Genomic DNA, 1,105,036 nt, shown 5'->3' on the forward strand with positions numbered 1-1,105,036 from the left:
TCACTTCTTCACTCGTCCAGATACCGTTTAAAGTAAACCACGGCTTCATATTAAACTGCCTGCCCATTCGGTTCAGAAACTGGGGTGGGAGGGTCGGGGGGCAGGGTGGTTCACCTCCTTTTGGATGGGCCAACCAAGCAGTCGTCCGCCAGCGGAGATGTAAATAGAGTTCACTTTATCGTTGTTATTGTTACAGAGAAACTGGCGGGATTTCATCAAATGAGGCTGCTTTGTGTTTAACCCTCAGAAGAACCATGACTCTCTTCTTTAGACGGTTCTGTGTCTGATCCCTGCTGCTGCTGCTGCTTGCACATTCTGTAAAGAGACGGCTCCCCGCAGAGAAGAATGGAAAACATCTGCCAGCGTGGATCTTTCTTATTTCATAACGCTGATTATTCTGCCGGGCTGAACTGAGGCCATTAGCAGAGGCTTTGTGCCTCACATGAGCTCAAACACAGGCTTGTTTAAATACTTTTAACACTCCAGAGGACAGATTTGCTCAGATCCTAATTTGCCCGCCCTTAATAGCATGTGCTATTTACAGATGCACTTGGTGGGTGGAACAATGACTTGTGTCCAAACTAATAAGACTGTGTGTAGATTCTAACAGTGCTGGGGACACACCGAAGGAAATTGCCTTGTTTTGAGAGTATGTGACACTGCATGGCAAACTGCAGGACCAAGGACAGCGGAAAAAATAGCAGTAAAAAAAATCACAGAAATTCAGACAAAACTTCAGAATTGGATGCAACACCTTTTTCTAGCCGTTCCGACTCCATTGCGACCCCATTCCCATTCTGGACTTCCCTGTCCCCACACACCTCTTCCAGCTCTTCTGGGGGGACCCGGAGGCGTTCCCAGGCCACCCAAGAGCCATAGTCCACCCAACGTGTCCTGGGTCTTCACTGGGGCCTCTTCCCTGCGGGGCCTGCCCGGAACACCTCTCCACAGAGATGCCTGAGCCACCTCTCACTGTGGAGGAGCAGTGGCTCTACTCCAGCCACCCTGTGTAGGAAACTAATTTTGATCGCTTATATCCGGGACCTTGTTCTTTCAGTCATGACCATAGGTGAGGAACAGCATCAGCCCACAACGCGTCACTGCAGCTGCTACACCGATCCATCTGTCAATCTGAAAAAGTCCCTGAGATAGCTAAACTCCTCCACTTGAGGCAGGTACACGCCACCATCCTGAAGAGGGCAAAGCTCCATTTTCCAGTCGAGAACCATGGTCTCTGATTTGGAGTTGCTGATCCCCATCATGCAAACCATGATGGTGCGTGGTCAAAGTTCTGTTTCGATGAAGCCAAAAAAACAACGGACCTCCTGACTGCTCCTAGAAATTCTGTCCATAAAAATGTTTTTTCATGCTGTCCATTATTATTTAAGTAAAATTGTAATCCATGCAGGTCAATATTTGTTTTACGTACAGTTCCCATTGACCCAAGAAAGGTGTGGAGTCGCTGGCTGAATTGACAATAGTAAAGAGGAAGTTCTATGGCACGAGGATGATACACGATATGTAAAAGTGGGAGAACTGCTGCACAAATGACCCCAAAATGACTTGGCAATAAATAATAAATAAATACATATATATATATATATATATATATATATATATATATATATATATATATATATATATATATATATATATATATATATATATATATATATAGTTACACTTTAGATCAGGGTACAAAGATTTCCATCAGATGTGTATTAGTGGTAAATTATGTAGTTATAAACTACTGATCGATACCTTGCTAAGGAAATTCATATAAACTATTAATGAGCTAATTGCCTGCTATTGACACATGAGTAATTAACTGCAATAATAATGTTTTTTGTTATAATGTAGTTGTTTATCGTGCAGTTTCAGTAACCATTTAAGGGAAGAATATAGTCCGACTGAGCAGGAACCAGATTTATCTGCGGTAACACACAGGGGTTACACAAAATATTGTGTTTCCATTATTTTGTCCAACCTGAACTTGAGTGTAACCCATGTTAAACCAGTCTTTATGGCCATGAATGGTGTCCTAAGATGGACTCTAACCAGTGCCATAAATACTCTTTATTAACAGTGAACAAGTCATTCGCTTAGCTTGGCAAATATGTGTTCCACTATCCAAATGTAACCAAAAACATAAATGCAAAGCTCATACTCTTGGGTCATTTTCCACCAGGTCCACTCTAAACTGTGCAATTTTAGTCACCAATTGTTGCTTGCTTGACCAAGAACTCCATGTTCGTAAAATCTGTTCTCTGCAGAATGAACAGGTCTAAAGCCTTAAAGTTGCTTCTTGCTCTGCAAGAAGCCAAAAAATCCTAAATAAGTTTGGGCATAAGCCTCTGGTGTGTTAGTGTAATGCAGCTAAGTGACAAGCAAACAGGCAGCTAGACCAATGGAAGGGAAAAGCTCCGCGGTGAAGGAAATAAAAAGTGAACGAGGCAGCCGGGGTCCCCTCTGCTCTCATCTGTCATTCAGTACAAGCCGTGGAGGCAGCAATAATAATAATAACTCCTGAGCGGCGTTGCCTTCACAGACAGTTAGGGCTCCCATATGGACACTAAAGACCACAGAGAGCGATGGAGTCTGTAAATATGAAGTTACAGCAAGTGGCACAGCAAGAAAACAGCAGCCCATGGAGACGTTCAAAAGCTTTATTAGCCTGTTTGGATAAAGACTGTAGGTTTTTGGGGCAAATAAATACTAAAATACAGAGGAAACAGGCTTACAGCCTTCTACCAACACGTCCACAGTTCCAGATGACATTTGAGTAAACAAAGGATCGCAGTGGAAACAAATGTAGGGCCCATGTTGGCGCTTTTTCCTTGTCAACAAGCTTTGCGTTTCACGAGTGTTTTGATGAAGCACAACCCAAATACGGATGCCAGTTAGCGCCGGCATGTTCCCTGACATGCTCCTCTCATTCCTTTGCCAGGACCACCACACCAACCAACCTGAAACTTTTCTGCAGTCTGTCTGCTTGAGCAAACGTTTTGATGAAAGACTGCTGTTGGCTGCCTCTACTGTGCTAGTTTTGAGCAGAGTCCAACCGTGGAAGCTGATGAAGGCATCTCATTTGGATTCCCACTCGTGCTAAATGATGATGAGTCCAGGGCCAAGACGAGAACGTCAAGGGAGGTCCATGAAGCGCTGGTCGACTGGCTGGTGTTTCCTCCTGCTCTCTGATCGACCACGCGCAGAGTAGGACGGAGAGGTCACACTTTGTTTTGCACCTGGGGATCCAGCATGCTGACTGAAAATACATCCAGTGGTTGCTTGAATGCCGCAGGGTGGAAGAAGCTACTCCTTTCACTGCAAAACAACACTTCATTTCACTACTTTTTATTTTAACGCTACTTAAAATCAAAGACGGAATTCCTTCTGCCGCACACAAAACTCACTCACATATTTATTTTTTTCCTCTTTCTCCACAACTTAAAAGCGGCTACAGACAATCCAGTTCCATCTGGTCAGTTCAATGTCACGTCTATTTCCATATTTTGTGGAAACAAACAAGCCGCCGCTGCCTGTGTGGGCGAGTCGCACACAGTCACTCAGATGATTGTAGCGCACAACAAAGGAGGAACAGAAGCTGTCAAATCCACCTCACTGCTGCTCGTGGAGAATCTTCACTGGAGTCTGAAACATGAAAGTTTGTTTTATACTCTCACCTATGTGTGTATGTGGTTTATTCAGCAGGAAGCCAAAAACAACACAGAGATTTCAACCATGAAGCACTTTTGCATCTGCTACAGAGATAAGGTGAGTTTGTCATTGTTTTAATGTCAATGAGTGAGTCTGTTTCAAGCGTAATGACGGCACGTGAATGTTCTGCATCTTTTGACACTGATGCTAGCACAAGAGGCAAGATACCTGGGGTACCCTTGTAACCCCTGTTTCTGTCAGGAGGGATCTCATTTTTAAACTGTGTTGTGTGTTACTGACCCACTCGCAGTTGACAACAGTTCTAGGGTTGCCAGCGATGCGTTGAAATCTGGAATCATCCTGTAGAAGTCTGACTTACGACTGGGATCGGTTCCGACCAAACAGTCCTCAGTAGGATTGGACGCAAGTCGAATGCCATTCAAAATAGCCGACGCGAGGGTTATAGGTACAACTGTAGTGGTAGATCACTGTGTGAGATTTATTGGTGGATGTAAGTCTAGCGGGTCGTAAGTTGGATGTTACTTGTATTTGAGCTTTTTATTGAACTAATACGGAATACCATGTGGTCCATATCTAGATGAGTCCTGAACACACCCTGCTGCTGCCAACATTGAGGGTCCCCCAGTGAGAGAAAAACCATCATTTCTGTCTCTACCTGTCATGATCATGGAGAACAAGAACTGGAGGCGAAGGAGGACCGGAGCCCGAGTTGTGAGTTCATCCAACCTGATCATGCCTTTATATTATCATGTTTTCAGATCAAAGATTTGTTTGGGTGTCATATCAGTCTCACAGTTTCAAACACACTAAACTGTCTTTGAAACAAGGAGTGCAACTTTTTCAGAAGACTGTGAGTTTATTTTTGTTTATAGCTTAGTGTGGTCCAGTTATTCATCAAAATAACATGACAGGGTGTGAGGTTTTAATTCAACCCGGGAGTCACATACAGTAGAATGTGACTTATTTCATTCTAAGCGTTCTCATCACCTCCATTCAAGCCTTTATTTTGCTATATATCTGGAAGTTTTATGACCTGAAATACATAGAGCCAATGCACATTAGGGAACAAAAGACATTTCTTAACTGTCAGCACAAATATGAAATTGTGCACTGAGACAAAAATATTTGCACTGACAGGTTGAAGCAACATTGCTGGTCCGATATCGTTGCGCTCTAAGAACATAATATGACTTGATAACATCCGACCATTCGGCTGTGGGAAGAGAATCTAAGGTTACAATACGTAACCCTGATTCTCCGGGAACTGTCGCAGCATCAAAATCATGTTAAGATGGGAGCACTTGGCCTTCATGACTGCTCCTGACTCTCTTCACCCACTAGGGTCCAAACCTGGAGAGCCATTGAACAAAACAAAAAAAAGTCAAAACATGTTGAAAATTGACTGTCATGGTGGGGCCATATGAACAACATGACGCATGACAAAATGATTTTGATGAGCAACATGCAAAGCAATGAAATGGCAAAAAATTTACAAATAGAGTTTTGATGAGATGTTGAAGAAATGGCCTGGAAAAAAAAAAAGATGCGCAGGAAGCATTGATGGTGCTCACCTTACTCGGGTACGATGGTTTCACATGACACACAACCCAGAAAAATCAACTTCCATGGCAACTTCTCTTGGTACTCACATTTCTGAGAGTATCTGAAGGAACATGGAAGGTGGGCATTGAAGTGCACTTCCTTTGGAGGAAGAGATGCTGCCCCATGTTGGGTAGCGAGAACATGACTGCAGCAGGCGTCTGGTAAAATACCAACAGAGAAGCCTCACCTGGAGGGCTGAGCACACTGATGGAAAATGAGACACACATTTACTTGACATTTGCATTAGAGACCTCAAAGTAAGGCTGAGTTTTCCTTACAGATATCATATTTGTAAGGGACACAAGGGCAGTAAAGCTAGAAGTGCTACTGAGGCTTTCGTTGGGAGTGACCAAATCCACCTCCAACAGTTGAACGATGAATGGGTTTGATTCTCAACTAAAGTTGCCGTGACGTGCCGAACATTAAGGCGCGACTATCGCTGTTGTTAGTCGGAGCTGCATACCTTCTCGAAAGGTTTTAAAGCTAAGTTTTAAGTAGTTCATCAGCTGATGGACATGTGTTGACTCAATAACAACCCTGTGTGTGTCTTTTTTATCCACAACTGCAGTTTTAGAGGTGAAAAAAACCCATAACTGCAGCAGTGAAGCTTAAGCCTCCCTACAATGATTAATCCGTTGCGGACAATCATCATCATCATCTCTGTATCCACTTGTCCGACGAGATTACATGTTTTTCTTGGCAGATTTGTTTGTTGGTGAAAACTGTTCGCTGATGTTTGGCAGGCAGCCGGTGGAGAGTGACATGTTGGGGGTCTGAGGAAGCCGATCTGTCTCCCTGTCCTGCCGCGCCACCAACAACCGGAGCAGGAGCGACCTCATTCTTCGCCTCATCATCCTGCAGCCACAAGTCGGTCTGACCTCAAACACCAGGGGAGGGTATTTATGCGGACCGAACCGATCCTGACAGAAGTGGTGCCCTGGGAAGAATTTTAATCATGTTGTTTGATACTTCGGGGACACTGTTTTTCTGATGTGAAAACGCTTCATCTTCAGGGACTGTAAACACTGACTAACCTCTCTGACCTCAAATTTAGGAAGATTTAAAAACACAAAAGCTTTCACTGAGTTCACAACACAAACTACTGGCTTTACATTGGATACAATTCAAGATATTACAGCAGATAATACAGCCGATATAATGATCGTCACAAGGTGGAAACATGGTCAAAGATAACTGAGTTGCAATGATACACAACTCAATGATCAGTAAGTCATACTTTGAAAAGAAATATTGCATATAAAAAAAGTAGCTATTTTGTGTAACTATGAGTGATCACCAAGCCTGTAACTTATTGCACAGATCTCTCTGCATAAAAGGAAAAAAAATATAAATGAAACAAAAACATATTAAGCATGAAAAATATTTTCAATTTAACAATTAATCCTGACAAACACAACCAAATAATGAGAACAACAACAACAAAAAAAGAGGGAAATGAGAAAATACTTGCCATGTATGTGACATTTTAGGAACACCAGTTGAAAACCATTGATTTTAGGGACAAACTCACATCACAAAAAAATGAACCATTAAGACCCACTCATGCTTCTAACTGTGTCCATTCAACATTAAGTGCGCAGACTAGCGGCATGTGCCTTTTAAATTTCACTGAAAATCCGAGTTGTTTCAACCAATCATACGCTCAAATTGTATAAAAAAAAAACACATTTCCAGTCACACAAACTTATCAATGCGTTAATAAACAAAGCAGATCTTGTTTTGTATCAAAACTTTATTTATGAAAGAAAAAGAATGCACCATTGAAATAACATTTCTATAAAAAGGACCATGGGACTGTTCTACAGTGCATTACAAAACCAGCAATTGTATACAACATTGTGGATAGAAACTCTGCTTTACTTCATTTGAGATACATCATCAACATATCGCCACCTTCCTCGCTCAAATGAACAACAACAAAAAAAAAAAGTACACTTTAAAACGTTGCAGTCACTAAGCTAATTTGGTTATAATGAGTCTACGGGTTGAATGTGTGTCAGAAGACGTGTGTTTGCGGGGCCCATGAAGCCGCTCTTCTGTTCTGGAAATGAAGTCATTGTCCGTGTGAGCGCAGATAAGGGCGGTTTTAATTTGGCTCCTTTCACCCCGATGAGATGAGGGGTCCCAATCATTTTGGAATTCTCCCAGAGACTCTATTATCGTCTCGGCTGCCAGTCCGAGGGCGTCTCCGCAAGACTGACAGAGTCCATGCCACCCCGCCAAAGTCAGAACATATCGGACCAAACTTTTTTTTTTTTTTTTTTGGATCTGTGGGATGAATAATTTGTTCCTTGTTTGATCCTCACGCAGGAGCCAAGAGCCCACAGACAGAACTTAATGAAGTCGAACTCTCTCTTTGAAATGAGCGACTCCATCCTCCCGAGTCCCGCCTTATCAGGTTTGGTCTGTTTCACACAGTCACCACAAGAATTTCACCAGAAGAACAAATTATTGTGACCCGGGACCCGGCTGTCGCCCACTAACTTGGCTACGACGCCATTCTAGCCATGGGGAAGAAGTTGTTTGATTATATAGAAAGTACTTTCCCCATCTATTAAAAACAGTGTTTAAAAATATTAAAACAATCAGTTACACTAGTTAAACCTTTTTTGTATTGTTTTTTTTCATCTGACTTTGGCTACTTTGCGCAAAATGTAACATACTAAAAATACCTTGTCAAATTAAGGACAAGTGTTAAGGCCGTATTACTAGCAGACCAAAGAGTCGTGAGTAATTATATGAAAATAAAATGTAAAAAGTGGGAAAATGTTCTTAAAAGATAGAACAGAGCAGACGCTGTGGTGACTGTGTGTCTTCCTCACAAACCCTTCAAGCAAAAAAAACAATAAATTAAATTCAATTGAAAAAGAAAAGAAAAATTAAGGCAACAAATGTAAAGATTCCCCTTTGATCCTTCATCATTTCATTCTAAATTAAAAGTACATTTATTTATATTAAAAAAAAGGTTATAAATAATGGATTTAAAGCACACTCAAAAATAAAGTGATAATTATGATAATATATTAAATTTGATTATAAAAATGTTACTTCTACTCTAGTGGAACTATACATTGTTTAAAAAAAGCAGCGTTCTGTAACAAAGATCCGCCGCGGCCACTCGTTCCTCCGCAGTGAGACACGCATGGAAGGCTGACACACAACCGGAACAGAGGTGGGAAGTTTGACATTTAGGTGATGAACCAGTCCGAGGGATATGCTGCATTAAATTAACCCTTTACTTCGCCACAACAGAACTGAATCAAAACTATGTTCCCTACTTTAGACCAAATCTGCCCCTCAGCATCCTCGGTATGAGCAGCTAGATTTCTTCCATTTCTCACAATGAGGCATCATTTCTGACTTTTAGCTACTTTCATCACCTGCAGGTCCACAAAAACACCTTTTTTCCGAGTACAAAAGCACACTGTTAGGTCAAACAAATCCAACTGGACTGAGGCTTCATTGCGTATGTTGAAAATGAAAATGTTTTCACCTGCACTCATGCTCATGTCTGGTCAGTACAGGGACTCGAAAAGATGATTTCTGAAAGTTTGGACGAAGGTGACGTCTGTTTGCATCATGCATGTTTTCCTCTGTTACTCAAGAGTCATCACGATTAAAAACGAATTATGGGTGAACACGGCACAATTGCAGTGAAACAAATAATTGAGAATTACTTTTTGATTTTGAATTTGATCTATTACCTGCTCTCTGGGTCCCAACATCAACTAATGCCACACTATGACATGAATTCACGTTTCAAAAATCCAGTTACATTTCGATGGCCCTCATTTATATTCTGACTTTGTGTGGGTAAAAATAAATGGTAGCAAATTTGTTCTTTGAGGCTGAAAATGATAATAATAATAACAAACAAACAAAAAAAAAAAAGAAAAAAAGTTGATCTGTGATAGTCATTTTTTGGGACGTTGTCAGTTTAAACCAAAACAATTGTGTTCACTTGGTCCAACTAAATGCAATAAAGCAATTATCAGAACGTGACAGGCTAAAGAGCTCAAAGCTGAAAACTCACAGTTATTTCAGTAAACAGGATTATTCAAGTGTGCCTTTTCATGAATGGATGAAGTCATGGGTTTGTTTCATTTCAGCACAGACACATTTTCAGCCAAAATGATGAAATCACTCACAATCCTGACACAATAAACAGACCAGCTATTCAATTTCCACACAGTTAAATCGTGAGATTCTTATTCTTATGTTCATTCTGATGGCGCAGATGCTGTGACAGACGGTGACTGTGACTGAGTGACCGCAGCAAAGAGGCATCGTGGCCTTGAAGGACCCACCGATCTGTCTGGGATTCTCACTGATGCTTTGACATGCTATTTGGAAAACACTTGTGCCTGTTGTTTAACTGCCAAGATTCAAAAACATGGACGAGCGATGAGTCTTAACACTGGAGTGTAAAACTAACAAATGGTGTGTGATGCTGCAGGTGTGTAGATGCTGTGGACCTACTGGCCTCCATCACAGCAGGAGTGAGTCACAGGCTTGTCACGGTTGCACAAACAAGGCTCTTGGCTCATAAAGTAACATTTGTGTGTGAATACATTAGCGCAGGCTTTCTCCTAAAGAAGCCGAGCTAACCATGCTACTTGCTAAGGCCGGCTGGTTGAAGGACTTGGTCTTTCTCACTGACTGCTCAAACTGAATTTCTGAGCTCTAACTGACGACTGAATGGAATGAGAAACTTGGTCTCAAGTTTGAAAGCAATTTCCTACTGGTGTTATCCAAAAGCTACATGTGCGCATCGCTTTTCTGGCACTGACACAGATGCTTCCATTTCTCTTTCGCATTAAAATCAGATTTTCTTCTTTGAAATGACATTGTGGCTGAAGCCAGGAGACACAAGAGCTTCAACTTCTCATTCATCCCCACAACATGTTGATGAGTTTGATCCCCTGACGCCTGCCGCCCTGCGCTCCCTCACCTTTCATCTGCGCGTCTGTTCTGCAGAGACGTTTGCCTTCCATCCCGCCCGTCGCTGGGACTCCACTCCGCCACCATAACAGTGTAGCGAGCGTGAGCTTGAATCATAATGTTTGAAACGCCATGGTAATGAATTCCTGGCCTCATTCCAGCACGCCCTGCTCACGCATACATCCCACCCCTGAATATCAATTCACCTCCTCCGTCTCTCTCCTGCACTCCCTCAGGCTTTTTCTCTTTCATCACAGCCAGATAAAAGTCTGTAAATTACAATATGGCGACTGGGGTGCAGCAGTCAAACATCACTGTTTTCCCTCTTTTGCTCATTAATGCTTCATTTGTCTTTCTAAGTTGAGAAAGGACTTTGTCCTTCTAATACAATACTTTCAGATGGGATCATTCCTTTGATGTCCAAGTGAAAGTTACTTGACAGTGCATCATGGTTTGCTGAGACGCTTTTCATGGAAGAAAATTTGGATTCCTCAAATCAGCAACAATGTGAAGGAATGAACACCTCGTACAAGTGTTCCTAAAGAATCCCGCTCCCAAAGCTGTTGGCCGACTGCTGGGATTGCAACTGGCAGGGGATGACTCGTCAAATATTAATATGCAATATCATTAACGTTCACAACAAGACAGGACTCAATTCTCTCGACTTCACACTGCAGCTTGACAAACAAAGCGGCCATCGACACGATTCATCTTTTCCTTCCGTCTATCCAAATCTCACAAGCAACTGAAGCATCAATGGTTCCACCGCGGATCACGCAATCGGCACAATTCCTAGCTCATGTTGGCCAAACAAGCTCCTTCAAAATGTGTCAAAAACCGTTTAGGAAAACACCTCACACTGGACTGAGAATGTAAAAATATACTTCTCCAGAATATGCAATATAATATGTGCGCATTTACACTTCCTATTTTTCTTATTTTTTTATTTATTTTTTTTTATAAAAATGTAACCCCCTGAAGTAAACGTGAAAAGCTACAATTATTCCAAACCAGGTCAAGATGGATGACAGAATTAAGAGATGGACAGCTACGCGGTGGCTAATGGTAAATAGCAAAGGCTGTCGCTGCAGTAACTTATTTTAGTGACAGCATATGTAAGAGATGCAAATAAGAAGCAGGCCAGCTTCAAGCAAACACTAAACGCGAGCTTTGCTATGGTCGTTTTTGTATATTGACATGAAAGGCATAAAAACATCTCAAAATGATGAATTGGTATATGATGAGCTAATTCTTATGGTAAGATATGTGAACAAAATGGCGCTGGTGTGTAAACGTGGGGATGCTAACGCTGATAGTCGCTTGTGAAACAGCATGACTCGTCCATAGCAAGTCTTTTTAAAGAGAAAGTGTTTGGAATGTTTAAACGCCTCGTAGTTAGTGTGACTGTTCACAAAGAAGCCAGCAATTGACTGTGAACATCTCACCACACTCCTTAATACCAATGACGGGTCCAGTTTGTTTGGATTTAAGTTGACCTCCTTCATCATTACGCAGGAAATATTATACTTTTTAAACACTGTAATCGTCGATTAGCTGTTATGTAAGCTGGGCTAATTCAACTGAAAAAAAGAAACCAAACAAAATTAAAACCCTTCATGTTGACGTGGTGTCATCCAGACAACTCTCTGCGACACTTCAGCCGGAGTTCCACGTGGGACTAAACAGAGGTCAATGTTACAAAAAGCTTCCCGGGATGAGACCTCAGTGAGGCGAGATGCTTCTGCCATGGTGCTGCTCCAGATATTTACCCAGGGCTGACACTTGTTGTGGTCAAGCTTGTCAGAAAAACTGCCGAGTCATTTCCGTGGATGGTTTTGGGGAGCTTTGGCGGCTGACTGCGTCTTTTCCTCCCATTGTCCATCTGCATATCGTGTGACGCACAGGTTGGACGTTCCCAAATAAAAAAACGAACAAGGAAAGTTCCCAACGTGGACAATGGGTAGCGAATGAGGTACTGCCACAGTGACTGAGCTGCAGAGCACTCAGCGGAGAGTTTCGCTAATAAATACCACAAAGAAGCAAAACAGGAGGGATCGTATCTTTTGATATCATTTTTTTTCATTATCATCTTCCTGCGTGGTAAAAGTCTGGGTAGTAGGCAATGGGTGTGTTCTGGTTCATCTTCTTTAAGGTTGAAAGTCTTAACTCCAACAGAATCCTTTCTTTCTGTCCTCGGAGTCAATGGTGCGCCGGTTACCTCGGCACAGGTGAAGGTCCGATTCCCCAGATTTGCTTCAAACCAAGATTGACCTGATCTCCCTGGCTGCCGGGAATGAAGTGCAGGGGACACGAAGGCTTGAGGAAGGTGACAGGATTTAGGGTTGAGTGGTCTGTGGGGGTCAGCGGTTAGAAGGCTGAACCAGTTATGGCGTTGAGCTGCTTCATCAGCCCTTCTAAACTGGCCATCTGCTCCGACAGGTCGTCCTGTTCATACACCTGAAACAAAAAACACACGGCTCCGTTGAGATTTTACACCTAAATGCCGCAGTCATGAAAGCACCACAACATCTACTGACAGGGTTTTTTCCTCCCACAGCTGAAAAATACATACAAGAGATTCATTGATGCCTCTAAAGTATCATGATGTGGGAGTGTGTAGAAATCATTTGTACATCTATAGGTACCGTGCTCAAGACACATCCATGGTGTCCAACTCCTTCACCCCCGAGGATAGACGCCAGACCATGTGACCGTAACATGGCAGAATAAATGCAATGAAATGAATGACTATGACGTTGATACGATTTTCTCTCTCCAGTCAACAGATCAAGAGTCATCGAGCAGCGGTGAGTCTGCAGGCATCTCAGAGGTTAAGACTCTTCACTGTGACAATACTGAAGTCCCACACAAACTATGTGATCATTTTGTCACGGTGCGTTTGGTCAAGCTTTAAAAAAAAAGTAATCATTCTTGAGTGCATCTGGTGTTCACCCACTACCTTTGTGTGTGATCATCAAGTGCACATCTCTCATACACACATGCTGAATGTATTATTGAGTGGGGCCTTCAAGTGGGGTTTGTCCTTGCTCTGAGGAGAAAAGTTCAATAGCTGCCGCTGTACACAGTGGAAAGGGTTTAGTGGGAATATTTCTCACTCCGAAATTCTGATGTCTGAGTCAATGGCAGTGTCCTTCTCACTGCAATTGTACCGTGGGAGCACTGTGTGCACTTATTGTCCAAGCCCTTCATGAAATTGCTCTGCCGTGGAACGGCCACTTTCCAAATGTCAAAGCTGCCGAATCACTGCACAACACTCTTAGCTCCAAACAGTTGTGGAAATTCTCCAGGAAAAAGAGAAGAATGTTTCAAACTTGACCAGAGTCAGCCTATTAGTGACGCCTGAATTAAATAAACAGATCATCGAATTTAATGTGCTTGAAGTCTTCATTCATATATTGCTTCAGTAAAAAGTAAGAGAATTCAGCCTCAGATAACTTATCTTGAGTCAGAAATAAGAGACATTTACAACTAAATGAGGAATTTAACAAGCTGGACATCGATGAAATGAATGAGCATTTCCAAAAAATTCCACATTGCACTTGAATCACGAGTCTGACTGGCTAAACTCTGTTCAAGGCACAATAATTTAACAATCGTGATATGAAATTCTTAATCATGTAGTTCATAAAAATGTAGCTAGACACAGACATTTCTTAGCCTTATAATACGACCACTTCTTATTCAGTTATTTCCTAACCTGGTTTTACACGTCTCCCAAAATAACAGGCCTCAGAGCTCATCATTTAAAAGCAAAGACGTGGGCTCATGTCACCATGGGAACAAATGGGACATAGAGGGCCACAAAAAGCTTGCTCTGAATGAGTGATGTTGAATCATAGTGAGGGAGCCTGGCGTATTATTCCAGGATCAGCAGGATGAGACCACCGGCGAGCGCGTGTGACAGTGGGAGCAGCAGGTTATTGAGCTGATAATACTGATCATTATTGATAATCATAAAGCTCCACTTCTGATCACTGGTCATTGGTATGCTAGCAAGTACACAGAGACTCACGGCACGTCATACCTCTGTTACTGTAAATGTGATATAAACGCAAGTTTTAAATATGCATGAAACTGACCTGGATACAGACGATAGGTAGATCTCTATTGTGACTACACCTGAAAGGCCACAACACTATCTCAAGACACAAACCCAGCTTGAAAACAAGATGGCACCCCAGGTAGCATTTGGTCAATACCCAGAGACCTTTTCACCTTCCACTTCCACCCTGAGTAAGGCCTACAAAGCTCATGTAAAGCCCCACACAGCCGGTAGTCACCCACTTCGGTCAGATAAAAATTCTTTTACAAAAACTATAATAGTGTTCCGAAAACACCCGTGACCTTCTCATCTCGCCAGATGACCCGTGACAGAGGTTTCAGCCAGCCAGTAAACACTTGATCGATGGGATAAACGTCCACTGATGCTTTGTGTTCCTCTCCATCATGTTATTTTTTGCCCGCTGACCTGGATTGAAATTCCTGAGTAATCCATGAGAATGACAACAAGGCCAGCAGAGTCCATGTTCTCTGTTGATGAATAGAAAATGAAGCCTCCTGCCACAGTGTTTTTCATCTTTTTTTCCCCAACTAAGCACAATCTGTGTGCACAGCTAGCCTTCATCGACTTCTACTTTAAACCAAGTTCATTTTACATGTAAACTTCACTGATAAATGAATGTATGGAGGTCCATCTAAAACCACTGATGTTATTAGGCACTGACATTTTGAAAAATATTTTATTTGGAGAGAGGTCAAGATACATTTTTGGCAAGTTGCTATGCAGCCAAAAGTTGAAAAATAGGTGGCTATTGGCTGCATATGTCATCATATATGAATCGAGTTCGCTTCATCAATGCATCACAGCGTTTGGCAGCCAGACCTAATCTTAGTTCTTTCCACACCAGAACAGGTCGATAAACATTCCTCATCACTGAAGACACTTCCCTCGCTCCTGAACAAGATCTAATAAACCAGTTTTGCACTTGAGGGATGATGGCTACTAGTCTGTCTCAGCTACATGGTCTCATCTGCAAAAATCAGAAACAACATTCTGAGATTGAAAAACAACTTCTCCATGCTTGCTGAGTCAAGAAATTCTGTCCATAAACCATAGAGTTCTGATACTCTGATCCACCTGCATTAGATCTCATAATACATGCAACATAAACGTCTGAAGAGGGGCACAGTAGAGTCCTGGTACGTTCACAGCAAATTCAAAGCCGTACAATATGCGAGCATGGGGATGCGACTCATTTAGGGTGGTGCAATGCAGGTGCACGGTGTGGTGCCTTATCCAAACAGAGCCCAGATTTTACATTGATATATGCAGAGGAGGGAAATTCAACAGCAAGAGGATGCAAAATGGTATGAAGAAGCCAAAAGTAGCGGTTAATGACATGCCACTGCTGTACAACTTAGAAAGTCCAGAGTAAAGTCAGTCAGCAAGAAAGGTCAGTGAAAGACTAGGTATACCTGGTGTGTTGGGCCCTTCATTTCTTCCTGTTGTCAAACTGATCAGCTTTTACTAGAACTACTATCTACAACTGTTTTATTTGCAAAGAGGTGCAGGAAAACATGGGTCATGTGGTGTGAACATACATTTGACTTTAGTCAGGCCGGTAAATAGATTCCCAGTAGAAGTCACGTCCCCAGGAGACAGTTTAATACCAGAGCAGAACCCATGCAACACGTGGTTTGCAAAGTGCAAGTGACATTACAAACACAAAGTTTGGCTATGCATGAAGGACAGTCCTGTTCTGTCTGCTCAGCCGCCAAATGCAGTGTAGAAAAGAGAGCAGTGAAAGAACGTGGTATTAAAGGTCAGCTGATGCATTTCTTTATAAACTCATGACCCCTCGGTCGGATTAGAATGACGTATGTTAGCAGAGAAGACAGTGTGCCGACGGAGATAAACAAAAAGCTTACATCGAGTATTAATCACTTGTTTTAAATGAGAAGTTTAGGCTTTATGAAAAAAGGCACGCTTACCTTGTAACCACTCGGACACATGGTTAGATAATGAAATGCATATTTCATAAAATACATTGAACTACAGCTTAGAGGATTTGTAAGTTCCACTTTAGAAAATGCAGCAGGTTATTTTCCAAGGCAGAGAAGATGCCTCGTGCGCACTTTAAACAAGTGCATTAGAGGCAAACTGCAAAGGAGGTCAGTGTTTGGTTCTAAAATGTGCCACATTCATGACGGCAACTATCTGTTAATTTTTCAATTTATTTTATTTTTTAATTGCAGTCAAACCCGTCCCTTCCCAACTGTGAGAACCCCACTAACATGACAGCACGTCCGCTGACGTACTAGTTAACACACTAACCCAGCCTCAAAACTGACCCAAACTGCATAAGAGCATGTTTGTACCTTTGCATGCTGTGATGTAAAACCGAGCCCACCAGGGTACGTTTGTGTGCCCCAGTGATGAATGGGCAAGCGGACTGATGGGAAAAGACCAGATCAATTACAGAGATAGAGCAGCAGATGAAGAGAAAGACCTGCTGACCGCTACACTCCAGCTCTCCCTGCTACTGTCGCTCCATCTCATTTTTCTCCACTTATCACTTTTATCGCCGGCCCCCTGATTTGTTGCCTCTTCCCCCTCTCCTACTTTTCTCCCACACTCCCTTCTTTGGTCTCCCTCTTGCTTATCCTCCTACAAGAGTCCTTTTGCAGCCGTTGTCATGGTGACATTTCTCATTGTGTCGTCCATCGTTTTCTTTTTTTTTGAGCCTCCCCTTCAATATCTTTCGCCCAACTGTCCTCAGGAATGTCTTTTTCCAGTTACATCTCTGATCGCCTTGTTATGTCTCCTCCTTTTCTCTGTCCACTCTCTTGCTCCTGGTCACCATGGCAACACCGCCTCCTGTCCTATTGTCATTGAGTCACATATGAATATTTAACAAGTCCCAACGTCCACTTTCCCTCCTCATCATTTTCAGCCATTTTTCTTCCTGCTTATCTTCCTCCAGTGTTGCTCTCCTCCCACTGGACTGTTCACCTTTCTCCACCACACTTCTGGGTGCTTCATGTTTCCTTCTACACGTTCCTTTCACTAGTACCTGCCCTTTATCACCCTTTCATTACTTCTTCTGACAGTTTCCCACCAATCAATTTAGCCACTAGCTCATTCAGTTGCCCCCTTTGTCCATCCACTGCTTTGTCACTTTTTCTTTCTTCGCTTTTCATCTCACTCCCATGAAATATGCCTCTTTTCGTGTTGCTCTCCCTTCTATTTCCATCCCACTTTTTTTTTGCTCCACTCATCACTTTTATTCAGCACGCTGGACCATGATTTACTGTGAAACCACAAGATCAGAGCGAACAATGAACCAGAGCGAACAAAGACAAACTGTGTCATCGGACGTGTGACCTCCATTTTTGGAGCAACTCCGATATGCTGAGCTCAGTGATATGCTGTCCATGATTTCAGATCAAAACACAGTCCTCATCGTGCATTTACTAAATCGTAAACCATTTTCAGAGTGACCAGGAAAGAAAGAATAGAATCAAGAGCAAAATCTATGTTCCTGTATGAATGAGGTCCCCCTCCGACGTATTCATTTATTTGTGCTGGTTGGTGGGTGGTGTTGAGTGTAATTGTCTGTTTACTTTTTTACCTGGCAGAGTTGATTCAGAACGCACTTGCACACACAGTACAGGGAAGCAAGAACAGGAAGTTCCACGTGCACGGCAGAGAGAGACCAATCTAATGACTAGTAGACTCAGATTGTAATTTGGCACAGCACCAAAACATAACCGTCCATTCAAGGTTCAGATGTGGTCAGGGACACCCACTGATACATTTTGACGCTGACTTACATTGGCAGCTGAGTCCTCCGCAGATTTTGTTCCGCCTTCTTCGACTAAATCAGGCGCCGTTGGTACGGAGACGGGCAGCAGGGGAGACCGAGCCTTACCAGCCTGACCCAAAGACGCTGTCTTCACCTGTGGCTTTGGCAGGCTGGCACCTGAGGAAAAAAAAAAAAGAAAAAACAAGATGGTATTATAGTGACTGAGAGGGTTTTTGAGGACCGTTTGAAGGAAATGAAAAAAAATAAGAAGCTGGAGGTCAAGATGTGCTTGAGCAGTGGGTCTTAAAGATAACAAATCATGTGTACAGAAGAGAAATGCTGGAAGAGAAACAGAGCCTTTGTGAAATCAATAACATGGATTCCACAGACAAAAGAAAAAAATAAACATCAAAAAGTCAAGAAAGCTTCTCATCTCAGGCAGCAAGACCATATGATGATGGAAAATGCCCCCAAAAGTAATCATATATACCGTAACGCTTAGTGATGGATTACTGCCGTGTCAATAAATTCCTCATATGTTGAACCATTATCACCATCCCAGCAACAGACCTTTCAGCTTAACTTTAGGCTCCCTGATGAACACCGTTGTGCATAACCCAGAGGACTGTTTGGCAGCTGACATTGATTTATCTAAGTGGCCAATGAGCAAATATATATGAGCAAATGAGTGGACCATCGACCAGGAAATGGAGTGAGAGTCTTTCCTCTAAAGTGATTGTATTGGACAAACTCAGGCCTCAGGTCCATCGGCAAGCGACAGTATTCCTAATTTATATACAGTTGGGAGTTATTGTATGACATATCTATTTATCCATCTATCAGCCATCCAATGAAGAAATTGTTGTGCATTAACAGGATCTGTGTCTGTCTTTACCAGCCAGTTCAAGATCTACATTTGAGCATGACAAACTTCAACAGAAAGAGCAGCTCCAGTAATAGGTGGTACTTTTGATCTAAAGTGACGCCTATTTTCTGATTTTGTAGAAGAGAACACGATTTAACCTAATATATCTCCAACAGGATGTTCAGCGAGCAGCTGCTCCGCCGCATTTCAAGACGTCTATGTACGCTTTATATGCAATGTTGACTCCCTGTCTGAGACTATTCATGGTTTCTGAGTTACAGATGCAGAAGGATTTAAAGCTGTTTTACACAAATGTCAACTTTCTGTTTATATGCTGTGTAGACAGACATTTGAATACTTGATAAGGACACACAGACACACCAATTGAAGTAACTTAAGATACTAAATGATTGTTAAATGCAGTCAGGAGGTCCTATGAGGAAGATGACAGGGAAAACACGCTTAAAATGACAACATTTAAAAGTCTCCTTCCAGGGTTCCCTCAGCACCAGCCAGTGTCTCACAAGCCTCCTCAGGCATTGCAATCCCTCTTTCCCTTTTCTTGATCAATAAACATCCATTCGGTGTTTTACAAATAAAACACAGGGGACGACATGAGAGTGAGGAAAACCACCAGAGAATAGAACTGAAGTCTGCTATGAAATGCTTGTTTTTCCAACGCTAGTCATGAAAAGATAAAGGTCAGAGTTAAAGATGTTGTGAAAGTATAAACTGCACAAAATAAAAGCCGTTCCTGCACTTAACAATGAATTCCAATTTCAGTGCATTCTAGGAAGTTTACTAGATCAAAAAAGGGGAAAAAAAACAACTTTGATATTTTTGATATGCTGTCAAGCGGAATTTGTGTCTGGAGATGTGCTGACTTTAACTGCATAAGATATTGAATCTGAACTACTGCAATATGTAACTCCAGTTTAGACCTATGAAATAATGAGATTTAATAATAAATGAGGAAAATTAATGGATACAAATGGAAACAATTTCTATTTTGACATTTATTCTGAATTTTTCCAATTAATTCTCTTATTTATTTATGTATATATTTTTTTTCTTCGTTTCATGCTCTACTTCCAGGGTTTCGGCTACATGTAAATGATCCTGGTGCAGCGCTATGGCTTAAATGAGAGCCGCAGTGGCTTCAAAATGAATCTTTTTTAAAGATGAACTCTCACACAATCAACATGATTTTGAAATTTTGCAAAAAATATGAAGGACCATTTTGCTTCTTAAAGAAGATTGGTGCTTAATTATGTTACAAAAGTATAACATAAGCGGCTGGGATGAGGATCAGCACCTCCAAGTCTGAGGCCATGGTTCTCGACCAGAATAAGGTGGTTTGCTCTCTCCGGGTCGGTGGAGAGCTCTTGCCCCAAGTGGTGGAGTTTAAGTATCCCGGGTTCTTGTTCTCGAGTGAGGGAAAAGGGGAGCGTGAGATTGATAGACGGGTTGGTGCAGCGGCAGCAGTGATGAGCTCGCTGTATTGGACCGTCGTGGTGAAGAGGGAGTTGAGTCACAAGACAAAGCTCTCGATCTACGAAGATCGATCTACGTTCTCACCCTCACCTATGGTCACAAGCTTTGGGTAATGACCGAAAGGATGAGACTGCGGATACAAGCGGCTGAGATGAGTTTCCTCCGCAGGGTGGCTGGGCGCACCCTTAGAGTGCGCCCTTAGAGTGCGCTCCTCCACATCGAGAGGAACTAGCTGAGGTTGTGGTCGTAAGTATGGGTGGATGTAAGTCGAGCACTGGATTAGGTGCCAAATTTGGTGCTTTCTGACTGGATGTTGGGTGGGTTTCCCCCTGGCACACTTGTCTCCTTCCACTGTTTAAAAACATTCTGTAGATTTATGAGCACCGTCCATGGTGCAGTCCACCTATGATGCAAGGTACCTAGGATCTGCTGGATCCCCACGAGAACAGGAATACACAAGCAGCAGTCGATAAAAGAAAAAAAATGACCGAAAAACATGTTTCAATACTCTACCTTAAAATTCACCCTAATGCAGCCAGCCCCTCTGCTTCGTGGACGTCCGTATTAAAAGAAAACATGTCACAAGTCTGTGATAGAATTGGCCCAAACTTCCAATTTGAAGTCGTGTCTTTGAGCTCTGACCTTCCGCGGCTCAGAATGCGTGCAGACGTACGGTGCCGAATTTGCTGCCAACTTCATTTCAAAAACGGAGCACAACCAAATATGCTTGTATGACTTCTGTGCTCACTGCTGTCTGACCGAATCCCGCCAAGCTCAGGAGAAAAATACATCGCTGCAGCAAAGGTTATACCTCCACAGATGAAAAAGCCATAAAAGAGAGTTTCACACTGCCTGGTTCTGCCTCAGGGGGGTTCATGGTGAAAAAGGTGGAGGGGTGACCGTCTTCTCAGAGATATGGATATATTTACCAGACAAGTCCAAGCTGAGGTGTGAATCGGCTAGCGGAGGTCGTACAACTGGTGTCTGTCACTTTTCTGGGTCGACTGACAGCGGTTATTGATCGCAGTCAAGGTAAGAGTCTTCCAGACAATCTGTCTGAGGTGAGGGTCTACATCTTCACAGATCTCTTCTCTTCTCTCAAGTCCTCTCACTTTGCTTGGGTTGTTGACTGATCTGAGACAAAGGAGTTTCCGCTGGTCGATGAAAACTTCTCAGGGGTGCTGTCGGGTTCACGCTTGTTTATCTACCACTTATTCATGCATTTGTCATCTTCCATCTTTCACTTTGATAGGATGTCAAGAGCCTGACAGAAGAGGACACTCTAACAACATGTACATAACTCCTACGCACTCAGCATTTCTCCTTGGAGCTGCCACTTCCTGATGAAGTAAATAAAGTGTCAGGGAGTACAAGCCAGAGAGTGATCCAAACAAAGATTTGTGAGCATCTGCTACATATATCCTGCCAAAAAGAAAAGGGCAAAGGGTAGCTGCCTGTAGAGTGCAAGAATATCAGACTGATGAAGATCTTCCACATTCAAATAGTTTGCACGCCAGCATTTTGGTAGCAAAGCGAAGGCAGTTAGGGAAATATGAATAACAGAAATGACAGCACGTGTCGTGAGAAAGTCGTAGCATGCGCTAGCTCTTGAAGTTTGGTAGCAAAACGGAGGAGAGGCAGCAGCCGTCACAGTATGTGACAGAACTCATTGGAAATTATATTAAGCCGTTTTTCTGGGGAAAAAAAATGGCAAAAAATACACCACTGAAGCGTAATATTATCAAACATTTTTTTCATCAGCCTTACGCACGCTCAATCATAAATAGTCAAACACCGATTTCTCATTAGCGCATCACTGAGTTAACTCTGCGTCAGATAATGAAACCATGATTGCCTCAACCTCGCACTGACCCCGAGGCTAAGTTTAATTGTCTTAGCCTGGAAACTTTTGTATTCTCGGTGTGCACGCAGCCTCCAGATATAAAGCGTCACGAAGCCTGCACAGAGATATATACAACAAAAGACATGTAGCTCTCTTTTATAGTGGAGTCTGCATTTGTGAGCCGTGGCTTTCCTGTGTTATTGCCACACGTGGTGAGATCAAGCCCCTGAAAAGCATCCATCACGGCTGACTCAATGTTCACCTCCTACTGCAGCGACAATGTCTTTTCTTAGTCGCAGACATTGAGCTAGACATTCTCATTACAGCGTCCAGCATTCAACCTCCCCTTCAGGCCAATTTAGGTGAATAACTGCTCGTCATCATGCTTAACTCAACAGATGGGATCTGGAGCCTGGTTCTAATGGCTGGTTTAAAAGGGTGCGGGGAGTGGGTGGAGGTCTCTGGAAGAACCAAAACGTTACCTGCTTCATACGTTTATTCTTCTGTTCTCACAGCAGGAATTGTCTCGCAGCTTTCTATTCTGTGTTACGCCTCACTCCAAAACTAATTGCAACAACAGACATTCCGGAGCAAAGTTCTTCCCCCATCGATATAAATATAGGCTGCGGCGAATATTCGGATTGACATCGCCTCAGGATAATTTTCACTCCCTTAATGTGCCCAAAAATATCGCTGCGGATGGAGAAAGCATAAAACAACCACAAATGGCTCACGCTCCAGCAGCTCTGCCAGCTTACATTAGCCACATTCATCTGGCTGCAGCGCTGTGATACGTTTATGGGCTCTGATGTGAATGGCAGCAATAATCTTTGTTAGCAATATACACAATATGCGGGTCTGAGGAGCGATGCAGCAATGGCATTAATGGAGAGTTATTGTTCTGTATAGTCGTCCATAAATAAAGCACCAACACATTCCTCCACATTCAATATCAAAATTATTATTATTATTTTTTTGGCTTCTGACTGCAAGGCAAGCAAAAAAAAAACTTCACTTAATGAAACAGCAAACAGTGAGATGGCTAAAATGAATCAACAGCAAGTGTGTATGCTTCATACTGTTTGAGGTTCAGTTCATAGATTTAGGAGAACGGCCCTTCCTTCAAAGCAGCTAAATAATTCCTGTCATGCCAACGATGAAATCGTCCTCAGCCTCACTACATGTGGCATTAACACTGAGACGTGAAGAATAAGATCTTCACTGCATACTTCTCTCTCCTGCAGAGTTGTCTGCAAAATTCAACACCTTAAACTCCACACACAGTGTTGAGTCAAACATTTGTCCCCTAAGCGTTTATACATGTCAAACACCCTGACGGAGAGCTCATCTGAAGGCAAAGCCTCACATCATCTTTCATTCAATTTTGTAGGATTCGAGGAGAATTGGCAGCTTATGATCAGTCTCTTCCTTTTTGCACATAGCAACTGGGAATCTCAGCAGGTCATCCATTTGAGTCATCTTGCCTCATCTGCAGAGATGATTGCCTTTATTCCTCTGAGGAACAGCGCTAGCTAGATTTTCAGTCCTGTGCATCACCTCGCTCTGGATCTTGGGATATGTTTTCATTTCAGATCCATTTTTCTTTGCACAAAAGGCAAACATCGGTTTACATATTTCAATCTGTACATCCATTTTGTTAGTTTCTCAGAGTCAGGACGGCTGCCCTCGCAAAGAGGCCTCCCAGAACCTCCTCAAGCTCTTATGTCTGCCAGACCCACCGAAGAGAAGCCAGGAATACCTCTCCAGATTTGAATCTACAGATCTTATTTTTAGTGACCGTCACTGGAAGCCCTCTTCACTGTGGCAGTCTAATGTCCTTATTATGAACATCTTAACAGCTCACATTTTCCTGACCTTTTCCCTTATTCAGTTATGTCAACTCGAACTTGTAGCTTTATTTACTACCTGTCCATACGTCTAAACTCTTGCATTGTACTAACCATTTCTATGTATTACTTTGTTGGCACGAGGGTGTGAAAGAAGGTATTTCATTGCTCTGGTAGGACCTGCGTTTTACTGCACGCTTGAAAAGAATGAATCATCTGTCTATTCCTTAAGACTATACATTATTAATATGAACCAACTCAAAACTGAGGGCCAATGTGACAGTTTTTATAGAATCTGAGCAGAAGACAAAACCTGTCTTTGTGCTTGTGAACACTTCACTGCGCCAGTTTTCCCTTTGAGCTAGTGAGACACACCTTTATCTTTTCTCTTGGCACAGTACAAAAGTAAATCAATAATTGGATGAAACGATTGTTTTGATCTGGCAATAGGACGCTGGGGACATACACATCCCCTTCATGCTTGTGCTTGAAAGCTCCCTATAGCAGCTACCAGGAAAACACCAGCCCGAGAATGTAATGCATTTGCCTTGTCAGGTGCTTTGTACACATCTGACTGAAATCAGTGCAATATGTGTGTCAAGACATGATAAAACTAAACTTAAATTCAAGCCTAGAATTCATGACAGTGTTATTAAGTATCAGGGTTAGTTAAAAATAAAGGATATAGAGCAAATGGAAAAGTACTAAGTACTAGTGCTAAGTAACTTTTTAAAACAGCATCCAATAAAAATAATCGAACAACTACCATGGTTCAAGAATTGCGTTGGTTCGAGGCAAAAATGTCATGGGGCAGACTTGAATGCCAAGAAGCCAGACCACGTTAGCATGGCAGCGCACCAGATGAAGCAAAATGATTTACAAAACCATCTTTAAGTCTGGTGGGTCTCCAGAACAGCATCAAAATATCGCCATCTGCATTATCAATATTCCAAATGAATTTAAAGTGCGCCCAGAACTATTTTAGGCTACTTTGCTAACACAAAAAAACATACAGTAAATACAGACAGAAACATAAGCTTGTTGATGTACAGCGCTTCAAACCTGGGATATAAAGTTACTTTTAAAGTTTTAAAGACTTTCGGTGGTACATCACAGCACTGGATCCTGTGCTTCCTCTAATCCAGCCTCAAAGTCAATATGGACTGTTTGTTTCCTCCTCCTCCCTGTGTCGCTCACTCTTCTGTAACAATCCAATTAAGCCCTGAAACAGACTCATTCTTCTCACCCAGGGAGTCTTTCTCACAAACAAACATGGCCAACCATCAACACATTTGTTCGCACGGGTTTTCCTCTTTAATGTCGGAGACGCTGGAAGATGGTGAGCAGGAACGGTGGGGTCACCGGGCGGTAGTGGGGAGTCTGTTAGACTTGAGCTCAGCTATGCCGCGGGCTTTTTCTATTTCTGCACGAAGGGTTTCCCGGGCTTGAAAATCAATGTTAATCAGAGGCCACCAGGGTGTGCAAACAGAAACGTAATGGAGGTATACACACCCACACAGTGAGAGCGGCACAGACAAAGCAGAGAATGCACGCGCACACGCACTGTCCAGGGATCATCCATTCTGTATGTTTGGGTTCCTATTCACAGTGCTGCAGGCAATCATGAGAGACGACATGGGGAGACACGGGAGGGAAAAATGATCAAAAAACAAAAGTCAGCAACTGAAGGAAAAAAAAAATGTATGAGAAAAGTAAATATCTGAGGAAGCTCCTCTCCAGGGTCGGATCATTCTCCTTCAAGCTCAGGGTGGAACAAAGAGAGTCAGGGAACTATTGAAGTGTCTGCTCTTATCTTTCACTTTGGTTCCTGAGTGACCCAACAGCTGTTTTGATCTGGAGCAAGCAGATAGGATAAGCACATCCCTGCATCAGTGTCAGAGTGACGCTGAAATTGGAACAACGGTGAAAAAAATAATTCAGAAAGAAAATTCAGTACGATGAAAATGTCAGTTATTAGCTGTTTTCAGGGGCAAATTGATCGGGAAAACATATTCAGGAGCTAAAAAACGTCCTTCTTGGTCAGGTCGTAACTGGTTACCAAGACTAGCTCCTCTCTTGTGAGTCACTTCTTTGGTATATGGAAGGGATGAAACTTGAGACTTGGGAAAGCTTAGCTCTGGAAGTGGGTAAGAACTCATAAAGCACACGTCATGGCGCACTATAAGTACAGCACTTTCTGCTGGGAAAGAGCAGACGTCTTGTATGTAGAAATATCTCTGGTAACATAAAAGAAGATCCACAGAGGGGGGTGAGTTCAGAGCCCTGCAGCAAGTGTCAAGGCCGGTTTCAACGTCCTCGCGCACACCTGACATCCACATACACAATGAAAACATGAGACCTGAGGCGAACCCATTTAAGCAAGCAAAACAATGTCTAGATGCTCGGTGGAGGAAAGAATCCTTGTAACACAAATCGCCTCAGTCAAGCAAGAGTCTGTGGATTCAGATGTAGCTCTAGGCAACATGTTGGGTGGTTTTCTCACCAGCAGGCAGAAGGCAGATTGTAGTTATACAATCAACACATTATTTTCAACCGTTATTTGAACATTTGCAACAGTCCAACTACAGTACAAATTTACTTGATGCTTAAAACAAATGTATGGCAGCTTCTGTACTCACTGGACTGTGGCAACATGGAGGTGTACACCTTGGGATCAATAGTTCCCATGGGTGGTGGGAGGAGTGGATTTGTGAAGCTCCGTAGAGGATGTGTCGGTCGCACACATGCGGTCGGGATCGTCCTGTTGGTGCCAACTTGTGCCTCGTCAGCAGCCCCAGCAGAGGCAGCGGTGGGGACGCCTGGGACTGAGCTCACCCCTGGAACATGATCCCCAGCGGGGCCCGCTGCACCCGGGAGGAGGGGAGGAGGCTGCTGCGGTGGGGACTGCTGCTGGAGGAGAGGATTGGTGGCTGAGTCTGAAGACATCACTGTAGAGCAGATGGAGAGAAAGATTGAAGAATGGATGAAAGCAATAATTCACGGGGAACAGAGTGTGAGGAGACAAAAGCTGTCCAATTACTCTCCATCAGGGTGACATCACAGAGAGACTGAGAGGCTATTTGAGAAAGGACACAAAACACTGTACCCATCAAAACAAAACTTCAAACTTGCGAATATTCTGCAATGAAATCTTAATTGAGCTCGGGGGCGGGGGATTTCATGGGCACTCTGCTTTGATCTTGGTAGAGTAGAGCTAAGGAAATGTGCCAGGGTTGTGCAATCCACTGCTTTTTAAGAAAAATGAAAAAAATGCATCTCCATCAGGGCGGTTGAGGGAGATGGCCAGCTTGGGAATCTCTATTCTCTTGGTATTCTGTCGCATAAAACACCCCTGAAATTGACACAAGAGAGATGAAGGCATGGATTCTTGAGAATATTTCACACTCCTGGTAATGCCTTTATTTTTCATGTTCAATGGTGGCTGAATTGCAACAAGAGTTCATTTCAGCAGAGATGTGAGCTGGAGTGAGATCAGGGCCAGTACTTGCCTCTGATCCAGCACCAGAGCAGATGCACGCTTATATTTGATCAGAGAGAAAAGAAGCAAGAGGAAATGGACAGTAATTACATGTAGAATCTCTGTGCGCTCATCATTAGTCCAAGAGGCCCTGAGAAGTGAGGGAGAGGAAGTGTGCGAGAGCTTCTGTAAGAGCAGGAAAAGGAAGACCGTGATCACACAGGAGAAGCCTGTGTAATTAAACACCCACCTTATAAGAGCGAGAGAGAGTATTTCTAGGGATCAATGTGGCTAGCACTGAAGTACATGTTTCGAACATATGAAGTTTAAAAACTGAAGAACTCAATGAAGATATAATACATTTGCACATGCTGTACATGCTCATCACGGAAGCTGTGCCACAAAAGTTGACAGACTACAACTACTGTCTCATGTCTGTCTGCTCTTTCGCTTCTCTAAACTGCACAGCGTGTGATTCAGCTGCGTAGGTGAATACAAAGACGGAGATTTCTGTCATTTCTTCTGTTACTAAACAAGCCGCCCTCACAGAACTTCTGATCCACAATGTTTAGCAACAGAGCGAAGCAGGTTTACAGGAAAGTGGGTGAGATTACTGGAAGAACCTTCAGTGTGGGTGTGTTTGCGGTTGAAAGTGTTGCTTCACGATAGTCTTGGGAAAAAGCAATCATTATGTCTTTTATACAAGACAACATGAAGCATTTGGCAAGGGAATATAACTTAATATTTTCTAAAGCAGGAGTCACTGATCTTTTAGCAAACGTGAGCTACTGCAAGGGCACTGTGTGAGGCCTACCATCGGTTCAGTACACTCTGGTGAAATCATATATTGTAAAATGGATGACAAATGATATGCCTGTCATATATTTGTCTCATTGCAGAGTTTTCATAATAGTTACCAATGGTGTAACAAAAAAAGGAATCACAAAATCAAACATAATAAGATGGTTATTACATTATTATTTTTAACAGCCCTCAGGCTGCTCCCTTTTCGGCGGGCTGCCTGGTGAAGGCGAGCACCATGTTGGTATAAGGCTTCTAAAAGCCCTCTGCAGCAGCAACCGACTCCAACAAACACGGGAGATGACACTTGACACTGCGCCGCACCAGTTGGCACGTGAATAAAGTCCAGGGTGATTTGGGGCGGAGCTCAGGGTCGGGGTGCACTGCTTCATTGTGAGTAACAAGCAATGCAGTACTTTTGTTCACATCAGCGGGACGTGTCTAATTAATTACAAACATGCTTGATGAGTACGGTTGTGGTGATTGTGCGCTGCAGAGATAATCGTCACGCAGCAGTCTGTTGATAGCCCACAAAAGATTGAAGTCTCATCAAGCAGCTCATTCAAAGTGGCTCTAATTTCAGGGAAACGCTAAAGAATTGCAGTCAGCATGTGTTTTATTTGCGGCGAGCACCTGCGACAGGAGCGCCGTGGAGGCGACTGCCTCTTTAAACTGCAGTTGCCGTACATATGTAGGTTTCATTGCGCATAGCTCAACACACGAATGGCAGAGAAAGAGGGAACAGGTGCTGAGCTAGCACTCACACCATTCCCATAGGTCAATAATACATCTGGATGGCAAGAGATGAGTGGAACACAAGGAACTGAATGAATTGACACGGTATACTGTCAAGACTTAATGTGTATACAAGACACCGGAGTGGCACAGTGCATTTGTGTTGGGTGAAAAAATGAGAAAGGTCAGTACAGTAGTGAGGGCCCATAGATAGATAGATACCTGGAGTGTATCCCCTGTCGACCGTCAGGCTGGGGAACGGCATCGGTCTCAAACTGAACTTGTTGTGAGTGAAGCCACAGGAAGGTGAAGGTAAAATCCCGGGATACTGTGATGAGTCCAGAGACGGCACTGGGATGGCACTGACCACCGCTGGAGAGAGAGGGAGGGGAAGTGTTCAAGTGGTGTGATCCAGTGTTGGCGATTAAATCCTGTATAAACAGTCGCTGATGCCTTACAGTAGCAAACAACAACAACACACAGCTGACTAAACATGCTAGTAGGTCACTTAGGTCCTTTAGGAAATGAACATCCACTGAAGGGACATTAGATGCAGCCAACAATGTTACATAGGCATGTTATAATATGGTGATACAGGTCAAGGACACATCAACGGGAGGAGAGCGTAAAAACTCCCCTGACACATGCTGTGTCAAAACTTTCTAAATATCATTGGTGCTGACAACTATTTAATTCCGTGAGGCTACTTCACTCCGGGTTTTGTTATAGTTGAGAACTCAAGAGTCAAGGCCAAGACTATGAGGGGGCGAGAATGAGCCAAGATCAAGCAGGGTCAAGGCCAAGTCCAAGACCAAACAACACATGAGACTACTAGACTTCAAAAATCCAAATAAACCCATAGAACACGCTGATGTGTCCACTCTTCTTTCTTGCCTCTCGCCTTGTCTTCCCTTATCATTATTCTTATAACTGGAACTCATTCATATTATTTCCTTATAAATAGTCGACCAGCTTGGCATAAGGAGCATGTCATCTGATCAATTCCCCCCGTAAAGCATCATGATGCATTAGCACCACATCAAATCAAAGTGGCTACAACCTAAGCGCCACACCTCAGGAGGTGACTGTTGAATTATGCTTCACTCATAAAAAGACAGTTATCTATTTTGGCTCTTGCTCACTCTTGTCTGTGTCCCAAGAGGTCCGGCTCTGCTAAACCTTGATCTATACCAGCATTGATCGGTGGGTATTGATTATCTGAAAGCAGCAAGGCTGCGATCAGCAGCTTTAGGATACGGCTGTGTATTTCACTGGGCTCACTATTGGAAGGACGGAGGACGTTTTGATTACAGCAGCGAGACAACCGGAGAAGAGCGATAGATTAATGGATGAAATTATTGATGTCATTGGTGCAACGAGGCAGCAGCAGGTTAATGGGTTGGAGGCCTGTGTGTTTGTGTGAGTGTGAAATGAGCACATGAAGGAAGAATGGCTACATATTCAGCGTAAGACAACTGGCGGAGACAGAAACAATGTGAGGGCAGACGCAGACACACTGAGAAAAACAGAGAGTGTGGGAGTGGATCAGCTGGGTTGGTGTCGAGACGTGGCAGCAGGGTAAAAAAAAAAAACATGATGCCTGAAGGAGTTATAGTGAAAATGAAGAGACACAAACAGAGCCATAAAAAACACACAGAAGTTGCACTATTATACAAAAAAAACACACAGAAGGTAGTACAAATCACCTTAACAAAAATATTAATAAATAGACATTGCAGTGTGAAAATACACATACAACAGCCACAATTCAAGGTTGCTACAAAAGCTTACAATTTCATTCAAATTTCATTTTCCCATTATGCTAATCGTGGCCAGGCTGGCACTGTCAAAAGGGCTGCGCATTCAAGGTTCCTGTCAAGGTGCTGTCAAGAATAACAATCCGTGTTAAAGCAGAAAATTGCGATAGTATTAAAATAATAGTCACTTGAAGGAACTAATAAAGAGTGAGTGTCTTCACCGAAGTTAAGTATGAGAATGGAACTGTAAATAACACCGCCTTAGATGACAGTCGCCAACAAGAATAAAACCAGGCGGAAATAAATCCGAACTGAAGTCAGGCTATAGGCTGGAGGCTTTCGCTGCGTTACGGTGACCCACAAATCACACGCACTAGTGAAAACATACAGGATGACTGCATGTCAGGTCGCACACACGTCCCTGCTGAGTCACACACTACGGAAATAGCTGTGTGGTGATGTAACTTAGCAGGGTTTTTTTTCTGCTACTGTATGAAGACAAGGGAGTAGAAGTGGAGCAGAAATTCTGCTGAACATGCTGATGAGTAAATCGACATACCTGTCTGCTAAAGCTGCACAAGCTTCTGTTTCCAAACTGGATGTGTTTACAGTGAACACCCAGCCCTTATTTTAGGTTTAGTTTCCGTCTGAAGATAATCGACAAAAATGGTTGAGAACTTAAACCATCAGTTTTGATAGGTAGGAGCTACGTTTTGATAGAAGCTGAGCTGAGCTCAGTGTCAGTGGACATGAAGTGAGACATTACCAGAGGCAAATAAAAACTTGGGCCGTAAACTAAATGCACCACACTTGCCAAAGATAATCCCAAACATCGACTCAACACCAAGTCGACTCCAGAAACCCTTCCACCCATCCGAAGCAAGGAACTTGACAGCAGCCGACGATTGGCTTCTGTAACACTGGTCTCACTAGAGACTATGTTTGGCATAAATTTAAAAAATAAAGATTTACAATTACTCATCTCTGCATGTTATTTTGTCAAAAGTTGTGTCAACACTCGTGAAATGTGTGTTACATACGTGTGTTGCTGGGCTGCGAGTCCATTGGAATCATCATCTTGCCACGTGTTCCCCTCCTGGCAGCCATGGAGCGCTCTAACGTGGAGATGCTGCTGGATGCCTCGTCACCATCTGCACCTGAGAGACATGGAAGAGATAAGAATCCTGTAGAGCCAATTAATAATGACAAATGCCAGCCATCAATATGAAAGGAACATGAATCAACACAATCACGTTCATTCAAAAGCAGTAAAAAAGCACTTAGAGATATGAAGAGAAGACATCCTTTCATGACATCGATCATCCAAAGTCACCTGAGTAGCTGCTCTTGCTGCCCATCTGGCTCTCCGATTGGCTGTGGGCGACCTGGGGGAGGTCTTGGCAGGACTGGATGGGAGAGTCGTGTCCAGACGGAGCGACGCTTGGGGCTTTCTCGATGTTCTTCATCTCCATCTCCTCGTGGTGGATCCAGAGGTCAGGAGGTCTCAGGTCTTTCTGGCTGCCTTTTCTCTTGCTGGCGCTGTGGCTGGCTCGTTTCCTGCACAAGACCGCAAGGTTAGAATAAGAGCCGACAGTCAGTCAGGACGGATGCATAGTATCCTTCCATACACGTTAAAATAGCTCCAGTACTGAGTGAGCAAACTTAGAATCGAGAAGAGAAATAAAAGATACTGACACCACTGTCGGCTCAGACAAATAAATGATGTTTGGGGGCGAGGAAATATCTGGTTAATGCCGTAGCTAATTATTCACCGCTGCTGGCCTGGCCAGTCATGAGACGCGGGAGTCAATCAGAGCTTTATATTGAGCCAGAGGCAGCACAGCCCGAGACAGATGGCCAGTCTTCGCACACAAACTCACAAAAACCAATTTCCACATTGATATCCACAGAAAATGAGTGAACCGGATTCAATGTAGTTTGACAGTTGGCATGTAGAACAAAATGAGATCATGGTAAAAGTAATAATCGTGACATTGTTATTGTTCTAGCCAGTCAGTCTCCTCCACCCAAACCGAAATATTCCAAGCCTTTGTCCAAGATTACAATTTTTACAAAAAACTTTTGTAAAACGGTAAAAAGGTTGTACAATAACTGCATCTAAAGCAGTCAAAGCTTCTGTTTGACAGGTCTTTTGAGTCTCACGCTTGTGTTTAGCAGCACTGGAGCAGCAGTATACATTCCAATTTTCCAGTCCTGTGACTGCTCTGTTCTTCAAACTAAAGAAAACCACCACTGATGGTGAGTTTTACTTTACTGCCTCAAACTAGTCAGATAGAGACAGAGTCAACCAAGATTTAAATCATGAAATGACCTGGTTCATTGTCTATCTTTATCTCAGACAGACCATAGACAACCTGGTGTTTTTTGTGATGTATCTAATCAGTGCCAGAATTGCCAGACAATTTTGGTACCAGAAATGTTGAAATCATAACCACATTAATGTACCATGCAAGAGAGCAGAGAGGTTTAAAATTCTAATTGATCATACTCAAGCTTCACTATCCTTCTGTAAATGAAAACGACCAGTGGCCTTTTCAGCTGGAAAATGACTTATTTGCAGTACATTAACTCCAAATAATAACACATAAATATAAACTCCAAAGTCGCATCTCCCGGGTTAGTAAAGCCATCCGATCACACATGATGGACAGCACTTACTTCCTCTGCTGGGCTGACGTGCGTCTGGTGCAGATGAGCGCCACGATGACCACCACCACAACAGTCACGGCCCCTACGGACACCACGATGATGACCAGAAGGTTGCTGTTCTTTTGAGGCGTGGCGCTGCCGTGAGGGGGGCGCATCTGACCAATGGGAGACTCTGAAGGACACAAAGATGAATGAATGAAACCAATGTGACAGTGGCCTGAAATGAACACTGTCTAATAAAAGTCAAATGATCCAGAGAGGAAAGACAGATGAAGAACTATGTGAGTCTGAAGCACAGCACTTTGCCTCCGTCACTCTCTCCTCTCTCTCTGCTGTCGTCTCTTTCAATGAAAACTGCAATCGATCACATGGTACAGCTACAAGAACCATCGGGTCACTTTAATTCTCCCACCATTCTCCTCACCGCAGCTTCGCCCTCTGTTCCTGTAATTTCATAAACCATGTCTCACTTCCCTGAGTATAGCGGCAGTGTCAGTCACTCACATCCGGTCTGCAAGTGAGTCATTGAAAATCAGCCAGTACATTGTGGGATCAATAATGTTGTTGCCAAACATCTTGAGAAAGTGAGCAGGATGTATATCAGTCAACAGTGTCAACGAGAGCTGCAGAGCGACCGTGTTCCATCTGGTAACACTCATGAGCACCTGAAGGGACATTTCATCGGATTTTCTTGTTGCATTTATTTGTATGTTTACGTTTTTCCTCCATCATATTCTTCTAGATTTTCTCATATTCATTTTGATTCCAAGGACATTACCATGCATTTCTAATAATGCTACTCATAAACACTTTTTCAAATTTAAATATTATGTTCCGCCCATACGTCATCAACGCACCCCCCAGACATCATATTAAGGAAGCCAATGCTAGTATGAAATCTGCATTATATATACATATTAACAATACAATGTCTATACAGTAAACTTCACACGGGAGCGAGACTGGAGCACCTCACCCACTGACTGTCAGCCCTGCAGATTATTGACCAGGAGGAGGCAACCTTCTCTGCGGGTTATTTTTCAAGAGTGAAGATGCTAGGCCACATAAAGGATGACACAGAGGTACAGATGAGATACGGGCGAGCTGATGAGCGAGGTTCTGCCCTCTCTGACCCGCTGCAGAGACGAAGGGGGGCGGAGGTCAGCTGGGATAGATTTATGATAGGCACGACAATGCAGGGAAATTACACCCAGACTGTTACTGTCCCCGAATGAGTTACTGCTACAAACAGACCTTGACAGCGACCTTTTCTGGTGGAGGAGCAGCACAGTGGTGTTTCTCTATGCAGATGAGGGAGGTAGATAGGTAGAGAGACCAAGGTTTTTTTTTGCACTGATCTGAACCATAATCTAAATCAGCATTCAATTCAGGTGTGACAAATACAAGGAACGAATGAAGTGGTGGTGTAATGGAGCGGATTAGTGTTTACCATTTATGCTGCTTCTGTCAATCAGGTTGGTGTCAGAAGGCCAGTAAGCGTTGTCTCCTCCTCGACCTGGATGATCCACGTGAAGGTGCCAATTGAGAGGAAACAGGAAATAAGTGTCAGAAAGTGAATGAATGAGCAATGTATTTTATATGCGTAAACATACCGTTTACTTTCACACAAATTGATTTGCGGCAATGGAAGTGCGTTTGTTTTTAACATCTGTTGGATTTTAAATGAAATTTTATCATGTCCTGGCTTCTGCGTGTGTGTTTATACTTGTCCGTTGTCCACAGAAGCTGGGTTGAGCATCAATATTACCGCTCCCCAGAATGCTCTTTGATTTATATGAAGCGGGACTGTGAGATGGACACACAGACAGACACAACATTGTGCACTTACACACATCTGTCAGTGACAAACAGCACCATTTAACACCTTGACACCAGAGCCCAGTTTCTCTGGTTCAGCGTCCTGGCGCCTGAGACGCTCGACTGCGCTCCCAGTCCAGCAACACAGACAGAATGCTCCCAGAATGCATCAGAGAAACAGTCGACCAGTTCATTACACTTTGCTTGGATGTCCACCAGTGAAACGCAGGATTTCGAGCCAACCAAAACAAACACTATAAAGAGCTACTGAATAAAATGACAAAAATTAAGGCTGAGACTGTCTGTCTCAACTTGCATAGCAAATACCAATGTTATGAGAGAAAAGGTTGAGAGGTTTGAATGAGAGGTTTTTTTATGGCTCGCAAGCTAAGTGGTATATTAATACTAGGCCATGATATTGGGTACCTCTAGGCCAAGTAGTGACTTCACATCCTTCTCTTCTTAATATTAGTTTTTTCTTAGTGCATATTGTATTCCGGAGATACATCCAGAGCCACACACCATTTTGTATTGCCAATATATGAAGTGCAAAACTAGCACACGGCTGCAGTGAACCACCTGTGTGACTCTGTCAAACATTTTATTAATAAGACAAATGTTTCACTAACTGCTGCGCAATGAGACAGCAAGAGATGGAATAATAATGGTTTTGTTAGGAATATGTCCCTTTCTGTCACAACAGTGACTGATGAATGGAACCAGAGAGCCAACACGTTAATTACGCTGGAATTAATTAGATGATCTTAATGTGGTAAACAGCTACTCTCCACCACCTTCCATATGTCTGCATTAATAATGACAAATTCTCTATCTCTTCCTCTCACTGGTGCAATTAACCGACGACTTTCCTTCAGGTTGATGAGACCCTGTTGTTGCTCGCGTGTCTCATTTTTCCTTCTGTCACTGACTGACTTTGCACTGACCCACCCAAATCACTGCAGTATCAACATCATACTGTGACGGTGAAGTAAATCTTTACCAGTTAAGAGAGGTTACGGTCTATTGAAGTGTGATTCGGACTGTTCCATTTTCTTTTTGGGATCCACAGTATAGCACAGCCGTGTATCAAGCCTAATAATAGACATGCAGAGCTGCGTCCAACTGAGAGCGAAGCCAACCGTAAAAGATAAGTAAACTGCAGAGTTGCACTGTTTCACCAATTCAGCAGTCAGGATTACAAGCCTACCTTGGTCATTGGCCATTTTGTCTGGATGTTCCACTGAAAAACAAAGCAGTAACAAGGTCAGTATACTAAATCTATTCAACGTTATTACTAGTACTAGCACTGAAATATAAACTGTACATTTAACATTTAATTCGGAGCATGTGGAGACCTACTCATACGAGTCAAAATCCACAAACCTTTGGCCGTCTTGAAGTGGATGGGGTCAGAAAGGGGGCCAACTCCTTTGGCGTTCTTTGCTTGTATTCTGAAGTAATACACCGTGTCCAGGTTCAGGTCAGCAACCTGGTGAGTCAGTCGGTCACCTCCTATGGTCTCCATCACCCAGTCATCTATCGGCATGTTCTTTTCCAGTGTGTAGTACAGAATGTAACCTTGAGTGTAACATGAAGGGTAAATTATGAATCAATAAACTTAGTGCTGTACATGAAAGAAAAAAATGTACATTCTGTTTATCTGTGAGCTTCTTGGTGGAGATGAGTGCTGCCTTCCTTCAGTACATCATATTCAGCACAAAGTAGTGATGAATAAATATGAATAAATGTTCCTCAAAGAATTCATTCGCATTAACAAGATAATATTGTCTATATCAATTAAAATATCTTGTTCCAATAGAGTTTTACTGAAAGAAGTAAAGCCAGTGTCTGAGAATGTCTGGCATCATCTTGCAGAGGTGGTAAGCTGTTACAAACACAACATCCATTGAAAACTGGATTGTTCTGATTACTCTTGCATCACATTCCTCTGAGTTAGTGTTGTTCCAAAATTGAGGGTAAAGGTGATGACACAATTCTCACCTAGGATCCTTCACTCCGACAACCTGAGGAGCCTGACTTCCTCACGAGGTGTGCAACAGGTGTAGGTGCACAATAAAAAACAGCCTTCAAAATGAATTGCTCACACATATTTGAACTAGGTGCTAACATGAGGCGTTCTGTCAGACGAAGGCAGTGTATATATTTCCTGAAATCTCTAGGCATGTCTTGTGCAGCGTAGTGTTGTTAATCCGACGGGGACTTTTGGATTCTTCCTCCGGGACACCGATGGAGCAGCAGAGCTCGTTAAAAACAAGTTGCAGCTGGGCCAATTGCCAAAAGCGGGAAACTGAGAACAATGGAAACCCGCGTGTGTCTGTGTGTGTGAGCTCAGTCATTAATGCCGCGAGGACATGGGGCTATAGTTCACGTACAAATCTGAGCATTTCAACGGTGTGGTATGTATGTACAGCTACTCTGTATTTTGGTTACAGTACATTTAATTTAGAGGTTGGTCTTCAGTATGAGCCACATTGCTTAGAAGTGATGGTAGAACAACAGCAGACGTGCTCTGTCTCAGATGAGCATCAGAGTTTATTACAGAAATAATGGTGTTTTGCCATCCAGAGCCAACACAGACGTGCTGTTCAGGCTACCTACAGCCCGTCGACAACTGTGACAGAACTCTGCTGGGGAACTACAAAGATAGCTTTAGCGCCCAAGCTAATCTAGATCCCATCAGTTTAATTAAACATCCATTTAAAACTTCAAAAGAGTCCCTTTACCAAAAGAAGAGCTCTCACAGAAACACATTCCAACATATTCCGGAAGGATAATTAAACCTCTCACCAGAGTTCAAGGTTTGAAAGCAAATCAAAGATGAAATGATTCTGACCTTCAGTGAGAGGCAGTGAGGGAATTCTCACCTGTGATTCGTCCGTTGGCTTCCATCGGCGGCTGCCAGCTGATGAGAATGGCTCGAGGTCGTCCTTCTCTACTGATCACAGTCAAGTCTTTTGGGGCCGAGCTCGGTGCTAATGATTGAGGAGACACAGTCGGGGAGACATGGGTTTACGCCTCGCGTATTTAACATGTCGGAAAGAAAAGAAGAAGTGAATATCGTCCTGAACGCCTGATCATAAAAGGTTCCACTGGCTCAATTAGTCTCCACTGAATTATATACCACTTTGTTCAGACGTATCAAATGCGACTATCTATAACTGCTGTAGATAATAAAAAACAAACATAATACGTGAAACTGTGATCAATGCATTCTGACCCGTTCACCCTGCTGCAATGGACCTCCAGTCTGGTTTGTTTCTATCAGAACGATTTGAGACTTTCCCAAACAATTCAGATGCAGATCCCGCACAGATTTTCTCCTCCCAATACCAGACTGGCAAAAACAACCAGCAATCCTGAACCACCTCACCGGGCTAGTTTTGTCTTTACCCACACACAAAGCACAATCCCAGGCACTGTACTAAGGCAAAGGAACAGACCAGTCACTTCCATGTCAGACCCTTGTTTTGCTTCTTTTTGGTCATGAGGCAGAATGAATGACGGATTGATTGAAGGCAGGGATTGGATCAGCCAAGTCCTGTTGGCCTCGCAGTAGTTCTGATCCCAAAAGTATTCTCTTCCTCTCATCAGTGTCACTTCATATCCTCCCTTTACTCATAACCACGGCGATAGAGCAGCGCTGATGAGCTCTGTCCTTTGATGTTTCTTGTTATCCGGAGACAGTGATGAACTGAGAGTCTTATAGAAATCCACGGCTGAAGAAAACATGTCACTGGGTCTGCCTTGGAGGTTTGCCTTCTCATGTTGTGGAGTCACAATAAAAAAAAGAAAAAAAACAGTTTTGTTACGATTGGAAACTGCAGCAAAAATGCCTATTCATAATTAATGTGTGTCTGTGAGAATCTGCTCCCAGAGGGCAGCAGTGACACTGCAAGCACACAGAAAAATTCACAGAAACGGAGAGCAGAATTCTTGGCGCTTGGCGCTTTAGCTGGGCTTCAGCATTTCAAATGCTCGTTGGCACGTTAGTTCAAAGCGATTCTGACTCCGAGTTCAGGCCACAACACAGGAAAAAAAAAAATCTTGCTCAAAACAAGCTGATGAGACTTCCGTCCCCTCTTTAACTGTGATTTTTCCCACTCCACTGCCATGGCAAGACCTGGCCACTGATGGCTGCTTTAGCTTTGCCACAATATACACGAAAACTGCGATGTAATCTGAGTAAATGTATGACAATACAGAACAATGGTGATCCAATATAGACAGCAGCAGACAGCAGAGACAGGCATCACCCCTCAGCAGAAAATGAATGGAAGGGAATGTCTTCCACTTTTTGGTTTAATCTATGAATAAATTCATGTAAACTCTCTCTTTGTGTTTGTGGTAATGTGATTCCCCCCACATATCCACACAGATACCGTGTTTGTTTGTTTTTTTCTCCAGAGAAGCTGAATGTTATTTTTGTTTTTGTTGCATCACACAGAGACGGGGTGAGTACAGTACTCGTGCCCGGTGTTTATGTGTCCAGAGCTGGTGCTTCACCGTGGGGACGCAGCAGACTCAGTCCATCTGCTCACTCTGAATGTCAATGTATTCCAGCGAGCCCGAGGGAGTTGGCAGGGTAATAACGTTCACGCTTAATTGGGTGACAAATCCGACAAACATGATTGTAAACACCCTGAAAGGGATACCTTGACATTTTGATTTCAGTCTGCAGTTGTGTCGCTTTGTTGCAAACAGTTGCTGTGATCCTAAAAACATGCCTGAGACTTGCTCTTCCTTTTTTCCTGCCTGTTTTTGGTTTTGTTCATTTCTTCTGATGCGTCTCAGTCTGAGCCACTGTGTGCTGTGACAGATCATCGGGTGTGGTGTAGCAAAATGATCCAATTTCACCTCATTTTTCAATGAACCATCAGCTCTAAATAGTCCACCATCATAGTCAAGTGTCTGCAAAACGTTAATAAAAGGCATTATTGCATAGCACAGTTGTGTCGGTACCATGGTACTGTACATGCGGTGGAGTCAAAACTGTAGACTCTTGGTTGTAGTCAACCTCCACCCATCAATTGTCCTACTGTCCTGAAAGCCCCTTGTGTTTACATGCATTACTGGAGCAAATGGATCAACATTAGGCTTTGACAGAATCTTTACAACAGACTGTGCAGTTTAGACAAGTAGAAACACTGACTCTTGAATTATAATCTCAAGAGTTAGTCGGCTACATTTGCTTGGCCACTGTTGCTTTCTCGTATTCGACGTGCACCAATGCTAAGCAAGAGTAACTCAAGATTTCCTCTGGAGACATTTTCCAGTGCAAGTCTCATTTTACAGTCTGTTGTTATTCTTTTGTGTCTGGTTAAAACTAATCTTCTCTGCAAGGAAATGTTTCACAGGCATTTGACCCATGCATACAAAAACACCTTCCACTGTGAGGTCATCTTGGAAGCACTGTCTGATGTGTTTGCTAACAGTGACCAAACAGCAATATCTGTACCCACCATCGACTAACTGAGGCAGCACAGACTTCCATTTGTGTACATTTTGAGGTCACTCCATTGTTTGGTGACCCGATGGAGGTAAAGTTTAGCAGATTACCCAGCAGTAATTCCCTATTAGTAACTTTGCATCTACATAAAGAAGTTTGTTGTACATACTGTTGGCCAACATCGGACATTAGATGGTTAAAAATAAAACAATCGCTACATTACACCAACACCAGTCTTCTAACGTGCTACTTTAGCAGCACCATCTCTACTACTGTAAAGAAGAAACAAGATGGCGCAGTCAGTTCGCTGCACAACAAACACCCTTGTGTACTTGAAGGTTATTTTAACCACGTCCATCAGCAAGACATGCTTCCTGTACCTCACGACTGGTAGTGACACCACACTAGACAGACACACCAACAGAATAGAGATATATAACGCTGCACCACAGCCCTTCCGTGGCAGATCCCATCTTCATCGCGTCTGTACACACAATCAAGTACAAGGACGCCACACAGGAAACAATCACTGTCACCCAAAGACGCTGCTCCAGCTGGGCTTGTCACAGTGCTGAAGTCTTTTTCAACTCCAGAATGTGAGGATAACCTACCCAGGCCTTTGAGTCATTGACGTTAATTCCACTATCTGCAGGCGTGTCTGTAAACACCAGTCCAGTTATTTTATATGGTGATGGGCTTTACAGCACAAATATCTCAATATGTTTTTGTAGAATCAATTATGCCTCCTGGCAGTGGACCAAAGATACCGTACCTCGGTCCATCAGCCTCTGCTGCCACTTTTGAAAATGAAGGGAAGAAAGAGCAGCGATGCTCCAAGACATATCACACTTCTAAAACCAATACTTAAAGAGTTGACTCTTTCTTCTGAAGCTGTTTCAAATATGCATTCGCCAGCAGTATATTCCAAGTGAAAATAATAACATGTAAGCAAAAGCAGATTTCTGGGAAAAAAGGAACTGAGCCAACTAGGTACCAAAAGACAGCAAGACTAGAGCATCATTCTGCGTGAATAGACAAGAACAGCAGAATAGGGCAGAGCAAAGGAGCTCCTCCGTTTGAAAAACTGAAAGGAAAAAAAGCATAAAGCATTTAGTAATTTAGTAATTAGCCACTTAAAAGCTCATCTTGTTAGCGTGTTCATTTGATTCACTTGAGTTTGAAAGAGCTGTTTTAACAGCGCACTTCCAAAAGCTTTGAAATTGTCTCTCAAATTTGAAAAGTCCACACTGAAGTGATAGAGGAAAGATATAAAGGGCCTTTTCCACACTAAACAAAAAGTCTCACCTTCACACTGATATCTGCATCAATGACGTGACCATGCACTGTATGCTTCCTTTTCTTATGAAGATACAAGAGGATCTCACTCTCTCACCTGGTGAATTGGCCAGGATGCTGCCTGACAATTACTGAGTAGCCAGATAAAGGACATGGTAGAATCATTTTATGGAAGAAATCATGTGAGGTTCCTTGCCATAAGAAGAGTTGATGATGACTATAAATAGTCCTATGAATGAGGCAATCAAGACTCCTTCAGAGGAATAGGGTGCTCATTCATATTTTTGCTTCCTGAGATGAGAAGAAGAAAAAGTGAGCAAGTCTTTCACTGTCAATGCTGGTCAGTTGCCTGGCGTTCCTGCTTCAAGTTTCAAAAGTAGCTTTCCGCAGGCCCTCTTTCTAGCGCTCACTGAAGGATCACTAGATCTGAAGACCGAGTGAAGATCTGATCCGTCCTACTCCCTGTTCTTGCTAGGAAAACCTCAAAAGGAAAAAGGGCCACTTGATGTCTTAATGAGGCACTTGAACTGGCTCAAACCAGTCTGTGGGTCCCGCATGAGCCCCACTAGTTCTTCATAACTCTTGTTTTTATTTACTATCCAGAGAGCTGAAAAGAGAACTCACTTGAATACTTCCTTTCTCCTCAGTTCTCTGGAGCTTCACTAATGGCACACACACCTGGGACAACTGAGCAACCGCCTGCCTGAGGGGCCAGCCTTTATATTCCACCTGTTCCACTCCAGTTTGCCAGATCGTCAGGATTCAAGACTGACTCCTCGCAGCCCTTCAATTAGCCAGACTTGGTGCCTGAGTTCCTGAGTCGTGTTTGTCTCACTGTGCGAGTTCACACCTCCGTCTGTGCTCTGCTTTCACATTTCTGCTCCCAGAGTTGTTGTTTCTCGCCTTCTGGGCCACTGAGACATCAGACTCCCTGTTTGTTGTGACTGCTTTGGACTTCTGTAATAAACTGTTGAACTTTTGTATCTTGCTCGCCTCGTCTGTTGTCCGTCAACATTTGCGCTTGGGTTCCCTTTACAATAATTAGAATTTAACAGTGTCTCTTAAATCCCAAAAGGCTAACAATCCAATAAAATAAACTACATTGCAAGACATGGTCATAAAAGTAGAAGCCAACAAAAACTTGATCTCGCGCAGACATACAGTTAAAAAACAGCAGTGCAACATGAGACAAACGCTGGATTTTGATGCAAACACCTTATTAGCCCTCATTCTGTGACCATATTCCTCTCCCAGGTACTGTGGCTGCTGGCTTCATCATAAAATCCCACCTCACGCCATAAAGAAGGCAATAAGGGACAGTTACTGAAAACATCATCGCCTCAATTTGTCAAGCACAAAGCGTGTCTTTCATGCATTACATAAAAGATTACTTAGCAAACAAAGGAATTCATGAGGGACATTTGAATTGGGATTATATAACCATTTTTTCACTGTTCAGACTTACATCTATCAAGCTGCAGAATCCAAACGTCAGATGAGACCGATAAAAATGTGAACCGACGCTTATTGAATGACTCAGAATTGAGTTAATCTGAGATTAGATGAGGAGATTCTTACCTGCTTCATAGGTGGTAGCGTGTGCTGTCATGCTCCAGGTGCTGGACTTCCGACCTTTGGTTACCATGACAGCAAACTCGTACATGGTGTTGGGTTTGAGGCCGGTGACCGTGTGGCTGAGGGCAGTTGTGTCTGCGGACTTGACAAGAAATTAGAAACAAACATTATGAATAGTTACTAGTTAAATAGTAAGCAAAAACCTCATGCCTATCACATTCAGTCATTTCAGCGTGCCACTGGTGCTTCTTGATGATTTGATGATCTCAGTTAAGAGAAAGTTTGGTTGCTCTAATATTAAAGAAGGCCTATTATGCTTTTGTTTGAGTTAACTACTGTATTAGCGGGATGAAATGCCACCACAGTGCACACTGAAGCCCTGTTAACAGTGTTAACTCATCTGAGTCCTTGTTTATTGTAGAGACGGAGCAGCTTGAGTCCCTTTCTTGATCATGAAAGTGTTTCATCTCAAAGCTTCAAAGCAGAATCATCATGTGCGCTCTTGAGGCTGATCGTGCCACTGTTTTACTGGTTAATTTTCAATTTAACATGACTGAAAGCTACAAGGACTAGTGTGGTCCTCCACCTGCCCTTCACGAGCGCTTTACTGAAAAAAGGAAGTGACTGCATGAGCAGTAATAACTCAAGTCTAGGAACAAATTCAAGACGTTTTAGGAAACTAAAAAGATGCAAAGATTGTAATTTTGCATAACTGAAACAAGACGGCAGCAGTAAAATATATATTCCAAATACCTCAATTTGTTGTTAGGAAAAGGACTTTGTTTTACCTTGTACTTGCCACTGGTGGAGTAGCTGGTCTTCCACTTGACTGAATAGTAGCGGACCTCAGAAGACTTCTGGTTTTTGGTCATGGAGTTGTCCGCCCAGGAGACGCGGACTGAGTCAGATGAGAGTGCAACTGCTTGGACCCCCACTGGAGGGATCATGGGAGTGCTGGTGTCTGGCATGGGAGTGGGGTATTTATCAAAGAGGTGGAAGAGGTCGTCCTCAGATGGATCAATGGGGTCTGAGGTGATTTTTTTTATTTATTTTGTAATGCAAAAAATTGATGTGTTATACAATGCAGTGGATATAAAGACATGCATTTATATTTGGCAGGGCAGACATGCAGGTTTGAATGTGACAAACACGTGAATGAAAGAAAGGGAGGCAAGGTAATGGAAAACAATGAGAGAATGAATAACAGGAGAAAAACAGACAGAGAAGAAGGTAAGATACTCAAAGTAGCTATAAACAGAAGTGAAGACACAGATCCACAAGTCCAAAGAAATTGACACTATACACAAAGTTACACTCCACATTTTAACCATTTTCAAAAGCCCTTGTGGATCTGTGTCTCCAAGACAGCCCAAAGAAGACAGTGCCATCAGGTAGACTCACGTTTTCAGTGCAAAAATGTTTTTTTTTTTTTTTAATTACATTATGTCTATGAATGAATTATTAAACGACTACTACTGCGCAGAGAAAAAGGGCAACATTTAAATCCAATCTTTGACTGTAGCATATTCAGACCTTCCTGTGTAAACACACAGTTTTAATATTGAATCAGGGAAGATGTAGCCCGTGGAGCACCTGAGGGCAGGCAACATGAAACAGACTAAGGCCAGAGAGCTGGAATGAGCACAGATAAAACTTTAAACATAATCTGCTTATTCCAGCTCTGTGATCTGAAATCTATGACAGTCAAACCTAGTGGAAGCAGAAAAACAGAAGTTAGTGACACAGAACAAAACAAAGCATTATTAAAGGTATTTTGTATTTTGTTTAAAAATACAAGATTTGAAGGATGTTTCATTGAAACAGCAAGTCCTGACAGACACTGCGTGCACATATGGTCCATCAAATTCACTTCCCGAAAATGATGGTTTTTATTATCTTGTGGTTTACGGCTGAGCAGCAGGAGCACAGCAGCACTTGCTATAGAGACGTCAGGTGGGTAGTTTAGCGGAGTCACACCATCAGACAGACCTTGAAGCTGTAGAATTATAGAAAGACGGTCTCAACAGGCACTTGCGCCTCCAACTGTTATAGCGAGTGCCAAATCGTTTTAGCACATGCGATCAAACACCAGTTGATAGAGGAAAATTTGCCTTCGCTTTTTCATTGATGATGACTGGGCCACTGAGCACATGGATGTAGCCATGAAGAGTCTGCCTTCTTGTTCCAATCCCAGCCTTTGCAAAGCTCCTTTTTAGGAGTGAATTAGCTCCTTTTGGGGAGCTGACAACTGCAGGTTAAACACACAATGAAATAGTGATGACAAGTTGAATTAGGTGTCCGTCTGGCAGAGTTTTGTGGAAAACTACCAATAAAAAAATACTCAAACGTACCAAGGATGAGCAATTTAATGTTGACAAAATACTGTGGCACTGCCAAGATAATGTCAAAACTCCTCATCAGACTCTGCAGTTGTGAGTGAATGGTTGTTCATTTATCTGTGCCCAGAGATGGACTGGCAACCTTTCTAGGGCGTCCCGCACCACTCTGCCCCAGTAGCTAGGATAGGCAGTACTGTCGCGCCCTGCGACCAAAGCACTGGGTTTGAATGAAATGTGTTATTTTCCTTTCCGTCATGGGGTAGAAAAATAAAAACATTGGAAGACTGGCACCAAAAAACAAAGAGTTCTGTGATCTCAGGAAGCTGGGCATGCTGGGCCCAGGCTTCACCGTGCTGTTTCAGGGAATATACCACTGCTGTGACTTGATCGCATAATTCAAATGAACCCATTCACCAGACACACGCTGTGCCTCAAAGTTTTCTGGAGACAGTTTTTCAGAACACAGCATGAATATATTTAAATGCTACATTTATATATAAACTCAAAAGGAACAACAAAGCTGTGTTGTTGTTTCAAGAGTATATTTTTTTCATTTTCCATGAACTACCTTTTCTTTTTAAAAAGAGAATTTTTCTCAACAGTGACGTTGAATTAGCTGAGCGACCTAACGTGCAGTACCGTCCAAAATCGCAACTCATTTAATCAAATGAGGTAACACTGGTACTCACGTGACCAGAAATACATATTTAATTACAGTTTTCAATGAGTCGTCTCACTAGCCATTCACTTGAATAATGGAATATCAGGCTTCAGTAAGTGCAGGAAAAGGTTGACATCACTGGCAGCGGCTGTCCAACACAGCCTTCACAGTAAACCAGCCCGCTGAGAAAATCAACATCTAATTTGGTGCTGTTGAAGAGAGATGTACGGCTGCAGGCCAGCGGAGAGAGAATGATGGAGGAGGGAGGAGAGAGGGAGAGATTGATGAAGGAGGTGTTGGCTGCTATAGGGCATGCTGCCGCCGTGGTTAAACTGCTCGTCCAGCATCACAATAAAGCTCCAGTCGGGACGGAATACTAATGACGTTGAAAGGCCCTCGTCCTCCCCCACTGCTCTCCTCCATCACTTTCTTTTCATTATTCGCTACAGCCCTCATCTGTCTGCGCCGTCGTTTTCAGCCGCTTTTTTTCAGCACTTCCTCATTTCCTCCACGTCTCCTTTCTTTGATCTATTCCTTCTTTCCTCTTGTATCATTTCATTCCACCGGTATTTCCTTCTTTACCTCCGCCCACTATCTGACTTCTTACCTAGTTCACCTTCTCCTGGCCAAATCCCCCACTCGCCTCTGTTCATTACCTTTTGCAGCTCTTGTTTACCCCCATCCCTCGCCTCCCTTTATCCTTTCAATTCCCCGTTAACCCCCACCAGCACTTTCGCCGCCTCTCTCTGTGCTCTCCTCCAGATACTGATTAAATGGTCGAGGATGATGTGTGTGTGTGGAGAAAGTGCAGAGTGGAGAAGCAGCCATGATATTAACACGCACTCGCCCATTATCAAGCTGTTTTATTAAAGCTATCGTCAAAAGACCCGCCACCATAAAGTTCTGGACATTTTTGACTTGATCTGACAACAGAAAGTCCGGGTGTGAGTGTGTGTGTGTGTGTGTGCGAGTGTTGGCGACCTTGTCAAAACAGTAATGGGTTTAGTCTGGGTTTACGCCCTCAGGGTCTCTGCTTATCAACTCCTCATTGTCACTGCGCCGCTCCATGTTTGACTGTTTATCTGTCAGATCGGGATGTGCCGCCTTTTTCTTCTTCTACCCAGACGTTAAAAATAAATAGCTGCACAAGTTCTTTGTACAAATCTAAGTATCTCTAATGGCAAAGAATTCATCAAGTAAATGAAACTTCAACAAGCTACTGACCAGAACATTGGCATCTCAGGTTCACGTACAACATGAAAGAATAAAAGTCAGCCATCACATTGTGTAGTCCCAAACACACTCCGGCCTGAGAGAAAACCTGGAATGGCTGTACGTTTCCTCCAGACATCGCACTTCCACTCATCAGCACCAAAGCATCCGCAGGGTCAATAAGTGACTGTTTTCTTGGTTGCTGGCCTGGATGTGGAGATGCTATACATGAACTAAGACAGTGTTCATTATCTACTGCTCACTGCACTTCAACATGTGTTGTAGTACAATGCAAAAACATATGCTGTCTGGTCATTTTGTCAGTAGAAGCAGTTCATCAACTATCTGTCTCTAATAATTTAGCAAACAGGAGCATCAAATTATACAAAAGTGACAGTATAAATGACAGTAACTTTTCCTAACTTTAAAAAAGGTAAATTTTTTTAGTTAAAACTTGGTTATTCAGTCATCATATATTTGGAGCTGCCACTCAGGCTTTTATGGTGTAAAAACTTCATATGAATTTACAGATCAGAGAGTGAGATGAGGTGATTCTTTCTGTGAATGTGAGAATAAACGCATGGTTGTGGAGAAAAAAGCAGAACTTCTCATGGTCCAAATGGGCCACCACCTGACTGACACAGCAGAGAGATGACCATGATTTACCGCAGCATGGCTCTAAGTGGAAGCTGCAGTGATATTCAGTTAGCTAAAGAACACCTTTTGCAGAAAATCCATTTTCTGACACCTTTTTTATCTTATGGTTTTACCTCAGAGAATGACTTGACAGATTTTGAAGAAAAACATGTGTTATGTAGAAATACACCTAAATATATATGTTTTGTGTAAATAAAAAAAATGTCAGATAATATACGAGCAAAAAATATGGAAAATAGATGAATAGAATTTTGTATATGGAAACAGAGAAATCAATGGAGACGGTAGAAATATATTTTACAGATTTTGAAAAGTGGAGAACACAAATTGGCGTTAATAAACGACTTATTTGACTTATTTGTATATTAACTTGTATATGTATATATAAGTAACACATTAGCTCAAAATAATCACATTTAAGTACTGGTTGTAGCTTGTTAAGCCTGACTTTTCCCTGAGACGCTTCATGCAAACAACAGAGTAATTACTGATAGTTACAGTAAATACGTGAGTTATTGGTCTATTAATATTTAATATGTTTTTTTATGTTTTATACATTTTCCCCTTTCTCTATATAAACTTAAGTATATTTCCATTTATATTTCCATATTAGTTTTCTGTATGTATTTCAATATTACAGCATGTTTACTTGAAACTTTACTGCTCTATAAACACATAAATAACAGGCAGAACGACACTTTTCACCGTGTTAAATTGTTAAATACAGCCAAAGGATCCAAGGCTGCAAGTTAAATGTTCCATTGTGTTTTACATATCTTTGCAAAGCTAATCATTATTATGATGAACAAACAGAACATGCACCTGTGGCAGTCATTATCTAAATATTATTATTGTCAGAGCAGAATTGTCTTTTTTGTTTATGCCGCTGATAACATGTAGGAATGAGGGAACATGCGGGCTGTTTTCTCTGCGGCCATCATCACATCACTTGGGAAGGAAGGCCCTCACCAAAGTGACATTTTGGTGAGACTAATAAAGGATTTAGGTCAGCGGCGGGCGAGCCGGGGAGGGGTGGCTGTTTAATTCATAAGATGAAACTTGGCTGAGAGTTTGATGCCTTTCATTTATCTCACTTCCACAGCATGTAGTTTGAAGGAATAGCTAATGAGTTTCTGGTCCTCATCCGCTGTCACACACAAACACACGCGCACATCAAGATAACTGAGGGTACAAGCCATTAACACAGCACACAAAGTACTAAGGTGAAAAGCAGCTTCCGCTCAGCCTCCCGCTTCATAATGACATCCACAACAATAAGGAATGGGAGTTAAAATTGGGGTGGTTTTGTTTTTCTCAGGAGTTTCAAAGTTGTCCCACAAAGACCCTGTGTGACTTGCTCTCTCAGCCAAAAACACAGATGCAATTTATGCAAACATTTAAAGCCCATCATGTGGCCCAAGCGTAAAACTGCAAGTTTAATGTGGCTGCATAATTAGCTTTGTCCTTGTCGGCTGGTTCACAGCACCACCCTCTCACGTGCTTTCAAGACCAGATGTAAGCCAAAACAAAACAGTGACTTGGTGATGAATTGACGCCGCTGTGACAACATAACCATAATTTGCTTTACTTCACTTTAGGGCACTTATTTAAGCAAGGAGAAACCCGACTGCTGCCATGCTCCACACACGCACAGGGCACTTGTGAATCTATCCACAGCCATTTCACATCGTGCGACGCTGTTGTGGTGTAAACATGAACGCTGGTGTGTGCGACCATACCTGTCAGGGATCGAGTGACGGCACTCTCGTAAAGAGGAACTCCTTCGCCTGCGTTATTGAACGCCTTCAGGGAAATCACGTAGTGCGAGCTTGGCTCTGGTGGAGACAAAGAGGAGATGAAAAGATAAATAAGTGGCAACCGACTCATAAAATGTTATTAGTTTTCCCATCTCAATGATATTACTTTTATCTGCTCTCTTTTCTGTTAATGTGGGAAATATAGGTGATTTTCAACTGGATTTATATTTCAACTCAAACACCCCCGTCACCGATACTTTCTGACTGCCGACCGAAATACGATACCTTGGATATTTACAGTAACATATGGGAGGTCCACACTATGACATCAAACACATTCTTGCTTGCTGATGATAATAACACGAATATGAAGATTTTGTATGTAGATTTTTGCTACACAAAAAAGAGATACTTCTATGGGAGTTTGTTTTCATCTCACTTCAGTCAGCAACTTCGCATTCTACTATCACGGAAGTGACACCAGCGGATGAGTCTGCCCCTCATTTTTACTGACAGCATTTGATTAAGATTCATTCTGGGCACCAACAGACACAATTTCAATAATAACTTGTCATGTGCACCTTCACAGGCTGGTTGATAAGCCTGAGGATTTGTCACTTGTTTCGCGCCCATGTAAACAAGCAGAACACCAGAGAAAAAAGAGAGATGCACAAACTGTAATTTTATATACTTAAATATAAAATAAACAGCTTACTTAACTGACTTTAGGTTGATCGCACAGTTATTTATATGTTAGTTTGAGCAACATGGAAGAAGACTCAATCTAAATCATGTGCCAGTGAAAAAAACTTTTAAAAATTACGTTTCAAAAGTTTTCCACTTCATGCTGCAGTGACTCTCACATTATGATGATGCCCAAACATAAAGTGACGTCAGGGGAGACGTGCCTGCATTGGATCAGATCAGTGACTAAGGTATGATTTAAGTACGTGAGTTCAGTGTCTTACATTGCAAAAATATTCCTGATCAATGTGTGTCTTTTAAATGATATTGGACCCATATTCAACACATCAGTATGCTCAAAACCCTAAACCACTTGAAATACGTCTATGAGAAAATGTGCACAAGTCCCACCAATTTAAAAAGCTTCCACGCCTCTGTTAAACTCCAAATAACAGGAGAAAGTAAAAAGTAATAAACCCAGAAGTTAAAATCACTTGCAGCCAAAGCCCCACTTCCTCATCAGTGCTTGGTTGGTTAGAGATGAGCATACACAGAGATCCTGCTTTGATGAACAAGAGCATGGGAGCAAATGACATAGCAAGCTCAAAGTAAATTTACAACCATGAGCAAGGGAGGAGACAGCAGCGTTTATGCTGGAATCCTAAATCAACAATTGCACTTGTGTTTAACACAGGTTAAATGACTGAGACATGGCTCAGCGCTGTCACTCTCTCTCTCTCTGACATACTTCTGTCTCTGCCTGCGATGACAGACACATTGCTCAGGAGAAAATCAGAGATGATTTCACCAGTGAGAGTGTTAATTGAGATTAGAATTTTGTGTGAGTTAATGCAGAGCTGACTCAGCCATGGCTCGGTTGAATAAGGAAGTGGGCGGGTTCAGAGCTGTGCTGGCAGAGTCATGTACGTCGTGTGATGCAGTAATGGGCTCCACGCTTGTAATCTCTCATTTGCCAAGATTTCATAAAAACAATAAGTTGAAAATGGAGCATCATCAGCATGAGGCATCGTGGAGAGTAGACTTCAACATTATTTTGCACGGGGTCTGATATAATTTCAAAAGACTCTTACATCCGCAGGATAGGTCCCTTCAAAATAGAAGTGTGCCCACAATTTTATTCACCACTATGATTATTAGAGGCAGGTGTTAGTCAAAAGCTTCTGTTTTTTATGTTACAAACATGGCAAAATGTTCCTCCATCACCGATTCAAAACAAAGGAAACAAAACAATTTCTACTATGTTTTTAACAATGCTCATTAAAGCTTTCACGGACCAGATAATATTTACTTTACTGAAAGTATGATTGCATTGCAGGTTGCATTATCATAATTTTTTTTCATGTACAGAATCAATGTACTGGTCATACAGTAAATTTGAGCGGTCATTTGTAATACTTCCATATGGTCAGAGAATTCAAGCAACCAAGCTTAAAGGTATCTCAATGTCTCAACCAAATAAATGACCTGCATGTGATGTAGTGCCCAAGTTAGCTTGTGATACTTTCAAGATTGTTTCTGCAGGCCTGAAAACACTTCCTAATATTTCCCAGTCAAACTTGGATCCCTGCAGACGTTTCGCTCTAACGTGAAGCAGCTCATGATGCCTGGAGTCATGTGACTTTATTGTCATGCAGCGGCTCTCTCTCTCTGTGTGATGATGCTGCATGTTCCATCCGTCAAAGCCTCGTATCAGTTAAACAAACACACTCTGCCACTCCCCAGACGCCTCGCCATGAGAATTAATGATCGGCATCATGAATTATAAATGCCTGCGACACATGTGCGCTCACTCCCTTGTGTGCATGCAACACGACGGCTGGACTTAATTTTTTCATTACACTTCCATTATGATTTTTCAGCCGTGTATAAAATTTCCTGCCATTTGTTATTGTCTTCTTAGGAATGCAAATTGCTCCATGCAGCCGCTTGGGAGACGGTTTGCTCCTTGTCGGCTCCCCACAATTAGATTTGCACCTCAAGCGGGTTTCTTATTAAATTCTTTTAAATTATTGATTGTTATTAAATAGCGATTTCATCATCATAATGAATTGATGCTACAAGGCAGCTCCCTGTCAATATTAACTCTGCCATCGCAGGAGAAGAGGGATGCACGAAGGAGTCGTACCTATTAGCAGAAGAAACTTTTGACTGTCAGGCGGATTCAAGTGCAGTTAAATATTACACTTTTAATGTAATGGCATTTTAATGAATCCTTTCACAGCTTTTGGTGCAATGACATGCAAATATTTATGTCTACTGGTTATTGTTACATTTAAAAATAACTGTCTTCAATAAAAGCATTAAGGCAGTCTGTCATCTTTAGAATAGCATAATAACATAGATAGTTTTTTTTTTTATCTTCTTTCATCTACTCACTGCTCCATTGTCTGGGTTGACACAATAGTCAAAAACCAAAAACCTCATCCATATCTTCTGGGGGAACACAGAAGTATTCTCAATTTGATCCAGGTACCATGCAGGGAGCACATAGAGCGCACATAGAGTTGTTGTTCTAATATGAGTCTTTCCAAGGTGAAATAGCTTCCTTACTTTTCTTTCTTTCTTTTCTTTTAAACTACAGTATAATCACCAGAGAACACATCGGTACACACATCTTTTCTCCTTCACCTCCAACCATAAACATTTGTGTTATAGTCCTTTCATTCATGTAAAGCAGCTAACACATATTTCTTCTTATGTCAGGTATTAGCAGAGGTGAATCTCAGTATTGTAGGGCGAGACTCCTAAGTCCTATGCTACGCTCGACATGTATAAATGAATGTGCAAGTCTTTCTTTGAACTTTTAGAACTGTGGCAGGACTGAAACCCAGTCCGGTACACGTAGAACATACAGACCATATCTAGATGTGACCTGGGCAAATTGCAGCCATGTGGGCCACATGTGACCCTTGACTAAAGGCTAGACTAAAACCGTTGATGGGCAACTGTTCCTGGCACCGGATTAACATATATTATAATTTCAAGTTTTACTGTGTTCTTACCATTTTACCAGTGCCATTTTATTTGTAAATATAATTCAACAAATCTACGTATTAGAACTTCCCTCACTTAGTTTTCAGTGGTGTGTAACTAATAGTCTTTCTTCTCAGCCATGAACAGTTTCCTTAAAAGAATATTTGGCAACACTTTGGAGTGGATTGGGGAACATTCTGTGTATTAACTATGAATAAACTAACTACTGGCTCCGTTGATTATCCCAGGGTAAAATCTAGTCCGTCTCAACCCTATTAAATACTTTATCACAGACACAATCAATAATTATTAAATACTGGCTAATGTGCTACAACTACATATATGAATACATGGTATATTTAAGATAATAAATGTCCCCTCATCTAAAATGTGACCAAAGAGTTAGTTGAATTATATTCCTGCAATGCCTTTTTAAACAATTGAACTTTTTGCTTATTCAAAATCCCTAATACAAATCAATAAAAATAATATTAAAACACATTCAGTGATCTGCAAGAGTTGTACTGATGAACTTTTAATAAAAGGTACCTGAAATGCAACAATGAAATAACTTTTATGGGTTATCATCTTCCTTCTTTCTGCTTATTGGCTTGATGGCGTCACAGTTAAGCATGCAATGTGGCCCAACAACGAACAAATGTAGTAGCCTACCCTGATTCCCCAAGTCAATCTGTGTTTGGGAGACTCATGCATGAGGATGTGTTATAAATCTGTAATGTAACCTGCTGCCCGTAGTTGCATTCAATTAACCACAAACAAATAAAGGTACATATTATATTACATAATGATTTCACGACTAAGATGAGGCACAAAACTGACCCCACTTTCCGAACACTATTTTTCCTATTCTCCCAACCCGATGCCTACATCTTACTAGAAAGAATCAGCAATTTAACACTACCACATTCACACACGACCATCCAAACAAAGCACTTGTGAGGATTCAAAGAGATGTTGCAACTCAAGCGCTGTGATTCGACTCAGGCTGTCATTTTCTGTCTGGTATTTCCTGAGAGCAACTCAAGAGTGTTGGGTTTCCTGCCAGAGAAGCATATTGCTCTCACTTCCTCGTCTCGCAGCTGCTCACTGTCCTCTTTCTGTGAATCTCCACATTAAGTTTTTCGGTGGAAGCTTCCTCTGAAGAGACGATGGTGTCATTCTTCATCAAATGATCCTCAGATGATCTCTCGCTGGAGGCATTGTAGAAAACACCTTCATCTGAAAGAACTAACTTTCACTGACTCAACTACTTTAATCCACAGCAGGGCCTTTACTCGACTGCTCGACAAGCATCTCTGGACAAGTAACAGCAGACAACATGACGTGGCAAAGAACCAGAGTAACAGAAAGAACTGAATGAAAATATGGATTATTAGGATTAGCCTTCCTGACCTTCTCATGGTACAAGTCTAGTAAGGCATCACTCCATAAACTTGTTTTCCGTGGGTAGAAAATCCAACCACAGTTTGCTCACCCAGATTTTCGATGGAGTAGTATCTCTGCTTGCTGTCCACTCGGACCGTCTCTGCGTACGGACTTCCCACACCATAGCCAATGATGTAGCCTCTAACCAGGATGGTGGGGCTAAGCGGTGGGGTCCAGGACATGATGATGCTGTTGGGCAGGGGTCTGACGTGGAGGGAACTGGGCTGGTCCGGCACCTGGCTCTCTGTGAGCACAAACAGATGAAGCAGAAAAGCGTCACATTATGACTCAGCAGCCTTTAAAGTCAATCCCAGCTAAGACCAACATGCTAACCGTGTTTGGTGTGTATTAAGATCCTAATAAGAGCTGCCGTTTTCAGATTAGACCAGATTAAATAGAACACCATGCCCCAGGGGACAGACGTCTCCTATCTGTGTATTGAGTGTTAATCAATAGAAATGTGATTTTCACGTCTCAGTGTCCTTGCGCACAAATACAGTTAGCATGGATGAGCGGAACAACAGCTAAAACCGTTGCTCAAACGTCTGGTGAGCGACAACCAAACCACCATTGATTGTTTTTATTCCAAGAACTTGCAACTTTGCAAGTTTCAGACAATGAAAATATGTATAAAACAATTGTTAAATGAATGATTTGAAATTATTTAAGAACAAAGAATACTGACAAAAATCACACTTACCGCTGCAAAAATGATAAATTTACCATCATCTCAAAGTATGTACTCAGAGATTTCCACTAACCCCTTTCTCCTTCTCAAATCTAATTTCCCTTCCATTCGCCCTTCATGGTCCTAAACTGGTTAAATATTCATGAGCCTGTTGTGACACTGAAGGTATTTACATGCTTTTTTACAGATCACCGCTCACACACTGTGTTTCTGGGCTTCCTCACCGTCCAGATCGTTCTCTGGTGTCTCAGCGGTGTACCAGTCACTTGCTGGACCTGTTCCGTTCTCTGTCATCGCTGACACCTGGAAACTGTACTGGCTGCCCTTCTCCAGACCTGCAGAGACAGATGAAAATGGGTAATGCTCACTGGCATTTTGGCGTCTAGAGAATTACAGAATGGTGGAAGAAATCTTGGCATTTGAACAAAAAATATCCATCGCTATAGCAAAGTGTTTTTCTTGTTATTGACTTTGACAAAATCATGACATGCAGGAAGTAGGAATTGGCAGTTTGACTGCATGTGGTGCATTTACTTACTTATAATTTGCTAATGGCACTTCTGTTGCTCTATTATAATAATAATTATTTTGTCATTATGTGAGTGTGACACGCTCTATGGTGGGCAGAAATTACAAGACATATTCTTCAATCTCTGTATGATGTCAGAACAAAATATTCACTGAATTGTACGCAATGTAACAATTAAGAAGCCATGTGAAATAGTAGCTACACAAATGTCATATAACTTGTCGTACACATTTACAGTGCATTAGAGGAGATTGAAATAAAAATCATCAAATCATTAAATTCATGCATAAAGAACTCCACAGATGGATCCATCAAAATGTTATTTTAAGAATATATGACGTCAACGATTCCCACTGACAACAAACAAGTATGTCAAGGACAACAAAAGCATCCTGCATCATTTCATTTAGTCTCTTCCATGTGAAGTGAAGACCGACTTGGATGAACAAAATATGTTTTAACAAGGCTGTAATCTGCTGGACTTTCCATGTGCTACACTGAGACACAAGTATTCCTTTATGTATTGAAATGTTCAGTCTTCGTCAACAGACATGATTAATGCTGACAGGCTGTCTTGGGGCAGGCAGATCAGATTTTAGCGAAGGCAAACACGCGCACACACTCCAACCACAACCTGGGAAATGAGTTCCTGAGCAGACAGACAGATGAAGATAACCATCAGTGGGAAATAATGAAAAGAGAGATCAGTTTCATTCAAATCCTCCAATCCTCAAATTGAAATAATAGCTGGTGGCAGTTTGAATGCAGTTGGAATACACCGACACGATCCCATGCAAATGCAAATTCGCCTTCACAAATGAAAATGGATATACATACACAAGCGTGCACGCCAACAAGCGAGGGGAGACAGACGGTCTCCAAATCAAAGTGTCTGCTAAATGCTTGGTATTGCTTTTACTTTGGTGCCTCTGACCTCCATTACCATCAGAAGGCTACACATTGACAAGATGAACACAAACAATATGATGCAGCCCAACACGCATTCTTCTGTGGGAAAATAGATTTGTGCATTTACAGCCCTCGAGATTGTGTCTTCAGGTCAAGCTGCAGAGGGCAAAAATAACGTAATTTAATAGGTTTGATTCTTTTCATTAACAATAATGATAGCGATAGTGTGTCCAGTTATTGTGCTGATGCTGCTTTTGTTGTCCAGGGACTTGGTAAGATTATTGTCAAGGATGAGTGGACATGTCCTTTCAATTCATCTGGATGGATGTGTCCGTGCGTGTGTGTATACCTGGTTTAGCTAGACTTGTGGGGACTTCTTAAAAAGACATCGACTTTTGGGGACATTTTGCATTGTGGCGACATTTTTGCCATTTTTCTGGCCCAGGGTCTGGAGTGTGACCCAGATGTAATTAACTATAAATAAAGCACTGTCAGAAAATAAAAATCTGAGCGGCATTGACATTAACATACTGCATAAGTACATCGCGCACAGATCAAGACAAAAATATTGAGAACACAACCAATGCCGCCCAACGTGGGCAGGCATGTGGATTCATTGTTAGAGTTGCCGGCTCGATTCCAACTGAGATCAGTGATTTTTCTGCTGTGAAGATGAGGTTCTTCAGGCTTCAAAACGTAATAACAGTCATCAGCAAAGACCAGAAAACCACAGGTGAGTCACTGAGTGATCTTTTCTTCCTGTATAATTTTAAATCTTTTATTGGAGCCGAGCGCGTTGCTTGGACACCAATATCCATTGTTCGATGGATTTCCATCTGTTCTCTTCACTAAGGTAATTACCCCCATCCATATATGCATTAGAGTGGTTACATGTCCAATGGCCAATCTAGTGTTCCGCACAAATTAGAAGTTGTTATTTATATTCACACTGTGACGTAAAGCTAGCTCTGGGTCTGCATGCATGTGTAGTGTGATATGAAAGTAGGAATGTGCCAATTGATCGGTCACAGATCATGATCGGGCGATAATAATGATCGTGAATGCCGATCACTGCCTGTCAATGCCTATCACAACATCCAGTCACGTGTGACAGCCGGCACTCTGATGACGCCCTGTGGGTTGTGATGCGTCCGCTCCTCCCTCCCTCGCTACTTGCCGCTCACTTGGCAGCAGCATGTCTGCTGTGAGGGCTTTTTCAGTCATGTAAAGTTTGCATCCTGCAGCTCATGCACTGGAATTGCTCTGGAGAGAAGCGGCTTTAATGCCACAAATGAAATACAACATTTAAAACACCAGCACTTGACGGAGCATGGAGAGTTTTCATGAAAGTGATTCCTCAGCAGTTGCCGTTCAAGTGTGACATTCAAAACGCTATGCAAATAATAATAATTATTCATTTCAGCGAGCTAGATGACCAGCTTTTCTGAGATCTTGTTTTAGGACAGAACCCACCAAATTCCCTGCCTTGAAACTTTTGAAACTTTTGCAAAATGTCCAAAGTAGGAACTAACAGAAACACAGAGATGGAAGACAGCTGCTTCCACTTTCTCTCTCTCTCTCTGTGCCGCTACAAGCGGTCAACTTGTAAATATGTCACGGACATAGCACCGTCTGCTAGAGCTTCACCAAACTGCGACGTCTCACGTCAAGTAAAATGATTTTCAGTTGTCCTTCTGACAGAGTAGTTGCTGCATTCTGCGAGGTTTTTCTATTTCTTCCTCCTTGAGGAGGTATATGAAAACGTGTCTGAATTAAAATGATTTAAAGACTGAAAATGCCAACGCTGATTTTTTTAACAGTATCATGGAGCATCCGCAATTGTTGCCATCTAACCTTCTTCTCACATTCTGTTATTTGAACAGTCTTACCGGTGAAAAGGTACCAGAAGTTGTTTGGCTCAATTGCCTCCTGGTCTCCACGACGACCGGTCTTCCTGTACTTGATCTTGTAGGCACTGATGAGTCCATTATGTGTGCCGTGTGGCGGCGGCTGCCACGACACCTTTACACTCTGGAAGACAGTAACAAACCAGGGAAGAAAAATTCAACATACTGGACAAGTGAGTCAATATGACTCATCATCGCTTCATACCATTAACATTGGTAATAGAAACAAGCGGGGCGTTGATCAAATAAATAAAATATATATCCTTGTTGCACTGAGATCAATAAATAGGAACTGTGATGTTGGAGACTCATAGTGGGTGAGTGATCTACAGTGTGGGCCATTAAATGCACACATTATGAAATGGTGTTGCCATTTCCAGTCGTAGTCCAATGTGGATGTGGCCTGTATTCATGAGTTACGCAGTCTGTTTTATCTAGCCACAAATAGTTTTTTGTTTTAAGATAAAGATAACCAACTGCTGCCACCTCCACACTTGCATGATTTCCTTCAGAACATCTTAACTGGACCATGCAGGTGCTCAGGTGAGTCCAGTTCTTATTTGCTTGTTTTCCAGGGTGAATTTCAAATCATATTCCACTGAAGTAGTGTACACAAAACCCTAGGAGGAGGTGTGTGTTTAGCATTGCGTTGGAAGCATTTTAATTGCTTTATTTGCATGTTAACAATTCACCTCTGATTCTCCCACACACACACACACGTGTGTAAGGCAGCAGATGCTTGCAGTGCCACCAGTGATCTGTCGTGTGAGGCATCTGCCATCGAGCATCACTCTAGAGCGTGGGTGTGTGTGTGTTGCACAGGCAGAGGATTAATGAATGGATAAAATAATTTTAAGTGAAAGTCGAAGAGTGAAAAAAAAAAACTTCTTTCAGTGGATGTTAATTAATTCTGCATAATGTAACAACACGTGGTGCTATTCGACTCTTGAGTGAGTGAATCTGGTCTGATCCTTTCTCTGCGCTCTTGACTTAATAAAGCTTTCAGCAGGGTCGAAAAAAAAAAACAGTTTGTAATGAGACGGAGCAGTTAATGGACATTCTCGTGAGCCTCTGAAAACACACTTCATTATTCAGTATTTCATTACTTGGAGTTTAAACATAAATGGTGATGATGGATGATGGATTATTTGTTGGACGAAATTAGCCAGAATTTGGTTTCGATCGAAGTGTTTCCCAGTTGGACTCTTACTTTCAAATTACAGCGGTGTGAGACGATTATGGGTTTCCTAGATTAGCACTTGGATCAAGTCGTGTTGTCTGGAGTCAGCAGGTGACCCATTAGCACAAACCAACCCCGGGCTGTCAAACCCAACTACAGCCAAGACACCAACGGCATGTCTCCCATAGATCTGGCAGCACGGACTGTCACCACCACAGGTGAGCCAGCTGAGCACAATTAATTTAGATTATGCTGCGTTTTATGCACTCGCCAGTGAAGAGCCTTTGTTCAGTGCTTCCAGGTGTTCCTCATCTGTATGTCGACAGTGTGAGTGTCGGCTTTTCATCTAAAGCATGTTACTGTCGAACACTCTCAAGCAGTTCAAAGAAGAAAACATCTTTGTAAATACATAGGAACAACATGACACTCTTGGATGAATAATGGAAACATATTTGGCGAACCTCTCAACACCAGAAGTTATTTTGATCAATATTGTCATCACAATTATTACTAGTGCTTTACATTAAAAGGTGCGAACAGCTTTCAAATGCAAAAGAAAAACTGCTTTAGATATGAATAAACTATACTTATTAAAAAAGAAGATGAAATTAATCCAGAATGTAAGTGCAACTCAATGGAAGCGATTACAGATCCAGTTGTAATGTCCATCTCCAATGATATTTTGTGCTAGTCTGACCAGTTAGCAGGTGAATTCACGAGTATTAAAGTGGAGAAACAGCCGCAGATGTGGGTTTGGATTTATATTTCTTTTCTCCCAGCCACCGCTCACTGAAACGGCAGCATTTACGCTATGAATGCATCTGCCATTCAATGTCTTCAGACCGGGGACGGGTCACACATCACCATTTGACAGGTCTGAGTCCGTCGCCCAGAGCTGTTTTGTTTTGTTTACTGTGAAACTTCGGGGAATCATAACATTCAGATCGACTTCACGTTGGAGTAATTGTGCAGCAGTAGGTCCACATAACATCATGCACTAATGCACTAATATCATATTAGATTTACCTCATTAATCCCACAATGGACGATTAAAGCAAAAAAGAAGACCAAGAACAAGAAAAAAAATAATGGCCGCTCTAAATGGCGCACTCAGAAAAACAGCACACATTCACAAAAATACAAGCCTTGGTACTGTACAGTGTACCAAATACAGACCAGAGGCACCTTTGCGCTTCTTATATTCTCCGACAGATATAACACATATAACACTCAGATTATAATTTAGGCCTCAAGAAGATAATATTTTCAACACAAGCCTGTCTTTTCATGACAAGCACCACGAATGAATGCACTCCGACTTGCATGTGCGACATAGAAATCCTTGAAGATACAGGGGTTGGACAAAATAATGGAAACACTTTAAAGCTTTTTTAGCTTAAAGGTGTTTCCATTATTCTGTCCAACCCCTGTATGTGATGTCAATGAACAGCCAAACCCAATACCACGTACCCCTCCACATACTGAAGGCAGTTCCTTTGCAGGTGGTTCTGGTGTCACATTAGCACTCACCTACAGAAACCATGTGTGTGTCCTCGTCAGCTGTGCTCCAAGTCATCAGGTTAACAAGCAATTGAAGCATGCAGCCAACGTTACAGTGACGGTGGCCACGGAGGAATTCATTAACATTTAGCTGCACCTGTTCCCTCTGCTGCTCCTGCTTCTGCTAATAGATTACAACAGAAGCGATTACAGAGGGAGGGAAGAGTGCGGATGTTGTCAGGTTCCTGCAGATCAACTCTCTTCCCCTCCGTCTGGTCGGCTTCACCGGTCGCCTCATGCACTTGGCAGAGTCAAGGAGCCACTTGGAAGTTACGGCCATGTTGGCAGGACTCTCACGGAGACGTACAGTAAAGGCAGGCCTGAGTTTGATATCAATGTTATTGTTGTTCTGACTGAACTCTGAAGGCAGAGCGAGATTTCTGCCACGCAAAAGCCATTATAAAATGAACGATTGTAGAAAAATATAGAGCTAATAAACCCCAGAACAGAAAAAGGAGGGCAGTTATGGTAACCGCATAAGATTAAAATTATATATATATATATATATATATATATATATATATATATATATATATATATATATATATATATATATATATATATATATAATTTTTTTAAGCAATGAATGAGGCTTGTTGACGAGAAATAGGAATAGTGCTTTAAAGTTTGTTTTCCCGGACACAAACCGAAGAAATTGAATCACTACAGTTGATTTACAGTACATCAAAGCAGTGTTGAAAATCCATCATTGATAGGAATGAAACCACGGTGGTCCGTCCATGTTGATGCGGCTTGACCGACAATATCTTCGCCTGATGTCACGTTATGGACTGTGACTGAAAGATCACCGACACAAGTGAATAAAATTCATGACGTGTTGTAACATGAAACGTTCTTGGAGCAACAACTGTTGCAGTGCATTATAAGTGGCACACTATTGGTCGAGGATACAGTTGAGTATCCTCAGTACTGACTGGTACAATAGTGTGGCTTCAACCAGCAGTCAATTTTGACTCACAACTGTGAATATGGTTCAATGCCGACATTGACAGGTCAATGTTTTGTATTTTCCAAGTGTTTCTGAGAGACAGTGACATTGGCAGCTGGTTCTGGATCAGTAGGTTATTGAATGATTGCCATACAATATTATATCTTTCAGTTGGTCATGCTCACTTTCTTTTAAGGTTTACCAAAACCATGCAACCATTGAGTGTTAACTCCAGCCTCACTGCATGGAAACAGAGTTCACAGTGAGTAGTGAAAGTGTTCGCAATACAGGCTTACTATCAAAGGATTAAGCACAAAAAAGAAAAGAGGGTCGTGGAGCTTCATTGGTTTGTTTATGAATAAGTTAAGGCATCATTTTTAAAAACCAAACCTCAAAATGTTTGTCACTGTCGCGTCACATTTGAACATAATTCCAAACAGTCAACGTTTAAATCAAACTGATATCAGATAAGTGCAGTTCTTTGTGCTAATGATAGGCGATGTGGCCGCAGGCTTTACTTTCTTCCTCTACTGGCTAGAGAATCACACATTTATGCACCGGAGTACTTTGTATTCCGATTCAGCTTGAATGGTAAAATGGCTGGTGGATAAAGCCCCGGCCTCGCTTTACCATCTTCAAACAGCCTGAGAGCGTCTGCCTATTTTAATTTTGCCTCAGAGGACATGAATAAAACGTGAATAAAAAAAGACCTCATTGAATAATTGAAACAGAGAGAAACTCATTGACTGAGATCTTCCAAAAATCACCAATGTTTAGAAAAGGTTTCGTTTTTAATGTTTAACCTTAAATAATTTGAACATGACTGGTTTACGGCTATATATAAAATTGACCATATGATAGCTCAGCATTAAAATTGAACATTTCTACTGGTCCCAAGTTCATTTCTGAGAATGACTCATTGTTGCTTAATTCATCTGGCTGATATCTGAGAGAGCTTTTCCAGCCTCGCGCCATGCTCCACTCCAATTCCATTGTGCATTGTGAGGCTCCTTTTTTCGATTGTCTCTGTGACCTCATGAGCTGATGACAAAAGCAAAAGCTATTACTTTATAATGACCGCTGTTCATGATCCACCCTCTCAGCAACGAACTCTGCATTCACTGTCCCCCAACAAAAGACTGATTTAGCTCACAAAGTACCGGTGGTACGGAAGTCTGGGTGAGACTATTATGGAGATCTTGAGAAGTCTGCTGAACGCTACTCTGTGCTCATCTGACAAGATCCACAGAAATGTGTGTTTGTTCGCACACCTGACCCAAAGATAATTCATTCCTGCTGTTGAAGCAAGATTGGTGTTTGGGTGTTTTCAAAGCAAAAGTTGACTGCATCAAAGTCCACTCACATATTCGGTTGAATTTTACCAGGGCTGGACATGACCTTCAGTGTCACATGAATCAGCTGAGGCAGCAAATTTCAACACTGACAAAATGTCAACTTTTGTTAATATTTTAAAGTTTAACTAATATTTTAAAGTTTAAATTAAACTGTGGATTTGCACTTCATGTGAAAAGACCTGCCTCGTCCTTGTGTTGCATCCTGTAGAGCCAACACAACAGCAGGCTCTGATTGGTTGACTTACTCGCAGTATTGTAGCATGCATCATCCAGTACCTTGGCTTACCAGTAGTAGTGTGGTTATTTATGATGTTTTTTATGATATAAATGTTTAAATGATATATTGATATCATAAATAAATGTTAAACAATACTACTACTACTACTACTACTACACACACACACACCAACAGGAAGGCACATGTGTGTGTCAACAGGGCCAAAAACAAGAACAGGAAGCTAGAGATCAGAATATTTACGCTATATATTTAGTTTACGAAGTGTACCCATATTTAGCCACACTTGTGGGGACCAATTCTAGACAAAACATTATCCTTGTGAGGACCTTATGCCTTTGTGGGGACCTTCAGTCTGGACCCTACAAATCCAAGTCTCAATTTGAGGATGAAGTCAAAATAAAATAATGAGCTGGCCCCAAAAAGACAATGCCACAATCCTGCGTGCGTGTGTGTTTAAACATATCTATCCTAGCGAGGAACAGCTTTGGGGAAAACACCTCCTAGTGGAGCCGGATCCCACAAGGTTAAGCCCCAAAATGAGCATAACAAAATGAGGATGAGGGTTTCAAAACAACGACGTTATGATAATAAGGCTCAAGTTTAGTTAAAAGTCAGGGTTACCTTTAGCCATTTGTTTTAGATGGTTAGGTTTAGGGTGTGCTTCGACTGTGCATGGCAACCTACCACATGATCTTAATAAGATGATTTTTAAATGATAACTTTTTGTCTTTCTGCATGTAAATCCCTCATGCATCACTCATGTGAGCCATTTATTATGAAGTCCAGGTGTGTGACATGCCTCTCATGAAAAAAACTGTCATTCAAACTTTCCTCGTTTGGAAGTACTAACAGGAAGTCACGCCTGCCCACACTCGCCTCACCCCATGTGGGGCATAATTATATGCATCAGCCAGGAGTGAAATTTCCGGGGGGAACGAAGGATATGCATCTCTACAGCGGTTTCTAAATCCCGTAAGCACTGCACTCCTTGTCTGAACGGCCACAACATTGGACACCGTAGACAACGGTGTTATGGGGACATGTTTCACGCTTATTGAAATTTACTGGTTTATTGGACCAAATATGTTAAATGTTTTTTTCTTTGTTGAATCCACGTCATGTAACTTTCCAGAATCTCTGACAATGACGGATATTTAACACCTTCAACTAAGATAAAATAAGACACGTCTCTGTGTTGGGATGGCGATGTGTGTAGTAAATTGGCAGGTAATTTTGTCAAGCGTGCAGCAAAGCATGACGTACTTGTTGACATATAAAGTCTCAGAACTGGCTTATACAGTGGCACCTCGGTTCTCGACCACAAGCCCTTCCAGACGGCCGTTCGAGAAGCGATTTGTTCGAAATAAATTTTTCACATTACAATGAATGGAAAAAGAAATAATGCGTTCTAAGCCTTAAAATAGGCTTTTGTAGGAGTGAATGTAGAGTGTCTGCTGCAGGTGCGCTGTTCCTCTATGTGTGTGGCCGCTGCATGTGGGAGGGGTTGCCGAGTGAGTGTCGTCTCTCCAGAAGTGAAGAGGTGCCCGGTGCGTGTCCAGCTCTGAATGTGCGCTTCTGTGCAGTTTGGCTGTGACAAAGTCATAAACCAAGTCACGCTCTGTCCCAGACTCGCCTCATCCCTGTCCCAGCTCCAGCCCACAACAGGACATCATACCCTGGAGTGTGAGCTCCAGCCTCGGAGGTGTGGAGAGCGAGCACCTCCCCTGTGACACCACGGTCCAGTGCGGAGACAGGAAAGGTTTGACACCTCAATATGAAGAAAAAACAAGTAAATGTAGCTACGGGACACGTCTGCATACAGATATAGACATATAGTAATATACAATAGCAAAGCGCGTTGTGGGTCAGCTGATCGGTCTGCGAGCGTTATGTTTTTTGTTCAAAATCCAAAGCAAAAAAATCTCGATTTCAAACTCCGATTTGCTCGAAGTCCCAACCGAGGTACCACTGTATACTGTATAGTAAACCTTGTAAACCTTGAATTAGCAATGAAGTGCAACAGAGGTCCCGCATTTTATCAGCACTTGGTATCTCCCGAGTTAGTATATAATGAGTGACATCACCACTGCATAATGAGACACCCGCAAGTAACTTATGATAGGAGCCAGGAGTCAGCAGAGGTTCTGCATCTGTCTTTGAATTCAACATCTAGTTGGTTGTTGAACAAAACATGTAGTCTGTCTGGAATCATTAAACGTGCTGTGCTTGTAGTATAATATTAGTGCATGAACATCATCACAAATGTTATGCCATTATTGCTCGGTCCACTCAGAGGGATAAAAAAACTGCAACCACGTTGAGCATGTGTGTTTGGACCTGTGCACGCTCATGCTGGAGTATGGGTGTGCACGTCAGTAAAATGGAGGGAAAGTTTGACACGATAAAAGGTCATGTCCACCAGTTCTTCATGGATCAGAAACCTTCCAAAAATCCCTCTGCAGGCAGCGCGCAATCCATTCCAACTATGTCACATGTCAATCACATACGAAGCAAAAAAATGCCTGAACAAAACCCAAAAGAGACTCTTCATTGGGCTCACAGCAGACTAGACTATTTTATCGAACCATTTTACTCTTTTCTCACCTCAAACAATGTTTAACAATTGTGGTTTTAAGAGCTCACTCGCCCATGCAACTGCACAGTAGATTTGGAGTTCTCTTGAGCTCCTGAAGTATTAGTCTCATTTATGGTCATTTATATTATGTAATGAATGTCTTCCACAACCATGGCCGCACATGCACATACACACTGGGCCGAGGTCTACATGAACTCCATTGCATTACTTTGACAGAGTGGCAGTCGCTGCGGCCTGCAGAATGAATGACGGCGCGCACAGCCTTTGATAGAGAGTAAAAAGGCTGAGTTTACATAATGAACCCAGTAAAACCTTGTTTCACTTTAATCAACACTTTACACTGAGCCCTGCCAGACCCGGCACTGCTCGCCCAATTAATTAATGTTTAAATGAGACTTACATATCTGACTCCTGCAGAGACTCTACAGGAGACTCGCTGTGCCGGTGGCAATTCTTCTAAAGCGAAACTGAGCTCCAGTATGAAATTAGTCTGGACGGTGGATGTTTTCCAAAACTGAGCAAGTCTATTTTAGCCTCCAAAAAAAAGTGACCTGGAGGTATTTGACAAGAGGCTCACTGAACGGCTGAACTGTTGACTGCTTTGTTGTCAACCGGAACAGTGCACTTAAGGTTTGACAGCCACGCTCCACTGAGTGAGGGAGAGATGGAGAGATGTCAGACTGTAAAAAGTTGGTTCCAGACTCAACAAAAGCAGGAGAGCTCAAATTTATTTTTTTTAAGCATGCACTTAATTTCCACCCAGACGCGGAACTGGCAATCACGGACAGCAAAAACATGCTCAGGTGTTTTTGAATGAATCATTTGAACTAATGTATTCTAATCAAACAAGCTTTATTTATTGTTTATTGTTTTGTATTTCACCAGAAGTTCGGTGCTGTATCTGAATATTCCAGCTCAAACACGGCACCACACCACCCAAAAATCTCTCCTGTTCTATATACGCCACTTTTAACTGCAACCACTATTATGACTAGGGAGGTCCCTATATGGATACCAGTATCCTTACTCGTGCCAATACTGACCTATTTTGCTGTACTCATACTAGTCAAGTACTCGCTCATGACAGCACCTGATACCGACTACAGTTTACCCTGCCATGCCCCACTCAAATGAGGGTGGTCACCGGCTCTCATGCCACACTTGCCGTTTCTCACATGACAAATCACTCCCACAAAAGTGCATTTTGCTGTGAAAACAGATCCACCTGGACGTCTGCCCTGATGAGATTGCAGTCTTTCATCTGCTGGCTTTTGACCCACTCCAGCTGCACTGCGAGAGAAATGACTGAGATACGTGAATGTTTCATTCAAACGCTCAATAAGTTAGGTTTCCATCCGATGACATTAGCAGTTACATCAGTAGTTACAGAGAATCGGATTATATCTGATGATATGCACTAACCCGGGGTAACATTATGGTGCTTCAACTGTCTCGTGTGGTCCCGGAACGTGACCCCCACGATAACTGAGGGCACAATATGCGTAAATTGTACCTCTACAGTACCAGTATCTCAGACACAATATATCAGCGTACACATAGATTACAGGCTAAAACTGCGGCAGTGAAAACATGCGCAGAAGGAAAAACTGAAAAAAAAGAAAAAGCAACATTCAAAATGGTTATTATGGTGTTATTACATACTTATTCCTATTGTTATATTGTCAGTGCTCGAACTCGTCCTTAGTTATGATAACTTACAAATTTACCCTTGGAACTTTCCCACAAAACAGTTTTCACATGCAGGTCAGAGGTGATGAGGAGCAGCTTTAATAAAAAAAGAGTACAGCAGGAATTCATACCCCCCATAGCTAGAGTATGCGTGCTATTCAGCCACATTGACAGCCCTGCATGTGTTCAACTAAAAACCATATTCATCCTTTCTGGGCTTCAAACTGTCATGCTGGGCTCCCATCACTCATCGATCAGTGCTGCTCAAAAATATCAATCACATGCAGGAAAGGAAGCAGACAGACATGAAATGAGGTCAGCTCCTGAAATCCCTTCTTGGATACACCATTATAAAACATGGCCGATTCAATGATTTCCTTTCCTTTCATCAGAACTTTCCAGTCCAAAAATATAACAATGTGCCATAAATTATGACAAAAATTTAAATGATTGTCTTACAAACAAAAGCAGTGAGTCTTGCGGATCGAATGATTTGATAATGTACTATATTAAGTCAGGGTCGGTGACATCTGTAATCTTTGGTAATGCTGTTAATAGACAGTGTAATGCCATTGCAGCAAGCCAATGTGTAGTGAAGGATGGGGTTTTGCTTTGTGAGGCTTGTTGAAATCGAATAAATGGAGCAACATAGGGCAGCATTTTTATCAATAGGAAAGGTAGGATGATTCAATTGTGGCTAGATTCTCACTCAAATAGCAGACTTCATCAACAAGCTACAGGACACGACTCACCAGAAACAGGAAAATAATGAACGAATGCTGAGGTGGAACATTGCCGGCTATTCTTTGTCTGCTGACACCAGCAAAACCATCAGTGTCCGTGTTTTTTCGATTTTGCACATCTTTCAAAGAGCAGATGATTGCAGCATTAACACCATGATAAAGCAGCAGCTTTTCTTGTTGACTTTGGAGAAACAACCTATCGATCATCAGTGCACGAATACATATTCGATAATTATAAACTGCCTGATATTGGGAAACAAGTGGCAGAAGATGAATGGAGAGCGGGAGATGGTGGATGACATCAATCATTCAAATGAGGTCGGACCACCAGAGAGAAGCTGCTGACTGATGACAGTGCCACGCTTCAAATGTGTCAGAATAAATAACCATCATTCAGTTGCTGACGAGACACCCCAAATTGTTGGCATTAAACAGTCCATGGAAACACATAAGAGTGGAAAGGAGAGATAATCTTTCTGACTCACCCTGGACAGGACGACCTCCAGCGTGATGTTCTGAGGTGCAGCACTGGGCACTGCAGAGAGAGCAATAATAAATCATTTCTTCATTATTTATTTTGGGTCTCAGAGGCAAAAAAAGAGGGCAGATGGAATTTTAAGGGCGGAAAGGCATTTGATTCCGGGTAATGGTTCGTTGACGTTTTGCAAAACATGGTTTGACTTTCACAGTGTGACAAAATATCTTTGTAAATGGGGACGAGACATTACATAAACATGATTATACTCATGAACAGAGGCGGCTGTTCTTGACAAAGTTTTAGAAATCAAACTGCATTCATTTTGCGACTATATGCTGACGACTCTTTATGTGCTAAGAATGTTTGGAGCTGGAATTTTGGCTCAGTATTTCACGATCATGACTGTCGATGAATGTTTAGGACCTTGTAGGAACTTTTCTTTAAGATTCTAAACGGATTCACAGTTGGATTAGTTCGATGGGAACTTCATGACAGTTAGTGGAAGACAAACTTGGCGTTAGGAAGATCAAGAATCAAAAGTACGGCTGCATAATCTGAACAGCGGTGATAATAACGGTGAGGAAAATGAGGAGGTGGTGGGGCGATTATGCGCAAGGGACAAGTTGGATAATAGAAGGCGATTTCCAATCAGAGGCAAACTGTTGTGTTCAAATTGGCTATCAAAGTGTTTTGGCTTGAATGAGTTTTGCATCTGTCCAACCAGATGCGAGATTTATTGTCAGCAGCTTATCTATTGATTCAGCTGCTCTATATACAGTATGTGTGTGCACGCACGTGTGTGTGAGCACTATTGTGGATTCAATTAGCCCACAACTCATTGTTATCACTGAGACACAGGCAGAAGATGCACAATGCATCCACTCACCGCGCGCGTGTGTGCGTGTGTGTGTGCGTACACTTGGTTTCAGATCATTTTCTTGGTATGATTGCAGCCGGACAGATGACTCCATTATCTATCTGTCTGTGTGTGGAAGCTTATTAATGACAATATTTCTGTCAGAGCAGAGATTAGCAGCTCAAATGGAAGTTGAAGATGAAATTGCATTCGAGGGCCATACATAACAGCAATACAGGAAATGTTGGGCAAAACATATTTTCCGGCTCCACTGATGCAGAAGCTGCCAGCGCATAAATCACAATTCGGATGCTCAAGAATGCATTTTGAACCGCGCAGAAGAAGCAGATTTGAATCCTTCAGCGTTCAGTACCAATTACACAGGATGGGAAACTTTATTCGATCGCAATGCATAACGATACTGAACATTTTCATTAAAGCGTCAACACTGTCACTGATAAGAAAAAGAAAATGCTCTTTACGTGCGTTGCATACTTCAAAGACTGAGTCATAAATAACATCTTTGCTTATCATTTTTATACCTCAAATAAAAGCCTGCACAGCCGAGCTTGTCAATGGTGTCATCACAGTACCTGGTGTGTGTGCCTACTGCAGGGGTGTCAAGATAGAGCTGGAACCATGAAGGGTCCGTGAGGATCTCTCCTTGCAAAACAGCAGCTAGTTGAACAGCAAAACCTCATCATCCTTGAGGATTGTGAGGCTGATAACATTAACACTGGTAAACTCAGATGACTCTAGTGTTTAATTTTGAGTCATCTTTTCATATTTAGAGGTCTTGCAGGCAGATTTGGCCCCTTAACCTTGAGTTTGAGATATGGGTGTTACAGTGTTATAAAGTTACTATGACCATCATGAGCCTTTGTTACTCTTAATGTGAGCAAAAAGAATCATTGACTCACTCAGTATAGGTAAAAAAATGTCAGAAATGTAACCTGACACCAGCACTGCTCTTACCGTCCGATAGAGTGGTGACCACCACTGTTTCTGAAGCGGCACCAGGTCCATAGCGGTTGATTGCCAAAACACGGACTCTGTACTCTGTAAACTTGTTGAGACCCTCCATCTTGTAGTTGAGTCCGTTAACATCCACATTCTGAATAGAAACAGAGACAAAAGGTTTTCTTCCAAATCATTCTAAATATCGCTAAAACCAGGTTCCCATTATAATGTTAGGGGAAGAACGACTTCAGTACTGACTTGTTCTTTCCCGGATGGCGTCTCAATCCAAAGCAACCTGTAGCCCACAACAGGCCCGTTTGGTTGTGCAGGAGGCTCCCAGCTCACTTGGACTGAGGTTGGAGACAAAGCATCAGCCCGGAAAGACTCTACTCTGTTGGGCACCTGGACTGAAAGGCCGACAAGCAGAAGGGAAATCATCACATTTGATACTATGGTAGTTTAGATCAAAGATCTGAAGAGTTAAAGAAACTAAAATATTATTTAAGAAAAAGTATGACAATCATTTATATCCTGGTAAAATGTAATAACAAAACAGGGGCAGAGCTCAAAGACCTAAAGGTAGAGCAAAGGTAATTTTTAGTGGCAGAGGATTTTTTTTTTTCAGAAACAAACCAATTCATTTAGTGGTCAGTGAGACAATTAAATTCAACTGAGCGTGTGAGCAGGGATCATTTCACCTCCCATTTGAAGTTGGTGGTGAAATACGGTCAACCTTTCTCTACATGAGACAATAAATCAGTCAAAAATGAGCACCTTTGGGTGTTTATGTGCAGCTTCATACCACATATTTATTTGCCGATGAATGCCTTAGGTGTAAATATACAGAATACGCTTTTCTCTAGTCCAGAAGCTCAGCAGCATCTTACGGTCTGGTTTGGTGGTGATCCTCAGCGGGGTGGAACTCTCTCCTGGTCCCACGTCATTGTAGGCGATGACCCTGAAACTGTAGCCCTCCTCTGGCTTCAGGTTGGACACAGTCAGCTCCAGTGACTCTGGCTCCGACACGTTCACTGACCGCTCTCTGTCGGAGGCATGGATAGTGATTTAATACCCGACGAATCATAGATAATATTTAGTTTCTGACTATGACTTATTCAATTTAGAATGCATGAAAATGCTTTTCTGTTGTGACAGTGCAGATAATCGCAGCTGTAATCTGTGTAATCCTTCAATAACTGCAGTAAATCCTCCAAATAGAGCTTGTCTGCAGCCATGCAGTCCTGAACTAATCACCCCATCACCGACCAGACAAACCCAGCTGCGGCGATAAGCCTGTTTTGGGTGGCGCTTCACATTCACATTCACACTCCCGTGCCTTTTCTCATGTCAGGAGCTAAAAAAAAGATCTTTAAGAATGCGTTCTTTATGTTTAAATACTGCTTGAAACTACAGCTACTGTGAGGCTTTGAATACAAGCTGATTACATTCAAAACATTTGACTGACATACGTTAGTTTTAAAGATGCAGAAGCAGCTGATATATATAATTAGAGCCAGAAAATGTTTCAAATAAGCCACGGGATTTAAAAGGTTTGACATTTTCGCGGAGCCAATAACTGGCAACAACAACGCCAGTCGTTTAGGTTTAAACACCTGGAAAGGCCAGATAGCCGCTGTCAAGGAAAAGGCACATTCAAGGTTGACGTGAGACGACACAAAAAAAAAAACCGTTATATTGTACATTGAGGCTTTAAAGAATGGTGAGAGAAATTCCAGAGTTTTCTCTGAGTTGAGGTGTAAATGGCCAGTGGACGAAGGAGATATCGAGCGAAACAGCGGGTGAGATTCTGTCACACAGTGTGAACTTGCTTTGCCCTTCAGAGGCCACACACTCGGGTTGTTCAATGAGCTCAGAAAGGAACCACCTGCCCACCATGAAAACCATACTGCTCATCTCTCTGTTGAACCTCTCTAACCTTGTTGAGTAGGTGCCTACTGCTTTGCCTCATTATTGAATTTTGGAAACGCACCCTCGCGATAGTCCTCTGCAATACATAATCCCGACTTGGAAGAGATGCTCCGTGCTCACTTCAACAGAAAACCAATTCATCACTTCATTTCAGCTGAGTTTAATAAGTGGTTTCTGATATGAACATGTCATCAATATTAATTAGTGTTACACCAACAAGTCTTCTATGATCATATTTTTAATCACTGCAGAAAATACTCAAGGGTACGAACATTTGACTTTATCTGCATAATGAAAGTAGTTCGGGTAATTAAGAAGAAATGTTGGAAATAATTCAAAACATATTTTAAAAAAGCCTGGTGTATCTTGCAGCATATAAGTCGAAAACTCTATTGCTGTGGAATAAATATTACTCAGCACTCCGGTGCAGTATTATATTCATCATATCATATCTGATGTTGTAGTAGTAGTAGTAGTAGTAGTGCACTGGATTCTCCACTGGCCTTCTTGAAAGACATGATAGGAGTTCTTGCCTTGAATTAATAGAAGACATAGCTCAACCTTGACAACAGCGTGTAGACCGTTTCCCATCCAATGCAATGACCCTGAATGAATTCTATGATGCGTGCACTCGTAGCAAGTGGAGACATTGAATGTGGAGACAGCAGATGTGTCACATCATGACACATCAGGCTTTTAGTTACGTACTATGTGTTAAATTTGAGCACAGGTAAGCTCGAGTAGCGCATCAGTAGAGGCCTTCAAGTGCATTCTTCTGGTCCTTTTGCTTAGTTACAATGTGTTAGCACATAACACAGCAGATAGAGTTAAGGTTCATTCACTATCTTACTCAGGTGATTGGTGGACAAACCTTTACAACCTCTGTAATATGCTGGAGACTCGAAGTAGAGATGTTTTTGACTGCCCCAGTCACCACATCTACCAGTGTTGCGAGAGCACTACCTAAAGCTTGGTCCCTGATGTTACCCTAAATTACAGAAAAAAATAATCCAATAAATTCAGGTGGTGATGAAGATAAAATGCGCACCATTTTTCCTCCATTTTCAGAGCGATGCTTCACTTCAAAAGGATAGTGACATGCAACAAAAGGGAGAGAGTGCTTCTCCTGGATTGACAGTTTCCAGCAGCATAATGGCAGATCATTCAATGCCACCATTATGTCTGCGCCGGTCATGCAGAAACAAAATGTATAATAACAGTATAATATCTCAGCCTTGAACCGGGGAGCACAAATGGTGTGATTCACCATGGTGCGGTGGGATACTCGTCATCACACCATCCCTTTTTCTGACCTGCATCAGTTTCCTTTTGCTAAACAAGAGGATATGTCTGTAACGGAAGATAACTGAGGGTCCTTAATTGGTTTTAAGCCTGGTGGCGTTTAAAGGGCGTTCACATGCGTGGTTTTTTTAGCAGCACATGCACACGTCTTAAAAAGCATTATTTTGGTAGGTCAACAATTTGGGTCACAGCTTAATGACTCAGAGACGTGTGGCAAGACCCAAGGCAAGATCAGTTGAAAAGCACTAGACCATAAAAGTAACTAGTCAAAAGCAGAACACGTCTGTCCGGCTATAATGAAGTGAAGACCTTATGTCAAATTTGAAGTATCAGGCATCCAAACATCTGGTCTCACCTGCTTTATGGAAAAAAAAATGGAACTTCAACCTTTTTTTCTTATTGAGGACACTTTGACTCAGTATTGACTGAGCAGCTAAATTACAGTTACTAACTTCCTGTGCTGATGAATCCAAACCATTTCCATATGATGACAAATACTCAGAAAAGTGGATCACTGTATATTCATTGAATCACATGGATAAGGTTTTGGATTTAAAACTATAGCACTTCACCATTGTGAGAGCAGTTGCAGGACATTTGTAATTTGTCAGACTATCCAGGTTCACCTAATTTGTCCAGACATAGAGGTATGATGACATTAAAAAAATAACAATTTGAACGTATTGATGATGTACTAATGTGAGATTTTCGGTCACATTCTTTCAATACACTGTATATCTATGCTGATGCGTTGATTTGACCACGATTACATGCGCTGCATATTGTGCTTCTTTTCCCACGCACACAGCAAAGAAGTCATAATTTCACACAGAGTACCTCCACAACAGAATTGATGGAGTGTTCCTTGTCAGACCCGCAACGCCAAAGACTGCACCGCAGAGCTAACGGCGAACCTGACATCTCACTTTAAAACTTTATTGCTACTCGTAAACCATTTGCTTTTGTACTTTGTGGTTTGAAAGTTGGCTAAAAACTAAATGCAGAACCAAATAAACACACCCCAAAATGTGAGGAGAGAAAGAATCATGTTGTTATTTCCCAAACTAGAATTAAATCCAATAAGATATTGCGACGGAATCGAAGGAGTTATTTAAAATAAGTGAATGAATAAATCATGACATATTTTTTCCATATTCCCCACCTCTTTCTGGGGACATTGTCTCTGCAAATAACATGCCAAAATAGCCATGTGTCAGTAGCTACAATTTTCACAAATTAAAAGGGATTTCTCTTCAGGTTACTTTGGTGGCCTGCCTCAGGATTTTTGCAATGAACCATGTGTGCCGTGGCTTAAAAAAGGTTGAGTGTTTCTCCTGGACTGACAGTCCACTAGACATATTCACTAGACATATTCAGTGATACGGTGAGCTAAACGTGGCTTCCAAGTGGTTGGCTGAACTTCTATGTATTACTATAAAAAAAAGAAGAGTTTGTTTGATTAGAGTTCTTGTGTACGTTTTGGCAATTCGCTCTCTGCTATCATAGCATTTTCATTGAAGTTAAACCCAGTAAAAGCCGTTGGAATTTAATAAATAAACCTTTTCTTTTTTACTTCACCATTAGTGGATTTTCTTGGATTATTTGGATCTGAGAAACATCCTTGCCTTCACTTCCTTTATTGTATAACACCCTTTCTCTTCTAATCTTGTCTGTTTTTCGGTGGGTCATTTGTGCGTAGGACAAACTGTTGCTGTATTCTCCTCGCAGTCATTAAACCTGACAAATCCAATGCTGCACCTCTGTCAGCAAGTCATAACAACTGACAGAGTCTCTGTCATATCATTTCACCATGAAACCTGAGTGGCTATTAGAGGGTTGCGTTTAGTGGCCCGAAGTGCTGATGGGCTGCTTAGTCCCGTCGGCAACAAAGCTTAAAAGCCTGAATGTGAAAGCCTTCAGCTGGAGACCCGACTGTCAGAGGTTACCGTTTAACATCAGCGGGGGACCTGCCAATATGTCACCCACAGCTTTTTCTTCTGCATGTTCAGAGCTGCACTGTGCAGCTGAGCGGTGATCAAAAGCACCGCTGTCGTCTCTCACGTAACAGGAGTATACAGGTGCTGATCAAACGTTGTCTGCGCCACAAGATCATGGGCTGTTTTTCACATATTCAGTCTATTACTGTTGAAACACCCCTTCAATCTTGAAAACTGTGTAATACTAATAATTATTACTCAGGGTTTTTACATTCTTGCCTACACGTAAAAAAAAAACAACTTACCTTTCAACTCCATCCTGGGAATAATAAATGCCATAAGTCTGTACAGATCCTCCGGTCTCCTCTGGGGGGCGCCAACTAAGTCGGACGAATCGGCTGGACACTAGGACAGGGACCAAGTCGCGAGGGGCAGAGGGGAGGGCAACGCCTGGGCTTGGGGACACTGGTGGGGGATCAGAGGAGGAGGTGTAAGTCAAAGGGGTGCCAGAAGGAGCAGGTGGATCAGGAAGAGGAGAAGGTGTGTGGACGGCTCTATACTGAGTGGGTGTGGCCTCTGTTTAACAAACCAAATAGGGACGGAGGAAGGGGAGAGGAAGGAGTGGGACGAGGAAGGACGACAAGAGAAGAGGAGTGAAGGTGCAAAATGGGAGGAAGGAAGGGGAGGAATGAAAGGAAGCAAATGCCATGAGATGAGAAAGATAAGGAACACAAAAAAACATGGACAAGACAAGAAGGAAGAAAAGGAGGAAGAAGAGTGAAGAAGATCACAGGCTAGAAGAAACAGCGGAAGAGATTCTGACCAATGCAGACAACAGGTATTCAATATTCAACAGCGAAAACAGCTGCTGTTGAGGTAACACAGCTTTGAATACATTTTAGTCCTGTAATGAAAGTCAACACAGAAGTGTTGCGTTAATTCAACCATGTCGAGAAGAATCAAGACGGTTGGACTGGCTGTGAAGGTGAAGGTGTTATGGAGCATCATGACAATGGATACACACATTTATCTCAGGTCAAAATGCTGAGTTACACATTTAGACCCTGCTATTTCGGTATTCATTCACAATGCGATGCATGACTAGTAATGACATTATCACCACTAATGTGGATATTTTTTATTTGACTTTTATTTGCCCCTTAACTCTATGGTAAAGTGGCACCTGCATTTAATCTAAATGCAGGTGAGGAAATTGAGTACAGTGAGAAATGGTATAACTGTATAACCTGTATAATGAATGTGCATCAATACAAACTGTCAGGAACATGGTTTGGTTGGTGAGTACCACAGCGCTGAAACTGAGTGAGAGTCGAGGGACAACAGCGAACATATTGAGGAGATTAATGAAGTTGTTGAAGTTTGTGGTTCTCCCACTGAAGCTGCCAATGAAGACAATCAACAGTGGGGGAGGATTTTGGCTGCCCAGAGTTCGAAGGGAAGAAAATCACTTACAGAAGAGGTATATTAATACCGTATATATAATACTTTACTGTATTCAACTATCACAGCAAACATGACACAGCATGTGAACCGCAGGCACTGATGCTGCCACTGAGAGTGAGAAATAGATGTTTTTAATTTTATGATAAATAAATGAGACGCTCAGGGTCTCACTTTTGAACATGTCAGGATACAATAGGTGTTCTGTCGCTATACTGTAGATGGACAAAATACATATGTGGCCAGATTTGCAGGTACATCTGTGTCACATGACATCACGTGTCAAACTCAAGGCCCAGGGGGCAAATCTGTCAAGCACAGTAATCCTGTCACCTGCAAGTTTTAAATTCATTTCAATACAAACGTGAAGTTCAACATAAACTGGATTAAATATTAAATCATGCGGCTCAAAGGGAAGCTTTTTTTACATTACAACAATTAATCTGAGCAATACAGACGGGAGGGAATTTGATGAGAGGGATGGATGTTAGTGTGTAAAATGAGATGTGAAGAATTGAATTGATGAATTTTGATCTACATAAAGTGAAAACAAACACATCAAGAAAGAAGATGAAATGACCTGATTTGTAGTCAATACAAACACATGACATTTGCTCACATACAAAGAAAAGGAAGTCATTCAAGAGTGTCAGGACCTCGGCCAAAACTAATAGCATCCGACTAAACTGACATTAAACATCATGACAAGTGCTGCTACCCTCTTCGCTGCTCCATTATAAACTGGGAAGAATCCAATTTATCCCCGGGGTCAAAGAGCGTGACTCAACATAGAGGCTTTAAACGCTTTAGTCCATCCGAACACGTCAATACAACAGCGCAGAGCACACACACTTGTCACACTTTTATGATGTGATGGACACAAAGCGATGGGGGGATTAGGTGATGAGAGGGCAGTGATGGAGGGACAAAGAAAGAAGGGTTTATTTAACACATAGGAGGTAAACTACAGGAGGTGACCGATATGAAGTTTGGCGGAGGAATAAAAGGAGACAAAAACAATAATAAAAAGGAAGAAGATGAGAAATAGATGGCCACAGAAACGTGTTAACACACATTCTCACAGCTCTCTGAGACGAGACTGCATGCTGTGAAGGGCGGCTTCGTTCCTGCTCGCTGACCAAGCCCCAAAAAATAGCTGAGCAGCAAGTGTCACTCAGTTGAAAATAGAGCCGAATGATGGAGTCAGACTCAACAGAAGAAGAGCTGGAAAACAATCTGAATAAGGAGGGAAAATTACACCTCAGTCTGCTCAGGCACAGATGATACCTGCACATGGTCTGCCTCCATCAATCTGTCTATTTTCTCACAGCTACTCTGCATTTATATTGTTTCTGCTGCACGAGTGAGCTGGAGGGAACTGTTGCCTTCAGCTGGGAGCCTTCTGCAATTTTACGTGGTGGTGAGAAGCAATCTGTGCACGGGTTTCGCCACCCTTCACGCGCAGAACTCCAGTCCACATTTAGGCGTAAAAAGAGACACAGAGCTTAACATCTGTGTCCTACAACAAATTGAGAGCAGTTTTAAGAGTATTGTTTCTGGGGTTGTTTTTTTTTCTCAGCTATTTTCATGAATATTTTAGCATCGAGAGCCATTGAGCCTTAACTCAGACTCTCATGTGTACTCTACTGTCTCAAGTATGTAGGAAGATAATTAAGTTATCTTTTCAAGCTCAACCACATTGACCAGTTTTATTTTCAGAGCATCGGGACAAAAAATGAGTGCAATGAATCATCGTAAAAATTATATGAGAGGATGAATAGAGTGCCGTGGCTCTATTACTGAATGTGAATCATACTGGTAAAGTCCTATTAACAACTTTGCCAGACAGTTATCTTGTCTGTTTATTTCCTATCCCCCACTGGAGAAGCTTGACTGACTTCAGCAAAGTTCAAAATGTTTGCCAGAGAAAGCACTTAAATAAAACCTGTGTAAGTAAATGACTTGACACAGATGACAGATTCATGCGACGGACAAAGATATACAGCCCCACCATGCTGTAAGCGAGAAGACAGCATCCTTGTCACACAAAGAGTTTACACAATGTTCACATTTCTCGTCGGTTCTGTCAATGATATGGCCCTGGTCCTTAACTTTTATTTATGCAGAAGCATAAGGACCGCTGTGCTCCGTCTCTCGCTGTGGCTCTGCTCCACATTCTCCCTTTCTCCTTGGACTCAATTTCAGGGCTCATTTCAGCCAGCTGCCGTTAAAAACCCCTCCACTACACTGCCCACACACAAACACACACGTGCTCACACACACACCCATGGTCTGATTGATATTTATTCCCGTAAATCTCCTACAGCTCCGAGCAAATGTTAAGAATCTCCTGGAAATGTGTGTCTGCGCTTCCTTGTGTTTCTGTCTGCGGCTCAATCGAAGCATGATTGCACTGAATAAAGTCTACTGTTCATGGAGAACTTGACTTTTCCCTCCAGTGTTCCAGGAAATTGAGGAACACATGTTTGGCCTTTTTCTTCTTTTTTTAAACTGAAATGTTCCCCATTTTATGTTTGTAATACCAGATTCCGCTCTTAATCTGTACTTTTTTTAAAACTTTTTTTTTTTGACAAAATAAAATGAGAAACACAATAACGACAGCACACATTAGCTTCCACTGAATCTTAATCTCTATACTTATTTTTCTAGCTAATGTTTTGGTGGGAAACACAATTTTGAACATGAAAAGACAGTCGTTTTCACAATCTTCGGAAATAGTACTCCACCAAACTTCATCAGAGGACAAAGGAAAATAATAGATTTGTTTCATGTGGAGGTCACTAGATCGAACTCAAAAAAGCATACAGGAACATAAAGCCTGAAACCTGCCCAGAAGTCACCAAATGGAGTGGTGATGTCACAGTCTGTGCCTAGCAGGAGCTCTTTTCAGGTGTTTTTCTGGTTTAACAGCATATCCAGTCTTTTGGTGTCATTATGTTGAAAGCAACAAATATAGATCACATTTTGAACTTTCTGACCTGCCGGCAACTATCAAATCTCTGAGTGACGCCAAGCAACACGGCTGAAAACAAATACAAGATTAGAATCATCATGTGACTTAAAGAAAAATTGCAGTGAGTGATGGAAGAAAGATCACGCTGGGTTAATCTTCAGCATCAGAGGAGAGTTTGTGTTAGGTTTCTGGCCTGGTCTAACAGTTTTGTTTTGTCATTGTTACACCGCAATGTAAAATTTAAAGGCATAATAACATTACTCATGTATGAATATAAATAGCCTTTTATTTAAAAAGAAGTATATTTGATATTCGTGATGTTATTACTGATCATGTGCCCTGCAATGGACTGGCAACCTGCCCAGGGTGTATTCCTGCCTCTCGCCCCCTGACTGCTGGGATAGGCTCCAACAGTCCCTGCCACCCTGAACAGGACTGACAGTGCTGGTTAACTGAGGATGTATGTATGTATGTATCAGCCAGCTCATCAATGGCTGCAGTCCTAGTTCTGTGGTATTTCGTTTGAGGCTGACATAGCAGGCTGGTGGTGCTGCCTTCAGGGACAAAAAACTAAAATACTTAATCTTACTTTTGGTCTGTTCACTTGTGTGTCAAGAGTAGGAAAAGCCCAAAACTTAACCATAATTTTCAAACCAACCAACCGTTCCAAGATCATCCATATACAAACTAGAGTAAAAACTTAGTGCTATTGTTGTTTTCACTTTGTGAGAGTTTGTAGACCGCACACCAATAGCTTTAACCGAGTCAGAGTATGCTGTGAAGGGCTACTTACAGTAAATGATGACGGTTGCGCTCAGTACGGTAATGCTATCGATGTATTTCCACTGTCATACAGCCACAACATGAACACATGTAACTCCTCCCCCAGCAGAGTCTATGGCGCCGCACAACAGGGCTGGACCCCTAACCAAACTATGACAGTGAGGTCAGGAGAACCTACGCGCATATGCAGAAATCCATCAGCATTGTTGCCTTCATCCAGCAAACATATATTCCATTTGTTTCCACTTGATTCCGATATGCTTCAGCTTCTCCATTTATTCATGATGCCAAAAGGCTGCCGGGATGCCCGGTCCATCTTTTGCTCTCAATATCAAACAGGTTTTATCAAGCTGAATTTCATTAAATCTCACGTCTCCCTGTGCTTTGAAGCTGATTCTGGATGTGGCTGGGTCGCCACTCGTGGTGGATTGATATGACACTTAGCACAGACTAAGCGTCTAACATTCAGCTCAACCGCAGCTCTATTTGTTTTGATGTTTCTCTGTTGAGAATCGCAGAACCTGTCTGTCACAAGCAATCGGAAAACAGTGACAGAAGAGCGTGGTTGAAGTGTGTGATGCATTTGGACTGGCTGGCCAGACTTGGTGTTTCTGCATGAAGGAAGCCATGAAACCCGAGCTGCTGAAATAGAATCTGTATACCAATCAATGGAATGCCGTGACATGGATATGGTTATCAAATTTGATACCAGTGTACACTACATTTCTTCTGTAAAAATGATTACATTATAACACATTTATTGGTAGAAATATTTGCATTTCAATAGCACACTTTGTAATCGAAATATTTTGATGTTAAGTATTCTAAATGTAACACACGGGGCTTTGTTTCTCCCCTTCTTATGTTTGGCCATAAAAAATCCTCACATTTTCCTCGACTTAGAAACGACTTTACATATATATCTACCTGTCACACCCTCAGACATACTTATCTGGTCATTACAGGTGGGAGAGAGGGGGCTATCATCACCATAGCAACAGACAGCAGGCCCCTACAGTCCCCCTCAAAGACCATCCCCCTTGTACACATGGACTTCTGATGAAAAGTGGGGGGAGTAAAGAGTCTGTGCTGACGGAGAGCATGAGATGCTGGTGAAGTGAGGGAGTAAAGCATTTGCCAGTGTGTGAAAGATAAAGAGTGTGTGTATGTGTGTGCGTTGGGTTTGCTAAGGTCAGGCGTTCAATGTGGAATACAAATCTGTCATGGCTGACACACTTTCTCCATCTCCCTCAACTCCCTTTGCCCTTTGCTTGACCCTAACATCTATTCCTCTCTTTCTTTTCCTTCCCCCGACTCTTCTCCGACTCTGTTCTTCTATCCTATGCTTCTTTCCTCTCACTGTATTATAAAACTTGGCGATTATCCGTGATTTTCTATTTGCCCACCCTGTACTTCAGATTCCTCACTCAAATCTGAAATGTTTTCGTCTGGATTTCCATGCTTCTGTTTCGCCTGTGTTAGCGTCGGATGATGCTCAGATGCTCGGGTGGGCAAAGAGGAGTTACCATGTCTTCCCAAACAATAGCTGGACATAACCAACCTACAAACCTACAACTGAGTCCAGAGTCTTCTTTACCCAAAGTTGATTGCTACAGTATACGTGAGTGAATAGTTGGTTAAACGTCAACTGTTCCTTAGGCTCAAGATGGACAGTCAGAATAAGAATTAAAACAACAACCAAGTAGGACTGAATGGATATTGTGTAACCTCAGCAATAACAATGAAGGGTCTCAGAGGCGGATTAAGCAGCAAGACCCAAACTTTCCGTGCTACAGCCAAATTAACCATTATAGATGTCCAAGCCAAGTTTGGAGAATATAATCCCTCTAGGTCCCTTAATCCACACATGGTCTCTTCCCAGCTGGTTGTGTTTGGAAAACCTCCAACATAAGCTGACAAGGTGTGAGAAACCCGCTTCGCTTTTGTTGTCTCGGGAATAACAGAGCCACAGCGCTGCACAAATAAGAAAGAAAAGTTAATACTTCAAATCAACTGGAACCGTCACACGCACGCAACAGCCCATGCGCCACAAGATGATAAAATGTACAACAAAACCAGCCTAAATTATGAACCAACCTTCAGCATTTTATGAAAAACAGTTTTGTAGTTTTGTCACGTCTTAATGGACACGTTTTTTCTTAGATCTAAACAACTGCACTGCACCACATTTGCCAGGTAACAGTTTAGTTCAGTTCATACACACTGAACATGAAATTTGTTTTCAGTGTTTCGTGATTTATATTAACAATATAATATAATATAATATAATATAATATAATATAATATAATATAATATAATATAATATAATATAATATAATATAATATAATATAATATAATATAATATAATATAATATAATATAATATAATATAATGTAATGTAATGTAATATAATATAATATAATATAATATAATGAAGAGATCAATGATGAGAGATTCTTCAAGACAAAATGGTTTTTCTGACCTTTCTACTCGAGAAATGTTTTACTTTGTTATGAACAAACATGAACAAACCCAGGTCATCAAAATACAAAGAAGGATTTAGCAGCATGAACTGTGGATATGTTTCAAGAGCTCAGCTTCACTCATGTTCGCCTTCAACACATAATTTACAGTCGATTTGCTTATCAAATATATCCTAGATAGAATCACACACAAAGACAACCCAGGACATCAAGATGGTGAAAAAACTAATTGTTGATTTTGAACTAAGAGACAGAAGTGAGAGTGAATGACTGACACACACCGTGACCCAGTTTGCCATCCTTCTGTAAATTGGCTCACTGTAGGAAACAATTAAGGAAAATGGATTCAGTCACACGTCAAGCTTCCAGGGAGCAGGAAAAAAGAAAAGAAAAGACACAAAACCAGAAGCAGGAGCAGCTCTTTTGCTTATAACTGATGTCGTGTGGACAACAGGGCATGCTCACTGGCTGTGGCATTGCGATGGTAACACAATATACGACACATTATACTCCACTACTGTAAATATTTTGTCACAGTTCTAGTTCCTAATGGCTCCACTGAGATGTGCAGTTATGTTACAATCAATGCGTTACAAGGAATTTATTGTCAGTCACATCAATCTACTGTTGAGGACAAGGAACTTGGACTGCTTTATCTCTCAATTATTATCTCCGCTGAGCGAGCCAGCAGCTGATACCACCAGTCCAATTCAAATTTCAGGGCATAACAAGTGCACAGATTCTAATTTCACTTTCAGTAAGGACAAAAAACACAGAACATAATAAAGAGTGGGAATCTAGAAAATAAATAAACAAAATCTAAATCAAGATAAAAAAAAAAAAACAATTAGAGCCAGCACTGGAGGGAATATGACTAAATCTAAAAATTGAGAACAAGGACAGATGGAAAAACCCATGAAGCAAACACAGGACTAAGTCTCTCTCATACACACACACACACACACACACGCACGCTCACTCAGTTGCTCACTCGCTTTCATACACAAGCCAAACCATCAGAGAAGATATAAGAAAAAGTGAAAAAAATATATATATATATATTTGTGGGGTACGTGCTTGTGGAGAAATTACAAACAAAAGCACAACAACGCGGGTGGTCTACTGGCCTCTCTAGAAAGATCTTCATCGGAGCATCTGGTTCACCAATGTGCTCTTCATTCCACATGCGTTTTGGAGTTTATGAGACAAAATGCCACAGATATACTACATCCTTCAATGTTAGAAAACACTGGGTCTGCCTCAAGCATTTGAGAAAACTTGGCTGCAAAGGGAATAAACTTGAATTTAACTTTAGGAAGACCATGCAATGCAGGGGTGGTTTAGTGAGCCGTAGAGCTCCAGACATGACATGACGACGACTAGGCTTGTTCATAGTTTTGTGTTTCAGCGAATGTAGTTTACTTTTGACACAACCATAAATAAAATATAATGATGAGAGGACAGTAAATGATCAAGTTATTTGTTTATTAATAGTTCATATGCATTGTCCGATCTTAAGAATAACATTAGCTCATCAAAACATTCACGTACTTGCTTCAAAACACAATTGTGATCAACTGCATTCATGTTTTTTGTTTGTCTCATTCTCAACACCAGACGTGCTCAAAAATCAAACTCACTCACTTGGTTTGAATGCGTGTGTGGAAGAAGCATGTTCTTCCATGAGTCAAGGGAAACAAGGTGGTATTCTAGCACTGTCACACTGATGTGCACATGCAGTCTCTCATGGGAACCTCTGATTTGATGCTGTGAGCCTGCAGAGATGCTTGTTTCCCGTGGTGATCGTAACCAAGCGATAACACCGACCATCTGACCCTCTTAATATCAGTGTGTGTGTGTTTGTGTGTAGCCATCTGCACTGCTGGCTCAGGGGAAAAGCAACACACTGAGCAGTGATTAAAGCCCAGACAAAGGAAGAAAGAATGATGTGCAACTTACCACGTCTTTCAATCATGAAAGGAAAGGTTTGGGATACAATAGACGCTGCTCAGCACCGGATCTACAGTTTCCCTTTGACAAGGCAAAAGTTTCATCGAGCACTGAGCTGACGTTGTTTCCACTCAGCACAAGCTGCCTGCGCTAGTTTACTTTTAAAAATGCAAAAGAAAAGAACAACCTCCAATTTTGGAAACAGCACATTCACTTCTGCAGTAGACGTAACATCTAAATGCACCATTTCAACACTGTTGGTTGTTTCTGGCTGTGATTGGATTTGGAGAGGGCATAAAGATAAATCAGATACCAGCAGCAGGCACTTATCCCCAGTTTGTCTCTTTACTGTCACACTGAGAACCAGGATTTCTGAATCATGCACAGAGACACACAACGTTTTGCTTGTGTAGCATTTATCCTGGGAATAGTCTTTGGAGGACTTCAACAATGGTACCGGACACAAATTTTAAGATAAAAGCCTATAGTCTCATCTCATTCTCTTCTGGTGGAGTCACGGAGGACTAGAGACTATCCCAGTCGTGCCGAACACATATAGTGAAACGAATAATTGCTAGAGAAATGGTCTGATGTTCTTCCCTCGATAATCCCCTGTTAATAAAAATAAAATACGCTTTTGAATATTGAACACTGGTGGAGTTAAACTATGCTAGAGATCGCTATTTTGCCACAGTTCATTTGATTTAACAGCCCCTTGTTTCAGTTTGAAAGGTCCATACCAAATTGTTTATTAAAAATAATGACACTGTTTCAATTCTATATGTACATGATGGTAGTGGTTTTTAAACATGTCCATTACAGTATATGAGTATATGTACATTTAAGGGAAAAAAAGGTAAAAATCGTTCAAATTCTTCTTGTCATTATTGTTGTTGTTACTTGGAATACCCCATTGATTTCTATTATTATTTCAGTTATGTGAGTGACTGACTGACTTGTAGTATAAAACAAGGACAAGCCGGGAAATTTTACATTATGATGTACAACATTCAAACACCACAACACATTAAAGGCCTATTTTGGCTACCTATACATAAGAAATTGCACTTGTTCCAAACAATGCTAGGTCACTAATCACATGCATTCTTTGCGTTGGTATTGCTGTTCACCAAGATATCCACCAGGGGGAGCAGCCCAGAGCCAAAAGTTTATGACAAACATGGCGACTGTGGAAATAGCCCTTGATAATGCAGTGTCACTGTCTGATGTGGCCCGCCTGCCTGATGCGGTCCGCCGGAAATTCTGGGACTGGAAATTGTGCATGTTTTACCAACTGACGTTTACTGGTAAGCGTACGACTCCATGGTTATATCACGTACAGGCGATGACGTTTTTTTTTTTACTTTTTAAAATTTTTACTTCTACAGTCTAGATTAAGGGTTAGGGCTAGGGTTAGGCTTAGGTTTGTGCAGTTTGGCTGTGACAAAAAAATAAACCAAAGTAACGCTTGTTTACCGTAAACCGGTTCGTCGGTAACTTCCTGCTCCGGCACCATTTCCAAATTTTACTGTTAAATATCGACAATCTTGACAACTATTCAAAAAATGCAGAAATTGACACGATATAACCAATAAACACAATTCGTAGACCTTGCGCATGCGTGTTTCTAACATCCGGTTCCAGTCCTGGACTTCCAGCGGACCGCATCAGGCAGGCGGACCACATCAGGCAGTGACATGCAGATCTATCGCGCTACATGGGTTACATGGGTTGTAACAGCAACACTGCCCCCATGGTTTCCATTGGCACTGCTCTGTTTGGTCCGTATCCATAAGCTTTGTGGAAATGAAATGAACACAGAGTGCTCCGTCCTTATCTGGATCAGTACGATACGTTGAGCATAAATGGGCCTTTAGAGCTACTTTGCAACCCACTTTTGAGACGCTCCAGTTGCGAATCAGCTGTTTGATGAGTGTTATAGTGTGACTGAATGATTGGCTGATATCGCTTTATTAATGTCACAAGATCAGGGTGACCACAGGTCCTGACAAACTCTGGACAATTTTGAAAATGAAAGAGCAGCACTGTCAGGACTCAAACTATGAAACGTAGCACCTGGAGGCAGTTTATTTGATGACTTTTTGTGCTTTGAGCACCGTATGTTAATAGTGCTTTTGAGCTGCGCCTTTGTATTACATGTACCTCTACAAACCCACACTGTGCAAACCAGGAAAGACACAATCTCTGATTTACCACATTTTACCATCTTTCTGCCCTCCACTGAAAAATCTAGATAGCACAAGTTGTTTAGGACAAACAAACAGGGATCAGTTAGCGATTACGCCTCACATCAGCTTTAGATCATGAAGCAATGTGCTTATCAAACAACAGGAAACAAAGGTATTGGAACACTGAGGTGAATGACAGTAGAGGACAAATTAAAAGACAAGAAAGCATCACCACAGAAAGTGAAGATGATAAGCAGCCACAGAACCAAAAGAAACACAAAGTCAGACAGAAATGAGGATGGCAGGTGTGTGGAGCCAGTTTTGAGGACGCAGCGATACACAACATCCATCTGCTTTGTTTCTTCACCTGTGTGTATCGGCGTGTTTGTGTGCACACCTGTGCGTGCGCGTGTGCGTGTCCTACCTGGCTCTCTGAGCAGCAGTTGAGCCATTGCTTGTGAACTGCCAGCAGAGTTTTCTGCAACACACTGATAAAAGCCCTCGTCTGACTTCACCAGACCCAAAATCTGCAGGTTGCTGCCATCCTGAAACAACAGACAAGACTCTAGATTACATCATGAACCAAATGCAACAAGAATAGCTATTAGAAATGGAAGAAGATTTGGAGTTTACGCTCACGAGAGTAACATTGAACAAGATGAAACCATGGTCAAATCTTGAGTTGATCTTATGTTATTTAATTGCTTCATACTGATGCCAGGTAAAGTCTTCATTTTGTCCATGTTTACTATATAAAGTATTGATCAAACAGTGATAGAGTCACTCACAACAATCTGGAAATAGTCACTGGGGATGACTTCTTCTCCGTTTTTCATCCAGCGGATAGTCGGTGGCGGATTACCGGTCACAGCACATTCCAGCTCGATGTCGGTGGATTCATAAGCAAACGTGTTGGTGGGATAGTTGAGAAACTGAGGAGGAACTGCAAACACAAACAAACAAGAATGTATGAAAAACATTGGAAGTCCTCCGCACCGATTTATTGGAGTGTGCCTGAGTGAACAAATCAGCAACGTTCAGCACTGTTCTGCTAAACTTAGCTCCCACCAACATTCGAATTTACATAGATTTCTGCAGTGTCCTCACTTTAATTGCCAACTAATGAACATTGTTCTCTACTGAGTCATCAGCTTGTTAATGGAGATCTGATGTGTTTGATCCCATTTCACCTCCATGGATCATTACACATTTATCTCAAGTAATCATTTGACATTTCCAAGTAGCTGTCTTTGAGATGTCGCGTGGCAAATCATTCAGACGAGAAGTTTAAGTGGACAAACAGAATTACAAGTTGCTCTTTCTCCTCTTGAGAATACAGATGCAGGACACGAAGGTCAACGAGAAGAGTGATTCACTGCGCTCTCAGGAGTCAAGAGGAGGAATATGATTGAACAGAAGCACCCCATATATCTTAGGTTTTGAATTCTTGCAGGTATATTTTTTAATTTATTTGGGATTCAACTGCTTGCTAATTCAAGGTATGAGTAGATTCTTTCAGGGAATAAGGTGAATGATTTGAATACTTTGTCAATAGTATCTAACTCGGGATGCACCAAAATAAGATTCTAGACCGAAACAGAAAGTCGAAAATGAGGTAAACAAGACGAAAACTGAAGCACTGAAAGAGGTTAAGCCAATTATACCACTGTATTTATGGCTATGACTGTGCGCTTGACTCACAAAAACAAATTGCTGTCACACGAAGTAATATTCAGTATCGTTGACAAAATATAAAAATAATAATAATTGTGAAAATTATAATACTACTATTCAACAATATGGACTATTTGTACTTAAATTATTACACCGAAGACACAAATGGATTTCAGTGAAAGCAGTCAGATTCTAAAAAGAGTACATTGTTTTCACTCCGTGATCCGCCGCAATTAAAATAATAGTGTATGCTGCAGACAGAGGGTCTCGAAGGAGCAAAAATTGAGATAATGTTCACCATTAAAACCGACTGTCATGACGTCACTCAAAATCAAAAGTAGTTCTAGATAGATAGGCTCATCGTGAGCATAAATTTGTAAAAGTTCCTGCTCACATACCAATAGAGGAGGTTCATCTGCCTTCATTCACTCAGTTGAAGTCATTAAAACTGCTACAACTTTCTGGATGGAGGCTCATTTTGTCCCCATGAAACCACTATGTCAAGTGGCATTTGCTTGTGTGCCTTAACTACTACAAATCATATTTTCATTTCACATTGGCGCCTGAAGAAGTTTGAAGTCCGTCATTAAAAAACTCCTAAATCTATTCAGCAATAAATGCATTTTTAGTAGATCGTTTTGCCTGTCCCACAATTATTTTACCCCCGAAACCCATTTTGAGCAACAGTAGGCAGCTGTTGAAGGCGAAACACCTGACATTTCTATTCTTCCAGCACCTGGTAAGAATGAAGCGGAGAACATTAGCAATTAGGCGATAGAATCACCGTTGTCCATAAAGAGTGTTTAAGACACTTAAATGCTGGAGAAAATAAATAAATAAAAACTTTAATTTCCAAATAACTAATTCCTCTTTTTTCTGTGCCTACCAGTTGTCCAAAAGCAAAATGTATTGTTTTGCATGTATTTAGCTAATCTTTTAATCCAGCAACACATACACATGCCATGTGTAACACGATCGGTGTGATGGTCTGTGGACCTCGGCCTACAGATGACAAATGAATACCTAACACCAAAAACAAGGGATGCATCCTGTGGCCGAATATATCTGGAGGAATAGTGAAAAAAGGCAATATTTGGCCTCGACAGTGGCGTGTGACGCGATTAAACACCTTGCAGCGCAGTCTGAACAATGATTTTCACCTGTGATCGACAAAGCGAAGAGAATGTTTTTTAAATTTAAAAATGCGCCGTGAAGGAGGAATGAACTCTACTGACGAAGTTCTGGCAACCCTCTCGCCCATTCTCGAAGCGCAGAGAAAAATCTGGCAGCACAATCCTCCACTTTTTTTTGGCCACAAATTTCTACCTACAACACATCCCAAAGACAAAGAAAAAGGACCTGGATGCAGACGTACTAAGCAAGACATATCAGGGTGTTAAAAAAAAAGCTGGGCAGCTACTGAGCAGCAACTGCTCCAAGTGTCTGGATGGATTCCAAAAAGCAAAGCACTCACTGATGCCTAACAAGCCAGAATCACTGAAGTGGACTGTGTCCAGAGTCAGATCCTGGCCCATGATAATGGACTACGGAAGTAAAGGAGGCCCAGCAGCTAAGGCAGAAGTCCGACCAACAGTTTGGAGTTCATTAATGGTTGGTGAACACCAATGTTTGAACACACGATCTACGGATGATGACATCAGGCACTAAACATCAACTAAATAAATGCAGATGAAGAGGAAGAGTCAACAGATCATTCGTGGAAGATGCAACAGCAGCTTCCGACGATGAGACACAAGTCATTTGAGCCTCGACAGACACAAGAATTGAGGCTGAATAGCTTCATGTAGCATCAGACATCAGAGAAGCTGTCACCCATCGAGACAACAAACACTCGACATGTCAGTAAACACACAGTCACAATCCAGAAATGTCCTGTCACTGTCACATGTGTCTGTGAAGCTCCCCACAGGCTGAAACAGCCACAAAATAAACTGAGAGGAAATTATGCTTTAGCTGCCTGTGATGCAAGACTGGTGAGAAGGCTGTGTCAGAGTGAGTTTGCATTTGTGTTTTCCATCGATGCATCATTATCGGGAGGTGTAACTTTATCACAGCAGTAATGCCCTAATTAAAAGCTAATGATTTCCTTTAAACTCAGAGCTGCTACCTAACACCAACTGCACAACGATACACAAACGTTTCACAGCAGAACACGTGTCCACAAATTAGTTCAGAGAGAGCAGAGCAGGAACAGCTGATAACAGCAGAGCTTCATTTTTCTTACAGAATACACGGAGGTACTTATTGGTAGCTTATTTGATGGTGAATCGAAGAGGAACGTGGAGCAGCAAGCAGTTGTATATAAATATAAAAACAGAATTTTGCAGGAGTAAGTTGTTCAATGACCAAAAAAAAAAAAACAAATCTAAATTCTTATTTATACTTGACTAACATTACATTTCAGCTGCCTCTACACAGCAGTTATCGGATTCATTTCCACTTTCATACTGTTAGGGTTACAGTTGAATTGAATTATTTGGTTGTTACTGTATGTAATCCATGAAAAACCATACACCCCGTAACCCTTTAAACCCCGAGACATGCTGTATTGACTGGTACACAGAAATACAATGAAACATAAAATGGCCAACAGCGGTTTGTCTGAAAATATTGAACTAAAAAATGAGTTGTTCTTGTACCCCTTCTCTTCTCTGCTCCAAAAATTTACTACGCTTCATGTAGTCTCATAATTTTTGTTTGAGATGTATACTGACACTTTAACGGCTTTGTTACGCTACAAAACACATGGTTATGAAATTAAAACTTGAAAACAAGAGTCAATAATCCATCATATCATTCATGCATTAATCCGACCCACAAACCTGGATGGCTGTCATGCTGAGTGAGCCATGTCTACACCTAGACATGACAATGCAAATACATTTGGTGTCGTTTTATGCATTCATTTTAACCAAACCTTCACACGTGAACTCCTACATATACAGTATCAATGGAGTGGCCATTCAAATGCTGTGCCCTAATAACATCTACTCAGTATTCAAATGGAAATCATCCTCTTCATTCATTTCATTGAACATCCACTCTGTATGAACACACGGCTGTGTGTGTGTGTGTGTGTGTGTGTGTGCACGTGGTCCATGTGTACTGTGGCTATACTTGTGGGAACATATCCTCGGAAACACACCTACTTCTGGGGACGCAAGACTCAATTTGAGGATGGAGACAATGAAAATAATTGAATTTTTTATCATTGAATTTTTGTTTGGTTTAGGTCCTGGTTAAGGTTAGCCATTTGTTTTGGATGTTTAGGTGAGAGACTGAAAAGAACATACTGTGTGTGTGTGTTTGAAGGTTTCATTACATCCACTGTGACAAAACCACAGTCATCCCAGATGATCTAAGTAAAACCTCACTAGAGACCTCCAGAATGACCACTAACTCTTCGTACTGGCGTGTATCAGAAACATGGACAGACACTTCTAGATTCGCTCTGACTGTGAGGGCCAATGTGCAGGACAAACACTGTCGATCAACAATGTATAGCTGCACGTAGCGACAGGCGCAGTCAAGCATGCAAACAAGCACATTCTCCGGGGAGTCAGTGCTGACCTTTTTTTTTTTTAATACTGTAGTTTTCCATACCCAGCCAAATGTATGTGTTTATTAACAGGGCTTGCCAAGCATCAGAGCACCTCAAGCAGAAATATAACAAAAACAAAACAGTCAAAATCAATTCCATCTTGTAGGCATTGCATCTCGACAGAACATCTCTCACTAAATCCTCCCGCTGCCCTGAAAATCACAAACCAACATGTTCATACTAGTTAGGTGAAATGGGCATTTGCCGTACAAAGGTTTGGTCATGGAAAAGTAAGATACAACACCAGCAATAAAATCCTGAAGCACAGTCTGAGGACGAAGTCTGAGTGAAACTGTACAAACAACCACGCAGTAACAACACATTGAGTGCCGATATTTTCAAGTGTCTGCTTCATGATTGCAGTTGCAGACTCTTTTGCAAGGCTTACTGTATGATATTTAATGGTTCCTCAAACACACCTTTAAAGCCATCTTAAAGGTATTTGCATTACACTGTATATTGTCACTATAAATCTCACATTTTGATAGGCGCTGTGTGAAAAAGATGATCATCATTGCAGCCCACAAGCCAACATCAACAAATAATTATTTGTGGGTTTCCTTTTTTCATTCATGTACACTTCATGACGCATGGTTAGCTTTGTTTATTCTTTGTAGCATGCAGCTCTTTGACATCATTAGGTAAAGGCCAAGCGTCAGAGGCAAAACATCAACAAGGAAATACAGATATAATGAGACAGGACCTCCGTCATCGATGTGACTGCTCTGATTGCTGAAAAATAAACAAATAGAACAGGTGGACATGACATTTCCGTTTTATGTCAGAAATAAGCATCTGCCTGCCGGCGTTTTTTTTTTCATACAAGACTTCAGTATCCCACTCTTCGTGGCCACTTAATGTGATGGGGAAAGTTGAGAAAACAGTTTGCACGCAAGAATAAAATATGAAAAGAAAAAGAAAAAAAACAAGGTTATTTGAGAATACTGCATCTATATTTAATTTAAAAATTCTCTATGTATATGTGGACATTTTCAGTTTAAGTCTTTCTTTAAAGTCATGTTTTGAGGGGCAACAAATAATGGTGGGGAAATGTCCCTCTAGGGAAAAAAATAGTTCTCATGAATTGGAAGTAGATCCTTTAGTGTCTCGGCTGCAACACCCACCAAGCTATTTAGCTTTAACAGTGAGGAATAGATTTTTCAAATCTCCAGTCACATGCTGAATAAAAGGCTTACATTGATAAAAACGCTGCAACTTTTCCAGCCTGATTATATTTTGGCCCAGCAAGAGAGACCAGCATCCATGACTGCAATCATCACAGCATGAACACCATGTGGATAATCACGATAAGTGATGACAAAGATGCTTCGCTTATCGTCGTCCCCCTCAGCATCACCCTCCTTCGTGTTCGATCAGAATCCTCCCTGTTCCTGCTGAGAGGCAGCTGCACGGACACACCTGAGACTGACCTCACACAGCATGGAGGTGAGTCTGTCCTGAAGTTGATCCGCGCAGACGTGATGAAAGATGATGATGACAAATGCTATGACATCCCAGCATGCTGAGGAAACAAACTCAAAGTGAGAGCGAGCGTGGAAGGGTCAAATGTCAGACCAGCAGCTGGGCATTAAGAGCAGCATGAAACCTGACAGTTTGGGAAGAGAAGGAAGGAGGAAAGGACATGTGAGTTTAGCGTCAGTCCACACAAGAGTGTCCAACATCGCCTCGCAAAATAGCCACCAACCAGCGTAATAGGCACAATCGATTCCTGTGTAAGGAGCCATTAATACAAGGACGGACCAGACGGCAGTGTGAAATATCATCACTGAGAGACAGATGGTTAAATATGAACAGATGTCTCTAAGTGATGAGCTTGCACTCATGAGACATTTGTTCGGTCCAGAACATGGAGAGGACGATGTTCCTCCACAAGGTCACATGTGCTGACTCCATTTACTGATAATCAGCTGTCGGCACCACACATGCAGCAGCGGCGTGGCAGAATCCACTCAGCCTCCACCAACCTAAAAAGTCACAATAAGTCCTTTGGCTTTCAACCTCGATAACTTGATTGAGTTTCAATCCTGGATTACAAAGCTTAAGAGACAAAAGGGACAGGTCAAGTTGATTTGATTCGTCAGCTGGGTGGAATGTGTGGGAGCATTAAGAACCTGCCATAAGGCACAAAATCATGAGCAGCTAAAGCGGAGCGACGGCGGCCGAGGCGGATTAGAATCTGGACACACATGACAGAGGCAGGCAGCATCACTTTAATCTGCATATGGTAGCAGTTCACACAGGCTGCGATTAATTAGACGGAGGTGGGGTGAAAGGGGCAGGACAGCCATGAATGCAAGGCCTGTCACTATTTCACGAGCAGACACCCTTCACAAGAAAGACATGCTCTTACATGACATGGAAGCTCTGTTTAAACGTATCAGTTTTTATCAACACTTTCTCACTCTCAAGTGCCTATTTTCAAGTGGACTGGATGCATTTGTTCTTTCAATTGAACCACAGAAGTCGTGGGCTTTTCATCCTGAAAAAGAAAGAGGGGGTTGGGGTTAGGATTAGCCATGGGATGGCGCTCCTTCAGCCCCTGTCGCGTAGTATATAAAGCGCCTCAAGCGTCTCTTTAGCACCACCAGGAAAGGGCAGAGCCGCATAAGTGCAATACCAAATGACATCCGTATGGAAGTACTGATGGGAGCACCCCAAATGTCCCTCTGTGCATCCCAGCCCGCCTGCTCAGAACATCACAAGGAGAGTAAAACTTCATTTTGACTCCATTGAAACATAGCAGTGAGCACATTCAGTCCATGAACGACCAGTTCAGACAGTTGTTTCTCTGTTCATAGCTACGTGTCAGGGTGACTTTGTCGTCAACATGGGAAGCGAAAGCACACTTGAAAATGGTTATTGCACTACTTGGGAATAACATTGGAACAAGTGAACTAATTCTGAGCTGTCACAATTGGGGGGCGTTGAATTATTTTCAGCCTGTCGACAATTGTGTACTTGCTGTGTAAAACAAAATCAAAAGTTGTAGTTTACCAAATGTCATTGCTAGTTAAAGCACCATATTGCCGACGTAATTGCTATCAAATTGTCAATTGCTACCGAGCATCACTATCTTTGCATTTCTTAAATTTAAAATGTATTTTCATTTCACTTCATAGACCAGCAAGAGAGCTTTTGATCATGAGAAACCTTTTTTTTTAGTTTTACTATGACCACTGATGTGTCCAGGGAGCACTGTGCCTCTGCATCACAGCCACTACTGTGCACAGTATGTGACTAAGTGTGAAAATAACTGTGAAGAGGTATGATAAATTAAATTACAAAAGATGTTTAAAAAAATCTATGCATGTTTCTGCGATTACTTGTTTAAGTTAGAGTAAGATAAAAAGAAACCCTGCACGGACGGTGAAAGATTTGAAAACCCTCTAATCTTCCTGCAGACATGCTTGCTCATGGTGCATGATGCAATCTGACTTCTTGAAACACGTTCAAATCAATACATAAACGTGATTAGAGTCCTACATTCTTTAATCTGTCTACTTCCATTCATTCGATCACTTTTAAAACAATTTCATCTCACATTGTTTATGTTCACATACTGGAAAATGGAATTGCAAATGAAATGAATAAATAAACAAACAAATAAATAAATACAAAACAGCAACAGTTTTTTGGGGGGATGAAACTTCTGTTAAAGAATAACAAGCGAAACCTTCATTCACACACCAGGATGCGATACTTCTTATAAGTTTAACCATTAACCAACACTCCTGTTTTGCCAGACAGCTTGCTTCAGACACTATAAATCCTTGCTTCCATATATCAAACTAAAACCGTTTAAATGTCTAATGTCATCAAAAAGTGCTGAATAGCTGAAAAGAACAAAATCTGAATCAAAGTACAGACAGTTTTGCCTGGCAGTTTCTCATGTACCTCCAACAAGTCATCTGGGAAGAGAGAAGTCACTGAAGAAAAAAAACAGAGTCAAATCAAACAGTTGCCTCAAAGTTCTTCCTGACAGGCAACAAACCTTACTCACATACTTCATCTGATGAAATCGACAGGGTGTCTTCAAGTCCTAAAATAAGCCTTCAGCTCGACAAGAAAACAGTGAAGAATATCAGTGAACTAAGAGTGTTCATTTGAAATGTACAGTATAGTGCTTTGATATGATCTGAATATTTCAAAGACAGAAAAAATTGGCCATGAAGGCAGATGTGTTCCACAGTTGAAGTGAAACCACAGGAATGACTCCATTTCCACCCAAAGTAAACCATATATTGTGTTTAAGATCACCTCTGTATTAGTGAAGTGTCACCCTCTCAGCGGGAGCCAGTTTACCGCTGCCATCCCGGACCATTACCTCGGAAAATCCATACACACACACACATGCACAGGCACGGTGAGCTGGCCACTATCTCTTTCAAGTCTTTCAATTGGTTCTTCTGGATGAGCGGCAGTGGGCCAGCCTGCAGCTCAGCGGGAGAGTTTGGCAGATTGTTAAATGTTATTTGGAGCAGCCAGAGTAATTCAGAGTCAGTAATTAATCAGGGGAAGATCCCAACCGTCCCCTCAACGGGGTGCGCACTATTGTGTGTGTTGGCGTGTGGCTGGCAGATCGAGGGAGTAAACCACTGAAACTAAGTTGTTTACTTACTTCAAAGTCAATCGATTGAATCTTTCAGACTGGTACAGAAAATGTCCCCATCTCTTGCAGCTCTCCGGTCTCACAGAAGAGAGACAGCGCAGGCAATATGAGTGATCGACGCTCTGAGTGCCTATGGTTTCATTAAGCTGCTAACAGAGACCAGCTAATGAGGCGGGATGCACTTGTTATTACGGGACACAACATGCACATTAGTTATACTCATCATCTCATCAAGACCAGTGGCCAGTGGAGCCCAAAAGCACACAAATCTCAATACATCACGACATGTGGGACATCAATCAGCTTCTAACTGCTTCCATTAAGAAAAATAACAAAATGTAATGAGCCCTTTAACTGTCGCATATTTATAATTTTTGTTCAAAACAGTAAAAGGATTAGGCTTTAGCAATTGTTTAAACAGTTTATATTGAAGCAGAGAGCGCTTTCAGTCAGAGAACAACCAGTTCAGACAGTAGCTGGATCAAATCTGGCCTCAGATGTTTTGTTTGCACCGTGCTGTCTTTAGGGAATAATGGATAAAGATTAATAAACAAGTCCAAACTGTCCACTTGTATATGCTAAAATGTAAGCTTTAATGAACCTGGCAGCCTCGCATTTGCTGTCAATGATGCTGAAGTTGCCAACACTCCAGGTTAGGTAGGACTTGATAGCTTAAGAGCTACAGGGGAAAGTATAGTACATGTGCCCATGCAACATACTCGCGACAACAGGAGTGTTGAGCTTTATCACTTCATTTAAAACACTATCTCTGCTGTGAGCTGATTTCCATGTTTGACTCTGTTTTGGTTTGTTTTTAAATGGCAGAGTCTATAATTGGCACTGAAAATAAGGGTCTTAAAGCAGCCTGACATAACATTTTGACATTATGACATTTTGACATTTTCATGTTTTCGACAATGGTTGTTTTCAAATTGAACAGTCATAACTCCTGAGCTCTAACTATTATGACAACAAACTTCTAAAACGTTCTCCAAGTGACCTGCCTGACCCAAGTGACCTCCAGGCTCCTTCGAGGCAGTTCTTCCAGGCCACCTTAAATGAATATCCCCATTCATATTCAGACATTCAACATCAGAATCAAGATAGTGTTATGACAATCTGTAAGTGCAGGACAAGAGAGTGGCAAAATAAAGCGGGACTGAATGGATGACTATGGATCTGTGTATTTTCATTTTCAGTGCGTTAACCAAATAAGATATGTGATCACACTGAAAGAAAATCGAGATTTAAATGCAACACAAAAACCATACTTGGCAGTCACGCCAAGTATAACCATATAGCTTTCTTGTACTTATGTCCAAAGATCATTAAGTTCACCTCCTGTGACCTACTATCAGTCGAATTTGCTTAGGCCCATAAGAGAAACAAGGTAAACAAAAACCTACAGAAAGAGGAGTCAGAAAGGACATGTTCTGAATCGTGCAGGTTTGGAAACCACTGACATGATCAGATTCCAGACATGACATGCTAAAGATGGACTCCTCCTGTTTATAATAAACAGAGTATGACGCTTGAAGCGGGTGGATGATGACAACGGAGAGTAAACAGAATATAAATGTGATGTTCGCACGAGGGCCTGCTCAGAGGGGAGGCTGTGACAAAGACATGAAAGGACAGAAAAGAGAGGAGAGGCCCAGCTGGAAGGAAACAGCAAACACCCGAAGGTTAATTTGCTGATTTTCTCATGAGAGTCAAACAAACAACAGCTGCTTCTGTTTGATTTCGACTCCTGCTCACTGCATCACGAAGGATTAACCCGAAGGTGACATTCGAAAAATTTATCAGGTGACAGGTCCATACCAAAAAGTTTATGCGTAGACTTAAACACTACACCTAGACTCATATTACTTACGGCGTAGTTTTTTCAGCCACTGATACATATTACTGTTTTGCTTTTCTTCTCTTCAAGTATGTTCATGAAAAGGGAAGGCGTATGGGTGTGATTGACAGGTGGGAGGCATCCTCCATCATGAGGACTTTACTGGTTGATATATATTCGTACCCTTATCCATGATCGTGAGCTGTTGGTTGCGACTGGAAAAAAAGTATAAACCAGAAAAATCTCGGGGGGTCTGGACTCTTCTTTAGAGGTGGAGAAGCTCAAAAGAGAATGGCTGCTATTGCTGAGTGAGATATTCCTCCTTGCTGAGGAAATGTGGGCAAGTCAATGGGGTTGACCCAGGAGAACCCGGAGAGACTGTGTGTGGCGGTTGTCTTGGGAAGAAATGGTTTTAATGCAAGAAAATGAATGACCTTTCTGGAATGTATTCATGGACAAGCCTATGGCCTGCAGGTTGTTTTATTTGAGCACAGAATGAATAAAGTTAAAGAGAGAATATACCACTGAACATTCGCCGTGTTGAGCCAGGTTGACTCCTCAAATTGTCACTTTCTCGTTAAAAAAATTATGCCAATCGGCTCAGTCTTTTGTGTCAAGCTGTTGTTATTCAGTAAATCAACACCACTGAAAAAAAAATAAAATGCGCCCTTCAGCACTTTGGCCTCTCTACAGACTCACAGTGAAATGCTGCCCAAACGCCTCAGAAACCCTGAATCCACAAGGCGCTTGAGTGCCGACCCGACAGTCGCTCAGTAGCACTCGAACAATAAATACAACCATATTTTATTCATGAAAATCCCCTTGAAGCTAAGAGATACTTCAGATTACATATTTCATGACGGCATTTGATTCTGGATGTGATTGTCTGTCCCTCCAGTCACAGAGGAGATTTCGAACCTGTGAGAGCCTGGTTGGTTTTTATGTATTTTTATTGCTCTGAGAATGTCCTGTTGTTAACAGATGGCATGTGTTTCATTTTGTCCTTTGGGACCTTTGTGTAGTGACGCAGCCTTTTCTTTCACATTTTCTTTCTTTTCTTGTTTTTAACATTACTACGCCTGCGGCAGTGTGAGCGCGGATCGTGTACTTCCTTTCCATTTAAGACTGGAGGGGCTGATCGGGTTATTTGAGGGTTGTTGCAGCTTCATCCTGTGCCAGAGTATAGCTGAGAGCCAGAGTTGTATCAGACCCTCTCATTTTGTTTCACCTATCCATCGGCAATTTGAAAACACAAACATGACATGTAGTTTCTCACCCAGCACGCTGAGCTCGCCGCTTGCTGTGATGTTGTGGTTCTTGTTGGCAGCGGTGCAGCTGTAACTGCCAGAGTCGTCGTCTGTGACACTTCTGATGATCAGGTTGCTGCCAGCCAGCAGAGAATACTTCTTATTCCTACGCCAAGAAGAACACAGGGGTCATTACAAAGCGTCTTCCTGCTGATGGCGCTTGGAGAGAATTGTGCTAAAAAGCCTTCAGAACTCTCAGAATTAAACCTTGATTTAGTCTCATGTCAAGATTATAGGCAACACTTTTTGATTTTACATGTGCAACATAAAACAAACATACAAATAATAAGCATAAAATACACAAAATCTCTCTTCTATCTACAACAGAATATGTTTTTTGTAAGTCGTATACATAGACCTTCAGACCCACACACACCCAGAGAAATCCCGGTTCTCTGGTTTTTATTATGTGCTTTTCCCTTCCACATTATTTCCTAATTTTGCCACTCCTGGATTTTCACATAATATAAACAACAAAATTAAAATTTTCAAATATGGATCTAACAAAGCTAAAATGCTTGAACAGTATAATGCTAACCCAATGCTAGGATTGTGCCGCTGAATTATACTGTATAAATGAAATTGTAAAAGAGGTGAGGTGAGGTCCCCAAAACTAAGACAGGAAGTACCAGGTCTGGATCAGTTCATCCCCTCTCCTCCACTGGATGCCTGGAGTTGGGTATCCTGAGGCGGAACATTCCAGGACAGCATCCGTTCCAAGCAAAGCAGTTACTCTGGATGGGCGCTGAAGGAACTGCACGGTTCTGCTCACTCCAGGTTCTGTCGATAAAGAAGTGGAAACATGGTTCACGTTAAACAACAAAGGGAACTGGAACATTTTCTGCCCAAAATATTCCAGACAATAAATACAGATTTGAGTCAAAGCACAGACACAGCTGCTGGTATTTCAAGCTCTTCAACATAGTTTAACGCTAGAAGTGAAAGGAATCAGAGCAGGAAATTGAAGTATTTATCGCACAGTCGTTTAAGCCGTCCTGGCCGCCTGATGGTTTCCTCAGAGCAAAAACATATTTTCTTCTCACGTGTTCGCATTTTGTCTGTAATCACAGCAGTAATTCACATTGTTTATAGAGACACACTGTTCAGACAGGAAAGAGATTTGTGGGTATGGTTTTGAAAGTTGAGCAGCTTCCTTAAAACAACTTCAACGACTAAATCGATGTAAAAGCACAGCAGAATCGCCTTCATGGACCTGGCCACACACACACAAGCGCCCGTAAATGCAATTCAGCTAAATCACACAGCAACTAGATAAGTCAATCTACCTCAAAACATATACATTTTGTTGATATAACCGGCAAATTTTATGCTGCACCTAAGGCTAAACAGTTACTAATCTTTTTCTTGTACTTATTTATTGCAAGACAAGACAGTATGATAGGTTTCATTGAGATATAGAACATTTTAAAAGGGGATTTAAAGAAGAGTACTTTCAGCAACCATTGTATTATTGTACTTTCATGTATTTTTTTTAAGAATATAATATACAGACACTTCTGTATGACCCAATTAATATGGTAGAAAATCATTTACTTCATTTTCTGATGCTCATGTAGTTATGTAGTTGGTGAGCTGGAACCTTGCTTGAGAGGGAGAGGTGACTAGTGATGAGCAGAGATCATGAGGAGTGAAGAAGAGAGAGCGGATAAGGTAGAATGAGACAGGGTGACTGGGTTGTGTGATCAGTGATGGAGGAGAAGCAGCTACAGTGAAAGGGAAGCTTTATAGGTCGGTCGTGAGGCTGCCAGGATGTATGGTTTCAGAACTCGGACAAGAAGCAGAGTCTGAAGAGGCAGAGTGACAAGAAATGTGTAAATCAGAGGGACAGCTCATGTGGAAACGTTTGGAGACAAAGTTATGGAGGTCACTATGAAATGGTCGAGAGACCTTGGGCTAATGCGGTAAATGAAGAAGACAGGTGTGGCGAGGGAAGATGATGAAGAAGGGACGAGGGAGAGGAGACAGACTAGCTGTGGCAACATCAGCTGTGAAATGCTGGAAGGAGAAGGAACTGTCGAAGATGTGAACATGCCAAAACTGTCATCAATTGAAATGTATTTTAATATTGGAATCAATTAAAACTACAGTCAAATCCTTGTATATTGTGGCAAGATAGGTGATTATGACTTTGTACTTCTGAAATCCAATGAACTTTTTCGGTCAAAAAGTTCACTTGAAGTCCAAAGATGTCTTCCTCAGTACACATTACAAAAGCAGTTCTTCAAACAACAAGTCATCCGATATCCTGATGAGGTAAAACAAAGAATCGGAAAACACACATCAGCAGAAACGAGAAGGCAAAACCTCAGCATGCAAACTGAAAAGTCAGTAGAGGAAAGGTCCAGACTGCAGAATATTCTGATGGTCCCATAGAGAAGAGCTGGGATCGCAGAGATAATGAGTGAGTAACTGGAGTGCTCTTTTGATGTCTTCACGGACATCCTGCTGAAGGAAGCTGTCGGCACATCAGCCGCATCACTTTTCGCCTTGCAATGAGGAAGACAACCCAGGACACTGATGCCGGGATACACAGAAAATACCCACTTGCTTGGCAATAGAAGCAAAACTTGGAAGCAAATTTTAATGAATATGCTTCTGGTAGGTGACACACTATGCAGCGACTTAAATTGTAATTATGCAGGAGATCGTGGTGCATCTAAAGATTGGTGTGTGGGGACGAGAAAAATGAAATCTGAAGCTGATTTAATTTGACAGCTCACTCAATGAACTGCAGTATAGCAGACACTAGTCAACAAACAGGTGCTATGTGTGGGATTTGAGTGGGACTCATTTTAGACCAACAAACTTTTTGACTGGACAGTTGACCAATTTAATGCACAACATTAGGAAAGCCATTACTATCTCTGTTGCCGACAGAAATAAGCGCCAAAGTTGTGTGTAAACCTGAACTACAATGTGAATGATGAAGTGGCCAAATGAAGGGCTCATTTATTAAAAGTGTGTGAAGAGCAAGAATCTTATGCGGCTGACAGGCTCCCTTCACGCAATTTATAGTGATGGGATACAGTCACTACTGCACATTTGAATTTTGGAATCCAACACTGGAAAGAAATGACCACCGGCCACAATAAAGTCCTGAGGATTATGTATAAATCACACTAAAATAAAAGTGCTGTTGCTGCACCTTTTAGTCTTGCTGCAGTAATAGCATAATTCTTCTTTAAAAGATAAGAGCGGAGCCGGCAACCAAATAAGGATAAATTCCCTGAACACGTTGAGTAATACAGATGAATCAGTGTTCCCAGAATGTTTTCATTCAATCCATCACCTGGTAGCACGCGCAGTTCAGCATCTGTTCCTGTCCTGGTGCTGCTTGGGTTGTCAGCCAGACAGCGGTACGTGGCCGAGTCAGGAGGTTGGACTCGGCTAACTTGGAGAGTGCCGGAAGGCAGCGCAGCAAGTCGGGAGTCTGGGTCAAAGAGCAGTGGCAGATCCTCCCTGTTTTTCTGCCACCGAATGATAGGCTTGGGGTCACCCGACACCTCGCAGCGGAGTAGAGCCGTGTCCCCGAGGTATGATGACACCGACTCGGTGGGGACGACGACTCTCAGTGGACCTTGAGGCAGACGAGACAGAAAAAAAGTTAAGTACCAGCTGAAAAGTTAAATAGATCAATTTCAAATCTTCCATTTTTTTGTGTATATAGATGAGGAAGTTAAAAGAAAGGGGATCTAAATTCCTAATAAAATGTATGTTGTCATTTGCAGCCTGAAAATAAATCAAAAGAAAATCATCCAGTGTAACCTTGAAGATGAGAAACCTCTAGGAGAAAACCTTAGGTTTGAGAAGACATTGCTCCAGTTTCATCTACAGAGAGTTCAGTGAATGAGCTGCCATAACCACAGCCAAGACCAGCACTGGTACCACTGCACGTCACCCTGAGTGCACACTATTAGCTTGCAGGTGAGACAAGAGAGACAAGGTGACCTGACAACGACGCTTACTCAGATGAAGAGAATCATCCAGACAACTTTGAACCACGCAGTGACATGCAACCCAGCAGGTGTTGTCGTAACTGAGAGGATGAGTTAGACCCTGAACTGTAGGAGGACACATGAAAGTCAGACACGGACAGGTCACAAAGTGTGGACAGACAGCGCCAAGCCTTCTGTTTAGCACGCTCACTGTTTCTTGTCTGAACAGATCCACTTCAACAACAAATAGCCCGTAGCCTCGCAGACACACGAGAGAGCTGAGTGCCAGGCAGCTCTCACGTACAATGGAGGCTTGTCTCTATGTGGTTATGTTTTAATTTCAATATGTCTGCCAGTGCCTCTGGGCAGATTTACTGTAATCTGCAGGAATTTATTTTGTTTTCCGGGTTAGTGGGTGGTTTTAAGACTTTCACTCCAGAGTACTTAAAATATTAATTTCTGTTTGAACCTTGGAACTTTGGACCTTGGATGGCTCATCCTAGAGTCAAAAGTTAAAGTATTGCGGCGGGTTCCCGTGAGTATTCCATTTTTGCAAACCAAAACACACTAAAGCCAAATAAAGGCTTACTGGATAAAAAGAACGCTCATGGTAAACATCCCAAAAAGAATCAAGAGAAGTCAAACCATTCTTTATTTTCAGATTTGAGATGTCAACCTGCTGCACAGATTTTGACTGACAACTCAGGAACGACCACATCCATATATTTTTTCCATCAATAATGGTGGCGCAGACTCTAAAGTAACACAATGGCAGTGAACCATGGTAAGTCACAGCAAAAACATGACTCTTTTCGACTATATCCAGTACGCTGTGTGGAAAAATTTGCACTTCCTCTTCATGTCAACATGTTGCTTTGGTTGGTTGTGTGAACCGTGTCACGGATGTTATTAGACGCCTGCTGTTGTCTTCAGACGACGGTGCAGACTTTCATTAGCAGCAGTAAATATTAATTCTCGAATGTGAACGATGAAACAAAGTCAAACTGCTGCCCCTGCCAGCTCTGTCTCGCTGGTAATTGATGTTCAAAGTCTAATTAAATTACACTACTATCTTGCATTCGGCCAACAAATTCAGCCACAAACAGAGGAGCTCAGTTCTATTTTGGGTGGGCTCTTTTCCATTACAATATAGCCACAGACCAGGTCATGGACATTATGTCCATGTTAATCACTGTGAAGCCACAAATAGTTTTTTATAAAGCGATTTCCTGTGTTTCACATTGAAACATCTTTACAGTCTTTACATGCTCTTTATAATGCCATCAATCTGTATTTCAAAATAGCTACTTCAGTAAATAAACACGTAGCATGTCTACAAAATAATATATTGATTTACAATATTTAAACATTGTCACAAAATATATTTGCATTTCAAGTTAAACGATAATTAAGCCAGCAGATTCATTCAACTCTTACTCTGATTACTTTAGCTGTGCTTGGGGAATATTAATTTCAAACCACTGTCTTAAATACTTGAATCAATTCTGCCTGCTTCCTTTCTCAGGACCAACCTTAATGCTGTTTGTATGACACCTGACCGGTTAAACTTTCTGTGCTGGTTTGGTTGGAACAAAAACCTGCAGCGACTGCACCCCGTTCTGAGCAGTTTTGGCTACCATCCATATGATGTGTTACATCACACTTTAACAAGGAATAACTGAGATGACAAAAATTCAAAGTCTTATTTGTACTCGGCAAGTCGACACGTACAAAACTTATTTTTGGATTCAGGACTCTGCTGCCAGATTGCAGGTTTTTGAGTCTTGACAATGATGTGAGTCACTTTGACATCGCACAGAACGGAAGCGACAAATAACACTGATGAGTGTTTGGTTAGCATTTCTTATATAAGCTTGGTTGCTGTCTGTTCCAGTGTAGATCATTCTCTTGCCCTCAGACACGCACATATAAAAGTGCTCTGTACCTGAAAATCATGGAAAAGTCTGCAGCAGGTTCGCCAGTTAGAACGCTGATCCTGACAGCTATTCTAAAATAAGACTGAGGCTTCGTCCCTTGCCGTCCTTTTTGGTTTCATTTCATGTTTATAAGTCTAACACTCTTAACTATTGTCTTCCATTTACTCAGGGCAAGGTCACAGAAGCCTGGACTGACTACTCTGTCCACCAACCCTCCTCCAGCTGTTCCGGGAGGACGTTAAGGCGCTCCCAAGGCAACCAAGAGACAGGATGTCCCGGAGCTATAACCGAGTTCCTCAGGCCGGGCACACAGCAGTGAAAACTTACTTGACATATTTGTATCTAAAACTAAAGACAGCACAATGCAGACACTGCACTGACACTTCTTCCTTCCCACACTCGTGAACAAGACCTCTAAACACTCATCTACAACATCTACACTTTCAATAAGTCAGCGACTCTATGCTTTGGAAATGAAATCTGTGGTCTTGGACATGGACGAACTACACTTAGCCATCATCAGCATCCTCTTCTCCATCTTGCTAGAGTCATGAAACGCTCCCGAATGACACAATAGAAGAGAACGGAGTGAAACATTCCATCATGTGGGAGCTAGAGTGAGCGCATGCCAGACACGTGGTGATTCACCCATTATTTTCACACTGTTTTCAGGTTTTGAAACATTCTGCTGTCGAATCACTCACTATACTGTACAGTACTTTCCATAAAGTGACATAGCACTAAGTGAAGTAATGGTTGTGTCACAACTGAACAGGAACAGAAAATGGTTTAGAAACAAAGTCTGTGATAAGTAAACAGCTTTTGATCAAATTAAATTTGAGTTATATAATTAAATTATAAAAAAATGATTATCGTAATAATAAAAAATACAAAATAAACACAATGGATGTAAAAGTTATTCAGGAGTAAGATAATACAGAATGACATATCAACGCGCTTCACTAAATCATACTTCATCCACTTTGAAAAAAAGGAAAAAAAAAATACTGAGGTAATTCAACGTATTTATATAATTATAAACCAAAATAGAAAATCAATCTGGTCAGTGAAGGGTTGAGGGTTGAAATCTCCACCTGGGAAGCCATTATCTTCCTCCTGCTAAAACCTCATCACACACGTATTTTAATTGGCATTAGTCAGACACCGCAGAGATTTGACGTGTTACTGGCGAGACGTCGACAGAAGATTGCGTTCGACTTAATCCAAGACTCTTGCGGCAGCACAGTACGCAAGTTATTGAAAGCATGGATTAATGATGCAACTCCGCCCCCAAGTTGTGCAATGGCCAAATAGGAATGAGCAGCATGTCATCAATTTGCAAATGAAACATTGTTTTGGCTTTTTTTTCTTAAACAAAATACTGAAAATAGTCAAATATTAATGTCAGTTTTATCACCAACTAAGTCCTCTCACTCCCACTGAGACTAAAGTTATGTCCCCAATTTAACTTTAGTTCTCTAATAGCTGCATTTCTCCATGTTCCATTTATCTTTCTGAGAAGTTTTTTATTCATGTTTTCCTGCTATCTCATTTTTTTTTCCATCTCCAATTTCCTTTTTGTTCTTTGTGTCTTGTTTCTTCTGTCTCAACCTTCCATCTCTGGCTCTCTGAGTGCTCAGTGTTTCTAATTAATTCCCACCGTACAGTCATATCTGAGCGCATACTTACACACACAGTACTAATTGAATTTTTAAGCCCATGCTGCTGATTACCATTTTGTCGTGTAATGTGTCATGTCTCACTGGTGCTCCTCCTGTCAGCTTTTTTCGTGTTCCACATTTTCGATTCATCATTACTTACACAGTCTGCAGGTTCTCATCCAAAGCAATACTGAAATGTAGTGACATCAGTGTAAAATGAAGTACATAATATTTCTGTGGCAACACTGTTAAATATTACTTAGACTGCAAAAAGTGAAACCACCGTGTGTTAGCTTAGAGCTTTTTCCCCCCTTTTTTTCCACTGAAAAATATTCACAGGAGCATATTTGTTTTCTAGTCTACATGCCTCAGCAAATGTTGGCGCTAAAAAGAAAAGTGACAAACAACGAAGAGTCCCGGCACCGCGAAACATCCTCACTTAATAAGGTCAAGAAGGTATCTTTCATGTTACGGAGTCTGAGTGAAGTGCAAAACTGCAGAATATTCAAAGTGGTTTTTGAACTGTTCCAATTTGACGATCAAACAAGGGCCTGTTTCCACAAGATGAAGTTATAAATGGAAAACAGCAAGATCAGTGTCGACATGAGCTGAAGGAACACGTCTATTATGTATTTCCTCTATTTTTTTTTTCTTTTTCCACAGCTTTGCTTTTGTGTTTGTCAGGTGTCAAGAATCCTGCTATAGTTTTTGCCATAACACATCATTCATTTCCCTCAAAAAATGTTTTCTGTTAGGGAATTTTTTGTGATGCCCTGCATCGTATTAAACAAACGTGGATATCCTCAATCCTCTTTGGACACTCGAGCTGCCTCAAGTGTTAATAAGCATCGCATCCACTTAACATCAGTCCATCCATTTTTCACCGAAGTCCTGGCCTTTCTTTCCTCCAGCTCTTCTGAGGGGATAACTAGACTTTCCCTGATCTGACCACACATATAGTGCCCAGTGTGGCCTGGGAATGCACGGAGACCTCCACCCAGTTGTCCTCAGAACTTCACCAGGGAAGCTCAAATGGCTTCTAGTCTAGTGGTGGAGAGTGGTTCTACTGTAAGGCTCTCACAGATGTCTGAGCTCGTCACCAACCTTCCAGGCCACAGAGATCTCAGTTGTATCCACAATCTCGTTCTTGGGGTCAGTCCCTGAAGACGTGGGACATGGAGTCAACAGTCATTTCCCTCACTTGTGAACGAGATTCCATCATATAAGACACAGTTTATTCCAGCAACCTGGTCCAGAACCGAGAGTCTTGATCAGTGGGAGCCGATCCTCATAACAATGTAATAATTTTGCAATGTTCTTGTTGAAAAAAACAATGCTACTCTCACATACGCGATCGGCTATTTTCTGTTCCAGCTTTTATATCTTAACAAAGTAGGATTAAATGAAGTCATACAATGCCTCAACAGGGATTTGGGTAACTGCTGCGACGACATTCAACACAACTGGAAGGGTTTTATGATGATTAAATACAAGAGAGTTGCACTAAAATGATGTTAATTTCCGGTTAACTGCACCTCTTAAGTGCAGGTAATGTGAGTGTCATTTCATATCAACATGCCGTTAGAAACTCTTGACCTAATTAAACAGAGAAGTGTTAATTGGAGCTGTCTGCTTCCTGTCATTTGATTCTCACACCTGAAACTGCCCACGAGCAGCTATCCACTGTCCAGCCCTTCAGGACAAATGAACCAAGTGACAGTCATTTTCGTACACTGGTCCTCAGTATGTTGTTTACCTGGTTAATAGCATTAAAAATTCTGATTAAAAGCATTATCGGTATTATTATTATTATCAGCATTATTTGTATTGTTATTGCAACAGTTGATGGTTGTTTTCATAGGCGATGGCTCAAATTATTAAAGTATTATGCGCAAGTCACGTTTGTAAGCAGCTTTTTTCCACATTGAGCTTTAAAGTAAACAAAGTGGCTTTTCTTTTACTGCTCAGAGCTGAGCTATCATACAGTAAATTCCTCTCTCCAGACACTGATGCACTTAAGCCTCTGAGCCGCTCTGTCTATTAATGTCTCCCATAAACTGTATTGATCTTAAGCCACACTCCACTTACTGGATTGCATTACAGGTGATTTACTTGGCTTCTATTAAATAAATATGAAAAGTAAAATAAATTAAGGAAGCGGAGCAATATCCTCTCTGTCTGTGTGTGTGGATGGTTTCTGTCACCACTGTGCCCATCAAGGACAGGTCACGGTGTCCTAGAGAGAAATGGATGAGGTTAAATTGGATGAGGTCGTGCCCTCGTCCTCCACTTTGTCTTAGTAGACAGACAATAGTCATCATTAATTTGTTCTTATTTTTTTAAATGAAGAATATTTTTAAAAATAATGTGCGCTGTTGTCAAAAATATTGAATGTTTACTACTGCCTGGTAAACAGGGGAATGCACAGTAAAATGTAAAACATAAATCACAACGGGGATAGAGTCAACCAACAATGAAACAGAAGAGGTACGCGCTCATTGGCTGTCTTACCTGCAACTGTGACTCTGGCGGTTCGGCTCACGATACTTCCCACTCCCTCCAGCGAAGCAAGACACTGGTATTCTCCTTCGTCAGGCCGGTGATGCCGCGAGTGCACAACATTCTGCACTAAAAGTGAGCCGTTGGCCAGTTCTTGTCTTCTGTCGTCGACTAACGTACTTAGCAACACGCCGTCCTTACGCCACGTGATGGCGGGCGGTCCGGCTGAGGAGTCCGAGTGTGCCTGGCAGTCAAGTTGCAACACGCCACCTCGTACTGTTATTGTGTCCTGAGGCTCCTTGGTGAATGTTAAGTCCACAAACCCTCCTAGACTGGAGGAAGTTGAAGAGGCATCTGCGAAGAGAAAGCAAACAGCGTGAGAACATATTACAAATAAAATAAAAACACTCATGCAGCACACACCAAAATTGCCTACTACATCACATTTCAAAAGTGGCTTCAATCTCCCATCATCCAATGAACTTCTTAGCCATACTAATAGTTATCCCCTATAATCCCACTGCCATTTTTCAGGCGCCCTACACTTTATTACGATCTCACGAACATGACCATTCACTTCTGAATATCGAACACTTCAAGCATCAATCTTGCCAAATCATACGAGCAACTGTCAACTGGTTGTTTCACACATACAGATGCATAACTTCCACACTCAAAATTCATACAGGACCAGCAACTGTAAACTACAAAACCATGCTGACTCACATTTGTGGCTATTTTATCTTATCCATGCTAAACAGTACGATATGATCAGACATTGTATTAAACATGATCATAGGCGTCAAAGTCACCTCAACCTCTCATAGCAATTGTCCTCATGTCCCTACACAAACCCTAATCCGGATGATGGTTCCAACAACAGAGAACACCAACCGCAGCAGCATCTCTGATCAGCTTTGATGTTGCAGCTGTTTATGAAATCCTTTCATCACGATCACAGAGGCAGTTTGCTCGGTCAAAGCCTCCATTCACACTTCACACTCCTTGGAACTGTAAACGGAAGCTCTGACACCCAGGTCCACGTAATAATGGGACAGAGCCAACTTTAATGTACTGCAGATGGCCTGCTTTCCCCCGATTTAGATTCCTGGCTGAAAAATATGATCAAAGAAAATAAAGACTGTGTTGTCAAAACACAGTTAATAGAGTCTTTTGATATGCAACATAAAGGACAAAAGAGGGATTTTTTTCTCTTTTTTTTACACCTCAATATTGCATTTAGAAAGGAAAGCCTTTTGGAGGCTACTGTTATGCCTAGAGTAATGACTCAGTTTTCTTTGTTGCAGTCGCTGTCCTCTACACTCAACTTTAGACGTCAAATTAATGGAAACATTTAATAATTGGTGGTTTAATTGCATTATCTAATTACATTCTGGAAACCCGTCAAGGCTTATGCTCTTCACAACTTGGCCTCAAATGGCAGGAGCAACTTTGTTACTTTCCCTAAGATTAATGTCACACTTGATACATCCTTTTAAGACACAAAACAATTAATTCAAATGAAGGACCCTCTGAAGGTGACACACACACACACACACACACACACACACACACACACACACACACACAAAACTCTTTTAAAAGAGAAAGTGATTTATTGGGAGGAACAGGCCACTTCCTTCTTTATATTCAGAGCAAATGTACCTGGGCACAGATTCTATTTGAATCACTGTAAAACTCAAGCACCAAATAAGGGACAAACCTTTTTTCAAAGGGCTTTCCAGCTTAAATAGAGGTAAATAGAAGTTGTTATGATGTTGAAATGTAGCACTGTTTTTTGTATTTTTGTACTTTCAAGTTGGCACTGTATTTTCCAAAGGTTTGTAGGATAACTCAGACAGTTCTATCACTGGAGGAAATATATATCAGTTATATATCAAAATGTATCATGCTTGTGCTATTCAAGAGCCAAATGCTAAACATTTCCTTGAGAAAAAGTATAAATCTTGAAGGTCAGTCAGATGTGAGGAGCATCCTTCTCCCTCGAGGCAGTGAGCAGATAAATCTCCCATGATGTTGATTGATTTTCTGCAATCGACCCATTGATACATATTTATATGCATCTGATTTGGGTAATGTGAATCCTCTCTCCTGTCACATTTTATCCTTTCTTACACATGTATGTCCAGCATCATTCCATTGTCTTCTCACTGATGTCTCTTCCTTTTTTTCCATCGTGGTTTCCTTCTTATCGATTCCCACTCAGATGCACCTCCTCCCTCTCTATCAGTAAATCAACATCTAGACAGCTCTATCTGTACTCACAGCTCACACACGTTCACACACGCTCACATGGTAGCGCACACACACCCGTCGCACACTTCATCAGCGTGTCCTTGTCCCAGTTGTCCTGCCGTCTGATGTTATCACTCTCTGTCTGCTCTCCCTTCATCTCACCTACCACCTCTCTTTCTGTACCTGTTAGTCTTCTTTTATCCATATTTCACTTTGTAGCCCAACTCTTGAAGGATTTATTCAACTGGACAATTTTAAGTTTAAGTCCATCATCCTATTCTCCTGCTTGTCCTGAAATGGGTCGCAGTGAATTTAACAGTAATGTCCTTTACAGTGGATTCTTAACCCTTTAAGCGGCAAACAACATCACGGGATTTAAACAAGACAAGCTGCAAACACGAGGCCCGTGGTGGTTACTATCCCGAAGTTGTGGAGACGACAGAGATCGGCAGGTGGCAGTCGGGGCACTGTGCTTGGCAGCTTAAATAAGGAAAGCCTATGCACTATAATGTGTCACTTATTTATTTATTTATTTATTTTTAATGCCCTATGAAAAATGTACTTCCACCACTGAACTTATCAAAATACGAGCCAGACCTTCAAATATAGCGTAACAAAAGTATTTATCCTTGAATCTCGTATTGTCCAAGGAGATACACCAATTTCTTATTCTGGAAAATGTAAGAGGAGAAATCTACAATGTTTTCACTTCTGGATATTTCATTGTTTACGTCTTGTAACAAAATTAAATTAATGGAAGAAAATAGTGTCACATGTTCATTGCATTACAGGTACAATAAAGCAGGACATGGTTCTCAATGTTCATGATGCCAATTTGATGTGTGGGATAAGTTGGACTGGTATCCAAAACAAATCAGTTAAAGACCTTTTAACTCCATTCGAGACCAGACCCACGTGACCTAAATAACATAAGGGCTTTGACAGCCATGAGGATAATTAATCATGAAGCAAAATGTTGTGACCCGGATAAACCCTCACAGAGGAAATGCCAACATGGGCAGCAGCATTATACCACGCCAATTATGCAGCCTCCAAGGTGAAAGGAGCAGCCACACTCTTGTAAAATCTTCTGTAATTGAATGAAACGCAGGATGTAATGAGGAATAATTTGAGAGGAACCCATAAAATCTGGCTGGAGTGCAGTTGTGTGAACAAACGGCCATGACTTCAAAGAGTGAAATGGGTAACATCATGAAAATATTAACATAAATATTTGGCCAGGGCTGTACGGCGGAATTGAAGCGCTCCAGTCTTAGCATGCCTCAAGGATGCAAATATTTACAACCATCATTCCGGTGGGTCTGTGGTGATATTCAAGGCACTAAACTCACCAATTGGATTAAATGGAGTAGTGTATACTCAGTCGGAATGAGATGCTGTTTTGAATTCCAGCCATTTACTGTAGAAGCATGAAGCCAAAATATTCCTCCCGGCAACTGATCCACACAAGCCTGATAGCACGAATTGAGAAACTCTGGCCCCAGTTTTCTAATCGTAATGGAGCAGTGGAAGGATATAGAGCCATCGTGGACATTAATGGAAGAGATGAGAGTCGGTGACAGTGTGGTGGATGGCGGCCAAAGCTCTCTGAGCAGACACACACACACACACAAACAGACACACACACCAACTCTTAAAATGGGTGACACCATGGGTTTGAGTCAAAAGGCAGGCTGCATTAAGAGTCTGGGAAGCATCCAAAACAGTCTGTGCATGTTTGTGTTTGTGTGTGTGTTTAATCTCTGTGCCAGATGCCGACTGCCAGCAAAGCGTCATTTTGAATGAAAGCAGGAAGAAACGAAGAGTGGAGAAAAACAAAGAGAATTGGAGCTCTGAGGGCTATGAGTTGATCTGCTGATAATGACCAGAGCACAAAATGTTAGTCACGAATTTTGTATCCGCAGTAAGACAAAGTCCACTTCGTAAGAACATCGAACGTTTTAATCTTGAGTCAAAATGTCAAAATGATTCAAGTATTGGAATAACTCCAAAACCTTCACTATCAAATCACGTTGACCAGACTGAATAAAAAAAAACGTAAGTTGCTATTCAACATTCTGACCGACGGTCATTGGGAGGGCACGCATGTGCAGCCCACGGCCAGCGGTCAGCCTCCCAACAATAACCAAAGGAGGCTCTGCAACTGGCAGCTGTGATACCCTTTTTTAGGTGTTGGGGCCGATAACACGGTGGCCAACTGCATTGTCATTGAGCATAGAATAAAAAATGCAGCATTGATCAAGCCAGGTTTATAAGACATCTCAAAGCGCATCAGTCAGTGCAGCCACTGGAAACTGTCAGCTGACTTGGTTCTCCACCACCCAGAACCGCATAGGCCTTAGATGGATCCGGCGTTTTCACTCGCTGTATCCGATACTGGACAGCTGATCAGCAACATAATTCAAACAATGTCACTGTCCTGTTTATCTCAACTCCGTCCAAGCAAATCGTCGATTGTTGGGAAAAACAATTTTCTTCACTGCATCCATGCATTTCAAACAGAACATGACAGCTGTAAAAATGTTTGACAATAAAGTCCAATATTTCAAACAATCAGTATGGCCTCAGATGATGATGACATGGTAATTTTCGTAGATAAAGCAGTGGTCTAAGTCGGCTGGATACTGGCTGTCTTGTATGACTGCAACTTGAGACTTATACCACGCAACAGCAGGAGTGTGTTAACTTGAAATGACAAAGATGGGTTGCAACAGCAGGATGGAACCTACTGATGATTTCATTTTTTATTTATTTATTTTTATGGTGTTATCAGATCGACTGTTCGACAACAATGCAGTTTCTCTTTCTCATTTTGAACTGAACCAAACAAATGTATTTTATTTAGGCACCTTGCCATTCTTCACCCCTGTACAGCTTATGGTACTGCTTCAATCCTGTGCCTTCTCTCCAATATCCATGTGACGTCCAAATCTTAAAGCCCCAATTAGCTCAACAAAGCCCACTACCTGCAGAGTCTCAGATTGCATGTCACTCCCCCACAAAACCAACAAACTCAGCAGGTGAATTCACCTTTGCAGGTGTTTCTGAAATTGTGTCGACGCCCCTAAGCTCAGCACAAAAACTAAAGCCGCTTCCCTGCTGCCAGGCACAGTCATGCACCAGACAGCAGCAGGCCAATTACACACACTCAAGGTTTGGAAAGGTCCCATCTGCAGTGAGCTCTGACACCAGCTGGACAACACGAGTGTGTGTGTGTGTGTGTGTGTGCATACACACGGTGTGAGTGTGTCTATGGTTAAACCTCCATTAACAAGTCTCACCTGTCGTTCACCGTATGAGTCTCACTGAACTATAACTTCCATAATCCCTCCCACATATTCACAGCTGAGCCCAACACCACACACACACACACACACACCCAGCACAACATCAAATGTGAGCAGATGTCTGCATCTTAAATCAGATGTTAATTTAGTATGACGATGAAACCATATACTCAGTTCTTAATAATGAATCTGTCAACGTCACAAAATTGATTATTTGTCACACACACACACGCACGTTTCTCTGTGATGTGGCCCCATCAAAAGGGCTCTCAGTGACAATCCACTCCCCTGAGGAAATTTGATCATACACACTCCATTTGCATGTGAAGATGTGTGTGCACGTGTGTGTATGCAGGTTAAAACCCCAATAAGTGTTCGGTCTGCATGCTGTTAACGCAGAGCTTTACTGTTGTCAAACACAATTACCAAGCGGCCAACAGTGGACCAATTATACAGGCATGTACTCACACTCTTGTGCGCAATCGGACGAACGCACACGAGCCAGAGAAAGAACCTGCAACTCACAATAGCAAAGTAAATTAGTCTGCAAGAGGTGAGACGGTGCCAGAACCAAAACATGAAACACCACTTGTCATTAATTCATTTATACACTGTAATTATATTACAGTGTGTATATATATATATATATATATATATATATATATATATTATTCATTTTTGAATTGCTATGTTGAGCTTAAGTGTCTATTTGAGACAGCCTTATTTTATTTCAGAATTTTATTTATTTAACTGAAACGTTGTATTTGTATTACATTTTTCAAGACAGCCTTATTTTATCTATTTAACTGTCTTGCTGTATTTGTTTCACATTTTTGAAGACAGCTTTATTTTATTAACATAACTGTATTGCTGTATTTGTTTTACATTTTTGAAGACTGCTTTATTTTATTTATTTAAGTGTATTGCTTTATGTTTCACATTTTTGAATACAGCTTTATTTTATTCATTTAACTATATTGCTGTATTTGTTTTACATTTTTGAAGACAGCCTTATTTTATTTATTTAACTGTATTGCTGTTTGTTTCACATTTTTTTAAGACAGCCTTATTTTATTTATTTAACTGTATTGTTGTATTTGTTTCAAATTTTATTAAGACAGCTTTATTTTATTTATTTAACTGTATTGTTGTATTTGTTTTACATTTTTGAATAATGCACCTGGCCTAACTGGTTTGCGGATGTGCTTGACCTTTACTTTTGGATTTCATTTATGAAGCACAGTTCACCAATAACAAATTGGATTTCAACTCTTCTCTTCTTACTGTATTCAATTGATTAGTCATGCACTACACTTTTTTAAAAATAATGCTGATTAAAAAGACAAAGCAAACCTGTTGTAGATCCTGCAATAGAAGTAATATTCTGAAGATGTGAAAAGCCACATACAAAAAACACAAGCTCTTTTCGAGTAGAGGCAAAAAAGAGACAAATTCACTTCACAAATAGACTAAACTCAAAGTGCAAGCTCTCTATTGAGATGTTCACCATGTCTATTTTCTTGTCACAGTGACAACTTGTGGCTCCTACCCAGTATTGAGATGTGTCACCCAATCAACAAAGGGCGGACTTGTCAAACACACACGACACACATCCTATGGCCCCTCTGAGAACCTATTGGGGGCTTAGACCTTGTCCACTTTTTCAGGGCCAGGACATTCTCACTGTACATTGCATTAAATGAGGTTATTCGGAATAAAAGTAGGTTAGTGAGTCAAATAGATAAGATTTCTTGACTGATGTATGCTCATGCTATAAATAGTTTATGCACAGATTTCTTCTTGATGTACATACACATGCCACGAGGAATGTTTGCAGCATAGTTTGAGATTACCAATAAACTCTGTTAATTGTGTGGAGGTTTTTCCATTCAACTTTTCATTGCAAAAAAAAAGAAATGCAATTAGAAACGAATGAGTCCCAAATAATCTCCAGGAAATCACTTCCAGTCTCTGATAACTTGAATTAATGCATTTCAAATGAGCTGGGTCCATTCTGTCAGTCGCAATTTTTTTTGGAATATGAAATGACAGAACAAGAAAGGTCGTATTTGGAAAGTAAAAAAGAGGTCACACACATCCAAAATATCTCCTTTTGGATGGGTGATTTGTTGTATGAAGTTCGGTCCTAATGTCCTGTACACTGGGTACTTTGTTCTAGAGCATACAGTACAATGTAGGTAGATGCAGCTAAATTGACTTAGTAGCATATATCAAGGAAAGTCCTTCACTCCTTAAGAGGCAATCGCAGCGATCCAAACATTCCCATCCATTAGCAAGTTTTCAGTGGGATCACAGAGATTCTGTAGTTAGAAGAGATTTGTTGAGCTCACAGCAGGATAATATCGAAGATGAGATCTGCAGTGTGAAGTGCAAACGGCACCAGAGTGATTCTGCTGGTCTTTGATCAGTGATTCATTTCCTGAACACCCTGAGAGTGAGAAACGTATTCACAGGAGCTAAAAGCTACGGGATGAAAGGAAGCTTTGGGATAAAAAGAAATATTGTCCAGGCGGAAGTAGGAGGGATGATCGTCTGAGTTTTTGGTTGCAAGGACACTAAAGATGCTCATTTGGGCTGTTGTTGTCAATATTCCTTTAACCTACTCTCATGGTACTGTGGCTCTATTATCTCCAGATAACTATGGATTCAAATCCATGCTTGCAATTGCTTGTTTGTTTTTTTAAAGTGTAATCATTACATTATCGTTTGAGTCATTAATATCTCTGATGCATAGAGGTATGGTCCTGCAAATGTGCTGTCTACTTCCAAATTCACTTGCTTTTATTATTTAAGTAAGAGTCTGGCTGCATGCTTGATATGACCAGGTTCCTCCAGATGAAGAGGTCCAATACTTGGAGGTAGTGGTCTTTCCCAAAGAAAACCCCTCGCCATTCTGTACTCCCTGACAATATGAGCAACCAGATACCAGGATGTCCTCCTCGACTCCTCACAGAGAGGCACTTCGACCAAAAGACTCTGTAGTTCTGACACCCCTCTGTTAAAAGAATCATATCAAACAGAAAACCCCCAGCTCTTAAAAGCTGTTTCTCCTTGCCAGAGTCAAGAAAAAAAAGCCTCTTTTCAGATTTTCCGAAACATCAGGTAACACGGGCACTTCGCTGTGCTGCTCTCCTGCCTGTTTAGAATCGATTTTAAGATGTTATTTATAACTCTTAAAGCTTGCCTTGGGATGGCTCCCAGCTATATCATCGACATGTAAGCACCTATGATCCAGCCAGGACCCTCAGATTCCTGCTTTCTGTTCCAATGTTGAGGCTGAGGGAGCTTCTGCAATCAAGGCGTTGCGACTTAGTGAGATCCTGCCTGAGGACATCAGGCGAACAAAGTGCATTTGACTTTCAAATAATCTTTTCAAACACATTTGTATAGTTTTGCTTTAATAACTGTCGACTAATGGAGTGCTGTACATAGTCAATATATTAAATAGCTCTGAAAGTTGTAAAATTTCACTCAAAGGTTGAGTGAGGTTCCTCACCAAACCTTTTTTGATTTCCCTTTTTGATTTGTGTGGTGTGAGTATTTGACTCAAGCAAGCTGAGCAGGAAAAAACATAAATTGGTTCCATGTTGCTGAGAAAATGCCTTTCAGCTGGAAACCATTTCCAGGGGTGGAAGGTCATCGGTGTGCAGCTCAGTCTTGAGGTCTACCAATCCGCCTCCAGCTGAACACCGCTACAAACCTCCAGTGTCTGGTGAAAAGGTCAGCAAAGCCTATCTACCGGGCCCAGATCTGGAAAGACGGAAGAGAAGGCTGAGAGCTATAACAAGGCCACACCGACAGGGCGGACGGCTGCAACAATAAAAGGCCTTGATCTAACCACTACAGCACCCACAGCTAAACCCACCAGAGGAAGCGAAGCCAGTGAGTAAACCACAAGGTCAGGAGCACATTTGGAAATAAGCACCGACCTTAAGGATCAACGGGAGCTCACAAGAGACCCACCGAAACAGCGGATGGCAATTCAGGAGAGAAAAGTTAATTGTTACACGCTTCATCATTTTACAACTTGTAACATAAACACACTCATGTCTTCAGCAAGACTCCACGAACCTCAGACATGTTGGGTAAAATCAATATCTCACCATTCTATCATGACTGAGACGTTAAGTGTCACGACTCAGGTTCAAAATTGAAAAAAAAGACAATAAAAACATCACCATTCCAATAATGAAAAATGAGTCACATTCAAATCAAACCACAACAATGGCTCCCTGAATCCAGGGCCACCTAAATCATCTCACTCTTCCACATGCATCAATACATTAATCCTTTAAATCCCCTCTATTACGAAAAAACACACATATGCAATGGATCTACAGGAAACCTTTCTCCCCATCCTTCCAGTGTCTGTCTACAGTGGTTCATCATGACTCGCACTGATCCCCTCTTTGCTCTTTGCCCTTCTCTGCGATGATCTCCCTACTCCCACCGACCTCCCCCTTCCCCGCTCTCACCTCGATTACTTTGCAGCGTCTTCAGAATCACAGGGCCAAGCTGGTTCAATATTATTGATCAAGAGTCTTTGTATGAATGTATGCGAGTCCCATATGCTTCCAGAGGCCCTCTTCCTTTCTGGATGAACAGCATGACGCAAAATGTAAATAAGCTTTTTCAGGGTGAAAGATAGTAGATTTGTCCTGGTTGTGTTTATCCTTTAATTTCCAGAGTCTTGTCTGTGGGCGTGAGTAGGTTAGGGGTTCTGTATTCGTGAGCATGTTTGTACGCATATTGATTTCATCTGATTCACAGCTTGCAAACATTGACCTGCGTGCATTTAATGAGGATGAATGCAATAGCGTTCATATTTGACCCTGTTTATACACGCCAGCACACTCATTTACACGGGGAAATGTAAATGAGGACCTGCTGTCTGGCACTTCTGCATAAATCATTCATGCAAATTCGACACTCGGGCAACCCAAAACTACAGTTTTTATTTGTTTTCTTTGTTTATTGTTGAATAAAACGGTCATATTTTGTGGACAGAGTTCGCCTTGTGGGAGTGGTGGCTCTTTTGGGGTCAAATGGAAAATAACCAGTCACCAGCAGTAATCCTCCAGTAACATAAGAAAAATGTTTTTTGAGAAATTGTGGTGAATTCCAAACACTGAAAAAAACTGTCTTTATGTGGTCATTATGATTTAATCACAATCTGCGGTTAAGGTCCTAATTATAATTCTGCAGATTCGCACCATTAAATATCTTAATGTCTTTCTGTCGTGGTCAATGCCCTTTCTGCTTCCTTGCTATTTTTGCAGCACGTTGAGACGCCTTGTGTAAAAGAGAAATGGATGAATGCGGTACACAATGTGAAAATAAAATCTAATTATTGGGAAAAGCATTGGTTGCCATCATTCATTCATTCATCCCCCTTTCTGACATGGTCGCAGGGGCAGGCCTCCATCCCCAGCTAGTTGGGGTGATAGGCAATGATTACAGACAAGTGCTTTCACACACACGCGCATCAATTTTTGTTTTCGGACTGTGCAAGAAGAAACCCACGGAAGAAAGGGAAGGACCTCCTTCTCTCTCTGAAGCTACGCTGGCGCTGAGCATCAATAAGTACACAGTTTATTAATGTATTCTTGGCACCTTCAAAATTCATGATCACTTGAATAATGTATCGCAGCTTATCTGTGTTAGAAAGGAATTCAAAGGTTTTCATTATTCTCTCAAAAACTAACTACTACAAAACTAGTTTGGTACATGCTCTATACATCTGGTTGTGTCTTTCAGGACTTACACAGATAAGCGGTCCTTGAATTTCTATCTTTTCTCTTGTCTTCACAGACAATATATTGATGTTTAATCTCATTTCACATTAACAGTATGGCTACTGTTTATGTATACTCTTACAGTCGGCAGGGAATTTACATCAAAAAACATTTGAAAATTGATGAAAAATTTTCACCAGAGAAAAGACCTTCTAATGTTACACCTTACTGTTTTAAAGGATGTGGCCCATTGTTGGGGTGGACAAACATCCAAGCTGCAGTGAGGAAGTGTTAAATTGGCTCAGTGATGGTGGTATTGCTTTTTACTTAACAGTCAGCTTAGTTGGCATTTCAACATCTAGCTCTCTGTAGAGCAGTTCCCAAGCTAGCTGGAGATCAGGTGGAGATATAAAGTGGGGATGGAGTGCTCAAAACTTCTATAAAGGCCTATCGTTGTGAATGTCCGCTCTACCTCTTGGCATTGTGCGGCAGAAATCGAAGTTGGGACACAAAATGTTTTTCTATTTTTGAATCTGATCCACATCAGGTGTATAACCTTGACTTCTGCGGCTTTCCTTATGAAATAATAAAGGATTCCATAAGGCCACAGGATGTACAGACTCATGGCCACATTGAGCTGTAAACCACAATAAATGTGATAAAACCACATATAACTCAAGTATATTGGTCTTCAAAACAGAAGAAATTATAACAGAATCAAGAAGTGAAATGAGCATATCAAAAGTAAACATTTCTCAACATTTAATTGGGGCACACTTCTGCATACATCTGTGAGAACTACAAAAGCTGTGACAGCAGTCATAAATATTCCATGGTGGCCATTGCTCAGCATCCAACTCTTTACACGACATCAAGTCAGGTGAAAAATCTTCAAAGTAAATGACCCAACGCCTTTAAGTCTTCACATGAAGTTACTTCTCTCTTTGCTTGTCTTCACTAAATCACATATTCTTCCCCCTTCCCTCAATTGTTCTCCCTCGGGAGTCACCTCCTGTCAGTCTCCTGATCTGTCAGAATAAACGCCAAGACCCCTGTGATACTCCACGCACATTATGTGTGTGCACGTCTGACAAATGCAGGGGGTTGGTGTGTGATGGCTCTAGACAGATGAGGATTTCTATCGACCAACACCTTATCACATCGCTGTCAAATTGTGACAAATACTGTCAGACAGTGTTCTGTGTGTGTGTGTGTGTCACACTTGAAAATGGTCTCAAATGACCCGCTCAGTGTCCATCTGACACCCCAACGCTAAAGCCGCTCCTCAAGGTGCCTCGACACTTTCGGCCCCCAGTTCCCTCTATCCATCTATTGGTCAGGCTGTCCCTCCATCCTATCTACCAAAGATCATCCTCAAAGAAAGCGAGCACCCAAATGTCCTAGTGGTACAACAGCAGATTCCAATTAACCAATCGCACCACACAAGAACACATCGCTGGATCACATGCATTTCAATATTTGACGGTAAGAGGACATTCACGGAAATTACGAGACATTGAGACACGAGACATCTGGAACATTCTGAGTCACCATTAGTGGGGAGTAAACCCTGAACAAAAACTGCACTGAGTCAGTGACCATCAGAACAGCTAGAAAATGATTTATCAGCGTTTTGGCATCAATATCCCAGTGAAGTGAGGGGTCAAGCAAGAGTTAGGGGATGGTACGAGCTAGAATTGGCTTGGAAATTGTTCAGTGATGACTGATGACTCATCAGTTCCAACTTTTGAATCACTTCACAACTGCAGTTTAGGATGACCTCTCTACGTCTGGTGATATCTGGCGACAGATCCGGTGATCTCTTTGATTTCCTGTTCTTTTCTGCCTGAGAGTTAGACAGTCACTGTGCTGAAAGACAATTGATCCACCGAACAATTTGAGCATCACCAGTCAATCAAATGAAAACAAAACAAAGGCGTGCAATCATCTGTGTGTGCGCTTGCATGTATAGTTGTGTTTACAATTCTTCAGAACCCATCAGATTTTATACTGGGCTGTAAACGAGAGCTTTTGTTGTTTGTGACAGACGCCGAAGAATCAACAACACTCAGACGCATCTGCTGCAGTGGGAACAACACAGTCGCCATGCACAGCACGTCAACGCCTCAATGTGCACGTTTATGTGTGTGCGCGAGTCTGAAAGGAGGAGAGTGTGCGCGCACGTCCATTCGTGCGTGTGTGCTTATGTGTGTGACATCCGTGACCAATCAAGACAGAAGCCACAGGCTTCCCAACTGCCGTCCCTTGAGACGCAGCGGTGGACGGCCAATATGTCACACACACACACACACACACACGCACCCACGCAGACTGCAGGCTTGACAGATTGGTGGTTTATGGGTGTTAACAGACAGAGGGAACCTCTTTCTTCACCATCATCAGTCACTGCCTTCAGACCCTCCTCCTCCTCAAACACACAATAGTTGTGTGTGTGTGCACGTGTGTGTACTTGCACAGTCGGTTGTTTATTAAAGCAGGGAACAAACAAAAATTAGACGGCTGCTACGTCTCAGCAACGCTGACAAAAAGCTCGTTCTAAAAAGGAAATTGGAGGGGTGCAAATCATGGTCAAAGGTCAACAGCACGTTGACCTAGGATGAAAAAGGAGGTCGCCGTCAACGGAAAAGACATAAAAGTGTTAATGAGAAAGCAGACACGAGGACAACGTTTAATCTCATCATGTACTAAAAATACCTCCTGTGAGGGCACAAGTTAGGTAAAATGTTGAGCTAGGTATCAACTAATCTAGTTTGCAGGACTTTTCCTTGATGGCTTTTCCTGTTGTTTTTTTTTTTGTAAAAAAACAAGATATAAGATGCGTAAGATCTTTTTAAATCCAATAATAAGTATACAGTATAATGCATACATAAAAGTAGGGCAGAGTGATTTGGGCAAAATTTCATAAATGATATTCATGCTAGATATCTTTGATATCAGAAGGATACTATTTAGTCATATAACCACATAAAAACATCATACAACAGGATGTACAAAGTCGAATGTCTGCCGCTGACTGGCTCATGCTGTTGATCAAAGGCAAGCAGGAAATGATTGGTTGGTAGATCTAGCGGCACATTTAAAGGCACATTCCACTTCCATAGTTTTACTGAATGTGTAGTATGAGCAAGTGAAATTGAGATCGTTGATTTAGTGGTATTAACACCTTGAATGTTTATATCATAAAATAGACACAAAATGTATTTTGTTGATTTTGCGATGTCTTGATCACAGTACAGATGCAATAACTATATATCTTTCAGCACTAATTTAACTTAAGGCCTCACCCCAAAATGGAATCATAATCATGTAGAGCAACTTATAACAAGGTTTATCATGTATTATCAGGTGCAGAATTTGAAGTAATAGTGTTTTCTCATCTGATTTCTAATACATATTAAACTATGCATTTAGGTTGAGCGTTAGAGTTAGGTTTCGGGACTCTTGAGTCATGTAACTGCTGTAGATTAAGTAAAATCCACAACTTATATTTTATAAACCTAGTGATAAATTACATGACATTACATTACCATACATGCTTATAAACAATCGTTACATCTTCTATACAGCCTTATGAATGCATTATGATATTATGAGTGTACTCAAAAGGCATTATAGATGAGACCCTTAAAAAAAGTGTCACCATCAACTCTTGTCATTTGGAACCGATCCTCAGCTCTAGGCACTGAGAGAATATGAAATGGGTACGTTTACCTGAAAGCCTGAACAGCGATAATCCAAGCTCCTCTAAAAACAAAACGTGGCCTGCAGCTCATCCCCTGAGTGTTCAAAAATTGATTTAGAGCAGGGGCTGTTACAATTTGTGAGTGTGACACTTCAGAGTCTCGCCTTTGGTTGTGCAACTTCTGCTCCTGAGTCTGGAAACAGACTTTTATCTCATTCCTATCTGAGCCACTGCTGTTGACACATGACATCAAATCCATGACTGGTGCTTGTTTTTATTGAAATAAATGTGCTGGGAAGATTGTTTCTCCCAGGACAACACACACTGACACACACGCCTTGACGAACAAACACACGGAGGGATGCCCACAAACAAACAACAAATACCCTGAGGCCGCGGTGGTGTATATTTAGTCTACATGTTAAGTCATCAGTTTGCGAGTCTCAGTGTGTGCGCATGAGTTGGGGGTGGTGGCTGTCAATCACAGTCACTGAAGCATTTACCGCGGAGGTGGGGATTTGCCATTGGGGACGATGGAGATTCCCCAGAACCTTTATTTGATTGCTGTCCTCATTTTTATTCCCCTTTAGTTGTTGCTTACTCTTTAGCATCATTATTTTTATCTCCGCTTTCATGTATTTATTTATAAGTGTAAATTGAATTAATGAAAGAGTGTTCATTTTTACATTAATTCTGGGGAAGGTTTAATTCATTTACCAATATCAAAGCATCCACAGCCTATATTATCAATCTATATTAACCTTGAAACTCACTGAACCACCATTACATGGTGTATACATGGTGATATTCTCCTTAACATCCGTGAGGATATTGCTATCACTTCTTCACATCATGCAATTTAGGACAAAAAACTTTTTCTCTTACTGATGAGCAAGATGTGTGAAAGTTGAATTGCTATCAGGGAGCGTATTTCAGCTATTGGACTGTTTGGAAGGCCCTTACTGTAACACATTTTCTGATGTTGGTATATGTTTTGAAATGATGTATCAACTTACCACTTTTATGCTGCACCCAAATCCAGTGAATGGCAAGATACAAGAACTTCACAAGGTTTCCATGCGATTGTAAGAATTTCCCACTTAAGAACTAACTGCCGTAAAAACTGCTGTGTTGGTGATTTGAGTCTTGTCACTCTTGTAAGTCTCTCTCACTGCAAAGATTACGTCTAGAAGGCTTCATGGAGTAGTACAGAAACAAGCTCCACAGAGCAGTAAATCCATAACACAAACAAAGACACAACTGATTGTGGCAAACCTTTACTTTGAAACCCAAATCAAACAACAACTTCAGGCCATTTTACACCATTTACGCCACTCTCTGCTAGCTAATAAACAGTTGCTAGTATTAACCAAAACCTAGGTTCAAGATTCATGTAATAGTGATTTTCATTTTTGCCATAACTGTCAGCCCCCAGCTTCCCATGTGCCTCAGCTCAGTAATAGCCACGCCCACTCTGCTGTACTGCACAATGGAACTAGATTAGATTAGACTCAGCAGAATACAGACTTCGTTTAAGGACTGTAGTAAACTAATAGTGGACAGACTAGTTACAAGCCAAGTTCACAAGATCAAGAAGGAGAATCCCAAACTGAGGGAAATGGCACTTGTTCTGTTATTAATGTGTGACAGAGTGCGACTACAGTAATTATAAGAAGTTAACATCAACAATTCACTGGGATCCACTATCATTTTAAAAGTCCTACAATATGACAATGCTACAAAAGAAAAAGGGAATTTTAGTCATCACGGGTTGGGTACATTTTCAGCCATCATGTAACTTGACAGCAAAAATAAACAAAGAAACAAGGTAAAAAAAAAAAAAAAAAACACCACTGTGGTAAATAATCTTACTGAATAATACAAAAGAAAAATGATAGTAATACTATCGGACATCCTGCAAATAGATCAACCATGCATCTGTATGCTACTATATATCGCCACAATTCAGAGAGGCAAACATATTATTAGCATATTTACACACGCATGGCCGCACATGCACACACAAAAACACACACCATCACCAGCCTACAGCATAGGGCAGGCGGGTCAACACACCAAGTTCAGCCCCTTCTGTGCCGAGGGGAATTGTGGGAGAGCCTGAGCAGTAGCTGTCAGCAATGTGATGAACACACTATCTAAAAATCTCACACACAAACCCACACTGTTGTTGAATGTTTCCTGGCTAGAATATGTTTTGGATCGCCCTTCAAGTTTATTCAGTCCCTCGAGTATCCATGGTGGTATGTGTGTGTTTGAGAGCCTGCAGCATTAAGTGAGCACACACAGTCTCAGTTGCAATTCTGCCTTTTAATATTCTAATTTGCATTAGTTAATAGACTCAGCAGCCGTTTCACATCGGTTTAATCTCACATCCGAGAGACTTTCACATAAATTGGCACCGCTGCACTTGTGAGTTACAGGGTATAGAAACTTTCAAAAATGATCTCCTTCCATTGATATGAAGAAACTGTTTCCCCCCAGAACCGATCAGATAAGACATTCAATTCCAAGTGTTGACTCATATTGAGGTCAATGCCGTATTGAGAGAAATTTGAGGGCGCTGACATATTTTTATGATGAAAGCACAGACAAGAGAGTGATACTGCAGATAAATATCAAAATGGAAAATTGGAAGGAGTAATTTCCCTCTCACTGAGCTTCTGGAGCCAACTCCCTGATGGATTTATGCAATTGTCTTAGCTGTCAACTGCAAAGCAAAAAGCCTGTGATTGGTCTTCAGGGCTCTTGTTGGGCTTCAACTGTGGTAACTGCCTGTTTCTTACTTTTGCGCCGCGTAGTTGTGCTGAATGTATTCATGAATACCCCACAAGACCCCTGAAAACAGGTGGGCAACAGTTGTTGCCACCCAAAAGTGGGCCAGTGATAATTATTGGTCTAAATAATCTGGTCCTCAGAAGGCTTGACCAGACCACAGAACCAATTGTCCCAAAAAAACAAGATGTCAGCCATATGTTCACAGCATGTTCAATCAAACTGGATGCATCAGTTCCACATTTTCTCATCTTGTCAATGAGGTCATTTATCAGCCATCTATCTGTTGTCATGACATTTTGAAAATAATAATTCCACAGTCTAAAAAGCTTTTGATCAGCGCTGCTAGACAATTGAACAATGATCTGTAATTCATTCATTGATCGAATTAATCTCTCATATAATCCCTCCAAAAATGTTTAAAAGAGGAGAGTTACAAAAGGAGAATGTCCAACTCAAATTTGTGTTAATGTTTAAACTTTCAAATTAATATATATTGACATATATTGCAACACAGTAAAAAGCATTACATTTCCACTTCAACACAAAAACAGTGCCTGGCACGTAATTTCTACTGGGCCGATATATCAATAACATTATTTTTAAGCACATCCCCAGCCGAGCTCTGCAGACTGATTCACAGAGAATGCAGAAATGGGCGGGAACTGCGTGAACATCACTCCGATTTGTCGACCAGTCAAGAAACATTACCCGGAGTGGAAATCCTCACTAACGTAGAGGACCCTTTTGTGGGTGAGTATTCCAATGAGAGTGTGTGTGATGGATCATCTGAAGTGCAATGATTATTGAAAGCCAAAGTAGGTGTCATATTCGATTTGTTCGACGTGTCTCTGTGTCCTCATAAAAGGGAGTGCAGTTGTCTGTGTGTGCCTCTATGTGTGTGCGCAGGTCCTTTATGTCATCGGAAGCAGCCAGGAAACCTGTGTTTCCTGTTCCCGCTAAGTGCAACTGTCTGCTTCCTGCTTGTTGAGGTTGCGCTTGGTGTCGGCCCACCAAGAGACGGGCTCATTAGGCTAATTAGGATGGTTAATACAGAGGTGACCCGCACAGGTGAGAGCCCCAGGGCTGAACAGATGGAAGAGCAACACTGGCTACCTGTCACTGCTGCGCTCACAGTTATAAGTCATCAGTTCAGCACACAATAAAACAAGGCTACAAGAGAACCTGGCACCGAAGATGTTCCTCTGAGTCACTTGGATTTAAATGAATAACCAAGCAAAATGGATAGGTGGAAGGACAAATGGTGAAAAATGTATCACACTGCATAATTATTTATTAACTGGCATCCACTAAATAAGGATTTTTCTGACATAAAAAGTGCTCATTCACACTGAGTTCAACACAACCTGAATCCATTGATGCAATACACGTAACATATACATTCTGTTCTAAGCAACTAAAAATAGAAAAGATTAGTAATTGTTCAATGTTAACATCCAATATAAACATCCAATGATGTGCACACAGCAGTGGAAGATGTAGGAAGAACATGGCAGGAACACAGAGGCTACATGCAAAGACTTTGTTCGACTGATGCTGCAGTATATAGAATTGTGGGGAGTTACGATCTGCATGCCAAGTCATTTACCGCTTTCATTTTCCCTTGCTCTTTGCTGAGTACATAATTTTGTTCAAAGGCGGCTGGTTATTTATGCTATACGAAGGGGAACTTGGCAATCACTGCATGATGAATATACACAAGTCATATACTGTAGGTGGTTTTGGCTCCGCTGTAAAGCTGCTTCTGAGGAAACCAACAGCAAATATTCAGATCAGAATAAATGCTGTTGGAATGATGCATTTAGGTGTTTATAGCCAATCATGACAGCCCCTCAAGACACAAACAAAAAAGACGGCACATGAACATTACGAAGACGCAGTGCTGCGCTGGAAGAGCACAACTGTGTGGCTCGTTGAAGTGGCCATAGACGTGTTTATCATACATCCAGCACAATCACTCTGGGACCCGGATTCAAAAAGTGTCAGATCCAGCGGCTGAAAACACCTGACTCCATGTGCACTGGACGTATTTTTAAGACAAGAAAGTCTCAATTTTGTTATTAGTAGTTACGGGTCAATCTAGTTTTCACAGACATGTCATCTGAGATCAGCATGTGATTTAAAGTTACTTATTTATGACCTTCAGGTTATTACTATGGAAATGAGCAAGCAAAAAGAGACAACAATCCAGGAAAATGCCATAATAAAACACTATTTGTTGACGTTATTAAATGAAAAAAAGTGTGACTCAAGTCTGTATCCATGAACATGAGATTGTAATGGCGAGGAGGTTCACAATTTCACTCATTAAAGATGAAGCAGCACATACATGCAGGAAGGAGTTGTTCTTGCCAAAAACTCTCCCGTGACCCTCCACAGTCCCCCTTAAATCGAGAACTCCCCGACCCTGCTCATGCTGGACATCCAGCTCTTACTGTCACTCATGCTAAGCACCATCAGGCGTCTTCTGAACCACTGGACCTGGTCTGAGCATTTCATCACGTGTAACTCCCACCTGGCTAGTAGTACTAGACCTCTTCAGCTCATCCTGCTGGGTCTCACTGAGCGCTTCTGCTGTGCTCATCTTGGTGCCTTCAAGCATCAGAATGAGGAATGCTACCAACAATCTATGCAGGTCATGCTTCAGTCTGGGGACTTGGCCCACCCATTCGGCTGAGAATCATTCGATTGGCTCTCTCACTGAAAAGGTCATCTGTGATACCAGGCCTGTTTGCTTGGAAGACTATAAGGACTTAACCTGGACCAAGACTGGAGCTACTTCTATGGAGCTGCCTTCTTTCAGCCATATTGGATTAATCCACTTACTGTACCTTAATGATGATAAAATCATCATAGCTACTGTTTGTTTCTAAATGCGGTCACATGAGTCCAATATGGTGAAACAAATCTGAAATGCACTGCTCCTCCACTTGGGATTTTCAATCGCTCTAACTTTCCTTAAGTCGGTGAGCACAGTTGCTTGAGATGGAACTTTGAATTTCGCTTTAAAAAAAACCCAAAAACCCCGACACCCCTCGCGCTTATTAACAATTTAATCATCTGGCCTGTGAGGACCAGGCCCTCCCTAAGTGGCGACCGGCTCTGCTGATGTTTGACCAGTTAGCTTCGATAAACAATTAATTAATCACCCAAATATTGAGCTTCTGTAGTTGTGTTGTATTTTGTACTCTCAGCACAAACGCACACAGTCTGATCTATGGTCTCAGTAGCAGCTATTAATTTCACACAGACTGGTTCAAAGAGAGAGAGAGAGACTGGGGGAGAGAGACTGTTGGCTCGTCTTTGGTTTCTTTCTGTTTCAGGCCTGATCCACCCTCCCCTCTCTCTCCTCTTTCTGTGTCTCTCTGTCTCTCGGCCACTCTCTCACTCCCCGGTGTAGCCGCAGTGATGTATGGCTGCCATCACAGAAAATAATGACTCGTCTCCCTGTAATCTTTTATTTCACTGCAAGGCCGAGGAAGAGGGGAGAGGGAGAAAAGAAAGTGAGTCAGAGAGGAGTGGGCTGTTGTCTTCTTCAACAAACAAACAGGTGCAGGAAGTCCAGAATGGTCGGAAAGGAGGTGGATATTACTGTAGTAGATTCAGCTCTGAATGAATAACACATTTCAAGGTACAATGTTAATCATACTGGGATAGCCTTCAACAAAAGGATTGCTGGCATAATAATGCAGAAATTGACAATTGGATTTCACAGAAATGATCAGGAAATGTCAATAATGGGCCGAGCAACAGATGACTGGTGTTCAGAGTGACCAACTTGACCATTGAATCCTTTAAGCATAAGGTTTCGTAACTCTCTGTGGTGGTTAACTCTCGTTCATCCACTGTGTGTTCTATAAACATGTGAAATAAGCCGCATTTATCCTCTGTGTTACGCATGGATATGGATACGGACAACCTTCTGTCCATGCTCTGCCGTCAGGAAATGAAAGTAGCTATCTGACATTTGGAGACATTAAGCGTGTTACACGTCCAAACGCTATAATGTCGATTGAGGTCGTATGCTGGGCAAGTAGTTGGAAAATACAAATTGATTCTGACTGACACAATTCGGCTGAGACAACTAACCCATATTAACAAACAATACAGTTCAGACAGAACAAAGGTTTTGGGAGAGAGAAATAAACCCCATCAAATAAACATAAGACAATTCAGACTTCATTCCATGTAATCCTACGTATGTGTTGTCAAAGATCTGAATAACCTGACTGCAGCTCCGTGTTATTAAAACAACAGATGAATGAAGCGTGATCAGGATGGAAATGGGAAGTCATCTCCTAAATGCTTTTCCATTCCAACTCAGGGCAGAGAGGAGTCTTGGCAGCATCTTGCTGGATTCATTAACACGGTCTTCTTCGTTAATAACCTGTCAGCTCATTATGGCCATGGGCCCTAACGAACCGTCTCCTGACCTTGAAGTTGCGTTTTTTTTTTTGGCAGGGTTGGCTAACAAGCGTGCTCAGAGCGTCCTGTTGGCATATGGAGGGGCCGAACAGACATCCTGGATCGGGATGGAGACTCTGCGAGGGGCTGGATCAGCTCCAGCACAAAACTATCCCAATAATAAAATTCTTAAAAATTGTTAATCGACAGATTATTCTTTTTATTTTGGCAGAACCACATTATCACCACGATACAATTTTGCACTGTTGTTCGCTGAGTAGATCACTAAGATCTGTCGTCCAAACTGCCCTTGTCCACACACCGTATGGTGGGCAAGACAGCAGCTTCAGACTGGTTTCTGGCAGTAGCCTGGGTGTTTTAGAGTAATTTGGTAAGATCTTGACAAAGTCATGCCAGAGAGGCGCAAAGCCAGTCGAGAGCAGACATGATCTAATGACCTTCATACGCTGCACACAAACCATATGCTTCAGTTGCTGTGTGTTAGCAAGTCATGAACACAGTCGTAGATGTGGTTTCCAACTAGTTTCGACATTTTTAGCTAATTTATTGACAATGTGCAAAAAGAAAATGCAACTTTGTGACCGTTTCCATTTGTTATTATTTCGCGATTACTGAGAGGAGATTGTGCCATGAGATGATGTCATCGGAGAGTGTCTTCCTTCCACAAAAAAATAACACACTGGACAGATGTTTCTTTCTTCTTTTCCATCCAGAATAGCAATAGGCAACACCCCTACAGAGCTGCACATTTTCCTGTCCGATCATTTTTTAAGTACAACTGTCCAGGCCCCAATTACTTAGCATTGAATTATGACTGATTTAGTACCCATTAAAACCCCTGAATTGCTTGGCAACACTTTGTACATTTAGAAATAAAAGAAGAAAAAAGAACACTTCATTATCTTCCATTATCTGTGGATTGCTCAGAAGCATGTGTAATATAGTGAGCAGGGCAGAGAGTATTGCACTTAACATGAGTGGAACATTTAATCTGATGCTATATTTAAGTGATGAACGTCAAGCAAGAATTCTTTTCTTAATATTCGTCATCATCATCATCATCATCATCATCTTGAGAAACGTTTCCATTTTAACAGACTCAAGATCAGCCAAGACAATGAAATAAGTGTTCACTTAGTTTGAATAACATGCATTCATATTTCATTTCTAAACATCTGTTTCATCATATTTCCACCATTGAAAAAGGTTGATAATTAATTTGGACTACATTTAAAATTGTGGACAAGTTTTGGTTCCACTACTAATCCTTTTTTAAAATGAAAATCAATTCGGTCAATGGAAATTGCTCAGGACTTTGAAACGTTGGCTTTTTTGACACTGACAGACACTGACAGATGTGTGTGTGTGTCTTTCCCTGTGTACATTTGTGGCTCTTTAATCAATATGCCATGTCAAGCAACAGTTGATAGATTATTGATTGTAATCAGCCTGTTCTCTGTGTGCATAGGCAGCCACTAATGCATCTGCCAGTCTGCGTGGTTTGTCTTCAAACACCCATGGCGTGTACAGACACACACAAATTCACAATCCAACGCACTCGCCTCAAACGTTAAACCTGTGTCGATGGCCTTTCTCTTGACATAATTTGGGTAGCACACAGCCAAGTCACTCAGGAACTTGGTGACATGATAAAAGCCAAGAGTGTTGCAGTGGAGAAATGTTTGGGTGGCAGTCCTTGCCGCTGAGCTCAGCCAGGCGAGCGGGTTCTGAGAAAATCACCATCACAAATCGCATCACTTTGAAACTTACTTACACCCCTCATCGACATTCCCTTCCTAAGTCACAGTTGAAGACAATGTACAAAGAATGGATTCACACAAAGTTAGAAAATCATTTAGCTGTGAATTAACATATCTCATCTGCAAATATTCATTTAGAATCTCTCCCTATATATCGCAATCCTGCATTTATTTGCAGCCTCCTGGAGCTTAATTCCTCCACTGAGTGCTTCCCTATTAATCACTGCTGCATAATGTCCTGCTGCGCTGCCTATGGCTTATAAATAGACCTACATTGAACAAATGCAAGTGTCACCAAGATAGGAAAAGATTACAATATTTAATTCAATTCAGTTCATGGCATAATGAATAGTTATAACAGACATAATTTCTATCCGGACAGTTCGGCAGTCCAAAAACATACAGAGGAAGATCGATGGCTGTGTGAGGGGTTGTTTGTCTATCAATGCCCTGCAATGTGCTGGCAACCTCTCGGGATGTCCCCCGCCTCTGGCCCAAGAAGCAGGGCTCGACAGTTAGAATGTTTATCAATGAAAGCGCATAGTATTCATGCTTCAGCCCACTAGAAAGAAAGTAAATGCAAGTGTGCTCTGACTTCCGTTGAGTTCACATTTATTGTATATGTAAATGTGGGCCATCGGTGTATGTACAGTATGTATATATATATATATATATATATATATATATATATATATATATATATATATATATATATATATATATATATATATATATATATACATTGTCTTGGCAGATCCATAGTTTAACTGATCCATAGTCAGTTAAAGTTTTATATATGACGACGACGGGGAACATTCAGAAAAGAAATCTATCTATCTGTATTTTGTATTGACTATCAAACTGTATTTAAGTGTTGACATTAGTGATACACACAGATGAAAGACACTCAACACGACATAGAGTGACCGATCTTTAAAGGCCTCATATCCTTTAACAGATTTGTGGGTGAGGGTAATGAAGAACAGAACCAATATTTAATCTGTCCACGGTTTCATCACAATCAACATTTCCTGCAAATCTATCCAAAGTCCATTAATCCCTTTTTGAGACAGAGTGAGAGACTGTGATATTCAGAAAACCTCAGTGGAGCTGATTCAGAAACACATCAAATCATTGACCATCTTCTTCTGCTCTGACTGAAGACTCCTGCAACTGATTCTTGATCCGGAGTTGCGGAATGAAGCAACATACAGTGGTTGGACAAAATAATGGAAACAGCTTAAAGCTTCACTTCTGTATGTCGTAGGTATGTAGGAGGAAACTGGAGCAACCAGAACTGTGTGTTCTTACAAGCAGAGGGAGAACATACAAACTTGAACAAAGATGAGACAGGCTCCCACGCATCACTCACTTCAATCAAACTATGTTTTTCTGAGGCTGTTGGACCTAACATGGTACAAAAACACGAATATTAATATAATATAAAAATATAATAATATTCATATAATTCTAATATGAATATATTATACACGTGCGGGCAAATAAACAATGTCCAAACCACTCACAAAAGCGGTTCTGTCATCACGCATTTTTCCAAAATATTGTAGTTACGGATTGATTAAAAATAATAAAATGTTATTGTCACATGGGCAAGCATTGTTTTAGGAAGGCAATTCATGAAAATCTGGATTATCCTGCTTAGGCACGATTACATCTTTAAATATCCAAGATCCCATAAAGGGTTTTAAGTCCTCCAGTAATATTGCTGTCGGTGTTTTAGGAATCCTCCCACAAATCTTCCTTAAATCCACTCTCTCATGGTATGATTCCAGGATCAACACAAGATTGTTAAAATCTGCTGGTATGAAAAGAAAATCCTGGACAACTTTAAGATAGCCTTCTGGGCACAGTCGTGTGGGTGTGAGAGTGGGGGTCGCTTCACCTTCAACCCTTTAATAAACAGGCAGTTTCAGTGCCTTGTCTCTCTAGAATGCATTAAAGTCAATCTGTGATATCCATTACCATCTCATCACCGTTTGGATCTGCATAAACATGCATAATTAAGTAAAGCAGCAAAGTGGAAGCAGCAAAGTGGATGCCGCAGCTCTTACTACCAACAAACCATTGCTTAAAAAAATAAAAAAAATTCAAACCACAGCACAGCCTACCATCAAAAGTGAAGCGATCCATGCACACATAAACACACACACACACACATTAGCTAAAGCTGTGTGCTTCCCTCTATCTCCATTTCATCACTCTCTTTCTCGCAGGATATTCAATCTTCATTCATCGCTGCCATTGATGTGTGGAGAGAGAGAATGAGCTACAGGAGCACGGTGAATTTCTCTATGTGTGTGTGTGTGTTGTGCGTGTCTTGAATATCAATCCTCCTGCTGGTTGACTGGTCTTTTCCATTTAACTGCTGTAACATTCTCAGCATCCCAACTCGGCACACTCAAGGGGTGAGACAAGAATACCAAACGGATTTGGTACGCAAAAGCCAATTCAACCATGTGACCTGAACTGCTGAAGAGTGACGTGGCGCTATCGCAGCACCTCATCTGGTCTTTCAGCTGCTATTAGTCGCAGTTAGCAGCTCTGATGTTTGCAATTGACTGTAAGCTTGGACAAGCAGCTAAGTGTCCTGAGGAATGTGTTCATATTGAATATTGGCACAACAACTGTCCACAAATTCAGCAAATACTAACTCATCAAAAGACTGGTGGAAGCCTTCATATCTCACTCCAGAGAACGAAAGCAGAGGCGCTAACAGTTCCTTCGAGGAATCTTTGGATGGACTATACATGTTTAAAGGTGGGCTATGTTACAAAGTTTTGATATTCTGTCTAAAAACATGGCCACCTCTCTCCAAAGCATCAATAGAATGGGACGAGCAACAAGGACGGCAAAAATGGCAGGCACAGCCCGTCCCCAACAACCCCACAATCCTTTGAAAATGATTAATTACCGAAACACTGCGAGCAGCTTTCTTGACACTGAACATGCGTCACTCAAGTGAATGTTCCCATGATCATTTGCACAAGTTACACAAACAACTTTTACATGCAAACAAAGCATTTGAGAAGGGAGCAGAGACAGTAGCCCAAACAGTCTCAGACTATCTATGGACATGTAAACAGACAGGATAACGTTCATTCCATTCACCGTGTGTTATTTATTTATTACTTACTTGAATTTAACTGAAGCTGAATTTAACTCTAGACTGTATGGCAGGGGTGTCAAACTGATCCACAGAGGCAGATTTTTGTTGTAACACTGCAAGCATATGCAGTAAGTCGCATCATCACTAATTCATTCATCATTAATTTAGCTGTAGAGATGTTGGAAAAGTTACACCCAAATGATGCACAGGAAGTTGTTTTTTTCTTCAGTTATTTGAAAGAATTTAATAGTAACAAACCGCATGCGGTTGCTTCAGGACCTTGGCCAGAGGAGGTCATGTGACAGGAGCTTGAAATAGCTGTTCAAACTAAGCTGAGGGCATCAGCATAAATTAGATAACTCAGTGCATATTTTTAATAATTCAAGACGCACAACTACTAAAGTCCTTATTTACCTATATAATCTGTAGGGCACAAATGAAGGTCTTAACATGGTGAGGTCCATATGGCACACCTGCATCTGCTTCAATAATATCATTGATCTGTCATGTCTCAAAACACCTGGCCCAAAACCCTAAAAAAAATAGCAGCATTCCTATGACTGACTTCAAATTCCAGGTAGATCTTAGTAGCCTGATTGTGCCTGTGTGTATATGCTAATGCACCAGTGTGTGTTGCCCGTCCTGAGACGTCCTGACTTTCATGTCATACATGAGAAGTAGCCTCGACAGCAGAATCCCCATTAACATCCGCACAAATATTACCATCTCCTCAGTGACTTTAGTGTCTCGTCCTTCACAAGAGCTGCAGGTACTCCTCATATCTACATGTGTTAAAGCGATTCACGTGTACTTTCAATTTATGCATTAAAAATGTATCACCTTCAGAACCTAATCCAGAGTGGTTGCATTTGGATAGTGATCGAAATATTATATCTTGGAGCTAAACATGCTCTTGAAATGGGATTTTTTTGAAGGACTTTGAAAGTATTCTTGGTCAACATCCTACATGATAGACAGCACTATCAGTCCAATGATATTGCTGAACCTGCGGAGGCAGAATGAACAATTACTTCATGGTTTAACCTAATGCGGACCATGTCAACTTGACTTGACTTGGCGGAACCATGCTCATCCATTTCTGAGTAATGTAGTTTTAAAAATACATTTTTTATCAAGCCGTTTGACGCCACAAACAGCTGAATGTCATGCTTATGTTCCTATAGTCTTGAAAATATGTAGAAGTGTATTTATACCCAAGGGGGAGGAACATGCATTTCTAAATTCTGTGTCTCTGTGCATTGAAAAACATGGCATGACTGCAGGACGTGTCTTCCTCGACAGCACACCTGCAGTCTGCTGCCAGCAAACTCACAGAGGACCGTTTGACAGACATGAGGAGACACATTTACAGGTCTTGTAGGGAACCACACATGTACACTCACAGAGCATTTTCGACAATATGGCCTGAGGGAGGAAGAGAACATCTCCTCTCATAAACTATGACAGTGCTCATTCAGCATCTCAGTCGGTGTGTTGAAATGCAGCGACAAACGTCTCATTTAGACGACCTGTCAGTCACTTTTATTTTTTATTAACAGGTTAAGCTGCTTTAAATGTCTCAGCGATTGACATTTGTGATCCGCTTAAACCGGAAGTGACACACAGACACAATTCTTTTGAGTGAGGCAGCCATTTTGCAAAGTTTCAGTTGTTATAACTTTGTCATTTCAAATATTTACATGTCTTATTTTCATATAAATCTAATCTCTTACAGGACCTTTAATATTTATATCATCAAGATAAGTTAAGACTCTCTCTCGCATATATTTCAAAGCTCATACAAGTGATCAGATATGCAAAGGTCTTAAGATCAGACAAAGCAGGATGTAAGAATACCACACGTTTACAAACCCAATATATTATTGAATGCCTGAAATCTTCATTTGAAAGCATGCTTTAAATCTTTGCTAAAGAAATGCTCTGGGTTTTACATCGACCAGAGTCTTGGAAACCTGATCATCAGATCAGAGCTGGCTAACCAAAGAGAAAATTGATAACAACTCAGTAATCTGGTAAAAATGACTTGAGACCTATGTGCTTCTAGGCACTCACACCACAGTTGGAGCTAATGCTAGATCAGTGTTTTATGCATATACCTTGATTCTTGAACTCTCTTTGTGTAGAAACTAACGAAGCAGTTTGAGTTGCCTTTATGAGGTAGAACCCCCAACATTAGGCACATATATCCCCTCATCTTGTTCAAAAGCTCTGGTTTAATTCCATAAGGAACCGCATTACTAAGCATCACTAAGACCTACAGACCAGCCTCTTATGCCTTCAAACTTAACCACCTTATTCCACCTACACACAACTGACACACCTTTTAACTGTACGCAGTTCAACCGATCAGTTAAATAGAAATAACAGCGAAGAGTGTGCAGCTACACTGCAGAGACACAATGAACAATGACAAACAGAACACCAGTCTGTGGAACTTTGCACAAGATGTCAATAAAGCAGGGGGACAGTTGAGTCTCATTTTGGTTGTCTCACCTGAAGATTCTGCCGGTTTATTGAGCAGAAAGAGTAAAAACAATGTTACAAGGATCCCTGAGGGGACAAATACACTTGCCAGCCAGCAGAGCGACCAGCTCATGCTGTCCTTTCTGACTTTTCTCAATGTTATTTTCCATTTAAGGTCGAAACTGCTCGAACAGGTTCACTGAGCCAAAGCTCGTGTCTCCTCAAGTTTGCTGAGGTAAGACGAGCGCAACTGCGCAATGATCAGTCAATGAATGCACTGAAGCCCATTCGACTGAATCGGTCGGACTTGGCAAGGACCACCATTGAAAATGCTTGATAATTCATTCCTGAAAATTCTCTTTAATCGACTGGGTCGGTGAAAACTGGACCAACAGAGATCTCGGTCTGCTGCTAGAGCTAAAATGTGGATCGTACAAATCAATCCCAGTACACTGCACTCAAGGGGTCTCAACAGGAGGTCTGTAAACCTCCAAGGATTCTTTGGGTTCTCAGAGGGGGGTTTAAGCACAGCGTGATGAAGAGCAACCACACTTGGATACTCATGAAAGCTTTCAGCGAGAAATATTAGACTTAGCCGTGCCAAGATATTTAGTTTTCAGAAATATCTTCTCCAAGTTGGTTATGAAATGTAATTACTTTCATGACTCGAGCTCAAATAGTTTTTCTGTTCACAAAATTTTGTTCAATAAATAGTTGTCACAGAAAATAGCAAATGTTGGCATAAAAACTAATCGTGAACGCAGTGCTTACACTCTGAAACCGTTTATAACCTGAAATCGATTTAAAAACAAGAATTTTACAGGAGATTCAGCTGCATGCTTTGTACACAGGAACACACACGGCTTATATTTTGGTGGGAATAGTGAAGCACCTTTAAAACTTACTGGGGCAGCAGACTGCCATCAACTTTTACATTCCAGGGCACAGATGAAAACTGCAGCTCAGTTCTTTTTAACACCGTGGCAAACTTTCCAAAAATGTATCTTAAGCAACCCAAGCACTAATTAAAACTCAAACATATTGACAGTGTTTTATTATATATCAAGATAATAAAATGTCAATTCAATCATGAAGATTTCAACTATTCAGGGCTCCTTACATTTGCTCATTGACTTCCATATCACATCCATATTCAAATGTAAATGTTAAGAATGGTGGTGGGGAAGAGGATTAAGAACACTCGAACAGAGGATTGGCGGGTGTGTCGAGTGACAGCAATCAGCCCTGCGCCCACCACAGCAGCACGGGGAAGACAGCGGGGTGTAATGAAAGAGGAGTGACATAAGCTGCTTGTGGTGGCTAGATGTCCGTTGGTGCTGTGGTCACTGGACCATCTGTGTATCTATTCTATTTCGTCTGGGCAGGCGGCCCTCACTGAGGGGACATGAGTCATGGTGGCAGATGACAAATTTCCACACCAGTATCACACAGTTTTGCCTCCAAGACAACAAAGAAGCAACACATCCAATGTTAACGTAACTAATATGTCTATTTCCATTTACTCATGCACGTAGATCACCAGAGGCTAGTGCAGATCCTTTTTTATTAGCAGCCGGTTATATGCTTAGCTTTTATGAATGGTACTTACAGCACATGGCACCATTAAGGTTTGCATTTTAGTGCCTCCATTACAGTTAGCAAATCATAAAACAGAGAAACAGCTCTGGGAAACACTGCATGCTGAGACGGACCATTCTGGTAGCCATTAATATTAAATGAGGAAAAAAAGGGGACAATGATCTATAAAATAAGAGTAATTATTATGTAAAAGGTGTGAGGATTCACGCAGATGTACGCATCAAGGAATCAACTAAGGCTAATGTAAAATGTATCCATGCTCTTGCACACGTGTGATGATCACTTTTATCTATTTTAGTGTGGCACATTTTCAACTGAACTATCAACAGGAGCATGCGTCCAACTATGTTTTGAGGTGGTTTGGTGTAGTCAGTGAATATAAAACAAGCTTCACAGTTACCTTATAATCAAATCAAGTAGACATTTGGATTTCCATTTATTTATTAATTAAGGAATAAAACATATTTTGGAGTCATAGCGGAATATGAACCAGGACAATCAATTCATCAAAACTAAAGAAAAATGATATTTAGGTGGGTCAGACTTTAACTTGCTAAAGGTAAATGTAATTGGAAAACAGTTTGCGCAAGGAACAATTCCTTTCGCCTGACTCCTGAAGTCACACCTCCAGAGTGTTACACCGATATCCAAACGTTGTTATTAATACTGGGATATTCAGATATATACAAACATTCAATTCTCAAATGTGTCCTGGTCTAATAAGGCTAACCTCTCTTATCCACAGTCTTTCTTTTAAACTTAGTATTAAATCAGTACAAAGCAAGAAGCTGCTGCCGGGGCTCGCGTTGCTGAACACACAGCCACCGCTTCCTCCTTGCATGCAGTTTCACCAGCCATCAATCCTCTAAAAGACTTTCCAGCGCCCCAGGCATAAGCAATATTCGCTGTTTGTTCTTGACTAATCAAACGGTCTGGTAATAAAAACACAGATTTTAATTTACTCCACATGCATAACTGACACAGCACAGAGAGAAAAAAAAATCTTTTGGTCTTCAGATGCTTTTTTCACATGCAAGCCCACATCTCAACAATAAATCACAAGACAGCAAATAAAGCAACCAAATACATCTGTTGCAAGCATGGCTGGAAATTGCAATCTCTTTTAATTATTATTAGGAGTGACAGTCTTTAAAGCCCCACATCCCCGGGCTGCATATGTGCCAAGTACCACCCAACAGTTTAGGGGGTCGGCACGCTCACTTTGCCCAGGAATCTGCTGCCCTGCTGGGCTTTGTGAGGCCAGAGAGCCCCCTGCAGACTCTGGATCTTTCCCAACAAAAACGCTCACAAGCTGCTTCACATCCCACTGGGAGCTCGAGAGAGACTCTCCTGAAGCCAAGTGTCTGGCCTGACCTGCCCGAACAGTAAAAAGCAGAGCCATGAAGCATACTATAGGATAATAAAGAGACTACACTACAGAACAACAAAGTGGAATGTAATAATACAGTACAGATGGTTGCAGGGCCAGCAGTGGGGTCTCCAGGTCAAGCTGCCGGTGTGCATGGGAGTCCTGCTGGGCTCAGTAAGACCCAAATTCCCCTAACACCCGGTCTACCCCTCCACCTCATCCCTGGGGCTCAGAAAGCACATGCACATACTGACAGGGACTCATAAGAATGCATCTCATGTATGAAATTAATCTCTCACACACACACAGTGGAGTCAGCAGCTTACAGCCCCACACAGTATTTCTGACGCTTTTTATTTAAATTCCCTAATTAAATTATAATTTACATGAGATTAAAGTCTTACAGAGGTTCAACGGGGTTTAAGGACATTTTAGAGCGCGGCCACCACACCCCCATTGTTGAAGCCCACACTCTCACTTACACGCGCATGCATACACATGAATGTGGTAATCCTGCGACACACAGGCACAGACCGGGCAAACCAAGTGAGGAAGTCAACAGTTAATCCCTGGCACACGCACACTCTTATACACACACAGATGGGGGAGTGTTCGGTATTGCCCAACTCGCTCGTTATCTGTGTGTCAATGTGGGTGTATGTGTAAATGTTTGGTGGTTTCAGTGTATTTCTCTTTGTTGTTTCCCAGTGCAATAGAAAATAAACCACAATGGTATTTATCAATAAAAAGATAAACTGAAATGAAGTCCCAACTTCACAAGCTCAGTGTTATCTACCAGCATGAGTGTACATGTATTAATATTCTTGTGTGGACCAAAGTCTGACAAGACACTGATCTTATGAGGACATTTTTCATTGTGTGGACATTTTTGCTGGTCCACATAGAGTTTTGAAGGTGTAAACGTTAAAATAACTGGCTCATTACAATTGTGTTTTAGTTTGGTTCACAGTCCTGGTTAAGGTTCGCCATTTGTTTTGGATGGTTAAGTTAAGGGTAAGAGGCTGCTGAAAGCATTATGGCAGCAAGAGGTCCTCACAAAGATGGAGATACCAGTGTAACCGTGTGTGTGCTTTCTCAATGGGTTTTACTCATACTAACTAGTTTTATGGACTGTTGTAGATCGGATGCAGACTTGTTAAGAAGATCAACTGATTTTTCAAATTCATCCCATCACAAGCAAATCTTCAGTCTGACAAAGAAAAAGTTTGACACCACTGTGTATACAGTAGTGCTCAGCACTACGAAAAGTCCCACAAACTATAAGCTATAAGAACACTGTTTCCAAACAGTTCCGGATATGATGCTGAAAGAAACAACAAGGCACTTCAACAAATCTCAGTGACCTGCAAAAATAACCAGCAATACCAAATGAAGTCCCCCAAATCATTTTTTTCAAGCTGTTTTTGAAGACACACTGGATTATCTTTATTTACTGCTTGACAATCTAGCTCCTTCATTTTCAGGGTCAGAACAACCTCTGGACAGACTAACAAGACCAAATGACAAACTGTCTTAAATGATGTGTTTAAAATGGAAATGTAAAGCTGGTGGTTACAAACCACAACACTTTCTGGGCCACGGATCAAACCCTGACTGTGCCGCAGGTTGGCACTTTTATGGCCTTGGCTAAACTGGTTTATAGCTTAGCCAATACAACAGGTCTCTCAGCATTTATATGAGCAGCTAGCATTTGTTGAAAGTCGTTATGCTGTGTTAAATACTACCTTCAACAAGCATCGTCAAGATTTCTGGTCAAGCTAAAGCTCAGAGGCTGAAGACAGACACTTTGTTGAACGTGGCCTGCAAAAGATCAAAATGTGTGCAGCTGTGTTTAATATTCAAACCATAACTAATGAAAACTATTTAAATAGATCATCCACAACCACTGAGTTTGTGTTTATTGACAAGCTGATTATCACACTGACAATTAACATCACCTTCACATACAGCATGCAGGTCGAGCAACGACTAAGTTTCACAAAAAAGTAATTCGACATTCTCAATAAAGTGTGGGGAACTCAGACCACATATACTGTAAAAGATAAAAAAGGAAAGCCAATTTTGAGGGATTCATCAACAAAACGGGTCCACCAGACGCACTGTAAGCAAGACATTCAGCCAATAAACTGTGCATTGCCACTTTCATATTTCCGAAAATGCAACGGCAAAACAATCGAGCATGTCGGCACAGATGTAAATGGTGGCATGACGTGGCATGACAAAACACAAGTCTCACAATAAACAGATTCATGAGCTCCAGTAACCGGTTTGACAAAGAATAAATAAGGATAAACGTTGTTTCTACACACACTCCTACACTCTTTCATTTGATTTCAATATAAAGCTTGAACGCTGTCAGTTCACTTGTATGTGACGATTGTAGACATATATTTGGGATGTATATATTATTCAGTAAAACATGGCAGACATCAACCAATCGCAAGGACCCCCCATCCGAACACAAAAACTTAGGAGAAACACTGCTATGCTATGTATAAATTAAAAAAAAATGAAGTTCAACTTTCATTAAAGAAGTGCCATGATGTCTTGTAGATAAAAGCTTTGACAGCAATTTCAGGTGAAAAAGGGTTCACCTTCATCATAGTTGTGGTGATGTATTATGGAACACACAAACAACTTGAGTTAAAAATGCATACATTTTCTTTTCTCCTAAGACAACACTTAACAATGACGAAGGACAACAAAGCCTGGTGTTTCATACACACATCAGAACACCCGACAATACTGTTTACTATGTAAGGCCACGTTCACCACGATGGTGCAGACGCAGCCAGAATTAATGCACATCATCAAATTAGCATTTGCTGCTGAATTTGCCTGCAATCATCACACATTTGGCGCCATGACCAAATGGCTAGTCTAGTTGGTAGATATTCGGATTTTGAAATGAAACATAAGAAAATATAGAGAAATGTATGCGACCATGTTCATTTCAGTTAACAGAAGATAGTAAAATAATCACAATAATAAAGACAAGAGATCAATGAAAGACGATGATCAATAAAAGGTATTGTTGATAATCAAACTGAAACTGAAACCAAGCTTCTTTTTTTTTCAAATTAAAACCATTGTAAATGTCAGTATAAACAGACTTCTCACCTTTAACTTCACAGTAAAAGTCATTTCATGAATTGCAACATCGAGGGTCTTTGTTGGAACCCATCTGCCGTGTGTGTGTCACAGAGCCCACAATGACCTCCTCCTCCACTTCTCAATCTGCCCCTCTACATCTGCTGTGACCCCTGCCCGTGTGTGACTAACAGCACTGTATGAAGTCACTTCAGCGTGCGCCTCTGTGTTGGACAGATGGGGTGATGAGTGTCGATTGTCATGGAGATGAGGGGGAACCTTTTCAACGCACGCACACTCCACTCCAGCCTGTCTGCAGCACCTCTCAATCACCCATGTGCACCTCCGAACCGCACTGCTAATTGAAGAAAGAGTCATTCACTAATACGAGCCGTTCTCCTCAGTCCATCATCTTTTAAATGGAAGAAAGCCTCTTAATTGATCTCAGTTGGTGGACAAGCCTTGCATAGTTTCCACGGCGTGAGAGCTGCAGACAATCAGGGTGAGATTAGGGGAAGCTTTGTCCACTTTGTGCCTTTATTTACCCTTGTTCAAAGGCTTTGGGACCTTTCTCAATGAGGCAATTGAATTCCAAATCCAGTATTGGAAACTAATGGGAAAATATTAGCATCCATTTGAGTTGACCAATATTAGATTAGATTGAACGTACATGTAAATAGTGTCAAGGACCTTTTCATATCTGCTTTTTGGGGAAAGAAAAACATTAGACACGTGTGAAATCATGTTAGTTTGGCTCCAGGACCTCTTGCTTCCTCATAGTCACAACATCAAGTAAAGCATCTAGTCAAGGCTGATGGATGGAGGCAAAGGTGACGCACTGAAACACAGTAGTGTAGCAACTGTACGAGCAAACACAACTTAATGTGCAACAACCATCATGCAAAATGATAGTATGTATCCTGATAGAGGCTTAGCGGTGGTTAGCACTCTCGCCTTGCAGCAAGAAGGTTGTTGGATCGATTCCCGGGTCGGACTGGTGGCCTTTCTGCATGGACTTTGCATGTTCTCCCAGTGTGCGCGTGGGTTTTCTTTGGATTCTCCGGTTTCCTCCCACAGCCCAAAGACATGCTCACTAGGTTAATTGGATTGGATTGCTGGGATAGGCTCCAGCACTCCCTGCCACCCTGAACAGGAAGATGCATGTATCCTGATAGAATGTAACTGGAGCAGAGAGCCTGTCGACATGGAGATGAAGTCAGGCCACACAACCTCCAGATCAGATATACAGTACGTTTCATCCCTTTTCACCCACATTTTACGTGCTACATATCACTACAATTATTAATTATTGCCAGTAATTGATATTGCCAGCATTATTTTAAGACTAAATTAGTCACTAATGTAACAATAATATATTAATGCAAGTACACCCTTTCATTTACAATATGCTTTTATTTCTACTACAATAGAAAATACAATGGCTACACTGACCAACTGGAGTTTCAGGAGGGCTTGAAGTTTGATTTTTTTCCTTTTCTGTTGCCACCACTTCTGAACAAATTTGACAAACTGGCTCATCCATGTTGTTGGGCTCACCTCGCTCATTAACTTTGACACCAAAATATTACCAAACAGAGACTGTGGCGTTTACAGGGTTAACAGGGCGAACACTCAAAAGAGTTTTTACTGTTATGAAACAATGAATGTCAAATATTTAACAGTGCACTCCCCAAAACTTTAATAAATGCATGCAAAAGAAGGTCTATTCCGAACAATATGCCAACTGTAACTCAGGGCAAGCCAGATGAAGTTGACAGAATGTATTTTTCCTCGCAAATAATCTGTGACAGGAATCTGTCAGGATGCCTACATTGAAGACGTTGAAACTAGATTAAATAGCCATGTGGTTAAAGGTGCAGAACCTGCGACAATCAGGTCCAATAGGTCAATCTTTTCTGTTCAAAATAGCGCAGAATCAATTGTCATTTGACCATTTTCAATGAAAAAGTGTTTGGTTCTTGAATCGCATCAAAATATATGCGGTGATGAAAGAAAACAGTTACGTCTTGACTGATGTTACAGTAAGTTCCATGTTGATTGAAAGTCATCTTTCACGTTGCCAGTGTGCTCTTAGTTCGAGTGTTGTATACCTGTTCCTTGACCTAAATATTCTGTTTTTCCCCCCTTTATGACTGTTTCACACACAGAGGTAGTTTAGTTGCACTGCAATTTACAAACTAGTCTCAAAAATACACGTAAAATTGAGATCAAATTTAAATCATGATGTCATCATGAAAAAATCATGATACGTTATTTTTGCTATATGGCCCACCCAGAGTTCAGGGGTTTATATTGAAGATAACTGTGCCGTGTGCTCGCTGCTATTATGAAATATGTAAATGCACCAAAGCTTGCACCACTTTTCAACCTAGTTAATGTCACGCAAGGATGTTCGAACGTAACTTACACTGAGACACATTTTGGCGGCACATTCATTAGCGTGTAATGCAAGGTCCCTAATATATGAGCCATACATCCATCTGACTTTAATGCACTACATGTGTCACAGGGCCATTAATGTCGGCGGAAGTTGAAGAAGCACGTTTGTGTGTGACCATGTGTGAGTGCGAGAGGGAGAGACTAAATAAATCATGAGGGTCAATGCCTAACACTTAGAATAATGTAAGGATAATGTAAATGCAGAGGCTTGTACATGCATGTATCTGCAAGGATGATGAGACGCACTTCTTCCTACTTCCTTGCGTTTCTTAATTACCAGGGGGGAAATAAACCATTACTCTGATTGCAAAGGTTCAGTAAAGTCACTCACAATCATTTCAAGTGCTTTTAAAGCTGTGCTGCTTTTCCACTGCCGCACCAACAAATACGGAAGATGTGCATAATAAAAAATGATTGCAATTCATGCAGATGTAATTTAAAAACATGACGACGCGTTCTTCAGAGATTTGTGAATGACATATTGTTTCGAGTCATTCCATCTAGCCAGTACTGAAGCGTGCAATTCCGACGTCACATGGTTTGAAACGAAAAGCCCCGCCCAAATATTTATTAAATGGATTCTAAAGCGATTCGCTAGACTCCACAGCATCATCCGTCTCCACTGTCACCATCCCTGAATTATTTCTGTAATTGCTTTAATGCTGAAGTGAGATCAGTCTCGCTTTTTTGCTGCTTCATCAATGTTCCCATTACACCGCGCGGGTATCTCACCGCGGTAATTATCAGTTGTTCAATCTATGAAGATGCTGGAAACTGCAGAGCTCACAGAATGTCAGCGTGTGCTCCGCAGCTGTGCCAGAACCAACTTCACATCACCTCACAGCTTTGTTTGATTTACCTCAAGATGGGCGGCATGCATGAGGCCAATGCAAGCATCAGCCACTGCAGTCTTTCTTTTTTGCTGTAAATTAAATTAAACATACGAACTGAAAATGACAGAGGACTACAACAAGCGGTTTGATGGACATTTAATTAAGATTTGATGAATGACTGATTAATTATTTTGGGCGAGTACATTTTCAAAAAGGCTGTAGTCTGGCAGGGTTTCAGTCCCCCATTATGAGTGTCGATCAAATATTAACTTTAAAGAGCTTGTGTGTTAACAAAAGCTGGACGACAGCCAATAAGATGTCAGTGTGGGATGATGATGCCCGAGACACCAAGAAAACATGGAAATAGCCTTCAGACTTTCATATTGTAGAACAGTGATGATGCAACTTGACAGATTTTTGACAGATTTTACTGTTAAATTTCCTTTAAAAGGTGCCGAGAAGTAAAGCCCAGAATATAGGGCACAGAATACTCACTAACTAACTAAATGGAATACAATTTTAGAGTCATTTTTTAAGCATTCAATTTAATTCTAATAAAGTTACGACCTTAGAGGAAGGACCTTAGAGGAAGGACCTTAGAGGTTGGTCACTACAATATGGCTCCGCCTCCACAGCCTGAGCAGAGTGGAGCTCCAGGAACTGAAGCGTAGTGGGTAATAGGAGAATTCAGCACTCATACAGACGAAAACAGTGCATTTTAGCATTTCAATGTCAATAAAATTCCTGAAAAGTCATTGGTCTGATGTGACAAGGCTCAATTTTGGCAGCATCAAAAAACAATTTGTGCAAAGGAATCCACGTTATGGTGATCAATGACTATGATTGGTTTACTGGGCTGCGAAGCATCATGGGAAGTCACCGTAACTGAGTGTATTGTTGAGAGTGATGGTACGTCACATACTACTCAGATTCAGCTGTAGTTATCGGATAAACTGGTCTGATGTTGGGGAAACTGTCATGAAGTGGCGCCGTGCAGGGAGCCACATGTTGTTGGCGAGCCTGATATAGGGGATTCTACAATCTGTACAGACTAAATGCATCTGTTTCAGTTGGGAAATAATTCTACAGGTAATGAGTGTCTCACCAAGCAGAAATTCTGCCATGAAATAGCCACAAACATTGGGTTAGATTCAGTCTTTTAGAGCTCGAACAACTCATCCTATAGGTCTAATTTAATTGACTATTAAAAGTAGTCGCTGACAGGCTATTAATTCTATTAAAAAGGAGGAGACATCAAAGGTATGTATATTCGACCAAAAAAGAAATAAAATTAACTGTCCTGCAGAGGTATGTAAAATTCCAAGGTTGAACGTGAGGTGTAATCACAAGTACAAGGATAATGCTGCTTGTGTTGATTACATAATTCATAAATCACTGAAAAGATTGACGGAACGTGACAACAACTGATGATGATTTAGTGTCATTAAAAGCTCATCGATGATGTTTGTCCTGGGGGAATAGCAACACCAAAGGTCATAAAATGTAAAGTGTCCCAGCAGCAGAACACAATGTGTGCTAAGGGTTTGCATGTTGACATCTACAATGTTTTTACTTCAACTATTTCTGATGTGTGAAGCATCACTGCATTGTTCACCCCAATATTAGCACAATTTAATGTAGATACTCATCTCTATTTCAGGCCTTTTCAATTTAAAAATCTCACCAACCATTTAACTGGGAGATAGAAAGAATTACAGCTCCTGAATTAAATAATTTCATTTGACAACACTTTTCCTTTTACCGGCAGTAACAATATCCTTTCCAAAAACACTCTGAATGCACCAGTAGCTCTTGTATTAAAACTAGGCTGCCAGACATGTTTTACATCGTGTACAACTAATTTACTCACTTAAAGGTTTTCAACTTGAACAACTTAAATGGCTCTGGATTAAATACTAAAAAGTCATGATTCAATGTTTCACTCGTCTCCCTCCAAGTCTTTCTCACTGGTAGCTGATGCTTTTGTGCATTGTAGTAACAACCCTGGTCAATGACATTCCTCTCAACTAATTGTCCCCATAAGTATGCACAGCAGCGATGCCTAGAAAGAGTGAAGTGAATTATGGCGATTTACTTAACTCCACATGTTAACAAGTTAAATGATGAAACAGCTGCACAGTTACTGTCCCAGTCTATGGCGAGCGCTGGGTTTAGCAGATGACTTACTCGCTGGTTTGGCTATTTGAGCATCAATGAGAGCCTCTACTCATGGTCCGGTCACTCGACACCGATGCTCGGCTCAACAGTTGCGGGAAATCTTGATTTTAAGGCAAGTCAAAAGGAAAGAATGATGCATCTTTGAATGACTGAGTCACTGTTGAACTAGTTTTCTGTCCACTCATGTGTTTGATTCTTGAGTTAAAATGGTGACTTAGCAGAGTAGGCTATAAGTGAGGACAGTTAATTAATCATCACAGATATTAGTTAATAAGCCTGTGATGTCAGCACAGTGTCAACCCGCAGCTGTGCTGTCGCTTCCTGCTGCTGATGCAGTTTGACGTTGCAGCTGCAGGAGGCAAATTAACATCATGACCGGACGCTACATGCCGGGACCCGACTGATGTGGCTGCAGGCGGCGCTCGGCTGCGGCTGTGAAAGTGTGACTGACTGTGGCTGGTTAAGCCGATGTGACATTTCTCTGAAGTTTGATTCCGTTGCAACAACGCGAAGTGGAGAAGTTTTCCAGGTCAAAGAGGATGCTCAGCTCTTCGAGAGTATGACCGGTTCTCTGAAGGCCATGACCTCTGCAACACATCCCGGCTTATGATGAAGACTGACAGCTGACTGACACCGTGACGTCACCGGGGCAGTGCTCAAGCCTCAGTGTCTCAGGGGAAGGACGGTAGATGAAACCGTTTCTGTTGAATCAGAGCTTCAATGTTTGCATCCGCCCTAAAATCCATCAGCAACAAATCCTGAATTTAAACCCCCTTTGATCTTTTCCAAAGTCTTTAGCTGGTTATCAGTTTCACAGCCGCAGCAATAAATGGTCCGGATGAAGAAAAATAAATCTTCAGGGGTTTTTTTGCATTCTGTACAGTGAATTGAATTCATTATTAAATCACATTAACATTTAAGGGTGATATGGAAGGGTGTCACCTAAATAAAAAGAAAGAGCATCATCATACATGCACGGTCACATCAATATGTCGAGTGGCATTCGAAGGTCAGGCAGTATCTCCAGTGAAATTCTGTCAGATGGTCCAGAATGTGGAGCCCACTCGTCTCTTCAATCATATTAAAAGGTCATATGCCACATTGAAGCTCATTAACATCTAGCAGAGTGGCAATCCTGCAGCAGCCCACAAGGCCTTTCTGTGGACCATCCACAAGCTAAACCAGAGGGGAACCTTCCAGATGAAACGGCACATAAAATATGATTGGAAATACAAATGAGTTTAAAAGAACACATTGAAAAAAAAAGGGAACATAAAAAATATATTGCTTGGTTTAATAGAAAGCCAAAGATGAAACTGATTTCACATTGACCTCACAATAACAGGAGAGCTCCAGTCCTTCCAAACACAGCGATATAGTGTCCTGGGTTTCCACACAAAGGAGTCCCAAAATGAAGCTAAAAGCAGCCTGTACTAGCCGGGGGCTTGTTTTCAAGCAATCATATTCAGCATAGCAAACACTACACTGATATTTCCCGCTCCATCGGAAAGTCCTATTTCCAGAACAGACTCTTGACTTACGTGGGGAGAAATGGGCTGCAGGCGGGTTTCTGCTGAAATGAGGTGAAACTGCCTGGGAGGAAGGGAATCAATTGAAAAAACTTTTCTTTTTAATGTGTTTTATTGCAATTTTTTACTTTAATACCTGAAGAAAATGAAATGAATGCCAGAAGAGAACTATTAAGTGTTTAGTTTGGAGGACACACACATGCCGTCCATATGCTTCACGCACACACATCCATACATAAAACAGCACTAGTCCTTGCTCAGTAAGCCATATTTGTTAAACTAGTTCATGACATGTGTTCTCCATTAGAACCAAAGAAGCAGTCAACTCAAGGGTCTGCGCACAAGGGGGATGTGCATGCTTGTGTATGTGTGTGTGTGTGTGTTCCCATAAATCACTCTTTGAAGGAGGACATTTTTTATTTCATTTTTTTTGGTGGAAAAATGTCATTGTCAAAAGGCAATCAATCATCAATAAATATTTGCAACATCAAGATTCCTGCTTTTCATCCTACAGCAGATCTTTGCATATTTGTGCATGTCTACTGATGTGTGTGTGTCCGTGAGGAATAAAAAGCACAGGAAAGTGTGTGCACCACCGCAAGCAGGACGCATCACTAATCTTTATAAGTGGCTATAAATCCAGCTCGCTGTGCTGCAGCGCCAGGCGGCGTGCTGCCGTGGAAGCAGGGAGGGGGTGTTCAGTGAGTGTTCGAGGTTCACTAGTTTCTGGAATGCTACCTGCTCACTTGCATGACGACACGCCTCACTATATGAATATTTATGTGGCCTGCTGTTGAAGCCATTTAACTCACTTGGCTTCAGCGCAGTATATTAGAGGAACTGGACGTAGATGGTTCCGAAATTGTGTCATCCAAGTTTTATTTCCATCATACCTGTAGCTCAGCAGCCACACCTTTCTGGCACAACAACCCCCAGACGTATATGAAAGCGGGGGTGAGGAGAAACAGAATGGCAAATCCTTGAACTTCTGCTTTTAAATGTCATGCTCCACACAGAACAGTAAACGTGTGTGGCGGCTTAAATAGAGAGGCCACAACATTTTAAAAAAATTATCTCTTTTTAAAGATGAAATCTCGCACGATCAAACGAATTAAACATAGAAACAAACGGATAACAAATAATGCATGATAATAATAATAGTAATGCACAAAGGTGGACATGAACATGATGGTTTTTGGCAGTTTTTCAATGGAAAAATCCTATAGGAACCATCGTAATGACTGAAGTCCGTTGCTCATGGAACTCAAGTTGGCATTTCGGCCGGACATATGAAGAGACGGACAGCACGAGGACAGCTGCAGACTGGAGAGAAGTCTACTTCTTATGATTGAAAACTAGCATTTTTATTGTGTGCAACTTAGTAAATGTCAAAAATTTCCAATCTGTTTCTATGTGTCTCTATCGCTTCTTGATTGACAGTGTTGTTTTTTTTTTTTCCGGGGGAAACAAATCCTGGTAAATTAACTTACAAAAGACAAAAGACAAGAGTGTGATGGTTAGGTTTAGAAAACGGTCAGACTTCTCAAAACATCTCAGCTTGAAGTTAAAAACTAGTTGAGTCATCAAAAGAACTGTGATCACATGCTTGGTTTCTTTATGTTTGAAATGCTAAACTTCTGAATCATAGGTCTGAATTAGCTCCACGGCCCTTCTTGTTTCAGGATTTATGCAGACAATAAAACGGTGCTACGGGTGAAAGGGGAGCATTAAAATAAACTAGGGGTTGAGTTATAGCACTTGCTCCGCTCTCTCCAGTTTCACCCTTGGCCACAATTGGATTACTACTGATGAAGACTATTGCATACGATTTATATATACACATAGCTGTGCATATAACTAGGTTCAAGAGCACCTGACAGTAAAATTTTGGAGTGAAATTGCAATAAGCATCACCAACGTCTTGCAGAGAAAGTTCAGTGATCGCGAGCTGTCGTCATACAAACAGACCTCTAGACACAGACGCAGGATGCAATAGAAAACTGAGTTGGATCTGGATTAAACAAACATCCAAACAATTTACCCAGAGTACTGCACCCCAGTCAAATCGATAAATAGACAACCCTCGATCATATTTATTGTGTGAAATCAGCATGTACAACCTCAAAGGAAGAATACGCAGCAGCTTTGTCTAAGTTAGCATCATCTCTGTGGGCCCTTGTGCCAGTTTGTAGTAAACATTGCCTCAAGTTATTGTTAGATTTGGGTCCGCAAATATTGAACGTCTTTTGGGTTGGTTGCCTTGTTGAGCATCTTCCCAAACATATTGCCTTCAAGAGACATAAACAAAAGCCGTTGTCGATCAACGGTAAGCATGAAACAAGGTTTGTGGTTGGCCTGCTCCGTTGTGAAGGGACAGCGCATGATGAGAGGAGTGAAGTATATTGTTAATTTTGTGATGTTCATATCTTAAAAGTTCCCCTCTGACTGCATGGATGGAGTTATGTGACCACACACGCTTTACCTCATCTTAAAGAAGAATGCACATTGCCTATCAGAAAACACAGTCATAACAAATAAAAAAGACTTTTGTTTTCTTTTTTATATATAAATGGGGAATTTACTAGCATGCCCAAAATTATGTTGGTTATTGTCGTAAACTTCGTTATATCGGCCTCAGCTCCTTTTTCGGATTACTTTTTTTTACAGGGATGTCAAAGCTGAAGCCACTGAGGTACAGTTCATTTACCTGATTCAGTCTCTGCTGCCATTATTGGACCAAAGATTGACGTAGCACAAAGGCACATCAAGATGAAATGTATCTCCAGCCTCCATCAATTGATGACCGTGTTTTAATGCGGTAGAAGTGCAGATCTATCCAAGTGTGTGCACGTTGTTTATTGTGGTTCCATCCGCAGTCGTGAAACAGGCACATCTTAAAAACCTTTTAATCCGTCGTCTACATTTTAATCACCCCACACCCCAATCAGCACTCAGACTTGAAAGACGGAAAAACAACACAAAGAAATAAAATAAGTAAAAAGCCAATTAACGTGAAAGCCTGCAGGAGTAATAATGAGGTGGATTTAAAGGTGAGGGAGAAGTTGTGCTCCACCAGCAGGTAGTGCAGGTTTCCAACATGAATATTTATGCGTGTCAGAGGCGAGTCGCTGATGTTAAATATAGACAGCTGTAAGCACAAAAACGTTAATGTTCTGAGCAGAGAAAATCATCTTTCAGTAAATGACTCACGGGCCTGCTTTTGTTTTGTCTTCACACTTGATAGTCTGAATAAGGCAGCGACAGAATCCAGAGTTAATTAAAATACACTCGTACTTTTAGGCTACAAATGGTACTCACCAACTTGATTTGAAAAGAAAATTGTCACTCGTGAGAAAACTTCTGAAATATGTAGCGTGAAGCACGTCAGATTTGACAAAGATGGAAGTTTGGATTTAAAATACGTTAGACAGAGTGACTGACGTTCATGCGAATTTTAGTAATATCAAGAAAAAAAATCAAAGCTACAGTGGACTCCGGGTTTGAATTTCACACATTAAAAACACAAACTCATTCAGCTTTTGGATCAGTTTGCTTCATGAAGCTAGATGTCAGATGTCACCCTCTGCTAACTGTTCATTAAAAACACAATCCAAAGCCCAATGTTATTGACTAGGCAGTGCTTCACGCTGCATGAACATATATAGACATTTGCCCCCTTGTACTGGAAATAACATGCACTTAACTTCCTTTTTTTTCGTTTCAAACTTTCAAATCGAGTCTCCAAATTCCATTCTCTCTGAAAAGTCAGGTATCTGTGCAGAAGAATTCCTGATATATTCCTGTTCCCAGCCATACTGGCTCCAAAATTGATGTCGCATCTGAGGCAAGCAAATGAGTCATCTGACCACCGGACCATTTTCAGCAGAACCGGCACCTAGTCTGTTGATGAATAGGACACATTCCATAAGTGTTTCAGGTGAGTCTTCCTCCTTCTGACCCGGCTGCATTTTACCAGCCCACTGATAAATGAAGCTCCAGGGGACCAACACATCGGAGGCTTAAATGATATTCTCGGATTTTGTAAATGACTTTGTGCCTGGTGGAAGAGAGAGGAACCAAATAAAATGAGCAGGGTGCTGGCTAATACATCGTTTTCAGTGGTTCACATTATTAATCCGCCGCTGCTGGCATTGATTACACACACAGTCTCTTTCATTTGGCCGAGCAATCAACCTCCAAACCTCAACCTCCCACACTTCATTTGTTACTGCAGCAGCCTGAGACACAGCATACATGCGCACAACTTGGTGGAGTCCACTTTCAAACTTCTGCCACGTCCAGTTTTCCACTGTGTACAATTCACATTTTGGTTCAAACCATCCCAACAGATGAAATATCACGCAGAATTCTCACGGATATCAGTCACATCCTGGATGAGGGTTGGTAGTCCCTCATCCTACAGAGATGATTAATAACCTGGACATGTAATTGCACAGTGTGAGACCAGATTATTAAATTGAAGTGTTATATTGCAGAGGATTCACAGAGACGGCGTGATAATTAATGTGTTGAAATTCATGTGATTGCCTCTTGTAGTGCAGCGGCAGTTAAGTAGCTTGGAGGTGCTCGCCCACGGGTTCTGACCAAGAATTCAACCCCCAACTGTGCCGCATGAATTATAAATAATTCAATTAAAAATGCAAGCTATAAGGTAAATGATCATTTTGCACAACACATTTTTTAATACGTTGGATAATTTCATATTTATTGTATCATAGTTCTGAGTTATATTCGAAGTCAAAAAGCCTGTATGCTTTGAGGTTTTTTATTTTCTAGGTCAGTATATGACCAAATGATGAGACTGACTACAAGCAAAATTGCTCAGTTCATCATCCCCTTCACCAACTCGTACAAATTAGAAACAACAGCTATCATACTGAAATGAAAAATCAATCCATAATTATAGATTTTTTACAAAAAGACTCATTGATTAGCTTGCAGTTTTGATGTTGATCTGTCATCACTGTTTAAAGGCTGCTGTGTCCCTAATAGATTAATGCCCACATCGAATTTGACTTCTCTCTTAAACATATTGGAGCATATTTTTCTTCACTTTCATTTTTTTATTTACTTTAGCTTTTAGTGCAGACTCACTAAATGAAAACATTTGACTGTGAATGCATGGGCACTTCTTGTTTAACAGCTGGCACAATGTGTTGCTTTTTTAAAGAGCAGATATATTCTCATGTCACGTTCACATGACGTGGCATAGAAGCAAAATAAATAAGCAGAATACATGCAAACAGAGGGATGAAATGTTTACGATGAACTAATCCCTTCTTTTAGAAAAGGCTTTAAAAATAATCTGAGTGGTCCAAATTCTCGCAAAGTGCACTTTCCCGTAGCAATGCTCACACGCTAACCTAGTGTGAATGAGATGATATGCATGATGAGCAGAACTTCAAGCTGTATTTGGCGTGATAAGTTTTGCAATGAATAAAGGTGAATCCACAGATTTAAAAAAAACTAGGACAAGACCATAAATTCTGGACTAAAAAGCACACTGGAATATTAGCTGCATAGACTACATATTTTATTTACATTAAAGTGCTCTAAATGCACTGTTTTCGCCCGGGTGTCTGAAGTTCCGACACCACAGCAAGTCTCAGCTGCTGCTTCTCATCTACGGTCCTCCAGGAGATCGGATCTACTGGCAGAGCAGGACACACGGGAAAAAACATCGCATTTTGAATACTTCAAAGTTAATAAAACGCTTGTGATTTGATGGGACAAGGCTCAATATTTTTGCAGCATGACGCTTTTTGGCCTGTAAAAATTGAATAGTCGCGTTGTTGCATAAGATGCAGTGTTCAGACGGCAAGAAAAAAAGTAGCTGCTTTCGTCTGGAAATTGCAGTAGTCACCATTCAAAGGATGCTACTTTCTAAAATAGGGAAATGCTGAAAAACATTGATCAATATGTTTGAACCAAAATGACTAGTTGTGAGTCAGTGACCTGAAAAGCTCAAGCACGATAGTTTTCTGTTTTGTAAAAAACACAAATCGGCTCTGCCAAGCTGGTTATGACAAGTAGAGTACAGTTCAAATAGACGTGGACAGAATGTGTGCTTTAACTTCCAATTTGATATTATTATAAATGGATGACCAACATTTCGAAGCACAACTTTCGTATCTCCAACATCTGGAGCTGTTGTTGAAACCCACTCAGTTTTGCCGCTTAATCATTTTAAATTGCACCAGTCTTGTTTTAAGTCAAGAATGCCACTTTAGAATGAACTGTCTTAACTGAGGCAGCTCCGACAATTTGAAGACCCAAATTGTGCCTCAATTGGAGCTGATGAAACATTCAAAACTGGAACTGTGGCCAGAAACCAGCTTTCTATTATTAGCTCCACTAGAAGCTGCTGAACAATTTGTGCTAGACATATATCGAGTCCCTTATGGAGGAAGGTGGCGAGGCTCTCAAAAGTGCCACGAAAACTATTATTAATTAAACTACAGTAAACGTTTTTCACTTTAATAAAACATTAGGCCGAGTATTTTATAGCGCACCCACAAATTAGACTTCAACCGCTTAGAAGTTTACTCACAAGAGGGACGGCTTGAGCGGCGCATGTGGCATGTGTGTATGTTTGTGTTGTATGTGTTCTCTCCAACCACCAATTAGCTAAATTAAAGCATTTGGGCACAATTTATTGACAGCAGGAGACTCTCAAAGACAGAGGGAGGGGTTGGAAAGCTGAGCTCCCATCTGTCTGTTCTAGTAAGTGAATTCGTAAAACACAGCAACAAACGGCGGTTTGGGAATCAAACCACAAACTGTTTATATAGCTTCTTGTGTAAATAAGACACAATATTTACCCAAATGAATTGGTGATTTGGTTAATAAAGGGTCACTAAAGTGTTTTTGTTTCCACATGGGTTTAAGTGGGTAAAGGATGAGTTTGAATGGCAACCATGAGAAAAGTGGTGAAACAGCAGCTAAATCCAGTGCATCGCTTCATAAAGCGACGTCTCAACGACGCATCAATCCTAGTTAAGTCAGCCAGATCCAGAGGCAGGACACGGCATTGCTCGCGAAGGTTGACCTCACTGAGATGAAAGGAAGCGGATGAGAGACAGCGGCTCAGCCCTGAGAGATTCCCTAATACCTGATCAAAGCAGGAGATTCACTCGAGATCCAAACATGATCTCAAACAACTTGTACACAACAATCGACATTCAACACAGCAGCAATGTAGATTAGACTCCTAACCTGGCATCCAGCATAAAACTCAGCCTTTATGAGTTTGAGACGGCGAGCTGCAACACAACAGAAACTCCTCTTGTTGCCTCACCTCTCTTTCTTTAGAGATTGTAGAAATGTTGAAATTCATGCCACCTCTTAGATAATGCACCTTTTATCAAAATATCTTTAGTTTGTCTTCAGTTATGATATGTTTTGGGGAAGTAAAGCAGACAAAGGCAGTTTCAGCTTCAAACATTTTGACAATTATGGCACTGAGAATCGATTCAAGAAGCTTCAGGTGTTCCGGTCTGAATAAGCCACAAGTAAAACCATACCTTCTTTTATAAGGCACACTGAAATAATTAATTGCTAAGTGTATTGGAATAAAAAACAGGTTGTTTGAAAAGCAAATAATTATGGTTACAGCGCACACTTTCCAACTTCCTCTGACCAAAGTCAACAACCTGCCCACTTAACTCCGAAATCATCGATAAAAATCCAAGTTATATGGAACACCAGATCAGATTGACTAACCTCTGCTAAAATGACCCTCACAAAACATGATCTCGTGAAACCTGCAGGGCTCTGATCCAATAAAAGCAACAAACTGCTGTTAAAGGGGAGCCAGAGCAGGCAGAGTGGCTCCAAACAGGGGCCCCGCTCTGTGTGGACACCCTCAAGGATGATTTAAGATGTGCTCAGACCAGCAGCCTCAACGCCAATGCTGCAGTTTTCCACGTCGCCCAGAGCCCTTGACATCAAAACAGACACTTTCAACATTTCTAAGACTGAGAAAGATGTGATTCATAACAGTGTGAGGTGCATTTGACTAAAGCGCCACAAAGGGAGAGCAAGGATCCAGCTGGGAGAGTCACTGTGATTTTAAGGGAAGACACCAAATCTGCAGCAAATGTGAGCGTTACCATCACCAAAGTGAAGTGGCTTTATATTCGAAAAGAAAATCACTGAGGCTCCTCAAAATGTCATTGCAAAGAGAGCTCAGTAAAAAGAGGGGATGTCATGAAGAGATGTAGCTGCAGCAGAAATGATCTATTTTCTCAGGGCGCAGGGATGTGTACAATGAGTACATGGAATGACGGCTTCAGGAGGAAGAAAACATGAAGCAAGATCAGCTGTGCTGCACATGGCCGGCTCTAGCCGCACACACAGACTGACCCGGTAGAAAGCAGCCACCGGGGAGACGCAACAAATGTGTCCACCCTCAGCCAGTCTGCAGTCAAAAGCGCACAGCCGAAATTACGCGCACGTCTCTCCACTCACCGTGAGCTGCGGTGTGAACAGTCAGCAGCCCGCAAAGCAGCAGCAGGTACAGTCCTCCCGTCTCGAACCTTCTCAGCATCCCCAAAACATCATCTCTACATCCCACCGGAACCGGCTCCATGCTGCCGCGCTCCAGCCCCGGGGCGCCCGGAGGACGTCAAACAATTCTTCAACAATGTTTCAGAATCCCACTTCCAGGTGGAGACGATCGCCCCGGTGGGTCGCGATGAGTCAGGAATGATGATGAGGAGGAGGAGAGACGAGTGGTCGCAAAATCTCTCCTCTCCCAAAATATAACCTTCCGGTCGGGGTTGCTGTTCCCCCAAAAGGAGCACATATGTCGAGGGAAAATCCTAAACGGCTGGGTAGTGGATTCCCCTCTCAGAAGATAAGTTCCATGAACTATGAGGGCTGAGTCTCCATCACTCCTGCGCGCGCCGCTGGGTTCCCGCTCAGTCGGGCTCAGATCCACGCTGCCTTCCCGGAGGTCTGCTCCGTCTGCCGGGGAGGACTGATGGAGAGAGTCGAGGTGGAGGAGGAGGAGGGAAGTCGGACTCTCTCTCTCTCTCTCTCTCTCTCTCTCTCTCTCTCTCTCTCTCTCTCTCTCTCTCTCTCTGTGTGTCTCGCTCTCTCTATTGTGGTCCATACAGCCGGGGGGAGAGAGGGGAGAGAGAGTCGGGCCATTGATCTAAAGAGGCTGGAGGTAAAGCCCGGAGCTGGAGCTAAGAGAGGCCGGTAGAGGCAGGAGGGTCCGACCGGAGGGGATACGTCAGTGGGGAGACATTAGCCGACCACTCCTGCCCTCTGTGGCCACACGGCGGAGTTTAAATCCGATTGGGGGCAGAGCGGTATGGCAATTAAATAAACCTTTACATAAGAACGGTTAGCTATTTTGAATTAAACCATGCTACAGACTGTGTCACATGTTGTCCAGTTCCCACAGGTCAGGCAGTTGTGTCTTTTAAGCTATCTTTATCATCACTACGCTGTTGCATTTTGTATTCATGGCTTTATTCACTTCTAGTAACATCTGTGATGACCAGATCGGTGGCTGACTGTAAACCAATCTGTCAAGAAATTTCCTCTTTAAAATACATAAGGTATAAGCTGTAGAAAATAGTGAACTCCAACATTTGGCTGCACACTGGAAAAGAAATACAAACAAAATAGTACATTAATACTGTGAGAGCGCTCAGTCATCTGGGTCATCATGCAAAAAACTGCTTGAACATGGCACCCTGAGCAGCAAAAGTAGAAATATAGATATAAGGGAGACCACGCTTGGAAGCATGTTCATCCAATGCAGAAAATTTAGTTCTGAAAATAATTCTGCACAATGTGCGAGCGCAACGTGATCTGCTTTCGAGTGCCTTCAAGTGACCCAGAAAGAAACATAGGATTTTTGATGCACCGCTCACTGTAAACAGAGCTGCTCACGCAGTTCACGCAGCAAGATTTAAACCACTTCTAAATATTGTCTTGAGAGATCTAGTGTCATGATTCTGCTTTTATTTTGTCCCTTGAGTCCTGTTTTGTTTTCTTCCTGTTCCTGTGGCACACGGCTGGAGCCAATCAACCCCTGAGTATATGAGCACCTGGACTCCAGCAACGTGTGCCAGATGGACTCCTCTTGTTCCCATGGTAAATTGGCTCTCCTTGTTCATTCTCTCGTTCTGTGCGCTAGTTAGCTTATTTTAATTAAAACCCTGGTGCCTGAGTTAGTATTTTGTTTCTTCCTGTTTCCGTGTGTTTCCTGGTTTCTTTTGTGACTGACTATATCTGTTCATTGTGCTTTCGTCTCTCTGTTTCCAAATTTAAGTTGGTTTGATGCTCCCGGTTCGGTGACGCTTTCTGTTGGACTCTTATTCATGTTTATGGACTTCTGCCAGTTTGGTGACTCTGTTTGGACATTTAGACTTTGCTTTGTTTCTCCCGGTTTGGTGATGCTTTCTGTTGTGGTTTTGTTGTTGTTGTTAATGATTAAAATATTATTTTTGACTCGCTCCTGCCTCCTGTGACCTTCACCACTGCACTTGGGTCCCACTCCACGTGTTGACTCGTGACATCTAGAAGTGTGTGGAATGTCACTGTAGATTGATGAATATGGAGCAGCTGCAGGATGTCTCTCCCTCAGAGGACCGTTTGACCGACATGAGGAGATGCAGGTGGTTTTTTTTGTTTTTTTTTTTTAACAGGTTTGTTTAAGCTGCTTTATTAAATGCTTCTCTGATTGACAAGCAGTGATCAGTTGAATCCGGAAGTGATTCACATGGACAGTTCGTTTCTCAAGAGGGAAAACACAACAGTCAGATGGGACCTTTATATCGCAATTTAATCAATGGAACTATAAGATCTTTTCCACAAGAATCAAATTGCTCAATGAGACTAAACAGACTCTCACCTGTTGGTCACCCATGATGATATCTGTAACCTGTCGAATCTATTCAGGTAAAATGACATTTTTTTTTTTTTTTTTTTCCAAAGTTTTCTGGATCCGTTTTCAAACTCTGACACAGTCATCTCCTCCTATATATGGCGAGGTAAAAGACCCCGCTTAAATAAAACTTACCTACAAAGGACCCAATCTAGAGGCGGACTGGCTCTCCCAAACTTCTGTTTTTATTATGCTAACATTGCACCTTCTAGCATTCTGGTCCTCCGGCTTCAACCACTTCCTCACTTTCTTGCCCCTCACTTCAATCCATTAATTACCCAGTGGTTAAACACACATTCTCAAGGAAGGAAGTATTGTGGATAACAAAGCTTCTCTCTCTTAAGCCCTATGACATCAAACAACCTTTTTAAACATCCCAGGACCTTGTCTTTAATGAATAGTACAGGGAGGGCTTTATACTGGTGTTTTTGCTGTCACCAATTCAGTGAGTGACAAAACATTCCCCCAATGTTTCTCTCACTTCTTGAATGGCTGTGAACCTTTCAGATTGCTGTTCACAAATTTCTTTACGTTCAAAAGACGTCTACATTTACAGACTTGTAAAACATACACAGAGACTCAAAAGACGATGTCACTTAAACACAAGCCTTTAAAATGAAGTTTTTAAAATAGTATTGATCCTTGCTGATCCTGCAAGTACGGTGAAGACAGATGAGGTAGAGTCCTCTCTGACCCATGAAAACTATTGGTTGTAATAACGTTTTATTATGGTGTACAATAAACCTTGATCTCGACTGATCCTTGACTGATGTGCTCATGAATTGTGCCTGTACTTCCAAATCCAAATTGAGGGCAACCTCGTTTTTGATAGCTGTATAAGACTTGGAAATTCAAAACCCACAACTTATGAAAAGAGAATACAAATGACAGCCACATGCGTGACTTTGATTTCAAGTTTGACCTCATGTCTTAAGCATCAACTTTCTACATTAAAAAGGAGTGCGGTGGCCAGGACTTCATCGTGCTTCTTAAAATAAGTTACTTTGTGTTGTTCGTGTATGAATTTATTTTATCCTTGGAAAAACTACCTTCCAGAAGTAACATAGTAAATGTGTGCCTTGCAAAAATATATAGAAACTATATGACTGTGACACATTGCGCACACCTCCTGACCACATGTCCACTGCTGGATATGTATTGTTTAGCATACAAGAATTTCCAACTTACGGACGAAAGGTGACTCAAATCCAAATATTTTTGTCAGTGGAACTTATGATTGATAAGAATTGAATGAAAAATGGTTTGCATTATACAGGATACCATTACTTCTATATTTATGTTCAGAGTACAGATCCTTGTTTGGTGCTGTTTATTCTTGCTGGATATATGCTGTCTGCAGGCAGCGGCGCCACAAATCTAATTTAAAGTTGTTTGGTTCCCTTCTCCGCACACGTCTTGCAAGAGAGGTGAGGTTGAATTCCTCCTCTGGCAGCCAGTCATCGTCGATGGTGCCTAGATCCTCTAATAAAGGTTGACATCCAATTCATATTGAGGACCCACTGCTCATTTATTTGTTTCTCTCTCAGGTTGCCACTACAATAGAACAACAAATGAGATAAATGCCAGAGGTTGCTAGGCTGGAGCTGTTTCAGACAGAACTTGTGTGGAGAGGTGTTGGGTCATGTTTGAATATTGATTTGACATTGTGTCCTAATTAGACTCACATGTGACAATTAACCGCAGCCCAATTAAGCCTGTCTTAATTATGTGGAGCAAAGTGCTAATGGTGGTCTCATCTGGGATCCTTTGGGTGTCATTTAAAAAGAGCTGGACTGGACTCCTTTCACACAGACACTACAGCGAAACAGCAGGCTCTTCTTCTGGAGGAGAGTCGAGAGTCTTATCCACTTTAAGTGGGTGCGTGATGGTGCTGCCTGTAGAAAATGACCACACAGGTGAAGATTTGAATTTTATATTTTGCTTCAATGTCTTACATAGAAAGTTAGTTTTTTGCACCAATAATTGTACGTTGCCCTTGTCATGTGACCAGGGTTTTCTACAACACGCTGTTTGAATTGGTGTTTTCCATGTCAGGTATCACATCAGTCCACGATCTTCTTCAAGAAAATAAACCTTGTTCATAAGATGCATTGTTCACCAGCATAAATCACGTCTTACTATCTTTTGCACTCATCAACATGATCATCGTTGTCAGCATTTAGACTGGGATTATTAGCTTTACAATCATATCAAAGCATGTAACCTCAGATCAATCGTTTGGTCTTTTAAAGCAGAGCAAGCCCTCAGTAGACTCTTATTCTGAAGAATAAAAATTTAATTCTCTAAACTCATTCCCTTGTGAATGATTGATGCCATCAACCATAATTCCACATCCGTGGACGAACAGTTTTATGCCCAGTCAAATTCATTCGAATCAGAACCATAAACGATCACTTTGGATGCCAAAAAAGTTCTATGGAAGAGTGAGAAAAATAAGCGGGGCGGATCCAAAGGCAGTTGGGAAATCATAGAGGGTGGCTGAGTTCTGATGCTGCCACAGATGAGGAGATAAGGCAGCCCCGGGTCAGCAAATTCTGATCTCCCCGCGGTCATGAATCATTTAATGAAGTGTTTCACACCAGACTACAGCCTTTCTTCAGCTACAGCAACAGTGAAGGGCCCTTCAGCTCCGTCTATCTGTTTAAAATTAGGCCTGGATGTATGAGCAGCAGTTCCCTAGTACTTTTCTATGTGTTTTAACCAGTTCATATATGCACAAATTCAACAATAATCCAGCTATTCGACTTTAACATCTCATTATGGAAACATCGTGCATGGGGTTAAGTGAGTTGAGAAGTACTGTATGGAATTCAAAATCGACAGAGAAAAAAAAATGACAAATGTACATGAACAGTCAAGGAATGTTTCATGGCTGTGCAGCTTTCACGAAAAACAAAGCAAGGAATGCATGTCGTTCTTTGGTGAGATAACGCTATATTGCTCTCCTACTGTTTTGCATTTTTCCCAGTAAAGTTATTATTTACAAGTCACTTTACTGTTGGTCATTTTTGGAAGGGTTTGTTTTGTTCTAAAGACATGAACGAGCAGCGGGACCATTTTGCGACCACTCCTTAGAATGGGGTCAATAAAAAGCTGTTCGCAAAAAATGTGCATTGTCCACTCAAAGAAGATGCCAGAGATTCCTGCAAGTGTGAGGGAGCGGGTCAGTGCCGTGTCCAAATGCCTGTTGCTGGACGTCTAGGTGTCCACTTTGACAATTACTTGTTTACAGACATGCTGATCATCAACAGCTGATGAAGCTGTGCGTGTTTTGCACGACAGGCAACTTTGCACACGGACAGAAATCATTCAAATACCGGGGTTGAAATCGGAAGCCAGTTTACACATTACACTCTGAATCAGAATTTGATCGTTTCTTGCTCTACATTTTCTTTACGGTGCCAGAGTAAGAATTTATTAAATCTTTAAGAATTGCACATGTTGCACTCACAAGTATGTTCGGTACAATTGCACTAGTCATGATGGTTATATCAGTTATTCATCAAGATATTTACACAGTGACTCATCACTAAACATAAGGTTTGATCTGCCAAAGATCACGTGTAAAAATAACCCACTCAACACTGAGAATACAAGTTAGCAACTTATTAATTTATCATATACCACAGAGCAAAAGGAAAAATTGTGTGCGTCACTGTACAGTGGAATAAATCTAGAAACACACAACTGTGATGATAAACAATTTGGGGGGGGGGGGTTGTGCTGATGTAGACAGACTGGCAGAAACCTTGTGTGCCATGTCAGCCTCAAAGTTAGACATAGGTTTCAAGAACTTCATCAAACAATACCTTAATTACAAAGGTTACAAAGTTGTTTATTGCCCTCTTGAATGACCTTAGCTGACAGACAAGATCAGTTATGTTACGGCAAAGATTGCAAGCGAGACCACATGAAATATTACAGTCTTATTGTTACCCGAAAATGCCCTGCTCCTGTATCTTTGGTTTACGCCGGACTTACCTGATGTCATTGTGAAAAGGGTCTATTAAAGCCAAAGGACCAAGGAAGCGAACACGAAGATGACTCCTACTGGAAATAACTAAAAAAGACCCCAGTTACCTGCAGGTCACTGGAAGAGCAGAGCATATATCAGTTGTTTTGGAGTGGATCAGTCCCAGGTGTGTGCCATCAAGCTCAGGTGGACATAGAAGGGGAAAACACAGGAAATGTACCAACAAAATAAAATCAAGAAAAAAGCAGATCATGACATGATGACTTAATGAATGGTGGTCAATTTAGATTAGCAATGACAAAAAACACAATTTTATATCACGAAACAATTCAATACTTTAGATGACAAATCTAGTATTTTATTGCATTAATAATATAATAATATATGTCACTATGGAGCACATTGTATATGATGCGTAACTTTGTGGGGTCATGTAGAGGATAGAAAGGATGTATGTAAGACCTCCAGCTCCAGTTCACTAAATCCCTTACAGATGGATCTCATTCCTTAAATGTGACTTCTTGGCATCTGGAAGTAGATGTCCACATATTACAACCTGCCGACTGACATTTCAGTGTTCAGTCTGAGCACCTAGCAACACATCTCTGCACACATGGAAACACACAAAAAGGCTGTACAGTTATGTGCACAGTGACTAACACTTGCACGAGCCGACCAATGATGTCATAGAGACCAGAGCTGAGGTGGAGCAGTTTAGAAGTTGTTTGCTAGCTGTAAAAAAATGTGTGGTGGTATATGTGTCCTAAATCATGCATCAAGTCCATGTTTGAATTATTAAACAAGGAAGAAACCAATTAGTGCGGACAATGTCTGTATAACAGGACCATTCTCTATGTTTATTACCACAGCAAATAAAGGTAATTTGTTAATACCTTTCATCCCTCTTCTCAACAAATTATAACACACTAAGATTTCATTTCCAGTGGGTGCTTTAACACTCCATGTACACAACTGTTTGACCATTATAATGATCTATAGAGACATGCATTTCATTTTCAGCCCATCACACATATAGACAACGTTAGAAAATAGTATTGGCTTTGCAGACCCAAGCAGTTGTGACTTAATGTTCATGGATCTAGGGCTTTTACTGACTTTTCATCACAATTATTAAACTGCCACTGCCACCTATTGGACTCTGAAGATGATGACCGTACTTAACAAACCTATTTCGTTCAGGAGCCATCAGATGAGGACTCGCTGAATTACAGTAAAATGTTTACTCCATTTGACATTTTGTTCATTTTCTTTGCAGTTCCAAAAAAAGAAAAGTGTCTGAGACGTCACATAAAACGACCGGCTCATTGTACAGTAAAGCTGAACGACTTGTACGCAGACATTAGGCTCAATTTGTGTTGCATCTATGAAAAAGGCCAGTGTTTGCTACTCATTCATGATAAACAACTTCTACCCCTCAGATGTCTCTGAGGATAATAACAACATTTTACTGATGATTAAACACAAACGGCTTTTTTGGTATTTGTATCACTAATGCAGAGAAGAAGTGAGATGTGCATATGCTTGTTCAAAACATTTGCGGGAAAGGAAGGAGGAAATAATGTATCACGCTGTTGTAGTAGAATTGTGAACAGTGATCTACTGCACTCACGCAGAAAAGGGGGCACTGGAACACGTGAAAGTCAGCATCGAACTGTGTATTTGAATTTTGGATTTTCCACAGAAATATAATTTTTCTGCAACCTTGTGGAAAGGATTTGACCACCCCCAACTACTACATTTCTGTTACTGGCTACACAATTATCACTTCAGGAAATGTAATGAAGTATCATATTCAGAGAAAGAAATGAAAGGCTTTGTCCAACAAGGTGAACAAGCAACCTGTTCAATTTCAAAGTGAAAATGACTTGCACTTTTTCCATCGTCATTCAATTGTAATGATCAAATTCGGCTTTCATAATGTTATCTCCAATTAAAGTTTCTTAATTTCTGCGTTTCTGTAAGTATTCACAAGGGTACTTCTTTCTGTATTTTGCATTGCTTGCCCTTGTCATTAATAATTCTTTCAGGAAATGCATTCATTCATAACTCCAACTGTATTTTTTGTTCGCATGTGCCCGAATTATTCACTACTTCTGTGTAAAATTAACATATATTAGACAATTGGAAAAGGGTTTATTAGGAGCATTCTCTTTTCTTAATAGTGTCCTCACATAGTTATATGACATTCGTTTAACAGGAATTATGCACCTTTGGGAATGTAATTGCCAGTGTGTGACCTAATAGTAGGTAACAATACACAAAGTATTTAAAAAATAATAATAAACACATGAATAAAACAAGTGTTATAATCATTAAAATCACAAAAAAATCACGACATTCTCTAAAGCATTTTTTTTTACATAATTACAGAGCAACAACCCTCTTTCTAACCCAGATATATCAATATTTCACATTAAGATTCAGTTAATTAGTGAAATAGCAGACTAATTTCAGTTTGTTGCTCTTGTCATTGCAGCTGTGCTTCAGTACAGACACATTTTCGAGGCAGAAGGATGAATAATTAGCAACAGGCATGTAGTCAGGCACATGCTTGAGCAGAGAACAGTTATGATAATGTTTATTGTGACAAATAAAGATGTAATGTGTTAATAGTAAAGCAAGCTAGCTGCTGCTACATGCCCCCCGCGCTGGCTCACACTCCAATTCATCTCATTCGAACCAGACAGACAACAAAAAGATGAGCAGAAATAGTGCAACTGTTTATTTTTCTTCGTTGCTACAAAACTTAAGGGGTGACCTACAGGAAATGACTCGCCTGCCAGTTATGATCTATGCAGATTCCTGGGTTCACTAGCTGAGACACAAGCCATTTTATGAGTAAAATATAAATGATATCCTCTGTTTCGTTGCATTATCATCCTCAGCCTGCTTTATTATGAAGATCAGCAGGACTGATGTGCCAACATGGCGACGGGAGACAATGGTAGTCCAGTGAGTGTGTGTGGCTTTTATCTGTGAACGGATATTAATGTCAGACAGGAAATTAAAATCCAAGTTTGAGACAACAGTGCGCTTCTCAAAGCGTGCTTGAACGTGAATGGTGGTGGTAACAGCTGGTAGGTGATGAACTATGCTTGTCTGCCGTGGAAGCCAAAACATATAAACAAGCGCTGACACGCATTTCCAGATGCTTCTTCAAATATGGTAACACACACATCATCCCTGCGTATTTCTCAACTTGTGGTTTTGGTGTGACATGAGGACAGAAACATAAACAAACATCTAAATCAAATCCTCGCTCACTTTTTAATGGGCTGTTTTTCTTTATACATTCTCATAATGAAAAGTATGTTTGTGAGCTGTGAGATGATGATGAAGTTGGCGAATCACTGTTGTAGTGTAATAGGTGGAAAGCACTAATGAACACACTTCGGTTGTCTGCTTATAAACAAATGCTGGTGCACACTACACTCACAATGTTATATCAAAGTATCACTGACAGTCACTGAGGGGAGAACAGGGAGAAAGAGTAAACATTCAGTGATTATACTGCTGTTGTATCCCCTTGATTTATCCCTGGAAAACATTCCATTCCTTAAACCTTTCCAAAATAGCTCATTACATATTTCTTTGTTATTTTCACTGTGACACTTGTGGTACATTAAGTCATGAAAAATACCGTTACACTGACAACCCTGTTTATAAAAGTCTTGTTTGTTAAGTCAGTTACGTTGCTAAAGAAGGGCAGTACATTGCACACTGTTCAGATCGTGTTGGTTGGAGGCCATTTGTGAGGGAAACCACATTAACATTTGAGTGGTGTGTTATTTGTTTCAAATATCTAATGCATTCCAGTGCACTCAAAGTAAACTTTTTATTTAATTGGAACTCTTTTAGACAGCAGTGCAGCAACAATTCATCTGAGGAGCATTAATGAGTTCACCGAATATGACTTCTCCTTACGATAAATTTGCTACAGTATGAGGAGAAATTCCAATGAGAAAGACAAGCAACGCAGTTTTCACTAGAGCTGATGGTCCAGGGGTGAACATCTCTTTTATATAGCACTGATTTACAGTTCAAAACCACTCGTCTTCTTCAGAAGTGACTTTCAGATGCATCTTTGTCATCTGTGACATGACGTGCACACTGATAAATGTAACATTTATGTATGTTATGTGTCACATCATAAGCTCTAAAAATGTTTTGGTCGTACATTCATTGGATTAGAGAACTATGTGGGAAGCCGTTTCCAATCGCATGTCCCTGGTGGTCCTCTATTTGTTGCTGGAAATCCACCACACAAATGCAAGTCCAAATCAATGTGTTAAATCAGTGAGCATCGCATCTCCTTTTACATTGCTCTTTCTCCGGAAAGCGTCTGTTCAATCCAAAAAGCACATCTCGATCTGATGAGAGCCAAACTCAATTCTCACTCTGCGATCAATAAAACTTGGAAACATCGCAACCCTTCATCACCTGTCTCAATTTTACACAGAGCACGACGATAAAAGAACAGCATTACCTCACTGCAAGTTTTCACAATTGATATTTCAAGTGAAACAAAATTGACAGACCAAATTAAGACAGTGGAAATTGGATGAGCGCATCTCAACTGGACCGAGTTTTAATTGGCCAAGCAAACTTTTAAAAAGTGCTCATATGAAGTTGAAAAGTGTCAATTAGAGCCTTGTTAGCCCAGTTTGAATGTCTCTTGTTAGTCCTTCAAATATAAAAATAGCAGGAAGCCCATTAAAGATTTTAATGATGTCAGCTATCATTCAAACAGAACAATGCAAGAAATCATAACATTATATTTTCTTTTGAAATGTACCAGATCAGTTACTTTCTCCCGGTGTTTATTCTACTTCACACTTGAATATAAACTGTTGAATTGATCAATGCCAATGATTCTGTGTACAGATTTGTCTCACGAATGCCAAGGACTCAAGAGTCAATCTGGGCTGAAATGACTTACTCCCTGGGGCCACAGGTACGGTGAGTGGTACAGATGACCCAAAGAAATATTTCAGCCACCGGACATGTAGATATTCTGTTGCAGCAATTTAATATCCTCAAAAGAGAGAGAAGTCTGGTGTGCTAAAATACGGCTGCTGGGTGATATTTCGCTTGGATATGAGGACCGGACCGACATGTTTTGACGAAACAGGAGAAACAAATATTTGAGATGTAATCCTTATGGCTGAGTAAAAATATTAAACAGCTATTTAACAGTTGATATGACTGGAACACAACACTCGCTCTCACTTACAATTCTCACAATAAACAATTCATTGTCAGTCGGTATGGATGAATAAATAGCCCAGCCTCCCAAGTGGCTGACAGGGAGATGTGTGGCGTGGAGGCTCTGTGTAATGATTGTCCATGGACGCTGTAGAGTCGCGTCTGTGCGGCTCATTCTCCTCATTTTACACAAACTCATCACAGTGGTCTGACAAACCCAGGGAGCCTGAAATTCTAATGAGTTCTTTAATGGGCTGTAATTAATTGGATCAGCTTCATTCTCATTGCGACATGCTTCATCCAAATTCACAGTTTTGGTGCCCAAGACATTATTTTAATTAACTTTTTCTGTCATCAACTTAGGGACAGAGAAACATTAAAGGAGGTATGACTAATCTATAGCAGGGAAATACTGACAGCACGCATGATATTGTTCAATATTTTTATGTCCATTGACACCTGTGATTTGAGGATTTTGACAAGAACTAAAAAAATAAAACTGACTTTGCATACCGCTTCATGCATATTGATAAGGATTTGTTTTTGTTTTGCAGGTGAATATGGGCTGTCTATTTCAGTTTATATCCTTTGGTTTATGTTTGTGAAATAACAAGTAGTTTGGGATCGTGGAATGCAAAAAGCAAACCTTTGTAATCTGAAAGTTATTTTGATGTTAAGTGAAACTGAAGAGAATGTGTTGAGTATTCACAGTCGTCTTGAGTTTGTTCACCCAGGCCGCCCTGTTTTCCTCCCGCGGTCCAAAAAGGTTTATTGATTGACTTGAAAGGTGGTGCGAAAGGTGGTTATATACATTATTTTTAGAGCTCAGTCTTACTTGGCAACTAGGGATGTATTGAGTTTACAATTTATGGCCAAAGCTAAATACATTTTTAAAGATTAGATGAATATCCAATGGGGTTAAATTCTTAGTACTACATAGTTGAGAACATATGTATGTACATGTTTGTCAAAGGACATTAATGTTTAGATGACTGAATATTTCCAGACTTCCCTTTTCAAATAATAAGAAAACATACATTTAGAAGTCATATCACAATTTCCCATTATATAATAGGCTGACAATGGAAGCAGAAGGCTCTAGCTAGTTTGGTTGCAAATTATAAATTGCAGTTCTATTATCACTTTAAAAGAACCGGAATCTTCTGTATACAGATCACACTTTGCAGTGAACCGTCGCCATGATGACGGTGGGAAGCGGCTGCGCTTAATACTTGGCATGGTCAACAAAGAAATGAGTTGAAGAAATGTGTTATACAAGGGGTCAGAAGGTCAAAATCATTTCAACTTGTGGTGTACCACTCCTCTTCAGTCACCAGCCGACGCCGCAGTGAGTCGTTGCTGGCACCACTGAAAGTGCTTCGAGAATGGGGGAGTGGGTTGTCAGAATTTCGTAAGTGGTCTCGTAGACCTAATTCCTCTGTTTTTTTTAATAAAAAAAAAAATCATGTTGTCGATTTGAAGTGAAAATCAGCGTTTTTGCTGCTCTACACAGTGTTTTATCGCATCACATGTCACTGTTGCATTGTATATGTTGCCTTTTTGTCACTATTCAAGAAAATATATTCAGCCACTGAATGTTCAGTGCATCCCTATCGGAAGCATTCAAACATCTGGTTCAGACATGTCGAAATAACATGAAAAGACGTGAAAACAAACGTCTGAAGAACAGTTCATGCTTTGAACGCTTTTTAAGTTTCAGTGCATAAGTGAGCAGTTTACACATTTTCATTAGTTTGATAAAAGATAATGGCAATAAAGTGATGACATTGCTTGTCATTATTACTGTTTTTGAAAATGAGTGGCCAATGAGGTATCAAGATATGAAAAAAATATGATATGAATCAAATCATTGTCCCTGAATCATAATAGAATTGTGAGGCGCCTGAAGATTGTCATCTCTACAATCATGACACTTTCTGCACCTGGGGACACTGAATGGCAACAAACCAGAATATAATTGCATAAACAAGTCACAATAAGGAGCAATAAGCAAGTATAAATGTTTAATAATGACTTCAGATGTGCCTGTCAGGAGGCTGCGTTTAATTATGTTCTTTTAATCATTTGTTTCGAGATGAAAATCAATTACAGCCAGAAGGAATGAAGTCAGGTGGGAGAAGAGATGGATGGTTTAGGAAGGAAAGCAGTCGTAGGATGCAAAGTAAGTCTTTCTAAAAATCAGTTTGTCGTGCTGAATATCTGTTTGTGAGATTGTGTGATAAAGTTGTTCTCTTTCAGACCAAATCAATACTCAGCAATGCTATCAGTTGATGAGTAGCTGTGGTGTTCGAGCCTTTCTCACGATAAGGCTGCGCCGCGCAAACAGCAGCTAAATAGACCGAACAAGCTGCTGCTGCTGTGAGTCTGCTGGAAGTCGGATCCTATCTGCAAAACAAAGAGCAGCAGATAAACTGGTAATGGAGAAGGCGAGAGAAGCGAGGTTTTAATAAATGTTCTGCTGCAAAACTGACGAGAGGGCCGCCTGCGGGTCAGGAGACCAGGAATATTAGAAGTAAAAATGGAGAAATACTCATAAATCCACCTGCGCCCAAAGAACAAACACAGATTAAGGAAGTTCTGAGCGGCTGCAAAGTACTTCCCAACGAATGGGAGCTTTGAAACAGTCACTGTTTAAAGCTATTGTATAGAATGTATCTGAAAGAGGTTAGTGCTGTCTTGGTGTTTTGTAAGATTAGCTTTGTATACAATTATGAAAAAGGGGATGTCGAGATTATCTGTAATAATAAATGAAAATTGAAAGATTCCCTTTCTGACTTTTCATAGTTTTTTTTTTGTTCCTGACAATGGTAAGTTTGTGGCACAGGCTCATTCAAAGCGCTGAAAATGGTGGCCATTGTTCTTAAATTGGCACCCATATGAAGTCATCGCAAGGACTTGCTGTATTGTAGCCTCAAACTGTTTCCGCCGCCCATATGTATGTAGGTGTTATGATGATTTTAGCATATCTGCTGTGCTGAATCATTTACCTGTACGTCCACATACGACTGTGAATGTAATATTCTTGTTTTTATAGTCCTGGCAGGAATACAAAGTATGAAGATGATTTTACTGTGATGCTCATGCTGTCTTAAATTGCATTTATACAGATTTGTTTTTATTTTTCAAGATGATAATTGATGTCAGTAAAATAAGCAAAAACATTTACGCTTGTGGTTCTGCGAGGTTAGACATCAACCATAGCCTGTATTTGTAAAATTAAGCACAAAGTAGCAGCAGAACAGTCCGTGCAACCTATGGCAAGTCTGATACAGCATTCCGGAGCAAAAGCTGGTTTTCTCAGCTCCCTCGGAGGTGAGATTTCTCATATTCTGAAATGAAAAGTTTGCCTGGTTCATCTGTGACACCAACTGAGATTGAATGTATCAGGATGGTTTTTAGATTTTCACTAAGGCCACCAACAAGAGGGCAAGCTTAGCGGTCTCCTTCCCTCCTCCTCCTCAGTATTCTGGCAGCAGCAGAGAATGCTGCCAGCTCCTATCGATCAGACATTTAGCTGAATGTTCTCATCGAACAGCCGGCTGCAGCGGACGAGACGCACGTGGGAAGACTGTGAAGCAGCCTGGTGCACAGACACATACGGGCGAACACACACAGGGGAAAAGGAAAGTGAAAAGAGGAAAATAAATGAGGCTCGGGTTGAAAGGCAAAGCAATGGCACTGATTTTGTGGGCCATTAACGCAGTGTTAACTAATAATTATAGTACAATCACAGCAGTGGCCACAAGAATGAGGACACTTCTGGGTGGAGCCTCTCCAGTAAAGGTGGACGGGTCATGTCATCAATATGCTCAGAATGTTGAGGCAAATAAATCTGTAACAGGAGTGTGGATGCTGTTATTGCGGTGGTGATCGTGCTTGCACAAAGGCAGGGACCAGAGTAAAACTGAAGAAAAAATTACCGTTGAGGTTTACTTTACGTTTTTGAAATCAATATTATTATTTCTCAGTTAATGCTGAGTTGCTATTTTTGAGCCACCAGTATTGCCTAGCTAATTTCTCGCATTGGCAGGACTGTCCTCCGAGGACCAACAAACTGCTTCACAACAGGTTTTGATCCATTCATGGAAGTGTTTGATCTTCATGATGACATCAAATCAGAAACTAAAGCTTTTCAAAGATCAATAAGAACTATTCGCAAACTGATCACAAATGAAAGGGTGCACCTCCTCATATGGATTTTTCACTTTAATACTTAGTGGAGGAGATATAAAATAGTGTCTTTGTTTTCGTCTGTATATAATGACAATGTATGACAAAAAAAGTCTCCACAGACCAAGTGTAGTGACAAGCAAATTATACAAGAGTGCATACTGCTTCTTCTTCGTGCGCTTCATGAGCAAGTCAGTTTCCTCCACCTCTCCCAACCTTGTGCATCTTCCCTCGTGTCACCTTTCTTCTGCATGGCCTCATTTATCACATCCTTAAACATCAATGGCTGTCTTTCTCTGCTGCACTTCTTTTCCTTGGTGCCTCCACATGTAACCTTCTTTATCCAGCATGTTCTCTGTCTCACCTCTCCTCACTTGACTCTAACCGCTTTCATTTTGACTCCAAACTTCTCCACGTCCCTCTGATATACAGGATTTTAATCTTTTCAATCCTAGTCACTCCCAATAAAAACCTGAGCATCTTCAGCTCTGCCACATCTGACTCTGCTTCTTGTCTTGGTGTTAGAGCTACCGCCTCCAAACCATACGCTTACTGCGGTTACATGCAGTGCGTAACTCGACTAAAGCAATTGATTAAGCCTCCGAGTCCGACTGTGTCATGTTCTCTGGGTTTACATGCAGTGCGGTGAAAATCAAAGCAAGAGCAGTTCACCCTTGTGATGAGGGGTGGCGCCCTGAGCTCTTCAGTTCTTCTGGCTCAGATGACCGTAGAGGAAGGAAGGCAGGTAGCGAGGAGCCGCTTCAGACTCTTATATTGAAGTCACTAGACTGTGATAGTGTTGATGAATTAGCTACTTTATATTTAGAGGCACACAATCAGCACGTCGGAGCGATGGTTCAACCCTGTCACCGTCATAGAGCTGTCTCCATCGCCAACACCCTTCCTTCGGCAGGTTCAGGGATTAAACTCGCAAGAATCCGAATAAAATTAAGAGAGAGTCGCGCCTTTGATCACTGGCGTGAGCCTCAACTAATTTAGCAACCATGCTAACGGTTGCTAACACAGAGCGTTGCTAGGCCTCACTACTGTCCTACGAAGCTTTGCTTTCAGTCACCCTGCCTGCACTCTCCTCCTCATCTCTTTTATTCTGTGTCCATTACCCTGTACGACTCATCCCAAATACAAAAACCTCTTAACCAACTCTTCTTCCTCTCGCTCATTTACACACATGTACACAATAAAAACAAGGACTTATTTTTGATGAATTTCAATGTTTGAGTCCAGAGCTGTGGTGATGTATTGGAATATACAACAGCCAGAGGCGTCTCAAGTGCCGAGTGACGTGTTCTCCAGATCAGGTGTATAGGTTTTGTTTCGAGCAGACTGAATCACAACATCTTCAAAAGAAGTCTGCTTGTCTCTTTTATAGGGATTTTAAGATTAACCTCTACACCGGGATCAAACCGCAGCCGAGCTGCAAGTGGCTGATTTCAATGTAAAGACTTGCTCCACGGATCACAGACAGACGGACAGAAAGTTAGCAGGAGGAGATAAATCAGTGGGAGACAGTTGTCGTCAGCGGTGAGGCAGAGCGGACTAATGGTAAACTTCCCCTAAGCTCAGACTGCGTGTGCTTCGACGTGTGTGTGACCCCTAGGGTCAGATCTATAATGGAAGATCCTCTGCTGCATCTCACCGCTTTGCCCTTTACACTGATACTGAGACACACTCTTTTACGCGTGGTCATACACACACATCCATGATTAAACTGCACACGGTCAAACAATACCACTGTTGAAACAGCAATATAGATGGTCATAAACAGACTCATCCCACACATTAGAAAGCTAAGAATGACTTTTACAATCGTTGTGATTATATGTGATTCTGTTGTAGTCTTACAGTTGCAAAAGTGCCCCTCTGATGGCTATTGTTCCTTAATTATCCTTCCCAGAGTAAATGTTCCTCTTCATCTTTAATAGTGATTAGAGTGATGTATACCATGAAACAGTAATAGCTATCGGAGGAGTTGGAGCAGAAATGATCTCTGGACCAAGTGCAATCACAGATAGTAGAAGCTGTAATGATCAGAAATTCCCCTTAATTTGATCGAGGGGGTACTTTCATGTTTCATTCCAACAGAAGCAGATAAGTTGCCGCCATGGGAGGGTAAACTCTTGTGTTTGAACCACAAACCATGTGATCCTCTAATTCAATATTTAAAAGTGCATCAGAGAAGGCCTTAAGGAGGCTGGTCCAGATTTGACATTACACTGTGTTTGCTGAAGCGCAACACCAACACCACTTCACAAAACAGCATGCAATTGAAAACTGCCTGGCCAAAAAAAAAGTCGCCACCTGGATCCTGGATCTGGGGTTGCTGCACTTGGTCAGGTCTAGGTTCAGCAACATTATGTGCTCAAAGAACATTATATGCTCAATGGATTATTTCTTCCCTGATGGCACAGGCATATTCCAAGATGACAATGCCAGGATTCATTGGGCTCAAATTGTGAAAGACTGGTTCAGGGAGCATGAGACATCATTTTCACACATGGATTGGCCACCACAGAGTCCAGACCTTAACCCCACTGAGAATCTTTGGGATGTGCTGGAGAAGGCTTTGCGCAGCGGTCAGACTCTACTATCATCAATACAAGATCTGGGTGAAAAATGAATGCAAAACCGGATGGAAATAAATCTTGTGACATTGCAGAAACTTATCGAAACAATGCCACAGCGAATGCGTGCTGTAATCAAAGCTACAGGCGGTCCAACGAAATATTATAGTGTATCACCCTTTTTTTGGTGGCAACTTTTTTTTTTGGCCAGGCAGTGTACATATATATATATATATATACACTGATATGTTGTTCCCGATCTGTTGGAGTCCCTCTGGGAATCTCCAAGTGCTCCTATTACCACGGGGGGCTATGGTGCTCTTGACCTTCCACATTGGTTCCATTGGTTTCTCAACCTTTTCATGTTCCTTATTCCTGTCAGCTGGTATCGCCACATCTATCAGTACCGCTCTACTTCTTCTTCTGCTCCTTGGCCACCACCACTATGTCTATTTGGTGATCCAGCAGATGTTTGTCAGTATGGAAGCTGAAGTCCAACAGTATCTAGCAACCACTCTTGGTGGTGTGTGGGTACTATCAGTCCGTACTGGGTACAGATGTTTCTGTACACTATTCCAGCCACTTTGTTGTGCATTTCCATGTATGCTGGTCATGCAAGCGTCTTACACCCTGCTACTATATGTTGGACTGAGAGGTGACAGTCAGTGCTCAGATTATCTGAGGTTTGTTCAGAGACTCTTTCTGTTTCAGCAGAGCTGTGAAAAAGGAAACCATGATGGTGAATTATAGGTCCATTGAAGAGAGAAGAGTAGAGAACAGAAGTGATTCAGGACCTCTTTAGAGAAACAAGTTGATCATTAGGTGCAATCGCTGTACACCACGTCCAATATAGCAGTCTGTGTTCTCACTTGCTGTTAGCACGGTTTACCTATTGGCAGTTCAACGATTAACAGTTGAATGAGAGGGAGCTATTGCCTTTTTAGAGCTATTCTCTGCTTGAAAACGTGGTCAATAAGCAAGGCTGTATTCTGTGTAATACATTGAACTACAGCAGTATGTGGCGGGATTAATGGGGGTAAAATATAATATAGTATAATATAATATAATATAATATAATATAATATAATATAATATAATATAATATAATATAATATAATATAATATAACTATATATATAATATAACTATATACATAATATTAATATTATATATAATATATATTTTATAAATTTTTGGTGCATATGTTAGTTCAGGTTAAGAAGAAAAAGGATCTTTTTAATATATTCCACTCTCTGGAATGATGACTCAGATGGAAAATTTTAAGGGTGAATCCTCACTTCTCAATTTTTCCTCCTCCATAACTTCATCAAGAGATCCTGAATTCAAGAATTTGGGGTTGCTTGTATGAGATTTGATTATTTTAGAGAGTATCTGGCAAATTGTGTCATGTCAAATGTGAGCGGCAGGTCATGCAATTATCTGGGAGTATGTTGGCCCTCAATAGTCTGGAATCTTTAAGGTTGCCTACAATTAGTGAATCAAGACATTCAAAAATAACTACTTTTTTATTTCAAACCTCGCTCTCAGCTGCATAAACACGTGCCTCCAGTGAGCCGGGAACATCTTGACCATTTCTAAAATGCTGTGGAACAAGGACGGTCCTTTTTACCAAAGTTAATGAAGACTGAGGGCCGAATGCCGCCCGACTTACAATTACAGAATTGGTCAGAGGGAGCATAGAGAGTGATCCCGCTGGGAACATCTGATATTTAGCTTGGTGAGAAACGACTCTCAGCGTGCATTCTTTGTTGTCTTATTATTCACGAAGGCAAGCTCTCATTGATCAGGCTGGTTGCAACTGCTAACGTTGTGAGCGAGGTAAAACATATAGAAACACACAGGACTCACAGAAGCCTGTTTCATGTGTCAAGAGCATGACAATACAGTATCTCTATGTTTTTGTGTCACAACCTTTATTGATTGCAGGAAAAGAAAACTAGAGGCATAATGAACTTATGAGTCCTGCCTCATGGTTGGACAATAAAACCAGGGGACTGACGATTCATGTGACGTCTTATGGACTCTGTGGACAGGGTTCGGTGTCTTGTGGCTGACGATAAGCAAGTGTTCTTATGTCCGCTGCGTGTAACTTGCACTACCCAAAACAAAATCTTGATTTTATTTATTTATTTTTCTGTTTTCAGAGTTCTTGATGTTCACACACTTCTGCTGTGTAATGCAATCGTTCCCTCAGCAAGGATTCTTTCACGTTTCCATACGTTCAAAGACTCTTAAATGAGGAGGACACTGATGATCTGAATTGGTGGAGACAATTGAGTCATTTACAGTATTGGCCAAGTCCGCAGCCAACATTTTGTGCAGACCTCACAGACCTCAGTGTGAGGCAGATCTCACTTCAAACCGCTTTGGTTCACCTGACAGAGCTGTCCCTCAGCTGTTTTCATGGGGCGTCCTTTCCCGAATCATCAGCACAGCCAGGGGTTTGGGAACATACTGAGTGGCCATACAACAACACCATGACAATTGTTCCCAAACTGCACTTCATCCGGCTGAGAGAAGGGCACATGCGTGACTTCAGTCATTTTGACGCGTAAAATTCATACAATCTTCAATCAAATCTTTGATCCATCACTGCAAGAAACAACACTCACAGCCTCCCATTAGGCATTTTTTTTTAATCTCTTAAACACTGCAACTGCGTCAACCCATTCTGGGTTCTTTGTGTGATGTTTAAAATGCTCTACTTTCATTATATTTCCTCCTGCTGTTTGCTTTCTTTACTTCTGGCATGAAGATGGCTGTCTGGGTTGGTAAGAAAGTAATGCAAGTAATGCATATTTATTGTAGCACTTGCATCATTTTGTTTGATTTTATTTATTTATGTATTTCTGCAGTTGTTGTTCTGTAGTAGCTGGCCTCTCTATTGACTCCTGCTTTACAGGTCACTGCCTTACATAAACTCCAAGGTTCCATGATGCCAGATTTTCTACATTCCTGCAATGTTAGACTGGCCTCTATGTTATGTGTTTCATACTTTCTCCAGTGGTTGTTCCTGTTTATTTGTTAGTTTGTTTGTGCAGTGTCTGTTTTACAAAGCTACTGCTTCAGAGTTTCCCTGCCGCAGGACTCCACTTTCACTCGGGTCCACCTTACTTCCATCTCATGACACGTTTTTATTCATGAGGGGTGATGGTGGGGATATCCTTACCATTATTCTTACTTCATACACTCTTACATTCAATCAGCATTTTAAGACTTGAAGGCTCAAAGTTCATGCACTTTCATTGCACATCCTGCAGATTTTTCTACATTGTCCAGCTCATCTCAAACACGCAACTTATCTGTCACGATGGAAACATGTTCTATTGTCCTTATTCAGGCACATCATTTTTATCTGTAATACTTCTGTAATGGATACTGTAACAGCTTCTCTCGTTAGATCTGGTCAAAGGGAGCTGCTCAACAGGCCAGGAAGGTCAAATGGAAGAGCAACACAGTGGCGGAAGGAGAGTCAAGTACAGTCCAAAAAGGCATGAAAATGCAACATGAAGGGGAACTCTATTAAAGTTCACAGCCACCTCTCCAGAGACATTCCAACAAGATGTAGTCTCTGAAAACAGCAAGGCCAACACATCAACTAAGACACATCCTGACATGGGCAAAAAGACAAATACTGATGTGTAATGCGGGATCAAAAAAATGAATGGAATGTCATTGAAAAGCCAATTCCTTCATTCAGTATTTTAATCAGTTCTGTGTAGAAATGTCACAACACATTAGCAGCTTTCCTGTTCCTTCATAAAGTAGTTGAAAGAATATAAAAACTGAGAGCCCCAGTATTTGACTATCTCTGCAGTGAAAAGCAGGTTTTTACCCGGAACTAGAGTGTACTCTTTAAAAATGCACCACATGTCAAAGTAAGAGAAAGAATGAGCACCCACTGTACATTTCTTACTCATATTTGGTGAAGAAAACCAAGGAAAGTCAAAATAAACAAAGGCATTTCATGGATTAAGAAACGTTTTCCTTTTCATGTAGCAGGGTTGCGGATCACGCAGGGGAGCGCAAGGTCTAGAGCTCTCTCCCCCGGACTATGCTGGGAAATTACATATTTAAAGTCTGATATTAGCCGAACAAAAGCTATACTTTGGGGCGTCACGTGACCATGGTTAATATCTTGGTGACGGGTGGTACATGGCTGGCCTGGAGGTTGGCCATCCGTGGTGGTTCCTGTTTGATGCTACCTCCTGAGAAGCCTCAGAATAGTGGTATAATGGCACCCAAATCGCCTGGCAATAAATCTGCCTACTGTCAACCTGAAACATGGCCGAGGCCCATTCCTCTGGTGACACAGTATCACAGTATCACAGTATCATTTTCACCCCAGGACTAAAATGAGGAGGGCTCATTCATATAATGTGCATACATTTACTTGTTTCATGCAATAAGTCTATTACATCCTCTGACCTTGATTTTCCATTTCAAAATAGAGTAATATCAAAAACTTTTTGGACACCCTTAAAAATTGACACACACATTGACGCTCCACAGTACTGGAGTTGATTCCTCATAGGTATGGTCAAGCCAATGTGACAGAGGTAGCGGGAATGGTTAAAAAAAAAAAAAAGAAAGTAAAATAGCAGAAAACACGTGAATGGCATTGCTGGAAGCAGCAGTGGATTCTGCCTTAAGCAACAGTGATGATGCCTGGGAACATCATTGTTGCAAATCATGTCTTACATCTGAAAAAGTTACAATCGCTGCCTGGTGATAATATATAAATTCACTGAATTCACTTCCATCCCAAACATTGTTTCGTACTAAAGATTTTTTCATCCATGGTATAGCTTTGTCGTCAACCGTTTTCTAGCTCCAGCTTTTTAAAACATTGACCTCAGAGTTGAATATTTCATTGAAAAACAGGTTTAAATCCCACTGCACTCTCTCCTGATGTGCACTTTTGTTGCTCTGTTACTGTGTAGCGTTGCTGTCTTTGGTTTGATCGTTCAATAACCAACCTCAGAACAAAGTCCCTCAGTAATCATGCAAAGTCCAGTCTTTGGCTACAGCAACTTTCAATCTCGCCACCTGGGTGGCCTTTAAGTGACCCGACAAAGCATCTCTGAATTAGATTTCTGCCTGTTCTCACTCTGAATGAAACAGTCGCGACTTATTATGCGCCCACATCCGCTCATGTAGCCGGAGACGAAACTCTGCGTCACATTTCTGCCTTCATCTTCAGAGAGTGGCTGGGAGCTTTGGTAGCAGGGTGCGTTTGGAAAACATGTCTTATCTAATCTCTTGTGATCTGAGTTCATCTGTAGATCAATGTGGATTAAGCCTTTACATGTGCGCAGATTAGCTCTTACAGCGGCAGCTCTTACAACTCAAATGAGCCCCAGCCGGCAACAGGAATCGAGCATGGAGTTGCAGATAGGCAGTAATAAATCCTGCCAGCAACATATGGAGGAGGAAATGAGGGATGTAAAGCGTGAAGAATCGACCTGAAAGTGAATGAAGAGATATGCCTCGTTCCTATAGTCATTAAAGTGGCGGCAGCAACGACATTGTGATAATATGAAGATTTAATGGAGGGCCTGAGGCATGATGCGGTCATGTGGCAGCGTGTTGGGTAGAGGGAGCATGGCAAAAAGAGAGAGAGACAGTGATGCAGGAAGGGAAGAAAATAATGGAAGCGACTCAAAAATAACCTTGATGACTCAATGCATGACAGAATCTATGCAGATTCAAAAAGAAGGGATTCTGATTTGATTTCTTTCCCAGTGAAACTCTGATTTCTGTTTGTGCTGATGTTCCTTCACTTACACCAAGTAGACAGACGCAGATGTCGCAGCTGTGATTTGAATGTCGAATGAAGTTGGTTGGTTTGCTTTCAATGACAAGCCATCATAAAAATGCATTGAACCTTTTCGGAAATTTGAGTCCCAGTGATGAACTCAGTATTTGATCATCCATCATCTGCAGTCACTCTTGAATAACTTACATGGATAGATTAACTCCCTTTTTGGCTGCATTCCATTTGCACCAAGCGTGTGTTACTCAAGCGCTCAACATATGTCCCTGACTTTGCACAGTCATGATCATCACTGAGCGAGTTCATGGTGTAATGCAAAACCTCTCGGAAAATAGAAAGCTCACTAATTTTAGAAATTCAAGTCCAAATTTCTCGGGGTTTTACTTGGCCTTGAGTAGGTTTTCCACAGGGAAGCAGATTTAACAAACCCTCTGCCAAAGCCTAACACTCTGGGTTGTTGTTGTTGTTGCAACAACAAGTTGACGGTTTCAGCATCGGTGTTCAAAAATGGTTCAGTCAACTTGCAGTTACCCCACATGGAGCCTGTGCATGTGGATATAAAAATCCATCATTGATGTAATGCAAATAAACCCATGGCAACAGCCAACAGTTTCCCTCTGTCAAAAGTCACCCGGTGTTTTCACCAAACTCCAATCCCCCCGGTAGATGTCCCCCCAGCTCTCACCCTCACCTAGCTGGGACAATATCCAGCCTCTTGCCAACCAGCTAGTGAGTTCGAAAATGTAATGAATAATTTTGGTATTCATTACATGTGACAAAAGTTTTTTTGCTGATATTTATCTATGCATAATTATAGCAAATGGCTTGAAAATTACCAAACAGATTTAAACAACATTCTCAACGCTGTGCTGAGATCAGAGCAGTTTAATACCAAGGAACACATGACTTTATGAAACAGCACTCAAGTGGCAGTGGTGTCAAAATATGTTTCCATACTCTTTCAGAGTTGCTTACGAAGATTGCTCTCAAGTGGCCAACTTGGGGATGACAAGCATGAGCAGTAGGAGAAAAGCATCGGGTAAAGACCCTTTGAGTAGGAATTAGCTTCTTGGTGGAAGGCTGTATACAGTTCAATCACAAAAAACTTCCTGTCCTGGCAAAATGTCAAGTTAATATTCATTTGACGACACTGCTGCGGCTTTGTGTCCACCAGAGATTTTCAGAATTTCTCGTACTTTTCTGTTTTATTCGTTAACTTGTAAGCTTTGTTTTTATAACAATGTGATCTGGCAGAGTGTGTAATTACAATGTCATTCATTGTCTTCCGCTTGTACCTTTGAAGGGGTCACAGAAGACAAAAAGGATGATGGTAAAACTCTCAAAACCAGGGGGCCAGATGGTATGATTTGATTTTTGACTGCCAGTTTCTCAGTGCTTAAGTTTGATCAACAGGGAAACAAATATACAGTCACTGATGTCCTTTGCTTGTCCTCTCCCAAATGTCTGATTTTGGAATGTTTCTGCTTCACTTCCAATCAGCTTTACACTTTGAGGACACTGCATGATCACCCAGATCAGGGGATGTTTGAGAGGTCGCCTGTAATCTGACAGAACACAACTGGATTGGAGTTCATCCTGACAAGTGTAGTCGCCTCACAATGGATTGTTACTGTGCATCTTTGAATGTTGTTCTGCACTCAAGAGAGGCTCAGCATCATTTTCCCATGGATGATGCATTGAAATAGCTTAACGTTTTTAAGTCAAGAGAAAATAAAAAATATGTTTTATGATGTGCCCTCTAACTAGAAAGTGCAGTATATTAAATGTCAGAAGTAGGAAATGAAAATTAACCCAGATGTATCATTGGTGTCATTTTAGAAAACAGAAACTGGTTGATTTCTTTAACATATTTTTGAAATTGAAATATGGCGAACATTGTCGTATTAAAATGGATGTTAAACCATGTAACAATGTCACTGCACACCTACGGTGACACATCAACTAAACTGTGAGAAGATTAGATCACCATCTAAGTAGTGAATGTAATGCCTGCTCTGTTAGAAGGAATTGAGAATTAAAACAGTGTACAAGATCATGTTGACATGGAAGCCCAATTTGATTTAGATGATCTATGGATGCAACTTACTAGTCAGTGCTGACCAAATCAGTACCGCATCAGAATCAGAGGTCCATTTCCAGGCAAGATGTGGCAGAACATGTCAGGATTTTTCTATTAACAGAGCAGAAGTATCAGAAGGAAATAACAGCAGTCTCCTGAAACATTTATCTCAGCTGCTGAAATACTTGCAAATGTAGATGACTGTCAATACAACGAGACCCAAACTAACAAGATTATTGACTTTGTCCCTGTGTGTTTCCCACAGCACGGCTCGGCGCACCAATCAATTCACTCTGGAGCCTAATTCTCTGTGTTTGGAATATAAATAAAGTTACTTCAGTGACTTCAAGGTCTGTTCATCACTTCTGCGACGCATTTGTTGGAAATGTAGAGAGAGGACCTTTGTGGTGTCTGGAATTCATCACCTTCTTTTCCTCAGCTTCTTTTTTTTTGTTTTTTTTATTTGTTTTTTTTATTTGGTTTATTGAGCAGAGCACGGTAACTAATCAAACTTTTGTTGAGGAACATAAAATATAAGCATGTGTGACATCAACTTTCAGTGCACTTTACTGCTTTATGTGCAGAACTCACACGATGGCTGGGATCGAAAACTGGTTGTTATTCAGAAGCAGTGAGAAATGATCAGATTCTCTGGAATCATTAAGATCTGTTCATTTCTCTTGATCTTATTGGTTCCTGACAGAAGTCGGACTACAACTCGCTGCCGTCGCTGCGCGCCACTGACGCCACATCACCACCTCCGGCTGACCGCAGCAGTCACAGCCACCACGGACTTCAAGTGGCGACGGGTCATAGTGTTCAAAAGTGTGTCTTTGTTTTGTTTGCAAAAATAACATGTCTGTTCTGAGTTTGGTCTTTGACGCCACATAACCTCAAGTTAACCGCTACCATGCCAGTAAACACGCAGCTTACAGTTGTTGTAAAAGAAAATAGATTATATTTTATATATTGTTTTTTTGTTTTTTTTAGTGATCACTTTTTTTGACAGTGATGTCGAGAACTGTCCTATGTCTGTCTCCTTGCGAAGTATGCATAGTGTCCTGCACCGAATAAAAAAAGTGCATAAATATTAATGACCGGAACTATTTATTCTTATTTATTCAAATAAGACCTTTTGAGCATGTTGACCAGAAATATTGTATGAGGGTTACTCCATGTTCCTGGATTGTGTGTCATTATTTTAATCAATTTGTTTAAAAATACATGGTGTCAGAGTATCACAGTGAGATGATTCCACAGTTGAGATGAGCTCATGAGCGCTCACAGCACTTTGCAATTCAAACAGACTCAATGGAAGTGAAAAGGAAAGTTGTGACATTGCAGCTCTCATGTGACAGGACAATGAATCCTTTCAAAGGTTGGCGGATCCAGATGGTTAAATAATACATTTGAATTTTCTCTCCAGGATAAATAGGAAGTGTGGAAGTTCTTCTACACAGCCAACACAGCCATGATCGTGCTGCTTCTATGGAGGAGCGGGACTGCCCATCACTGAATGATGAACAGTGAGAAGAGCCAACGGGATGCATACATTCAACAGGATGAGTCAAGAAGTTACTATTTCCCAATTCCAATACACGTGTGATTAAAAAGCGTGACGGCGTCAGACTGTTCACAGACCAAAACATCCCTGCCAGGCAGCAGTTGTGTCGGTGCGCCGAGGCCTGTATTAGAAACATGGATGCCCTCATTAATGTGACAGATTGGCATATACAGTATGTGCATGGAGGTCCGTTCACAGTCAGTGTGGATTTGTTCTGTGTTTGATAAATGGGTGTTTCTCAGAAAGGATCACACGGACAGATGCACTCTATCCTGACAAATCCGTCTGAAACACAGCCGCGGCGACTGACTTGATGTTCTCTGTACTCTCTCTCGTGTCTCCAGTCAGAACTCTAAATAAAAAATACAAGTTTACTGAAGAAAGAAACTTGTTTCCAGTCAGATGAATATAAATGGGAAACTGTGTCAGCTTCACACCACGTTGCCACCAGGCTCACAGTCAGATAACTAATGTACCCAATGAATATCAATGAGTCCCTCTAAGGAGAATTTATAACTCAGCTGCAATGACAGATAAAACAATTTTATTGCACTTCCCTCCAATCATGTACGGTCTCAACTTAAAATAAAAAAACGAAAGAATGAAGAGCATGAATCCAATGCTTTGAAGAAACAATTTGTAGCCCCTCGCTGTTGGAGATCCTGTTAATGTTTGCTCATTTGTCACTGCATGTTAGTATGTCTTTGCAGAAACTCAAGTTGGTTGTTTATCTCAACTTCCACAGTCACATCCACATCACAATTTAATTGATTTAATATGACCCCACCATCAGCATGTGACTAATCCTTGTTGTCAATACCGTATATCACCAAGATCAAAGATGATTATGATGCCCAAAATCTGCTGTCATCAACGTCCAAAGCAAATGCATTCTGATGGATACAAATATTTAAAACCACTTGAAGGTTGAAATCAGCATGGCAGTGCCCCAGAACACCCAAACAAAACAGTACAGGATGATCCTGACTAGCAAAGTACAAAGGTTATCTGGACTTTGTTACGCTTTTCAGACAACCGGCCAACAAGTCATCAATGGGATTTGGCATAAGTCGAATGCCATTCAAAATAGCCGATGCGAGGGTTATAGGTACTACTGTAGTGGTAGAATGCTGGGCGAGAGTGAGACGCTGGGATACTGTGCTGCCGTAACTGTCGTACGCGATGCCAGGCTCTACGTGCTACAGTGCCAGACATTAAATAAAAAAAAAAATCTGCTGGCATCTGCTGCCCATGGTCATAACTATTGGTGGACGTAAGTCGAGCAGGTCTTAAGCTGGATGTTACTTGGAGAGTCAACTGCCCGAAACATCTTGGCTAGTGGCCTGGTTAAGATGATGTGCAGCCATACGCAATTAATGACAGTGTGTTTCACGTTAATTTTCATCAGTAATGCAAGAAGGAGATGGTAATTTTGACAATTATTTCACTCTATACTCTATTGTGTACCGTTGTTTTGTAAAATAAATGTTACACATTGTCTGTTCTCTCAAATATTATCGCCACCTGATGGCACTCATGGCTGTTTTTATCCAATAATACATCATCTAGTTTGTGTTGTCAGTTACTGTGAATTCTACCTTCAGTATTCACAAAAAGGATGACAATAAGGACCGTCAGTTGTGATTGATAAGATTCTCCCATCTGCCACACGGAAACCGAGCAAAACATCTTTATTTTCAGTTAATACTTTGTTTGATGATCATGTCATTGGTGTCTTATTTGAAATGGCGACAGGATTTATCGTTGATGTTTTAGGTTGGACTGAGTATGACATCACAGGAAGCCCAGGCATAAAATTCATGGCCCACCACTATGTAATAGTTCCAGCACACGTGCGCTAAACTGCGTGTAGCTAGGCAACGGAAGCGCATGTAAACCTGAACCTATTGAATGAATCCGCCCTGGAAAATATATCAGGACTGTGGCAATGCCTTCTTCACACATTCCTGGAATAAGCTGAATGGTTTGATACGAATAGTCCCACAATCGGCATTCAGTGGTGATTTCCTGTCACTATGAAGAAGAGTTTTGTAATGGTCAGTATGTGGACCGTCATTTCCCCTGCATACATCTGTAACTAGGTAAAATTCTCTTTTCTTCTCTTTTCACTTTTCTTTCTTTCAGTAAAACAAAGGCAAAATCACTGCCGTAGCCACTGTATAATGTAACTAAAAATAAAATAATTTAAAATTCAAATGATTTTTGCATTCACAATCCAATGTCCTCTGAACCCAAACCAAAGGTTAATTGATAACAGAACCACTGTGTGTGAGAGGTTTTCTGTCCAGTGTCTTAATAACAGTGTAGCTGGGACAAGATCGGCCCAGAGACAAGGTTCATGGTGGGCGAGCCACTGGCTAAATCACAATCAGATTTGCAAACGTGAACCCTGCAGAGACACGTAGTCACCATTTGTTTGACAAAAGCTGAATACAAATAGCAGCACACAAAAAGGTTCACTTAATTTAAAGTTGCCTTAACGGTTCACAAAACTTTCATGAGAAAATAAATGTGGAAATAATAAATAAAAATAAACTGAAATAAATTAGTAAATATGTTTAAATGCAAATGAATATATTTTGTCGTATATTTTCCGCATTTATTTTCACTTTTCGTTGTGAATTACAGCTCTCCACATTTCCTACTGGAATGTTTACTACTTAAATGACATTAAATTCCACCAGAGCTTGAGCCTGTGCGAGCCACATCAGCTGGTGTGCTCTTCGTGCTACTGGTGACATGGACGAGTCACTCCTCAACTCAGATATTCCCCCACTTGATACAGAGCCAAAGCTAGAAAGATGATGGACTGTCAAAACTATTGACCTTAGCAAAGGCCACTAGAGCAGTTTAAAAATAAACTTTGGGAATTAGAGTGCCCTTTACATGGTTTACATGGATGGGAGGATGAATGCTACAGTAATTTTACAGGCATTATGTTTCCTCTGTAGCATTTGCTTTAAGTCAGTCACATACAGAGCCAAAAGGATCAGTGTAGAATCAGTTCAACAGTTCAACGGCAAATGATGCCGAGGCTCTGCCATCCTACGGCCCCAAGATGGGTTAAAACGCTCTGGAATTCAACTCCTCAGTAAGGAAAGTCGCTGTGAGCGATCCTAGTAGTCGCCAGAAATCACTAAATGACATCATCACCTTATTTGCATAATGGCATCACGCATGTGCTACTCATTTCCCGCCTGGAGGTGGAGTGGTACAAGCCGCTTTCTAGACAAATTGTTACCTCAAAATTCTTTTTCCTGCCGCTGCCTATTTGATGAATATGAAGTTTGTTGAGCCCTGACTTAGACTGAATTTCGGAGAGTCAAACTTAACCCCTGCTCTTGATATATGAGATCAATAATGTCATTATAGTGCATTGTGGGTTTTATGAATAGAAACTATTGAGATCATATTTTAGCTATTAATCTCCTTGGGCAGGCGAGTTGAATGTATTCTTCCAGCTTTTGGTCTTTGCTTTAGGAAATAATCCTATTGTTCCTATTGTACCTTCAAATTTCACCCCTGCCATCCTTCTGTTACCTTTTGCATACATTTTACCCCAATCCTCCTAAAATGTATCGAGTTTGTTACTGTTCTTTGCAAATCACAGCGGGAAGTGGCCCTAGATTCCTTCCCATCCTTTTGTCACCGCAGAGATTTTTCAGTATTTATGAGTGCATTTCGGCGTCATCTTTCAGATTGACTTTTTTTTTTTTTGGTGCCAAATGTGTAGCATATGCTGGATCATAGTCTGATTTGTTACTCTGTTGGCGTCCTGCTCCCAAGCTCTGAGATTACACTCTCCCAGACCCAAATGAAGTTTTCTTCATCTTTCCTGGAAAGGGTGAATTTCAAGTGCTTTCAATCGGTTTCTGTCAACTAAGAGACCAGGCTTTACCTTTGACACATCAGTTGGTTGTATTGGAAAAAGAAAAGTGGCAGGAGGCTTTGAAGAAGTTCAGAATGTCAGAATTGATATTGAGTCAGTGAAGACCAGCAGACAGCATGACAATTGTTTATGTTAGAATTAATATTGAGTATAACATCGCAGAGAGCCTGAAGCCTACAGTGCGAGTTGGAAGTGGGAAGTCATATACCTTGCCACAGCTTCAACCTTGGCTAATTTATTTTGTAGCATAGTGATGGAGAAAGCAAGTACAGACTCATAAATGTTCATCAGGTAATGGACCATGAAATGTCTTGTGTGTTTTGCAACACCAGCAGTGTTTCTTCAAGAGCATTTACTCTGGTTACCTCTCAGATATTATTTGATGAACATACAATCTATATCCAATTTCAAGCAACAACCAGGGTAGCAACGTTATCCACTCACAGGAATTTGCTGTGGTTCATCAAGCTCTAAACAACATCATTCACAGTCAATTACTCTGGAAAGTGAGTCCTTGTCACCTCCATGGAATATAACTCAGTAGGTCTTATCCAATTCATGAAATCTTTTTTGAGATGCGGCATGAACTGCTAAAAGTGTAGCAGACTCAATCTCCATCTTCTCATACTGAAGCAGTTTCTGAACTGCCTCATGCTCATGTTCATGTAACAGTTCCAGAAACTCCAGACTGAAACCAGAGCATTCTGAGAAGACTGTGAGGCACCGATACCAAGACCAATGAGGTGCGAGAGCAAGACCAAGAAAGAGGCCTAACTGAATTAAGAATGCAGAAAAATAAGGCTACATCTACACCAAGCAACACATTTTCCTAGTTTCCACGCCAGATTTTTAAAAAATGTGCTATACTGTGTAAAGAAGGAAGCAAAACGAAGCGAAAACGTTTCTGACGTTTATACGGATTCAGAGGAAATCTTTCGAAACAACGTAGTACATATGACGGAATTAATTATTAGTACTGGAGCATAACAAATTGATCAACAAGATACGTTGGAATTTACAGATGATGCAGTTGAGCTTTGAATTGAGTCATCACTGAACTACAAGTCGTCACAACTCTCTGGTCTCCTGCTTTGTGCTTCATCGACACCACAGGGAATAATCAGCTTGAATTTCAGTTCCATAAATTCTTGTTTAGCTATTGTGTTTGTGACTGGCTTCTCTGTTGAGTATGTGCTACTCACATGTCTCTGCCACGTCTGTATCACAATGATCATCTGCTGCTCACTACAATGACACAGAAGATTCCGTGTTAATATTAACAATAACCTGAACAGTTGATCCCGAGTGTTCTCTTTTGTTCGCCGGAATCATTGCGAGGTGGCGACTTTCAGGCAGACTGGGACGTGCTGTCATCATTCTCAAAAACGTCAGGATCCGCTGTCCACACGGAGACATGGAGCTGGCGTTTCTTGGACCCAATTTCATAAAGTGTTGGATACGGTGACAAAAAAAAACTGGTTCTGTGTGGACGAAAGACCTATTCAAGACAGGACTTGTGCCGGTGCCACTGACTTAGCCATATAGACATACACATTTACACAGTTTCTTAGTTACAAAAAAAATTCATTTGTCATTTGTTTTTCTTCATAAATCAAGAATTGAACATGCTTGCCTGACATTTCAGCACTACTACTACCCCTGCATACCAAAGTGTACACTTAAACTGCGACTACAACTAGCTTTGTACTTGCATAAAATTTTCTGCTGTGAATCAGCTTGAAACAAAAAAATGTCTTTATTTCCCCCTACACATAAAATTCAATGTAGGGCAAGCGCTATGGTTTTCCATGTGTTAGTAAATAGGGCTTATTGACACAGCAAAGTAGCTACACATGGCATCACATAAACATTAAGACACTGAAAGTGGTGTTTCTTCCAACAAAGTCAATCGCAGTGATCTCTTTGCAGAATGTCAACACACCACAGCGGCTGTTCAGTATTCTGTCAGACAACACAGTCAATACTTGCTTTACTAAGTAGTGTTGTTTCACCTTTTCCTTAATTGTGCCGAACTGAGGCTTAACACAGGGTTTCACTTCTGTGAGTCAGCATTATTAGGAGTCTTTTCACTCAACACATGCTTAACAATATGTAGTCAGTCAAATGTTTGAGTCCAAGGTTTTACAGAGATATGTCGCATTTATGGGTGACTACCTGGCAGGAGTCATTCCCAACCATTTTAACAACACACTGTCCCGCTTCCAGCATCTTCATCACATTGGGACTCCTCAATACTCGTTCAGTAAACAACAATTCCTTCTTGTATCATAATTTCATAACTGTAAACAAGTTAGACTTCCTTATTATCACTGGAACTCGGCCTAGTCAAGATGCTTGCTCATCACCTACGGCATGGACACGGCCTGACTCACCCACATTCACAGACCCAAGTTATTGCATAGGGGAAGAGGTTGGACAAACCAAAGGTCCACCTCCAAATATCAATATATTACGGCATGGAAGTGAGAATGGGAATGCAGCAGTAAGGCTTCTAACTAGCTCTAACAAATGGCAGCACATCACTCCTGTGTTCGCTTCTCTATACTGGTTACTTTAGAATCAACTTTAAGATTTTATTAATTACATTTTTACAAGCCAACTCGGACCCTCAGGTGGGTCGCTGCTAGTTGTCCCTCCATCTAGATTGAAATCTAGATGTCATGCAGCCTTTTCTGTAAGGGCTACTCAACTCTGGAGCAGTCTGCTAGAGGAGATCCAAAACAATGTGGACTGCCATCTTTAAATCTCTGCTAAAAAGCCATTTTTATAGGCTGGTATCTTCCAAACATTTTCTTAGTTCTACTTCAATGTGAGTGTGTTGCACTGCCTGTACAGCACTATGTGAAAAGCATTGCTAACAATACAGTAGTTTTATTATTAATATTGTTATTGTTGTTGTTGGTGATAAGTCCATTCTGTGCATTCTGCCTCAAAGGAAAGAAAATTGGCAGTTCCAGATAATTCCGATAGCAGTATCACTTCCAAAAAGATGACTGAAAGAAATATATTTTCGCTTGTTTCAATCACTTGAAGAGTGAGCAATGAGTGTAAAGATGGGTTTTTTTTCTTTTTTCATTTATTTATTTACTAATTTATTTATTAGAAAATACAAATCATCAAAATGATCAACAGCGTAAGCAAAGGACATCACTTAACCAGGTTTAGTGCGCTATGTTTTTGTTGTTTTTTTTTGTGCAGTGTTTCCCACATATGCTACAATTGAAAATCTATTGCATCAACATGCAACATTTAAGGCTGCCTAAATTTTTCCAACGTCACCATGTTACACCATGGGAGTGAAGATGTGTTGCGACCAAACAGGAGTTGAAAGTTCTCTTTAACCGATCTGTTCATGATTTACTTGGCACAGCACTGTTGTAGGTGGCCACAGTCCAACTGACCATTCAGAGCTGTATAAATAGTAGTGGTATTTACTGTAAAGACGGCGTAAGGACTGTAATAATGCACAAGCCCAACTGGATCAAACAGTACCATTTTGGAGGAAGGACAAACTTGAAATGCATATAAGCGTCACCAGCATAACCAGAAAGATGAAAGACTGTTTTCATTCTGTTTATATAAAAAATGCGAGGCAGAGGAAGCCATGAGCAATATCAGCGAAGATTGGAACAATTTATCCACGTTTTTTGAGGTTTTCAGCGGATGGAGGGTCTGACACTGCGGATCTAGATTTGAACATTGACCATCTCCATAAGAGTGAGTGGTCAAATGATAATGAACAAAAATGAACTGGGTATTTTACTCTTTTAAGAAGGGTCAATGCTTACAGAGCTGGTACTTCTGGATGATATGTCTCTGTTTGTCTACGTTGGAAAATCATGGGAATTGCAGTTGGTTTCAGAACCTGTTTAAGTTAAACTCAAGGTTCCTGAACAGCAGCAAAGTGATCACTGAAGACTGCCAATGGTTGCCTCTAGTCCTTCTTTCTCTTACGACACTCCACCAATTCTTGTGACACACATGTTTTGGGGAGGAGAACAAGCTTGCATGCTCCCTGGCACAATTAGAACAGGTTTGGTATCTCTGACACTGAAGCACAAGAGCTTATTCACCTGCACTTAATGGATGCATCAATTCAGTTTTATTACTTGGCTTTCCAATTAAATAGAACAAACTTTATACACGATATATGTGCTTCATATATATACATTTATCCTGTAGTTCCGCAGCCTTGTCTGTGACTCTAAAATGGTAAAGAAATAAAAGTCAGAGTTGTATTCTTAAAGTTGAAGCAAACACAGTTTGTGCGGTACGATCCTCTATAAAAGTGATGGATCTGGTTACCAAGAATCAGGAGCAAAGGAGCTCAGTTTCAAAGGTCAGGTGAGAGGGGAGGGGGGCTCAGTGGAAAGCATGAAAATCAGGGAGGGGTGGGGCCTGGATGAGACATCAGGAATACGGCGATGCCGCTGGACTGTTTGATCATCAAAGCCGTTAAGGAGGTGATCGATTCGGAGGCCAGAGCCTCATTACCTCGTCCACTCAATACAGCAACGGGCTCTGACATTTACTGTATGGATGCTGCAGAAAATTACCTGCATGGCCTTTAATCAGACGGAGCCAAACACCCGATTTCTGCTCAGAAATAGGTGCAACACATGGATTTGGTGTTGAGGCCGTCACAGGTGAGCTCACTGTATGACTCTTGAGAAACTAAAATCTTATCATTCAAAAGAATTTCCTGAGCCAATAAGTTGTAGGTATGTTCAGTGTGTGAACTGGAGTGGGCACCCTGCACTGTTAGTCATGCTAGTATCCTTGCTGACTTCCTTCTCGACAAGCAATGCACAGCACAAACGCAGTCTCTGCAACAATACAATTCAGCACAAACAGAAAGCTGCAATTCACTGAAGGAATCAGTCTGAACCAGCGGGTAGAGCTTTGTACACTTGGGAAACCTCTGAGGGACGTTGTAGAATTTTGAAAATGGTCGGGTTGCACTAAGGCTGGTTGACACAAGGTTAGTTGAAAGTATTTAAAAAAAATATTGAGGATTAAGCCAGCTCTGCTCCTGCCCCCAACATGTGCGGGTTAATATTTGTCACAGAGACGAATAGTAAACATGAAATACATGTTTGTGCCATCGACACCAACCCGACATCTTACGAAATGTCAACCGTGACCTTGCGGTTAACATCGGTGACATATGGATTCACAATAAATAAAGGAATATTGATGCTCGTACATGAGCAACAGCAGCGTTACTGAGGCATTGGTGTTTGTGATGCTGTCCATGCTTTGTTGTAAACTAGCTTTAGGCCACTGTAATGTTTGATTGGAACCGTCGACCACTGCTCTCACCTCACCTCTTTGCCACAAGGCTATGTATCGATCTGCCTGAGCTGATGTGTCCAAACTTAGTCATATGCTATTGTGAATTGACATTATATAGTCAATAAAGGCCTCCACACATTGAATTAATTATTAAATAGCTCATTTGACTGACTTTGCCTGAATATTTTGTAATGAATGAATGTAGTCTGTGTAATTTATTCATGTCTTGGGATTGTTGTTAATTTCCTTTGACTTTTACTTCAGTGTTACTTTCAAATGTTCACCAGCTTATAGTTCAGCAGTTAAAGCAATTGAGAAAATAGCACTTACAATTTCAAGTCAGTCGACTCGACTCCACAACTTCATGGCATCGATTCGCTAACTTAGCATTTGAGTTTGTCATTTAACAAATGGCAGTTGAGTTTACAGAAATTCTATATCCAACCATTCCATCATTTTATACAGGTATTTAAAAGGATTTTACAATATTGTTACGCAGGTGACAGTTATATTGTTGATATACAGTAATTTATTGCAATAGAGGAGTGACGGGAATTTTAAGCAATATGGTTAGAAAAAAATAATCAAGCCTTAAATGCATCTTTCAGTCAAGTGGCTTCAGCCACTTCTCAACAATTTGCTTTAATGGTGACATTACTGACCCAATCTCTGAAGCAACAACCGTCTGAAACTGGGTCCTGGAGAGAATTGATTTGAAAATACAGTGGTACCTCGGTTCTCGACCACAATCCGTTCCAGACGGCCGTTTGAGAAGCGAATTGTTCGAAATCTGAATCGATTTTTCCCATTACAATTAATGCGTTCCAAGCCTTAAAATAGGCTTTTGTAGGAGTGAATGTAGAGTGTCTGCTGCAGGTGCGCTGTTCCTCTATGTGTGTGGCCGCTGCATGTGGGAGGGGTTGCCGAGTGAGTGACGTCTCTCCAGAAGTGAAGAGGTGCCCGGTGCGTGTCCAGCTCTGAATGTGCGCTTCTGTGCAGTTTGGCTGTGACAAAGTCATAAACCAAGTCACGCTCTGTCCCAGACTCGCCTCATCCCTGTCCCAGCTCCAGCCCACAACAGGACATCAAACCCTGGAGTGAGCGCTCCGGCCTCGGAGGTGTGGAGAGCGAGCACCTCCCCTGTGACACTCTACCACGGACCAGTGAGGAGACAGGAAAGGTTTTACACCTCAATATGAAGAAAAAACAGTCAGTAAATGTAGCTAACGGGACACGTCTGCATACAGAGGCTGCGTTATACACAATAACAAAGCGCGTCGTGGGTCAGCTGATCGGTCCGCGCACGTTATGTTTTTTCCAGCTTATTTCAGTTCTGAATTTTCGTTTGAAATCCGAAGCAAAAAAATCGAGAAAATTTTGTTCGAATTCCATTTTGGTCGAATTCTGAGACTTTTGAAAACCGAGGTACCACTGTATCGGCTATTCAGTGTCTATTCTCGTATGCACTTTTTTTTAATGACAGGGAAAGAAATGTTTTCATGTGCGCACTATGAGAAGACTAATCAGGGATGAGATATTGAATAAATACTTGACTGAAGAACTTGAATAGTAAATCCAGTAGCTGTATCTCCTGGAATTCTTCATCATGTTGTACATTCTTCAGCACTATGACATAGGATGCATTCAGAAAAATAAAAAAAAATAAAAACATCAGTCAGTAGCTGATGTCCTACAATGAGGCTTTTGAGATGGAAAAATACAGAGGTGAACCCAGATTGACTGAGATCCTTCTGGACTCTCCTCCCTGTTGCATATTCCCAAAATACCTTACAGGAGAGGCACCAAGGAGTTATCATAGCATCATGCCGCACTTACCTCAAATGGCTCGCTTCAATGCAGAGTTGTTCTAGTCAAAATCCGTAACCAAGCTTCTCAACCGATCCCTAAGTTAAGAGAGCCAACACGCCCTGTGGTCCAAATGCATTTCAACCTCTCGTATTGCCTGAATCAATTGCTTGGCCCAAAACTGCAAAAGACACTTGAATGGCTTTTTTCTAGTATGTCACCAAAACAAAAAAGGCATTATATTTTTCATTACTGCTTTGGTTTATGGTTTTTCAGTGGCATAAAATAAAGTTAAATATCTTTTGAGTCCTGCACTTCGGCCCAATAGAACAGTCAGAGTCAATGATGTGGCCCCATATTGCAAATTGTAATATGCCAACGTGTCAGATAAATATCAACATATTTCCAGAGTCAATTTGAAGTATGATCATGCCATGGTTATCAAATGAACATCCGTGTGCAACTTCAAACGCATATTAAAGAGAACTACTCAGACGATTGGCCGTTATTCTTTTGATTCCACATACAACCTTCATAAAATCTGTATTATCAAAATGACAGTCTTGCCAATTGACGCAGATATTATATTTTTTCATCCTGTGTAAACTTTGAAATGCAATCTCAAGATTGAAGCATTTTGCTGCCAGAACCTCAAAACAACTAAATGTAATGCTAATGGTCAAGCACACTTTATGGCTGATCAACCAATGCATTTTTACTTCAAATACAGTTACACGACGTATTTAACAGATTTGGAAAATAGCCTTTATACAGTTGGATAACCTCAAACCCATGAGCAAAAAAAAAGGAAAAAAAACCTGACACATGTTGTTAGTGAGAGCGATGGATCCCTTGTCTCACATGTATGGTGTTTGCCTTCCAAATCAAACAAGACCTCCTGGTTCACAGCTGAGTGACCAACTCTGATCACGGTTCAGCTGACATGGCACTTGCTAATGATGGTTGCCATGGTGCAACAGCTCAGAAGGTCTTATTGGGCTTCAGAAGCAGAGGGGGGTGCAAAACGTGTGCTTGATCAGCATCCGTCAAATCAGATGCTCATGAAATATTGAATAGACAGAAAGATATGTGCGGTATTGACTTTGTGTGACTTGGACAGGTGACATTGCGGGTGGTTGGGGACGAGGAAGATGGAAGATAAATTATTGCATAAGTCAAACTAGAAGCCTACAAATACCCAGTATATCTCAAGCATTAGCTTGCGTCACAAAGGTGCATGCTTCCTGCATGTTTTCGTGTTGCTTTGCTCATTTTGGGAATGTAGTTATTACACTCTTTTACTGCTGCTATTACGCTCTTTTACTGCTGCTACTTGTGTATATATTATTTATTAGTTCCTATTTGTTGTTTTCTGCATGCATGATTGTTTTGATATATTCTTTTTTACATTGTTTGCACCAAGAGAGTAGCGCTCAAATCTCGTTGTACACTATACATGGACAATAAAGGCTATTCTATTCTATTCTAGTTCAGAAATCCAAGGACAGGCAGAATTCCTTGCCTCTCCGCCTCTTGATCGGAGCGCTTGGCAATCCATTCTGTCCGATAATGGTTCCGGACATGGCAATGACATTATTTCCGTAATCTTTAGGCTGACATTTTTAAGTAATTGGTGGCATTCAACCTCACACCTAAAGTGAGAGACACTTGTTGTTGGGAGAGGTTGTGATCAGAGTTGACATTTTTACTGATGGTGGAAGCCCTTCTTCTCTGAGCATTTCGCCATTGTAATCTTGTTGATGATGATGATGACGATGGTGGTGGTACCCGTGCTGATGACCCACAATCTGTCTCTGCAAATGAGTTTCTATTGGCGCTGTGCTGGTGCTGTTTGGAAGATGAAGAGTTTATTTCCACTAGCTGCTGTCAGAGTGAACGAGACCCAGAGGAGCTCTATCAATTAACAGCCGGATTCAGCACTCCAGAAATCCTGCGATGACACAAGTGATCGATCAGCGCTGCAGACGCACACAGCCACGGACACACACTGGGTAATCACCATCAGCAAGCCGTGGAGGCAACAGAGGCCGTCTGCAGTCAGTAACCAAGGGATGGTTCGCTCTAACAAAAACATGAATTATACAGCCCGTGTTAATGCTCGGGGCCTGGATTGTTAGCCAGCGGTCCCATCATCTCCAGCCCACGCTGAACACCCGCCAAAACACAAACCAGACACTCACATTTGGTGTTCAGATGCTGCATTAGTTTGGCTTATCGATCAAGTGTCGCATCAACATTGGAGGACACCCAAAGGACAGTGGTCGTTCCTGCCAGAATCCTCAGCTTCCATGCCTGGAGGTGGGAAGGACCTGCTATTGACGCATTAAGCAGTACTGAACAGTTAGTTATCATTATGCATAATATCATATAACATAATTATGATATACAGATAACATAATTTCCCTTGGGATTAGTAAAGTTTTCTGATTCTGACTGGTTTCGTCGTGGCTTCCAGCCTCTAAAAAGGCATCCAGGAGTCACCCTTGCGAGATGCCCAAGCCACCTAAAAAATGGCCGTTTCTACTCCAAGCCTTTCCTGGATGACTCTTCCCTGTATCTCTGTATCTCTATGGGAGTGTCACCCAGTCCTATTCTTTAAAGGTGAGAGTCAGAACTATGACCAGTAGTAGATCAAGAGCTTTGCTACTTCACAGTTCAGTTCTTTCTCCACCACGACGGAACAGTGAAGATTTCTCATGACAGAAGATGCCGTGTTGATCCTCAGGAGGCTGAAAGACACAATGGAGAAATCGTTTTTATTAAAAATTGTTGACATTAATTAAAACCTAAATTTGTCATAGTTTATTTATTCATTGAGGAAGTAGCACTGAGAGCTAATTTGTGTCACAAACTTGATGTTTTGTTTTCCATATTCCAAGAGATTCCTTTTCTACTCTAACTTCCTGTTGTTAAACTCTTCCAGCACTCTTTAAATGAGCTGCAGAAAAAGAGGCCAATAAGGAAGAGTGAGGACCCAAGAGCAGGAGAAAAAAGAGCGGCAAATTGATCAAAAATACACTTTCTTTGTAATGAAGCAAAAAGAGGACAAATAGAATGCAGCCCGGGAAACAAATCAACTTAGTGTTTAGAGTCCAACATTCACAGTAAAAGTGACCTGCGTCAGTGAAAAAACAGAATGTTCTCACTTTATAAAATGTACCAAGATTGCTGCCTGCTGATGGTGTCTGCTTGAGAATTCTGACTTCTCCACTATTCATGTTTTATCCCTATTTTTCATCATGCATGGAACTGTAAAAAGACAATCTCCAGTCTCTGACTTCAACTGCAGGAGGACAGTGACCTGATAGGTGATCAATACTTCTCATGGCAAAAACTTTGTGACTTTGTTGACTTTGTAAAAGACATTTATGGACAGAAATTTATTTTCTTGGAAAAAATAAAATAAATAAAAAAATAAAAAGTAAATAAACAGAAGAAGTCAACACCACATTTCCATGGCAAGGTGGGGATGGTGACGTAAAAATCTCCAATAGACCAATTGTTTCTGAATACGCTTCTCCACAGGTCCGTCTATTGAAATAAATCCCGAACAATCTACAGAATTATACATTGCACAGAAATCTCATCACCTCCTTCATCGTTTTTAATCACATTCAGTGCAGTAGTGGATAAAGCCTCCATCTCTCCACGTCTGTTTATTTTCTCTTAATAATCCTCTTAAAGGCACACAATGCTTCAAGGGTGCTGATGAAAGATGCGATACATAACCACTTGTACTGTGCTTACTGAACAGTGAGAGCGTAATACTCCCGTCGGACGATGGCGGCAGGTGTAATGAATATCCTGCTCACCGAAATACCAAGCATTTATCGTGGTCTGTTTTGTCTTTTCAAAGTGTAACTAAAGATGAAGTGAAAATGAACGAACAAACACACATGGCGCTCTCCAGCACAATCTCTTCTCCACCAGTAATTTGTTTTCAAATAGAAGGTGAGCCGATGAAGTTTTGAGGTCTCGGGGAGAAATGGTCATGCTTAGCTAGTGATGAGATAAATCAGATGTGATGTGGGCTGTGTTGAGTAAACAGCAGACACCTCCTGTTGAATATTGATGACAATGGTGAGAGAGAGAGAGAGAGCCGTGGATGCATGGGGAGACGTCACTATTGATCCCTGTTAGTTCCTGATTATCCCTGATTTAAAATGTGTGGTCTGGAACTAACCTCTTCACAGGATTATTTCTACCTGAATGTGTGCGTTGCACCGCAACACTCTAAACAGTGAGGCCGCTGTTGAAAAGCCATTGGAAATAACCCTGTTAAAAATACGTTTTAAAATCATAAATTCAAGGGCATTCCTCCAGAAATACTGCTGGAAACTAAGTTTGCGGTTAAGTCTAATGATCTACTCTTAATCCCAAAAGTACTTTTATGGAAGATATGAAATATTGATCCGGATCATGGTGCCAGATTTAATAACCGATAGAGCTAAGGAAAATGTCCCATATAAACAAGATGGTCATCGATCTAATGATTCACTTTTTTAAAAATCATAATAATAATAACTTGATTTAGACCTTTTGTTTCAGTACAGTGCATGGCAAACTTGATGATCCATATCTTGGAGTTTCCTCTCACTGGAGGCCTTCTGAAAAACCAAACATGCTGATATTCTGTTCTCATTTTTCACTACACGTCAATAATCTCTGGTGCGTCTTCAGGCTATTTGTGATGTGGGCGACATATTTAGTGGCAGACCACAGCGGGGGTGAATTAATAGTCTTGTAACCTGTAAACTAAATTGTAAACTACACTTAAACTGTCCGTTCCAAATTAAAAAAAAATATTTGTTGAGCTCTGTTGTCAGAACAGAGTGGAATATCTGTCTGTCTTTGAACTATTGGAGGCTAACCTCTGCACCTCTGTGGAGATCTAGACTGTCCTCTCTCATGACTGACCCATAAGAGACTCATTCAACTTGGCTCTGCTCCACCTGCTTTGGGTTTATGACGTGCCCACTCATCTTATTTTCCATTTATACAATCATCATCCACTGGACCAGTGGAACACTGCGGTGTGTCACTGGTGTGAACATCCAGTTTTCACATCCACGCCTGTCGGCGGACTTTGAAAGTCCTTATAGATAATAATGAGGTGCTTATTTCCATTTTAGCGCTAAATGATGGGGGATTTGAGGACAGGGAGGGAACGGCTGAGTGGAGAAAGATAATGGAAGGTGGGTAAGGGGGAAGACAAAGAAGACAGATGAAGTGAGGAGACAAAAAAGATGTGAAGCGAAGCAAGTGCAGATTACATAAAATAGACCGGACCGTAATTAACGTCATCATTGTAGGCATTGATTCTCCTTTGCTCCTGGAGGAACCTGGATCTAAAAGTCAATAACATTTGAGGTTAATTTCATTTTAATAAACAAATAGCGGTTGTAATAACTTCATGCTACTTTATGTGCATAATTTACCATCAGCCTGTTCAAGAGTGCTGGATGTTGGAATCAGACAGACGAATCAGAAGGTGCAGTGTTTGGTGATTTTAATATTGAGTTACTGCTTTTTGCTTATGAGTTACTTCACATATTTTTCACAAATATTTTAGCATTTTCATTTAGATATAAAAATAAAAAATAAATGTGGCATTTGGAGATTAAAAATAAATGCAACATGCTTCCAAATAGTTCAACAGGAAATGAATTTACTTCTTTGAAATTGAAACCTTGAAATCATGAGGAAAAGCATGAGAAAAATAATCAAATTTTGTGGGACAATATTCAGATTTTTTCATACAAACTGTTGACGGAATGCTCTGCAGGTGCATGTTATGATGACCTCCTCTTATCATGAAAGAATAAGAAATGTCATTTTGTTCATAAATTTTATTAATTACGAATTCAGAAATGTAATGCCTGAGGGGTGAGAATGTGTTTTCGAAGAAGCAAGGAGGTAGGTGGGGAATTTATTTCCTGTCATTGATTCGGCGCAATGGACAGAGATTAAGAGAGGTGAAGAGGAGAGTGCAGGCAGGGTGGAAAGGGTGGAGACGAGTGATGGGGGTGATCAGTGACAGATGACTAGTGAAGTGTTCGGAGTGACATTGTTGGAGTGACATTGTTGGACCAAAAGTGTTGGAGGTGGAGGTTCCAGGTATTAGGAGAAGAGGGAGAACTATGAGGTTTATGGATAAATTTGCTTTGAATTACAAGATGCCCCCTACTCATTCCAGTGTTTACATTTTTTCAAAAAAAAGGAAAAAGTGAAGTCACCACTACCAGATGTGAAAAGAGGATGCTTTCTGTTTGGAAAGCTTCAGCTTCTCAGCATCATAGGAACTTTGCAGGGTCACTTCCACTAAATTACTTACAGTACAAGTATTCCTCACTCTCACCCCTGACAGCAGCAGCACAGTCAGTCAGGTAGCAAATTGAATATATTTTTTCATATTCACCACCAACAGCTCTGATGGCTGCTGCATTATTAAATGCCATTTGTGGTCCACACATCTAAACTGGCAGAGGTGGTGTGATGTTAAACAGTTGTGCTGGAACTCACATTAAAAGGTGTTTGCACTTTTCAATGTTACTCGATGTGATGTTTGCTCATGACAGAGGAGTTTGTTATTAATGGGACAAACAAGTCCTGTGTGTGTGTGTGAGCATGTGTGTGTTTAGTTCCACTGCTGGGGCTCTAATGATTCTCTGGACATTGTGACCTCTGTAACCTTAAGCTTCACGCTCATGCTGCCAATAATTAGATTTTTTTGCTTCTACTGGATTAACACACACACACACACACACACACACACACACACACACACACACACACACACACACACACACACACACACACACACACACATACACACACACACACACACCCGGGAAAGAGACGTCTGGGCCACACAGCCCCTTTGAACACCACAACATTTGTCATAAAAGGCAATTATGATTGAGAGTAGCTTATACTTAACATCTTGTTAACACCAGTTCACCTCCTTCTGGGACGTCTGAGAAGTAGGCTGGCAAAGTAAGGGGAATGGGGGATAAACAATTTAACTAGCACTTCATTTTCTTTTGCTGAATAGAAAGCTGAAAAGTGTCCTCCATGAAAGCAGAGTGTGTTTACATTTAACAAATGAAGGATGGAGAAACAGCTCCCATGATGCCCAAGAAATCTGCATCTTGAGAAACTCACCACCCTCGTCCCACTTTCTCAGCGTCTTATTCTTTATGAGAATATGATTTGCATAACATTTTAAGAAGTCATCTGAGAGCGTGCACAGTAATAAACCGCCAGTGATTCTTCATTACAACTTCATTAGAACGCGTGTTATCTTTGTCTTAAAATGAATATTTTAGGGATTTAGTTTCCCATTGATGATGCTCTAAAACTGAGAAACATTTTGAGGACAGAAAAATGCAGATTATGTTTTACAATGGGAAAAAAATGGGACTGTTTTCACATCATCTCCATGTGGAGCTTGTACCTTCTTCCCACGCCTCAGTCCGAAAAAATACAGAGGTCAGTTTGTGACTCAAAATCTGCATAGTTCTTGAAGATGTATTTTTTTCTATTCATATAAACATATTAAATAATTACTCCTTAGATAAACTGTACATGCTGTAAAATTCAATGTCAAAAATCTATGACCCGTAATGTTTATCAGATTTGTTATAAATGATCAAAGATTACAATTCATCCGTAACAAAGGTAATACACAAAGTCAGGAAATAAACTACTTCATTAATGTACCAGGTTATATGGAAAAACTTAATTCTCAGGTTCCGTGAGCGGGTGCTCCCAGTTCATTCAAAGGTTTCACAGAAGAGGTGATTCCAAAGATTATAGTGCAGAAAGTGCGATTTCGAAAATGGTACGTCAACTTTAACTCAATTATTTAGATACTGCTCTTCACTTTTGTCCATATTTGTTATGGGAAATGGCATCATTTATGAAATAAATATTAAAAAAAAAAAACAATTCCAGAAATGCATTGCTTATGAAGGATTCCTCTTCGCTCACAAAGCCCTGTGTCTCTCTGTCTCTGTGAGTTTCATTCGCCCTAACAAGTTGGTGTTGGGCTGTCCAGGCATGAAACAGAGAGACCGACGGAGGGGAAAAGTGAATGACACTGCCTTTACTCTGGTGTTTACTTGATTGATTTTTCTCAAACAGAGCAACTCGTGAACACACACACACACAGACACACACACACACACACATTTTATCTGATGCATTTCACTCTCCGATGTGATTGTCCCGACATTTCACTGCAATTTAATGAAGACGAATTAGATGCCAGAAGTAGAATTGATGAGGCAGGATGCTTCCTGTACACAAATATGGCACTACGCCTTGGCCCCGTTGTGTTCTCTGTCAAAGACCCCCTACTGTGGACACCAGTCAAATGAGGCTATAAATAGCACGCAGCTCAAACCCTGGCTTTTGGTCGAGCTTTGGAAATGCTCTGTTTTGTGTAGCGCATATCTGTGATGCAGGTCTGGAAATCATCTTGGTGCAATTTTCTCCAGTTTAAGTCAGAGCACATTGCTTCTACATGTTGCAGCCTATAACTCTGGGCACAGACAAAAGAGCAGATCGAGAATTGATTTCACAGACATTCTTCTTGTTTACACGTCAGAGACTGTCACTGCAACATAGCATCTTTTTCCCACTCCAGTTGGTATAGAAACTTTCCTGAGGAAAGCTTCCATAATAGCGACATTTTGTAAAAACAGAATGAGAATTCTTTATTCCTTTTTCTGCTGTATATATTGATCTGGTCAACTGAATTAAAACCATCTCACATTGAACCTTACACATCGCTCACTTTCAATGTGACCTCAAATGTATTCATTGAAGTCAACACAATAAAAAGCAACAATTCTGAGAACATTTTACTTTAAAACACAGATAAAGCCAGAGCTGCCGACTCTTGCAAATAGTCATTGTAAATATAGGATTATATTGGTGCATTCGCATGTATGACCAGAGTAAAAGAGTTCTAATTCTGGGCCACGTTCAGGTCACAACCTTAGCGCGACAGAACCTCACAGGTGCATATCTGGATGGAAATCAGTACAGGACAGTTGCCGCAGATGGGTGCTTCAACCTGCGAACAACTATATCAGGTGATTTTTGGCCATCTAGCTGTGGTCACATGCGTTAGCCAGTTCACTGAAAGTCGGCTCCCTGCTCCTATCCTCGCTTGTGCAACACAAAAGAGAGTCGTCATGAGAGGCATGGCGCTGTATAAGTGAAGCGCTGTTTAATGAGCTCGTGGTGTTCCTATGATGAGAGAAAATGTCATGTCAAATCACTTACGTCCCATTCAGGAACATTTCCACTGCTGGAGACAGGTTATTTATGTGCAACTTCTAGCGCACAAGCCTCAGTCGTTGAGTGAAGAATGAATTTTAACATTAATTATAATGTCAAATTATTCTCAAATTATTCTCCAAATTAACTCAAATACTAAATATATAATAATAAATGGCACACTTTGATAGGAAATAAAACAGAATCTGATACATATTTCTCATTTAGCTACTGGATGCTAATCTTAGCATCAAGCTTCTCTGTGGCTAACTTCAATATACAAGTAACATCTGACTTACGACCTGCTTGACTTATATCCACCCATACTTACGACCACAGCCAGCAGATGTTTTTTTTTATTTTTTTTATTCAATGTCTGGCCCTGCAGCACATAGCAGCCTGGCATCGTGTACAGCACAGTATCCCAGCATCTCACTCTCACACAGTGACCTACCACTACAGTAGTACCTATAACCCTCGCATCTGACTTAGGGACCGGTTGGTCGGAACCGATCCCGGTCGGAACCGATCCCGGTCGGAACCGATCCCGGTCGTAAGTCGGATGTTACTTGTTCATAGTTGGCAAATGACACAAAACATGTAATAGAAAAGCATGACCAACAAAAAACATGTTTACAAATACGTAATCCAAAATCACAACCACATAGGGAGCCCAAGTCTCCACCCCTTCCATTTGGTTTATGGAAGCCAGGAATGGGGAAAAAATGTCCACTGTGCCTCCTGCCCTGGATCACACATATGCAATACCTCAATTTAAATAAATAATGGTATCACGACTACATTTGTTGTTAATTGATGATTTGTTTGGTTGTGGAAATAAGTGTCTGTATACAAATCAGTTGTCGTGTGTATAATGTCACAGCAGAGTTCCACTGCTCCAGTGCGAAGGCAGATGCTAAGGATACTAACCTAGCAAAGGTCGAATTAGCTGAATATTTACCGTGACCCTTGTGCCGCATACTGGCTCTCAGTTGACCGACTATCGAGTGCAACATGCATTTTAGTTTACATCAGACAAAACCTGATGTAACTTCTGATGTCAGTCAAAAATCAGAGATCTCACAGCATTAGAATGTATCTTTCAAGTTCATAGACATCATATAACAGGGAATGCACCTGCTGTGGCAAAGCCTGTTCCTGCTGGCTCAGACTGCCTATTGATCTTTTTTCTGTGTGGAGGATGTGCACTGTGCATGTTATGTGCCGACATTTAGTCCTAGATCATCAACTATACTTACCATGACCCTTGAGGACCACTAGAGAATCAGGTACACATCGCTTGAATATGTGAGCAGACGCACACAGAGCATGTCCACCAAGACATATGCTGTGATGTTGTAGTTGTTGACATTCGATGACCAGCAACCGTCTGTACCACGTGACCAGTTCAGGAACAAAATCCGCAGATCATTTCAAGACTAAGTGGCAATGAAACACAACAAAGGTTTTAACTGCTCTCAGGCTGAAGGCTTCTTATTACATTCTTCTTATTACTTATTACAGACATGTGTGACTGATAAAGATCTGACCTGGTTTCTGATCCACTCAAGGGCTCAAATCCAGACAGCTGGTCAGTCAATGACTAAAGCCTCCTCGTGTGGCAACCTTGAAACCTGCAAACAAAAAAGTTACCTGTCACTGACAAGATAATGGCAAACCTTTGTCGTCCTCCAGAACATCCTCCATCTGTCCAGTGTGTCCATCCAACTTACGTTGCGTTGATAGAGGAAGTGGCATTCAGGAAGATCCCCAGCGTTCTCCAAATGCTCTTGACAGTTCAACCAGCTACTGTATACAAAAAAAAAAACAGGTTATTATTTATGACTCTGATTCTGACATAAGCTTCTCTGTAATCCTGGGAAACATTTTAGTCATATTTATCCCATTATATCAGAGAATTACAGCCTAATGCTTTATTATCTAACATTCTGTTTATTTATTTTCAACCACTAATCTCTGACAGAGCCTCGACAGACTGGAGCCAGCCTAAGCTCATGTTCGCGGCGCATCAACGCCGCACTCTTCGCACTCAGCTTTTGGGTCAGCAGTGTCTCAGTCGCTGCAAAATATAGATTTGGGTCACTCGTTTGAATTATTAGTGGATGAAAAACAATCGGTCATAAACCTAATATTTTACTTTTAACAACTGTCATATTGCGTCAAAGCTGCCTCCTGGAAACACACGCACTTCAAATGTTGTGTTTGAGTTATGACAAATATTGTCTTTATTTACCATTAATGCATTGAGATATTAATTCAAGTGAACATTCGGATGTAGATTTAATTCAGCAATATTGCCTCAGCGTTAGTCAGTGTCGGAGGCTTCATTGATGTGCAGGCATATTCATCTGCAAATTACTGATGTGTTCTGAAGAACCTTCCACCAGATCACATCACTGCGCCATTGTGTTTTTGACAAGCAGCACAGTGTCACAATGACAGTTTGCTAATCTATGCAAATGCGTTATTAAAAACAGGCAGAGTATATTATCCAACGCCAGCGCTGACGTCTCTCCGACCCTCCCCCTCCCAACATGGCGCGTCCCGGGTCAGCTCATCTATTTCACTATTAAAGTCCTTCAAGTGGCCTGTTGACTCCAAAGCTTCTGCTGCCTTACAGATAGCAGTCATCAAATTAACCAGCCGCCCTTCTTCACCTCCACCTCTTCTTTTTTCTGCCTGCCGTGTCATCTTTTAGTTTGTGCATCTTCTTCATCTTAATCCATCAAGGATTGTCTCCGAAAGTGATTAACCTTCACCTACAAACAAAATACCTTCAATCCTGAAATAAAAGAGTGAAGTGGAAGACTTCCAGAGTTTCTGTGAATCTACCTCTGGAGGTCATTGACGGTTGGAGTACAGCAGAACAAGCTGCTTAGAGTTGAACAGGTGTTAGAGTTTGGGTTTTATATTTGATAAGGGTTGCTTTTTCATTTATTTTGCCTCGATTTTTTATTGAAAAGATTATTTTTCTACAATGTAGTTACTGATTCATATTGACTATATTCAATAAACCATACATACAATGATGTCCTTTTTTTTCCATCATCAAAGCTAGTATCATTTGGTGCACAACCATGGCCACGTTTCTGGTTTCTAACAGTGTTGGTTTGTATGTTTGTGAGCATATAACTCAAAAGGTTACGGACAGAATTTGATGGAATGTCATGCCAGAAATGGTTAAAGGAGCAGCTGATCGCCATCTAGATTTAAATCTCTATGGTGGACTCACTCACTTCTGTTTGACTGCCGTCGACAACTCAACTTGGCTCTTTGTTCAGCTCTCCAGGACTTTTAAATGATTATTCAGAAAATATTTTGGTGGGAATTGAGCCGGCTACATTCCTGCTCCTTATCAGTGAAAAAGAAAAATGTGAATCTAAAACAGAGGAAGCTGATGGTATTTTAATGAGGAACTGTTGCCGTGGGAGCAGAACTCACACAAGTATGTACTCAACTTTGGAATGGTCAGTTGTTCCGTCACTCAGCGTTCTGCCAATAAATTCTCCATTTCCATGGTTTTTCAGGCCCTGTTGTCTCTCTCTGAATCTGTCGGCCAATTGATGACACATCAGAAGGATGCGTGAAGGTTTCCATCTTCTGTGTCAGATGCCAACCCTAACCCTAACCATTCAAAACAAATGTGTAACCTTAACCAGGACCGTGAACCAAACACACACACAATTATAATTATACTTTTTCATTTTAACTCTCTAAACCTGGTGAGGAGAGGTCAAAATGTCCTCATAAGAATGGTGGCTTGTGAAGAGTTGGTACTCGTGCAAGGACATCAGGGATATAATGCACAAGGCTGGGATGGGCTACAGGACGATAGGCCAACAGCTTGGTGAGAAGGCAACAACTGTTCGTGGCGTAGTTATTAGAAAACGGAAGAAGTTCAACATCCCCCTCGCTCTGCTCAAACCAGCAAATGTCAAAGCCTGACTGAAGTTTACCAACGACCATCTGGATGAGAGAATTGGAGAAGGTCATGTGGTCTGGTGAGACAAAAGTAGAGCTTTTTGGTCTAAACTCCACTCGCTCTGTTTGGAGGAAGAAGGATTAGTACAACCCAAAGAACACCATCCCAGCAGTGGAGCATGGAGGTGGACATATCAAGTTTTGGGGATGCTTTGAGGAAAGGGGACAGGACAAGTGCACTGTATTGAGGGGAGGATGGATGGGGACAGTTATCACGAAGTCTTGGACAATCTCCTTCCCTCAGGAAGAGCATTGGAGATGGGTCTTGGCTGGATCTTGCGACCTGAAACAGCAAAGCAAGGGCAGCAAGGGGTGGCTTCCTAGGAAGCATCTCAATGTCCTGCAGTGGCCAAGCCATTCTCCAGAGATGAAGGTATGAGAATCTGATAGCCTGTATTGCCCAGAAGCCACAAAACCTGATGGCTCTGGAGAAGATCTGTATGGAGGAGAGGGCCAAAACCCCTGCTGCAGTGTGTGCAAACCTGGTCAGGAACTGCAGAAAATGTCTCTGAGATTGCAAACAAAGGTTTCTGTAACAAATATTAAGTTCTGTTTTTTATGTATCAAGTACTTATGCCATGCAATAAAATGCAAATTGATAATTTAAAAAATCATATTCATGTTTTATTTACTGAATTTTTGTTTCAAACTATGTCACTCCCATCTGAAGAGTACCCTTGTTAGAAATGACAGACCTCTACATGCTTTGTAAGTGGGAAAACCTCAAAAATGAGATACACAAATATCTATTTATCTATGAAATATATCTATTTTAACTCGTATTAAGTAGCATACTTTTGTGTGTGTGTGTATAGAGAGAGAGAGAGACCTCTCTGGAATAGTATCTCCCACAGCTGGTCTGAAAGTGGATTAATGAATGAGAGAATGTACCCAGGACACCTCTAAAAAACTAACTTATGAAGTCTAAATGCTCTTGAACTGCACGATCTGAGCTGCAGTCAAACAATTGAGCATGAGTTTTACCATAGGTTTTTTCACAGAGAGGCCAGAACTGACCCTACACGCAGACACACACCAAGAAATTTGGAGCTGAATTACACCCACTTGGGCTCGGTCTTCCCGAGTGAAACTCATCATCTCAGGCATCATTACTGTCTCTCCTCACCAACTCTCCCACTTCATCCTCTCTGCTCCAACCAATCAGTGACACAGTGAGGGAGGTCACTCTGCCGCTTGGCTCAATACGGCAGTCATTTTTTTAAAACCGCTTTCGGCAGGAAGTCACTAAATGTCTAACCACGTAGAAGCACTTAAGTGGTCCGTGATATGTGAGTGATGGAGGATCTGGAATTCAAATGGCTGAATTTGTGTGTAGCTCATTAGAGAACAGTCAGGGATAATAAAAGGGAAGGTGAGCACAGCCAGACATGGATTAGTTCCTGTTTGTGCAAAATGGATTTCAGATTAAACTTCCCTATTTGCTTGTAAACACACACATTTGTCTTTAGACTCCATCTTTCACGGCGATGTGTATCTGTATAACAAATGCTTCATGGACATTTCTTCCATCATTGTCTCGGCCCACCCCCTCGCTCTTTGTAAACAAAACTGCTCTTGCTTGCCTTCTGTTCGTCTGCGACTGGATTTTCCTTTGAGCTCTCTCTTTGTCACATTAAGATCTTAGCGATAGGAATGTGCCTGAAAACCAAACTGTATTGTTCCTGTGAATCCAATTTGTATAACAGGGCTATTAAAACCCATTGTCTACGCAGTTGAAACACCAGCTACAAGAGTGTTTTCCGGTCTGGATCGTGCGTATCTGTCCATTCATCTTTCTGAGGTCAGGTCGCCGGGGGAGCGGCCGGAACACAGCAACATCAACTGGTGTATGTAAATACACTGGCAGTCTTCTGTGAGCCACGTAGGTGAGCGAGCTTCTGTCTGTGAGTCCAGACACCAGCACTAAGGAACGTGGTGAACCAGCCTCAGAGGAGCACTGAACTCTCTCTCCCTTGTGTGCACCATCCAGTGAGCGCACTGTGCCATCAGTAGCAGTGTCACAATAACAAACAAACCCTGTTGCCTCAGCTGCAGCAGCTTGTCAGGGCCACGGAGAGGTACTTTTCAGGAAAACTTTGAATTTCCGAGGAATCTGTGAAATCAAGTTAGATTGGTTTCATGTCTTACATCATGTCCAACAATTTTGTCAGTGAGACCTGCTATTTAGAGGTCAGATTGAAGTGAAGGCAAGATCATCAACTAGTTGCTTCATATTTCCCCCCTTTTTTTCCCACACAAACTTCCTCTCACATGCTGAACACAACACCGTCCAGCCTGGGTTTCATCAGCTCCTCTAACTTCGCTGTGTGGGCTCTCGATAAGCAGATGAGGCTGCCGCTTTGATCCTTGAGCAAACATTTAGTGGCACTGATAGAATCATGAAATACCTGGATTCCACTTCTTATCCAGACTTTACTTATCCTGAAGGGCAACTCTATTTCGACAGAAGATCACACATTCCAAGCAGAAGCCACTCCGCCAACAAATGGTGTCAAAGAGAAATTAATTGGACGCCGCAGAAATTACAGATGCTGACTGAGAGGAGAGGACATGCTGACTTTTGGGAAGTGATTCAAGCACATATTCAGGTATGAGAAAGTAATGAGCACTTTCACATGTTATCTTCAGATCAGGTGATTTTTTATTTCACGATCCATGCGACTAAAAATGTCTAAAGCTACTGCAACACAATCTGCCCCTTCTAATTAGTGGAGAATATGGCGCGTTGCAGGTTAAAATAACTCAAATACACACACAAACAAGACTGAAATAAATACAGTTGTAAACGTTTGAGCATCATTTATAAATGCTACAAGTCAAGAAGAAAGTTTGGCTCAAGCATCACAAAGAAAATAATGGTGTTAACACCAAGTAATCATGGCTAAGAGAATCCATCCTTCAAGAATCCTTTGGGTTACAGTATGTGGAGGTGAGGCTTGGAAAATGAACCAAACTGTGTGTCTTTAAAAGGAGCAAGTGATGACTTGTTTAGCTTTCAAGGAAAGCTCAAATATCTGAAAAATCTCCGAGATGATCGCAGTCTGTCTGCACAGACACTGGCTCATTCTAGGACATTCAGGTCCATCAAATATCAGTGGAACAGTCTCTGTGCCTGGATCGTCTCATGTTGGTGTCGAAATGGATTTAAAAGTCTCAAAACCATCGTGTTACATAGACTCTGCAACATTCATTCAAAATTCATTTCATTTCAAGTCAAAATTAAAATGGTTCCCTAGTATTAGACTATGAGATCTCTACAAATAAATTTTCTTTTATTAAACCCTGAGTTATGCCGGTCCATCCTTTTACTTTCCACTCTGTAACCCTTGCATGTTCTGGCTCTTTAAGTCACATCACTTGACCCTTGCAGCGGCCAAGGTCACATGCAGGAAAGTTTCCTCAACATAGAATTTCTAAAATCAAGTCCAGGATACTAATTATAAGACCATGACATTTTTGAAAAACGTGTCAAATGTGGTCATCTTGTCTGTTGAAGACAAGGTGGTGAAGATCAGCTCATCTGCTCTATTGAAAATGACACCTGGGTCCCAATAAGGGAAAAGATAATACTAATCGACTGAAGCAGGATAATATTTTTGGCAAGATTTTCAATGAAAAATTCATATATTTAATGCTACTGATGAGCTTGATTTACTGTAAATACGCTACAGTGTTTACAATATATGATTCAATGCAACATTGCATCTGTTCAAATCTTTTCCAGCTATATTGTGGTCCTGGTTGATGATTCGCGGTTCAGTGTTTGGAGCCTTGGAGGCTCTCTCACCAGGTCAAATGACATCAATCCAGTGTATAATCCAGTGTCACGTATTCACAAACTAAATCACACAACAAACTCTCAATGAGAAGAGGATTCTTATTTATGTAGCTGATTGTGATTTCAGCCTGTGGTCTTCCATCAGGAAGACTATCGATCTGATGGAAGAACGACTTCACTGAGGTGATTCAGCGAAAACAGACGGACCTGATTCAATTATGTGATTGTGGATGTGGGGTTTTTGCCTCCAGTATATTTCTCCATGTGTGATGGGCTTGTTTGGCTGACCAAGGCATTCAAATTTTGGCTAAAAAAAGACATCCACCTGGTGTTTGACATACTACCAATATATGTGAAGTGGACTTTCAAAGCAGCAACAGTGTGATGTGAGAGTAGATTGAATATTTATTTACTAAATGAATAATAAATGTTTAAGCGTCAGAGCAAATGAAGCTGTCGAAGTGAGAGTAATGAAGAAAATCACTCCCATCCTGGTGCCATCACATCCTCACGGACGAGGGAGGAAGCGCTTGTTTGTGTCACAGTAATGAAGAGCGAAAAGTGTGGAACCAGCAACGCCACAGTGAGACATTTAAAAATGTGATTTGATGTGCAGCAAAAAATAAACAAATTTGTTGATCCTGAGCAGCTTCCAGTAACACCATCTTACCGATGGATAGCTATAGTGCAGTCAGCTTAAGTAATAAAACACACTGGATTATTCTTGACTACTATATTCTTGACTTGAATGAACGTGGGATCGGGGGCGGGACCGGAGACCCAGCTTTACGACAGCCTGCAATTACACTCATTTACCTGTGGCGCCACCGAAAGCAAATATTATCAACTTACCTACAGCTGCTTTAAATTACCTAATGCCGCTAGCATAAAAAGAAGAGCGCACAAAGAGAAATGGACTGGGAATAAAAGAGCCACGCTATCGATGTGGGAGCAAAATCTAGTGCACACCTGAGGGGTGATTGCAGGGAATCAGCGCCAAGGACTGGAACAAGCATGTTATGGACAACCCTCCGATCACTAACACCAAGACGTAAGGCCATGCTTGAGTGCATACACTGGGTTGGATTTAGATCGACCACACTGGAGACCTGGGTGTACATGCCAATTCTTTGTTGGCCTGTATGGTGTGCATGTTTTAGATACAGCACCTGTGCTCGATGTCAATACAACTTTCTCGTCACACATGTAAACACACACACAAAACGATTGGAGACAAATGTGTTTACAACATTGGCTATGATCACAAACTAATCCTGCTGACATCCAGGCATCCTCTCTGAAGAGCAACACTCCTGTCGCTCTTCAGTCCCATCTGACATATGAATCTTAAACAAACACAATAATGGAATGCAAGCTCTCACGCCATGAGATGAAGGGTCATCAAGACGGACATGTCAAGCTCCTCCGTCTGCTCCATCATCCATCAGTAAACAAACATGTAAGGGTGTCACGTCACAAGCAATTTAATAAAAGAACATTGTTGGGTCCCATTATGGTCCCAGTTGGACGAGCCTGTTTGGGCGCGTTCTGTTGACACTTTCGTCAGACGCGTTAAAAACCTACGATCCTCTTGCTAAACAGAAGAAATACACATACCATCTTAAAACTCCATGAATGTGTGATGCAGTCCTGAGAAACAATTAGAGGAATTCGAGCTGCATCTCTCCTTCATCACCGTTTACACTGTTTTCTTCATGCCCAGTGAGAAATGGATCCATCTTCGTCTCCTCTCTGTTTGCAGATTAATTGATCAGGCTGTCTTCTACAGGCCGGCTGATTAATTGCAGTCTCCTCCTGAGCTCCAGGTTGGAGAGGAGGCAGGGGAGAGTGAGCGGGGGCGTGCTGATGAAGAAGAAGGGGAAAACACACAGCAGCAAGCCAGTCGAGAAAGTTAAAGGCACTAATGGAGTTCAGGAACTCTGTTCAGGAAACAGACTCCTCACAATGGCACAACAGGAAAAAAGTCTGTTTGCCACTGAAAGACTTATTTTGCTAGCGATGAGCCTTCAAGCTGAAAAGGGAAGCTAGATGTGTGGAGTCAGTGTGGGTGCTTCAATTTATTGCAGAATTGCCACATCATATGAGGTTTCATGAAGCAGGGTCCTTATTTTCAGAGGTCACTAGATGGCACTGTCTGTTGCATAATGTTTGGCTTTTACTAGTTCAGTGGAACTGCACATCATATCTAAACCAAGGGCACCATCTAGTGGCCTCTGAAAATTCAGACACTGTTTCAGCAACCATGCAGTACTGTGTCATGATACCTCATCGACCTCATCACCGGAGACTGCTCTGAGTGAAAGCACAGCTTTCACTGCCATGGTTGTTTAGAAAAAGGTTGGCACAGGTGACTTGCCCGTTCCCTACGGCATGATGGACTTGGGCCACAAAATCTATACCAAGTACATATAGTATGGCCTGAGGTTTCATGAAACACTGTCCTTATTTGCAGTGTCATGGTGGCAAATGAACAGATCGCGGCTGGTGTAGTAAATTTAACAAGGTTTAATGCACAGAAAATACAGAAAAACTGGACACCAACAGAAAACGAGAAAACTAAGGACGTCGCCACCAAAACACAGACGAGGGGAACACACAGGGACAGGGAAAAAAACAGTAACCGAAAATAGGCGAATTAAAGTCAAGCCTAAATAACGGGGACAACAAAAACACACTCGGATAAAGTTGAGGCCCAAACAACGAAAAGCGCTTGGTGATGGAATAAACATACACACACAAGGAGGAAAGCCAACAAGAGGAAACAAAAGGGAAACACTCACACGAAGCATGAGGCTAATAGTAAAGGGCAGAAAACAAATGAGGAAGAAACCAAGAACGCGGCAGAAAAGACACACAACCACAATCTAGAGTTATTGAACACTCTGGAGAAGATCATGACGCAAAGTAGCAATCTGGCAACACAGACTGGAATCAAGGTGTTGAAATCAGTGAAGTTTGATCGGCCGATGGGTTTCAGCTGTGTTATTGTGAAGGCGATCAGGAAAACAGGAAATGGAAACAACACACAAGAGGACCGGAAATAAACTAAAAGCACACGAAAACCGAACATGGATGGATGGTCTCATCAGGTTCTATCAGTTTCGCTTCATTGAAATGTTGTTTAAATACAAGGGGTCCAGGACAAAGAGTGCCATCTAGTAATTTGGACTTTGTTTTGTGAAACCTCATCTGCTCATCGCGTGTTGAAGGAGCAGTAACTGAACATTGTGTCACCAGGATGCTTGAAAGTTGAATCATTTCAGAGATTAGCTGTTGTATTAACTCAAATGTCTTGTTTTTACAAACAGAGTCTGCATGGAACTACAGAATTCCCCCAAAAATCTAATCATTAATCCTGAAAATGCAGTGAAAATTCATCTATTTATTCAGTAAATAAACCAAAGTATCCTCTGGCTGGTTTGTGGAAAAACACTGTCATTGATCAACAAAATAGTTGAACCAGGATTGTGTAAAAACAAATATGCTCCTGTTAGCTGCAAACAGCCCTCTAAACTGCTTCTTCTAACTTCATGGATAGTGGTGTAAAAGGAACTTCCTCCCATGCTTTGAGAAAGTGCATAATAGAGAGACTATAATTCAAGCAGATATCTTGGACTCAAGCAATATATCAGGAGCGCTCAATGTTTATTCCTCCTCTTATTGCCCCCAAACTTCCTGTCTTTAGTTCATTCATCTTACTTTTTCTTGTCTAATGTGCGCTTCTTTCCGTTTTCGTGTTCCAGGCTTTCCTGCTGACTGTGCTGAAAGGTTCCGAGCAGCTGTTGAGAACAGTCCATGTTAATATTTGTTGATTAATGGGCCTTTAAAAGAAATCCCTTGCACATCTGGTGTGATGACAAATGTAACTATCTCAGCTGCACTGTAACAGGATTTGTTATTTAAAATGTTAGTTCAGAGTGTTACTAACATGGTGTTAACACCATTATTTCAAAGTTCAGAAAAGCTGAAAAAAAACGGCTTCATGCTACACAATTTACAATGTGCGCGTGTGTGTTTGCTTATCCTGCTTTGTGGGGACATTTGACTGGACCTCACAAGCCTGAATTTGAGGATGAAGACTTCAAAAAACTGTGTCATTATAATTGGGTTTATGTGTGGTCCAGAGTCCTAGTTCAGTTTAGCCATTTGTTTTGGATGGTTAGGTTTAGGGTGAGAGGCTGGGGAAAGCATGATGACAAAGAGAAACCCAATGTCCCAACAAGGATATGTGTGTGTGTCACTGCAAAAACAAGGGAGTAAGATCACAAAAACTCAATGAAACAGCATATTAAATATGTAATGATCTTCGAATGACAGTAATTAAATATAAGCCCATGAAAAGAATTTTCACCACCAACAAAGTGGAAAGGCTCAAAGTTCAAACAGGTTCCAAAGTTCGTGTTTAAACTGGTTTATAGTGGAAGCTTCCACTGTGGCTTTGAAGGACACATTTTGTGGAACATAACTGAAGGTACAGCATGAGGGGCCTGGTGTTCCTACTTTTGTTCAGTTTGGCTGGTGCCAAATTATACGAGCGCTGTGAACTGGCCCGTGTTCTGAAGAATAAGGGCATGGCGAACTACCACGGTGTCAGTCTGGCCGATTGTGAGTACAAGTCTGATGGTTTTCATTTGGAGGAGCTCACTGGGTATCAACAAGTAGGAAGTCATGTGTACAATGCCTTGCAATGTAATAAGTGTGGGGCCATCTTGTTACTCGATGCTGATCCATGGTAAGTGAAGGCAAGACGACGTGACTCAACAAGTGTTTGGGACCCATGTTTGGTCCCATCTATCATATCTAATCTAACTTATTGATGGGTCAATGAGGTTTCTTGAAACAGTGTCAGAATTTCAGAGGCCACTAGATGGCACTGCCTGCTTTATAATGTACAGCTTTGAACAACTAGTCAAATGAAACCTCACATCATTTCTAAAAACCAAGAGTGCCACCAGAAATGTAGGACGCTGTTTCACCACCACTGCGGTACTGTTTCTCTATAGCTCAGTGACATGAAGTGCATAGAACAAAATTCTGTTCTGCTTCTATCCTGCAGTTTCATCAACTTAAATGTACTGTCCATCAGGGCAGTCTCATCTAGTACCCGTCCTCATGGATGTTTTTGGTTATAGACATCGCATTGTGTACCGTAGTACAAGTGCAACTAGTGCACTGGTGCCCTATTTTGATCAATAACACACATTTATTTTCCATAATAATAGTTCAACTCTCAAAATAACTCAAAATGATTTGTTTCAGGGCTTCATTTTCTCATATCATTCTTATCAATCATTTTATGATTGACATTGAGAATCTGAATACAATAGAAGCATGGAATTTTATGAAACAAACTGGAACAATCAAACAATAATTTCAGTTTTCTCTCAACATTTGACTTTTCCTTTTTACCTTGTTACATAAGTATGTATAATCTAGGATTTCCCATCATATTATCCCATCACACCAGTCACATATGTTGTGGTAGTACAGCGCAGAACCTCTACTAGAAGGGAGGATAAAGAGGAAAATGTTTCTTTGTTTGACCTGCAACAAGGTGAAGAACATGAGACAAAAGTTGTGGAATCATATTCATCCAGAAATACATCTCTGTCATCCTTGTGACTGACTGTCCAGGGGTTTGTCTTTCCACCTGGGAGTCGAGCCTGGACACCTCAGCTGTCAATCGTAACAGTGATGGCTCGAGTGACTACGGCATCTTCCAGATCAACAGTCGATGGTGGTGCGAAGACGGACAAACCCCACGATCTGTCAACACCTGTGGAATCAGTTGCAGTGGTCAGTGACTGCAATACAGCTTATTAGCCAAATAGAGGTCATTAGAATTGTCACTGTGGTTCAGCTTTCTTTCCAGCATGTCATCGTGGTCACGGATCATTTACCATACCCATTTCAAATGACTTCACCTACCTGTTTTCATTTCACTAGTTCACTAGCTTGTGTGTTTATCATCCATTAAACCATAGTAAACACCGCTGCAGGTGGAGGTTAAATAAAACGAGCAATCGATGAAAGGCAAGTTGCAATCCTAAATGGAATTTCATTTTCACCTTGAGGGGCATATCTGTCTGGAAATGTTTCTGATGTGGTATTTTGAAAAATCTTTACACCAGCTGAACCCTGACTCCTCAAAAGTGGAGCCAGAGAATACGAAACAGTGTTGATGCTATACTTCTTAACCTAGAGCTCCTGACGGATGACATCAGCACGGCAGTCACCTGCGCCAAGCGGGTGGTTCGGGACCCGAATGGCATCAGAGCCTGGTAAATCATCTGACTTATACACCTGAAACATTAACTGCACACGTGACATGGATCGTGATCAAGCTCTGTCTGCTTTTAGGGTGGCATGGCGGGTACATTGTGAGGGAAAAGACCTGACGCCGTACCTGAATGGATGTGGACTTGCTACCACAACTCTGTGATCCTGTCTTTACAGGCCAAACTGAAGAGTAAACGACACACCTGCCTTCTAACAACTTCATGGGAAAAAAATCTTGATTGATTTCACTTGAGGATGGCTGTTTTTGTTGAAAAAAAGTTGAAATAAATGATGAATAAAATGATAACTGAAAGTAAATCTCTCTCAGAGGTTAAAAACAAAGAAAGAAAACAAGGTAAGCCTGTTTCTTGTTTGCATCTTACAACGTATATGATCAGTAATAGTATATATGTCATTGATGGACCACCGCCTCTGAAACTTTTCAATAGTCTCAGACTTATTACCAACAAATAAGTTGCTTTTTCAGCCACTCTCAATGACTGGAGCTATAAGCCAAGAGCCGCCCACTTGTGATTGGTTGATAGGGTTTCATCAAGCAGGGTCCTAATTTTCAGAACTCAATAGGTCTTGGTTTAAAAATGAGGTGAGAAATAGCTGTTCAAAGCCCACGATTATACAGCAGCACGTGCCACATGCTGGTGGCCTCTGAAAATTACAACTCTGTTTCATGAAACCTCATCAGCCCATCACTACCACCGACTACTCACGTCATCCTAGCTTTCAGATCAACCCATCCCGACCCACAGAAACCAAGAAGCTCTGGACTGCAGTCAGTATTTCCTGGTGCATCCCAGTCCAAGTGGCCCGGCAAAGGCTTTCTCTGTCTTGATCCTCTTCTTCTTCATGGGTTCAGGATGCTGTATGGTGTCTGTGGAAGTGCTTTCCAGGTGCAGGTGCTGGGAAAACTCCATAACTGGCGGATGTTCCGTGGCTGGAGTAGCGTAACCCGCATCCCCACCTTGTTATTCTTCTTATTCCAAGGTCCCAAAGTAATCACAGATCTTCCCTCTAGAGAATGTTACCTCTGATACCGATGCACCGAGGCCAGTTCAGGCCAATGGGCAGGAATTTCTTGTTCTTGTATGCACTCCTGCCTTTCATTTCGGAGTAGTTTTATGCAATGCTTCACCCTAAACGCGAAATGGCCGTAACAGATGCTTGGCAAAACGATGATGTTTTAGATGAGTGGCAATACAGACCACTGAGGGTATAAAACTTTGGCGTCAATATTCAGTAGTGGCGAAACACTGGTTCTCATGTCACACTAACAAGCTTTTTAATGTTTCCAGATTTGAATCACAGCCTTGGTAGCCATAGTAACTGAAGCTGGGTTGAAGCAACATCATTCTTCTGTTAGCACTACGGGAAACAGTGAGTTCTTGGCAGTCAAAATCATTTTGGGGAACTGAAGCATTATGAAACTGGTAGGTTGATCACCAGTGCACCAGAATTGATGACAAGTTGACCTGTTTGGAATAGAACCAAATTCAGATATTCAAACATTCTGGTAAGTAAAGTTTGGCGAGTCTCTCATATTATTCCTCCATGGAGCTGCATGGCCCAAAGTGAGATGGAAGAATATGAATCTACATTAATTGGTATGATGACAACCATCTGATGCAGATGTCAAAATCCATATTCCATCAAGCATCATCACATGCCCACATTTCAGCTGCCACTTTCAACAAACTTCCCTCTGCTCCCCGCGTTCCCCCCACTGGCAACACAGTAGCATCACTTATAGCCCTTAAACATTTTCAGATGCCGAGCACGAAGAGAGCTGCTGTTAGAGGACAGAATGGGATTCCCCGGCGGAGCCGATGAGAGGGAGGCACAGCAGCATCTGGCAGCGAGGCAGGAATTTTAATGTGTCGATGCAGTGATCAGAAACTGGCATCATAGAGCCATTAGCAGATGCAAATGAGAGCAGCACTGGCAGGCTGGTTTGTGCCACACTGTCTTCTATAATCACACATCCAGAGTGAAACATCACTCGCTTCAGGTGCCAGTGTTCTGTCATCATTACCAGACCACCCAAGACTGGCGTTTGTTTTCTACATGTAAATATCAACAAATGCACATTTTGATTTGTCGCACAATTTCTTTGCCACGTGACTTGAAGTGTCATGCTATTGGCTGTGGGAAAGAAAAAAAAATCCAAATCAAGGATGCAAATGAAACATGGTCATTCATTTGTTTGCTGGACTCACTTAAGGAGGGTGGGCTTGGAGCAGATCTGAGTCTCCTTCTCCGTATATAAATCGGCCGCAGTAGTTGGCCACTATAGTGACGACCCAGATCCCTAAAGAGGTGCTTCATCTTTACACTGGCAGGAGAACATCTGTCAGTCACACCCTGACATGCTGGTTGGGCATCTACCGCTCCTCCTTTACCCTGCAACATTCTGATATTCTTAGTCACATCGTCTGTCTCATAGTCATCTCCATCTGTCCCACCCTGCCTGCACTCTCTTCTTCACCTCCCTTGATCACTGTCTATTACTTTGGAACACATCTCTAAATAGCATTTCGTTCATCTGTAAAGGCTATTTACTCAGACTCTTATATTGGTGTCCCTTTTGAATATAATCAATTTTAGACTCTCGTGAGCACTGACTCGCAACACAGTCTGGTTTCCTGCATGAAGAACACAGTCATCCACTTTCCTGTCTTTCATCAAATTCCATTTTACCTCATCGGTTGGTAGGAATCCTGCAGATGATCTCACTATCTGCACTTTCTAGCTCCTCCCACGGACAAATCAACATGCCCCATGCCTTCAGTGCAATTTTGCTTAGTAGTGGATTTGATTTCAAGCTAATGTATTTTCCATGCCGCAGAATGACTCTGAATTTGGCCCCTGGGACTTGAGTTTGACTCCAGGATTAAGGACCATCTGAAGCTGTTGGAAAAACAAACAGAGAATGCAATCGTAGAGGCAGACAAAGAACAAAAAACATGGGCTCACAGGGAGACGTGCTGAAGCTCTCTTTAATGAATTTCACTAGATGTCAGTCTATTACAAACCCAGGCTATTTAAAACCCCTTATGTGACTCTCCCCCTTAGTGATGGTATTGTGACTAAAGCGCACAGCCATTTGATGGGGTTTGAATAGCAGTTTGACACATTATCAAATGTAGAATGAATGGAGCACCATCCCATAGTTAACCTGAACCGCCATCTTTTTTTCACTTGTCACGCAAATAATTTGTGGCCATGTGACACTGGAGGCTTTTGTCACAGTAGTACGCAAAAGGCAAATTTCCCAACGTTTATATATGACGACATGGGAGTGAGGATGGGCAGATCTGACATGCTTCATTTGAGTAAACTTGCAGGGCTCTGGAAAACAAAACTTCGAAAAATATCTGATCTAGGAAAAGAAAACCTGTTTGAAAGCGCAGATAAAAGATTGATAATTCTTCTTCTCCATTTTGATCTCTGATGTCTGGTCACTCAAAATAGAAGAGTTCTTGTATGTTTGCGGTATAGTGGGATTAAAAACAAAAGACAAAAAGTCAAGACATTTGAGAATATATACATTTATTTTTCTCCAGTCTCCAAATGTACACACAAGTTCTGTTAAGGTATAAAAACGGTCTTAAATAAGCATATTGTTCAACACGTTCTTTTGAACTCTCATTGAATAATTAAAACCCCTGCAGAAGGTTAATAAACAAACGGCAGTTTTGACACCTCGAGAGACAGAGCAAGGAGAGTCAGCAAAAGCCGTCCAGCAGTTTGCTACTTGACTTTGGATTATTTAAAACAAACAAAAAGGAGAAATCAAACTCAAGATTATTTAAAGAGCATTTTTCAAAAGTGACATAAAAATAAATATCGCTGCAAGGATCGGAGGCTTCGCTCTGAGCTGGTTGTTGTTCCTATTGCTGCCGCGGTTTCTTGTATCTTAACGGTCCTGATATTAATGGCATGTGTTCGACGCTCCTGCTGCTGCGCGTCTGCTCATCCAGGGAGAAGCTTCTCGTACCCAGAAGATAAGAGTCCGACAGATCAGTAGAAGTCTGTGCATTTTTGGTTTGTCTGGAGTAAGATGATGTGGAAACCTGAGGCTTGTTGTTAGACTGTAATTCTGTGGACAGAAAACAGGGAGGAAACTTCATTTATTTGTGACTAAAATCAATCCAAGACAAACAAACACAACACAGAGTGATTAACAATCATTATTTTCCACTGCACGCGGTCCGGGCATAAAAGAAAGAGACTGTTTGCAGCTTTTACAAGTCTGCTTTGCCTGCTCTCTTTATCCGGTCATTAGTTTGAATGTTTTCATTTGGAGCACACTCCTGCTGAAACACCCACAGTCTGTGGCTGACCACGCCCCTGTCAGGCCCCAAGTGTCAGCAGTTCTACCAGCGGCACCTAGCAAGCCTCGAGCGACTGCTACCTTCAGGCCCGTGCAGTCGGCCCTGTCAGTCGTGTCCGCACAAGTCCTGCGTTGGAAAGGCCTTTCATCAATCCTTCCATCACTTTTGTGAAACCTTTTGTATCTGTAGATTTATATTTCATCATAAAACCTCTACCGCATTGTCGGTCCACACCTCTGTCTCTTCCCGCAATGAATTTGTTATGCTACTCAGCTAACACTATGTATATCACATTATTTTAGGTTGTTTTCAGTGGATCTGAACAGGCAGTGCTTTTATGAGGAACGTTTTTAAAACTGGCAGTGAAAATGAATGGCGATGCCGTGTGGATGGAGCAAAACATATCTGTTTCCAGGTTTAGACTGCTATGCAGCATTGTGCTCAAGCTTCTTACTGAGCATGTGCTGTGTCGTTTTCTTTGTTTGACGCAGGGTTTGAAATTTTTGCTAGTGTTTTTTGTCCATTTTCAGTGGTTTCCTGTTGCTTCCCCTTTTTCCATTCAAATGACAGCGATTATTTCACATTTAGAGTTTCATATAGCATCAATAGGAGTGATAACCTTTGGCTGCCTTTATACGGTTCTAGGTTTTCGTTCCTCCAAGGACAACTATCAATGGACTAATAAGTTCCTTGTTTAAAATGAATCATTGATAAATGTTTTGTGAATAGTACTCTTAAGTTACTATCCCAGGAAAGAACATACAAGATGCCAAACCTAATGCAAATACCTTCATAAAGGCTCACATGCCACGGATGCAACCATGCACAATGTTACACCTTTTTTTGCATCTTCAAGGTGAAAGAGTGTTTGTGTGAGAATAGAAAACAGGTAAATAAAGTTGGGTCTTTGTTTACTTCCTAATGCCAAGTGTGATAAGATCGAAAACATCCAGTAGTTGATTGTATATTTGTTTCTACAACTGGGTGTCGGGAGACAAGATTAAATATTTCATTCAATATTTTTTAGTCATTTTAGAGTCAGTGTGGGATTAAAAAGAATTATTGACTGTTTACAAGTCAGCTGGATCAAGTGCGAGATCAAAAACCTTGAGTGAAAGTAAATATCTGTCATCAGCCTGAACCAGGACACGACGTGACGCACTCGCAAACAAAACCTCACCTTGCACCTGTCCCTGCACTAAGCCCTGACTGACTCTCTCCTTTATGAAAAGCCTCTTCATGGCAAACAGTACAACTCTTTGCCACCAAAGTAGTCTCTCTCGACGCGTTTCAATAAAAGCCCTTCATTCTGCGGAGCGAGACAAGTCCAATTAATGTGGAGGGCTTACATACTCATCATTAGCGTCTCCATTAACCCGAGACACCTCCTCCCTCTCGCCACATTAGCGAGGAGGTGGGGCCAGAAGGAAGACGCGACTAAGCAGCAGAGGCTTTTTGCTTCACAGAGTGCATTTTAATTAAAAATAAATCAGCTGAGCTGATCGTCGGGAGCATCTGCCTGAAACAACTGCGTTTATTTGCAGGGAGGAGAAAGTACACAGTCAATCCACATTTCTAAAAATACTGTTTTCTTTAATATTTCAGCGAGCTAATGTTTTCCTAAATCAGAGCTGGGGATTGTTTTTATCTTACAGCCGTTGGGTTTAAAAAAAAAGAGAGTTGAATCATGAATGGATGTATTGACAATTGTCCTGGGCAGCAATTTTTAAAAACATTATTATCATGGAAGAAAAAAAAATATTGGCATAAAAAGTATCCGTGGAACCAAATTTTGCATAATTAAAATTCAGATTTTGAGATTGCATTCACGATCATCAAATATATATAAAGACATGCGCACGCACACAGTCGTGTTTTGCTATTCTGTGAGGACCTCTCATTGATCAGCCTCTCACCTAAACCTAACCATCCAAAACACATGGCTCACCTTAACCAGGACTCTGAACCAAACTTCAACCTTACTATAACAAATAATTTTTACTGAGGTTTTAACCCTCTAAACCTTGTGAGGACAGGACTTTTTTCTGACTCTTTCTCCTGTTGAGGCCCCTTTATTCACAATTTCACAAGAGAATTATGTGGCCTGTCGACTAAAATGCTCATGTATCTTCACTAAATTTCAATTTCAAGCCTTTAAGGTTTTGTTTTCATGACTTTACTGCATCTGTTCACTGCTTTAATGTTGTGAATGCGTCTAATCCCTTCTGATTGCTCAGTTATTCACATCTTATTATGCATGTCAGCTGTGTGAGTTGCCTTTTTATGGCAGTAATTCACATTTCCATATATTTTATCTTCATCCCTGGCGAGGAAATCCAGGTGTTGCCAAGTGCAGACAACAGATGTGAGGAGGAAACGCTTCGCCATGGCAGCGTCTCATTGTTCCACTGAATGAGAGCTCTATTGTCTGTGAGAATGTTTTCTTCCCTTTAATATTTTTATGTCTCACACTCCTAATCCTCAGCTCAGTCTTAATTACTCCCTAATAATTGGAAAATACTGATAATGCGCCTTCTAATGGAGGCAATTCAGCTGACACACACACAGACGCACACACACACACAGTGGTTATCGGCTTTGTCTATAAACCACTTTGAAGCAGATAATTCTCCGTCTTAACATCGGCAAATTAACACACAAGCTGAAAAATGCTGAAGAGTGTAAATCCTGCAGAGCAAATAATCACATGCGCATACGCACACGTGCGCACACAAAACTATCAGTCTGACTCCAGTCAGCTAAAGAACCTTTCGTCTCAATCAGATATAACCAGTCTGCACATTTAAGTTGCCTACAGCACCAAATGTGATTCAACACTGAGCTTTGCAACACTGCACATTTTCTTTCACTCAACGCATCATTCAGTGATATCCATATGAATCATTCCATTTTTTTTCCATTGTGAATTCATAATTCAATTCAATAAAAGCAAAGATATAAGCAAGGATTGGCTATGGAACTGACTTCGCTGAGAAGAAATAAAAAAGTTCTGTACATTTTCAATACAATAAATGTTTAAGTATAAATGCATGTCAAAAGAAACTAGACAGCGCATAGCTCAGGCTCATTTTGACACAAACTGTGATTTATTTTACTTTTTTTTTATCCGACTTTACCTTATTATTGACGTCATTTGTGTAAAAAATGATGAAATGTTTTCAACATAGCACATAACATATTCTCCAGTCACTCCAAAAGATCATGTCACACACCGCTAAATTTTTCCAAGAGCTTGTGATGGCGACGGAACACTTCAGGGAGTGTGTCAAACTCAATCACGCGAGGAGTCAAGATTTTAAAATGAGTCCAAGTTGAGGCAACAAATTAAATATTTATGGAGCAGTTGATAACTGCCACTCTTTTAACTGGAAACATCAGTCTAAAAAAAGATGCTAATTTTAGCATAATTATTTTCGTTTTTAGTGCCCACTTATTTCAAGCTCTTGCCAGACACATAAAATGGGCTGGATCCCGAGCTCGGGCCATCAATCTTACACATGAGATACTTCTCAGAGGCCATGACCATCCTGCACTTTTCCACAGTCATGAGCACTATGTAGAGGGCTCTTCAAAGACATAGATGGTCCTATTTTGTTTTCTTCAAAGGCGAAAGAACTAATATTTGCAAACAATTTCACAGCTTTTTTGGAAAACCACAGTCAAGATAAATCAATTCAGGTATGTAACAAGCATTTCCACATCATCTCACTGTACTGATGAAAATGTATCGTGGACCTCAGTGGCGAGAGTTAGCAGGTTTAAGCTCCAACACAATCACGGTTACCTCATAGCTCTGGACCCAAACAGGTATTTCATTTATTTATCAGCAAAACTGACTTTTCCCGCTTGCCTCCATGATTTGTCTAAACTTCATAAATCTTCCAATGAAAACAAAAGAGAATGATTTTACAATTTGACATTTCAGCCGCACACATACACAACTCACGTTTACACTGGCCTCTCACTCTCGAGTCCAGCTATAAAAACGCATTAGTAATCACCACTAGCCTCTCGATGCCTCTTTTTGCCCAAATGACTTTCATCCAGCCAATTTGCATAAATCTGCATTAATGGACGATTTTCTCCAGGCAGAAAACAAATGCGCTTTAAAACACGCCTCCTTATCTGTCGACATAACCTGTGACACGCAGATGAATGAACGCACACAGCGTGTTTTCGAAAGATGGGCCGACCACTTGGTCTGCAGACAAGTCATGTGAAGGAATGTGTCGAGTATTTTGTTTTGTTTTGTCCTCATCAATACAGTTGTATGGTCTAAATAACATCAGACCCTGCCAACTTTTCATCCTCAAGTTTGTATACCTGCCCTGCGTTTGTCTAATTCTGAAGGGTCTAGATGATTCACACTTGAATTCGTTCTTCTCCCCTGGCCGAGTCTTTCCAGTCAGTTCCGAGAGCTGCCTGACCTGACCCAATCTCGACTTGAAACAGACGCTCACTGAGGCAGTTGGTCCACTCTGATGTATTTTATATATGCATGAATCTTTAAACCGTCGACTCTGTGAAGAGCCAGGCTGCTGCTCACCATTTCTCTTCACTTGATTTCAATCTAATCACACCTTCTTTCAGACTTAGCACCACATTATGCAACTGAAAACTCACTGAGACGTCCCACTGCTGCTTCTTGGCGCTGAGATGTGAAGCATGAGATCTGCCTTCTAGCCACTCACCTGCAAATGCTCTTTGAAAAACTTTTTAACTTGCAGAACACCCAAGTTCTGGCTGCAAAAAAACTCTTGACGACATTTTGGCTACATATTCTTTTATATGAAGTGCAAGCGAGTTCAATGTCGCCTTTGTGGGACGTTCCAATTTTCAGTGGACCATGCAACAGTCATGTGTCTTGCTGTGGTTAGCTTAAAGGTGCTCAATAATGCATTGCACAATCCAACTTTTTACCTTTTGACTTTCATATGATGAGGTTGTTCCATTCAAAAACACTAGGCGTGTGACACAAAGAGACTTCTGACGTGAAAACAGCATGAACCACTTGTATTGACACCAGCATGTTTCTCAGCAGTCACCTATTGCTCCTGCCCAACCTGATCAAGATGCTGCCGTCTAATGACAAAACTTTTGGTTCTCTTCAGCAACAGTCTTCAAAAACACATTAAAGTCAGTCAACTTGCCTGTTAATTAAAGCCTCATTTTCAAAGAAAACAGGATTGATTTTGAGAAACGGCACACATGCTTCTCCACCTAGAGAGAAAATGCCACGCTCAAATAGACAAACATTCTAAAAAACCATCACATTACATGCACTCTCTCACACAATGTGTCACTTCAGACTCTTTTTGAGTGAAATCATTTACTTTCAAAGGAGATTTTTAGGACCCAAACAGCTAACAATGACAAAGGTTTCAGTAAAAATTCACTTTTATTTTGTTCTGTATGTAATTAGAAATCTACTGGAATAAACAGCTTTAAAGTCCCCAAAATGATCAGGATATAGACTTTTCATGCCATACACAGAAAATGTAGACTGCAAAGAAGGTTGTCTCTATGTCTAACTGCCTGTTTGTGAGTGCCAACTACTCAAAAAGGTAAATGATATTTTCAGGAAATGTCGATAATGGGACAAGGAACATTTAACACTGTGGTCAGGTTCTGCTGTTTCATTCTGTTTCATCTGTGCGCCTTGTTCCGTTGAACTACTCACAATTGAATCACAAAAACAAACTTTCAAGTGACTGCAGTGACAGAATGCTTCGCTATATATAATTTTTTGGGTGCTGGGTAAGACTTGGTGGACTCTGGACGAAGTTAAGACCCTGCATTTAGGCTTAGTTTGTGAACTATGAAGTTTTTTTTTCATTGAATGTGTGCTTTGTTTTACTAACTAAGACAGTCCTTCTCAAATAGTGTGGTGGGCCCCTACGCCAAGGAGGGCACATGTGACCTCAGGGAACATACTTTCTTGCCATTCTAGAATAAAGTGTAACTGCACAGCCATTCATGACTTTTTTTTTTTTTACTTAAGGCAATGCACTTTTTTTCTGTTACAGACAAAAACAATGTTATTCTTGATTGTAAGTTGATCTATATTACTTTCCTTTTTATTTTATTTAATGTTAACATGGATACAATGGTATGCAGAGGCATACTTATAATAATTTTATATACAAATGATACTATGTACAGAGGCAGCGGAGAAATGTTTACTTCTTCCTGGGGGGCGCAACACAGTATAATTGAGAAGCACTGAACTAAATGGACAAACGCAGAATCTCAGTGCTTCTCTGGGTTCTTGCTTTAATGGATGCATTTTGAAACAATATATTGTATGTTTTTCTGACAGCCCAGACAATGTTTTCCCACCGGGACTTTATGCTGACACAGCAATACTTGACTCAAATTGCCATACAGCCATCTTCTGCTCGCTCCTGAGACTGGCAACTTTTTATTGATACAGAACTCGGCAGCGAGTTGTCTTCATGGCACTCTCCACCGTCTTGTTGCCAGAGTGACCCTCAGCTCACCAAGCAGCCGAGGATGATGATGGATGGATGTGTGAAGCGCGTGATTAATGTAGATTTGTTTGGAGGGTTTACAGACTTGCAAACTACAATGTAACTCACAGTAATATGGGCACACACATTAGCCACAAACAAACACAACAGACCATAAATCGCTGAGACAGAAACACATGCGGATAAGATTTCATGTGAGTCGCTGAGAGCCGTGCTCACGCTCAAACGTTTGAAGCGCCTCGCTAATTTGCAGCCTTCAAGCCTGCCACTTTCTCAAGCTTTAACGGAATTGTTTTTCGAGCAAGTCAGTCATACTTCAGTAGCTCAGTAATTAATTAGTTCAGTAGCTCACTGATACAAATATATTCATATCAGACGCTCGCTCTAGCCTCAAAAAGTCTGGGATCACGACCAAATGATTTGGAGCTGCTGATCACTATTTTACATGAGTGCTTACTCAGTGTCTTTTTTTAATCCAGAATTGATGATTGTGCACGAAAAGTCCATGAAGATAACGAAAACTCTCTCACACACACATGATTTATCTGAAAATCTGACATTTTTTGGGAGGACAGTGGGGTCACGGAAGAATTCATTAGTAGCGACAGTCCTCAGCCAGCAACAAACGTGTGCCAAAAAAACAGCAGAATAGAGGTGGAAAAGCCTTTGTTCACAGTTGCGGAAATGTGAGCACTGTTGCAGCTGTGTAAGGCTTGACACATCTGAAGGAGTCAGACGGATCAGTCGATGATGCAGTGAACATGGGGCTGCATCATATCCGACAGCTTGAGTGCCTCAGGACCAAGAGTGTGTCTCTGGATTTCAACTTTCACACCACGGCATCATCCCAGAGGTCCTCCAGCACAAGCCGACTCAGCACACCATTCCTGCAGCCACCTGTCTGTGGATCACCAACTTGCTGGTGAACCTACAGCTGTAGGACCATCAGCGGCATGTGGATTGGTCCTGTTGACTCTTCTCATGCTACACAAACAGCTGCATCTGAAAGGTCCATTATGTCAAGTTCCTGATGTGTGTGACGCTATCGTCATCAGCCTCATCGGATGGGGATGAGTCTGATATTGGAGGAGATCGAGGGTGCACCCAAAACCATATGGGCTAAACATGTTCTAGACCATCCCTGCCCTACTGTCCACCTTCCAGTCTGTTCCCTACACTTCCATCTCAAGTTGGGTTCGATGGCCAAGCAGCAGCAAGAGCAGACAGCAATGGATGTCAGGAATGCAGAGGGGATCGTGCCCTAACATGACCTCTATCCAACACTTACACGTGCACTGGGTCAGACAAGGGTCAGCAACATCGTGGCAGACCATGATTTTGCACCCCCTCCGGTCGCTGCCATGGAGTGGGCGTCAAAACAAATAGTCTGCGACACAGCTTCTTCCCAAAGGCCATCACTGCACAAAACAACTAACAAATGCCATTGTAACTGCAAAATTGCTGTAACAAAAAACTGTGGATTGTTGGTTCTCTTGTCTACTGCTCCATGAATGAATGAGCCAGGTGTATTAGAATACACAGGCAAATAGCTGATCGATTCACTCGAAATGCTCAGAGCTCACCACAAGCACTTCTCAGCTTTGGGTTCCATGTTTTCCCTAGGACAATATGGTGTGCATTCAAACATGATGTAATAGTCAATAAGAGACAGTCATCTTCACTTCACTGTAATTTAACACAATCACAATGTACGATGAGGCTTAAAATTGAAATGTACAGACAAAGAATTGTGAATAAATGGATGTTCTCAGCCATAATTCTGACTATAACTCTCACACAGCAGTGGATGTTCAGCTACATTGGATAACTATGTGCAGAAACTGCATTTTATGAGCCAAGAGAAGATTTTCCAACCAGAAAACACAACTCTGATGCATTTTAAGCTACTCATCCATCCCATCTATGTCATGTCTTCTGCTTATCTGGGGCCAGGCACCTTTCTAAACAACAACTTTGAGACTTCCTTCTCAACAGAAACCTCTTCGGGGAATACCAAGGTGTTTCCAGGTCAACAAAGAGGCACAGACCATGTTAACATGATGCAGAAGTGACTTAAATCCAGAAACCTATAAAGCAACCCTCTTCTCCACTCCACTCTTTTGCATGGTGAAGCTGTTGAACCATCGCTCCGTGGTTGATCATTCAGTACGATCACCGGGCACCGAGTCCGAGTACCAGTCCGACGTCTTACTCAGTTGACAGTTGAGCCCGAAAGGTCCGAAGAGCTCATAACAGCAACGCTGGTCAGGTCGCCTATTTTGAGCATGCACGACTCATTCATAGCCTTGAGGTGGAGTAGTGCCGCATACACCCATCGTGCTTGCTGCTTTTTGCTATAAAAGTTTCCAAATATTAGCTACAGTATCGCCAAGTCGACAACACTGCGTCTTAGGGAAGTCAATAAACAACGGCATATAAAGTGAAGTGCAGATGTGCCGATGGCGAAATGCGTCATCACGTGGGTGTGAGTCATAAGACAATGCAGAATATGGATGGGAAGCTTGCGTATCTCCGCTACGTCCGCCATTGTTGTGATGAGTACAGCATATTAGGACGACTGCCACATTGGTGCCAGCACCGTATTCCAGCGTAGGGTTTAAACTACAGAGATACATCGACAAAAGTTGTCACTCAGAACCTCGTTTTCAAATGTAGTTGGATTCAGTCAGCCACAACACTGTCACGGTGTAAATGAAGACTGAACTCTGAAAGCATCTGTAACTCAACTCATGAGGGCCTGCTTTAAATCAGACTTCAGTTTGAAGGCAGCCTGCCCTGGTCACCTCAACTGGACTCTCTTTAAGTGAAAGACCAATAGCTCTACTCTGAATATCTCTCACGATGACTGTGCTCCGAATCTTATCGCTATAAATCTAGACACCTACCAAGCTAACCAGCCTTGACAGAATTTATTTTATTTTGTGTTTGATAATTGATAGAGGATTCAAATAACACTTTACAATTCTTCTTTCTTTGAAACTATCATTCCGACCAGGTGCAGTGAGGCGGAACATCCAGAGTTTGTAGCTCACAGGTTCATGATCAGCCAGTGCTTCAAAGCATTAATTTACCCCGAGGCTTCCACACAATGTGTCAATTTGCGTATTTACTGAGAAAATCTCTGTGATTAACGACCAGCACCTCAGGGCACCGACACACTGTGTTATAATATTGTTTCCTCAGTAAATATAAAAATAAGTCAAATATAGTGTCAAATGTATTTTTCAATATGTACTAAAACAGTTATCCCAACAGCGCCTCTGGCCAGAAACATTGACATATGCAAACAAGACTGAGAGTTGTGCAGTTTGGGGTCTTACATACGAGAATGTCTTTTTCTCTCTTTTAAAGAAACTTACATGCTTCATCTGTGAGTCCTCATGCTGTTTTCCCCGCCCTCAGTGCTTTGGTGTTTTCAGCAATCCGCGCTAAACCGTCTGCCATCAGGGCCTCTTCCAGACTCCTCCTCGCCTGGTGCACCTTCAGCTCCTGCTGCCTGCCGACACACAAAAGACGTTCCTTGAACACCAGTCTGTAATGGCCTGATCACAGGAGGTGAAGAAGAGAGTGCAGGCAGGGAGGCCTGACATGATGTAAGGCCTAGAGACCGAAGCTCTGACACAAAGACAAGAACCAGAGTTGGAAGTGCCAAGAGTTGACTAGAGGTGAACAAGATTAGAAAGACACGTATCAGAGGGATAGAAGCGAGAGAGGAAGACATGAAGAACAGAGGTGTGACTCAGGAGAATACCCAAGGGAAAATGCCAAAAAACAGATGAGTGTTCTGCTATTTATTCATTTTCCTAACTTCCTTGTGTTGTTCTAACATCCGGCGTAAAATGTCACAGAATTAAAAACCATCATAATGTTGGTCTAAATGGAGGAAGAAAATACAATTGTCATTCATCCCCAAAATAGAGAGACACACCAAAGTAAATACCAGGGAAAACATCAGAGCAGCAATCTCTGTCTCTGATCCCTTTGGATGAAAGTGTTTGAAGGCCTCGACTTCATCAGCCATTCAACGGCTCAACTTTAAATGAGAGGTATCTTGTCAAATAGATTCTTACGTGTTCACTCATTAGATGTTAAAATGAAAACTTCTGAAGCTTTCACACTTTTAAGATGTAAACTTTAAACACCTCAGAGTCATGAAATGATATGAGTCTGAACATGGCACAAAGATATGAATCTGTCCATGAATAGTACTGTTTAGTATGAGCAATGTTTGAGTATCATCATGGGATGGCAAGTAAATCAGAGCAAAAACTGGTGGCTCCATGCAAGTAACACATTTGAAACGTGCCACTGAGCCATCCTTTGAATCACTTAGAGCACAGGTGTCAAACTCACAGCCCAGGGGCCAAACCTGGACCGCCATGTCTATTCATGTGGCCCCTCCACACAATCAAATGCATGGTCGACTCAAAATTCTGTAATTCTTTAAAGTCCACCAAACACTAGCATGCTCATCATGTGACCCACAGAGACAGCTATTTTCTAGGTAGCTAACAACTTCAATGAAATTCAACAAAGATTTCTTCATGTTCCAAACACAGGGCTGCTCTCGTGGTCAGCGTAAAACAAAAAGAAACGGCGGCACCATAGCTGGAGGTGGCACAGCTGAATAGTTCAGTGGCAGTGAAATAGGAGGCGAGGATAAGACAGAATGTGAATCCGAAAACAGAGGTAGGTGAGAGGAACAAGGGCGATTTAGGATGACAAGCACATTCAGCTGGAGAGAAGAAGGGGGGAAGAGAATTGGAAATTAATGAAGGAGAAAGATAAGGGAAGAAGGAGGAGACAAGGGAGGCAGGAGGGCGGGGGTGGTTGAAATAGAAAAGAGAGATAGAGATGGAAGGAGATTAAACCAAAAAAATTAAAGCATCTGCAGGACGAGAGTAGAATGAAGTGCATTCCTAAATGAAGACAGAGCAGAAATCGGTTAGTGAAAACACACTGAGTGCAAAATTGGGAGAGAAATGTCAGGAAGGGGAGTATGAAGGAAGGAGGCATGAGAGGAAACAACAGGATGGGGAACAGAGAGGATGTAGTAGTCCAGTGATTCTGCAGTAATGGCTTTGGCCAGCTGTTGTCTGTGCTCCCACTTCCACCGGACACACACTCACACACACGTTTAATCGCACAGGCACACACGAGGATGTGCGCATATGAAGCAACACTGCCCCCTATTGGCCGGTATCAATTGTTATTTAATTTTCATTCATTTGTGGCCCTGGCCTGATGGGAAATACTGAAAGAAGAAGAAGCCGATTTGAAGTCCTTGAAACCATAAGGTGACAAAATGTTAACTTAAAACAGACGCATCGCTTTGCATGGCATAAGTCAGGAATTGCACATTAAAAAATATGTTTACTGGACATACATTATCACACACAAAGCACGATACATACCATTGTCAAAATGTATATATTTATTTATATGGTAACTTGAGTTCGGTTTTAAAATCAAATGACAATTGAGAGAGCAATGAGAGAAAAAAAAAAAAACACCAAATATATTATTGTCAGCCATTTAAATATTGTGTGTTCACATGCACCAGGCTTAATGTGAGTATGAACATGAAGTGGACAGTTTAGAGTCGTACTACTAAGCTCCGCTGCATTTTAAAAAGAAACATGACAAGCTGCAGCAGAAGTAAATCAGCGAGGAAGCTGGCGAGATGCTCTGCAAATTTGGATGTTAATGTCCTTCAGTATCATCACCCTATTAGAGAGTGACTGGATCAATAGCGCTCCAATCGATGGCAATCACAATTGTGTTTACAAAAAATTAATAGGTTTCTTGGATGTGCAAGTCAATATTAGCACTTATGCTCGAGTGCTGCTGGCTGTGTGGGATTATTTTGTGTTTGACAGTGCAGTGGGATGCAAATATAGATGTTTAAATACAAATAACTTTTACGCTACCAAAAGTCAGATTCATTGTACAGTCTCTTGCATGGCATTCTTTGGTAAGAAGAGTAGTTTAATCCTGATCCAATATCAGTGTCAATAGAATTATTGAAGGCGAGTGATGGGTAGGTGAGGTATCATGAAACAGTATTGATGAAAAGTATCTGAATTTTCAGTGGCCACTAGGTGGTGCTCTTGGTTAAGTAATAGTGAGAGGTTTTATTGGCATACTTTTTCAAAGCCAAACATTATAGAGAAGGTAGCGCCATCTAGCAGCTTCTGGAAATTAAGACAGTTTCATGAAACCTCATCTACCCATCATCAATGGCAGATCATTTTAGCATCACACTGTGGTTAGTTTAGATCTACTTGATCTATCTTCCAAATACAAAACATTGAGGTCCTTCACATCACCGAATGGTTTTGATGGTGGCGCATCAACATTCTTCTACTTCCCCGTCTTACATTAAATTACCATCACTCATTTTCAGGAATTTTCCAGATAAAATGTTTATAAACTGCACTTGTTAGCTACTTGAATCTTGTATATAGTATATAACTGTGCACAGCTCTGGAATGTAATAAGAATTTTACATTGTGTTCAGCAAATGTGAGAAACCTCTGGAAATACTTTCATTTGAAAAATTTACACTGCAGTCTCAACTTCCTGTCCTGTTGTACTGTGTTTCATTCAAGGGTGGCATAAGCAGAGGGGCAACAGTGCGGCTGAGAGAAAGGTCCCTAAGGGCTCCAGACACATTCGATTTTTCAAAATCTTTAGTAATATTCATATATAATATTCTTTTTTTTCAGAGAGCCCACACACAAATGCTAAATCTGATGGGCCCAATAAGCTCAACGCTGCACACCACACACATATAGCTCCTCCTCCAAACCAGGCATGATCATACATGTAGGTGATAAAACAAAGTGGAAGGAGCACAAGAAACAACAAACACAGCAAGCCACATGGAGTAGTATAGTGTGTTTAGGTGTGTTTTTATCGGTAAAATCCCCAAAAGAATCATGATTACAGGAAGATATTCGCTGCTTGCGGAACTACATTTCACTCATTGATACGAAAGATTCTTTCGTTTATTTATGGGCCTGTGGCTTTTCAACGGAACATCTGTGACAAATAATAGTGTGTGTGAAACCAGCATCCTCTTCTGTGTTGGTTTAACTTTTCTACTTCTGCTGTTGACTTGTTCGTCTCTCAGCACGCCGAGGCAATGAAGAAGAGCTGTTTTCACATCACTGCCTGCACGCAGGCCACTATATGTCAATAGATTTCACGTTCCATGTTACCCCAGAACAGATTTAAAAGGGAGGATAAATCACAGCGAGTCTGTTGTGGACACGGTGCTCTTTGTTACCAGATATTCTATCTACGCGTGATTTTATACGTTCTAGTTGGTTATCTCCACAAACCTGCTGTCCCATCATGCTATTGTTCATCTTCTCTTTGGAGTAAATCTCCCAGCGTGACTGCAGAGATGCTTGTCTTCATCCTCGGCTTCCTCCTACGACTCCACGCTTCATCACTCACATCTCTCATCGCCTGCTCCTGCTCTCATCACCCTCTCATCCTCCACTCTCCCTGCCACTGATTACTGCCGTTATACCCAGGATGCATGGGTCTGCTCCCCATCTTATCTGTCTTAGGCTGCCTAGACAGAAGCAGAATTCACCCACTTTAGGGAAGTTATTTGAGTGTAGAAACGATCATTCAAACCATTCTGATATAACACGGCTTAATAAAAAGGGGAGGCTCTTGTCTTGGAGCGCTTCACACATTACTGCTCTCAGAGAATTAAACGGAAACTTACTGCATGTACTCAGTGAAATGTTCACTTCTTGTTCCTCTAACTGATCTACTCCTGAGATTCATGAGACCTCCTGACTCGGTGTAGTAAATAACTCTTATTACTATTCACAGCAAAAATCGAAAATCACTTGAGACTCACTCCACGGTTGCAACGATTGTTGAATTCCTACAATCTGGCCAGGAGCAGATGGTTTCTCTAGCTATTGATTCGTCATTTTGTCCCACGGAAACAAAGACATTATCATTATCAAAGTCAGCTTCTTGAAAGTCCTTCAGCCATACATCATTTTGAGCAGAAATAAAGTCATAATCCAATAAAATATAATTGTCCTTTTTTTTTCATTTGAGGAAATGAACACATTAGCACAACTTCCACTCTCAGTTGCTGCACAGCTACTTGACAAACTCCAATGAATTAGAAGAAAACTGTAGTTTTAATAACAATGTGTTTATCCAGTTCATAATATTCAAATATTTTTATATTTCTTTTATAAATCTTGTCCAATTCATTATTATTGGATAGAATTTATGATAGTGAAAGTAATTGAAATATCATTGCTAACAATAACATTTTGTTATAGTTCTCAAATACCTTTCCTCTTTTCTAATGTAAGCTTCCCTAACTTGTGTTTTTCATTTATTAATTTAATAACTTTTCTCAAGATCAATATTGAAAATGTTTTTCTTGTCTTTTGTACCTTGTTAGGACCTCCTTTTTCAGAGCTATGTAAATCCTTTGAAAAATCATTTTAACAGTTTTTAACAACAATAATACAATAATAATAATAATAATTGGCACAAATAATAGAAATCATTTTAGTTTCTAAGTTTCTTACACATGGAGCATTTTGCAGTGTCCTAATTGTAGGAGCACCACATCATACAATATGATTTCATAATCAAAACAACCAGGATAAAGGAGACAAAATAATAATCTGCTGGGTGGAAAATTCATTCTATGAACACTAAGATGGAAGCACCAGAAATGCTGTTCTGTGCACTTTACGCAGAAAAGCGTTTGCTCATCGCTGGCGCACTTCCACACTGATGTTTAAGCAATTGTGTAAAGATATACCATTATCAATATGTATCAATAATAAATTAATGGATTAAAAATAAAACATATTTTAACTAGATTAAATTTCTGGATCAAGTTCAATCTCAAATCCCTTGACATGATTCTCATCTTGAGACGGACTTGTGAATGCATTTACCCAGCTTGACCAGTAGGTGGGAGCACATACAGCCGTTAGACAATAGTAGACGTGTGACCTACCGGATGTGTTCGTCAGTGATGGTAAACGCTTTGCATAGGGGCTGAGACGTGTTCAGCCAGATGGCTGGGTTCTTTTCAGCAGCCACAGACGTTTGACCAGTGATGGGTGAGGAGCTCATGTGCAGAGCGCTGGCGATGGCCGACAACAGAGTTTCATCATTTGAGTCTGGACCAACACCTGCATGGGACAGATACAAGGAGAGCGTGAACGCTTGAGAAGCTTCAGTAATGTTAGATGTATGGTGAAATGAAGCCTTGCACTTGGGTCCTATAAGAATCCCAAAGATGTGTTTTGTTTATTGATAATAATAATAATAATAATAATAATAATAATAATAATAATAATACGCTTTTTTGTAATTTATTTTTTACAGACTCTCAGAGCTGCAAGCAGAGGAAATTATTTTAAATGAAATATCCCTTTATGATAGTATCATGTTACTATATGACATCTTCCATGTTATTTCATGATACTTATCACTGGATACTGCAGAAGACAGACACTCTGGAAGCTCCTGTGTGCTGCTTCTTGGGCAGAAGTGAGGGTCAGAAACACAATTGAAATAAGGTGATACTTGATACAAAAAAATACCTTTGCTTTGCTGTCCCCTCTGAGCTTCCATAATTAAGGAAACATGTTATCGTATTAATGACGACACAAAATTGCCCTTAAAAATGAACCTTTTTTTTCCAAAAGTAAAAGACATTGGTGCAATTGGCACTCACTCTGAAGGCCCTTGGGCAGGTCCATGGTCCGCAGGACTTCCTCCGACACGTCAGACGACCTCAGACCTTTCAGTCTCCGTTCCCAAAACAGCTGCAGAGAGTGAGAATCCAACTAATAAGTGTAATGAAACACTTCATCAGAAGCGACTCAAGCAGCATCAAGACATGAGGCTCTGTTTCCATAGTAACTTAGCATCACACTGTCACCTCATCTGCGACAAAGACAAAAAAGAGATTTAAATATGTCACTGCAATGTTATGTCAGATCCAACTCACGGACATCGTCAGAAAGAAATTAGCTTGAATTCTCTGGGTTCTAAATTCAGATTTAAAATTCAAATATCAAGCTCGGCGAGCAAAGCCATCTTGGTGTCAGTGAGGTTTTATATATTCACATTCTTATCGCTGGAGTAGTTTGTTTTCTTATGAGCACAACACCAGCAAGCAGGAATGATCTTCAGAGAGGCAACTGCACCGTGGCCTCCTCTCAGTTTGACACACGAGGAGCATCTCATCATGCAGGACAATAACTTGAAGAGCAAACTCACTCAGTAGTGAGTAGGCACATTACATGATTATAGGTCGAATCTAATTTTGACCCAATCACCTTTTTTGTGTGATGATGAATATTTTGGCCTTCATTTAGTGAAAAGTTATTTCAACTGGGTAACCGGATCAGAACAAAAGGTGCAGCTTTATGAGAGCGCATGCCTTCCGCGCCATGGCGCCTCAGCGCCCTCTGATGGCTGCAGTCATGACAACACTCGTGTGCGTCAGTCTCACCTGTCTTGGCTGCTCACTTGTTCTCTGAGGATCCGACTTGACTTTGTTTCCAGGGTGACTTGTAACCTTGGTGACAGGTTGTTTAAAAATGGACGCCGTCTGTCTGATGGGCAGAGCTGTGTTCAGGTCTGGTTTACCGCCCTGGAAACAACGTTCAAGGGATTTGTTAGTGACATAAGCACGCCTTTCTTTATGCCACCAATATCCGTGCCACTCCTTCACCTTTGATCAGGAAATAGCTAAGTAGTGTGTGTCTTATTACAATGAGTCACTGCCTTCACGGATACGGTGCCGAAAGGCTTGCACACTTGACCACAGCGCTGCATTATACACACTGCAATGATCAGAGGAAGAGCTGCAACCACAGCAACAGGAAATCACACTCTGTGGTCGGATGAACCGAAGCAGTCATGTTTCACCCCGTTCAGTTGAACATACAATGACGATGGGGACACTAGAGCTCGTGAGGTGGTCCACCTCAGGGCCTGATGATGATTTACACCTCACATTGGAGCTGCCAAACCTCATTCAACATCCTCATTCCATCCATCAGTTAGGGCAATCATATTTCAAGTCAAGTCAATGAGGTCAACAGATAAAATCTATTATGAGGATGGGACTCAGCCAAGCAAATACTGATTCAGGCAGCACGTATTGCTCTTTTTCATTTACAATAGAAAACATACACAACAATAAAAGCACAACAACAAAGCCTTCTTTTCTTGTTATATAAACTCTCACAAGGAAGCTCATGAATCAGCGCTTCACTGTTTCCTTCAATACAGTAAAAGTGTTTAACTTCCGATTCATGGTGATTTTATATTCAATTACTTATTAATATATCTCAGCAATAACTCAATAAATTTCAAAAATTGTTTCACAGATTAGCCTTTTGTTATTGAGTCTGTTTGAGTAAAGAATCATCCTTTTAAGAAGTGCATTTCTTGATATAATGAAAGGGGAAACTATAACCTGACACTGACAAGAGAGGCAGCACTGCGTGCTTCGTGCCTGACTTGTTGACCCGTCCAGCGAGCTGTGTTAATCGGATAATCTGCTGAGCAACGTCACAGATAAAGCACCGCCCTCGCAGGTGAGTTACCTTTGTCAGGTTAAGTGTGTCATGTCGCATTTTCTGTTTGTTCTTCTGCAGCTTCCCCGGCATCATCTTCCCCGTCCTGAAGTCGAAGCATGCCAAATCCACGGAGTTCCCCAGGTAACGGGACAGTTGAGGCTTGCTCCTGAACTTCTTCCCAGTGGGACTGCAGCGAAGACAGTGGCATTAACAGTGACAGAAGCAAGAATAAAATGTCCTTCAAATCCTGTTGTCACATTCTAACAGACAACTCCTGTATCAGATACGATAAATATAACGTTAGAAAACGTTAAGATGGGGGTGTGACCTGGTGCATGGTGAGGTTTCCCTTCAGATCATATGCCCATTTTTGGAATAAGGAGCAATGAACCGAGGTCCGCTTCAGCAACTGGCCTTGTCTGTGGCTGCATATGAATCAAACTGCTACAAAACTCCTGCATAGTACACTTGCGCTTTCCAGAAGGGCCCTCGATGACACATGGATGCAGGAGAAGAGGCTCTCTCAGGGGCCACAACACAAAGATATTCACCAATTAACTCTACATTTAACTGATGCCAAGAGAAACACGCTACAGTCTTGCTCTTCAAATGAAGCAGCAGTTCTCTCAAGAGAATGAAGGTGAGCTCCATACAAGTGCTCCAATACACACACTACAGACTGACATCCCAGAGTGGCGAACCTGTGACTTGTGTCAAAGAATGAATGAACGCTATTATGATGAAGATGAAGAACATGATCCTGGTGTCTTCTTTCACTGATGCATGTCTCCAGCTCACAACAATCGTGGTAAATATATTAATGGTTGGCTTGGTAAAAAAAAAAAAAAATTCTGGAGAGAAAACATATTTTATTTACCATCTAATGAAAATTGTGTTTTGATATTTCATTCTAATAATATTGACCTTTTCACTTAAGATATTTGTTAGTTAAATAATACTATGTGAAATGCTCAAAATATATTTGTGTCATTTGTTTAATTATTAATTACTATTTTCTTTATTTAATTAACAATAACCAAATGAAAACATAACAAGGCTGAACCTCATGAAATACGTCTTGGTGTTGAAGCACCAACATTCAGACATGATGGTCCAGGGACAGGCCTCAGGGTGTTTGCGAGAACATTAGCAGGTTTCACGTGTGTTCAATTGGAGATGGAGTGGGCGGAGTCTTCCAGTAAGTTGACCCACTGACTGATCACCTTCCTGGAACGCATGAATCACAGTCAAACTGAGAGTAAAGCCGCGGACGGCTGAGGAAGCGACGCTGCTGAGTTCACCAGCAGGGGCTGCAGCCGGTCGCCTCGGTGACAGCCCAGCTGCCCACACACCAGGGCTGACATCACTTCCTGTGTTATCTAATCAGCAGCGATGACTGAAGTCACAGAAGCAGAAGTATTTGATCTTGTACAACAGGCCGCCATGACACGTGAAGCAGCTTCAATTGTCGATGTCATTTGGAACCAAATGGATGAATTGGACTGCTGGCATAACATAGCGCGTGGGTATTTTTAGGAATATAGTTGGAAGTCATTTGAAAATGGTGCACTTCAACATCACAGATCTTTTCTTCTTTTTAAATAATGAAATATTTTCAAACTCATACAGAACCATGAACATCTCAGTGACCTCCCTAAGCTCCAGTTTGGAGGCTTCCACATCCAACAGCTGGCAGTCAAGCCCGTTTCCCACAGAATTCTTGTCACATGACTATTATAGCTGAGTCAGACATGGCTAACCAGAAGTGCTGCGCAGCACAGAACGCTCCAGAGTGTCAAGATTGGTTTGGTGAAAAGACAAACGAAAGAAATGGCAGTCGACAGCCTACATACATTTTCATTGCTCAGTTGCCCTGACATACATTTAGACACATTTCATTTTCATGTCCTTTGTGGTGGACCCAAACCTGCACTGCTGTTTCGAATTGCTGGTTTAAATAAGACACATTGCTTCAGTATGTGTTCCAAGAATATGTTGCTATATTGTACTATTCGCTAAGATTAAACTGTATGTACTACAGCTAGTCAACAACATGAAGAATCATCTGAATCCAGAGAACTGGATGACTCCGCTGTATTTTGAGAGGACAGACAAGATGGCCGTCCCACAGGTACGTGGCGGAACAGAATGTAGGTGTTCGGTTATTATCGCGGATCAATCATTTCTTAATTTAAGTCGCCCAAGAAAGACCCAAAACACAACAGACATCAAGCAATTCTACCGGACAAGACATTCTCAAGCCAGAGTGGAGATGCATCCTGTCATTACAGTCATGCCAAATGCAAGAGTCTTTGTTTCCTGTTCCATAATCATCGTATTATTAGTGAAAGCACAACCAGGAACAAACATTATGTACATGTTTGTAAGCCAAATAGGTGTATTCTCAGTTCATTCTGCAATTAATGATGTGTAAATGTACACAGTCCAAGGAAACCATCCTGTGGGTCTGTCACATTTACATTAGGTGAGAACTGCTCGCTCAGGAAAAGTTGAATATGATGCCAAGTTTAACTTCACCGTACAATGTATTCATGAGCATGTCCCTAATGTTGCAATTCAACAGATTAAAAGTTATTATTTTAACATGTCTAGCAGCAGAGCATCAATCTGGTTTGATTCAAAGCAACATCAGTCTGATAGAAGGAGGATGTTCCTGGGAAAGAATCTCAGAAGTTGTCATTTGACTGGGTGACTCAAGCACGTCTCCTGCCCTGATGGGTGAGATTGTGCAATGTGGATGAATGTTGTTGGCAGCAACAACAACTAGGAGCTTCGGCAGTTCATCAGACATCAGCAGAGGAATACAGTAGCAAAACGGTCGTCTCGATCATAAATGACCTCTCGCCTGTGGTCAGCGCCATTAGGACGGTATATACACACACAATAAAGTGAGTGTTGAAGCTACCGAACAACTTGTTTGTCAAGCAGAAGAGATCGATGGCTGCTTTCGCTAAAGCCGGCGACCGATCACTGACCAATCGATGCTCGCGATCAGTTACCTGTAATAATAGACGTCGCTCTTGCCGGCGCTGAGTCCGGACTTCCTGATCACTTCTTCTTTCTTCCATCCGGGCGGCAGAGCGGGACAGTCCGTCCTCTTCTTCTCCATCCTCGCACACTGGGATGACGATCAGGTCGATCGATCGCCGCGTGGACAACTGATAAGGCCCCTCCAGATAAACAGCGTGGCGGTGGACGGTCAGGCGTCACGGACGAGACGTTGACGGCGGCTCCGTCTACCTCCGCCCTTGATGATTACGACGCACTTGAGAGTTGAAAAACCGAAACGACAGCAAACGTGTCGCCAGCAGAGGCGAGAAACCGGGTGCTCCAGGCCCAGTGGACTTCCGGTCAGATCGTCTGCGCAGAAAGTCGACTGACCTGAACTGTGGCTAACGGCAGGCTGTGACGTCTGGGCTGTCAGGCGTGCGCGTACGCGCGCGCGCGCGCTCGCTCGTTCATGACTCATGCACAAACACTCACTCACACAACTGCACTCAAGCAAAGATTGTTTCTTGTTAAGATGGCGCACCCCGATTCTTATTAAAGTATTCTTTAATATTCTTTGAAGACTTTAGTGCACCCAATCTTAAAATATGATTAAATATGCAGTAGTATAAAGTACAGGTCCAAACACCTATGGGGTTTCTTTTTTTGTATACCTTGCATATTTTCTTTACACGTCATTATTTAAAAAAATAATTTCTCATCTTGAATCATTTCGTTTTTTTGCTATCATCTTGTCATTTTATAAAATATAACTCTGCAAATTGTCAACTAATTCTCTTTTTTGTTCATCTATCTAATGCTCTAAAATACATTAGCATTAAAAACCAAATTTAAGAAACAAGAATATAGGGAGGCGCTTTGTCAGAACCCCAATTACTACTTTTCTACAAAAAAATCTCAATTCGTGAAGCATCAAAACATTACAGATGTTATATGAAAAAAACTATACGGAGTGATATCTTGTCTCCTTACTCTGACATCTATGCAAGCTGTACCACTGACGTCACTGACGGGCCTCCTCACCTCAGCCATGATTCCAGTCATCCATGTCATGCCAGAAAGCTTTTCATCATGTTCTTCTGACGTGTGAAATGAAAGACAAAATGCCGACACATCACCATTGCTATTATTTATTAATGCATGAAAGTGAATCTAGAAGGCACGCGGGAAGAAATAGTATTTTTACGTAAGATTTTAAAAGTGGGATAAATCCCTAAATTGTGCATTTAAATCAAAGATATAATTTAGTTTAAAAAGCAAAGCAAGTCGGTGTCTACATGTGTTCCCCTAAAAAAGGTCCGGGTGGTCGGCTTCCGAGCGGAACCTTACTTGGCCGCCGCCTCCGGAGCAAATGTTGTCGACCTGCTAACTTTCCCCGGGACACTTGAATGTTTACGATGTAGCGCTCTGTTTACGACTGGATTACGTGTCGATCATGTTGCATGTACAGGTTCGTAAGTGATTCTTTTGTGCGGTGTTTTTACGGCTTTGTTTCAGCATTAGTGATCTTTAGGGGAAGTGACGGCGTTTTTCTGTCGATAACTTTTTTTAAATGAGTAAACGTATCGACCAGATTGCTATAGCACTTGCAGCTAAGCCCATAAATAACAAGACACGAACAGTTACTAGTGCTGCTTCAGAGATAAAGGCTAACTCGTGGTGTCGGGGACTCACATATATTATACTATAATGACGGTGGAACTGACCGTCGAAGGCAGAGTGGTGTTATCGAAAAACTACGTTGTTTGCTCGACTCATTTGCTACAAACTACATTCGATCCTCTGAATGTTGTCAGCTTGATTTTAGCTTGGCCCATTCGGCCAACTTCCTCTCTCGATTCCATCAGTAGTTCACACTCATTCGTATTCTCTTGCATAGCAATGTGTTACGAGTCAGAAGTGAAACGTACACCACTGCAGTTGAGCGATTTTGATATACGTATACTTATATGTTAACATGATCCCTTTGGACTCAGTCATCCACGGTTGCTCTTTCAGTATAAACATGTTGTTGCTGTTCCAGCAAGCATGGAACCTGATGGATCTGCTGTTGAAGTGCTCTCTCCCGAATCAACAGTCACGACCTTGTTCTCGAACACTGGACACCTGAGGAGCACTCTGGTGCCTCACCTCAACAGTACCATCAGATACAATGAGAAGGTTTGGATTTCTGCTACACTCAGATTTACAAACTTACCACTTAACAAGTTCAAAATATGATCTTATTTCAGAATCTTCATTTTCTTTTACCTTTGTTCATCTTTAATATTGTCTTAGGACAAGCTTTAATAACTACTGTGCTTAGGAAATTAATGGAATTGTAAAACACTAACTTATTCTATATTTATTCCCCAAAGGACTATGATTCTGCTTCCGCAGTGTTGGACGCATACATTGCGGATTTTCAATGGAGTTGTCAGAACAGCGAATCTTTTACAGGTTCGTTGATTCTACCAGAAACTCCATCCTCAACCCCGACTAAACTGAGTAGGCGCACACCTAGAAGACAAGATGGTAGGATTCTCAAGTGTTGTTGCTTTCTTTCAGCCACTCATACATTAATATATGTGACTGTCAAACATACATATTGTTTATAGTGTGACGTCCCTAATTATGACCTCATTCAAAGTTCTGAAGGAGCGGTTGACTGCCACGGAGTTGGATTTCCTGAACCTCCCTGTCAGTTCTTTGCATCACAGAAGCAACAGAGACAGACACTCAATGACGACTGATGAACTCCTTGCCATTCCTCTCGATGGCTCAATGCCGGTGACCCACACGTCTGCCTTCATTCAAGGTGTGAATAACTACCCTGGGTCTCGAGTCCATTTCAGCCATGCGATGTTGAGTGAATTCTTATTGATGTCTTATATTTGATATATGATTCATAATGTCGGCCTTACAAACTGGCGTCTCACTGTGTTTATGTCCTCTCTTGTGTTTCAGGTCTTTCTCGTTCTAGAGTCAATCACACAGCGAGATTGGGTCACAGAGTTCAAGAGGGCTACAGGTTGGTACTTGCTAAAACGAATTTTGCTGTGGTGCTGTATATATATATATATATATATATATATATATATAATTTTATTTATTTATTTATTTTTTTTACATGTTCTCCAAATGTTTGTAGAATCAGGTTGCATTTATGTGCTCGTTTGCGGATCAAGATCATTTTCATCCTTCACAGGTGGAAAAGAGGAGTAGACGCAGCCACAGTCCAATCAGATCATTCCAAGCTCCAAGTAATCCACCCTCTTTCAGTCAATATATATATATATATATATGTATGTATATATATATATATATATATATATAAATATTCTGTCTGTCCCATAGCCCCCACTCAGTGTGTCGGAGTTGGATCCACCGTCCAGTCTCCATCAGTCACAGTGGTTTATGGGTCATAAAGAGGAAGTTCACCCTACCGATATCACCAGTCTTCCCATGAGGTATCCTGCGTGGCTACAGCGCTGCAAGCTTTACAAGCAGCACTCTGAATCAAACCACTGGGAAGGTGCTTGATCATGTTTTCACACTTTGTCATCATGTAACTTTCTATACATTCCTTCACGTGCATGAATTTCATAGCATTGCTTTTGCATCATGTCTGAGAGAACCTGCTGCAGTGATATGTATCTGTACACTGTTTTTGTTATGTGTGTTCCTCAATACCAAACAAAGTTGTGAAAATAAACTCCATTCATTTTAGGAACTCCTCCGTCTGGGATGAGGAGAGCAGGGATGGGTGAAACTTCATCCTGGGTCATGCATCCGGACAAGTGTGACTCTGTTGACATGTGTGCACTGGTGAGCGCTGAAGGCTGTAACTGGAATTCCTGTGTTTGTTTATCTAAGCAAAAAATAAATAAATAAATTGTGTCCAGTCACAGCACCAGAAGACTCTCAGAGATTTGAGACTGAGCCTGGCTGAACAGATTTATCTGCTCGCTACTGAGAAGCAATGTTCCCCTATCAAGGAGTCACTGCTCCGAGGTGAGACGTTTCTTCATACTTTTGTCTGTAACTGGTTTTGTGTTTTTACGTTGTTTATCTCTTGTTAGACAACAAACTGGAGCGTCTGATAGATAAGGCAGATCAAGTGTTGAACACTCTGTCTCAGACTTCTGGATTTGCAGACACTATTCTCGATCAAGGTGAGGTCGACAGTGTTCTTCAGTTATCAAGCATTCACAATGAGAAGCAAAGTGATAACAGCTACACATGGGTCTGTAGAAGTACTTGACATGCAGTTTTTTTGCTCAACTCTCTACTAAGCTGGAGACATACTCCATTTGTTGACTCAGTGTGCTGCAGTTCCTCTAACCGGTCTCATTTGTCATCAGGTAGCAGAGTTGTTGACCGCCCTGTTGACGCCACAGAGCCTCTCCATTGTTACTCCACTCTGTGAGATGCTTTTGTTGACTCTCCTTTTATTCAGCGCTTTCCGTGCTGCATGACCAAACATTGCTCATATCCCCAACGTTTGTTCTAGCAGGGAAGCAGCTGTAGCTGCAGCAGCCCCCGCTGGCCCTCGGACAGACTCAGGATCATTGGTGAGTTCCATCCCATTCTCCTGATTTGCATTTTTGTTTCTCTTTCTGCTCTGTCTTTGAATAATAGTAGTTATACTTTGGGTAATTAATATAAGGAAATATTTTGCTCATTAAATTGTGACTTGCTCTAAAAGAAAATCGTTGACTTCATGAGAATTTCATTCTTGGGAAAACTGTCATAAACTTTCAATCGGAATGTGTTGATGGAAAACATCAGGAGGAGGATGTAACCCGTGACCGGAAGCAGCCTGGTCCACTAGAAGCTCTCAAACAGATGATGTTTCGACTACAAGCCGTGGAGGCCGAACTTCAAAGACAGAGTCCGACATCAACTGTCAGTGATGCACGACCTCCGGGGCAGAAGGTAAACTCACCGTGTCTAGTTGATCAATTAAGAGTCTGGTTGGCAAAGGCGTGATGCCGCAGAGCTGTCATTTGTTTGTGTTTCAGAAAGGTGAAAGTAAAGCTAAGATGAAGAGATTGGATGAGGGGCCTTTACTTCAGAGGTGAGTTGACCAAACCTCAAATAACTCTTTCATAACTGCCCAAAATGCCATTTTAATATTTATTTTCAACTTAAATACTGTATAAGATCCAGAGTCTATGCATACCGTCCGAATGAAGATTTCATAATTTGTTGTTTCCATCTTCCATCCAACTTTGGGCGCGTGACTTGGCATGAATCGGTATCCATTCATGAAATGAGACAATGTGACTATTGGTATTTAGGTGCATGCTAATTAGTTCAAATGATTTAGGATGTTCTCTGGTAGAATTTTTCAGCTCTGCCTTTTGATCCCATGAATCCTTATTCATCTGCAGCACTCTACGTGACCTGAATCAAATGAAGCTGCGGGAAGTCAAGCCTAAACTGAAACCTGGTAACAAGGAGGAAGAAAATGACCCAGATGAAGGACACTGTTCTTCTCTATCTGCTGACGGATTCACATGTGAGGGAACTAAAAGTGAACTCAGCTTTACGCCAAGCAATCACCGTTGCCCCAGATGAGTTTTAAAAATGCACTAAGTTTATAAGCAGATCTGTTTATAGCAGGAGAGGTTACAAAATTTTTGGGTGTTCCTAGACTGTACTTACCAATGACAGTGTTATTGTCTTTGAGAGTTTTAAGATTAAAGATTTTGAGAGAATCCCAAGGCTAAAAAAGGACATCAGTATTATTCCAAATGATCAAGTCTGGATGTTGCTATGTATAGCATTTAATGCTCTTTACAGTAGGGCCAATGGAAACTATTTATTGGGTTGAAAATCTGAAATCATAATAACTCAGAGATGGTAGACTGGTTGGCCTGTAACTGAGAGGTTGTCGGTTCGATCACAGTTCGCGACACGTTTGTGTCATTGTGTCCCTGAGCACGAAACGTAACCCCGGTTTGCTCCTGGCAGTTCAGTTGACGCGCTGTTTCGCTGCCATCAGTGGGTTCATTGGTGACTTATTGTCAACCCTTTTGGTTGCTGGACAAGTATGGAGAGCGCTATATAAGAGCCATTTACCATTATTATTGTTACAAAGGCCATAGACAGACACGTGCCAACACTGACTCTGACCAAAACAGAAGAAATGCTGGCATCATGCCTGGCAGCGACCATGCCTGAAATGTATAAGACCGCCTTGTATGCTTTAAATATCTAAGTATATATTTCTAATATCAGACTTTTTCTGTTTACATTTTTTTCACTTTTTCTTTTGTGCCTGCCATCAACACTCTAAATGTACATATATATAGCAACATGATCATGAAGTCCCATGTTGAGATTGTTGAATCACTGTGATAACATACTGTTACAGAAATATTGTCCGCTTTTGAAGAAACATGTTGAACAATGTATAAACAAGCACTCCCCTTTGTCACCTTCAACACCAGTTGCTCAAAATATGTTGTATTAATGTTTTTTTAATCACTAATAAATTGTATTTTCTCGACTGTTGTTCCTTTAATTCAGAGAGCGCCGTGCCGAATGACGGAAACCGATGCTCCCAAATGAGAATGCGCAGGGAGGGAAAATAAAACTTGAAAAGTTTACAGGGCAAATGTGAACTTTTGTTGATGTGCGGGTAAAGGTTCACTGGCTCCAATTGGCCCCTGGACAGACAAAAGCATTCAAAAATATCTTTAAATGTCACATCCACATGTTGATCAACCCATCGGACCCAGATGACAACACCTTCTCCCCCTTGTGGTCAAAGATCACACTCTGGACGCTATCCTTGTGTCCTGACAAGGTGCTCACTGAGCTGGACTCCACATCCACCAACCTGACCAGACAGTCTTTACTGGCCACTGCCAGCATCTCCCCTGAGGGATTAAATGCCACCTGGCTTGCCCCTGCTGGCCCCGTGTCCACTGTCTTCAGTGCAGTCTCTGGCTTCCTGATGTCCCACAGGTAGATGAAGCCATGAGTGTCACATGAGGCCATCAGTCCTCCTGGTGGACCTAAAGCAGCATGGTTGCAGGGATACTGGTGACCTTGAAAGATGGTGGTGCATGTGCCCATCCTGACATCCCACAGCGCCAGAGTCTTATCCGCTGAACAGGTAAGGAGGGTGTTGGAGGACGGTACGAAGCGGACAGTATTGACAGTGCAGGTGTGGTGACGCATTGTCAGGCGACAGCGCTGACTGTTCAAGTCCCACAGCTTGGCAGTTCTGTCGGTGGAGCAGGATGCCAGGAAGTTGCCGCAGAAGCGGAAGGAACAGCCCCAGACTGGGTGCGTGTGTCCAGACAGAGTCAACAAGGAGTTTCCTAAAGCAACATCCCAGAGCTTCACCTGCCCGGGGGAAACAATGAGTCATATTTTGTTAGAGCGAAAAAAAAATAGCAAGCCTGTTGCTGAAGACTCATGACTACAAAAACAACTCACGGTTGCGTCTCCACTTGTTGTCGCCAGTTTTGAGCCATCAGGATGAAAGCTGCAGCTGGACAACCACTCCAAATGGCCATGACCTGTCTGCAACAGCTCTCCCTCCTGGAGTCAGTAGACTTGGTTAATGACTTCATGACTGTCGGCAGCTCTGCATGTATTATCATGTCTCATACACATCTTTTATTGTCTATTGGTATTATCATCTTATACTTAAACTCCAGGATAACCACTTTATGGCTGTTTTTTTTTTTTCATTGTAACCTTTGTGGGTGATGGGCAAACACAAATTCAGACGATCAGATTTTGATAAAAGCAAATCATGTACTATAAGTGCCCCCGGTGTTGCCCCATCGAGTTAAGAAAAACCTGGTTTGATGCGTGTGCTTTTGGAACTCCAGTGTGACAATCACCTTCCTTGGGGAGGTGGGAAGCCTCCACAGACTCCAGCTGCAGTCATCACTGACGGAGGCCAGGATCAGATGCTTGGGGTGCAGAGTGATGCCGTTGACTGGGAACTTGTGAGCAGTGATGGAACGTAGTCTACTGAAGAAGCCCGAGCCCTTCAGGACAGCCACCTGGTCCTGGTTCGCGTCGGTGGCTGGGCCCTCCGTGTCGCCGTGAGTCTTTGCGGTCTTGGCTCGAGCTCCGCGAGTGGCGCCCTTGTCTCTCCTGTGGAGAGTCGGGTGCCAGTATCTGTTCTTGATCCTGTCCTCGTCCAGTGTCAGCAGGATTTTGTTCCGCAGCGCTGACTGGTATTTGTCGTCCATCTTCTTCAGCACGGGTTCGTAGGACTTCAGGTGTATCTTCAGCGTCTTTACGTCTTCCATCAGTTTGTGTTTGCTGACGAAGACACGCTGGAACTGCAGCCGGTGGTAGTCCCGCTCCTTCTGCATCTTCCTCAGGCTGGCCCCCGCTGCCAGCACCTCCTTCCGGAGCTCCGCGGTCTCCTCCCTCACGGTCTTCAGCTCTGCCTCAAGCAGCTGCCGGTGAGTGACGGCATCCGGGATGTAGCAGAAGCCACCTGCCGCTGGAGTAACCAAAAGGTTTCTGGCAAGACGATGGAGCGCGGAGGTGTACCATTCCGTCTCAAAGCGGTCCAGTGTCCGGCTCATCCCGACCCTCCACAGGAAGTTCTTCAGAAAGTCGTCGACCGCTTCAGGGGTGGTCAGGACGATCTCCTGCTTGGACGACGCCGGTTTGATTTGGAAAGCCGAGCCGGCTGCTTTTCTCTTCGTCTCTCGGAAGTTCTCATCCTTAATAGAAAAGTCTCTCTCTGAGATGGCCTCCTGCTCAAACCCCGCTCCTCCGTGCTCTGTTTTCACAGACATGATTATTGCTCATCGGAAATTATTGTTTGGCAGTTGCTATGGACACTACGCATGCGCATACTCTGGCGCTTATATTTCATACATGCCGCTGTCCCGGAATTCATTCAACAAAGTCGCTGTATACTTTAATCTTGATATTCAAGCAACAGAAAAGAAATGTCCGGGGGCAGAATCAGTATTAGAATAAAATTTATTGCCGTGGTCAGTGGGGATCAGTGAGGATCCCACCAACTAGGAAAGTGTTTTGGAATAAAGTGCTGACAGAAAATATAAAATTGAAAAAATAAAATAAACAACAAAGGCTGTTCACGAATTCAACAGTCTGACGGCCGAGGGAAAGAAGCTTTTCCTGTGACGGTAGGTTCTGCTCTTGACCCATTTTCAAACGAAAATGAAAGACCAGTTTTTCTTATACAAACCTAAGACTGCTGTGTCTGTCATGACAGTAGCCACGGTAAAAATAAATCTAAATAAATAAATTACTATAAAAATAAACCAAGCGCGACTACGCTAAAGCCCCACCTCTACGTGCATACGTCACACGCATCACATGACGGTCAGGAGGCTGGGACAACAGGAAGAGGTTCCTCTTCGCTGGTGGAACTGTTGACCAAATGTTTTTATTTACATAATGTAGAAGGAGCCCACGAGGTTATTCTCGTTTAAATAATTGCGTCCATAAAGGACCGAATTCTGCTGCACTGAGACCGGACTTTATTATTAGGACGCTAATTTAAAGAGAATATCTTGAGGTATGTCTTTTCAAAAACTTCCGTGTATACATTTATTTTCAAAAACGAGTCAACGTACTTTGCTTGCGCGCATTCACCCATACAAAGTTGCGTATTCGTATCGTCTTTATCGTTATTCTGTTCGTCGTAAATACGAACGCTGCTAGCAATCTTGCATGCATGCTTTTTCTCTTTCATTTGGACCACAATATTTTAATGTGGATTAAGGCTTAAAATTGAATATGCTGCACGAACGAAGACTAATTCAAGTAACGTCAACGGTGTTGGTTGTTTTTCTGCCGTCAGAAGCAGAAGTCGTCTCGCTTTTGCATTTCCTGTCTGCTCGCTTAGCATGTTAGCCTCCTCCACTTTCACCTATGTTATACATCCGCTCTAAACTTCGTTTGTTACCTCCCTCTTTGGCTTTTTCCTGGGTACAGACATTTTTTCTGCTAACATGTCCTCCCATCTCACGCTGATAGACGTTTTTCTGCTCTTGTCTTTCCACTCCCATTGAAAACCTGCGCGTCTTCAACTCTGCCAGCTCAGCATCTTCTCCATGTCCCTGAACCGTACAGCATGACAGTTTTCACCACTGTCTTATAGACCTTCTCTTTCACTCAAGCTGATGCGTCATTTGACTCCCCACCTCCCATGAGCTCTATTGCTCTGAATGACGAAACTCAAATACTTTTTTTCTGCCTGTACTCCTAGCAACTTCACTTCTCCATACCTCTCATTTTCTCACATATTCTGGCTTCTTCTGTTCACTTTCATTCAGCATCTATTCCACTTCCACCTTGTTTTCCCGATTAACCACGGGCAAACATCATGGTCTGTAGTGTCCATCATAAATGAAAAGAGGAAGTGGTTGAAAGCTGATCTTCACTCCTACAGCACCTCACTACTCTCACTATCTTCATTCATGCTCTGCACTACCCTCACATGCTCCTCCATTTTCTATGAGTTTGATCCATGATTGACTAGTAACCATTGTTATAGAATACAACAGCGCTCCTCATCATTTTTTCTTCTTCCGCAGCTCAAGATGGGAACTGCAGTGGAACGGACCGACGAGCATGTGAGAGAGTATCTGATTTATCGAGGCTTCACTAGCACCCTGAAGCACTTGGACAGTGAGATCAAAGCAGACAAGGAGAAAGGCTTCAGGGTACACATTATGAAAGCATTTCCTCTCATTACTCATGTCTGCTGTTAATCATGGGCAGTGTCTCTGGAGAATGGTTGGTGGTGATGGTGAACACTGTGCACTGTGTTTCATTTTCAGGTGGATAAAATCATCGATCAGCTTCTGCATTTCATCCAGAGCTTTGATCTGAATGGTCTCAAGGAGTACTGGCTATATTTGGATCGACGCCTTTTCAGTAGGCTGGAGGACATTTACCGGTCAACAGTCAACAAACTGAGAACCAGCTTGTATCGGTACTATGTCATCAACACAGTTCAGGTAACACTATACAGAGAGGCAGTGGAGCAATTGTTTGAGATGTTAAAGTAACATGTTTTTTTAGAGAGGAAACATGGAGAAGACTCAGGAGTTCTTCCAAAAGCAGGCACTGGAGCTGCAGGGTCAGACAGAATGGCGCGATTGGTTCATCCTGCCATTCATTCCAGTCCCTGAGCAGAACCCTGCCTTCTCCCCGTATTTCTCCCGTCAGTGGTCTGATACCTTCTTGGTTTCCTTGCACAACTTCCTGTCTGTGCTCTTCCAGTGTATGCATATCCTTCCACTGGCAAAGTCAGAATCTTGTTTTAGGATTACCTATTTGAGTCATTGTCTTTCTGTCTGTACACTCCTTAACTGTTTATTACCTCAGCCAGTTCTGCTCAGTTTTGATGCTGAAGTCCAGAGGTCGACCAGCCTGACCGAAGAAAACGAACAGCTGCGCCAGAAGGTGAGCGCAGAGATGCGCTAACATCTTTAGTACACGCTGTATGAGTAGACACTTGTGGCTTTTTTCAAAATCTTAGAAAGACCTACCTCAAATCCTGAAGATGAAGCATAAAATGCCACGACCAAAACAAAGTTTTTCTCATCAAGAGATAAGCTTGTTTTTGGCAATGGCTCATGCCCTAACATTAGTTCAATGAATCTATTATTTGAGCAATGTGATTTAAACCTTTGGCTATCATTATTCTAAACGTTGCAGGGTGTGATGGCAGTGCTTTTCAGTGTTGGCCTGTAATAAAAAAATGTTTAGAATTGGATTCTTTTGAGTTTGCCATGTATGTTATAGTCATGTTATTCATGGTCTAGCTCTGTAACTACTAGTCATAAAACAGAAACATTCAGAACAATATAAACAATCACAACAATGCATCTGAGAGATTCTCACCTTCAAGAGTCTCTAACTGGCTCTTCTTAACAGCTCTTCGCCCTGCAGCTGGAGAACCAAGACCCATTGGACGGAGATGAGAAGAATCACCACAAGCTGCCGCTGTACGTCCAGAACATGGATCGACTGGGAGACACTGAGCTGTGAGACACATACTCCACTGTCTTTACTGATGTCTCTCTCCATAGGTAGTTAGCTGCCTGTTTTTCCTCTTTTATTATGTCATATACAAACACCCAAACCAAAACTGTGTCTTCGTGCCAAAAAGGTTTCCACTTTTAGAGTTTTTAAATGAAAAGTCACTTACCTGTTGAAATGTATGAGATTTCGTGTTGCCTAAGAGTATTGAGTATTGATAGTTTGTTTTCCTTGTATATAGATTGGTTGGACTTTTTCGAACTCCCCAATGACAGAGACTTCTGTTTACGTTTTTGAGTCAAAACATTATCTGTATGAAAGTTTTGACTATTTTAATCAAGATCTAAATCTGAAAGAATTGTACGTGTGTGTGTGTTGGCTTTATCGATTATGAAGTGAGGTAAGGGATATCCTGTTTCTTGGATGCTCTGATTTTCGTTCACCTTCTATCCTGATTGAAGTATTCGTTGCTTAGTGAAGTTGTATTGCATTTCAACAACTGTATCTATATCTGAGTCAAAATTGAAGCACTTTAAAGCAGACTAAGCTGCTTTTATTTTGTATTTATTGATATAAATTATATCTTTTAACAAATACTAAATTATTGTTACAATATTCATGTCTAACCATGTGTTCTGTGATGTGGTTAATGTTGCCAAATAAACAGTTCACCTCATGAATTGTTGTATCTTGAATTTTTTTTTCTTTAAAGAGCTAAATTTGTAGTGCACAGTGCAATCGCCACATACCATTGTCTGATAAAGCAATAATGTTTTAATAAATGATTATTTGTTTACATTTACAGGACACTACTTGACATTACAACAATGAATGAAAAAAGTAAAGAAAGCTGTTAGCTATTATGAACAGACAATGACATATTTAACACTAGCTATAAAGTGCTGTGTTTTGCATTGAACCTGGAGGATTTATAAACATGATTTTGAGAGTTCAAAGTGCACAGACTTCACTCAACAATATTTTAGTGGGCTCATTTTGAAACTGCAGCCTGGAAATAATTTGTTTAATTTGATATGTGATTGATGCAATAAATGCAATATACATATAGCAATGTATAGTTGTCCACATTGTGGAAAATGTCAATGTTTTGTCAAATATTTTGTTCTTGCTGGTTAACTTTTAAGGATTTAATAGCTGTAATAGTATTAAAAATTTCAGTCCTGTCCTCACAAAAAGGAACCTGATAGTGTTATCTAACATTCCCTCTCCTAACTGCTTTTTTTTTTTTCCCTCTAGGGATTTGGTGACAAGTCAGCGTGTGGTCAGCGCTGCCACAACTCCCTCGCGAAATTTCTTCTCTACGTTCTTACCGCAAGGTCGGCGTACACCCGGGAAATCGGTTCAAGTTGCAGCCGGAGCATCACCAAATCAGGCAACAGTTGGAAGGAAGGAATTGACACCTAACCAGGTGGGACCAAAAATCCTTTTTTTAGAATGTCCAGATTAAGTTCTGGTCATGTTTTTCATTTTCATTACCCGTTTTTTTTTTTTTTTTTTTTATATAAAGGGTGCAAGGTCAAAAGACACAGTACAGACGAAGGAATTAAAATCTTCCTCCAGTCTGGAGCTATCAAGCTCCTCACCTCAAACAAACCTGCAGGCACATTCCAGACACAAGAAGATTCAGGACCATGAGAAAGAGAGGAAAGAACTTCTATCCAAACCAAATCAGGTGCGTTGCAAATGGGGGGAAATACATTTCATTTTAGGCCAAATCGCCTAATAGACCACAAGAATCTGTTGGTATTTTGAGGATTTTTCCTCGTGCATGTTTGGCTTTGGGGGCCAAGAGATCGATGTTTCATGGTATGATTAAAAGACTTCGTTGCAAAATGTGCCAGTCAAATCAATGTACAGAAAAGCAGTTTAATAGCTGTTCAACTCTGAATTTATAGTTTCAATGTTTTAAATTGCAGTGATGGAACCAATAAGAGAATGATCAGCTAAATGTGTCCCTCCTCCAGGTGTCTGAGAGAAAAGCAGATCCGGTGGAGGTGGACCTTTCCTCAGAGAATACGGTCGAAGCGCACGACTCCACCTCCTCCGTCAGCAGAGCAGCAGGAGAGGGAGGAAGTCTCTCTGTGGAACAGCCTTTTATCAAACTCAGCCAGGAAGAATATGGAGAACACCACTCTTCTATAATGCACTGCAGGTCTCTCTAGAATGTTGGACGTCTCTGGTCGGGTGTTTAAGATCCAGAATCCTCATTTCAAAATCTGTTTTTTCAGGGTTGATTGCTCCGGACGCCGAGTTGCCAGTTTGGATGTTGACGGTGTTATTAAGGTGATGAATATGGCTGAGATTGTGAGAGGAGGATTCATTTAAACCCAAGTCAACTGTTTGTTTTCCCCCAGGTGTGGTCCTTCAATCCCATAATGCAAACCAAAGCCACCATCATGTCCAAATCTCCGCTGCTGTCGCTGGAGTGGGCCACCAAACCAGACCGCCTGGTAAGACCAGATCCGCTGGTCATCAATTACAATATCAACAATTTCCCCGCTGTGGGACAAATGAGTGACATCTAATCTTATCTAACAAATATGAGTGCAAAAACTAGTTTAACACAATAATAATAATAGACATATTGTGTTCCATTTGATTGTGATTCAAATGCTTTGATGTCAACAGGTAAGAAGGAAATCCAAATAACACCACCTCACATACTGAACAGTGAAAATCTGACAAGAAAATGTGCACTAGCATGTACGTGCATTTGGAGTATACAAGTGTAAAACATGACTCAGCATTGCAGACACTGTCGCTAAGACACACACCTAATGAATAACAGTGAGTGAGAATGGAGCTGGGCATATGTTCTCTTCTCAGTCAAGAATTACGTTATGTTTAATACTGGTTACCACTTCCAGCCCATGGGGCGTTGCCAGTTCCAGCCCGGTTCCCTTTGGCCCATGTGCATCCCATGTCACTAACCGCTAATATAATTCTTACGTTTTGTGTATTAAAAATATCTCTAAAACTATGATCAAATATTCTCAATTGTTTTGGTGTCGCTCAGTCATGTGCGGTTACTTTACATTAAATGCGCATGACACACATAGTGCCCCTTCTGGCGAGGTGGTGAATCGTTTCAGAGAATTTGCTGAATCGATTCTGGATTGGGGAAAGGTAGAATTGTGTTGTGTGGATCAGAACACAATTGTCCGATATAAAGACCACTCTTTATGTATCTACAGTAGATCTCAAGGCAATGTTTCAACGTCACACAGGTAGGAGCTGAGTCGCGTTGCACTGCCTCAGTTACTCATCTGCCCTGTCTTGTTTGTGTGTTTAGCTCTTGCTTGGCAGTGGTGCTGGGACTGTGCGACTGTACGATACTGACGCCAAGAAGAATCTGTATGAGATGAACATTGATGAGTCTCATCCACGGTAAAAACATCTCAGTTACATCCTGGTATCAACTAACCACAGATTTTTCAGTTTGAATCTGTTTGTCTCCACCAAACACAGTTAGGGCTGCTGTTCCTCATGCATGCAACCACAACGAAACACTTGTGGACTGGTTTCCTAAACTTTTCCAAAACTTTTTCCCTCAGGATTCTGTCTCTGGCTTGGAGTCCCAGTGGTTCATCATTCGTCTGCTCCGCTGCGGCTCTCGGCGTCGAGTCCACTCCACGACTTCCTCTTCCAGTTTCAGGGCGCCTGCTGCTCTGGGACACCAAAACTGTCAAACAACAGGTAGTTTGTTTCAAAAATGTAAACGTGGTCCTTCATTCTTCTTTGATGTTTAACTTTGTTTCCTTATGCATAACACTGACTTGGTGTGTATTGTCTATGATTAACTTTCAGTAGGAGCCTTGCTTATTTGGAATCATACAGTTCAATTGAGATTTAAACATAAAAAAATAAAATCAAAATATTAGCATGTATTGCTTTCTCATGTTCCTGTAAATTTGCTACCATTATAAAATGCATTTTCTTGAAGGAACATTTCCTTTTTCCTCCTCTTTTTCTGCAGCTGCAGTTCTCATTGGAACCTGAGCCAGTTGCTATTAACTGCACAGCCTTCAACCACAATGGGAACCTGCTGGTGACTGGAGCTGCTGATGGAGTCATCAGATTGTTTGGTGAGTGTTGGTCTGCTTCGAGTCAAGGGTACTTCACCATGCCACTTTGAAAACGTACCATGTCTGTTCTCACTGAGGTTATACTTTTTTATTATGTTATTCAGTTTCAGTTTTCTAGTGTTTTAGTCATAGATGAAAAATGAAACCAATCTCATTCAACACCTGCTGTCCATAGATATGCAGCAGTACGAGAGCGCAATGAGCTGGAGAGCTCACGACGGAGAAGTCTACAGCGTGGAGTTCAGCTATGATGAAAACACAGTCTTCAGTATCGGGGAAGATGGCAAGGTGGGCATTCGCTACTGTCACGTCTGTGCACGTGTAAGACCATTTCAACGTGCTTGTCTTATCAGTTCATACAGTGGAACATTCATCGATGTGGAGTGAAACAGGCAGAGCAGGTCGTATCCCGGGACGCAACAGGACCCTTCGTCTTGTCAGGATATAGCGGATACAAACAGGTGCGTGTGGTTTGACCAAGAGCACATCATGAGTTCTGAAATAAGTGTCTAACCAGCCAAGTGAAATTGGCTTTGTGCCACAGCAGTTTCACATTTTGAAGATCTGATCTTTGGACCTTTACTTAGGTTCAGGTCCCCAGAGGTCGACTTTTTGCATTTGACTCTGAAGGACAGCATGTTCTGACATGTTCAGGCACGGGAGGAGTCATTTACCGGGTAAATGAAACACTTTTTTCTGTTCAACAGCATATTGTGAAGGAAATGGAGAAATTTCACTATAATATATTGTGGTAGGAAGAGAAATAGACATTTGTGACACTGCAGTTTCTTTCTTTCTCAAACTTTCTCAGATCTCCATCTAACTAAATCCCCACTTCCTTGTTTATTGTGTATTTTAAGTATGAAATAAATTGAGGTAACTCTGTCACCTGTTTTTTTTTTTTTTTAATAGAATATAGCGGGTTGTCCAAACCGGTCCAAGAGCCTCAGTGGGTGCAGGTTTTTGGTTTGGACACCCCTGCATTGAATAGAAAATAACAAATCTTAAGATCCAGGTTTGAAGGTTTTGATCGAATCATGCATTGAAAGGTCGGCTGTGTGTTGTTTCACCGCCAGTATTTGTCCAACTACAAAACATAATATGCGATGTTAACATTAACATTCGTACTATTTATATTCTACAACTTCATTATTCAACTTGTGTGTTTCAATGTACTAACCTGTCGCTTTTCTGTCGCTCTACTTCCGTGTCCAGTTGACAAATAAGGAACCAGCTCTGGAGAGTGTGTTGTCTCTAGGCGGACACAAAGCCCCGGTGGTTACAGTCGATTGGTGCTCAGCAGTCGACTGTGGTACCTGTCTGACTGCCTCCATGGATGGAAAGATCAAACTGAGCACGCTCCTGGCACAGAAGTCATGATGCCTGCGTGTATGAATACAGCTGAAATATAAAGGTCACAGGGGTGGGAAAAAATCAGTTACTGATGGAATCAAGAGATGGTCAACATTTACATAATGTCATAGATACTTGTGAATTCATTACAAGATTAAACTCTCTGAGAAGTTCTGCACACTGTGTTGCTTTTTTCAGTTGGTCTCTATTGGTTTTATAAAAACTGATCTTTGTGATGAGACAGCTCAGCCTTGGTCATTTTTAATATGGTCTTGACTGAATAATTGTACAGTCCAAAGACAGCTTTTTATGTCAGAAGCAGAAACGTCGCCCCATAGAGTGACGTTTTTAAGTGCTCCTTAAATGCATTAATGTGCACCCTGGCCAAAGGCAGATGGGAGCTGAGAGCCCCCACCAAACATGCAAACATTAAATTAATTTGGATTTAGTAATATATTGCACACCAACGGGTAACTGACTATCGTTTTGTTATTAGTTTTATAATTATTTGGATTGCCCACATCGTAGCTATTTGAGAGAGTCTGACAAGTAAACAAACTTATTTTAAGATGAAGCCATTTGTAGACTAAAATTTTATTATGAAACAAATGTTCGAGGAATTTACGTTATGAATCACCCTCCCATAAAAGTGAAGGTTTAATTAACAGATAGCTGAAATGGTAATGCTGAATCTATTTTTTAATGTCACAGTCCCAATTTTACGGATCTAAAAACAAAGCTGGAGGTGGTGGAACACTCGCCAACCCGTTACTTTTGGTTCAAGATTTCACTCAGGGGGGCGCTGTGGTGCCATCAATAGTTCACCGCAGCGAAGAAGTAGTCTGGGACGTCACAACAATAACACAGCTAGCCGCAGCTGGGAGGAAACCTGCGAGCAAGGTCTTAAAACAGCAGCAGCGGTAGGTTTTAGGTGACGCGCTGCCATAAGAGTGTAAGTAAAGGTGACGTCGTGGATCGGTGGAGTTCATTGTCGCATTTTTAAGTTGTGGTGGTTGCGACGCACGTATAGTTGCAGGTTAGCTTGTTGGGTTCTGCCTCCGTTTGATGTCAGCGGGCTGTGCTACCGTCTGCAGACATGGAGAGTTTGTACAAACGGAAAATGTTCGCGTCTATGCGAAAAACGAAAGTCGATGCGTCCAAGAAGCGTCAAATCGGCCTGCCTGCGTCCATCCTCGACGACAGTGACGAAGGTTCCTTCTCGTCCTCCTCCACCTCTGGATCCCAGTCCGACTTCCAGAGCTCTCCAGAGGAAGACAGCGACCAGGAGGACCGGGAAGGGAGCGAATCGGGTGCGACATCCAGTGACGACAGTCGCTCCGTGACTCGCAGAAAGCGCTCGTTCCTGGGCGGCGATGACAGCTCCTCGTCCTCCACAGAGGAGGATGACGACGACGATGAGGAGGAAGAAGACGGGGCGCATAAGAAGGGGGTGAGTCAACCAAAGAGGAGCGTCGCCCCGAAGAAGCGCAGTAGGGTTCAGCGACAGGAAGACTCAGATTCTGAACATGCTGATGAGAAGCGGAGAGACGAGGAGGAGAAGGCCAAAAGGCGACAGAGACACAACAAACTGCTGGCGCTGTCACGGAGGATGAAGGCCCGGGTCCCGAACCGGCGGAGGAGCCGCCCCAAGCAGGTAGAACGCATGCAGCTTCCCGGTTACAAGTATAGATTTCCGGAGGGCTATCACCATAAACTGTTTTTTTCTGCATTCTGATCCATTTTGAAATGTCATTTTTAGGAAACGGGTGATGATGAAGAGTCCAAAGACGCTGAGGAGGAAGCCAGAGAAGATGTTGGAAAGAATGGCAGCAAGAAAGTGGCAGACCAAGACGGTGGGGAAGATGAGGAGGGAAGTGAGGACGAGAAGGGGAAGGAATAGACTTATTCGGACAACTTTGTCGAGTCTAAAAACAAAAAGAACTTTCATTGGTTGTACATTCTGTACAGGTTTTTTTTTTCTTCAGCACCACTTAGTGGATGCAGCGTCTCGTCATCTAGTCACAGATAGAAACTGTACTTGTTGACAAAATGAGGGTGAAAAAATGCCTCTTTATGTATTTCAAGACATTGGAAAACTCCAGAAATGATGTCTCAATGACTATATAAGTTTACTGGGAGTTCATAGTGCTCCAGACAAAAAAAAATATACGCTCCAGTTTATGTTTTTATTCTTTGGTTTGATGAAATTCCAGAATCCTTGCCCAAATCCAGACCATAACATTGTACTAAGTATATTTTATGGTGTACTTATACCTGTAACTCTGCTGCAGCATAAAACTTTCCTTTTCCTGGTTATTTTACCAAGAAAACTGTCCAATGGTACTTTGTTTTTCTTGAAGAAACTCTTTGCACAAGTTTCTTCTACATCTTGGACTGTTTTGCATTGCTCTCTTCTGAATATAGTTCCTTGACATTTGAATGATGGTCAGAAAAAAAATTATGCTGTTTCTACTGTTACTATGTTTTGATATATTGGGGGAGGGTAAAATCAAAGTCATGGCTGTCGACATGTCTTAGCTTTAAGATAGTTAGTTGTACCTTCTTATGAAGTAAAACATTTTGTTTAGGGAGGTGATTCCAAACAAGCAGAATGGCTTCACCATGGAAGATCTTACAGATATTTGCTGCACTGTAATATTTAACCAGTCGCATCTGCGATTGCTTGTGAGAGATGTACAGATGGAACACTCAGATTTAGATGTTGATGTGTTGTGAAGCTGGTTCTATTGCAGTTAAAACATTGTTTTTTAAACTGGAACCACAACTAGAAACAGTTAAAGACAAAGTACATTGTGTGTTTCAAGTTAATACAGTATTTTTACTTTCTCTGTCTCTGCCTATCTGAAATTGATACTTGTGAGCAGGTGGGCTGATTTTCGAGTTTGGACTAACCTCACTAGACTTTCCCTGTTGTCAGTGAAGCCATACACAACATTATTATTGTTGAAATTGAAGACCGTATAATTTTCCACCACGGGGTAACTGACTGTCATTGTGAGTAGAATTTTTCAAGCTCAAATGATGTGAATAACACATATTTGTGAAGAGAAAGAAGTGAAATTACACCCGAAGCTGTGTATGTTTCATATTTTTTTGGCATATTAAAATACATCAGTGGCTGTTCTAAAAAAACGTGGCAGATCAACCACGTTGCAATATGTTTCTTTGGTGTTTACTGATTTCATTTGCGCGTCAGCTGAATGTAAATATTTTGTAAGCAGCAATAGAAATAAGGGGCTGAATATTCAAAACTAACAAGACTAAAGCACTTGATGGTAGGAATACACAGTATCACACGTTCATCTATAATGCAAAAATAGTGTAAATGTTAATGGGGATATAAATGAAGGCAATACACTTGAATAACAGTATGTATTGTATATATGCCTTTTTGGAAGCTCCTGTTGACACTTATCCTTAGGTGAAATTATGATGTAACGTTTTTACATAACATATTTGCTTTCATTTCAGTGTTTTTATGTTCATGCGAGATGAGTTTCTCATCTGAATTACCGATATGTAATTGTGCATTTAACCATGGGCATAAAAAGAAGACCTACAGTCTAACTGCTAGCAACACCGCCACAAGGAATAAGTCAATTGTTATTGAAATGGATCATATTTTCTTATAACTGCCGTATATTTCCTTTTTGTGTGAATTGTTTTGCTGTTTTGAGCCATGCTTTGTGACGCTACATGCAGTATTGATAATAAAGGTTCAATTTCATGACCGATGAATTGTTCATCCTCCGAGTTTTGAAGTTTATTCTATCCACAAGAATGTTTAAACGAAATATTTTTTTTTACTACGGTTGATATTACAATTGTTTTCATAGTCGCGTCACGCTCGTCTTAACTTACATGTGTTGACGAGCAGCAATATCAAGTAGCCAATTGACGCGCAAAATGGGGATCATGTGACAATTCATAGTGACGCATGGTCCGCCATGATTGTTAGTGGCAGTGAAGCCTGCGCCGTGGACCATCAGAGGTGAGAGCGGAGTCCTGCTCTCCGTGCTGTGAGTTTTCCCCGGGCTTGCACTTGCACCATCCGGCTGTAACCATGGTCCAAACGTGTTCAGCGTATGGTTGTAAGAACAGGTACCACAAAGATAAAGACATCTCTTTTCACAAGTAAGTTCACTCCCGCCCGTTAAAACGTGTAGCGGCGTAAATTGTTAAGTTTTACGACACTGTCCTGGTGACGCCATAGACAAAACCTGTTTGACAAAACTGTGTTTTTTAAAAGTTATGTCTTGTATTGTGTAATATTTGATGTGTTACCTTTAACGCTTTTGATACTCAGTTTTGCCTCATTTTCGCGGTGAATTCGGCTTTAATGTACATGCAAAATAAAGCTCTCGTTGGATAAAACCATGGCCAAGTTCATGAGCTGCAGCCCATGAACGACCACAACATGCAAGTGAAAGTTAGCTAAGTAAATTGCCATGTTTTGTATAAACATTTGCTTACATCTTTACTGTGTATATTTATGAACCGAATGGTGGTACTCCATGTGAAATAATTAAATAATCAACAGAATGAAATACATTGACTTCTGATGAATATAAATGGTCAGTTACAGCAATTCTATCTGGCTGACGTCAATAAGGTGACACGTGGAGTGTGTTCTGCAACAGATCATATTCAAATAACTGTGTTGTGTCAAGGCCTATAGCTTACGTCATTCTGCAATTGATATTTTCTTTCTAATGTGAACAGGTTTCCACTGGCCCGACCCGATGTTTGTAACAAATGGGTGACTGCCATGAGAAAGACCAACTTCAAACCAACCAAATACAGCAACATCTGCTCACAGCACTTTACCAAAGACTGTTTCAAAAGAGAGTGCAACAACAGAGTGCTGAAAGAAAATGCTGTGCCGTCACTTTTCACGTTCAACCTCAGCATCAAGGTTATGTACATCCTTTTTCATTCATGCAGAATTGAGGTCATGTTGCAGTATGTCAGGTCAAAGTGATGTTTAGAATATTGTTGACCATGAAGATGTAACTCAACGCAACCGCCTCTCTGTCACAGTCAGAGTCCCTGGATCCCTTCCCCACAGATCTCCACTTCCCTCTGTCTCTCCCTTTAACCACCGACCCACCGGAGGAGGAGGAAGAGGGTGATCCTTGCAGGAGTTTAGTCGACATACGCAGTGACACAGCCTCCGTTACTTGTGATCACAACTACACCGCCGAGGACTCGGCGCAGCAGAAGAAGCAAATCGAACAGCTGGAGGAGCAAGTGGCGCATTTAAAAAAGAAGCTGAAGTCTGCACAGCAAAAGTGTCGCAGACAGGAGAGAACGATCCAGAGGTTGAAGGCGGCCTGTAAGACAAACATGGCTGACGTGAACGCGCCGGCTACATTCAGCAAGGGATACGTCATACTTCGTTCCTCGGAGTCGGTGGCCAACTTGTGAACTTTTAAAACAAATTGCTGAGGGAGTTGTTTTATTTCTTATTACACAGCAGGTGACCGGAATAGTGAATTAATTTTCACAACAATTCAAATTATTCTTATTTAGTATGTGAACTGAGTTTGTTTGCTGTTATTAGCAAGTGTTGTTACTATATATCTGGCTGCAAACTGGACCCTCACACTTGACTGTACATGTCAAAGCCTCGATGCTCAAGTCCACAACAATTCTTTAGCCATTAAGTGGCTGTTTTCTTTGCCTTAAAGGAAAATAAATTGTTGAAAACACATTTGTGTACTTCTACATCATCTGTTGTGGCGTACAGAAGAAGGTTAAGGAGGATGTCATTTTGGTTAACTGCTATCTATAAATACGCTAACCAGAAACCAAATTTGTCGATCAGTTCCAACCTGGGTTCAACCCAAAAAATGCACTAAATCGAGAAAGAGTGTGTGAGACGGTGCTCCAGTGTATATATAAATGTTGGTTGTTTTATCAGTGCTACCGTTGATATATGATACCGTTCATTTGTCTCTCAGTACTGCTGTATTTTGTCCTCTATGGTCGACTATGAAACGTACATATCAATGTCCAGCAGGCGGCGATATAGATCTTCAGACATCAAACCAGCGCACAAAAATGACACCTCCTCGAGCAAAATAACTTTGTTTTTTCAATCAAATTGATCAGTTCAACCCTGTTGTCCACGTAGAAAGACATTTTTTTCCTTCAGATTGACCAGTGGCCAGTAATTTAGCTTTAAAAAAAACCCTCGCTTTTCAAATCATGCAATGTGCAGCGTCACCTGTAGGGGGCGCACTCCGCCTCCTCTCCGACCTCGACCTTCCACTTTTGAGAGCAGCAGACCTCTGTGGCCCCTGGTCTGATGCAGGAGGACGTGTGCAGTCAAAACACAGCAAAGTGAACCTTGGTCCGGCCTGGCAGCGAGGTCACCGTGTGGTGCCGTGACGGTCCTCGGGCTGTAACCTGACCGTTCCAATTACACCTAGATGACCTCCCAGCATGTTGCCCTCGCACAGCAGTTAAACGACTGAGACTGATGCTGTTTATTTAGAGAGTTATTTTTAAACAAATATTTAATTTGTCTGTCTGAGTGTCAACAGAAGCAGTGTGGTCTTCATCCAGGTCATGCCAGCGCTAGCCAGCTTTGCACTCATCATAACGGTTCATGGGCATTTTCTCAGTTCAAATAACTGGTGGAGAGGTTGTCCCATCAGGTTCCTGAGGATATCATGCTGGACCAAGAGAGAGAGTCAGACTCATTCAGAGAGGGGGTTGAACTCTGAACGTTGTCTTCAATTCTGAGTGAAAGTCTTTTTTTTTTTTTGTAGAGGGACTCTGCACTTCCGCGTTATGTTTTCAAGAAGAAGCAGACCATGTTTGCGGCAGGACACTTTAATGGCTGATTCCAAGAAAAACAAAGGGAAATCTCAGCGTCAAAGTTGCCCACTCTGCACACTGAAAATAAATGCACACATCACTGACACACTGAGTGAAAAAAACATCAATAAATGAACATTTCCATTGCTGAAAAATAAGGAAATATCTACACTAAACAATGCGGACAAAGAACCAGAAGACGGGATTACACAAGATGTGACAATACACGAGAATTAAAAGTGCAAGATGGCAACAAGTACTAAACGTGGTTACTCAACCCTTCAATAATATTTACAAAAAAAATGGGACAGCCTCGATTTATAGCCAAAACACACAAAGAAGAAATAAAGGGGCAACACGCAACACACAACCATGAAACCAGGCATAATTTAACAATGAAAACAAAGAAAGTATTTTGTGTAATTATATAACAACTGTTACAAGCGCAGGATCCCATTGCTGCGCAGCGACGTGGACGGATAGAGTTTTATCTGCTTGACAAAGCTGCTCCTTCCAGAGCTCATTATTATTACTATTTATTATTATTTCTTCCTAATGAAATTCTTGAGAAAAATGGTACTTGTTTCAAAATAAAACAACAATTGAAATGGCTCCATTGGAACAGATCATATTCAGTTTGGTCTTGGTCTCGCCCCTCATTGGTCATGGTCACTGTATGCTCTGGTATTGATGAAAATACTAACCTGTGCTGAGAATTGGTGCACCTCTCTGGCAGCTCTAACCCTGACATACGCACGGAGTGTTACGGAATGGGGACAGCAGAAGGAAGAAACCACATAAGATGTGTCAAAGTGATTAATAAGAGTGAACTAATTAGATGTAACACATTTCACAACGCATAATATGAATCCTTATTTTGAAAAAATGAAGAATTGAATGTTTAGTATTGTATGTATTGATGCTCCGATGACGGCCCATGTGCCCAAAAATCTGTTGTTCCACCGCTGGACCTTGATGATGTGTGAGGCTCTGTTGTCAATCCACGTCCCCACATATTTACACCATGGATCTGTTGCTGTGCACCGGCATCTGGAAGTGATGCGACGCATGAGGTAGCAAAGGGAAATATTTATTTCATTCACAAGTTACTTTAGTGTTACACTGAGGATGACACTTCTGATGTCCTGCATCTCCTCGCTCACCTGGTTGATGGAAGTCAGCCACAGTGTCGCAACACCAGCCGAGATGGAGTATAAAGTGATATATTGCTTGACTTCAAATAAAGTAAAATTATGGTGAGTGGTGAGAGCAGGGAGCAAGTGGAAGATAAGCCAGAGAGGTGGAGGTTTGAAAGGAGAGGAATGAAGGTCAGCCGCAGTAAGACGGAATACATGTGTGTGAATGAGAGGGAGCCAAGTGGACAGGTGAAGTTACAGGATGTTGAGATAAAGAAGGTGGAGGATTTTAAGTACTTAGGCTCAACTGTTCAGGGCAATGGAGGGTGTGAGAAAGGGGTGAAGAAGCGGGTGCAAGTAGGATGGAATAATTGGAGGAAAATGTCAGGTGTGACGTGTGACAAAAGGGTGTTGGGAAGGATGAAAAGGAAGGTGTACAAAACAGTGGTCAGGCCAGCAATGTTGTATGGTTTGAAAACAGTGGCACTGAGGAAAAGGAGGCAGAGCTGGAGGTAGCAGAGATGAAGATGCTGAGCTTCTCTCTGGGAGTGAGCAGGATGGATAGGATCAGGAAGCAGTAGATCAGAGGGACAGCACATGTCAGGTGTTCAGAAGACAAAGTCAGAGAGGCTAGATGGAGATGGTTTGGACATGTACAGAGGAGCGATAGCCACTACATTGGCAGGAAGATGTTGAGGTTGGAACTGCCAGACAGAAAGTGGAGAGGAAGGCCAAAGAGGAGATTAATGGAGGTGGTGAAGGAGGACATGAGGTCTGTAGGTTTGAGAGAAGAGGAAGCAGAGGACAGGGTGAGATGGAGGAAGATGATCTGCTGTGGTGGTGACCCCTGAAGGGAGAAGCCGAAAGGAAAAGAAGAAGAAGGAAGAACATATAGACAAAGTCCTCTCATAAAAGGATAAACCAGTGCCCTCTTAACAACGACGCAGATAAAATGTTCAGTATATGTATAACAACATAAGAAGAACCTCAATCTATTGGAGGAACTGACGTTGTACCGAACCAGTTAGCTTGGTGGCTAGTGCTACTAGCAGACCATGCGTTCCTCAGCCCAAAACACCAACTAGCCGCCGGTCAAATAGATAAGGTGAAAAACGGCACTCAGTTTTCTAATGACTCACTCTTGTCAGTAGGAAATGCATAAGCACTGTGGTCTATGTGGTATACTGGGACAGGTCTGCAACACCGGCTGAAAAATGAGTGAGGATTTGCACATTACTTTTAAAAACTCCCTTTGATCACAGGGTACTGTGCCAATAATGATTAGTTATGAAAAATAAAGACAGCTCCCGCCAGAGTATTGCAGTATATACCCTCTGCAAAAAAAAACCTACACCCTTGGTCTTTGCTGCAATCTGACGCCCTCTGGTGGTCAGGTAGGAGAAGCGTATCAACTGCAGCCAGTGAGGCCATGTTTAAACATGAAACAGGGTGACAGCTAATAATAGAGATTACCAAAGATTTCACCTGATTATTAATTGTAATCCATTAATTGCCCAGCTTGAGTCATGGGGACTCAGACCATCCCTATTGAACTCAGAACTCCCCATTGTGAGGATAATCTACAGTCCAACTCTCACATTAGGGCTGTGACCAAGAGAAGATTATTTTCTTCAGACAGAGTGAGGAGTGGTCACCAGGGAGGGGCTCAAAGCAGAGCGTCTGCTCCTCAGCATAGAGAGATGTCAGCTGAAGTGGCTGGACTACTTCCTGCTGAGGTGTTCCAGGCACGACCAGCAAGGAGGAGGCAGGACATGCTGGAGAGATGGCTCTCAGTTGACCCCAGTACTCCCCTGGGAGGATGTTTCTGGACTTTCTCGGACTCTTTCTCCAACTGCTGCCCCAGTGAGTCACCCTCAGATAAAGTCAGTAGCTGACTGGACCCCAGCAGCTCCCCCCAGTGCGACGGCAAGGAAACATATGTAATTATCTGCTATTTGTGTACAATGTCATTTACTGCACCCGAGAGTGAAAATAGGAATAAATCATGAAACGCCGACAGATGAAAACAGTCATGTGGGTATAATGGACTTAGTGCCATTTGTCAGTCCACGTTTACAGGCCGAGGTTACAGATGAGCATCATGCTCACATCAGTGCTGATGTAAATCTTCTGCTGATGAATCTGTTCCTCCTCTGACCCACTTAGAAACTCCACAGCTTCACTCCTCATTCTGCTCAGTCTGGACTCGACGTTCCGCCCCGGGCGGTGAGCACAGGGACCTAAACGCAGGTTAGCGGGACGAACACGATGAGGATGGAGATCATGTGTATAAATATAAACACCGCCTTAATCTCAAATCTGCCCGGGAGTATCGGATCCATAACACAGTCTGATCTCTCTGCCAATAATCTGCTGCTTCCACAAAAAAACAGAGAAAAACAATGCCAGAGGGTGGAGATGGAGTGGGGGAGGAGAACAAGTGAGAGGGGACTTAAACAGTGAGAACAGTGCTGTCGGTTCAAATCCCAGGGTGAAGGAAAAGATCAATGGTTGAAGAAACAACAATGTGGCTGCTGAGATGCCTCTGAGCAATGCAGGGCAGTTTCTTTTCCTGTGCTTCAAAGACACTTTTATTCTGGATAATAATACTGAAGATGTACTAGTACTACACTGCTGGTGTTCAGTGTGTTAAATACACATATGAAGTTGACTACATTATGAGGGTGAGCTATGAGGGCTGTTCCTTCCACATACACCGCAGTTCTCGGTTCAAATCCATTGTATGGCAACTGTCTGTTACTTCTTGTACTCCGGTTTCCTCCCACAGTCCACAGTTTTGAGTAACAGCATGTTGATGAATTCTAGAACTTAATTACAATTATCTGTAAATTGCTGGTATTGATCTACATTTCTGCTGCCTCAAGTCACTTCAACTACTTTTTTTTAAACTACTGAAGCTCAAAACTACATCCTGGCCAGCAACATGAAGAGGCCTGTTGTCACCATATGAGGATGAGATAGACTCTCCACTGTACTGATTATTGTTGGTGTTAGTGGCACAACACCCTCGTGTTGCTTAAACTACTGTCAGGATGCACTAGAAGAAGTTACTGACAATCACCAGACTATTCATTGATCATTTTTTGATGTGTGGATCGGTACTTCACTGATAAAAATAGCTTTATCGTCAGTAATCTCTCTCATTGTGTTCAGTGTGTTGTGAGAGCAGCGCGGATCAATCTAGACGCTCCGTATTACGCAGCTTGTTTCTGCTATTTTCTTGCATTTGACAATGACTCGTAGTGTTAAGAAATGACAGAGAAATAAGCTGGTCAAGGTGATGGCCGTAAATAGGTTTGGACTCAGACCAGAGTGTTGCACGGCTGATGACGTCTGCTCATCTTAGACTGGACCTGATGTGGACCCGCAGAACTACACGCATGCGCGAGTGTTCACGGTCGTCTTGTTCGCGCACCTGTTTAGCGCATTATGATGTCGTCACATTGTCACTGTTGCTGCCTGATCTTGTCCATTGCTGCATGAACCTTGTTCAGTGACGGTGTATATTATAAATCTACGTGAAATAAATGTAAGGCGAAATGTTTCCCTGTACACTCTGTATCATATCGGAAGCAATGCATTGCACAGGTCAAATGTATTGGAGGAGCTTGACATGATTATTATGATGATGATTCAGTAATGCAGGATTAAAAAAACAAGAATATTAGATAAAATAAAGGACAAAGCACAGATTACAATGTTTAATGTAGACTATATTCATAATAATAATAATAAAACACAAGCTTGCGCAATATAACCATGGGCACATTGGCTCAACAGTAAATGTCAGCTGGCAGAACTGGCCGGTTCTAGCAAAATTCTGCGACACATCTTTCATATCTCCCTGAGGACATTAGCACGCATTTCAGCAGCTCATTATCAATAATAAAAAAAGAACTAAACAGGTTTCCGTTTCCTTCTTCTGGTGGCACGACTCAAGAAAGTTACTTCTGTTGTATCTCTTCCTCATGATCAGAATGGACCAAATCATTTCTGTATAAGCTCACATGAAACACAAACTAGGCACAAGGATCACATTTATCCCGCCAGTTGTGGTTCTCAATCATCTTAAGTGTTCCTCTACATCGTTGGTCATTTCTCCTTCCACTCCACTGTTTCCCATTGAACTGAGAACATTCCAGATGAATGATGATCAGCGAGTTCGGCTTGATTCACCATCTCACAAGTAACTGTGTCAGAGTCTGTCGGCATCACCATGACGCACACAGGGTGGAGACCATGTGACATCACTCCCATGGGGTTTGAGGGTGTCGCTGTAAAACACGGTATCCATAACAACAGGGTTTCAGCCAGACCATATGACCGTTTAAGCGCGTGTGTAGTTAAGTACTTCTCGCAGAGGTGTGTTGTTAGTTTAAGTCCTGTCTGACAGTTTAATTCCTTCCTGATGTCATGAGAAAGAAAACAAGCAGGAAAGTCGGGGGTTACAAGTTACAAAACAATTCATGAAATTCATGCACGTCGCGAACTCACAGCAAGTTTGTACCTGCTGACCTTTCATCTACCGCTAAATATCATTCGGAAAATGGAATATGAAGGAGACTGAATCCAGAACTGAGGTCAGACTGATTTCATTTTCAGGATTCGCATAAATATAAAATGCAGACAAAATAATGAATAATTCATCAGTGTGGGTGAGTGTCACCCTAAGCCTCCTGGGTAATAATAATCTGAGGCTACAGACAGTGTAGCAAATCAACACGGAGCGTAAGTCCACAGCCTGCGCACACACATCTGTGTCAGTCCGTCAGCCATTGGGATTTGTCAAATTTAATTCAGAGACAGTAAGCTGCCACAGGACCAACTTAAGTGTAGAATTATAATGTTCCCTTAAGTGTGGAGGGATATGAGAGCGAGGCTTGGCGATCAGGGGAAAAGTTCATAAAGCAACTTGGTGGCCGACAAGGTTCATTTATGATCAACCTTTTGTTCCATGACAAAAACTCAGAAAGAGAAAGTGCACCTCTCTTTAAAACTGCAGTAAATCAGCTGACTTTTGTTTTGTTTGGCGTCTTTCTTTGCTTCACCTATCCACACCCTGGAAACTGACAACCCACCTCCCCACCAGCTCCCGACCAGCAAGTGAGTGAAACCATCTTGAAGAGGCACCATCTGAAACCGTCTTGTCGTTTCCCATTAATGTCATCTGACCTGTCCATGAATCATCCTCATGGTGATGATGGATGAGCAGTCGCTTGTTTTTGGGCATTTGGCCGGATTTTTGTCTCTGAATATCAGTTCACGCAGTGAATAACTAATTGCAGCCCAGTGATCCGAAAACGCTTCTGCATGACATTTGATCTGACTAAATATATGTTTTGTTTTAATCAATGGATGTGTAATAAAACTCATAAAAAGAAAAGATCGCATATATGAAACTATGTGAAAATAACTTACTAATAAAAATCAACATTACACTCGTGTAGTGACTTCCATCCATGGCTTTACAGTTGCCTGAAAAAAAAGAAACAGACCATTATCATTTTTAGTTGTGGCCAAGATTCTCTATGAAATGAGTGCACGGCTCCATGACCGTGCCCCCTCACCCATCTCAAACACACACACACACCCATACACACACACACGCACAAACCGCTGTCATGCACCGCTGGCCTCGTCCCGGACATGCCTCTGATCAAATGTGATCAGTTTCCGCTCAGCTTGTTCTCTCTCAGTGTGTGCACAAACAGGCAGCAGCATAAATTTCCCCATCGTGTTTTCCTCTTTAATTTTATGCAGCAGAGCAGCTGCAGGGGCTTTTCCTCCGCCGTGGTCCCTCAGTTCGACCACACTTGCGGTCCCCGCGGAGCAGGTCACAACACCAATCTCAGAATGATCATCTCTAATTTGTCTGACACCACCGTCCATTACAATGAACAAATAAACCCACACACGAGCCAATTATTTATCACGTCCACCGCCATTTAATTACTCGCTCCGAAATAGCTCATGTTTGTCTTTCATTACAGAAAAGTGGTTTCTCGCTGGATTGAGGAGGTTGAAATCCCAACCTGTCATCATAACTCTTTGGTTCTGCCTTACACCAGCGAACATGCTCACATTTCCACTAGAGTCTAGCTGGATCTCAATAGTTTGGATTATTAAACATGAAAACAAGCAGAGTCTGAATTTACAGCCACGATATTTAGAGGGTTCATGAATGACTGTGTGGTCTTCTGTGTACACAGTGTGGTATCTGTTAATGTCAGCGTGCGATGAGTGAAAAACATGAAAACACCGGCAAAATGACTGTCACTCCTGTGTTTGGTCGACCAAATACATCCCTCCAAAAATGTCTTTGATCTGTCACAACAGTACTTGGTGTCTGAGCGACTGTCATTTTACAGGTATTCATTTGTGTTCTATTTTCCATAACACATCATCTTGTTAAACATGAAACTTCATTATATTTTGTGGCTCATACATTAAAACTTTAAACCAGATCATCATCATCAATTCATCAGTAGCACTACTCTATTTAATTCATATTTCAGATTTATGATTCATTTTTTCCTTTTTTATTTCGTCTCCTTTTTGTTCATGTTTTTTTTTGCTTGTATAACCTGCACAACACAGGGGTTACATTGCCATTTTCATGACATGTGACATCTACAAAATAAAATCTTGACCCTCTTTAGCAACTTCTCATATAATTCGCGAGAAACAAAGGGGGAAATACCACTGAATGAAGTAGGAAATGACTGGTGCTTCTGATCACAGTCAGGTGTGGAAACGGTCACCGAAGAAACTATAAACTAACTATAAAAACAACGTAATTCTAAGAATTAAAGTTAGTCATCATATTACCAGTGAATTTCCTTTAGAGCTGCTCATGAAAGAGCTATTGCCCAGTGTAACTACAACTTCTTTGATGTTGATCACACAGACCACTGGACCACATGTGCATGAAGGTCTCACATCTTCCTAACCAACGGCACGGTGTCGATCCAGCCTCTGCCTGTGGCCTATCGCAGTAGAGAGCAGAGGATGCAACTGTGGGAATGATGAGGAGGGAGTTCACAATCACCCCAGAGTCTTTCAAGCCTCGAGACAAAAGTTGTTCTGGCTGCAGCAGGTCACCAGTTAACCACCCACATGACCAGTGGGCAGACTTGTCTCCGGTCGTGATCAGTCTGATCAAAGGCTCTTTTTTTGCCTGCAAACATCTGAAGCTAGATGATAATGGACTTTGTGGACAGGAAGAAGAGATGAGAGCTGAAACCAAAAGTCTGATGGGATTCTACAGTTTGTGCTGCTGCGGAAGTGCAGTTCCCGGCTTTGTGCTTTGTATGATGAACCGCCAAAGTCCAAGACAACAGCTGATTTATCATAAATATTTGAATCACTTCGCTTCTCCACTTTCTCTCCAGAACTTCTGCATTGTCCGAATCACCCCGGTGGTAGAAGGTGCCTCTCTCTCAGAGTCACTTTCTTTTTTTTCTTCTTTCCGGCTCGTCTTCGTGGATTTATTTTGTGTCTGTAGATTGATCGTGCTGGTTTGTATTTAACCTACTTAGTCAGAGAACGAGCGCGCTAAGCTGAGCCCCCTGCAGGATTTAACATTTCCAACTGTCAGGACGAATTAACCGGCACTAATACCGCTTTCATCCCTCGCTGGGCTCCTTCAGTGAAGTGACTCACGGCTCTGTAACGTCGAGCAGGAGGATGTTGGAGCGTTTTTGTGACTGATTCTTCTAAACATCCATGTTTATTAGCGTCTGCTCGGCTCCCATCGCCTTTAGGGGGAGCAAAAATATCCAAGACAGTCATTTAAGTTTATAATGGTATTATGAGCTTCAACAATGAATATGTTTGGAGAAACTTTCTTGAAAGTTACTTACTAGAAAGCTGTCATTAAAAAAGATGCATTCCATCTTAGCACTTTATTCAGTCTTCACATGAAATGACGTCAGCACTTTATTTACCTTGTTTTCAAATGACAAACGTTCTCATGCCACCACTCGCTCACTATTACATCTTTTCTTCGGGTCTTTTTTGCTAAAAACAATGGTAGGCTATTGTTGCTGAAATTATCAAATGCTGCCTTAAAGAACACTTTTCTGTGTTAAGTATACATTAAAACCAATGTGACCAGCTTAATGAATTTCTTCAGGAGATTCTAGACTTTAAAATATGCGTAATGGAAATACCATAAAGCATAAAAATACAGTTTAGTATTCAACTTTTGCTAACACTTAATGAGAATGTTGGTTAATGTTATAATGTGAAAAATTCCAGCTCAAAGCATAATATAAGGAAAATGGAAATGAAGAAAAAATGAGAAAAGGAAAAATAAATTATGGTCAGGTTGTTTCGACCATTAACTGTGACATGCAGCCAGCAAACACTTAAGTGTTGGAAATGACTATCATCAGAATATATTTGTGAATGAAACACGACTTGGTATGAAACATATCGAGTGCATGTGAACACATTTTTGTTGTGCTATCACCAGATCAGTGCGTGATCATGATTGTCTTCATTTGAGTCTCTACCAATATTGGAATCTGTTTAATCTGCATGAAAATAAAATGACAAATTAGGAACATTAAATATGTAAATATTCAAAAAGAAATGCAGTAGTGGGGGTTGATATTAGGATTATGAAACAAAACTGAGCCCTTTAAAAGCCACTTTAATTTCCCCCCCAAAGAAAGAAGCCTCCCCCGTCTACAACCAATTTATTTCCACCTAAGTAACATTTAAATAAGCTTCCGTCTCATTCCCAAGTCTACAGAAAATACGCCCATGAATTAAAGATGAGCATAACAAGGATTAATTATAGCGCGCTAAAACCTGTAGCTAATGTGCTACGTCGAGAGCGAAGCTAATGCTGATGACAGACGACAGAAGCCTTGTTTGTCCAGGCGAGGAGGTCCTGGTTCTGGTTCTTGGTTCTCGACTGCATTGTTTCTTGTAGTAAGAATCCACACTACGATACGTATTTGTTTGAGAAACGCACCAATCCTTCGCTGAGACACACACACACACACACACAGTCCATTTACCATGGAATCTGTAGGTTCTTCTGAACTGTCTATTTCTAGATACAATTCCCACTTATCTGTGCATTAAGATAAAGACCACATGCATATGCAGTGTCTTTATTATTAATTCTTATTTCTATGATTCACCACATGTTCCTCTAAGAGATGAAATAGTTCTCCACGTGACTTATTTCAAGCTTGTACCTTCATTAGACGGATGTCCAAGGGTTACGCACAAGCATGTGCCACTGTAAAGAAGATGTAACTGGCTGCTTATAAGAGCTCCTTATAAAAGTAGATGGACTCACCCACAACAGTGAGCACACCGTGGGACTCACTGAAAAAAAACAAATCTAATGAATTGTCTATTTTAAAAATCATTATTGGCTATTGCTCTTGAAGCCGCATGAAGTACAGTCATTGCGTTTCCGTCGTGAAGTTTTTAAACTTAATTTTAATGAGCGCAATTTTATTTCGCCATGGATGTTATTATTATGACATTGTGGGTTTTTCTTGTGACATTGTTCAATATCGATATATCTGCCTAGAATTGATTTTTACCTACATCATGACGACTGCAAGATGCAATGTCATATTCCTTTTCAGGTAAACAGTTCAAGAATCCAAGCGGAAGCGAGTCTCCTGCTGAACAGAGGAGCCGATCAAACACACAAGTTTAATACTCATGACAAGCTTTGATTTTCAAACACCAACTGTTGTCAAATGTAGACTCTGCTGGATCCACGGAAGGAGGTGCAGAGAAGAAGGAGGAATTTCTACCCACCATATGCTCCAACCACACTGAGACAAATGGACACTGCAATTGTGACAGTGAAAATCTGTAACTCACTGACATGATGGTTTTCAATAAAAAAGTATCTGACACAGAAATTACTCTGGAGCAGAGACCATAAAGATGAAACATAACTGAAGTTTAGCAACACACAAAAAGACTGTGACAAACTCAAACACACACACACAAACACACCAGAGTAAAAAACAAAAACTCTGGGGTCCAAATCCAAAATATAAAAATGTTCAAGAAGGACTTCTTTGTTAAAAATGTGCTTTTTGTGAGCAATCGTTTTTGGCTCTGGTATTCAGTCATCAGTCTATAAAATGCTATGGTAACCATTTTTAAGAACCTTGACCATATCCACACCCGCATTTCTCTGCCTCTGGTCCAGCATCATCATCACCATCATCATCATCATTCTCCGACTGCTCGTCTTAGTCTTCCTCCTCCTCATGATCATCATCACCATGAGTGTTTTGTGATGGACACATCATTGAAAGTCGCATGAAATCTTTAGACTGGATGAATTTTAACAATTGCCTATTTGCACCTGAGATTCTGTGATGAGCACGTCAGTGACTGTTTCCACACTGTGAGCACACCTACTACTCCAGGTCATGGTCTTTAACAAGAAGTCACTTTGTATCTCAGAAGGACTTCCACAGCCGCCCCTGGCATGGTGCTTCTAGCTGGAAGGGGTGGTCTGCCACCGCACAGACTATTCCCCTAACAGCAGCATTGTTTCGGGAGGCACAAAGTCTGATTTGAGCAGAAGCCTGGAGGTGCAGCATTAAACTAGATTGTGTAGCTGCTCAGTTTAATCGAGGCTGACGTCCCTCCACAGAAATCTGCTCCTCCTCAAAGAACGAACTGCTGTTGTTATTTGAGACAAAAGAAAAATTTGACCCAAGAGCCTGTTGGAAGAGATGCGCGAGGACGGGGTGAGTGGGAGACGAGCAGCAGAGGTCGCCCTGAGTGACTTCCTGACCTCTGCTGCCTGCATGAGAAGGGGTCACTGTAGGTCCTTTGGTTCCTCTCAAGCCTGCTTCCTTATAGAGAAATGCTGAATTTAGTTTATATGACATGTTTACAGGGTCAGAACAATTCTGTCAGCTCCACTTGGACTCAATCCATTAAGCCAAAAATAACACAAATCCATGTTACTGAGCAATGTTCCCTCTAATTTTTCATGTGTCTGAGCAAACACACAAACTCCCTGAGCAAGTCCTGTGGACCACTGTGAGCAATCGGTCACTGTTGGCAGTGGTGACTGCTCTAACTGTTTATAAGTGTTTAGCACAGTTGGTTTAATTTAAAAATAAAAAGTAGATATAAAATTCTTTCAATTGCCTTTGATTGTTACATATTTATGAATAAATATATATATATATATATATTATAAACTCTGAATGCAATAAGTAGACTCTTGTCACTGAAGTCACATTACACTTGAAGGCAAACTAGGAACTAAGAAGCAAGTGTTTCTCCTTTCCCAAACTGACTTATATTTGTCCACTTGAGGCCACCGCATGCATCATCCCTTCCTCCCAGTTGGCTCAGTGCATACGCATATCTTGACCAGCTCCAATAGTTCACTTCAAATACCATGCCAATGGCTCTTCTGCAGGCTGTTTGTTCCATTGTGTATGTTGCAGTGTCACTCGACAGTCACTTATCTTAAGCTTTAGAAACACTCTGTATTGCGTGTGTGCAACCATCTCCCTCAACCAGTTTCATCACCTCTGCACCGGTGGACTGGTGGAAAAATGCTGGCCGGTAATACACACGGTCGAACAGCACAGTGACCACTTAATTTTATTGGTCTGATGTGACTAGGCTTAATGTCTTGACAGAAAGAAGCCCCGTAGTCATGGTACTTTATGTACAATTCAGGATGGATTTTTGGTGCCCAGCATAGATTTTTTTGTTGCACACTCATGCATCTTACAGGGAACATTGTTTCTGCGTGTTTCAAATGTTGAAACATCACTGACTTATGTCACTGGTTATCTTCCTGACAGGAGTTGGAGCGGACTCACCAGCAGTCAGGGCCCCACTCAAGCTGTACTCAAATTCAAACTGAGGTCTGAACATATCAGCTGATGGTGAAATCCTAGTTCCTCAAATCTTGTTCCTTTATGGGCGGGGAGCAGCCTACCCCCGGTGCTCTGGGTGAGAGGTGGGGGGCGCATCCTGGTCAGGTCATCAGTCCTCCACAGGACGCATGGACAGACAGCCACTCACACACACTGTGTGTACATTGTTGACTATTGGAGGAAACCCAAGCACTGGGCACGAGCTGAATAAAAAATTAAAAAACATTTCATTGTGAGTGTTAAACTCGCAATCCAGATTTCATTTCATTTCTTCATATCACACTTAACAGCAGACGCAGAAGGGGAACTCTTCCATTTTGAAGTCGCTTCTGGGACATCTCTCTGTTCATTTCTCTACAACGTCATTGTGTAACATCGTGCAGCTCTCAGTCATTGCTTCTCATTCTTGTTCGCTTTTGGTTGGCTCTGCCGCTGGGGCCATAATATGCCTCATCTTGGTTTGGTCGGTTTCCACGTTACCATCTTGGATTTAAACTCTTGGAATTTAACCCTTTACAGGAATTTCTTTTTCATTTTAATTCTGTCTCTCTGCAAATCTTTAGTGGGTCGAACGTGATCCTAGTCTGATCATTGACGCTAACGTTTCTAGCCTACTACTGAACCTTGAATTTCTTTAACTTGCCCCGGGATTCCATCCTGCTAGATTGAGGACTTGCTCCCAGAGCGGCTACCTTTTATTTGTAGCTTTGTCTTTTTATATATGCTGATGCTTTGTGAACATCTTAGATGTTTGTTGTGTATCTTTAATATCTTGGGCATCTCTGTGTCTTTGTTGTCACTGACTGTTGCTGCTGTGGCACATTGAATTCCCCCACTGTGGTTCACATAAAGGACATCTAATATTGCGCTAATCTAAAAACTGTATCCCACACTGTCCTTGGTTAGGTTCTCTGTGAAGAGCAGGAGATTTCCAACTTTCATGTCTTCTTTCATCACCTTCTTCGCTCTTGTTTTGGCTTCTAATCCTGCAACTTTCTCTGGTCTCAATTCATGTTTGCTCAGTGCTGTCAAATAGCTCCACTCCATAAATGTTTGAGGTCATCAGGCTATTGATTTCTTCCTCAAAGTTTTCATTTCTTGGACCTGTTCTTGTCCATTTTTTCCACTGATAAGCACTCCACCGAGACGCCCTGCATTTAATCACTTTCCTCTTTTATTTTGGTTTCCCTTCTTTGCCTTTGAACTGACTCCCATATTGTGGCAAGATCTTTCTCTTTCATTTCTTCCTTTATATACCTCATTTGTGAATGAGTCCTCCAGTTTTCATTTTACAATTTTAAGCGACAGTGTTCACTAATGTTGGCCCTGTCAACAACATGTCAATCATTCACCCAAATACTTATTTTATCTTATGTATTTTGGTGTCAGGGGTCTTTGCTATTAAAAACATGTAGCTCAAAAAGGTCAGAATTTGTCCAACTATGCATAAAAACTGCAATGAAAAATAAGTGATTTTTTTTTTTCTTCTAGAATCTCTTGAACAGTTAGATACGTTGACAAACTAACTCTAACTAACTGTTTTTTCTTTGTCATTTTGGACATGGTAACGACAATAATAATGTTGAAACAGCATATCTAGATAATCAAACATCTACCACAGAGATAAGGATGAAGTGCCATTGAAAAACCTCTCCATGATTAAAGATATCCGTATTAACTAAGTTGTTGTCTAAACACGTGTCTGTTCCTGGTGTAGCATCTTGGAGTTACATCTTACAATCAGAAGGGAAAAAAAGAGCTTCTCACTTTATTGACATTTAAATCAGGTACATCTTTCTCTCCCGCACACACACACACACACACACACAGACAGTACTTGGCAGTTTGTGGTGACTCAGCGCATATGTGGGCGGAGCATCTGAGTCATCCTCAAACAACTACTGAGCCAATAATACACTCCTCCATCCCCTCCCTTCATCCATACACACCTCCATCATCCTTCCATCAGATTCATCATGAGCACGATTTTCCCAGATTCTTCTGTGCTCCACCGCTCACATGTACTCAGGTTTTTGTGGCCTTGACAGGAAAAGTAAAGAGCGATCATGTGAAATCATATCGAGAAACTTACATCACACAGCGCTGCGTAACAAATCCTCAGTCATTCTGTTTCTTTTCACGTTCTTCATCCACTTGAGTGGCAAAGGTCACAGATAGGCCATTGGCACACGGGCACCGCCGTCCGCTGGGCTAGTAATTACATCATCAAATGAACGTTCACAGATGTGTTTCTCCTGTCCAGTCTGCCTCTGTTTTTGCTTCTCCTCAATGTTTCCATGGCAACCTCAAACATAAACATCCAAACAAAGCCAAAAACTTTCACTCTGAGCGTGAGCGGTTATGTAACCTGCAGTAACACACTCGCTGTGTTTCTTCAACATCGACAGGGAAGAAAAACAAAGTGAGACAGCACAAATAAAAATGCTTCAGTCATGTGATTCAGATGGAATGTGGTTCACGTGTTCGAGACTTGTTTTTTACAGTCATATGAAAGGCATTTTATTTTGATGCTCTTCTTCACCAGCAGAGCTGAATGAGCGGTTTCAAAAGTAAGCAACTCTTGGTTGGCTGGAGCATCTTGTCAGGATGGCTCCTGGGTGAGCTGACCCATGACACGCTGTCCATTACATCTGTGCAGTCCACTAGACAGACAACACCAAACCGAACCAGGAATGAAGCCCATCGACTCAGTCAGGGAACAGACTCGCGATAATTGCTCACCTTTTCATGCTTCTGAAGCAGGAGTGTTCTTCAGAAGGAGTGCACCGCCTCCATCTTTGTGTCATCTGTCTTCTCGCACCCTCATTAACATTGTCAATTTTATCTTATTTTGTTAGAAAACAGAGGCCCAGAATCAAACTGGACTTGACATGGCCGCAGGTTTAGAATTTGACCTGATGTTGTGACAGCGGCAGGTGTCACCACAACTTACTCTGACAGAAGAGGTGACAGGGACTCAGCTGTCAGTCAGTCACAGTCAAACGTGTACAGTAGATCCAAACTGAAGTCCACCACGTTGAATCCATCCCCCGGAGACTCCTCGCGTCAAGAAGAGGAGCGCTGTCTTGACTGGACATCTCTGCTTGGGGAGACTGGGAACATCTCAGGAATATTTAATGAGCCAGAAAAAGAAATTTCAGGGAGACGCCTGAGTGGACTAAGTGGATGATTTTCTCTAAAATTGCAAAACGAGGCTAAAGCCCTCGGGGGTCCGGCCGGAGGTCAGCAGCAGTTCATTTGGCCAATGCTAATCCTATTAGCATACGCCAGAGATGTGAATCTCGTGTGTCTCTGTGACACACAACACACCGTCGCCCTGGATGTCGATCACCGCCTTATTTTATCACTGTATTACTTTTATTTCAGCTTTCCTTCTGAGAGACGAATAAAGGCAATCTAATCCAATCTGAGTGTTTTACCCCTGTACTTTTTTTTGTACATTTTACTTTTCACAACTCACAAATTTCTGTTTCTTTGTAGTCCATTGTATTATGAGATCTCTGTCATGTGAAGTGTTATATTTTGAACCTTCTTGCTGAGAATCGATAGCACTCATTTATCCACACCTGGTCGTTGCTCTATATTTTTAATGCTACAAGGAAAAAGAACAATTATCTCCGGAGCTCACAAACACCGTCCCTTGATAGTCACTCCCCGCGCCGGCACGTCTTACGTCTCCATGTCATGTTCAGTGATGCATTCACTGACCACCCAGGAATCTGAACCAAATGTTCCCGAAACACCGAAAACAAATCAACATCAAAAATAACAAAAAATGTGTTATTTACAGTGGAGATCATAACCCTGTTACACTGGCTCTCAGCAAGAAGGTTCAGGGTTCAAATCCAGCTCTGGACCTTTATATGGTGGAGTTTGCATGTTGTCAAAATGGTGTTAATGTGTTATTGTCTTGAGATCTTTGTGTCCTGCAAGCCCAGCAGTTACAATGCCGACCATGGACCATTCAATTCATGATCCTTCTATGCCTTACCAATCGCGGATGAGACTTAGCTAAGAAATGTTCCTTGGTCAATTTAATCATTATCTCTGAGGTGTGTGAAGAAATTCGTCCCGATAATCGGCTCTGAAAACGGTTGGGGCTTACAATCGTGAATGTTAAACGTTCAGTAACGTGTGTGGAAAGAACGCAAAATAACCGATCCGACAACGAAACAAGGAAGATGAGGGCGGAGTCCTGGCATTTATCGAACTGATGACAATAAAATTCCTTCAGGTACACAGATTTATGCATTAAAAAAAGCCCTAAAATCACCCTAACCACAACATGTTCTGGTTGTGATGTTCCTCCTTCATTTTAGCACATAAGATGTCGCAAAATTTCTGGCTTGGAGGGCAATCTTCTCCAATCTAAACATCAATACTGGGAGAGAATTTTTACGTGTGTGTTGTGCCGTGCGATGAGATTATCGAGGCGCACCACAGACAGAATGATCAACACCAGGGGTTCAATGGGTCCCTAAGTGACAAAAAAAAAATCACTAAAGATTTTTAAAATCCTTGTGTGTGTCGAATTATCATGAGACTGTCCATGTCAGGTCCATGTTGCGGGGTTGCAGTCCTGATCATGCCGCTGGACCAGGCAGGACCACAATACTCCATAGCACTAAATGCAATTTATAGCATGTCAGACTAAAAAGGTGTGTCTTCAGTTGGCGATGGAGCTGTGACCCAGCTATGGTGCCACTCACTCCCTCGCCCTATTGGGCTGTAATTGGCTGTCATAGTTGATGGAAACTAAAGCTGAATTCACCTGTGTGCAAACTATTCTTAAAAACCACTTGAGGTAGAGCCCTGTGTCTGTATTTTAATAAGCAGATAGCGAGTCAAATCACAAGACAACAAACAAACCATTCCAACTTTCAGCGTGTGTTGAGGTGTGGGTGGAGGGGGTATTAGTCACCAGAAATGGCAGCGAGCCCTTCTCTCTTTCTCTCCCTCGAGCAGTAAGTGGGTCACTCCATCTGGAGCAGAATATGGAAAAAAACAGCAACACATTTTCAACCAACAGTTGAACGCACACAAATATTAGAGAAGTTGGAAGGAGTCAAACCTTGACTCGGGAGGTAAAGGGCAATTTTAAAGGTGAAATTATTGCCGTGGTGAGAGAACCATAACTCATTTTGGTAAAGTTAACAGGTTTTCTTTGGTCTACCTAATGTCATTATCAATATGAATACACATTTGCTTTTACTGTCTCTATATTTTGTATGACTTTGGTGCCCATGACCACGGGGCCATTGATAAGGGGGGCTCTATTGGGATGTCTGTCCAGGCTCTGCCTAGTACTAGGGTCAGGTTGGTCACTATGTCCCATCGATGGCACCAACATACTTATTCCAGGTCTGTTTGGCCTGGCCCTGTGGTGCAGTCAGGACTGCAGACTGTTTGTTTTGTTCTTCACTCATTGTGACATGAGCACTGCGCACAGTCACCCTCAATGTGGCCCTGAATTTTGTCAACAATACAGTCAGCAGTAAAACAATCTGTATCTCCTCAATAAACTGATACTGTAAATATCTGAACAATGTCCTGAAGCACTGCATCCCACTCTTGCTCCAAGGCAGTCTCCACTTCCCAATGCTGATGATCCTTGGATGATCTCAGAGGCCCAGCTGTGGTAATCCCATAAGCATCCAGAGAATGACTCCTCTGGTGACAATGCAATCCATGGATGTAGGGAAGAGGGACGTGATCAAGCATTTTCAGGCCAAAATGTGTGCAGTTCCCCATGCTGTTGAAAGAAGAATTATGTCACAATAATGAAGGGCATTCACTGTCATGGTAACGGATCAATGATCCTGCCTTCAATCCAGAGATTTATTTGCCCGACACTGTCCTAATGATAACCTTTGCCCAGGCATTGCCATACCCTAAGATGGCTGTCAGCATTTCTCAAGTGAAAACAATGTCTTGTTCATGGCAGGTGATGGTACTGTGCCTGTTTCATGGTTCCTTTTAACATTGTTGACATGGTCATGGTGGCACCCAAATTGTCTACACTTGATGTGCGGAACAGAAGCATGTCCAATGCCTGTTTTGGTTCCTATGGTCTTGCTTAACAACTTCACTAACAAAAGTGTACTGGAAAGATGAGAACTGGTCATTTTCACACTTGGAGTTCTTGTTGTCTCCATTGTACATAGGAGACCGTTCACCTTCATTCACTTCTACCTCAATACACCACACACCTGATGGACTAGAGGTAACAAATTAAGTATATAAAAAAAAGCAGGAACCACTGCTGCCATAAATCCGAGAATGTAATAAATTCACCGGCCATAAAAGAGCGAACTGCCTCTCAAGACCAACACCGACAAGAACATCAGTGCCCACTTATCATTTCAACCTTCATTACCTCACACACCAGCCGCAGGTTTGAGGCCGACCTGAGTGTTCAACTGATGACAGAGTGATTCAAGTGTCATTGAGGGATTTTCAAAAACACCATCATTAGCACTGCTGACTCACATTCACCATTCGCTGGCACAGATTCTGCTGCCGTTCAGAGGTGAAGCAGCTTCAAAAAACAAACAAATTTTCAGTTTCTGCTACTTGTGTATTTGCGTATTGTTGAGCTTGTACAGTAACCTTAGTCGGTTTCATTATTTAAACTGACTAAATAGGCTTTTCTCTGAAACAGCCTTTTTATCAAGGCCAACAAGGACTGAACATGGTTCTTTGGCTGACTCTGTGTGGTGTGTTGTCTGGTCCGGTCAGCAGAGCGATAAACATCTGTGCTAACATCTGAGTCACTGCAGTAACGATGGAGGATCACAACTGTGAATAGACACAAACGAAACCAGTGGCAGCAGGTGTGTTCATCATCAATGATATTATTAAACTCCAATATATTAACACAACAGAACAGTGCAAAGAAATACGACACATCTGGAATAACAAAATAAATACAAATATTGCGTTCACACACCAGAACAGTGTTAAACATTTTTTATAGATTTGTACAAAAAAAACTCATCAGAGACACAAGACGTCACAAAAGATACTCAAAGATGAAGACAAATTCATTATTATCTGTGTAGTGTTCCTATGGCAACAGTCAGGAACGGTTTGGGATGCATGATCTTTCCTCTGGCTGGGAACTGCAGAGCTCCCAATGACAATGTCCAGAAAAGCTTAGGACCAAGAAGAGCTGCTTAAAAAAAAAGAACGGCTCTGGACAGTCATTTTCTCAACATAGCAGTAATACTTTTGAAGCTAGTTTTGCAAATGGATAAAAACACATCTGAAGGGTGAAGATCCTGTCAATCAGAACTGTGAGACTTGAGGTCAGCGGCCATAGGACCTCAATATAACTATGTATAAATGGCCCTGCCAGTTAAAGCCCACCTCCCAGTCATACCACTGGGTCCCATATTGCACTGCAACAGATCAGTCAAGAGGGCTATGCTAAATTTTTGTTTCGTTTCTTTTTTTCCCAGATCCAGATTCAGTGCACTTGTTTAGATCTACATTTGCACTCACATTGTGTTCAGAAAGCTTGCAGCTGTGTTTGATCTGTGTTCTGCTGCTTAAATCATCCATATATCTGTTCACGCCTGCTGAGCCACAGAGGCACAGAGATTTTGTTGTCACAACAGATATCAACATTTTTTTGTGCTCCATTTTCACAATAACATTTTAAAGTAAACTAAATAGATGATGAGGAGTAATGAATAATTAAAAACATTTAACAGCAGCCTCATAATACTCACAGAATGTTCTCTATGAGCAGTGTCTGTGCTTAGTGGGTAATATCTCTACCTTCAATTTCACAACCTGACATGAAATTCAAAATCCTTCTTAAACTAATACTTGAAAGCTGCTCCGTTCTTTAAAGGTTCTTTAAAAAGTCTTTAAAGGTCTGGCTGCCATCCCATGGAGCTCAAATCACTGTTGTGTATGAAGAATAAAAAAATATTTACAGGTTTTAACGTTTAAAGTTCATTTTTCAATATAAAGGCAGACCCTCTGTATTTACAACTGAATCATCCGGACACCCAACACAGCCTTTCAACTCTTTGTTCAGAATATGTACTCTATATATACATATTTGTGTACCATATAACTCATTTTCAAAATAATCGCAAATACCTCCACTTCATCTTCAGTACTAAAAGGACTGTCTGCCAAAGTTTGTAGCTTTCAATGGCTTCTTCAGCACATACACATCTTTAAATATGGTATTATCTTTGCCCACGTTCAGAATAATACTTAGTGTATTTTTTAATCTTTCATTAACGGGTCGCATTAATTGTAGTTGCAAAGATTCATTAACTTTGGGGAAAAAAGCAACAAGGAAATAGAAGAGAAGAGTGAATTTTAACTAACTTGTTTTGTGTTTTTCATGGAGCTGTGTTAGTGATCTATCATCACAGACATTCAACACATGTGATCTACAGTATGTGAAATGTCATTCCAAAATGTTCCCTTGCCTTTCAACATCTGGCCATTTCCCTTTACAGTCGTTTAAGAAACAGTTTGTCTTTTTTGCTGTTGGATGACATTTATACAAATTGATGGAAAAGTTTGGAGTTGCACAGCTGTCAATGAAGAGACGATTGCGAGAGAAAATGCTAATGCACTTTAAACACGATTGTAAAGAAGCGATGGAAAAAGATGTCAGACATGAATTTGATTGTCATTTAGATAGTTGTTCTGGAATCCGACTGATTCAGACCTGAGGATGTATTGGGTTCTTGAATCAAAGCAGTGAGTCATGGGGTCCGAGAGAAACCTTTCAATGACAAGTTCCTCTTTTAATGAACAAGTACAGTACAAACTCTTTCCTCCATGAACAGACACTTGATCTGTTGCAGGTTATCACATGTCATCGTCCTGGGATCGATCCCTCTTGTCCTCTTCAGGCTCCCTCTTGGTCTGCTTGGTGAGTGTCTCTCTCTCTCTCTTTCACACTGAGTTTATGAAGCTTCAGTGGACAGCTCACCCTAAATTCCCAAATTGTTATCGTCTTGTTGTTTTTTCCCTCCATGGATCTGTAGAGTCCTCAGCAGTTGGAATCCTCACTCCCTCCACTGCTCCCTCCCCTTCCTCCTCCAGACTTGTGGCCTGTGCTCACTGCAATCTGACAACCATTGGTCACATGACTCATGACTTTTTGTTTCAATGTGGCAACTTGCTCTCTCAGCATCGCTGCAGTTGAGGCCAAGTCTGAGTTCTGACTCTTCAGAACCTTGACTTTTTCTTCCAGTCGCGAGATACGCTCCAGTTTTCGCTTTCGACACTTGGATGCAGCAATGCGATTGCGCAGCTTTTTGCGCTCGGCTTTGATGCGTTCTTGTGTTTCAAGATCAATTGGAGACAGAGAAGGAGGGGATGTGGGGTCTCCTGCTGGATGGGGTACTTCAGGAACAGTCTGTGGAGCATCAAGGGTCCTGCTGTGGTTCTGAGACCCTCCAATATGGGCAGAGCCTCCCCCGTACGTCATCTGGCCTCCTGGATAGCCCATCTGCGCGGCGTTGTAGCTGCTGAGGTTAGTATAGATGGGCATGTCACTGGCAGACATCAGATTCCTCTGGTAGGACGCCTGCAGGCTGTTAGCAGAAGAAGAAGGCGACATGGATCCTCCCACGAGCTGGTTCTGCTTGTGAAGGTCGGCGAGAGCTTTGACAAATCCGTCAGCAAAACCTTCTTGCTCATTAGTAGCTTGGCTGCGGTACATGAAAGGGTTGTTGGTGTTAGGCACCGGGCTGGTGGTAACCAGGCCCTGGTTGGACTGGATGATCAAATGTTCCAGGTCTGGAGATGCCAGTTTCAGCAGGTTCATGTCACTAGAGGATGTTCCCGTGGGTGTAGATGTGGTCATCAGCGAGCTGCCACCAACAAGCCCCAGGTTGTTGAGATTTGGCCCCCGCCCTCCTGCTGAGCTGGCACCACCCCCGGAGAAGTGATGGCCGCCTGCCATCGTCATGGCCTTCTTATTCATTAGCATCTTGTTTCCCGGGTAACGATCATATTCCGCAAACTGGCTGAAGCTGTGGACGCTGGGGGAGTCGTCGTGGTAGAAGGGAGTGTCCATCTTGGCCGTCATTGATGTTGGACTGTTGCTGAGGAAATCTTCATAATCAGATTAACCTGAATATTAAAGGGGATTGAAAGATTCCACTTGTGTTGGCAGCTGGAGGATGAGAGTATGGGAGTGCTGATGGAAAGACAAAAGGAGAGAAAGCTCAGTTTAAAAAGGTGTCCACCATGAACTCAAGAAGTTATCTGGCTGGCTTCCTCAAATCCATTTAGAATTTATTAAAATCCAGCAACGCTGCCTCATAATAACAACAAATAAACAACTATGACTGAGAGCCTCACCGTTCTTCTGGGTGTTGGTCAACAACTCCCTTCTGACACATTCATTTTTGAACTCGCTGGAGACTTGCTATTACAGCACCCTGTGAATTCTCTGATTATATGGCCACGAAGAGACTGGATGGTTACACAAACTCTAAAGTCTCTGCCACATTTCTGACATCTATTTGTCTTATTCATGTGGTAATTACATTCTTCTGAGAACCATGGTCCCAGATTTGTGTGTGCTCTGCCGTCGTATGCTACAATCCAGCCTTTGTGAATGAGAACTGACTAGTGCATCTGATGGGACATGTTGCCCTGAAAATGGGATCCCTGCTCAGCGCATCAGTGTCAGAATAAAGCGAACAGTAGTGATGACCAGTCACAAGTTTTCGGACCTACAACATCTGTCGGGGGAACTGATGGCCAAGTCCAGTGGTCCTGCAGAGACTGTGAAGCAGAAAGATTGGTCTAGCCGCACTCTAGCTAGGGAATGTGTTTGGTCTCCTCAGCCAATTTTAGTTTTCTCATTGCCATAGGACTGAGATAGCAGAGTGTAGAGGGGGGTTAATGGCAGCTGTGTTTGATAGACATACCCATGAGACACTGCACCTTGTCTCATGACACGTGAATAAGAAATAGATATATTGAGGTCTTTTCCATAAAAGCACTGCTGGTGTTCACAATGTAGATTTAAGAGGAGCCAGCGCTGTGACATCATTGTGATACTGTTAGCCTTGCTTTATCGCAAATGAACCGTGTCATCAGGTTGTAATGTTTTAAATGCTGTTAATCGAATTTCCATCATATATATTCTAATTCCATTTAACTGAACATGATCTTAGCTACTTCATTGCACCTCATTACAGAGGAAAAAAATGGCATGTTTTGGGGGTATAATGTACAACACATGACATTTAAAAACGTGTTTTTACTTCTTTTTGTTTTGCCGTAACATTTATTTCCTGAAAATCTCAAGTCATGATAAGAGTCTTGTTCAATGCATCATCCCGAGCTCACACATATATCACACCTATCAGCAAATATGGCATGAATGACACATTTGCATCTGAAAAACAAACGTCCTCCTCTGTAGCTCTTGAAAGCTAAAGAACACTGACTGTGTGTTTTGTGTCGGCCGCTGTGAGAGTCACTGCTGACGATGTAACACAACACACCTCTGCATTCTGCTTTAATGTGACACTGCGAATTAGTGTCAGAGTGAAAGCCGTACAGTTGGTGAGGTATTATAGCTTTTGTGTTATTTTGACATTAAATAGAAACACGATAATTGATTTTAATAGTGTTTGCTAGGTACATAATGCTTAAAATAGAGGGTAAAGAAACAGACTGTCACAACTGCCAGGTGGTACATCAATTCTAGAGCCTCTGCTTGTAAGTCACTCTGTCCTGTTTTAAGGGGTTTGTGGAGGTCTTTCAGTTAGTGGGTCAAAGGGCAGGTTAAGAATCGGGCGATGGTAACAATGCAAACTCACTTACTCACCACCCTTAGAATTCACTTTTATCCACTTAGTTTCAACTACTCTTGCATCATGTATTTCTCATTTATACTTGCTTTGACTCTTCAATTAAATCCTGCTGATTTTATTATTGCTTTGTTGAGACTGATTTGAACAGAATCAACAACAGCTTTATCTTGTTGCTTTATTCTGGCTCAAGCTAGTGGCTGTGTCTGTCTGATAATGTCGAGTATGTGTCTCAACTGTATAGGATGCTAAGGGCTGAGCAGATAATAAATCGATTGACTGAAAGTATGTTAGTATTTTTATTTTATTTTAGTATTTTATTTTTATTTTATTAGTTCTTATCTGTAGGTTTTTCTGATGTGATTTAAAATCCCAAATGGTTTAAACCGTCCTGAAGTTTTTGAAGTGTAAAATTTCCATCCATCAGCACAATCTCATTTGGTATCCTTCAGCGCGGATGTCTGGGTTATGACATTCCACATTTCACAATGAGGTGCACCTGGAAAAGTTGTAAAAGGAAGTTGATCAATTGAGTTAACTCAATTAATTGTCTGCAATTAATGAATCAAAATGCATTTCTTGAAGTCCAAGCCCTAGTTTGAACACAAATCAAGCACTGATATTATTAATATTATTATACTGCATCTTCGAGTATAAAAATCTTGAGTATTTTCTGGGTTTATTGTCAGTATTTTACTGTTTAGATGTCCACTTTATTCTGGTTCCTGCTTTTTTTAAGGTTATTGTAAAGTACTTCAGGGAGCAGTAACTGTGGAAATAACTAACTAATATTTTTCATTTTGTAACTTAGAGCATCAACTGCATGTGAACCGGATGTCTTAAATAAAACTGGGGGACTTAACTACCATCCAGTTTTATTGGTACTTTCATGAAGAGGACTAGTAGTCATTCATTCAGGTCAATTTACAAACTGTATGTAACATCTTCCTTTTCTAGAATTGGGAAGTCTCACTCAAAAAAACAGTACATCAAGCCTACAGTTGGCTTTTATACAGATGTCCAACAGAGAAAAACAACTTTGAAATATTGCAAATGCTGATGACATCACACATAAAAGCTGCATTCGTGATATAATGAGGCACAAGAAGAAACGGGGCCAAGGTTTCAGAGAGAGCTTTAAGAAATGACAGCAGCTCTCCACCACGCTGCAGGACCAAACTGATTGTCAATCGTCCCGAAGGGTAACAGCATGGATGGCATGGTTGCTAAATTGCAACACAGAGTTCCGTCAGAGCTGGCGAAAAAACAGCTCCCATTGCAGGATGACAGCAACAATGACCTCAGGTTGTTCGTCATCCTGCTGACGGTCCGAGTGCTGACGAAATGTGACGCCTTCAAAGTCGTCTGTCCAGTGGACTGGGACACTCACACCAAGCTCCTGGTGAACCAGACCATGGTAGGAATCAGCCTCACCGGTGGATTCTGTCCAAACAGACAGAACCTGAGGAGCAGCAGCAAAGAGGTCATAAAGATCCTGGCCAAGCAGTTTTGCGGAACAGGCATGCTCCATTATCTGCTGACGTTACAGGAGCCGGTGATTGACAGGGCCTTCATAGAGGCCATGAGCACTGTGATCAACAAGCTCTCCAAGACATTGTATGAGAAGGCAAATATAATCTGAGTACATTCATCCATCGCTTCAACGTGTTCACTAAGGTCAGATGCAGCGACCGCAGTGAGGCCAAGACTTCCTTCTCCCCAGAATCCTCCTTCAGCTCCTCTGAATAGCAGAGTTCCTAGGCCATGTCTTAGATCAGCATCAGCATCAGCAGCAGCACCTCTTTCCATTGAAACTTGCCCAGTGTAACTCACCAAGGAGCCATCCTGGAAGCATTCCTAAAAAACGTGTTTCTCCTGATGTGGAGGATCACTGGTTCTTCTCTGAGCTCTTCATCCTCTCTCAAAGTGTGGAGCCCTTGACCCCATATGCCTATGCTGACTCTTGGAACATGTGAGCAGTTTAAGTAATAAAACATGTCTCTACTCAAATTATTCTTCTTAAATTCCTACTCAAAGGACACTATTGTAAAAGTGGAGGAACAGCAACGATTACTTCCCCAGAAGAGCCCAATAATGCAATGTGATTCAATTTGGATTTATGTGAACTGGAGCATCTAAAGCCAAGTGTCAAACTCGAGGCCCACATTAACAACATACAATGAAAACAAAACCACTTCCCATACATGACTATATTTTGGCTGGAAGTCATAATACACAGAGAGATACTTCAGGCTAAAATGATCCTCCATTGATACAGATATCATATTCTGCAAATTTGTGAATCATGACTGCTCAATAAATTACATCTTTGTTCTGCCCCTTACCATGTTCATTTTTGGCCTTTTTGCCACAATAAAGTTTGACACCAAAAGCATCCATCCGTGTGGTTTAGGTGTCAGCAAGTCAATGTATGTAGTGTCAGGGGAAAACCAAGGACTCACTCGTCACATAGACGTTTAATCCAGATGGCTGGTGATAACAAAAGGCGACCTTCGATCCTAAAACGTACTTGAGATGTGAGGGAAAGGTCACACAAGCGTTTAGTGTTAATGATGGTGTTTTGTAAAACCATTTGCACAAGTTGTTTCTTTGGATGCCAGGCAACTTCGCCCCTCAGTGCCTTGATCAGATTCATAATACAGTTATAGCTGGAGTTACAAATGAATGTGCCTCCGATCACTGTCACACAGAGGTAACAAACTGCAGGGCACCTCTGAGAGCCAAGCTACAGACGTCGACATGCCAAATTCAAAACACAACGCTGCTCGGTGCAATTGAAAACTAAGAAGTAAGAAAACGAAACTAACTAAACTAAACTAAAAAAAAACGAAAAATAAACAATATTCACTGAATGTGAATATTGTAAGTAAGTTTATTTGACCATTTAGTTTTACCTTAACATTGATTTGCATTTAAAATCATATTGGGATCGTTGACTGAGTAGGTTAAATCATTCGTTAACAGTTAAATCACACGTATTCAAAAGGTGTCTGATTTTAAAAATGGAGTTATTCGACATGCTCACCTCGGACAGACACGACTTGAAATGATTTTTATTATCCTAATTTACAACCGTGAAAAGGGCGTTCGGATGGTGCGAGAGAAGTGACTTGTGCGATAAGTAGCTCAGCTGACGAAACTGACGTTGAATAACTCGTTCTCTGGTTGTTTCCGACGCACTTCTACGCGCTGCGGTCGGGGTAAACTTAGTCCGTTAACTTGGTGAGAAGCGGACATAGCACGCTGAAGCATCGAATGTGCAAGTATAAAGGATAAAATAAAGTAAAAAAAAGAAACCGGATCACCTACCGAGACAAAGCTGCGAGCTCCTGAAGCATCCGAGAGAAGACAAGAGTGAGTCAGTGAGGCTGAGCGCGCGCGCGAGCGCACGCACGCACGCACATGCACACTCACTTTAGATTGAACGTAACTTACTCATCAAATGTCATCAACGGGTGTGACTTATTCACGCTTACGCTTCTTTATATTTTTCTTGTCCCAGCAGGTGTTAAAATTACACAGCACCGACATAACATTTACTTCAAAATCTATTTCATTTTCAGACAATTTCTGCGTGCGCCCTCCTGAGGCCAAATGATTCATTGCAGCTCCAAATACACCTGCTCCTTTTCTTGGAACAGACGCTGCTTTCTCCACAAATATTGAGGCATATTACTAATACTAAAGGACAACACTGTTTATTTTGGAAATGTACTGCAGACAAAACATTGTTGTTACTATTTCATATGCTTTATGGAAATAATTAGACCCCACTGAGGAAATTGGCGCATCTTTAGTGAGCTCCACGAGTTTTCATTGTATCACTGTAATATTTCTCCATTTTAGGCACTGACTATATATTTTTACAAAATTCCATGGTGGTTGACACTGGACTGATCTTCATATGGCTGAAAGTTAGTGTTTCTCAAAGTCAAGCTTGAGCATAATTATGGACGAGTTCTAATGTGTCGAGAAAATACCTGTCTGGCTTCTGTCCTGGAACATAGTCTTGTCATAGTCAATAGTCTTGTCTTTAAGCCATTAGCTTAAATTTGAAATGTTTTTTATTTTATTTTATTATTATTGTTAGTGTCTTTGTCTGTATAGTGTTGTGATTATTATTGCTGCCCACAGGAAAAATGCCAGGGCTTCAGCAGGTTTGGATAAAAAAAAAAAAAAGTAAACATACTGACCTCTGATTTAAATTCACAAAAATGCACGCATACACACACACACACACACAAATACATCCATTTTTACCTCAACGTTAGCACTATTTTAAAATCTCAAAAATTCTTGTTTTCCTTCATGAATTGACAGATCTCAACATCCCTCATACGAACGTCAGCCTCAATTTATCTTGACCTCATTCTTGCTAAAATGTTGCTCTCTGTCTGAGTGTCGGACACGTGTCACTCTTTAATGACTTATTATGCTGTTTTCTGTTTACCTAGTTCAGCCTGAGGTTGAAGCCTAAGAGTGTATCGAATGTAACAGTAAATCGCTCACATCTGAAAGTGATCAGCTGCCATGACTTCATCTGGACAAACTCCAGTGGTGACATCATCACCCTGAGTTCAACTTTAAGAATTTTTTTGGGGAAACAAACAATAGAAGAGAAAGATTTAGAAAAGACTAAAATAAAGTTGTGAAAGCAAACCGGAGATCAGTAAAATGTTTCACAGGCTTTACATGTTACATGTGGTGATTTCACCTTGAACAGAGTTCAGCTGGAACTGAAGCACTTATGAGGAGCCAAGTGGGACATCATTCTGTTGCAGGGACAGATTAAGATATCAGGTGACACCATGGCGAAGAGCGTGGAATTGACATATGCTTTTGATTAGTGCTGCTCACATTAAACTACAGACAAATAATTGTTCATTACTGAGCACATTTGTGAAATCTGAAAATGATCTCCAATGAAGACCACTGACGACTGATGAAATTCATATTTAAACCCAGGAACAGAGATCCTTAACACCTCGTTTTTATTTGGATGCTTATTCACCATGTCATTAAGCGTGTGTGAGCACCATGTGGTGGGCACCATATTGGATTATGGTGGAAGGAAAAAGGTATTTGTACGTATTTTTCTGAATTTAAAGACATTAACAAAACAGTACAGTACGAAGAAACACGCAACGAGACGAGAGTTGACATTAACGAAACAGACTGTATTACAGATGCAAACACTTACAACGTCATATCCGTGATTTCTGTTTAAAATACAAGCAACATAAACTTGACACGAGCGACCTTCGAGTGCTGCCAGAGTGAACAGAAACAGCTCAACACTTCCCCCCAGCGTTTGATTAGAAACACTACAGTAACATTAATGCACATTATCGGGACACATGACTGGAAACAGAGGGTTCAGGAAGAAGCGAAGGAACGTTTGTGCTTGCCATAAAAAGTAAGCCTGGGACTTTAACATGGTCTTGTTGAATTGTTGGAAACCTTTTCTTTCACAGGGAACCTGTTTCCACATTTTAACTAAATTCAATGAAGGAGAATAAACGAGATTGTGCTGAATGGTGGAAAAAAAAAAATAAAAATTTCAAAAACTTCATCCTCCCTTGTCACCCTTATCCACTTCATATCCTCCTTTATCACATCCATGTCTAACATTCTCAACCAAAACACTGTGTTTGCAGCGTAGGTGGTGCATTGTTAGGCGTGTTATAGTGTTCCTTGGCCAACAAAATTAATATAATTGACCTAGTAAAATTCACATTTAATTCACATTTATAAATAAGTTAGTCATTTATTTGGTTTGAAAAGTGCGCTCTGCTAGGGGTTGTACTCTATCAGCAGCACATTCCCTCGGATGCTCCTCAACTGAGCAATGAAGTCTGATGTCCCCATTAGATACGGTCATTTACTGGAAATATAAAATGAGGCCTCAAAAGCCATCAATGGATTTAGTACAGTTCTGAGAGCACCTGATGCTCTCAGATGCTCCCTGTTCTGCTTGATTAATTTTCTGACAGCTCTGCTGTCGCTGAATGTTTTGAATGAAAGCAGACGATTCAGCGAACAGAAGAGGTTGTGAACAGGGAGACTTAGCCGTAGACAGATTCACTGAGGAAAGTGAATTACAGCATGGCCACTACTAGCCCCTGACATGCAGCTGGAGCTTCCAAATGTGGAATAGCCCTGGTGACAAAAGTGTCTGTGGAATAGTTTCCAGAAAAGAACCAAAACATTTCACTTGCTAAGTCAGATGAGCTCAGAGATTCCGACTGCCTGCAGCGAGTGACTTGTGTGATTAAACCATGCACTTTTCTCTACATCCAATCATGGCACAGAACCTACAGTGGTCACATGGGTGCTGAGATGTAGGCAGAGTCACAGCACACGAGATGATTTGGATCTGCTTTCGCCTTGTATAAAGCCTGCTGAAGATTAAAGCCACAAATACTTTTGTCCTGACCGCGAGCCGCTGCGATGACCTGCTGGTCCTCTGCTTCAACAATGTGATTGTAGGAAAAATTCTGTAAGTCAACCATAGTTGAAGGAATAACGCTCAGATAAACATTATTCGCTGGAGGCAAGGTTGAATGGGGTAACCCTTTCAAATGTTGTGTTTGCATGGACACAATCCCAGGTTCCTGTTTCAAATGAAGCAGTGAAACCTTGAACAACTGCTCTTCGCTCTGGCGGTTGTGGTCATTGAAGGCAGCATGAGGACTCCCATCAACCTGAAAACCAGAAAAACCTTCAGCAGTCGGGCATGAGAGGTCAATCTAAACAATGTTCTTAACAGTATCTCATATGATGGATTGTTGCAATAAACAAATGCTTGCATGAGAAACGTGTTCCTGCCATTCTTGTGTTGATAAAACTCTCAAAAATGTACTATGTTACTGTATATTTATAACACAACAAGTGTGATTAATAATTTATTTAGATTAATAAAATTTAGCGGGATTAACAATTAACATTCTTTCCCGAATTTCAACAGAAACTTTTAATAATCACAATTACTTTATTTTGTCATCACAGACATAGTACGAACACATGGTTAACATCTTTGTTGGTTAATTTTGAATACATGTATTTCTCACTTGTCACTTGATTTACCGTCCACTCAAACTGCATTTTTATATCCCAATATTATTACCCACATAATTCACAATTGACTGCAATGACCTCAATCGGACTGAAGGTGTCAACATGCACTCACACGCACAGTTGAGTTTTTGCTATGTTAGTGATGGCCTCTCATTTCCATAATGCTTTCCCCAGCCTCTCATCCTAAACCTAGTGCAGAAATCCTTGACATCAGAGGGGTCCATGCCGGTCCTCAATGGGTAGGTTTTGGTCCTAACTGATCAAACACACACACTTCAAAAAAGTTTTTTTTTTTTAAACTTCATTTGTTTTTGTCGCATGTAAACGTCACCAATCTCTAGTGTTGTAGTCTCGGTCTTGAATGCATATTTGCTTGGTCTTTTACTGGGCGGACTCTGGATTTATATCCAAGACCGGTTGAGACCAACAGTGTCTCTCTGTCTCTCCCTCTTTATTTATATATATATATATATATATATATATATATATATATATATATATATATATATATATATATATATATATATATATATATATATACATATACATATATACATATATATACATATATATATATATATATATATATATATATATATATAAAGAGGGAGAGACAGAGAGACACTGTTGGTCTCAACCGGTCTTGGATATAAATCCAGAGTCCGCCCAGTAAAAGACCAAGCAAATATGCATTCAATATATATATATATATATATATGGCTCATTTGTGGATCAGTTTGAGACTCCCTATATACCGTTGACCTCATTTTCCAGACCTAGTTTTCTTCTAAAATAATCACTATTCAGTGCATTTGTTTCAGGTTTTGGGGAAACATTTTTCAGACTGTTGGAAAACACAGCAACCTTATGAGTAATTTTTAAATGACTAAATTCAATCAGTATTTCAGGGGATGGTTTTATTATCAACATATTACTACAGTTTTGTGGCTAGTCCTGTGATATCCATGCTTCACATTCCGTCGATGGTTTGAGTTGATATTTTCATGCACGTTATTGTGACACATTAAAATTATTTTCAAACTAGAGGTGTTTTAATTCATTTTTGCTGAATTCATTAATAACTTTTTTATACTCCTATTTGTCCGTTTCACAAAAACAAGAGGCAATAAAGTAACAGTGATACCAAAATACAAAGGGTTGGGTCTGAACTTACCAGCCATGTGAACCCGCCTTTCAATGCTGGTTTGGGAATAGGAGGGCAGACCTTCTCCATGATGCTGTTATAGCAAAGAACTGTATGAGATGATTTCAAGGGAAAGTAAAAACCAACTCATTTTGTTAATATTGACCTTTCCCAGTTTCTGCAGCACAGGATGGAGACGAAGATCAGGAGCATAGAGATAATGATAATGATAATCACCGACAGCATCAGTCCATCAACTTGGGGAAGGATCACAAACGGGAGAAGTCACTGGACTGATTTATTTCACCATCACTATGAATCACAACTGCAAACACTTACTAGGTGAAGTCAGGGCCACGGAGATGGATGAGGCCCCACATTCGCCGACTGCTGTCAGTGCCTTGACTGTGAAGGTGTAAGAAGCACTCGGCAGCTGTCTCACAGTCAAACGTGTGGCTGCAGGATCATCTGGAAGGGAGAAGCAGAAGCTGCGTGTGTGGTGTGCTGTTACATCACATTCCTCCCTTCCTTCTGCTGTCTATTGACTGTCTGTGATGACGGATGAATCACTCTGGAGTAAATCAGAGATCCTATCGGGTACATGCACTGCTGCAACTGACTTGTTTATGTGTTGATGGCTGGTTTGGACCAATACAGACGACACATCTCTTCAGTACTGCTCGATCAAAATAGCAGGCCTATAGCCTCCATCATAATGCGACGTTGTATTGCACTCAGTAATGGGAAATGTGCTTTTATTCTACAATATTAATAGCGTTGGAACTGCTTATGCTACTAATAAAGAAGTTTTTTTTTTACAGGTGGAGGAATGCTGAGTGAAGGGAGTGTGCGAGAGAAAGAGAAGTTACAGGTGCAGCACAATGGCGGGAGTGAAGCACACTGGAGGCCTGAGCAGACATTGTAACTCATTAGAGGGTCCATGTTCAGATGGAGGAGGATGGAAAGTACCATCTTCTCCAGAGCTGGAAAGTGCTGGACCAGATAAGAGCCACCTGGGTCCGAAGGAGGGGAGCATGCCTGGTAATCGTCGTCGAGGACCAATCGGATGAGGAGGACGGAGCCCACGTAGAAAACTTTTGTGTATAAAGGGTCAAGACCTCAGATAGTTTTTTGATGCCCTACCGGACTACTGCTCAGACTAAGTCTGGTGTAGTTGCTGACCCAGAATTCTGCATATGTATTAGACTCCTCTGTCAGGGAATACATTCTTGGATATAACTTGTTGGTTTCTTGGTAGTCATTCTCATGAGTAAACGGACGCATGGAGATACACTGGAGGTGTATTTCCAACATCAGACAGGAGAGAACTAACTTTAAAATGGAGCGTCATCACGATGAGGTATTTACTGTATCTACAACACAAAATCTGTTGCTGCAGTGCTAAGAAGTCTGTTTGCTCCGACCATGCCCTGAACATCGAGTAACCAATGTCAGGAGACAAGCTCAAGTTCACATAATTTCATAAAATGATGGCAGTGATTTGTGGTTACTGTTTTTTTTTTAAATGCTAATCAACAGAGACTGCATCTCTGTTGTTTCAGCAAAATATTTGTGACCGATTTATGATGCAAATACGGGATTTGAGACGCTAAAACCTCTGGCAGAAGAGCTCTTCTGCACGTGAAGAGTACACCATTCACGTACTTTGGGTTCCAACTGATGAGAGGTTCTGTATTCAGATTAATATATGCCAGACAGTTTGCACGTTGTGTTTCGCACATTAAGCCACACACAACATACAACTGGACAGACGCGCAACTTTATCTAATAAAACTGATGCCGATAAATTGCAAAACGGGGCACGGCCCGATCATATAACGTGAAATTATAAGTTGACCCCCTGACCCTGGTGATTTCGATCAAGAATGAAAGCAGAGGAAAACAACCACTTACTATTTAGAATCAGTTAACCTATGTTTTTTCTGGGTTCAGACCTAGTCAGATGAGAATATATAATGTAAAAACTGGAACTATTGTTATTGTAACTATTATTACATGTCCGCAGACGCTTTTATCCAAAGAGACTCACAACGAGTAGCATGTACTGCAGCACAAGCTCGCAGTCTCATCGACTCCATTGTTGGAGCCAACCACAAAGAAATCCATAGATCGTCCTTTTTCATTGTTGTACAATGAAGTGTGATGTTTAACATGCCGCAGCTCATCATATTCATAATCTGGGCCACATACCTGTGCTGATATTTCTGATGATGTTCTTGTTATTGGTGCAGTATAGCGTGTATCCTCTGATGAAGGCGCTCTGTGTTCCTAAATCGATAGGGTCCCAGGACACTGTGACTTCGTCATCCACTTGTTTCCACGTCAGGTTGAAGAGCTTGTCCTTGATTTCTAGCAAAATGTAAATTAGACCAATTGATGCAGTGATGAAGAAGCTACAGAGACTCTTACTTTTCTCCTTGACGTAACCCTCTCTGGTCTCCAGCCACTTTGGAGCCCCAGGTGTGCAGGCATAAATGGAAATCAGGTATCTGACTCCCTCAATGAGCTTGTCTATGTTTTGATCCATACTGGAGTTGATCTCAGCAGTCGTCACATAGGGAGGCACTTTTAACCAGTCTACTGTTGGATTCTCAGAAGACGGAGGAAACCAGTCGATTATGTAGCCACAGCTGGACAGAGGGCTGGCAGTCCATGAAAGATTAAAGCCACCATTGCCCGCAGGAAGTCTCGAAGTTACCTCCACTGGAGAAGAAACAAAGGCATCCCAAAATAGAAATCATTGTCTTTCATTTGCGCCACAAACCACCACTGAGGATGGAAACATAGTCTGACAAATGAACAGCTTTTGCTGTTGTTGGAAAAGCCATGCTTGTTTTATACACAAATTGGCATCAGTTACACCTTGATTCCACTCAATGTGTATGCAACACGGAGCTGACACAGCTACTCCACTTCAATAGCAGTCCATCAGAGTGTTTCCACAGAGCAGCTTTGAGGCGTCCCTGAATCAACATGGCACTTCACGCAACTTGAAATACCCAGAGCTTCCATAATTTTCCACCAACTGTTCAATCTCCACCTCAAACTAGGGTACTTTGGATCGCTCATGCATTAAGTCAGTCACTGAAAAGCAAAGTGGACCTGCTAAATTCTCAAAGCGTCAAGTCATAAAATCTCCCACCATAGACAACGGGGAAAGTGATCAAATAAAGAGCAAACATGTGATACACGGGCTGGACAGTCCAGATAACTACTGTGATACAACCTTTCAGAGTGAGACACTGGGACACAACGGCAGTGTGTTGCAGTCGTGACACTCAGACACACACTCACACAACACATCCAGAGGGCACTCTGTAATAAACAGGTTGTTCCAACAAAGCTGGTTATCGAACATTCCAAAACCCCTGCAACTAAAGCACGTCGGAGTTCTAGCATGATAGGAGGACCAAGCTGCTGCCTTGTGTAGCCTTTGTGGCATCTAGTGGAACAATTTGTTCACCATCAGTGGATCATGGTGCTTGGCAGAAATGTCTACGAGACTGAGTACGTCTTTGGTGGAAACCAAAGGTAAGTCTGCATGCAAAGTTTCAACAGAAGGACACTCCAAACAAAAGCCACCAGCACAAACACAGCATTGTACGAAGAGCTCAGTGGTCGGTTTACCCATCAATAATCCCACATATGACATATGTGCACATGGATTCAAATGAAACCAAGGATAAACCTGTAACCGCTGTCATACCTGGAGTGCCGACTGGGGTTCTCACAGTTGATGGGACAGAGCTTCCATTCTTGTTCCTTGCTGTGACACTAAAGAGAAACTCCGCTTTGGGGTCCAGTTCTAGCACAGCACTGTGTTCGCGGGTAGAAAACGGCTGTGATGTGTACGATGAGTTGATCAGCATCCACGTCACTTCGTAGTCTAGGACTTCACCATTACTCTGGTTGTCCTGTGGTGCACAAGTGAAGAAATAGAGAAACATTCATCCTCTTACATGATGTTACATCAGAGTTTCGGCAAGACTGAAAGGGAATCAGTGAGACCTGTCTCGATGTACGGTTTAGAGACACAAAGCAGAGTTAGATAGAGGAGCCACAGTTGCAGAAGCTCAGGATTTAAGTTACTGTAAAAGAGAGACAGCACATGCAAAGCAGTTTGGAGACAGATTCAGCTTGTTTGGACAGGTGGAGAGAAGAGAAAGAGAACTTTGGGGAAGAAGAAAGTTGGGGATGCAGACCCTAGGAGAAGGAGTCAATGAAATTCATGAACATGGTAACTGAAGAAGGGGATCAGGGAGGATCTCGACTCCCCTTTAAGATAGCTTTAAGTTACGGAGGCTGACAATTATGTAACTTGCATACACCGTCGGGAGCCACGGCAACTGATGATGAACCTGCCATTCGAAAGGAAGACCATTTACCGAGAATTGTTACAATTCTTAGAACTCACTTTCCAAAAGATGATGGATTTGTTATCTTTCTGCTGCATCCAAACATTGAGTGCATCAGGTACTGAAATGAAAGAATGTTTTACTTTAGAAAAAAAAATCTTATCTTATCTCATAGTGAAATGTCCTTTTTTACTCAAGACACCTACCATCACCTTTTGTGGTGAACTTAACAACTGAGCTCCACTCACTCCACTTCCAAAAATGCTGTGCTGTACCACATCTTACTTGCACAGTGTAATTGGTATTTGGTGTCAGGTTGTTTAACATAATGTAATTACGGCCCACTCCAGATATGGTAGTCTGGAAAAGACAAAAGGTGTCAACCGAACTTAGAGCCAATGTTGAATGATTTGACGTCATTTCACACTCACTGTGTGATGTTTGTTGTCTCTGAGCTGGCAGGTTACGTTGAGCTTGTTGTAAATGTGATATTTCCAAGCCCACATGACTCTGACATTTCTGGCGTTCACATCAGAAGCCCTCACTTCCACCGGTGACATGTGGACTGAGAAACAATGTGAAATTAGATTTTAAAAAGGTCTAAACTCAAGAGCGTGTGACACATCAGCACCTCGTTCACGCAGGTCGGCATCGTCGGTCAGCACCACGCTGCCCAGGCGATTCTTAGCCTTTAAAGTCCAGATCTTCCTTCCAACATTCTCATTGACTTTCTCAGAGCATTTGTTTTCGGACTTTGCAGAACATTTCCTTGGAGAACATAAACACAAATGATGAGAGATGCCTCTTGTGTAGCAGCCATGATGTAATATCTGAATGAGAATGACGATGATAAACCTGCTACACATTTAATGTTTATCATTCAATTTGCAGTTTATTTATTTATTTATTTTATGAACATACTTTCCTTGTAGCCAATACATTGTTGGATCATGGGCTTCCAGTTGCGTGCTCCTTTGCTTGGTCCAGTGACAGACAACAGACGCTAAATCCCGAGTCTCACACACAAGACGTTCAATTTGAGGTGGATCTGTGCAAACATAAACACAGTGTAAAAACAGCACATTTTGGAACCTCTCACAACCATGTCATACTTACATCCAACATAGGCACAAGCGCCATATATCTTGCTGCTGGAATTGCATATGACATTATCGCCACTCTCGATGGACGGTTTGTTCAGATCAATGCTCAGCATGAAGGTCCGGCTGTTGATCTGTGTTGTGTTCATACTCATCTCATTGTTGTTCCCACTCACATACATTCCGAAAAAAGTCTCTGCCTCAGGCGTAACACAACAGAAGTTGGCCCTGGAGCCAACCAGAAATATTTGGTCCTGTGGTAAGACCTCAAACCTATGAGGGGAAGTCAACCCTGTAACAGAGGAAGTGCTGCGTAAGAACAGGGAAAGTTGACAGGAAGTGTGAGAAAGTAGGTGAGGAAGTAACCCGGGTCAGTCTGTGCTTGCTTCTGTCGGCTGGTTAGGTTCTGATATTGATAAGCGAGCTGGACTGAATGGGAAACACACTCCAGAGGCAAGTAGGAGGTCCAGTTCCAGTGATGAGTCGACCCATTCTGTTTAGGTGTAATGACGACTTCATCCTAAAGCAGACATTATCCACATTATCATTTATCATCAGATTTCAGTATAAAAAAAAAGCACTCACCGAGTGAGCCTCCAGGTCCCCTACAAACACGACCAACACGGACTTGAACTCAGGAAACCTGATGCATGATGGGTCATCAGCCCAAGTCAAGGAGAGAGTCCGCTGACCCATGGTGGCAACCTTCACATCACGAGGTTCGCATGGAAAATAGTCTGCAACAAATACCAGCATATGGATTGTTTTTCATAAATATGCAGCTCAAATTTGATATGACTTCTATTGGAATTACTAGTATTTCAAATGTATTTCAGAATAGAGCTACCACCAGGTCCATCTCTCTCTAAATGTATAGGAATACGTCACGGCTAGCTCTGTTGAAAGTCAGAACTCCCCACCAGCCAACTAAGGAAAACTATTCTGCATATCCTTTTTGGCATGATATGAATTCATGACCATACTTAGAGCAAAACGTACAAAACACAGCCCTTCATTTCCCCATGAGCCCATACTCAAAATCAAGCCCCCTGAGACTGAAACTCCATTGCGAGAGGACATTCCATTGAGATTGAAAACTATAGAAACAAACTATTATTTTTTTTATTTGTTTTTACATCATGCTTGTGATTGTTGTCAGGACTGCTGATGAACACAGTAAAGTTAGTTTTATGTTGGATAAACAGCATATCGTCACTCTGGGAAAGCCTATTTTTGGTTCCAGCAACCTGCTCCAACATGTTTCAACTGTAAACTGGGCAATGACAAATAAATTCCTGATTCAATTTCAGAGTCTCTCTCTCTCTCTCTATCTATATACTGTATATATATACACACACGCACACACACACACACACATATATAATGATAAAGTGCCACCTAGTGCAGTGATTCTTAACCATAGGGCCGTGTGGTTGGGCTGCAAGCGCTCCCTAGAGGGCAGCTAGAAGTTATTTTGTTTTACACCTTTGAGCCGTGAGGGCCGTGACACGCTCAGTCTTAATACATTAGCCGTGTATGGTGGCAGTAGTGTGTCACTGAATTGACTTGACAGCTGCAAATTCGTGACAGTTAACAACTATGGAGAAGTTCTTAAAAAAAAAAAAAAAAAAGTGAGGCGGGCCCCATAAACACTGTTCATGAAGGCACCTGTTGAAGCAGTTTTAAAAATTAATTGGGACATTGTATGGCGATACTGTTACTTACAATTCACTTATATCTTCTTTGGAGGAATGAAATACTATTTCTTTTTTCTATAGTAAATTTGATGAATATGACATGCACCTGGTTCTGCTGCTGGTTGAACATTTCGATTTCCTTTGCAATGATCACATGGTTTCATGTCATTTCACAAGGTTTCGCTTTGTTTATGTGTAAGTAGATCAAATATGGTTATTGATCAATAATAAATCATAAAATCATGTCAGTCATGAATCAGTTCTATTACCTGAATGGGCCCCGGGCCCATTTGTTCGGGGGAAGGTGGGACGGTTAAGAACTCCCTGATCTTGTAGTCTCTGAAACTTAGGGCACCGTCTCATGAAAGCCCACCAACCCATATTTTAATTGGCTTCAGCGCTTTTAAATGAGTATAGGTCGAGTCTGTGAATCTGTCAGTGTCGAGCCAGCCTCACGCAAGTCCCCGAGTCGGTGGGGAAAAAATGTGAAAGAAACAAAGTGGGGGTGATAAAGTGAAAGAACTAAAAGTGGGTTGATGGGTTACACTTGAAACCCGGTTGATCACGTGTCGCGAAGATAAGAGTTGTTCGCTGTTGCGTCTTGAGACGTGGGTTGAACCGGTCGCCTACCGCGGTCAAATTAGTTGGATGTTGGATATTCGACAGATATTCGCTCCACCAGAGCCGGTGTTGTTCGGTCTGTGTCCCCGGGAAACGGTCGCTGATCTCGGACGAGCTCGCTCGCTGGAAGCGCTAAGGCGAAGTTAGGGGACCGTCCACAAATTCTCAGTCGTGAAATTATCATAAAAGTCAGTGAGAATGTTTGCACTATTTCTTCAATAGCTCCTAGGAAAAGTGTTCAGGTGAGTCCAGAGTGAGTGTAAACTATCACCAGACATGAGACACATTCGAGATGGACACTTTCATTCCATATCTTTACCATTATGATTCTGTTATGACTGATATATTCATATTTTCTCAGTATTTCTTCAATAGCTCAGAGGAAAAGTGTTCAGATGAGTCCAGAGTGAGTGTAAACTATCACCAGACATGAGACACATTGGAGACGGACACTTTCATTCCATAACTGTACTGTTATGATTTTGTTATGATTGATATATTCATATTTTTCCACTATTTCTTCAATAGCTCAGAGGAAAAGTGTTCAGATGAGTCCAAAGTGAGTGTAAACTATCACCAGACATGAGACACATTGGAGACGGACACTTTCATTCCATAACTGTACTGTTATGATTTTGTTATGATTGATATATTCATATTTTTCCACTATTTCTTCAATAGCTCAGAGGAAAAGTGTTCAGATGAGTCCAGAGTGAGTGTAAACTATCACCAGACATGAGACACATTGGAGATGGACACTTTCATTTCATAACTGTACTGTTATGATTTTGTTATGATTGATATATTCATATTTTCTCAGTATTTCTTCAATAGCTCCTAGGAAAAGTGTTCAGATGAGTCCAGAGTGAGTGTAAACTATCACCAGACATGAGACACATTGGAGACGGACACTTTCATTCCATAACTGTACTGTTATGGTTCCGTTATGATTGATATATTCATATTTTTCCACTATTTCTTCAATAGCTCAGAGGAAAAGTGTTCAGATGAGTCCAAAGTGAGTGTAAACTATCACCAGACATGAGACACATTGGAGACGGACACTTTCATTCCATAACTGTACTGTTATGATTTTGTTATGATTGATATATTCATATTTTTCCACTATTTCTTCAATAGCTCAGAGGAAAAGTGTTCAGATGAGTCCAGAGTGAGTGTAAACTATCACCAGACATGAGACACATTGGAGATGGACACTTTCATTTCATAACTGTACTGTTATGATTTTGTTATGATTGATATATTCATATTTTCTCAGTATTTCTTCAATAGCTCCTAGGAAAAGTGTTCAGATGAGTCCAGAGTGAGTGTAAACTATCACCAGACATGAGACACATTGGAGACGGACACTTTCATTCCATAACTGTACTGTTATGGTTCCGTTATGATTGATATATTCACATTTTCCCGCTATTTCCTCAATAATGTTCAACCTGATGAGTCACAAACTGCATTCTATGTCTCTCCCATCACCCATCTTGAGACACAGCTGAGACACTGGACGATGAATAAATGTGATTCAACTAACATTTTTCAACGAATGATTTCATTTACACAAGTCACATTGCCATTTTCATTTCTCTGCTTCTTCAAAATGTTCTGTGTCCATACCCAAACTCTGCATGGAACCAAATTCTGCATGAATCACACTGGACCTCTAGAAATGTTAAAACAAAGTGGTTAAATTTACCACTTTATGCTTCTGTTTAATTTTAAAACATCTCAGTTTGTTAGTGGTGGTCCACAACCTGGGGGTCTTTTCTCAGCACGCATTCCACAACAGCTGTTTTCATCAAACACTAGAACACATAAACATATGTTGAAAACTATTGATATTTAATATCAATCAGGTACAATGGATGATTTACAATACGTAAATCATCCATTGTACCTGATGCCAGGATAATTGGTATTATCATCCTTTCACAAAGAGCGCATGAAAATCATCTGGTGACAGTTTACACTCACTTTGGACTCATCTGAACACTTTTCCTCTGAGCTATTGAAGAAATAGTGGAAAAATATGAATATATCAATCATAACAAAATCATAACAGTACAGTTATAAAATGAAAGTGTCCGTCTCCAATGTGTCTCATGTCTGGTGATAGTTTACACTCACTCTGGACTCATCTGAACACTTTTCCTCTGAGCTATTGAAGAAATAGTGGAAAAATATGAATATATCAATCATAACAAAATCATAACAGTACAGTTATGGAATGAAAGTGTCCGTCTCCAATGTGTCTCATGTCTGGTGATAGTTTACACTCACTCTGGACTCATCTGAACACTTTTCCTAGGAGCTATTGAAGAAATACTGAGAAAATATGAATATATTAATAATAATGGAATCATAATGGTAAAGATATGGAATGAAAGTGTCCGTCTCCAATGTGTCTCATGTCTGGTGATAGTTTACAATCACTCTGGACTCACCTGAACACTTTTCCTCTGAGCTATTGAAGAAATAGTGCAAACATTCTCACTGACTTTTATGATAATTTCACGACTGAGAATTTGTGGACGGTCCCCTAACTTCGCCTTAGCGCTGCCAGCGAGCGAGCTCGTCCGAGATCAGCGACCGTTTCCCGGGGACACAGACCGAACAACACCGGCTCTGGTGGAGCGAATATCTGTCGAATATCCAAAATCCAACTAATTTGACCGCGGTGTTTCGACCGGGTCTTTCCCTGCTCCCCTCACAACACTGTAGAAAACACACTCACCCTCGTCTGTTCCGTCGCCATGTGTTAAGCGAGTGGAAAGCAAAACGGCGAGCAGGAGACCTCTGAGCATGATCCTGCTCGTTGTTGTTCCAAATAGTGTAAAAGCGCCGAGGAGCAGCCTGGCGGTGCCTCCTGAACACGCAACTGAGGGCGCTGCTTGCTCGACTTGTCTCAGCCTTAGTCTGGGCGATGACGAATAAATTCCTGATGCGGAGCTTCCAGGGAAACGGCTACTTCCTGAGGGTTGTGGGAACGCAGGCTCAAACTTGAAAAAGAACATTTGCGCGTTGATCTCATGTCGTATCAAATATTCAATTACAACGTATAAAGCTGCACGTTTATTAGTAATTGAAGACTTCCATTATTACCTTACTCTAAGTGGATAAAGTGGGCTTTCAACTCCAATTTGATGAGGGTTTTTGAGAGCTTTTATGTAAAGATGATACTCTACTGCTGGCTGAGCTCATCCTCAACTGCTGATCTGTTGAAGAAGATACAAGCACATCGCAGGTTCCAAAAAGGCCTTTCACTTGCCATCTGAGACCACTGAGTGGTTTTCAGTGGTTACAGCCCGTTTCCAGGATGTTTCACGCCACATCAATTTTATCTCAGACTTGCTGAGTAAAGTTTCTACTGAACGACAGAATTCACCACAGAAAAAAATATTTGTGAGAAATATGCAGCGTCAAAGAGCTCGACATGACCAAGACTTCGGTTTCACTACTATTGACCACCACTCCGCAATTCGATGGCCTTGTGAGAAAGATGGCAGGAAACAGCAACTCGATGGCAGCTCTGAGGAAAATCAGATGTTTACACTGAATCTTTGAATCTGATAATCTGAAGTAGTCTACATATGCATTTACAGGGTTAGGGTTTGCTTTTTTTTTTGGTCATCCGCACTGGCCGGCACAACACACCATCTATCGAGAGAGTAACCGGGCAAAACTTGAAAATATTAATTTATTACCAGAAACATTCAGTGAGTTACTTGATACAGATTTCTTAAAATAGATTTCTATGCTCATTATGAATGTTATTTGTGCAATATCTCACAATAAAAAGTATCCCATGATTAACATGCTTATAATGCTGACTCAATGATTTACAGTCATAAATAATAATGCAAATGACTATAGCATGTTTCAGAAACAGCACCAACTGATTAAAGATCTATTTTCACTAATAAATAACTGATGGTCTTCATCGATCGCTGCCACTGTGATGGAATGATCATCAATGAGGGTTGAAATACTGATGCTCCTTACAAGGACTAAATGTAGAAGGATCACGGACCACATACATGCTGTAGCATCCTTTAAAAAATACGGGGGGAATAATAACAGCCATGTCCTGCTGAAAAACAGAGGTGTGATTAATTGCACTTCTAAAACAGCTCCAGTTGTAGACACTGTTACAGCAGAGGGAGAGTTGGTGGCACTGTCAATGGCCTTAGGGGGGTATGTTGCTGGCACATGTTTACCCAGTTCAGCATGAGGCTGCATCACAGTTTGGATTTGGGGGTTAGTTCCAGCAGAGTTCTCATGTCCAACAGGGCTGTCTCCATGCTGTGAGCCATACGCGCTGCGTTTGTCTCTGCACAGCTGTTGAAGGCGGACACTGCATAGTTGATGTGATCCTCCATAGGGTTGTAGCAGAAACCGTATCCGTTAGATACAACAGGACCGAAGCACATTACACAGTCTGTTTTAGATGGCACCTAAAAAAAGACAGGGTTGTAATGACTAGAAATGGATAAATAATTGCGTTACTCCCACTGTCCAGTATACCTGGCTGGTGGAGAGCTGGTAGTGGAGAGCTTTCGCATAGGATGGGTCAGTGAAAACATCAGGAACGGGCAGCTTCTCCTCTGCTGCCAGCATCTTGAGTCCAAGCAGGTGTCTGTCGATGGCCTGACCAGTGATCGCCTGAGTGGGTGGAGACAATTCAGCAGTTCATAAACAATCTCCAGTTAAGAATTCAAAACACAGAATACAAGTTGTGACATTAAGACGGACGGCTTCACAGTCAGAGCAAGGTAACTCACAACCCACCTCCTCCAGAACAAATAGACCCCATCAGACCCACTGCAGTGCTGATGGTTTGCTCTCGTGATAGTTTTCTACTCTGCAGTAACTCAAACAATATTACTATTACCATGCGAACAGCAAGGCTCAGTCTCAGAGGATTTTGGCAACAGCGATGGGAAAAAACTGTACCAAATGCTTCACACAACTTTCTATAGCACTTCATGAAAGTAAATGGTGAGCTGGACTCACCATATTCGTATACAACTTGTGTGCTTTCACTGCCTTCTCCATCAGGTCCCTCTTCTCTGTGTTCTAAGACAAAACATAACACTGCATTAGTCTGAGCAGGCAGTTAAAGTTTCTCGTGGGGCACCTGTACGGTCATGTCATCAAAAGCCTTGACGAAAGCAGCTGAGGCACTGGAGGCTGATCTGATTGTATCTGTTCGTCCCAGACGGAACATTCGTAGAGAAGCACTTTCATACGTGGCACAGCAGCGCTGGTACATCCTGCAGGGTAAACACGATTCACAGTCACTTAGAGGTGCTGGCTTGATCATCAATGGCGAAACCAGGAACATGAAATTGAGTGTGTTTTGAGTGACAAAGTAAGCATTTAAAAAAGTGCTCACCTGTAGAAAGCCAACTGCAGTGCCATCTGTATGAAGGCATCAGGGCTCATCTTGAAGGCTTTTGGAACATTTTTCCCAAAATGTTTAAACACTACCACTCTCATATCCAAGTCATCAGCCAGCCTGTGAAGGGATGGACGCATAGATGATTTTTGTTAACAATGACAATCTTTCAGTGGCAAACATATGTCACGAGCAAAGAATTAGTAGATCAATCACAACATTGCACCTGTTCATACTCTGCTTGGCCTCTTCAATGTCTTTCTTGATCTCTGATGTGACCTTGAACTCAAGTTTCTTGGGCATTGGCAAAGGCACCATGGGAGTCCGCACCAAGTCTTGCTTCCGCCTGCAGTGTCATTGAAGGGGAAAGAAAAAACAAACAAGTTCAACTTCTAATTGATCAGCTTGAGCCTTCCAGGTTGGCGATTTAATGTTGCTGATGGAAAAAAAGAGACAAATTAATGCAGAGCTACTGACGTGAATTCCACAACGTGATCGATCAAAGCTACGATGGGTGGCCCCTCAGCCGGGGCGTGTTCGTAGTTTGCACCACACGACCCATCTTCTCCGACAATGAACTGAAAGGGAGATCATGAAATGAATGAACCACTTCATGCATCTGTACACACATCATTTTCAAATTATTTTGAGCATAGGATACAACTTTCAGGTCCTAAACAAGTGGGAAAAATGTGTGACACGTTACCTGCAAGGTCTTGTCAAACCAACGATTGCCACTGTTCCAGCGGCTTCCTCCTCCATGTAGCATCTGCAACGCTGCTCGACTGCGACTCATCTCTTCAGACACTTGAGGCATCGACCCATCCAGGCAAACAGTGAAGATGCTCCTTTGGATTTCCAGGACCGACTCTTTGTTGGTCTTATCTAAACACATATTTCAATATTAACCCACAATTGGGAATGAGGCGTGAAGCAGAGAAAGACTGGAGGCACCTTTGATGAGGTTCAGGTAGGTCTTGCCCCAGGAGTCGCGGTGCTGGGTGGTGAGGATACCGACAGGTTCAGCGTTATCCAGCCCTGGTGTGGAACAGATCCTCTGCAGCTGAACAAAGAGCTGGTCTGTAGTTAGTGGCGTCCCGTCACTATTGTAGACGTCCAGTTTGAAGAACTAGGAGACACAAACGCAAAATACATTTCTCTTCATGAAGTTGCATAAAACACCAACAATGTGTGGAAGCTCACTTGGAAATTGTAAACGACAGTGATGTGTTTCGGGGGCTTGGTGCCCTTGGCATGGTTGACAATAGAATCTCTCTTCAGACCAGGGATACGGCAGGACGACAACACTTCATAGTACTGGTTCATACACATGGGTTTGTCTCCCAAGAACTCTACTGGCAGGGTCTCACTGGAACAAACAGGTTCTGTCAGTCACGCAGACAATCATTTGAGGGGTTTGCTCAAGCGTAATTGCTTAAGATAGCCATCTTTAATTAAGTATGTTTAACCCTGCAAATAAGAATACATAAAGCATGACTGGTTGTGATGAGAAAATGCCAGATGTTACGCACTCACTTGTCAATCATGGTCTTAAAATCCAGGACACCAGCGATTAGCTTGGCAGCAAACCTTGAAACATACACAGAACAACCAACTTTGTCAATAAATGCATTATTTAATGTTTAGGCTTATTAAATTCAAATAATATTTTTAACTTGTTGGGGTTATTGATGTAGTCCTCTAAGAAACTACTGGTGTTCTATAATATACATAGCGATGCTGTGATCATGAAGTATATTCTGAGTAAATTTGTGAGATTATTCTGTTTCAGACAAAGATTTATTATCTTTATCACCTGATCTGTCCTTGCTTATTGTTGAAGTTCATGCGAGGCAACACCAGCCCCGGACTTGAATGCACCACCACGGGAAGCCGATAATCCAAATAGGCAACTTTAACCCACCATTCAGACAACTGTAGACACACAGAGCAAGATGAGAGATTTTTTTTTTTCATTATTCAATATTTGCACCACAGCGTTTTAGAGCTCCCCCTTACATAGAAAATGATGTTAACATTAGAACAAGCAGGGTTTTACTGTAAAAGTATGCACAGTTTATTTTGATGAACAAAAAAAGATCTAATTCTTCTTACCCAGTTCTCAGTCTTGGTCGCTCTCTTCTCCAAACCTTTCTGCAATCGTTCTCCAACACCACCAGGTTTCTGAAAAAAATCCACCAGCTCTTTTGTGCGTTTCAGCTCATCCACCTCAACGATTGGCTCAAGAGCATTGAGGTAGCGCTCACAGGTCTGCTGAAGGGGTGGTACAGGCAGGGTGGGCAAGCCACTCTGGTGGGTTAGGTATCTCCCACCGAGCCGTTTCACTGAAACGGGCCTCATCAGGTAGCAGGGTTTGGCAAACTTTCCCACCCCCATCTTTGCCTGTGAAAGAAACAACTGAATTAAAACCTGCTTGCTTCAACGGACGACCCTCTGCATCTGAATTCTGTAAACAGAACAACTATCACGTCAGGTTTTACTGTTCGTGTGGCATCTGCCGTTGAAGAGGGCATTGCTGCCAAGAGAGAATTGGACAACTTAATCCTGCTCTTTTGAGGTGTATACTTAAAAAATATATATATGTATATCGCGCTCCAATTTTCATGGTTTGGCCAATGAGATGTACATTATTGCTGACTTGCCGATTATTACTATATTATTGCAGTCAACTTTGAGCTCAACAAGCAGTGTGACCATGTCGTAATCAGTCTTCAGATTGGGGACAATAAAAAGCTGTATGCAAAATGGTGCATTAGTCCCGTCAACAAGTTGACACACATCCCTGCAGTTGTGAGCGACAGCGCTCAGTGACAAGCCGGTTGGTGGAGTGTCACATTGGACGTTTATGAGTTCAGTATCCAAATGTCAGTTGTTTATATAACCACTTCTGAGTTGGTGACCCGCCCCACACACACACACACACACACACACACACACACACACACACACACACACACACACACACACACACACACACACACACACACACACACACACACACACACACACACACACACACACACACACACACACACACACACACACACACACACACACACACAAAGTTGTTGGTTTGCAGGTGCCCGGTTGCCTGAGTGCATTTTAGACATGTTACACCGTTTGCATTTTTGTTGTATTTGTCAGAATTTGATCACTTTTTGTTGCTGTAAATTTTATTTTATTTTATTTTTTTGTGTGTATACCAGAAATATAATTTATTTAAAATATATATTTTTGAGAATTATGCATTATAATTCGCATGTTAAGCAGAATAATTTTGTTTTGTATATTTAACAATTCTAGGTGTGCAATAACATCTAATACTGTCATCAACGATACTAGACATGCATCCAGTATACTGAATAGTTCAAAGAATAGCCGTAAATCATTTACAACTGAGGAATAAATGAATGAATAACATGAATACATTACTGCGACCCCCTGCTATATCCTCCACACCCATTTCTGTTTATTATTACTTATCAGGTATTAGAGTAGAAGTTTGCTTTGGAGTTACAGGACCAAAGCCGCGGTGTTGCGGTCATCAAGTTGAGATGTCGAAGGAAAAACAAACACATTAACGCAGTTATATATGCTCGTTGTTACAAAAGCACAGCTGTTTAACACACGCAGGTATATGCGTTGCTTAAAAATCCCGAAAAGCGTAACATAGCGCAATAATAGGTAAAATAAAAGGACTGTAAAGTACTTCAAATCGTATGTCAACTTTAACCTAGTTGGCTACTTGTTACCGTTACAATGCACTGAGCCCCGGTGGGAAGTTAGCATGCTAACTGTTAGCAACCTCGACGTCAACAGCTACACCGGTATGAACTACTTCTTGAGATCGTACCACAGTTCCGAGGAGTGTTTGTGATAGATGGCACAATTTGTAAGATACAGCCACAGCACACACGGAGTGGAAATTGTGTTTCGTGTCATATCCCCATGTAGGGCGCATGTCTTACCATGGCTCTGCTGCAACTGCCCCACATCGTTCTCGCGGAGAGCCGCCCACAGACCCAACACTAGTGTTGCTGCAGGTCACGGGATGAAACGATGGTTTTTATTGAACCCTTCAGGGGTCAAAGGACACTTGACAGCAGCTCACATCAGCTGAACCACTCAGACGTGTTATACTTTAAATAACTTGGGGGTGTGACCTCATATTTTCACTAATTCATATTCATGAAGCAGTCAAAAATATCAATATAGCAAATGAAATGCATCATACCAGTCAACCAACAACACATCGAAAGCGACAGCCTCTTATCACAAATCACAGTTGTTGTGTCGTAAACGAGTCAGGCATGAACTTAAATGTCAATCACGGACTGACTCGCATGTTCTCGGTCGAACAGATTTTGTTGAACTTTTGCTTCGGTTCAACTGTATTTAGTATTAAGAACATTAGGGGGCGCTCGTTATTCACCTTTAATTTTAACCAGCTCTGAAACCCGTGAAGAAGATAGGGCGAGCCTGGCAATGGCGGAAGCAGAGCAGCAGTCAGGTAAAACAGCGCTACGTCTCTGCTTGCACTTTGCCAATTTTGAATTCTTTTGCGGTCCAAAAGTTTCAATGGGCAGGTTTCCTGGTCGCACTTCACACGAGTCATATTAAAATACATTTTGACGTCGCTCCTCTTCCACAATTCCTGCTAACAGCATTGTTTATATATGTGATTTTATGAAAGCGAGATGATTTCACCACTCACACGCTATTGAAAACTTCCTTGTACGATGTAGTATAGAAGCATGTTATCATGTTTACGCTGCTTATTTCTCGATGTCGATCTCAAATAGTACATATATATTTCCAGGCGTACCTATCCATCCCTACCATCACGGCATGTCATAAATATATTCAATGTTCAAAAGCTCCAATGACAAAAAGTTTGTCCAACACATGGATCACATTTACATCAGCTTGATAGAATTAAAAAAATCTATATTTATCGTTCGTCACGGCAAATGGATCATTACTGTAATGTCATTGAAATGTTGCCAACTTACTGGATAAATTATTTGTCTTTAGAAGGATACAATGACGAGATCATTTCCGTGAATTCCTCCATGATGTATGACAAATTGATCTTTCGGACTATTTTAACTGGCCTGACGGGATGCGTTCTTAATTACTTCCAATGTACATCTTCCTTCGACCGCGGTTGCTAAGTGTCAACAGTCACTTGTGCAATGGTAATGATGCCCTGCCCGATGCCTTTTATTGGTTTAAGCCGCATATCTTGGCCGTTGTACGATTTCTGTTTTTAATTTGTATTCTTAATATTTTGTGTATTTGTTTTGTTTATTATTTTTTATTTGTTCTTTACCAGTGTTCACCAGCAAGTAGGTATAAGTTATATTAACATCCAGAAAAGAAAAAAAAAACCTTTTTTTTTCTCTGGAATAGGACATGGATAAGCAACCTCATCATTTTTTATTTTTTTTTGTCAAATCCCTGTTTGCAGGATCTTCTCCTGAAGATGAAGCACCCCAGGTTGCATCCGATGCAACCTTCATGATACCCAAGAAAGAAATCAGCATGGTGCCTGATATGGGCAAGTGGAAACGTTCTCAAGTAAGTTTGTAATTAAACCTTTTTTGTCTATATTTTGCTTACAGAATTGTGTTTTTTTTTTTTCAGGCATATGCTGACTACATAGGTTTCATTCTGACACTCAATGAAGCGGTCAAGGGCAAGAAACTATCATGTGAATATCAAGTTTCTGAGGTGTGTAATCGATATGTATGATTATATCTTAAATATGAGACTGAAACCTTTCAAATAAATCTGATTCATGCTTGCCTCGTCGGAGATTATTTATTATTAGAACTGCAAAGTCTTCCTGTTATGCGGTAAAAGAGATACATATAGTATATTGTATCTCAGTATAAATTGTACTAATGTAGTATACATTATGCTGTTTAAAGAAGCATGTTTGACAAAATTATCATGTCTAGTATACAAACCATACATGCTAGTGGACAGTATAAAGTCTGACCATGGACGAATGGTGCATACAACAGTAATGAGTATGAAGTATGTGATAGTTTAGCAGTGTTTACTGTTGCTTCTGGTTAACATGCCAATTTTATCTTGTTGCTTCTTTTGGCAGTCAGTAGAAAAGTTACTTGATCTTTTGGGAACCCTGGATCGATGGATAGATGAAACACCTCCTGTTGACCAGCCCTCCCGTTTTGGAAATAAAGCCTTTAGAACGTGGTTTGCCAAACTAGACCAGGTTGGTACAGAAACTTCCGAGGTCCACTTTTGTGAATGAAATTGTTCAAATTCATGTTTCATATCTGCACAGGAAGCAGAGGCATTGGTGTCTTTAGTACTTCCTGCTGATAAACAAGCAGCTGCCCCAGAAATTGCAGTCTATCTGAAAGAGTCAGTGGGAAATCCAACCAGGATAGACTATGGTACAGGTGAGTGTGTTGTAAAAGCAGTTTCATTCGATTATTTGCTTTTTTTAAGTGGGTACTTGACATATCAATAAAGGTTACAGAGTTACTTGTGAATTCACAGACATCCCACATTACCATTCATGCTCAAAATCTTTCTTTTAGTCAGTGGCATTAATAAGTTACAGCCGAAAACTGTTTTCTTTCAGGCCACGAGGCAGCTTTTGCAGCCTTTCTCTGTTGTCTTTGTAAAGTTGGGGCTCTGTTGGTTGAGGATCAGCTGGCTATTGTTTTTACGGTTTTTAAAAGGTGAGCTGTTTATTATTGTATTGATAGATGGTTGTATTATATGTGACAAAACTTGAAACTACACTCAAATATTTGAATTCGATAAGATACCTTTGTTATGTTGGTGTCTGCAGGTATCTCTCTGTGATGCGAAAGCTCCAGAAAACGTACAGAATGGAACCAGCTGGCAGTCAGGGTGTGTGGGGACTGGACGACTTTCAGTTTCTTCCTTTCATTTGGGGCAGCTCCCAATTTTTAGGTAAGAAACTTCAATTATGTCTGAACTGCTGTTGTATGTTTCATCAGTGTCACAAATAGAAAGGTTTGCCTTTAAAGAGTGGGGTTGATAAAATGTAATTTCAACCTGCAGGTCAATAGTTTTGCATAGTTATCTGGATGTGAAGCCAGCCGTCATCAAAATAGCACTGTATTACTAAGCTGTCTTATTGACTTCTCAATCGTGTAGCTGTCGTGACGAATGCTCTATTCAACATGTAACTCAAATGGTCATGACTGCCGTTGGAGAAGGGCAGAAATTGTGAAAGTGAATGGGGCCATCTGGTGGCGGACAAGGTGGAAATGCAGTCTGACCTCTCCTCAGATCATCCGACTCTGGAACCTCGGCACTTTGTGGATGAGAGGGTTGTCAACGAGCATCACCAGGACTACATGTTTTTAGAGTGCATCAAGTTCATAAATGAGGTAAGAAGGCCAAACTCTTTTTGTCGTCCATTCAAACTGCAAGCATTGATAATGGCCGATTTAGTCTGGTTGTCAACACGCGTGTAAACAGAAGGACATCTGTTCAAAAAATGATATGTATTCCCATATTTATTAAAGGATTTTAGATACTGGTCAACATAAAACATTTGAATTTGTTCAGGGATTTTAGAAGAAGCCAAACAGCGTCATTGAGACACTGACTATCTTTGTCTTTTGTGCTTGTGCGCTCATAATTTTGTTCAATGTATTGTTGGCTTATTTATGCAAATGCACTTGGATCAATATTCTTTAAATTATTTTATTTTTCATTCAATATTGAATGAACTGACGCATAGTAAATTAGGGCGATGTTAATGTCCGCTAGGGGGTGATGTTCCACACAAATTCTCTTTTGGGAAGACGTAGTCGCTGTGTTCAAACCCTGATGTTCATGTCAAGTGCAGGTGTTAATTGCATTAATAAGATCAAACTTGTGATGATTTTACTGGTCAATATGAATGTCAGAATTTAAACTGGCCCAACAAAAACAACTTTATAAATACCTGAAACAATTCCTGTTGTGTTAAAAAGGGTTTTGTGGCTCAGTCAATGAAACAAAATCTAAAATGTTTGAAAAGAAAGACTTGAAATCCAAATGAACCAAAGTGAAACAAGCTCTTCCAATAACATGGGTGAACCAACAGAAGTATACATCCTGTCCTACGTTAGATGAAATCCATTTCATTTATTAAAGTTATGTTTTTCAGTTAAACAAAACCCTGAATAGTGATTAACTTAGCTGAAGTAGTTTTGTAATTACAATCAGTCACAGAATTGTTGCGTTTGTTGTTTTATTATTTTTTTTAAGAATGAAAAAAGTACAGTACTTTTTAGAGCCATAATATCTGACATACAAAAAAAATGAAGGGAAAAATTTCCTATCACAAAAGTGATGCTTCCCTGTGGTCACTGGAACCTCCAGACTTGGACAGTGTCTGTTAATCCTGGTTATTATAACCAGACGGACTCCTTGGTCCTAAACAAGACCACATGGAGTCTGACTACTGCCACCTCATGGTGATTAGTGCACAGAGCAAACGATCTGGTTTCATATGTAATGTCTTTGTTCCTAGTTGTTTACATGAAGCATATCACACATCTGTGGTATTTATCCGATATTTACTCCTAATATTTTTTTATAATTGAAATTGTGTGTTGGCCCGCAGCTGAATGTGGTTTTGTTCAGGAAAAGATGGGGAGGGGGCAGCAGATGGATTCTGTTGGTCCTGTGCCAAAGCAGGAACTGTGTGCTTTGTTTTTGGTTTTGGGAGGAAAAGGAGGGGAGGGAAGCAGGGGAGGGTGTTGGTGAGGCAAGCTACATCCTTTTCCTCCTTCCCACTCAGACACATTGCCTCCTTCCCCCGTCATCCTCCCTCAGTTTGACCTCTCCCTCGTCCTCTCGGTCATGCGAGGATGCTGCTGTGGTCGCTAGGATTTGGACAACAGCTCTTCACTAGTCATAAGCTGAATGTGCTTTTAAGAGGAACATGTTGTGCTACAGGTGCAAAATTGCTCTTGGCTGTGAGGCCGACAACCCAGTCAGGAAAATGACTGTAAACTATTTTTATGAAGCCACTGGGGGGCAGTAGAATCAAGTCCCATCTGTAGTTGGCGCACTGAACTGGAGAGTGGGTTGCGAGGGCCAATCCAAGACGACATTGAGCAAGACTAGTCAGTGGTCTGCTGTACGCCCAACACTGAGAGAAACAACCCAAGACTTTGTACATATAGACCATTTTAAATCTCAGTTTAAAGATAAATTAACAGGCTTATATGTTATATTTTCACTGATAATCTCACTTAATTTGAGTTGATCGAATCAACATTTATATCATTTGAATCCAACTAGTAATCTGAAAACTCAAAAAGCTGCTTTGTTTCCATGAAAACTGAAAATATTTATCAATCATTCATTTGGCTTTTAATAATAATTTTTCAAACTAACTGGAGCCATCCAGCATAGATCCATTGTTTCTTTAAAATAAAAAAACAATACCAGACAAGACTAACAAAAACTATGAGCACCGAGCTTTATTCATGGCAGAATGGTAGAATTATCACATTTTATCGAATTGTGTAGTACTTTGTGTTTTCTAGCAGCAGACTTTTGTTTTCACACAATCAGACATAATCGGACAGAGCAGATGCATAGCTTGATTGAGAACTAGCACTGGGAAAAATGAGTAACTGACTCCTGAAACTGCATGTGCTTCACAATAAACCCTAACGTACAGGAGCCTGACAGATTTGGCGTGTCAATATTTCAGAGAAGTCCTCATCTTGCCTTGCTGCGTTATAGAAAGTAGAACGTCAAATGGCCTGACATGTAGACAGAAATGAAATCATATTTTGTCTATGTAATTTTACCAGCAAACTCTGACAGCAGCCGAAACAAGAGAAACTTCCATTTAGTAGCAGAAACCTCAAGAGAACCGGGTGCTTGTCCAACAAACAAAGATGGAGAATGAGCTGGAGAGACTCTAGCGTGCTTAGCATACTGCACATGAATGTAAATTTATCCAAAATGTTGGTGTTGGTGTCCCTTCAGAAATGTCTATCTTTATGACTTTTGACTTTTGATACTTGATACTTTGTTGTTTATTTCCACTCAGAATCGATATTCAACAACCATTGTGTATCCCACTCACACCCCTGTCCTGACTTGGCACATGCAGACACAAACACACAAGCAGAGTCATGAATGAGACCCACTATTATTTTTTGCCCGGTTGCTCAGTTACACACGCAAACACTGCAGGAGCCAGTGTCAGAAATCATGATCCACATGCTCCGCCTTCAAGAAACAAAACGGCTATTGATGACAACTGATTTTGCTCACATCATTAAAAACAGTCATATATATTTATTATCATTATTTTTTTAATGACATAACTCTTATCCATACCACAAGATGCAAGACTCAAACATCCTACTTCACATCCAGATTATCATCTTATCATCTTCAACTCTTTGCACTCAACAGAACAGAGACTGCGAACCAGAGACACTTGGAAATAACTTCTTTGAGTAAAAGGGCCAATAATGTTATCTAAAGGATGAAAATAATTAGGGGTGGTCCATAAATAATCGGTTCACATAAGAATCACGATTCTCATTTGCTGTGATTCAGACTCGATTTTAAATCTCTGCACCAAAAGAAAGACGGCTGAACGCACGCAGTAATAGCTCGAGTTTGGCATCACTATGGGTATTGCCGAATGCCTAGACAGAGGGAGCTGGACAGGACACACACAGTGTGCAACCATTGCAAAACTAAACTCGACCACTTCTACAACAAAACAAATGCACCATCTCATATTGTGAGGCGTCACTAGGAGATCACCGACGCACAACACAGTCAGCCGCACACTGCCGGGCTTCACTGACAGATGAGCCATAAGGTTTCACTGAGGCACCTCAAAGCACCAGTAAAGACTCAGAATGTAAAAGGTATCATGTTTAACTGAACTCATTTTTTAAATGAAGACTCAGTTGATACATAAGCACTGTGTTATTTGCTTTTATGCTACAAGTGCAACAATTACATCGAAGCATGGATACATGTTTAAAGCTAAACTTAAGTAGAAAAGAGACTTTCATGTCTTTATTTCTCATTCTGTCTTAGTAGATGAATCAGTAAGTGAGAAGCTGCGCAGAAATGGAGGTTGCTTCAGATGGAATATGTGTGAAGTGTGCCATGCTCAACTCATGGAAGTGATGGTTCTGGGAAATCCTGGTCTTCATTCATAGGTGTGGAGGTGCAGCCCACTTCTGATCATATGGCAGGATTGCCACCAGTTACGTTTCACTGAGGCTAGGACACACAGGCTAAAGTGTCTGGGGAAGGGGAAGCCTGGCAGTCATTGATGGATCAGGAATCGCCTCATCAACCCACCAACACACGAAGAAACGCAGTTGGTGATGAATGGGTGAATGCTGGCAAAACAAGTTTGGCATGATAGTGAGTGTTCAGGAAAGCGCAGAGGGAATGATTCCAGGTGTCCCACTGGATACTAGCAGAGAGGAGAACATGATTGTCTGGGCTTGTGCAGGGAAAGGGGTGCGGGATATGTTGGGAGAAGAATGCTGAGAATGGAACGGCCAGCCAAGAGGGAAGGAGGAGAGAGTGAAGCAGGACGTGCTGTTTCGGTGTGAAAGAAGATGTCCAATTCCAGACTTCCATGAGCCCAAAACATTTTCAACTGAAAGCTTGCAATTTATTTGACACGACCATTTGCTTATCAGCGACCTCACCCTAGGTCATTGCTCTGCTAGAAGATGCCGAAACCCCCCCCTCCCATGACCCCCTCGTCACAGATGCTCTGACTCTCAAAAAGTCGTGGTATTTAAATGATTCAGTGTGTGTTTTTGCAAGTGAGTTATCTCCAATATCCATCAACAACATCCGATGTGTGCTCTGCTGCAGATCACTGCAAAACTCCAGAATTTTAGTTACAACACGGGACAACAGTGGCTGTGTGACTTTTTTGTGTCACAACACACACACACGATGTAACAAGTCTGTCTGGGTGTGTACTTGAGTTGATATGGCACATTCAAAAGTATTGTCAAAATCGATGTTATCCTATGGTATAATAAGACGCTCCCTAAATCCATCCTTGTGTTAAAAAAAACACATATTCTCCTAAATCTGTTGTACACACTTCATCATCATGAAGAAAGAGGATTGTGAGATGACCTACTTTCACAGTCCGAAGCCCAATCATATGTCTGAAACATACTGTCACGTAATACTTTTGTATTCAAACTGAAAAACCTTGCTCTTAACATGTGTTCCACCAATTTAACCTGGACTTGTCACGAGTAAATGAATGTTGGTGTCTCCGCTTTTCTTTCAGTCACCCCAAACTGTATATTAGAATAAATATTGTCTGTCTTCATAGATGAACTTTAGCTAAAAATAAATTCACTGATAATGGCCCCTTACTCCCTTCCATCCTAAAAAAATAAAACTAAAAATGTGTCTTTCTCAGTTTAAGAGAGTGAGTTTCAGTTGCATATTAAAATGGTTAGTCTTGGTTGGGCTGGCTGAGAACCAATATTTCTAAGTCAAATCTCAACATCTATTTGATGTGACAACAAAGAGGCGAATAACCACCTGCTAACTGTTGTCTACACCATGGCACGCCTTCTAGATATTAAATTGTTTTCTTTGTTAGTCAGCGACAGTAGAGCTGGGCGTCACCCAGTGCCTCATGGTCACCTGTGCACCAGTCTTCTGTTTGGATGAAGTAGGGGAAACAATATTGGAACACATCCAACGTTTACACATTTAACCTTTTTTGTTGTCCAATTGCTAACAAAGTGGTTCTTTGCACTTGTTTTCTTGAAGTTCAAAGTGTGACCATCATTTCTTTAGTGGACCTCTGACCTCTGGTACGAATTGATAGTCCTGGTCAGTGATATGTTGTTTTTGAGAGCAATACTGACTTGTCCTCTTAATAGCTCTGTGAGTTAGTCAGAGTTCTCCATATGTGTTTTCCTCTTATTCACACATGTGGATGCTTCAAACTCAGGGTTTTTTTATTCACACACAAGGCTCCAGTGTAGCTGCGTGTGTGTGTGCGTGCATCGTCCTAAACATGAGTCACTTCCTTCCCCACATGCTCCTGTGAATCACTCATTCCTCCAGGGAATACGGTCTGTCTCCACCCCCCTTTCCTCCCTCTTCCATGCCCTTCCCCCATGTGTTCTCATGCGAGGCCCTGGAAAGTGTCTAGAGCTGTGGGGGTGGGATGGAAAAACGAGGGTTTTTCTTTCTTTTTCTTTTTTTTTTTTTTTTTTGATGGAAGCCCCCAGTTTCAGTTGAGGTTCCACTGCCCCTCAGGAGTAAATGGTGGGAATATAGTTTGTAATGGATTTCATTCATAAATGCCAATTTGGAACCGTAATGTTTACTTTGGTTCTTTGTCAAAGAAACATGCTGCCGGTCACTTCAATCAGCCCTTTGTTCTGCCTTATTGTCCTGATAACACGACTGGTATCAGTTAAATCAGATATCAGGTATCTGTTATCAGATGTAGTGTCGATGTGAAGACTGTTTTTAGAAAAAGAAACTTTATTGAAGCTATGTTCTTATATGTTGACTATTTCAGTTGGTTCCCTCTATGCTTTCAGTTAATGTTTAACTTAAACATGAGCAATACAGAGACTATGTGTGTGCCACGCCAGCACCAACTTTTTTTTTTTGTTGATTTAGTTATTTTCATGACTGTAGAGAAAATTTCATGTCCAACCTGAAGCCCATGGGCCACATGTGGCCAGCAGTTTAGCCATTCATGGCTGGACAGAATTTGTTATTGTCCATTTGCAATATAAAAGCAAAACACACTTTAACCTCACAAGTCCTATAATGCACTACTACAGTTCAACCCCTGAACATGAAAAGAGCCACATATTTTGATATTTTCTTTTCACAAAATGTTTATTGGATCTAGACAATAAATCTTGTTTTGGAACATCTGGAATTAATGTATATTGAAGATTAATAATTAAGAAAAGATGGCCCGGGTCTAGGTGTGTTGTTATTTTTCATCAATGAAATGGTTGTCAAGTTACAACTGATAAATAAAATTGGAAGAAAGTCAACACTTGATAAATGACTATCACTGTAGATCAAGTGTTTGACCCTTTCATAAACTGTTCTTTCTCATTCATTGTAAAGAATCTTTAGTAAACCTTAACCCGATGATCAAGCCACACAAATACACGTAGTCTATACAATGAAACTCCTCAGCTGGAGTGGCAGCGCCTTTATCTTTCCTCCACTACATCTAGAATCCTTTGTGTATAATCCTCTACTGTATGTCATTTATAATAGTAGATTACTGTGTATATACACTGTAAGTGGGTGATTGTTTTCAACATGGTTGTGTGACGCACTGGAGGTCTCAAGTTAGTTAACAGTGGATTTTAACCAGCCTGTTGTTTCCTTTTAAGTTGAGCCCTTTTAGTGAATTAACATGTATCTTTAAATAAGACAAAAAAAGAGAGAAGGTCTTCTTCTTTAGTACAATGGATCTCTGAGACAATACTGAAATAAATCACTTCTGCATTTGAGCCAGTCCTTCCTAATTAATATCATCTGACTATGGTGAAATCACCAGAGGCCGTAGTTCTCATCACCTGACTCTCAGTAGCAGCATCCGCAATTCACGCTTTTGTTTGAAGCAGGTGACTATGAACACAGTTCCTTTGTCCGCTTCAGTTGAGTCTAGCAAATGGCACAAAAGGATGTGAACTGTTTGTGGTAGGACAAGTTTGTCAAATGCATACAGACTATTAAAGCCAAGCAATCGGGTGTGTTTAGTGAAAGAAAATTCATTCTTGTAGCTTTTGATGTGATATAAAAATCATTGCTTTCTTTGTCTAATTAAAAAAAAAATCGTCAAGAATGACATATTGATCTCTACCACATATTCAACATCTGATTTTACAGTGGAAAGTCAAATGTTGTGTGAAGCCCAGCGCATGTTGCCTCTCTGCGGTCTTCACTCCTTCATTACCATCAACCCCAGAGGCCGCATTTCTCACATTCCCTCCTGATTCAGTCACTTTCGTCGATAAAAGGAGAACTTTCTTCACATTTGATATCCAGATACTCGTAGTCAACATTCTAAATGGGAGGCTCTGCTGTGTTAAAAATACAATATTATGCAGTATTATGCAATACATTGTGTCTACAGGTCCATTTTATTATGCGTTTTCGTGTAACAAGCAAAGATCACAGTTGGTTGGTTATCTGTGGTTTTGTAGTAAACAATCATGGCGACAAAATAATGGGCAAATTCACACAAATTTTTGGCTTTAAGCAACTTGTGTCGACTCCAGTTCAGGTTCTAACAAATGGCTTGCAACTGTGTTCAACGACAGTCAAAGCCTGCAGAAAGTGTCGACACCACCAAAGCTCACTAATACTTGCTTTGTCTGGACATGATGTGGCAACATCCTACTGTCGTGGAGCTTGTGGATGAGTGGATGTCTTCAATGCAGGACCGGAAGAATGGCAGCTGATGACCATACTGCTCTTGAATTCCTTTAGCTAGAGATTCTTCATCACTCCAGATTAATGCTTGTGTGTGTGTTTTCCATCCTGTCATTCAGATGAAGACTGGCCCATTCGGTGAACACTCCAACCAGCTGTGGAACATCAGTGCTGTTCCCTCTTGGTCCAAAGTCAACCAGGGTCTGATCAGAATGTACAAAGCTGAGGTAAGACCACTTCCCTCTTCTCGTACCATTTCAATTTGAAGACCAGGTCTTCAACACAAATGCTGTGAAGAGTCATTGTTTATTTGTGAACCCCTTTGTTTCCCAATTTGTATTATTGTTTCGTTGTGCTTTGGTTTATTTTCTTTGGATCTTAGGAAAATACTTGAAATTGTATGAAGTAAGTGGTTAATAATGTCCATCATGTACAGTGTAGTATACTGAATAACTACTGAATAAAATCGACCTCAGGTTATGTTAGTTTTACATCACTGTCACCATGAAATACAAGAGGATTTAAACATCCAAGTTAATTTTTGTGCAAGGAAGACAAATTTGAGAATTTGTTCATTTATTTCAACTGTGTGAGATGGAGATGTCACAGATTTCAGTTTTTATATTAAACCTGCTTTGAAGTTTGGGCGCACAGTCGAGAACATTTGTTGAATTTACTTGTCCTCATCACCGACTACTCGTAGGTGGCTCAAGTCATTTACTGTAGTGTGCCAGTCAATGTAAAACATGTCACCAATAGCAAACCGTCATTCAACTCAACCATTTTGAAACCTCTTTATCATGTTTTGTTGGTAAACATTTCCCTTTTCTTCTCTGTATCTTTCCACAAGCTTCAATGAAATATAGTAGTTATTTATGTTTCTTTGTCAAAATACTTTATGCTTTTTTGTGTCAACCCCTCAGAACAGTAGAAAAATTAAATGGCTGTGCCTTTTATCACATAAGCATATCCTTTATTTTAACTCCATTGATTCTGTGGAGCATTTATATAATTCACTACATGAATTTGAATTGCCACCGTGTACTGTAGTGGAGGGGTTGGAGCTATAGTTGTTGGAGACAATGGACTAGGAATAGGGTTTTTTTTTGCCTGGCACTAGTGCAGTTCCCAATGCTTGATGAGCAGGAGAAGAACAAGGATCCATTTAGCCTTGCCCAGATGTGACTCACTGAGGATGCTGGGAGAGGTCCTTACTGTTTCTTGCGTCTATGCAAACAGCACTTCTGTGGTCGTTAAAGCGGTTGCTGAAGTGACAACAAAATCTGAACCTGGTGGTGGATTACAAATGGAGAAGCTGTATATGGCTGAAGGAGGAGGCCTAACAGATCAGAACAGATGCATGACACCGGTGCCAGGCAACCGGTGTTCATCATTCACTGACAGGTGTAAGGAGTCACCGTAAGGAGTTGGATGTTACCATGGGGACTACCATCAGTCCAGGTTGAAGAGATTCTGAGCAAGTCCACAGCTGTGGAGGGTAAAGCAAGACCCAGTCAGTGCAGTTCAGTACAGATATAATGCTGCTGAACTCGGTCGATTTAGTCCTCAAGAGGAGACTGAAGCTGACATTTAAACATCGTTTCAGGAGGAGCAATGTGGTTGCATTCTGGCCATGGAAAAAATGTGCCAGTGTTGTACACTCAACAAAATCTTTCAGGTTTTTTTTTTTTTTTTTTTTGCAAAACTCCATGTGGACATGGAGAAGGCATTCTGTTGTGTGGGGTTGGCTACCATACTTGCTGTATAGGGTAGTGTTGTAGTCGACCAAAGAATAAATGAATCAATCTGGAAAAGTAAACTAATGCTTCTTTGTATAGAGTTTGGTCTGAGATGCAGTCTTGGTTTCTGTCTCACTACTCTGATTGGACTTGGTCTCAGGCTCTCCAAGTCTTGTCTCTGCATGCTCTGGTCTCCACTACTATACACTATATTTCACCCTTTTCTGAAAGGTACCACGTTTTACTGGCAATTTTCACACTTACTATTGGACTTGAGATGTTGGTGGTTCCCATCTGTAAAAATCCGTCTTTCAGGTTGGATGTATTAATTGTTCCCTCATGCAAAGGAATTCAAGTACTTCAGATCTTGAACACCAATGAGCCGACAACATGGGATAGGTTGTATTGATAAGTTGTGGGATGTCTTACTATTCACTAGTCACTCAGGAGAGAGAAGCCCCTGGTCTCTTCTTGGACACTACTAGACATTGACAGTTACAATTGTGTGTTTGTACTGTTGCTTATAGAGACAGCACCATGTAACACAGAAGAAATGAAAATACATTCTTTTCACTTTAAACCTCACTCTCTGTGTGTCAACGTTTTCTGTGAGTAGAATATGTAGTCTCCAATAACACCAGGCAAATGGATCAGTGGCATGGCAGGTGTGTAAAAGTCAAAACACTGTTAAACCGTGTATGACATTTCATTGGTTTCTTTTTTTTCGTATTGTTATTCTTTTCTTATTCTTTTATTTCAGTTAATCCATGGTGCAAGTGTCGCTTTTGGCAAAACTATTTTTCTGAATTCATCAGTAAAAATAGCTTTGATGTGATTCTAGAAATCAACTGCTCAACCAAACATGCTGCAGAGAAAGACCAGAGCTTCGCCTGTGCGGAGGCAGGAAAGGGTTAAAGGGAGGAATGGAGAGAATAGTGTGTGTGTGCCTGCCTGCGTGTGAGTCTGTACAGATCGAGTGTGTGTGTGGGTGGTTGGGGGTGGGGTTGGGGGGTTGTCTAAGCCCGTTCTCCCCGCCTGCATGCCCACATCCTGTGTTTTCCAGAGCAGCCTGCGAGTCTTCCCAAAGAGCTAAGGGGCCAAGCTGTCTGCCTCACCCTCCCCCTCCCTCTTCTGCAGTTCCCTTCATTAAATCCTCCCTCCCTCCGTCCCGACCTTCCTCTGAGCCTGGAGCAACCATCAGCAGACTCGCATTCCTCGCTCCCTTTTCCTGGCCCCACGCAAGGTTTGGGGCAGAGAGTTGTGCGAGGCCTGAAGAGAGCTGAATCCACCGTGTTCTGTCTGAGTCGCGCCGATAAAGTGTGAAATAGCTCACATGTGATACGTCTTTTTACAGATGTAATGACGCACTTATCTCACTTTACTCATCGCTGAACTTTTTACTTTAAGTAATACCCTCTTTACCAACCCTCATCCGATGGACTCAAAACTGGATCCTTTTTTGTTATCTGTATTGTTTGAGATGCGTTTACGATACTGAACTCCACCATGATGTCATTTCACGAGTTTCATTGTTCCTGCTTTGAAGTCTCGACAACGTAATAGCGAAAGTCAAGTAAAAGTGCTACAAACCTCCCCAAAGCAAAATCACTTTCAGATACAGCTGTTGTAATTCTACACTTTTCGCATCGTTATGAAAGAACCAAGACGAATCTCTGAATACTCCCTTGCACCACTGCCTCTGTGTGTTGTAGCTAGGCAACGTCCACACGACCATGTTTAGCGTGTTATGTTTCATCCGTTTTGCTGCTTTTTTTTTTTTTTTTTTGCTTCTTATTACTACAGAAACTTCACGTTTAAAAGTGGCGCTGGAATTGTGCTTTGAAACAGATTAGATGTGTCCTTTCCTGCATCATCAACATGTGACCAGACTCTTGTTTAATATTTTACATTTGTTTGCATTTTTTGACACTTCAGGGCTATATTGTAGTTGCTGAGATTCTGCGCCGCCCATCTCATCCGATGTTTTTTTCGTCAGAGTTTGGTCTGATGGGTGATCAACATAATGTCTAGTCTTTCACGGATCCAAACTGAATCTGTGTTGTGTATTACTCATCGCTCTTAATTCGACAAACCACACACACAAATGTTATGTATTGTGATAGTTGGAAGTTTAAACCAGTAAATAGTGATGTTATTCTGGATGTTTACATTAAGGATAGTGTGATAGTCCACTGCACAGGAAGACCAAGTACGCGTCCGTATCCCTACATATATCCGTATCAGAAACCTACTTCTTAAAGCCAAGTGTTAAGGAGGCTATAGAGTCCTGCCCTGCTTTTTGAACCAAGATCCCTGCCCAGTAACGTCCTTATCATGCACTGATTTTGCATTCTGATACAGTAGCTTAAGCTCAACAGAAATACACTTGTAAAAGGTCTGAGACAGTTCAATCTTTTTTATACACTGGATGAACCCATGTTTAACGTACAAAGACTTGATTTCTGCGACATTCCACAACAAGCCATAAAAGTAACATGTTGATGTAAAATAAAGGCCATTTTGTCGTTCTTGAAAACAGTTTCTAATGTTGCTCTTAAACAGCCTCTAGTGTTTTTTCTTCTGTACTTTTTGGTTTGTATTTTCAACTATTTTTTTTTTTATGATTCCAGAATGTGTCAAACCGCATGCCTCGTGCGTGTGCCTGGTAGTGTGGAGGACAAAGTACATCGATCTTAGAGAGCATTCAATGAAAGAGAAAGGCTCAATAAAAGAATGTGAGGGACAACCGAGGGAAATTTCTGTTTTCATTTTAGAGCAAAAATTCATTCAGACATCTTCAGTTAACCGCCGCTTAGTCCTGTCCAGGGTTGCGTTGAGTGCTCTTGTGAACATCTATGTTTTTTTTTGTTTTTTTGTGCAAAATACAACACAGTTTTGGAGTTATAGTTCTGGAATAATTTGAAATGGATTTCATGGTTAATATTGTCTGTAGTGGCCAAGCTAGGGCACAAAGAGTCAAGCTTCTGATCTTAAATGTAGTGTGGATGCAGTGTGACTCTCCTTCTGGAGTGATGACGCCATTGAAGTGTATTTTTACTCTTTCACTGGAGCGCAATAACAGACACGCACACTGCTGTGCATATTCACCACGGTCACCTCTGAATGGATTTATTTACTTGTGTTTTCCTTATCTCTTTTTCTTAACAAATCTTTTTTTTCGCATTGTTGTCTACAGATTTAATGTCAATTTTTGTGAGCAAGATTCCAAGAATGCCACTTTAGGGATCTGCCACAGAAAAGTGTACATAATAACTGGATCTATTTAGAAGTGGTCTTGTCTTGAACAAGGAAGTACAGTTGTCTTCAGAACCTGAGAATGTGCACTTCTCGAAGTGCCGGGTCAAAAATGTATTTTTTGAAAATGAAGTTAGCAACTGAATTAACAAAAAAAAAAATACCCAAGAAGCATAGAATCGAATGAATAAGAAGAAAGATAGGAAATGTGTGCATTGTAAATGTGTTTTCAATGCAAAGTATCTGAATTAGAAATAGCTAAAAAAAACAAATCTGTTTAAGTTCTGTGTATTGGAAAAAAACACACACATCTGTGGACTGGAATATGATGTGGAATTCCAGACGGATATCCTTGAGCTCTGTCTAATTGTTTATTAAATACATGCTAATCCATATTAGCGGACATTAATCCCAACACAAACGGCACAAGGCTGCGCAACTTTTAGTGTCATTAACAGGCTAATGATCCCGCAATGATTTCACACTTCCACGCTGATTCAAAAGCCGCCCAGACAAAAGTTCTCCAGGGCCGATTGTTTCAGCTCAGTTCAGCCCAGACGATCATCGCCGGTATTGTGACCACACAGACTGTCTGAGCACAAGAGTTCAATTCCAGCCTCGCACCCCAAACCCCCCTCCTCCCACTCCCTTGTTTCTCCAAACCGGGTCTGTCAGTCAGTGAGCACAAAGACTGAGCTGCTTCCATTTGTGAAGTCCTCGTGTAGTTTCAAAACCTCAAGAGCGCAGTGATGTGTCACTCCGCTGATGCAGCGCTGCCTTATCTGCTCCACATTTGTGATTCGCAATGATCTTCCTATTGTGCCGTTTAGGAACAATTCCGCATTTAAGAGTCCTGGAATCAGACTGGTCAATGCTCCAGACTGTGTTTAAACACCGTTTGTCTACTTTTCAGCTAAACCCTTCACATTCTGCTACTATTGGGAGAATCTTATTAATCAAACAGTGTAATGACACATGAATAATAAATAAATTTAAAAAAAAGTCACACTTTTCAAATCTGAATGAAAGCTAGTTACACCTTATTTCCTTATTTTCTGGGCCCGGCTGATCTGATCAGAAGGTTTCAGGTTTGATTCATAAATCGTATTAGGCCAAATTATTTGTAACTCTTATTCCTTTATAAACTCATTATCAATGGAAGTTGAAAACTGATTCTGAAGTTTATCGATGAAAATGTCGAAAAGTAGTAGTTGGTCCTATTGCAAGTTCATGGTATATGCTGTTGCATTGCATTATGGGATATGCCGTTTGAATTGTGGACCGTTATAAAGTTATGTTTGGCGTGTCCTTTTGTTTTTCTTATTGAGTCAACAGATGTTGGGTTAAAATATTTAAGTATAAAATGTGATGCACTTTGTCCGCTCCATGCTATGAGTAGTTCTTAGAAAAACAGTTGTGCGAGAAAACACTACCAGTTTGCCGGTGAAGCCTGGTTGTAATTTTAAAAGATATTTTGTTTGTCCTTGTTTTTATGTGCGTCACAAGCCTCTCTCTTTTCTTGTTTCCAGTGTCTGGAGAAATTTCCTGTGATCCAGCACTTCAAATTTGGGAGCCTGCTGTCCATCCACCCAGTTAATCCTTGACCATCGAAGTGGATTACAAGCAGCGTGATGGAAAGACCAAATTCCCTACCACTTCTCCTTCCTCTGACATCCTCACATGCAGTAGCCGACACCACACACGCAGACGTGCGCCCCTACAAGCTCCGATTCATGCACAGCTTCTTGAAGAGCATGTTGTGGAGGATCTTCGTGATCCGAGAGCATCTCTATATTTTTGTCAGTTTATTTATATAATGGAGAGTTTGGATTAATCTCTAAGATATAAAATATTATTTTGTAGAAAAAGACTCGTGATTGATCAAAAGCAGAAGCTGAACTGGTTTCACTGAGATGGATGGAATTCCACAGAATATTTTGTCAGTTTCCTCCCATACTGAGTGATTTTCGTCTGTTTGGCTGTCTAACGTCTTCCACACACATTAAGACAAACAGATCAAAATCTGATTCATGTGGAATCACTAGCTTTGTTTGTCCTCGTTTTATCCCGTCGACAGTCAAGGAGGAAATATTTATTTCACCATTTTGTGCTCAACATTGTAAATTGACAAAGTATACCTGAATAAATTCTTGTGGTTGTTCCGTGCAACTTGGTCTGATGTTTTTCTTACTTTTCTTACTAGTTTGATATTAGAAACGATACCTCTTCAATCCCTGTCTGCTTAAACATTCTCTGCTACATTCATTGGCTTCATCTTAGCAGGGTTGCAGGGGACGACCTGGACAGGTCACAAGTTCATCAAAAGGTACATGTAGGTCAGAGGTGGGCCAAGTACAGCCACAACCACAGTCGACCCTCATGAGGTCAGAGCAAAAGAACTATTACAATTTGAATTCTAAATACAACAGTCATTTTTAGGTTTCCATTTTCTTTTTCCTTTCTGAATTATGTTCTTTTCATGGGAAATTGTAACTTTTTTTGTTCCTTGAAATAAATAAGATATTGTAGAAACTACCTTGTTATGAAGTTTCATCTAGATCTTTCATTATTTACATTGATAATCTCAATACAATGAAATATCATCATTTAACTTTTCCCTTTAACATAGTGTCCCCTCACAGGAAAGAATGTGGCCCCTGAGAAAATGTAATTGTGACCCATGATGTGGACAGACATGAATTGAACTCTACTGTACCCAAGTTAGCAATGCTAATCATGTTAGCTGGGATCATTTTTGAGAGCTCTGCTGGGTGTTCAGGTGGACCTCAGACCTCACCTGCAGTGGCCAGTAAGGCAGTTTAGTTGGAGCCCACCATAGCATACAGAACATTGCTAGTCGCAAACTTGACTTAAGGCCCGACCAAAGATCCTCATTCTTCTTCATGGCGAGGAATCCTGTCTTCTTCATGGAGCTGCTAGAAAGTTGCAGCTTACGTTCTGGACAATTTTCAATAAATGAGGGCTGGGGTTGGGAAGCCCTTTCAATGAGGTCAGATGATTTGACATTTAAATGTGGATGTAAATTCACAGATTTTTCTATGTACAAAAACACAGCTAGATCAGCATTGACTTCCTGTGGAGTGGGCTTTCCTCTTAAATGTAAAATACTACCATGGCAACAATCACACACGCATCAAACGCCACTTAGCTTGTTTGTTGCTGCTGCTTGTGTATAATAGCATAGTTAAATACAGTACTTGAGCTCCTAAACTTGTTCTTTAAATGTGTTTAATTTAAGTATTTTTGTTTTGCGCTGATGATGATAAAATCAACACAAAGTATATATATATATATATATATATATATATATATATATATATATATATATATATATATATATATATATATATATATATATATATATAATAAAATGATGGAAACACCTTAAAGCTACAAAAGCTTTAAGGTTTTGTCCAACCCCTATATATATATATATATCTATATATATACAGTATATATATAGATATAGATACAGATACAGATATAGATATAGATATATTGATATACAGATGTAAAAGCCCCACATCAGTGCCCTCCAGTGGCAGCATTATTACACATGATTGTTGGTTCGTAATGGTGGTGTGTTTGAGGTGCCTTTGTGTTTTTGGGACTATTGGAGATGACACGGCTGTGACCCAGAGATGAACCCCAGCGGAGAGGCAGATGGATCCAGGGATGAGAGCAAAGTGTTGAATATTGCATGAATCTGGGTGCTTTATACTTCTCCTTCTCTCCTTTCACTTGACACGTCTGTGGTTCCTACAAGAAGGGGATCTCCGACCTTTTCAACCAGCAGCCTTCACATGGACGAGTCTGGAATTCCCCTCGATCCAGGATGTTGAGCTGCAGTGTAGACTGGAGTGGAATAACGCACAGCAGAGCAAAGGCGACTGAAGGACTCGCTGTTCCACCAACACGCAGCAGCTGTGTCTCATTTTAGATGAGGTCTGTGTAGCAGGACGTGGGCCGTGAAGGTGTGTCCTTCAGAGGAAAGGAGGGTCCACAGACAAATCAACAGTGAATCACGCGCGCCTGCCGCTGGAGTCGCTTCGACAAAAGCAGTGGTGCGTTCAGGCAATTCTCTTGTGCTCAAAAAGTCTTTGTGTTCAGTAAACACATCACCAAGGAGACTGAAGATAAACGTATGGTATTAATAAATGGACCAGTGTCACAGGTCTTCTGAGACATTTTTGACAGTCTTGGACTCAGTCTCAGTCTCTGACCTATTTTTGTGCTGTGTTCTATTCTTTCCCAACTACTTTTCCCAGTCCATACAAGGAGAATCCATTCAATCACGTGTGTTATAATACTCACACTTGAACATGAAGATCGAGTCTCCTCTTTTAGTTGCAATATTGATCATGGATCCACAAACTCATTGCCGTACCTTTGACTTGACATGCCCGATCGAAGTCGCAGTCCTGTTTCAGTCTTCAAAACAAATGGCCTCTGTCATCTTTTAGCCTTGCATGCTAAACTATCTATGTACTAATGTTGTGTGGGTTCTAAAATAGTAATGCAACTGTCATTGTCTCGCATTTGTCACAGAAGCCATGGTAATATTGTGTCTTGACTGCTGTCATGTGCCCAAAGTCTTTCTGTGCTTTTGTGCAAAACCATTAATGTTTTGGCATCAAACTCCTTGGTCTTGTACCTCAACATTTTTTTTGCATTGTTTGTTTGTTTTAAGGTCTTTAAAACTGACAGGTATGTTGGGGTCATGGGTTGCTATAGACTCCTCTAGGTCTCAGTCATGAAGCAAAAAATGCCTTGATTTCCAAGACACCAGCAAAGGTATTGGTCTTGTTCCTTCAGAGTTACATAGTGGGGTGGTATTCTGGAAAGACATGCTGGTGCCGATACAAGCTGTGGTATTATCTTTGTACCCCCTTTTAAGTCAAGGTTTTACCTTGCCATCTCTAACAAAACACAGTGCCAAGCAAGGGTCAGGCAGCGCAAGATTTTAGAAATGAACATGCTGGTTCTTCTGATGGTCTGGACTGCCATAAGTCTACTTAGAGACATGTGAACACCTCATCCTTGGAGCCCAATGGACGGTGGTTGTGAAAGCCTGAAACCCTGAAAATGCTGTATTTGGGTCTCATTCCTGAAAAGGTATTAATCTTCTTTTGGACTCCTAAAACTGAGTGTTTCACAAATATTTGGACCCATCAGTTGGGGCCTGTGAAACCGCAGTCTTGTTCTCTTGTTGTTCAATGTTTTGGCATCCTAAAAATGGCTTTAGACTTCCAGAGGGCCTTGCATATTAAAGGTCTGAAATAAGAAGTAGTGTTGATCTTCAAGGATTCTCGTGTTTTCAACACTTCAACTGTATTTACTTTGTTCACCTCAACATTTACTAATAGTTTGGGTTTTTTTTTATTTTATATAATGTGTAATTAGGTAGCACTCGAGATCGCCCAGACTGGATGTGAAATCACATCCACTGAGAGAAAAGGTCTTCTGGGCTGCTAGAATTTGGGGGGAACTGGAGAACGGAGCAAAAGGCGCCTGAACCTCTCTGCCTCATTTGGAGGAATGTTTGGAATGGGACAGCTGCGTCAACTTGGTCCAACGTGTCTGAGCTTGAATGGAGCCAGTTTGTGAGACTGAACGCAGCAGCAGAGTGAGGGAACAACCAGATCTAACTGAAGACTTTGCTCTCGCTCTTCAATATCAGACATAAGTCCACGCATATCTCCCGGAAAAACACTTTTAAAAGACCAGAGATTTTCGAAAATAGTTTAAATTATGCATGCTAAGTTGGTAGCTTGTGGTCAGCTCATTCAAGCATATACTTTCCTGTGTTACATGTTTTCTTTTCAAATACATTTGTCATCAGACAGAAACGTATGTTTCTAATTGAGGACAAAGTTATTTGTAATTTTCCAGATTAAGATAACATAAATAACTTTGTCTGGTTTATATCCATCAGCTATGCTCTTTTTATTACATAAAATTATTATTTTTTAACTCTTACTATTATTCCCCTGCAAGGAAATGTGTTTTATTAGCTACAACTCCAACTATTATTACAACTATTTCTGCATCAACTCTATCTACAACAGCTCGTACTAGTTCCAACTTTGGTACTGTTACAGAGTTAGTGCCTTTAGTAGTAGTAGTAGTAGTAGTTTAGACTACTCCCTTCTCTGCTTCTACTCTTTGCTTCTTCGTGAGCTCCCGTTTCCTCTCAGCCCACTGATGCTACTTGCAGTGTGCTGCTACGACTGTTGCTAGTGCATCTTCGGTTGCTACTTCGTGCCCTACTGCTACCTCTACGGTAGTATTGTCTACCATTGTCGCAGTGTCTACTGGTGTTAATGTTACCACTTGTAGTGCTGTGGAAACGCTTGGTTTTATTGAAACAAATATGCTTGTTTAGTCAAACCATATTCATAACTGAATACACAGTTTCACTCTCTTATTGCAGATAAACAAATCATGAAGTTTTAGCTGATGTTGGTGGGGAGATGCATTGTTCTGATTGCTGCACAACCCCGTTGAGATAGGCGAACTTTGTGAGCGCAGATTAAATACACGGAGTATATTTCATTTCTTCCGTGGATGAAGACATTGACCCACTTCTTTCATGTATGCGAACATGCTAATGCACATATGAATATGATAATTCGCTCCGACCTAGTTTACGCCAGGGATTGGGTGGGTGGGTGTGGTCTCTTTGTTTGTGGGTGTGACTATGAAAATACTCTCTGAATCACTTATTCAGGAGGGCGTGGCCCCGTCTGTGCTTCTTATAATGAATGCAAACTGGCGACTGTATGGACATTTGTATGTCACTCAGGACCTCGTCATCTGTTCTTTTTCAGTTTCACACGTTTAGAGTCTGTCATGCACACGCATCCTGTTCTCCTTCATCAGTCTTAGTTGTTGTCTCCACTGACACCCAAACATCACAAATCCATACAGTCCAGTTTGACTGTCATGACTTGCTAATGTGTCCACATCGACCCGGATCTGGTCCTCATCAAAACTGTCTGACGAAAAACCCCTCCCTGACCCCTGCCCTCCTCCCCCTGAAGACCTCCACCAACCTGGCTGACCTGTGTGATCTCTGTCTGCTCCCCCCTTCCAATACACCTATTCCCAATAGTCCCCCCCCCCACCGAGACACACACGCACTCCACCCTTCTGCTGTCACATGTGGTCTAGGCAACCCCCCTCTGATAGCCCCCCCATCCTGACTGCACCTCTGTGTTCCCCTCCTCCCTGCTTGCATCCCCCACACAACAAGACCGGTCTCCCCCACATCACCCCACCACCTGGCATTGTCCTTTTGTCATCAGACAACTGTGTGTGTTTGAGTCAACAACAACACAACTTTCTTTGTTTTCATCCAACAAACAATTTAATCAAATATTTTCCTTTAAATGATTTTGAATCTCCAACTGCATTTAAATTTTAACCAAGGTGTATTGAACATGCTAATAAATATATAAGTGGTTATCGCTTTATAATGATGATAATTTTCTTTCCTGATTACCATGTTATTTCATAGAAATTATCAAACCGTACTTGAAGCCCATTAATAGTGAAGAATGTGTTTAATTTCATTATTTTTTCAAGCTATATATATATATATATATATACATTACAATACATTGCGCCTATGATGTTCAAGGTTTTTTTTTAGTTTGGACATGATTCTGTTGAAGGAAAACGGCTTCCACCTTGATATTCTTCAGCAGGATAAATTTATCTCACAAATGTATTATTTACAGACTTGTGAGTTCATGTGTTATGTCAGTGGTGCAAAAATAGCGTGCGTCTGAGGGTGTCAGTCTTCTCTGGTCCAGATGGAGGAGCTGTGTATTCGCCATGAAGCTGAACCCATTGTCCACATTATCTGTCAGGACCGAAGCATTGATGCTGCAGCAGTCTGAGTGCAGCAGGGTGATCAGCTCTGGATGTTCAGTCACGCCTGCATCTCACCTCTGCTCCAAACATGTTCTGAATCACCTCCTTTCCGCCTGATAATGATGATTCTAGAAGCCGAGGAGCAGAGCTGCGAGGGAGCAGAGGAGCAGCAGCCATGGATCAGTTAGCTGGTGGAGGAGCAATGCTTCACTACGTGAGAGGCAGCTGTGCCGGGAGGAGGAGGAGGAAGGCACAGAGGGGGAGGGTGTGAGTGGAGAGTTGGAGGGAGGGTCAGCGGTGGCTCTGCTCTGCATACTGCCTCGGTGATATCTTCATTCATTGATTTTAAAGAACACCACCAAGTGGCACAGAGCAGAGATAACAACACAGTGTTTTTCCAGAGAGGAAATTCCAGGTTCACATGGGGAATGACCTTAGCAGTGCATCATGGGAGTAGGAGGCCGAGAACAAAAGTCAGAGGAAATACTTTATTTCTAAATGTTATATTTTGGTTTTAAAAACTGTTTTGCTGCTCCCCAGATCTCCTTTGTCTCTAACAACATGAAATCTTTCCTTTACTAGACTGAAGATATCACCGTGTGAGGAATAAACTGGCGAGTTCGAGTCTGATTTTTTTAATGCCTTTCTTTTTCAACTAAAATTAAATGGTCGGTTTGACCATCTATTTTGCAGATAATCTCTGGGTGTAAAGGTTAAAAAAAAGCATTAATCCTCTCCATTTAAAATATTTTCGGGGTGGATTATAATGCATTTTCACTTCTTTGTTCCATGGACTCCTCATTGATAAGACGTATTTCCATGCTGGGCCATCTAATCTGACCAAGACACAATGGTTAGCATCTCAACCGTGTCCTTTGCTTCACGTCACTCTGCATCTGAGTCTGAGAATCACTTCCTAGATGTTGATTGAAGTCGATCTCTGATTGGACGCCATGAGCCATCCACATCCTCCATTGGGTTGCATCATGTGTTTGTAACAATATGTAATCCACCACAAGGTTTCTCCTCACCTCTCATCGCTCCACACCCAGATGGCTTCCCAGTCGTCACCACAAGATTTTTTTTCCCCCTTGGTGTTCCTTCGGATTGTTGCCACAAGTCTGTCTATTTTATTTTTGTTTTGTTTTCATCCTCCCTAAAAAGCTCCTGCATTAAGTGAAACAAACCTCAATGTTTTAGCAAACTTGATGCCAGCTTTCATCTTAAGAAGTAAGATTATATTTGTTCGACTCGCTTATTGTTACGATGCAAATCTAAGTGCTATGATGTCTCACTTCACTGCCATACAGTATACTAGCAGACTTCTGTATTTATTAAACTATAAAATACATCTTACCATCACTCTGTGTGTAAAGTTGTGTGCATGTAAATGTCAAACAGATAAAAATCACCATTTTCACTTTTTTTTATTAAGATTATAATATTTTGTTTTTTACAAATACTTTCTGGAACAGTTTTACCCGGCAATATACAATTTATCAAACACAAAAGTACAAGAATAACAACAAAATATGTAGAGAATGGCTGAATACTCTCTTTATTTTGGTACACATAGTGCTCATAAAGCTAATGCATGGTTCTCTCCGGTTATGGCTAAATCATGAGTTGGCCTTTTTAAAACAAAAGGATCATTCTTTTGCAAAAACAAAGTCAAACTCACAAAACCAAGACGTTGTTGGAATCATGAATTACGATGGCGACTCTGAGCAACACGGATGATTGAATAGATGGAACCCAAACCGAGGCGCCGTGATGATCTCCATCAAAGAGTTGGACCACCTCAGAAGTTCTTCAGAGTCCTGAACATGTGACTATGAACTGCTCGGTATGTGCAAGGCCCAATATCGACCCGGGACAGAACAGCAGAGACATTCAGTCTGACGATAGCTAGCAGTAGTGTGCATTTGTTTTAAGGCAACGGAAGTCAAATGGACTCTGTAGACGTGGATCTCCCAAAAACCTGCACATATCACATATGGCACTAACTCTCATTATCGCATCCCTCACACGTTTCTTAAATAGATTCTCTTCTTGCAAAAATACATTTCATTTAGAGCTTGTGGAGGGAGACTGGGGTCAGTTTGAAACGCCTCGTCTCTGAAAGGACTTGTGATGTCATCAGGTGGAGTCTGAAAACTGTCAGTCTTTAAACGAATCGTTCCAGCAATGAAGCAACACGTTACAGAGTAATTACATTCATTGAGTAGATTCACACGGAATTGATAACTTTTTAAGCACTGCCTTTAAAATGAGTAAATATCTTCTGAATTTGGTCAATTTTTTTTCCACTGCATTCATGAATGTTCACCTACAAATGCCATGTCAGATTTGGCACTAGCTCCGATCGAGACTTACTGTTTATGAAATTAAATGTATATTTAACTTGTTCGATTTTTTTGAAGTTTTACAGCTGGAATGTGGGATTACACAGGAAAAAGTTTGGTGACCCAAATTACAACTGGAACCAGGATGGAACAATCACATTGCTGCCAAAAATTCAAACCGAGACTTGTCTGCATTAATCTTTTGAAGCAACGAGTTTTCAAACAGGACCCCAGTCTCCCTGTTAATAAAGTGTTTTTTGTCAAAAAGCCACTATGGCCCGGGTCCACGCTCCCAGACTGGCCAGCGCCTGTTTGCTACAGATCTGCTCCAGGTCCGCCTGTCGGCTCAGCAGCCCCGAAAACCCCGAGCCGAAGATGGAGATGAGGTTGGAGATGTTGGAAGTGTCCGTGTAGTCCGGGCACGAGTAGGAACACTCCTCTCGCTTCGCCCGTTTGCGAGTCAGAGAACAGTCCGAAAGCTCCTCCACGTCGCACACGCAGCAGCCGAAGTCAACCTTCCGCTTCTTGGCCGGCGACTGCGCGCCCTGGCCGCACTGGAGCGCGTCGCAGCCGCAGTCCTGGTGGAGGTAGCCGTTCTCCACCGTGGTCACCACATGCGTGTCCAAGTCCAGCACCGTGGTCTGGTTGCAGTGCGTGTTGCTGCTGGCGGTGGCGGCGGGATACTGGTCACACTGTGGCAGGACAGGAGGCTCCATGCAGCAGCTCCGGTAGTAGGACGCTTCCTGGTCCTTACAGCCGTCCTCCAGAGAAGAGCAGTCCGGGAGGGAGCTCGCTGTCCGCCCGCTTCTCTGGCACGCAGAGCCGAAGAGAGTCGCCTCCTCCGCCCGCGTCTGCTCCTCGCTGTCCGCCTCTTCCGCGTCCAGATCCAGCGGGTTCAGCTCCTGGATCTCGTTGCAGACGGTCATCACCTCCTCGTACTGCTGCATCCGGTAGATCTCGGCGTACTTCTGCTTGATGTAGACCTGCCTGGCGTTCCTCAGCACGTAGGAGACCAGCAGGTTCTTGTGCAGCTTGATGCCTCCTCGCTGCGTCCTGGAGTTGTGGATCTTCATCAAAGAGATGGAGATGAGGCTCTGCGCGTCCACTGCGCACTCCATGGTGTTGATCATATCCACCTCCACGCCGGGAGAGGAGAACAAGCTCTCAGCTATCTCAGCACCGGCGGCTGTTTTCCAGGAGAGACACTCAAGTCAACTCTGTGGAGAAACATTGAACACAATGATCTGCCTTCCTCAGGAGCCAGCAATCATTTGCAGTCGCCTCGAAACCGGAAAGTTTTTATAGCCAGCTCTAGAGCCCGCCCCTCCAGGAGCCAGCCAACCAGCTTCCCCGTATTGCTTGATCGACGTGACGGCTCTTTGGAACTATGTCGTGTGTGGCCAATCAGCTTCTGGCGGTTCCTCTGTTCTATTCAAATTCCACCCAGGCTGCCGAGCAGGACTGTCCTCATTTCTGCTGCTGCGCTCGCTCAGTTCCTCATCGCCACATGTGTGGAACCGGGTCTACCGGGTCGCCTGGCTGATCCTTGAGCAATGTTTTGATCGTGACGCACAGTAGCACCAAAGACACAAGGGCACTGACTTTATTAGACGTAGCCAATAAACAGAAATCCGTTTATGAATACGTTGATAACGTCGCATATGCGCGGTGCCCTATTTTCTCTGCGTGGGAAAAGTTCTGGAGCCAAAAATGTTGAGCTCACTGTGCCCGAGTCTTTCGCCATTAGATCTGCATGACGCAATTAAAAACTGAAACCAGAGCATATGTTGCATTAGAAGTGACACATTTTTGATTGGCTCACACCGAGCTACACCAGGGTGGTCACCCCAAATATCGCCAACTTCTGAAATCTCTCAGAAACACTTCACAGAAGAACTGGAAAAATGTAGCTATACCTAACCTTCCTTGTTAAAGTGTGCAATATTAGATTAGATCACATGGCCTTTATTAGTCCCACAGTGAACATGTCACAGCAGCCAATGACAACAAAGACACTGACACATATCAAGGTGCATAACAAACATCAAAGACATCAACAGAGCGTGAGCAACAAAAGAAAATAAAGTGAAGTCACAAGCTATCAAACAACAAAAGAAAAATATATAAATACCCATAACACATCATGACAAAATAAAGAAAATATAAGTAAATAGATAATACATAGATAAAGATAAATTATAGAAATGAAAAACTGTATAAATAGACAGATAAAAAATAAACAAATTATCGACAGTCAACAAAAAGGAGGCTCGAAATCGCAGTATGCATAGAGCCCAGTATATTAGACTTTGTCGTAATTTACATTAAGACTTTGTAGGAGGCGCATGTATGTGAACATAAACCATGATATCCTCTGACGTGTTTTGAGAGATAGCACTTACTGTTTTGATGAAATGAAATCCTCCATATTCGATGATGAATGAGAACCTATACTAAAATAGAGCTTCATTGAGGATGCTCTTCCACAAAGGCTGTTTAATGAATGAGCTCTTTTCCTGAATGAGGAGCTGGTGATTTGGAATGTCTGGAGACTAGTTGTAGTCCTTCAATAGAGCATGTTCTCGCCACACGGACTGTGAGCATCAGGCCTGCATATAAAGCCTCATCATGAGCGCGGTGTGCTGCACCCGCTGCATCGCTCAGCTCTATTAGCAGTCTGGTCACTGTTCCTGTGGATAAGTATGACTTAGCCAAACGCTAACAACAAAGCTTATTGTCCACCAACTGCGGCCACACACAGACATGTGATTGAAGGTGGAACGATTGAGTTAGTTCTTCACCGCAGACGTAGTTTTCTGCAGTTTCAATGGAGCTGCTTCTCCTAAACAATGACCGGGTTGTGTTTCAACCATGGAAATGAAGTCCATGTGATATACAGTAGAAGTAGATTTTTAGTTAGGGGCATCTCACACTTTTTTTGTCTGCCGTGTTTATCAGATCAATATGAATTAAACATCTTCCTTTCAAAAATGACAAAAACCTCTTTACATTATCACATTTCTTGTGTGCCTTTAACAGTCTTCTTCTTCTTTTCTTTTCGGCTTCTCCCTTCAGGATGATCCGCCACAGCGGATCATCTTCCTCCATCTGACTTTGTCCTCTGCTTCCTCTTCTCTCAAATCTACAAACTTCATGTCCTCCTTCACCACGTCCACAAATCTCCTCTTTGGCCTTCCTCTCCACCTTCTGCCTGGCAGTTCCAACCTCAACATCTTTCTACCAATGTACTGGCTCCTCTGTCCATGTCCAAACCATCTCATGTCTCCTAAACACCTAACATGTGCTGTCCCTCTGATATACTGCTTCCTGATCCTATCCATCCTGCTCACTCTCAGAGAGAAGCTACCTCCAGCTCTGCCTCCTGTCTTTTCCTCAGTGCCACTGTTTCCAAACCATACAACGTTGCTGGCCTGACCACCCTTTTGTACACCTTCCCTTTCATCCTGGCCAACACAATTATGTCACACATTATTATTATTATTATTATTAATAATAATAATAATAATAATAATAATTGTAATTTTCTCTACCTTATTCTCAAGCAACATGCTGGAGAGACTTGTTATCTGCAATGGCTGATTATAAACTGAGCACCACACAAGAAAATGGCCCTTGTTTTCTTTGAAAGTGGGTTGGTTGAGTTTTAAGGACCAATATATTCAAATTTATTTTACAGTCCATCGATTTACTAGCTAGTATTTCACATTGACAAGGTTCACATAGTTCATACAGCCACAGCTAGAGGATTCACCCAAGTCACTCTTCACCTTGCCTTTCTCCTCTCCAATGCAATGCAAATATGCAAAAAATACTATGTGGAATAACTGACTCTACGTAATAGAGAAGGCATCAGTCTTGACCGGTTAAATCATTCAAACAACATATGTTCTATTCAGTGCACCCAAATCTACATGGTGGAAGAAATCTTGCATTTTCCGGCTCCAAATTTCCCACTCTCTCCCTCTGCAGAGACAAGTGCCCTCTCAGATTCTGCACATGCTCTCGAAAAGCGACTGCGTGTCTGAAAAGTGATGCTGACACAGGAATACTTGAGTGCCACTAATGACCACTAGATGGTGGCTCAGGAAAGTCACACTGTACAGTTCATGGTGAGGGTGAACTTTACGTGGTGGTGAGGGATGAGAGGGGGGACATTAAACTGGCTTCGTTAATGTTGTCATTTCAACAATGTGCACACACACGCACAGCGTTAATTATTTACCGTCTGAAGCGTCTCTGCACAACACTCCGCCTTCACACCAAGACACACCCACTAACCTTAATTCAGACACTGGGGTCGGCTGCCTGCAACTCCGCACTGTCTCCACCTTAGACTGGGAAGTCTGGCCTGGAACATGAGGTGCTCTCACTCATACTGACATACTCCTTTCTATTGCGAGGTTTTACAGTGTGTCCGAGGTTTTGTTTGCTAGTGAGCACACAATCTTGGTGAAGAGCAGAGAAGAGCAGCTTGGATCCAGCTCATAAGATGTTCGGTTCAGCTTTGCCACATTAGATCAGGGGAATATACTGTTGCTATCTTATACTTATAATATTGTTATGAAGACAACCTTTTATGATAATAATAAATAGACTGCTCTTTTTTATTTATGACTCACTTAAATGCAGCAACTACTTTGTGTATGTTTGTGTCCAAGGATGTTGTGTTTGTGATCCCTGATGCAACAGAAAACACAGCCCAGTTATCACAAGGCTCTCGGTGAAGACCCGCAGTAGAGCTGCTCAGAGCCTCATAAACGGTTGGATGCCGACTCCAACCTCCCCCCCTGCGGAACCTTCAGCCAGCCTGGTGCCAGACGCACCGCTCGCCTTTGCTTTGAAATACAGCCGTGATTCAGAGTCAGGAATTCTGTTGTTCGGCCCAGAGGAGACTACTTGTAAATGACTGACTCACATTGCAGACTCTGTGCACTTTTGAGTCAGACTCCAAGAGTCACGTGGCGCATGCTTTTGTCAGTTGTTCTGTGGCGGTGGAAAGACATAAGGACGCATCATGGACATAAAATCTGTCGATGAAAGTTTAATAAGGTTTGTCTGACACTCTCTCTTCCGGTCATGTTACGCCTGAAAAACACACGAAACATCTGCCCTCCGAGCCTCAGTTGGATGACTGACTTCATGGAAGACTCCGCGTGAGGTTTCTTCTTCATCTCACAGGCATGACTAGTTCAACTTGCCATGACTCAGAGAAGAGAAGATGGGAGGCATGAAAGCAGAGACGTGAAACTTAGGCTGGTTCACAGCAAACACTTGAAGGTAAAACTGCCAGTCCTTTCTGCTGCTGCGCGACCAGGAGTGCTGCAACTCTGATGGACTCCTCCGCACAGACACCTGACACCTCTCCAGTGCTCCAGCGTCAACTGCTTCAGCACATCTGGGGACAATCTTCCTCCTCCTGCATTGGGACCTTTTCTTTCCAAGTCTTTCTCTGAGACGAAAGGTTGGTTCCCTCCTTTGAGAATTCTTTTCATTCATGAACCAAGTCCTTGGAGTTAGACATGCTGGTCCATGGTGCATGAAGCTCAGACGTTCAAGCTATCAGAGGTTGATGGAGAAACTTAACTTCCTGCTGAGACCTTGCTTTCTGCCAAAACCAGTGTTTCACACCTAAGGTCTCAGGTTAGGTCTCAACTTCCTGGGAGCTCCTCAACTTTAAATGGCTGGGTTTATTTCATAGAAGACCAAATGTAAATGAATGATGGGTCTGTTTTCATTTTGTTGGTAATGCATTACTACAGAATTTTCTGTCTCTGTACTTGAAAAAAATGAAAACCATGTTACTCATCGAACTGACTCCCTCAGTACATGGCTGATTAAAGGATCCTGCGCAAAACAAGACAAATGAAGACAGGTAGCGATGACACTGTCTCCCAATGTCAAGCGCACGGCGGTAAGAGAACTCAAAGCAACAACTGCAAGGGTTCTTACTATTTTAATTTGGATTTCAGAATGATTCTATTATGAAAACCTTTTAATTATTAATAGATGAAGGATGTGACCATATAAGGAAATCCACGATGGTGAAGGTCCCCTATCTTCAACCAAGATCACGCAGACATGCACTCAACAAGTGTATTGATCCTCACATGCCCTTAAATGACAATATTGTGACACAAAAGCACAATGATGAGACTGGACATTTTTTTTCCTCTTCGTAAATATTCTGAAATATCGGCCCAATGATAATAGGAAGGCGAATAAAAGGAAGGTAACCTGCGCGCGGTGTTCATGCTCAGCAAGACGGGAGCAAATGCTGAATGTGAAGCGCAGCCTGAGCTGAGCAGTCACATCGCAGCATTGCAGTGGCCTCTGCAGATCCATCTCACGGATCCAATTGTTTGCCAAGTGAGTGCAATAACCTGTGTTGAACCTGTAGAGGCCAGTGCAGCACTAGTTTTCTGCCCACTGTGATTAGTGTATTGTTACCAAATCCCCCTCTGAGGTGGGACAGGGAGTTTACAGCCTGCAGAGCTGCTGATCATTTTTATGTTCAAGCCGGATGATGTGGAAGTGAAGAGGCGCTGCCGCTGCCGCTGCTGCTGCTGCTGCTGCTGCATGTGGAGGAGACACTTCCATGCCGGCAGTACGCGCAGTGCAGAGTAGAATAATACACAAAGAGAATCCTATTCAAAGAGCTGATTTGAGCAACATTACATTAAGCTCTGTATTGCTTAAAACGCATGTCCAACAGCAAGCTTTATTGGGGCAAAACATCTGTGGAGATAAGCAGGAATTCAACAGGAGCCCTAACAGCTCACATTTTGGAATTAATTTTTTTCCATTGAAAGTGAGAGGAAAGTGTGGTATGGCTTCCAGCACATGACTCCATTGTTAGCAGAGATTTCATTCAGGCTGATTAAAGTCTGCAGCTTCAATGAGCTCAGCAGCAGCAGCAGCAGTGTGAGAGCGCCTCTACACTAGTTCCCGGCTAAGATCCAGCAGATCCGTTCTCAGCAGCTCGTGGTGGGCTGCTGACAAACCACACAATCCTGTCAGTGTGAGTGTTCAATCATAATCTTGCTTGTAATTGTTTGAGGACTGTCTTTGTTTGGTGTTGTACCACCTGATGAGTTGCAGTCACTATTGTCAGATGGAACTGACTTTTCACTAACTTAATCATGAACACTGAAACCAACCAGGACTGTTCTGATGTTTTGAACAATCAGATTTAGAGGTGCTGATCCTCTTCTCTGAGTCAGATGTGAGCCGCACAACAGATGTGGAAGATCGCAGGCTTAGTATTTAACATCGATATCTTGGTTCATACAGTGGTAGACAACAGCTTTTCGTCATAATTTTATATGCTCTCAAATATTTCCAGGAAAAAAAACATTTTTTGTGTGTCTTAAAATATGTAATGGTGTTCTACGGACACAGACAAATACAAACTGTTATTTGTTTGGTTCTTTATACATTTCTTTTTACAATAAAGACTGTTTCAATATGTTGTCAACATTTTCATTATCACAGTCAACAAACAGCATGATGTGTACAAAAAAAACACCTCATCAAATTAATATTTAGTAGTTCAACCATTATGAACTAGTAGAATGGGGAGATATGCACAGTTCCCCCCAGAAAAAATCCAAGTCAGCTAAAGATGTTCAAAGACAGTTGACGTTGGAAGGAAAAGTGAATTTTACCAGAACCCAAAACAGTGATGTAGCACACAGTGTGAACCTTCAGACCTCAGAAAAAGAACTACCTTTTTGAGAATCAGGACCACCAGTGGACAGCGACTACATAAAAGTTATGCTGTCTTTTATATCATGTCTGCCAACTGAACATCTCGCCTGAGGTACAAGGTCTGTGTCGGTCCTCCAATGAATAAGTCAATAGTGAGTATAGCACTTGTTTATCTAATTGTGTTGAAACGCCAGCTTTATTCACTTATAAGTTCAACAGACATGGATTTTATTTGTTGAGTTTTTAATGAGAGATTTTGTTTTTTGGTTTCCATGGACAAGATTTCGGGGCTCAGCTCTGGTGGGGACGGTTTGCACTTAGGATACCTGAGGATCCAGTCACTTGCAGTTGATGTGGTTCTTAATGGCTTCTTCGTGGTGTGACCTTCAACTCTCACTAGATTGGTTTGCATCTGATGTGAGGAGGTTGGGATGAGGATCAACACCTCTCAGAGGTCAGAGGATGGATAGCTCTTTCCTGGTGAGGAATGAGGGGGTAAGGGATTTGGCGATTGGTCGGTAAATCGGCGCAGCATGGGTGGTATTGCAATTACTCTACCACACTGTTGTGTGTAAGAGAGAGCTGAGCCAAAGGGCAAGGCTCTCTAGTTACTGATCAACTCTCACCTATGGTCATGAGCTGTGGGTAATGACCTAAAAGAACAAGATCCGGGATACAAGCGGCTAAAACGAGTGGCGGGTGTCTCCCTTAGAGATAGGGTGAGGAGTTTTGTCACTCAGGAGAGACTCGGAGTAGAGCCGCTGCTTCTCTACATTGAAAGGAGTCAGTTGAGGTGGATCTCAGGAGGATTCGTCTCCCTTTGGAGGTGTCTCAGGCACAGCCAGCTGGGAGGAGACCGAGGGGTCGACCCAGGAGGATTAGAGCTCTTCATTTGTCTGGGAGCTTCTCGGGATCCCCTATTTGGAGCTGGTGGATGCTGCCTGGGATAAGGCCGTTTGGCACGGCCTTCTGCTGCTGCCCTCACGATCCAGCAACAACTATGTGGATGAGGATGCATGAAGTTTGGAATTAAATACCCTAGTGTAGATGGTGGTTATTAGCAGTACTGGATCGAAGTACAGAGGTTTCTATGTTTTTAACGATGACGTGGCCTTTGAGTTCTGTGGTTACGTGGGATTCCCCAAATGTATGTTTGTATCATTGTATGTATCAACAAAGAATTTGTTCAATCACAAATAATGTATTATACTTTTGCACTGAACTGCTAGTAACATGATATTTATTACATTTGTTGTGTTTCCTTCCGGGTGAATTACGTATGCTGAGAAATATCGGAAGTGTAAAAATAAACTGAATAAACTGAAATCTGAGGTGAAGACTAGAGTACGGATAGCAGAGACACTAAGTACACAAACACAAGCACTGGACAATCTGACTAACACACTTTTCAGACAAACACTTCAACACCCCCAAACCAGGTACACAATTATCAACAATAATTTTGATGCTAACCAGGTGTAAACCTACTTCGGAGGCACAATGACGTCTTGACGGTGAACCATTCTTGAGATATTTCCATTATTGCAATGTAATACGTCAATGTAGTGGGCCATCCCTACTTACAGTCATAAATATCTAATCTAATAAATAGCTAGTTTCTCTTCTTTTATTTGAACAGTATCCTTTTCATTTCCTTTGTTCATATGATAAACCAATCTGCAAAGAAACAAATTTGATAAAATAATTCTTATTTGCTTATGAACAAGAATGCAAGTCTGTGCAGTAATTTCTTGTTTATTACAGTTATGGCAGCTCTGAATATGTCTCCAATAACAATACATTAATTTCATGAATGATTTTTTAACTGTGATTCTTTCTATTATTTGTCATGATGTCCTGCAATCCACGTCATCAAAAGGAAAAAGACTTCTGTTGCCAACTACATGCAATTGTAGAAACATTTCTCAGATGGAGAGAACAGTGATCTGAAGAGTTTGAAAAAGAAATAATGGTGATGGCTGTGAAGACTTAACGTCGAATAGTTGAGGGAGGAGCACTCTGGTTGAGGACAAATCTGAATAAGACAGGTCACTGTAAAGGTGGTGTCCGGAAAGTGTTGCGAGGCAGCATAGGTCAGTGACCTCGGTTAGTGACCCAGAGGAGGAGGGACAGTGAAGGGCAGTGTCCACAAAAAGTTTGGGAAGACTGAGGGAAACTGGATAGAAAGTGTTGGTGTGAGAGAAAAGGAAGGAGGACAAGCAGGCTTGGTGGAATAATGAGATTTAATAAAGTATCAAAAACATGAAGAATATAGTTATTAAGTGATTTGGAGTAGAGACGTAGAGCAAAGAAGTGTAGACAGAGATGTACTGTATGAGAGACTGCAACACCCAGCATTACACTTTTTAGTCATAACTATTGAACACTGTGGGGAAATGAACTAATATCTGTCCATTTCTTTCACTGTTTAAATAAAGATGAGCTGTAACTAGTGAATAAAGCGAAGAATTCTGTGTAAATATCGATATTGGATTAGGGATTTAAAATATATATACATTTCATGCATCATTCACTCAAATTTTTGCTTTTGCTCTCTATACAAAATATAATGATTTGGTTCAACAGCAACATTCTAGAGCCCTGATTTCCTTCCTCTCCTCCGTAGCGTTGCAGCTCTCTTTCTATTTTCAGTCCTCCCTCGTTGTCTCCGCTCTCCCCTGTTCACGCCTGTCCTCCCACCCTCACCCATCTCTTCCATTTATGTTCTCTCCTCATCTTTTCAGCCTCACTGCTCAATTGTCTCTGCCTCCCTTCACTACTCTTCTCTTTAAATTCGCTTATTTTTCAGCCTTCTGTTTCTTCCTCAGCATGTTTATATCTCGTCTGCGTCTCTGAGCCGCGTGCTGCATCTCAGCAAAGCAAAAGATGTTTTCTCTCTCCCTCCACCCGCGATATACATGGAAGTGTCTGTGTGCTGCTACCACTGCTAATGCAACCCTCCTCTTCTATTTAGTATTCTAATCTCTATTTTCTACCGCATGATCACTGCACCTCCACCATTTGTCTGTCAGCCATACAAAGAAGTTTCTTGCTGGAGATTACCACATTTCAGCATAATAATCCGAAGAAAACGGCCATAAACACCAGGGAGGGCGATGATTAATTGATGAAGAGTTGAGCTTCCTCTTCCCTTCTTTCACCTTCTTCTTGTACCATCATATTAAAATCACATCTCCTAGATTGGCTCTAACGAAACTTCGGAGAACGTTTCGACAAAACGGACAACCTTCCCATTTGATATCCAAAGCATCAGGGTTCACGCGGTGAATCATTTTTGCTTAACCTTGGAGACATGTTTGGATTGTAATAATAGCCAACGTACAGACAGAAAATGTTTGACAGGGCCCTCCCCTGAGAAGCTCCAACCTCTGCCGGATACTCAGAATAGAGCTGTTGGAGAACAGAGGCTGTTGGTCACAAATTCATGCCTCCTTTTTTGGGACTCCATCATAAAATTCATGATCACATATTGTTCTACAGAAGTCCTGGCCAAGCCGCGGCTCCCGAGCCGCATGCGTCTCTTTCCCCAGTTTCTTGCGGCTCATATGAGCCACCAAGCAGCCTGCGATCTTGGTCAAGTTTCTGTTGAGATGATCGTTTATTCAGGAAATAAGACAGAAAAGTAATGTGTCAAAATATTGTTCAAAGACTTTGACTTGCGTTTCAGTTTGAAACATAAACAATAAACCTGGCAGCACGTGTTCAATGCCGATGTGAGTCGCGGTCCTCAAGACTTGGACCGTCATCACGGTCAATACGATTGGTAAATGTATGGCATGTGTTTCACCTGTTATTCGTTGATCATTGTGTTTAATTCAGGAGTGAAGATGAGGCGCTCCAGTCTGCAGCGTCGCTCACACACACAGACCGGGATGACGTAAAAAAAATAAATACATTTAAAAAAATTATATATATATGTATACATATATATATATATATATATATATATATATATATATATATATATATATATATATATATATATATATATATATATATATATATATATATATATATATACATATATCAATGGCAAACACATTTCAATCTATGCCGCTTGATATTTGCACGAGAGACATGCACCGGACGCGAACCAGCAACCTTGTGACACAAGGTTGATGAATTGGGAGTGGCACTTTACTGAAAAATAATCCAATAAATTAGAGGTTTCATAATAAATTAATTGTGATTAATCACGTTTTTGTATTTGACAATTTAAGTTGAATATCCACATAAACAGGAGGGAGGGAAAAGTGCTCCAGTGATGAGTGAACTCCTTCCTTTCCTTTCCTTCTTCTACCGCTTATCCGGGGTCGGGTCGTGGAGGCAGCATTCGGAACAGGGAACCCCAAACCGGATCCCCTCCTACCCCTGGCTGCGCCTAGAAATTCTGTCCATAAAAGTAATGAACAGAACCGGTGACAAAGGGCAGCCCTGGCGGAGGCCCTGCACCCCATATTAGTACTAGTACCCTGGAATAGACCTTTCCAGGGAGGCTGAGGAGTGTGATCCCCCGGTAGTTGGAACACACCCTCCGGTCCCCCTTCTTAAACAGGGGTAGCACCACCCCGGTCTGCCAATCCAGAGGCACTGTCCTCGACTGCCACGCGATGTTGCAGAGACGTGTCTGCCACGACAGCCCTACAACATCCAGGGATTTCAGATACGCCGGACGGATCTCATCCAGCCCCGGGGCCCTACCATCGAGGAGCTTACGAACAACCTCGGTGACTTCGGCCCGGGTGATGAAAGAGTCGCCTGAGTCCGCAGCCCCCGCTTCCTCAATGGACGATGTGACGGTGGGATTGAGGAGACCCTCGAAGTATTCTTTCCACTGCCCGACAACATCACCAGTCGAGGTCAGCAGTCTCCCCCCCGCACTGTAAACAGTACTGGTGAAGCACTGCTTCCCCCTTCTGAGGCGACGGACGGTTTGCCAGAATTTCTTCGAGGCTGACCAATAGTCCTCCTCCATGGCCTCTCCGAACTCCTCCCAGACCCGAGGTTTTGCCTCCAAGACGGCACGGGAAGCAGCACGCTTGGCCTGCTGGTACACGTCCGCTGCCTCAGGAGTCCCACAGGCCATCAAGACCCGATAGGACTCCTTCTTCAGCCTGACAGCACTGAACTCTTCAACATTTTTTGTTTTCCTGTCTTCAGGTTTTTATACTTCAATTTTCCATCCATCAGCACAATTTTGGCTCATTCCTCACGGATGTTTTGGTGATGACGTCACAGTGTGGAGCAGCTGGAATTGGTGCACTGAATAAGGTTTGCTGTGAACGTTTATATGCAGTTAACCTGCATTAGTTGGCTGAATGGACTGTTTTTGCCTGTAATGAATTAATCGAAATTAATTTTTTAAAGTCCCAGCCCAAAAATTAATTAATCACAATTCTTTGAATTTAAATATCTGACACCAGAATGATCAAATTAGAGTGGAAACATCAGGGTAGAAGTGCTCCAGTGATGAGTGAACATCGGCACTGAACAACATTTTTGAGCTTCTATCCTGAAGTTTTTTTTAATTAAAGTTTTACACCCCTCAGCACAATCTCATTTACTCTCCTTTTTTTCTGTGGATGATTTTGTTACATTTGCATAATGTAGAGTTCAGAGAATTGGTAATGCATTTATCAATATTTACACCTTAGAGCCTTGAAATACATACAGTTGTCATTGAAGAAGAGACAAATAGATGCTTGTGGCTAAAATATGGCAACTTAACTAAGGATCAGAATTGAGTTGGACACTCAGGTTGGATGGCAGATGGATGAACTGACATCAGTATCTGAAGGTGACATTATGATCCATATTCACAGTCATAATTCCACATTATATACTGTGACTGTTGTGAGGGGGCAGTCAAACCAAAAGAAGGAAGGTGACAAAGAAAAGGAGCCTTGATGGGAAAAGGTAAAAATATGTGAGTAATGAGGACAAACAGAAAAAAGATCAGACGCTTTGAGCAAGGACAAGTGGAATTAGGCCATGGCCTTACAAAATATGCCATTTAAAGATTCCCAATGTAGCTAGAATAACTTTATTTTATATAACACGTTATTTGAATTTTATTTTAAATTTTCCTCTTTTTTTATTGTGAGGGACCAGAAATGCTCATAAAAGAAGAGGATGAATGAAAGAAGAAAAATGGAGACGAAGTTTAACAAGGTACATTTACAGTTGAAATACCGATGAATCATGATCAATTTTAGACGTTTACTCACAAAACCCACATAAATACTGCCAATGAGCTAAATGCGGCTGATGGCCAGCAAGTGTGGTCACATGGGTTGGGACTAATCACAATCCTTTTCACCACAAAATTTTCGCCGGCAAATTTTTAATTTTCAACAATGAATCTGCAGACCGGGTGGTTGTGCTTTAACAATACATCAATATTGACACTGAAGACAGAGAAGCTTGATGATACAATTTTCACCAATTTGTTGAAATGGAGCGCACACTGTTCCCAGTAAAAGACTCTTCGTGTTTAAAATTCAGTCCCTCAAGTGACTGAAGGCTCAAATATTGACCCGAACCACACGACCAAGCTTTTATCACAGAGTTTTGTGCCTGTTGCGTTGAAACATGAATACGTTTTGGCTCCAGCTTTGTCTGACTAAAGGGGCCAGTGGTCATCATGCAATGATGAAGTACTACCTTTGGCACCTTCAATTTAAATGCCATCAGCTGTCTGAAGTATGTGATAGGATCAAACATGTCTTGTTTCAACTTGCTCACAACGATCACAATATTAACTGCTTAAATTTAATGCAAAATATTGTGTTATTACATAGCTATTTTATCCTCTTCCTGCCCCACCGTGTGGACACTTCATTTTTGCCTTTAAGCACCGTGATACGTGATTTCTCTGAAATGTTGATGTGCAAGCCACATTTATGTTCATCACCTCGGGAGACGCAACGACATTGAAGCCATTTCAGTGAGAAACAAGACGGAAGGAATGCAGGCGTATACAAATACACAGGACTCCCACAACAACAAGTGCTGAAAGAGAAACAGCGGAACAGAAAATTCTGCTCAAATTCTGAATGAATCCAGAGTGCACACAATGGATGTACAATCATGACTCCAGCTTTGTAGGTCATGGGAATCTTTAGTTATCGTGGCATTATTAATGATATCAGCATTGTGATTTTTTTTTTTTTTTTTGCAAAAACAACTCTCCTCGCAAGACAAAGATGAGTTATACCCATTGAGCTGGGAGCAAAGGTGGAGCAGATTTCCAGGTTACAAAACATGTATTCACCACCCTCTGTAAATATTTGGTGAAGTCACTGTTGACATTGTTTTGCCATATAAACACTTGAGGTGTAGTTTCAAATATATAAAACAGATTTTGTCTTGACATTTTTCAGCAGGTAGCACGCGTGTTTGTTTCCAGGATTTTTAGCACAACCCTAATCCTGGCACACGCTGAGCAAGAGCACGACTGAACACACCATAGCAGCATCAGCAGGTGAGGCTTTAGAAAGATGACGAGACTCAATAACAGCCAATCACGTCGGCTCCTATAATCTCTTTTGAAAGAGAAACTGCATCGGGCATGGAAATCCTGCCCGCAGGAGCCCTTCGCTGAGTAGGCACTTTCTGCCAGTCGAAGCACAAACTGGTTTCACTGGTTACAATGCCGAGATGAGACGTGAGCTGAGCTGCAGGAAGGACCGCCCACTCACATCCATCACACCAAGTGGTCAGAATGCATTTGATCCTGTAGAGGTCAGCACTCTCACTGTTAAATATCTGACCACGGTCCGTCTTGCAAGGCTTTATGTGGCTGAGCTGCAGTCAGGTGAAGACATGCTCATTCACTCAGCCAATGATAGGCATTTTTCAAATCCCATTACATGAATAGGGGAGCGTGAGAAGTACAGGTGTAGTTGTATTTTGGTTCAAATCAACAGGATGAAATCTCTTAGCAGTAAAGTCAGACCGCACGAGGCAATCTGTCGACACCTGAAACAGAACTGGTTACAGCATTTTACAGGCTAAAAGAGACAAAACAGAATATTCTGGTCCTGGATCTGGTTGTCTTGAGTCTAGACCAGTGCAAATCCCACTCTCATCTGGAATCCAGCATCTCCACTGGTCTTCAACCTTCCCACACTCTATACCCCTACTCCTCTGCTTCCTTTCTTGGGACTCACTAGCTCTATGAATCTGAATTCAACTCTGTTTTCTTTTTCTCAGTAGAAGACTGAGATTTATTTCCTTACATATCTACTTAATGTTTTAAAAAAACATTAAATGGACATTAACAACACATGTGCACACCATAGTCACATGAAGTCAAATAATTTCAGACATTGTATGTTGTGTTTGTATGTCCTTATAAAGTCTAAAGCAGCAATTTCATCCTTTCCTCATCTGTGAATGGAGAGATGAAGCATCAGTCGACATTGGACTCTGATCTTACTGCTCTGATGATGTTGACATCAGGTATAAACAAATGTGGTCTATGACTCCAAAGGCCTCAGTTCTCAATAAGTCTGATCTGTGCTTCACCTGGAACTAAAACAAGCAGAGATGTCCAAATATCACCTGAACCTCAATCACCTCACATAACTGCTGTACACATGATACAGTTTACTCAATAAGGTTACAGGCCAAATTTTAAGTCACAAGCTGAAAGACCTTTTAAGTTTATTAAACATCTTTGACAGCAGTCGAAACAGAAGGCAATATTAGTTTCAGGTTTGATTATTAGAGCCTATTACTAGTGAATATTACTAGGATGTTATGGTTACTCATTATTACTGGATCTGCAATGTGGCTGAGAATGTACTCACTAGAACGCAGCCTGCTGAATGACAAAGCTTTTCTTGTGTGACGTCCCTCGGTTTTGCACAGTAGATTTGTTGTGCCATTCTCCAATCCTGGAGGTGGTAGGTCAACCTGGCCCTGATGGGCTGAGGGCCCACTCGACCAGAGGCATGGCCTCTACCATACTTAAGTCAGAATGTGTTTTGGAAAATACTTCTGTATTCACATTGCCCCTACATTTTCACCAGCAGAATTGTCCAGGTTCATCTACTGTAACACGAACTGAAGCTTATTACAAACACATGTTCTTAGCTGACTACACTTTCCACAGGTTTGAACAGTACAATAGTCCTGATTCTGAGCTCCAGGTGTCAGAACACATGAATATAAACACTGTAGTAATCAAATTACAAAATTAATTTCTCACTCAGTGCTGTAACGGATGTGTCTCTCTAAACCCGAACAACAAAATCTGTCTTTTGCAATAAAAAACTAGGATGTTTTTCCCCTCATGAAGAAATGATAGGTCATTTGTTCATGACACTGAATCATCCTCCTGGTCTGTGTTCTATATCTGTCTCCTACAGAACGTTTCTCATTGAAAAGAAAACCAAACTAGAAACGCAGACTTTGCAGATGAACTCTGAATCATTTTGAGTTTCCAACACGGGAGACTCATTAAATTTTCAGCTCTCTGACTCTGGTGGGTGTTCCTCTAGCTCCCCCATCAGGGCAGTTTTATCTTTTCACTGGGTTCACTGAGCTTATTTGCACATCTGGAGAGTCTTTCTGCCTTCTCCTTCTACCATCTTCATGACTGTCATTGCCATATATGTACACCAAACCCGAGCGGTGACCATCATTTTTAAGAATTTACGTTAAAAACTTAAAACTTGTCTTTCCCTTCCGTTGTTTCTATCTGGGTCCCTGCTGCTTTGCTTCTCTGCTACGTTCCCCCCTCCCATCTCCTGATTCCCCCCACTCCCGCTCCCCACCTCTCCCTCTCTCTTTTCTTCCTCCCTCTCTCTGCTATTGCTGGCTCTGCTTTCATTCCACACTCCTCCCCCCACAGCTCCTCCATCTTCCCTCTGGAGAATAGGGGTCATTGCACAAATGATTACTCAGACCCTGGTCGCCATGGCAATGCCGCCGTGGAACAGGCGACAGGCATGCATCGAGCGCGGCAAAGACGTCGGTTAGTAAGCTGGCGATGGCGAGAGCAAACGCTGCCTTTGTGTGGCTCTTTTTGCCTCCATTTTATTTTCAAACAAACCGTGTTTTTTTTTTTTCTCTCCAGCTAACTGGGGCGGAGGAGAAGAGGTGGGGAGCAGTGGAACAGAAAGAAACCCAGCAAACATTCTGCTCACAGCCCTCCAGCTTTGTCTCCTATTCTCCATCCAATCCTGTTTGTGAATGAGGAGCCCTGTCAGTTTACTCCAGCAGCTGGTTAAAAACGGCTCTAACGGTCTGTTCGATTTCATCAACACTGTCCTGAACAGTCAGCTAACAGACACACAGAGGACACCAGCTCCACCCTGCTTCTTTGTACTTGGGTCAACAAATAGAAGATCCATATTTGGGAGCGAGATGCTCCTGGTGATATTGACTCTAGCAGAATCCCTCTGCACAGAGTTTGTTTATTTCACGTACCTTTTGTTCTAGTAACACACATTGAGTCTCATTTTATGTTAACAGCATAGTGTTTCCTCAATAAATAATCCGTTTAAAGCTCAAAGTAACTTCCATACCCCAATTAGCACCAATAGAACCTCTCCGGCTGCACAAATAACATCAAGTAATCAAATTACATGAGGCTGCCAAGAACCTCTTCGGACCCTCATTTCAACCATAAGTCCAAGAACTAAGGGCAGGCAGGAACATTTTAAGTTAAACACCAAGTCATGTCAGCAAGAGAATTAGACTCTATTTGGTTCGGGAATGGCTTAGGGACTTCCAGTTTGGGTTTTGTAGACTGGTCTGGGGGTGAAGGTGGGGGTTCTTGATTCTTGATCTAGGGGCCGGGTATAGGTCAGGGTGTGTTTGGATAGGTCTTGAGGACGTATGGTATTCTTGAGGGCTCCTGTTTTTAAGCGCTGTGAGTTCACATCTTAGGACCACCTCCGACACAGGGTCCTGTCCAGACCTGTATCCCTAGTCTTGGTTGGGGTCAATGACCAGACCCAAGTCATGCATAACATTTCGAGGGACATTCTTAAATAAGTACGTCCACAATAACGTTGATTGAATGTTCGACTGTTAGGCGTCATGTCTTTGTCAGTCTGACACAGAAGCACAAACCCTCTTTCATCCATGACACCTGCCTTGGTTGACTGAAGGACAGGTTGAGTGGGTTCACTATGTTTACTTTCTTTTCCATCATCCACCACATCACCATTTCGCAAGCTTGAATACAGTTTGGGACAGTGATGGCCATGGCAGATAGTATCATGAAGTATCATGAAACAGTGTGCTAATTTTGGAGATGATGTGAGGTTTTATTGAAATTGTTGCTCAAAGCCAAACATTGTACAGTAGACAGTATCAGGGCTGAAAGAGCCCAGTTGAGTCTCAGGTGGAACCAAGTACACAAGGAGTGCTGGAGGTGGTCCGTAAGTGGTATTGAGGAGGGCTGAATGTAAGGTGGAGAACAATAGAGACTTTGGCAGATCATCCACATAACCGTTCATGATCCAATGTCATCATATCATGCCCCCACAATATAAGCAGTACATGCAATGTTAGAAGTTAGGTTTCACGCAGAGCTCTAGATGTGAGGTTGAGTAAGCACACAGCGCACATAGAAACAACAAGAGATGTCTCATTTGTTGCTCTTTCCCACAGAAAACTGATTTCAAAAGCCAGACAAGAACAAGTACTACCCACGGTCTGTATGAGTTTAATGGCAGAATTTTCCTCTTCAGTCACAAGTCCTCTGAGCGTCCACCAAACTGGTAAAAATCTAATGCTACCTATGATCAGCATTAATATATTTACATAATTCAATCGCTACTGGCACACATGCTGGGTTGGATGATATATAGAGCACCACCTTCATGGAACTGCCTTTAATAGTTTGAAGCACAATTTGAAGCCAGTGAAAACATATCTGTTTTTTTATCTGCTTATCTAATATTGAAACTATAAAACTCTGCATTTCATAGCTGTTTTGTCACAATGACAATTGATTCACTGGAGCAGCAACACTGCGGCCCCACTTTGGAACTCTCTACTGTATCCAGATGTTGGGTAGAGTGAAGAATTTGTTCAGATCCGGCCTCTCTGTATGTGTATGTGCCAGTATGTGTAAAGGCTGCGCAGGAATCCACGTATCAGATTGCATCTGAAGCTGCCTATAGATGAGACACATTCTCCAAGTGTTTCCCAGTGTTTCTCACATCTCAGTGAGTGTTCATTTGGTCAGCAGTTTATTAATGTGTTATTATCATCTACCAATAGTAACAATATCGAAATGTAGGAAACATTATACGTTATTAAGTATGCATTTATTTTGTCATGTCAATGTCACGTCGTGGGCATGATCCATCGATTGTGTATCCAGCTGAAGCAAATCCCCAACGGCTCTCGACCTAGAGGGCATTTTTTAAAAGTAGGAATTGTTTCATGTTGGTTTTGTCAAAGTGAGTGGGGTAGTGATCCATTCGAGCTCCAGAAAATATTCCATTACCATCCAATAACCTCACAACAGAGGTGAGAGAGGAGCCAGTGGACACCAGTGCTCCAGTGTCAAGGGTGGAAGGACGCTGACAAGTCCCACTTGGGCTGTGAGTGACTAGTGTTTATTTTGTATTAGTGCTGTTTTAAATGATTTCAATAGATGAGAAATCAATCTGACATAAGCACCAAATTAAGGTCCACAGGCTACAGCTGGCACCTGATGTATTATATATGATCTGTGTCACGTGGACCACCAGGACGTTTTGTCCTGGCAAGTATATGCAAGAACTTCACAAGCCAGACAAAATAAATGGTTCACAAAAGCACCCTGTTTAACGGAAGACAGAAAAAGAAAAGGGAGTGGCAATAATATTAATATCACCAAACAATTTAGAAGTGCCAATGTGGTCACTCTACTTTAAATATCAGAGGCACGAAATATAGAAGTACAGTTTTAATCAGTGTCTCAGATTCAGCCAAGCTCACATTCCTCTCCAGCTGAATAGTCAGGCTGGAGCACACAGAAACATGTATCACTGGTTTGAATTTCTAATTTCTGAAGGGTTCTTTTCCTTTTTTATGTTACAAAAACCACACAGTTCAGTCCAGACAGGGTGAAAACGATACACAATGGACCGTGAATGAACTTGCAGTTGTCATCGCCGGGTCTGTTTGTATCTGCAGCCTATGGCAACAAGTGTAATAAGTTCTACTGTTTCAAAGCGATCCACACCCCGAACAGCACCATAAGGCTGGGTCTTTTTTTTTTATATTCTTGTTGCATAACCAGTGTTTACTATTGAGACTTTTGGATTTATGGGCGTGTTACAACAATGAAATAGCCACTTGATCAGATAAAATAATAATAATAATGTTCTTTTTTGAATTTTGATTTAAAGTAGACTAGATGTCAGGTCGGTGAAAATGTATTTCTACCACATAAATTGAATGTAGCTAGTTCATTAGAGTGGGTGCAAATAAACCAATTTAGTTCACTAAATAGTTCTCAACTAAATAATTCTGCCACTCAGATCTGACCTCATGAAGAAAAAGCTTCATGTGACTCATATTTTTTTTTTTTTTTAAAACATCACATCTTATGGCACAAGCCCTACAATATATGATCAAGTGATGCCATTGGTCGCCAAGTCACACTTTGGACTTGTCTTTTCCAAGCCTTGTAAGTAAGGGACCAGGAGACTTGTTCAGTTTTGCCTGTTTGCCTGTCTGATTTAAAACTGACTATGGCCTGGATTGAGAACAACCAATGCAAAAGTAGTTCAGAATTATTTTCTTTATTGTGGCGGATATGCAAATTTGTGTCTTACATTACAAACCACACACGCCTTCCAAGTGAGCTCAGATTTCTCATATGATATATAGAGCACCACCTTCATACATTGAATTTTAGAATTAAAATAATGCTCTTTATGAGAATGTGAACACGTTGTTTCACTCGAAGGGACAAAGGGAAGGAGAATCAGGACAAACACATTGAGTAGAATATTAGATGAGCAAGAGAGAGCGAGATGCAGATGAAGTTCCGTGTTTCTGCGAGAATCCAAATGCACAGCAGGCTTTTTCACATTTGCTGTTTAGCTCCGGCTGGTGTGCTCGTCTGTGTGTGGTTCTGTCAGCTTCGTCCCTCAAAGAGTTTTTTTTTCCTTCTCTTTTTCCTTTTGCTTTTCTCCTCCTAGTGAGGGAGAGAGAGGACGAGAGAGAGGCTGGAGCCAGCAGTCTGGAACAAGCATGACAGAATTTGAATTATAGAAGCAGCACAGACGAGAGGGGGTTGTGTTCGGTGTGTGTGTGTGTGTGTGTGTGTGGCAGGGAAAGAGAAAAGAGAGAATTATCTCAGTGGAGGAGGCTGTTATTTTGAAGGCTGTGCTGGAAACAGCAGCTCATGGTTAAAACTTTGCTTGACATTATCTTTTGAGAAGAAGTGAAATATTTCTTGAATATACCTCTAGTTATCTGGAGATGTAGCTAAGTTAAGAACAAAAATAATAGTCAGTGCCAGCTGCTATTTCAAGTTAACGCTAGTATTGTTCGGCGAAAGCAATTTGTTGGGGATGCTGATGGTTAGGAAGCATCATGTGTGAAGTTCTAGTAATGTTAACCAAGTATTCAGCTGATGAAATGAGAGTTCAAACACTATTTAGCAGACAGTGCCACCTAGTGGCTCCTGAAAATTAAATGACTGTTTCATGAAACCTCATTTAGCCATCAATAGCTAGTACTCCATAGTGGTTGCCGCTGTGGTATTTCTCCATCAGGTTAAAGGAGGAATGGTCTAGTGTGGTTAAGGTAACCAGACGCACTCCTATTTCCCCAGACACGTCCTCTTGTTAGTGAGAGGAATTTCAAAACCTCCTTCTGTCTCACTCCGACTGGCATGATAAAGACCTTCCCTCCAATTGGAAAGGTTCTGACTAAAGAGAAACTGTGTCATTGGCCTTCTTTCATCAAGTACTTTATTGGTCAACATACTCAGACGAGTATTTGATTCAGTTTAAATTCCAAAAGGGAGCTGTAAATTCAGTAGAACTTGAGCAAGAAGACAAAAGACATGGTCAGTACTTTGAAGGCCTCTCCTATGAGTTGCACTCAACTGTCTGTCCCTCCACACATTGCATGTATTTGTACATATTCTACTTGAAAAAGCCGTTGGCAATGGCACAAATGTTTTGTTGACAAAATATATAACATAAATGGAAATATCTCAAGCCCAATATACTTTCAAGACTTTCTTCATGATTTTCTACATGTAGTTTTACACACTACAAAACAAGCATCCATATCCATACACTGAACTCAGTGGTGCAACAAAATGCTTATGTAGTTTTTCTCTCACCATTTTGGAGGAACCTCAGAATTTCCCGGAAAAGTCAAATGATGCATCGACTGCACAGCTACTGCACAGGCGTTGGGTTATTCTTTCTCGACTGCACTGTATTAACAATCATAAACCATACATAGCATGACATCAACATGCGACAGGTCCGGACCTATAATCCAAACCGGATTCATTGATAAGTTTCATCCTTTTGTGGATAATCTTGTTCACGACACTGTATCTAGCGTGACATCATCAGACGGTGGCAGCCAAGACACGTTGTCATTGGTTGCGTTCAAGGAGGTGGGTACAGCATTGGCACTGATTTGCACTGTGCACGATGTTGGGGTGGCCAGAGTCTCGCAGTTCAGCACCAACATCATCAACGATGCTGCCATCCAAATCTCAAGAACCCCTCCCAAGAGCAAGGTGGGGGAGCCGGGCGCCTTGCAGTTGCATTCGATCCACTCCACCCGCCTGATTTCCGCTGGCTTCTATGACATGCTGGGATAGAGTGGATAGCGACACCTCATTGGTTAGTCGACAGCATTGTTGCATTGTTGCAACATATATAACACATAGTTTACATCTCAGTTTATATGTGACTGTGAAGAAACAATGTTTAAAAGACAACTGAAGCTGAAGAGTGAGGTAGGGATGGCTGTGACAGTGTTCACAAACAAGGCAGTCCGGGATGAGTCTGACTAACAAAATACAAACAGAATTCCTACTTATTTGCACATACCAGACTACTTAACAATGTAGTCTATTTATTAGCCAACTGTCACCTGTCCTGCTTTATTAATGAGTATTGATGTCAAATGCTCTTGCTGATAATAACGTAGGATTACAGATAACCATCCAACCAGCCCATAGACAGGGAGGTCCCAGGTTTGTCTCTGCAGTGCAAAGAAGCATGGCTCACCATAGTTGCATGTCAGTCTTGTTCATGTACCTTGAACTTCTGCCATTGCTACTTCATTCTTCGGTTGACTTCAGGTGTTTGCTGAAGCATGAACTTTGCAGGATGAGGAGACCATGCTGGACATGGTTGAATGTAGCCGCTGAAGTGACCCAGCTGTCTCCCTTTATCCAGCATTTGGAGAAAATCATTAAATACACTGTACCTCTTCATTCGTTTTGCAAAGTAGTTTCTTACACACAGCCATTCTTTGCAACAATTGTTTAATAAATAAATGACTGAATTGTTGGTCATGTAACAATAATGAAGCCATGTTAGATGATGGGCAAACAAATGTCATATCATTTATCACGTAACATATGAATGATTTGTTATAGGAGGTTGAAATAAATATACATTCATCTACATCTGTGTGTAACACAGTACTTGCAGCACCATGGGGCATCGTGTAGTGGCAAACGACACAAGTGTAAGAGTCTTTTGTCCCAGAGGTAGTTAGCCTGCTCACTATGCCCTGTTTCAACACAAGAGCAGCCAGGCATCCAACATGAGCGGAGAACAGAGAACGCGCAGCCGAGGTCCAAGGCCAGGATCGAACTGCTGAGCCGGCACTTGTGTGGTGAGAATTTTAACCAGCCAAAACGCTGCACTGACAACGAAATGAACTCGCTTCACCAGCACATGCATGAAATGTAAAAATCCAGAAGCAGGGAGTTTGTGCCGATGTTGTTTATAAGCCAAATGTTTCGGTGGGCATACAAGGACACTGTTTGTTTTTATTGACTTGTTTTTTTAATCATTTTAACAGACAAGCGTGAGAGGGTGCAACTATTTTGCCTCAGAGTTATTTGAACTGCTACAAATATTGCTGTGAAGGCAGCAGTGTGGCACAAATCTCTTTGTTTTTTGGGCCAATATCTAGCCTCAGGGATGAACCAGACTCTCACTTCGTCCGGTCTGGAAGCAGAGCAACCGCCACGCTCTATTTTATCAATACTAAAGCTTTTAGATGTGTGGTTTCTGCATTGTGATTTATCTGAAATCCACATTTACATGAAACATATTGTAATACAAAGAAACCTTTGTGTAAAACAAACAGTCACTCGTTCATGTCCTGCTTCAGACAAACCCTTTTGCTTCCTTTTTTTCACTAGTTCAACAGTCCATGTTCAACTGATGGTATTTAATGCCTGTGTGCAAGCACTTTGGAAGCATCCTCTTGAGTTTGAGGTAGATGGCTCTATCTCTGAGTGACCTGAAATATCTATATCACCAGGCGATAACTTATAATAACAGGAATCACATTACAGTGTCAGGGCAATGATGTTGTCATTATAGGTGAATTCATGGGAACAACCAGTGCTCACCTGTCACTGGATCATCAGATACACTAGTCTCCCAGTCCTCCCAGTCCTCCCAGTCCTCCCAGTCCCAGTTATATAGAGAGCCCAGAGACCAGGATAAAATGGCGCCGGGCTTTCTTTATATTCTTTATTTTTGCGTTACCTAAGATGCACTGTTAGCTGCCATTGCAATGTGGGGACCACAGGACCTGATCAGGGCACCAACCATAGTGGCCCTCCTGACCGTTTGTCCAGCCTCAACATTACCGCTGCACCCTTGGGTTTCTGTCATGACCTGAGTGGCCCCTGCAGTAAGGAATTCCAAGAATGCATGCAGGGGGAAAGCAGATGTATCGGTTAAAAACAGGAGAAACTCACTTTGACCAATAGGCCAACACATGTGGCACGTCTGAAAACAACACCACTGTAACTCAGTGGTGTTGGTGCGATCTGTTATCTGGGATCTTGAAGCATGGTCAGTCCATGGTGGTTCAATGTATGCGTTAATGTGAGCTCTTGTTGGCTCAGTTGGTGCGCTTTGTTGCAACCTACAGCACTGTCGACAGTGTATGACTGTGCATGTGGCTGGGTGACTTGGTGCAAAGCAGCAAGGTCGCTGGATAACCGTGGAAAACACGATATATGTAACTACCATTTGCCATCTACTTGATGTTGAACATCACATGGTGCTGGTGGTCTTTTTTTTAAAGGACCCTGTTAAGTGGCCAGTGGATTTACCATGAACCAAAGTTTCAATGCAAATGTATCAGTACATCAGCTGCTGATATGCAGATGATGGAGAAAATGACAATGGCGTGAAGCAAAAACCACAATGAGAGCGCAGCCTAAACCAGCACATGGCCCACCCTCACTTTGGCCCCCTGGTTCATTGTGTTATAAGGCCCTATCGGTCAAATTGGTTGTATCCGCACAAGTTCTGTGTCTCTGTCGTCCACACAAATCCAGTGTATCCACCCACGATATCCAATATTTTTTCACACCAGCTCCCAGAGTGAATAATCTGTACAGATATGGAAGTGCTTCTCCGTGTGGACGTGAATCTGAATACTTTTGAAAACAATAGTGTTACAGCGCTGTCTGCCTCAACTCTCTCACTGAAAGTTGCCACCTCGCAACCATACCAGCGAACATGAGAGTAGTATACACTCTGCAACAATTTCTCAGGTTATTGTTAATATTGACCGAAAGTCTTCCCGTACTTTGTCATAGTAATGAGCAGCATACGATCATTGTGATACAGACATGAGAGCAGCAAGCTCAACAGAGAAGCCACAAGTGTAATATTTCAAGTGAACTTTTATTTTCTCAAACATCACCAAACAAGATCTTATTGAACTGAAATTCAAGCTGATTATTCCATGTGGTGTTGATGTAGCACAGAGCGGGAGACCACAGAGCTGCTAAAAACACTCAAAACATGTGGCCGCACTCTCTCGCCTATGACGACTTGGAGTTCAGTGTTGAGTCTGATCCATGCTCTACCACCTCGTCTATTAAAAGTTTCTTGCCGATCAATTTGTTTATGCTATCTGCAATGTTCCCTCTATTTTTTCATGTGTCTGAGTAAACACACAAACTCCCTCAGCAGTTCTTTAGACCCCTGTGAGCAGTCGGTTGATGTCGGCTGTGTTGACTACTGTAATAGTTTAACGTAGTGAGGGGATTTAGCAATTTCCATAATACACTTGAAAATGTGTGAAATTTAAAAAATAAAAAGGTTGGAAAAAAAAGTCTTTCACTTGTTTTTGAATTGTATTGATTATTACATTTGCTAAACTAAATAATTATGTCTTATATTCAAAATATATGTCGTATCTCTAATATATGTAGAATCTTCGAATACAACAAGTAAACTAACTCTCATCATTCAAGTCACATTACACCACTGAAGGTGCTGGATATCAAAGCAACATTTACAAATATTTAACCTTTCTCAAACTGATAAAGCTCATGAATCCATCTATTGTGAGACTTCATTTTGTCCACTCGAGGCCACCGTATTCTGTGACTGCTCATCATGAAACAGTAAGCCTGTGTGGATCAGGCTAAAATGAATTAGGAATAGGTTTCTTTTACTGACTAAATTGTGACTTCATTTCTTCACCTGTAGTCTCTGAAACCTGCGTTTCAATGATCCTCTCTGTCGTTTTTCTCTCCCTACTGTGCAAAACTCTGCTGCATGCATCATTCCTTCCTCCCAGTTGGCTCAGTGCGTACGCATATTTTGACCAACCACAAGAGAGAGAAATCAGCTCCTAAACATCAGGCAGCTCCAATAGTTCACTTCAAATAGCAGCTCTTCTTCTGGCTGTTTGTTCCATTGTGTATGTTGCAGTGTCACTCGACAGTCACTTATCTTAAGCTTTAGAAATACTCCGTATTGTGTGTGTGCAACCATCTCCCTCAACCAGTTTCATCACCTCTGCACCGGAGGAGTGGTGGAAAAATGCTGGCCGGTAATACGCACGGTCGAACAGCACAGTGACCACTTAATTTTATTGGTCTGATGTGACCAGGCTTAATGTCTTGACAGAAAGAAGCCCTCAACTTAAGCACTCTCAACTTAGACCGAACCTGGCGTGGAAGATAACTAGACGCATGCACGAGCGTTCACTTGTGTGCGCAAGTGTTTATCGCATAGTGATGTTGTCACGATGTCACAGATGAATCTGTCACTGCCGGATCTGGTTCGTGTAAAAAAGGAGCAGAAGAGCTCACTCCTGCTCCTTTTCAATCTAAGTGAAAAAAATGTACACAGAAATGTTTCCCATACTCTCTGTAATGTATAGGACGCAATGCATTGCGCAGGTCAAATGATTATTGATTTAATAATGCTGGATTAAAAAAAAACAAACGTAAAATTTACAGATTTTAATAATCATTTTAAAAAACTAAATTCACAAACTTTTGCGATATAACCACATGCGCTCAACAGTAAACATCAGTCAGTAGAACTAGTGCATGCGGGTTGCTAACTTCCGGATCCAACACCAGAATTTCTGCTGGACCACATCAAGCATGGTGGACCAGATCAGACAGTGACAGAGGGAACGTTAGCTTCCTTTGCGTAAGTGCTGTGTTGTGTTCTTATTTGTTGCTTAGCATTACAGCGCCTCTAGAGTTCAGGCATATGTACTTTGAATCGTTTAAACGGACGGCAGAAACGACTTTGTTGATTCTAGGGAAATGGGCAGATCCGTGTGGGCGTAGTCTGAGAACCCTGCTCTAGAACGCTGGGGTTTCACTGACAACCACATCATGTAAAATATCTTCAAAGCTTTCATACAGTCAAACTACAAAGTCAACAGCCTCCTTTCATTGTTAACGTTAAAAGGACTGTTCTGTCCGGGTCGCTTTAAGAGCAGACAGAACATGAGCTCAGCCTCGCTCTCTTCACTTCAGTGTTTAACTCTTGTTGCGTTTCATGGCCCACAAATTCAGCTCTGACAGCGCAGCGGGACAGAACACACACTCATTTTGTAGAGATATAATTAGCAGCAGCAACACAGCAAACAGTCTGTGGCTCGCCCCGTCGTCCCATACACAGACAAAAGAAGAGAAAGGGAGGGAAGTTGGGGAAGGTGTGTTTGTTCAAGGGGAGGGCAGGGGACATTCCAGAGAAGGTAGACAAAAAGAAACAGAGAGGGACACACATCATTGTAATGACTGCATGCAACTCGATACTCTTGCATACTGAATATTCCCCCAGGAGGCTTTTTCCATCAACCCACAACGCTGGAGTCATTTAGCTGATCCAGCCCAGCTTTTCTCCCCTCTCCCTCTCTCTATTTTTTTTTCTTTTCTCACTCCCTCCTCCCTCGTCTCTGCCGGTTTTTCACAGGCACATTGTGCAAATGTAACCTTTAGCGAGCCCCAGCTCCCCCTGCCGCTCCCCATCCCTAGGAAGTTGGCTAGCCACTTTGCTGCCAAGAAATATGAAAAACTGGCAGGCTGCCCGTTTCATCTGCAAACACATAGCGAAAAGGGTGGGAGGATGGAAGCAGCAGGAGATGGAGGGAGGCGGTGAAGGAGGGGGGAGGGGGAGTGGAGGTGACACAGAGGAGAAGCAAATGCTGCTGCTGCCACGAGGAGGAGAAAGAATACAAAGCAAAGGCACAGCAGAGAGATAAGGCTGAATTTTACTTGCATGAAAAGAGACACATTACTGACTGAAGATAACCGTGAACACACACACTTATAGGGACATACTCGCTCACACACTTCCAGACACACACACACACACACAGACGGGCCATCGATAAAAAGCTATATTATTACACAAAGACAACTGTTGTTACACTGTCAGTTGCTCCACAATCATGGACGACTGCTTCATTTAAGTTACAACAATCATGGAATGAGTTCCCCTTCGCTCCACTAAAACTTTCTGTGAGAGAGGGAAACTGTTTGTCACAGTAGTAAACAGCAAATTCACTTATGGAAAATAGTCTGACCTAGAAAGAGAGCAGGTGAAGTCACGCAAACCAGGGGGTTTCAGTCTTGGCTTCTGTTGCCGACTGTACCCAGAAAACCAGCTGCAAAAGTGATCTGCCTCAGACGTAGTGTAAGAAGCTGAGGCTGTCGACAGGGACTCAGAGTGGACCACCGTCCTGATGAGTCTGCGGGAGAACCATCAAGATGTGGCCATGTTAAGCTTTTTCTTTCTGTTTGTATTTCTGGATTTCCTCATTATGTCTTAAAACGTGAGTGATGGAAGATGACAACTGTACCGTTAGTTGCGTTAAATTGAATTCACTCAGAGAGTGCAAACCTCCGTCAAGCCACTTCACTCCTCCCCCAACACAATCTCCCAATGAGTAGAAAAAAATATCCTGAATCCTGACGGTGATCTGAATCACAAAAGTGAATCATTTGTTCCTTGTCCCATTTCACAAATCTGAAAATTTTATCCAAATTGGTCTATAACTTTTCAAGTAGCTTTGGACTCCAGCAAACTGACATACATTTGCAAGTGGCACCAAGATGGCGGCAGACAGTTAAACCATTCCACTGTTGAAATCACTTTGTGGACAGGAAAATCCTCATTTTCACATTTGCCGGACCAATGAACTGTCGAAAATTAATTCTTTCTAAATATTAATTATGCTAAATAGATAGATTTACTGGAGGCGATTACAGATAATTCAACAAAATAGTTTTCTAGTGTCAGTAGTAGTAGTATTTGTCGTGGTATTACAATGGATGCTATTTGATTTCAATATGATATTTTAATGTAATTTAATTTAACAGTTTGCTCTCCAGACAACACAGAACCTTTGTAAGTGCATGAGTTCCTGATCCACTGATCCCACTGATGCACAAGACACGTGGCAGCTAGGATGATAACAACAACAACAAACATGGAGGAATCCCTGAACAAAAGCAAACAAAAGCAGTCTGTTTGCTTTTGTTCAGGGATGTTTTTCGCTCCACAATGACCAGGGTTTCCACTATTCTGAATGTACTTGAAATTATTATAAAACTGAAATTCTTATCTTATACAAATATTTTCAAGACATTAAAAGAGCTTTAGTTTTAATAAGGTGATATAAAAACTGGAATATAGTCACCATCGTGATTTATTGTGCTATTGTCAAACTGATGCAAAATAAACAATATTTTGTTGTTTAAATGTAAGTATGGCTCCATCATTTGATTCAGCAATTTGGTATATTCAGCAATATACCAAATTCTTGTGGCAAATATTTTTAAAACATTAAACTGCGAAAGCATCAAATTCTCTAGTTAACTATATATATATTTATGGGTTTATTGTGCAGAGCCACAAGCGTGGTAAGTGAATCTTGAATCCCCTTGATAGTATATATATATATATATATATGGGTATTATATATATAGTATATATATAGCTGCTTGTTGAAACAAGCAGTAAGGATTACTGCGTTTATTTCAGAGCAGTACTAGTGTTTCTTCTCCTCTGATTATTTGTGGTTAGATATAATCACGCAGCCTGTGATCGGCTGAGCCTCGTGTCCGGATCATGCCCTCATATGACGAGAGATGCTGAAGTACGCAGCCACATGAGTGCGTCGCCCTGGAGTTCACATGTTTACGTGAGACAATCGCTGTTATTTATTTATCTCCGACACGGTTCCGGCACCTGATGACATTCTTCGTCAGGGAGCAGAAAACAAAGGCTTGGACTGTTGGTTTGGACCCGGGAGCCGGCGCAACATCTGGGAGATGTGTCTTCCTGCAAGCTCTTCCTGTGGATTTGACGTCTCCCAGTGATGCCCTTCCTGTCCGTTGCCTGGCAACAGGAGAGGAAAAATAGATGAGGTGATGAGTTGAAGGTGAGCTAGAGGGAGACGGGAGGAGAGAGAAGGAGATGAGGGGGAGTAAAGCCTGCTTGTTATTTTCTTCCTGGCAAGCTTTCACAGATCGTTCTATTTCTGTTCTGCTCTGCTCCGATTTAATCAAACAAAGAATCTACAAGAGATTCAGCGCCGAGTGTGAGACGATTACATCAAATACATGTCAGAGTGTGGAATTCATGTCACAGTTTATTTTTGTGATTTACCAATTACTCTTCTGGAGGATTGATGTATTTTTAAATGTTGGGGTGATTTCCTTTGATAAGACAAGACAGATATACCACATTTACGGTAAAGTTCACGTCCACAGATGAAGAAAAAAGTTTGCAAAGACAAGTAGTGATGAAATCAATCAGCACCTTCCTCACAAAGAAGTGGATATTAGTTGATTAGTTAGTTGGATTTTCTTGTATTTGTGCACACGCATGTCGCAGAAATCATGAAAAGTGTATTAATATGTAGAACAGAATATACTTCATTATCACAGCACAAGTCTTGTGAAACTCAAGTGCGGAGCCAAACTTCCGTATTTGAAAACATCATCAACTCTAAAAACTAAATTAAATACAAAATAAATAAAAAAATCTGCATTTGAAACTTATTTAATGCGAACATTACCTTTAGCTTGTATCACTCATGTTCGAACCGAAGACTTCATTCACATCCTTCCAGTGATTCCCTGAAACAAAGAGCTACAGTATGTATGTACCAAATAATTGTATATGGTAATGAGATGACTGTCTCCCTTTTCAGGGAAGTGGTTCCACCATGAGGAACAAAAAAGATCTGTCTTCTACCTGAGACTTCTTTCCTCACCCAACAAAGGGCCTTAAACAAACAACATGTCTGATGACACTGTGTTCCTGTTACTAAAGGTTCTTATATGCGCCTCAGTTTAGGTCAGACCTGGTCACATGACCATGACAGACAAAGCTTCATTTGCAGAGTTTAAAGAGTCCATGTTTTATTACCATTCGATTTAGTTACACATCATTAATTCAACAACAGCTTAGAACCAATTTACGGCTGTTTTTCGTGCCTGTATCTTTTTGTATTGTTCTATATTATTTGCATCTGAGTACTCCCCAATACTGATACAGAGTATTTACGCCATTACACAATTTTGAGTTGTTTTATTTTTCCATATATATATATATATATATATATATATATATATATAGTTATTTGAACAACATTCCTCTGTATGTTTTTCTTGTACATGGGTGACGTTCACAAGTTTCACTGCAGTACAAATACAAATTTTACAAAATTGTCATAATGTGACATTCAAAAACTGCCTGGTTTCGTGGTATCCATTCTAAGAGTTGTATAATAAAGCCCGGTATTGGACTGATACCCGAAACCGGTATCGTCATTCATGCTCCTAATTGTAATAAATAGTTTTTAGTTTTTAAGTTTTTAAAAGGTTTCGGCATACTTTTTTATTTATTTATTCATGTATTATGTGTTATTATACAATAGCATTTAATATCATTTTCATTTACTGTATTTTATCTTTTTTCCCCTCCCAATTCCTCATTAATTTAATTCCTCATTCCTTCATTCCAACATATTTATCAATAAAAATACAACTTAATCATTTTTTTAAATGTATATCTCTTATTGAGTATTTGTCTCACCACTCTGCCAGTATATGAAGTGGCGCCACACTTGGTCTGAGCTGTTGGAAGCCACTGATAGCAAATTGTGCTTCACTGAAGAATAACATAATGGCATTCCGTGTTTATGGAAAACAATAATAAAAGCAGATCTATTGAACCGTATGTTTTATTCTCTGGCATACGTGTTGGAGGGGAAGCTCCGACACTTGCGCCTGCTGACATGAATACATCTTCCACTCGTGGTTTCTGGTGCGTTGTCATCACATTTGTCAGATCTGTTGTTGAGCAGTGTTACAGACACAAGCATGGCATCGATTCCTCTCCTCACATCTCATCCTTGTGTCTGTCCTCATGTCCTGAGTGGGAGGATGCAAGCGACGGAAACATGGATGCATCCGGAAGAGGAATCCCGATTGAGAATAATTCCCAGGAGTGACAGCGAAAGAAGGAGTGAATGAAAGAGAAGGAATCCTCAGCAGTCCTGGAGCCAGTGAGGGAGTGGTAAAGAAAGGGGGAGCAGAGGGAGGAGGAGATGGAGGGATCAATATCTAATTTCTGTGCTGAGCTTGCTGCGGACGGTTTTCCAATAAAGCTCAGGGTGGAACAGCCAAGTTTGAAAAGCAGTGTATCTCTCTCTGTCTCCTTCCTCCATCCCTTCTCCATCCTCCTCTCCCGGGAGGACACACCTCCATCCGTCTCGGTGTCCACCGCTGCCGACCGCTTTGACTTATACGATGAGTAGGTGCGACTGGAGACCCGAGGTCACAGCTGAAAAACGAGGCCCAGCTAACGTCCTTTTAAGTGATGATAATGTACGTAGATGTGTTTGCATCGGCATGGAAGGTCTGGCTCTTTTAATGAACAAAACTGGAGTAACTACAGGGCCAGACAGACCATAACCATAACCTCTGAAGACCCAGCCTTAGCTAGTGCTAAACAGTGTGAAATAGTTTGGGGGGGATCTGTAACGTAGTGCAAAGTGAGCTGTTGTGTTGGTTGTTATAAGCTTGTTGCATGGCCACCCAACATACACTTAGTTTATTTTCTTGTTTCAATTTATTTAAGGGACAAGAAATTATTACAAATATTTCAGTTGGGAAAAAAAGAGTGCAAGACCACATAACTGAATTTAGGGAAAAGTGGAAATAGCAAAAATAAATTTGGTCCTCAAGCACAGGCATTTTGAATTAAAATGCCAATTAAAAAATTTCAAGGGGAGGTGGAGCGGAGCTCGGAGAGAAAGTTGTTAGCTTGAACCTTCTGGGTCCTGTTGGTCAGGAAGTCCAGGATCCACAGGATCAGCTGATCATCCAGGTGGAAGTGGACGCTCAGTTTGGTGACCAGGATGTGAGGCCGCAGCGTGTTAAAGGCCGATGAGAAGTCAGCAAACAGAAGCCGGGTGGAAGAGTCAGGAAGCTCCAGGTGTTTGTGGATGGAGTCCATGATGAAGAGCTTTGCGTCGTCCACGATGTGCTGTTTTGTGATCTTCTCCATGGCCTTCATTACCAGTGAGGTGAGGGCCACTGTCTGAAGATCATTCAATGTTTTTGGTTTTGTTTTCTTGCGGATGGGGATGACGGTGGAGTGTTTCCACAACTGGGGGACAGTGTGACTGTCGACTGAGTAATGTCCGGAACACGCCCCCTAGTTGCTCTGCGCAGTGCCTCAGGACTCGACAACAGATGTTGTCAGGGCCCGGTGAGTTCCTCTCTATATAGGGCAATAATATTGTGAGTTCCTCTCTATATTATTGCCCTGAATTTATTCAAACGATATGATGCACACTTGGCTCAATCAGACAGCAGGTGACACTAGAGTGTGATAACTCCTGAACACACAGAAGGCATGTGAAGGAGAGCTCACACTGTAACGTTTTAGCTTGTTCTCTTTCACAGCACTTGGCAGCACTGGCTGATGTTGTAATGCTAAAGTGGCTAGTCCCTCTCTGATGTGGAGAAGAAATGATTGCATTTCTTATAAATCCAGCAGCAAAGCATGTATACTTCTTGGGAGAGGTTGTGACAACTACTTGGGCAAGTGACCGGTACATCACCATAGCAGGAAAGGTCCTGTCTGTCAGTGTTGATCATCAGAGAGGGGCTACTGTGGCACACTTTTCTTCTACAATAACAGTAACATTTGAAATGTTTATAATTACAAATTTGTCAGAAGTTAACAGCAGATTTCCACCGTGAGCTTGGAACTAGTCACTGCCTCTTTGTGAGGAACCTGCTTTGTCTCTCCCCAGACTCCGACGCGGTGATCTAACTATTGCATCACCAAGCATGCTGCACAGCTGCAAGTTAAAGGACGTCAGTGAATGAGTCATGTTGACTGCCCAGATTTCTTCAGGAAAAAAAGCAAGACTTCAAATGGGGCTCACATGTTTTTTAAATTTTGCTTTTGGATCATGTCTTCAAAGCCGTTTTGTTTTATAATGTATCCGGTCAGTAAGTGGGATGAAGGTATTTGACCTGTTATTTCACAAGTGATGATCACATCCTTGACAAGTCCGATGATAAGTGTTCATCTGGCCACTTCAGTGAAGTCAATAGGTGGACTGTTCTGTATCCAGGAACCCTGTGAGCAGTAGCTACCAAGAAACTGGGCCAAGTCACGCAAAGAAGGTATCTCATCTGTTGTGTTTAACAAAACAACTTGAGATTTTGGTAAGGTAATTCATTGGAAAACTATAGTATAGTATAGAAAAAAATAGTTTTAGTGGTCAACTTAACATTATGTTTCCTTATTGTACGCTGTGTTGTTCAGGTATGCCAACTGCACCAATTATTAAAAGTGTATTTCGAAAACTTTGACTGTGTGTGTGTGTCCATAATAAATAAAAAAGGCATAGAAATATACAGTGAGATCCAGGGCAGCTCCTTCTGGAGTGTTTCCTTTACAGCACGTACATCTGCAGTGTTGTCACAGTGAGAAGATGAAGGATTGAGCAGTCTTGGTTGGTCGACGTGACTGTCACTCAAGTTTGGACCACCTACATGTTATCTGCCACAGGATCAGATTCAGAACACAACTCCCTTCACTACTGATGCTAACCGGCGTCTGCGGCGTGATGGTTGAGAGCAGATCCTATTTTGGTCATGTGCCCACTGTGGTGCGAAGCCTATCGGAAGGTCGTTCAAAGCCCAGCTGCTTAGGGAGAGAGTCGAAAGATCCAGCACTAACCACCAGCACTCAACCATGGTGTATTTTGTAATATTCTGCTTTGTCTCCATTTGGATTTTTGTATGAAACAAAATCTTCCTTGATTTGATAAAACACATCAGAAACTGCATTCAAGTGATGATGTTATGAGCAGAGGCAGCAAACTTCTTGATCATCTTTGAATTATTTTTCTTTGTTGCTTTCTGAAAATATGTTTTTAATTATTGTTCTTTCCTCTCACTACTACTTGTGCCGCAAGAATGTTGTGAGCAAAAAGTATCCGTGTCATCAGTCGATTGTTTGAAGTGTTTGATGGCTCATCACCTCATGAATGACTTGATTGAAACAATTGTTAGTGCTGTGTTACTGTACTTGCACCTGATGGCAAGCAATTGAATATGTTGGATTATTTTTTCTTCATTTTGTTATTTTTTGTTTTCACCCCTTAATCGCCATCATCAGTAAATTGTGACAGGAGACATTGCTGCATCTCAACTAGCGAAGCAGAAAATATGGAGCCTGTTGTACTTTACTCAAGCAGATGGCAGACCCCTCTGTGTATATATAAAAGTTCTTGGCTTAAATTGAGATTTTAAACCTCCCCATGAGCCTGAGGTGAGATTGTAGTTACAGGCAATAGGAGCATAACAGACAGCAATAGAGCGAATTTGACTGACTAAAATTCTGAAGAGGAATATTAACACTCCTATGAAGATCATACTGGTGGCTCACGGTCTGCGGTCAGAAGGTGGTGGGAATGAGGAAAAATACAACGGACATGGTCAAAGCAGCAGGAGAAAGTCTATATATATATATATATATATATATATATATATATATATATATATATATATATATATATATATATATATATATATATATATATATAATGAGTCAATTCACTTCCATCCCAAACACTGTAGGTTTTTCTTATTTACAGTACACCTTCATCTCAAACTGTCATCAAGCTACAGCCTTTTGAAATACATTGAAGTGGAATATTTCATGAAAATAAACTTTGCCACCTAAAGGCCTAATGTGCACTTCAGTTCACATTCAGTTCAGTTCTTCCACTGAAGATGTATTGTGTTTATGTGTTTCGCTTCAATAAAGAGTTATACACACAAAATCTGCGTTTCTTACACATTCAAATTTGGTCTCCCTAAAATTATTTTTAAAAGTCACGATAATTGTTGCTTGCAGGACTCCTCCCTTCCTGAGGTACGATGTATATTTCTGGATTGAGGGGAAGCCGAGAGAGATTCCATTTAGGTGGCAGATCACATAAATCCCATTCTACCTTCACATGTGGGGAAAACGCTTTCCTCAATACACTCAGGCTGGTGTAAACACCGGCGGAGTCTGAGTCATTGCAGATACGTTTGTGGTGGGATCCCAGAAATGCATTTACAGCGCCCCCTGTAAATGAAGTTGGAGTTTTATTTACAGCGCTACCGGCAGAAACAGTGTGGAGAATGCAAGTGAAAATAGATGATATTCTCCAAGTAGGGGGCAGAAGTAACCAGGATTTACTTTCTGCAGTGGCGGATGCAGGATGGAATCGTCAGAGGTTCACTCTGCTGAAATATTTATGAGTGGAAGCTCCAATGCAACAGTGCAGCAACAGCAGCAGCAGCAGCAGCAGCGTTAACGGCTTTCCTCACCACTGCTGATCAGAATTCTCCTCTCCACTGGTTACTGGCTGTTTTACATGCTCCATACGTTTGCCTCTCAACCTCTGCTCCTCCCTCTCCTGATTCTTTACTCATGATGGTGTTTACTCGCTCCCTCTACCAGCTGTCACACACACAGATATGTTCTTGTCATACATGACACGGTACTGCCCCGGGGCTGGGTTTGGTAGTGAAGCCACACAAGGGGTTTATTGTTGGGTTATTTTGTTGTGGAAAATAGGAATTTAAAAAAGAAACAATATTGATGTCTGCACTCAAACTCAATAGCTACTTGAAGTGGGAACACCAACCATCACAGATGACAACAACTCCACACATGAGTGGTGACAATTCAAACAATGCAACAACGGCAATGGTTACATTTCAACCCTGGCTGAGGTTCAGGCAAGTGCTCTAGTCAACCAAACTCTGATCTAGTTAATACCCCTCACTCATGTACCCAAATTATCCATGAAAATGAGTTGGTCTTAAATCTTAGGCGCCTGTTTCTCTGGTTAACACACCCTGTCGTCAGATGTTTTCATTGCTGTGAGACTTCAGGATTTCATCACTGCATTTTGCAGATGACGAGGGAGATCTTTGGAGTGTGAACCATGGATGGATGGATTGGCGATGAAATGGAAAGACGGACAGATGGGCGAATAGATAACTGATGAATGGTTGGACTGACAGATGGGTAGACTGGACTGGCTAGTGGGTTGTTAGATCTATGGATAGATATTGGACAGACAGGCAGGCAATTGAATGAATGGATGGATGGATGGATGGATGTTGGATGGATGGATGGATGGATGGTTTCATGGAAGCATGGAGAGATGGCCAGAGGGACCGAGGTAGGGACGGCGTTCAGATGCAATGATGGATACAAGATTGTCTGAACACCCACAGGAGCTTGTTAAATTTAGGTCTCACCATTGTGGAAAAAATAAAAACCAATAGCAACAGAACCTGACTTACATTACACATCTACATTTGATTCATTTTAAAATGACTGTGATGAACACGGAAATAAAAATAACACTCTGGAGGAGTTGACCTCATACAGACGCCACGGAGGAGATGTTCCTACACGACGATCTAAATGTTTCATCAAACCTCCTCCAGCTTTCCATTCTGGGCAAGACAAGCACGGGCTTTTGTTGTAATTCAATTTAATGCAGCTGCCAAAAATATTCCTGAAGACCATGTGACTGGCGGTATGTAAAAGAAGGATCTTCAGAGACACGTCACCTGACTCTGCCGCCTGCAGCTCCACTTCTCCTTGTAAGGCACTTTGAGTTGCCCTACTGTGATCAACATCCGCAGCACAGCAGCATCACTGATGGCCTTGATAGTCTTCAGGAAAGAGGGAGTTTGTTCAGTCGTCCTTCTGAGGACGTTTATCCAGAATCATTCAGTTAGAATTTAGCAATAGCAGGTAAACAAAACAAAGAATCATAATATAAGGTTCTATTATTCAATGATCTTTTTTTCACTCTGCAACTTCACTGTTAAAAACATCTCCTCTACCTATCCGTGGAAACCCTCCTCTAGGTGGTCTTGGGCAGTGCAGAGGTCAACTGAGAAACACACTCTCTTCAGCATGTCGTGCCTCCTCCCAATGAAGGGAGCCGGCGGCTCAACTCTGAGCCTCTCTTGGTTGAGTTTCTCACTTGATCTGTGAGCCAGAGTGGGTGAAAAACAGAGAGCGGGAGAGGTAAACTTAGGAATTGATCTGGTCATTGATGATTTAAACAATCCATGTGCCAATATTGAAAACACCCCATAGCAGCATTGTCATGTAGCCAAGAGCTTTGGAAGTCAAGAACCTGGTAGAGACAACCATAGATGGATGCTTCCTCAATGAATTCATGTTTGCTGTAATATTTTAATGTCTGAAGTCAAGCATTTCAGAGCAAAGAGCACTTTCCTCAGGAGCCTTCTCCCCTCTGCAGTGGCACCCCTCACCTTCCCGGTGGCGTCTGCCGGTGCACCGCCAGAGCTCACATGAATAAACCCATCACAAATGTTCTGCTTCTGTCCGGGGACGTTCACTTGACCCAGAAGACATGAGGATGTTAGGGAAGCTCTCATTCGTCCCTCTACATGAGACTGTAATGTCGCTGAGCAGCTCCTCCAGTAATCGACAGACACATCCACGTGTTAACCTGGCGCAGACCTCAGCCGCTGTGTCAGCTTGAATCCTCAGTGCATTTTCTGCATGACTGCATGATCAACTAGTCTCTCCCTCTGTTCGCTGTGTAACTCAAGTGTTCCTGAAGAGTCTCAGAAGATGCTGATCCTGGGCGAGGGGACAAATGACTGCCTTTCAGTGGGGTTCTGGACGACTCTCTGGAGCCTGTTAGACTCCACACCACCACTGCTGTCTGGCACACACATACTCGACTGGCCGCCTTGCTGCTCCCATTGAACTCATTTGAGTTTTGAACTGTCAATGATATCTCAAATGCTAAAAAAGGCATTTTGTGATCACTTAAATGCAGGAGAATAGCACTTGGTCCAAATCACAGTCGGGATGGGAATGGTGGAGGTCTGCGCTCCTATTCTATGAAACATTCAGACCAGAAATGAACAGACCCTGCGACTCCTCTGGAGGCCTGAAACCATTCTCTAGAGCGCCTCTCACTGGTGACTCACGGTATTGACGCTTGAGTTGGAATTTACGGAACCGCAACCCTCAGCCCGTGTGGCAGCAAACAATCGCGTCACTATCCTTTGAGCAGAAACTACGCCTCGTTGGGTTAATAATTCAGTGTACTTAAAAGAGAACGAACATGAGTAACATTAAATGTCTTGGTGCAGAATCAGGCAGTTGCTGTCAGCATCCAGTTCAGGCTTTCTTGAAATATGCATCGAGAGTTCAACTAGAAACTCTGAACTCTACATCACTTCCCGCTGCCACAGAACCAGGCTCCACATGTAAGGTTTCTTCCACCCCTCTCACCGAGGTTCATGCAGACGAGGTTTTCTGTGTAATTCTGATGAAAGACTGACAGGTGCTGCTAGAAACACAGGCTCACGGCTCAAGATGTACCTCAGTAACGGTAAAGTAGCTTCGGCTCAGGGTGCTCGGTTGTCATGGTAACACACGTGCAACTGCTCCAGAGGTGTGAAATTAATTATTTCTAACTGGGTTTGTCAGCGCACGCTATTGACGGACGCTCCACGTGGAATATTTGGTTGCACTGTGAAACTAGATAACACTTATCATACATCCAGATTCACTGCGACCCACTATGGTCGACATAAATGTTTGGAAGTAGCAAGACCATGGTCTCAGGAACGATCACATTTGAGCAGAAACTGAGGGAGAGAGTTGGTTGAGATGGCTGTGGCGCCTCTGAACTCAAACGTCTCCTCATGAGAAACGTCCTCATGAGCAGCTTTACAGTGCCCCCCAGTGGGCTATCACGATACAGCAGTTCTAGTTTTACGTTTTAAAAAAGGGGTCCCGTCTCATGGTTTCCATCTTTACTCGTCACCAGTCCAAAGTATGAATCTTGGCTGAGCAGACAAAACCACGGAGGTCAGTCGACAGACGGACTAACTAGGTCACAGATCAGAGCGCAATCTGACCACGTCTCGGTTCAGGTTACGGAAGGATATAGAACCTCGCCAACAGCAAAGCGATTCTGACGGAATGTTGCGTATTTTTGCTGTTCCAGTGAATAAACCGATAAAATGCAGGGCTCCATGGGAGTCGCTTCTCTGTTGATCAATTGTGTGAGCTCCAAGAAGAATAGTAAAAGTGCTTAGTCTTAATCTTTAGAGCTTACTATATGGTTGTTTTTTTTTTTTTTTTTTTTAATTAACTGAGTGAAGCAAACCTCAAATTACATTTAAACTGAGAGCGCCACGCGCTGCGCAAAACATTAGAACACGGCTTTATGAAGCATCTTAAACGAATAATAACTGCGCTGTATTGTGACACTGCTTCATGAACGGACAGAATTGTTTAGATTAGGGGAAATAACATGTCCTAGATGTGATAATAACTCAATTTGTCCATTCAAAAGTAAATGTAGGGTTGAGAAAGTAGGTATAAGAATGTTTATATTGTAAAATGCGTTACGTTTAAACAACTCCTTTGGGAATAGTTTGAACATGTATCTAACAAATAAGGAGGACTATAAACTACCTTTTTTTTATCTGTGTCCATCTGTGTAACTTTCAATCTTGCTTCCCTCAGTTTGTCCTATTTACGTTGCTTTACATGACATTTATTTGCTTAGCTCATCTGCCGTCACAAAACGATCAACTGCAATAACGATCGACCACCAACAGAGGACGCCTTCTTTCATTCGCCGGAACCAAATAAGGAAATGACGTAAGGCCCATCGGCGATGTTCCCAAATAGAAACCCGGTGTCTGCGCGACTGTCGGACGTGGTGGGTTTTTAAGTGTGGGGGGCAGAGGAGGCCGGGGAAGACGGAAAACAGGTAGGTTTAAAGAGTTTTGTGGCTGATCTGTAACAGCGATGTGTGCGGCTAACGACTTAGCCGGGTCTGCTACAAGTGTGCAAACACGTGAGTAACTTTGCGGCGTGTGACCAGACCTAGCAGCGACAGTTCTACTGAGGCTGAAGCCTTCATCCACTAAGAATCATCTTGACTGTGACGGAGTGTTTTTAAGCCTTTGACTGTTTGCCTTTAATTTCCCACCCACTTAGAGCTGGCTAATTCAAACTCTCGGTCAAAGTGTAGCCGGTCTTGACTGTGTTACTGATCCAACTGACGAATACATTGTAAACGTGGTCTGCCACACCGTTTAGAGTGGTGGTCACGTGACGACCGCTGACAGGTGGGTGTGCTGTCGCCAAGTCTGACATGTGATCCGACTGATCAACTGTTGTCCGTGGGAATGTGCGCTGGAGCGCGTTGTCTACGTCATCACGCGCCTATACGCGGAGTCGAGGAGCTCCCGAATTGACCTCATCGCAAATATTGACGACTGTCCATGTGGAATAGAAAGTACTTGCGTCATGACGCGTGTGGTGAAGTCAAGTGATGCGAGTGGTTGCTGTAACCGGGCATTTTAATTATATAAAATTCAAAGATTACCACGAGCTTGGCACAGACTGGCTCCAACATGATGCTGAAATGGGTCTTTGACATCATTAAAATCACCTGTTGGCTGTGTTCTGGCAGGATGGGTGACATCGTTGAGAACCAGTCCAGCTTTTACTCCAACGCCGAGGACTACTGGAGAGACGTCCCCCCCACAGTAGACGGCATGCTCGGGGGTTATGGCAGCATCTCCAACATTGACCTCAACGGATCAAAGGCTTTCCTGCAGAAGTTTCTCGGAGTAAGAATCCCACCTGACATTCATGTTCTCACAGGTACAGTGGTACCTCGGTTGTCGAACGTCCCAGAGTTCGAACAAAAGTTTCGTGATTTTTTTTTGCTTTGGATTTCGAACAAAAATCCGGAACTCCAACGCCCCAGTAATAAGCTGGAAAAAACATAATGTGCGCGGACCGATCAGCCGACCCACAACGCGCTTTGTTATTGTGTATAACGCAGTCCTGTTAGCTACATTTACTGACTGTTTTTTCTTCATATTGAGGTGTAAAACCTTTCCTGTCTCCGCACTGGTGTGTCACAGGGGAGGTGCTCGCTCTCCACACCTCCGAGGCTGGAGCGCTCACTCCAGGGTTTGATGTCCTGTTGTGGGCTGGAGCTGGGACAGGGATGAGGCGAGTCTGGGACAGAGCGTGACTTGGTTTATGACTTTGTCACAGCCAAACTGCACAGAAGCGCACATTCAGAGCTGGACACGCACCGGGCACCTCTTCACTTCTGGAGAGATGTCACTCACTCTGCAACCCCTCCCACATGCAGCGGCCACACACACAGACGAACAGCGCACCTGCAGCAGACACTCTACATTCACTCCTACAAAAGCCTATTTTAAGGCTTGGAACGCATTATTTCTTTTTCCATTCATTGTAATGGGAAAAATCGATTCAGATTTCGAACAATTCGCTTCTCGAACGGCTGTCTGGAACGGATTGTGGTCGAGAACTGAGGTACCACTGTATATGAATATGCTCCCAAGTATTGCGTTTTCTGTGTTTGGTCCTGAAGGAGGGGCAGGGGAAGACCACCGCGGGCTGTGCTCTGGACTGTGGCGCAGGCATTGGAAGGATCACCAAGCGTCTGCTGCTGCCACTCTTCAAGACGGTGGATCTGGTGGACGTGACACAAGAGTTCCTAGACAAGGCCAAGACATATTTGGGGGAGGATGGCAAGCGGGTGGGACATTACTTCTGCAGCGGTCTTCAGGACTTCAAACCAGAGAGTGGACGCTATGATGTCATTTGGATCCAGTGGGTCATAGGTGAGTTGTCTTTCTGGTCACTGAAACGTTCGGAGTGGGCTTATTGATTCAATTGTTGGATGGTGAAAACAAGATCTGTTAACCGCGGCTGAAAACTGCAGCCCCAAAGTGCACTGCAACAGTTTAAGCTCTTATGATAGATGAATCCTGTTCTCGCAGGTGTATGTTTTTAGTCCGCCAGATGGTTCCTAATACTTTAATATATTTATTATATAAACATTTTATTTCTACATTTTTTTTTAATTCTCAAAAGTCCTATTTTTCCCATCAGGTCACCTGACAGACGAACACCTAGTGGACTTCCTGCAGCGTTGCCAAAAATCGTTGAGGCCAAATGGACTCATTGTCATCAAAGACAATGTCTCATACGAAGGCGTTGTTCCAGATGAAGTGGACAGTAGCATCTGCCGCGACCTGGAAATAGTCCGAGGTCTGGTGAGCAGAGCTGGTTTACGCATCGTACATGAGGAACAACAGACTAACTTCCCAAAAGAGATTTACCAAGTTCACACACTGGCGCTCAGATAAACGCCAGAGATGTGAAAATCTCTGAGCCCGAGACGCTGTGTGAGAGCTGCACAACCACACAGGGTCAGGTCACATGTGACTTTACACACAAGACTGCGTTCATAGAATATTTATTTATTAACTCACATTGGCCTCTCACACAGAGGCTTGGTTTTTAGACTCCATTAGTATTTTTACTGACTGTAAAATTCAGTGTTTCAGCTAAAAAAAAAAGATGAACAAAGTTGTCAGGAAAAGCAGAAGTCAAAACTGTAAATGTTCTGAGGCAGAGTTTTCTCCAGGCATGACTGAAATCTTTGTAAAAAGTGAACTGAAATAAAATGGTTCTGAACTTCGACCTTTTTTTTGTTTGGCAGTTCTTGTTATTGAGCCGCTACCAGCAGTTTTCTGGTCATAAGATCCCAACAACAGACTTTTTATTACATTGCACAAGACCAGGTCCCTTTTAAAACTCGACTTTAAAAATGAAAGTTGAAAATAGCTGAAAGTCATACTCACTTATGTATATTTTGGCCCATTTTTCTCTTCATCTGTTTGAGTTCTTAAAAGATTTATTTTTTTCTTTTTTTTCCCTTTGGGAGTAGGGAGAGGTTCTGAAGACTAATGCGGAAAATCAGTTTCTCAAGCTAAAAGGCTGTCAAAGCGTTTTTTAGAAGTTGTGATATACAAGTCAATTGTGATTGATGTGTGTAAGATAAAAAAACTATTCATTAACATTAGGAAGTTACGCTTTGTTAAAAGTAGCCTTTCATTTCCTACTACAGCCTTTACCAGCTCTCACAACTATTTATCGTCAGCAGTTGTGTTTGTGCAGTGTTTGAGAGAATGTGCAAACCTCAAACAGAAATGGCACCATATTCATCCCATTCCCTCAAACTGCTCTTGAACCTGTGACTATCTTGCGATGAGGCTGCTGCAGTGTTAAAATAAGTCAGTCTTGAAAGGAATGCAGTCCATATTTCCAAAACCTGGATGTGAGAGGTCACCATCAGGTTGACCTGACCTGATCAGGACCAGGTCTCGGTCTGGAGTCGACCCATCCGCTCCATGTCTTGTAGCACCTGTTTGGCCTCTGCACTGGACATGTGCCCCTCCAGCTGGAACACTTCCTGGAGAGCGTCTCTGACACTAGACGGCATCTCTTTGGCATTTCTGTGAGAGCCAAAGTGAAAGCCATCAGACACACCAACAAGAGATTATTCCGTAAAACTCAGTCCTGAAAGGGCCATATAAGTCAATGAATCAGGTGTCTGATCTGAGGTGAAGACCCCTCTGTAGACCATTCTGTTTTAGACTTTCAACTAGGTCATCACCACAATAACGCTTGTCCAACAAGAGGTCATTATATGACTCACCCAGCAACGTAAAAGACAGCTTCTTTATTTGCAAGAAGATCCCACAGTAGTCGAGCACTCTCCTTCACGCGGTGCTGCACATAAACCTTTTCCTCCTGAAAGACAGATGTATGACTTCCATTGGGACAATGTTAAAAATCTGCAGCAAATCACAGCAGCTGCTCAGTTTAATGTCGTGACTCTGACGGGTAAAAGAGGGATCATGAAACCGTACTGCAGAGTCGCTGAAACAAGGCCACTAGATGGCACTCTTGGTTCAGAAATTATGTCAAGTATCATTCAACTAAAAGCTGAACATTATCCATCAAACAGTGCCATCTAGTGGCCTCATCAAAGCTCAAAACTCACTCATCACTAGTGGTCACCAGGACTAGCAGCAGACGTATGTCACCCACCTGGTCTCTGGAGAAGGCAGTGAAGAGGGTGAGCTGCCCTGCTTTAATCATCGCCTCCCATTCAGACCTGAAGTAGAAGTCTTTGGACTGGGATCGACAGCCGAAGAACAGAACATTGTCTGGGCAACAGGAAGGAGACGTCAAAACTCACAGGAGGAGACAAACCATACATTCAAGTTACATTAAGAAGAGAGTGCTCACTGGTTTTCCCCTCCGCTGTCCTTTCTTGTAGCACCGACCTGAAGGGGGCCACTCCTGTCCCGGGTCCCACCATTATCACAGGCCGGTCCTGCTCAGCAGGAAACCTCAGACTCCCTCTCTTCACCCACAACGGCACATGAACGTCACCTGGAACGCCAGTACCCTCGCATCACTATGAACAACAAGTTAGCTAAAACCACTTCTCTACCGTTCCTCATTGACTCCATAGGAGCAAATGTTTCATATGAAAAGTTCACTCTTATGACTTAAGATACCATTCTAAAAGTATTTTGTGTCTTGATAAGCATGATTGAAAACCACATGCATTCGATCCGGTGTGCGTTTGCTGTCGTTTGGCTGACGTCCACTAGAGGACACACAGTATCCAATGCAATCAATTCAGTCCCCAAAAATTATGCCAATGTTGTTGGCAAATGTGATTACATTTTTTATTTTTAATTTGAAATTAAATGACATTTAAAATTTGTGCTCATACAAACCAACCTGAAGTGGGGTCCAGAGATGCCAGCCAGTTGGAGCAGAGGCCTCTTCTGGGATGAAACATCCTTGTTTTGTAGCGGACCACAGCGACCAGCACCTGGATTCTCTGTGGATGAGCCTGTGGGGGCGAACAAGAGATCTGACAGTAAAATATTATTTGAATGTTTCTGCAAACCGACCGAGCTTTGGCTTTCTACTGCAGCATGAACACAGCCAGGCTGGTGCCTGTTAGGAGCCAGTTTTCCACCCGAAGCTGAGCGGCGCGGTAGTTCTCCACTCGGGTCCCGTGGGGATGACTGGATCAGGATCAGCGTTTAAAGAGACCATTAAGCGAGGATGAGATCGGTTCGTCCACATATACTTGGGGTTACAGTTGGCTGATCATACAATGGTGGCTCACCATTTATCACAGACAGCAGCTGCAGTGTGTGTGTTCAGGGAAGTGCTGAATTGACTTCACACCAATCGATTATGAATAATAGTTTAACTATGTGACAGGTTTATTAAGATCATAATAATGTGAAACGCTGAACTATTGAACTGAGGTCATGTGGCATTGAGCTGTCCAAGTGAGACACGTGGATCGGTAAAAATAACATTTCTCAAATGAAACAAAAACCTCCAGAATCTGTTTTTCCCGCAGCGGAGATGGAGCGGGTCATAAGTCAGCTGATCAGACAGTCCCGTCAGGACAGACACGCAGGTGGATCTAACCAAATCTGAACCGTGTCTTGTGTCAAAAGTACAATTAAAACTACAATCATGAAGTACAGCCACTAACACTCTAATGCCCAGGTGCCGTGCTCTGGTGTCAACAGCCCATGTTGACCACGTCCTGTTGCTCTCAAAGTAAAATGTGTCAACACAGTGTTTTATTCTCAAATCTTCCCAGCTACTTGTCACTTTCACAAGTTGATTTCCTAACTAAACAATCCCCTCCACTCAAACTTGTGTAGCTCAGCAAGAAATAGGATGGTTGTCGTTTTGAAGTGGTGCTGTAGCTGCGACGCTCCACTCTCAATGGAAATTGATTGACTGAAAACAACTCGTTTTTTTAAACTACGCTGTAGCTATGTTGCAGCTGCAGTTATGCTCCCGGTGGAAATTGGGGGTAACTAATAGATGCGTGGACAGGAGCTGAATCTTGTGATTGTGTGGGGCATTTCCCGTCTTCAACTGGTAAATCACTGCACAGAATTTCAATTCAGTTTTACACTTATTTATCATTCCAATTCAACAGAACCAACTCTGTAGATGACATATGATCATTCACACTGCATACTTAGACATAGTTCCACAGCTTGTCAGTGACTCTTCAACTAATCCCTGATGTGGTTTGAGAAATAATCCATAAAACAAAATCCTAACTGTATCACTTGCTGTGTTTCCTCACCTTTAAAGAGGAGGCGATGGAGAAGGAACGAGGTTGGATCTCAGGGAAAAGATCCAGCAGGTAGTCAACTTTAACTTCTGCCGTGGTGTGAGGAAAATCTGCCAACACCTGCAGCATCAAAGGTTCAGCACTCGAGCATCATATGGAGTATTTAAGCTTTGGTCACCTCGAGGGCTGTGCGACGAGGTCGGTTGCAATAGCTGTGTAGCTCCTCCTGACCGGCTGCTGAGCTGAACTCCAGCAGCTTCTCTCGCTCCAACTCATTGGTGGAAATGGTGGATAGCAGCTCAAAGAAGGAACGCCGTGGCACTGCAGCAATGTCCAGAACGCTCTCCACCAGGTGGCGTACAGTGCAGGGCTGAGGAATCCTAGCAGGAACTGATACAGGAACATTCACTCTCTTGCATTCAAAGACATGAATTGCATATTCACATGCAAAATATAAGGTCCAATGTCTTGTGTGGTGTTGCTAACCAACTCCATATACCTGTTTGTTCTAGTCCAAAGAAGATCAGAATTGGGTAAATGAGAGGGACAACTCATGTGGAGAAGTTGGAGGATGGTTGGGACAAGCATAAGCAGAGGAGTGTTGACAACTAGAACATGGCCGGGGTGGTATGACGTAGCACCTTTGAACCATCAGATCAGGCATCTGCATGTTTGTGTTCCCACTAAGAATCACAAACTCTCCTCCTCTCGACCAGTGCCCGAATGCTCTCTGACTGTGGTCTTTATGGTAACGTTTAAACATGCCTTCAAAATAGCGTTCAGATACACCACAAAACTGAATATAAAGTGCAGGAAATTTTTATATCACCATATCCTTGAATCATTGGGAGTCCTGAGCTTGTTTCTCTGCAATGACACAGTCCCATCTGAGAGTAACGGTAGACGGCCGCGATAAATCCAGATTTCAAGTACGACTCCTAATATTGTTTATTAAAAACTATCCGGTCATTTTTCAAAATAAAAGGATTTTCAAAATAAAAGACCCTTCAGACTCAGATAATACGCAAAACAGAAATAATTATTTCTTGTGTGGCCCGGTACCAATTGATCCACGGACCGGTACCGGTGGGTTAAAGGACGTAATAAGGGAGGACGTGAGGAGAATGACTCCAGTTAGGGTAAGATGGAGGAGGCTGACTTGATGTGGCAAACACCTGGTAGGAAATTCCTCCCAAAGCAGTGTATGAGTTTTACAACAGATGCTCAACAACAGTCATAGACTAGTAGTGTTAATAGATGGATTACACACAAACCTGCAGTGTTGCCTGAGGGGGTGAGAGTGAACTTGGCCTCTGGCTCTAATCTCAGCAGCTGACAGAATTGCTCAACGTCTTCAGAAGCGTTGCATGGATACATCATCACCACATCACCTGCAGCAAACCTGCACAATGACACATTCAGTCAGATATAAGTTCAGAAACTGGAGCCGAAACGGACATATGGCATTAAGTGCCCACATTCTTGAATCTCAATTATCAGAACTGAGACTCGATGGCAGATTGGCATGTCAATTTGGTGAGATAAGGGGACACAAAATATGAAATGGTGTAAAAGAGATCTTCATTTAAAAGAGTAGGACACCTCCACAGAAGCATGTCTTTAAACACCAACCTTTAAATATATCATGCTTCCAGTATGTGCATGAAATGTGTACTTACTGGATGTTGGATCCAGTGATGTCAAACTCGATGTGTCTGACATCCTGAAAGTGTGAGTGGTCAGTGACCCTCTTGTTAAAAACCAGTCTGGCAGGAAAAGGATGGAGCTGGGAAGGGACAGTTTCATCTGACTGAATTCTCAGCCTCTCTTCAGACTTTGATGTTGAATCTTCAAGAAAGCTCAGCGTATAAGTCGGTGGAAGCCTGTAACAGAGGAGGGTCAGCTTCAATAAAATTTGAAATCTGATCAGTACAAGATACTCACGGTTCATCATCCCTCAAGGGAATCACATCTGCATAACTTGGGTGGAGTGAAAACAATTTCTCCCAAAATGAAGCGATCCACGGGTCAATCACAGCGTCCGCCCTGAGTGAAAAAGTCATTTAAATATGGCGTGATAAATGCACTGTATTTAAGTGATGACCATTTAGCAGTTTGTTGACGGAAGCATTGAATACTAAAAGAATCATTCAGATGACATTTTTACTAATTTATCCAAGTTCCAATAAAATCTATTGTGATCAATAGATTTTTTTCACCCTAAATCGTGTTGATCGTCGGCGAGTCCAACAGGCAGCAGCACACTGGCTCCCAATTGCAAGAGACGCTTGTGAAGCTTCTTTGCCACAAAATTAAACCTGCACACAAAACATGGAGTCATTTGAAACAGAGCAGACACTTTGAATGCGCACCAAATGCCAGGTCAAATGACTGACTTGGGGTATGAAGAGTCGCCAAGGCCCAAAACAGCACAATCCAGCCGACACAGAGATCCAACAGGTAAAGACTTCCTGAATAGGAACCTCCAGAAGTTCTGGTGACAAAAAAGGAAGCTCAGAAATCTAATGAGGTAAAATACATCAACAGGTGGTATGGTCCAGAGGTCCAGAGGTGGACAAAGTGGGGCCCAGGGGCCACATGTGGCTCTTTGCCAGTATTCATGCGCCTTCATGGGATCGGAGAAAAAAATACAACTACAATGCTAATTCTAAATAAAAGTCATTGTGTTTTTAGAGTTTCAGTTTGGTTTCAGAATTTGATTCTTTTGAAGAAAATATCTTGTAATAAAGTGCCCTTTTTTAATCACATTTATGTATATACATACATATACATATATGTATATAATAGAGCAGCATCATTCACTTTCCCCGAATCTAAATGTAAGTTTCCTTAACGATTCTTCTTCTTTCGTCATTTGGTTTGACGACCCCTAACAGTACTCACAAGAAAAAATGCGGTGTTCCCTGAGCTGGTCACATACATGCATGTAGCATGTAGCAAGAAATAAGGCCTGCAGTTACCATTATTGCTGTGAGAAGCAGCTAAATAATGGGACTTCATACATGTGTACATAAAGACAATGTACACATGTATGAATTTGGTTTGGATTGAATAGAGTTCCTCATAAATCATGATTTATGGATGCCATGAACTGTCTACAAGTATTGCTCAAGAAAAATGGGGGGTGACAAACAACCGTCATAATTTACAACTGGGTGTCAAACAACTAATTTGTTTCATGTCTTCTGGCAGTTTGCACATTTGGAAATGTCATGCCATTTGTCAACAGTGATTATTGGTAGGATTTAAATAAGTACAAAACACTTAACTGCATAGTTACCTTCATATTGTCAGGCGGGTCTCCTTGACCGGTGGTCGAACATACAAACACAACCAAAGACTCTGTGATGAGGTTGGCCTAAAAACAAATGATCAAAAGTCATATCACACTCAGGACGTTCAACCAGTTGCTTTATTTCAAGCCGTGAAAGGTATCAGCTAAAATACCAAGAAAATTATTGGCTGAAGTTAAGAATAGAAACAGCTTTTCAGGTTAACTTCCTCAGTTGGTATTGACCAGGCCGATGGTTGCACCCATACTCACCACATGGTAGTCATCTAAAGGCAATACTTGAACACTGAGGCGTCTCCTCAGCGCCTGCCTGCCGATCCTCTGGGATGTGTCTTGGGCTGTTCCAGTCTGGCTGCCATACAAGACCAGCAAATTTGGGGTTGACATGATGCCTGCATGGGGGCATGAGCATACAGGTTAGTAACTGTAGTTATTGTTAAATGTTTATCACACAGTCACGGGGACATCGTGACTCCGTGATAAAATTCTCTTTTGTCATTTATTGCATTTTAGAACTTGTTTCTGAGTACATCTATATGGAAAACATTTTATATCTGTTCTATTATCTGTCTACAAATCATTTGCAGAACTGAATATAGCACTAAAACGTCGGAATACATTTTTCGTGTATTCAATTGTATATTAAAAAGACTAAGACGAACATAACGTTCACCTGCTGTCAGTTCAGGACTTCAACCTACAAACCATGAAACCATGCTAGTGGCTAACTCATGACTAGCTAGCTAATGTTGAGCCCCATCCGCGTTACAGCGCAAAATTTATGTCGCAACAAGCCCGACTGAAGGTCACACCACACTTACATTGCCCGTCGTTCATAAATTACAAAGCACTTTCATGGAATATAGAAATACTAGCGAGAGCAACCGTGTAACATAAACGCGCATGCGCGTTATTTTCGCCATCTGATTGGACGGGTAGCGTCTACACCAGCGCGTGTTGTAATGTTGCATTCAAAGTCGCTGGAAAATAGGATGCTTCGCCGAGCAAACGTGAGTTGGCATGGTTGCCTTTTAAACGACATTTATTCTCGCTCACGCCTATGTTGACCTCTTAACTCGATGGCACGATCATCAGCAGCCCTGTATTTGAACACTTTCCGAATTCTTTATTATCATATCTGTTTTATTCTTGGCTGTAAACTCAAAACCGTTGTCTGTCTAGACACAAGTAATAACTGATGTACGTTAACAAATAACATAGAATAGTGCTATACATTTAATGAGTGTCATTAATGAGAGAGGGTCCTTCACATGCAGTATTAAAAAGGTCAATATTTTAGAAACGACCAAGCAGAACAAGAAAAGATTGAACTAATCAGAATTTATTTGTAATAATATCTTACATTCTCGGCCCACTTAGTCTTGTTTCTAATTTGAATGAATTACGCAACACTGTGATGACAATAATTTATGAAAACTTGAGAGATTTCAACACTGTTCTCCGTCACAAAATAATCTTCTGGTTCCCTTTTTTTAATGAGACACAGTGAAACATTTTAACATGTCTTTATCATCAGGGTATATTGCACATGATGAGGCATCAAAAAACAGACATAAAAACACACATTTTGCACGACAATGACTGTTGACATTTATATATGTTTACACACAACAGACTTACATTTAATAAGTGGATTTCTTGAAACATGCTAACATGGAGAGTTAAGAGCACTTGAATATACTAACGCTTGTGATGGCTGCGCACAGTCAGTGTCAATGTATTAACAGTATTTGGTTTAGTTCCACATGACAAGACAACTTAAGCAAGTTAATTGATGATCCTAGCGCTCAGCTCAGCAAAGTGATTACTTGAACAGTCAGCGCAAACTTTCAGCTATGGCATTCCATTTTTATAAAGTCTGATTTGTTTTCAGACCAAACCCTAGATTATCAAGTGAAATGGATGAGAACAACAACACAAATTTTTTTCACATTGAGTGTTGTCTGGTTTTCATGTGATTGTCTATAAAAAAATGCACATTGCTAATCTCCCGACACGCAACATGATAATGTTTAGGGAGTTTCCTTACTACGTTAAGTTTTGTTAGAGACTTCCAGTCAAGCTCTACTTAATGACGTTAGCTCAAGGGGTTTGGGTTATGTGTATTGATGCTACAATCATGAGGCCACATGGCATGCACATATATTCCAGCATTATGGCTATTTTGTGTGGTCTCTAACATCAAGGAAATGCTTGATAGCAAACATAAATGAAACAACATGGCCTCAAAAGAACGTGAGTAAATTATTTAACGATTAAATAATAGAATAATGTAACATAACTTGCAGGGTTGTGTGATACAGATGCAAATGGAACAGCGTCAGAGCAGTCATTGCCAGAGGAAGGCACATACATACATTTTAAAAGATAGAGAACACAATCTGCGTTAAACAGTACAATTAGTAATGTACTTTTTGAATATATCTATTTAAAAAAAGAAGACAAAACACAGTAGGCTTAATTACTAGTGGAAAGAAAAAACAAATAAAATATGCCAATTAAAGTACTCAGGTGTTGCAGCTGTTTTACCCTGCAAAAGCGAGCAGCATTAAACCATGCACCGGTGAAGGGGAAGAGATCACACACATCTGGTGGTTGCCTTTAGCTTTGGTAGAGACGCACGCGCTGGGATATGCAGCCTCGGCACAGAGGGCAGTTTTCAAGCGCATCGCTGCAGACTTGACAGCAGCAAACATGACCACAGGGCAGAAAAATCACCTGAGACTGAAGACAGAGAACATCATTTTCATTTGGTTATAAACACAACACTAATTGTTGAAGACCACAACAGTTTCTTGGAGAACTAGATAGTAAAAACCCACATTAACAGAGGCAGTAAGGGTAATATACTATAATGATAAATAAAATGAAGATGATGATTTGAGGCATTGGTGGATTTCTTACCCCTTGCTCCATGCACACCACACACTCGGAGCCCCCAGGTCCCTCCACTGGGCTGGGAGCAGAGGGTGTGACTGGAGTTCCAGGGGTCAGAGGGGGACTCTGAGAGGTGGAAGAACGAGGGGTTGATGGAACTCTCGGCAGCACTTCTGTTTCTTCAACTTTGTCAAAACCCTTAGAAGTTCCAGCTGAATAAGAAAGAACCAGAAACATGATCAGCAGACATCCGCAATATAAAGTGCAATAAAAAGTGAGGAGGAGATATCAGCTTCAAAAAGCATGTGTTCTCCGGCACTATGGAGTGTAACGTTTGCGTCTACCTTCAGGCTGGTATTCACGGGCCCAGTTCAACAAAGCTTTCTGGATGCCAATTTCATTTACACCAAGCTGAAATAGAAAGAGTTTTCTTAGTTGGTTACGAAGAGCAGACAATGATGGTGGATCATGCCGTAACAATCATGACACTCATCAGGGTCAACAACGAGCAGTAGATGAAACTCAGGGTAATCTCAGACATGGTCCCCACAAATACACATATTTAAAAACATGTTTCATAAAGGGGGCAGTTTCAAAACATTCTTGCCCTCTCCAGTTGCATTAGCTGAAAACAGTGGAGACACAGGCTGCAGTGTATTATATGGCAAGCAGGGGGAGACATGTTCAAAATCCAATGGCGACAACAGGAAAAGGAATTCCACTTATTGAACTGACCCTATTAAAAGGTCAAACCATCGCAGCTCAACATCACTAAAACAGCAGCAGAATTGTAGTAAACCCAACTTGATCGACAAGCAGATGCAAACCTTTTTGAGATCAGAGGAGTTCATGTGGCGAAGCGCCTCAACCGTCACTCTGTGGTGAGCCAACACTGGTAGATAATGTTGCGCAGACAGTTTACATAAAAGATTGACAAGCTCTTTCTCCACACCAGATTCCTGCAAAAAGATCACTCTTTTACCTGAAAGCAAAGACAACAAGATATGCCTGTGCTGCTGAGCTCAATACTGCACCTGCATGCGCAATGAAAGTGGCTTGGCATCCAGCAGTCTTTGGTACTGGATCATCCAATAGTTCTGCTGATTGGATTCAGATTTCTTCTCCATTTCCAGCTAGGACACACAGAGAGTTTAACACATTTTCCGAGATGAGAACTGTTTGTGCAAGAGAGGAAGTAATGAAGTAACGCTGGTTTTACATAGCCTTTAATGACATGTGATAATAACGGATTTTCTGCTTTTTGCTTGGCTGTAACTCATAATAACCTTTCCTCACCAGAACATGCTGCAGCTCCTGCTCTCTCTGGTGTTTCTGCTTGATGAGCTGCTGTAATAAGTCACCAAGAGCAGTGCGTTGCTCAACCAGAACCTCCTGGACACACAAGATCACAAGAGGTTAATTTAATTAATGTCATGCATCAAAACGATTTGAAGAAATGATTCCTTCAACTTTAAAAAAATGGAGTCTGCCTTTTCATCTTACACAGCCTTTCACAAACCAAATAACTGAGCATGTAACCATTCGTTTTTTTATACAAAAGAAAATACATACATACCTCTTGGCCATGAAACTATTTAAATCACTTTTTTTAAACCATAAGTCCTTGATGAAAAATGCCACGAGACTGAAATATCCATAATGAAAACAAAACTGAAACTGAGCACGCAAACTGCTAATTTTGTCTTCACTCTTAGTGTCATTTGGTAGAAAAGAAAGTACATGATGTTATATTTGTCTCGCGTCGGATGTTGTGTTTAAAGTGCAATGGCATGGTCAAAAGCGTAAAATAAAGATATGAGGGATGCAAAGAAACCCGGTGCCTGACACCCACCTGCAGGTTCTCAGCGTCCAGATTTCGTCTTTTAACCTCCAGTTTTGTCAGCTGCATTAATTCACCCTCAATGAGCTTGATCTGGGGACAGCGGAGAAGCAACATGAAGCTAGCAGGGAGACATGCTGTCCAACAAAAAGTCAGGATGCAAACAGTTGAGATGAGTCAGATGGAATGATTGTGTAGTTGAGGTTAACATGAGCCTCAAGGTGAAAAAAAATGACTTCATTAACAAGATAGCTTCCAAAAATTTGGCCCTTACTGAAGGCTATTTTCAATCCAGAATACCTTTTGCAAGTCAGATCGTGGATGCTGAAATCTTGTTAAAGATACCACCGAGAGGTTTGATGAGACTTTTTTTTTTGACCATAATGAAGTTTCTGCTTCTGGAATCGTCTTTCTTCTGGCATATATAAGAAAGTGGCTTGTTTTCAATAACCCGATTTCTCCATACAGACCTGGTTGCGGATGTAACCATGGACGGCATCTTTCTGCAGCTGCAGAGCTTGAAACGCTGCTTTCTGCATCTCCTCCTGCGCAGAATCACAGGTGTTGGGCCAAGAGTCTTTACTGTACTTAGAATAAAGTTATTAACCAGCAGCAGGCACACCTCTTGTAGAATGTGGGCGATGGCTTTAGATTTGTCCAAAACTTGAAGAGACAGCATCTTATCAAACTTCCTGTCCAGATTCTCCATACTGTCAAATAACAAGATAATAAATGACTGTTTTTTGTGCTCAAATGTCTGCATGCTTGTCATGTGTTCAGTTGAACCTTCTATAGGTTTCAGAGACAAGATTCCTTCGGCGGTGATCACTGGCCTCCTGGAGGTAACTCACAGCAGTGCTGTCAGACAGCATCTTCTGCATGGCAGCTAATAACAAACAATATGGAAGTGAGACATCTCAAAAGAATACGTCATTATTCAAAGTGACGTGGAGAGAGAGTTGAAGTTGACTTTTTCACTCTTAGAAAATGGCAGGATGTAACCGATTTTAACATTTTAAAACAAAGTTGAATTCCTGCTCACAAATGGTGAGATTTTATAGTGTAAAACTATTGACATCCCAGGCCAATACAAACAGAAGTTCATGTTACACAATATTCTGATTTGTGCTTCGTAATCTCTTGCACTTCTTTCTTTCTTGCTTGCTTTCTTTCTTTCTTCCTCCAATAAAGTACGGTACTTTTGCAGTTGCAAACAAAAGATAACAAGCAAAACAGTGAAAAAAATGCTGATGAATAAATCGAGAAATCCAATAAATATTACAAGAGCTCAGCAAATTATCACCAGCCTCAAACCGCAGATGAAAAGTTTCCCACCAGCCACTTCTCTCTTCCTCAGTGAATTAGCTTCTTCCTGCGTGATGGCAGTCAGATGCTCCATACGGATCCTGTTGAGTACCAGCAGAAATACATTTTTTTTCTCCCCTGAATAAATTTTATAATGATTCCTTACAATTATTTGGGTGTTTGACAATAAAGTTGTGGTGTAACGAATGTGACTCAGCTATACTCCATTCACACATCAACAATAAGTGAGCAAAATATTTGAAAGCAAAAAGGAATTTCAAAGTGACTGAAGGCCATAATCTTCCTTTCTCATAAGGAGTAAACATGAAGCATCTAACATGGAGAGTGCTCCATAAATAGCCAGAGTCTGGCAAGTGGAGAACAATCCGATAAGTGCTGTACTAGAGTGCCTTTCGTCTCCATGCTTCTGCAGATGTTATCAGTCGTGTGGCCACTCACCGGTCCTCCTCCATTGACTGCAGAAACTCGGCACTCTTTTTCTGCCTACAGGGAGAGAAATACAAGTCTTTTGCATTTGTAATGTTGATCCGATCGCCCAGTGAACTTACCTGTTGTTACCTATTAGCATGTTGCTGATGCGACTGCTGATGTCATCTTCAGCTTGTCTGACCTTGTCTAACACCAGTAACCTCTCAGCCTCCTGCGCCCGCTGCTGCTGGCTGACACCCTGCTCCATACGTTCCTGCTCCTGAACACACCAGTACACACGCAATTAACAGCAACTGGGCACAATCTGGAGCTAGTTAAAGATACAATCAGCTGAATAAAGGTACAATCCATAATACATTCAAGTGCGGGGAAAATGAACCTGCATAATGTGACAGACAAGTTATCACCAATATTAAGCTTTAACTACTTAATAAAGTTGTGTAATGACACCATTACAACATGCTGTTTTGGTTTGTCACAAGCAACATAAAAACTACAGCTTACTGAAAAATATTACGTTGCATACCTGTCGGACTGAGTTGAGGATAGTTTCCTTGCGGGAAGTGTTCATGAGCACAAGGTTTGTTTGCTCTTTCTGTTTTTCCTCCAAATGTCGCTCAAATGCAAGTTTCTCCTGCTGCTTTTGCTCCTGATACAGGGAAGAGTGACTGTTGAGGCAGAGGCTCTAGAAGATGTATGTGGACTTCAAAAAAACCCACCTTTCTCTTCTCATAGTCACTGAATCTATTCTGCAACAGAAAAATTGAGCATGTTGAAATTCCACCATCTTGCAAACGCATCAGCCATGTGTTGCTGACTCATTTGTTTGAGCTCTATAAGTTGTTGTCTACCTGCCATGCTTCCTCAAGTCCATCCACAGAGTCCAACACCTGTTTGCCAGAATCCTCCAGCACTGGCAGAAGATACTGAGACGGGGGGCAGTATTCTTCTCCCACCTCTGGATCAAAGTTAATCAACAAAAGATAAGTCCAGAACTTATAAAGCAAAAGCAGATTTCATTAGGTCATGGCTATAAAAGAATGTATAATCACTGAATAAGCACTTTATAGCTTGAACACATTACCTGCACACAGGTAGCGCTGGATACTCTCTGTTCCCTCCAAACACACAGTAGCAGGAGGGAAAGACATCGCTGCAGCATCCAATGAAAAGCTCTGGCCAGACATTCACTTATCAGATTCTCACTATATTTATAGTGTTAATTCAAAAACAAAAGCAATACCTCCAATGTCCGGATGTAGGCCATGGATTTGGGCAATTCTGTGATGTAGTTTTCACTCACATCGAGTGTGCGCAAGCTGCTCAAAGTGCTCATTGAGCTTGGCAGCTCTTTGAGGCAGTTGCCTTTTATTGAGATGCAGAAAACAGCTCAGTCAATAATAAATCCACTCGTATTTACATAAAACCAAAAGCTGTCACCTTTCAGATTAAGTGTCTGCAAAAGTCGTAATTCACCAATTGAGTCAGGGAGAACCTTTAAACGGTTCTTTTCCAGATTCAAAATCTGCAGAGGCAAAACATAGGCACACATCATGACGGGTTACCGTGTCACTGGTTCTTCATCCATGCACATCCTTTTCCCAGCCCACTAAGGTCATAATACAATCTCTGAGATGCGACGAGGAGGGCAGTATGAATATGCAGACATGGCCCACCTCTTTAAGGGACACAACATCACTGATATTTGACCTTTTCACTTAGAAATAACTATTTTAATGCAGGTAAGAGAGTAAAAACATGAATGACTCAGGGATTTCCTGAGTACCGACAAGTAAGTTACTCATCCTCTTCCTGAAACTCCCAAGAGACTACGAGCTGTCCTGTGGTTGCTCTACTGACATGTATACATACATCTCCTCTTCCAACACAAATCCCACCTTTTTCACACCACACTGACTTGAGTAGCTGTATTATAAATAGTAGGCGACAGACAGCGTCTACCTGCAGTGACGACAATTTCCCAATGTCATCTGGCAGAGCAATAATTTTGTTCTCATGAAGATCCAAAACCTAAATAAATGAGACAAATAGGAAGTCAGTCTTAAACGATACAGATAGAGAGTTCAGACTAGCAGGTTACACTTCAACCGACACAGCGAAGAACTTCATTCTGCCGCAGGGGTTTTAAGTGGTTTACCTTTAAAGTCATTAAAGCGCTGATGTCACAGCCTTTAGTCAGCAGAGTCCGCAGCCCATTGTTATGGACGATAAGAACCTGAGCAATGACAATCAGAGAGTCAGAATGCTGCTAGTTTTACCAATGAAAAGAGAGAATTTGTTAAACCACTAGGAATTCCTTTGAAACAATTACAGAACCCATGATGTTTAAGGTTGACTGTCTCTGCGCATTTGGCTGTGTAATGATTGGTTAGCATAGTGCTGCAAGTGCAAAGGTCAATTCACATTGAAGTGAAATGATTTGGCGTTGTTCGCCTCTTGTCCAAGTACATAATGTAACTTCCATATAACAATTAACCATTATTTCTGTGTAAGTCATGACAGCATATAAAAACTAATGTATTGACATTAACAAAGTGACTGAATAATATTGATGATTTACCATTAAAGATGTCCCTTACCTTTTTCTGAAGAACCTTACAAATGGAAAAGGCACTTGATGGAACCTGTGGCAAACCACAAAATAACCTTCAGTAACATAAACAATGCTTGCTTCATAATAAATTCCATTCCATTTGACTGATCAATTAATAAAATCTCAATGTGTAAGAGGATAATATAAATAGTATTTCACTCTCTCTTTTTATACAGCGGTATATTTCATTTCTCGGTTCCCATTTCAGGTAGATTATTTCGGATGTCTAAAAATGTAATGATGAAATTCCCCACTAATAAAGGCCATCTAATCTAATCTAATCTAATTTTAATATTAGTTGTGGATTTAGATATGTAATCATCCATGTCCTTGTCCATACAAAGGTCTTAAAAGGATTTAAAAATCATATGTTTGCTCAATTCTGACTAGCTGGTGTAATTATCAAGATAAACATTTTTTATGTTTTATATTTGTATATTTTATATACAATATTTTTGTAATCAATGTATAATATGTTGGGGTTTGTTGTTAAAAAATTTTCACTCTCACCTCCGAGAGTTCACATGACGATATATCCAGAATGTCATCAGCTCCAGCCTCCTTGGACTGAAAACAATCATGTATTAGTTTGAAAGGAAAACAGAATATTCAAATAGCTTTCAACAGTTTGGTAATCTAAGATGTTCTGGAGTTCTTCCTACCCGACACAGCTGGTACTCAAGCCTCTTCTGTGAGTCCTCACATGGCTTTCGCTTCTTAAAAAACAGCGGCATCTTGCCACAAGTCTGAATGCTGATTGTGGGATTTTTTTTTTCACTGCACACTCCTGTGGTAGAACAAATACAATTTCAGAGAAAATGGACTGAAAGACAAGATGGAACACAGTCAACTGTAGTCTGGACTGGTTAACACAATTCTGGATCAACAGTATTATGTACGATACAATAATCCCACATCTGTATTTTGAGTTATTGCTGAAATGAATTAAACAGTCTTGTAAGGATGAGAAGGTAAATTGTTCTGAATTAACTAAGGATCACCCAAACAAAGCCAACACAATTATAACGTATAACTTCTATGAAGTTCTAGAAATTTAAAACTGGAAAAATTAGACATCTGCTGGCTGAGTAGCACTTAAACTCACACATCTTAGCCAGGGTCTAAAACAAAGACTCGAACGGTGTTTGGCTCGTCAAACAACATATGAACGCCTTATTTACTGGATAAATATCTCGAAAACACCACTATTTTTGTGTCATCGTTTTTTTTAAATAGACCCATGTGGGTGTGGCGTTATTACGTAGTATTTACCGTAAGTAGCGCAGTTATTTCCACAACAACAGAAGAAAAAATAAACATACTGGTAACTAGTCATACTAGTCAAATCAATATCAATGTTCTTTGAAAACTGTCATTGTCAGCGTATAACGCATACGAATGATGGAAAACTAAAAAGACAGACTTAGCAAGCAGGACTTAGCGATGCTAACACGTTAGCCGTACGTGCCAACGCGTTAACATGTCATGACATCCAACAAGACAGTTATACGAAGAAACACACTTGTTCCATACTTACAGTTTAAAAGGAAATAGTTTCACCTCTTTCCGCTTACGACTGGAGGGAAGACAAGATGGTACTGATAATGCGGCAATGGATGACAAATGAATTATTGAAGGGTATCAGTCCAAATCGAGAAGAATAACGACAAATGCCTCTACGATTTGAGAAAAACGAATCCAGAAATGGGATGAGGTGAGGTCTGGAATGATCTGCGAGCCACTGCTAATAAAACCACAACAAATCTACCTTCGCTCTTCTTCTGGCGATCAATTATCACAATTCCATATCCGCAATATGCTGCCCCCTACAGCATCAAATATGCAATTACAAAGACAACGATTCTGACCCACTAGAGGAACATTCATCTTTCCAATCGTGAAGGGAATGTGCATTATAAAATAGCAAGTATAAATAACAAATTAAAAAAAAAAACAAGCTGCGCAAATAGTGGGGTTGAAAAAAGTGAATTGAAAAATGTTTATGGTTGTTTGTTTCTTTGTTTTGTAATCGCTTTATTACTATGATAAAGACAATGACTGTATTGCGTGTTCATTGAGGCACTACTTTTGCTTATGATAAGATAAATGGAACTACATTATAAACGAGAGGAAATTAATCAAATAAGGTACAATGTTTTCCAGATTAAAAGATAATAAAGTTAGTCGTTAGAGGGCGCTCTCTAACAATTTTCGCCCGTTCAGTAGTTCACACCTAAGTCAACAACTTAGTAACCTCGTTACTGGTAGTTTTAAATCCATACTTTCGTAATGCATCCAGCCTAATTGGATTGCATTTCCAATGTGTCGTATCAGATCATTAAAATAAGCAAGATGCCGCCGAGGAGCTGCGGGGTCCCTGCGCAGCTTTACACTAGATAATAAATGAGTGCTTGTTACAGCTGTGTCCCAATGTGATCTATGACTAGGTATTATGTTTATGCCCATGTGAGGTCACAGGAACGGCTATTAATAATTCATTTGGTGTCTCGTTTTGGTTGTGCCACCTCATAATGTTGGCGTTCATTTGACCAGATAGCCACAGTTTTCCAAAAACAGTGTCGACGCTTCAGGGAAAGGCATAAATAAATAAAGTCATAATAAAACATGTGTCGTTCTAAAATGTGTGTGATATGAAGTTGTTGTTTTCTGTCCTTTATTTTATTTTAATTTATGAGCCACGTTTTTCAAAAAGGGGAAATCTAAATAAAACACTAAATAATGTTGTCGACGCTTTCAGACATGATGAAACACTCAATTATATTGCCACATATTTTATTTAAGATTGTGTTCGTTCTCCAAACAAGGATTGTTGCTGTAAGCCGGTCTTATTAAATCCCTGAGCACCAGTAGACATCTATTATCCTGACAGCAGCGGAAGCCCCGCCCACTGCGCTCGTCACAAGAGGGACGGGCTCCGATGTGTTTAAATGAGATGAGGTCTGTTTCTTCTCTGTTCTCCTGCGTACCTGACTCACCCGAAGACTGGGCAGAGTGGGCTGAAGCCGCTCCGCTGTGGAGATATTTGTTCCAGCGGCCGAAACGAGAGTTGCGTTCCGTGAGAGCGACTACCGCGACTTTACCGCTCGGCGCAGCCTCTTTCCTCTTCACGTAGGTGAGTTTTTACACCGGTCATTACGGTAGTAATATCACCTGGAGCAGTTTACTATCGTTCAGGGCGTACGATAGAAAATGTGATATGGTGCGGTTTGTGTGGAAAATCTAGATATAAGATAACAATAATTAAAAAATAATAGTAATAATAGGCAACTTAATAGTTGTTCACACCGATGAGCACTGACTTTAAGTGAGCTCAGTCATCCAGCAGAGACTTGCAGAAGAGCCTGTTTATTTCAAACTGGTTGAGGATGACTGAGCATGTCTAAGTTATTTATTATCATTCTTGTTTTTTCATCGTCATGCTTTGTAACGACACGGATGATTATGACAAGTATGACCCACCCACTTTGTTTGTATTATTGAACAAGAATAATGAATTATCATTCCATACATTCAATTCTTGCGTATTCTGTGTGTTGTCATGTTCATAATTTAACCGGAAGTGTATTTCTTTTAGAACTTAAAAGGGTTTCTACTGGTGTTATTGTAATAGTCTGAGAAACTATAGATGCTCAGTATTGTAATGTTTCTGAACAGTTGCCTGCTACTGTATCACGCAGTGATGCGAGCAGAAATGGCTCGCATTGAATTACGTGACTGAAAGACACAAGAGGAAAGTAGTTTGAAGTCTGTTTATATTGAATGAATATTGTTCTGCTCAAATTTCTCCTTGAGTTAAACGACTTTGAATTTCCATATGGCCACTCATTAAAGTGATTAATATGGGTGTGTTTTTTTGTTTTTTTTTTTTGCTGTGCTTGCATCCTTCTCGAGGTCTGCGCAGCAGTGAAAGAACACCTTTGTGATTTGTGCGAGTATATGAAGCGTCTGCCAGAGGATCCTGTGCCCTTGGCTTTAATTAAACAGAGACTGAGTTAAAAGAGCTGTCTCTCAGGAGAGGCATGCAGAATTTGAGTAGGCACACATTTTCCAGCCATTGCTGTGAAATATTCACTCTGTAAATTCCATGGTTGAAGTGGGTGTGAGTTTATTTTTATAAATCAGTGCAAATCACTGAATTACCTGGCATGATCTCCATTTGGTTAGTGTTTTAACAACTTGTCTGATTTTATACTAATCTGTGTTCTTGTGTTTTTATGTTACTTATACGTCCTGCTGTTAGAAGAAAGAGAGCTTTATTATGCCTGGGTCTCTTTGCGATAAGATAAAAATGGCCCCCTGCATCCCCACTCTGACAAGTGATACGATTATATGTCCTACTTGTTTTACGATCCTCCCATGAGCCGCCTGTTAAAATTAGTTAATGTAACTCGGGTATATGAGGTCTAGCTCTCCCTGATGGAAATGTTGTCAAGCATGAATTGAAAGCCCAACTTTTTATAATGCTGCAACATGAGATACGTTGAAGGCATTTTTACAGGCATAGTGACAGGTACCCTATGTTCAGGATTCTCTTGCACTATCTCACAAGACTCATGTCATAAAGCCCAATATTCTGTGTTAAATATGTAATAATGTGGGAAAATGAATCTTTAAGCACCTGATTTGTGTCACAAAATCACTGTCAGTGTGTGTAAACCACAATGGAGCGGTGGGGGGTAGGGAGAATGTAGAATCTGCCATTTATCAAAGAATAAGGGCAAGTGACGCATTAATAGGTTGAGATGGTTGTAACATCTTGCATCTTGCAGCATCATCACCTGCCATCTTTTATTTAGAGACCAAATAAAAGCTCTTATTGGCCACCAGGAGTCTGAGGATGAATGGTTGTACAGTGCTCATCTTGGAATCTTCAAGCGCCACCTTCAGTTTAGCTTTTTTCTGTGTGGAGTTGATGTACTTAAGTTTCCTCCCACATCCAAAATCATCATTATTAATATCACTATAAACTGTGCATTGTGTGTGACAAAAATGTGACATGAACAAATGTATTGTGCAGAATACTGTTGTTTTTGTAATTGGTGTTTCAAAATAGTGCCATTGGTGGGCAGAACTATATCACCAAGGCAGCCAGAAAAAAACCTTCATTTAAGCGAGAGCACTTTGGTCCCCCCCTGCCATCCTCATTCACCTCTATTGTGTGGTAGTGGCAGTGGCATACTGGGTTGCTATTGGGAAGAGTGGAATAAATGTGCCTTTGTTAAACCTCCACCAATTGAAATTATTTTGTTGACTCTTGATGTATTGATTGGGAAATGCTGTTTTCCTGCTGTGAAAGATGTGCAGATATATTCCACAGCTGATGTGAGTCTAATATAGTAGATTCGAGGCATAGACCAGAGCATACAAAGATCAAGTCCAAGACTTTGAGACCGAGTCGAGAACAAGGGCAGGACCTAACAAAGTAGAATAAAGAAGCAGTAGACTATAAGTCTTACAGACACGCAGGTTTATTTCTTAATGTTATAGAAATAATTATAATAATTTTCTTAAAATAAACAGAGAACTGAAATGCTATCAATGAAACAAGCTAACCATACATTCTGTATTCAGTTTGGTCTCGACGCGGACCGAGGTTTGATGGTCTTGACTACAATTGAAGCGACCAGCGCGTGAAACGCATGAGCTTTGGGTGAAATCTTTCCTTTCATTTCATGAATCCCAATTGCAATAAAACTGAGAAAGCCAAATTGGTACACCCAGAATTAGGAAGTGGACTTCCTAATTCTGGGTGACTCACTCTTTCCAACTCAATCATGCACACAAAACATAATAATACCAAACAAATTGGAGTTTGGTGCCGACGCCTGTTGGTAGCTGGACTGCAAACTCAGGCGAGTTACCGCGGTGTTCTTCTGCTGATTAGATCCAGGTGTCTGCTCATAAAAATACGGCTATTGAGGGCAGACGGCTTCACTGCGGCCCACCAGCTGCTGAGATCTCAAACCAGTGAGTGGGAGGGCTGCTGGTAAATCTAAACAAGGCCTTGCTGAAATTAGACTCGCTCAAGGACAAATTGTGCTGCTGTTGCTGGTTTGGAAAATGAAATGGAGCCCTGCGATTATTGGAAGTTGTTGTTGTTGGCTAATTATAAGTGATGGAAGTGGCCATGCTGCTGACTCATTGCTGAGTAGCACATCATGACTCGAGTCGGACTGATTCAAAGAGAGAATTAAATCCAGCTGTGGGGGGAAATCGGTGCAGTGGTGTAATGGAAAAGGAGCGCAGTGGACTTGCTGAGGTACAAACCAAGTCATGTCATGCAATTTCCAACAATAATTATCACCGCTTTGCTGAAGACTGTTGAACTTCCTCTTGGGATAAATCAATTTTGAGGGAATTTATTTGTTAGCCGGAAAAGCCTCCTTGGTTTTTTTGCTCCCAACTTATTAAAACTAACAACGTAACAGCTCATCAGGAGCGAGTGCTTGCTGGCAGAGTTCAATTTCACATTCCTCCTCGAGAAAATACCCCAAGATTATTTCAAAAGGCTTCACAGGGATTCAAATCCATCCAAGGCCAAGAGCCACAATGACAATTCTAGCCATCCATTTGTTGACATTCCTGATTAAACTGCGCACCATGGGTTCACTGAGGATGCAGCCAGACTGCAGCTGTCAGAAAGCAGTAAAATTAAGAGGACAAATTGGGGAAAAGGCTGCTTTCTTAAAGTTATTGTCGCTTTCTATAAAGTGCACTTTTTGATTAAGAAGTTGGAATAGCTAGAAGCAGAATGCTCAGAATGGTTTTAATTAAAATGGATGCACAAAACGAAATTCTTCTCAGATTTATTTAATAAACAGAATCAGTCTTTAAAAAGAAAAGAAAAGAAAAAAGAGGGAAAAATCCAATTCCCATCCCTCTTAGCAATTCAAAACAGGGATGCTGAACATGAATAGAAGTGAAAATCCAGAATGGTTACAAAATAAAATGAAATAGATCATAAGAGGACTATGCAGTTGTTACTTAACCACCATTTTTGACTGTATGAACAAATTATGTGTGATATTTTATCCAAGTACAAAACTATGGGTCCCAATTTCCAATACAGGAGTGAAAACCTGATCACACAAGGGCAATAATTGGAGTAAGCCGAAAAAAATTATAATTTTGCAAAACAGCTCATTTTTTTCCAGAAAACATGAAAACTTCTCATCTTTTAATTCTTGGAAGGAAATGTGGAATAATTATCTCTGTGTTTGTTCCTCATCAAGTGTTCAATTCAGGGAAGGTTCTCTGTAATTGTTGATAATTATATTGTGTGTTGCTTAACATGGCTCACAGCTGGAATCCTCAGTGCTTACAAGATAAACACAAACATGAATCTGCATTGACTTTTGAGCCAACCACCTCACAGACTGCGTGAAATGACTCGGTGGGTTGGATTTGGTGTCCAAGGCCTTGACTCGTTTTCAACATAGTCGATTTGATACAAACATCAAATAAAAAATTTTGTTTTCGCAAATGTCGTGTATTCCATATACAACTTGTCCTGTAACCATATCACCGTTCTTCTTCTGGTTTGTTCTCAGTTCTGGAGCTGCGATGGTGAACAGCAGGGTGGAGGTTCCCACGGTGGCAGTGATGGGCGGCGGGGCGACGGCGGGCAGGTCCTGTGCAGGATGTGGAGGGCGAATTGCTGACCGTTTCCTGCTGTTCTCCATGGAGCAGTACTGGCACACGCGCTGCCTCAAGTGCTCGTGCTGCCATGCTCAGCTGGGCGAGTACAGCAGCACTTGCTACAGCAAAGGAGGGATGATCCTCTGCAAGAACGACTACATCAGGTGAGTCTGGTGAGATTGATGGTCAGGATATGGGGCTTCTTTGAATGTATTTTGTGAAAAAAAAAAGACACATTTTATTTTACCAATCTAATTTACCAATCCACTGCCTGCGATATAATTACACAGGCCTCATTGACACTAGTAATGTCAGTCCAGTGAAAAGCACTTGCATAACTCACACTACAAATCCCAAAATGCACTGCAACAGTTGATACTATGGTTGTATGAGTGGAATGTTTAACTCAAATATTATTCATTTCCTTTCCTAAAGTTGATGTATGTAGAATTAGGAGAATAATGTTTACAAGTTAGATGTAAACATCAGATGCTATACTCTTTGATACCTTATTTGCAAATCATTACCAATTACCACAATTGTGCAGATTGAAACTAGTTTGAAATGTTTTCATCTCAAACTCTAGCATTCAATTTATGAAAAAAAAAAAAACAAGTTTAATCGCCCCAGTGAGAAAAGGAATCCACTGTCCTGCACACTGTCACTGGCAGTGTTTAAGAAACATGGAACAGTTGCGTGTCAAATTGATTTAGGAATGTAATTATCTTGTTTATACGCCATTGTGGTTCTGTCAAGTGTGAAGCGCTTTTGCCGTCACACACCATTAACTCCCTCAGAAGTGATCTAACGTTTTTAAGGTAAATTAAATTGTTGGCGTTGTTAGATGTCTAAAGCAGTGAAGAAAGCACAAACAATACTGACAAATAACCGAGCGTCTGCAGCCGCTAGCCTCAAAATGGCTCCCTTTAAATATAAACATGAGGATTTCTGGAGGAAAAAGAGCAAAACGATTTTTGGAAGTTTTGCATTTGTAGCTAACCCTACCTTGGCTGAGTAATTTTGAGATTCAAAAGCTTGACAAGATAACTGCTAAAGCGTCCAACAAAATTAAAAAAAAATCTTGACAGATTTGGTTTTCAAATTCCACCCATACTGTGCGTTTTTATCAGCTGAACACAAACAAGATAGTGATGGAATAACAGCAAAACAGCACAATGGGAAGAAAGGTCTTTTGACACATCAAACTCCCAGTGGAGAACAATGCAGAGCAAAACTTTTTAATCCAAACCAAATCACACTCTCTGGACATAAAACATGTCATACATCCAAAATGGCTGTCTGATGAAAAACAGAAGACAAGAAAACACCTTAACTCAAAACAGCATTAGAACACATGGAAGATTCTGTCTGGCAGAACTATTGAGCACATAAGCGTCTTCACTGGTATTATGGAACAAGTTGACTTTGATAAGTAGAAGACACTGCTGAGATTACTGTGAATTTGTGTGTGTCACACAGTGATTGAGCTGCCCATGTCTGTATCAGGTTTTTAGTAAACAGGGTGTCTGTGTGGCAGAATGGGGCAACACAGATGGGGATTGTGGGAAACCACATCGGCTGGATGTGGAAAACCACAGCCTGCAGAGGAGGAGCTGAGACACAGAGGACTTTGTATATCAGGCCAGTAATAATACTCTGGCATTAAGAGTCGCACTTGCGAGAGGAATACAACGCTTACTGTAAACACCAGTTACAGTGAAATCCTTGTCCCAAGTGTTACACTCGAGAAATTTATTGAAGTGTTGATTCAGCCATGCTCGTGGATTTCATTAGGGTTAAGTGTGTGTCTTCACAAAAAATAGAATAAAATGAGCGTCATTAAAAACACATTAAGAGTTCACACACTCACACCTGCCACATGAAGCAGATGCAGACACGCCCCTGAATCCAGCTCTTATTAAAAACATGCCGTTCACCACAGCTGTAAAACAACGACAAAAGGGTGAGCTTATTTAGACTCTTATTGGAATAGTTTACAAAGGAAATTGGGTTCCATTTGGTGTTTCATTTCCGAAATCTTGAGCTGAGCAAAATTAATGAGTTGAAAAAGTCACATTTCCAGAATGGGAAGGTTGGCACAAGAGACAGCAGCATTAAAGGAGGGAAACACAAACCAAAGGAATGTTTATTGTAAGAACAAATGACTGAACGTTTTATTTTAGATGGACAAATTAAAGTTGAACTTTTTGGTCCTCCCCAAACATTTTTTCCCCACGCCAGAATCAGCTTGACGTGAAACAATGCTCACTGCGCCGTGGTAAAACATATTGTTTTGATAAGTTTAGAACATTACAACTATGTGGAAGTGTCTAGTTGTCATTCTTTCTATACCTCCCTCTCCACCTCTCTTTGTCTTCTGCGCAAGGGAAGTGAAGTGATCTCTGAAGCGCAACAGCTGCTTCTTTCTTTTACAAGCTCATTTCAAAAACAAAACAACAGCTACAGATTTTTGAGAAAACTGTGAAAAATAGCTTTGCAAATGTATATAATTTAATAGTTTTTGACATAAATAATTTCTACTAAAGCTATTAACAAATGTTATGTTGACAAAATGTATTTTATGTGGACTGACAACTGTTTCTGTTGACATATGCTTGATGAGTAGAAATGCAAATCCAGAACAGGTTAAATGTAATGTATATACAATAATTAATATGAAGGTGTTTAAAAATATGCAAGACAAGGACCCAAATTATGAAACTGATTCAGCAAAGAGTGATCATTTAATGCTGCTCTGTTGTGGCAACTGAATGTGCATGTTTTCCCTATACTCTTCTGCACACAGCTGGGACATGTGCTACCCTCTTCAGGGAGTAGGCAGAAGAATATGAATGAATGTTATTCCATGTTTTTAAATATGGAGGCGTGTGAAGTATGAAGATCATGTATAGAGTATAGGTGAAGTATAATCGGTGTATGTGCGTGGGTGTAGGTTAATTAAGGAGGACAAGGATCCTCTCAGGCACGCTCATTAAGTGTCTGTCTGGATTAAGATAAAGAAAATAATTACTTGGTGGAGTCACTGAAGGAAGGAGAGAGAAAGAGGGAGACGGTGAGGGAGAAAGAGAGACCACCAAAACCTTTGCACTGTCAAAGTCTGACACAAGTCAATCTTTCCACGGATCCCAACGTGGGATTTTCTTATTTTAAACAGGGAATTCACACTAGTGGTGACGGACTCCTTCCCTTTGACACTGACGTTGTAATTAATGTAGGAATTCACTACTTTTTTTGGAAATAAAAAAAAACAAAATTTCATTAAATTGCAGATTGTTGTTCCCTCTGAAGAGCTGGTGGAGTCATGTGCTCCAGAACCTTCTTGATCCATGTCAAACAATGAAATGTAAAATTATTGTTATTGACGAAGGTTTCTGTTTTCTCCTTCAGGTTGTTCGGACACAGTGGAGCCTGCAGCGCCTGTGGACAGTCCATTCCTGCCAGTGAAATGGTCATGCGCGCCCAAGGAAACGTCTACCACCTTAAAGTAAGTTACCATTATTAAGATCCCGGCGTCAAGCATCCAGAGTTCTAGACTGTTTCTGACGTTTTCCAGTGTTTCATCTGTGCGACCTGTCGGAACCGGCTGGTACCAGGCGACCGCTTCCACTACATCAATGGCACCATCTTCTGTGAACACGACCGGCCCGGGGGAGGTTTGCTCAGCGGACACACGACCCCCCTGCAGGCCAACAGCATGATATCCGACCAGAAGGTGAGCAAAGAGGTTACAGAAGCAATGTATGTTGTAAATCGGTCACTGAAGCTAATGATGATGTGAGTTTTTCTTGACGGTGGAAGCGCCTTTCATGAGTATAATTCGTTGTGTCAACAGGTCTGCTGAGGAAGACAGTGGGAACCGAAACATGTGCCTTCTCCACCTTCCACCATCAGCGTCGCCCTTTACGTCTGCCTAAGGGAAACTGTTGGAATTTCAAGACTGTTGGAATTTATTTATACCGTCACTTGTGTTTCTTGTGAACCGTAGCTCTGCTATCCAAAAGACATGGTAACAGGAAAAAGCAAAGGCCTGTGTGTCATTGCTGAATTCCATGATTTCTAATGGAATCAATCCCCAGTGGACGCTGAAGATGTGCGACACTCAAAGACTGATGTTTGACGTACAACATTAGATGTGTTTTTAACTAAGATGAACACATTATATGTTAGTCCTTGTTGACAGTAAATGTGCGTGATGAACATTTCATTTACCCTTTTCTGCACAAGTGATATTAACCATGTAAAAATAAATAGAAAGCCATTAGCGATGAAGCATTTACCTCACATAATGTGTGGACAAAACATGGCAGCGAACCTGACGTCCTTTTCTGCATTTGCAGTGTCATTTTCTTTCATTTTTTTATGTCCATATATCTCAGTCATATTTAGAGTCAAGCAGAGGAAACCACTTTCTATGTGGAAATATTATTGCCGCAATATTCAGACGACTGTGTTGTTTCCGTGTTTAAAGAGAAGAGCGCCAATCCATCAACCACAATTCAAGCTACGTTACATTAATCTGGTCGTGGCTTGCACTGTAATAATCCTACGATGGAGTACTTGAAAGTGCAAGACTATGGTCAAATGAAATTTGGCCAAACAGATGTGTCACTCAAGTCTTGGGGGTGAACTCTGATCTGCTATGTCATGTTTTTAGAGTTACAAATGTGTTTTTGAAATGGAATGTCAAAAAATGTGTGCTGATTTAATGACAAACTGATCAACTCCTGCTACAGGAGAGTAGAAGAAGTGTCAACAGTAAATTCCGAAAAGGAGGAGATGAAGAAAGTGGCTTACTGTGGTCCTGAAAGACTTCCGATTGGTGTTTCAGGAGAAAAACTGGCCTTGCGACCTTGTATTGCAACAAATATGACATGTTAACAGAAATTATTTTAGCTTTGTAAAGTCACAAATTCCTCTTTTATTCAGCTTCAAAGGCGTGTCCTTGTTGGTCATGAGTCAGCCCCAGCCATTGTACATCTAGCATCAAGACTGAAAATGTTTCTCCAATTCAAAACTTCTGTTTGAACTCTTCCCATGATGCATCTCTGCAGACTAACAGTGCCATCAACTGTTAGACATGCCACTGACATCCTGGTTTGTTTTTTTCAGCTATGAATGAGATGAATTTGATGAAAGCGAAAAGAAAATATTGAAACTTGTTCAGTGATTATTGAGAATGGATTGTTGTCAGATCAACCCCACTATTTCATGCTATTCATACCTAAAAGTAGGACATCCAGCTTTAATTCTAGACAAGTAGCGCATTAATGTCTGAACACATGGATGGAATGGCTTTTGGAAATGTGGCCGTGCTCAAGTGGCTCAGGTATTCCTCGACGGCGGAGGCCCCGGGGCAGACCCAGGCATGCTGGGGAGATAACTGTTTGAAGGGCTGGAGGAGGTCTCGGGTGAAAGGGAAGGTCCTAGCTAGTCCCTGCTGCCCCCTCGACCCGACGTCAGATAAGCAGAGGGAAATGGACTGAAACACTCTTGTTGTCTCTCAAAAGGGCCGTCACCTACTTGTTTTTAAGGATGATCAGGCTAAAGCTACATGAAGAGAGTGGAGTTCGCCGAATGAAAACGAAGCACTTGCAGTTCTCAGACAAACATGGCTGATTACCCACAGGAATGGGATTTCAAAGGCCTAAGCCCGGGCCATTACAGAAGCAATTAAAGTGGGATGCACTGGAGGCCTGCGTGGGCTTTAGCCGCACTCCAGTGTCGCAGACTAATGAGGCCTAATCTGGTGAGCTGGTCTAATTAAAAGGGAGGGAGCTGTTTCCTGTGGGGACGCAGTAGTTTCGGGCCTGCGTCGCCGTCCACGGGATAAAAAGGAATAAATGCTTTTGTCAAACCGAAGGATTCATTTTCCCTGCTTTTGCCTCTCAAATAAAGCGTTCGACTTCTTGTTTTACAACCATGTGTTTTCTTTGAAACTCTGAGTTCCCACTCCGTGTTGTTTGGTTGGCTAGAGGGAGCCATGCGGGGCGGCCTGGGCACACATGAGTAGCCAGCTGCAACTTTTCAAATTAACAGACCCAAAGAACTCAGCAGCTCCTCTCACTGGGTTTGCCCAATTAGCTTCAGATTCACGGCAACAATGAGGCTTTTAATGGTCGTGTTTCAAAGTTCCCTTTCATAATGACAGAGGCCAACACATTCCTCTGGTTTTGTCGGTCATGACTTCAAACCTGACGCCAAGATTTCTTGGAAGATACTTAAAATGCTATTCATCATGTCGGTGATATCTTCCTAGAGTTTTCCGTGACAAGCTCCAGCTGTCACAGAAAGCATTGCTGTACCATGAGGCAGGTATGTCTCTAGTCCAACTCAGCAAGTCTGGCTTCTTGATAAAAGCACCAGACTAAGGAAAAGGATTTCATTAAGCATAAAGCAGCAGAGCTGTGGTGATACAACATTGTAACTGTGAAGACGTTTGGAAACTAGAAACACACAGAGAGGGCAGACCTCGGCCAAACCATACAGAGTGCACTAGCCATTGGGACAAATAACTAAATCCAGATCAGGTCCAAAATAGAATCACTTGTTCTTTATCCCATAATTGATGTGTCCTGAGAATTTCATCAAAATCTTAGAGCTAAGTTACTAACAAAGAGGCAGACAAACCATCAACGTCCGAGATGCGATGTATGTATGTAAGGATGTACCAGGAGCACGACTCAAGAAAAAGACACTTCATCAAACATGCAATTGAATGTTATGGAAGTTTAAAGTGGAATTTCAGAAGAGCCAAAATTTGCAAATAAAGGTGGAGATAAATACGTAAAAATAAACTGAAATGAAAACAGCTATAGTTATATAAATAATTTCCCTTTGGCAGTAATATTTTCACTATTGTTCCTGTTTTCATATTTATTCCATCACTTATTTTTTCAATTCAATTTTCCTTATTCATTTCTATATATATATATCATTTATGTCTGCAATTGTAAGATATTAGCAACAAAATCAGAATGACAACATCCCATAACATTTTCTACAGTATAGCAAAACACTAAACATTACTATTTTTTTGTTTGTTTGACCTCATCTGTTACTTTATGATGCACAAAGTGAACTAAGAACAGCAGAAAACACTAGCTAAAACTATGGCCTGCTTACATGACAGAGTGCATTTCTGAAAGACTCATTTCAGGTTGAATAATGTGAGTTAATGTCATGCGTCATGCTGCGTATCTCAGTGTGTTAATGTACATTACTGTTTCCACAGTTCACACACGCTGATAGATTCAGATCATCCTGCGAAGGTTTTCTCAAATGTCTCTCAAGGCTGAGTCCAAATCTTCTGCCTTGCAGATTCCTCTGTAGGCCACTACAGAAAACCGTCTTCTGGCGGCGTTATATTGGGAGCAGCCCTCTGCGTCTCATCCGCACCACGCTGTGCATCCCGGTCTCCGATGAGGACGGACAAGGGACGAGGCATAAGCAGCGACCACAAACCTTGCTAGAGGAACAAGGCAGTCGTCATTATTGTGTGTATGTTCGTCGATGTCTCATTGAAGAAACTCAAATCTATCGTCATTAGAAGTCGAAGCTCATCAAAACTTTACACTCTTGATCCTCCACGGTGTTGTTGCTAATTGGCTCTTGAATTAGTCAGGCTAATTAGCAATATGCAGATGAGTCTTGATTGATTGGAGTGTTGCATCCAAGTTGCACCAAGCAGAGAACCTGGGAGACACTCGATAGAGAGATAATTGCAATTAAAGTCATTTGCATGTGTTGATGAATTGTCTCATGCTTCTCAAGATCACAGCCAAAGAGAAAAGAATGGATCAGAACCTCAGCTCAGACCCACACGGCATAGTTGTTGTTTTCCTGACTGAATCCCGACAAAACAGATCTTCATAATAATTCTACAAAATAAGTTCATATGAGACACAAAGCAGACATTGCAACGTCTTGAATGCAATGCAGTGATGAAAGCGACCATGCTGTTTGTTCTCCACTGTGGCTGCTTGCAGCGGAGTTCCAGAGGGTGATGAAGTGGAGCTAGCTCTTGTAAATGGATAACAATTGAATATTTCTATTTCCAACACATTAATAAATAGAACGAAGTAGATTCCAAGCCTGTGCCTTTCCACTTTACCCTCAATTTGTACATTTTGTGTGCATTCAAGCACTGCCCAGGGTGTCACCACCCATCCTGTCATGTGTGACATACAACACGGAGAATAAATGGCTTACTAGGCGTGAAAGCACAGTCCTCAGTCAAAAATGTGTTAGATTCCATTTCATTCCAGATCTCAAGTAAACATAAACTTGTGGATAGTAACTGAAAGTGAAAGATCAAGTTACTAAGAGAATCCGCAGGGTGGATTGTGGTTGTTAAGAGTAGTATAGTGAGGTGTTGTAGTCAAGACCATGTCCAGACCAGAGCATACAGAGACCAAACTGAACACAGATGATAACATTTCTGGTTCTGGATTCATTTTGGAAAAAAAAGCAAAACAAAAAACTTTTTTGTCTTTTGCAGTAAGAAATACATGTGTGTCTACATGACTCATGCACAGATAGACCGAGAGTTGGGCTCCTGCACGAGTCCTTTTTTACAGCAAGAAAAAAGTTTCTCCTCAGTTCCACCTAAATGTATTTTGAGATCTGAGGTGGCATTTATTTGCGTATTTGTGAGAATCATTTCCTGACCAGCACCACAGAGCTCTAAAGCCCACACCACGGCCCCTCCCACTCCTCCTCATGCTGCAGAGTCCAGCAGTCAAGCGGCCGCTCTACCCACCCGCAGCATCCCACATCGGTTCCCATCATCCAGAGTACTGATACTGTTCATTAGGATCTTTTTGTTTAGTTTAGCATGTTTAGTTTTGTATTTCAAACCGGCATTACATTTGAAATCCCAGAGCAGACGTGCATCAGCAACCTTATGTTATACAGGAATATTTTCTGACTACTGCAAAGACATGCAATGGATCTAAAAAGTTAGATTATTTCAGTGACTAACTGACCCAGCAACAACAATTATTTTATGATGGGGCAGCTGTCTTGAGAACCAGCCGCCCAAAATGTCAGTGCCTGATATGCCTAGCACCTTAGTGTAACCCCAGATGAGCAGGCCAAGGGTCTGCTCCTCTCCAGAAACCTGCCAGCGTTCCATTTTTTTCAGGGTCGATGCAAGGACCTCACAAGTAGCCAATTGTCTGTTAGCTTTTTTGGCCAGGCCACATTAACACTTTAGCTTAAGAGTGAACAACTTGAGGCATAAATCATTTATGTTGAGGTTTGGGACAATGACACACACACACACACACTCACCAACTATCCCTTACGGTTAAATGAAACATCTACAGCTGTGTTAATACAAACAAGCTGCTGAGGAGATAAGCTGTTTGACCTTTAACACACTGTTAAATAAATCGCTGTATGTGCAGTATAATGGCAGCCCTCGTGAAACAGACACGCCGTTGATATGTGCAGGTAAGATAGGAGTGTGAATCGGGGGGCTTTTGTGGCAGAGGAGGGGGATGGTGTCGCCATCCCAACCAATCGGAGCTCTTTGAATAATTAAAGTGATCAACTTAATTAGCTTAATTAAGTTGATTTGACCACGGAACACTGCCATATGGCACAAGGAAACAAAAGAGGGGGGAACTAATTAAAAGTAAAATAATGAGGATTTTAATTAACTGGTTCCCCAGACGTCAGCAAGCAGGGATGTGGAGTTGTAATTAAAAAGTCCTGTAGAGCTGGCAACATTCTCTCCCTCCCTGTTTTAATAACGACAAGGGCTCCATCCATCTAATTAAATCTGTAAATGAATTAGCAACATCGAGGTTCCCACTTGAGTTTTAGAACCTACCTCCCACGGCAGAGCTCCAGATCGCTCTCATAATTTCCTGATAATTGAGAGAAAAGAAAAGGTCGACGGTAGAGGTGAACTGTCTGAGACAAAGTCAGAGAGCAAAGAGGGTTGGGTTGGAGGACAGAACATATCGTCCCAGAAATCCCAGCTGTAGGTTTAATATATCTGTTGCTATTGTTTAAATAATGCCATGACTCTTGCTGCACGCTTCAATGAAAAGTTGCTTAGGAAAGACAAATTCCTGTCTTCCAGTCAACGACCATCAGGATGCGACTGAACTTTGTCGGGCAGGTACCTTGCGGCAAGTCCTGAGTCTTATTCAAAGCTGAATGAAGCTATTTAAAAGTAGTTCTGAGTTGGGACACCATAAGAGGTTGAAATTAAGATGCAGTTAAATGGAAAAAAAAAGAAAAGCATTCAGACAGCGCAAACCTCAACCAAGTAGTTTCAGTTCAACCTACAACACGGTATCCTGACGTCAAAGTTTCCTCCAAAAAATGAATACAGAATCTGGCAAAATGCAAAAATGGTCTCCCAAAGATAGAGAATGGATCCTGGATCCAGACGGTGATCACTCCCAAATTTTATTCATTTGCTGTCCCATTTCAGGCATTTCCTAAAAAAAAAAGTGATCCAAATACGTCTATAAGGGCAACTTTAAGTTAGAAAACAGAAAACATAACGTGGCTAAGGTAAAAAACTAAATTAAGTAAGTAAATCCTGGAACTTCTTCTGGAAAGATATATAAACTCATCATTTTTATTTTAACTTTCCGTGTTTATTTAACACTGGGAGAGTGTTGTGTCAGGCTCAGTGTGTCAGCACTCTTTTTTTGGTCCAATTTGCTAATGATGGAAGTGCCCAGAAAGTAATGTTTTTCTTGACTACATTGCCACACCTTCATCACCATCTGATGATTTGCAGTGCTCATGTCATTTTTAAGTAGAGCCCACTGGATCAGAACATGTTTTCATTCCCAGATGAAAGCACCTCAGTGGCTCCTTCCAGAAATGACAAACAACAAACCTTCTTCAGCTCCCACCACGTCCAGCTTGCCATCCAAACTTGGTGGTCATCACAGTGAGTGCGCCTCTGTCATTGGAAAAGTGGCCAAAAAAAAGAAAGAAACAGAAAAATTGCCCAGTGCCCACATCCACAAGTCTTGAGAAGGTGATCAGAGGGTGGCTCAGAACCAGAGCCCCAAACCTCGACCTTCATTCTGTGTGTGTGCTCAGTGATTTTATGGCTTTGGTGGTTCGGCCTGTCAGGTCAGCAGCCAGGCCATCAGAGTGAGACCACCAACATCCCCCTGCTTCATTCCTGGCATCAAGGTTTCTCTGTGACAGTGGGATCATTGATCAGCTCTGTCGTCTTCTTCACTACGTCCCTTGGTCCTCCTTATTAAACTTCATTTTGACCGTGACTGTGTGTGACATCACCGCGTTCCCTCCTATGAGTAGAGGAGGCGAGGTGCCAAGCCAACACTCACAAGCCTATGAGGACGACAGGCTTTCATTAGCACTCTGTAATTAGGAACAGATGCAATTTGCAGCAGAGAGCTGGGCTCATACAAAACCCTCCACACGCATGCGAGCCCACTGACACGCACTGTACCAACACTGCCTCGTGTCCTGTTTGACCTCGGTGAGACTTTGAGGTAATCTAATGGGAAAATTAAAATATACACTCATGAGTGAGACTGTCTCTCAGCACATTCCGTTGCATGAAAATAACCTTAATAGAATGGACAGCGGAAATGCATTCGATTACATTGGAGAAAAGATGGTTGGACACAAGAAAGGCAGTGAGACAGTGCATACCTCCTCTATGTCATGTCTTAATAAAAACACAGTAGACAATTAAACATCTTAAACAACTACTGAAATATGTTGACCCATGGCAAAATAAGTGATTCACTGTAGGACATCAACCACAAACCCGCAGTGTTTTGAGTCCTTTTATCTTGTACTGGTGTGTTTAAGAAGCATTTAATGTACAACAACACAGTTTCTGCAGTTGCAGCAGATGGTGAGCAATGGCGACTTTACAGACTAGTGATCATGATGATGGTGGTGTTTAAGTGCACCAACATTTTCCTCATCTTGTATTGTATGAATATTGTACACCAATGCAGTGATTATTAACCATAGGGCCGGCGTGGTTATGGTTGGGCCGCGAGTGCCTCCTTGAGGGCCGCTTAAAGTTTGTGTCACTGAATTGACTTGACAGCTGCAAATCTGTGATAGTTAACAACTATGGAGAAGTTTTGGAAAAGAAAAAAAATACATGATTAGCATTTATTTATATTTTATGATTTTTAGACATGGTTTTATTATATTTATTCAGAATTTTATTCAGTTTTTGCAATTTTCTCAACAGTTTGCATCAAGTGTATTTTTTTCTTTTTATTCTATAGTAAATTTGATGATTGCACCTGGTTCTGCTGCTGGTCGGACTTTTCTATGACAGATATCTTTGCGATGATGGTTTCATGTCATTTCACAAGGTTTTGGTTTTGTTTACGTGTAAGTAGATTAAATATGGTTATTGATCACATATGAACTCAAGAGTCATGAATCACTTCTATTGAACGGGCCCATTTGTTCGGAGAAAGGTGGGCCCCGAGATCAAAAAGGTTAAGAACCTCTGCTCTGATGCATGAACTCATTTGGAATGTTTCCACAGATACAATCGAAGGTGTCATATGTTTTGCCAACAGAGAGTTCACTTCTGTATGTCATGAGAGCAGTTAGTATTCTCGCCTCATCTGATTTTATTTACCCTCCCGATCCACTAAACAGTGTCTGCTTTGTGTCCATCCGTCCATGAGCTGGATATTATTTTGAGCCTCTATTCTGACTCTTCTATTTTGGACGTCTCTTGTTAGTCGGCAGCAGAATGTGAGCTCAGTGGGAAAACTTGAGAGTGGATAATCCAAACACTAATCGTTGCTAAGAGCAGGGTGTTCATTTACATTATACAGCAAAGGGTGTGCAACAGTAAAGACAAGCCCATCTCTCTTTCACTAATCGAGCATGTGCCGCTACCAAAGACTTGATCAGGACAGGCGCTAAAGGGACTGAAAATGCGCCCTAATGACTGAACTCCTCTGGTGATTATTATCGCACACAACTATTCGGACCCGGGAGAAGCCGGTGTTTTCTTCTTAAACTAACATTATTGGATGGTTCCTGCAGCAACAGCAGTGCAACCCTACACCTCTGTCCTCTGGCTGCCCCCTCAGCCCACACCACACTTCCCAGTTCCCCTCAAATCTCCAGATAGTCCAGATACAATGTCACTAATATCCCTAATTACCTCATTAAACTGACACACAAGCCACGACTAAAGCTGAGCCACGGACCCTAATTAGACACCTAAGCATAAAGCCAAGGGCACTTTATGGAGGGGCACTTTGGGGAATGTTTTAATGAGGACATGGTGCTGGGAATAACTTGGGAGTCATTTGTTGACGCAGGAGCTGCACCCGGTGGCCAGTACTTCCAAACTTTAATCAGACTCACACATGCACGTATGGCAGAGCGAGAACGCACTTCATAGGAGCAGATGTTAGTGACCTCTGTAGACAGACGCTTTCATTGCATGCTGAATGAAAAGGTGGCACCTTCTCACCATTTTGTTTCTCAAAACGGAGAGAAGTCAACATACGTTCAACACTGTGCTTTGAGCTGTGGAGGTGTTTTTGACCGGTGTTGAACATTCACCACAGCAAAGAGGTGAGCAGTGCTGAGATGCAAGACCTGAGGTTAAAACTTTGGATAAACATCTTTAAATACAGGGTGTGTCAATTATTTTCTGTTGCGCCCCCTTCAGGAAGACGTAAACGTTCTGTACCCCAAACTCTCCGCCGCCTCTGTTAATAGTATCAATTATTATAAGTGCACCTCTGGATAACCGTGTTAACATTAAGAAAAGAAAAAAGAAAATAATATAGATCACCTTACAATAAAGAATAACGTAACTAATAAAGAATAAATTATTGACACTGTTGCTGTCTGAAACAAAAAATGACTTGAAGTGCATCAATTTGCCTGGAATAAAAAAATTAAAAAAAAATCATGAGCGGATGTGCTGTTACACTTTATTCTATTACGGCAAAGAACTATGTACCGCGGGCACATGTGCCCTCCTGGCATCGCTCCACACCCCCCCCTCAGGGCGCCCGCCCCACTACTTGAGAAGGACTGTTTAAAATGAATGTATTTGTCTTGTTCAACCCTTTTATTGTTTTCAGATTTATTTTTCACATTTCTGACTATTTTAATCCTACATGATCTACAGCTCTTCAAAATGTGGATGAAGCAAAAAGCTCAAATGAGCTGCTCGAAAAGTTGTTTTTTTTTTGTCTTGAGCTTGACTGAATATCTTCCATATGTTCCTTTTGAAGATCAACTGAATAACAACGTTTGACACTTAAATAGAGAAGGTTTTGGGTTTCGGGTTCTGTTGCGTGTACGTCGACATAGCGGTGAGGAATATGTTGGTGATTTAATCCGAGCTTGTTATATAAGTGACGTCATTCCTGCTTACTATTAAAAACTATTAGGCAGATTTACTCTCTGTTTGCTTTTTCTACCAAATAACTGATCGTCAACTTTCATTGATGGAGCTCATCGATCTCTTTATTGACTTTAACTTTGCTGTGTCAGCTTCATCTTGCGCTTGCTTCTCTCCTAACTCAACTTGCTTCCAACTACGAGGCACAAAAACTGTCAAAAAATAAGCAATCTCAATAAATCACCTACAATTATTCAGTCATTATGTCAGTCTTGATAGTTTGAGATCATGTGACTCTCTTTCCAAAAGCACTGATCAATGAGCCATTAATAGCCAATAAAAAATAGTTTTAATTTACCATAGATATTCAACATACAGAGTCGTAATACTTCTATTTTTCAAGGTCCTTAAATCAGCATATTGGTATTTGTTTGTATTATGAGTAATCTGAATTGGCATATAATCATAAATTACTCTTTATATCTTACAAACTCGACAGCAGCTCACGGCCGTTCCAGTTTACGAGGTGGTCCCTTTAAGATATTGAACGACACACCTCTTGTTTAAAGCAATTCCTGCAGCATAAACCAATAAACACGCGTCTCCTATTAATTCCCGTATGTTTTTTAAACTCCTTGAGCGTGATTTTTACAGCCCTGTATGTTTCTGCTGATGAGTTAAGGCGCAGGAAACACAATGGGAACTGAGGGCTCCTTGTGAGACACAGACTCATCTGGTCACCCAGCTGTTTTTGCTTATAATGCTTCAATAGCTTTTGATGCTCACAAGCAATTTCCTTCAGATGACTATCACATTATATGGAATTAAATTGCATTACCTCACACGCAGTGAAGGAGGTTTATTTACTCAACAGATGGCTGCTTGATCCTGGGGAAATATGAAAAGTGCCTCAGAGGATCATACTGCTTAAATCATTTTAATGGTTTTATTTATGAAAACGGAGTCAAGTCAGGTCATGTGACTTCACATATTTTGCATGTAGGGTTAACAGTGAGAAGTGATGAGATGGAGTTAATAAAGGTGTGTGTGTGTGTTTGTGTCCTAGTGAGGTAAAACACCTCCTTTTTGCCTTCGTGGAGCCCTTTTGCTGGACCCCACTAGCTTAAGTTCAGGTTCAGAGTCCTGGTTAAGGTTAGCCAGTAGTTTTGGATGGTTAGGTTTAGGGTGAGAGGCTATGTCAATGAGAGGTCCTCAGAAAGACATATGTGTGTGTGGTTTGTGTGTGTGTGTGTGTGTGTTCCTGGCCAGGGTGGGTCGAATCAGTCAAATGATGTGTTCCAAAGTAATAAACCTGCAGCTTTCATCCCTGGCTCTTACAAGAATAACACAAGAGGGTTGACGAAAGATGATCTGTTATATGAGATAACAAAAAATCCTGCTGTCCGTTACAGCTAAGCCCTTTCTGTGGAGTTCCACTAGGAAGTCTGATGTCTGGCTGTTTCCTGTTTTGCCTCACTGAATGAACTTATTGTGCTCTTCACTTGCTGCAGCTCCATTCACAGACTCACAGAAGTTTCCAGGATCCGTCCTGGACTCTATCTCTCAGGCCACTGACGCAGAGTCAAGATAAAAACGTCAGTCAATGCTGCCTGGGAAGCTGGAAATAATGACCTCTTTAAAGAGGAGCTATTGGGTTATCTCACTGCTCCATAACATCAAATGATCTACAGGCAGGAAACGGCAACTGGTTCTGTATTAAACAGATCAATCATGAATTCACTGAGCCTCCTTCACCACAGGTCTGTAAGCAAGAGCTCAACTGTAATGAGTGTAAATGGTGGTGTTTTTCATTTGTTCTTCACAAGGATTCAAATCCCAACCCCTCCTGAATACTTGAGTTTAAACCAAACATTATTATTGTTATTTTTATTGTTATTTCGTTGTATACTGTAACAGCAAAATTCATTTTAATATTTTGAAATTATGCTAAATAAGATGATCATCTCAAAAAGGCCCAAAATCTAGAAGAAAAACAGTTGCACAGGTGCAGTTTTAAAATCATAAAAAAACAGTATGTAGTGCTTTGACAAAAGAGATACTTACAAAGTCACTCAATATTAATATTGATATTAATATATTAATTTGTAAGGAGCAGGACAATGTATTTTATTGATTGTTGTTATACAACTGTCAATGGTTTTTAGTCTGTTTTGTTATTTACACCAATTACAATATATATATAGAGTTTGTGTATTCTCCACTTGGTTGTTTGGTTTTCTTGAGTGCACACCGCTTTCCTGCCACAGTCCAAAAACATCCAGAGGTTAACAGATGACTATTAACTGGTGTGTGTGAGTGGTTGTCTGTCCATATGTGAGTAGCGATGGAGTGGTGGTGGGTCCATGGCGCCTCTCTTCTACTGCAACTCCACTAACTGAATAAATGGAAGCTAATGAATGAAATAAAAGTTATATTTAATTAATTACACTTTTCATAAGTAGTGAATTGTGATGAATTACATTCTTATTTGACACCAGAACGACCAAATTGCAGTTGAATGGTATTGGTGCACCAGCAAACGTTCCTTTTGAAAGAAAGTCTTTATGTGTTTAATCTGAGTAAATTGCAGCATTTTGGGGAATTGAATAATTAAAACAAATCACTTAAATTCCCAGTTATAATATATATTCGGCAATGTTTTGCCCATAAGAATGAAGCACATTGGAATGCAACATCAGTTTGCTATTTGTCCTGGGGGCCACATTTAGCACTCTATGTTTGCATTTCAATGCAAAAACTGTGGTCTTTGAACACCGACCGAATAGAAATCATGTAAATTCTCACCTTTTATTCTTTCCTTCTGCGTCGCCTTTTCATATCTGCGAGCTCAGAGCTGGAGTGGACAATTACATTTCCTAAGGAGCCGCATTAAAAACTGGGAGTGTTTGAAGGGTCGTCTAGGATAAAGACAGATGGCTTTAAATTAACTTAATTTCTGTGACTAAAATATTATAAAATTAGGAGAAGATAGGATAAAATTGTAATTACACAATGACATTTTATGCTAAATATATATAATTTGATTATAAATTGTTTCTTGGAAAATCTTGGAATATTATTTTGAGAGACAAGTTGTAGCGTTAAAATAGTCTGGTTTAATTTAAAAATCCAATATTGTGGATTGTCTGTTAATAGCTGTGGGTGGAGAAAAACAAAAGGGTGAAATATGAATGTAAAGACCTTGACAAAAAAAATTATGTTTCTTTTGTTTTATGCTCTCAGTTCATGAGGGTCGCACACATGTGCACAACGTGTGGCCCCCGAGCCGCACTTTGCCCACCTTTGGTGTAGAGATTCAGTGCTGACTGATTGAAAAGCAGACGGCTGTCTGCTGAAACAGTGTCATCTAGTGGTGGGGGGACAACATGTTGGATCAAATGTGTGGACATCAGGCACTTTGAAGTGACTTTGGTGCCACTTGAAAAAGTGGGGATATGGCATATAACAGTGGTATTCCGCACTAATGTTTATAATTGTCAATACTATTTGTGTTCAAACTAAGTCTGCACTGTGAGGAGGCTGTTTTCAAAGACCAGACTTAAATGCACAAAAAAGAGTAGTGGGCTGTTGTCCTGTTGGCAGAGGCCCCCTGCTCACTAAGAGGGCACCCTTTACTGACTTGGCTGATAGAAATCTGCACTGACATTTCCTTTCCCTTCTATCTGAAAGAGCCCAGCGCTGACATTACAGCTAAGCATTTCAAAGGGCCAGTCAAATTGTTCTCTTTTATGCGATGTCAGGCCAGCTCTCCAGAGAGCGCTGGCATATGAAGAAGGAGATGACCAGAAGGATCTAAGACCTTATCGGCCGAGAATAGAGGAGGCTGCTGGATACATGACTGAATACAACACGTGACCTCTGAACTTTATGAATTCAAAAAGCAACAAAATTCCATGAACTTTTAACGTATCCATATAAACCTTCATGAGACAAAAGGGCTGGCAGAGACTGTGCCAGATGTATGTATAATTCAAACTGTGGCGGTCTTTTAGGACTGGTAACGTAATGATTCCAGAATAATAAGGACAATAGCAAGATAAGAAAGGGGCCTCTTTTTAACTCCAAACAGGTCCAATTCATGTTGTTATTTGATGAACGTACGCAGGGGAAGTAAGAAGGCATATTTCATGCCGTTAACTTCAGGAGTTTGTTTGCAACGATATGATTCCTTCCAGCGAAGCAACACACTCCCGGCGCTCCAGGACGCTGACAGCTCCTGTGTGTGTGCCCTTTGATTGATGAACCCTACTGCAAATGTTTTTCATGCGAGTCAGTGGGAGTTTAAGTGCCTGGTGCATGTTAATACCAAACAAAGCATTATGCGCGGTGGTCCCATGGCTACCTCGCTCTCCCCTGACTTCATCACTCTTCTCTCAGAGGTTGCACATGACTCCAGGACAGAGCTGGGAGAGAGGTGGGGTGTCAATGATTGAGTGACAAGATGAGACTTCACACAGACACTCGCGTCTTGTCGCACGACGTAGAGCAACATGGCCCTCACAGACGCGTTTGACCCCGTGTTCAGGCACTTATTGACCGAGGCATAAGTGGTTATGAATAAACTCCTCTTTGAATCATCGCATTTGCTGTTAGTAATTTTTTTTCAAGATTGAAAGCAAGACTTTACAGCTACAGGGAGCAGTAAAAGGGACCCTTTGTCATCTCCGTCAGAATGTCTCCACTCTGCCTTGGGAACATCTCATGGGTGAGGTTGGAAGTGGCGCCAGCCTTATCAATCTCACATCCACATGACCCGATAACTGAAGCACGGTTGGTAAAGGGGATGAATGTGAATTTCAGCGGCAGCCAGAGTGGCCCCACTACAAAGTATAAAGGGTGTGCCATGAGCTTTTGGGGTAAAATCTGTCAAAATCTCAGCTTGAGGGTGAGCAGGAAGACATTTAGCCACCATTTACTCCCCACAGTTTTGTATGCCACAGCCAAAAAGCGGCGTATGAAAAGCGCCTCAGGAGTGAAGCAGAGAGCTGCGGAGCCACTAATGTTTGGACGTGGCCCCCTGACTGTGTTCATTTCGGAACAAGCCAAGCTCATCCCCTACCTACTGAGTAGCTAATGCAATTACACCCTTGTATCTGCAGGGGGCTCCCTCTGCCTCCACCTCAGCCCACAGTTTGGGACTGCACCAATGAGAAGGTGTGTGTGTGTGTGTGGTGCAGAGACTGGGATTGGGAAGTCTCTTGCTCAGGATTTACGGTTAATCAATCATCGTGCCGCCTTAATGACACCCTGCTGCTTCCCTAATGTCTTCTGGCAGAGGCAGCCCGCCGCTGGCACTGAGCTCATGCAGGCTCACATATGGCTGCCTCTGAGTGAGTGACAGGACCCCTTTGATGGGAGCTGCCCCGCATGCTGGATGCCATCAGCCCCATACTGCTGCCGGTTGTGAGGACGGAAATAGAAGAGGAAGGAACGATGGAGGAACTGAGCGGACCCCAAAGTAAGACGCGGAGATGAGAGCACCTCAAACGCCAGGCAGATAAAGTCAAAGTAGGAGGTGATAGCGGGCTCCACTTTTCTTGAAGAATTGGTTTCACCAGTTGGACTGAACTTTTGACCCCATCAAACAAAAAATGATGACTAATTCAAATATTGGTGTTTATATTGTTGCTAAACATCTAACAATCATACTGAAGTACCATATTGGTTTCTACAACAAGACATCAGCTTTACAGAAATGGGTCGGTGAGGTTTCATGAAACAGAGTCCTTCTTTTCAGAGGCCACTAGGTGCCTTTGTATGCCTTATAATGCTTGGCTTTCAGCTCATTCAACCACGTCATTTGTAAACCAGCATCGCCCTCTGGTTGCTGATGAAAATGGAGACACTGTTTCATGATACCTCACCTACCCATCACTATTATTTTTTACTCTTCATGTCTAAGAGTGGAATTCAAAAACAGGCAAACAAATTTCAATTAACTAATGGGACAAGGAGCTGATCATTTGGTTACAGGAAGCTTTCAAAGTATTTGTCAGTGTGTAGCGTGTTACACATGCCACTGCTACCTGCTGTCTCAATTATATTTCCAATGTGAATAGTGTCAAATTATATACATGTATGGCAATCGCATTTGGAAAAGAGAAGCATAACTATTGGGAGCTTGTATGTTTCATATTCTAACATCGATGCTGTGAACTATGAACATCTGTCCTTTAACCTTTGAGCCACTTGTTTTTTTTGGGGTTTTTTTTGCAACACATAAAAACCTACTTCTGAATAAGGCGTAAAGAAACTCCAAAAGTCAACTCACAACATCCAATTTTTATGACTTTAACACAATTTAACACAATTACATTGTGGTGATGATCCTAGCCTTTGAGTGTTGGGGACCAAGAGATGTTTAAACCACTCCCCAGTCAGCAAAAGCAGACAGAATTGTACCATTTTGGGGGTGTTGCTGCACATTTGACTGGCATTTGCCCCATGCCAGCACTTAAAAGAAGGCGCCAGCAGCCATTTGGAATAACATTTGATGTCCAACTGTGGCACAAATATGGCTCAGCTATGAATCTGATGTCACATCCACACAGATGAAGCAGTTTGCCATGAAGAAGAGCGGCAAATCCATTTGCATTCAGGCGACCGCTGTCCCATCTGTCCACTGGAGCACTCTCTAATTTATGTTAGTTGTTGTTGTCATCGTTGTCAACACTCAGCAGCTCCTGCCACACACACTCTTCCTCAGTGGACGTGACAGCGGAGGAGCACTGGAACTAAAAGAGCAATCCATCATCTGAGTAAAGCTCTTGTCTGACAGCAAACACACACACGCAGACTCTGAGAGCAACCTGAGGTGATTCATGGAAAATACTTTTATGATCCACAACAGTTGGCACCACAGCGTTAAGAGCTGTTCACCAAAGAAAACAATGTCAGATAAAGAACATGTTTCAATTTGCCTGCCGCCTCAATTCATAGTAAATTAAATCACTTATTTTATGAACAAGTTCTGAACTAGTTTAGATCAGCCGTGAAGAAAAAAAGACTATGTGAAAACAGTGTTCAAACATTCACAGAGATTAAAATGTACTAAAGAAATAATGTCTGAGCATATAAACTGTTTTGTTTTATAAGTATGATCAAAAACATACAAATATGTATGAGGTTTCAAAAACAAAAAAAAATATTGTGATAATGATGATAATAATAATAGGGCTGGGGAGCATGGCTTTTGAGTCCACACTGTCCCACAATCCAAAATTATTTGTCCAATTTACTGGAGTTAAAAAATAAATACACAAACATTTGATGCTGTGTGCATTGGTGGCTGGGGGAAAAAAAGAGGATAAATAATAATGCAAATAAATGTGTTAACAACCTTCAAGTCTCAGATAAAGATATATCCGCCTTAACTTAATGAGACAGTTAAGATGGTTGTTTTAGTGATTACCCTGGATACTATAGTCCCGTATTGTTTTTCATAAATCTTTCATAAAAACCGTTTTAGAGAAAAGAAAACTATTATTCTTATCTGACTCGCCACTCAGATTTACACTGATAGGATTAGAAATGAGCACAACTGGTTGATATGGTCAGATACAAATGACGACAGCCGTGCGCAATAAAATAAAGGTCCAAACATATACTGACCCGCCCCAACTACTTAGCATTCTTAATAATCATAAAATAAAACGGATTTTTTTTTATTCATCCTAAGAGGAAATAAAATATGTTTCCAATCGATTAAATGCGTCCTCGCGCTAAAACACGGCACATTACTGACCCCTTCTGGAAGATGTCTATCAACTACAGGATTCGGACTATTGAATGTCATGTAGCTGTTATGTTTTAATAAATAATGATCATCTGAATACTGCATTTGTTTATATGATGAAGATTATGTGAAGCTTTCTCAAATCATCCGTGCAGCCTCCAATTCAAGAGGATGAAGATGTGTTTTCACATGACTACAAAAAAAGACGGCGATCACATGTTGCATCAACAGCTGAGGATCAAGATTGATTTATTCTGAGCCTCATGTTTTCCGATGTTTTGCTTTAAGTCACAAAACTTGTTTATGACAGTGTTCCCAAAGTGGTTACAAAATAATGTGGATAAGACTCAGGAGAACCTCCAGAGAACAAGACCCAACCTTGATGGCTGAGGTATACAGTACATTCACAGGCAGAGGTTCTTTCTGAACTCTGTGAGAGGCTCAATGATAAAATCAGTTCAACTCTGCAAGGACACAAAGGGAACGTGCAGCATCTCGTCACAATGGTCCAACTGGCAAGAAGGTCACTTTGCAAATAAAAAAAAAAAAAGAAAAGAAATCCCATCTGAAAAAGAAAAAACTGCTAAACACTGCTAAAAGACTCGATCAAACTCTGTCTGGCTGGTGGTGGCCGGGTTTCTGTTCTGGTTGGGCTGCTGTTGAGGCATCTGTCCTCGCCGCCGGGGCGGAGCCAAATATTCAAACATGGAGGTATTGTGGGTGGAGAGCATGTTCTTGAGGTCAGAGGGCATGGGGTCGGACCAGAAAAAGTCATGGTTGAGGGCGTCATCACTGTCTGTGCGTTGAGCCGGGTCCAAGACCAGAAGTTTGTCGATCAGGTCCAGAGCATAAGCATCCTTGACATAAGCCTTAAGCCTGTCCTTCACCTTTCTCTTCTGTCCTTTGGGCAGCTCCATCTTCTGGTACAGCTCGTACTTCTTATCCACACCGGGCCAAACCTTGAGCAGGGATAACATTGAGCAAGTCAGGTGAAAGTTGGAGGACTCAAGTGCAACGAGGCCGAGACAATGACGCTACCTCAGCGGTGATGGAGCCGCACAGCTGGCTGATCAGAGTGAGCTGGTGCTGCTCAGTGTTCCCCTGCATGATGGGACTTCTGGTCCACATCTCCGCCATGATGCAGCCCGCTCCCCACAGGTCGATGGGAGGACCATAATCTCTCTCACCTGAAACAGGGAGCAGTTCTGAGACAAACTCTGGTGCGGCAATATTTATTGTCGATCATAAGCTCTCAAAACGTAAAGCAAAACAAAAAGTTGTCTGCTTCACCCTTCATCATGCCATGAATGAAAAGGTCTGGTGGACCCTTACCCAGCAGGAGCTCAGGCGGCCTGTACCACAATGTTACCACGCGGTTGGTGTAGCGATTGCCCTGGCTGTTTTTGGCCAGACTGAACGCTCTCGCCAAACCAAAGTCAGCCAGCTTCAGAACACCATCTCTGGTGATGAGCACATTTGCAGCCTTCATGTCCCTGTGAAGAATCTAATAAAAACACAGATGAACAGAGTCAGTCAAGGCATGAAAGTGTACAGTTGCATTGCTAACAAACAGGGCTGGAGCGTGACCAACTTCAACTTGATGGCCCACAATGACTTTGTTATGATGCTATACATGCTCACCATCTCATAATGTTTGAATCAAGTTCAGTTGTGGCCTATATTTATAGGTGTAGCCTCTGAAAAGGATCAGGGTGGATGGCTGCTTTCTTTGCTGTAAGATGGCCACCTATCAAGTGGGATCAGTGACATTTCATAAGATTTTGCGGTTAGTAAAAATAGCTGTAATTTGGATGCTCTGGAGTGAATATTATTAGATTATTATATAACGTGGTCACCGCCTGGTCCAACAGATTATCAATCCAACCTTGCTAACAGCGGATGAACAGTGTTTCCAGTAGTCCATAGCAATATAGAAGTAGAAAACATTAATTTGTTGACAGAGTAAATCACAAAAAGAAAGTAAACAGCAGAGAATTTAACTACAATGAGTAAATGTTAAATCCAAGTACTTCATTTAAACTGATCATAGCCTAGTGAAATTTCACATCTCCCACGTCTACATGTTAACAAGGAAAGTACGTAGTCGCTCACCTTGTTTCTGTGGATGTAGTACAGTCCATTGAGCAGCATCTGCATCACTTTCTTGATCTCTGAGAGAGTGAACTTCACATGAGCATTACTCAGCAGTCCAGCCAAGTCGTGTTCGCAGAAGTCAAACACCAGATAGATGCTGCCTTTGTATCTGTTAAACTGTGTGGCTGACAGAAAGGTGGAGAGAAAGAGAGCATTAGAATGTTGCCAACAAAGAAAGACCAATTAATGAGTGTTCAAACCACCAACCTTTAGTTCTGCAGATCTCAATCAGGTTGACAACATTTTCATGTTTCAGCAGTTGTAGAATTTTGATTTCTCTTAGAGCTGTAATGGGGAACTGAAACCAAGAACATTTAAATCAATTCTCATGTAGTAGAGACCGGATTTTCCTGAGGCCCTGGAAAGTTGTGCCAGCAGAGAACTACATCGATTACAGTCTGATAACTGTACAAGATACACATTTTAATAAAAGAATACAAATGTTTCATAATTAAACTCTCTAAAATTAAGAAACGTAAGATGAGCTGCACACCATTAAGTGGCTGACTAATATGAATGGCATTGGTGAAAATATTTTTAATTTAAAGAATCCATTCACAGACTTTTTGAGTAACTAATTTTTATTATTGCATATCTGCATAAAGCTAATCAAACTTCAGTCCTATGAAGGACAAAACAACTTATCAGAGCTACCAGTAAAACAGATGACTCACCCCTTCTTTCTCATTTTCCATCAAAACCTTTTTCAGCGCAACTTTTTTTCCGGTCTGTCTGTGCTTTGCTTTGAATACCTCTCTGCAAAACACAAAGGATATGAGTAATTTTTACACATGTTGCAGCAAATATACATTTCATATTGCACAGCAAATATCAAACTAGCCTCAATTAGCTCAATAAAGAGATAAACCCATTATACAGGCATCAAAGGGCAACATTGTGGTCTATTTACACTTGCTTCTCATTCTAATAGAATAGAAAAGAGACTAATTTAGCGCACGGTAGGTATGGGTGATACTGACCACAAAAAAAACCAAAAAACAACACATATATATATATATATATATATATACACACACACAATTAAAAAAGCACAACTTCTCTATGATAAAACCAACAGTTGCAGTCTTCAAGTCTTCAACATCATTATTTGTTTATGTGTAAATCCAATTGTCAAATAGGTGCACACATGGGCATTCTATGTTTCACATCTCTTGTAGAACCCTGTGTAAGAACAAACTATGTTCTATCAGTTTTTTGTGTAAGAACAAACTATGTTCTATCAGTTTTTTGGCATATAATTGTGTGGGACAGCAAGTGCTCTGAGATGTCCGTGTGTCTGGGGCATCAAGCAAAAGGCATGGCGGAGATGTTGTGCTCATACTTCCAGTAAGCTCAACACCTGACTTGACAATTTTCTTCAGGGAGAATGTCGATGCAAATTGAGAACAAGTGAGTAAATTGCAAGTCCAACACAGCTTATGTTAGTGGAATCTATCGTAAAATTCTCCTCCTGGGGGATTGTTTTCAGCGTTAAATTGTGGTTGACAAGGTCTCACCATTACTAGTGCACAGCAAAATCTGTCTGACATCTGCACAGCATTTCTTCATGCTGTAGTAATGACCAAAACAAAGACGCTCAGAAACAGGAAGACCACCATAAAATTCAAGTTAGTTTACTTGTTTAGTCAGGTCTATATTCAATATTAAAATCCATGAACCCCAACCACATATGGGAAGACAAACTTCTTGGACTTTGAGCATTTTACATCAGGGTTACCACAGAAAGTCAACCTCGACTAGAACCGAACTTGTGCATCCTCCCTGGTCACACTAAACCTCAGCTAGTCCGTCTGTTACATATTATGAATATCAAAAGTTGTCTTCCTCTTCATCTTTAACTGGGCTCTGTACAACGACAACGTATAGATTGTTGTGTAAGGTATATTGAAAGACAACGGGGTTTTCTCACATTGAGTTACGAATCGATGAAACGTTAACAACTTCCCCAAACAGGTGAAGACGAACGTATTTTAAGCGCCTATTTCGACAAATGCCCCCCACACATAATTTGTTAGTTGCTATGCTACATGCTAAGCTAGCTGCTAGCTTTACTTGGTTGACACAATAACACATTTACAACAGGACTTCAATGGCGCGTTTTGATTACGCCTACCCGAAGGTTCCTTGCCCGATCTTGGCCATCTTCTCATATTTAGAAAACTCGTCACAGAAGGGAAATTCAACTCCATCGTAGTACTTGGACATGATCGCGGCCTCCCGGTCGGGCCTGGAAGCCAGAGCATAACAGTGAGATTTGCGTGTATTTTAGAGGAATTGTACACATTATTGTTAATACAGAAAAACACAAAATCAAAATAAATCTTGTGTGTAACGAGTCAGGCTATAAAGCAGTTATTTCTTACTTTTCAGCCCCACCGGGGTTGCTTGTTTTGTCCCGCTGCATCTCGACTGTAGCTGCGGACGTTGCGATGTGTCTGTTCGAACGATTCAAATCTTCTGTCGCTGCGACCGAAGATTCGAATCCTGAGAGTCGTTTGTGATCGTAACATTAAAAAATGACGAATAATGGATTCAAAGTGAGGCATTGAACAAAATATATTGGAAGCAATGACATACGTTTTTCATTCGTTAATGATAAATTGTCTTCCGATAATAAAAGGCCATTGCATACTGTGATTCATTGGATCAAATACACAATTTCACTTGATGTTTTTGCTCCGATTTTTGTGACACACATCGTTGGCGTCATTTGCATACAAAACATAAACGTTATTTCATGTTGGCCCAATCAGATCAGATCAGATCCTAAGACCTAAGAGTTGACCAAAATAATATCGATCACAAATAAGAAACCAACTTCCCCTCACCGAAGTGTTGCGTTTATGGACGACCATAATATTGCCCTGCACGTTATGGTTGAATGAATCAACAGTAACAAAATTATGAGGTTATTTGACCTGCCAACTTAAAACAGACAACAAACCTGTGGTTGGTTTTATATCATATTCAAATATATACAAAAGAATGCAGATCCACCTACCGTCTGCGGTCACACATCGACTGTAAGGATTTTAGAGATGCAACTGAACGCAGCATTTGAATTGATGGAAGGCGACACCTAGTGCTTTGGAGGTAACATCGCATCAACAAATTTAAAGCAAATTGAAACGTTTTACTCATATAACGCTCATTTAATTTATCTTCAGACGCCTTATTAGACTTGATGGCATCACTTAAGAAGCGTGTGCGTTTCTATGGCAAAAACAATTGTATTACAAATCAGGTAGACAGAGCTGTCAGTTCTCATTTATAGCACACACAATTATTATTATTATTATTATTATTATTGATAATAATAATAATGGACGGGTCGCCATCTTATCGCGGCAACTGCGCACAAAGTCGTCATCAAAATCACTCAGGTATTACGTCAAATCAGGAAACAGTTATTGAATGGTTCAGTGCTGGATAATGTCTGAGACAGAATATTGTGACGTTCTGGGTTTATGTTTATGCTGTTTCTTTAAGGGTTCAGTGGTGACGGGTGAGTGGGGGTGGAGCGAGGGGCTGCGCTGAAGGAGAGAGGGAGTTTTGTTTCGGGTGGTGAGAGAGAGCCACGAGCTGCTGTTGTTGAGGAGACCAATCCACGGAGTTTGACGGGATTAAAAGAAGACTGTCAAAACAGAACGGCTGTTTTTTTGTGACTCCCAGCAGACGCTACAATAATTATCAATTAAATGACAGTGTTACATTAATTTAGATATCTACATATAATAATGTTGACTTTTTAAATTTAATTAACCAATAGTTATTACCAGAGAATTTCCCGTTTCGACTCCTGCTTTTCAAAATATTGGCGTAGGGGCGCGCCCCTTTAAGAGAACATCGTCTGTGACGTAGCACAAGTCCATATTTGGGAAATGCTTCCTGCTGCGAGCCGACGGCCCATGATGGTGTGCATGTGGCGTGTGTGGCGGCGGGGCTCCGCGTTCTCTGCGCGGCTTCGCGGTGGCGGCTGGTCACAGTGCAGTTCCTTGTGTGTTTACAGCACCAAAGCGGTACCTTTTATGCCCGGAATGGAGTACCAGGTGAGCATCGCGTCTGTTATCTGCCGGCGCGCTGGGTATTAGCCAGCTAGCTCTCCAGCGGAATAGTTTTAACAAGTTTTCAGAGCAGTTTTAAGTTTTCCGCAGTTTCCCGCGAACATGGCTGACAGGACCATGTGAGCGGGAGGAAGCTTAGCTGGTGTCAGTGATGAGGGCCGCTCTCTAAGTGTAAGAGCAGCTGTCAGATCGTGGTGACAGCCGACGCTGTGCCACTTCACCACTAGACTTCTGCCACATGTACTTTTTCCCCCCTCAAGTTGTTATCGACCACGTGGTCTCGTCATTGACTGATCTATTTACCACGCTTGTTTGTGTTTCGTGGGTTTATTGTCTGCAGCACTTTTATGTTTATTATTTTTACCAACACAAGGAGAGAGGCGGTGTGCCGGTTAGACCCTTGTTTTATATGCAGCGAGCAAGGATCAGTATCATGATACATTTTGTTTCTTCAAACGCAACCACCAGACTCTAAAGTGTTTGAATGAAAAGTTCATCAATAGATAACGCAGTAACCCGCTGAGCAACACACTTGGCTTCGAGATACTGATCAGTCCAGAATAATTGTATTTCAGTGTCTTACTTAAGTAGATCAGCGTCCTCGTGCTTAACAGAAATGGTGTTGATGTTAGACAATATGTTCCATCCCTGAGACGCAACATTTCCACCCTTATCCAACTCCAGTTTTTCCTTTCATCTCAAATGCAGTGGCAGTGTTCCATCACCTGAGATCTGCTTGTGATACTTGGCTTCCGTTGAGCATTTCACATTCCTCGGTTATACTGCCGTTATGCCGTTTCATACAAAACACGCACTTGTTGGTTCGCCATTGGTGATGTCATTCTCTGATAGTTTTTCTCTGAATTGAAACAGAAAGTTCCACAAAAAATGCCTGCAATAAAGGTCAGCAATATTTAGTGTTCATTGTTTGTGCTGCGGCTTACTTCCATAAAGTCATAAGGATTGAAGTTAGCTTACTGTTGTTTCGTGTCCGCTACTATTGACTTGCCCTGAAAGGATAACTGCAAGCAGCTAAAGCCTGATTCTGCAGGAAGTGTAGCAATGAATATGGTTCTAAGTTCCAACTGTTCCCCGGGTCATGTTTTCCTTTCTGATTATGTGAATGAGTTGTTTATTTTCATTTTGGCAGACATACATGGAGGCTGACAAATCAATAAGCTAACTAACAGGCTCCGCCTCTTGCAAATAGTTTCTTGATGAGCTCCTTAGTGAGAGTGTAAAGGAAAGGTGCCTCTCACATGTCACACTGGACGGGACGCAGAGGTGCTTGGAGTCTGTAACTGGTACTGAGTGCAGCTGTTGCAACACTGTAAGGACCTTGTTTAAGGATGGACTCTGACTCTGATGTCCCTGGATACAGCGTATGTATTGAGGTTCCCAGTTTGTGGCTCTGTTTCAGGTACCTTGTTCTGTGGGAAGCCAATCTAATGGTTGGATATGACTCTTCTGTGTCTAGGATGCAGTATGTACCCTGAACACACTGCAGACAAACGCCAGCGCCCTGGAGCAGGTGCGACGAGAGCGCAGTCACCCGCAGCAGCAGCTCCAAGCTATGGAAGGCTTTTTGGAGCGAGCTGGTCTCACGGTGCGTGTCAAAGTCCAACTGTGACCTCTGTCCCTCGGTGATGACACCCAGGTTAAAAAGGGGCTCTGTTTGTGGTGATAGTGAGATTACGTATGACTGTTATCACGTTTGTTTGCATGTGTCTCAGGTGAAGGAACTGGACCATCTCAATATCATTCATGTGACCGGGACAAAGGGCAAGGTAAGCAGACGTGTCTCGCTGCTTTTGTTTGCTTGCCAAAGGAGCTGCAGCGCTCCCACTCAGATTCATGTAGGTGGAGAAAACTCAGCCTTACAACACAAGGGGCATTCCTGTGCTGACGGAAGCCGGCAGACTGTTGTGACAGCTTTACAGAGTCCTCTGTTCCTCTTTCAGGGGTCAACTTGTGCGTTCACTGAGCAAATTTTGAGAAGTTACGGCTTCAGAACCGGATTTTACAGGTACAGCTGCAAAACATTTTGGCACTTTTTCATGACTCATTTGATGTTTAGTGGCCTCTTGTGTTGACTTTCATTTGCTTTAAGCAGTGGAATTGTGAAGCGCCACACATTTTCCCACTAGCACCGCCCATTCTTGATTTCATCACTTCCTGCCATCCTATTTACTGATAATCCTGCTATACAAAAACACTTTTTAAACTAGTTTCCTTCTTAAATGTCAAACAATAGAGCCTTGGTATAGTAGTTCAGATGGTGGAGGTTACAAACGTGTACCTGCTCCCTCGCCAGCCCAGGAAAGACTTTAAGGGAAGACAGTTTGGGACGGACGTCGCACTCAGACGTTTGTGCCGTCAACTATTAACATGATCGAATGATGTTTTTGATCGGCACCTTGCTATGTGCCTTCCATATCTTTATAGTCATAATTTATAGTCACAGCCGACCATACTACTACAGTCGTGTTTTGTAACCAAGTTGGACTTTGCTGTTCACAGTCTATTGTTGGGCGATTATATAAATGGTTTTGGCAAACCGCTTCCAACACATGCCATTGGAAAACCTTTATTGTTCTTCATTCAATTGGCCCAGTATGTGTTTCCAACTCTTCTGACTCAAGTGTTTAGAAACTTCTCTTGCTTTAAATGAATGGAAGTGCTGCATCATGATGTTGATTTTTGGCCTTTCATTTTAATGTAGCCATGAAGTTCCAGGATGCAGAAATAAAGAAGGTGGAGGATATTAAGTACTTAGGCTCAACTGTCCATGGCAATGGAGAGTGTTAGAAAGAGGTGAAGAAGCGGGTGCAGGCAGGATGGAATCACTGGAGAAAAGAGTCATGTGTGATTTGTGAGAAAAGGGTGTCGGCAAGGATGAAAGGGAAAGTGTACAAAAGGGGGGTGAGACCAGCAATGTTGTGTGGTTTGGAAACAGTGGTACTTACGAAAAGACAAGAGGCAGAGCTGGAGGTAGCAGAGATGAAGATGCTGAGCTTCTCTCTGGGAGTGAGCAGGATGGATGGGATCAGGAAGCAGTAGATCAGAGGGACAGCACATCTCAGGTGTTTAGGAGACAAAGTCAGAGAGGCTACACTGAGATGGTTTGGACATGTACAGAGGAGAGAGAGCCACTACATTTGGAGGAAGATGTTGAGGTTGGAATTGCGAGAAAGATTAAATAAACAATGCTGTTGCTCAAATAAGTCACAGTCACAGTCACTGTGAGGTTGGATAATATGGTCACATTACTGATGAATACAGAATATTAGCGTAGAGTGTTTTTTGAATGAGCCACAAAAGCAAAGTCAGAGCTCAGAAATCGAACCTTGTACAGGGATTGTGAAATTCTTCCTCACTGGTTGAGACAGCTCCTCAGCACCTTGTAGTGTCACCTCAATGGCAAGATTAGCACGAAAGAACAGAACAACAGAACAGCAGAACAGAAAAGAACAGCCATGAAATAATTGCTGTCGGCTGTTACCATGTTAATAAGTCATCAGATACGATGTCATCAGATATATGTTATTTGCTGTTTTGGAAGAGTGGCGAGTGTTAAAGTGGGTGTTGGGTCTGGAAATAAAAGGCCCATACCTCTTATGTCGCTTTGAGACAAAGAGTTTATGGCTGTTTTCTGAGTTTTGTTAAGTGCAGTACTGCTACGCTGGTGTCCAGTATCCCTTAAAATGCTGACTGTGGTATTATTATTTCCATCTAAAGGTCGACCCCCTTTAAGCCGGAGCTTCAGATATTTATCAACCACATTAAATGGACCTTTTAATTGTTTCTAGTTCTATGTCAATGCTGAATTCCTGTTTGTTCTGTTTCAGCTCTCCACATTTGGTTCAAGTCAGGGAGAGGATTCGTATCAATGGGCAGCCAATCGGGAAAGAGCTTTTCACCAAATACTTCTGGCAGGTCTATGGGCGACTGGATGAAACCAAGGTGAGTCCTTTTGGGGCAAAATCATTCACTGGTCAAGTTTTTTTTAAAGAAAGCTGCTCTGACCAGTGGTGGCTAATTATCAGGAGTCATGAGGCTAATGAGGAACCATCAAGTCAACGATGCACAACCTCATGTGAAGCAGCATTCAGATCACATGAGCAGCACACAAGGCTGATTTAATGTGAGGAAACAGGCTGTGTTGAACAATACCCTGCTTTCTTTTCATTCCGAAAAAGTCACACTATAATGTATGGGAACTTGAGTACATTTATAGAGAGTGCTTATATGAGTTGGATTTTCCGAGACGTATTGACAAAATACATGGTTTTTTTAGGATGCGCACGAGGGGACGATGCCTGCATACTTTCGTTTCCTCACCATCTTGGCCTTCCATGTCTTCTTGCAAGAGAAGGTACTGAGCTGCATGTTGTTGTTTTGTCTTCTGTGTCACTAACAGTTCACTCTTATTTCCTTTGCTGTTTTTGTTTCAACTAAAACATATACTATCAGGAGTAGCATGACAGGAAAATTGCAAAAACAATTTCACCATCCTGCCTTGCTGGATGTCTGACTGTTTTGCTCCCTGAACAGGTGGATTTGGCTGTGATCGAAGTGGGGATTGGCGGAGCTTACGACTGTACTAACATCATCAGGTCTGTGTGTGTGCAGGAGTATGTTCATTCCAATACTAATGTTGTCAATTGTGCTAGTTATGCAAGAGTTTTTTTTGTCTTTTTTAAGTTGATCCAACTTGAACCAATATAAAGCCTTGTCATATTTAAACTTGCCAAATTGAATGTAGAATTGTCTTCTTAGCAGACTGGTATTGTGATATAATTACAACCTTTGTATTGTGACTTGTAGTCTTATTTTGAGCCAAATATAATGTCATTTATTGATTGTAGTTTTTGGTTGTGTTCGTGTCTTTAGGAGGCCGTGGGTCTGTGGCATCTCCTCCCTGGGAATAGACCACACTCAGATTCTTGGGGACACTATTGAAAAGATTGCCTGGCAGAAAGGAGGCATCTTCAAGGTATGTAGTCGAAGTTTGCATAGTGCAACTAACTGTACTGTGTGAACATGTCCTGGCTTCATCTTTTGCCTCATTTTGGCAGCCGGGAGTCCCAGCTTTTACTGTCAGACAGCCGGAAGAGGCAATGGCTGTGCTCAAGGACCGGGCTGTGGAAAGGAGGGTGAGCTACCACTCATTCGGCACGTCAGAGACCTTCTCCTCACATCTGGTTCTGCAGCTTTAATTGATGTAGAATTCTGGTGTATTGTGTCATTCCAGTGTTCGTTGTCATTGTGCCCGGATTTGGAGAACTACCCCTCAGACTGCGGGCCTTTGAGACTTGGACTTGCTGGACAGCATCAACGACCCAACGCCTCCCTGGCTCTGCAGCTGAGCCACACGTGGTTGCAGAGAAGATGTTTAGCAGGTCAGAGTTCTCTGTACTGCTTGTACTTTTTGCTTTAGTATTTGCTGCATTAGCCTTTTCTACACTTCCCTACACCTTTTCAGCAGTTATTTGTCTTTTGGGGTTTGGACTTGATAATGACTTTGGCGCTTCCCTTTCTCCCGTTCACCCCAGCTAGAATCATTCAGGTCTCACAGCAGTCTGGGGGATGTAACTCAGTTATCTGATAATCCCAGGCTCTGCTCTGTTCCCACAACCACAGACACACACACCATGCAGAGTGTTTGTCCTGGGTATCGCCAGTACTGAAAATAGGACTGACTTTAAGGCAGGAAGATGCCCTGTTTTCCTCCAGTTTTCTGCATTAATTGCTGAATGTGCTTAAAAAAAACGCTGACTCGAGTATTCCTAGTTGTTCCTTTATCGCTGCCATATCACATGACATCACATCTAACCAGAGTCATGCTTCACTGTTTAATCATTTTTATTACAAAATTTACATATTACTTTGCTGTTTATGACCAGATCTTGATTTATTAAAACAAGATCTGGTCCTAAGTCTTGAGGTTTTCTGCAATATTTGTTCTTCAGAATGCTGCAAATAGTGTATAAATAGGGTCTCTTTGTGTACCCTAATCGTTTCTTCACTTCACCCACTGTGTCTGTCTTTAAATACAGCAAATAAATTGCTTTGATAACAAAAGACCTCTGTTTTCGGGCTGTTGTTTTAGGTCAATTCATTCCTTCAGTCAATGTGGAGAACTCGGGAACACTGGAGGCAACAGCCTTCACACCCAGCCCCATCATGGTGAGAGGTGAGGCTGGCCTTCATGAATTGTTATCAGTGTGAGAATATCAAGGAGGGCAAACAGAAATCTAGAGCAAATACTTTTCCTTATGCGTTACAGGACTAGCAGATACGGAGTGGCCTGGAAGGAACCAGACTCTGAAACATGATTCCGTCACTTATTTCCTGGACGGTGCTCACACCAAGCGCAGCATGCTGGCCTGTGTCAACTGGTTTAAGGAGACGGCTGCTCAGCATGAGAGGAAGGCGAGGTAACTGATGGATCATTGCTCGCCATAACACTTAGTTTGCTTTTAGTTGGACTGGAAAAAGGCTGAGTCCCATTTCTCACCCTAACACTAGCACTTGGTTTTGAGTGCCCTCCGACGACGAAGTGAAGTGAAGTGAAGTGAATTGACTTCCCTAAGAATTGGGAACACTTCATGACTTAACACTTGCGTGACGTGTCATGTACATCATGCGTAAAGACAACGTGTCATTGGCTGCTGTGCTGGGTTAAATTTCCTGCACATCAAGTGTTGCAGACGTTTTGTAAATGCCAGCTCCAACGTTTTTGCAACCTCTTGCATCGGCGCTGATCATCTCACTTGGTTTGGTGAACCAGTGGAGAACAGATGGGGGGGCTTCGCCGCTGTGTTGCGGTGATAGATCTGTTGATGATGATGTTAACACCTGGATTCTAGCCGACTGTTGTTTAAGAATAAATAAAAACATACACTTGTACATACATGTTGTATTGTTCATGTTGTCGGACACGGTTAGACCATTTTGGTCGCTAACGTGTGATACGAAAGAAGGTAAACAAACGGAAGAGTAGTCCTTGTTACTAAAATGTCCCTTTTGTTCAATCCAACATTGTTTTTAAATAAAGTACTTTGGTATCCTGGAAATGGATCCACACTTCATATTCCCACTCCATTTCAAGTGGTGAACAGCAAGTGCATTCAATCTTAGGAGAATTGGGACACGCTACACTTACAGGTGAACGTGCAAACCCAATGCTAGGGTCAAAAACGAGTGTTAGGGTGAGAAATGGGACACAACCAAACTTTAACATAAAACGCTAGCTTCTATGGACACCGACGCATTGATGGAAGTCTTAATATTTCCATTGCAGTGGTTCAGTGGCTCGAGTGTTGCTGTTTAATGCTACTGGAGATCGAGACGCTGCTGCCATGTTGAAGCTTCTACAGGCAAGTTATGGAAACTAAGGCTTTACTTCTAAAATAAACAGCTACATGATTAGCGTGCCATGTTGTGTAACAGGTTTAGTGCCTGAGAGCAAGGAATTGACATTTTATTGTGGGTTTATTTAATGGTGGCTTGAAAACTTGGCACAGAATAAAGCAGTTGAATGTAACAGGTTTATCAACCATGATTCTGATTTTGTATTTTTCAGCCATGTCACTTTGACTTTGCCGTGTTCTGCCCAAACATTACCGAAGCGATCCCGTCTTGCAGCGCAGGTGAGAGGGCTGCGGTGCTTCATTGTACTGCGTGATTACTGTGCTGCAACTAATGCTGTGTGTTTTGTTCGACATTTGACTGAAATAATACTATTGTTTCTTGTTGCTTGAAATTCCTCTGACTGACCTGTAACAAAGGTTACTCACGAGGGGTGTCGCGGTAATGGCGATATCGCGGCATGTATCGCGTTGTCACGGTATCAAATAGTGCATCCTGAGGCAAAGACAATAGCTTTCAGTGCCCTCTAGCGGAGCATAACATACTAAACTACATAGACCAGTACGGAAAAACAAAGCATGGCGACAGAGGACAATGTAGAGCTTGTGAATGCCCCAGCCGCATTTATATCTGATGTGTGGCGTCATTTTAATTTCTTTGTGGCAAGAAATGAGAAAGGACAAAAGGTGACGGACAAACAGCAGACAATGTGCACAGCCAGAGCACAGCACAGTGCAGTAGACTTCAGGAAATACCAGCAACATGAGGAGTCGCTGGACAACCCATCGCCACAAGATGTTCCTAGACGGTGTGAAGGAAGTCCTGTCAGGTCAATAAAAACTCTACATAAAGAGTTTGCAACTCTGCTGCCTCACAACAGCCCAAAAGCTTAAGAAATAACAAGGCTTGCGTTGATATGTTTGCAACTGTAGAATGCATGGGGTTCTAACAGTTCAGTTTCTAAGTTGGAGCTTAAAAGTAAAATGCCATCTTGGCCACCTGCTCTCAATGACGAGTCCAGATCTGATGTAAAGCAGAGCCTTAAGCAGTTGGAGTGCATCACGCTCACCGCTGACTGGTGAACTTCTTGGGCGACTTCTTGGACATCACACTTTTTTGTGCCTCTGTATTTTTAGCCATTTAATTGGCTGTTTTAATACCTAGGTTGTTAATTTAATTTAGTTCCTAGGTTGTCTTTTCTCCAAAAAGATGTGTAGTTACTTTACTTTGCACTTGGATCACAACCTTGACAAGAAATGTTGTCAAAGCATTTTTTGTTGATATTGTGAAGTTCCCCACAATTTCACAATAGATATCATACCTCGAGGTATTATTATACTCACTATACTTTGCTGGAGACAAACAGATATGGTGTGGTGTCTATATATATATATATATATATATATATATATATATATATATATATACTGTTATTTATTATATATTTTTATTTATTTTTTACAACTGTTTAAAAACAATATCACTTCCCTTGCTGTGTGACTGATGTTTATTTCCCCACAGACCAGCAAAACTTCAACGTCTCTGTTGAAAACATGTTGACACGCTGCCTGGACAATGAGCGGAGCTGGCGTCTTCAGAACAAGTCTGAGGAGAACATTGGTGCATTGCTTATAAAGGACGGTTTGTCTCTGATCCCCGAAAAGAAAGCGGAGACCATGGTCTTTCCTTGCATCCTCAGCGCCCTCCAGTGGATTACACAGGGTCGAGATTCTGTGCTGGCAGGCCCTGCCAAGAAAGACCTGCTGGTGAAGCCTAGTATTGCAGCCAAAGCTGCTGCGCTTTGTGAAGCGACTGAAATCCACATCCTTGTCACTGGTAGCCTCCACTTAGTGGGAGGAGTACTGAAGCACCTTGATCCAACATCTTCCATGTAAAAAGATCTATTGTTTGAAACTGAAGTTGTCTTAAAGGTTAGTATCAGTCTTGGCTTTGTGTAATAGTCTACCATCATGAATTGTTTTTAAATGTTTCCGCACTTGAGAACTGTGCTAGTTTGGACCGAACCAGCTCCTCACCGGACTCTGCTTTGTCACCTTCAGCCTTATACAAAGTCATGTATTCTGTCTACTTGAAGCCGAATATGTTTACATGGACTTGGCAATGGTGCAGTTGTGCACCATGATGTGGGTCAGTGATCCGATTCGTGCATTCGTATATAGATTTATAAAGGGCTCAACTCAGTTTGAAGCTTTCTACTCTGTAATCTGATGATGGTTAATGTTGTACATAAGTGGTTTTCACTGGGTGTATAATTTTGTATTAATCTGACAACAATCGCTGCTTGATGAAAACCTTTCAGTGCAGTTTTTAATCCCAACCTTTTGTTTAGTGTAAAATACTACGTTGTTCTTTGGTCTTTTTCTTCTGTCTTGTTTGAGCCTCACTGGGATACTTTTCTTGGTATCCTTGCGTAAATACACTACTACTGACTAGAGTAAATTATTAATTTAAAACGATTACCATATTTATAGACAGCCTTTGGCTGTACTAGATTGTCAGAAAGTAATTGGTTTCTGTTGACTTTTGAGCATGTCATAGTCTATGTGAACCCAAATGCACTTAAATCCACCTTCTCACATGTGGTAAAGCTTGTGAGATTTCATCGGAATCTTACATTTAAGATTCCGATGAAATCTTAAATGTAAATTTGATAAATATGTTGAATACTGATAGTGTGTCTCACTTTAAATCTCCACCCTGTTTGTCATCACCTTGAGGACTAAACCACACCCACCATAACTGCCCTGGAGAATGACCAGCATGTGCTGCACCCACAAGGCCCTGTTTCACCTGCACTATTGATCAAGTTTATATTTGAATTAAAAAATCTGCTCTACTCTGACTAGTCTGGGATGCCATGGTTTGATGTCTTTTTTTTCGGTGATCTCAATTCTGAAGAGAGGGTTGTGTGATTTTGGTAAAGAACCTAGAAAATGAAACTTGCAGTCCTTAATCATCCAGAGCCTAAATGGCTGCTGCAGGTGGGAAAACATGAAAGGTGACCACCTTTCAGGCAGCATGCGCTGACAAAGTTAACTAAGTAACAACTATTTCCTTGGCACTTAGTTGCTGGTTCCACCACAGACGATGTAACCAGCGCGCAGCTCGGGACTCCAGTGATGAATAGTATCCTAAATATATCGTGGCGCTGAAGACACAAGCACAACCTGTCTCCACTTGCCTGTTGCTGTGTAGGTTGTATTTATAGTATTATTCATGTTTAGCTCATAAACTGATGAAGTTGAATTCATTTGCAAGACAAGCTGTTGTATGCTAAGACGCTCTCTTTAAAACTCGGTGTTTGAACACGCTTTACTTCCTCCGATGCTCTAGGGGGCGTCGGTTGCCTGGTATTGGAATTGCAGACCGCCAAATTGACGAGGAATGATGACGCCAGAGCGCTCCTCCGCGCACAGAGCGCTTTGCGGCTGGCGGCCAATTTAAAGAGTCGTGTTTAGAGGGATTTGCACATTTTTTCCCTTCTTCGTTAAAATGGAACAGATGCCACAAAACAGGTATGTTTAATGAATGACATTAGGTACATTGATTTATGCTTTTTAAAGCCATCGGATCTGTATTAAGGTAGTCTTGTCGGTCGTGCGTATCAGCCCAATCGCCTTTACTATGTATCAATATCACTGTTGAAATGATAAATACACACTCAGGGCTGGTGTGTGAGTGTGTTTTAAACAAGTTTTTATTTAAAGTCATTGCTGCAAATCGATCTTACGATCGATGCCGCGCTTTCATTTGGTGCCAGGCCGCCAGTATCGCTTGAACTCTTGCAAATCCGGCTTTTCGAATTGTGCACCAGCAAAATGTTCAACTCGTAAACATCCATCGTGTGTTTGGGAAAAGGATAGATTCACGTTAAGTCTCTTAAAGATGCATTGCATTAAAATTTGCGCGGTCGACTCCATCGATATGGCGGGCAGATTGATGAGCTCTCTGATCAATACATGAAGTCTGTTTTGAATAAATACGCATGAAAACAAGCCACTTCTGTATGTATGCTGAAGTTGTTTTTCGTGAATCACACGTTTAATGGTTTTATTTTTACTTTCAGCGTGTCCCTGTACGACTTGCTACGTGTTCAAGGCTCCATGTTTTTCAACAGAAGTAACTCCAGCAAGCGAAAACCCACAGCTGCTCAGAATGAGGATCTGGAGGATGAGTTCATCCCCACTGAGATGAGCCAATGTTTTGCCAAGGAACGCAAGCGGCCACATATCATGGAAAACGATAAAGAGAATGACTGTGGCCAGTTTGTGCTGTCCAAAAGATCCAGGAGAAAAAAGGACTGTGCGCAGAGTGAGTATCTCAACTGTTGTGATCTAGGATTCTCCAGTACATTTTCATAAGTGATGCCTTTCTTACAGATATTTCTTAATATACTTGTCAATGACGTGTGTGTGTGTGTGTCAGAGGGCGCTATTATACTTATTTATCTTAAAAACAACAGTAAAGTTGTTCCTTCACTTGTCCATTTATGAATCGTAATGTTTGTGCAGAAATTTCTTGGGACCAGCTTCCAGATGAACTGCTGCTCAGGATCCTGTGGTGCCTTCCTTTACAAGACCTCCTCAGGACAGCGCGGGTCTGTCAGCGCTGGAATCGTTTAGTGTGAGTCTCTGCACTCACGACTAAATATCGCTTTACCATTTTTGTGTGTTTCCTTTGATTCCAGTTTGGTTTTCATGATGGTTGTATTGTTCTCAGGCGTCACAGCACGAAAGTGTAGTCATGGAAGTCGTTGGGTTTTAGTGAACGCGATGTGACTGTGTTGTGTGTATGCAGGTTCGATGAGTCTCTGTGGAATAGCGTGGACCTGGTGGGCATGAGCAGTGCGGGTCCAGCCCTGCAGCAGCTGCTGAAGAACAAAGTAAGACGGTTGCGATGTCCAAGAACCTTCGTCGGTGATCTACAATTATCAGAACACGGGTGAGTTCAAACATCGGTTGTATTTCATTCTGGAATTATTAGTCTCATGTCACTTGACACCAAGTTCGTGTTGTCACAAAAAATGTTATTCCAAGTGACTAACTGAGTCAGAACTTTGATCCACTAGCAACAGAGGCCTGGTGTCACCCGTAGTTGTAACCACTGTTGTGTTCATCTAGGACCCTGCAACTTGTCCAGCTGGATCTATCCAGCTCCACCATCAGTACAGTCACTCTGGAGAGCATCCTCTCTCGCTGCAGGCAGCTGGAGTGCCTCAGTCTGGAGGGGCTCAAACTCTCTGACCCCATCATCAGGTCAGTTCTTGGATGACATTTCCGCTTGTTCATCAATTCTCATTGAATGGGTTGGTTTCCTCCTCCAGCTCACTGGCAGATAACACGTCGCTGGTCCAGCTCAACCTCTGCGGCTGCTCAGGCTTCAACGCCCCGGTGCTGGGTGACCTACTCAAGTCCTGCACCAGGTTCACTCCCACCCTTCTTAGACGCGGCACGACTTCATAGCCTTCTTGACTGAAACATTTGCTCTGTGCACAGGTTGGAGCAGTTGAATATTTCATGGTGCATCTTTGACAGCGATCATGTGAAGAGTATTGTCAATCACGTGAGCCCAAGTGTGACGCACCTGAACCTCAGTGGCTACAGAGAAACTCTCAATCTAGACGGTAGGTTGTGGAAGGCATTAGTACTTGGAGTTCAGACACAGAGTTATAGAAACGATAAACGCTGAGGCAAAATATTAGTGTGTATTTCTGCTTGAGTTGATTCTAATAATGTGCTAGGAAGCCATTTGATTTATTGAGGTGGCTGATAAAAGTGGCACAACATTTACATGCAGGAACTTTGAAAAGTCATTGGGACTGTGAATATGTGATGTTCTGTTTTCAGATGTCAAAGTTCTTGTGAAGAGGTGTCCAAATCTTCTTACACTAGATTTAAAGTAAGTATCTTTCCAGGAGTTGTTTGTGTTTTTCCATGTATTCATTTTTGTGATGGACTCAGTTGTGACTAATTGTGTTGTGCTCAGGGAATCTTTCGTTTTGGTTTAGTCTGTGATCTCATAAGGTCTTTACTCTCCTGTCAGTCAAATTGACGCTTTGGTGGATTGTGAATCGATACGTCAGATGTGAGCAAAGAAGCTCAACAGCTCAACTCAGTGACTGGAGTCTCTTCGCATATATTGAATTTTTATTTTTTTTCATAGCCAATTTGTCAAGATAAATTCATGTTTTGACAGCACCTCTCCTGGAAGAAACTAGTCTATGTATGTATATTTAAGTGTCTAATTTCATCAGGCCTCTTTGTAAGTAACAGTATAGATTACACTAGATTTTATTCCTAAGATCAAGGTGATGAACGAATTGTGGACTTGAAATAAAAATATCCAATCATTCAATAGACTTGACATGAATTTGAACACTGTAGGAAAATGAAGTTGTTATACTTGAGCCACTGTCTGTTGCAGTGACAGCAGCCTGCTGATGGCCGACTGCCTGCAGGTCCTCGCGCAGCTCCCTCGGCTGCAGCATCTTTGTCTGAGTCGCTGCTATCACATCCACCTGGCTGCCCTTACGTAAGTTATCCGCTGTGCGTCCGTCGCATCACAATCTCAGGAACGAACCCAAGTACTGATCCACCTTGATACATCTTTACATTTGTTGCCCCACAGCGACGTGGGAACACTGTTTCCCTCACTTTGCCAGCTGGACATCTTCGGCCTGGTCACAGAGTCGCACCAGCCTTTGCTCAAGAATGAGATGCCTCACATCAACATCAATTCGCAACCTTTCTCCAATGTTGGCCGGCCTACGCCCGCATGTCCAGTAGGGGGCGGTATGGAGCGCCTGATGTGGGACAAGGCATGTCGACTCAGCTTCAAAACGTGGCATTGAATGTCTGCTTCGGTGTTTGAACTGGAGCGTATCAACAGTATTTATGGCTGCTGCAGTTGTTTTTCAAAATTCAATCAATTTTAGACCAACAAGTGTGTTGTTGCAAGGATGTTTGAAAAAGCTTAAAAAAAATCTTGTTTTAGGTTCTGATAATGTTGAGCAGGAATGTGAAACCAAGTGTTTCTAATCACTGATGAAAGTTTGTTTGAATCACCACAGAAATTAAGTTCTTGTCACTGTGCCACTTTGAGTCATCACATGTCTGTTACTGGAACATATTTGCCCTCACATTGTGAGCAGGCCTGCAGTTGAAACCTGAACTCATCAACCATGCTGAAGGTTATCCTTTACATCCTGACTGATAATAAAATCAGACGGTATATCTTCAGGTTCAGCTGTCGCACTGCTACATGCTGCCCTGCCCATGGAATTTGTTCAAGAAGTCACTTTCAGTTGCTGTGGAAAATTGGATTTTGAAAAAACAGTTAAACATTTGTGCTGTATGTTTCCTCCCCCTCATGGTTGTGACATGTTTTTTTTTTTTTTTTTTGATACTCAAAACATTCCAATAAACATCTTATGGTCAGTCATTCCCTGGTGTTCCTTCTTTTGGTGCTGTTAATTATGTTAGTAAAATTTCTGAAAGGCTTACAAAATAAAACACAAGAGATTCTTTGTTTAACCCCAGCATCACCAGTGAATGACTGTATTAAAAAAGCTGTCTGGTCTTCCACATGATCGTTCTTATCTAGGCCCCAATCCTGTTGTTGAATTAGAAAGGCACTTTCATTTCCAGTAGTTTTCCCGTAGCAGAAAATAGTTCCTTAAATTGCGACTGCCATAGAAGCATTTCTGAAATACTAGAAATTGTACCTACTCGTGTAGCCTACAGTGGCTTGGCAAAAACAAATACCATAAAACCCTGAAATAGACAGTTTTTCCTCCATCTGCATTTTATTTTAAAATAGCAGCCGATCAACATGTGCCATCATTTCCATATAATACTCCATCTTTGGCACCTTCAGGTAATACATGTGGGTTTTGTTTACAGAGCACCTGTGAAGATACAAACGCCACCGTGGTGTTTTCATACCTCATGTACAGCAGTGGAATAATGGTTCATGGCAATTCTGTAGTTTGACCTCAAAGCACATTCATTCAAAAAGGACCCTCTAGTGCCTTTGATCTTGTTCTGTTACAGCTTTCAAACATACAAAAGTTGATTTTTGACATTTGGGCAAAATAAACGGCCTTTGTGCTCAGTTAGCAGAATGGGTTTTTTTTGTTTTCATGAAAGGAGCACACCAACGCACTAATGCAAACACAACTCAGTGTTGACCTGCTGCTGGAACGAGTAAAACATTTCTTCAAAAAGTCCTGAACAAAACTGCCCTTTTGATAAATAAAACACCTCTGTGCTGCAGTTTGTTTACAAAGTAAGCAAATATTTAAGAACACAACAATTCTAGAAGGCTGTGTGACCTATACTCATGACTTATTGCTTCAACGTCACAAAAAGACAAAGGAAAACAGTGGGTTATGTTGGGCCTCAATAAGTTTGTTTGCCAAAGACGACAAACTCTTGCTTGTTCTTCTGTTTATGTCCATCCATTGTTGATTTCGTTCATCTCATTCTTTGCTAAAGATGATGGTTTTACATTGACAAAAGATGACACTATTGTAGCTGCAAGATCTGCAGTCAGCAGATTATGGGTTTAAAAAACATAAAAACAAGTTACCCGTCACATTTGAAAATACACAATAGCTAAAAAAAAAAAAAAAAAAAGCTAAAAGTCAACACTTCCCTTTGCCCCCGACCTCAGTCCAGTTTGCTATGTTTCCTCTCAATGCTTCAGAAGTACGGTGCGGAGCTGATCGTCTTCACTCATGCTGATGGTGGCGATGGCGCCATCGTTGAACTCGAAAGAGGTTCCTCCGTCCACCACCATACAAGCGTCCCAGCACCGCGAGCGGACACACACTCTGAGAAGGCAGACAGCAGCAGCACAGGTCAGACACTCCTTTGCCACCGCCCACATCGCACCTGACATGATGATGGTGGATGGTTACGAACTTGCTGGCAAAGCCTCGCTGGCGACTGCTGGAGAAGACACGGTTGGCGATGGGCTCTCTGACGCTGAAGAATAGACGTCTGTCTTCTGGACTGAACACCAGCGACTCGTTGTACTCATCAGTCACTACAAACCAAACACAGGGCAGAGTGACACCTCAACGTGTCACTGCAGCAAGAGTTTTCTGAATAACAGCCTCATTCAACAGAATAACAACTCACCATTTTCAATGAACTGACGACTAAGTGGGATGTCAAGAGACGTCTGAGATTTTCCTACGATGAACAGGGGCATGAATGCATCAATCTCATGGTATGATATTGTTCAACAAACAATCTTTTCTGTACCTATTTTCAGGATCTCCTCCACTGTCTGCTCAGTCAGTTTGTTTATGTTGTAGGACCTGTGAAGAAAATGAGTCACCATCATCCTTCCATTTTGAAAGTAGTGAAGGGAATCGACCGCCTCTCACTGTCCTGTTCGGAGGACACTGATCATGAAGTGGACCGGACCTACCAGGCCTTTGACCCGGTTCCTGTGCAAATACTGAGTCCAGAACTTTTCTGCTTTTCCCACGGGCCGTCATCCACAGAGATCTCGTAGTAGGAAGCCCTATGGGGGAAGAGTTGGACATGGGGGGTGAAGGTTTTTAACTTCATCCTGTGGTGGACACAGATTGTCAGGATGAGTGACGGATGGGCTGCAGGCCATTACAGTGGGTTAGATGATGCAAGCAAACATGCAGACGCACACAGGGTTAAAAACTTCCATTAGCGATGGGGGTACCTGGAGGAGAGGGATTCTCCGATAAAGATTTCATTCAGACTCCTGACGGGGAGGACACTGTGCTCAGAGAAGTTCTCAGGTACTGATCCAGCTCCTGCAGAACATCATTTACCACCAGTGGAATCAGAGATTTAACGGTCTAGTGGGGGGAGTAGTGCCTAGTGTCTTACTCTGCTGGCGGCCTCTGGTGGTGATCCGGTGGGCCTGGCTGTGCTGCTCCAGGCTCAGCTGCTGCTCGTGCAGATCCACTGGGGTGGGGTTGATTCCTGTACCTTCAAGATGAAGGCGCAGCCTCTGGCGCCACAGCCACCTGAACATCAACAGCAGGAAAGGGTTTGAATCCCAGCAAGATCACTGGCTTTGGATACTTACTTACTCTTTCTTTCTTTCTTCATTTTTAAATAAAAATCTGTCCAAAACAGTTGTATTTTCTATATTATACATACCAATGTATGTACCCTGTCTTCTGTCATATACTGACTGATTTTCCAAACATCAACTGAACGGAGTCACAAAAACGCTTTACAATTACTTATAAGCATAGAAATAAGGACGTAATGTGGATGTATACAACTGTACTTGGAGTCATCGAACCATCGCATTATAACGACCTCTAGTGGCAGACAGCGATCAGCACACGTGCAGACGGGATTAGTGTGATTAACACGCGAATGCAAGTGGTTTTAATGGTATTTAACCCAGACAAGATAAACAACAACTCATCACCCTCACCATAAACGACGTTTACCTACGATTACTTATCTTCAACTCTGTAGATATTGCCAGTTTTAATCTTGGTACAGAAAACAGCATTAGATTGTGCCACTTTCGTAAGAATTCACCTCAGATTTTTGTGTCACTAAACCAACAGCTGTAGTGAAATCATGCGTCAGTTTCACACTGGCATTCTTTGGTGTGCGAGCGTGCGTTTGTTTTGTTCTTATTTATCATGATCAATGTAAAAACGTGACCTGATCATTAATCAACACATACACATATTCATCTAAGGCCAACATAATTTGTGCTAAAAACTTAGATAAAGCCCTCTTCATGTGATATATAAGATTTAGCAGTAACCTTCTTAATTTACCAATTAAGTCCTTTTGAAATAAAAAAATAAATAAAAACTGACAGTCAAATATCGGTTGAGAAATACACACCTGAACTCACCACGACAGAGCTTCTGCAGAGCCTCTGGGAACTGACGAGTGTAGCGCACAGGTAAGCACAAGTGACCTTCTGACCTGCAGTTGAAAAGTGAACGTAGAGAACAATACAGACAACTGAACCACATTCTCTTGATTTTTAAATGAGATAGCAATTTCTAGAATGCGGACTAGTATTTCACCTTTCTGGATCCGTGTTTACGCCAACAACTGGTTTGTCCTTGCTCAAGACTTTACTGGCAACAAGCAACATTGTCCCGTCACCTGACAAAACAAACGGCAGTTATTCATCATCCAGTACCTGCTGTGTAAGCTGTATGACATGGGACTCCTTCAGGCCATCATGTAACACTTCAATGTGTTCAGTTCTGATACTAGTGATGTGTTTACTTGTATATTTGGGATGTGATTCACAAGTGAAAGCAGAACAACAGCCAACGCACACACAACAAAGAATGTCAAAGTGAAAGGCATGAAAGGTATCAAACTGAAACAGAAAGTGAAATTGAGTTTGAGTAAACTCGAAACATGATTTAAGTACGGCTGTTGGTATAAGTGACACAAAAATCAGAGGTGAAATTTTTCCTGTAGCAAGATTAAAGCTTGTATAAGGCTTGTGAGTGTGAATCAAATCATTTTAAGTGCTGTATTTGCTACTTTTCCCTGTTGTGTTTGACGTGAAAGACTGCAGAACACATAATGCAAAAAGAAAAGATGTTTATGACAAGGCGAGTGGAATAAAAGCATACTTGTATTGTTTCATGTGACCTTCAAAACAATGTCAAGAGAATATTTTTATTTTGAATGGTTGCTGCATGAAACATGTAAAATTCAACCAAACAATGCATCACGCATTGCGAGAAGTGAACAAGATGATGAAGCATATTACTTCATGAAATAGCTCGGGCCATGACACTGGGAGTGGTTTTATTACACATAGCATGTCACAATGTTTAGAGAGCTAACGTGCCAGACAGGGTCATCAAATGAAAAGATATACAAATAAAACTGAAGAAAAGAGTGTTGGCAGCAATGAAACATGGTTTAGCAAACTGAAACTGTAGACATACTGTATGAATCAAAGACACCAGTCACCATCTTCTCACCTCCAGCAGAGATAATCGCATCAGCCCATCGCACAACTTCATCATCATATTCTCCTCTTTTCACCACCCGAACATCAATTCCTTCTGTCCTGCAAAACAAACACCACAATACCTGCATATAAATAAGAGCAGTAACTAACCACTGTATGAGTGTGATGTGATCTTACTGCAGGCTCTTCACTATGTGCTCCACACTGTGGGTGTGGATGTTGTGTCTCTCCAGTAAGCCACTGTAGCTGGATCCCTTCAGAGCAAGCTGAACGAGCAAGCAAGTTCAGCAACATCGGATGGAGTCGGACCACACAGCAAAGTAAAATGTAGTCTCACCAGATGTTTCAGATCCTCTTCAGACAGACCTGCATAACGATATCTCTGCTGCTCGAACTCATAGCGGGTGGTCTTGGTTACCACGGCTACTTTCCCAGGTTTAAACCCATGGCAGGGCTGGGATGAGGCATGACTGCGTGTTGCAGTGTGGACCGGGCGAACGCTGGGTCCTGGGATCAGGGTCGCGGCATGACTTCCCAAACACACCAGATTCAACACGGAGCGGCGAGTCATATTCAGAAGCGAAGGCCAGTGAAAACGGTGTTCTTCCACTTAGAAGGCAGCAAAAGGTCCCCAGGCAAACGGCGGACCTCCTGCGATGCAGCTCATGGTTGAAGGCTAAGTCCACTAGACACACGCCCAGCTGTCAGAGAAGGTCGCCAGATTAACCAACTATGTCGAACAGACTCGTCGTTAAGCTCAGATTCAACACGACGGGGATTTTTATAACACACCAAGTGTGTAACTTTCTTCATTAACTGTTCATCCTATAACCGTATTTGGTCTGCATGCGTTGTCTGCCTAAGCTAAAAGTAGCTAGCGGCTTACGCAAAAGTCGCTCAATGAGCGGACTTATAATGCCATTTATTTCAAAACAACAAATCTAAATTTCATACAGAACTATACATACTCACTATCCGAGTCCATGCAGCCGAAAAAAATGGAATCAAATTGAGGCAACACGCAAGGAGAAAGGTGTTTGGTCCACTGGACTGGACGGCACGCAGCTTGGCACGTATCCCAACATGACGTTTACAAATACTTGAATCTGATTGGCTACGTTCAACGTGGCTGTCAACTTCCAATACAGAAGTGACGGAGAAGTCACATGATCTGATGCCGCATTCAATGAACGCAAAATAATCAGAAAAAAACATTAGTTGTTGTCCCAGCGTGACATTATATCATGTCACTGTATCCGATTGATGTCGTTTCTCGCCATTTTATCATAACGATTTGTTTTCATGATGTTCATGTTCGATCATGTCGATCATGTTCGATATGGAGCGTACCAAAACCACGCAAACTGCAAGTGTGATGTTTTACGTAGTCGTGTTCTATTTGTGGTTGGTTATTCTACTGTCCTAAAAGTATTTTATATACGATGCGGACCATTGCATTTTTTTTTTTAATTGAAAAACACTTTCGCTGGTTTTCCACCCTCCACTACCGTAAAAAGTCGAGTGGCTTAAATATTATAATATAATAATTATTATTATTATTATTATTATTATTGATTAATTAACTCCATTATTGTGGTTGGTGTTGTTGTTGAAGATCATATTATGACTAATTTATTTAATCTTCATGTCAGGGAATCTTAAAATTTAGGAAAGTTGAAATTTTTATTTTACGATTAAAATTACAATGGAGGTTGCATTACAGGTGTTAATTCTAAGATTATAGTGGCACATTGTGAATGCTATGTATTTAGTTTAGCAGATGTAAAAGCCAGTGATGTATTGTTCCATTGAAAGTGCAACTTGAAAATGGTGAACAGAAATCATTTCAAAAACCGTTCCTTCATAACAATGTCATGCCAAAATAGCTGTGTCACAATTAAAGTAGAAGCGGAGATTTATCAGCAAATGTGAAATCAGTAAAAGCTGCATGACCTGATTTTAGGATTATCCATCACTAATTATATCCAGCCTCTTCAGGGAATGTTTTTCTATACACCAAGGTCACTTTATATGGCACAAGTTCCACTTCTTTTCCTGCTAATTGTGGTTTCTCATTCACCCTGTGGAATTTACTCAAACTATAACAGGCCCCAAGTGAGTAGCTCATATATTATGTTATGTTAGTGGCGAAAATTAAATTCCTGATTTAAGAAACATGTTCTGAAAACACAACAGAAGAACAGTACAGACAGGTTTGGTTTACTTATTGTTTTACTTTATAATTCCGCAGTTTTTGAAGTTTCCTTTAAAAGTCTGCAGTACCTTTCTGCAGACGTCTCAGGGCTTACTGGCAAATAGGAAGACCAGACTCAAATTGGTCTCCGCTGTCTTCTCCCTCCTCTCTTCTACCTCCCTCCTCTCTCTCTTTTCTGAGGCCAGTGTCACTTTTTCATGTGCAGGTGAGTTCTTCCTCTCCGATGCACTACTGTGAATTTGGAGAAGGAGTCGCTTCATTCACTCACCGTTCTATTCAAGAATTCCAAGCAAAGGTAGGTGATCGATACATTCTGTATTTCTGATGACTGACTGAGCCATGGGACAGCTGACCATCTGCATGCGTCAAACTTTTTATATTAAGTTTCCATATGAAAGTCACAAACCCTACACATCTTTACTACTGTAACTACCTCCTCATCACTATCACTTCATCTGATCTTGAACTCAGCAGTCAGGCTTCTCACTCGTACTAATGTCGCATCGCTCAGGTTTTTGCTTCACAGAATTCTTTGCGGTCCGTTTTTGAAATTTTATTTAAAAAAAAAACACCATTTGGGCTGGTGCCAGGCAACATCATAGACATGTTGACCCACCCATGCAAGTCAGGCTCTTCAGATGGGTCCAAGCTCGAAGAAAAGGCTAAAATTTGGTCAGGACTACTCTGTCTACATAAAACGGTATTTAAATTTTAGCTTAACATCAAAACTATATGTTATTGGCGCTATTTAAATATTCTACTGATGTTAACTATTATTATCAGCAGCATTTGTGGTAGTAACAGTCGCAGCAGTAGTTCACGTGTGCTGGTGTCTGTTTTTGGGCTCCAAAAACACATCGAGGTTAATGGCTCAGAAATGTATTTCATAATGGCAAGGCTGTGATGTGGCAACACTCACTGAGGAAGTGGGGTGTAATGTCCCCTGCCAAAACATCTAAAAGTCGAGCTGCAGAAATGATATCCTTCACCAAACTATGCCGACTTCTGCACTTTAACCTCTGCTTTCACATTAACCCGAACCCTTTGGTTCCCTCCAGCAGGATGCAGCGGATCAGGGAAGGGATACACATCCGCACCATGAAGGCCAAGAGGAAAGTGGAGGAGATATCCAAAGAGGACATCCAAGCTTTCCTCAAGAAAAATGCATTTGTGCTTTTTACAGTTTGTGCAGTTGTTGTGGGTTCGTATCGAACATCCGATAAATGATCTGGATAGTTAGAAGAAAGCGAAATAAATCCCAAGCGATAATTCTCTCCACAGGGATTATTCTGGGCTTCGCGTTGCGTCCCTACAAGATGACCTATCGAGAAATCAAGTACTTTTCATTCCCTGGTGAGCTGTTGATGAGGATGCTTCAGATGCTAGTGCTGCCCCTGCTGGTCTCCAGTCTAATTACAGGTACATGATTCTGACGTTTTGTGAGTTTTGTAGGTAATTATACAACATCATAATTATAAGTACATCATACATACATCATCTACTGACTGCCAAACCCCATTAGTACAAAAGACATTCTTTACTTATTATCATTCTTTTTTTCTTAGTAGAATTAAATTTTTGGAAAAACGCTTGACATGAATAGAAAACAGAGGTAACAGTCAAGACCTTGCATCTCCATCTGAGACTCAGAATAGAATATATAGTGGATATAATAGAATGGAACATTTTCATTCTGTTTAAGGTAAAATATTTGGCAATATAGTATAGTAGATGTAGTATGAGATGATACAATGCTGCAAAATACACCAAAATCATCATGAAATCATGTGTGTAACAAGACATCACACATGTAAAACATACAGATTTCATCCCAGACCTAATGATTAATAGTTGCTGTGCTTAAAGATATACATCTAGAAACATTTATGATAGTTTCAAATCTTCATTGTGTTCCACACATGCTGAAAATAGCAACATGAAATACTCATTTTTCTTCATCAGGGATGGCAGCACTGGACAGCAAAGCTTCAGGGAAGATGGGAATCAGAGCGGTCATTTATTACATGACAACAACCTTCATCGCCGTCTTCATCGGAATATTAATTGTTCTAATCATCCACCCCGGAAAAGGATCCAAGGAGGAGTTTGGGAAGCAGCAAACCATCGAGCAAGTCAGTCCTGCTGATGCCTTTTTGGATCTGATCAGGTAGAGAATCGTATGAGCATAAAAGGGCGAAAGAAGAGCAAAGTTTGATCATGACGTCTGAGCTTTGTTGTCGCTTCAGGAACATGTTTCCCCCCAACCTGGTGCAAGCTTGCACACAGCAGGTAAGCAGATCAATGAATTAAGCTTACAGTGTTCCTGCTCCGACATGTGCCTTCATCTCTTACAATTCAGTTCAAAACCAAGTATGGGAAGCGCGCGGTCCACGTGACTGTGACAGTCAACGACACCTTGTTCAACTCAACCAACGGCACCCAGGAGGTGATGGAGCTCACGCGAGAGGAGGTGATCCCCATACCAGGTCAGGTGTATGGGGTCAACGCTCTGGGGCTGGTCGTCTTCTCCATGTGTTTCGGACTGATAATCGGGAACATGAAGGAGCAGGGCCAACTCTTGAGAGACTTCTTCGACAGCCTCAACGAGGCCATCATGCGCCTTGTAGCCATCATCATGTGGTAAGATCTTGATTTCGTTGCAGGCTGGACCAGCAGCCCCTCATTTAACTATTTCCTCTTATGACATCAGGTACGCCCCCATTGGCATCTTGTTCCTGATAGCAGGAAAGATAGTAGAGATGGATGATCTGACTCAGATGGGCGGTCAGCTGGGCATGTACACCATCACCGTCATCATTGGATTGATGATCCACGCCATCATCATCTTGCCCACTCTGTACTTTGTCATCACACGTCAAAACCCCTTCATCTTCATCGCTGGTCTTCTCCAGGCTCTCATAACAGCCCTGGGAACCTCCTCAAGGTGGGTCTGACACCACTCTGCTGTTGAGTTGACAGAAATTGAGGTTTTAGTGACTCCCTCTGTACTTTAAATCTCAACGTCCCGTCATGTTATGATCTCTCTTTTATGACTGATGACATAGCAAAGCAGCTCCTCACTTGCCATGAAATCCTTGTAACATATCTGGTGCGCTCCCAGCTCAGCCACCTTGCCGGTCACCTTTAAATGTCTGGAGGAAAACAACAGAATCGACAAGCGCATCACAAGGTTTGTTTTGCCTGTGGGTGCCACGATAAACATGGATGGAACAGCACTTTACGAAGCTCTGGCGGCCATCTTCATTGCCCAGGTCAACAACATGGACATGAACTTTGGGCAGATCATCACCATCAGGTCAGGAGATATTCTGCTTTAAAAAAACTAAAACAAAAACACTTGTTCTAATATCCATTGTCTGCTCTGTCAAGCATCACAGCCACAGCTGCCAGCATTGGTGCCGCTGGTATCCCTCAAGCAGGCCTGGTCACTATGGTGATAGTACTGACCTCTGTGGGGCTTCCTACTGATGACATCACCCTCATTATTGCGGTGGATTGGTTCCTGTAAGCATCAGCGCCAGATGTCTATTTTAACTCCACTTTGATGAGACAGTAATGAAGCGTCGCCATCATTATTAAGGTCAAACGCAGCTCCAGTTTTACTACCACCTAGTGACATACTTGTCCTTCGTCCCGGGAGGCTCGTTCCATATCCTCCTTTTTTTTCTTTTGAATTTTCTCTGCGTTCTAACATAGAAACATAATTAGGTTTTCCCAATTAATTATTTCAGTCAGAATATCCTTCCCAGCCTTAGTCAGCTAAGTGGGGTAATGGGTGAGTTAAATATCCATGACAGCCCTTCTGACGACAGGAGAAGACTGTTGGGGATTTTAAGGACAGAGTGGTAATCACAATGAGCCAGTTAAAAGCTTATTGTTATTTGCAAATTGTTCATCGAATGTTAGGCAGGTCGCCAGCACATCACGTGAGATGCTTCAGACGGATTTGTTCTTGTCTTCAGGGACCGTCTGCGCACCACAACAAACGTACTGGGCGATTCTATCGGAGCCGGAATCGTGGAGTTCCTATCTCGTCACGAGCTGCGCAGCAAAGACGTGGAGATGGGAAACTCAGTGCTGGAGGAGAAAGAGAGAAAGAAGCCGTACAAGCTCATCTCGCAGGATAGTGACTTTGAAAATGACAAGCATGGTCACAGAGAGTCAAGCATGTGATGGACCCTGAAATTGCAAGAATGAACCACCACGGTTTCCTGAATGGTAACGTTAGTCTTCTGGTATTCCATTCATTCTTTTCTAAACTGTGTTGTGATTTTCATTTTCTGTATATATCTATATCTATATGCCATTTACTGTTGTTAAGATGATCAGTAAGATAAACCATCCCTCTACACTATATTGTGTTTAAACTTTGACAAATTTGAAATAGGAGTATATTTGATACAGATATAAGTTGTGGATATAAACGGGTTATGAGCTATATTGGGCTTGGGTGCAGTTATATGAGGTATGCTGTGTTGTTTTGTGGCTGCAATTTCATGCCCTTGATCAGATTTCATACAACTCACTCCCTCCGACTTTTATTTGTGGCCCATCAGCACTGTAAATCGTAAAATACACTATATATTACTAGCAATGCTATTCAGCGGAATGATGCTGACTGCTAAATACAACCCCTGCAAGCCTTCGGTGTGTGAAGCAGCAAGAGTTTAACTGTGTGTCAGTCACTGCTATCTTATTAAGGTGTGCTTTATATTTTCAATATCAGACCTCCCTAGCGCTTAGTATTATGTTCCTGTTCAGCGTCTCGCAGAACAGTCCTCGCCTTAGATAGCAAATGTCATTGATTCCACACTGGACTTTGGTCAATTGTTGGAAAATCAACACTGATTCAACGCTGAATTATATCAATTTTATGGTCAGAATTGGTTCAAATTTCAACGTTGTTTCAATGTTGGCAACACATTCAACATTGATTCGATATCCTCTTGTTATCTGGGGCTTTGGACAGTGCTGGTACAAGACAACGTTGTGAAAACTCATCACTCATGAATGTGGAGCCAATAATGATAATAAAGTGTTGATACCGTATTTGATCGTTGATTGACTTCAATAAACATTTCAAAGAGCACAACACAATGTTGGATAATCTACATCCATGGACTACACGTGTCCTTTTAACATCCTGTGCAAAAGCGCAAAAGTTGACGCGCTGACATAAGACTTTGTACTACAGGAGTATGCACTGAGTACATTTCATGTGGGAGAGGTCGCTGGGCCACATTCAGTAATCCATCATCAATTTCGACGGACAAGAATAACAGACTAAACAGGCCTGCGTTTAACCCTAGTCACATGACCACCATAGGTTTTGCATCCTATTGGCATCTCATACACAGTGTCAGTGTAATGAACGTGAAAACTAGAATTCAACTAACATGGATAAGTTTTTAAAAGCATCTAGCGTCCCCAGAGTTTTACACTGCGTCATCTTGGCAAAAACATTTGAACCAGCCTCGCGGTCAACAGTCCCGTGCTTGTCACTGGTTGTGCAAATGAGCCTAACACCGGGAGATGGCGACAAGTAACTAGACTCGCCCACCTCCACGAAGAAGAGCGAGCCGTCGCTAGTGAACTCACACACAGTCGGTTGCGCCACTTCAGTCCGTCAGTTGCAGCATCATGCAGGCCGATAACAACGCCGACTTGGGCCGAGCCCTGTGCATCATCACCGGAGCCTCCAGGGGATTCGGTCGGGCTGCAGCGAAGACGATCTCTCGGGTCTTGAAGCCCGGGTCGGCCTTTGTCCTGGCGGCTCGCTCGGCTGAGGGGCTTCGGACTCTGAAAGCGGAGTTGACCGAGGCTGACGGGGGCAAAGGCGACCTGGTGATCTGCTGCGTGGCGGCCGATTTGGCTCTGATGGACGGAGTGGAGAGCGTCGTCAAAGCCGCCAAGGAGACATTCGTCGAGGGAATTGAGCACATCATACTTATTAACAACGCTGGTACGATTATTATTATTATTATTATTATATAATCATACGAATATGTCCATGGTTGTTTTTTTTTTTTTTTACTGAGGGTCATAGGTGACTCTACTTCACAGATCAACTGATGACAAATGCTTAAATATCCATAAATACACCCTACATATAAAGCAAACTAAATTATCTGTAGACTCAGAAATTTCAACTAATATTTACATAAAATGTACTTTATAACTTGTTCATAGTCACTCACATGTAGTTATTACATTGGATGGAGTACCACATTGAACAGCGTTAGAAGCACAGCTGCATAAAAGAGTGTTTATTTCAGTCGTCATGAAACGTGTTTCATTACAAGAAAGATGAGTAACGTTATATCACATTGCTTCTTAGTCGTTACATTGCATACAACTCAGTCAATATTTCTACTGACATGATGCCGAAATGGAAAAGGAGCGGAATGAGGGATCAGTGCACATAATTTCTGCCCTTTAAGACCCTGGCCTCTTATAAAAATCCAATGAAATTTCACTATTTCTGATAGATTTGCTCTGTTCAGAGGTTTTTTATTTGGGGACATATTTTACTTTTCTTTTTCTAAACCGCAACTATATTTATACACCGTGAAATCTGTGGTCTGTTATTCCTCTATTTAAAAAAAATGGAGCATAAAGGTCAAGTCAAGATAATTTGCCGGATGCTGCAAGTTTCGCTTCCTGAAGTGTGAAAAGCCAAGTTAAGTTGTGACACATTAAAACTAACCATTGTTATGCTTTGTACCTCATGTGATCCCAGCAACACCTCGATGAGGATAAACACAACATTCCCATTACTTTGTTGTATTTAAATGAAAACAGAAGAAATTTGAATCATGAATCTCCAATTTTCATGTATGTTTTACATTTCCATACCAAATTTAGGGGGTGGGAATTTGTGGCTCTGGGGCAGAACTCCAGAGGAAATTCTGGAAGTTATTATCGTGGGGCCATGACGTGTGTATTTAGCCAAATGCAAACAACTCCTTTCCGGACTTTGGCCATACCACTCTTCAAAGAGCAGTATCTATCGTATGACAAGGGAAGTTTAACTAACACAAAGCGACACTTCAAATATGTTTGATCGTATGTATGAAAGTGTTTCATCAATTCTGTAACAATAGTTTTCATTCTTTCCTTCCTCAGCTTGTCTTGGCGATGTGTCCCGCTACTTCCGGAGCTTCACAGATATGGCTGAAGTGGACTCCTACTGGTCGTTTAATGTCACCTCAGCCTTATGCCTCACGTCCGGAATCCTGCAGGCTTTCCCAAAGAGTCCAAATCGGCGACGCACTATGGTCAACATCTCCTCCCTCTGCGGTATCAGGCCTTATCCCTCCTGGGTGCTGTACTGCTCTGGGAAGGCTGCGCGAGACATGATGTTCAAAGTTCTGGCTGAAGAGGAACCTGATGTGCGGGTGTTGAATTACGCTCCAGGTGGGGCAACCAGCTGCATCACTAACTACTAGGTGGAGTTATGATGAAACAGGAAACATAGCACTGTGGTCTGTTTTTTAGAATGTGGGTTTATCTCTTCATTCAAGCCTTTCTAAGAACCTTGAGATTAATGGTCACATCGATGGGGGAACTAATGGGCGGAGCTTTGGGGTCTTCACTGAATGAAGAGCTAAAATGTTTTTATTTATACTGTGATAACATGTTCAAGTACAAACACACACAAGGGAAGCTACTTATTGGTTTAGTAAGTCTGACGGTGAAATATATTGGCTCATATCGGCAGTTTTCAAGACAAAATGAGTTGCATTTGAACTCTCCAATATCACTTTTGACTTCGAACGTTTCACAGTAAGAAATCCTGACTCCAGATCGGTTGAGACCAAGACAGGATCTAGGAAATGCAGTCTTGAGTCTGAGCCCGCCCCCCAGTACTGTCGCTGGTACCAGTCTATATACTTGCATCAAGTAAACAGACTTAAAAATTTTAATGCTCGAGAAATACATTTCAGAAATACTTATGAGCTCAAACAAATTGTGTTAATTCATCTATTGAAATGGCTTTAATCCATAGGATGAGGTGCTGACTCAACATTTTCACCATTTGCTGACCGTTGTTTCCTTGGCTCAGGCATCTTTCCTTCTACATTATTTCATCACATTTTTACATTAAATCTCCTCTGGTTTCTCACCAGGACCTCTGGACACCGACATGATGGTAACGGCCAAAACCATGACAGCAGATCCGGGGCTGAAAGATCTCTGCATTGACCTCACTGAAAATAGGAAGCTCCTCACCTGCGAAACCTCCTGCGCTAAAATGCTCAAGTTGCTGTTGGAAGACAGCTACGCATCAGGAGCTCATGTTGACGTTTTCGACCCGTAAGCACGACGACATTGGTGCTTCCGTGTATCTGCTTCTTTTTGATTAATGTTCTTAATTGAATCTTTTATTCACTGCACAACTCTGTAGCTAGTTGTAGCATCTTCGATCATCTGACATCAGCTCATGATCTTATTTACTGTTGCAAAATCTTAATGTCAAAGAGTGAGTGAAGTGTCAAAATGTTCTATATGTAATATCAGGCTAGCGAGCGGATTATCATAGGCTATAATAATTCTTCAGCATTTACAAAAACACATATCTGTGAAAACCTTGCCAGTTATATAGCTGCAGCTAGAGTTGTGTGAAAGTTGTGACCGTCCTCTGACCAGACATCACCCTCATGTTTTCATGTTCCTCTCAACATTCCACAGGCTTCCGCAAGGGTCGGTTGTTCAATTTTTTTTATCACTAGCACATTGCCCTGTCTTGACTTAGGACACTGCAGGTTGACAGCTCAAATCCCTGTGTAAAATTCTAGCTTTGAAAGTGGAAAATTGCACTTGAAATGTGCCTTTTTGGTTGTCACACTCTGATAAAGTGTAATTTCTCTGGGCACATGGGGATCATGCTCAGAGATTCAGGGCTTTGCTGGGTTAAAACTGCCACCTCATCAAGTGAGGCTTCGATAAGTGCCAATTGTATTTTTACCAAAGTCATTGGTTGACTGGTTGTCATGGTCTCTTCAGTGCAGAGAGTTTAACACCAACTAATTAAATGAGCGTTTTGTGCTTGTTTAAGTAAATCTGGAGGACAGTCTGATCAGTGAGATGCATTAATGAACAACCTGTTCCAGTGTAAAAGATGCCAGGCTGCCGCCCAAAACACTCAAGTGTTTCATTGACAGCAACAGTTAGCCAGGCAGACGTTGACTGAGATTAGTTTGTATTTACATGTCACGTTGCAGTTACAGTAAGTATGGTGTGAAAGTTTATGAGCACATATTTCACAAAGTTACTTATTTTATGCTTTTATACCAATGAGATGGTTGGGGCTGAAAATATGTGCAAGATTTGTCTTTGTGATTGTAAGCATTGGAAATACAGAATGAGGATATAAAAAGGATATTATTTTCTTGGTCATATTTTTGTATGAATACATTTGGTAAAGTGACAAATTGTTGGCTCAGGTGCACGAGTCAGTCAAAATGTGAAGTGTACACCCTGTGCCTGCCTAAATAATTCTGTTACTTGTGCTGCCTTCCTCTCTTCTTATTATCGCTCTCTGGAAAATGTGTAGTCAATGTAATGTGCATTCCAATCTACAGTATTAAAATTAAATGTGAAAAATAACACCTTGTGAAAATGTTATTTGTCTTTGCGTGTGTGTAACTCTTAAATCATGTCTTAGAATCAATTTTGGTAAAACTCAGAGTATAAACTTTAGCCTGTTCAGTGTCTTGTTATGAAACTTATTATATAAAATAATCACGATGCCCCTGCGAATATCATGAGTTCAAGTAAATAAATTCAACCACAAACGAGCCCTTGTTTTTCTGCAGATGTGTCGTGACACTGAAACCGCAACTGCTGACCCCTTCTGGCCAAACTGAGTAACAGTCATGTGCCACTGACAGACAGTGGCAGCTGCCCCAGACCAAAATACCTCTGGGGGAAAGGAACCCAAACAAGGGGACAGCTCCACCATGATGACATCCACACCAGACCTCGACATCTCCAACTGCTGGTATCCTCTCCCACTGTGGGGTGGAGGTTCAACCCCTAGAGGGGGAAAATGTATTTTTGGCAACAGGTAGCTGGGTGCGGGACTGGGAGCTGCTTGAGAATGTGTATGAGACTTTCTTGAGTAGCTCCACTCCCTGCGGCTTGTTTAGCCACTTCAGCCCTCGGCCCGTCCCACCATCTGCAGCTTCTCTTCCTCTTGTCTCGTCCTCGTGTTTTGTTGGGCCAGAACAATGACTGTGGGGAACATGGACAGTGCTCAACTCTTTGATGCTGGGAAGAAGGGCCGCGGCCTGAGGGCCACCAAGGAGCTCAATGCTGGGGACGTGGTCTTTTCTGAGGCCAGCTTTTCTGCTGTGGTGTTTGACAGGTGGGGCAATGGTTTTTCTATCGTTTCTCAGCCAGCATGCTTTCACGAAATGCGGGTGTGCTTCATCAGATGAGTGCTGGTTCCCCATGACTGCGTCCTTCTCCGCGGTGACCTCATTTCTCTGTCCATGACATCAGCGGGTCAGGCAAATTACAGCATTGCGTTGCTGGATCAGTTTTCAAGAGGAGAACTGAAAGAAACGTCAGAACCTTCAAACTAATTTGAGTTCACATGGTGTCAATACATGGAATGGAAAACATTGGAAAATACAAGTTGATAACTTAGCATTGATGTATGACAAATATAAAGGTGAAAACTGATGTACTGGACTCATATATAATCTAAAGACATCAATAAGCCTGTATGTTTTTGGACTCCACTCTTAAAGGATCTACTCCAAACTCAAAGTAGTGTGAAACTGAATTCAAACTTATGTTGTTGTAAGGCTACAGTCAGCACCAAGCTCTGACAAATTTTCAATGAGTATTTTGCATGTGTAGTAAAGTACAGACAGCTCAGTTTAAAGGGCGCAAACACTGTTGCAGTCCTTGGAATCTCTCTTGAATTGGGATTTTAAACCAATAAGACTGGGTGTGAACTGACTCAGTACACGAATTGCTTCACACCATACTAAGCAACTTGTCATTTAGGATGTTGAAATTATAAGAATGAGAGCTGGAAACATCTGGGCGTCTTTGTTGCAATCCCGCTGACAGATTTAGAATCCGGTTGATGGGACTGTATATAGTAGGACAAGGATCTGAGTGAAAAGAACTGGCGCGTGTCGAGGAGCGTCGAGTCCAGTCCTTCAGTTCTCCTCTGCTCTCTGTCTTGGGGACAGACGGAACAGAGCGCTGGACAAATGTTTACACACTGAACTGAGCTCAGTCACACACTGTATGCTTCTGTTTGGTATCAGCATACAAACAGCGGAAAATTTGATTCCACAGATTGTTAGTTGACCTGTGTGGAAAATTAATTTATCTGCTTATTACACAAGGCGGCTTGTGTTAAACATCTCTGACATGAGCTGTAGAAAAACTTTTCCACAAAAGATTCAAACCTCAACTTTGTGATGTGTTTTCTTGGTCTCATGGTGCAGAGAGATCAAGACATTTCCAAACGAATATCACACAAAATATGAGGAACACGCTTGGATCAGAGAGTGGAGACCACACAAAGAGACAATAACAAATAATGGCAGGAAAACGTTAGGTTAGCTTGCGCTGGAATGGGTCCGGGCTGTGAGCCTCCAGCTCTAACCCTGACATGCACCTGAAAACTAATCCTTGTGACACATGTGAGAGCGAGCGCATGAAGAGTGTGTGACTGGCTTGAAATAAAATGTGCGGATGTACTCGATTGAAAAGCTCATGCCTCATCGTGATGGTGGTGTTTCAGATTTAGCGTGTGACTGTATCAAAACAAATCGATCCAGAACAAAGGACATTTACCAACAGACTGGACAGTGAACGTCCCAAAGAAATCTGATGTCACAATTCTGCTGAGGGATGACATTGCATATTTTCCCACACAAACACGGTGACAAACATTTGACATTTTTGACAAGATGAAATTCACAGTTTTGTTCATCCAAAAGTTTGAGTTTGAGGACATCATCATTTTTCAGCAAAGCCAGCAACTGAGGTTGAAAAGAAAAACAAACTAATACCCCACATGGTCCTCGCAGCAGGATAAAAAGGAATGGTTAATACATGTTCCTCTCCCTTAGAGCTCAAAAGTCACTTCTTCATCCACCGAGACAATAGTTAACCAACATTAAAAGGTCACTCCATGAAGTCAGTGTCAGTGGCATTACTTGTGCGGTGCATCATCCATCCCAATATCATTCCTCGGGTTACATCACCAAGCTTTTATGACGTCACTTCTAATAATAATCAGAAGTGTAGACACTGAGTTGGACTCCCAAGAATTAGCAAACAAGCATCAACTGAAATGCATTTGAAGGTCGTTCAAGTGTCGTACGTCAGGCGTGTGATCACTTGTTCTCACTGTGAGGACACGCTTAAGTGTAGGCTGAGAAGAGATTTGTTGAATCTCGTCTGGTAAATGCACACGTCGTAAAAGTGCTGAGTCAGCTCTTACCTGGCTGAACTGGGGTGGAAGATAAAATCTAAAGAGGAAAGGCTTTAGCTACATAGTGAGCAGGAACAACAACAAATACTGCAGCAAACACGAGTCACTATGTGGGTGATACTCTGTAGAAAATGAGCCCCTATACTGAGTAGGGCTGATTATTGGCAGGTGTCATGCGATACAATACCGATACTAGAGTGGTGATACATTGCAATATATTATGATGCTGTAAAGTTCTGTAATATACTGAAATAACCGCCATCATTTTAAGGGGGCAAATCAGTTTCTGCAGTGCAATATCATGTGCATGGAAACAGGTTTATTGTTTTGTCCAGTTAGACTGTCTGACTGTTATATTTTGCAGCCCAACAGGGGAATGAATCTCTCACTGAATCAACTACAGTGTGCAAAAGGAAAACGTTACTAAACAAGTCACAAATGCACCAGCATATCCAAGTAACTATTGATTAAATATAAAATTTGAAATATCAAGATAATATCACGCATCAAGTGTTGCGATATTTCAGTAAACATACATCACTACAATACTGTGGAATCAAGTATTGCGATGTTTGAATGTGACAATATTTTCTGACAAGTGTCTTTGAGGTGTCTTTGTGATACTGTGTCATATGTTCTTAGTCTGGCGTCTCAGGTGTGCCACAGCTGTTTTCGCCGTCAGCCCAACCTGCACCGCTGTGGTCAGTGTAAGTTTGCTCACTACTGTGACCGCACCTGCCAGACAGCATGCTGGAACGAACACAAGCAGGAGTGTGGCGCTATCAGGAAGGTCGGCAAGGTCCCCAGTGAGAGTGTCCGGTAAGATGCCGCCAAACTCGTCCTCGGTGTTTGAACAATCGTGGGGATCCTAAAGCTTGGGTTTTTGTCTCAGTCTGGCCGCTCGGGTCCTGTGGCGGATTCACAAAGACACAGGAATTGTGACGGACACTCAGCTGGTCTCAGTGGACCAACTGGAGGACCACGTAGCCGACTTGGCAGAGGACGACCTGAAGAAGCTGCAGACTGATGTCCACAGCTTCCAGGAGTACTGGTCCTACGGAAGAAAAAAGCACACCACTGACTACATCTCACACATCTTTGGCATTGTGAGAATGATTTCATCACGTTGCATATCAACAAAGATGAGGGAGAGCATCACGATTCTTCTTTGCACCTCACTCCATAGATCAAGTGTAATGGATTCACTCTGAGTGACCAGAGAGGCCTGCAGGCTGTCGGCGTGGGACTTTTTCCAAACTTGTGTCTGGTCAACCACGACTGCTGGCCCAACTGCACCGTCATCCTCAACCATGGCAAGTAGGTGATCAGATCTAATACCCAAGGCCTATAATATGGGAATACAAACATTACTTCAACATTTACTCCAACATAAATCATACGTATTGTATCATTAAAAACGTTATGTATTGTTGATAATCTGCCAGTTTCTGCTCAGTGAAACCAGCCAACAGTTTTTTTGTAGGGAAGAACACCATGTGGTGATTCACCTGAAAATGCATCACTTTATTTTAGCTGTGGAGTTTACAGACAAACTTTAACATTCACTTATTCAGCTCGCTTCATTGCAGTAGTAATCCTTAGTGTGTGTACATTTATTTGATACTTCAGTTAGTGTTAAGCCAACTATGATACAATGAGGTAAACCTTGATGCCTTTCGAGTTTGAATGAAGCTTTGAAATGGAGCGTCATGTTCGCTGGAGACGTTTGCGTTGCGGATGGGACCAGCAACGGAAACATTCAATCGAGACGGAATCATTCTGCCATTGAAGCGTTGAACTGTAATAAGTGTTACCCTCGTGTATTTATTCACCAAGATAACATATTGACCAGCCAAACATTGTGCTTCAATTATCTAAAAAGACCTGCGCCGCCCGGGAATCGAACCCGGAGCGCAAGAATGGGAATCTTGCATGTTACCACTACACCAGCGGCGCGTGACGACGCAGACCCGTTTCGTCAAAATTCGCCATAAATATTCTACACTAAACACGCATATATTTACATGATTATCACGATGTGATCTGATAGAATGTATTTAAAACACATTACTTACCGAGAATGTAAAGCTAAAGCTACGTACCCGATGACTATTAGTCCATCGATCTGGAACCGCGTATCTCTGGGTTCTTATTGTCCTGGTTATACTTTTCGTTGCTGCCACCTAGCGGCCACAAATTTGAAAACTACTCATTGTTGCAAACAATTACTGCTTAGCTAAGTGATATGTAATGTGATACTGATTGTTTATGGTGATTATATATTATAACAGTGAAGAAATAAATTTAGATTTGTTAGCATAAATATAAACCTGTAAAACACAACAAAAAACAAAATCATTGCAAATCAATTGCCTTAGAGATCCTTACCACTTAGAGTCAACCTGTCTATTCACTGCTGTTGTTTTTTCTCTGCAGCCAGTCGGCTATGAACCCTGCTCTACATTCTCAGAGAAGGTACGTATGGAAGGTGGAGTAGTACCTCAGTGCAGCCAGCAATCGATGCCGCATAATGGTGCCAAGAATTTTCAAACTTCACTTTTCGTGGTGGCGGCAGATAGATTTGACTGTGCCGCTCATGATCAAAGCGAATGTGTAGGAGTAACTACCGTGTAATTGGGCCAGAGGGATGACCAAGCCCTTGCCACCTTTGCCAGGATCGAGCTGCGGGCTCTGGAGAAAGTCTCAGAAGGAGAGGAGCTGACCGTCAGCTACGTGGACTTCCTGAGTCTCTCTGCTGACCGCCAGAGGAAGCTGAAGGAGCATTTCCACTTTGACTGCACCTGCCAGCACTGCAGCCAGCACCTGAAGGATGACCAGATGATGGCAGCAGCCGGAGAAGGCAGCAAGGTGAGTCCAAGCTTGTTAATAGGTATCACTTTGTTATGTGACGGACAGTGAGTCATGATGCACAGGCACCAGCTGACAAGGTGAAGGAAGTGATGGCCTTCACTGAAGAGAGTCTGGAGAAGATTGAGAGATTCCGTGGTGATGGAGAATATCTTGAGGTTCATCTGCACTCCTCTTGTTGGTGATCCACGATTGCTCCAAGTCATCTTGTATCCTGGACCTCCCTCAGGTGGTTAAGCTGAGTCGGGAGTGTCTGGAGAAGCAGGAGAATGTCCTGGCCGACACCCACCTGCACAAGCTCCGAGTTCTCAGTGTGGCCAGTGAGGTGCTGTCTTACATACGATGCTTCACTGAAGCTGCCGAGTTCTCCCGGAAGATGGTGGACGGATACAAGTAAGTGGTGAGGGGGACAAAGATACCTGCAGTAGAAATGGGATTTCTGAACATGTTCCATTCTTCACGGAGGAGATGAGTGAGTGTGGGTGTAGTCTGTATTTGCACGAGTTTCCCACTCTGACCTTACACACACACGTAACATTCTGGTTTATCTTATCCAAAATTGGCATGGATGTGACTTTCCCTTTCTAGTTATAAATCCGTTTTTCCCTCTATCAGGAAGCTGTACCACCACAACAACGCGCAACTGGGCATGGCCATTATGCGTGCTGGCGTCACACACTGGCACGCCGGCCAGATCGAAGCAGGCCACCTACTGATCTGTGAGGCTTACGCTATCTTAATGGTCACCCACGGACCCAACCACGCCATCACCAGGGACCTGGAGGTAACTACCATTTCAGATCTCATGAGGGAGTCTTCATGGTGACCTTTAGAATCCCGGGACAAAGCATGTTTACTTTTGCAGGCTATGCGCATGCAGACAGAGCAGGAGCTGAAAATGTTCAGGCAGGATGAGGCTGCGTACCAGAAAATGAGAGAGGCGGCGCTCAAGTGAAAACCCACCCAAAACTGAAGTAACACGCCTTGGTCTAGGGGACACTTTCATTGTCCTGGGTTGAAGCCGTTCCAAACATCACTTGGATGTTTATTGCACTGTAATTACAACAATAATAAAATAAAAACAAATATTGTGTTTTGTGTTTTGTTGAGTGGTCTGAAGTGTTACCTGAGGAAAAAAAAAGATTTCATCCTAAATGAAGCTACTTTATCATATGATTAAACACTACAAGAGAGAGACTATTTGCAGAGATACCCTGCAGCTAGGTAACTTCACGTGGTTGGTGGGAGCTCGAGATTAAGTCTAATACTTGTGATACTGATGTAAAATGTACAATGACAAAAAACAACTCCTCAGTCCATGTTGATCTCCTGACAACCTTCAGTCATGGATTCATCTCACCTGAATGAAATGAGAAAATGTATAAATGTAAATAAGAAGAGACACAAATATTGATTTCCGAGTGTATTGACAGATTGTTCCTATTAAATAGGATGTTAGAGACGTGTAACACAGATGTTTTTACAAACAGTATTAAAAGATTGTAGAATCATCACAGTGGCTCCTGAGAAAATTCCGTTTCAGTCTGCAAAGCCGTCCGAGTCATCTCACAACAGCAGTTATTGCATCTCATTCTGAACACACCAGAGGGTTCAGTTGGTCACATTTGCCCTTTATGATTCTCCTCAATAAAAACACTAGTGCTACTCATCAACAGTCACACAAGAAAAGAATCCCTTAAGCAAATTGAAATAGTTTTATAAATATATCCATGATAAAAAAAAAAAACAGCAAGAGATGGTTTGGTTTATGGTAAAGAAGGAACAATAACACATTAGAATGCTAGTGTTTCCACATTGAACCCTGGTAGAACATGAAATCCAAAGTCTCATTCAAGATTTAAAGTGACAGCTGGGGTTCCTTCCAGGGAACCTGAGGTTCATTGCAGGGCACAGAGCTCATTATTGGACTCAGTCTCTGCTGACCCGTCTGTGTCTCTGTGAGTCCTGTTGTGAGAAGACAACTCTCCATCCAGGCCGGACATCTGAGAGTCCAGATCCTGCCGAAGCTCCAGCAGCAGGTCTTTGCCCTCGCTGGGTGGCAGGTTTCCCAAGAAGTACTGGGGGGTCAACTCCACCAGCCTGCAGCACAGAAGCAATACCTATCAGCAGGTAGAACATTCTGAGATGCTTCATTATACAACAGGTCTGAATTATCCTGCTACCCCAAATGTTAAGAGAGGTCATAATGTTATGGCTGAGTTGTGTACTTGACCCACTGGTGAAGAGGTAGGCAAAAGGATTCTTACATCTGTGGATGGACTTCAGATGCAACACGGATGCAGTTATCACAGGAAATGGTGAACTCATGGAAGAGGACCCAGCTGGGGGGCAAGGGGCGCGGCTCTCGACACGTGTACGACGAGAAGGAATGCAGGTGAGCGACGTGGCGGTGAGTCAGCAGGAGATAGTTGCCCAAGCCGTCCACGTCGTGAGCCACCTGACCAATGAAACAAACGCACCGTGTCAGCAAAGATGGGCCTCAAATGCAGATGCAGCTAAATGTGCACTGTACCTTGAGGAAGAAGCCTGAGATGAGAGCGCGTTTGATATTTGTGCAGTTGTCTTGGCAACCGAACGCAGGAGGTGAAACTGGCAGCTCAATACGCTGCATCACTTCCAGGAGCTCTGTTCTGATCACCACGGCAAGTCGTAAAGCTGCGTAGCTGAGGAAGTTGGTGGAGCACCAGGCCTCATCCTGGTTGTCTGCAGAGATCACATGACCCTCAGTATCTTTCATTCCAGAGCAAGAGAAAATAAAAACACATACGTTCTGTGAAGGCTTTGTAAATATTAATCAGAGACATGTGGTCTCCTTCTGAGTGCATCAGCGCCCTCCAGTGGGACACAGCTGCCTCTTCTCTGCTGGGATCTGCCACAACGAAGCAGCAGGGAGCTGAACAAAAGAGAGGGATTAAAAGGAGATCAAAAAATAAAATGAGCGACATCAGTTCTCATCTACCTGTGAGCATGGCAGCTATGGTGAGCATCTCGTCCACGCAGTCGTACTCGCAGGCAGCGATCAGCGCTTTGGCCAGCGACGGCTCCAGCGGCAGTTCTGACATGATGATTCCCACCTCGGATAAGTTTCCATCATCGTCCAGAGCAGCCAGGTAGTCCAGGTCCTCTATAGCCTGCATCAGAGCTTCTGGCGCTGGGAGACATTCAGGGAGATGTGAGGAACGGGTGATAGGAAGCTATACATTGTAAAGTCTTTTTCATTAAATGAATTGGTTTTTACAGGAGTTGCAGACCATTTTCTGCTTTAATACTGAACTGACAAGAAAATATGGTTCGGTCTTTTATGTTTTCAGAGGCAAAAGCATTTCTGGGCATCATCATGAAGCAGATGTGAACAGCAGAGCATGGAAAAAATATCTTTCTGTCTCATTATCCACGTTGGTAAAGAATACATGACAATGTCCAGGATCGATGGGTGTTTTCGCTACAATCCAGCAATGTAAAAAGTCACCTGGTCTGTCCAGGAACTTGCACTGTCCCATATCAGCGATATCCAGCCGCTTCAGCAGCAGCACCAGGTGACTGAGGTTTTCCTCCATCACACCAGGACAGTGAGCCTCCGCCATCCCATCATCATACACAGACTGAGGGTACAGACGCACACACAGCCCTGAGAAACAATTCACAGAAACACAAACCCATTAAAAGCTAATTTGAAGACACACAATGAACATTGTACTGTCCAACAATTTCACTGAAACTTTGTTTCTCAACCTTTCACATAACAAATTAAATATATTTTACCAATTACATGAAACAAAGTTTCAGCATTTTTACAAACACCATACCTGGGAGGCCACTGTTGACCCTCTCACTTCTCATGTCAGCCTGATGTTTACTGATGGTCCTTAGCACCTGAGAGTTGGCTCTGATCTGGGGATTGTAGACCTGCAACAAAGGCAAAATGACAAATCTCACCTAACAAATGATTCAGAAATCATAGCCTGATCTAGAGCCACTAAATTTTGCTGCTGGTGAAATGATTCCGGGCAGAGACTGTAGTTGCAGCAGAGCATCTGCACCACCAAGAGCTGAGTCTCCAGTTGAAAATAACAATTCTGCTTCAACCAAAAACTCACCGTTTTCAGTTGCAGACCCGTGTCGACCACATAGCGGATGGCCGGCAGAGAGAAGGACGCTTCCCCCAGAGCATCGGTGAGAATAACTCTTCTCTTGACCCCATCACCTCCAGAATCCTTCACCAAACCCTTCACATCTTCACAGCTTTCATTTTCCTTCAGTGTTGAAGCCTCTGGGTTAGGCTCGTACACCCTCTGGGTCAGACCACCAAGTCGGGCATGAAGAGGGACAATCTTCAGCGTCCCGAGCTGAGGACTCAACGCTAGACACTCTGTTTCCAGCAACGCAGCACATGTTTCTATTTCCTAAAAAGGGAGAAGATTCTTATGCAAACTTTGGTGTTTGTTCCTGGTATGCGAGATGTTGACATTGTGGGATGTGGACACAACCGTGAAATGAAAACATAAAGGCCTGTAGGATAATGAGAAGCTCAGGGATGTTTTGATATATCAAGGAAGGATTAAAGGCAATTTCAATGAAAAACCTGACTAAACCAAAGCCATAAATACATACTCTAGCAATGCAACTAGAAAAAAATACTCACATGCTACCAAATTTTAAATAGCGGAAAATTTTCACCAATCATGAGCAAGTGTCCATCACAGATTTTCTATTAAGGTCAAATAGAACAGATAGCACAGACATGATATTTTTTTATCTTCATATAATAAATATTTTACCAGTGAAAATGAACAAAAACAAAACAGTTTGATATGATGATGATGACGTGTTGTTTCTTGTTTTCTTTTTCCATTTCTGAATTCACCTGAAGAAGCTTTCCTTAAGAGACAATTGATAAAACAGATGTGTTCTCTCTCGTATGAGACATTTCCACCTTCTTGAACATTGATAAGGATATAGAATTATAGAGAGAAGGTTTACGAGACTGTACTATGTCACAGATAATGTGACTTGTGACAACATGAGACATCACAAACATCAGCCTCGGGCATGGTCCATTCACCATTCCTTGCAACAAACCAACCTCTTTTATGTTTGAAAACACAAAAAAAATAAAATTAAATATAAATAAACAAATGAATGAATGATTTTTTAATCTCACTTGACCAAGCCAGAGAGCCTTTAGATCTCAGAAAAAAAAAAAAAATCACGTGTGATGTAATGAAACTCACCTGTGCACTGGCCAGAAACACCATCACGTCTCCCTCCTCTCCTCTACGATGCAGATCCAGAACCATGTGACAAGCAGCAGCCACTGGCTCCTTTCCAGAAGGTTCTCTATACATAGTGTCCACCACTCTCACATCTGTGCTCTCCTTTTCCTCTCCCTCCTCAGTCGAGGCATCAACAGTTAAGTGAGGCACCTGTGTGCCCAAAAAAGAGGCAAGTCGTGGTGCAAGAGTCGGGTGAGTTAAGAGGACAACACGAAAGTTGTCGGGCCTCTGACGGCAAACATCGCACAACAATCCCAGCAGCACGTCAGTGGCGACGGTCCGCTCCTGGAGCTCGTCCACAACCACAACCCCGTACTGATGAAGCAAAGGGTCCGACATCAGTTCTTCCAGCAGCAGAGAATCACTGACAAACCTGGCGTGACATTACAGAGAGAAATACCAACATCAAAACAGATTCACCTTCTCAGCAGCAACACCGTGTCACTCACAGAACGGGAATGAAAAAGAACAAATATTTTTGTTTCATTGAATATGGGTATCAGTATGTTGATCACAATTTTTCCATTGTCATGGAACTAACCAAACAACAGGTGAGGACACAGAGGACATACTGGAAGAGACTGGGTGGATAAGAGGCGGGGTCATGAATACACAAACAACAGGTATTGTTATCTGGTGGGATCTGTTCTCATCTCAAGAGGGCAGATGTAAGAACATATCTCAGGTCCTTTATATTTCGCCTCATCACAGTGCATATTTCTACTTTAACACCACAATCAACTGCTATGTTTCCTGATAAGTAACATGAGATCAGCTGGTCCATGCAGACCCGCCTACAGAAGTAGTGTCCTCCTTTACTCTGAAGGCGTCATCTAGCACACCCAGTGACAAAAAGTGCTGACTCATCAGAAGCTGGCAGAGAGATGGACCTTGATCTGGACTGCAGTAAAAAATACAAGCATGTATGATTTACCCGGTGTTGGATTTGTTTTCTTCTTATTTTTGTAAAAATGTTGTAAATTATGACTCCAATGTCAGTTGTATAGGATTGCACCTTTTAAGGTAGGACCTGAAGGTTGTACAATGCACTCTGCTTTGGTGCCCCCTCTTGCCAAAATCCGACAGGTCAGTGCCCCCACCCCTCGATCTGAGACACCCTCTATCCCCTAAAAAAATCTGGAGAGGACCCTGATATAGTTTAGAGAACATTTTTACATAATAATAAGTGAGTTATAGTTGAGTTTTCACACAATCTGCATTCTTCCACATCGTTCAGCTACCACATTTTACAATATTAAGCACACCAGGGTTCTATGTGAGAATAAAGGCTGTCAAATCTAATCTAAATACAGGTTTAATTCCTGTAACATTTACACTGAAAATGTACAACCAAAGTACTAATCCAGTTGTTATGCAAAATCAAATTTGCATATGCACCCGAGAAGTTAAAAGTTAATCCTAACCTGAGCAGAGTGTCGGGTGTGCAGCTGTCATCGTGTGACACCCTGTAGCCCACCTCCAGACCCAAGCTGAGGTCCATCTCATCCGCCACTCGAAGAGCCAGACTCACTGCTGCTGGCGAATATGGCTGTGAGCAGCAGACCAGACCCTGAGAGAACTCGTATGAGAGTGCATACTCCACACACCACTGGGGCACCTGTGGGAAGGGGAAGCAGAAACATTACAATGGCAGTAGTGTACTGCGAAAAAACAAAAAACTCAATGCAAACACAGTTGTATCGTGTTTGCATTGCATTGGAAATTCATAGTCTCTTGTATTGAAGACAGTTCCAAGTAAACTTGTGAATAGTTCCACCTTCAAAAAGCTGGAGCTATTAGCACATTATGGCAAGTTGTAAACAGTAAGAGGACAATCAGAAATAAATGAGTGTGTAAAGTAGTGTGCTTCACGCATTTTAACACACAAAATTTTGTTCACAAAAAGGGTCCCTGTTGTCTTCCTCACTGAAATTATCACCCTTCACTGGCTAGTCTGCTTGGACTTCACGCAATAGTTGAAAAAAATAGCAAGTGTTATTAATTCGACTAGCATGAATTAGAAGATTGTCAAAAAAGTCACTAAAATAATTTCATTTGCGGGCACACAAGCTACAAACATCTAAGGAACACAGCAGTTTCGTGTTCATCAACTGAGCAGAAACAACCGCATCACCACAAACACAAACAAGGCCCTGCGATTCACCTTGAATAAATATTTAATCAAACACTGTGTTCCATCATAGGAGAGCGGCAGAAAGAAAGATATCACTGAAATGGCTTGTCATCATAATTTGAGGATCCAAATAAGTGATAGCGACCTAAAAAAATTCAGTGACACATGACAGAAACAACATAAACACTTTGTTAAACATTGTTTCTGAAGTCAACTAAAGCAGTAGATAGCTGTGGATGAACCCTAAAAGTAACTCTATAGGTTGTAAAAATGATCACCATGAATAAAAACAGCTCCAAATTTAAGTCACACACCTTCTATTCAGAATAGAATAGATAATTGAAGAAGGTGGTGGGAAAGGACACCTGAAAGTTCCCTGCTGAGTCTTCATGTTACATCGGGAGACTGAAATGTATCTGATGAGCAGGTATCACCTCAGGTGGACTATAGCATGACGACAAAAACATCACACAAGAACCAAGCAGTCGGACACTTCTTGCAAGAGAGAAATGAATTGCCCTCAAAGAATGAAATGCCTTTAAAAACCCTTAATTATGGTCATATGACCATAAACGTGAAAAAATAAAAATTGTTCTGTAACACAGTTTATTACTGAGTAATGTGTTCAAAAACTTTGTTTGGAAATATTGTACAGTTTAACAGAGGTTTGTGGTAAGACAGAATAGAACAAATGTAATAGCTTTTGAGACATGTATCTGTCGGTGGGTAATTGACATAGACAGGAAATTACTACATTCTAATTATTACATTTGTTTTTTATAATATATATCTGACAACGCTACACATTACGTTTCAATATATATCATTTTGCCACGTGTTGACATGTGTAGGACCAAAGAAAGCAAATTGAAAGTGCAATGTTTACAAACAAAAGATTTTTCAACAAGTCTAACTCATGTTGGAGGTGGAGCAGGACGGGGCGAAGGTGTTACCTGGGTGCTCTTTCCACTTCCACTCGGAGCACTGAGCAGCACCATGCTGTTGCTCTCCAGAAGTTCCAGCAGGTTCTGTCTGAGCCTCCACACTGGAAACTTTTGTCTCTCCTCCAGCATGGTGTAGTATCGAGAGGAAAAGGGCAGACCATCGTACGGATTTACTTCCAGGTCTCCAAGACCTTCCTCACCCTCCTCGGTTTCTCTCTCGTCCTCTCCCTCAACATCCCCGGACAGAAGCGACGACATGGACAGAGAGTCCAGTGCTGAGGGGTTTACCGGTGGGGAGGACATTGCTGAAGTGGGAAGAAATGCTTATATTTCGGGTTTACATGGATGCTGGAAGACACCTGGAGAGAGGAGATATTAAACTACTGTTAGAGTGGAGTTTGAATGGATTCAACCACAGGTCTCAGGGGCTTAAATCAGCAGTCAACACAGTGCTGCAGACGTCTTCCTGTCTGGACTTAACATATGTCTGCTTCCACCGACAGCTTCAGTGGAACGTACTGCATGTTTGGCATTTAACTGTGGAATGACTCAGCTGCCACTGACAGACCAGCAGAGTTAGTATCAACACAGTCATTTTTTCAAATGATGCACAATATTGATGATTGCTTCACATTTTACTTTACCAGGAAACCTGGATCTTTCAATTATCCTGCTTATTTTTATAGACTCCTTGGACACAACAAACACAACAATGTTGTCAACACATGAATGGCATAGAATAAGAATAATAATATTCATTGGTCAATTATAAGAATTCCTATGCCGAGCAGAACCAGTCAAGTCATCACTCAAACACTGACAAATTCTATAATAAATATTAACTTGTTCTTTTACTGATGTTGTAATGCAAATAGTCACAGCACTGAAAATAAACAGGATGAGGGAAATCATATGATCCCTCTCAGATGAAGATCACAGTGAGCGCTTTGAAGCTCCGCTTCTCTTATGAGCACCAATAAAATGCACACAAAAGAACAAAATCAAAAGTACAGCAAACACAAATGTAAAAACAATGAGAAGAGCGCCAACAGAATTGGGCAGCAAGTTAATCCTTAAATTAATCCTCAGTAGCGCTGGGCTTCACATGAGTGAATGGGACAATAGAGATATGGGGACAGACAGCATTAGTTTGTAAAAAAGATGACTAAAATGATAACAAAGGCCTGATTGTGCAGTAGTAAAGTCCAATACCATCTCCTCAGTATTATATCCGCCACGTATTTGCTCATTCCACTTTTTCTGGATAACAAGATGCCAATTGAAGAAGAGTGTTCATTTCTAAACGTTGGTGGGGAAAGTGGAACATATGGTGATATTTAAGCCAGGTTCAAGGGGGCTAGCACTGCAGGGTCAAGCGAAACAATGGCCTTTCTGGACTTTTGTTATTTCGTTTGAACCAACACCCACCCAGCCGTCTGGTATCTAGGGATGAACAAGTCACACAGGTTTCTCTGAAATAAAACAATTATCTACACCCAAAAAACACAGGGATTGAAAGGACGTGGACAGAGACAGTTGGTGATGGTTTAGAAAGCTCTGATTTTATCTTTCGTGTGCCGTCACTTTTGTTATTAGTGCCACTTGATGAGGTAATAGTTCTGTTTTACCGAGGTTACATAAGCGTATTTTATACATGGACACATGTATGTATGGTGATTCTCTGATTCTCTTCCTCCCAATTATAGATTACCACTGCAAGAGACGATAGAGAGACGTGACTCGTTATGAAAAATGAAATACCGTGGTGTTGACTTAAACTAAAAGTAGTGAAACATTGAGAAGACTTTCCCCACAACTAGTGTCCTAATTTGATTACTATGTTATGTAGCACTGCAGCCTGAAGCAAGTGTCACCTGATAGTCACAAATGAGTAAACAAACTAGAACAGTGTGGAACAGAAACGAATAGCAAAATGACATCGTCTATCACGTATTCACAGTAACGTCATCGGTGCCTACCTGTTCCGAAACATCGCTTTTTTTTGCTGGAAAAGGTGATGACAGCGACGCGAGTTCAGCACTTCGGTACCTTCTATGGTAAAATAGGGAAACCGCCAAATATACAGTGTAGATGCAAGTAATAAATAAAAGCTATGTAAAAGCAGTCGGTGTTTTTTTTAAATCCCGACGGTGACAATAGGAGAGCGAGCAGTTTGGCAGCTTGAGCTAGCCGCCGCCATGATTCCCTGTTTCGCTGTCAAATTTCCTGCTACGTTCACTGACAGTCGGAAAGCAGGGCGTCATCGAGACCAGTATGTTTGTTAAATGTTCTGCATGCTGTAGCATTCACGAATCGCAATGAAAAAAAACAGTGAGTGACTAAACAATGTTTGTATATATTAGCTGAAGTTGAACATCAATTGGAGGATTAAAACTTCAACACATCTCTGTATAATTTAATATAAGTTCAGTTTCAGTCCTTCATGTAGAAGTTCAAGTAATTTGTTTTGAATGGTTAGCCAGGGTCAGAAAGCATGAAAGCAATGACATGTCCCCACAAAACATAAAAACATGACATAAGTGTGTGGTGTGTCGACGAGGCAACACAACGAAGTGTAACGTCTGTATTACATCCAATGGTCAGCAGGGGGCGTCTGTGTTGTTAACGAGTCAAAAACGCACAAGAAATCACAACGGTATCTATATTCAAGTTTTTATATCACCTTATTCAAACTGAAGCTCTTTTAATGTTTTGAAAATATTTGTATAAGAATTTCAAGTACATTCAGAGTAGTGGAAACCCTGGTCATTGTGTAGCAAAAAACAGCTGCTATTGTTTGCTTTTGTTCAGGGATTCCTCCATGTTTGTTGTTGTCCTAGCTGCGACATGTCTTGTGCATCAGTGTGATCAGTGGACCAGGAACTGCTGCACTTACAAAGGGTCTGTGTTGTCGGGAGAGCAAATTGTTAAATGAAATTAAAAAAATTAAATGCCATTAAAATATTTTAACACTTTTTTTTGCTGTAATTAATTAATCGTAATTAACTCGTTAATGTCCCAACACTAATATATATATTATTTTTTAATAACTCAGAATATGAAGTGAAGTGTAAAATGCATGCCCCGATCTCCTTTTAAGAAAGCACAATTGAAATAATCACAAATGTAACATTAACATATTGTTTGTTAACTAACATTTTTCTGATGGAAATTAATGTTTTTGAATCTTCACAGACACAACAAATTGATTTATTGATTCTTTTTAGATTTTTTTGACTAGATACAGACATCATTAAAGTGTAACAAATCAACTATAGAGACAAACAGCAAAAAATTAGTCATTTAATGATCTTCAGACAAACTCACTACTCAATTTGCTGATTCACCGTTTTATTGAGTGTAGAAAGACACCATGTTCTTCCTGGCCAGGTCAAGAGCCTGGAGTGTTTCTCTCAGTCTCTGTTCCCAGTCATCGCACCACTTCTCACTTCGCTCCAGGTTCTGATAGCGAGTGGGTAACTTATCTAAGTGGCAAACCTCCTCAAACTGATCAAAGGTCAGCCCAGCCTTCTGAACTGCTTCCTGAAACTTGGCTGGAGACGCTGTGGCAATGTAACATCTGGAACAGAGGTCGGATTAGGCAGAACAAACATGTGACATCACACATTTCTTTCTTCAAATACATGTCCACTTTGACACTGCTGATCCGACAGGCTCCAAAAAAGCACCTTTATTCAACAAACTTAACTCAGGATGTAAACAGTAAAACTTAATCACATAATACCAGGGCATTTGTTGTCAACAATATCGTCACCTCTTCACAAGGTTAAAAAGAAAAATGTTTGGTTACCTCCTGAGCCCAGGGTTGTGAGGACAGTGGTAGTGATGCCAGACGCCCACAGCTGTATGTGGACACACAAGGTACTGGTTCTCCTCCCAGCATCTCCTCATGATCTCCAGGATCCCTTCATTATTCACTCTGCCAGTCGACATAACACTGGACAACTGCAAATGTGCAAGTATGTGTGATCATTTAAATATAAAAATAAAGATGTTAGACTAAAGACATAAAAACAACAAGACAACAAAAAGAGGATGAAAAACAGACTATTCTTACAAGTGTGTGAGTATTTTTTGGCAGGATGGACGTATGTGTGCGTTGAAACTCCTCCATCATCTTCCTTACAGACGAACCATCCCCTCCCAACAGCAGCCAGAACACACGCTCCATGTTGTACGGGTCCTGCAGGGAAAGACATCATACTCAGCAACAGAGAGCTTCGTCTGCTTCTAGAGTTGCGTTTAAAAATATATCACAAAGAAAATTTATATTTTAAGTAACCTTCTTTAAGTAAGTCTTCTTTAAACCAGATAAAGGTGCAAAAAAGTGTTTTGAAGATATTGATAACATTTATCATTTGTTCAGAGAGTCAAAGTGTATTGAGTAGAGTAGCTGAATGACTCGCATCTTTACAAGTAAAAAATAGATCCAGAGACGATCGATCTAGAAACTAGTAAGTAAAAAATTATTTTTTTGCTGGAGTGGTTACAAAAGTATGAATGGTGAGATTTAAAAAAGCTGCCTATTACACTCTTGTCGTGTTTTACTGTATTAGGGAACTACCTGGATGTCGATGGCAGACGCCAGAGTTTGTTTGACCTCAGCAGCCATGGAGAAGTCACCTGAGGTCACGGTCCGATGTACGATGTCATTAGAATTCACCATAGCGACCAGCTTCAGAGGAACACCCATCTGTTTCACGATACACCCAGCTGTGATACAAACACAGAAAACGACAAGATCAGGAACATATCGATGACCAATTAAATCTGCTCAGAGCATAACGTCATCAACAAATGTCTTTCAGTCTGTGATCGTCAGTACTTTGTCATGTTTAGGAGTGATCGCCTGTCGCCATTCAAACCCCATGTTCTATCTTACTGCTATGAGGAATCAGGTTTTTGTTCCGAATAGCTGGAACTGAAAAGCAGGTGATGGCAGGTGAACTGGGTTTCTTTAAAATTGTGACAAACTCTAATGTGTTCAGTCAAGAGAGCTCCACTTGGAGTCAACAGCTGAGGCATGTCCAGTCAACAGAATGTGCAGGGTGATAACACAGGCAACCAAGAACACAATCATTTTTATCATTCTTGTATCAATTTAATGTCCTACCAACCTGCAATGTTGCCAGCTCCTCCAGTGGGCACCACCACTTCCAACTCGGGCAGAGCCGAGTCAGTGCCCGTCTGCTCCACACCGCTGAGCTGCAGGTAGGCAAAGATGAAGTGGGCAAGCTGGATCATAACTCGAGACCAGTTGACCGAATTAAGACTGATCAGTCCGTGAGTCCGGACGAGATCCTGGTCAGCGAACAGACGGCGCAAGGCTTGGTCGATGTCATCAGAGGAGCCGTCAGCTGCGGACACAGTACTAGTGAGTAGATGCTGAATGTCAGGAAAATATGAGCAACTATGAATTTCACCTGCAAACACATGGACGTTGTCGTCCAGGCAGGTGATCATGTGTTTCTCCTGCACTGGGGTCACTCGTCCACGTGGGTAAATCACCACCACGTCCAGCCCGGAGAGACCTTTGGCACTTTGTATGGCCGAGCCTCCAGTGTCTCCTGATGTACCTGCCAAACAACCCAAAGCAACATACCGAGATGTAAATAAAGGTTTTTCAGAAGCACTCATTGCACATAACTTTCCCAGGAACCGGTCAGATCTGCACCCCAATCTCAATAATGTGTTCCTCATAATGTCTATTTTTAATCTGTCTGTCTTAAACAACTTCTTTCTTGGTTCATGGAACAAACTCTTGCTCGAATTTCTTTTGTAAACCCTAGTGTTGTGGTTCAGTTTTTGATGTGACAATAAATAAGTAATTATTTTTTTCTGACTGGTCAGAAATGTTTTAAAATGTTGCACATGACATGGTAAATATTTTTCCCACTTACACATTTTTATTCAGTTTTTCCAATTTTCTCAACATTTTGCATCAAGTGTATCTTTTCTTTTATTTTTTTCTTTTGTAAATTTCATGAACATGACTTGCACCTGGTTCTATTGCTGGCTGGACTTTTATAGAAAAGTTTGTCATCAGACAAATATCTTTGCAATGATCACATGGTTTCATGTGATTACATGAGGTTTTGGTTTGTTTATGTGTAAGTAGATGAAATATGGTTGTTGAGAAAGGTGGGCCCCGAGATCAAAAAGGTAAAGAACCCCTGCTTTAGGACATTGAGCATATTCACCTTAAAGTAAAGATTTCATGTGATCTGCTCCACTGAATAAATGTATCACATGCAATCACTAAAAACAATTGTTTCAAAACATATGATTATCATTAATGCCTTGTATTTTTGAATGTGATTTGTGTACCAACGAGGACAGTAGCTCGACGTTGCTGTTTCTGCAGGAAGTAACTGAGGAAGCGCACAGTGCAGGTCATAGCCAGGTCCTTGAATGCCAACGTGTCGCCGTGAAAGAGCTCCAGGATTGAAAGTCCATCCTTGAGCTCCACCACACGCACCACCTCAGGTACAGAGAAGCCAGAGAGAGCTGCCCCCACCAGAGCTGAAAAAGAGTGCTGAATCTCAATTGGTTTGGGTCAGAGGGCATTCACTAGACTCCAGTGTGAGGATAAACCCACACTCAGGTACCTACGACAGCCTACCCTGCAGGTCCTCTCTTGGAATCGACTGTGTGGGGATGAAGAGTGAGGCAACCTCCACAACTATCTGTGTGTAGGACAGGCCTCCCCATCTCCTCAGAGTGTCAGGGGCCAGTGTGGGAACATTCTCTGGCATAAACATCCCTCCATCAGAAGCAAAGCCAGAGAACAGCACATCCTCAAAGTCCCTTCCATGGACCTCACCACGAGTGCTGCAGAAGAGCATTGAATGTATCTGCAAAGTAACGCATTAGTTAATAATATAAAAACACTGTAATAAGTGGTAAATTTCATTCTAAACAGAAATAACTTTTGGTCTTACGAGAAAAAAAATTATTGTGTGTCAACTCATTCAATTAATTTGTTGGGGTAAATAAGTGGTAACATAAGTCCAAGACTGTATATCTATTATTAGTTCCATTTAAGCCTTTGGACTTGTGTCCCGTGGCTTCTCATTTGTGTTCAGATATTGACAGATCTTATGACCATTTTTTAAAAACCTGCATTTGAGTGCCATTATGGGAAGCTAAATACACCAAGCGACCATCGCCTCAGTTCTGATCCAATCAGCGTTTTGCAAAAACTAAAGAGTTACTTTCATTAGTGTGAAAGTCGGTAGTAAAATAGCGCAAAGAGCATTTGGGTTCCCCTCCTAGCCACAGGGTGGCGCTTTGACACCCTATTAAAATGTGCAATAAATACTCGGCCTATACAAAAAGCTCACTGTAATCAAAATGTTGCAATTGTAAGAAATTATAAGTAAATGATAATATTTTATCCAGTGTCAATGCAAAAGGATAGCTGTCCCAACAAGCTTTTTCAACTTTTCATTTTTTTTAACTGATAAACCTTCATATTTCTGACATATGGCGGAGACCATGAAACACCTTCGTAGAAATGGTAATAAAACTCGCATAATGCATAATGTGTATGAAAATATGAGACACTGCGAACACAGTTGACACAGTCCTCACGGTCCCCATAAATCCAAAGTAACAGTAATAAAGCTACACTAATTCATCGTACTTAATAAATACTGTCAACAACAGTATAGAAATAGTATCAACAGAAGACTGACCGGTTTTCAGAGCGTTGCACAGTTCGATGCACCCGCTGCTGCTTCTCATTTGATGAGCCAACACACAGCAGTCCAGAACCACAGGACTCTGAAACACCTTTGAAACGTTTCTATCTAGTGTCGCCTTCTCTCCAAACGGAATCCTGGAAGCAGGAAGTGTGTCTTAATACCGACTCCCAAATATCTGCGCATGCTCAGAAGCCAGTGATGGACCGCCGCCACCACCCGATCCCCCAATATTCATTATCCCACGTTCGCACGACACGTACGATGTATTTTTAAAATGTGATGTGTTTTCATTTTATTTTCAAAATGGTGGCACCCAAAGTTCAAAAAGAAATCGATCGTTTCATGTAATTCTCATTTCTGTTTATCCACCATATGTGGGTTGACAGATACGGCGCTGTTAGGAGAAGGCCTCCTATATCAGGAATCTCAATATCGACATTATCAACAGTAATTCAATGGACACTTTATAAATGTCGAAAGAAAAGTGTCGTCAAAATGAATTAGTCTCCCCGTCGGGGAATCGAACCCCGGTCTTCCGCGTGACAGGCGGAGATACTGTCCACTATACTAACGAGGAAGTACTAATCACCCTCAAGTTACTAATTATAAAATCATTTGTTTCTAAAGGACCACAAAAATTATTTACGAATACTTTTCACCGTGAACGCCGCGAGACGCTCAGTTTCAATACATTAGCCACGTATGGTGACAGTAGAGTGAGCTCTGGAATTATATCTTCTGGCCTTACACTCTCCCTTCTGTTGATACTTTTAAGACTAAACTTAAGACCCATTTGTTTCTCCAGGCATTCTAACCTCAGCAGATAGTGGAGTGTTTTAACTACCTTGTTCATGTTACCTTCATCAGTCTATTCAATTATTTGTGAAGCACTTTGTGACTTCCTTTGTCTGTGAAAGGCGCTATATAAATAAACTTTGCTTGCTAAACCTATCTTGTACATCCTCCCAACTCTCACCAGTCCTTCTCATCTCCTGTATCAGATCTGTAAACATCATCGTGCTATCCATCTACTTCTTTCACCCAGCACTTCCATGACATAACCATAACCATAACATTCAAACATGTTCCCCATCCTTCCTCTCTACGGCCACACCATGAGTCAGGCCTACCTAACCTCCAACTGGTACTCATTTCTTACCTCATCCTTCCTTGTCACTCCCATTGAAAACTAAACCTTTGTCAAAGCTACTGCATGGTTAATGTTGGCATTGCCTCAACATATCCCAAAAGATCAGCTCGGTTTGACAGCTCTTCTTGAAGAATCAGTAAACATTATTTAGCCAACAGGGGAAACATAACTTCCACTCCTGGAAGACAGCGGATTTTCCACAACAGTCACAAAATAATGTTTTTACAAGAACATGAATTTATTTCAATCCAACGTAGGACAAAAAAAGGCACACTGTTAAAAAACAAAAGTACTTCATCCTGAATAGCACTCAAACGTTTTACTATGTTTTCATTTGGAAATACTGACTCCAGTTTCACAACATTGCCATACAACGAAGGTAAATAGAAATTACAATAAAAAATTTGATTAAAAACATAAAAAAGACAAACATGCAACTCATTCTGCCGCAGAAGGACTTGTTTAAGATGTCGGCTCCGATGTATGTTTCTGGAATGTTTTAAACAACAAAAGCTGACTGGCTGTGTAGCTGTGACTTGGCTCCGGCTGCCACTGATGTCTTGGTGTCTCCATGGGAGAGATGATTCACCAGCGGGAGAAAAACGACCAACTCCAGTTAACTTCAGATGTGGAGTTCAAAAGCAGCACATATGCCCAGGCTTCCATTCTCCTAGTGTTTTTTTGAATTATACATTTATTTTTAATGCTCACATCTCCTCTGACCACAATGTGCAGAGGATGCAGGAGAAAAATGAGCAGGCTAAGGGTTGTCCCGCAGTTCTTTGGCTTTAGTCAAAATGGTGTGTACATCTGAGATGGGGTAGTCCTTGTGCACAAGAAAGGAAAACATTCAGAGGTTTGACTGATTCATGACAGCTTCATCATGCTTGGTGGCTGGTGCATTTTGAAGAGCAACTTCAGCACATGCTTACCTGCAGCAATCTCATGTTGACAGTGAAATCTCCAGCCAGCAAATGATCTCGGATGAGTCTGCAGATAGAGGAGAACTCTGGGTGAGACAGCAGGTCTGCAGAATCCTCTCAGAACAGCCAAGAAGAGGAAACCAATTCAGCCTTAGGAAACAACGTGAAGAGCTTACATGAGCATCGCACAGCAGACAAGAATGAGGAAGTGGAAGCGGTCCTGGTCAGAGAACAGAGTGTCCCAGATGCGGATGACATCTGGCAGGAGGAACTCCTGAGATAACAGCAGGGTGAGCCAGCGGAAAGTGAAATACTGAGGTTTGATATTCTGCTCCTCCTATTAGTAAGAAAGCAGAATTAAAGTGGGGAAAACTTTTCGCGTCAAACAGGTAATCAGACAGACGTTCACTTAACTCAAGTCGATAAAATTGTAAGAAATCTGTTTAAAATTGACTTTTTAATTATGTGAAACCTTTGAAGTCACTGATCCCAAATTCACCAGATATTATTGGCCAGTCAACATTCATTAACACCCTCATGCAGTTTGAATGGTTAACTCATCCTTGTTCTTTGCTTTGAAAGAAGCTTATAGACCCCATCTGACCAGCAAAATTTTCTCATGAATATTGCACATGAATGTTGCGTCAAAAAAAAGTGTACCTAAAACATGCATGTACATTGCATCGCAAGATAAAGACAGTGTCATCAGGGACAAAAGGGTTTGAACCATTTTTCATTCAGGTCTAATCAATGTAACAATCATACCAGTTTGTGGTAAAGCTCCAGGTCTTTGTCCTTCAGCATGGAATACACACTCTCCATCTTGTAAGTGATTCCACACTGGGAGTCGTCCAGGCTCTTGATAAAGTTATCTCTGTTCTCTGACATCAGGTTTGTGAAGCAAAAGAATGTATCTGCCTCAGCATGTTCTGCACGAGAAAAAAACAAATCAAAACCTTTACCCTGGATATTTTCATTCACTCATTTTTAGGTACGATTTGTTCTGCTGACTTGCCTTTCCATTCGCTGTTGGGGTCTGTGGCAAATGTGTAGTAAATTGGACCCACGATCTCATTCATGCCCTGGACATAAGCGATGCCAGGATTGAGTTTGGCATAGATGAAGAGAATCCGCTCCACCACTTCCCAATGTGCCTCAGTCCCATTGGGCAACACCTCATATTCATTGGAGGGATACAGGTTCAAAGACTTTCCCGGGGAACTGACCTGGGGGATAAAAACAGGAGGGGTGACTCATCGAATCATGAGTGACCACATTATCAACTTGAAGTTGAATCTGTACACATAAGCTTAAACATCAGGGTGAAAGAGCTCGACTGATGAGCAAACTCTTGGCTGAATTACATGCACAGAACAACATTTTTGTGCTTCTATCCTCAAGTTTTTGAAACTAAAATTCATCATTCATCAACCCATTGTCATTTAGTCTGCTTCATCACAGGTGTTTTGGTCATGGTCCACACTGAATATTGGTGCACCTGGTGACCTGGTGGTATAGTCATGAATTTGCTACATCCTAATTTGGGTAAAATAAAATAATGACTAAACACATTTGAAAAAACACATAGAGGAACAATAACATGGGAGGAATTCTGACTAATGGTTTGTGTATACAGCATGTGAAAGCATAGCTGAAAGAGCTAATGAAAATGGCAGACAGACTTCACGTCACCAAGGCTGCACTCACCTGCACTGACTTGAAGGGAAAGCAATACTCCGACAGAGTCAAAAAGAATGTTCATAGAGGCACACAGTGTTTCCACTATTCCGAATGGACTTGAAATTCTTACAAAATCGAAATTCTTATACAAATATTTTCAACACATTAAAAGAGCTTTAGTTTAAATAAGGTGATATAAAAACTAGAATATAGCCACCATTGTGATTTATTGTGCTATTGTCAAACTGATGCAAAATAAACAATATTTTGTTGTTTAAATGTATGTATGGCTCCATCATTTGATTCAGTCATATACCAAATTAATTCAAATCGATAAATGTGGCTTCTTGTGGGAAATATTCTTAACGCATTAAACTGCACAAATTTCTAATTAACTAGAAATTCTTAATTCTTTAATCAAATCCCACCCCTAGTAAAAATACATTCAAACTGAACAGAACTATCCGAACAAAGGACAACAGAAGACAGACCCCGAATTTGAATAATTTGGGACTCACATTAGTGACTCCGCTACGGTTGCGATTTACAGTCTGGGCCTTCAGTGTGGTTTGCTCTACTCGACGACGCAGTGTCTCATAATCATTCTGGGGGTCCAGAATCAGCTGGCAGGGGTAGTCGGTGGGACGCTGGAAGAAGGCCATGTCTGGATATAAGCGCCTGTAGACTCACAGAAAAAAAGTGTGAATTTCTCTTGGCACGTTTTGAAATGATTCAAATTCAACACATACACACCTCACATCCTTGTCAATCTGAAGTAGGATTTCATTGTCCTTGAAGTAGGTGTTCCACCTGCTGTCTGGGTTTGGATTCAAAGGCTAGGAGAGTAAATGATATTCATGCAGAGATTAAAATGTTGCCACTTGTGTTTAATGACAGCTGATATGCCTTTGTCATTTTAAAAATAAAGATACCCTGTAAAATATGTGATATAATGTATGGCTCCTACTTTGAAACAGCTTCATGTCATTTTAAAGGAACATTCTAATATATCCTGTTATCAACCAAACAGCCCGGGGCACGAACAAAACAAGCTATGTCAACAAAGCACATAATGTGCTCATATAACAAACGATTCACAAGTTAGTTACATGAAGAACGTTACTGGGAAAAGTTATTTTCACTTTGGTACAGTACATTCTTCACTCCATTAACTGTAACAGCAGATTTTGGGATTCGATTTTATCTCTAATATGGATGAAATAAAAGCAGAAGAAACTCCCTGCCATACTCACATGATCCTCCATTGTCACATCTTCTCTGGACAAACCAAGGTTAGCTTTTGCTATTCCTGGCTGGATGATCATCTCTTTCAGGAACTGGGAGTAAACCTCTCTGTCAGTCATAACATATGAACGTTTTTAGAAACATATCTAACCGCAGCATCTTGGAAAGCTTCCGAAACACTGTCGACAAATATTCACAGTTTCCATATACAACAGTAAATGTTCAGTAAATGTTATTTGCAGGTGCTTTGGTGTGCACAGCAAAACAACAGTGTACCTCTCCTTCTTCAAGAAAGAATCCCATAGTGTCTGATCCAAAGGGAGGTAGTTAAGAAGGACCTGTGAAGAGTGAAATCAAAATCAAATAAGGGCTTGAACATCGTCTGTATTGATAGATTAATTAGTAGAATAGAATTGTGAAGCTTTTTTTCGATGCCAAATTCAAATGTTCCACCATCCACCGCAGGTGTTGACGTACTAACCTTCCAACAAAGTGCCCGGATTCCTCCTTCAAATGGGACTCCTGCACATTAAAGATGAGGAGTTAGACAATAAATTGGGAGATGATGATTGATGATTAAAAATGATGCATTGTACCATTGAAGCAGAGCTCTCTAAGTGCCTTCAGGTTGATGTGCTCTTCACTCAAGGCCACTTTGAATTCCTGTATTCTGGAAGAAGGACAAAGTCTTGGTGAGAATAATACTTATCTTACTGAAAATCCTTAAAAACACTATAATACTTAAATACACACAAAAAGCATACAGTGTTGATGTATTGGAACAGCAAGCGTCCTCAGAGTAAGCGTGCGTAACTAACTTATCACAAAAAACATATTATGCCATTAGACATTTTCCAATACCGATTTTGAGTAACATCGAGGTAAGTTACGGTACAAACACATACTCCAGACATTTTAGGCTTTTGTTGTTAAAGACTGCTTCATACAACAACGTCAACATCAAATAAATGTATGAATGCAAGAGGCAATATTTTAGTCACTTTCAAAAAAGGTATTCCTGCTTCAACTCTTTTACACTCAAGAGAGTTCAGGTCAATCATGACTTGTGAAATACACAGTTTAATAACTGTGCATTAAATACTAAATAAACTATGACTGGAAATTTTGTTTCATACATGTACAGGTATGTCACAAAATAAATAAGGTGGCCACTTGTTATTTAAAATTCGTATTCACTACTGAGTATACTAATAGCTGGACGTTTATGTAGTAGTATTTTGAAAGACTTCAGTGTTAAATGAATAAAAAACAAATACACACAATAAAATGCATATCGTGTCCTCAGTGTAAGTGTGTAACTAGCTGTATCCCTCCACCCAAATTTTATCACATTATGGCATTAGACATTTTTTAATACCTATTTTGACATGGCTTTTGTTGTTGAAGACCGCTTACTAGTTAGAATATCATTTCACACAGCTGCTCATTCAAATTGATATACATTACTATGACAGCGTATACGGCAGAGGGAAGCCAACAGCCACAATGACGAGAAAAGACGTTCAAGCTCGTCTTCATCCCGTGTTGACAGAATATCAGAGTCAGCAGGTTTATCCAGCTGAGGCTGAGCATTGTTAGCCAGGAAGTGCCCCAGTCAGGTGATGCGCTACACCTCAGCTAGCCTGCAAAACCTGGCAGATTCTATCACATTTTAGTGAGTGAAAATGACAAGATCGCCGTGTTTTGTCAGATAATAAAACTGTTTGTTTTTTTTAATTCAACATCGTTTATTTATCTGGTAACAATCGGCTAGAAGCTAAGCCGTTATCTTGTTAGCAACGGCTAATGGAAGACAGTTGTGCGTGAAAGATGCTACACACTGAATCTCGTCTGTCAACGTAATTAAACAGCAAGCGGTCAGCAGTTTCATACCTGTTTTTGTAGGCCGTGGACATGTCTGGAAAACGAGCGATGCAGTCTTTCGGCAATTTCCAAAACGGTTATGTTGTGTTTGCAAAGTCTCATATGTCTGTTGGAAGTCTTCTGTCACTTCCGCCAGTGCTCGCGGAGAACAAGAGTTCGCCTCGAAGGTTTTCTGACAGCAATGCGTGACCATACTGTAAATCGTATGAATCTATTTATCTTTTATTTGTCTTAATCTAGTCTTTTAAAACGTACTTATTTTATCATATTTATTTTATTTATTCATCATAAATTGTGATCGTTCATCCCTGTCATAAAATTGTAGAGCACTTCCTTCCAGGGTACTGGCCAGTCTTAAATATCCATTCAAAACAATTTAGCATGTATTCCGCTGTGAGGCATGGTATAATACACTTTTCTGCAGTGATGTAGTAATGTACATCATACTATATACGGAAGACTGGAATGACCTTTACATTTGCATCATGTCAATCAAGATTAAAAATCCAAGCATTGATTCAATATTGAATGTGCTGTCTAATAAAGTTACTGCTCAAAAATTAATATCGCATTTACCTAGCAGAAAGTATGTATGAGACTAACACTATATGACAAAATCATTTTATTCAGGAGTATACACAGACAGATACAAATAAAAAAAAATGTTGTCATTTTAAAGTTTACAAAGTATGCAGGTGCCAAGGTTAAATGGTATTTTAGAAGTGTCATGTTTCAGCAATCACCATAAGACATTACATTATAAGCACAAAACTCTGAGTGATCAGAAGGAAATATAACTACATTCTGATTTATTACATCAAACATCAGATGTGTGTTAGAGAAAATTAGACAAAATGTGTTGTTGTTTTTTTCAGCAATACTGATGATATATTTACAATATTCTACCTTATTGTCGTTGAACAAGTTTACTTTTATCCCAGGGTTAGAAGAAATACGATCACAAAGCTGTCAAAAGATACAATTTTACAGTATTGAAAACATAAATAATATTAGCTGTTCAAAAAGCCAAAGTCCAGCTCGAGCTTCCTTTTCACTACACAGATGGGCCACTTTCAATTGCACAGCAACACATTGTTATCTATTGGGTTACAATATTGTGTGTTTTTTTCTGTGACATTTAGAGGGTGAATGGTGATGCTTTAGCAGTGTGACTACATCTGAAAGTTCAATTATGAGAAATCATCTTTAAAAGATGAATTGTACTTGAAGCAAAATGTAGGATGTAGACAAATGACAGGTAATTATTTTCATACTTCAATTCTATTCTCAATGTTTAGAGTATTTGGTGATGATTTGAAATGGTTTTAAAAAAGACAATTGCTTGTGACAACATGTTATCAGTTGCACGATATACATCAAAATGTGCATCAGTGTTCTTCATACTTAAAATCACTTCTACTAGTTTAATACTTAACTAAAAAAGGGATTGCTTTTCCATTTACTTTGGGTGTGCTGAATTCATACAGTATAATAACCTTTTTAAAAAAAGGTTATTACCTTATTCTGCACCCAATTAACTGCTCGAACATCTAATGTGCTCAACATGCAATTACACAGGCAAATACAACTTCATATATTTGTTTAACATCAAATAAATGTGGGAATGCAAGTGCCAGTTTTAGTTTTGCTTTCAAAAAATGTATTCCTGCTTCATCTCTTTGTACTGAAGACAGTTCAGATTCAGGTCAATCATTAATGACTCGCGAAATACAGTTTACCAACTAAATAAGCCTTGACTGGAGTATTAGCTTCATATGTCACGAAATAAATAAGGCAAGCACTTGTTCATCACTGAGTATACTAATGACTGGACGTTTGTGTTGTAGCGTGTTGAAAGATTTCAGCGTAAAATGAAGCCAGACTGGGAGCTGGGAATGGGTTGTAAAACTAGAAGTGAAGGACTTCTGGCTCACAAGGCCCTGGTTATGTGACCTGTTCCGTGTCTTTATGCAAGCAGAAGCTCAACAATCAAAACCGCAAAATCAAAACACTGCGCACACTGAGTTAAGAATATCGGTACCTTGTCTCGTCTCACATCCCACACAGTCACGAGTAATTGTGAGAGAGTTTAGACATTTGTCACCTCTTCAAAAGCTCTGCACTGGACTTCAGGTGTAAACTACTGCTATCACTTGTACACACAACTTTGGTTAACTCAACAACTCTTTGACTCCAGCTGCTCCAAGCAGATTGGCCTCTCCTTTTCATACAATAACAGTGATTGATTACACAGAGGAAAGCAAAAGGCAAGAGTGGGAACTTTTCTAAATTCAATCAATTTCAAGTCAAAAATATTTATGTGGGAGCTGATTTTGAAACGTGATATAGGTGGAATATATTTGATCTCAAGATCACACAGGAAAACATGTCAAAACAGGCTCTCAAAACTGATTCTATCCATGCTTCAGAAAACGAATACAAAAATAGATGTTTGTATTTGAACGTTTTAAGGCCTCAGTAAGCTATAGTTCAGTGCTACATGATAGAATGTCGCCACTTCAGTGGCGCTTTCCTGCAGAGATTATGAAATGTTCCACTCTTCTCCAGAAGATGGCAGTGATGAGAAAGTCTTTGTTGCTAGTGGTGCTGCAATAAAGCCTTCTTAAGTGCAATGATCCAGGCGGGAGACAAACTGCATCATTCAACAACATCTTCAAGTCCAACCCACTCAGTTCCAGCCATTTAGTAAAGTTTGTTTGGACGAGTGGGGTCAAGAGTGTCTGTGCCCACATTGTCCGGTGCTAGTTACTGCACCAGGTTTCTCTGCATTTATTCACTGTCCACATCCTGGTGGTCTGAGGTCGGGCTGTCTCTGGGTGGCAGCAGGTCATAATGGCATGGAATTCGGCTGTTTCTTGGAAGGTCGTAGGGGTCTTGGCCACAGCAGCTTCCAGGGATGGAGATGCTGCTGATGGTGGGCTCTGCAAGACAAGGACGATCCAGTTCACTCTATGTCTAGCTTACTAACTAATATAAGTGAAAAGTTTTATTTTATTTTATAATTTTTTTTATGAAAGTTAATTCCTCACCAACTTCGTAGACATTCTTGTTGTTGGTGTCACCGTCATTGCTGATCTCGGCATACGGCGAATCCCGCCTGGCAGGTGACTTCATCTCCACGTAACCACACTCTGTATTTTTGCTTGTGAGTATCGGAGGGTCCTTGATGGTGGCGTAGGGGTTTTCAGAGCTGTTGAGGGATGAAGAGCTGGCGTGGTAGGGTGCATCTTTCACCAGTTCTGAAGGCATAAAGCAGAAGACACAGTGAAAAAAACATGACAGCGCAGCATGTCATTGATCTAGAATTTCATAGACCCGTACCTCTCATTGACTTCCCCATATATCGCCGGTCAACTCCGTACGCACCTGATGCACAACAATGGAAATGTTTTTAGCCACCAGTTGTGCACACAGGTGAAGAACTTTAATCTGAACCTCACCTAAATCATTGAAGCGGTCGCCGTGTTTCCAGTCTGCAGGCAGCGTCCCCGTGTGATCAGCCAACGGGTATCTCTTCCTCTGATCCACGTTCTTCAGGTTCACAAACATCTGATTGTTCTTGGCCTGAAAATGACATTTCAAGCAAAACGCGTGACTCGGTGTAACTGAGGTTTGTCTGCAGGATTCATGTGAGGAAAGCTCACCAGTCCATACGGAGAGCTATCCACGTGTCGCGGGTCCATGCACTGCGTCAGAGTGTGGTAGCTGGGGTTGGAGAAGTAGCTACTGGGGTGGCTGTCACAGGGTGGTGGCCGCACATCTGACCGGGGTGGAAAGCGTGTCAGTTTTAAAACACAAATGTTGTTTGAGTCAAAATGAGTGAGTTTTCTAGTTTCACTGTGGGAACAAACAAATAAACCTTCATCTATGTACTCTCCCTAAAAAAGTCCCAGTCCCCTTATATTCTTTTCCTTTGGCAATTCAGCGTAATCATCATTGACATCGAGTGCTGTGGTTGTTTGGATTTGACGATGGATTAGACAGAATCAATGGAGGACATTTGTTCAGATGTATCTTGGTCATGGGCCTCTATGTTAGCACAGGCAAATCTTGACAATATGGCCACTTGTTCTATGACTCATTCAGTTTTTGGATAATGCAGCCTGCGTCACCCGTTAAGGTTTTGTTGTTTCTCTTTCACTTGTTTTCACCTTTCACCTTGACACTCATATCTCCTTATGTTTACGTTCTGAGAGAACGGTAAGAATTTCACATTGTCACAGCCGCTGCTCTGAAATTTGCTTTGACAATGTTACACACCACTTTGTGTTTACAATAGGCAAATCAAATTATTGACATATCAGCTACTCAGATCTCTGGTTTTTCTCTTCTCTATGTGACATGGAATGGGAGCATTAGGTTGCAATCTTTCAGAAGGAAAGTCTTGGGAAATTCACGCATTTCACATTTTTGTTCTCGATTGGTCTTGACAAAACAATTCCAGAGTCCAAAAAGAGATCAGTAGCGGAGGACATGCTCTTTTATTGGGAGGCCGTTCGAGGGATTCACACGTATAAATACAACTGAAGTCACATAAAGGCAATATTTGTACTCATAGACAGGAAGCATGTGACTTGGCAATACCTGAGACGGTGTAGTCGGCTGTCACCATCATGGCAGGGGTGTAGGTCACTGCCGGCATGGTGGGCTCCTTACCCTTCTGCTTCTTCCGGTAAACAATAAAGAGGAGGAGGAAGAAGAGGCCAAGCAAGACCAGCACAATGATTCCTGCAATGGCTCCAATCTGGTAGGTGTCCACCTGCATGGCAGCACTGGTCAGAGTGTTGAGGCTGCCCACCACGACCGCAGCTGCACGTACGGATGCACAATGTCAGTAAAAACGGTTTGAAACAACAACTTGTACAGCTTTCCCCCACCTTGGTCACAGCGGGCTCCCTTCCAGCCCGGGTTGCAGTAGCAGGTCCCAGTCATGTGATCACAAGTGGAGTTATTGAGACAGTCACACACCTGGCGGCAGCCGTAACCATAGGAACCAGCCGGACACTCTATAATCAGTCAGTTAGTTTAGGCACAGATCCACACTGCAATGCAGTGGAAGGTACGGACATACTTTGCTCACAGCGATGTCCCATGAATCCAGTGCGGCAGGTGCAGTGTCCAGAGATGTGGTCACAGTCTGCTCCATTCCTGCACTGACAGGTCTGGGAACAGTCCTTACCATAAAAGCCTAACGGACAGCCTGCAAGGAAAGATCACATTAGTGACATCAACACACATAATAATTCACTTTATAAGTTATTTGTTTGGTAAATAATAAAAGTGACAATCATAATTTCTACTTGTGTTGTGAATTAACACTTACGTTGTGTGCAGTACAACCCAGTCCACCCCGGAGTGCACTTGCACTCGCCATCATAGGCACTACAGTAAGCACCGTTGTGACAGTTGCATGTGTGGATGCAGTTCGGGCCCCACTGACCAGGTGGACATGCTACAACAGAAGTTAAAGACAATGTTGACACTGGGAAAGTTTACTGGGTCGGGTATAATGTTGACTCCATGGAGCAGCACACACTGCCATACATGGCAAACCACAGTCTAAATGTCTCAGCGTGTATAGTGAATTTCATGTGTGGAATCAGACTCACGCTGAGAGCAGTCACTGCCTATCCATCCTGGGTAGCACTGACAGGACCCGTCGATGGGGTTACAGGTGCCATTGTTCGTGCAGCGACAGCTCCATGCACAGCTCTTCCCGTAGTATCCACTGGGACACACTGAGCAGAAGCCACAAAAATTGATCATACATGGTCAGCACTCATTATTAACAAGAGACACTTTTGACACAATTGCCACCACCTCTTCAACACGATCCTCACTGTGGCCAATGCACCGTCTTCTTGCTATTGCCCACCTGCACCTCCCACCTTCTCCTCACCTGTACTAACCAAGTGTGATTTCCTATTACTTCAACCAAATGCCTCTTCAGCAAGTCTTTACCATCTTTTAATGCAACATTAAAACTGATTTATTTTTTGGGGGAAATCAGACTACTTTTTTTAAAACTGTTAACTATTTCCTGATGTGTTCAAATATTTATTTCCTGTTTCCCTCTGTTTAATTTACTTCCCTTTATCGCTTCTTCTTCCACTTCCACTGTTCATTCATTATCCTGCGTCAATACCTGGCTCATACACACGTGTTTTTGTTCATGTTTTCAAACGTATGATTCACTTTCCATAACTGATTCAAAAGAATCAATAGTTCTGCTATGAACAGTGGAAAAGAATTATTATTCATAATAAAGACACACTCAGTACACAGACAACAAAACACAGTTATGATTATTCTCTCTTGTATTGAATACATTGTCTTTCACATTTTTTTGTGTTGTTATAGATCATCAATGATTAATAATTTCTTCTTTTTAATTTCCAGATTATCGTGGTCAGCATGGATGTGCTGCTGGTCTCACCCTCATTGCACAGCGCCCCCTTGAAGCCAGGCAGACAATCACACTCTCCAGTCACATGATGGCACGGCCCGTTACTGTGGACACACTGTGGACATGTCTGACTGCAGCGATGTCCGAAGTAACCTGGAGAGCAAACTGAAAAAAAAGTGTATTAAATTAGTTTTCTATAACAACTGCTGGGATGATTAGACTACAACAACAGTCGAGATCATCTCAATAATGATTAGAGAAGACTTCATTTGGGAGCTGGCCCACTTCCTGTCAAACACTCCTTGGTTCATAAGCAGAATTAAGGGCAGCTGGGATCTTTTGTGTAATCTTTACCCACTCAGCATCGTCTCAGCACAACAAGAGGACACACACGGACACACTCTGTTTTTCTTTCTGCATCACATCCCCCAATATGGCTCCACAAAGACTGACCTACATTTCGTTGATTGTAAATGAAAAAAAAAACTATCTTCAGCCTCCTTACTGATGGAGCATTTTCTGACTACAGCAAGCCAAAAGAAATAAATACGCAAAATTTACTTTTAAGAAGACTGGACTTTTATTGAATGAAATAAAATCCCAATCCTCTATGTATTCAATTTCCATAACTACTCATCCTGTACCAGTCTACTTTTCATTGAAATTATGTTCTAAATGTGTCAGTAAACACTGACTGCTCTGGTTCAAATCATATTAAAATTTCAACTTTTTGTAATGCTACTCCCATGTAGCGCCGTCTAGTGGCCAACACAAATGCCCTCTTTCATCACATTTGTCCTTTTCACATGTAAAACCAGCCTGTCATCCCACTGGGCTTTTTTTCCTCAATCTATCAGGTGCATATTTTTAAAGATGTCCATGTGAGAGGGACAATCCTGCCTTGGGTTCTCAGTGGCCCAAAGCCTCACTTTCTCAATGTAATGCAAGTTGACCAGCAGCAACTATAATAGACATACAGGCGAAGCTTTTGCCCTGCATCAACCCAAATAATATTCATGCAAAAACAAGCCTTTCTTGGACTAAGGTTATAAATTTCATTAATTTTTCACACCATTTCAATTCTCCACATCTGACCCATATAAAAACAACAAGGCACTAACTGTGATAGTCCACAGCTTTCGAAAAAAAAAAGAATCACTTTTAAATGAGTTGCAATGAAAAGCTGATCCAAACAAAGAGGAGTAAACATCTATAAACTGAGTGTATTTATTTGAATGATTAAGGCAATATCAAGCTATGACGGGGAGATTTCAAATTATAAGAGAATCAATTTCTGACTTTATGAAGTGTGAGAATGACTCTGACCTGAGGAGTCATCTGATTGAGTTTGTCTACTCATACTTCCAGCAGACTCAATTGTAAAATAAGATAATCTAATATTGGTAGAGTGAAACTTGAAGATGTTTTCAAGTGAAATAACAGTTGCTTAAAAAGCGTACATGGAATAGATGTATCAATATCACTGATGCTAATGACCGGAGAGGTACCAGTAGCAGAAGTATCAGTGCGTCACAGTAGTTTTAATTTCCATAAGTAAAACATTACATTATTGGTTGTTTCATGCAGTGTTCCAGTTACCTCGGAGGTGGGATGTTGAAGCTGGGAATGACTTCACAGTTGAGTTAAGTGTGTTCTAGTGATCGAAGTAAAGTAGGAAAACAAGACAGTGACATGCACAACAGCTATTCTTATGTGTGCTATGTCCAGATATAAGCAATGATAAATAAGCGCTAAACAATTTAGCAGAATCACTTTGGCGTATTTCCTCTCGGACAACTTTCTAAATTGCGTACTCTCTGACTTCTCAGACATTCTAACTTGGAAACCCTTCTGTCTATTGGATGACGTAATGGGGGGTTTCTGAGTTCCCAGCACAACTGGCACTCACCTATACTTGCTGCAGCAGCCGTCTACGCATTAGAATATGTTTTGAGAAGAAGGCTGACCATATACAAGAATCCATTTTCATTTCATATTAATGCAATTGAAGCTCTCATGGATCAGAAAAAAAACAAAAAAACTAACTCACCCCCTAGGTCTTGAGTTTGAAGCCTGTGTTTCAACAGTTAAAGCAATAATATTACAATTATTAAAAGTTGGTTTTATATTTGCAGCGTAACATTGGGAACAAATGAAGCCTGACACCCCATTTGAGATATGATGCAAAGCGCCATAAGAGTGTGCTGAGGCGGGTCTTACTTCTCTGGCAAGTGGTCCCACGGAAACCTGGTGCACATTCACACATCCCTTCATCCGGAGAGCAGGAAGCTCCGTTCTTACAGTTACAGGGGAGGGAACAGTTTGGTCCCCACCGCCCCTCTGCGCACACACTGTCACAGTGAATACCTACACACACAAACACATCGACAAAAAGAGAGTGTAAAATAAAGGCAGAATTATAATTTATGTCCAACGTAAATATACAACATTGACCTCACAGTAATGTCGGATGACACAAAGGTATATTATTCATATCTCTCAAGCAATATTCTTCAGCCTCACCAGTCCATCCAGCCAGACATCGACAGTGTCCAGTGGAATGATGACAGCCGTCTGCATGGCTGCAGTCACATCTCTCCCTGCAGGAGAGTCCATAAGTGCCATCCTGTTGAAAACAAATCAAGTCACTAGTCACAAGTGTGAAGACCAATTACAGGAGATATGACATTGATTATCTTTTGAAATAAAAAGCCTCAGCTATTTCATTCAATTACGGCTGGTTGCTAAATCCTCCTCACTATCTACATACTTTTTCTACTCACAGCTAAAATGTCAGCACACATCCTACTAAATGTACACCTTCAATCTTTTATGATCATTTATGATTTACTTAAAGCACAACAGAAAAATCTTCCACCTTACAGTGAGGCACCACAAGGGGTAAATGCCATGAATCATGACCCTAGATTCCTAATTCAAACGCACCTGGCAGTGCAGGTCACACCGTTCCCCCCTCCACCCGGGTGCACAGGTGCAGTGGCCGTCCAGAGCACTGCATGCTCCTCCATTCCCACATGTGCAGGTGAGGTTACATCCCAAACCCCAAGTCCCACTTGGACAGTTGATGGAGCAGTCGACACCATGCCAGCCTGATGAAAGATGTTCCATGTTAAAGGAGCTCACGCAAAATATAGAAAACAATTTGGCCTCTGAGCTCACCTGGTTTACAGAAGCAGGAACCATCCACAGGTGAGCACTGAGCTCCGTTCTTGCAGTTGCAGCTCGACGAGCAGTTGATGCCATGAGATCCCGTGGGACAGACGACAGAACAGTCGGGACCCTGAGAAATACAGCAGGCATCAGCATGAGCAGAGCTAAGAACCAGGAGCACCTGGTGCAATGGCAGACACAATCCTCACATAGTTTTTTTGTCTTCATAATTAGTGACAGTACATATTTTTGGACAGGTAGTCAATGATTTCAGAACCTCGAAAAATCTAAAAAGCTTCATCATTGACTTAATCACAATCAAAAGAATTGGGGAAGCGTGACACACTGACAAAAGCAATACATGTTTATTTTAAAATAAATATTAATGAAGAAATTCAAACATCAATCATGTATGAAAATCTGGCACATTTAAGCAAATGTGCGGTCAATGCGGTCAATGTTTTGTTTAAAATGATTGAGGAATTATCAAATCATATTTTGGAGGTGTCATCATAATCCTTTTACTAAACTTTAAACAATAATAATGTTATTATTTGACAACTCAAAAGCAATTTCTCGTGGCTGGTCTCCAGCTCTTGAAAGCATTACACAAAAATTGAAAATAAATAACTTAGTTGACATCATTGAAATTTGTGCATCAAACTAAGCAATGAATAAGAATCTGAATTAAATTCATCACTCATATTTGTGAACAGTGACACTGAGTTATTGTCTGTGAATAGCTGGAAGCAACTGACCACAACATTTGATGACAGTGTAGTTCAGTAAAAGTGAATCAACAAAACAAACATGTTCCAGGAATTCAGAGCTAAGCCAGGGGCGCTTGCCTGCTAAGTGGTGACAAACCAGTGAGCCCATAAGTATTAAAGCCTGTCCTGTGGAAGTGGGAGGTCTGAAATGAACATGTCATTGAATCTGAGTGGGATTAACATGCAGACACGTTAGCGGGATTTACCATGAAGCCGGGGGCACAGATACACTCTCCTGTCACGCCGTGGCAGTCGGCGCCATTCTGACACTGGCACACCTGCTGACAGGACTCGCCGTAAAACCCAGGGGTGCACGTCTCATTGCAGTAGAGACCAGACCAGCCAGGCCGACATGTGCACTCGCCTGACATGGGGTGACAGCTGGTGACAGGAGAGAAACAACAGCATTATTTACGACTTGTCGTACAAATTGTTTTCATTCAGATTAGCTCCTATTAGGAGTCTAAATAGTGTTTCTCAGTGGGTTGGAGCCATAAACGGAAAATTGGTTCAAGTTTCATCCAGTCTCTGTACGATGGGTGAACCGATAAGAGGTTGTGTTAGACGTGAATTTGCAAAGCCGCAGGTGAACTTTGCTTCAGTTGTGGGTGAGTTTTTGACAGCTGCTCACTAAAACACAACAGTCCCATTGAGAAACAGCAGGGCAGCTGACCTCTCCATAGACACATGTTTGACTCCAGTTGTGAGGCAGCACCACAGACACGCAACTGTTTATGAAAACCTGCTAAGAAACAAGGCGAACATGTAAAAAAATCCATAAAAGCTACAAAACACTTCACATCAAATGCCTTGTATACATTTGGTGTTTGCAACCATGATTAAGTATTAAATCTCAAAAAGAACAACAAAGTGGTGATATGGTTCATGCTGTGGTCAGAAGTTCTTGGGTTCAAAACCTGCTTGAGGCAACTCTGGCTTTGGGGTACCTCAGTGTTTTCTGTGTATGGGCTTGTGTATGGAGTGTGGTTGTTCATGTGTGGACTCCTTCAGGCACTCTCGTTTCCTCCCACAGTCCAAAAACATAAAGACATACAGTGTGTATGATTTGCCCTGTCTATATGTAGTGGAGGAACTGGGCCTACCAGCGGAATAATTGCTGCAGTACGAGCTAGAATAGACACTTTGAGATGTAATGCTACAATGGGATTATGATATATCCACTCACATGAATTGGTGACACCAACAAAAAATCCTACCTGCGGGTATTGCTGGCATAGCAAGGGCACTTCCTATCACAGCGGAGGCCGTAGTGTCCTTCAGGACAAAGTCGGACATTGCAGGTTTCTCCTGTGTATCCTGGCTCGCAAAGACACATTCCGTTGCTATGGTAACATTTGCCGTTGTTCTTACAGCGACATGTCTTTGCACAGCCGGCACCGTAAGTACCCACGGGGCACTCGTCTTGGCATCTACACACAGATATGTAGAACGATTAGGAAGAAACAAAGACCACTTTTCCAACTCTTTGTTCCCATGTCAAAAGCTGTGCCTTGGGAGACTGCAGGAGAGGATGATTGTGTTTACAGACTCCCATCCATCTGTGTCATTATATGAGGACAATTTCATCATTGGGTTCTTAGAAATAGAAGTGAAACATTTCAAAACTTCAACATAAAAATCACATTGAAAACCTGTGTATGTCACATACATATATTGTTATTAGGAAAATTACTATGCTAGTAATTATTACTATATTATTTAACAAATATGACAAAGAAACATCGAGATGAATGTTGAATATCTAGGGTCAGAACTATGTGATGATATATTTTCCAGACAAAAATCAAGAAATATGAATGGAAATCATAAAAAAAATCAGTTTTACCTTAATGATTTAACTGAAAACATTTTAAAACTGAAAACTAGGTTACATGAGACAACAAAAGTGACTCATTTCAAGAGTTATGTCATGACCTAGTCGTGCGTGTCCAATTAAAAGGTTTCAGCATGTGGCCGGATCCAACTCACCAGGTGATGGTGCTGGAAATATTAGTAACGACAGTAGCAGTGCTCTGAGTTGCTAGCCAATCGAAAGCAGCTGTGACCAGTGAATCATGACCCACAAGAAAATATGAGTCAGTTAACGAAGCAAACAGGTTGAGGGACATCAACTCGGGGGATCTGAATCATCTGCACCATGATCGCAACAAACTGTGAATGTATTGGATCAGTTCAAGAGCCTTTCCAGAGAATGTAGAGGATTTAAACAGTCACATCTTATAGCATCAGGTCTTGTTCCTTTTGGCTCAAGGCTCTTTCCAGAGTTTCCGTTAAAGTGTTCCAGTGGGTTTGGGCGCGGTGTGGTCGGCCTATACCCAAGCAGTGATGTTTCAGCTCCACTCAAGCCCTTATTTACTCATAAAAGAGCACTTGGAAGGTCTATTCCTGTCTTCTGGCCGACTCGACTAAGTATATGGTGCGTGTTTTCTGATACTGCTAATTATACGGACGTAAAGCCCCATGTGGACGCGCTGTGAAAACACCGACTGGGCTTTCTGTTTTCTTTGAGCAGGGCCGTTGACTGGCTCAACAGCTACTGATAATCATGTTGGACTTAGGTCTCGTCTTTACTGGAAACACATTTCAAGCTAAATAAGTTAAATCATGAACCTGCCCTTGTGTGGTTTTGCATGAGTAGTTACCGTATTTCATTGCATTAAGCAATATGTCAAGGACTGACCTCTGAGCCTCCTATTTTGTAACATGATAAATAACTTTGTATTTTGTACTGATGCGCTGTCATAGTTAGAGTGAAGCCCTATAAATGAACCCTGACTCAGCGTATTTAAATGGAGATATGAACTTTTTACAAAGAGTTCATTGGCTCTTACCGCTCCCCAGTGTATCCCGGGCTGCAGTGACACTGTCCAGTCGACGACACGCAGAAGCCGTTATTATGACACTGACATTCCTGAGAGCAGTTTGGCCCAAATCTTCCCTCTGGACAAGGTTGCCCACATACAGTACCCTGGATACACACAACATCAAACAATTAGAAATAAGACTGCGAGCTGTAAATCATTAGGATTTTTTGGTTTGATGATTCAATTGTTAAAACAAACACATCTGCAAATATATTTTATAGTTGAATCTCGATAGTAGAGTTCTCTTACAGCAGTTTTTACAGCAGCATGCAGAACATACTCTGACCAGCCGTTATTTCAGTAGCGATGTGTGTTTAAGTGAGTGCACATACCATCCATCCAGAAGGACAGGAACATTCTCCCGTAACGTGATGGCACACTCCTCCATTCTGACACGGACACCTCTCTTCGCACTGCGGTCCATGTTTCCCAGGAGGACACAGATCCTCACAGCTAGAGATGAAACATAAAAACATTTTTAGCAACATTAGTTTCAAACCACATTATGTTTGAAACTACTATTTTTTGTGAATTTGACCGTACTAAAGTCAATGATAAAATTGCACATGCCAATGCAGAGATTTTAGCCAGCACTGACAGTCAAAAACTGAAGATGCTACACAAAAATACGGAATGAGAATTTTTGGAAAATTAGTGTTAATTTACATCATCTTCTTACCTTTATTTACTTCTTATTTTGCAGTGTTTTCAAAAAAACGTCATACTGAGGTAGAAATCCAGATGGACTCTCTGTTTTGTTTTGGCAAACAGGTCGGAGCCAGAATTGTGTTCAAAGTAATTGAAGGCTTCCAAGTTCAGCCTGACCTGCTTATTTCAGCACCGTGGCAAAACCAGAAAACAAGAAAACCCAACCCCAAAACAAAACCCACTTGCTGACTAAATAAGGATGAATTATTTCAAATTGTGCTTAACAAGACAATAAAAACTTTTCTTTTGATTCTTTGTCATGATCTGTCTTTTTCTCACACACTTACAAAGCTCCAGTGTATCCTGGCGGGCACTTGCATTCCCCGGTCACATGGTGACAAGCAGCCCCGTTCTGGCATTGGCATTTCTGCTGGCACCCATTACCGTAGGTGCCTACTTCACACTGGGCCTCACAGCGCCATCCCCGGTACCCAGGCGTACAGATACAGGCTCCGGTGATGGGGTTGCACAGGGCTCCGTTCTGGCACTGACATCTATTGCTGCAGTGAGGACCCCAGTGTTGACTGTCACATGCTGGAGAGACAGATTTCAAAAACAATGTTCACGGTGTCAACTCATTTCGTTACAGTTATATTCCATAAGAGGGTAAACCAGTTGAACTTTTTCAGCAACTTGTTTTTTTTTTGTCAACTGCACTACATACAGGTAAATTCAATTCAAACACCTGCTAAAGACATGTCAAGTTTGCTTTGTGACAGTCACCTTAACAGACACATAACAGAGACAAATGCCCTTCAAAGGAACAAAAATAGAAGCTAACTTAAAGAAAAGGAAAAGTTTCTGACGTATGGAAAAACAGCTGACAACCACAGGAAATAACCACTACTACAATAAAATTATATATATATAAGTTTAGGTAACTAGTGGGATGAGATGGAAGCATATCAGCCGCACAATCAAAGATGAAAATTGTCACAAGGGAAAATGGATGCCGGGCAGTTTAACCCCAGGCTACATGACATCCTTGTATTGCTTAATGATTTCTACAATGGTGCAAATGAGAAAAACAACTGTGACCTCCAGACTGACAACATACACATTATGGACAGCTCATTGATCCATTGATTTTTTTTTCTGAAGGCTAATTTGTGGCAGTAGTTTAGAAAGACAGACGGAAAACCGTCAGTCATTTAGACAATTGTCCTTTAGGGTGTGACGCAAGACCAGGCACTGAAAAACTACAGTCAACTCCAATAATATCTGCTAAACATCTGAGGCTATAGTCAACCAAAGCATAATTAAAACAACACCATTTGAAAGACAGCTTACAACTCATCTAAACCTGGATATAACAAGATGCCATTCAAGCATAGGAGAAGCAAATTGGTTGACGCATTTAATAAAGCACCAATAATGGTTTCTAAAAGGTGTGCAGCGCTATCATGATTTAAAAATGATTATGTTCATCAGTCATTGTTGACGTCACCAGAAACACAGTAGACTCCCCCGGAGTGACATGGAAAACACTAGACTATATATTTGGTTGATTTGGTCGCTGAAGTCATCAGCCATTGACCTACACCCACCTCATTAACCCCTGACTGCTGCGCACAGCCACAATTAGACCACAGCATAGGCCTGGCCATCCCATCATCATCCACACGATGGTTGCTCAATCAAGTCAAGGTAATGTGAAAACGAGAAGACCGCGTGTTTATTCTAGAGTTCTTTCATCCTATTAGGGAACACGTCATGAGGTTGCTGCTGGGGCTACGAGAGGGGGCTCACACGGACTGCCAGCCCTGTTATTACCAGGCTCACCATCCTGGGAGGCTATATTGGGCTCACTAAATCAAACCTCTTGTTGTTTGGCTAACTTCAGGTCCAATGACTAAAGCAGCAGCAATGCACTGAATATATTAGCGTCATTCAGTGTACATTCTGTAATGTTAGCTTCATCTTTTGAACTCTTCTCCTTTTCCCCTCATTCATCACAAGATTATAGCAGTATGTTCTGAGTGAGGAAAACACAAAGCTTCCTCTGTTATGAGTTTTCCTGTAGGCTGTCAGTGACCTGTGCAGCCTACAGTTTCACTAACTACTGTGTCTTTGCATGATGAAGTTAATTTACCATAGCACTAAATGTCACAAAATGGTCACATAAAGAGATTTAAAAAAGGGACTCTGCACTCACTTCGTCTAGAGAGAAATAATATTTTGCTTTTGATAAAATGTTATATTAGTTTTTTTAATTTTACAACAGCGTTCATACTTGTTCTACCTGTTTCCTGAAAATGCTCAACATGTCAGTCACCTTCAGTTACTCGTGTTTTAGAGTTTAGTTACAAGTGTTTCTTTAGTATCGATACCACTTAAGTTATTAATGTTTGCTTCTTATCAAAGTACAATACAACATCAGTTAGTACAAGAAGCCAGTAATGACATCAAGTTCCTCAAGTTCTGGTGAAAAGGGTACCACCCTCATCCAAGTTATGGGCTGTATTGTTCCCCAGGGGGAGGAGTTCAAGTATCTTGAGACCTTGCTCACAAGTGAGACTATGATGCCTGACTCTTGGTTGGCTTTGAAACAGCTCACTATTCTACCTGAAAATATGGAGGCAATTTCAGGGGAGAAGGAAGTCTGGGATTCTTTGCTCTAGCAGCTGACCCAGACGGTGGTAAATGGATGGATAAAAGGATGGATGGAAGAGTATTCTAGTGACAACGAAGGCGTAGTAATATTTATGTGTAGGTGCTCCCTTTGATTCCCAGCTTGTAGTATAGTACACACAAGTGACAAGTTTCAGTTTTCAGGTTAAGGTGAAGTTTCTCCATGATGCTTTAGATCTCCCATGTCATTAATAGCTCTACTTAACTGCCTCTCCTGAAGGAGATCGAACGTCTCTCTCGCTCACAAACACAGATTGGGGTGTGTGCATGCAATGCATGCTAATGAACTCCACCAGTCGCCTGTTCTCAAGCTGTTCAAGTGATTAAGCTTCTTTCATTGCCTCTGTATTAACCAGCTTCAAACTGCACTGATAAAAAAGTGCATGCTTCCCTTTCCCTCGGGCAGTCTGGCCATGTGTGACAAACAGCAGCAAAGCGCAGACAAAGAGGAAGAGGAGGAGATTAGAGGTACAAAGACGGACATGTAAAATCCTCCTTCATTCAAGTCTGCAGTCCTGCTACCTTTGTCAAATCTGACCTACATTGACGAGAGGCCAAACTCCAGGAAACAGGGAGTCTGTCTGAGAACACGCTGTGCTATTTACATGCCCTACAAAGGTCCACCACCGGAGCAGTCACGTTTAGGAAGCGGGTGCCAATATCATGTCTGTGAAGTGAGCATGAACTTGGGATGAGCAATATCAACAGACGAACCTTTCTACCGCCTTTCTAGCTCATTAAACAATGCTCCAGCAGGTGCTTGCATCACCTCACCAGCTGAAATGATTTCCACTTAATTTAGCTCAAATTAGGATGTGCAACGTTTCAACTGTGAGCAGTATCATTTGTGTTCTCCCGTTTGTGGTCATCTGATGACGTAAAATTCAGACTGAAAAGATGCACTCGCTAGGAAAACAAGAAAAAGGATAAATAAGCAAAGGGGCAACTTATCTCTTGTGAAAGGAGGCAGTACTTTTAGTGCATGTATCATCACCAGCAATGCCAGTGACTTGTTGCTTAACTGTAACTACGTAACGTACACCACTTTTTTCAGTACCAACAACCAATCTCACACATTATAATTTTCCAATTAAGTCGTACTTTTAGCATGACTGTCCTCATGTAGCCATGGAGGAAAGAAAGTGATCCGTATTTTGAGTTGTTGTCTGTGACAGGTGACACTATTATGGTACAGTTCCGTAAGTAAAGCTTCCAAAAGACTCCCTTAAAACAGGTAGCACGAAACTATGGCAAGACTGATGGTGGCATGAATCCATGTAGAAAAAAACTCAACTCTCTGTCTTCACTTTCCACAACGGGAGAGAGCTATTGGCATGGGCAGCATCGGCCAACAAAAGAAAAAAAACAGCTGGAGACAGTCATTTGAGCGGCCAGTTGTTGAGACTTGGCTCTCTTCTGAGCCTCCACACTGGGAGGAGATTGGGACTGAGATGTTTTTCCATCTATTTAGTGATTAGCCAGTCTGCAAGGCATGGTGTGCTCATGGGAACAGCAACCTGCTTTCACTGAGATGTGGATGATTCCGGGTGAGAAAAACCATCTGTAGCAATCCCTAATTTCACGTCACTATGACTACGATATAACTGCGAATCACATCTAATTGCTGGTTCATGAAGAAAAAATCGAAAAAATCTCACAAATAAAAGTGAATGATAACATCCAGAACATAATTTATAGTTATATATTTTGCTTTCATTATATATATATATGGACATGTACATACATGAGTGAGGTCCATGCTAAGCATCTTGAGTGGTTGTCATGAGAAGTAAATCACAAGCTACTTTGCCCTAGGTCATTTCCTTACAATTTTCTTCCATTATTCCTGCTTCCCAGAGAAGACAGCCACCCCCCATTTCCTGTTCTTGGCCTCTAAATTGATCCTCAGACATATTGTTGGGGTCTACTGACCTGTAAAATAGACTGAATACATCTGAGGGTCTTCAGGAAATTAAAACATGTTACTAAAGAGGTCATAACAATGAATGAAACATGACTTGCTGACCCAAAACAACTCATCCAGCTTGTTTTTCAAAGAAATATATTTCCTTAGATGGAAAATAAACAGCATGATATTTCTTTTCCCAGAAGTAAAATATGGATAAAATACACCGTAAAATTTACAAGATAGAGACACGTTTCTCATGCCGGCTGAGTACTCCCACACATCTCTCATAAGAACAGCAGCTGTCAGTTTTCATCTCCGTTGGCTTCTTGAACTTTGTGGACTGGCATAACAAGTATTTAACACTCATGTGGTTGATGGTACTGTAGATGGGTTAGGAGGAAAATTAATGTTTACTTCAAGTAGAGGGGTGTCGGTATCTTTGGGTCTTATGTGCAAGTAATATGGTAAAAGGGTGAAAGATCTATGGGAAAATTGGAGTAGTCAGGATTCATAAAGGTCAACTCCAACACCAATGAACGGCAAAAAACAAATCACTGATGCCTTTCAGCTCCTCAAATGGGTGGATGGCGTGTCCTAAACAAACAGAGTGAGGAGTGTCATTATCTGCCAGGATACTGTTACTAGAAAGACTACAAGTTCATCTTTGGCCTTAGAACATCCAAGGATGTACAAGTTATTTGGGAGAGGGACATCATGAAAATGCCTGAGCAAACTAAAACCTACCCAGTGGTGAAGAAAAAAAGTTACTGTCAATGGTCTTAGAATGTTTAGCAGCTCAGTGGCATCTTCCGTGCTGAGACCAATCATGTTTATTAAAATGTGGCTCAGACTAAAAGTGACCTTGAAGAACTCTTTACTGTTTCGTTAATCTGAACATAAATTGTGGTGAGTCAAATCAAATGTGCTTTCCTGTTGGGTCGCTAGTTTTCTTTGATGTCACCTTACTTCCATAATAATTACATCGGATATGGTGAGAACAATTAAATAACTCGGATAACAAGACATCACTTTCCTTTTGCAGTTTGTGGTTCAACAACAAGTGGGTTTAGGGTGGGCTGGAAGTGGGCTGTTGGTGGGCTGACTGTGAGCTAGAGGTATATCTCTAACTCTAACTTATAGATAATAATTGTTAGTCATTATTTTTTTCAGATGTTCATTTGAGGATGTCAATGCCCAAAAGTTGTACAACTGCAACCCAGCAACAGAAACCCTTCAACCGGCTGCTTCAAGTATCGCATTGTCAAGTTGCCCATTCTTTCATTAACTGCATACTGAGAGAAATTCATTTTTAGGGATGACTTTTAAACTTGATAGCAGGCAGAAAGGCCAAGCCGAGTGGAGCCCCAGATCCTTGACGCAACAATAAGCCCCTTTATTTCCAGCTGAAAGTAAAGACAGCGGGGGAACACCCTGCTGCCGCTTCATGCATGTCATCTTGTTTCGCCCTGTAGACCTACAAACTCAGAGTCTGGGTCTCACACAAAAATACCATTTCTTAGCTCATAGTGATGTACGAACAATAAATATATCTATATTTTTCTTGCAAAAAGTGGGGTCACCTCTTACTTGAGTGACAGGTACTGACGTTTAAGATTCAGCACTCAATGTGATCGGATTTCTCTGGCATGGCAAACCTTTCATTCTCTGTCCAATCCAGCCTTAAATCAAGCTCACTCGTGCAGCAGACATCCAACAGTTTTCTGTTGATCAGTTTCCTCAATTAATAAATGAAGTCTGTGTCTGCGCCACTGACCATCTGCTCGTTTTTCTGTGTAATTAGCTTCAGCAGAGCAATTAGGAAGATAGTGGTCGTCTGTGGCACCATGACCATCTATTATATGTATTACACACTCTAATGAGGACTAACAGAGCAGTGTTGCTGGACGATTCAGGTAGTTCATTCATCTTCATGTTGCTGCTATAAGCCGCCTTTGTTTACACAGAAACACAACTTAATTTGAATGTATATTCTATTTCTCTCTTGTAATCTTGAATATTTTAAACTGTATTGTTTCTCTATTCTATCAGAATGTAGATAGACCTCTGGTCCTCTTCTGCACCCCACCCAAGTCTTTTGTGATCAACTTTTGTGAGTGTGCAAACCTGCCGTATTAGGTTCTCTCCATGCAAGTTTTTCTTTTGAGGAAAGAGAACAGTGATCGCCAGTCTTTCCACAAGTTATAAGCAAACGGTGTGTTTGACATGTGATTCAAGCCTGTCATACCGTTTGTTCCCCTTGGCCGGTCATAAGTTACTTATTAAATTATTTTGTTTTTGATGTTGTTACAATTGGGATGTCCCGATACAATATTATCACAGACCGAGTATGAGTGCTTGCCGATACGAGTACTTAATAATACCATATCATCAATTTTTTTTTGTAGTTACCCGAACAAACATGACATCACTGCCGCAGATTTCACTTTGAATATTTCAAGTTTAGCCTGAGCAATCTACGCCTATGCTGATATATAAAATGTAAAATACTTGTACTGCATAATGGTTTACTATACAGAGTTCCCTCATTTATTGTTTACGTCCCGGGACCACACGCGATAACTAGAGTTTCTGTCACTACTAACATCAACAACTAATGTAACTACTCATGTCATCGGACGGAAATGTTATTGGGATCATTTCAAGGTTGCGTTGAAACATTTTTTTTGTAATGTAATGATAAAATGAATATAATAAATAGGTTCCAATGAGAACCAAGACAATCTCAGTGGCTGGCTGAGTGGAACGTATAAGTCAAATAAGTTATTGTATAAACAGGCTCGAAGGGAAGTTTAAAGGGACAATAGTGAGTGTTGGAGAACTGGTCATAGGACAGTGGAACATGTCTAAAGTTCTTTTAATGTCCAAGGAAAATAAGACAAAGTGACAGTATTGATCCAAATGTCACTGAATACATTTTCTGAAAGGTTTTGAGTTGATAGTCAGAGGAGACTTTAGATCAAAGCTACATACACGACGAGACAATTGTTTTGTTTTGGACAAATCACATCCAATTACAAACAAATGAAGCAACTCTGACCCTTCAGTAATTACATCCAAGCCTTTTCATACATGTCAGCACTGGCAGCTGCTTGACGATGGACACAGTGATCGTCGTTCATCATAATGTCTGAACAAAGGCCTGAACCAGACACAACACACGCTGCTTTGCAGCGTAATCCAATTGAAATAATTGCAGTACATAATGGAAATCGAGTTTGAGATATTTTTCCCCTTGGCTGTTTTCACAGTTCTGTTTCTGCATTGAAAGTACATCGCATATCTCCAGCACTGTGTCTCTGGGATTTCCCAATTTGATCAACGATGCCGCAGCTAAATATCTCAGATTTAAAATGGTTATTCTCTGGTGACTGTCTGGTGTATCAAAACCCCAGGCATATACAGCTGATGATTTCAATGTGTACAATATAAAAGGGGCTCCCAATCCACTTAAACCAAGTCATATAATGGACGACAACATCTGAAGGTCTTTTGTAACAGGCAGCATCAAGCATAATGAAATAAAGTACAGACTAAGAACATATATTATGGACAACGCCACTTCATATTTGCCATCATATTTTTTCTTAAGCACCTTGAACTATCAATTTCTCATGCAGTTTCCTTAAACCATTTTCTTAAACATGAACTTAAGTCTCACAATGAGGGCCCTGTTCAAGCTACAGTACAGTTGTGCAGTTCACACAGCAAGGGTCTCTATCAGGATATGCAGAGCCATGAGAATAAACCTTGGTGTGTGTGTAAGCGTACATTTCCACTGCCACTGTCAGTAATGCGATCTGCTTCCTCGAGAGAGTTCAGAGGATCTTCACAGAAAAAACAGAATCATACAAACAAAGACGCGGCTGCTCACAGACAGCAACAGCTGGACTGGGACTTACCACTGGAGCAGTTGGAGCCCCCCCATCCTGGCTCACACTGGCAGGTGTTGGGGGCCATGCAGCGGCCATGTACACAGTTTTCAGCACAGTGAGCTGGTTATAAAAGAATACAGACATGAGGTGGTCAGACTCAGACATCTGAAGGAAATTTACAGGCAAATTTATAAACAGTGTGTGGTGCAAATGAAAAATAATACTTCCAATGCTTTTTATGTGACTCCAAAAAATATCCCATAATGTTCATTGCTCAACTCTGTATTACTAGTATTTCCATAACCGTACAAAGTGGACAAATATGTAGATTATACTTATCTTAAAAATCATGTTGAACAAATTATAAAATTACAGATTTTTGTTGGTGCTGTTCCAACATCATCCAGATTATCCAGAGGCCGACAAGATAGTAGAACCTAAGAGTATATTTATATTGCAGATGTCAATGCAGCTGGTCAACTGATGTCCATCATGATAGCCATGGACACATTTTATAATCTTTCCCCCATTTGATGTTATTTGTGATCAAAATTGAGCAATTAGATTTGCCAGTTATTCTGGGCGTCATCTTAACATTTTCCAGACGTTGCCTCCAGCCATTTGGCAGTTCTCTTCCTCCAGTGTCTAGAAGGTTTTTCAGAGCAGCATGTGATGCCTGCAATTACAATCAATCCTTTTGACCCCAGAATAAACACACAGCAGAATGCCAAGGGGGCTTCTAGTTAAATTTACTTTTTCAGCATCACCTTTTTCAGTACTGCTCCTTGTTATATTAGCAGAGCATATGTTAGCCAATATTGGCACTTGTCCCTGTCACAGTTGTTAATCTACAGCTACGGCAGCTTGACACCTGTTCCATCACGCTGGTCACAACATAATGTGGGGTCAGCAAGTGTGAGTCGGTTCATGTCAATTACAATACTCTTTTTGTAGAACAACTGAAAGATATCCTTTTGGACGTAGTACCGTCTAAATAATCGCTAAGGAACATTCTGATAGCTGGTGTCTTTGAAGGAACAGCATGTGACTCAAATTATTGAGCAAATATTAAATGGCCCGCTTTGTACATTTGCTTTGTTGTTTTGTTACCAATGCCCCAATTTAGTTTTTACACTTCACATTATTTGGAGAAAAAAAAAACAATTTGAGGCCAATTCATTTCAGCGTTCAGTTTTCAACAACAAGCAGAATGCCACAATTTCCAAAACCTTGCAAGAGAAATGTGCAAGCAGAGGATGAAACGTGTGAATAGACATGTGTGCATGTGTGTAACTCACGAGCGCAGAGCTCTCCATTTTCAAAGAAGCCAGGACAACATTGTGACTTCCTCCGATACATGGTCTTCTCTCCTCTGCGGTAGGCAATCCGATAACTCACCCTTTAGAGAAATACAAAACAACGGTAGAACATTTTACAATTACAAAATAGAGACGATCATTCAGTCATTATGAACTGGTTTTGTATGGTCCCAATAGTCTGTTAGGGATTTTTCCTCCCAAATAGGGTGGATGTATTTTCTTCATCTGGGTCAGTAGTGTGCCTTGAAAACCTCCAAAGGCAAGTATCATTAGTATGCTGGCTATCTTGCTTATCCACAGCTAAATTTACAATCATTAGTTGGATGATTGAGGTAAAAGAATATTCTGCATACATTTAATATGTATGAAGGTGTAGTTGTATCCGGGCATTTAGTTTTACAGTTGCCAGACCATGCAGACATCACCGCAAGTATTCCTTTCTGTTCTCACCTGTGTCTTGTGCACTTGAACCAGTTAAGGATGTCAGTGCAGCTGGTGTAGTAGACCTGATCAAAAGGATGGGCGTAGGACTCCTGGACTGTTACTGTGTAACTAAAACCACAGGAAAAGGAGCAGACAAGAGATCAGACATGAGAGCTGGGTCAGATCATTTATATGGAGTAAGCTCTGTGTTGTGGTTTAATGCATGACATCCTCACCATGTACAATTGTACAACAGTACCATCTGAAACACCCCTGGCCCCACAGTATTTGGGAGGATTTTGACACAGAACATCAAAAAAGGCGGCAGTGGCGAGAACAGCCTCTACCTTGTGACTGCCTTGTGAACTTCTCTCGATCAAATTACATCTTCCTTGGTCCATTTTTGCTGGTTACTTCTGATACATGTATAATGCAATATAAGTTGTAAGTTCTTCTTTTCTTTAACATGACCAGTCGCCTCCTGTTGTTCCCAGATTGGTCCTCCATCAGTGGTCTGCCGGACAACAACAACAACAGAAGAGGCTGGGGGCGCGTATGCAGCTGTTTTCTCAGATTAGCCAGTGAAAGGGGATATAGTTGAGAAGCTTGTCCACACCTTTCTTCTTGTACAGCTCAGTAATGGATTTTCAAGCTTTGCCTTAATTAAAGAATCAGCCCACAGCTTCATTTCACCAAGAGAGGAGCAGAGAGAGGAATTCTGTGCCTGGGTGGATGATTGATTTAGATATAGTATTTCAACTTTAAGATAAGACTTCATTCACAGAAATTCTGTGAACCTTTTGATTCATGAAATTTGGTAGCACTGTGATCGTAGCGCTTTTCAAGTGAGTTGTTTGATATCAAAGTCCATCATGTATAGATAGTGAATTACGTATTACTGCATTCAACTGCAATATTTCCATCATAGGGGTAGAGGGCTTGGAACCTTGCATCTGACCAGAGGGAAACAGGTCACCACCCCAACGGTTACACTTTAGATTAGAGAAGATAAATAAACTTTTTTAGAGACTGCAGATTCCAGTCAGTCCAACATATGAAACAGACAGATGTATGGTAGTAAACTAAACTAAACTAAAGAAGGTGTATACAAAATTAAGAAAGTGTCATGTGAACCATATTCAAGTCCTACTCTCCGTACCTCTCCCAGTGGCTGCAGACGTTGGGGTCCTCCAGGTTTAGAGAAGAGGTGATGCAGGGCAGGAAGCAGAAGGACACAGCCAATAAGACTGTTCGGTGGCACCACAGTGACATGGCCATCACCAACTCAACTGTGTTACTCCTGAAAAACAGGGGCAAATGTTACTTCTGCAACACACAAACCAACGTACGTGTAGCTAATACGTGCATTAGAAGCACACATTTTGATGTAAGAAATAACAATGTCCTAAACAAAAGCGGGAGCATTATTTTTTTCGGTCCTAGGTCTGGGAATCGTGCCATCTTAAATATTCACCAATACAAATTATTTTTTATTTTAATGCAGTGAAATTTTCACTTCCTTTTCAATTATTGAAAGGTTTCACAAAATAAGACATATGGTAAGAACATAAAGGATATATTATAAACTTAATTAAAACTTATTTTAATTTATTTTACTACATAAAACACAATGCTAGAATTTTCTAAAAATCCCAAAAAATATATCCCAAAGAATATGACTGCGTCCTTGTTACGCAGAACACAGTGGGGATGATCCACTTGGCAAATTAGTGCAGAATAAAGGTATGGCAGTGAAAAAGAACAGTCATGTAGTGCAATATTCCATTAAATATTTTAACCCATCTGCATGACTCAACCTCGACTGGAGAAATCTAAGTGACACACACACTTTTTTTTTAAAGAACTAAGCTGTCAAGACATTATTTTGTTGCATTGCTGTGAATTTGGTAAACATCATTTCAGGCCAATCCCGCCCTCAGCAGGGCCCGGCCCCACGCAGCCGTCCCTCCAGTCCCCTCAAGCCCTGCAACTGCTGCTGACTATATTGATTGTATTGTCTTTGCTTGGGTCTCTGTGTCAATTAGCAAGCTGGATAAAAACCAGCCTGTGCAGTGCTGCAGTGCTACACCAGAAAATACATTAGTCACACAAACAACTTCAGTGGGAGGCTTCAATTTCCAAAATAGTACCCCCACGTCTCACTACATCAATGCTTCATTTAAACAGATCTGGGACATGTAATCAACAGTTTCATCACTGCTCTATATTTATGGCTTTATTTTAGACCAGTAAAATGAGAACTGCTCTGCCACGACAGAATCAGAGAAAAACAAGTTTGGGTTATACAGTGCTGTTTGAGAAATTCTTACTTGAAGTGACTTACAAGAATAAAAGTGTTGGATGACTCGTGACACCGGAGGATTTTCATCCTGTATCACCTAGCATATTTCAATTGACTTATTTTTATATACATGCACCATGGATCATTTCCCCATCTCCGCTCTGGTGTCCCCATCTCCAGCTTATTTTGCCCAACATGTTGAAAAGGTCAGCTGCATCCTTGGTCCCAGACAATCGTTGACCTCATTTCCATATTTCAGTCAAGTTTTGCTGCATAAACTAACCATGCTTCCTGTATTCCTGGATTGTGACTTAAGGCAGCTAACTTAAAATAGCTAAAAAACAGTAAACAGTAACAGTAAACAGTGAATTATTACTAAATACATACATATATAAACACCCGCTCAACACTAAAAGGCAAAATATAACCTCAAATATGTAACTTATCTCAAGCAGACGTCTTCAAGAAATTGACATGTTTAAAAGAAGAGCTCTGTTATGTCTGTGTAATGTCAGGTTACAGTCCGGCATGCCAAGATAAGTGCTGGTGTTTGATGCTAAATTTGAGTTGAGGTTAAAGAGCAACCTAACACCCTGTTTTCACTTCAAGATGCCCATTAACAAATTCTAAAACTGCATTTAAAGCTCTAAAGAAGCAATTGCACTCCATCCGTTGCTTTTACTTGCATGTTAGAGATGTTACCACAAACTTAGCTGCTTCTGAAATTGAAGGGAAAACAGAAAACTGCTACATTTTGAGACCTTCCATTGGGGTCCAGTTGTGTGGGTGTTATCTGTTATTAAATAATCCAAATGTCATCAACTTGGTATTGTCATCCATCACCTGACTCCTTTAAGACGATTTTTGTTAGCTCCTTCAGTGTGCCCACACCATTGTTTCAATTTTCCAGCCACAGCTGTTTACCAGAGTGCCAATATGGCAACATTACAGCCTCGACAGCCAGACTGCAAATGGAACTTCGGCCTACAAGCTTGAAAGTGTGTCTTCTGCACATAGATGGCTGATGGTGGTGGTAGGCAACAAGTCTCCTGTGGCTGGACGGCTTCTGACCGTGTCTTTATGGAAGGTTTACAGGCCAGGAGGGACCTGTCCTCTCTGGTTTCACTGAGCAAGAGCCGGCACAGCTGCAGCCACCAACACAAGATAAACCCTCCCCACTCCAAGACAACTGCACTGCTACACAAACAAGGGCCTGCTGTGCGTGTGAAAGGCCTCCAGACACACAAACCTTGGAGGAGCGGATTAGACTGGGGTGCACAACTTTGATACTCTGTTCGAGGCAGCATACTAGTGACGCCTCTCTGACCGCTCACAAAGACCCGTCAGGATCCAAAAACTGCTGTCTGAAGTTTCTCCAGGTCCAAACAAAAGCTGCAGTCAGCCCAGGGAGCGACGTTTGTCTCCCACATTCTGTTACAACACTGTGTTCTCTACATCCAAACCCTGTTAATATGATGCTTTTAATATGTTTAACGTTTCAGTGTTGCTTCGACTCACTTGATCTTTGACATAACTGGAGCAAATTGGCACGTGTATATGACATTATATAGATATCGTTTTATGAACCCAAGGTTATGCTGAGATGTTCCAGAATTAAGCACATGATCTTTAACTAAGCACCAATGTAACTAAACTCACTAGTATGTTTCCCCTGACTGTTTTTAGTCAACACTGTGAACTTTTACTTTCCCATCGTGGTTCATTCCGCGCGGCTGACAAAACAACAGCTGAAGCAGGCGAAGTGGACCTACAGCTGACGCCTGAGTGGAACGGAGACAGCTCAGACATATTACATTTGGTATACAACTGTGTGGATGATGACAAGCTTTCAAAGCTGCAACCACCATTATACTTAGGATGTAAACTAATTATTGATGGAGCGGAAATGAGATGGCTTAACCTACTTGCAACAGCTGACTTCCACAAATACATTATCAACACACTTCAGATTTGTATATTTTTTGTGATGACGTTCAGAAGACGCAGAGGAATGACTGTCTTCAGCAACACTGACACTTGATTGGTCCGAGAAAAGACACAGAGAAGGTGACAATGAAATTATAAAACACAAACCACAATAACTACCTCTCTTTCATCCTACCAGGTTTGTGTGAGTCTTCAATGAACAGTTCCATCCTGTCTGAATCACGGACACCAGTCATTCAAGACAACAAATATGGCTCCTCTAGTTAAAATAACTGCGAGCCACTGCCTTCATATCACTTTCACTGGGAGGTCTGGAGAAGTGAGAATGTGTAATGTATGGCAGGTGCAGCTTATTACAATCATTTAAAGTCTCCTAGGAACTGTTAGTCTCTTCATTGGTCCCTCACTAAAAACAGAAACAGGTGGTCCTTTTGGACTGAGTCCATTTGAAACAATCGACAACACTCAAATGCACTCCACTGTACTGTATTGGTGTTTAAAAATGTTCAGTGGATGAAAATGAAAGTACACATAAGCTAATATTACTGATACTGTTTATTATCCTGCAACAATTGTGCCTAACAATTGGTAGTTCCAAATGCATAAATCATATTCACTTCTATTTTTACTCATGTAACACTTATATTACTACTTTGTGTGTCAGTGTCGGATTTGTTTATTTATATTTCACATATCAAATATTTTAGATTGAAATACCATTAAAATATGTGTAATTGCAGCTTAATGCAGGTCAGAAATTTTTTTTATTTTTGTTATTGAAGTTATAAGTATTTGCATCTATATACTTCCATCCTCAAGTCAAAATAATTTAGGATAGGTCATTTGGGCTCAATGCCTTTGATAGTTATGTCAAGTGCTTCACAGTCAGGACGATGTCGAATTAAATAAATACATGTTTCGACCTAGGTTATGGTTGAGGATCTTTATGTAATATTTACAGTTGTTCATATTATAGTTACAGTATGTTCTGAGACAAACACACCTGTAATGACTATGAGGAATGTATAGCGGGAATAATGGACAGACATAATTAAAAAAAAAAAACGGTTCTTCACAATCCTTTTCAGTCTCTGTATCATGTAAGAAGAAATATTGACAGAAGTGCCAATAATGCTAGTAATAGCAAAGTTAATCGGTACAAAATCGACATGGAACATATCAAGTAACACGTTTGTAATGTGTGTAATGCATCAGAGGATTAGAATAAACATTCATCACTTAAAATAGTCCATACTCGAACGGTGTTTAATGAAAAACCTCAATAGAAAACTCAGTGCTGTTATTATTCAACATGTTGATCTCGCATCTCAAAGGTCCTCTTAAAAACACAAGAGACAAGTTTAAGGTGTCCGTCCAACAACTTCAATAATGACGCGATGAAGAAAAATAACATCGTCATCCAAGTCAAAACACTTTTCATTGTTGGCTGATTTCACTATTATGGTTTACCTTGTCTATTTAGGGAAAGCGATCCTGCTCTGGTTCATGGGTCCGCTGGTCCTGATGTTGGAATGAGTTAAAAATCAAAACAACAAATATGGAATTATTTTCCTCTTATAAATGTTACGCGTGTCCAAGAAGATGGATCAGGTCTCCGTCTACGTCTCCAAATACCGATCAACTTCTCTCTTCACCAAAACACCGTCCGGAGTGCCACTCTGACGTCATCTGGCGTTGGGCCAATCAGTAGCTGGCAACTTCCACATCCGGAAACAACATTTGTATATTCAAGTTCATTATCATGAAAATGTATTGGGAGAAATATGTCTTCAGTAAAATCACAGGACAGGATCGAGTCTACATTATTGGACATTTGCTTCCGTTCGTTCATATTTTAAGTGTAAAAATAAATCACGTATAGCTATTATTATATCTCATCCCAAAACAAAACAAACCAGTTGAACTTAAGTAATATATTGACATTGTTTTGTACGTCATTGCTGTATGGTAGACAAAACACCGTGTACCCTTTGGGCGCACCAGACTTACACTTTATTGAGTTACAGATTGCAAGATGCATTTACTGTACAGTATTTACACCGGTCTTCTCCCATCTCGACGTAGGTGACTATGTGATCCTTTGATGCCTACCGAGATGATGTGTCAACCCAGGCTAAACATAATACGTTGCTTTAATTGTTGCAGGCATACAATAACATGAAATTCCGCCTCCAAATCGCACTCGCCGTAGCATTGACTCTGCTGCCACCTAATGGAAATGTAAACGAACCCTGCAAACTGAAGACTGTAACTGTGATAGCGATAATTATATGATCACCATTTTCATAAAACCGTGTCCCCCAATAACAACAGGATGTGTGCATAGCCTATCGAAACGTAACATTAGAAAACACCGCACTTCAAATGCTATCGCTAATTTTACATACTAATTTTTACGTTGACACTGTTTTTAGCTGTAAATGTCAATGGATAAAGGGTAACAAATGCAGCCTTGCGTGCATTTGCAGGTCAGCTTTAACAAAACCGTAGATTTCATATTACCTTGTTGTGTCAACGAAGCCGTTGGCTAAGTGGCCTTCAAAATAAAAGCAACATAGAAATACATGTGTTGGATTTACGCACAAAGCTCTGATTGATCCAAAATCTTGCGACTAGTCTTTTTCAAGTTATTATTTTCGTCCATTGTCTCTCGGAAATGCAATCGCGTGGTTGCTCTTTGAGTTTCGAATTCAAGATGCTTTCATTCTGAAGTAAGGGAAGCGGACTGGAAGTGTTGTTCTTCATAACGGAACAGTTCGATTCGGGATGATGTCAAGTTCCTCCTCCGAACCGGACGACTCAACATAGTAAGTACATTTCTCTCGAAACAAACCGATTCGACGAATTCGGATTTGGAATTCGTGGCTTAATTTGGATCTGATCGAAGCGGAATGGGCCGACGGTAATCCCAGAAGAGCACCGCATTGGAGGAGAAACGTCAAAGGACACGAATAAGATGATTCTTAAGGAGGCTCAAGTTGGACGAGCGTAGACCTCAGTGCACAAAATGGGCTTCCATTGGGACTTGGTGTTTAGCACCATCTATCAGACTTCTTCTCTCATGTGGGACGAGAAAGCTGTAGCAGATGTTGGAGCCTCATACACGTCAGCAGACTCGCTCACAGTGGCCGCATTCATGCACTAACCCTCTGCATACTGGCTGAACGACCATGGCTCTTAAATCACGGAGACCGTGGACGACTGTGTGTTTCGGTATCGTCCTCGGATTCACAGTGTCCTCCTGGCTCATTGTACCTCAAGTTCTGGAAACTAAACGGAAGGAGTCGTCACTGTGCCCGCGCGTCAGTGACGGTAGGTCCGCTGGTAGATCACCGGAGCTCGTTGCTGACAGACCGGGGAACCATAGGTCCAACCCCGAGGAGAACGTTGTGTTCAACGCCGGGAACATCAGCGGGGATGAAGGGAAGCACGTGACAAAACCCAAGCGTTTCCTTTTCGTCGGTGTCATGACTGCAAAGAAGTACCTGGCTACCCGCGCCGTGGCAGCTTACCGCACCTGGGCGTCATCGATTCCCGGGAAGGTGGAGTTTTTCTCCAGTGAGGGGTCAGAGGAGGTCCTGGTGCCCGTCCCCGTTCCAGTGGTGTCTCTGGAGGGCGTGGACGACTCGTACCCGCCACAGAAGAAGTCTTTCATGATGCTGAAGTACATCCACGACCACTACCTGGATAAATACGAGTGGTTCATGAGGGCGGATGATGACGTCTATATCAGAGGTGATAACCCCCCCTTTTCACCCTAGAGTTTATAACAGGGTGAAGAAGATGAGCTCAGTAAGAATAATGCATGACTGTGCTCTTCATCAATTCTCTAGGTGAGAAGCTGGAGTTGTTTCTGCGGTCGTTGAACAGCAGTAAACCCCTGTACCTCGGCCAGACCGGTCTTGGCATGCCCGAGGAGCTAGGCAGGTTGGCGCTGGAGCCAGGAGAGAACTTTTGCATGGGCGGACCCGGTATGATCTTCAGCAGGGAGGTCCTCCGCAGGATGGTGCCACACATCAGCACCTGTCTAAAGGAGATGTACACTACACATGAGGACGTGGAAGTGGGCCGCTGTGTACGTCGCTTTGGTGGAACGCAGTGTGTGTGGTCATATGAGGTAGGTGCACACATCCTTAAAAAAGGGTAACTGATTAACTCATATGTTGTTGTTTTCTTAGGTTATTCATAAAATGCTATCAGCCTTGAGCGTTAGAAGGGTTAAATTTATGTTACAAATATATTTGTTAATAAATGTTAACACAGTGTTTTTTATTTCTACTCTTATTATTATTATTGAGTGTGTTTCTCTGTAAATATATATTCTTCTATTTCCTACTTGAAAATCTCTGAGTCACCATCGGCCGGGAACAAATTCCCTGTATGTTAAAACATTCTTGGCAATAAAGCTGATCCTGGTTCGTGATTAAATGATTTATCACTGTTATCAGTGAAGAATTATTTTTAAGTTACAGAAAATGCTATTTCTCGGTTGTACTTTATGTTAATTTATCTGGCAATTCTCTCCACAGATGCAACAGCTCTTCTATGAGAATTATGAACGCAATAAGAAAGGTTTTATAGAAGATCTCCACAGCAGCAAGATCCATAATGCCATCACTCTCCATCCCAACAAATGGCCTGCCTATCAGTACCGGCTTCACAACTACATGCTCACCCGTGAGATTTCAAAACTTCGTTACCAAACCATTCTGCTCCACCGTGAAGGCCTGCTCATGACTCAGCTGAGCGACACAGAGGTGCTTTTGGAGGACCAACAGCTGGGAGCGCCTCCAACCTTCATGCGATTTCAACCTAATGAGAGGAATGATGTCATTCAGTGGGATTTTCTGACAGGTCGTCATATTTTTTCAGCCGTTGAAAACAAGATGGCCCGGCAAAGTCTTGGGAGCTCATTGAGGAAGGCCTTAGAAGACGTCATTCTGCAGGTGATGGAAATGATCAATGAAAATTCCAAAACAAGAGGACGGGTCATTGACTTTAAGGAGATTCAGTACGGCTACTATCGTGTGGATCCGATGCATGGTGCTGAATACATTTTAGACTTACTGCTCCTCTACAAGAAACATAAAGGCCGCAAAATCACGGTGCCAGTGAGACGGCATGCGTACCTGCAGCAATCCTTCAGCCAACCATTTTTCAGGGAAACTGAAGAATTAAATGTGGCTGAACTGGTCGCTGCCATTAACTCTGAGTCCCAGTCCCTTTCTTTCTTATCCAACTCCTTAAAATTCTTCTCCCCTTTCCAGTTCTATGAGTCCACCAGGGAATTGTGGGAGCAAAGTCAGAAAAAGGTCCACATCCTGGTCCCTCTTTCTGGTCGCTATGACACCTTTGTACGCTTCATGGAAAACTTTGAAAAAGTTTGTTTGATACCCAAACAGAATGTAAAACTCTCAGTCATCTTGGTGGATAATGAGAGCAACCAACACACACAACAACATGTTCAGCTAATCCAAAATTATTACAAGAAATATCCCAAAGCAGACATGTCGGTTATTCCAATGACGGGTAATTTTTCGCGTGGTTTTGCACTGGAGCTGGGCTCCTCTCCGCTCCACAACAACACTCTGCTCTTCTTCTGTGATGTTGATCTCATCTTCACTGGGGAAGCACTGCAGCGCTGCAGAGACAATACTGAACAAGGAAAACAAACTTATTTTCCTGTTGTATTTAGTCAGTACAATCCCAAAATTGTGTACTCAGACAGGGCCCTTAGGGACAAGGTTGTGCTGACTAAAAAAAGCGGGTTTTGGCGAGATTATGGTTTTGGAATTGTTTGTATTTTCAAGAGTGATCTCCTTAAAGCAGGGGGCTTCGATACTTCAATTCTGGGCTGGGGACTGGAAGATGTAGATTTGTTTACTAAAGTCATTCATTCTGGTTTAAAGGTGTTTCGCAGTCAAGAACCAGGAATTGCCCACATTTATCATCCAGTTCACTGCAACTCCAGTCTTGATCAGAGGCAGTACAAGATGTGCCTTGGCTCAAAAGCAAGCACATATGCTTCGACAATTCAATTAGCGGAGATGTGGCTGGATAAACATATTGAGGGCGTTTATAACAGAAGTGCATCCTGACCTCCCAGCTAATTCACGCTCCACCCTGCAAGTTACCTCAATTCTGCTCAGACAATACTTTGGTGTTTATACGCATCAAGTGCAAAGTTTTGTTTTCTAAAAAGACTTCATCAACCAAATTGTTGTACCAGTCCAAAAGTAATCTGACTTGAGTCCCGTGTGCTGCTCATTTTATTTAAAGTGACAGACATTCATTGATAAGTGGTTTTCAAGAGATGTTCATTTGATTGTATTTCTTTAAGAACTGGTATTGTTATTTTAAAACTGTTAAATTATGATGTCATGTTAAACTTAATAGTATAATAATGAGTATGGATTTCTAGGACATATGCTGAGCAGTGCTTATCTAGCAAAAATAATTTTACTGTTCTAGTGTCCACAATGTCTACAAGAATACAGTTTTGCTAAAGCCAATCATTGTTTTTCTGCACAGTACAGAAGACAATGTTCTTCTTCAAAGAGATTTTTCAATTAATGCACTGTATCTACCTCGCACACGAGACCTAGTTATACATACCTAGAACATGAAAGTTGTACTGTCATGTGCTTGTTCAAGATGTTAAGATTCTGTCAGTCTTTCCTTCTCATCTCTCCTGCTCGCCCTTTGCTGTTTTTTCTATCACAGAGGTGAGTTTGACAAATAGTATTTTACACTACTATACTTGCATGCATTAGTTCCTGGATTTTAACCTCAGTATATCCAAATACATACAGAAACTGATGTCTTTTGCTCTCATGTTTATAGAGCAGTGAATCAAAATCCATACTGTGTTGCACGGCTGCGGCTACTAAATTATTACAATGGGACCACGACAAAGGCTTTTGAAGTGCAAGCAACAGTATTGCCTGATGCTGGAACTTGAGTTTCATGTGAGCCCAGCTGTGTGCCCACCCAAGATGAGATGCCCATTTTCTTATAATGATAACACTTGAAATACTTCAGCAACGCGGCCTAAGGATACAGCAGAACATCCAGGGTTAAGAGAATCAACATCTTGGATATAAAGCCTAATATTATGGTTATTTCAATAGCAGAAGATGTAGCTCGGAGCCAGCAAAGATAACTAATGGTACTCAAAGAACTCAAATGACATCAATATTCACAGCCATATTTTTTTTCTAGCTCTTTAAAGGATCAACGATCATTTTCTTTTTTTTCTGTAGGATTTTAAAGGCTCATTGAACACACATGAAGCCTAACTTGTGAGTATGATTGCTGCCTTTGCCCTCCAAAGGAATGTTGTTATTTCATGGGTGAACATTTATTTTTGGGGATGAGTTAAAAAAAAATCTACAATGCCCTGTTTTATTATTTATGGCTGGATGGTTGGAATGAAGCCCATGTTCTGAAGGATGCAATAGGTTACCTTCTTTGAATGAATGTAAGATATGTGTGATAAAAGCAGGTATTTGTATGCTAGCTTTGTAAACTGTTGTGTTAAATGGAACACAACCATCTTTTGCTTTGGGGTTTCTATCAAATTCCTTTTGCAGGCAGAGAGCCTTTAAAAGTTTACACATTCATATGTTGTAAAAACTGCAGATGAACTTAAAACCAGTCTTGTATTTTTTGTACTTGTAAGTTGAATGTTATTTTTCGCAAATGATTATCAAATGTCTATAACGCTGATCCTGTTGCATGTAAACTACAAAATATCACAACCATACACAGGTGTCATCAGTGCAGCTGTGCTTCAGTCTTAATCAAACCTATCAAATACAGAAAATGATAGCAATAAACCTTGTACTGATATGACGCATTGTTTTTGAATAAATATTATCCATTCATGATGCTGTCTTTATTTATTTATACATTTGTGACATAATCGCTAAAGCCGTCTCCTGACGTCATTCCCATTCTTTTAAATTTTTCAAAATAAGCAAACCTAGCGATACAACATGGGATCAGGGAATTGCCATTTATGCTGGAATTTTGCTTTTTAAACAACGCATTTTCTTCCTAAACCTATTCAATTAAACATCTGTCCTAAGTGTTATTAGATCAGAAAACACAGATGCGCATTTGTGCTATAGATTCACTTTGATAGAGAATATCTACTTGTATCACTGAACATTTGAGGGTTGTCAGCAGAATAGGTATCGCAAATGCTTTTTCATGCAGGTGAACTGGTTAAATAATTAGCAGTATTGGCCATCAATTCATTCCTATAATTGAAGGTTTTCATTAAATTATTTTATAATAATGAACAAATAATTAGGCGTAAGGTCTTAAAATCAAATATATTGTTTGTCAATAATGAAATTAATAAATAAAAAAAAGACTCAACATAACCGTCAACCTAATAGTCTTAAAATGCATTTCCACTTGATTTTCCTCAATATAAATTGAAATCGCTTGATGTATGTTCATACAGTTCCAGATCATCTCTAAACATCATCATTACTTACGTTCCGGTTGATTGTTCCCTGTCCCGTCAACGCCCCGTCGACATGACACACAGGTGTCCTATTTTCTTGTAAGACTTGAATGCATCGCAACTGATGACGTTGCTAAGCGAAAACAAACATGGCGTCTGGACAGCAGTGGGTGTTGGTGGAAATGGTGCAAGCGTTCTATGAGGTAAACGTCGCTTTTCTGTCCGTCGCTAACAAACTATTGACTTCTAACGCGTTAAAGTATACAACAGAATTGTTATCTCAGTCTGAACGCTGACATTTGCCGAGAATGTTGTTTAAACTTCTCTGTCAGGAAGTGTCGGAGCTGCGGAGATGCTTGACAGACTTTCTTAGCCAATCGCGTCTCTCGGTTAGCGTTCATGTGAGCACCCTGAGCTCGTAACACGGAAGTTGCCAAACGGTTATTTAACCGTTTAGCCTAACTTTATGAATTCAACAAAGCTTGTGGCCTAAATATTAATTCACTTCTACTTATTGTTTAAAAGATTGTTTTGCCATGACGCTGTTTTTTAAACCTTGCATCAACTCTTCTATCGTCTCACCACACCTTTTTCGGTCAGACTTAACTTCAAGTCTTGAAAGATATTGTCATCTTGCACACAACCATATTAACTGCAGTTTGAACTAAGGGAGTAGTTTAATAATAATCTACAGGTGTTCCTAAATAAACACTGGCGGTTCTGTCGTCAGGCACCTCTTGTTGTGTCCTGTTGTTAACTGTGTAACGTAAGATGATTAGTTGTAAACTATGCGGTGGCTAATATTTGCTAGGAACTCATCAAAGAGCTGTCTCCAACTGTCAGCTGTCTGAAGAGATTTGCTCGTTGATAGTCGAGTTTTTTATTTGCCAAACCTTATCTGAAGTACCTTGTTTTAAATGCTGCTGAATCTCTGTCTTTCTCAGGCTCCGGCCTACCACCTCATACTAGAGGGAATCCTCATTTTGTGGATCATCAGACTTCTGTTTTCCAAAACTTACAGACTTCATGAAACGTATAAACTGACAGAAAAGGTAACGTTGCAATTAAATGTACAACCATATTTACTGTGATGTCTTATCAGTTTGTTGTCTTTCTCTTAGGAGAAAGAGGACTTAATTGAAGAGTGGCAACCAGACCCTCTTGTTCCTACCTCATTTCGCGACAATCCTTCTGTCGTCTACGATGTTGTTACAGGGTACTGGCTCAGTTTATTTATATTTGTGTTTTCCTTCTTCCTAAGTGAATTAAGTGATGTATACAGCCTCTCAGTTTTTGTTTAAACTAGACTGTGGCAAAATGTATTAAACAGGAAAGTGATGCCAAAGTTCTCACCCTTTCAAAATTGAAATTGCAAAACAGTGCTCATGTGATACTCGTCTTTTCTTTTGTTTTTGTCGGCCCTGATAGACCACCAAGCCACAAGATTGTAATCAATGGAAAGGAGTGTATAAATTTTGCGTCATTTAACTTCCTGGGCCTGCTTGACAATGAACGAGTAAAGGTCAGTTTATTCCAATTTATGTGAATATTTTTGCCGCATACTTAAATTTAAAGTCTTAAAACGATTTACAGCAAAAGGCCCTGGCGTCACTGAAAAAATATGGTGTTGGGACATGTGGACCAAGAGGCTTCTATGGCACCTTCGGTAAGAAAAATGTTGTCAGCTTGTGTTTTTTTAACCATTTGTAATCCAAGTTGTAACTTGCTACCATTTCTGACTTGGTTTTATTTTTATTTTTATTCTTTTTCAGCGAGTCCCTGAACTTAAGTACTTAATTAATTAATATCTTATTACGTTGTTATCTTTCCTAAGACATTTGTACTGAAATTTTTATAGAAATACTGTGAATGTGGAGTGAATCTCTGAGTAGGACTACCTTAGTTATTCAGCAAGTCCTCCAACTTGAAAGTCTCAGTTTTAAATACCGGGCCTGTCCTGTGTTTCACAATGCCAAAAACTGAAAACATGTGCAGTGTGTTAGTGATTATGCAAGCATGTGGAGACATGATTCTGCCTCTACTGCTTCTCTATGAAAACAATAAACCATCTGTCTCACACAGGGACTCTCATTTCTCTGTATTTGGATGGCCATATGCTCTCCAGATATTGTGCTTAGCTGATAAGAAAACATTGGAGCGATTATACTGAGGTGTATTTTGAGACTGGTTCTACCCTTGTCGCCATATTAGATATGAAATGTCAATTTCAATATTTAATTCAGCTTATAGTAATTTTGGTATATCAAAAGTTTGTCAAACCTTTTCCTCTTTTAGCTACATTCAACACATTACGAATAATGCTATTTGCTTTTAGCATTTCATAATGCGTTTTGTATTATATTTTGATTGATTGTGAGTAAGGGCATATAATCTATTGATGTATTCATATGATCAGTCTTTGATTATATTGTTTTTCATTTAAATTTAGTATTTTCTGATTTTTCAATTTGGTTAAAATGCTCCTCAAACACAAACCGCTTTGTCTTTTTCACCAGATGTTCACCTGGAGCTAGAGAGCCGCCTGGCGAAGTTCATGAAGACAGAAGAGGCGATCATCTACTCATATGGCTTTGCCACCATCGCTAGCGCCATACCAGCCTACTCAAAGAGAGGAGACATCATATTTGTGTGAGTGAGATGTCTGGAAATTAGTCATGAACATGAGTTGTCCTGTCCCGAATCTGATTCTGATGCCTAACATTTTTCTAGGGATGAGGCAGCCTGTTTTTCCATCCAGAAAGGCCTCCAAGCATCCCGTAGCTTCATCAAATACTTCAAGCACAATGACATGGGCGATCTGGAGCGCCTGCTGAGAGAACAGGAGGTGGAAGACCAGAAGGTCTGTTTTGGTTTTACTTCCTTTCTCCAAAACCAAAATTTCAAGATTGCAGGAATGCAGTTGGGCAACTGTCCAATTGTAGTTCATCTTAATGGTTAATGGTTTGGTTGGTTTGATGTTATTTGCTTGTTTTCCACAGAACCCTCGTAAAGCTCGAGTGACACGGAAATTCATTGTAGTGGAAGGACTTTACATCAACACTGCTGACATCTGCCCGCTTCCAGAATTGGTGAGTTTACACATTTAATGACCACAGTCACCCACACACAGAAGCCTGCTTAAATATAGACGTGCATGTTTTCAGTTTTGGACATTGTGAAACACACAACATTAACACACTTTAAGACATTGTCTTCTTGATTTCTTTTTTCATAGCTCAAATTGAAGTATAAGTACAAGGTTCGGATCTTCCTTGAGGAGAGCATGTCTTTTGGAGTCCTGGGAGAACATGGCAGAGGGGTTACCGAACACTTTGGGGTCAATGTAAGTGACACAAATTACCTACAAAATTTGGTTTGACAATTTATTCTCAATAAAAACATTGCTTTCTCTTTTTCTCATAACCTTTCATCAACCACTTCAAGAAGTCGTTTCAATCCCTGTTGTTCTGTTTTTTATTTTTGCAGATAGATGACATCGACCTCATCAGTGCCAATATGGAGAATGCTGTGGCATCAATTGGAGGATTCTGCTGTGGGCGCTCCTTTGTCATTGACCACCAGGTAATTCCAACACCAGACACCACAACATTATTCATGTCTCTGTAAAAATTATTAGGTCAAACTAGTGAGTCTTGGATCAACATAATAACTATGTAACATTTTTTTTCATGCTTTTTATGTCCCGTGAAGTTTTGTCCTTTGTGTGCAACTTTTTAATAAAGTACAAGAATATTATTATTATTAATTTAACATGACATATGAGGCCTTTGAACTCTAATCCACGAATACATTTATGAGATGCAAGTATTTCCAGTGAAGAGAATAACTCAACCCACACTGCCCAAACCTCATGTCCGCAGCTTTAGCAGACCTCAGACCGGGCCATTTGTGTGGCTTTTCCGAATCCACAAACTTATTACAGCTTTGGTTATTATTATAACGTGTGTGTGTGTGTCTGTGTGTGTGTCTGTGTGTGTGTCTGTGTGTGTGTCTGTGTGTGTGTCTGTGTGTGTGTCTGTGTCTGGCAGCGTCTTTCTGGCCAGGGCTACTGCTTTTCTGCCTCTCTTCCTCCCATGCTTGCTGCTGCTGCCATTGAGGCCCTGAACATCATGGAGGAAGATCCAGGTACACCACAGACCTTCAGGGATATATTTTTGTACAAACCCGTTTAATGATTTATGCTCCTTATTGTTATAGAAATTTTCTCGACACTGAGAGGAAAATGCAGCCATGTTTTCAAGGCTTTAAAGGGGTACGTTTACATCTGTGCTTAAACTTTATATCCTGCGTTTTGATCTATCGTGGAACCTCTATGGAAACATCATTTTGGAAGGATGTGTATGATTTACTTCTGAGCTCCATCGAACTGAACTGTGTATGACTGAGTTGCGATAAAAAACACCACTTCAATGCACTAGAATGCACCAACGTCATGAATTCTTGTTCAATAGCAGCAGTATGTATATCATATCTCATTCATGGAGTCAATTGAAGAAAATATTTTCATCATCTGTCTTACAGGATTCCTGGTCTAAAGTTAGTGGGTGAACCATTCAGTCCAGCATTTCATCTTCAATTGGAGAGAAGCTCTGGCTCAAGGGAGTCTGACATGCAGCTGCTGCGTTCCATTGTCAATTACGTATGTTCTCTTCTGCATGAAAGACCAGTCTTCTTGTGATGTACAGACTCTAGCAGTTTTTTGGTACATTACTGTCACTTTGTTTGGACTTTTCCGCTTTTCAACATATATGTGCCGTACAGTTATGACCAGACTGGACTGTGAAGGGGCTGCCCTCATCCACTAACACTGCACAGCTTGTTGGATGTTACTGGTCAGCACCTTTTCAAAGTGGTCTCAGGAAGGGAAAGTTATGGTCAGCAGTCTCTCAAAAGCATGTGGAGACCGAAGCCCGGACCATGTGGGCTGACCTAACAGATGAGCTACTGTAACTCATTGCTGAGCAAGTTCATACTGAACCTGATAGAGAGGTGTCAGAGCAAATATTCTATCACAGCCTGTTGTGTGAGGCTCTGTAGCTGCTGACCACACAGGGTGTCTATGGTGACCAAAGTCTTCTGTGGAAGTGCCAACACTTGGCACACGATTGAAATAACTCTTAATGCGATGTGGTTAAGTTCAGATGTGTACAAGCCCATCCTGGAAATATTGTGCGGCTGCGGCAACACCAGTTGAAATATGTTTCTGTTACCTTTATGTGACAGTGTATGGAGAGGAAGGTGGCTCTGACCCTGGCTAGATATCTGGAGAAAGAGGAGAAGTTTCTTCCTCCACCCAGGTAAGCTCTTCGTTTTACAGACTCTGTCTATGCCAGTTTAAATCTTTGAATGACAGAAATTGTAAAGAAAAGCATTTATGTCATCTGTGTCCTGCGTTGGCCAAGGAGTGTTTTTCACACGGAGTTGTTATACTGCCAGTGTGGGAATACTTTTCCATCAAATACAGTTTGATGGTTGCACTTGGCTTTAAGGGGCTAAAATGTGTGAATGAATGAAAGCGCTTTCTCACGTTCAGTCCAGTGTTGTATGGAATGTCTCTACAGCTACAACAGCTTCAGCTGTAGCAGGATCAAATGACATTATGAAACCGTCCGCATCCATAGTTTGATCTGGCTGTCAAATCAAATGACTAAAGCCTAACTCCAGCATAGTTGTTCTTACTGGATGGTAACTGCTAACATTATGTTGAAGCGTTATATTACATGAGAGGTACGTCATATTTTTCATCTCCAGCATCAGAGTGGTGGTGACCATCGAGCAGACAGAGGAGGAGATCCAGTCTGCTGTGTCCTGTATCCAAGAGGCAGCATCAACCCTTCTAAAATGATGATTGTTGGTCAGTGCTGAAGCCGAGCAGACCACAGAGAGAAGTCCAGCCACTGAACACAACTGTGAGGGGACACACTCCAAAACTCTCATCACACTGTGAGCCTAACTCATAGATTATGTCCAATAATACCTGTATTTTAAATCACTATGCCTTCTTTGTTTACTTAGTTGACAATTGTTGCCTTAATCCTCGCTCTACATCGTTACATCACTTCTTGCGCTTCGTTCTGAATCTTGATTCAGCTTCATCTTCACCAGTAGAGAAAACACAACTGCGGAGTTATGCAGATGCAAATGCCACAATGTTTCATCCAATATACTGACCAAAGAGAAGACACTGCATGCTGTTTTACTGCATTGAGCTGCAGTGAGTCGACTTCAGTCGCGCATGGGACATGTGATTTTGTGTTTTCTTATACTGACACAGATTTTTACAAGGTTTTGTTCTTTGTTTTTACAGTGTTGCGTTGTGTGAGAGGTCAAAGCATTTCTGACATTTCTATGAAATATAAAGCTGACTTCAGTCATGGTGTCTTGTGATCATTTTTATTTGCTGTCAACTCGCAAAAATAAGAACTACATTTGTTCTATTGGAGGCAGGCATTTGGTGAAGAAGTCCATGATTCTGTGGGTCATTAGTATATGCACACTCTGTTAGATTTCTATGTCTTTTTCTGACTTTTCTCATGGTTGTCATTTTTGTGTACCAGATTTGTGTTTTATTCAAATGCAACTTTAATGTGGCTGTGTTCTCTGTTTTTAATCCTATAGTGGTGTTGGGTAAGTCTGTGTTCTTTGGATTTGTCTATTTCTTCCGAGCCTTCCGTGTTTGTATACTTCTGTTTGAGTGTGTTACTTTGGGTTTTTGTGTGCCCTGTGTTGATGTTTTTTCCACATATCCTGTCTCTTGAGGTTCATCTCATTCATAGGTGAGACTCGTACACAGCATGTACGTAATTATTTACCGCTGTGTTTATCCTTAGAGTGTTGCTTTACAGATTTTGGATTTTAATTGATGTGCTCATGATGCTCTGTGTTGACAAGCCTACATCACCACATAGGAATGTACACATGTAGACGTTCGTCTGTGCTCCTCGCCCATGGCTGTTGTTTTTACTTTTCATTGGTGTCTGGTTCTCTCTCTGTGGGTGCTGTTGACAACATGACAGTCCTTAAATCGCAGCAGCGGACATCTCATTTCATTTTGAGGTCATCAAGTTTATTCATTTGCTCTTCGACAGGAAGAGAGAGCTGTTTAACAATGTGCCCAAAATTGTTATAAAAGCTACAACATAGAGCTATGGCTCAGACTCCTGTTGTTTCCTGAATTATAGTTAGTTCATCACTGTATTAGATTACTGACAGATGATGATTATATTTCTGAAAGAAAAATATGCAAGTGAGGTTGTTGTGACTGAGTTGTTTTTCTGCTTTAATCATATGCAAGCTTATTACATTCACTTGGGGAGAAATTATATTTTATAGAAATATTTTGCTTTCTTCTTTGTGCTGAGTAGTAAAATCGTATTTGGTTTATTTTGGGGGTACTTTTTTTTCTATGTGCTTTTTTGTGTTATTTTTGTTGTAATATTTTTTTCCAACCCGTTATCCAGAATAATATTTCTCCAGAATTATCGAGATTCTTCAAACTCTCGCAAGAACGCATTTTTTAGGGCATTATGAAGCAGCCGCGCAAGTCGAGAATAACAGTTGTGATGCCAACTATGTTATAGAACTAACGATTTTCCTAGTTTTACTTATATTTTACTTACTTAAATCAAGCAACAAAAATAAATGCATTAATGACCAAATGAACAAAAAAGGATAAATGAATTTGTATAGTCATATAGTGTTGTAGCTTAACATGTCGAATAACAGAAGTCGGATACAGCCTTTATTCTCGGACCGACTGTAGTTCAGCAACTGTGTCTCCAGAGGGCACCCTTCTCCTTCATCCTTTGCCGCCACTGTGCGCAGTCGGGGTGAGCTCGTGCTGTGCGCTCTCGACTGCTGCGCAAGTCTCGCGGTTCTTGTGCGGATAGAACGAGGCTTTGTCTCCGTCTGAACCCGCATCTGGTCCGCAGCTTCATGCCGGACTCCTCTGGGAAGTGACCGGACCGGCTGCTGAGCTCCTGGAGAAACTAGTAGGAAGAATACGTGGAGTTTGAAAAACTGGAGGAAAGCACCGCCACTCGCCCACTTTCCCTGCACTTTGTCAGAGACCTGTGGCGCAATGGAGAACTTTCTCTGGATGCTTTTCTTGGCTCCGAACCTGAGATGCTTTGGTGAGTCTCTTTTCGCAATGATGCGCTGCAGCAAGTCCAGAAAATTTTCCTGCTCCGTCGCACTTTGTCGCGATTACAAAGCATTCAGCAAGTTATTCGTTTGATAGTTTGACGAAGTTGATGGAAGTTTTTCTTACACTTATGCATACGCACATAAATAGTTGCACAATTGTATCTCGCATACATTTTCCAATTTAAAGTCCTTCTACCTTTGGTTCTGATGTCCACCCGTTTTTTTTTTCTTCAACCCAACATATTCTCAACTGTATGTATTATTAACATATGGTCATGTGTAATTAAGTACTTAATGTATCATTTATTTGAAGAGAGGCTGGACTTCTCCATGCAATTGTTTGTCCTATTTGCCAATGTTGCATGCAATTCTGAGTCGGGTGGGGGGTGGTGGGGGGGGAGGTCGCCCTCTTTGTTGACGTGTGTGTCTTGCTGCTCCCCGTAAAAAGGTGCTTGTGTGTGTCAGACTCAAAGGGCCACTGTGTTGTTGTCATGCTAATTGAATGTGTAGCTCCAGGTGATGGCGCGTCTTTGTCACTCATGCTAATTCGTTTAGTTTCTCCGCGGGGGTGAGAGCGCTGCAGATTTCCTGTGGGCTGCTTTTGAGGTCCAGCCATTTGGTATGAAGTGAAAGGGGGTTCACTCATTAGAACGTTCTTGAATTCCTTCACTTATCTGCATGATCTGCTCTCAGCGCTGAAGAGCCAGAACCTTCAAAGAAAAGAGCGATACTGCCAAAGTGCGCAGTGGACTCCTGTCCTTATATGGTGCTTTACTTGCTATCTGCCCATGCTCTTGCTATCACTATCACTTGTTGTCGTTATGTTGTGGCCACCTTATACTTTGAAGACAACTCTACAACTCTTTCAAGAGCCACAACCTGCCAAACCTTTTTTTTTTTTAGAAAAACGTGAGGTGCTTACCTTCAACCGGAGATCTGAATACTATTATCTGACAATTTCATTTGCTGATCTTTTTCTTTTTCCACAACAGTGAGCTACAAGACAAAAGCTCGAGCAGAGACAGGTTTAGGGTCATCACAGGGTTCAAATGGTCCGACAGAACCAGATAGCAAGACTTGATCCTTTCACTGTCAGCCCAAATGTTTGTGGAAAACAGGAATAATGCTTTTGATGAAATCATTCTTGCAAACTGCGCCGAGCCCAATATTGCCCTATATTGAGTTTGAACTTAGCTGTTGCTACTTAAGTGTTACAAAACAATAACAATATATTATTTGATTTTCTTTTTTAAATTCACAATATAAATCATAAATATTTGAAAGATCTTTTTCAATGGTGAATATCTTTTAAAAACTTTGGGTAAAACAATGTGATATGACTGTATTATTTTTCAAGGTATTTTTGTCAAAAAAATACAGTTTTTTTATATGAGACACAAAAAATACCGTTAAAATTAGCAATGGGATGATCCAATTTAAAGTGGAAACAAAGAGGTGAAGTCCAAAAAACGGATGCGTTTCTATTTAGAATTTGAATAGCTTTTTTGTTGCTCATGAGGGCTGCATAACTCCTGGCAAAGGGCCACATTTGGGCACTTTGCCCACTTCTGCCCTAGATATATCACACATTACTATCTTGAAAAAGTGCATCTACATGGTCATATAGTGTTTTAGATTATTGCTTTTGACAATCCGTTTGGATGGTGTAGAAAACCCTACTGTTAGTCTAGTGGAAGCACTTCACTAATGAGTATGAGCTCGTGTGGACTATGACTCACCACGTTGGGGCTCAAGCTGAGAGGCAGAGCGGCTGCTGCGGCTAAGGAGCCTTTGGGCCTTCCTTTGCTGTGGGGGGAGTTTAAGGAGAGAACCAGGATCCCTGTAATCACATGTAACCCAGCTTGGCAAAGAGAACGAAAAGCATCCCACTGCCGCAGTAATTGGTTGTAGTTGATTGTTAAACTGAATAGCACTAGATATCATGTAATGCAGGCAGAGGTGGAGGAGGTAAAGGCCAAAGCTTGGACACACCTTTTGTTTTGTTTTTTTGTAACTGTTTTTACTCCTTTTTACATTGCCATACGGATGGCATCACATATATGAAGCTCTATATATATAAACTTAAGTACCAAAGAAAAAAAATGTTGAATAACTCAAAATATGGCTTATATTTTAAAACAAACTTTATATAAACTGTATATGGCCCAGTACACAGTTTAATTGGGCCTGTTATTAATGGCCAGCTGGTGGAGATACTTTTGTTGTTTGCGAGTGTGAGATGCCGTTTTCAACTCAAAGAGGTGTGCAATTAAATTTCCTAAAGGGCCACATTAGGAACTGTAACCGTTGTGAGGGGCCAACATGCCAAAATAAAGACAGCAATGACAAAACGTGATGGAAAAATATCTATAAAATATACACTTAAGTAACTCGGTCAAAATGAACCTGAGAAGATGAAATGTAATTAAGGATTTTATGGAGTGCAAATATGCCATGAAACCTACTGATATATTTCATTTTATATGCAATTAAATTTGAATAGAAACTATGGATATACTATGGACAAGACATTCAAAATATATTTTCAGTATTCCTATGCATTTTGAGGAAGAAGGAAAACACAAAAATGGCCAATGAAAAGAAGAAAATTTTAGTCTTAAAACAAGAACATGCTATATTTACTGCTGAAGTGGAGGTGGTGACTAAAAGAGAAAGAACAAAAAAGGCAGAAAAATTAGGACCTATTGGTTACAGTTTAGTCTGACGTGAAACGGGCCACGAAAATACTGGCATCGTGCCACATATGGCCCCCGGGCCGCACTTTGCCCAGGTCCTTACTCAGTCGGAGCAACAAGTGCACATTTATGAACATACAAAAGTAATTGTCTAATTCTGAGCAAGACCATTCCTTCCGCTTGTTTGTTGCTTACATTGCTGGTCTCCTTGAGAAGGCCTCTCACATTAAACAGCAGGTGAGAGTGATTCATGAAGAGTTTTCTTCCTCGGTGGAGAAACCGTAAACGCTGTCCTAATCAGGTGGCCCACCAATCAAATGAGGCGATGTTTCATAAATACATCTGCTGATGTGGGCAGCTTAGTCTCTGTGGTTTGGTGTCTTGAATGAATAAATGGGTTTGTTATGTAGCTACAGGCAAAGCAGTGATGCGGCTGACAAACACATGGAGCGTGATTAACCGTTGCCTGGTGCGGGAGGTGCAGCAGTCGGTCAGTGTTTACCGCATTCATCATTAGTTATTATTCTGTTGCTTTTTACGCGTCTGTAGCCATGCAGCAAAGTCAGGGACCAGCCAGGGAAGTGAGCCAGAGGTCAGCCAGTTTCACAAGAGCGCGTCCAAGAGTTTGCCGTTTCTAATAAATGCTTCTTGTAACTGTCATGCAGAATTGTGGTTTGATGGTTAAAGCGGGGTTTCAGGCCAAATAAGTCGGCTGAATGAACTTTATGGTAATCAATCATTGTCTTAAGTTGCGAGTGCCCAGTTGTGCAGTGATTTGGTGGCTTCTGTGCTCATACAAGTACTGACTCAGATAGTGCTGGATCATTTTCATTTTCCAGTACGGTTTGCTTGTGACATGTGTTCACCTCTTTTATAATTCTGAAAATGAAATATTGTGTCACACATTTAGCATTTAAGTGTGTAAGTTATCCATATTTTGTAATCTTGTGCGTACATTTAACAAAGTGGTTCCAATGCTTTTTTGTTTTTTAGTTAAGTTATTACTGTGTAACACCAGCATTCAAAGTTCAGGTGAGCCTTTCCATGTGGCGCTATGTTGGTTTCGTGTACGTATTCATTTTTATCATCACAGGTTGCCGCATCTCCCAGAGACCATGTGTCAGTCTGAAGACCAAATCTGGCCTGACAGGTCACGGCTCACGCGACCGTTTTCCCGGAGTTAGGCACCGCAGATTAATGTGCACGTTGACTAAGTGATCCATGCGGGTCCTCGTGTTTACACTAAGAGTTGGAACAGTGATTATTGTTGTCATCAAATACACAGAAACTTCCTAAAATTGAATAATGAATGTGACTGGAAGGTCATGTGGTTGTGTCTATCGTACTATGAGGCTCAGTGTTTGGTGAAGGAGGACAAGTCCAGAGACACAGATGCTCAATTCAGACCCCAAGAATTAAAAGCCAGTATGACAACCATGTTAATATTTCCTGTTAACGGCACCATTTATGAACAAAGACACATTTTGTTCTGCCAACAACTAAGACGATGCTGAAGATTTTGGCCCGTTTGATTTGACTGGTGCATAATCTGTGACTGTTGAATCTACCTGTCCATGCGGTCCCCTTAATTTTCCTCCATCAGCATCTCTCTCTCTCAGCGTTTCTTTTGAGAGCGGCTTCCATCAGCCTGGTCATCCCGAGCGCTACAATCCAGGCTTTGTTCTTGGCTGCAGCTAATTGCTTGCTGACGACAAGCACTCAGAGGAGTGTGAACCCTCTCAGGAAAGGCTGCAGGGCGCTTCTGTGTTGACATACATGAAGTTGCCCTGCAATATGAGACGGAACGCCCCCCGCCAAAAGATTAACACTCTGGTAGTGTAACATTCCACAACAGAGGTTAATGAGTGACTACATGTGGAGCTGCAACCTCTGGCCGTCCGACTACTTTGTGGAATGGAAACTTTGTCACAAGTGATCATTATCTTCACTTACTTGAAGAGCAGGAAGACTTTGGCAAACATGTAGGATTTGCCTTTCCTTCGCTGGGAGAAGGTGAATCAAGAGTGACAATGTCCGCTCCCACCACTGAGTCCCCTAAGTAAACACTGTAACAAGGGCCTGAATGTGCGTGCAGCTCCTGCAGCAGCGCTTGTGTGGACGGTTACAAGGAGGGATTGAGCGGCGGAGCCTTCCTCGATGAATGGGTCAAGCACAGTGTGAACATGTGCTTATTATCAGTGTCAAACACAGGGGTCTTCTCAGAAAAGAGGGACGAGTGGCACGATCTGAATGAGGGAGGCTAATGAGGGTCGACTGCAGACATGATAAACGCTGTGCGACGAGTGTGTGAGCGCGTCATTATGCTCCAGAGTGCCTGCTGGATTATTTAACCCTCAGCTCTCGAGTCCTCTGGTTTCATGCCAAAACAGTCTGAGCTGATGATTCTGTTTTCCTAGAAGATATAGGGGTTTGATTTAAAAGGCATGTTGTTACTGAAATGACTGTAGAGTGTCTGACAGGTAGAACGGTTCTTTGGTATCAAGAAATGCTCACTAGCGTTCCCATCGAAATTCTGTGGTTTGGGATTAAATGACTGATTAATAGGTAGCTTTATCTGGGTCACGTCTAGTTTCCCTCCTGGTTTTCTGCTTGTTACATTTTTAAATCAGTTTAAGATGCCCTCAACCAACCAGGATGGTTGGAGCAATATTTGACTTGAGTATAGTTTAATTATTCTGTAGCAAAGCTTTCACACTGGTGGACATTTTTATTCAGATTATAGGATTCTATTGTCAGCCACTCTTTCAGGAATTATTTGTCTTGAAGCATAATGTTGAATTAGTTGCTCAGAACATTCACCTTCTGACCATTCATTAAACGAGGGAGGGCGCCTTGTAACAAGCAAACATGTAGCCATGTGCTCAAGGACTGTGTTTAAATCCCACCTGGTGTATCGAGTAGTGTTTTATTCTCTAATGCCTTCAAGTTCCACACTTTCAGCTTTGTTGTTGGCTGATACTCACAGGGAACCCATGGTTGTGAGGTGGCTATGATATTTAATAATGCTGCATCAACCTCTGCCAAGATGTGACTCCTGCTTGGAGAACGACCAAAAGGTGGAGTACCTGCAACTTAGAAAGAAATATGCAGCTAAAGGGGCACACATATGACAACACGAAAACTAAAAATCTGGGGTCAATTGTTACTGTATGTCTGTGGTGGTGCGCCACGATTCTAAAGATTCTAGGAGGTCGTCCTCCAATCCTCAGATCTGTGAGATCACACGTTATAAAACAAAGTGGAAAGATGGCAACAGACGAAAAACACAACATGCAACCTGGAAGTGGACATGATGATGGTGGAATTAGGTTTTCACAGGAAAATCCCAAAAGAAACATAACTGAATGACAGGAACAATTAAGGACAGGACCGCTGGAGATAGCTGCAGATCGGAGTGAGATTTACTTCCTGTATGAATGTCAAAAGACCCCACTTTACCTTTACTCACGTCTTGAGTAGCTACATTTCATTCTGTCTTAGTTCAATCGGGAGCAGTCGGCTATCCCCACACACATAGGCATTTCTAATCAAGAATATGGAACATGTTCTGCATTTATTGCTATCGGCGAGACTGGATGAATTCACTCTTAACTCACCCCAGACATCAGGATGCTCTACGTTCTAGCATGATCTTATTGATTTGCGATAATCTGGCATTTACTATTGTTGGTGGGGTAGTAGCAAATTGGGACAAAACAGCCCCATTATCCTTATTTGTGTGGCCCCCATATGGCCTCAAGAGATGTATTGTAATGACCATTGTAAACTTCCATACCAGGCCTACCTCACCTACAAGCCAACCATAACTCATCTCTAGCCTTTTTCTCCCCGTCAATTGTTTTCAGACAAACTTTGGCATTTTTCCACACCTATTTTGGAGCCGCTCCAGATAAACACATGGGAGGACAAGGAAAGCTGCTTACTCTGTTTTACAGTCTTGCAAGGGAGGATGGATTTTGAAGATCTTGATAGAATCTTCATACAACTGTTTCAACTGCAAAAAGAATTTGTGACCCCATTTGGGCCATGCTAAAAGGACATGGTGCAAAAGTGCCTCTGCATTCCCACTTTGAACCTCAGCATGCATGACATCCCCCTGCTCTCTCTCAGGGCTCAGCCCTGATCTAAAGAAGATGGTGGAATGTGAAAGTTGTCAAGAAAAGAAGGTGTTTGATCATTGCCCTCACACAGACGCTGGACCCTGCCACAGATAGCAACATGCAGATCCACCTTTTGGTCTCCTGATAGGGTGAAACCTAGAGAAGATATCTTGTAATTGTTTTCCTGTGATTGTTGACATGATGTGTCAACACAGAGACAAATGACATACTGCCGTATGTTAGCATGTCCCGAGTCTGGTACTCATTAGAGTACTGAGTTCTGGGACTAATTAGAGCAATGTGGGACATTCCCATGGACAGAGCACTGTGTGCCTCGACTTTAAAAATGACTGAAACCTCTTTGTGCGAAGCTCCTGCTGTTTACCTGATCAATATTTTACAAAAAGCAGGGGTTTACTGACGCTTTGACCCATAGACACGTTACCAATTTCTTTGGCAGGAATTCAATCTAGTTGGAAATGGGCTTCAAGGTATAACGCTAACATATGCTGGTAATTACTGTGTGTGGTAAACAGAAACTTAGACACATACTCGCGCTTGGAGTAGAGGAATGAACTCTTGTATGGATTAGTTTCAGGACGTATGTGTTTGCCTTCAGCTTCTTTGTTTATGGCTAAAGATATTACAAATATATTTGACAAATAAACATAATGTGCATTTAATATCACAACAGCACCACAGGGTTATTATCCAGAGGTACATAGTAGAAAGTTCTGAGCTGGCACCGCTTTATAAGTTTGCTGGGTATTTGAGATGTCAGAGCCATAAAGCAACACTGCACAAATAACAGGGGTAATCCTCGAAGTCAGTCCAAATTAATTAAAGGAGTTACAGGAGGTTGTCGGAAAACACGGAGGAAGCAAGATTTAAAAAAAGGAAGTTGTTTGTGGTTCAGCGGGGCAAATGATTACAACCTTCACCTTCATGGTTTTTGCAAGCACAACGAAGCCGGCACTTGTTATTGTGTTAACATTTTTTTGTTCAAAAAGGGGAACCACTTAGAAGCTTTATGGGGGGTTGATAAGTAAAGTGAGCCTTACACGTTCCTTGTCTCAAAACAACTCTTATCTTTTCTCATGGTCTCCAAAGGTCTTGTCTTCATTTTGTTAGCTTGGTTACTAAACACTAACCCTAAACTCTAGAGCTGTGACTTTAACACGTTAATTAGATTTCATTACACCGCAAATTAACATGCTATAAAAATCACACACGATTAATCAATTTATTAAACTCTAAAGGAGCTGTACTTGACAGTGGAGCATCACCCCATACACTGGTCAAACTAAACAAATGTGATCTTAGTAGAAGTAAATCTTTGCTTGTCCTGTTTATTTATGATAAAATGCAGACGGGACTGCCAACAAGAACACTGTGATTTGTAGTTTTTGTCAAAAATAATTTTCTTATCACCAAAGCTGTTGTAGCCTGATGAATCACTGAAACGCTCCTCGTCCGTTCAAATTCCAGCATTACTATTGTGAGTACTACTATGACTCCACTACAGCTCCACTAAACACCTTGTCTGTCTTGTTGACAGCCCTAATGTCTATTGACGAAAGTTTGAACTTGTCACAACTGGCTGAAGTGACAAGACATTTTGACCAAGACTTATTGCGTCCGTAGCTGACTTATCTTGCCTGGTGCAACATTTTCCTATCTGTCCCTTGCACCTATGTTTTAACCCGACATGGCATTTTTTAAAAGCCGCAAAAACTTGTCAGTGGATTTACAGTTCTTATATATATCATAGCGTACTAAGACATATTGAAGGGCAGGAAGGACTGGATGAGAGACAAACAGAGGCTGGAGACAGAGACCATCAAGGAACTAAATGCTTGCATGGCTGGGAGGAGTTCCGTGAAATGATGATTGAAGTAGCAGCAATGAGTATTTGTCACTGACGTTCTATATGGCAGTTATATTTCTTGGCTTTGTTTAAAGGAAGCTCTTTTAACTGGGACGTAGATGTGTCTTTTCCTGTGTGGAGGAGTTTCCATCATTTACTTGTGATTCCCATTCTCCAAGTAGGCTGGATTTATGGTGCTGAAGGACGGGGGGGAGGGGGCTGGGAGGTTCATGTCCTTCCCACAGAAGGAGGATTCCAAAGATGTATGCATTGCTTAGTGTGCGGTTATTAAAACACTTTTAAAATGGTGCTTTCATTAAATTTACTCACACAGGAAACACGGCCCAAGACAGTGCTCTTAACATGTGTAGCATGGTGTAAAATGCCAGGGAAGAAAGAGAATATTAGATGAAGAACAATTTTAGATTTGAGCCTTGACTTCAGTATGACTTGTAAGGACCCACTGTAGGATCTAAAGAGGTAAGTTGCTCGAAATAAACACAAGCCAATTTAGTGTAGTGGTTATCATACCCTTACAGCATTGAGATCTACATTTCAAGTTTTCACTTTTTGACAATCTCCTAATTCTCCAAAAATTCCATTTAACTGACATTTTACAACACTTCATTTCCAGCCACCTTTGAAGGATTCCTACCTCATTTTGATTTGGAAAGAGCCTGACAGCCCCAACATAAATAGTTCTCTGACCACTTGGCACTGTTCCTGCTGTGTTCACTGGAAGATCATGGTTAAGGCACCTTGAAGTGTTTATCATCATTTGGTCAGTGACCAGAGCCTTGTTGAGGCCATTCTCCGGGCTGATCTCAGGAACATTATGTTGCTTTCAACTTTAGTACTGTCTGTTTTGACAGGCGGCAAATTGAGGCTCAGGTCCAAATATTGCCTCAACAGAGCATCATTGCAGTCCAGTCTAATTACCCTTGTGGTTTTAGAACAACATGTCTCTCCCGTCTTCTTGACTGTTTCACTGCACTTTTTTTCACCGTTCACTTTTGAGTTGACATTTTGTTATGTGCACCACTACATTTGAAGAATCCAAATCAGTCACCTCATGCTCCATGTCTCACCTTCATTGTTTAGTCTAGATATCTTTACCTCTGTTATTATCCCCCCAACACACACTCTGGGGTCATAGGTCAGTTTCAGGCCTCGTGAAACTGCCATGGTTTTATGTGTTGAGGCAGTCTTGTCAAAATAGTGATCAAGAGTGTTCAGCTGTGGAGTTGTAGTGATAGTTTATAGTTTGATGGAGGATGAGTGAGTTCCCACGTGTTCCTCTCTCATGTCTGCTTGAATCATTTTGGAGTTACAAGCGCTGTTGTTGAGTCTGTTCATAATTATCTTGCTAGCGTGTCCCAGGATGTGTGCTCAAGTTTAATGGTGCATAGTTCCCTACCTGTGTAACTGTTTTAAACCTTGTTTTATCTATTCATTCATGTTTGATTCTGAATTCATATCGCATCATTCTTTGCAATGTCAGTAAACTAAACCCGCTTTGTTGTGGCACAGTCTCTAGATAGTGGATATCACCACACTGAAACAAACTGCTTTTGACAGGCAAAACCATGTGTCTCCGGTTCTGAAGGATAGAAAAATAGTCTTGTTTGTGTTTTGATCTTGATAATAGTTTTGTATTACCCTTTGTGTCATGAGTCAACCATCTGAGCCAAGGCATGAAATAACCCGGCGCTCTCTTCTCTTTGTCGTCTTTGTTTAAAACATTTAATCAGAGTTAAGCACATAAAAGAATTCCACCCAAAGGGCTGGGGACTAAAATGGCGTCAAACCTCAAATATGATGGAAAGTTAAAATCACAAAGTCCCCGGTTCTCCAAGAGAATGAACATATTTCTATGGTTGAGTGGAACCAAGTATGAAATGTATCAGTGTAATCCACATGATCAGAAACTATAGTCGGACTGTTGGAACAATAGTATAATCATGAGTTTTTATTTGAAGTTTATTCAGTACCTGCTGCCAAAGTCCATTCTTTTGTTTGCCTTGCCATTGTAGAAAAATATATCAATTACTTTGAACGGGTGTAATAGAAAGTATTTAAGAAACTTACTCGTAAGCAATGCAAAAATTGCATCAGTACTGTAGAAAGCATTTATGAGTATTGTAGAAAGCCTTATCTAACTTTGTATCACTGTGTGTATTAGCTTTTTTTATTCCAGATCCATAGACTACTCTTCTTCACCACATTCATCTGATCAAAACTCAATTTGCAGTGGAGCTTCAAGATAATTCTGCGTATTAAACACTCTTCTAGGTTTTCTTACCAGGTACATATTAAAATATGGGTATGCCGATATCTTTAGCATTGTGGCTTTCATTGAAATAGTCAACAGCTGATAATGCAACTGAGCACAGTTCCAAATCAAGCCTTCACCACAACTCTACCAACTCTCACCCTGTGATGTGGTGAATCTTTTAGCCGAGGGAAACGCACTGCGTGACTGGAATCACTGAACTAAATGACGATGACGACAGCAGTTGGAAAGATATATATCTTCTGATCAAGACATGGCTTGTATTCACAATTGACATCCGCCACACCTTCTTAGCTGCTGTCATGTGATTCTGAATGACTACGCTGGTGCAAATTTGACCACCAGTGTGTTTTAATTGTATAGTGCTCAAGTTAAAAGGAATGTGTTGATGTAGAATATGTCATGTGTAATTTTAATGTTTTTTGTAATGTTTTTAATGTAGTACATGATGCAGTGTTCTGATTATGCCTATGAATTTTACTGTGATACTATTGTATTTGGTTCCTCATCTTACTTGTTCCGATTTCTACTGGACTTAACTTTAATACCAGAAAAAAATGTCTCTGGACATGTTTTGCCTAGTGCTTTATACCATGACAAATCAGAGGAAGTGAACTCATTTTTGACATTCATCATTATAAGTCAGTATGACTGCAGTTGACATCACTTCCCACCTGACATTAGACCTCCTTGCTAGGTTGTCTTTCATTTTTTAATATGGTGTGTGAGGGACTATGTCTGCTCTTTAACTGCTCTATATGAGTGGGACACTGAAGAATATGATGAACAATCTGTAACTACATTTTCATTTATTTCCTCTCCAGTATTATTTGTTCATGTTGAATTTGAAATATAACTTGGTTATTCTCAGGTACCAACTGGTGAATCTTTCCTCTGAGCTGTCATTGGGCCCAATCCCTAATTGTTTGTTGACTATAAATGTATGAAGAAATCTTACATTTTGGTGTATGATATCTTTTCCCGCTGCCAAAAGTGTCAGTGGTGATGGGTCCGATGAGATAAATACCACAGATGCCAACCAAAGTAGGGCACATCTCAAAGCCAGGTGTTGGGACAAAGGCTGCTGAAGAAAGGCTCTGTGACTTTGCTGTAGCGACTGGATCTTCAATGCCTCTTTGCTTTATAGTTGTTTTATTGTTCAAAGAGGACACAGATTTGCTGCTCTTCCGACAGCAGCTGAGCATGTCTGTGAAATTGAAAATCCAGTGACTGACTGCAACCCAAAATAGCAACACTTTGAACAGCCTCCAGCAGTAGACTCTTAAAGTTTTATGATTCTTAATTTATGATTGTCAGCCGAGTTTATTTTGACTGATAGTGAAGCAAGAGAGGTGGAATCATACACGACAGGAGACAGAAGCTTTAGGTTGTGTTCCAGTGTGCGTTCACGAATCCCGTCAAGTCAAAGGCGAAAGTTTCCAGGGAGCAGTGGATGTTCTTTATGGTCTGCCATGGGTCTGTGGAACTATGTTAACAGCAGGCTTTTCAAACTACTAATGTGCCCCCACTCCCTGTGCAGATGCTTTGTTAAGCATAGCTGAGAGATGGGGGCTGAGACGACGTGTTTTGAGAAAAATCTTTCCCTCTTTTGCTCAACCTTGTCGTTTTCACTGGAGAGAGGAAAACATTCGACACCCGAGCTTTGTTTTACGTTCTAAAACACCTTCGTAGTTGACCTTAGTTTGGAATGCAGAACCTTATCAACAAGCTAATAAAATGCAAATGACCGGTCCTCTCCCCCGTCATGACCTTCCCAGTGCCATTTATTGTCGCGTCTTTGAGCCTGCAAATGGTCAATATTTGACGGGAAGTACCTACGTTTTAGGAGATGACAATTGTTGTTTTAACTCAGTCATGGAGATGGAGTTACTCGTGTGTAAGCCGCTCTAGTGATGAGAATTCAGAGGGTGGGAAGATAGCATCATATTTAAGAGTGGAGGGGAAATTCCACGGCTGGCAAGTGATACCATCTGACACTTTGCGATGATACTGCCACAGTGGCTTCTCAGGAGTGATGTCATGAACGTGCCCCAAAATATTACCACCTGGACATGTTACATGCTACAAGCATGAAAAAAACTAAGTGCATATAAAGATAAATTTTTATAGTATCATAATTCATGTCATTTTGGTTCACAACTATGAGAAAAAGAAGAGAAAAATAACTGTCAAAATTGTGCCCAGATCATCAACAATATAGTGACAAGCCGGCCAGTCCACCACAGCAGCTTTTTAGGGAATAGAAATTTGGTCCACGCCCTTATTGCTCTTGCAATCCTCCAAGCTGAACTGTAAGACACACAAAATTCTGGTTTTGCTGTTAAACATTCTTCATTTTGAAGTCGGTAGATTTGACCTCATTTGTTTGTACTATTATTCTGCTGTGATATAATATAATTTCTTACTGTTTAACGACAAATTCCATATTGTGTTGCAACAGTTGAATATCATAAAACGGTTTACATTTCTTTTGTATTTATCATTAAACAAATTAATAAGTATATTCCCGTTTGGCTCAATACTTTTCTAGTGCTCTGTTGGGCCTCCTTAGTTATATATTTCACATCTTTGTTTTTGACCATAGCAAGAGTCCATTTGTACTTTCAAGATTTGCTCCCTATTCTGAGTGTCTTTCTCCATCCATAATGATTTCTACTGAACCTATTTTAGAGTAATACAAATAATCATTCTAAGCCATGTGACTTCTGAGTTTGATAGAGAGTTTGTTCTTACCACAATTGCATAACGCTCCCCAAAAAACATTGAATCCTTGAATTAAATGTGGTACTGTTGGCAGAACACTAGCTGTTTCCAGAGCAATTAGTGTGACTCAGAAAACAGGCTACCCATGTCGAGAGAGAACTTTATTGTTAATGTGCACGAGGGAATTTCATGTGGTATTTTTGGTATTTAACTGTTTACACACAAAGCAGCGGCTCGGAGCTGTGGAGGTGTAAAACAAAACTTTGAGGGTTTGTTCTTATTTGGAAGCATTGGGTGATGAGTCCAGAAGCCAAAGTTGATTTGATGGCCGCTTTATATTTCTTATTTTGTTTCAAGACAAGGATCTCAGTGGAGCCAAGTACGTCGAGAAGTAAGATTTACCATTTCAATTTCAGTGTTTTGTTGAATGTTTTAAATGTTTTCACATTCTCATTGAGCATTATTCAGCCTTTAGTTAGTTAGTTTAGTTAATTTACTGATGAAGAATAAGTTAAGCAGATAATAGCTCTGCCAGAATACTGGCCTGCTCCTCCTCAGTCCACTCTAACTGGTATTCCAACACATTATATGGATCAACAGTATTCCCCCGGGTCTTAAGTCTGCCATGAGGTATTCTCCACACTGGTCATAGATGTGAAACTAAGCAACCTTCTAAATGATGAAGTGGTTCGCAGGGATTTAATTTTAAGGGGGTCATATAAAGTTTTTATTTAAGTCTGACTTTGTTCACACTAACTTTGTGTTATTGTTGAATTCTGTGTTCATAGCATGCATGAAAAGTGGGGTAAAGTATGTAAAACTGCTACTCATGCTGATGTACTACAGTAAATTTTTCAAAATTTTGACAGTTAATGGCCGACCCTCTTTGAAGACTTCACACAGAGAACGTTTTACTAGTTATACGTCTGCTCCATGCAATTCAGGGAAACCTTCATAAACATAGTATAGTCAGAGTATAGTCAAGCTCACTGTTCTACTTCCATTTCTAATTGGATAACAGGTCGCAACGGATGGTTTATTTTTACAGGTCTACATGCAAACACTCTGGCAGCGATTTAGTGTAAACTTTTGGAGTTCCTTGAGCATTTGGATGAGATTAGAATCTGATCGCCGTCCCACTACAAGCAAACCGCTGAATAATTGGTTCCTGACTGGACCAAGACCACTTCCTCTGAGCAGTCGAAGGGGCTGCTGCCAGTGTCACATCTGCCTGAACAAATAACCCAAAATGATGAAAAGGATCATCTGCACGCGAGATTGAAAAGTTTTCAGACAGAAACTACGGCAAACTACGTTAAAGCCAATTGTTCGAGATGTTTATTTATTCATACTGTAACACTCCGATGAAGCTAATTCGAGCAGAAATTATTGAAATCTTAATGGCTTTTGCCTCATGCTTCGGTCATGGTTGGGAACATGCTGTGTTTTGATGCTGGATTGCTCGAGAACAGTGAGGCGTACAAAGTCACAAAATAATACTTGAGGTAAAATGTGTCGATTGTTTGAGAACCAAATGGCACAGGACTGGGTTATACTGCGTTACCTAATATTACATATCTGCAATTTAACTTTTGTGTTGGACTTTTTTGCACTAAACAAACCTCTGTTTTGGCCACCAAACCTGGTATACAGCTTCAAGGCGAGTTGTGTGTTGTTTTCTCCTGCAGGGCTCCATCTGATATAGTGACCCCCAGGTTTTATTGGGGGCCATAACTGCTGGGAGACAGTCCTGAACTGCGTCCCGAGGTGTGTATTCAAGACTAGTGAAATGAGGTCTTGGAATACCAGTGACACATTCCAATACATCATATTCAGACTTTCCAGCCTGCTCCAAACTGGCTGGTGAGACTAATAATTTGGGATTTCCGCTCTCATTTTCCCCTGGTCTGATTTGGCTAAGTTTCACTCCCTGTCTCTGATAGTTTAGACAACCAGACAGGACGCTGGTTATAGTGGTGCATAAATGGCTTCTCCAGAAAACGGGCCTGTCATTTAGTTTATGACCGCTTTCTTCTCCTGCTGCTACGTCTGCCCTCAGACTTCAGCCGCTTTCAGTGTATGGACCCTTTGGTGACGTCACACCAGATTGCCCCCACATTTATTGTTGGAAAAATTTCATATACGATAATGGAGAACTGACATTCAACACTCACAAAAAAGGACTGACGTGACACACAATGTTGCTTAATTCAAAATACCTCGGTCATTTGGATATGCAAAGAATGGTAGTCAGCTGTAGGAGTTTTTGCTTTCCAAACATTTATTGAGTTTCCTCTTCATTCTTTAGAGCAGTAATCCCTTACTTCTGCTGTTAAGTTTTTACAAGACTGGGGTCAAGTGACTGGCTTTCTTTTGGTTATTTCAGTCAAGAATTAGATCTCAACCTTTTTGAAATAAGTTCATGAAGGTCGCGTGTTCAAGCGTGGGAGGTGAGTCAGCTTCATGCTCAGATAGACCTCAGCTAAACACCAACATATCCTGAAAGATTTAAAATGTCACGCAAGGTGAAAAGCTTGATTCCTGATGTAAATAATAATTTATATTAAAAACAGCAAATCGCTAAGCAGAACCACATGGGTCAACACTTGACTATATTTTGTCAACTCCAGGAATCTCCATATGCCCTGATCCCGCTGAGATTGTGGAAAGCTCCAAAAAGGCTTGGGCTTGGGTTTAAATACAGCACTTATCGGTGTAACTAAGGAGGCCCTGATCAAATCCCACGACAGAAAACTGAGAATCTGACCCGGTGAAGGAGACAGAGAAGTCTCACAGTTCAACCCGAACTGGATAACTCAAAGAGGGCAGTTGACCAGGATTTGATTTATTTAGACAGGGAGATAATGTGCCCCTCCGCCAACACTGAGTCCATACAAATGTATTCTGAGCCCAACTGCAGCAGGTCAAGCACCAGATTACAGATAGATCACATTGGAATTAGCTGATACACTAAGTGAGGAAGACTTTAAATGTTCTATGTGTGGAGCTCTGATTAGGTAATGAGCCATGACAACATGAAAAGGGTTGACGGCTAAATTTGGAAATTGAGTTTACGCTACATTCACCTAAGCACTCTTAATTCTGAGAACCTAAATTGAATTTTACATTGCATGATGAGGTAAACAGAGGTTTGGAGTTTGTTGAGTCTGTGTTCTTGTAGTACAACAACGGACAGCATACCTGCCTGGTATTATATAGAAATTCTTGTCAAATGAACATGTGAGAGTCTGTAATTCAGTGACCTCTTAGATGGAGTGGTCCTCATAGGTTTTCTGACGCGGCCGTTTGCCTTGGTTTGCATCAACACATGCAGGTCTCCGGCTGCACTGGCGCCTCAGCGAAACACTGTGGTGAAAATAGTTGGATATTGGACGGACATCTGCACCGGTATTGGTGGCGGCTGCGTCCTCTTCCACGTCCACGACTAGGGTTCACTGATAGAATATGACTAAATTATTAATTCACATTATATCTAATATTTCTTCAATAGCATCTAGGAAATGTGTCCAGACAGGTCCATAGTTAAAGTAGACTGTTAACAAACATCACATACAGCAGACAGGCAGCTCAATTTAACCCCCAAATAAAACTGGCAGAGCAGTCTGTCAGACAGGGGCGAGAGGTGTGAAGCAGTGACTGTAGTGTGTCCAACACATGGAATAAATTTATTGAGATAATTTTTTTGTCCATGTCGCCCATCCCTACTGTGAAACTGTCGCCATGCTGTTTCCTTAATGTGGTAGAATCGTCCTTAGTGGTTATGGGTACAATGTAGCATACTATATACATGTATCATGTATAGTGCAAATGCAGATGTTAAATCATTATTAACATCAAGCACTTATACAAACCAAGAGTTGAATTGAAATGAAAGTAGAAACAATCTTAGAATGCGGAAATAGATTTGAGGGTACAAAATCTGGGCAATTCTGGGTAAATATCAAGAAAAAATGTATTTCAAAGCGTTGAGGAAAAATATTGACCCAATTGAAATCATGAGCAAAACCTGCTCTTAGCTAAAGCCATAAAAAAAGAAGGATTACATGGCACCTATGTTGCATTACAATCTGAGTAACCACTAGATAATTGATTTATCTCCATTGTGTTCTGTGTCTTATTCTTGTTGTGAATTTTTCAAATGTGCATTGTTTTTTTTATTTCTTTATGCACTCAACCAGCTCTTCATGTAGCATTTACCTTCTAAATATTTGGACTTGTTCACTCTTATTGTGGTAACGTAAACAAGTTATCACGGCAGTAATTCACATGAATACCCAGTGGATAAGTGCAAATATAGAAGTTTAAGCTTCATGTGCAGGAATGAAGTGCAGCAGTGTGGAGGACGGGGGTAGAGAGACAAAGGTTCGCTGGCTAGGAAGAGATCCACACACATGCAGTTTTGACCATGAGAGGGAAAGTGTTGAAGTGTGCCAGAAGGGCCTCAGTCAAAACCCCAATAGATGAATCCGTGGCTGGCCTCTCCACTCTCAAAGGGCCTTTTCATGACCGAAGCAGCAGGCTGCAGGAATGTAGCGACCAACACTCATATTCTGAACTGGATGGAAAAGTGTCTTATAGCCACATTTACTTGTTTTCCAAGATTGTGGATGCATGTAATCAGTCAGAGTGACCACATGGTACGAGCTCCTCTCAGGTCTTGAGTGTCTGATTCTACAAACATAGCGACCTGACAGCTACTTACTTGATGTACTAATTTTGCTGTCATGGGTTGAATACACACAGGTAAGCTAGATGGCACTTGGCACTTTCCTCTTAATAACTGAGGGCCTTAATAGTGACCTCTAGAGGTGGATTGGTTTTTGTTTTTGCCCTATTCCAGTCCAATGTTTTTCGTAGATACAAAACTGAATACAATTGCAACGTAATTATATGTTACTTGCAAGTCACATAAAGACAACATAATTAATTCAATTATTACTCTACTACTATGTGTTTTTGGTGTATTTTAATGTGATTCAACCAGAGACTCTCCGATGTAATAACAATGAAATGAACACTCATTGGCTACAGTACATGTTGTTGGACCAATGCTGGACCTAAACTAATTGAGGCTGTCTATCTCATCCACATGTGAGCCTCATGACATATAATAAACTATACTTAACATCATCATTTGCTTGTGCTGCTGTCGTCATCTGCAATTTTGAAACTCTTATTGTAGGTTATCTGAGCAGGGGAGCTGGTCGTAAGGTTTCATGACAGTGTTGGCTGCTTCCTCACATTAACAAGTCCTGCATTCAAATGACATCAAGGAGCTTTTGGTTTCTTGCTGCAGTTTGCTCTGGTTGACTTTTGATAGTCTCATTTCCTTCCACAGACCCAAAATATACATGCAGGTAATGAGAGACTCTAAATTGACCGAAGCAGCTCTGGCCATGTTCCCAACCTGTCATCATCGCTAGCCTAATGGCAAGTGAAAATAAAAAAAATAGAAATAAAGCCTGTGTTACAAAACCTGAAATTGTCCGAGGTGACATTATATACATATTAAAATCCAAAAGTATCTTTCCCCTTATTTAAATTTGAAAAAGCTGATTGGCAAAATGTTGGTGGATCCCTGTTGACAACAATGTCCAGTTTCACGTTTGTTGTTTTATGTTTGTTTCTGGGATAGAGAGACTCCCCCTTTTGTTTCCATTCACCCCAGCCCTTGTTGTGGGGAGAAGATATACAACAGATGTCAGCCATCAATGCTGAAAATCACAGAAAAACTGAAACATACAAGCAGCATTTCAAAAGTATTCTTTGTTTTCATGATGTTGTTTTCGCCAACAATCTCAGGTGTTGGACCTGTAAAATGTTTGCTAGTGCAGGAGACTGTGCTTGAGGGAAAATATACCAGTCATTTCAAAGTGAGGCATCTGCATCTTGTGCAGAATGATTGCAGCAAAGTAAATCCCTTCCTCGTATGTCCACATCGATGCCAAGATTAACCGTCCAGCCACAGAAGAAGAAGGTGCGACCACTCTGTGAAATGCCTTCTGGTTCTGTGCACTAAAGTCCTCAGCACCTACATCTGTCAAGCACATGGTCTGCATCACTAGGGCGACAGTGCCTAGCTCAAGCGGGCTAATAACCCAGCCGTGCATTGTGTCCACGCTCATGCGCCTGGTCCTGATTAGCTCCCGCGGAGAGCCAGAGCCAATCACACTGAGCAGCCACAGTATCCATTACACACAGTCCTCATGAAAAAGGAAAAGAATGTCTATTGTGTAGATCAAGGCACTTCCTTCCTCGCTGCTCAGAACACTGTTCCATTCAGGCTTTTTAAAAGATTCTCACTGTTGTTGTCTGGGTGATAGCCTTCTTAAGACAACAGCATCATCAGAAAGTCAAGGTTTTGGTTTTGCTGTGGTGAATATCCTTCCAAAAATGCAGCAATCAAATTCAAGTTGGGGTTGAGTGAGGATTTACAGCGTAGAAATCTAGTACAGATGTGTATTTAATGAGTGATTGTGATGCAGTTTCTTGGATGATGACATGTTTTTGAAGTTTACAGACTGTGGTGGAATACCTCAACTAGCGTCCTTTTGATCACCTCTGTCACATTTTTGAACGGACAAAATCATAATCTCAGTCACACTGCATTCATTTATCATTGAAAAACACCAGAATGTCTGAGACAATTAGTGTTTTAAATGTCATGATTTCAATCTATTTTTTGTTTGCTTGTTCAGCTGATCCAGGTCTGTCAGTGGAGGCTGAAGGTCTGGCTGAAGCCCAGAGTGGAGCTGCACCAACACATGAAGGTAAGAAGGTCTCCAATATGGCCTATAATATCAGTCCAATGTTTAGTAATCCACTATATGAAGGTTATTAACTGAGGCTTGGTAGTCCCACTTGATTCCCATGTGTAAATCCACGGGTGTCAGTTGAATGCAGTGTCACATAATGGGGGGTGAGAGGAATCCTGCTACACTCTCTCACACCACATTAACACCTCATCATTTTTACATCTCTTTGTGGGTCTCAATGAATGAAGCTCCAGATTCTTGTAGACGGAATGTGCATTATTGCTTCGATCTCATCGTCATCTTGATTTAATTCTTTATGAAGTACTGATACTTTTTTTCTGGCTTCATTACAAGAGAAAAGTGTTTTGGGGATTCACAGTTCACTCCCTGGGCATTGCTTTAACTTTTACTGCTGCTGTGGAACTGGAAAGACACTTTTTTAGCCAAAAGCGCTTCTGGAAAATGGGACTTGACAGCTTTGGCTTGTGTTAGCTTCTCAGTTATTATCGGCCATATCTTACAGTTTGTCCCTCAGAGACCATATTCTGTAAACTAATGGAAGAAATGAGTTGTCTCGGATGAAATCTAGTCATTACCTGTTTTATAAAAGACTTGTTAACATCACTTTAGTTCAGCTGTGTAGCCAGCAAATACAAATCACTATAAATGCCCGGTAAAAGTTTCACAGCGGTAGTCACAGTTGATTGTGCTGCGCCTTTGCTCACAACTAAGCAGCAACTGGAGTGAGAACATCTTCCTCCTATGACAAGGGGGATACTGGGCGTGTTGTTTGTTGTAGCCAAATTTTAGTTTTCTTGAGCTGCAATGACTAGTTGACTATAATCGACTAAATTGTGTTCATGGATCTACTCATAATGCCAGCCTTTAATATTTAGATACTTTGTTTTTAATCACTATTTACTCCACATTTTTGCATGTTGGTCAGAGCTTACAGGTTATTTACCGACTAGTGGACTTATCGGTGAAGAGTCAACAATCAGAATAGTTGCAGCCCTATACTTTTGTAAAATGTATTTTCATGCTTGAGAATAATGGAAAATATTTCTACACTGTATGTATGTAACTACAGGTTAAAGATAATGGTGAGGCATGATGCTGGGTTACTTTCTGTCCCTGTATGCTGCTTGAAAAAAATGTCTCAGGAGGAAATGAGTGTATTAGTTATTAGTAACGCACAACACTTTGCATAAACAGGCCCATCTGTGCTTAATAGAAACTGATTAGAATTTGTCAGCTTGACTCCCATCTAATGAGTCCGGTGTGTCCTCACCTTCAGTTGGGGGCCGCTGCTCCACATTGAAGGCTCTGGATGGTTGCCAGAGAGCTGGCTCTGGGAGAAAGCTGCTTTTCATTATGTCTCTCTCGGGAGGATTGCTCTAATCAATCAAGCACTTCAGCCTTGATATTCGAGACAGCCGTGTCTCCACAGAGTTTGTTTCCTTGTCACAAATAGAATGGCTGTTAAAGTACACTTCTCTTATGAAACAGTGATTGACAGAGAATATTTAGTCATAACTACTCAGTCAAAACTAAGTCATATTCCACTGCCATAAAGTCTAGAAAAGTTCTAATGTGAATTGGACGGGCTGTTTCTGACATTACACAGGTCGACATCATATTACATTGTAATCCTCCCAGACGTCATCGACAATGAGGATCCTTCTGCTCCCTGGAGCATCTGACCTTTAGCTGCTCTGTCTAGTTCACACTTCATAATTTCAACACAAATGTTCGAAGTTGACAGACAAAAGCATCAAGCCGTTTTTTTCTTGGCACTTGCCCCATCGCTGAGTCCTGTGTGTGAAATGTTCAGAGACATGGGCCAGGGGAGCTTTGATGCATCACAGACACAATGAGAAAAGCAGAACTGGCCTCTTCCCTCTTTTTTTCCAAAGTTTGATGTGTGTGCTCTTGCGCATAATGGAGAGAAGTCAAACTCTTTGGGGGTGATTCACTTTCTGACCCACAACTAACTTTTTCACTCCTGTCAACCTTGAATAACCGTGATTATCATGTTTTTTTTTTCATTTGGCGGACAATTCGCAAAAGCATTCCCGCCCCCACAGGACTGATCCAAACACTGAGAAGAACCGCTGACATAGAGACAATGGACAATATATAAAATAGGCATGAATTGTATTTGTAATTATGTTTTATGCACAGTGACTCTGCTTACTTTAGGAGCCAGGAATAATACTATTAAAATATTGCTTAGGAGGTGTGTACTGCAAATGAGCATTATACAAGAGTGATGTCTGATTTAATAGAGATGCTTTTTAAGATAAAAAGAGAAGCCCTAATAGTTTCCTTCTATCCATCTTAATTGTTGAGCAGTATTTACTCAACAAAGACAAAAGAAGTCCAGAGCTGAACTTGACATCGCTCATGAGTGAACCAGGCTGGGGATCTGGGCACTCGTCTCTGTTTTTCCATTGCGTAAACCTCTGTGTCTGGCTGCAGCTCAATATGTAGATGGTGCTAAAAGCTCACCCGGTTTGTTTATCATTGTCTCCTTATTCCCTTAAACAGCAGTGTGTTGAGTCACCAGGGATCAAAGCAGAACATGAGCAGTAAACACGACCAGACTTGTGACTTTTTTCAGCTGTGTATCCTCGTTTTCAACTGTTAGTATGAGAAACTCTAAGAAGTTATCTTCATCACTTCAGTCCAGTTTTTGTAGTTCCAATCTTATCTATCTATCTGTAAAATTATTCGTTCTTATCAACATGACATGGTAACTATAACTGAAGGAAGATAAGATGCTAAAACTCTGTGATAACAAAGAAACAATAACAGTTCATATGATGAGTAATTAAATACTTTAAGAGGCTGGAGGATGTCAGAGACAGAGCCTTTGAAATATATTTTCCCATAACCAGTCAGAAAGAAAAAAAAGAGCGATAAAAACTTGTTTCCTCTTAAGCTCCTCATTGAGTTGAAGTTTGACATTTTTGGTATAATAATAATAATAATAATAATAATCATCATCATAATAATAATGGACTGTCCACAAACAGGGACTTTTCTTTTTTGCAAACACAGCTTCTTCTACAAAAACAGACCAAATGAAAACTCAGCAAAAAGCTTGGTTCTTGGGAGATGCAAGAGGATCAGATAAAGTCTGAACAGAATGAGATACCTGCCCCCTTTTAGTCTTTTAGCATCATGTATTACTAAGGTAAGTTAAAAAAAATAACCATAACTCATTCACCAATGACTCCACCCCATTGAACACACTCAGGTTTTCTTAAATCATTGACACCTGTTTTCCATCATCCATCAAAATCTCTTTTCGAGATTAATTTTTGAGAATAATCATTTGTGCTTAATACAAAACAGCCGGTTCAAGTTCAAACACTGTACTCTTCGTTGGTCAGGATATCAACACACACCGGAAATGATCTGTACTGCGTTTAAAATGACTTTACAAATTTAAATGAGCAAACACTGAGTGCAACTCTGAAACAAAGTAAATACGAGCGCAAGGAATAAAGAAGAGACAGATATGGGTGGAAAAAAGATTAGCGCAGAGAAGTGGAGAGCAGGGCTGTGTTTGATGGCTGTTACCGCTCCATCCACACATGTTTACGTCAGTTGTCTGAGGTCAGTATAACATACACAACCAGTGTTTCACAGAGCAGCTGGACAAATCTTTGTGAAGGTCAGAAACAAACAGATGAGCACATGGGTGACTGACATCCTCTCAGTCAAACTGAACAAAGACTCAAAGCCCTGAAGGAACATCACTATGTAGCCGTGAGAAGTCTCAAAGTTTAGCCAAGGAGTCGTCAGGAAACAGTGCAGAAGTTGGTGGAAAGTCAATGCCGCTCCAGTTGCCTGCTTATCTACATATCCGGATTTTTCCTCTCATCTTTCTTGCTTATTTTACTTTCCATTATCAAAAGCCATTTATCTGGAGGCGACTGGGCGGATAAGCCACAACCGAGCATGACTAAGTTTTCCAGGAATAAAATTATCAATATTTCCTAAATTCATGTGACTTCATGTGCTTAGACGTGGAACAGAACACCCCAAAATGTTGATGTGTATGTGAAGATATTTAAGTTGTAGCAATATTTCTGTTGTCAGTATTTTATATTCTCGAAGTGGCTTTCCATTTAAAAAAAAATGATGACTCTGCCTTCGTTGTCTAGAAGATTTGCGGTCTGAGCTTTGGATGCCGGACAAAATGTTGCAAGTTTTCCATGAAAATCAACAATATTCTGTCTCACTCAGCTGTGGTCCTGCCAGTTCGTGTTCACAGAGATACTTTCCAAAGCCCCCAGCAGAGTAGCAATACAGTCTTGCTGTTCTGGTGGAGCGAGTGTTTCTGGCAGCAGCAGGATGAGTTGTGTCTTTGTGTGTGTGTGTGTTACCTCGTGCTTATGACGGGTTTATCATTTGTGTATGTGTTTGAGTGTGAATAAGCCATTTCTTTGGAACATGTCATCAGAAAATGCTTTGCGGGAGGTTGTTGCAGTTAACCAGGGGTGTCTAAACTGTTCCAGGCGCAGGTTTTTGTTTCAACCCATCAAGCTCACGCAGGTGTCAGCTGCCTGAGTTAAGCAGTGAAAGATTTGGGACTCAAAAGCTCAATAGTCTTCCTATACAGGAATATGAGAAACTGATTTCAATATTTTCTTTTTTTTAATCTTTAAAGTAGAATATATTGGGATATTATAAGATTGGCAACTTGCAATAGCATGTGTTTTACATTAAGTTTGATTTAACATGGTCATATTCAATGCATTTAAATAAATTGTTCTGATTGACTTTGGGGATTTAACATGTTTGGTCCACAGTCATTATATTTAAGAATTAAACTTCATCTTCTGTCATGTGTCTCATACACATATTTAAATCAGAGTGTGAATGGCTGCAGTTTACTTGCTGTTTTCGGGGAAGCCATCAAAATATGAGCACTCCCGTCAAGAATATTTTTTTTCCGCGTATTTGTCAGAAAGAGTATTCAGTGGTGTTCTGGTTGATGTTGTTAACAGATGTTCATATAAATGTTTGTCCATCTCTCTGGTTTCAGCCTAACTGGAGCCAAAACCTTTTGTAACGACCAAATTCAATATGGCCATAATGAGGGCACATGTGAAGTGTGTCACTCAACGATTTCACTGAAACAGAATGTCATTGCTCTGTAATAAGTCACTTTTCATGATTATTGGTTTTATTTTTCAGAACATGACAATAAAGTACCCGGAGTTGTCAACAGTTATTTCTCTGGTGACTGACAAACCCAATTAATAAACAAGAAGGAATCCAATTATCATGCTATTTCTGTCACGCTCTTTCTGTTCTCTTGGTTACATGTCATTCGTTCTTTCTGTAGAGTAAATATATTCGGGCTTAACTAGATGTTCACAAGTTTCTGCTGCAAACTAGCATCAAATTGAAATATCTGTCGTTATATATTCAATATGGTTTTGATGGAATTTTGATTCTGGACCAAGGAATGCAGTACAAGCAACCCTGAACTACTTTTTAATATTGAGTTTACGTTTTGAGGTACAGTGTCAAACCTCAAATGCATTCATTTGTTTGACATTTGAGGGATGCTTTAGTGGTTAAACATTTGGCCCCAGATTTTTGGCTGAACATTTAAATATCAAGAGACAGGTTGATAAATGAGCCACTCGTTGAAGTGTGAATGAAGCATTAAATTGGATTGTTCCTTACTGGTCAATCTGTCATCGAAGTTGGACTCGGTCCTGTCTTCCTTAATTCCCCAAACCCTATCTAAGCTCAGCTCCTCTGTCTGTGTTTCCAGGTTATTTTCTGGAGTTCCAGGAGCCAGTCAACAATATTACTCACTTCCAAGGCGAGACGGCCAATTTACATTGCAAAGTCACAGGCAACCCCCGACCGACCATCCGATGGCTGAAGAACGACGCCCCTGTCGTCCAGGAGCAGGGACGGATAACAATCCGAAAGTCAGAAGCAGGATCCAAACTCCGCATCACGCACCTGGACACGACGGACACTGGCTACTACCAGTGTGTTGCTTCCAACTCCCTGAAGGTCATCTCAGCTACAGGCGTGCTGTACGTCAAACTAGGTGAGGTTTCCGACATCTCTGGGCTCCTTCATGTATTATTTTGACTCATGAAACCTTTCGTGTTTGTTTCATATTCACAGGTCAGACGCCGACACATACTCCTGATGAAACGTGAGTTACTTTCCTTCTCCTTGCAGTTTGTTTGACAATTAAAATCTTCTACTATGCACAGAGCTCCACACTCAGCTCCTCCCTTATGGCCACTATCTTACACTTTCTAACAAAGACATCCTGTGAAGTGAATTTATCTTACAACTTGGTATCACCAGTGGATTTCAAACAAGTGGAGAAATTGGTGTTCTTTCACTTTTTTAAGTACTCTCTGTGGCCCGCAATGACAAACCTCCACAGAGAAGAAATTTACCAGTGATACTTAAAGCTGAATAAAAGTTGAAAAATCTGAAAAAAAGGAAGATCACACAATTGCACATGCGCACATCGCGATGACAATATTTTAAGCAATTATGGTGCAGCCCTAATAAAAACTGTCTATAAAATAATCTTACTGGCCAAATGCCAAACAAAAAGAGAGCAATATAACATGCTGCGTTTGTCATTTTGAATATACTGTAGATTGGTCCAAACACTCTCAACCCTTGTGTTAAGATCACACTGTGACTATATGAATACAATACTTCTGTTCATTGACTAAAGAGAACTTTAGCTCAGTTGACTTCTTTGAAATTTGTTGGCTGGAAAACTCAAGATAACAAACTGTATTTACATAACCTGCCCCATCAATCTTCCCAGATGTCACTATGACAAGTCCTTCCAGGTTAAGTGAGATTCAATGTGTGAAAATATTTACTGCTGCTCTTTTTCAGTCCAAGTCTAATCGGATCCTGTCACAGCCCAAAATTATGTGAAAAATGCAGGTTTTATGCCACAGCTTGTCAGGATCCTCCTGCCTCTGGCTTTCAAGTTCAGGGAGATTTATGTCCGTGGCTGCCCACTGTTTCCCTCATTCAAAGGCTTCATGAAGGATAAGAATGTTTAAAACGGCGATAGCAGTTAATGGATATCCACGGAAGTTGTTGGAGTACAAATGCCTGTGATGTTTTTTGTTTCTGCCCGCAGCTAAAATGGGCGTGCAAAGACACGTTGGCCACTCTCAAACCTTTGCAGCTTTGAGTGACTATTAGTAATGTTGAAGGCCACGCTGATCTTACTGGTGCCGACGAGTCATGAGGGTTGCTGGATGTGCAGCTATTCCACCCTTTGTCTCTTTTGTGGGTTTGACTCACAAACACAGGGCTCAGAATAGATTCCAGGACCAACAGTCAGGCTCTTGATGTTGAGATGTGTTGCCGTGGACTGGAAAGAATGCTGATTCACGTTTACATTCAGACCAACTGTCTGTGAATTCCTCATCCAGGGGGCTTATCCCATCATGCAAGAGCAGGACTCAAGTCAGGTTATTTTATTTGACGTCCCTGATGGCCCAGTGAATTGTTTGGTTCTAGAATAGTGGTTTATTTGGGTTGTTAAAGCTGAATTTATTTTTATTAATGGGTCATTATTTACAAACATAGATGCTGAAAGGAAAGTCCATTGTTCTCGGATAAATAAAAACGACAAAAATGGATTGAAAATGAATTCCATCCCTGGATGAATGAGACTGGTGGTAGATCCGTCTGCGTGTTGAATTGAAGATAGCTGAGGAAAGTAATCAAAGTACAGGCGACAAAAAAAGGTTTTGGATGTGATCAGTTACCTTTCATATACTCAGAGGTGCCTGTGTACCTTCTGAGTGAGGTGTTTTAGGGAGTTTAAAAGTTTGCTAGCAGCTCCTCTCCCCATCACAATTTCTTAAGCAAAGCTACAGATCAGAGAAAAATGCTGAGCTCAGGAGAAAGAAGAGTCTTGTCCAAGCCATTTGAGTGAAAGAAGTTTCTTACAATCAATGTGACTGATGGAGACTTGATCACCACGATTTTTTTTTTCTCCTGCCAAACTCCACATCATTACACCAACTGGTTTACATAAAGAGACACTGTGGTCATTCCTGCAAACATATACCACTTTTCCATTTGAATTCTGTTTGTCTCGTCGCGCCCACTTCATGTCTGTGTGATTAAAATGTAAACACATTAATTTTTACACTGCGAAGGCAACCAACAACAATAGTCAGATACAGTGAAACAGAGCAACAATATAAGTCACCCACACACCTCTTCTCCGTCTTTAAGCTATATGTTGTAAAACAACAGTTCCGTCTCGACCGTCTGCTCCAGCTCAGATGCAGCGGCCACACACAGACGCACTCATCGAGCAGAACATGAGTAACATAACAGAGTCCGGCCCACATAAATCACTGTCTCTTTGCTTAGTGTTGGAACACTTGCAGGCCTGAATAAAAGATGACAGCCAGCTGCGGTTTCCAACTGTTTAGGAATCATGGACACTGAAGAAGCGATGTTAGCACTGTAGAAGGTTTACGTTGCAAAATGAGGATATAGAAGTTTCATTCTGAGATGACCTTGTTTGAGGGAGCAGTTTTGACTGCTTAATCAACATTCATTTTTGTTTTCATGTATGCGTGACAAACACATATTGGAAAATGGAAAAATTGGAAAATGTGTTTTCATCCCCAGTCACAAATATTTTATAAAAACCTTTAAAACATCAGGCAAATACAAGTCCTCTCCCTCACAGGTAAAACCGTATTTCATCAGCTTTTTAGACAGTTATAATTCGCTCCATGAGGTCCAGTTCTGGGGCGTCATTGATACCATATTCATTTATGGGCTCATGATCAACAATGTGGTCCTGATGTAATGAGATCTGTAGGCAAAATGAGTGTTTCAGATACGTGCCATATTTGTCTTTGTTTTTTTTTACAAAAATATTCTTGGAAATGGATGAACATCATTGTTCCACACTTCAGTACATGTCAGCGTTTCATCTTGCTAAGATAACTCATAAAACATGGAAGACCATTACAGGGCCCCTTTAACATGTTCAGGAGCAATGATCTCATGTTTCGTGACTCCATATCTTTGTTAAATTGTAGTACTGGAACCCGCTGCTTATCTGCTTCTAATGAAATCTCAAATGAGCCATGTTTGGCTCCACAACTAAGTTAGAATTGTGTGCATCTGCAGTTGTTAGCTCATGTATGTTCCACATTCCAACATATCCATTTTATTTATTGCCAAATGATGAAGTGATTGTTTTCTCATAACCTTTATTGTTCCAGTCTGAGCCACACCTGCGTCAAATTTAAGACAGATGACAGCATTTCTTCTCTTCATTTTATGGGAGCTGAAATCGGCTCTTGAAAGCTGTCCTCCTGGGTAGCTGGGACAAAGTGATAATGAACACTGGCTGTATGCCAGTGTCACATTTGAACTTTGCTTCCAAAACTGATGTTTACATACTGACATCCCTGATGTCTTAATTTGGAATAACTCGAAGCACATCTCCACCGGTCGTTTATGGACAGTAGTGGTAAATAGTTATTATTTGCATTGCGTTGCTGTGCTTTCCCAGCATCCAAAGTGCTGCTCGCAGTGGTATCAGTCCATAATAATTATGGAGGCAAATGGATGAGTATCTTTGAATCCAATGGTCCTGATAGAGCCGCTCTTATTTACTAGTCCTGAACATGTAAGTTGTTCAGATGCAGATACAAAGCTCTGCTTCGCAAATTCACTTTGTCAGCAAACCTCCTCCCTTGGCTACATGTCTTTTATCACTATACTAGAAAGTAGAAATGTTATAATATTTCAACTATAGTAAAGATCGCCTCTGTGCAATGGCTGTTATAAACCCTTACAACACTTAAACGTATGTAAATTTGTCCATTTGTTTACCTGATATGGTGCTTTGAAAGGTTAGGCTGGAAGTTGCCAAGTTTCACCAGTTTAGTCTGTTGCCTTACCCCCTCTGCTTTGGCTTCATGTGTGTTTGCTTTTTGGATTAAGCTCTTAGTCAGAGTCCGGACACTAAGCCCAGGTCACACAGAGCAAGTCAGAGTCAGTAAATAAGTTCAGATTAGTCTGTTTGATCAACTGGATATCCTGTAGAGAGAGTTAAATTTGGTTTGTGGGTGCCTGGACTGTGTTTGCACCTCTGAATACCAGGCATTATTAGTGGGCTTTATGTCTTTGATTCAGATGTAAAAATCATAATTTTATATTTTTGTTTGACGTTATGTCATATTATGGTTTGCATGTGTAATGATAGACACATGAAAACGAGGAAATACCTCAACCTGGTGTGAGTAACTGGTGGTTTTAAACTTGCCATATCTATCCAGATTCACATGAGACATTTTGTTCAAAGTCTGATTTATTGAATGAAAAACACACTAAATAAGGAGTCTGCAGGTCACACCGCTGGTTTCCAGTTCTCAGGGTAAATAATAAAGCTGCCGTGTGTAGTCTGCTCTGTTTAATGGGAACATTGAGGTGCCGGGACACTCCACAGAGAGCAGGACTTGTGTGTGTGTGTGTGTGTGTGTGTTTGTGTAGGAGTTTGGGGGCCACCGGAGTCCAGCAGGGTCTTGTGCTTCCTGACAAATTAACCCACCAAATCTGTGTTTTTTTTCTCCTCACACGTCCCAAGCCAAAACATGGGCTCATTTTTCTCTGCAATCAAAGTTTCCTGCACTTCAACATTTGTGGATTTACATGGGTCTTTGTCTAACCTGTTGAAAAACAAGCACTCCTTGGCACAAAGTATAGTATATATTGATGCAGTGTCTTCACAGACCAGGAGTCCCAGTTAATTTGGTTTCCTCTGGCCACAGCCTGAATGGAACCAGCAGTAAAAATGAATAAATGAATAAAGCACTGCACTTCACTTTTGTCTTAATTTGTCATTACACATGACGTTTATCTTGTATTTTCCCTTGTATCTTTATCTTTGTAGGTCTCGTGAAAAGGGTTTTTGCCAACCATATAGAGGCATCGCCTGCGCTCGAGTCATTGGCAACCAGAGCATCTATGTTGAGTCCCTGCAGATGCAGGGGGAGAGTGAAAACAGCATCACTGGTGAGAATTACGACTGTAGCATTAGCTCTGTATGCGTGCTTAGACTCTTCTCACCTAGCTTTGTTTTCCTTCACTCCTCTAGCTGCCTTCACCATGATCGGCACTTCCACACACTTGTCCGATCAGTGCTCCAAGTTTGCCATTCCCTCCTTCTGCTACCACGTCTTCCCCCTGTGTGATGAAGGCTACAGGGGCCCCCGGCGGCGTCAGCTCTGTCGGGACGAGTGTGAGGCTCTGGAGAATGACCTGTGCCACGCTGAGTACACCATTGCCAGATCCAATCCCATGATACTAATGCAGCTGAAGCTCCCCAGCTGCCACCTGTTGCCCCGTCCGGGAACGGCTGAGGCTGCTTCCTGTATGAGGATCGGTGTGCCAGCAGAGAAACTTGGCGCCTGTAAGTAAATGTTGCCTTGGTGATGCTTGGTAAATCATTACGAAACTGTTTGATGAATTGGATAGTTACTGTGTTTTGGTTTAATCCAATGCAATTTTGAATTGCGTGTGGATTTACTTTGTCATGTGAGGTTTTTCATAACAATACCAAACCAGTGAGCAATTGTTAGTCATTGTGAGTTTGATTTTCAAGCATAGATCAAATCCTGTATGCATTTCTTCATAAACGTTTAATCCTGCGATTTGGAAAAGCCTGCTTTTAACTGTGTTCACACAGTTTCCATCTTTATTTTACATCATTTTGATAACTAAAGCATTTTGGCTCTCCGGAAACAGAAACAAAGTTTACTCAAAACCATCTTTCAAACCTTTGTTACAGATTCACCCTCAGACCAGAGTTGCTATAACGGAAGTGGAGCTGACTACAGGGGGACTGTGAGCGTCACCAAATCGGGCCACCACTGCCAGCCATGGAGCTCTCAGTACCCACACAGTCACCACGTGGCACGGGAACACCCCGAACTGTGGGGCAGCCACAACTTCTGTCGAAATCCAGGAGGACAGATGCAGGCGCCCTGGTGCTTCACCTTGGACCCGCAGGTTCGGGTTGACCTGTGTGACATTCAGCCCTGCAGTAAGTGCCGTGATGCATCCCTCACACCCAGAGTAACATGGCATTTTAAGTACTGTGACTGGAATCAAAGGGTGTTTCTAAAACAAGGAGTAAACAGCGCACAACAACAGCCAATCGCTTTTCCTGTTAAGATGGCAGAACTAGGAAAAGGCAAGGATAAAAGTCTTTTCCAAGGTCAGACTGCACAAATAACTGTTTTACAACCAATTTACAAAAGAGGTTCTGTTTTAATTTGCATTCAAATAATATTCTTTTTGTCATTAAGAGTTAATTGACACTGCTTTTTTCGCCGCTGCAAAAATCTGCGCTGTTTGCTGCAAACTTAAAATGAAAAACAGAACATGTGACTCATGCAAACCCCATTTACTTGGATCCAATATTGGCACGGCATTTGTCCTGCAATACAGTGAATGACCACAATGTTGGAGGATTTCTTTCATATTATCCAAGATCTTCAGCAAAAAGCCAAATTCAAAACTTGAGCACGGTTCCCACCCAATATTGAGAGTTGTTTCACTTATGAAAACAAATAAAACAAGCCATAATCATAATTAAAGTGTGTAAACAGGATCACATCTACCTCACATCTAGTACTTAGTTTGAATACACTGAAGCAGTCTAATGATTTAAAGTTGGGAGGGAATGGGAGGGACAGTACTTCTCTATCTATGAATGGATCTATTAAGCTGCCTATCTCTTATCTTCTTTGTAGCTTCAAAGAAAATAGTGGTTAAACATTCTTATCTATGACCCAGTAGGGTTATAAGGAGGTCATACAGTGAGATGAAAAGGAACTGTTGTGACTTAAAGAGCTGCAGGTTGAATGTAACTCTACGCCGTCATACTGGTAGGATGCACAGCGGAAATGTTTTCACTGTAGAGTTGCAGCCCCACGCATGATAGGTCACTGTAATGATCCTGGATGTTGTGTGTACAGTATCACTTTTTATGTGATTGAAACAGTATTTTAAACCTGTGTCCAGTTGGTGACAATACTTAGAAGTGTTTGTACTCACTTAATTTACTGGCCTGCTGGCTGTTGAAGTGCTGTTAACGGTACGAACGGTTTAATCCCAAACTGTACAGTGCTGCCTCAGTCGGATTCAGAGCAAGAAAAAAAGCTGCAGACAGTTTTATCACCAGCCACGAGCGCAATGCTTTAAATGCTAACAGAAGTCTTAAACGGTGTCTTCTTTCCTTGCTCCTCTGGTTCTTGGCCTGGACTTTTAGATCTCTCATCTCATAATAAAAACACTCATAGTTCCTGTTTGTTTAGGTCGGATGACTCTGTTATGAAAGGGAAAAGATCACGGGTGGCCCACTTTAACTTGAACATCTATTAAGCTGATGATGGCCGACGCCAGTATATTTACATTTGTTCATGTTCAAAGGCATCGAGCATCAAGACATCGACAGACAAGAAAATTACAGTCATCAATACTGCTAGAAACACTAACATATAAACAGAGTTTAAACTGTTGGTGCTTTCAAGGAATAATAACCAGCAGATTCAAGAAGATTGAAGTGCATGAATGTATATATTTCAGATGTACCGTAACATAATAAAAGCCCCTCTAAATACATTATTATTTCCACCAGTTCCTCCAGAGAATCCCAGGAAGGAGATTCTGTTCATCCTGGTTCCAGCCATCGCCATCCCACTGGTCATCGCCTGTCTGTTTTTCCTGGTCTGCATGTGTCGCAACAAGCAAAAGGCACCAACAGACACGCCTCCTCGCTGCCAGACCAACGGCTCCCCTGCCCAGGACGTGGAGCTGACCCTCCTCAGCCAGCAGAAACACCAGGTAGGATCCACATAACAACTTGCAACCACTTCGTCAACCTGTTTTCATGTCATTGTTTATTGCAAAATTGTTGAGGTAACAGCGGAGTAGAGTTTCACCCCTTTGCTGTATCTGTAACGACATAAATTAGACCACATTGCAAACTCTACTGTTCCCACTTTTAAGCCAAACTTTTCTTTTTCCTGTAATTCCAGCTAAAGTTGAGGGAGATCAACATGTCAGCCGTGCGTTTCATGGAGGAACTTGGTGAAGATCGGTTTGGGAAGGTCTACAAGGGTCACCTGTATGGGACGGCACCTGGAGAGCAGACCCAGGTGGTTGCAATCAAGACGATAAAGGACAAAGTGGACCCTACAGTGATTGAGGAGTTTCGCCATGAGGCCATGTTCCGTTTGCACCTACAGCATCAAAACGTCGTCTGCCTTCTGGGTGCCGTCACCAAGGATCATCCCATGAGCATGATATTCACTTATTCCAGCCTTGGCGACTTGCACGAGTATCTGGTGATGCGCTCGCCCAACTCAGATGTTGGAAGCTCAGACGATGACAGGACGGTCAAGTCCACGCTGGAACAGGCTGACTTTTTGCACGTCATTACCCAAGTGGCCGCTGGAATGGAGTATCTTTCTAGTCAACAAGTCGTCCATAAAGACCTGGCTGCAAGAAACATCCTGGTGTACGACAAACTCAGCATCAAGATTCTAGACCTGGGTCTGTACAGAGATGTCTACTCAGCCGATTACTACAATCTCATGGGCACAAGTCCTTTCCCCATCCGCTGGATGTCCCCTGAAGCCATTATGTACGGCAAGTTCTCCACAGACTCTGACATCTGGGCCTACGGTGTCTTGTTATGGGAGACCTTCAGCTACGGCCTGCAGCCATACTGCGGCTTCTCCAACCAGGACGTGATTGAGATGGTGCGCAATCGCCAGCTGTTACAGTGTCCAGATGATTGTCCGTCCTGGATCTACACCCTGATGCTGGAATGTTGGAGTGAATTCCAAGCAAGGAGACCTCGCTTCAAAGATATTCACACACGTCTGCGCTCTTGGGAGAGTCTCTCCAACTACAACAGTTCGGCTCAGACTTCAGGGACTAGCAACACCACCCAAACCAGCTCTCTCAGCACCAGCCCGGTCAGCAATATCAGCATGAGCACCACCAACGCTTCACGCTATACCACTCCTAAGAAGGGCTCACCCTACCACCAGGCCCAGTTCATGTCCATGAAAGGCCAGATGCACCGGCCCATGGTTCCCCCTCAGGTCTACATCCCCGTCAATGGGTATCATCCCATGCCAGCTTATCCATACCTGCAGAACTTTTACCCCATGCAGATACCTATGCCCATCCCTCCCCAGCAGATGCACCATCAACCGCAGATGGTCCCTAAAGCTGGTTCTCACCACAGTGGCAGTGGCTCTACTTCTACAGGATATGTGACCACAGCACCGTCCAACACCTCTGCAACAGAGCGGGCCGCTTTGCTCAATGAGGACTCCATCAACAAGGACGAGGTTGACGCAGCGTCCCAGGAAGACGTAGATCAAAATGAGCACTCCTCTGTGCCGGAAACAGAATTGCTAGGCGACAGTGACCACCAACACAGAGATGAACTGGCGATCCACTTGTCAGACTCTTAAATCCTTTGAAGGACAGTGAAGTTGAATAGGTCTTTGAGCCGTGTTTGTTGTCTGTCGACAAGCAGCAGAAGTGAAGGCGAACAGTGACTGAATGTTTGTATTGTTGTTCCGATGGTGTACATTGAATGTCTAGACGAGTTCTCCACTCCCCTTTTTAACAATCCATCCACTGCTTTGGTCTGGTGCTGGTTCACAGTACGAACAGTTTCATCAAAGATCCCAAAACCAAAGATTCCCAACCAATAGCAGAGCTTCATCTCAGTGTTGAGGATCTGCAAAAGCGCCCCAGTGTTTCTGTGATTGCCACGTGGCTTAGATCTCTTTCCTCCAGTTTGCCCAACGCCTTTCCCAACCTGGTGCTTCCTGTTAACTGTGCAAAACAAGGATAACTCATACCTCAGTCTGACATCTTCGCACAAGCTTGAACTAAGTGTGAATTATCTTTGTTGTGGTTACATCATTTATCATTGTGTGATGCTTTGGTTTTGGTGCACTTTGCTTTAAGATGGATGCTTTAAGAGACGTGAGTTTTTCCAAACACAAGGCTTACTTCTTTCACTACTTCACAATCCGAGGGACACGAATGAGGGATTGCCTTGTGCCCCATGGCAATCTTATTCTTCTTTTGTTGAGTCTAATCTAAAGCAATTTCAGCGTACCACAGTTTTCCTCCATCTTAATTATTTCAGTAATTGCCCTCTTTTCTGTACCAAGTCTTTTTTTTTTATAGTGGTTCACAGATGTTGTGCAATTGTGCAAATCATGTAACCCACGTTGGCAATTTGATTCCATAATTGGAACTTTCGTTGCTGTTTCAACATTGTAAACACAGTGCTGAGGTCAAACAAAAATAAACTGAGGTTTCTTTATTTCAAGATTTTTTACTTTCTATGCAAAAGCTAACTTCCATAACTAGTTGTACAGATCTGTAATTTATGTACTTTTTATTTGAACGTTTAATTGGTCATGGTTTTCGTCATCTGTGAATCTTTTTAAAACAATGTCTTTATTAACAAATGTACGTGTTATATAAGCTATTGTAACAAAGAGGTTCTCTTTTCTTTTGTAATATGGATTGTCCAATAAAGTCATGTGAATAAAGTATTAACAATGAAGAGCTAAGGATATTATATTATAGAATGAGATTGAATGAATGAAATTTGAAGCTGGAATTAACTTAAAGGGTTCTATCATTGCTCTTGTGTGGAGTTTCTTCTCTAAGTTAAATTTAGAATGCAAAATAGAGACACCTTCAGTCAAGTCATGACTTTTGTCAACTCGCTTCTGGAATTTCATGCAGAACCTCCAAAGAAATAGCCATTTCTAGTTACACAAACAACCGTTCGACTTAGTTCTTCTTGCGTGAGACAGGGATAATTCTATTTTCAGTGTTTATGTACTCTTCAACTGTCCAGCCACAGTTCCTTCACAAATAATAAACGCTTATTAACACCATGTCCATGTGTGAATTCATTTTAAAGACGTCTTCTCTAAACTTCTGATTAAAAGTACATTTTGAAGGGAAAAAAAACATCCTTCAACATAGCACTAACACTTCACTGGGAAAAGTCTGGTTCAACAGCGACATCTGTTGACTGTATGACGGAATCAGAAAACGCCCACTGTTTTATTATGGAAATGAAACACTTCATAATATTGCGTGAGTTTAATTATGAACAAATAAAGTGACAATATTTTAGTATCATGGTTTTATCAGTCATTGATCATCACTGAATTAATCAATTTATACTGACCTTCAGTCAATTTATCCACTTTATTGAAAAGAAATCGAAATGATATCTACTGAAATGATTGTTTGTCATGGTAACTCTGAGAGTGATTTATCAAAATGGACGTTGATCCTCAATGTTGATACGAATGTATTTCATTTGGATCGTAAACGGAATGGAATTTTTAAAAATATTGTGAGTTGTGTCTGTGCAGAGAATGAACCGATGGATGATATGGGTTCTTTCCAACACTATTATGTTGCGATCCCCTCTTTATTTTCCTGAAAGAGGACGATTTAAATCTGAACTAGGGAGAATCACTTCTTGCCGATGACGACGTTGACTTTCTAGTACGTGTCCGCCTCCTCGACACAACTACAGCTAATTGGTTAAAGTTGGAAAATGCCGTCGTCTGATTGGTCACTACGTCTGTCACTTGGACTCACGCTGCCAATACACTTAGCGCTGACCTACTAACACAGATCCATGAGTCAGGAGCCACCTTGAGAGGAAAACGCCAAAAGGAGTGTGAAAGAGGAGAGTGGTCCATCGCAACTTGTAGGGTCTGCGTGTATGACAGTGTACACTTATGGAAGTTTTTACTGTACACTCATGTTCGAACCGAGGACGAGACCAGCAACCGACACTGAAGGTACAGTTATACTTCAATGCTATTCCTGTATTTTCCTGTTTGTTTACGCGACCTGAAAACCCACAGCAATGCTTCACGTGTAATGATCCGCTTACTCCTCATTTATCTTTAAAACACTAAAGCTTTCAGCGTAAATGTATCAAATAAAAGCTTCAACCCGAGTTATAGTTTGGTTTTGACTCTGGGGAAATATGGTGTAGTGTATTAGTAGCATGCTTGCTAATGAGATCAGGCTAATATTTGGGGTCATGAATGGTCACAGGCAGACACTCGCCGCACCGAAGGCCCGGGAGTTCTCAGCCTCCAAGGTGTTGTTGTGGGGTGAAATGTCTGTATCTGTGTATATTTAGGTTTGGCTCCCAGATCATGTAGATGGAGCTCGGGCCGCCTGTGTCATGAGTAAGCACGACAGTGATGTCATGTTACACGGAGAAAGCCCACATTGTCTCTCGGCGCTCGCTCACATCCATGTCGGAGCGATTCCGACATGTGTCTGTGGGCTCGCGGACAAGAAAGCAGAACCAACACTGTAGTTATTGCCACACTGGCAAATATTGCATAATGTCTGCTGCCGAAGAAATTACTGGCAGCTAGAGTCTGAGGGGTGGGGGGGTGGGGTGTTATTGTGTAATCCGAACACAATGAAGGAATCTGGGGTAATAGGGCGTGTGGACTCCAGCCGGCGTGATGAGACCGTGTCGCGGCTGAACCAGCGTTGAACTCCCGCTGTCACATACACACACACCCAGCTCCGTCTGCTGTGATATTACTAGCAATTTCATGTCACGTGTGCTCCAAATTTAGTCTTGATGTCATATGGTGCGTCGTTGGAGGAAGACAAAAGGAGTGCAAGGCCCCGCGATTCTGCTTAAAACGTTATAACCATCCACCTTTCCCCCTTTTTTTTTAATTGTTAAGCAGCCAGGAAGTACAACTTGTTCTTTCTCAGTTCTCAGAGTTGGTTTCAAACGTTGATGCCATTGGAATGCACTGTTTAGTCATGGCGTCTTCTTGTGGGTTGTTACTTAAGGCTTGGAGGATGGCCTCAGGTTACAGTACTGACCCTGTGTTGGCTACAGCTGTGAGTACTTCTTTGTACTTCATGTCGGAGACATGTAAAGGGGGGCCTAATGTTTTGAGTTTCATATCAGTCATTTGTTATGACTGATGAATGTTCTGTTGTGTTTGAGCTTGACAGATTTGTTGTCTGTTGTTTTGGGTTAAGCGTTATGTGAGTCACATTTTCTTCCCGTGCCATACACATTTTCCCCTTTTTCAATTGTTAAAACGCGTATTTATTTGTCAAAGACAACCCACAGAAGTGATGACACAACAGATCCGAGGAAGCAAAGGAGATACCCAATGAGCAGTTATTTTGGGGAATTCATAGGAGTTAATAAGACACTATATACAGTATAACAAAAAAAACACACTTACCACACTTTTTTCTGCTTTATTCTACATAAGATTTTTGCCACCCCAAATATTGCATATATGAATTATTTTTATCTGATTGTCTTAGTTAACCGGTTTGAAACATCATATCAAAGTATTTTGCATTTGCTTGTTTTTTTCTTTTTTTGCTTGTAGTTGATCTATTTTTGCTTTTGTTCATGATCCAACAATACGATGTTCTCTTCAACATTAGAATCTAGAAGTAGATCCAGAAATGTCAGAACTATGATATGATGTCAACACTTTTCAACACAGTTGCTCACTTTCTAACTGTTCACTGTGGCCTTTACAGAGCAACCCAATTTGCAGTGGCAATATCTTGCACCATCAAACATGGTGAAGAGCTGAAGACCTCTGAACACACTCATCGTAGCAGACTGACAATATGCAATCAATCAAACAGGAGCTGGACTCCAGTGAGCCCTATAGTGGGGACGATGCTCTGGTCCTGGCTGTGGCTTTGCAAGGTGCCAATCCAGAGCTCCTTGGCAACAAAATGTCCCCTGTGCCCTTCAAGATGAAGACGACCTGTCGGAGGAAGCGGGAGTTCATCCCAGAGGAAAAGAAAGACAACATCTACTGGGAGAGGCGGCGTAAAAACAATGAAGCTGCCAAGCGGTCGAGAGAGAAGCGCCGCATCAATGACATGGTCCTGGAGAACAAGCTGATGGCCCTGGGTGAGGAGAACGCTTCTCTCAAGGCGGAGTTGTTATCGCTCAAGTTGAAGTTTGGTCTGGTGAGCTCTGCTGCTTATGCCCAGGAAGTCCAGAAGCTGTCTACCACCAACACTGCTAACCTGTACCAGGACTTTGTGAACCCCACTGCAAGACAAATGGCAACAAGCAGTGAACCAGAGCAAAATCAAATGCGCAGTAGCTGCATTTCTGTCATCAAGCATTTACCTCAATTGCCTAAGTCAAGTCCTGCAGCTCAGGGTAGCTTTCCCATCAAGCAGGAACCCGCAGAGAACACCTATACACACGACAGCAGCAGTCCCTATGAACGTCTGAGGAACTACATGGCCAACCCATTGTCTGCAGTCTACTCTCAACCTGCTTCATTCCTGCAGATCACCAGGTCATCCAGCAACTCCCCCCAAAGCTCAGAGGATGGTGCTGTGAGCAAGTCATCCGATGGTGAGGATGAGCAGCAGGTACCCAAAGGCCTGCAACAGTCTGCCACTGACCCGAGGAGTGTGATTGTATCTACACACAAAGTGCCAGAAGCCAGCTCTTCAGCGCTGCCCCACAAGCTGCGAATCAAAGCCAAGACCGTCCAAATCAAAGTGGAGACTGTCGACCCAGATTACGAGCCCTTGGGGAAGTCGTCTTCCCCAGTCGCTGTTGTGGATCAAGAAGGCCATCAAGCCATTGAGGAGGAGTACATCCAGCCCCCCACGTGTTCCTTGTCATTACAGGTCAACAACATGCAAGACTGGATCCAAAGGACCGATCGGTGGCACAAGAGCAGCTCCGAACCTTTGCAGAATAGCCCCAGCATTCACAGACTCAGTCCAAAACCAGCTTTGAATCTAGACAAGGTTGGTGAAAAAGAAACTCCCTATGCATCTGCTGACACTGGCCACTCAAGTCCGCTTCACGGCCTTTCGGACCTTGCTGCCAACGTGGCCTCTTTGAAAAAAATGATTGCAACACGGCAAGGCTCTGTAATTGAGACGGTCAAAACATCCCTGGATCAGCAGCCCTGATGGCCTGAATGAACTTTTGTATGGTTTGAATTTTCACTGAATCTGCTATTGCACTGTGTGGTTTATCGCTGAGCAATTCTAGAATCACTGTTGATCTTCTAACGTAAGTGCTGGTGAGCACAAACCACTGATCTGATACATGACATCAACACAGCACGTCTTTGGAATGGCGTCACGCTGCACAGCTCAGTTATCTCTTGTACTATTGATTGACACCACAATTGCACTCAAAGTTGTATCCAACACTTTAGAACTATCAAATGACCTTTAAAAAGAATGAGTGACACCAGATCTGCGCAGGGTGACAAGCCTGAATTCTTCTGACTTAAGGTTGATAGTTTGCATTTGTAAAGGTTCCCAGCGGTTGACAAACACTTGGTTTTGCTCCCACCAATACGTAATTGGCAGAGCGGGCTAGGTAGATGATGTCGTGGTACAACGACTCTGAAAGCTTTTTTTTCTTGCACAAACTGTTCAACAGAACATCACAAATCATCTTCACAGATCTGGGGTCTCCATTAACGAGAGGATGCTCGATCATCCAGAACAGTTGAACGGCAGCTGCTTCAAATGGAGAGAAGCTAATCACAGTAGCTGCAGGGTGAAGCTTTGCAGGCATATCCAACCATGTCCCTGGTAGAAGTTTTGTCACCAAATGTATTTGTGAAATCCTCCTACAAGGGCTGAAGAAGGTCTCCAGTCGGTAGAAGGAAGTCCCGGCCACCAGACCTCTAGCTTAACAAAACCGATGGATAAAGAAACAGTCCCAAATATTTTGCACAAAATATGAAAACAATGTAATGTTTGGTGTTGCTTCCCATATAATGTCATAGAATTTTACCTTATTGATTTTGTAAACATTCTAGCAAATACAGACAAATGATGGAGGACCATGCATTTTTAGCATCTTCAGCGGATGCCATGTCTTCATAACTGACTCAAAAGGAGTGAGACTGTAGCGCTTATTTTTACTATTGACAAATGTGATCCAAACAAATTTGCTTGAAAGAAGTGTCTTGAAATGGCATTGATGGCCAAGCCAGCCTGGTTTATCAGCAAAACTATATGCTCCCACCGACCATCAGAGCAGAGAATTGACTACTTTTTTTTATTTTACGACTTGCTTTTCAACCATGGTAAATGAAAACCTTTGTACAACAACTCTGCATAAACTAAAAAAAAAGACAACGACTATAGCCTTTTTATAAAACACACACCAGAGGAATGTGGCCTCTCTTTAAACAACTCCAACTAGCTGATGCCAGGAGGGATTGTCATCATGTGCACCGTTTAGTAGGGTTTTTTTTTTAAGTGTTCAGTCCTTCACTGTTCAGTTTGTGATTTTCTGCTCACTTGCGTTTTGCAGCAACTCGCGTGTCCCGTTATAGCTCGCGTCTATTTTATTTTTCTGCCTTAAAGCCGGGGTCTGAAATGTGTGTGGTTGGTGTGTTTTGGTATGCGTCTACATCGGAATGTGCAGGTGTATTTAAATGCTCCTGCCACTCATTTACGTGGATTATGATTGTCAGCTGACTTTTTTAGTTTTTTAAAAACATTTTATAGGCTTAAATTATTGTTTTATTTTTTGCATTGGAGCTGAGACTACATGTCAAAATGAGCTGGATTATGAGTGCATATTCTGCAGAACTGCGCCATGACCTTTATGTCATGTGTCTTACTGGTCTGCAGCCTCTTAAAAAAAAAAAAAACTATCATCATGATGAAATCCAATTTTTGAATCAAAATCTAAGGGAATGTAGCACAAACCCTCCTGATTTTAGAGTTTTATTTTTTAAGAATGCATAAAACAGCTTTAGCATTTAACGTGACTGCCTCGGCTTTTTATGTCAAACTGGCTTCAATTGCAATCACATGCCAAATACTGTTCTTACTTTATGTTCTCGCTCATTTTTGGTTGTCAATGCTTTCAAGGCTGCTGGTAGAATCAAGAGGTGTAATGACACAGTACACAGTCAGTTCATCAATGTAAAAAAAAAAAAGGTTGTGTATTTTGACACATCGAAATTTCATAATTGACATTTTATAAGAATTCTGTGCCATTTAATGAATTCCCAGCATATTTGATGATGTTTCTGCTTTTTGATAGACGTTGCATTGACATTTAATGACCTCTGAAAAGTAAAGCAGAAGTTCATTTGACAGACTTCATAGCTGCAGTTTGTTGTGTCTCTCAGTTTTACAGTAATATCACTTAATGTTACACTTCATTGGTCCCAGCAGCCTAATGTCCAGCGACCTGTCTGAATGCTCGTCTCAAGGATTATTGTTATGGTGTTTTTGTTTACAATAAACGTGCTGTTACTGAACTACCATGCTTCTTGTTACTAACCAATGGATGAGGTCTATTTAAAGTTGGATCGAACAAGTAAATGTCGTCTGAAATTTATCATGAACACCAATTAGGAAATTATTATATTTGATTATCTTTTAATTCCTTGAATTAGTTATTGTGCTATTTCCTGCAAAAGATGGTATCATAAACTTTCAATTTTACCTTAAGGTGGAAAATGATGGCATGCTAGCTAACTTCTTCCATGTCCAAGTACTTGATGTATTGAAACTCAGGGCTCCTTAACCCACCCCCAACATGAGTTTGAAATTGATGTACTCTACTAATCCCAAACTCAACATCAAGCAGCAAACAGAGTGGAACACATCCTAAAAGGATTTATTTGCTAACATGGTACAGATAAATCCATTAATCTGTACCATATGTGGCTGCTTGGTTATTCTAATTGGAGGGTCGACTTTGTGCCTACTTTACACACAGTATGTCCGTATTGATGATACTCTTTTCTTCCAGTTTTTATTTCAATACAATTTCCTGTATAAAGACATTGTTCTGGCATGTTGCTTGACATTTCATTTGATTCATATCTGTATCATCTATTAATCCACATTCGTACGAAAGCGTTCCATAAACCGTCTTATGATCGAGCAACATTCAATATTATCCATTATTCCTCTGGAGGGTAAAGTGGAATAGAAGATGTATGTATGCATTTTCAGTATTTATTCATTCACCAATTGTTTTTACCTTCATAAATAAGACCGAGAAAACGGTTCGTCGTCACGTGATTCCCTCCCCACGTGACCGAGTTCAGAGTTGAAAGTCATACTGCAGCCTTCTCCAGCATGGCGGTCCTAGCGGGACGCAGAGCTCTTGTCCAAGCGCTTCGCGTGCAAGCGGCGGACAGCGACAGTGTCTGCAGGTTCAGTCAGACCTGCAGCGGCTACAGACGGTATGTCTCCTTCGGTAAAGTCGCTTCGTCTCCCCGCATGCTGGGCTGTGGAGCCGCAGTACGACAGTACAGCTCTGACCCCAAAGATGATCTAAAAGTCCGGTACTTGGACGGAGAAGACGCCGGTAAGTTGGTGGACGGTGCAAAACACAACAACGCACGCGGGAAGACTAACTGCGAGTTAGTCGCTGTTGTGGTGACTGGTCCAAAGCTACCTGCTGTTTTCCTTAGTTCCCCGGATGTAGACCTGACGTGACTATAGTGGTGGCACTCGAGCTGCCCCACATGATGTTGTGGATTTTATTTTCATAACCGCGTGAAAAAAGTGGTAGTGTGTGCTCAGGTGTCAGCTGCCTGTTTGAGCGCGTCCCTCAAAAGACAACAGCACAAGATAATATACTGTAGTGCTCACCATACCGTACTACGGAGCCCTGGAAGTGACATTTAACACTCTGATCAAGTGCCTTCTCCAAATTATACCACATGTGGATAAGCTATACGTATTGGAATTGACATGCATGACTTTATTTTTTTTTATCCTGAGATAACAGTTATCTTGAGATAATTTGTATCCCGAGATCATTTTTATCTCGGGATAAAAACAATAAAGTCATGCATGTCACTTCCAGGGACGCGTAATACATATAGCTTATCCACATGTGGTATTATCCTACCAGTGATGCGTAATACGTATAGCTTAGCCACATATGGTATTATTTTGAGTAGAAGGCACGTGATCAGTGTTAAAAGCGCAGGGACTTGCAGACTGTGACTGACAACGTTCACGAACAGTTTCGAAGCCATGGGAGACATAGTGGTTACAGGTGGATGTATACAAAATGCTTTGCCAGAGAGGCAGTTACGCATGCGCTGACATTTACAATTGTATCCTGAGATAACAACCCGGGATAAAAAAAAAATAAAGTCATGCGTGTCAAATCCAAAAAAAAATAAACACATGATTGTCACTTCCAGGGCTCCATATTCATATCAGAATGACGCCACGGCTGCTTTTGTGGTTATGATTCACTTTTGATCTGTTAAAGCTGTTTGTCAAACAACCCAAACATTGAGTAAGAATTTCTTAACATGTGTGATGAAAGACAGATGAGTGGCTCGCTGTGTTCCCATGAAAAGGCTTATCCATGTTGAGCATTAAAATCTACCACCGTAAACACGTTCCTTGATGTTTCTTCTGAGTCTGCCAGTTTTGTAACTTTCTGGTGGCCATTTTTTGTAAGTAGTAATTGCATCTGCATAACTTTAATGTTCTGAGTTGCCACATGTTTTCCTTAGTCCTGTATCAGGCCTAAGATTTAAAGTACTGCTAAGCTTCTTCTCAAGCTGTAATGATTTCTTCAGATATCCAGGTTAATCTTTGTCCTTGACCTATTCGTGCTTCTTCTGTTGGGTTTGTGTGACAGGTTTAACAATGTTGATGATGTCAGTGGCTAAGACATGAGTAAGTCATCTGATTACTTTTGTTCTAAATACTAAACTGTTTCAATGCTCTACATGTTTTTCAGGTATAGTTGTTGTTGGACTGAATCGGCCCAAAGCTAAAAATGCCATCAGCAAAAATCTAGTGAAAATGGTGAGTCAGTCTTTTTCGCGTTTTGTTTTTAATAAATTGATGAGCGGAAACTGTCAACAACCTTGTCTTTATTTCCCATGTACCCTTCAGTAGGTTTCTCTTCTTCTTCTTCTTCTTTTCCTTTTTAGCAGTTTTGTGTTAGCCAAAACCAGTTTATTTAATTGAACGACTATATAAAATTCCCTTCTCTTCATGTCCATTACTTGAAGTCATAAACATGTCATGTTTAAAGAAAGATTTTGATTCCAATAACTAACAGTAACGTTTTTCTCTAAGAGATTTTTGTGTACATGATATTTTTTACCGTATGAAATTCAGATAAGTGAGACCAAGGTATTTTATTTGGCTGCTCCTCCTCACAGATCAAAGGTAACGCCAAACAGTAGTTAACCACGAGTGTGTGATGACGATTGTGGCTTTCGACAGCAGGATTCTACATTCAAGTGAACAAGGATGTTTCAGAGACAGTTATAACAGCAACTGTTCAAAACGAGATGAGATGTACTTGACATACATCACATGCATCAGGCAACATCATTTTGTAAATTGTGCACATGTGGCATTTGCTGTATTTTCATTTGTATTCCAGATGTCAGAAACTGTCGAGGACATTAAGAAAAATAACAAAGTTCGCAGTGTGATCTTGTGCAGTTTAGTTCCCGAGATCTTCTGTGCAGGTAGGTGCATCGAATCGTTTACAGTGAATGTATTTCTCAAGGAGAACATCGCAGGTCTGTGTTTGTGTAATACTGATCAGGTCGCCACACGTATTTTTGATGGTAGTTTTAATGTCACGTGTCTGTGAAAATCTCAACTTCCTCTCTTAATGTTAGGCTCTGTCTCGGGGGGGATGTACGACTCTAGGTGCAGACCTGAAGGAGAGAGCCAAGATGCACCAGAGTGAAGTGGGGCCGTTTGTGACGAAAGCCCGAGCCCTCATCACAGAACTTGGTAAAATCACCTTATTTACAGATTGTTATTCACATTTCTCAAAGACTACAAGCAGCGACTACTGTGCTGATTGATGCTACTTGAACTACGGAGGGATTATTTTACTCCCGAATGAAAGGTCTGTGTCCAAAAATGGTTAATTCAGCAGTGCGATGGGGACCTACTGACTTAAACTGTCATGCAGGCCTTTGACATACTATCCATTCATGATGACAACAAGCCCTGCAACCACTCATTTACAAGACGCAGAATGCACTACAACAGTTGAGTCAACATTTAAGGCCAATTGAAGTCATCATGTATTCCTGATCCCACATGCTCAGTGTTAATCCCTTGTTTATTTTTGAAAGGGTAGTCGTTTAATTTTTGATGCTATTTCAAAGGAAAAAGAGAAAGTCCTTTCATCGGTGTCCATCCTGTTTCTTTTCTGAATACCAGATACCACTAGGTATCTTGATGGATAGATATGGCAAGAAGATGCAACTCACTTGTTTACTGTGCAGCACTTACACTCATTGCTAACAGTTTCTCTGGGAGGAGTGAAGCTTGTTTCGCCTGAAATGAGTTTAATTGAAGTGAATTAAACACCTCCCCCTGACCCCCTTTGTTGTCAGGTAACCTGCCGATGCCAACAATAGCAGCGATTGATGGTGCAGCGTTAGGAGGAGGCCTGGAGATGGCGCTCGCCTGTGACATTAGAATCGCTGGTAATGTTTATGCTCCTGTTGTTGTACTCCAGAGGTGAAATGTGGACCACTTTTGTGAACCTGAGATCGTTCAGGCAAACAAGAAACACTTGAGGATGTGATGCATCAAGTACATGGCTGTTTTTGCACCATTTATTGGTCAAGTTTGCAAGATTCATTTCATCAATGTATGACGTGAACGTTGTCTTGAAAAATGAAGTCATTAAGGCAAGTTATTCACTTTCTTCTTGTCTCTTCAGCCAATAATGCGAAAATGGGTCTGGTCGAGACAAAACTTGCCATCATACCAGGAGCAGGTGAGAGGTGGCTCTTCATCTTATTCACTGTCATTTGGTTAGAACCTTTTTCTCTTGTGCTCTTCTGTTAACACCTTATTCAGAAGCTTCAACATTTTTTCAATTTGCATAAAACAAGGGCTCAAGGGCTGCTGTGTGTTCTTGGAACATGTATCTATTTATCTACATTGTTTCGCTTCATTTTAACTTTTTTTCTCAATAGTTTTCAAGTTCAATCAAAGCAATTTCCCTCATCCATAAATGGCTTGAATAATCGTGATTTCAACTTGAATCCACTTCCTGATCGCACAGCCCTACTGCTTGTGTGTGATTTCGTCTGCAGGTGGGACGCAGCGTCTCCCCAGGGTGATCGGCGTGTCTCAAGCTAAGGAGCTGATCTTTGCTGCACGGGCAATAGATGGTACCGAAGCTCTCCGCCTGGGTCTGGTCAGTCATGCAGTGGAGCAAAACAAGAGTGGCGACGCGGCTTATCACAGAGCCCTGGAGCTGGCCAGAGAGATCAACCCTCAGGTGAGCGGCGCCTCTTGCTGACATGCTGAATCCCCGTTCACTGCTGAAACTCCTCATGACCTCTCCTCTCAGGGTCCCATCGCTGTCAGGATGGCAAAGCTGGCCATCAACCAGGGAATAGAGGTGAGGCTGGACTGAACCGAGTTGGAGACACTGAGGATGCTAACCATTGAGCGGTCAGTAACCAAACGTTTTTTTGTTTTTTTTTTCAGGTGGATTTAGCCACAGGTCTGGCCATTGAAGAGGCCTGCTATGCCCAAGTAAGTGACCTTGTTGAAACCTTCTTAATTGTTGACATGGCTGTTGGTTTTAAGTTTGATCTCACTAAGGGACGTTTCTTTCTATTGCCCTCTGAATTGGGATGCAAGGGTTAGTTTGAGAGGAGACTGTATTATGAACCCCAAACTCCCGAGTGCTAATCTTACAACGTATGGGCTCAAGGATCTGCAATAAGGACTCAGAAAACAACAACTCATGATGGGCTTCAGGTCAAGAAGCTTGCCTGGTGTTGCATTTAATCGGAAACCGTTTTTCTTCTGTTGGTTCCCAAATTTTTTGTTTTCCAACAAAATTCCTAAATAAAGAGCTTTTCAATCTGTCTTTGCAGACAGGTAGCTTGTTGTTGCTCAAGGCTGTGTAGCTGCAAACAAACAGTACAGGTGTCATTATTGATCTGCAACAAAAGCTGAAAACTGTCTGTTTGGGATTTTACTAGCAAATTGAATATACAAATATTAAACATATATTCAAGTAAATTCCTATAAAAAAAAACTTGACTAATGTCATGATTACAGTCCGCATGTTTGTTTAGATTTAATAGGGGACCCACCTGTTGCAACCACGTATTAAAAAGGGACTTTAACTCTCCTACTTTGTTTTCCAGGTGATACCGACAAAAGACCGATTGGAGGGACTGGCTGCTTTCAAAGAGAAGAGACGACCTCACTTCAAGGGCGAGTGAGTCTGCGCTCAAGCCGAAATCCTTCCAAAACCTGCCTTACACTCTTCTCTACCACTGCTTCCAATATACTTAGAAGTCAAACTGTACATTTGTCATGTGACGCCGGAGTGGAGGGCTCCAGTGCTCACCCACGGTGGTTAGCTTTGACTTCTTAATCAAGAGCCATCTTACTAGCATGAGGAGCTGCATATGAATGCTGTTTATCGTTTATACTAATCTACTTTGGTTTAGTTTGAATAACAATGCACTGTGGGCAAAATAAAGAAACTAATCTATGGACATTCTAACAGGCGTCTGTTCCTGGCTTCACACTACAGTGAGGAGAGATTGCTTTGGTAATCATTGTTTTGCATCGTCTGATGTGAAAATGAGGAATATGACATCGAACTTGTGATCAGAAATATCTTGGGTATTTGCTCTAACATCATGAACTCGTGATCTACTAAGAAATGGAACCCGTTATGATGCCTTTTCTTTGTACCGTTTGTGTTTTTGTCTGTCACATCAATGAAGCCTCAAGCAGCTTTGTAAAAACACTACGTGAATAGCGAGTGTACAGTCACATGTCTGTAAATAAAAAATAAAAGAAATCCCAGGACCGTCGATAAGGGGTTGTTTCTGTTGCTCTGCTTAAATTGCTCTGGCGTACACAGTTCTTTCTCTTCTTAGTCACCAGCCAAAGTTCTTAACATCAAGTCACACAAAACCGCTTCTTTGACAGTCATTTCATTCAGCATTTGTCTTGAGAGGTTGTCCTACCAAGTTTGCAATTTCTTGGTCCAACATGGACCGCGTGTCTTCTCGCCTCATGCTTGACCTCCCTGAATCTGCAACACGCATCATGAAGGTCTGACTGTGGTCACGACGTGGTCCTAGGTTAAAATTCGAGCCACACAATCTCTTGTGTTGTCTATAACTAATAAACTAACTAACTAATAAAAATAGAAACTAGCAATACGTCATGCAGAAGCCACAGGTCAATCATGGCAGCTGATCGTCTGAAAGATAGAAAGCTGAGAAGTCCAGTGGAAATCAGAAAGGCCTTTGAATTTGAAGTGGAAATATGTTTAATGTAAATGATTTTTCTGAAGGTATGCGCTCCATAAGAGACGCAGTGGAAGTTGGCTGTAGTGAGCAGACAGTTGAGGCCCGTGTTCGAGGATGGCATGCAGACCTGCACTGTGGCTTCATGCTTGCGGCTTCACAGCTCCACCGTGGCTGGCTTCCTTCCGGCAGATGTCCCACCACTACGCCGGGCTCAATCCCACCACAGGACAAGGTTGCGTAAAGAAAATGTTTCTTCCACACAACGCTCATCACCGCAGTCAAGTCATCACAGGTCAGACCTGGGCTTCCTGGTCATGTTCGGGGCCGTTAACGTTCAACTGCCTCCAGGCTTCTGCTGCAGGTGGACAACACAGTACCACGCCTCCTTTACAACGGCTCCTGTGTGGCGAGATGCTCGGTTCAACCAAGCCCATGGAATTAGCATGTACCTGATAAACTTTGTTGCTTGTATCCTCTGTTCTGTTTTTTTTTTCAGGTTTTTAGTGTGGGCCCCTTTCATTGTGATTACCAATCTGTTCAAGTCTTAGAAAATGGAGCAAAATGGGGTTTTTTTTCTCCATTTGCAAACACTGCCACCTTAGCTACCATTTTGTAACGTATCATAATTTAAGATAGTTTTTCTTCATTGTTGTGGACTTGTCGACCAGTCTTCCTTGCCTATGAAAATATGAGTCTTTTTGTCTGTGTTGTTGGCGTTGAGCTTCCTCTCTCAGTGAGGATGAGGATGATGGTTTCTGGCAGACCTTTGGCAGCTCAACCGTCTCTTTTATAGTTTCAGAATCAGAAAAACTTTGTTAATCCCAAGGGAAATTAGTTTTATAACATGCTCCGTTAACAACAAAAATAAAATATGAAATATAGAATACTGTATAAAATACAAAATACTGTTTTTTTTTAATAGACTGTGAAGGAAAGAGGAAAGAAGACTATGCACATAAAGACGGACATGGAAGCGGGTGAAGTGGTGAGAACTATCTATGGCTGACTGATGTCCCATAGCTGTTGTGACCCATTTCAACAGATATCAAACAAATTCCTCAGATGACAGAAGACATCACTTTATTCATTTTATAATAAGATGATGGTCATTTGCTTCCCACAGAGCTAATCTATAATTATTAATGCACCGCTACCCACACATGCCCCTCATGTTTATGGTCCTTAGTTCCAATTGAAGGGTTTGGGAATTGTAGTTTTGTAGCTTGTAGTTTTCGCAGTCGTAACACCATTTTTGCTAGTCCTGGCGTGGTCTGAAAGGGGACGGTCTCAGGAAATACTGGCTCAAAGACATGGCTTGTTCAGTGCACAAACTTCCTGCAACGGTGACTGCGGACCTTTTATGTGACTCTTGACGTGGATGTGTTGTGGATTACGTTTGTTCGTTACCACTGGATCAAGTTGTATTTTTACAGACTTAAAATGGACTATACAATACAAATACTATAAAATGGAGATAATTCCTGCTGTGAGTCTGCAGGCCTGACACCACCACCAGAACAGACACCACTGATCTGAATTCACCATCATCTTTTTCATGGTTAAATGAGTTAAATCTCTTGGACGTGAAAAAAAGGAACAGTCCACAAAGTCTGTTTCAACACTGTCGGAGGTCAGCTGAAGGCTCTGAAGGTTGTGGTCCGCCCAGAAAGCCACTGACTCAACTGACACGACCGTTACACAGCTTCCACGGTGCGACCCAACAGGAGAGCAAAGCCCAACTCCAACTCACTTATTGCTGCTAAATGGTGAGCTAAACTGAAACTGATCGATAGCTCATGATCTATCTGGAGTTTCAGATGAGCGAGAGAGCTGCGTGTTGACGTCTCTACAGATCTACAAACGATGGATATCGCCAACTCATTTCGAGAATCGTCCGACTGATCGGAACTAGACCATGTGACAAGAGACTCTGCTGCCACCCAGCGGACATTGACTAGCATGTACTGTCACATGACCGTCTGTTTTTCGTCAGACAGGGACACGCGTTCTACTTCAACAGTTCTGTCTCTCTTTAATCTGAACTGCCTACATCGGATTATTAATCTAAGCAGCCTCAGACAGTGTTACTCACAGCCGTCACATTCACTACTACTGTATCTAAAAAGTGAGTTTAAACAGGAAAAAACATGATCGTAGTGTTCGCTGCGGGTCGCCTTATTGTGGCGGTCTGATCGTCCTATTTTCTCTTCAAGATTTACCTCCTAATGTTTCAGTCTGTTTGAAAACCTGACTCTTTGGAGCCCATGTTTTAAAATGTATTTCCTGTCTTGACACCAGAACTAATGTTCATTGGATGAATTCCTTATAAATATTCTAATGATGGTGGCTATAAAAACAACACGCATGGTTTTCATGGTGCATATGTCAATAGGTTTTATTGCTTAAGCGGACACTGTTACAGTTTAATAGTTTAAAAACATTGCATCGATGCGTTTAAAACTCTGCCATCATGTCGTATTGCAGAGTCATTTGAACGAGACTCCTCAGTGCGCCGTGTCATAGTAGTAATCTCTCAGCCGCGGCTCCACCACAGAGAACGGCGGTCTGTCCTCCACCCTGGAAGATGACGAGCACAGAACCGACCGGCTGTTCAGCAGCTCAACAACACAGAGCAGACCGGACACACTGGTGACTCACTTGTAAGTCCAGCAGGTCATCATCAGGTTGTAGATCTCCTGGGGACAGTTCTTGGGGGCTTCCAGACGAGCCCCACTCTCTATCATCTGATTTACGTCGTTTCCTTTCATCCCCTGTCAAGAGAGTCACATAACATCTGGAATGTTTTTTCCCCAAAAAATACATTGGTCGTGTGAAAATCTGGTCACGAGATCGATAGAATAAAAAAGTCTGTTGAAAGTCTGATTCATGAGCAACAGGGGGCAGCAGAGAGTAATTTATAAACATGGGCTTTCAAATACACTAAAAGAAAAGTGTTATTCAGAACAATTTGTCTTTATTCTTCCCACATTTAAAATGTATACTTATGTGCAATGAACCATATTTTCAGTAATGGAAATGGAGTAATATTTCCATTACTGAAAGAGTAATATTATCTAATACATATTTAAAACAAATGTTTCATGTCGTTTTTTATGTGCATCTGAAATCTGTTTTCAGAAATCTGTTATATGCTTAAATTTTCTACAAATACAACTTTATAATGATTTACAGAAAGAAAAACAAAAAAGAGTAGTCTAGTTAACGGTTTAGAGTAACTATTACGTGACCCAATCCTTGCTTTTGTTTCTGAATTCTTATTAATTCTACTTATTCATTTACTTGGCTGCAAAAATGCTGCAACAGAAAGGTCTGTACAAGTTCTTACCCTGTATGGCTTCTGGCCATATGAGTAGGCTTCCCACATGAGCACCCCAAAACTCCACACATCACTTTTGGAAGAGAATTTGAAGTAGTTCATGCACTCTGGAGCGTACCACTTCACAGGCCACTTCCCATGAGCCTTTGCCTGATGACACATAAGTCAGTTTCCAGGACGAACTTCCTATTTAGGTTCCGTTTGCAGCATGTGTTACCTTGTAGTAGTTCTGGTCATCTCCAATCACTTTAGAGAGTCCAAAGTCACTGATCTTGGCGTAATGCTGAGAGACCAGTAGGACGTTCCTCGCCGCCAGATCTCGATGGACAAAGTTGTGCTCTTCCAGGTACTTCATCCCGCAGGCTACCTGGTGCACCAGTTCAGTCACGTTCTTGATGGTGGTGTCTCTGTAGATTTGAGGGTTAGACGTCTGGCTTTTATCACTTTTATCAAGCCCACATGCAAAACTCATTGGCAGCATTTCTCTTCTACAGGTGCCAGAGTAGTGAGTGGCCATATACCTGTTCTTCTGCAAGAACTTGTGCAGCGGCCCCAGCTCGGCCAGCTCCATCACCAGCATCAGGTTCTCTGCCTCACAGATGCCGATCATCCTGACAATGTACGGATTGTCGAGCTGCTGCATCACATTTGCTTCTCGCAACATCTCCTCTCGTACTGCCGGATTGTTGTCGTCGTTTTTAAGGATTTTCACAGCGACTGCTTTCTCTTTCCTGGAACCGACCCAAAGCACATGTCAAAGTGTGACACAGAGTTTACACCAGGCCACCACCCTGTATTTATCTGGTTCCTGTCAAAGGCTTTGTATTCAGTCGAGAGATTCTGTTACGACATTTAAACAGTCATGCATCTTTTTATTTCTATTTTGTCTCATTTGTTCATTGTTCATTTTAATAAATAATGCATTGATCTTTTAACACACATTAAAGCTGCTTCTCAAAACCTCAATTTACCTAATTCCTTTGTTCAAACTATCTGTATTGTATTTCCCCATAGTCATTCAGTTTTATGGATAAATGTATTTATTTTTGTTGAAAAATATTCTGCCATCTGATGATTAATTACTTGATTATGTTTACTTTTCCTTTACATTTTTTACCTTGATCATTTATGGCACATTGTGTGACCATCAGAACAATTACTGTTCTGGTTACAGTGATCTTTCCTAGTACAATGGGAAATACAGACATTGTGTTTTTTGTTTGTTTTTTTAATACTATCCGTTTTCTTGTTTTGAAACTGTCTTCCAAAGGCATTGACTGTTTACACTCAGTTGGATGGCACCGTATATCATAAGCTCTTTCAAAGGTGGCAATTGAGTAGTTTAGAACCTTTGTTTTATTGGTTTCATGACATCCAAGTGAATTGTATAAACAAAAATATCAACAATTCATCACACCAATATCACCACAGCAAAAGCAAGTAATATAGCAACAATCTACTGTAAAACAATTCTACACACCTCCTCGTCTTATAAATGCCCTTCATCACTGTACCAAAGTTCCCAGAGCCCAACTCCCCGTCCTCCAAGAACAGCTGGCTCCGATCGACTGTCGATCCTCTCAGTTCGTCTGGGTCTTCGTAGGGATTGTACAAGTCTGTGTCCATCGGCATTGCCTCTGAGAGACAAACATAATTTCAGTGTCTTTGGTCAGCAAAGAGGTTTTAATAAAACAATTTCACGGTGAAAAAAACTGTGTCTGTCAGTCCTCACGCGTGTGTGCATTTTTTTTTTTCATTTGCGAGATCAGTTGTGTGTCTGACTGTGTGTATATATTTTAAAAGGGTACTGTTCTTAAGTTGCAACTGGCTGCATGCAGTTGACATACCTTGGATGGGTCCCTTGTGTTCATACACATTGGAGTCTGGGGTGTCGTGTCGAAAAAAGGGCCACTGTTTAAGATAAATTTTTTAAAAAATTAAAAAAAATTAAAAGCAACAAATGAAACATTGAACAATTACTTTTATGTATTCATATAATATGATCAACAGAATTTAGGCCTAAAAAGTGGCAAATCTATGATGAATAAAGTGGAATAAAACAGTTGCTCGTGCTATACATGGTACTGAAGTACTTGAACAAATTATAGAGAATGAAGAAATGTGTTGTTATTTCTTCATTTGCTACAAAGACTTAGCTGCACATACAGACAGCCCCAAAACTGAACTTGATGGTTGTTACTGAGGCCACTGTTCTGCCCCTATGTAGTACGTGGTTGTAATGTCAGTGCTAAACAATGCAGAGCTCACTTGTTTATCAATATTTACATTGTGAAATAGTATCATAACATTAGCATTGCATGGGAGGCATCATTAACTACAGTGGATGTAAAGCTAATGCTAAAGAACATTAATGCTAAAGGTAAAGTTATGCAGGATTTTAACCAACCTGGCTAATGAGCTAATGCTGAGCCAAATGCGAACTTGATCTTAAAATTGTGATGAATTTCATTGGAAAGTCAGTGGTCATGAGGAGTGAGGTAACAGTAACAGCTGTTACGATGAGTCAGCATACCTTGTGCATCTTGGCAAAAAATCCATCTGCTACACTTGACTACAAACCAGAAGAGACAAAAAGCAAACTGTCAACAGATTCTACACTCAGATGCACAGCACTTTTGAGGGATCTACCAAGTATAGCAAGTTACTTCAATTCTATTTTGTAGTTGTCCAGACTATGAACAAAATGCAGTCCATTTTTCAGAAAGAAAAACATCCATGTAAACTCACTAAAGAAAACCCCTGATGGTGATTGGGCACTGGCGATCTTAATCCTGCTGTCAGTGACAAAAACATGGTTATTCGAATGAGAAATGTTTCTTGATATAACATGAGACGCGACGGGTGCCATGGCAACACCAGTGTACGTTCTCACCACTCTCCCCAGGTGGTCGTGGACAAGGTTCGGTCAAGACTCTCAGCAGACCGTCAGGTTTGTAAGAGTAGTGCTCCACCAGCTGCATTCAGCACAGACTGTATGTTAGTGACTATAATAGTAATCGGATGAGGAATTATTTGACCTTAAATAATTAATGCAGTTTCACATGGTTTCATGTGTGTTTTCACAGCCTAACTTCTCCGTCTATGTATCCTGCAACATTACGCTGTTAACTTTTAGATTCCTTTTGACGTGTGAGCCCCCATCCCAGATCAGAAGGAACATGAGTGAAGAACTAAAAACTCAAGAACTAAACATCAGTTCGATATGTATATATCAAACATATCATATGTATATGACATGTTGGAATTGTGCTGAGAAAGTCATAAAAACTGGCTGGTGATGGAAAAAAATACCTGCCACAGCGTGTCAAACTTCTTGCCGTCAGGGATGGAGAGTTTTCCCGTGCTGTCTTTGTCGATACGATAGTGCATGACCTTTCCCTCGTGAAGTAAGCAGAGGGCGTAGGATCCATTCACATCCCTCTGACGGATCCTGAAAGCACAGACGGACCATGAGCGAATGGGAAGCAATACTACATTGACACAGCAGCTTTTCAGAAGTGAGCTGACTCTCCTGTTGCAGTTCTAATGAAGCGCTGCGTTGAGCACAAATGTGTGTTTTTCCAGCAGCACGGTGCAAAGCGGGGCTGTCGCACAGCATTAAAATAAGCTGAGGTGCAAGCACAACAGGGAGCTCTTCCTATGGTTAGAACTATGTGTCGTAAATTTAAAAATACAGTGAGAATGAAACAAAATATGGAAATACACACACATTCAAGGTCATTTTTAGGATATGATGCAGAGTACACTCTTGAGGTTGAGTGTCATACGAGTCTCAAATGTGCCATCATTGTATTGGTCAGTTATGTATGTGCTTTTATTTTGTTGTTTATATTTCCTGTTTGCAGTCCCTTTCTTCTTCTTGACAGGTAATGACACCCAGCTGGAACCATTTACCTCATACTGGTAAAGTGATTTCTCTCGATCTCACCGTATTCTCTGGTATTTTCTCTGGTGCTTGAGCTTTTGTTACCATGAGTGTGTCTTCGAACCTCCATGAGTTTTTTGTTCATCTTACTCTCTGATTCCAGCCCTAACTGTTGAGTATTTTCTGTCCTTTGTCTATTGTGCATGAGTTGTGACCACCACTTTATTCTCTGTTTACTTTTTGTTTATTTTTACCTGCATATTTTATTATTGTTTATAGGTTTCTGTTCTCCTTTTTCCGTGTTTCTTGGTCACTTCAGGTTTGTATTTGTTTCAGGTTTTACTCAGGTTGTGTTTTCTCTTCCGGTGACTCCCCATTGTTTCCTCCCCCTTGTCTGCCTTTGTGTCATTGTTAGTACTGTGAATATTTATAATTGTAATATTGCTTGTCCGAGTCTCCATGTCTCCAGTCGCTATACAAGCATTTGAGCCCAGTCTTTGAGCATTGAATTTGTCAAAGCTTCGGCTGCAGCGGTAGTTTATCTTATGACTGTATATAAATGTTGTCATGCGCATACCAGGAACTGGAGTGGTTACAGGAAGCCAAAAGGAATTTGAAGTAAACCTAGAAATGTTTTATTTTTATAACACTGCGTGTTCCTAAAAATGCAATTAAGCATTGACATATTCATTGTCAATCAGGTGGGTTTAACAACACTGGGAACTCGGTGTTTATTAGTGACGGGCAGTTGTGACAAACTCGAGGCACGGGGCCAAATCTGGGCCTGCAAGTCGTGTTAAAAGGTAATTGCATTACGAATTGAAAAGTGCCAGAAACTAGATTGACCTCGGTGCTCACAATGTTTTCTAGCAGAGGTCAAAAACTGAAATATGCATGCAGAAGGAAGAGATTTTGACAAAGGGATGGGGAAGTGGGTGTGAGTATCTCAACAAGGAATCTCTTGCACCATAGTCCAAATGTTACATTCTGATTTGAAACACAGAAATAATCGTGCTAAAATCAGCATCCAAAAACTGGACGAATATTTCTGAGGGTGTGAGACATTTTGTCCCTCAATAAAAATTGGGTGCCTTGTGTAATTGAGTTTGTCGCATATACATTTAAATTGTGGCTTTTCTTCCTTTTGTCACCTCCTGGTCGCTGGGTACCATGACAATCTTTAGTTTCAGCTGGAACATTATAGCCTTCCATGACAGTAATGTCTTTTCATATTTTCAGCAAAATAAAGCAGAAGCACTGTGTAGACATGGATGTGAGTGTACTAGAGATACAATAAATATTGCATTTATAATTTAATGAGTGAAAAAAGGAAAGGCTCACAGGAATTTTCCGTTGGTCCTGGCGCCATTCTGAAGTCTGGGCTCTGACTGCTCTCTGGTGATTTCTCCGTGGTACCACGGCATTCTCTCATGAGCCGTGGTGGCGATGATCTTCTCCAGCCTTGGACGCTGGCTGATGATGGCTTGTTCCAGGGCTGCTCCCTACACACACACACACGCAATCTTGTATGAGAATGCTTTTCCGCCACACTACATTTTTATGAATACTTTCTTACGTGTAAATTCCAGGTCTGCTTGACAAACTCTTGTATCATTTGTTCCTTCAGGTCTTCGAACCGTCCGACCTTGGGCTGCATGTTGCTTGGTCGGTTGCAAGGTTTCTTCAGCAAGCACACCAGGCCGTCCGTCTCCTGGGAGTGGAAGTCGATCACACCAATGGGACTGCTGTGACTCTTCCCTCCAGCGATGGCGTACCGCTCGTTGGGCTGTCTCTCTATGGTGTAGTGGTAGCAGCGGCCAGAGTGTGACAGCGACAGAGCGAAGCCCCCGAGATGATTTCGACTTTGCCTCAGCAGGTACAGACCACTGCTCAGGCCCCCGTGCCTCAGGAAGTCCTCCGCCTCCTCCCGGGTGATGTTGCCATAGAAGAAGGGAAGGGTGTTTACGCTATCGGCCATTTTGTGCCAAGGATGAAGAGCCCAGATGTAACTATGAGGAGAAGCCAATGATGGTTACCACCTGAAACAGAAAAATATGTGCAATCTAATTTGTTCCTGCGGTGCCATGTCCGAAATGTCATGTTGCGCACACACATCTTTGCAAAAAATAATACCGGATGCTACGGTGTCTGCCAGTTCATCCAGGTTGGTGGCCTTAGTTTCAAAGACACTTCAGTCAGACATGTCAAAACAGTGTTGGAGCTGTTTGGTATCACCAGTCGGCGCATTCACAGTCCACCACAGACTTGGACGGTTTTTGTTTCTGTCTCATGGTTGCTAAGAGATAGACTATTTCAAAGCTGTTTCAGTGATCCCTGTTTAAGTGCACAAGAATGATGAGCCAAGTGTGAGGCTTTGTGTACGTGATGTTCGATGTGCTCAGCCAGCTGCAGTACAGCTTCACGCTTCAGGTGGAGTGAAACACAAGCTTGAATTAAGTGAGTTTCCACGCGTGTGGCTACTGGCGGTAAGATTTCGGATTAATAACATTGGATTTTGAGGCTCTGTATGTGATGTATAATTTACAATTCTATGGAATTCATATATACATAATTAATTCTATGCACTTGGGTAAGAACGAGTACAGTGATGTTCCCAGATGTCAATAACGTAGGGTTGGGGCACATTAGAGGAGCTGTTGTAAGCTGTTACATAAGAGTCATTGCCGTACCATGTGAAATCAGATAACTAGTTTCAACAGTTTAGTCACTGTCCCAAGCATAAAACAGCTTCATCTGGCCGCCCCTTCTCGTCCCTGACACCACAACCTTAAGCCTGTGTGAGAGCAAGACAAGAAAGTGGCCAAAGAAGTGAGCGAAAACGGCTAAAACAAACATCAGCACAAATGTAAGGGCGTCCATCTATGAGGGTGCAGGCAGCAGAACCACAGACACCACAACCTTTACTGAACATTCTTGCACAGAAGCCGGAAAATTTGTTTCAATTTTGACCACTGAGGTCAATGCATTAAAACTTAATATATGTGTTTTCTTGCCACGAAGATGAACGCGCTGCTGTTCTTTCACTGCAGTTTCTGATGCGAGTTTCAGCAAATGTGTTGCAATGTTGCACACATGGCGGTGAGTTTTTGCAACCGGATCGGCATCTCTCTCATCTCTCCAGAGGACGTTAGAGAGGTTGAGTCGCTCTTCTGTCATCACAAGGCTGCAAAGTTCTTCTGTAATGTTCTGTCCTCGTAAACCACTCTGGACCTTCAACTGCTCTTGGACACATGAGGAGCTCAATTGATTCAAGGGGATTCAAGGGGAAATAAATACACAGGTCATCTTGACAGTGATGCATGGCTGAGTTCGTGCCACTGTTTAGGACAAAAGAACCATTAAATTCCATTAAACTAAAGCTTAAAAGGTGTTGTTTTTCATTACTGGCCTTTATAGTTTAGAAAAAAGAAAATGTAACGTGGCTAATTTTCGTGGATTCATATATTATATATACATAGAATTACTTTTTTACAATTCCACGCAAACATTATATTCACACAATACCTCGTCATAATATTTCTCTTAATTTAGTCTCATCTGTTCCCCCATTTTATGCACATTTTCACCCTCATTTATGTTTCATTTTCATAGCCATGGTCATCAGCACGCTCATATTTGAATGTGTAGTCCAGAACAAGAGTCTTGGATGACAATGAGGGGCCCTCTGTACGTGAATCAGCCACCCCAGCGGCAGTGAAAGTGAAAATGCTCCTCATATAAGACTACATTTGCAATGTCATACAATTTGATTTTGCAAGTGGCCATTTATGCGTAGTTGTCATTGGATGTAGTGCATACCAGCTTCCAATATTTTATATATTTTCACATTTTTATTTTAATTTTTAATTTTTTTAAATTTAATTTTAATTTTCTTTTCGACATTACAATAAAAGATATCAATTCTTATCTAATATGTGCTACATCTATCACAAGACATTGTCTCTAAGAAATATTGATCGCAGTGAGACAAAATAAAATAAAATGTTTTGGATTTAGGTTTTACTAACATCTGTTCTTAAACAATATTACCCTGATCTCGATCCCCACTAAAGCTTATCGCAGCAGACAGTTATTAATTTCTAGTTTTATTGAATTTTGTATGCAGTTGCAAGATTTTTTTCAGTTGGGATATTATTGTCATGGTCTCTTTTATTAGCTTGTGAGTCATGAGTAAACAAAACAATGCGATAAGATATTTCTATGTATCCGCTTGACCAACTGGTCACACAAAATCATTTGACAGCTGACCATAACCAGGACTCTTGGCCAAACATAAACCCAATTACAATGACCAACTTATTTTGATGTTTCAATCCTCAAATTGAGCGGCAAAACGGTCCTAACTAAGCCAATTGTCTTCACAAGGAGGTGTTTTTCCCCAAATGGTCCTAACAAGAATAGGTAAACCAATCACACACACACACACACACATCTGTGAAGTTAATGTTTCACAGGTCAACTGAGTTCGCGATCTGAGCACTGTACTGCGGGGACCTGTGGAATAACCCAGAAATATTGTCGCCTATGAGACTTACCATGCGTCAGAACGTCCGAGATGTTGGTTCTATTGTTGCAGGCACAGTCGGTCTGAGCAACATGAGAGCAGCTGGTGAGAATTTCAGCCCCTGATGAAGAAAATACCAAACGACTCAGAAGACGAAAAGCGGTGTGACATCGAAATCAAACTGGTCTTCTGAAGCTTCCTCATTTCAATGACTGACTTCCTCCAAAAAGTTCACACTTTTACTTCCCCATTTTACTTAACAAGTGACCACCCGCTCACAGGAAGTGATGTGACAAGACAGTGAAGGGTGACACTCGCTGTCGCTTCAGAGAATAAGTATTTGTACCACTTGCCTGACATGCTTTGTTTGTGTTTTGTATATTATTTAATGTTTTTGTTTACTTTATATATAGTATTATATATATACTTTAGATATATTATTATTATTATATTGAATGTTATTTAGTTTCTCCCCTCTGAGGAAAATTAAGTATATTCTCGCTTATTTTTAAAGCATACTTTTCTAGAATTAAAACATATTTTCTAAATGTTTGCAATCATATTGAAATTGGGTAAAGAGTTTTGGTTTTATTTAATTTAATATGATGAACATAGAACATAGTTTCAGGCCTTGGAGTCGAAATTGTTTGGATTAAAGTTAAAAATACAAACGTTTAAGTTTGAAGAGATAATTTTTTCTTTTAACTCATCCAAAGGATGCAGAAATTAAACAAAAAATAGATAAATAAATAAAGTGTCTTAATTTGAATTATCTCTGAAATGGACTGCTGACATAATGAACAGAGAATTTAGTAATAATTGTACATGACATTTTCATAAAAATTTTAAATGACACTTTTTTTTCTCTACATTTCTCTTTATGCCAAAATAAGTAAGAAATACAACAAAATGTGCAAATGGAAAAAATGTGTGTGTGTGTGGTTGTGTGTGTCAGTGTGTGCACCTTGCAGAGCTATGCTTGAGGGGACCAATTCTTGGAAAGAAATACTAGTTGTGATGACATTTTTCCTTATGGGGACATTTTTGCCAGTCCCCACAAGTTTAAGCCTCAATTTGAAGATGAGAAATTCAAAATAAGTGGGTCATTATAGTTGGGTTTAAGTTTGGTTCAGAATCTCGGTTAAGGTTAACTATTTGTTTTTGATGGTGAGGTTTAGAATGAGGGGCTGGGGAAAGCATGAAAGTCACTGAAATGTGGCCACAAAGATAGCGGCACGAGTGTGTGTGTGAGTGGGTAGGTGTACGTGCATGAGTGTGTGTGTGTGTGTGTTGCACAAACTCAATCAAGTGTATCAAACAACACCACACAGGAAGCGCCATCTGTCTTTTCTTTGACTCCTAAAAAACATTTACAAACAAATGTAGCAGTAGTGAAGAAGCATTTGAAATTAATGGAATCTATCCTAAACATTGTTCCTTTCCTTGCTGTTTAAATGACAGTTGTTAGAAATATTTCTTTATATATTGATGCATCGATTAAGTGCGGTTCATCATTTATTTTGCTCATAATCTGCGTTCTATGCACCTCCAACGCACTTGAAGATCAAGATGTTGCGCAACAGTCTAACATTTTGTGCGCTTGCATTTGAGCAGTTCTTTGAAGTCAGCAGCGCCGTGGAGTAGAAATGTCAGCAACATGTCCACTTTACATGTTGTGGTCTTTGAACCGTCGCCAGTCTTCTTCCGTCTAGAGTCCCACAAGAGCACAACTTCACACACCAGAGCACGTGAAGTTGTGCTATTTCACAACACAGACATATTAGGATTTTCTTACAGTTTATCAAATTACTGAGTCAATTAACTCAAGTCCTGCACAACCAGCTTGACTCAAGCTGGGAGGAAGCGTCGCTCTGCTTGTGTGTGTTTATGTTTTTTCTCCGGTCCAATTTCCTCCCACTGTGATACAAACCATACTGAAATGTTGTGAAAATGAGTACGATTAGCCGAGCTTGACTTAAGGTGGCCACTTCTTTCCTCTAGTTCCAGTAAATGAGATGTAACAAATTAAAGGACGCTACTTGAGGAAGAGTCCTGCTTTCTGTACAAGTACACAGCTTCGGTAGCCCCTGATGCTGACGGTACGCCGAGGAGAGACCACAGGTCCTTCCTTCCTGTACCTGTCTCGCTCTCTGTTTCTTATTTACTATCAGAATGAGAAACAAAAATGATTAAATGAAGTGAGGACTGTTTGAATAAAACATTCAGAATAAAATGTCATTTTGTTTTTATATAATTCAGTAACATGCTAAAAAACAAATCTTACTTGTCAGTTGTTTAAAAATAATATTCAAATGTCATGTGTTAATAAATCAAACAAATGCTGAAGATGTTAAAATTGATGTTAAAGATGTTAAAGGATAAGACAAATTACTTTTGATAGAATGCTAAAGAACATGTTTCATGAAAAAAAAAAAAACCTTATTATTAGTATTCTAATGTAAGCCCTTCAAAATGGCTTCTTCAAACTGCTCAAAATGGTTTTCAACAAAACATATTATGATTATTTGCTGCTTTGTTTTTTTTCCAGAGTAAAGTCTCATGTAGTGTTCCAATACATGACATCAAGAATTTGGAGTCAGTCATCCACTGTGGTGGACCGAGATTGAGGGAGGTGAAGAAGAAAGTGCAGATAGTACCACACAGGTTGAGACGCCATAAAACACAACCTGTATACAAATCACAAAATACTTTGCCCAGAGACTTCGCAGAGTACTTTGTTCCCTCTAGGATTTAAGAATGAAGAACTTTCTGATGCAGGGAAAAGGGCTGGTATATTATAGATGATCAGTGAGACTTGGAAGATTGTATGGATTAGAGGGCAGGAGTCAAGGAGTTTGGAAACGGGAAGAAGACTGGCTGAGTTGGACAAAAAATGCTGCACTGGCAAAATGCAGCACAACATTTTATTTATGGCTTATTAGCCTGGGCTCACCATGGAGAGGTCCATGGACCTTATAAAGGAGGTCATGGGCCGGATATGTAGAGGTGGAATCAAATGGACGATTGGCTGCTGATCAGCTAAAACAGTGCCACATGATCTCCCGTGAGTGATGTGAGGGGGTGTCAAAAGACAAAAGGAACAACAAGTTTTTATACTAAAATATTACAATAAAAAAAAAAGGATTTGACTGTTTTCTGTTCATAAACCTCGTTCTCAATTTAGATATTAAATACAGGAGGATCATTTGAAGTAACAATATTTAGGCCACAATATTTAGAACATCAGTAAATAATGATATAAAGCTATTTTATTGTAATGTTTTTTTTTAACATATATTTTAGGTACAGACACAAATGTTGCGTTGCTCATTGAAACTGGTCTGAGCTAAAAGACTGGTTTGGATGGATTGTACATGCTACACCATACTGACTCCCAAATTATGAAAGTCACGCTTCAATAATACATTAGATATAGACTTACCAAAAACACACTCTCCTTGCAGACTAGAATCATGTCCCCTTCAGTGACCAGATTCCGAATTTTACTTCCCATCCATGGTTTCACTGATGAACACGTTTCAACATTCAAATAAAAGCAACTAAACCACTAAGGATTGGGGAATATCAGGGGTTGTAGCATCACGCTTCTCTATAAAACTACAAGCCCCCAATGTGCACTGCAGCGTGAAGAATGAGAACGTCTTTGTGTGTTTCCTTTAACATGGAATTATTCTGGCTTCAGTGAAGATGATTCTGCTCTATCTGCTCCATGAATTCCATCACACTCGCTTAATGTCTCTCCAGCTTCAGACTTGCTTCGCTTTCTAAACCGTTCGTTTCTGCCAAACAAGTGACATCTGGTGGACACACGGTAACTTACCCACAACCGCAGACGTTCGTCTTCAGTCGCCGTCTGTAGACCTCGTCTCCTTTACTCCGGCAGATCCTTGATTCCACCACATTTGCTCCGGATACACTGCGAGACGTAAACAGGACTATGGTGCGTTCATGGTTCGGCAGTGTCCCATCTCTGCTTTTTATAGATGCAGGGGGAGAAACGCTTCCGCTCCGGAGCTCCGGGATTCCTGGACCACTTGTGATTGGTTCATGATGCTGCTGACACACATGACTGTCTAATCTGGATATTTGGCTTTGCAGGCCTTTTCTCTCCGTTTTTACTACGGCGCACGGTTTATTCTCGAGATTAGAGAAGGAATGGCCGCATGTTCAAGACACTGGAAGAGGGGGTTCAACCGGAATAAATACAAATTAATAAGCAGTGAGGGAGCTTTAACAAATACAGATCTACATCAGATTCATCGTTTTTGTAAACATGAAGCACGTTTCATGTGCGTTCAGTTGAAATGATTTGTGAAAACACAAATATTCAGTAAAACTTAAAACAATTATTTTTCTATAAATATTTTCAATAAATGTGTTTGAGATATCTATAATAATTATTAATAATAAAAACAAAAATCACATAGCAAAACTAGAAAAGCGCTCAGAGAGTGCAAACCTCTACCAGGCACATTCAATCCACTCCCAACAGAATCTCCCCATGAATCTCCTTCAAAGAATTTCACCCTGGATTCCAAAGGTAGTTTTCTCACCCAATGTTGAAGAATCCTACACAAATCCTGGATCCAGACGGTGACCCGCATCACTCCCAAAACTGAATCATTTGTTCTTTTATCCTGTTTCACATATTTCCTAAAAATCTCATCCAAATCCGGCAATTTCAAGTTATTTGTCAATTTATCCCTTCAAGTTCCACGTGTCACAACTGTCCTGGCAGTACAGCATACAGTAAATAACAAATACTAGAGGACCAGGAAGAAATTATATTTCTACCAGGTTTGGTATTGGATTTTGCGAAGCAAGTGCAGGACAAGTACTTGGGTTTATGGCTTATTGCCCCGATTGAGCAGTGGGCACGAATTACCGGTAGGTGGCAATGGGATGGACCAGTAGTGAGGTGTCACAATACAAAATACATAAACCTAATTTGGCGGGATTTGAAGTATTGCAAAGATGGTCGGAATGAACAACAGTTTCGTGTTTGTTGTAAATGCTTGATTCGATAGATAGATAGATGATGGATAGATAGATAGATAGATAGATAGATAGATAGATAGATAGATAGATAGATAGATAGATAGATAGATAGATAGATTGATAGGTGGGATGCTCTCTGCTGTTGTAGTGCAGCGCTCAGTCGACTCGTGACGTCACCGTCCGGGGTTTCCTACTGAAGTGAACCCTACGGCGTCATGGCGGAGGCCGGTTGTCGGAACATCCTGGATTGATGTGCGAGCATTGAGCTCTCAGGATTAACCAACGGGACCGTGGCTTTGTTTACACTTGAACGGAGACGAAGGACTGTTTATTCTGCGCGGAGAGTGAGAAGGCGATACAACAGCGCTCCAGTGAAGTGTGTGGTCGGGAGCTGCTCTCCCTCACTGGGAGATAAGCTAGCTAGTTCCATAACTGTTAATAAAAGAAGAAAGAAGTCCTGGACTCGACTGGCGGACTTGAATGACTATTTCACCGGAGTTTCTCAGGTCAGAGACATTGGGGACGGGGAAGGAGGTCGCGGAGTTCGGAGAAAGTGGTCTTACGTTACATGTTGATGTTAAAAGCCGCGAGAAGTGAGCGGCGAATGAAAACAAGATGGAAGAAGTTATGTGAGCTAATTTGTGTTTTTAGTTCAATTGTAGCATCGTGTACACGGCGCTGCCGTGGCCAATGAGTGCACTTGCATTTGTTTTCAATATTTATCACCAGGTAACATTTGTCAGCGCAACGCAGTTCAATTCCGGTGGGGTTGAGACAACTAGTGCAAAGTTTGGTCATTTTGTTAGCTTCCGCGCTAGCCTCGTGCTTCCTTGCGTTAACTACACTTTCCTTGGCAACGGCGTGTTTTGGAAACTAGAATTGACAAAATCTAAAAAAACCAACGCACCCCAGCAGTTACTCGTAGCACACGGCTTAAATACAGGTTAATTGTCGGTTCTATTGTTTTACGTTGTTGTTGTGGGAACCTACACACCAAAACACGAGCATAACATATACAAGCTTTAGCCAGAAAAACGGGATCATAACCCATTATTTGTTACAACTCCACATGGATATGTCCATTGGCGCTAATCCAGGTGAAAATTATTGTTGTGAATTTGAGGATTATGTGCTCTCTGGCGCGTTGGCTGTCTGAATACATTAGTGCTAACCAACCCCGCCAATAGCCGGTATTAGCTTGTTAGCCACAGGCTAAACTGATGATCACGTAGACCACATTTGAACCCAGTCGCCAGTGGGTAACGCCAGTCCTAAAAGAGCCAGTCACGGAGTATTGGATTGTGATCAGTTACGTTTCCTTGTTCGCTTTTAAGATATTTCACCACGGATTGTGAGCTCTTAAAGGCAAGCGCAGGTCGGCAGGCCTGACAGGCCTCAAGCATGTAGAATTACCCAGTGGCAGCAGCCCGAATGGAGCTGTTTCGATTTCAACGTACATAGTAATGAACCGGTATTTATCGCCGATCTCTACGCTACATCGTTAATGTTACGTATTTCGTGTATTTAATAAAATCATAGTTAGAAATATTGCACGCTTTATTAATGCCTCGAAACTTGGGGACATCGAGTTCTATGAGCAGTAACACCAGCTAGAGGTTGCCCAAGTTCAGTCTAGCAGTCACAGAAAGATTGTAGCACGATACAGGTGAACCCCACATTACTACGCGTTTGTTTACTATGGAAAACATGCTAACTTGATGAGGTCCAATCCCATAGGAGTACATCAATATATTCGTTTATTTGGTTTCAGTTTTTCTGTCACAGTGAAACATTATCATCTTTATTTATGACAGTAATTGCGCTCACGCAGAGATACTGGTCATAGCCTTCAGGGAAATCAAATGGATTTTAAGTGCAACCCTTGTTATGCTGATTGTTTATGTATGTTTTGTTGTTGAAATGATTCATCGTGTTTCTCGCTCAAATCTAAAACCCAGTGTGTATTTTGTCTGACATTGTCAGTAACATTGTTGCTTGGTATCTTACAGTTGAGCAACGTTGACCATAGTGCAGCCAGGGGACTGGTGGAGTCTTAACTTTGGACATTAACATGGCTGGCCGGAGTGAGGATGAAAGCGTAAGCAATAGCAGTGGAGAATCCAGGTACTTTTCTTTTTTCCCTTTAAAGATCAAAATGTAATGGTTATGCTTTTGATTACAAGGCCATGTGTGTCACCTGTAAAGCTATACCTTTTTTCAAACTTCTGACTTTGGTTGTTTGACTACTTCCAGCTTCATACAGTAATAGTTATTAGATTATTGTATTTGATTACTGAAGAGCATATTGTATTTAGCGCATAGAATCTCTTGAGGGGTTATTTGTCTACTTACATGTAATTATTCTGCTCTCATACTTATATTCTGAGCTTTTGACACACAGTATTATAATTCCTCATTGATATTTAGTACTACAGAAAAGGTAAACATGGATGAGATGCATTTGTCTGGATATGTATGCAAACTCCAAACTTGTCAAATCAAATCTTGATAGGCCAGCCAGAAGAAAATGCTTTTTATCACTTCTGTTTTATCACTTCACATGGTCTCCTTTCAAACCACCAATACCCATTCATTCACTCTCATAGACTCTCCTTCTTTCTCTCTACCATAGCAATTCTGATGATGAATCCGGTTCTGGATCTGGATCAGGGTCCAAATCCGGTTCAGGTTCCAGTTCCAGCTCATCCAGCAGCAGCAGCCAGTCAGGGAGCAGCGACTCAGGAAGTGGTTCAGATTCTGGCAGCCACTCTGATTCAGACACAGAGAAACCCAAGGAAAAGATGGAGCCAACAAACAAGTCAAACATTGATGGAGCTGAGGTAGACGAACCAGATTATTGTCTTTTTAATTTTTGGTCAATATGATGCCTGATTATGGACATCATGAGACTGCATATTTCGCCTGTGAAGGGACTATAGTTTCTGTAATGGATTATTTCTCATCTCTCATATGTATTATTAGTTAAAGCATGGTTTCTTTTATTTCTTTATTTGCAGTTCTGGAAGTCAAACCCTAGCATCCTTGCAGTGCAAAGATCTGCTATGCTCAGGAAACAGCAACAGCAGCAGCAGCAGCAACGACAAAGCTCCTCAAATAGTGGCTCTGATGATGTTAGTGACTGAGATGAAGCTATACTTACCACTGTTATTTTGAGGGCCACTCAGTATGTGTGTATGTTTGGTATTCAACAGGACTCGTCGAGTAGTGATGATTCTGACTCATCTAGTGGATCTAAGAGAAGAAGAAATTCACGCTCTTCAGACTCCGGGTCAGGGTCAGGATCTGGTAGTGGCTCAGGTTCAGACTCATCAGCAGAGAACAATGGCGATGAAACAGCGTCAGACTATGAGCCTAGTCACACGATGAAAAGCAAAAAACCTCCAACAAAGTAAGACATTTGCTGTGTGGTTATTACCCTATACTTTTTAACTATTAACCATTTTGATTCTTGATGATGTGCACAGTTGTATAGTTAAATGTTCAAACACGTCTTGTTTCGCATCAGAATGAATTATCGAAATGGCAAAAAGAGCAGCACTCAAAAGAAGTCCCAGAACTGCTCATCGTCCGAGGATGAGGATGACAGCTACAAGAAGGCTGCTGCTGGAGGGCCTCGAAGGCAGGCCACAGTCAACATCAGCTACAAAGAGGATGAGGAGATGAAAACAGACTCAGATGACCTTGTTGAAGTTCTTGGCGAAGATGTCCCGCAGCCAGAAGAGGAGGAGTTTGAAACACTGGAGAGAGTAATGGACTGCAGGATAGGACGGAAAAGGGGTAAGTACCCGATAAATGATTATTAATTATTGGTTCCCTGATGTATGCACATAGTTCGTGATTGCAGTACTTCTCTGTAAAAGGAGCAATTGTGTTTTGTTCATTTTTTTAATTAAGAGGATGGATTTTTAAAAGTTCATGCATGCTTTACTGTGTGTAGTGATCTTATGCCAGTGCTGAGATGAACAGTCCTTTACAGATATGTTCCAGATATTCAGTTTTTTTTTTCACTTTTTACACCATTGGGATTGAAGTGTTCAGACTTCTTATATTCCTCATTTATATCACCATGAGTTGACAAAATAAAACGCAGCATCATACATTTGAATATTAAGCAGGGAACACGCTCAAACCAACCACTGTAATTGTTAAAATGATAAACACGAATATCTCCTTGTTTTGAAATTCCTGTTATCTAAACCTCTATATGGAGCCTATTTCGCAGTTTCTTTTTTTTTGCTGAATTTGGTTTAATCCAATCAAGGAGTCTCTCTGAATAAAGTTGGTTATTATGTGTTATTTGTCATATTTGTCAAATGTCACTCTGTGACAAGTAAATTCTCATCTTAAAATTGATTATTTTGAAGATTATGCGTTTGAAGATTATGTTTTTTCTTGTCACAGCGACGGGAAGTACGACAACAGTATATGCAGTTGAAGCAGACGGGGACCCAAATGCCAACTTCAACCCTAATAAAGAGGCTGGGGATGTCCAGTACTTGATTAAGTGGAAGAACTGGGCGCACATCCACAACACGTGGGAGACAGAGGAGACACTCAAGCTTCAAAATGTCAAGGGCATGAAGAAACTGGACAATTTTCAGAAGAAGGAGCAGGAAAAGAAAAAGTGGTAAGGACTGCCATCTGATCGAAGGACATGTTGCATTATGTACTTAGTAAAGAGAACTTGGACGCTTTTGTCAGACAGCATATTATACAAATACCCCAAAACTAGTGCTAAATTTCTTTCTTTCTTTTTTTAGGTTAAAATCCGCCTCTCCCGAAGACATTGAGTATTACAACTGCCAAGAAGAACTTATCAGTGATCTACACTCTCAGTACCAGCTTGTTGAGAGAATCATCGGTAACCCCTGAGTTTTTATCTGAACATATCTGTTTTATCTTTTTATCTAAATATTTCTGAGCCATTGGTCTCCTTCTTAATATTGTTGAGCAGGTCATTCGAATCAGAAGTCTGCAGCTGGCTATCCAGACTACCTATGCAAGTGGCAGGGTTTGCCGTATTCCGAGTGTAGCTGGGAAGATGGAGCTCTTATCGCAAAGAAGTTCCAAAAATGCATTGATGACTACATGAGCAGGAACCAATCAAAATCCATTCCATCTAGAGAGTGCAAGGTGAATCTCAAACATATTGGAACAAGTGATTCACGTTGCATAGATATTAAAACCATTTCCATCTGTGAAGGTGTTGAAACAGAGACCAAGGTTTGCGCCTATGAAGAAGCAACCATCCTACATTGGAGGTGATGGACTGGAGCTCAGAGATTACCAACTCGACAGCTTAAACTGGATGGCCCACTCCTGGTGCAAGTATGTTCCACTTTTCACTGACTTCTCCCTTGTCTGGCCCAGAGCCATTATCATTTTTACAATTAGAGTTTCTGCTCCTGGATATTAGTTGTTTTATTTTTCTTTTATGACATAGTATTTTGCTGCTGCGCAGTTTGTTTTATAAGTGTACGGCTTCATTTTTCTCAATTAATTTGCAGAGGCAACAGTTGCATCCTGGCTGACGAGATGGGTTTGGGGAAGACCATCCAGACCATCTGCTTCCTCAACTATCTCTTTCATGAGCACCAGTTGTATGGGCCTTTTCTGCTGGTAGTACCGCTCTCAACTTTGACATCGTGGCAAAGAGAAATTCAGCTCTGGGCTGCGCAAATGAATATTGTGGTCTACCTGGGAGACATCAGCAGCCGAAATATGGTTTGTCATTTGTTTAATTTGCATAATGGTCACAAATTGTGCCAATACTTACATAGGCTGACAAATGTCCTACCTCACTTACAGATAAGGACTCATGAGTGGATGCACATTCTTAACAAGAGACTGAAGTTCAACATCCTTCTCACAACATATGAGATTCTTCTCAAAGACAAGGTCAATAACTGCTATAATGTGTCATGTATAGAAGTACGTAATTTAAATGCATAAACTAATTCTTTGACATGTTTTTCTTTACAGTCCTTTTTGGGCAATGTGAACTGGGCTTTCATAGGCGTCGATGAGGCTCACAGACTCAAAAACGATGACTCGCTCCTGTACAAGACCATGATGGAATTCAAGTCCAATCATAGACTCCTGATCACAGGAACACCCCTTCAGAACTCTCTCAAAGAGCTATGGTCCTTACTACGCTTCATTATGCCTGAGAAGTAAGTGGAACTCTTTTTTTGACTTGAATAGTTGACGTGCATGTTTGTCTTCATCCATTATCATTACCATTATCCATTATTTAATTCACTGTAGTAAACAGAAAGTTTAGTCGATTTAAACCACGGGTATATATAAACCCACCAAGTAAAGGTGCTCTGATTTTTATTTGAGGTGATGATCTACTTTGTGTAATTTGCTGATGAAATTTGATGAAAAGTTTGTCATTACTTGCCTGTTCCAAAACTGTTCTTCTTTTTTGAACTAAACAGGTTTCATTCTTGGGAGCTGTTTGAAGAAGAGCACGGCAAAGGAAGAGACTCTGGCTACACTAGTCTGCACAAAGAGCTGGAACCTTTTCTTCTACGCAGAGTCAAAAAAGATGTGGAGAAATCTCTTCCTGCCAAAGTGGAACAGATCCTCAGAGTGGAAATGAGTGCTATCCAGAAGCAGTATTACAAGTGAGAACCTATATCCTTACCTTTACGTAACCCTTGAAATGGTTTAGAATGAATGTGTCCTTTATATATTGGCATGTGAATAACAAATATGTTATGCCTGTGGTGCAGCCAATATCTTTCAAGAAGCTGATGTTTAACCAAATTTTTGTGTTCAGATGGATCTTGACCAGGAACTACAAGGCTTTGAGTAAAGGCACCAAAGGCAGCACATCAGGCTTCTTGAACATCATGATGGAGTTGAAGAAATGTTGCAATCACTGTTACCTTATCAAGCCCCCAGAGGACAATGAGTTCTTTAACAAGGCTGAAGCATTACAGGTTGGTCCAATGTGTGAATTTTGTCTTTTTATTTTTTCAAGTTGCAAAGTAACAAGAATGTTCAATATATTTAGATTTCTCTTTTTTAAAACATAATTTGGTGCATTGCATCCATCACTGTTGTTAAATTAGCTAAGGGTCAATTTCAAAAGAAAACATTATTTTGATTGATAATTTTGTCAACAGAGACATAAACATGTTCTCCCTTCCCTCTCACAGCATCTGATCCGCAGCAGTGGAAAGCTGGTTCTATTAGACAAACTGCTTGTACGTTTAAAAGAACGTGGACATCGAGTTCTTATCTTCTCCCAAATGGTCCGGATGCTGGATATCCTGGCTGAGTACCTGAAGAGCCGGCAGTTTCTCTTTCAGGTACACGTAATGAATACGAATGCTGAATGGTGGACCTTTTACCTGTAAACGTTGATGCATAAGTTCTGACTGTAAGCGACTCCTTTTCAGCGGCTGGATGGCTCAATCAAAGGAGAGATGAGGAAGCAGGCTTTGGACCATTTTAATGCTGAGGGCTCTGAGGTTTGTTATCGCAAGTACATTTGACTCTTACTGGATAGACACAAAAGATTCACTAATGAGTTGTTTATTTGTCCCCACAGGATTTCTGTTTCCTCCTATCGACCCGTGCTGGTGGTCTGGGCATCAATCTTGCCTCAGCTGACACAGTAGTCATCTTTGACTCAGACTGGAATCCTCAAAATGATCTGCAAGCTCAAGCCAGAGCGCACAGGATCGGACAAAAGAGACAGGTTAACTTTGGTTTGAATTAAATAACTGATATAATGTTTCATTAAATGAACATGGTGAAATTGTAAGTAACACAAGTAGCTTGTCATTATGTTCATGATTCATTAATCGAATCGATAAATTGCTTTCGAACAGTTAAAAAAAAACATTACAAAGAAATACAAAGAACATGCGTGATTGTCTTTTTTTTTTTTTTTTGGATTTGCAGGTCAACATATACCGCTTGGTTACAAAGGGCTCTGTAGAGGAAGAAATTATTGAAAGAGCTAAAAAGAAAATGGTACTGGACCACCTTGTGATTCAAAGGATGGACACCACAGGAAAAACAGTTCTTCACACAGGATCTGCTCCGTCCAGGCAAGGCAATCTCTTCCTGAATGTCGTCCCCTATTATTCCTCACAATACTGTAACCCATGGATTTTGTCTCATCTATACAGTTCTGCACCGTTCAACAAGGAGGAATTGTCTGCTATTTTAAAATTTGGTGCTGAAGAGCTTTTCAAAGAACCAGAGGGTGAAGAACAAGAGCCTCAGGTATGTTGCTGCTGCTGTCTTTAGAATTTGGACTTAAGTCTTGTCCAAATGCAGTATGTTCGCGTAGCACTTGGGCATATTTTCATTCATGATGAGAGTTTTGATGCATGAAGGATAACTGTCTACTTTTCTTCTCATTAAGGAAATGGACATTGATGAAATTCTCAAACGTGCGGAGACCAGAGAGAATGACCCAGGACCGTCTACAGTGGGGGAAGAGCTGTTGTCTCAGTTTAAGGTATGACATTGAAACTGACTGACAACGATTTTTTTTGACCAGCCAGGAAAGTTTAGCCTCTGTTACTTATGCAGGTGGCCAACTTCTCGATGATGGACGACGAGGAAATCGACATGGACTCTGAGAGGAGCCAGCGCAGTTGGGATGACATCATTCCAGAGGAGCAGAGGAGGCGGATGGAGGAGGAAGAAAGACAAAAAGAACTTGAGGAGATCTACATGCTTCCACGCATGAGGAACTGTGCCAAACAGGTATACTGGCTTTCAATGCTGAGTCTGTAGTAACTTTGCATTTTTATGACTCCTTCCTCCAAAAGATCAGTTATTCTTTGATGAACAATGTTTGCTGCTTATGTTGGGACAGATAAGCTTTAATGCGGGTGGTGGTCGAGCGAGCAGAAACAGGAGGTACTCAGGCTCCGATAGCGACTCTGGTTCAGACCGAAAGAGGCCAAAGAAAAGAGGCAGACCACGAACGATACCACGAGAAAACATCAAGGGCTTTAGTGATGCTGAAATCAGACGGTCAGTAAAACTAAATCAGGATTCATCTTCTGTTGACGATCTATGCTTACATGTTTTTTTTTTCTGCGGTTCACAGGTTTGTCAAAAGTTACAAGAAATTCGGAGGACCTCTCGAGAGGTTGGTGGCACTCATTGGACTGAACCATGCTTATTTTTATGTCATCTTAAATGTGCATGTCATTGTTCCCGAAGGTTGGATGCGATTGCTCGAGACGCTGAGCTGGTGGACAAGTCTGAACACGACCTCAAGCGTTTGGCAGAAACGGTCCACAACGGTTGTGTAAGAACACTACGAGAGAACCCATGCGGTCCAGAGAAAAGCTCAGGTAGCTGCAGTGTGCCTTGTAGACACTCATCATTTTGCAGGTGTGGTGATACAGATGTAATGAATTCTGTCACTTGTATTGTAGGAGGCAGGAGGGGGAAGGTGAAGGGGCCCACATTCAGAATCTCTGGTGTTCAGGTGAATGCTAAGCTTGTAATCTCACATGAGGAAGAGCTGGCCCCCCTCCATAGGGCCATTCCATCTGACGCAGAGGAAAGAAAGAGGTACAACCTGGCATCTGAACCTTTCTGTGAATGATGGTGAATGTGTCTTTAATCCATTGCCATATCTACAAGAAAGAAACATGTTAGCTGCCCTCTGTCGGTTGAAGAGTGTAGCTAATTCTATATGGGAGTCATCAACGAGTATTTTTTTTGAGGGAACCGTCATACAACGCCACCTCAAAATGTTATAAACCTAGCACACACACACTTGCCAATGATTTCTGTCTCATTCTTTTTGATTTGTTGTAACCTTTTTCCCCTTTAAAGATGAAGTCATATTGAAGAGTGACAGCAGTCGCCTTTGTCGTATTGCTTCATACAAGAAGTACGATGTCGTCTTAAAATTGTTTGTTTTCAACAGGTATATGATTCCATGTCATGCAAAAGCAGCTCACTTTGACATTGAGTGGGGGAAGGAGGATGACTCCAGCCTCCTCATAGGAATCTATGAGTATGGTTATGGAAGCTGGGAGATGATCAAGATGGACCCCGACCTCAATCTCACACACAAGGTAGTAGACAGACAGGAATCAGTCTGTCTCGTCTCTTTGAGTGTTAATGATGGATGAAAATGAATCAGCCGTGTAACAATGTTGCCATCATATTATCAGCTTCTACCAGACGACCCTGACAAGAAACCACAGGCTAAGCAGCTACAGACCAGAGCAGACTACCTCATCAAGCTACTCAGCAAAGACCTAGCTAAGAAGGAATCTCAAAAACAAACTGGAACGGTGAGTCTCACCTCTGATTTCCTGCTTGCTGTTGGTCAGTGGCTAAGTGTTCCTCTGTGAATGTAGGCCAACTCCAGGAAGAGGAAACCAAGAAGCAAGAAGAGCAAACCTCAAAAGCCCACGAAGATAGATGAGACAGTGAAGAGCCCATCCTCAGACCCTCTGTCAGACACGAGAGATGATGATGACGATGAGGACGATGATGATGAAATTGAAGAGGAAAAGGTAATTTATTTGCATGTGAATGAACAAGTAACGAGTAGTCAAGGGATAGAAATTTGACTTTAGAATGCATCTTCTCCAGGAGGTGGTGCCAGTGAAACTACCGAGCAGGCGAGCCAAAACTGAAAGGGTCACTGTGAAGAGTGAGAAGGAAGATGATGATGACGATGATGAAGATGACGAGGATGAGGATAATAATGATGATGACGATGAAGAGGAGGAAGAAGAGGCAGAGCAGGAAGAGTTGTCATCTTCGGGGGAGTTAGAGGTGAAGAAAGATTTCAAAAAGGAAAAGGAGGAAGATATCGAGATCAAGGAGTCAAAGGAGCAAAAAGACAAGAAGGACCTTAAGCCTCTTGAAGCAGTACAAAAAGAAGAAGCGAACGAGAAGGTAAAAAAAAGCAACTTTACCTCCCTACCCAGCACGTCAACTTGATTTTGGTTTATTCTTGTATCTTAAATTCTCCAGAATGAAGTAAAGCTGGAGGCACGAGAGCGAATGAAGAGGACCTCTGATGGTCCTGTCCACATCACAGCCAGTGGTGAGAATGTCCCCATATCTGAAGAGTCAGAAGAGCTGGACCAGAAGACCTTCAGTGTGGTGAGTACTGGAAACCTAATTTTTACTATACTGAATCGGTAAACGGGTCAAGTGAGGTTTGTGTCGTAGCTTGTCAGAAGTGTGGATGGTTTACATTCAGTTGTAGTGCTGATTCAAGTGGCAATGTCATATCAGTCCATTTCAATATATATGATGTAAAAAATGTCTGAGTTTCGAATGTATGTGAAGGTTATTTTTTGTCAATATTTATTTTATGTGAAAAGACTTGACATGGAGAGTTGCAACTGTGTCAGATAAATATTATCACTCTTAATCCAATCGTTCCAAGCTTCACAGTGGGGCACAAACAAATGCGACAGACACACTCTGTCGTATAAAAAAAACAAAAACAAATGCAAGTCTTAAGACAAAAGCAATTTTCCAATACATCCTCAAGCCACAAATTCAACCAGTTTAACATTGACAAACTACTCTAGTTTCACTGTAGAAGTTAAATTTTTTCATGTTGAACATTTACTTAAAGGCTCTGCAGTTTGACTCCTTTGGTTTGAGTTACAGCCGTTGCACCACCAAGTACAGGGGTTGGCAAACATTTTTTCCTCAAGGGCCTCAGCTGACTATAGAAACTGATGGATAGTGTATGTGTGAACAAATGTCAATCTCACTTTTGCTCTGTCATTGATTTGACTTCAATATTTTCATTGCCGGTACTAAAAAAAAAACTTTTGTTTTTTTGGGTAGTTGTATTACTACTCTGTACTTTTTATTTATTCTGAAATAATCAATCAAATGGAAAGCATGGAATTTTTTACTTTTAAGTTAAGATATGGCAGTCATTCTGTCGCACTCCTGATGGACATTTATTGTGTTTTCTTTCTAGTGTAAGGAGAGGATGCGGCCTGTGAAAGCTGCCCTGAAGCAACTGGATCGGCCGGAGAAGGGACTGTCGGAGCGCGAGCAGCTGGAACATACCCGACAATGTCTCATCAAGATTGGAGATCACATCACAGAGTGTCTGAAGGAATATTCCAACCCTGACCAGATCAAACAGTGGAGGAAGTGAGTCCAGTCGAGCAACATTGCATCCAACATTGCACCTGCCTTCTTACATCCATCCTAAACCCATACAGTGCATTTGAATTGGACCAATGACTGATTGTGTTTGTCTCCTCCAGAAATTTGTGGATATTCGTTTCAAAATTCACAGAGTTTGATGCAAGGAAACTTCACAAGCTCTATAAACATGCTATCAAGAAGAGGCAAGAGATTGCCCAGGTATGTTGCTCCTGCACAGCTGCTCTGAATGACTTGATTTGGAATATGTGTGAATCAAGGCTTGACTTCTGTTTGGATCAGTCCCCTCTTAGGGACTCTGTGTCTTCTCAGAATCCTGTTATGCAGATGTTTTTGTCTCAGCAGGCCATGGAGCAGAATGCTAGAAACGCCAACACTTTTGGCTACAAACACACAGGTGAGCTTCATTCCCGGAGTCACATTACTTAGTTGTCACAGTCCTCTGACAGACTTGCTGTGTCCACAGACATCGAGAGGTTAAAGGACAACTCCCACCAGGACGAGAGCAGCAGGGACAGCTACAGCTCGGACCGGCTCCAACCCTCAGCTAGATACCATGACAGCAGTGGCGGAAGCAAGGAGCGACAAGGTTCAGATCCACACAGGAAGCCAGTTGGAGACTCCAGGAAGAGGCCGTACTCCTCGTTCAGCAATGGCAAGGACCACCGAGACCACTACAGACCAGACAGCAGGGACAGAGACAGACAAGACAGGTAGGCTTTATCAAGCTCTTTAAGACCAGAAATTGTTAATAGTTTTATTTTTCATGTGCACATGGCTACCATTGTCACTATATGTGAACTAAATGTGTTCTGACAGATCAAACCAAGAACATGACTGCAAGTTGTGATGTCAAGTAGAACGTCTCTTGGTTCTTGTTCTCTGGTGATGTGTGATTTCATTTGCACCAGCTAAACTCTGTTCATGGATCAGGTTCTCACCTGATCAGCTGACACGGACATCAACAACTGCTTCATGAAGTCAGATTTTGTTGGAAGGGCAAAAGTGTGCCAGTCAAATTAGTTTACAGCTGCTTATGTTTCTGCTCTTCATACTCCTCTGGAATGGCAAACTATGCGGTGCACGCATAAATCAAAGTAAATATTTTTTGTCAGACAGTCATTGGTGGGGAGGAGTGGAGTTCTTTGAGGCCACACTTACCTGGCACCACTAAAAACGAATGGAGCCGAGGAAATTCATACCTACTGAAACAGCGTTTAACAAGGCGCCAGCTCCAAATTCCGCTTCTGGCAGGAGTTGGAGATGTTTTTGCAGTACCTACACATGGTCATTAGGTGGCGGTGCATCTGCAGGGGCACCCACAGAAGTGGCGCACACAGGCTCATGACAGCAAGCGCAGTCATCGTTGTGGTTGTCGTGATGAATCTGACGCGTATACAACAGGATTTCTGTCTGGCTTCGGAGGCCTGTTTCAAAATGCGCTGTTTTCCCGGACGCCACCGTGTAAACAAGCAATGCATCTGCAACGAAAAGATGTGAACGTCAAGTCAATCGACCCTGAGTGTTGAGCTTGAACTATATGAACTATGCTGAATATGGAACATTACAAAACAAACCGTTTAGACTTTAGTTGTCCTTTGTTCTTTGCACATCAAGTCCATGTTTAAAATCTGGCTGTCTGTTATCTGAGGACTTCTGAGCTCATGGACAGTTTACAATTCTGGACTCGTCTGAGATTAAATGAATGAATTGAAAACGTAAAATTGACTTCTTGAGCAAAGCAATAACAACAACATAGATCCATCTTAGTTTTCATTTGAGTCCATTTACAAGGCAGGGACTGAAATTGGACACCAGGGGGCGACAATGTTTTTTTTTTTTTTGCGCCAAAGAAATAAAATTACATTAGATGTCCTTTGTTAATGCTGTATAAGAGTCTCTTGCGTTAAAGTAACCGAGCTGCCTGTTGACGTTTATTGAAAAAAAAAACTGAAAAGAAAATTATGAAATGTTTTTCATTGTTCTTTTTTTCATTTTTCTCTCGTTTCCATACATTCACCGATTTAAAAAGGTTTCCTATAAATGTATCCTTCATCTTAGAAATGCCAAGAAATCTGACTTTCTTCAGACAGACGCCGAGAACGAAATCGTGGTTTTTGACTGTCAGGTGTGTGTTTTTTCCAGATACTACAGTGACGGTAAGCACAGGAAGCTGGAGGACTCTCGCTCTACCAGAGAGCACCGGCCCGACATGAAGGACCACCCCCATTCGGACCACCGTTCGTCCTACCGCTACCACTCAGACTGGCAGTCGGAGCAGCGAGCTTCAGCCAGTGGACCCCGCTCTCCCAGAGATCAGCGATCACCGTACGACTCCCGCTCGCCGCTTGGACACCGCTCACCCTTCGATTATTCGTCAGACCACAAGAGCACGCCGGAGCAGATCTGGAGCAGCCGAAAGACATAGCAGGAGCTCCAGGGTCTGCTGTGAGCAGCCACAGACTCCCCCCTCAGCAGATGCCTTACAGGGACCGTGGACTCCTCGCTGTGCACCAGTCCTTGGCGCAGCTCACCTCGGGAACCTGGGAGAAGGACGCCATGGAGCGGCTCCAACCAGGCAGCAAATTTAAAACAAAACATATTTTTGTATTTAAAAATCTAAAACTGTGGTGTTTGTCGGCTCCGCGGCACAGTCGTTTTGTTATTTTTATAAGAGTTTTTTTTAAACTGGACTCAGTCGACCCTGGGTGCTGCCTCAAACTCCCACAAAGCCGTGACACTGGATCCTGTTTGACTGTCGACATCCATCTCCTCCACGCTCAATGTGATTATCTACCTTATTTAAGTGTTAACTCGACCAGAGGTCACATGTTGGCGGCGTCTGCGCTCTCAGGCTTCAGCACCTGAAGTACCTCATTTCTCATTTCCCTGCAGGTTCCCAACAGACATGATTTATTTAATGACATATCTTTGCTGTAAAAAATCAAGTAACTTGCATTCTCTTTTTGTGAGCGAGCTGTGTCATGTTTTTTCCTTTCAGTTATACTGATGTAAATTTTTGTAAAATAGTAAATGGTTGGTCTTTTCCTCAGGCTTTTGGAATTTATTATGACTCTACTTTCCCCATCAACTCAGGCTTTTTGTCGTCTTTGTGTACAATAGCTCCGTCGTAATGAAGCTCCGAATGTAACTTTTGGTAAAGGGAACTTTCTTCTAATCACACTCACTCTTGCTCAGTTTCATGTTGAATCAGAAGAGGGAGAAGTCATTTTGCGGGCGGGAAGGGGGCGTGACAATTGTCTTTCAGATAGAAGCACCTGCTAGACTTACCTTTTTGTTTTCTTTTGATTTTCTACGTAGGCAATAATGACATCGATGTTCTATGCAGCCAAGTATATTTGTGGTGAACCAGCGAACTGAATCACTGTTAGGGTTCACTCTGTTGTAAATACATTTCCACGATATTTCAAGATGAATTTACACTGAAAGTGCATGAATTTTTACAAAACTGTTTTATATAGTTGTCTATGAAGCCATTAAAATCAATCACTGTACTCACTGCGAGCCGCTCTCTTCCACACCATGTCACCTTTACTCTGCCAAGAAAAACACCCGAGATCGACAACTGGGCTTGTTGTGTCACACACACGCTTTTGTTATCGGATAGTGATGTCAGTCAATAAATGCCTTTATATGTTACTTACCTGATTTTGTTATTATGATCAAAAACAACAAAAAAAAACTTGATTTCCTGAGCAGTCTTGGTCGCGACAGAATGAGCACTGTTGAAATTAGTGTGCGAAAGGTTCACCTCCAGAATGTCATCCCTCCTCTAGATCGGCACAGCTCCCCACGTGACCCTCCTCAGGAGGACAAAGCAGAATAGAAGACGTAGGTATGCAAACTGCCAGCCTTCATAGCGCACTGCAACAATTGAATTCAGACACTGGACATCTCTGGTCCTCAATGGATTTTGTCGTTGGATAGTGGGAAGAAACTGGAGACCCCAAAGGGAAACCACCTGAAATAACGTGGGAAGATCATCTGCGCACAGAATGGACAGCTGATCAGAGCCTGGTGCTGTCCTGCTGAATACAACATCGGAGCAGTTCCTAAGGTGGTGGAGTGGTGAGTGCATTCTGTGTGGAGTTTGCACTCTGATTTCCTCCCACAGTCCAAAGACATCTAGGTCAAGAGATGACTTGAAAGATCCAGTTGGTTTGAGGTTGACTGCCCAGCGTGTCCTCCTCCTCTCACCCTGGCTCACTGTCAAACATATGAATTAAACTTCACAGCATGTCATTTTCATTTTTTGGAGATTTTCTTCACTGTCACATGTTTTCCAAACACTTGGAGAAAGAAGAAACTTTCAAGTGTTTGGTAGTTGACACGTTTTATTCTCCAGGCAACTTCAAATCACATGATAAATAAAGAAATGAATTCAAAGAACCACTTGGGCTGTTTTTTTTATTTATCAAGGCCAAGGTTTGCTCCGGGTCCGCTGACGACAGCTTCTGTTAAATTAGACATTTTCAAGGCAACAGCAATTTGCAGGGGGTGTGTGTGTGGGGGGCGTCCGTCTTAGGTGCTCTTCTTCTCCTCGAACATCAGGTTGGCTGTAGCTCTCTTGGCTGAGGACACAAAATCACACATGAACAGATACATAAACTCAGTTATACATCTGTGTAAATCTGATTTTTCTTCTGGGGATTTGGAGCCGCTAGATTTTCAAACTGCATCTTGCCTTGAAGGAGACCAGATCAGTCAACATTGCGCATCTCACCTTCATCCTTGAACTTGTCAGCAGCTTCTGAGGCCTTGTCCTTGATGTTCTTCATCGCGTCGTCGATCTTGGCTTCATTCTTGAGGAACACGGGTCGAATGACGCGGTTGTATATCAGCACGGATCCGTTAGACGGGGTGGGGGCCATGCACCAGACCAGGAAGGCACACTGGGGAACAGGAATAGGCAGGAACCACAGTTTAGCGCCCTCTGGGTGTCACTGAGCCAGCATACAAGGCAAACACGCCACTGAAATGAGCCCCACCATTCTTACTTCAAAGTCCCATGATGCACAGCAGTAATTTAAGATCACATATACATGGGTGTCATTTTCACGCCTGTGATAATTTTTGGGTGAAAATTTCCTTTAGTGCCTTGAGGTTGAACCAGATATTTGGGGTCACACAGGAGGAGTGTGCGTCACCTTGCCGATGTAGTAGAATGGAAACCAGGAGAGGAAGATGTCGGCGAAGAACTCAGCCACACTGAAGAGGCCGTACACCACCCAATACGTCAGCCACTTGGTGTCGTCATCTTTTGTGGCACTTTCAATGGCTTTGATGCTGTGGACAGAGAGAGGCAGTGGGGGGAGGGTGGGTGCACCATCAATAAAATGAGCTTCTCACAACCATTTTCTTCCCACTCTTCACGCGAGAGCCAACCACAGCTCGACAGGTTGCAGTCAATCTGCAGGTTTCAATTCAACTAGATGTGTTGTGCTTCAAATAGTGACTTGTTTTCTGCTGGTTCATGCCAATCTGATTGTTGACTGCAGGCCGCTCTATGACTGACAGACAAGTGTAATCTCTCGGTTTCTCTTCCTGTGTGAAACTGAACTTCCTCACGTCACTCTTTTGAATGTCAAATGAGGAAGTGAGGCTCTGCAGCGGCCGCTCGTCTCTTCATTCCATAAACATGACTTTGACACCAAGTGTGGACCGACAGCTGTTGACTTTGCTCACTCACCGTCCCAGACAGTGTGTGTGTGTGTGTGTGTGTGTGTGTGTGACACACTGACCCTGCATCGGTTCCTGGCCACTCCCTGTTCTACTCCTCATATGTTGTCGGTTTAATCTGCTGCCACTCCCACAGAGAGAAACACGATCCCCTGCTGCTGTGTGTGGTGACAGGACAGTTCGCCAGTTCAAGACAACAATTTGACAAAACAGTCGACTTGGGTCGAGGTCACAAATGAATCACTTCTGTTCACAAGTTACTCTGCAACCGCCAAAACTTCCTCTCACCCACACCAGCCAACTCTAACACATAGATGAATCCATAGATGGACGGACTGGACGTAAATATAGGAGGAAACCAGAGCAGTTGACCACCAAACAGCTCTAATGTTGTCAGGGGTACAAGTCATAACAGACACACGCTGAGGCCACGCAGACCAAGTGTAATCGAATCTCAACTGGCCCCTCCCTCAGTGCTGTCTCCTTGTAGCCATCACATGATCACTTTGTTTGACCTTTTAAACCTTGTTTCTTGCCATATTGTTTACAACCAAAGCTGCTCTAAAGTGCATGGGCAACTTGCTGTTTGCTTCAAAATCTATGTTTAAATTCTTTTATTAGTTTGTACAACTTTTATTTAGATATCTTCTACACAGCTCTGTAACTAGTCCTAAATGTTAGAATTGAAATGTGTTGGGTCTCACAAACTTTGATTTGGATTTAACATGTTTACATGTAATGTATTTGTAAGTGTCTGTTTGATCATAGAATGGTATTATTACTTGTGTTTCTAAACCTGTATCTTCCTGCGAGGACACTTGGTGGCTCCTGATGTGTTGAGACAGAGGCTCCTCAGATTCAGGTTTAGGACTTGACAGTGGCGTGACAAGCCTGTGAGCACGTGTGTGTCCCTATGACAAGCATGCTAATGCTCTTTTGTAGCACTGCGCTCATCACTAGATCAGAAGATTGTGCTGGCGGGCATGTCGAGGTGAACTACTTTAAAATCTAGATTCTACAGAAATGATCACTGACTTCATGTCGTAAATAAAATGATGGAAAAAGAAGAGGTTGAAGTATATTAAGCTCAGCATGTACCTGGTTTAGCTATACTTGACCGGATCATTTCTTGGAAACACGCCCCCTTGTGAGGACGCTTTACAATGCGGGGACATTTTTGCCGGTCCCCACAAGGTTAAGCCTCAATTTGAGGATGACGGCTTGAGAATAACAGGGTCATTACAATTGAATTTGGCTTGGATTAGATCCTGGTTAATGTTAGCCATTTGTTTTGGATGGTTAGGTTTGGCTGAGACGCTGGGGAATGCATGACAGTCAATGGAATGCCCCCACAAAGATAGTGGTACAAGTGCGTGTGTGAAAGCGCGAGATGGGCGTGGCTTATCGAGCAAGCCTGACCTGGGAGCTAAAAACTATCATCTAACATCTCAGTGATGTTCTCAGTGAACACTCAAAAACAGGTTTCTTTTTAGCTCATGTTCAGCTTCCCTTTCGATAGTTGCATTGAAAATATATGTGGAAACCCAACTTCCTGTTGTCACCTGTGAAAAGTGTTCTGTGCGGTTGAGCTCGAGGTGTTTATGCTATGATACATGCACTCAAAGTTCCAGTCAGGCTAATACTCTCAGCAAGCTTGTGTGTGTGTTTGTAAAAGTGTATTTGGATTTGTGTCTGAAGGGTGTGTCTCATCTAACAACCTGAAGCTGAAGGCTACAGCTGCTACTGCCATGAGCAGTTTCTTCATGTAGTTCAGGTTCATCTCTCAACAGAAAGTCTTCCAAATAATAGTGATCAAGAACTCAACTTTCTTGCTGTTGTCAGCGCCCATGTCAACATCATGCATTCAAACTAGCCCCTTTATTTATTACACCAACAAACTCCTTCAGTGGCGTGCAGAGAGCATTTGATCCAACTTTGCAAAACCTGTCTGTTCTGTCTCCCTCTTGTATTTAACAAAGGATGAAGCAGGAGGAGCTCTGGAAAACACTGGCGCTGCAGCAACAGTCATTCAATGGCTCAAGAGCTGTGAGAAAATCATCAGCGTTTTTGATCCCAGTGCATCTCCATGATCTTTATTTATGTAAAAATAATGTCAAATGTTGACAGTCCAATGTACTTGACACGATCCTACTTTGCTTATTGAAAGTCAAGTGGAGACACTTCTATGATAGCTCTCAATCCCTCAAGAGAAATATTAAACATCAGTCAGGCAAAATATAACTCATCTAACTGCACTTTGCATTTTCTTTTTATAGATGTGCGTATTATTATGTGTTTTAAAAAGGTCTACATTCTACCTGGGAACAAAAACACGGGGCTGAACATCAATCCTTCTCACACAGGAGAACAGATCGAGTCTGTGTCACTGCTCTTGTTCATCCATGAAGATGACAAATAATAAAACAAAGATCAATTAAGACAAGTGTGACTCATCAGTTATCCTTGATGATAGTTAAATAAGGATATTTAATCATTAAGAATAGCGACCACATCAGACACGTGTACCTGCATGCAAAAGCACAATGTCACTGACGCAACTACTGTGAGAATGACTCAGAAAAAGCGTGTCTGAGTATTGTGAATCTGCGTCACGTGCCCATCAATGTTTCATAGCATTTTGAGATTTTTTCTCCCTTTTTTGCATTTAAAGGGCTTTTTTGTGGCTATCCATTTGTGTATTGATCTGTTGTGTGTGTGTGTATGTCTGTGTAAATATTCCATTTTAATAACTGTGTTTTGACCATGTTCTCCCTCTAATGTGCGCGGGTTTTCAAACTTAACAAAAACAGCAGCCAAGAACACACACAAGAAGTCAAATAAAACTCTTCAATGCATTTCAGGGCAGTCGCAGTCATGAGATCCTCTTATCTTTCTAATGTTTAAACCTACACTTTTCAGTGTAACACATTACTTGTTTTCTTTCATATTTCACTTTTCACATTTTTTTTTACTTCTTTATGAGAGTCAATACTCTGAATTACTCAATGCTTAATTTCCTTTAAAAGAATTGAGATTTATGAATTTAATTCATCTTTGTTTTATCATGGTTCCTTTAACGAACCAACTCATTGTATGTGGCCGTGGCTGCGGTTATCGTTGATGCTGTCCTGACAGGGTGAGAGGATGCTCGATATAAGCTTAGTCATTACTACGTTCTCTGAACCAGAGGCAGTTCACCACCCACAGACACTATCATGCTTAAGCTTTGCCATTCTATAGGCTGTTTTCTAGCCAGCACAGAATATAAACCTGGAAAGGTTTATTTGTTTGAGGACAATTGTCCTGATCAGTGTTGTTATTATTTATAAAGCTAGAATCACCAAAACATGTCAGACTCCATGTCATGTGAGACCGGAGACATTATTGTACATAATGTAACTTTGTTAGAATGTTCTATTCTTTCAGAAGCTGTTGTTGCACAAGTCCGGTGTGTTTGTATGCGCTAGTCTTCCTTCCATCTTTTTTTTCTCACTGAAATGGCTCTAATGTTGTGGTGTCACCAGAAGACGGTGTGGGCAGTGTCCCTAAAAATGGCTACGAGATCAACTACATATACAAAAAACAAAGCACCAAGGTGCTGAAAGGCAAAAATGTAATGTCCACAAAAATATTAAAATAAACATAAATATTTGCTCAGCAGGTGTGCTAACCCTCCTTGGCTTGACATGTGATCTTGTTCCACTTTATCTGCGACTGAACACTATCTACCACAGTTCTCTTGCTTTGACTCCTTCTACTCTCTTCCCTCTCAAGCACTTGCTGTACTAACTTTAGTCTTTCCACTTTAAGATTCACAGGCTGAGCCGAGTAAATAAAGAATTACACTGGTCCGCCTGTCTATGTCCACACATGGCATCAATTTAGGTTTGCCACGTACAAGAGCCGCACACAATGCACAGTGAAAACCGTTTCCTGCTTCGTACTGAAGCAGCAGGCCTAGCAGACTTTACAGCTCAAGGAGCGATTCACAAACCAGGATGCAGCAGAGCAACTGGGCGCAACAGTGAGACAGATGTGCTCACACAGAGTTAACAAATAGCTGACCCACTAAGGAGACACGCGGCATGACGGCAGAGAGAGTCACATGGAACATGTCTGAGAGTCAGGTCGTCATGGTTACACACAACTCAAGCTATTTCTTTTATCATCACATGGGTTCTGTTGAAAAATGTGCTCACCTAAATGTCCATTACTGTGACAAGCAAACTAACATAGACATGATCCAGAATAAGCAACTAACTTGTAACTTAAAATATGCCACACTTAAATGAGCTTGTAAGGAGTTATTACAACATCCCGAAGATCCCCGTCTGCTGGTTTGCTGCAATCTCCTCCAATGTTGCTCATGTGAGCGATGAGTCATTTACAGTTTTGTTATTTTGAGTAATGAGCAAAATGGTTCAGCTGTCACAAAGTAAAGTCAGAGAATTCACCATGTTTCATGTGAACCGATCACACATCTGAGGTGTGGCTGACTCAGCGTCAGATAGATGTTCATTGCAAATGATGTGCTCTTGCTATTATTGAATAAGTGGGGTGGAGAGAGTGTATTGAATGATGTTGTATTGTTGGTGTGGGGAGCGAAGTAGTGTGGAGATCTGGGACCAGACAAAAATCCACCAGTTGATGAGGTCTTGGACGCTCAAAAACCCAAACCCACTTCTCTTAATACGTGAATCGTATTTGTTTAGCCTCTGATTAACAGCTTGAGGCGACAGTTGGTCTAACGCTTTGATGTGAATTGATTAAATGAGATTAGAGTTGTTTTGTAAGTTGTATCATTTTGAAAAATGTGATTTTGTAGGAAGAAGTTATGATCACAAGGCTGACAGCGTGAAATGAACCTTCCTCAATCTGTCTTTAGCCAGCACACGTTCACACACAACCTGCTTTTGTCTTCTTTGTGTTTGAAAAAACATCTCAGCTTCAAGCGAAGAATCTCCTCTGTTCGGAAATGACGGCTTCGCCTTGTTGCCTTTGAACTTGGAGGCGATGACAAGACATTTGCATCATGTTGACTGTGGATGCATGAATAGTGAGCCGCATCCGAACATAAAAACGGGATAAATGATGAATGACAGCAGGAGCTTTGACATTTAGAATATCAAAACGTGCCTATGCCGTGCATACACACACACACACACACACACCAGGAAGACACATCACAGCCGAGTCATCACATAGTTATCTCACAGATCTGGGCCTGCGTTGCCAGAGCTTTATCAGCCACCTGACAATGTCGGCCCTGAAGTGTTCCTGAACTTATATTCAGACTAAAGACACGCCTGGCCCCTTATATGATGCACGGATCAAATCTGGACTTGACACTTCACATTATCTACAAAACACATCAAGTAATTACACTATAAGAGCTGGATGAAGATGGTTTGGGGAAAAGCAGCTATTTGAAAAATAAAGAAACAAAAACAGAAGTTGAATTCAATTAACTTCAGATGTTTCAGGTGTCTTGATTTGTTAAATGACAATGATTTCGGATGCACAATCTTGTCAACAAAGTGTGTGTACATTTGTGTGTCTGCCAGTTTGCTAAACCATCCGCGACCGTGCCATGACAGGCTCAACAACCATTGAAGCGTGTGTGGCTTGGAAAGCATGATGAAATGGTGAATACTCACCTTGTGTTAATGCCATATTCATACAACTTTGTCATTCGGTGAATCCTTCCACTATTTTCTCAAAGTCAACCATTTTGTTTTTTGGCAACGTTTCTGTTTGTCAGCACACATTTCGGTCATGGAAACAAATAAGACCATGACAAACCGGAGGGGGTGTGTGTGCGTGAGTGCGTAATAAGGCAGTCACTTACGAGATGTACGCGGGGTAGAGGAAGCCAATGAGGTTACACAGCAGGGAGGCGCCGTAGCCGACGACCAAGTACACGGCGATGAAGCCGATGACAGCTGGGATAAACGACAGCAGACATCAATTTAGCTACAAAAACTGTATCACATTATATCTAAAACGCAGTCGTCTCATGTCCGGCTGACGGGAGGGCCGGTCCTCATGAACGGCTCCTCTGTTCTTTTTCCATCCTCCATCTGTCAGCACTCACCCAACGCGATGTACGTCCGGCTCACTCCAGTCCTCGCTTCTACTTTTGACAAGAGATCAGTAAGAAGGCTCTTCTCGTGGAGAAACTTCTCAAATCGTTCCTTCAACCCCTGTGCCATGGCTGCGCACGCTTTTCTTCGCCGAGACGGATGAAATATGAAGTTGATCACTGTCCAACTGCTGCCAGCCCACACCGCGACTCCTGGAGCGTCAAGCAGGTTGGGCGGGATGAGACGCACTTCCGTATAACTCGCCATAATAAAAGCATGTGCAGTGTCTCTCACGCCCACCTGGGTTGTTGCTCTTTCAATCCTCGAATAAAAACTTGATAAAGTGTGAGAACTATGAACAAGATTTTCTTGTCTTTCTTTCGCTCCTTGTTTCTTATACTTTCATTATCTTTATTTTGGGTGTTATCCTTATTGTATTTTATTTCTTATTTCTGATTGACATTGGACAGAACCATTTGACATTTTAACGTGAAATGTATGCATCTCCCTATCTGTAAGTGTCTTTGTCGAATATATAATGCCAGATTGTTCTATATAATAGTTTAATTAATAAAGGCTATGAACAAGACCGTATGCTTACATGTAGATAGGAAAATCGTCTCTTTGTTGTGGTTGTCTGTGAAATACCAGACATTCCCGGATTGGCAAGAATGAGTGGGAAAGATTTCTTGTAGTCAAGCCGAGAAATCAAATTTTAAATTTTGGGGATTTTAGTATGAAGGACAGCAGACATCCACCCTGCTCGACCTTAGAACGGGTGGCTTGATTTTCTAAAAGGCCTTCATTATATTAGACTGCTTGTCCCCCCTCTTGGTTCTCAGGTTTTCCGTCCATCTTTTTCAAGTACTGTGAATTCTTATGGTCGGTTTTATATTTTAATTTTCGTGCATAGATTATCTGATAACATAGTTTAACCTGTGACCGGTCAAGAGCAACGGAGATGCTTCCGGCTGTTGAAAACAGCCTCCTGCAAGACTAAACCCAGGGAATGAACAGTGCGCCGTTACAGTCCGTGCGGCCACACCCTGCTGAGCCTTGATGACTTTGCAGAATTATATTAATGCACGGTTGTTCCGCAGGTGATGACGAGACATGTTCATTTAAACGCTACAGTTTCAGATTAAATCCCAGTTGTGTGACTACTGTACAGGATAATAAACATTTATTACACGTTGTTATCGTCAATCGAGTTCAGACAAGCTTGTATTGATGGAACACCGTATAGTCACGACAGGTTGGTCTCGTCCTGGTCTCACAATAACGCATTGATGCAAACACCTTCTGATGTTTGCTGATGGCCACGTGAGTAATGTTGAAGTTTAAGAGCTGTGGAACATTACATGAACGTGTTTCCATCACTGCATTATTACATACATCAGCCACTTTAGATGAGTGGCCGAACACTTGGAAACGTGACCTCGGCAGAGACACTTTCATTGTCAGACACTTCAAGGTAAATGTATTGGTTCAACAAAAACAGCACCTGTAGACCAGAGAGGGTTCGTCAAACCTGAAGAAAGGAGGGTATGATAAAATTGAAAATAAAAAAATCAAGCGATGACGTCATGTGTGATTTTGAAATGACATTCTAAAAATGCACAGAAAATGTTTTGTTTTATTTAATTTAACCCACATTCAATTTAAAGATTCTCGACCTGTCTCATACATTAAAAAACCCACATCTACATTCTAAAATCTACATTCAGTTCTGATGTATAAGGGGCAAGAAATACTCCTAAAATAGCCAACGTAAAAGATGAACAATTAAAGAAAAATATTCAAACAAGAAAGTTACGTTTCAGTTGCATCATAATAAAAAAAAAAAGACAAAAATGTCAGACAGCAAAGTCAGCTTTTTAGTTTTTCTCTGAATCCTGAAATATTCGTGATTATTTTATTTTATTTTATTTTATTTTAGTTTAGTTTAGTTTAGTTTAGTTTAGTTTAGTTTAGTTTAGTTTAGTTTAGTTTAGTTTAGTTTAGTTTAGTTTAGTTTAGTTTAGTTTTTCTGTCAGCACTCTATTCCAAAACACTTTCCTAGTTTGTGGGCTCCCCACTGACCATGGCAATAAATTAAATTCTGATTCTGATTCTCTGACTTCAGGAGGGCCACATAAATACAGTCAATGGGCTGCATTTGGCACCCAGTCCGCACTTTGCCAAGGAAGACATACAGTATGTAGGTGATTCCTTAGCTTTGTTTTCAGGAGTTATGAATCTGAATGTTTCTATCATTTTAATGTATTATGTTTTGTTCATTATTGCACGTTATTCCAAAGCACTTCCCTAGTTGGTGGGATCCTCACAGACCTTGGCATTAAAACTGATTCTCATTCTGATTCTAATTCAGACAATACGGTTTTCAGTATTTCCTCGTCGCACATTTTTTATATTGTTGTTGTCATCTGTCATATATTGAGAACAGAAAAGGTGAACCATTGTATGGATTTGACCAAAAGTAATGATAACTACGGAGCCCTGGAAGGGACATGCATGTGTTTATTTTTTTGGATGTGACTTGCATATCTGATGACTGCAGTTGAGTGAAATGGTGTTATTGTTTGCAAAGAAAATCTAATTTTGTCAAAAATAATTCACCGGTCACTTTTGACTTTTCCGCGGTTTTTTCAGTCTCGAAAAACTGACTTTATTTTTTCAACTTGTTTTGTTTATGTGTGCACGAACATCTATGTACATGGGGGGTATACATCTTGTAAAGCGTAGTCTTTGGTTTTTGAAGAACGTTGAGATAAACCAATCATGTGTCGAACGATCAACTGCGCCTTCATTCGATTGGATAATTACCTTCCTGTTTGAAACGCCCACTAAAGAATTCTTCTCAGTTCACGGTGGATGTGGATCACTGCAAGAATGAGTGAAACTTGATTTTATCACCTTTATTTTACTCAAACGGCGACTGCGATCAGGGGACGACGAAACGGACATGTGACGGCAGTATTGTTCATGTAGCTGGATCATTTTTCACGGTCGTTCCTGCTTGCTTCAAGTAGGAACCTGAATGTTGTCGAACAACATGGAGACAAAAAGAATTGAGATTCCAACCGACGTGCTCGACGACCTGTGCAGGTAAATAACTATGTATCACAAACGTGTCCTAAGTCTTGCTGTAATTCTGTTTAATTCACTGGGCCACAAATTATCAATTTGTTTCGTGAGGGAAAAGTTCGACGTGTTTTCATACACATAGCGCCCTCCACAGGCGACAGTGTCATGTATTGTTTGTCTTGACGTTGTAATATTGTAGGTTGAACGTGGTTGGCATTTGATGCTGAAACATGTTAAATCGTTAATATAACAACAACATTCGGAATTTTTTAAAAACACACCGACAGTAGATTAGCAGGTAGACCGTCGCTGCTGTTTCGTCTCCCGCCACTTGAACAGCGTAAACACAGGAGCACACTGTTGTTACAAGATTTACGAAGCTTTATTTCAAGTCACGGTCATGCATTCGTTTTGCACCTCAAGTTGTTGGGCCGTAACCGCATCTAGTACTCAGTTGTTTATCAATAATCTTAACATTACCAGTGCTTGCCTTTCGGTTATGAATATCAACCGTGCGGCTGTTCAGGTGTGCAGGTTCCACACTATGGCATTTTTCGAGATGTTACTTTTGAATCCCAGTAGCATTCACATTACACCACCCATCACTGGTCTTTGGTTCCTGTGGTCAATGTCCTCTGTCAACGGACCTGATACAGTACATGAGTCAATTGCAACTGAATGTCGTTTTCTTTCTGTCTTTTCTCTTTTTGTGTCCCACCAGTCGGTTCATCCTCCACATTCCCAGTGAGGAGAGGGACAATGCGATTCGTGTGTGCTTCCAGATTGAGTTGGCTCACTGGTTCTACCTGGACTTCTGCATGCAGAACACCCCTGGAGCTCCACACTGTGGCATCCGGGACTTTGCCAAAGCCGATATCCTTACTCGACTCAGTTAGGACCTAGGAAGTTACTGGCTTATAACACTTAATAGCTGCTTTGTGTTACTGAGTCATGCCTGCTAACCAAACTGTCAGATGATATTCAGTCTTAAACAGTGAGGACTATGACTAGTTATTGAACAGTGGCAACTGTATATTTAAAACAGTACTGCTGAATTGTAGCATGTTGTGGAACTTTATATGACAGGATGGTTGTCCACTTCAAAGTGGTCATTACGCATGTTTTCATTTAGTTTTATTGTCCTTGACGGCTATAAACTTTTCCATCACTGTCCATTCCTGTTGCCTCATGGAGAGGATGTGCAGAAAGTTCTCGAGCAATGGAAGGAGTACAAGATGGGTGTGCCGACATATGGGGCTATCATTCTTGATGAATCACTGGAAAATGTAGGTGTACCTTTTCCTTTTTTTTTTTTAAATTAATGGAAAAACTTTCATCCAGTTGCTGTTTCAATCTTCAGGTGTTGCTGGTTCAAGGCTACCTTGCCAAGTCAGGTTGGGGTTTTCCAAAAGGGAAAGTGAACGAGGATGAGCCTCCTCATGACTGTGCCGTCCGTGAGGTGAGGCGCACATGTACCCCACAGTTTCATAAGTTGGTATGTCAAAGTAAGTGTCCTTATGCAGGTGTTGGAGGAGACGGGCTTCGACATAAAAAACCGCATCTGCAAAGAGCAGTACATAGAACAGAAGATCACCGACCAACTTGTGAGGCTTTATATAATACCTGGAGTGTCAAAGGACACTAAGTTCTACCCCAAAACAAGAAAGGAGATCAGAGTATGATATTCAGTTTTGCTTTATTTCATTGTAGAGTATTATTACTGCTGAATTGATTTTCTGTCTCTTTTTGTTTGTAGAACATTGAGTGGTTCCCTATTGACAAACTGCCGAGTCACAGAAATGACATGACTCCGAAGTCAAAACTTGGACTTGCTCCTAACAAGTTTTTTATGGCCATCCCATTCATCAGGTGGGTAAAATTAAATGCTGAGGTGTTCTGTTAATCTCATTGTGAGCAGGGTACTCAAAAGGTGCTTTATAAATAAAGCTCTAGTACTGTTATTATCACTAAAAATATTCTAAAATGAAATCTATTTTTCAATGTAATTGGATATATTTTCATCTTAAATGCTAGATAATGAGATTTTACCACTTCATCATAGGAAAAAATAGAACAATTAAAAGAAAAAAGGAAAAATATTTAATTGGATCAATAAATGCATTTACAGTATAGTTTAATTGGTTTTAATATCGTAATGTCTGCAGACCGCTTCGGGAGTGGATCAACAGATCAAAGGCAGAGTCCACAGACAGCGATGATGAGTTTTCCAACAGTGGACACACTCCAAACAAGCCTTCAGAGAACAATAGGTAAGTGCCTCGATTTTTCCAGAACCGTGGTTAACAATACATTAAACAGGATTTGCCTTACTTTTTACTGAGGGTTACGAATGTGGCTTTGTGCTATATGTAAACTATATAGACACTGTACTTTCCTGTGGAGCTCTCCGGAATATAAGCCATACACACTAAAGAAGAAGGACATAGGTTTTGTATATACATAAGATGCTCCATCATATAAGCCAAACCGGTGGCAGTGCAGTTTACACTAGAGACATTAAAAGTATGTGGGGATCACTTTTGAACTAGTTTTGAAAACGGAATCCAGCCTCAGGACTGATTTATGAAAGAAACTCGCATCATGTCGCCAATATAGTTAGACTCATCACATCAGACCCAGGCAAACATGGTGCAAACAAAAGAAGAAAATGTCAATGAAATCCCTGTTGTTTGTTTTAGATTAGATTAATCCTACAGTATCACAATGTCACAAGATCAATATCTTTCCGGCATGAAACTCATTTGCCTGTAAAAGTCCACATATTAGCGGCAGTATTGGTTCAGGTTTCAGACAGTGAGAAATAAACATTGGAGTGGGTCTTGGTCTCCTGAAATTTGGAAACATCTCACCTTTTCTTCTGCTAGGTCGAAATCCAGACGTTCTCAAGGAATCGAGGCTTTTTCAGTGGATGTTTGGGCCAAAAACAAGCAGCAGAAGACATCCGGCCAGCATGAGTATTTTCTGGTGAGTAACACTGGATGGCTGTCTGAAGTAAAATATTGTCCACCCAATTCACCCTCCAGAACGGTTTGTCGCTCACATTGAAGTGAGGAGTTTGTACAAGCTATAGAACATTTTGAAGTCATAATAAACATTCTCACTCGAAGAAGGACAGCTGTGATAGTTAATCATTTTCTGTGATGCAGGTCATCCTCCTCCACCTGAACTTGTCTTGTACCCCTGCTTTGTCATGCTTTACCTCTTCATTCACAGAGACTTCCCTCTGCCTCTTAGGCCACCAAACAAATTGCTTTTTACTAATCCCATGTGTGTAAATGCAAACATGAGTTTATCTCTCTGTCGTTCACGATCCACCACATTCCCTTTTTGTTTTCTGCCGCAGAGTCCAAACGGCAAAGTGAACGGGAAGAAAAGCCAGGACTCCTATGTGAAAAAGGGAACCAGTGACAACCAGCAGCAGGCGAAAACCATTTTAGTCAGTCATCTTATATTACTTTGTATACATACATTTCACCAATATCTCAACAGGTCATGGGAATACCTTGTCAAAAACAGATCAATGAACAGTATTTTTTTTTTTATTCTCAGAAAGAAGACAAGAAGCTTCAACCCAGGAGACTGCAGGACAGCTTTGATAAAGGTATGTTCTTATGCCGTTGATGTTGAATGAGGATCATTTGTAAGCCAGAAGCTGCTAAGCAGAGTTGAGAAAGGTACCAGAGCATAGCACTTTTTACTGTCCTTTTTTGAATTACAATCTCTAAGGAGCTCAGTGGTTCTTGAGTTAACCACATGTGGATGCGAGTTGAATGTCTGTCACCTTCTCATGCAAATAACCAACATTATCTTTGGCTAATTCACTCTATAAATGCTGACAAATGTTGGTCCTTTTATTTTTCCCATTGAGCACGGTCATGACCTTGGAACTGAAACAGGTTTTCTCTCTTTTATAAAAGATTTGTTGCTTAACTATTCCTTATCCTCAGATGCACACCGAAGCAACTCGGCTAACAGTCTTGAGACCGTCCTCCACAGAGACGGTGAACACCTGCTCTCTTCACGGGCCTTCCTCAATTTTAAATTTGACAGAGATGCCATCATGAAATGTTTCGACTTCTAACTATTGAGACTCTATGTTCCTCCTGCTACTCTTCAAGACGTTGAACCTGAAAGCCTGGACAAGAATGTTTGTGATGATGAAATTGTATTTCTGCCTTGCTTGTGATTTTCAGGAGCCTATTTTTGGTGGTTGGTTGAAGTACAGAAACATTTTTTAGAGAATGACATCAACATGACTGAAACGTAAACCTTGATTTTACATGAAAGTAACATATGAACTGTTTGTAATTACATTTGTATGCAGTTGCACTAAATGACTATTAGTTGAAGAAGGCACAGCAGTTGCATTTTTTTGTTAAGAGTTTTCATTGGACTGGTAAGTGGGATCTAAACGTCATATCATTACAAATGTTAGTTGTTATCGGCATTCAAGGATAATCTGTTTCTCCACCATCCACATGAGACATTTGAATTTTTTTTCTGTTTTATCGACATTGTGGAACATTTTACTGCACTGACTGAAGACCAATATTATGTCACTGCAGTTCAACATTTTTTAGTGATACATTTCTGTAGTGTTCACGTTTCAAGCATTTTTTTTTTCACTCTTGCCCATGTGCAGTTATTACTGAGTTGGGGAATGTTCATCACTGTCTTTTTGTATTCTTCATGTGCTACTAAGCTTTGTTGTGACTTCGAATTGAATGTCCATAAAGTATTTTTGCCCATTTTCTTGTCTGTCTTTCAAAGGAATTCTATTTAAGTATAACTGCATCATGAACTGTTATTCCTTTACTTGAAAACTTGCTGAGGTCATATCTAGAATGTAGTCAGGTGTAGTTTCTTGTCACCAAACGGCCACATGTATGTGGTCCCACCAGCACTGATGCACAAGACACGTTGCAGGTAGGATGATCACAAAAACAACATGGAGGCATCCCTGAACAAAAGCAAACAGGGATGTTTTTCGCCATATAATGGCCAGGGTTTCCGCTACTCTGAATGTATTTGAAATTCTTATAAAATTGAAATTCTTATACAAATATTTTCAAGACATTAAAAGAGCTTTAGTTTAAATAAGGTGATATACAAACTTGAATATAGTCACCATCGTGATATATGGTACTAATGTCAAATTGATGCAAAAAAAAGTTGTAGGGGTCCATAATTAAATTCAGTAATATACCAAATTCATTCAAATGGAAAAATGTGGCTTCTTGTGGAAAATATCCTTACGCGCTCTCTCTCTCTCTCTCTCTCTCTCTCTCTTTCTCTCTCTCTCTCTCTCTCTCTCTATATATATATGGAAACTTTGAAGTTAACGATTCTGAACCGGAAGTAGTTGATTGACTACAGCCGGCGGTTCTTCTATCAAATGGAGAAGAGCGCTGCGGCTGTCGGGAGGTTGGTTGTACAAGCGAAGCTAGGTATTGTTTTGATCATTGTGAACGAATAATACCTCAATTGCGACGGGAAACAGTCTAATTCACTGCTGTACTGTCCGGTGTTTATAGTGTCCCTCTGCATTGTCATGTTTACATCCGCTGAGCTAAGTTGCTAAGCCTGAAGTTGAAGCTAGTCACTCACAGTTTCTGTACCGTTGAAACGCACCTTATCCGACCAGAGACTTTGGTTTCGGTTTAATGTACAAAGTCTGCATTTGTTTTTCATTCAACGTCACGTTCAAGTTGTGCTGCTGTTAGGTTGGTTTGGGCATATGGCGTATATGAACTTGCTCTGCAGAGTAGTTGTCATTGAAAATATGTCCAGTTCAGTCCGAGCAATTATGAAGTTTCCTTAATGAATATGTAAATAACATTCCAGGGCATTGCTTCTGGAATGTCAAAGAGGGTTTGCAGTTCAATCGATTTATCATCTATGCGTGAGGTTTTTAAATGGCATTCTTCTTCGCTTCAACGATAAGGCAGAACGTGAACGAGAAAGCGCCTTATTGTGCCAAACATTGCCTAAACTTTGGGGAGAATCTTGGCTCTAGGGGAAGTGTGCGTCACCCTCTGTCTGACCCTAGCATCTCTTGAGATCCACCAGTTACGGATGGTTGAAATCGTTTGGGAAGTTTGAAATCCCTCATCAAATAATTAGCATTACAAGGAAAATACTGTCAATTTCATGCATTGAGCTAAATTTTGCAGCAATTTGAGTTGTACTTCAGTTCTCTCATGAATTTCACTTCATCTTTACAAGTATTTGCCACTCAATTGACTTTATTTTGATTTGCAGTTCATCATGTCAAAGAAAGGAGCCAAAGGCCACAAGAAAACAAAACCTCCCCCTCCTGGATCATTCAAAGAGATACACATCGATGAGGAGGTCAAGATTTCTGTGAGCCTCTCTTTAGAAAGGTTTCACTTAAGCGATGAGAAAGGTTCTTACTTTTGATTTCCTGCTTTTTACAAGTATTGTCAACAATTTAACTAAAGGGAATTGTTCACAAATGTCCTTTCACTGGTGATGAAAATGTGACATATCTCTCCTAATACAATAGAGATGCAGTTTCCATCTTCTCTGACAAGTACAGAGAGGGCCTTCATTCATCGACTGGCACAGTCCCAAGGTTACATATCTAAAAGCACAGGGTAAGGTGGACTGTTTGTTAAACCTTTTACATGTTTATTTGACCACAACTAATATTTTTTTAGAAGATGAATGATTGATCTTGTTTGTTAATTCTTTCTTGTCTACTTTTCCAGCAAGGGATCTAGTCGTTTCTTGACGATAAAGAAGAAGAGTAGCACATACAACTCTCAACCTACCTACCCACTCCGACTGTGTCACAACTCCTTAACCTTAATTAGAAATCTTCTTCAGAGGTATCCCGCCTCCAACAAAGAAGACAGTCGGTCTGTTGTGCCAGACCATGGTAAGCAAGTGTTTATGGGAGACTTGATCTTTCATTGTTTTTCTGTGAGCTTTCCTGTGTCACTAGTGAACTAAGTTGTTGAACTTAATTTATACACATTGGCTATTTTTTAAACTTGAGTTTGCAACATGTCTTTTTGTGCCCTTCTCAGATAACAGCACAGACAAGAGCAAGACAAATGGGCGTTTAATCTACAGTATTCCTCTGGTCCCGCAGCGGAGAAGCCCATCAGAGTTTGACACTTTCAGAAGTTCACTGCCTGTGCACGAACGACAGGAGGAAATAACCCAACTGATCCGAGAGAACAGGGTGGTGCTTGTTTTGGGAGAAACAGGCTCCGGAAAAACTACACAGGTTTGTCTATTTGAATGTTGCGTATCATTTGTGTAATCACACACAGTGAAATGACCTCATTTCCATTTAAAGAGATGTTGTCTCAAGAATTTTTTTAAAGATTTGTTGTTTTGTTTCAACATAGTTGGAGTATGTTTAAATAAAATACCGTACATATTTTTTTTATATTTGTAAAAAAGCGTTATCAGTTATGGGCATCAATCTTGATGTATTTGCTCCTGATGCATATTAACTGTCATGACGCAATTCCTTTTTGTCCTGACTTGTTTTCTTTTTTACTCCAGATACCCCAGTTTATCTTAGACGACTGTTGCTGGAGAGGAGTACCATCTAGAATTATATGTACACAGCCCAGACGTTTAGCTGCGATTGCTGTGGCAGAGAGAGTTGCTGCTGAACGTGGAGAAATAGTGGGCCACACAGTCGGATATCATATCAGGCTAAAAAGCAGGTATATGAAAAATTACAGATTTGAATGCTCATTTTGAATTAAGTGATTTCCTGCCTTTAACATTGGAATAGCATTTGCAATAGATTAAGTGTTTTTTTTTTAATCTGCAAAAGTCACATCAACCTACTATCATTCTGGTACGTAACAACACAATACTCATCTCAGGGTAGTAACTATAACAGGGTTCACTTCCAACTTTAGTTTTTCTATTCATATGATTGACATGAGGTTGAGTTTTGGTTTTCCTTTCAAGCAACATGCTTGTATGTTTTCATTTTCCACAATCCAAAGTTCCACCCCTGAAGTACATAACTTAAGGGGCACCAAGCTGTACTGTCAAATCAAACTGTATCCTAGATTTACCCACCAACAAAAACATTTGCCTTGTGACTTGTGACTGTCGTCCTTTGTGTGAACCTTTTTCTGTGACATTACAGAGTGTCTCCAAAGACTCTGCTCACTTTCTGTACTTGTGGAGTTTTCCTTCGAACACTGATGTTGGGAGATGCTAGCTTGAGAGATGTCACGCACGTGATTGTGGTGAGTCCCAATATGATACCTGTTGTTTGTGATTTATTTGATTAAAAAAAAAACAGGTGCCTGAAAAGAGCACCTTTAAGTGTTAAAAAATGATGTCATATATGCACGAATAAGAATGCCAAGACACTTGTATACAAACAGCCAGTTAGCCACATATTTGTGCTGTTTCCTTCTACTCACCTGCACTGCTCAGGAAGTAACAGAATTACTTACAACTACTACAGTGATACTTTGGGAAAATTACAGCGTCAAAGTAAAATTCATTTTTGTATTAAAAAAGTTAAGAAGGTAAGCATCAAAAGTTTGAAAATGTGTTTCCCAGGACGAAGTGCATGAGCGTGATGGCCTAGCTGACTTCCTGCTCACCAAGATGCGGGAAGTGCTTCAGAAGTCACCCACGATCAAACTGATCCTCTCCAGTGCTGCCCTCGATGTAGATCTGTTCCTGAACTACTTTGGCTCCTGCCCCATTATCCACTGTATGTGATCTAGAAAACTCTGACGTTTTCCCACTGTGGCACTTGTTGACTGTTTGAATGCTGTTCTAGTGAAAGGAAGACAGTTTGTTGTGAACGAGTTTTTCCTCGAGGACATTCTCAGACTGACTGACTTTGGCAACCGGGACAAAATGAAGTATAAGGAAGAGACAGAAAAAGGTGAGGATTTTTAAATATTTAAAAAAATTTTACTACTGTATGAACTTTGTAATTTACATCCCTTCTCATGGTCCATGCTTATTCTGTGTGCCCTATTTACAGAGGAGCAGAAACGGAAGGTTCTAACAGACTGGTGTAAAGCTGTGGTAACTTCTGTTGATGAAGAACAGAGCGCTCAAGTTTCTTCCCTGGACCTGCTTGGTGACAGCAATGACTTGACAACAGGGGACAATCCATCTAACAGTCAGGTGATACGATTATTTGGATGAACTGCAAGCACACTTTTCATATGAGGATGATTAATGTACAAATTGATTAGAATAGCATATCTTTTTTAATGCACGCTTCCTGATCGTGATGCTGATGCAGCTAGTAAATCTGATTCACCCTGTGAGTTTATGGTTATAGGGCATGAATGCAGCTGGACAGCAGCTGGTGCCGTGGCTCTATAGAGAGATGGATACCTGCATTTCCCTCATTTTCCTCAAGGAAGACCTGGAGGCCTTCACTCAGCTCTTCAACCTCATTCACTATGAGAATGTGGATGGTATGTTTTAAGAAGATGCAACACAAGATTTGTGTTGCTTCGTAGTGGGTTTCAAGAAAAAGAAACAGTTTGTGCAGTGATCACAACAGAGACTTGTGAATATCTGTATGATTTTTTTCCCCTTTTTCTTAATTTAGTGGACTACACTCACAGTGAGACAGGAGCTACTGCTCTGATGGTCACCGCAGGAAGAGGGTTAGTCTCACAAGTGGAGCAGCTGCTCAGCATGGGGGCCGATGTTCATAAGAAATCTTCAAATGGATGGTAGGGAGGATGATTTCTGAATCCTTCTCACGTACTTGACTCTTTTTAGTACAATTCTGTCTCGTCACAGGACTGCTATAGACTTTGCTACCCACTTCCAGCAGACAGAGGCATTGGATCTTCTTCAATCTCAGATGTGAGTTCTGCAATCTCTGAGCAACACATAGAGGTCATTGAAATTGCCTTTGTCGAGAGCCCAAGGTGTAACAGTAAACTACATGTTAAAAATTAAGTTGGAATGAAGGGGAATCACCAAGTCTCTCACACACACATCTAATTTATCAACTGTGAGTGATGATTGTGCAGTGTTTCAACATTAGAATATGCCTTAAATCATATTGTGATTTTGTGTTTAATACTGGTTGAATGAATGCAGACACCTCTATTTTCTGTGTGAGTGACGTCAAGGGAAACTCTAGAAAAAGATTTTTATCTCAATTTATTTGGACTCACAATACATTATGTTATACGTTGCCTCCAGGCCCGTCCTCCTGAGGTTCTCCATTCTCCAAATTGGAAGAAGGTTTGAGGCTAAAGACCCAAGGTCTATTTACTTTGACTGCTGCCCTCAGAAAAAAGCAGATATGAAGCAAAACAATTTTTCAAAAATGTATTATGTAAATATTTTTCATTATCAGAGAACAACACTTTACTTACTTGACTGACAAGAATTAATCCTAACTCCTGAGGTCATGTCCGTTCATTATTGTAAGGGAAGTTAACACATGCTATTAGTTCTGATTAGAAGAACAATGAGAATGGAGGATAAAACTTTGATATATGATATTGATAAACAGGATAATGGTAAAAATGAGTAATTTACAGAGAACACCTGCATGTTTCACTGTGACAGTAACTAGATGATATTTGAAGTAATATCCTAACTTTATTTGCACAGTCTGTTAGGAGAGGCTGCAAGTGTGGAGGAGCCTGTGGTGGTGCAGTGTGACAGTGTGGAGCTCAGTGCAGAAGACCAGGAGACACTGAAGCAGTACCACCACAGTTTTGACGATGAGCTGGTGGATGTGGATCTAATTATTGAACTCCTTTACTACATCTGCAGTACCTCCAGCGAAGGTAAGGCACAGCACCAATATGAATGCTTCCAAGACTATTTGGGGTCAGAGTGAAAAGTGTACCATCCTGTGGGACAGTGTACACAAACATGATTGAGTTCATCTTGCAGGCGCTGTTCTCATTTTTCTTCCTGGCTACAATGAGATAGTGACTCTCAAAGACAGAATCCTTTATGACGATAAAAGGTTCTGCACCAACTGTGAAAAGTAAGTGGACTATTATTTCAGTGTTTAATTGATTTCAGTTTCAGTGAAGAGAAGTTTTCTGTCGATTATTTAATGGTTCTAACGACTTCCTCATCCGTTTTCTTTTATTAGACATTCATTATTGACAGCCTTCAAAGATGAGGCTTAAACAAGGGGATGTTGGTGATCATCACCTTTTTCGTGAAGTTGCGTGTCTGTGTGTCACAGGTACCAGGTGTTCACCCTCCATTCAGACATGCATGCCATGGACCAGAAGCGAGCCATGAAGCCTTCTCCACCTGGTGTCAGGAAGCTCGTATGACTCATTTCATCATTTTTGCTTTTTATTTAAATTAGCTTTTTTCTTTACTGAAATGTTTGTGCTTTGCACAGAAATACTTCCTACATGAATTCTTGTGCTCATCATGCATTTAATCTGTTAAACAGGTGTTTGACCCAAATTTGTTTTTTTCAGATTCTTTCCACAAACATTGCTGAGACGAGCATCACAATCAATGATGTGGTCTTTGTCATTGATTCAGGAAAAGTGAAAGAGGTATATGAACTACAATCTTTTTTTTAGCAATTATGTTGTGATTTCACAAACAGTTTTCACATAAATAGTCTTTTGCAGAAATCCTTTGATACCATTAGCCATGTATCGATGTTGAAGTCAGTTTGGATCTCAAAAGCAAGTGCTCTGCAGCGGAAAGGAAGGTAAAAACCATGCAAAAACCGTACATATTTTATTGTTTTTTTTGCAAACACTATCCATTCTCCTCTGGGGAATGTAGAAGGTTTCCTAAAAACAAATAAAAAAAGATTTTTTTGATGGCACTATATTTTAACTAGCAATTCTTTACCCCTCCTAAGGGCTGGCCGCTGCAGACCAGGGGTTTGTTTTCGCCTATACAGTCGTCTTAGGTTTAACAGCATGCTGGAGTTCCAGGTTCCCCAGTTGCAACGGATGGCTCTGCAGGTAGGAAGTCGTTGGTTTCAACGTCATGCAGATTGGGGAACACATATTAATCATTAATAAACCTTGGCCATTTACTGTCAACAATGATCATTGTGTTGTTTAGAGTGAGATTTCGGTGACCATTCCAGGGTAGAATATACTCAACAATACAGTTACAATACAGTAATCATTACTTTTGTAATCATTAATTACTGGATAATAATCTGCTAATACACATAAAAATTAGTAGTTTATGGTTGTCTACGTTCCAAAATCGGATGTGCACCTATTTATTTAGTTTTGTTTTGAACATTTCAAAGGGTTTCTTAGAGGTATGCGGGCTTTAGTTAAGTTAGACTCTGTTAGGGATGGGCGATAACTTATTGTACACGATATACCGGCAAAAACAATCCCTGTGATGAGAATTTTGCATCTCACGATAAATTTGATAAACAAACGGCACACTTGCCGCATTAGACTGCCATATATGAATATGACCCACCCATGATGGCGCACCGCCCTATGTTTATTGTTAAACATAAACAAATTCCGCTGATAAGTTTCATGATAAAACAGTTTCAGGAAAGACTGTAGTGTGTTCAACACATATTGTAGAATGAAAGTGTATTTATCATGACAATTGTAATTATATATATATATCATATATCTTGTTTTTTTTTAAACCGTGATTGTCTGTCAATCCTGTCGGTAAAAGGCAGAGATTGCTCTGCAATGGTCAGCAACATGTTGTCACTACCCTGATCCTTGATTTTGTCGACGAAATGTGGGTTGCTCTGCTACTGCCTAGCTGTTATCAAGATAAATAAATAGTTAATAAATATAATTGCAGTTTGCCTCATATAATATTCATATGTTATTCATGTACTGTACTCCCTTTTAGGAACTATGTCTGCAGACCAAAATGTTGGCACCCTCCCTCTGCTCAATAGCAGACTTCTTATCAAAAGCTCCTCAGCCTCCCCCAGTTCACACCATCAAAACTGCTATACAGATGTTGAAGGTAAAAACAGTTAAGATCAGTGATACCATTCTTTACCAACAATTGAGTGCCCACAATTAAAACATGAAATCTTGCTGTCCTCCCTGCTCCTCTTCCAGACAATAGATGCGCTGGACCAGAATGAAGATCTGACTCACCTTGGCTACCATTTAGCTGATCTACCTGTGGAACCTCATCTGGGCAAGATGGTGCTGTGTGGTGTGGTCCTCAAGTGCTTGGACCCCATCCTCACCATCGCCTGTACCCTGGGCTACCGGGACCCCTTTGTTCTACCTGCTCAGGCCTCTCACAAGAGAGCTGCTCTCCTCCGCCGCCTCAGCTTCACCGCCAACACCTACAGTGATCACATGGCTCTACTCAGAATCTTCCAGGTTAGTTCCCACTCTCAGACAGGATGGTTGATCTCACAAAATAAAGGTTCAATGATACTGTTACTTCATAACAGTAAAACTATATAGTAAAAATATAACTAATTTGTCCTCCAAATTATGCCAGAATTGTCCATCTCAACTGTTGTGAACTTGACACTTTTAATTTGTATACTTAAATTATCATTTGTCAAACACATTTTTGTTTGAAAAAAACAAATTACTGTCAATGACTGCACAAAGTTTATTGTACAAAACCTGCAGGGCATTGTTTTCTTCTGTTTGCTTTCAGGCATGGCAGAAGGCCTGTGCCGATGGTTGCGAAAGGACTTTTTGTGAGAAGAACTTCTTGTCACAGGCCACAATGGACATGATTCTTGGCATGAGAACTCATTTGCTGGGTCAGCTCCGTGCAATTGGTCAGTTTCTCTTTATTAAAATTAACACGGATCATTCATCACACACAATATAGGAGTTTCATAGTTTATTTTTTAAACTTTAAATACAGTGGAAATCAGCAATTAAAAAATGAACTTCACACATTTGCTGTTTCATCAGCTCAGTATCATACATGGGGACGTTTGTGTCAAAAGGTTTTGGTTGGCACAAAAAAACTTAATGAACAGAAGTAGCACTGGCCAGGAGTTATATTTTGCGTCCTTGTTTTGAATGGAGCATCTTCTTCGCCAGGATTTGTGCGCGCTCATGGGGGCTGCGATATCCGTGATGTGAACATGAACTCGGACAACTGGGCGGTAGTGAAGGCTGCGTTGGTGGCCGGCATGTACCCCAATCTGGTTTACATGAACAAGGAGGGATCTAGACCATCCACAAACAAGGAAAAAAAGGTTCTCTTTCACCCCACGTCCATCCTAAGTCACTACCAGCTGAAGAAGGTAAGAGGGCAGTTGAAATGGTCAGGTTGTCAGTAATGAGTGGTAAATCACAAATAATACTTTTATGTCTGTTTAAAATGAACACAACAGGAGCAAATAGCGTGAAAAACACAAAAAGTCTTGTGGTTTGCTGCTTAGGGATGCAAAAGCCCTTTACAACATCATGAACTTGTTTATTGCAAAGGTAGAGTAGGGACACATGATGACATCACAACACATCCTAATGGCATATTCATAGGAACAAACCTCCAAACTGGTGTGTTTGTGGTATTTTGCAGACCTAAATTGTCGTTTGCAGTCTGGAGGATCACTTCGTAGATGAGTTAACACGTAATTTAAATATGCACATACCCACTCGTAAACCCTCTGAAAGTTAAGAAGAATTCAAACTTCATATTTAGACACTGTGACTAGTCTGTTGGTAAAAATGACTAAGGATTATGAAACTGCAATTTACTTTGTGTTTTGGAACTGTTTAATTTATTAAGCATTGATCTTTCAAACATATTCCTCCTATGAAGCTCTTAAGACCCACAACTGAAGCTCACATTTGACTATGGTCACAATCCTGGGAGCACAAAACATCAACATGTGACATCTGACTGTTGCTTGTCATTGATCTCTTATTGCGATAGATAAGGTAAGGTTAGATATCCTTTACTGTACTGCTATGTCACGTTGTTGCTTGTTTGATATTCAGAGCACTTCAGGCAAGTTGGACCCCCAGCTTCCCACCGACTGGTTGATCTACGATGAGATGAGCCGAATCAACAGGGTGGCCAGTGTGCGCTGTTGCTCCTTAGTAACACCCATCACGATTGCCATATTCGGTGGCTGTGCCAGAACATTTGCTCCTGCCCTGCAGGATTCTGCTTCCCAGAAAGGTCCTCATATCCATGTTAACCCTTACAATGATACATGACTGGGAAGAACCACAGATGTTGACCTGACTTTGTTTTCATGTCTCTTTCAGAGGCCCCACTGAATGACAGTGATAGTGAGGCAGAGGAAGTAGCTGAGTTGAGGATTGATGATTGGCTTGTGTTCCACATGGACAAAGAGGTGGGAACGTGTGCTGCAAATTTAAAATTCTTTGTCTGAATCTTAAAAATTTGAAGCAGGTCATTAAAAAGCGTGAAAAGCCCGGTCTGAAATGGCTTGAAAAGGCATTAACTTTAATGTTCATAGGCATGAAAATTATTACAAATATATCGGTACTCTGTCTCGGCAAGTACTCAGTAGTCAGTAATCGTGCTCTTTTGTCCCATCTACCTCCGCCTCAGTACTATGGACCGACCGGACGGGGCGCCGACCTAGGCTCCCTGTATTAGCCGTGTTGTTGTTTTAGCCCAGGGTTCAGCCCACAAGAAAAAAATAGTGCTGTATCGTTTTAAATTACAGTATTCACAACCCAGGAGCCCGTCAACAGTAAACCAAAGGTGCATTTTGCTGCGTGTGGCTGTACAGACTTTGCACAGTAGCCATTAATGCGGTGTGTTTAATATTTGTACATTTGCATTTTCTGTTGTGTTCTCATTATGCGAAGCACTTTGTGTTGACTTAAATAGCCGTAAATTGTCTTGAGCCGCCTGACAGTTAGATTTAAATGTTCCAATATTAAATGTTGGCGTTGTGAAATGCTTCTTACAATCCGTGTATGAAAGTATCTGCAGTTGGATATGGGCTTGAAATGAATTGAAATGAGATTTGCTAATATCAGCAGAAACTCTGATCTTATATTAAAACATGTTTGAAACTGTAATAATTTCAGGGGAGACACGATCAAGGAATTAGCTTCCTGTTTTGTTTTGTTTTTTATGTAATTTGTTGAATCTATCTCATAGCTGAGAAAATTTCACCCGTATTGTACATTTCATTTCAGTTGCTCATATATACTATTGTGCTTCTGTCCACAGGCTGCTGAACTAGTGTCAGAACTTAAGCGGAGGTGGCACAGCCTATTCTTAAAACGCATCCGTTACCCTTCCAAACCCTGGTCCTTACAAGACGAAGCCTTCATTCACACCGTGGTCAATGTAAGATTTACTCCACTTTGCTTTTTGTCTTCTAGATTTTTGGACATTATAGAAAGTAGCTGTTCTTTTTAAGTGGTTATTGTCAATATTAATTTGGCAAATCTGATTTACTTTGGCGTTTTTCCTTTTTAATTACAGAGACATTAAAATATAAGGATAACTGAATATGAATAGTCACTCATATTTGACTGAATCTGGCTGTTAAATCAAATAAGAAAATGTCTCATTATCTATGGTTCTCTAATTCAATGACACTGTTTTTTTAAGGTGCTGTCAGTGCAGGAAGAGCTGGACGGCCTGCTCCAGCCCGTTGGAATTGGCCAGAGACCACGACCAATGGCAGCAGAGGATGACCAGATCAAGATGAGAAACCCCAGAAGCAAATTCCCATCAACCCCCGACACATCACAGTACAAGTATTTAGTGAATCATTACAATCCTTATTGTCTCTGCCAAAAGCAAGGCCAGTGTTTTAAACTTCTTCTGTTTTTTAGGGTGGCATCTGCCACCAAAGTTCCACAGAAAAGGTACAGTAATACCTCTGGCAGTCCTTCATGCAACCAAGGAGCCTCCTTCTCTGGGAAGGTTTGTTCCAAGTCCATTTCAAAAGATGATCAGTACTGATCTGACGTACTGTACGTAAATTAATTCAGCTTCAGTGTAGACAGCCATGTATAGAGATGGCACAAGAACATGCTTCTTTTCAAATCCAAATATTCTAACATACTGGTCTAAGTTGCATGCACAAGCTGGTGACCCAAACATATTACAGCATATTTATTCTCTAATTTTCAGCAACATCTAAGGTCCTATTCTCCACAACTGTCCTTCTCAACAACCCGCTACTTCATTATGAAAAGCAGCAATGCAGGAAACATAGAGGTTTCTCAGCAGAAAGGGATCTGGTCCACCACACCCAACAACGAGACCAAACTAGTCAAAGCCTTCCAGAAGAACCACCCCGTCATTCTCTTCTTCTCTGTTCAAAGTTCTGGACACTTTCAGGTACAGTCATTCACTGTTATGTGCAGAGCATGTGGGCCATTTTTGCTAATTGTATTTCTTTGTTTTTCTTTGGACTGTTTGAACAAACCACAGGGCTATGCTCGTATGACATCAACAGTTACCTGGGACAGTTGCCATGACTGGGGCTTCACTGGACTCGGAGGGGTCTTCAAGGTTGAATGGATCAAAAAAGAGCATGTTTCTTTCCACTGCACCAAACACATCCAAAACCAGTGGAACGATAACAAGAATGTCCAGATGAGCAGAGATGGTCAGGTGAGAATAAAACATGGAGTGGGTGTCTTTACGTACCTTTTTTCACCCATTCATTCACCCATTTCTTTCTGATAACTTCATTTAATCTCTTCCACTCAATGAGCTCTGTTTTAAAAGTAAGTTGTGTTTGTGTACCTCTTTCTAAACTCCAGCTCCTCTTGTTCTCTGTTGGTCTGCTGCAGCTTATTAAAACAAGTTTGAAGATTAAAGCACAATGTGTTTGCGTTATTTCCTGCTGTAAAGGTCAGGGCTGTGAGAGCAAGCATGATGATCAGGACAGTCAGGACAGTGAAAGCTTGCGGGCATCAAACTGAGCTCATTTTTTATATACATGGAAACAGTTTACACTGAAAATCAAATGATGCCTTCAAATATATAGCCAAATAAACATTTTAAGATGTCTTCCAATCTCTCTTGTTTAAGTGAAATACAACAAAACGTGGCGGATCAATGGTTATAATATGGTCATCAGGCTATGTGATGTAATGACCTGGAAATAACATAGGTGTTATGGAACAAATGGAAGATGGCCTTTCATAAATTGTTGTTTGTTGATTTGCAGGAGTTGGACACCAATGCAGGCAGGAAGCTGATGTTTGTTTGGGATGACATGGGCAGTAATCAATGAAGTTCAACCTCAACATCAGTCAGAATTTTTTGCACCATAACCTGTTTCACTTTGAATAACTGAGTTAAAATGTTGGAATCTGTTTTCGTTCTGTTCCAAACGTTGTAATGTTTGAATCCTACGAACTAGACCTGTGCATCTAAATGATCTGCCATCCCATCTTATCCGCTGCTTGAACTCGGATGAGAAAACAAGTTTTGTGTTCCAGTTCTATTGAAGAGACAGCTCAATTTGTGAATTGTTCGGCGACATTTCGATAAAAGCTTTTTGCTGTCACGTTGCACATTTATTTGCGCACCCCACTGAGGTGCTTGTTGTGTGCTTGTTATGTCAATCAACACTATTTTTCTCAAACGTTTTAATGGGGCAAAAAAAGAAAGCTGTGATTTATTTACGATCTCATTTTTGATCTTATTGATGGTGTGAAAAACACAAGTACAAAATATGCTGTTAAATCTGAACTTGGCTGTTTTGCTTTGAGAGAAGTTGTCAAATGTATTGTTCTTATGTATCATCTAGATTTTTATATCAAATAAAAATTCTGATACAAAAATTCATTTGCATTTCCTCTGTGTTGTAGACAAAAAGCGAGATGGAGAAATCAAAATTGAATAATATATTTTAACCATGAACACACACAGTGGAAGACTGCTTATCTTAAGCTAACGGAAACTTCGGAAACGGAATTCCTCCATCTATTTGACTTTTTCTCTAAATACCAGCCTACATGGAAGCAACTATCTTCAAATCATCACATCCTTCCTGCCATCTTTTACACTCTAGTTTTGACTAGATCGAAGCGGCTCTCCTGTTGTCGCTTGTGTGGGTGATCAAATGTTCAAATAAGCCTTTTTTCTGACTTTCTACAGCTGTGAAGTTAAAAAAAATGCAAAAAATATGTCATGGATGATGAATTACTTCTATATAATAATAATTTCCAGCTCCCCAGAAGTCCTTACACAACCTGACTAAACTCCATCAGTTTAATTTTGTGCAGTGTTTGAGTTGACGTTTGTTTATTCAGTTGTAACATGAACGTGATTTGTTATGAAAAGTTAATGACCACTGGCTCTGACCACACGGTTCCATCTGAATTGAAAATGTTTAAGTCTATCTCAATTTTATTTAAATAATACAACTTGTTGAAACAGATGAACAGAAACGCGACACTGCCCAGGTGATCGGGTTGTCATGGACACGCTATCCACGATCGCAGCCCATCGTAGCCCCAGCCTCGTTACGAATTATTTAGGCGCCGTGATTGGTCCGGCTCTCTCACCAGACATCGTTCAATTCACGCCATTGGTCCTCAGACAGAGCACTGGCGCGTGGTTTTAGTCCCGCGGTTCCTGACTGGCTAATCGGAGCGGGACTTCGGAGCGCCGCATGCTGACGTGCTTGCGTGAGTACTGCCATTGGACGTAATGACAGTCACTTGATGGAGGGCGGGACTTCCACCCTACCGCTGTGCCTGTACATAAATACACGGCAGCCAAGGAGGACGTTAGTGGAGGACCGGAAACCCACGTTCTAGTGGCAACTTCTACCATTTTTGGAATTTACGCCATAATACACAGGTGAGAATCAATTTTGTATACGCTCACTCGAAACTTGTTATCGTGTCAGTGATTTCGCTGGCCTTGAGCTTCATGCTGTTCCACCAAGTGAGTCAGAAAGGAAGACGTTCCGTCAGCTATTTTGTCCGGGTAGGTCATCGAGTCACCGCACTCTTCTGTAACAGTGACTTCGGTTTCACAGCTGACTCTCTTTGTACAAGAAAGCCGTGTTGGTGGCAAGCAAAAACAAGCAAGAAAAGTTCTGGATGAAACCCCGGGCTAGACAGTTAACGAAGTCGGGTACAATGACGACCTTTCACGAGGCAGTGTTTTGTGTTTATTGTAATGTTTAAGCGCTGCTGAACCGTTCATTGACTCGTCAATGAATGTGTATATGCTATAAATATTAGTTAATGAAAGTAATGGTTGATGAATATGTTGGATATTTATGTCACCTTTGCGATTTTACATTGGAATGTCATGTTGTTATGTTTAATACCTAACAACTCACTGTACCTCCATTGACACTTGGCGGAAATACCCCAACATGAGTCTACGGGTAGTTGGAAACGTTTCCTTTAAATGATAATACATGTTTAGCAAACCAATTGGCTAAAGGTGTCGTAGCTTTTGTCCGTTTATTTAGGGGTCATTGACCGAGTAGCAGCGCCAGGAATTCCTCACGCCCTTTCACCCAGTTATTCCGCCGCCTGTTATCTTCAGTGCACGCTGACAATTTGAATTTTCGTTTTACTCATTTGCCCTGTTTGAACAGGTAATTTAGCGTGTTGACTTTGACTGTTGCTCCTGCCCTCCGAATGCCAAACGTCCCAGTACTGCACTGAAAGCACAGCGGCCCTACTGGTATATAGTAGTAACTAAGACGGTGATACTAGTTTTGCTTTATTAAACGAGCAACAAAAATATTGGGGTATTGAACACTGTTGGCAAGCAGACTTGTTGCTTCAGCAATAACGTCTGCTGACAAACATGCTATAAACAGAGACTCTGGGTCCTTGTGACAAATGTCAAAAGAAGAATGTCACATGTTCTCTCGATTCATGGTTATAAAATTGTTCTGCAATGGTAATTTGTCCATTATTAACAGATGGTTCTTGCCAGCCCACCTCATTTGACCTTGAGCTTGAGTATGACCATTGAACATTCAAGTCTATAGCGCTTTCAGTCGCCTAATATCTATTACAAAGCAATTTGTACTCATTGGACCACTGAACATTGACCATCTCCAAATTTGTGTTCAGGATGCCTGGCTCCGCCTCGATCAGCTGCATGGGACCGTGGCCCAAAGATGTGGGAATCATTGCCATGGAACTGTACTTCCCCGCCCAGTTCGTGGATCAGTCTGAGCTAGAGCAGTTCGATGGCGTTCCTGCTGGAAAATACACCATCGGTCTCGGACAGGCCCGCATGGGTTTCTGCTCCGACCGCGAGGACATCAACTCCCTGTGTCTCACCGTGGTCCAGAGGCTGATGGAGAAGAACGGTCTGTCCTACGACTGTATCGGACGCCTGGAGGTCGGCACCGAGAGCATTATTGACAAATCGAAATCAGTGAAGACTGTTCTGATGCAGCTGTTTGAGGACTCTGGCAACACTGATGTCGAGGGTATTGACACCACAAATGCTTGCTATGGTGGAACTGCAGCACTCTTTAATGCTGTTAACTGGGTTGAGTCCAGCTCATGGGATGGTGAGTCAAGTAATTTGTTCCTAATGTTACATTTATATAATATTTCTACGGTTGAATTTAATGCTTTTTCTGGTGAAATTTTCACATAATGTGTTGTGAAAACAAACGGCTCATATTATTTACTGGGCACAATGTATTTTGTAGTTACATTAAGCCAACCGTGCCTGTAAACATCAAAGTAAGTGCCATTATTTGTCTTTTAACTTCCATCATGTCTTTCTGCAGGGCGTTATGCCTTGGTGGTAGCGGGGGACATTGCTGTCTACGCCACAGGAAGTGCTCGGCCGACTGGCGGTGCTGGAGCCGTGGCCATGTTGATTGGCCCGAATGCTCCTTTAGCCTTTGAACGTGGTCAGTATTGTTTTTCGGTATCTTGATTGTATTACTGGCTGACTGATGAGGTCGCTTGGTTGATGAAGCATGTGATGTGATCAGAGGGGTAAAATTGATAGAGGATGATGGGATAGCTGTAGATAAAATGACATTTCTGCTGCGATGTGATCATCAGCAGCATGAGTGACAGCCTATCATATTCAGGTCAGATCTGTAGAGACACTTTCCAAGGCTTATAGAGCTGTGTTAATATTGCAGGCTTGCGTGGGACCCACATGCAGCATGCTTATGACTTCTACAAGCCTGACCTGGTGTCAGAGTACCCTGTTGTGGATGGCAAGCTGTCTATTGAGTGCTACCTGAGTGCCTTGGATCGCTGCTACTCTGTGTACCGCAACAAGATCCACGCCCAGTGGCAAAGAGGTGAGTACAACTTCTTCAACAGATGCCTGCTTTCATGTCTTCAGAGGTATGGTGTCACTGACTCATAGAAGTCTAATTGGTTAAGAGGGCTTAAAGCTGTTTATGCAGCTCACTTGTCTGGCTTTACTGACCAAAGAGCACACTGGAACAAGATGACCGTGCGTGTACAAAAGGAAAGGAGAACTGAGTTTCGAGTTTCACTATGAAGACCTTAAGCACATATTCTCTTTTTTTCTGGCAAATATCTTTATTAATTATAGTAACAAACATGTATGACATGCGTAACAAATGCTCATTTAGAACAAGAGAAGCCTGTTCCTACGCAGAGTATGTTGGCTACCATAAGGAAAAAAAAGAAAGAAATAAAGTAACCCTGCCTTCCCCACCCTCAGTCTTTCAACCATGAGACCAATAAACAGATTTCAAGATTTCAGATTCAAGACACTGCTGTTGAAATGAAGAAAGCAGTTTATGAATAACTGTTACACACCAAACTAAAGCTTGGTGTCAGATGTGGCTGGACTCAAACAGACATGAAGTAAAAGAGACTTTTACTTATTTAGATCAGAGAAGATGGTCAAGGTGTGAATTCATAGTGACTTAAGATTCTCAAAGTGAGACTAGAAAGGCCTCAAGATCTTTCGAAATGTATCTGAAGAATTGCTGAGTAACTGTTCTTTTCGGGACTCAAGCATGGCAACATGTCCCTCACCCATAGAGCGCGTGTGGGCGGGGCAGTATCCCTCCACCCCAGCAGTATGGCATGCCAGGTTTGTTTCTTTGTTAGGCATCAAACCAACAATGTCTTTGTCTGCACTCCCAAACAGAGCCAGCAGGGGGTTTGCTTCAACATTGTCTTTAGTCAGTAAAGACAGAGTCTGGAAATTGTCCTTCCATAATGTGTCTAGTCTCATGGTCTGACGCTCCCACATTTGGCTTGGTCATGTGGGCATGTTGCACTACTTTCAAGCTGAATCGAACAATGTCAGGCACAGATTGAAGTTCGGCTAACGAAAGCAAGGATAAAGTCCCACACCATGTCATCAGAGATCGAAATATTCAAGTCCTCTTCCCAGTCACCTTTCATCTTATATGTTGTTATATCAGCAGGTTGTATACAATTGATCTCAAATGTTTCCCAGATGGATGTAGAGGAAGGGTGGCATCCACCAGGGTTTTGTTTGGAGCAGGGAAATTTTAGACTGAATAAAATGTTTTTGTTGCAGAAATCTGTTAAATTACTATTATTGAGATATAACTCCTCAGACAGCTGTTCAAATGTTTGGAATTTTGTATCTATTCAAGACATCTTTAAACCATGGGATAGCCCCTCAGGACCATTGGTTAACTGCATCATCTCATATAGATGGTTGGTAAAGGTGGTTGGCGAAGATAAAAATCATTTAAACCAAAATATTTCTGGACCCAAATTCTAATAGTGTGACGAACTACATGGTGAAAGGTGAGCTGGCAAAGAGAGAGATCCATACATTTCAACTCCACCCATCAGGTCAGGCCACTTGTTCATTAAAATTTGACCGGAATGTGGTGCAGTGTAGGCTAGCTGACCAATAGTGAAAACCAAAATTTGGGATTGTCATTCCTCCATTAGACTTGGAATTTATTTTGTCTGTTTGAACTTGTTTTGAGGAGGAAGTGGCCTCATGTTGTGTTCCCATTGTAGGGGAATTGGTGACTTCACTTTAAATCGACGAGGCCTACACCTTAAATGCAGGCCAACAAAAACAACTGGTTCTCCAGTGGTGTTGAGCTGCTCTGGTTACATGTTTAGTAACATGTCCTTTGTTAAATGCTGATTCATCTCTCCTCTTCTTGTCAGGTGGTTCAGAGAAACGCTTCTGCCTTGAGGATTTTGGTTTTCTGGTCTTCCACTCGCCATACTGTAAACTGGTACAGAAGTCGCTGGCCAGGCTAATGCTAAATGACTTCCTGAACCATCCTAACCCTGACACTGAGGCTGGACCTTTCGTTGGCCTTGATTCCTTCAGGTACACATGCTACTTGTTGTATTTACTTATTCAGCGTGTTGAACTGAACTGACTCCTCCATTTTGAAGTCACACATTATGTATGTTTCCTTAACATAATGTGCATTTATCTATGCTACAAAGGTTCCCAAGTGAACTGAAAGTGCATAATTCAATGTGTGCATTGTTTGGCAGAGGTGTGAAACCAGAAGAGACCTACTTTGACCGAGATGTGGAGAAGGCCTTCATGAAGGCCAGTACAGACCTTTTTGAGAGGAAAACCAAGCCCTCGCTTCTCATCTCCAACCAGAACGGCAACATGTACACCCCCTCAGTCTATGGTTGCCTCGCATCTCTTATAGCACAGTATGTTTCGATGCACATTAACATCTCTTTGTTGAACTTTATGGAGTTAAATCTTTGCTGCTATTTCGCAGACACTCAGCATCACAGATTGCAGGTCAGAGGGTCGGAGTCTTCTCATATGGATCTGGATTTGCAGCAACTCTTTATTCCCTAAGAGTCACACAGGATCATACGCCAGGTCAGTGAGAAGTTGAGGCAGGAATTTAGCCTCATCTGTGCCCACATTTATTTTCATGTAAATGCACAACACGTCCCTGATAAATGGCAACACCACAAGTGAGCGTGTTCAAATACTAAATTACTTCCAAGACAAAGAAGAAACAAGAAACAGCTTGAAAGTGTTCAAGTACCAGTGAGATTATATGCTTCTTGCTCACCAGACTGTAGGTCTTACTGTGCCTTGCATGCCACAGATGTTATGTATGTAATCGCGTTGCTCCTGATGTGTATAGACAAGCAGGCCATTTCCCACAATTTTGTTTAAAATATGCGGTTGCCCTGTTTTCCCAGGTTCCACCCTGGACAAACTTGTCGCCAGTATGAGTGACCTGAAGTTGAGACTAGACTCCAGGAAGAAGGTGTCACCTGCAGTTTTCTCTGAGAACATGCAGCTGAGAGAAGACACGCATCACCTCGGTAAACCTGCCCTTTACACTAGCTGAGACTATTAAAATAACTGTCCATCGTGGTACTGAAATGCCTTCACTGTCGCCCTACTGTCATAGTTTTGAGGTCGCTATGTTTTTTAATCTATTCAAACAGCAAGCTACGTCCCCCGAGGACCAGTGGAGGATCTGTTTCCTGGAACGTGGTACTTGACCAGAGTTGACGAGAAGCATCGCAGAGAATATGCTCGGAGACCCTTGGACACAGACCTTCCTTCTGAGCCAGAGCTGGTTCGATCTGTAGATGGCGTGGAGGTGGGTGCTGTGTTTATCTTCAGCATTTACATTTTTGTTGGAATTTAGAAAAAGTAGATCACATACTTAATGACAAAATATTAGAATTTTCCACTTAAAAAAAAAAGATTTTATCTTCTCCAGCATGTTCCCAGTCCAGTCAAGAAGATGCCACGCATTCCTGCCACTGCCTCCGTACCCGCAGCTACCATCAGCAACTGAAAAGATCCATCTTACCTCTGAGAAGCATCAAGGTCCAGCAGTTTGGAGTAAAACTAGACAGTAGAGGTCAGAGGCCAATAAAGGGAGAGGTCTCTCATCCTCCGCCAAGAATCTTTATGATTTACTTTGGAGCACTTGTGAAAGGAAGTGCTCCAATGCAGGAGATTGTTTCTGCCGGTACCTTTCTCATCATCCATCTACAGTCCATTGTAATTTAAGTTTTTAATACACCTTTTTACAGTTCAATGTCTCAGTTTTTGTTTAGGTGACGTTTTAGTATTGGGGTGGACAGGGCTGTGACAAAGATGAAAACAAGCCTCAGAATGCATTTATGCATAAATGCATCTGTACTGCTGCTGCTGCCGCCCTGGCAACTGTTGAAACGGACTCTAATTCTGTTTGTTTATGGTTAGAATTTTTCAGTTTTTCTAAAGCGACATGGGACCAAACACCGTATGACCCATGAAGTTTGTGTCCCCCACACTGCAGCCATCTCAGGAGTCAGTCCCTTCGCATCATCATCTATAGCTGCTGCCTTTGTTCATTAGCTGTTAGCTGTCCAGAGCACACAGTACTGTGTAAATTCACCTCGAACAGCGATCATTTAATTTAACTTTAAAAATGCAACCAAACTGGCCTCCAGAAATGAGTCTGGAATGTTTTTGACTAAGCTCAGAGTTTTTGTTTTTAATTTTAGACATTTCATCCCTGACTGAACTGTAGTTCCTTCATGATGTTATGACCCAAAGAATTCAGTTTTTTATATATATATAAAATCATTCTGCCGCTCAAGCCATACGTCATTTATGTTGTCACATATTTTGTTCAAGGCGGACTGGACTGTGAAAATGTGACGAAAGTGTCACGTGTTATACACTTTCTTTCATGCTGAGCCTTAATGGTGAAGGGCTTTTGTTACAATTTGATGCAGGACAACAAACTTGAATTGCTCCTTGTCTTATCATGACTATGGATTTTCTGTGTTTAACTGGAACTCTTGGTCAGATCAATATCAAGATGGTCATTACACAAAGGCAACCTCATTTTTTTCGGCCCACATGCTTGGTAATGTTTTCAAATGCCTATGGTTAATGTGTGATTGACGTAGAATCTTTGTAAATTCTCTTTACATGTGTATCTAGGCTTGATTGGTGTAAATTCATCACCAATGCTGAATTTGACTGTTTTCAAAGAAACAAAAGCATTTTTCAAGTATTTCCAGAAAGGAAGAAGTTGAAGCTGGTCACGTATCTGTTTTCAGTGTCATGAGGAAAGCAAAAAGAGAACTGAGCTGAAGAGAACAATGGTTTGAACACCATTGACGTCGTGTGAAGCCTTACAGTACGTCTGTATAAGACAGCCGATGATCCACTTCTAATTATGTACAGATATTTTTTTAATTGCACAGCGAGTTAGTACCTCTCAAGCCAGACTGCTCACCCCTGGCATCTCAGTGATGCTTGGGTGACAGGTTGGACTCAAACGTTGAGGTTACGAAATCTTTACCAATTTTAATGGTATTGTATAAACTGTAATATTTATGCTTTGTAGATACCAACACATGTCAACAGAACGTTTTATTTGCTTTATGAAGACTTCTAGATACGAAGAATAAATTGATGTTGATCATGACATTTGTTGTGTTTCATGTTTCATTATTCTGGTGCATTCATGCCCTGATTTATACATCTTGAACAGAATTCCACTCCAATACTATTGATGTATTTCTAGCATCCAAGACAACTAATGTCAACAGAACGCTATTGATGCATGAATCTACCCACAGGCTTACGAAGTATTCATCTCTAAATACGGCACAACCATGGTGGATGATATTCAGAAGGAGTGATAGGCTCAGTCATATTACATGGTTACCAAAGTCGGTCCTCTGCTTTCGTTAGCTGTTATCTTTTCCAGTCCATAAACGTTAAACAGCTATTTGACGCACTTGGACGGTTGCCTTGATCAGTGGTTCTCAACCATTGCCAAGACCCATGGTTGGGCCTCGAGGGCCCCTAAAAGTTTTACTCCTCAGGGCCGTGAGACCCTAATACATTTGCCACATATGCTAGCAGAAGTGTATCATTGTATTGACTTGACAGCTGAAAATTTGTGATAGTTACCAAGTATGGAGAAGTTTTGAAAAGAAAAAATGATAATGAAAGTGATGCCAAACTGTTCATTAAACAACTGTCGAAGCAGTTTTTAAAATTAACTTAAAAATTTATTCTTTCTTTTACTTTTATATCTTCATTATAGTTTATATTGAAAATAAAATATATTCTTTTACATTGTTTTATTATTTTTATTTTATTCAGAATTTTATTCATAATGATGATTTATTCATGACAGTTTTATCAATTTTCTCAACTCTTTACATCAAGTGCACCTGGTTCTGCTGCTGGTTGGACTTTTCGATGACAAATGAATCTTTGCTTTGATCACATGGTTTCATTTTGGTTTGTTTACGTGTTCCTTGAATGGGACCCGGGTCTCTTTTGTTCTGGAAAAGGTGGGCCCCGAGATCAAAAAGGTTAAGAACCCCTTGTATGGATCGCTTCACTTAGTCAAATTCAGAATGTAGGTTTTAATACCACAACTAGATGGCGCAATTGTCTCACATCTTATGACGCGACAAAGATCATATTCGCCGTTTAACTTGCATGATCAAGATCACCATCGGCCGGTTGAGTCTCTGACACTCGCGACAGCTACAACTCGCAATTTTCCAAAAACTTCGAATGTGAACGGACATATTAGGTAGATGTTGAATTATGTCTAATAAAAGGCACATTCGAATCGGTTGTTGTCACAAAGAAGTGAGCCACAGTAGACAGCAACAATTAAACGTGTATCTTTACTGTTGTTACCTAAACTGGTCGAAACGTCCACGTCTGATGGAGCCGTTTTTTTTCCGCAGTAGCGGAAAGGGGAGCGGCGGAAGAGGCAGAGCTGAGCTCGAGCGGACACCGCCGCCGCGCGGCCGCTCCTGTCGTTCAGGGTGGAGTCAGAGTGCCAGCGCCGCGAGAGCGGATAGGGAGGGGAAGTAACTTAGTATGAAAAAGTCGCTATCTGGCCTCTCTCCTTGCCAAAACCCTTCTGCCTGTCAGGGAACTATAGGAATTCGTGCACCAAAATCGATCGACGGCTACGAGGGCTGCGTCGGTGGGACCGGACTCATTCCTCAGGTCAGAATCTGCGCTTCAGCACGGAAAACTTTCTGTAACTGTTGCTACAAGTTTTTGACGTCAGCAGTGACTCGCTGTGGAAACGAGAAAAGTTACATGTAAAACCGTCACATAATCATAGTTGCCCTGACTCGCTATACAAAGCGTTTAATGAGTAATGTCTAGCATATGCGTCGCTGTTAGTTTTGTTGCGGAGAAAGTGGGAGTTTGACAGAAACAGGCGGCTAACTGAGCCTTTCACCCACATACCTAGCTAAACCTACTGTAGGCTGTGATGTGTTCACTGATCCAGCTCAAACTCTGACTGTCTTCACGCCTGCCACTAGTTTTGCAGCGCGACTGACATGTTCCCTCGTCACTTTTCAAAGTCACTTTGTGACCAAAGGTTTTTAGCTTTGGTTTTATGACGGCAGCCCAGAACGTCCCGTGCAGTTCGAGTCTCTCCTCTCCGGCTCAGATGTGACCTTCCCTCGGCCTGAAGTAGTCGCGGTTGAACAAAGCTGGGTGCAGCCATCGCGAGCGGTGAAAAAAGCCTGTAGCCTGCGGGTGTCAGTTCTCACTGCAGTGTGATGTGACAGGGAGGAGGAATCTGCGTGTTTACTTTGAGCAATCACTGGTGTCAGCTGGCTCACAGACAAGTTTGTGTTGAGGAGCTGCCGAGAAGGCCTGGTGTGATGGTTTCCTCCTTCATGCCGCATCATGAACGTTTGCCCAAAGGCCATGTGGAGAATGTCAGAGGCAACAAGCTATCATTTTAGTCAAGGCTGTTGATTTTCCAGGAGGAAAAGTACAGTACAGGATCGAAAACACCCTTCCCATGTGTCTGGCAATTGCAACAACCAAAGGTGGTCCAATGACAGCTACTCTGCCCAGAGGAGCAGATGAGCTGTCTTTATGTTAGTTTCATGTTAGTCAAGCGGGCATTGTTGTGGCACAAGTGTCAGAATGATCTTCATCAACATTCAACTGGCTATATTGATCTTTTTTCAGCACTAAAGGTCATGTGACTGATGGGAGCAGACAGTCCAGCCTTTGCTCTACATGTGCATCAATGAGCATTGCCCCCACATGACGCTCACAATGCACCATCAACCTTCTCAGACTGCAATTGTTCTGTACTTCCAGCATGGTGTCGTGGATAACTAGTGGCTAGTGGTAGGTTCTTGGAAGAATATTTCAACCGTCCCGAGTATAACATGGAGTTGACCAAGCCATGAAACATGCAACATTTTGCTGCTTAAAGGTATGGATTTTACCAAGTCTCATGGGATCGTCACCAGATGGATAAAGTTCTGTCACTTCAAATACCAAACCTATGAAGCTGGAGGAGTCTTTTCTGTTATGACCTCATGCTCAACGTAAACATAATTGGAGCTCCCAACTCTCTAACTGCACCCAAACTGTATTTGATTCTCAACCAACTTGCAGTCAACCGTCCTCATGACCCGGTGTAGAGCTTGACGGTGTGAAATGCTTTCTTTCCCTCTGGGAGGATCCAGGTGTAAAAGTGTAGGCGCTGCAATATTAAATTGACCCACATTTAGACAGGAGTTTGAAACGTTTAGTATGATGTAAAATTTCACCATTGTGGGAAGAGTAAAGCCAGTATAATCTAATTTAAACTAAATGAAATATGTAATTGTTTAAGAAAAATAAAGGGGGACATGACCACGCAACATTTGTGGAATTAAATTTGAAGTCACAAAACTGTTAATTAAGATACTGGGACTTGAGTTGTAACTTTTGGGAACAAATGGGAAAATGAGTCTTGCTTTACTTATATGGTCTTGCTTTACTAATCTTATTTTGCGAGGAATTTTACCAGCCTGTTCTTGTAAGGTTGGTGTTGTTCCAGGGAAGGATAATGTTTGGACCACAAACAGTTTCCTCTGACTGTTTGGATCGATCAGGATCCATTTTCTGCCGGTGAAATTTGAGAAAGTGCATTGCTGGAGGTTAGCAGGGCAATAGTGTTGTTGATTGGGAAGGTCAAGGGTAAGAGGGCATTGGATCAGTGTTACAGTGGGTTCAGCCGACTCTTGCTGGGCCTGGAGGATTGTGGTTGTTCAGTATCAGAACTACCTGAGGCTCCTACTGACATTTAAGTGCAAATAAGTCTCTTAAATTGAACGATCGATTTGCTGTTGCTCAAACCTGATCTCTCTCTTCTTCCGATTCTTTTTGTGACATTTTTCTTGGTCCTAGTGAAGACTTTGCTGGGTCATTTAACTCATGTTGGTTTCGTACTCGTCACTTCTTTGTACATTTCTTCAAGACTTCTCTATTCTCCTCCTCTGACAAAACTTCAGATGCATGTTTCAACTTGTGTAAGTTCCAACATTGTAAATGTTTTCATTATTAGTGGGAAACAAGCTAGTTTTGTTGGACTAATAAAAATTCAATATGTGCATTGTTTGATCAAACTGAATATTTGGTTTCTTCATACTAATATGAACTTGGCTTTGCTTAGGTGCCTGCTAAAAACATTAAGATTCAGGATGTGCATTTAAGGCATTTTTTTCCAACGCTCTAAATTTAGTTTTAGGCCACTTCTCTGTGTGAATGGGGCATGTTTGAAAAGTCCTACATTGTGCAATTACACTAGCTTACCATGCACTAGATTTATATAGCCCTTTTTATGCTTAATGTTGTAATAATAAAACAATCAACTGTAGAAAAACACAGGTTTGAATAGTGACTGTTTTTTCCTGACATAAAAACTTGTTGGCATATTTTTAAATTCTCTTTACAAGTATTTTTATTCTTCTTTAAACAAAATATAAATTGGTCAATTTTCATCTGCTAGAATGAGGACATAATCTGATGACAACATGAAGCAAGCAGCTGTTATATGATGAGGCATGTCGTTGACTGTGTTCACACATTGCATAATACTGGCCTCATAAAGTGCGTGTTCAAGGTCTGCGGGGTGTGTACTGATTTTTTTTCTTTTTTCTAGTAGTAGAAAAGCCTGCACATGTTTTTTGTATGTTATGGTTATTGCAATTGAATTGGCCGCTCACAGGTCACAGAGTAAATCATAATAAGATCTCAGTCTCTGTCCTCCTCAGTTTCCTGAATTGACAATCATATTTTCTCTTCTAAAATCATTGAATTTATTCGGTGTTTACACATCTGACTCTGTAATTATGTGGTCTTGAGGTTTTCAGTGCGGTGTTGCAAAGCTTTAACAGTTACAGACTGCAGACTTAAATCTAGGGAAGGCTGATTTCTTGTGGTAGTGCTAGGAATTATGCAAAGGTGACGATGAAGATCAAAGTTGAAATGCAACCAGTGAAGCCAGTTGCATGCAGAATCAGTTTCAAATGCTCTGTCACCGATTTTAAGGGAAATTACTGGTACTAAGGAAACATTTTCATTACGAGGTGACCCAAAATGATATGGTCGACAAAATGACTTGAAGTGCAGGTCATTTCCTTGAATGAGAAATAGTATACTTGAGTGGAACCAGTATTTTTTCTGATTAACTTCTTATTTTACTGGTCGCTATCACTTTGCTACTGGACAGTGGAGCTCTTTTTCTCCGGTAATCATGGTCCTGATCCTCCAGCTAAACAAATCCTGTCTAAAGAGTGAAAGCTCTGTTACATGTCACAGTCTACACTCGCACCAGTTATGGAGACCTGGTGCTCCACACATTGGGCCATAGTGTTTTCACTCTGCCATATTTGGTCAAGGCAACATGTGCTGCCACGCCTCTAGTACAAGAAATCATTTGTTTTAGACTAAAGCCAATCGCCTAAGTGAGACGCCGGGTGTGCAGTCAGCCTACGCAGCCACACGTTAAGACAGTTGCTGATATTGACAGGGTTTTCTCACGTTAGCCAGGTTCTGCAACTTGAGGTGCATTTGAAGGAGTTTGTTCCTTTATGGTGTGGTTACTTCTTATTCTACTCAGCTTGGGAATCAAGTCTTAACCTTCACCTAATATAGCAATGACAACAATGTCACTCTCTGAAGTGCTGCTGGCTGGTGTAGTATGGAAGAGAGCAGGACGTGGTGCTGCACTCTCACTCAACTAAATTTGAGACATGACCTCATTAAACATGAAAATAACAGGAGGGGACTGATGCTGAGATTGTTGGCGTTCGTTGTCACAGTTCTGTGGAGGTTTTTTTTTTCTTATCAGATGGCTCATTGGCGATTTGTGTTGCAGAACCTGCAGAGACATGTTTATAGTTCTCAGATGGCATTTTTTTATGCATGACCTCTGCCAAGGATGTGATAAATATAGAGTTGTGAATGGGTTTTCTCAACTCTCTCAATGAACTTACAGGCGTCAAAATGTGTTCTATCTAATTTAAACTAAATGAAATGTGTAATGGTGTAATAGTAGTAGAAAAATAAAGGTGGACATGACTTATTAAGATACTGGATCTTGAGGATCTTTTCTTTCACTGGCTGGTATTGTTCATTCAATAACAAGTTTTAGATTTGGCAAGTAGAGACACTGCTTTTTCTCAAGTGTTTGATCTCATCTGGAAATGTAAGAATACAATACAATACTTATTTTATTTTTAATTGTTTGCTTTTCATAAAGTCACGTGAAATGACCCACCCCCCTTTCAAAGCTTTTTGTGCTCTCTTTTGTCCATTGTTGGTCCATGTCCAAAAAACGCTTTTGGATACTTAAGTGATGCTTTCTTCCTGTTAATTTTGACTGTTATTAGATGAATAAATATAGATTATTAAATTAGATGGACAACTCGGTTGAATTACACTGGTTCTGTGTGTGGCCCTCGAACCACGGGCTGCTTTATGCTGCTAGACAGCAGAACAGAAATACAGCATTCTTAAATAAAAGTGCTGAGCAGACAGTTTCATTCAGCAGGCCAGAGAGAACTCCAGAACAGAGTGTGCTTCTGAAGGTCTATCAAAGGAGTTTCCTGAGCTCAGCTTAGTGTTTATACAACAATTGTGCTGCAACAAAGCTAATGACAGGACGTTATATTTCCAGATAGGTGAATACATTTTGCTATTTTTAGCTTGATTGTTTACAGTCACCTTTGGTCTTTCACTTCTCTTAAGAGAAATTAATGCAAATGAATGTCATGATATAACCATAGCCACAGGCAGAAGAATGTGCTGGGTTGAAAATATGTGTAGAGACGTGTTACACACAGGGCTGTAATTTTCTTTCTGGAGGCAGGGGCCGGCCTCCCGCAACATCCTCTTTTGTAGAGGGGGTTGGGGTTTCTCCTGTGGAAGTTAGTCATCCAGCTGTGTTAAGATGCAAGTTCTGTTGGAGGAAAAGAAACCGAGTTCAATGTAAGTTGATCAACTGTCCTATATGTCTTGGAAGTGCATTCAGCAATCATTCAAAGTGGAATCTTGATTCAACTGTTTATGTGTTTGTAGCCAAAAGTGCTTAACATGTTGAGATATTGCTGGGGCCTCACAGCGAGACGGTCATAGGTTCGACCCCAGCTTGACGGAACTCTTGCCTTGAAACTACATCTTTTCGTGTTGATTTGTAAGTTCTCCTTGTGTCTATGTGAAATGTTTTTCAGGCACTCAGGTTTCCTCCTCTAATTCTATAGCAGTGATTAGAACAGCACTTATCTTTGTATTTTCTGTGATTGTGGGTGTCATTTTCAACAGTTATCACTCAAGCAATGGCGCCCCCTAGATATTCCTTCAACATTGTATCTCGTTTTACAACTTTGGACGACCCACCTGGAAGGCTCAAGATCCTTATTGCCTCCCTTTACAGCCATAGAGTGGAGACAGGGGTTCTTTTCGTTTCAATCTTGGCTGAAGTACCAATACTACGTTACAATTCCAGACACAATTGCGGGAACTGGCCTAGTGCAGACACTTAAAAGAAGAAGAATTATAAACAGAAGTAGGTTAGTGGATGATTTATTTTGGTTCGGAAGTCATCAATTTTCATTCCTTTGTTGCCAGATTAGAACATCTGAGAAAATCCCACTTTTCGTCATCATCAACCTGTTTATGAGATTTTAAGACAGAGACTAAGACAGAGCTGCTCAATATTGCTCCTTGCAGGTTGGCTTGCAATCACTGAAACAGTTTAGTTGTTCATGCACATCGCAATTTGACTGCAAAATTTTACTGACAGAAGGTGTTCTTCCACTTAGATATGGCACATAAACAACTTTGTGTATTTACAAAGAGTAAATACAGTAATATTGAGTTGAGATCGTACATTCACTGAAACCAAGGTTGAAGGCTCAATTAATAATTGTTTTCCTTATAAAATGTGTAGAACTGTGGTGAAACTAGATGGGTAATGGATCATCATCAGGCATGAAAGGCACCAGAGGAGATGGTTCTTGAATTAAAACCAGGTATGTCACGAATACATGACACAATTATTTTCAAATGCCACTAAAATGACTTGGTGGGACGGGTTTGCCTGCTCTATACTGTGCTGGTTAAGCTACGCCGTCCTGCCATTGGTTGGTATCTTTGGAGTGGGAAGCTGTCTTAAATTGTAGATTAGATGTTATCTCCTATTTGGCACAAAACTTCTCCGCGTTCACATTCCTGTATTCCACTGGGGCCAGCTGTATTTAGCTCTTGTGTTGGACTCCAGTGTCAAAAGTCAGTATAAAGCTTCTCTCTCTCTCTCTCTCTCTCTCTCTCTCTCTCTCTCTCTCTCTCCGCCTCTGTCCTACTGTCTCTGATGTGATGCTGATATTCCAGTGGAATGCGCAGTTGAATTCCTCTGTCAGGCTGAGTGCAGCACACTCTTCGTCTCAGAAATGCAGAGTGAACAAATGCCTGAAACGGCATTTTCTTGAATCACTGTATTATGCCTTTTTATACAGATTAAAAATGTTTAACTCCCACAGACTTTCTTTTGAGGTCATGTGGAATTTCTTGCACAGTGGTGGGTGGTGACCCACAACAGGTCTCCAGTAGGAAACCAATGGAACAATAACTCCATGCACGGAAGGAGAGAGGTTTTGTTTGTAGCAGTGTCACTGGAGATCCAGGGCTGCTGGAGCAGTGGCAAGTTCTCCTCTACTGCATCACACAGACAACGGTCGCATAGACGCCTTTGGATCACGAACTATGGATCATGACTTGTTGTTGGCATCTACTCCATGACACTTTGGCTTTGAATTAAGGGGGCCTCAACCGTTACTGGATTGATATTTATAGAATTGATGACAATAAAAGCCCTCAAGTTTAATCTAATCTAAAAGTAAATCTCACTTCTATTTGCAGCCACCCTCACCTGGTTCATTCTGTCAGATGTGTGGGTGGCATGGGTCAACTGACAGATAAAAGATTTGCGGAAGATGATGTGGGTAAAATAAAAAAAGATTGAACAGTGCATTGCGGTTCTACCTTCTCCCACTTTAGTAGTGTTTCAGCAAATACTGTGAATGAATTCACCACCTGTCTGTTAGTGGCACTGTGTGTGTAATGGACGAAAGGCGCACATGATCAAACAACAGTATAACAAAGGGCTCTGAAGGACTTTTGGTGATGATCTTTTTAATACACAAAATTCTCAATTATTATGTTAATGGTTACCGGGAGCCGAAGTGGGCTTGTTAGATCGAACCTTGCAGATGAGACGCTTATCATTATTAACATTATCACAGACCAGAGAAGTACTTTGGCTTGTTCTCAACAGAGATCTATCTGTGCGCCCTTAGTAGTAATGAAGGCACCTAGTTCAGATGTGAACTTTATGCGCTTGAATTTTTCAGTGTTGATATGGAACAGTCAAGTTTTACACTTGCATACTCCGTATACTTATTACTCAATTTGTGAGGTGACCTGCCGCATATGTTCACATGGGCTTGGATATTTATTGATGTGGTACTTTCATTATTTGTCGTAATGGATTGACATCAAAACATTTGCATTAGAATCAAATTGAATCAATACTGAATTTAATGGCAACGTAAGAAAATTGAATCATGAGCTCCTCAACAATACCCACCCCGCTGAGATGGTGAACGTCTTCCTTTTGGCACGTTTAAAGCTTCTCCAGGTAAGAATGCTCTTTGGAATATTTGGCATTCTCCTCCAGCAAGTAGAAACAACCAGAACCAGTGAGATAACATCTCACTCTTACTAGCGACCAGCTCAGAATCTCAACTAGCTTGACTTCAGCAGAGGTTGAGGAAGTCATGTCTGAATGTAGGAAAAGAGAAGTTCTGAAATTTTCCTGCGCAACACCGACCCAGTAACTTGGGTTACAGGAGTTGTGATGGACATCCAATGTCTTTTTTTATTCAGTCTGTGAAGGTTCACCGTTCGTCACTGCGCTACATATTCAGAGTACATGACAGCAAGTGACTTTGCTGTCCAGGCGGCTTCCTGTTTAGTGTGCCACACCTCAGTCTTTGACACATATGTCTGTGTATCATTGAGGAAATGAAGGAATGGAAGAGGCTCTTGTCTTTCATAGCAAACACAGCTGCATCAGTCACACTCATGAGGAAGCAGGACGAGAGTTAGGTGGGACGTCAATGACTGTCCTTGCGTTTTCATCCCCCCACAGCAGATGAATTGAAGCGTGTGGCGTTTTAGAGGCTGCAGCTGTGTGTACCCACCTTAAACATGCTGAGTACTCACATCTTTACTGATGAAGTGGACGATGGTGCCGTCACAGTTTGTATATATTTAACGTGTTGATAGATGACTCAGGCCTACTTTGACTGATCGCCATGCTTCTGCTGTTTTAAGTGTGATTTCACTTTTATGTTCACATTGCATTGTTTTGTGTCCTTTGTATCCACAGTCTAACAAAAACATATCTGTAAAAAAGTTGCAGCGATAAGTGGGGTGACAACAAGTTTGTGCCAACGTTTTCACACATTTTTTTATATTTCAATTTTTATTGAATGTCTATGATCAAGGTTTTATTTAATGGTTCGGGAGCAAATTGCCTGTTTTTCATGGTAAACCAGCAGTGTTTTGGGGGAAAAAATGTCATACACACACACACACACACACACACACACACACACACACACACACACACACACGTTTTTATGTGGGGAAATTTCATTGATTTTCATCTTTATCCCAGCCTCTCACCCTAGTGATATTAGTGAGGATTGCCCCTCTCAATGCTAACCATCCAAAACAAATGGCTCACTTTGACCAGGACATAAGCCAAACTTATAATTCAATTATAATGACTCGGTTATTTTTATATTTTTAAGTTCTAATCCTCAAATTGAGGCTTAACCTCGTGGCGACCAGCAAAAGGTCCTCACCAATTGCAAAGAATTGTTTCAAAGAATTGGTCCCCAAATGTGTAGCTTAGTTGACATGTGTGAACTAACTTAATTAAGTTCGTTCAGCTGTCTTGTCTGATGAATGTCTGAATTCAATTATTAATTTTTTTATATCAGAACTTGAGCGCATTCATGTTCACCTACTTAATGTGTTCTCCACATATGGCTGTCTTGCTCTGTATGTCAACACGTTTCTTGTGGTCACTGCGGAGCGTCATTACTAGCTCTGCAGACCAAATTGGATGACAAGTTCATATAAGTTTTCATCAAGTGGTTGGTTTGCTGTGTTGCCCTCAGTGCTCCTGGATGTGAGATAAAGGCCACAATGAGTCTGACCTGTGGTGATAGTGTGGACGTTTCACAGTTGACACGGCTACTGTCACAGAGGAAGCATGGCCACCACAGATGCAGGAAGCCAAACCTTTAAAGTGTTGGTCTGCATTTCAGTACATTCTATCACAGCTTGACCACAATGTGTCATTTCAAGAGTTCGACAGTTTGATGACTGCCGCATTGCTATACATTGTATCAGCATAATTAAAACAGTATAATTAGATTAGTGTTTTGCAAAGAGTGTCTACAATTTTGACCTTTTGAATGACACCAAGGTAGCATTTTATCACTGACATATTTTGTTTTTATGATCATGCATGAAATGCACTGCTGTGTAAGAATGCTAATTGCCTTGATCTCCATCTGGCAACTTCTCATTCAGATGTTTTTTCATTACGTTCTGAATGATAAAACTGCAAAATTTGACATTCAAGTTTCATGTAGGTAACTTTTTTGATTTGTGACTATTATTGGACAAATTGTTGGCTTGACTTGCAACATGCTTAGAAGACAACTCCCAAACCCCTGATATTACTATCAGTAATCAGTAAAATAAATGATCATACCATAATAGTGATATTACTATGGATTGTACCTCTCAGTGGTAATCAGAAATTATATCATACACTTTTCATGGCGCATGAGAACCACTTAAACCTTCCTCATTCCTCAAGAACTGTAGTAACTGGTGCTGTGATGTCACACTTCCTCTTTCCTTCGGGGTGGAGCTGGACACACTCTGTCTAGAAAGTGGACTGAGGAGTGATGTTATCTGAGCGTCCAGTTAGACTCTTCACATGCCAAGGATTTCCATCTCACAAAGACGGCCACAGAGGAAAGTTTATCTTTAATAGTGTCGCCTTGACTATTCACCGGATACTGCTCAAGGGATTTGTCTCTTTCCTCGCGGAAAACTGCTGTCCTTAAATTCCCTCTTGACAGGATGCGCTGCTCCCTGCTGAATCATGGCTGGGACTGTGTCGATGGCTCAAATGCCCTTTTAAGGCATCAGAAGGCTTTTTGAAACAGGAAGTAAGATCAGTACTTCAGAGTTGGATCTCACAAGAAGAATTCTGTTTAAGCAGTAAAGGGGGACATTTGTACGGAGCCTGGGTCTCTGTTATCTTAAACCATAGGCTGGACTTAAACAAAACCGCAGTGCAGACTTTCCAAGTGTATCAAAACAGAAAGGTTTGCATTGTGTTGAGGATCTGGCAGCGCATCTCGTCCAACCTCATGAGTAGAGTGCAGTGCTTTGCAACAAAAACAGCTTGACATCTTTATGAGACGTTTTCCATAAGGCAAAAGATTGAAACAGGCAATAAATACCAACCGTCTTACAGTATAAGACGTTAGAATATAAGTCGTTAAATTATAATAACTGGTCATAACTATCGCTGGGTTTCCCCAGGATAGGAGGTGAGCTGTAGGCGCACTGACAATGAAGTGCTCAGGAGAACCCTGTGTAGTGAGACAGAGTTGATGAATCATGCCATGCCGAGGTACGAAAGTGCGGTTGAGGACAAGCTAAGAAGGGAGAGCACGGTGTTTCTCATCGAAAAGGTCAGAAGGAGCTTCACTATGTACTAGGAGGTCTAGAGTCTAGTCATGATTCAGTTCCCTGTAAACTGGAAGTGTGGTTCTGTATGAGGAAGTCAAGAGGATGCAGGATGTTTGGGTGCAGTGACAAAGTGGTGAGTTGCTTTAGGAGGGACGGAGGTATTCTAGGGGAGTAGGATTTCATCAGGGTTCAGCTCTCGGCCGTGACGCTAGCCTCAATGACTCATTTGCTGATGTTTTTAATGAGAAGTGGAGGTGTATGACACAGAGGCGACACTACAGATGGCACAGATGTGGTCGGCCTGTGACTGAGAGGTTGTCGGTTTGATCCTAACTAGCTCCTGACTAGCTCAGGATTGTATCCCTGAGCAAGACTCATAACCCTGGTTTGCTCCTGGCTGTTCAGACGGCATGCTGTGTCCCTTACAATGTTATGCTTTTAGCATGCTTTTGAGCCGTTTCTAAATAATGCTCTTGACGGTATTGGTTGTGTTGGGTTGTTGTTTTGTATTCTAATTTTCAGTATTTTGTTTTTACAGCCTGGGAGAGAAACCCCCGAGTTGAGCACCTGGCAGGGCAGAGGAACCAAGTGAGACCAAGTTTACTCCAGGTAACCACCCAATCAACCACACAACCCTTGACTGTATACTGTCCAGTTTGCACACCTTAAAATATTTTGTCTTCAGTTCCCAGTTGGATATAGCTTTAGTTTGCTATCAGTTTAATTTATGAAGCGTTTTCCTATGCACTGATCCTCCTCCTGTCCTTGCTGTCCACTATCGAGGAAGAGGCCAAGAGAAGTTGGGGTGGGAAACGGTGGGAGCAGGAAGTTGAGGCCGAAGGTGTCAGCCTGTCTGTGTTGTGATATTCAATCCCTCTGAGGTCTGATGGCAACACATGCCACATGCTTTTCCCTGTCCACACCGCCACTCTGCTGCCGCCAACATAGCAGCTCCTCAGAGCTTTAAAAAGAAACCTGCTCACTCTCTGTTGCCGTCGCCTCATCAAAATAACTCCCCATTACGAGACACACTTCTGGAAAGTTTGGTGCATGAACGGTCTCATTTGACAACAAGAAAACATTTTAAATTTGTTTTTCCAGTTGAAAAATTTTTATTAATTTCAATCAGTGTAATATGTCATAAATGGTCAGAACATTTCTCCGAGCATTGCTGTTGTCTCACGCTACAACATGTCTCGAAGTGAACAGTAGGCCTGTCATTTGCTTAGCTAGTTCTGTATAAACTGATGAGGTTTGTAAAACATCAACAAAGCAAAGTTATTGTTTGATTCAACATGACAATCAATATTTTTTCTCTTTATTACTATAGTACATCCATAGTTTTGTTGATCAAACTATAAAATGATGAAGTTAAATAGCACCTTTAAATGATAAGGGCAGTCTAATATAATCTAAATGCCTTTATTTGAATGTCATGTTTGTGTTGTTTGTCACTTAGTGTCTTTTATTTTGGCCTGTATTCTAGACCGTCATAACAGTTATACAACTCATTAAATTACTACTTGTGTCTTATGACTAGTGTATAAATAAATCACTGAGAGCTATTGATTTACTCCAAGAACCTCACCCCACATTCCACCACATTGTCTTGTCAAGTGTGAGCCTTGAGTGAGGATATACAAACGGCAGCATTCTCACAATTCAGTTGTTGTATAAATCAATATATTTAATCTGGTGTCTTGTCATGTCATATCAAATATGAATTACAAAGAAAACAACTCCGATTTGTAGCATTTATTTCAAATACCTAGTATATATTTGAAGTTGTTTATCTCACAAATCATTATCATGAGTATATATTTTATTTTTAATACACTGCTTGGTAAGGATGGTACTGTATCACATTGTCCTCTTGCTTCCATAACCTGGTTGACATATATTTAAAAACTATCTGGGCGTATTCCTGCATCATTGTTGGTTGGCTGCCATGGGAGGTTCCTTGTCCCACAAATATAATTATAGTGTGTTTCTGCTTTTTCATTTAGATTTTGGTATGGCTCAGAAAGCGAACTAAGAAGACTAAGAAAACATAAATTCCCTCTGAACCCGTGTCTTATTCCCATGACTCTGCTGAACTTTGAGTCCTCGAGAGGACATTGACATGCTCAAGTCTTGTTCATTATTTATCTGCAAATGTTCATCCAGACACATGGTTGAGTAAAAAATGACAGATGGTAAATGTAACATGTTGCGTCTTACTCTTTCCCTACTGGTGTGAGTTGGGTGGAGGTGCAGAGCAGCAAACATGGTGGCCCTGTCACTGAAGATTGGCGTGGGGAACGTGGTGAAGACCATGCAGTTTGAGCCCTCCACCATGGTGTACGACGCCTGCCGCATCATTCGGGAGAGAGTCACAGAAGCACAGCTTGGACAGCGTGAGTGCTACTTGTGTTATATTGCTGTGATGATGAATGCCAAACATTATTCTTATTTTTATTATGAAGATTTTTTTCCTGTTTCCCACTGGGAATTTCCTCCCACAGTACAGACACATACAGAAGTTCTACAATTTTACCCCTTGTCTCCTATAGTCTCCCTAAAAATAAATAAAACAACCATGAATAATAAGACATTAAAGAAAACCTGAAAAATTTAGTGAAATACTATTTTAAAAAATGTCATATTTACATGTTTTGTCCAAACATATTTTGGTTTATGTTCAGGATATTTTGTTTTTGTTGTATTTTTGTTTGATACAGTAAAATAATGCATCATTAAATAACATTTTTTAACAGTTGAAACATATGATGTGGCCCCTAAGGAAATGTAACTGCTCTCTTCTGTCAATGTGCACTGTATCTGATTGAAATGTTTCTGTTTTTCTTTTTTTTTTTTTTGTTAAATATAGTTGAATATACATTTAAATGGCAAGAAGTCTGTTGTCAATTTGAATTTGTCTCTGTAAAATCCACTGAGGCTGAGTTCTTTGTTGCTCTTTAACCTAATGATGTGGTTTTTGTCCCCTGCTGCTTTGATATTAATCTCAATGTGGCCACTCCCTGTGAATAGCACTATTAGGGATGTTTACAATGGCTTAGTGATCGTGCCGTTGATTAGCTCTGTCAAGCTAGCTACCTCATTCACATCTGTATGAATGTAAGGCAGTGTACTTAATAATCTGTTTTAACTTCACTTATTGACTTTTGCAAATATTATCACAAACATAGCTTCTTAATTATTTGTCATGTTGAACAATATAATTGATGCAGAAAATGGTCAATATTGTTGTCGTTTAATAAATATTTAAAGCAAGTATACCAGACGACACACATTTCAGTCACAGTGTTTTATGGAAAGCTATAAAACTGCTGAGTTAAGCCAAAAATAAACATTACACCTCCATGCATCATCATCTTCGTTTGTGGAAGCAGATGTTCTTGTTGAGACAGATGTGAATCATCAGACCCAGTGACCTGGTTCAACTGAGGGAGAAGCTGTTCCAGACACTAATAGCCACACACAGGCTGCACATCCAGATGCTGGCCAAATAACACACAGTGAATATTTTTGGTTCTCTCATTCAGCCAATGACTACGGGCTGTTTCTGTCTGATGAAGACCCAAAGAAAGGCATTTGGCTTGAGGCGGGGAAGGCCCTGGACTACTACATGCTGAGGAATGGGGTGAGTCACAGCCGCACACGCTAATATTACTGCAACGTAGGTCGTCTTGGAAGGAAAATACATGTGTCCAGTGTGGTTTCAGTCTGCTGGAGCAAGACTGGCTCAAGTGCTTAAAGTAAATGTTAACGTTGAGCGAGTCATTATTCATAAGCATAACTTCAAACTGACTCCAGCAGACTGATGACCCCTGCAGGAAGACGTTTGAATTTGTGCCGTGATGTATTGCCCCTTGTAAATTAAAGCACCTTCTTACATGTAGTGAATAAAATGAGCCTATACAAACAGTGTTGGTTTCACTTGATCACCAAGGTCCCCAAAAAGAGGGATATGTTGAAATACATGATGTAAATATCCCTTATTTTCAACATTAATTTATGTGTGTCATCTTCAAGTCCAAAAACCCACATGTGGGTTCACCATTTTGGATATGCGCTTGTATACATTTTACCTTTTTGCTGTTAAAGCCTCCTAAGATACTTCAGATGTGGAGTTCCAGAAGTACTGGGTCTCCTTTTGCACCTTAATACTCATTCTTTTATTCTTAGGACACTCTGGAGTACAAGAAGAAGCAGCGTCCTCTGAAGATCCGCATGTTGGACGGCACAGTGAAGACTGTGATGGTGGATGACTCCAAAATTGTCAGTGACATGCTCATGACCATCTGTGCCAGAATAGGTCAGCTCTCCCACTCAGGCTTTCTTCACTCTCTGGACATCAATCTGGAGATCTCAGGTTACAACTGTAAGGTATGTGTTGTGTTCCAGGTATCACAAACTATGACGAGTACTCGTTGGTGCGCGACATTGGTGAAGAGAAAAAGGAGGAGAACACCGGCACGTTGAGAAGAGACAAGACCCTCCTGAGAGATGACAAGAAGATGGAAAAGCTAAAGCAGAAGCTACACACAGATGATGAGCGTAAGAACCTCAGTTTGTGACGTCAGTACCCAGGCTATATGGTGGGGTAGTTGTTAGTTCTGCACTTCTGGGAGGTTTAAATCCAATTCACAGCTTCGAGGTCCTTTTTATCTTCTTCCTATGCTTGTCTGGAAAGAATGGATGTCACAAAAATATGGTCATTCATTTGTGTTGATTTATCAAATCTGCTTTTTCCAGTGAACTGGTTGGACCACGGGAGGACGTTGAGGGAGCAGGGTGTGGAGGAGACAGAAATGTTGCTGCTCAGGAGGAAGTTCTTCTACTCAGATCAGAACGTGGACTCCAGAGATCCAGTCCAGCTCAACTTGCTCTATGTGCAGGTGCGCACTTATCTGTCCTTTGAATTAAACAAGATGTTTGTTTTGATCGAGTTTTCATCTTCTGTTGCACCAAAGAGATGAATTCACCAAATACTTTGTGAGTGATGCGTTATGCCTCTTTTGTGTCTGTAGGCTCGTGATGACATTCTGAACGGGTCTCATCCAGTCTCCTTTGACAAGGCCTGTGATTTTGCTGGATTTCAGTGTCAGATTCAGTTTGGGGATCATAATGAGTCCAAACACAAACCTGGATTCCTCGAGTAAGTAACAGCACAACAATTCCTCTTAATGTGCTAATAAGTTGACACTAAAGGAATGATTTCCCTGACAGTTTAAAAGAGTTTCTTCCTAAAGAATACATCAAGCACAAAGGAGAGAAGAAGATCTTCCAAGTAAAATGAAAATCAGGCATTTTCAAATAAGAGCATGTTTGTAGCGTAAATCTACTTATGTCTGTCTTCTTCACAGGCGCATAAGACCTACCAGAACATGACGGAGATTGAGGCTAAAGTCAGTTACGTCAAGCTGGCCAGATCTTTGAAAACATATGGAGTCTCATTTTTTCTGGTCAAGGTGAGAAGATGACTTTAGCCTCATTTGGCATCATTTCCATTATGTTACTAGTCTGTGACTGTATGTTTTGGCTTCTTGAAGTGCGACTTTGAATCCATGATGGAAAAAAAGTGGTTGAAAAAAATGTATCTTTTGATTTGCACTGCTTTCCATGACAGGTTTCCTCATCACCACTCACTTGTCTGTCAGTAGTGTGGATTGCTATATTTCAATCATTACAACCTTTCAATGTGCTGCTCCTCTGTCATTCATCCCTTTTAGGAAAAAATGAAGGGTAAGAACAAGCTTGTGCCTCGTCTGCTGGGAATCACAAAGGAGAGTGTGATGAGAGTGGACGAGAAGACGAAGGAGGTGATCCAGGAGTGGAATCTGACCAACATCAAGCGCTGGGCTGCGTCTCCAAAAAGTTTCACCCTTGTGAGTTTCCAAAGAGAGAGACTTGAAATGTTTATCGCTTCTCAAACAAAAAAAAACTGAGCATATATATTTCAATCATTGTAGATATTACTGTTGTGTGAGTTAAGAAAACGAGAAGATTACATCATAGTTTTAAACTGCTTTAACATTTTCTCTTTCCTACCTGAGCACACTCAAGCAAAACTGTTGAGACACCGCTCTAACGCTGCAACAAGTGCAGTCATGCAGCTTCAAGGCAGCCAGTCACGTCTTCAATCCTGTACCATGAAAATAAACACCACTTGAGGCCAAATTGAATTTCCCAATCTTCCTTTTTACACAAGGCCTGACTTTGTAACTGCTTTGCAAGGTTTAAGCAAATGATTCAGTCAACTTTATCTTTAATTTCCCTTGTCCTTAAGAGATAGTAAATGACTGCAATATGGTAAGAATCATTGGAAACATTTCAAGGTGATCAGTTTTATAGCTTCACTCTGACTTCAGGAGGGCCACATAAATGCATAGAAGGGGCCCCACATGTCTCCCAGGCCATACTTTGCCCAGAACTGAGCTTTGGTCTGACACTGAAGTCTCACAGCTGCTGGAAGAGTGGACTGATTGCATCCATGGATGTATGAGTCACTGAAGGGACTGCTCAGGGATGTTAAGCTTGTGCAGAGCGTGAGACAGGATTTGGTGTCCCTTGACCTCAGCTGGGCTGAGTTGACATCGCTGAGCTGAACCTGCCTGTTATAAAGAGCACAGCACTAAATGTCCAACCTCAAAGATCACTAGTTTTCTATTGTACTTGCCAAAGGTGTTCATGTGAGGTACTCGATTTAAAAGCACCAATCTTGTGTTTCTGCCGATCAAGCTTGGAAAGTAGATTGAACTCCATCAACTTGAATGCGTTTGCTCCTCCTTCTCCAGGACTTTGGGGATTACCAGGACGGCTACTATTCTGTGCAGACTACTGAAGGGGAGCAGATTGCTCAGCTAATTGCCGGTTATATTGACATCATCCTGAAGAAAGTAAGTCTGGAACAGAGCCACGTTTGAGAACACCAGTGCAATATCATCAGTTTATTGTTTTCACAGAAAAAGAGCAAAGATCATTTTGGACTGGAGGGAGACGAAGAGTCCACCATGCTGGAAGACTCTGTGTCGCCGAAGAAGTGAGTAAATATGTTATTGTTGTGGTGTGTTGCACCATAATTCCAAACAGAACAGGAATTGAAGTTTGTCTGACCAGAGACGTGACTATTTGAGTAGGTTAAATTGTGTTTCTTTGTGATTCCAGGTCCACCGTGCTGCAGCAGCAGTTTAACAGAGTGGGCAAGGTGGAGACAGGCTCTGTGGCTCTGCCTGCTATCATGCGCTCAGGAGCCGGTGGCCCAGAAAGTTTCCAGATGGGTCTGATGCCACAGGCCAAGCAGCACATCACCAGTGGTCAAATGCACCGTGGACACATGCCTCCTCTGGTATGCGGTTTGACTGCTTGGTTGCATTTTGCGTTAGTCGTATTTGACTAACACAATCATACCTCCAGACCTCAGCTCAGCAGGCCTTGACTGGAACAATCAACTCCAGCATGCAGGCTGTTCAGGCTGCTCAGGCCTCTCTGGATGACTTTGACTCGCTTCCCCCACTGGGAACTGATGCAGTAAGTTTTACTTTTAACTGTTATTTGATTCATCATCGTTCTCAGATATCAGTTGAAAAAAAACATTGCTGTCTCTTTTAAGGCGTCACAAGCCTGGCGAAAGAACAAAATGGATGAGTCCAAACACGAGATCCACTCCCAGGTGGATGCCATTACAGCAGGAACGGCCTCCATGGTCAACCTCACTGCAGGTAGGAATCCTCCCTGTGTTTAAGACTATTGACATCACCTTTTTTCAGTTAAGCTACTTAAATGTTTTGGAGTTTATTAGATTGTGCCCTGTCTATCTATCTAATGAGGCTGAAATGTACCTGGAAATTAAGAATCGAATGAACCCAGAGAAACCTTTCTTAGTTTCAAGCCTTCTAAAAGTGCTGATATCTATTTCCATTTGTATAATCCATCTGTCCTCAGGTGACCCTGCAGAGACGGACTACACCGCGGTCGGCTGTGCTGTTACTACAATCTCCTCCAACCTGACGGAGATGTCAAAGGGGGTTAAACTCTTGGCAGCGCTCATGGAGGATGAAGGAGCAAATGGTCAGCAGCTACTGGGAGCTGCCAAAAACCTGGCTTGTGCAGTCTCTGACATGCTGAAAACTGCGCAGCCTGCTAACACCGAGGTACTGACCATCAGAGAGTGAAAATCATTTGTTTTTCTCTTCCTGATTTTATGTTCCTTTCATTTGATCCACTGGCCTGTGTTTGACTCTTTAGCCTCGTCAGATTCTACTGCAGGCTGCAGGGAACGTGGGTCAGGCGAGTGGAGAGCTGCTGTCTCACATCGGAGAGACAGATACTGATCCTCAGTTCCAGGTGTTTATTGTTTACTCATGCTCTGATTTTATTTGTTTTTTGAATCAACTGCACATGGTGCCACTTCCCTGGATGCTAATGTTAACAACTCCCTTTTACTGAATGTGAAGAACCTGAGTTTGATGTCTGTACTCGACAGTCTGCAGGTAAAGGATCTTTCAGGGGCACCAGAGGGAGGGTGACTGGTCATTTACTGGTAACAATTACATCCCGAAGACTCTTTTTCCAAATCCAATCAAAATTATTTATTGTGATGACTTCAGATTGTTAAACTCTCACGGAACTCCTTTGCTATTGGATAATTTAAACTAATTCCGAAATTTCGGCTAGTGGTGAAAGTAATCGTTTTTTATCATATTTGTCTTTGACTGACTACAAAGGCCATTTTCTTATACCCCATTCTTAAAGTAAACCAAGCAGTGAAATGAAATATGTCATTTAGTTCAATATGAAAGACAGCCCACCTCACTAGTAACGTGCCCAAATGTTACTACTGTAATGTTTTTTGTTATATACATACAGTACTTGTTTGTAAATGATCATAAAAATAGGCCCAAAATGAATAATAATTATAAATGAAATAAGGATGCTGTAAAAAGTATCAACTATCATTTAACTATCAATGCTGTATAGTGCTAGAGTGTCTTAAAATATATAAACCTGCAGATTTGTTTTATGTTCCTAGAAATTAAAATCTCTGCAATCACAGCAACTTTACATAGACATCTTTCCTACAGACTGACCTCAATGTTTTTAGAACTGGGTTTAGCCTCCGTTGAGATTAACCACACTCATTTAGTAGGAATCATTTAGTTTTCTTTGCCTCAGAGACCTGTTTGAGCAGAGGTATTAAACTCAATCACTCAAGGGGGTGAAACATTATACAGCTTTCAAGTCACTGGCAGAACAAAATGATTTCATTGGCACTACTTTGCCAGGAAATAAAAATCCATATCACTTAATAACAGAGGGTTTTTTTGTATTTGTCATACTTGCAAATGCAGTAGATTTAACTGAATGTGAATGGGAGTTCTGTGAAAGTTTGAGTTTGAGAATTACTGAAATCAAATTGAGTAGCTAATCTGGGACTTGATGACTCTAATCTAATTCACTATGAGATGATGATGCCACAAGCGGTTTATGTTATAGACTGGAATACGTCCTTGCTTGTTTTTCTTCCTCTTTGTCTTCCAACATTCTATTATTTACCTTTGAAGACCTCTGGAATCATGTCATGATTTGACAGATGGTGATGGTGGTTGAACATTTCTGCTATAATTCATGAAACGGAATCTATGAAGGATGGATCATTGTAATTTGTGATTTAAATATCCCTGTTTTTATTTGTCTCCACATGTGTGCTTATGTTTTGCTTGTTACAAATTTACCGCCTGTGTGCACTCTTGGTATTTGAAGCACTCGGGTGCTAATAGCTCCTATAGCTTTGTTGAAGTTGCCTCACATTTTCATTTTTTAGCTCCAAGATCAATGTTGTAGTTTGTTGAGAGCGTTTGTGAAGGTTGTGGTTGTGGTGAAGTAGTGAAAAATACTGCATTTTCCGATCTAGTTAACACCATCTTTCCTAGTTAATTGTCTTCATTATCTTCCTTGAAATGTATTCGTAATGATTTCACCTCTATAATTAATACTGCCAATTCATAACACTAATAGAAACGCTGTCTGTAGAGTCATATTAATTGTGTGTTGTTCATGAACAGGACATGTTGATGCAGTTGGCCAAAGCGGTTGCGAATGCCGCTGCAGCTCTTGTGCTCAAAGCCAAAAATGTGGCCCAGAAAACGGAGGACTCAACACAGCAGAACAGGGTCATTGCTGCTGCCACTCAGTGTGCTCTGTCCACATCTCAGCTGGTGGCCTGCACCCGAGTGAGTGCCCGCTCTCTGCAGCTTTCTGGTACCTCGGAAGATTTGTGTCTTCTCAAAGTGTGTCATTCTTCTAGGTGGTGGCTCCAACCATCAGCTCACCAGTGTGCCAGGAGCAGCTCATTGAAGCTGGCAAGCTGGTGGCCAAGTCAGTGGAGGGCTGCGTGGAGGCCTCCCAGGGGGCTACTAATGATGAAGGCCTCCTCAAACAAGTTGGCGTTGCTGCCACTGGGGTCACTCAGGCCCTGAATGAGCTGCTGCAGCACATCAAGCAGTATGCCAGTGGAGGATATCCCATTGGACGACACGGAGAAGCCACAGATCGCATATTGGATGTCACAGAGAACATTTTCAGCTCCATGGGAGACGCAGGTCTGTAGACAGAAATGAAATACTGTTTGCCTTTAAAGTCATCTAAAATTTGACCCTTTGTTTCTGTGGCGTACAATTTCTCTTGTGTGTGAGCTGTATCTGACAAATGTACTCTTAACCTTCCACCCTCCAGGTGAGATGGTCCGGCAGGCTCGCATCCTTGCACAGGCCACGTCTGATCTGGTAAATGCGATCAAGATGGATGCAGAGGGCGAGTCAGACCTGGAGAATTCTCGCAAACTCCTGTCAGCTGCCAAGCTACTTGCCGATGCCACTGCCAGGATGGTGGAGGCTGCCAAGGTCTGCTCAAGTCCTCATCAGCTTATTGTTTCAGTTTGATGTTTTTATTAGTTGAGTGACTCATATTCTCTTTTTTCAGGGGGCAGCTGCAAACCCAGATAGTGAAGAGCAGCAGCAGAAGTTGCGTGAAGCAGCAGAGGGGCTGCGCATGGCCACAAATGCTGCAGCCCAAAACGCCATCAAGAAACGGCTTGTCAACAAGTTGGAGGTTAAAACTTTTGTTCCAATGTCAGATATAGAGTGTCTTGGAGATGAAGCTCGGGTGGTGCAGGTTTTTGATCCAACCAGGGAAGCATACATTGATGAAACAACCAGGTGTCTGAGTGAACACTGTAACCAATTTGTTTTCAGTCCGGTGCCACTGGTTTCAGCTGACACCTAATTGGTTAAACTATATGTGCGTGGCTGATTGGATCAAAAACCTGCACCATCACAACCCTTCGAAGACCGGTTTGAAGACCCCTAGCTGTTGTTTAAATCATCTGTGTTTTGGTTGTTGTTCATTTCTGTCTTTTGTTGTTTTTCTGACCTCAGAACGCAGCCAAACAGGCAGCTGCAGCAGCTACGCAGACCATCGCTGCGGCTCAGCATGCCGCTTCTTCCAACAAGAACCTGGCAGCTCAGCAGCAACTGGTCCAGAGCTGCAAGGTGACGTCTCAATTATCAGTTATCTGTTTGTAGGTTCAGAACTAAAACCGTGTTAAGGAGAATGAAAAGTGGCAGATTAATTGTTTGTTATCAAATAACTAACTTTCCTGTTGGGACATTGAAATTGTGCAGTTATGTGCCTGCGTGGTGAATTTTGAAATTTTGTGAAATTCAGGTGGTCGCAGATCAGATTCCCCAGCTAGTCCAAGGAGTCAGAGGGAGCCAGTCCCAGCCTGACAGCCCCAGTGCTCAACTGGCTCTCATCAGTGCCAGCCAGAACTTCCTTCAGGTGAGGTTTGGCCAAGATGACTTCATTTAATCTCACAAAGAGTTGACTTTGGCGAAGTAAGCTGCTTGAAGAAGAGAATGATTGATGATGACTTCTGGTTTGTCTCCTCCAGCCTGGTGCTAAGATGGTAACTGCATCCAAAGCCACAGTCCCAACCATCAGTGACCAAGCATCAGCCATGCAGCTCAGCCAGTGTGCTAAAAATCTGGCCAGTGCTCTGGCTGAGCTCCGCACTGCCACGCAGAAGGTACCACAGAACTGTCGTGCTTGTTCAGATTTGGCTGACAGCAGTTAAACCTTCAACTGCGCTGTATTTTTATACTGGTGCTATACTGGTTTCTTTATATCCCCAAAACAATCTCCTGAATCTCAAGAAACCATTTGTGTTGGCTGTAATTTAAATCCAATGTGACGGAGATGGATCCACAGAGCTGAATGGATGTTTTGTTGGTGTGCACAGGCTCAAGAAGCATGTGGACCGTTGGAAATTGACAACGCACTTTCAATGGTCAGAGGTCTGGAGAAGGACATTAAGGACGCCAAAGCTTCAGCCGATGAGGGCAAACTCAAGCCTCTTCCTGGAGACAATGTGAGAAGTTGAAATGAACGATTGAGTTATCATAATCATGACTAAACATGAAGCTTTTGAAACAAGATAACTAACTTTCTGGTTTCTCTCATGTGGCCTCGTTGTGCTCAGCTGGAGAAGTGCTCCCAGGAGCTTGGTACTAGCACAAAGGCTGTAAGCTCAGCTATTGCTCAGCTGCTGAGCGAGGCCACACAGGGGAATGAGAACTACACAGGTGAGGTCATGAGCTTTCTGTGATTTTTCCGTGAATTCAGGGCTCCATAGCCATCAGCTGCTGATTTGGGTGTGAATCTAGTTTTTGGGATGCTGCACAGAAGATCGTATTTTGATAAGAATGACAGTTTCAAATTCAACAAATGACAAAGGTGAACTGTTGCTCATGCGACTCTGTGCTCTGATGAAGTTTAATTTGTAGATCACTACATTATGTCATTTATTCTGAAGTTACCGGTACTGTTTTTAAACAACAGAATTGTTGTGTTACGAAATGAAAACAAGATGCACTGTTTGCCTTTTTTTTTTTTTTTACAGTTCCTGAAATAGTTAATTTAATTGTTAATAATTGTTATTTCATTTTATCCATCATAAAATGAACATATATTTTTGTGTTTTATAATATGCTTTGGAATAAACTTTGAGGAAAAGTATGAATCCGTGTTAGAGGAATTTAAAATCCATTTCAAAACAGTCCATCAGATATGATGAAACAACGATTAAGTATTACAGATGTTCATCATATATGAAAACAAAGTTTCTCTATAGAGTGGTGTGGCTAGCACATTGTTTGCTTTATCTTTAGCCTTTGTAGCTAAACTTTTAACTACAAAACCAATTTGCTTCTGCAGTGATCTTCTATTGGTTAAAAATGTGAACCAAAAACATTGAGTGCTGTGTACTGAGTGGATGAAGGAGCGTGCCATTCACCTCCTGCTTTCCTCATCAGGAATGGCAGCCAGAGATGTGGCTCAAGCCCTCAAGACCCTGGCGTCGGCAGCAAGAGGAGTCGCTGCCACCACGGATGATGCAGCAGCTCGCGGGGCCTTGCTGGACTGTGCCAGTGATGTCATGGATAAATCAGCCAACCTGATTGAAGAGACCAAGAGAGCTATTGCTAAACCTGGAGACGCAGAGAGTCAGCAGAGATTGGCTCAGGTACAATCCAAAATTGTGTTAATAACCTCAGTCAGTGTGATGTAGAGATCATATTTTGGTAGCTGCAGTTAAATATGCCAATGAGTAAACTCGTCAGTGATCTGAGTTTGTGTTGACAGGTGGCTAAGGCCGTCTCCCAGGCCTTGAACAGATGTGTCAACTGCCTTCCTGGTCAGAGGGATGTGGACAACGCCATACGCACTGTGGGCGAAGCCAGCAAAACTCTCTTGTCAGATTCTGTCAGTATATTTATTTTTATTTTTACTGTTGCCATATTTTCAAGATGAGTTTTTCTCACCTGACATTTCTTTAGTTCCCATCCAGCGGAAGAAGTTTCCAGGAAGTTCAGGCTCAGCTCAATGAGGTTGCAGCTGGTCTGAATCAGTCAGCCAATGAAGTGGTTCAGGCCTCTCGTGGTACTACGCAGGACCTAGCTCGAGCCACCAGCAAGTTCGGACAAGACTTCAGCACCTTCCTGGATGCTGGTGTTGATATGGCTGGAACCTCCCAGGTCAGTACTTCTGGACTGGAGAATTTCAAAATGTTTGGAAGTTCAAAGTTTCATGTCTTTACCGGTTATCTTGAACTAAACTGGTCAAGTTACTGTGGTGACTGAGGGTTGATTGTCCTTGTACTTCATGTAAAATATTATAATTGTGTTGTACAATTGAGTGGTGTTATTATTAGAATATTTGCCTGGTTTGTTTCTGGTGGCTCATAACTCAAACTCAGTCACTTTTTGTGTTTTTCATGGTCACTTGTTCTTCTGTTCTGCAGACAAAAGAAGACAGGACTCAGGTGGTGTCCAACCTCAAAACCATCTCCATGTCATCCAGCAAACTGTTGTTGGCAGCCAAAGCCCTCTCCACTGACCCCAGCTCCCCCAACCTCAAGAACCAGTTGGCAGCTGCAGCTCGGTAACATCTCTCTAATCTGCTATGTCTTGCAACAGTTTGGTTTGTTTCTAACAGTTGAATACATTTGTTCACAGGGCAGTGACAGACAGCATCAACCAGCTCATCACCATGTGCACTCAGCAGGCGCCAGGTCAAAAGGAGTGCGACAATGCTCTCAGAGAACTGGAGGTATTAAGAACACTTCCTCCACTTGATAAGTTTTAGATTTTCTCGAACATTTGTTCAAGATCGTCTGACAACTACTTGAATTTCAATAACTACTTCTAAATTCAACAATAATCTCATCCTAACTGGAAGAACAAAAACATGGATTGGAGATTGTCATTGATCATGGGCCATCCGGGTTCAGATGAATCATTTCTCAGAAGTTTCTTTTGGGCAGTCTGAGTTCAAAAATAATTACAGTCAACTACCGTTGGTAAGAACCTGGTGTAGTCAGTTTGTGCTGTAAACCAAATTTTGGAATCATTATTTCACACTGGCAGAACATTAGTCATTTTTGGTCCATGATTGTAAATGGTAAATTTGATCACTCTGCTGTTGTAAAGCTTTATCACGATGCAGCTTGAGTAACACTTTGACTAATCTGCTGGTCACTTCAGTCTGTGAAGGGCATGCTGGAGAACCCGACCGAAGCTGTCAACGATCTCTCCTACTTCGACTGCATCGACAGCGTCATGGAGAACTCCAAGGTAGGGTTTTGATCTTTGTTGTTGCTTACGTAAGAGCTACACAATAATGGATTTCTCTTTTACCTTGTGATAACAGGTGCTTGGTGAATCCATGGCTGGTATTTCCCATAACGCCAAAAACTCGAATCTACCCGAGTTTGGTGATTCTGTTTCTGGTGGATCCAAAGCGTTGTGCGGTCTGACTGAAGCTGCGGCTCAGGTGAACACATCATATTGTGGGTTACGTTTTGTGTGTTTGTCAATTACGAGAGGTTCTGAATGTGAATGTTCCAGGCTGCTTATTTGGTGGGAGTGTCAGACCCCAACAGCACAGCTGGTCAGAAAGGTCTTGTGGATCCTGCTCAGTTTGCTCGGGCTAACCAGTCCATCCAGATGGCCTGCCAGAACCTGGTGGATCCAGCCTGCACACAGTCACAAGTACGCATCTCACCGCCATCACGTCCTCTTTTAAAGCTTCATTATTTTGAAGTGTGTCCTCTTCTTGTGCCACCTACAGGTGCTCTCTGCTGCCACGATTGTGGCCAAACACACATCTGCTCTCTGCAACGCCTGCCGCCTTGCCTCCTCTCAGACCCCCAACCCTGTGGCCAAGAGACAGTTTGTCCAATCTGCCAAAGAGGTGGCAAACACCACCGCCAACCTTGTCAAGTCCATTAAGGTGAGTTATTTTTAATCCAGCTGCTCTGGCTCAAGATTATTTAGCGACTATAATGAGATCTGCTTAATCATGGAAAAGCAGTGTAAGATATGAAAAAAAAAGACTTTTCTGACAACAAACAAAGAGAATTGACCCTGAAATCACTGCATTATATGACATTAAGTGTAATGTAAAAATAAAGAAGAAATGTTCAGAAGGGTTTTCTATCTGTGAAAAATTGTAATTTAATTTGTCAAAAAAAAAATCACAATTGTGCATTTGATCTGGTTTCTAACTTGTTCTCACACCGTAGAACTACTTGCTGCTAAGTTTTGTCTTACTGCTTCACCATGGAACTGTGTTGGGCCCGTCATGTTCCCGTCTGACTGTAATTTGTCCACACAGGCATTAGATGGAGCCTTCAACCAGGAGAACAGGGAGAAATGCCGGGCTGCCACAGGCCCTCTCATAGAAGCTGTGGACAATCTGACTGCCTTCGCTTCCAACCCAGAGTTCGCCAGTATTCCAGCACAGATCAGTCCTGAGGTCAGTCCTCTGCCTGCGCCACAACACTGAAGACCTAATGAGTCTAATGCTCGTCCTTTATTAACAGGGCCATGCTGCCATGGAGCCGATCGTGTTGGCTGCCAAAACCATGTTGGAGAGCTCTACTGGCCTGATCCAGACGGCCCGCTCACTGGCTGTGAATCCCAAAGATCCACCCAAATGGTCCATTTTGGCTGGACACTCCAGAACCGTCTCTGACTCCATCAAGAAACTCATTACCAACATGAGGTGAAATTGTCAAAAGCTTTGTGAGAAACAGAGTGATTGCATGAGGATTCTAGCGACGCTGTCTGTCCACAGAGAAAAGGCTCCTGGTCAGAGAGAATGTGACGATGCCATTGAGGTTCTGAACGGCTGCATCCGAGAGGTGGACCAGGCGTCTCTGGCTGCCATCAGCCAGCAGCTCACACCACGTGAAGACATTTCCATGGAGGTGAAAATGAAACTAGAGATAAAAAAAAGACAGTTTAACTGACAAGTGCTGCTGAAATTAACAGCAAGTCATTGCTTGTTTCAGGCTCTTCATGAACAAATGGCGGCCTCAGTCCATGAAATTAGCAATTTGATTGAGCCTGTGGCAGTAGCTGCTCGTTCTGAAGCGTCGCAGTTGGGTCACAAGGTAAAACACTTGTACAGAAGAGGGAATGCGTTTGAGGATCTTCTCCGTAAACTGCTCGAATTCTTGAACAGGTTTCTCAAATGGCCAGCTACTTTGAACCTCTCATCATGGCCGCCATTGGCACTGCATCCAAAATTCTCAGCAGCCAACAGCAGATGGCTGTCTTGGACCAGACCAAAACCCTGACAGAGTCGGCCCTGCAGATGCTGTATACTGCCAAGGAGGCGGGAGGAAACCCGAAGGTATTGAAGCTGCCATACTACACATAAATGCTATTACTTACTCAGTATTTGTTTACCAAGTCTATATGAGAAGATCTTGGACACGTTTGTCTGTACTGAGATATTACATTCCTTTTCAAATTGAGGCTAAATAAAACCCATGAACATATATTCAAATTGAATTGAAGCGTTTGATTAGACCAGAGAGTGAGATTAAGGGCCCCTTATAACAGATTATGAAGGTCATGAGGCAGTGTTCGGCAAAGAAAATACAGTTGTATTACAGGAACATAATATCCGGAAAATGTTGAGTTCATGTTGCTGGTTTGTAGCCAGTGTGGTCAAAGAGATTGCCTTTATTAGTCCCTCAGTTTTAGATATTCAAACAAGTCAAATGAGATTTTATTGACCTTCTGCAGCTTTGTACCCTGACCTGAATGCAGTCACCTGAGGAGAGACAATGTATCGGGGAGCGAGGCTTCTGTGACTCTGATGTGACTTCTGTGTTGCCAGGCGGCTCACATGCAGGAGGCTCTGGAAGAGTCTGTGCAGATGATGAAAGAAGCCGTGGATGATTTGGGGGCCACTTTGGCAGAAGCGGCTGGCGCGGCAGGAGCTGTTGGTGGAATGGTGGACTCCATCAATGATGCCATCAACAAGATGGAGGACGTGCCTGCGCTCGAACCTGAAGGCACTTTTGTGGACTACCAGACTACCATGGTTAAGACTGCCAAGGCCATTGCTGTCACTGTGCAGGAAATGGTAAGCATTTGTGATACTGTGTATTGACAAACAATAGATTTGCCAGTCAAAATGGATGAAAAAAACTACGTCTTTCATCATATTTTCATCTGATTTGTTTAGAAATAAATTGTGTTGAGAATTGTATTCCTTCTGTTGCTACCTGCACTCGTGCTGTTTGCAACACTAGCATAACTGATGCATAACTAATGTTTTGTGACGTAGGTGACCAAATCCAACACCAACCCTGATGACCTTGGAGGCCTGGCCAATCAACTGACCAATGAGTTTGGAAATTTAGCCGATGAGGCTAAATATGCCGCCATCACTGCAGAGAATGACGAGGTCAGTGAGACACATTTTATACATGCAGCCCTTGAAACTGTGTCTGTTTCATTTGTTCCTTATTTCGACCTCAAATCTTCTTCCATCCTCAGATTGGTTCTCACATCAAGAAGCAGGTTGGCGAGTTAGGTTTCAGCTGTACTGGTCTGGTAACCAAAGCAGGAGCTCTGCAGTGCAACCCCAATGATAGTTTCACCAAGAAGGACCTGATAGAGAGCGCCCGCAAAGTCTCAGAGAAGGTGACACGACCACCATAATTTCCTTTTATAATAAACTACATTTAGCTCTAAACATGCCGGCAATAGATCACAAATCAGTTTTTGAATGGATCACAATGGGTCAGTGGAGCTCACTACTGACATCATATTGGCTTTGTAGGTCTCGCACGTGTTAGCTTCCCTCCAGGCTGGTAACCGTGGCACCCAGGCCTGCATCACTGCCGCCAGCGCTGTGTCTGGAATCATCGCAGACCTCGACACAACTATCATGTTCGCTACAGCTGGAACTCTCAACAGAGAAAACGCAGAAACTTTTGCGGACCACAGGTACATAATACTCAATAACACTTTAAACATAATAATCCATGACTGAGGTGCTTTTTTTAAATATGTTAGTGAATCCACTGTGAAAAATGTTGGCTTGTAGTCTGCAGTCCTACCACTAGATAGCCCCATGTTAACACCTTTCCTCTCTCGCTCCAGAGAGTGCATCCTGAAGACAGCCAAGGCTTTAGTAGAGGACACAAAGCTCCTGGTGTCAGGAGCTGGAGCCAGTCAAGAGAAGCTGGCTCAGGCGGCCCAGTCCTCAGTGATCACTATAACCAAGTTGGCTGATGTGGTCAAACTGGGTGCGGCCAGTCTTGGTTCTGAAGACCCAGAAACTCAAGTTAGTATGATATGACTTTGCTTGTGAACGACTCCAGGTCATGTGAAGAATGATGATGCCAATGTCTGTATGTTCCAGGTGGTTTTGATCAATGCAGTGAAGGATGTAGCTAAAGCTCTGGGGAACCTCATCAGCACCACCAAAGCAGCTGCTGGCAAACCTCACGATGACCCCAGCATGCTGCAGCTGAAGAACTCTGCTAAGGTCTGTGACTAATGTCTACCTATTTTAATGTCTGCTCCTTCTTGCTCTTGCCTTTTGTCACTTGCCATGACCGAGTTTCCTCTTGTTACAGGTGATGGTGACAAACGTAACGTCTCTCCTGAAGACTGTTAAAGCTGTGGAGGATGAAGCCACCAAGGGCACCAGAGCTTTGGAGGCTACTATTGAACACATCCGACAGGAACTGGCCGTCAGTATAGGCCCTTAACATTTCCCTAAGACGTCTTGCTTTCAGTGCCCACTTAACTGGCTCTCATGCCACACAGGTGTTCAGCAGCTCCGAACCACCAGCTAAGACGACCACTCCTGAGGAGTTCATTCGCATGACCAAAGGCATCACGATGGCGACGGCAAAGGCAGTGGCTGCAGGGAACTCTTGTCGTCAGGAAGACATCATTGCCACGGCAAATCTCAGCCGGAGAGCCATCGCTGACATGCTGCACTCATGCAAGGTAACAACCAGGAGGAATTCATGATGACTCTGTGAGAAGGTGTTGATGGAAGAAGCAAAATCAATATTTGAGTGATATTTATGTGATTTGTGTGTTGTTTTCTCAGCAAGCTGCCTATCACCCAGAGGTCAGCAAGGACGTGCAGATGCGAGCCCTGCGCTACGGCAATGAGTGTGCCACTGGCTATTTAGGACTGCTGGAGCATGTGCTTGTGGTAAGACACGACACTGACTTTACAAGTGAGCACTTGTGATAGTCTGATTTGGAAATAAGAAGCGACAACACAATATAATGGACCTGTTCTTGTGTAGAAACGGGAATAGTGAAATACATAATGTAACCTTTTGCTCGTCAGTTCTGACGGATCCAAGCCAGGACAGATAAAGTACTGTACTGTACTGGTTAACTTTTACATGGCTGTGCTTCCTAATATAAATGGACGAGGAAGAGATCGTTGAAGAATAGAATGCCCATAGTGAGTTCAAACAATCCAACACGAGTAATGTCTGCATTTTTATGGCTTTCATTTGAGAGATAACACTTAGTTAGACTTCAGTATTTGGGAGATAAGATAGACGGCAGTTTAGAAGTGCGAGAGCAGTACATCAATTTTGAAGTTGAAGACCATTCATTAGGGCTGTATATATATATATATGTTTTGTTTCTGAGTTCTCTCTTTGGAATCTTGCATCAGCTGTTCTCATCATGTCACATGATCACAACTCAGCTGCCTGTGTGCCTGAAAAACCATCCTCTGAACTAAAGATGGAACGAAATATTTTTATAATCATCAATAAAAACAACATCATATTTTGTGTTCATGACCAGCACATGGCGGCAGCGACAAGGTGATGAGTGAAACCTGTCGTCCTGTCATCAGCTGTCTTATTGAGTCTCTTCTGTCTCCCCTTCACTCCTGTCAATGTTCCTTTAAACTGTGGCTCACTGCTGTCGGCACAAGCCGGTGAGTAAACCACATGACTGATCCGCACAAGTGTGGAGCTGCATTGACGGAATGCTTCCCTGCAAACTTTTGACAGCAAACACCCAATATTATCACCTGCATGGTAGCGGGTGAGAACTGAAGCATGTCGACTTGAGAAGTTACAGTTACATCATTGGGTGTCATCAGAAACTTAACGTTCATTGTGAATATTGACTATTGATGAGCACTTGCACATCAAGTGAAAAATCTAAAGCATGTTTGAGTCATTTTCTGCTGCTGGTGTAAAGAAAAGATTCATCCAGGACACAAAATGCAGTGAAATTATACAGACAGTTTAGGTACCTCACGTGGTATCAGAAATTCCAGATGTTACGTAGTCGTAACTGATAGAATCCTGTCAGAAAGAGCTTAATTTTTGAATAGTTTACAATGACAGTGCTGGTGAACAACTATAGGATAAGATATTTTATGACGAAGGAACCTGTCAAATTCATGACACTAAAGAATTGTGGGAAATGTGGGAAAGCCCTTGAGGATACATGCTAGTGCATAGCTGTAGGTCATGGACTGAAAATTGAATTGTAAGATGCAGACTATTTCCTGTGTCTACTTGTGTTTGTTAGGGTACGATTTAACCACAGTGTGACGCCTTAACATTCATAAACAGCCTGCGCTCTGCTGTCGTGTCCTCAAATGATTGAACGGATGTATGTATGATTTTACTGGGGTGCTGTGTGTTTGCGTGTGGCATTGGTCTGACTGCATTCCTAAACCGTTACGTTGGTGACCCCGTCTCCACGCGACAACACATCTGAATAAACCTGAGCCGGGGTGCAGCGAGGCCCTCTAATGCCCCGCACCTGTCACTCACTGCCCCGAATCTCAATACTTTACAGAATGGCCCCCCCTCCTCCACCGACTATATTTAGCACATGATCGACATACTGCACCAATCATTTCATTTAGGTGCCCAATGGGATCCAGGGTGGCACCAATTAGTCTGAGCTGGAATTACAAGCTCTTCATTCTCCAATTAACGTCCGTCTCTTGGATGGTCATGAAGTCAGGCTTTTAAATAGATATTTGTGGTACATTTCGGAGGGAAAATGTCATTCATCGGAGATGAACCACTGCTTCTGTACAGGCTCAGGGTTAGGGTTGTGTGTTTTTTCATGAATACAGTTTAGGTTAGTCAATTATACTTCATCCAAATACAGTAGACAGTAAATGAAAATACCATATCAAATACAAAATCACCTCGGTCGCCCCCTTGTGGTCAATCCCTGTTGCATAGCTAGCATCACCAGTGATGTGGGTTCTGTTTCTTGCAATCAACGTATCAAAATGTATGGAATATGACAGCCCTGTGTCATTTTAACTGGAGTGTGGTCCTGTCTGCGTCCTCAGATAATCCAGAAACCGTCTCACGATATGAAGCAGCAGTTGGCCGGCTACTCCAAGCGGGTGGCAGGTTCCGTCACTGAGCTCATCCAGGCTGCCGAAGCCATGAAAGGTATTTTAATCTCCACTTGACCTCTTCAACAACAAATATCTTAAGAGTACATTTAGATTTTGTGAGATGGACAGTGTGTATAATTCACTTATATTTATAACAGAGAATTAATAGAGCAGGATTCATTCGACTCGATCCATGAGCCTTCAACATCCTTCAAGACTACTTTTAATTGTTATTTATAACTTCAGACCTGTAACCTGCTCAATGTTTGGAGGTGGCCAAAGTAGTTCCTCAGCTGTGTTGACATTAGACTTCACAGCCACTGTGTTGGCACCTTGGCTTCACATGTTACAGTTACATGTTAACAACTCTTGACTCTGACATTCATTCCTGTCCTTACAAATCAACTGAAACAAAACACAGACCCAGATTTAAGATGGAATCAGGTAATACTGTTTTGTTCTACAGTTGCGCACAAAGTTGGATTCCCTCTCATAAAGCATTTAAACAAGGTGCTCTTTCCTTATAAATGTCGCCCTGACAAGCGTGGGAAGGTTCTTTTTTCAAGGTTTCTCTTCCACTTCTGAGTTGTGTGTTAAGCCAGAGCAGTATTTTCTAAAACCTCAAAGGAGACGTGAGCTTGTTTTGTTCCAGTTTTGTTTGACTGAGCAGCATAAACACTGTGAGAATCTTCTAACTTGATGTGTGTGATGTTTGCATGTAGATTTGTTGGTATAGTAAGCCCTGACCCAAGGTCTTGTAATAAAATATACATGTTATTTGTCTTGTAAACATGCAAGACATCTATTTAAATTGAGTGTCGCTCAACTAAACCTGTGCTCAGGCACTGAGTGGGTGGACCCCGAGGATCCCACTGTCATCGCAGAGAACGAGCTGCTGGGTGCCGCTGCCGCTATTGAAGCTGCTGCCAAGAAACTGGAGCAGCTGAGGCCCAGGACCAAACCCAAGGTTAGAGTTTTTTTAAGTGAGATCACCTCACTGCCGGGTCAGACAAAATGTCTACTGGTCTGTCAAGCTCCCCTCCTGACAGTCTGTCTGAATAGTCTGTCCTATCCCCACCTAAAAACTGTCTCTCAACTGCTGAGCAGCTCCTCATTTAACCCTGCTGCATTTTCATCTCCTGACACTTCATCGCCAGCATCTAACAGTGTGTTTATTGACTGTTGTTTCTCTGCCTTGTAAACAGGAAGCGGATGAGAGCTTGAACTTTGAGGAGCAGATACTTGAGGCTGCCAAGTCCATCGCAGCTGCCACCAGTGCTCTGGTCAAAGCTGCCTCGGCAGCTCAGCGGGAGCTGGTGGCTCAAGGGAAGGTGAGACTGACCAGACGGGCTTCTTATGTGCAGCATCTCATGCTGTGAACGTGTGCGGTGTTGCTGGTCCATGTGACCAGATGGGTTGCTGTTGAGCTGCCTGCCCCAATGTGGCTCTGGAAATATCTGGGATCAACATGTGTAGAGGATTAAAAGTGAAGGAGGTGATACCTCTCTGATGAGTCATGGTCATCAATCATACCCAGAAACTAGTTTACCTACCCAAACTCAGGCTGTGCACCTCATAAACCACACATGATATAGTTATTACTACAAAAGTTTTAGCACATTGTATTATGTCTTATTTACACCTCAAAATAGAGACCATAGATCAATACTGTTACTTTCCTTTGGAGCAGTTCTTTAAAAAAATGTTTCTTAGTAGTGCTTTCTTCAGTAGACATGGGATTTAAGTAAAAAAGGTCACATTTTAATATTCAACATTAAAATGATCTAGTTTACGCTGAATCTGAATTGATAAAAAGGCCATACAATTAATCAGTCTTTATTGTATCCATTCATTGTTTTTGCCTGTCATTAATTCATTGAAATTAGTCTCTTATTATAAGTATATTGACCTCATGAATTTTCATTTGAATTTAATTCTTGCAACCAGCTGTGTGAAATATTCATTTTCTCATGTTTGTCTTTGAGTTATGGTGTCTGGTTAAGATTACTGCTTCAGGAAATGTCCTTTCATTTCCACTCAGCACGTCCCTTGTCTCTGCATGTTTGTGTCTGATGCGATGTGTTCTCATCCATCAGGTGGGAGCGATACCAGCCAACGCAGTGGATGACGGCCAGTGGTCGCAGGGCCTGATTTCAGCCGTGAGTCTCTCTTTACAAGTTTGAATAGAGATCAGTTGAAGAAACCAAGTGTCTCACTCTAAATATTCCACAGGCTCGCATGGTCGCCGCAGCAACCAACAATCTGTGTGAAGCTGCCAACTCTGCGGTCCAGGGACACGCCAGTGAGGAGAAACTCATCTCGTCAGCCAAGCAGGTGGCAGCGTCTACTGCTCAGCTGCTGGTGGCCTGCAAGGTCAAGGCTGACCAGGACTCCCAGACCATGAAGAGACTCCAGGTCAGTGTTGCCCAAACTGAAGAGTTGGTTTCAACTACACCTCATTATAACACTCAGCTAAGTTCAGTAATATTAAAGACATCAATTTAAATGTATTTCACTTGGTCTGACTTTAGTTTGTATTGTTATCCCGCCGTCATCAGTCACATTGCCGTAATGGGAGCATTAAACCTCCAACGTGAACTGCATCCTTAAATAAAGAATGGAGGGATGAAGAGGAGGAGGGTTGGCGTGCCCACTGTTATATTCTATTAATAGCCCGAGTGTTTAGGGTTACAGGTGAGCTGCCCTATCTGCACAGCTGCTGCATCAGGATTAGTGTTGACTAAATTTAGCACAGGTAGGAGTCTCCCTCCTCCACTGCTCCATTTCAGGGCTGCTCCACAGTTTGTAGGGACAGCTGACCATCGGTCTGGATGAGTAAAGAAGCAAAACGGATTCATTTCTCCTCAGTTTGAAATCCGTCCTCACAGAATAAGGTTGAGGATTCAGTCGACTGAAGCTGCGGCTTTGTGTGTGGCGTCGTTGAAGAGTGATGGCGTCGCGATGACATCATCGGGACAAACCATTAAACCTAAAAACATTACGTTTTTAAGTGTGACTGAGTGGAGTCACTAAGCATCGAGAGGTTGCTGTGACCTTTTGTGCGTCTCATGTTCAGTGATCCAATCAGCAGTGGCTTATCTCCTCCTCTTCTGGGCCTGCAGCTGCCGCCGCAGTAATGCCCATACATTTATGTCCACGGGAGCTGTGGAAACAATCCACGCGGAGCTGGAAACATTAGCAGCGAGCTATGATTACACCGACAGCATTTGCTCGCTTGGCTCTTCGCCGCAGAGCTTTTTAAGGCTGTAATTATCCACAGTGCTGAGTAATGGACAATCTCGCCTGAATGTGTCGATAGAACACCAGTACATTGGATTAATCATTTTAGAAATGTAGCCACACAGGCACTTGCCATAACTCGGTGACCATTTTAAACTGCACACTATCAGTCGCTGTCATAGGCGAGGAGAGGCAGGTGACGGGGTCGTGAGTGGATAAGAATCAGTGATGCACATAGAAGTGGAGCGACTGCAGGACCAGTGTTTGTTTCCCATGAGTGTGAATGAGTCCACATATGGACTCAGGAACACCGCTGCTGTTCAGTCAGCCACACTTTCCCATTGTGTGACTAATAAAATTGTATCTCAAGAGTAACACTGGTTTACATCTAACTTGAATGTAAGTTGTAACTATTGAGGGAGATCTCGATAGGATCCATCAACCCTGGCTCACTGGGCTGCTTGAAAGTGACTGATGCTAGTGCTAAGGTGAATGTTCACCCATCCTCTCATCCAACCTGTGCACTTGACATGCTTCGGTGAAACACATCTTCAGTGCCTAATTATTAATGAATGATGCTTCCGCAACATCATACAAATATTTGTACTTTCATTATTTAGTTTGTTCTACGTGAGTTTAACCATGTGTTATCAGAGCCTTGCCTCACAACCCAACAGTTATTATTGTGTTTTTAGTTTCTCCATTTAGACCCAACCTGGCGCGGAACAGAATTGTCTAAAACTGCCGTTCTTCATCTGAACACAGTGTAATATCAGCCTCCCTTCTTATTATGAGGCTAATTTGAGATGAAGCATCTGATTTTGTACTCAAAACACTCATAGCACATCTTTTTTTGTACACTTGATTTCCAAATCAGTTGCTCATGTTTGCAATTCATCCTCACAAAGCATGACCGCCCCCCCATCCTTGTCGGTCATGATATCAACTTGCTTTGGGGGTGATCTAGTTTATGATGTGCTTGGCATTATAATAATAAAAAATAAATATTCATTGCATTTTTGGGCAATTCACAAAACTGTCACAATATTCTGCTGCTCACCACTGTTGAAGAAGGATTTTTAGAAATGCATTCGATAACAAAGCGCAGTCTGATGTTGCTGTAGTCTGAAACGGGAGTTTGTGAGATGTGTATGTTATGATGAAGGAATGAGAGAGGGTTTCCAGTATTAGGTGCATATGCTGTGGGTCTGTCTACCTCAGTTGGTATTTGACAAATAGCCTCAAATACTTGGGGAATGACTGCTGACATAGCAGTTTTAAGGACCTACAAAACGTTTTCCCAAAACAAGAGCAACTTCGGTTGGTCTATGTGCCGCGCTTTCTCCAGCATGTATTTGTACATCTCGGTTGACTGGAAAATCTTGTGATCACTTTCTATTGGAATTCCACCATATATTCGTAGTAGTGACACAGTATACTTCAGTGCATATTAGTTCCCTAGCCTTAGTTGATATTTCACTGTTAAATCCTTCCTTCTATTGAGCTTTAATCTTTGATTTGTTAATGGATACCATGTTTTTTATTTAAGTTTTTCCGTCTCCATCTCTTACCCCACATTGGGCTGTTTATGCTGTTTCCTACCATCCTGTGTATTGTTGTAAAGCTTCTCAGGTTAGGGTTAGGTCCATAACAATACTGATGTCTCTTTCTTTTTTTTTTTTTTTTTTTAGTTCAAGAGACCCTTCCTCTTTTGCATGCAGTGATCTTTTGAGTCTAATTTGTGGTTGCATGCTTGAAATCAATATGTTCTGTTTGAATTTAAACTTTCTCAATTCTGTGGGCTGCAGCTGTGTAGATTTTTGAGTTTGACTCCCAACAAAGTCAGTGACAGCACCTGTCCAGTCTGATATGACCAAAAGAGAACGCACGTGATGGTTCCCTCAGACAGTGAGAGTGTATGCAGCGCTGTGTGGAGCTGTGTGTTAGAGCCAGACATTCCGGCCGAAAGACGGATCATTGAAGCCTCCACTGGTGGCTGTATGTCCAGCTCTGTGTCCGATTCCTGCCCACCAAGCCACAAAAGGGAAAAAAGCGTTGTCTGTTGAACTTGTGTGAGCCAATGAGACAAATGTTTGGCTGCGAGTGTGAATCAGCGAGCTGCTCTTCATTTCCTTTTACAGAAATCTGCTCAGACGCGGCAGGAGAAAAAACTGCTGCGATTTTCTCCCAGACTGCTGCTGGAAGTTCTTCTTTCCTTTCCTGGACTTCTCTGCTGCACGGCTGTTTCCACTCATGTGTGGAGATATTAAACAACTGTCAGGCACAAGGTTTATTATCAACTCAGCCGCTCTTTAAGGGTCTAAATCAGGGGTCTCAAACTCAATTTACTGGGGGGGGCAGCAGAGAGGTCCTGGGGAGGCTGGGGTGTATGCTGCGGAGTGAGGGCTCTTGTGGCTTTGCCGCTTGTCATTGGTCATTTTGTTTCATCAGACCTTATTTATTTGCATCAAAAGAATCCTACAGAACAGAGGCCAAAAGTCATCTCACAAAGGTCTGCTGTGGCATCCCATCATGCATTGCAGGACTGAAAGGTCTCACTGAATTTAGTGTTTTTGGTCACTCTTTTGCTGTTAAATCTACTCTAGGAACCTCGTTGCTACCACTCATTTTAGTGTTGGTTTGGTCAAGCTAAAGCTGAAAAAAAAAAAGTTTTTGGTAGTTAGTTTGTTTTTGTCTGCAGGCCGCTGGAAATGCAGTGAAGAGAGCTTCAGACAATCTTGTGAAAGCAGCACAGAAGGCGGCATTCGACGCGCAGGACGACCAGGCTGTGGTGGTGAAGAGCAAGATGGTGGGAGGCATCGCTCAGGTGAGTCAACCTGACTCTGACTTGTGATGAAATCTTTGCGATATATATATATATATATATATATATATATATATATATATATATATATATAGGTATATATATATATATATAGGTATATATATATATATATATAGGTATATATATATATATATAGGTATATATATATATATATATATAGGTATATATATATATATATATATATATATATATATATAGGTATATATATAGGTATATATATATAGGTGTATATATATATATATATATATATATATATATATATATATATATATATAGGTATATATATATAGGTATATGTGTGCATATATATATCCCTGGTAAAAAGCACTATTGTGATGGTTGGCATCTGGCTTGTATGGAATTACAAACTTGTCAGCGTGTCTGCTTGTAGTGTAGTGAATAGTAAATTAAAAAGGGAAAAAAATAAAATGTCAGGTAAAAAAATGTGTGTTAAATGTTGTTTTCAAACTTCAGAGGTCAGTTGGTGTGATGGTGTCAATGGTCTGTTTAGTTAGTTTCTCAGAGTTCTACTCTGAGTATCTCCCGACGACAGCTTTTCAGCCTGTATTCATGTCCTTTACCTTTACTCCTCAACCTGTGAGCTGACTGCAGCGCACCAAAGCATCAATCATCAGTAAACACAGATATTGTACAGAATACTGAACACCTTTATCACTCTGGTGTTGCAGTTCTCTCCAGATTATTTTAGAACTTTGTTTTACCTGTATCGATGAATCACTCTTGGAGGAACTGCGTTTGAGTCAACAAGCCTGGATGTCAGGTGTGAGTTACTCTGTTGTGTTGCAGATCATCGCAGCTCAAGAAGAAATGCTGCGCAAAGAACGAGAGCTGGACGAAGCCAGGAAGAAGCTGGCCATGATCCGGCAGCAGCAGTACAAGTTCCTCCCCTCCGAGCTGCGGGAGGACAGTCAGGAGCAGTGAGCGACAGGCTGCCTGGTCCAGACGTGTGAAGAGCTCAGGACCTACTCCAGCTCCTCTCAGAGATAAGAGGTGTCGTGCTGCAGCAGAACAAATCAGGATATCATGAGTCTGTATTTAATTGTCATGTCAGATGTGCTCTATGCCAGGGATTATCAGTAATACAGAACTATATATATGCCCTAAATCCTGCTCTTTCATTCTTTTCCTTTTCCAAATATATACTTTTTTTTTTTACTTATTTTGTATCTGTGGTTAGTCTTTGTACATGTGCCTTCAAACTGTTCTGTCCATGATAAACGTCTATGCAAATATTATTGTGTGACCTGTCTTTAGGGGGTCACATGACGCTGATGCTGCGCAATGCATGTTTGGATCTAATCTGAGGATGTTGGATGAAAAAATATTGCAATAATAATGAACTTTGGAAAGGAACAATCCAAGAGTATTTTTTTAAAAGATATGAAATGTATTGAATTGTTTTTTACAGTCAGGTGCCATGATATTTGGATTGAAGCAACAACTGTATTCAGACTTGGATTAGATTAGATTATTAAAGCCATATATTTAACTGTAAGTTACTTGAGCTTTTATTCATTTGGGTGTTTGGTGTTTATTTGCTCACTCCTGCCACGTTGCCTGACTATTCTATAGTCCATTTCCGTCTTCAGTCTGAGCGTGGTGTTTTGGTGAAGCTGGGATCCAGACTCACTTGGTCTTGACTGGAGACGTCTCGATAAAGTGCACTTAACTCACCACGATAATTTATCAGCATCACATGGCTCCACTGTTACCAAAACACCTACTGTTAGAACACATGCGGAGCAGGACGCCTCACTGGAACATCTGTAATCGTGCAAAGCCATTTATGTTCTTCTGTTCACTCTTTGACCTGAAAGTTGATGAAACTCTGGTGAGGAGCAGTGGAGGAGAGCTGCAAGAGAATAAAACCAGTTTTCATTCAAACAATGTTCACGTCTGTTCCTTGACCACTTTGTGACGCATGTAGTAGAGCAGAGCGACGCATCGACCAGACAAATGGGGCCAAACTGGAGATGTCAGCCAATTACGACGTATTCGTTGTCGCACCAGGAAGTAGGTTATGAGCTTGGCAAACAACCTGTTCGACTTGTATCATGTCGTGCCGGTCTAAGTGTTTAGCGTGTGGTAGAACGTGTCTTCGACTCCTTCATTTGAACATTAACTTACTTGGGAAGGTTTTCAAAATCTGATCCGTACTGCTGGACGTGACGTCACTAGGACACGTGTTGTACCTACACTGCTCTAATCCTGGAGGTTACTTCTAGAGTTGTGTGTGTTCTGCATCTTCAAAGTGCAATCTCTGCCTCCCCACCGATTTCTGCTGACATCAACAAGGTCTGCGAGGACTCATTTAATCGATGAAGTTCAGAAACTGACCAGATTTAGAATTGAATTCCACTTAAAATGAATGTGAGGTCTCAGTTTGGCCCGTGAGCCCTCAGTTTACCACTGTAGCGAATTAGAAAACCCAGTGTGGGTCTCGTGTTAAACCTTTCCAAGTGGTTGGTCAAACTCCTTCCATTGTGGCTGCTGGCCTTCATTTCACTTCACAGTCGCGCCAAACAGAACCGGGAGCCGATGCCGATCGTCAACATATGACAACTTCTTTGCAGCTCTCTCTCTCTCTCTCTCTCTCTCACTCGCACACACACAGTCCCCTATGACTAAATATGGTGATGGTCCCTGGAGCCCTTCTATCATCCTCCAGCTCTCCGCCGGCTCCTCACTCTCCTCCGACCGTCGCTGCCGCACGAGCCGCTCCAGGATCATTCACCACGCTCACGGTTCCACACGCGCCGAGTAACCATGGAGGCCATCAAGAAGAAGATGCAGATGCTGAAGCTGGATAAGGAGAACGCCATTGACCGAGCTGAGCAGGCGGAGGGAGACAAGAAGGGAGCGGAGGACAAATGCAAACAGGTGGGTGGGATGCGGTCGCGCCAGACTCCCGCGCTGAACTCTGACATTCGCCCGAACCCACAATCGAAGAGAAACTGAACGATCATTTGTTCATCCATAAACGTTTAAATGTTCGGTGGTAATCAATATCATATTAAAATGCAGCTCACGTTTTTGTCACATACGCGAAATATATTAGTTTTAATTGTTTTCAGGTTCTGCGTAAAGTACTACATAGAACAAGGAAAACTTGTGAGTTTAACGCAAATATTCAACTGATAGTGAATAAGATCGGACAAAGCCTTTAGTTGTGAAATGTCGAACAAATACTATTACATTTTTAACACCATTATTATCACTTATAAATTTAATATATGGGTAATTTAAATGCATAAAACTGCAGTGTGAGAATAAGACAATCAAAAACATATGGCAACAAATCAAAAACACTCAAAATAATGGAAATTTAAAGGTAGGGTTTAATCGCCTAAATCTCCCAGAGATCAGTGGTAAATATAACAAATGGTTTCCATTCCCACTTCTCACTCATTAATCCATCAAAGTGCTCTTGGTGAAAGCTTCACATCAACGTTTCCAGGACTGGAAATGAGATAGTGTTTCCTCTTCTGGAACCCTTTGCTCTTTGAGCTGGACCCCCTGAGTTGACAACCTTAACTGGTTGTCAACTCAGGGGTCCAAGATGAAATGTTGACTGCACAAGAAATGACACGTAGAAGCCCAATTCAGCAGACTTTGTTTGGCTGCCTTCAAAAGGTTCCCCCAACATAAACTCTCTATTATAGGTTTTTGGATTCCAACAACACAGTGACATATAAATACAGTATATTCATATATATATGGTGTATAGGAATGATGCAATTCATGTCAGGTGATGAAGCACACTTTTCATTCATATCCATGGTCAGTCTACATTTTTGTCCTGGGGTATTTTTGAATCGCGAACTGTATCAAACACCAGCCTATTCATTCAACTTCATGTGTTCGATTCATGTATATACCCACAGCAAATACCTGCTCTTACAGACCACATGTTGTACACGCGTACACAATATGTTGCCTGACACACAGCACACAAAGGGATGATGCGTTTCCACTTGTGCGCTTGACTCCACTGGGATCACGTCCCGGTCTATAAATGGAAAGCAACAATTCGACTGTCCAACTGTCCACATAGCATCTATCCCCCAAAGGATCCAGCTCATACTCGCACAATGCCTCGACAATCTCTTCTCTCTCTCTGCTGGAGCAAATTTAATACCCACTCATCTATTCCTGTCTTTCCTCATAAGACCTTAACCTTCTCTGAATTGTTGCTCCAGCCAGAGAGACAGACAGCAAAGGCCCGTGGTTTGGGAGTTGCCACAATAGTGACTGTTGGATCGGGATTCTGAAGCTATTTGTGACTGGGAGGCCTTACATGGCTGCAGACAGTGTGGGTGACAGTCATTGTCGTCCGGACACATCATACTTATTTACAACATCGTCATGCTGAAGCTGCTGTTGCCATAGACGACGCCCTTCAGCTGAGCAAAGTTGGGATTCATCTTTGTTTGCAGGAATTCAATTCAAAGGTGCCAGATGCAGTTTTGGGGGGAACGATATAACGCACCACTGGTGGAAATAAAACCACCAACACCGACAAAGATTTTGATCAATTCAAAAGGCATAAACACAGACGGCCCTCACCTCCATTTCCAACGCCTCTGATAACCTCAAGTTTTGTTCATTGCTGTTTGTTTTTCGAGAAATAATGTATTTATGTTGACTCAAAATAGATATTCATCTTAAAATGGTTAATGAGCGCTTTTGACATCATTGCAGACCTGAAAGAGCAACGTAAAACTGTTTTTGCTTTGTAAGTTACATCGTGTGAACCTGAACGCAACTCCAACTACATGTGACAATACAGTCACGCCACTGCCAGCCAGCTCATCCAGCTTAATTCAATAACAGAAAAATGTTTCTGCTATTTTTGCAGAAACATTTACTTACTGATAGTTTTTTTAATGCTGTAAACTATTAGTTCTGACAGAAAGTTAAGGAGGGATGTGTAGTTTATACGTGGGTTCATCCATACATGTGTCATCTACATACTTCGGTGAAAGTGTTTAATAGCCATGAGTCCTGCAGCGATAAGACGAAGACCTGCAGTGACACGTCTGAGCGTCTGTGTGCTTGCATGTGTAGCTGGAGGAAGAGTTGCTGGGTCTGCAGAAGAAGCTGAAGGGCGTGGAGGATGAGCTGGACAAATACTCAGAGTCTCTGAAGGATGCCCAGGAGAAGCTGGAGCAGGCGGAGAAGAAGGCAGCAGACGTGAGTGAAAGAACACTGTCACCAAAACACACATTAAAAAGTCACTTTTACTGATCGTTGCTGCTTTCTGAGGCGCTTAGCGTTGACCTTCGGGAGTTCAAGTGTCATGGCCGACCCCGCGAGCTGCTAACAGCTGCAGCAGTTATTGAATCTGTCGGCAGCATCAGGTTCCACTAACATATCATAAGGTTTGTCAGCACCTCCAAGCAACTGTCACCAATTCTGGCTAATGCAGAGGCTGACGTGCTGGATTTGTGGAGCGGGCCGGTCCAGCTGCTCCTGTCTGTGGACCCCTAATGAGGTCTTCATAAGATAAACTGATAACAGTTATTCTGGGCATTGTGCTGTTATATAATCTCTCCATCGCTAAATCTATGTAATGACAGCATCACTCAAAATCTCAAATGGTATTGTCATTGATCAAACAAGTTGGAGCCCACTCGGCACTAAATTGGATGTATAGAATCTCGTCAATGTTTATCAGTCTTCCACAAAGACACATGTAGTTATATAAAAGAGCAAATTGCAGATAAACTGATGACCTAAGCAAAGTGTGAATCGTGAAGCACTAGTTTAATCCATGACACTTTTCACATGACTTCGAGTCACTGTTAACTTGACACCAATTGCGTATCTCTGCATCACAAATACTTTTAAATTCACTATGGCTCTTTCTCCTGACAAATGCTTAAAAAATATTATCCTGAAGGTTTTCAAGATTCCTGACCTTTAATCCAGATTTCTTCAGATGACATCAGCATTTTTGACTTGTTTTAGACGGTCAGTGAGAACACACAGTCGGAATGTTTCTCTGTCGTTTGACCAAACATGGGAAAGGATTCCACCTCAGAGTTTGTTTAAGCGTGCACTTCTAGCAGGAGTCTGCTTGGCTCCAGTGTGGACCTCTCTGTCATCAGTCAAACATGTTTACAGCTCACATACAGCATCACTTGCTGTGCCCCTTTCAGACAGTAAAGCTCCAGCCAGTAAAAGTACACCTCAAATCCATAAAGACTTAACAAAAGGTCAGTGGCGAATAAAAATATGAATCCAGTCCCTTTTCTTGCTGACAACCATGGTTATAGACTTTGAGGTGCTCAACTTCATTCCTAAGAGCATATTACTGGATTGCAGTGTGGGGCAATCTTGGTGAAGGCCGAACCGCTGAGCCATTCAAGTTTATTACATCTCATAAGAGACTGGTTACTGAGGGAGTCATACAAAACGGAAAACATCACCAATTTAGAAAGGAATAACAGCAAATCATAAATAAATAACGAATTAGTTATACGAAAAAAAGTTTTTATCCTACTATTGATCCTGTGTACATGGCAAAATAAATAAATAAATGTTGTTCTTGATATATAGCACAACGACAGATATCTTTTAATGTCCCCCTGTAAATGCCTCACTTAAAAAAACAGATGGTTCAAGCTGAAGTTATTGCGTGCCAGTTATACTGCCGTAAGAATCATGACATCAATGGACACGTTTTTAATGGTCGCGTATGATGACGTCATCTAAACGACACTATATTTACATTAACGCAATATAACATTGAGTTCGAATTGTCTAAATGACCAGAACATGATAAGGCCAATCGAATACATTTTGATTCGTATAACTAACATGGTGTAATGACGTAAACATGAAACCGGAAGTAAGCGCTGACCTCTGGCACGGTTGCTATGTCAACGCGCTTGCACGCGCAGGAGAGCGAAAGGTGCTGAAGTTCCTGAATATGGCGGCTCTAACGTCCATAGACTCGGTGAGGAGAAAGATTCAGAGCCTGCAGCAGGTCGCCTACGAGGCGGAGGACCGAGCCGAGCTGCTGCAGAGGGAGGGGGACCTGGAGCGCCAGGGCCGAGAGGCGGTAAAGACCCCTAAATTGCCAAAACCTCTTGTCGTCGTGTGACAGAATTTAAATATATAACATCGCTAATATAGGACATAGAAATGGATTTACAGGTTTAGTATTTATACAAGGCTCAGTAGAAATCTTGGATTCTTTAATTTAATTCCTTACTCGTTGTAATCCCATACAACCTTCATTGTACTGTATTATTCCGTTCTTTGGTGCTGTGAAGTTACTTTTTACTGTTTCCCCAAAGTCACTGGTATGTGTCTGTGATCACAAAAAAGGGTTGTTCATTTTTCTACTGAATTTCTCCAACACCAAAGTAGGTTATTTGATCCTTATCTCAGTCAGAAATGTTATCCTCGTGATGTCCGATTGTTTTTGTCTTGACATAATTCATCAACAGATCAACTCTTGTGAAAGAAGAGCTGGAAAACTACCAGCATTCTCTCTGTCAACTGATCATAAAAGACAATATCTGCCCATTAGGAGGTGGCTATTTCTGCAAAACTAATCATTAGACCAATAAAACGCATTAATGGTACCAGAGAGGTGATTTGAAATTAGGATTGTAAGCCATACTTTTGTTGTAGTTTCCCTGATTTGCCTGACTGCTGGATGGTAATTTAATCCTGGATTGAGTGACATTACTTTTGCGTTGTTTTATGACTGGGTTTGAGCTCCTTCTATGAGTACTTGAATATAACTGGGTCTGTTTCCCTCAGGCTGAAGCAGAGGTGGCTTCTCTGAACAGACGTATCCAGCTGGTGGAAGAGGAGTTGGACCGAGCTCAGGAGAGACTGGCCACTGCCCTACAGAAACTGGAAGAGGCTGAGAAGGCGGCGGATGAGAGTGAGAGGTGAAGGAGCCTTTTCCTCGTTAGTTCAGTGCTGGGGAACTATTCCATGTCACCACTAGAGGGCCGCAAGACAAAAATGTGTATTCCATGCCTGAGACTGAACCCTCTGTTTCTGGGTTACGTTTGAAATAACCGTCATCATCACGTAATTAAAATCTCTCTAACCAAATGCTTGTGCCCTCATTCAGAGGAATGAAGGTCATTGAAAACAGGGCCACAAAAGATGAGGAGAAAATGGAAATCCAGGAGATGCAGCTGAAGGAGGCCAAACACATCGCTGAGGAGGCCGACCGCAAATATGAGGAGGTGGGAGCTTCTTAGTTGCTTTCTAGTGATCAGTGTTTGTTTTAAACCGTCGCGCTGAACACTGCCGTCCCTGAACCCATGTGCTGATACATCTGCAGGTTGCACGCAAACTTGTGATCCTGGAGGGTGATTTGGAGCGTTCGGAGGAGCGCGCTGAGGTGGCAGAGGCGTAAGTCAACACTCATCCTGGAAAACCCCCGGTGACACAGGAGACGATGCATTATTCATGCTGTCACATGACCTTGTGCAAATGTTGTTAACAAATTATCACCTTTAATTCAGGTACAGATCTATGAACCAATGTTCTATCAAACCTGATAATCGCGGCACACATGACCACAAGGCCAAACAAAGATTTGTTCATTTACATTGTCATCGCACAAAGGATGCATCATGTTTCAGCCGCACAGTTTCTGCTGCACAACATGTGGTATCATATGACGTCAGTGAAGCGACGAGTATTAAAAAACAGAAGCTATTATCTCACTGCTTATAAGTACTACTGCTTCTACTAGCACCAAGATCTATAGTATTCTCACCCGTCGTGTCTGCGTATTCACTAACCACCTGAAAGTCTGTTCTCTCCTGTGTCTTCTCTGTTACGCATGCTTAAATCTGCCACCACTGTCTGTTTGGGACGCACGGTTTTTGGCTGCATTGCACCATTGTCCTCACTTACCCTCCAAACCTGGATGTGGACTAACACCCTGCAGGCGAGCGATGGAGCTGATGGAGGAGCTCAAGCTCATGGATTCAAATTTGAAGTCCATGATGTGTGGAGAAGAAGAGGTATTGACACAAGTTAACCGAGATCGGATGATTGCTCTGATGCCTTCTCCTCCTCCTAGCTGTCTTCTTCACTCTTCACTGGTCTTCAACTAACTCGCCTAGACAAAACGGGTCCAGTACCTTTGCTACAGATTATAGCCAATGAAAGAAAAAGGGGGAAACCCACTCTTTTCATCAGTCATCTCAAATACGAGGGGTTTAAAAAGTGTTTCACAGCTAAATCAGAACGGTCAAAGCCTTCAACCCCAAAACAACAGTGCAGTTCACACCTCTGAGTCTGCAGGAAGGAAAGCTGTGAGTCATGTCTGAATTCTAGTCGACTCTTGTCTGCATCATGCAAGATTTACCCGCAGACAAGTTTGGCCGAGCCAAAGTCGAACTCTGAAGCACAAAGACATCAGATTTATCATTTTCATGCAACAGTGTTCAAAACGTATCGTCTTGCACACAGAAGTGTCTCTCCCAAATGTTTCTCTTCAATAGTGGCACCTAAGCATGCAGCTCACCAGTCTCACAACCAACCTCAGCATGGGAGGCTGACTGGTGACCGGTTTACAAATGTGAAGTGCAGTTAGCTTTCCTTCATGCCCAAAACCTCGAGACAAAACATGTTGATAGAATGTCCTCCTCCTGTAGACCGAGTGATTCTGCTGGACTGACTTTCAATCTGCCTCTTCATTTCTGGCTTGTCTTTTCCCCTCCTTCTTTAGCAAATCAGGTGATCTTGAGGAAGAGTTGAAAAATGTCACCAACAACTTGAAGTCCCTGGAGGCTCAGGCAGAGAAGGTACTGCAGGCGCTCACCTGCCTCAGCCATGATTTGATCCCATTTTATTACTAAATGTCTGGTGTTTCTAATTTGCCCAAAATGTTAACTCCGCAAGCATCAATGGGTTTCTGTTTGTCACTTGTGAATTGTCTTTGCAGGGATTGTGATAGTACATCATGACCACCTGCTGAAAATACTGTTGGTCATTTTGTCAGCATAGGCTCTGCACTTTTAGATTCTTAGTTTGCAATGGTCAGTACCTATCGATAATCCCTGAAGATGTTGGTTTTGATACAAAGTGTCAGACAGTCCATTCTTCCATTTTCTGCCACTCACTGGGCTGAAAGCTGAGAGGCCCAGGCTTCTCTCCGACAAATACATCCTCCCTTTTTGGTTTTACCACTAAGTCTTTTCAGTGGGGCTGGGTGACTTTTTAATGTCGTTCAGTCTAGATCATTCATCATTTTTAAAAATGTTTTCAAAATGCCAGTTTTTTAAGTGTTTGAAGTGAGAAACAACATAAAGGACAGTCAGTTAAACAAGCAACATAGTAAATTCAATAACAAATGTGACAGTTTAAGAACACAAACAACAGAAAAAGGCATTCACTTCTCTGTCATTGACATCTGTCTGTTCTCCCTCGGATCCACTGCGTCTCACTAGTGATTTTCTTTAACCACCATTGATAGGTGCTGACTACTGCTCATCACTGCACTTTGGGCGATTGATAGAGGAGGCATCCCAGTGCAGAGGTTCAAAAGAGCTAACACGCCTGTCTTTTCTCAGTACTCGCAAAAGGAGGACAAGTATGAGGAAGAAATCAAAGTTCTTACAGACAAACTGAAAGAGGTGGGCTCTGTTCATCCTAAATGTCATTCCTACAGTCACGTAGACTGCGTGGCTAACTGTGTTTGTGTTTCAGGCTGAGACCCGTGCAGAGTTTGCTGAGCGGTCGGTGGCCAAGCTGGAGAAGACCATCGATGATCTGGAAGGTAATGAACCGCCGTGTCTGCTCAGGATAACTGTTGAGCACAGTGCTGTACAGAGAGTACTTAAAGATTCCTGTTATACATACTCCATGCTGGTGAGGACAACCAAAGTCAAAATCCTGTGGCCATCCTAATTCTAGCCAGAAAAAAGATATTTATATATATGTTTATCTTCTTCTGAACAATGTGTCTTCTCTTTGTGGCTGTGGTCTGTCTCCATCTTTGTGTGTTGGCTGCGTGTCCTTCAGATGAGGTGTATGCCCAGAAGCTGAAGGGCAAGGCTCTGAGCGAGGAGCTGGATCTGGCTCTTAACGACATGACCACACTGTAGATGCTCACTTCTTCTTCCTGCACTTCCTTCCTGTCTGAACTCCACTCTGCCTCCTCCTGCTGCTGCTGCTGCTGCTACTACCCCACAGCAGTCCTCTCACCCGGAAGATTCTTAAAACAGCCTTCCCTCTGTCTGTGTCTGAGTCTCATCTGAGGCCTTTTTTACAGGTTCCCAACAAAAGCTCCTCTCTTTATTTAAAGGTCTGTGCACCTCTGTTCCCCACTGTTGTAATAAATGTATTAAAGCGCTCTTGACTTTTCTGTCTGCCTCTGGATTTCTGCTCGCAGTGGCTTTCACATCCGTCCTGCACTCTTCCAGTCTGTCACACTTCTGCACTCTCACTTCCCTCAGCAGCCCGGACCAGATATTACATTTCAATGTCAATCATGCAGTTTAGAAGAAATGATCACAATAGGGGGGTTTCACACCCAGAATTAGCTGTCGCTGTCGGTCGCATTTGTCTGAACCACAAGTCTGATAGAAATAGTGAGTACTCAGCACTGAGTGTCACCATACATGTATAATTACTATTTTGGCTGCAGGCTGTCGACTATAGCCTTGTTTGAAATTAAAACTGAATCACTAAAAAAAAAACAAGCTTGGGGTCTTTCTTTTAGATCCTTAAAATTTCAGTGGTTTAACAAAAATGTATTCCCCGCTGTTTAAAAATAGCTCACTTTACTTTTACAATGTATTTTGCATTATTTTCAGACATCAAAACATGCTGGTATTTTAAAAAAGAAACCGTTTTTTTTATTTCAACCAGATTAAAATAACACTGAAGCCACGTTGTTAATTTCACTACAGTAAAAATTATAAACAACCTGCTGTTGTACAATGTTTAATACAGTGTTTTTTAGTTTGCAAAAATGCAGCATGTGCTTCAAATTGCTCAGCTGTGATTACAAAGGCTCAAAGTGGTTTCAAGATTGTATCATGCCAGCAAGGGCCTGCGGTTCTCCAGAATTTATTCAAGTGTGTAACTGTGAACACCCAGTGATGGTACAAGGAGATTTGCTTTTGAAGTCTCACATGTGACTCGGTTTTCCCTCCAGAGAAACTGGCCCAGGCAAAAGAGGAGAACCTGGACTTGCACCAGGAGTTGGACCAAACCCTCCTGGAGCTCAACAATCTGTAGGGACAGAATATAGTGTTTTCCACTTGACGGGGCGCTGCGTCCTTCATCCAACATTGTGCAATCGGACATTTTCAGGAAGCAGATGTTTGATTAGACTCACGGCAGCATTGTTCCCTTATCGCTTGTCAGGCAGCAGTTCGCAGTAGGCAGTTCCTCCGAACTGTAAATGTGTGCCAGAACACGTCACGCGGCAGATTCTGGCAAGGTGCAGAGCTTAGCTTGCATTCTTCATTCACTGCTAACCCAAGTCCAGATCATTTCCAGAGAAACATTCCAATGAAGAAACATCATGTCAGAGTGTGAACTTCTACCCAGACTCTTCTGTTTTCTGTTTGGGATGGTGTAGGTCTTGCCCCGGTTTTAATAAATGTGATGCTTTTTGTGGCTGATTCTGGTGTGACTCTTTTCTTTTCTTCTCCATCTAGTCATGTTTGTCTGAAATGAGGCTGAAATCATTTTTTCCAGTTTGATACTATCGTCGATGGTTGCACCCATATCAATGGGTGATATGCACCATACATATAAATATATATACATAGATATAGATATAGATATAGATGTAGATAGATATTATATATATGGAAAACGCTCCACAAGACGTAAGACCCTGGGATTCCATTTGGACTCTTAGTATACGGGTTATTTTCTCCGACCTTTATTACAGAGGAATGGATCTGACAAATATTTCATTCATATTATGATCAATGCTGGGAAGAAGACTGTAACGGGAAAAAAAACGGTTGGCCATATTGGACTCATGGAAGGACATTATGCTGGACATACACAAAATGGACTAAAATAGATTATTTCAAATCTGATTTGTTCATATTGAGATGGTAAAAATTGTACAAATACATCTCTTAGAGACCAGAGTTCATTTTCTAATAATTTCTATTTAAAACTATATATTGTTATGGTTACCCACACAGGCACAGGGAGAGTGCAAACCCCACCCACAAAGGTCCAGAGCTGGATTCGGACCCTGAACCTTCTGGCGATAAAAAAAAGAAGAATGTTTTCCAGGCATGTCAAGACTAGATGTGTAACACGAAGACCAGCAAAACAATAAACCAAGGACCAGGAAAATGAATCAAGTAAGGTAACTCAGCTGCACAGTTGGACACTCTTCACAACCAGCAAGTGAATAAAAAAACAACCTTTTTTTCTGACCTAGATCAAACTGCTAAAAATGTTTAAACACAAGACAAATGTTGTTGATGGTCCTGTTACGGATGAGGAACGTCCATGTAGCCACAAATAGAAGAGTGGGAAATAATTCTACCACTATTTTAGTCTTAAAGGGGAATTGCCAGCCCAAATGAATCCATATGTTAGATGTGTTTCTTATGACTTTAAGAATAGCACCACATGGGAAACAATACTCTCAATGTGACAGTTTTTAAGTGCAAGAAAGGCAGAACAGGCTGTCAATCAAGACTGTTGCGAAAGCCTGGGAAACCATGTCGAGTGGCATTTAGCTCTACTTGTTCATAGATGTTCCTGTCGGCTTTCCAACACTCATTCATTCCTCTCTCTCAAGAAATGCAAAAAATAAACTGGGTCCTGGGACGCCACTTGTCTGATGACTTACATTTTTCAAAAACATACTTCTGAAAAATGTAGAAAATATTTGGTAAACTGTTCATCGTAGCAGCCTAGTCCGGTGATTCTCAACCATAGGGCCAGGCCCATGGTTGGGCCGCGAGGGCCTCATAGAGGGCCCCTATGCGTTTTTTTTGGTTTACACCTCTGGGCCATGAGACACTCAGCTTTAATGCATTAGCCACGTATGATGGCAGAAGTGTGTCATTGAATTGACTTGACAGCTGCAAATCTGTGATAGTTACCAAGTATGGAGAAGTTCCTGAAAAGAAAAAATGATAATGAAGGTGATGCCACCTCCACACGAGTAAAAACTGTTCATGAAAGCAACTGTCGAAGCAGTTTTTAATATCAACTGAAACATTTTATGGTGATAATTACACTTTTTACACTTATATCTTCTTTAGACTTTATTTTGAAAATAAAATATATTTTATTTTCTGATATTTTTACATTGTTTTATTATATTCATTTTATTCATGACGTATGGTTTTATCAATTTCTATCTCAACAGTTTGTATCAGGTGCATTTTTTTTAATTATTATCTTTTTTTCTCAAGTAAATTTAATGAATATGACTTGGTTCTGCTGCTGGTTGGACATTTCGATGACAAATAAATCTTTGTGCTGATCACATGGTTTCACGTCATTTCACAAGGTTTTGCTTTGTTCAGGTGTAAGTAGATTAAATATGGCTATTGGACACAAATGACATCAAGAGTAATGAATCAGCTCTATTCCTTGAATTCCCAGGTCCATTTGTTGTGGAAAAGGTGGGCCCCGAGATCAAAAGAACCCCTGGCCTAGTCTACGTACTATTCATTTCACCCTTTCACTGCCTTGGATTTTCAGTGAAATGTTCACTGAAAAGACCTTTTGGAATGGACCCATGGCATGTGCTAACAATCAATCATCATTCATGGGACTTGCGAGTTTTGGGAAAGCAAAGTTGATCAGTGTTATGTGTTTTACATTTGCATTTATTTTATAATTCTTGTCATCTTAATAGTTAAGATAGATTTTGTAGTTTTAATGGCTCTCGTCTGATATTGTTGAGGCTTAAATGTACGTGTGCCACACGAGTGTTGAGGCAGTATTCTTTTTACTGAAATTCACGAAAAACTGTGTTCGCTGTTTATCTTCTGTGCAGTATCCCTCGCCTACATCTTTGGCCGTCTGTACTTTATGATCCAACACCCACAACAACGGTTTAATTGAAAAAGAGTAGGGAGTATATTAACATCGAGAGAGAAAATAAAACGTTGTCAAGCCTCTTGGCACTCTACAGATGGGTGGGGACTTACGGGAAAATGAAACGAATGACGTATACACAACATTCTATTGGGCAATACTGATAGAGCGACAGGCTTTTAAACCAATGGGTAGATAGCCTGTGCCTCCGTGCATACATGGCGCAATCGGCTAGATTTGTATATCATATACAGAAGCTTGTTGACTGATTCGGAAGGAGGGTTACCATCCAGGCAATTGTAAGTCGAAGAAAAATACAGCTACGCGAATCTCCTTGACGGGAAGTGGGCGGTACAGAAATAGTCATTTGCTCCGTCGAGGTGAACGGTACGTGCCACATTTGTTTCAACACATTTCGGAGGATTTGTCCTTTAAAACATGACAACTGTGCGCTGAAGTTGTCAAGAAAACTACGTTGCAGCCACTTAGGTAAGACGTGCCTGTGGCTGTCGGTTGCGAGAATTCTATGACGCGACACGGGTTCGTAAGAGCTGAAGATCATCAGATATTTTCATGTCGCGACACGTATGTACGGTAGTTCGATGAAGTGATGTCAAGCTGTGTTTTTCTCAAACTGTTGGTACTCTTAGAGAGCGTCCACACTCCCGGCTTAGGGGGACTAACCAGAGCGGTGTGCTATAACACACTGCTTGTTCGTTTTTGAACACACAGTTTTGGAGTTTATTTGTTGGCTTAAACGCGTGTAACGACGCTAACAGCGTGTTTGTGTCTCCAGCCTGTTCTCGCCATGCTGCTGCGGCTACTGTTGCTATGCCTGGCTTCTGCGTCACTGGGGCTGCCAGGTCAGTGCCATCCCCAAATGCGTTCTCTGTGCGGCGCACAGACAAGTATAAATGCAGTGATAATCTTTACATTTCAACACATGGATGTTCGGACGTTATTGCTATTCACTTTTGTTTGCTCAAAGTGTTATTACCAGAGCATGGTTTTCTAACACCATGTCGTTAGAAGACCATCATGTTATTGGAGAAAATCACATTCGAAATGTTTTAGTACACACGCCTCCACATATCACAGGATGTTTTCAACCTTTAAGTCAGTAGTAATGTTAAATTCGTTGCCTGCATATACGGTATTTAGCACGTTAGTCTTAGAATTAAGGTATAGTTTTTACTTTCAGTGGTGCTGCTCACTTTGATGGCCAGGTTTTGTTTGTGAATATAGATAAAAAAAAACCAAGATCTAAATCCTAAACATACATGTATTAATCTTTCTTCATGAGACATCAGGAATTGAAAATGAATGTTACTTCATAAGTTTCCAAAATCTGATTTATGCTGACCTATTATTAAAAAAAATCTCACCATACATATTGCTCACATTACAGATGTTTGCATGTGTGAAAGCCATGCCATCTATTTATTTAACTTAAAGAAAATATCATCAAAGAACCCAACAATTTAGAAAAGGCATTTGTTTGTTAAGTGGAATGGAATCCTGGTTTCCTAGGGATCCAATCGCCCACCACCCCATGCCCTCATCCACTGTTTTAATCTTCACATAGCTTTTAGAACAAAACACATTTTGAAGCTCAGCTCTGATGGTTCAGAACTTCTGAGCCACTGTGGAATACACAAAGATGAGTGTCGGTTAGGGTTACTGATGCAAAAAATAAAAAATGCAATTGGTCCAAAACATTTAGTGGTGCAAAGTTAGCAGATGTTATGAATGATGATATGAATCTTTTATTTTACTTGAATGAGTCATCTGAGCGTCTCGGTCTACTCACATTTGGTGGGTGATGGTTGCAGATTTTGTCGTTCAAAAATTTGCATAGGTTATTTCTGTATTGTTTTTATTGCTACAAACGTTTACATTCACAACACATGGATTTCTCACTTTTGTGTACATGCACTTGAAAGATTTATATATTCTGCATTGTGCGTCTGTTAATTTGAAGGAATGACGGCTAAGTTGGGCCATGGCAGCTACCCTCTTATTCTAATTTATATATATAATTAAAGGTCCCAAGTTTTTTTTAATCTTACTTTTTTGCACAAAGCCTCCTCAATCAGTTCATTCTAATATACCGGTAAAATGTTTTCTCATGTGGAAAACAAGACGGACATTCATAAATATCAACAGTGAAATATGTTCTGTTCTCCTTATCCATCAGCTGCTCCCCTCCTCCGCATCTGCATCCTTCATCAGAGTTTTAAGTTGGATAACAGTCAATGAAACTGTTTTTTTAAATCAAATTTTACAATGATAATGATACATACAATGGTTTATATCTAGTGTAGGAAAATACATATAACAATAAAATAAAAAAAAATACATACACAGAAAAACAATGGGGATATTACCATAATTGCCATAAAGTTGGATTTCTTTGCTGAAAAATGTTTTTGTCCATCTTTTTGTGTACAACCCAGTTTTCAGTCTCAACAGAGAGGTCAAATGCTCCATCTGCCGTATTTCTTCAATAATGTCAGTCCAACTTCATACATCAGGTCCATCAACCTTCAACCAGTTCCTTGTAAAACCCTTTTTAGTGCGAGCATCAAGATTTTAAATAAATATTGATCACTTTGTTGCACCTGTGAGGGCAAGTGTCCCAGCAAACATATCTGTGGCTCCTTAAGAATGTTACATTCAAACATCTCCTCAAGAATATTTATAACATTGTCCCAGAATGTTTTTATGTATAATTTGTATGTACAAGATTTTAAGCATTTTGTGTGTTCCAAATGAGGAATACTGTACCGGATTGTTTGTGTAACATTTTGTTTTATTTCCATTTTTCTCTAGACAACTACTTGATGGTTTATCCGCAGTCTCCTGTGCTGGAAATTGGGACAAACTTTACTGCCACATGTGTGATCATCAACACACTTGAAGTCACGTCGGACGACCTCATCTGGAATTTGTCAAAAACTACTGTACCAAGAGAGCAGTACAAAAGGATTAACAGCACTGCACTTAGCGTCACCATCAGTATCCAGGGTGAAGAGTATGAATGGTTATACTGCATCGCAAAAAAGGAGTCTGGCTTTGTGTTCACGAACAAGGCCAAATTAACTCATGGAATCCGTCTTGAGAGAGGATGTACGTAGATTCGTTGCACATTTTCATGTATAAATGAAGGCTCACTGATATATGGTACAGTTGTCTGTCATATATAAATATGCTTAACAATCGCCATGTGATTGTCCAATCTCAGATCGTCCAGAGAAGCCAGACAACCTCTCCTGCGTAGCACTTCACAAAGACCAAAATGTAATTGATGACCTCATTACTTGTAAATGGAACTCTGTGGGACGACAAACTAAGGGCGTCCGGACAAGTTACAACTTGACTGTTGATGTTCAAGGGTGAGTAACATTTTCAGAGCTTGATTCAGCAGCGTATTTTAATAGCAGCTCACAGTGTTTCCCACCACTGGTTTCCACCAGTTCCCTGGTCTCTCCTGACACCCTTTGGTCCAGCTTTAATTCTTGCTTCAATTCTAAACGATGAGAGTGTTTTAGCTGAGCCTGCTGTGCTACTAGTCCTACAGCCCTTGTGCCTTGAGCACAGTCTCTAAGTAACTCTAAGTCACCAAAGTTGGTTCTATTTAAATACTGTACCCATTGTGCACTGACTGCAATGTTGCAATCCTTAAACTGAATTGTACTGCTGCCTAGCTGCTGTGTCCATTGTGACATGGTGCCAAGCAACAAGAACCGTAGCACAGCGCAAATGCTTCTTGGTGATAACCAGGGACAAGACAGCAAATTCTATGGGTCGCCATGATCTTCTCGATGTATGGGACACACCGAGCTCATATTAATTATTAACCGCCTGAAACATCTGGTGGAAAAATGTGGGTGTTGTCCTTCTTTATCGGGTTATTTTTTTATCTGGAAGTAGTAATGCAGCACAGTCATTATTTTTGGCCCAAAATAATGAAAAACCTGTTAACAGTCATGTCACTGAGGAATCATATCGGTATTTGACCGGTTAAATCTCTCTGACTGGCTGAACGTTTTGTTACTTTGAGCAGGGCAGGAGCTGTTTTGTAATACATGAACTAATGAGTTGTGGTTTCCGATTATTGTCAGTGTTTTTCTTGAGTTTGTGCTCATTCTGATTCATCCTGAATCAAGGTCACAGTTGTGGTTTCACAATATAGCACTCTCCTGCTTCTAGTCCAACACAACGCAATGGATTAAAGTTTAAACGGGATCAGTTAAACTCTGAAGCAGCCAACAGTCTTGGCTCGGCTCTCACGCCTCTGTGCAACAAGCATTGTTGGACGGGCTCTTTGCCGACTCCAAAGGTTGAAGTGGACTCTCTGGGTCCAGGTCGGGTCCCACATCGCAATTTCAAGTCAAGTCTGAAGTCACTGATTGGTGCTATTTGAGTCAAAGTCACAGACTGGAGGCCCCATCAGGTTGAGGGGTTGTACACCGTGTTGAATTGTGCGTCATGCACTTGCATAAATGTGGTCATTCTTTTTTGTATGCAGAACACTGATGCACAGTGACTCGACAGAACAAAACTTTGTCCAAGTGCCTCTGAAGCTTTTTCCAAATCACATGACGTTGGATATCTGGGTAGATGGACACAATGCATTGGGAACCGTGACATCAGACATTTTATCAGATAATGCTCCAAAGGTTGAAGTGGACTCTCTGGGTCCAGGTCGGGTCCCACATCGCAATTTCAAGTCAAGTCTGAAGTCACTGATCGGTGCTATTTGAGTCAAAGTCACAGACTGGAGGCCCCATCAGGTTGAGGGGTTGTACACCGTGTTGAATTGTGCGTCATGCACTTGCATAAATGTGGTCATTCTTTTTTGTATGCAGAACACTGATGCACAGTGACTCGACAGAACAAAACTTTGTCCAAGTGCCTCTGAAGCTTTTTCCAAATCACATGACGTTGGATATCTGGGTAGATGGACACAATGCATTGGGAACCGTGACATCAGACATTTTATCAGATAATGCAAACTGTTTTGGTAAGTTTATTGTGAAAGGACTGTCCACCTGACTGGCCGAGCTGCTGCTCACCTGTTTTCACTACTATTCATGATGTATTTAATGTAGATCTCTTCATGTTGCAGTGAAGGTAAAGCCCCCGAAGAATGTTACTGTGATTTCAGAAGATGTCTTACCGTTTTCACTTCTCCTGAACTGGGATCTGCCTATTGGTAGAGAATATGTGAGACTAAAACCTCAAATCAGATTCTGCGAAAAAGGATCTCATGTTTGGATTTATGTAAGTATGAGCATCTAAAAATAGTTTCATTTACAATACATGTGTTCAACTGGCCGACATGAGGTCACCATGAAGTAGGAAATGTTCACAAATGTAAATGTCAGCAACCTGTTATTAAATTTTATTGTATTGCACGTTTTTGTATCAAGTTTTCTTTCTTCTTTGTCATTCACTTGAGTTTATGTGTAATGGTGAAATGAATAACATAATGCTGACTTGGAAGATCAATGGTGCTCCGTATCAGTCGCTGAAATGTGTTCAATATCTTTCAGGTACCACACGAGGACACCGATACAGACAGGCAATCCTTCAGACTTCAAAATCTTCGTCCAGATACAGAGTATATCATTCAAGTTAGCTGCAGGTTTGCCGGAAAGTGTCACAGGGCCTTGTGGAGCGACTGGAGCTCTAACACTACCAAGCGTACACCCGAGGCCAGTGAGTATTGATGAGAGTTAACCATTCGTTGTCCAAATTTCACTTGAGATCCTTGAACAGTAGTCATTGAATTCTGAATTCATAATGAAAATTTTATAAAATAATATTCAAGAAATTGAAAAGAAAATGAATTAAAAATGTTGAATTTTTTTCAAATCTGTTTAGAACCAGAAGGAAAACCGGACCTGTGGAGAATCATCGCTGAAGGTGACAGCAGCGGCGAACAACAAGTGCAGATTATTTGTAAGGTAATGCCTTACGCTGTTATCGCCGTGCAAAACAAGTTGGTTTTAAAATCCTGACTATAATGTAGCTAAAATGTAACCTTGTGTTTCAGGATCCTGTGGCTGCAAATGGAAGGATAACAAGCTTCAACTTAAGACTGACAAGTCTTGAGGAAAAGCTGAAGAACACAAGTCTGAATTGGGAGCATTTTCCTGTCAATGGCGGAGAGGCAGATCTTATTGACCATAAGAGGAAAATCACACACCTGAAAACGCTTTACGTGGCTGATAAGAAAATTGTTAAAGTGGAACTGACTGCCAACAACTCGGTGGGAGGGTCTGCTGTTGCCACACTGGTTGTCACTGGCCGCAATCATGGTGAGACTTCTCAGCCAAACCAGCAAAGTTCTAACTTACTTCCCAGTACTTAGTTCAAGTCAGACAGAAGATAAGTTTGCTAGGCCTAAGGGATTTTGAGGTTCCTTTGGTGGTTATGTACATCAGGATTTTTTCAATGAACACAGTGTGCCATGGCTTAAATAAAAAGGTTGAAAAACATTGTCCTAGGCAGTTGGAAGGTCGGGACTGTCAACCGCAAGTTGCTTTTAGCAGGTTCAAGTAGGATTCTCAGCGCATTCATTAATACAATGCAACATCATTTTATTGTTCTCAAGAGGTTGTTGTCATGATGCCCAGCCCCAGTTTACCAATTGTAAGCACAACTGTTGCCCCGGTATCTGTCCCTTTATTGTATCTAAGTAGATCTGTAGATCTAGTGTATATATAACAATATATAAGGAAAGTTATTCTGTGATGGATTATTTTCTCTGGGGGGTATATTTTGAAGATATTCTAGTTTATGTTTCATAATAATTTTACCTGTGTAGTTCAGCTGCGTGTTTTTGTGTCATAGATTTGGAAAGTGTGGATAGCTTGAAGGTCACGTCCGATGGAGGACAGATTTTCCTTAACTGGAAACGTCCGGAAAGCCGAAGACTGTCGGGGTATGTAGTGGAGTGGGCTGGCAGTGACAGGCTCGACTGGCAGCGAGAAAGTAAAAACATAACCCACACTGCCATCAGAGGTAATTTCTGCAGCACTTTCGATTCCTTTTCTGCTTATTTTAATAATGGCAATTCACCAAGTTTACCAGGGTTTGTTTACTTTTGGTAGGCCCTTTGGAGCCTTTTGTTTGCTACAACATTTCGGTGTATCCCATATATGGCTTCAGGACAGGGCGGCCTGTGATGGTACAAGCTTATCTGGAGCAAGGAGGTGAGGAGGCTGCAAGACCAATCCTTTTCTTGATTAACCAAAGTCAACCTGTCTTACAAGATTGTGTTATCCTGTGGTCATAGTTCCACTGGAAGGTTCTGCTGTGGAAATGAACGGCCAGATTGGCCGTAATGAGGCCCACCTGGTGTGGACCGAGATTCCTCCAGAGAAGCGTCGAGGCTTCATCACAAACTACACTGTTATCTACTCAACTGAAAGTGGAAGTGAAATCCACAGTATGTGTCTTACATCGTAATGTCGCCGTCCACTTGGAAAACCTGCTGTTCCTCATAAGTCTCTGTTGTGTGGATTTGCAGATGTAACCGTCCCAGGGAACGTGACCTCGTACACGCTGAAATCCCTGGTTGGGAACACAAAGTACAACGTCAAGATCAGGGCGTCAAACGTCAAAGGCTCGGTCGAAATTGTCAACTATTCCTTCACCACATTGAAATACGGTGCTAATACATTTTAAATAACTATTAAATTGATTTGATTTGAACAGTTCACCATGTCAACGTGCACCTGTGTCAGGCTTGTCAAGATTGCACTCTGCCTATTGGGTAACGTGTTCTCTTATGCCTCCACAGCACCGAGGGAGATAGAGATCACCGTAGTCGCTGTGACCCTCAGCTTCCTCTTCTTTGTTCTACTCATCATGCTGCTGTGTTTTTACAAGAGAGAAGAGTACGTTTTTCTGTCTTCCTCTCCCTTACAATTGTTTCTTAAGCTTTTAGACATTTGCCTGATTGTCTAGTCTTGAAACCTCTGTCTGGCTGCATCACAATTGTATTTTTAGTTTTCTGAATTAGCATTGGAAGAGTGTAAGAATCTTTCTTGTCCAGCAAGGTGGTACATGTGAAGTGCATCTTGTGATCTTGCTGCAGGAACACGGTTGCACCAGGTCTTTCGGTGCTACCAACTGTAATGGTTCTATTAAGAGATTCTGCAATGATGAGGTTCATATTTTTTCAGGATAACAAAAAACTTTTGGCCACAAATTCCAGACCCAGGAATGAGCACTATTCGTGGCTGGACTCCTGAATATCCATCAAAGGTAGGGTTTATTCTTAAATGAACTTTGTGTTTCCTATTAAACCTGCGACCTGTTCAAAATATTACATTCTGTGGCTTCCAGGAGAAATGTATAACTAGATAAATATACTCACAGCCTTAAGTAACATTATCCACTGAGACTTATTTTGAGATGTAAGTAAATAAATGAAGCATGTTTCACTTCCTATGAGAAACTAAAATGTTTATTTCTGACTCAACTTCCTCAATTGCTTCTCTGCCTCTGTGTGTGCTACGCTCGAGTGCTGTTGTGCTGATTTCAATCGTGCTTTCCTGACCAGTTCGTTCAATAATGTTGTTGAAGATTACCAGCTTCCATGATGTCAATGTGGAGCGCTGAAACAAACTAGAGTAGAGCACCACAGATGCAGTGTTTGCTTTGAGGAGAAGTACAGAGAAGGTCAGAAGGAGCTTCATTGTCTCTTCGTGGACCTGGATAAAGCATACGACAGAGTGCCAAGAGAAGAGTTGTGGTATTGTATGAGGAAGTCTGGAGTGGCAGAGAAGTACGTTGGAGTGGTGCAAGACATGTATGCCAGGTGTAAGACAGTGGTGAGGTGTGCTGCAGGTGTAACACAGGAGTTCAAGGTGGAGGTGGGACTGCGCCAAGCCTCGGGTCTGAGCCCCATCCTCTTTGCGATGGTGATGGACAGGTTGACAGATGAGGTTAGACAAGAATCCCCATGGACCATGATGTTTGCAGATGACATTGTGATCTGTGGTGAGAGCAGGGAGCAAGTGGAAGATAAGCTAGAGAGGTGGAGGTTTGCCTTAGAAAGGAGAGGAATGAAGGTTAGCCGCAGTAAGACGGAATACATGTGTGTGAATGAGAGGGACCCAAGTGGACAGGTGAAGTTACAGGATGCAGAGGTAAAGAAGGTGGAGGATTTTTAGTACTTGGGCTCAACTGTCCAGGGCAATGGAGAGTGTGAGAAAGAGGTGAAGAAATGGGTGCAGGCAGGGTGGAATAATTGGAGGAGGAAAGTGTGATGCGTGACAAAAGGTTGTCGGCAATGATGAAAGGGAAAGTGTACACAACTGTGGTCAGGCCAGCAATGTTGTATGGTTTGGAAACAGTGGCACTGAGGAAAAGACAGGAGGCAGAGCTGAGAGCGAAGGAGGACATGAGGCTTGTAGGTTTGAGAGAAGAGGAAGCAGAGGACAGGGTGAGATGTCTAATCTAAACTTTTAGATTAGACAAGATGTCTTTTTGAAGACGTTTTTTAAACGACCAGCAGAGGGAGACATAATTCTTTTGTCTTTTGATATTTAGGATCAGATACATGCCCTTTTGACCCTCCAATAATGGAATTAAAATGTACTTGACCTTTTATGGAAGGATTTTCCATAATTGCTCTTTGCAATAAAACAAAACAGATGTTTTAACCACTGAATCCACTGTGTAAACGTGCACCAATGTTGGGGTGATCGCACTTATCCTAGTCTCTAGGAACACTTGTGGAGAAAAGTATGAAACACAATAATGTCAAAGTGCTGTCAGAGTTAGAGACCCCTTAATCCCAACAGTCGCACCTCGAGGACCAGAAGCTATGTTGTGGTGCGGCTGTTCTTGTTGGATTGTAACTGTCTGATGATTCTCATGTTCTTGTTTTGCAGTCTGAGACACCAAAGGAAACGTGCCTGTCGGGCTTCAGCGTGGTTGACGTGGAAGTGTGTGACGTCAAGTCTGTGTTGGACGAGGACAAAAGCAGTCTTCCCCTAAAGAAAGACAAGTATCTGTCTGAGGAGCACAGCAGTGGCATCGGCGGCTCCTCCTGCATGTCGTCTCCACGCCAGAGTGTGTCCGACAGCGATGAGGGTGGTGACATGGCCGACACCACAGCCAGCACCGTCCAGTACTCCTCTGTAGTTGCCTCCAATGGTTACAAGGGCCAGACCCCAGGCTCCCAGGCACAGCAGGTCTTGTTCTCGCGGTCCGAGTCCACACAGCCCCTGCTGGACTGCGAAGACAATGCAGACATATTGTCACAGGACGGCATCAGACAGTCTCAGCGTGTCATCCATGAGTCAGGTAACCAAGATGGGAGCAACCTGGACCTGCTAGTTCCTCATCAGCTCCTGGAGCCTCTGGACTTCTGTCCACTTCAGGAAGACCTTGAGATGACAACAGCAGGGGGTGACCAGTCTGCAGAAACCTCAAGCTACATGCCTCAGAAGGGAGGTTACAGGCCGCACTTGTAAGGCTCGACGAGTTCCGTGCGGGTGAATAGAACTTTTATGTCAAGTCATTAAGGCTGCGAGGGCAAAGTCTTCCCAACTGTCAAGTTTGGGAACATGACTGTGCACTCACGTTGATTCACCCACTGTTATCATATTTACGTGTAGTAGTCCCAAACAAGCCTGATATACCGATGATCTCTGTGTCGTTTCAAAATGTTGCCGAAATACAGTCTCAAAAGTTGAACCTTGTCTAGCTGGAGCAATGCCTTACTGAAAAGTAGACTGACCTCGGTTCTTTAAAATAATTTTATGTCCCTACTTTGTTTATAGTTAACACAGTCATTTCAGCAACGTTCCAGCTGTGTGAGGATTCTGGTTACATTTCTGTTCTGATGTCATTTGTTTACATGTATGTCATTCTCATTTCTCTGAGAGTTTCCTATGTGACTCCTCGAGTTTGGACACTAACCTGCATGTTTTTTGAAAGTGAAGGAGAAAGAGCTCCTGTGTGGTTTCAGTACAATTTTCACTCTCATTTCCTCATGCTGATTCACTGTTAAATGTAAAGCATTTTTTGGTGGAGAGCCGTGATCGGGTTTCCGCCAGTATTTTTTGAGCGAGTGGCAGAACCCCTGCCACCATCATCACGTCCACACTAGCTGGTCCTAAACAGGCTCTTAGCTAGAAAAGAACAGAATGTAGCAGAGTCTTTTTCATGTATGAATGTGAAATTGTGTTGCTCTCCTCAGAAAGAGCTGAAAGTCAAAGCTCTTGATTGTTTCCACAACATTTACCCAGTCTGCAGGAATTATGGACTTCATATGCTACACTGCCTGGCCAAAAAAAAAGTTGCATCCTGGATCTGGGGTTGCTGCAGTTGGTCAGGTCTAGGTTCAGCAACATTATGTGCTCAAAGAATGAGGTCAGCTGACTACCTGAATATACTGAACGACCAGGTTATTCCACCAATGGATTATTTCTTCCCTGATGGCACGGACATATTCCAAGATGACAATGCCAGGATTCATCGGGCTCAAATTGTGAAAGACTGGTTTAGGAAGCATGAGACATCATTTTCACACATGGATTGGCCACCACAGAGTCCAGACCTTAACCCCATTGAGAATCTTTGGGATGTGCTGGAGAAGTATGTATCACCCTTTTTTTGGTGGCGACTTTTTTTTTGGCCAGGCAGTGTATATAAAACTGTCTTAATGGGGTGGTCTCATAAATTCTTCATTGTCTCAACTTGGTTCTCTTAGCTTAGTTAAACTAAATTAACTGAGTTACGATCCTGTTATCTGGAAATGTTGGTCATACACACACCGTCACCTGACACAACACTGACATGTACATACTGCCAATGTGCTCACATGCATGCATCTTGTTTCGTGCCTTTAAGCTGAAGGAGAAAGGGAGAAAGTGATGCATCACTTCTATTGATGTTGCTGAACTGACGACTGAGTCACTTTATTTGTTTTCTCTATTACTGCAATGTACACCTTTTATGTTGGCCATCCCAAATGTTGGTCTGAGGAACGTTCTTTTCTGTCGGTAATGTCAAAACAAAACTGAATCTACATCATGCTAAGCTATTTGTGGTGTGACATCTGCTGCCGCTGGCTGGTATCTGACGTTCTGCGGACATAAGCTGGGCGTTCGTCACAAATGCAGCTTTGAGGAGGATGTGGGATGCCACCGGACTTTAGTTGATGGGTGATCAACTGAGAGTTTGTCTTCCTTGAGAAAGAAAATCTGTCCCTGTAGGGAAACCTGAGTTTGCCTGCAGAGTCTGATCGGAAAAAATGTTGAGGAAGTGTTTGTCATGTATCTGATCACTTGACAGTGGTGTCTGATAGAACGTTGTAAATAACATGAGTCATTCAATAAATGCTTTTATCATCAGTATTGCTGTGTTTTAGCCGTTGCTTGCTCCTCTACAATAGGTGGAAATATTTATGAGCGCAACATCTTTTTGAACGTTCTTAATAGTTTCTGTGAGACTCACTGAACCGCATGATAAAAGAATTGAGGTAGAGATAAAATTCCCACCTATGTCTTACTGATAAACATCAGTGGGAATGTGATGTGATTTAGTTGTGCACTTCAAATGGAAACCATGGTAAAGCACATTGTGGTAATAAATGTATAACTTAAAGTAATACACCAGAAATATATTCTATATTTGACCTATTTGCCCTTTTATGGCTGCTATTCTAATGTGCAGACTACTGCCCTGTGCAACTCCACACTGCTGGATCCTGTATGTATTTGGCCCTCATGAGGTCACTGGAACCATGAACCATGAATCTGTTGAGGAAGCATTCTGAGAAATAATGCTCTTATTCCGTGTTAGCATTTTAAAACGTGTCTTTAAAGTCTATTGGTAACTAAGTATAAGTCATTTTATTGTGACTTTCAGTTGTTTTCTCACTCCACTGACTTGGTCTTGGTCTGACTATGACGTGATATATGTCAGCCAATCACAATGCGTTCGTCATAGTTGGACGCGCATGTGGCAAAGGATAAAAAAAAAGTCTTTTGCTTTAAATGTTTGTGGTAGATGCTGAGACCGAATCCTTATTTAAAAAGATTTGAAACATGTTGATCACCACTACCTAATGTGACGTCACTGCTAGGACACATTCCACAAGTGGACGCATTTTTGTAGTAAATTAATCAGAAATTCCTTATCATATTGGTAAAACAACCGACCTGCTTTTCCTCCATCTTCTACATAAATAAGGACGTCAATATGGGCTGTAGATCATTGTATGGATGTAGTCATTCATCATCGAACGTTCACTATGAACGAGACCATAAATAATGTAATAAATAAAATGCAACATTTGAAAATACATTCCAGACGTTTTGATCAGCACAAATGGGGCACAACCACCGCAGCCACTAAAACTAACACGTTAACCTCAGACAGACGGCAGAGGCCGCACTCTTGATGACGTCATCCCATGTTATGCGCGAACTCTTGCTATCGCCCAGAGCGTGAGTTCCACATCTTCCTGCCGGATACTGTTGATAGTAAATCCTGTCCAGTGTAAACTGGTTCAGACCGATCCACAGACGCGGCTGTTGTTCCTGCAGAGGCGCTGCAGCACAGTGTCTCTTTAACGGAGGTCTTCTCAGGACGGGGAGGGGGAGGGGGGTGGATGGGTTCATCGGGTTCATGTAGTATTGGTCGCCTCCTCCCTTTCAGGTTGGCTGCGTCCCTGGATCCTTCCCTCAAAAACACTGCTGCGAGGCGAGGAGGTGATGGGAAATGTGGATTTGAAGTGAATCCAGCGAGTGTCTTCTTCAAACACGAGCGTGACCTTATTCTGAGGACACGGAGCCCGGATCAGCTGATGGCTCTGAACTAGCTGCCCGGTATCTTCGGGTCATTCGAGGCGTCAGCGGGAACTTGGTGTGCAGCTCCAGCCGCTGGAGTTGCGTGTGAAAGACGCCCCCTCCGGGATGGAGGGATCGCGGTGAGTCTCAGTGATGATGATGATGGCTGATGGATGTTGCAGAGGGATGGAGAGAGGCAGGGGGAAACTCGCGCCGGACTCCAGAGGCCCCTATCCTCAACAGTATGTGGGGCCCCCGCAGCAGCAGCAGCAGCCAGCGGGCGCTGACATCCAGGAGCTGGCGTCCAAGCGCGTCGACATCCAGAAGAAGCGCTTCTACCTGGACGTGAAGCAGAGCGTCCGCGGCCGTTTCCTGAAAATCGCCGAGGTCTGGATCGGACGCGGCCGCCACGACAACATCAGGAAGAGCAAGTTGACGCTGTCCATGGCGATGGCGCCCGCCCTCCGCTACTGCCTGGGGGACTTCATCGATTACTACGCTCGGATCGGACTCCGGGGGGGCGCGCACTCCGCCGCGCTCCCTGAGCCGGGCACAAACGGCCAGGCCCGGACTGACCCGCGCAGGAGAGCGCCTGAGCCGCTCTCGCCCACCGGCTCCGCCGCGTCCGACGACCACTCTCACCGCGTCCTCAAGAGCGAGTTCATCGAGCGGGACAACAGGAAGTACTTCCTGGACCTGAAGGAGAACCAGAGAGGACGGTTCCTGCGCATCCGGCAGACGGTCAGCAAGGGTCACGGCACCATGGGCTACTACGGCCAAGGCATCGAGCAGACCATCGTGCTTCCCGCGCAGGGGCTCATCGAATTCCGCGACGCGCTCTCGCAGCTCATCGACGACTACGGAGACGACGACGGCGACGAGCGCGGCCGAACCGGCGCCAGGAACCACGACGACAGTCCCGAACTGCCGGAGGCGGCGTCATTCCGAGTGGACAACAAGAGGTTCTACTTTGACGTGGGATCCAACAGGTACGGCGTGTTTCTGAAGATCAGCGAAGTCCGGCAGCCGTACAGGAACACCATCACGGTGCCGCTCAAAGCCTGGGCCCGGTTTGGCGAGAACTTCATCCGCTACGAGGAGGAGATGAGGCGGATTTTCTCGTGCCACAAAGAGAAGCGGACAGACGCTCGCGAGGACAGCGAGGAGCCGGAGGACTGACGCGCTCCGCCACCTGTGTCATCAGTCAAGGGCTGGACCAACCCGCCAAGAATCCATTCATTGATTCACCCCCCGAACTTTGCACCATCCCACCCCCCCCCCTTTCCCAAAGTGAGTATTGAAACGATAGTTGGCTAAACGATGTTTGGAGTCCAAAACCGTGCTTATTTACCGCAAAATCCGTCTGCAGCGAACAACACGGTACACTCTCTATTAAAAGACATGTCCTTCTTGAACCTGTCACACAAGGGCTGCTCAATAATCTCTGATAACCAAGATTTCACTCAATAATGCTGTGTCACCGCTGAAGCATTTTCAGTCAAGATTCTGATGAACTAGTCTAGGGCAGCATTAAATCAAGTGTCATTTATGTTAGCAGTGAAAACAGGAGAAAGAAATGGTGAATATTGTGCAAAGTAATAAAAAAAAAAATCGGACTGACTGGCAGTTCTTAGCTGGATGAGAAATAACATTCTGGTTAAAATGCAAAATTTTGTTTTGGTGACTTTATTTTGCAGCCCTTGCCTTCTACTCTGTAAATACAAAAGCAGTTGCACATACTGCAGTGGCTAAAAGGGAAGTTGTCGTGACCCAGTTATTTTGTAAATGGCCATAATACCTCATGAACGTACGCAGCATACTCAATCGGACATACCTCGGCACATTACTGCTTCCTGATAGATAAACCTCGCCATCGTTTAGTGTTGTGCTATCAGATTCTGTTGAACTGTTGCGCCGGCAAACAAAGTAAATGTCATGTTCCAAAGTACAGAAAACTATGAGTATTCATCTTCATATTTTATGTGATAATCAGTACTTCTATCATCCATCAGAAATGATGTTATTCATGGGAGAGTCAAGTCATCACCCACATTGATTGATGGAAGTTTGGGGGTGCATTTTTAATTTTTATACTTTCTATTTATTCCATTAGTTACTGTACAGGTCGTATGAAGAAGCGTTACCTTGAGTCTTAAAACTCACGACACACAGTAGCATTCTTCTGTCCGGTGAAATCCTCGGACATGATTAACAATATAGCTGTATTTATTGTACGGCACTTCAAGTCAACATTCTTGTATTTAAGACGGCACACGGAGAGAAATACAGGAAGCACTCGTCATCACAATGGGTGACGTGTGAGTTTGTTTTTTTGACATTACCAGACAAACTAGCTTGAAAGGCAGTGCAAGTTGCAACCCATTTACAGGCCACGTTTCAAAGTTTTTGCTTTTAAATATATTCCCCAGATGTTGTTGGTTGCCTACGATGGATGATTCAGACATTTCTCACCATCCGTCAAATGACATAACTGCAGATGCTGTATTGATGCTGATGTGTAGAAATGCCTTTCTAATTGTAGATACTTGAAGTTTTGAGAATTGTATTTCAGTTACATGCAGCATTTAACACTTATTTCCCCATGTCGTCCCAAAGTTGCTGTATGTGTAGGATATTTTTTTTTCTAAGATTTCATGGTGCTATGTAAATATATATTCACAATTGTGCTCTGGTATGTTGACACACAAGTAAAGGAGGGATCGTTCTGCCTGGTTCCGCCGTGCCATCGTGACCCGAGGATCCTCTGGAAAGCTGAGTGGTAGCATAGAAAGGGCTGCTCATACAGGGCTTCAGACTTTCTTTGTTCAAGTGTGTTGGCTTCACAGAGCCGTCTATTTACCTACAGATGATGGACTCATCTCTAAAATGTTTCTGACTCTAAAGTCCCTAAAATCCAAGTGCTGCTTATCCACTTGAGCTTAAGTAGCAGTTTTCTGTACGTGGAGCTCTGCAGTTGGTGTACTGTACTAGAAGATGTGAGCATGGAGACGAGTGGTCGAGGGCCTGATTTGGACTTCCAGATATTTGTTTGTGGTCGTACTATGCAGTCTTTTAAAAAAAAAAACGTCATTCCAACCTTTAAGAGGAATATGGAGTTTTAAAACAATTACTGTTAGTTAAAATGGTCACATTTCCTGAATCTAACAATGTTTAGGTTCATGTGCCGCACCCTGAAGTGCTCAAGTTGGATTTGAACTGAAACAATATATGTCACATCAGAAAAGACATGTTGGCCCAAAGTGTGTGTGTGTGTGTGTGTGGGTGCATATGGGTGTGTGTCTGCGGAGCGGTGTGTACTGAATTAGGTTTAATGATTGATCATCATCTTGTGCAATTTAGAAAATGCGAGCTTTGTGGTGGCATTTGTACAGCATGAAGAGCACAGCTGGAAATAGTGTCGGATCAAACTCAGACATTTTATTTTTGGTAACTAACTGAATGAAGCAACATTAATTTGAATTCTAAGCACAAATTCATACAAATTATACAGTCCTGGCAAGACTTACTCAACTTAGTTTGCAAAATAAATACCAAATTCCACAGCATCTTCCTATTATTACTACAACAAAAGCACTTTATGTCGGCCGCACTTTTGTTCTGCTGCTCTGTACTCAGTTGACATAGAGGCACCAGCTCTATATCCACTGTATGACAATCATAAATCCCCTATTCATTAAATTCTGCATTTGAACAATTGAACATGTTCTGCATGTGAGTTTTTCAAATGGAAAACAGCACAGAAAGTGAAAAAGTGAAGTTCAATCTGCAACTTCAGGAAACGTAACGTTTTAGGCCACAGAAAAATCCAAACTTTTGCGTGACTAATAAGTAACATTTTGAACTGAACTCAATCTTTGTGCAATATACAGTAATTTGAGAGTGCTTTGTTATGATTGGCTTCGGGAATATGTTTGTTTTTTACGCGCTTTTAAAACTAGTATTTCATTGTTTCATGGTTTGCCTCAGACGCTCTCTGAAGAACCAAATGATAGAGAAGGATTTTCATTTAATGCAGGAAAGAAAGTGAACACCACAGTAGTTAATATTAAAGTGCAAATATACAATTCATTACTTAAAATATAAATGGAATTTCTGCTCCCCTGAGGACCAAAGGTTCATAGTATTGTTTTATACATGTAAAAATAGAAATATTAGTCAGGTTATTACTAATATTAGCTAATAATTGGTTTGTGTAACGTGTGGTGTTTTGAGACTGTGATAGTTTTATGGGTGTGATTGTTTTTTTTTGCCTTCTATTTATTTTTAACGTGGGTGGAGGATGGATTGCTCATTTGAGTATTAGCGTTTTTGCTATCAACGAATGGTGTGTTGGGGGAGTTTTTATCAACTTTATGTGATAAATATTGACATGTTTTGCAGTTTTTGACATAGTCACTTGAAGAAGCAGAAAGAAAGGGATGTTCAGGAGTCTTCAGTGAGAACAAACCTTTACCCAGGTGGAGGTCATTTTCAGTCTCAGTCGCAAGTTGGACTTGTTGCATTTGGTGGCGGCCCGTGCCTTCCTTGTCACCAACTCTTGTCATGCCTAGTATTTCGTGAGTTAGCAGTAACTGTTTTGTGATTCAACAGCATTGTTTATTTTTGCATATTTTTCCACGTTATCAGCCTTCAGAAAAGTACAATCTGGGCGGAACCGGTCAGTATATTAGTGTGGCCTGGTTTGGGAATATTCATGCTGACAGAAGAGATTACTGTTAGGAATGGATTTTAAATAGGCATCATGCTAAGCTATTTGGGTTTGCTAAATCAATCGACAGACGACCGTGTGTGTCTCCTCCATCCTCCCTATCTGATATGAAAAATTCAATGGGGTGGTCTAGAATTAATCAATACTTTAAGTAAAGGTTCATTATTTTCATATACATATATATATATATATATATATATATATATATATATATATATATGTGTGTGTGTGTGTGTGTAGACACTGTTGTGCAAAGATACATGATGTGTTTCACTTGGCATGAGATGAAAAATGTATATTAGGCATCCTAGCATAGTATTTGAAGTTGTCCATACTATATGCTACATGATGATGTGGATTCGTAGGTGAATGAGAGGAGACAGTCGGTCTTCTTGTCTAAAAGGCGATCTGGACTGTTAAAAGTGTTTCAACCCCGACGCCTTAACGCACCTTAACAACTTGACTGTATCTTTGCTTATTTCCACATGCTCTGCGTCAGTAAATCAGACTGATGACGCTGTGTAGGGCCAAATGCGAAAATAGTTCTCATGGAGGATTTCAACAGCTGAGGGTTGATAAAGTGTATGTGTATATTTTATGTGCTTGTGCAGGTCATGTGAATGTTTGCTTCGAGAAGACACACTGGTTACCCTCTAAGTAGGAGCCAAAACCTGAGGTGAAGCGTGGGAAATTCCTGAAAAGTCAGACAGAAGAGGTGTATATTTAGATAGATGTAGTCAGTGTGTCTAATGGTCCTGTAGAATAAGACTAAAAAACATGGATGTTTTGTAATCTAGCACTTTCTTTACTGTGTACTGTATCAGTTCATCTTTCACATGTAAAGTACTGTATCAAGTGATCATTGCTGGCCTTGCTATGTTTAGAAAAGAGACAGCAACATTTTCAAGAGTGTGTGCATGCCATGGTTGGGTCCCAGTTTAATAGGAACACGATAAAAATGGTGCTATGTAATATTATATCAAGGTGCTCTCTCATGGACCCCAACTGAATGCATGCAGAGGAATGTCAAAAGTAGGCTCAAAAAAAGAGATAACTGATGTCATACTGCTGTTTTCGAACACTGCTGCTTCCCAAAGATGTCGAGTGTTTCATTATACATATTTCTGTTGAGTAACCTGGCAGACGTTTCAGTCATTGAGGAATGCTTGTATGTGTCAGCATTTTTAAACAAACACCAGAAGGGGTTTTTGGGAAGTAGCATTTTCCACCTCACGATGTCCCCCATTGTTTTTCTGAGTATCTAGAAGTTTATCATCAGTGTCAACAAGTGTCAGTGCAGACTGTCATGATCTGCTTTTACAGATGATGTGAATAAATATCACGTCTATTTAAAGTTACTCTGCAGTGATCCATTGACAATCTACAGACATTGTTACGCCCTCTCTCTTTTGACAGATGTTTATGTGTTTCATGTAGCAGAACTACATCAACTCGAGCATATATATATATATAAATAAATATATATAAATAAATATATATACAGTGGGAAGTTTAGTGAGTTAAAAAAAGAAGTTATATGGATGAACAGGTTTTCTTGAAATGTAATTGTTAACTGGTTGTACTGATCATCTTTCTTTTTTATGTTAATCATTAAATGTTTTACAAGATTCAATGGCTGCCGTGTGTTTTTCTTTGGGAAAGTGAAAGTTTATTTTTTTCTCTGAGACTACCATGTGTGTGGCTGTGACTGCTGTACTGTAAATGTATTGTAACAACAGTGGTTACTTAAGTTACCTTGTAGACAGTTTTAATGATTATAGGAAAAAACTAAAATAATGGTAATAAAAATAACTAGACCCCCATCAAACTGCTCGCATCTGCCCAAATCAAGATTTCATGACCCAGTATTATGGCCTGGAGGCTTATTAATGTTTATCTCCTCCAATACATTTAGTCTTCATTGACATTTACAGACAATTCGCAATATGCTTAGTTGGACAGCAGGTGACAGCTCCTTCACTGAGGTCCTACAACACCAGAAGTGCATTAGGTGCGTAAAGAAGCCCTGACCAGGGAGGAAGTTTTGCTGTGAGACACCACTCAAAGAGTTAAACCACTGCGACGTTGTCTCTGCTGCATTCCTGATGCTTTATCAAGCAACTACGACATGAAGGGCTGAGCAAGAAAAGCACTGAGACAGCGCACACCTCGACCATTTCATGTCACTTGACAAACACAGCATACAACAACTGACTATTGGTTGACGACAAGATAAAGCACATTTGAAAGTAATAATGGTGTCTGTACTTTAATCGCTGCTCCACAACACCAAAATCACATGAGAGTTATTTCTGTGATTCGAATGTTGTGTTTATGAAGTTGGTATAGGAGCAGCCATCGTGGCAGCACAGCAGATGCAATAGGAATCAATGGAAATCCTTGAGAGGCTGTATCACAATAGACCTGCTGAACAAACACTGAACAAACTGAACTAATCATGCAAGTTTCATTGAAACATGTTACAAATGAAATGAATGAATGGATACCCTCCTTCTCCACTGTGATGGGTGCAGGGAATAACAATGCTGCTTCTGATAAAAACATGTCACTCCAGCACTCCCAGTAGGTGGTGGTTCAACCGAAGATCTACGTATCATTGCCAAAATGTAAATCATGATTTAAATAACTTCCTTGACCCCAGTTAGCTAAGATACCCATCGCATCTCCGTTCACTCATTCTTCTTCACTCTGAATGGAAAATTGCAGCGTGGTAAAGCTCTTTTTGATCTTTTCTGTGATTCTATATGCTAATGTCCTCATTATTCGCATATAAGAGGGTCACTCTCGCAAGATGAATGGGCCATTATCTCATTATCTGCAGATTACAATGCCCATCTCCTTCCAGGAAAAGAACGTTTGTCAAGTTATTTTACCAAAACAAAGGATCTAGAAGCGCGTCGTTGAACGAGGTTGTTTATATAAGGCTGCACTGTATGTAGAATGATCACTCAAAATTAAATTACAGTTTTGGTTTACTCAACTGTCTCTACACACAGTATGGGTGTGTGGGAGACCCTTGTTAGTGACCCTACTTTACTCACATCAAATGAATTGTATATACATTGGTCATTGCTGTTATGCATCTTCTTGTGTTTATTTATTTATTTATTTTTAGTTCTGATTTGGGAAAACAGAGATCACACACACTTGCTGGTCTGCTGTAGCCAGCGTGGTGTGAAGGCTCAGAAAACTATTAATGCAGCCTGGTGCACAATGCGACCAGAAACAAGACTCCCAGATTAGCATAAAAATAAAATCATTCAGTAAATATAATAGAAGAATAAAAACAACTCCGGACGTGACACAGCGTGAGCATGTAAACAATACACGACTAGATGTTCCTCCAGTTCATTTTGACCTGAGTGCGGTATATTGATGTTTGTAAACCTGGACAGTCATTTTAATGTGTAAACCGATAAACACGTCATGTCCAGGAGGGGGCAGTGTTTCACTGAAGACTGGTGACAGAGGCGAATGAGCGAATTTTGACTGGAATGATTTCTGTCAACAAGTCTATATGACGATTGATTGATGATATAACCAGCCTGCGCTGATAAAGAATAATCTTCATTCAAGTAAAAATCACATCAATTCGTATATTTACAGTTGCAGGGCTACCGTGTTGTGTTGAGTGTTGATATTTCTCGAAAGTTTAAATGTTTATGGCATATAACAGCTTGGTCATTAAATGCGTGTGATCACATCATATTGCATCAAATAGTACATGCGAGGACGTCTGCTGAGGGCGAACGCTAGGGGTCGCGAGGAACAATAGAGCGGACGTTGAAAAAGCCAGGCTCGCAAGCAGTTCTGTCAGAAATACTTCGGGGCGGACTGCTCTGGCGTTGTGGCGAACCAAAACACAAGCGAAGAAGAAAGAGCTCGGCACAAACAACAGCGAGACTCTTGCCGGCTCGCTTCAGGCGCAGTGTAACACCCGTATCACCCATCTAACTTACCATCGCTTCACACTTATCAGTCTCTGCGAGTTTATTGTTGGAGGGATGGGAGTGTGTTGAGGTTACGCTGTGACGAATGCTTCAGTCACTTCCAGTCACGGATCTCAGTCTGCGCTGACACAGCGAGCATGAGATGATTTGAAGACGCCAGGAAAGATACTGCGTGATCGGTGAGTATTTTCTCTGACTTTTTTGTCCTACGCGGTGTCTGGATTGTCTCCCGAACAATACTGTTGTGAGTGTTCGAGTGTCGATTGAAGTGTCCTTCCGGCGTCAGGACGTAAATATTTAGCTAATCCTCGAATGCACACTCAGCACTTTATGTTGACACAGTGTGTGAAACCAGGACAAAGGCTTGGCCGACAGTCGTCAACATATCTGCTCGGGTTATTGTCAATGAGAAACGTTGGGGTAGAGGGTTCAAGAAAACCAGGTCCGCCTTCGTCATGTCCAACTCTCTGCGTTCATTCAATTCGTGGTCGTTAAACAGAGGCTGCCATTTTAAAGTTCCCCAACGTATTTGCTGACCTGCAACAATCAACTCTGCTGACAGAGTTGAACATTTTCTTGTTTGATTATGTTTTGTTATTGGACGTGACGTGTTCAAAGAATAATAACACTTTCTTCATTGCGAATGTCGCGTCATCGCCTCTCTTTCATCCCATTTTCCTTCAGATCGGGATTTCTAGCAGATACATTGCAATGACCCTCCCAAGTGTAGATTCTGGTAACCAACTTTAAGACGCTTTTAACGGCATTTAAGTGGCCTTCCTTTAATTGTCCAAATATTATTATTATTATTATTGATACAACAGACCAATATACAGTACTTTATTAATCTGTTTCAAGGGCAGCTCCGCCATTGAAAATTGTACTTTTTATGGCATTTTATGAATTTTTAGTGCCTTTTTATATAAAAATACAGATGGCATGTTGTTTGCCACTTTACATTTGGACCAAATATTGAGTGTAAAGGAGCACATCACTGTGGAAGCCAGCTATAAAGCATGTTAGGTGGACATGTTTGAAGTTGGCATTTTGATTTATATGATACAGTATCAAACCAAACATTCAGTGTAGATAGCAGATATTTAATGATCAATCTGGCTAAATCTGATGTTATTAGTAAACTAATGAAAAAGCTGCATTATAGTTTAATTTAAATATAAATGCTCACTTTTATATGTTTGTTTAAGGGTCTTGTCCATAAGTCTTATTATTTTCCTCTGTTTCGTAAGTGCTATGTTGAGATGGGAAGGGCTTCATTGGGACTGGTTACTTTCACCGGCTTTAAATGGGTCTCCAGAATATTCCTACTGGGAAGGACCTTAGTATGGCATCTGCCTGTAATCTCTGTCAACCGTAGTGCACCAGGAAGACCTAAAGAAAGCACCCATGTGCGTCGAGAAACCTTGAAGGCGAGAAACTTGCTGAATAACAAAATCTTTTTTCTGAATAGAGTGAAGTCAAGCAGCTACTGTACTGTACAGCTACTGCAACTTTTTTTTTTTAAACCAGAGAGGGATTACCACTAGATAATCCTGACTTCACATACCTTCATGGTCTGAGCGATAAGTTATAACAAGTGTTTGCACACATTCTCAGACAGTGAACTTGGAACCCAGAAATCAATGGGATTTGTACTCGCTGTGGTACAGAGTTAAAGATTCGGATCTTTCCTTGAGCCCTGTCTGACCTATTTAAATAGAAGTCATTCACCACCAGGGAATTGCTGATATTGGAAACTACCGCTACATTTGTCATGCCTGTTATTGGACCCAAACACAGGAGAGGAGAACTCCTTAGTTTTCTGCCAAACTATCTAAAGATGGCATCTGGGAAGTCGGTACCTGTGTGAGTAACAAATGGACCTGCAAAAGCAGGAGAAAATGGGTGGTTGGACATGCACTTAAAATTATATTGTGTTCTTCAACCTCTGCATAACTTCCTTGGAACATAAATTTAACATATCAATATAGAACCTTCTTTTGATGGTTCGCCTGTCAACATTTAAGGATGTCGAAGAGTTCATCTCACATGTTTGAGTTATGCACTGTCTTTGCCTCTCACTAAATATTTTTAATGTGTCTTTGCAGTCAGGTGATGAGAGTTGATAAGGTTTAGCCAAATTTCATTCGACACCATGGAGGAAGAGGCCCGACCTCTTTTGGCCTCCCAGCAGAATGCTGGAAGCTATTCACACCGAGGATCCACAGACTCCCTGGACTTCAGGGGAAAAAGGTAGACATACTGCATGTTTATTCAATGTACGTTGTGAACAACATGAAACACACTCAGTGGTCACATGTCATATTGTTGTTTTAAGTGTTTGAAAGCTTGAAATGAAATTCTAGACAAATGTATTTGCACACTGTGTTCACTGAACTCAATGTCTATAGAGTGTTCATGACTACACATTCAAACACTGGCATAAAAATAACAGCCAAATTGAAAGACTCCTCTGTGGTGTACTCACCTAAGTTGAACTCTCCTGTTGTTTCCAATAAAACGACTGGAGCTCCTGACTACAGTCATTCAACTGATCGTGCTATTGGTGTTGAACTAACTGGCCACAATGTTTACTTGGGTGACTGCCGTCATGCATTTGTCATTGGACTAAATGCCATGCTTTATTTCCAGGAAACAGACTTTACCACTTTGAATTTTTTCCCACGTTAATGCTCACTATCACCTGGCATTTCACACCCAGATGTCAATTAATCAAGAGAGAGTAGAAGGTCAACGTCAGGGCTGGAGCGCTCATGTCACTGAATGTTGAGAAGCTCTCGAAGAATTTTCCTTTACTTCCTGTTCTGAGGTCAAGACTATCCCAGGTGTTGTGTGGTATGGGTTTGCACTCAAGAAAGTCCAATGGAGTCGACCTGAAGGAGGAGAAACGAAACAAAATGTCAACATGTTTGAAGACCGAGTGTGGAGTGATAAAAGATGCGTAAATGCATGGAAAACAAATGCGAGGTCATTGTAGAATGAAGGGTTGAAGTCTGATGAAGACAGCAGCCAGGAGTTGTTGGAAGAACCAAGGAAAGACAACTATTAAACTCAGTATCTACTGGAGGTAGAGAGATTACATTATCTAAGCTTGACTGCAAGACATCCAAAGTAAGCAATTTTGGCTGGATACAGAAGTGCTAGTTTCCTGGGCATTTTTTTTAAATTCACAAAACCATAAAACTGATATTTACAAGTGGTCAGTGTCTGGGTGCAACTACTAACCTTAGAATGCGCTAAAGGAACGAGACAAGTGAAGGCAGCCTTCTTCTACCAGACCCAGCATGGACATCAGTCCGTGTTCCACAACGTTAAAGACCTTTACTCTTTAGTTTGTCTTCTAGGAAACTTGTTGTCAAGTAAATACAAGAATGCGAGGGTCAGACTCATCATTCCGGCCGACGTTGGCGCTTTGGAAATTTTAATCCAGTCTGGCATTTCACAGTGTGCAACCATCTCTTCGGCACGTGCAGTGTGGCGGATTCCTCCATACTTGAGTCATGTACACGTGTTTGTTTTTCTTCTGGAGATTCTTGTCTTCAAATGCTGTGTGATGAACTTCTGTTTTTAATTATGACACATTGCTATAATTTTTTACTCCGTATTATATCTAAATGTATAACCCTGTCCTGGTTTCGTCTTGAATCATGACAATCAGTGTTTGGACTTTTGTCATTTATATGATCATGTATGTTCAGTGAACTCTGGATAAAATCTCTAGGTGGACACAGGATTTCCTTATTTTTATTTTATAATCTAGTCAAGCAAGAACAGAACTCCGGCAGGTAATGGTCCCAACATGTCAGAAATCATACACTTCCAACATCCAGAGAACACAAACTTATTTTTTTGGTTGCTCTTGTTTTGTTTTCTGACTTTTCGCAGAGTAGAGAGTCTAAATTAAAAAGAGAGTAGACAGTCTAAATTAAAAAACACATTTTACTACTGTTTATTGACTGCATTTAAATTGAGTACTTCTTATGCCTGTACAATACATTTGAATAATATATAAATACATTTCTGACAAAGACAAACATATTTGTTTCATTATCCTTTAATTTCTGTCTCTGATTTGTAGGAGTGTAGAAGGTGGGGATTGACCATCACTATCTTGAAATTGACCTTTGACTGAACTGCTTCACATCCTCACCCACATCACTGCACCTAACTTAAGAAGTCTGGAGAGTCTGACCACTGCATGACGTGACTTTCGCCTCTTCTCTCCGCTCTGTTTCAGACCGTTCTACGTGGACCCGATGCTCCTCATAGGCGATCCGCAGGAGAGAGTTTCTGCTGAGGCGGCCATCCTTAACAGCAGAGTCCATTATTACAGTAAACTGACCGGCTCCTCTGACAGACTGCTGGTACTTCTCTTTTCTGACTATTTAATGATTAAACCGTCCGTCCCTGCCGTGTCTTTACTCACTTACGGGTCCTATAAACCAAACACATGCTGCTCAAGATAAGGAAGTAACATGTAGTTGGCACGCATCTCAAAACTGTTCTGAATTAAAGTAAAAGACAACAATGCTCATAATATCCCCTCTGCTTGTTTAAACTACATGTTTTTTGGTTTCGTCAAGCAATATTTTATGAATATTTTTGCCTCATGATTCAGAATCCAAAACAATGCTATATTATGTAATGAGCTGACTTTGATGTGTAATAAACCTGCATATTGTCATACAGTGCTCTGCTAAATATTTAATTTTGATGTCTGCATGAGTGAGTTGACTATCTCTGTCTCTGAATTATAGTGACCCCACGATCTTCTAAAACAGTTCTTTGATCTACTTGCATCATGTTGGTCCGTCGCCATCCATCATGACTAACTACCATTTCTTTTGTAACAGAGTCCACCAAACCACGTGATCCCCCTTGCAGAAGACATCTATATCTACAGTCCGCTTGGCACGGCTTTTAAAGTGGCCAGCTCGGACAATGTTGGGAAAAACCCCAGTATCATCACCATGTACGTCTTGACTGAACTATCTAGTCAAACACCCCGCTAACAGTTTCTCTGTCGTCTGGTAGATTTGCTATCTGGAACACTATGATGGGGACGTCCATACTCAGTATTCCCTGGGGAATAAAGCAGGTGAACAAAACTTTATCTTTGTGTGATTATCACGTTAAAAACTGGTGCCATGTATGATCATTATTTTTCTTTATTATTTTATCTTTTAGCTGTAACCTCCATTAATTCATATGAAACCTGATATTAAGCCACATCTAGGCCTGCTTCTTTTGGCACTTTGTGGCCCTTTGTTACTAGTTTACCCTGGATATATGACAAAAAAACTTATATAAATCCATTACACAATTCAAACAAAAACATGGATTAAATGTTAGGAAATCAATGACCCACACTACATTTATGTCTCCTTTTCTCCAGTCTGGCTTCACATTTGGGATCATCATCCTCATCCTCACTGGTCTGCTGATGCTTTACTGTTGCTACATCGCGCTTAAATCACCAAAATCAATACGTAAGTACCTCAGTAGTTTTGTCACACAGTCTTGATCTTTCATTGGACGCTCTCAGTAGACGAAGAGAAAAAACACTTGCAAGGTTGGAGATCGAAGTTGAGCCTCATGTATATGATTTGTGATTTCATATTACATTAAAAGTAGTTTGACTCAAACTGTCTGACTGAAGCACGTTGCAGAGGACGTGAGCAAGACATTTTTTTAGAAGAAAATTGTCATGCCATATAGAAAATAGGTCAAGAGAAGTGTGTGCTGAAGGCAACAACACAATATTGACAAGGTGCCACAGATCTTGTGACCGAAGTTGATAAAGATGAAATCATCTTGTGTTACATGTTACAACCTGTCGTGAGGAAACCATGGAATGTGTATATTGATTATCCTTCAACAGCAGCTTTTATTGTGTTTTGCCAACGACTTCCATTAACAATTTGCATCCCACAAAATTGTCGTGTTACAAGCTGTTGTGCAGCTGATTAAACAAGTGGTTCTCGGTTGTTCTCTACTTTAACTCTCAACTCTTTTCTCTTCACAGCATACGTGGACACGTCCGAGTGGGAGTTTCCGGATGTTTGCCGCCACTACTTTGGCAGCTTTGGTCTGTGGTCGAGCTTGATTTTCTCCATGGTGTCACTTGTTGGAGCCATGGTGGTCTACTGGGTGCTGATGTCCAACTTCCTCTACAACACTGGCCAGTTCATTTACAGTGAGTCTCAAGACTGGCTTTGCCACTTTCAAACACCAGCAAATTGTAATAGCAATAGCAAATTTTGTGGCTCAATATATGGGTCTTTTTTGTTCACGCTTTAGAAATTTCACAAGTTTCTTTTGAAAGTAATAAATAAGATGCCGTAGAATACATGACACAGTTATTATTTTACACCGTCTTTTACACAGTGTCAGCAGTCACAGCTCTTGTTCCTGGCTGTGGAGCTTCTTCAGGGTGTTTATCACTTTATAAAACGTAATGAGCTCAACAACGTTGCAACTAGGATTTTTTTATGAGGCGAAAAAGCTCTTACAAGCGAAGTCCTTGTGACCAGAAGTGTGCATAGTGCTGATGTCTTTGTCTCACTGTTCCATTATGCAATGTCACACTCAAGTAGATGACTGCAAAGCAAAGGTTTCTGGTGCTCTGAAGATGGCGATCTGTTGCTAGTGACAGTTGCTGCATGAAAAGTACTAATTTGTGTTTCACCATTTCATCCAAATTAATGTTGAATTTCCACACTGAAGGACAAATAAAGAACATCTAATCTCATCTGTCAAAAAAATTGTAAATACTAACTCAGTTTGTCTTCATTAATACATGCTGCTGCAGAATTGCTTAAGACAAAAAAAAGATATGAAGTCAGTGGAGGAAAACAAACAGTTAGAAAATGTTCGATCTATGAAAGTATTAACTCATATTTCCTTTCTTTTTCACAGACTACGCACACAACGTGAGCATGACCGATTCTGTCTTAGGAACCAACGGCACAGACAGAGGTATATCATGGCTTACTGCTGCTTCTTGTAAACATTAAATAGATATATGAAAAGAAATAAATGATAGTTATGATTAATGATTCATTTAAACAGCCAATTCAACTGGTGATCTGAGGCTGTGGACAAGCAGTTCCATTTGGAGGCACTTGATGTAAAATTCTCACCAGAGACTGGCAAGTTATTAGAAGTAGTTTCAAATAATTTCTAGTTTGTAGCATCACTGGACCTCAGTCGCTGTGTTTATGAGGTTAAAAAGCTGTATAGCCTCTGTTCTAAATATCTGTCATGGTGTGAATTTCTCCATGTTCATGTCTCATGGTAAGCAACAAGATTATTGTTGGAGATGGCTCCACACCACTCTTCCAAAGCTGAGAACAATACTGCAGCCTTAAGGATCGGTCCATTCCGGTCCGATCCAATACCTTTGACCTATCTCTCAGAATTATTTTAATGTTTATGGATGTGAACTGCTTAATACTAACACCTGAAAACACCACTCCACTGAAGTTATGCACAACTACTTTGCTCTTATTAAAATGTATCCATTTTAGCAGAAAAAATACTGAAGTAATAAAACATTCAAAGCAAAAATATTAGGCTCTACACCATCGTAAAATCAGGTTTCAGCATGGCATGCTCAGTGAAATTGAAGCTATTCTTCGAAAAATATCTGATACCTGACCCAGTCATTTCAGCCTGGATTGGACCCGAAACTGATCCAGTGGATCGGCTTGAACCATCCCTAGTTATTGCTACATAATACATCTGTTGTTTACATTTTGACTTCATCCTAAATCGTAAAATGGAACCGCGTGTTTCGCTGTCTCTTGATTTTGTCGCTCTCCTCTCCAGTGATCTGTCCATTTCCAAACATCGGCCCTGAAGCCAACGTCACCAGGGATGTGATTGTGCCATTTGTGTCTGCAAATGATGGGAATGGCACCAGCGTCAGCAGCCCCTTTGAGCACTGGTGGAGCAAAACCAACACTATCCCACTCTACCTCATCGTCCTCCTGCTGCCGCTGCTCAGCTTACGCTCTGCTTCGTTCTTTGCCAGATTCACCTTTCTGGGTAAGTTGGAGCTCAGAGATGAGCAGACAATCATATGCTTTCATTATAACCATTGTCTGCGCATCCTGTTTACAAAGGTTCAATTTGTTATTTGACATATGGTTTTGTTCGTTACACAGGAACCATCTCTGTGGTTTACTTGATTGTGTTGGTCACCACGAAAGCAGTTCGTCTAGGCATCAACCTGGAGTTTCACTGGTTCGACTCGACAGACTTCTATGTTCCTGGTAAACTGCTTGCTGCAAAGAAGTTGTTTGATTTAAGTCAAGAGTCTTTTGGGTGTCTTTTTGAGTCACGTCTGTACTGTCTGAGAGCCTGGAGTCGTAGTTGCACTTCAGAAAGTGGTCTGCTTTTCTGATCATAGACAGAGGTAGTTTGCTGATGCCCTGGTGAATCTCATCTCTCTGTGCTGTCTGACTAACTATTATGGTCTTGATTCCCTCTAATAATTATTCCGATCCACTCAGACAACTGTTGGAGGGAATTTTTGCCACCACTGTAGTGGGATGACTACGTTGTCAGCAACTCTGCCAGACCCCTGTCTTGTTGCCCCGGCTCCATGTTGTCTGCATAAGTACAAGTGACACAATGCTATCAACCTGCTATCATGTGAAACCCTTTCCACTCTCACTGAGTGATGCTATTATGCTTCAGATTAGATCAAATGGCCAAGATTCTTGCTATTCTGCAGTTCTCTGTATGTTGAATGATCAATGAGGTCAAATCGTCTGCCGGTGTTTACTGACTTCCTAACAAGTTCTGTTTTCCCAGAGTTCCGGCTGATGTTCCCTCAGCTGACGGGGATCCTCACTCTGGCCTTCTTCATCCACAACTGCATCATCACCTTAATGAAGAGCAACAGACACCAGGAGAACAATGTGAGTCGAGTCCACTTGGGTGCTTTAGATCTTCCCAAAACACGTGATGTCTCTTGCAGCGCCTGTAGCTGTTGTTTCTGTTATGGGAATGTATTCATCCAGGATGCAACATCATGCAGGCTGATAAACACTGACACACTATACAAATTCAATGTTACTCTTGTTAAAATAGTAAAGAACAGCCTGTGTGACATTTTATTCTAGTATTTTCTCCAAAAAAAAAGAAGTTCAGTACAGTTGCTTGTTCAGTTTTTGTGTTGGTAGCATTCATTTAGCGTAAACTCGCTAACCATTCTGACTGTTTCAGGTGCGGGACCTGTCTATAGCCTACGTTCTGGTGGGACTGACATACCTGTACGTGGGGGTCTTGATCTTCGCTGCCTTCCCTTCTCCTCCTCTTGGCAAAGAGTGTATCGAACCAGTGAGTTCCTCGTGCAAATCTGTGAATGTGCTTGGCATCAACTTCTTTTAACCTCCAGAAAGTCCTCGTAATTTGATTATGTTTTCTGTGTTCAACTTCAGCAAAGCAATAAGTCACTAAATACAATCAAGCTGACTCATATAGAGGTCGAATACTCTAGCCAACATTTTGTTTTAGCTGCTAGCTGACTGGTCGAAAACCACCAGGAGACTCTTCAGAAACATGATGCTTGACACACAGTGTGATGAACTTGCTGACAGGAGTATTTATTTTATTTACACAGAACTTCCTGGATAACTTTCCCAGCAGTGACGTCATGGTGTTTGTAGCGAGGACCTGCCTGCTGTTCCAGATGATCACCGTCTATCCTCTCCTGGGCTACCTGGTGCGGGTGCAGATGTTGGGCCAGATCTTTGGAAACCCTTATCCTAGGTGACTCCCGTTCTTTCACCACGTTCTTTGTCCTGTATTGACATCACCAATAGCCAACATGAAATAATATAACAGCGTTTATATTTCTAGTGATTATACGGCACTATAGAACCCCTCCTCACCCTTGTCTCACTCCTTGGTCTCACCTCAGTTTCGTCCACGTTTTGGTGTTTAACGCCTTGATCGTTGGAGCCGGTGTCCTGATGGCAAAGTTTTATCCCAATATTGGATCAATTATTCGGTAAGTTCAACATTGTTTCCTTCTTTCAACAAAGTGAATACAAATGTAAAAAATCCAAAATTTCAGTTAGACTGTTGCTGTAGTACACTTTCTGAACACAAGGTGGTGACGGTGCGCTTTGGCATCACCCAGTTTGGCTCTGACTGCGAGTAAGAACGTAGCATGACTCAGGTGTGTCGCATGGACGTCACAGTTCTACGGTCAATGACTAATGTTCTTCAAAGTATGGGGATTTTTTTTATATTGATTATGATTTAATTCTTTTCTACACTTCCTCATGTTACTTTTTTGTTCATGAAACATGGTTTTGCTGAGCTGTCATATATTTATATTTGCTACTGTTATATGGGTTTACGAGTTTAGTACATTTAAACTAATGTATTTTTTCCATTGTTATTTATACATTCATTTATTCATTCATGTCAGACATTTAATGTTCAGTAATCTACAGCAGAAGATGCTGGTTGCCAGCGTGTTACAGTGTAAGATGTTGATCTGTCTTTCAATTGGAATTCTAGAACGGCAATGGCTCCCGTTTTACACCAGTGTTCTAAATGGGCTTTGTCTAAAACTATAAATGTCTATAGAGTGATGTAGTAATTTAAAATCTCTGTGACATAGTCGACCCTCTCCTGTGCCGCAGGTATTCTGGAGCCATCTGTGGCTTGGCCCTGGTCTTCATCTTTCCCTCTTTGATCCATATGATCTCCCTGAAGCGGCAGGGGTCTCTCCGCTGGCCCTCCACCGTCTTCCACAGTTTCCTCATGGTCTTGGGTCTGGCCAACCTCATTGGTCAGTTCTTCATGTAGACAGAGTGCAATGCCAAGGACGTGTAGGATGGAAATGATTGTTGAGAGCTTATTTCTGGATTCCAGCCACTCACACGTGTTGGTTCCCTTTCCTACTGCCATCTGAGAGTATATTGCCTACAGTCTCTCTTGCTGCTCAGACTGACTCCACTGTGGAGTCAGGTCAAGTAGAGAAAGGACCATGATAACACATTCACAATGCCAACCAAGTGTCTTAAATGTTGACCTTGATTGTTTTATGTCATGTTTAGAAGGGAATTGTTTTACTAACTTGACTTTGTAATGTATATTTGTAAATTTTAAAGATATCTTTTATTTGGCCCTTAATTTTTGTGCATCTTCTTCTGCATTGCTAAACACTTTTCTCGTTCTAATTTTATTTTTAAAACACCAAAAAAGGGACTTTATTAGTCGAAGTGAGCTGTTATGTCAGCTTTTTCGCTACCAACTACTGTGATTTTAGCATCGTGTTATTAAATTAATGGGAGCTATTTACCTCAAGAAGGCAATGTGTATCGAAACCAGGGTCTAAAAAGACTATTCAGATATCTATCACAGGCACATGCTCATAACATGAAGGCATATTTTTACCACAGATTTCATACTTGAATAGGTTTACAATCCGTTCATACAAGCAGTAACACAGATATCATTGAGCCTTTTGACTTTGTTATATATTTATATTGGTAACAAATCTTGTACATTTTTAGGCATGACCTTGAAAAGGTAATTAAAGTTTATTCGGAATTTATTTGTCATTACTATTGTTAACATGAGCATTACTGGGGTAATGTTGCATTTTCTATGAAATGTGTGCATAAATTACAATAAACATATTGTAAACGGTTCTCTGAAACTTGTCTTTCCTCGTGGAACACTTAACTAACTACGACTGGATACAAGTAGTTGATTCGTCACGTGGAAATTATTGTATAAATGTATTCCAATTGATTGCGCTAACAATAGCATGCTAGCGGACGGAATATCGTGCTTTTCACTGCTTTTTTTTGGCAAGACATGAGCATTTCCGCTCAAATAGGAATTTATATTGTGTGACTCACATGGTATTTTATTTCATTGGTTAGCTTACTTGAAACTAATGAATGATTATTTCAGTCTAAAAGTTATGACATTTACATCACATGGCTTCTTAATTGTTACATTGCATATCATTTATTCAGTAGTTAGTTGAGTTACACTAGACTGAGATTGAAAAGGAGCGTGAAGGACGGTACTTATAATTAAAACTGTGTGTAAACTGGGTTAGTTCCTTACGTATTGCTAGTCACTTTTGTTCTTCTGTTACTCTCTCTCTTACTTTTTTATTTGTTCATTTCTGTGATCGTGTGTGTTACAGTCAGTTTTGTGTCAATGTGTGTGCATATTCATTTTTTGTTTGTGTGATTGTTTTAGTCCTTTGAAATAATATGAGACTAAAGACCAAAATATGCTAATGTAACAAACAATGCAGATCTGTACTCGCATGTATTGTTTTATGTTTGGAAGTTAACTTTGTGTTTGAGTGATTAGTTATTCATCATAAAAGAAGTTGAAAGATAAGGCTTGCTGTCAGACACGCAGACACGTTATATTTTTTGTTTTGTGAGGACATTTTATTGACTTTCATGCTTTCTTCAATCTAAACCTCTCCCACAACTAATGGCTAACCTTAACCAGGACCTAAACCAAACATAAATTACAATGACCCAGTTATTTTGAAGTTTTTTAACCTTGTGGAAACCGGGAAAGGGTCCCCGCGAATTGCTCCAAATAGCAAAAGATACTACACGTAGGTGTTTTTCTAAGAATTGGTCCCCACAAGTTCAGCTGTACAAGTTTGCGTACACATGCACACCCACAAAAAAAAAAAGCTTGGGGGATATTTTGCCATTTAGGCCCCCTTAGTTCCCATTTTACCTGATACTTGAGAAACTTTTACTGGAGGTAATATTCTCATTGCGAGTGAGTAGAATAAAAGTGGCCGACGTCATGAATGCTGCTCCCCCTAGCTTGATATTCCGCTGAATTGCCTTTGATCCTCCAGGCCTGAAACTGAAAACGGAGCTGACGGAGTCTCTGTTTCAATCACTGTTTACTTCAGACAATAACGTTATGTCCCCTCTTCGACTGAGTCCACCTTTGTAAACTTCCAGGTGAGTCACTGAAAGCCTTTAACTATGACTTCTCTGTCCTCATCCCTGATAATTTCAGAGCATGTCTGTCAAGGAAGAGGGAGGCTGGTGTGGACCTGCAGCAACAATCCTCTGCTGCATTACCACCACAAAGCAACTATTTGTTTTAGACCACCAGGCCTCCACATTACCTCACCCTAAACTTATGTCTTCCACAAAGACACCACCTCAGGCACTTCAGAGGCAGCAAGTATCGGATGTGTGTTTGTTATGTTAGTTTGAACAAATGTCAAGAACAATTCTGGGAAAACCGTTGGGAACCTGTTGTGAAACGTCTCAGCGATCATGTCATGCACATTGGACACTTGCCCCTCATATCTTAGTGCAGGAGTAAGCAGGCAACAGGTAGGCCTGCAGTACCATCTGGGTGCGTGAAATGTGCCCGTATGATGATTTAGTTGACAGCTGCAGCTGCAGATTCATTGATCCGTACAAATTAATGGGATGTATTTTAATGATTTGGAAGAGGTGATTTTAATCCTATTAGATTGACTCAACTTATTCAAACATGGTTCATGAGTGAGTGAGATCTGTGGGTTGTAAACATGGGAAATGATTTCTGGCCAAGTTGTGGATGCGAACGGATTATTTCAAAGGAAAACACTGCAAAGATTAAGAGAAATGTGGCATGTTGACCCAATGTTACATCTCGCTAAAATCTGGTTGCCCTTCAAATGACTCAGCTCTTGCAGTGACTCAGATTGGTGACCCCACATGCAATAAAAAGACTGTAACGTTTTGTTTTTTGCATTTCACAGATGGCTGAGGTTCATATGTATTTTAGCGCACAATGCCCAACATTGCTAGGGCATTTCAAATTTTCAAATTGAGAATGTATTTGTATTTAAAAAGCTTAGGAACAGATGTATTTATGTTTAAGATTGCCAGGGCTGAATCCCATCCCAGCTACACAGGGAGAGAGACAGGGGACACCTTTGACATGTCCACAGAACTTGTCCAGACACCCAGTCAGGATTCATTGAATGAGTCTTTACTGATTCACCTTCTGCTCCCCACTTTTCTATGATAAATAATGATGTACATTTAGGTCACACCTTCCGTCTAAGGCTGTTTTTTGCTCTCACGATCCCCCAATGTGTCTTCCACATGTCCCTAAGGTGGAGGATGTGCAAAGCGTTTGAGCACATGAATGCTGGTGTTGTGCTAAGTGATTTCTCATAAACAAAGCAGTGCTTAAAGAAGGTGAAACAGCAGAGAGTAATCAATATGCTGGTCCCTAATTCAGGGGGCTGACAGGAAGTCCTCTGCCACAGATACCATTACTGGTATTAATTTTGTCTGTGGATTGGAAAGGGTCACAGCAGGGTCAATATTCAGTGTGGCAGTGACCTGACCTTTGTGACTGTCTTCATCTTGTTTAAGCTCCAGCTCCTCAGGAAAGCATCCGGGGACCCAGCTCGACTATCGCCTGGCTGCTGGGGGGTCGAGCCACGCTAATAGTTTTACGGGTGGTTTGGGTGCTTTCTGTCTTGCACACACACATGGTTGCTATTAGAAGAATGCAGTTGCAACAGTCAACGCCTTCACCTTATTTTGCCTGTTTAAAGTCAATCTGGTGTTACTCAGCAATCACAAAACACTGGTAAATATCAGCTAAGAATACAAATCAGTTTTAAAACATGTCACCTTACAAATTGTTGCAGTACATTCATGTTATAAAATGAATGTACTGCAACGATGAAAACTTTTCTTTCATAATCGCACCTCCTAGAGATGATCTTATCTTGTTCATGACAGTGAAGACCTGGCTCTGTTGTATCGTCAGTCTTAAGATGCTGCAGAATGAGCTGAGCCAAAACGCAGAGCTCTCTATGTACTGGTTGTGCTAGAGCGCTACAATCACCAGCGGTCACAAGCTTTGTTTTCTCTCCTGGTGAGGACCTCCTGCCTCCTAGCTACCTCCCTGGTGATGTGTTCCAGGCTTCTCTGAGTGCCGGCCTTCCTCTGGGGCCCGACCCTCTGAGAATTGATGGGCAGTGTTAGTGATGCTATGATCACTCCATCATTATGCTTCTATCATAGCCGTAGGTCACATTGCACTACCATGTTGGATGGAATCTACTTCACTTTCTTTGCATAGAAAATATCCTATTGTCATCGATTCCAGTTTGAAACATATCTGTAATATATCTTGTACGACGACATCATAAATGATGAGAATGTTATGATTTTCAAAACATTCTTTGCGTGCTGATGTGATGTGGAAGTACACATGTACAAGGTAAATGCATTAGACGTTTTCATTATCATTATCGTCGGTGTTATTAGTCAGATACTTGAGAGGAGTGTACCACAATGGCTGCAGTCTCCTGGGATGGATCGTATGTCTGCTTCCCTGGCTCCTTGCTCAAGACAAAAACACACCCTTTAGCATCAGCATAATCAATGGGGAGTGGTGCTGGAGGAGGTGGCTTCCACGGCCCGTCTGCATGCCATTGGCTGACAAGAGCCCTAATTGGATTAAGTGGGAACTTGCTTAGCCTGATGCTCTGTGCAGGGATTGGGAGGTGCCTGACAGAGAGGATGGATTCAGCAGCCCACAGGAAGAGAGGCAGCGAGGGAGGAGGCCCCAGGCTGCCCCGTTCACCACTTGGATAGAAAGAGTTTGAGAGGAGGAGTGGAAGGAGAAAAAGGGGAGTATCCCATCTCGTCTGCCCTTCTGAGAGCTGCTGCAACCCCCCTCCCCTCTCTCTCTCTCTCTCTCTCTCTCTCTCTCTCTCTCTCTCTCTCTCTCTCTCTCTCTCTCTCTGTGATTCTCTTTCGCTCTCTTTCCCCTTACTCATCTGTTTCTGTGCCTGCACTGAGAGGAAGGACACCTGCCGCTCCCTGATGATTCAGCCTTTCAGCGGCCCGGAGTTCCAGAGCCAAGACAGCATGTCCCTCCTGCCACTGCAGTGTCTGCCCGTCCCGTCTGGTGCATTTCAGCAACTGCAGCTGCAGCGGGCCCGTCACGTTCACACTGCCTCCACTGTCCAAGTTCTCAGGTGAGTGGGATACTACTTCCTCCCAACGCTAACAAACTTATCCTGAAGCAAGCTAAGCGTCTCTTATCTGGTCTTTTTTTTCTTTGCAGCAAAGCTATTTTTAGATTTCTGAGTGCATTTCTTTGAGAAAGCATGAGTACGGAACTCTTGCGCAGAAGACTGTCTGCGTACCTCCCAGACTGTTAACAAGGTTACGCTGACTCTGAAGAGCATCTTTATCCCCCAGTGAAACCATCAGCTCACAGACTCAGGATGGAAAATATACTAGCGGGGTCTGGTGGCAGACAGCCACTGTGTGATGCTCTGAGCTAATAGTGAAGGTGTTAAAAGAGTCTTCATCCAACAGCTGGACAGGAATGGAGGACATCTCTGCAGGGCCGGAGCCAGCCTCCCCATCCGGCTCTACTGTTGATACTGGACAAGTCCCAGAGGAGAAACCAGAGGAGACTGAGGCTGCTGCTGTGAGTGGGGAGGAGAACGCAGGGGGAACTGCGGAGGGAGGTGGCAGCGGTGATGGGGAGCACTCTGGAGCCCTGGGAATTATGGCTCTACCCGGAACCTGCTGCGTCTGTATAGAGATGGAACAGATTAACAATTGCTTGCACTCTGAGAAAATCTGCATTCTGCCCATCCTGGCCTGTCTGCTCAGCTTAGCGCTCTGCACAGCTGGCCTCAAATGGGTCTTTGCAGATAAGATCTTTGAGTATGAACCACCCACCCACTTAGACCCAAAGCCCATCGGGCAGGACCCTTTTAGCATATTGGTGGACCCAACGCTGGGGCTGACTGTATCAATTCCTCCTCCGTCTTCTGCCACCGTCCCCTCGACCACTGTCTCCAGTGTGACCTCGGGACGTCCTGAGGTTTTCCTAGAGGAGCAGTCGACACGAGGTCCGTATGTGCCACCACGAGTGACTGAGTCTGACCCTTCTGTTACGCTGAAATCCAAAGCTGACCGGCCCACAATCCCGAAGCAGACCCCCCACCACCAGACCACGCAGGAAATAAACGACATCTTCATCCCCACGATCTGTAAGTACACTGTCAACCACACCAGAGGGTAATCTCTCCAGTCAGGGTCCTCCTTTGTTCTAAAGCGCACCACTATCACGGGAGATAATACAGATCAGAGGTTTCTAGCTGAATCTTAAACAGGGATTACACTCATCGGCTTAAAGACAAACATAACTGTGTCAGTTTTCTCTGGTTACCAGTGTGAATTGTCTCTTCGCTCAGTTTTGTCAGGAAGTGTCTTCATTCTGGTCTTTGCTTGAAAGCAGGCAGGTTGGGACTTGCAACGCTCTGCGTAGTGGCCCATGACTAAGCTCTGAAATATTGCTACAACACAGACAGGCTGGCTCTTTTTCAATCTGCGCCATTCACAATGGATTGTGCAATTATCAACATTCCATCAGAATTTGGTTGCACAACGTCACGTCTCTGAAGTTTGGTTTGGACCATTGACGTGGACCAACATAATCTGTGGATTTGTGCCCAACCAGACTGCATATTAACCATCTCACCAAAGAGTGAAAATCAATAGAGGATGCATGACACAAACTGAAACTCTGCGCTGTGGTAGAAGGAGACTTCCTGTGCTCCATTTCAAGGTCAGCGCCTGCCTGAGGCTAATTGATGCCCCCTCCATCCCACTGCCGCAGGAAAAAACAATGAGCGTCTGCTTGTGGTCACAGTCATAATGTTTCTGTTGTAGTCACATCACATTTGATTTACAACAGCGGTTTAAGCTAATGTGAAGCTGTGGTGACAGGAGAGGGGGGGCGGGGTCAGGCTTCCAGGTCACACAGCTGAATCAACTTAGCACTGAAAGCACATGGGCTTTGAAGTTAATTCATTTAGCTGTCTTACAAAATGTGATGATTTAAGCCGCTTCGATGAGACATTGCATCCGTTTTTCATAGTTCTACCAACCTCGGACAAGTCACCCGTCCATCACAGGATAGTGACAGAATGAATAAAATAAAAATGTAGATGTTTATATTGACAGTTCTACTCGTCATCTACAGGTTAATGGTTTGGTGACAGCATTCCATGATTTATCCACTTGATATTTCTGTATACAGCACAAGTAGACTCTCCCATCATTCATTGATTCTGTTGACCAAAATGAACAAGCTGAGTCAGCACAGTCTCTACTGTCCACTTAATTCCTCAAAAGAAAGAGAGAAGGATATGGGCCACTTTTGTGGTAGCAATGTAAATTGCTGACTCAAATGTAAGATACCGGACTGGCAGCTTCCATTTTTTTTCTATCATGCAGCATTATTTTGTGATGGTACATGACAGCTACTTTCTTGGATGTTGATAGTGGGACACATCTGTTCTCATTTTGTGACCGACACGTCCCTTTGTCGGTTTCAATATCAGATGCATTCCTTCATTTCTAACTACTCAGTTACTTAGTTTCTTTTTGGCTTGGAAACACTGGCTAGTATTTGTATCGAAAAAAAAGGCTCTATAAATAGAGGATACACTCAGTAGAAATATGTATGCATTTTTATAGTTGGGTTTGGAGAAAATGGATATTTTTAACAATGTCATTTGAAATGTTGAGTCTGGATTTCACATCGGTTTTCTTCAATATTATCAATCAATCCAGTAGAATCAAATTTTAATAGAATGAAATGAAGTGCAGGGGATCAGACGCTGCTGACCATTCCATTGATTCTTTGAGAAAATTAGATGGTTTTAGATTGAAAAACAATTAAACACTTATGCCAATATACAATTTTTTTGGTGCGCAGTTATCACATATTATGTTGCTGTTATGATATTTGCAATACATTCACATTTAGCAAAGATGCTTATGGCAACAATGAAAACAGTTCAAACAGTAATGACATCACACCCTCAAATATGAACCTTCTGCGATCAGCTCCTGTAAAAACCTTGTTTAAAAGCACATGTCCTGTCTTTAAGTCCATGCCAATATTTCCCCCCCTACTGTGCTTTTTTCAGCTTTGGGTGCCTTTGGGTGCACATGGGTGTGCGTAATCGTGTGGTTGAAGCCTGTAATGACCCTTGCCCTGAGCTATTAGTCACACTGTCCACCCAGGATGTAATTACCGTGTGAGTCATAATAATGACAGAGGAGAGAAAATACACTTGCGGGTGGTCTTTGACTTCAGATGCTGCTTCCTAAAAGAATATGTCTATGGACTCCACCTCTCAGCGTTTTATTATCTCTTATCGAACCTGGTGATCATTTGTATCCAGTGACGTTGTGGCTGGCTGAAGCTTTCTGTATTGACTGCTCCAAACCTCAGTTTGATGATAGCAATAAAGGTTTGGAATCTACACGGGTATGGCACCATTACAGTGGCACAATGTGTCCGGCAGACAGACGCCTGCCAAAGTACTTACAGCACCATATCGGGGACTGTTATTGTCCTTTGGGCTGCATGCTGCCACAAAAGCCCAAGATTGCTTTTTTAAATTTGTCCAAGTACATTACATCATACCACAAAGAAGGTGATTCATGATGAGGTGGGAAAAAGATCATTTTAAATATGAGTTGATTTTCCTGTTTAAAAACATTCATAGTCACTTATCATCGTAGCTTTCTTTGGATTTTTCCCTGAATGGAGAGTCACGGATGACTGGAGCCTGTCCTGCCAGCATGGGGCGAAAGACGCCAGATATTATTCTGAAGTCGGTATAAAAAATAAGATGAATTAGAACATTTAAAATGATTCACTTGAGTTCAATACGGTGTGGGAAATGCAATTAACCTCCACTTTAGACTCCAAGATTGAATCAATCTTGCTTCCAATGACCCAATTATTGAGAAGGGGATCTGCAGATGCCCATTGAAAATCTTAATGCGACTCATTTGATCTATTTAGAATTATTTCAGTCCTGGGCATCACCAGTTGTCACTCAGCGTTTCATAACCATAATGTTATTTTCCCTCCGGCCTGACCTTGAACAAAGTAGTGGCATCAGTCGAGAACCGTCAGATTATGTGGCTTTGTGGTTACCCTGTGTTCAAGTTGGATCACAACAACGTGTGTTTAACTGCATTGATTTAGACTGCCTTTATCTTGCTTTTTTCTCCACTGACCTTGCATACTCGTGGAAATAAGAACGAGAAAACTACATTTCCACTCTCTGTGACATCACAGCAATGCAGGGTTAGTGTTGAAGTACACATTTTCAAGTCTGCCTTTATACAATAAGTTGGCTTAGTCCATACATAATTGATTTTCTTCCCACAATGTGATAAGAACCAGAACAAACAAGCTCACAAATGGCCACACTCTAATTGACGATGATAAAGTCAAATATATGATTCTGCTGCTCTTTGTGCCTGTTGGATCCACTCTGCTGACAGATTCATTGCTGCTGTTAATGTACAAAGCCGGAAGAAATATGATTTGAAGGCTGCTAAAATCCTAAAGTGGCCATCTACGATGTCAGTCATTTTTGGTTGCATTACACTATTTGTGATTCGTTAAAGTGAATCCTTCCATTTCTGTCGGACTCTCACATACCAAGGGTTCTTTTGGGTCAAAACTAGTTCAAGTTAGAACACAGGAATAATGAATGAGAGCTCTGTGAGTACTACCGAGCTGCACGAGAACCTGAAATAGTTCTTTTCAGAAATTCATCACATGTACTGTATAATTGAACAGACTGTACTTTGGGGCACCGGTGCAGTGCCGTGTCAGAGAGAGCAGCAGATTGGGGTCATGAAGTGGAGCCTGACTTGTAGACCGAGGACGAGACATGTGCGTGGTGGAACCATTTCCATCCAAATACCATCACTGGTATGCAAATGATGGCGATCATGATATTTGACTGAAAGTTGCATCATGTAAAACAGATCCTGTTGTTCCTCTCTTGGTTTTTTAAAGGCGCCCGGTCAATGAAAGAATAGTTTCATAGTACTGCTGCAATTTTCACACTCATTTAAAAATGAGCGCTTTATCCGCATATTGACACAAGACTGGACTGGACTGTCTATCGGAAAGTGAAGGCAGCGAGGAGTGAGGACTTCTTTATTTCGCTGCCTGTGGATTAGATTAGATTAGATTACATGGCCTTTATTTGTCCCTCAGTGGGGAAATTTTACATGGCACACCAGCAACAGTAAAGACACACATTTAACAACAAAGATGTGTATACAAAGAAGCAGTATACTGTACATAAAACACAAAGCTGCACCACATTGCATATTTAACCAAAGATAAAGATGATGTGCCTTTGTTATTAAATAACTTATATGGAAGATGATTAGGGCCAGTAGAAAAAAAAAAAAAAAGAAAAGATAATTCTCACATTTTCACTCATTACAAGTCAAATTCTGAGATTAGAGTCACTTTAAAGTCAGAATTCAGGCAATATTTACTTTAAAATAAAATAAATCTGATGTGAAAACTGAACGTGTTAGTGTTCTTTTCGTCTTTTCATCTTGTTGAAAAGAGGAATGTTGAACTTTGCTCATTTGTCCAGATCAATTCAAAGTTTCAAGCCTCGTTGATTTATCTATTTAAAGGTCTAAAGGTATGTGTATAGGAAATTAGTTTCCACTTCAGTGGTGTTTTTAAGGATTTGTAGTATGTAGTATGATCAACTACTTGGAATTCAAAGCTAAATTAAGAGTTCTAATGAACAGGCACTGACCCCACTCATGTGAATATTACCTTGTTATAGTATATTCAATTTATGGTCATCTTATGACAAAACGTGGACTGTAGTTACTTGTAGACCTTTTTTTCCTTCTTACAGTTCTTCTCAGTTCAGGTTTCTATCAAAGGAGGTGTAATGTGAAACATGGGAAGTAAAAATCTGACTCCCTTCTGTACGTGGATCAGTGAGTGTTGTTCATTGTTGAATGTGTTGACGTCATATAACACTGTAATATGTTTTTAAGATGAATCAGATTAAAAGGTGACTCATCATGATGGTGGCTGACAGACACACTTATCTTGGGTCTTGTTTGTTCTGAACCCGATGACTCAAAATCCAACTCAAAATGTCTCAGTGTATCTGGATATATCTTCGTTTCACACTGTAATGTGTACTCTGAACACATTGTCTTTATTAGTATGTTTACTGAAAACAGGATAATTGTGTTATCTTCATTTTTTATTACTTTCTTGGTGACACACTTTGAATAAACCATACTCACAATTGCCACAATGTGCCTTGCTCAGCACCTGTCTGTCAGAAGACCGTAGCCAATCAAAATCTAATCCCATATTAATAGGAAAGTCCCGTCTCATGTGTGTCTCTGCGTTTATGTTGGGTTAATGTTCTTCCTCTACTTGCACCTTGGACCAACGCAACATAAAAATGGTATTTTAGACTTTTTGATATGTTTTCAAATGAAGAGAAAAAGATGCGTCAGCAAATAGTCTCCCTCATGTAAAGCTTTTTGCCTGTCATTGGAAATAAAGGTTGTCATTTAAGGACAAGGACTCACCACATTTCAGTCTAACACTCAAATATATCATGCTTGCGACCGTCCTGTCTTCAGGCCTGTAAATCCAAGGTTAACAGATGAAAGAAACAGATGAGCGCTGTGTGTGACATTTCACTTTGACATTGTATCTGTGTACCCCGGGGGCCCTTGAGCAGCACCACGTGTGATCACTTTGTGTGCCATCCCACCCTCACTATAGTATTGCCACTGATACAGAGGGTCACGCACCGTGACTAAAGCAGACACACCTTCAGAGCTGCAGCGACTCCAGTTCAGCATGCAGAGATTTCTGCTGGTGCAGTGCATCGTGGTGTGCCCTTGACAGCTCTTGTCAGAAACACCATCCTCTGCACCAATCCTGCACACACAATCCGAGCTTGGAGAGTTCTGGACAGCAGTGAGTGGATCCAATCTCCTTTCCCGGCTTATATTTGCTTGCTCATCACTAAATACATTTTGCTGCTGGTGGGCATTTTGCTTCTGTAGTTCAACATGGTGAAAAATCTTCCGCAGCTTTTTTCCCCCTGCACATGTCTGGATGGGTGTTGGCCGCTCATGACTTCTTAGCCTGTTGTTCACCGTCTGTATTATTGGCCATGTTTGGAGATTCAATTAAAACAAGAAATGTTCAACTTTTCTCACAAAACTGACCTTGATTGTCTTTTTATATTGACTCAAGGATGTCGCTTTCTCGCCAATGGTGTGGAGGCCACAATACAAACATCCCACGACTGGCTCAGTCAGTCTGAAGTGGTTTGGCAACAAAAGTTTGGATATCCTTTATTTGACTTGACCGACAGTAATGGATTAGCAGATGGAGGTAAACTGATAGAGGTAAATCAATTAGTTGTGTGGCAGCTGTGCATTAGGAAATGGTTTTTCATTGGCAAACATTTGCCTGCCAAGTACGCCGTAGCATTCCTAGCCTGCTTTGCCATTGCATGACTTTGCATTTTTGGTGTCTTTAGCTGCCATTACAAAGCTAGGAGTCAAGAAGAATTTGGGGAAACTCAAACCTGTTGCCTTGAATTCTAACTATCCACTGTGTTGCGTCATGTAGTCAGTTATCTGCCATTAAACATCACTGTGTTTGGCTGTGTGATCTTTGAATTATCTCATGGACCCTTTACTACGGCTATTGTGATCACATGGTGGCAAGATTGTCCTGCTGAAGATGGCAAAATGATCCCTCTGATGACGGTGTTTCCGATGCCGCTTTTTCTATCTCTCTCATAGTTATCGCCATATTGATTTTTGTTCACAACTACTTCTCTATTCAGTGGCTCATATTTCTTTCGTTCACATGCTCTGATGACTCTGCCTTTTGACATGAAGACGATCATGGACCAACAAATATGAATGATTTGTAGCAGCCTCAGCACTTTTATTTACTCAAGTGCCACCATCATTCAGACCACATCATTGAGGCACAGTGTTTCTTAATGATATGGATGGCGAGGTGGTTCTAATGCAGCCATCATTGGCAGCTTATATCTTGCCCATAGATCGATGACATCTCCACTAAGTCACATGATATCTTGCTTATCTCATTCATTCCTCTATCAAGGACGTCTGCCTGCGTTCAGTGCCTCATTGAAATGCAGCACTGCAGCACATCATCTCTCCCTGTTGCAGTCCTTATCATTTGAAGGATCTGTATTGTCCGTTCATATACTGGGGATCATCTTAACTCAAGATAGTTCATGTCTACTTGTTTAATGGCTCAATCCTCAAGACAAATCTTGACTGTCCTGTCTAAATGGTAACATAAGGTTCCTAGGAAGTCATTGTTTTTCCACCGGCTCATCCGTCCCTCTCCACCCAGTCTTTGAGGTTGTGTTTTTGTTTGTCTTAGAGCTGTGGATACATAAGCTTGAGGAGTGCTTCTTTGCTTATAATTCCGTGACATGCTGCCACTTGTTTGGCCTCATGCATGCATTTCCTCAATCCATAAACCCTGACTGAACCTTTCCTGTTTTCTTGAGGACTGGAGATGTTTAACCTCTGACTCACCAAGGCAAAAATGCTGTGGACGTTCATTCGGCCTCAATGCTGTCTTTAAGTAGATATTTGCTGGTACCGTTAATGATGAATAGCTAGTTCGGTTACACTTTTCACTGTCTAGCTATTGATTGGCTTACTCTTGTGTTCCCTGCTGTCCATCAACATGGAAATCTAGTACTTTGTAATTCCCGTAATATTGATCTAAGTTCCGCCTCTGGGTTATACAAAACCAAAGAAACAAAGCTTTTACCCTTCCAGCTAGTGGTTATACAGTAAGTCAGGCAGTGGCGATACCATGCCTTACCATGTCCCAAGGCAACTATTGTCTGGAGGAGCAGTATTGAATCATCCCTCTTTGCAGGGTCTTTGGGTTTTCTAAAGCTTGATGGCTGAGTAGATGATCTGGTGTTAGTTCACTGAATCAGAATTAGTGGTCATGACTCGACTGCAGCGTGGTGATGAAAATGCAGCTGAGTCTACCCTCATCCTTGGTCATAGATGCTTGGTCATGACTCAAAGGAAAAAAAGGCTCGAAACAAAGTAGTGGTGGGACTTCAACAAGTTTATTAAGATTAATAAATCACAACATTATTACGATTAATAATAACAGTTTGCTCTCAACAACAGGGAACCTTTGTAAGTGCATGAGTTCCTGATCCACTGATCCCACTGATGCACAAGACTCGTGGCAGCTAGGAAGATAACAACAACAACAAACATGGAGGAATCCCTGAACAAAAGCTAACAAAAGCAGTCTGTTTGCTTTTTTTCAGGGATGTTTTTCGCTACACAATGGCCAGCGTTTCCACTACTCTGAATAAAATTTGAAATTCTTATAGAATTCTTCTACAAATATTTTCAAGATATTAAAAGAGCTTCAGTTTAAATGAGGTGATATAAAAACTTGAATATAGACACCATTGTGATTTATTGTGCTATTGTCAAACTGATGCAAAATGAACAATATTTTGTTGTTTTAATGTACTATATACCATTAAACTGCGATTAATTGAGATTAATTAATCACAAATTCTCTAATTAACCGAATCCCACCCCTATAAAAAATAAAATGCACTTTCTTTAGGCAAGTTTCTTAGGTCTCTGTTATTAGAAATGGACGCTGAAAGAACTGGATGTTAATGCCACCTGCATGTCCAGCTGGGAGGAGACCAGGGGGCAGATCTAAATCCAGGATAATTCGTGCATTTAACCCTCTTGGTTTAATGTACTTAATGAAACTGCTCTAGATAAGAGCTAAAGAAATGCAAACTAATGTAATGTGGACTTACTACTTTCTCGGGATTTCTCAAGCAGTAATGTCTTAAATGGTGGGCAGTAAGGAAACTGATGATCAGTCCCCCAGAAAAACACCAGATTCAACATTTGTTGTTCAACCCTGTGATTATAGAATAAACAACATGCATGTTTTGTCCTCGCACTGACCACCTTGTCTGTTCCAGCTTCCACCAGCACCACGTCTACAACCAAGACCTCCAGTCATGTGACCCGCTGCAGTGACCGCCAGAAAAACTACTGTGTTAATGGAGGGGAGTGCTTTACCTTGGAAATCATGCCCGGCAGCACAAAGTTTCTCTGCAGGTAGGATGCTGAGCGGATACCAGGATTCATGTGTTGTGCAACCTGTGTGTAAGGTGAGTGCTTGGATTCAGTGGTGGGGATTCACCGCTGATGGACGTAGTCGTTCATGTTCCTGAAAAATCACATGCCATTTTTTCTTGATTTGATAGCTTTACTGCACGATCTGCAATACAAGAAAACGACCCCTTTTTGTCAGCCATTGTGAGCGCACACTATCATTTTCCTGATTTTACATCATGACTACAGCTGCCCCTTAGCCTTAACTTGATTCAAAGTGAGGAGAATTCTTCAACAGTAGACACACAAATCTGTTTTGACACGTTAGCTAGTTCTTATTGTTGGAACATGTCTTCCCTGTGGTTCTTGGTGCCACCAAATGTAAATATGTTTACAGTTTCAATGCTGTTAACGCAAAATACCATTTAAGATTCCCAGCATTCCTCCTCTCAATCCTCTGTTAAATGTACAATTTGTCCCCCTGGATGCATGAACACTGTCTTGGAGGCGTGCAGGTAACAGGTATACCCAAGACGTGTCTTCTGTACCACATGTCAGTGTTGTTCATCTTCTCTCCTTTCCACCCAACGACCAGGTGCTTGGCGGGATTCACTGGGCACCGATGTGAACAAGCTGTGCTTAAGAAAGTCTCAGACCCAAAACGTATGTCAACATTGTACACAGTCCCACATGTCATTGCTGGTGTTCCATGCTTATCTTGTATGCACTTATCGAAATTCAATCTGGGGAGGAACCAGATATTTTTGTTCCACATTGGCCATGTATTTTTAATAACCCAAACGAAATCCTCCCTTGTGAGGGTAGTGTTCTGAAACTTGCATGTACTTCATAATTCATCCCATTTCACCCCGCTGTTTACCATTTTAAGTTGTAGTTATATTTGTCACATGACATTACACTCTCCATTCAGCCTCACACTACTGACACCAGAATATGGAAGAACAGACGGATAACAAAAACCTAGTTGTTGAACTGCAGACCTAGTAACTTGATCTGGATTTTATGACGTCATTGTTTTATACGTATAGTAGCTATTACTCTTCACAATCCACTCCAATGATGCTAAAGGGGCTTATTCTGCACTAACCATCTTACCACTATAGTAACGTGTTCAGCTGTCTGAGATTACTGCACAGAAAGTAGTGTACTCATAACCATGGTCTGGTAAGAAGAACCTACTTGAATGATAAATGCCGTAGTCAGCTTCTTTTGACTCATACATGATCGAGTGAGGGCAGCAGTATGCACACATTATCTGCACTACTGAAGGCACCCATTCATTTTCTGACAGTACTCCTGGGTGGCAGGGGGTGTTTGATATTGCATCGCAGCAAGTTTAAAACGTTAAAACTCACTAGCTTTTGATGGAAGATCCAAGCTTACTAGTGTAAATTACACAATTCTTCATCTACATGCACTGCATTGGATCACATACAATACAAGATATCTCCATTTTAAGAACAAACAGTTGGAAACAGAAACAATATAAATATTTCTTCACGTTGTAATATCAGAAATTACATACAGATGACATGCATGTATAAATACTGGACGATATTGCAGCTGCGATTCAGAAGAATTTATAGCCAAAAGAGTTTTCACATTTCACATCAACTTCTTAGAGATAAAAAAAAAACACCCAGTGCTTCAATACTGCTGTTTCATTTGGGCTTGGCTGCGTTTGAGGACAATTTTGGCAACCTTTTAGTTTTCCAAGCATTGCTTTAACAAGTTTGCTGTACATACATGCAATTTTCAGTCAACACTAGGTTTAAATGCAAAGATGCAATGTTCAGCAATAATCGCCACGATATCTATAAATTAGAGTCTGTGGTTTCTAAAGAGCAGGAGTGATAGGAGCTGGCAAGTGAACACCTTTCAGTCCAGCCAGCCCTCCTACCAACACCAGTGATGACGACTGTGGGTCTTCCAAGGCTCTTGTTTCAATTAACCCGCTGTGTTTTCTTCTCTCTGTCTCATTTACTACTCAGGTGTCCTAATGAATTTACTGGCGATCGCTGCCAAACCTATGTAATGGCCAGCTTTTACAGTATGTCTTCTTCATTTTCTAACTCTTCTGTTTTCCAAATAATGCATGTTTGTTTTTCTGGTTTCATGTTTGGTTGTCATTCTCAATCCTGTGGATTTCTGTTCTGCATATGTGGTTGTGTTTCCACCTGTTTTTATTTATTTTTTGTTCAATCTGCATGAAGTACTGTAGAAGTTAGTCATTGCAACTCCATGTTATAAAAATCAGTGTTGCCTAAGGAACGCAAAAAAAACCGAAAAATAAACTGTACTTCATTTGGCAGCTTCTAACGTAACCTCAATGAATGTCCAAAATAAAAAATCCAAAAATATTATCTTAAATAATCTTGATTGAATGAAAGCATAACTCATTTTGTACTATGTTGTGTACTTTTATCAGTTGAAAAATGTTTTAATTTGATCACTTTAAGTGTCCAAATTCACCATCACATTGAATGACAGCATTACTCATTTTATCCATGCTTAGAAAATGTCAGGTTACTCCACAGGACCTTTTATGATCAGCTAAAAGTGATCAGTGATGTGACATTAAACAACTAGATGATTTTTAAACTACCACTAAGAGCAATCCAAACAAGCTGGGCCGCATGTCGTGTGATGATCTGCAGTCTACATCAACAACATAAATACCATGTTTTTGTTGCTCATAAAATTCACAGTCCTCTTTGCCCTTATCAAAGCAAACTGGTGAGAAGTACTTTATTTAAGTCCACCAAATTCATTGAATCCTTTCCCTTCGTAGTTTCTACTTAAAAACTGAACAACCTAGTCTGAGATCAGATGACTTTCTTTCAGGGACTGTTTTTTTTTATATTAATTTGAACAAATTTTACCCCTGAAATATCAATTCATCACATGACCCTTAGCTTTGCTTTCCGCTTATTAAACTTATTAAACTGGCTTATCATATGTTTTAGTGAAGTGCCACAGTGGAAAAGTTTTTGGTTTTTTTACATCAAACACAAGTGAGAAACGTTTTATCATTATGTTCATTCGGTCTCTTTTGTTTTTATCAAGAACAACATAGTTTATTGCTCATCTATACATTTTCACGTCAGGAGGTTTATGAAGTCATTTTTTGACTGACAGCTGCTCCAACCTCTAACCTGACTGTGCAGTAGCAAAGTAACCTTTCTTTTGACCCAATTAATTTGCATGTCATATAAACCCTTTGAAGGTGCTGCACAGATGATGATTCAGAGGAAACTTGACTTTTGTGACTCTGAAACAGAATCATTAAGAAGATTTGAAGCATCTTCAAATGTGTTGCTCTGGATGTAAGCAGTAACGCTAAGCTACTAGCTCAGACTAAAAGCTTATGCTAATACGAACGTTGTCACATCTCACCTGAATGTTCATCCTAAGTTCGATTTTACACAACTATTCACCCCATCAGTAGGTGGAGTCAGTGTTGGAGGACTAGATGGCAACTGTAACCTGGCAGCGTATTATCACTGGTATATCTATTATGAATGGCCTATAGAAACACAACCTTCAGTTTATTGTCCATTGTATAAGATGCACCAAAGTTTAAATGATTGTCTTATGTTTATTCAGTTTTTAAAAGATCACTGAAAAAAACGAGGTGGAACGACTATAAAAAAAATGGCTGAGACGAAGAAACAATTGAATATAGCAACACTTTAGGAAAAAAGCTAATACAAAGTTGAAGAACAGAATTCTCAATTGTTGTGTACTGAAAATAGCAAAAGTAATCAGCTGTTTCCCAGTCATCCTCTCTGATGGAGATGGTACATTTTTGATCACATACGTATCGAGGATGGTCATCTAATTTTTCAGGGCTCACTCGTGAAGAATTAAAAAGTTAAAACCTCCTTTATTTTATTCTATACTGCATACAAGCCTTGACAATGAACTCAACATGGAGTCAGTAGATCGCTGTCATGATCAGAATGTTATGCTATCTCAATATTTTGGCTATGACTGTTTTTTTATTAATACCTTAGTTGGATGTTGTCAGCCAGTATAGTTTCAGTTTAGTGCTACTGCCAAAAATAAGACAGGTATTTGAAAAATTGGTCAAAGTCTATGCAAAATCTTTGTATTTGCAACAGCAGTTAGCTGCCTAAACTCCTAAAACTCCACAAGCTCCATTGGTTGGTTTTTCCATTTAGCATCATGACATAGACAACAGCAGGGATTGGTGGAATGGATGAACATCGATTGATATGTGATGGTTAGAATCTTACCTAAACTGCATGAAAGTTTGATGTGTGAAAATGTTTTGTATCCCACCTGAAAAAATTCAATCTCCCTTTTTGTCACTGATCTGCGCTGGCAGAACGCTTTGGAATTGAATTTATGGGTATGGACTGTTCCTTCCTACTAGCTTGCAGATGTAAGACATCAAGCAGAATCCTCTACTAAAGCCAGTTCTCTCTTGCAAGGAAGGGATCATACAGCCTTACATATTTTAAAATGAGCTCTAATTTATCCTCAATCTGCCTCACCTATCTTGATTCAGGTAAACAGTTGGATATCTTATTTACCTGAATCCAACCCTGAGGCCAAATTCGGACGCTGTATGCTCACATCCCTTCGACTAACCCCTTGCTTTTCCAGTTATTGTTCAGCATGAAACAATAGAGCAGCTGTCCTGCTGACTTCTCTGTCTTCCTATTTCCTACTGCAAGTCTTGGTTCCATCAGCTTCTCACATCCTCTCCTCGTAGATCTCTAGCTCTTCTCTGACCATCCTGGGTGGGTCACTTCATTCTTGCATACTGCATGCAGTCATGTAGTTAGTTAGTTTTGCGTTCTCTTCTCAGATATAGTACTTTCATTTCCCCACAATGTATTACATGAAGGTAACTTTGCTCTTGTTATAAGTTATTCAAATCATAAAGATGTGAATCACCTGGTATTTTTTGCTCACAGTGTAACTCCTTGCTTTATGTTTACTTTTAACTTGGAATAGTACAGAATCTGACTTCATCACATGAACTCGCATTATTAGAAAAAAAAAACAAAAAAAACGAGTTGATATGCTCGTATAAAGTGATGATGATGATGGAAGTGATGAGGGTCATTTCTCTGAGAGGAGTCAGATATATCCTCTCATCTGTCTTCATTTAAAGACAATACATTTTACTTCAACCTATTATAGTGCAACTGTAGGACGACTATGACTGTGTGTGATGTAGAGTTCCACCAAAACGGAAGCGATCCTAATCCATAGTCCATTTACACATTTGTTCTTGAGACAGTTTAAAATATATTTTGCATTAAAAGCACTCTATAACTGACTTAAGGTGTCTTCTGTCAGTTAGGTGACACGTATGAAGTCATTATGAATGGAAATCTGTAGTTCGTAATCTGGTAATGTGATGTGTACCAAAAAAACAAATTGTGTCTATGTAAAAATGGACATTGAGCAGTACATTGTTAAACCCACGTATGCACAATACTGAACCCCCATTGCTCTAATCCACTTGATTATTTTGAGTTGATCTACCCAGTGTTCTTAATACCTTCATTTTCAAATCTCCTTAAGAGATTAATTCATCTTCTTCTCAGTGTATGTGCCATTTGCCCTTGTAAAAACAGACTTGTTACACACTAACAATCACATTTTTAAATCTTTAGAGTTCGATAATAGCACATCTAGAAAAACAGAGTGAAAAGAAAAAGACAGCCGTCAGCAGCTGAGTTCACTTTTTATTTTATTTTATTTTTCATTTCAACCATGCTTATATCATGCTTTGACTAGCTCACCTTGTTGGCCTTCAGAATTCATCTGTGCCACTGTGTTCATGCATGCACACTTTTTAAAAATGAGGATGAAAAATATTGAAATTATAATTTCATACTTTCATTCTGTATAGTTCACCTCTGAATAAGAGCAATTATTAATTGAGTTTTTTTTTAAAATTATTTTTATTTAGAATAACTGAAAAAAAGAATATGAGATTTAGTATTCCGGTGATCTCAACTCTGATCTTCAGTTAGTTAGCAAGGTCAGATGTTGCAACAGTACTGTCTTGGATTTACAATCTATACCATCCAGAGACACCTAGTGGTGAACATGTAGAGCAGACTCTCATAAAAGAACAAGGTCACAGTTAGTATCAAACCAGCACCAGAAAGAATCTTTGTCACCCAGAAATCTAACTACCATGTTCTGTGTTTAGTTTGCATGGACTGTGTTTATACCAGTGAGTGTGTGTGGTTTAGACTGAATGGACTGTCCTCTCTTTCAGAAGCTGAGGAGCTGTATCAGAAACGTATTTTAACAATATCAGGAATCTGCATTGCACTCCTAGTCGTTGGAATCATGTGTGTGGTTGCCTACTGCAAAACAAAGTAAATCATGTCATATTTTTGCATTTTTAATAAATCACAGGCACACTCCTTGATTTTATTATAGCGACCTGTACTCAGCTAGCAGGGTTGTGCTGGTTTCCTAAGTGTAAACGGCTTGATGCTTGCTGTCGATGACAAACGGCTGACCATCTGTGGCAGGGCAACAATTGCATGTTTGGTTGTTTGATCTTATTGTGGGCTGTACAAAGTTGAGCAATTGGAATTACATTTCCCCGATGACTTAAGACGTGGAATTATTGGAATATTTACTAGCCATTCGTTTGAGATGGAGTCATAACAAAAGTCAAACAGGAACATGTTTACAAGTATGACTTGTCTTATAATGCATTAACTGTTCCAACAGTGTGTACTGTTGCAGGGCACTATTGGACTCGTAGTTTAAATTCTGGGAGCAGTTTTTGCTGTTCATAACTGAGAAGGCCATGTATATGTCAAGTTAAATGTAACCCCCCTTCAGTTTGATACTCTGTCTAAAATAATGTGAAAAATTACTGCTAGAATTGGGTATGGTAATTGACAATTAGAAATAAAATGACTGGGGCTTTATAGTTAATATTCTGTGACTTACTGCGCTTAAGAACAGTCCCGCTCTCTTTTGGCAGTTCAGCTCGAACGTATAAATGGCAATGTAAAAATGTCAGAGACACATCCTTGTAACTCATGTAACATGCATAGACTACATAGTGGTGAACCTCAATTTTCTGTATTTCCTCTGCTAATTTATTCTATACTGATAACTCCTTGGTTTGTGGGGTCACTGTCTTTCAAATGGTTGAATGCAGAGAACAGTACTAACATAAATAAATATATTGTGAATGTTTAATGAGCAGGATATTGTAAAGGGAGCACTGATGGGAAGCATTAAACTTCACCTCATAACTTCCTGCACATTTGGCCTGTCATTGGATATAAAACTGAATTTTTACTTATGCCTCAACACGTAGACTTGCGATATCTGCCATGTGCTAGAATTGCCATAGGCTGGGTCCAAATAACCCCAAAAACTGTAGCCATAGTGGTCTGTATCAATCGAGCAGTTGGTCAAAGCAAAAATACAGGTTGCTGAAAGTGGATTTGTTTTATAGAATTTCTGACTCTTCCAACTGTTTTGTGCTTATGGGACAGAATGTCTCTGTCAGTCTGTCAGTCTCTGTCAGTTCGCTGTGGCCCTGGACTCTGGGATGATCCGTCTGAAGCTGGAATCCTTTTTGATTGACAGTCAGTTGGAAGCTGTGGAGCAGAATCGAGTGCAGTCCCACTGTGGCTTTTGTTACTCATTTGGTCATATTTGCTGGGTGATCTGGCCCATTTAATTGAACACGCTGTAACTATTAAGCATCCCTGCGCTTTGTTTTTAATGAGCTTCGCTTTGTCAAAATACCAGCAGCCACCCCTGATTGATGGGTACCAAAAGATGACTCAATAAAATCTCGAGCGTTTAAGGTCATGAAGTCACGATGTCATCAGTGAGCCGTCTGCATCTAACATCCGCAGAGTGTTGATTAATCCCTAAATCCTGATCCAAAGTTGGACGCTATAACAACATTGTGGAGTGTATTTTAAAGTAGAGCCATGCAAGAAATGGAAGGAAAACAATTAGAGATAACACATTCCTCAGTCATAATGTATCTCTTTGGATACATTTGATGAATTTCTCTTCCCAGAGATGATTTCACATCATCTAGGTTGTGTCTCATTCAACTTTTGTCCCTTTCCAACAGGAAGCAGAGGCAGAAGCTTCAGGATCGTCTGAGGCAGAACTTGAGAAATAAGAAGAAGAACTCTGCCAGAGGACGGCAGGTCACTGCGTTGCCTCTTCAAGATTTGCAGAGCAGAACTGTATGGCGGCGTTTTTCTTACACTCAACTAGAAAGCTTGATCAGTTCACCGACATGTCTGTGCATCTGCCTTGTTCTCATCACATAGCAGTGTAACGGGACGACAGCACTGCACACCAATGTGAAGGAGACGGAAACCACCTGTTCAGCGAGCAAATATGCCTTATCAGCACAGGAATCCACCGCTCTCACCCAAATCTCCAGCCAAAGGTGAGCCAGGAGAAGTGGGCCGGATTAAACACTTTTGGCACTTTGGTGTAGTGGTTTGTGCTGCAAGAAGGCCTTTGGTTCGACTCCAGTTTGTATGTCCTCCCCATGCTTGCCTCAGTTTCCTTTTGCACAAGCAGCTGGGATAGGCTCCCCTACGACTCCTGTAGGGAGTAAGCAGAAGGGAAATGAGACATTCTGCTACTGTCGATTTGAGCGGCCTTGATCAAAGATGCAGTGCACTCTGCAGTACAGTGTACTTTTGTGACGCCATGTTGCTAAAATATAAATGCCAAATAAGGGTCACATGAGATTCTTTGGAAGCTAGAAATGTCATCATTACAACAGTAAAGCAAAGAACAAATGTCAAGTTCTGAACAGTAAAGAAATACAAATAAAAATCTATTTTGCAATATTTATTTATTTAACATGACCCTTTTATGAGATATTTTAATTATACCAACCAGCGACCAAGCGGACTCGTGCTCTTAGAACTTCGCTGATAATGAGGTCTATTATCTGAATGTACAAATAAATGAAAAAAAAAATTATTCGTTTTACACTTTTATTCAAAGTGTCTCTCAGAATAGAAAGATCTTAACCCTTGATGCCAGTGAACAGGTGCTTGCGTGAGACTGTCAGCAGCATATGAATCAACTGCATCATTTTACATTGATCATGGCTTTAAGTTTCAATGTCTTGTCTTGACAGTTTGATGGCTCATGACATGAATGAAAAACATTGAGTTCATGGTCACAAGTAGACCACAATTAACTGTTATCTTTTGCCGTGTGTATGAGCAGGCTGTGATATACATTTTAATTCGTTGCCTGATTGAAGTGTTAGAGCCACAGCTGGATGTAATGACACCGGATGCTGATCACACATTTGTGTCATCCATTATATTGTCTCGCGTTACCTTCTCTGCTCACCTAGCACTCGCCCTGATGTAGCGATGCATCATTGTCAAGTCAAAATGGGATAAATCAAAAAGGCTCCCCTTCACAAATTGAATTGCACTGCGCTTTGATCCGACTGAAGCAGGGAAATGTTTGACCTTTAAATTTCAAAAGGTTCAGGTACATCGAATAAATCCTTGATGCATTTATGCCGTACTGAAGATGGCTGTCTCCGAGTAAACGTCCCCTCCCTGTCTCTACAGCTGGACTAATGACTGGAGCAACAGTGTTCAGTCTGACACAGAGTCTGTATCCATGATGTCATTGGCGGAGAGTAGCCAGCATGCCAAACAGGGTCGCAGGGGGCGCCTAAATGCCACGGGTGGCACCGCAGACCTCAGTGGTCAGTCAGAGAAGTGCAGAGACACACCCGACACGGACAGGGACTTGCCCGTTTAAGTAAGAGGTAACACATTTTTAACTTTGAATTTAAGCCAAGAGAGACTAACCATACTAACATGAGTGAAGTTAGATCAGCGCTTATGAAGGTGAAGGTTAAAGGCAACTAAAAATGCTGCTCCGGTTTATGTGAACATTCAAGACAAAGGTTCCACAGCAACTGCTGTTATTCTGTGTCATCGAACAATTGATTAAAAAAAAGATGACTCATGCACAGCTGACCTCTGGACAAACTAATTCCGGGTCTGACATCTGTTGGACTTCAAAAGATGAAATTGCACCGACGTCTGTTATTGATCTATTATTGTTCAGAATAAATTGTGAGCGTTGTGTGCTGCTTTTGGGAAGTAACAAGCTTGTAGTGACAGGAAAATGAATAGTGTTTATTTTCAACAAAAGTGCAACAGAATCATAATAGCTCCGCCTCTAAAACTGAAATGGTTCAACAGTGTCAAGCCTCCAATTCTATAGTTCTTTATACCTCCAAATCATAGACTTGCCAAAAAAAAAGCTTTGTGTTGTGGTGTATGTTGGGACGTATTCTCAGGTTCACTCACTTGGTTAGTAGATGATATCGATAATGACTGACAGGCAGAGGAGGTCATGCTGGATGACATGATCGGGATCTTCCTTCAGTTCTCTGCTGTTTATGGGGGTTGGAACATCTTTGACGGAGAGTGGAGGTTGGTTGTTTTTAACCAGCTACTGATGAACCTGTGATAGTGTCAGCTGTGCCACTGTCCCAGAGTCTGGCTAGCACCAATTAAGCCCCATAAATGAAATGGGGCTAATGAACTAGGAAGCCTCTTGCTCTGGCACCAGTCGACTGGATCTGCATTCGTTTTTTTCCACTGCTTTAGCAAAAGCAGCATGTCTGTTGGCAAAGTCCAACACTCTCCTCATGGGGCAGCAAGTGATGCTGTACTGACCACTGCGATCTGGGAGCACCTCAGTCGCAATGCTATAATTGTGGGGCAGCTAGCAAAGTGTCATATCTTACATTTCTTATCACTAAAAGATAGTTCCTGTTGCAGGTGTGAATCTGCTGTTGCAGCGTCTTCAGACTTCCAAGCCTCTGCTGCGACTCCCGGCTCTCCCCCATCAGAGATGTCGGCCCCCCTGTCCAGTCTGGCCGTCTCTGTCCCTTCAGTGGCTCTAAGCCCCTCAGCTGAAGAGGAGCGGCCCTTGCTGCTGTCCAGGACACGCCAGCGACCTCCCAGTCGTGATGAGCTGAAGAGGACCTCAGCCCACTACAACCACGGCCACGATGCCCACAGCTTGCCGTCCAGCCCACTGACCATCGTGAAAAATAGTAAAAACCTGAACAGCACTGCTGCCAATCCTGTAATGTCGTCATCACACGAGGACTTAGTGAACACAAACAACATTATTAACAGCCTCTGCAGCAAGGCCGAAATCATCAGTGGTCATGTGCCTCGTAAAGTAGAGTGTAGCGGGTGTCCGGTGGAGGAGAGCGAGCCTGAAGACCCTCCAGGGAGCCACGCCTTCTTCTTCAGCACAGGTATGACCTGCAGGGCGAGCAGCAGGACTAACCCAGCATCTGCACTGGATGACCCGGCAATCAGGTCATCCAGTGCCACCCAACAAGCTCTAGCTGTGTAGACAGGAGTCCTTCGGGTGAGGACGAAAGTTCGGCCACTATTTAAACCTTTATTTTCTATAGATGATTTGACTTTGAGAGATACATTAACAAATCTTTTATTTTAGGGATCTAGTGAATACAGTTTTATAAAAACAGAAAAATCTTTTAGGTGAAGTGCCATACACACTAGTATGTATGTAGCATCTGACAAAAAAAAAAACTTTGCTGCGCATAAAAATACATTGGTGCCTTTCTGTTTGGGTATGCTTAAGGGAACTGCAACAACGCGTACTGGGCCATGTATTCTCCAACTTTATACTGCAGCTAACAACCATAGAAACTACTGGAAGCCTCTTAGGTCCTGGTGCAGCGAGGGAAGTGCCCACAGATGGTCTGGTGCTCCAACAGTCGCATGCAACATTCAAAAATACTCTGGAATTCTGAGCAGAATCCGACGTTCAGATGATTGTAACCTTCAATGAGAGTCTCAGAGAAGATCTTAGAGCTTCTGGACTAAAGTTAGCCTGCTTCACCTGGTATACTGCTGGTAACATATAACATCAAGCTAGAGGTGCAGTCAGTGAAGTCTGTGTGCAAAGCTTTACTAATATTTTAACTAAAGAGGGAGAAACTGCACTCCTGCGTCCTTGGAATAATGATATTAGTTCTTCATAAAACTAAAAGCAGGAGTTCTGATTCATGACCTTCTGTGAATGAAGCTTTTAGTTAGGGACGTGAGGAGAATCATCAGTCAGACATGCAGTTGCAGAGGATGTTCAGACCTGTGTCCATTGTGGCCTTCAGGTTGGCAGGTGACTACAGCAGACCGGTGACCTCGCACCAGAGCCACTTATACTGTCTGGCTGGGTAAAAGCTCTTACCTGACCAATGTGGTGAAAGACATCAGTTTGTTTTACTGAACGGATGATAGCTGAATCAGCAAAATGTGATATGTCTTATATTTTCTGTGTTTATGTACAAACCCTATAATGTCCTGTGCGTTGAGGGGCGGCCTCTGGTGGACTCCTTCAGTTCCGTGCGGCTTTATCAGAAGCCACAGGTCAGATCACTGCCTCTCCTGGTGGCACTGTATCTCTGGACTTTAGTTTGGGATCCCATCGTTCATAACCGCATGCTGTGCACCGTGGACTGATAAGCAAGTGTCAAACTACATCACGGCGTAAATTATTACAGTTCATTTAAATAAATTTCATCAAATGTATTTAAGGGTTCTTATGATAAGAGCTTCAACTGTTGCTGTGCAATGAAGAAGCTGTAGTGAAAGTGAAGTTGATTTTTGCCAGAACTCCATGTTTATTATCATCATGAAACTGTCACCGACCATGATGCTTCATAGTCACCTAAAGGTTGAGTCTATTTTTTTGTTTAAATTCTTGATCATAGGCTTCTTTTTTCTCTTCCTTTTTGACGAAGGGCTCTGTGTAAGCGTTCTGGTGAGGTTCCTTGTCATCATTCACATGTTACTGAAGGATCCAGTTAGAGGACATCTAACCACCTACAGGCAACTGATGAGATTTCACTCTTAAATGGAACTTCATTCTGCATGAACATGAAAATGCAATATTCAGTGAGTGAAGCTTATCGATCCGGAGGGGAGTCAGATGTCAGACCGTCAATGCCTGCAGACGCTAAGGAAGCGCCAACTCTTCTTATGCCTGGAGGGAATGTTCAGAGATGAAGTGTATTCCCTAGTCAACACATCTCAGCATTGACCACACCTAAAGTGGTTTGAATAATGTGAAGAATGTTTCAGATTAGTATTGTGAGTTTGTCGTTGGCCATCAAAAAAAAAAAAAACAGGCACTTTTTATTTATTTTTCGAAGTATCTTAATATATTATCCGCTTTAATTACAATACGATGTTGCTGCTAACAAAAGTTACGCTCACAATAAAATTTTATTTTTCAATATCCCAATGAATCTCCAGCTGGATGCCACTAGTCAGAGAGAGTGTGTAATGCTAAGTGAACTGGTCTTGAAATAATAATGGGTGAAGGATCACATTCTCAAACTTCTGTACATTCAAGACTTATAATCTTAAAATCTTTTCATTCAGCAACTATGGAAGAAAGACATATGTTTCGTGCAACTGAAGCCTTCTTTGTCTGCTACACTGCTGTGTGGAGAAAACAGAAGTCAAATGGAAGACAGCTGTGATGTCACGCCAGTCACTGCTTTTGATGTCCTCACCTTTTTGTTGTTTCACAGCAAAGGCAACCTCCGCAAGGACACTTGGGACATTCAGATAAAGAAACACTTGTGATGAATGGTGCTTAAAAGCTTGCCTTTTTCCGAGTAGAAGATGGATTGCATTCCATCGCCACAGCTGTGCAATCCTGTGTGCACAGTGCTCAGCAGCACTGTGGAGAATAACTCATCAGAGGCAACAGATTGAGAGAGGAAGAGGTTCACAGTGACAGATCAACCCACTGGGTTAGTGGTGACTTCAGTGATGAAGCGTCTGTGAACATATGGTTAATCTTTTGTTGTGCAAACATCAATGTGCTCTGCAAAATGCATTTTGGGGATTAAAGGAGCTGCACCATATTCAAACATGATGGTTGTGTATTATTGTGTAGGAAACTGTGTGAGTGATTGTGATACAGTTTTTCAGTTTATATATCAGTAGCCATCATCTCTATGAATGAAACCTGTTGGGGATTACCAAGCGGTCACATGATACACTTTCTCCAATTGGTCCTACGGCTGCCATGGAGTCGGCATGCACAGATGGTTACCATAGGGAGGGTAGGTGCATTTGTTCAGCTGCTAGTGCAACAGCTTAGCTCAGCCTCACTACAGCAGATCCGGTCGCCATCCTCGGTCTCAGCCCTCCGCAATATTCGCATGGTGCTCATAAAACTCTGCGGATCAGACTCCTATGAGATCCTCCAGTGAGTGACCTGCCATCCAATGTCTCCTCGGAAAGACATTGCTCTCTATATAATATATTCCAGTTATTCAGACAAGCAGTTGTTTCTATGAAAGGATACTTCATGTATGCTGTGAGCACTGGATCCCTGGAATCACCCCCTGGGTCAGACAGAATCTACACTAAAGAAGCAGAATTGAATGAAGAATAAAAACATGGGAAATAAAGTCAAATGAAACAGGATTGATGATGTAAATCACACCCTAGAATTAAGTGAATATGCCATTAAAATGGTATACACATCCTCAGTAGCAGAACACACAACCGAAAGGCAGAGATGGGGACATCAATGGAGCGAGGTCCAACTGTGATGTTGTCCAGGAAACTGTTCCTACTTGAGATGCAGACCAGACTGCAGATTGCCCTTCATGTCAACATAAGAGCAGGAAGTGAATCAGCCTTCAACCTCACTGTGAGGCCCCTCAACAGGTCCTGGGACTTCCATTTAATATGCAATAATGTCCCCTCACAAAATCACTTACTGTCTGTAATCGATGCACTCTATCACACAGCAATATCATTTCCAACACCTATTACATAATCATATCCACAATTTAAAACAGTGAAGTTCATATTTAATCCCTTACATAACCAAGGTTGCTGTTCCAAGTTGGTGTCGTTGAATAATGTAATGAAAACCTGCCGCACTGCAGTTTTATATGAAATATTCAGCACAAATTGTTCCAATGTTTCACCTCATACTCTCAAGTCGCATAGAGGGATAATTCACAATTTATTTATCTATGTAATCCATGCCATATACACACAAAATGTTTATCAGAATAAACAAACAATAATTTTGGTTAAAATTTTCTATAAATAGCTTGTTTTAGAAGTAATGAAACATGAAAATATCAAGGTATATATAAAATTAAAAAATAAAATAAAATAGCGGTGAATAAAAATGCAATATTACAAAGTAGATTAGTGGATGTTATCAAAATGAAGTCTTCATATTAATATTACATTACATTAATATACATATTTCAACTGTCAGACAGGTTCAGACACAATTGTCCAGCCAGCATAGCAGCATAGCATTAGCGATGACGCGGAACTGGTAATGTTTTCACCAGGCAAGAAAAAGCTTCTACATTGATGATGAATCAAACTCCCAGTGACACAGGAATAATGCTTTCTGAAAACTATTAAACTTGACAACATTCACATGCCACAGGTGGCGCCAAGTAAACGATCTTTAACAGTCAGTAAGTTCGTCTAGATGGTCGTGAGATGATGCAAAATGAGCTTCCATGAACTCAAACCATACACTTTGTTGAGTGTAAACACTTGGTTTGCCCTTTGACCTGTTGGAATCTGTCATCTTCATGTTGAAAAACAAGATGCTGGGTGTCTTTCTCTGCATTTGCAATACTTACCCTGATAGTTTATTACGTCACCGTTTCAAGCCATCACTGAGGAAGTGCCTCAGGGCGTGATGGTGACGTAGCAGCCGTGACGTCATCACGCAGAGCGAGGCAAGCAGACGGAGGAGCTGCAAACCCGTGTCGCTGCTGTCAAGTAGGTTTTCTCGTTTACTCCGTTTTTAATCGATTTGTTTGGGGCGAATTCTGCTAGTGACTTGGCTTATGACGCCCGCCTTTCATCGGAGCTGAAGGAGACACGCGTCCGAGGTTTGTAGCGCTCAAAAACGGTCGTCAGGTGGTTTCATCTCCTTCAGTCCTCGGTGAGCGTCTACTACCATTGCGGCGCGGTTCTAGTGTTGTGGTGCCGAGAACATCCAACCACAGCTACAAGCCAATGCTCGCAGCTGTGATTCCGACTGACGTGCCGTTTACTACAATGGTGGCTCGCCAAAACACGGAGCCCGTGTCTCCACGTCAGGATGGAACCGGGGCCATGTCGACCGTCCTCCCACTGCAGCCTCCCGCTGATCCACCTGCCTCACCAGCACACACACATACACACACCGGCGCCTACATCTGCTCTCGCTCGAATAGAGCCTCCATATTTCTCACAACGGAAACACGACTACGATGATGATGCTTTTTTCAGTTTAATTATTTATGTTTAATTGTGAGTCTTACATAATGTGGTGTATGTGGTATTTTAATGTGATGAAAGTGTGTATATATATATATATATATATATATATATATATATATATATATATATAAATATATATATATATATATATATATATATATATATATAAAGAGAGAGAGCACATGATATTACCCTTATTGAACATTATGTATATTTTCTCTGTATTCTAAAGAGGACCACTTTATGTCTTGTGTTTGTTGTCAACTATGTTTATCTACACGACTGAACCAATTTTGTTAATGCACGGTGAAAGACAGAGATCGTAAAATAAGCCATTAATTTTGAGCGGACTGAGATAAATGGTTAGATCCAGGATGGTCTCAGAGTCTTCAGTATGTGCTATTAATATTACAGCTTTGCTGGCTGCGAAAGTAATGTAAGAAGAGAATCCAGTCCTTGATAATCCTTGTCTTAAGACTTGTTCAGTAATTGAAGTTGTCCATTGACTATCCCATCAAGTATTCCATTGAGTATATGGAATACTTGATGATATGTACGCTCACTTGGTTATCTGGATAAAGTAATCCAAGTTGTCATGGTAGCCTGTCACAACAAAGCAGGCTTGTCCGTAAAGTAGCGCCACTGCAAGAGGAGGAAACTGCTGATAACTGCCTGCCTTGTTCCACCTTATCATCACTGCTACATAGCTGCTTATGTTTTATTTTTTTGGCCAAAGAGAAACATGATGAACAACAAAGAGAACTGTAACGGCAAGGCTGAGTGTTGTGTTCTTTTTTTATTTTATTTTTTTAGAACCAATTTCTGCACTTTTTAAGTCAAATTAAGATTAATCGTTCATTTTTAAATGTATATTATAATTTCAACGCAGCTACAAACATCGCGGAGCACCCGCTACCTCTCACACCCACAACAAGCCACCCCCCCTCTCTAACCTAATTCTTTCTTTCCCTGAAATTTAAATGAAAAAATGAGTGTTGCCCACATTAACAACGCTGTTCTCACTGCGTGTTGTCAGTCAGGTATGGCTGGGAAAATGGACATGGACATCGGTGGAGTGGCGAGGACGCACGTTTCTCTTCTGCCAGCCACTGAGATTAAAGCCACCCTGAAGGCCCAAGCGGAGCGGCCTCGATGTGCCAGCACCCCCTGTTCCCCCATCAGAGGGACTGTTGCAGGATATCAGATCCTCCACATGGACTCCAACTACCTGGTGGGCTTCACCACAGGCGAGGAGCTGCTCAAGCTGGCCCAAAATTGGTCGGAAAGCCCTCTCGAAAAAGGACCATCATCATCATCTGAGGCTGTTCCTAGTCCCATCCAGACCAATCTCCCAAAGTCTGCTGACCTCGGCATCCACCGGTCCTCGAGAATCTCCAAAGCCAGAAGTCGTTATTACCAGCCCTATGACATTCCTAGTGTCAGCGGTCGGAGACGCAGGCGCATGCCCAGCTCAGGAGACACCGTCCTCAGGTCGCTGGCACATGGAGAGTCCGGCAGGGGGCTGCACGCTCCGCTTCCTCTCTGCCTCCTGAAAGGAAAGAGGAGCCAGTCCAGGTCTCTGGAGTACCTAAACCTGGACAAGATCACCATCAAGGAGTCGACGGACACGGAGGTGCTGCAGTACCAGCTGCAGCACCTCACCCTCCGTGGAGAGCGAGTCTTCTCCAGAAACAAAACTTAAAGGCACACGCATCTAAATTTAGGTGTCTGTCACTCTTTGGGGGATTTGGGTGCTATTTTCAGTGTGGTTTTCTTTGTACTATGATTGTAGGAAGTTCTATAACAAAGCTGACTGATAATCTGATTAACCTGGGGTAAAACCCTGCCGTGGATCGCACCTGGTTCTCACCTTGTCGTGAGCTCATCTGGGTACAATGTGAATCTCATTAACTGAAGCAATAACCAGTGATCATACTTCAAACGTGAGTGTGAGTCTGCGTCGTCGGGTGCTCAAGTGCAATGGTCTGTCTGCCTCTCTGTGTGTGCGCGCTTGTGGTCTGCGTGTTTACCGCTGAAAGGTAAACATGTCTGCTGGAACAAACAACACTCAGGCTATGTCCACACCACACTACCAAGTTTTTTTGTCACATGTCAACACGACCACCAAAGAGACTCTAAGCTGCTGACAGGAAGAACTGAAACGTGAGTGAGGAAAATGTTCATGTCCGCATTTTCCAACAGCAACCCGGTAGATGATTTCATTAAAATAAAAAAAAAGTCAATTCATGTTATTACTCACCACAGCTTCGCAGCATAGTTAGTTTTGATCAAATATCTATGGAACTTGCATTGTGTGAGGGGAGAGAATTTCCTTCAGTATGGGGCAGCTCCCCCTGATAACACACACCCTCTGCTTGTGAGTGAAGCTTACTTGTGAACGATGGTAAAACACAGTTGTGCTCGTACGTCTACATTCCCTGTCACTCATGGTTAGTGGTGAAGTCATTCCCATACCCCAGTCTTCTGTGGCCCTGCATTTTCTCTGATGGTGAAGCTGCCTATTCTTCTCAATGATATTGAGGTGAGGAGACTGAGGTGGACACTTCTCCCCAGGACCTTCCCTTTATTCTACTTGGCTTTGTGTTTTCCATCATTATCATGCTGGAATATCCAAGTACGTCCCATGAGCTTGCTGCAGTCATTTCGCCATCCATTTTGACTAATGTAGCATTTATGGTTTCGGGCCAAAAGTTCTTTTTTTTTCTCTCATCACCCCAAATGATTTGGTGCAGAGGTTTTGAATCTTGTCTCTGTGATGTTTGGCATATTGTGTTTTTTTTGTTTGCGTAGCAATGGATTTCTTCTGGGGACTTGACCCAGCAGCTCTACACAGCTGCCCATTTTTCTCTCTCCTTATTGTGCATCTGGAAACATCCGCACTACTTTTTTCAGAGAGTCCTGTACTTCAGCTGACGTTATCTGTGGGTTTCTTAGCATCTTGAAGTTTTCCTGGCAGACATTTCTGTTGGTCGACCCGATCGTGGTTTGGTTACCACAGAATAGCCATTCTCAGTTGCTTTTAATAACTTCTTATCTCTCCCTTTCCTGTTTGATGCAGTTGAATTGTCCTTCAGAGCTTTGGACAAGTCTTATGCTTTCACATGACTCGTAATACAGAGTCAGTCCGGCAGCTCACTGAACCTTTACACACTGGTTTCAAGCAGATAGTGGATGCTTGCCTTTAGTTGCCATTCAGACTCATTTGTGTCAACTTGTGTTGTGTTGTCAGTGTGTGTTGTCAGGCCAAAATTTGTGTGGTGTCTGTTGTCATCATGATTTAAGGAGAGTAAACACAGTTGTTTGATAATAGCTTCACCTGAGGAGCCACCATGAGTGAAAGAGAGCTTTTTGTGTTCATCCATACTCACTGAAATATGGTCAAGAAATCCTAACTTCTGCCAGGCTATGTACACTCACGAGCACAACTGTGCGATCGTGCTGACCAATGGCTAATAGCTATTCTTTCACAACATTAAAAGTACAACATACTGATCACACCCTGCTACTTTGAGTCAGTTGGAACCTGACATACATTTCACTCAAGTAATGGTTCAAAGAAAGACTTGATCAGGAGTGAAAAAAGAATAAGAGAGAGAGAAACACACACATGCATGTTTGTCTCTATCTTTGTGAGGACCACTCACAGCCTTAATTGCTTTGCCCAACCAATGGCTAACTTTAACCATGACTCTAAACCAAATTTTAATAACCTTTTAGCCTTCCAAACCCTATGAGGAGTGGACCAGAAGGTCTTCTCAAAGCAAAATACCCTCACAAGGTGTGTTGCCGAAGATTGGTCCATACAAGGATAGTAAGACAAATATGTGCGCACACCCACATAGAAACGTCACAGTGGTGTGAAAGCTAAAGCTTGCAGTCATTGTCAATGCCGTGGTGGTCAATGTGAAAATCAACTACTGATGTTTTCAGATAAAAACACTGTGGTTTGGATGTGTCTGCTGTAAATGTGTCATTGCGATTGGTCCTGCACTGCTGCCTTCAGTGTGGGCTTCTAGTCTCGGCTTTCATTTTTTCCACATCGTTTTATAAAACATGTTCACATCCTTCCACGGAGTCACTCACCATTATTGTGTCATTTAACCAGTTTAAAGAGTATTTCTTGTGATATATGTGAAAAATCAGAACGACAATTTGATGTTTTTTGAATCTTTTTTTAATGTTCATTTGGCATTGTGTCAGCCATTTTGTTTTTGTGTGGACTTGTGTGGAGAGACAAAAGAAAGGTGTCTCAATCATCCAAAATATTTCTGTCACGCACTCACAAGTGCAGTAAGAAAGTTCAAACCTCATCCTTGTCCCACAGGCACGAACCGCTGCCTGAATGTTTGTCTGGCCATGTGATGGTCGACTAACTAGTTGTGTTGGATTTCAATAGTCCTTGAAGCACTCATTTTGACGTGGGATTGTTTCAAGTGCTCGGTTGTTGAATAATAACTTCACTGTTTTTTCCACTTACCACTTGTTTTCCAAAAGACTAATTCTGTGATGCCATATTTCTCACGTTCACGTTCCTTGTAGACCAAAAATACCGCAATTGTCCTTCATGGCTTCATGACTGTTCTGTCACACCTCTATAAAATCTGCCACAGTAAAGTTTGTAGAGTTGTAAAGTCTGTAGCTTTTTCCCCTTCACACAAAAGTCTATTTTTGGCTGTGGGATTCAAATGAAGCGGCTTAAATCTGACATCTATGCGCTTTATTCTGCTGGTATGTGTCCTGAACAGATGGTCATATGGCTGTTTTTTTTGTATTTTTTTTTTTATTCAAACATACAGAAGTTATCTGAAGATGCAAGCCATCTGTTAGTGGAACAGAAGATTTGTCTTTGTATGTCCCATGTTCTATACTGATTCATTGACTCTTCTCTAGTACGTGTGGATTCTTTGCCGATATGATTTGCTTATTGTCTTTGCTTGACTTGAAGCGTATTATATGCGATCAACACGTTCGTTCCATCCACTGGATCGCTGAGGCAGAGGCTGAAGCAAAGGGTGCCAGACTTTCTTGTCCCATGGCTCCGCCTCCAGCATTCCTGCGCGGTTCCAGCATTTCCTGGCTAACTGGAATCTCTCTGGCTTACCTGCTTCCCAGAAAACCTATATTTGTTGACATTAAATTCAGCTGCTTCCTGTTTAGGCCGGACTTTCTCCTCACCTTATGTTTGTGTGTGGAACAAGCCCACAGCCAGTTGACCTGTTGTCATGTTGAGAGCCATGGTGATGGGTCAGAGTCATGGTTGAATTGACTTAACATAATCATATCTGGTTGGACCGTGCTTACATAAATAATAAAATACCTTATCTTGTCTTTTATATCCCCAATCTTGTGCAATCTAATGCAATGTTTTGTGCAAAACTGGCGTGTGTTTCGCGTGAAATGAACTTGTCTGGGAAATTTGAATAGACTTTGACAGGCTTTGCAGATGAATAAATCTTGGAGTGTTTACTCTATTGCTCATTCCTTTGCTGTGGTAAATCGACTGCGGATGATTTTGTCTGTTCTTTTATCTAATAGGTTAGTGATCGATTCAAGAGACACGTGCAATATTCTGGACAGCTTACTTATTTTACAGTCATCAAATATGATTTTTTTTTTCTAATGGTTTCGAAGTTTAATTTTCTTGTAATTATTTTAACTGGTGTTTCGCAAAAAATAAATAAATAAACATCCGCTATTCCATTCTAAATAAACGCCACTAACGGAAATGAGAATGCGGAGTCACGGCGGATGCGCAGAGAAAACACTCTCGCAGTGCAACAAGAAGCTTGTGGGTTCGATCAGTGGTTCATCGACGATGTATGTGTGTGTTGGTGTATATATATATAGATATCTATATCTATATATAGATATAGATATATCTGAGTGTAGGAATGACCACTGGCATGATGGCGCAGATGACCTCAGGCTGTGACTCCTACTCTCATGCTGTTAAATGGGTCTGTCAATGGTCCTAAAACCTTATGATGTCATGCATCAGTCATACGGAGCCTCCTTCAGAGCAGAATACATTCAGAAAACACACTTTTTCTAAAAAGCACTGCAGTGTTTATTTCAAGCAGAATTTAAAGCAGTTAAACAATGACCAAATTAACCTTCAATGACAAAAGTAGTGTAAGATGTGGTAAACTGTGGAAACTTTTTAAAGTGTCAAAACAAACTCCATCACTGTGCATTACATCCGCGTTTCTTCTGGGACCCGGTTCATGTAGTCTTGGAGGGCCTGGTGTAACGGCAGCCACTTCTTTATTGAAGCTTTCATTGCTACGATCCATCTGTAAGGTAAGTGTGAGGAAGCACATTGACAGTCATTCTTTCAAAGCTCAATGGTTGGAGATCTTTTCTCACTTAAGACTGTCATTATAGTTTACTCCTTACCTTTTGTTCTCGCTGGGATTTTCAGCACAGAGGTTGAAGCTTTTGAACTCGTCTGATGGTGGTTTAAGCTCAATGGTGGATTTCTTGGATCCAAAAGACTGCTCTCGTACCTGATATCCCTGAAGGTAAATCCCACCTACGACACAAAGATCCATCAGTTTCACAGAGGTTTAAAATCAACCTTGTGCAACTTTCATAGAATCAATGATTAGAATTTCTGTTTTTGTGAGTGTCTGATGTGTATCTGATATGTGTATGTGTTTGACTGAGGTTGTTAACCATTAGAGCCTTTTGAAATAGTGATATCAATAGTGATACGTTTGTAAATATTACATTGAAAAAAAAAACCTTCCAAAGCGTTAAGGGCTCGATTGGTTGAGATATTTTTCTTCTGCTTTATATATACATATAAATTTCTGATTAAATGTGTAACCTTGAAAAGCCCTAGTGTTGCTCTAGTGTATTGCACAATCATACCTAGTGCGTGAGTTGAGCGGATGCCGCTGTACATATAGAGACAGCCGTCCTTCAGGATGCAGTAGTATTGGATCCACACATCCTTAGTTTTATCCATTTTATGAAGCAAACCCAGACAGTCTGGGTTTTTCACAGCAAGCGGAGGAAGGTTCGAGTTGTGTTTGGTGACATCGACCCACACGTGGTTCTGAAGGAAAAGCAAGTCACTTGAACATGGCAGTTATCCACCATCAAATATGTAGGGATTGTCAAACACCTGTCACTGAATTGTTTTAAACACACATGGTGTTGATAGCTCTACAGTACATCTCACCTGTGTGATGGGATGGACAGCTCTCTCCATTGCCTCCAGCCACCTGAAACAATGACAGAGGAATGTCAAAACAACCTTTACTTTCATTTGTTGCTTGGTTGAGTGTTAGATATTTGATATAAAATGCTGTGAAAATGCATGAAAGAATGGTAGTTTAATAAACCATATATTTTTGGCAGATGTTGATGTTGTTTTCAGATGACATTATGATCGGTGGGGGGAGCAGGAGCAGGGAGCAAGTGGAAGATAAGCCAGAGAGGTGGACGTTTGCCTTAGAAAGGAGAGGAATGAAGGTCAGCCGCAGTAAGATGAAATAGATGTGTGTGAATGAGAGGGACCCAAGTGGACAGGTGAAGTTACAGGACGCAGAGATAAAGAAGGTGGAGGATTTTAAGTACTTAGGCTCAACTGTCCAGGGCGATGGAGAGTGTGAGAAAGAGGTGAAGAAGCGGGTGCAGGCAGGGTGGAATCATTGGAGAAAAGTGTCAGGTGTGATGTGTGACAAAAGGGTGTCGGCGAGGATGAAAGGGTAGGTGTACAAAAGGGTGGTCAGGCCAGCAATGTTGTATGGTTTGGAAACAGTGTCACTCAGGAAAAGGCAGGAGTCTGAGCTGGAGGTAGCTGAAATGAAGATGCTGAGCTTCTCTCTGGGAGTGAGCAGGATGGATAGGATCAGGAAGCAGTAGATCAGAGGGACAGCACATGTGGTCAGGTGTTTAGGAGACAAAGTCTGAGAGGCTACATTGAGATGGTTTGGACATGTACAGAGGAGAGATAGCCAGTACATTGGTAGGAAGATGTTGAGGTTGTAACTGCCAGGCAGAAGGTGGAGAGCAAGGCCAAAGAGGAGATTTATGGAGGTGGTGAAGGAGGACATGAGGTTTGTCGGTTTGAGAGAAGAGGAAGCAGAGGACAGGGTGAGATGGAGGAAGATGATCTGCTGTGGCCACCCCTGAAGGGAGAAGCTGAAAGAAAAAGAAGGAAAAGAAGATATATTGTTGGCGGTGTGCACCTTTTTATTTCCTGGTTGGATGTACCACAGAAGTAGTACACTCGACAGCCTGACAGAGGTCGGCACCTCAGCACGAAAGGTTTCCCCAGAGAATGATCTGCTCCCACCTCAGCCCCTTCCAACCTGATGGCAGCGAGAGCACGTCCTTTGCCTTCATCCTGAGGAACACAGCAAGTGAGGTCCTGCTCCAAATAGACATTAGTCCAGTGGGAGCTCACCCTCTTGTGTCTGTAGTAGTAGAGACAGCAGTCGTGTGTAAGCACAAACCATCTCTTCCGCCAGCCTTTGATGAGACCGGACTGCGTCCGCTTGTGAAGGTAACCACGGCAGGCCGGCCTTGGTGTGTTTGGTCCGCGAGCAATGTCGGAGCCAATAGTTAAGGTCAGCACATCCGGACCTGGACACATGTCTTTCAATGTCAGTGCTCGTGTCCTTTCATGTCTGCGAGTGAATATAGTGCAATGAACAAGAGCGCACCCTGACGAGCCATGTCCGCTGCTTCAGTATGAGCAACGCTGGTGACGTCAGTTCCATTAACAGCCAGCACATAATCTCCGACCATTAACCCAGCTTCCTCTGCGGCGCCATCTGGACAGCACAGAAGAAGGGAGAAATGCCTTCAGTGGTCTTGATATGTTTGCTCAAAAGTGTCGTGCTAGAATCAGATGAGTTATCAGAATATGTTACATGGTAAATGCCTCTGTCACCGTGAATATGAAAGCCGATATTATAGTTTCAAAAAGGTTCATACTGTAATCTCTAGTCTTGTTTGTTGTCTGTCAAACACACAACAATACAGATCCACACTGACTTACTTGTGTCAACTTCTGTCACCAAAATGGGTTTAGAAAACTGGATTCTGAAGCCCCAGGGATACTCTCCGGTCCCTTTATTGATCCTGACTGTCCTTTCTCGAACTGGAAAACAGAAGTGAGGAAATGTGTGAACTTCTCACAAGGGTTCATCTTCAGGATGATTCCACTGACTTGAAATGGGCCTTGTCCTGTTGTTGAGGCCCGGCGCGCCTGCCCCTAAGACCACCTCATCCCCCTGGTAGACCCACGCAGCCGAGTGGAAGGTCTCTGTGTAAAACCTTCGATCATCGCCGTCCCCCAACGTCACGTCCAGAGAGCGGGTGTCCTCGGACACTGGTGGATCAAATGTGGGTTGGTGTTGATGTGTATTGGCACAGTGCTCTATTGGGCTGACATTCGACAGGTGCAAACCTACCTGACTCCTCTGTGATGTCACTGGTAATGGAGCTTCCTCCTGCAGAACTCCATTGTTTGCTTTCCTTAAAGAGCATCCGCCTCTTGGCCCAGGAGTCAGTGACACTGCCGTCTGGAGTCAGATGCTCTTTGGCCTCCGAGTACGCTAAGAGAGAATAATCAGCGCATTAGACTATCTCATCATTTGACTTGGTTGTTATCAAAAGTAAATTTCCCTTACAGCGAGATAAGATCTGTTTTCGTGTCGCATCAGCACTGACAGGGATCTCTTCAGCAGTTTGACATCTTTCGAGACGTGAATGTGTTTCAGCGTCTGAGGAACATCGTCCTTTAGCCTCCAAATGTACATCATTTTTCACTTCATTCAGTTGGGGTAGAGTGAGAGCAGAAAACCCAGTGGATTCAACTCGTGGCTCATGTCTTACTTCATCTCTCCATTGTGAAACTCGGTTATTTGACTGTAAGGAAGGCTCCTCCAGGCTGGTGCCATCAGTCTTTAAAGTTCTCTGCTCGAAAGAACCAACCACGATGGTCACAACGGAGGACTTTCTGTTTTCCGTCTTTTCCTGCTGTGATGTGTCTCCTCTCATTCTTTGACCCAAGGTCTGATCCGGGGCTATCAGCTCTTCTGAGCCGTTGCAGGATGGAGGGGTGACCTGTATAGCCAAGGGTTTGCGGTGACATTGTCCGGGACTGCTTATGTCTTGCTCAAACCCACTGTCCACTACGTCGTGATCATCGGGGTCCTCTTTGATGTCCTGACCACATCTCCCTTGACTCGCGTCTTCACTAGAGCCACAAGGTGTTGAGTGTTTCCTGTCGTAGTGACCTGAGGGTGCAGGGACGGAAGGATATACGTCCATACCAGCAGAAAGCCTATCATCACTCGGGCCGATCCGACCCAACCTCTCAGTTTGGAGAGGAAGCAAGCACATATTCAAAGAGGTAAATGATTCATTGTTTGGCATAAGGAACTCATCTGTCATGGAACTTGGACTCTTTGAAAGCCTCGGAAAAGTCTGACGTCTCTTTCTTGGCAATGAACTAATTCTGTGTTCAAAAGTAGCAATACTGTTGTTCCGAATCCAGGATTTTCTCTTCTGGCAGTTGATGAAATCTTTGGTAAAGCTGGACCTGTTTGTTGACATGGATGGTCTGATGACTCTGGGCTCATAGTCCTCAAACTCCAGGGTTTGGTCAAACAAAGAAGACTCTTCTTTTTCTTTCACAAGTTCTGATTGCATGCATTCTTTTACACTGTTAATGTTTGGTGTCAGTTGGGCTGTTAGGTCTTGTGAGTCAACTGGACTCCAAGAGCGGATACTGCACTGAGACATTTCATGGGCCAAGGCCCCTAAATGGTCATCGGTATCAGCAAACTCCTGGGGTGGTGGAATGTTCTCAAATAGATCAATGCTGAAGCTATTGGGTAACTGGCTTCTTCTCTCTGTACTGAGGTCAGAGGGATCCTCTGCATATGTGCAGTCTGCTCTTGCTGGTTGTCCGTGGTCAAAGTGGCACTGGAATACTTTCATCTGATCATAAGCAGAAGCTTGACCCCTCGAGCTGCAGATGGTACTTGTGTATTTTGAGCTGGTGTTGTCATTGTTTGGCGTCTCCATTGGATCATCTGACTTTTCATTGATGAAGTGAATGGTGGTGTTAAAAGAGCTGGTGTGATGTTGCTGGATTTCCAGTCTTAAGAACGATCCTGAGCAGGAGATGGTCATGTTTGCCACTGGTGCTGTCACTGTTGGATTCTCCCTTGGTTGTTGGAATAAAATGTTTTGGATGGAATCCTTGTTTCCGTCTGCAGAAAGTGACGTGACGATTTTTATCTCCGTCTGTCTGTCCCGAGTGGTCGTCCCATTTTTGTTGGAATTGTAATCTTGCTTGAATCTTTTCTCCTTGGGCGGCGCGTCGTTGAACTTCTCGTCGTCCTCTGACTCTGACTGGACGATTTCCTTCCGCAGACCGTCTGCCTCTCCCTTCTCGATGACATAATCTTTATAGCTTCCATTACAATATTTGTTCTGCTTTTGAAAGATGTTTGGCGTGACACTCTCTGTAAGGAAGACAAACTCAGTGTTACATTAACTTAAGAGTCGGACATTCGGGGCTCTAACTAAAAATTGACTTAAAATTCAAGGCCCATTCTTCTGCTTTTTAAAGCCCATTTGCTTTTACAATTATTTTCAGTAGGTGACTTCATTAAAAAATATATACTCTTCTTTTCCTTTCGGCTTCTCCCTTCAGGGGTCACCACCACAGCGGATCATCTTCCTCCATCTCACCCTGTCCTCTGCTTCCTCTTCTCTCAAATCTACAAACCTCATGTCCTCCTTCACCACCTCCATAAATCTCCTCTTTAGCCTTCCTCTCCACCTTCTGCCTGGCAGTTCCAACCTCAACATCTTCCTACCAATGTAGTGGCTATCTCTCCTCTGTACATGTCCAAACCATCTCAATGTAGCCTCTCTGACTTTGTCTCCTAAACACCTGACACGTGCTGCCTCTTGTCTTTTCCTCAGTGACACTGTTTCCAAACCATACAACATTGCTGACCTGACCACCCTTTTGTACACTTTCCCTTTCATCCTTGCAGAGAGCCTTTTGTCAGACATCACACCTGACACATTTCTCCAATGATTCCATCCTGCCTGCACTCGCTTCTTCACCTCTTTCTCACATTATCATCATCATCATCATCATTATCATCATTCAAAAAAACCCAAAAACTTTCCACTGGACAGTGTCCCAGCAGAATTTTGACATTCATAAACATCATGTTTACATTTGCTCAGGCCCATCGTGACTGTGCACGAGCACACGTCAAACCTTGACTGAGCTGACCTGCCCTGGCGTGAATTTCTTCAATCACCTGGCGGCAGTCTGCAGGTGTGAAGGAAATGTGACCTAGAGCTCAGTGGAGATTAGCGTCCTCCTCCTCAGGCTCACACTCACGTTTACTGCTGCTGGAGCTCTTCCTCCTCCGGCTGCTCCTCCTCCTTCCTCTCTTGCTCATTCTTAAATCCAGCACACAGCCACTGCAACACAGAGGTCGGTCCTTTAGCCTACACCATCATGAACCGTGACATTTTGAGAAAATGGCGACAGTGTTTTTATCATTGCAAATTAATCCGTGCATGTCTGTGTGTCATGCTCTCTCCGTGTCATTCTCTTTTGTAATAAGGTTTCTGTATTTTGACTGTGTACTGCACCAGTCTCATGCAAACAAACGCTTGGTCACTTGCTATTGAGTCGCTGGCATTACAGTTTGATCATACATTCCCAGTCAACACCGCCTCATAACTCAGCTCCGCATCTATCAGATCTCAAGATAGGTCAGAGTGGAGCTGTAATCTGTTTGTCTGTCTGGTGCTATCCGGCCTGTGGTCCAGTCAAAGGTGATCGGTCGACAAACTGGTGGCATCTTAAGAGTGAGTAGATGAGTAGAAACGTCAAAGAAAATATCACATCTGCTTATTTTGGCATGGCATCTTATCATTTTACTATGCAGTAAATGACTCTTATCGTCCAAAATATTGATCCCTTTATTGAGGACTTTTTGGTCTTGGCATCGCGGCAAACGTGATCAGCATCATTCATTGAGATCAGGAGGTGATATTCACTCACTTCCTCTGTTGCTCAGACGGGGCCCATAAGATGGCTTGTACAACCACTTCAACCAGTTGGCTATCAGGTTGGCAGTGATGATCTGAGTGATCGCATGGTTCTTGAAGACAGAGCTCTGAGTCTAACTGTTTTGGGATAACAATGGCACAGGTTTTTTTATGAATGAATCAAATCATTTACCAAAAAATCACACGCTGACAGCAGGAGTGACACTGAGCGGTGAGTGGTCCCAATATTTACAATACTTAACTTGTTGACTTGCAAGTTACACAACAGGGCGTGAATAATAGTACTTACTCTAGATTACATTTAAACATAACAATAATAATTGCCATTTTCTTGCTAGATCTGTGGTGCTGCTGTTAGTCAGACAGGTATTTATATATATATATATATATATATATATATATATATATATATATATATATATATATATATATATATATATATATATGCTCAGAAAAACTATCTACAATAACGTGCATTTGTCATCATTGGCCAATAGTGGTCATTCTCTTCATATTTCATTTTGATGTACAGTGTTCATTCTCCTAATCTGTTACTTCAAGAGTGGATCAACCCACAAATTTAAAAATCTAACATCCGGCAACAGTTTATGTTGAATAGATGTGAGATCTTGCTTTGGACTTGCTATATTCCTGTGAATGTGTGTATGAAAAGTCGACTCACCGTCTGTCGCCTGGTTCCGGTGGATGCTGTCGGTGTGAGACGTGAAGTTGAGACTGTCAGTCGATGTCGGCGGCCCACATGGTCTCATCGTGTCAGACTGCTCCACTTCTTAGTTGCTATTCTCAACAAAAAGAAGCTTACTGCCCATAATCCCATGAGCCACAGGTGATGTCAGTGTGAGGTGTTGAGGAGCCTGCTGCTGTGGCGCGTGTGCAATCGCACAGCTTCAAATAATCAGTTAGTGGAGGTAGAGTGAGCTTTTTGGGTTTCATTGACACTGTTTTTGCCCCTTAAAAATGATATTTTCCAATTATTATATCGACCCTGCTGAATGTTCCCACTGTGTTTAAGATATGCATTTCATCACACACACCCTCTTTCCTAGCTCATTTAGTTCATACAGTTTGGAATCGATAACCTCATTTATGTCATAAAAGCTAGTGTGGTCACTTCAGCTCCAAATGTGGACTCGGAAAATCTAGGGACAATGACTCAGTGGTGACCTATTTGGCCTGAGCTTATTCTCTTAGACAACGGGTGACATCACAGGCTGCTTGTTTATATAATAAAAATTATTACTGGATAGAGAGTTTAGAGTTATAGCAATACACAAATTCAGAGCATAAAAATGTAATGGTGCGAATCAAGTGAACTGGTGCTGTTCGCTTGTAATTTGAGGATATTTGACAGCAGTTCTGTTTCTGCTCATGTCCTCTGTATTTGCTTTCACTGCCTGTTAAATTCACAAAATTACACAAAATGTATTTAGTTTTTGTGTAAGTAGCCATCTTGTGCTCATTCAGAAAACTAGCAGTTATCTTTTTTGACTGTATTTATTCATGTGTCAAGTTCTTTGTCTCACTTGTGTTGGCCATTCTCTAATATTTTGTGTCCTTTTTTTGACCAAATCACATTGTGCTTCAGTTCAATTCCTGTCATGAATGAAGGAGGCATGAGGCTGACAGGTGGATACAGTCAGGTGAAGCATGCGTCGTTGTGCAGTGCCTGAGAAAAGGCAAAGCACTTGATATACAGGGTCCATGTGTGCTCCCACAAGTAATATGTTCGCTGTGTCGACCCGTTTTGTCACATTTTGTGAACAGCTGTGTATCGATTATCGATTACTGTTGTCAAAGAACCATCAAGAAAGTTGTCCCCGGTTTGGGAACACTTCTATCTTATCTCTGCCAACAAAGTAAGTACGATGTATTACAGATATAGCCAGGGAAATTCTGTCTAATGAAAGAAACAGGCTTAGTCTAAAAAAAAATGAAAAAAACAACCTATTTTTGAATAAAAATAATTGAAATTTTAGTGTCTGTGTGTACATCTCATCCATGTCTTCTCAAACACTATTATAGCATTGACCCCCATCTCTGTCTTCTATTGTTGATGACGATCCTACTGAAAGCTGTGGGCAACACAAGTTCATGCTTGCAGAATCTTATATTTAATGCCCACTTGGTGGCGCCAGAGCGCAAATCAACCTTCTTGAAGAGTCGACTCATGAGTCGAACCAATTCCTCCAAATGCCTCAGTACTTCAAGAGGCTTCATCTCACCCTCACTAGTTTTCCCACCCTCACTTATTGTCACAGGTTTGGCTCAGACATCTTCTTAGGATGCCTCCATCGTCAGGTAATCCGGGCACTTGCAACTGGTCAGAGGCCCGGGGTCGATCCATAAGATACCAGAAAGACAACATCACACAGTTGGAGATTTATAGCTAAAACATATTTTCGTTCAGGTTAGGGGGGTATTCTAGGTGACCCTGCAGGAAGAATAAAGCGTGGACCGCAGATGCTTTGCAGACACTTTATTACACAAATAACATTGTTACTGAAAATAGTACCTTTGCAGCAAAACCAGTGTGTCACAATAAATATTTGACAGCCCACGAGTGACCGCGCCATCATACATGCCATTAAATATAGAACTCACTCAGTCCAATGGCAACAAGAATACAGAGCGAAAAAGACACATCTGGTGAAGGTGAGAATTTCGGACCAAACTTTCAGACCTCCTTTCACTCCTAAAGGGTCAGGGGTCGCCACTACCACCGACGTCTGACCACGTGACCCACTAACAAAGTCTTCCTGTTTCCAACAGTATTCTCAGATTTCATTCATCTCTGCAAATCAGCAACTGAATTTGCTTTCAGTTGATCAATTTCAAGCAGTGCACAAGGAAGCATCATGCTTTTCATTTACTACTCAAAAGCACCAAAATAAAAAAACTCAACTACAATGTGCTACTTGCGCGACTTTGTTGATATATTTGTATGGTGCTACCATGGCAAAAAGAATGAGGGAGGGAGGGGTAGAGGGGAAACTAATATTAATCTGGAAAATAAATAATAATCTTCCTCTTTACCCAGGTGGGTGACACAGCAGCTGCATCATCTTGCTGCTGGACATCTTACAAAGTGTATTATCTTACATTAGACACCAGGGCCGAAATCCGAGTCCTAGAACTTGCTCACTCGACTCAGATTCTGCCACAGGATTGAAAGTGCCGCCACATTATTATAGTTTAAGACATTATTTCACCCTTTGAAGGGAAGGACGAATATATGATTTCTTCATTTAGAATGAATGAATGAATCCATGGATGATGATCTTCACACCTTCTAAGAGCGGAATGTCATTTGAAATGGTGTGTGTTATACCAACACAAATACAGTGCTTGAAACGTGACTGACCCCCCCCCAAAGAAAAAAAAACCGATTACACTTGTGTAATATCAATGTACTGTAAGAAAATACATGTGTATAGTACAAGCTTCACTAAGCAGCAGCAGCGTTCAGTCATGGCAGGTGCTGGAAAAAGGCGAATGAATATTAAAGAAAAGGCACAAATGCAGAGAAATGTGCTGAGTCCAAGGTGGAAGTCAGATTGTTGTCGGTGCTGTGCTACTTTAAACCTGACGCATTCGCTTCGAGTGTCAAAGCCGAAACATGTGGATGATGACGGAAGCTTAATAACTAGAGCGACAACAAAATTATAAACAGTACTTTCGCTTCACTAAAACTCTGAATGGCAACTCTACTGAACTCTTACACTGGTCAAGAGAATTGTGAGGCACCCGGTTAAACTGCAGCATTCTCCACGTGTTATCGAGATGGCACAGCAGCCAGCACAAACTGAAATTCTAAATTAAAGTTCTAATATGAAGTCAGTTGAAAGCAAATTCAATTTGGCACATATACATTCAACAACAATGAATCTTCAACGAAGTTCAGTTGTTATTTCTGTGGGTACAGCAAGCTGCTGTGCAGATGAGTGTAGTCGTCATTACACTGTAGTAAACATGTCTCCCTTGTACAGACACGTTGAAGATGCCATTAAATTAATTGCCATTAAAAAAATGAGGAATATTTGGCATAAGATCAGCAGGCACCACTGTCACTGCCAGTGACAACAATATTTAATGAAACTGATAAAAGATATTGTTCCTCAGTTTTCCACTCTCATGTTTGTGAGAGAGCAGATGAGTATTGTGGAGTTTGAAGCTAAAGAAATGCTCTGTTTGGACACATAGATTTGACAGAATGTGAATCAGAATATCATAATTCTGACAAGAAAAACATCCCTGCTGAGTGTTTGTGCTGGTTGCTGCGCCACAAGAATTCAGTGAAGACTTCAAAACATTTAGTACCTTTTTCTTAAAGGTACTAAATGTTTTGAAGTTACTTTTTCTTTCGTAAGATTGGAAACTTTTGTTTCTGAAAAAAACTAAATGTGTGAGGACCAAGACTAAAGCAACTCAAATAATGGTCCAATCAACCATTCAATAACAGCTGATCTTATGTACAGTATATACTTAAATATATAAACAGTAAGATTTAAGCCAACACAACGGTTACACACGATGAAAGGTGTACTTCGTTACAATGCAAGAATCAGGCGCTGAAACTACGGCGAGGTTCGGGGCGGCGGTAAAGCCGAGTACTCTTCGTTCTCTGACTCGCTGCTCTCGTCTTCATTCCGTTCCTGGTCGCTGCCCTCGGTGCTCAGCTGGTCGAAGCCCTGCCGGGTGTAACCTTTGTGCGTGGCAAAGAAGTTTCCGAGGTTGAGACTGCCCACGGCTTTACCTGTGGGGAGAGGGATGGACCTCCGTCACATGGGAGGTGTATGAGCGAACTGCAGGCAAGAGCCTTTACTTTGCGGTAAAACCATATGCTGCGATTCCTTTTGGAAACTACCTCTAACAACTTGCCCCTGGGGAAGATTTTAGGATTTTAACCAACATTTCTTTATGTGAATAATGATTCATAATGGTTAATGTCATCTGAAGATACAAACAAGGACGAAGTTCTACATGGAAAAATGGACTTGCCTCTAATCTTTCCCAGGATTCCTCCCACAGACGTTGGGTCAGACTTGACCTCATACCTGTCTGTGAAGCAAAGAGACTTGTCAATCATCAGAGCAAAGTAAACTTGAGTCACAGGCATCAACAACAACAACAACAACAACAACAACTCCAGCAGTGATGAAGCCTGATCTCAGAGTCACATACTGTTCTTCCTCCAGCAGATGAACACCCCCAACGCGATGACCAGCACCAGAGGCACCAGCAGCAGAGTGGTGATGACTACAGGAAGAGCCCCCTGGCTCTCGTCCAGCTTCTTCTCCTTCTTCAGTTCAGGCGGTTCTGTGTGTGCTTCAGGCTGCTGGACCAAGATCTGCTTCTCTTTAATGGCCACAGGTTTTGACTCGTTGGGTCCTGGGATCAGTTTGGTTTTGATGATTGTCGCTACTATGGAGCAGACACGAAGTCTGGGATTAGTGAGGTTTATCACACTTTTATTCCAAATCTTATTCAGTCATTTTCGACTTTGTATTGAAGTGTTTCACAACCTTGAATATTCAATTGTAGATTCGCCAAAACATTAAGACTATCTCAGCCAGTGGACACTTGAAATGGCCCAGTTTTACCAAGATATAGTTTGAACACAAATATCATACAAAAATCTTTTATCCCTGATCCAAAAGGTGGCAGAGGATTTTCAGAACTGTTCCATTTGATGCTACAGAGTCAAATAATTCAACAATTTAAGTGAAATGCATGAAGCTTGGTGAAATAGAAAACATGTTTAGTGTTTCAAAACTGGCAGATTGATAATTGGGTATTGGTTGTTCTATAGTGTACTTCTAATGTGTCTGACAAACTGTGAGAAGTAGAAGTAATACACAAAAAAGTTTGGTTCCTAATTAACGATGCAGTTTTGATCGGCATTAGCCTATTAATGGTGTTGTTTCCGTTGTTACACTGGTGTCTGCAGATCTACAAACCTTCAAGTACTTCAATTCCAGCCTTCTTCACTGACCGATGTGATTCTGCAGAATGGAAAAAGGCGTATGGTCAGTTGGTTAGGTGTACAGTGTGTGAGTGAGTGTGTGTGAGGAAACAAGTAACTGGTGAATGATTTCACTTCTCTTGCTAAAGATGAAGCCGCAAACCACTTTAGCTTGTGACAAACTTTTGTCACGACACAAGTTCATTGTGGAGTCTAGAACTCGAGCGAGTGGATCAAGTTGCTCTTTGAGTGAACTCAATAAATCTGAGTATAAATAAGGCACTCACTTTCAGTGGTGAACTTGAAGACAAATTTGCTGTCCACATCACCAACAAACACGCTGGCATCCTTCGTTTGGACAATGTCGTGAGGCATTTTGAATTCCTGTGGAACACACATCCAGACATGAACACCTCACCACGACAATTGCTGACCTACCACATTGAATCATTTTTATCATTTCTATGGGGTTTAGATGCGTTAACATTTAGGTACTTTTCATATGATCAGTCATCTATTCGTGTTTGACTGTGCATTGAGAGCACATGTCTGTGCGCCTGCTTGTCTGCACGGACGCTTATGTGGAAGTGAATACAAGTAACATCCGACATACGACCGGGTTCTGACCAACTGGTTGTAAGTCAGACTGGACGTCAGTTCAATGCCATTCAAAATAGCTGACGCGAGGGTCATAGGTACAACTGTAGTGGTAGATCGCTGTGTGAGAGTGAGATGCTGGGATACTGTGCTGCCGTAACTGTCGTACACGATTCCAGGCTGCTACGTGCTGCAGTACCAGACATTGAATTTAAAAAAAAAAAAACATCTGCAGGCATCTGCTGGCCATGGTCGTAAGTACAGGTGGATGTATTTCGAGTAGGTTGTAAGTTGGATGTTACTTGTATGTGCATCTAGGTATGTATTGTGTATTTAGGTTTGTGTTGTGTTGTGTGTGTGTGTGTGGATGGATGGACGGATGGATTCATCATTACCTTGGACTCAGGGCGGAAAGTATCCAAAATGTCCTTGGTAGAATAATTGATAGCGAAACCCTGGATGGGAGCCGACGGACCGTCCAGGGACTCACCGTTAACTGCATAAATCACACCATCTACATGCCAGAGAACAAGGTGGAATCTTTTAGTGTTGGGCCACAGTACTGTAACCAGTCAGGACAAGGTCAGGGAGCTCACCGTCACTTGGACTGTAGCTAATTGCGTAGACCTCTCCCCCGAACTCCTCCTTCTTTATCTCCTTGACAAACTCCCCAGTTTCGGCATTGAAGCACTGGATCCGACCGTTCTCCCGGTCAGCCACACAGACCTCCTTTCGGTCAGGAAGGAAGGCCAGACTGTGGGGGATACTGAAGGGTACCCTCCTCCGTCTGTCCGTCGAACCTTGGCCACCGAGCATGACATGATGTTTTAAAACCAAATTGCATAATGCAGTGTCGGCATAAAGCCATTATACAACGACGCGTGAGGGTCCTACCTGCCCCCCACTCTGACAGGTACTTTCCCTTAGGAGAGTACTTGAGAATCCTGGCGTTGCAGTACCCATCTGAAACGAAGATGCTGCCCGTGTGTGGGTCCACAGCCACATCAGTGGGTTTGCAGAAATGGTTGTGGTCAGTGCCAGGCGTGAACGCTTCGCCCAGCGTCAGCAGGATCCGGTCTCTGCCATCACTGCTGACTTTCAGCACCTCATGAGGGAGCGGGTGGAGAACTTTAATGAAGCATTCTAAAGTCCATCTATTTTCACTAAGGTGAATTTAAAATAACAATTTTGCATTTAGTTTTCATCCAATTACAGTTCTGAGATTATGTTTTTTGATTGAATATTCTGAAGGTGAATGTGGTGTGAAGTCACTTTCATAGTTCCTGTATTTATTTATTGTATTTGTGTCATGCCACCTTCAAATATGGATCAAATTCATTTTAATGGTAGTGAGTGAGTGCAAATGAATCTTCATCTCACCTGATGCAGAGCCACGTCTGTCACCCAGTAGTTGTTGTCCATGTCAGTGGTTATTCCATGAGGCAAGAAAAACCTAGAAGAAAATGAGACTAAATAAGATGAAGACCTGCAGTGCAGAGTCACTATTACTGTGTGTTTAAGGTGGGAGCTGGGAAGTTTTCCAGAGACAAACAGCCCTCAAAAACAGCATCTGCATTTTGTAAAACAAGAAAAAAAAACTGCACTGCAATCGCCATTAGAAAGTATGAAGGACGTACATTTGATACTGTGGTGAAGGGCCATAAAGTAACACACTTACAAACAACAGCAGGCACATCAATGACTAGACAAAGAAGACTCACAAGTTTCTCCCAGAAGCCTTCAGTATGCTCCCGTCGTCAGGGTTCACAACCAAAATGGTGGACTGCTGAATAGGACCAAGGGATTTCTGCATGTATCGTGCGTCATTGTTGAAGGAGCTGAAAACAAAGTTCAATTTATTCAATGGAGTTTTCAATGCTTTGACAACTGTCTAGAGCAGTGGTTCTTAACCTTGTTGGAGGCACCGAACCCCACCAGTTTCATATGCTCATTCACCGAACCCTTCTTTACTAAAAAATAGAATATGATACACTAACTGCAGACTAGACTGAGGGGTGGACCTCTGCGGCGGAGGCTCCACCGAACCCCTGAGACCGACTCACCGAACCCCTAGGGTTCGATCGAACCCAGGTTAAGAACCACTAGTCTAGAGATCAGCTCTGCAGCAGAGTCAACAGTTGTTGAACTGGTGCTGGCATTAATGGTGAAGAAGGAAACATGACATTGAATCAAAGCATTAAAAGTGGACTTTGAGTAGTAACACATGTGAAAGCCTTACTTTGGACCCCATTCATGCTCTCCTCTGTGGAAAATGACCAGATTTGAATCAGAGTCCAGAGCGAGTCCTGACACCTGACCCAGCTGCAAAGAACTCTGTGGCCATGAAGTGTCCTGCTCAAGATGATTGTCTGAAATCACAACAACACAAAATGAGACAAATTATGCTGAATTCAATGGAATTGTGTGTGTGAGAGTTCTTGTACGTCGATCTTTGTGAGAACCTGTACACTGTATGAGTTTTTATATTAACAGAGTGAGGACATTTTTGCAAAGTGAGGACATTTTGTTCGGTCCTCACTTCATTGAGTCTCATTTTGAGGGTTAAAATTACAAAATAGTTGGGTTATTATCACTGGGCTTACGTTTGGATGAGAGTAAAGCTTCAGTTTAGCCATTTGTTTTACATGGTTAGGTCTAGTGTGAGAGGCTGGGGAAAGCATTAGGTCAATGACGGTCCGCACTAAGATAAGAAAACCTCCAGCAACACCCTCCTAGATATACATTTGTGACTGTGTGAAGTGTGTTCTGCAGTCCTGTGGAGACAATAGTTCCAGAGGAAATGTTTGATTTTTTTAGACCTGTCAAACCATTGGTTGATGACTCTCTGCTGATGCATCAGAGAGGGTCCATCCAGTGTGTGTGTGTGTGTGAGAGAGAGTAGTCCTTCATGCTTCACTTGAACCAATTCCATTAACCTCAGCTCAGCCTTTTCACCAAATTGATCATTGTGCTTTTAAAAGATGTAGATCAGATCCTAGAACCATTTCATTCTCAGCTCGACTATCACAGGAAATGGACCTCAAAATGCTCTTTATTATCAAAAAGCATAACCTGATTTTCAACCACAATGTGGGAAAAGATGCAGCAGGGTGCTTGCTGCATCAGTTTTGATAATATGAATAATGAAGAAGTTACAATACCGAAGGGCTGCTCATTTTATTTCATCAGACCAGCTCTAACAGGCCAGTAGATATGGTTTTGTCATGTCATGTAGTGTCCAACAGATGTAGTGTTAAAGCGCACAATCACGGTGCTAACCGGCAGGGTGAATGTGAAAATGCGGGGGGGGTTGATCTGAGCACCGCTGTGTTCAGAACCCACCTTGTTTTTTGCCTCTTGCTGGATTTTCAAGTTGATGGAATTTGTGGATTCGATCTCGGGCCAACACGGGATCCTTCCGGGAGTGAAAGGTCTCTTTTAAACTTTGGGGACTCCGGCTCTTGCCTTGAGTCAAACTATGAATCTGAGCCTCCAACTCATCCTGGATTCTCTGCATCTCATTGGGGATGTAGTGATAAGAACGAGACAGGTCTTTGCTCCGGCCGAGCAGCTGGGACATGAGAGAATAGAGGTCTCCTGCAGAAAGGGCGACACATGGAAGCACAGGGACAGCAGGTAAGGAGTTAAAGAGGGGGAAATTGAAGAAATGCAAGTGTAAAGGAGTGCGTAAGCATTTTAAGAGTAAAAAGGGAATGATCATAAACCAATGTGTGTGAATCACTCAGCTAAGAACAAAAAAAACCCATGAGTGTGTATCTATTGACACTAGTTTGTTGAACTAAATGTGTTCATATGTTGATCACTTTAAGAAAGATGAATCATTCCACCTATAATTAAATATTTAATGGAATACAGTACATCCGTAGTGGAATTGTGGGTGGCTATGGATCTGTGGCCTATTGTTTATAATAAAAACAGCATAGACTTGTTAGACCTCTTTTGTGGATTACTTTTAAATGATCCATTTTCAATATATTGAAGCAACTGTCATGAATGGCTTGTCTCCCAGTTAACAAGGAGCATTTCGGATGATCATCTCACTCAGTGTGGAACAGAACAGAAGCGGCACATACAGAAAATGATTAATTAATTAGTAAAAGAGGAAACATTATTCAGCAGGAAGCCACAGGAGACAAGAAAACAGAGCTGAAGGGGAAATTGAAATGCTAGAAATCAGCCGTGTCATCATGAGCACTGTGACAACGAACTTGCGAGGCACTACTGTTTTTTCGGTCTTGCTAGCGTGAGAAGTGGATCGCAGAACGATGGTGGAGGGAGGCCCTGTGTTCCCCCAATAATAAGAACTGGGGTCAACATGATCACCAGAAGTGGCTAATAAGTTATCAACCAGCAATGACCCCCACAGCAGGACTCAAATGTGGGGTTCGAAAATCAGCCTTGATTTCAGACCTGCCCTTCAGGTCTGAAGAGGTTAAGTACATTACGGTAAATAGTCCATCATGTGGTTTTTAATAAAAGTTGTACTTGACACAGTAGAGAAACACACTTCTTCTCCATTAGCTCACAAAGTCTGTGAGAAGACAAAATGGAAGAAGTAGAGAGAAACCACTGGCCGGTCTGAAGTGTCATTTGTGGTGACTTGACCTCCATTACAGTATAACTCCACTGAGACATGGAATACTAGCTGTCGCAGGCAACTTCATATTGATGGTTTAGTGTTTGTGAATGTTATCGAACGCCCACTTTACTACTACAGTGGGGATTTGAAACAGAAATACACTTATTTGACCAGCCAAAAGATTATTCTGAAATTGGCGCAGTTATAACAAGGTGGCCTATTGAATGTGACAAAGGAAGAGACTTATTTGAAACTTAGACGTGTGTAAAAAGTGTACTGACCTTGACTCAGGTCCTGCTCTGTCCCGCTCGTATCCACGGCTGGTTTATCAGCTTGAGCATTGGACGATACACACAATGAACAACTCAATCACACACAGACAAATTCTGATGGAGCAGAGCATGTACCGTTGTGTCCCATGTGCATCATGGAGTTCATCTCCCCTGGGTTAACTGCTATGGGGGTGTTGGCTTCAGCTGGAATACGCTGGAACAGTTTTGGGGAACCGTCCTCCATGCAGTCCATGTAGGGGATGGCATGTTTGTTGTCCATATAGTACATGATGTAGAAGTTGCACATCTCATCCTCTGAGGTTCCACTGGAAAACAAGACATTGATTTTGGTCTAATATGAGAGTATGTGTTGATATTATCTTAGATTATTTAAACATCTCAACAGAATGTCTTATATAACATAATATTAAATTTAATAGGAAAATGTATTATTTTTACTCTGCAGTGTATTGATCTGACACACTTTGAATATCAGAATATGTAAAACATTTAAGAGGAAATACATTTTCTAGCATTGGAAAATATATAGATATATTTGTCATCCTTTTACTTTGAGCAGCAGTTGCATCTGTGAAGCCCGAGCAAAGGTTTTGGGGTATTTAGAACAGGACAAACAAAGGTCTGCTTGTCAACAGGTTCCTGAACAAATACCACGAATTGTATCACTGAGCTGATCAATGACTATACAAGGCCTTAATTAGTTCAAAGTTGGCATGAAATATATATTGTTACGTTATGTCTGCAGGTATATCGAGACATAAACCTATTGAAGTTAATATGGCTATATCAATGACATGGACACTTGTCCTGCATGTAAAGCTAGGGCAGTATTTTGGAAAAAAAAAATCTTTGTTGTCACTAAACTCATATGGTATGAATATCCAGATCTCAAATGTCAATATTTTAAAGTAGTACTTACCCAATTTTGGTTATGGTGGTCCTGCCCTCTCCGGTGAACACACATCTGGCTGCAACTGTGTCACCATTCTTGATAGTGGCGTCTTTGTTCGCAGGATAGAAAGCCTTGAGAGAAAGTTACAAAGTAGAAAATGTCTTGTTTCAATAGCACACACCACAACTCTTGTGTTTATCTAAAGCAGATGTCCAAACCGGTCCTCACAGGGCCGGGGTGGTGTAGGTTTTTGTTCCCACCCAGCTCGCACACACAGCTTCACCTATCAGGTGTTCTAAGACTGTAACCAGTGGATAGTCAGTCTTGTTTCAGTTGACACCTTATTGGTTAAACTGTACGTGTTTGACAGGTTGGAACAAAAACCTGGTCCCACTTCCGCCTTTTAAAGTTTTCAGTATGGACACCCATAGTCTAAATCAATTGCTCTCTGCACTTAGATTTTCATCGTCTACTGGTACTTTTCAGATACTTTTTTTGCCAGATCATTATGCACTCAAACCATGTACCTGTGGCAGCTGAGGAGACTGGCGACCAATCAGAGTCCATTTTCCATCACGGATCCTGTAGCCACTGACAACTTTGCCTGACGGGAAGATAATGACCCATGTTAGTAGATAACACGGAAATGATAAGCTTTATGCTTCCATTTTACACCGCTGCTCACCTAGGCGGTGTGTATGGGTCCGGAAGGCGAAGGGATAGATGGGGTCCGAGGAGTAGTCACAAGCTACGTCTGCGTTTGTCACTGGTGGAAGGAGGAATGAGGGCACAATTAGTCAATAACCCCCCGACAACATCTCACTCCTCATGCTAACGTTCAGACAGATGGATTATTAATGTGTACAGTTTCCATAGCAACCTCAGCGATAACTAATGAGGCCATTGGGCTTGGCTGCTGATAACCATGGAGTCACACAGGAACAACATGGTGTGCCACTTCATATGAATATTCATGCTGTTAAGTCAATGGAAAATACCTGATTATATAGTAAAGAAATGAATGAACAATCATACCTCTTTTTCCTGGAAGAATAACTGTGTCCATGGTCATTAGCAGGTATATTCCAGCGATGAAAGGCTGCCTGCAACACACATTAAAGGACAACATTTCAAGTCAAATGTACTGTACATTAGTCAAGTGTACACTATGAACATGAGACTTACGGTTTAGTCGTCATGGTTAAAGTCAATCCGGAACAATCTCTGTGGTGGTCTGATGAATAAGAAGAGTCGAAATAAGTTCTTCCACACCAAACTCTGCTGTCACCGAGTCATAGCCATGCCTCGATCTGTCAGTAACAATTGGCTATATGATATAATAAACCATTTTATATTTTGGTTTCTTATAGTGAAATGCAGATTGATTTTCAGGGGTTGTTATTGTCAATTGTACTCATTTGTTTTTGATCGTTATCTATTTGTAAAAATTAGGGGTTGGATTCTATTTAAAAATATATATAATTAATTAGACGATTTGTGATTAATTAATGTCAATTAGTTGCAGTTAAATGATGTAAGAATATTTGCCACAAGAAGCCACATTTTTCAATTTGAATAAATTTGGTATATTACTGAATCAAGTGATGGAGCCATACATAGATTTAAACAACAAAAATATTGTTTATTTTGCATCACTTTGATAAATCACATGATAACGGCCGATCAGTTGATCACACACTTGATGATATCAATCTGCATAAACTCATGTGACCCGTGTTTCTTGTCTGTCACAATATTGTCACCTAGATCAACAGTGTTGCTATGTACTTGTCAGAACAGATTAAGCCACACGAACACTCATTCGTCAGACCAAACACTGATCAAGATGACATACAACATGTCACGTCATGTCTCATTTTTTTTTTTTTTTTTTTAAATTCTTACCTCTAAAAGAGCTGACGTCTCCATAATGCATTTGCAGCACAAAGTAGGTCATTCCTGAATTGCGCCCCACTTTAAAACCAACATCTAATAAAGCAGAGACAATGTGAGTACAGGAAGTAACAAGATATCATAGTTTCTGTCATTTCTATCTGAAGGGTACAAGATAAGGTTGGCATGGCAACAGGATCTTGTTGACGTACCTTTAGGTAATTTGGTTGGCGGGGCATTTCGAGCCCACGCGTACATAATTGAGGCCTCATCCCTACAAGTGCCGTGTGCGGTGCCGCAGTCCCTTTGAATCACAGATGACAATGTACATTTGTGTAGAAAACCAACCAGATGGCTCAACAAACATCTGTCTCGGCCCTTCAAATGCTCTTCTTTGTGCCTTTTGGGAGCACTTGTCAGTCACAGCAGACTTAAAAGCTAAAGGCATAAATCCCCCGGGAAGCAAGCAAATCATAGAAAAGCTGGGTTGCATGAGACCATAGACAGTAAGCTTATTAAGACCAAGAATCCAGGGTCAATAATAGTAGCTCCAGGAACAGCTGAGCGGCTTCATCAAACAATGCATGTAAAACCTGTCCCGTTTCAGTTTGATGGCAGTTGACAGCTAAACCTCCTAAAATAAACTGTGATTGGCCATGGGGAAGTACTTTGGACTGGAAAGGAAATGCTTCAGATCCCAACCTTAATCTGGCTGAGGTCAATTGGAACCTACGTGACACCGATGTTTCCATCAATTCCATTTATTTATTTCAATTATATTTTAAAGTTTTCCTTCACATGCTGTAATTGTAGTACTCTGTTTTTTCTTTTCTATTTCTACCAAGTGTTTGCTATACCTTTATTTATTAATAGTGCTGACATTCTTGTTTGTTTTTATATTATTCACAAACATCACTGGTCAAAGACGAAAAAAAGAAGAGGAAAGCTACAGGGTGTGTTCTTAGCTAATGTTTGAAGACTTGACAAGAATTTACCTGTGGAAATGTGTTGACTTTTTCATTAGACTCAGTTCACTAAGAACAGTTTAGGAATAACATACGTGTTTATTATTTCCTAAGTCGAATGAAGCAGCTCCATAAAAATACCAATTGATCCGAGATATTAAATGTCATGACTAATCATGAAGGTTTCTCGGGAGATGATGATTTGTTGTTGTTCGGATAAAAGGATTGACGGTTGGTAAGTTTTTATTTAGCCCATAACACAACACAAAACAATGCATTTACAATTTAATGCTTTGACAGCCTACTATGGACCATAAAGCCTAGCAGTACTAATCAAGCTTAAGAGTGATACAGTGTTTTGATTGACACCTCAGCAAGCATTAGGAACAGTTGCTTCAATTGACCAGAGGAAATTTGATTCAAACCAAGTCAAACCATAAATGTAGGATTTTGTCAGTCAAGTACTATTTTCATGAATATATAAAGTTCAATTCCAAGTACAACAAAATGTAACTTGCATTAATATATATATCTTATATATAATTCATCCCGAATAATGAGGTAAAAAAAAAGATGAGTTGAGAGACTTATTGTGAGGACAGGGAGAGTGAAACACCTATTTGCACAGACTTCCCTAAAACTGGTTTTGAGACAGTAGTGCTGAGCTGTTGATCGGTTGTTAATGAGTAACAAGTCAGCAGAGACAAGTGGCGTGAATGTGCTCACAACATGCAACATCTTTTGTCACTTAAAAATTCAAGCACCACGCTTACCAGTAGCCACTTTTAGAATAAGGACTCTTGCAGCCAAACAGCAGCATGTGATGGACGGTTTTCATGCTGGCCTGAGGTTTGAAGTCCACTGAGGAGAGAAAGCAATGTGAAGTGAGTAAATAATTCATGAAAGATCAAATTCAGACCCAGAACTTTTGAAAATAAAGTGCTCAGTTGTCCCAATTTATATCAAGGATGTACATGTCGGATGTTTTACACAGCTTTAACACGCAGTAAAATAAACTTACCAATGTATGAATCTCGGGTGGTTGGCACAGGGTACGACATGCATAGGTATGTGTCAGACTGCAGAGTACAACAAACAAAAAGATTTGTAACTATAATGTGTTTCAATTTAAAGTTTTAAAAAGTGAACATGCTTAGCAGCAATTTCACATTTGAAAAATGCAATACAAACTACAAGCATTGAAACTTTATAGTCATTATTGTCAAAAGAAAATAATTTCTGCACAATGTTTCTGGCAGCCCCTGAAATATTCATGTAATGTAATCACATTTCACACACAATTTCACGTTATGTTTTTTTAATTTAATGTTTTCTTCACCATTCAACAACAGTTTGACAAGAACTCACCGCTGCTGGGACAACACCGGGCATCCGTATATCCACAGAGAAGTTGGAAGAGTCAGTGACATCCTGTTGCTTTGTCGTTGATGAACACGCTCCAGGTTCTGACGCATAAGTTTCCTGAGACCTGAAGGAACACAGAACAATGTTGTTTTACTTCCTCTCTTTCACTACTTCAGGGCATAGCAGATTTATCAACAACCTTACAACATATGAAATGTCCTCCCCTTTAATAATCATTCATGCTTTCACAAAGTACAAATTCAGTTTTTCACACTTTGAGAAAAAATGCAGGGAAGACCAGTTGCAGGTAAATTGGTAGAAACATAATCATCCACTTTGACGCTCATCTCAAATGTCCTGGGTCTGCCCCAGGGCCACCTAAAAGTTGGACATTCCCACCAGGGACATTTCACACACGCCCAAGAGGATTTGCAGTTTTATTACGATTCTCTCCTGGATGGCTGCTATTGAATCTCAATTTTATGGGAGAGTCCATACTACTCCCAGCAGATTCTTTTTTTTTTTAATATTGTGTTCTTTCAGTCATCAGCCAAAGTCTGTGATCGCTGTTGGGGGTAGGGACATAGATTGACCTGTACAGTCAGACTTCTCCATCTCCATCATGCCCACACTCTTTTCCATCGCAAACCACAGTCTTTGGCCTGGAGGAAGTGTTGCAGGGGTAGTTGGAGGCGTTCACTTGCTGAAGCCAACAGAAGTGCAGATAGCAGAGATGAGATTCTGGGAACAGCAAAGCCAAAGCCCTCCACACTCTGGACTTATCACCACAAAAGTGGACCACTGTCTGACAAGCAGCGGCCATATGGAGACAGAATAGACAGCAGCAGTTAATGTGTTCAGTGGGTCTTGCTGCCGGAGAGCCTTCCACAGGACACAAGGAGCTTGAATAATTGTCCAAGGCAAACAAAGCTTAATGAAGAGTAAAAAGCAAACTGAAGCGTTTTATAGAGAGTCATTTGCACAGCATTTGTTTTGATATCTTTAAGCATCGCAAAAGAACTTAGCTGAAGTGTCATTTCTTACCTTTTAACCCTGAAGAGTGGGTCTATTGTTTCAGCGGCGTAGCTGTGAGAGAAGAGTCCAAGCAACAGCAGAAGGCTGCCTACAGGAAGAGCCATGGTGCCTGAAGCTCTCACTGCACGTTTACTGCCTCTGCTCAGCCTGCAGATGTGGAACAAAAGCTGTGAGCACTGACCCGCAGGTAAAATGTGCCAGCAGTAGGAGCGAGAGTCTATCCCACCTGTTCGGTCTTGCTTGGTGTGGACGATGAGTGGGGATTTGAGGGGGAGGATCCCTGGCGGACTTCACTCATTTAGCATGCTTCACTTTCTGCTTGCTTCCTCCCAACAGGCACAGTGACGCACACAAGGTTTTTTTTGTGGTTGACAGACGGGGGAGAAAGGCAGTGTGTTGGGTAAATACAAATGAGATTGGATAAATGATCAGCCTCTGAAGTAAGTCAGTCCATGACAGCTTGAGTATAAACACGCTGGAAAATCACAATCTGTTCAAGATTAATACTCTAAGCACTGAAGCTTCTCTGTAACTAATGTGAATTCATATCAAAGCAAAAAAGGGCAGGAGACTTTTGGGCAACGTTGAAGTCTGACACAGAGTGATTTTTCTTTATTTTCCCAGAGTGGAAAGTTTTATTGTCTCCGGCGTGTACAGACATGGACAAACATTCACCAGAAGGGAACACCGCAGAGCACACAATCCTGACAAAGACTATTGATCCTGCAGTGGCCATCGAAACACATTAAAACGTAAGATAATGAGCGTGGACGTCCGCAACAAGACCTTTTAATGCACTGAATGTTGCTTGGCGATAAAAACAATTTAATCTTGTCAAGAGGGAATCTCACATAGAAGCCCGATTGGCGTCAGAGCTCTGATTTAATGACAACCAGACCGGGTTTACACAGTGATATACGGCAGAGATGTGCAAATAACCTAGACCCCCAGTGGATTCGGCAGCGAGGGAGTGTGAAATAATAAAAAGTGAGACGATGCTAAAAACAGAAGCGCTGTTAACACAATCACAGAGTACGCAGATACTGCTTTCTAACGCTTACAGTATATAAACACATTTACATGAACAACAAAACCGACTGTCAGAGCATTTGGACTATGTAACCGGACAGACAGGATATAAATAACCACAACTCTTTCACCCTTCAGTAATCTGCATAAAGCATCACAATAGCGGAATGATCATGTGACAATTAAATGAGATGAGATGAAGCTCACTGATCCCTCTAAGGGCAAATTCACAAAAGCTTAATATTTCTCTGATATTAAAACAAAGTACGGGGGCCGAAAGGGATGAAAGAGGATGTATTGTGATACTTGAGCGGATTTAGCAATTTCAAAAACCCAATATATAAGTCAAAATTGTTACAGCTACAAACGTTATGTCACAGCTCTCTGCCACTGAACGACCACAAATCGACCTCACTTAATTTCAATATCAAAAGTGAGATAAATAAGAATTCAGCATGAAGTTGACTACATGGTTTAAAATGCAATATGACACGGAATAATTCTCAAGTTGTCACTTCAACAAGAAAGGACAAATTGGCCATTCAAAGTTGTATTTAGTTCAGCAGATATGTTGAGTATATATTCCACTTAAATCCAAGAACTAGGAAAAGGTTAATGCAACTAATAGTTATATTTATTCACCTCATTTTCCCCACATATTTGGGCCATCGACGAATTGTACAGAGCTTACAAGCCAATCTAATATTTAATTTGGTTATTAGTCACTTTCACATCATATGTGGTCAGGATACTGCTACTGGTTACCGGTAAGTGTGTTTCTGTTTTCATCTTCTATTGGATTTGCTTGGTCTCTTTATTCAATAAAATACAGTGTGTTGTAGATTTGTATGAATTCTATTACTGCTCACTTGTCCTGTCCTGATTAATTCATGTGGTTTTCCAAGTTTCCACCTGGCAATGATGATATATTAGATAAGGCTGCCTTTTTTTCTTTCAACATTGAGGAAATTTTGGTTGTTGCCTCACAGTGTGGAGAAGACACCGCCTCCTTTGCTTCCCAGAAAATAAAAAAAAACACTCTCTCTATATAGTGGATCTTTCAAGAATTGAATAATATTTCACCATCTTTGTTTCAGTGTATCGTTAAGTACTTCCTCAATAACACTACAACTCGAGCTTCGTTGTTTTGTTTGTGTTTGTGTTAATGATTATCTCTTAAGAGCAGACCGAATATGCTGGGTGACTCATCCCTGTGGTGAGAGTCAGGTGGAGGAGGAGGGCTGACATCACAACCCAGTCAGAGGAGAAGATCGAGGAAACTATGGAAACAAGGCAGCGTCCAATCGTGGACCACAGCACGTCCTCCACCTTCCAACGCAATCCAATATTGCACGTTGCCGTGCCAATCTTGATCCCTCAAGACTCGTTAACAGACGTTTCCACATCTGTCTCAACTGTGAGCCCGAAATAAATATTGCTCAATAAGCGCGATGAGTTGATACATTGGGAAATAACTCAACGACGATGTGCCAAAGAAGCGACGCGTCGTTCCAGTCTCGGTTCTAATAGAAACGAAACCCAGCAGAGAGAAGGTGTTTTCCCAGGAAACCTTGAAAAACGCGTTAGTTGACGATCGAATGAAGGCATGGATGTGTGGATTTGCAAACCTGGGCAGAGGCTTTGATCGTGGTCTGGCGGTCCAGCGCCAGCTAACGTAGCTTTTGACAGGTCACGTCGCGTTTAATCAGCTTAAATCAAGACGACTAATTAGTGCTATGGGTGGCGTCGCCCCTTTCAGATCGCGGAAACATGTTGAAGGAAAACGATGGTTATGAGAAGAGTTGAACGGTACCTGTTCACAGCAGCTGGGCGTCTTACGTCGGCTGGCTCCGTATTGATGCAACAACTTCTGTTTTTTTTATCTGTACAACCGCACTTCCGTCCTCGGAGCTCCACCTTCACAATAAAAGCTCAATCGATCGCTCACGCAGGGGATATGATCCCCTGAACGAACCATTTATTCTCGAGGCACTTGAGGCACATTGACTTTTGTTCCGTGGGATGCTTTGAGCTGATATCGTGGTGTTACTTGTGGACGTTTTTGTACATTATATGATCGGTGCGCGGGCGTGTCTACGTGAAATTGTGAATGGCGCTTTTATTAAGACAACAGGATGTAGCAACCTGTTTCCGGATGTCATTTCGGACGTTACAATATGTCTGTTAGCAGTCGGTATGGTATGTGACCGTGGACGTGCAGGTAATGTCGAGCTACCTTACCCTATTGTTGACTTGTTTCGTTGTTATCACCCACAAGTTGCGTATTTACTACAATAGTCTATCAACGCGAACGACTTGTAATAAATAACGCTTTGAAACCACTCATTTCATGCCACAATTCTCTCCTCTTTCTCTTCTAATCACTATAACGAAGTGTCATGATCAGGTGGGAAATACTTTGCCTAAATCTGAACCCCGGATGTGATCTGTTTTATACAGAACAAACTACTGAACTAAACGCAAAAGGCGATGTTATTTATTGACACCTACAGTAAATGCGTTGTACAGCCTGTATATAGTACGTGTTGCTTTGTGTCTAAGGTTGCAGAGGGTCATGGGTCAGACCAGCAACAACTGCATCAGCCACCATATTCTGGTGATTGTGGTTTGCCTTGCTGCGTTACTGCTCTGCAACATCATCATCTACCTGCATCTGGACTCCATGGTTCAGACTGGAAAGGAGCCAGTGACCACACATGTGGGCTGCCCTCCTCAACACTTCAAGATGACCACCATGACAAACTGCAATCCATGGCTTCAGTGTGAGCAGATAGCAGCTGACGTGCACAGGCTGAAGCTTATCGGGCAGGGAGCGGTTAAAAAGGTAGCAAGTTCCATCACATGCATCTTAAGAGTTTCACTATGCTCCCAAACAAATGTATCCGGATATTTTAGGGTGAAAATTGGCCTTTAAAAAAAAAAAAAAAACATGTACAAGCAAAAAGTAAAATATTGTAAAATATTATTATTTTATTATATTAGATAAGCAACCAAACACCTCCATTATTATGGCTAATCCAATTGCTATTTGTCTTTAGTGTTCTATAGCAATAGATGACTTTGTCTATAATAGTCCACTCAGTATAACATATTGCATGTTTTACCTTTTTACCCTTTTTTTTGGCCAAAACTTTTCTTGTCTTTGAGAGTATTAGGAATGAACTGACACAAAGTGAAATAGTCAGGAGTAATTGATCTTAGTAGCTTTCTGTATCTGATACTATTGCAGCATCAAGTGATTCTTGTTTTTGCTCCAGGTTTATCTGGCAGAGTGGAAGAGTCAGAAGGTGGCTGTGTCTGAACTTTCCTCAGGTGACTACTTGGAGGACTTTCTTCATGGCGTGTCCATGCTAAAACTTCTTCAGGGTGCTAGGGTGGTGCAGCTGGTGGGCTTCTGTCCTAAAGATAACACTTTAGTCACCGAGTACCACCCTCATGGCTCACTGCTGAACTTGGATGTTGTTCTGTCACAAGAACAGCACCAGCACCTGAACACCTGGCAGAGCCGGCTGATGCTTGCGATGGACTACGTCTCCATACTCCATTACCTCCACAACAGCCCAGCTGGATGTCGGGTCATGTGCGACTCCAACAGCCTAGAAAAGACTCTCTCCCAGTTTCTGTTAACAAGTGACTTTCACCTGGTTGTGAACGATCTGGACGCACTACCGGAGGTGGACAAATCCAGGGGACTGTTTGTGAAATGCGGCCATAGGCAGCTGACAGGGGACTTTGTAGCGCCCGAGCAGCTGTGGCCGATTCAAAGCGACAACAAACCATTTTCTGATGAGCTGATGTTAGGATATGATGAGATGACGGATGTATGGAAAATTCCAGAAGTAACACAGTTCCTAATTGGTAGTGTACCCGGAGGAGATTTAGTGCACTTTCATCTTTTTCAGATCCACCATAAATGCAAAGAGGTGGATCCCAAACTTCGGCCATCAGCCCTCGAGGTCCTGACAGTCTATAAAAGTGTGTACTCAAGTATGGTGCGTGATAACACTGGCTACAGAGAAATGTTGTAGGACAATCCTCATTTTAATCACAGGGACACAAAAAAGAATCAGCCTGGTACATGATGTACTTGTTTACACAGCATTAGTTGGTCAACATATTGTTATATGAGCTCAAAAATGTAATATTGCAATAAGAGTCCCATCACACATTTATACTGGTTAAATGTATTTAAGAGATTCCTGTTTTTTTCCTTTATATGTAGAAATTGTCGTTGATAACATAAAGAATATGAATTGAAGATGTTTTTGTCGAAGTAAAACAAGCTGCAAAACACGTAGTCACAACCCACCAAAACGTAATTTGCATTAAAATACTCACGAGTATTGTTAAATCTACAAAACACAAAGTTAAGATCACATTGCTAGACAAGTAACCCCCAAACCCTGTAACGGTTTTGATCAAAGTGACTACATGTTTTAAGGCGTATTCACAAACTACGGTGGCGAAGATGTAGATTTTAAACGGCATAGTTTGTGTGGCTTTTGTGACGGATTGACATCTCAACTGGCCAATGTTTAGGCGGCAGGTACCGTACATGCTCTCCGTCCCGCCAATGAGGTGCTAGTGGGCGGGCCTTACAGCTCCTCTAACGTAAGCGTCGTTAGCAGAGAGAAGAAGGCGATTCTGGAAGCCATTACGTTGCGCACATTAATTGACGACTGTTTTTGCGTAGAATACGCACAATTACTAAGCGTGCGACTTAAGCAATTATGGCATCGGCGTCCAAAAAGCGAAAAATGAATTTTTCGGAGCGGGAGGTGGAAATAATAGTGGAAGAAATAGAGAAACAAAAGCACACACTGGTTAACCACTTCAACGCCGGAGTCACCCACATGGCCAAGAACGGCGCCTGGATGGAAATCCTGAAGAAGGTGAACGCGGTGACCACCTGTCCCCGAGAGCTGCCCGAGGTCAAGAAGAAGTGGTCCGACATGAAGACCGAAGTCCGGCGGAAAGTAGCCCAGGCACGAGCGGCCATCGAGGGCACGTCCGCCGACTGCAGCTCGGTCCCGGTCATCCTGACAGCCATGCAGCAGAGGATCTGTAACCTGCTGGGTGAAGCCACCATCATCAGCCTGCCTGCGGGGGACGCGGATGCTGAACTCACGCTGCCGGTGACGGTGAACACCGCGGTCACGCTGAGCGACTGTGAGTTTGAAAAAGTTTCTTTCTATCGCATCTGCAACAATAAAGTCCATTCGCATCTTGTGTTATGACAACAAAAGAAAAGTGTTCCACGGTTACAAAGTCAAATGTAACGACAGGCGCCATTGAATGTTTAATCTAGTTACATGTGATACATTTGCCAGCACGGTTATAAATGTATATCCACGTTAAAAACCCTTGAAATAGCAATCAGTTTTATCAAGGTTGTTGGTCGACAAGAGCAGTATTAGTGACATGAACGATTGAATCGGTGTTGTGTTCGACATCTCCTGAAGTCGGTTGCTCTCCAATATTATTAAGGCATATATGCAGTAGATGATTTATGTTGCAGACAAACCCAAAGGTTCCACAATACAAATGTGTTTAGTCAAGATTACTTCATTCATGTCGAAATCATTATTATTATTAGCTTCTCTAATCTGGGAAATGGGAATAGTAAAATGAGGAGTTGTGTTTTTCGTGCAGAGTGAGAAATGTAACAATAATATAGACTGCAGATGATTTATTGCTTGTTTGTATTGCCAGACATCAATCATATATTTAACTTAATATTGTTAATCGAATTATCAATCCCTCAAATAAACCCATAAAATCAAGAAAAAAAGTGTGTTTTTCAGGTGAAAATTGCTACTGAATGAACATCAATGATGAAAACTAGAATCATGATTCTTATCACTGATAAACATTGCTATATCTGCACCACCATTTTGTCCTAGGCTACTGCCAAAACATGCTTTTTCCACCCCTGCAAATCATCACTGACAATTCTAATAATTGCGTTGTTTTTTTCAGCTCTTGCAACTGGTCCGGGATCTGTTTGTGATGAGGCAAAGTCACTTGGTGGTAAGATGATTGATGATTTCTTGTGATAAAGAATCCGGCACGTACGTTCAATGTAGAGCTGGGCGATACAGCAAATATATATCTATCACAATATATATTTTTCATATGATTCAATATTGCTTATTCTTAATACGTTGTTGTTTTGAAAACGATTTAAGTGTTTTTGAAGCATCTGTAATGACTAGCATAGAAACTAGAAGATAGGAACAATCTACTCACCAAACCACCGCATACACACTGCCTTTTTCCTCTCCACAACATCTGAAGACTGGCAGGCATCATCTTTGCTGCCCTCGGGTCCACTGCCACTTGGTTATTGGCTTTCGCTGAAATGAAGACTTCAACAACTAGTCTGAGCAGGGTTTCCTGACACAGTGGTGTAGCCCTCAACAGGGACTGAATGTAGCCAAGCAAGACATGATCACACAGAGAAGCAGTTGATGACAATAAAACCCTTAAGTCTTCACCTTAACGGTCATCTTCAGAACACAGAGAACTCCGGTGACCATAGGGAAGCTTGTACTAACAATAAACTTGTCCAGAAGTTTTCTGTGATCATTCATTGTGAACGATTAATCGCCCAGCCCAATTCAATGTCATGCTTATGGATAAAAATATTGCCAGCTTATTTTTCTTTTACGTGAAAGTGGCGTTTACTTATTTGCAGCTGAAACAGCGTACCACACTCTGGAGGATGGCAGTGTGGTGGAGTACTGCACCACCACGGTGGGTGACTCAGCGCCCACCGTGGTTACAGCCGTTGAGGCTCCCGTAGAGGTCCTGGCTTCCACATCAGCTTCTTCGCCACCGCCACCTCAGGGTCAGGCCAAACCCCAAGAGCTGAAGAGCCGCATCGCTCTGAACTCTGCCCGCCTGCTGCAGGAGCAGCGAGTGACCAACGTGCATATACGACAGATTGCCCAACATCTGGAGGGCCAGAATGAGTTGCTGCAGATGATGCGACGGTCCCAGGAGGCTCAGGCCTTCGCTCAGGAAAGACAGGCTCAGGCCCTGGAAGGGACTCAAGCTGCCCTGCTGGCGCTGGTCCAGATGCTGAGGCCTGCCCTCAAAGACCTACGCAAATTCCTGCAAAGTGGAACAGAGATGGTCAATTCCAGCAGCACGGTAGAAGGATTGGTCACGGATGGAACTGTAACAGAGCAGATCATTCGACCTAAAACCCCAACAGATGCCGTTCAGAACACGGAGGAGAACCTTTAGCATTTGTGTATTTTGTATGTGCCTGTAAATTACAGTTAAGTTGCCTTGGGACGAGATGAGCTGAGTTTTCCTCTCTGACTGGTCACTGAGCTGCATGACGCAAAACTCTCGTGGGGTTTCCCTTTGAGTGAGCACGAACTTGTTGAACATTTATGTGATGCTGATCTTTGACCACGAGAGGTCAGTGTGCGCGCGCAAGTTTGTTTCCTGTGGCCCCAGCTGTTTATTTACAGCCCGAAATATTGTGAAAATTTCAAGTCAATACTGAAAAGGTATGGAATTATTATGGTCACAAAGCGTCTTCCATGTAGACAATTTATCCAGAAAAAATGTAGCCGATTAATGACTGACAGAAAAAAAAAAATCATGACCATGAATACAGTTTTATTTTGTAACATTTTGTTGTTTCTGCTGCTGTTTTTACACTGACATACTGCAAAGACACTTTTGCATTTTCCCCACGTGCGTCAAGACAACATGTTCATATGTTGCCTTTTCTACCGAGTGAGTTATTAACTTTTTTTTTTTCTTTCACAGGGAGAAATGACCAAAATGAACCAAAATGCCTCATGTTTTAACTCGGTTAATTCGATGCATTCATCGTCTGTTTATTCAGGCTTGTGTCACGGGGCAGCAGCCTAACAAGTGCCAGTTATTCAGCTTCTGTCAGTGCAATTTAAGACCTAAATTTCCTCCAGTCTCTGATGTCAATCTGAATTAGTCTCAACGAGAATCTGGACGTTTCTGTTCATCACCATCCCTTATTCTGGTGGAATCAAATATAGATGATAAAGCCTACATGCCTACAAGTGATCCTTGAGGAGAACACATGCCTGTGAGCATATAGATCTGCCAGTGAGGTTTTGGTGAAATATTGACCTGGAATCATGAGATTATATTAGATTAGACTGCCTCCATTCTTGCCATCAACGGGGAAGTTCGTTATAAAGGTTCATTATAATCACTAATTTAGTTTTAATTTTGCTTTAAAAGTGTCGGTTCTCCTCGAACAGCTCTACACTTACAAGTGTCCAAGATGATCTCACTTGACTGTCTTGTTATCTTGCAATGTACCGCTTTCGATTGGTACTGATATCTAAGGGAACGACCCACAAGCGCAAAAGCCATCGTGGCATATCAGGGACACAGTGCATTTTAAATATTCATCACGTTTTGGCCTCTTTCGTATTTAGAGCCCAAACGCTTTTAATCGAATGCCAAACACATTTGTTGTTTGTTTGTTTTTTCATCTTTAAAACATGGAAATTATTTCTCCGACACACGCTTTGCGGACGGTCCCTAACTGTCAGCAGTGAGACGTTCACGGACCTGTGCCGTGGCTCCACTCTTGTAGAAAAGTAGTCTAGGATGTGATGAAGCCGCGCGTCTGATGTGTCCACGGTCCTCGTCACCAACTTCTCCGAGACCGTTTAACCGACAATGACGGACATCCGACGCACACGACGATAAGAGTCGCAGGACGAACCAAGCACTTACCACGGAACCGTCGGTGTTTGCGTGGCAGCTGCCTGAACCCGGAGACTCGGGTATTTTCACTTATTACACGTAGCATATTTCTCTGTATTGTAATCGGAATGACGACATTGCAATGACTCAAATTGTTGCGATTTCACTTCACCATGCAAATAGTTGGACCTTAGTTGTGTAAGTGTGACTCTCATTTGCAGGTCTGAACAGCTCTCCAGAAAATGATTTACTCAACAGCCAAGTGGGAATTTCATTGGTGTCGGTGAAGCCAAAGGCTTTTTGCTCATATACGTTCTCCATCAGTGAGCAGCAGCAGGCACCATGACCTTTTTAATGAAAAAGAAAAGATTTAAGTTTCAAGTTCACTTTACACTGGAGGAACTGACTGCGGTGCCTTTTGTCAACGGAGTTCTGTTCTGCAAGATCCGGCTGGTGGATGGAGGGGATTTTGCCATCCTGTCATCCAGGTACGGTTTAACTTTCATTTCCCCTGCTGATCCTGAGATGCACATGATGTCTATAGCTTGTCTGTAATGCTCGTGAACGTCTTCTTAACTGCCACCAAAGTGGATGAGTTTTCCATGGCTGCAATTTTCGACTGGTAAAAGACTGTCATTGACCAGATTTCGAGCCTTGTTTCTCTGTCCCCGCGTACTGATCGATCAGTATCTCCTCTCTGGTTTGGGAACATCAGAAGAACCTTCAGCTATTGCAGGCCGAAGGGGAAGGGTTAGGGTTAATCATTTCTTTCCCAATGAAAGTTTTGTTATTGGTGAAAAGATTTTAAAAGATTGTCAAATATTGTGACTCTAGCTGCCGTATGAAAACGATAATATATATGTCCTGGTCAAATGTGGTCACAGAGCCTGGGTCAGATAAAACTCTGCTGTAATGTCTTCATCGGAAGCTTGTTCTTCCAACGACTCAGCAGTTTATTCTTCTGACACGTTTTATGTTTTTTGCTTGTAAATACTTTGAGTGTCATTATTGAATTTTCTGTAACGTTCTTACACAGAGTGATACAGGAAGCGATCTGAACTCTCTGCTCTATTTGTGTCCTTGTAACCTTGAAATTGTTGTTTTATGAGTTCTGAAGAATGGAGAGAATGTGTTGTGAGAACTGGAAAAAGTGCATGTTTTGCAAACTTCTCTGTCATGGCATGAGATTTTCATGTTCTCAGCACCTCCCTAGTTCATGTCACACTTGGAACCGCCCAGCCTGAGTCACTTTCCAGTGTCTGATATGCTCTTTAATACAGCTGAGTGAGAGATTAAGACAAGTTTCGCCTTCTATTTACTCCCTCTTGAAGACTCCCACGGCGCCGTCTTGCTGAAGTGTTTTTCGAAATACTTGCTGCGTGCCAACACCCTGCTCTTTGATTATTGTTGGCGTGATTCTGAAATGAGGCCTCGTTTGAGGAGTTTAAGGAAGAAAATGAACTTTGGTCCCTAGTGAGGTTTCATTCAAGAAGCATCGTGAATTTGTTGGTGCGTCAGGTGAAGTTGTAGAGCTCAGATGCCAGGGAGTCAGAAAACGAGGTCAGGATTAGGAGAGAGTCCCATATTTTTTAATGTAAGGAAAAGCATATTACACTTCTTCTCTATTAGCATGTTGTTCGATGGGACAACTCTGTTGTACCAGTGACAGGAACTCAGCAAACCTCTTATCCATCTCATGCTCCGCTGTGTACACAAAATTTTAACATTGAAATGTTACCCGTCATGTAGCTAGTTTGTGGAAGTTGTGTGGAAAGAAAACAATGGCTGCCTGTTCCAAGAGGCATCACTCACTTCTTTTCTGCATGGGATATTTCGAAGCTATCCATGAAGGTTCATCTTTGGCTGTGATCTCATCACAGTTTCAATATCATATTTAAGTCTGACTCGCGAACCTGTACAGATGCTGATCTCTCCCTGAACCTCTGGACCTGACCCTGAAGTCACCCACCCTATTGAGGTCACATTAACATATTTGCTGAGATTTATGACTTAAGCACCTACTTGAGCTGCAAGGTTAAGCATGACCTTTCAGTCAAAACTTTTAGCCTGGGGATGAAAAGAGCTTTGACTTCCAGCTCACCTCTTCAGTGCTGCTATCATCAGTGTGAATACCTGTTGGTCAGTCATGCTTCCACTCATGTTTTCATTGATCACCATGTTCTGTTGGGCCTCATTTAACCAATTCAAATAACTATACATAGTTTTTTGCTGCCATTAAGTAGATGTTTTTTTTGCCTGGTGGCCACATTAGGATCTATGCTGCTTGTGTTTTCATTCGTGGACACTGTTCCTCAATGAAGCCTGTAGGGTGCATTTAATCATGGTAGATAGATACAGTAGCTAAACTAAACTAGCGTAACCCTCCTCAGCCTCACATTTGTGTGGAGACACTGGAAAGTTGTCTCTCAACAGTTGTGTTGAACTGAAGCTTCCATGTGTCCACCCCAAAACAGCCGAAACACCAGTGCTCGCAAATATTTACAAGTTTACTCCACTAGACAATTACACAAGACAACACAACAATTACGTCTTGTCTCTGTTGGACGTCTGGTTTAGTAACAAGCCATGTAGAACAGCTGTGACCCCCCCAATCAACAGCTAAAGGCAAATAAGGCTGTTGATATTCAGAAGCAAATAAAATGTTTTTTTCTATACATTTTGGAAAGTGAAAGTAACAGCTTAGCAATAGAGGTGGAAGCCATGATGTCAGTGTTGTTGGGATCTTGACTCTTCTATCTTCATGTAATTATTATAAGTCCCTTTTGATGTTAGCGATAACCAATTGTCATATTGGCTCTGGTGAGCTCTCTCTAGCCAAATGGATCCTCAAAGGAATCACACTGACAGCTCATGCTGAATAGCACCATGGTGAATCAAAATGAAAACTGAAACACAGTATACCAAACTGAGGTTATCCAACAAGGGTTGTATACATCAGATTTACAACAGATTTAGTTACATCAGACTGGTCAGAGAAAGATGTAACAACCAGTGCAAACAGTGCATCTTTGTTTATCTTGCCCCAGTGGACTTTCCTCATTTTAGTGGCTGGGAAAATGAAGGATTTATGGCCATTGTTAGGTAACATTTATTATAGCTTTACAACGTGAAGAATATCCTGTAAATTATTGTTGCTGGCAAAGTCAAGCTCCTAAAGGTAAAAGTTCTCCTTCACCACACTTTACTTTAGTTATTGTTATTTTCTGTAATGTTCTTACACAGAGTGATACAAAAGAAGCGATCTGAACTCTGCTCTATTTGTGTCCTTGTAACCTTGAAATTGTTGAGTTGTTGTTTTGATGAAAAAAAAAAAAAAAAAATATATATATATATATATATATATATATATATATATATATATATATATATATATATATTCAGTTTCATAAAAATTACTTAAGTAAATTGTGGCGAAAGAGAACTTTTGTATATATATATATATATATATATATATATATAAGTGTGTGTGTGTGTGTGTGTGCGCTCTTGGCTTTACCACTCTGAGATATCAAACGTTTTGGAGAGCACCTTCTGTAGCATGAAAAATGCTCCTGCTAAAACCACCAAGCTGATTTCTTTAAGTGGTCACAATTCACCTCACTCATTCATTAGAAGTCTTCCATTATTGTGTCTGGCACCAGAAGCTTCTGCAACGTGGAAAGTGAAACACTGAGAACTTTTCTCAAGTGTCTGTCTTGTGGTGTGCTGTCAAGTGTGGGTTTTCTTTTCACGAACAGACTAGTTAATTACTCCTAAAATCATGTTTCCACATGTTGTAATTGATTGTTTGATGTTCCCTTTATGACTCAACCTAACTGTTTCCTCTCATGATCTATAAAATATTCTAGGGTGAGTGTCCCAGCTCATGAGTGAGACTGTTATTTTGTAGCAGTGTTGATTCATGCTTTATGTTATATTGTGGTCAAGAGAAAGCTGTGTGGTTGGTTGTCATTAGACTTCAGGGTAGTTGCTCACTCAGTACAGGAACCCTGGAGGAAACCGCACAACTTGTGTCTACCTGTTGCACAATAGTGTGTTTGTGAGTGCAGGGCTGTAAAAATGCAGCGGAACCTGTTCTGGGTCTGTGTGGGCTCATTGATTCTGGTGTTGAGATCCTCAGCTCCAAATCGCGATGCTGGCAGAGTAAAGTCTCGGGTGACATGCGGGAACACCAGACTTGAGCATTCCATCAGGAGAAACGTTCCACGAGAGTGAGCGGGAAACTTATGTAATGAACTGTTGAAGATGGCGTAGATAAAGAAAAGAATCTTCTAGCAAAACATTGTGTCATATAAACAGCGCAATAAATTTGAAAATCTAAGATAAATTACTGCTGGTAATATGTTATCACAGATTGTGGAGGGTTTATGTGTAGCTTGGGTGTTTGCAGTTGTTCGTAGAAGGAGGGATGGAGTGTTGAGTGATTCAAGAGCTGAGCTAAAAGGCAAAGCTCTCCTCCTACGTTCCCTGACAAGTTTTGAGATGTGTCCAATATATATATAATATGCTGCACTACCAGTGCTCTTTTTGTTCAGGTTTTGTGTTGTGGGCAGTGCAGGAGGCTGAGTGTGCATTTAAGTGTTTTGTAACCAAAGTGCAGATGACGACGAGTGTGGAACAATGTTGGTGAGCCATGATGTTTCGAAACAAGAAAGACCTCTTCACCTTCTTCTCCTCATAACTCTGCTGTGTTTACCTCTCATTCCTGGTGGAGCAACAGACGTGTTTATGGGCAGGGGAGCAGTCGATCAATCTCAAGAGACTTCACTGCCTCCCAAATTCCACAAATGAGCACAAATACACTCCCTTTGGCTTTTGTCCTCCAGACAAGTCCTTGCTCCACCCTGCGTCGCCCTGCTTCCCAACCTTGTGTTGGAGAGTTTACACTCTAATCCGACCGTGAGTCACTTGAAGGTGAAAGGCGAGTCAAGTCACCTGTTGTGATGGGGAATTACATAAAAGGTTAATAAGTATGGCAATGTAGTGGGGTGTTGTTGCAATATCCAACTTGACATGGAAATCATGGAACAATATGCTGCAACAAAACGGGAAGAAAAACGCGACCATGAGATTTCTCAATTGGGGCTTATAAATTTAGCATTTTAGCCTTGTTGGTTAGTGAATGCGAGTGACCTGTGCCCGTACACTGCTTCCCATTAGTCTGCAAAAAAAAGCCAGGAGAGTTGCAGCACGGCCTGTGGATATTCTAGACCCATACTGGTAAAATATGGAGATGTTAAGGTAATAGTATAATTCTGAAAGGTATGTCAGAGGAAGATCAATTTCACTTAACAACATGTCATCCAGTTCTATCGCTGCAGTGTCAGTTCAACAGTAAGAAACTGACTTGACACAGTTATATGCAAATGACCCCTAAACCTGTTTTCTATCTGGATGAGGGGAAACACCCAGCAGAAACACGGCAGGGGTGTGTGAGATCATAGAGGGCTCATTGTTTATGACGCAAGAAGACATTTGATCATTCGCTGCGTGTGTTTGTGGCCACCTAGACCTGTGATACACAGGCGCATGTTGCTGGGTCACACTCTGTGTGTCGGAACAATATTTGAAATTGTAGGTTGTAATATCTGGAACATTCTTGAACAGCACCCGCTGAACTCTTTTGGCTTGGCCTAAAATATTTACAACTCATCATTAAGCTACGTCCCGCACGACTCCAGACGGAGCAAAGATGTTTCTCTGGCATGCTTGAATTGTGTTTTGTTGTGTTGAATCCTTTCCTTTTGTCATGCTTTTTTTCCTTGTTAAATCTCCATCCATGCAGTCTTGTTCAAGTCTCCATGATTGATGTTTTAGTGATGACATCACATTGTATTATGTGGTGCATGTGGAATTGGTGCAGTGAAAAATGTTCATAGGACTCATTGGTGATAAATTCAGATTATTTGAATCAATTCATTAGTTTTGTCTGTAATTAATACATCTCAAAGGTTTAAATGAATCACCCTAACATTTATGTAATCTATAAAGGAAGTGTTGTGTGTCTTTGCAGACAAGAGGTGCAGCAGAATTGTGTGCGATGGAGGAAGAAGTTCTCCTTCATTTGTAAAATGAGTGCCAATCCTGTTACTGGGGTTTTAGACCCGTGTGTCTGCAGGGTGTCAGTTCGTAAGGTGAGCGGCATGTCCATTGTTTAAAGTCTTAAAGTCAGTGTATGTAACCACGCTGTCGTTCTTTCGTCCTGCAGGAGCTCAAAGGAGGAAAAACGTTTTCAAAGGTAAGTGTTCTCAACGACCTGCTCTGCTGACATGTGAACTTAGAGGAGAGTTGCTTATAAAGCAAACAGCCGAGTCACGCATTAAATACCAGTCGTGTCAACAACACAAGTGAGTGGCATGTGACTGTGCAGTCAGCAGGACCTGAAGCACATCACACCTGCTACAGTAAGTGGCGTGTGTGCTTGTCACAGCCACTCCTGAAGCTCCTGCGGTTGGTTGGCATCAGTTATTGTTATTGGATCACAGCTGCTGCTAGACCGTCTTCATAGCCCAGCAACAGGCATGTGCCACCACATGTCTGTCACAGTAGGCAGTCTACTTATCATACTATCATAAATAAAATCCCAACCAAGCCACGCTTCCCATCGATGACCCTTTGAACACCAGGATTAAGGGCGAGGCAGCTGCTGAATAAACTGTCAAGTGGGTGGTGTGGTGACCTTTTAAAAGTTGACTCCAGCCTTTAAGCTTGCAAAACAAATCTAGCCATGGTCATGAACTGCACATTCAAGATCTGTTTTTTTTAACTGTTGAGAAACTCAAAAGGATCACTACTTGATGATGAAAGAATCCAAGAACATCAAGGCCACCTGCCTGTCTCTACATTCAATTGTTTCAAATTAAAATAGAAACACGTCATTTGACTTCAGGTTTTATTGTCTGATTCCGGGTAACACATTTTGGGTGAGTGAAATGTTCCCCCGCTGAAGTCCAAACAATTTTGTTTTCTAGTTGTTGTTTTTTTACCACCCTTTTGGTATTTCTCTTTTGAGATATTTTTCAGTGACCAGAGAAATACTGACATCTTCACATGAATTATTAAGGTCAAAAGGATACTGAAAAAAACAGTTAAACTCGAGGATCATGGGATTTTGAAACATGTTGTCCCATAAAACCCAAACTCGTCAAAAGCTATTGATGTTTCCAAACTCATAAGCATCATGCTGACACACAAATCTTTGCTGCAGTCAGTCGGGGTTCACCACTGTGCTGACGGGACAATCTTGAAACAGGAGGTCAAAGGAGGCTATTGACATCAAATCTGCCTGGGTTTTTTTCCCTCACTTGACTTGAGTAAAAATTACCTCTTCATTTTCTTTCTTTTGTCTGCTGCCTGCAGCTCGGCTTCGCTGATCTCAACCTGGCTGAGTTTGCAGGCTCCGGATCGACGGTTCGCTGCTGCATCCTCGAGGGCTACGACACCAAAAACACTCGTCAGGACAACTCCATCCTGAAGGCAGGATTACCTTCCTTCTACGCAAGCAAACAGAACACACTAGCACTAACTTGACTGTCTACTATCTCCAGGTCATTATTGGAATGACCCTTCTGTCAGGCGACCCCTGCTTCAAACTGTGAGTGGTCAGAAACCCATACTGACTTGGTTCTGGATTTATTTGGTTACATTATTTTTATTTCTAGCCCTCCGAGTACAGCCAAGTCCATTTCGATTGGTGATGAGGACCCAACGCTGCAACTGGATCGTAAAGGGGACAGTAATGAGGACAGAGTGCAGCCGCTAGGTGGCGTCATAGAGGCAGCTCGAGCCTCCAAACCCAGACAGTCCTCAGTAAAAAGCTTAGGTAACCAGAACTGGTTCTGGGACACAGCACGGAACACGTGAGGTGTTCATATTTGGTTGTGTTTGGATCACAGGTCTGCCAGAAGAGGGCGATGGCCCCGACGATGTCTTTCACAGTGGTCACTTTCGAAGTTCCAGCTATGCCAGCCAGCACAGCAAGATCTCAGGTCTGAGTTTCCTCCATGTGACTTGCGCACTTCCTCTTCTGTCAATGGCTCCGCAAATTTGTCCTGTACCTTTACATTTCTTTGTCTCTGGTCGGCCTTCATTTCCTCTATTTTTTTTTGTGACCTTGTTCCCACTTATCCCTTCTTTCATGATTTCTTTTATTAGTTTTAGTCACTTCGCTTTCACAGTCATATTCGTTTCTTCTACTGCTCTTTATATGTTTACTTTTCTTCACACTTATTCATTTATTTTGTCCACCCTTTCCCCCTTTTTTGTTCTTCATTCTTTGATTTTATTTCTCCTATATTGTTTGCTTTTTGTTTCGCAACATCACTTCTCTTTCATTGCCCCTGGTCATTGTCCTTGTTTCCTATAATTCATCCTTGCTTTCTTTCGACTTTCTTCTCAGTCCTTATTTCCTCGCTAATCTTCCCCTTCTCAACCTCACCTTCTATATCTTTCCTCCGCTGCAGGTTATAGCACCGGTCACTCCCGCTCGTCCAGTTTGACAGACCTAAATCACCATGGAAACGCCTCTTCAAATAGTAGCAGCAGCACCTCCTGTGCCTCTCCGCACTCTATCCAGCCTACACCCACCACACCCACTCAGCTGCAGCGAAAGAACACTCCCACCAAACCGGAGCGCCCCCCTCCCCCGTCGGCAGCTGCCCTCTCCAAGAGGTCCTCCAGGTGAGTCAGTGAAAACGGTCCAACAGGTTCACTCGAAGGTGATAATGCTGACAAGTGGGCGTGTTGGGGCTGCACTCGTCCACTCTTTTTTACATCCAGTCTTCACATTCCTAACATTTTCCAGGTGTAATGCTGACGTGTCTTTGGGTTTCGACTTTGGCAGGCTCTCCTCTCTCTAGTTGTAGTTGGTATTTTCCTCTTCAACTCTTTCAGCAGGTTGGTTTCCTTGTATGTTCCAAGTACTGAGAATTCTGACTCACAGAAGGACCAAGAAAAATACAGTTGGGATTAGCATGCATTAAACGCCCCTTTATTATGATAAGGGTTGTGTTCGAGTGGACTTCTAGTTCTGTACTGGGCAGGTGGGGAGACACCCACTGAGGACGAGATCATGTGATCTGGTCCATGCATAGTCTTTCATCTGGTCAGTAAAGACTGCAACTTCTATCTTCATCACATACAATTCCACTTATAACTCATACACAACTCTGCATGAGTGAATGAACGATGCTATGTTAGCTCCACCAAGTTGCCACTGAGCTTTTATGTTGGAAGAAACATCCTGTATGTGAGAAATTGTATGATTTTGGACAGCTTTGACACAGTATGTATCACGAAAACTCTGCTCTGTCACACAACTAGCATTGTTCAGCTCAACATCTGCAGATGGACAGTGGTCAGAGAGAGAGTTCCATGAACAGTTACAGCTCTGATAACATTAAAGTTCAGAGAGACAAATGTTGAAAAGCATTCTATTTCGAAGAGTGCCTGCATGTACTCGTAGAACTGACATTACGTCCGGGCAACTGCTGTATTGACATGGTGTATGCTAGAAAACTCAATACATTCAAATCCTAATTTCTGGTTTGGTTATTTTACTCATCCGATGAGTGACACGAATGAATAATTATTGCAGATCATTTAGCTTAGCGTCCATCGTCTTTCTTATGGTGCCCCCAACAGCAGGAGGAAGAAGGAGTCGGTGCAGCGGCAGCACAGCTGTGTGGACGACACACGCATCGATGCCGACGACATCGTGGAAATGATCGTCCAGAGCCAGAACTTTTCCGACAGCAGCAACAATGAAGGTCATAAGAGCTGGTGATTTTACATGTTCTAAGACAAATTCAACTTTCAAAGTCATCCTGGTTTTTGGTTTGCCCTGTTTCCAGACAGCAACTTGCAATTGTTTGTGAGTAAAGACGGGACGACGGCCCTAAGTGGAACGCAGCTAACCCACAGGTACAGTATGCGTCAACCAGATTTAACTGCAAAAACAGCCCTTCGAGAAAGAAGTAAAATATTCTTATATTTAATCAAATTGTATTGTATCAAGCTCATACATCTGCCAATGGGGTAAGCTTTTTATTTGCTTGGCAAGAATTCCTAAAATAAGACCTTTCCGAACTTTCCGAAAGACTGACATGAGAAAAACACAATTTTAAGTAAGCGTCATGTATATATATGTCATGCATATATATATATATATATATATCCTAGCAGGCTTGACTGTTTAAGTTATTCTGAACACAGACTGACAAATCTGCTTAACCCTCCTTGGCAGAACGGCATACAAAATATAAGCAATGTTGTCTTAAATCAACTCTCTCATTTATTTTCTTTAAAATAACTTACAATATACAATACAATTGCAATACAGTACAATTAATCAATTCAGCTTCCAAAAATAGGAGCACTTCCACATTCCAGATCCAACATAATCAAATACATTGGAAAGCCAGTTTTGATTTTAACCTCACAAAAATAATGACTCCAGTTATTGTGGCAGCATAGCGTACCAGGAGCTTGTTTCCTGCCATTCTTATATCGAGTCATTATACAAACTCTGTTACTCTTAAAATAAGGCAAATTATCTTGTTGTCCATTGGGTTCAATTGTAAAATATTTTTTAGACTCTTTCTGCTTCATTCTTGCTCAAAATTAGCAGGAATATCTCATCAAAAAAAGTAAGTCATACTTTCTTATAATGAGATATTTTTTATAATGCAAAACATACTTGAGAAGATTTCAATTTTTGGGGTAGAAAAGTGTTATTTACTTGAAACAAGTTTTATTTACTTTCTAGAAATTCCTTTTTTTGTGTAGTAGTGTCCAACAATAATGGTACTTGTATAATGAAAAAAAAATAAAAAATTCTAGTCAAACTCATGCAAACAAGTCCAGGCCTTGTGTGTATGGCACAACCCCAAGAGTAATGAATAGTGGCGTTGAGGTTTGCTCACCTTTTTATGCCTGTATTTGTTGCCATCATAAAGTTAGATTTGACCTTTCACACATATTTTTTTGTCTGTCAGGGTTTCGCCTGGAATTTTCGAAGCAGTGATCATTGAGACGCACTGACAAGGATTGTCCACCAGGTTGAGGTCCCGCCTGTGCTCCTGGCCAAGACTACTCGGATGACGTAGTTGCATCGTCTGTGGTGCGCAGCGGTTACTTTAATTTACTTTATGTTTGAGAGATGATTCTGAACCAATACAGGAACATTTAAGACTATTTTAATATTATTAATATACGTCATTTATCAAGGACAAATACCTAAGAAGCTTTGATTGTGAATGTTAAAAAAACAGCACTTTGAAAGGATTGTCACTCATGCTTTAAAATTACCACTTAAACTCTTTAATGATTCACAAACTCAGTAGCATCTTTCCCCTTTGTTTCAAGAGAAATGAACTGAAATCCTTCCTTAATCACATTGTGATATCTCAGCATTTTTGCCTTTGTTTTAATTACAACTTATATATATATATATATAATGAGTATAACCCGATTTTTCTGACAATTTAAAGCATGAGTGACTTACTTCTCTTCGCATTCTTTTTTTATTAAGCCTTTTGTGTTGTAGTTCAGTCTCCTTAATCAATTTGAGGCTACTCAACCCCCAAATTTAGTTTAGTGTGGTGCAAAGTATGCAACACTTTCATGAGAGCAGATGAAACAAATTCTGTTATTCAAAGAGCAAATATAGTGTTTGTTTGTGAACGTCAAGATAAAGCAGATATTTTGGTTCCCAAATGTGATAAGACAGTTTACAGGATTTAATCCTGCTCTGAACGAATCTATTCTGGGTTTTTTTTTGGATGTTATTGTTTACTCCCAGCCTCTGTCCAGAAAGACATAGCCAGGATACAGCACCCTCTAGCGACCAGAGAAGCAACATGGGCCGGTTGAGTTCTCCCAGCCGTTTGCATTGTAAAGGCCATAATAGTGTGGATTTAACCTACCTTTGCAGATGTTTTCATTAAATGTCTGGAAGTAGAGTGGATGTAGACTTCAGAGTGTCAATGTCCAGATCATTTAACATCAGATATTGCTTGTAGAGACAGGTGATCTGGTAATACCGTAATTGTTTCAGACGACGAACTCTGGTCGAGTCAGAAACTGTCGATTGCAGTCTAAAAAAACACATTAAATGAACTATCTTAATCATGTAATAGCCAGCAGTCAGTTGTCGCCTGTATTTTGGGGAAAAAAAAATCTAAAAAAAAAAATCTATTGAAGTGCAAAATATGTGATCATGCTCTCCACTCCACCACACTGTCCTGACAGGAATCAGGCCCCAGGCAGGGAGGCTACATCTCCACTTAGACACAGTTGCATTTTGGGATTCTTCAATGAGAGCTGGGAGAACACAGTGTGACCTCTTCAACAAAGCAGCCTCAAACTGATTGTGCTTCTGAACAAGACGCAAGTGTTCATTCAAGCTACTGATGATGTACAGGCTGCATTGTAGTACAACACTGATGCAGCAAAGGCTCTGCTGTGAAAACCAGCAGAGTGAATACTAAAATTGAATGGAAGCAGGACTGATGGATCAGATATTGTTGTTGCTCTGCAGAGAATAGAAGCTCCGTACTATAAATGGACTCCAAACAGGAAAAAAGTGCTTTATTGTTGTATTAATCTCCACTTGTGTTTGTGTAACCATTTTGCACATTGTACTGTCGGGGTAGATGACCACTAACTGGGACCCTGGTGATGAGTGATTTTTATTTAGTTGTTGTCAAACAAATCCAGTTCTCATGTGGCTGGCCCAGATGATCCATTGTGAATGCGCTCACCAATATGTGGCTTTCATTTCCTTTCACTGAACTGGGCACACTTTATAATACACTTCTGCAACTGCAGTTCATCCTTGATCATTTTTACTTCTTTCAAAAACCACATCAGAATAAATACATTAAAATGAGGTACAATTACAGTCATTAAATCATGCTTTATTCCTCATCATCTTTTTTTATCTAGAAGATACTGCTGCATATTGCTTGCTCTTTTGTGACCTCACCAATAGACTTATCATGTTAAAGAGCTTCCTCTGACAGTGCAACTGTTTGGCGGCCTCAGTGAGGTCAGTTGTGCAGCTGCAGCGGAACAAAGCTGCTGTTGTATCATTCGTATAAAAGATCTGCATTCCACTGGACTCCAATGTCAGCGTGTGTACATACTGTGATGTTTGTGATGATGGTCGGTGTCACTGTGTGTCCATTTCGCCACACACCTGTACTTATTTGTGGGGTCACTTTCTGCTCATGGCCGTAATAGTTTGAAGTTTTTCTCTGCTGATGGGACTCTCAGGAAGGGGCAGCTGGCTGCGCTGATGTATGACACCTGGCTGCTGGGAAGTCAGGGAGTCCACCATTCACGTTATGAATTCAGTTCAAATGAAACGTGTTTTTTATTTTAAACTGCTCTGACCCAATGCAACAGGTCTGTGCGATGTTTGTGGCCTGTATTGTCTGACCAGCTGGCTGGTCAGGTAATCTTTTTTTAGAAGTTATTGTTGATATGAAAACAGCAATAAAGGGAGCACTAAGAGATATGTTTGATCACTTATTTTTTACTGATGGTGAGGGTCTTTGTTGTAACTTTCTTTCTGAAGGATATATTTTGTGCTTTCTATAAACATGTGTGACACATTCATGTACTGTGATTTCACAAGAATAAATTAAAAAGAAATAGAGTTGGTCTGTTGTTTTATGTTTCTGAATGATAGCATTCCAAAGAACTGACACAAAGAGATGAAACAAACCTGTGAGATTTTAAAATCAGTCTCTCTCCTTCAGCGGCTGGTAAATACATGCTCATTTGTTTAAGGGTATATGACAGCAAAACGCAATCAATCTGACCAAGCTTAAGTTCAAATTTGGTGCTGCTATTTCGAAGAAAGTAAATGCAGTGAGCGAGTCGACCGCTCGGGGGCAGCAGCGTCTCATCAGCTCATCTGTGAACCATCGATTAAAGAAGAAGAAAAATCGTAAACGTCAGCGACCAGACAAAATGGTGAGATTTACTTCTATTTTGTCTGTGAGACTGTGCTTTTAAACTACCGCTAGTCTGTAAACTCAACTGTTTAAACTCGGTTGAGTTGTTATTTTCGTTCGGGTGCACGTTGAGAAACTGCTAATGGTTAAACCTGAAGAAAAAGTGAAACTCAACACATGAACTGCAGGTGGTTGTGCCCACCTACACTCCGAGGAATCCCATGTGATGCCTCACGTCTGTGAGTTACTGTGTCATGCATGTGTTAAGCGACATCTATCGTTGTAATTCAGGCTACAGGAGTGGATCAAGCGGCCGGTGCGAGTCTTGTGGTCTTCAGCCTGGTGCTCTTTACATACTACACAGTCTGGGTCATTGTTCTGGTACGTGCGACTGTATGAAAATAGAATGGTCTCTGCACCTGTGATGATGATCATGTGCTCCGTGAGGCCGTGTGTGGTGGTCAGCACCTCTCATGGGAAGTGGGTGGTGGAGGCTGGTGAAACCAAGTTCCTACTGTAGCTGGTAAGCTTGATGCCAATGAGGCCGAAGCAAGGCAGCTCAGCCTAACAAGGATCGTCAGCGACAGTGTCTGAAAAAACATCCCAGCCAAAGTCATACCGTCCATGATATTGTGTTTTGCTCTTTTGCAGCCATTTGTGGAGAGGGATCATGTACTACAAACATATTTCCTTCCTCGAGAATACTCGGTCATCCTTCCAGGCGTCGCTGCGATTGTACTGCTCATCTGTATAGGTGAGTACCAGAGTGTGAACAAGGTTCAGCTACCTGAAACTAGACCAGTGCGCCCCCAGTGAGTGGGTCTAGTTATTGAAACCAATTTGTGTGATTTTAATTCAAATGTCTGTCTCTTCGACAGGAGCCTTCACTGCTGTTGTCATGTGGAGGAATCGCAAACCAAAGAAAGCGGACTGATTTTATATTTTTATGGAGAATGAGCATGAGTAGCCTCATCTTATCATTTCCCCCAAACATTCCTGCCCTCTAACAGCATTTAGAATAAGAACTATGAAGTTATTTTTGTTGAACACAATGTCTCCTGTTTCTTTGTCGCTGTGTTAACAGTAAACAGAACGGTTTTGTTTGGAGGCGATTAAACCCCCGGGGATGTTTTCGATTTTCAACCTTTGTTTTCACACCACTGACGAACAAAGGACTTACTTTCACATTATCAAAGCTCGGATTCCACAAAGGTCAGTCTGTGCCAGGACTTTATTTGTGAGCGCCTGCCTCACTTTACTGTAAATGTATTTTTGGAAGTGCTATGGCACGTCTCAACAATCTTCTCAATAAAAATGCTAATAGATTTTAGCGTGACAATTTACAGTAGCTACTTTGTTCCTGTGATCACGTATGTTTATATTTAACTTGAATTCTGCTCACCAAATAGTTGTCAAAAAAATAAATTACAATAAGATGCCTGCACGACTGAAGGTGAGTTCTAAGGGGAATCTTTTCATCTCATCAATGACAAAGACTAATGCTTGTTTAGTTTTGTCATTTGTTTGAATTTTTTGCTTTACCTTATTCTTTAAATAAAGATGTCAATATTTGGGTAGATTCTTCCATTTCCACCGAGCCTTCTTTAAGGGCAGCCAAGACAATATTCTCTGATAGTTACCTACTTTAACTGTGAACAAACACGTCTGAAGAAAGGCTGTTTGCTCACTTATATCAACAGTTGGATGAGCCCACAGGGTTTCTGGCTTCAGTGATGACTGACAAGAAAACACCCTTTTAAATGGGTAGAACGGTGAGCTTGTTCATGTTCAAACCTTGGGGTTTAGTTTCATTTGACTGTATATATATTTTCATTTTGACGGGTTTGGCTTTTTTCTTTGGCATATTTATGCCATTGTTGAATTCTAACTGTGGTGCAGTGGATGCATCCAGCTGACTAAGTGGGTGTGGCCGAAAGGCTGGCGTGCGCGTAACCACTGATCTCCACACAAACCGACAGCAGCAGACCAAGCAGTAGATTCAACTCTGCATCGATCACCGCACGGCGAGTAAAAGTCGATTTATTCTTCATGTTTATCATCCTTTTGCATCTGTTAGTGCATTTTAGAGAATGTTGCTGTTGCATACAGTTCAGTGATCCTGATTTAGTGTAAGATGGGCTCCCCACTGCATTGCAGATGGTCATCACACAAAGCTCAAGAAACCTTTGAAGAGGTTTGTAATAATCCCTGACAAGGACATTTGATTCCTTCGTTTGACGCACCAGTGTTTAGATTTTATTGAAAGAGCACTAAGTCTTGTTCGCATTGTCAAGCCAGGTACCAACAGTTGCCAGTGATAAACCTCATAACTGTGGTCCAGAAACCTTACTGCACCAAAATTCAACCGACACACACCCCACATGGTGTGGCTGCTTTCTCCTGGTTCAGAGTAGGAATACTTCTGCAGAAGTTAATGAGAAACAACAAAAACCTACACTTTTCAGTCACCTCCATTCTCTGTTTGCTAAGAGGGAGGAAACCTGAAGCGTGAAGACTTTGTGGTAAGACAGTTAAACCCGCTTCACCACTGTGAGCCTTCTAGGGAGGTCAGGTTGTTGTTGTTCTATTGGCTGGATCATAAGGATGGATCCATCCAGCAGATTCCAATCTCTTAGTTCTATGAGATAATTAGATTTTGTTTAATGCTCGCTCGTCAACTCCCAACATTTTAGACAAGTATGCCTCCATAAACTTAAGCCTCCATGACCACCACAGTCTCCTGTTGGACCTCACACTTCACTGAGTTGCTAGCCATCTATCAGTTCTGTATCCACCACACTCCATGTTTTAATGTTTTTTTTGATCCGTCTGTGCAGCTGCAAACAACTCAAATAGTCAAAATACTCAAAGTTCATTAGTTAAAACCGCAGAATTTCCATTTATCGAAGTCTGCAAGGCCACTGAGAGTTCATGCTGACATCAACATTTCCAAATTGCGTGGGGAGTTCTGTGCATGTGGTGCAGCTCTGGTTGATGCACTTTGTTAACTGGGTTTGGAATTTCCAGCTACATATGAAAACAAACTATTGGACTGATATTTCTTTCCATGGCAGAGGATGACTTCTTGTTGATTCTTGTAAAATAAAATTATAATATGTGCAGTGAGCTTAACTTACTCTTTACAACAATACCAGACAATACCATGTTTGTCTTTTCCAAACATCTGTCACAGACAGTTTTGTCAAATACAGTTTACAATGCCCAAATTCGCACATCTTTACATGCCATGTTTAAGTCTGTCACCACCTGTATGTAAAAATTACACCCATTTTTTCCTGATGTAGCAGAAATCTTTAGCAATGTTTTCTCAGATTTAGCAAATATTTGTTACATTTGAGACACTTCACTTTAATATCATGTCCCAAATGTTAAATCAAAATGTTACATTTAAACCCATATATTAAATCTAAATCTTAAATCTCAGTTTTAATGATTTAGACAACTGCAAATCCGATTTTGAAATGGCCACGTTGTGGCAGGCGTGCAAGCTGCACTTCAAGGTGCTGGCTTCATTCCTCTGCAGGCAGCGTCACAGGTAGCTCACCTGGCAAAATACCGCTTTCCAGTTGCTGTTGGGTGGCCATTTCAAAATCACAGACTTTCAGGTACGAGCCTGATGGGTGGGCGGTCCGAGGAGCAGAAGGGACCGTCTATATCTTTAAAACTGAGATTTAAGATTTAGATTTAACATTTAGAGTTATCATTTGGATTTAACATATAGATTTAAATGTAACATTTAGATATGGATTTAACATATAGATTTAAATGTAACATTTAGATTTAGATTTAATATTTTGATTTAGATTTAACATTTACATTTAGCATTTAGTTTTAACACTGATGAAAATTTGAACAGTGGGATGTAACATTAAAGTGTAATGTCTCAAATATAACAAATATTTGTTAAATCTGTAAAAACACTGCCTAAATTTCTAGTAAATCAGGAAACATTTTTTTACATTTGGCGCCCCATAGCCCACAGCCACTGTTGGGTATTATTTACCAGTGAAAAGTACATGAAACAGCAAACCTTTTCAAGAGTCTCTTGAAAATGTTTGGACCAGCACAAAAATGCTTCTTCAGAGGTTAGGCCGGAAAGAGTTTCAGTATTTAAAAGTTTAGCATCAAATGGTTGTGTTTGATGTATTCTTCATTGGTTAGCCCATTATTGGACATTCTGTTATGAACCTCTGAGCAATAAACTGCTCACAGAAATGTAATGAAGGTTACGTTATTTTCCACCAGTGGTCCATTGCATGATCTTGTCCTGCTAGCGTGACAACAAAAGCCAGTTGCCTTCTCTGAGCTGAGTTTTTTCCACACCACCCTCATTATTAGGTCATATCCAAAGTTCATCATAAATCTCCGGTGTGATGTGTTTTCCGGGATTTGTTTCACAATCAGATGCTGAGCTCTCGAGTTTCACTGGGAGTGATTTGGTTAACGCAGACTGGTGCCTAGTAGTCCGGAATCTATTTTCATTTTACCACAGTAGAAACCTCCCTGAGGAGACAGAAGCAGTCGAGTAGAGGCGTCAGCAAACCTGTCACAGTTCCAGCGAAATCATTCTGTGCTGGGAATTCAGGGGCCATGTCAGTAAATACACACCTGCAGTGAATCGGTGAGCAAAATCATCATGAACCCATGACCCATGTGACGTTCGGCTGAACCAGAGTTGACGTACCATCATATTATCTGCATATTTCAGACACATTTATTAAAGATCAACTTTTACACCTCAGTATTCCACTGAATGTTAAATACTACACTTTCTGTTCACCTTTTGTTATGCTTGACAACAGCCCCAGTTAAATGGTTTTCTATCATTTTAGCAATTACTCTTGGCTACTTTTATCATGGATTTTGATGATAACCTGTTATCTGATGACCCATCTGCTTGTTGAAGCTTGAATGCCTTATTTTCTGACATGCCATCTACGCAGTAAGACTTTGCATACAGACATGTTTGTTGAGTCTATTTCAAACCCACTCACAGAGCCAATGCTAACAACATGGACTAATATGGTGCTGGAAACAGTCAAGCATCAGACCACTCTGGCAGCACGACATGACATTACTAACTCACACGTCCAAAAGCTTGTTTACCCTCATCAACTGTCCGGGGTGTATATATGTGTGTGTGTGTTTTGCAGAAATGAGAGACAACACACTAAAGCAAATGAACACATGTTAATATTTCGGAACCGTTTCCCTTCATGGCACCTGCTGTGGAAAGTGCTGTGGATTATTTGCAGGGTCGGTTCAAGGTGACACAGATGCAACTCCACTCATGTTCCATGCCCGGTGACGGCCTCGGGCTACCATCAATATCATTTTTGGCTTATCGATCAGGTCAATCTACTCAGCGTGCGGACTGCGTTTGGCTTGGTGTTGATTTGTGAATCACATCCACTCTGGTTGGAGGAAGAGCATTGTGGCATGAGCGAAGCACGGCCCATGAATTGTCTCTTTGTGTTGGTCGCCATAGTAACCTATATCCTTTTGTGTCAGTCACTGGCCTCTCACTCCCCATTTCACTGGGCCCTGGCAACCTTTCCTGCAAACACTGTAGCTTTTTTCCCCCCTGACTTGTGTGTTTCTATGGCTCAGGTGGAGATGTCTGTGACTGCAACCGGTGTCGGCGTCTCAACTGACCATCAGGGCTCTGGCAAAACGAAGAGAAGGAGGTGGGGTGGTTTGAGGCAACGGTGGAAGCTTCTGGGCTTATTTGAGATCGATCAGCATCACGAGTTCTACGGCCTGACCTGCATGATGAAGGAGGGACTTGCTGCTGCCATTCAAACCACCATCGACAATGAGCCCTCAGTGAGTAGGCTTCTTAAATGACTCAACATACTGCTGTGAAGTGTCTCGCCTTTGTGAATGTCTCGACACCGCTTCATGTACACGGCCTCACCAACATCTACACCAGGAGAGTAGTAACTCATATGGCAGCGTGTGCCTGTTAACATTATACATAAGACACTCAGTGCAGCCGCTCACATGTCACATGAGGATCTGTAAATAAGACATTTTCATGGCAGGACACTCACTTTCATGCCCAGACTGATCATTCAAATCCATAAGTAATAATAACACTGTAGTCCACACAGCTATACATGCTCACATGCATATACAGTCCACGTAACTCCCCTTCTGCTTCTGCAGGTTCAGATGTCGGATGGCGATTTCAAATCAGAAGTCACCCGGAATCACGAGGTGAGCATCTCTTGAGTCTTTGGCAGTTAGTTTCTTCAGTGATTTTGAGTGTGTGTGTGTGTGTGTGTGTGTGTGTGTGTGTGTGTGTGTGTGTGTGTGTGTGTGTGTGTGTGTGTGTGTGTGTGTGTGTGTGTGTGTGTGTGTGTGTGTGTGTGTGTGTGTGTGTGTATTTGCAGAACTTTACCATGGACACCTTTGCAGGGCCAGTGTTTGCCAGTCTGCGTGGAACTTTAGGAATCTCGGAGCAGGAATATCAGCAGTCTCTCTGTTCGGAAAACTGCTACCTGCAGTTTATCAGCAACTCCAAGAGCAAGGCCGACTTCTTTCTGACGTACGTCACCAGGCACTGGACACACACCCACATATTTGAGAATTCATAGCTACAATGGCTGGAACTCCTCGTCCACTGTTAGCATTGTTTATCGTCTGGATAAGCAATGCAATAACAGTGGATGTGTGACAACCTTTGTCAAGTGCTTGAGGTAGTTCAGATGGTCTGAAGATAGATAACAATTGATTTTCTGCATTGTAGAAATGACAAACGCTTCTTCTTGAAGACACAAAACCAGAGGGAAGTTAATTTCCTGTTGGGTAACTTGAAGCTCTACATGGAACACTTGAAGACCTACCCCCATTCCCTGCTGGTCAAGTTCCTCGGTACATATTTTTTCAATTGTCAATAAAACACTTGAATTCCAGGACTACATACTTTCCCACCAAGTTTTTGAAAACATCTCTGCTATTCTTTCACTTTTATAAAAAGTCACAGACATTCCAATGTGTTCCTAGTTAATGCTTGATGAATTAACTGTCTTATGTTTGTGATTCCTCATTAAGGCGTTCACCGGATCAAGGTACCACACAAGCGAAAGGTGCTGACGAATATTCCGCAAGAGATGCTGTCTGGGGAATGGGATAATTACTCTTTTTTTTTTTCTGCAGAAATATTTCATTGTGATGCAAAGCGTCTTTTATCCAGATGATCGAATCAATGAAAGGTTAGCTGTGCACTTCTCCCCAAAAACATCTGCCTGTCTCTCTCTCTCTCACTCTCACTTTGTTTATATGCAGCTACAAATATATAACAGATGAGAATAACGAATCCAAAATGTTTTACAATGTAAGTTTCATTTAAATAGTAATAACACTGACACATTAATGAATGGCATTTATAAAGAATTATATCTTAATATCTTATTCCAGGGCATCTTTACACAGACCAAAGTAAGAGATAGTTTTTTTCCCCTAAACCTGTTTGTTTACAGTATTAAGTGTATTGAGACAGAAATGTTAGACATCAAAGTCAAATGACTCATTTGAAGGGCCTGGGTACTTAGCAACTTCTACAAACATGACGTCCTTCCTCAAACAAAACTCATACCTGTAGTACGTAAAGCATGATGATGATTGTAGGATTTTTCCATTGTCTGTTCTCTATCACGTGCAGTAATTGTAATAGTTTGAAACCACTGATGGATCAGACTAGTGCTGATGATCAGGCTGAACTAAAATGAGGAAAGCGTTTCTTTAACGCGCAACATTGGTATCATTTTCTTTGTTCCTCACCTCACCAGCATGTTGAGCTACTGAAGCGGCCGCGTGCGCCACTCAGCCGCTCAGTCCACCTTGCTCCGGCTACAAAACTTGAGACAAGTCGCATCATTCTTTAGCCCCTATGTTGCACAGCGGTGGCAGAGTCAGTGGATAATGTTTTTGTTGTATGAGAAATAGCGTGACAATTGGGAATGGCCAAATGTGTGTGTCACACACTGTGTGCATGAGATTTGAGAGTCCTCGCCCCAGCAGAGAACAGCGGAAATAAAATTAATTGCAAGTTAAATATGACTGTAGTGTGATTACGTTTTTATGGGTTTGTGTCTTGTCACCCAGGTATGACATCAAAGGGTGTGAGGTCAGTCGTTGGACAGCACCAGCGCCTGAGGGAAGTCCAATTATTGTGGTTCTCAAAGATCTCAACTTTGAGGGCCAATACATCAAACTTGGTAGGTCCAAAAGCTGAACTGTGACTTCAGCAAGGCTCATCATGCGTGTCTCTACAGACAGACAGCGCTCCTGGTTGCTACAGCAGGTGGAGATCGACACAAACCTCTTGAAGAGGCTCAATGTTTTGGATTACAGTCTCCTTCTTGCTCACCAGCCACTACATAGTGATGAGCGCAACTCCAGCCTCTCCTTTGCTAATGTCATCATGAGAGCCAAGCGGTAAGACCCCAAATGTGATGGTGGTTCACTAAAGTTATTCATGTTGATATATTATCGCTAGTTGTTTTGGCCTGTCTCAGGTGATTCTTTGGCTGTAAAATAAGCCTCTTAATTTTAAGTTAGTTTAAATCTTTATAAGCCTTTAACCGCACTTAACATAACTCACACGTGTCTTTTCCTGTCTTGGTTTGCCACCTCTAGGTCAGTGAATCCGGCGTGCGGCCCCTCTAAGGATGTGGTCACATCTGTTCCAGGAGCAGTTCAGGAAGAAAATGCTGCTTCGTCATGCGCTGATGTTGATTGTTCACAGAAGTCGCAAATCCTGAGTCCAGAGAAGGCCAAACTGGGAGGTGGGCGAGGTGAATCATCATGCTTCAAAGCCCAAAATCTACGTCTCCTTCCCGACCTGAAAAACCCTCTGCATGTTATCGATGGGCCAGAGCAGCGCTACTTCATCGGGATAATTGACATTTTTACAGTTTACAGCTTTAAGAAACGGTTAGAGCACTGGTGGAAGACACTGCGACACCTGGGTCGCACCTTCTCAACCGTCAGTCCTCCTGCTTATAGGTTACGGCTCTGCCGGTGGGTGCAGGACCATACTCTGTAGACCTCACTTTTCCCCCTCAAAAATGACTACATTGCATTAATAAATCCTGCCGGTGACAACAATCTTTGTTGTGTGGCGTCCTTCGTGCCAGCCAGTGTAGTGGGGTGTTTTCTTGGCGCAATATTTTTAATTGTTCATCCCACACTGTGTGAAATGAGTATCAGTGCAATGAACAGCCAGCTCCCTGGGGGCCCCCCAGAATACAGCTGGTTCTGTTTGTGGGGGAGTTTTGACATTTATTGAGTTGGCAACAATAGAAACTGAAGTTTTTAATCAGGTAACGTAACATTTACACAACAAGTTCACTACCCACAGTCCTTTGCGACACAGCCCCCACCCAGCTGGATTACATGTCCCCAGTAATCCAAGGATCGACATTAAAGGTGCTGAGGAAGCCACCGTGGCCTCCGTGTGTGTTGCGGGGTACAATCAGGAGCCCGTGGACGAATGGGGGACAAGGTCCCTTGTTCCCCCACAACATGCTCTGCAGATGGAGCCAATGGTTGGTGGGGTGCCAGGCGGTCTCTATGAAGGACCACCATCCGCTTGGTTGACTCCTGTACTGCTGTTTGGTATGACCACAAGACCAGGGGGAGATGTAGGTCCTAGTCCCACGGATGCCCCTCAGCCAAAATAGCAAGTTGTGTCATCAGAGTCCTGTTGAACCGCTCCACCAGGCCGACGCTCTGAGGATGCAAGGGAGTGGTCCGGGTCTTCTTCACCCCCAGGCGGCGGCACACTTCCTGAAAGACTCTGGCCTCAAAGTTCCAGCCTGGTCACTGTGGAGTTCCTCAGGGACGCCAAACCGGCAGAACATCTGGTCAACCAGTTTCTCTGCAGTGGTGGTGGCACTCTGGCCATTTTGTGAAGTAGTCCATGGCTACCAATACATAGTGGTTACCCTGATCAGTGGTGGGGAATGGACCCAGGATGTCAACACCCTCTCTCTCAAATGGTGCTCCTACCCGGTACTGCTGCAAAGGGGCATGTGACTGCTTGGCTGTGCATGCGTCGCAGCGGTGAACGAACAACTCCACGTCATGCCGGCAACCTGGCCAATAGAACCGCCTTCTCAAACAGTGCAGGGTCTTGGCCACACCAAAACGTCTCAACCCTGCCGCACCATGAACCAACTTAAGCACCTGACTTCTCAGGGTGCGAGGAATCTGGAGCTGAAGGATCTTCTGTTGACCCCCTGGAGATGTCCAGCGATGGTAAAAGAGCCCTTCTTGATCTATGATGCTGGCCCACTGGAAGTATAATGCCTTGGTATTTTGGTCAAGTGCTGCTACCTCTGACTGACCAGCCTCCAGCCAGGATTGAACCCTGGAGAGGACAAGATCTCCCCTCTGGGTCACTGGAGATCGATTGTCTCGCAGTCATCGCCACTGGATGTCTCTGTAGCCTGTAATGCAGCCAACCTGAGATCTTGTGAGTGACATAACCTGCAGGGCATTTGCATTGTTGTGGAGTCTTCCCGCCCGATGTCTAATGTCAAAATCATAGTCTTGAAGGATCTCCAAATGGCGGAGACCCAGGACAAAGGCCAGCAGCTCTCGTCGTGTGACGCAGTAATTTCTTTCTGGCTTGCTCAGGGTGCGGCTGAAGTATGCGATGGCCTGTTCACCATGATCTCCTTCCTGTGACAGCACAGCCCCTACACCTACGTTGCTGGCATCCGTGTCTACAATAAACGGCCTTCCTGGGTCGGGGAAGGCCAGCACTGGAGCTTCTGTCAAGAAACTTCGAAGCTCCACGGTGTTGGTAGGAACAGGCCACTCTCGAACAGCAGTCACTTTGGCTGGATCAGTAGCCACACCTTCACCACTAATGACATGTCCCAGGAAGGTAACCCTCCGCAGTAATAAGTGACGCTTTTTATGATCTTTTTTATGATGTGAAGATGACCACAGCATGCTTCATCTAACGGAACCGTGTGACAGGTCTGCGTACGTCAGGTTAGCATACGCCCTGGCGAAGCAGTGCTGCATCCAAGCAGGTTCCACTTCGGACATTCGTTTTGGGAGGAGATTCCTATGCGCATCTAATTTCAGTTGGATGCAGCGAGGAGTCGACTGCTATCTACGTGATGTAAATATCACTGGGAAGATTGAATTTTTAAGGCTGCCTGTGAAGTTGACACTCAGACAGTTTTATTTATGAGAAACACTGCCTTTGGAGCCAGGATGCAAGGACAGATGAATGTCTCAAAGGAAACCCCAACGCATGACAGCACGCAGACAAGAATGCAGACTGCTGACCTTTCCTTTTCTGTGGAACACAGACAGCCGCTTATCCTGCTTTAGTCCTGACCAACGCTTGAGAATTGGGGTTTAAAACACAATTCATGGAAATAGTAATTGATCTGATCCAGTGGTATTGTTCCAACTCCTCAAGGATCCTGCTTTACTAATGGATGATAAGTGAAAGCATGTGTTTCCCTGATCCCTACGGTTCATTCAAAGGACAGCCTGTTTTGAGTGGGCGAGACATCATTATAAGGGAGCCATCCAGGCACTTCTGTCTTCAGACGCCCGGTAGCGACTTCAACAAAGCAGTTCTAAGATGGGACGGGCAGCAGTGGCAGAGCAGGCTACAGGCCCGGACAACTCCCTGACCATCCTCATCAAACACTGCCGGGACATGAAGAGACAGGAGGCACGCACCGCAGCTCTCACTCTCCTCATGATGCTCTGCTGTCTGTTCGTCTCAATCTGCGGCATCTTTGCCAACTCCCAGCGTGAGTTGCAATCCAGGAGAGATGTGGTATGTCAACTGGCTTTCATGAAATTCAGCCTTCAGGCATTCCTTTTAACAGTTGTTTGATTGAAGTTAATATGTGTTCTCTTTTAAATGTACATACCTTCAAAACATCAACGCAAGGCAGTGAGCAATATAGGATGATCATGATTTGTAATTGATGCGAAATTCATCCAGAGGTTTATGTGAGTCTCTTTTTACGTGAAGATTTTCTGTGGTCAAACTTGTCATATTCAACTCATCTCTAGAGATCGCGACAAAATAGCTGATATTTACTTCAATCCATCCGCATCAAACATGCAGCAACAACTCTCTTTCAGAGATCAAAAGCTTCTCTCTTTGTCAGATGTCAGCTTTAGGGTACCACCAAGTAAACTTCAATGATGATCGCCAGATACAACTGAGCACAAACGCTGATTACGGAAAATAAACTGCATGCATCTGCCTTCATTTCCAGGAATTCCTTTCTCATCTCTGACCTCCGATCGTCTTTGTTTCCCACCTGCGTTGCTGCTGTGAGAACCTCACATTTCATTGCTTCGTGCTGGAATTTCACACAGTATGTCATCATGTTCTTGGCTTACATGTGTGCGAGTCTCTCTTTAGACTCGGTGGATGAATTCCTTTTCATCGACCAAAGGCTGTCAATTTTGTGGCTGTGAAGTTCTGTCACTGTTTTGGTCTCTTGTTCCAGTTGCTTTACTTTTTCTTTCTGAGGCAAGAGGATTCGCTGTATTTTTTGATTTTGCCATTTTCCTCCTTTGTCCCTTGACTTTTTCAATTGACAGTTTCCTCTCATTGGCTTTGCCAAGTGTAGCCATCTTTACATGGTGCATGTCTCTCTCCGTCCTTCATTCCTGATTTATTTTCCATCCATCTGAAAAGCTCTGTGGTACCAAGGTTCAGCGGACACGTCTTCTATGATCCAGCTGCTGGTTGATGGTGTGAGGAGATACCTTCCACTCGGTGCATGTTCTTCACTTCTTTATGTCTATCTTGCCCTCACAGACACCAAACATCAGTCCGTTGAAATCTGACAAGCACGTGCTTTGTCCCTCAGGTGAGCAACCTTTGCACAGGTGGGTGATCTATCGTTCTCCATCTGAGTTTTTGTTTTCTTCATTTCACTCTGCACAGATTCTGCTGAAACCGAACCACAAAAGATGAGCGTTCATGTTGGTAAGTGGTGTTTTGATGATTGAAAATGAGGTGAAGGATGGCGCAGTCAGAGAAACAACGCAGTTTCAGACAGTTACTATGGGCCCGTGCCTGGCTGGAGTCTATCGCCCTTACTGGACGTACGTGGTTGGTGAAATCGCATCTGTCAACTAGAGGTTTTATAATCAATTAATTGTGATTAATCATATTTCAAAATTTGTCGCCCGAATGAGCAAACTAAAGTTCAATCTGTACACATAAGCCTAAACATCAGGGAGCAAACTCTTTTTTGCATAAACTGCATTAAACATCATTGTATTGTATCATGAAGATACAAACTGAATCCACAGAGAAAGAAAGCATCTTCAGCAAGTCCTTGCAGTCACCATGGGTGACAGCGCTTCCTCTACAGCAAACGTTCACTTTTAGGTCCCATTTTATTTCCTATTTACAGGCTCGCCCCCGGTCAGATTGTAACTGTTATTTTATGATCTTTACTGGTTTTTTCCTGCAGGGCTGCACAACCATACATGGGAGGTCATTGATGGAGAATATTTCGATGAGGAGAAGCAGGCCATCGTGATCCCAAACCCCGGATTCTACTTTGTCTACGTGGCAGCAACCTGTTGGTGCAGGGGAACTGAACCCCCTTCTGCTGGCATCCATGTCAAGCTGCATAAATGGAACGCTGACTATGATAAGCAAGTCATGATGGAGGAAGGACAGGAAGAGCTCCACTGTCCTCACGACGGTCTCAAACACATATACATAGGGCAGGTTTTTAAGCTTCGGGCTATGGATCATCTAACAGTGAGCCTTCGCCCCAAAGACAAAGTGCATATCAAATCTTCGTTCGGGGCTTTCACCACATCCTTCCCCTGAGTTTAGGTGGAGAATAAGACATGCTTCCCTTCATATATTTGTTTAATAATCTGATTCCTAACGGAAGAAAGGCTTGCTGTTTGTAAGTTTAATCTCAATCAATAAGCTAATACGCTGCATATCAATCTCATTATCATTCAAACATGCCGTTCTTTTTGTTCCTCAGAAGAATCCAATACTAAGAAGGTCTGAAATCTTTGTTCTGCATTTTGAAATCATCCATGTTTGAGGGTGTCATGTTGTGTGTTGGAGTACAGTGGTTGAGGTTCAAGTTCAAGTGTGGAAGAACTATGATGTATGTCAACAAAATCAAATTATTTTTACCAACTTTTACAGACTTTTTCTTTGTGTTGGGATTCACCCTAGGATTATAAAGCATGGTCACTTATGTGCTTTGTCATTTGGCATCCATTTGATTTTTTTTTTATCACAATAAATCAATAAAGTATAAGAAGTGTGTTTTGTTTTCAAACATCAAATCTCATTTTCAGTCAAAGATGAGCAAATGTCTCTTAGATGTTCATCAACAGTACAAAAGAGTACTGCCTTCAACCCTGAACAGGACTAAGCTTTGGGTAATTGACAATGTACGTATATACATGAAATATAAGTCATATACAGGTGTGCTGTAGTGCAAACAGGCCAGTCAGATCAGTAGGTTGAAAGTGACAGTAGTGAGAGGTGTCACAAAGTTATTGTTCATGATTGTCATGGTGGAGGAATCTATTTCGGCGCCTCGTGGTTTCAGCCCGATCCAGGGTGTGTGGGGTCTTTGGTGCCGTATTCCTGGTCCTGGACTTGTACAGGTGGGTGAGGAGGAGCTGTGTTGGGAGTTGCCTCCTGAAGTCCACTGTCATCTCCACTGTCTTGAGCTCCAGGTTGTTTCTGCGACTCCACCGAACCAGGCCTTAGCATGTTGTCTCCAGTGTGTTTGCTTGACACATCTGAATGCATGTTATGTTTGAGCATAAATCCAAAAGGTAAAGGTTGCAGGCTGCTGTGCCTGATGCTGTGAACGGTGAATTTTAGACCATTTCTACCCATTTAGGCCTTTTCTACCCAGACAGTGACTGCACCATCGTCCCGACATCTAACTGGTGGATTAGTGTACAACAAACCTGACTAACTGAAGTTTGACAGGGATAAAACTTGTACCGTGCATCTGCAGACACGTGGGAAATTCATTTTTGTTCCCACAATATCTGAGGAAAAAGTGGAAAAAATCTCAATTGATCGCAGTTAAATCGTGTAAGAATATTTGCCACAAGAAGCCACATTTTTCAATTTGAATGACTTTGGTATATTACTGAAACTAATGATGGACCCATACATACATTCAAACAACAAAATATTATTTTGCATCAGTTTGACAATGGCACAATACATCACGATGGTGGCTATATTCAAGGTTTTATATCACCTTTTTTAAACTAAAGCTCTTTAATTGTCTTGAAAATATTTGTATAAGAATTTCAATTTCAGAGTAGTGAAAACCCTGGTCATTGTGTAGTGAAAAACATCACTGAACAAAAGCAAACAGATGCTTTTGTTTGCTTCTGTTCAGGGATTCCTCCATGTTTGTTGTTGTTGTTATCATCCTAGCTGCGACGTGTCTTGTGCATCAGTGTGATCAGTGGACCAGGAACTCCTGCCCTTACAAAGGTTCTGTGTTGTCGGGAGAGCAAACTGTTAAATTAAATAAAATATTCGCGGTAATTACAACTAATTAATCGTAATTAACTCGTTCAAGTCCCACTGCTAGTATTTAGCTTTTGACACATTCTGACACATTTCAGTCATTGACTTGATATGCTTTGCATTTAGATGCTTTGTCTTACCACTTCTGTCAGCAAGTGTGCGAAGGGTGTTTACAGTCAGGCTCCACTGAGCTACTTGATAGTATCTGAACATTCAATTAAATGAAGCTTGAGCAATTTCTTGGAATGACAACCAACTAATCACTGTTGTTGGAATTATTATTTTTTTTATAATAATGAATAAGAGTCATATTGCTGCTTTGATGACATGCTGCTTTTACCCCTGACGTCAGGTGATCAGATGTTTGAGAGATTTGAAGTCGTCTTCACTGGGTTTTTTGCTTTAGTAAAATGAAATTAAATATGTGACAATAGTGGAGGCCGCAAGTAGTTAAACAGCCAAGGCACAGGTATCAGGTGCACCACAGGAGTGGGGGCCAAAGTGTGGCCTGATTGGAATTCCAAATATAACTCATTACTTTTTGTTTTTAGTTCATTTTCATTTAAAATTAAATAATATTCATGAGTAACGCTTAGTTTAACAAGACATTTCTCCCTCAAAATAAATATTTTTCAGAAAAAAATATATCTCACAAAACTTGTCACCACTTAAAAAGATCTTCCATCATTTTTAAATAAATGTTATATGTTACCCATATAGTTTCATGGCGTATTTTCATTTAGTTTCCAATATACAATATATAGGAGGCAAAATCTAATGTTCCTTTTCATCTCTCCGTCCGTGCTTTGCTCTTCACAGTGATCAATGTGGCCCCCGTAGGAAGTTTAACTGCCCACCCATAGGGCGATTGTCATAGGAGGTCAAAGGAGTAGAATCCATTTTTGAAGAAAAGTCACTTGACCATATAGTACATGCATTTTATTGCACATTAAACCAAACAAGTATGTGTTGACGTTTGGTCCGGACATTTGAAATTAGAACCAGTCCTATCACAGAGGCATATTACAGCACACTTAATCCAAAAAAAAAGGAGGTGAACATCGAGCATAATGTGGTGGTACATTCCCAAAGCATGAATACAGTCACACACGCGGCACATGCTGATCATCTCACATAGAAGACCACCCCTCTTCTTACTATATATCGGACTTCAAAAGCTTGACAAAGCCAGGGGAAAGAACCAGGACAAATTAAATAACAATAGAAGACACTAGACACGCAAGTCGAAAACTGCGCATCTCACCAAAATACGTGAACGTGGCTGAAGAAGACGTAACAATAAATTGTATTCCTGCTTTCAGTCGTGACGCAAAAAAGGTCCATTAGTAGAGGCTGCGGTGCCAAGGTTCGCCCTTAACACAATCACACACAGGTTAACTACACAACACGGTCACTTCCAAATATAAAAACTTTATTTCATAACCAATGAAGCACCCGGGAGTTATTGCAAAGGCTTTTCATTCTTCAATTGTGTTCAATTATTCCCAGCAGTAGAAATGTATTAGTCATTCTTAAACAAAATGTGTTCTGTGGGGTTACGGTGAGGAAAACGGAATGGTTTATCAGGGCAATGATTTAAAAGAAAACTGACCTCTTATTTTAATGAGCTGAAGAACAAGTGATTTTTATATCCTTCGAGGAGACCAAAGGTATAATGTGATTATATCAGTTTTTACACTACAGTTTTACTTGCAGACCAGGATTACCTGAATATGAAGGAAAATATCACAGACTTTTTGTCTTCGTGGAATTGAAGAATGAAATATTTCATTTTGGTGCTTGCTTACTTGATTATATACCACTGTTTATGTGTCTTAAATTTGGTCTTCGATTGAATATTGACTGACATGAAAATATACTGTCGGAGTTTCCGACACACTTGAGTGACACTGATATCCACGTGCTTTTCATCTCCGTGCGTGAGCACGTAATTAGCTCAGGAGTTCCAAGTAGGTGACAGGAACTTTTCCCTTTTCATTTCCTCGCTCTCCAACCAGCCAATCGGGATCCATGCCTGGGACGGTGTAAACGGTGATGAGCTTTAAAAGAGAGCAAAAAACATCTTTTCATACTTTGTGCTTGAACTCCTGTGTTGGCAGAGACACACAATCAAACCACTCTTACTTTACCTCATCAGCCAACAGAGAGAGTTCGCTGGTATCATGGGCATCATAGTCATACAGGACTTTAGCCTTCCTGGTGCCTGTAACAGGAAGCTGCATCTGCTCCATGTTCAGTGTTCCTGGCTTATTGCTGGAGGAGTTGGAGGGCGTGACGGACGGCCCCGAGCTCCCACCTGCATCTGTGCGCCTGTTAGGAATAAGAGGACAGAGAGGAACAGAGCTTTATTTCTATGAAATAAAACGTGTGAAGCAACCAGGCCTTATAAGTCTAAGACCATGGATCGCAGTCTTAAAAATGGCAGGATCTTCTGTTCATTCCATCCAGAGAGGTTCACATATCTTAGGGACTGTTGACTAAGGATGGTGCGTGACTTTTATTGTCATGATGAAGTTAAAGTTGGCGCCCTCCCTATGTTCCCGTGAGAGATTACGCCGGTCAGTTGTTGCACCAGAAGTGCTGCAAAAAATTGAGGATTCCCGGCCTCTTTACTTCCGTCAATATATCTGAATTTAATTGAGAAGCAGGGAAGGTGGTCAGAACTATCAATGCTCCCAAAAGGATCAGATGTGCACTCTCAGTGGAGCAGATGGACATGGCTTCATGACAAATTCCAACAGGTTAGTTGAGCTGCCGTTCATCATTGCTAGTCTGGCTTGTGCTGAGGCTTGAAAAGAAGCTTTTAAACAGATTAAGGTTTAATATTTTGCATTCATTTACACTTAAAAACATGAGTGTTTTTTATTTAATTATTTGATTGAATTTATTGTTTATCTGTGGTTCTGTTTTTGATGCCAATAAAAAAAGAAATTTCTTTAATCTCTTAGTATCAACAATCATGCAATCTTTCTCAAGTTTGCAATCATACTATCGATATGATTATTTCACATTTGGTCATTCATGCCAGATATCCCAATATAGAAAATGATGCGATATGACTGCATTTTCAGAAAGATATCAACATTACCATACAAAACAATGTAGAAAGTCACTGGTCAATCACAAGCCAGCACGAAATGACGTTTGTGGTTGACCGGTCTTAGCTGTACAATGAAAGTAGGGCTGAAAGATATAACGTTATAGTATCGATACTTATATATGAAGATATTCAAGAAGGTTTGTGCGGATCGGGAAGTTTGGGCTTCCTTGCTCCGAATGCTGCCTCCGCGACCCGACCCCGGATAAGCAGCAGAAGAAGGAGGTGAAGGTGAAGGTGAATCACTTCTATCATATAGCATTCATCCAGATTGTGGAGTCAATCTTGTGTAGCTCAGATGGGCAACAGTTCACACATGAGGTTCGCATCATCAATAAACAAAATAAATTGACTTGACGGTTAGATAAAATACACAGCTTTTACACACACACAGTCTTATACTCACTTGCTGAGTTCCCTTTGCAGTTCATGCATGTAGTGGTGACACTGAGCGTAGTATGTGGCTTGAGCTTCTGCAAAGTCTTGCAAACATCGCTGGTGGTTGAGCTGAGAACAGAATCACAAAAATAAAATAGAAATATAGTCATAATAGTGCAGGAAAGAGCTAATGGATTTATGATAAATGAATCAGCAGCTGGGACCACAGAGCACGAGCTCAATAATGCTGCGACCCTTTCCTGCGATGGACTCACATGTGTGCTGCTGATTCCTTCCAGCAACAGCCTGGTGACCTCTGCCTGACGGTCAAACTCAGTCTGAGCAATGCGAAGCTCATGCTCTGCCTGTAAAAATTGGTGAAAGTAGGTTAATGGAATGGAAGCATACTACACAATTTATCCAAAATTTCTCACATGAATGATCGCTACCACCTAGACGTCCGTCTACTTACCTTGTCCACTTCCTCACTGAGCAGCTGTGGGACGAGAAGAGTCATTAGAGAAAGGTGCAAAATAAAACAGTAAATCGAACGACAGCACATGTTCTGTACATAGGGGGAGAACACAACAAACCAGATGGAAGATGCATTTTTGTGGATAAATTATTACAATGAAGAATACTCCCACCACTCATACTACTAGTCCTGTGATGCACTGCAACAGCTGAAGCTCTCATGACAGATATAGGTTGATTATAATTCCAGATTAAACATGGTTCGCTTCTGTAAATTCTACAAATGTCAACTGTCATTTTGATGTGGCCCCCTGAGTGACTGAGGTTGAGGCCTCCGTTACATTCATAAAATGTGTCTTCCACTACATCTACAATCATATCTGTAGAGTGGCTCAGGCTTGTACGGGAGTCACACACTAAGGTCTCTTCTACACAATACACGACAACATCTGCTACGGAAAACCACAGAGGATGGATGGTCCATGAACCTTCTTCTGCTCCGACACACAGGAATCTGTTTCCACATCCCAATTGTCCCAGTCACTGCGAAGCTGGCCCAGTGACACGTTCAACACAAAGAGTGACAGCAACAAATGATTTACTTGACAGTACTTATATGAACATGAAGTCGAGGACTGACCTATGTACTGGTGTAGTCTGGGTATCCAAACAAAAAGTAAAAAGTATTGATTATCGGCAGCGTATTGCTGTTACAGTATGTATGTATATGTGTGTGTGTATATATATATATATATATATATATATATATATATATATATATATATATATAGATATAGATATAGATATAGATATATATTTTTTTTTTTAACACACATTCATTTTATCCATTTTGTTAGTCAATGTATCAAATTGTCTCTAATTTTGCAAAAGTTTTAACATTACTTTCGTAATACTGTCTCCATTGTGCTCATGAGGTTTCTTTCCATATAATATCTTCCCTGTATGCACCACTCACTCAGAAGAGTTTTTGTACCTGCTCTTTTAGAGCTTTGTGATACTTACTCATATACGGGTTACGTCTTTTGGAACAAAGGTTTTAAACCAAACTGTATATGTCGTCCAATTATATTATGTGAATCCTGCATGCACAGCCATGCTCCCACTTTTTCCTGGCTAGTCAACGATGAGCAGCAGGTTAAGGTCAATCGCAGACTCTTACCGCGGATGCACTTGCAGAAAGAACATAATTTCGAGGCCGTGTCTCCTGAAAATCTGGTGCAGCCTACAAACAGAAGCAGGGGGAGGAGACAAACATGAACATGTCATGCCATTGCCATCAGTGCAGTGAACAGCTCAGCGACAAGCAAGACAGTGCAGACCAGTGCAGTGTTGGATTGATATAAACTGCTATTTCATTCATGAATATCAAAGTCAGGTGTGGTGATACTTAATAAACCTCATGTGGGAGAACGAAGAAAAGTCAATGGCAAATATTTTCAATGTTACACTTTCTTATTATTATTTTAAACCTCTATCTCATTTCACTTTGATCAGATATTTTCCAGACTTGTACTCTGAAAATACTGTCTTTCTTTAAACAATTATTTACAGATAATGAGCTCTAACTCCACTTTGACCTAATTTTATTTTTTGAACTTGAAGAATCATGGTAAACTTCAATAAAAAGGGAATTAAAATAACACAAGGTCAGGTTAATGTCACACTTATTTAACTTCACTGTTCACAGTCTAAATCATTCCATCCTGTTGAAGATGTTTAACTACAATTAATTGTTTAACTTTAGTGTGTTTTAAAATGACAAAACTGAGTCACAGCAATGCTGAAATCTGTTGTGAGATAATTAACAGTTTAGTCAGTCGTGTTTAAGGATCACACATGTAGAGGGAGCTTCAGCTACATGCAGCAGGCACTTCAGGCAACGGAGTCAAGTGGGAGAGACAAACAGAGTAGGTGACTCTCAAAGCAGGTGCACACAAAAACATGCCACGTCATGCTGACCTATGAAGCAATTTCACAAACCTATTAAATCATTTTGCCGTCTCAGCAAATAAACTAGCAATGATGATTCTTCTGCCTAGACATGAGAACGTGACATGAAGTGTCTCTAGCTGGGCCCCTGGCTTTTTGGGACAAGCTTTACACCAAAATAAATAAATAAATAATATATATCTGTGTGTGCATGGGCGTTCCCAACTTTCCAGTGAGTTTAGATGTTGAAGAACTTGTCATATTTTCACAATTTTACAGCAATAAAATCTAAATAAACCCAGGCAACCCGTGTATAATTGCAGCAACCAAGGGCTTGAAAAATACTGGATTATAAGTCAATGGCTGCGTTGTCATTGCATAACCACACCGTCCAGCAAAGCTTCATTAGGCCAGATATTGAATGGAAAAAAAAGAATAACGAGAGCAAACTTATGGCGCCCCCTGTGGTTCACCACTATAAGTACATGGTGATGGCTTGAGTGCTGATTCTTAGTTTATAAGAACGCTGGAAAACTAAGAAGAAAACTCACTGCTGCTTTCGCTTCAGCCTGTTTGGCCTTTTTCAGACGTGCTTTACAGATGTCAAGGTCAAGACGACGATTCTCCAGAAGTCGTCGTTCTTTCTGCAGAGGACATGAGGACATGTCTAGATGTTGCTGTGAGGAATGTGAGGCCATTTTGAGAACATTCATCTGCATCACCGATATTGTTCTCCAGTCACCCTCGAGGAAATTGCGTAGCGGCGTGAGAAAGGTGGCAGCTGACGTTTGGAGGAATTCTCGCTCGGCTCCTCCAAGCCTTTTCTGGTACTCCCCGACTGTGATCAGAGTGCTACCTGCAAAGAAGTTCACAAAGAACAGGCTATAATAGCATGTCACAGTTTTCAACTGTGTATTTAGTGTGTTGAGTACTTATATTTTCAAAGGTTCTATGGCATCTGTAAGATGAGATGAGTGCACCTGATGAAAACTATAGACACGGAGGTATATGTCCCCGTGGTTGTTGAGCCATGTCAAATGTTCAAACACTATGATTATGACTATGAGCAAAGTCAGCAGCTCATGACTTTCACATTCACTCATTACTGCAGGGATTTGGATGCTGTGAGGCTGCAGCCTTCCTTGCTAGACGTTTCATCAACCTGAAGATTATTTTTACGCAAAAATAAATGCATGAAAAAAAAAAAGTGGGAAAAAAAAGTGAACAAAAAGAAGCCCTGGCTGTTATCGCGGTCTAGTTCAACATTCAGTATATACTATTTGTGTCAGGCTTCTAGTCACATGACTACAGGTTAAGTCAAGTATCCTCACTCGATGTCATGCGATCTTAGGGAAGACGTTGCAGCGTAGTAACGTATCGTGGACTAACCCTACCTCCCACCTCACATAAAGGATGCACTGACCATATGGTGACTCTGGTCCAAATTCACTGGCAGCATCGAGCATGTATTGACCAAGCAGCTCTGCATTGGTGGTCCTGGATGGAAGCCTTTTATCCAGCTTGTCATAGATGAACTCCTCAATTCGTGCACCTGAAACAACAACAAACTAACTCAGCTTTCAAAGAGGTGCAACATGAATTAACACTTTAACTTGCATTAACTCCAGCAAGACTAGCATCAATGGAGTTTATACAGATCATAGAACCGTACGTCAACTGGCCACTCATACAATTTAGAGAAGAGCAGGGCAAAGTGTGGGACCATATGCGGCCCGATTTTCGTGGCCTTTCTGACGTCAGACTAAAACTATAATTGATATGTTATGATTTTTCTGCCTTTTTTTTTTGTTCTTTCTTTTTTTAGTCACCAACACCACTTCAGCAGCAAATATAGCATGTTTTTGTTTTAAGACTAAAGTTTTCTTCTTTTCATTGGCCATTTTTGTGTGTTTTTTCTCTTTCCTCAAAATATATTGAAGGAATATTGAAAATATATTTTGAAATAAATTGCCTGTTCATTTGGAACGTCTGGTCTACAGTTATGTTGATTTATATTCAAATTAAATGCATATGAAATGACATATTTCAATAGGTTTACATTTACACTTCTCAATATCCTTACTTACATTTAGTCTTTTTAGGTTCGTTGTGTCCTTGTTACTGTTACATATGTATTGTGGATATTTTTCCATCATGTTTTGTAGTCATCGCTGTCCTTCTTTTGTTGATGGCCCCTCACAAAACTTACAGTTTCTAATGTGGCCTTTTAGGAAATTTAATTGCCCACCTCTGATTTGGAGTGTGTTGATGTAATACCAAGGCAAATCATTTCTCTGTGAAGTTGTTCATTGTACTTTATTTTGCTTTTAAACTCCCCACTAATCCCTAACAATGTTCAGGTCTTGTAGCATTGAATTGGGCTTTTATCCGTACTTAAATTGAGATTAATACATGTTTTTTGGGGCAAAAGTACAATTGCCATTTCAAGGAAAATACACTGGAATGTACAAGAGATAATTTAAACAAAAACATATTAGCATCCACAGCGCTACAATTATTTTGGCATCGTCACCGTGCACCTTCCAGGCATTCATTAGTAATTCAACACCTGGGAGTATCTGCATCGTGCACATCCACACCCCGTCAACACGCCACTTCGGCGGACAATAGAATCACCTTGTCAACTCAGGAAATACAGATGCGCAAACAAAAAACAAAACATTCCTGTGACTGATTTTTTTGTTTCCATACTCTATTTACTTGAGTGCAATGCAGGAAAAGAGGCCAGGACTTACCCGTGTGGTCAACTGCAGCATGAGTATTTGAAAACAGACAGTGAAAAATAATTATTGATCGGATAAAGAAAAAAAATACAAATTCAGGTGGCCTTTCTTTAAATTCAACATAATCATGACATCCGCCATCCTTCAGGATATTTTCAAAGGGTCAGAAAAAGCAACAGCATTTTCACACAAAATATCTTTGCAATGCTTTCATTTTTCAGATAAGTATTCTTGTGCTTTAAACAGAACCAAAACAATTGTTCACTCCTTCTTTTTTTCTTCTACAGGTTAACATATCTTCTATGTCCTTCATGAAATTTCTCATCGATATAGCTATTTAGCTAAAATAAAGAAAAAAATAATTCCAAACTTAAGGACCAAAATGGAAATAATGAATTCCAAAACTCAAACGTTTTAAAGCGGACACAGAGCTTGCAGAGGCTCTGGCTCACGTTCCATCCCTGGCTGTTCATCTGACCTTCTTCCTGCCTGCTGGTCTCAGAGACTTGTGGGACTTTTTTTTTTTTTTGGACATACTTCCTGTAATTTTTCCAAATGATGTTTGCCGCCATTGTTTTGCTTTGTGGAATATGATGACTCAAAAACCTACTTGGGTTTGGCTGCAGGAGAACCTCTGTTTGCCTCAAGATCTTTTCAGTCCAGTTTTTGGTGCAGTCAGCTCGCATCAGCAGGTTCTCCAGATGTGGATCCAACTCAGTTTTCTCAGCCTGGCCCAGCTTCTCCTCTGTGAACTATCAGGCAAAAAACACTGGGTAAAAAAGCTATTGAAACACGTTGACCATATTGTTATATTGTGCACGTCGGATCAGAGCCGACCCTTCTCACACTGGTCATGGACTGTCCTTCTGGCAGGAGGCTACAGTGAATCCAGATCAGAACCTCCCATCACAAGAAGAGCTTTTTCCTCTCGGCCATCAGACAGATCACTTTGTGAATTTGTAGTTTATTTTTTATTACCTCTATTATTATTGTTTAGTTTTATTCTTTATTTTATTTATTTATTTTTGTTTATTTCTTTTTATTATCATTCTTATGTTTTGCTCATTATTGCACGTTGTTCCAAAGCTGGTGGGATCCTCACTGACCTTGGCAATAAAACTGATTGTGATTGTTTTATATTTCTCTCTTTGAACCGAGGAGTAGCGCCTACAGAAGAGTACTGACCACCTCAGACTGGGAGCTTCCATGGTGGTCGGTGAGCTCTCACGTATGGAAGAAGCCAAATCTCACGTCTGAAGCTCACACCAAACAGTACGACAGTAAGAGCCAAGCTGCGCTACGATCTGACGGGCATTAGTTATGAATACATATTTCATAGTGTCCAAGTATGGAAGCAATATCAGGAGCAAAAACTGTGTGCTAGTCTTCCCCTCAGGAACCAACAAACATGAGTGGAAACAACTGAAGCAAACAGCTGAAGCTCCGGTTGATGACGTATGAGGCACTGCTGTACACCAGATCACAGCCATCAATAATGGATCGGGCTTTGAAAGAGGTTTATCGGCTTACAGCTCGGGTAGAAGTCCGAAAAGACAAAGCACAACAAACAGACCTAATATGAAACGCTAAATAGCGACACGAGCGCGCGTTGTCGACTACATAAGAGGCGAACGGGCCGCAGCATCAGTGCAGGCTGCGGTGGTGACAGTATGGCGGTAAATCAAGGAGATCTGGAGACAGCGACGGCAGGTACCTGCACTGCCCTGGTGAAGAAGACCCCGGCATCAGAAGCCAGCTTTTTCACGTTGAAGTCCATGGTTCCTCCGAGAGTGGCGCATGCAGACGCAGCTCGACCGTTTCCCGCAAAGAGGGAATCCTCTGGATCAGCTGAGGCGATGGAGCGACGCCTGTAATCCCCTTCATGGACGCTCGGCGATCCACTCTCCGCCCTGCCTCCCTGGAACGGGACCAGGCATGACCGCAGACCGCAGATCTAACCGATTTAGGGCAGTCGATTCCCTGACGCCATTTGACGTTAAACCATCAAAGATTCAAAATGATTCAACTGTCATTCACGCATTAATTATTTTATTTGAGAGTCAATCCCAGCTACCGTACTGGAGATGAGGACAGACAACAGTTATGCGTTCATCAATGGACAATTTTGCTTCATCCATTAAACCATTGAATGGTTTTGCACTGCCATTCTCTTCTCCAGGGAGCATTTGAAGCGCACTTGTATTTGGACGTTGTTGTCTCCTCAGCTTTTGTATTTGTTTTGCTTGCAAAAGGCTTATGAGTGAACAAATAAAAAAAAACTTTGCCTTTTAGGATCTTGTTTACTTTTTGATCATGAAGCACAACCATCTGGAGTGTATTGTAATGTAATAATTTGCCTCCAATTACAATGCATTTTTGTTTTTGATCTAAAAGAACTATGTGTATTTTGGCGCAGAGAAGTGTTATGGAACCCGTAAGACAATATTTCAAGGTCCTTTTGAATATACGAAAAACTCATTTACTCGTTCAACATTCAAAGATACATTTTAAATACAGGTTAAACATGCTTGCACGCATAACATACCTCAGCTGTTTACCCAGGGTTAAAAAGGTTGTTTTTTAGTCAATAGCATGGAAAACTATAATCCATTCAGTAAATAATGACGGCAAGCTTTTCGAGTGTGAAACAAAGAGTCACCAGACACATTGTAAAGTCACTCCATTTTTATTGCTTATTCGCGTCAACACTAATAGCGTGGAACAAATCTGTTGAGAATAAAAAATATCACTATTTGGATCAAAATGTTCTTCACTCTGTTTTGGATTAAACTCATAATTCACACACATTCCAACTCTGTTTCATAAATAATCGGCTCACGTCAAACTTGTAAACTAATGTCACTCACCCCTCTACATTTTCTACTGAGAGCAGAGAACCGGACACAGCGTCAGGGACATTATCGTCAACATTGGGTTTCATCACATGGTCTGTCAAAAAGAAAGAAGCAGCTAATCTCCAAAGTGAAGCCTTTCAAGCCACTTGAGCAGGTGTTCTAGTGAAGAAAAGGTAAGATTAAAGTGTCCATGAGCACCCAAACAGCTTGTGTGCGTTAACTTGCATAAGAGACTGAAGCAGACGTTGAGCACTAGCTACAACACGGCCGAGCTGGTCCTGCTCAACCGGGAACAATTCATTTATCATGAGTGGTCATTCTTTGATACTGGCATTGGTGGACATTTATGATGATGTCAGTGGAGTACAAGAGCCTCACACTTTGACAACACACAATAAATAAAGGATCTGGGTTCTTAAAAAAGAGGGAAGAAGATTAGATTGGAACTTACTAGTTGAGTGAGATATATGTCACAAAAGAAACTGAACACCCTCAATAAGCTCTACCATATAGGTTTGAATATATTATAAATTCTACTGACAGACAACTTATGTAAAGCATGACACCTGATAAAATTGCGTCTACAAATGATGCTAGTATGAAACAGTTACATACCCTGCATTGGTTGGCACGTTTGAGGGAACAGCCTTTACAATGGAACATGAGAACCAAACTATATTTACTCTGAAATTTAAGCTCTAACTAGTATGTGTAATAGTTGAGGAAAATAATGAGTATTGACATCCACTTAGAATTCAATGTCAATTAAAAAAAAAAAAAACAACAACAAAACAACGGTTCTGTTCAGAGATGACAGGTGAAAGATGAACAAAAAAATAACTAGTTACACTATTGATGTTAGTTGAGCAGCAGTCTAACTAAAAAAGTGATTCAATGTAATCGCAAAAAGTCTGTCTGCTAAATTTTAATTCTTGAGAACATCACTCCACAACAGAAGGTGTTGCTCGCTGACAAGCCTCAACCAACAGGAAACATCTTCACCAGATATAAATTTGTGGCGACAAGATGATGGATAGAAACTACTGACCAACATTGCCGTTTTTTACTGACACTACAAATGCATTTTCTATAACTGAAAAAAGCATCTTCTACTGTATATTTGATTTATGATATCGCACTGTTATTTTTGACAGTGCACTCCTGTTGTTGCTACTCTTGTGAATATTGAGGACTGTTTGAGGAGAACTTTCTAGTGAAGACCAGCATGAACAACTTATCAGGAAGAGTTCTAAGAGGCCAACCAGCATTATGCCCGACGGTCTTAATAAAGGAGGGGGTTGATTAGTAAAAAAAACAAAAAATAAAAAAAATAAAAATGGGGACAACAGTCAGTATTCTCACTTTCAAAGTGCTTTGATATGGTACGTGGATGGTTGCCCAAAAAAGGCAACTCTATGTGACTGTGTGAGAATATAAATGGATAAATAAATGAAACACCGTAAATCCATCCAGTTACTTATCAATTGGACACAAATTGTTTTTCAATCTGCATTGTTTTGATCAACATTAAGATCCATATGTGTGTTGAGTATGAGAAATGTAGATCAAAATGGATGAGATTGAACTAAATGTTGAGTGATCCAGCTCAAGTAAAACTACACCTACTTTCGAATAAATGGGACGCTGCTTAGTGTGTGTGTGTGTGTGTGTGTGTGTGTGTGTGTGTGTGTGTGTGTGTGTGTATATATATACGAATTTGAAAAAGCATGTCCTTAAGCTGAAAAAAAGAAGAAAGGGGGAAGTTAATATTCTAAACAAATGCTGAATCGAACCCCTGTGACACCTCAACATGAGATTTTTACAGTTATAAAACAATCACACAATAAAATTATGAGACAAGTATATTTACATATGAAACACACACACACACAGAAAACAATGTGTTTTGGAAGATGCGTGACGCTTCTCTGCAGCTTACACATACAGCGGCTACATTTCACTATACACTGTTTAGTGTGAGCAACCGCGAAAGAGCCAACACCTGAGTGCATGATACCTGGCACCACACGGCTGTAATTATTTTGTCTGCCATCATAAAGTTCATGTCCGTGTTTTTGCGCAGTTCCTATTAAAGAATCTGACCAATGTAGAAGCACGGAGACCTACCCCCGAACTCAGAGGGACAACAGTGATCTACACGCCCCAATCCCAATAGTAGAGATGCTCATGTGCAGCAAAATTAAGCACCTTCCAACGCTCAAAATAAAACACCATGCACCACCTCCACTTCTCTTAAAATATTTTTTTAGTCAAAAGAGTGTGAAGAGAACCTGAAACACAACTCTGCTCTACAAATAAATTGTGATAGCTCACAGAGGAAGTAGAATTCACACATGAACCCCTGGTGGAGTCGTGATAAGGTGAGAACTTAATCTTGCCGTGACAGATTTTGGTCACTTGAGAGGTCAACCTCTTTGTCCGAAGTTCACATCCTGTGCGTTACTTGTCTCCATAGGGTCCTCCTTAAAGTTTTCACACTGCTCCATTACTTTCCTAAAAGATGACACAGGGTGGTGACTCAGAACATTCTAAAGAGTGCAGCTCATCATATCATAACAAGCAGCAGTATTTCTTCAAGCAATAGTTTGACCAAAAACTTTCAGTTCAACATTTCTGCCTTACTGTGCCATGTCCTTGGTATCCTGGTGTGAACTCTCCAGTTCCAGAACTTTCTCAAGAAGGCTGAGTCCTCCTTCCTTTATCAGCAGTGGACAGTATTTACTCGCTGCAGGGCAGAAATTGACAGACAAGATTGACTGCAGGGGTCATCACTGAACAAATAATATGTTTTGTAACGGACACACAACAGAGATGAGGCACAGCGTGAAGACACCACACTTTTATACAATAATGTGCCGCATCTACACGATGACCAATAGAAAAAGGAATAATTCAAGAAGAAATCGAGTTTAGTCAGTCTACACTTGTGTTTGTCCTTAATTTAACAGCAAACCTCATCATGAAAAAGATTCTTGCTGATTTTGTACACATCTTTTCAACAGCAAATTATTTTCTTTGAGAAAAAAACTATGAATCCAGTGCAATCCAGTGACCTATCGACTCCAAATTCAATTCAAGACATTGGTATTTCTCTTGAATGGGCTACTGACCACCATTTAACACTGTTTATTTATTGAACTGATTATATATTAAACAGTGCTGTATATGTAAATATTCAATAAGTGAACTATCCAGCATAAAACATTGTTCACTTTATCGCTAATAAAAATTCTGCCCAAAGTTTTTGTAGGCAGTTTGTAGTGAAGCCACTATATTATACCTAATATACAGCGTATAACGGTGAACTAGTGGATAGACCTGAATCAGTGATACTCACGGTAAACTGACACCAGGTTGTAGAGAGCCCATGTGGCCCAGTGCTGGCTGACAGGGGAGATGCCTTGGGGCAGCAGGCGGAGAATGGGCTCAAATGACCTGCGAGACAATGACTGAGTTTTAAGTGTGACCAGTAGAAAACAAGTTTTCCCTTGTACAGCCATATGCTTAGGTCATTATTATTAATAGGGATGCACCGAACATGCAGTGGCCAAATATATTTGGCCAAATAGTGAAAAAAGGCAACGTTCAGCTTTGGTGGCGTGAGCGTGTGATGCGAACGAACACCGTGCAACGCAGCCTGAACAATGATTTTTGGTTCAAATCGACAATATGATGTAATGGAATGTGTTTTTTAATACAAAAATGCACCATAGAGGAGGAATAAACTCTGCAAAGTGCACCACTGATGAAAGTCTGGCAACCCACTCCCCCATTCTCTAAGTGCAGAGAAAAATCTGGCCACAGACTCCCTTAAACAGGAGTGGGTCAAGACAAGTGGAAATGATTTTGACTTTCCGACCCATGTATCATATGTTTCTTCTTTATTTGATAATTCTTTGTTGTCCACAGTGTCAAAGTATCAAGTGTGGACGGATCCGACTGTCACCATGGCGACACTTCTGAGCTACGTGTGATCCAAGGTCGGCACACAGTGTTGAAGTTTTGGGTTCTACTGGAGAGTCAGAATAGAAGTTTGCAATGAGTGTTAAACCAAATTATCAAGAGCCTTCTGTTGACATGATCAGCCTATTATATAATGGAGAATTGTGCTTGGGCCACAAATTGTCAATTTGGTGCCTCCCTATTATTATATGTTTCACTTTTATATATTTGATTATTTCTTTGTATCATTTCCCCAATGCTGCACAACAATACAGAGTCTTAAAAATATATATCATTCTAGACATTATTTTACAGTACAAACAGAAACAAGCTGAATAAAGAAAGAACCTGCTACCATATTTGTCATATTTGATACAACATGTACAATGTGCGATGTAGTGACATACAACATCTTCTGTTTTAATAAATCAGGATAACGGTCCTCCCTTTCAATCAAAACCTTCGCAGGAGAAGGTCACCTGTAGTTGATGTTGCGTCGTGAACTGACATCCCAACTCTGGATGGCTTCCCACATTTTGTCCATCACTGTGTCTCTTTTGGGTTCCTCCATGGACCAAACCTCAGGCCCATCAAACATGATGTGAGAGAGAACTCCACACGCGTTGTACGAAACCTCTATTCCATCTGCTTTACTGTCTAGTAGGTTACTGTTGACAGACAAGATGAAGGGCACATCAATACATCATCAGCATGCGTTTCCTTCCACTTCCTCTTCAAAGCTCTTACCTGAAAACAGTGATGAACTGTGGAGTCAGTAGTTGTGGCCTCAGCACTTTGACCTCAGCTACATTTCCTAAAAGCCCCAGCATGTTTCGATGTAGCTCCTGCTTATCTGGAAACTTCTGAATTGACATGCGTTTACAGAGAGTCACATATTTGATTTTTTTGGCTGATTGTGAAAGCAAATAAGACAAGTTGAGGCAAAATGCGCTGGAGGCACAAATCAATCATGTTATTTAGTAAAATGAAGACAGGAGTATATGGTAGCCAAGGGAGACAAGTATCATCCTGTCCAACTGATTTGAAACTCCTTAGTTCGGTTTTGGCACTAAGAGATCACAGAAAGTCTTTTGAATAGTATCAAGGACGGTGAAATTGATACATTAATATAAAATAAAATAGTCTTTAATACAGCCATTTGACCCATTAATTAACACCTTCTTCGGCGTTTTCACAAATATTTTGAGGGGAGGTTGACCTGGCGGTGACTCACCTGCAAACACTCCAGAAATAGACTCATGCCTCGACAGTTGAGAAACATTTGGCAGTTGTCAGGTGTCTCATCAGTGATATTCCACAGAGCACTCCAAGAAAACTCCATCACTTGATCACACTGATAACAAACATGGACACGCCTTGGTTTAATTTACATTCAAATGAGAGAAATGCCACAAACCTATCATTATCGGATGATTACATTCTGTTCATCTCTGTTTTGCAACACTGGTGGCTCAATCCGAAGCTAGCGATATAAAAAACATACTTGAGTTGAGAAATGCCAGTAAAAAGTTCTTGTTTTTACAGTCTCGTGCTTATAGACTTTCAAGTTGAGGAGATAATATTTACAAAACAATTCAAATGACTAAGTGCAAATTTTTATTATCCAATCACAGTTTGATACTAAAGAACATACCGTTTGATCGTGCAGCTTTTTCTGGATTAAATTCAGCATTGTCTGAAAAAGGTTCAAACAATAATAAAATTATAAATTAATTCAATACGATTATTTCTCAAATGAACTTGTGCTCCAATTGATCTATTGTTTCACATTCACAACAGAATGTGAAAAAGAAGAGACAAGTTTGTTCATGAACAGAAGAGTATGACATTCATTTGAAGAGACCAAGTTATTCAGGCAGAAAATATTATATGAATTGTCCCAAATAATTTGGTACTCGTTTTTAAGTACAAGTTGTGTTTTAATGGTTGACATTAACTTCTTACCTTGACAAAGCCCATCTTTCCCACAGCTTCCTTGTGATGATTGTCCACCTGGCAGACTAAAGCGTTGCAGAGATGGACAGCAATTCTCTGGATGGAGTCGTCCTGCCGTGCAGGCTCTAAGATTTTGAGCAACAGTTGGTTGACTCGAATGTACTGGAATTCTAGCTCCTCTGGAATACTGAAGTTACACAGAGTCAGGCAGCAGTTCCTTTGGACCTGAAAGAGGCAGACGAAGTTCTGAAAGGTTCATCCTCTTGGTTTCTGTTTCGGTTTCCCAAATATGATAATGGTGCATGTATTACGACATCATATCAGTAAAACAACAGCTTTTACATACTGTGACTTCTTGGTACTGCTCCATTCCATTCAACACCACTTGAATGACTTCACGACGCAACCGTACACTCTGATCACTGCGATACTCTGTGTTGGTCAGATAGTACAGTGCAGCACTGCCTGTCACCTGGATGCTTTTGTCATATTTATGGCATTTAAGTGCTGCAATGACAAGCTGGAACAAACCCATATTAGGTGGTTATGACTGTGAAACAGGGTATAAAATAACAAGACATCATCAGCATAATTTTCTTGACGAAAAGGTAATTTGTTATGAGCACAATTTAAAGGTCACATGGCTCAGTTACTTGATATTTGTTTCTAAAAAGTATTCATGACACTGTGTGCACATGAAGAAAATGCGGAGATGTAATAACCACACCTGTAAAGCTCGAAGCAGTTGGTTGCAGTGCTGTATCCTTGCAATGTCAAATAGCTGATTGATGGCTTTGTGTGCCAGCTCAGGCCGGAACTCTGTGTAGGCTTCGATGGCATTTAAGACCTGTTCTTCATTCTTTGATCCAGTAACCTAAGAGATGAAATAAGGTATAAAGCAAAGACAAAAACACCACCACAAAGTATTAATTTGACTATGATGAATGCTGGTGAGCAGTGTACTTTGTTACAAAACCTGGAAGAAATATGCAGAAATACAACCTAATAAAATGTTTTCTGCATTCTTAGTTACAGACACCATGGTCTGTCAATGAAGACAATAATTAGAAAACGACACAGGTGAAGGGGTATTCCAGTCAACAGTACCTTATAAGCTGGGATGTGTGTTACATTGCAAAGGGTCGTGTCGTACAAGCCCAAGAACTGCAGTGGCCTCTTCAGCTCCTGGAGAGGAGCAATGCTACTCTTGCATGGCTCTATGCTGAAAGAGTAAACATGCCTTTATTTCAATGTCTTGAAAGTACAAGGGTATTATCTAATGTATCTAGCATTTAAATTCCTTATCTAATTGTAACGAATAGAGTTTATTCACCTTGGACGACCCATTGCTTCATCGCAGTGTGGGACTGTGCAGTTGTCCTGCATTACATGACCTGAGATGTCCAACGATACAAGATTGGTCAGTCGCAGAACGATGGCTGTCAGGATTTTCCTTGTCATCTTATATTTAAAATTTCGCCGGCTCTCCCGTGAGATGTCAAGGTGCCTGAGGAGTGAAGTATTTGGTCAATAACAACAACAGTTAATTGAAATGAAGCAGCGAACACCCATAATATATAAAGGATATTAAAAATACTAATGTGATTTTCAGAAATATGTGCAACATTAAAGCTTTAAAATATCCAATTGTCTTCATAAATTCATAAAAACTATTATTTTAACTGTGATCACAATCTTTCACAATGAAGCTCATTACTGTGAAAGATGCATTACCACAATCACTAAAAACTCATAGAAATTCAAGGATACTGAAAACTAAAGAGAAGGAAAGAGCTATCATGTCACTCTTGGGACTGTGTTATATTACTTTTCATGCATACAGTACTACTAATTAGTTTCATGAATATACTTTAAACAAACGAAAAAAGAACAACTTCATGATAACTAAAACCCACCTGAGATTGACCAGCTCCACCAGAGTATCTACCAACTCCTCTGACAAGTCTGTGTTGTAGAGAACAAGAGATGCTAGTCTTTCTTTCCACTGGGTTAGAAAAGTGGTTCCCATCAACTGAACATTGGACAGATCCAGTGAGGTGATAGATTTCAGCGGTTTCAGAAGTGTTTCAGCATCCACTTCATCAGGAAGGCTTCCCAGGTTCAGTAGCCTGAGTCGGTGAAAGCCCTCAAAATTAAAGTCTGTCTCAATTGCTTGCCGAGACGCAGGGCTGTCCTCCTCCTCATCCCCCATGTCATCGTTGCAGGCAAGAGGAGCACCGCCTTTTCTGTAGAAGATCAAACTGCAACCGAAGAGACAAAGAGAGACCAATGTCTCTCGGAAGCAAGCAATGGTTTTCAAGCTACGTGATGTCAAACTGTAGCAGTAGGTGAGGTGGAGTTCAATCAGGTCCTGCAACACAAAACAAAAAAACAAATCTTATTTACATGGTAGGGCTTTCAACTAGCTGCCATGTATTTTTAGTCTTCGGGTCTGCAAAACTTGTTTTTTTATACTCTTGTTGAGCATTTCATCAACTGGACAACATACCTGTTTTCTGATACTTTCAAGGTCTCTGTCCCGGACAAACTCTTCTTTCAACTGGACCCTTGTAAGTCTTGTGCTTCTGGGATCTGAGAATAGTTGAAAGAAACCCTCCTCTGGTTCAAATGTGCTGTCTGTGTTGACCAAGTCCATGTATCTAATGGAAATGAACACACGATTATATTAAATTTACCTTTCTGTGCAACCCAGTAAGTTTAGTGAACTCACAATTTTATGAGCTTGTCACAGATTTCACTGGGCAGGAAGATATCAGATCGGAGACAGAGTTTATTTCTCAACCCTTGGTAGCACATGGTTTTTCTAAGGTTCTTCAAGCAGAAGACCATAGTTAGGGTCATGAGGCTGTCAGGGCTGTCTCCTGCTTTGCTTGCCATCTCCTTCACTGCTTGGTCAGCTCAGATGGAAGAATGGGGCAGCACTGTGGACCTACAAAAAGACACGTTATCCTTGTGATAGGTTTAAATTCTACAGACCAAAGAAAAAGAATACTTGCTTGCGAGCAATTACTCATTTAAGCATGTATGTGTTTTAAACAACACAATGGACAATAATGTTAAGGTTAATCTGTTCCTTCTATTTAATTATCAAGCATCAACTTAGGAATATGCGAGACTAAGCAAAAACTGAACGTTGTTTGCTTATCTTTGTGCTCTCAATTTACTCTAATTACTTGTTACAAACTAATTTGAACCTGGTTTACTGAGCCACGAATAGCAGTATGGCTGTGACAATACATTACAACCGCCCGAGTAAGTTTATTTGATTGTAATGTTTTAAATAGCCACACAAAGTGATACATTGGTCGCCTGGCAGTAGAGCGTTACCAAGTTAGCAGGCGAGCTAGCGAGCAACATCACAAGGCAATGCACTTTTACAAAACTAAACCAAAATGCGGAGAGACGACATCAATCTGACGTTGAACTACTTACCCCCAACAATCTATACACAAACGTCGGTTGCTTGTTATGTCGAGTTATTCTGACACTCGCCGATACAGCTGACTCTACATTCCGGCATCTACATTAGCTTGTGGCTAACGATGACTTTCGCTGTATTACTGTTAGCTAACTTAGCAAGTAAGGCTAACGCTCGCTCAGTTCCAGTGAGCCATGACAGGTTACAAGCTACCATCGATACGTGAGGTTGCACGCATTTACGTGGAGTTCTCTACCTTAGCTTTCGCCAAGGTTTTGCGACGCTGTGACGGCGGAATGGAGCTTATTTCGTGTCTCCAGTCTTCACTCATCTGATTTTCGTTCTCTGATGTCAACAAACAGGCTCCTCCCACTCACCCGCCTCCTTCTACATCACCCGGGCTCCGCCACATCGCTGGCAGTGCGATTCAATGGACATTTCATTATTATCATTTTTCAAAATAAACATCGAAGCTGATTGTAGCTGACTGTTCAAAATAATCTCAAAATTCACCTATCTCCTATAATCTCGTGAATTTTATGTTGCATTTAATTCTGATCTTGGAATAAATAATTCTTTCGCTTTATTTTCTTTCACATTATGAAGCATCACATCAGTAAATTGAGTGATTAGAATAAGAATTAAAAATAGTCAAGAACCCCATGTCAATTGTAACAGTTAAGTTAGTTAAGTCAGTCAATATAAAATAATAAATTATATAATGTGCAACGTAAATAAATGTAATATATACAATACATTAAACAAGGGATGCAATATGAACATTGTGGTTGTTTAACAGAATAATTTAGCAGAAAGTATTTAGATCAAAAGGTTTTTCCTCTTATTATAAAATGCATTTCAATTTCCCATGTTGAAATGATTCAATGTCTTATTATTGGGGTGCCCAGCACCTTCGTGCACGCACACGCACATCTGGAAAATGTGCCACAAAAAGTACAGTGTATTGATATAGCGAGTGTCATTCAATTGAAACAGCGGTCCACAATCATTCAGTTCACTATTGATACAAAATAGCCGGGTGTGTCGGAAGTAGTAGACAATAAATATTAACCAATGACAAAGCGGCAACCTGTTTGCCCGTTTCTGATTGGCTGTCTGTCAGCAGAACTAAAGACATGCGCCGTGACAACTTTAAGGCAGAAGTTTCTCAGGAGTCTGGAGCGGGTTTTGGTGTCTCCCCGTGCCATCATGCTAGCGCTTATATTAACTGCCTTTTTGTCCGGAATAATAACTTTCCTCATTTATCAGAAAATCGCGTATCCCTTCCTGTGGGCGGATTTGATGTACTACCTCAAGATGCGGCTGTTTAAGAAGAAGCTGCAAGCTCGGATGAAACAGGGGATCCTCACATACCTCGACTGCTTTCTTCACCAGTCAAGCAAAACCCCCAACAAGCCTTTCATTATCTTCCAAGACAGGAGCCTGACATATGGCGATGTGGACAGGAGAAGTAGCCAGTTTGCCTACGTGTTTCGGGATCAGAAGTCTCTGGGACAAGGCGACATTGTTGCCCTGTTGATGTGCAATGAACCGGACTTCATCAGTGTGTGGTTGGGGCTGTGTAAAGTGGGCTGCGAGGTCGCCTTCCTCAACAACAACATCAAAGCAAAGTCTTTGCTTCACTGTCTGCATTGCTGTGGAGCCAGGACGCTGGTGGTCGGTGCAGGTTTGGATTCACTGATTCACTGATTCACTATATATGTGTGTGTGTGTGTGTGTGTGTGTGTGTGTGTGTGTGTGTGTGTGTGTGTGTGTGTGTGTGTGTGTGTGTGTGTGTGTTTGTGTGTGTGTGTGTGTGTGTGTGTGTGTGTGTGTGTGTGTGTGTGTGTGTGTGTGTGTGTGTGTGTGTGTGTGTGTGTGTGTGTGTGTGTGTGTGTGTGTGTGTGTTACAGTCCCTGCCCTAGTTTTTATTTACAGCAAGTGCAGTCTCTCTATCCATCTCCTACAAAAAGTCAAGCTGTAATAGCTGTTAGTTTCCTCTTAATGTCTTTTGTTCCATCACATTGTTTCCTGACCAATGACATTCAAGGAAAACAAGACACTGCCCCACACTTTTTTCTTTTAAATAATACATTGTCTTGAATATTTTTTTCATTTCTTGTCTCAGACACAAGTATGAATGCTTTTTAGTATTTTTGATAGAAACAAAATCATGTTTAAAAAAGTGTAGCACTTACGACAGTATAATGCTCAACAAGTGCAAGTTAGGGAATGCTGTTTCTGCAACTCTAGAGTTGGCTCCGTTGGTGGAGGAGGTGCAGTCAGAGCTGAAGGAAGAAGATGTGACTGTGTTGCTGGTGGATCACTCCTGTGTTGAGGGTTTCCACAGTCTTCTTGACAAGGTTGAAGTCGCACCATCAGAAAACCTTGTTAGCCCTCCGAAAGTCGACATCTTGTCAAATTTTGTCTTCATATTTACATCAGGCACCACAGGTACTGTATTCGCATCCATTTTCCTGTCCATTGTTTGAAATTGTCTCTTTTGAATTGTGTCATTACTCTTTCGCTGCAGGTCTCCCAAAAGCGGCACGGGTCGGACATCTGAAAGCCATTGCTAGCATGGCCTTCCTGCACATGTGTGGGGCAACCTCTGATGACATCGTCTACATCAGCCTTCCTCTATATCATATGTCGGCATCTTTGTTGGGGATTGGAGGATGCATACTGCTTGGTAGGATGACTCTGATAAGATGCCTATCAATTGGTATACATTTAAATGCAATTTAAATTCCTTACTTCAGTAACATATCTGTTTATATTGCTCTCATATCAATACGTGTTTATATCTTTGCTAAACAGGTTTTGTTGTCGCCATGCACCTGGGATAATGTCCAACCTGCACAAAATATAAATATTGTAACAATCATATTGAGTTTAGAGGACACTGCTGCCATGGGACTGTGCGTCAGGAGGAGATTTTGGGCCATGTGATGCACCATGCACCATTTCTGGACTATAGAGCGCACCGGAACATTAGCCGCACCCACTAGAAAGGAAAATAGCTCTTGTTCATACATAACTAATGTTGAAAACGGGATCCAGCATTAAGACTGACTCAGGAAACAAGCTTCGCAATATTCTGAACTTGAATCATGAACTTGTTACATCTTTTATTCACATTAAAGCGCTCAAAATGTGTCGTTTTCGCCCTTGTATCCGAAGTTCCATCACCGCAGTGCATTAGGAGCGCTTTACGGTAAATAAAACACTTGTTTTTCATCGGTTTGATGCCATGACGCTCAATATTTTGGCATCATCGTTGAAACCGTGAGAAATAGTTGCAGCTTATAGTTTGGAAATTACAGTAAGTAAGGTCTTTATAAACGAGTAAAAGGACTTTATACTTAAAAGCCTTCAAGGGCGTTGACTTCTGCCCATACTTTGACAATCGTATTTGTCTTGTCAACATCATTTGCCTTGTAGGCGTTTGAAATACCGTCGATAGCAATTGGCCTCAACAAGACAGCATGTGGTGTCAGCGTTCTGGAACTCACTTGCACGAAGCAGTGTACACAGGAGCATGAACAGCTTGCACTGCATTCAAGTGTGATGCATCCTCAATGAGTCCAAGACAGATCACCACCAACATTTACTCATCTGTTCTTTGTCCCATTGTCAGCAGTCCCATAAAAATGTTGATAATTTTGACCGTTTTTTTTAAGGTTATTTTGCTTATATACAGACTGACAGACGATCACCATCAGATACATTACTTCGAAAGGCAATTGGACCATAAGACAATCCTAAATACACAAAAGAGCTCTGCACTAATCTGAAATACACTGTATGCAGTGCAATATTGCATTAAGCATTCACCAAGAAACTAAAATATTGACAGTTGACATGCAGCTTTTTCTTAATCTTGCTCCTTTATTAAAGAATTTCAGCTTGAAGTCTGAATAGCAGCCGTGTAAACATGGTTCATTTCGCTGACACCCACATTATTCTGAGGTGTGTGGGCAAGAGGCACAGTGGTGAGTCGTTTTTCAGGGTGTGGTTCAGTGGAGCTAAAGATATAAATTGTGTTTGTACAAGACAAAATAAGCAGTCGTTTTGCAGAACACTTGAACCCGCTCAAGATTGGGGGTTGGCTCTTTCTAAATATTTTCACATAATTGTACTGCATCATGTTTTTTTTTTTTCTTACTGATGTTCTTGCTATTATTTGTGTTGCTACAGTAAAACTAAGGTGCAGAAAAAGTTGACATTTTCTCTACAGCCTTTACTGCTGCCTGCCTCTGTAATTTTGTGGCAACAGAAAGAGATTTCTCCTGGGTTTATAGACGCCTGCATTTCATATTGTCAAAGGAATATGTGGCAGAAATGATCTTGGAAAAACACAATTCCTGGAAGGTTCGCCTTCATATTGCATATACTGTGGCTGAAGGAAACTCTTTTGATAATGGACATCCTTTTTGGAGACCTACAGGAATTCTCATTTCCTCAAAGGAAAGGACACAAAATAAAGCTTGTTTCAATGTTGGTTAGAGCTATAAATATGTTTGTATTGTAGTGGAATACCATTCAGATGTTTGACACCAGGAGAGGATACATGTGGTTTCAAGAACAGAGTGACTAGTGTCCTTCTTCCATCTCTTTTGGTTTGCAGGAGCCACTTGTGTTCTAAAAAAAAAGTTTTCTGCCAGCCAGTTTTGGAAAGACTGTGTGAAGCACAATGTCACAGTGGTGCAGTACATTGGAGAACTCTGTCGTTACCTGGTCAACCAGCCCATGGTGAGCAAAGATCATTCTCTAAAGCCACTCATTTCACTTCATCCAGGTCAGTATTCTGCACTTCAAATTCATCCATTGCAGTGACCAATAACAACCTCTACTTGTGGTACTTGCAAAGTAATGTCATTAAATGTGCATTAAAACCATACTTATGGGTGATTCCCTTATGCTGACCGAGTGTTGTGTGACACCCACGTCAAGAATGCAGATCCACATTTCAATTTGCAAAAGGGCCCTTTGGCAAGGCGGTAGGCATAATATAAACAAAAATAAGATGTTTTTTTTCTATTTAACAATTAGTAATAAAATGTCTGCTATGAACAGATATAACTATTAAATACAATGAATAAAATACGCATTGTATTCTTGATATAATTGTGAATGCGCAACATCATGAAAAAAATCAATTTTAAAAAGTTATAATGGAAATACTAGATTTTCATTGGGCTGAAATAAATAAAATAATGTCAGAAGCAAGCAAATCTTTTTTTTTTCTTTCTCTTAACCAGGTTCCAGAAGAGCGTATGCACAGTGTTTGGCTTGCTGCAGGAAGTGGACTGAGGTCGGATGTGTGGAAGGAATTTGTGAGACGTTTTGGATGCAAGATCAGAGAAGGTTATGGTTTAACTGAAGCAAGTGTTGGATTCCTCAACTATACTGATGAGATTGGCCCAATCGGCAGGGCTGGCTACTTCAACAAGGTCAGAAACAACATTCATTTCCAGTTTTTTTTTTCTTAACACATTTTGTTTTTTTTCTGTGTCAGCTGTCCATGACATTTGAGCTCCTGAAATATGACCCTCAAACATATGAACCCATCAGATCTCATTCTGGAAGATGCATACGGACACATAAAGGTGATGGTCACAGTTCATAAAGCATTATGACGCAGCATCCAGCCTGTTAAAATGTACTTCTATAAGTTTGTGTCTCCAGGTGAGGCAGGTATCCTGGTGGCGCCTCTTTCTGCCATGAACCAATTCCTAGGATACGCTGGGAACAGAGAGCAGTCGGAGAAGAAGCTAGTCAGAGATGTGTTTAAATCTGGCGATGTCTACTTTAACACCGGAGATCTCCTCCTTCACGACCACAGGGACTTTCTTTACTTCAGGGACAGAGTTGGGGACACTTTCAGGTGATTATTTTAGACCAAGTAAAAAGCAGCTGTGTTGTGATAACAACACAGGGGGATTTCAAAGTTGTGCGGCTATTGATGTTCTGAACTAGTAATAGTAGTTAGAGGGGAACAGTTGACCAACAAACGTTGGTTTGTTACTTAGGCACAATCATCATCTTCTCATTATCTTCTGCCGCTGCTTGTCCAGGTCGACTTGACTCTGACTGAGGAGTCAGGCAGACATCAGCCTCATTTTTAAAATCTTTTATTATTATTTGATTTTTAAAAATGAATGTTTGTGTTGTGGTGGCCATCAGGTCACAGCTCCTCAGAACTAAACTGCCTTCCAGGACTCTTCAGTCAGTGCTTTTGACTGTTATATTGTTATTATTTAATTTTTCCCAAAAAAGTAAATGAATAAATAGTAGAGTTTTCACATTGGGGCTTGGACATCGTTTTCATGTTGAAATTAATAAACATCGTCTCTCGCTCTTTGATCAGCAGGGGGCGCAGTGGGTCCTCTTTTTTTTAAACACAAATGTGGCTGTAACTTGATCTCTGACTCTCAAGTTGAGTATGCTTCCAAATCGATGACAAGTGATTATTAAAATTTTACTTTGTGTCTGTCAGATGGAAAGGAGAAAATGTTTCCACGATGGAAGTCTCTGAGGTTTTATTGCAACTTGATTGCATCCAAGAGGCCAATGTTTACGGGGTCTCTGTCCCAGGTCAGTTCAGTTTCTTTTGAAATATGAAGAACAGTCATGTATTCTGGTTTTATTTATTTTCTTTATCCACTGACAGGATATGAGGGTCGTACCGGCATGGGTGCAATCGTCCTAAAACCAAATCACGTATTAAACGGTTCCGATCTCCATCGCCATCTGGTAGAATCACTCCCTAGATACGCATGGCCGCGTTTCCTGAGGATACAGGTGAGTCTCAAAGCAAAAGGGACTCTTCGGGAAAGGTGAAAAATAGCCACACGTGGAAGGCATTAATTGTGTGTTGTCTATGTAGGGTAATAAAACACTGACATTCTCTTCTCGTAATTCAAGAGCCGTCTGGATTTGACTGAGACCTTCAAGCAGCAAAAACAGCGCCTGGTCCAGGAGGGGTTCAACACAGAGAGCGTCACTGATCCACTCTTCTCTTTAGATCACGTACAGGGGGACTACATTCCTCTCACAGCTTCTCTTTGTCAAGACATTTTACTTGGCAAAGTTAAACTATAAGTATCCTTGGTTAGTGGCTGTCAAAATGGAAATCTATTCACTAGTTGAAAGGCTTTAACACTGAATTTGTAGGTGAGTGAGTTGCCTGACATTCCATTCTGTGACTTGTTTACCTGATGTATTGATGTTTTAATAGTACATTCTTCAGTTGATTTTTCATTTTACTTTATCTTTTGCTAGAGCTCCAGTTTTTGCCATTTTATTGTCTGTCTTTGCTTAATGCTCCATCACCGGGTTTGAATCATCTTTGCCAGTCACATAATTACATGAGCATGAAATGCAGACAGCGATACAATATACTATGGTGCCACCTGGTGATATTTACAATTACTGCCTCTGTCGTGGCGTTTTCATTTGATTTGTGGATTACTGCAATGGACCATAAGCATGGAAAGAAAAATATGGAAAAAAGTTAAACAACAAAAAATAATTAACTTTAGCATGTTTTTGTTTAATATTTTTACTACTTCAACTAACTAATTCACAATATTTGACATTTTGTATTTATTTACGTCCTTTACTTATTTAATGTTACATCTTTATTTTTGTTTTGCAATTCACTTTTTAACTTTAATGTGTTGTGGACCTCAGTTTCTTCTCATAGAGCAATTGTCTTACCCTGAGCTTGATGTATAAGCAGAATGTAGATCCCCCTTCCCTTGCTGAGTAAAGCCTGTTTACATACCGATGTAGCGTTGCTTCATACACGTTTCCACTGCCCACCCTTTCATAAAAAAAAAACACTTTATTTTGATGCTACTATTGTGCAAGCACCGTTTTTAACATTGTGTCAAAAACTGTGGCCTATTGAAATGGCTGTCTGAATACTGCTGTAAAGTTTTATTGTCACTATCTTTAACTCATGTTATGTCTATGACCGTTATTTGCAACATTTGTCTTTGTGTCACGATATTTTCAAACATTTTTGTAGCATGTGTGTATCATACTCTTGGTATTTTATTGATTTAAATTATTAGAACTTATATACTGCGTAGCTCTGGTGTATGACTGATTTCTGTGTCTGAAATGTGTACGTTAAATCCCCATGCGTTACTCCCAGATTGCTGGTGTTTCCTCAAGTGATCCGCGTTGCTTCGTCGTCGGACATTTTCGTGTGTCATGTGCTTTTCCGAAATGTCCCGAAGGTCTCTCGAGTAATGGGAGGAGTCAGCGTGCAGCAGACGTGGCAGCACGCCGTCATCAATGGGTGTTTTGTGCTAGTGCAGCTAGCAGGTGAGTCTCTTCAGTTGAATGAAATTATCAGAGTTGGTAGCTTTCGATCACTTGTAATTTTGGAAGGAATGGTTCATTTGTTAGACCTTTTGTGTCTACATCTTCGGTCATCGTTGCTATCCAGCTGACTGTCTTTGTACACGTGTACATTCTGAAAGTCAACTCTGGGAAGCTCAAGCTAGTTCACGCCACAACTTGTAAACACACTTATGAAAGTCACGTTCGTTCCTATATCTCTGGAAGGCAGAGGTAATAAACATTTCATTACATGAGAAAATAAACGCCTTAGTATACGCTCGTTATTGTGTGGTTATATTTGTTGTGTTTCTTGTTGTGTTGTACTCGAATATCATGGGATTTCTCCTGCGGACTTAGTAGCTTCCAAACAATTCATGCCAGAGACAACTACGACGTTTATCCACAAGCGAGAGATGTGTGTCTTTTGTTTTGTTTTTGTTTTTTTTTGCAATGGCGGCGCTCTTAAAATGGCACGAATGTTTCGCGTAAAATTGAACGACCGACCGAGGTTCTAACCAACACTTATTATCGAAACGACTTCATTTGATAGACTTGATGGTTTTGTGACTTCTTTTATGTGAACATCGTCGAAACTATTTGAGAAGTTTAAATAACAGACGTCTTACTTTGCTATAAATCTCGTTCATGGCACAATGTGATGTGGATATGTTGTTGTTGTTTGCCGACTGAATTCACTCATTATTATTATTATTATTACGTCTTGAATCTGTGCAACAGCAAGGTTATCGATTTTGCAAGTCTCTTGTGTCTTCAGTCCCCAAATGTCTACTTAACTCTATGCAGAACCTTTGACCTCATCTGAATGATAAACAAAAAATCTATTGAACTTGTATTATCCTAAGAAGAAGTTCAGAACTGTGTTGCAAAATACAATGTTCACCACTTTTGCTCTGACATATGCTTTTAAAATACAGTTATACTGTCATCTGAAGTGAGCCGTCAAGTCAGAGGAGATGATGGAAGAAAGTGGTATTGAGAGTACGCCTCCAACCAGCCCCACACCACCACTGAGCGTGCCGCTGACTGCCAGTGCCCCCCCACTGAGCATGGGTAAGCAATACGTGTATATAAGGGATTCTTTATTTCATGAGCATACCTCATGGACATACAACATAATGAAGTTGTACAACAGATACCATCAACTGTTTTCTCTTGGCACCTTCACTCAAGGCATTACCTACTTGTGGCAATGCCCATGATATTACGATTATAAGATAGATATTGTTTATCCTCAAGGGTAATTCATTTTCTTTTCGTTGACTCAGCTACCTAAGATCATTTGAAAAAGCTGTAATATTTTGAAACTTTCGATAATGTCACGCACTCTCTACAGGTTCAAACTCGTAATTTGCGGTTCAAGTTCTTGCGGTCCTCAGTTTAGGACATGGTTCTGTTGTTGCGTGCTTCACAAGTTAGATTTTGTTGTTGTTGGATTGTCAGATTAGACAAAGTTTAGACAACTCATCATCCAAAATGTCCTATCATGGTGATGCCACCAGTCATTGACTTGTTCTATATTGTTATATTTGGGTGGAAAGAGCAGATTGTGCATAATTAAAACATGCCATGAATATTTTATGATAAACCTTAAATAATCTCCATTTCTTATTCTCCATATATCGCCGTGTCCGTGGCTACTGGTTTAAGATGCTCTGCACATAACGCTGACCTAGCTTCAGTCCTTTCCCTGAGATAAACTGTATCCAAAAGGAAGAGCACGATCAGTGATACGTGAAGCAGTACACATATCAATTTTAAAACTTGCAAATGAATTGACACTCCTGTTAGTTTTCATTTCATAAGCTGCTGGGGTTGTTGATGAAATGCATACAAAAAGGAGATTGCTTATGGATTCCAAAGTCATGTCAAATAAAAGTCTGACTTTTCAACAGTTATGTCTTAGAAAAGGTCCTGATTCATGTTTAAGAAAAGCCTTTTTCTTGTTATAGGTTTATCGAGTCCCCTACCTTCTACGCTGGCCGGCTCCATCTCCATGGGCTCTCCTGCCATCTCCACCTCTCTCCCACCTCTCCCTCCCCTTCCGTCATTCAGCAGCCCGATGGCCCCTCCTCTCTCCCACACTTCCCAGTTTCCTTCTGTCTCCTCATTTGCACCCCCTTTGACCACCAGCACCTCCTTCCTCCCACCTCCTTCCCAATCTACTCCTCCACTGACCTCCTCATTAATGACCCAGCCACCATCTGGTGTGGTCACCCCTCCCGTGGGTCCTCCAGTCACCAGCTTCTCCATGAGTGCAGGGTTTGACATCACACGTGGCCATGCTGGTCGTGCTCCTCAGACACCCCTGATGCCAACGTTCTCCAGCCCATCAGCCGTTCCAGGTAGGGTTTTGCCATCTACGATAGCTGTGTTTGCCCTCATTCTGTAGCCGCAAAATGGCTGCAATGCAGGTCTCTGTGAAGGTTCCTAAGGATGTAATGTCACCTCCAGGTGTCCTGTCTAACCCAATGGTACAGCAGCCCACCATGACTGGTGGACTGGATGCCGGCTCCCCCATTACATTTCCAGAGGAACCAGAAGACCCCAGAGTTCCTGCAGACACCACTGGTGGTGGAGGTATCTGGGGATTCTTTAAGGTAGTAATGCAAAAAAGCAGAATTTTTGTGTGTGTGGTTATGTCAATATCTTGTATGTTTAGGACGTCAGAGATGATATAAAAATAGTTTAGTTCACAGCAGAATCATGTGATCTGAAAGGTGTTCTTTTTGGTAGAAAGTGAGAAGAGGAGAGCAACAATAGATGTTGAAAGAGTATGTGCTCATGGTGTTGTGTAGCCTGATGTGGTGACGATCATCTTTTCAGCAAATAATTTGCAGTATATAACACACACACACAACTAATTCACTCAACGTTTTTGTTCTCAGGGGGTAGCTGGGAATCCCATGGTCAAGACTGTACTGGACAAAACGAAGCACTCGGTGGAGTCCATGATCACTACTTTGGATCCAGGCATGGCTCCCTATATCAGTGAGTTGAACCTCTAGAATCTGTTATTAACTCCGTCTCTGCCACACAAAAGGTTCCCCTTTTCCCTCTCAGTGGGTTTTGAACTGGTCCAGTGGAATTGGAGATATTGTCTTGGCTGAGAAAGTTGTGTGATAGTCCGTGTTGGTCTGTCCGTTAGCAGAATAACTCCAAAAGGGATTCCTGTTCCATTTTCACGATGGATTGACAATGGAACTAGGGTGGCCCAAAAAGATTTTGTCACTAATGTAATCTAAAACTAGCCCTGCAGCACGAGCACCATACTTCCTTCTTTGCTTCCTAATGTGTGTGTTGTGTGAACCTGTGCTAGAATGCTACTGCCGACTACAGTCATTTTGCTCTCAATTCTAGCCATTATATTTTATTATTAAATGCTAAACTGGGTATCACAATATGGGTGGAAATTGCTTGGTGGAGGTCTGTACTATGAGTGCAGAGGGCTATTGTTTCTCCATTGGTGTGCACTTAGGCTTCCTGATTTATGTGCAACAAAAATAGCCTACATTTTTTTCTGTACACTTTTGCACACAACTTGCAAAACCGTAGGTGTTCACATACTTATACATACTTATGTTCACTGTGTATTGCTAAAGAAAGGTGATCTGTTTTTGGACCCGTTTTTGGAGGGTGATAGAGTTTGACCACTTTTGGTGGTAAAATACACATACTCGACACAAACCAACCCAGACCACTCGGTGGAAACAACCATGGACATGTTACACTCTGGCCTCAACTAATGTTTACTGAACTTGGTAACTATCTTTCTTCATGCTTTATTGTCAGAGTCCGGAGGGGACATTGACATAGTTGTGTCTACGGATAAAGAAACAAACGTGGATGCTGTCCGGGACGCTTTTCAGGAGGTTTTTGGGATGGCCATGGTGACTGGAGAGCCAGGCCCATCTAACATTGCTCCTCAACCACTGGGATATACTTCGGGGGTCAAGGTGAGTTCAAGCCAACATCTGTTGTTTCACTTTCTCGGCTTTAATGTAGCGGCATGTAAAAAAAGCATCGTCATCATATTTGTCCACTAATTCAACACTTTTTCTTTAATTTCATTGTTGAAAATCCATGAGCAGCGTCATGGATGAATGACTGTAGATGAATGGATGTAGATGATCTCACTTCTTTAAAGACTGAATTCTTGTTTCTTTTCAGAGTGTATGAGTAAATGTATTTCCTGAAAAGGGCACATAATGTTTGCAGTCCGAACCGGTCTCCCTCTCTGCTTTCATCCCCACATCCCAAAACAAAACATAACATATGAGACATTTTCCCTCGGGCAATTACTGCACTTCAGTCCACAGAGACGGAGGGAGTTGACAGTTTGTCATGTTCACAGTAAAAACAGTGTTTTTAGTTGCGTGTTTGTGTGTGCAGGGGGCGCAGGAGCGCATTGACAGTCTGAGAAGGTCTGGTGTGATCCATGAGAAGCAGCCCGTGGTCTCACTGGAAAACTTTCTCGCTGAGCTCTTTCCTGACAAGTAAGACTCACACAGGCTGAGAAAATTGTATTTCAGACAGTAATGCGCTTCCACATGGCTCAGCCCTCCTGACCTACCCTGCCGCTATCACAAACTTATGTCAGCCCTTTGTCTTGTCTGCTAGTATGTGAGTAAATGACAATCAAAGCTCTGAACTGGTCACACGTCTCTTCCAGGTGGTTCGACATCTGCTGCCTGATCTTGGAGGATCCTGTTCACAGCATTCACATTGAGGTCTTCACTCAGGCGACGCCTGTGGCTCTGGAGTATGTTCAGCAGGTAATGTAGTGAGTGGCACATACTGACCTCACAAATTGATCCATTCAAAACAGTTCAGAGGCCCTTGTCTCTTTTGGTCCACTGCTCACTGGTACTTCCTGAATGCTCTCATCGTGTCTACTGGCTTTCAAGGAAGTTATTCCTGCAATCCATCAGAATTTTACAAGCTGACAACCAACTCCCAAGTCTCCTAACCTTCCACAGAATTCTATATTTAGCAGTAAATATATTATTATTATTATCCTGGCATCATCCGACATTGCTGTCTTTATGGTTCTGATTCTGCTTTCTATCATTTCCAAAAAAAAAAACATTAGTCTGCTGTGTAGCCAGGGAAATGTTCCATTACTGTCACTAGCCGATAACTTATATCTCTTCATGGCGGAACAATGTGTGGCCAAAACACATCAGTATGAACATTTTATTTCTCTTCATTTGGCTTCATGCTGGACTCCGAGAGGAGAGGAAGAAAAAGGTTTCATCCTCAACAGAGACCAATTCAACTTTGCTTTGTGTCGAAGATGCTCCTCTACCTATCTACTAATAAAGCAGACAAGCTTGGCGTTGACAAGTCATACTCTAGTGGACCTCACAGGACAATTTCCTGCTGCTGTGATACTAAGAGTCAATAGTCCAGCTGATTCAGGAGTTGGTTTTATTAGCAGTGACTTTGATCTTAGTTAGCATGCAATTAACAGACCTGTCTTCATCCACCCTGTGTCCCCTGCAAAGGCCCAGTCTCTGACCCCTCCAGATTACAGCCTGCGATGGTCCGGTCTGATCGTGACGGTGGGGGAAGTTCTGGAGCGCTGCTTGCCAAACATCAACAGAACACAGTGGCATCAAGCCATGACGGGTATGACGCAGCGCCAGATGATCCAGACCGCCGCCAAATCTCTGGCTGGAATCTACAAACAGCAGCTGCAGCAAAGAACTCTGTGACACTCCAGCGGTCCACGTGTCCCTCACACGCCGGGACCCACTGCAGAGACACTGATAGTCGAGTGCTGACAGAGCATGGAGGTCTGCCGCTCTTTCTTGAGGACCACAGCTTTATCAGCTTGTTGTTGAGATGTTCCTACTGGCGACACGGATCTGGACACATTTTTGTTGCCCACATTTAAAATAGTTGAGACCATCACCCCACAGATCCCAAGTCTGACTACAATCAATTAAATAGCCTGCAGCAGTTAGTATGAAAACCTGTCGCTTTAGCTTTTAATCTCAGTTTGAAGCCACGTCAGTAGTGAAAGACATGGTTCAATGATTCAGATGCTCCTCAGATGGTTTGTGTTCTGGCAATTACTTCACATAGAATGAACAATCGACAGCCACAGCAGGGTAGGAGTTAGGCAGCCAAACACCTCGAGGTGCTTTATACTATACATATAAGAGCTATTTATCTTACAAGGTGAGCTGTTGGAACATAAAACAAGCCAAATTTCTCCTTCCTTTATTTGTCTGCATCAGAGAATTGTACCTGAAATCTTCAAGCTTTAAACCATTATCTCACTTGTTGTCAAACACTGAGCAGTATGCGTCATTCAGTGTTTGAGTATAGTTTCCATCTACAAACGTAAACTGCCAACATAAAACCTGCATTATCTGTAAAGTTCGGTTGAGCGCCAAACAGTTGATATGCTCTTCATAGTTGATGATGGCGGAAAACATTACATGCTTTGTTGCATTAACAGGTGTTTCTCATGAATTGCCCAAACCTTCTATTATGTATTGCAGCTTCCCATTTGCACTGAAGGAAAAAAATGCATTAATTAATTTAGAATGACTTTATTTACTTTTTAATTTTCCTACAGAGTTCGCATCGAGATTAATTTAGGTCTTGGTTTCTTAACCTTGGTGGATTAGGTTAAAAAGGAAATGTGTGAAGGAAAGGTGAAAGATGGTCTTAAATGCCGGATGCCTTTTTGTCTAAATACCATTTTAATTGTTTTGTCTTTTTCATTTTTTTTTTTTGTTCATTTCTGTGTTGTGATGTGAGCGGCACCAGTGATCCAGTTGTGTGATTTTTAAAGTGGGATTTTTCTAGTCATTTATGAATGTGTTTGGGGCCCAAATCATGGGTTTTAAAAAATATATATATATCCTAATGTCTTTTTTTTTTCCAACAAGCAGTGTGCCTTCTCACATACGTTCACACTGATTTGTGTCAATGTGATCTCAATGTTGATGCCGTTTCTGAACACTGTTGATTTTGAGACAAGGGCCAGACGTCTCCAAAAAAACATGAATTAAACACTTGTGCTCACTCTTCTTCTCACTTGTGTGTCTATTGTATTTGCACTGTTGAAAATAAAAAGTGGACATAAAATAAATACAAATAATACCGAGTTCCAAACTCGCCTCATCAGTACTGGCCAAGGGTTGTGCGTGGCCTGGGATGACACGCTGCCAAATGTCCAGCATCACATGCAGCACAGTAAGACCTTACAGTTTTTATTAAGTAGGTTGCTCTGGTTTAAGCGGGTTGTCTGGGTTGAGCTAAAACAATTTTGCTGAGACCCGCTTGCCTGTCTTGAAATAGTTGTAAAGACAGGAAGTCTCTGCAGCATGAAATGAAACAGCCATTTGCGACCTGCCAGTGGCACCGGGTAAACAATGCAGATACATCAGTGTGATTCAGACTGTAAGAAAAGGTATATTCGATCACTAATACTTTGGCACCCAAAACTCCAGCATGATGATGCAGTACTGTACAGATAACCTCATTGGTTATTCGGGCCACATATGAGGGATTATTAGAGGGTGTTCTTGTGAGCTTCGATCCATGAAAAGATTTACATCCCGACCAACTTCTCCACTGGTTGTGGAGTTAAAGACCAAAATGGTTTGAAAGTCTGTTGATCAAAGTCGAAGGAGGAAAGGTAGGAAATGTTATCATGCACATAGATGCACTCTGAGTAGGATGTTTGAAATCAAAATACTGTATGTAAACTATACTAATAATGTTCCGTTTTAGTTGGACACGCTGCATATTTTGTTGCTAACGTGAGCACCCCGCAGTCGACCCTGGAGATGCTGAGAAAACTCTATCTGGGCTTGTGAGTCTTGTGTGCAGCTCTGCTACAGTATTTGGTTGCCAAAGTTCAAAGCTTCAAAGCAGCAGCAAGACGTCCCTATCAGGTGAAATATGGACTGAGTCTGTAATCTACCCTAATTCAGAAGCTACAACAATTAAAATCAAGCTGCGGATGAAAGCAGGGCTTTATGCTTGTCATGTCGGATCACGCTATGTTTTGGCAACCGCATAATTCAGCCTCTGGAAACAGAGACCAGCACGAAGTGCCTCTGGTGAGGAAGGATTCTTCCCCCGGGCAACATGAATCATTGATGTGAAAATACAGTACATCTTCCTCCATTTGAATTGAAAGCTCAGCAGATGAAGGTTTGATTCATCTTGGGCCAAGGTTGAGCTGGAATTAACTTGGGGGAGAGCTGGTGCATCACTTGTTGACCTGCTGGCCAAAGAGATAGGACAAACTTTATACCGTCTTACCTTGGCCACGTCCTGTTTTGTGGACGACTGGGCGCCGAGAGCGGTAATGGCACCATATGTTGTTGTTGTTTTGGAGAAACTCAGGCCCAAGAGAGCCCAATCTCTAAGGGACCTCCATTGTGAGGGATATACACCCACACCTGGGTATGGAGATGTTCTCTGATAATGAGGGCAAAATGGAGCCAGACGTTTCACATCATCGCACAAATCGCTCCTGAAAAAACAGCTGGTTATCTGTATCTGAGCCAAAAGATCACCTGGCATCTTTGACCATCCAGGATCAACTTGTTTCATTCTTTCCATATTCCTTCTAGTTAGCGCACCTTTCCTCTGTTTTCACATTATCACAAGGCCTCTAATAATAATAATAAGGTAATACACGTAAGACTTCAAATCCTGTTTGAGACTGAATTGAATTGAATGTTTTCTTTTGTGAATCAGCAAAGAAGTTTACAATAATGTTGTTGTGCTCAAGTCATTTTATTATTGACGGACAGTGTGAAGCCCGGACCTTTGAGTGCCAAACCTTCCCCTCCACAATTCTTCTTCTTTTCCTTTCGTCTTCTCCCTTCAGGGGTGTACACAGCGGATCATCCTCCTCCATCTCACCCTGTCCTCTGCTTCCTCTTCTCTCAAACCTACAAACCTCATGTCCTCCTTCACCACCTCCATAAAGCTCCTCTTTGGCCTTCCTCTCCACCTTCTACCTGGCAGTTCCAACCTCAACATCTTCCTACCAATGTACTGGCTCTCTCTCTCCTCTGTACATGTCCAAACCATCTCCATCTAGCCTCTCTGACTTTGTCTCCTAAACACCTGACCACATGTGCTGTCCTTCTGATCTACTGCTTCCTGATCCTATCCATCCTGCTCACTCCCAGAGAGAACCTCAGCATCTTCATGTCTGCTACCTCCAGCTCTGCCTCCTGCCTTCCCCTCCACAATTGAGAAACAAATTCTATCCAGTATCCAGAACTCATCTTCGCCATTTCTGACTCTGAAGGTAATGAGCTCTTGACCTGATAGAGCCAACAGCGCCACATCATCTCCAAAAACGACGACATCTTCAGATCAAACTAAAATTCAACTTCTGTTTGTGAAGGTCTGACGTGGGCCGAGTGCAGCCAGCATTTATGCTGCCCTCATGAGATCACATTTAAAAATGAATTAGAATTTTTTTAAACCGAAATCAATTTTTGAGTTCTACTATATGTACATTTTTTTAAGAGCTCATTATAAATATTTCTCATTTTGTGTCTTGTTTTTCTTTGCCCACAGTTATTAACAATTATATTGAATTCGTAAATTCAATATGATAATTTTAAACACTCATTGTAACATTTGCTGTCTCTCAAAATAGATGAAATAAGAAATAAGATTCTTTGGTGGAAAAATACTTTTCAACAAAGGTAATAAAGGTACTCATAGTGCTGATATTTTTATGATTCATGCTGTGAGATTTTTTTAATAAAATGTGCAAGACAGTGTAATTACATATAATCATATAATGCCATGCAGTAAAGTAACTGCACTTTTCTGAGCTCCCTGTTTTTATGGTAAATATTTTTGAAACAAGATTTAAGTTAAATTTAACACCACTTTTCTTCAGTTTTTTGCCTCAACGTCCCTGACAACACTCTGTATATACAGTACACTGCCCCTCAGGAAATTTAATTGCCCACCCCTCGGGTAGATATCCACCAGACCTGGTGACAAACCAGCTGCCTTGCTTTGACTGAGGTCCGAGACTCTAGTCAAAATTTATTTGTTCACAGAGAGGCAAACATTACCACGACAGAAGCGAATAAGTCCCTCTGGATGTAAACAAAAGACATGCATGCTGAGAATATCAATGTATTTAAGATATGACCTCAACCAACCCCTTTTCAAGACCTTTTCTGCTGTACTCTCAGGGAGGCCAGGAACGCTATGTAGAGAAACGAAAACGTCAGGCGTCCTCTGAGATTCCGAGCTTTCCCTTCCCGTCTGACGTGACTGGACTCCAGCATGGTCTACAGTCTTCAGAAGCTAGTTTCATTCTGGTGAAATGTTCCACCCCTTGAGATGAGATTTGATGGGGTTTTTTAAGGTTAATCACTCTGCTGCATAGTATTTGCCCGGCTTTGAAGTGTCACTGACTTGTCTCTGGAACAATGCATGAATATACAGTATGAAATGATCTGACATCATCTACAAATAATTGTAAATCTAGTCTTAAGCGAGTCAAATTCAGAGCAGTGCTGCGCAGAACGAAAACCGGGAACACTCCTTTGTGAGGTCAGTTGAGATAGATCCTGTCAGTGCAACCATTAGAATGACACAAGAAATGCTGAACTGTTGCATGACAGCTGGATCGTTTAATTGTGCCAGTGAGCATGTAAGCCTGTTCTTCTAACCGGACGTCTTATGACTCATAAGAAATAGGTGAAGTGAGTTGAAAGAATGAGACACGAGTGGTGACCATCAGTGTTTCAGTGCTTTACAGGATCATTTTGCCCTGAAAGTTTGCCTCTAATGGGTTTTGAAACTGCAAATGCACAAGTTTTTCAAATGTAAACAAGCAGCAAGCAATGATGCAACCAACGTTTCCCAAACAAGTTATGGTAACATCTGTGAGGACTCGGAGGCGTGTACTCACCGACAGAAGGCAGAGTAAGTCCCACTCTTTACCCAAACACATGATATATTTTGCACTACCGACTGTTTACATTACCGTTCAGTGCTACTCCATCTCTGACCGGTTCAGACACTCAACAGTTCAGGCCATAATTTCCACAACAATGTAGTTTGAATAAAAATCCCACAAATCCCTCACTATTGGCTGATATTGCTATTAACATTAACAAATCCCTCACTATTGGCTGATATTGCTGCGACAACAGTGCACTGCAGTGTTTGGTACCGCCTGTGACATCACAATATGGTGGCTACGTTTGAACCTTGTCTGAATGTATTTAATGGTAGTACATGGAAACTAAATTCTCTTCAATTTTTTTTGTGTATACGGAATGAAAACTTAGTACATCTTATCTCTCATTATTATTATGTATTGGTCGATGTAGATGTCAGTGATATTTAAATGCTAAATATGTGACTCATGCTTTGCTTCTCTGGTGCTGTATTTTCACCCCATTTATTCCATTATTATTTGGTTTTCTGTGTCTGTCCCACTGCTTTTTTTTTGCAAATATAAGGCTAAATTACATGTCAGATCAAACAATAAAAAAATAATCTAATTGTATTTCCAAGTATAGTCACTGTTTTCCGGCGACTGCACCTTGATGGCGCCTCTTAGTCCTGATATCTTCTTTTGTAATACATTTAAGTAACTCACTCTTCCACTTGCTGACGTGTTCACGCTGACTGAAGCAACGAGCGAATACTTTGTTGATGTCTCCTTTGACTAAAGGCACATCTGCAGTGATCCATGGTGTCTGCAGAGAGATAGCAGCTCCGCTAGAAACAGATACAGTGGAAGTGTGAGAATGTGAGGCATTATAAAATCAATATGGTGGTTTTCACTGAGAGTATCTCACAGCAGCAGCTGTTTCTCCGCTCGGAATGGAGCCTGTGTGACATAGGGAGTGAGAAGAAATCCATTCCTCTGCTGGAGGAACTTCAGGCCGTGAGATTGTGTTCAACCAACTGAAACTTATGAGTAAACCTAAACCGTCGTCAGACATATCAGTCAGATTTCATATGACAGTGAAGTGCAGTGATGAGGAGGTGGGTGAGATTTGGTTGCGCTTGGTCAATGATGCCATTATGACAGCTCCATGGGCAACTGTTGCTGAGTCAGTCTGGGTTCTGACAGTAAGGAAAGAAGTCACATGAGGTCAATGAAAAACTGAAATAAGAGACAGTTGATTTGACTACATTAGATAACCTTTATTAGTGGATGTTGCATGTCTGCCTAAAGAAGTGAATATTAATATATTAGCAACTAAAATAGCATTATATGTGTCTTATTCATATCATTTATAAAATAAGAAAAAAAAATCTATATAAAATAGCGGAACAGCTGGCCATGAAAGAGTCTGATATTATTGTTGAATGCTGCACTGGTGAGACTCAGGAACTGACTCAGGATGGAGCGAATTCGAGGGAAATCTCGAGGGCGTCTGTGTTTGTGAGAGAGTGACGGTGGGGGCTGTTCCTGGTCCGGTTCTGGTGTGTTCCACCTCCTCCTCACCGCGCAGCAGCCTCAGCTGTCAGACTGGGTTGGACTGAGGTCCAGCTCACACGGAGCTCCGTCTTCTGGCTATGACTCTGTCGCAGATGCGGGCGGCAGAGAGGAGGCGGCAGCAGCTATGATCCTCCGGTACGTCCGCCCTCCTCTGGACCTCTGGACATGGATCCGACGCCGCCGCGGGCAGACGAAGGTAGAGCCGTTCGTCAGGTGCGCGTGTTCATCATGTGTGTTCCGCTCTGCAGCCACAGCACTTGTTGAGTGACGGAACACTCCGTCCCTCTCCTCATCCTCACCCGGACCTCAGAGCCGACATGGAGATGTTCGTTCATCGGGTCATTGGCGGGTCTTCATGGGGGTCAAACAGGGTCGAGACAGACAGACGTGATGTGCACCGAAGTTATACCTGAGTGGATAAAGCACATGACTATTTCAATGTAAATGTAATTAACTGAGGGGCAGGAGGGATTTTGGGATGAGTTTCTGATCACAGGTCTGTGGCTGCTGTGATGAGAGACTGGGCTGGATCATGGTCATTGAGTGTACCTCAACACTTCAATCCAAATATAGTGCTTTGAATGTTAAGGGTTGGAACCAGATTTGGAAGCTTCAAATTAACATGATCTGGGAGCATCAGTCTTTTGGGCTGAACTTTTTTTATCCCTATATTTCAGTTATTCATTTTAAAGGTGTTGTATGAAACATTTTATTTCCCATATATATTAAATTATTTCCATATGTTACAGTCACTTCAGACTTCAGGTTAATAGAATGAAACCATTCATACAGGAAGATTTGTTAAATGGTTTTGACTGAGTGGATTAAGAAAAAAAACTGCAATACCCTGCTCACACGTGGGCAGTTTTGTAATGCTGAGTATTCATTCACTCATTTTCTGGGCTGATGAAGCCCATCTCGGTTACACAGGGTGAGAGGCAGGGGACACTTTGGGGGACAGGCTGCTGTCTACACTCACACACAGACCTACACTGATGAACCGGCCTGTACTTGCAGAGTAATGGCACCCTGCAAGAGTCGCAAGAATCCTATCACTGTTATGTGAGGTCCAGCATTTGTAAACTTTATACTGTTAAACCGCACTATTTCAAAATGTATCCAGCTGTAACTGATCGTAAGTTGTTTGGCCCTTTAAAAATTGAGTTTTCTGGTCTTGATCCTAAAACTTATTCGCCCCCCTTGCATAAAAAAAAAAAAAACTTATATAGTAAGCAGACAATAAATGATAACTCAGATAGATAGATAGATAGATAGATAGACAGACAGACAGACAGACAGATGATAGATAGATAGATAGACAGACAGACAGATAGATAGATAGATAGACAGACAGACAGATAGATAGATAGATAGATAGATAGATAGATAGATAGATAGATAGATAGATAGATAGATAGATAGATAGACAGACAGGCAGGCAGGCAGACAGACAGATAGATAGACGGATAGATTTTTTTTCTTCCCTCTTCCTCACTTTGATTGCTCAGGATAAAAGCAGGGTGTCTTTATAGTGTCAAGTCTATTTTGGTGGGACTGTGAGATGCAGCTACAGTTGACAGCTACTGTCTGTGCGGACACATCAAAGTCATATTTTACCGACTGACTCCTTAGAAAAGCTGGATATTTTTACCCCTGGACGATGACGTCAGTCTTCTTTTATGGCCCCTGTAGTTGTTTACTGGAATGGGTCAACAAAACAAAAAAACTGAGTGATGGGGATCAGCGTGTGTCAGACCACATTTCCTGACCCATTCTATAGTTGGAGCAGTTTTCATATGAAGTGACAGGTCTGCTGCTATAATTGCTGACAAAGTCACTTTCAGAGTGAATTCAACATTAGCTACCTGAAAAGTCATTCATCTTTTTTGGGAACTATTGCTTAAACACGTCAGATATGATGGTAAAACATTGCCAAAATTAATGATCAGACTTTTTTACAAATTTTGTCTCACTAATAAATAATCTAAAATGGTCATTATTGTCCTTCATCTCCATTGTGTTACCTGTTGGTGCCACAACTTTTCCTCCTGTTGGTCGCTGTAATCTCGCTGTAAGCAGTTTGTAGTCGTCCATCGGGTAATTAAAGTGGTTTCGCCTCACAGCTGAGAAGGAATGAATTGTACAATCTGTTTCTGGTGATTGTTTTCCTGAGGGAAGCGCTAAAGGACACGTTGCTGCGTGCTGTGTCCTTCAAGGACGCAGCTCCTGAACTGGGGTGAATCCACAGAGAGACCAGCGTGTGAGAGAAAGTCTGGCACCAGAAAATGGAGCGCAGGCTGTGTGAGTTCAAGATACAGATGCCGTCCGTGGACGAGGTAGAAATGTGAGTCATTATTGTGTTTAAGGAAAGAACCTGAATTATCGTAGATTTTAGTGAATGACAGCATTTGTTCTCTTCCTCAGTTATTTCACATTATTGCCTTGAAGTGACGATGAGTCTTAGCCACTGCTTCATTCCACAACAGAATGTCCAGAAACTAGTTGTCGCGTATGTACAGATGAGTCAAGGTGCTTCCCCATCGCCTCTCCAGTGAGATGTTTTTGGAAAGCCCAACACAGACCCAGGGCATGCTGTTGTGAAGGAAAGAAATGACAAAACTGGACTCTTCCTTATTGATTCTGAAACAAAACTGCGAAAAACATGTTTAGAAAATAATGTCCATATATGAAGCTCAACATTATTCAAGATATTAAACCTTATATTTATTCATGACATTAAGCAGTGAGCAAGCAAGCACAGTGTTTTCCTCCCAGATGATCTGACAGTGTGTCTTGACATATTTGTTTCAGAGGAGACCAGAGGGCAGACTGTGAGATGGACCACACACCCTGGATTTCTAACATGGTTTGCAGAGGTGACAGATGAAAAAGGGATGGTGGTCAAGTTGATACCCCCCATGATATTGTGACAGGAAGTGATTTTGGCAGCAGATTTCAATGTTATTATTATGCGAATCAGGAGTGTTGATGCTAAATAGCAGCATGACTCAGCGTGAGTTGTTGTGTCGCTGACATTAAAAATAAATGCTCTCTAAGACAAATTATTCAACTTTGTTGACTGTATGAATGTTTCAAATGTCTGGAAGAGCAGCACAGCTGGGTTACAGCATAGTGAAACAGAGGACGTCGTTCATGTTGTTCGAGGCGATGGGTTTTGCCCTGATGTGCTTGTTCATGACATTATCAGACCATCAGACATTAAATGTGGCTGTCACCTCTTTGGTTGAGTCGAGAAGGTAGAAACCACCTGCAAAAGGGACTAAACTAGTATAGAGTCCTCCGGAAAGGACCCTCCTGGGATTATGTACTTATAAATCAGAGGGAATTAGGCCAGTCCTGGAGCATTATCCAAAACTAAATAGTTGGGTGCAAGCAGGTCATGGTGCGTGGAATAACATTATTGTCCCATGAATGGCTCCACACGGATCTGTCTTGAGGCAGAAAGCTCATAATAAAGTGGCTGGGTTTTGTTTCAGTTGGGTTTTCAACAATCTGCTGAATCATAATCGTGGGACATAACAGCGCACCGGCAGCTGTCATGCGATAATAGCAACATGGCCGTGCAAAATGAAGTGGCAAGCTCAAGATAAATGAATGTATCTTATCTGTCATCCAGCGCTGCTTCCCTACTGTCAGACCATTTCACCTTCTGCTGATTAAATCCTGGAGCCATCTCAAGGTGCCATCTCTCACAACGCTCCAGTCTGCCTCACCTTAATTCAATCTTGTTCTACCACCTCCAGCCTGCAACAGAATTACCTTCACAATCTTCCCTGGGCCTGAACAAGGCCAGATAAACTCGCTACGCTGCCCAAAGGTTGAAGTGAGACGATTGTTCTGCTTGGGTTGTGTATCTGTGTGACCCGCGCGTTGCATGGGTTTTTAATGGTACTTTCAGAGTCAGAATAATGACTTCTTGTCATGTTTGTGAAACTTTTCTAAGTGGGCGACTCAAAGGCACCGCATTCCGGTCAAAGTCTGGTGTTTTTGGAAAACGAATCAGTGCATGTCTTCCTGAAAGGTTGTATGAAAACGTTGATGCAGCCTTCCCTCTCAGTCAAGCAGGAGAAAGGTGTGCTTTTCGAATGGGTATTTAAATTCTATGTTTTCAAACACATGCTAAAATCAAGATCAATAAGGAACATAAAATAACGACCCATTTATTTGTAAATTTAACTTTAATATTTATTCTGAGAGGGAAATGACACGTCCACTTCAAGTGGGAGAATTACTGTTCTGATATTATCAATGGAATGAATCATAATAGATTAGTTATCTTTTATGAGACCAACAGTGGGGAAATTTGACTTATATGAATAAAAGAAAGGTGTGAAGCCAAATATGTTTTTGCTCAGTTTAATGCTCAGCTTTGGTCTCCTGATCTTCCACAGACAGTGAGGTCCATCTGAAAGGAAGGGGCCAAGCGACTCAGAAGAGGATGCCCCAGCGCCCCCTGTGGGAGCTGCAGTGTCGCTGTCTAGCCTGTGCTACTGGCCTCTCTTTTTGGATGATGGAGGGAGAGCCCTTCACCTCTGCCCTTCACTCTCTGCTGCACTCCGCCGGGGGACACTTCGTGGCCCTCTCCTCCTCCCCTTCCTCTTCGTCCTCGTCTGACTCAGCCGTCACTGCCATGTCCTTGGAGCAGAAGACCACTTTTGCCTTGGTCATCTTGCTCTTCGTGTTCCTCCTCATCCTCATCGTGAGATGCTTCCGCATCCTCTTGGATCCATATAGGAGCATGCCGACGTCCACCTGGGCAGACGGGCTGGATGGTTTGGAGAAAGGCCAGTTCGATTACACCCTGGCTTAAGAAACACGAAGAGCCCAGAATAGCCAGTGAACAGCTCATACATCACAACAGCCTCAGCTTCTTTTTTTTTCCTTCTCAAACTGAAAACTTCCATCCACAACTCTGTGTGCTCACATGAACTTGATAATGAGCACTAACAGGCCAATGGATGTATTCGCTGGACTTGGATTGTTGAAAATCAAATTAGAATGTATCTGCCACGTTCACTCTTACAAGTGTCTTTTTTAATACGATTAAACACAATCCACCCTGCTGTTATGCTGCCACAATCACACTTCCCTGAACCATTTTCCAACAACACTGCTACTTACAAAACACTGTACAGCATTGTGTACATGAGCTATCCCTACCTTACCCCGGTGCAATACCAAATCCATAACATTAGTCCGCTGACCCCTTCTTGTCCCTGAAGTCACTTAAAGATACTGTATCTGCGTATGCAGCTTCCACTCTGTCCTCCTTTCTCTTCAAGACTTGAACAAGGTTCAGATTTGGCACAGTGCATCGCAGCCTCACAGCCACTGCCCACCAACAGACTCCAGCGCTTTCAAACACAAGTCATTTACTTTTCCTAACTCAAGCCAAGTGTCGATTTTGCTTTACAGTCAATGAAATTTAAGAGGGTAAATATCCAGGACTTTAGTCATGTGTGGAGGTCTGTAACAATTAGCAGTGGAGTCTTACCAAGTTGAACATGAATAGGAAGTTATTTTTGGAACTATGCTGTACACTGTGATAGTTTGTTGTGATGCAATATGATTTTTGTTTTAATGCAAGAAAGGCCATGTTATTTTGACTGTCTGCTAAGCATATTTCTGAATGGTCCTTGGTTTGTGTTATCAATGAAGGATCTTGCAGACACAAAATGTTTCAGGCTGTGAAAAATACATTCAACTGGAAGAACATTCTGTTGTTCTTTGATCGAAACATCTTTAAACTTTTGTAAATACTTCAGCTTCTATTTTGGAGCTTTGAGATGATCAAATGGCAAATGTATCACCATGTGAAAAGAGTTAAAAAATAGCCAAATGAAGTAGCAACTTTGTCTTCCTTGAGGATCTCAGCCATGCAGGCAGCTTTTTTATGTGTATGGAGTAAAGCGTCTATGTTGGTTTGATAATGTGTCAATAACGCATTTTAACATGCCATTCATACACGAGGATGCTACAGAGAAACCATTTTAGTTTTGTTATTTGTCAAGATGAAAAGCATGCAGCGTGTAACAGGGTAACTTTCTTTGATAAATACAGCTCATGAGCGGCAGTCTTATATCCTTCATTGATTATGAGGAGGAGAACCTTGAGCCACGCTGCGCCATAGCAGGATACGCCGACTTCTTCTTTCATGGAGCAAAGTTCCTTTTAGATCTGCTCCCAGTTGGAGGCTTTTCAAAGATGTGTGAGGTGAACTATCTCATGAATGGAGATGACTCTCAGTAAAAGTTTAATGCCTCCTCTTGCGCAGTGGAGCCTGCACCATTTGTGATTTGATGGAATCCACAAATGTGTGGGAAACTAAGGACTAAGCTGTTGAGCTTCGATGTTCTAGGTCGGCGGTGGTCAGTACCTATTCAAGGTTGTAAATGGATGATGGGTTTGGTGCAGCCGAAGATCACAAGCAACATTGTGGAGCCAAAACTAATTGCCTGCTGCTTCATTAGTGACGTTAAACCATAAACTATAACTATAAAATAAGTTCAAAAGTGAGGTGTGGAAAATAAACTGATAAAAGACATTAAGTGTAATTAATAGATCAAATAAACTCAACATTCTTGTTGGTCAAGCAGTTAGCATTTTGTTAGCATTTCTACTAAGTAGCGACGCTAATTTCTAAATAATGTAAGCTTTTTCCTTGATTACCATTTTTCTTCTGTTTGTACTTTCGACCCCTGAAACGAATCAGATTTTAACATTAAAATATTCATCTTCAGAAGCCAGCTCTCAGTTTGAGGCTGCAATGTCCTACTTCAGGCTTATCTTCAACATCTCCATCATGAGTCCAAGATTAAAAATAAAACTATCCGCTTCGGGTCTGAAGCGTCGTCTGGGAATGAAAACATTAGTGGCACATACAGAGGGCATCAGGCCTGCCTGAAAATGATTGCAGACCATGTTGAAATTCAATATTAAATCAGTTACGTTAGTTATTTTCAATGTTTCCGGTGGAGGGAGGTGGTGTAAGAGGCAAACATGTCTGTCTAGTGTTCCGTTGTTTATATGAATATCACCTTTCAGAATAAGCAGGTGTGTCTCACTGCTCCAGAGATAAGTCTGCTCTCACATGAATTATTTGTTGCAGTTATCTGCTTGGTGCACATTTGACATGAACGCAGCAAAGCACACGTGTCCTGTAGTTAGTGCACCCTGAATATTTAATGACATCTTTTTCTTACAATGCTACTCCAGTTCCCAGCTTCTGCTTCCTCTGTGCACTGTGACTGCTGCTCAGTTTCCTCACTGCTTTGGAGCATTCAAAATGTCATTCATTCCAAATGCCACTGGATACAGCTGATGGTGATACAATGTAGTGCAGCTAACAAAGACCAATGCCACTGTTCAAGACCCTCGTGAGTGTCTCGGCCTGTGTGGGAGTAGTAAGGTCACCCACCATGTGTGACTGTGCTACTATACTGTCTGTTGAGCCAAGAACTGAAGGGAAGCCAGAATCAATAAACTATTTCCAAATCAAGACTCGGGTGAACTGACTTTTCTTCTCCTTGTATAAATACTTCAGGAAGAGTTGTCCCTAGTCTGTAGTACACAGGGCCGCTTAGGGCCTTCTATATAAAACAGCTATACAATGGTTTCTTCTATAGGAACTATCAACTTCACAAAAAAAGATACACTTTTTCTAATTAAGAAGAAAAATGACTAAAACTAGTTGATGAAACTGAAGAAGAAATGAATGCAGTTACTTCAGCTATACTCTGAGAACACTGACATTTTCCTGATACAACACTGAGCAAGCCAGTCCGCAGGTTGTAATGATGATCATCAATCACCTCATGGAGATAAGTCATTCAGCTGCAAAACAAAACGCCCCGAAGATGATGTGGAAACAGCTGCCACTCTGTTTCTCTGATGACATTAGTCACCATCTCTGTTTGTGAGAGGTTCTGTCAATAGAGCTTGAGACTTCTCTGGAAAATGATTGTGATGTGGTGCGTCATCATTTACACACTGTAGAGCAGTGTTTTGACACAGACACTCGATTCCCAGAAGGTTCAATCAGCCTATCAAAAATGGTCTTAAGAAGGTAAGAAGCCAATGGACAAACCAAAATGACTACTTGTTTTGATCTTGAGAAATTATTTCTTGTCCTTGTCCTTTCATATCTGCGCTGATAAACGCTGCAACACTATTGGCTACTGGATTGAGGCCGCCTTTTCCTCTCCTGAGCATCCTTGAACTTTATGGCCTCTTTAATGACCCTGGGATTTTTGGAAACATCACGGTCATTGTGGACTGCTCATTTGAAGATGAGAAATCTGCAGCACGCCAAACTTAGGTGAGTATAATCTTACAGAAATCATCCTTTAAAACAAAGGACAACAAAACTATTAATCAAGGTGGTATTAAAATAGTGCAACTTATTTTTTGTTTAACAGTGCTGTCTTTCATATTAAATGTTTTGGATTACTAACCGCAAATAACACCTTCTTCCCCCAATGATAAAGCATACTGTATAAAAAAATTAATTTCAACCAAAAACAGAGGAAATCTAATTATGGCCAAAAAGTATTTCAATAAACTGCACACTACCTGCAACAAACTAAATTAACATTTTACTTAAAGTAATAGGTAACAAATGTAAGACTATACTCTACCACTAAAATCTAAAGGACACAGCAGCGGCCAACATGGTTCCCATGATTCCAATGAGCAAAGCTGACAAAATGTGCTATGTGTCTCAAGTTTTGAGTATGCAATGAGCTGAAGCTGATTCATGGCCCCAGGAATATGTGTGGAATGCTTGAGCAGAAAAGGAAAAGAAAATAAATAGATCAGGTTGATAGAACAACTTTCATTTAATCAACGATGGTTCCATTTTACAATCATAGTTTACATGTATTTTATAAAAGATGATGTTACCCATTTCACCTTTTCAAAAGAAAGGCATGTGCTATTTTTGTGGCAGAATGTGGATTTCAGTCTCCATGCCACAGCACATTCCTAACATTCTGTCCAACCTACTGGCCTCAAATTGAACAACAATGAACTGATATTATAAGCCATGATTGTCATGATTGTGAAAGTGCATTAAAGTATGTTAAAGTACAAGAGACAAAATGGTACACATTCATAACATTAGGAGGGTTGCTCTTACTAAGCTTTTGAGATGCTGCTTGGCTTGTGCCCTTAACTTTATATAAGAATTGTCTTTGTACATCACTGATGCTTTTGTATTGCACGCAATGGCTTTTATGTGATTTATAGGTCCTTACATACTGGCAACAGAAGTGTGTGAAATAAAGACATTCAGCTGAATAACAGTCTCACGAGCAGACAACAACAATGTCAATACTGACTCTTTGAAACTGAGTTTGCTATAAAACCAGTCAAGACTAGAAATCTAACTTGAGTTTGACTAAAGAATGGAATAAAATGGACAAGAAAATGCATTTTTATGACTCTCAAGTAGGAATGAAGCAGAGAAATGCGTGCCAACAATACTGGTAAATAAATATGGCTTCATTTTCCATTTAACAATGTATAGATAAAAGCAATTTCTTAAAGTAGAATTAGTGTTGGAACATAAGATTACCTTTGATTTACACAAGGTGCAGTGTGCTCCTCAACTCATCTGTACATGTCACGTTCAAGCCTCTTATTCGTTCACTTGTCTCTTTCATTGTGCTTTGTTGATCACGACCAGGAATTTGAGTGACTATTGGAAGGTGTCGTCACACACTTTACCACAGGTTGTTTTTTTTTTTATCTTACTTTGTTTTTGCACTACTGCTAATACAACTTCTTAATCTCAACTTCTCTTGTGATCTAGGGCCTGAAGCTTGAACTGGTATACAGATCTGCATCCTGTACACCCTCTGGTCCAGCTATAATACTAATAATAACAACAACAATAATAATAATATGTTACGTCAACTAAGAATAAAAACATGGAGCAAACATGTAACATCAATATTAAGAGTAAACATTATTGCTTGAGGTTTTGACGACCCACCTGAAACACAACGTCTCATTTTGTTTATAAAATGTTTTCGTTAATAAATCTTTTCTGAATCTTTTCCGTTATCGCGGAAAATAGAGGCGTTTGTTTCTTACTGCCAAAACCCCCCCAGCGTTCCACATTAGTTATACGAGTCGTCTTGTGAAGTGTGTCCCGCCTCGTCGGCGTGTACTAATAATAAAAACGAGCAACCGCACACGGTGAAGTTGAAAGGACGCATTGCGTCGCCGTACGCCATTGGCTGTTGGCGCACAGCGTAAATTTTTCAATGAGCCGCCATATTAAGAAGCCAAACCCCTCTTTCTTTCATTCGCTGGAGTAAAGAGCGAAATTACTTCTGCGGTAGTTTTATTGGCGTCGCTGGCGTGCTCGTGCTACAAGTCAACTCCTTCGGTCTTTTCGTTGCTTCTACGTGGGATAAATAAGTCTGAAATGGCGAGCGCAGCTGCAACTCCCAGCAGCCAGAGAAGCACACGCGGCGGCAGTAGCAGCGGCACCCCGCTCAGCCCGACGAGGATCACCAGGCTGCAGGAGAAGCATCAGCTCCGGGACCTCAATGACCGCTTGGCTGTTTATATCGACAAAGTCCGCAGCCTCGAATCTGAAAATGACGTGCTCCACCTGCAAATTAGTGAGAGGGAAGAGGTTCGTAGCCGGGAGCTCAGCGGGCTGAGAGCGCTGTACGAGACGGAGCTAGCCGATACCAGGCGGTCTCTGGATGACTCTTCCAAGGACCGGGCCTGGCTGCAGATCGAGCTTGGGAAGATCAAGGCCGACCATGAGCAGCTGCTTCAGAAGTAAGCCTCGAACGTATTAGCGTGTCAGGTGGGACAGATACCGCCGGGGACGAAACGCGATTATCTTAGCTGCTACTTGCCGGTGGTTTTGATTTTCGAGCCCTGGCGCGCTCGTGCGTACGTCCGTTGGTGGGCTTACGTTTCTGCCGGTACCCGCGTGACCCCAGTTATGGCGTCCAAACACCCTCGAACATACGGTTAATATCGCATTTTTATAACGCAGAAATGTGAAGTAGGTGCGATATTCACTTGACTCGACTGTCAACGGAGCCCCGCCCACTGTTGTGTTTTCAAAACAACACTTTGATGTTGAAAAGCTTTGAGCACATAGTTCACACCATTAACTCCCGCTGTTTAATGGTGCTAACTTAAGATTATATTTAAATTCTTATAACCACATTCCGCTCGCGCTACTATAATGTCACATATACTAGTTGTGATATTAAGACGGTTCCATTGGTTCAGAATTAAATGACACCTTGACACAGTTCACGCGGCGCAAGTTATCGTCTGTCTGAAGAGTCATGTGCGGAGCTGCTGAGGAAGCATGTGCGTTGTTCAACAGAAGGACCTGTGTGTATGGCCGGGTTGTCTGACAGATCAGCGCAGGTGGTGAAGACAGCCAGTGGTCACATGACACGGATTATTACACCAAAAGCAATTGCTGTAACGTTTGTCTACTAACACATGGTTTAAAAGCCAATTTGATGACAAATGACTAACACTGCTGAACACTCTTTTTGAGGATCATACAGCATTATGGTAGTAGCTGAAGTAACTGTGAGACTCAAGCGAGTATACTGTAATAAGAAGCCCCAAGAACACTCTTCTCCCTCAGTTAACCACGGTAACAAGTTTTGTGTGCTTTATTTTTAGTCACCTCCAGCAATGGTTTCCTGTTAAACTTGGGGAACTATTATTCAATGGTTTGTGCTGTTATTCCAATGTATCCTATACAGTAATCCACAGTTTGGTCAGTTTTATAGACAGCTAGTGTTCCTTAGTAAATGTTAAAAACATAACATACCACTGCACATTCCAATCATACCTTGGCCTCCGCAAGCTTAAGCCTCATCCACTCCTTGTTGGCCTAAGTCTCACTATGTGAAAATAACTGACCTCTGCCTCTACACTGGCTGACTTGCTCATAAACCCTAGTAATAAAGGCACTAATCTAATAATCAAATTTTATTCACCTTTATCAATTGTTTTAAAGCAGTGTGTTGCTCTTAAATTTGGATGTCAATTTTGACACAAGACCCCCAGTATTTTTTTATTGTCCCTGCGATTTTCTGGTGAAGGCACACCTAGGTAAACATGTTCCTCACTTTCCTTAAATAATCCCATCAGATTAATGCTTCCAAAATAGAAGAAGATGAGTCAAAACCCAGGAAGGTGGCAGCTTTTTGGCCCTAACTTATAGCACAAAATTAACAACTTTTACATTTTTATGTTAAAATATCGCCACCACTTAAGGCCCTCATTTGTGTGTTATTTGCCAAGTCATTGCGTTCTGCAAGTTTGACTAACCCCCTTTTATTTTTTTTTAATCCCCACAAGACCTCTAGGAATTATGTTATTATTAACAAGTCTGAATAGGAGACAAAATGTCTGCCGGAGGAGAAGTGTCTGCAATATATACTGCCATTCATTGCAGGGTTATTCTTGTGTTATTAAAACATCTCTGTGTTTGTCCCCCTAGCTTTGACAGGAAGGACTCTGAGGCAGCAGCAGCTCAGGCCAAGCTGAGGGACTTGGAGGCACAGATGAACTCTAAAGATGCCATGCTCAACACAGCGCTGTCTGAGAAGAGGGGCCTGGAGGCCAGGCTGGCTGACCTGGAGCTGCAGCTTAAGGAGGTGCACTTATCTTTTTCTCCCTGCATTGTCATCGGTTCACAGCTGTGTGGGTTATTTACTCATGTAAATCGTAAACATTGGTTTGGCATATCGTTGCTATCGCCTGCAGCTGGACGTGGGTCTCGCTCAGACGAGGAAACAACTTGCAGATGAGATGCTTACGCGTGTCGACTTGGAAAACCGCTGCCAGAGTCTGACTGAGGAGATGGCCTTCCGCAACAACATGCACAAAGAGGTAGGGATGAGGGATTCGAGAGGCTAACCGCTACAATGTGATGCGTTCCCAACCAATGCTTGATTTGTGTTCTGTGGCAGGAGGTGAAGGAGGCCAGGCAACGTTATGAGAGCCGCCTGGTGGAAGTGGACTCGGGACGGAAGGAAGAGTATGAATGTAAACTGACACAGGCTCTGACTGACATGAGAGCACAGAATGAGGAGCAGATCCAATGCTACAAGGAAAACATGGAGAGCACGTATGCAACCAAGGTATGAACATCTCCTCATTCTGACTGGTCGTATAAGGAAACATTGATGTGCTCTGTCTTTTAAAGAAAAAAATTGTGTTTGTATGCAAGATGTATTTGACAATGACAGAGTAAGACTTAAACCTTTGTGATATTGAGACAGATTTGCTCCACTGTGAGATAAACTGTCTCATTATCTTGAAGTGTTCATAAAGCTGGATACATAACAGTCCCTATATATATGAAGAACAGATGTGCTGTGCTATTGAATGTATTATATCGCCACACGATATTAAACAACAAACTGCGCACTTGCTCTACCAACTTCCTGAGTATCAGGAAGTCTTAGATGCTGCTCAGTTCCTCCTTCATTGTGTGAACAAGATTGAAACATTGTCGCCTCATTGCAGCTGGAGGAACTGCACAGAATGTCAGAGATGAACGGTGTTTCAGCGAACATCGCCCGTGAAGAGCTGCGCGAGTCTTCAGTGAGAATTGAGAGTCTGACTGCGCAGCTGACTGGACTTCAGAAGGAGGTGCGTTCTTGATGAATTTGTTGTTAGAATTCATTATCGATGTCATCACATTTGTACATATAGTGTGTTACTCTGATCACATGTTGACCTTTAAAGCCATTTCTGTGCCAATATGGTGCATTTCTGAGCATCACCCCTGCTAAACCTAGTTTGTGTTTAGTGTGATTTTCAGCTGAAGAATTAATCTCCAGCGATGTACTTATGCCGGTCTGGGGTTTGGAATCTTCCCCGTCAGTGGGCGTTTTATTCTCAATAATTGTCATTTCATCCAGACCTTTGTTGGAAATACACCTCCCGTGTACCTCCGCGCGTCCGTTTACTCGTGAGAATGACTACCAAGAAACCAACAAGTTGTATCCAAGAAATGTATTCCCTGACAGAGGAGTCTAATACATACGCAGAGCTCTGGGTCAGCAACTACACCTGACTTAGCCTGAGCAGTAGTCCGGTAGAGCGACAAAAAACTATCTGAGCTTGTCTTGACCCTCTATACACAAAAGTTTCTCTACGTGGGGTCCGTCCTCGTCCGATTGGTCCTCCGCTGTTGACGCCAGTCCTGGTCGCTGGCTCCCTCGTAACAATGGCAACGAACAGGTGGCTCTTATCAGGACCAGCTCCTTCCAGCTCTGGGAAAGCTGGTACTTCCCAGACTCCTCTGTCTGACCTTGGACCCTCTAATGAGTTCCAGTGTTTGTTCCTCCCGTCTTTGGACTCCACCTGAAACTTCAAATTCTCACACACACTCAGCCACACTCCCTCATCCAGAATTCCTCCGTCTGTGAATAACTTCTTTATTAGCACAAACAATGAATATTATTGACACTGTATGATAAATGCACAATTTCCATTACCTTCTCATTCATCCACAGACTCGTGGGTGGCGTGATCGTATCATGGAGCTGGAGACCGCTTTGACTCAGGAGAAGGACATGAGTCGCAGGCTGTTGGCAGAAAAAGATCGTGAGGTTGCTGAGATACAGGAGAAGATGCAGAGACAGCTGGACGAGTATGAATCACTGCTGGATGTGAAACTGGCTCTGGACATGGAGATCAATGCGTATCGCAAACTTCTGGAGGGAGAAGAGGATAGGTGAGATGCCTGAGGCCGAGTTCGTGTTATGATGTGTCACACAGGGGTGTGAATGATATGTGGGTGATTATACTTAAAATCGGATGTGTGGTCTGACAATGGTTTCCGTCTGCCTCCAGGCTGAAGCTGTCTCCTACTCCGTCTTCTCGTGTCACCGTGTCCCGAGCCTCTTCCAGCAGCCGCAGTGTGCGTACCTCGCGAGGGAAGAGGAAGCGTGTGGACGTGGAGGAACAGGAAGCCAGCAGCTCTGTGTCAATCGCTCACTCAGCCTCTGCGACAGGACCCATCGTTGTGGACGAAATCGACACGGATGGCAAATTCATCAGCCTCCAAAACACTGGCGATGAAGTGAGTGAGCCTCAAGTCTTTCCTATTTTACGTCGTGTGCAAGTAATGGTGACACCACTCTCTGTCTTGTTCTCCTGCATGATTCCAGGAACAGGCCATGGTGGGCTTTGAGTTGACCAAGAAAATCGGAAACTCCACAGCTTCCTACAAGTTTACACCCAAGTATGTCTTAAAGGCCGGCCAGAAAGTCACGGTAAGAATTGTCATTTCATCCACTGTCTTCACTGTACATGAAGTGAGAGGTGGGGGTGCACCTTGACAGGTCACAGTTGGATGGACACCTAACAACAAGTTTGGCGTTGTTAAATAATCGCTGTATGTTTTGGAAGTTCTCAGCAGGGAGGTGCCTGAAAGTGTCCTGTTTTCCAGCATGGTGTTGCGTATATTCATGGCTCTGTATCTCTTTGTTTGCAGATCTGGACCTCTGATGCTGGCGTGAGCTCGAAGCCTCCAACAGACCTGGTGTGGAAGAACCAAACCTCTTGGGGTTCAGGAGCAGATGTCCATGTGGCGCTAAGCAACGCTCAGGGAGAAGTGAGAACACACTTTCATTTTAGCCACATGGATGACCCCCGGCAAATTAACAATCGATGTATTGACTAGACCAGTGGTCCCCAACCTTTTTATCACTGCCAACGGGTCAAAGCTTGACAATTGGACCGTTGCCCCGGGGGGTATGAAGTTGCCACATTGAACCGTCAGATCAGGCCTCTGCATGCTTGTGTGCCCACTAAGACTCACAAACTCTCCTCTGCTCAACCAGTGCCCTAATGCTCTCTGACTCTGGTTGCCATGGTAACGTTTAAACATGCCTTCAAAATAGCATACAGATACACTTCAAATCACCTTATGGTTAAATCAACGGGAGCCTTGAGCTTGTTTCTCTGCATGACACGGTCCCTTCTGTGAGTGACGGTCGACGGCCACAATAAATCCAGATTTCAAGTTCAATTTTGGCTCTCAAGTTGACCGAGGCTTAACCAAGAGTATCCGGTCATCTTTCATCATAAAAGGTTTTTCAAAATAAAAGCTACTTCAGACTCAGATGATACACAAAACGGAAATAATTATTTCTTGCGTGGCCTGGTACCATTGATCCATGGATCAATTGGTACCGATCCACGGTCCCCAGCCCGGGGATTGAGGACCACTGGACTGGAAGTTGATGTGCTTTAACCTGCCCAATAATGTGCTTTTCCTGTTGAGAAAACCATGAGTCACTGAGCTCACTGAAGTCTTCTTCGAACTCATTGTAGTCGCCGGATCATAGTTCTGTTGCAATGCTCTGTACAAAACATGTCTGCTGGCTAAGCGTGGAACATGTCTGACAGGAAGTTGCGATGAGAACCACCACATACAAGATGGCAATAGAAGAGCAAGACGAGGATGTTGTGGAGGAGATTGAGGAAGAAATGCTGCAGCAGGTGGGTGCTGGATCTTCACTGTCTCTCGTGGTCACTGTGTATTAAGAGAAAACCATTTTCTGGTAAACTAACACAGATTTGTGTGTGCAGGGAGGCAACACTGCTCACAATAGGAGCTGTGCCATCATGTGAGCTGACCGAACCAGTCTCCCCTACACTGAGCCCATTCTGTTACACAGCTGCCAACTCTAACGCTAGATTATTTTTCTATCTTTTGTAGTGTATTTCAAAAGTGTCTGGATTTTATTTGTTCTCACAAACCTGTTTTGAAGGAAATAAATTGCTCAATGTTTTGTTTTATATTTAAAGTTGTTTTAATCATTTTGATGCAACTTACAGGCCTTACTTTTGTCACTGGAAGTGAAGCCGAGACAGTCAAAGGTCTGCCAGTGTTACTTAAGTGGAGGCAGGCTGATTATCACACAGCTGGCATTCTGGTTATAAGGAATGTGGAAACCAAATCCAAATATGGCAATGTCAATTTTCCAATGTTCAAACAAAATCCAGCAAGATAGCCTAGTTAGCCTTTAGTCTTAGATGTTATGTTGGCACCTCTCACCCACTGCCACGTTTCACAGAGGGAAAAAAAACTGGATTGACTGAAAGCTTGGAAGTGCACTATTGATGCTCTAACAAGAGCTGCCAGAATGAAGCAAACTTGAGGTTCAAATAATCTAAAAGAGAGTGGTCTTTAATGGCAGTCATTTCTTGGGTTCTAAAGAACTAGTTTGGTCTCCTTTCATATTCACTGCCTCTAAAATACCAAGCATCTTTTCTTGGACTTGACAGTCTTCACGGCAGGAGGATTCAAATTCAGTCCGTTTTGCTACGAAACCTAATGAGCACAATCCCAAATTGAGAATGTTTAAGTTGCAGATTTAAATTATAAGCTTTGCACCATCAAGGTGTTGATTGTATTAACTTGATGTTTGAAGTGTTCTGTGTCTCACATTGCATGCTGTGTTTGTGATGTTCCGAGATGAGTTAATAAATGTTTTTCTTTTACTGAACGCTGCAACATGTTTGACCTCCTTGACATACTTGACTCACACTGGACCCTCAATTATCTGAACCGCATAAAAGTACTGCTACGTCAAGCATTGACTAAACATTAAAAGTAACAGGGTGTTTACCTTGAGGCCTTCAGAGGGCAGGGGTCAAGCTTTTCAGTGACTTGTGAGGAAAGAGGCGTGGATATAGTGACATTGCTTCAGTGGAATAGTACTTCATCCTAATATAAATTACAGGATTGTTGGCATAGAGTCAATATTTGTTTGCCAGTGCAGATTCCAAATATTGACACTGTAACACACAGTACACGACACCAGTTGCCATCGGTCTGAGGAAGCACGTGTGCAACACTGGGACTTGTGTGTAGTGTAGTTTGAGTGAACGTGACAGGCCAGTGCCAGTTGCGACATCCCACTGTGGCATGACTTTGGGGTTAAAAGTTCACGAGGCAATGCTCTGTACAGAATTACACAAGGAGAGTTTGTTCGTTGATGAATGGTATTCTCAACATCGAAATGTTTTATAGTTAACTTGATTCAATGTTTAAAAGTGGTTTTCCGCTGTAGCTATACCTTCATCCTCAGTTAGTTCATAACTAGTGAGCCTTTCTCATAAAATACTGAAAACAAAACATACCACAGCACATTCCAGACGTACCTTCCTGTGAGAAAATACCTTTGCTGTTTCTACACTCACAGGGTTGGTGTTGATCTGGTTAAACCAGGCGTGTTTTTACGTGGCCGCCTCATCGATTCGAAGCTAAAGCCATATGGAATAAGTTGAAGTCTTGCGCTTATTGTCAGCTAAAGGGAATGCAATGTTTTTTTTTTTTTCCTGTCACTCAAAATGGCACGAAAAAGTTGGACTACTCACATATTTGCTTCCTCCGTTGGTGAGCATGGACATGCACTGTGGCAGCATTAAACTATGAACACATGCGTCCATGACATGGTGTATTTCTATGGAACATCGACTGCAGTTTGAGATGGACAACTGAATTTTAAACCTTCTCTTAACAGGGGAATATGTTTAGTGTTGCACTCAAGGGTACTTAATTCAGGTTTTAACCGTTTATTGAAAATGCACACAAAGAAAAAAATATATATCACAGGTATTCTCTGGTGAAAATACACAACCAATAAATAGCAAACACTGTGGGAGGCCTGGGGTTCAGACAAGGAGACGTGACGGTGTGTCTCCTTCAAACAATGGACTCTTTGGATGGTTGTTTCCTGGCGGGGCAGACTTGTCGAGCCTGCGGCTCGGATGCCCTCCTGTGGTCGCTGGGCAGGAGGACCACCACCATGGGATTTGACTGCTGCCACTCCTTATAGAGTCGATAGTGATGCCTGACAGACACCTGCAGGAGACAGAGGCACAAAGTGATACACTCTGGCAGACGCCTGTTGTTGAGGAACAAGCTTTGGACATTTGGACAGTTGCGGTGCACTGTGACAGCATCTCACCAGCCAAAGGTTTGACACGCATGGCAACCGTTTTCACCTTCACTGCAAAACATGCTGTTGTCTTTTTATATTTTTATAACAAACTATTGGTTTTTGGTTACATTCATCACCTTATTTATTGTACATCATAATTACCAGTTCATTTATTCACCTACACCTGAGTAATATCAGTTTTTAATAACACAACAGATGAAAATACAATTTTACATTATTGGTATGCAGCCACATGCTTTTGGAAGGGTCTATTTTGGACACAATTATTTTGTCCAGTGCATCGATGCACGCCAGGCGCTTGACTCACCAAGTTCCAAAAGATGTAAATAGCGAAGAGGGCGATGGTGAGCAGGATGAGCCCGACAGACTCGAGCCAGCTGGAGAAGTAATAATGATCAATGGCTCCACGCAGACAGAGCCAGCTGGTCACTGTGGCCAGTGGCGTAATGACCAGGAAACACAAAATGTCACCAAAGAGCGTGTGTTTCTCCTGTCCAGCATTGGCGCTCTGCAGCCACTGAAACACACAGCGTGGCTGTTAAGACACCAGCAGAGAGGCCTCTGACGCCACGATGAGCAGCACCTCCAGCAGTGGCCGCTGCCGCTTCTTCACAGTGAACTGGTGTTGGCAGAGCTCGCACAGGCTGGTTCCAGAGGAGGACAGCCAGTGTTCCAGGCAGGAGCGATGGACGGTGGCCAGGCTTCCCAGACACTGGCAGGGGGACAGCAGCTCCTCATGGAGGTCGCCTTCATGGCAAATCCTACACATGGAGGTTTCTGACACGCCACTGAGGAGAGCAGTTTTGATACATTGGTTCAATAAATGCCCTCCAAGAGCAAACTGTCACCTGTTTTGCAACATTCTCAGTAAAACCTCTCAAACCCCTGAAGGGCCAAGGGAGCACCTCGAGGACACTTCACCATCATGCTACTGGAGACATTATTTTTTTTTTTTAGAAATACGCCCTGTTACACCTGTTAATATTAGCAATTTCAGAGGGGAAATCATATTTACTACCCACCACTCTTTCTCCTCGTGTCCCAGCGGCATGAGCTGATCACCCAGCTGGGCCAACGCTTCAGGTGGGGTCCGACACTGCTCCATGGCTTGATCCAGCTGGACTTCAGCGAGTCCTCTCCACTTGACTCACACTGGCATTTGACAGAGGTCACAGTTACAGGGTTATTCTCAAGACAGAGCATGGTGGTCTACCAGGAGTCAGTCATCGCAGCAGAGGAACCCATCAGCTCAACACACTCCCAGCAAAGAGACTTGAATTAAATGAGAATTGTTTTTTCCAATGGCAGATAACATTCGCATTTGTTTGGGTTGACAGTATGGTCTGGTTGTGGCAGTGACCCTTGCCAACTATCTGGAAAAGGAAGAACAGAGATTTATCAGAGGGAGTGTGGTTGAATGTGATACAGTAGATGACACATCTGGTGCTTATAAACAGAGATTAGGAAATTCTAAGGGTGAGGAAATAATTGTTTTTGAATGAGTTGCAAGACGCACCATCTGGACACTCACTGTCAGCGACAAATGTAAATATAGCTTTACAGCAAAACTTGAAACAGTTCCAGACCAATGTCAGGCAGGGGGCTCTCACGAACATATGAAGGATGTCAACATATATTTGCTTTGCTTGACAATGCAATTTGGACACAAATCTATCTGTTACAAACGAAGTCGAGGTAGACGAACTGTAATTTACAAGCTCTCTTTCTCTGTAAAGGTTTCGCTTCCGTTATGTGTACATGAATTCAACAATCGACAAAGGTGAAATAAACCTGAACATCAAATAAAAACATTGACAGACTACTTGTTTTGGCCTCAAAATTGGCGCACTTGGCAACTAACCGTGTGTCGTTACTACTTGTATTTAGAATTGAGCGCGCATGCGTGTAAAACTCAAACGTAGACAACAAGGAAAAGTCGTGATGTTTAGAAGCATTTCCGAAGCGTTCTTCAACACAATTGCTGTTTACACTTACGAATCCATGTCTAAGTTGCCGGCGTGTCATAGTACGTCATCCAATGTGGTATTCATCGCCGATACAAACATACGTTCAGCTGCCGCCCGACTCTGGCTTGTACTTCCGCTACAGCGCGACTAAACACACGCGGTTCTCTCCCGAGTTTTGCCTCGCAGGCAAACGACGTAGTGACTTGTCAACGTGTTGGTCAAGTCACGGGTTCCTTTCCAGCCGTGTGGGGGTGCGGTAGCCTTCCCACTGGGCGCCCGCGTGCATTTGCCAAAAACAATGAGTCAAATGACTCATGATTAAACTTCTACACACAGTCTTCGACAGCGACCAATCCATAGTGTGACGTGTTGTTGACTGGAGATTTTAATTGACGTCATGGCAACTAAAATATTACCTCTTCGAACTAGTAGACGTAGCATGAGTACAAGATGCCGTGAGAATGACCTCGATAGATGAGATTCATGTGTCAGGTCATTCTATTCGTGTAATAATGAAAGAGGAAATAAAAGGGGAAATCATGTAAACACCATTTTAATCCATCAGACCGGTCTTTATAACAAAGGTTTCAGTACTGACACACCAAAGCGTTATATTTAGTTGCACTGCCCTCCTGTGGTGTAGAAAGGACACTACAAAACTTCAACAGAAACAGGGAGAGAGACTCTTTGGGGAACAGATACAAACGTGAGAAATATTGTGGTTACCAATGCAACCAAGCACGCGATGGACCTGGCTATCGTGGATTCGATCAGGGAAGTGGAGTCTTGATGGAGTAAAGAAGACGTTCGGTTACATGTTACCAACGACTTTTTTTTCCGTAAAAGGCCATGATTCTCTCCCGGCTACATGGGGTGAGCGCTGCAGGACACCCTGGACAGGTTGATGGTTCAGTCAACTCACCAACACGCATCATTAAGTTCTGCATATTTTATGACAGATTTAAAAATCCGCCATATTGTGGTTTCGCACATCTTCTTTACAGAGTGTCAAGTATAATTGCTTGACCCAGAGTACTTTTATTATTAATTATTCATGTGCGTGTCTAAAATGACATGTCAATTCTGCAATCGCTTCGATTCCAAAGACCCTTTATTGTTACATCAAAGAGAACCAGTGACATCACAATTGAACAATTGCTTTGTGTCTAGTTTCGTTTCATGCCACCAGTGTTTGATGAAGACTGGTTAGGTTTTCTTGTTTTATTCATAGCTCAATAAACTGGTCTGAAGAACTGCACTCACATCAAGAAAGTCTTTATTGTGGGCGGAGGTGCTGTGTCCATTCGTCAAAGGGAAATTCTAAGTTATACACACAAGCACCTGCGACTCTGCAAACAATAACCACTGCACTGACAACACTGTCTAAAAGCTATGCAGTTATAAACGCATTTATAATTCGGAACTTATAAAGCACAAGTGTCATTTTACTGTTTTCAACTGTGCCACAGCTTTTCATCCTGAAAACATCGGCAAGATCATAATAGTTTTTACAATGACTGAACATATGAAAAAGTTAATTTCAATGTGGCATAAAAGGGTGTAAAGAGATGACTGTTCTCTTTCTACTTTACTATTCCATGGAATTTGGTACGTTTACCTTTCAAACGGCAAAAGTCGACAAACCTGTGTGTCTCACTTTGAGTGAGCTTGGGAGGGACAGACATGACTCACTTTCATGACATTATTAAGCAAAAGGTAAAGGGTAGATGATTGTGTGCGATTTTGTTGGTCATTTAGCTGTTACTTTTGTTATTCTACTTGACTCAATTTAATTCGTTGACAATAAACAGTTGCAGTGATTGAGAGTCTTTGGTATCCTTTTGGCATTATGTTCTTTCTCTCAAAAGAATTCAAACTGGAAAAGTCAGTCGTCAGTTTTACTGTCATGGCATGGCCACAAAAAAAGGGAGATCACCTGAAAAGGTTCAGTTGTTCACAGATGCCAAAAAGCACTACAACATCATGCTATATAGAAGAAATGATGTAAACACACCCTTTAATTATTAATGTCTAAACTTATAAGCTCAACATTTAATAACAATTCCATCATTCTGAGGAAGTAAGTTTTAATTGTTTACTGATGATCATGTCAACAAATTTACTTCCACTGTGTATTTATATATATATATTATAATTAACTTGATATATCGGAGTTCATTTACCCTATTTGACTTGTTTGGAGAGTGTTCTGAAAAAGTAAGTTAGCATGCTCTGGTAACAAAGACAGCTTGCTTCACTGTGGTTTATATAACGATTCCAAAACCACACAATATTTCTGCGTAAGCTACATTCAGCTACATACTTGTCTCTTTCACCCGCCTTCTCTCAACACTCGCTCAGCACATCTATATGACGCTCGGTCCTAAAACATCCTATTTATTAGTGTTGTCAAACTGGAGACTCTTTCCTTTCTTGATGTCTTGATGACATTGTGATATGAATAAATGTACGTCATTCATGTTGCTTCTATTGGACAGTGGTGGAGTGGTCTTGTCCAGACACTTTATGAAAACTAAATCAAGTCCCGACCAATGCTACGAACAGCTGTGATCAGTGCAATGTGACCAGCATGTGACTGGGCCCTGTCGTACAGTGGCTCCCCTGCTTCTCCACCCTGTGTAAAAGAACTTGTCAGAGCAAGATTTGAACTTGAAGCTGAAGGAGGCTTCCCTGCCACAGGTGACCCGCTGACATCTCTTTAAACAGCGCATCACTTCAGAACGCTAGCCTGTGGCCACCAGCGGTTAAAGATGTCTAGCAGAACTAATCCTGACCACGGTCACGTTGTCCATCTGAAGAACATTGAATCAGCATCTTAGGGCACCGATTACATCTAAGTGCCCGAGGTTAGTGCCCAACCTTTGGACTGCCTCAGTGACGTTGCCGTGCCGTTAAAATGAATAGATTTAAAATTTGTTCCACAGTTGTCCAGAAAGATTGTGCTGATAAAAATTACCAATTGAGACCTTCTTCAATTACCTAAGAATTTTAAGAGCAATCTTGCCTTACTGTTTATTGTTTGCCTCCCCATTGTGTGTATTAATCCCTTATATATTAATTCTATGAAATTGTATGTATGATATTTACCAATGTATTGTACTTATTCTTTCTTTCTTTCTTTTAATGTAACATTGAATGAACAAACTAGGTTGAATATGTTTGACAGGAAACGACGGTTGCAACGTACATTTTCACAAAAAGGCATTCGATACTACTCCCTTTTTATCTAACACTCGCAAACAGGCCCTAAACCAATGACAAATGGACTACATGGAAGTTACAAGTAGCACAGACGCGGTTCCGTTTGCCCAGATAAACCAGAGTTCACGCCCTCTGGTCCGTTTCTGTCGCGGTCACGTGACTTTAGTTATGTATACACACGAGTTCTGTCAAGCGTCACTGAAGAACGGCAGTACCGGAAGTCAAGACGGTCTGAATTTAACAGAATGACAACATATTCCTATATTGAATTAAAATTACAAACCCGAAAAAATATAAACATGAATGTAGCCAAAGTTAAAAGCATGGATTTATAAACCGTGTTTTGTTGTTGTGAATGTTTAGGCGCAGCCTAGACAGCTTCATGAATGACGTTTCTATTATTGTTATTATTTGTATTGTATTTTATTTTTCAATAATCATGTTTGTCATTATTGCAATCATTTGAAGAACTGAAAATATAAACGTTACACATATGTTTAGACACAAAATACTGGTCGTGCATTAAAAATGATCCCATTTGTAATCCCACAAGAAGTGATTTATTAAAATGTGTTTGCGCACTCAAACAATTCACGAATAACAAGTCGGTTCGCTGGAGACTTTAGTTTTGGAAGTGTGTTTCCGGTTCGTGCTGTCGTGCCGCTTGACAGGAGCTCGCGCGTCCTCCCGTGACGCCGCCTCTGTGCTTATCGTCGCTGGATCATGTAGTGGACGTTCGCCCTCGCTCTCTGCCACTTCCCCGTGTCTCTCGCTGGCTCCGTCTGGAAACATGACTCTGTCGCTGGGTTGGTTTTCGGCTCTGCTCGCGGGTGTTTTCTCCGCGAGTGTGTTCCAGAAACTTTGTTTTCCCTACTTCTGGCGGGACCTGCTCTTCCTGCTGACGGTGATCAGGTACGGGCTGAAGCTGGAGCTCTACAAGCTGACCGCCCGGGTTTGCACCGTCCTGGACCGCTTCATCCAGCAGGCGCAGCGCATCCCTCACAAACCCTTTGTCATCTACGAAGGCAGCGTCCACACGTACCGGGACGTGGACGAGCGCAGCAACCGACTGGCCAATGTTTTCCTGCACTCCGTCCAGCTGAAGAGAGGGGAATGTGTCGCGCTGCTCATGAACAACGAGCCCGACTTCCTGTGCGCCTGGTTCGGCTTGGCGAAGGTGGGCTGCTCGGTGGCCTTCCTCAACACCAACATCAGGTCCAGGTCGCTCCTGCACTGCTTCAACTGCTGCGGAGCCAAAACCCTCATCGTGGGTGCAGGTAAAGAACCACGTGGTTGTCCGAGACACATCTCTCGTGTTTACGCTGTTAAAATGGTCAGTTGCGCAAGACGACCGTGATCGCTTCACTTTGACGAGCAGAACTGGACCTGTGCTCCTTGATCAGTCACCCAGAATTGTGTCATGACACAAGTGAACTCTAATCAGTCTTTATTATTATTATTATTATTATTATTATTATTATTATTGTTACGTACAAGAAACACGGTTCGTCACAATAGAAAATGTTTCAGTTAGAAAAGCGTTTCAGACTGACAAACACATGCAGAATAGTTAAAATGGATTAAGATCGGAGTGTGGCGAACTCGTATTCATTTCACCTTTTTTTTTTTGGAAAGAAACCCATGGCAGAGCTGCTTCAGTACAGGTCCCATTAGACAGGTGGCTGACATACATGCAGCTGAAATTCTTGTCAGACACTGAGGTGAGACAGTGAGAAAGCTACACACTGCACATCACTCGGGTGGCTTCAACCCAAACTGTTTAGTTGATTTCGAGTCCAGCTTTTATAAGTAAAGCAAATTTGTGATCTCATTGGTTGTTTTATCAGTCAGCACATCTGAGATGAGGAATCTTTCAGCTGATTCAGACTTGATCACTGATGTCATACTGATGCTTCACATATGACTTGGTGAAAGTTGAGAAGGCCTAAAGTAACATGGTGTTCTGGCATCCATCAGCGGTTATTTTCACACGTCCAATAGTAGGCTGTCGTGCAGAAAGGCTTTTTCAAAAATCTTTTACTTCCACTGTGATCACTGTCACTGGAACATGCTTCCTGTAATCTCCAAGGCTGTTTTACATGGTTGGCAAGATTTAGCCAAAGTCACAGACGGACGTCTTCCTCTTCATGTTCCTCTAAAAGGAAAAACAAGGTTCTCTCTGCTTTAAGTGATCTTCCAAGCTGCAGCCATGTGACAGGACTAAACACATCAGCGTGTGTAAACAAGCATGAAGAGACAACTTCTGCACAACAAGAGCTCATTGAGTTACAACGGTAGTGTCACACGTGTGGCCAGGAGGAAACACCATGTTGGAATGTGAGCCACTGTGACCTCAGTTGACTAGTTGTGAACTGAAAGAGAGGCAGCAATACTCAGTTAATCAGCATTTATTATGTAAGTGAACTCACAGAACCTCTTCCACACCGCAGGTCAAGTATCAGCTTGAGTTGAAGTTCCTGTTAAATAAGCTAAAAGAACACACTGGTCATTTCCGCCCATAATAAGATGTTGAAGATCATTCTTGTTAGGCTCATCAGCATCATAACGCCGTTGCATTCAACATCCAATGGAACAATGTAGAAAGATCAACATTGTTTTTGTTTGGTCTATTGATTTTAAAATGTCCTGGAATTTCTGAAGTCATACTATCTTCATCTTTTTGCTTGTTGTCTTGAATGCTTCAGCGAAGCCTAACGTTGGGGGAATGTCCCTCAAAATTTTCAACATTTCCTGAATATATCATAAAATTATGATTTTTTTGCACAAAGGACAGACAGTAAAACCAAGCCCTCCTTAGCTGCAGATAAATATTCCAAAAAGCTATGAAAGCTTATTCAAACTAGGCATTTGGGTTCAATCCAAGCCTCCAATCCAATCCATCAGCCCAAATGTCAATTTGTCTCAATTTTACTTTGCATGAGTTGCCGTAATGTATTTTTGATTTCACGTTGGTGTCTAAAACAAGGCGTAAAGCCTCGTGTCTTTGTTTTTAATTATTAAGTTATTCAAATATTTGATTGGAGGTTCAAAAGCCTTGCTTCTTAACGGGAGTGTTTTGGTTAATGGTTTAGGACACAGAGTTTCATTGAGGTTATTCCTCCCAAGTTTGAGTGTAATACAATATTCATCTCTGAGAACACGTGACGTGAATTCTAATTACAGCTGCAGGTACCTGATCTTCATCACGCCTGCAGCACACATGCACTGCCCAACAGTCAGGTTTAGAGAGTAACGTATAACTGAGGCAGTTTAGCATAACGCTACATTTGTCCAAGTCCTCCCTGCCAGTACCTATGCACATGTGCAACTCATATCAACCAGGTGGGTGTTCACTGCTTCCCACCTGGTCCCGACCCGGCCCAGTATTCTGAAACATCGATAAATCATTTTATTCATTTACGTTTGCGTCCATTTTATTTCACTGCAAAAGTTGGACTGCACTGTTCTCTGCTTGAATTTCTGCTGGCAGCTTTGATGCGCAGCTTTTTAAATGTTTCTTTAGGGTGATTGTTTTTTGTTTTCCCTGCAGCTGAGGCGTCACCTCTGGGATTTTGGGTAATAAGCGTAATTATCCAAGCTGCAGGCGCACAGTTGTTTGGCTAAACCACTTAGAGAACGCAAACTCAACACAAACAAATAACCGCTAGATAATCTGACATATGCTGCTGTCTTCTTAAATGATATTGGGCCCTATGGAACATGGTATTGTGTTTCTTTTTGCAGGAAACTCTTTATAATTTTAACTGTAGAAAATATACATAAACCCCATCCATTTAAAATACTTAGCGGCAGCTGACTAGTTTTGTGTCCGTCAGCCACAGCCTCTCTACTGTGACTGGTCAGGTGTTAGGGGTTAGCTGCTTTCGCACTGTCAGAACCTTCTAGGTTCTACTGTAGGAATCATTTTGTCCATGTACAGCACACGTGGGACACAGGAAGCAAAGCGAATGGTTCCAGGAACCTTTTTGCTCGCCGACACCCACCACGCGGAAAGAGGGTGGAAGACTTTAGAAGATTATTATGACATGAAACCCTCAACAGTGACGTCAGTAGTGTCAGAGACACTGAATAGTGTTGGATTTATTCAATGCCGATGAGAGTTTCCACAGACTCATTATCAAAAGTGAGTTGGTTCAGTGTTTCACCTTGTTGTGACCTAAACTAAACTTGTGTCATGAATTGTGTGTATTATTCATCCTTTATCACTGTGAAGTGATTTGAATTCTGTGGAGCAGAGAGTCAGCTGACACTCCAGTCTGCAGCATTGCCTACAGACTGGTGCAGACACTCCCTCAGATGTAGGGCGCCCACATTCAGTGATACCTAAATAAACGTGTTGTGGGTCAGTGGAGAATCAGAATAACAAATGCCTTTATTTAACCAGTGTTTAATACAAATTCACTCTTAATTGAATTGAGGCAGGGTGACTGACTATTAGACAGAGGAGAACTTCATGAAGCAATTGCTTCAAAAAGGAGCATCATCGTGTTGAGGGACTTACTGCATCATGGAGAGGAAGACAGCACAAAGGTCAAAGTCCAAGTTTAATGACCTTATCCCCATTGGCCGAGAGGCAGGAATACGCCCTGGGCAGAGTATATCTTGGTATTTCCTTTTTTTAAAAACGTAGCCTGTGAAAGGATGCAGGTAGCTTTAGTCAAGGTATTCTAAAGATAATTCACATTCTTCTTTCAACATCAATGTTTTGCAGATTTGTTAGAATGTCTGGACGGCATCCTTCCCAGCCTGATAGAAGACAACATCCAGGTTTGGGCCATGAAGAGCAAGAGTGAGCAACCACATGTCCGAACCCTTTTGGACCTAATGGAAGTGGCCTCCACTCGGCCAGTTCCCGCAGAGCTGCGAGCCACGTCCTCCCTCAAGGCCCCGACTCTCTACATCTTCACTTCGGGAACAACTGGTATGTGTCACCGCCTCTTCAAATTCTCGGTAGGCTCAGGCTTTGTCCCAAAGCTTGTATGTTGTTTGAACATCTAATGATTTAACTTTTATTTTGACTTGACTACTTTGGAGGAGGTTATACTGATGGATGTTGTCCAAACTGTGATTTACAGATATCAGGGGATCCCTCAGTAATAGTTGGCTATATTTCCTGGAATGAGGGAGTTCAGAAAGTGAAGCGTGAATGTGAATGACTTTGAGCATTTTGAACATTTTGTGATTCCACCCACTCCTCTCAGATGCAATGTCTTGTGCATTTTCTGCTATTTCCAAAGGCACTAGAAGCTGTTGCCAAACATAGTAAGATTGCGTACAGTAGTATTAATATAACATCACTTTATATGTTAAATCGAGTACAACGCTTCTCCAGAAACTTCTATGGTCTTCAACCCGTCTTATCACTCAGGTAAAGGGCCACCTGTTTGTGTCACAGTTGTCGCGGCAACATGTTAAACAAAGCAGGTCCAGAGGGAGGAGGCCTCCTGCTCCATCTACACCCTCCCTCAGCCCGTCACCTTTGACTCTGTGGTTCATTTTGCCAGGCACATCAAAGATAAATAAATGTGTTTGCTGAACAGTTGTGAAAACAAAACTAAAAATCCAGCTTCCAGAAGTGGAAATACGACCACTTGAATTTCACTCCTGGTATTAAATCAAAACTGTTCCTGATGTATTACTCATTAAATGACGGCCATGGCGTTAGACAAAAACCTTTAAAAACAGTTCTAAAACAACCACTTCACTTTTCGAACAGATGCTCATTTGTTGAACATGTGGAGGGACACCCTGGCCAGGTGTCCAGTTATACTCACATCTACACAAGTTTGGAATCATTCATGTTCAGTGCCTTTGTGTGTTTTAGAGTGAATACAACTCCACAAAACTAGGACCCAGCCTCACTCCAAACTAAGCTGGATTCACTCTAGCAACCGTCTTGCTGTGAGGGTGAAGAAATGAAGAAAATATAAATCAATACATAAAGAACCCTATTTCATTTTACTCTGACTAATCTTAGAAATGCAGATTAAATCATGAATACAAATCAGTGTTATCCACTTTCCCGTCTCAGATCAATTTTCATCTCCCAAAGGGTGGAAGAACGTCTACAATGATGTGTGAGGAAAACCAAGTCCTGTTTCAAACATTCTTTCATTCCTTGATGTCCATCGTCCATTCATCACATGAACGCTGTTGACCTTTAAATATAAAGGGCTGACTTGTATTCCTTCAATTTTTGTGACTTCTCCTTCTTCAGTTCGAACGGGAAGAACGTCATCATTGCGACACAGTGGAGAGTAGTGCTGCGATTGAAGTTGTAAACAGAAGTGCTGTTTATCTTCGCAGGTCTCCCAAAAGCTGCAGTCATTACTCACCTACAAAGTTTAAAAGCGGCCGGAGGATTTTGGGCATTCGGGGCTACCCAGGACGATGTGTTCTACATCCCTCTGCCACTGTACCACAGCGCCGCTTCGCTCATCGGGATTGGCGGAACGATAGAACTGGGTAGGTGCTGTAAAGAAACAAAGTGGATTGATTCCCGACAAGGATCAATATTATGTAACAAGGCCTTTGAAGTTTATTTTTTTCCCTATAAATCGATGATTTCAACCTTTCAAACGTCCTCTTGCTCCTATCATGAAAGGCGGTGAGCAAATATAGAGGGGTCAATAAGACGGAAACATCCAGTGTGCAATCCTGGTGACCAAGTAATAAGCCAGGATCCTTATGATTTTGACAGAACATAACTAGGGCTGGTTTACATAACCCTAAAAATCTCTGCTGTCAGGCAAATTAGAATCCAAAAGAACCTACTCTTGTCAAAAGGAAGCCCTCGCAAATTTTCAACGCTTCACAAACCCTCTGTCTCACATTTGTTTCTGACCAGCAATTATGCTGATGATGTACTGGCTTCAAGGTTCGGTGTCCACTGGCCAAATAATGTGAACCGTCTGGAGGGCTGTACTTGACCTGTCGGCTTCATTAGTGGCCTCAGGAGGTGGACACTGGACTCATTGTGCTGGTCATTATTGGTGGTTGACCCATGTGAGACGTGCACTCCCTGTCTCCCTGCGATGGACATGAAGCTTTGCACGTTTGCTTCTACGCCACATTTGTTGGATTATGAAGCAGCTATCTCACTCCCAAGTTCATTCTCACTGACAAAGCCTCTGTGGTTAGACATTTGCAGCAGGTGTTGCAGTATACTTCGCGGTAATCCATTTTCATAAAGGTTGCCTCGACGATTTCCTGTCCTTTTTTTCTCTTCCCTGTGGTCGGGTCGCAGGGGCAGCCTGCACTGCAAAGAGGTCCAAACTTTCCCTCTCGTTCAGAAAGACCTCTCAGCTTGGGGGGTACAATAGGACCAACCAAGGAAATAAGTATTTTATTAATAATTAAGATAAATAATGATTATTAAAGACAAATGTTATCATAACAAAAACAAGAAATGCTTTACAATTTTAATTATTACATAAATAATTGGAAATATTATGGGGTAGTCATTTAATGTCAACAAACAGGGAACAAGTCTGTAAATTATTGGATATTATTTTCTGGAGATGATGTAAAACAGTGGTCTCAAAAGGATCCTGTAAAGGGCAACAGTAGGTTCAGGTTTTTGTTCCAACCAAACAAGCACACATTGGTGAGCCAATCAGGTGTCAGCTGAAACAAGCAACACCAGACTGACAAGTCTTTGGATACCTTGATCGGTGTCCTCTCAGTTGGTTGGAAGAAAAACCTGCACCCACTGCGGCCCTCTGAGGACCAGTTTGACACCTCCGATCTAAAACGTATATTATTTGCATTATTAGCTATTATTAGCTTACATTCAATGTTTTAAACAGAATTGTCTCATTGAGCAGAACCATTAAGCTGTGCCCTCTTGAACATATGAAATAGTATTTCAACTGCATGCAAAAATGATGTATACTATCTTCACAATTGTGTGTATCTTATTACTTTGTTCCTTATCACTACCTTTCTGGACAGGTGCGACCTGTGTTCTAAAAAAGAAGTTCTCCGCCTCACAGTTCTGGAACGACTGCCGAAAGTATGAAGTGACAGTTTTTCAGTACATTGGTGAACTGTGCAGATACCTGTGCAACCAGCCCAAGGTATGTCTGTGTATCCTGTGGTTGCTTTGGAATAGATAAGAGCTGCTGCCATGTCACGAGCAGAGACGACCACAAGTGTCTTATTTTCACCAAACTGCAGTGATCCAAAATTCCAAAATAACATTTTTGACCTGATCATTATTTTTTTCAGTTTATGTTAGGTTGTTAGTTAAATGGTTATTTTTTGATCTTATGATTGATGTTCTTCATTAGCCCAGTCAGTCTTTATGAACTGATGAGCCAACATTCGATGGAACAGCAAACTCTTCCATCACAATACTGAGTGATGGACAGGTCTGTTTTGATGCTGCATTTATTTTTTATCTAAAAATCAGATCACACAGCTTTTTAGTGTTTGAAAACACATATGTTTTGTGGTCTTGATGTGTCATGCCTCCAGCATGACCGAAATCTTCACCCTACAATAATAACCGATGACCACCAGATTTTTTTTTCTTGATTTCTTGAATCGTTCTCTGTTGCCATGACTTGTAAATCAAGTTAGACTCTGGCCAACTCTGAACAAATCACAAGCCGAGTCTTTGTTTTGGACTTGCCTCCTCCCATGCTGGACTCGGAGTATGAGGCCACAGATCAGGGCAGACTCAACAGCCCTCTTTGTCCACCGTCCCCTTGTTATTTTGAAGAGTGGGTGGAAGCCTGGACTCATCACTGCTCTGTCGTTGAACATTCAAGTCATTTGCGTTTGTTGTTGTATCTGAGTTGCTACTGTGTTATTAAGCTTCTTTTGCCAGGCGGCGTTTGGAGCGTCAGCGCTCCCTCACTCTGGACCCTTAGTCCCGGGAGCTTCCCAGAATTCCGTCCCCTCACTCAGACACAGTATCCCCTCACAGGGCTGGCGGCCTGGAGTCCTGTTGTGACATCATAACCAGTGAATCTATTGAATTTCTAGTCTGAGATTGTACTGCGAGTGTCGGGAGGACTGAGCACACAGTCAGCTGTTGTGACGGAATTCTGTCATTTAGACCGACTGATGTGTTCGTTGTACTGCCTATCTCGGCCTGATTCAGAGTAGTACTTCTCTGCGTGCTCAGGAATGCTGCCCCTTTCTTTGGCTTGGTATTGTTTCGTACCACAGATATTAGTATGACCACAAGATCTTCCTCTTGCACAACTGTTCAGTCTTTCATGACGCTCGACTTTACATGAACAGCTTTCCCTTCAGAGAGGCTGCTGAACTTATTAGATCTTTCTTCCTTCACGCCAGACCGACATGGACAAGGTTCACAAGGTGCGGATGGGAGTTGGAAATGGTCTGCGTCAGGATGTCTGGCAAGACTTCCAAAGTCACTACGGAAACATCAAGATGTGCGAGGTGTACGGCTCCACCGAGGGAAACCTGTGTTTCATGAACCACATCGGCAAGATTGGAACCGTCGGTCGCTCCAACTTTTTCTACAGGGTGAGCACTTACTACACGTAGTTGTTCGGTGAGCAGTAGCAGTAACTCAATTACAATTTTTTCGATTAACCTTAAGTACTTTTTCCTGAGCTTTCTTACAATGATAAGAATGCAACATTAGAACTCAAGTTAAAATTCATTTGAGTTTTGTTGTGACTGACAAGCAAGTTCTCTGGGAGGTTGGACATGATTCATGAGTTTATAAAGAATTAAATAAAGGTATAGACTGCAGCGTTGTATGTATGAATGTATTATCTTATCAAGTCACAAGCCCGTCGAGCAAGAACATGTCTCAGTGCGCACAAAGCTGTTCTCTATCCTTCCCTTCAACCCGTGTGATTCATGAACTCATATTAAGGTAAAACTTTTGTCAGTAATTTAAATTCCATTTCCCCCTTAAACTCTATCACAAGGGTAAAGGCTCTGTGCGAGAAAAAAATGAACTTTTCTTACAGATGTTTTTTAAAACATGAAAAACAAATGATAATGATGGTTAATGTGAGAAACATAAAACAGTCTAAATCTCTGCTCTAAATCCTAGAATAATGTGAAGTACTTCATTGCGTAATTAATTTCTGCTGCAGTATAACTATTAAATCTAAATATTTGATGACAGCTGATGCGATACATGATCTGCCTGTTTGTTTAGTGGAGGCGTCTGTGCTTTACTGAGGAGTGTGCTGCGACGTGTCGCCATGATAAAAATATCCCACTAACCCTCGGAGCATCATCTATCATCAGGATGTTGTGCAATGTGAAACAGCCCCTAAGTAGAGACGTGGGCACGGAAGCAGCAGCGACGACTTGTATGTGTTACACTTTGAAATCATTTAATCACTGTGTGCTAAAGGTCAGTCGTCCACCGGATGTTAGTGTTCTCAAACTAAAATTAACTCACAAGTGGATATGATGCCGAAGCATCAAATTAGAGACCTGATCTACTCCAAACCAGCACCATGAGCTGGACCATGAAAACATTGTCAAACCTGTTAGCAATTCATTCAATTTAACCACATATGCTTTTCCGATCGCTCCATTGTTGTCCAGGGTCCAAAACAGCACAATAGTTAATACGGACTTGTGGCACATTAAACTAAATAAACTAGTACGCGCAGTGCAGCTGCACATCCCTCATCTGGTTTGATTCCATGTAAACAAAGTCATGTGGACGGCAGCGTTGCTCAATGTTTGACTCTACGGCTCGTGTGTTTGGCAGAAAGCAGCATAGTTCTGCTTTACACTTTCCAAGAAATACTCCCAAGGAATGAAGCGCTGGCGCTCAGCCTGGTCCATATCTATGCACATGGGTTGGAGGGAGTCAGTATGGGGGTGCTTGTTGGGACGGAGCTTCACTCTACATTCCTGTAATGTCTGGAGGATGTAGGCGCATAGAAGCTATTCAGAGTTTACTTAACGTATATTTTTGGTTGCTCCAGAGAGCTGCTGGGTCTGTTAGGCAATTTTTCAAAAGTCTGGCTTTTCAAAGCAGGACGGGACTCCTGTTATTTTGAAAAATAGGTGGAGTAGCAAAATGGGTGCGAAGAAATGAAAATAGTTTGTGCTCTTCACAGCGGGACTTTAATCATTTTACTTTCTAGTTCCAGATTCTGTCCAAAGATTCTGTCTTACTCTGGCCCAGCTCAGCAGCTGACCCAGGATTATTAAACACACCCTAAAGCACTTGTTGAAAATATTTAATGAGGTTCCACAAATACTAGATATTACATTCTGGCTACAATGACAATCCTTGTTATAGCAGCTCAACTGATTTCACTTAAGATGTAGTTATAGCTGTGGCCTATTAGCAAGAGCCGTTTTGAAACACAGCCCAGTAGTTACTGACTTGAGTAAGTATGTCTACATTATATACCAAGTGACACATCGTAGTGTAAATGACCCTGTCCCAAACCAAACCCATCTCTCTTCTATGTGACATCAGGGTTACCTTGGGACCAAAATGTCCATTTAAATACACTTGAGTGAGAGTGTGTTGGTCACATGATGGTCACATGATTTATTGTAGTGACAAATTGTATGCTGCTTTTAAGAATGTCCAGTGTCAGACTACCCATAATTCTCTATGATTTTTTTTTCCCCCTGAGATTTAGGGGTCTGTCCTCCTCGATGATAAGGAGGTAGCGCTGTCATTGCTTTCACTTTATTTAGATAAAATATTGAGAAACCTCCCCCCGTGCAGGGAAAATCTCAGCAATCTCTTATAGAATCCAGCATAGCGCTAATAGTTGAGGATGTGCGCTAAATGAACCATTGACTTGGTTTTGTTGAGGCCTGTGAGCTACATTTTTTTTAGAGGAGGTACTTTCCCAAACATCTCCGGCCACCTTTGCACTTCATCATCAGGCCCAACGCGAACCTTTCGCAGATGCCGCCGTTGTTGTCGTTTTTGTGAATCGATTGTGCTGGTTAAACTTTACGTTTCCCTAGTTGAATGCGTGACTGCCCGAGCGACTCTGTGCACATGTGTCACCAGTCATGCCATAGATCGTATCATCTTATCCAACCGTGCCGATCTGAGGAGGCGTGCTGTGCTGAGCAGCCGCTCACCTGCGCTCACACTGACAGTAGAAACCCAGGCTTTTAGCTGAAGCATGGAAGGTTGAACCGAGTGTGACCATGCCCTGACAGTGATCTGAGTATTTCATATCAAAGAAAAAAAAAAAAAAAAAAAAAGAAATGTTATGAGCATGCCGGGCAGAAAGACGCCCAGGAAGAGGAAGTCCTCACAATGCTGTTGACCCTGTGACTGTGTGTTACTAAAGCTCTGATGAAACAGGCTTAACTGAAGCTTCAATCTTCTTAACACTTGAACAATTTCTTTAATCCAGACACACAACAAACGCATCAAATACTTGTCAAATAACAATTGATAGTGTTGATTCGGGATTGTAGTGATTCTGAACTGCTCTGATCATCTGTGTCTTGCCATGGACTATTGATCGGTCCACATGGTCCCACAGGCCCTTAATGCTCCTGCTAAAAACTGGACATGGTCCAGTTCCTTTGACTCTGGCCAGCTTCAACAAGGCCTGTCCATGAACCTCAGATTCTTATTGTCATTCACACCACCAGGACAGAGCACGGTACTTTGATCTTATTGAAGGATTTTCACCGCAACGGTTATCTCACAGAAATCGAGTATGTGTACTGCACTCCTGTTTCTACTTCCATTGTTTCTATAATTCATTATTGTTATCATAATATGCATCCTGTGTTCACGCTTCTTTTTCTTTTATTGGATGCAGAGACACAAAGAATTTCACCATGCGTTGTACCGCGTATAACTGTGTGCGTGACAAATAAACCTCTTCAATCTTGAAAAATGAACCCCATGGAGATGAAGGTATTAAGCGTTGTAGGATTTCTCCATCACAACAGGGTTTAATGCCAGGATGAGCAATTCTGGTGATTCAGCAGGGAGAAGAGAGAATGGCAGAGAAGGGACACTGGTCTGTGGACTTATCCGCGCTGACACTGCTCTGTGGATAAGTTAATCAGAGTTACAAAAGACTGTCAGGACACGTATTTAACTTAAGCCATGACCTCAGCTAATTCTGGCTCTGCCCTCCTGGCCTGCTAACAGTTACAAAAACCTAGTTATCAAAGTGATGTTACAGAAGGGAGATTACATTACGTGTATTTTAATTGGATATATTGAGTGGTTTTTCATGGCACGTCCCACTTGCTTGTACAACAACACTCGCAGTGGCTTAAACTGTGTATTGCCTGGATTGATGGATTACATTAGACATGTCGTTTTTTCATATGATATATGCTAACATTCTCTGACCTGTCTGACCATGTGCTGCAACACTTACTTTAAGAAGATTACTGTTGTTAAGAACGTCTTATTAGCAACAATTATGAAGGCTTCACTTGAGATTAAAACTCAGTGACAGACCGGATTAGCACGACCCCTGCAATGAAGGTCGTATTTTACAGTTTGGGGTCAACCAAATGAATCTCAGTTTTATTCATCTCCAATGATGCCTGACAATAAGTAAACTAGAAGTTGAATCTTAATATAGTAGAATGTTTATGTTGAGAATGTCAGAGTGCAAAGATGTTTTCATTTGTCTTCAGGATTCTTTTCTCCATGAGCAGATTAAAATGATCTGTGATCACGGGTGAAGTTGGTCGTATTTACACTGAGGGCGAACTTCATTGTGGTATTTGCCTTTATTTGAATTATCTTTATTTTGGCATTTTAAATTTCTGCAAGTTTGTAGCACAAATAAAAGTTAAGAACCATTTGCAGTGGCAGGGTGTTGGCTGAAGCATCTGCTGCTCTTTCCGACTATGACTGTCAATGCTGTACATGAGAATCACAAGTGTCAAGGTCCTCAGCTTTATGTCGTTCTCTTCCACATGGTTTATGTCTAAATTGTTTTGTCAATTATATTTGCCTACATACAAACTTTTTTGCGCAGCTCCTTTTCAAGTACGATCTGGTGCGGTATGACATGGTGAAAGACGAGCCGGTGAAGGATCAGTATGGTTTCTGTCAGCGGGTTGAGAAAGGTAAGATCCTCGTCATCTACAAGCTTCGAACATTAGCAGCCATGACAGTTTTGTTCTTCCTCCTCCAGGTGAGACTGGACTTCTCCTGTCTAAGGTCAGCGCTCTGAGCCCCTTCTTCGGCTACGCTGGCAGCAAACAGCTGACAGAGAAGAAGCTGATCAGGAATGTGTTCGTGAAGGGCGACGCCTACTTCAACACAGGCGACCTCATGGCCGAAGACCACGAGGGCTTCATCTGCTTCAGAGACAGAGTGGGAGACACGTTCAGGTACCAGCACTGCCACAGGACTCATGTTTGTATGTCAGAGTTTGTGTCGCACTGTGAGACAGGCCTGAAACATTCCACTCCTTGGTGATAGCTTGATGACTGGTATCAAGCTACAGAGACTTGTGTTTCTGCTCTACAAAATCTAAAAGGCTAGCCGCTACCACCTACAGTTAAGTCTGGGAAGCACATCAGATGTTCTTGAAATGCTGCTAGAATCACCACACACATATTGAATGATACCTGCATGAACAACAACTGTCCTTCTTGTGCTAGATGGAAGGGAGAAAATGTGGCAACGACAGAAGTGACAGAAACCCTGGGGCTGGTGGACTTTATCCAGGAGGCCAATGTGTACGGAGTGCAGGTTCCCGGTGAGTTCATCAAACAGCTGGCTGAACTGATTCCCCCCATGTCTTTTTGTTATCCCTGCTCTTCCCTGACAGCCTTCACTCATTCCCCTTTTTGTTTCCCACGAACCGTGTTATGTTTCTGCCATTTTTGAAGAATGAATAGGTTTTTTTAAAGTTCTTATCTGCTGCAGTTCTTGAAACGCTATTCATATTTGAACATGTTTTATCATGTTTTTAACTCCGTAACTCCTCTCCTCAGGTCACGAAGGACGAGCGGGAATGGCAGCCATGATTGTCCGTTCAGGCTTCAAGTTTGATGGGAAGAAGCTGTTTGAACACGTGGTCAGGGATCTTCCATCTTACGCTCGGCCACTCTTCATCAGGCTCCAGGTGAGAAGCACAGGTGCCCGGAGCTGGGCTTCTGTATGTGTTTCATTCAATTTGTATTAAATGTTGACATCATGATTATGTGACCACAAACCTTGGGTGGATGAAATCCACTAGGACAAAACTTAAGTCGGAGGCGTCTTGGAGGCCTCCTGATCTTACCTTCTCCCAAAGCTAAAGAGCATCTGAGCCTCTCTTGGAAAACACTGTAGGTGACAGTAGAAATGTCCGTCAGTCAGTAAGTAGCTTTAGCTTTTGGCCCCACACTTTCCCTTCATAGGACAGAAGACACTGCTCAGATCTGACATTCTTTGACATGAACTCCTCTACATGTGGCGGGAACTGATTTACGTGGGTGGTAGTGTTCCGTCCACTTCTGACTGAGAACCATGTACTTGTACTGGCCGATCCTCCTGCACACTTTAATTTCCTTTAAACTACTTAATTCACACAGTCTGATCGCATCCTACAGATTTATGGAGTTGGGGAAAAAAATCCTGAATGACGTGTATTGATATGTTTGGCCCTTAGGAGACGATGGAGATGACCAGCACCTTCAAGCAGCAGAAGTTCCAGTTGGTTCAGAGTGGCTTCAACCCCTCCACCATCTCTGACCCACTGTTTGTGTTGAACTACCCACAGCAGAGCTACATTCCTCTGACAGACTCAGTCTACCGAAGCATCATCTCTGGAGAATGCAAACTATAGCTACGATATGGGACTGTATGTGTGTGTGAGTGTGCGTGTGTAAGATGTCACGCACCCTAAAACCTCTGAGTGAGACTATGAAGGACTGTTGTAATCTAGTGTGAATGAGATGCGATAGTAACAGAAAAATCACACCCCATTACATATCATTGGATGTAACCAGAGGTCATCTGTGAGAGTAAAAAAGGCTTTTAGGTGCCCATTGCCTTTTTTTTGATGACCTTATTACTTTATTAAATTGTGTTCTTGCCCTCTTCCCTGCCAATGTTGCAAAAGCAACATTCTACAGTTGATATGCTAGACATGTATGATCAACATTTGAAGGTTTTATTTGTCGAAGATTTATTTTTAAGCAATCACAATGTTTTTTTTTTATTTATTCCAAACTTGTGAATTACCCGAAATGTGCCTTTAAAACCTCATATTGGGATTCAGTACATGCAACTCAGAGTCTGTTTCTGGAGCTTGTTACTAACAGGGTGGTGTTGGTTGTTGATGCTTTCGGTTTTTGGTTTTCAGTCTTTACTGTACTTTTGGCCATGAAAGAGAGTAGTAAATGAGACATAGATCCAAATTCATAAATACTGTAGGCAACGTTGGACATAATTACCTTATGAAAACTAAGCTGTAATAAAATGTACAGCCTATTTTAGTGTTAAATTAGGTTAAAGCCATTTAAATAAATACCTTGTGAATAAACATCGGTGCACTCTTACAGTGTATGGGAGATTATTCACGACATCATGCACTGAAGTTACACCTTGTGTTAACTCAGCTTTCTGTCTCCCTCTAGTGCCCCAAGTGTAAAAAGGCGTTCTCAAAGAAACGTCTTGTTCAGTGTGAACCACCGGACTGTGAGCAGATCTGCCGTCAAACCCTACCTTACTTACCGTACTTTTTTGCTGCTAATTTCTGAAGGCTAAAGGAGGCGTGTGGTTTTATTAGCATATTATCTACATGTTTACTCTAATATGTTTTGTTTTACAGGTGATCACTTATCAGGGAGTGTTTTGACTAATTGTGACTAATGTCTGTCTGCCTTTTTATTTTTATTTTGCTCTGTGGTTCCCATCGGTGACTGCAACTCAATTATTACCTCAGAGACACATTGCCTGAGATGTCAACAATTATTTTTTGCATTTTTGTTGCACTATTAAAGTTTTTTTGTCACTGCAGACCTGCCTAACATTCGAGACACCATTTTTTCGACAGCATGATCACTTCTTTATTGAATGTCGTCACTATACCCTGTTCAAAAAGGTTGGGAACAGTAGCGAAGTTAGATGCGTATTGGATATCCAGCGGACTTCGAATGTGGTTTTGGCACTGTCGTTCACTGCTGTGTCCCCGAATATGGCGCACTAATCGTGGGCCAACGGGTAGCACTGGCAGCGCGAGCGTGACAAACAATCGTTATGAACTCAACCATGTCAGTGAAAAAACTTCTAGTGTTCTTCAACAGCTTCGAGAATATGGGTCCAGGTGGGTCCAAAGTTACTGTAAACCGTCAGGGGACACAAGACACATCTGGGACAACAGTTGGTATTTCATTAGAATATTGTAATTATTAGTATTTTAGTAATATTTTTCCAATATTCCTTCAGTAGCTTCCAGGAAATTAGTCCAAATGGGTCCAGAGTTGCTGTAAACTGTCAGGGGACGTGAGACACATCTGGGACAGCAGTGGATATTACATTAGAATATTGTCATTATTAATGAATAATTCTTTTTGCAATTTTCTTCTGTAGCATCCAGGGAATGAGTGATGAAGACTACAAGTACAATTGAACACAGTAAAACGAATGACTATGCCAATAAGTGATGTGGTTGGGTGACGAATTACAAGCGGTCGGTTTCATGAAGGCGGTTCACCAAAGCCGGTGGAAAAACCGGTCGTGCGGGTTGGCAGATAATCTGCTCTTGAAAAGTTCAGTTTTCAGTGTGTGTGTGTGTATGTGTGGGTGGTATCTCAGCATCAGCTGGTTTTGTTCACGGTGTTTGTTGCCCCTGTAACTTAGAGCGCGGTTTGCTGATCCAACTTCACGTAACCGAAAAAAACCTTCGGGAAAATAAACTTTTCACTCTATCAGATCATTTGATCTGTTCTTTTTTTTTTTTTTTTTTTTTTTTTTGTAAATATTCTGCATGGCTTGATGCTGGATAACCACATATTTATCATTTTTGTTGAGTTCACTTTTGTAACAGACATGAAAATCTTAGAGCCTTTATTTTGAAGTTTTCCGCCAGGACACTGCAGGGCTTTACCTTAACTACCAGCATATACGCGCAAGATTGAATTCTGGCACCCGGCTGGGTGCGGGCTTGACCGTGGTTACTGTAGAGAGATGCGAGATGGATGCCAAAGGTTCTTCGTGGTGAAGAAGAACGTTAGTTATGAACGCGCCAAGTTCAACATGGGCAGACAAGGAGAAGGTGAGTCGGTGGAATCCTTCGTCACTGCTCTATATGCGTTGCAGAACATTGCAACTAAGGAGGGCTACACGACGAGCTAATAAGAGACAGACTTGTTGTTGGACTGCTAGATAAGTCTGAGCGTTTGCAGCTAGATGCAGAACTCACCTGAGATAAAGCTGTCAGGATGGCTCGTCAAAGTGAGGAAATCCAAAAGTTTCTCTGAGAGATGACACTAGCGAGCACTAACCCCTGATGCCAGATCTGTAGATAGAGTCAGAGTGGTCATGAACAAGAGCTCTGCTAAAACCAAACCTCGGTCGGCCAGTAGGCTGCATCATCCACAGTTTAGAACAAGCAACCCTACGCAGTCACGGTGTCCTAGGTGTGGCAATTCCCCATCTCATCCAAAGCAGGACTGTGAAGTCCTGAAATCTGTCAATGTAGTTGAAGAGGAGGAGGATGCCATTTCTGGGAAGCATCACAGCAAATGGTGATCCTTGGATGGTCAAGGTTGATGTCCAAAATGGCAGTGCGACTTTCAAGATCGATACTGCTGCAGACGTCACAGTGTGGTGTATCACCACAAGATGTTTCAGAGAACATTTAAGGACAACCCATCCAGGCTTCGGAAAGCATTAAAGCAACAATGTGTAATAATTAGACATAAATAGATTATTTTCAGGTTTCATTTTGAACAGTCCAAAGTCCCAGAGTCAGACTCTCCAGCTCTCTAAAAACGCAAATCCCCCTGACAGGTGACTCCGCAAAGTTAGCAACCTTCATCACACCTTTTGGTCGATTTTTCTTCAAGCGTCTGCTTTTTGAAATTGCATCGGCTCCTGAACACTTCCAGAACAGGATGGTGACGGATGTCACGGTGGGGCTTGAAGGCACAGTGTGTCACATGATGTGCTGGTGTGGGGAAGCACACAGGAGGAGCATGACTCCCGCCTGTGTGCAGTGCTGGAGAAAATCCAGAAAGCAGGCATCACTCTGAATATTAACAAATGTGAACTCTCAAAGCCAGATGTAAGCTTCCTTGGTCACCGCCAGTGGAATTAGCCCTGACCCTTGTACGGTAGAGGCAGTGAAGAGAATGCAAGGGCCGACATCAGTGAGCGAAGTCAGGTCCTTCCTTGAAAGGGTCAACCAGCTTGGCAAGTTTGTCCCGCAGCTCACAGAGAGGGTCAAACCATTGCGTGATCTCCTATCAACGAGGAACTGTTGGATGTGGGGTCCTGATCAAGCGAAAGCGTTTCAAGATCTCAAGGATGCGGTGCCATCGCCTCCAGCGTTAGCCATGTATGATTCTAATAGAGAGTGTAAAGCATCTCAGCAGATGTGTCAACATATCGGCTTGGAGGGGTGCTGCTGCAAAAATGGAACCAAGAGTGGAGGCCGATAGCTTACATGTCCCGGTCTCTCACACCAACAGAACAGTGTTACGCACAAGTGGATAAAGAGGCGTTGGGACTAACCTGGGCCTGTGAGAGGTTCCCTAACTTCCTGATTGGGAAACACTTCCAGCTGGAGACAGATCACAAGTCTCTCTTGAGTCTCCTGGGGTCTCAAGCACTAGATGCCTTACCTCTGCGACGATTCAGGATGCGTCTCATGCGCTATTCATATACCATGTGTAATGTAGCAGGGAAGAGTTTGTGGACAGATACTGTGTCACGAGCATCAGTCAAAGGTGAAGAAACACCAAGTGACACCAGTTGCAGATGGACAATGTATGCAGTACTCGCAAAGCTGCATGATGGACACCAAGGTGTCGTTAAGTGTCAAGAGAGCGGACACGACAGTCAGTATGGTGGCCTCAGTTCTCTGGAACAGCCTTTGCCAAGTTTACAGAAGCTTATGGGTTTCACTATGTCACTAGTAGCCCAAAGTACCCTCAAGGAAATGCTGAAGCTGAACATGCAGTACAGACCATGAAAAGACTCCTGAAGAAGTCAGATGATCCATACCTTGCCCTTCTGGCATATAGGGCCACCCCACTCCAAAATGGCTATAGTCCAGCTCAACTACTCATGGGTAGGAGGCTGGGAACTGCAGTACCTATTTTCCCTTCATTACTTGCTCCAGCACTTTGTGATATGAATGCTGTAGCGCAAAAACAGACGGAGAGAAAGATGAAGGACGCACAAAGTTACAGTGCAACACTGTGCACAGAACCTGGATAAACTCACTCCTGGGCAGGACGTGTGGATACCAGATCAAAAAGCTGCCAGGGCTGTCATCGGAAACCATTCCACGCTACGTTGTTCATATCTGATAGTGGGTCCACATGGGATTATCAGACGAAATCGTCGCCATCTCATCACTATGCAGTCTTCATCAGACCAGAACAGCAATGGAATAGCTGAGGATGTCCAGGAAGTTGCTTCAGAACAAGTTTCACCTGTGCATCCAGAAGCAGCTGAATGTCAACTAAATAATTCTTGTATCACAGTCTACCCCTAATCTCAGAACCAAGGAAGAGTTGTGCGCAGACCGTCACGGGTGGCCATCACACTTGTAAGTCTGATTAGGCAGAAGAAGAGAAGAAAGAAATGGTTTGATGCCAAGTTCATCTTTTGCATTACTTGAATATAAATGTGGAAGATCAGAGTTAGAGATGAAATAGCAGTTGGTTTGTATTATATTAATGTTAAAAGCTGAGGTTAAAGAATGTGTGTTGTGTGTCGATGCGAGTGAGATTCAGGGTGCAGAGTAGATCAGACCTTCTAGCCACAGGGGCAGAATAAACCTCTAAGATCCTGTTGAGTCAATGGTAGTCTACCCATTGATTCTAGAAAGGGGAGATATGGCGTGACTGAACAGTTAGTTGGAAAGTGATAGTCACAGAGAAGGAGGAACTCTAGTATTGGTGGAAAAAAAATAGAGAGTTACATGCTTCAAACTACAGTTGGACTCACGTAAATGTTTCGGGAACACGACATCGCAAGTTAGGGGACTGTCCACAAATTCTTAGTCGTGAAATTATCATAAACGTCACTATCTCTTCAATAGCATTTAGGAAAAGCGTTCAGATGCAAGTGATTGTAAACTGTGTCCAGACATGAGTCACATTGGAGAGGGACAGATTAGACGGAGAAGGAGGCAGCTCGCAAGAGTGGGGACAGGAACTGCTACAAAGAGTTGAAGTATCGTTTTCAGTTCAGGAAGCTGAACCTTCATAAGGCTGCGGGTCCGGACAGAGTTTCCCCTGCCATCCTGAAGCATCGTGCTGCGGACATCTTCAATGCTTCCTTGGTGTCCTGTCATGTTCCTGCCTGCTTTAAGTCCCAATGACATGCAGTTTGCCCACAGAGCCAACAGATCTGTGGACAATGCAGTGAACCAGCCCCTTCATTTCGTTCTGGAGCATCTGGACTCCCCAGGAACCTATGCCAGGATCCAGTTTGTGGACTTCAGCTCTGCTTTCAACACGATTCTCCCAGCTCTGCTTGAAGACAAGCTCAACGTGCCTGACTCCCTCTGCAGATGGATTACAGACTTCCTAACCAGCTGGAATCAGTGTGTGCGGCTGGGGACGACTGTCTCCTCAGGGCTCCATGGCTCTTCTCTCTGTACACTAACTGCTGCCGCTCCAGCCACCAGTCCGTGAAGCTGATCAAGTTTGCGGATGACACCACCATCATCGGGCTCATCTCAGATGGAGATGAGTCGGCTTTCAGGAGGGAGGTGGAGCGGCTGGTGTCCTGGTGCAGCCACAACAACCTGGAGATCAACGCCCAGAAGACAGCGGAGATGGTCATAGACTTCAGGAGAGTCACAGCTCCTCTGTCCCCTCTCATGTTGGCTGGTTTACCCATTCCTATTGTAGACTCCTTCTGCTTCCTAGGAACCACCATCACTGAGGACCTCAAATGGGAGCCAACCATCAGGTCCCTCGTCAGGAAGAGAACGTTCTTCTTGAGGCAGCTACAAAAACTACGACTGCCGACGAAGCTGCTGGTGGAGTTCTACACAGCCATCATCCAGTCCATCTTCACCTCATCTATCACCGTCTGGTACAACAGCGCCACCTCCAGGGACGAGCAGAATGTAGCACATCATGCGTTCTGCTGAGAAGGTGATCGGTTGCAGCCTGCCACCTCTTCAGGACCTGTGTGTCTCCAGGACCCAGAGACGTGCAGGTCGGATCAGAGCCGACCATTCTCATCCTGGTCATGGACTGTTTGTTCCTCTTCCCAGAACCAGAACCTCCCGTCACAGGTACAGCTTCTTCTCCTCAGAATGTATTTTTGACAGCACTTTATTTAAGCACTTTCACAGTTGGTGAGATCCCCACTGATCATGGCAATAAATTTGATTCTGACTCTGTTGTTAGAGTTAAGGCATTTAATTTCAGAAAGCTGCTGGTTGAGGCAGTAAATTATGGACGATGAAACCCAAAGCTTCAATGAAGTTCCCTTTATTGCAGATTGTCACAATCCAGGCACATCCCATCCAGTTGTTAGAGAAGGCATTTAGGTGCATGCGCTTATGCCTATGTGTGTGTGTGTGTGATTTTCTTTGAAGACCGCACACCTGAAATGTAACCAGCACCGAGAGAATCTACCAACTGAACTGAACAGTCTGCCCCCAGACATGTCCTGCGTGAAATATCGCTCCTGCCCAGCAGATGGCGCCATACCTAATCGACTTCCTCACAGTTGTATCAGGAAAATGTCAGCGTTCTCAGTGTATAGCTAAAGTAACCCCATTCATTTCTTCTTCACAGTTTCATCAACTGGTTTTAGTCTTTTTTTTTTCTTAATAAAAAAAAAAACTTTTTTTGTGAAGTTGATAGTTCCTATGGAAGAAACCATTGTATAGCCGTTTTTTTATATTACAATCTAAGCGGCCCTGTGTACTACAGAATAGGGACGACTCTTCCTGAAGTATTTATACAAGGAGAAGAAAAGTCAGTTCACCCGAGTCTTGATTTGGAAATTTAGTTTATTGATTCTGGCTTCCCTTCAGTTCTTGGCTCAACAGACAGTATAGTAGCACAGTCACACATGGTGGGTGACCTTACTACTCCCACACAGGCCGAGACACTCACGAGGGTCTTGAACAGTGGCATTGGTCTTTGTTAGCTGCACTACATTGTATCACCATCAGCTGTATCCAGTGGCATTTGGAATGAATGACATTTTGAATGCTCCAAAGCAGAGAGGAAACATAACTGAGTAGCAGTCACAGTGCACAGAGGAAGCAGAAGCTGGGAACTGGAGTAGCATTGTAAGAAAAAGATGTCATTAAATATTCAGGGTGCACTAACTACAGGACACGTGTGCTTTGCTGCGTTCATGTCAAATGTGCACCAAGCAGATAACTGCAACAAATAATTCATGTGAGAGCAGACTTATCTCTGGAGCAGTGAGACACACCTGCTTATTCTGAAAGGTGATATTCATATAAACAACAGAACACTAGACAGACATGTTTGCCTCTTACACCACCTCCCTCCACCGGAAACATTGAAAATAACTAACGTAACTGATTTAATATTGAATTTCAACATGGTCTGCATGTTTTCATTCCCAGACGATGCTTCAGACCCGAAGCGGATAGTTTTATTTTTAATCTTGGACTCATGATGGAGATGTTGAAGATAAGCCTGAAGTAGGACATTGCAGCCTCAAACTGAGAGCTGGCTTCTGAAGATGAATATTTTAATGTTAAAATCTGATTCGTTTCAAGGGTCGAAAGTACAAACAGAAGAAAAATGGTAAGCAGGAAAAAAGCTTACATTATTTAGAAATTAGCGTCGCTACTTAGTAGAAATGCTAACAAAATGCTAACTGCTTGACCAACAAGAATGTTGAGTTTATTTGATCTATTAATTACACTTCATGTCTTTTATCAGTTTATTTTCCACACCTCACTTTTGAACTTATTTTATAGTTATAGTTTATAGTTTTAACGTCACAAATGAAGCAGCAGGCAATTAGTTTTTGCTCCACAATGTTGCTTGTGATCTTCTGCACCAAACCCATCATCCATTTACAACCTTGAATAGGTACTGACCACTGCCGACCTAGAACATCGAAGCTCAACAGCTTAGTCCTTAGTTTCCCACACATCAAATCACAAATGGTGCAGGCTCCACTGCGCAAGAGGAGGCATTAAACTTTTACTGAGAGTCATCTCCATTCATGAGATAGTTCACCTCACACATCTTTGAAAAGCCTCCAACTGGGAGCAGATCTAAAAGGAACTTTGCTCCATGAAAGAAGAAGTCGGCGTATCCTGCTACGGCGCAGCGTGGCTCAAGGTTCTCCTCCTCATAATCAATGAAAGATATAAGACTGCCGCTCATGAGCTGTATTTATCAAAGAAAGTTACCCTGTTACACGCTGCTTTTCATCTTGACAAATAACAAAACTAAAATGGTTTCTCTGTAGCATCCTCTACAGAGAAACCAGGCACTGAAACAAGCACTTTTATCTTGTGGTCGCTGCTGCAGACAGGATCTGAACATTTGGCATTTTGTTCCGGCTCTGAGGATCTTTTCCAATGAGACAGGTCTTCATAAGATGACAAGAGATCTATGTATGAATGGCATGTTAAAATGTGTTATTGACACATTATCAAACCAGACGCTTGTGTACGCTTTACTCCATACACATAAAAAAGCTGCCTGCATTTCTGAGAACCTCAAGGAAGACAAAGTTGCTACTTCATTTGGCTATTTTTTAACTCTTTTCACATGGTGATACATTTGCCATTTGATCATCTCAAAGCTCCAAAATAGAGGCTGAAGTATTTACAAAGGTTTAAAGATGTTTCCATCAAAAAACAACAGAATGTTCTTCCAGTTGAATGTATTTTTCACAGCCTGAAACATTTTGTGTCTGCAAGATCCTTCATTGATAACACAAACCAAGGACCATTCAGAAATATGCTTAGCTGTGACTTGCAGACAGTCAAAATAACATGGCCTTTCTTGCATTAAAACAAAAATCATATTTGCATCACGACAAACCATCCCAGTGTACAGCACATTTCCAAAAATAACTTCCCATTCATGTTCAACTTGGTAAGACTCCACTGCTAATTGTTACAGACCTCCACACATGACTAAAGTCCTGGATATTTAACCTCTTAAATTTCATTGACTGTAAAGCAAAATCGACACTTGGCTTGAGTTAGGAAAAGTAAATGACTTGTGTTTGAAAGCGCTGGAGTCTGTTGGTGGGCAGTGGCTGTGAGGCTGCGATGCACTGTGCCAAATCTGAACCTTGTTCAAGTCTTGAAGAGAAAGGAGGACAGAGTGGAAGCTGCATACGCAGATACAGTATCTTTAAGTGACTTCAGGGACAAGAAGGGGTCAGCGGACTAATGTTATGGATTTGGTATTGCACCGGGGTAAGGTAGGGATAGCTCATGTACACAATGCTGTACAGTGTTTTGTAAGTAGCAGTGTTGTTGGAAAATGGTTCAGAAAAGTGTGATTGTGGCAGCATAACAGCAGGGTGGATTGTGTTTAATCGTATTAAAAAAGACACTTGTAAGAGTGAACGTGGCAGATACATTCTAATTTGATTTTCAACAATCCAAGTCCAGCAAATACATCCATTGGCCTGTTAGTGCTCATTATCAAGTTCATGTGAGCACACAGAGTTGTGGATGGAAGTTTTCAGCTTCAGAAGGAAAAAAAAAGAAGCTGAGGCTGTTGTGATGTATGAGCTGTTCACTGGCTATTCTGGGCTCCTCGTGTTTCTTAAGCCAGGGTGTAATCGAACTGGCCTTTCTCCAAACCATCCAGCCCGTCTGCCCAGGTGGACGTCGGCATGCTCCTATATGGATCCAAGAGGATGCGGAAGCATCTCACGATGAGGATGAGGAGGAACACGAAGAGCAAGATGACCAAGGCAAAAGTGGTCTTCTGCTCCAAGGACATGGCAGTGACGGCTGAGTCAGACGAGGACGAAGAGGAAGGGGAGGAGGAGAGGGCCACGAAGTGTCCCCCGGCGGAGTGCAGCAGAGAGTGAAGGGCAGAGGTGAAGGGCTCTCCCTCCATCATCCAAAAAGAGAGGCCAGTAGCACAGGCTAGACAGCGACACTGCAGCTCCCACAGATGGCGCTGGGGCATCCTCTTCTGAGTCGCTTGGCCCCTTCCTTTCAGATGGACCTCACTGTCTGTGGAAGATCAGGAGACCAAAGCTGAGTATTAAACTGAGCAAAAACATATTTGGCTTCACACCTTTCTTTTATTCATATAAGTCAAATTTCCCCACTGTTGGTCTCATAAAAGATAACTAATCTATTATGATGCATTCCATTGATAATATCAGAACAGTAATTCTCCCACTTGAAGTGGACGTGTCATTTCCCTCTCAGAATAAATATTAAAGTTAAATTTACAAATAAATGGGTCGTTATTTTATGTTCCTTATTGATCTTGATTTTAGCATGTGTTTGAAAACATAGAATTTAAATACCCATCAATTATATTTTTTTAAATAATATAATATCTGAGAAGTTACTTTTCATCTCCAGATAAATAAAAATGTAATTAAAATTACATGGAAAACCTGAAGGTCTTACAAGACAAATAATTTGAAATAGTAAAGATGCATCAATACATTGACAACAGGATAGTTAAGGAATCGCCAAATAAATGTCAGAACATAAACCAACAATGTATCATCTTCCCTTGGTTTTACCCTACTGACATTTTCTGGCTGATGATAGAAAACCTTCAAGCTACTCTACATTTTGTGCAGTCTGAGTTATTTTTTCATTCATAACATTTCTTCTCTGAACCAGCCTTGTAAATGTTTCCCAATATCGGGGAATGAAGACGTTCGAAAAGCACACCTTTCTCCTGCTTGACTGAGAGGGAAGGCTGCATCAAGGTTTTCAGACAACCTTTCAGGAAAACATGCACTGATACGTTTTCCAAAAACACCAGACTTTGACCGGAATGCGGTGCCTTTGAGTCGCCCACTTAGAAAAGTTTCACAAACATGACAAGGAGTTATTATTCTGACTCTGAAAGTACCATTAAAAACCCATGCAACGCGCGGGTCACACAGATACACAACCCAAGCAGAACAATCGTCTCACTTCAACCTTTGGGCAGCGTAGCGAGTTTATCTGGCCTTGTTCAGGCCCAGGGAAGATTGTGAAGGTAATTCTGTTGCAGGCTGGAGGTGGTAGAACAAGATTGAATTAAGGTGAGGCAGACTGGAGCGTTGTGAGAGATGGCACCTTCAGATGGCTCCAGGATTTAATCCGCAGAAGGTGAAATGGTCTGACAGTAGGGAAGCGGCGCTGGATGACAGATAAGATACATTCATTTATCTTGAGCTTGCCACTTCATTTTGCATGGCCATGTTGCTATTATCGCATGACAGCTGCCGGTGCGCTGTTATGTCCCACGATTATGATTCAGCAGATTGTTGAAAACCCAACTGAAACAAAACCCAGCCACTTTATTATGAGCTTTCTGCCTCAAGACACATCCGTGTGGAGCCATTCATGGGACAATAATGTTATTCCACGCACCATGACTTGCTTGCACCCAACTATTTAGTTTTGGATAATGCTCCAGGACTGGCCTAATTCCCTCTGATTTATAAGTATATAATCCCAGGAGGGTCCTTTCCGGAGGACTCTATACTAGTTAAGTCCCTTTTGCAGGTGGTTTCTACCTTCTCGACTCAACCAAAGAGGTGACAGCCACATTTAACGTCTGATGGTCTGATAATGTCATGAACAAGCACATCAAGGCAAATCCCATCGCCTCGCACAACACGAACGACGCCCTCTGTTTCACTATGCTGTAACCCAGCTGTGCTGCTCTTCCAGACATTTTAAACATTCATACAGTCAACAAAGTTGAATAATTTGTCTTAGAGAGCATTTATTTTTAATGTCAGCAACACAACAAGTCACGCTGAGTCATGCTGCTATTTAGCATCAACACTCCTGATTCGCATAATAATAACATTGAAATCTGCTGCCAAAATCACTTCCTGTCACAATGTCATGGGGGGTATCAACTTGACCACCATCCCTTTTTCATCTGTCACCTCTGCAAACCATGTTAGAAATCCAGGGTGTGTGGTACATCTCACAGTCTGCCCTCTGGTCTCCTCTGAAACAAATATGTCAAGACACACTGTCATATCATCTGGGAGCAAAACACAAGTGCTTGCTTGCTCACTGCTTAATGTCATGAATAAATATAAGGTTTAATATCTTGAACATTGTTGAGCTTCATACATGGACATTATTTTCAATAAGAATCAATAAGGAAGAGTCCAGTTTTGTCATTTCTTTCCTTCACAACAGGGTCTGTGTCGGGCTTTCCAAAAACATCTCACTGGAGAGGCGATCGGGAAGCACCTTGACTCATCTGTACGTACGCGACAACTAGTTCCTGGACATTCTGTTGTGGAATGAAGCAGTGGCTAAGACTCATCCTCACTTCAAGGCTATATTGTGAAATAACTGAGGAAGAAAACAAATGCTGTCATTCACTAAATTCGACGATAATTCAGGTTCTTTCCTTAAACACAATAATGACTCACATTTCTACCTCCTCCACGGACGGCATCTGTATCTTGAACTCACACAGCCTGCGCACCATTTTCTGGTGCCAGACTTTCTCTCACACGCTGGTCTCTCTGTGGATTCACCCCAGTTCAGGAGCTGCGTCCTTGAAGGACACGGCACGCAGCAACGTGTCCTTTAGCGCTTCCCTCAGGAAAACAATCACCAGAAACAGATTGTACAATTCAATCCTTCTCAGCTGTGAGGCGAAACCACTTTAATTACCCGATGGACGACTACAAACTGCTTACAGCGAGATTACAGCGACCAACAGGAGGAAAAGTTGTGGCACCAACAGGTAACACAATGGAGATGAAGGACAATAATGACCATTTTAGATTATTTATTAGTGAGACAAAATTTGTCTGGGATATAAAAAGTCTGATCATTATTTTTGGCAATGTTTCACCATCATATGTGACGTGTTTAAGCAGTAGTTCCCAAAAAAGATGAATGACTTTTCAGGTAGCTAATGTGGAATTCACTCTGAAAGTGACTTTGTCAGCAATTATAGCAGCAGACCTGTCACTTCATATGAAAACTGCTCCAACTATAGAATGGGTCAGGAAATGTGGTCTGACACACGCTGATCCCCATCACTCAGTTTTTTTGTTTTGTTGACCCATTCCAGTAAACAACTACAGGGGCCATAAAAGAAGACTGACGTCATCGTCCAGGGGTAAAAATATCCAGCTTTTCTAAGGAGTCAGTCGGTAAAATATGACTTTGATGTGTCCGCACAGACAGTAGCTGTCAACTGTAGCTGCATCTCACAGTCCCACCAAAATAGACTTGACACTATAAAGACACCCTGCTTTTATCCTGAGCAATCAAAGTGAGGAAGAGGGAAGAAAAAATCTATCTATCCGTCTATCTATCTATCATCTGTCTGTCTGTCTATCTATCTATCTATCTGTCTATCTATCTATCTATCTATCTATCTATCTATCTGTCTGTCTGTCTGTCTATCTATCTATCTATCTATCTATCTATCTATCTATCTATCTATCTATCTATCTATCTATCTATCTATCTATCTGTCTGTCTGTCTGTCTGTCTGTCTGTCTATCTATCTATCTATCTATCTATCTATCTATCTATCTGTCTGTCTGTCTGTCTATCTATCTATCTATCTATCTATCTATCTATCTATCTATCTATCTATCTATCTATCTATCTATCGACTGTCTGTCTGTCTGTCTGTCTATCTATCTATCTATCTATCTATCTATCTATCTATCTATCTATCTATCTATCTATCTATCTATCTATCTATCTATCTGTCTGTCTGTCTGTCTGTCTGTCTATCTATCTATCTATCTATCTATCTATCTATCTATCTATCTATCTGTTGGTCTGTCTGTCTGTCTGTATCTATCTCTGTATCTATATATGTGTCTGTCTGTCTGTCTGTCTATCTATCTATCTATCTATCTATCTATCTATCTATCTATCTATCTATCTATCTATCTGTCTGTCTGTCTGTCTGTCTATCTATCTATCTATCTATCTGTCTGTCTGTCTGTCTGTCTGTCTGTCTGTCTGTCTGTCTGTCTGTCTATCTATCTATCTATCTATCTATCTATCTATCTATCTATCTATCTATCTGTCTGTCTGTCTGTCTGTCTGTCTATCTATCTATCTATCTATCTATCTATCTATCTATCTATCTATCTATCTATCTATCGACTGTCTGTCTGTCTGTCTGTCTATCTATCTATCTATCTATCTATCTATCTATCTATCTATCTATCTGTCTGTCTGTCTGTCTATCTATCTATCTATCTATCTATCTATCTATCTATCTATCTATCTATCTATCTATCTATCTATCTATCTATCGACTGTCTGTCTGTCTGTCTGTCTATCTATCTATCTATCTATCTATCTATCTATCTATCTATCTATCATCTGTCTGTCTGTCTGTCTGTCTATCTATCTATCATCTGTCTGTCTATCTATCTATCTATCTATCTATCTATCTATCTATCATTTATTGTCTGCTTACTATATAAGTTTTTTTTTTTTTTATGCAAGGGGGGCAAATAAGTTTTAGGATCAAGACCAGAAAACTCAATTTTTAAAGGGCCAAACAACTTACGATCATTTACAGCTCGATACATTTTGAAGTAGTGCGGTTTAACAGTATAAAGTTTACAAATGCTGGACCTCACATTACAGTGATATGATTCTTATGACTTGCAGGGTGCCATTACTCTGCAAGTACAGGCCGGTCTGTGTGTGAGTGTAGACAGCAGCCTGTCCCCCAAAGTGTCCCCTGCCTCTCACTCCGTGTAACCGAGATGGGCTTCATCAGCCCACAAAATGAGTGAATGAATACTCAGCATTACAAAACTGCCCACGTGTGAGCAGGGTATTGCAGTTTTTTTTCTTAATCCACTCAGTCAAAACCATTTAACAAATTTTCCTGTATGAATGGTTTCATTCTATTAACCTGAAGTCTGAAGTGACTGTAACGTATGGAAATAATTTAATATATATGTGAATTAAAATGTGAAAAGAATGTTTCATACAACACCTTTAAAATGAATAACTGGAATATAGGGATAAAAAAAGTTCAGCCCAAAAGACTGATGCTCCCAGATCATGTTAATTTGAAGCTTCCAAATCTGGTTCCAACCCTTAACATTCAAAGCACTATATTTGGATTGAAGTGTTGAGGCACACTCAATGACCATGATCCAGCCCAGTCTCTCATCACAGCAGCCACAGACCTGTGATCAGAAACTCATCCCAAAATCCCTCCTGCCCCTCAGTTAATTAAATTTACATTGAAATAGTCATGTGCTTTATCCACTCAGGTATAACTTCGGTGCACATCACATCTGTCTGTCTCGCTGTCTACTATACTCGCAGCTTTTTTTTTTTTTTGGTTAGTTCCTGAAATATTAAAAACTGAAATTAAAAAAAGCAAAAATCTCAACCAAACTAAATGACCATATTTACAAACGAAAACAAAACTGCATTTGTCACTGACAGTTTAAATCAATTTAAACTTCCTTTTTTTTTCGATCCGTGCGACCCTGTTTGACCCCCATGAAGACCCGCCAATGACCCGATGAACGAACATCTCCATGTCGGCTCTGAGGTCCGGGTGAGGATGAGGAGAGGGATGGAGTGTTCCGTCACTCAACAAGTGCTGTGGCTGCAGAGCGGAACACACATGATGAACACGCGCACCTGACGAACGGCTCTACCTTCGTCTGCCCGCGGCGGCGTCGGATCCATGTCCAGAGGTCCAGAGGAGGGCGGACGTACCGGAGGATCATAGCTGCTGCCGCCTCCTCTCTGCCGCCCGCATCTGCGACAGAGTCATAGCCAGAAGACGGAGCTCCGTGTGAGCTGGACCTCAGTCCAACCCAGTCTGACAGCTGAGGCTGCTGCGCGGTGAGGAGGAGGTGGAACACACCAGAACCGGACCAGGAACAGCCCCCACCGTCACTCTCTCACAAACACAGACGCCCTCGAGATTTCCCTCGAATTCGCTCCATCCTGAGTCAGTTCCTGAGTCTCACCAGTGCAGCATTCAACAATAATATCAGACTCTTTCATGGCCAGCTGTTCCGCTATTTTATTTAGATTTTTTTTCTTATTTTATAAATGATATAAATAAGACACATATAATGCTATTTTAGTTGATAATATATTAATATTCACTTCTTTAGGCAGACATGCAACATCCACTAATAAAGGTTATCTAATGTAGTCAAATAAACTGTCTCTTATTTCAGTTTTTCATTGACCTCATGTGACCTCTTTCCTTACTGTCAGAACCCAGACTGACTCAGCAACAGTTGCCCATGGAGCTGTCATAATGGCATCATTGACCAAGCGCAACCAAATCTCACCCACCTCCTCAGCACTGCACTTCACTGTCATATGATGATATGTCTGACCACGGTTTAGGTTTACTCATAAGTTTCAGTTGGTTGAACACAATCTCACGGCCTGAAGTTCCTCCAGCAGAGGAATGGATTTCTTCTCACTCCCTATTTCACGCAGGCTCCATTCCGAGCGGAGAAACAGCTGCTGCTGTGAGATACTCTCAGTGAAAACCACCATATTGATTTTATAATGCCTCACATTCTCACACTTCCACTGTATCTGTTTCTAGCGGAGCTGCTATCTCTCTGCAGACACCATGGATCACTGCAGATGTGCCTTCAGTCAAAGGAGACATCAACAAAGTATTCGCTCGTTGCTTCAGTCAGTGTGAACACGTCAGTGAGTGGAAGAGTGAGTTGCTTAAATGTATTACAAAAGAAGATATCAGGACCAAGAGGCACTATCAAGGTGCAGTCGCTGGCAATACAGTTAGCTTATTTTTTATTTTTTTATCTAACCTGTGATCTAGCCTGCTATTTGAAGAAAAAAAAAGTGGGAGAGTGGGACAGACACAGAAAACCAAATAATGTCTTTGGAATAAATATATGGGATGAAAATACAGCACCAGAGAAGCAAAGCATGAGTCACATATTTAAATTTCGCATTTAAATATCACTGACTTCTACATCAACCAATACATAATAATAATTAGAGATAAGATGTAAGTTTTCATTCCGTATACACAAAAAAATTCAAGAGAATTTAGTTTCCATATACTACCATAAAATACATTCAGACAAGGTTCAAACGCAGCCACCATATTGTGATATCACAGGCGGTACCAAACACTGCAGTGCACTGCTGTAGCAGCAATATCAGCCAATAGTGAGGGATTTGTGAGATTTTTATTCAAACCACATTGTTCTGGAAGTGATGACCTGAACTGTTGTGAGAGGATGGAGTGCCTGAACGGGTAACAGATGGGCGGACAGACAACAAGAGTTGCACTGAACGGTAATGTAACTGTAATGTAGAACTCTCTTCAAACAGTCGGTAGTACAAAATATATAATGTGTTTGGGTAAAGAGTGGGACTTACTCTGCCTTCTGTCGGTGAGTACACGCCTCCGAGTCCTCACAGATGTTACTGTAACTTTGTTTGGGATAGGTTGGTATCATTGCTTGCTGCTTGTTTACATTTGAAAAACTTGTGCATTTGCAGTTTCAAAACCCATTAGAGGCAAACTTTCAGGGCAAAATGATCCTGTAAAGCACTGAAACACTGATGGTCACCACTCGTGTCTCATTCTTTTAGCTCGCTTCACCTATTTCTGATGAGTCATTATTATTATCTTATTATATACTAGAATATTATTGTTATTATTATGAGTCACGTATGCTTCGGTGCTTTCAAACAAGTTAATGACAGTAGCTTTCTAGCACTAAAGCTTAGTGACCCGCCGTCATCAGACGCCAATAGCTGTTCAGCTCACGGAGTAAATGAAAGGACAGCGACCTCTGCTGGGGATAGAGGTAAATTACAACCTTCACCATAACGAAGCGTTTGTTGTGGTAATTGCACTCATTCTGAGTCGAATTGTATTACTCTACTTAACTAAAGCTGTTCTTCAACACGGTTGATCAGGACACAGTCCCTGAATTGTGTTGGGACTTATGTTGATGTTATCGAAGAAATATTAGTATATAAATATTAATATTAATAATTAACAATTACAATATTCGAATGAAATTTCAACCGCTGTCCCAGATGTTGTGTCGAGTCCCCGACAGTTTACAGCAACTTTGGACCCATTTGGACTACTTTCCTGGAAGCTACTGAAGAAATATTGGGAAAATATTAGTAAAATATTAACAATTACAATATTCTAATGAAATATCAACTGCTGTCCCGGATGTGTCTTCTGTCCCCTGATAGTTTACAGCAACTTTGGACCCATATTCTGGAAGCTGTTAAAGAACACTAGAAGTGTTATCACTGACATGGTTGAGTTCATAAAGATATCGAATTTGTTGATGGTCCCTAACTGACGCGGTGTTGCCAGTGCGACCCGTTGACCCGTGCGCCATATTCGGGGACATAGCTGAGGACGACAGCGCCAAAGCGGCATTCGAAGCCCGTCGAATATCCAATGTGTGTCTAAAATATAGTACAAAAAAGATAGAGACTTCAGGACAACGAATGACAATGACTTTAACTGCCACGACAACTGGCTCGGACCTGAACAGAAGGCCGGGACAGCACTGACATGGACTTTAACTCCGGGACTGTGTCCTGAACCACCGTGTTGAAGAAAAGCTTTAAAGTAGAGTAATAAAAATTCGACTCAAAATGAGTGCAATTACCACAGCAAACTCTGTAATTGACCTCTATCCCCAGCAGAGGTCGCTGTCCTTTCATTTACTCCGTGAGCTGAACAGCTATTGGCGTCTGATGACGGTGCGCTAAGCTTTAATACGAGAACGCTACTGTCAATAAGTTGTTTGAGATGCGCTAATATTTGAAAGCACCGAAGCATACGTGAGTTATTGGCACAGTAGCTTTGTTGTTCCGTGGACTGAAGCTCACTAAATCGCTCACGTGCTCGTCAGACAGTATTTTCACTGGACAACAAACCTAGTAGTGGACGGTGTGGAAGTGGACTCGGTTGTGCATCACCGTTTGCGTGGATGTGTTTTAGAGTGTTGTGGCTGTGTGAGCGTGTTTATTTAAGCGCATGACACAGAGGTCAGTGCTATTCCAACAGGCCATTCCAATAATAAAACAAGTTTAAACTATAGCTTTGACTTCGTGACAGGTTATTTGAGACTCCATGCTACCCTTCGCTCCCGTTTCATTCCCGATAACATTGTTGTTTAACCGGAATTGGCATTTATTATGCCAACGTTCACTACTCTTATTGACCTCAGGATGGCACTCACGCAGCAACAAATTCAGTTTACCATGGCAACGGCTGTTGTGTGCATCTACAGTATGCGATTAGATTAGATGATGTGCAATGATTCTAATTGGCCTTTCCTTAATCCACTCTATTTCATTTGAAGAGAGACAGAAATGTACGTCATGCAATAGGCTGCTGATAAATAGATGTTTTCTTCCTACCAACAATTTAAAGTTAAATGGGTTTTTGCAATATGTTTTACATTTTAGTTCACATTCATTTGTGTACTACAAATTAAATCTGAGAGTAATTGTGTTTCCTCATTATACAGCACATAAAAATGGGATTTTTAACTGTTATGATTTTATTTGTTTATGACTCTAATGACCCACAAAAAATGTGATTCACGAGGTTAAGTTGCTCATCATTCATCATAAAAGATTGAGGTGAGCAGTAGTCCAGAGACTGAGTGAGCCAATGTCTCCCGCAGCTTCTGCTGCAGATCCTTCAGCAGACACAGTGACATTGGTAGAGAAGAAGCATCAATATTGACATCCATAATGTTTACTGTGCTCAGTCTTCCCTGTTCTCACTCCTCCATGCTCCAGCAGCAGTCCTAAATGGTGGTGCTGCTGCTGCATGTGTCAGATCACAACAATCAACCCTCAGTACAAAACTTTCCACTTTGCTGCGTTGGTCCGTCTCATGAGGGCTCTTTTTAAAACACCGCTGTGTGCTCGATAACCATCTCTTGTCACCATGAGGGGATGACACTTTGACAGACTCGCGTCTGCTCTTTTCCTCACATCATTTCCAGATGAATGGAGATATGTTGGTTGTACCATGACGCTGTACAGTTGTACATCTATACAACTGTTCTTCCATATATCCATCTATTTTTCCACACATCTACCATTACTTTCAACCCTATATCTATCCATCTATCAGGCATCAGTTCATCCATGAAAAAGTCAATCGTTTCTTGCAACCATTTATCCATTAACTTTCCATCCCTACATCCGTCACTTTATCCCAACTTCTCATTGTATACCACATCTATGCATACTCCAATAGATGCTGCAATACTTCATTATACCTATCTATATACCCACCAGCATGTCTGACAATATTCCCATCCATATTTTGTTCATACAACCATCGATGCAAGTCGGGCTGCAAAACATTGAAAACTGACGTTTGACAAATTATTAAAAATATATATCCATGATTTTTGTTCAATCTTTGCAGTTCCAATTATGATGTTGTGTTTTATTATCAGCGAGAAACAGTGTTCTTGCGCTGCACGGCTTTCTTGGGTCTCCAACAATTTAAGGCCTCTGCCACCTGTGAGGAGTGTCCTGCAGAATATAGCCTTTATTCACAATGGGAAATTCAATTTGTCTCAGCAGTAAATATTAAATACATCAAAGACATTGAAGAAATATAAGACAAACACTAGACATTTAAGATGTACATAAAACAGGGATATTGTGAAATAAAGTGCAAAATGCAAATAAAAAAGCAAAAAGAAGAATTAATTTGAATATGTTGACACCTGACATCAAGTTAATGTTATCCTGCTTAGATTATGAGACTTCACTTGTGTGGGACCCATCAGCTAGCTGACCCAGGTATATGCCCTAAAGCCGTCAAGTCAAGTTTTATGATCCACTGGTTACAACTCTTCTGGGTGACCACTCTGTGAGAAACTGCAGCTTAATAGAATGGTTATAGTCCGATGACCAGAGTACTTGTGCCAAAGCTACATGAAAGAGATCTTCAGCTCTGACTCACTCCTCGCCTCCCTACTAAGTGTGGCAGATGTTCCCTACATTCTGCGCTTCAGAGATCTGTTCCAGTGGTTTCTGGGAATGCAAGCCGACTGTGGCTCAACTATGTGCTAATAGACTTGCAGGGTTCCGAGAGGTCGTACTGACACTCGGCGCTGAAGCTTCTCTGCTCCTGTCACAGAAATCGAGAACCGCTCTCACCAACTTGCAGATTTAAAGTTGCCATCAGTGCCAGCATGATAGCACTGAAGATTTGACATGTTAATACACATCATTAATGTATTTTTAGCATGATGAAAAAAAAAATACAGTAGGAAGCTGTATTGAATCACTTCTTTTTGTGTTTTCATTCAGTTAGCATGAACAACTAGTGTGCTCGAAGACATGCTAGTTGTGTTTACTACTCCGCTAAGCATTTCTCCGTAATAATTTTCTCTAGAAACTGAATGTATTTCCTTTTTGTAATGACTGGACACCACCTGCTAATGTTTGTAGCTCCTCCTTTCAATGTCCTCTGCCCTCCTCCCACCACAAACCATCAACATCATGTTTAAAAAAAAAAAAAGAAGTGAAATACTTAGAACTCTCTCCTGAAGTTGTAAAAGGTCAGTGGTGCATGTTAGCTTCTAGAGTGTCCTACACGGCAGCAAACAACTACGACATTCCAAAACAGGTTGTTAAACTCATTTTGGTCTTGGTGGATCAAGCTAATCCTTCTTATACTCGAGGATTGTAAAATTGCACGATTAATTAGCATTTACATTTTTTTTTTCTTCAGATCAGGACCTTTAAGTATGTACAAATATTTTCACCTGCATGCTGTCTGTGATGGCAACTGTTGTGTGTGAGATCCAAACCTGGCTGTGTGACTCATAAACACAAGTCTAACTCACTTACAGCAAGTTAGTTGATGTGAAGGTGAACAGAATCAATGGGGATGAATATGTATTTATTATTTAATTCAGGCGATGGTTTTTAATAATAAATGCAGCATCCATCAACAAGACAGTGAGTGCTTGTCACTCCTGTACCCTTGACAGGAAGAGTGAGGTCAACCAGCGTGAAAGTCAAAGAAGCCTTTGTGCTGAAATGTCACAGTGATGGTCAAAACAAATGTAGAGTTGATGATGTATAAATGACAGTGCGCCACCATAAACTAGGAGCCTATTATCTGTCATCCATCGAAGGGCAGGACAAAGAATGAAAATGTATTTTGTCACTTTAGAACAGAAGATTGTTCATTCATGCAACAATGAGTTTCAAAGGTTGAGGTGTCATTTTCATACGGGGCATGTATGAAGATCAAATAGGGGATTGACAATTTGTGCTTCTGGGTGCAGAGCCTTACATTCCCTAGCCGGGTGGTAATTTCACGTGGGTCTGCAGACTGACACAGGAGGTCACAGCACAGCTCCTGTCAGGCTTAGATGACACAGCGGGGGTTCATTCGTAGATCTGTTGATTTAGACATGCTTACAACAGAAATAACCCGGGGGGCCAAAGCCCCTGGCACACTTCTCGTCTTTCAGTGAAATGAGAGAGGAGGGGGAGTTCAGAGGTAGGTGAGGACGAAAATTCTTTTCTCCCCATTCCACCATCTTTGACGTTAAGATACTGTACAGCAGCAGAACATGTGTGATACTGTGCAATATGTATGTGTCAGTTACATGAAGTAATCAATACATATAACAGTATATTATGACTGATACTGTATAAACCATCTGCACCTTTGAGATTCTTTTAATATCGGAGTTAAAGATCAGTTCGAAAATATAGCATAATATAGCTCTTGTTATATAAACTGTTGAAAAAAAAAGTGTTTAAAATGATCCAACATCTATCGTATGGCCATGCTGGCACCACAATACATTTTTTGCATGGCATGTTTGATCAACTAAAATGACTTGTGACAACAAGAATAAGAGTATCAATTTGTCTGACCTAATGGAGGTACCTTCCAAGAAATAATTTCACCATATTTGCCTCTAAAATCACACTAATCACTTTTAAGGTATATTTAATGTGACCGTTGAGATTTTGATACCCAACACTGTGAAACGCACAATAAATACACTTTGTTCGTAATGTTCTTGAGCAAGATCGAGGGGCAGGTAGTTTGGGGGGAGGCTCAGAATGACAGGAGGTGTGTTTGTGTTAAAATAAAGCTGGTAGCAACAACCAGAGGGTTGAAGTGTCTCTTAAAACACTGTAAATGACAGACATGTTGTGTCAACATATCAGCGATGATGTCATTGACATTTAGGAATATCAACACTGTTCTCCAAGGACTTTCATATCTTCCTTTCAGGGTTGTCTCTTGCTGATCAACCTCCAGGTGTTTCCCTCGCAGCGTTTGATATTTACAAATGTCTGAGCTGAAAAATCTAGGTCTCATAGGTCACAGTAAAAATGCTGCTTTTTTAATGCATCTAAGCAAGCAAACGACCCTTTCCCTTATAACTGAGACTCATAAATAAAAAATGTCTCAGGTGTTTCACTTCACACACCATCAGAATCCTTTGCTACACATGGTTATCAAATCATTATGTTAACCATAGCCTTTCCGAGGGAGACCATAACCTGCAACTGGACAAAAGGGGACCTCAAGCCCTCAGTGACCTCTCACACGATACATCAGCCAGTTTCTCTCTTTTGGGTGGTCAATCCCCCTGAGCATCGACCCTGAGCGGATCCAAACCTGTGCTATTTAGGTTATAAATAAATCCAGAACAGGTTTGTTTGTCTGTCGAGAGGGTTCTTTTCTCACTTCAAGTCTCTATTGTCCCATCAGTGGAAGGGAGGGGTGGAGACCTGTCCTGCAGGCCAATCGAGGAAGGGTTTATTAATGATGTAGTATCACATTTGCAGCCTACACACATTAGAAGGCCATTAGAGGAGGGTGGGGATCCCAATTCTGAAACTGGGAGTCTGCTGAGTGAAAGTCTTGGACAGTGCTGAATAGTGATACTGATCATACTGAAGTATCCCAACAAGACATAGTTTGGATAAGATGTGTCACACTTTCACAGTGTTATTGATGTGCAGTAATCTTGAACAGCAGAACAGTCCTTTGCATTGGGTACAGTCCTGTGCTCAGGATTGCTAAGCTACTCTACATTGTAGGAGCCATCACATCTGCTGTAGCACGCTACATCATGGTGTAGTGCTCTAAACAGTGTTTTAAGGAAGCTCCTGTCAATAATTTGCTTTACAATGTAACACTATCTTACGTTTAGTGATGCGGCGCTAAACCTTACTCCATTTATGCTATGCTTTCCAGGGATTTTTTTTTACACTACATAACAACATGAGACTTAACTGGTCTTTAATTCCTCCATAAACTGGCAACTTTAATGCTCTGATACATTCAAAACTATGGACACTTATTTGTATATTTGACCATCCTCGTTGGAATTACTGTTTGAAGAAAGTGATTGGGCTATTTTTGCCTTCAACACCATACATGGCTGAAACTTGTAAAACTTTTTTGAAGCAGCAGCTTTGAGAAACAAAAATAAACTGGCCGACAGAGTCGTCATCAAGTCTGCAATTGCCATTGTAGAATGACTGTTGACAGGTGGTTGTAAAAGTGACATCACAGATAAGACACGATTTATTTCCCAGCTGTGTTTGCATAGGTTGTAATTATTATTCCGAAAAGTGTGTGCCAAGTTAAACAGTGACCAAATGAAGATCATCAACAGAGGAACAGTGTGAGCGAAATGGAAGTGAATAAAATAAGACCCAGCTAATTCTTTCTCCATCATGACTCACTCCTTTCCAGCTTTGAAAGTGGCAGGGAATCGTGCTGACAGTCACACTGTGAGAGGGTCTGCTGTACTTCTTCACAGCCATGCGGAAGGTCAGACCCCCCTGATAGTTTCTCCTGCTCATTAGCTGCTGCGATGGCTAATCCAGTTATTGCTGCCTGCTCCTGCGGGAGATCATTACAGGTTGGTGCAGCTGCTGTTTGTCTGACTCTCAGCTACTTTCACTCTAACCTGGAAGTATCTCAACGGAGAACCAGTCAGTCCTTTGCTGATAAGCTCACTAATGCTCTCAATTGTTTATTTTGAAATACTGCACTCACTTCCACAATTATTTTTCAACGATCTCCAGGGAAGACACTGGATATTGAAGACCACATTGTTTTCCACTGAACTAAACAAGGCATGTAGTGAAGATACATTATTGTATCTAATGATGTGAATTACAAAGGGCCGCCATGTCACACAAATGATGAAGTTTAATGCTAAGTTAATGATCAACGGTGGCCACTCAACATCTCCACAGGGAGACGTCACACTATCAAAGTCAACATTAGTGGCAGCGTAGAGGAACACATCTGGATCAATAATGGTCAAGAGTGTGTAAGGAGACTCCACTGATATTCCAAAGTGGAAACTAATTGCCCAAACCATCATGATAATTTGATTTAATCTTGCCATGCAGTAAATCACTGATTCCAACTATTATTTGCTCATCATCACCATTTTGTGATCGAAGTCAAATACTTTGTGAGGGGAAACCTAGTAGACTCACACAGTGCAATTATCAATCCATCTCCAATTACTGATACATTTATTTGAAATCATCTCAAGCATTATGCTTTTACTAGGGGTGGGGTTTGATTTAGACAATAATCTAGGTAATTAGAGAATTTGTGCTCAGTTAATCGCAGTTTAATGGTATAAGAATGTTTGCCACAAGAAGCCACACGTATATTTCTGAATCAAATAATGGGGCCATACTTCAATTTAAACAACAAAATATTGTTTATTTTGCATCAGTTTGACAATAGCACAATAAATCACAATGGGGGCTATATTCAAGTTTTTATGTCACCTTATTTAAACTAAAGCTTTTTTAATGTCTTGAAAATATTTATATAAGAATTTCAATTTTATAAGAATTTCACGTACATGCATTGTAGGGGAAACCCTTGCCATTGTGTAGTGAAAAACCTCCCTGAACAAAAGCAAACAGATGCTTTTGTTAGCTTTTGTTCAGGGATTCCTCCATGTTTGTTGTTGTTGTTATCATCCTAGCTGCCACGTGTCTTGTGCATCAGTGTGATCAGTGGACCAGGAACTTCTGCACTTACAAAGGTTCCCTGTTGTCTAGAAAGCAAATAGTTAAATTAAATTATTATTTTTTGTAATTAATTAATCGTAATTAACTTGTTAAAGTCCCACCACTAGTTTTTACATGTCTCTGTGTAACACTGGAAATAACAACATGCCACATGATGTCAAATTCTGCTCTGGCAATACAGGCCATCTCATCTAAGTCATCCGCTTGCATGCAAACTCATGAAATGATGGGAGTGATTTCACACAAAGACACAGTGTCTACAGACAGATCTCTGCAGAGCCAAAGCTGAAAAGACCAGGCCGCTCATTAGGGGCCCAGGTGAGTAAATGTGTTTTGTAAGAGCTGCAATTGGAGCTGCACCGTCACAATTTGACTCCAGTTCATCCCGCAGTGATGCCGTAATTCCATTTTCTGGACACATTGACGATGAAAGGCACTTATCTGAACATCTGTGGTCAGAAAACTAGAAGCCTGGTCGAGCATATGGAGCCAGGCTTGACAGTTGGAGAAAACAAGTCAGAAGCGATGACGGCTGCATAAGAAGCAATATTACAATTATAACAACAAACCGACCTGAGACAGATTTCCTACATATTTATTTGGCTGTATCATAGTGCAGAAGAATGCAGAAGTAAACACATGTAATTACTGGCATCATCTTAGAAAAAAGGTTAACATTCATTTTATCATACAGAGCATTTAGTCTATACTTACTTTCAAAGAGGGGAAAATGCAGCATTAGTATTCAACACAGCTGAATGGTTCTTGTTGTTGCAAGCATGCTGCTTACAAACTAACTTAACATGCCTGCATTAGTCAAAAGCTGTCGGCAAGAGCTCTAAACTAGCGCCACAATAGAAACAAGGCGTTCATTCATTGACTCGTCATCTTCCACTTAGTCCTGGCACAGATTGCTGGACCCAATCCCGGCTACAGGAGCAAGAGGGTGGTGTCACACTTTGAGTTGCGCAAGGCAGAGCATTAATGGTGCTCACCGAGTGAGGGTGTGCACCTTTCCTTGAGGTACTTCCACAATACTGCAAATATATATAACGCAATGTATGTCCATTTATAGTTTAAAAATGCCTGGAAGAAAACAGCCCCATCTCACATGCGGTGTCAAACTATGTAGAGGAAGATGCAGCAGACAGCAGTGGTTAAGACGTGATAAAGGCCAAAAGCCATTTGAGGTGACTCCCGAATCCATCCAGGTATTCCAGACATGTAGAACTCCGATACATTAGATTAGGTTAGATTAGATTAGATCTCAAGATGACAACGGAAACATGGAGAGCACATACAAGTTGCTATTCATGATAACACCTTCTGTCCTTTTCAGCGACTACACAGTGCAGTTTATTCTAATTTTGCATGACCTGAGGCCATGCTGATACACCCAGCCACTCCACCTACTCCGCACCAGATGTGGATTGCTGCTGTGCAAAGCGGATTGCAGAATACATCACATATTTGCATTCACGCCGCCACAAGCAACTGTCCAGAAGTTTCTGACAACTCTGATATTTTATTGGACTGAGTCGTTTTGTCCCCAACAAAGAGCAATGGACTTGTATTGAAAAACCTCCATTAGAGGTTGAAAAATTCTTCCATCATTTAGCTTTGTTTTCAGTGAGTTATCATCTTAGTAAAACACCTTATTAAAATTTAAATTAAATTAAATTTTAAATTCTGATTTTGTGATGTGTCTGTTACTGATTGCAGGGATATAACAATGTACAATCATCTGAAACGCGTGGAGTATCAAAATGAGATGCATGTTGACGTAATGACAGACAACTAAATAAAGCCTGTTAACTGGTTGTTGTTTTGTCTCGACGTGTCAGAGAAGGCTGGTCACGTCCTCCTGTATTCACGTACCAACCATCCTCAAGAAAGCTGTCACATTCCTCATAGCTCCTCCAGTTAGAAGTGCGTCTGACTTCTCTCAGACGTCAGCAACGTCTGCTAAACAATTGCAGGAAAAGACCTCAGCGTTAAGTGGCCGTATTGCGTCATGACACGTCTTTTGTCAAAAGCCCAGAGAATATTTGGCTTTAGGGTGTAAGAAGGCGGGAGACCGGCGGGAGGCGATAGAAATCTTCCAGTCTATGCCATTTAATACACGTCCAGGTAACCAGAGCTGAAGAGTGCAGGGTGTAGCGGAGGTTATTTCGATACAAGGTTCGTGCCGGACACCGCGCTGATGTAGTTACAGCCCACGTTCGTCACCTCTCTTCTCATAGGAGCGCGAGGACGTCACACCAACTGTTTGAGAACTATGACGTGTTCTCGCGATGCTTGCGAATCATGAAAGCTGAGACGCTGTAGGGGAGATCTCGCGAGGTCGCAGTCAACGCGATCCCACCCTTCAATGATGCCGACTGCAGTGTGTATATCACCAGCGAGGGGAAGCTCCGGGAGTCTAGGAGGAGCTGCGGCAAGGTCGACAACAGCATCCTGCCCAGAACACCAGGAAGACGGGAATTAGAGCGGTGTTTCCAACTCTCTCAAAGTAACTGGCTGAATTTGGGATTTACTGCCGTGGAAGAAGAGGACTAGAGTATCCCAAACTTAATAGCCTTGCCTCATGTTCCGAGGCAGCTAGCGAGCTACTTCCAACGGCTGTTTTAGCGCCTTTCGGTCCGGGCGAGCAGCGTGTCGCTGGACTCGGCGAAACTTCCTCTGAATAGTTTCGCGGACGGCAACGCGGATTTTGACACCCGGCTCGATCGTCTTGTTCGCTGTGCCATGTCAGCGTCATCCTCCGACCCAGCCGCGCCGGCTGAGAGCGCCGCGACTGAGCATGATTTTCTAGCTCCTGATGCAGGGCAGAGGCCGGCGGGTCCGACGCCCAGTCAGAGCCGCTTTCAAGTAGACCTTGTGGCAGAAGCAGCCGGGGCCGCCGAGGACAAGTCCCCGAGTTCAGACGCATCCACTACTGTCCCATCCAGCGACAAAGCCAGCTCTCTGGTATCGCATGAAACCGGCGATTCGGGGGCCGTCGGAGAGGAAGCCAAAGGACGGTTTCGAGTTGTAAACTTCGCGGACCCGAGTGGAGCCGGGAGCGCGGCCTCTCCGGAGGCGCCGGCCGAGGGGCTTCAGAACGGGGACACGGTGATGAGCGAGACCAGCTTACACTCATCCACGGGGGGTCAGCATCACTACCACTACGACACCCACACGAACACCTATTATCTGAGGACTTTTGGCCATAACACCATCGACGCCGTGCCCAACATCGATTTCTACCGGCAGACAGCGGCGCCGCTCGGGGAGAAACTGATCAGACCCACCCTGTCAGAGCTGCACGACGAGCTGGACAAGGTAAGCCCACAAACACGCCTGTGACCCCCTATCCCGAGTCACATCGTGGACTGGATCACGGCTATCGTCATCATCAGTTCACCCCGAAACAACTAAGATCATGTGATTAGAGTAGTGCGAACACGCTGCAGGACTGCGGCGTTCGTAGAGCCAATCTCGGGGAGCAAGTCGACTCTATGTTTCAGTTCTTTCTGAAACCTTAGACACCATGTCTCATCTCAGATGTTCGTGTCAAGGGCCATGCAAGGTCAGTCGTCGTGTAGCAGGGAGAGGAAAGTATGGCCACAAACAACTGCCCCTGATCTGTCAAAGAGCCTTCCATGTCTTCACTATTGTCTAGAGATTCCGTATTGAATCCAAAAGTTCTGAGGAGATTGTTGTGATTGATGTGGATGGGTGATCTGTGGGGAAGCTCTAATGAGTGAATGAGAGAACACTACCCCAAACAATAGGATAGAATTAAAAATTGGCTGAGTTGGTTGGCCAAATAATGTCGAAATGTATAAATAAATGGGCGCTGTTAAAGAAGTTTTCTGTGAAATAAACTGGTACTGGTAGAAATAAATTGGTACACATCTTGAGTAAAAGTGTTTCTTTTGAATTAAAGCCAAAACAAATGACACTGGAAGGAAACAACGTACTTGACCTCTATTGTCATTATACTGTGTTCAGATTTATTTGCTCTATAACCAAAGCCTACACAGCCATATTTTAAAGGATCAGTTTTAGATTATATTAGATTAGTCATATATTTGTCAGTCCCACAGTGGGGAAATGCAACATGTCACAGCAGCCATTAACAACAAATACACATATCAAAGTAATTTTGAAGGTATGAAACAAACATTCACCACGCATCAGCAAAAAAAAAAAAAAAAAAAGAAAGAATGGGGGGGGGGGAAATGGTCCTTCGAGGCAAAAGGCATGTTTTTCCCCTTTCCTCCTGGGCAGAATCTGGAATTTTCTTTTGACTGATAAGTTTCAAGTTGGTGGATGTTGTTTTCAATGAAAGTCTGTTCAGTTTAGGTGAAAGGACACCATGGCTAGAGCAGCACGTGAGTTTTCTGCAGTCACCCTAGCTGCCCCGGTGCGTGATGGTGCTCACATTGGCATTTCTGCTGATGCTGATTCAAGTTTGCAGTATCAACTGCAAATCTTATAAATTGCTCTTGTATGAATCTCCAGAAAAACTTGTTTATGCATACCATTGTACTATGTTTGGCCTACTCATAGGTTTGGCAAAATGAATTGAGCAGATTGAAAAACAAATAACGGAAGTCATGTGAAAAAGAAATTTTACTTGTGCAAAATTTCTGATTGGTATTTGGCATTTGGCATACCTTCACTTGACCCGACAACAACAACACGACAACGTAGTTGTTGGTGCATCCATTCATCCATATTTCTCATGAAAATCTTTTGCCTGTTGGCTGGATCTGGAGTCCAACAGTATATACAGTCTCTTTCCGTCACATCGCTGATATGCTTTGTCTTCCTGCTATTGCTCTTGTTACTGTTACAAACACAATTTATGTAAAATAATTCAGCAATGCACATTAAGCTCTGTACCCACCAGCAATTTACTCTCATGCAAGAAAGTGTGTCAGGAAGTGCAAGCCAGGCTTAATCTATGCTTTCTACTGTGTTACTTAACTTGTTAAGAGGTTACATGACAAATGAAGCAATGGTTTTTAGTCAAGGCAGCTACAGCACTATTGCTTTTTATTTAACAGTGTTTTAAACCAGCTAGCCGACTGTAAATGAGTTAGATTGCGATTCCTGACTTTATTTTTGCAAATCCTCTAATAATGCACCCTAAGCCTTGCTCGGCTGTAGTATCTGGCTGACACATCATATGTCGATGGATTTCTGGCTGTACACTTGAGTCTGCTGCATGATTCCAGAAACTGCACTGTAAACATCTCAGCTATGAATAGAAGGCATTCATCCACTGCTGCAAGTGAGTGTCTGTGGCCACACTTTCTGATTTTATATTCTCACGTGCCACTGCCAAATGAATGTAGCTGTCTGATGCAGTTAGTTGTGGTCTTTAAATACAGCAGGTAATTTGTGTTTGTGCACCTTGTGAATATTTTCAGCTTTTTTTATCCAACTATTAGCAAAGTCATTTACTACAATAACACTTACCTGATTTAGCCTTGAAATAGTGCCTATTTATTTTGGAAATTGTGGGCGTCAATCTTAAATGGAGCTTTTTGAGTATTTTAACGTACAGCATGCAGCGTCTTTTAAAGGTCATTCCTTCAAAGTGAAAAAAAGAAACTTTTTCATTCTGCAATCTATGCCAAAGAATCATAAGGGATCACTCTAATACATGTTTGTTCTTGTTGGTCAGTTTGCAGTCCACCTTGACCTTACATGGTATTTGGTAATAATTGTACTAAACATCTTGGGTGAATGGAGAATGAGCAACACTGCCATTATCTCAGCACACAGCTTGGATTTATTCAATGTCACATACAAACATACTCATAATTTTTACTGTTAGACAGCCAGAGATCATGGGAAACACTTCACTTCTGTTGCAGTCACTAGAAGTTTTATACATTAATGGAGCTGCTTAGCACCTGAAGTTTTAGTCAAATTATAGTGCCTCTATACCTCTGGGTGTAATAAGTTTATATAAACTGCTGTCTGTGGTAACCAGTGCCAGTAGAAATAGGTTTCCCTTTGTTTTTCAATGACTTGCTTGTCAATCAGAGTGTTCCAGGGAAGGTCACCATGTAATACAGCATGTTAACATTCCTAGATACAGCACAGCGGACGTCTACCACACTTGGGTGACAGCTGCATTACCATCACTATTAGTTATCCTTAATTATCCTCCTCAGAATTATCTTTTCATCAATTTCTCATGCTGGAAGTCTGTCGTCCTGGCTTGTAAAAGGCCTTTGTCGTCTATGAAGTCAGAACCATGGCAACCACAAGCCCCGGTGAAGAAGCTGAGACACAAATTCATTTTGTCTCTACTGATTAGCATAACAACGTCTATATTGGAAACAATTCCTTGAATTATTATGACACTTTTTTCACTTTGTATTGTATCATTTGTTGGTGTGATGTATGCAGAAACTTGAGGGTGAGGAAACCGTCAAAAGGTTCCTTATTCATTCTCTGCTATTTATCTTATCAGAAGTAGTTTTATTTTATTTATGTTATTCCAAAACATCCATCATCTTTGCTTCTGCTGATGAGTTTGAGAATATTTTCTTCTTCTAGTAATAGTGTTATCCAGTTGAGAACCTCATTGTCCCACATTGTTGTCGTAGAGCTTTTCACAAAACCTATTTTGGCCACATTCTTTAAATATGGTGATGAAATTAATAATGCCAAGGTGGAAGTTTGGTCTCTGTACAGTGAGATTCCGGAGCTGGCAAAGGTTACTATTCACAAATGGTGCTGATGCATAAGAAATAATGGCAGCAATATTCTCTGGCTTGAGTTGTCCGAAAACAAACATTTTAGCGAACTGTGGACTCTTGGTTTCCCAATAAATATGTGTGTGAACAGCTGTTTGTACGGTAGGTACACCGTACACAAATGGAGAGTAATAACAATCCTTTGTCTGCCGCTGGGTGCTTATTGGACTGAACCATGGGTCTAGAAAACTGATCCACTGAACTTTGATTATAGAGTTGAATATCAAGGTGTGAATGAACAAAAGAAAAAATCTTTATGGTACTTATTTTTTGCCATTTTGTTTTGTTCAGTATTAATCTTTCATGTCATGTCATTACTGATTAGATTCAAACATGTCATGTGACTTCCAGTTTCTGTCTTAAAAGAATTCCTTTGGGCTGGAGATGCACACTTCCTGTCTTGACTCAGGTTTGCTCCGGGAAATTGTGTGACGAGTCATCATATTTATTACGTACGCTGATGTAATAGCTCATTGCTCTGTTAAGGAGTAATGTGGGCTGTAAAATAATCTAAATCCATGTGTCATGTTCTCACCCAATAAAGGATTAATGTTTGCCCAAACAAAATGAATTTCTTCAGCTGCCTAAGTTCCAATCAAACAAAATCTACAGAGAACAACTTGTTTTCAGGTAAATAATACTGATACAGGGTACAAAGTAGGAGGGAGATCAACAACGGCTAACTTTAACTGTCTTTTGTGGTGTAGACCCCCAGGCCAAATTCAGTGTTCTGACTCACTCTGTCCCGCCCCTGTCAGCTTTATGTCTAACTCGAAATGCCACATTTTTCAGGGATGTTTATTTTGTTTCCAGGTGAAATGAAGATCTTAAAATGTTTTTTTTTTTTTTTTTTTACTCTTATCAGCTAATCATGCTTGTCATTTCTTGTTTTTTTTTCTCCTTGAAATGAAATCAAGAACTTGTGTAACATGTTTTTTATGTGTTCTTTATTTCTCATTTCCAGTATTTAGTTTTGTCTCCACTCTAATCTATGCTTTTCCCTCCACTCTGGCCGCTGCTACCCACTACAGTTTCTGCTAAACTTGTTGGCCCCGTAGGGAAAATGTAATGGCTTAATGAAAATATAAATCCTCTTGCAAAACATCTCTCAGCAGAGAGTGAGGGGAATAATCTGTAACAAAGCAAGACTCCCAAGCAATGTGGTAGTGATAGTATTTGTTTTTTTCGACCAGGCATAAAAACTACACACAAACATGTAATGGCCTTCTTGGCTGACATAGTTTTCTTCTTCCATGTAACAGTGGCATACGTGACTTAATACCCCATGCTCCTATGAGGTAGTAATATTTGTGGGGGGGGTTTCCTTGTTGTAAACTGAGAACACTGGGGTGGGTATATGTAGCTGTGGATCAGGATTGTTTCCTGTTGTTGGAGCTGCTTAGCTGAGTCAGTTGACTTCCGCTGCTGTTGGTCCTACTTAAGAGATAAATGATGGATGGATACAGATCAATACAGATTATGTAGCAAGAGGTTCTTCCTGGACCAAACCCAGCAGGGATCTGGACTGTTGGTTGGTGGGGTGAAACACCCTGTCACATGATTTATTAATGGTTTGTATGTTTGTGTTTGGAAAAGCACAGGTATCTTAATTAGCTTTATCTCCTGCTGTTTCCATTAACAGCAGGCTTGAAGATATCAGAGTAGAATTCAAATGAATCAGATGGCAAAACATTTATTTTATGATGCCACTTTAATGCTGTTGGAGTGATGGTGATGTCACTGTGTTTATCATTCAATCATTTAGAAATACATTGATTTTAACTAAATAAATTGATTATCTCACAATAAATGTATTGTGAATAGTATTTATTTTTATAGCTTCATTCATGTAGTTGGATCTGACTTTACTGATTTTATGGTCCGAATTATTGCCTTATTGTGGCAGATGTCAGCTCACCTCTGTCAGAACAGAAGTAGCTTGCACATGAGCAAACACAAACTAGTTTGCATTATCAGTATTGTGTAACCCTTATCAGTCTGTACTCAAGAGTGTTGCATCCGTGCTTGGATTTGATCTCAGTGATGGGTTCTTAATAAGTCAGACGATCATGAAATCAATGTTAGGGATCAGACCTTATCAAATTTGCTTGCAGGAGTCCTGGACCACATTTATCACTTGATACACCACAGATACACTAAACTTTTGCAGTCACCGAAATACTAGTGTGGCCACCTGTTTTGTGCATCTCGATGTCTGTAGCGTCAGTCTCCGAAGTGTTTTGTTCAAGGTGTCCTTAACATTGCAGTTTCAAAATGAAAAATGTAAAAAAATATTTTCTTTTGATGAGTTTGATCTTCAGATCAGGTTATGAGCTGTTTGTCTATGGAGGCGCAAGTAATTTGTGATGATAAGTCTGCACCTTACCTCTCTAGGCCAGCAGCTTGAATAGAGCTCTTATTGTGTCCTCAGCACAGGACACATCAAGTCTTTGTGGTATGTGTATTGACAGTAATAGGAGTTGAGCATATTTCATCAACTCCAAATTACTCTTGCTTGTAGATATTCTGGATCAACCGATAGCTGGGCGCTTTTAATTAGCTGCTCCACCCGTCTAATAACACGGCAGCATTTGGTTCAGTGTATGTGTCGAAGAAATAAAGAGGATTTGTGCTGGATTGGAGGTCACGGTGACCCTGTTTTTTCCACTCTGGTGGTAAAGTTCACTTTCATCCGGATTGGAAATTCCACTGCACCCATGGACAGTTGCCCACATAGCTTGCACTCTGATCAATATATCGGTCAGTGCTGATGTCATCACGCTCTGGCTGTGGAATACACCTAATGGTCATTTAGTCTGAACTTTCATAAACAGGAAGTTCATTGGGGTTTTCTGTTTCTGTAAAAATATGTCAACAGTGAAGTAAGCTGACAGCTGTTGTTATAGTCTCTTGATCAGCCTGAGTCATGATGCGCTGCCGGTCTTTATTGACATACCAGAGAGGAAAAAGTGACATGGTACATTTATTCATCCTGAGCAGCCAAGCAGAACTGAGATGCGCTTAAATATTGATGCGACCCGCCTGCGTGGCTCCAGTAAAACATTTGCATTTTAAAGAACACAGAAATTAACTCCCAACGGAGAGGTCTTTTTATGGCTAAAATGTTAAGAAAGAAGTAACAGGTTGTTGGCATTTTTTTATTCTTATTTATTATTATGTTAGTCGAACTTGCTGTTGGTGGAAAACCACTGTTTTACATATTAGTTTCCTAAGTAGTACAACACATTTTGTTTTCAAATAATTCTTAGAAATATACTCACTGATGTCCTGCCCTTGAATGTGTCCTTGATGTGCTACACACACACACACACACACACACACCACACACACACACACACACGCTGATGACTTATAGCATCAAATAACACAAGGACTCAAGTGCAGGAACTTTCACTTCTTTCTGCCAATGGAACATTTTGTAATGACTGAACTATTGTGAATGCTTTTTTTCCTGACTTTATTTGGAATCTGCTGTTTGTGTTTTGAAAATACTTGAAACCTCTTACAGAAGAACCATGAGAACAGCCATGCACAGTTCAAAGCATTTTAAGTTTAGTTTTTTTTTGGTGCATTGTAGGTCGTAAGAAATATAATAAATGTCTCTCGCTGTTGCCTGTGTTGCCAAAAATGTCAAGTTCACTGTCACCATTAGATGAGGGTGAATACCTCAAGACATCACATGACTGTCATAGAATAAATGTTTGTGCTTCCAGTCAGATAAACACCTGACAAAGCCTAGGAAATAGGAACGCTGCAATTTGAAACGTCTCAATATACACAGCAGAAAGGTCTTCTGGTCCTTTGTATAAGTCATTTGTCCATGGTTGTGCTGTAATTGTGATGGCTATCTAACTCATAAAACAAGTCTTTCTTTCCTATAATGTGACTCTTAAAACACTTGTAGCATGAGACAGTCATTTAGATGCTATCAAGCTGTCCACGCTGATGTCTATAGTTGAAGGGGCACATGTGCGTCTGCATGAGGCTGCGTGGATTAACTAGACGGCTCAGTGGCAATCTAAATGGGCCATTTGCTCTAATACTGCTTTGTTCTGATTTGGGTTTAAGATTGTGGCTATCTTCGGATTTAGGCTGCTGGCTGTAAACACAGATTTCTTGTCTTGAGTGGAGGCCAGAGAGATTAGTCAACTGTTGATGGTGGAGCATGAGTACTGACAATTGAGTACTTGCATATACCCAATACCAATAGGGGTACTTAAAAATACCATAATATCCATTTCAAATAGTGCTATAAAAATCTGCACTTGACACCAACACCACTGCCACATATTTCATCTTCAATATTTCAAGTTAGTCTGGACTGATATATAATATCTAAGATCCTGGTACTGCATACTGTTTTACATAGACAGTGTTCTCTTGTTCAACTTTTCTGGACCACACACAACAGTTGAAGCATCACTATAGAAGGAAGTAGCAACACTATACTGTAACCCCAGGTTACATTTTTACCCACAGCGCAGATCTTCATATAAAATCACAGTCTCTGTAACTAGTTGTGTCTTTGTAAGGAGCTTTTTGAATTAAAGCAGGAACGGGTCCAAAATCATCTGATCGAGGTCGAGATCTGTTGGTATTGGGTGCTGTCCTGAGCGAGTATTTGACAAGTACAGCGAAATGGGCCACTATCAGAGCAAGCACCGATACTGGTATCGGGACATCCCTATAAATAAGGCAACCATTTAATGCTGTTTAAAATGAATGAGGGCCAATTCATTACAGTGACTTGATTGAAAAAAAAACAAACAAACTTGAAACTATATTGAAATATAAAATGGTAAATGGCTAAAGTGATCTACTCATCTCTAAAGGCTCAGTTGTTTTATTTAAGTTCTTGTTAGTAAATTTGGAATCAAAAGTCTGAGTATCAAATATTAGTATCAGTATTTGCTGCTGCTCTGCATGCTGAAAGGTATTTTGTGCTCTGAAGGAATTGTAATCTAAAAGTGTTGGTTATTCTACGTGGATAAAAAGGCAACCAGCTGTTTTACTCAAGTTCTTTTTCCTGAATGATGGTGAGCTTCAGCTGTCACAGCATTCCAGACTTTAATACAGGATATACTGTGAGGTCAGCCTGCACAATAGAACCTCTGGGTGTGTTGGTTTTTTGTATCTTTCTTTTACAAATCTCCCCCCTTTTTAACTTGACTACCCCTTTTTCCTTTGTTTGCCACACAAGCATTTGTACACAGAAACAGGAAGTAAAGAACACCCTTGGCTCCTGGTGGTGCCTCTAACAGCACAGCGAATCCCCTTTGTTTCAGCATTGCGCGTCACTGGTTGCTTTACAGCTGTTATAACACTCACACTCACACACTCACTCACACGTTAGTATTGCTATCGCTGTGGGGACATTGTGAGGTTTCACATTGCCATAATGCTTTCCCCAGCTTCTCACCCTTAATGTAACTCTCCTAAACACATGGCTAACCTTAACCAGGACTCAGAACCAAACTGAAACCCTATTACAATCACCTTGTTATTTTGAAGTCTTCATCCTCAAGTTGAGGTTTGGTCCTGTGGCGACTGGCAAATGGTCCCCACAAGGTAGTAAAACAAGCCCACATACACACACACACATGCACACATTGTGGGCACATATGCAGACGCGCTGTGGCAGCAGCCAGTTAAGTTCCGTATGTGTGGGCTTTCTTCTCAAAACTCTTCCTTCTCGTCAAGTTTATGTGCGTCACTTCAAGTCTGGATTTAAAAATAGAATTGCACCCCCTTTTTCCTGGGCAGCTCATCACGATTCACTGTCACTTTCCACAACACATGTATTCAATTTTCTTATGTAACCACTCGTGACTTGGGCTGCTCAATGTCGTGCCATCAAAGGACATTTTTGGTGACCTCATTAAACCCTGTGAGGTGTTCGGTTAACGTGATTTATTGTTGCCATGCAAACTGGCACACAGTAGTCAACTTTTCTGCATTTGCATTTATTATTATGCTTTTTAGGTGGTGGAATCTTCCTTTTATGGGATTTCTTTCACAGTGAACATTTGTGATCTTTTGCCACCAGACAATATTTTTTTTCATTTCATTTGTATCAACTGCAGTATTGGTTTCTGTTCAGCAACTTCACAAATAATTTTATTAAGTACGTGACCAAAGTGGGGCGAAAACGTGGTTTGGGTTACCAGGGGACGATCACAGTCGTAGGAAAGGAACCAGAGAAAAGACAAATTGTCTTAATTACTCTAATTGTCCTTCCTTCCACCTGGGGGCAGCTGTATGTCATGGTAATAGCAAAACAGACTACTACTACAGACAATAAGGTGATGATTGAGTGCGACTGCTCTCCTGCTCCGCCAGTGGTGTCAGCGCTACAAATCAGTGGGACCCTCTGGTGCCAATTACCGTCTGAACCAGTCTCATTTATTAGCAATGTTTGAATGGCAAACTCCCGTCAGTGAGCTGGATGCAGCCCTGAGAAGGCTTGTATCTCCTGACAGATGGACAGTAATTTGCAAACAGAGGTTGTATTGACTAAACCAGACATGCCAGGGTTTAACAATAATGAATGTGCACTGGCCCAAGGCCTAGTGCTGGTGCCCCAGATCACAACTCTTCTGACAAACAAATGAAGCGACCTAAAGCACATTTTAGATCACTTCTCCCACTTTCTTTTAAGTAACCTCCTCTCAAACAACCAGAGCATTGTGGGGACATGTGCACGTACACAATGAAATTGCATGGGGAAAAGTCGGAAGGCCCAAACGGAATCTCTTTCAAATGAAATTGAGTACAGGACGTGTTCTCCAAACCACCAACAGGGTATCTTATGCTGATTTACTCTTCGAGAGAACACAAGTGTGACCTTCATAATCATGCTTCCTGTTGCCTGCGGTTCTTCCAGCCTGCATGACAGATGGACCACCACTGGTCGGTGCAGCACTTTATCAAGCACGATCGCTATTTTCACTTGGGGACTGCAGTCACGGAACGAGCGGTCAGCAATGACAGGCCTTTTCACACGAGGCCCACTGCCAACATCTGAACCTCACAGTAGGGCGGTTCGCATGACAGAACTACAAATGAAACAAACATTTAATTTTGGTCTCAGGCGACTGGTCTGGAAATAAACCAAACTACAGTTGCTGACATATTTGTTGTTTGACAGAATCAGGGTTGCCTTTGAGTCGGCTCCTTCCCTGACATTTTCCTGTGCATCAATAGAGCAAGAGCAACTTAATTTGGAATAGTAGCAACTATTTAACTTGCTGTCTGCCCACTTGTCCTCACATGAAGAATTGTTGGTCTGTTTTTAGAGTAGTGATTGCCTCACACAAGTGTTGTTACTTTTAAAGGCAGTAGCAAGATTCCAGATGGCTCGAACCGGCTGTACTTCCAATGATGATGCCACTTGGTCACAACTTTGGGAACAACAGCAGTAGATAATGACACCACTAGCACTGTAGTAAACTATCGACTTCAGAGTAAACCAGCAATATACAATCTTGTATTACACATTAATAATGGACAGCACAGTCAAGTGGGCACTCTCATGAAGTGAACACGGCTTCTCAAGCTTACAAAGGCAAATGTATGACCACAAATCTAATTGAAACCACTTGATCACAGATGTATATCAGAGGTACCTCTCATGTAGAAAGGTTTGGAGACCAATTCTGGGTGGTCAGAGTCAGATGGTTTGAGACAGGGATCATGTTGGGCAAAGAATAGGAAATTGAACTACCAGGCAAAAGACAGTTTTACTGGCAAAGAATTCTGATTCTGAACAGTTCACCAAAAGGTGTCTTAAAAAAGAGCCCTTATAAAGGACGAGGAAGAGACATCAAGGGGAGTTCACCATTGTTTTTGTACCTGGGAACAAGGCCTGAGGCTGCCTTGACTGTCTGCTCAGAGACTGAAGAAGGCTGTTGTGTGGAACTTGACAACATGAGCAGCGATAAAAGAGATGAACTGTGAGCTGAATCCAATTTGGATGACACAAGTTAACCAAAACTTTATTAAGTGCTGCCTCGAGACTCTTTGTCTCCTCAGTTATCTTGCTGTTTGTGAAACCCAGTGAGCAGCTTGTTCAGACGCGTGTATTTGCGTTTTGTGTGAGATTATTGAAGCCATATTTGATTGTACTGTTGTGTTTTTAAAACTGCTACAAGTCGCTGGCTGCATCTGGAAAGCTCCAAAATCAACATCCTTTGCTTTCAGCGTCATGGAAAACAAAGCGGACGTCATCTATGTACATGTTTACAAGTCTCCATGTGTGCGTGTGTACGCAGACAGGATGTGCACCCAATTTAGTCAGTTTGAATTGAATTGCCAATTAAGTTGTTTTCCAGACCACTGTAGTAATTGTGTACACCAAGCACTACTGATTAAATGTGAGTGCTAAACAAGAACATTAGAGCTGAATGCCACTGATAAATATCTCCGTTCATCTTGTTTCAAAGAGCAACCAGTTACATGCGGTGGCTTAGAAATGTTACGCTGCATTCACAATCAGAGCGTGTGTTAATGCCCTCAGTCCTGATATAGTGTGCACAAACAAATAGCAAACTATGATTTAAGTAAAGTGACAAACTAAAGGATTGAAGGATGCTGTATTGAGAAGTGCTCTGAAACATTCAAGTCAGTAGTAATTTTGTAAAAACTGGAATTAAGAGTAGTTTCCAATTGTTGGAGAAAAGCAGCAGCTAATTTTAAGTATGCAATTTCTCATAACTCTCATAATATTTATTAGATTAGTTTCTGTATATAAACACGGTCCATGATGTCAAGTTGCTCTCTGCCTAATGATGTCTTTTTTTGTGCTGACCTGCCTAATTTAGAGGTTATGGCCCACCTTTGCTCTCAAAATACCTCCCTGGAAATGGATACTGTAAGCTTCTCTGAACACAGTTCTTCTGCCTAAAAAAAAACAACTCAGCATGTTCGTGGAGTTCTATCTTGGAAATTTCCTGCTCAACCAAAGAACTGTACTCGGGATCGGTGGGATGTGATAACAGTGTAGAGATGACGGCTACACCAGACATTTGATAGTATCTCCACCGGAGCCTGTCTGTAATGGTATCATCTTTGCCGGAAAGAAGCATACAGTCTCAATGTAATTTTATATCTATAATGGCGTGAATTATCCAATGTCCCCGTCAGTATTTTTACAAGCTAGCAAAGTCATGACAAGCAACTGTGTAAGTGAAGGTCACAGCAAGGCAGTCATTTATATGTAAATATAAATAAAACATAACAAAACGTGTGTTGCGATAAATGTTTGTCGTGATGAAGATCTGAATGGAGCTGGGACTCACTTTATCATTGAGGGCAATTTAATGGCCGTGCAGTTTTGAAATGGAGTCACAGAAGTATTTTGTTCAGACTTATAATGAATCTTTGTTCCAAATTATTATCCTAAACACGTTGCCTAATTGTCTCTCAATAGTTGCTTTGTTTATAGCTGCTCCACTTTACACCGCCATCGTTTGGATGAATCAGATCGGCATCTTTGCTGGCTGCTAAAAGTTTTTTCTCCATGATTTGTCAATGAACAGTTAAGCTGGCCGACAAAGCAACAAAAAACAGATTAGTTCATCCTGTGACTGTAAAATCTGTGTTCACTGGGTGCAAATTTACAAGCTCTAATGACATTTATTATTAATACTCAGAACATGCTACCATTGCTTTTTATCTTTCTTATCGGTTCAACAACCAAATGTTTCAAAGAAGTTTCTCTCAAGCCTTTATTGTTGTCATTTTTTAGTTTGTAGGCAAATGTGCCCTTCATGGCATGTTATGATTTGGGTTTTACTGCCTTGCCAAACTCTCAATGCTCAGCGTTTGTCGTGCAAAGCTAGCTTTTGTGTTGCTCCAGCCATGTAGATAATGTTCACTAACTCATCCTGTTTGGTCTGCACTGCTCTGTGTGGTGAATTTAGCCTTTTTAACACTGTCACAAAGTTTCTGTCCTCCAGTTTAGATCGTTGTAGTAAGTTGCTATATAACACGCTCTTCAGGGTTGTTACTGAACTATACACCACTGAAGAATGAAGAGTTAAGAATAACAATTCTTCATGAAATTCCACCACAGAGATGCCCCTGGTTGACATTGTCCCAAATGCTGTCGGAGGACACAGCCCTGGATTTCAGTATTGCATAATGCCATCAGTTGCAAATTGGGTGATGCACCACATGCTTCTGTTACAGCAGGAACAAATGGTGCTTGCTCTCTGTGAAACCTTGGGAGATTTGGTGGTCTGATAAGTAAATTGATTGTATATGGCACCTCACAGAACCAGTTTCGGGGAGAAATGCCAACTGCTTACCCTGCTAATTCTTGTGTGCAGGTGGGAATGTCACGTACTGGATAGGAGGATCCATGTAAACATCAATGCAAAACTGTCGTACTTCGTCAGTTGTGAGATCATGTTCACAACATAGAACAGGCCTGGCCAACCTGAGGCTTCCGAGCTGCATGCGGCTCTTTGCCCACTTTCATGCGGCTCTTTACCGAATGAGCCACGAACTGGCTGCGATTTTGGTCAAGTTGCTATTCAGATGATTGTTTATACAGGAAATGAGACGAAAAAGTAAGAGCTATTCCAACAAAATATCAAAATATTGTTCAAAGACTGTGACATGAGTTTAACTTTGGAACATAAACAATAAACCTGGCCGCATGTGCTCCAAGCCGCCGCCCCCCCCGGCTCAGAGCACATTCAATGCCGACGTGAGCTGCGGTCCTAAGACCATCATCAGATCCACGATCAACACGATTTAACATGACCTAGTTCCACATTTCACTTTGTCATTCCCTAAACTAAACGTATGGCATGTGTTTCACCTATTATTCATTGTGGATCACCGTGGAGTCGTCGTGTTTAATTCAGTGGAGCGAAGATGAGACTGTCCAGTGTTATCCACTACATCCACTGTGTGATACTGTCTTTAATGTCAGAATCAGGGTGGCTGAGAAACCTTGGGCCTAACTACCAGATTATTTCAGTACAGTGAGCCCACCATCTTTTTTTCCACTGCCTTTCACTTTTTCTATGGATCAAGAACAATCTTTTCAGAGACTCCACGAGGCCTGTTTCCATTGAGCCTGACTGGTGCTACTCTTTTTCGCCTTCTGAGGCTGACGCCTGATCAACCCTTGGCCTCTGTGTCGTTGTGTTAAAACTCCAGCTGCTGAGATAAAATGACATACCAGATAGATTACTGTGACATTTTCCATCCAATGGTGGAGGGGGTGGGAGTGGACGCTCTGAAAATGTCAATACGTGAATAGGATGCTGTTTTAGCATTAAAAGGTCATAACGTGTGCAATAAAGCAAGTGGTAAATTGTGACACAGGACGTCACAACAGTGTGTAAGGCAAGCTTCCTGTCTTAAACAACAACACCGCTGTCACTATGCTGCACAGCATTGAGAGAACCTCTCACAACTTTCATTACATTATTTAAAACATATATACTCCAAATGATTTTTTTTCCTTCGTAGTTTCACAAGACACTATGACATTTAAGGCCAGGGTTGGCATGATGTAAAACATTTTAAAGAGAATATCAGACGAGTTTCAAACCTTGTTGGGTATTGGATAACAACAACATTGCATGTTCAGAACTAAAAGTGGTGCATTTCCCATATGTACTTGGGAGTCAAACATTTTCTTAACTGAGTTCTTGTCGGTGATTTTCTGAAAATTTGACTGTAAATGTAACATTTTTTGTTTATGCTTTTAGGAGCCATTTGAAGATGGTTTTGCAAACGGTGATGAGCTGACCCCAGCTGAGGAGGCTGCTGCAAAGGAGGCAGCTGAGTCCAAAGGGGTGGTCAAGTTTGGATGGATTAAGGGAGTGTTGGTAAGTAATGAGACATTAAATAACATTGTCAAAGGGCTTGTCGACTTCTGCAGCACGTCATTCAAAAGACCTCATCCTTGTAATCAATAGCTTCTGATTAACCGAATAACATTTGGAGTTCTGTTTTGCTATTAAAAAAAAGTTCAGGCGGATATTATGCAGCATTTACTTGACACGAGTGCAAAGTATTCCTTTTTTCGAGGCCAGTTTCAGCCGGCTATCTTTTCTGCACTGTGCAAATAAGCACTGAATCCGACATGAAAAGATGTCAAATCAACTTGGAGTCTGTGCCGTGTAAATGGGCCCTGAAAGACCCTGCAATCTTAAGGGACCCCTGACACATACAACAAGGCTCCAGTGAAAGCCCAAAAAACATCAAAAGAAAAACATACGTTTGTTGATGTCCAAAGGTCAGTCTAGATGCACTTATGTATTATTCACTGTCATCCATTTTGAGGTCTGTCTGTTGCAATACTTGCACTCACTTCAAAATGTGGTGTTCAGTGTTTATTATATCAAAGTGCAAATACCTGGAAATTTCAACTGAGGTGATTTCTTGTCTCTTCTCCATCGATTAATGTGAAACCCAAATGTCTGTGTGCATGTTAAATAAGGCAATACTTTTAGACTTAGACTTTATTTATTGTCATTGCACAGAAACATATCACTGTATTATGGCAACGAAATTTCGGTCTGAGGCCTAAATACTACTAAATTATATATAATATATATATATATATATATATATATATATATATATATATATATATATATAGTCCAGCGTTCAGCAACCTGACAGCACCAGGAACGAAACTGTTCCTGAATCTGGTGGTTCTGCATCGGATGCTACGGAACCGCCTGCCGGATGGCAGGAGGGAGAGTGAATATGCTAGCAGAACCCTGTCAAAACAAGCTCTTTGTTTATTTTTTTCTAGTCGAAAAGGAAGTCCTGTTTGTTTTTAATGACTTTTTCATTTAAATTGTCATGTCTCTTCATTATTTGAGAGGATTGCTTGCGAGGGAGGCATGTGTGGATCACAAGACAGCCGGTCTTCCTAGGATCAAATCTTGGCATCATATTTTCCTTCAACACACTGAACCCCACAGCACTGTTATTGAAACCTTAGTCTTGTGTGAACCATCAGGAGAGATGTATTCACAAGCCCTCTGTGGATTTTGGAGGTCATGATGTCCCGGCTTGCCTACCGTGTCTATTTCTGAAGAACACTGCGGCCTCATACCTTTTATGTTCTGGACACTGTTTATCTGCATAAAGCAGTTACTTTTTATTTTCTAATGGTACGTGGAGTCGTTTGCATTGTGGTGTGTTGAAAACTCAGGAGGTTGATTTTGTACTGTATGCAGGGCAGTTGTACTTACTGATCAAGACAACTGTCCCTCCTCTCTACAGGTTCGCTGCATGTTGAATATTTGGGGTGTTATGCTGTTTATCCGCATGTCATGGATTGTCGGACAAGCTGGAATTGGTAAGTTGATTTCTTCTTAGAAACTAGTATGAGTGCAAAATATCCGGTAAAGTGCACTGCAGCCTCATTTCCTCATAGAGACAAAGAACTGTTGAAAGCAGCATGTTACTTCCCTTTTCTATATCGCAAAATCGACATTTATGTAATCCTTGCTCTTTTGAAGGACCTTACTACGAGACAAGGGCTTCAAAAATTCTGATATCATGCGCAATGATTGCTTATTGCAGTTTTGTCACTAACTAATCTCAGTTTTGAGTGTCACAGCCAAGAACACATCCTGAATATATTTTTAAATTATTTTCCCTCCAAAATTACAATTTTCCTGAAGTATGATCATTTCTGTTTGACCGCTGATCTTTTTTTCCCCGACAGCTCAAATGTTATTTAGATGCCTGATATTAAACATTCCTGAGTTATGCTATGTCTTCTTGTCTTATGTTTCATTTCCTACTTCTCTTCACCTACATCTTCACCAACTACGAGTAATAAAGACGTGAGAGTTACGTGGCAGGCACTTTATTTAAATGAGCTGCTGTGCTGCGTAACTGGTTCGCCTTCATTTTTAAAGTACATTTGCAGCCAAAAAGATCATTCTTGTTAATCTCAGTTGGTTTTCTGCTTGTTAGTTTCTGTAGTCCAAGCATTATCCTGCCATCCGATACTCATTTCAGAATTAAAAGTCCAAGTTGCTCTAACAACAATTTATGGTTTTATGTTATTAAAATGAAGTGACAATAATGAATTGCTGCAGAATGCAATCAGTATTTATTACAAATATGAAGTAATTATTTGGTTAAATTTGCATAAAAACGTGACAGAACCGTGTGAAATGAGTTCTGTCCAAGTTTTCATGTGCAGATTAATGTTTGCTTCACAGCCTTTTTGCCTGGATCTGACAAAGATCACACATAACTGCCACATTTTACCATCACTGTCCAGCGTGCTGTTCAGTGGTCCATATTTATTGACACATTGGTGCCCACCAGATGCTCATTTCAGACTTGTGTTCAACATTCTGTCAATTTGCACACAACCCCTTAGTGCCCCTGCTCGCACTTAAATGTGAAATATTGCCACTGCGTGACACATGTGGCGAACCCAACTGCAATGACTGGTGTTGGTGATGATGCTGTCATTACCAGTGCTCTCCAAAACGCCTTGCTCACATGATTGAGGAGGCTCTCGTGATTAATGCTGTCTTGTCCTTTGCAGCTCTCTCCTGTTTGATTGTTGCCATGGCCACTGTAGTGACGACCATCACGGGTCTCTCTACTTCTGCTATCGCCACCAATGGATTTGTTCGAGGAGGTAGGTTTCTTTGGTATTGAGGAATGACCAAAAGGGTGTGTGTGACACATCGCAATGACTCACATCAGTTGATGTGATGTCATCGTGGTGCCTTGTAGTCTTCTATTATTCTAAACCACAGATATTTTATGCAAGTAATAGCGCCACAATTATAGTTTTGTCTCTGAGGCCGTTTGATGAGATAGTCAGTTGCACCGGTTTACAAGACTCAGTTAAGTTGTTGCTATTTCATTGTCAGAGAAATAACTGCTAATAATATTTACAAATATTAAACAATTATGCTGTTCGTCAACTAGCTTCTCTAGTGAGAATATATTTGAACAGAAAATTGAATCAATATAAACATTTCTGTTCACTGATCATTCACTCACTTATGTGTTCTTCTGTTTGCATACGTTTGTGTGCGCGCGCATGTTTTCAGACTGCAAAATGACTCTGGAACACACATTGGAGGGCAAAAACAAACCGTGAATGAGTTTTTCTGTTATTACAAATACGCAGCATCACTAGTTACATCATGAATACTGCTAACTGCTGTGGTTCGCTTTGCTTCACCCTCTGACGTCATGTGATCAGATGGATATTGATTCTGATGATGTGCATGGCACAGTTTGCAGTGCAGTGGTCAGTGCTTTTAATAAAAAGGTTATTCGCCTTCAATGTCGGCAAAGCTTTTCTCTGTAATATCAGTGGTTTATTGTGACGTGATGGTGGAGGTAATGATTTTACCAAGTTGGGTTTGCCCCCTCTGAGTTTTTGAAGTATTTGTTGGGTGAGCAGTCAGTGTGTAATGCAGAACAACACTTGTTTTTCAATGAGAATTATATGAATCACATGAACTAATCTGGTCTGAAGTACAATGTGTGAAAGGGAAACAGGAAGCCTAAGTGTAACAGTCTGCCTACATGGCTAAGGCTGAAAAAGCCAATTATTCCTGAAGTCGAGGGCGGGGGTTTCTTGTCTTGTTCCCCCTCATGCAAGATGTAGGTGTGTGCAAAGTGCACGTCAACGTGTCTAATTTACAGTAAGTGCTATTTTAAGAGGTGCAAGAATTTGTTCTCCAGCTCTAGGAAACCTGGCTGATTTGGATCTGTGTGGATCCCAGGTCTCTTTGGATCTCTTTATAAATGCAGACGGCATGGAAAGTGTTTTTTTTAAGGTTGACATTGTGCAATTGGATTCAAATAAAAGGAAGTATGTTTTCAAGTAAACAGGTATTATGATTTGTGTTGGAAACTGAGATCATTTTTACTTGCAGCAATCCAGTTGTTTTCTATGAAGTATTAAAGAAAACTGTTGTGTACTGTGGGGTCTTACAACTTGAATCTTACATGCTGTATGTAACGAGACAGCAGTATTTCAGTAACTATTAATGTTTGCCATCTTACTCCTCAATACACATTCTGAAGTGATCAGTTCCTATTATTGGTACCATTTTTTTGAAACTACAGTTTTCCTCTCACAGGTGGTGCTTATTATCTGATTTCAAGAAGTCTGGGACCAGAGTTTGGCGGCTCCATTGGACTGATCTTTGCCTTTGCCAACGCAGTGGCTGTAGCCATGTACGTAGTGGGCTTCGCCGAGACTGTTGTGGAGCTTCTTAATGTAAGTAGTCTGTCTTTTATCAACACTCTGACTGCGGCAGAATTTTTCTTGTAGTTGCTGTGTTGAGATGGTTAAAAACGTGAGTGGGAAATTATATTTGCGAAAGGACCACATTATATACTAAAGTTGAGGGGCGGTCAAGCCCAAGGGCTGAATTAAATGTAGCTCACATTTTATTTCTTACATACGATAAAATAGGTCAAAGCTTAATTTTGCCAAAATATTACATGCTTAAACTGTTTCATTTTATCAATTTGAGATTTACAATATCAATCAAAAATATTGGAAGATAGATACTAAATACAGTATTTTGGTGACACGACTACTGGAATAAGAGTTTTTTTCACCCAAAAATGTTTCTTTAATTTTAGTATACTCAGAATACTAATTTAAAGAATTTGAATTTTAAAAGAATTAAAATAAGAGGAAAAGAAAATGGAGCCTACCAAAAGTTATATTTAGTATTAATGATGATGAAAATGAGTACAATTTCAGAGGGCTGCATGAATATAAGCGTAGCCCCGACCCGACACCCCTACCCCCCTCTCCTAATGCTGATTTTATGCTACTAAATATAATCGCCTGCTGTGCTTGTTGTGAGTTCTTTGTTTGTGGTTTTTTTCACAGTACCATTACAAGATTGTAGTTTTGTTTTGATTAAAGAAAAAGAAAAGACAACAGTTGACAACAATTTGACAGTGTTCTCTGCTCCTGCCAGGGTGTGGATGCCCTCATGACAGATGAAATCAATGATATCCGCATCATTGGCACCATCACGGTTATCCTCCTCCTGGGCATCTCCGTGGCTGGAATGGAATGGGAAGCCAAGGTATAAACCTCCACATAGTGTCTGATGTGCTGCCTTCATGACCTAAAGAGGGAGCTGTCAACTGAGTCACACACTCAATTGATTGAGGTCTAATCACAAATTCTGTCTCTTTAGGCCCAAATCTTCTTGCTGTTTGTGCTCATCACCGCTATATTCAATTTCTTCATCGGAACTTTCATTTCCGTTGAGTCGAAGAAAGCGTTTGGCTTCTTTGGCTATGATGGTACGAAGAAATCCCATTTTTTTCTGTTCTAATGTAGACAATGTGTCATTAGTCTGTTTTGTGTTCTGTCAGCTTCAATCATGATGGAGAACATGGGTCCAGACTTCAGGGGGCAGACATTCTTCTCCGTCTTTGCCATCTTCTTCCCTGCTGCCACAGGAATTCTGGCTGGAGCAAACATTTCTGGAGATCTTGCTGTATGTTCGGTTACTGCAGCTCACAGAAAAAAGAATTTCACTTGAATTTTTCATGTAATTCTAGAAGCAGTTTGTAGCATCTCAACAGTGCATGTTAAAGTAAACAGTATATTAGTCATCAATTTCATATCCATCTTTATTTGCCTTTTCCTGTCAAAGTTTCACCATTAACATGCTGTGAATTGTTTTGTCTTTGTCTTTCTTAACTAAGGTTTGTGCTGTGTGATTTTCAGGATCCCCAGCAAGCCATTCCCAAAGGAACACTTTTGGCCATCTTGATTACAGGAATTGTTTACCTTGGAGTCGCTGTTTCCACAGGTGCAGACGTGAAGTCATATTATTAGAATAGTGGTGTCGGACTTGTCCTTATCCTTTTGTATGCCCTGTCCTGCCCAGGTTCCTGCATTGTGAGAGACGCCAGTGGGAGTTTGAACGACACGCTCAGTTCTCAGTTCAGGGCCAACTGCACTGATGCCGCCTGCAACTTTGACTTTGACTTCTCATCCTGTAAGAGTGCTGCAGACGGCTGCAGCTATGGACTGCAAAATGACTTCCAGGTTGGCTTATTTTTTTCTTTCTAAAAGATTTTAACAAGGCTGAGGGAAGTGCCATGCTACCATTGCTGACTAATGAGTGGCTATTCGAAGCCTTAAAGCCTCAGTATCAATTATTTTATTTTGTGTAATGTAATATAAGGTCAATCATTTATTTTAAATACTGTATTTTATTTTGTACAAGTACTTTTCAGCAAAATCCTTTTATGTATAGTGAACATTTAAAAATGAATTAGATTTTGGAAGGAATTTCCCCAAATTGGGAAAATAAATTGCCCAATTAATGTGTAACGTTCCTTTATTATAACGTACAATTTAGCTAAGGATGAGACAAACTTTGTTTTTATGCTCAGGTGATGAGCATGGTGTCTGGATTTGGGCCTATCATCACTGCTGGGATCTTCTCTGCAACTCTTTCTTCTGCTCTGGCCTCGTTAGTCAGTGCACCCAAAGTGTTCCAGGTGAGAGGGTCCTACACTTAGTATAGTAAATCCTTTTGGATCATTAATCTCCCATCCAGTCCAATCCAGTTGTAAATGTGATTGGTAATAAACTGCTGCTCGATTTTGGTTTTATGTGCCTGAAACTGTATTGTTGTCAAGGGTCTCACTAAGTCTTCTCTTCCTAAGGCTTTATGCAAAGACAACATTTACCCTGGCCTGAGCATGTTTGCCAAAGGATACGGCAAGAACAATGAGCCCCTTCGAGGCTACATCTTGACCTTTTTTATTGCTCTGGCCTTCATCTTGATCGGTGTGTACACTACGTTTCACTGCTAACATGATCAATGACAGCATTTTTCATGCTATATGTTCACACTGCTTACCCCTTTCTTTTCTCTACAATTATTCCCTTATGATGTTGATTCTCTCAAAAAGAAAGTTCACTGTTATTTGTATGCAGTCTAATAGGTGGATAATAAGTGCACATGTCAAATGTTCTTCACCCTGTGCGGTTTATCAATGTATTTTTCCTTGAACAGCCGAACTGAACACCATCGCCCCCATCATCTCCAACTTCTTCCTGGCATCTTACGCACTCATCAACTTCTCGGTGTTCCACGCTTCTTTGGCTAACTCTCCAGGTGAGATCCCCAAGTTACCCGTCTCAGTATCAAAGTAAGTGAGCGGAGTCACATGACTGGCAGTCTAATGACTGCTATAGGAAATGATAGGATTTAAAGATGAAGAACTCTGTCCTGACCTGAGAGCAGCCTCAAAGGGGTTTTAAGCTCTTAATGTTCAGCATGTGTGGCTGAGCTGGAAAATATCATCGTCCTTTTTTCCCCCTCTTTAAAAATGTCCTGCAAGTATGTATACATTTGGTGCATTTCTTTCAAGCTTTTCTGTGTCTCATCAATACATAAAAATAGCTAGATAATAATAATTCATAGGCTGTCTGAAAGGTGGTTTGTTCAGAGGGAGGTGGTCTTTAAGTTGGGGACTTGGCATAGAAAGCTTTTGGGATCTGATGTGATGATTAGCTCCACGCAGGTTTTCTAGTTCTCGTTGAAAGTAAAAGGAAAATCAGTTATTTTTGGTGCCATGCTTTGCTGCTTTCTTGAAATCTGATTCACTTAACCTTTGTGTCTAAATGTGCCTGTTGTCATTTTTATATTTCTAATGACACACACACTTGTTTTTTGTGTGAATTGTTTATGGAGATATTATTTCACTCCATTTTCCATGCCAATACATTATGTGATGACTGTTACGTTGGGCTTTGTTGTCAGGTTGCATTTGCATCAAATCAGGTCATTTAATTCCATGATGCGCAGCCTCATTAATTTGTCCGTCAGCTGCAGAAGGCAGGTTGTTGTTAAGCAGATAGAAATGTGTCATTATTGAACACAATAGCCCAGACAATCTCTTTCGATGCAACAGTGTTACCTGTGTTGCCATACCCTCTTTGTCTGGCACCGAGGGCATTCGTGTTGGGGCTCCAAATGCGGGAGCCTGCTTACCTCTTGCTTGGCGTGCACAAGTTGTGCTGCCATGTTGTCATTGTTATACATAAACTGACCTCTTTTTTTTGTTATTCTTCCTTCACTCTTCTGTCCTTCAGTCTGTTCCTCTCAACGTGTCTGCCTCAAACCCAGCACTTCCTCATTACGGTTGCAACATGTAGTTACCAGACAAGAATTTGAGCATAAAACATTGATTTAAAATCATGTAACTGTTGCTGTTATTCTGACATCTGACAACTGTTTGAGTGCTTTCTGTGGGTGCTGAAGTGTATTTGGATTTGTTTATATTCTGCTTTCTTCCCCTTCAATACCAAACGTCTAGCAGACCGTCAGGTACAGGTGATCTGTTTCCAGCTTCTCCCAGCAGGTCATGTGATTACATGGACATAAAGGGTTCATGACTCAGGTCGAGGCTGCAGGTTTTCCTGAAGTACCAAATGGTTTTACTGTATACAGAGCCTCGAACTCTTCATGGTCAGTCTCACTTGGGGACATCTGAATTTCCCATGTGACTGCAAATGCACCCTTTATGTCCTGTGGTTGGTTTTAGACCGTCATTGTGTAACCACAAAGTTCGACTGTATCCCATTACTAAAATCCCATCACTGTTGTTTTTGTGGTCTCCGGTAAAGAGAAGATTCCTAATAGCTGGTGTAGATGGTCTAACTCTCATTTTGTTACCTATGCACTTATCCAGCTATCACTTTCTCCATGCTCTAGTTGCGTCTAATACAGTGTTTCAAATATAACCTTCTTTTATGCCCTGGAATAGCTGGTCTTAAATGCTGTCTGCAGGTATATGTCCTGTTCGAAAACCGCTAATGAATTTTAACCCTTTTCTCCATTTTAATTATTCATTTTAAATAAAAGCAATGATGTTGGATGTCACAAGTGTTTGTAGGTGTCCCTTGTGTGACTGATTTTATCAACTCTCTAGGATGGCGCCCAAGCTTCAAGTATTACAACATGTGGGTCTCTCTGGTCGGAGCAATATTGTGCTGTGTGGTCATGTTTGTCATCAACTGGTGGGCTGCCCTCTTCACCAACGTCATCGTCCTTGGCCTTTATATCTATGTCAGCTACAAGAAGCCAGGTGCGTTGTTAGCTGCCATCTTTTTCAAATCTTATCATGAAATTTGAAGTTTTCTTTAACTAGTTCAACTTTAAAATGTTTTGGATTATGCTTTACAGCGACAGTTTGACACTGTGTTTAGTGTTTCTGGACACTCTCACACATGGGTCCCCCACAGACACGAACACACACACAAACACAGATATGCAAACATACACCTGTGTGAACGCTCAGTTTGATGTGCAGCTACACACACATGCAAAGCTTTCACTCTGTTGGTAGCACCACATGGGTCAGACAGCGTGTTGCCCCGGAAAGTGACCCACAAACACCCTGTCTAACTTCACTGTGTGCGTTTCTGCCTGTGTGTGTTCCCCCTTCCAGATGTGAACTGGGGTTCCTCAACTCAGGCCCTGACCTACCACCAGGCGCTGACCCACACACTGCACTTAAGCGGTGTGGAGGACCACATCAAGAACTTCAGGTATGATGGTGAACATTAGACAGCTGTCAGGCTATTCATATTTGTGAAGGGTTTTTTTTTTTTATTTCAAGTCAAATTTGTTTCAGCTCTGCTGAACCTTTCTCAAACTTTACCCACAAAATGTATATTTAACAGTGCATCTGCTGAACTGGAATAAGATTCAAAATATAAGGAGCGATGAACGTTAACAGGTTTCAAGTGCGTTATCAAGTTAAATCCTATTATTATCTCTGGGCTGCTGTTTAAACTGATCCTCCTTTAGAGGGCCTATGATGGTGGTGTTTTTTCTCTTCAGTGGTCAAATCTCACATACTAATACAGTAGCTTCATATCAAAATAAGTTGTTAAATGTTTGTGATTTCAAATTTATGGCAACTTCGAGTTGGCTAAATACTGTTTCAACTGGTCTCTAATGTCAGTCACTGGAACTATGATAAGATTTTGATAAAATCTAAAACTGGCTCATCCTTGGTGAGACAGTATTGTTGCACACATAAACTAACACTTAAGTTAATGTAACGGCGAAACCAAGTCACACCACAGAGAATTTCCTTTGGATGAATGAGCGGGTGTCACTGTATGCGATCGAGATGACCTGGAATGGCGCAGCACAGATCGGTCAGAGTGTTGTATGTGTACCATATGCAGGTGGACACATGTAGACTAATGCATGCACATCCACTGTGGTCAGTAAACCAAGTTTAATATGAAGGTGAACGCATCTGTTCATGAGTGGTGATGCTCTCTCTCTCCCTCAATTCATATATTTATCCTCATTCTAGTCGTGGCCACCAAATGGTTCTGTTTTATTCATCCGAGAGGTGTATTGGTGCTTAAGTATGTGGTAAAATCACAGTATTCACAGCTTAGTTGAAGAGCTGCTTAGATTCTGACATCAAAGTTCAGATCCTCGACAGGTCTTTGGAAACAATCCTTGATTGTGCATGAGTGATTTTTCATACATTTCTGTGGATCCAAGTTGTCCCCTCACTCTTGGATTTTTTATTTCAAACCGTGAATTGAGATTGGTTGACATCCCTTAAAGAAAGGGATATGTCCCTTCTGTTGGCCATAACCTGTTATTGTTGCACCTAATAATTAAAAATCTATGTTAGTGCTATCTTATGGTTATATTGACTTTTATATTGGCTGTCTTCTTCTCCTGTCTTCTTCCACTGGACTTGCATGGAAGTCAACAGACCAAACTGTCAGTAGGAACTTCAAAGACTAACCCAAAACAATTAGCATGTAAATAGGATGGGTTTGAATATTTTACAGTTTCTCCAGAGCCTGCTGAAAATATGCAGTCTGTGTGAATGGGGAAATGATGAGGTTTGAGGTTTTCCTGCGTAATCCCAGTGTGCCTCGGTTTACATATTCAAAACCAGAGGACTTGATTATGGCCAAAGAAGTCTGTGATGCTTAATTTAGAACATCTTTGTTGGTGTGTTTTTTTTCCATGAGCACTCTGTCTTGAGTAAACAATAATTTTGAACCTGACATAGTTACTGAATTATGGTGATATGAATCGTACTGTTAATTCACTGCAGTTGGTCTTGCAAGAAGTTGAACAGCAGAGTAGATGACTGTCAGTCAGTAGTGAGTGGATTATTATTATTATTATTTTTTTACTCATGAGGGCTGTTAACATCATGTATTCATGTGTCTTCCACTGTTCACATGGCAGCAAACTAGGCAGGAGTTTAAAAGCTCCTAATGGTGTCTGCAGAAGGACTCATGTGGTCCCCTTCCCCGCCTCCTTTAAATCCCGGGTGCTTAACATAGTTTCTTTGATGTGCATTTTTCTCTATGGAGAAGATGTGACGGTCAAAGGAAAGTGTAAGCTGTGGAGTCAGACGAATGCCTTTTGAAAGGTCACCAGAATTGTTCCAAGCACGAGTTACATCTGCTTCATTGTGTCTAGGCCCCAGTGTTTGGTGATGACTGGCTACCCCAACTCTCGGCCAGCACTACTGGATCTGGTCCACAGCTTCACCAAGAACGTGGGTCTGATGATCTGTGGGCATGTCCGAACGGTGAGTCGAAGGTCGCTTGTAATCCCTCTCAGCCTTTTCTATTTGATAACCTGACAGGTTTGTATTTCATCAGTTTGACAGGGCGTTGTGGAGTCAAACGGACTATAAAACTATAATGCTTGCTATGCCTGCTGAAGGCATAGCAACATACTTAGCTGAGCAGTTCACTGAGGAAACATTTGTAACTACTGTTATTTTGAGTGCACAAAGAAACATTCCCTCTAAATGTCTCTCACCACTTGTGCAAACAATATTGCTTGCTTACAAGTGGTGATGCTAACTTGAGAATGGGCCTCAGCACTGCAGTGGAGGCCTCTGTAATGTGCGGGTCATCCTGAATTGCTAAGCTCTCAGCAAAGCACAGTTCCCACAATGTGTTGTCATGTTACTTATTGCACCCACTGTGTTTTAGTGCAGGCCGAAAAAACACAGCCAATAATGCATATATTCGAGTCACCAAATCAGTAGAGGCTGCAATTTTTAGAACTGAATAGAAAAGGAAACTTTCACTTTTGGTGCAGAGACCCCCTTTATAATTTTTTACAATTAATACGTGAAGAATCATGTAAAGCATCATTGTGTGAGAAGCCTGATCATTTTTTGAGTTGGTTTGTGCCTAACAAAAAAATATTAATATATAATTTCTTTTGTTTGAATCTTTAAAGTTTTCTTGCACTTGTTCATTCACATGAAAACACAATCCTTCTGACTTTTTAGGATCACAGTAATTTTTGTCTAATCGCTGTTTGTTCCACTTCTACTTTCCTAATACCATGCACAACATTCTAGGTTCACAATGGAAAAAGCACTGACTGGATGAATGTGTGCTCTGTTTAACTCCCCACTTGGCCTCCGCTCTGCTCCTCGACTCCTCCTGCTTTCATTAGCACTGCTGGAGAGTTCAGTGGTACAAATGTGCTGTTGATGGTATCTTTTTCCTAAATGTCAACTCTTTTCCCCCAAAGAAAACTAGGAATGTCCCCAGCTTTAAGTCACCAAAAAAGTATCGGATACTTGGGAGGGGTTCAACTGAAGATGAACACAGGAACTACAGACTGTTTGAAGGGCAAAAAAAGCTAGCCATAAGTTGTCTTTGGAGGAAGGAGCCCACCGCTCTCTCACATCAGTCTAACAGTAATCTGAGCCTGTCTGTGGAGAGTGTCGTGGAGACATGGATGTTTTGTCTGAAACAAAGTAAATGTAACAATTGCTTCGGAGCGCCTGCCTCGGTGAGACACACACTCTCATGGATCTGCCCTATCTCAGCCTAAAAGTTGGCCAAAACACCAGCACACACTTCCGTGTGCACAAGAACCTCTCAAACTATCTTTTCTTCAGTACTAATATTCATTTTCTCTACAGACGTATACATTGATTTATTTTGCGTTGATGTCCAAGCCGTGATGTTATTCCATCCATCACCTTTTTTCAGAACATCATGAACTTGTGTTTGCATTGTCTCCTCACAGGGCTACAGGAGGCCCAACTTCAAAGATCTGGCCACAGACCAGTCTCGCTATCAACGCTGGCTGCTCAAAAACGACACAAAAGCTTTCTACACGCAGGTGTTTGCTGAGGATATGAGACAGGGCAGCCAGTATCTCCTGCAGGTAAGCCAAAATGGAGTGTCACTTTGTATACGGTGTGCTCCGTGCACAGAATATGTCAGGACCTGAAGTACATGTGTCACTATATTCCTCGATGCAGTGGACTTGATTTTTTTTCTTTTCATCAGTTGTCTCCTGCCTATTAACATCAGATTGTTAGCCCTTAATTTGGACCTTCAAGTTTAAGATCCTCATGTGGGTTATTAAATATAACAATGGAATCATTCTATTATAGTAACTACAAAAACACATTCCGTGCCCTCAGGCGGAGATTCTGATGACTCAGCTGAATGTCATTCTTTCCTGGCTTTGTGTCACTATCTTGAATTTAATAAGACTTAAATCGCAGGCTTTAAGTGTTCATTACCCCAGTCTTGGGTAGATAATCCTCCCTTTGACTTAAATAATAAAGAAGCATAATTACAAATATCTTCATCCTTAATACGACGCATAATCTTTTTAACGACATCTCAGCTTTTCTTGGAGCATGTTAATTATATTGACCAACATTTAAGGAAGCGGTTTAGTTTATCAGCTCTCATTTTAAGCCACTGTGTTTAAGCTGCGTGTCATGCTGTCAGTCAGCAGCTGATGTAATTCAAGCTATGATTTCCCTTCTTAATATGTTCACATGTGACAAGGCTAAATGTTATCTTCTCTGCATGTACATACACGCACAGATTCCTGGAATTGTTGTAATTGACTGATAATTTTAATCGTTTTCATTCAGATTGTGTAAGCACAAAACATATTTTTATTTTTGTCCTGAGAACTGAATTGTATTCATGACATATAAGTCACTGAAAAGATTAGACTGGCTGTGAATGGGTATATTGGTCTCATGATTTCCTGAGCTGGGTTTGTTTTCAAATCTCCGAAATGGGTCGATTTATTTCATTTCATTTTTTTCCTTTCAGGCTGCCGGCTTGGGTCGACTCAAGCCCAATACTTTGGTTCTGGGCTTTAAGAATGACTGGAGAGACGGTGACATGATGAATGTGGAGACGTACATCAGCATGATCCAGTAAGATTTAGTCGATCCTCCTCTGTCAAAAAGGCTTCCTTCTATTCACTATGAGTGAACGTAATAATCATTTCAAATTGTTAGACTTGAACCATTTGGAACTTTTCAAAGTAGTTTGGGCGTCTTTCACAATCTAAAATTCTTACACTCGAAAGAGCTTGTGTTCATCAAGTGGTGAAAAGAAACAGTTGAAAACAGCATTTCCTTTTTGCATGACCTCTGGTCTTGTGAGCGAGGAGCTTAACATGAACCAGGTCCCGATTGTCAGATGTGAGGATTAAAGGCATTAGATGTTCAGCGATGGTTGTGCCTCACAAAATTACAGGTTCTGCTAATGCCCTCTGCAATGTGCCTTTTAACGCTTGAGTGATTGGGTTAAGGGACCTGACCGGTTCAGTTCTGTAGACCTCATGTTCTCTTTTTTGAAAGCTCCATACTCTTCTTCCATGCTTATCCCTGTTGTAACTGTGCGTATTTTCTCTCAGTGATGCCTTCGACTTCCAGTTTGGCGCAGTCATACTGAGACTAAAGGAAGGTCTTGATGTGTCTCATATCCAAGGACAAGGTAAAGGACATTTCCACACGCACACATTTTCTGGGTCCACACTCTCTACTGCCTATTCTATTCCTCCACCATTGCTATGTGTAATAATAGTCTGCCATGTCTTTATACTAAATTGGAAGCCATTAGATTAAAATCTGAGTGCAGGCAGAATGGTAAATATTTCATTAAGACTGCAAAGATAAAAAAGTAGTGCATTAATGTTATTAGTTGTAATTAGGTTTTGGTATTTCAATTTTGGCAAAACATTGTTATCAAAAAACGGATTCAGCCTCAGCCATTAACTCTATTCTGTTCTTCAGTTGTGATGTCAGTTTGTCCTAACTGGTTTGAGTTATTTTTCTAATCTGAAGCGTGAATCAAATGCTGCTTTATTTATCACATTTTTTTTCTTCTATGTTCTCTCCCAGATGATTTGCTCTCGTCCCAAGAGAAGTCCTCCGGGATGAAAGACGTCATTGTCTCCATCGATACCAGCAAAGACTCTGATGCCGATTCATCCAAGCCGTCCTCCAAGGCCACCAGCGTGCAAAACAGTCCTGCGGTGCAGAAAGGTCAGCTCGCACTTGCAACGTGTGGTTGTTCATTTCTGTGACTCAGCAGTGATACTGATCACGAGGCTGGGGGATCTTCTGCCACACTGCTTTAACAATGATCTGTTGTTATTATGGTATTGTTAATGGTATTTTCAATAATTATGTCTATAAACAGTCCTCTTGATTGGGTCATTCCAGGGGCAAGTTTCATACAGGAAATCGGGTTAGCACCCTTCTGAGAAATCCCCTTTAAATCCTCGTTCACAAGTGGCCAGTGACCCAACAGGAAGTCGCCTCACTGTCCCTACAGTCCCAGTTGTCCCACTGGGATTTGTTTTTTAGTCCACAGATGTTGTAAACTGGTTTTCCCTCTTGATATTTGGACATTAATCTGCTTAGATATTCAAATGTACATTTCTAATCTGTGTTGAAGACGGCATCATTGAGCCCTACTTCAACGGTTCAAGAGTCAGATTATCAGAGACAGGACCTCTTCATTTTAAGCTTTTAGGTTTTGCTGTTTTAGGAGTCAAAATGTCACAGGATATAATTTGAAGCATTTGTTAGCCTTTGTATATAATTGTCTTTCTGTTAATTGTTGCTATTTTTAATGGGATTCGATGGTGCCAAACCCTCCAGACTCAGTATTTTGTTCAAAGTTCAGGGTTTCCCACAGGATTGTTTGAAACCATGGCAGAGCAGCGACCTCTGCAACTTGAGTTGGAAACCCAGAAGTCATACCATTTATTTAGGAAACAAAAAAAGGGAAAAATGGCCCTATACCATGTACGTCAAGAGTTGTTGTCACTTGATTTTGTTTTTGAGAAACCATCGAGTGCAGCTCACAAAAAAGGTTGCCAACACTTGTCACAATTGCAGAATGAACTAATGGAAAGTTGGATAATGATGTCAGTGGAAAATTTGTTATGAGTTGAAGTTATTGGAACGCTGAAGTCTCTAAGACTCTAAGTATTTAATACAGGAACATTGCGGATGAGGTGACTTTTCTCTTCTTAACAGTCACGGTTTTCAACTGAAAAATGTGATCAGAATGAAAATTGTGAAGGTCTTCAATGGAAATTCCTCCAGTTTAATGTGTATTTTATCCCAATAATTACTGTGAAATTCAAACACTGAAAAGCATTGTGATTGAACAGATGATCTTTTTTACTTCATTTGGTGTTTTAAGATATTTTACCGGAGTGGCCACTGCACTGTGTTGCAGGCCATTTTACTTCATGGTTATTTGATCCATATCGAGCCATTACCATGTGGGGACAAGCATTCCACTCAGTTTCTGTTCTTCTGTCTTTCACGTTTCACAGATGATGACGATGACGGCAAAGCTCCAACTCAGCCCCTGTTGAAAAAAGGCAGGAGAACAACTTCTTTTGGGCCTTAACCTCTCTGACTCAAACTTGTCTCCTCTCTTCAGTCTTTTGTCGGCCCACTTTGTATATTATCACATTTTTGTTTCCTTTTACTTTGCACACTTCCTGTCTGGACATTTTTCACACTAAATTTAGAAATCCTGTGGTTAGAATATACTGTCCCGCTCTTTGCCGTCTCTGTTTCATGTCTCCTCCGTGTTTCCGGCCCGCTCGCTACCTGGCTTGGAAGAATAACACATTGTCTCTTTTTCCTCCTGCCCTGTCAACGCTCCAGCTCTCGGCTCAAGTCCGGTTTATTGAAATTGTGTGCGATAGTGCCTTTAACTCAATCCAAGTCTGGGATATTAAGCGCTGTGTGTGCCAACCTTTCAATTTCCTCCTAAATGTCTCGCTCGCCTGCTGCTTTCCTTCAGTGCTCTCTTCCAGGATGAAAACATCTCTGCCGTTTTCATGTTCCAGTCTGTGCTGCTAACTCTTGAGCTGCTCACGGCTTCTCTCCTGTGTTTGTTTGCTGTCCAGTGTTTCCCCTGCTGTCATTTGGTCCACGTCTCTGTTTTGTTTCACAAACAGAACTCAAGACATAAAATACGAAAGAAGCAAAATTAGAAATGTTAATGGCCAATGTTGATTCATAGTTGAGTGATGGAGAACATTTTCATTGATTACCTAAATGATGCCAGAATGCCAAAGAAACACTGCTAAAACTTCTTAAGAAGTTTCACTTAAGTACAAGCATGGCATACAATCATCCAAAATGTTGACTTTTACCATTTGGCCAAAATATAATTATTTATATATATATATTTTTATATTTAATTATAATTATTTTCAGATTATGACAATGTAAAGACTTTCATGTTTACTGATCTTCGGGGAAACACTGGTCCTGTGACTTTGGCCTTCTTGTTTAACTAAACATTAGAACCATCAATCAAGTCTGTCGCTTCAGAAATTAACTTTTCATCTGATTTCACTGTCCCTCCGTCGACTGGTGTTTGACTGAGCAGACAAGAAGAGCCCAACTGTACCGCTGAACGTGTCGGACCAGAGGTTACTGGAGGCCAGCCAGCAGTTCCAGAAGAAGCAGGGGAAGGGAACCGTTGACGTGTGGTGGCTGTTTGATGATGGAGGTGAGTCTCGCTGAAGATGTCTGTTCATGAAGCCACCCAAAATAACAGTTGCATGTGATGCTCACGAGATGCTCCGTTTCTCCTTTGTTTCTAATAAGTGACCTGAATCAACATCCCAAGACACACACTGGTCGCAGTCCCATTTAGCCCTGCAGTGAAGCAGTTCACAGTTAGAAATACAAGTTACTGTAACCACATTAAATGCGAACAAGCACATCGTGTTCTAGTAGAATAAGATCTGTGAGAAAGAAAACAAAGCACCACATTTATTACAATGTGGAAAGCCTTTTATTCGGGTTAATGATTTAATTTAATAGCTATGATGTCATTGTGAATGTCATGTTTGCCCTTTTCTGCCCTGTTTACATTTGAAACCATCTGTCTATCAGAGCTAACTTGGTAATCTCAAAGATAAAATTGGATTAGTGGCTGGCAACTAGCATAATTAATTCAATTTTATTGGACAGATGGTGTTTTTATTAGAAACTACAATGCATTGTTACAAGGTATTGTTTGTTAACCATTTACTGAAGACGCCAGGACCTTCACCATGCAGAGAGCTTTAAGTAAAAGTTTAATATGTTTTAAAGTGATATCTGTAAAGTGACTTCATATGCGATATTTAATTTTATGCGTATTTAATTTAACCTAACAGACTGTTGCCACATATGGCCATCTTAACTGTTGGTAACTGTCTTGAGTGTGTCCTCGGGACTGACACATGGTGCGGACATCAGGACGTGACACAACAAATCATCTCGACATGCTTCTGACTGTGCGCATTGTAACAGCAGCAGAAGCAGCTTTGGTTCAGCAGTGCATTTTGGATATATTTGACAGACATCCTTTGACTGGCAGTGTGAAAACAGAGTTGTGAATTAGTTTTTTGTTTGAGAAATATGTGATATTACATTGATAATTGGGGATAATCTTAAATGGATCAGTTTCTTTTTCCTGCCATTGATTTTCAAGGGCACAAACCTTGGAAACAAATGTGACCCTCTGCTTTTGCTGAGGGTCGAGGAATAAAAGGGCTATGGCTACTTTTGTCTTTCTCAAAAACATGTTTTTGGTCTGAGAGATGAGAACAACCTGATGCAACGTTAGAAAAAGACTCATGTCTAATCACGCTAAGGATTTTGGTTTGGTGTGAAGAACACAGGAGGAGCAGTCAAATTTACAAAGTCAAAGTGAACTTGTGTTTTTGATTAACTTCACATGTACTGAGCTGTTATTTTTCTGCCAGGCTTGACCCTGCTGATCCCCTACCTACTCACCAACAAGAAGAGGTGGAAGGACTGCAAGATCCGTGTCTTCATTGGAGGCAAGATCAACCGGATTGACCACGACCGCAGAGCGTGAGTACACGCTGTCAGAATCGCTTCTCACAGTTGATAGTTGTGAAACTACTTGGAGATTTCTCCAAGTGTGGCCCTGTGACTGCTGGAGAGAGAGACAACCCTTCAGACAAAAGGTGTTTATGTACTTGCTAGTAAAGAGAGTGGAGCCATCTGCTTGCCACTCAGCTTCTCACTTGTTCATGCAGCTGCTGCTGACACAGCACACACTTGCACACCACACAGTTAGTGGACATAACATACTTATGAGCTGTAAAATACAGGGAAGTGGGTTAGTCGGCACAAATGAAAGTCATTCCTTGTATTTCAGCCTGAGACCCTAAGTGTGATCCTCGCCTGTTGAGCATTGAGAAATGATTTGGCTCGGCTGTCCTCCTCCATCTCCTCGCGCACGTTCACACTTTCCCCCGTCCTGTCTCTCTTTCTCTCATTGTCCCATACAGCTGCCGCCCACCGCCTTTTGTTCGATAAAATTAGCTCGGCACTAGCATCGCCGCCTTTTATCTCAGTGTGTGAGCACTCGCGAGCTGTGTGTGCGCTTTCTATTCCCCCGAGTGTTTGTTTACTGCTGCAGCCCAAACTGACCATTCCAATTGATGTGACTCTTCAATGCTTCACTTTTATCTTTCTGCTACATTTTGTCTTTTATTTTGACTTTCGCTGTCCCACACTGAGTAGCTGTTGTCTCAGACATGTGTTCACCTACCAGGCCTTTTCCACTCAGACAAAACACAATTATTGTGACTATCACGCCTCCCAAATGAAGGTTGTTTGTATTAGTGCTGTGTGAAAACCTTAGCGAAAGATTGAAAGTGTTTGCACCCATCAGGAAGACATATTTGTCAGTCTTATGAAATATGTAAAGCACTTCATTAATGGACTGATGACTGTGCATCGCTGAAAACATCAAGCAGGATGTTATAGGTTTTTGTTCATTATTCATTTTGTTCATTGATCTGTACTTATAGTAGTTTTTGCTGCGCTGCAAAAGCCTATCACATACTTGTGGCAAAGCAGCTGATGAACGAGCAGATGTGACCTATCTCAATGTATTGACTTGATTGTTGACTAATAGAAGTTGTGCCATATTGTTGAACAATAGAACCATAGGACAGTAGTAATATGAACAATAACAGCAACCATCCAAGCCTGCACCTGAATTTGCAGAGCTTAGCCAAGTCCACATTTATTGTCATATCTTGCCTCCGGCGCCCAACTTGTATCTAAAGGATATGACTCGTCCGCACGGAATTCCACTCTGTTGGAGTAAACAATGTGTTAGCTGCCTCTGCCCTCACATGTCCCCACAATGAGAAGCTTCTCGGTGAATGGCAGCTCTTATCTTTGTCCATCACTTGTTGTGTGTTACTGCCTTGATATTAAGGAAGCTATTTGGTGTTTCTCTTCCCGGCAGGATGGCCACTCTGCTGAGCAAGTTCAGAATAGACTTCTCGGACATCACAGTGCTGGGAGACATAAACACCAAGCCCAAGAAGGAACAGTAAGTCTTCCTCAATAAAGATCAAAGACAAGTCTGAGTTTTAGCTGGATTATCATTCCTCGGAAGAGGTTTGATTCTCTTCACCTGGAACACTCAAGCAGATGTGACATGAAGGCTGCGCTCTGACGCTCGGGCACCAAGCCCAGCTTTTCTTCTTCTATATTGACAGATGTGTTGACGTTAAAATGTACGTTGTTAAACGCATTTTCTTTTTTTTTTGACGTAATAACCCTCTTAATATGGCTGAACTACAACATAATGTCCATTCTCTTCCACTTAAATTCCTGACATGCATTTGGTGAAAACGATCGCATCAGATGCTAAGTACTGTAGAAGCCTTTTGTCGATGGAGCTGATGCTTTGCCATCAGGACATTGAATTGTGATTCATTTATATTGTTGTGAAACATTACCCCACCATTCAGAGGTCCACAGCTGCATTGCAACGCATTGGGTACCGTTTCCCCCTGGTGGCTCCCTAGAGTAATAGCATCCGCAAAGAAAGTTAAAAAAAAATGTCTTGTTGGTTTATATGAAACCACTCAACGGAGGATAATAACTGTTGCCGTCCGTGTGCAGCACCGCAGCTTTCGAGGAGATGATCGAGCCGTATCGGCTGAAAGAAGATGACATGGAGCAGGAGGCTGCTGAGAGGCTGAAGAACAGTGAGCCCTGGAGGATCACAGACAATGAGCTGGAGCTGTACCGCGCTAAGGTCAGGAAACCAGGCCTACACTCCCACCAGCATCAGTCACACCACTGTATATGTTTTTTTTTTTTTTTTTTAATCCCATCTGCCTTTTGTTACAAAGATGCTGATGCCAGAATGTTTTCTTCTTTTTGATCAAACATTACAAAGTTTCGAATTAAAAGCTTCCGTAAACATTTTGTGTTTGTGTGATTTTGAATAGGTGCTATGATGCCTCAGTTTCATTGAACACCTGTCTGAGTGGTTCGGGCTGTGACTCATAGTCATTTTTAAAAGAACGTGTTGATGTAGAATCATGATCCATTTGCTGAACTATATGTTTCCCTCCTCAGACTAATCGTCAGATCAGACTGAACGAGCTGTTGAAGGAGCACTCCAACACAGCCAATCTCATTGTCATGTAAGTTCCTGCGTGTGTGTGTGTGTTACCGTGGGTGGGTTTCACAGCCAAATAATGAACCTCTGCTCTGCTCTGTGCAGGAGCCTGCCGTTGGCCAGGAAGGGCGCCGTGTCCAGCGCTCTGTACATGGCCTGGCTGGAGGTGTTGTCTAAGGACGTGCCGCCCATCATTCTGGTGCGCGGCAACCACCAGAGCGTCCTGACCTTCTACTCCTAAACCCTCTTGTGTCCATGCACGAGGAGAAGACAACATCCAGTCCCTGCCTCTGGGAGCAGAGCCTCTTATATATAACTATATATACATCCCAGTCGTAGTCCAAAACCTCGAGGTGCACCACACACACACTCCAGAGACGCTTGAAAACACAGCCATTGATGAAACTAGAGCTGGTTACGTGAAAATAAAGATGAAGGCAGTGAGACTAGCCTGACGTGATGCAGGAGATTCAGGATTTGAGTGGTTGTAAGGTCGCCCACTCTGCTCCTTTCTTTAGATTTCAAATGTTTGTTTCTCTCTCGTAGCTTTAGTTTTTGATTGATGATTACTTTAGAATGATTTCTCTCAGGCTCTAAACACAGCTGTGCGTAGTGTTCCCCATTGTTCTTGATGTCACGCCGGAGTTGGTCGGATCTCTGAGGTGTGCTGATGATGCAGCAATAATCACCGTCTTGTTTTTTTTCTCGTAGGCGAGAACACTTTGCGAAGCCTCCTCAAGCCTTATGGATGTGCCTTTCCAGTTGAATCAGACACAATGAATCGAACTCGATTGACAATGTTACATTGGCGTATGATGGTTTTATGAAATTTTAACGTGATTTCTTCGTCTTTGTTGGGGCGCATTTGATGTGAGCGAGGCAGGCCAACAAACTCCTTGAGTTTCCTTTTTAGCTTTTAATCTGCCGGTGTTCAGTTTTTGGTCGTCGTGTTTTATTGTTGCTTCACTTTTGAGTCTTCCTTCTCAACAGCTGTTGCGTTTTCAAGACGGCCTCAAACACAGACACAATCGAGCTATTTAGGCCCCAGTAATTGTGTGTATTTACAATCTTGTAGTTTTTCCAGACAAAATGTGAACCATGTTTTTTTTTGTCCATCTGCTACGGTGGACTAACAAGCTGTCTCTGCTTAGCTGCTGATTCCTGTCAACATTTCATTGTGTCCACGTGAACGGTTCTTCCCCTGAAGAGACGCTGAGCTCCCAAACAAGCCAGTAAACTTTGCCTTAATATGAGAATGATTGTCCTGAGTTGTTTTTCTCTTGTAAAGCCATACTGGCTGCAGGGTTGGTGGGTCATTGCAGATTGTCGTCCATTAAATAGCATTTCCTGTGCTGTGAATTTCCCCGTCTGTTACATTTTAAGTCGTGTTATTCAAATGAAACACATTCTACATGCGTTAGACCGAACGGCTGCTGGTCTCATACAGTTCCCAACAAGCCTTACAGGCAGGGAGAATGTGACATTGGATTGTGTCAGGCCGATTGAATATACCTCTATGCACATGAACTTATGTTGCGTTATTCTAGTAAAGTCCAACAGTAGGACTCGCTTGGTTTATTCCAGGAGTCCCAGAGAAAGCCATGGTTCTACCTTCTTGATATCCATTCATCGACCCAGCGTCTTGGAGAAAACATTTGTTGAATCAGTTCATTCCCATTGTTACATCTCTTGCTGAAATCTTTGGTTTCAAAGACAAAAAACGCATTTGAGGACCAGCCGAAGCCACTTATAAACCAAATAAGCTGAAATGCACACGCCTTCTTTAAATGTTACCCACACGTTATTTTTGTCTCAACATGTGTGTGAAGTAGGGCTGTGTTGAGGAGTGGAACTACAGATTTGGAGTAGTTCTAAGTGTCTGTTATCAACAAGGCTGATAACGCTGACGTCTGCTCGCAAGCATTTCTTCTTCACTTCAGGAAGTTTGCTTGCACCGTTTCTTCTCTCCGAGAGCCGTTCTTGTCCTAGATCTTACAAAACACAAAGACAACTAACTTCGTCTTTATGATAGCTGGGTTTTTGATTCATTTTTTGATTATTTCTGCTTCATTTGTGTCATTTAAAAAACCCACACAAGCGAGTTAATACCGTGGATGAAAGGGTCGAACATGGCTACTGTTGATTTCAGTTCTTATTCTTCCACCAAACTAAAGAGACAGGGTCCTTTATTTCCTACGTTAGCCTGATGTTTGCTAACTGGCATTATTAGCCTTTAGACCTGTTACTTTCGCTGACCTTTACTGTATGCAATTTTTAGAGGAATGTGATGCTTAGGTTAGGTGAATGTATCATATAGTAATCGACACTTAACTAGCGGATCGTACATACGTACATTTAGTTTTTTATTCCTATGTACATGAACTGTCCCTGCGTCGACTGCAGCTAGCACAGCGTGTTAGCCTTTCCTTGCTTCACATCTGTGATTCAAATATTTATGTGGGGGTGTTTGGACTATATTAATACTCCAGTGTATCCAAGTATAATCTCACATCTTCATGTGTCTCCAATATGTTGTGTGAATAGAAAACTGGCTGTAATAAACAAGCACAAAGGCGTCAGCTGTATTTTATAGAGCAAATGGGTGCCTGCTAATGTAGCAGTAAGAATGTCCTTTCAGGTCACTAGGGTTATCGTGCGTATGCAAAGAGGGCACATCACTTTTGGCCAAGCAGGTCTGAAGTCTGTCCTGTTTTAAGAGGATGTGGCACTTCCAAATTCAGTACTATTAGTTACTATGGCTGTTCTGTTCGGCCGTCACAGTGATCATTGCACGTGGTCCCAGGCAGAAGTCAAAGGTCAGGTGATGTCATGGTCAGCCCACATCATGTGACCATGTCCACTGCCACAGCTGTCTGAAACATCACCCAGATCTGTTGTCTTTTCTTGAAACTGACCCCTGCAGGCGGAACTAAAAGCTTTCTCAATTGGAACAAAATGGTTGCAGGTGGATTACAGCGAGCACACACTAGGGGGCGTTCTGCCTCTCACTCGCTGTCATCTTTAGTTGCAACTCGTTGCTATATATTTATACATGAAATGCAAGTGAAAAAGCCTATCCGTACAAATACTCACCACCTAGTCACACTGGGTTCTTCAGGTGTGCAAATGTTTAGACATGTTTTTCAACCGATAACTACGTTGATGTGTTCTTTCTTCATTCTTGTCCTCTCCTCTCATTATATTCTTGCCAAAGTTTCCACCTCCACATGCTGGTCTGACGTCATGTAAATAAAGTTTGTAATCTTTTTGGCATAAATTAAGGGAGCGGAATTATGTCAGTATAGAGAAATGTATTTATTTCAATTCAAATTTCTCTTGTGTTTATTTTTTATTAGATGACCGATTTAGTTCATTTGCATGTTGATTTATTTCCCTCATTTATTTTCATTTTCAGCACATTGTGAGTCTGTGTATTTCTATTTTTAAAAAAACCAAACAAAAAGAATCAGAAGGAGCAGGTGGAACTAGTTTCCATGAATGGAATGAACCCAGCAGGTTAATGGCAGTAATGTTTTGATACACTGTACTGTTAACAGCCACAGATATGCTTTTCTAACATTTTAACATTTATGATTACCAATACTTTGTACATCTTTATTGCAATAAAGAAATCAATGAAATCACCTCCATCACGCCTCCAAGACTGTTAACTGTCGGGCTCGGGCTCAATGATGTGGGGAGTCAGATGCGAGTTGCTGGCGTCATCATCACACTTGAACTCTCTGTCTGAACTCCAGGGTGCCCATCCACTCTGGTGTTCCTCAGGAGATGATTGCCAGCCAAGTCTTATTAATCCCTTATGTAAAAGATGTTTGCGTCATCACGTCGCTTTTATGTCCTTGCACTGCTGTTCTCATGACACACAGCCCTGCAGTCCAAGTGTACACAAAGCCCTACTGCAGTCTTAATAGACTGAGTAACAAGTGCGAAATCGGTGCCTTTTGTGTCCGTTTCATGGACTCCGACAGCCACTATTGCGAGGACCCGTGTTTTTGTTCTCCCCTCACCCCCACTCATTTGAATGTAAGAGTGCAATTTCTTAAGTAAACATTATGAGTCATGACTGTTGCTTAGTTTGTGACCCACCCCGTAACACTGCTGCATTACATGGTTGTTACAAAGACACTCTCTAAGTGACCCCAGAGTCCGCAGATGAAATCATTCAGATCCTAGTAGAAGCCAAGGTTTCATGCTGGTTTCAAGGTTTTATTCTATTTAATGTGCTTTGTTTGCTCTTATTGGTCTGTTAGGCTGATCCTAAAAAACATCCCCTGGGTTGAAATAAAATCACTTTTAGAAGGGATTAATGCCTGATGTGGCCAACTATTTTTTGCAAGTGGCATTATATCTCTGAAAGAATTCATAAGATGATTCTACACATAATATATCTTAATAGGCTCAATGTAGCTCAGTGACCCAAATATCTCAAACCTAGGGTGCTCTGCCGACGGCATTTGAGAGCCTTCGCTCATTTGAATCAGGCCTGAAAACCATTTTTGCTTTGTTTTCAGCAGTTTTTTTAACCATTGTTTTTGTTTAATAAAACAAATCACTCTCCTGGGAACTGACTCAGACTGAAGCGAGAGAGGAGTCAGCGACGGAGACCTTCACTCTGGAAGAGATCCTCCAGGAAAGGTGTCGCCAGTGACAGATGGAGGAGACTGTGGAGGTGTCTGGCGTGGCTCTCTGGTTCAGTGCAAGCGCTGTGACTGGGGAAGCATCAGACAACATAACAGATGGATGAGTGATGGTGAGATCGTGCGATCTCCTGAAGGGAAATCACAGGGAGGCGGGTTGGTTGAAGACAGTCCTGTCCTCATCTCATGGAGATTTTGGGCAGCACTGTTGTTCTTGCTTCTCAGGCCTTTGCCTGGAATGGAGAAGAATCTGGATCTCCGGGTTCTGTCAGTGAGAGCGAAGGGGGTTTATGCATGAGCTGGGTCAAAGAATCGCCTGAGGGAATTCACTTCCCCTGAGCCTGAAGGTCAAGCCTTCTATTTTTTAACTGCTCACACCCATAAAGGTCATGACTAAAAGGACAAGAGCAGGGTCAATACAAAAAGTCAAGTGAACAGCTGGTTTCTGACTCTTTGACTCCTCTGTTTGTGTGACAAAAGCAATCCGAAGCAAGACAGTTGTCAGAAGTCCTCAGTTTTCAGTCTGTCCTTTGAAGGACCAGGACTGGCACGATGATGACCACCAGAACCGCACACACAGACACGCACACCAAAGTCAGAAGCTTGCATAGTTTTTTCCTCCTCTGTTCTGCTTCTGTCTTCTTCAGCAATGAGTCAAAGCCAGGGGTGTACAGGTCCTCCAGCCAGAAGTCCAGATCTCTAGCCGTCTTCTCGTCCTCCTGCGTGGACAGGGAGTTGCAACACTCATCTTAGATGGGTTCCTCACCGCACAACTATGTTACTCTACCTTCAAATACTCCTCCAGGTTCCCATGAACTGTTTGCGTGTCATACTCCTTCACAGTCCAGGAGGGTTTGGTCTTCTCCTGCTCCCCCATGTCCACACTCCTGATGTCCATGTAGAGAGGGTTGCGCTTGACGTTGCACTTGAGTGTGACGGGAGTGATGTGCTTCTCCAGATATCGGTCCTCAAACTGCACTGGAGCCGCCCCGGGTGATGAAGGCGGGCTGTTTTGGTTCCTCACTCTTCGACCTCTCTACAAAAAAAATGGTGATTTTGTGACACCCACTCTTCCTTTCGTCATCATTTTAAGACTTTTTTTGGCTTCCAATGCACTGACAGATCTGTGGGTCAATAGTTACGTGATGAGGCTCACGCATTCACCCACCTATCTCTCTACCTAACAAGTCAGGGGCAGCATTTCCACTACCAGATTTTACGGGGGACTGTCATAGTTTATGTCCTAGAACTACGTGAAGACATAATCTCTTCAGTCTGCCCTGCACCTTCACCTTCAGTGTATGGAGATGCAGAATTGGGTTCTCTACCTCAAAAGTTTCCCTCGATGAGCTCATGTCTAGAGAGACCAGCCGCAAACCTTATTTGGGCGTTTGGTAACCAGGATCTGGTGCTATCATTGACCACCCAGTGCTCTACAGTGATCTATTATTCTGTATTATATTATCGCAGATTACAGTGCTGTTGTGTCGTGTTCATCATAAATATTTTTTGTCAAGCATTAACAATTGTAATCTCACACAGCATTTCAGAGTATCCTGTGAAGTGATATGAACTGTTGCTCTGCTAGTTCCGCCCACCTGAGAGTAGACCCGGTTGTGCCAGTGTCTGTGACTCGACATGGCCGCTCCCACTTGGAACATCCCGTGTGTGGCCGGCAGCATCCCCACATCCAGCTGGAGGAACTTCTCCGGCCTGTTGTTGTTGGGCAGCGCGGAAATGTCCATGTGAGCTCCATGCAGGCGGACGCCTCACCTGCTGAAGGAGATCCTGCGCCGGTCTCTCACACTCACGCTTGCTTATTATTGATGAGGAGCAGGATATTTGGGAGCCGGTATCACTTACAGGTGAGTGTAACCAAACCTGACCATTAAAAGGTCGACGGGGTAGACGGAAGGTGAAGCGAGGTTTATGTAGGAGGGTTTGTGTATTCTTGGACAGCTTTTATTGACAGAGTACAGTATTGACCATTCAAATAATATTCAATAGAAAAATACTCATGAGACTATTGATCGCTTCACAAACAAACCTCTTATTTGTGATGCCTTTCAATGTTCCCTATTTAGACCTCTAACTTTTTCTTTTCTTGCTGACTAAAATGACAAAGAATAGTCCTTTGATCTTCTGCCTGTCCCAGCAGGGAGGGGTCACAGGTGGCTGAAGTCACATGTGATGAGCCGTGGTGCCAAGTTACTGGGAGCACATCATTATAATGTCCATTGTCCTGTTCTAAAAATCACTTCCACCATTTATACTACAAGTCCCAAAGTGCACTGCAACTGTTAAAGGTCTAACAACAGTAAACTGTAGTTGTATTTTTTTTTAATTAATTATGTAATTTTCTGACTGATATTTATTTTTGATATGATAATATAATAATACAATATTTGTTTTAAACGTGGTATAAAGTGTTGGTACCCCTCTGCTGTCCGAAAAACCCTGTATGATCAGTAAAATAAATAAAATATTAATATTAATAAAGTAATAAATAAAATGCATTAAAATGAACCGGAGAAAATCTGACAATGCTTTTGAATTGTGTTTCAGCAAAATAAAATGAAACACAATGGGTGGGGATAAATTGACAAATTAAAATTAAACAACCTAAAACTCACCCATAACAACATATATTATAACGCACAGATATTTTAGGCAATAACTGCAATCCACCAATTGTTGTCAGTCAGCAAGGCTTCAGTAAATGCCTCAGTTCAGGAGCAACTTGCTCCAGTTGTCTGATTCATATTCTACTTTTGACCCTTGAATGTTACTATTATTATGACTATAATGTGGTTGGAGTTTAATGTTGCGTCTTTGTGACGGTGGTGGCGATAGTCGTACTAGATGTTGTAGTAGCTTGTAGTAGACAGATGAATTCTACAATGACTAAATGTGAGTAATTACTTCAACATGTCTCTGTGGTGAAGGTCGTTGTTCTTCCAGTCAACTGAGTAACTGTTAGGCTCATGTCACACACATGGAGGTGAAGCCCCGCAGATGATGCTGTCATGTCAGGGGGGAGAGGAGGGAGCGTGTGGGAGTGGTGTGGAGAGAGAGAGGTAGAGTGCGCGAGGGAGATGGAGAGAAACCACGGTGATGAGGGAGAGAGAGAGAGAGAGGGGAGGGAGGGTAGTGGCTGCAGCAGGATGGATGCGGATGTTGCAGCAGGGTTGCGCAGCAATCCACCAACGGCGTAACGTAAGAGGGAGGAGGAAGAGGAGGAGGAAGAGGAGGAGTGAAAAAAACGCGACAGCCTGACCAATAAGGCGGATATTGCGCTTCTTGCACATGTCCGATGTCGTCATTGGGAAACCACCATCTCTGTGCCTCCATCACCTCCCTGCGCGGCAGACATGGAGCGCGGGCGGAGAGTCCGGACTGATGCGGTAAGACGCGCAGCTCGCATCCGCGCCTCGGCGCTCTCTGTTCGGCGCGTCGGCGCCTCCACGTTCGCTCTCTCCGCGAGCTCGCTGCTGATCTGTGATGTAGTAGTGTGGAGGCGTGTGTGTGTGTGTGTGTGTGTGTGTGTGAGTGAGGAGGATCTCCTGTGCCGGCAGATGTTGGATGCTCCCTCGCTGACACTGACATCAGCCTCGGCAGGTGGAGGCTCCGGCACATGCGCCCTCAGGTTTGCAACCTCAGCTCCTCACTGCGACGCCGCTCGGACTTCATGCGTCCTTCTGAGCCTCAAGTTCACGTCCTGTTGGAGAGCAGGCCCCCAGGGCTCCACCGGTGCTCGGGTGCATCGGGTAGGATGGGCTGTGCTGCACATGGAGGCATGCGCCAGTGGAGGGATCAATGTTGGGAGTAATGGATACATGAATGGATGCATGTGTGGCTGGAGGACTTGCTGCTGGGTTGGACAGATGAGCACATGAATGTGAGGATTAATGGACACGTATGGATGGATGGACGTCTGAAAATATAGATGGGTGCACAGCAATATTGCATGATATAGTGGCGGACTGGAGTGATGGTTTAATGCAGGAGAACGTATGGATGGACAGGAATATTGGTGAATGTGGGTGGGAAAGAGTCCGGCTATACATGGAATCAAAGATGTCTGTAAAGACGGGTCAATCAGTTACAAGGGTCCAACACATGGAGAGACATAAACATGGATGCATGTGTAGTTTAGGACCAGGGGAGGGTGACCTCTGGGGAAGCCAGACATTACAGTTGCATAGAGAGATGTGCATGTGCAGACGGAGGGAGACATGGATGAACTGAGAGACTCTTATGAGGTGGAAGACCATATGAATGTGTCTTCTCATGAATCAGCAGTTTTCCTCCCAGTCAAGCCCAACAGTTCTGATTTTTGAGGGTTAACTGTGAGGTGTATATACAGTATGAATGGACTGATGCTCTGGATCCAGGGAGATAAGATCAGCGGCTGCTTGTGTCTGTGCTCTGGAGGAAGAGTTCCAGACTCCAGAGTTTGGAAACTGTGATGACGAGAGTCTTGACTCCTCGTAGAAATCCAGACTTGAAGAGCTGCCCCTGGTGTCTGCCCTTCAGTGGGTGGCTGATTTCTGCGTGAAGAGTTCTGCTGGGCCGGTGGCTCTCATCTGCTCTGGCTTCATTTGAATAGTTGAATGTTAACAGCCAGCTCTGCGTGGGGTGATTTTGCGCCGCTGGATTGGATTCCGCTGAGTCTCTTCCACATGTGATGCAGATGAATAACTAATTGAATAAGTAACAATGGAGGAAACAACCATGTCAGAACTTGGTTTTTAATATCTGTCACGGTAATTAATTTTTGGCTGATTTAAAATGATTTAATTCAGTTCATAATTAATGTTGTGCAAGAGTTATTCAGGACTAGCGAGGAATATTAAGTCAGCTCATCATAGACAGTTACACAGACAGAGTTCTCATGTAGGCACTGCCTCTACTGACCTCTATGCTCAGTAGAGGCAGTGCATTGTCAGTCCTCTTTAGCGTGGCTTTAGTGTGCCATGCTAATGTAGCATCTATATCAGTCTGCTTCTTACTTCTAGTTGCACCACTGTAGCAAGCCTCGTGAAAGGAGGTGGTGGGTCGTATGTAGCCCAGAGGCCTTCAGCTTGACCCAAATAATGCAATGAGTATATTTTGGGTTTAACTTTATATATATTGACCTATTTAGTCTTCAGTTTTGCTGCTTCATAGTGACCGAGGCTTACATTAAGTTTCAGACTCAAAATACGAGATTACATTGACTCCGAAACTCAACCGTAAATTTAACGAAAGTCACGCGGTGGTTTATTTGGTTGCGCATCCGTGAACCGCTTCATCAACTTTTATGAGGCTGATAACAGCAGCACACTGCAGGAGAAGACTGAATGTCCACGAAATGGCAGTGGAGCATGAAGCGTCTCGAGGCGAGTGAAACGCGGAGGCAGATTTACCGCCAAAATGTCCACAAGTTTAGGAGGCTCCAGAGGCAATCTTGCAAATGGAGGAGAGAGAAGTGAAGAGAATTTACAGCGCTGTGGAGAGCATTGCACATGGAGCACTTCCTCCATGAGCTGGATGCAAGAGACATTAGGAGACATTATGTTCCGAAATGTCCAGAATCAAAGGGACATGCGGATTCAAATTCACAGTTGTAGAAGGTTTGATTCCAGATCTCCATTTGATCATGAAGCGATGATGGGATAAATAGCTGTGCCTCCGGCTTCACTCTGCATTATCCAGCTCCGGTGTCACCGCTGATGTCGCCTCCATCCAGGCGTTGTGAGGAGAAGCAGCCTGCAGCCACAGTGAGCTTTAATTAGTCCTCTCCCTGCAGAGCAGCAAGAACCATGTCACTCTTCATATCAGCCCAAACCTTCACATGGGACCCTCAAAAGAGAGGGAGATTTCAGGACGTCCTCTTTCATTGTTGCTGCCGTGCACAACCTCCCGTAACATGACCCCGTACTGACCGCATCTGGGCCGATGCTCACAAACAAAACAGCTGCTCAGTATAATGGCTCAGTGAATTCATGTCCTGATAACATACCTATATATAAGGCGAGAGGTCTTGGCCTTCAGAGGTTCATGACAACCTTATTCTTTGGTAGTGAGTCAGCTGACATGATAGTTTCCGCTCTGTTCAACACAGGATCAAGTCAACTGGAGAAAACTGATCTTAGTCTCAAAATAGTGTATTATGGCCTTATAGGTACTGTGGTCTGTAGCTTCTTACCATAGTTCTGAAACTCACCACAATGTCCAGGTGCCTTAATGGTTTCGTGGTCATTCAACCCAAACTATCATATTTTGGAAGTGCAGATTTGTTTACAATTATACCCCAATTTACAAACATGCTTTGAGGTTGATTAAAAAGTCACGTGTTCAAGACACAGAGGTCAAGGTCAATTGTATTTATGCTGCCATGGCTGTCTGTGGGATCAGACCCAGTTGCTGGATTGTTGCAGACTGACAGAAGACTCAGGAGATCGACAATAGATTTAACAAGGTTTGTTTACAATTACGCGAGAAGACAAAAAGACGAAGTGGAGCGCTGAACCAAGGGCGCCGACACCAGAACACGGAGCGAGTGGTAAACTCAAGGGCAGGGGAAAAACCTGAAACAGAAAAGAGGCAAATTTTAATCAAGCCTAACTAGCAGGGACTCGCGAAGCCCAAATAACAGAAAGCACTCGGTGGTGGTTGTACACACACACACACACAAGAAAATAACTATGACAAGAGGAAAAACAAAGGGTGAGTTATACAAACCTCTCACACACAATCTAATGGAGAGAAGCAAGAAAGCAGAAATCGGAGCGAAGAGAACCAACGAAGGAGGCGGCAGAAAGAAGATCAAGCGCGCATGGAATTTAGAAATATATAACAGGAGCACAAGAGAACAGAGAGTCGAGGGAGAGTTTACCGTGAGGTTGTGAAGCAACCATCTGGCAGCGCAGATTGAAACCCAGGTGTAGAAATCAGTGGAGTCTGATCTGCTGAATGGGATCCAGCTGCACTGCTGTGAAGCTGAAGCAAATAACAAGCAAATAAAAAATAAAAGCACAAGAGAAACAAAAAATGACGAAAGTATACACTTCCAAATAAAACTACTAGTACAGTAAAACAGGACTGAAATAATCATACCAAGAATACAATAAAGTACTGTAGTATAATCCTTGGATAAACCCATAAAATACAAAATTATTAAGTACAATACAATAAAAACAAGACATGTGCTCAGGTCACATTTAAAGCCACCGCAAACAGGTGTGACTTTGGCTTGGATTTAAAGTGCAGCGCTGACATCTGGGGGCCTGACCTATTTGAATGAGCAGGGATTGGTTACCTACTGCTGAGGTTTTCATTCTAACATGTACGAAGAATGCACATCCATTGCTAGCGTTAGCAGCAAGGACTCAGTTGCAGTGTTGCTGACAGTTGACTTCCAAGGACTTAAACTACAATGATTAGCATCATGCTAGTGTGAAACAGCAAGTCACACACTTATGATGTCGCCATGTCACCCAGACATCAGAACCCCAGCTGTGCAGGGAAGTAAACCCATGCACACTTTTAAGGAATCGACCCAGGATTCTGATGTCGTCTGATCCAAATCCCTCACAGGTCAGAAATTCAACCAATCGGCCGACTGCCAACGAACAAATCCCCCCTGTGCACTGAACAGCAGCCGACAGAAGATTATTTGGTTCACAGGATCTGGCTCAAAGAAAGTAGGTCAAATGGATGGGCTTAAATGTTTCTGTTCATTTCCATTCTCACCTGGTCACATTGAACTGACCTGCCGGACCTGCCACGTCAGCAATAGTCCCTCTGTTTATGCAGAGGCTTTCCTGGAAACCTGCTGCGTCTGAGCTCCCCTCCTTTCCTCCTCTACTCCAACTGGGTTGTCCACAGCAGGTCTCTGAGGTATTTTTTTTTTTTAACTTAAATCACAAAAACGGCAGATGAAAAATAACGTCGTGAAAATACTCAGTGTTTAATTCCTCAGGAAATCCATACCCGTTTCTAGAATGGCAGTTGTGGAGAATATCAAGTCGACATGCTCAGCAACTGATTTGGCGCTTATTGGCTGCAGGGATCAGGTTTCTGATACCCACCGCTTGTTCTGCTCAACCCAACTTAATCTTCTCATTTCTGGTGCCTTTATCTGCTACCATACCTCTTTCTTTGATTCGTTTTGTTGCCATGAAAAAGTGTTATGGCAACATCTACTCACTGGCTGAATCACGTTCTGCAGTGGCGCTGGCAACATGCTGCTGAACTGGCCAGTCTGGTGAGAGCTTGCTTCACCAACCCAGGCAGGACCAGCCTACAGGAAAGAATTCAAAACTGTTACCACTCCGACAAAGTCCACACAGTAGAACCAGAGAACTGCTGTGTCAGCCCATTTAAGGATTCTATGAAAAGCAGTTTCACCTAACAAACTATGACTTGTTGAGGTCAGTTTGGAATCATGCAGATTCCCGCTGACGTGCACGTGTGGTAGATCGGCTTTCAGAATCACGTGATGCTGTCTCCTCCGCTGAGGGTCAGGTGACCTTCACAGCCAGTTTGATTATAGAAGTTCATGAACGGATGAACTCACAGCGAAGACATGAAGCAAAGCTGATCATGAATTGAATGAAATATGCTCTGAATGACAAAGTAATCAAACATGATGTGACCATGTTTGATGACCTTTGAACGGATTTGGATGTCACATGATTCGTCACGTGACTGCGGCAGAGATGAGCTGAGGACGTGATGAAGTCCCTTTGAGCTTCTATCTCTGTGATTGTTTTTTGGACACAGTCAAAGTCATTTTGTTGCAGTATAGTCCAGCAACTCTTTCAACTCACAAGAGACACACTCAGATACACGGCTAAAATAGACTTACTTTTAACAAAGTGTTTTGAGATTGTATTTACTTTATTGTCTGACTCTGGGGCCTGTGAGTGGCGGTGACCTTGTGAGTGCAGGACGGGGTCTGGGACAGTGAAGATATCAACCAGGCCAATCAATTTGACATTCCCTGAACACCTTGACTCCTCAGCTGACTCCTCTCAATGTGTCTGCAACGTCGCTCTAGTGGAAGAATGCTGAATAGAAGATCTGTTAATATGGCGCTTTGTCTCACCACAACAACAACACTGATGAGGTCCATCTACTGTTCTCATCCTCCCCTCTGGAACCTCCAGAACTTGTGTCTGACTTCCAGCCTTTGGCCTCAAACTTAAGTGGTGAACTGTGTCATGGTTTTACACCCGTCTGGGATGTGAACACCACCACTTCACGAGAGACACTGCCAACCTGACATCCCTCATCTGACACCATTCGCCTAGTGATTTGAAGTTCTCGCTGTTTAACTCTGGAAGACGCTTGATCTGCCAGTGTAGGGTGAGGCTTATGTAATAATATATTGAACAGGAATGACTCCTGGACTTGTTATATACCAATTGTTTTTGCTTTTTCAACAAAGTTATGCCCAGAGAAAATGGTGTCATAGAAAGAGGGTATCATCCCAACTAGGAGGCCCAGTAGGACCCTAACAGTCGTTTAATAGACTGATCACAGCAGCGTCAGCTGCTGATATGAGCCTCGGAGGAATCAGATAAGACGTCTTCAGACAGCTCCTCACCGCGCCATGCGTGAGTGTTCAACTGAACCATCACGACTTAGAATGTTTGTCTGTGTGCCATTGGTGTTCTGCGACTTTCTACCCGACAGACCACGGCCTTATTGAGTTTGTGTAACAATGGATGGATGGATGGCAGGATTTGCTTCCTGCTAAAGGGCACGCTTGATCAGGGCGGACTGACAATGAAGCACCTGACTCCATTTATGAATCACCGGTGAGGCGGCACAAGATGGAGGACTGTTTAGTGAGTTCCGACAGCAAATTGCTCACAAACATATGAAGGGTTTTGCTCCATCATAGCGCTAAAGACTGTGAGGGTGAGTGTGGCTGCTGGGGGAGGGGACGTCTGAGGAGGATGAATTAGTTCTGCTCCTGGACTTGGCCAGTGCCAGTGATGCAGCGCTGCAGTGGAAATAGCCACAATAGAGACCAGAAGAGCTGAAGAGCTGTGTTTACTGACCGCAAGTAACTGCTGGAGAAGTGATGCCTACGACACTGGCTCCGTCTCTCAGCTTCACTTAAGAGGCCAGTTTGACCGACAAGTCCTTCCGGGAAACAACAGTGGGCGACTTGTCAGGGTCAGTTTGTCTCATTAAACTGTTTTACAAACTGTTTTACAAAACACAAGCAAATATTAAGTATTTCGACTAAAAAAGCATTTTAATTATAAATTCAAACAAAAATATAAAACTACCAGTGGTCATGTGACAGTGGAGTTCTGTCATGGATTTTAGCTAAACCTATGGAAACAGACTAACTCCTCCTTTAAATAAGAAGGAGCACATGCAAAAAAAGCAAGTTTTGATCTGTCAGTGTTGTCACGTGAAGAGCCACCAAAAGATGTGCTGGCGGTGCAGAGTAACACTCACTTCATGCCGACATCTGTGGCTGACGGCTGCTACCAACTGCAGCTCCGCCTAAAAACAGCCACCGCGTTTTCAACACGGCAGTTGACAGCTTGAAATAAATACTGGTTTACTTTCACACGCATTTGACTTTTAAATGAAGCTGTGATCTGTGAAGGTTTGTGGACTCCAGCAGCAATAATCTGCTGCCAAAATAGGGAGCCAAGCAAATGTGCCTATTTAGCATGTATTTCCAACAATAGAATGAAATGTCGTTGTTGCCTTTTCAGAAGAACAGTGAGTTTAGAAGTGATTCTTGAGAAAACATTTGAATAATCGTGACAGTAAATCCAGCAAAAGAAGTTTAATTGAATGTTTAGGTTAAAATGAAATGACACGTAGTGAATAGAAAACCAAGAAATCCCCGATGTTTTGTCCCTGCATTACACACACGTTGATTCATGTCGACATTCAGGTTTATGCCAGTGATCTTCCAGGCACTGGCCAAACGTGACCCAGGAGGTTTCACGTACATCCATAAACGTGTTGAAGACTTCAGTGGTTGCATGATTTTACGAGTCCATCAACCACGTCTTTGCCGTTGTCATCCTCCATCTGCTCCACACGGCGCATCTGCTCAACCAGTTGCTCTAACTGGGTCAGCTCCGTCTCGCCGGCACCCAGGTGGAAGCGCCCTCTGCACCTCCATCGATCCGCTAGCTAGAAATGAGAAGGTGGTCAGAATCTACTTATCAACTGCATCTGTGAAGACAAACGGGGACAAAGAGTACTGTCTCGACATGAGAAGATTCTCCACTGACCATATTAGATCAGGAAGACAGGTTTGAATCAAACATCTCTGCTTTTGTTTCTGGTAAATGTTGCTTCAGGCAAGATCCTCGTGAAATGGACTAATAAATTTCAGCCGTATCTGAAAAATTCAGGTGTTTCCATGACCAGTTTTTTTAACAAGCCCATTCACATTTTGTGGTGAAGTGTGTTGTGACTGGTGCAGGAGATCTGAAGGAGATCTCTGAGATGGATGGAGGCCCCCAGGTGCTGCTGCGTGGTGTTTACAATCCTCCTTATTACCGTCTTCGTCACATGCAAAGGGGACCAGCTCGGTCACAGACGTCTAGCTTCTGCAACAGAAAAGAAAACAGACCTCTATCTACACCTCACGTGTGTTATTGGAACGCAACTCTGCAATGAAAAGAAGGAGGAGATCCATTTGCTCATCTGTTAATCTGCTAATCCCTAGTGCTCTTTGAGAAAGGATTAGCAGACTAGTTGCATTTAAATGAGGCATCTTGACTAAACTAAATTGAAGATTTTTTTTTAAACGATGATATCAGGATCCGATCCTGAGCCCAGTAGCCTTCTTTAAAGCCTTCAGCTGCACCATAGCACTTGATGGTTACACTGAAAGGAAACTACAACCCACCTCCACTCAAGCCCCTCTCTGGGAAATATCTCTGACCGAGAACGAAGCTGAATGACTCATAAAAGCCCACTTGACACCAACACACCTCTTATTTAGTCCTGGTGGTCAAGTCGTGTGACCCTGTGTTGTTCTGTCATGAATCAGAAGTTGAACGTGTGACAGTACCAGAAAGGTTTGGTGAGTTAGCACAGGTTGAGTCATTGTGTTCATCTTACATTTCCTTGCTGATGCCCTCAATTTTTGCAATTCACTCCCTCACCCTCCCAAAATTCCTGCACGTCTCAGTATAACACAGAAGCCCGTCCTGCATATTAATGCGCCCCACAATTGGTTGAAAAGAGTCTTCTAACACATTAAAACACTTGAGGCTCTTGCTGAGTGCCAGACTGGTGTGAATGATCTCTGCTGCACCTGATCATCCCTGAGTCTGAGCCATTCACATTATCCCACTGTTTTGGGAGACTGCATGTGAGAAATGTCATTCATGTCTTTCGACACACACACAGATACTGTAGAGCTCTGAGCCAGATGATTTATCACAGTTGCTTTTTGTGCTAATTCAGATGAAAACTAACGCGTGGGATGATTTTACTCATCTGGAAATGTCTTACTTCAGGGAGCTCTCTGTTGTCTCTCTGTTGCAGCCTCTGAGCAGAAGACTCTGCTATGTGAGTGAGCTGACCCCCCGCCCCCATCACGTCACTGGCCAAAGACAGTCCCAATATGTTCATGTTTGTTGAGTTGTTGTTGAGTTACATTGGTCATACACATGGTACTTAAACATGTTGCAGTGATGAAGAGGTGTCTGAACTAAAGTTCTGTCTGAGACCAACATGTTCATTCTGCAAAACTGTTGCCATTTCCACCTTGGCATTTTCTTTATAAAGCATTTGGGACAAGCCTAAAAAGTCTGAAAAGCATGAACAATATGTAAAACACATAAAGGCATATGGCAATATTGTGACCCAGATTTTCAGAGAGTGGACGGATTCGTCACTGCAACTTTATAAGAGCCACGATGCACTCTTCAATGCAAAATCGATGTAAAAACATTTATTTTTCCAGTGAAATCCATTGAATTTAATTTCAGAAATAACAGGTTGGCGATTCATGGAACTTATATACAGGGTGTACCACTTGTACCAGTGACCAGAGCTTCTACAGCTATTGACTTTCTGAGTAACCCTTCAGTTCAAAATTCACTTCACTTCACCTTAAAGTTACAGGAAAAGAGAAAACTCTATTAAATCATACCAAATAGTGAGCGCCCCTGCTTTCTAGAGTGTTAGGGTGATGTCATCTGTTCAGCCCTTGATTAAAAAAGAAGGTGTTGTAAATATCATATATTTAATAAACAAATATTGAACAATGACTCTTTAAAGGTTTGGATGACATAAATTTGCATGGTCCTGTGGAAGATTAGGCCGGTCACCAAATTACATGTACTCAAAAAGGAGCCTATCTTTAAACTGAAATCTTCACTGGGACAAAGGATGCATTTGTCTACATTTTTTAGTTTTGAGAGTTCAGAACAGATTTAGCTGCATTTGGACTGCTGTTACCTACCAAGAAGGAGATAGCGCTTGCTATGAGCTGCTGTTCCATCCTGCCGAGGAAACGCTGAGAGTGAGGTGTGGTGGTGGGAACTGAGCAGCAAATTACAGGGGTAACTGTCATCATTTATTGACTGTTTGAAAGCGTCGCAGTTAATAAGCCCTGTGCGCAAAATACTGGGATGATCGCAGTATTAGAATTGTTAGTTTTGTGCTCTCATATATGCTATGCGCTCCAGCGCCCTCATTAACATGCATTTATTTCACTGAGAATTTAAATGTCTTTTCTCTTCTCTTTGTAGACAACATCAAGATTCAACCAGCTTAATGGAGAAAACTAGCGGAGTCCCTTTAAGATGACACGCACGGACCCACCGGACATACTGGTATCAACTGTGCATCAAGATATAAAAGTTGTCCCAATTTCGTCACATCGCAAGTCCTTGCAAGTCTCTAGACAATGTGATACATCAAAACGCAGCACACTGGAGGACAGTAAAAGCAAAGTCAACAAGAGGCACTGCCGTACATTTGACTACTGGTCATTAGAGTACCCAAAGACTAACCACTACTCAATGGATTCCCCATACAGGAAAGCAGACAGGCATGCAGCCAATCCAGACGTTGCCTGGAATGCCTTGGGCCGCCAGCAGAGGTATCGCTTCTCTGCTCCAGACATTTTTAGTAACAGGTTAACGCCTCAACTGGTGGCTGCAGAAATGGCAGGAGAGGTGGTTGTTCCGGAGCAAAAACGAAGGACTAGATCAAAGAGTGCCACCCGCGTACAGACCAATCTCACTCCTGTGTCTTTCGAGGGGTACCCTGCTTCAGGGAGGAAAGGAAGAGAGTCTCACCGAGGAACAAGAGACTCTCGTTGGAGGGCTGAGGTTTCTCCACGCAGGGAGGCCTCTTACGCTTCAACACGGACTCACATGCCTGAAGTGCACCCTATAAAATTGCAGCCTCAAATAGGGGACAGCAGTAGATATTCACCCCACTATGCTGCTGATAATCCTGAAGATGGTGGGGTAGATAAACCAGCAACAAGTCCCCATGTCCGCTGCCGTGTGGACATCAAGCCTGATGATGCAGCATTACATCGCTCTGGAAGAAAAGCTACTACACCTCAGATGGACATTCCATGGCATAGGCAGGGCTCTGGAGGTCGGAGTCTGACCGTGCCACGCCATTTCTCCTACTCTCGAACTCCAACTCCGACCGATTCTTTGGGTACAGAGAGTAGGAAAGCTTATCAATATTCTTCCAGCGTGCCCAGCAGTTATGTACATCCCATGGAGATTCCTGTGCAAAGAATGCCTTCATCTGGGGATTATTATGGGAGAGAGCGCCGAGCCCATTCCAGTCCCAATGTGCCAACCAAGTTCTTTTATGCCGATGACCCGGGAAGGTACGTCACCACAGCCCCTCCACAGCCAAGTTCTTACTTTCACGACGAACGTTACACGCCAGGCCAAACATATCCACCTAAAGTGCAATATGTACAGGATCCAAGGACTCGAATGGTGCATGCTGTAGCTACAAGACAATACTACCCTGAAATCGAGCACTATCCGTACTCTGTTCAAACAGGATATCCCAAAACCTACACGGCAAATGAGCCGGCCCCATACATCATACAAACCCCTCCCTCCAGAATATTCTATGGGGATGATCCGAGGTCTTATCAAATTCAAACTGCTCCGCCAAGGTTTTACTATTCGGGAGATATGTATGCCATGCCACCAGAGCATCATATCCCTGCAAGGGCATATTACACAGAGGGCAGAAGAAGGGCCAGAGTCCTCCAATCGCAAACTGATGACTGGTATGGTTCAGACGCCTCTGGTTATTCTACGAACCCTGCTTCATTTATATCCCAAGGGACTCCGACCAGGGCTCCTCCTGAGGTATTACCACCATGGTATACCAACCCGTGTCTAGAACCTCAAAGAATTGTGAGTGAGTCTAAATCTTACTCCAGGTCCTGGGACAATATCCTCAACTCTCGTGTGGAAAGGGAACAACCCTTGTCTGTTCAGAGGCGCCAGAGCTATGATGATATTCTTGACTCCAGAAAACCAACAGGAGCCACAACTGACAAACCACAACCAGTAGTTGTGAACCTCTCCACTTCACCCAGAAGATATGCAGCCTTATCTTTGTCGGATAACTCACTGATCGACAAGAGCCCGACAGAAACGTCAAAGAGTGCAACAAGTAAACTTTGGTTTGCAACACCTGAAATTACGATAACAGATAATGACGTTCGTATCGGAAACCTCTGTAAAGCAGAAGGCCGGTCTGCCAGTTGGGATGTTCTTGACTCCAGAAGCACAGATGCTGCCGACATGGGTCAACAAAACTTGGAAGGTTCAACCAAAGACAAGGCACATGATAACGCCTCTCTTCAGCAAAGTCTTGAACAACTTGATGAGCTTCTGGCAGACCTTGTGACAGACTACAAGCCTCCCAGTAGAAGAACAAGTGAGGACATTCTTGACCAGCTAAAAAAACTAATAGACGAAGAGGAAGCAGTGTGTCTTTCTAGAAAGGGCTCAATGGCAGCTAAAGAAGAACCCCCGCCTCTTGACAAGCAGCCGACACCATTCAGATTGAACCCTGATGCGTTTCAAGACATGGATGCCGCGAGTGATGCAATGAAGAGTGCAGATGAGTGTTCCCCTGATAAGAGTCCAGACGAGGACGATACAATGATGTGTTCCAACAACAACTGTCGCAGGACAGAGACCCTCTTTAATGCTTGCCTTTATTTTAAATCTTGCCACAGCTGCTACACCTATTATTGCTCCCGGAACTGTCGAAGGGAAGACTGGGATATTCATAAAGAAAGTTGTGTGTATGGAAGAATAGGCAGCACATGTCGGCACATCATCAAACACTGCAGAGAGACGGTACAAGTCCACAAAGCATTTTCCCGCATAGCGAAAGTTGGATACCTGTCTCGTGGCAGAGGGGTTCTCTTCCTTGGTTTCCCGAATCCTGCATCATCCAGCAACTTTCTGCAGTATGGCCTGGACAGTCTGCCGATGTCTCCGACGTACCTCTCGCTCAGAGAACTAGAAAGTTTCAAGGACAACTTGGGCGAGTACTGCAAGGAGCTACAGGAAGCAGGCAAAGAGTACGACCCAAATGAATGTTTCATCTTGAATGTATCCATAGCAGTTGGTGAGCAACTGCCTGATGGGCCATCGCCAAGGAACCAGGCTCCAACTGTTAGGAAATATGCAAAGGTCGCACTTGCTTCCTTCAGCCCTGAAAGAAAAGGCCACAAGAAAGAGGGCGACATGGAAACCCTGATCCTCACTCCACCACCGGGAACGGCAGACATCGACAAAGACGGAGAGGAAGGCAGAAAGGCCAGGGAAATCTGCTTTATCAACATACAACGCGAGTTAAGGATTCGAGGAGTTTTCCTCCGCCACGAGTATCCACAGGTGTACCAGCAGCTCTGCGAGTTTGTGGAAAATAACAGACGATTCACCCCCACCACCATTTACCCCATCGACAAGAGGACTGGTAAACAGTTCATGTGCATGATCATGGCTGCCTCTGAGCCCAGGACTTTAGACTGGGTAGGTACACCCCACCTCCTGGATGACATCATCTAAAATGAGCCCCTTGTTGTAAATATATATGTATAGAAATACATATATATTGTTACACATATTTATATATCTATCTGATTCCAAACATTTCTAGATGGGTATTTTGTTATCAAAAAGAACTATATTCATGTGTGCTTGGTCAGTATTATTCTTGATCAGAATACTTCCTGTCAGGTGCAGAATGAGTACTTCAATCATTCGATTCTTTTTAACAAATACATACATCTGTTCGAATCATCATGAGTTTTACTGTATTTTTGGCCATTTACTGTTACAACCCATGAAGTGGGATTATTACCTTAAGACATGCTGGTGTTAAGACTTTTTGAAAAAGAGACACTATCGTATACCACATCCGACCTCCATCTCAGTAAGAACGAGACTATTTTTCATACTGTATGTGACATTCATGGAAAACCATGCAGAAGCTTTCCGACAATATTTTCTTAGATACAAAAACTATGCAAAGTGAATTATCTTATCTTATCTTATCTTATCTTATCTTATCTTATCTTATCTTATATTATATTATATTATATTATATTATATTATATTATATTATATTATATTATATTATATTATATTATATTATATTATATTATATTATATTATATTTACTACATTTGTGATTGGAGGTTTTATTGAGAATAATGGGATCTGTTTGTGGGATGCATTCCACACAAGGAAATATGGGGGAAGGGATGAAACTGTGCTGAAAAAAATGTGAAAAAAGAAACACATTTCCTAATTCTAATTGTGTTCTCGCTTGCGGCGGGGACTGTGTCGAACTTGAAAACTGCCTCAGTGGTGAATATTGTAATGGCAGATGTTGACAACCCAACGGTCGGTGTTGATCTGCTCTGTTCAGCTGGAAACACTGTGAATAGTGAGAATACTCTACTGCGTACGTAAACCTCGGTCCAATACCAAGCAATCATGCAACTTTACTTTACTGCTGAACTCGGTGAGTTGTATTTTAAATCTATTTACAGGTAAAAAAAAAAATTAGCAGCTCAAGTTTTAATTAGGGGGGAAAAAAGGTGCGCCAGACTTGGCAAAGTAGCTATTTGGTACATTAATGCTTGAAGAAGACATTAGTTGTGTGTTCGTGCTGCACTAGGTTTAATAAAAGTGTGATTTATATCGTTCAGTTTAGGGGTTTCAATGGAGTGAATCATTAGCGTGGTGATCGGTCCAAGAAGTTTCAGAAGTGTATCAATGCAACTTAGCCGTGTTGCCTCAGTCTCTGTTTTCAAGAATGCTCGTCGACGACCTTCCTCTCTGAGAGATGACTCCTCCAGGCTCGGAACGCTGATATCCAAACCCACTCCTGATCTACGGTTCGATAAGCTGTTTCCTCCCGAATGACTCTCCGTCTACTGCCCTCCCCTGTGATCTACTGTAGGCTTTTCCATGAGGTACAATGAAACTTGAAGCACATTTATCTCATCCATCACAGAGTCACACTTGTCTGACTGACGGGTGGTGCTGTACAGATGTTGCTGGTGCATGTGGTTCTGTTTTATATACTCCTTTGAACATTGCTAATGATAGTAACCTGCTTGATGAATGGATCGTGAAAGTGAAACTACTATGACGTGTAAGATGAAAAAATACATTTGTCAGCCACTTCAGTTAAAATAATCTGTAAATGAAAAAGAGACCTCACCAAAATGTCTAGAAACCAGTCATCTTGTATTTTTTTATACTTTCAACATATGTGTCTGAGTGTGACTATTTATAAACCATATCTAATAAATGGAATGGGAACTAAGTTTGCAGTTATTTTTTAAACGTAAGACCTATTTTTGCTCTTCTTTGTAGTTGTGTTTCAGATCAGCTCTTCAAGACCAGCAATTTTTTGGTTACAAAGTGAATCAACATTGAACATAAGAGATTTGTACTCTACTGACCAGAGTACCTTCCCCTTCTCTCTGACAGACTTAAGCCCTTCTGTGATTCATTTTGTCTCGGATGCTGGGTGACATCACTGAACGCGACTTTGGGAATAATAATTCACACTAGATTAAAAAGGTTGAAATTCTTACGACACTCTTCACTCCATTTTAATCTCAGCTAAAGATGTTTATTTGTATTTCACACTATGGGATCAGCATTCTGCCAGTAGGATTCTGACAGGCTGCTGGCTTGACCTTACTGCTGGGTTTAGTCACCTTGTTTTGGTTTCTAAATCGATGGTTCATGAAACATGAACATGAAATCTAAGCATGCTTACGGCTGGTCTAGTCACATGGCATTAATATTACCCAGCGGAATTTTCCTGGACAGTGACATGGTGCATTTGGACTATAGTCCTACTCCGTTCCTTTCCAGTCTCTTTCTTCAAAGGAAGGTTCAGACGTCCGGTCGAGAAAACTCATTCACTTGAATTTGTGATGTCTGCTTTCATCCCAAACCAGAGCAGGTGGCCATAGGTGAGCGTGAGACGGTCTAGTAAATTGAAAGCTCTGCCTTTTGGCTCAGCTCTTCCTTCACTAGGACACACCTCATGACTGAAAGCACAGCACCAATCTGATGTCATATCTTTGTTACATCCAGAGATACAGGAAATCTGTCCACCAAACTGGAGAGGACATTCCGCTCACTTCCTAAACATATTTTTCCAAACTCACAGTGAAAACATCAGGGAGATAGTCATAGTAATATAGATAGTAATAGCTCGTGGTGTTGGCTGCACTAATAGGTAGCAGACAGAAGTTCGTTTTGGTGTTTTTGCTCAGAATTCATGAGGCAGAGAACCAGCCCACCTTGACACCAGCCTGGGAACATTTCTCAACACTCCACTCAGAGCTGGTTGAATTTGAATGAGTATGAATGAGTAAGTAAGCACAAGCTAATGATCCTTTCCTGTGTTGGACCTCCCGTTTCCTTCACAGCCCTTCAGTGAGGGGGTCAGTTGGACGCACAGACGTGGTGGACGGGTGCTGGCTCCTCCTTCACTTTCACTATCAATTCATCATTCAAGTCTTCGGGCAGTCCTTTGTCACATTCGGGTCCCTGGTGAATGTAGGCCAGGAGGCTGAGAGAATGCAGAGCAGTCAGGGTACAGTGTAGACCAGAGCAGGCCCACGTCCCTCGGGCCAACCGTGCAGCCGTGCTGCTCAGCGTCTTTTGTATCAGCTGGCACCATGACAGGAGCGTAGAGGCTCAGATAAGTGCAGCACATTAGCGCCAGGCTGCTCATTCAAGACATCAGTTCAAGTGCTGGCCCAGTCAATACAGGAGCGCCCAGGACCCACCAGCGAATGGGTGTTCACACGGAATGTAGGCCAGGAGAGAAGACGCCCAGAGGGAAAGTGGAGTCAGCGGGTGAATATTGAAAGGCTCCCTGCTTGCTGGTTCATCCAAACAGAGGACACTCAGCAGAAATGGTCAGGATCTACAGCTATTGATATACACTTTAAAATAACCATCACTCTAACGCCACCTCTTATTACAAGAGGCGAGTTTACAAGTTACAGTTTTTATGTCACGTTTTCTCTGTCAGATTCACAGTTCAAGCTCCTTTGTCCCAGCTAGCAAGGGGCATGGCCCACTGAAGATTTCTTCAGGTGAGTGTGAAAAATGAACACGTAGCTCTACACCAGGATGAGTTTTGCTGCTAAACAAATGGAGACAGATGTAATAATACAAAACCTTAATAGAATATATCATACGGCACATAATGTGCTGCCTTAGATGTGAAGTATATTAAGTATCCAAAAGAAAGGGGGCCAGCATTCCGTCCTATATGCTGCGTAACCACTGTATATAGTGTCACAAATCATTTCCTATACATTCTGTGGGGAATTATTTTTCTGTCATCTATACAAGAATCATCTAGATTATAGTGTCTTTTAATGCAATCGGAACAATATGTTACCTTATGTTAAAAATAAAGGGCGTTAAAAAAAAAAAGTAGTTCCCTGCGATAGAATGTTCTCGTGACACTGAATGCTGCCCCTCAGTGGACAACCTATGTAATACCACTCTAAGGCTTTTAATCCCACATTGAATTAGTGACGAACACTGAGTTTTTAAATATATATGAACGTATTTGCCTGTTCTGTTCCTGATTATTAATGCCCAACAGAACGGTTCACACATCCTTGTTAAAGGTTGGACTTAAACCCTTGTTCAAAGTCGATCATTCAGGTATTATGCTGTATTCCTTACGTGAAACATAATATTTTAGTCATAGCACATTAAAGCCCCTGGTGAGTCAAAGCTGCTTTATAATGTAGGCAGGAAGCAGTTCTGTATTCATCACTAAATACTGTAGTAGCAAATATATAATGTCCTGTTCCAGAGATAAATGAAGACACAGGTGCCATGATTTTACATTTGATTCATGTTGAGTGTAAATAACTTGAAGCTGCACAAATCATCCTCGTAGACACAAATTTAGACTCAATAATTGGCAGGAAACAAAAACAAACATAATGGCAACATTGTAGCCAAAATATTCAGTTCAACAATTCTTGCCTCCTCAGGGACAAGAACAACCACTCTGGCTCGTGGAAGGGCTTCCACCTCATCAGCAGTTAGAGACGCGTATCCTCTGATGCTCCTCTCAGGTCGTCTGACGCGAGGCGCGCAGAGAGCTCGACCAGTCGGCCCTGTGACGTCTGTGACTGTCAGGCCTCTGTGCATCTGTCTGTGGAGCAGGCAGACGGCTGTTTGAAGTCGGTGTCAGCCACGCTACTGGCCAGACTTCTTGTCCTTCTGGAAACTGAAACTGGTCCGTCGGCTCAGTTTCCGCTGTTTCTGAGCGAAGTAGTCAGCTCGGGAGGAACTGGCTCGTGACTCCAGAATGTAGTTCACCTGTCGGCACAGGATCGACGTTAGACGCAAGCAAAAGCACATGTGCAAGCGTCATCACAGAGACTCTGTCTGGCCTGCAGATATGTTGCATTAACTCTGTATTCACACACTTCCAGGACCAGCTCCGACCTCTGCAGCTGCCCTCATGCTCTCCCTTACCACTACACAAGGCTGACTGTGCGTCATCATAACAGTAGAAAGCCCGCACTAACTGGAGTTACTGTGAGTAACTCCGTCCAGCAGAGGGCAGTATTATATCTCCATACCTCCCTGTAAAACCACACAAACCTCTCAACGATCACCAGACTATTAAAACTACTAGTTTGCCACGACTCACCTTCAAAACGATTTCGTTGACAGTAGCAGCGTCGGACTCGAAGTAGAGCGGCTTGTAGTCGTGGTTGCTGAGATAAGTCAGTTTAAATATCGCATGGTCTGTGACACACAAGAGCACCACGTGAGAGAAGCACAAACCAAACTTCTGCACTGTCAGGAGGAGATGCAGGATTAGAAGGAGAAAATAGAATCTGATTTGGTGACTCAAGTGGACGGGGTCTTAGCACCGACAGATTAGCTTCACACCAAAAGCATTTTATCTGAAAGCAGCTTGAACTGTTGAGGAAAAGCTTCAGCTTCATGAAAATGAACAGTGTATTCACAAGTACTTAAACGTTTAGCGATTTCACAGATTCCATCCACACCACGCACACAAATCTCATTCCGAGAGTGCTGCCTTCCAGCTAGAGACAAATAAAGTAAATGATCTCTTCTTAAAGAATTAAGTTGAAATCTGTCTTCAGAAGCGTTGACTTACTGGGGCTTCTCTCCTCTACAAGGTCACAGGCACACAGGTGGTCGGAGTCGATGGAGATCGGTTTCTGTCGGATCCAGAACTTTGTGCTCGCCTTCTGGTTGGTGACCGGGTCGATCTCCAATTTCTCACCAGAGACACCTGAACAAAGTGTTGTTTGAAACCTGAAACTTGGAGCGTTGATAAACAACCAGCTGGTAAATTGGATGAATCACAAGTTTCCATTCCAAATGATGCAGAATGTGTTTCTTTTCTATGAGCAGCAACACATTCCACCTCCATGTAACATGCTTTTCTCCAAAAGGACAAATTTTGTAACTGTCGATGAACATAACAAAACCGGATCACCTGTGCTACACAATTTTAACAACACCGCTGTTAAATTATTATGATAGAAAAATATTATTATTAAATTATAAATGCCTGTCTAAGTGCATTTAAAAAGATGCCATTATAAATGGAAGTGTCACTCTTGTGCTGACTTCCAGTAACAAAGACGCTGGCTAAAAGGTCGACTTCCCCGTCAGCCAATTAATAGTTGTGTGTCTCTGTTACCCAGCTGCACGTCAGTGGTGAAACGCAGTTTGTGCATCATGCTGATCTTGAAAGACTTATAGTGGTGGCTGCTCAGCATGTCCTGGACCGAGGTGATGTCGATGGGAGGGTCTTCCTCTGAGCTCTCCTCACCTCGGGAGCCTGCAGACACGTTGACGTTAACAAGACTATATCCTCAGTCAGGATGGACGGCTCGTCTGCGTGATGTCCACTCACTGTTCTCCCTGACCAGACAGAACTCCAATGTGTTCTGAATCTCCAGGGTGGAGTCCAGGTCCACTCCCACGTTTGGCTCCGTCTGCTTCTCCAGCCGGTACATGGGTCCTGTTTAGTCACATGAGCGTGGGTGTAATTGGGTGGGAGCACAGATCTTTCCTTAATATCATCAGGAACATCTTGACCAACACAGGTCTCGCCAGCATCACAATGGTGAGGCTGCATTATTTATATACAGTGGTACCTCGGTTCTCGACCACAATCCGTTCCAGACGGACGTTCGAAAAGCTATTTGTTCGAATTCCGGGACGTGAAACCGAGGTACCACTGTATTTTTAATGCACCAGGAGAGGACGTGCTGCTGAGTTGTGGGTGGAGAGAAAAGGTGTGGCTACCTGATCCTTTCTGCGAGCCTTTCCTCTTCTTGAGTGCTTTCTGAAGGATTTCCTTCATGGTTACCTTCAGACTGTCCACAGGGATGAGGGAGAATCCATGAGCAGCGTTTCTAGAAGGAGGAAAAAAGAGGGGTTTATTACAATAAAAGCATCCTTCATACTGACTCGGTGTGAAGTGTTTTCCTTTTTTCTTACATTCTGACAAACAGTGACTGTCGGGCACCGAGGCCGGGGGAAGAGTATTTTTCCACCAGTGCCAGCGTGCTGAAGCCAAACTTATGGATTGGCTCGTTGGAGTCCAGAGGAGGGAAGTCAGTGTCGACCTCGCCGTCATCCTCTGCGATGTGGAGGCAGTAGGCGTTAACATTCTCACTGCATAGGAGCAACAGAGAGAAGCCGTCAGGTGTGACGGTCCGGAGATGCTGAACAAACAGCGACACTTCTCTTTCAAGCAACCACACAACTTACCTTGAGTCATCACAGCTTTTACACCTCTCAAATGGGTTTCTCACTTACTTGAGTTTTGGTTCTCGTCCCTCGCTCGTGTACTGCCAGCAAATGAGCCCAATGAGATCATGAACACGCGCGTTGGCGATGGTCACTACAGTCATGGGGTGAATTTTTTCCTGAGCCAACTGCATGGAGAGGTAGACGTCAATCTTTTTTGTAGCCGTTGTGCCGATGTGGCCCTGGGGTGAAGAGAAAAACAGTGAGGAAAAGATTCCAAGAAAAATAGCTTCTGCTGGGTCTGGGTGACACGGCAAAATAAATCTTGATCATTTTATAGAACATCTCTTAAAATACCGTGCCCTATGCACATTAAACAAACAGCAAAGCACATTAAACAATTACAACAATAGCGTCAGAATAAACTCAGCACAATGACCTCGCAGGAACTGACGTCATATGTCGTGTCGGAACCGGTTGCTGAGTGGCTAAAGGTTAGAAACGGGTCCGTGATCCTTGGCGAAGGTTCCCACAATACACACAAACGTCACGACCAGTCTAAGCGGTTATGTAAATAACAGCACGCGATTTCAGTATCAGAAAGAGCATGTTGTATTTTGAACTGGCACATTTTCTAGTCTTCAACATTAGCAGTCGGATTTAGAAAACAGCGAACTCTGGTGGTCAGGGAGGAGAGGTGCATCGATTTGTCATTCTCAATGGAAAAGGAGGGTGACGGTGTATAAACGAGACAGTTCAGATTTATCGGGATCATATAATCGCCCTGCCGTGGCGTGTGCACATTTACCTTAAAGCCAAGGCAAAAATAAATTATTCCAGTGACACTAAACTTAGTGAAACAACTGAAACATGAGTGATTTTTTAGGAAATATTAGCCTTTAGAGCAATTGTGTGTCATTTTGTTTTATTAATGCACTTGCTTAAGTCTAAAAACTGCAATGAAAAAGTGCTTAACTTCATTCAGATATGATTCTGGATTAAGGTTTATAGTAAAAACAATGTATGAAAATATGTCTACATATCTTATTTAAAAGGACACACACAAACTTTAAACCATTGCAAAGACACTCACCTTTCCATCGAATTTCGAGTACTCGTTGAAGGGGTTGTTGAGCTGCTGGGGGCACTGCTCCAGGCGCAGCGACAGAGTCGATTTGGTACCTGTGGTCCGTGGCCTGTCTTTCAAGTCACGCTTCTCGAACAAAGAGCCCAGATCCTCCACTGAACAGGATATGTTTCAGGTTTAGTGACACTGACCATCTTAAATCTGCATTAATGGCATGCTGAGGTTGACCTACAGACCAGTCTTTGTTTTACTGTAGACCTTGAGTTTGACATGCTTGTCTTTAATACAGGCACAATATATGTGAAGATAAAAACAAACATAAGAATATGCTGCTCTCTCCAACAGTATTTGTTATTCCATTGCTTCATTCTAAGCGACTTGAAACGCTACACCAAATCTCCATCAAGTCACCACATCTTTTCCAAACTCCAATTGAGCAGACACATGCTGCATCAACTGTGTACGACTGCTCACAGATGTGGCCGTGCCACATCGAAGCTCATGTTCCATGGCTGCTAAACTCAAATGACCCCTGCCAGAACTGATCAAACCATCTCAAGATAAGGTTCCACACGCATGCACTTGTGTGGTCTGACAGTACCCTTTTTAAAAATCGTTCACGCTTCCAGAATTTTGTATGGGCAAAAATAAAAACATGAGAAAACACGAGAGTCACCTGAATGAGAGGACGTCCTTTCTTTCCACTGAATATTTTTACATTTAATTTGGTTTTGACGTTCTTTCCTGAGTCGTTCAAGTCTTTGAGCTGGAAAACAAAGAAGATTGTGGCATTTCAACAACAAAAAAAAAGATGGCGTGATAATAACAGAAGAGGGGCATGTTAAAAAACATTGACAACATCAGTGCATTTCACACATGAGGAGCAGACACACTAAACACACTTTTTGTTTATCCCTCTCCTCTTACCAGCAGCCCTGGAATTCTCCTGGCTGTCTTGGAGTCCTGATGAGACAACAATTCCGTTCTCAATTCCCAATGAGCCACAGCTACCTACCCGGAACCCAGGTCTGCACCAAAACCCACCAAGAGAGCCAAAAGGTGACGTACAGCCAGCCTTTGGACCCCCTGACCGCCGCCAAAACCAAAGTGATCACTTGTCAAACATCAAACCACAAACTGATTCAGGAAATCTCAACAGGATCATTTGAATACACTTGGGTGGTAGATCAGGTAACACATATTACGATTCAGTCCACTCAAGACATATCTGGACATCTATTATCCTCATGCATTTTAACCATCACCAATGATCTTTTTTTGGTGTGAAGGAATCATATTAAAAGGAGTACAAGTGCCTCTTGGGTTATTTGGAGACGTAAATGTGATCATGTTAGACGGACCAGAAGTTAGATTGGATTTGATCAGATTGGCTTTATCCTTAGAAAACATATGGACGTCCATTCTTCCCAAAGACGACCGGAGTATTGACCCAAAACAAAACTAGTTCGGACAGTGATGTGAAGAGCAAGCAGGACCAGTATGATGTGCTGCAGCTACAAGTCATTTGTACTGTCAATGTGGCTTTGACTCACCACAGGCATTACTGTTTGAATGCAAGAATTAACCAGGAAATGCATATTAAAGTGATCCTTTGACGATCGATTTTCTAAGTGTTATCTACAGTATGAGCAAGATCAAATGTCACCTGAACATATACTGACCAACCCATCCACGCTCGTAATACATTGGGATGTTGGGAAAGTGGACATTTTTGTGCTATACTGTCAACAACGGCAGCGCTCAGCGTTGCATGTTGACGCATGTGCGTTTCAATGGAGTAAAAAGTGTTTTCCGTCCCGAGTAGCACATCTATTTATTTTTTCAAAATACTTTTGAAAATCGACAAATATGGCAGCTACACACGCTGTTACACCGTCTCCTTTTGCCTATATTTCTGTAACCTGCAAAGAATATCACCACTGACGGATAGCGGGACTTTTGCACCATGGCTAACATTTGTTTTTAAAGTGTTTTTGGCTGTGAGGGTGGAGACATAAATACAGTATGTCTCGCTACACCTTAAAGCTTTTTTAGCTTTAAGGTGTTTCCATTATTTTGTCCAACCCCTGTATATATATAATTTCTGACTCTATGTTGTAAGAATTATTTGCCACAGAAATTTTAATATAAATGTTTAACCTTATACTACATTCATAACAGCACAACATTCACCTGCTGTTTCACGTGACAAGAAAAGATCGTACTAGTCTTGTGTATGGTGGGAAGTTTATGGGTAGAAGCCTTACTGGAGTCACAAAATATCTTTGTTGTCGTAAAGTAGTGCAGATGTAGCAGAGGAAAGCTCACCCCACAAACCAAATCAAGACCAGGTGAAGAAGTGTACCTGTGTTGGAACGTCGCCGGATGCCAAAGTCCCAGCTGGAAGTGATATCCATAGATTGGGATAAGTCGCAGGCGTGACCATCAGTCAATGTGCTCCCTTCACTCAGGCCACCTGAACCCGTTGACCCACAGCTGCTACCAGGCACCAGAGCCAGCTGGCACTTCTCCAGATCCACATCCTGGTCCATTAGTACCATTTCACACATTCCTGAATCATCACTGGTCACATGTGACTGTCTGATGTGGGCTAGAATAATGGCCGGATTGTCCAAGAAAGCCATTTCTTCCTCTATCTAACTTCCACACTAGGATTTAAAAGGATTCCTCTGTCGGCCTACCACTCCTGTCCATTCACCAGAGGGGCACGTTCTCTTCTTCCAGTCTCTCTATGAGACTGACCAAGTCGCTGACCAGCTGGTCATCCCTCTACTCTTCCTCTGCTCCAATGTGAGAAGAATTCATGTACCTGTTGGAGAAAAAGAGCGGGGAGAGTCAGTTATCTTTCACCAAGTAATTGCAACACACATGCTGCACACACACTCCAGGATGATAAATGGCCAACAAACGTCTGAAGTGGGTGGTAATGTTCTGTTTGTTATGGTGACAACTTATGTCCTCATGACTTCTTGAACACAGCTAGGTGGGAGTGTTCCTATTATGCAGCTTGAACAGTAAATAGAGGAAGACATTAGGTGAGGGTTCATGCTAGCGTGACCATTAGGAATATTGACCCATGATTACGGCAATCTATCCTTTACATTTCCTTTAAATTGATGACTGTCAAAAGCCACACCATAAACTATTATCAAGTAAGCAGAAGTGAGGTCCAGTAAGTGAAGGCATGTTGTTTATGTCAGTCTCCTCTAACATATTGTAATAACATTCCATGAAAGCCTATATGGCGGTTATATAAATTCTTCTTAACGTTAACAGCCTAACAAAGTTCATAGACCGATCAGGCAGGTCCAGCACCAGCAGACACCACAGCCCTTCCACAACTGGGCATGATGATCACTACAAACGTTTAAGAGTTCGACTTTTCCAAACAGGGTGGATGGAGCAAGTCCAGTTGGAAAGCATCAGAGATTCCTTTACGACTCGACACCTACAGTAACGACACGTAGATCTACTGTTCCGTTCTCAGGAAAGACTGACGTTTTCATGCTTGGACTCAAGGTAACATACAAAGCGAACTATAACGGCCAGTTTCTATTTATCTGATCACTATTTGCATCGTCATCGCATCGAGCCCATCGGACAAACGGACAAATATTCGCTTCAACAATACACTAATAAAACACTGGAATGTGCTTAAATGACTGGGCTAAATAAGATATAGGAATAGAGCCTTAACATTTTACACGTGCTGTCTAATATTAAAGGCACCCTAAGACTGATCGACAAGGCAAGTCCGTAAAACGAAGTATAAAACACAACAACAGCTGTCACTTGACTGAGGGCGCATTGTGTTTAGTGAATGGAGTTGTTTATGCTAACTTAGCTGCTATCTTAGCCTCCCAGTGTAGTTACTTTCTGACGGTGTCCCACCTTTTAAAGTCTCGTCCGTTGTGGAAGATGGAAATCCAAAACGCCCCATATCGCTCATGATCTCCCACAACTCTGATGGCACGCGATTTTATTGCAAATGCGTTTCAAATTCACTGCATCAGAATCATAATAAAAACTACAAGCCAAGCATTAGCTTCCATTGTAGCTAACAGTAACCGCAGATTTCACTTCCGGGACATTGTTTCAGAATAAAACACGAGTGTACGATTGGAATAATTGTGTACAAACAAACGTTTCCTATAGTTTTAGAAAGAAGCAGAAGCGGAGATTAAGTTAATAATTTTCAAATTTACATGGCAACTTTCATCGTGTTTGAAGGGGTTGCTGCTCTGATGAAGGACATTTGCCTGGACAGTGACACTTCCGCTGTTCCTATAGTTGATGGGGGACACAAAGAAATCACCCCATTACGCCTGGATAATGCGCTTTTATTTCTCTGGATAGGCGCAGTCCATTCATTAAATCGTTTTAAATCTGTTCATTTATGATCCTGTAGATGAAGATTTTTACAAATTGGATAACCATTAATATTGAATAACAGGACGTGTGTTTTCAGCGTGAGTGTAGTCACAAAATACAGACGCCGTTTTTAGACTTCCACTAGTGTATATGTTGCATTTAATGTTGCTGTTCCACTTCTTTTGAGAAAATAATGCGTCGTACCATGATGTGTGTAATCTGTCACTGTTTGCATCAGTTACACCTTTATTGTGAGTGCCAGTGTCAATATTGCTCCTTGGATTCTTAGCGCACGTTTAAACACGAATATAACACACGCGAACACGGCCAAGCTGAAAATGGGTGTTTACGGGTGCGCGTGCACGGGTGCGCAGAGGACTGGCAGCAATTCCCACACAGCGTGTGTGTATGTGTGTGTGTGTGTGTGTGTATGTGTGAGCGGCCGGGAAAAAAAGCGGAACACACCCCTTGAGGAACGTTGGGCACATGTGGATTTCCTCTCCACAGCTGTTTTATTTCCCCTCCGAGCTCCAGACTGCCTTGTCGCCGCTCTGTCGGACCGAGGAGCGGATTCCCAAACACCATCTTTGTTTTTCCTCGCATCGATTGTGCTGCGGCAGAAATGGAGGACCACAGCCGAGTGATGGAGGCGTTGAGCGGCCACACTATGGCCGGACTGCCGCTCACTCACATCCAGGACCCGAGCGACGACTCCGCAGGGAAACAAGATCTCGGGACTATATTGTTTCAGATCATGACCATCACCGACCAGAGTCTGGATGAAGCCCAGGCAAAGTTAGTCTATGTAGAGCATTATTAATTTGCATGTATTCAAATGTGACGGGAAACTTTTGTCTATCACGAGGAAGTAATGTGACGCAATATCACTCTGATCTCCGATCAAATGTATCTTATGAATAATTACAGTAGTGAAGCACATTTTAGTGTGATCATATATTTGCATATGGACGTTTAATTTGAAAGCCAAAGTAATCTTCTCAGATGCAAAAGACAAATATTATTATTGCTTTTTTGAAAACAGTTTCCTATTTTATTGTGTTTTTTTTCTGTTTTGTATGTCGTAACTGTTTTGGAAAATTAAACAATCACCGGCTCAATTTATGTATATACAAGGAATTTCTTAAGTGTGGGTTCCTGGATTGATTAGATTTAGAGAAGCTGCAGAATCTGAAGTTCAGATTTATGTATGAACAATCCTGCAATTATCAGGACCATTTTCAGAGGATAAAAACCAAAGATTACTGACAATAGTACTTCAATTGCCTATTTAATGACTGAAAGAGCGTGTGGATAAAAAGATGACTTGGGTTGACAGCAGTTCATGTTTGCATTCTTGCAGGAAGCACGGACTGAACTGTCACAGGATGAAGCCAGCGCTCTTCAGTGTTCTCTGTGAAATAAAAGAGAGGACAGGTGAGTCACTGTCGGCCTCAGCTTCTCTTCACTTTGGAATTCTACTTGTTACGCTGGTGACTTTGCTATGAAATAGCTGGTGCTATAACCTTCCCTTTGCTCACCTACAAAACCTAGATGAATCTATCAAATTGAAATGAAAGTAAGTCTGCAAAGAAGCAAGGTCATTGTAAAAGTCAGTTTTTAATGACCTACCAAACATGGCCAATTTAGTTTGACAGAAACACTGCAAAATAGTATATTAATTGACATCACAAAACTATTATTATATGCAGTATTTAACATATAGTTTATATGTTATTTATTTCATATCTCTTGATGACTAAATGAATTTCTGCCTTACATGTGCTGACCTTCTCTTACCGTGAGTTGAGACCTGTCTTTCATCCCTCTGCTCTGTTATTATGATCCCCGTGGTGGCCTTACTAAGCAAAAGAGTTATATAACTCAAATGTACGATTGCTGTCTTCTTTATTTCTCTTGACAATCACTCCCAGTCTGATGAAGGTGATGTCCAGAGAAAAAGACATTTTAATTGCGTTTTGCAACCAGAAGACTTCTCAGGACAGTTGTTATCTTGTTGTTGTCTTCGATATATACTATTGGGGAAACAAATCTGTTTTTATTGGGTTTAAGGCCATTCAGTCACGGTGCCACAGCGTCTCTGTCGCAAAGAATAATGGAAGAGGCAGTTAAGGTTGACTAAATTGTGCGTATTTACCATAGAGGCAATGCCACAGTTCAGCCCCCACGGTCTTCACCTACTGTTTAGTGTTTGATTTGTCCGGTTCTCTCCATGTAATCATGACATAACACCCAGTCAGCGTGAAGTCTTGTGCTGAACTGATTAAATTATACTTGGAAATAGGTGCACCTGTGATTTAGCAGCTGTGGAAGAATGTGTATTAGCTTTTGCAGTGTCAATAGGTTCTTGTGCCAAAGAGGAGCTGTATGAACACTCCCCACCTCTTATATTTATATATGACCCACCCTTCCGCCAGTTACTTGAAGAGGCTTTTATGTCAGGAAGTTCCTCACCTTATCGAGTGAGCCTCTGCATGTTGCAGTAACTGTGGCTATGACTCGGACGTGAGGGTTATTTTACAAAGGTGTGCAGGGAAGTCAGTACAAGGTCATGTTTGGAATTTGGACTTTGTGCGCTTTAGTCAGCTCAGTCTTTTCACCTGTGAACACAAGTGCATGTTTAACAGCAGTAAAAGCTTTCTTGAAGTTTCTTGAGAGCAAGGTGCACAGATTTTGATACAAAAATTCAGATGACTGCAGAACAAAAGGGAATTCACGAAACATGCAGATAGAAGTATAAGAAATTACTTACATATTCATATTTTTAATTAACTGAAGATTTACAGTGATTTGTAGTGACAGTAACAGTCGCCTACCTGGATCTGCTAAGAGTAGAAGAACTGCTCCTCCAAGAGGTGTTTGTGGAACGCTCAGCTGGGAGGAGGCCCCGGGCTGACCTGGCATCGGTGGAGAAATTTCTGTTTATCTCAGCATGATCTAGACGGTTTCTGGGAGGAGGGAATTCTGGACATTTTTGCTGAGACCACTGCCTGTGACTTCTGATATGCAGAGGAAATTGATTCAGGACTGAATGAACTGAATGCCAGCCTTATCAGGTTTTCGTGTAATCTCAAACCAAATGGAACATTCAGAATGCCTCTAGTGTTTTTCCACACCCACTCTCTTCACCACACCATCCTGCCCTCAAAACCAGTTAAATCAAACTCCATGTTTAATGCATGGAATCACTCTTCCTACATATGAATAAAATGGTTATTTATATATATATATATATATTTGTTATTACCTTCCCTTCCTCCCAGGCCTGAGTATCCGTGGTGACCAGGACATTGAGCCCCCTGATGCCCAGCTGATGAGACTGGATAATATGCTTCTGGCAGAAGGTGTTGCTGGTCCAGAAAAGGGAGCTGGAGCAGCTGCAGCCGCAGTCACGGGTGTGAATGACAACTCCATTGAACACTCTGACTACAGAGCAAAGCTCACACAGATCAGACAGATCTACCACTCGGAGCTAGAGAAGTACGAGCAGGTGAGACAAGGCTCTGAACGTAAGTGCTTCATGTCTTGATAAAATATTAAATAAAAAGCTGTGACAAGGATAAAACATATCAAATATTGGCAGATTTTGCCTGAAGAAGTTGGTTTGGAGGTGGGAACCTGAACCGCCCGGTACTGAATCCAGGCAGTTCATAAATGAGCAGAAATCCCACTTGTTTCGATCGTACTGTTTTACTTTTTCTCATCATCATCATCATCATCATCATCAGGCGTGCAGTGAGTTTACCAACCATGTGATGAACCTGCTGAGAGAGCAGTCACGGACGCGACCCGTCTCTCCTAAAGAGATCAGCCGCATGGTGGGAATCATCCACAGCAAATTCAGCTCCATCCAGATCCAGCTGAAACAGAGCACCTGTGAGGCGGTCATGATTCTGCGCTCCAGGTTTCTGGACGCAAGGTCAGTGTCGATAATATACAATAATACAAATGGCATGCTGAACTTTCAGACTCACTGTCTCATCTCCATTACAATTACAATGTTTGTCTCATTCTTTTCTCGTTTTAGGCGAAAGAGGCGCAACTTCAGCAAACAAGCCACAGAAATACTAAATGAGTATTTTTATTCACACCTGAGCAACCCTTATCCTAGTGAGGAGGCCAAAGAAGAGCTGGCCAAAAAGTGCAGTATTTCAGTCTCACAGGTTAGTTTCAGTGGCTTCAGGTCAAAAAACAACTACATGTATGCATTACTCAGCTGGGGCTCTTTGGATCCTTCAGTCCAGTACTATAATAAAATCCCTTTCTGTTTCACCCTCAGGCAGGGGGAAGCTCCATCACAGTGTCACAGGTATGTTCAAGCTCAATATTCCGTCATGTTAGCATGTCCTCTCATGACAAGCAACTTGTATCTAAATTAGAGAGTTAGAACCCACCATTGCAAAACTGAAGGAATTTTAACATTTAACAATTTATTTTTGGATGGAAATACTACACCATATCTTTGAATATATGACTTGCTGGTACTAACAATCCAGTTGCAAATATTAATGGTTTGGACTTAAATGTTCATTCTGTGTAAGGCTCCCAAAAATATAAATATATATATTAATAAAATTGAAAATAAAAATAGCAAGTGAAAAACCATGGTCTGGTCTCTCATCTGGTATGGTCAGAATATATGTACAGAATGCGGGAGGGCGATGGAGGCTGGAGTGAAGGTGCAGGCAGAGGTAGTGACAACAGATGAGCTCAAATCTTGGCCGTCAGTCATTCATAGTAATAGGGAGGTGAAGAAGAGAGTGCAGGCAGTGTGTTCAGACATATGTGAAGAGTCGGGAAAAAGCGATGATTTCGAGATTAAAACACAAAAAAACTGGACACAGGATCGAGATCCTAATATATATCGGAGGGACAGCTCTGGTAGAAGTTTGGGGAGAAAATTATGGATTCCAGAGTGTATGGGGCAGTGGAGGCGAGAGATGGGAGACACGTTGGATGAAGAATGTTCGAGATGGAAGTATTAGGTTAAAGGAGGAGGGGAAGACAACCATTGCAATTCAAGGTAGCGTTTGGTGAGATGAAGAGGAAAGGCTGGACTAGAGAAGCTAAAAGGCTGTAAACACATTTTGTTGGTGATAAATAAGATTTCTAGAATAAAGGCAGAATATCTCTTATCTCCAGTTTAATTTCATATAAAAAAAACTGTACTGCGTACATTTCTGCTTCTAGTCTAATTTCTTTGTGGTGTTATCACTTGGAATTACAAAGCATTGTTTGTTGCGTGAAACTGTACATGACTGCAGAAAATGTCTTGGAAATATCTCTTCTGGCGATTTGACTCCAGGAAGTTGCTTGTGGTAAATGTCATTTTGTACATACATGGCCAGCCACAGCACATCCATTGACACACACGCAAACCTCTACACATGACCTTTCAGATGACATATGTCATAATTGTCTATCCTTGGGTGCACTTTACCGACATTATTTTTGACCTGAAATAATCTTCCCCCCTCCCAATCTTGTCATCAGCACGAGTAGACCAAAACCTCCTCATCCTTAGCATCCATTTGGTATGTTCGTGAGAGAGTTGTGACATTGTTTTCACGTGAATAATGTGGCAGTGGGGTAATTCAATTCAAGCAGGTTTGTCATCCACTGTTTGTTTTTCTCATGAAATCTTGATCAGGTGTCAAACTGGTTTGGAAATAAAAGAATTCGCTACAAGAAGAACATTGGGCGATTCCAGGAAGAGGCCAACCTGTATGCAGCGAAGACAGCGGTGACGGCTGCAGCAGCCCACTGCAGCCCAGACAAGTCTCCCAGCTCACCCAGCTCAGGTTGGAGGAAATAGCTCTGAACCATGCCACAACTCTGCAACCTCAGCCTTTATTTTAGGTTATTTGTTATGCAGCAGTAGTTGTGATTGGAGCAACAGAGTTTATGTTAGTCTGGACTCCTGCCTCAACTACCAATCCTATTGGTGTTTAATCACCACAGACTTCAAACACCACCTTGAGTGTTTTCTGCTCTTTCCTGGAGATATTCTCCTTCAATCTAATATGACAATCTTCAGCTTCACTGTTTTTTTCCAACATTATAAGAGCGAAATACACACACACACAGCATTTTAAGCGTTGATGCCACCTAATCTGATCTGTATCGTGATACAACTTTTCTGCTCCAGATTTCCAGCTGAAAGATGAGGAATTTCAGCTTGATGTTGTCGACAGCAAAAACTCTCTTCTAACCAGCATGTTCACAGGTGAGCCGCTTCCTCCATATCTATATCCTGGATTTGCATTCCAGTCATTGCTGTAGCCATATATAGAGTTCGACCTTTATTGCCTTTGTCAACTCGTACAACAAAATCGGAGCAACAATCCACCAAAGTGCAAAACAAAATAGAGCAATATTCAGTATTTATTTCGGATTATTTCGGAGAGATGTCAACTAGTTTGCATCTTTCATGTACTCCTCAAAATTTACCTCTTTTTGTGCCACTGGGAGGTTTGTTGGTCACATTTGTGACATTTATATTTCATAAACAACTCAAATTAACCATCAGTGAAGAAGTTAATATTCAGTCATTTTGGTGATGTTTTGAGTGAACCTCTGTTGACCCTTCTGTGGGAAACTATAGTCAAGCTTAACAAGACATAGTCAGTACTTTTTAATGATTAATTACTGGCTGGTGTGTTGTTTCTGTATATACAAATAAGTAGTTATTTATGGTAAAGTATGTTCCCTACTCTAACTGACCCTTTTAACAATCATCTCGATGAGAAATCTGTGCCAGACAGACTCAAGCAGCCAGAGAAAAGTGTCCAATATGCCAGATAATATTTCGCTTTGGGCTGACTATGTTTCCATACACTGTCTCACCTGCTAAAACATCATTGTGGTCTTTCCCAGGTGGATTTCATACTCCCAGCTTCCAGTCAGACAGGATACAGTGATGGACACTTTCCTCTGATACACCTTTCCCAACCTCATTGTAAGTTCAACTCCTCCCGAGAATACTTTAGACATCTCTACAACCGACGTAGTATTCAAGTGCACGTTGTTAAATATACTGTTCTTATGGCCTTGCTTGTTCTCATGCTGCACCCAACATGTCAGCGGACACTAATGCAGTGAGGGAAAGAGTGGAATGATCTGAGAGAGTCAGACAGCACAGTGTCGTTTTGGTTTTGTTGAGTGGCTGAGTGCCGTATCCTGCCCCGGGCAGGGGAGGCTGCTTGTCAACCTCTTGAAGCTTCACATTTGTACTCTCCGTTGCTGCTGTTCGAACTTGGATGGTCATATTGGTTGCACGCATTTTTTGTGCGTGTTCTGATGAAATGCATTTCTTCTTGTGTTAAAATAAAAAAAAATGTTGTTTTTTTTTTCAGGTTGAGCTTGCTGGAGGATCCGCACAGTCTCCATTGTCATGTCAACCTGGTGAAACCACAAAGAGAGTTGCTGGATATGTTCCACTATCACTCTGCAAATAGTGTATGATAAAGGAGCAGCAAAGATGTTTTCATTAGGGCTGTCATTAGATTAAACATTTTCATAATAATTAATCGCACTAAAGCTGAGTTAACTCATAAGTGAATGGCAAGTAAATTCCACATTTTGTGTCTGTTCTACACCTTGTTCTACAACTTCAAGGAAGGATTTTATCAGCACAAGACTGACCTATAATGCTTACAACGTTATGCTTCTAACGTGATTTTGAGCCGTTTCACTGCCTGTGAGGTACTAAGGAAAGAGTTCCAGAAAGAGCCGCGGCGTGTTTTTGTTCCAACCCATCTAGTACATACATCTTCACCAATCCGTTATCAGCTGAAACTAGGAGCAGAAAACATTATTGGCAACTACTGTGGTGATAGAACTGATTCAAAATGTGAGATTCATTTGCGACTTATCGCGAGTTAACTCAGCTTTAGGGTGAGACATAAGATTACAAAGTTTAATCTATTTACAGCCCTAGTTTTTAATCCAAAGAAAGTGTACATCCATTGACATGACTGACCGTCTGAATCTGTTCATGCCATTGCTCTTGTTTTTGTTTGGCAAATATTCTGTACTGTCTGATTGGTGTCTGTCGGTTTGATTGATTCAACTGAAATGGCACATGATTTAGACCACTGCTTCACAGTGAACTTCCGTACTCAATGGCAGCTTGGCAGTGACTTGAAATGGTACCGACAACAACAACACTTCCATTCGACCCCGTTTTCCTTCTCCGCTTTTATTTCAATTCCTTTTTTTGTTGCCTTTGGACTAATACAGGACATCTAATCTAATCTAATCAGCATTCATATTTTTGTGGGTTTTGGACTGTGTCAATGCAAATTTTATACCCGTTTATTGCAAGGTTTATACTTGAACATGTATACATAGGAAACAATAACTTTTTCTTTATTTGCCCTTTTGACAAATGTTTTGTAAAAAAAAAACAGTTGACATCTGTATTGAGAAAATTGTGTGTACACAGCTGTAATAGTTCAATAAACCTTTACTTTCAATATACTTTGTTCACATCTTGTTTTTTGACTGTTCAATGAAGATATGCAATATCTCATTTTTGGTACACAGAAATTAGCCAAAACACTACTGTTGATATATATTAACATGGCTGAATTTACAACTATTTTCTATGATAACCATATGACACCTGGATTTCATTTATAATTTGCTCTTAATCAGCAGAAATGTGTTAGGTTTGTTAAAATATGTACAATATATATATAAAATTGTAAAATATTTAGTGTCTCAAACAATCTCCAATACACTAGTAGAACTTACTGAATAAATGAATGACTTGGAAATTACTCAGTTATGTAAAAATTGTGACTTAATATCAAGAGTTACACTTAGAAATAACATTGAGAAAGAAATAATCCAGAGAAAATGTCATTAGAGTCATGCTGACACTTGATCAATAACTATCAGATGTTGTCTCCGGCCGGCTGCTCCCCTCACCAGAGAAATCACCCGCTTCACCTGCTTATCTTCAAAGATCCAGTGGAGCTGTTTGCTGGCTGCTTGTTGTATTGACGTTTCTGTCAACATGGACCTTGATGCTAACCCCATATCAAAATCATTACAAGTAAATGTGAAGGCAATTGCATTAAGAGTTCAGTTTGATGATAGTTGAATGATAAAATACACTGGCGATTGAGAAAGCTACTAAAAATCTAGAAATAAGAGTTAAAATGAGATTCATCGACTTCTCTCTTGCGGCTCAAAAATGCCCTCCTCATCATGAATTGTTTTGATCAGAAGCAGACAATATGAGATAATTATCATCCATAATCTTCTCCCAACCATTTTTAGAGGCGACCCAATATCCAAAGAAAGAAGCACCTTTTGGAAGAATCTAAAAATGCATCAATGTTCAGGTGTTCTCATCCTACGACCAGTGTGTACGTGGCACACTACGTGAAAATGCAGCTCCTCATACGTCATACAAAAGCCTAGTCCAGTGTCCTGTGGTCTCCACTATTCACGAGAGGTATTTGATAACACACTCACAAAAAATAAATAAATTGGGGAGTACATTTTTTTTTATAAAATCAGGGGTAGCCAATGTTATTTTCACTGGTTACCGGTCCTCAAAGGAACCAGACTGAGATCATCCTGGATTACTTTTACTCTCGGGACAGTCCTGAATGAATAAGCCGAGCCTGTGGTTTCAGGAGCATATCTTTGCTGTGGCGTCAAAACAATACCGATCCAGACCGAGATACTGCTGCAAACTGGCAAAGTGCCACCTCTGCTCACATCTGTCTGAGCCTGGGAGTAAACATTTCGTCTAAGATCTTTCATGTCAAGTAAATACTCCAGTGAGTCACTGCTGCAAGCACAAGGGGCTGAGAGGAGGAGGCTGGACTGAAATGCTGACTTGTCACGGCCCAGCGGCAGCCTCAGGTCATGTTGATGTCTGTAATCCACGCTCTTTTTTCCATGTGGACCTGATATAAGACCACCACGGTCACTGCGCTCCCAGGAGGGTGATGTGCTTGGCCTGATAGAAGAATGATTAAGGACACAGCATCTAAAAGCAATTGTTGGACAACGTTATTTAGCAGCAAATGTTAGGGTGGTTATTTTGGCTGGTGCTGACCACGGCTGTCGGGTGTTGCAGTTCCAGGCACGGGATTAAATTTAATTTTTATATTATTAAATGTAATTCATTTAAATGTATCATATGTACGACAGTCACTCATATACATGCTGTATTCGCTTACTGTGAACATGATCATACTATTTCAAAATCTGCATTTAGTTTAACTGTCAGCAACTATTGAACATGATTTGTCTTTATTTCATCACTTTTTTTATTGACCAGAGACCTTCATACACTGGATTAATATTCCCTCTCCAGGCTGCCCGGGTGCTGCTGGAGATAAGGTGACTGCAGAGAGGTTTAAAAAAGTGACCAGTGCGGCGCTCAGCGAAGGACCTATCAGTCACAGAGCACTGCAGCCCCTCCATGAATCTCATTACCAAGCTCCACCTGGGTGTTGGGTAGCTGAGCAGGCTCAAGTGTTATTCTTCGGAGCCCCGGATTTATTATTGAAACCCACTGTTGTTGAGGTTTTATTCTGAAATTTCATGAAGTTGAATTCTGATTGTTTACAGATAGATAGGAAACGTGAAACACTCATCTTGATATTGGCTTCATCATTCATCTATAGTCAACACGTCATCAGCCACAAAGGTGAAGAACTGAACAGGACAGAATGATAATCTGATTGAAGTAGTCTGCTTCACAGGGAGAAATAATTGTGCTTTGTTCAAAGACAATTTACATCTAGCATGTTTCTTCATGATTCATTTTCTTTTTCGTCAGTTTTTTTTCTGCCCAAAGTTGTTGCAACCCTAGTCATTGCAATGCTCCCCTTTGCATAGCATTGTAGTTTATTTCTCATAAAATGCACTTGATTCCTCTTTTTTTAGTGTTTTGTTTATAGTATTTTAGAATGCCTCTTTTCTTTCTCATTACATCAAGTGAAGGACATTCAGCTATCACAGTTTTCAAGATCGAATTAACTGAAATTTAGCGATAACCAGTCAAGTGTCAGCTGCTATAAACTCATATCCAGCGCTCTTACATGTAGCTTTCAGCATGACTGCCTCTTATTTTACACTCTCCTCTTGTGTGGTGACCTTTAACCTCAGCTGTCACTGTGATTGCTAACCTCACCAAAAGCACTTACCTCACAACTGGCCCCCTCCTCATCCACTTGCACACCCACCCACACACACACACACACACACACACAAACCCACTTTGTGGTGCCGAAATGCTCCAGCCTGCCGACGATTGCTTTTAGAACCTCAAGCAGAGAAACATCTCCAAACACTGAACACTGTTATATTTACTGCAGATGAAGACGAAGGTGCTGACCGTCGCCTCGCTGCAGTTTCATCTCTGCAGTTCATCGAGAAGTAATCCAGCTGTGTTGATGGTGTTGGCCAGTCCCAAGTAGGCATGTTTTGATTGGTTGTTCTGATTCTGACAGACTGCAGCTCAGACCTCAAACATTAGAGGTCTTTTTTTTTTTTTTTAGAAATTGATGATCAGCGTGCTCTTTGTGCTGGGACTGTTAATTGAGCTTTAAATATCTGTCATTACCGGCAAGCAGTTTCTATGTTTTACTGAAGCTGTGCTACAGCTATGCAACCCTAGCCAGACAGGACAGCACACTTTAATGAACCACAAAATCTCAAAAACACTTGAGCTTGACTGGGGATATTTCACATTTCATGGTAAGACTTTTGGCCGCAACACTTTCTGGTTGCAAAATTCAAACAATGTTCCGAAGCAGTTGCCTTTCCTGCTGAAGTTGTGATGCGTAACAAGCACAAATGGAGCTCCTTCAGTTTTTGGGAGGCTTGTAGTATGGTGACATGAAGAGGATTGGAGTGGTAACCCCTGTAGGGAAATGCTGTGGAGAAGAGGAAGAAGAGAGAAGAGTCCAGAGTAAATGCTTTTTTTGTTTGTTATTTATCAAAGGCAGATACACACTGCTCCCATCAAGACTTGAAATGGTGCATCCATGACTATATATAAGCATCCATGACTATATATAATAGCTCTCAAGGGCCGGCTCTGAATTCCATTGTAATTTCTGACTGTTTCCATGGAAACAATTCCTTAAGTCATGGCATTTAGGGAATCTGGTTAGAGTGCTCTAACAGCCACTGACCTTTCTGTTGTCCCTTTATTTGATTCTATTTATAAGCTGTGCATTTCCAAGAATAAATGAATGTCTCTGTTTGATTTCAAGACTGAGTTGTTGAAACAATGATCGTGCGTAAGAAATACACAACATACCATGTAGTGTAATGCTTCTACTATTGTCGTATGTAATGAAATAGCAACATTTTCAAAGATGTTTTTTATGAAGAAATATATTAAAAATAATGGAAATGAACTATTTATTTTGTTGACCAAAATATTTCTATCTGTCACTCATTACAGTTTTGCAGAAGTTTGATTCAAGAAGAGACGCAAAATACAAATAATATTTGTTCTGTTTGTGTGGTGAGTATGGATGGACGATGTGTGAACCACAAGCAGCGTATTGTTCTGTTTTTATTTCACATTAACTAGAAGGTCACCCCACGGCTTCAAAAATCTGCTGTGACCTTTTTTGACACTTAAACTCTGCATGCAAGAGAACAGATGTTAAAGTAAACGTTTAAATAATACCAAGACATATTTCGATACATAAAGCAGAAGCATTTGATTTGGCTGACAGAGAACTCCTTCTCCACTGAACCTTCTTAAAGACAGATAAAAGAACGCTTTTTCATCGCTGACCTCACCTCATTTCATGTCCATTTGGGGAGAGCAATCATAGTGGTGCAGGGAGCTTAAACGGTCCTGGTGTCGGAAGAGGTGACCGATTCTGATTCCCACAATCCCCCACCCTGTTTCCCTCTTGTGGTCAGTGACTTCCTTCAGCAGCTAATACAAGCTGACACATGGTAATAACAGTGAGAAGCCTGTCATCTCTTCCGTCATGCAACAAAAGATTGGATGCCTCTTTGTTTAAATAGAGATGTGTGTTTTCATTTTGGGATTTTTGCAAAACGACAGTAGAGTGACCTTCACCTTAAATTTGGATGATGAAATAAAACCTGTCTCCAATTGGTGTACTACATGAGGCATGAGTAATAAGTAACTCACAATGCATACAGTACTTATGAATTTGGATATGGATTATGGATATGGAATATAATCACATTTGGCCTCTGACAATCCTCTAAGCACCAGGGCATGAGTCAGACACAGATGGAATGTCATGACGCTCTTTAAATTGCACCATCCTCTTTATTAATTTGACATGATGTTTATTGTAGAGCGTTGGTAACGTAAATTATTAAAACTATATACATGTGCAGTAAAGCCTGCAGCAGCCTCTTGTGGATGTAAACAATATTACATATATCCAACCAGTGCAAAATGAAAAGTAAAAGCAAAAAAAATTAAAGAAATAATATCGAAATGAAATAGCTTGAAATAGGTGGACCACTTTCATGTGACAGTTCTGCCGGGGCCACCCTCTGTCACTGGTTCTCTTCACGAGGTTTATGTACAAGGAGAGGGTTTTTGTTTTGATGGCCTCCAGAATTCATGAACGCTAATTCAGCTGTTGATATGGTGCTGCAAGCTGCCCCAGACCAAGCAGTTCAGTCCCAGCTGGGAAGAGCTGCCATTCTTCATGATGTAAAGCACCTAGGGGGGAAATCAGCTCCTCTTAATTTGGGACCATGGTTCTCAGTCGAGAGTGACAGAACAAACAGATTGCAGCTAAAGGCAACTGAAAAGCCCACAGGGTGGCTAGACTGTCTAAATATTAGAGATCGGCTGCCTCTCCGCAGCAAGAGGAGCCACCTGAGGAGGAGGCCACAGGTCAGACCCGAGTCACAATGGAGAGGGCAGTCTAGGCGTCTTTGTGATCAAACCTTTGATGAAAAATGAAGGGCTGGATACAATTATTGGGAAGTGGATCAAAATGTTATTGGAAAAATATTATACTACAAACAAACATTTATACGAAAGGATACAACGTGTTACTAACCTTTTTGGCCTTCTGTAAATGCACTGAGGAAAGTATTTTCCAAGGAGTGAAGCAATTTGCTAAAAACTATTACATAAATATAAAACTATTTAAAGTATATGTTTATTTGTTTTGAATCCATTATGCTTGGCTCATGAAAAAAAAAACCCAAAACGTTAAATGATTCACGCTGTTGATTCTATTAGCCATCGTTTGCTCTTCTTTTAGGTTTTTGTTAATAAAAAAAATAACTTTGTCATTCTTCCTGAATTCCTTAGAAACCATGTTACTTTCCAATGGCAAGCAGGATATTTTTATGAAGCGCCACAGTCTTTAGTGGACATGTCTCCACCAATAACAACTGTGGTGGGGTGTGTGGGGCAGGATACTCAGTCCTCCCTAACATCCCCCGCAGCTACACCCCGAAAGTCGCTTGTAGTTTGAACCACCATGCCCAGTGTTTCCAAACAAGTCTACCCGTTAGCTTGTTTCGTTTGTAGTGTTAATTCGTCCAAGGTTCCAGCTGCTCTCCGAGGCAACCAGGGGGTTTAAAAGAGGATACGTAAGAAAATACGAGAACCAGTCACCGACCTAGGTAAGAGTGCTAATATTAGCTGCTAACACGATAGCTACTAGTCTGGCCACACTCGGCTTTAATATACAGAAGGTTACATACATATATCTCTTCATTTAGATGACGATACATAGGTGCCTTTCACTGCGACATGGATGTTCGTGACAAACCATTTAAAGGCATATTTATTAATGTATAACTAGAAGTTTACCCACGCTAACGCTAGCTTAGCCACATAGCTGATGTTTTATACACAATCGTTTAAATGCCCACCACAGTCTGTGCACCAGAGGCTGCAGGTACGTGCACATCCTTATGACAATTATTCATATTTGTCCCCCTTTAATGCTTTATAATTTGCCCACACATCTGCGCCTCTTTAGTTCAGGTAGTATGTTGCTGCTGTTCTGTGCTCAGTGAATGTTATTCATTTACGCCAGACAACTTGTCATGATTCGGTGTGTTCAAACAATTCAATGTGTTAATATGGCATGTTACTTACTGCTCAATTGTTTATCAAATTTGTACGTTTTCTTTGCTGCTTTTTTTATATTAAGCGTGATCGTAGATTACATGTGAGTCAGGTTGAATTCGCTCACTGTGGGAATAATAAAGGCCATCTAATCTTTTTTGCTTTTAGCCTTGCGACTGTGTCATGAAACTTTACCACTAACCCGGAGATGAATATGATTGTCACTCCCATGTTCATTTAATGGTTGTCTGCTCAGTGTGCCATTGATATACAAACTTCCCAAATTCAGTTTTAACTTCTTTGCTTATCATAAAATAAGCAGGCAGTTATTAAACTACTGACAGAAATAATATGTAACTGAGACCATATGTTTCAAAATGATAAGACACAATGAGTTACAGTAAAAGGTGAAGGCCCCTGCAAAACAGTTGGGAAACCTCTGTTTGCTTGTCACAGCTCGACGTGTGCTGTCACACTGCTGTCGGAATTAACACAACTTTCGTGCTACTGCTTTGTTTGTGGTAAATATGTGTCACATTGGCATGGCTGGTAAAATTGCCTAATTCTCTCGCCTAAGTGATTGGCTGGACTGAGTTCAAGCTGTTGCTATGCGAACTCGCCGTGCTCTTTGAGAGTTTGATAGATGCTTTTGTTCCTTTTTCAAGTAGAGTCACTTGAATATTGAAACGGTCTCTCCCCACAGACTGGAACTCTTTTCTGTCAGTGCCACTAGCCTGAACAGAATACCATTGTTGTCAAGGAGATGCTATGCAGGAGGCCTTAGAGGTCCAACAAGTTATTCCCCCTGCTCTCTGTCAATTCCACATAGCTCATGCCCATTGAATATCCTGTGACAAAATAGAGATCCTCATTGGTTCAGTACAACAGGTGTGGCAAGATAAACTGACCACAGTTGTTGTTCTTGCTGAATTAACATAGACGAATAAAGGCCGTCTAATATAATCTAATATTATGTACAGATATACACATCTATTGGTTTGTTCCGCCATGTGATGTACACGTACGTACGTACATATATCAATTCTACATTATTCTATTTTGTATTAACTTATAACTTGTCACACTAATTGCCTTATTCATTGTTCATTGAATATGTGTATTTTTCTTGACTCTGAATATGGAAAGCATGTTGCTCATCGTTTACCAACAGAACACCGTCATGATGCCTGAGGTCAGGGACCTTTCTGATGCTCTGCCTGAGATGCCTATGGACCCCATAACTGGAGTTGGTGTGGTTGCCTCTCGCAACAGGGCTCCCACTGGATATGATGTGGTAGGTGTCACTTATTTATTTTTTTATTTAAGTCAGAAATATGAAATTTACTATGTATGAATGATTGTTTCAGTTTACTGAATTAAGTTCACACAAAAACAGTGACTCATTGATTGGCCACAGTATCTTAGTCTTGGGGGCTTTTCACACTGCGGATTTTGAGTCCGATTCACCCCGTGCTGTGCAGCCTCGCACCTCTGTGCATCAGGCGATGTCCTTTTTTTCCTTCTCAGCTGGCGACGTGATGCGCAAAATAGCTCATTTTTGACCCATGACAAAGCACGTGTCAGGGAAGTCGTCATCAGCCACGTGACACTGGGGTCGCAAGCCCGAACCTACAGTATTTACAACCATCAATTTGACCACCTTATTTCTCTGTGACTTCTACAAGTCATCATCAAGTCAAATATTAAGTGATGACAGGCCTCCGCCACGGCTGTAACGGAATATATAGTCTGGTAATCTTCAGTAACGTTAATCTGTGGCTTTCCTCTTCACTGTGCTCATCGTGCAGACAGCTGCACAGGTGCAGGATTACAGAAGTGAAACCAGTTAGATACCAACATTATTCATTTCAGTAAATCACTTCTCTCAATAAATTCAGGTGTTTATCAGCCTGACACAGCGAGGTCCAGACCGCTGCACTGCACTCTTCACCAGCACCAGTCTCCCACAGCGGCAGCTGCACACCTGTGGGAGTTTGCCAAATTATTTTTGGACCATGTTGTCTGCCCAGACAACTCCGCATTTGTCGTGTCTGTGTGGAGTCGCGGTGTACCCCTAGTTACCGGCATCTAGTGGCGAGTCGCTTGGGGTGAGGAGTTTACGGGACAAGGTGCAGCTCTCCAGCCGGGATCAAATCTGTGTCCGAAACACGTCCGAATGCACTTTGTCTCGAAGCAGAGTCAAAGGCCCGTTACTTAATCTTACTGTTCTCCAGGTTTCCACTACTACAGATGGCCTGGATGCAGACTTGTGGAAAGACGGCCTTTTCAAATCCAAGGTTACCCGGTACCTGTGTTTCACAAGGGTTTTCTCAAAGGAAAATGTAAGTCACCAACTGTAACCAATGAGTGCCCCACCCTCCTGCCTTTTTCACAATCCTAATCTGCTTTTCTTCACAGAGCCATTTAGGAAATGTTCTTGTTGACATGAAGCTGATTGATATCAAGGATACGCTGCCTGTGGGCTTCATCCCCATTCAAGAGACAGTTGACACGCGTAAGTCATTGAGTATTGGAGGATGCTGCAGTGCATGTTTACTGCGGCAAGATTCACTTATCAAGGTTTTCATGTTAAAACACATCCGTCTTCCGGAGTAATTTTGCTGATGAATCTTAGTGGTTCTTCATAAAACTGTGGTCTGAGGCCCCTGATATTTTGCACAGAGGAACAAGCCTTCAGGAAGAGAAGACTCTGCATCAAGTTTATACCGCGGGATTCAACAGAGGCTGCGATCTGTGACATCCGCATTCTTGGACGCTCAAAGCAAGCACCTCCCCAGTATACCTTTATTGGGTAAGAGTCCTGGTAGCTTATCATGTCATTCCACACCTTCTTTCTGTGAAGCTAGCTGGGAGTGCACGGTGATTTTGGTGTATCCATGAGCCAGTTGTCATCCCCAAATATTTAAGGTTTATCCCTTTATGGATGATCCTGTTGCTTGCAATAGGCATTGATCATTGGTAATTTATTTTAGTTAGAATGCTTTTAGGGAGTGTTCTTTCACATTGAACATGAGCCGCTTTCAAAACCAGTGGCAGCACAGCAACCACTAAAATACGCGGATATTGCTCATGTCATTTGGCAGAAAAATGGAATAACAAATGAGGTTAAAAGCATGTGTCAGCTGAAACACTCAAATTGATATCTAGAAAGAAAATGCACTGCTCAAACAAATCTGTGGCTTTACTGAATTTGCTCACCAAATTGCCAACATATGTTTTCTGAAACAAAGTACACAAGTGTGAAACTGCAAAAGCAACATAAAAAACGGTCTAGTTTTGTTTAGGGTGATTTAGGAAGAGAATTCACACGGCCGTCATATAAAGCAAAACGGTATAGAATAAATGTGCTTCTCTATTATAACTCCATTAATATAGCTTTCACCTGTTTGTTTTTTCAGCGAGCTCAACAACATGGGAATCTGGTATCGCATGGGGAATGTACCTCGAGCGCAGGAGTCCTCTCACACGCCCACCACTCACCATGTCCAGAACATGAACTCCACCAGTTCCACTACTGTCCCAGCTGCACCAATGCCCAAGTATGTTCATCTATTCAATATCTACAGTGTTCCTCTCAGGAAGGATCAACTTATCCATCCTGTGCAACAATATCAAATGAATCTGCTGTCAATCATTTTTCTTTTTTATGTGATTCAAAATTGAACTCTGCATTAATGTTGGAGCTGTAAAAGCTATCCTCGGTCTTTCATAACAAAATCTGTTTGAAGAGACTTGACACTACTCTGTTCTTATTGCAATTCACTTTCTATAGTAAATGTATCTGGCCCCCAAGCTCTGTGTTCCACAACGTAAGCTCTGATGGGTGAGTTCAGTATTGATGTGGTTGCGAAAATATGTACAATATTTTCTGCATAAACTTTGACTTGACTGTTGTGTTTCTTAATCGTGCTGTAACGTGCTCATGTCGATGCGTGGCGAACACTTTCCTCCCTGTTCCTTCCTTGTTAGCTCAGAATGAGTGTCAGGGTGAAACATCAATATTTTCAGAAATGTGAAGCTCCCATGAAGTGTTCTATATTGTTCTTTTGTTTCAGGCATATTTCCATGACGCTGCCAGCCAGTTTCAGAGGGAAAAACACTACCAGACCAGACTATGAGCACCAGAACTCCAACCTTTATGCTATTTCAGGTTAGAAATGCATCTATTGTCATTATAATCCCTGACGGAAGTTAGGAGATACTAATTCTGCTGAGTGACTTGGTGTTCCTTCTTTTTTCGACTACCTAGCAATGGATGGAGTTCCTTTTATGATCTCTGAAAAGTTTGCCTGCGCCTCATCGGATGTAAGTGACCATTTGTTGGTGTAGAAAGTGAAATGACTGTATCTGTGAGTATGATGGTGTGGTCTGTGTTTAGCTGCAGCAGGTGGACCTGATCGGCATCACTATCAAGTCGCTGGAGGATATTGAGAAAGAGGTGAGCGTTGCACATTCTTAGAACTTCAAGTTTGGCTCAGCCACACCACGGAGCTTATTTCCTCTTCCCTGCTCGTGACCACAAAAATATGCTTCCTGTGTGTTTTTGGTTGATAAAGGGTTTAACAAAATTCAAAAGAATTCAACACACCGCCCAGAAGCCTGCTCCTTATTTTCCAGTGCCTACGCGATTACAACTACAGAGAATTTATCAAGACATGCTGCGTGTAGAAACCATGAAATTCTTCTCAACCAAAATACAAAAAAGTGCTTTCCCTCAAGCACGAGATGATGTAATACTATTTCCTGCCACCAGATGTCAGTTTTGCTCAATGGTGAGCTTGTTTACATGTCTGAAACGTTTGTCTTTGCATTAGTATGATTACAGCTTCCGCACAGAGCACAGTGCTGCAGCTCGACTCCCACCCAGTCCAACACGGACTTCCCTGAGCTCAGAGGCCTGAAGAAAATGCGCCCCGTGTGGACTAAACAGCAGGATGCATTGGTGGTGGACCTGCATATAAACAATGACCACCTTCTCTGTGTGCTGGAGGAACACGGTCTTCAACTCTGGACTTTCTCTCTGTGTTTCCTGTTATACAGTACAGTGAAAGAGGGAACTACAAAGGTATCTGCAAGCATCAAAGAACAAAAGCGGTACACGAGGAATTAATGATTCACGTGAGAACTGCCTCCAAATGTGTTGAATGACAGGGTGGATCCTGATGAATCAGGGTGGACTGACGTTGGATTAAACAGAATTCTTGCTGACATAGACAAGTCTTTACAGCATTTCAGAGAACTAAATGATGCTTAAAGGACACAGATTTGACATTAGTCTCCAAATACAACTGGACCGCTTTAAGGCTTTTTTTTTTTCTAAACATGGAACATAGTCGCCATTATTTGAGCTAAAATGAGTAGTTTATTTAGGTTGCCTTAATAAATACAGATCCCAGGTTGTCAGCATTTTACTCTGTTGACGTCCATCTTCCCAAATATCATTTCTACTGATGGATTTCCACTCTCTCCCAAAACTAGTCTGGGGTTTTCCTCCTGACCTTGCTGTCAGTTCTGTTTTCACACAATGTGGCGGGTGTGGAGTTCCGTGTGCGTCGAAGATTTCTTCAAGCAAGTATTAATTTTAGAAAAACTGTGCAAGAGCATTTAGTCAGTTTATCTTGACCTAATCTTATTAGGGCATCGATCGAACCTCAGTTCATTGAGATTCATTGAGATTGAGAACCTTCATTGAGTCTGCTAGTTAATGTTAGTTGTTTTTTTTTTTTTTTTTGGCGTAAAACAGATTTTTCTGTGGAATTAAGGCTGTTAAGGTTTTCACTGCACAGGTTTGACATTAAAACCTCACGTACCCGCTGTATTTGCAAAGTAATGTGAGTCTGCTAGGGTGACGTCTCACTCACTGGTTTCATCCGTTTTGTTTTTTTACTCAAACATCTCCTGTAGAAAGCACCTTTTTTCACACGACTAGCTCTTGTTGTAATCCGTCCGTCAAGTTATATTTCATTGCTTCCTGTTGATGTTACTGTAGAAATATTCATGTGGCTGTGAGTGCACTTTTGCTGTTGACCACTGCTCCGCCGCCTCGAGCCAGATATTGTTCAACCACTTTTTTTGTGAGGACCGGGTGTCAGTTTCCCTATTTTAGATTTTAACTGTTTTTTTTAAAAGCCAATTCAAAGCACATGTTATCACTTTTACCTCCCTTTTTTACACCTTCGATGAGCCAGGGTGGCCGAGGGTTGTTATTGCAAGCTGCGTCTTTAGAAATATCTAAGCCTTCATTTTAACCCGCTTCTCTTCACGTCATGCAGTCTACACTCAAATGTTTCCTCGAATTGAAGTGAACTTGAAATGCACAGCTGTCTGATGTCATGGCCTTTCTGTTCGTCATAGATTGCACTGTCAAAATTAGAAGACAAAAACTCATTAACACAGAAAAAAAAAATGTGCTCTAATATCAGTTCTATTCTCTTGATACTCAGGTTTCTTCTCACTCTTAGAAGAGCAATTAGGTCAGTTAACAGACTCGCATGTATCTGCTGAACACAAGTTTTGAAATCACTTGCATATATCATTTCACATGGCATGACTGCAAAACATTCATCTAATGGTCGATGAATTTTGGTAACTCTCCAGTAAATGAAGGAAACTGGTTCCTGTAAATCCTAAGTCCTAGAGATTCATTACCGATCTTCTCTGTGGCGTTAAAGTACACAAACAAAAATGATCATCTATCATTATGATGCCCATTTATTTATTTTTTATAAAGCAAGGGTTGAATTCTTCATAATCTCCATTCTGCAGAGCCGAGTTTATCTACACACATTTGTTTTCTTCATGTTGTAGTGTTACTGTTCTGAGCACCATATTTCCATTTTTTTTTACAGATGTTACAGCTCTTATGCACAAAGGCAAACTAGTGTGTGTATCAAGTGTGAACTTTGTCCTGTGTGAGGTTCTCGAATGTGTTATGTATCTCTAACATTCATTTTTATGTTTACAGTTCCAGCTGTGATTTAGTGTTATTCATTCACACGATATTTGAAGAAACCACTACTCATGTAACGATCATTTTTTAGGCTGTTTTATTGGATATCAAAAGCCTAGAATTTTAAAGTCACTTCACCACTCCTTAAATGTTTGTATGTGGTATCCTTCCCTTTGTACGATAAATTGTCAAATATTTGGTAGACTAATCCTATTATTTTGTCTAATTTATGATCCACTGCAGTTTTGCTGATTTCAGAAATGTGACAAGACCATTTGCACTGCCGTCGTGTTCTCTAATGGGAAGAAACCGGATTGTGTGTTAAACTCCGGGTGCATGTTCTGTTCATCAAAATGCCACGAGACTACGAGACCCGTCATGTTTGCATGTGTGGTGGCTGCTTGGTTCAGTGTTTCGGCTGGACACGATCCAAAGTTACAATCTCTGTCTCACCTGTTTTACTGACAAAAGGAACGACAGTATAAATGAATTTGTGTTGTAAAAAAGCTTTATTAAAGTGTCATGAAATGTTCTGGAATGTTCTCAAAGATTTTTTTTATTTAAAAAAATTTAATGTAGTTGATTAGAGAATTTGTGATAATTAATCTCAATCGCACTTTAATGGTAATGGTTTGCCACAAGAAGACTCCTTTTTCAATTTGAATGAATTTGGTATATTACTGAATGAAATGATGGACCGTACATACATTTAAACAACAAAATATTGTTTATTTTGCATCAGTTTGACAATAGCACAATAAATCACGATGGTGTCTATATTCAAGTTTTTATATCACCTTATTTAAACTAAAGCTCTTTTCATGTCTTTAAAATATTTGGATAAGAATTTCAAATCCATTCAGAGTAGTGGAAACCCTGGTCATTGTGTAGTGAAAAACATCCCTGAACAAAAGCAAACAAAAGCATCTGTTTGCTTTTGTTCAGGGATTCCTCCATGTTAGCTGTTGTTGTTATCATCCTAGCTGCCACGTGTCTTGTGCATCAGTGGGATCAGTGGACCCGGAACTCCTGCACTCCCTGTTGTCTGGAGAGAAAACTGTTGAATATTTATTTTATTTTATTATTTTTTTTGTCAGCGCTTCCGTAAGTCTCACCACTATATATATATATATATATATATATATATACGCACAGTGTACACAGAGTATTTTTTACGTTTTTTTTTTGTGAAGCTTATTTAAACACACATGTGTGATACACATACCTCACACAATCAAGAAGCGCTTTACATAAATAATTCCAGTTACATTTTCAGGATTTGTTTGAATTGGGCTAACTTAAGTGATTTAATACAGTGCTCCATCGTTTCCTTTGGATCTACGAATGTTTCACCATTCACTTGAATGGGTTTCTGCTGCACTGCCACAGCCAGCACTGGATAAAACAGGAGTACAGTATGCAGTTGAATCACTGAAATTAATCAACTTGTGACTATGGTGACAAAATGCCTGTGCATTTTTCTGTACATTTAACACACTACAAGTACATAGAGCTATGGGGAGTCTGGGATGCAGCGGAGCTCACATCTTGCATTGTGACATATACAATGTAATAACTGTGGCTTCCTGGTTGAGCACTGAATCTTTGATACTTTGATCAGAGAGTTGAGACAGTCTGACCTCTTTGTGAGGCTCCACACGTTGAGAAGGTGCTGCGCTCACTTGTGGCCACTTCATCTTTCTTTGCTTTCTTTTACATGCCGTTTACTCACGGACTTGCGTCATTTAGCCCTCTAGCAAACATGTGGCGGTGCCGCCGCCGCCGCCACCCCAGAGCTTTATGGAGCCGTGAAACAACATCTGGATCTGTGCCGGTCAACCACCGCTCAGACACTTGTGGCTACGAGCTCAGGTCAAACCACTTGTTTACTGTGAAGTGCACAGCGTTTGGTTCACACCGAGACATCGTGAAGTCCATTTCATGGGGTGAAGAAGCGTAATCGGGCCAAAGCAACAGAGCGTTGAGAGTGAAGTACATCACTCATGCATGTAGTATCGTTTGCTGCATCTTCTTGTGGGATACAATATGTTGGTGTGTGTTGGGCAAGGACAAGCCACATTTTGGCTGACAGACACTTGCTGGGCTTCAGAAAATATGGACTTCAACGGTGAAAGTTCGACCTGTTTCAAGCAATGAGTTGGCCAATTTGGCCCCATTGAGTGACAAATTCGTATTTCTACACAAGTGCTCGTGTCAACGCGCTGCTCTGTGTTGTGGAGGGTAATCCGTAAGCTTCTTGAAGACTGCTGCCAACTTTAGTTTGATCTCTGTATATTATTAAGTGGAGCATTTGAGGGAAGGAATCGGTATATTTCAGTCAGTAGATTTTTAAATGTGCTGCTTGGCTGCCTCTTTCAAGTCACTTCTTCACAACGTTGAAGGTTTTAGGCCACCAACAAAGACTTAAACAGTAAAAGATTTCTCTCATTTAAGAAACACGAGAGTCACGCTCAACTTTTCAATCCCGCTAATTGGCTTTTCAGTTCATAACACGAAGTTGTAAGTGACGTTGTAACTGTCAGAGCTTTATGTTTTCCCCACCACATCCACTTCACAACCCTGTCTAGTTTTCCACAACAAATCTAACCACTCAGACACATCAGAGTCATCATCAATAAAAACTTGTTTACAAGGACTTCAACTGCTCTTGGTTTCCTCAGATGAGCGTTTATAGCTCGCTTTGACAAAAAAAAAAAAGAAGTCAATGTGTCAACCACATTTTTTCTAATGAGGGTTCTGGTAGTTACTAGAGATGTGCAGCTTCACAGCCGTTATTGTTCAACAATATTTTCCGTCTTCAGCGGACAGACACCACTATGGTTTGAAGTGTAACTTATTTCATTTCCACCACTGTATCATCAACAATATGAATTCCTGTAAAATAGCAAGAATGCAGCTTTAGCATCTTGTTTGCGGATGATATAACAGACTTTCTGCCAGGGTCCAACCAACGCAGCTTGTGGTGCATTCTTCTAATGTTGTGTAAAACAGTCTGGTCTGGTTCTGTGCGCAACATCTGCAACAAAAATCCAGTGTGTGTGTGTGTGTGTGTGTGTGTGTGTGTCTCCTTGGTTGAGCCTTGCGGGAACCAATTGTTGACAAAACACCTCCGTCTAAGTACCTTGTGTCTTTATGGGGAGAACATTGGGCTGGACCCAACAAACCCAAGCCTCAGTTTGAGGATGAAAATCTCAAAATAACTAGGTAACTAGGTTTGGTTTAGGTTAGCCATTTGTTTTGGATGGTTAGGTTTAGGGTGAGAGCTGTAGAAGTCATTATGGCAATGAGAGGTCCCAACAAAGATAGAGATACAAACACGTGCATTTGTGTGTTTAAGCATTTCTATCCTAGTGAGGTCCAATTTTGGGAAAACACCCCCTGTGGGGGCCTTCTGCATTTGTGGGTCCCTTTTGCAGGACCCCACAAGGTTAAGCCTCAATTTGAAGACGAGGGCTTCAAAATAAATAGGTTGTTATAAATAGGTTTAACATTGGTGGAGAGTCCTGGTTCAGGTCAGCCATGTGTTTTGGTTGGTTAGATTTAGGATGAGAGGCTGGAGAAAGCATGAAAGTCAATGGAACTTTGTTCGAACGTACGTTTCACGACATTCTTGCACGGAAAGAAGAGAGTGAAACAACGGTCTATTTTAACCATCAGGTGGCAGTCTTGCAGTGGTGATGCAGGACTGAAGTTCTTCTGTGCCGACACACGCGCACGCGCACACAAATTCATGTATAGATTTTATATTTAGAGATAATCAAATGAACCATTCAGAGGCACAAACGACGATAGCCAGCGCGTGGTATAGAGTGGAGGCGGGTCCATCTCCGCAGGAAGACCAATCCTGGCGCAGGAGGCTGCGGAGTTGTGGGAACAGTTACTCTGAGCGCCTCTCACTCTGATGGCTGCTCAGGTTCATGTCAGCAGGGGAACCTTGGCTCTTCCTCCAGTCTGGAGCTGCAGACACTAAGGCCACAACCTGCTGGACTCCAGGTCTTCTATTGAAGTCGGGACAAGTGTATGGACTGTGCTGCAGAGACGGGAGCGCGCGTTAAAATGTTAAACGACCTCAAAATCGAAGATCATGTTCGGACTGATGGAGGCTGCCTGGAGGGTCTAATCGGTGAGACACACACACACACACACACTGGGGTCACCAGGCCCATGAGGGTCTGACACACATATCAGAATATCACTAACTTTTTTACTTTTTTAATTTTAATAAACCATAGTACTCACACTACAGTCAAAAACTTAAGGACAGCATTGCAAACATACTCCTCAGTTTTATTATTAAACCTAACTTCTCCACAAAAACAAAAAATAGTGGAGCCATGTTGAAATACAATTCACTTTTTTAATGTTGAAGGTGAAAGGCTGATAAGTAATTGTAACTTAAATGCCAAGGGTAACGACATAACAATAAAACGATGATGATTTAGTTTTATTATTAACTATTTAACTTCTACTTCGGAAAACATTTATTATTCCGGTCAAATGAAAATATTGTTTAAACAACATCAACCGTTTGTTTTTATATCATTTTTATTACAGCATGTTCTCTTAATATGAAGGAGAAATTTACCCTTTAATATTCATTCATTTTTATACTGAGAAGTTAACTTCGAATTTACGAAGCAAAGTCTGATAAATAGCTCTTAACACGAGTCCCTCGTGAAAAATGAATGCACGCGCTATAATTATTTTTTTTTATGAGTCATAACAACAGCAACATTAATAACATTGTCACCTCTGACCTCCAGACTCCCGCCACTCCTCGGTGTGCGCTGGCTGCACGCGACTCATCAGCGACCGCTTCTTATTGCGCGTGAATGGCGCTTCCTGGCACGAGGCCTGTCTGCAGTGTGCCGCGTGCCAGCGGCTGCTCAGCGACACCTGCTTCTTCAGAGAGTCCAAAGTTTACTGTCGAACCGACTACCAGCGGTGAGTCCTGCTCCGCGACCCGACGCACGAGCATCCGAACCAGGGCCGGCGAGGCCCGCCGTGACAGTGCGCGCGCGCTGCCAACCGTCCACGCTGAGGAGAAAAACTACTATAATGTTACGTCATTGACGTGAGACATTTCCACATCTTTTGTTCTTTATGATTCATGAAAGTACCATCGATAACTGGTGAGAATTAGCGCGTTTCCTCTGAAAGTATTTGCCCTGTAAAAGTTTGATTTTTATTTAATTATTGTTTTGTTTTTAATCATGCTTCATTTAGCAATAGCGTAAAATGGACTTGAAAATCAATTATATAATGAATTTTGAAGCATTAACCAACCCATTATTAATGACATTCATTTGTTTTAAGTGAAAGATTCTGTAGTGTAACACAATCAATCTGTAGTTCAATTTAGGCTATTGAGTAAATTATGTCCAAATATATTTAACCCTCCACCTTTGTATATTTTGGGGCAAAAGAATATTAAAGTGGATTTGTCGGCCATTATAATGTATAAACAGTTACAACATTTTATCGGACGTGTTGTTCTTGCTTGACATGTTATTTAGAGAAAAAAAGTTTAGTTTTTGTTGAAGGCCCAGTGTGAGGCCAGGAAACGGTTTGTTGCTGAAGCACGATTACTACCATGTGACGGTAGAAGGTTAAATAAATGTTAGAGATTCAAATTCAGACAGTAGTTGTGATCATCTTTAGAAAAATACTATGCGGGAGATCTATTTATAAGTCGCAGCTGTTCCATATTACTAAATCTGCAACGCATTCAAAACAATTGACTCAGAAAATAGAACAGAAATAACAGAAAATATATCAGTCGTACAGTCGGTTACAATATTCTACGAAAATGGGATGTGTTACAGATTAACTCCAGAATTTCATTGCCTTCAAGATCACTAGTTTTATTTGACATTTCTGAATGAGAGTAAAAAAAAAAGTTGACAAAAACACAAATCAATGTTTCTCTCATAAAAATGGAAAGGAAACATAAAAGATGGGGGTCCTGCTGCTGGGTGGTCTTGGCTGTTGTCTGCGGGGTTCACCCAGACAGCCGGGGCAGCATGCAGCCAGCAGGCCATCTGACTATCAGTCTCATCTCTCGGCCGGGTGTCTCTGTGAGCTTGTCACCATTTCTGAAGAGCTTTTGTCCAGTCGTGCAGATTTAAACAGTGGAGCCCCCACCTCGCACTTCATTTGGACACCAACCAGGGAGAATATGTAAACCCAATAACATCGCTCTGCACTGCAGCCGCTTTTCTGGCAGAGAGTGAAAAGTAAAAAGTAAAAGTAGAGTGTTTTACTAACAAAAATATTGTTTTGAAAGCCATGTTCACTTCAGTTGTCTAACTGCACTATTGTTATAAGTATTTATATAACTGCACTATTGGTATAAATATTTTATAACTCAGCGTTGTTGTAATTTATTGTTATAAGTATTTTATAACTGCACTATCGTTATACATATTTTATAACTGCACGATTGTTGTAAGTTATTGTTACAAGTATTTTATAACTGCACTATCGTTATACATATTTTATAACTGCACGATTGTTGTAAGTTATTGTTACAAGTATTTTATAACTGCACTATTGTTATAAGTTATTGTTATAAGTATTTTATAACCGCAGTATTGTTGTAAGTTATTGTTATAAGTATTTTATACTGACTAGACAATTTAGCATGCTGTATAACTCAGCGTCCAGTTTGGACTGAGATAGCCATTCAGTGGTTTATGAAGAACACATATCTACAATGCTAGCAATAATGCCACATGCAAAGGGGTAGTTACAGTTCATGTGAGGAAGAGAAGTGTACGGTGGCACTGGAACGTTCGCGAAGCGAATAATGTTTAATATAATGCAAATGTATGCACAGGAAATCACATGCCAAAACACTGTGCCTGTAGATTGATGGCTTTCCAGATGAGCTCCTGAGTGACATGTCGACTTCCTGAACAATGACCCGCAGAGTTGTGGGTTTTTCGCGGCGACCACTGCTGAATTTTACAGGATGTGGCTGTGTATATGCGGAGTAATGCTACGGAAGTGCATTAATTCACAGTGTGTGGAGAAGCTTGGAGATTTTTTCAGCCAGCCAAAGAAATTCTGTGAGAGAAAGGTGTAGACTACAGCAGAATGTGATTCGCCTCTACAGCGTTTGCTCATGAGCGTCAGGGCTCGGCTCGCAACTCCAGCTGACCTTTGTGCAGTAAGACGACAGAGACACAAAGTCAAAGCATTTGAGTCATATGGTAGCTGAGTTCTTAACAGAGAAGGAAGTATCAAATATTCCCCAAACATTTAGAATCCTGTGCGCAATAATAAGTTGTTTTTGGACCCTGGGCTCCCTCAAATGTTTGGGCCTAGAACCATTAGTTGTATATACTCATTTTTTGGCCGCCTGTCCCTCCGTGCCACATCCATCCATCATCTTTAAACAAGGGGTTGCGTGTCATTGTACAAGGGAGTGGGTTTATTTTATGAGCAGCCAAAGGTTCTAGAGTCTTCGGCATCAATCACAGAAGAGGTGAGGACGCAGGAGTGAAGCTGGACCCGGGCACAGCAGGCCGTCCAGGATTCCAAATACACAGGGGAGCGCGGGGGAATAGAAAAGAGACGGAGGGGAGGGGAACCAGCGGGAGCTCCTTAGCGCCAGCTTGTGTTTGGATACTACAGCTGATCAATGGTCCAGCTCAGCGCTAGGAAAACAAGCCTACATGCTACTTTCGCGGCTCAAGTTTCATCGCCTCTCCAGACTTTTGCTCCTGCAGCCACAGGTCGTCCTCCTTCCTCCGTCAGCTGCATCTTCTAACTGCGATGATTTATGTTTGGCTGCGGCTCTGACCCCATCTTGACTTCAGAAACAGGCAACATGAAACAGTCAGTGGACATGAAGAAGTGTTTTAAGCGTCGCAGTTGAAACGGAGCTACTGTCCTGGGTCCTTTTTTTTTATCTTTGTGTTTGGATCTGCTTTCTTATGTACACATCTAAGTCAGTTACTTTTTTTATGTATTTAACAGTAGACATTGTGTAATGTCATATTGTGATCTCGGCCGAATGTGGCCCTTGGGCCTTGAGTTTCACATGTTGTCAATCGTCAATGGGAATAGTTACATTTCCCCAAACCTGCATTCCAAAAGGCCGGATTAAGAAAATATTTATCACTTGTTTTTATTGTGAATTTGTGCTTTTTCTGTAATTTATTTTTCCAAATTTATTATATATTTTTTAAAATATCAAATCCCAACCTGCGTGACCACTAACCTTAACCACAGCCTCTACGTGAGAAGATCCACTCGTGGCATACTCAAATGACAATTCAGGACAGGTCCATTCAGCATTCATGTGGCATAATTACTGGATAACTCATACCAGCTGCTAACTGAGCCGTGATGGATGGTCATGTTTTTCATGCAGCGCTCACATATCAACAGCAACATGGCTTTTGCTGAAACCATATACCTGGACCACATCATTTAATAGCGTTTTTCAGTACACGCAGTCAATTTAAGTCAATTTTTTTATTGCATATAAATATGCGCAGTTTAACATCATGATGTAGAGGATACTGAAAATACAATGGATTTATTGTCCAATCACTGGAGTCAAAGGTCAATGTGCATCATTTATGCAGCACAAATCATATTTTTAAAAAAAATCATCAGTTTTATGTATTTTTTCCTCACAAGCTACATGATACTGTCAGTGTTTTGGTATCCAACGGACACAGATATAAATACAGTTGCACAGTTACTGCATGGGAAACTGCTTGATGCAGATTGAATCCCAAGAATAACATTTTTTAACGGTGTCGATATCATCTTGATGGTTAACTCTTAAAATAGGGACAGTTGTGCTGAGCCATCAGTTATCTGAGTGACAGGTAACAGTTCATATTTGCCCATAAATCGCCTCTGTTTCGATGCTGTTATTGTTGGCTGAGAGCTGCAGGTTAGCGGAGGTTTCTCACAGGGGGTGGTGTGTGTGTATGTGTGTGTGTGTCTGTGCTGAACTTGTAAGCACTATCTTTACTAACTTTATTTTATTAATGCAGTTCTAACGGTTAAGAATGACAATTTTGGTCATGAAAGCTTTTCTGTCTTTGGTGGTTTGGTTTCTGTCTTTACTGGTGCTCACCTTGCCAGCTTTCACGTGTCGACATCAGGACCGTCTCTTCAAATGATTCTCTTTTCAAACTGCAATTGGAGCGCCATTGAAGAAGAAGCAATTTAGCTATTAGCCACAGTTAGACACAAACTTCAAGTTCACTTGTTCAACAACATGGTGCAAAAAGCACAAATTCTTTTGTATTTCTAGTTTGTTCTTGACGGGTCATCTCCCACTCAACTTCCCCCAACCTCAGCCACTCGCCAGGAAGGTTTACAAAACTTACATGGTTCTTGAATACAGCCATGCTTAAATTATGGTGCCGCTGGATCGTAAACCTGCTGCAGATAAACATGAAAGACCTTCAGACGGAGTGAACAGCAGTGATTCACGTCTGCCTCACAGTTACTCCACCACTGTGTCAATAAGAAACTCTTTGCCTCGAGGTGGTTGCCACAGGAGTTGTACTGCTGCCGCTATTTCTTGAACTCCGGCTGGTAAAACATTACGTATTTAAATATGTAATTAACGTGTGTGTGTGTGTGTGTGTGTGTGTGTGTGTGTGTGTGTGTGTGTGTGTGTGTGTGTGTGATGGATGTCATTTTCTATTATTTAGAGATGCTGATTAGACATACCCCCATTAAATTTAGTCATAATAATACAAAATATTACTGGGTGTTTAAAATAATAATATTTTCATACACGTCATATCTTTTCCTATATGGTAACAGATTTTTCTCCAATTGTTTCGCATGCACAGTGCTATTTATTTTTGGTTGTTTTCTTTTTATACACAATTTTATCTCAGTGATATGAATTTGATTGTACTCAGTCAAAATCACGATTTTCTAGTGGTCAACATTTCAGGAACATCACTTGCATATTGCTGATGGATGTGTCTAGTTTACTACTTCAGAGTTATGTCACATTTTCACCTCATGTTCTGCTCATTTGTCATATATCAGGCAGCCCAAAACATCACTTACTCACACTTGTCTGTATTGTATTCTTATGCAGGGACTCACATGGACTGTTTGATTGTCAGCTTTGTACAAACAAAACTTGTGAGTAACCTACCAATCCCAATTATTATCACTCAGTACGCAAAGTAAGTTGTGTATTTATTTCCAGTTATGTAGAATAGTAGTAAGCATGACTTAAATTACCTCATCTTTTAAAAGATGTGTTATCAAAACAGCTGTAAAATATATAAAAAATCAAAAAGTGAAATGCACTGCACTGTATGTAATGCATGAATAATGTAGAAATATGTTATATAATGCAGGGATGTGTTGGTACTAAAAACTAATTACAATGTATTAAAAGGAGCTTGAAATAAACACGAGCACAAGCCGTTTTGTAGCAGCACTTTTACTGTTTTGAACTGAGTTTGCTTGGTGCCGTGGTTTAAATCACAGTTATATTATTACCTGTCAGTGGTGAACCGAGAAAAGAACAGAATAATAGTGGGTGGATTGAGTGCACAATTTTTTATTCGTCTGCTGCCGTTATAACCGGGTGAAGGTCTTGTGGTCGAGAATGAATCAAATACAACGGAGAAGCATTGTTTAATGGCCAGAGTTGGGTGACCCAGCCTCCACCTTCATGTGTCGCTTGTCGTCGCGCCTGAGCGACAAAAATAAGAGCTGGACAATGACGCAAAGTGTAATGGGTGCTGTGGGTGTTTATGAGTCTGTTGGAAGACAATAATAGTGGCTATTTTAGTTTTTGGATCACTTCACTGACACGACTGTGTAAACGCTGAAGAAAGAGATTGCTCCAAATTGCATGTATTTTTGTTTCCCTGCGTGCCAGCCATGAGTGTGCGAACGAGGTGTTGCAGATATTTGACTTGTTCAAGTGAAATGTTTACATTGGCTGTGGAGGAAGAAAAATATACCTCTCTGGTCCAACGTTCGATCTCCTGCCGGATAATGATGACGGAGGGAGGATGGAAATATGAGCACGATAACAGCCACAATAACAGATTCCATCAATCAAACTCTCAAAGCTCAAGTACAACACGCAGACATTTGCTTCACTCACTCGTAGTTGGAGCAATTAATAGACATAAACTACATGTGTCAAGCAGCTAAAGCCATCGTATTCCAGTGTAACTTCACATCTGAAGTAATACTGTTTATCATATTTGGAACGGTAGATGCAACTGAAGGGAAGTGACATTTCCCCCTTGGATTAATGGTTGTGTTGGTTACAGTTGTGATTCTTCATTTTACTGATGATTCTTTCTCCTACAAACTGATGTTTATCTGTTGCAGTACTCTCATATTTAGTGTATTTTGCACAGTCATTACAAAGTTTTCTTGTTGTTGTTGATGCTTTTTATAGATTCAGTTATAGATTCAGGGTGCGACATAAAAGGAGCTTTTATCGCTGCTGATTTTTATGCACCTTGATTTGTTGTTCAGTTGTGTTCACTTTACTATGAACACGACTACTATGTTCATAGTTTACTATGAACAACCCAGCAAGGGTGAACTAGTGAGCAACCAAATGTGTTTCTAGATGGTCTTGCTGTGTGCTGGAACATTTGTTATTATTGTGCTGTACTCTGTGTGCCTTTTATATCGTGTATGTGTGTGCGTGTGTGTGTGTCTAAGTCCATGTATGACACTATTCTTGTGAGGACCGTATGACTTTGTGGGGACATTTGTCTGGACCACACAAGGTCTCAATTTGAGGATGAAGACTTCAAAATAACTAAACCGGACCGTGTCGTTCGAACACACTGTGACTACATGATGTACAGCGTAGGAATCAAAAGCTCGAGGATTGTGCTTGTTTTAGGTGTTGTGCGTCCTGTTCTGATCCCTCTGATACTGATGCCGAGGGTGAGGATGGCAGCAGAGGTCCCGGGGGAAATAAAGTCAGCCCCCCTCCTACACTCCTCCTGATTTTACTGCTCATATCTGCTCAAAGGCTTGTTTATTTATGAGCGTGTAAGTAGTGTGTCGCCCCCCCCAAAGCCTCAAGTAAGGACCGGCTGACTGGCAGGAGGCAACCAAACACTTCGTAGTGACCAGCAGCTAGAATAACATAATCCTTTATATGCTGCCATTTCTAAGTTATATATTGTGATTTATAGTGAAAAGTGGATCAATCATTAAGTTTAAAATGACTCAAAATAATATTTTGAAGATGAGTTTCAGGAGTGTTGTGTCATTTTGGTTGCTGAATTTTGAACCATGACAAAATAAATTAATAAAGAAAGGTAATTTAAAATCTGATTATGATATGATAATACAGTGTTTCAGGAGAAGCAGAATGAATAAAATAAATGCATTAGTGAGCACTTTGAGTGGAGACAAAAATGCAATTTTGTGAGATGCAAAATGTATACTTTGAGGAAAAATAATTCATATGCTCTGTTTCAAAACAAATACACAGTAAACGACATAAACTGAAGTGTGTTAACACAGTCATGAAGTTTGGCTTCTAAATTACAAAATCCTAAACGCTTTTAAATCCATTTATTTTTCCTTCTGCAGTTTAAGAAAGAAAAAATGAACAAAAGATAAGTAAAATAAAGAGTTAGATTCAAGCGCTTTCTTCAAAAACCAAGCAAAATGTTCACATTCCTTCAGATGTTTGAATGAACCAACCATGATTCCAGAACTACACATCAAATCCATGTCAAATGAGGGCAGGAACCGCAGGTGGTCAGGTTGCACGACTGATCTATATGTGGAGTGAGGCATTGTTACAATCTGGGTAGCGAGTATAATGGTGTGTCGATTCTTATACCTGCTGTTTTCGGCACTGTCAGAAAACCCTCTCCACTAACAGCACTTGGGAATATTCTCTGGAATTTTCTGTCGTGAGAATATGGAAGATTTGAAGTGACTCATCATCCCTCTTCCCATTTTTCTTAATTTGAGGCTACTGTGATCTGAAGAGGATATGAGGTGCTAGGAAATCATTTAACAAATTCACAAAAAGGAAAAAAAGGTGACCATTCGAAGGCTCCTGGTGCATCAAGTCTCAGGTCAGCACCATTTGATTCTGTATGAGGGGACGAGGTGTGTCCCGCGGTTGTAGTCGTGTAACTGAAAATATATTTCCAAAAACAATAATAATAATGATTATTGAAATAAAAATAGGACTCTTTTTTATTTGTGCATGCAATTGAATACGACTAAGAAAAAAATCTAGAGAAGGAGACATTCTATATAGTCATTCATTATTTTCATTTCCTTTGTATTGACTTTGTGCTCACAGCATCTGGATGGGAGCTGCCCACACACCTACTGTACAGTAGTTTTTTTGTAATAGTAGTATTTTATTGTAAAAATATGTTTCCTGCTAAAATAGCTAATCTTCCTTTTTTAAAAGGAGACGATCGGACTGTAACATCCGTTTTTCTGTACTGTTTTTTTAACGTCTTAACCTTATGTTAGCAGGGAAAAAAAAAATCCCCAACTCAGTCATCCGATCATCAGACCTATCTATTTCACTTTTCCCAGTGGCTTTGCTATGCAGAACCCGTTTACAGTTGCAAGTTATAACAGGATCAAACGGCTTTTTCATCCTGCACTCAGCTGTTACATGCTCTCTGGAACACCCTGAGTGGCCCTGAAAACTGAAAGGTTTGGCGCTCTTTCATCTAAAAATCTTGAATTCAGTCAAAAAGAATGACAGTCAGTGTCACATAAAAATGTCTTACATTCGAACCAACTGTAGGAGAAATGTTGATGAGATGAGAATTTATTGTGGCAGGAGGAGGGAATGCTGATGCAGGGTTTTGAAGCAGCTTATGTTCTTCAAATAACTATGAAAGAGGATTAAGGCCAGTGAAGAAAAAAAAGTCAAAATTCTGACTTTAAAGTGAGAATTCTGAGATTGAAGTCTCAGAATTCTCACTTTAAATCTAACTTTAAATTTAAAATAATAAAAAAAAAATCTTCACTGGCCCCAATCCTCTTCCGTAAATAAGAAGTGCTTGTGGTTTGACAATAAATGATGCTGTGGTTGCCGTGACCTTTCTTTGCCTGGTCACTGAAACTATACAAAAGTTTCTCGCCAAGCGATTGATCATGAAAACAATGAAGGTAAAGCATGTGTTGTGACGCATCTGGAAATATCATTTTTTGTTGTATTAGTGGCATGGTGTGAGTCCCGGACGATTGAAATGAAGTGGCCGTGAACAAACATGTTAAGTGTCTCCCCAGAGAATCTGGCTGACTTTTTGAGCTTTGCCTGAGCAAACAGCACGTCTCCTTCCTCCTTTTCTGCTGCTGCCTCCTTCACAATCATCTTTTGATCACTCCTGCTAATTAAAAGTCCGACAAGCTGCCACCCACCCACCATCACCCGGCCTCTGTAGGTCACCAGCCTCTCCGGGGAGCCAGGGCAAACAAGAAAACAGAGCTGGAACACACACACACAGTCTGTTTTTACTCCTTCATCCTTTCTTCTCCCCTCTTATCATGTTTAATCCTGAACTTCTTTAGACTTGTTAAGCCGCAACAGCAGCCTGGAGGGAGAGGCTGCGGGGCCGGGGGTCAAGGAGGCTCCTCTGAGGGGGTGAACCCCAGTGGTGGTCCACATCCTCACTGGAGTAAATTGGAGGACCCGTCATTAATCCCCAAACACACAGTTGCACCCGGGCTCCAGCTTCTGATCTCATCATGTCAAATGAAGCCGCAGTTTGAAAAAAAAAAAAATTGTATTGGGAACGAAAAGGGCTTCTATATTATGGAATCATTGTCAGCACTTGAACATTTTGCCATTCTCATTTGACTGACATGATCTTGTCAAAAAGAGCCGATGGAACTTTTTGGAAAGATTTCTTTTAAATCAGAGTTTCCCCTTTAGACTTTGTCCGGAGCAAATAACATTGTTGATAAAACTGGAAAAGCACTGCAATGCAGAGATTTAATTTAACACCTAACAATCAATTGAAATATCATGCTTAGCCCAAAGGCACAGCAGGTGGCACTAGCATTCCAGAACTTGCTTGCACAACACACACAATGGATGAGAGCAAGAATGGAACCTTATAATGAGTGACAAAACTTGTTCAGAATCCAGCTGTAATTAACAATTTAATCATGTATTCGTGGCTTTCTATCCAGTAATCTTTCAGCAATGTTGCTTAACAGACTGATAAATAACCACGTAACCTCCACTTCGGAGGCAAGAAGAAAATGCTATGGTTGCATATTTACATGTACAAATTGATTCATGTTTTTTTCAGGAATAAGTGAATGCAATAATTTGCCTTCACATTAGGAGGACATCTTATTTTTATCTCACCTTGTCAGGGGTATGTGTATGTATGTGTACATGCATTTTATATAGCTCCAGCAAAAACCTAGTTGTGAGATTTCTTGTAATAAGGGTGTGAAACCTTGTGGTGCTGCTGGTGAAGCACTTTCTATAGGTAATTGTGGACACTTGAATGGCGTCCAATGGAGGACAATACTCTGCGCAGCAGAAAGCATCATACAGTCCCACTTTTCGTCAACGACCCTCCCACTTCGCACACAAAAAAAGACTCTCCACCCAACTCTCTTTTGTTCTCCATCCATCTTCTTGGCTTCTCTCGTACTTTTCCTCCCTGATCTCAATCTGAGAAGTTAATTCAGTTTGAAATGTCACGGAGAAGAATGTGTCAATAGAGATCTCTGCTGGCTGCGGTCTGAGCTGCCGTCCTGCTCTTGGCTCGGCTCGCCGCCTGGATCATCATGCTAAAACTATACAACTAATCCACACAACAGCCTCTATGAGCCCAGACAACAAAACATCACAGTGGGCCCGAGCCGTGAAATCGATGTATTTAGACAATCCCTGTGTTTTCTCTGAGAAAAAAGGCACAGCACCTGCAGGATTACTGCGTCTCCTACATCACTGCTGGAGAGACACCGCGAAGTAGCTGCCACCAAATTATGACTTGAAGTCAGTCGAGAGATCTTGTTTGTGACAGATGTGTTTTATTCCATTATTCCATTCCATATATATATATATATATATATATATATATATATATATATATATATATATATATATATATATATATATATATATATATATATATATATATATATATATATAAATATATATATATATATATATATGAAACAAAGCTTGTGCAGCGTACTAATACTATCGTGCTGTTGAGCAAAGGGAAATTAAATATTGCAACAAAGTATTTCTCCTCATAGTGTATTTCCACAGCACATGTTGATCATTCTTACACTCCTCAAGAAAGGCCTTGTTTCACCACAGAATGGTCTTCGACATCGCGCTCATGCCAAGTGCGGACAAAGCCCATAAATACAGCAGTTGAGAGCTGACCGTGCCACCAGACAGATCGAAATGAGATTGGCGACAAACAGCCGGCAGGAAGAAACCCAAACGTCAGCTTGACGGACGGTTAGCAGCCATTTTGAGGAGAGACTTGGGGCTTAAAATCCTCCAAACAGCAATGATCCCATGAAAGCCATGAGGGTTGTGTTCAGAGTCCACCACTGAGGAACATGAGATGCGTTTGTGTTTGGAGAAGACTAAATCAAATATGAAGCAGACAGCAGAGCAACTCCCCAATGTGAACCTGGAGGGTCTTCATTTATTTACTGAGAATAAGAAACTTGTCCTGGATAGACAGATCCACGCAGGAACAAAAATGAATATCTTAAACCTATGAACAGTACTTTCCCAGTCACTGATTCATATTTTTTCTAATGAATTAATTAAATTAAATCGTAAAATCTATGATAGATGGATTCAAAAAAAGTGTTTTTAGATATTAATAACTAGCTATTAACTGTTTTTGTTTGTTTGTTTTTTCAATACTGATACTAACTTTTATTATTATTATTATTACAGTGGAACCTCGGTTTTCGAACGTCCCAGACTTTGAACAAATCGGAGCTCGAAAGAAAATTTTGCTTCGGTTTTCGAACGAAAATCCAGAACTCGGACGCCCCCGAAAAAATCTGGAAAAAACATAACATGCGCGGACCGATCAGCTGACCCACGACGCGCTTTGTTACTGCATATAACGCAACCTCTGTATGCAGACGTGTCCTGTTAGCTTATTGCTTTGTCACAGCCAAACTGCACAGAAGCACACATTCAGAGCTGGACACGCACCGGGCACCTCTTCACTTCTGGAGAGACGTCACTCACTTGGCAACCCCTCCCACATGCAGCGGCCACACACATAGAGGAACAGCGCACCTGCAGCAGACACTCTACATTCACTCCTACAAAAGACTATTTTAAGGCTTGGAACGCATTATTTCTTTTTCCATTCATTGTAATGAGAAAAATCGATTCAGATTTTGAACAAATCGCTTCTCGAACGGCCTTCTGGAACGGATTGTGGTTGAGAACCAAGGTACCACTGTATTATTATTATTATTATTACTAGCATTTATGGAAAGTGATTAAATCCACCAACACGCAACTGTCCACTGTGTAACACGAGACATTCATATATACAAATGTGTTCTTTACTGAGCAGGAAGCTTCAATGGAAACACTGAGGCATCTCGCAGTATTTCACTCACGTGATCATCATAACACCAAAATCAAAAGGCTCACACTCATCTTCTGAAGCTGTCGTGACTTGGTGAAGCGTCTCTGGTCCCATGTCTAACTCTTGCTGCAGCGTCAGTGTGTGAACGTGTCTCTATTTGCTTGTGCTGCTTTCCTTGAATGGCTGAATCATTAGAAGGGAATCTTCTGACCATAGTCAACAAATGAAGGTCTCAAATGGGGAGATTTCTGTTGGACTCCATGGTGGTCACAGTGCTGTTGAGTCCTCTGGAATGAACCAGCGTCCACGTGTTCTCAGTAGCTGATGTTGCACGGTGCCAAACGTGCCTGATGTGTCATCTTCCATTAGTGTGATGATGAACAGAGTGTCAGTGTATGTTACACACACGGTTCTTCGATCCATTTGGCCGGGCCAGGTGACACTGGGGGCTAAGTACCATGAAAACTGATACTCACTGATGACCAGAACTTTGAAGTGAAAACGCTGTCACACTCCACTGGCCAACCTCTGAAATACAGCCAGCTCCTGTGTGTGCTCACCTTCAGGAACAAACCTCATGAGCGTCAGAAGGAGGAGGTCAGCGTCCAAGGTCATGTCAGACCGAACACCGAGAATTCTGGGAATCTTTCTTGTGGCTTGGCAGCCAGCCAAATTTATTAGCCAATTTCATGCATTTAAATATCATTCAGAATTGTGTTTCATGTTTCAGTTCAGCCTGTGGCCCCTCGCTCTCTCTCGCAGGTCACTACCAACCTAATGGTTCAAACATCATTTAGCAGGACGGCAGAAACCTGGTGATTCATTTTTGGAGTAATTGTGGTTTGTACGTGCTCCAATGCACACGTTTGTACGTGCAATGCATATGTTTCAATGCATATGTTTTGCTTAAAATTCAATACTAATTTAAAGTTCATCTAAAACTGGATCATCTCTGAGACATGTCAGCATGGAGACCCACAGAGAGGACCGGTTTCAAGCTTTGGCATGATCTGGCATGCAGAGATTATGGATGTCATCCATTCATCTGGAAGAAAAAAATGAAAATGTGAAGCTGGAGGACCAAACTGCAGATGTACTATATTGATAGGCAGTTTACAAAATGCTTGTATATTCAGCTACATTTCTTCTTATATATTTCTTTTTTTTTCATGTTTGTCCCTCTCAGGTTATTCGTCACCAAGTGCAGCGGCTGCCAGCAGAGGATCGCGCCGACCGAGTTGGTCATGCGAGCTTTGGAGAGTGTTTACCACCTGCACTGCTTCTGCTGCTGCGTCTGTGAGCAGCAGCTTCGCAAGGGCGACGAGTTTGTGGTGAGAGACGGCCAGCTGACGTGCAAGAGAGATTTCGTGAGAGGAGATGACCTGCTGGACGCCTTCAGCCCGGAACACTCAGACTCAGGTGGGTTCAAGGATTTTTTTTATTATTCTTAAAGAGCATCATGAATGAGGCATGAATCTGATTTTGATGGCACAGACAGAGGTGAGGATGAGGATGTGAAGTTGGAGAGGAGTCACGCCAAACACAGCGAGGAAAGCAAAGACCCTCGCAGACCCAAACGTCCTCGCACCATACTCACCACCCAGCAGAGAAGGGCCTTCAAGGCCTCGTTCGAGGTCTCCTCCAAACCCTGCAGGAAGGTAGGGATGCTCCCCAAAATCTGAGTCGGCCTCCTGATACGGTTAGCTTGACTCACTTGTGACCGAGACCAAACTGGATACAGAACTACTGGTTTGTTCCAGTGACAGCTTTTCAATTCTTGATTTAATTTCAGAACCATGCAGTAAGAAATATATGTGTGTGTCTATGAGACTAACAGGCTTGAGGCTTCTGCATTCAGTTTGGACTCTGGTTTGCTCTCCTAGACACGAACCTAAACCACTGACTCATATAACACTGACACAAAGACGCTGGTAACACACGATAGGGTAAAATCTTTACACACAACAACCAATGGACAGGTCATTCACACACAAAGATCTGTGTGCACAGCAAACTGAATCGTATGGAATAAAAATTGCATGTTGAAATACAACGTACTAGGACAGTGACTATACAGGGATATAAAGTTTTGGAATAAGGAAGAAAAGCACTTTTGTTTGTCAGATTATTTGAAAACATACAGGCGTTTGTTGAACCAGCGTCTGTGCTTCAGCTACTGACTGGCGCTACTGACCCAGAACTGTGTCAGCGTTAGTATATATCTAACCACAAGAGTTTTTTTAAAGTCCGAATCCTCCTGGAGAAGATGAAGTCTGTGTGAAACAGGTCAAACAAAAATATTCGAATGTCATCTGCGCAGCTGCAATTTAATGTGAATTCATGTTCGTCGTTCACAAACATGTCTCATCATGAGAAACGTCATTGTGACTCCCCAGGTTCGGGAGACTCTTGCAGCAGAGACGGGCCTCAGTGTCCGCGTGGTCCAGGTCTGGTTCCAGAACCAGAGAGCCAAGGTCAGTACCTGCCGGGTCCCTGCTGAGATCCTGCTCCTGATGGCAGCTTTCAGCTCAGCTACAGCTTGTTATCATCACTGACTGTGGTTCTTTTTACAAATGAAGATTCAGTGCGAAAGCGACACAAATGGTCCCAGTGTGAACCACCAAGTGATTCACTGGAGTCTATCATAAACCCTCATTAATAACATTCACTGGGAGGAGGGCGGCCATGTTTGTTTACAGTTGGGCTGTGGCTGCGTCAGCATCTAAATATTAGTATAAATGTCTGACTTGTTTGGATGGTGTGTTTTGGTTTTTAACCCAGCAGGAGCCCAGGGGGTCATTTTGGATATTTTGTTCCCGGGACAGAGACGGATGGCACCATTAGAGGAGTTAATCATTCAGACTCTGCCAAGCTTTTGCTTCTGGAGTTGGTGCAGCCAAAACTTATTCCAAAAGATAATTACAGGCAAAATGCCCCCCCAAAACACATGCCAGCTGATTCATGGCACAGGCTCCTCTGCTTCAAGTGTTCATGAGGCTCATTATTAATGAAAATATTGCTGCCTTCAAACGTAAATGGTCGCGTCCGAGGGCTACTGCAGTGCCACTCATCGCTCTTGTAACTCACGCACTTACCAGTCAGTTCAGTTGCGGACACAGGCCTATTTTTCTTTGCAGTTTATTGTGTAATTCAGAACTTTGTTGGTTAATCTACGGGATTATCTGTTTCACAGTGTTTGCTCAGCTTGTTGCTGAGTTAAAGAAGAAAGCACTTTTCGCTTTCCAGTTTGAAATAATCCAACAGTGTGATTGTTTTCCACATTGAACTCAGACACAAACACGATCGTGTTCCCCTCTTGATATTAGTGTGTAAACTCTAGAATATTTTTTTATCCGCTAACAAGATGTGTTACATCTTTGTCATATTATCAGAGGAAAGCACTGTATATTTAAGGGAATAATTATTTCACTGTCGATGATGGATATCAATACAGTCTCATGTGACCAGACATCCTGATGAATGAAAGAGCAAAGCTCATCTTCATCATGGACAAGATTGAGCTGATTCAAATGGTCAATTCTAACTTAATGATCAAAATATTTCCCTAATTTTGTCATTTAAAGGGAGAATACTATTCTCCCCAAACAAATGAACTCCACAGTCACAATATTTAATAATTATACTTAACTGAATCCCCATTATAAAACTGTTTTTTATATTAAACACTTTTGTTATCAAATGAAAAAAATGAATTTTCACCTTAAACATGTCAATCCATCTTTTCATGCTGATTTTGCTGAGCCTTATTTTATTTTATATATATATATAAATCTGTCATACCATCTGAAAATCTGTCATACAACAGTTGCAGCATTTCATAAAGATTATGATAAAGACAGACTCATTTTAATATTTATTCCAGACACTTGCAGTGTGGGACACGAGCGTCAAAGATATTTCACTTAGTATTCGGAATTTCTGGTATCTTATGGTTTTTCCGGGTCCCTGTCCTCTACAAAGTTTAAACTTGGTGGTGCCCATTTGAGGGTAGTAGCAGCAGTTGAGGACCAAAAAAAGGACATGTATCAGGAGGAGCTGGGGTGGAGGTGGGTTTTATGTCGGAGTAAGGCCACGCGTATCTTTTGTTTGCTGAGCTATTAATATTTTTTTTCCCTCAACAGGTTTTAAACGACTAATTAAATATTCTTTATTGCCTGGTGTCTCCGGTCGCCTGACAAGTTAGCAAATGTTCTAAATCCTGTTTACGGTTTGGAGCGGATCATATCTGCCACACTCAGTTGTTTGCTCTGATATTTTGGTTGCAGATGAAGAAGTTAGCCCGCAGACAACAACAACAGCAGGACCAACACAACGGCCAACGACTCGGCCAAGGTGAGGATTTATTCCCCCCCACCCCCCGGTGTTGCGTGAGGTAATTCATGAATTATTTAGGAAACTGCTCGGATTATGAAATTTATTACGAGTCCAATAAACGCAGCAGTCGACCACTTCACTCCGGCGTCTAATATTCTGTCCTTGCTGGAGACTTGGGTGACAGCGGGGCCGTAAAGCGAGCAGCCATCAGTCTCCTCACGGCCCGCGGGCTTATTGCCACTGTGGTCTCGCGGCGGATATGAGCAGGCAGTTTAGATAAGTAGCTCAGTGCTTTGGCAAGCGCTGCCTCTATCTGTTCAGGGACTTCCAGCATGTCAATATTGGCACAGCAGCTGACTTTATTATGGCGGAGGCTGCTGCTGTTAACCAAATGAGCTAAGCAAACCTGCGAGCGCTTGTTGTTTGAAGATGCTGTTGGAGTGAGATGAAGCCTCCTGGATGCCATTTTCCACATCAAACAAGCCGTCAGACAGTGGACGAGCACACAGTCTCATTGTTGGTGCTTGTACGACACGGACGAGCAGGAGAGTCGTGAAATGACTTGAAACCATTGTTCCATTTGTTCTGGGACATTTTAGAGATCGGTCTGAGGATTTTAGCTGAAAGTGGAAATAGTCTCCCACTTTTTTATGGTGATAGAATGGAGGCCGCCGCACGACCGTGTTTGAGGTCACGCTCCCCAGTGACCACACCAGTGCAGTATATGAGCAGAGAACAGTGACTCTCATGTTCAACTACTCTTTTCTCCTCATTCCACAAACACAACTGCATTTTCCAAGAGAAGGAGAGGTGAAATCTTCATTGAAGTTTAATGATGTATCTGTCAGTGACTCACGAGAATGAAGAAAAGACAGCTGCTGCTTGAAATCCCTCTCTGAACTCTGCGCCTGTGATTCCCTCCTCAGACGTCATGTCGGGATGTATGGACACCGTCCTCGGCCCCTTCACCGGACCTCTGCTGAGCAGTCAGCAGCTCGTCACACTGGAGCAGAATGGCTACAACACAGACCCGTTCCAGCAGGGTCTCACCCCCCCACAGATGCCCGGGGACCACATGAACCCCTACGGTGAGAATTACATTGTGTTGTGGGGTCAGGAGGCTGGGGCCTGTTTAACACCTTCAAACACACACACCAACAGAAATGTTTGCGTCATCAATTCACCAGTGTGTGTTTCTGGACTGTGGGAGGAACTGAGGGCATAAGCTTGATGAAATGAAGTGCAGCAGAGTAAAAAAAAAAACAACGCATAAATGAGGATTCAAAATGAATTTTGAGAACAAAGGACAAATTAAAAAAACGAATCACTCACATTTCCACCTATAAAACAGAGAAAGGGTTTGATTTTCTCACCCCAGAGATTAGATGGCATCATTAAGGGGATTATTTTAATGATCTTGTTTTCCCTCCAGACATGAACGTTTTCCCTCCATCTGCTTGGTATCAACACAGTATTAACCTGCAATAAATGTCAGACAGGAGTGTTCAGGAAGGAATGAGTGTAAGGCTTTTCCCTGACATGACACCGTCGCTTGTCGGCGGTCTGTGGCTTTTCATCTGGCAAACCAGTTTATAGATGGTGGACTGTAATCTCACTCACTGGTGAGTAATCCAAGACACGATTTGCTCGAGTCAGGCTCCACGCCCTCTTCCTCACTGGGACCTGGTCTCTGGTCCGTCACTTCTGTCCGACCCTGGCTTTTATTGGCAGTTAAGTGAAATTACCCAATAAGTTGTGGAGGTTCATTAAAAATGGATGAGTCATCAAACCTTCAGCAGTTAGAGGCTCAGACCGTAATAAAGTGAAATCACACCCAGGAGAGCAGAGCCCTGTTGTCCACACTCCCGCGCTCACACACGTGGCTGACGGTGAGACCATGGTGCGGCTCAGATTTGAAGCTGCCGAGTCTCAGCCTTCCACCTTTAGACCGCAACTGAACTGGACTGTGAACAAATGGCCCTTGAGCAAGACGCTGAAGAGCAAGAGCAAGTGCAACAGAAGCAGAAATATCCATTTAAAATGGTTAAACTGAGCTGAAGGGATTGTGACTGAGAGACAGAGCAGGCAGAGCAGCCTAGCTGAAGCAGAAACCCGGAGAGACCTAGACTCAGGGCAGGTGGTCACAGAGTTAACCTGTGAGAGGGTTCGATTCCCAAACTTCCTGCACCACGTGAAGTGCCAGCTGGGCGGCTCAAGTAGAATTGAGTGAATTTTAAAAAAGAGCGAGGCGACGGTTTGCTCACCTTGGATTTGTCATGTGTCTGATGTTTGTGTTTGGCTTCCCATCTCTTCAGGGAACTCATACTTTCACGACATCGACAGCGACGCCTCCCTCACCAGTCTCAGCGACTCCTTCATGACCACAGCGGATGTCGCGTCATTGCACAGTCGTGTCACAAACCCCATTGACCGACTCTACTCCATGCAAACGTCTTACTTTGCCTCCTGAACATGCTGAACATCGCAAATTTGCCCGGCACGGCAAAACACCAGCAGCATTGTTCACTCACCCGTCCTGCACCAGCAAAAAGGAAAACTGGAGGACTTGAATTCGTAATAGTGTTTATACAGTCACGTGAAAGATGTTGTTTTTTTTATTGACCCCAACAAAGTATCTCAGGAACGATGTAAATTTGACTTTCTAATTACGGCAATAATTAATTCCAAGTTGCTCAACTGGTCACCCACAGCACTTGCAATCATCTGCTCACAAACCATTGGTGTGTGGAGACATGGAACACAAGAATTATTTATTTGCCAAAACCCGCTGGATAACGTCGACATTTGCTTTTGAATCATCGTATTTAACTTTGTGCTGATCTTTACTATGTATTATTTATTTCCAACTTGTGTTTGTATCTCAAAATAAAATGTGTTTTGTCCACCTCAGCATTTTGATTTGTTTATTGAGGTAAACTTTACACTCAATTTAAGCAGGTGACGCAATTCTCATTGGTTAGCATGTGTCCAAGACATGACCCTTGAGGGATAGATAGATAGATAGATAGACAGACAGACAAACAGACGGTGCCAAAATGCTAATGATTTTTCACTATCAGGAGATCAAAGGTCCACTATTTTCCATGAACTTCAGTTTCTTCAGTAAGAAAGGGCTAGTTTTCATAAATTCCTAGGACTGAATCAAATAATCACAGATACATTTGGAGAACAAACACATGCGACTGGATTCTGACATTTGTCCCAGGACAAGCAGCCGATCAGATAAGACAGAAGTTCAGAGGGAAGCCACAGAGTCACAGGAATCAGAGGTGAGAGTTTTCGCCTACAGGTAGCTGCGGTGTTGGGCAACACCTGGCCGCCTCCTCCATCATTCTGACAGCAGATCAGTTTGGAATTCGCGCTGAACCTCGTTCCTGCAACCCACAATCAGATCCATCTTCAAAAAGAGAACATGCAGCTCCCAAGGGCGGTGTACTTTTTTTGTTCTCAACCGGTGGAGACTGGAAGCTAAATATATTCTCTCTTCTGCCAACTGAACGCTCTGTAGCACGGTCTACCAGACCGCATTACCCACCTGCATCATCAATGTTCTCCTTCCCAGTCACCTTATAAACGTAGTTTGTGGAGCGTGGGAGGAAACCAGAGTGCCTCGAGGAAGCCCCCTCATGGGTTTTTCTCAAGGCGCTGAATTGAGCTCCCTGGGCACGAGTGCTGAGAACATACGAACAGAAAGGTTTGCTTCAAATCCACAATTGCATCTCTTTCATTCTGGCCATTTCAGCGTGACTTTGATGTGTCTCACGGATGTGTCCTTCAAAGTTATCCATCACTAGGATTAGCTGAAGCACTGAAGAGTATCTGGACCAGGCTCATCTGTGACTCTGCTATTTTGCAAGACAGAGAAAATGAAAACTGTTCCATCGCTTGTCTTCAGAAGTTTACACTGCTGTTCGTGATTCCGTGATTTCATGAGTTCAAATCTGTGATACAACAACTTGTTCTCTATGTCAACTTTCTTCACAGAGATGTTAAAGAGTCAAGCCATGAAGTGTGATGCATTCATGGAACCCTGCAGTTCTTCCATTCAATAGTTTTGGCCTTGCGTTCTGTTCCCAATTCACTCGATTGCAGGTGAAATTTACACTATTTATGTGTATCGTGAATCACGTATACGTTTGGAGTACTCTGACACGGATGGCAACAGTTTGTTTTCCCCACTGCGAAACAAAAGCTTTTTTCCGTAGTGGCTTTTTGCCAATGTCAGGAATGGACTTCTATAACATGGCTGTAATTCTGCTGTTCTCTGCTCCACAGAACATTTTCACAGCTCTAGACTCTATTTCAGCGAACACTGCATCAGGCCTTTCATCCTCTGACTCTGACAAGAACGAGTCACCACCTCCAGAACAGCATGAATGAAAGTAACACCTTCGTTTACAAGATCCTGCTCTTCTTCCCTAAAAACCACGGACAAATCGATCAAATACTCACTGGAAGCAACTTCCTCAGCTCCCGTGCACTCAGCCCTGCTTGTTTGCAGAGTTGGTACCTCCGATTGCGTAGCAAAATGGCGCTGCTGTTTGACTCGGTTAGGCTGATTATGTCTCGGTTGACTTGATGACAGTGACCGAATTTGTGTGCACAGACATTGTTATTGGGCTGGTGCTCAAGCTAGAAAAAATGCACCCCATCACGAAAAATCGTATCAGCAACTGCTGATGTTCGGTCGCTCTGTGTGCATTTACTAAGACTAGAAATTGTGGCCTTTTAAAAAACAAAACGCAGTTGAATTACTGAAATAATGAATGAATTCAGTTTGGCCACATAGCTACCGAGCTATGAGCCAACTTGAAATATCACGCTGCATAAGCAGGTCATTCGGTGTGTGTAAGTGCAACATTCCAAAAACATCCCCAAAAAACGTGTCACTACTGAGGGACTGCAGAGGCGCCGTGTTTACAGGTCTGACGCTGTGGGTCGGGGGAGCACGAGGAGGAGTGGGAGGAGCCACAGCGCGGGCTCAGAAGAACTTAAATAAATGCCCCGACAGATGCCAAAATACTGGCGAGAAATTACATTTCATTTAAGACGGAGCGCTATTCTCATTCAGAGAAATGCATCTGGTGCACGTCCCTGTGTTAACTGTATTCAGACTGTTTATATAACTGTATATATATTCACATAGACTGCAGTGAGTCAGCGATGAACAGAACTATGACTCACAGTATTCATTACACAAGTGAGTACCAACATCTCAACACTCAGAAGGTCTGGTTCCTTCAACACTGACCTTGAGGTTTACACCTCAAACACTCAGCCAGAACCTAAATCAATTTCCCCTCCAGTGTAATTTACATTAGGAGGCAATTCCCTGCCGACTCAGGTGTTTGATCAGCACACGTTATCAGAACTTGCTGCGCCATTTTAGATAACAGTGTTTGCACGCCGAGCGACAAGTCTCCCGCCTCTGTGCCTCAGACGCAGATGAACACAAGTGGAATAAGTGAATTAGTTCTGCTCCTTCACACAACAGGGATAAAGGATAAACAGACGCCTCTCTGCTAAACAATTGATCGTAAAAAGGTGATTTACAGGTGGATGGTTGTGGGTTCAAGTTCTGTCAGCTGGAAGATCTGAGGCAGACAGATGTCAGTGAGTAAAGCTGCCCCGCAACGTTTGGAGCCAGTGAATGTTTCCGCTTATTCAAGGGGGACATGAGGCGACACCAGCAGGAAGAGGTCTGGCTCACACTTGGGTGAACAAGTGACGTCCACCGCTGACAAGGAGACACTGTAGCGACACCAAAGACTATTAACATTCACCCGCCATGACAGTTGAATGATTCTGTCTGAGACCATCCACAGAGGGAGATCTTAAAAGCTTTTGAAAACATGAACAAGTGTTTGAATGAGCGTGGTGGAGCCTTATTTACAGATGTACATGGCCACAGAGACTCCACCAGCGTGACCCATCCATAACTATTGGCTTATGATTTACAGCCTCCGAAAAAAAAGTTCTCGCAACAGGAAATGCGTAGGGAGCAGAATGACACCTTACAGCAAGCATCGAGCCGACTTGGCTCATGGAGTCACGAAGAGTCCTGATCTTAATCCTCTGGAGAATTTATGGGTTTACTTGAACACCGCAGCAACCAAAATAGCCTCGACGCCCCAAAGATCTGGAAGACACAATAAATACTCAATTGTAGCATGAAGATTTTTCAGGGTTTTCGCCGGAACCACGGCGCCAGCCTCTGCGATGCTTATCAGCCAAACAAAAATGATGCTTATGACTGGCATTTTTAAAAGAAAAATAGTGAGCACCAGCTGTATCCCTCTACATCAAGCGATTTAAGGACAAATAGCTGGGGATTCTGACTCAATACTGGAGTCAACTAGGTCTGTCAAGTTTAGGTGTAGTAGTTCCGTGGAGAGGCTCTCCTCCTGTGGGGGCAACATATCAAGATCAGTTTGGTTCTCGCTAGCGTTACGTGAAACTTGTGACAGAAGACCATAGAAACACACTCTTTCTTCATCAGAACACACTGGTACAGCGTCCGCAGCGGCAGAAGACAGAGTCTCTGCAGATGTAGCATGAGGAAAGAGAGTTGCAGGTATTTGGGTTTTTGAGAGGTGACATGAGGTCAGATTCTGAAAACAAGAAAGTTGTTCTGCATGAACACGAGTGAAGTCTTCACGCCTCGGTGATCTGATCTGCTCCAGGAATGCAAATGCTCACCGACACATTCTTTCTGCTTAGGTGTAAATACAGAAGATAAATAGCAAGTGTGCGTGTGTGAGACGGAGGTGTCCCCCAGGGCTTCGCTCGTGGCCCTGTGAATAAGCTGCAAGTCTGACAACAAGCAGTTTCCGCCGTCTTATCAGAGTCGCGATCTGGCAGCACATGCGTGATGGAACAGACTCTCCAGTCAGAGACCATGCTGGTCTGGGCCCGCGGGACAAGTCTTCTGACACACCTGTCTGAGGCAGAGCCGCCACAGGCCCACAGCCAGTTCCCAGCAGACGGATTGTCCTATTTTCTGGTGAAGCTGCTCACTTTCTCCTCGCCGTTCTCACCTGTTGCCCTCAGTCACATAGCTGCCATTCCTGCCGTAACCTTGCAGAAACACCCCGCGCTGATTGAGACAGATCAGTCCAGCCAGAGGGCGAGGAGGTGGGTCGCCCTGCTGTGTGATGCCGCCTCAAACCAGTGCGTCCACAGCCGTCTCTGCCTGATGCGGTCGAGAACGTGACGCAAGAACGTTTCTGGGACATTCTTTGCCACATTATCTCGGTATGACTGAACACCAAAGTCACTTCTCAGTTAGTCTGGAAAGTTCTATTGAAACAGATTTGTCTCTTATTTTTATATTTATTATTCTGTTTACTAACACGTAAGCCCCACCTGATGACTTTCATAAGAGGAAACTAGATAAGCTTTCAGGGAGCGCAGATCACACTCAGCTCACCAGCCCGAGTCCATTTGGGATTTTCGAAGTCTTAAGCATTTTTTTTGTCAGAGATGCCGCATGAGGATTTAAAAAAAAATGTAATGAATCTCAACGTAATGTACCGTGCTTAAAGATTCTGTCCCAACTCCGATCGAGATCCGAATAAACCTCATATTAACTAAATGGCAGGAACATATCCGCTGCTCGCTGCTGCTTTACGACTGAACCCAAACATTTTCTGAGCTGACTAACAGGACACATTCAGTCTTCAAGGGGACCAATAGCAGTAACCCGTGGTTTAAGCATCATCTACAGTGTTAACTGATAGCAATGTTAGCTTGGCACACCCCAGATGAAAGGCTCCTCTTATAGGAGTTTATACCCAGTTATTAGATCTGATAGAGGATCCACATTTATACTGCTGTGGAGTTTTATCAAACATCTGTCCAAATAAGGTTTTGATATAGAAAAAAAAAAAACGATCAAATACATTACCTCTGTGATCAGCAGAGACTATATTTCATATAATATGATATAATATGATGAAGTTCTCCAGAAAGATTCAGAAATATTTCTGAATATTCCAAAACTATATCTTATATTGTTTCTTCTCATTCAGAGCCAAACACGCAGCCTTTGGCCAGAAGGTCCAGTCTGTCATTGCCTGAGGCCCCGGCAGCACCACTCGGGCCTGAAACACGAGGCTTTTCCCAAATTACAAAACGGATTTGTTTATTATTTCATCACAAAGTTCCTCCTCTGACATCACTTATATGTGTGCAGTCATTTTTTGGCATGAACTTTGAGCTTCGGGCTGCCAGACGTCATTAATAACCCGCAGAGCCACGGTGACTCCGGCACCACTGAGGGGAGAGCGCTCGCATGTAAACATTAAAGATGGCTGACACCTGTGTTAGCTGCTACTCTTCAACTTGGGCGGACACAATGGCAGTCCAAACTTCTTCTTCCGCAGAGGTTTTGACTGACCTTGCTATCACACGTTCATCCACTGGAAGTGACCTATTCCGGTGAGCAGAGGTGCGACCCATCACGCCTCACTGTCTAGAACAGCTCAGCACCATGTTACCGGGACAAAGGTCATATTTCGGACCAAGTGCACCATCATCAGCAGAAGGTTGAAGATGCTGGATCAGCTGCTGGTTACCAGATCATAACACACCTGGACTAAAACAGGTGTGTTATGATCTAGAACCTGAAAGTGGATCCAATGTGACCGTGGTTTAAATCTTCATGTGTGCCAAAAACAGACCCTTTTCAGCCCACCACAATCACAAATTTAAGTCAGGAGTATTCCACCACGCACGTCTGTGCCTCTTAAAGTGCATGGTTCACATTTTCCTCACCAAATCCCACTTAGCTGCGTCTCAAACGTGGAGCTTGAGCGAGGAAATCCTGCGTCAGATACACAGGGAGATAGAAAGAAGCTTCCTACGTGCCGAACTTTGTGTCCCGCAGACAAACTCCACCTCTTATTAAAGAGATGTCAGCACCGACGCTCTGGGCAACCATTGGGAGATTTAACCCAAAACATCGGGAGCTGTTTCATTGAGAGGGTGGAGACGCTGAGGACGGAGGAGGATTTAGCTGCCAAAGCTGAATTCTCAAGATGCATCCTGTTGAACACAAGTGCTCCATAAACATACTGATAGTTCCTTATGTTTTCTGAGGGCTATAAAATCGACCATCCACTCTCAGGTCAGGTGCAGCAGTCGGTCACCACTGCCACCTGTGGACAATACAGAGTCACTTTCACTGTTAGATAGAGGGTCGCTCTGGGAAGAAAAAGGGTCGAAGCTGATGTTCAGTTTGCCGAATAATCGAAAACCCTCATGGCCCATCAAGGGAAGGCAAAAATAGTTCCACCCACCCCCAAACCCTGGCTTGCCAGGACTTGATGGTAGACTGATTGAGGAAACATCTACAGGGAATGAAACGTGGGAACGGATTCGGCAGGAAGCTCCACTTCTTCAGCGCCTGCCAGAAAGGCTCGAGGCCATGATGAGCTCCTGGATCAGGCAAAGCTGCCCGTGATTCCTGCAGATGCTCTGAACTCCATCCAGATGTCAGAGCTCACAGACTCTCCATCAGCAGGAGGAGCAAAAGTTCATCTACAGCCTCTGACCATCGTCTCGCTGTAACAAAAGACAGTGAGCAAGTGAGTGAGTCATGGTCAGTCAGTTGTTAAA

At 41.7% G+C, this 1,105,036-nt stretch overlaps 71 protein-coding genes, 1 long non-coding RNA gene and 2 other non-coding genes across 171 annotated transcripts; 46 read left to right on the top strand and 28 right to left on the bottom strand.

The window, feature by feature from the left end:
* Positions 1-7,643: 7,643 nt before the first annotated feature.
* Positions 7,644-163,923, bottom strand: dcc (DCC netrin 1 receptor). 6 transcript variants are annotated; one of them, XM_053865318.1, is made up of 29 exons: positions 163,440-163,923; positions 112,250-112,591; positions 105,495-105,782; positions 102,814-102,964; positions 102,154-102,290; positions 89,900-90,054; positions 89,536-89,656; positions 77,575-77,845; positions 72,989-73,143; positions 72,360-72,508; positions 72,117-72,255; positions 70,293-70,342; positions 59,480-59,621; positions 56,377-56,487; positions 55,514-55,708; positions 50,323-50,418; positions 44,503-44,675; positions 43,718-43,856; positions 38,262-38,369; positions 36,760-36,954; positions 36,584-36,616; positions 35,009-35,074; positions 33,568-33,730; positions 32,222-32,445; positions 31,929-32,045; positions 29,354-29,503; positions 26,757-27,065; positions 18,097-18,245; positions 7,644-12,699 (listed from the first exon to the last, which is right to left on the bottom strand). In XM_053865318.1, exons 1-29 carry the CDS (start codon positions 163,558-163,560, stop codon positions 12,610-12,612), a joined length of 4,539 nt encoding a protein of 1,512 aa, XP_053721293.1. In that variant the 5' UTR covers positions 163,561-163,923; the 3' UTR covers positions 7,644-12,609. The 6 variants fall into 6 exon arrangements, with proteins under 6 accessions (XP_053721293.1, XP_053721285.1, XP_053721276.1 ...); XM_053865310.1 differs by having other exon boundaries at positions 31,929-32,039; positions 44,503-44,741; XM_053865301.1 differs by having other exon boundaries at positions 44,503-44,741.
* Positions 163,924-223,897: 59,974 nt separating this feature from the next.
* LOC128762657 (lysozyme C-like) lies at positions 223,898-226,066 on the top strand. The gene is made up of 4 exons (XM_053871073.1): positions 223,898-224,074; positions 225,104-225,265; positions 225,672-225,750; positions 225,830-226,066. The coding sequence occupies exons 1-4, from the start codon at positions 223,948-223,950 to the stop codon at positions 225,909-225,911; spliced, it is 450 nt and encodes a 149-aa protein (XP_053727048.1). The 5' UTR covers positions 223,898-223,947; the 3' UTR covers positions 225,912-226,066.
* Positions 226,067-229,287: 3,221 nt separating this feature from the next.
* Positions 229,288-251,675, bottom strand: mbd2 (methyl-CpG binding domain protein 2). 2 transcript variants are annotated; one of them, XM_053878096.1, is made up of 7 exons: positions 251,254-251,672; positions 248,261-248,420; positions 247,159-247,299; positions 246,376-246,466; positions 245,650-245,827; positions 239,990-240,126; positions 229,288-229,862 (listed from the first exon to the last, which is right to left on the bottom strand). In XM_053878096.1, the coding sequence occupies exons 1-6, from the start codon at positions 251,361-251,363 to the stop codon at positions 240,009-240,011; spliced, it is 798 nt and encodes a 265-aa protein (XP_053734071.1). In that variant the 5' UTR covers positions 251,364-251,672; the 3' UTR covers positions 229,288-229,862; positions 239,990-240,008. The 2 variants fall into 2 exon arrangements, with proteins under 2 accessions (XP_053734071.1, XP_053734081.1); XM_053878106.1 differs by lacking the exons at positions 229,288-229,862; positions 239,990-240,126 and adding an exon at positions 240,144-244,215 and having other exon boundaries at positions 251,254-251,675.
* A 670-nt stretch (positions 251,676-252,345) lies between these two features.
* c1h18orf54 (chromosome 1 C18orf54 homolog) lies at positions 252,346-257,752 on the top strand. Of its 4 annotated transcripts, none has more exons than XM_053845516.1 (15): positions 252,346-252,713; positions 253,262-253,423; positions 253,621-253,777; positions 253,893-254,060; positions 254,210-254,273; positions 254,451-254,505; positions 254,600-254,777; positions 254,973-255,070; positions 255,148-255,256; positions 255,325-255,417; positions 255,607-255,667; positions 255,756-255,816; positions 256,034-256,180; positions 256,267-256,322; positions 256,639-257,752. In XM_053845516.1, the coding sequence occupies exons 1-15, from the start codon at positions 252,699-252,701 to the stop codon at positions 256,823-256,825; spliced, it is 1,611 nt and encodes a 536-aa protein (XP_053701491.1). In that variant the 5' UTR covers positions 252,346-252,698; the 3' UTR covers positions 256,826-257,752. The 4 variants fall into 4 exon arrangements, with proteins under 4 accessions (XP_053701491.1, XP_053701500.1, XP_053701507.1 ...); XM_053845525.1 differs by having other exon boundaries at positions 255,759-255,816; XM_053845532.1 differs by having other exon boundaries at positions 252,349-252,713; positions 253,287-253,423.
* On the bottom strand, positions 256,568-260,045 carry LOC128747551 (sperm-associated antigen 16 protein). Its single transcript, XM_053845501.1, has 3 exons — positions 259,111-260,045; positions 258,698-258,802; positions 256,568-258,604 (listed from the first exon to the last, which is right to left on the bottom strand). Exons 1-3 carry the CDS (start codon positions 260,026-260,028, stop codon positions 257,957-257,959), a joined length of 1,671 nt encoding a protein of 556 aa, XP_053701476.1. The 5' UTR covers positions 260,029-260,045; the 3' UTR covers positions 256,568-257,956.
* A 65-nt stretch (positions 260,046-260,110) lies between these two features.
* On the top strand, positions 260,111-268,891 carry wdr91 (WD repeat domain 91). Of its 2 annotated transcripts, none has more exons than XM_053845488.1 (18): positions 260,111-260,385; positions 261,802-261,930; positions 262,048-262,227; positions 262,292-262,498; positions 262,592-262,675; positions 263,150-263,259; positions 264,512-264,683; positions 264,783-264,947; positions 265,240-265,427; positions 265,504-265,558; positions 265,630-265,725; positions 266,568-266,662; positions 266,830-266,971; positions 267,252-267,360; positions 267,536-267,648; positions 267,714-267,821; positions 267,948-268,037; positions 268,576-268,891. In XM_053845488.1, the coding sequence occupies exons 2-18, from the start codon at positions 261,808-261,810 to the stop codon at positions 268,738-268,740; spliced, it is 2,202 nt and encodes a 733-aa protein (XP_053701463.1). In that variant the 5' UTR covers positions 260,111-260,385; positions 261,802-261,807; the 3' UTR covers positions 268,741-268,891. The 2 variants fall into 2 exon arrangements, with proteins under 2 accessions (XP_053701463.1, XP_053701455.1); XM_053845480.1 differs by lacking the exon at positions 260,111-260,385 and adding an exon at positions 260,460-260,780.
* A 662-nt stretch (positions 268,892-269,553) lies between these two features.
* ccdc82 (coiled-coil domain containing 82) lies at positions 269,554-272,461 on the top strand. Its single transcript, XM_053882536.1, has 2 exons — positions 269,554-270,367; positions 270,473-272,461. The coding sequence occupies exons 1-2, from the start codon at positions 269,810-269,812 to the stop codon at positions 270,611-270,613; spliced, it is 699 nt and encodes a 232-aa protein (XP_053738511.1). The 5' UTR covers positions 269,554-269,809; the 3' UTR covers positions 270,614-272,461.
* Positions 272,462-272,691: 230 nt separating this feature from the next.
* On the top strand, positions 272,692-274,447 carry thap1 (THAP domain containing, apoptosis associated protein 1). Its single transcript, XM_053851084.1, has 3 exons — positions 272,692-272,868; positions 273,457-273,649; positions 273,775-274,447. Exons 1-3 carry the CDS (start codon positions 272,798-272,800, stop codon positions 274,159-274,161), a joined length of 651 nt encoding a protein of 216 aa, XP_053707059.1. The 5' UTR covers positions 272,692-272,797; the 3' UTR covers positions 274,162-274,447.
* A 20,938-nt stretch (positions 274,448-295,385) lies between these two features.
* Positions 295,386-303,987, bottom strand: june (JunE proto-oncogene, AP-1 transcription factor subunit). 4 transcript variants are annotated; one of them, XM_053854095.1, is made up of 3 exons: positions 303,904-303,920; positions 303,778-303,797; positions 295,386-298,817 (listed from the first exon to the last, which is right to left on the bottom strand). In XM_053854095.1, exon 3 carries the CDS (start codon positions 298,704-298,706, stop codon positions 297,663-297,665), a length of 1,044 nt encoding a protein of 347 aa, XP_053710070.1. In that variant the 5' UTR covers positions 298,707-298,817; positions 303,778-303,797; positions 303,904-303,920; the 3' UTR covers positions 295,386-297,662. The 4 variants fall into 4 exon arrangements, with proteins under 4 accessions (XP_053710070.1, XP_053710072.1, XP_053710073.1 ...); XM_053854097.1 differs by lacking the exon at positions 303,778-303,797 and having other exon boundaries at positions 303,904-303,987; XM_053854098.1 differs by lacking the exons at positions 303,778-303,797; positions 303,904-303,920 and adding an exon at positions 300,465-302,330.
* A 1,454-nt stretch (positions 303,988-305,441) lies between these two features.
* LOC128765598 (leukemia inhibitory factor receptor-like) lies at positions 305,442-319,645 on the bottom strand. The gene is made up of 17 exons (XM_053876398.1): positions 319,601-319,645; positions 319,233-319,497; positions 314,751-314,902; positions 314,532-314,685; positions 314,182-314,457; positions 313,987-314,113; positions 313,697-313,833; positions 313,497-313,630; positions 313,272-313,425; positions 313,125-313,186; positions 312,417-312,624; positions 311,120-311,413; positions 310,901-311,059; positions 309,029-309,157; positions 308,856-308,946; positions 308,720-308,783; positions 305,442-307,172 (listed from the first exon to the last, which is right to left on the bottom strand). Exons 2-17 carry the CDS (start codon positions 319,300-319,302, stop codon positions 306,792-306,794), a joined length of 2,592 nt encoding a protein of 863 aa, XP_053732373.1. The 5' UTR covers positions 319,303-319,497; positions 319,601-319,645; the 3' UTR covers positions 305,442-306,791.
* A 565-nt stretch (positions 319,646-320,210) lies between these two features.
* Positions 320,211-326,037, bottom strand: crata (carnitine O-acetyltransferase a). 4 transcript variants are annotated; one of them, XM_053877100.1, is made up of 14 exons: positions 325,886-326,037; positions 324,012-324,299; positions 323,713-323,831; positions 323,433-323,486; positions 323,100-323,265; positions 322,851-323,025; positions 322,603-322,781; positions 322,374-322,474; positions 322,123-322,242; positions 321,894-322,016; positions 321,636-321,771; positions 321,512-321,574; positions 321,023-321,160; positions 320,211-320,952 (listed from the first exon to the last, which is right to left on the bottom strand). In XM_053877100.1, the coding sequence occupies exons 1-14, from the start codon at positions 325,910-325,912 to the stop codon at positions 320,737-320,739; spliced, it is 1,905 nt and encodes a 634-aa protein (XP_053733075.1). In that variant the 5' UTR covers positions 325,913-326,037; the 3' UTR covers positions 320,211-320,736. The 4 variants fall into 4 exon arrangements, with proteins under 4 accessions (XP_053733075.1, XP_053733068.1, XP_053733084.1 ...); XM_053877093.1 differs by lacking the exon at positions 325,886-326,037 and adding an exon at positions 325,771-325,879; XM_053877109.1 differs by lacking the exon at positions 325,886-326,037 and adding an exon at positions 325,345-325,366.
* ptpa (protein phosphatase 2 phosphatase activator) lies at positions 325,568-344,545 on the top strand. Its single transcript, XM_053877129.1, has 11 exons — positions 325,568-325,744; positions 326,366-326,427; positions 327,388-327,497; positions 327,564-327,650; positions 328,036-328,161; positions 328,234-328,351; positions 328,537-328,636; positions 328,750-328,874; positions 329,217-329,317; positions 337,502-337,609; positions 343,906-344,545. The coding sequence occupies exons 2-11, from the start codon at positions 326,403-326,405 to the stop codon at positions 343,978-343,980; spliced, it is 975 nt and encodes a 324-aa protein (XP_053733104.1). The 5' UTR covers positions 325,568-325,744; positions 326,366-326,402; the 3' UTR covers positions 343,981-344,545.
* A 7,271-nt stretch (positions 344,546-351,816) lies between these two features.
* ier5l (immediate early response 5-like) lies at positions 351,817-355,159 on the bottom strand. The gene is given in 4 exon segments (XM_053884234.1): positions 351,817-353,373; positions 353,375-353,471; positions 353,474-353,837; positions 355,023-355,159. Coding segments are annotated over 3 exon segments (867 nt in total). The 5' UTR covers positions 353,751-353,837; positions 355,023-355,159; the 3' UTR covers positions 351,817-352,880.
* A 39,917-nt stretch (positions 355,160-395,076) lies between these two features.
* On the top strand, positions 395,077-397,985 carry ntmt1 (N-terminal Xaa-Pro-Lys N-methyltransferase 1). Of its 2 annotated transcripts, none has more exons than XM_053854175.1 (4): positions 395,077-395,208; positions 395,917-396,076; positions 396,859-397,111; positions 397,383-397,983. In XM_053854175.1, exons 2-4 carry the CDS (start codon positions 395,918-395,920, stop codon positions 397,637-397,639), a joined length of 669 nt encoding a protein of 222 aa, XP_053710150.1. In that variant the 5' UTR covers positions 395,077-395,208; position 395,917; the 3' UTR covers positions 397,640-397,983. The 2 variants fall into 2 exon arrangements, with proteins under 2 accessions (XP_053710150.1, XP_053710151.1); XM_053854176.1 differs by lacking the exon at positions 395,077-395,208 and adding an exon at positions 395,457-395,569 and having other exon boundaries at positions 397,383-397,985.
* On the bottom strand, positions 397,719-405,701 carry ndor1 (NADPH dependent diflavin oxidoreductase 1). 2 transcript variants are annotated; one of them, XM_053854174.1, is made up of 15 exons: positions 405,459-405,556; positions 405,038-405,177; positions 404,774-404,851; positions 403,869-403,966; positions 403,692-403,790; positions 403,417-403,518; positions 403,152-403,355; positions 402,747-402,874; positions 401,651-401,862; positions 401,485-401,592; positions 400,095-400,209; positions 399,591-399,737; positions 399,390-399,508; positions 398,995-399,089; positions 397,719-398,791 (listed from the first exon to the last, which is right to left on the bottom strand). In XM_053854174.1, the coding sequence occupies exons 2-15, from the start codon at positions 405,170-405,172 to the stop codon at positions 398,647-398,649; spliced, it is 1,785 nt and encodes a 594-aa protein (XP_053710149.1). In that variant the 5' UTR covers positions 405,173-405,177; positions 405,459-405,556; the 3' UTR covers positions 397,719-398,646. The 2 variants fall into 2 exon arrangements, with proteins under 2 accessions (XP_053710149.1, XP_053710148.1); XM_053854173.1 differs by lacking the exon at positions 405,459-405,556 and adding an exon at positions 405,607-405,701 and having other exon boundaries at positions 397,720-398,791.
* A 448-nt stretch (positions 405,702-406,149) lies between these two features.
* Positions 406,150-415,842, bottom strand: lrsam1 (leucine rich repeat and sterile alpha motif containing 1). Its single transcript, XM_053871209.1, has 25 exons — positions 415,430-415,842; positions 414,555-414,679; positions 414,403-414,459; positions 413,879-413,923; positions 413,437-413,514; positions 413,241-413,309; positions 412,719-412,803; positions 412,522-412,643; positions 412,363-412,453; positions 412,130-412,236; positions 411,998-412,027; positions 411,805-411,927; positions 411,398-411,537; positions 411,288-411,332; positions 410,859-410,929; positions 410,310-410,409; positions 410,146-410,233; positions 409,994-410,068; positions 409,536-409,616; positions 408,980-409,075; positions 408,718-408,816; positions 408,511-408,642; positions 408,028-408,094; positions 407,711-407,895; positions 406,150-407,530 (listed from the first exon to the last, which is right to left on the bottom strand). Exons 2-25 carry the CDS (start codon positions 414,624-414,626, stop codon positions 407,408-407,410), a joined length of 2,181 nt encoding a protein of 726 aa, XP_053727184.1. The 5' UTR covers positions 414,627-414,679; positions 415,430-415,842; the 3' UTR covers positions 406,150-407,407.
* Positions 415,843-416,859: 1,017 nt separating this feature from the next.
* Positions 416,860-427,469, top strand: lmo4a (LIM domain only 4a). The gene is made up of 5 exons (XM_053853808.1): positions 416,860-417,025; positions 421,464-421,715; positions 424,960-425,056; positions 425,126-425,284; positions 425,405-427,469. The coding sequence occupies exons 2-5, from the start codon at positions 421,477-421,479 to the stop codon at positions 425,411-425,413; spliced, it is 504 nt and encodes a 167-aa protein (XP_053709783.1). The 5' UTR covers positions 416,860-417,025; positions 421,464-421,476; the 3' UTR covers positions 425,414-427,469.
* Positions 427,470-442,272: 14,803 nt separating this feature from the next.
* cdk9 (cyclin-dependent kinase 9 (CDC2-related kinase)) lies at positions 442,273-448,323 on the bottom strand. The gene is made up of 8 exons (XM_053878367.1): positions 448,223-448,323; positions 447,973-448,086; positions 446,513-446,594; positions 446,046-446,136; positions 445,797-445,963; positions 445,017-445,188; positions 444,723-444,871; positions 442,273-444,643 (listed from the first exon to the last, which is right to left on the bottom strand). Exons 1-8 carry the CDS (start codon positions 448,261-448,263, stop codon positions 444,278-444,280), a joined length of 1,182 nt encoding a protein of 393 aa, XP_053734342.1. The 5' UTR covers positions 448,264-448,323; the 3' UTR covers positions 442,273-444,277.
* A 1,444-nt stretch (positions 448,324-449,767) lies between these two features.
* Positions 449,768-460,160, top strand: fpgs (folylpolyglutamate synthase). Of its 2 annotated transcripts, none has more exons than XM_053875146.1 (15): positions 449,768-449,908; positions 451,401-451,529; positions 451,657-451,710; positions 451,885-451,949; positions 453,772-453,886; positions 454,221-454,298; positions 454,478-454,539; positions 454,817-454,919; positions 455,002-455,079; positions 455,178-455,325; positions 456,036-456,119; positions 456,213-456,363; positions 457,230-457,305; positions 457,512-457,578; positions 458,819-460,160. In XM_053875146.1, exons 1-15 carry the CDS (start codon positions 449,768-449,770, stop codon positions 459,190-459,192), a joined length of 1,725 nt encoding a protein of 574 aa, XP_053731121.1. In that variant the 3' UTR covers positions 459,193-460,160. The 2 variants fall into 2 exon arrangements, with proteins under 2 accessions (XP_053731121.1, XP_053731130.1); XM_053875155.1 differs by lacking the exon at positions 449,768-449,908 and adding an exon at positions 450,390-451,305.
* Positions 460,161-460,699: 539 nt separating this feature from the next.
* On the top strand, positions 460,700-464,800 carry skp2 (S-phase kinase-associated protein 2, E3 ubiquitin protein ligase). Of its 2 annotated transcripts, none has more exons than XM_053865080.1 (10): positions 460,700-460,833; positions 461,385-461,629; positions 461,830-461,941; positions 462,116-462,259; positions 462,439-462,573; positions 462,642-462,740; positions 462,814-462,941; positions 463,165-463,216; positions 463,742-463,849; positions 463,946-464,798. In XM_053865080.1, exons 1-10 carry the CDS (start codon positions 460,811-460,813, stop codon positions 464,166-464,168), a joined length of 1,269 nt encoding a protein of 422 aa, XP_053721055.1. In that variant the 5' UTR covers positions 460,700-460,810; the 3' UTR covers positions 464,169-464,798. The 2 variants fall into 2 exon arrangements, with proteins under 2 accessions (XP_053721055.1, XP_053721066.1); XM_053865091.1 differs by having other exon boundaries at positions 460,720-460,833; positions 461,436-461,629; positions 463,946-464,800.
* Positions 464,801-465,820: 1,020 nt separating this feature from the next.
* nadk2 (NAD kinase 2, mitochondrial) lies at positions 465,821-470,377 on the bottom strand. 4 transcript variants are annotated; one of them, XM_053865058.1, is made up of 13 exons: positions 470,257-470,377; positions 469,626-469,989; positions 469,466-469,554; positions 469,299-469,387; positions 468,375-468,456; positions 468,187-468,270; positions 467,197-467,336; positions 467,027-467,120; positions 466,757-466,852; positions 466,588-466,643; positions 466,462-466,515; positions 466,243-466,366; positions 465,821-466,151 (listed from the first exon to the last, which is right to left on the bottom strand). In XM_053865058.1, exons 2-13 carry the CDS (start codon positions 469,857-469,859, stop codon positions 466,013-466,015), a joined length of 1,281 nt encoding a protein of 426 aa, XP_053721033.1. In that variant the 5' UTR covers positions 469,860-469,989; positions 470,257-470,377; the 3' UTR covers positions 465,821-466,012. The 4 variants fall into 4 exon arrangements, with proteins under 4 accessions (XP_053721033.1, XP_053721015.1, XP_053721023.1 ...); XM_053865040.1 differs by having other exon boundaries at positions 466,757-466,900; XM_053865048.1 differs by having other exon boundaries at positions 466,757-466,900; positions 470,261-470,371.
* Positions 470,378-471,670: 1,293 nt separating this feature from the next.
* On the top strand, positions 471,671-476,564 carry LOC128758740 (excitatory amino acid transporter 1-like). The gene is made up of 10 exons (XM_053865027.1): positions 471,671-471,798; positions 472,562-472,704; positions 472,785-472,922; positions 473,466-473,670; positions 473,750-473,792; positions 473,863-474,143; positions 474,214-474,447; positions 474,625-474,819; positions 474,894-475,028; positions 475,487-476,564. Exons 2-10 carry the CDS (start codon positions 472,566-472,568, stop codon positions 475,695-475,697), a joined length of 1,581 nt encoding a protein of 526 aa, XP_053721002.1. The 5' UTR covers positions 471,671-471,798; positions 472,562-472,565; the 3' UTR covers positions 475,698-476,564.
* Positions 471,749-477,385, bottom strand: LOC128758779 (uncharacterized). Its single transcript, XR_008414545.1, has 3 exons — positions 477,123-477,385; positions 474,585-474,655; positions 471,749-474,467 (listed from the first exon to the last, which is right to left on the bottom strand). It is a non-coding gene; the product is annotated as an uncharacterized LOC128758779 (long non-coding RNA).
* On the top strand, positions 477,093-481,245 carry spra (sepiapterin reductase a). The gene is made up of 3 exons (XM_053865104.1): positions 477,093-477,486; positions 478,650-478,940; positions 479,654-481,245. Exons 1-3 carry the CDS (start codon positions 477,165-477,167, stop codon positions 479,842-479,844), a joined length of 804 nt encoding a protein of 267 aa, XP_053721079.1. The 5' UTR covers positions 477,093-477,164; the 3' UTR covers positions 479,845-481,245.
* A 103-nt stretch (positions 481,246-481,348) lies between these two features.
* smyd1a (SET and MYND domain containing 1a) lies at positions 481,349-487,880 on the top strand. The gene is made up of 10 exons (XM_053883534.1): positions 481,349-481,893; positions 484,633-484,809; positions 484,883-485,096; positions 485,177-485,307; positions 486,427-486,465; positions 486,666-486,858; positions 486,924-487,016; positions 487,088-487,251; positions 487,474-487,642; positions 487,724-487,880. Exons 1-10 carry the CDS (start codon positions 481,757-481,759, stop codon positions 487,811-487,813), a joined length of 1,407 nt encoding a protein of 468 aa, XP_053739509.1. The 5' UTR covers positions 481,349-481,756; the 3' UTR covers positions 487,814-487,880.
* Positions 485,876-485,946, bottom strand: trnag-ccc (transfer RNA glycine (anticodon CCC)). Its single transcript has one exon. It is a non-coding gene; the product is annotated as a tRNA-Gly (tRNA).
* A 402-nt stretch (positions 487,881-488,282) lies between the features above and the next one.
* dqx1 (DEAQ box RNA-dependent ATPase 1) lies at positions 488,283-497,463 on the bottom strand. The gene is made up of 12 exons (XM_053873477.1): positions 497,210-497,463; positions 495,240-495,589; positions 493,577-493,770; positions 492,111-492,525; positions 490,977-491,282; positions 490,686-490,785; positions 490,349-490,507; positions 489,839-490,030; positions 489,647-489,772; positions 489,392-489,582; positions 489,126-489,316; positions 488,283-488,958 (listed from the first exon to the last, which is right to left on the bottom strand). Exons 2-12 carry the CDS (start codon positions 495,531-495,533, stop codon positions 488,757-488,759), a joined length of 2,370 nt encoding a protein of 789 aa, XP_053729452.1. The 5' UTR covers positions 495,534-495,589; positions 497,210-497,463; the 3' UTR covers positions 488,283-488,756.
* An 865-nt stretch (positions 497,464-498,328) lies between these two features.
* thnsl2 (threonine synthase-like 2) lies at positions 498,329-504,187 on the bottom strand. Of its 4 annotated transcripts, XM_053883742.1 has the most exons (10): positions 504,117-504,187; positions 502,949-503,091; positions 501,874-502,105; positions 501,579-501,773; positions 500,675-500,827; positions 500,369-500,608; positions 499,816-499,964; positions 499,309-499,434; positions 499,042-499,196; positions 498,331-498,810 (listed from the first exon to the last, which is right to left on the bottom strand). In XM_053883742.1, exons 3-10 carry the CDS (start codon positions 502,094-502,096, stop codon positions 498,582-498,584), a joined length of 1,470 nt encoding a protein of 489 aa, XP_053739717.1. In that variant the 5' UTR covers positions 502,097-502,105; positions 502,949-503,091; positions 504,117-504,187; the 3' UTR covers positions 498,331-498,581. The 4 variants fall into 4 exon arrangements, with proteins under 4 accessions (XP_053739731.1, XP_053739717.1, XP_053739709.1 ...); XM_053883734.1 differs by lacking the exon at positions 504,117-504,187 and having other exon boundaries at positions 502,949-503,105; XM_053883756.1 differs by lacking the exons at positions 502,949-503,091; positions 504,117-504,187 and having other exon boundaries at positions 498,329-498,810; positions 501,874-502,100.
* On the bottom strand, positions 503,463-503,534 carry trnad-guc (transfer RNA aspartic acid (anticodon GUC)). The gene has a single exon. It is a non-coding gene; the product is annotated as a tRNA-Asp (tRNA).
* A 162-nt stretch (positions 504,188-504,349) lies between the features above and the next one.
* Positions 504,350-509,992, bottom strand: tbc1d13 (TBC1 domain family, member 13). 2 transcript variants are annotated; one of them, XM_053884212.1, is made up of 12 exons: positions 509,849-509,992; positions 508,552-508,625; positions 508,437-508,477; positions 508,232-508,293; positions 507,964-508,063; positions 507,464-507,546; positions 507,229-507,388; positions 506,046-506,256; positions 505,796-505,959; positions 505,207-505,304; positions 505,040-505,097; positions 504,350-504,933 (listed from the first exon to the last, which is right to left on the bottom strand). In XM_053884212.1, the coding sequence occupies exons 1-12, from the start codon at positions 509,869-509,871 to the stop codon at positions 504,868-504,870; spliced, it is 1,140 nt and encodes a 379-aa protein (XP_053740187.1). In that variant the 5' UTR covers positions 509,872-509,992; the 3' UTR covers positions 504,350-504,867. The 2 variants fall into 2 exon arrangements, with proteins under 2 accessions (XP_053740187.1, XP_053740181.1); XM_053884206.1 differs by having other exon boundaries at positions 505,207-505,367.
* A 682-nt stretch (positions 509,993-510,674) lies between these two features.
* Positions 510,675-539,886, bottom strand: megf10 (multiple EGF-like-domains 10). Its single transcript, XM_053879170.1, has 25 exons — positions 539,695-539,886; positions 535,135-535,275; positions 534,003-534,104; positions 533,532-533,632; positions 532,261-532,353; positions 524,088-524,334; positions 523,425-523,545; positions 523,060-523,196; positions 521,425-521,637; positions 520,414-520,588; positions 519,447-519,567; positions 519,213-519,376; positions 518,790-518,892; positions 518,487-518,633; positions 516,297-516,431; positions 515,470-515,598; positions 515,184-515,312; positions 514,932-515,060; positions 514,738-514,866; positions 514,445-514,669; positions 513,505-513,620; positions 513,301-513,424; positions 513,182-513,226; positions 512,890-513,099; positions 510,675-512,781 (listed from the first exon to the last, which is right to left on the bottom strand). Exons 2-25 carry the CDS (start codon positions 535,251-535,253, stop codon positions 512,630-512,632), a joined length of 3,366 nt encoding a protein of 1,121 aa, XP_053735145.1. The 5' UTR covers positions 535,254-535,275; positions 539,695-539,886; the 3' UTR covers positions 510,675-512,629.
* Positions 539,887-541,005: 1,119 nt separating this feature from the next.
* LOC128767258 (chondroitin sulfate synthase 3-like) lies at positions 541,006-546,094 on the top strand. Its single transcript, XM_053879182.1, has 3 exons — positions 541,006-541,980; positions 542,079-542,362; positions 542,775-546,094. The coding sequence occupies exons 1-3, from the start codon at positions 541,416-541,418 to the stop codon at positions 544,341-544,343; spliced, it is 2,418 nt and encodes an 805-aa protein (XP_053735157.1). The 5' UTR covers positions 541,006-541,415; the 3' UTR covers positions 544,344-546,094.
* A 732-nt stretch (positions 546,095-546,826) lies between these two features.
* On the top strand, positions 546,827-553,900 carry sptlc1 (serine palmitoyltransferase, long chain base subunit 1). 3 transcript variants are annotated; one of them, XM_053874952.1, is made up of 15 exons: positions 546,827-546,924; positions 547,666-547,773; positions 547,843-547,937; positions 548,150-548,243; positions 548,315-548,387; positions 549,238-549,370; positions 549,452-549,581; positions 549,721-549,810; positions 549,957-550,064; positions 550,208-550,303; positions 550,771-550,867; positions 550,940-550,994; positions 551,264-551,381; positions 551,966-552,039; positions 552,494-553,899. In XM_053874952.1, exons 1-15 carry the CDS (start codon positions 546,871-546,873, stop codon positions 552,585-552,587), a joined length of 1,419 nt encoding a protein of 472 aa, XP_053730927.1. In that variant the 5' UTR covers positions 546,827-546,870; the 3' UTR covers positions 552,588-553,899. The 3 variants fall into 3 exon arrangements, with proteins under 3 accessions (XP_053730927.1, XP_053730936.1, XP_053730945.1); XM_053874970.1 differs by lacking the exon at positions 546,827-546,924 and adding an exon at positions 547,298-547,316 and having other exon boundaries at positions 552,494-553,900; XM_053874961.1 differs by lacking the exons at positions 550,771-550,867; positions 550,940-550,994; positions 551,264-551,381; positions 551,966-552,039; positions 552,494-553,899 and adding an exon at positions 550,433-550,756.
* A 784-nt stretch (positions 553,901-554,684) lies between these two features.
* ror2 (receptor tyrosine kinase-like orphan receptor 2) lies at positions 554,685-592,337 on the top strand. Its single transcript, XM_053847849.1, has 9 exons — positions 554,685-554,874; positions 575,308-575,379; positions 581,165-581,452; positions 581,533-581,563; positions 586,328-586,449; positions 586,532-586,846; positions 587,225-587,479; positions 589,079-589,284; positions 589,479-592,337. The coding sequence occupies exons 1-9, from the start codon at positions 554,823-554,825 to the stop codon at positions 590,928-590,930; spliced, it is 2,793 nt and encodes a 930-aa protein (XP_053703824.1). The 5' UTR covers positions 554,685-554,822; the 3' UTR covers positions 590,931-592,337.
* Positions 592,338-593,136: 799 nt separating this feature from the next.
* nfil3 (nuclear factor, interleukin 3 regulated) lies at positions 593,137-598,824 on the top strand. The gene is made up of 2 exons (XM_053847862.1): positions 593,137-593,312; positions 595,060-598,824. The coding sequence occupies exon 2, from the start codon at positions 595,153-595,155 to the stop codon at positions 596,473-596,475; it is 1,323 nt and encodes a 440-aa protein (XP_053703837.1). The 5' UTR covers positions 593,137-593,312; positions 595,060-595,152; the 3' UTR covers positions 596,476-598,824.
* A 767-nt stretch (positions 598,825-599,591) lies between these two features.
* auh (AU RNA binding protein/enoyl-CoA hydratase) lies at positions 599,592-605,365 on the top strand. Of its 3 annotated transcripts, none has more exons than XM_053870294.1 (10): positions 599,592-599,738; positions 601,265-601,332; positions 601,922-602,009; positions 602,197-602,283; positions 602,898-602,990; positions 603,230-603,286; positions 603,609-603,796; positions 603,869-603,919; positions 604,009-604,056; positions 604,680-605,365. In XM_053870294.1, the coding sequence occupies exons 2-10, from the start codon at positions 601,330-601,332 to the stop codon at positions 604,755-604,757; spliced, it is 693 nt and encodes a 230-aa protein (XP_053726269.1). In that variant the 5' UTR covers positions 599,592-599,738; positions 601,265-601,329; the 3' UTR covers positions 604,758-605,365. The 3 variants fall into 3 exon arrangements, with proteins under 3 accessions (XP_053726269.1, XP_053726259.1, XP_053726250.1); XM_053870275.1 differs by having other exon boundaries at positions 599,597-599,863; XM_053870284.1 differs by having other exon boundaries at positions 601,265-602,009.
* A 2,825-nt stretch (positions 605,366-608,190) lies between these two features.
* On the bottom strand, positions 608,191-621,587 carry syk (spleen tyrosine kinase). Of its 5 annotated transcripts, none has more exons than XM_053874178.1 (15): positions 621,394-621,587; positions 617,584-617,673; positions 614,604-615,036; positions 614,369-614,529; positions 612,454-612,592; positions 612,035-612,116; positions 611,890-611,936; positions 611,675-611,713; positions 610,989-611,052; positions 610,622-610,778; positions 609,663-609,872; positions 609,359-609,548; positions 609,151-609,291; positions 608,463-608,575; positions 608,191-608,381 (listed from the first exon to the last, which is right to left on the bottom strand). In XM_053874178.1, exons 3-15 carry the CDS (start codon positions 615,003-615,005, stop codon positions 608,309-608,311), a joined length of 1,818 nt encoding a protein of 605 aa, XP_053730153.1. In that variant the 5' UTR covers positions 615,006-615,036; positions 617,584-617,673; positions 621,394-621,587; the 3' UTR covers positions 608,191-608,308. The 5 variants fall into 5 exon arrangements, with proteins under 5 accessions (XP_053730153.1, XP_053730155.1, XP_053730150.1 ...); XM_053874180.1 differs by having other exon boundaries at positions 611,890-611,933; positions 614,604-615,066; XM_053874175.1 differs by having other exon boundaries at positions 614,604-615,066; positions 621,394-621,586.
* Positions 621,588-622,764: 1,177 nt separating this feature from the next.
* chd1 (chromodomain helicase DNA binding protein 1) lies at positions 622,765-638,413 on the top strand. Of its 2 annotated transcripts, none has more exons than XM_053867926.1 (36): positions 622,765-623,077; positions 624,581-624,695; positions 625,204-625,411; positions 625,589-625,702; positions 625,784-625,980; positions 626,098-626,369; positions 626,994-627,219; positions 627,353-627,453; positions 627,547-627,725; positions 627,796-627,920; positions 628,100-628,316; positions 628,401-628,490; positions 628,575-628,765; positions 629,036-629,224; positions 629,380-629,542; positions 629,762-629,914; positions 630,005-630,076; positions 630,157-630,306; positions 630,513-630,661; positions 630,743-630,839; positions 630,982-631,077; positions 631,152-631,328; positions 631,441-631,601; positions 631,678-631,719; positions 631,794-631,927; positions 632,012-632,150; positions 632,512-632,662; positions 632,762-632,884; positions 632,951-633,109; positions 633,189-633,497; positions 633,576-633,707; positions 634,549-634,727; positions 634,844-634,943; positions 635,085-635,139; positions 635,209-635,455; positions 636,888-638,413. In XM_053867926.1, exons 2-36 carry the CDS (start codon positions 624,643-624,645, stop codon positions 637,168-637,170), a joined length of 5,433 nt encoding a protein of 1,810 aa, XP_053723901.1. In that variant the 5' UTR covers positions 622,765-623,077; positions 624,581-624,642; the 3' UTR covers positions 637,171-638,413. The 2 variants fall into 2 exon arrangements, with proteins under 2 accessions (XP_053723901.1, XP_053723910.1); XM_053867935.1 differs by having other exon boundaries at positions 635,088-635,139; positions 636,888-638,412.
* Positions 638,414-639,079: 666 nt separating this feature from the next.
* Positions 639,080-646,751, bottom strand: reep5 (receptor accessory protein 5). Its single transcript, XM_053867947.1, has 5 exons — positions 646,537-646,751; positions 646,291-646,384; positions 639,911-640,049; positions 639,487-639,655; positions 639,080-639,334 (listed from the first exon to the last, which is right to left on the bottom strand). The coding sequence occupies exons 1-5, from the start codon at positions 646,652-646,654 to the stop codon at positions 639,285-639,287; spliced, it is 570 nt and encodes a 189-aa protein (XP_053723922.1). The 5' UTR covers positions 646,655-646,751; the 3' UTR covers positions 639,080-639,284.
* A 1,910-nt stretch (positions 646,752-648,661) lies between these two features.
* dcp2 (decapping mRNA 2) lies at positions 648,662-654,383 on the top strand. Its single transcript, XM_053881884.1, has 11 exons — positions 648,662-649,633; positions 650,334-650,485; positions 650,771-650,898; positions 650,973-651,071; positions 651,136-651,288; positions 651,369-651,481; positions 651,778-651,882; positions 652,498-652,597; positions 652,977-653,069; positions 653,183-653,234; positions 653,581-654,383. The coding sequence occupies exons 1-11, from the start codon at positions 649,566-649,568 to the stop codon at positions 653,712-653,714; spliced, it is 1,197 nt and encodes a 398-aa protein (XP_053737859.1). The 5' UTR covers positions 648,662-649,565; the 3' UTR covers positions 653,715-654,383.
* Positions 654,384-654,459: 76 nt separating this feature from the next.
* Positions 654,460-668,049, top strand: LOC128762267 (3'-5' RNA helicase YTHDC2). 6 transcript variants are annotated; one of them, XM_053870417.1, is made up of 32 exons: positions 654,496-654,559; positions 654,972-655,080; positions 655,895-656,039; positions 656,160-656,250; positions 656,365-656,534; positions 656,686-656,888; positions 657,173-657,339; positions 657,777-657,879; positions 658,202-658,358; positions 658,428-658,535; positions 658,638-658,783; positions 658,944-659,082; positions 659,220-659,346; positions 659,417-659,482; positions 660,245-660,423; positions 660,533-660,629; positions 660,837-660,924; positions 661,084-661,164; positions 661,243-661,325; positions 661,482-661,587; positions 662,468-662,587; positions 662,686-662,958; positions 663,248-663,374; positions 663,646-663,851; positions 664,552-664,735; positions 664,825-664,913; positions 665,768-665,887; positions 666,155-666,297; positions 666,382-666,472; positions 666,683-666,892; positions 666,986-667,168; positions 667,731-668,049. In XM_053870417.1, exons 3-32 carry the CDS (start codon positions 655,901-655,903, stop codon positions 667,794-667,796), a joined length of 4,062 nt encoding a protein of 1,353 aa, XP_053726392.1. In that variant the 5' UTR covers positions 654,496-654,559; positions 654,972-655,080; positions 655,895-655,900; the 3' UTR covers positions 667,797-668,049. The 6 variants fall into 6 exon arrangements, with proteins under 6 accessions (XP_053726375.1, XP_053726402.1, XP_053726408.1 ...); XM_053870390.1 differs by having other exon boundaries at positions 654,497-654,559; positions 666,155-666,303; XM_053870400.1 differs by lacking the exon at positions 654,972-655,080 and having other exon boundaries at positions 654,460-654,559; positions 666,155-666,303.
* Positions 668,050-669,246: 1,197 nt separating this feature from the next.
* Positions 669,247-676,904, top strand: hmgcs1 (3-hydroxy-3-methylglutaryl-CoA synthase 1 (soluble)). 2 transcript variants are annotated; one of them, XM_053873879.1, is made up of 10 exons: positions 669,247-669,373; positions 670,615-671,063; positions 671,289-671,414; positions 671,655-671,819; positions 673,660-673,828; positions 674,002-674,172; positions 674,244-674,350; positions 674,683-674,808; positions 674,935-675,092; positions 675,216-676,904. In XM_053873879.1, the coding sequence occupies exons 2-10, from the start codon at positions 670,616-670,618 to the stop codon at positions 675,291-675,293; spliced, it is 1,548 nt and encodes a 515-aa protein (XP_053729854.1). In that variant the 5' UTR covers positions 669,247-669,373; position 670,615; the 3' UTR covers positions 675,294-676,904. The 2 variants fall into 2 exon arrangements, with proteins under 2 accessions (XP_053729854.1, XP_053729862.1); XM_053873887.1 differs by lacking the exon at positions 669,247-669,373 and adding an exon at positions 669,460-669,652.
* A 1,388-nt stretch (positions 676,905-678,292) lies between these two features.
* tln1 (talin 1) lies at positions 678,293-719,895 on the top strand. Of its 5 annotated transcripts, none has more exons than XM_053863466.1 (60): positions 683,425-683,770; positions 683,861-683,975; positions 684,732-684,813; positions 690,165-690,235; positions 691,867-692,022; positions 693,172-693,269; positions 693,815-693,944; positions 694,034-694,186; positions 694,385-694,527; positions 694,660-694,787; positions 694,859-694,919; positions 694,996-695,100; positions 695,362-695,517; positions 696,427-696,528; positions 696,595-696,671; positions 696,797-696,977; positions 697,046-697,159; positions 697,242-697,350; positions 697,574-697,782; positions 697,877-697,975; positions 698,115-698,171; positions 699,694-699,861; positions 699,936-700,230; positions 700,364-700,530; positions 700,610-700,738; positions 701,065-701,178; positions 701,354-701,467; positions 701,580-701,714; positions 701,928-702,056; positions 702,168-702,270; positions 703,000-703,208; positions 703,328-703,447; positions 703,522-703,719; positions 703,986-704,125; positions 704,200-704,293; positions 704,728-704,817; positions 704,894-705,016; positions 705,091-705,234; positions 705,314-705,475; positions 705,860-706,000; positions 706,068-706,249; positions 706,322-706,454; positions 706,539-706,640; positions 706,712-706,882; positions 707,375-707,623; positions 707,828-707,947; positions 708,040-708,186; positions 708,326-708,492; positions 708,649-708,832; positions 708,911-709,036; positions 709,128-709,244; positions 709,321-709,506; positions 709,613-709,720; positions 711,860-711,965; positions 712,753-712,877; positions 713,116-713,241; positions 714,007-714,069; positions 714,143-714,325; positions 717,852-717,977; positions 718,803-719,895. In XM_053863466.1, the coding sequence occupies exons 5-60, from the start codon at positions 691,893-691,895 to the stop codon at positions 718,935-718,937; spliced, it is 7,683 nt and encodes a 2,560-aa protein (XP_053719441.1). In that variant the 5' UTR covers positions 683,425-683,770; positions 683,861-683,975; positions 684,732-684,813; positions 690,165-690,235; positions 691,867-691,892; the 3' UTR covers positions 718,938-719,895. The 5 variants fall into 5 exon arrangements, with proteins under 5 accessions (XP_053719431.1, XP_053719411.1, XP_053719450.1 ...); XM_053863446.1 differs by having other exon boundaries at positions 690,165-690,234; positions 691,859-692,022; XM_053863456.1 differs by lacking the exons at positions 683,425-683,770; positions 683,861-683,975; positions 684,732-684,813 and adding an exon at positions 678,293-678,481.
* A 788-nt stretch (positions 719,896-720,683) lies between these two features.
* On the top strand, positions 720,684-730,626 carry tpm2 (tropomyosin 2 (beta)). 8 transcript variants are annotated; one of them, XM_053863536.1, is made up of 9 exons: positions 720,684-720,896; positions 723,084-723,209; positions 725,793-725,926; positions 726,115-726,232; positions 726,331-726,401; positions 726,946-727,021; positions 728,576-728,638; positions 728,712-728,781; positions 730,165-730,626. In XM_053863536.1, exons 1-9 carry the CDS (start codon positions 720,783-720,785, stop codon positions 730,245-730,247), a joined length of 855 nt encoding a protein of 284 aa, XP_053719511.1. In that variant the 5' UTR covers positions 720,684-720,782; the 3' UTR covers positions 730,248-730,626. The 8 variants fall into 8 exon arrangements, with proteins under 8 accessions (XP_053719511.1, XP_053719505.1, XP_053719483.1 ...); XM_053863530.1 differs by lacking the exon at positions 730,165-730,626 and adding an exon at positions 729,027-730,122; XM_053863508.1 differs by lacking the exon at positions 726,946-727,021 and adding an exon at positions 727,732-727,807 and having other exon boundaries at positions 720,688-720,896.
* Positions 730,627-733,376: 2,750 nt separating this feature from the next.
* Positions 733,377-737,807, top strand: LOC128758075 (interleukin-6 receptor subunit beta-like). Of its 3 annotated transcripts, none has more exons than XM_053863877.1 (5): positions 733,377-733,427; positions 733,837-733,903; positions 735,873-736,169; positions 736,285-736,435; positions 737,572-737,807. In XM_053863877.1, exons 2-5 carry the CDS (start codon positions 733,849-733,851, stop codon positions 737,804-737,806), a joined length of 738 nt encoding a protein of 245 aa, XP_053719852.1. In that variant the 5' UTR covers positions 733,377-733,427; positions 733,837-733,848; the 3' UTR covers position 737,807. The 3 variants fall into 3 exon arrangements, with proteins under 3 accessions (XP_053719852.1, XP_053719840.1, XP_053719863.1); XM_053863865.1 differs by having other exon boundaries at positions 733,403-733,529; XM_053863888.1 differs by lacking the exon at positions 733,837-733,903 and having other exon boundaries at positions 733,423-733,529.
* A 78-nt stretch (positions 737,808-737,885) lies between these two features.
* il6st (interleukin 6 cytokine family signal transduce) lies at positions 737,886-745,432 on the top strand. The gene is made up of 12 exons (XM_053863840.1): positions 737,886-738,066; positions 738,172-738,326; positions 738,599-738,764; positions 738,930-739,012; positions 739,102-739,366; positions 739,902-740,072; positions 740,162-740,263; positions 740,347-740,499; positions 740,581-740,721; positions 740,854-740,950; positions 741,239-741,320; positions 742,955-745,432. Exons 1-12 carry the CDS (start codon positions 737,886-737,888, stop codon positions 743,537-743,539), a joined length of 2,181 nt encoding a protein of 726 aa, XP_053719815.1. The 3' UTR covers positions 743,540-745,432.
* A 1,252-nt stretch (positions 745,433-746,684) lies between these two features.
* On the top strand, positions 746,685-753,220 carry purg (purine-rich element binding protein G). The gene has a single exon (XM_053863852.1). It carries the CDS (start codon positions 747,017-747,019, stop codon positions 748,040-748,042), a length of 1,026 nt encoding a protein of 341 aa, XP_053719827.1. The 5' UTR covers positions 746,685-747,016; the 3' UTR covers positions 748,043-753,220.
* Positions 753,221-755,468: 2,248 nt separating this feature from the next.
* slc38a9 (solute carrier family 38 member 9) lies at positions 755,469-767,275 on the top strand. The gene is made up of 15 exons (XM_053867001.1): positions 755,469-755,742; positions 757,669-757,813; positions 759,819-759,945; positions 760,435-760,553; positions 760,616-760,679; positions 760,977-761,070; positions 761,607-761,777; positions 762,500-762,559; positions 763,412-763,630; positions 763,750-763,857; positions 764,402-764,508; positions 764,816-764,929; positions 765,213-765,361; positions 765,513-765,602; positions 766,246-767,275. Exons 2-15 carry the CDS (start codon positions 757,716-757,718, stop codon positions 766,409-766,411), a joined length of 1,686 nt encoding a protein of 561 aa, XP_053722976.1. The 5' UTR covers positions 755,469-755,742; positions 757,669-757,715; the 3' UTR covers positions 766,412-767,275.
* A 3,988-nt stretch (positions 767,276-771,263) lies between these two features.
* On the top strand, positions 771,264-795,660 carry nrg1 (neuregulin 1). 6 transcript variants are annotated; one of them, XM_053866959.1, is made up of 9 exons: positions 771,264-771,608; positions 771,698-772,640; positions 781,521-781,659; positions 783,669-783,727; positions 786,029-786,052; positions 787,946-788,048; positions 789,791-789,908; positions 789,999-790,117; positions 792,507-795,660. In XM_053866959.1, exons 2-9 carry the CDS (start codon positions 771,965-771,967, stop codon positions 793,093-793,095), a joined length of 1,827 nt encoding a protein of 608 aa, XP_053722934.1. In that variant the 5' UTR covers positions 771,264-771,608; positions 771,698-771,964; the 3' UTR covers positions 793,096-795,660. The 6 variants fall into 6 exon arrangements, with proteins under 6 accessions (XP_053722934.1, XP_053722914.1, XP_053722924.1 ...); XM_053866939.1 differs by having other exon boundaries at positions 771,267-771,608; positions 789,996-790,117; XM_053866949.1 differs by having other exon boundaries at positions 771,267-771,608; positions 787,949-788,048; positions 789,996-790,117.
* Positions 795,661-797,493: 1,833 nt separating this feature from the next.
* On the top strand, positions 797,494-803,510 carry macir (macrophage immunometabolism regulator). Of its 4 annotated transcripts, none has more exons than XM_053854578.1 (2): positions 797,494-797,549; positions 799,072-803,510. In XM_053854578.1, exon 2 carries the CDS (start codon positions 799,078-799,080, stop codon positions 799,735-799,737), a length of 660 nt encoding a protein of 219 aa, XP_053710553.1. In that variant the 5' UTR covers positions 797,494-797,549; positions 799,072-799,077; the 3' UTR covers positions 799,738-803,510. The 4 variants fall into 4 exon arrangements, with proteins under 4 accessions (XP_053710553.1, XP_053710556.1, XP_053710557.1 ...); XM_053854581.1 differs by lacking the exon at positions 797,494-797,549 and adding an exon at positions 797,556-797,662 and having other exon boundaries at positions 799,076-803,510; XM_053854582.1 differs by lacking the exon at positions 797,494-797,549 and adding an exon at positions 797,596-797,715 and having other exon boundaries at positions 799,076-803,510.
* A 589-nt stretch (positions 803,511-804,099) lies between these two features.
* pdzph1 (PDZ and pleckstrin homology domains 1) lies at positions 804,100-811,910 on the bottom strand. Of its 2 annotated transcripts, XM_053854809.1 has the most exons (14): positions 811,810-811,895; positions 811,120-811,244; positions 810,448-810,530; positions 807,704-809,548; positions 807,485-807,628; positions 807,241-807,402; positions 807,070-807,171; positions 806,732-806,842; positions 806,473-806,651; positions 806,255-806,412; positions 805,243-805,285; positions 804,930-805,116; positions 804,453-804,588; positions 804,100-804,349 (listed from the first exon to the last, which is right to left on the bottom strand). In XM_053854809.1, the coding sequence occupies exons 3-14, from the start codon at positions 810,506-810,508 to the stop codon at positions 804,250-804,252; spliced, it is 3,228 nt and encodes a 1,075-aa protein (XP_053710784.1). In that variant the 5' UTR covers positions 810,509-810,530; positions 811,120-811,244; positions 811,810-811,895; the 3' UTR covers positions 804,100-804,249. The 2 variants fall into 2 exon arrangements, with proteins under 2 accessions (XP_053710784.1, XP_053710783.1); XM_053854808.1 differs by lacking the exon at positions 811,120-811,244 and having other exon boundaries at positions 811,810-811,910.
* A 1,713-nt stretch (positions 811,911-813,623) lies between these two features.
* Positions 813,624-831,659, bottom strand: pam (peptidylglycine alpha-amidating monooxygenase). 3 transcript variants are annotated; one of them, XM_053873628.1, is made up of 27 exons: positions 831,593-831,659; positions 828,977-829,072; positions 828,760-828,897; positions 827,719-827,839; positions 827,372-827,429; positions 827,124-827,211; positions 825,598-825,689; positions 825,398-825,481; positions 824,678-824,726; positions 824,528-824,595; positions 824,178-824,258; positions 824,020-824,096; positions 823,520-823,623; positions 822,715-822,905; positions 822,589-822,639; positions 821,050-821,304; positions 819,947-820,076; positions 819,429-819,545; positions 819,088-819,160; positions 818,602-818,812; positions 818,304-818,507; positions 818,103-818,221; positions 817,398-817,494; positions 817,106-817,150; positions 816,330-816,569; positions 816,147-816,206; positions 813,624-815,901 (listed from the first exon to the last, which is right to left on the bottom strand). In XM_053873628.1, exons 3-27 carry the CDS (start codon positions 828,852-828,854, stop codon positions 815,723-815,725), a joined length of 2,889 nt encoding a protein of 962 aa, XP_053729603.1. In that variant the 5' UTR covers positions 828,855-828,897; positions 828,977-829,072; positions 831,593-831,659; the 3' UTR covers positions 813,624-815,722. The 3 variants fall into 3 exon arrangements, with proteins under 3 accessions (XP_053729603.1, XP_053729612.1, XP_053729622.1); XM_053873637.1 differs by lacking the exon at positions 822,589-822,639; XM_053873647.1 differs by lacking the exon at positions 821,050-821,304.
* Positions 831,660-831,939: 280 nt separating this feature from the next.
* On the top strand, positions 831,940-834,294 carry pomk (protein O-mannose kinase). Its single transcript, XM_053885080.1, has 3 exons — positions 831,940-832,000; positions 832,342-832,624; positions 833,058-834,294. Exons 2-3 carry the CDS (start codon positions 832,355-832,357, stop codon positions 833,826-833,828), a joined length of 1,041 nt encoding a protein of 346 aa, XP_053741055.1. The 5' UTR covers positions 831,940-832,000; positions 832,342-832,354; the 3' UTR covers positions 833,829-834,294.
* Positions 834,295-834,326: 32 nt separating this feature from the next.
* naif1 (nuclear apoptosis inducing factor 1) lies at positions 834,327-837,427 on the top strand. Its single transcript, XM_053885067.1, has 3 exons — positions 834,327-834,969; positions 835,780-835,830; positions 836,498-837,427. The coding sequence occupies exons 1-3, from the start codon at positions 834,531-834,533 to the stop codon at positions 837,049-837,051; spliced, it is 1,044 nt and encodes a 347-aa protein (XP_053741042.1). The 5' UTR covers positions 834,327-834,530; the 3' UTR covers positions 837,052-837,427.
* Positions 837,428-838,379: 952 nt separating this feature from the next.
* LOC128752487 (protein FAM102A-like) lies at positions 838,380-852,187 on the top strand. Its single transcript, XM_053853744.1, has 12 exons — positions 838,380-838,598; positions 838,740-839,006; positions 844,553-844,673; positions 844,748-844,777; positions 845,899-846,015; positions 846,087-846,133; positions 846,201-846,361; positions 846,435-846,527; positions 847,002-847,218; positions 848,182-848,306; positions 848,391-848,460; positions 849,534-852,187. The coding sequence occupies exons 2-12, from the start codon at positions 838,861-838,863 to the stop codon at positions 849,577-849,579; spliced, it is 1,173 nt and encodes a 390-aa protein (XP_053709719.1). The 5' UTR covers positions 838,380-838,598; positions 838,740-838,860; the 3' UTR covers positions 849,580-852,187.
* Positions 852,188-852,458: 271 nt separating this feature from the next.
* On the top strand, positions 852,459-861,974 carry pip5kl1 (phosphatidylinositol-4-phosphate 5-kinase-like 1). Of its 7 annotated transcripts, none has more exons than XM_053853828.1 (10): positions 853,435-854,528; positions 858,132-858,347; positions 858,690-858,740; positions 858,917-859,071; positions 859,273-859,397; positions 859,578-859,612; positions 859,683-859,738; positions 860,631-860,743; positions 860,801-860,963; positions 861,165-861,651. In XM_053853828.1, exons 2-10 carry the CDS (start codon positions 858,138-858,140, stop codon positions 861,571-861,573), a joined length of 1,317 nt encoding a protein of 438 aa, XP_053709803.1. In that variant the 5' UTR covers positions 853,435-854,528; positions 858,132-858,137; the 3' UTR covers positions 861,574-861,651. The 7 variants fall into 7 exon arrangements, 6 of the variants coding, with proteins under 6 accessions (XP_053709803.1, XP_053709801.1, XP_053709802.1 ...); XM_053853826.1 differs by having other exon boundaries at positions 853,435-853,953; positions 861,165-861,650; XM_053853827.1 differs by lacking the exon at positions 853,435-854,528 and adding an exon at positions 854,535-854,694.
* A 2,164-nt stretch (positions 861,975-864,138) lies between these two features.
* Positions 864,139-866,755, top strand: LOC128765616 (uncharacterized). The gene is made up of 4 exons (XM_053876489.1): positions 864,139-864,339; positions 865,342-865,393; positions 865,471-865,512; positions 866,006-866,755. The coding sequence occupies exons 1-4, from the start codon at positions 864,139-864,141 to the stop codon at positions 866,371-866,373; spliced, it is 663 nt and encodes a 220-aa protein (XP_053732464.1). The 3' UTR covers positions 866,374-866,755.
* A 2,240-nt stretch (positions 866,756-868,995) lies between these two features.
* On the bottom strand, positions 868,996-878,654 carry sh3glb2b (SH3-domain GRB2-like endophilin B2b). Of its 6 annotated transcripts, XM_053851993.1 has the most exons (13): positions 878,450-878,653; positions 877,346-877,487; positions 876,748-876,759; positions 875,415-875,543; positions 874,714-874,847; positions 874,543-874,635; positions 873,222-873,284; positions 872,530-872,592; positions 872,040-872,063; positions 871,843-871,932; positions 871,596-871,696; positions 870,222-870,402; positions 868,996-870,131 (listed from the first exon to the last, which is right to left on the bottom strand). In XM_053851993.1, exons 1-13 carry the CDS (start codon positions 878,510-878,512, stop codon positions 870,024-870,026), a joined length of 1,203 nt encoding a protein of 400 aa, XP_053707968.1. In that variant the 5' UTR covers positions 878,513-878,653; the 3' UTR covers positions 868,996-870,023. The 6 variants fall into 6 exon arrangements, with proteins under 6 accessions (XP_053707968.1, XP_053707976.1, XP_053707985.1 ...); XM_053852001.1 differs by lacking the exon at positions 876,748-876,759 and having other exon boundaries at positions 878,450-878,654; XM_053852010.1 differs by lacking the exon at positions 872,530-872,592.
* Positions 878,655-879,414: 760 nt separating this feature from the next.
* zer1 (zyg-11 related, cell cycle regulator) lies at positions 879,415-889,314 on the bottom strand. Of its 2 annotated transcripts, none has more exons than XM_053853947.1 (16): positions 889,205-889,314; positions 888,241-888,459; positions 888,019-888,169; positions 887,426-887,880; positions 886,843-887,016; positions 886,617-886,731; positions 886,237-886,383; positions 885,856-886,029; positions 885,519-885,734; positions 885,208-885,249; positions 884,788-884,907; positions 884,301-884,416; positions 884,033-884,221; positions 882,949-883,046; positions 882,234-882,336; positions 879,415-882,104 (listed from the first exon to the last, which is right to left on the bottom strand). In XM_053853947.1, exons 2-16 carry the CDS (start codon positions 888,405-888,407, stop codon positions 882,017-882,019), a joined length of 2,355 nt encoding a protein of 784 aa, XP_053709922.1. In that variant the 5' UTR covers positions 888,408-888,459; positions 889,205-889,314; the 3' UTR covers positions 879,415-882,016. The 2 variants fall into 2 exon arrangements, with proteins under 2 accessions (XP_053709922.1, XP_053709921.1); XM_053853946.1 differs by having other exon boundaries at positions 888,963-889,301.
* Positions 889,315-890,117: 803 nt separating this feature from the next.
* Positions 890,118-896,066, top strand: LOC128749486 (long-chain fatty acid transport protein 6). Its single transcript, XM_053849144.1, has 10 exons — positions 890,118-890,635; positions 891,202-891,402; positions 891,482-891,640; positions 893,579-893,703; positions 894,213-894,404; positions 894,470-894,560; positions 894,640-894,838; positions 895,451-895,548; positions 895,625-895,755; positions 895,879-896,066. The coding sequence occupies exons 1-10, from the start codon at positions 890,158-890,160 to the stop codon at positions 896,053-896,055; spliced, it is 1,851 nt and encodes a 616-aa protein (XP_053705119.1). The 5' UTR covers positions 890,118-890,157; the 3' UTR covers positions 896,056-896,066.
* A 1,072-nt stretch (positions 896,067-897,138) lies between these two features.
* Positions 897,139-904,365, top strand: prrc1 (proline-rich coiled-coil 1). 2 transcript variants are annotated; one of them, XM_053849156.1, is made up of 9 exons: positions 897,139-897,288; positions 898,242-898,377; positions 899,277-899,669; positions 899,779-899,924; positions 900,213-900,315; positions 901,117-901,280; positions 901,717-901,820; positions 901,997-902,099; positions 902,832-904,365. In XM_053849156.1, exons 2-9 carry the CDS (start codon positions 898,281-898,283, stop codon positions 903,039-903,041), a joined length of 1,320 nt encoding a protein of 439 aa, XP_053705131.1. In that variant the 5' UTR covers positions 897,139-897,288; positions 898,242-898,280; the 3' UTR covers positions 903,042-904,365. The 2 variants fall into 2 exon arrangements, with proteins under 2 accessions (XP_053705131.1, XP_053705139.1); XM_053849164.1 differs by lacking the exon at positions 897,139-897,288 and adding an exon at positions 897,304-897,537.
* A 5,443-nt stretch (positions 904,366-909,808) lies between these two features.
* On the top strand, positions 909,809-917,233 carry LOC128747244 (cortexin-3). Of its 2 annotated transcripts, none has more exons than XM_053844999.1 (2): positions 909,809-910,012; positions 914,212-917,233. In XM_053844999.1, the coding sequence occupies exon 2, from the start codon at positions 914,259-914,261 to the stop codon at positions 914,628-914,630; it is 372 nt and encodes a 123-aa protein (XP_053700974.1). In that variant the 5' UTR covers positions 909,809-910,012; positions 914,212-914,258; the 3' UTR covers positions 914,631-917,233. The 2 variants fall into 2 exon arrangements, with proteins under 2 accessions (XP_053700974.1, XP_053700965.1); XM_053844990.1 differs by having other exon boundaries at positions 909,812-909,995; positions 914,212-917,232.
* Positions 917,234-918,070: 837 nt separating this feature from the next.
* Positions 918,071-927,348, top strand: lmnb1 (lamin B1). 3 transcript variants are annotated; one of them, XM_053844978.1, is made up of 11 exons: positions 918,071-918,137; positions 922,320-922,476; positions 922,586-922,711; positions 922,792-922,962; positions 923,351-923,476; positions 924,346-924,566; positions 924,686-924,914; positions 925,003-925,107; positions 925,329-925,448; positions 926,246-926,338; positions 926,429-927,348. In XM_053844978.1, exons 1-11 carry the CDS (start codon positions 918,109-918,111, stop codon positions 926,468-926,470), a joined length of 1,419 nt encoding a protein of 472 aa, XP_053700953.1. In that variant the 5' UTR covers positions 918,071-918,108; the 3' UTR covers positions 926,471-927,348. The 3 variants fall into 3 exon arrangements, with proteins under 3 accessions (XP_053700953.1, XP_053700945.1, XP_053700935.1); XM_053844970.1 differs by lacking the exon at positions 918,071-918,137 and adding an exon at positions 919,144-919,305; XM_053844960.1 differs by lacking the exon at positions 918,071-918,137 and adding an exon at positions 920,078-920,617.
* A 1,064-nt stretch (positions 927,349-928,412) lies between these two features.
* Positions 928,413-931,307, bottom strand: LOC128768563 (E3 ubiquitin-protein ligase MARCHF3-like). Of its 6 annotated transcripts, none has more exons than XM_053881540.1 (5): positions 931,243-931,307; positions 929,832-930,182; positions 929,393-929,597; positions 929,117-929,326; positions 928,413-928,709 (listed from the first exon to the last, which is right to left on the bottom strand). In XM_053881540.1, exons 2-5 carry the CDS (start codon positions 929,912-929,914, stop codon positions 928,551-928,553), a joined length of 657 nt encoding a protein of 218 aa, XP_053737515.1. In that variant the 5' UTR covers positions 929,915-930,182; positions 931,243-931,307; the 3' UTR covers positions 928,413-928,550. The 6 variants fall into 6 exon arrangements, with proteins under 6 accessions (XP_053737515.1, XP_053737538.1, XP_053737523.1 ...); XM_053881563.1 differs by having other exon boundaries at positions 929,832-929,961; positions 931,193-931,293; XM_053881548.1 differs by having other exon boundaries at positions 931,193-931,288.
* Positions 931,308-934,705: 3,398 nt separating this feature from the next.
* On the top strand, positions 934,706-951,782 carry slc27a6 (solute carrier family 27 member 6). Its single transcript, XM_053885778.1, has 10 exons — positions 934,706-935,275; positions 938,731-938,940; positions 940,326-940,484; positions 941,973-942,097; positions 943,326-943,520; positions 947,969-948,059; positions 948,128-948,326; positions 948,600-948,697; positions 948,936-949,066; positions 949,595-951,782. Exons 1-10 carry the CDS (start codon positions 934,789-934,791, stop codon positions 949,769-949,771), a joined length of 1,872 nt encoding a protein of 623 aa, XP_053741753.1. The 5' UTR covers positions 934,706-934,788; the 3' UTR covers positions 949,772-951,782.
* A 294-nt stretch (positions 951,783-952,076) lies between these two features.
* On the top strand, positions 952,077-956,891 carry LOC128752198 (uncharacterized). Of its 2 annotated transcripts, XM_053853147.1 has the most exons (4): positions 952,077-952,204; positions 955,502-956,205; positions 956,315-956,410; positions 956,717-956,891. In XM_053853147.1, the coding sequence occupies exons 2-4, from the start codon at positions 955,676-955,678 to the stop codon at positions 956,727-956,729; spliced, it is 639 nt and encodes a 212-aa protein (XP_053709122.1). In that variant the 5' UTR covers positions 952,077-952,204; positions 955,502-955,675; the 3' UTR covers positions 956,730-956,891. The 2 variants fall into 2 exon arrangements, with proteins under 2 accessions (XP_053709122.1, XP_053709124.1); XM_053853149.1 differs by lacking the exon at positions 952,077-952,204 and having other exon boundaries at positions 955,349-956,205.
* Positions 956,892-957,155: 264 nt separating this feature from the next.
* LOC128771864 (cortexin-3-like) lies at positions 957,156-966,117 on the bottom strand. Its single transcript, XM_053887690.1, has 2 exons — positions 965,965-966,117; positions 957,156-960,325 (listed from the first exon to the last, which is right to left on the bottom strand). The coding sequence occupies exons 1-2, from the start codon at positions 965,993-965,995 to the stop codon at positions 959,907-959,909; spliced, it is 450 nt and encodes a 149-aa protein (XP_053743665.1). The 5' UTR covers positions 965,996-966,117; the 3' UTR covers positions 957,156-959,906.
* Positions 966,118-978,518: 12,401 nt separating this feature from the next.
* On the top strand, positions 978,519-1,020,603 carry slc12a2 (solute carrier family 12 member 2). Of its 2 annotated transcripts, XM_053884032.1 has the most exons (27): positions 978,521-979,699; positions 994,887-995,006; positions 996,418-996,493; positions 997,706-997,801; positions 999,267-999,406; positions 1,000,125-1,000,235; positions 1,000,350-1,000,458; positions 1,000,531-1,000,655; positions 1,000,889-1,000,973; positions 1,001,052-1,001,212; positions 1,001,563-1,001,670; positions 1,001,839-1,001,962; positions 1,002,192-1,002,293; positions 1,004,113-1,004,268; positions 1,004,632-1,004,731; positions 1,006,656-1,006,767; positions 1,008,237-1,008,377; positions 1,009,292-1,009,398; positions 1,009,884-1,009,963; positions 1,010,371-1,010,514; positions 1,011,822-1,011,869; positions 1,012,895-1,013,017; positions 1,014,264-1,014,375; positions 1,015,790-1,015,876; positions 1,016,455-1,016,590; positions 1,016,917-1,016,984; positions 1,017,065-1,020,603. In XM_053884032.1, exons 1-27 carry the CDS (start codon positions 979,124-979,126, stop codon positions 1,017,198-1,017,200), a joined length of 3,483 nt encoding a protein of 1,160 aa, XP_053740007.1. In that variant the 5' UTR covers positions 978,521-979,123; the 3' UTR covers positions 1,017,201-1,020,603. The 2 variants fall into 2 exon arrangements, with proteins under 2 accessions (XP_053740097.1, XP_053740007.1); XM_053884122.1 differs by lacking the exon at positions 1,011,822-1,011,869 and having other exon boundaries at positions 978,519-979,699.
* A 1,532-nt stretch (positions 1,020,604-1,022,135) lies between these two features.
* On the bottom strand, positions 1,022,136-1,023,362 carry LOC128752684 (major intrinsically disordered NOTCH2-binding receptor 1-like). Its single transcript, XM_053854150.1, has 4 exons — positions 1,023,216-1,023,362; positions 1,022,786-1,022,793; positions 1,022,405-1,022,636; positions 1,022,136-1,022,336 (listed from the first exon to the last, which is right to left on the bottom strand). Exons 1-4 carry the CDS (start codon positions 1,023,360-1,023,362, stop codon positions 1,022,136-1,022,138), a joined length of 588 nt encoding a protein of 195 aa, XP_053710125.1.
* A 1,431-nt stretch (positions 1,023,363-1,024,793) lies between these two features.
* On the top strand, positions 1,024,794-1,040,466 carry ajm1 (apical junction component 1 homolog). Its single transcript, XM_053854401.1, has 2 exons — positions 1,024,794-1,025,021; positions 1,035,357-1,040,466. The coding sequence occupies exon 2, from the start codon at positions 1,035,411-1,035,413 to the stop codon at positions 1,038,681-1,038,683; it is 3,273 nt and encodes a 1,090-aa protein (XP_053710376.1). The 5' UTR covers positions 1,024,794-1,025,021; positions 1,035,357-1,035,410; the 3' UTR covers positions 1,038,684-1,040,466.
* A 2,541-nt stretch (positions 1,040,467-1,043,007) lies between these two features.
* On the bottom strand, positions 1,043,008-1,051,263 carry mapkap1 (MAPK associated protein 1). 4 transcript variants are annotated; one of them, XM_053883842.1, is made up of 12 exons: positions 1,050,928-1,051,258; positions 1,049,381-1,049,845; positions 1,047,692-1,047,781; positions 1,047,022-1,047,170; positions 1,045,998-1,046,170; positions 1,045,677-1,045,853; positions 1,045,482-1,045,591; positions 1,045,087-1,045,194; positions 1,044,871-1,045,011; positions 1,044,319-1,044,456; positions 1,043,842-1,043,939; positions 1,043,008-1,043,504 (listed from the first exon to the last, which is right to left on the bottom strand). In XM_053883842.1, exons 2-12 carry the CDS (start codon positions 1,049,658-1,049,660, stop codon positions 1,043,382-1,043,384), a joined length of 1,587 nt encoding a protein of 528 aa, XP_053739817.1. In that variant the 5' UTR covers positions 1,049,661-1,049,845; positions 1,050,928-1,051,258; the 3' UTR covers positions 1,043,008-1,043,381. The 4 variants fall into 4 exon arrangements, with proteins under 4 accessions (XP_053739817.1, XP_053739826.1, XP_053739844.1 ...); XM_053883851.1 differs by lacking the exon at positions 1,050,928-1,051,258 and adding an exon at positions 1,049,946-1,050,092; XM_053883869.1 differs by lacking the exons at positions 1,049,381-1,049,845; positions 1,050,928-1,051,258 and adding an exon at positions 1,047,943-1,049,326.
* Positions 1,050,245-1,059,866, top strand: LOC128769844 (pre-B-cell leukemia transcription factor 1-like). Of its 4 annotated transcripts, none has more exons than XM_053883904.1 (11): positions 1,050,245-1,050,555; positions 1,052,028-1,052,202; positions 1,052,768-1,052,841; positions 1,054,689-1,054,915; positions 1,055,154-1,055,344; positions 1,055,453-1,055,588; positions 1,055,705-1,055,734; positions 1,057,076-1,057,226; positions 1,057,574-1,057,651; positions 1,058,302-1,058,383; positions 1,058,781-1,059,866. In XM_053883904.1, exons 2-10 carry the CDS (start codon positions 1,052,030-1,052,032, stop codon positions 1,058,343-1,058,345), a joined length of 1,104 nt encoding a protein of 367 aa, XP_053739879.1. In that variant the 5' UTR covers positions 1,050,245-1,050,555; positions 1,052,028-1,052,029; the 3' UTR covers positions 1,058,346-1,058,383; positions 1,058,781-1,059,866. The 4 variants fall into 4 exon arrangements, with proteins under 4 accessions (XP_053739879.1, XP_053739857.1, XP_053739872.1 ...); XM_053883882.1 differs by having other exon boundaries at positions 1,050,317-1,050,555; positions 1,051,915-1,052,202; XM_053883897.1 differs by having other exon boundaries at positions 1,050,317-1,050,555; positions 1,051,942-1,052,202.
* A 5,980-nt stretch (positions 1,059,867-1,065,846) lies between these two features.
* Positions 1,065,847-1,073,985, top strand: mvb12ba (multivesicular body subunit 12Ba). 3 transcript variants are annotated; one of them, XM_053873120.1, is made up of 11 exons: positions 1,065,847-1,066,047; positions 1,067,670-1,067,792; positions 1,068,733-1,068,840; positions 1,068,917-1,069,013; positions 1,069,181-1,069,310; positions 1,069,918-1,070,058; positions 1,070,292-1,070,342; positions 1,070,575-1,070,669; positions 1,070,769-1,070,824; positions 1,070,898-1,070,957; positions 1,071,334-1,073,985. In XM_053873120.1, the coding sequence occupies exons 2-11, from the start codon at positions 1,067,679-1,067,681 to the stop codon at positions 1,071,418-1,071,420; spliced, it is 939 nt and encodes a 312-aa protein (XP_053729095.1). In that variant the 5' UTR covers positions 1,065,847-1,066,047; positions 1,067,670-1,067,678; the 3' UTR covers positions 1,071,421-1,073,985. The 3 variants fall into 3 exon arrangements, with proteins under 3 accessions (XP_053729095.1, XP_053729078.1, XP_053729087.1); XM_053873103.1 differs by lacking the exon at positions 1,065,847-1,066,047 and adding an exon at positions 1,066,122-1,066,325; XM_053873112.1 differs by lacking the exons at positions 1,065,847-1,066,047; positions 1,070,292-1,070,342 and adding an exon at positions 1,066,138-1,066,325.
* A 3,486-nt stretch (positions 1,073,986-1,077,471) lies between these two features.
* LOC128770852 (LIM/homeobox protein LMX-1.2-like) lies at positions 1,077,472-1,098,191 on the top strand. The gene is made up of 8 exons (XM_053885766.1): positions 1,077,472-1,077,612; positions 1,078,253-1,078,433; positions 1,092,249-1,092,481; positions 1,092,557-1,092,720; positions 1,093,459-1,093,536; positions 1,095,349-1,095,415; positions 1,096,324-1,096,485; positions 1,097,713-1,098,191. The coding sequence occupies exons 1-8, from the start codon at positions 1,077,510-1,077,512 to the stop codon at positions 1,097,865-1,097,867; spliced, it is 1,143 nt and encodes a 380-aa protein (XP_053741741.1). The 5' UTR covers positions 1,077,472-1,077,509; the 3' UTR covers positions 1,097,868-1,098,191.
* Positions 1,098,192-1,105,036: the final 6,845 nt, after the last annotated feature.

Source organism: Synchiropus splendidus, chromosome 1, assembly GCF_027744825.2.
Source record: "Synchiropus splendidus isolate RoL2022-P1 chromosome 1, RoL_Sspl_1.0, whole genome shotgun sequence".
Taxonomy (NCBI): domain Eukaryota; kingdom Metazoa; phylum Chordata; class Actinopteri; order Syngnathiformes; family Callionymidae; genus Synchiropus; species Synchiropus splendidus.

Excerpts from the sequence above, each read along its gene's own strand:
- LOC128768563 (XM_053881540.1), bottom strand. The coding sequence starts at position 929,914 with ATGGAGCAGTGTCGGACCCCACCTGAAGCGTTGGCCCAGCTGGGTGAT. Across the intron at positions 929,598-929,831 it reads GGACACGAGGAGAAAGAGTG|TGGCGTGTCAGAAACCTCCA; the intron begins GTGGGTAGTAAA and ends TGCTCTCCTCAG. Across the intron at positions 928,710-929,116 it reads TTTACATCTTTTGGAACTTG|GTGTCTGTCAGGCATCACTA; the intron begins GTGAGTCAAGCG and ends TGTCTCCTGCAG.
- chd1 (XM_053867926.1), top strand. The coding sequence starts at position 624,643 with ATGGCTGGCCGGAGTGAGGATGAAAGCGTAAGCAATAGCAGTGGAGAA. Across the intron at positions 628,491-628,574 it reads AGATTCTTCTCAAAGACAAG|TCCTTTTTGGGCAATGTGAA; the intron begins GTCAATAACTGC and ends TTTTCTTTACAG. Across the intron at positions 633,110-633,188 it reads ATGAAATTGAAGAGGAAAAG|GAGGTGGTGCCAGTGAAACT; the intron begins GTAATTTATTTG and ends CATCTTCTCCAG.
- zer1 (XM_053853947.1), bottom strand. The coding sequence starts at position 888,407 with ATGGCAAGCAAAGCAGGAGACAGCCCTGACAGCCTCATGACCCTAACT. Across the intron at positions 887,881-888,018 it reads TTGAAAGTATCAGAAAACAG|GACCTGATTGAACTCCACCT; the intron begins GTATGTTGTCCA and ends TTTGTGTTGCAG. Across the intron at positions 883,047-884,032 it reads CGACGCAACATCAACTACAG|GTCATTTGAGCCCATTCTCC; the intron begins GTGACCTTCTCC and ends ATTGTCTCGCAG.
- dqx1 (XM_053873477.1), bottom strand. The coding sequence starts at position 495,533 with ATGTCCTCCCCACCGGTAAACCCCTCAGCACTGGACTCTCTGTCCATG. Across the intron at positions 492,526-493,576 it reads ACACCCGACACTCTGCTCAG|GTTTGTCAGTGATTCTCTGC; the intron begins GTTAGGATTAAC and ends ATGTCACGCCAG. Across the intron at positions 490,786-490,976 it reads CGGGTCTGCAACTGAAAACG|GTCTACAATCCCCAGATCAG; the intron begins GTGAGTTTTTGG and ends CCTTTGTTGCAG.
- slc27a6 (XM_053885778.1), top strand. The coding sequence starts at position 934,789 with ATGACTCTGTCGCTGGGTTGGTTTTCGGCTCTGCTCGCGGGTGTTTTC. Across the intron at positions 942,098-943,325 it reads ACCTGTGCAACCAGCCCAAG|ACCGACATGGACAAGGTTCA; the intron begins GTATGTCTGTGT and ends CCTTCACGCCAG. Across the intron at positions 948,698-948,935 it reads GTACGGAGTGCAGGTTCCCG|GTCACGAAGGACGAGCGGGA; the intron begins GTGAGTTCATCA and ends TCCTCTCCTCAG.
- pomk (XM_053885080.1), top strand. The coding sequence starts at position 832,355 with ATGGGTCAGACCAGCAACAACTGCATCAGCCACCATATTCTGGTGATT. Across the intron at positions 832,625-833,057 it reads GGCAGGGAGCGGTTAAAAAG|GTTTATCTGGCAGAGTGGAA; the intron begins GTAGCAAGTTCC and ends TTTTTGCTCCAG.
- cdk9 (XM_053878367.1), bottom strand. The coding sequence starts at position 448,263 with ATGCAGCGGGACAAAACAAGCAACCCCGGTGGGGCTGAAAA. Across the intron at positions 446,137-446,512 it reads TGGAAAATGAGAAAGAAGGG|TTCCCCATTACAGCTCTAAG; the intron begins GTGAGTCATCTG and ends TCTTGGTTTCAG. Across the intron at positions 445,964-446,045 it reads TGAGATCTGCAGAACTAAAG|CCACACAGTTTAACAGATAC; the intron begins GTTGGTGGTTTG and ends CCTTTCTGTCAG.
- hmgcs1 (XM_053873879.1), top strand. The coding sequence starts at position 670,616 with ATGCCTGGCTCCGCCTCGATCAGCTGCATGGGACCGTGGCCCAAAGAT. Across the intron at positions 671,064-671,288 it reads TGAGTCCAGCTCATGGGATG|GGCGTTATGCCTTGGTGGTA; the intron begins GTGAGTCAAGTA and ends GTCTTTCTGCAG. Across the intron at positions 674,173-674,243 it reads CTCGCATCTCTTATAGCACA|ACACTCAGCATCACAGATTG; the intron begins GTATGTTTCGAT and ends GCTATTTCGCAG.
- pam (XM_053873628.1), bottom strand. The coding sequence starts at position 828,854 with ATGGCTCTTCCTGTAGGCAGCCTTCTGCTGTTGCTTGGACTCTTCTCT. Across the intron at positions 822,640-822,714 it reads GATGCACATGGGACACAACG|CTGATAAACCAGCCGTGGAT; the intron begins GTACATGCTCTG and ends CCAATGCTCAAG. Across the intron at positions 821,305-822,588 it reads AGAGCAGGACCTGAGTCAAG|GAGACCTCTATTCTCTCATG; the intron begins GTCAGTACACTT and ends CCCTTTCTGCAG.
- LOC128771864 (XM_053887690.1), bottom strand. The coding sequence starts at position 965,995 with ATGGATCCGACGCCGCCGCGGGCAGACGAAG. Across the intron at positions 960,326-965,964 it reads GCCGCCGCGGGCAGACGAAG|ACAGTGAGGTCCATCTGAAA; the intron begins GTAGAGCCGTTC and ends GATCTTCCACAG.
- LOC128758075 (XM_053863877.1), top strand. The coding sequence starts at position 733,849 with ATGCTGCTGCGGCTACTGTTGCTATGCCTGGCTTCTGCGTCACTGGGG. Across the intron at positions 736,170-736,284 it reads AATCCGTCTTGAGAGAGGAT|ATCGTCCAGAGAAGCCAGAC; the intron begins GTACGTAGATTC and ends GTCCAATCTCAG. Across the intron at positions 736,436-737,571 it reads TTGACTGTTGATGTTCAAGG|AACACTGATGCACAGTGACT; the intron begins GTGAGTAACATT and ends TTTTGTATGCAG.
- tln1 (XM_053863456.1), top strand. The coding sequence starts at position 691,893 with ATGGTGGCCCTGTCACTGAAGATTGGCGTGGGGAACGTGGTGAAGACC. Across the intron at positions 705,017-705,090 it reads TGACTGAAGCTGCGGCTCAG|GCTGCTTATTTGGTGGGAGT; the intron begins GTGAACACATCA and ends TGAATGTTCCAG. Across the intron at positions 714,326-717,851 it reads AGACCATGAAGAGACTCCAG|GCCGCTGGAAATGCAGTGAA; the intron begins GTCAGTGTTGCC and ends TTTTGTCTGCAG.
- lmnb1 (XM_053844960.1), top strand. The coding sequence starts at position 920,253 with ATGGCGAGCGCAGCTGCAACTCCCAGCAGCCAGAGAAGCACACGCGGC. Across the intron at positions 922,477-922,585 it reads TGGAGCTGCAGCTTAAGGAG|CTGGACGTGGGTCTCGCTCA; the intron begins GTGCACTTATCT and ends TATCGCCTGCAG. Across the intron at positions 922,963-923,350 it reads AGAGCACGTATGCAACCAAG|CTGGAGGAACTGCACAGAAT; the intron begins GTATGAACATCT and ends GCCTCATTGCAG.
- tbc1d13 (XM_053884206.1), bottom strand. The coding sequence starts at position 509,871 with ATGTCCACGGCCTACAAAAACAG. Across the intron at positions 508,626-509,848 it reads TCCACGGCCTACAAAAACAG|AATACAGGAATTCAAAGTGG; the intron begins GTATGAAACTGC and ends TCCTTCTTCCAG. Across the intron at positions 505,368-505,795 it reads TGGAGCTTTACCACAAACTG|GAGGAGCAGAATATCAAACC; the intron begins GTATGATTGTTA and ends TCTTACTAATAG.
- LOC128762657 (XM_053871073.1), top strand. The coding sequence starts at position 223,948 with ATGAGGGGCCTGGTGTTCCTACTTTTGTTCAGTTTGGCTGGTGCCAAA. Across the intron at positions 225,266-225,671 it reads CTGTGGAATCAGTTGCAGTG|AGCTCCTGACGGATGACATC; the intron begins GTCAGTGACTGC and ends TTCTTAACCTAG. Across the intron at positions 225,751-225,829 it reads CCGAATGGCATCAGAGCCTG|GGTGGCATGGCGGGTACATT; the intron begins GTAAATCATCTG and ends GTCTGCTTTTAG.
- c1h18orf54 (XM_053845516.1), top strand. Across the intron at positions 255,257-255,324 it reads CAAGGAGTCACTGCTCCGAG|ACAACAAACTGGAGCGTCTG; the intron begins GTGAGACGTTTC and ends ATCTCTTGTTAG. Across the intron at positions 256,323-256,638 it reads GAGGGGCCTTTACTTCAGAG|CACTCTACGTGACCTGAATC; the intron begins GTGAGTTGACCA and ends ATTCATCTGCAG.
- wdr91 (XM_053845488.1), top strand. The coding sequence starts at position 261,808 with ATGGGAACTGCAGTGGAACGGACCGACGAGCATGTGAGAGAGTATCTG. Across the intron at positions 262,228-262,291 it reads ATGTCATCAACACAGTTCAG|AGAGGAAACATGGAGAAGAC; the intron begins GTAACACTATAC and ends ATGTTTTTTTAG. Across the intron at positions 264,948-265,239 it reads TTCTATCCAAACCAAATCAG|GTGTCTGAGAGAAAAGCAGA; the intron begins GTGCGTTGCAAA and ends TCCCTCCTCCAG.
- LOC128752684 (XM_053854150.1), bottom strand. The coding sequence starts at position 1,023,362 with ATGGACATTTCCGCGCTGCCCAACAACAACAGGCCGGAGAAGTTCCTC. Across the intron at positions 1,022,337-1,022,404 it reads ACCTGGAGGAGTATTTGAAG|GAGGACGAGAAGACGGCTAG; the intron begins GTAGAGTAACAT and ends CTGTCCACGCAG.
- ptpa (XM_053877129.1), top strand. The coding sequence starts at position 326,403 with ATGGCGGAAGCAGAGCAGCAGTCAG. Across the intron at positions 328,352-328,536 it reads CAGGATAGACTATGGTACAG|GCCACGAGGCAGCTTTTGCA; the intron begins GTGAGTGTGTTG and ends GTTTTCTTTCAG. Across the intron at positions 329,318-337,501 it reads GCATCAAGTTCATAAATGAG|ATGAAGACTGGCCCATTCGG; the intron begins GTAAGAAGGCCA and ends CCTGTCATTCAG.
- LOC128749486 (XM_053849144.1), top strand. The coding sequence starts at position 890,158 with ATGCTAGCGCTTATATTAACTGCCTTTTTGTCCGGAATAATAACTTTC. Across the intron at positions 894,405-894,469 it reads GGGCTGGCTACTTCAACAAG|CTGTCCATGACATTTGAGCT; the intron begins GTCAGAAACAAC and ends TTTCTGTGTCAG. Across the intron at positions 894,561-894,639 it reads ATGCATACGGACACATAAAG|GTGAGGCAGGTATCCTGGTG; the intron begins GTGATGGTCACA and ends TTGTGTCTCCAG.
- skp2 (XM_053865080.1), top strand. The coding sequence starts at position 460,811 with ATGGAACAGATGCCACAAAACAG. Across the intron at positions 461,630-461,829 it reads AAAAAAGGACTGTGCGCAGA|AAATTTCTTGGGACCAGCTT; the intron begins GTGAGTATCTCA and ends ATGTTTGTGCAG. Across the intron at positions 461,942-462,115 it reads CAGCGCTGGAATCGTTTAGT|GTTCGATGAGTCTCTGTGGA; the intron begins GTGAGTCTCTGC and ends GTGTGTATGCAG.
- crata (XM_053877093.1), bottom strand. The coding sequence starts at position 325,878 with ATGCGCCCTACATGGGGATATGACACGAAACACAATTTCCACTCCGTG. Across the intron at positions 323,266-323,432 it reads TTTAAGACCATGATTGACAA|TGAGACCCTGCCAGTAGAGT; the intron begins GTGAGTGCGTAA and ends TGTTTGTTCCAG. Across the intron at positions 322,017-322,122 it reads GCCAAGCAGAGTATGAACAG|GCTGGCTGATGACTTGGATA; the intron begins GTGCAATGTTGT and ends ATCCCTTCACAG.
- LOC128758740 (XM_053865027.1), top strand. The coding sequence starts at position 472,566 with ATGCAGCGGATCAGGGAAGGGATACACATCCGCACCATGAAGGCCAAG. Across the intron at positions 473,793-473,862 it reads TGCAAGCTTGCACACAGCAG|TTCAAAACCAAGTATGGGAA; the intron begins GTAAGCAGATCA and ends CTTACAATTCAG. Across the intron at positions 474,820-474,893 it reads GGGCAGATCATCACCATCAG|CATCACAGCCACAGCTGCCA; the intron begins GTCAGGAGATAT and ends TGCTCTGTCAAG.
- ccdc82 (XM_053882536.1), top strand. The coding sequence starts at position 269,810 with ATGGAGAGTTTGTACAAACGGAAAATGTTCGCGTCTATGCGAAAAACG. Across the intron at positions 270,368-270,472 it reads GGAGGAGCCGCCCCAAGCAG|GAAACGGGTGATGATGAAGA; the intron begins GTAGAACGCATG and ends TGTCATTTTTAG.
- prrc1 (XM_053849156.1), top strand. The coding sequence starts at position 898,281 with ATGATGGAAGAAAGTGGTATTGAGAGTACGCCTCCAACCAGCCCCACA. Across the intron at positions 901,281-901,716 it reads GATATACTTCGGGGGTCAAG|GGGGCGCAGGAGCGCATTGA; the intron begins GTGAGTTCAAGC and ends TTGTGTGTGCAG. Across the intron at positions 902,100-902,831 it reads CTCTGGAGTATGTTCAGCAG|GCCCAGTCTCTGACCCCTCC; the intron begins GTAATGTAGTGA and ends TCCCCTGCAAAG.
- slc38a9 (XM_053867001.1), top strand. The coding sequence starts at position 757,716 with ATGGAGGAAGAGGCCCGACCTCTTTTGGCCTCCCAGCAGAATGCTGGA. Across the intron at positions 762,560-763,411 it reads AACCAACGGCACAGACAGAG|TGATCTGTCCATTTCCAAAC; the intron begins GTATATCATGGC and ends TCTCCTCTCCAG. Across the intron at positions 765,362-765,512 it reads TTTGGAAACCCTTATCCTAG|TTTCGTCCACGTTTTGGTGT; the intron begins GTGACTCCCGTT and ends GTCTCACCTCAG.
- sptlc1 (XM_053874952.1), top strand. The coding sequence starts at position 546,871 with ATGGCGTCTGGACAGCAGTGGGTGTTGGTGGAAATGGTGCAAGCGTTC. Across the intron at positions 549,371-549,451 it reads AGAGGAGACATCATATTTGT|GGATGAGGCAGCCTGTTTTT; the intron begins GTGAGTGAGATG and ends ACATTTTTCTAG. Across the intron at positions 552,040-552,493 it reads AAGTTTCTTCCTCCACCCAG|CATCAGAGTGGTGGTGACCA; the intron begins GTAAGCTCTTCG and ends TTTCATCTCCAG.
- ndor1 (XM_053854173.1), bottom strand. Across the intron at positions 404,852-405,037 it reads CTTTAGATGACTACCATGTG|GCCAACCTCATCACAGAGTC; the intron begins GTGAGTATGGGT and ends ATTTGTTTTTAG. Across the intron at positions 399,509-399,590 it reads GACAGCGGAGGGGAAAACCA|ACAATGTTCTGTTCTTCGGC; the intron begins GTGAGCACTCTC and ends CCTGTTGCCCAG.
- naif1 (XM_053885067.1), top strand. The coding sequence starts at position 834,531 with ATGGCATCGGCGTCCAAAAAGCGAAAAATGAATTTTTCGGAGCGGGAG. Across the intron at positions 834,970-835,779 it reads CGCGGTCACGCTGAGCGACT|CTCTTGCAACTGGTCCGGGA; the intron begins GTGAGTTTGAAA and ends TGTTTTTTTCAG. Across the intron at positions 835,831-836,497 it reads TGAGGCAAAGTCACTTGGTG|CTGAAACAGCGTACCACACT; the intron begins GTAAGATGATTG and ends ACTTATTTGCAG.
- dcc (XM_053865301.1), bottom strand. The coding sequence starts at position 163,560 with ATGGAGCCGGTTCCGGTGGGATGTAGAGATGATGTTTTGGGGATGCTG. Across the intron at positions 43,857-44,502 it reads CCACCAGTGGCAAGTACAAG|TCCGCAGACACAACTGCCCT; the intron begins GTAAAACAAAGT and ends TTTCTTGTCAAG. Across the intron at positions 35,075-36,583 it reads CAAAATGGCCAATGACCAAG|GTCGAGGAGGAGACAACGCT; the intron begins GTAGGCTTGTAA and ends TGGATCATCCAG.
- LOC128747551 (XM_053845501.1), bottom strand. The coding sequence starts at position 260,028 with ATGTCTGTGAAAACAGAGCACGGAGGAGCGGGGTTTGAGCAGGAGGCC. Across the intron at positions 258,803-259,110 it reads TTCCCACCTCCCCAAGGAAG|GAGGGAGAGCTGTTGCAGAC; the intron begins GTGATTGTCACA and ends TACTGACTCCAG. Across the intron at positions 258,605-258,697 it reads CAACAAGTGGAGACGCAACC|GTGAAGCTCTGGGATGTTGC; the intron begins GTGAGTTGTTTT and ends TCCCCCGGGCAG.
- spra (XM_053865104.1), top strand. The coding sequence starts at position 477,165 with ATGCAGGCCGATAACAACGCCGACTTGGGCCGAGCCCTGTGCATCATC. Across the intron at positions 477,487-478,649 it reads CATACTTATTAACAACGCTG|CTTGTCTTGGCGATGTGTCC; the intron begins GTACGATTATTA and ends TTCCTTCCTCAG. Across the intron at positions 478,941-479,653 it reads GGTGTTGAATTACGCTCCAG|GACCTCTGGACACCGACATG; the intron begins GTGGGGCAACCA and ends GTTTCTCACCAG.
- mapkap1 (XM_053883842.1), bottom strand. The coding sequence starts at position 1,049,660 with ATGGCTTTCTTGGACAATCCGGCCATTATTCTAGCCCACATCAGACAG. Across the intron at positions 1,047,171-1,047,691 it reads AAGGACGTCCTCTCATTCAG|TGGAGGATCTGGGCTCTTTG; the intron begins GTGACTCTCGTG and ends TATCCTGTTCAG. Across the intron at positions 1,043,940-1,044,318 it reads TGTAGAGGAGAGAAGCCCCA|ACCATGCGATATTTAAACTG; the intron begins GTAAGTCAACGC and ends TGTGTGTCACAG.
- LOC128765598 (XM_053876398.1), bottom strand. The coding sequence starts at position 319,302 with ATGCTCAGAGGTCTCCTGCTCGCCGTTTTGCTTTCCACTCGCTTAACA. Across the intron at positions 314,686-314,750 it reads GGGACCTGGAGGCTCACTCG|GATGAAGTCGTCATTACACC; the intron begins GTGAGTGCTTTT and ends TGTCTGCTTTAG. Across the intron at positions 307,173-308,719 it reads AAGGCGGGTTCACATGGCTG|GTTGATGGGAGTCCTCATGC; the intron begins GTAAGTTCAGAC and ends TCTGGTTTTCAG.
- tpm2 (XM_053863536.1), top strand. The coding sequence starts at position 720,783 with ATGGAGGCCATCAAGAAGAAGATGCAGATGCTGAAGCTGGATAAGGAG. Across the intron at positions 723,210-725,792 it reads CGGAGAAGAAGGCAGCAGAC|GCTGAAGCAGAGGTGGCTTC; the intron begins GTGAGTGAAAGA and ends TGTTTCCCTCAG. Across the intron at positions 726,233-726,330 it reads CCGACCGCAAATATGAGGAG|GTTGCACGCAAACTTGTGAT; the intron begins GTGGGAGCTTCT and ends ATACATCTGCAG.
- nadk2 (XM_053865040.1), bottom strand. The coding sequence starts at position 469,859 with ATGACTCGCCGCTCCGTGTTGAATCTGGTGTGTTTGGGAAGTCATGCC. Across the intron at positions 467,121-467,196 it reads CACCAGAGGCCGCCAGCAGA|GAGCTGGATCAGTACCTGAG; the intron begins GTAAGACACTAG and ends GATGTTCTGCAG. Across the intron at positions 466,644-466,756 it reads GGAACCGGGTCAAAGGCCTG|GTCCTACAACATAAACAAAC; the intron begins GTAGGTCCGGTC and ends TTTTCTTCACAG.
- ajm1 (XM_053854401.1), top strand. The coding sequence starts at position 1,035,411 with ATGACACGCACGGACCCACCGGACATACTGGTATCAACTGTGCATCAA.
- LOC128765616 (XM_053876489.1), top strand. The coding sequence starts at position 864,139 with ATGGGACGGGCAGCAGTGGCAGAGCAGGCTACAGGCCCGGACAACTCC. Across the intron at positions 865,394-865,470 it reads GCACGTGCTTTGTCCCTCAG|ATTCTGCTGAAACCGAACCA; the intron begins GTGAGCAACCTT and ends CACTCTGCACAG. Across the intron at positions 865,513-866,005 it reads AAAGATGAGCGTTCATGTTG|GGCTGCACAACCATACATGG; the intron begins GTAAGTGGTGTT and ends TTTTTCCTGCAG.
- fpgs (XM_053875146.1), top strand. The coding sequence starts at position 449,768 with ATGATGGTGTGCATGTGGCGTGTGTGGCGGCGGGGCTCCGCGTTCTCT. Across the intron at positions 449,909-451,400 it reads TGCCCGGAATGGAGTACCAG|GATGCAGTATGTACCCTGAA; the intron begins GTGAGCATCGCG and ends TTCTGTGTCTAG. Across the intron at positions 455,326-456,035 it reads GCAGAGAAGATGTTTAGCAG|GTCAATTCATTCCTTCAGTC; the intron begins GTCAGAGTTCTC and ends CTGTTGTTTTAG.
- LOC128770852 (XM_053885766.1), top strand. The coding sequence starts at position 1,077,510 with ATGGACTGTGCTGCAGAGACGGGAGCGCGCGTTAAAATGTTAAACGAC. Across the intron at positions 1,078,434-1,092,248 it reads TGTCGAACCGACTACCAGCG|GTTATTCGTCACCAAGTGCA; the intron begins GTGAGTCCTGCT and ends TGTCCCTCTCAG. Across the intron at positions 1,095,416-1,096,323 it reads CGGCCAACGACTCGGCCAAG|ACGTCATGTCGGGATGTATG; the intron begins GTGAGGATTTAT and ends TTCCCTCCTCAG.
- dcp2 (XM_053881884.1), top strand. The coding sequence starts at position 649,566 with ATGTTGTCGAACAACATGGAGACAAAAAGAATTGAGATTCCAACCGAC. Across the intron at positions 650,899-650,972 it reads TTGATGAATCACTGGAAAAT|GTGTTGCTGGTTCAAGGCTA; the intron begins GTAGGTGTACCT and ends TTCAATCTTCAG. Across the intron at positions 653,235-653,580 it reads GCAGGACAGCTTTGATAAAG|ATGCACACCGAAGCAACTCG; the intron begins GTATGTTCTTAT and ends CCTTATCCTCAG.
- mvb12ba (XM_053873103.1), top strand. The coding sequence starts at position 1,066,269 with ATGTTTTATACACAATCGTTTAAATGCCCACCACAGTCTGTGCACCAG. Across the intron at positions 1,066,326-1,067,669 it reads CTGTGCACCAGAGGCTGCAG|AACACCGTCATGATGCCTGA; the intron begins GTACGTGCACAT and ends GTTTACCAACAG. Across the intron at positions 1,067,793-1,068,732 it reads CTCCCACTGGATATGATGTG|GTTTCCACTACTACAGATGG; the intron begins GTAGGTGTCACT and ends ACTGTTCTCCAG.
- LOC128747244 (XM_053844990.1), top strand. The coding sequence starts at position 909,965 with ATGGATCCGACGCCGCCGCGGGCAGACGAAG. Across the intron at positions 909,996-914,211 it reads GCCGCCGCGGGCAGACGAAG|ACAGTGAGGTCCATCTGAAA; the intron begins GTAGAGCCGTTC and ends GATCTTCCACAG.
- auh (XM_053870275.1), top strand. The coding sequence starts at position 599,632 with ATGGCGGTCCTAGCGGGACGCAGAGCTCTTGTCCAAGCGCTTCGCGTG. Across the intron at positions 599,864-601,264 it reads CTTGGACGGAGAAGACGCCG|GTATAGTTGTTGTTGGACTG; the intron begins GTAAGTTGGTGG and ends CATGTTTTTCAG. Across the intron at positions 602,991-603,229 it reads CTGTGACATTAGAATCGCTG|CCAATAATGCGAAAATGGGT; the intron begins GTAATGTTTATG and ends TTGTCTCTTCAG.
- pip5kl1 (XM_053853823.1), top strand. The coding sequence starts at position 857,961 with ATGAGCGAAGCACGGCCCATGAATTGTCTCTTTGTGTTGGTCGCCATA. Across the intron at positions 859,613-859,682 it reads AGGTACCACACAAGCGAAAG|AAATATTTCATTGTGATGCA; the intron begins GTGCTGACGAAT and ends TTTTTTCTGCAG. Across the intron at positions 859,739-860,630 it reads GATGATCGAATCAATGAAAG|GTATGACATCAAAGGGTGTG; the intron begins GTTAGCTGTGCA and ends CTTGTCACCCAG.
- june (XM_053854097.1), bottom strand. The coding sequence starts at position 298,706 with ATGACGGCCAAGATGGACACTCCCTTCTACCACGACGACTCCCCCAGC.
- LOC128752487 (XM_053853744.1), top strand. The coding sequence starts at position 838,861 with ATGACCTTTTTAATGAAAAAGAAAAGATTTAAGTTTCAAGTTCACTTT. Across the intron at positions 844,674-844,747 it reads GCAGGGTGTCAGTTCGTAAG|GAGCTCAAAGGAGGAAAAAC; the intron begins GTGAGCGGCATG and ends TTCGTCCTGCAG. Across the intron at positions 846,134-846,200 it reads GGCGACCCCTGCTTCAAACT|CCCTCCGAGTACAGCCAAGT; the intron begins GTGAGTGGTCAG and ends TTTTATTTCTAG.
- ror2 (XM_053847849.1), top strand. The coding sequence starts at position 554,823 with ATGGAGAACTTTCTCTGGATGCTTTTCTTGGCTCCGAACCTGAGATGC. Across the intron at positions 554,875-575,307 it reads TCCGAACCTGAGATGCTTTG|CTGATCCAGGTCTGTCAGTG; the intron begins GTGAGTCTCTTT and ends TTGCTTGTTCAG. Across the intron at positions 589,285-589,478 it reads TCAGCCAGCAGAAACACCAG|CTAAAGTTGAGGGAGATCAA; the intron begins GTAGGATCCACA and ends CTGTAATTCCAG.
- LOC128752198 (XM_053853147.1), top strand. The coding sequence starts at position 955,676 with ATGGATTACAGACTTCCTAACCAGCTGGAATCAGTGTGTGCGGCTGGG. Across the intron at positions 956,206-956,314 it reads ACCTCATCTATCACCGTCTG|GACCCAGAGACGTGCAGGTC; the intron begins GTACAACAGCGC and ends GTGTGTCTCCAG.
- lmo4a (XM_053853808.1), top strand. The coding sequence starts at position 421,477 with ATGGTGAACAGCAGGGTGGAGGTTCCCACGGTGGCAGTGATGGGCGGC. Across the intron at positions 421,716-424,959 it reads TGCAAGAACGACTACATCAG|GTTGTTCGGACACAGTGGAG; the intron begins GTGAGTCTGGTG and ends TTTCTCCTTCAG. Across the intron at positions 425,057-425,125 it reads GAAACGTCTACCACCTTAAA|TGTTTCATCTGTGCGACCTG; the intron begins GTAAGTTACCAT and ends GACGTTTTCCAG.
- pdzph1 (XM_053854808.1), bottom strand. The coding sequence starts at position 810,508 with ATGAGCAAGAGAGGAAGGAGGAGGAGCAGCCGGAGGAGGAAGAGCTCC. Across the intron at positions 807,403-807,484 it reads TGACATCACAGAGGAGTCAG|TGTCCGAGGACACCCGCTCT; the intron begins GTAGGTTTGCAC and ends TTGATCCACCAG. Across the intron at positions 804,350-804,452 it reads AATCCCAGCGAGAACAAAAG|ATGGATCGTAGCAATGAAAG; the intron begins GTAAGGAGTAAA and ends CTTACCTTACAG.
- sh3glb2b (XM_053851993.1), bottom strand. The coding sequence starts at position 878,512 with ATGGACTTCAACGTGAAAAAGCTGGCTTCTGATGCCGGGGTCTTCTTC. Across the intron at positions 874,636-874,713 it reads GTGACTGGAGAACAATATCG|AAAGAACGACGACTTCTGGA; the intron begins GTGATGCAGATG and ends TGTCCTCTGCAG. Across the intron at positions 872,593-873,221 it reads TTTCTGCAAGTGCATCCGCG|CTTCGCAGTGACTGGGACAA; the intron begins GTAAGAGTCTGC and ends TCACTGGGCCAG.
- macir (XM_053854578.1), top strand. The coding sequence starts at position 799,078 with ATGGCTGGGAAAATGGACATGGACATCGGTGGAGTGGCGAGGACGCAC.
- LOC128769844 (XM_053883904.1), top strand. The coding sequence starts at position 1,052,030 with ATGGAGGACCACAGCCGAGTGATGGAGGCGTTGAGCGGCCACACTATG. Across the intron at positions 1,052,842-1,054,688 it reads TGAAATAAAAGAGAGGACAG|GCCTGAGTATCCGTGGTGAC; the intron begins GTGAGTCACTGT and ends CCTTCCTCCCAG. Across the intron at positions 1,055,589-1,055,704 it reads GCAGTATTTCAGTCTCACAG|GCAGGGGGAAGCTCCATCAC; the intron begins GTTAGTTTCAGT and ends TTTCACCCTCAG.
- thnsl2 (XM_053883756.1), bottom strand. The coding sequence starts at position 502,096 with ATGCTCTTCTGCAGCACTCGTGGTGAGGTCCATGGAAGGGACTTTGAG. Across the intron at positions 499,965-500,368 it reads AGGAGCTGGCAACATTGCAG|CTGGGTGTATCGTGAAACAG; the intron begins GTTGGTAGGACA and ends TTTGTATCACAG. Across the intron at positions 499,435-499,815 it reads CGTCTGCCATCGACATCCAG|GACCCGTACAACATGGAGCG; the intron begins GTAGTTCCCTAA and ends CTTTCCCTGCAG.
- lrsam1 (XM_053871209.1), bottom strand. The coding sequence starts at position 414,626 with ATGCCGCTGTTTTTTAAGAAGCGAAAGCCATGTGAGGACTCACAGAAG. Across the intron at positions 412,454-412,521 it reads CCTACATCCGGACATTGGAG|AGCTTTTCATTGGATGCTGC; the intron begins GTATTGCTTTTG and ends ATGTCTGGCCAG. Across the intron at positions 410,069-410,145 it reads TCGCCCACATTCTACAAGAG|GAGGAGATGCAGAAAGCAGC; the intron begins GTGTGCCTGCTG and ends GATTCTGCGCAG.
- ntmt1 (XM_053854175.1), top strand. The coding sequence starts at position 395,918 with ATGGGTGACATCGTTGAGAACCAGTCCAGCTTTTACTCCAACGCCGAG. Across the intron at positions 396,077-396,858 it reads TCCTGCAGAAGTTTCTCGGA|GAGGGGCAGGGGAAGACCAC; the intron begins GTAAGAATCCCA and ends TTGGTCCTGAAG. Across the intron at positions 397,112-397,382 it reads TTGGATCCAGTGGGTCATAG|GTCACCTGACAGACGAACAC; the intron begins GTGAGTTGTCTT and ends TTTTCCCATCAG.
- LOC128762267 (XM_053870400.1), top strand. The coding sequence starts at position 655,901 with ATGTCAAAGAAAGGAGCCAAAGGCCACAAGAAAACAAAACCTCCCCCT. Across the intron at positions 661,588-662,467 it reads TGCAACGGATGGCTCTGCAG|GAACTATGTCTGCAGACCAA; the intron begins GTAGGAAGTCGT and ends ACTCCCTTTTAG. Across the intron at positions 663,375-663,645 it reads GGGTCAGCTCCGTGCAATTG|GATTTGTGCGCGCTCATGGG; the intron begins GTCAGTTTCTCT and ends CTTCTTCGCCAG.
- megf10 (XM_053879170.1), bottom strand. The coding sequence starts at position 535,253 with ATGGCCATGTCACTGTGGTGCCACCGAACAGTCTTATTGGCTGTGTCC. Across the intron at positions 534,105-535,134 it reads GTCTGCAGCCACTGGGAGAG|TTACACAGTAACAGTCCAGG; the intron begins GTACGGAGAGTA and ends CTGTGGTTTTAG. Across the intron at positions 515,061-515,183 it reads TGGGTTGTACTGCACACAAC|GCTGTCCGTTAGGCTTTTAT; the intron begins GTAAGTGTTAAT and ends CTTTCCTTGCAG.
- slc12a2 (XM_053884032.1), top strand. The coding sequence starts at position 979,124 with ATGTCAGCGTCATCCTCCGACCCAGCCGCGCCGGCTGAGAGCGCCGCG. Across the intron at positions 1,010,515-1,011,821 it reads CAGTCCTGCGGTGCAGAAAG|ATGATGACGATGACGGCAAA; the intron begins GTCAGCTCGCAC and ends CACGTTTCACAG. Across the intron at positions 1,015,877-1,016,454 it reads ACCAAGCCCAAGAAGGAACA|CACCGCAGCTTTCGAGGAGA; the intron begins GTAAGTCTTCCT and ends GTCCGTGTGCAG.
- purg (XM_053863852.1), top strand. The coding sequence starts at position 747,017 with ATGATGATGATGGCTGATGGATGTTGCAGAGGGATGGAGAGAGGCAGG.
- reep5 (XM_053867947.1), bottom strand. The coding sequence starts at position 646,654 with ATGGCACAGGGGTTGAAGGAACGATTTGAGAAGTTTCTCCACGAGAAG. Across the intron at positions 646,385-646,536 it reads CCGGACGTACATCGCGTTGG|CTGTCATCGGCTTCATCGCC; the intron begins GTGAGTGCTGAC and ends CGTTTATCCCAG. Across the intron at positions 639,656-639,910 it reads CATTCTACTACATCGGCAAG|TGTGCCTTCCTGGTCTGGTG; the intron begins GTGACGCACACT and ends CCTGTTCCCCAG.
- mbd2 (XM_053878096.1), bottom strand. The coding sequence starts at position 251,363 with ATGGAGAAGAAGAGGACGGACTGTCCCGCTCTGCCGCCCGGATGGAAG. Across the intron at positions 248,421-251,253 it reads AGCGACGTCTATTATTACAG|TCCCACTGGGAAGAAGTTCA; the intron begins GTAACTGATCGC and ends TCTTCGCTGCAG. Across the intron at positions 240,127-245,649 it reads ATCACTGACGAACACATCCG|GCAGCAGGAGCTGAAGGTGC; the intron begins GTAGGTCACACG and ends GTGTGTCGGCAG.
- LOC128767258 (XM_053879182.1), top strand. The coding sequence starts at position 541,416 with ATGGCTCTTAAATCACGGAGACCGTGGACGACTGTGTGTTTCGGTATC. Across the intron at positions 541,981-542,078 it reads TGATGACGTCTATATCAGAG|GTGAGAAGCTGGAGTTGTTT; the intron begins GTGATAACCCCC and ends TCAATTCTCTAG. Across the intron at positions 542,363-542,774 it reads AGTGTGTGTGGTCATATGAG|ATGCAACAGCTCTTCTATGA; the intron begins GTAGGTGCACAC and ends TTCTCTCCACAG.
- nrg1 (XM_053866939.1), top strand. The coding sequence starts at position 771,965 with ATGGAGGACATCTCTGCAGGGCCGGAGCCAGCCTCCCCATCCGGCTCT. Across the intron at positions 786,053-787,945 it reads CTTTGGAATTGAATTTATGG|AAGCTGAGGAGCTGTATCAG; the intron begins GTATGGACTGTT and ends CCTCTCTTTCAG. Across the intron at positions 788,049-789,790 it reads GTTGCCTACTGCAAAACAAA|GAAGCAGAGGCAGAAGCTTC; the intron begins GTAAATCATGTC and ends CCTTTCCAACAG.
- thap1 (XM_053851084.1), top strand. The coding sequence starts at position 272,798 with ATGGTCCAAACGTGTTCAGCGTATGGTTGTAAGAACAGGTACCACAAA. Across the intron at positions 272,869-273,456 it reads AAAGACATCTCTTTTCACAA|GTTTCCACTGGCCCGACCCG; the intron begins GTAAGTTCACTC and ends TAATGTGAACAG. Across the intron at positions 273,650-273,774 it reads CGTTCAACCTCAGCATCAAG|TCAGAGTCCCTGGATCCCTT; the intron begins GTTATGTACATC and ends TCTCTGTCACAG.
- il6st (XM_053863840.1), top strand. The coding sequence starts at position 737,886 with ATGTGGTCATTCTTTTTTGTATGCAGAACACTGATGCACAGTGACTCG. Across the intron at positions 740,073-740,161 it reads AACCCACACTGCCATCAGAG|GCCCTTTGGAGCCTTTTGTT; the intron begins GTAATTTCTGCA and ends TACTTTTGGTAG. Across the intron at positions 740,500-740,580 it reads AAGTGGAAGTGAAATCCACA|ATGTAACCGTCCCAGGGAAC; the intron begins GTATGTGTCTTA and ends GTGGATTTGCAG.
- smyd1a (XM_053883534.1), top strand. The coding sequence starts at position 481,757 with ATGACTGTGGGGAACATGGACAGTGCTCAACTCTTTGATGCTGGGAAG. Across the intron at positions 481,894-484,632 it reads TCTGCTGTGGTGTTTGACAG|TCTGGCGTCTCAGGTGTGCC; the intron begins GTGGGGCAATGG and ends ATATGTTCTTAG. Across the intron at positions 487,017-487,087 it reads GTGATGGAGAATATCTTGAG|GTGGTTAAGCTGAGTCGGGA; the intron begins GTTCATCTGCAC and ends GACCTCCCTCAG.
- syk (XM_053874178.1), bottom strand. The coding sequence starts at position 615,005 with ATGGCCGATAGCGTAAACACCCTTCCCTTCTTCTATGGCAACATCACC. Across the intron at positions 614,530-614,603 it reads AGCAGACCTGGAATTTACAC|GGAGCAGCCCTGGAACAAGC; the intron begins GTAAGAAAGTAT and ends GTGTGTGTGTAG. Across the intron at positions 610,779-610,988 it reads ACACAAGGGACCCATCCAAG|AGGCAATGCCGATGGACACA; the intron begins GTATGTCAACTG and ends TTTGTCTCTCAG.
- nfil3 (XM_053847862.1), top strand. The coding sequence starts at position 595,153 with ATGCAATCAATCAAACAGGAGCTGGACTCCAGTGAGCCCTATAGTGGG.